Source organism: Hemiscyllium ocellatum, chromosome 18 (assembly GCF_020745735.1).
Source record: "Hemiscyllium ocellatum isolate sHemOce1 chromosome 18, sHemOce1.pat.X.cur, whole genome shotgun sequence".
Classification (NCBI taxonomy): domain Eukaryota; kingdom Metazoa; phylum Chordata; class Chondrichthyes; order Orectolobiformes; family Hemiscylliidae; genus Hemiscyllium; species Hemiscyllium ocellatum.
Window position 1 is genome coordinate 40,831,987 of NC_083418.1, and position 1,024,657 is coordinate 41,856,643.

General features: G+C 40.3%; 3 protein-coding genes across 6 annotated transcripts in view; 2 read left to right on the top strand and 1 right to left on the bottom strand.

Moving 5' to 3' along the window:
• Positions 1-192,634, top strand: part of LOC132824197 (uncharacterized) — a 250,957-nt gene extending 58,323 nt beyond the window's left edge. Inside the window, exons 2-15 of one of the 2 annotated variants that reach the window (XM_060838491.1) lie at positions 5,319-5,432; positions 31,869-31,942; positions 53,187-53,266; positions 53,402-53,441; positions 56,325-56,405; positions 78,699-78,806; positions 80,561-80,670; positions 105,428-105,476; positions 106,934-107,054; positions 110,613-110,707; positions 124,893-124,958; positions 126,349-126,448; positions 150,762-150,914; positions 190,043-192,634. In XM_060838491.1, the coding sequence (XP_060694474.1) occupies positions 31,877-31,942; positions 53,187-53,266; positions 53,402-53,441; positions 56,325-56,405; positions 78,699-78,806; positions 80,561-80,670; positions 105,428-105,476; positions 106,934-107,054; positions 110,613-110,707; positions 124,893-124,958; positions 126,349-126,448; positions 150,762-150,914; positions 190,043-191,886 (2,913 nt within the window). In that variant the 5' untranslated portion in view covers positions 5,319-5,432; positions 31,869-31,876 and the 3' untranslated portion in view covers positions 191,887-192,634. The remainder of the gene's footprint in view (positions 1-5,318; positions 5,433-31,868; positions 31,943-53,186; positions 53,267-53,401; positions 53,442-56,324; positions 56,406-78,698; positions 78,807-80,560; positions 80,671-105,427; positions 105,477-106,933; positions 107,055-110,612; positions 110,708-124,892; positions 124,959-126,348; positions 126,449-150,761; positions 150,915-190,042) is intronic. The other variant, XM_060838492.1, reaches the window with a different exon arrangement.
• A 49,896-nt stretch (positions 192,635-242,530) lies between these two features.
• Positions 242,531-245,001, bottom strand: LOC132824198 (pro-adrenomedullin-like). Of its 3 annotated transcripts, none has more exons than XM_060838495.1 (4): positions 244,896-245,001; positions 244,341-244,452; positions 244,028-244,165; positions 242,531-243,430 (listed from the first exon to the last, which is right to left on the bottom strand). In XM_060838495.1, the coding sequence occupies exons 2-4, from the start codon at positions 244,439-244,441 to the stop codon at positions 243,160-243,162; spliced, it is 510 nt and encodes a 169-aa protein (XP_060694478.1). In that variant the 5' UTR covers positions 244,442-244,452; positions 244,896-245,001; the 3' UTR covers positions 242,531-243,159. The 3 variants fall into 3 exon arrangements, with proteins under 3 accessions (XP_060694478.1, XP_060694477.1, XP_060694476.1); XM_060838494.1 differs by having other exon boundaries at positions 242,534-243,433; positions 244,341-244,449; XM_060838493.1 differs by having other exon boundaries at positions 242,534-243,433.
• A 46,435-nt stretch (positions 245,002-291,436) lies between these two features.
• On the top strand, positions 291,437-842,906 carry sbf2 (SET binding factor 2). The gene is made up of 42 exons (XM_060838903.1): positions 291,437-291,574; positions 385,021-385,106; positions 519,029-519,166; positions 544,499-544,621; positions 562,065-562,175; positions 578,926-579,031; positions 610,134-610,266; positions 613,432-613,540; positions 615,493-615,606; positions 624,388-624,465; positions 624,570-624,683; positions 634,741-634,869; positions 645,269-645,367; positions 650,114-650,318; positions 654,982-655,091; positions 664,154-664,303; positions 682,468-682,536; positions 715,597-715,767; positions 721,429-721,691; positions 725,511-725,683; positions 732,842-732,915; positions 740,869-741,064; positions 746,196-746,323; positions 749,150-749,325; positions 752,245-752,393; positions 767,595-767,793; positions 782,289-782,485; positions 784,927-785,064; positions 786,311-786,412; positions 794,540-794,614; positions 805,290-805,471; positions 806,585-806,761; positions 808,122-808,223; positions 826,496-826,681; positions 827,606-827,732; positions 827,965-828,092; positions 828,222-828,461; positions 829,368-829,475; positions 836,597-836,781; positions 838,430-838,517; positions 838,764-838,895; positions 841,600-842,906. Exons 1-42 carry the CDS (start codon positions 291,520-291,522, stop codon positions 841,696-841,698), a joined length of 5,724 nt encoding a protein of 1,907 aa, XP_060694886.1. The 5' UTR covers positions 291,437-291,519; the 3' UTR covers positions 841,699-842,906.
• Positions 842,907-1,024,657: the final 181,751 nt, after the last annotated feature.

Sequence of the window (1,024,657 nt, forward strand, 5' to 3'; positions counted from 1 at the left end):
CTTTAAATTTCAGAGTATGGCAGCTGATTACTATGAAGAGGACCTGTGGTATCCCTTCTCTGATCAGTCTGCACTACCACAGAATTATCAAAGTGGAAGTATGGCTCTGAATTTCTGAGGCACCCTCAGCAAAATCTCCTCAGAAATTCAGGACTCCCTTTTATTGTTAAAAAAGGCTGGAGTGGCAATCTGTATGAGATTGCCACACTTTAGAAAACGCATCCCATCATGTTTATGAACGCTAATCAAAACTGGGAAAAGTTAGATATATCATAGGTTTGAGCAAGGGCTGGATGGGACCAAGTCAAAACAAAGTTCTGTGATATGGTGGAAGTCAGAAAAGATTCCCAGGCCAGAGAGAATAGTGATTGAGTGAGAAAAGAAACCAAGAGAGAAGAGACACATCTAGAGCAGGGCTGCTGTTGAAATATAAAAATATGCAAAAAGCAATTAAAAAGAAACAAAATGTGTAGAGATTAAGGTCTGAAATTGTTGAATTCATTGTTGAGCCTGTATAATGCACGTAATTGAAAGATGAAGTGCCGTTCCTCAGGCTTGTGTTGAGCTTTACTATAACAGAAAACATCTAATCACTGCGAGAGTTTCTGAAACAACCTTCTTTTCAGATAGTGAGTTCCAGATTCCCACCACTCCCTAAGTGAAAAAAGATCCTCTTCAACTCTTCTCTTAGCTTTCTGCCTCTTAGATCTATTCCCCCTGGTTATTTACCTCTCTACTAATGGAAAAAGTACTTCTTATTTATCCTATCTGTGGCCAACATAATCTTATACACTCTATTAGGTCTCTCTTCAACTTTCATTGCTACAAGGGTAACAACCCTTGTATATCCAATCATTTCTCACATCTCAGACCTTCCAGCCAGTCAGACTCCTGGTGAATTTCCTCTGCACCCTCTGTATTACAGTCACATCCTTCCCAAAATGTGGTGACTAGAACTACACACTCTAGTTCTGACCTAACAACAGTTTTTAAGCAATTTAAGCATAACCTCCTTGCTTTTGTGTTCTGTGCCTCAATTAATAAATACAAAAATCCCATTTGCCACCTTTAGCCACTTTATCTATCTGCCTTATTACTTTCAAGGTTATTTGAATGTCCACACCATGTTCCCTCTGGTCTTCAGCCCGGTAATAAAGTTTTGTTTTATGGCTATCCTCCTCACTATTTCCCATCCTACCAATTTTCATATCATCCACAAACTTGTTGTTCATATCCCCTAAAGTTATGTCCAAATCATTAATTACACCACAAACAACAAGGGCTCCAGTATTGAGCCCTGTAGATTGCCACAGAAAACTGTCTTCCAGTCACAAAAACATTCTTCTTCCACCGCCTTGTGCTTGTTGCCTCTCAGCTAATTTTGCCTTAATTTACCTGGACTGTTATTTTCTTGACCAGTCTGCCGTGAGTTATCAAGAGCCTAGTACAGTCCATGTGGAACACATCAAATCCTTATCAAGACCCTTGGTCACCTTCTCAAAAGCTTAAATCAAATTTGTCAAACATGACCTTCCCTCCCTCATTAATCTTTGTCTCTTCAAATGCAGATATATTCTGTCTCTCAGACTTCTTTCCAATAACATGCCCATCACTGAGATTAAACTGACTGGCCACCTTGACTTTTTTGTTAAAAATAAAAAAGCCTCTCACATTTTCTTTCTACATTTGGTATTCATTGCTTCAGTCTGTTATTTGTTGCAGAAGTCCTGACCTGAATCATCATCTCCTCATTCCTGTTCATGTCACTCATTGGCTCATGCCCCAAGAGGACATTGGCTTCATTTTTATCCACTGAACTTTTGTTTCAGAGCATGGCTGAGTGGAGGAAAGTAACGCTCAACAACCTAATTGGCAAACCCTTATCCCAAAGCATGTCCATTGTGTTTTCAGCTCACCCTGTTTGCCAAATCTCTGAAAATAGTATGTCCCGGGTTTCCAGCATTTCAGCAAGCAGACAATAGCTGGACATGGAGGTCATAATGTACTTCAGTAGATTGCATTTTACACTCTTCAGCAAAATCATAGAACTACCTCAGTTGCTGTGTTCGATTTGCAGAAAAGCCAAGTGAGAACATACCCTGAGAATAATGTTTTCTGCATCAACAACAATGGTTTAAACAGCATGCCTTGCTGCATTGTACAAAGTATAAGATCAATTGTCCTATGAATATCTTTTGGTTTTTGCTTTATACTATTGTGCTTTTTATAATCAATGCTTGCATTGTCAGCTGAATATAAGGGAAGTCTCCCTTGGCTGGGATTGATGACAGAGTTTGGATAATATCCCTGGTTGCTTCAGAGTTTTCCTGCTAACAGTATAGAAGTTCAAAATTAATGCTGGATCCTTTTCTCAAAATTGAACTATCTCAAAGCCAAAGCAAAAACCTTTATTGCACTCTTGTTTCAGGCATCAATTGCCAAAGAAAATAAAAGGTCATTTGCTTGAATGTAACACAAGTGCTTCTGTGCAAGTTATAACTTTGGAGCATTCTCGTTGTGTTTTTGCCTTTGTTTTCGCCTTTGTTTTCCTATAGGTCAGCTGTCACATTAGAGAAGCAATTGTAGATTTACAGTCATAGAGTCATAGAGCTGTAGACCATGGAAACAGACCCTCCTGTCAAATCCCTTCGTGCTGACCAGATATGCTAAATTAATCTTGTCCCATTCACCAGCATTTGGCCCATATTCCTCTAAACTCATCCTATTCATATACTCATCACGATGCCTTTCAAATGTCATCCACTAAACCTCCAATTTTGCAGTCATCTGCAATCTTATCAATTATATCTCCTATGTTCACATCCAAATCTTTTATATAAATGACGAAAGTCAATGGACACAGAACCGATTTTTGTGGCACACCACTGGCCACAGGCTTTCAGTCTATGAAGTAACACTCCACCACCACCACCACCCCTGTCTTCTACCAGTTCTGTATCCAAATTGCTAGTTCTCCCTGTAATCCATGTGATCTAACCTTGCTAACAAGTCTAGTTTGGTAGTTCATAGTAATAGAAGCAAGAGTAGGTCATTTGGCCTGTCAAACCTGCTCCACTATTCATTAAGATCATGGCTGATCTATCCATTGTCTCAGCTCCTCCTACCTGCATTATCCCCATGACCTTTAACTCCCCTACCATGCAAAAACTCATCCAACTGTGTCTTGAATGGACTTAATGAAGCTGTCTCTAATGCTTCCTTGGGCAGAAAGTTCCAAAATTTCACTACTCTTTGGGAAAAGTAATTCCTCCTCATCTCTGTCCTAAATCCATGCCCCCTAATCTTGAGGCCATGTCCCTAGTCCTAGTCTGACACACCAGTGGAAACAACTTGCCTGCCTCTATCTTATCTATCCCTTTCATAATTTGATATGTTTCTATAAGATTCCCTCTCAATCTTCAAAATTCTAGCGATTACAGTCCCAGACGGTTCAACCCCTCCTCATAGAGTAACCCCATATCTTTGGAATAAACCTGGTGATATCCTTTGCACTATCTCCAAAGACAGTATATCCTTCAAGTAATGAAACCAGAACTGCGCACAATATAGCATGTGGAGTTTCACCAACACCTTGCACAATTCCAGCAGAACCTCCCTGCTCTTAAATTCAATCCCTCTACCATGAGGAAGCTTGTTGAACGCCTTACTAAAGTCCACATGGATCAGATCCACCACTCTGTTAGTGAGATACTATTTCCCATGCACTAAGCCATGTTGACTATCTCTCATCAATCCTTACCTTTCCAAATACATATAAATTCTGTCCCTCAGGCTCCCCTCCAAAACTTGCCCACTACTGATGTCAGGCTCACTGGTCTGTAATTAATTCCCTGGCTTTTCCTTACCACCTTCCTTAAATAGTGGCACCCTGTTGGCCAATCAGTAGTGTTCTGACACTTCACTAGTAGTTGTTGATTAAATCTCAGCAAGGGGCCCTGCAATCACTTCCCACGCTTCCCACAGAGTTCAGGGTACACCTGATCAGTTCCTGGGGATTTATGCATCTTTATGCATTTTAATTAGATTAGATTAGACTTAGTGTGGAAACAGGCCCTTCGGCCCAACAAGTCCACACCGACCCACCGAAGCTCAACCCACCCATACCCCTACATTTACCCCTACCTAACACTATGGGCAATTTAGCATGGCCAATTCACCTGACTCGCACATCTTTGGACTGTGGGAGGAAACCGGAGCACCCGGAGGAAACCCACGCAGACACGGGGAGAACGTGCAAACTCCACACAGTCAGTCGCCTGAGTCAGGAATTGAACCCGGGTCTCAGGCGCTGTGAGGCAGCAGTGCTAACCACTGTGCCACCGTGCTGCCCACTGCCACCGTGCCGCCCACCATTCTTTATCGACTTCTTGCTGTAGCCCTATAAGACTGGTGGTGCCTCACAACATAGTCCAGCAGCAATCACTTTACTGTTTTGAGATAACAGAGGCAATTTAGAAAAAGAACGCAATAATGATGCACCTGCAATTTGAGTATTAAATTTATGCTTTTCTGGCAAAATATGTAAATTCACAACATCTTTTCTTTGGTGTCTAACATTAATATCACAATGGGCACATACTGTAGGATATGTGATGCTCTCACTTCCTGCTTTTTACTATGAAATCACTTGTTTTTGACATTCTGTTCCAGATTGAACAACATCTTTTACTTGAGCGTTTTGCCAATGAGGATGAAACGATACAATCCTTTTTTACATGAGTTTTTGCCAATCTGTAAATGATTTCATATGACTGATATCCCAGTTTTTTTCTAACTAAAATCATTGTTTGATATTGATTCCAAGCCTTTAAAACATTTTCATTGATCAGCAACTGATGGCTTGGGCCCATCAATAACTGACCATCTCCTCAGGCTGGATCATTATATTTCAAACTTTAAAATAATGAATTCAAGCAGATTGTGTCTGAGACTTGCATGTAGCCAGATGCAGTGAAAGTTGCATTACAGATTATATAAAATAAACTTGAACAGATTTTTTTCAATAATTTTCCAGATTGAAAGTTTTAAATCTCAGATATCTTCATTGCGATTTTTCTTTTGAATAAGATTTAATGAGTTGAAAAATGCTGCGTATTTAATTATCTGACTTTGAAGTAGTTCTGACTGATTAAATGTTATTTTCCCTGTTTTAATAACCTGAAATGTTGTAGGACAACATTTTATTGATCATATTAGGTAAGATTTGAAATTGTTTTCAAATCAAATATATTTTAAAAATTTAAACAAATTTTTAATATTAATTCAGTGTGTTTCGGTTCATCTCTATTATTCCATAGGTACAAGGCACCAGTTTTGATCACTTCTAAGATTTTGAAGACAACGTGGTTGAATTCAGGAAACAGGCACAAACTAATTTTAGAAAAGCTGGCTGCTCACAGAATGAAAATAGGGTAAACAATGTTTTGTATCTATTTCAAAACTTATAAAAGTTTGCAACATGAATAATATTGGAAATGCATTCTTCAGCTGTGTTTTAACTGCTGCAAGATGTAAAGCATTTGAATGATATAGTGCCATAGCTATGCAAAAAGAAAAGAAAATCATAACAGATAAACCTTGTATAAGTTCACTGTTAAGTTAAAGTACCAGCTTCCAGCATTGTAAAGTGCAATACAAGAACTATTAATCCAAATTTTGCTCCTGCAACTGGCATCAATGCTGCCTAGGTCCATACCGGTATGACCTACTGACTAATTTCTGAATGGCACTGAAATATTTAATGCTAACAAGAGTCAACAAACATGTTGGTTTCCTATTATTTCAAATATTTGACTTTAAGTTCATAAAGTTGCCAGATTGTTTGTCAATAGGTTCATTGATAGATCATGTAGAAATTTTTAAACTTTGTTTTATTTTGTACTGTAAGTGTATTGGTTATTTTGAAGCTTGGATGTCGCAAGGCTACTTTTTGGGACATTCTCATGCTTAATTTTACAGATGATACAAACCTTGGAAGTATTGTGAACAGTGAAGAGTATATTGTGGAACTTCAAAATGCCATAGACAACAGGTGGACAAATGGCAGAGGAGAATTAGAGCAATGAAATGTGAAGTGATTCATTGTGGTTGAAACAATACCAAAAGGCAAAATAAACTAAAGGTTACATTTTATAAAGTTAATGCAGGAGCAGAGCACCTATGAGTTTATGTACATAATTATTTGAAGGTGGCAGAACAGGTTGTGAGAATAATTATAAAGCATATGCATCTTGAGCTTTAATAATTGAAACACAAGAGTACAGAAGCATGAAAGTTTTGTTAAATCTGTATGTAACACCGGTTTGATCTCAAATGGAATACTGTGTCCAGTTCTAAGCACTACAGTTACATGAAGGATGTGAAGGCATTAGAGAGGATATAAAGAATATTCATGAGAATGTTTCCAAAGATGTCAACTTCAGTTATGTAGATAAATTGGAAAAATTGGGACTGTTCTCCATGGAGAGTAGACGGTTATGAAGCTTAATGGGAGAGGAATCCAAAATCACAAGGGTTTTGGACAGAGTAGGTAGGGAGAAACTGTTCTCATTCATGGATGGATCGACCATTCATGGTCACAGATATTTCATCATAGAGATATGCAGCATGGAAACAGACTCTTTGGTCGAACTTGTCCATGCCAACCAGATATCCTAAATTAATCTAGTCCCATTTAGCCTATATCCGTCTAACCCCTTCCTATTCATGTACCCATCCAGATACTTTTTAAATGTTGGAATTGTACAGCCTCCACCATTTCCTTGGGCAGCTCATTCCATACATGCACCATTCTTTGCGTGAAAAATTTGCCCCTTTGACCCCTCTTAAATCTTGCCCCTCTCACCATAAAGCTATGGCCTCTAGTTCTAGACTTCCCCACCCCAGGGAACAAAAACCTTGTGTATTCACCCTACCGATGCCTGTCATCATTTTATAAACTTCAATAAGGTCACCCCTCAGTCTCAATGCTCTAGGGGAAACAGCCCCAGCCTATTCAGCATCTCCATATAGCTCACGCCTTCTAACTCTGGCAACATCCTTGTAAATCCTTTCTGAACCCTTTCAAGTTTTCAATAGGAAAGTGACCTAACCAATGTCCTGTATAGCTGCAACATGACCTCCCAACTCCAATACTCTGTGCTCTGACCAAGAACGTTAAGCATGCCAAACACCTTCTTCACTGTTCGAACTACCTGTGACTCTACTTTCAAGGAATGATGGCACTCCAAGGTCTCTTTGTTCAGCAACACTCCACAGGACTTTACCATTAAGTATATACGTCATGCTCTGATTTGCTTTTCCAAAATGTAGCACCTGGCATTTAATTAAATTAAACTCCATTTGTCACTCCTCAGCCCATTGGCCCACCTGATCAAAGTCCCATTGTAGTCTAAGGTAACCTTCTTTACTGTCCACTACACCTCCAATTTTGGTGTTATCTGCAAACTTACTAACTCTACCCCCTATGTTCAGATCCAAATCATTCATATAAATGATGAAAAGCAGTGCACCCAGTACCGATCCTTGAGGCACATCACTGGTCACAGGCCTCCAGTCTGAAAAGCAGCCCTCCACCACCAGCCTGTATCTTCTACCTTTAGCCATTTAGATATTGAACTGGCTCAATTTTCCCTGTATTCCATGAGATCTAACCTTGCTAGCTAGTCTGCTTTTGAGGAACCTTATCGAATGCCTTACTAAAGTCCATATAGATTACGTCTACTGCTCTGATGTCATCAATTCTCCTTGTTATTTCTTCAAAAAACTCCATTAAGTTCGTGAGATATGATTTCCCATGCTCCAAGCCATGGATTCTCATTAACCCTATTTGCGATCTCATGTCACCTTTTTGCCCTCCTGACTTCCCTCTTAAGTATGTTTCTACTGCCTTTTATACTTTTCTAAGGATTTGTTTGATCTCTCCAGTCTATACCTGACATATGCTTCCTTTTTTTTAACCAAAGCCTCAATTTCTTTAGTCATCCAGCTTTCCCTACAAGTACCAGCCTTTCCGTTCACTCTAACAGGAATATACTGTCTCTGGACTCCCGTTAACTAATTTTTGGAGGCTTCCCATTTTCCAGCCTTCCCTTTACCTCTGAACATCTGCCCCCAGTCAACTTTTGAAAGTTCTCGTCTAATACCATCAAAATTAGCCTTCATTCAATTTAGAACTTCAACTTTTCGGTCTGATCCACCTTCTTCCATCACTGTTTTAAAACTAATAGAATTACCGTTGCTGGCCCCAAAGTGCTCCCCCCACTGACACCTCAGTCACCTGCCCTGCCTTATTTCCCAAGAGTAGGTCAAGTTTTGCACCTTCTCTAGTAGGTACATTCACATCTTGAATCAAAAAATGTTCTTGTACAAATTCCTCTCTGTCTAAACCCTGAACACTATGGCAATCCCAGTCTCTGTTTGGAAAGTGAAAATCCCTTATCATAACCACCCTATTATTCTTACAAACAACTGAAATCTCCTTCCAAATTTATCTCAATTTCTCTCTATTTGGGAGGTCAATAATAAAATCCCAATAAGGTGATCATCCTTTTCTTATTTCTCAGTTCCACCCAAATAACATCCCTGGATGTATTTCTGGGAATATCCTCCCTTAGTACAGTTGCAATGCTATCTCTTATCAAAAACACCACTCACCCACCTCTCTTGTCCCCCTTAATATCCTTCCTTTTGCATTTGTATCTTGGAACATTAAGCTGCCAGTCATGTCCATCCCTGAGTCACATATCTGTAATTAATATGATATCCCAGTCCCATGTTTTTAACCATGCCCTGACTTCATCTGCCTTCCCTGTTAGGTCTCTTGCATTGAAGTAAATTCTGTTTAATTTATCAGTCCTGCCTTTTTCTCTGCTTAATATCAGGATATGAAGGAATGGAATTCCATTGGTTCTAGCATACAGCTGACTTGACATGCTTTGGCCAGTGATGTTTGTGGAAGCTTGCAATCTTATCAGAGCAGCATTCTTCATCCAGCTATTTTTTTACTGGCAAGACAGAAGGAAACATAGCTAGCTCTCTTTCCATAGAGAGCCCCATACAGTGACCTCCCTGACACCGTAGAGTGCAAACTGCAAAATGCTTCAAATCTCTATACTAGAAGGAACAACATATAAGTGTTCATCACTACAGCCAATGTGAAACTGTTGCATTTACAGCTCTGTAGTTGGAATTGTGATTGCAGCTGGTGACAATTTTTAGTGCTCACATCATTACTGAATTATCCTGCTGAGGGGCTTCTTCTTATCCACCCTTCTCTTCCTTCCATTTGCGACAGCTTGACCTCGTCTACACTGCATCTGTTCATTCTCCAAATCTTGCTATATTTCTAAGAAAGTGCTTTCCATATTTAGAATAACAGATTTTTGCTGAATCCTTCAAGTTAGATTAATAGGCAATTCAGCATCTGACTGTAGATTTTTACAAGTTGACATAACTCCAATAAAAAGTACCCAACAGGATATTGTAGAGTAGTGGCATTCTTGGGAAGAAATTGACCAGTATCTAACCTCTGACCAGTTGACAATTTATTTCCACTACATTAGTGGCTACTTGATATATTGGTGGTGTTGGTGAGTGGGTGTGATTTGGAGGGGAGGGGACTAGGAGGAGGATGGAGAGGAGGAAGAAAGCCCTTTCTGATGCAGAATGCATTCAATTGTGAAAGGTTAAAAGAGTGTGTGTTAGCTGCAGTTAAACTCCAAATTAGTCCTGCAGATGTTATCATTAATAATGTCTGTTGGTTAAGCATGGCACAATGGTTAGCACTGGGTTTGATTCCAGGTAAAAACAAGGACTGCAGATGCTGGAAACCAGAGTCTAGATTAGAGTGGTGCTGGAAAGGCACAGCAGGTCAGGCAGCATCCGAGGAGCAGGAAAATCAACGTTTCGGGCAAAGCCCTTCATCAGGAATAGAGGCAGGGTGCCTGCAGAGTGGAGAGATAAATGAGAGGGGGCTGGGGGTAGGGAGAAAGTAGCATGGAGTACAGTAGGTGAATGGGAGTGCGGTTGGAGGTGATAGGTTAGAGAGGAGGGTGGAGTGGATAGGTGGAAAGAAAGATAGGCAGGTAGGACAGGTCATGAGGGCAGTGCTGAGCTGGAAGTTTAGAGCTGGGATGAAATGGGGGAAGGGGAAATAAGGAAACTGGTGAAATCCACATTGCCATGGGGTTGAAATGTTGCGAGGGGGAAAATGAGGTGTTCTTCCTCCAGGCGTCGGGTGGTGAGGAAGTTGTGGTAGAGGAGGCCCAGGACCTGCATGTCCTCGGCAGAGTTGGAGGGGGAATTGAAATGTTGGGCCACAGGGCGGTGGGGTTGATTGGTGCAGGTGTCCCAGCGATGTTCCCTAAAGCGCTCTGCGAGGCGGCGTCCAGCCTCCCCTGAGAGCTGCAGGACCTGGGTTTGATTCCTCCCCTGAAGGACCTGGGTTTGATTCTCGCCTTGGGTGACTTTCTGTGTGGAATTTCACGTTCTCGCCATGTCCGCGTGGATTTTTTTCAGGGTGGTCCAGTTTTCTCTCACAGTCCAAAGATGTGCAAGTGGATTGGCTTTGCTAACTTGGCCCCAAAGCCCAGGAATGTGCAGGCTTGATGGATTAGGCATAGTAAAAGCAGGGTTACAGGATAGGATGATGCAGTACAGAGAGTCAGTGTGAATTAGATGGGCCAAACGACTTCTATCTGCATTGTTGTGATTCTATGACAAGTTTAGTCTCTCTGCACACTTGTGGCAAGTGGTCACTGCACAGCACTAATTTATTTAATTAGCTGAATTTGAATTCCCCAGCTGCTCTGTGATGTGAATTCGTTTCAGTATATTATCAAGCCTGACGTCTGGATTATCAGGCAGGTTAGATAACCATGGTATTCATTGAAATTAAAATGTGCAAAACTGCAAAAAAAACTTTGTGACATCAGAAACCACAACCTTAATAAATTCAGCACACAGCAGTCTAGGTGAGGAAAGATTTGCTGAGGTGAACTTGAAGGGACATAAGATAACCAGTGTGACATTTGATATAATTTGTAACGTAAGCAAATGTATTTGGCATGAGCACCATTAAAATTCTAAGTGCACTAGCCATTAACAACCCTTATTTATCATGTGCCAACTCTGACCATGATATAATCTGTACTGCACTGCATTATCATTCTAGATTTTTTTCTTATCCTTCATTCACTATCTTGGGAAATCTGTTCTACATCTTCATTCCAGGAGCAGTGAGGACAGAATTCTTCAAATTTCTAATCTTTAAAGGTTTGTATAAATGTGAATCTTTGTTCTAAGTTCTTCTCTAGTTCTGCGCTGAAGTCCAGGTAGGTAGTCTATTTGCAATACAAAATTTTTATTCCAGATTCTGAAAGATCTTGATCTTGTTCGCCCTCTTTATCTTATGTCCCTCCAAGTTCACCTCAGCAAATCTTTCCCCATCTAGACTGCTTTGTGCTGAATTTATTGAGGTTGTGGTTTCTGATGTCATTTTTTTTGCAGTTTTGCACATTTTAATTTCAATGAATACCACGGTTATCTTACCTGCCTGATAATCCAGAAGTTATGCTCGATAATATATTGAAATGAGTTCAAATGGCAAAGGACAGCTGGGGAATTCAAATTCAGCTAATTAAATAAATATTGTTTTAAACAAATACTGATATCAGTGCTAGATATCGGAGTGCATTTGGGAAAATTAACAAACTGTGAAATTCACAACTAATCTTGGAGGAACTGTTGGGTGAAGTTCACAGCACAGAATCAGATAAGTTAATTGTTGTTTTCAGTCTGTCCAAGAGAAAGGCTGCAGTAGTGAGTATAGTGGATTCTTTCTTGATTGTGTTTTTGGAGATAATATAAGCCATAACTATTAATTTAACCTGGGGCAGTGTTTGTAGAGGAATAAAACGGTGTTATTTTCTGGGTCTGTAGATTTGTAAAGGAGCAAAAATGGCCTTTGCAGTGATGTGCACTACTTGTCAGATGTGGGAGTTTAAAGAGAGTTTAGGGGTTACTGTGGATTATATCTGCCATAAATGTTGTTGGATGTGAATCTTATCAGATCGAGTGGATCGGTTGGAGAGATAGATAGAAGCAATAAGGAATTTGCAACAGCAACAGTATGTGATGGATGGCAGTTATAGGAAGGAGGAAAAGTCTCAGATACAGTCACATAGATGGGTTAACTCCAGGAAGGGTGAGAGGGGTCGGCCCCTAGGGCAGGAATCTTTGGGGATATACCCATTTCAAACAGGTATGCTGTTTTGGAAAATGTAGGTGGTGATGGATTCTCAGGGGAATGCAGCACGAACAGCCAAGTTTCTGGTATTGAGACTGGCTTTAATGCAACGAGGGGTACGTCGGCTTCCAAGAGATCAATTGTGTTAGGGGATTCTGTAGTCAGAGGTATAGACAGACGTTTTTGTGGCCAGCAGAGAAAAAGCAGAATGGTGTGTTGTTTCCCTGGTGCCAGGATCAAGGATGTCTCAGAGAGGGTGCAGAATGTTATCACTGGGGAGAGGGGCCAGCAGGAGGTCATTGTCCATATTGGAACCAATGACATTGGGAGGGAAAAGGTTGAGACTCTGAAAGGAGATTACAGAGAGTTAGGCAGAAATTTAAAAATGAGGTCCTCAAGGGTAGTAATATCTGGATTACTCCCAGTGCTACGATCTAGTGAGGGCAGGAATAGGAGGATAGAGCAGATAGAACTTGGCTGTTCGTGCTGCATTCCCCTGAGAATCCATCACCTCCTACATTTTCCAAAAGAGCATGGCTGAGAAGTTGGTGTATGGGAGAAGGATTCACATTTTTGGATCATTGGAATCTCTTCTGGGGTAGAAGTAACCTGTACAAGAAGGGCGGATTGCACCTAATTTGAAAGGGGACTAATACACTGGCAAGGAAATTTGCGAGAACTGCTTGGGAGGATTTAAACTAGTAAGGTGGGGGGATGGGACCCAGGCAGTTAGTAAGGAAAGAGATCGATCTGAGACGGGTACAGCTGAGAACAGAAATGAGTCAAACAGGCAGGGACAAGGTAGGACTAATAAATTAAATTGCATTTATTTCAATACAATGGGCCTAACTGGGAAGGCAGATGAACTCGGGGCATGGTTAGGAACATGGGACTGGGATATCATAGCAATTATGGAAACATAGCTCCAGGATGGGCAGGACTGGCAGCTTAATGTTCCAGGATACAAATACTACAGGAAGGATAGAAAGGGAGGCAAGAGAGGAGGGGAGTGGCATTTTTGATAAGGGATAGCATTACAGCTGTGCTGAGGAAGGATATTCCCGGAAATGCATCCAGGGAAGTTATTTGGGTGAAACTGAGAAGTAAGAAAGGGATGATCTTATTGGGATTGTATTATAGACCCCCCCCCAATAGTCAGAGGGAAATTAAGAAACAAACTTGTAAGGAGATCTCAGCTATCTGGAAGAATAATAGGGTAGTTATGGTTGGGGATTTTAACTTTCCAAACATCGACTGGGACTGCCATAGTGCTAAGAGTTTAGATGGAGAGGAATTTGTTAAGTGTGTACAAGACAATTTTCTGATTCAATATGTGGATGTACCTACTAGAGAAGGTGCAAAACTTGACTTACTCTTGGGAAGTAAGGCAGGGCAGGTGACTGAGGTGTCAGTGGGGGAACACTTTGGGGCCAGCAACCATAATTCTATTCGTTTTAAAATAATGATGGAAAAGGATAGACCAGATCCAAAAGTTGAAGTTCTAAATTGGGGAAAGGCCAATTTTAATGGTATCAGGCAAGAACTTTCCAAAGCTGATTGAAGGCAGATGTTCGCAGGTAAAGGGACAGCTGGAAAATAGGAAGCCTTCAGAAATAGATAGCAAGAATCCAGAGAAAGCATGTTCCTGTCAGGGTGAAAGGGAAGGCTGGTAGGTATAGGGAATGCTGGATGACTAAAGAAATTGAGGGTTTGGTTCAGAAAAGGAAGGAAGCATATGTCAAGTATAGACAGGATAGATCGAATGAATCCTTAGAGTATAAAAGAAAGTAGGAGTATACTTAAGAGGGAAATCAGGAGGGCAAAACGAGGTTGTGAGATGGCTTTGGCAAATAGAATTAAGGAGAATCCCAAAGGTTTTTACAAATATATATTAAGGACAAAAAGGTAACTAGGGAGAGAATAGGGTCGAGTTGAAAATATGTTGTTGGAAAAGCGCAGCAGGTCAGGCAGCATCCAAGGAGCAGGAGAATTGATGTTTCAGGCATGAGCCCTTCTTCAGGAATGAGGAAAGTGTGCCAAGCAGGCTAAGATAAAAGGTAGGGAGGAGGGACTTGGGGGAGGGGCGTTGGAAATGCAATAGGTGGAAGGAGGTTAAGGTGAGGGTGATAGGCCGGAGTGGAGGTGGGGGTGGGGGCAGAGAGGTCAGGAAGAAGATTGCAGGTTAGGAAGGTGGTGCTGAGTTCGAGGGATTTGACTGAGACAAGGTGGGGGGAGGGGAAATGAGGAAACTGGAGAAATTGGAGTTCATCCCTTGTGGTTGCAGGGTTCCTATGTGGAAGATGAGGCGCTCTTCCTCCAGCCGTCGTGTTGCTATGGTCTGGCAATGGAGGAGTCCTGCATGTCCTTGGTGGAGGGGGAGGGGGAGTTGAAGTGTTGAGCCATGGGGTGGTTGGGTTGGTTGGTCCGGGTGTCCCAGAGGTGTTCTCTGAAACGTTCCGCAAGTAGGCGGCCTGTCTCCCCAATATAGAGGAGGCCACATTGGGTGCAGCGGACGTAATAGATGATGTGTGTGGAGGTGCAGGTGAATTTGTGGCGGATATGGAAGGATCCCTTGGGGTCTTGGAGGAAAGTAAGGCGGGAGGTGTGGTGCAAGTTTTGCATTTCTTGCGGTTACAGGGGAAGGTGCTGGGAGTGGATGTTGGGTTGGTAGGGGGTGTGGACCTGACGAGGGAGTCACGGAGGGAGTAGTCTTTTCGGAACACTGGGGAGGGTAGGGAAATATATCCCTGGTGGTGGGGTCCGTTTGGAGGTGGCGGAAATTATGACGGATGATACGATGTATATGGAGGTTGATTGGTTGGTAGGTGAGGACCAGTGAAGTTCTATCCTGGTGACGATTGGAGGGGCGGGGCTCATGGGCAGAGGAGCGGGAAGTGGAGGAGATACGGTGGAGAGCATCGTCGATCACGCTGGGGGGAAATTGCGGTCTTTGAAGAAGGAGGCCATCAGGGTTGTTCGGTATTGGAACTGGTCCTCCTGGGAGCAGATTTGGCGGAGAAGAAGGAATTGGGAATATGGGATGGCGTTTTTACAGGGGACAGGGTGGGAGGAGGTGTAGTCTAGGTAGTTGTGGGAATCGGTCGGTTTATAGCCAATGTCCATGTTGATTCGGTCGCCCAAAATAGAAATGGAGAGCTCTAGGAAGGGGAGGGAGGAGTCTGAGACAGTCCAGGTAAATTTGAGGTCAGGGTGGAAGGTGTTGGTAAAGTGGATGAACTGTTCAACCTCCTCGTGGGAGCACGAGGCAGCGCCGATACAGTCATCTATGTAGCGGAGGAAAAGATGGGGGGTGGTGCCATGGTAGCTGCGGAAGATGGACTGTTCCACATATCCTACGAAGAGGCAGGCATAGCTGGGACCCATGCTGGTGCCCATGGCTACTCCTTTGGTTTGGAGGAAGTGGGAGGATTGGAAAGAGAAGTTGTTCAGAATGAGGACCAGTTCAGTAAGTCGAGGAGGGTGTCAGTGGAAGGGTACTGGTTGGTACGGCGGGAAAGTAAGAAGCAGAGGGCTTTGAGTTCTTCGTGATGGGGGATGGAGGTGTACAGGGACTGGATGTACATGAAGATAAGGTGTTGGGGACCGGGGAAGTGAAAATCCTGGAGGAGGTGGAGGGTGTAAGTGGTGTCCCGAACATAGATGGGGAGTTCTTGGACTAAGGGGGACAGGATCGTGTCGAGGTATGCAGAAATGAGTTCGGTGGGGCAGGAGCAGGCTGAGACAATGGGTTGGCCGGGGCAGTCAGGATTGTGGATTTTGGGCAGGAGGTAGAAATGGGCGGTGGGGAGGTTGTGGGACTATGAGCTTGGAAGCGGTGGATGGGGGATCCCCTGAGAAGATGACGTTATGGATGGCCGGGGAGATGATTGGTTTGGTGGTGCGAGGTGGGATCAAGGTCAAGGGGGCAGTAGGAGGAGGCATTCCTGAAGAAGGGCTCATGCCCGAAACGTCGATTCTCCTGCTCCTTGGATGCTGCCTGACCTACTGCGCTTTTCCAGCAACACATTTTCAGCTCTGATCTCCAGCATCTGCAGTCCTCACTTTCTCCAAGAGAATAGGGCCCCTCAAAGACCTTACTGCTCCTCGGATGCTGCCTGAACTGCTGTGCTCTTCCAGCACTACTAATCCCCTCAAAGATCAGCAAGACAGCATTTGTGTGGAGCCACAGAAAATGGGGGAGATTCTAAATGAATATTTTGCATCAGTATTTACTGTGGAAAAGGATATAGAAGATATAGACTGTAGGGAGATAGATGGTGACATCTTGCAAAATGTCCAGATTGCAGAGGAGGAAGTGCCAAATGTCTTGAAATGGTTAAAAGTGAATAAATCCCCAGGATCTGATCAGGTGTACCAGAGAACTCTGTGGGAAACTAGAGAAGTGATTGCTGGGCCTCTTGAGATATTTGTATCATCAATAGTTACAGGTGAGGTGCCAGAAGACTGGAGGTTTCAAACGTGGTGCCACTGTTTAAGAAGGGCGGTAAGGACGAGCCAGGGAACTATAGACCGGTGAGCCTGACGTCGGTGATGGGCAAGATGTTGGAGGGAAACCTGAGGGACAGGATGTATATGTATTTGGAAAGGCAAGGACTGATTCGGGATAGTCAAAATGGCTTTGTGCGTGGGAAATCATGTCTCACAAACTTGATTGGGTTTTTTTGAAGAAATAACAAAGAAGATTGATGGGGGGAGAGCAGTAGATGTGATCTATATGGACTTTAGTAAGGCGTTTGACAAGGTTCCCCATGGGAGACTGATGAGAAAGGTTAGATCTCATGGAATACAGGGAGAACTAGCCATTTGGATACAGAACTGGCTCAAAGGTAGAAAACCAGAGGGTGGTGGTGGAGGGTTGTTTTTCAGACTGGAGGCCTGTGACCAGTGGAGTGCCACAAGGATCAGTGCTGGGTCATCTACTTTTTGTCATTTACATAAGTGACTTGGATGCGAGCATAAGAGGTACAGTTAGTAAGTTTGCAGATGACACCAAAATTGGAGGTGTAGTGGACAGCGAAGAGGGTTACCTCAGATTACAACAGGATTTGGACCAGATGGGCGAATGGGCTGAGGAGTGGCAGCTGGAGTTTAATTCAGATAAATGTGAGGTGCTGCATTTTGGGAAAGCAAATCTTAGCAGGACTTCTACACTTAATGGTAAGGTTCTGCGGAGTGTTGCTGAACAAAGAAACCTTGGTTTGCAGGTTCATAGCTCCTTGAAAGTGGAATCGCAGGTAGATAGACTAGTGAAGAAGGCGTTTGGTATGCTTTCCTTTATTGGTCAGAGTACCGAGTACAGAAGTTGGGAAGCCATGTAGCAGCTGTACAGGACATTTGTTAGGCCACTGTTGGAATATAGCGAGTAATTCTTATCTCCTTCTTATCGGAAAGATGTTGTGAAACTTGAAAGGGTTCAGAAAAGATCCACAAGGATGTTGCCAAGATTGGAGGATCTGAGCTACATGGAGAGGCTGAACAGGCTGGGGCTGTTTTCCCTGGTGCGTCGGAGGCTGAGAGGTGACCTTCTAGAATTTTACAAAATTATGAGAGGCGTGGATAAATAGACAAAGTCTTTTCCCTGGGGTCTGGGAGTCCAGAACTAGAGGGCATAGTTTTAGGATGAGAGGGAAAAGATATAAAAGAGACCTAAGGGGCAACCTTTTCACGCAGAGGATGGTAAGTGTATGGAATGAGCTGCCAGAGGAACTGGTGGAGGCTGGTACAATTGCAACATTTAAGAGGCATCTGGATGGGTATATGTATCGGAAGGGTTTGGAGGGATATGGGCCGGTTGCTGGCAGGTGGGACTAGATTTGGTTGGGATGTCTGGTCAGCATGGACGAGTTGGACCAAAGGGTCTGTTTCCATGCTGTTCATCTCTGACTCTATAATGGTGAGCATGAAAATAACAGATTGCTTTAAAATGAAATCATCTGGCTCAGAACACACCATGAATGAATTTTTCAAAATAAGGCCAGTTGAATTTAGAATTATGTTCGCTGACATACACATTACTATGAAATGGCTGGTATACTCAGCTTTGTGACTGAAAGCTTTGTATCTATTGGACATGGTCAAATAATAAACAATAATAATACTTTATTTTTCTTTTGTAATTCACTTCTGTTTAGAGTCCTAGAATAATAAAGGTCTGCAGAATAATAAAAGGCCAGTCCGCCTATATAGTCTGTGTCAGTCAAAAACATCCTAACTTTTTAAATCCCATTTTCCAGCACTTGGCAGATAGCCATGGATGCCTTGGCATTGCAAATGCACATCAGAATACTACTTAAATGTTTTGAGGGTTTCTGCCTCTACTATCGTGACAGACAATGAGTTTCAGATTCCCACTACTCTGAGTAAAAAATGCTTTTCTCAATGTCCTCTGCATCTCTTATCCATTAGCTTAAATCTATGCCCCCTGTTCATTGGTACTCCACCAAGGGGAAAAATTCCTTTCTGTCTACCCTGTATGTGCCCCTCATAATTTTATACATCTCAGACATGACCAAACTCAATCTCCTCTGCACTCGGGAAAACAGTTCCAGTCTATCCATCGTCTCTTCATCACCAAAATTCTCCCATCCAGGCATAATTATAATAAATCTCCTCTGCACCTTCTCCAGTGCAATCATATCCCTGCTATATTGTGGATTCCAGAATTGCATGATACTCTAGCTATGGCCTACCCAATGTTTTGTTCATTTCCAGCATAACCTACCTGCACATAAAACCCTATGCCTCAGCTAATACTTTACACACCTGTCCCACTGCCTTAAGATACTTGTGTACGTGCACACCAAGATCCTTCTGATTGTACTGCTTCCCAGGATGCAACCATGCATCATATATTCACTAGTCTTGTTTGTCCTGTGCAAATGCATTACCTGACATCTTAAAAAGTTTACTTATCTCTCATATTAGAGCAACTTAATAAAGAGTAAAAAGACATCAAAGCAGGCAGTTTCAGAGTGCAAGTGAACAATTATTTACAAAAGTGCAAGCTTATTGACTGTAGTGTTACTTGTGCCATTAATTTACCCTCTGTATAGTAATCCTGTAATATGTTGGGTCAACAGAAATGTGAAAAAAGATGTGAAGCATGCCCTATTGAAAGGCGAAATAGTTAGATGGTAATGTAATTATTAGGTCACTAGCTCACCTTAATTGTTTTCTGTTCTTTCTGAGGGGATATGTGTGTTTAAGTATTCTAACTCAAAAGGAGATTCTAACTCAACAGGAGATGTTCTGGATCTAAATTAGATTACTTAGTGTGGAAACAGGCCCTTCGGCGCAACAAGTCCCCACACCGACCCTCCGAAGGGCAACCCACCCAGACCCATTCCCCTACACCTAACACAAAGTGCAATTTAGAATGGGCAATTCACCTAACCAGAGCACACGGAGGAAACCCACGCAGACATTGGGAGAATGTGCAAATTCCATACAGACAATTGCTTAAGGCGGGAATTGAACCTCAGTCTCTGGCGCTATGAGGCAGCAGTGCTAACCACTGTGCCACCGGGCCACCCACAGAGAAAGGCAACAGATGAAATAATTGACCATTTGTCAGTAAAACAAAGTACTGTTGACCACAGGGTCATGCCATGTAAATATCATGCAATTGATTAGGCAACATAAAGGCTGATTGCTAAAGAAAATTGCTGATATAAGCAGACATGAGCAGGCTAGCCTGGGGCCAACATTTATTAAAATCAAGAGATAAACCTCTGATTAGAGAAAACAAACAGATGTTCTAATGGTAAAAGGTCAACTGACCATGATGGACATTGCGTATTCATTATGTTTATAAAAAAAAACTGAAACTACTGGGGAAATTCAGCATTTCTGGCAGCATATATGAGAAAAAAGTAGAGTTAACACTTCAAGTCTGGTGACTCTTCATCATTTCTGTCAGATACTACCAGATGTGCTGAGCCTCTCCAATAATTTCTGTGTTGTTTTATTACGCACATGTTTGATTTCTACTGTTCCATCAACTTGTCTACTTTAAAATTGCTGCTACTTAAGTGTTTAATACTTTGAATGCTGTTTATATCTCACCTCCAGTTATTTATACATTGCGTGTAAGGTTTGTCGATTTGGCTCTGTAAATAATAATTCAGTGAAGCAGCAGTGAAGCTTTTCCCTCTTTTGACCATCACCAGATTACAGTTGAAATAGTTTTTGCATCAATTAGCTAATTTGAAAGTGAGATTTACATATCTGAACAACTTTCTTGAAAGTTTGACAATATGCAAGACCTAATGCTATCTTTTAATATGGCTGAAGGAACACCTAAGATTTAATGGAATGTGGGAACAAGTGATGATCAAGGTTTGTGCGAAGATTTGTAGCTCGGGTGCTCGTTGTTGTGGTTCTGTTCACCGAGCTGGAAGTTTTTGTTGCAAACGTTTCGTCCCCTGGCTAGGCGACATCATCAGTGCTTTGGAGCCTCCTGCGAAGCGCTTCTTTGATGTTTCTTCCGGTATTTATAGTGGTCTGTCCTTGCCGCTTCCGGGTGTCAGTTTCAGCTGTCCGCTGTAGTGGTTGGTATATTGGGTCCAGGTCGATGTGTTTGTTGATGGAGTTTGTGGATGAATGCCATGCCTCTAGGAATTCCCTGGCTGTTCTCTGTCTGGCTTGCCCTATGATAGTAGTGTTTTCCCAGTCGAATTCATGTTGCAACATGAATTCGACTGGGAAAACACTACTATCATAGGGCAAGCCAGACAGAGAACAGCCAGGGAATTCCTAGAGGCATGGCATTCATCCACAAACTCCATCAACAAACACATCGACCTGGACCCAATATACCAACCACTACAGCGGACAGCTGAAACTGACACCCGGAAGCGGCAAGGACAGACCACTATAAATACCGGAAGAAACATCAAAGAAGCGCTTCGCAGGAGGCTCCAAAGCACTGATGATGTCGCCTAGCCAGAGGACGAAACGTTTGCAACAAAAACTTCCAGCTCGGCGAACAGAACCACAACAAGTGATGATGATATTAGGTTAGCATTTAATGAGTGTTAATTGGTTATATAAATATGGGGAGCTAATAATTAGTGGTGTGTGTTTTATGGAATGTGGTTAACTGAAATAAAGTTGTTAGTAAAGATGTGGCCTTGAACTTTATTTAAATACAGTCGTCTTCTTGTGTATAATAGTGGTAACAATAGACGTTTGAATCAAAATGTAAAATTTCAGTTTATGATTACTCACCCGGTTTTCTGAAGATGAGCATTATGATCAATTAAAGCATGAATTTGCAATGTAGATCCTGATTATTTCTTTGAAAAGAGGAAGCAAGTTATCACAGGCTTGTTATGACACTGAAGGAGGCCATTCAGCCTATCTTGTCTGCAGTGGCTTTTCAAATGAACCTGATTGCTTAGTGCCAATCTCCTGCTTTATTCCCACAAGGTAGTAAGATATAGGAATAGAATTAGGCCACTTGGCCCATTCTGTCTGCTCTGCCATTCAGTCATGGCTGATATGTTTCTCAAAGCCATTCTCCTGCCTTTTCCTATAATCTTTGATCCCCTTAACAATTAAGGTTCTTTCTTTCTGTCTTAAATACGGTAAATGACTTGGCCTCCACAGCCCTCTGCAGAAATAAGTTCCACATATTTACCACCCTCCGGCTGAAGAAATTCTTCCTAATCTCAGTTCTAAAGGGTCATCCCTTCACTATATGGCTGTGCCCTTCGATCTTAATGGATACATTTTCTGCGTATCCACTTTATCCAGGAATGGCAGTACTCTGCAAGTTTCGATTTGATCCCCTCCCCTTTTTCCCCTCTCTCCCTCTCCTCTTTCTTCTTTCTTCTCTCTCTCTTTCCCTTTCTCTCTCCCTTTGTTTATGTTCTAGCTTCATTTTTCTCAATTGTAATCTAAGGTTTTCTACGTCTACTGCACTACATCTGACACACCTTAGTGTTTGACTGACTCCCATAACATTTCAACTTTACTTTTGTCCTTCATTAAACCCAAATCTAACTTATTTGCTAATTCTAAAAGTATGGCCTTTTTCTTTCCTTCTAAACTTTCTTTGTAACTTTGAGAATCATCTTAAAATCCCAGAACCTCTTTTTAGCAATTTTAAGAGCCATTTCTCTCACTTTTAATTTACTCAACCACAAGTCACCGAAAGTAAACAAATTGCCTCAACTATGTTTTATTTAAAGATCTAGGACACTAATATGCAAGTGTTTAAATCCTTTGGAAATTTTTGTACCCCCAAATCTATTGAAATCTGTCTCAACCAGTTCAAATTCCAGATGAGCCCCCAAATTGTTGCAACATGGGGTAAACTCTCCTGCTTGATTTAAAACCAGCAACATAGAAAAGATTTATCCCCGTGCAGTAATCTGAAAATTCAATAGGCCAAGAATGAGGAAAAGTAAAAATTCGCAACTTTATTTCTTAAAATATAACATAGAATAATTAACAGTTATTTACAACTCTTTCCGCTAACCTATCTTTTACCTTCCTTTCGAAACTACTAGTCTGATAAAATTCCCCCAATTACGATTTACAAAACAAAATCTGTTATCTCAAATCCAGGCAGCTTTCGGCTCTTCTCTGTATTTCAGTCTTCTTTTCTTCTTGGGGATTCTGCTTCACAGGTTACTGATCAACAAAGGTACCCTTTAAGAAAACTATATTTTTCAGGCAGTCTTTTTATGTGCTGGTGGCTTGCTAGTTCTCCGCTCAACTGTTCAATTTTCCCTGGTCTTATATCCCCAAAGCATCAGATTGTGTCATTGGCTTTTAAGATTGTCAATATACTTAATTCAAACTAGATTGGAGTTGGGTATTTTTGGGGGTTTAATTTAAACTGATTGGCCTAATTCGAATCTGTTTTGTCGTTTCCAGGCAACCAGCTAATTGAGTTGTTTGACCAAATGTTACTTTTTTTTTCAGAACATTTGGTTCTGTCAGGTGGTGCTGTTGCTTTTAACTTTCTAAAAGGTACAGTACACCCACACATCTTCATAACAATTAGCATGGATATAGTGTCTAATGACAATACCCTTGTTAAGGTCAACAATGGATAAAACACAAATAAAACTGGATATGGAAAATGACAAAGCTATTGTATTTGGAAAACCTGAGAGTTTGCAATTTACATAAAAAGGACACTAGTCCTTCAGTCCTTTGTATTCCTTAAATAGAACATAATTTCTTTAATTTCTGTAGTGGAGAGATTATGTTGGGGTTGAAAATTTAGAAAACAAAATGTCAGTTATGTTAAAATTACATTGGCAATTTACTTATCCATCCACTAAAAGGTTAAAACTGTTGTTAAACGATATATAAATATGGGTTTCGGAATTCGATAAGCTCGTAGATAAGTGATAGATTTGAGGTTTGTCAAAGAAACTTGAAGGACACTACCAAGTAAGTCTGCCCTTAGCAAGTGATTTCATTGAGGACATGGATGTAAAGGTATGGGACAAAAGGGAATAAAGATAATTTTACGTTGTGTAATTTTGGCAACCAGATTTTGGCAATCACTAAAAATACATAGTAAAGGGAAGAAAATAATTATAGATAACGTGATGGAAAAGAAGTAGGAACTGGACTTAGACAATGGACAGTATTTCTCACTGGTAATGAGGGGAGCTTGCTAAAGAGGAATTCAGACAAATGGATGTGAATATGAGCATAAAAGTCATATATATGGTAGCAGAAAGCCCTTTCAGCAATCGGGATATGTGAAAGGAATGATGCACAAATTGAATGGTTCTTAAAATTTTGACAGATCAACCTAACTGTAAATTATCATCTGCATAAAAAAATCATTGCAGATGGTGGGACGATATAGACCATATCATTCATTTTTGACTGGGATCCTAAAGTTTCATTAGTAATAAGTGATCACCTCCCAGCTTGGGCAGCCTGTACAATTAATTCTACTTTTTCAAAATATTTGAATTTACTGTGGCCAGACAGAAAGTCTTTCAATACAACTGAAGACTCAGAAATATTTCAGCAGGTCATCGGAACGTGAGGCAGTTGGACCTGAGTTTCAGTCAGGGAGATGTGCCTCATTATAAAAGGAAACATGAGGCATAAGTAATGAAGAGGCCCAGAGAAGATTATTGACAACGTTTTTTTTGACAAAGGTCTTGAGTTAAAATCAGGCCCTGCCAAACTTTACTAGTATTAGAAGGGGCAGCTTTTAGGCTTTTTTAATGATGCATTTGGATGATTTTCTATGGGATAGAAATAGTGAGTTTGAAAACATAATCACAGATGGGCTAAAAGCAGAATTCAAAATTGAAAGTCAGCCTTCTGGGCTTTCTAAGTACATTGGACTGGAAATCAGGCAGAATGGATCAAATATCACTTTGCATCAGTAATGGTATTAATAACATTCTATCCCAAATGCTTTAATCATAGTAGGGCTTCACAAAAAGATGCAACAAGTTCCAAAACTGAAATGGAGGAACTAGGAAGTCTAATTGGACAGCTAAATTGGCTGGGCACCCAAATAAGGCCAGATGCTAGTTTTGAAGAATTAGAGTTGAAAACTACTACTACACCTTCTGAATCCTATGCTCTTATTTTCTCTGTCCTGAAGAGTGCAAGACAAAAAGTTTCAACAATGTCTCCCTTTACAGCAATTCGATTAAGGTTTCCATCTCTGAAGTTTTAACACTTGAAAACAGCAAGTCTCTAAATGCTTTGTGTTGTATCTATAATTACTTCTTTATTACTTGCTGAACTCTCCCTCTCTCTACCCTTTGCTATTACAGCCAGATGCCACTGACCAATTTTAAATAAATCAGATCCTCAAAAATACTGAGTTCTTTTAAAAATGAATACAAACCTGGAAAGCAATGGAATGTTTTGTTTAAGGACTTAATAATTTAATCGTTTGAGTGATAAAACTTGTTTTAATTTGTGTCTGAATACTGTATAATAACAAATGTTCATGAAAGTTTAAATGTGAATTTCTTTGTTACTCTACCATTTTGATAATGCTTCTGACAACTGTAAATGAGCACTGCATCATTATAATAGGAACACCTTCTGGTGTTTTTGCAGGACTGCCTGGTATCCATCCACTAAAAGGTTAAAACTGTTGTTAAACGATATATAAATATGGCTTTCGGAATTCGATAAGCTCGTAGATAAGTGATAGGTTTGAGGTTTGTCAAAGAAACTTGAAGGACGCTACCACTGGTATCAGTGTTATTTGTAACAACTTAGGAAGTGGGTGAGGTGACAATGTGAGGTACAAGTTATTATTATACTGTCATCCATTTTAATGCAACAGTTGAGAATTCATTTTATTCTTTCTGCCCAAATTTTTTTTCTTTCAGTATTTGAAAACCAAATTACAGATTTGTGTAGTTCATGCCTCTCAAGTTGTCTCATGTGCGAATCTGCCCATAACTGTCATTCATAGTGTAACTGGTAGAAGACAAGAACTAGATTAGCCGATCAAACTTGTTCCACCACTCAATAAATCAACATGACTGAACTATACCTCAGTCTCATTAATTCTGTTTTGCTGCATTTTCTTTTATTCAATTAGCCAACAAAAATATAATTATTTCTCTCCAAAAATATTAATCATTCCTGAATCCCTGGTCTTTCTGGGGAGCTTTCCAATAATTAATGCACAAATATTTCTTATTTCTGGCCTAAATGGTCAAGTTCTAATATTAACGTTATGGCCTGCATCTTGTGGTTTGTGATTGAAGTGGAGGCATATGTCACTGACTTCTTCTTTAAAGTATGATTCTCGGCTGCAGGGGGTAGCTTGCCCTGCATGGATCCAACAGCAAAGTAAATTCAGCCTTAGAGTTGTGACTGCCTCCGTCTGAGCAGTCTGATTGGTGTTTGTTATGGTGAGATATGTGACAAAATCACTTGAAAAGACTAAGTTCAATCTCAACAATGGGAGCATCATTTAACTAAGTTCCAAGTGTCAAGGTGAAACTCTCACGAGGGGAGCAGTGAGTTGCCTATTAAAGGGGATTATTGCTTGTTAACAACTTCATTAACTGTAAATCTCACCTAACAAGCAGCTCCCCATCCATCTACCAACCATGAGCAAATGAGAATTCCTGACATAGAAGTTTTAGCGGGTGCCTGGTGATAGCTGAAATACTGTGCACAGTTTTGGGCCCCTTACCTAAGGAGAGATGTTCTGGCATTGGAGGCAGTCCGGAGAAGGTTCACAAGGTTGATCCCTGGTATGGAGAGACTCATAATGAAGGAGATGTAAATATTCATGACGGGTGGAGAAGGTTTCTACAACTGTGAAGCTTTGAAATTATTTAAATCTCCAGTCCTTTGAAAAGGAGTGAAGGCTAGAAGATTGGCTATTTCCCAAAGCAACTGGGACAACGTCCCAGAAAACCCAACTCGAGTCACTGTGGCCATCTCTTTGAACTCTGTCTGGATGCAGTGAGCCTAATGCATTTCAAGCTCTTCCTTCAAATTCTTTCTTCCATGTATTCAGTTAGAAATCTGAATGGGATCATTCGATGAGAAAATCCATGCTCCCAACCATGCTTTTCACAATCCGAAACTAATCTGTGTGAAAACCTGACATGTAAAGCATGGCAAATAGCTGTTGACTTGGTTTATCAGCACCCATTTCAGCTCCTGGAATGGATGTGCCAGTCATCAATCTATTCTCTTGTTTGAGTGTTTAGCTTTCACATTTTTAAGGAGAAAGGCTGGAGGCATAGAGGGGAGTTGAGAAAAACATTTTCACCCAGAGGGTGATGTAAGTCTAGAATGCACTGCTGGGAGAGTAATAGAGATTGGTAACCTCACAATCTTTAAAAAGTGCTTGGGTAAGCACTTAGTGGCATAATATTCAAGGCTATGTGGGCCTTTTCAGTGGCCATGAAAGCCATCACCTCAATTTCTATGTTTTGGATCTTTCCAAAGAGCAGCCAGAGACTTTTGCAAAAATGTCATTGTATGCCATCCATCACAGCATTTGGAAGATCACAGTGGCTATCTACACTTGTTGAGTTACAGGAATACTTGTGGCTTTGACAAGAAAGTAGAATTCCCAGTGGTGCACGGTGTTAATGATTGCATGCTTTGGCTCTGCAAAACCCTGTTTTTAAATTAATTCATGGGATGGGGGTATCATTAGGTAGGCCAGCATTATTTGCCCATCCCTAGTTGACCTGGACGAGGTATTGGTGAACTGTTGCAGTTTTTGGAGTCGGAACACCCACAATGCTGTTTGGAAGCGAATTCCAGAACTTTGATCCAGCAATAATGGAGGAAGGGGAATGTATTTTCAACTCAGAATGTCATGTGGCTTGGAGAAGAACTTGAAGTGGTGGTTTTCCCATGCATTTGCTATCCTTGTGCCTCTCAGTAGTGGATGTTGAGTTTAGAAGGTGTTGCCAGAGGAGCCTTGATATATTATTGAAGTACAGCTGGTAGATGGTTCATGCTGTGTATGAAGGTTATGAATATTAAAGATAATTGATAGGTTACAAAACAGCAGGCTTATTTGTCCTGAATGATATCAAGATTCTTGAGTGTTGTTGAAGCTATGCTCCTCCCCAAGCTCGTGGAGAGAATTCATTCAAATTTCTAACTTGTGCCTTGTTGGTGCTGGAGAGTTACTGGGAAGATGGGACATAAGTTACTCATCATAGAATTCCTAACCTCTGATCAGCTGTTGTAGCCAATGTGTTTGTATGGCTGATCTAGTTCAGTTTCTGGTCTGTGCCAACAATACTGTCTTGTTGAAAAAGGTCATTGCCTGGTGCTTGTGTGGCCTGAATGTTACTTGCCACTTATCAGCTTAAACCTGGATTTTGTCTAGCCCCTATCGCATATATATATGAGAAGTACCTGAAAAGTTGTGAATGATATTGAATATTGTGCAAATATCACTAAAAATCCTCATTTCTGACCTAATGATGGAAGGAAAGTCATTGATGCAGCTGAAAATGGTTGAGCCTTTGACATTACCTGAGGAACTCCTGCAGTAAACTTCCATCCCATCTCCAACTTGCTTTCATTTGAAAATCCTTAAATGTCTTGTCGTCTCCTAAATCCATTCCCATTTTTCGTGGAGCTCCCTTTGAATTCCTTGATGTGGAGATGCTGATGTTGGACTGAGGTGAACAAAGTCGGAAATCACATGACACCAAGTTATCGTCCAATGTGTTTATTTAAAATCGCAAGCCTTTAGAGCATTGCTCATTCGTCAGGTGAAGTTACCTGACGAAGGAGCAACACTCTGAAAGCTTGTGATTTGAAATAAACCTATTGGACTATAACCTGGTGTCATGTGACTTTGAACACCTTGAATTAGATCCCTCCACTCTTATAATACTATACAGCTCTGATATCCTGTCCAACTGTGATAATGGTAAACTTTGACTCATACTTCTCAACTTGTCTTTAGCCTTTGACATGGCTAATCATACCCTCCAATGGTTCTCCACTTCCATCGAATAAAATGGGTCTGCAGTACCTGGTTCCTTGCTTATCTTTTTAAGAATAATGAGAGAATCAATTACAATGGACACTCTTCCTCCTTCAAACTCTTGCCTCTGTTATACCCTAAGGATCTATCCTTTTTCCTCTACTATTTCACACCTATATGCTGCCACTCAGTTACATCGTGTAAAGGCTTATTGTAAGCTGGTGATACCCAGCTCTATCTCACCATCACCATTCCTAACGTCTCCACTGTCCTAAACTTTTCAGATTGTTTATCAGTCAACCAGGAAAGGATAAGCAGAGCTTTTCTCTATTGGAGGAAATCTCCTTTTCATTTCAAAGTTCCCAGTGATGGCACTGACAGTCTGTGGAATTTTCACTCGAAGGCCAAGCAACTAGTCAGATGGAGTCATCTGACAGCTAGTCAATTTTTAACTGCAGGCTGAGAGTCCCAGTCAAAAATGCAGTGGAGCTGGACATGGAGTTGCCTGCCCACTTTTGTTTCATAGGATGAAATGTCATGGTGCCAAATTTAAATAGAGCTGTCATTGGCCCTTCGGATCTCACCGGCTGTGCTTTTCCAGCATGCTTCTCAGATGCTGCCTGACTGGCTGTGCTTTTCCAGCACCACACTCTGAACTCTGATCTGCTGTCCTCACTTTCTCCTTCTCACTGTTTAACTTCTCTGTATAAAAATTGATCTCATCACAGTCATTTACTGTCTGTTGATATTGACCTTCCTTGTTGTCTGGCCACCTCTCTTCTTCCCTTCCTTGGTCAGTCCCATTTCCCTTTCAGCAACCACCTGATCGCGATGTATCAATGCCTCCTTTCTCCTGTTTCAACAAAGCTGTGTGAAAGTGAGGACTGCAGATGCTGGAAATCAGAGTCTAGAATAGAGTGGTGCTGGAAAAGCACAGCAGGTCGGACAGTATCTGAGGACCAGGAAAACTGACGTTTCAGGCAAAAGCCCTTCATCAGGAATCAACAAAGCTGTCCCTATAAGAAACACAACTCTTTCACAGTATAAATCCACTTTTAAAAAGACTTCCTTACCTGTTGCATGCTACCTTTAACCAAGCACATATTTCCCACTTGCTGCGTACTTTATTCCAAAGGTAGAAGTAAACCTGGTGGTTTGTTTTAATAATAAGCGTACATGACATGCTAGTATGTTACAAAATAAATTCCTGCTGCTTGCCAGCAGGAAGCGCAATCAGTCCTCAATCTATCCCCAACTTAATAATCAGTTTTCATCCGCCATTGCACATCTAACATTTTTGCTTTTCACTCAATTTAGTGTCCCTGCCTTGTTTTCATCTCTCATGTATCCATTGTTTATGGTCCCTGCTCTAAATTCTCTTTCCCCGTGACTGATTCCATTCTCCTTCCAAGCATGAGATGAAGGCATCTGCTCATACTGTTGAGGTTGCATTTAAGCCTGACATGAACTTCTGGAGTAGAGCGGTGCTGGAAAAGCACAGGAGTTCAGGCAGCATCCGAGGATCAGGAAAATCGATGTTTCGGGCAAAAGCCCTTCATCAGGAATACAGGCAGAGTGCCTGAAGGGTGGTGAGATAAATGAGAGGAGGGTGAGGGAGGGGAGAAAGTAGCATAGAGTCAGGGCAGAGGAAATGATCTGGGAGTTGCAGTGGGAGAGGGACTCCTTGAGATTCTTGTAGAGAGAGGAGGAAAACTTCTTCAAGGCAGGCTCATTAGTAAGACCACCTATTTGCAACTCCATAAGTTTAGCTAACTTTGGCCTGCCTCAATACATCTATTTCTGAAATCCTCATTCCTTCCTTCATTATCTCTTGAATTGAATATTCCAGTGCACCTAATTGGTCTCCCACATTCTATCCTCTGTAAATTTGAAGTCAGCCAAAACTCAGCTGCTTGTGTCACAGCTCACACCAAGTACCATTCCCCTATCACCTCTGTTCTCATTGAACTTTGGTCAAACAATATCATGATTTTAAAATTCTTATTCTTAATTATAAATCCTTCTTCCTGGCTTTGTAATTTTCTCTGTCCTCTCAAATGTCTGAGACATCTGTGTTTGTTTGACTGTCTCAAGTTTTAATTGCTCCGCATTTGTAACCGTGGCTTCAGTTGCCTAGGCCTTGAGTTCTGGGATACCTTCCTTACACTCCTCTGTCTCTCTGCCTTATTTTCTGGAGTAACAAAAGTTAAAGATTCTATAGAGAAAAATAAATCCCCAATTTGCCTGTCTCTTAGACCAAGGTTGACAGAAAGCGTGGAACAATTGCTGTACTTGTTAACAGGTGCTAACTGCAAGTAAAAAAATTATAAAATATTGGCATGTAGTTTTATTAGTTAAAACTCTAATCCCCTAAATTCCCTGTGCATGCACATGGACATACTTGCGCATAAGCATGCACAAAAAAGACATGGGTGTAATGGATAGACAGATAATTGGGAAAGTAAGTCAGTGGTCTCTGTTTCCAGCTTCTGCAGTGATGGTTCTTGTGCTTCTCAGTATTCCTTCTTCAAATACTTTCAGTAGTTTACAGGAGGCTGGTTCACTGATAAATAGTCTTTGATTTAATAATTAAAAGCCACAATTGCCCTACTGAGACAAAAGATCATCTGGCCATTTAAATGGTCAGTTAACAGTTTCCAGATGTTCCTCCCAGATGGTGCAGTGGTCCCACTTCAAACCAGTTAACATCCTAAATGCCACTGCATGGGGCAAGCTGGTCAAGCATGAACAAACTTGTGCCCTTGATTTTATGCCAATGGCAGGTTCACAACTCCCAGTATAAAATTCAGCCCATGATGTGCAAGCAATATAGAGTATGTCATCAAAAATGAAGTGAGTTACACAGACAAAGTGCTTATAAAGGATGATACTAATAAGAAGGCTCTAGTGTTCTCAAAATCTGGATCAACTTCTTTTTCATGATTATGCTAAAAATGAGAGGTTTGATCTCAATTTAATGTATGAAATCAGTATGTGGCTCAATCTAGGAGGCATTTTCATGTTGGAGTGCATCTTGGTAGTTCATTTTAAAAAATTCCTCTGCTCAATTTTACAGTTTTGCAAATTTGCTAAGAGTTATTCTAATATATAAATATGTGTTAATGATTTTCATTTCTTTTTCAGCTTTTGACATGAAGAAAGATCTGGAGACATTAATTGCAGAAGAAAGGGCAGAAATAATTTCTAACTATAACAAGGTACAGTAAAATAGAACAAAATAACAAACCATGGTGTTTGTGACAATTTAAATTGCGACTAGAAACTGAAGGGATGTTTATATTTTTCATCTTAACATTTTGCGATTTACACTCCTCCTTCCTATTACCATATTTTTAAATAGATGGGGATGATTTTCAAGTGATTCGTGTAAACAGTGGGTAGAAAGTTGATCTTTTTTTGGTTTATCCCTTGTTATAATATGAAAAAAGTGATAGATACCTTTCTGATCTGGAAGGGCAAAACTTGATTTGAAAAACGTTTTCAGGAGGTGTAATAATGTCGGGAGTGAATGGATGTAGAACTTTAGAGAAAGAGGTCACACCTCATCAGGTTTTAGTCCAACAGATTTATTTGAAATCACAAGCTTTTGGAGTGCTGTTCCTTTGTCAGGTGAAATGATGAAGGAGCAGTACTTCTTAAGCTTGTGATTTCAACTAAACCTGTTGGACTATAACCTAATGTTGTGTGACTTCTGGCTTTGTCCATCCCAGTCCAATATCAGCATATCCACATCAGAACTTTAGAGTAGCAGCCAACATTTTTGCAAAACCAACAATTGTAAATCCATTAAATATGGCAACTTTTTAGACAAAAGCAACCTCTTTGTCACCATTAAAAATTTATGCTAAACCTGTACATATCTTTAATTTAATTGCAATTGACAATTGTGCTTGTATTAGCTGAAAATAGCCTTTACCCAAATGTTATTGTTGATGTTTGGTGACTAGGAGCCAGAATTGGTAGTATTAATATAGCTGAGTGACTAAAATAGCAGTGCATGTTGCAGATACTTCATTTAATCCTGACTAGGCTAAGTCTGTGAAGCTCCTTCAGTTTTTGGTCGAGGGTTTGTTCATTTAGGTTGAAGTCCACTGGAAAGACAGCTTAGGAAAAACCTCAAATGTGTGCCATTTTTGTCTCTGTTTTTAAGGACAGATTGTGTAGTAGAAACTTGAAAATAGTACCATCCAGCATAAATAATTTTCATGCTAATGTCACATGACATGCAGTCCTCTAAATTAAAGATTATATTTGTTTCTCATTCGCTTTTATTAGATTCACGTTTGACAGTATTCTGTTCCCATTCCCCTTGAATAGGGAAGACAGATAAAATTAATTTGTTTCCGTAATATTATGTGAACTCAGTGGCAATTTTCCAACAAACCAAGAACAATAACAGATGTATGTGAATATTTCTGTCAATTTCTGTTCCATGACCAAATACCGTCATATATTTCACCAATGACCTTCACTCCATCATAAGGTCAGAAGTGGGGATGTTTACAGATGACTGTAGAATGTTCAGCACCATTCGCACCTCTTCAGATATTGAAGCAGTCCATGTCCAAACAGAGCAAGATCTGGACAATATCCCAGTAAGGGCTAACAGTGACAAGCAACACTCATGCTACACAAGTGCCAAGCAATGACCATCTCCAACAAGAGAGAATCAAACCATCAGCCGTTGACTTTCAATGGCATTACCATTGCTGAATCACCTACTATGAAAATCTTGGAAAATGCCATTAACCGGAAACAAACCGAACTAGCCATGTAAACATTGTGGATACAAAAGCAGGAATCCCATAGCAGGTAATTCACCTCCTGACTGGCTAAGGCCTTTCCTCCATCTTCAAGGCATAAGACAGATGTGTGAAGGAATGCAGAACAAACTCGGTTATGCGAACATCAATTATCCGAATTTCGGATTATCTGAACAAGATCTCCAGATCCTGTAAAAATGTTATTAAGTTTAAATAAAAACACAGTGAGAGCAGGCAGCCTAGGGTGGTGACAGGAGCAGGAGCAGGAACAGGGTCTCCACGGGACTCTGTTCCTGTTGTTGCAGCCGCCACAGGACTCTGTGGCTCAGTGGTTACCACTGTTGCCTCACAGCACCAGGAACCTGGGTTCAATTCCAACCTTGGGTGACTGTCTCTGTGGTGTTTGCACATTCTCCCTGTGTCTGCGTGGGTTTCCTCTGGGTGCTCTGTTTCCTCCCACAATCCAAAGATGTGCAGGTTAGGTGAATTGGCCATGCTACATTGCCCATAGTGTTAGATGCATTAGTCAGGGGTAAATGTAGGGGAATGGATCTGAGTGGGTTACTCTTCGGAGGGTTGGTGTGGACTTGTTGGGCCGAAGGGCCTGTTTCCATACTGTCGGGAATCTAATCCAATCTATTGCCGCCGCCACGGGAATTCTGTTCCTGCTATTGCTGCCACTGCAACACCCTGTTCCTGTTATTGCCACACCACGGGACCTTTTTCCTAGGTTCTTCAGCATCTTTCATCTAACATTTGGAAAGACAAGGGGACAGATGTACAGGAACACCGCCACTTGCAAGTTCCCCTCCATGCCACTCATCATCCTGACTTGGAAATACATTATCTTTCCTCTAATATCACTGGGTCAAAGTCCTGAAATATCCTGTCCAATGGTATTGTGGGTCTGCAGATGAACTGCAGTCGTTCAAGAAGGCAGCTCACCACCTTCTCAAAAACAACTGAGGATTGGAAATAAATGCTGGCCCAGCCAGTAATAACCATACCCCATGAAATAATTTTAAAACAATCTCTGAACCTGTTCATGATCAACTAGCATTACTGCTTTTTAAACAAATTCCTTTGTAACTGTCCAAAATTACTTGCTAATATCTCTTAATTTAAAAATTTAAAGAACTTGGATGAAAAGCCAAGGCAAAGCAGCCCATTTGATTAGCACTCTAACCCACTATATAGAATACTCACTCCTTTCACCATTAGAGCACAGTGATAACGGTTAGTACCATTTACAAGATGCACTGCAACATTTCACCAGCCTAACACCTTTCATACTTGCAACCTGTAACACCTGGAATAAGGGAAACAAACACATGGGAGCACTACTATCTGCAAATTCCCAAGCAAATCAATAACATTTCTGACTTGAATTTATTCCTGAATCAAAATCTTGGCATTCAGTCCCAACCAGCAGTCTGGTGAACCATGTTGACTGGTCAGGGCCCAGCAGAGGAGGTGTACCCAGGATTATTGTCGCTTCAGGGAACATCTCAGGCTAGGGTAATGCAGCCCTTCTACGACTAACCAGAGTGAGGAAGTTCACTTTCGTAAGACAGACAGAATCTGCAAGGTGTTGCTGCTCCAAACACAGACCTTTTCTCTGCTACTTTTACTGAAACTTGGGATAGAATCAGCTGACAGTTGGAGGTACAATTTGGAAGGCAAGTGGCTGGGACTGCTATCAGTAGGAGACCTAGCCTTGGAGGGTTGCTGAGTGTGGCACAGCTATCAAGGAGGGTGAGTGTGGATGGGGTGTTTCCAAATTGGGGATTGTTGTCAGTTGAGTCAAGGGGCTGCTGCTGCTTGCAGCAGGAAGATTGGATGGAGGAGGCTGTCGGGATCAGTGGTGAAAGGGATAAATCTACAAAGGGTAGGATAGGAAAAAGGTTAGGTGATATTGTCACTTGGTAACAATACCTCCAAGTGACAATATCACCTAATAAGTTAGTTAATGAGAATGAAAATAAAGCTCCTGATATTCAGAAAGAAACCTCCAAAAATAATAAGGGTAGTATTTGAGAAAATATCAAGAGCTCTTGAAATAGAATTATATTGGCATAGCACCAGGTTCAAAGAAGCAGAGCAGGTTGCAAATATGAACGACTAAGCCATGTGCAACTGGCTCACAAAGTTATGGTTGTAAAGTCTATAATACTGAAAATTGAGACTTTGATAGGCTTTGTAAATAGATTACAAAAGCAGAGTCAGTGCTGAACCTGCACAAAACAGTTTGACCCTTGTGACTATGGTTTCGAATTTTGGGCACCAGAGGAACCAAAGGTTTCAGAAGAGATTTGCTAGAATAGCTTCAGGATAAGGAATATCAGAGAAACTGAGGTTGTTCTCCTAAAAGAAACCAAGACATCTGAGGGGATTTCAAGGAAGTATATTCAGTGAGGTGAAAGACCTCCTTCTGCACTGCACTATTCTATTGGACATCATATCACAGAAGTGCTCAAATGAAACTGTTGAGGGATAAAAAGGAGAGAAGAGATGAAGATAAGGCACTGAAAACAGGAGAATAATCCCTTTAGTTGCTCAAGTTGTTCATCACCAACTTTACAGGGGAGTTAGGTATGGCAAATAAGTGCTGGCTTCGCCAGGGATGCATCCATCCTCTGAATTGATATTCTTAAAAAGTCAGGAAGTCATAAAAGGTACCACCAATAGTAAAACATGGAAGAGAAGATATTAATGTAGAATCATAGATTCACAGCATGAAGAATCATGAAGTTCAACAGATTTATGCTGAGACCAATAGACTTAGCAGTGATTGAACTGGAAATAAAAGGAGTAATTCTGCCTTTGTGGAATAGTGCCAATGAAATGATAGCAAACTGACAGCATATTTTATATCCCAAAAGTCTTAATTTCATCCAAGTCCTCTGTACCTATCATTCATAAATATTGGAAATGTTGTAAAATGGATTTCTATTAATTATACACTATTACCATTCTTATTCTCATTAATCTTGATATGCAAGTGAGCACAAAGAGATGGGTGCTGAATATTGATGTGGAGAATGAGTCAACTGACAACTGTGAAGCCTTATTGGAACATTGATTGGATTCCTCATTGAGGGAAGAAAGTGGCAGGGAGAAGTGATACCTGAAGTAGGAAAATAAGTCATTTATGCTGTATGAAGTGCTTAGTATGCATACAAACGCTAAATTAAGCAATCAATGTTGACTTACTTAAATTAACATTTCGGCAATGTACGGCATTCTGGATAAGAGGAGTAGAAGTAACTTTAAACAAGAGAGAACTTGCAGATGGTAGTGTTCCCGTACATCTGAACCCCTTGTCCTTCTAGGTGTTAAATTACACTGGTTTGGAAGGTGCTGTTGTACAAGCCTTGGTGAGTTGCTGGACTTATTTATGGCACACACTTGCTGCCATTGTTCTTTGGATGGCAAGGGAATGAATGTTTATGTGATTGATGGGGTCAGTTATACAAACTGCTTTTTTCTGAATTGCACTGCACTTGCTAATGTTGATGGAGCTGCATTCATCCAAGTAAGTGGTGGACAGGCCTTGGGGAGTCAAGAATGATTAACTTACGCAAAGTAAGTCTGACCTGCTGTTCTAGCCATTGCATTTTCTTTTTATTCACATGTAGGACTTGGGTATTCTGGCTGGGCCAGCATTTATTGCTTCTCCCTTATTGCCCATGAGACGGTGGTGGTGAATTGCTACAAGACTATTCCCAGTTAAGTTTCAATTCAGTTCATTAATGGTGGGAAGTTCATTGATGGTAATGTGCTAAATGTCAAGGAGCAATAGTTAGATTTTCTCTTGTTAGAGGTGGTCTATTTCTGGCAATTGTATGGCATGACAAAACAAACAAGTGCTGCCTTCTTGGAAGTACCAGAAAGACAAGAGGAATCTAATTTCACATGAATAAATTGGGAAAAATATGTTGGTTTTCAAAAAGATGCCACTGTAATGTGTTCACACTTTAGTTAATTCTGCAACATTGCCTAATAGACTTAGCACTATTGTTAAGTTGTTGGTGGAGGCTTGTGCTCTGACATCAGTTCTCCTGTTTTACCAAAGCAGGAATAATCATGCTTTAACTTTGAGCCTATATTACTGCCATGTGTTTTCTCTATAGCTATAGAGAAACCCTAGCCAGAAGAAATACAAGCATTTAGCGAATGTAAGGTACTTGCATGTTCTCACGTTCAAATGCTGATCAAGGTCAAATTTTGCTACTGATTCAGACTTTCCCTGTTTAATGAAAAGCTACTATGTGAGATGCATTGTGCAAGGGCAATTATCTTTTAACATTATACTTACAAATGATGAATGCTAACAACGTTATTTGGTTGCTCAATCTACATGTGGGTCATATTTTTGTTTTTTAGGGGTCCTACTGAAGCAGTGCCTACTACCTTAATCTTTAATGCCACAGCTATGCACTGCCACGCAATGCAATGTTGTTTGCAAATAGAAACTCAGATGGCCTCGGGCTGTAGCACTAGATTCTATAAACTATCTTCACCCAGTGGGCAACCACTTTTTCAATGTTAATTTAAGATCATTAGCCCCAGTGAGTCCTGATCAGTGGAAGAGGGGGAAAATGAGAGTTCAGGCCTTCAATGCAATGGGGTAGTTTCAGTGAATCACAATGTGGGGGAGGGTCTGTATAGGGAACAATGATGTAGGAAGCAGTGGTTGCATCAGAAGTACTGAGTAAAGTACGGTGTGGAGGAGTAGGGTGACTGGGTTTGACATAATGAGTCATACGACAGAAGCATGTTTCCTTTTCATTAAAAAAGGTTGTGTAAAAATAGATGAGTATGTATCCCAATTTCTAATAGATGCCCTGTGAAGTAGCTCCAATATGTAGGTTTACTGGCAATTCAGGTAATTAAATTCTTCCCATTGATAATCATAGCTAAAGAAAACTTGAACAAACAAAGCAGAAAAATGCATTTCTTTGTAAATGCAGATATTTTTGCTGGAATTTTATCATGATTAATTTCTACATCAGTTGATGTACACAATAGTTTTTGCCCACAGTTATTTCAATAGTATAGAATCATGCAGAATGCTGATTTTATTTTAAAGAGAATTATCTTGTCTGAGTAGGTGGCAGTCTCCTCCTGGTTCATTTTTCTTTCTGTCTCCCCATCATTTAGAAAAAGCTGGGGGGGTTTTTGTGGTTTCCTGCACTGCTTGTTGCTGCTATTTATTTGTGTATTGATCTGCACAAAAGTTACTGTTCTGACAGGTTACATTAAAATTCAGAATGTCAGTGAAATTTGATGTCTATAATTGTGCAGTGCCTAAAATCCAATCCCAACCTTAATAACTCAATTGATTAACTGAGGTAAACACCGGCTTGCTTCTCACTTGATGTCTAGCTGTTAAATGAATGATCAAAAGATTTATTTTGGACAGCGGTATCTATTGCCTGATCTCCCAGATGTGCTACTAACTGGAAACTAGAGGCTTTTGAGAGCCCAGGATATCCACCTGAAACAGGGAACATGGAACTTTGAATGTGCCGTTTCGTTTCTGACCTCAATCCCAAATTTGATAGTCACTCAGTACATGCTTCCCGCAGTAGTTTTTTCCAAATATAGTAGAAGTGAATTAGTGGTCCTTTGGGATATCATTGGATACTGCTGACAATAAGGTAAATAATTCTTTTTTGCTTATTTTAATGTGGAGTCAAGAAGATCACAAATTCCATGAATATTGCAGTCAGCGGCCAGTCTTAGGTCTTCTGCTTTCAATCATCCCTTCCCTAGTAGAACTTTCCTGTAAGTAGATGGACACCTTGTCAAGATGGCTGATTTGACTGGCAGACTGAATTGGGCAGGAGGGCTATGGAAGGACAAAGGCAAGGTTTGTAATAGGGTTACAGTTTGGGAAATTAAATGTTAAATGGGGTGACAGTGCAAGACAAAATACAATGATAATCCAGAAAGAAAAAGCAGTGAAACTTGAGTGACACATACTCGTCTGATTGTCTTGAATACTTCAATATAGAGCTTCAGATGTTCAATTCCAGGAATTATTGGTGTTTGATTTTTGTGCCCCCCTCTGGGAGTGGGATCAAACATATTTCTAGGAGAGTATGACTGGCAAAATTATGAATAGCTGCCATCCAAAGCAAAATGATCTGAAATTATTGAACTCCATATTCAGTTAAGAATTCGTTGGAAGATTGGGTGATAAGTTGATGTTTTTTGAACGTAATTGAGCTTTCCAACAACACTGCAGAATGTTGGAGACAGAGTGCAATGGAGAAATAAATTGGTGAACTTTTGGCTGAAAGGAGATGATCGAAAAAGTGGTCATCCCATTTACATTTGATTTCTTCAATGTAGAGGAGAATGAATTGTGAATAATAAATAAGAAGGCTCAATTGAAGGAATTACAAGAAATAGCTTTAGAAATTCCACAACTCTTTTTTAAAATTCAAGATATTATAAATTGTATATTTCCATACCATAGATCTGAGTGCTTTTTAATCAGAACATATTTGCACATTTTTCTGAGTTGTGAATGTCAACCAAATAAAGTCTGCATCAATATTGTTTGCTAATTTAAAATAACTGCATTCTTACCATGTAAAACTATGAATGGTTGCTTCTTTTTAAAAATACAGTATTTGAATTCGCCATGTACATAAAGTTCTCATAACCCAACTAATCATAAAGTAATTGTAATTAGTCAGTAGGTCCTAAGTAATGGGTGTGATTTGAACTATACCCACTCAGTAGAATCTGTTTGGGTGGTCACTTCAAAACTTCCAGTATACATACTTGCCCAGAGATGCCAGGACACCCACCAGTGGGGTCCATTTTGATTTTTCCTACCCAGATGTGTTATCACACAGAACTAAGCAACTTCCCACCACCAAACTCATTATGACCTTTTATGTAAACTACTAACCACCGTCTGTAGTAATCTGTACAGCCAATTAAATATTTACATGTAAAGCCTATTTCAAACAAAGAACAAAGAAAATTATAGCCCTTTGGCTCTCCAAGCCTGACCGATCTAGATCCTATTTTTCACACAGACGGGGGGTAGATGTATGGAATGAGCTGCCAGAGGAAGTGGTGGTGGCTGGTACAAATGCAACATTTGAGAGGCATTTGGATGGGAATAAGGAGGATTTGGAGGGATATGGGCAGGGTGCTGGCAGGTGGAACTAGATTGGGTGGGGATACCTGCTTGGCATGGACGGTTTGGACCGAAGAGTCTCTTTCCATGCTTTACATCTCTATGACTGGGCCTCTTGCTGAGATATTTGTACCATCGATAGTCACAGGTGAGGTGCCGGAAGACTGGAGGTTGGCAAACGTGGTGCCACTGTTTAAGAAGGTCAGTAAAGACAAGCCAGGGAACTATAGACCGGTGAGCCTGACCTCAGTGGTGGGCAAGTTGTTGGAGAGAATCCTGAGGGACAGGATGTACATGTATTTGGAAAGGCAAGGACTGATTAGGGATAGTCAACATGGCTTTGTGCATGGGAAATCATGTCTCACAAACTTGATTGAGTTTTTTGAATAAGTAACAAAGAAGATGTGATTTATATGGACTTTAGTAAGGCGATCAACAAGGTTCCCCATGGGAGACTGATTAGCAAGGTTAGATCTCTTGGAATTCAGGGAGAACTAGCCATTTGGATACAGAACTGGCTCAAAGGTAGAAGACAGAGGGTGGTGGTGGAGGGTTGTTTTTCAGACAGGAGGCCTGTGACCAATGGAGTGCCCCAAGGATCGGTGCTGGGTGCTCTACTTTTTTGTCATTTACAGAAATGATTTCGATATTAGCTTAAGAGGTACAGTTAGTAAGTTTGCAGATGACACCAAATTGGAGGTGTATTGGATAGCGAAGAAGGTTACCTCAGATTACAACAGGATCTGGACCAGATGGGCTAATGGGCTGAGAAGTGTCAGATGGAGTTTAATTCAGATAAATGCGAGGTGCTGCATTTTCGGAAAGCAAATCTTAGCAGGACTTATACACTTAATGGTAAGGTCCAAGGGAGTGTTGCTGAACAAAGAGACCTTGGAATGCAGGTTCATAGCTCCTTGAAAGTGGAGTCAAAGGTAGATAGGATAGTGAAGAAGGCGTTTGGTATGCCTTCCTTTATTGGTCAGAGTATTGAGTACAGGAGTTGGGAGGTCATGTTGCGGCTGTACAGGACATTGGTTAGGCCACTGTTGGAATATTGCGTGTAATTCTTCTCTCCTTCCTATCGGAAAGATGTTGTGAAACTTGAAAGGGTTCAGAAAAGATATACAAGAATCTTGCCAGGGTTGGAGGATTTGAGCTATAGGGAGAGGCTGAACAGGTTGGGGCTGTTTTCCCTGGAGCATCGGAAGCTGAGGGGTGACCTTATAGAGGTTTACAAAACTGAGGGGCATGGAGAGGATAAATAGGCAAAGTCTTTTCCCTGGGGTCGGGGAGTCCAGAACTAGAGGGCATAGGTTTCGGGTGAGAGGGGAAAGATACATAAGAGACCTAAGGGGTAACTTTTTCACACAGAGGGTGGTACGTGTATGGATTGAGCTGCCAGAGGATGTGGTGGAGGCTGGTACAATTGCAACATTTAAGAGGCATTTGGATGGGTATATGGGCTGGGTGCTGGCAGGTGGGACTAGATTGGGTTGGGATATCTGGTTGGCATGGACAGGTTGGACCAAAGGGTCTGTTTCCATGCTGCACATCTCTGTGACTCTGACTCTATCTCAACCTGTCACCTATTTTCTAAGGATTCGTATTCCTCTGCTCCCTGCCCATTCATGTATCTGTTTAGATACAGCTTAAATGACACTGTTGTGCCTGCCTCTACCACTTCCGCTGGCAACACATTCCAGACAGGCACCATCCTCTGCATATAGAACTTTCCACACATATCTCCCTCAAGCTTTACCCCTCTCACCTTGAACTCGTGACCACTAGTAATTGAGTCTGCTCCTCTGGGAAAAAGCTTCTTGCTATCCACCCTGTCTATACTTCTCATGATTTTGTCGACCTCAGTCAGGTCCCCTCTCAGCCTCCATGTTTCTCATGAAAATAATCCTAATCTACTCAACCTCTCTTCGTAGCTAGCGCCCTCCATACAAGGCAACATCCTGGTGAACCTCCTCTGCATCCTCTCCACATCCTTTTGGCAATGTGGCAACCGGAACTGTACACAGGTATTCCAAATGTGGCGATACCAAAGTCCTCTATAACTGTAATGTGCTGCCAAGTCTTGTACCCAATACCCCGTCCAATGAAGGAAAGCAAGCTGTATGCCTTCTTGACCACTTTATCAACCTGGGTTGGTACCTTCAGGGTGCAATGGACCTGAACACCCAGATCTCTCTGTATATCAATTTTACCCAGATCTTTTCCATCTACCATATAGTTCACTCTTATTGGATTTTCCAAAATGTATTACCTTGCATTTGCCCGGATTGAACTCCATCTGCCACTTCTCTGTCCAACTCTCCAATCTGTCTATATTTTGCTGCATTCTCTGACAGTTCCCTTCACTACCTGCTACACCACCAATCTTAGTGTCATCTGCAATCAGACCACCTATACCTTCCTCCAGATCATTTATGTATATCACAAACAACAGTGGTCCAACACACTGGAACACCACTGGTCACAGTTCTCCCTTCCCCTACTACTCTGTCTCCTGCTGCCCAGCCAGTTTTCCGGCTGCCCAGCTAGTACACCCTGGACCCCATGTGACCTTACTTCTTCCATCAGCCTACCATGGGGAGCGTTATCAAATGCCTTACTAAAGTTCATGTATATGACAGCTACAGCCCTTCTCTCATCAATCAACTTTGTCACCTCCTAAAAGAATTCTATTAATTTGGTAAGACATATCATTCCTTGCACAAAACCATGTTGCCAATCGCTGATAAGCCTATTTTCTTCCAAATGTAAATAAATCCTATCCCTCAGTATCTTCTCCAGCAGCTTCCCTATCACTGATGTCAGGCTCACCACTATAATTACCTGGATTATCCCTACTACCCTTCTTTAAACAAGGGGACAACATTAGCAATTCTTCAGTTCTCCAGTACCCATGTTCAAAGATGCTGGAAAGATATCTGTTAAGGCCCAACCCATTTCCACACTTCCCTCAGTAATCTGGGATAGATCCCATCCAGACCTGGGGACTTGTCCATCTTAATGCCTTTTAGAATACCCAACACTTCCTCCCTCTTTATGCCGACTTAACCTAGAGCAATCAAACATCTATCACTAACTTCAAGATATTTCATGATCCCTTGTAGCCCCCTTAATTTCTCATTTTACTTTGGTCCTACTTTCCTGATATTCTTCCAAAGCTTTGTCTGTTTTCAGTCACCTATACCTTGTGATTGCTTCCTTTTTACCACTTAGCTAATCTCACAATTTCATCTGTCATCCATGGTTCCGTAATCTTGCCATTTCCATCCCTCATTTTAGAACATAGAACATCACAGTGCAGTACAGGCTCTTTGACCCTCGATGGTTCAATAGGTTCCCACAACAATCTGAAGCATATCTATTCTACACTGTTCCATTTTCATCCATATGTTTTCACAGGGACATGTCTGTCCTACTCTCTAATCAACCTCTCTTCAAGAGCCTCCCAAATATCAAACGTGAATTTACTTTCAAACAGTTGTTCTCAATCCACATTTCCCAGCCCCTGCCAAATTTTACTATAGTTGCCCCCTCCCACCCTGCCATTTCACACTCTTCCTATAGGACTACTCTTGTTTTGTCCATGAGTATTCTAAAACTTATGAAATTGTGATCACTATTCCCAAAGTAATCCCCTACTGAAACTTCAACCACCTGGCCAGGCTCATTCCCCAACACCAGCTCTAGTATGGCCCCTAACAGAGTTGGACTATTTACACACTACTTTATAAAACCCTCCTGGATGTTTCTTTTAAATTCTGCTTCTGGATCTCCTAACACTAAGTGAATCCGAGTCAGTTGGGAAAATGAAAGGTGAGGGCTTTTGAGGGTGGAGTAAATGGGAGAGGTCAGAGGATGGGGAGAAGATAGGGTGGGGTCCCTTTTACACATCTCAGGTTCAAAGACATAATTGGAACCCACTTGTACTGTTAACTTAATAGTCTGAGTGTGAAGATACAGGAATTTTATCACTAGATGAAGAGGATTTTGGCCCAAAAGGTGCATGTTTTTACTTGCAGATTTTGGAAGAACAAGAATGCATTCCCGATGATCCCAGCATCTAAATTGATTTATTAGGCTGAACAAATTTATTATGCCTCTGCCTACATCCCAGCCAGTCAGGAAGAGAAAGAAGGTGGCCAGTGGGAATTAAATGAAGCCTGATGATTGCATCAATTTAACCTGGGCTGGTCAAGGGATCGAAATGAAGGTCTGAAATTGTTGGAAGAACTTAGCAGATCTGGCAACATCTATGGAGAGAAAGCAGAGTTAACCTTTTGAGTCTATTGACCCTTCTCCAGAACATTTTCAAATAAAGAAGAATTAGAGGCAACCTTTTTGAAACATTGAAGATTCTAAGGGGACTTGTCGGGATATATGTGGAAAGATTGTTTCTGCTTCTGGGAGAGTCTAGAAACAGGGGACATAATCTTCAAATGAGGAGTCACACATCTAAGACAGATGAGAATTTTTTTTGTCTCTGAGGGTAGTGAATCTGTTGGAATTCTTAACCACCAACAGAGGTCACTGGGCTGGGTCATGAAGTACAATCACAGTTGAGATAGTCAGATTTTTTATCATATATGGAATCAAAGATGATGGGGAAGAGGCAGGAAAGTGGACTTGAGGATCATCAAAATATCCATGATTATATTGAATGGTGGAGCAAACTCTAAGGGCTAAATAGCTTTTTCTACTCTTACGCCTTATGATCACCAAGGTGTCTCCAACAGCACTTTCCAATCTTCAACCTCTCCCATCTAGAAAGAAGAGAGAAACCGATGTATGGGAGAACAACCTCTAGTAAGTTACCTCAAAGCTACACACCATCCTGACTTGAGAACTATATTGTCATTCCTTCATTGTCACTGGTCAACATCCTGGAAAACAGCTTTGTAGGCATACAAACATCCCAAGAGTACAGTAATTCAAGAAGGCAGTTTGCCACCACCTTCTGTAGATCAATTGGGCAATAATGGTCAATAAATGCTGGCTTAGCCAGTGATACTCACATCCCATGAATTTCTTTTTAAAAAAGAGAGCTTCCCACCTTTAACATATCTCAGTTGACTGCAACAAAGATGTTTACATTTTTTTTAGCACACAGTGATATCACACTTCAACTAACACATCATTTGGTAGTTTAAAAGTGAAGGATTCAATTACAAGGTTTTCTTGAGTGAAAGAAAGAGGACTTCTATTGCTTATGTGACAAAATGTAGTAAAATGCAACATAAATGACTGAAAATACCCTGAAATGACTGATACATTTTAAACATTACACTTCTTAAAATTTATCTGGCACCAAAAGAAAGATGAAGAATTTGCATTTTAGAAAGTCCTTCGAGTCCGTGACTACAGTTGTTCAGTTGGTGACTAGTATCCTCAGCAGTAGGAAAATTTGCAGTTATTTTTGAGTTCTTGGTGAAAGGACATTCTTCTGATTTTCTTTGTAATTGTTGTCTTTTGAGAGGCTGAGTGAGGAGCAGGGCGAGAGAGAGAGAGAGAGAATAAGTGTTCCGGTTTTGCAGTTCAAATCCATCATTCTTCTCTCTTTCCTTTGCCTAAAACAACCACCTGAAGTACAGTTTCTTTGTGTGTTCCCGTCTCTGGCTTCATTTTTATTTCAAGTAAGATAATCTGCACAAGGCCCGAGACAGGGAAATACATAAGGGGCAAATGTCTAGAATGGGGGGTGGGTGGGTGGGATGTGTGTGTGTCTAGGGGACCCATGATTTGGAGATTAGGTCCCAAGCTCTGAACGATGTCAGTTATGGTAATAAATTTTTAAAAATTGAGTGACATGTTGAGCAAGTCCCTTCTCAACATCACAAAAAAAGTTCTACTTTCCAACCCAGTTTTGGATCTTGAGTGGACATTCTCACCTCATTGATATGCAGGTTCCCATTCTCCTATCCACCGGATGGAAACCAGACACCGAGAATTTCAGACATGTAAGTCTGATTGGGTACATGACAACTTCAGCTCACTGCTTGTTCTCTGGACCTCCACCTTGAATACCCTGCAGTAATATCTCAGGCTCACTAAGAGATAGGTACAACAGCAGAGAGAGAGAGAGAGAGAGAGAGAAGAGTGTGTGTGTCTGTCTGTGTGTGTGTACAATGTTAACACTCATCCTGGTGGAGCTAAGAAGGTCAGTGACCTCCTGCTGCACATTTATGTGCACCACTAACATGGGTGGCAATTTTGGACTAGGTTAGCACAGTCTAATTCTGAGGTGAGGAATACAGTCCTCCTCATGCTCTCTTGTCTGCAAAGTGAGGTGTCAATTTCGTTATCTGTCACGTCTGGGGCAAATGTCATGAACTGTACATGGAAGCTGTGGACTACTAGAACTTGGGTGGGTGCACAACATCCTTTCAAAGATGACAAGAGGTGTGAGGAGTCACTGCATTCCCAGTAGTGGACATCAGCTTTGACAAGTAGAGAATTGGATTAGCATCTGGAGAAGAGGCTGCCACAGGGGCTTGGTAGATAGTTTAATGTGATGAGTTTGGGATGATCGTGTGAAAAAATCTGTTAAGCTGTGGAGAGAAATTCTCCATGAAACTCGTCTCATTAATTATATTTGATGCTCCTAGGATGCCTACTGGAACGTCTCTGGTGCCAGTGTCATTTCAAATCCTAGTTGTGTACCTGGTCAACCATTGAAAATTGAGTTGCTCTTCACCATCAACCTTATAGTGAGAGAGCAACACTTCAGTGTAAAAGTGGCATGGCTGACACTTCTCTGCAATACAACTGCTTATTCTGACATCTGTCTCTGTTATAAAAAGTGTCACACAACTTACCCATTTTTAGCCACATACTAACTTATATCCTTTTCTAAGTTACTGCTATTCTTTCCCCATTGCTTTCTGTAGCCAAGCATCTTATCATTGTTCAATATGGAACTATCACATATAGGGAAGTCTTGGTCATCTCAAAAAATTCATCTTTATTTAGAAGCACCAAGACTGAACTGAAATCAATCAAACAGAAACTGTATTGCATGTTGAACCCAGCAATTTAAAGTCAATGAGTGATCACTGTTCCCAACTCTCATCTATTGGAACTGGCTGTCAGTTAGGTCTTGTCTGACGCATCTGCTCAATGTCTTCATCCTCCTTCTTGGAAGACTATTCCTACTTTCTCAGGTTGTAAGAATCTGTCATGACCTCTTCGTTGCATTATCTTGTTGTGCAGAGCACAGCATACTAGGATTATGTTCTTGGCACCATGTGCCACATTCCGCAAGCCTGCCCCTCCCTGAATAGGCCAAGTTGTAGGCCTATCATATGCTCCACCACGCTGTGGTCAAGGAATGGGCTGTACTTATATCTATATTTTGCCTTAGTCAGGGGAGTGCATAATTGAGTCAACAGCCATTGTTGCAATGTGTGCCTTGTCTCCCAATAACCATCCCATCAAGACATCTGGCCTCTCAAATGAAGCAAGATCATAAGAGTTCACAAGGATATGGACACTGTGGCAGCTCAGAGGGTACTGGGCACAAATCTTTAAGAAATAGAACCAACCACTGTAGATCATTGGCACCTTGATGGAATGGAGCCCTTTTCTATGAATGATACCAGCTGTATCATAACACATAGCTGTGTTATGATATGTTGCCAAACCCAACTGCTCAGTCTGCAGCACTGAGCTTGTCATAAGGAAGCAAGATGAAGCAATGTGATCTGACACAAATGACATTGGTAACCATTTTGATGCATTTGTGGATGGATGATTAAGATGTTCTGTCCAGGTCTCCAGTGATTCCTTGGAAGGACCTAGCTGCATAAAAGTTCAACACAGCGATTACCTTAACAACAGCTGAAATAGAATGGTTACTCCCTGTTGCAAGTCCCGCTCCAGCAGTTAGCACAGTTCAGTGACAGTGTCCCAAAACATCTAAAGTATGCCCTGACACTACAAGAAAGATGACATCAAAGTCAAAGATTTCAGTCCTTCCTGTGCCTCGTGCACATCCTGGCAGGTCCTTCAGCTGCAACCTCTTGGTATGCTGTTCAGCATCCGCTGTAGGCTGCTGCTGAACTTGCTGGCACATCTGTTTCTCTTCCATTTCTTTGTACCTTCGCTACACACAGAAACAGAGAGAATCTCACCTGCAGTAGCTGGATCCAGCAGTCGTGCTTGTGATAAGCCTCATGACTCAGATTCTCCCTAGATGACATTGAGATGCCAGTTGACAGGAAATAATACTTGATAAATGTCTTGTTAATGTCACAACTCACCTCATTGACACTGACTCCCATTTTACTGAATATGCCAAACAAGCTAAATATCAGGAATACTCGACAAGGAAATCAATGAGTGTATCTCCCAGATTCAACTCATGCTTGCACCAAGCCACCTCCAATGTGGACACTGGACAGCAACATTTCAGAGCATGATCCATTGGCATCAGCTACTGCTCCATCCTAGCAGTGGAACTGGAGACTATGTTAAGAGATAACGGGATGAAGAGAAAGAAGAAAACCTACTCACGGCACTTTGATGGCCTGGCTTCTATGTGCCTGTTAATTTCAACTTAAATGTTCCTGGTGTTAACTGCCATTTGTTTGTGAATCTCTCTGTCAATGCAAAATGCATCTTAGAATCATCCACAGCTCCTCATTGTCACAGGCAAAGCTCCATGAATGGAAAATTGTGCTGACAATTTATTACAATGGGAACAATGCACCCACAAGGCATTGGGTCATGACGATATTTTGTTCCCCTCCTCATTCGACATCCCTAATGATTCACTTCCTCTGTATACAAAGGTGCAGATGACCAAGAGCTGTCGACAAGTCACTATGACAGGAAAGTTTAACATGCAGAGAGGGTCAATGGTGAAGGATGCTCAGGGAATGGGAAGCTTGTGTACATTATATGGGTCTGTTAACTATGTTCTTTCCTTTTAAAACACCCTTCAGAATGGCTCCCTGCCTGGAACTATTGATTGCTACCTTAACAGGCCCCAGAATATCTCCGTGAAGAGGTTCTCTAACGTGCCATATTCCCCTCTGCCTCTTTCATGATGCCCAAAGATCTGGAACATGACGCTGAAATGCAAAAAGGTTTCTGAAATAACCAAATAGGGAAGGTAACCCAGGCTTTTTTTTAAGAACCATTACCAAATTACTTGAATACTTAATTATCAAATAACAAATACCAAATGCTGCCTACTAGAGACAGCATCACAAAGATAGAAATAAAATTAGGAGAAAACAAGGGAGGAGGCTAACTCAGAATAGAGTTGGTAGGGGAGACAATGCATTTCACCTTGTGTGGTGCCCACCTCTGTCTAAAGGTTTGAGGGTGTTGGTGGACTCTGCGTGCTCCCTCTCCAAGGCATGAACACAGCCACTGAAGGGAAGCAGGCAGTTGTGAATTGAAATCCATTCTGTGGCTCACTGCCTGGATGTAGTAATAGCTACATTAGCCAGGATAGGAGCAGTCCCCCAATCTGCCCACTCCTCCACAGTGGATTCAGAAAGCCTCAGCAACTGTCTGTGTGGAGTTTGCACATTTTCCCTATGTCTGCATGGGTTTCCTCCAGGTGCTCTGGTTTTCTCCCACAGTCCAAAGATGCACAGGTTAGGTGAACTGGCCATGCTAAATTGCCTGTAGTGTCCAGAGATGTTTAGGTTGAATGGATTAGCCACGGCAAATGCAGGCTAACAGGGTAGGGAGGATAGGATCTGGGTGGGATGCTCCTCAGAGTTGGTGTGGACTTATTGAGCCAAATGGCTTGTTTCCACACTCTGGGAATTGTATAAAAGTCAGGAGTGTGGGACCAAAGTGCAACCAAAAGAATATTAACAGGTTTCTCAAATAACTAGATAGGGAGAAGAACCCAGCTCTTTTTTTAAAATTTAAAAAATACACCACTAAAGCACCCAACTAACTATTTATCAATGAACAAATAACAAAATCTGTAACAGCTAAACAAAGAGAATAGCCTTTTTTACCTGAAGAACCCATTTTAAAGAAATTTTCCAAAAATACAAATTGTTTGGAGCTGTAGATTAAAGAAGTTAACATTTTAAAAGATCACATAAAGGAATAAACTTAAATTAAGGTGATAAAGTAATTTATTAAAATATGTTGTTATCAAATAATGTAAACAGCCAATTACCCATCTTTAATAAAAGCAAAATATTAGATGCAAGAAGTCTGAAACTAACACAATGAAACTCATTAGGTCTGGCAGCATTTGTGGAGAGAGAAGCTGAGTTAATATTTTGAGTCTGAAATGACTCCTTCCATTTTTTTCCAGACACTTAATGAAAATGTAAGATGTAAATCTTGAGAAGTTCAATAACATTGAATCTAATGCAAAAGGTCTCAATACAAATCAAACGCATTTTCTACTTTTCTAACTTTTCATAGACAGCTACAATAGACGGCTTCTTTCATTTATGAGTTTCATATTTTTAGTTGGTACAGTTGACTATCCTTTATTCTGAAAACAATAGACACATTGATTGAGAAATGGTTTGGAAACAACCTACTATATTTTTTTGCAAACAATACTAGTTTCTGCTTGAAAGAAAACTCCTCTAGTGAAAGTAGTAGGACTATGATTCCTTGTTAAAAATCACACAACACCAGGTTATAGTCCAACAGGTTTAATTGGAAGCACGAGCTTTCGGAGCACTACTCCTTCATCATTTAGTCCACCTGATTATAACCTGGTGTTGTGAGATTTTTAACTTTGTACACCCCTGTCCAAGACTGGCATCTTCAAATCATGACTATGATTCCTTGTAGCTTTCTGTTCAGTGTATCTTAATGTTATGTGATTTCAACCATTGTTAATAATGTTTTATTTCAATTGTGATCCGTTAGTTCATTAGATTTACATTCCTTCGCGTGTAAAAACATCTTAATTTCTCCTGTCATGCTATAAATTGAGCCAAAATATTTCACTAGATAGCCAATATAATTTATTATGAAGAATATACAGCACTGTGACTCAGTGGTTAGCACTGCTGCCTCACAGCGCCAGGAACCTGGGTTTGATTCCACACTTGAGCAACTGTGTGGAGTTTGCTCATTCTCCCCATCTCTGCAGGGGTTTACTCCAGGTGCTGTGGTTTTCTCTCACAGTCCGAAGATATATAGGCTAGGTTGATTAGCCATGGGAAATGCAGGGTTACAGGGATAGGGTAGAGGGTTGGGTCTGGGTGAAATGCTGTTTGGAGGGTTTGTGTGGCCTTGATGGGCCAAACAGCATATTTCCTGTCAGTAAGAAATTCTATAATTCTATGAAGAATAATAAGGTCAGAGTATTCAGAGCTAACTTCAGCTAACAAAGTGCACAATTGTCTGAGAATTGGCTGTTAAAGGTTGGACATTATGGGTTATTGAATACATGAAAACAGCACCACTTGCAAGTACCCCTTCAAGTCATACATAGTCCTGACCTGGAAAAATGGGTTGAATTGTATCTTTCTTATGGCTAAATGTGAGTTGTCTTGGGTTTTTGGAGGGATTTCTACCACAATGCCTAATGTGATTTATGGCTGTATTTGACAAATCTCACTTCATTAATTACCAATTCTGCTCTTTTAGCATTCTTCGTGTCCATTTCTGGCTTCATCTCACCATGCATTGTTCCCAGAAAACCTCCTTGACTCAGTGGAATTCACTGAGAGACCAACATCCCTTGTGATCATGCCATCACTGGCAACATCATGGCACAGAAACCTTGCTGCCCGTGGCCCAGTGAACTCAAACAAAAACTGTTTTATGTGTAGCTGATGTCTAGGTCCCACCTAACCCATCGACTTATGCCTGTATCTGCCCACTTTTCAACATCAGCCCCTGGCATACACTGCCCCCCAAAGACAGGTGGATCCTGGCTGTGGATGAACCCCTGTTTTGCGTCATCCAAATCCCAAACATGCTTTACTGTATTTCCACCCTTACAAATCAAAGGCTCTTTTGTGAATTGGCTGCTACAATTAACATCCTCACCTCTACTTTGTTTTGCATTTTCTTTATATGCTGCAGAATATTATTTTTATGAATTCAAGTATAATTGTGGAACTTGAACGTGAACTGTTCAACTGGAAAGTTAATATAAAATTAATATATAAAATAAAATTGTGATTTTATACAGTTGTACTCAATAGGAGTTCAGGGCATTAATGAACATTCGCAATGTTCCTTATTTGCAATCTGAATGCTTGAACCTCAGCAATACACATCAGTTCCCTATCACATCAATGTGACTATCCTTTTGTTTGCTACGATGTAGATCTTGAGTGTCCATGAGTGAAATTGCTAATTGGTGCTAGCACGGTTCTGGTGCTGTTGATGCTTGCCTACTTCATGCTGCCAGAATATCATTCTGTCATTCTGGTCTGGATTTAAGCTAACTCACTTCATGATACATTCCTGATACTTTTTATTTTCAAAGAATTTATTATTATGTTGTTCAGTGTCTTAAATTGAATTAAAGACTTTTGTATATTAAAACAGGGCAGGCGAGATGGGACCTCAATTGATCCATGGGAAGATTTCAATTTATACAAAGTTGTGGACAGATTTGGCTTTCTGCAGTAAGTTTAATAAGTTTGAATGTTTTGATAAGTATTTTGTATTTTTGTTGCGATATGTCAGATGCATTTATTAGGCTATTTGTTATTAAGATATGTCCTTCCCAAATTAATACCAATGTTATAATGTACTTTCAGTGAACATGAGCTGCCCATGCCAACACTGTTGGAGGAAAAGGTAAGATATGTAATGGCATTATAACAAATACTAGTTTATTGTTGAACAATTCCACATTAGTCCATGCATGATAGTGGATAGATAAAACTGCTCTGAGTGTTACACATAAAATGAAATCACAGCTTTTTGCAAATAGAAACTGAAAAACTGCATTTCAGTGTCGGTTTAGATGACTCAGTCTTGGACTAGTATGGATGTTAGAATTGGAGGATTTGATGTGCAAAGCTGCTTACCTCACCAAGCTATGCATTTTAGTAACATCGACAATAAATTTAAGTTTGCTTGTAGTGGTGATTTTTGCTTTTCAAACTTGCTTACCTCACCAAGTTATGCATTTTCGTAACATCCAACTTCAATATTGATGCTTCAATTTTTTCCATACACTGGAATGCCAAACCCTGCTCTGCCACTTAAGAATAAAGTAACTTGCTCCAGTCAAGGGAGGAAACATTAAAGGTTGACTGAACTCGAACCCCTCCTATACATCCACCTAACAGTTGGTTCCAGAGCAAGACTCTCAGAGAACTGGAGTAGATTTGTTAGTTACATTAGAAGCTCAATAGCAGTCTGTGTAAGACATTAAAGTTTCTACTAGTCAGATGAAGGACCAGCTGATGTATAAGAAGGTGGTGTGGAATGAAGCAGCATGATGATTCTAGTTAGTGTAGTGTAAGTCTGATATAACATGGATGTTGGGTGCAAGAATTAAGACTGCAATATACCTAGATCATGTGATAGCCATGGGTGATCAAACTCACTGTGACTATCTTGGGAAATAGTGTTGGTTCAATTTACTTACTCTAGTATTCATGCTCAATGTGTTAAGCTCAATGATAATCAACAGAAGTGTCAAATACTCTCCTGAGAACATTCACTTCTCTCAGTAATCCCTGAAATTGCAAGTGAAGACTTTCAAGCAAAGGAACTATAAAATATGAAAATGGGCCAATGTACCTGTGCCACCATGTGGCTTGGAAGATAAAAGAAGCTGATTTCCTGTACACAAAGACTCAAACATAAAATTTGGGATGGGAAAATTTCCAAGCTATTTCTGTGTAAAAGCTGCATTTGGTAAAGAATTTGTTTTCTTTGTGAAAACACACTTACAAATATAGGCATGAGGTTCTCCCAGTTGACTGCCATAACTTCAGCAGAAGATTCCTGAAAATTCTGCATATCGTGTATTGTTTATGTAATTTATTTGGGGTTCTGCAGATATTCCATCCAAGTTTAGTGGCCAATTGTAAGAATCCATTTAAATGCCAATTTTCAAAAAAGGGCTGATTATGCCAACCACCGGTATTCAACACACAGCATTTGTAGCTTAAATAGGTCATTTACAGTGTTTACACAAGTAACCTGATTGCCATTATTGCGATATCCCTGAGCAAAACTGAAGCTAAAAAGATGAGACTGAAATCAGGCTGTCTGGTGTTGAGCTCCGATTTTAAAACTACTACAGTTCTATTCTCACTCAACTGAACAAGTTGAAATCATTCATATTTACCTTAATTGTGAAATGTGTAAATGTTGAAATAGGTATGCTTTCGCTGAACCAAATAGGGATTGTTTTTGAGAGCCATGAGAACCTTTTCTCAAAAAATCGCAGTATGTTGAACCCTATTATATCCTCATACATATATTAAGGTAGAAAGTTAAGAATTCTATCATAAATTAAAATAATTGCTTTCAGTAAATCTATAATGATTATCCAACTCCAACTAAAAGAGAAAAATATTGGGAAGCTTAACACATTAATTTTCTGATAACTGACTACAACTTCCTTGAAAACCTTCACAATTAACTCTCATTTTGTTGAACTATTAAAGTTTTAAATAAATTATAAATAAGTTATCCAATTCATTAAGAAAATTTCATTTCCAAAAAATTACTGTTACAAACTTGAGAGACCTGTTCTTGGCTTATTTGCACTGTGCATATTTTCAATTAATCTCTGTTGTTTAGGAGTAAAACCATTTATTCATTCACTGATCATCGTTCTTTTGCCATGATTTTCATTATAATGTCACTCCTTCACAGCACGAAAGTTTCAAAACATGATGGAATCAACCCTATATTTTGAATTAACACCAAGGTAACAGGCTCTTCACAACACACATGATGCTGAAATAGCTAATTTTGAAAGATCAAGGAATCTTGGCAAAGTCATCACAACATGTCCAATCAACACACATCAGAACAAAGCCAATTAAATATCAAAGTGTACTGTCAAAACATTAGAATGTAGGAACATAGGAGGCTATCAATTAGCATATTGATGTAGTCACCTGGTAGTATAGACCGTGTTATTATTGCACCTTGAGTAATGTTTCAACTTCTGAATGCTGAGACAAAAGTCATAGAGCTGATGTCTTATGTGTAAATTCTGGCTTAAAAGAAAAGATTGAACACACTTGCATTTTTCAACCAGGAAAGGAAACATTTGAGAGGAATTCTGAGGAAGGGTACATAAGATACTTTAGGAAACGGAAAAGGTAACTTTAAATTTACCTTACAAAGAGTAGAATGTGTGGACATACATCCAGAAGAATAAAATATAAATTTGCAGAACAACTGATGAGATGTGGCATAGACTTCCAGCTCAAGTAATGAGGGAATAAGCTCCAGAGTTGTTTTAAGGAACATTTGAAGTGGGGGAGAGAGAGACATAGCATTTTCCTGGGTGAGTAAAGTAAGAAAATGCTGAATGCCTTTCCTCACTAATAATTATTTTGTCCAGAAAATAAATTTTAAATAATTATATTTGACAAATCTGTCTATTAGAAGTACCTGAAACTGCAAAACCACTGTACTAAAAGCTGAATAATTATGAAAATAAGCATCTGCTTTTTAATGTATGACAGTTTTATTTCTGTTTTACAGCTTAAACATTTGGAGATTGAAAGAATACCAAAATGGGTCAAAATGGTTAAAAAATGGGATAAGTACAGAAACAGTGACAAGGTAACAATTATTACTTAGAATTCAATCTCAATAAATCTAATTTTATATGTTTGCGTTATGCTTCATTTTTGAAACAAAACAGTCAGTTCCAAGAATAATTTTCATAATTCACTCTAGAACTGACTTATACTGGTATAAATTAAATGAGTTGCTTATAATTTGGTGCAGCTCCAGCATAACTGAGAAATCAACTGTTTTGGATTCCAGATTATTTGCTTCAAAGATTTTCACATGGTGATATAAGGAGCTGGAAAACCTGAGGCATGTTTATGCTGTGCAGAAACAAAACAAGAAAGAGACCAGGGATAATAGTTGATCACTTGATAAAAAGCTCACAAGCAGAGTAAGGTATCTGTGTAGTATTTTAGGTTGTATTTTTCAGTTCACCTTTGACCCCCAGACAGTGATTTAACCTGTGCAGAAGGGGCAGACTATAATGACGAGGAAGGTTCCAAATTTAAGGGTACAGGGGAACCTCAATTATCCAAATACCAATTATCCAAAAATCGGATTATCCGAAGAAGATCTCTAGTTCCAATAGGAATATTACATCAAAGACGTGTTTCTAACAGTGAATCGCGTCTTTTGTTTAGTGATTTAAACAGGCTCCGTCTTCAAATGACTGACCTCCCGCACTTTCTGTCCCCACACTTTCCCTGGTGTTGTACAGAGGAGTGTACCCTAAACCCACCCCCCTACCCCTTCCCAAGATAATCTGACCAACAGGGCAGAGATGGAACCTGTCAAAAAATTGCAGTTAAAAAGTGTGTGCGCGCGCTGTTTGGAGATTTACCCCACAAAGGCGGCATCAGCAGCAGTCTTCTTGGTGTCCAGTCCGGTTGCCCCGGAGAGGGGGCGGGGCAGAGTTGTATGGAAATAGAGGTTGGGGGCAGAGTTAGACAGGATGGACGGGGATGGGGGTGCAGGAGCAGAGTTGGACAGGGATGGGATGCAGGGGCAGTGCTGGACAAGGATGGGGGGCAGAGTAAGATGGGGGTGGGGGCAATGCTGGATGGGGAAGCGGGGGCAGTGCTGGACTGGAATGGGGGGGGCGGAGGTAGAGTTGGACGGAGATGGGGGGGATGGTGTTGAGGGCCGGGGGTGGTTTTGGGGGTGGAGCCTGCGGGACGTGTCTGGGGGGCAGGGGGAGGACATGGGGGTGGGGACGGGACGGTGTTGGATGGGGTTGGGGCGATATTTGGTGGGGGGGGGGGGGCGAGGTTTGTGCTCTGTACTGCTGCAGCCTCCCGAACGAAGAACAGACTTTAAAAACTCCGAGCGCCAGAGGAAAGGCCTTTAATCGATTATCGGAATGAAATAGTGCACGCCCATCACATTCGGATAATCGCAGTTCCCCTGTACATTGTTGTAAGAATAGCTGTATCTATTTATAAAAATTACAGGGTTTAGAGAAGATATGATTATGATTTTTAAAATGATGAATGATGCCGTCTGACTAAACATGTTTTTGAATTGGAAATGGAAGACAAGAGTAGAAATTATATCATAAAATCTATGAACAAAGAATTAGGTCAAATACAAGCAAGTATTTATTTTTGCTTCAGAGTCATTAGCCTTTGGGATGAATCACCAAAAAAGTTATGATTTAAGAGTGAACCAAGTCCTTCAAAGGAGTATTTAATATTTCTCTGAAACAAAATTTCTGATTTAAGAAAGGTTATGAACTCTCCTGTATTTTATTGAGTCTGCAAAACTTAAAATTAAATTTTTTAAAATTCATTTTTGGGGCATGGGGGTTGCTGGCTGAGTGTTTATTGCCCATACCTGCTTGCCCTTGAGAAAGTGTTGGTAAGTGGCTTCTTGAACTGGAGAGCGCATGCTGTTGGTAGACTCACAATACCGTTATCAAGGGAATTCCAGGATTTTGATCCAATGAAAAACTGAAGGAATGGTGAAATATTTCCAAGTCAGGATAGGAGTGGGTTGGAGGGGAACTTGCAAATGATGGTATTCTCAAGTATCTGCTGCCCAAGTACTTCTAGATGGAAATAATTGTAGGTTTGGAATGTACTGTCCAAGGAATCTTGGTGAATTTCTGCAGTGCATCTTGTAGGTAGTATGCACTGCTGCTACTGAACATCAGTAGGAAGGACGTGAGTGTTTGTGGATGTGGTGCCAGTCAAGTGAACTGGTTTGTCCTGGATGGTGTGAAGCTTGTTGAGGTTTATTGGAGTTGAACTCCTTCCAGGCAAATGGGGAGTATGGCAGCACACCTCTGACTTGTGTTTTGTAGTTGGTGAACAACTTTGGGGAGTCAGGAGGTGAATTACCAACTTAAAGCGTTCCTAGCCTCTGAATTGCTGTTGTAGCCGTTGTATTCAGATGGCAAGTCCAGTTCAGTTTCTGGTCAGTGGTACTCTCTGGATGTTGATAGAGGGGAATTCAGTGATGGTAACGCCATTGAGTATCAAGAGGGGTGGTTAAATTGTCTTTTAATGGAGATGGTCATTGCCTGGCCCTGTGTGATGTAAAATTTATTTTTGAATACTATTAAGAGTAATCTAGCTGATGTTGTGATAATCCCACCATATGGACGTGAGTTCACTAGAAGTGTACAGTTCTGCCCTTTTTCATGCAAGACTTGACATTTTCCATTTTGCAATAAATCTGCAAAATGATGAGGCATCCCTTGACAGTTCCTGAATGCAAAGACTAGAACAAACAGCCCTACTAACCATCAAACCAAAACAACGGAGAACTACAAACCTGCATATACAGAAAACCGACAAACACTGACCAAATACTTAACTACACCAGCAACCATCACAACACACACAAACGAAGCTGTATCAGAACACTATTCCAACGAGCCACACCTCACTGCAGCACAGACGAATTTCGGAAAACAGAGGAAAACCATCTATACAACGTATTCAAGAAGAACGGATACTCAAAAAATACCGTCCGCAGATTCCTCATGAACAAACCACGACATGCAGACCAAACACAGCCAGAAACCCTAACCATCTTATCATACATCAAAGAAGTTTCAGAAATGACAGCCAGACTACAAAGACCCCTCAGAATCGTAGTAGCACACAAACCCACCAATACTCTCAAACAAAAACAAACAAACTTAAGACCCAGGACATCCCATGGACAAAACCAGTGTCGTTTACAAAATTCCATGCAAGGACTGCCAGAAACACTACGTAGGACAAACAGGAAGAAAGTTAGCCACCAGGATACATGAACACCGGCTAGCCACAACTCTGTCTCCCTCGTAGCCCTACACACAGATGAAAAAAAAACCATTTCAACTGGGACGACACATCTATCCTGGGACAGGCTAAGCAAAGACATGCCAGAGAATTCCTAGAGGCCTGACACTCCAACCACAACTCCATAAACAAACACATAGATCTAGATACCATCTATCAACCCCTCAGAAAATGAACAGGAAATGAAATCATCACAAATCCCAGGAACCCCATCCAGGACAAACATATAAATAGAAAGCAGGAGACAACAGCTTCGCTTCACTTGGAGGTCGCCACTGATGATGTTATCTAGCCAGGTAATGAAACGTCTGGATAGCAAACCTACAGCTCAGCGAGCAAACCCACACCCTAAACTGTTCCTGACCTATGCAAGTGGAAGCCACTGTTACAAAGTTCATTAGCCTAAACCTCTTGTCAGTGCTCAATGTCATCTTCCACAAGCCAAGATTGCTGTTATGCCTGATCGAGCTGAACGTATCCTGCAGTTTGTTGACAAGTGGAATCAATTCCCATTTGTATTTTCCAAGTGGCTTTGTCCAGTGACTTTTGCCTGGATTCTCGCATTCCATACAGCTGAAGGAAGTAATGCAATCTTTCAGGATGTGTGCAGTTGGCAACATTACTTATAGGGATAAGTTGTTAGATAGCACAATTAGATTATGCAGACCTATTACAATGACTGAAACTTTATTGCTTTCAGGATTTGAAGGGGAATTTGCTAAAATCATTCCTGAATTAATTTTTCCTGAATTATTCTCCACCAGAGTTTTTATTGCCTTCTTTAGTTGTAGTATAGTATGATTAACAAATAGATGAACAATATATGTATACAATACAATGCAACATGGAATGGAATATACAATACAATGCAATGGAACAGGCTTGTTAGTCCACCAAGTCTCTGTCGATTCCTAATCCTTATTTATACCCTTTACTTATCGCCCATATGCAGTATCTATCCCTCTGTGCTCTTGGATTAATGTGTATATCAAGAGTAAACTTTAAATGTTGCTAATGAGTCTGCTTCCATGATTGCATCTCTCAACATGTTAATTCTTCACATACAAATATGTGCAATAATGAACGAGACAGCCTGTGAGCCCTAAAACTTTTTACTTCCTTTAAGTGGAAATAGGACATCAGTGGATACCAAAGTACAAATTCTGATTTTTATTGAGCTGTATTAGAGTCAACACCATTTTGATAGCTGGGTGCAAATTGCAGTTTGAAAGTGATATAAAACTGCACACCAAGTCAGCTTAATTACAGACCGTAAGGCCATTTTACCAAATTAAAAAAAAATGTTGGCTGCATCTTACAATTTTTTTTGTCTAAGCTCAAATCTCATCAAGTTTGATGGGGTGATTCTTGCATAAGGCTGAACAAGTTATCTCATCATATCTTGCCAACTCGCCACATTAATTGTCTTTGGCACTCCAATGATGAGTATCGACCCATTCATACAACGTGCCATTCCCAGAACAACTTGCGACTGACTAGATATCCACCCTGAGACAAGTATCCCTCCCATCCATAACATTTGTCAAAGCTGTTGCACACCTGACAGAGCGCTGGTATCAGTTGCTGGGAGGTGGAGAAATGGCTGATAAAGTGAAGTTGGCGCCACAATTCTCTGTAAATACTTGGAGACTCTGGTTTATGGGATGGTGCAGAAGAGGGCTGTCCTCTTCCCAAAGGACTAGAAGAATAGGCTGCAACACCATGTCATGGTTGGAGATCACCACCCTCAGTGCTGAAATTGGCGAGGACGAGGCTACAATGCACAAGATGAAATACCACCTCTGTTCTGTCAGGGTAAGTTCCATACTCTGCTCTGTGCTACCTCATACTCCATCTCTGCCATTCCACCCACCTCCTTCCAAGGCTTATACCTTAACATCCCTCTGTTGCATTGCAACACCTGTCATTTGCTCTTTTTGCTGTCCCCCATCTTTCTGCTCCACTAACCCTGCATTTCCATAGCACTGTGTCATCCCTCCCTTGAAACATCTAAACAGTTCCCCAACACGAATCAACACTAATAGCTGTGTCATCCACTTCTATCTTATTCGTTCACCCACTTTATATCACTGCAGTAGAAGATAATCCATAGCAGCAGAGCAATGCCAAAAGTACCAATGTTCATGTCTTCACCCAGTATAAAGTTAAAAACCTTGCCCTCATAAGAGGGAGCTGAGACCCTTCCCCACAGGGACGCAGAGAAATCTATGTCCTGACAATTGAGTAAGTATCACTTGTTGCATCAAAATACTGACATTTATTAGGCACTCAGTGTCATGCGTCGAGTGCCACTTGTAATCAGTGGCCAAGACACATCTTTCCTCTTTGCCTTATATGTGCAACCAGAATTCCAGCTACATTGGTAGAGAGCTGCCCATCTCCACGAGAGGACACGTTCTTTACCTCTGTGGAGGACAGTGTCCAGGGTTCAGAGGAAGCTTGACAAGGCTCCCTCCTGGATCTCCACCAGCTCTGATACCAGTATGTCACTGGGCTTTGCAAATGATATGAACGAGGATCACAGGCTGCTGAGCACCTGTTAAAACTATTTCATAAATGAGTGAGGGAGAAATGCCCCAAGCACTGGCACTTGGAGAATTGCCAGAGACCAGGCACCTGCTCAGCCCCTGAGCAGGAGAAGACCCTGTGGTCTCAGCAGTCGAGGACTCCATTGAAATGCAAAGGAAGGAGCAGCAGTGTCATGATCCTCATTGCTGAAAAGCTGCAACTATACAACCAGTCCAGTGACCATTAATCTGCCTCCATAGACAGGTTGGTGGCTAACCTTGAGAGACATGGGATGCTGGAGAGTCATGGACGCCTGCATCTTATCACCCCATTTGTCCTCAAGCCTGAAGGCAGGGCAAGAGTGGGAAAGGAATCTTTAACCCCAGTCCTGATACTCCAACCTTGTAAGGAGATTAAAACGTTGCCAGGAGGTACCGAGTCAGAGGAATGATGATGTGGAGGTGCCAGTGTTGGACTGGTGTGGATAAAGACAAAAAAAATCACATGACACCAGGTTATAGTTCATGTGAAATCACAAGCTCTTGGAGCGACAGTCCTTCATCAGGTGCGGTGAGGGAGAGTACACCAACACTGGATTTATAGGCTGGAACATCAAAGGAATATACAATTGGTGGAGGTAGAGTGAACAACCTTCACACATGTGATCCTCAGTAGTTTCCATTTAGGAAGCCCTTCACTTCCATGATGCCTGCCACTCTCTGACCTTGAAAGTTCAAACTGATACAAGTGACATGACATCACATCTATCAAGAAGACCCTCAGCATGTCTGTCCATCCAGACTCAAACACTCATGGTGTCAGCTGACAAAACAACTGGGCTAACTGACTCTACTGCAGGACAGTCTCGCTTCACCCCATCTGGGAATAGGGAAGCTCAGTCTGAGCAGTGGGATGCAGAGGAGATGTAAATTGTTCTGAGGGCATGTTTAGGCCACATATGAAAGAAATGTTAATAGTTTGTTAATAAGAATTTGTTTTCCACCATTCATGTAGTCTGTGTCTTTGTCTAGAGCCTAGAATTGATTTTTTGCATCCTGCAACATCACTCCCTTGACAATATTGAAGCACAGTAGTTAGGAGTCTACAACGAGTGCCAGTTACATCGTGTGGGAGCAGTAGTAGCAAAGCACATACATGGCATTAGCTCTCTCTGACAACTTAAGCCCTCCTCTGCTTTCAACATTGCTCACCGTTCAGCGTGCTGTGTGCACAGGAGAGTGAATATCAGGCAGTTCCTCAGCAATGACAGTGCTAGGGAGGGACAACATTCAGAAAGGGTAAACGGACAGGGACTGGATATCCTGCTTGTCAGTTTTGCCAACATGTGAATACTTACTGCTTGCATTTTACAGCCCCTATCCTCTCACATCAGCTCACTTACCTCACTCATTGTGAGTATGTTCGTGTCTATTTCTGAATATTATGCTTTTTGGTGCTTCATCAATGAAACAACTGCAGGCAGACTTTTGCTGCTGTCTTCCTCAGTGTTAATATGCTACTGCTGAGACCGTCAACATCACATTCCCCTTCCCAGGTGCACATTCTGTGAACCTCACAGCCTTCACACTCCTCCAGATTATTACCAAAGCTATATACATGCAGCGATATTTGCCTACCTATCCGTTATTCTTTAATTTCTAAGAATTGAGATAATCTTGGCCCACCCCCTTGATTGACCTGATCTGCCAGTCCTGGCCCAGACACCTGAATAGTGGCCACACATATCCCTGCTGCAGCAGACATCTGATCTATGTGGAGACAAAGACCCCGTGTGCAAAGCCATTCTAACAAGACCTTTGAACATGTCTGAAGGCTAGCATTTGTATGGGGGGGCTGCCCTTGATTAACTATGCTAGGTCCCCTTGACTTCATGGACTTCTCTGTGATCGTCACCTAACATTTTCAGACATGTTCCACTGCTTGCTGCAGAGACTGTTGTGGCAGCAGCATTTGCACCACAGTATAGACTGACACTGATGTAATACATGATGCATACACCTTGACTAAGGATTGATAAACCGCATGACCACCTGACTGGTTGTGTGACTGTGCCACTGCAAGACATAGTAGGACAATGCAAGGCATGTGTGCAGCATGCATGCAGCTAGGCACCAGATGAATGCATGCTGAGAGCACAAGGGAGCAGCCCTTGCAGACAACCATGTGGACAGGGTGCTTAGCCCTGTGCAGTAACTGTATCTGATGCAGTTATACACTGCTGATTGCTAGTGTGCCTTGCTAGACATTTTTGTGTGTGCATTGCCAAACAATTGGAGAGATTTGAACTTGCAGCGTGGGTTGGTACCTGGGACTTCGATGTTGTGGCCATTACAGAGACGTGGGTAGAACAGGGACAAGAATGGCTGTTGCACGTTCCAGGGTTCAAATGTTTTAGTAGGATCAGACATGGGGGTAAAAAAGGGGGAGGCGTGGCATTACTTGTCAAAGATAGTATCACAGCAGTGGAATGGACGATGGAAGAGGACTTGCCATCTGAGGTAGTTTGGGCTGAGGTTAGAAATAGGAAAGGTGAGGTCACCCTGTTAGGTGTTTTCTACAGGCCTCCTAATAGTCCTAGAGAAGTAGAGGATAATATTGCGAGGATGATTCAGGAAAAGAGTGAAGGTAGCAGGGTGGTTGTTATGGGGGACTTTAACTTCCCAGATATTGACTGGGAAAGCTATAGCTCGAGTTCATTAGATGGGTCGGTGTTTGTCCAATGTGTGCAGGAGGGTTTCCTGACACAATATGTCGACAGGCCAACAAGAGGGGAGGTTATATTGGATTTGGTTCTAGGTAATGAACCAGGCCAGGTGTTAGACTTGGAGGTAGGTGAGCGCTTCGGGGACATGACCACAACTCGGTGACTTTTACTTTAGTGATGGAGAGGGATAATCGTGCGCCGCAGGGCAAGAGTTATAGCTGGGGGCAGGGAAATTATGATGCAGTGAGGCATGACTTAGGATGTGTGGATTGGAAAAACAGGCTTCAAGAGAAGAACACTAATGAGATGTGGGGATTGTTCAAGGAGCAGCTACTGCGTGTCCTCGATAGGTATGTACCAGTCAGGCATGGTGTAAAGGGCCTTGTGAGGCAGCCGTGGTTTAGTAAGGAATTGGAGTCCCTTGTGAAAGGGAAGAAGGCGGCATATGTAAAGATGAGGCGTGAAGGTTCAGTAGGGGTGATTGAGAGTTATAAGGTAGCCAGGAAGGAGCTAAAGAGGGAGCTAAGAGAAGCGAGAAGGGGACATGAAAAGTCTTTAGCTGGTAGGATTAGGGAAAACCCAAAGGCTTTCTATAGGTATGTCAAGAATAAAAGGATGACTAGGGTAGGTATCGGTCCAGTCAAGGATAGTAGTGGGAAGTTGTGTGTGGAGGCGGAGGAGATTGGAGAGACATTAAATCAGTACTTTTCATCAGTATTCACTCAGGAACAGGACACTGTTGCTGATGTGAATATGGAATCACAAGTGATTAGAATGGATGCCCTGGAAATATGCAGGGAAGAGGTTTTGGGAATATTGGAAAGGATGAATATAGATAAGTCTCCTGGGCCTGATGGCATTTACCCCAGGATCCTATGGGAAGCTAGGGAGGAGATAGCAGAGCCATTGGCCTGGATTTTTATGTCGTCATTGTCAACGGGAATAGTACCAGAGGACTGGAGGATAGCGAATGTGGTCCCATTGTTCAAGAAAGGGAGTAGGGATAGCCCTAGTAACTATAGGACAGTGAGTCTGACTTCAGTGGTGGGCAAAGTCTTAGAGAGAATGGTAAGGGATTAGATTTATGAACATCTGGGTAGGAATAACGTGATCAGGGATAGCCAGCATGGTTTTGTGAAGGGCAGGTCGTGCCTCACAAACCTTATTGAGTTCTTTGAGAAGGTGACTAAGGAAGTGGACGAGGGTAAAGCAGTAGATGTTGTGTATATGGATTTTAGTAAGGCGTTCGATAAGGTTCCCCATGGTAGGCTAATGCTAAAACTACGGAGGTATGGCATTGAGGATACATTAGAGGTTTGGATTAGGAACTGGCTGGCTGGAAGGAGACAGAGGGTAGTAGTTGATGGATTATGTTCATCTTGGAGCGCAGTTACTAGCGGTGTACCAGAAGGATCTGTTTTGGGACCATTGCTTTTTGTTATCTTTATAAATGATCTAGAGGAAGGACTTGAAAGCTGGGTAAGCAAGTTTGCGGATGACACAAAAGTCGGTGGAGTTGTGGATAGTGAGGAAGGAAGTGGTAGGTTACAGTGGGATATAGATAAGTTGCAGAGCTGGGTGGAAATGTGGCAAATGGAATTCAATGTAGCTAAGTGCAAAGTCGTTCACTTTGGTAGGAATAACAAGATGATGGATTACTGGGCTAATGGTAGGCTACTTGGTAGTGTGGATGAGCAGAGGGATGTTGGTGTCCATGTACACAGATCTCTGAAAGTTGCCACCCAGGTAAATAGTGCTGTGAGGAAGGCATATGGTGTACTGGGCTTTATTGGCAGAGGAATTGAGTTCCGGAGTCCTGAGGTCATGTTGCAGTTGTATAAGACTCTGGTGCGGCCTCATCTGGAGTATTGTGTGCAGTTTTGGTCGCCATACTATAGGAAGGATGTGGAAGCTTTAGAACGAGTGCAGAGGAGGTTTACCAGGATGTTGCCTGGTATGGTAGGAAAATCTTATGAGGAAAGGCTGAGGCACTTGGGGCTGTTCTCATTGGAGAAGAGAAGGTTTAGGGGAGATCTGATAGAAGTGTATAAGATGATTAGGGGTTTAGATAGGGTAGATACTAAGAACCTTTTACCGCTAATGGAGTCAGGTGTTACTAGGGGACATAGCTTCAAATTAAGGGGTGGTAGGTATAGGACAGATGTTAGGGGTAGATTCTTCACACAGCGGGTTGTGAGTTCATGGAATGCCCTGCCCGTATCAGTGGTGAACTCTCCTTCTTTATGGTCATTTAAGCGGGCATTGGATAGGCATTTGGAAGTTATTGGGCTAGTATAGGTTAGGTAGGATTCGGTCGGCGCAACATCGAGGGCCGAAGGGCCTGTACTGCGCTGTATCCTTCTATGTTCTAGATGACAGCATTGTGAAATTCAGCTGCAAGTGTCCATGAGAGACATGTGCATGCAACTGTTGCTCCTTGATCATGTCCTGCTCTGCAGTTTGGCCTTGGGCAAGCTGGAAATCATTCCGTTGAGGTGGAGAGATGTAACTGCCAAATACTTCCATGGTTTCCATGTTGTGTTTTCCTGACGGCTAGTTTGTTTGGTAAAACTGTATTCTGAATATTAATGAGGTGAGTTGGGAGCATACAAACTGAAAGGTATGTGAAGAAAATTAGACTTGAGAAGGCAAAGATAGGTCGCTTACAGTATGTTATAATGGGGATCGAAGAAATAGCAGACTAAATAAATATATGCTTGGTTTTGTCTTCACAAAGGAGGACAAAAATATCATGCCAAAAATGTTGGGGATCAGAGTCTAGTATGAGGGAGGAACTGAAGGAAATCAGTATTAGTAGAGAAATATTGTTGGGGAAATCAATGGGATTAAAGGTCAATAAATCCCTAGGGCCTGATAATCTACAGACCAAGGTTCTTGATTGGCCCTAGAAGTAGTGGATTCTTTGGTGGCCTTCTCTCAAGACTCTATAGATCTTGAAACCTATAGAATTGAGAATAGCTAATCGAACACAACTGTTTCAAAAAGGAGGTGGAGAGAAACAAGGACTGATAGACATCAGTAGTAGGGAACTGTTAGAGTCCATTATAAAAAATTTAATAGTAGATAACTTGGAAAACAGTGAGAGGATCGGATAGCATGGATATACAAAAGGGAAATCATGCTTGACAAATCTCCTGGACTTCCAAATAGTAACTGGTACATTTGATAAGGGGGAGCCAATGTATATGGTGTACATGGACTTTCGATAAAGTCCCACATAATGGATTAAGTATGTAGAATTAAAATGCATGGGATTAGTGTAGTGTACTGACCTGGATAGAAAACTGGTTGGCAGACAGGAAACAATGAGTAGGAATTCTTCTTTTTCCGAGAGGCAGGCAGTGAATAGAAGGATACTTCAGGGATCAGTGCTTGGACTTCAACTATGTTTTATGTTTCTCTATAACAAGGAACTTATAAGTGTTAATCTCTGTCAATTGAAAACTCACTGCTCCCTGTTGAGATTATTGCCATGCCATTTGTAAAAAGTGCATAGATAGGGCAATGTGATTTTGATGTCAAGATTGGCCTCATCATACCACTTGTCTGCTTCTGCTACATATCTTACCACAGACAATGTTGCTTAGACCATAATAAGAATCTACTCAATATATATATTTGAAAGTGACTCAGAAGAAATTTCTTTGGTTTACTATATATACCCAAGATTAAAAATGTGTTCTTCTTTTATGCATTTGGTAAAAAAGAAGTTTGGCTCCATGTTGAAATAGGTATTGTCATTTGATTTTCTGTTTTGAATATTATGTTTGACTAAATTGTTAGAAGTTGAAGGTCATCACCCTGCAATTCTATTTTTTTTTGGATGATATTTGACAGTACATGAAAGTGGGTGGTTAGTTACACACAATTACAGTGGGGAGAAAAGATGGATATTCCTTATTTTTAAAAAGAAGTCTACGTAACCCACATCCACAGCTCCCCCTTATCAAATGTACCAGGTACATCCTTGAAAGTCGAGCGTGATTTCCCTTTTATATATATATATCCATGATACAATTATGTGCTATGTATATATGAATGGCAAAAATGCTTACAATTTGTGAATGTTCCACCTGGGAGAGATTAAAAATGCAAACAATGAAGGTAAGAAGAATGTTAAAGAATCTGAGCTGATTTTTTTTCCAATGATCTGGAAGTCCACTGTCCCATCAGTAGACTTTTAGCTCAGCAATTCCAAAACTGAGACTGCAACACCATGGAGCAGCATCCATGAAGAGCAGGTTGTGAGGAGATGGGCAGGCCTCAGAAATTGAGGTTTAGGAGAGGAAGTGGGGTGCTTTGGCACATCAGTAGTATCTGAATGCAGCAGTGTCGTCGTGGAGCCATGGAACACTATTAAGGAGGGCCCCCTTACATCCCCAAAATATCTATTGGGAGGCCTCAAAGGTCTACATGTCATTTGCCTTGGGTAGTGGCAAGCCTTTGCAAATGTTCTTTGTGGTGGAAAATGACCTTTAATTAGGCCTTAAGTGGTTCCAGTAAAGGTTCTGGCACTGGCCATATACCACAGTGGCAGGAAATTGCCATAAACTCTTCTGGAAGCACTCATCACATTGTCAACTCTCTTGTGTTCCACAACACTTCAGTGGGCTAGGATACAAAATCAACAGTCTTAAAGACAGAGCGATCAGGTGAAAGAAATGGAATGAATTTGATCTGAAAATAGACCCATGGCATTGAATGTTGGGTTGTGGTGTGAAAATAGCTTCGATTTGAAGATTATAACACTGACTTATGTATCACATTGATACAAAGACTAATTTAAGCACAGCTAATTCTCTAATGTATGACCATTGATTTCATTCTATGCTTTTTAAATCCAAAATTAACTATCAGACTATTAAAACATCCATTGGTTGCTAGAATCCTGTAGAAGCAATCTTAGTGTGACTGCTGTAGATCATAAAGTATAAGTTAACCTTTGAAAAATCCTTCCATAAACAGGGTCAACTTAAATATGGTATAAAATGTGAACTGTCAGTTGATTCAAGAGGAATAATCTCTGCTTATCAGTCACGTGTGCATGTCTACCTGTGTGGCCATGTCATAAATTATCCTATATCTTCTTCACAACACAGCCTTATCGCTTGCATGATCATGTGTGCCAACTGATAAGGCAAGTCTAATCACAGACATTTATCTTGAGCTGAAAACACTTGAGGCCAACTCCTAATTCAAATAGATCACAAAACATGAACCAAATGGCTGAAAAATTAGAGGTCAATGTTTACATGGAGTAAATGTGTAAGTGTACATTTTGCTGGTAAATAAATGGGGTCATCTTGTATGCTAAATTGACTAGTACACTGTGATATGGTAAAAACAATGACTGCAGATGCTGGAAACCAGATTCTGGATCAGTGGTGCTGGAAGAGCACAGCAGTTCAGGCAGCATCCAACGAGCAGCGAAATCGACGTTTCGGGCAAAAGCCCTTCATCAGGAATAAAGGCAGTGAGCTGGAAGCATGGAGAGATAAGCTAGAGGAGGGTGGGGTGGGGAGAGAGTAGCATAGAGTACAATGGGTGAATGGGGGAGGAGATGAAGTTGATAGGGAGGAGAGGGTGGAGTGGATAGGTGGAAAAGACGATAGGCAGGTCGGACAAGTCCAGACAAGTCATGGGGACAGTGCTGAGCTGGAAGTTTGAAACTAGGATGAGGTGGGGGAAGGGGAAATGAGGAAGCTGTTGAAGTCCACATTGATGCCCTAGGGTTGAAGTGTTCCGAGGCAGAAGATGAGGCGTTCTTCCTCCTGGCGTCTGGTGGTGAGGGAGCGGTGGTGAAGGAGGATCAGGACCTCCATGTCCTCGGCAGAGTGGGAGGGGGAGTTGAAATGTTGGGCCACGGGGCGGTGTGGTTGATTGGTGCGGGTATCTCGGAGATGTTCCCTAAAGCGCTCTGCTAGGAGGTGCCCAGTCTCCCCAATGTAGAGGAGACCGCATAGGGAGCAACGGATGCAATAAATGATATTAGTGGATGTGCAGGTAAAACTTTGGATGTGGAAGGCTCCTTTAGGGCCTTGGATAGAGGTGAGGGAGGAGGTATGGGCACAGGTTTTACAGTTCCTGCGGTGGCAGGGGAAAGTGCCAGGATGGGAGGGTGGGTCGTAGGGGGGGGCGTGGACCTGACCAGGTAGTCACGGAGGGAACGGTCTTTGCGGAAGGCGAAAAGGGGTGGGGAGAGAAATATATCCCTGATGGTGGGGTCTTTTTGGAGGTGGCGGAAATGTCGGCGGATGATTTGGTTTATGCGAAGGTTGGTAGGGTGGAAGGTGAGCACCAGGGGCGTTCTGTCCTTGTTACGGTTGGAGGGGTGTGGTCCGAGGGCGGAGGTGCGGGATGTGGACGAGATGCGTTGGAGGGCATCTTTAACCACGTGGGAAGGGAAATTGCGGTCTCTAAAGAAGGAGGCCATCTGGTGTGTTGATATGGCACTAATTCTTTGCCATGGACTAAGTGGAACAAGTTATGAATTAATTTCATAAAATCTTTGTAGTCTGTTAATGGGATTGCTGGAAGTGAAGTATTTGAAATCTTAATGGATACCAGCTGAAAGTATTTCATTCATTTAAAGTAACACAATCTTTAGTTTCCCACTGTTAAGGCTGTTACATTTGTTTTTATAAACCAGATTCTAAACTGATTTTAGGCTTTGGTGATTGTTCTTTAGAGGTTATATTTATCTGGCTTTAGTTGTAGTTAAAACATAACATTGGACAAAGCCAATTGTTAAAACGGGTTTGGAATAAGCAATTATCCTGCACATAGTCGTAGTGAGAATTAGGCAACTTTGCCCTGTGCCATAATCTAATTAGTTTTAGCATGCAACACTGGGAAGAAAGTGCAGCTGACTGACTGTTCAACAGGAGGCTTAGCACAGTGCATGGCTTCCATGTGCCTCTTAAGGAAAGTCCATCATCTTAAAGGGAATCTGCACTTATGCTGGAGAACTTGCTGCAGATTGTCTGCTGGAGGAAAAGCACGGGCAATAGAGGAGATCATACGTTTTCTGATGCAATCCTGGTGTCATTAGTGATGAAGTTGTAAAGGGTAATTGATGCCTGATTACTGAAGAAGCCCAAAAGGTCCATTGAGACATGCTTTGAGAAAAGAAAGGGTACAGTCAACCAAGGCAACCAATCCCTGGAGAATGCCCCTAAGGATCTGGCAGCTGTACCATAAAAATTACAATAACTTGATATCAATAATTAAAGTCAGTGTCATCTTAACATGACATTTCTCACCTACACCCCTACCAATCAATGCAACAGACACCATCACTAACTCGTCAGTTGCCAAGACTGACGACTAATATTCAGGTATTCTACTTCATCCTCACATACATAGCAATGCTGCCCATCTTTTGCAATTTCCATACCTTGAACTATCACTCAAACACTTTGCTAACTACTAGTATTCTTCCTGATTGTGAAGGTCAAAGTGGACTATGACTGCAGAGAGCAGCAGAGATTTGTTAAGAACATACATACTTAGATCAACTGAATCCTCTGAACAGTGTTCCACATTGTTGGGTCTTCTGTTACTGAGGTCATTGAATCTGGCATCACCTGCCCTTCTGAAATTCTATCTCACACTCTTCACACCGTGAGTACAAACTGCAAATGTGTGATAATGGACACTTACTTTCCATCCCACTTCATTTTCCTCTTTCCAATCCTGCCCCCTCTGGAGGTCTTTCCACTGGTTGGAGTCATACATGGGACAAGAAGATTACAGTTGTTGATGGTCAACCATCTCAGCTCCAGGGCGTCACGGCAGGACTTTCTTAGGGTTGTGTCTGAGGCCCAATCACCTTCAACTGCATCATTCATGACCTTCTCTTTTTCATATGGCCAAAAGTAAGGATATTCATTGATTACTGCACAATATTCAACACCACTTGCCACTCCTGAGACACTGAATAGATCTTTCCAATATGCAGCAAAACCTAGACAACATCCAGGTTTAGCTGGTAAGTATCACATAGCATTTGCCGCTCACACATCTAGACAATGACAATATGAAAGCAAGAGATAACTTAACCATCTTGTAATGTTCAGTGACATTGCATCTATTAGTTCCCCCATTATCAACATCCTGAAGGTTATCATTGATCATAGCTAAACTGGACAGCTATACAAACACTGTTGTAACAAGAGCAGGTCAGAGGTCTGTGAATTCTGTGGCAAGTACCTCTCCTTCTACCTCCTGAGTGTCAGTCACCATAATAAGGTACAACTCGAGAGTCTGCTGGAATACCACCCACTTGCCTGGTTAGGTGCAGCCCTAACAATATTTGATAAGCTGAACTACACCTAGCGCAAAGTTGCCTGCTAATTGGCAACTCATCAACTACTTTCAAAATTCACTGTCTGTGCCATCAGCATACAATGTTAGCAATGTGCAGCATCTTCAAGTTTTTTTTTAGATTACTTAATGTGGAAACAGGCCCTTTGGCCCAACAAGTTCACACTGATCTGCTGAAGCGCACCAACCCAGACCCATTCCCCTACACTACGGGCAATTTAGCATAGCAGTTCACCTAATCTGCACATTTTTGGACTGTGGGAGGAAACCGGAGCACCCGGAGGAAACCCACGCAGACACGGGGAGAATGTGCAAACTCCACATAGTCCGTCACCTGAGGCAGGAAGTGAACCCGAGTCTCTGGCACTGTGAGGCAGCAGTGCTAACCACTGTGCCACCATGCCACAGCTGAGCTAGAGGAACTCACCAAGTCTTACCTAGGACTTCTACCACCAAGAAGGACAAGATCAACAAATGCATAGGAGCACTGCCATCTGCAACTTTCCCCGCCAACTCTCACCTTGTCCTGACTTGGGGTATATCACTGTTCCTCACTGGGCCAACATTTTGGAACTCTCTATCAGTATTGTGTCTGTCCCTACACCTCAAGGACTTCAGTAGTTCAAAAAGGTAGCTTACCACCACCTTCTCGAGAGTTATTAGCAGTGGGCAATGAATGTTTGCCAAGCCATTGGCACTCAGACTACTGCAGAGACCTCGTAGGAGGACATTAAAGAGGTGTCATGTAGGACAACATTGATTTGCACGCATAATAAGATGCCAGAACTACAGCAAGCTTGCCACAAAGCCTTTTGGCACATCAAATAGTATGAGGGGGTGTGGCTGTAATTTGACATGAATTTCATGCAGCATTTGGAGCCCATCCTTTGCAATTAGAAGTGGTGACCAACTTCATGAAATGACTTGTAGACACACCTGTGATGCAGTATTCAGTGGTCAGTATCTTGGTCTTCATTGCAGCACTGGAAGCTGACACTGTTTGAGTGCTGCCTGGACCCGGAGGCAGAGGTCATGTAGATACCAACAAAACCTGCAATCTTCCTTTCAAATGCACAGACCGTCGAGGTCCATGCACAGCAGCAGCTTTTGGAAGCAGAAACCATTCATGGATATGTCTTGCAGTTAAAGGATTGTTGGTGGATACTAGTGCTCTAACGGAAATGCAGGTTCTCGCTACAGTTTACGATCTGTTCTCCAAAAGAACAATAAGATTGATGAGGTAAAGTCCAGATAAGCATTAGTGGCTTCGTGGAACATAACCCTCTTATCTTTCCCAAGACGGTGGTCATGGTCTTATGGCTGCCTCACCATTAAGTCCTTGTTGTTACCTCTCTGTAAACTGTTTAAATTATTGTTGCCTATGTAAAGGGTGCTAGCTGAAGCCACACCTTCACCCAGAGCTGTTCGTGGTCAGCCTACAACGTCATTTGTTACCACCATCATCCATGCCTTCAGCCATCCATGCTGCAGCTACCTAAATTGTACTGCATATCAGCACTAGGATCAGAAAAAACTTTGAATAGACAGGCATTAAGGGAATGCACCAGCATGGATAGATTTGAATGCATTATTGGAATTGTTATTGGATAAAGTTGTTGTTGTTGTTTGTTAATTACTTTTATTTTAGAATTTTGTTCAGCAAGATGGTACAGATATATTGAAAAGTGAGAAATTGTGGAGCAACAATAGAGAACATACGAATTAGGTGCAAGTGGAGGATATTAAACAATTTGTTTCCTGTTCTGCTATTCATTAAGATCAAGGCTCATCAACTGTAGCAAAACATGCCAACTTTCATATTCCATACTCATTGCATAAAACATCATTCCATTTCATACCTTCATATGCCTATTCTTCTCTAGTCAATTAGAAGATAGTAATGCCCCCTTTCTTGCATTAGTGTAGAGACCCTCTCACCTCATGCATTGAAGGCAATAAACTACAAGATGTTGTTAATATAGTTGCTCCAACTGGAAGAATTTGCAATCATAGAAATTTAGTGTGAAGGTAACCTTGACAGTTATTGACAATGCCATCCCCTTCCTTTTGAGAACGAAAATCAGGTTATATGGAGTGAGACACCTCTGCTCACCTTGTTGAAATGGTCACACCTCAGCTCTTATTAGAAGACACTACCGCCAAGGGAACACTTCTCCCACATCCAGCTCTGGGTTCTCCTAATAAGAGATGTTACCTCTCACTCTCGATACTGCTTCCCCCCTCAGCTTTGTTTCCAAATTATTCCACATTCAAGCATGATAGGAACTGTAGCCTTCATTTCTGAAAAAGACATTCTCCTAGTAGGCGAACTAACTTTCCTCTGTTTGTTTGTCAAGATCCAGCACCAGTCCATTGAAATTTCAAAGTGTTCACAATGTTCTTTAATAACATTGAACACAATCCTTCCACTGACTGTGCACTGGCAAAATTGAGTCAAAAGCACCTCATCTGGAAACCCTTTAGATTACACTAGGGGAGCATTCATCTCATGGAAATAAATACACTCGGCTTGGAGTGTTTAAGAAAGGGTGTTTACTAGATCTGAACAGTCCAAAGTAGCAGTTTGCTCACTAAATCAGCATTAAAAGTTGTTTAACATCACAATCTTTCTACTCGTCATCTAATTTACTTACTAATATGTTACTTGTGTTATTGCTATGTTAGTCGTGAAACTTTGAAAGTATGTCAGAAGCTTTCCAACTACCATTTTCATCTTGTGGGGCTTCCAGATTGTGGACAAGCACTCTGTCTCATAACATCTTCAAAATAAACATTTTTATCTCCCTAAGTTCAGGATCTGAGGGAGGTGTTTTGCATAGAATCTTATACTGGTGGATAGTAATTAAAACATGTCTTTAATAGTTCTTATGCTAACCCTTTTAACCAGAAAATATTAATCTCATTGAATCTGTCTTGATTAGTCATTTCATTGTGATAGTATTACAAATAATTACAAATTACCATTACTGAAAATACTGTGTGTGATTTTACTATCTTTGTGCAAAACTCTTAGCTCATTGTATTTGCATGCATATAAAGTGTAGATCCCTGATGGCCATATTACTACTGACAGGGGATCAAACCTAGGATCCTCCGGAATGTGATCCAGTTCTATTCTGGGTAGTGAGTGTGCTACTCTTAGGTAAAGGATCTAAACAACTTTATTTGAAATGGTTATGCTCTGTAAATGTAATAAACATAGTCTTTAACATGATTTCAATGGTTCGATACAACTGTTGCATAATTGAAAGCTTAAAAGAATAAAGAAATGCTTTTCATGGATAAACTTGGGAAATATAATTCCTCCTAAAGAAACCTTGCAAAAAAAGAGGCTGTTATCCTTGGAAATGTTTTGATTTGAAAGAACTTCAGTTGGGTATTTATATCCAAGTGTCTATATTTGACCTAATTTTCCAGACAATCTCTCTTTCTGTGAGTCTGAATCATATAAATAATAAAAACAAAGATCGCAAATCATTCACTTGTTGGCTTCTTTCCATGTTTCTGAATAGCAACAAGAAATAAATGAATGCTATAACCTGTTTATAGTATTATTAAAGCGCGCGTAAAACTCACTTCCAGTGACAACTGTCTGGAAAAAACAATATCTTTTGTGCATAGGAACATATAATAATGTAATTGCATTCATTCAAGGGGTTCAATTTATGAAAGGCTCAAATAATTTTAGGAGGTAAAAACATAAACTGAATAATGGAATAAAAACAGGCAATACCAGAAATGCACTGGATATCAGTCAAATTTTCTACTACTTAACATTTGAGTTATGGCAGAAAAATTAGATTATTAATTTTTGTTTAGCTAGTTGATAAATTAGAGTTGAAGTTGATTGTATTAGTGCTGATTATGGTCATTTATGTTTGTTTAGGACAGTGAATGCCAACTATGAATGAAATACTGCTCTTGAGGGGATTTGTGCTTCCCTATTTTACCTTTACAATATGACTTCCAGGGGACATCATAGTAGATTTAGCTTTAATGACTGTTGATATGTCTGTTGCTATAAGGAAACAACAGATATTTGTGACTGAAGCAGCAATCCTTTCTCCTGATATCTCTTGAATGCAAAAAGCACACAGGAGCAATTATTCCTGAACAATTATTTTGCAACTGTGTGGATTATGAATTTATTTTTGAGACTTTGCGTGATCTAGTATAGATTTAACAGTGGAAAATTCATCTCTCAATTAAATGGATAAGGTTCAAGCCTCATTTGTTGTAAAACAAATTTTCAATCGGCCTTAGAGATTCACTTAGGTCATTTTACATCTACAGTTTTGAGTTCATTAAAGTACCTTGATATGTTTGGAAGGTAAGTGAACTGAGATTTTAACAAGAATTGTGCTTCCTAGTTAAAACATTGAATGTCATCTCATGCCTCCTGCTTGCCAGCTGAAAGAAATTTAAGATTTATGTAGAAGCTTTTACTTCATTACGTTACATTTTTTTATGATGTAAGTTAACTGCTTTGAAAAAGAAGTCAATCATTTTTTGCTGGCTTGTTTATTTGGGGATTTGAAGATTTACAACCAATTACTAATCTACAACGTTGACCAGGATATGCTTTGGCAGAATTGTTTGGCATTTCTTGCATGGGCAGTGAATATTGCTATTTATCTGTCTCCTCTTCTCCTGCCATCCCAATTCATTGTCATCACTTCCAAAAAAAGTAATCTATTTATTAATGCTCTGAACCCTCCGGCAGCTCACCACTGAATTGTAAGTCATTTAAGATGGCTAAATTCACATAGCTGAACTTGAAAATCAGCACCACAGTGTGAGGGGCTAATGTGATTTGGCACCAGTGGGTTTTGTAGCTCTGGACAATGAACTTGGCTTAGTGAATAGGGTTCAAGGTACAAGTGGCAGCATCTTTTGCTAAAAGTTGTCAGGGCTGCAGAACTCTGAGAATTTAGGCTTACTAGTAGAGTCAAGATCGGATTCAATTCTGTGGTGTGACCGTGGAACATTCCATCAGAGCTCACCCTCTGGCTCAGTTATGAGGAGTAATAAAAACTAAGTTCTGGAGAAACTCAACAGGTCTGGCAACGTCTGTGGAAGGAGAAACAGAGTTAGTGTTTTGAGTCCAGTGATTCTTCTCAAGACCCAAATTAAAAACCTTGACTATATATCCATTAAAGTGTACATTTTCTTCTAAGATCAGTTGTATCTTTTGGTACTAAAAGAATAAATTTTACATTGTGTATGATTAAGATGAATTGTTTTGTTGAATAAGAGTGATTTACAATGACTTTTTAGAAAAATAACAGTAAAATATATCATTCATTGACAGATAAATTTCCAAATAGAAACATATGTATAATTGGCTACTACATAATATCTTGTGTTTTATAAGTGCAGAATTGACATACATGATTAACAAGAGAACACTGGCATGTGTTTTTATTTCAGATGATACGAAGAATTTACAAAGGAATTCCCCTACAGCTGCGGGGTCAGATTTGGTCACTGCTATTAAATTTAGAAAAATTGAAATCTGAGAATGAAGGAAAATATGAGGTAAATTATTTAAGAAATGATTTTTGTATTAAGTAGTTGACTAAAAAACAGCAAGGTGTTTCTAGCTTTTTATTGCTTTCAGTCGTTTTTGAATACCAGGCTTTGCTGACAGGACCAGGACTACACAGTTAGGATTATATCCAAAATAATGTATTATGGAAGAACATATAACTCAATTACTGAAATATCCAAAGGCCTTTCATACCTTTTATAGTTTCAATAACGTAATGTGCACTGTGAAGGACCCATAGACTCAGATTTAATGCATGGTGGGGTACCACTTAATTACGCAAGAGGACTTGTGCCACAGCAGGAAACATCCGTTTATTTTCATCTCCATTTTAAACAGGAAACAATTTATTCAGAAATTGCCCCTGCTTCTAGGTACCCTGACAAGAAGTAATATTCTCTCAGCATTTACTGTGGCAAACTTCCTCAAACTATATATGTTCCAATGAGTATAGGCCCAACTTGGTCAGTCTTTCTTCACAAAACAATCCCTTCATCCCAGTGAATCTTCTCTGAATTTCCTCCAAGACAATTATATTCCTCCTTAAAAATGGAGACTGAAACTGTATATGGTGTGCTTTCACCAATGTTCTCTAGAGTTCTGACAAGACTCACCTATTTATATAATACAATCCACTTGAGAAAAAGCCAACATTCTACTTGCCTTCCTAATTGTTTGCTAACGTTTTTGATTCCTGCATGAAGACACCCAGCGGTTCATTGATGAAGCAGCTGAAGATTGTTGAGCAAAGGAATTACTGTGAGGAACTCCTGCAACGATGTCCTAGGATTAAGATGACCGACTTTTAAGAAATACAATCATCTGTCTCTGTGGAGAAATTTTCCCTTGATTTTTCACGAATTTCAGTTTTATTTAAACTCCTTGATGCCTTGGAATCAAAGCAATCACTTTCATCTTATCTATAGAGTTAAGCTGTTTTGACCATATTTGAATGAAATTAGATTAGATTACTTAAAGTGTGGAAACGGGCCCTTCGGCCCAACAAGTCCACACCGACCCGCCGAAGCGCAACCCACCCAGACCCATTCCCCTACATTTACCCCTTCACCTAATGGGCAATTTAGCATGGCCAATTCACCTAACCTGCTCATTTTTGGACTGTGGGAGGAAACCGGAGCACACAGAGGAAACCCACGCAGACACGGAGAATGTGCAAACACTCCACACAGTCGCCTGAGGCGGGAATTGAACCCGGGTCTCTGGCGCGGTGAGGCAGCAGTGCTAACCACTGTGCCACCCTGCTGCCCATTGTGCCTCCGTGCCAAAATGTGGAGTGAGATCTGAGATCTGAATGGTCCTTGCAGAACCCACACTTACCTTTGCTGAACTCTTTGCTGAGTGAGTGTTTTTTTTTAAGTATTATAGATGACACCTTCCATTACTTTGATAATTGATATATAGTCATAACTATAAAATATTCACTAGTAAACCTGGTAGGACCAACTTCTTAAGAAAAGGAGGTATAAATGTGGAGCTAAATAACCATAAGGAGTAGTTGAGGCAAATAGCACAGATGCATTTAAGAGGAACCTAGATACGCGAATGAGAGATTAAACACTAGATGGATATGTTGATGAGATTTAATCAAGAGGGTGAGGGAGCTTGCATGCGTACAAACTCTAACATGAAACTGTTGGGCCAAAATTGTAGATATTTTTAATAACTTGTGACACTTTCAGACAATTAAATATGTACTATACAGAGAATTTGATTTATTTTACAGAAAATGAAATTACAAGCACAAAGTGTTTCAGCTGATATTAAACAAATAGACCTCGATGTAAATCGCACTTTTAGAAACCATATCATGTTTCGGGATCGATATGGAGTGAAGTAAGTGATGAAATTCTTAGGTGTAATGATATTGTATGTAGAAACTGTTGCAGCCTTGCCTTCCTGTTTCCATTCCATGGTTGCTGTCTCTGACTCTCCTGGTAAGGGCTAAAGACATGCACTTGACACACCAGAGAAGAACAGGCGTTGTAGCAATGTCATTAGGTATTAGTGTTGAACCAGGACTTCTAATTCATGGCATAACATGTGGAATTATTTTCTGAGAAATTAGTGTGAAACACTTAGGTATATTTTGCATTCATAATTATTCTAAATATAATTCTAAAGGCATAATTTATATGAAATTCAAATATTGTTTACACCAAATAACATCTTAATATATAATACAAGCTGTCATTAGCATTGCAATGTCTATTTTTTGGTAAGTCAGAGAGGCCAGCCCACTGCAAATGCTGACAGCTGAAGCACAACAGAGGGTGTTGACTAACAACAGGAGGACATGGTAAGTTTAAATAATTAAAGCAAAAAATCAAAGAAAATTTACAAACAGAAAAAAGCCATCTGACCCATCATGTTTATGCATTTGCAAGACCGATCCTACCAAATCCTACTTGTCAGCCTGTGGCCCATAGTCCTGTAGGCTATGGTGTTTGATGTGCATACCAAGACACCCTTTTAGATGAGTTGAGGGTCTCTACTTTCAATTTATTTTCAGGCAGTGGATTCTGGATCTTTTCCCATGGTACTAATCTTTTTAAATCTGTGTCCCTAGTCATTGCTGAGGTAAATAGGCCCTTCCCATCCACCCTACTGTGGCCCCTCACAATCTTGTACATTCCAATCAAATCTCTGTCAGCCTCTGCTTCAAAAAGAACAATGCCAGCCGATTCAATCTTTCCTCAAAGCTACCTATGGTACCTACCCTGTACCATAATTATATCATTTCTATAATGAGGGGACCAGACTTGCACACTGTCATCCAGTTGTAGCCTAACTAATGATTTATACAGTTCCAGTGTAACCTCCCTAATCCTATTTTGATACCTTGACCAATAAAGATAAGGATTCCATATGACTTCTTTACTATCTTATCAACCTAACCTTCAGGATACTGTGAGCATTCACTCCAAGATCCCTGACTTTCTCTAATATTCTATTATTTGCATATTCCTTTGCATTGTTTGACCTCCCCAAATTCATAACTTCACACTTCTCCAGGTTGAATTCCATTTGCTACTTTTCTGCCCATATGACCTGTACATTGATATCATCTTGTAGCGTACAGCTATCCTCTTCTAAAACAACCACACAGCCAAGTTTTAGTGTCACCTGCAAACGTCGGGATCATATTCCTTACATTTAAATTCAAATCATGAATATATACTACAAAAAGTGGGGACATAATACTGAGTCCTGCAAAACCCCACTGGAAACAACCTTGTGGTTACAAAAGTCGCAATTAACCTTTGTTTTCCTGCTACTAAGCCAATTTTGTTTTCTGCTCATTATATTCTGCTGGATCCCATGAGCTTTTACTTGTTTTAACTATATTAGTCAAGGACAGTTAGCAATCTATCATAGATTATTTTGTGCTTTTCTAAGTGACAGTTAATCCTTGCTTTTATAATTGATTCTAATAATTTTCCCACTATGGAAGTTAAACTAACTGGCCAGTAATTATTCAATCTACCCCTTGCTCCCTTTTAAAACAGACATTAGCAATACTTTAGCACCACACCACTGAGGATTGGAAAATGAGTCAGTCCTTTTGCTATTTCCTGTCTGACTTATTTTAATACCTGGGGCACTTTTCATCTTGCTTTGGTGACTTATACAGTTTCATGGTTATATTTTAAAACAAAATCTATTTCGAGGATGCTAATCCTAATACTACTTCCTTTCTTTCCATGTTTATCATATGCAACATTTTTCTTAACTATAATAACTACATGTTCAGGATTGCTCTTCTGTGATCTCACAGGAGTTCTCGGATCTTCCCAGCCCAGACCTGACTTTTCAACTTGGTACTGCTATCAGCTGTTAAAATCTTACCCACCGTCGACTTTATCAAAGACTGCTAATTTGTGTCTCCAATATCCTAATGTGTCCTGTTCGATTTCTGTAATTGCTCACTGGCCCTGACATCAATCTTGCTTTTGAGAGTCATCTGGATTATTATAAATTGAGACCTTGGAGTTAAAATGGCCCAAGCTACATACAGATGGGCTTTCCCATTCTCAGCCATTACAAAAATGCTCCCAACTAAAATTAAAGTCAACTTATTTTCAACTGGACAACAGGCAGTTGGTCCTAACTGAAGTAAGAAAGAAAGGAGGTCAGTTACAGCCATAGAATGTGAATTTATTGTTAGCTAGTTAGAATCGTGAACAACTGAAGATATTTAGGATCACATTTTTAACAGCAACAACTTATGTCTACATCATCTGATCAGCGCAATGTACGTCCCAATGTCTTTCATCAGGACCATTAAAATCAAGAAAACAACTCTGGGACAGATAAAGATATAACAGTGAAAAATAAGATGCAGGGAGGGAATTCTAGAGTTTAGGGGCTAGGCAACTGCAATCATGGCAATCAACGGTGGAGCATTTGAAATCGGGAACACTCAAGAGGCCAGGATTAGTGAAGCACAGATATCTCAGAGAACTATAGTATTCATATAAGACTATTTGATCTCCAATAAAAGAAAACTGAAAGTAAAAGGACTTGTCTATTTGAGATAATGCTATATCTGACTTTGTTTTGAACATCCAACATTTTATTATTCCTTACCAATTTTTCTATGTTGATTTCTATCTGTAGAAATCTTGTAACTACATTTATATCTTAATCCAAAATACAACCAATAGAATTCAATTTTAAGCTTTTTGGCGAGAAATTCCTGCTAGCAGTTTTTACAGCCAAATAGTTTTTAACTTTTCTAAAAAAAAAGATTTCAGCATGTCAGTTTCAATCCTTGCAGCTTTATAACACTAAGCATAATTCTAACTGAGCACACCTACATAATACTGGGTATAGCAATATAACATTAATACACCATTAAAACCCTGAACAAATAGTGCAATATTAGTATTCATAAATTATGTAGATGAGAATTTCGGAGGGATGATAAGTAGGTTTGGAGATGACACAAAGATTGGGCTGTATGATTGACACTGAAGAGAAAGGTGGTAGGTTACAAGAGGATGTAAACAGATTGATCAGATGGACAGATCAATGATATGTGGAATTTAAATATGAGGTGTTGCACTTTGGAAGAAGGAAATACAAAGGCATATTCAATGAATGGAAAGACATTAGGAAGCTCAGAGTAACAGAGGGATCTTGGGATGTTTGTTCACAGATCCCTGAAGGTGGCAGGACAGGTTAAAGGTAGTTAAGAAGGCATCGGACTTGCTTGCGTTTTTTAGTTGTGACGTAGAGGATAAGAAAAGGGAATTCATGCTGGAGATGGACTTTGGTTAGGCGACAGCTGGAGTCTGTCTGCAGTTCTGGTCACCAGGCTATAGCAAAGATATGATTACCTTGAAATTTGAGTTTGATTTACTGTTGTCTCGTGTACCAAGGTACAGTGGAAAGTATCGTTTTGAATGCTGTACAGGCAGATCATAACATACAAACTGCCTCAGGGCAGCAGAACAGAGTGCAGAATACAGTGTTACAACCGCACAGAAGGTGCAGAGAGAGATCAGAATTGACATTTGAGAGATCCGTTCAAAAGTCTGATAGCAGCAGCAAAGAAGGTATTCTTGAATCAGTTTGTACATTTATTCAAATTTTTATATTTCCTGCCTAATGGAGGAGGAAGGATAAGAATTAAATTGGGGTGTGTTGGTTGCTTTCCCAAGGCAGCTGGGGTATAGATGAGGTCAATGATAGATGGCTGATTTATGTGATGGACTGAGCAGTGTTCATGACTCTCTGTAGTTTCTTGTGGTTTTCAGAAGGTCAGTTATCAGGCCACGCTGTAATGCATCCAGATAGGATACTTTCTATGGGGCATCAAAAGAAATTGGTAAAAGTCTTTGTAGACATGCCAAATTTCCTTAGCATCCTGAGGAAGTAGAAATGTTATCATGCTTTCTTGACCATTGTGTCGACATACGTGGACCAGGACAGCTTGTTTGTGATCATCATTCCCAGGAATTTGATGCTCCTGACCATCTCCAACTCAGCACCATTGATGCAGACAGGGGCATGCCCTTCACTCCACTTCCTGAATCAATGACTAGCTCCTTCACTTTGCTTATGTTGATGGAGAGATTCATGTCTTTACAGCATGCTGCTAAGTACTCAATTTCTTTCCTATATTCTGTCACATTGTTTTTTGAGAATCAACCAACAACAATGGTGTCATCAATAAACTTGTAAATGGAATTGGGGTGGAATTTGGCCACACAGTCAATAGTATATAAAGTAGTATAGTAGGGGTCTGAGTGCACAGCCTTGTAGGGCAATCATGGTGAGGATTATGGTGGAGGCGATTTGTCACCTATTCTTAAAGGGGGTGCAATGAAGATTCACAGGATGTTTGGGATGGAGCATTTCAGCTGTGAAGAAATGCAGGATAAGCTCAGGTTGTTTTCTTTGGAACAGAAAATGTTGAGGAGGGACCTGATAGGGGTGTATAAAATTATAGAATGCATTGATGGGTTAACTCATAAATTTATATAAATTAATAAAGTAATTAACCAAGTAGAGATGGCTGGGCAGGTGATGTGCTACAGCCATATGATGTGGGAACTGGCTGATCCTATTATGAAATGCAGTGACCACATCTTCAGCAGGTATTGGTTGCTGGAGGAACTCCAGCTCAGAATTGATGAGCTCGAATCTGAGCTTTAAACTCCGGGGCATATTCAGGTGGGGGAGAGTTACCTGGATGCATTGTTTCAGGAGGCAGTTATATCTGGTAGATTAAATAAGTTAAATTCAGTCAGTGATTGGGGACAGCAGGGTGAGTTTGCAAGTGAGTCAGGCAGCATCCAAGGAACAGGAAATTCGACGTTTCGGGCATAAGCCCTTCATCAGGAATGAGGAAAGTGTGTCAAGCAGGCTAAAATAAAAGGTAGGGAGGAGGGACTTGTGGGAGGGGTGATGGAGATGTGATAGGTGGAAGGAGGTCAAGGTGAGGGTGATAGGCCGGAGTGGGGTGGGGGCGGAGAGGTCAGGAAGAAGATTAGGAGGGCGGTGCTGAGTTCGAGGGGATCGACTGAGACAAGGTAGGGGGAGGGGAAATGAGGAAACTGGAGAAATCTGAGTTCATCCCTTGTGGTTGGAGGGTTCCCAGGCGGAAGATGAGGCGCTCTTCCTCCAACCGTCGTGTTGTTATGGTCTGGTGATGGAGGAGTCCAAGGACCTGCATGTCCTTGGTGGAGTGGGATGCCAGAAACGTCGAATTTCCTGTTCCTTGGATGCTGCCTGACCTGCTGCGCTTTTCCAGCAACACATTTTCAGCTCTGATCTCCAGCATCTGCCGACCTCACTTTCTCCTCGAAGAGTTTGCAAGTGAGGCAGGTAGGGGGATCCTGAGTTCAGGAATGGAGGAGCCTCAACTCTTGACCTTGTTCAACAGGTATGAGGTACTTGCTCCCTGTGTGAATGAGGAAAAGAGTTGCAGGGAGGATAAGCCAGTTGACCACAGCACCATGGTGCAGGAGGCTATTCAAGAGTGGGGAGCAATAAGACAACTGGTAGTTATAGAAGATTCTATAATTAGGAGGATAGATAGTATATCTTGCAAGCCAGATCGAGAGTAACGCATGTGTGTTCCCTGTCTGGTGCCAGTGTACAGGACATCTATGGCTGGCTTGAAAGGATATTGGAATGAGAGGGCAATGATCCAGTTGCTGTGGTCCACATTGGCAAACAACATAGGCAAGGTTAGGAAAGAGGACTAGTTGAGGATTATCAAGTACTAGGAACAAAATTAAGGAACAGATCTGCAAGGGCTATAATCTCCAAATTACTACCCAAGCCACGTGCAAATTGGTTTAGAGATCAGAAAATTAAAGAAGTAAACACATGGCTAAGGGAATGGTATGAAAGAGGGGTTCCATTTCATGGGGCACTGACATCCGTTTTGGAACAGGAGATATCTGTCCCAATGGGATAGTCTCCACCTGAACTGATCTGGAACCAGTATTCTAGTGAAAAGGATAAATAGGGTGATCACCAGGACTTTAAACTAGTGTTGAGGGGAAGGGAAGTGGAAAACGACTGGAAGTATGATAGTAAATAAAAAGGTAAGCAGCAAGTTAGCATATTTTCTGGAGGGTTTAACTACAAGGCAGAATATGAAAGAAGTAAAAAGGGAGGATAACTCAGGAGGTATTATTAGAGATGTTGGAAATCATGAGGGTATGAGAACTAGCATAAGGGCACTTATGGTCGTAACATTCATAATTAGGTAGATGAGTTAATGGCACAAACCATCCCGAATGAATTAGTAGCTGTTACAGAGACATGGTTACAGGATGGTCAGAACTGGGAGTTAGGTATCCATGAGTATCAGGCTATTCAGAAGGACAGAGAGGAAGGTAAGGGAGGTGATACAATTCTGATATTCAAGGACGACTTCAGGACGGTGCTGAGAGATGATATAGGTTCTATGGAGAATAAGGTTGAATCCATTTGGGTGGTAATTAGAAATTCTAAGATGAAGACATTACTGATAGGCGTAGCCTGTAGGCTACCAAATAATGACATCACATTGGGGAGGGCAATAAACAAAGAAATAACTACCTGTAAAAACGGTACGGCAATTATCATGGGGGATTTTAATCTACATGTTTGGTTTAATCAGCTCGGTTAGGGTAGCCTTGAGAAGGAGTTAGTTCATTGAGTGTATCCATGGTAGTTTCTTGAACAGTATGGAATGGAACTGACAATGGAGCAAGCTATCCTAGATTTGGTCCTGTGTAATGAGACAGGAATAATTAATGACTTCATAGTTAGAGATCCCATTTGAAGGAGCGAATTTACAGTATGATTGAACTTAAAATACAGATGGAAAGTGCGAAGAAAAATTTATATACCAGGATCCTGTGTTTAACAAGCAAGATTACAATAGGATTAGGAAGGACCTGGCTCAAGTAGACTGGAAACAAAGACTTTATGGTAGGGGCAGTTGACAAACAATGGAGGACTTTCAAAGCAATTTTTCAAAGTGCTCAGCAAAAGTATATTCCAGTGAAAAGGAAGGACTGTAAGAAAAGGGATAATCTGCCATGGGTCTCTAAGGAAATAAGGGAGGCTGTCAAATTGAAAGAGAAGGCACGCAAAATGGCCAAGATCAGCAGGAAGCTAGAACAGTGGGAAAGGCTTTCAAGATCAACAGAAAGTTGCAAAAGGAGCTATAAAGAAAAACAAGATAGAACATGAGAAAAAACTAACGCAGAATATAAAACAAATAGCAAAAGTTTCTAATAATAATATAAAATAATAAAGAGTGGCTAAAGTAAAAGTTTAGAGGATGAGAAGGGATGTTTGGTCATGGGATATGATGAAATGGCCGAGGCGTTGAATAGGTATTTTTTGTCGGTCTTCACAGTGGAGGACACGAATAACATGCCAGCAGTTGACAAAGAGATGAAGGCAGGAGAGGACCTGGAAACAATCATTATCACAGAAGAGGTAGTGTTGAACAAGTTAATGGACTAAGGATAGACAAGTCTTCTGGCCCTGATGGAATTCATCCCAGTAAAAACGACTATTACTTGAATGGTAAAAAGTTGCAGCATGCTTCTATGCAAAAGGACGTGGGTATCCTTGTGCACAAATCACTGAAGGTCGGTCTGCAGGTACAACAGGTAATTAGAAAGGCAAATAGAATTGCGAAAGGGATTGAGTTTAAAAGTAGGGAGATTATGTTGCAGCTGTACAGGGTGCTGGTGAGGGCACACCTGGAGTACTGCATGCAGTTTTCGTCTCCTTACTTGAGAAAGGATGTACTGGCATTAGAGGAGGTTCACTAGGTTGATTCTGGAGTTGGGGAGGGGGGGGGGGAGGTTGGCTCATGAGGAGAGAGTGAGTAGACCGGGATTATATTGATTGGAATTTAGAACAATGAGGGGGCATCTTATAGAAACATATGAAATTATGAAGGGAATGGATAAGATGGAAGTAGAGAGGATGTTTCCACTGGTGGGTGAGACTAGGACAAGAGTGCATAGCCTCAAACTTAGAGGGAGCAGATTTCAGATTGAATGAGAAGGAATTACTTCACCCAGAGAGTTGTGAATCTATGGAATTCCCTGCCTAGTGAGGTAATTGACGCTATTTCAGTAAATGTTTTTAAAGCTAAGATGGATTTTTTTGAACACTAAAGGAATTAAGGATTATAGTGAGAGGGCAAGTAAGTGGAGCTGAGGACATGAAAAGATCAGCCATGACTTTATGGAATGGCAGAGCAGGCTTGAAGGGCAGGATGGCCTACTCCTTCTGTTCTTACATTTTTAAATAGAAAGCAGCTGTTACTTGAAGGGTCAATAACAAGGAGGTATAATTTTAAAATGAAATGCAGACTTTTGGGGAGATTTAAAGGCACTGTTCAAGGACTCTTGGTGAGTTGCTGCAGTCCATCTTGTACACATTATCTGTGCACTTTATAGAGGAGGGAGTGAATGTTTAAGTTGGTGGATGGGTTGCTGATCAAACAGATTGATTTGTCTTGGATGATAACCAGTATCTTGAGTGTTTTTGGATAAGTATGGATCCAACAAATAGAGTGTATTCCATTAAACTCCTAACATGTGCCTTGTAGATAGTGAACAGGCTTTTAGGAATCAGGGGTGAGTTTTGAGCTGCTGAATTTCCAGCCTCCGACCTGCTCATATGGACACAGTATTTCTATGGCTTTTCCACTTCAGTTTCTTGAAGTTGCCCTAAATTTGTGCTATGTCTCTGCTTTGTCATGGCATTACATGATTTCCTGTAATTTCTATTTCTTAACAATGGTAGCCAACTTATTTTCCTTCCAGTATTTCCAAAATTTAAAAAAAAAGACAATGGAATTTTAGCTATCAACGAAGTTTACTAATTTATGATCTTCAGCATACATGAAAGGTGAAGCACTTTTGATACTGTTTGGGAAAATAAAGGAGTAACATTTAAAGGAAATTTTTTTTTTCATTTTTGGTTTGACTATCTCGTTCCAGCATACTAGTTAAAATATGTGGTATGTTAAACAGTGTCACTGAGAAGGATCTATAGTATAAGTAAAATCTTTGAGGTTTTGATAGTAATGACAACATATTTTAGTCTTTTCAATGTCAAATAATATACTAAAGAAAGACTCGTGAAAATTGACTTTTTTTTAATTACAGCTGTCTTTTTGTGAGTGACATCATAACATGTCCTACCAGCTTCTGCATCATTGGATATGCAAAAAAATTAATACAAAAGATAGCTGTAAAGATTGTGTTAGTGAGGGATACTGTTTTTGAGATTTTATTATGACAGGCCATTGAGATAACCACTGGACAGGTTTATTCAGATATACAGCCTGTATAGGTCCTTTTCCGAGTGGCAGGCAGTAATGAGTAGGGGTACTGCAGGTTTCAGTGCTGGGACCTCGGCTATTCACAATTTACATTAATGATATTTGGGCAAAGGAGTTGAATGCCATATCTCCAACTTTGTAAGTGACACTAAGCTGAGTACCAGTGTATGCTCCGAGGAGGATGATAAGAGTTTGCAGGGTGACTTGGACAGACCAGCTGAGTGGGCAAATACAATATAATGTGGATAAATGCGGAGGTTATCCAGTTCAGTCACAAAAATTCAGATTATTATCTGAATGGTGGCAGTTTAGAAAAAGATGAGACGCAGTGAGACCTGGGTATCATGGTGGAACTGTCATTGAATGTTGGCATGCAGACGCAGTACGCAGTGATGAAAGCTAATGGCATGCTGTCCTTCATAGCAAGAGGATTTGAGTATTGGAATAAGGATGTCTTGCTGCAGTTATACAGGATCTTGGTGAAGCCAAGTGTGCAGTTTTGGTCTCTTCGTCTGAGGAAGAACATTCTTGATATTGAGGGTGTCCAGTGAAGGCCACCAGACTGATTCCTAGGATGGCAGGACTGACATATGAGGAAAGACTGGGTCAACTAGGTTTGAATTGGCTAGAATTTAGAAAAACAAAGGGAGAGTCTAACAGAAACATATAAAATCCTGATGGGACTGGACAGGCTAGATGCGAGAAGAATGTTCCTAATGTTGCCAAACTCCAGAACAAGGGGTCACAGTCTAAGAATAAGGGGTAAGCCATTCAGGACTGAGATGAGGAAGAATTTCTTCAATCAGAGTTGTGAACCTGTGGAATTCTCTACTGAAAGAAGCTGTTGGGACCAGATATATTTGAGAAGGAGCTAGACGTGTCCCTTGTGGCTAAAGGGATTAAGGAGTATGGCGAGACAGCAGGTATGGGATACTGAGATTGCATGATCAGTCATGATAGTATTGAATGGTGGTGTAGGTTTGAAGAACCAATCAGCCTACTCCTGCACCTATTTTCTATGTTTCAATGTTTCTATAGCAAAATAGCAGTAGCCATCTTGGCTTAAAGCATGTGCTGAGAGCAAAATTGAAAGTAAAATGTTGAGATTAGGTAAAATGAACATTGTGAAAATGAGAAAGAAAATGACTTTGATGTCACAGAACAAAAGTAAACATTTAGGGATCTGAGAATGAAGAGCTTTGTATATTTGAGATTGTTGTATTAAAGAGCATATTAAAAGGTAAGCTTACAGGTTAAGTCAGTAGTTAGGAAGCAAATACAATGTTGTCATTCATCTCAAGAGGACGAGAATATAAAAGCAGGGATGTACATCTGAGGCTTTATAAAGCTCAGATCAGGCCACATTTAGAATATTGTGAGCAATTTTGGACCTCATACCTCAGGAAGGACGTATCCGCCCAGGAGCGGGTCCAGAGGAGGTTCACGAGAATGATCCCAGGAATGAAAGGCTTACCATATGAGGAATGTTTAGGAATCTGGGACTATACTCAATGGAGTTTTGAAGAATGAGAGGAGATCTGATTGAAACTTACTAGAATACTGAACAACCTGGACAGAGTTGAAATTGGCAAGATGTTTCCATTGGCAGGAGAGCTAAGAACCTGAGGGCACACCCTTAGAATAAAGGGAAGACCTTTATTCTCTGTGGAATTCACTGCCAGAGAAGGCTGTGGAAGCCAGATCATTGAGTATACTTAAAAAAAAAAATAGGTTCTTGATTGCCAAGAGTATCAAAGGTTACAGGATGAAAACGGGAAAGTGGGATTGAAAAACGTATCAGCCACAATTTAATGGCAGAGCACATTCGATGGTCAGAATGTCCTAATTTCTGCTCCTATGTCGTCTTGTCTTATTTGGGTCTGGCTTTTTGAGTTGCATATAACTTGGTTAGTATTGGGACCTAGAGCAGGAAAAGTACAATTAAAACTAAATTCACTTCAGCGTTTTACTTCTCGTTTTTTGTTGGTTCTCATGTCCCATCTGATCCTTGTGACCTTTGCTCCTTAAAGATTTTTCACACTGAAAAGGAATTGAAGACTGGCCTACCACTCTCCCTTAGCATTTCTGAACTGGCAAACAAGTTGATTTTGGAACTGAAGGTCAAGACATGCAGACATTGGCAGAGGGAAGTTCCAGCATGAGTTAGATTTTAGCCCTAACCATCCTGTAGAAACATAAAGGTTTAACCAGCCATCTGCAGATGAACTGATGTATGGGGGATGCAGGAGCTTGGAGCTATTTCTGAGCTGTAAGATTCAATGGCAGAAGACATTGGAAGATATCGGCTTTACTTCCAATGCGGCACAAAGTGTTTGAAGCAATGGGAACTGTAGTGACCTGGTATGGACTTCAGTAAGGCGTTCAACAAGGTTCTCCATAGGAGACTGATTAGCAAGGTTAGATCTCACGGCATACAGAGAGAACTAGCCATTTGGATACAGAACTGGCTCAAAGATAGAAGTCAGAGGGTGGTGGTGGAGGGTTGTTTTTCAGACTGGAGGCCTGTGACCAATGGAGTGCCACAAGGATCGGTGCTGGGTCCTCTACTTTTGCTTCCATAGCCCTAGCACTTTAACAGAAGCAGCACTTCAAGAGCACCTGAACTTCTTCCTGCAGCCTCAGCAGAGGTAACCTGTAGCAATCGTATTGCTGTTCAGCTACTTGACCCTGTTGTGCCATTCAGTAGGATCATGGCTGCTGATGCAACTGATTAGGCCTGCATCCCAGAGATGCTGACATCACTAACTCCAGATTGTTATTGCATTCATATTGCACTGGGGATTTAAACCCAGGTACCCAGAACATTACTTGGTTCTCTGCATTAATAGTCTAGTGATAATACTACTAGGCCCCAATGTCTCCTGGATTGCACAAAGCCTCAGATTGAAAGATAATCATTTAACTATCTTACCACTCTAGAATGGCTATGAAACACTCCAGTAAGCTATCCCACATTTAACCTGCAGTTCACGAACAGTATCAAATTGAATAATTTTCTACCTGTCCTGCCACCTTCCTAGCTGAAATAATTGAGACGTTGATCAGCAAGATCGAGGAGTTAAAATCACTCTGGTGATTTGTCAGTAAAGTTGTTAGTGAAAGGGCAGTACAGTGGTTAGCCTACTGCCTCACAGCATCAAGGACCCAGGTTCAATTGCAGCCTTTGGGTGACTATCTCTGTGGAGTTTGCATATTTTCCCCATGTTTGCATGGGTTTCCTCCCACAGTGCAAAGATGTGCAGGTTAAGTAGATTGGGCAATGGAAAGATGGGGTTACAGAGATTGGTGGGGTGGGCCTGGGTGGGATGCTCTTCGGAGGGTTGGTGCAGACTCAATGGATTGAATGACCTCTATCTGCACTGTAGGCATTCTGACTTTAGAAAATTAAACCTATCTCACAAGTGGACTCTAAGGTCTTGATTTCCTTGGGAAATAAATTTTCCAATATCTTTCAGTTAGGAGACCGTTTAAGAATATATTTAACTTCTGGAGACATTGCTTTAAATCAAAATTTCAGGAAAGATATTAAAGCTGTCAGCAGCTGGTAAAGATCTCCACATCTAACACCAGGCTAGAATACAAATGAAAACCTGGTGGCTGCTGCACCTCATTTTCATGCTGTTTTGAATAGCTGCCTGGGGAACTGAATCAGAGCAGGTAGCTGACTCTGTTTTCTAATGGAAGACCAAAGGGCTGTTCACAAAGGTAGTTTTTAAGAAGCAGGTTATAGAGGAGAGAAATGTTTAGAGAGAATTCTAAGGGTATCACTAATGGTGGACCGACTAAAATCAGTGACATACAAGAGGCCATAGCAGGAGTAACACAAGGCTAGAGGAGGGTATGTAAATAGGTAGAGAGGCTGGACTGTGGAGTGACTTGAAAATAAGGATGAATTTTAAAACCAAGGTGTTGCCAGACTGGAAGCCGTAATAGGTCAGTGAGCACAAGAACGAAAGGGACTTGATGTGAGTAAAGATACTGGCAAGTGTTTTGGATGAGATCAAATTTTGGGGAGATTAGCACATTATTGCACAATATTACAAGTCACTGCTTAATTTTCTTATGTAACTTAAATGTTGAAACTCAAAAATTTCCTGGAGGTAGACTTCTGTGTTTCCTTAACCTACCGCTTTTAGTATTTAAAAAGTTTTGAATTGCAGTTGTAGTGTTTATGCTGTGACCATAATGGTCAAATGGAAGGAGAGAGTTAATAACTGAATTCCAATGAGCTTAACTGCTGATGTCAAACCATTTGGTATGTGCTTCCACATATCATTGGAATCTCATGATTGAGTTACAGCTTTTGAACTAGCACCACAACATCCGTTGTTCTGTATTGGTTGAAGATTCATGCAGTCTAACACAGATGTGTTGCTGGAAACTGGATACAAAATTAGTGAACATTACATAGTAATTATTTGCATAGCATGTTGGAACGGCTTGACTCATAAGAGTTGAAATAGATCACAGAATATCATTCTAAGTTTCTGTGCAAGTTATGCATAAAGATGGAAATTGAGATTAATAAGAGTATAGTATATCTTTAGATTTTACTGTTGCTAACAGTAAAACCTAATGAAGATCTGTTGATGGTTGGGAATTCTTGAACTATAGGGAAAATAAGATAAGGTTGGTACTTACATTATCCTTGTGGGACACACCAGGCACCTTGTTTCTAAGAAACAATTCAATTTCCAGATCAAGATTAATTTTATTCTTTTGCAAAATTTTCTGGTACTGTACTTCAGTACAAATAGTTCAAGTGAAGTTGCAAACTCTTGAGAGTATGTCTGAGATGAAACAGTAGAAAAATGAAGGAAAATTTTTCTTTCTATCTTTTCTGAATTTGCCATCTTTCTACATTCCTGGTGAGCTCTTGACATACAATATACTTACCTGCAAAAACCTTCAATTAGCAGGAAGTGAAAAATACATTGCTGCAGCTCTTAAATATCTGCCATCCTTAGGCATATTTCACACAGCAAAAACAGTCAGGCTGCTTAGCAGGAAGTGGTTACATGAGTCAACACTGCTTCAAACCTAGAGATCAAGAAAAGGATAATAGCTTCAGGAAATCTACCAAGGTAATTCTGGCCATCATTTCACTGCAACAAATAAATGGGCAAAATATGCAAGGTACAGTTACTTCCTTTGATCTTATTAGCTTCTTGTGGTGCTGGATGCTAAGCTGTCTGAAACCACTACTTTTACAGACTTTACTTGCAAGGTGACATATAATATAGCAGGTGACATTTTTTTACGGCCATTTCAAATCAGAATTATTTTCACATTGAATTGGGAAAGGAGACGCAGCTAACTCTCATTTTGCAAATTTGTTTACTTCGCATAACAAAAATATGGTGTAGCCATGCATCTATGTGCTCTTCAAACTTTCAAAAGCTTAATACCTCCTGAACAAAGTGGTGCATAGTTGTAAGAAGGAATCAGAATTGGAGAAGGCCCCCACCTTTATCTGTGTAAACATGCATAACTGTGGGGAAAACTGCCTAACTGGAGTCAGTGGAATGTGAGATGTGGTGAGTAATTACAAATATAAGAAAACTTCAGTACCTCAGTGGCAACAATCAGACAAAAAGAGTCAGTAAGCATGGTTTGGTTCCACAGACACCATCTGAGGTCATACCCAGCAATGGAAAAATGTGTATTAGAGATGAACAAGAAGTCCAACAAGGCCCATCTTGACTTCAGGAGCAAATCACTCCATCTTTTATGCTTTGCACAAATGGTGCAGTGAGTTATTTGCTAGGCAGTGATGAGTTGCCAATTAATTTTTATTTAATAAATGGCTTATTGACAGCACAACTCATCTCATTAAGATTCAACATCCCATCTTAACAAACTTGTCAAACTAACGAGACATCAAGCAAAACCACTTGAAAATCATGGGCATCAGAGAACTCAACTCATAACTTGCTCTGACCAATCTCCATGTTGCCTAAAACCAAATTGCAGTCCAGGGCGTGATCCATGGGCACCAGGCGCAAGGACTTCTCATCCACAAATCTTGGTATCTTATTATTGCCAATCCCTTATGACCACCATGGCATCACTTCCATACTGGCAGCTCTGGAAGTGTAGACCTCCATTGCAGAGCACGCTGGTAACAACTATTGGCAGGCAGCAGCAGGGACCCTGTGTGCATGGACAGGCACCTTGCTCACATACTGCTACATTTCAGGGATGGTCACTTGTCTCCTTAGCACTTACTCACATAGTGCTGATCTGGATACTGTCAGCATCCATGCCTTGCCAATTAGCACAGTTGAATAATAAGGGTATTGGTCATCAGTCCTCAGTCAAGGGGGCACAGATTTTGCTTTTGGCAGGGTGCTACATCAGTTTCATATCTGCTCTGTGTACAAATACGTTTAATGCCAAGCACATTCCATGTGCAGCAAACATACAAACTTTCCTCAAAGTCTTGGGGGTGATCCTAACTGAAGTCCATGGCCACATCAATCAGTCAGGTGTTCCAGGCACAGCAAATCACGGGCAGCTCCAATACCAGTCCACAGGGAAGCATCAAGTTGAGATGGTCGTTGCCTGGTTTTTGCTTCAATCTGGAAAGTGAGCCACGATGAGCACAATGGCTGCATAGTAACCTGTCTGAGGCTTAACGTGTAATGCAGTCAAGGAGATTGGCAGCCATTAGTCAAGGATCTAGATATGTCATTGCTTTCAAGTCAGGTAACTCAAGGTGTTAGGCGATAGTCTGTTGGATCCATCCACAAATCCATGGAGAAAGCGAGGTGAAAATGGGGGCAAGAGCAGCCATGGCTATGAGAATGAGACTTGCAAGATATCCTCAGGACTGGAAGCTGAAGGCTCTGTGGTAGGGGTGATTATAGTTGTGAAGATGGGCCAATGGTATTTTTAAGGGCAGGTTCTGTAAAGTAGATCTAGAAAGGGGAGAGTGTAACAGGGGTTCATCCATGGTATGAAAAAGTCTAGTTTAATTGAGGGGGTCTGCAATGTTTGACTATGTCTGGGCTAGGTGGGAAAGGTAGGCAGGTGCAGGTGCATGTAGACATGTTGAGTGGGAATCTGGTATGGAAATGGGCTGTGAGAAAGGGGTAGTTGATGTTAACAAACATGTTCATTCGGAGGTGGAAGTCACTTTCTGAAGATTCGAAAAGTGTGGTGCTGCAAAAGCACTGCAGGTCAGGTAGCATCCAAGGAGCAGGATAGTCAGGCATAAGCCCTTCCTCAGAAATGTAGAAGCAGTGGGGTGCTGAGAGATAAATAGAAAGGTGAGGTTGAGGCTGGGTGGGAGGTAGCTGGGAAGGCGATAGGTGAATGCAGGTTGGGGATGATTGTGATAGATTGGTGGGGAAGGTGGAACAATTAGGTGGGAAGGAAGATGCACAAGTGGGACAAGACAAGAAGGCAGTGCCGAGTTGGAGAGTTGGATCTGGGATGAGGTGGGGGGGGGAGGGAGATTTAGAAACTAGTGAAGTAGACATTGATGCCATGTGATTGAAAGGTCCCAAAGCGGAAGACGAGGCATTCTTCCTCCAATCTTTGGGTGGCTTGGATTTGGCAGTGGAGGAGGCCCAGGACTTGCATGTGCTTGGTGGAGTGGTAGGGGGTGTTGAAGTGGTTAGCCACAAGGCAGTAGTGTTTTTGGGTGCGTGTGTCCCAGACATGTTCCCTGAAATGGTCTATGATTGGTGCTTTGTCTCCCCAATGCAGAGGAGACCACATCGAGAGCAACGGACATTGGAGGTGAGGTGCATGGATGTGCAGGAAAATCTCTGCTGGTTGGGGAAAAGATCCTTTGGGGCTTTGGATGGAGATGCAGGGGGTGGGGGTGGGGGAGGAGGAGGGGAAGTGTGGGTATAGGTTTTACATCTCTTGCAGTGGCAAGGGAAGCTGCCAGGTGGGGAGGGTAAGTTGTTGGTTTTGCGCAGGTGGATGAACCTAATGAGGGAGTCAGAGTCACTGCGGAATGCTGATAGGGGTGGAGAGGAAAATATGTCTCTGGTGGTGGGGTCTGATTGTACATGGCAGAAATGATGGAAGATCGTGCATTGTATCCAGGTATTAGTGGGTGAAAGGTAAGGATCAGGGGTGTCCTATCCTTGTTACATTTGAAGGGGTGGGGTTCAGGGGTGGAGATGCGAGAAGTGGAGGAGATCCACTGGAGGACATTGTTGATCACGTGGGAGGGGAGATTGCAGTCCTGGAAATAGGATGCCATCTGGAATATCCTAGAGTGGAATTGCACATCCTGGGAGCAGATACAGTGGAGTCAAAGGAATTGGGAGTAAAGGATTGCATTTTTACAGGAGATGGGATGGGAGGTGGTGTAGTCCAGGTAGCTGTGGGTGTCTTTGTGGGTTTGAAATAGATATCCATGTTGAGTTGGTCACTGGAGATGGAGACGGGGAGGTCCAGAAAGGGTGGGAGGTGTCCAAGATGGTCCATGTGAACTTAAGGTCAGGGTGGAAGATGTTAGTGAAGTGGATGAACTGTTCTGTCTCCTCATGGGAACACGAGGTGGTGCCGGTACAGTCATCCGGGTAAGGAGTAAGAGGTCAAAGAAGATGCTAGTACAACTGTAGAAGATGGACTGTTCCACGTATCCTCTGAAGAGGCAAACATAGCTCGGGCCCATGCAGTGCCCAAGGCTACCCCTTTGGTCAGGAGGAAGTGGGAGGATTCGAAGGAGATGTTGTTGAGGTTGAGGACCATTCCGTCAATTGAATGAGGAGTGCTGATCTTGCCTGCCAATGAACAGGGCAGTTTCAGAATGTCAGTGTTTGTCCAGGTGCATAGCAATTTTTTAAAGATGACATGGTCACAAAGAATGCCATTGTTTTGGTTGATATATACTGAATGGCATATTGTTCCTGGAACGGCATGTCGTAATTTGGGGCCAGAATCAGAAATAACGCTCTTCTGTATAGCGCCTTCGGATATTTACTACTTTTAAAGGCACTAACTAAATACGTGTTAACATCTTTTTGTTTTGCTTTCTCCCTTCTGTCTTCAATGTTCTCATGCATCTCAATGCTTTTATTTCTAATATTGCATATCTTGGCCTTCCTGTTGCTCATGTAAAGCTCCCTTATAGTTTCAGGTTCTCATTCTCTCTCATTGAGTATTTGTTTCTCAATCCTGTACTCCACTGCTTATCTTGATTTGGCTCTCATATTTGTGGCTACCTCAAGGTGCCTGCATTCTCTCTCTTCTCTGTTTTGTCTCATATCCTGGTCTTGGCCACTGTCTTGGTGGCCCTGCATAACCCATGCCAGTAACATCATTACTGGCTTGATTTCAAGTATGAAAATTAGTCACGGCTCTCCGGTTTCTCGGATGAGTTCAGCAGCCATTTTGAAAACAGACAGGCAGAAAGCAGAGCATAACTCCAAACTTTCTTGAATTGTTCATTTAGATTCATCTTGGAAATGCCCAGAGTTCTGAATTTATGAAATCATGTAAGACTGGGGGTTGGCTAATGTGGTGCCACTGTTTAAGAATGGTGGTAAGGACAAGCCAGGGAACTATAGACCAGTGAGCCTGACCTCGGTGGTAGGCAAGTTGTTGGAGGAAATCCTGAGGGACAGGATGTACATGTATTTGGAAAGGCAAGGACTGATTAGGGATAGTCAACATGGTTTTGTGCATGGGAAATCATGTCTCACAAACTTGATTGAGATTTTTGAGGAAGTAACAAAGAGGATTGATGAGGGCGGAGTGGTAGATGTGATCTATACGGCCTTCAGTAAGGCGTTTGACAAGGTTCCCCATGGGAGACTGATTAGCAAGGTTAGATCTCATGGAATACAGGGAGAACTAGCCATTTGGGTACAGAACTGGCTCAAAGGTAGAAGACAAAGGGTGGTAGTGATGGTTTGTATTTCAGACTGGAGTCCTGTGACCAGTGGAGTACCATGTGAATTGGTGCTGGGTCCTCTACTTTTTGTCATTTATATAAATGATTTGGATGTGAGCATAAGAGGTACAGAGGTACAAAATTGGCAGTGTAATGGACAGTGAAGAGGGTTACCTCAGATTACAACAGGATCTTGACCAGACGGGCCAGTGGGCTGAGAAGTGGCAGATGGAGTTTAATTCAGATAAATGTGAGGTGCTGCATTTTGGGAAAGCAAATCTTAGCAGGACTTATACACTTAATGGTAAGGTCCTAGGGACTGTTGCTGAACAAAGAGACCTTGGAGTGCAGGTTCTTAGCTCCTTTGAAAGTGGAGTCGCAGATAGATAGGATAGCGAAGAAGCCGTTTGGTATGCTTTCCTTTATTGGTCAGAGTATTGAGTTCAGGAGTTGGGAGGTCATGTTGGAACTGTACAGGACATTGGTTAGGCCATTGTTGGAATATCGTGTGCAATTCTGGTCTCCTTCCTATCGGAAAGATGTTGTGAAACTTGAAAGGGTTCAGAAAAGATATACAAGCATGTTGCCAGAGTTGGAGGATCTGAGCTATAGGGAGAGGCTGAACAGGCTGGGGCTGTTTTCCCTGGAGTGTCAGAGGCTGAGGGGTGACCTTATAGAGGTTAACAAAATTATGAGGGGCATAGATAGGGTAAATAGGCAAAGTCTTTTCCCTGAGGTCAGGAAGTCCAGAACTAGAGGGCATAGGTTTAAGATGAGAGGGGAAGGATCTAAAAGAGACCTAAGGGACAACGTATTCACACAGAGGGTGGTACGTGTATGGAATGAGCTGCCAGAGGAAGTGGTGGAGGCTCGTACAATTGCAACATTTAAGAGGCATCTGGATGGGTACATGAACAGTAAGGGTTTGGAGGGATATGGGCCGGGTGCTGGCAGATGGGACTAGATTGGGTTGGGATATCTGGTCGGCGTGGGCAGGTTAGACCGGGGGGTCTGTTTCCATGCTGTACATCTCTGTGACTCTATGTTCATTTCCATCAACAGATAAAAGTTGAATTTTTACTGCTATATTTATTACTATTTATAATAATCAGAATCGTAAATCCTCATAGTTGATCTGTCATAGTTCTCCACGCCACTTGAGTTAAGGCTTTCAGATTTTCTGGTAAGGCAGCACTACATTTAAAAAAAACATCCAGATTGATCCTACTTTTCTTTTGAAATCTTATATGTATCTAAATTAAACCTTGCTTAAATAAATCCTTAAATGGGTAAAAATAATCTAAGTATTTGATGCAAACCATTCAACAAACACTATAAAAAATAGCAAATGAAAATAGTTAATTTTCCTGAATCTACAATTATCAAATGATTAGTTATTCAATTAAATTACTCCATATAGACATGCAAATAAATTAATTTGTTTGCACAAGTATTTAACAGAAGTTAAATTTTCACCACATCAAGATTGCAGGTGTTAGCAACTAACATCTCCAGAACCGCTGTTTGGGGCGGTCGTGGTGCAGTGGTAGTGTCCTTAACTTTGAGCCAGGAGGCTCAAAGTTCTAGAGTTCTAGTTGCATCTGCTCCAAAGTTGTGTCATAACATCTCAGAACAGGTTGATTGGAACATTTTAAGAGCCGCTGTTACAGATCTGCTTTCAAAATCTGCAACCATTGACTGAGAGAAAGTGTGGTCTGCAGATGCTGCGATCAGAGTTGAGAGTATGTTGCTGGAAAAGCACAGCACATTAGCAGCATCTGAGGAGCAGCAGAATCGACGTTTCTGAGTTCATGCCTTGTTTTCTAATGGTAATTTCAGAGGATGTCTTTTGCTGTATTTGTATTGTGACTTGGAAATATATTCCACCTTGAGATATTGTGTAGATTGAAACATTTCTTTGCCTACTGTACAGTAAGGGGACAAAATTGTAAGGATTTTTGTCAAAGATATTGACTTGCCCCAGTTGATGCTGCATGACTTTTCATTCCAATTTATATGCACTAGAACAATGGAAGAAAATAGCTGAACACTCATGTTTTTTTCCTAAAATATCTAGCCCATGTCAAAGGAGTTCTATTAGCCTTAAAAGTACTAATTCATTGTGGTACTCAAGATTCAGATCAAGGATCTGATATTTAATATGCTGAGACAATATACCACAACTATAATTTCAAAGCAACATTCATATTATACCATGTTTATGTTTCAATGTCCTGTACCAGTTTGACTGATATTTGGTATTTATGTCAATTTAGATACGTATGCATTTGCTTTGACCCACTGCCCACCCAGAACTGGAATACTCTCACACACACTGAACTTGAAGTAAACATTCGTTTCAGCAATGCTCCCAGATCAACAAATTCAACAAGTGTTGCGACATCGAACGTTTCTTCTGTTGCCTCCGCCTCCGGGCTTATTTTTTCCACCAAGACGCCCGCCCACCCTCCACGGGCCCCTTCTCCTGCCTCCAACGCACCCTATCCTCCTGCACACCCCGTGCTGGTCTGTTACCCACCCTTGATCTCTTTATTTCCAACTGCTGACGGGACATTAACTGCCTTAACCTGTTCATCCCCTCACCCACTCCAACCTCTCACCCTCACAATGCACAGCCTCCACTCCCTCCGCTCCAGCCTCAACCTCATCATCAAACCAGCAGACAAGGGGTGGGGGGGGCAGCACAGTGGTAGTTTGACACACTGACTTCTACACCACTGAAGCCAGACACCAACTCAAAGACACCTCCTCCAACTGCCCCTTGACCATGACCTCACCTCCCATCACCAAACCATTATCTCCCAGACCGTACACAACCTCATCATCTCAGGGGATCTCCCACCCACACCTTCCAACCTCATAGTCTGGGAACCCCACACCCCCCACTTCTACTACCTACCCAAGACTCAAAAGCCTTACTGCCCAGGGGCGACCTATTGTCTCGGCCTGCTCCTGCCTCACCGAACACACCTCCACATTCCTCGATACTGTCCTATCCCCTTGGTCCCGGAACTCCCGACATACGTTTGGGACATCACTGATGCACTCCACCTCCTCCAAGACTTTTATTTCCATGGCCACCAATGCCTCATCTTCACCATGGACATCCAGTCCCTACACACCTCTATCTGCCATGACGAGGGCCTCTAAGACCTCAGTTTCTTGCTCTCCCAGCATTCCCAACAATACCTCTCCACTGACACACTCATTTGTTTGGCTGAACTGGTCCTCACCCTCAATAATTTCTCCTTTGAATCCTCCCATTTCCTTCATACCAAAGGGATAGCCATGGGCTCCTGCATGGGCCCCAGCTATGCCTGTTTCTTTGTTGGTTACATGGAACTGTCCATCTTCTGCAGTTACACCAGCACCATTCCCCACCTTTTCCTCGGATACATTTATGGCTGCATCAGCGTCATCTCATGTTCCCACGAAGTGGTTGAACAGTTCATCAACTTCACCAACACATTCCATCCCGACTTTAAGTTCACCTGGAACATCTCGCAAACCTCCCTCCCCTTCCTGGACCACTTAATCTCCATTAACAGTGACCGACTCAACACAGACAACTTCTACAAACCCACCGACTACACCTGGACTACACCTCATCCCACGCTGTAGCCATAAAATTGCTATCTCTTATCCCAATTCCTCCACCTCCATCGCATATGTTCCCAGGAGGACCGCAATTTCCCCTCCCACACAGTCGACGATGCCCTCCAGCGCATCTCATCCACTTCCCATACTCTTTAACCCTACCCCTCCAACCACAACAAGGACAGAACCCCCCCGGTCCTCACCTTCCACCCCACCAACCTCCATATACGTCACATCATACTCTGCCATTTCTGCCACCTACAAACGGACCCCAAGCACCAGAGATATATTTCCCTCCCTACCCCTATCTGCGCTCCGTAAAGACTATTCCCTTCGTAACTCTCTTGTTGGGTTCATGCCCCCCCACCAACCCACCCACCTCTCCTAGCACCTTCCCCTACCAACCCAGGAATTGCAAAACCTGCACCCACACCTCACCCCTCACCTCTGCCAAAGTCCATTAGAGTTTTACCTGCACTTCAACACGTCATTTAGACTTAGACTTACAGTGTGGAAACAGGCCCTTCGGCCCAAAAGTCCACACCGACCCGCCGAAGCGCAACCCACCCATACCCTTACATTTACCCCTTACCTAACACTACGGGCAATTTAGCATGGCCAATTCACCTGACCCGCACGTCTTTGTGACTGTGGGAGGAAACCGGAGCACCCGGAGGAAACCCATGCAGACACGGGGAGAAAGTGCAAACTCCACACAGTCAGTCGCCTGAGTCGGGAATTGAACCCGGGTCTCTGGTGCTGTGAGGCAGCAGTGCTAACCACTGTGCCACCGTGCCGCCCCGTATTTACTGTATCCATCGCTTCCAATGCGGTCTCCTCTACATTAGGGAGATAAGACGACTACTTGCAAAACACTTCAGAGAACGTCTCTGAGACACCCGCACCAGTCAACCCCACTGCCCCATGGCCGAACACTTCAACTCCCCCTCCCACTCTGCCAAGGACATATAGGTCCTGGGCGTTCTCCATCACCAAACTCTAAGTACCCGATGCCTAAAGGAAGAATACCTCATCTTCCGCCTTGGGACCCCTAACCACAAGGGATCAATGTGGATTTCACCAGTTTCCTCATTTCCCTTCCCCCCCACCCCACCTTATCCCAGCTCGAATCTTCCAACTCAGCACTGCTCTCATCACCTGTCCTACTTGTCCATCTTCCTTCCCACCTGTTTGCTCCATCCTCCTCTCCGGCCTATCACCATTACCCCCACCTCCATCTATCCATCACACTCTCAGCTACCTTCCCCCGCAACCCCATTCCCCTCCCATTTATCTCTCCACTTGTCTTCGTTCACAAGCCTCATTCATGATGAAGAGCTTTTGCCCAAAACATTGATTCTCCTGCTCTTCGGATGCTGCCTGACCTGTGCTTTTCCAGCACCACAGTCTCAACTTGAATCCATTTAAAACCCACCGGTACCTTAATAACCAGTAGGAAAGACTGTCTGACCTGGTCTGGCCTACATGTGATTCTAAATCAATTGCAGTGTGATTGACATTTTTAATTGCTCACTGGGTATTTAGGGATGGGTAATCAATGCTGCAATGACACCCATATCCCATGACAGAATAATAAAAAGGTCTTAATTGAGCCTTTCATTAAACCTGGGTTTTAAAATGATGATGCTTAGATAGAAGTTCTTGTCCAATAGTTTCGGAATGTAAAATCCACAAACTACAAGAAAAGGAGATTTTCTTTAACTGATATTTGAAGTTGTATTATTTCTAATTGTAGTTGAATTTTCTTTACACAGACAGCAAGCATTGTTTCATGTACTCGCCGCTTATTCTGTATACAACACGGTAAGAAAATTGAGTTGTGTTTAATTCCTAAGGTATATTGACATATGTAGTAAATATTATTTAAAACTCTAATAGCAATGGTCAACTTGCAGTTTTAAGCAGTTCATGTTGGAAATTTGCAGATTTCAGTCTTGAAGATGCATTTCTCATCTCGTAACCAAATCTATGAATTCCATATTAAGTTAAAAGTGATAGATTCCAATCACAAATAGAGATCTTAAACGTACACAAAGCCAATAATGTAAGAACGAGGGAAGATCTAGATAATCTTGTTTGGATAAATAGAGTAAAAGGAGATTAATAATTTTAAATAGGAAGATTAGCAACCAGTATAATGTAGCAAGGAACTGGGATGAAAGGCAATTGGTATGCATTATGGATTAGGATATGAGCAGCGACATTTTGAATGAATAGTGAAGGATGAGAGATCAGCAAAGAGCGCGTTGAAGAAGCAATTTGAGTAGTGGCGAAGGCATGGATCAGGGATTAAGTGGCAGATAAGCTGAGGCAGGAACTGAAATAGTTAAGGTGAAAGTCGATGGTCTTCATGAGACAGTGTGGGATTGGAAACTCAGCTAACATCAAACAGCACACCCCAGTTTTTGAGTTCAGTTTGAAACAATAATGGACACAGAATGGAATCAGTGGCAAGGGTACAGAGATTGTGCAAAGGCAGAAGATATCAGCTTTAGTCCTTCCAGGGTTTAACTTAAGGAAAATTAATCTCGTCTAGAATTGAATATCAAATGAGCAGTAGTCAACAAAGTGGTCAAGTGGGACGACAAAGAAATAGACCTGGAGTATTGCCACTTTACATGTGAGAACTAACCCCATCATTGTGGATTATGTTACCAAAGGGTTATATGCAAAAGAGGAAGAAGAGTGAACCAAAGTAGCAATACGTTTCAACAAGTTTCACAAAAGCGTCATTTGTCCAAGTTTCACACCAAGACACAGAAGGAGATATTAGGGCTAGTATCCCAAGGTTTGATCAAAAAGGTATGTTTCATGAGCATCTTAGAGAAGGACAAGACAAGGTAAATAGAAGAGCAGTGAACTCAGGACTATGGCAGCTGAAACCACGTTTGCCATCAGTGGAATGCTAATTTGGATAAAACACCTGCTTGGAGAGCTAGACACTTTTCCAGAATAAGCATGAAAATGGACCACCATGAATAATAACTTGATTAAAAAGTTAAACCTGTTATTTATTTCTTCCAGGAATACACAATATGCAATGTTAATTAAACAGCTATAAATTTCTCCTCATTTATTTATTAAGTAATTTATTAACTATTCATTTTTGATCTGGTGTGTGTTTTTTTTCTGTGCAGAATATTATTTGTTTCCAGTTTTCTATTTTATTCAATTTATAATTGATTATTTGTTTCTTATAGAAACATCAGATACAATATGATAGCTTATGAGTAGGAAATTAATAATGCTTCTCTTCACAGGAAGTGAGTTATTGTCAAGGAATGAGCCAAATTGCAGCAATTTTACTGATGTATTTGAATGAAGAAGATGCATTCTGGGCACTGTCTCAATTACTCACTGATCAGAAACATGCAATGCATGGTAAGCACTTAACAGTCTGACAGAATGATGAATATTATATGCACTTCTAACTTCTTGACCAAGTATGAAAATTTGGAAACTCAACACTGTTCATGTTTGCCTGTCACTGATGTCATTGAAAATTTTGCAAGTTTTCAGCATGGAACGTTAGTGCTGTACTTTTTTGTGTGTTTTCTGAGAATGTGTTAAATAAATAGATGAGTTCAAGTCCAATATTGACTCACTTAACCATGTTAAATGGTTGACATTTCATTGCACGGTTAAGATAGTACTGCATTATTGGGGGGCCATTGGTCAAACAGCATGCAAGACTGATAAGACTAATTACTTCCTATTTTAGGGCACACTTCACCAGTGGTAAAGAATGCACATACTATGTAGTTAAAAATAATGACTGCAGATGCTGGAAACAGATTCTGGATCAGTGGTGCTGAAAGAGCACAGCAGTTCAGGCAGCATCCAAAGAGCAGCGAAATCAACATTTCGTGCAAAAGCCCTTCATCAGGAATAAAGGCAGTGAGCTGGAAGCATGGAGAGATAAGCTAGGGCTGTTGAAGAGCTTCAGGGCAGAGGAAATGACCTGGGAGTTGCAGTGGGAGAAGGACTCCGAGATTCTTTATAGAGAGAGGAGGAAAACTTCTTCAAGGCAGGCATCCTTGCAAGCGGATTCGCAGTAGGGTTAAAATCAATGAGGTAAAAACAATGACTGCAGATGCTGGAAACCAGATTCTGGATCAGTGGTGCTGGAAGAGCACAGCCGTTCAGGCAGCATCCAACGAGCAGCGAAATCGACGTTTCGGGCAAAAGCCCTTCATCAGGAATAAAGGCAGTGAGCTGGAAGCATGGAGAGATAAGCTAGCTGAGACATGTCTCACAAACCTTATTAAGTTTTTGAGAAGGTGACCATGAATGTAGAGGAGAGTAGGGCAGTTGACATGGTGTACATGGACTTCAGTAAATGACCTTTGATAAGGTTCCACATGGTAGGCTGTTGGAGAAAACGCAGAGGCATCAGATTGAGGGTGATTTAGTGGTTTGGATTAGAAACTGGCTTTCTGTAAGAAGGTAGTAAATTGTAGTTGTTGGAAAATATTCAGCCTGGAGTCCGGTTACTAGTGATCTGCCACAAAGATCTGTTTTGGGACCACTGCTGTTTGTCATTTTTATAAATGACTTAACTGCAGGCATAGGTAGATAGGTTAGTAAGTTTGCAGATGACACTAAAGTTGGTGGAGTAGTGGACATTCTGAAAGGAAATTGCAGTTGCAGGGGGACTTGGATAAACTACAGAATTGGACTGAGAGCAGGCAAATGGAGTTCAATGCAGATAAATGTTGGGTGATGCATTTTGAGAAGAATAACAGGAAGGCAGAATACTGGGTCAATGGAAAGATTCTTGGTAGTGTGGATGTGCAGAGCGATCTTGGAGTCCATGTGCATAGAACCCTGAAAGTTGCCACCCGGGTTGATAGTGCTGTTAAGAAGGCACGTAGTGTGTTAGATTTTATTGTTAGAGGGATTGAGTTCTAGAGCTGTAATGTCATGCTGCAACTGTACGAAACGCTAGTGCAGCCGCACATGGAATATTGTGTACTATTCTGGTCCCCATATTTTGGGAAGGATGTGGAAGCATCGAAAAAGGTGCAGAAGAGATTTACCAGGATGTTGCCTGGTCTGGAGGGAAGGTCTTATGAGGAAAGGCCGAGGGACGTGGACCTGTTTTCATTTGAAAGAAGACGACTCAGAGGGGATTTGATAGAGACATACAAGATGATCAGAGGATTAGGTAGGGTAGACAGTGAAAGTCCTTTTTCTAGGATGATGACGTCAGCTTGTTCGAGGGAGCATAACTACAAATTGAGGGGTGATAGATTTAAAACAGATGTCAGAGGCAGGTTCTTTACTCAAGGGTGGTAAGGGCGTGGAATGCCCTGCCTGCCAATGTAGTTAACTCAGCCACATTAGGGAGATTTAAACAATCCTTAGATAAGCATATGGATGATGATGGGATAGTGTAGGGGGATGAGTTTAGATTAGTTCACAGGTCAGTGAAACATTGAGGGCCGAAGGGCCTTTTATGCGCTGTATGGTTCTATATTCCATGAAAACAGACCCCTCGGTCCAACTCATCTATGCTGACCTAATTTGCAAACTAAACTAGTCCTGTTTGCATGCATTTAGCCCATATATCTCTTAAACCTTTCCTACTCATGATTATGAAGAAATCTTATGGTATAGTGGTGTAGTCCTTGCCTCTGGGCCAGAAGGTCCAGGTTTAAGTTCCATCTGTCTTGGTGTGCCATAACATATACCAAATAAGTTGATTCAAAATACTTTAGGAATTTGTGCCAGAAGGTCTGGTTTCAAGTCCCACCCTGCCACAGATATATCTGAACAAGTTGATTAAAAATACATATGTTTGGCTGAGTTTGTTAAAAGTACCTACATAGTTAACAGGAAATCACAAGTTCAGATCTCTGCAAAGCTTTTCTCTACTTTTCCAAAATATAGTATCAAAAAGAATCTTGTAATGTGCTGATAGTTGCCCTACCTCTGAGTCAAAAGGCATGAGTTCAATATCCACCAGCAATGAGAGTGTGTGCCATTACATGTCTAAACAAGTTACTTGTTTAGACGAGTAGAAAAGAAGAATTAGTGTAGCACTTTACTCCAACTGTTGGTTGGTGGTTACAATGTGTGTCAGATGACTTGTTTTTAAAAGTGCAGTAATCCTTCAACAATCCTTGGCTTTTAAATCAGTCTTTTTCCTTTTTCAGTCCACAATCAAAAACAGAAAAATAGAAAGTTACAGTGTTTACAAGTAATCCAATTTTACTATAACATTTCTGACATAATTATGCAGTGCCTTTGTCTATCATTGGTTAAAGGTTCCTAGCTCTCTTTCTGCTTTCTTATTGGTTATATTCGACTACTTTCAGTTCACAATCTCAATTTCAATTATATTTTATTTTTTATAACAACCAGAATAATTATTCACCTCTGTTTCTCAAAGAAATCTCAAGTGTCAAAGGCTTGAAGCCCAATCCACGTTTGTTGTCAAGCGTCTTTAATACAAAATTAGCAAACCATTAATGATAAATAAATGCCTAAAGACAGATTGCTAACATTTATGGGGTAATGAGGTGAGAATCCCAAAATTCTTCCTTTAGCTGACTTAGCATGATTATATGTTGAATATATAGTCTATTGTGGCAAATGTTGTTTGGTTCAGATGATATGCCCAAAGAGACCTTAAATCTACCCAGACTAGGCCCTTGGAACCTCAGCACAAAAATATAGTGAGCTGTTGATACCTGTTGTACCTCAATAGCAGCTCACACATTTCAAATAATCAATTTTGGGTAATTTGTCACACGAGCCCTCAAGAAAGGACAAAAGGACAATAGGACAGTTGGTTGAGGTGGTGTTTAAGACTGGCAAGAGGATAATGGAGTCTGTAAGACAAGTGAAACAAGGCCCAATTTCAACACCACTGTCAGTATTGAAGTTATGTTTTGACCATAAATTCATTAAATAAGTTAATTATTTTATTTTCAGGGTTTTTTATTCCTGGATTTCCAAAGCTCCAACGGTTCCAGGCACACCATGATCAGATTTTAAGTAAACTCATGCCAAAGCTTAAGAAGCATATGGTAAGAAGTTCTGTTTTCTTTAAATTTTAATGAGGCCTACATCATTTGCTTTATTGTGTTTGTTATTCTTTTATTACTTCTGTCGTTACTCATGGTGCTGCCAAAAACTGTAGGAGCAATAATTAAATGCCCTACCTATCCACTATTGCCATATGTCGAGTAATATTGCAACTGAAGTGCCAGAAATTTGGCTGAGGTGCTTCTTCTACCAGTTTCCCTGGATCTTTGTTTGAGTACCAAATTAACTTAATTACATTAACATGAATGAGACGACAGAGTGAAAATGGATACTCAGTTTTGTACATAAGAAGAAGGTTGAGGAATCAGATGTGGGCATCCTAAAGGTGATAAGTTTAATGACAGCTGGTGGAAAATGAGGAGAAGAGGGAACAGGAGAATGCTGGAGAAGCGGGCAGGAAAAACATACATAAGTCACATGGGATAACCTGAATTTTAGAGACTAAGGGCAATATATTAATTCCCAAAACATGGATGGTTAGGGATCATGTCAAAGGTTGAAACACTAGCACTGGAGAGGGTGCAAAGGAAATTTACCGGGATGTTAGCTGAATTAGAGAGTTTCAGTTATTAAGAGAGATTTGGCATGCTTGGGTTTTCTCCTAGGAACAGAAGATTGAGAGGGAACAGTATTGAGATATATGAAACTGAGAGGCATAGACAAGGTAGACAGGAAGAAACATTTTCCATTAGTGGACAGATCAATGACCTGAGACACAGATTTAAAATAAAGGACAGAAGGTTGAGAGGAGTTGTGAGGAAAATGTTCTTATCCAGAAGGTGGTGAAAACTTGGAACTCACTGCCTGTCCCTTCTAAAATAACCCTCACAATTAAGAAGTATTTAGATGTGTTCTTGTGATGCATGGCAAATAACAATATGAGCCAAGTACTAGAAAGTGGGATTAGAATAGTTAGGTGATTGTATTTGACTGTGCAGATGCAATGGGCTGAAGGGCCTTTTTCTTGCTGTAGATCTCTATGGCTATGTCAAGGACTTGAAATTTCTCTCCCCAAGGCAGGTAAGCGAGCTTGGGAAATGTTCTGGTTCCACTCAGCCACCTCAGGAAAAAATGCCCAAGTGGCAGGATCCTTGGAGAATTGGAGGCAAATGCAGGATAAACTGGGTCTGACACACAATTTGGAGGCAACTGTAGAATTGCCGATGCTGAGATGGTCTGCTTAAAAGGCTCATTTCAGTTTTCTCTTTAACTTTGTCAATCATTAGGCCCTCTAAATTTCATCACCACTCACTCCATGTTCCCATATTTTGCAAGTCATGCACACGCCCACACCTATAATCTATTATAATTTAACTCATGCCAAACCATAAGACTATAAGAAATAGAAACAGGTGTAGACTGTTTGGTTCTTTGAGCCTGCTCCGCCAGTCAGTCGGTCATGGCTGATGTGATAACTCCTTGCTTCCACTTTCCTGCTCCTTCCCCAAAACCCTTACTCCCCAAATAAACAACAATCTATCTGTCTCAGATCTAAACATGACAAGGACTCTGCCACCACAGCTGTCTGTGGCAAGGAGCTCCAAAGACACTCAACCCTCTGGGCAAATAAATTCTTCCTCCGTTCACTCATATTGGTGCCCCTTAATTCTGAGACAATGCCCTCTAGGCTCAGACTCTCCCATGAGGAGAAACATCCTCTCAGCATTTATTATGTCAAGCCCTGTAAGAATCCTATATGTCTCAATGAATTCACTTCTTATTCTTTGAAACTCCAATAAGCAGATTCTAAATCTGTTTAATCTTTCCTCATAAGATAATTCCTTCATACTGGGGATCATTCTATTGAACCTTCTCTGAACAGCCACTAATGAAATAATATATTTTCTGAAATAAGGGGACCAAAATTGCTTATTGTACTTGTAGACACTATGTACAGTTGCAGTAAAACTTCTCTATTCTTATACTTCAACTCCCTTGAAATAAGGGCCAACATTCCATTAGCCTTCTTGACTATCTGCTGCATCCACGTGCTAGGTGTCTGTGTTTTGTGCACAAGTACTGCCAAGTCCATTTGCCTTGCAGTTTTCTCCATTTAAATAATAATGTTTTGTTCTCCCTTCTAAAATGAACAACTTCACATTTTCCCAATTATACTCCATTTACCAACTTTTTGCTTTCTTACTTAACTTATTAATATCTACCTATAAACAGTTTGATATCCCTCTTGCAAACCTGCCTTTCCACCTATTTTTGTGCTGGCTGTTTTAGAAGACTGTACATTCGCTTCATTTGTCCAAGTCATTAATCTATATTGTGAACAGTTGCAATTCCAGCATTAATCCCTGTAGAACCCCACTGGTCATGGGTTTTTTCAGGTTGGCAACCTCTTATGGTCACTTGCTGTTTCCTGTCTGATAGCTAATTCTCTATCCATTGTCAATATCCTACCTCCAGCATTGTGGATTCTTATCTTGTGACTTAAGCTTTTGTGAGGTACCTTGTTGAATGCCTTCTGGAAATCCACATAGCAACATATCTCCTGGTTCCCCTCTATCTACTCTGGTTGAGACTTCCTTGAAAAATTCTAATAGAGTTTCAATATAACTCTAATAAAAGCTCTAAAACTCTGAGCCATGCTGACTCTGCTTGATTAGACTGTGATTTTTAAAAATGTTCTGCTATTGTTTTCTTAATAATTAATTCCAATATTTTTCCAAAATAAACGTTAGACTAATTGGCCTGTAGTTACCGGCTTTTTCCCTCCCTTTTTAAAGAGGGTGTAACATTGACATTTTTCCCAATCCTCTGGTTTTTTTTCCAGAATCCAGGGATTTTTGTAAAATTACAACTATCTCTGTAGCTACCCATTTTAATATTCTAGGTTACAAGCCATCAGGCTGCTTTTAGCCCTATCATCTTGTATAATAATACTCTCTATTCATGATGATGGCACTTAATTCTGCCCCCATATTCTTCAGTATTAATGGGATTTTTGAAGTATCTTCCACTATAAAGACTGTTTATAAATGTTTAGCTCCTCTGCTATTCATTTGTTCCCCATAACTGTCTCCCCAAATTCATTTTCAAAGGGGCCTTTGTTCACTTTGACTTCTCTTTTCTGTTTTATGTATTTATAGAAGCTGTTATTGTCAGTTTTAATATTCCTGGCTAGTTTGCCCTTGGAGTTTATTTTCTCTGTATTTATAACCTTTTTAGTCCTCCTTTGCTGAACTCTGAATTTTTCCCAGTCTTTGAGGATATCACTGAATTTGGTCTCCTAAAATGCTTTTACTTTCAACTTGATCTCTCCTTAAACTTAATTGGTTAGCCATGGTTAATTTATCCATTTCTTAGAATCTTTTCTTCTTAATAAGATACATCTTTTCCAAGAGTCATGACGTAGTTCCTGATTTGTCTGCCATTATTTTCTTACTGTCATTCCCACTTATCTATCCACCCAGTTAACTTTAGCTAATTCTGTCCCCATTTGAATGTAATTCCCTGTATTTTAGTTAAACACAGTTGTTTCCAATTAGGTTTCTCACTCTGAAACAGAAAATTAATTTCTATCCTGTTAAGATCACTACTTCATAGGGGATCTTTTGGTCTAAAGTCATTTATTGAGCCTGCCTCATTATTCATTACCAGATCCAAGATTGCCTGTTTCCCTGGTTGGCTCCATAACATATCGCACTAGGAAACTATCCTGATGTACTTGATGAATTTGTTGTCATCGTACCTCTTCCAATTTGATTAATCCAATCAACATGAAGATTAAAGTCACCCATGATTAGTACTCTGTTCTTTTCATGCTTCTCCTATGTGTTGATTTATATCCTTTGCCACACAGTGGCAACTGTTTGGGGTTTGTACACCACTCCTACCAATGTTAACTTTCCCTCTCTATACCTACATCCACATGGACTCTACATTGTTTGAGCTCAGATTGTCCTTCACAATTGTCCTCATTTCATCCCTTACTAGCAGTGCTACCCCACCACCTTATTCATTCCTCCTGACTTTCCAAAATATCAAACATCCACAAATGTTAGGTTTCCAGTTTTGATATCTTTGTAAGCATGTTTCTATAATGGCTATAAAATAATATCCATTTCCTTCTATTTGCGCTATGAATTTATCCACCTTATTGCAAATACTGTGTGCATTAAGATACAAAGCTTGTTCTATTATCAAATTTCCCTACATTATTATGGTTCCTTGGTGCAATATCACACTCACACATTTTGTCCCTTGCTTTTGTTTTCTGATAACAATCAGCCACATCACTGACCTGCAATCCTACCTTCTCCTTTACCTTTGAAATGCTAATTTTCCATGCAACTGAACCCACACCTATTTAAAGCTTTAACTACAACCCTAGTTATGCTCATGTTAGTATTTGCTAGGACTTTGGTCCCAATATGGTTCAAGTGGAGTGTATGCCATTAGGACAGGGGTAGCACAGTGGCTGAGTGGTTAGCACCACTGTCTCGCAATGCCATTGACCCGGCTTCAGTTCCAGCCTTGGGTGACTGTCTGTGTGGAGTTTGCACGTTCTCCCAGTGTCTGCATGGGTTTCCTCCAAGTGTAACTGTTTTCTCCCACAGTCCAAAGATGTGTGGGTTAGGTTGATAGGCCATCCTAAATTGCTCATAGGTACAGGGATGTGCAGGCTAGGTGGATTAGCCATTGGAAATGTAAGGTTACAAGAATAGGATAGGGGTTAGGTCAGGATGGACTCATTGGGCCAAATGGCCTGCTTCCCCACTGTAGTGATTGTATTTAAAGCAGCTCCCTCATTCCCAAGTACTGGTGCTAATGTCCTACAAATTAAAACCTATTTCTCCCACACCAATCTTTGAATCATGCATTTACCTCTTCAGTCTTGTCAATTATCTCGGGGCTCAGTATAATCCAGAGATTATTACCCTTTTGGTTCTGCTTTTAATTTAGCCACTAGCTGCTTATATTCCCTCAGCAGAACTTTTTTTCCTCTTTCCACCTATATCCTCGGTACCTACATGGACCACAATACTGGATCTTTACCCTCCCACTCCAAGTTCCTCTGCAGCTCAAATGAGAGATCATGAACCTGAGCACGAGGCAGGCAACACAACCTTTGGGACTCTCGATGCTGGCCACAGTGAACAATATCTGTTCCTCTGAATATACTATCCCTGATTACAATTACACATCTCTTCTTCCCACTCTGGAATGCCACCTGTGTGCTGTGGTTAGTTTGCTCATCCTCTCCTTCCATAGAGAGAATAAGAGTCTCAAATCTGTTAGTGAAGATCAAAGAGTGAGGCTCCTCCAGCACTACCTCCTGGATCTGTCTACCTTCCTCATTCATAGTCTCACCTTCCTATCCCTGACCACAGACCAAATTTGAGATAGTTGATCTTAAAAGGCTGTGACTGCTTCCTGATACACAGCCTCCAGGTAACTCTCCTTCTCCCTGATGTGTCGCATCTCAAAGCACAGACTCCAGGTCATAAACTCTGAGTCAGAGAAATTGATATTTGATACAAATATTGTCAGAATGAACCAAAATGGGGTCCACCAACTCCTGCATCATGCAGGTACAACAAATCGCCTGCACCTGTGTTTCTATTTTGTTTACTTAGCTCTTTTTGTTTTCCTACTGGTCTTTTAGACTTAATCTGTAAAATACTTTTCCTATTTGTTTTTAATCTGAAAATAATTATAACAGTCAAATTAGGAGCTTATACTAACTAACGAATTTATGGGGTTTTTCTGTGATGTCACTCTCTGCTTTGTGCAGGTTCCCCAATCTTGAGCAACTTATCCTGTTAAAAGAACCTTCAAACTATGAACCAAAAAACCCCAAAAAATACCTTTTTTCCTAATTCCCATGCTGCTCTAAAATCCCAGATATAATATATATACACACACACTCACTCAGGTTGTGATCCTCCTGTTCCTTTCAGCCCTTAAAAATAATTAATCAAAGCATGCATTTTAGGCTTCCCTTTAGTTGGAGTTCCACCTGATATTGCGCAAAGTTGGTCTGCACACACTCTACCTAATGTTGTCCTAAAGGCTGTTGGTTTCCTTTCTATATGAAAAAACCACCACCTGACTCAAGCAGGCTGACTACATGCCTAATGTCTGAACATGGTTTTTATAGGGATGATCGCACCATCAGTGAAAAAGGATGAGTAAGTCATTCCCCACCATTATTATTTTGTTTCAACTGAGCAAGGGGTTTCAAAATCTCCCCCAGCACTTTTGCTTCCATTTAGTGGCCAAGTGTCTAGTTACTTTAGTTACTGTCATGTAAGACTGAAAATAAGTATAAAATTACTTCTAATCTATATGCTTTTCGCATTAAATTTTGTTCTTTGTGTAATAATATAATTCTTTTTAGTTTTTCACTATTGTTAGATATAAATTTCAAACTATGCCTGTTTGAATTCATAATTATATTAAAGTTCAGTAAAAATTAGTTTTATATTTGGTGTAATAGAATAGAAGACTGCCAACTATACTGCTATTTTGTAAATGTAGTAAAGCTTACGTACTGGGCTACTAATTTGAAACTTGATAACACAAGGAAAATCATAGGTCACCTGCAGGGCACAAGTTAAAAATAGAGCATTGGCTTGGATATTATAGATTGCCAGCTCAGTGACATTCAGGCATTTATATTTGTCTCCTGAAATCAGAAGAGCCAGAAGAGTCGGGGGGTGTCAGACTTCTTGACACCCCCCGACATGGACACACACACGGACACACACACACACACGGACACACACACACACACACACACGGACACACACACACACACACACACGGACACACACACACACACACACACACACACACACACACACACACACACACACACACGGACACACACACACACACGGACACACGGACACACACAGATGATACTACAATACTGAATCATATTTTATTTTGTAAAAAGTCATCCTTGAAATATATCAACACTGATAATGGAATATTGATGATATTGAATCACAGAATGCTCTTTGCACTGACTCTGAACATTTTGACCTCATACCAAACTCCTGCCTCTTCTCCTTCACATTGTTCTTTTTAAATAAATGTCCAATGACCTCTTGAATACCTCAGTTAAACCTGCCTCAAGTATAGCTCCAGGCAGCACATTCCAGACCCAAACTATTTGCTACATGAAAAAGTTTTTTTCTCAATTCCAATTTACTTTTTTGGCAAAGCACTTTAATACTGTACTCTCTGGTACAAGCAAGAACAATTTCTCCTTATCTGTTCAGACTCCATGTGATATTGAAAACTTCTATCAAATTCCTCCTCAGCCAGCTCCTCTCCAAGACAAACAGTAATCTATCCTCATAACTGAAGATTCTCATCTCTGGAATAATTTTGTTAAACTTCTTCTGTACACTTACCATTTGATTCACATCATCCTCAAAGTGAGGTGCCCAGATCTGCACACAGCGCTCCAGCTGAGGTTTAATCAATGAGCAAGATAAGTTCAGTATAAGCCTGATCTTGTGCTCTATGCCTGTACTGTGTACTTTTTTAACGGCTCTCTCTACCTGTCATTCCACCTTTTAATGATTTATGCGCATATATACCCAGATCTGTCTGTTCCTGCACACCCTTTAGAATAGTACTCGTAATTTTATGCTGTCTCACCATGTTCTTTGCACTAAAGTATATCACTTTACACTTCTCCATATTGAACTTCATCTGCCACATGTCTGTCTATTCTATCAATTTATCAATGGCTTTTTGAAGTTCACACTATTTTCCTTACAATTTACAATTATTTCAAGTATGTTATCTGTAAACTATGAAACTGTTGCCTGCACACCAAGACTTCCTGACCACCTTGACATGTCAGGAAAAGCATTAGTCCTAATCAATATCTAGGGATCTCCATTACAAACCTTCCACCATCTTGAAAAATATTGATTGACAATTACTGTTCCTTGTCACTCAGTTAATTTTGTATCCATGTTGCTACTTTCCCTTTTATTCTATAAACCCTAACTTTACTTGCAAATCTGTTGTGTAGTGCTGGATTAAATAGTTTTTGAAAGTCCATATACCTGACATCAACAGCCTTGCCCTAATCAACACTCTTTGTTCCCTCTTGAAAACACTTCAGCAAGGTAATCAAACCGTTAAGAACTCCTGGTGCTGTCTCTTCTGAATTAACCTATATTTTAACATGTGACTATTAATTTTATCCTCCATAATTGTTTATAGAATAACTTCACCATTGAAATTAAACTGGCTGGTCTGTAATTGCTGGGTGATTTCTAAAACATTTTTTGAACAAGGGCATATGTTTACAATTCTCCAGTCCTCCAGCACCGTCCCTGAAACAATGGAAGAGTGACAGATTATTACCAGTGCCTCTGCAATTTCCATTCTGACTTAATTCAATATCCTGGTTGCATCTCATCAGGTCCCAGTGTGATATTGACTTTAAATACTGACAGCTTATCCAATACCTCCTGCTTGTCAATTTTAAACCATCTAGTGACCAAGTTTCCTCCTCTGACATCAAGACATAGGCAGCATCAGCTTTGTCGATAAAGACAGATACAAAGTAATTACTTAATACCTCTTCCAACTCATCATCATTTGTCTCTCTCTCTAATGAGACAGCAGCCCTGTGGTCCTTTGGGACTATGGCAGCTTTACATTTACATCTTGCTTCCAATCACCTTTCCAGTCTCTAATCAGTTCTACTCCTCTTTTTACCATCCTTTTACAATTGGTGTGCTTATAGATGACTGGAATTTCTCTTCATATCAGCTGCTAGTATTTTCCTCCCTCTTGTCTCCTTTGCTTTTTTATCTCACTTCTGAACCTTGTGCATTCAGCTTCATTCTCAGTTTTATTTAATGCATATCATAAGCACATTTTTCTTCTTTTAACTTCATTTCTATCTCATTTGTTATTCAGGGAGCTCTAGGTTTATTAGTTCTGCCTTTCCCGATTGAGGAAATATATGTTGACTATGTCCAAATCATCTCCTCTTTGAATATAACCCATTGTTCAGTACTGTTTCTTTCACCATCTTTGGTACCAGTCTATCTGGCCCATCTTCGTTGTTGAACTATTGAAATCTGCTGTCTGCCTATTGATTATCCTTACTCTGGATTGACCAATGTCACTTTCTACCCTACAGTGATCACTGTCCCCCAAATGTTGCCCCAGTACCATTTGATCTACTTGCCAACCTCATTCCCAGAATCAAGTTTAACAGTGCCTTCATCTTTGTTGGACTGGGCACATTTGGTTGCAGGAAATTCTCATGATCGCAATCTAAGAACACCTACCCCTCACTGCCCCTTACATTACTATTATCCCAGTCTATGCACATGTAATTCAAGTCTCCCAACATAAATATGCTATGATACTTACACCTTTAAAATTTCCTTGCAGCTTTGTTCCTCCATATCTTCCCACTAATTGGCAATCTAAAGCTCACCTCCTTAACCTAATGATGTGAGACAAGAACTGCATGCAGGGTCCAGAGCTAGCAGAAATGACATGCTCCCTTCCTTAATGTGTACCAGTAAATTGATTTTACATTAATCTGGCAGCTTTCTTTAAGCCATAACTTTGTTATCTTTAGGCCACAACCTACCCAAATTTTAATATTTGGAATTCTGAAATATTCATGGTGGTATTGAACATACTGGGAGAAATACATTTGTGTTATTTCAATTTCAATTTCTAGCAGTATGGTATCATTGTACATTGCTGCATGAATTGTGCAGGTAGCAACCCACTGTGCTGCCCACACCAGAGACCTGAGGTGCATCTGCCTTGTCAACTTGGCAGTATGTGGGTGAATTACACCTTTTCCTTGCCACCAGTCTTCGGGTTACTCATCGAGTATTGTAACTGTTAGCCCTTAATGTTTATTGCACGTTGATATGTTTCGTATTTGTGCATTAAAGCTCTCATTTAATTCCAATTCAAAGCTTTTATCAGGATCAAAGGTAATGGGTGGAAATTTCCCTACTTTGGTGTGGCATGAGCAATGGCTAACAGGTAGGGAAGTACTGGTAAAAAGTCAGAATCTCAACATAGTGAAAAATGTTTGTGATTTTCCACTCATGCCTTCAATGGGAACTTCAAAATCGCACCATTGAACAGCAATAGCCTTATTTCTATGTATTTACATCACCTTAAAACCCCAATTCACCTTATTTATACACCACCCTTGCTATGTTCCCTTGAGAAATGAGATAGAAATGAGAGATTGCACACTCCTGAGAGATAAATCAGAACAGATATCTGACAGCTGCAGCTTGTCATATATTTGCCCTGCCCATCATCCAACAGCTGCTTCACAACAATGTCCCTGCTTGTTTTATGACCACTATTCTACTCAACTCTGTCTGTGCATGCAAGCATCGACAAAACCCCAACCTTACCACATCATCATGTCTACTCTCAGACCAATTCAGACACCACTTCAGCCCCTTAACATTTTAATTTGGAGCTCAGGGACACAAATTACTTGCATACTTCTGTCCATTTACTTTGCAACCAGGGTCACACTCGGTTTTCATGCATCTGCAAAGGAAGCATCTTATGCTTCTTAGTTTGCTTCCTTAGTTCTCACTCACTTTGTACTTACTTGGAGGGTCCTAGTCGCTGTCTATGGTTTTCTTATTCACATCACAGACTTGTTTGTTGCTAGCCATATTGTGTATGCTATGAAATCAGTTTTTTGTGCTGAGTTACAGTGTGCCAGCACATTGATTTTTAGGGCAGATAGAGGGGTAGGTAGCTGGTCATGGTGGGCTGTACATGCTGAACAGGCAATGGGCTGGAAATGTCACTGTGAAGCACTGTGCTAAGTCACACCTGCTATAATATGTGTTTCTTCAACACGAGTTTGTTATTACACAATGCCAGCCCTGTTAGTTTAAATGGCGCAGCTATCGCACAATTTTCTTATAATGCGAGGTCACACGAGAGCAAAACTATCATGTTATATCAAAACTGATTGTATGTACTAGCATTTCGTGTGTTTGCATGTACTTCAAGCAAATATATGAAAGTCATGGGGGAAAGTACTTTATGGGATGAAGAGGGCCGACAGCCTGTCACAGTCAGTCAAGGGATCATAGAGTCATAGAGATGTACAGCTTGGACACAGACCCTTTCATGCCGGTCAGATATCCCGACTCAATCTCATTCCATCGGCCAGCATCCGGGCCCATGTCCTTCCAAACCCTTCATATACCCATTCAAATGCCTCTTAAATGTTGCAATTGTTCCAGCCTCCACCACTTCCTCTGGCAACTCCTTCCATACATGTACCACCCTCTGTGTGAAAAAGTTGCCCCGTAGGTCTCTCTTATATCATTCCCTTCTCACCCTAAACCTATGCCCTCTAGTTCTGGACTCCCCGACCCCAGGGAAAGCACTTTGCCTATTTACCCTATCATGCCCCTCATAATTTTGTAAACCTCTATAAAGTCTGGAAGGGGAGTAATTACTGGCAGGGACATTTGCTGAAGCTGCTTGGGAGAATTTAAACTAGTAAAGTGGGGGGGGGGGGGCGGTGGGACCCAGGGAGATCGTGAGGAAAGAGATCAATCTGAGACTGGTACAGTTGAGAACAGAAGTGAATCAAACAGTCAGGGCATGCAGGGACAAGATAGGACTAATAAACTAAACTGCATTTATTTCAATGCAAGGAGCCTAACAGGGAAGGCAGATAAACTCAGGGCATGGTTAGGAACAAGAGACTGGGATATCATAGCCATAGAAACATGGCTCAGGGATGAGCAGGACTGGCAGCTTAATGTTCCAGGATGCAAATGCTACAGGAAGGATAGCAAGGGAGGCGTGGGGTGGGGGGGAGGGGAGGCTGCCATATTTGATAAGGGATAGCATTACAGTTGTGATGAGGGAGGATATTCCCAGAAATACATCCAGGGAAATTATTTGGTTGTACCTGAGAAATAAGAAAGGGATGATCACCTTATTGGGATTGTATTATAGACCCCCTAATAGTCAGAGGGAAATTGAGAAACAAACTTGTAAGGAGATCTCAGCTATCTGGAAGAATAATAGGGTGGTTATGGTGGGGGATTTTGACTTTCCAAACATCGACTGGGACTGTCATAGTGTTAAGAGTTTAGATGAAGAGGAATTTGTTAAGTGTATAAAAGACCATTTTCTAATTCAGTATGTGGATGTACCTATTAGAGAAGGTGCAAACCTTGATCTACTCTTGGGAAATAAGGCTGGGCAGGTAACTGAGGTGTCAGTGGGGGAGCACTTTGGGGCCAGCGACCATAATTCTATTAGATTTAAAATAATGATGGAAAAAGATAGACCAGATCTAAAAGTTGAAGAACTAAATTGGACAAAGGCCAATTTTGACGGCATTAGGCAAGAACTTTCAAAAACTGATTGGGGTCAGATGTTCGGAGGTAAAGAGACGGCTGGAAAATGAGAAGCCTTCAGAAATGAGATAACGAGAATCCAGAAAAAGTATTTCCTGTCAGGGTGAAAGGAAAGGTTGGTAGGTTTAGGGAATGCTGGATGACTAAAGAAATTGAGGGTTTGGTTAAGAAAAAGAAGGAAGCATATGTCAGGTATAGACAGGATAGATTGAGTGAATCCTTGAAAGAGTATAAAGTAGGAGTATACTTAAGAGGAAAATCAGGAGGGCAAAAAGGGGACATGAGATAGCTTTGGCAAATAGAATTAAGGAGAATCCAACGAGTTTTTACAAATACATCAAGGACAAAAGGGTAACTAGAGAGGAAAATAGGTCCCCTTAAAAATCAGCAAGGCGACCTTTGTGTGGAGCTGCAGAAAATGGGGGAGATATTAAATGAGTATTTTATATTAGTATTTACTTTGGAAGATATAGACTTTCAACTGATTCCTGTCCTGGAGACTTGCCAAAGTCAGTCAGATGCATCTGACCTCTTTACAGGGATCATGTAAATGCAGCAAATTGGACCAAGGTCAGCCCTTCAGCTAATTACAACCAGTTCAAGAATTATGGGTAGGTCAGTCAGGGTGCTGTGGAGATACCAGTTGTGACAGTAGCCTACATTTTCTTCAATAAGACAATGGAAGGGATTGAATATAGTGGAACTGGATAGAAGAGCAGCTGATACTGAGGTGGTGAGGTGTCCCCAGTGAGTGAGTAGGAAATGCAGAGGACAGGGGGGATTAGTAATTTGGGGGATTGAGTTGAGAAAGCCCTTGAGTGGACGTGTTCCATGCAATATTGAGAGTTGAAATGCATGTGTATTGATGAGAGATATGTACAGTGATAATGTTGGAATGAATGGTGGCCCTTTGGGTGAAAGATAGCAGAGAGGTGATAGTGGCATTTATCCTTTCAGAGTGCAGAAAGACATCATCTTGCATTGCTAGGTGTTCTTCTATACTTGGTACACAACACAGACCCGTACTGCAATTTGCATCCAGTATGGCTTGGTCTGGTGATCCAACCTCCTATGGCAGTCAGCAGGAAAAATGACTGTACGTCCTTCCCACCACCTCATCTACCAAGGCCTGTCTATGAGGCAGGGATCAAGCTTTCCTTCCCTCTTCCTCTGTGAAATTAATGAAGAACCACATTGCAAAGTTGAGTTCCTAGCTTGCTGCATATATAGTTGGGTTTCAAATATGGGGCCAGCAGTGTAAACACTGGAAGGTTCCACAGTGGCGAATCCCTCTGCCTCTCCAGCTATTTGATTTTTGAGAAAGATACCTGGGAGTTCATTTGCCATAATTAATGAGGTGAAGATTGTAAGATAGTATAAGAAAAGTTGTTCTGAGTCATGGCTAACCAGGCACCAACTTCATGTGACAAAACAACTTTGCGTGGAATTTTTGCAATTTCAGTAAATATGTGTAGTTAAATATGTCAAGTCCAATAATTGTGGTAACTACTTTCATTAGAGGTTCTCGTTAAAACAGTTTACGACACATGCTACGCATTATCAGTTGGTGGCATTGTACCATTATGGGGCATTTTCCAGAGTTATATTTACATTTTAATGATTTCAAAGTTTAGTGTTAAGATTTTTCTCTTTCCCCTTAAAACAAACAAGTTGTTTAGTCAGTAAATTTAAAAATTTTAAATTGCTGTCTGACTGACCCAACAAGAAATAACATCATAAAGGATTGACTGATACTTGAAATTATATTTGTGATTTCACTGTATAGGACAAAGAGCAGATGTCTACAGGGATATACACCACAAAATGGTTCTTGCAGTGTTTCATAGAAAGGGTAAGTAATGCTTCGAAATATGGAAAGAGTACAATGAGTAAATTGAGGGAAAAGTATAATGAAAAAAGCAAACTGGAAGCCTGCAAGAGCAAATTATGAAATTTTGAACTCTACAACTGTGTGATTTACCTCAACTATGAGGAAATTTTGTGACAGTAAAACAAAGAACAGTGGATGCTGAATATCTGAAACAAATAGAAATTGTTGTAGAAACTCAGCAGCTTAGGAAAGATGATATTTATGCTGATGACTGGCGATGGAGGGGGAATTGAAATAAAGGAGTGAGTGGATAGATGGAGGTGGAACCCAGGAAGAAAAGAAGGTAGGCAGACAAAAAGATTGGTAATAGTAAATTGGGAAGGATAATGGGGTTACAAGTAGATTAAAATGGGTCAGATATGCTAAAAGCAACCCAAGTACTGAAAAGACCTGGGGTAAGTGGGGTGGATAATAGACATGGAAGGAGGATTTGTCCTCTAAAATTGTTAAACTCTATGTTGAGTCCTGAGGCTGTATGGTCCCAAGTGGAAGATGTAGTATTGTTCCTCCAACTTAGGCTGAGCCTCACTGGAGCACTGCAACATGCCTAAGATAGAATGTTGGCATGGGAATAAGGAGATGTTTTGAAGTGACAGGCAACTTAAAGCTCAAGGTCATTTTTATGGACAGAATGTAGGTGTTCCACAAAGTGATCACCCAGTCCATGTTTCATCTCCCCATTTTAAAGAAGACTGCTTTTTAAGCAGTGAATATAGTAGGCGAGAGTGAATGAAGTATAGGTAAATCGCTGCTTCACCTGAAAGGTGTGTCTGGTAGCTTGGATGGTGAGGAGAGAGGAAGGAAATGGGCAAGCATAAATTTTGTGAATTTAGAGAAGAAAGGTGATTAATTGGTTGGCAGTTCTCTAAAGCCTCTTCCACCAGATGGGGGTGGAAGTCTTATCTGAGTGAATTAGTGAGCATAAAATGGCTGTGAATTATGGTCTCCTGAACACCATTTTAGCCTGGGGTAGTGGAATACAAAGATGCATAATATCCAGGCCAGTGTATCCAACAAAGTTCAACAATGGAAAATGTCAGAGAAGCTCATGAGATTTATTATTCCATATATGAATAAATCATGAAATATCAAAAACCAATTCAAGTATTACGATTGAGCATTAAGTTTAGGTGTGACAGTGTAACAAGCTGCACAGAATTTATGTTCACTTCTTACCAAAGCACACCTGTTTTATAAATAATGTGTATCTCGCTCTTCCTAGTCATTGTGATAGAAATGTTCAAACGAATAGCATGCCAGAAGTTTCTGATTGATATTTTATGCATTCTGTGTTTTTAAAAGAGACAGATGTATTACTGTTAATATTGATTGTTTAAAAATTGTTAAACAGACACCATTTACGCTCACACTGCGGTTATGGGACATCTACATTCTGGAGGGGGAAAGAGTTCTTGCTGCTATGGCATATACCATCATGAAACTGCACAAAAGTAAGTTGGTCTGTGCTACTTATTGAATTTTCATGAAATCATTAATTTGAATATGTAAAAGAGCTGAAATTGCCAGAAATTATGAGCACCATTTAACTGCAGGCCGATCCTGGTCTACAATGTATTTTTCAATCATGTTCTTTCAGGAAATAAAAGGATAATTCCACTACCCTGAAATGACAAGACTTGGGTTTTGTAATCAAATGTAGAGGTTGTACACGTGCAAGTAAATGTCAGCTATTTAATCTATGTAAAAGAATATTAAACACTTCTGTGCATCTGTTCACAACCATCAGAAGGAGCAATGTAGAGTGATACAGTGCTGCACAAATGGAATTTTAAAGATCTGGTAAGAGATCTGTATTGCCAGGTCTTCGGAACACCCACTAGTTTTCATGCCATTCAGGTAATTGAACGGTTGGCAGGATTTCCACATGATCAAGAGTCATTTGAAGATGGTCAGCTCTTTTGTATAGCACACCCTCAGGAGGAAAGACACCCAGTCAAAGTTCAGATTTTTGTTGGATCCCTGCATGTAAGTTTCATAGTGGAGGAGTGCTGGCAGGGTGGCTTGATGTGACGTCCACGCGCCATCTTAATGTTCGTACAATAATGTGCCTTTGAACAACTGACACTCCCACCACCTGCTTCCAGGATACCTCAAACAATCTGCTCAAATTTACTTGGCCTGCTTTCCATGTGACATTAAAACCTCCCTGCCCAGGTTTAATACCGGGAAACAGATGGAAGCCCTTCATTGGGTATTTGTTTCCCATGTAAGGATCTCAGTTGATGTTAAAGTGTGGCACTGGAAAAGCACAGCAGATCAGGCAGCATCCAAAGAACAGGAGAATGAACATTTCAAGCATAAGCCCTTCATCTCAGTTGGTGGCAAGCCAGGGAAGCCATCCATAGTGTTTTCAACATGAGCTTATTTGAGAGGCATGGTTAGGTGGTTGGTTTTGACCAGCTCTGACGTGATGGCTGAAGTGCCTTTTCCATGCTATAGATCTTTATGGAGGCAGAAATCCTTTCCCAACTAAATTCTCTGCCAGCTCCAAACCTTCTAGATGGCAGAGGGAAGCTGCCCCATATTTTATTCTGCAAGGGAAGAAATCTGTTATGTTCAACATTTCCAAAAACAAACATTAGGTCGTAATAAAGGATGACTTCTTCTCAAAAGCAAAGGAAGAAGCTCAGTTTGCAAGTAGCACTGGAAGAAACAAATCTACATTTAAATTGGGGCAAGTATATTTTTAAAAAGGTGTACGTCAAGTAAAATTTTTCATTCAAACAATATTTGAAATTATCTACTTAACAAGGTATTAGAGATAAAATCTATTGGGAAATGAAAAGTACGACAGGAGCAATGTGGTATGCCCAGAGCAGAGAATCGGCCAGGAGCAGGGACTCCTGGTTATCAGTAAGATGGCAGTCGCAGAGCCTGGGACTCCAGGTTATGGGGTGAGTGTGGGTTCAGCATGGGACTCAGCAAGGTGGGCCAGCAGCAAAGGAATGGCACTTAGAGTGGTGACTCCTACTTTGATGCATCCAGCACAGGTGGTGGCAAGGCAGGGGAGAAGAGGTGATGGCAGAGGTGTCACTGGTGAGCCGACTGAGGGCTCATGGTGAAGGCCTCAAATGAAGATAGATTCTCTTTCATTTGTATCTGTTTATTGTTTTTTCTTAAAGTAGTTTTAAACCAATTTCTTAACCAAAATGGTGCCAGATTGTGGCAACCATTGAAGTTTTTTTACTGTATTTTACTATCTTATTCATTGTAAAATGCAAGTGACAATAAATCATTCAAATTTTAAAAAATGAATAACCAAAATTAATTGATGATTACTTCACTCTCTCCAGTTAATGTAAAGAAGGGAACTAGAATAACAGGCAGAAAATTTAGCAATTAGGTTGGCAGATAAACAGTGAAAATATTCAAAATGTAGGATTGAGGTTTAAGTTTAAATGAGTGCAAAAATCAAGAAGCATCATTAGTCCTGACAGCACAGAAGGCATCTTAAACCCAGTGCCACTACCTTGATAGAGTTCTGTGGATAAAGAGAACAATTATGCAGAACTGATATGTAATCTTTAGTCTTAGAATGCTTGTATGGATTTGTTAAAACAATGTTTTGTTTTTAAAAAGTGGCAATAAAATTTTAAAGGGCTAATTTATCCAATGAAGAGACATCACAAGGTGTTTCACAGGAACCAAAGGTTTGGTCAAAGACATAGATATTAAGGAATGTCTTAAAGCAGAAAAATGAGTTGGAGAGGTGTTACCTCTAACATTGTAAACTTAAGTTTCCTTGACATTTACAAGTATCTAACTTGGACAAAGATGTTATGCACTAATACAATTTGAGCCCTTAAAATCATCATAAAATATAGCTGTCTAAAGTAGAGTTTTGTTTTAAGATTGAAACATGCCCACTGTTTCCCACATAAGTTGTTCATCAGAATTTCCGTTGAGATGTTTAATACGTTGATCTTGCAGGAAATTCATTTTTATGATGTTCCTGCTGCTTCAAATAAATTTTTTCCATGTTGCATTTAGGGGTTGCTACCATAGCTTGTTTAAGCTTTGGAGTTTCTTATCCTTGAAATCCTTCTATATACCTGTAAAACTTTAATATTGTAAGGGGAAAAGGGTGTTAATGTAGTGCTAACATCATAATGAGACATATTGCAGCCATTCTTATTCTGTTCACAAACCTCCTCTATAATGTGTTAGAGGCTGATTTCACAAACAAAGGACAGTGCTTGTTATGTCCTACCTTTTTCCTATTTCCTGTTCAATGTCAGCTTTTTGACCAATTAACTTTTATTTAATCAGACCTTTGAACTTTCTTGGAGTCTGTTTGCGTAAGCATTTTGACTCTGGGCGTGAGCCCATCATTCTGTTTCCACTGTTGTTCTTTTTTAACTTCTTTTCTCCATACACCTTGCTGGACCCCCTTAACAATTGTTGTGTCTTTTTTTTTATTTTTCCCTCTCAAGTTCTCTGCCATCTGAATTCTCTATTCTTCTCTTTCGTATTCCTTGTTCCTTCTGCTTTCTTGCCCTACCTCAAACTTGAGTCTATCTTCCATAAACCCTTCTCTCTGTGCCTCTCTTGTATTTACAAAAGACCTCATTAAGGTTTTCAAATCTATCTTGCTACAAGCAGCAAACACAATTGTCCCATCCTCTTGCCTCACTTGTTATCCCCAATGGAGAACAATCTTGCCAATCTCCAACTCACACTTCCCAGTTGATTCTGTGAACTCTGCTGGTAGATCAGCTGTCAATAACTCTTCTCATCTCTCCCAACATAATGTTGGCTCCCTTGTGAACAAGGTTCCTTCCATCAGGTTGTTAGTGGATAGGGTTGTTAAGAAAGCATATAGTGTTTTGGTTTTCATTAACAGGGGGATTGAGTTCAAGAGCCACAAGGTTTTGCTGCAGCTCTACAAATCCCTGGTGAGACCACACTTGGAATAGTCTGTCCATTTCTGGTCGGGGAGACAGTGAGGACTGCAAATGCTGGAGATCAGAGCTGAAAATGTGTTGCTGGAAAAGCGCAGCAGGTCAGGCAGCATCCAAAGATGCTTTGGAGAGGGTGCAAAGAAGGTTTACCAGGATGCTGTCTGGACTGGAGGGCTTGCCTTAAGAAAGGTTAAACAAGCTCGGACTTTTCTCTCTGGAGAGAAGGAGGAGGGGAGGAGACCTGGTCGAAGTGTACAAAATAATGAGAGGAATAGATAGAGTCAATAACCAGAGACTTTTCCCCAGGGCATGATTGACTGGTACGAGAAGTCATAGTTGAAGATATTAGGAGGAAGGTATAAAAGAGAGGTCAGAGGTAAGTTCTTTACGCAGAGAGTTGTGAATGCATGGAATGCGTTGCCAGCTCTGCTGGTGGAAGCAGAGTCATTGGGGACATTTAAGCGACTGCTGCATATGCACATGGATAGCAGTGAGTTGAGACGTGTGTAGGTTAAGTTACTATATTTTACAATAGGATTAAATCTCGACATAACATCATGGGCCAAAGGACCTGTTCTGTACTGTACTTTTCTATGTTATAGCTGTCCTAGGCACTATAAAAATGTTCTCAATAAGCTATTATCAATCCTTTCTTTTCTCAGCCTCTGCAACTCCTCATCCTTGATTATTTCAAGCTATATTGCATATCATCATGCTTTCTCCTGAGTTATCTGCCCTTCATCAGTCTCTTCCTCTTACGTAAAATTGCTCAACCCATTTTCATGGCCACCCCATTGACTTTGCCATCCCATCTGGTCTTACTAGTCTTGTAATATGAATTATAGATGAGGCCATATCTAATCATTTCTGTCTACTCTACACCCTCAACTCCTTACCCTCATGACCCAAATTTCTGTGTCTGCCCTTGGAAAAAACCTTACTCGTTTTGAACTGCAATTTCAAAATCCCAAATATCTAGCCCCCATTTGCCAGAATATTTCTGCAGCTATAGATTTGCTCAATTGTACCCTCACTTGCATTTTTGATGCCCAAGTCCCAATTAAAACCATTGCTTTTTCACCCTAGCCATCCACCTGGTTCTATAAGACCATAAGAATTATAAGACTAACCTCATTTTCACTCTCTTAAGTACAAGAAACATAGTCTTAAAAGGATATGGTGGACAAATGATCTGGTATCCACTGCCAGGTTTCGCTGAAAGTAAAGTACTATCAGATCCTGCATTCATCTACTCAAGCAGCTCATTATTCCAGAATTATTCCAGAGAATGCAAAGATAACTCCAATTGCTTTTCTCCATCACACACCAGCTTCTTAAAGCCATCCAACACTCTGCTGACCATGTTCTAAGCCGTATTATGTCATATTCTATTACCCCTGTGCTTGTTGACGACATTGACATCTGTTCAAGTAACATTTTGATTTTAGAAGTCTTTTTTTGCCTTGTTGTTCCCTATCTCTGCAATCTTCTCCATTCTTACAACCTGTTAAGAAGCTTGTATTTGTCTAATTCTGGTTTCTAGAGCATTCCCAATTGTAATCACTTCACCATTAGTGGCCATGTCTTCTGTTGCCAAGGTCCTAAACTCTGAATTCCTTCCCCACACATTTCAGACTTTCTTTGTTGTCTCCCTTATGCTGCTCCTTCAAACCCACCTCTTTGATTAAACTTTTGATTCTTTGCCCTATTATCTCCTTGTGAGATTCAGTGTCATTATTTACAATAATGTTCCTCTGTCACAACTTGAGGTTCTTATTTCATTAAAGGCACTATATGAATATGAAATGTTATTGGTTCAGTTTGGATACACATTTACATCTTCAGAAGATAGAACAAAGGTACACGCATTTTCCATAAGGTTTCTTGCTCCTGTAATAATGGTTGTTTTGGATATCCCTAATAGTTATTGAAAAGCTTTTTAATTTAGATTCATGTTTTTCACTTGATTGTTAAGAACAGTATTAGTAAAGCCACAGTAGCTATGTGAGATCATAAGTATGCTGCAGATACTTTGAATCCTTGCATACAAATTCAACATTATCTGTGTTAAGAATGCAGTTTTAAAAAATAGTGGATTATAATTGCATTCATCGCAGAAATTTAGAGTAGATTGAATTTTCTTTTCCAAAAATTAAGAAAAACTCCATTTATAATTCATTGAATCCCAGTGTGACTCAAATGCACAGTGACACAAAAAGAGCTGTACAGAGTACACATAATTTCAGGATGAGTTTTTTATGATTTGAGTAAAGGAGAAATGCCTTTACTCAGAGGGTTGAGAGTATTTGGAATTTTCTGCCATCGATGTTTATAGCTGCTCAGTCTTTGAGTATGTGTAAGGCTGAGATCAGTCAACTTACTGACTCTAAAGGAACCAAGACAAATGAGAATATAGAGCTGGAATGTGGAGCTGAGGCCAAAGATTAGCCATGCTCTTCATAGTGAAACAGACTCATGGACCTAAATGGCGTACTTTTGCTCCTTTTCTTGTATTCTTATACTCAAAATTCTAATAATAGAAGGAAATGCTCTTAAGAAAACTCAGGAGAAAACAACAAATGAAATCATACTTATATTTATATCCTGAATCTACTCCTGTACTTATTGGAATCACATAATCAGTGTGGCATCTACAGTATTTACAGGAGTAGTTATATTAAATAAAATTCTGCATTTTATCAATGGATAGAGCAAAATCTAAATTGCTGTCAAAATGCATCCATTATATTTCTTTAGGCCCTACATTTCATTACGTTTGAAATGCTGTCATTTCATTATATGTGTACTATTAACCAAATCAAACAAATTAGCCAAATGTATGGCAAGAATGCAGTTGTCCTGTTTCAGATTTTCTTTTGAGAAAGATTTATTGCAATTACATATCTCCTTTTGTGATCTCAGATTATTCCAAAGAACTTTATGACTAATTAAATACTTTTGATGTGTCATCACAGTTATACTGTGGAAAACAAATTAACTTTGTCTTTAGTAATGTTGAGTGAGAAATAAATATTCTCCAGGATATGAGAGTCAACTTCCTTGCTCATCTTTGAAATAGGTAGAAACAATGAAATAGTACAGTGGGTTATTTTACATCTACCTGAGACAGCAAGTAGATGTCTAACCCAAAAGATGGTATTTCTGAATGTTCAACACTTCAGTGCTGCAGTAGAGTGTCAACTTAATGTTTGTGCTCAGGTCATTGGAGTACACCATTTGCTTCTAAGCGAGTTGACTCTGTGTTTGAGTGCTACACACTGAACCATAACAGTCACATGACTTCCCCTTTCAATGAGCTAATTATAGCAATGTTTCTAGTGTGATTAGCACCTGTTGTATTTGTGTTTCTCCTATCAATAAGAGTTTAGCACAGTTGTCCCACCACAAATGTTGCAGGCAAATAGCTAAATATCTATGTACAGCTCCTCCTGCTTTCTACGCATGACCTGTCCAATGACATTTTAACTCAACAAAAACAATATTCAAGAGAGATGCCCTCGTAGGTGAGTGGAATCCACCTATCAATGAAAGGTCCACACAATGAAAGGATCATTGAAGTTTTAACATGAGTAATGGGGAGGCCTGATTAACAGAATGACCAAAATAGGCCATTTTTATTTCTTTTGTGTGTTGAAAGTGGGGCATCCTTCTATGGGGAATATTGTATCAATCCTTTAAAATAATTCTGAAGTTTCCTTCCCTTGGCCTTTGTTATCCTTCTCAGTATCTGGGAGGAAACCATACCAAACATCCTTTATTGAGGCATTAGATTAATGCTGAGGACCATTTCCTGTGTCTGCAGTGATGTCTGACACCTATTTAAATTTCCACTGACACTGCTGACCTTGAGGCATTGCCTGCCATCTACAGGCAGAAGGCTGTGAAAAATAACAGACTGTGAGACTAAATATCCCAGAATGAGTGTGATTCCTGTCTGCCCTGCACCTAGCCCAGCCACCCTGAACATGCCTACATAAAATTAGTATTGTTTTCTTTCAAATGCTTTTTAAATATGCAAATACAAACTGGACTGATTGAAAATCATTCAATACCATCAACTTCCAATATAATTGAACATTAGGACAGCAAAGGTGCTTTTTGTTATATGTCTCCACCTGTGTCTAATCTTACTCTGTAATGTTCCTTTAGTTATTCCAATGCAAAACAGTTCCTACGAAAGCCAATAAAGTTTGATGCATTTCCTCCAGCTATGGCACAGCTATCTATCTCCCTGGAATTCAGGTCCTTTGCAAACATAAGTTAAAGTAGATTTGCAAAAAAAAAGAAAAAGGCGTTGCTTTGTGGAGGCTTGATGAAAATTTGGACAGGGAAGAAGCTAAAATCAGATTTACATTATGTATTTCAATATTTCCTTAAAGAGTTTCATAACGCCTGTGTGGAAATAAAACAAAATGATGGAAATACTCAAAAGATCAATCAATATCTATGAAGAGGAAGCAGAGTTAATGGTGGAATGTAATGGTGCTCACGTGGAAATGGCCACAGAATGTACTTAATGGTGAATAAAGCAAAATATTGGGGGGGGGGGGGGGGGAGGAGAATGAAAGTTGGGAAGTAAATTGACAGATTAAAACCGAATGATGTTTCCCAACAGTACATGGCAGGAATGAATTTTCAGAGCATTCATGCATATTCATTAAAATACAGGGTTGTCAGATTAAATTGTACTTTCTGGTTAAGACTGTAGCAAACAAGAAACATTCCTTCAGATTCACGACTTGTCAAGGTAACTTGCAGGAGGCAGTGTAGTCTTCTGGTGGATTTGGAGTGAGGGGGAGCTGTTTTTCTTTTATCAGAATCTTTTCTGGATCGGGGAGAGGAGGCTGAATTACTGCATTGAGCTTGGGTGTCAACTATCCAGGCATATCAGGCATGGCTGTCCATTGGAAGAAAGGTAAAATAATAGTGGTGCTAAAACAGGACATGGGAAGCAGAGAGAATAAGCTGAACAACATAGTGAAAATTAATCCCGGCGGAAGGTAGATTAAGCATGATAGAAGGGAGATCAAGTGTAGATTTAATACAGATCAATGGGGCACTTGGGAGATTTGAAGATAACCAAGAGTGATTCAAGGGTGATGAGGGAGGCCCAAGGATGACAATTGGCAAGTCAAAGGTCCCAAGGTATAGGTGTAAGATACTGGAGGCTAGCTTGATGTGATGGGGAGCAGCTCTAATTTAAAGGACAGTTGATCACAGATGATAGTAGATGCATGACAGCCACAGAAGGGAAATGTAAGGATGATTGGTGCTGGTCAAAGTTGACTGAGGGAGGGTTCGCGAAATTGGCTTGCAGCTCCAGTCTGAGTGGGAGCATCCAATGGTATGAACACCTTAACTGTGAAAAATGACCAGAGACCAGTTTCAGGAAGGAGTTGACCACGGTTGAGAGGATGGAGATTAGGGTGTGTCAGCTTTGAGCAGCATTCAGCTCCCCATTAGTCCACAGTTGTCAAGTCACAGCGGAGAGTAAAGCAGACTGTGCTGACCTCTGCTGGCCTCTGTTTGTACTTCACAAAATGGAGATGGGCAAGATGGATGTGCGTACGCAGTACTTTTTGATGTCATGGCAGAGAGATGGAACTAGCTGAAAATGTGTTGCTGGTTAAAGCACAGCAGGTTAGGCAGCATCCAAGGAACAGGAAATTCGACGTTTCGGGCCCGAAACGTCGAATTTCCTGTTCCTTGGATGCTGCCTAACCTGCTGTGATTTAACCAGCAACACATTTTCAGCTCTGATCTCCAGCATCTGCAGACCTCACTTTTTACAGAGAGATGGAACTAGCAGAGTATGGTGTGGCTCAGTGTGTTAGGAAATGGTACTTCACAGTGCCATAGACCCCAGGTATGATGCTAGCCTTGGACAAATGTCTGTGTGGAGATTGCACATCCTCCTGTGTCTGCGTGGGTTTCCTCCAGGTGCTCTGCTTTCCTCCCACAGTCCAAAAATGTGCAGATTAGGTGGATTAGCCATGGGAAATGCAGGGCTATATTGATAAGGTAGAGGCGTGGGTCTGGGTGGGATGCTGTTCGAAGGGTTGGTGTGGACTTGATGGGCCAAATAGCCTGCAGTCCAAATGTAGGGATTCTGGGATTTTATTATTCTTATGGCCAGAAAGACAAATAGGCATGGTGTCAAAGGTGTTAGCTACCATGGGTAGTGCAATGCTAAACAATGGCATATAACTTAATGTACCACAGGTCATGTAATTATTTGTAAATGTCAGAGACAATGTCAAAGCTGCCTAAGGATGTCGCTACAGTCAGACACTGACCAATACAAGGTGCTGAAGCTAGATTTACTACTCATTCGAATGGAATGCTATGCCAAAAGTCTCAAGTGGCTTCACAGATGATGCGTGGTATCTTCTAGTCATCCACACAAGTCAATAATAGAATTCATAAATTCCCAAAGTGAATAATTTTTGCATTTGATATTAATCAAGAATCTAGAGAAACATTCACCAGTTCTTCTCTGACTGAAATTTAAGGGACAAACCGGTCTTGGGTTCCTTCAGGCAGAGAGATGGGAACAAGTATGGACTTCTTTATGTTGAACTGATATGGGAGATGGAAGATGTTCAAACTCTTCTATCTTTGAAGTATAACTCAGCGTGGAAATGTGTTGTAGTCTCATTAAATTGTATCAAAATTCCTGTGGCAGAAGATGCACTATAGAATTGTAGATTCCCTACAGTGTGGAAACAAGCCATTCAGCCCATAGCAACCCCCCAAAGAACATCTCATCTAGACCCATCCAACCCTGAGACCCTACATTTCCCATGGCTAGCTAATTAACCTGCTCATCTTTGGACTGTGGGAGTAAACTAGAGCACCCAGAGGAAAACCACACAGACACAGATAGAATATGCAACTCCACGCAGACACTCGTCCGAGAGTGGAATCAAACCAGGGTCCCTTGCACAGTGAGGCATTAATATTAACCACTGAGCCACCATGCTACTCCAAATACAAGAAAGCTAAATTACATCTGACGTAGAGTATTATTAATGCCATTTTGCATGGGCTTTGTTTAAACTGTGAGAAACTATGTCTATCATTTTTTTATCACGTATCCTGTATTAAGTATGTGTGTTTACTGATTGTAACCATATCCTGTTTAAGCACAGCAGTTCACATTCTGAGGTTTGACCAGATCAATGCATACTTAATTGTGAAGCTTAGTGCTAATATACAAATTCACATTTGTTTGTAATTCTTTGTATAATATGTGTTTATAGAAAAGGAAAACTTGTTTGAGATGGCTGTATATTAAAGTCAGAATAAGGATGTAAATCTAAAGACTCAAAATTAAAATATGTATTTTTATGGAGCTAAAATGTTATGGGTGTATAGCAGGAATGGAAGCAGTTAACTATGGTTATCACATATAGTATGCAATGTTTTAGAAAATTAAAGATGTTTCTACAGCAATCTGGGCAACATTGTACAATTCTAACGGCAGAGTTTTATGTGGGAATGGTAGCTGAAAGTGTGATAGGTAGATGGAGGTGGGGGTAATGGTGATAGTTCGGAGAGGAAGTCAAGTGGATAGGTGGAAAGGAAGATGGACAGATAGGGCAGGTCATGAGGGCAGTGCCGAGTTGGAAAATTGGATCTTGGATAAGGTGGAGGCAGGGGAAATGAGGAAACTAGTGAAATCTGCATTGATGCCATGTGGTTGGAAGGTCCCGAGGCGGAAGATGAGTCCATTGTCACTCCCTAACCATCTGACCTGTCCCACTTATCCTGTTTCCCCCCCTCCTCTCTGTCCTATCACCATTACCCCCACCTCCATCTACCTATCACACTTTTAGCAACCTTTCGCCCTAGCCACCCCCCCCCCCCCCCCCCCCCCCCCCCCCTCCCGTGGCAACTAGAACTGTACACTATAATAAAGCTGTGGCCCAACCAATGTCCTAGACAGCTACATCCTCCCAGTTCTTGCTTTTGTTAGTTGAAAATATAATACAAGTATTTCATGTGCCACTTTCTCCCTGTTTGAGTGTCCAAATCCAAAATGTCTTTGCCCACCTTTGTTAGAATGGGGTCAGATTTTGCACCACCCAACTGCTCCTTGTCCTCTTGTGTGTTGTGAGCCTAATCTCATGGAAGAACAATGGGTCAATGTCAAGTCACATTTGTTGAGTGGGACCATTCCCACTTCTGCTTTTCCATTCCATGTTACATTGAATATTCTGTATATTTAGCGTTTCTAACCTCCACCCACCAGCCTCCTCAAAACCTTGCAGGTTGAAAGGGACCCTTGAATTGTCATTGATATTGCAACTCATGCACTGCCTTAGCTAAATCTTTTTTCACACAACACATACATACCCTCCCATAGGTGTGCATCAGATTTGACATTGAGGATGCTCACTTACCCTTGCAGCATGGAGGAGGCTGATCAGATTTCACAACAGTTTAGCCAGGGTCCAATGGACAAGCCCACAGCTGCTAACATCCTCTGCCATATCCTTGCAGCTGCCTAAAAGACCGAAAGAAATAGGAAAAAGAGTAGGTTATTCAGTACTGTGACATCTAATAGAATCACAGTTGATCTGACATTACTCCTATCTACTTTCCGATATTTTCTGCATAACTGTGGGCGGCACGGTGGCACAGTGGTTAGCACTGCTGCCTCACAGCGCCTGTAGACCCGGGTTCAATTCCCGACTCAGGCGACTGACTGTGTGGAGTTTGCACGTTCTCCCCGTGTCTGCGTGGGTTTCCTCCGGGTGCTCCGGTTTCCTCCCACAGTCACAAAGATGTGCGGGTCAGGTGAATTGGCCAAGCTAAATTGCCCATAGTGTTAGGTAAGGGGTAAATGTAGGGGTATGGGTGGGTTGCGCTTCGGCGGGTCGGTGTGGACTTGTTGGGCCGAAGGGCCTGTTTCCACACTGTAAGTCTAATCTAATCTAATCTACTCTTGATTCACCTACTGAAGAATCTATCTAGCTCAGCCTTAAATATACACAAGACGTTTGCTCTCATAGCTGTCTGTGGCAAGGAGTTCCAAAAACTTACAGCCTCATGAGAGAAGACATTCCTTCTCGTCTTGGTCTTAAATAACTGCTCTTTCATTGGCACTATGCCCTCAAACCCTAAACTCTCTAGGAAATACCTTCTCAGTATTTACCCTTTCCAGACCCTTAAAAAGCTGAAAATGTGTTGCTGGAAAAGCGCAGCAGGTCAGGCAGCATCCAAGGAACAGGAGATTCAATGTTTCGGGCATAAGCCCTTCTTCAGGAGGGCTCCTCTTGAAGAAGGGCTTATGCCCAAAACGTCGAATTTCCTGTTCCTTGGATGCTGCCTGACCTGCTGCGCTTTTCCAGCAACACATTTTCAACTCTGATCTCCAGCATCTGCAGACCTCACTTTCTCCTCTTCAGACCCTTAAAAATCCTATTTGCTTCAATGAGATCACCTCTGATTTTTCTAAACTTTCAATAAGTATGGTCCAAACCTGTTCAACCTTAGCTACACAAAAGGGATCATCCTAGTAATGCCTGTCTTCAATGAAATGATCCCTCAAATCATGGGACCAAACCTACTCACAGTACTCCAGATGCAGTCTTCCCTGGTGCAGTTGAGTATAACTTCCTTATTCTTATAGTCCAACCCCCATGAAATAAGGACCAACATTCCATCAACCTTTCTGATTACCTTCTGCACCTGTGTGCAAACTTTGTGTTTCATGCACATGTACCACCAAGTCCCTTTCTGTTGCAGCTATCTGTAATTTTCTTCATTTAAATTGTATTCTGTTCTTTTGTTCTCCCTCCCAAACTGAACAACTTCACATTTTCCTACATTATATCCCATTTACCAAATTCTTTGCCCACTTCCTTAACCTATCAATATCTATCTATAAACTGCTTGATATCCCTCTTACAAACTGTCTTTCCACCTATTTTTGTGTCATCTGCAAATTTAGTTACAGTACATTTGCTTTCTTCCTCCAAGTCATTAATATATATTGTAAATAGTTGCGGTCTCACCACTGATCCCTGCAGGTCTCAAGTGGTCACAGATCACTAACCTGAAAAAAAGCCCCTTTTCCCACTTGTTTCCTGCCCATTAGTCAATTCTCCATCAGTGCCAATATACTAACTCCAACATCATGGAGGTTTCTAACTTAATTATTAGGTTATTATAAATTTATGACATAATCTTTTCTGAGGTGCCTGATGGCAGTCCAAATACAACCCATCTGCTGGTTCCCCTCAACCCACTTTGGTTGTGACTTTCAAAAAAATTTTAATTCATCAGACACTATTTCCCATTCATGAAGTCATTCTGATTCTACTTTTAGATTTTGATTTTCCAGATGCACTGCTTCCTTGATTGATTCCAATCATTTTCTGACAACAGATGTTAGGCTAATACACCTATAGTTACCTGCTTTTCCTTCCCTTTTTGAAAAGGGGTATCACATTGACAGTTTTCCTGTCTTCTGGCAGTTCTCCCCAGAACCCAAGGATTTTTGGAAAATGACAACTAATGCAGCCACCATCTCTGTAGCTACTCCTTTTAGGATTCTACGATGCAAACCATCAGAGTCAGGGGATTTATTTGCCCTTAGCCCCATTAGTTTGTCTGAGACTACCTCTTTAGTAATGGAGATAGCACTTAATTCCTCTCCCAAATTCTTCAGTATCACTAGAATTTTCAATGTATCTTCCTCCGTAATTACATACAAAATATCTGTTTAACATTTCTGTCTTTCTCCATAAATCTCCCCAGATTAATTTTCTAAAGAGCCTATGTTCACTTTGACACACCTCTTCCTTTTCATATATTCATAAAAGCTGTCATTGTCAGTTTTTACATTCCTAGCTGATCTGCCCTCAGATTTTTTTTTTGTTCTGTCTTTTTTATTTCTTTAGTGTCGAGAATGTGCTGCTGGAAAAGCACAGTAGGTCAGGCAGCATCTGAGGAGCAGGAGAATCGACGTTTCAGGCATAAGCCTTTCATCAGGAATGAAGCTTGTGGGCCGGGTGGGGTACTGAGAGATAATTGGGAGGGGATTCTGGCTGATTGGAAGGTAGCTGAGAATGCAATAGGTCGATGAAGGTGAGGGAGAAGGTGATAGGTTGGAGGGGAGGGTGGTGCATATAGATGGGAAAAACAATGGACAGGTCAAGAGGGTGATGCTGAGTTGGAGGCTTGGAACTGGGATAAGTTTGGGGGGGGGTGGGTGGTGAAGAGAGGGGAAATGAGGAAACTGGTGAAATCCACATTAACCCCGTGTGGTTGCAGGGTCCCAAGGCAGAAGATGAGGCATTCTTCCTCCAGCATTGAATGGTTAGGTATTGGCCAGGGAAGAGGTCCAGGACCTGCATGTCTTTGGTGGAATGGGAGAGGGAGTTGAAGTGTTCAGCTATGGGATGCTGGGGTTGGTTGGTGTGGATGTCCCAGATATATTCTCCGAAATGATCTGCAAGTTGGCATCCTGACTCCCCGATGTGGAGGAGACCACATCGGGTGCAACGGATACAGTAGATCACCTTTGTGGAGGTACAGGTAAATTTCTATCAGATGTGAAAGGATCCTTTGAGGCCTTGGATGGAGATGAGGGGGAGATGTGGGCACAGAGTCCTCATTTTCCCCTCCTTTATTTTTTCTTCAGACCTCCTTTGTTGGATTCTGAATTTATCCCTGTCTTTAGGGCTGTCATTAGCTTTTGCCTCCTTATATGCTTTTTCTTTCAACTTAATACTCTCCTTAACTTCCTTGCTTAGCCATAGTTGTTTTATCCCTCTCTTAGAGCATTTCCTCCTTACTGAAAGTCATGAATTACGTCCTTAAACGTCTGCTACTGCTTGCTTACTATTATTCCTGCTTATCTATTAACCCACCTCACTTTAGCAAATTCTGTCTGCACTTCATTGTAATTCCTCTATTTAAATTAAGCAGAGTTGTTTCCAATCTAAACTTCTCACTCTCAAACTGAATACTAAACTGTATCACATTACGAGCACTTTTACTCTATGGATCTTTTACTCTATGGTTCCTTGGTGCATTATGGTTCAAAAGTTTTATTCCTTGTTTATTTTTTGGTAGCAATCAGCATCACCACTAACCTGCAATCCTACCTTCTTTTTTACCTTTGAATTTTTTTCCATGCAACTAAACACACACACAAACACTTTAAGCCCTATTTACAACCCTAGTTATGCAATTCCCCAGGACTCTGATCCCAACATGATTCAGGTGGTGCCCATCTCATCTTTCCCCAGGACTGGTGCCAGTGTCCCATGAATTCAAACCCATTTCCCCAACCAGTCTTTGAACCACACATTTACTGCTTTAATCTTTTTGACTTTGGGCTAAATAGCTCATGAATCAGGTCGTTGTCCAGAGATTATTACCTTTTTAGTGCTGCTTTTTAATTCACACCCTAGCTCATATTCCCTCAGCAAAAGCTCTTTCTTGTTCCTGTTTCCCCTCTCACTTCAGGTTCTTCTGTAGCCCAGAGGAGATATCATGAAACTTGAGCATCGGGCAGCTTTTGGGACTCTTGATCCAGTCCATAGAGAACAGAGTCTGTTCCCCTGACTACACTATCACCGATTACAACTGCATTTCTGTTTTTTGCCCACTGTTGAATTGCTTCCCTGTGCTATGGTTAGTTTCTCATTTTCCCAATGGCCTCCACTCACGTCCACACAGGGAGTAAGAATTTCAAACCTGTTGGACAATCTCAAGGACTGAGACTCCTACATTCCCCCCGCCCCATTTCACTCGTCATCACACCCTCCTGTCCCTGACCACTGACCAATTTTGGGTAGTTAATCTAAGGGGTGTGACTACTTTCTGAAACACAATGTCTAGGCAACTCATCCCTTCCCTGATGTGCAGCAGTGTTCAAAACCAGATCATCAACTGTCAGCCAGAATGCCTGAGAAACCAATACAGTACTTGCTAGAGATGTGGTCACAATGAAGCTCATCAATGCCCACATCATGCACGTATAGCACCACCTGGTCCTGCATCTCTATTTTATTTACTTAGCTGTTAATTTTTTTTAAATTCTCTACTGATCTTTTAGTTTTTAAATCTAAAATATTGCTATTTTTTAATCAGAAAACAGTTTATGTTAGATAGTCAAATTAGCAGCTCTTACCAACCTATGCACCTATAGTTTTCCTGTAATATCACTCTTTGTTCTGTGCTGGGCCCTGAATCCTGGTCTTCAATTTAGCCTGTTAAAATACCTTATAAATTAAGAGACAAAAAGGCAAAAAGCACCTCTTTCCCTCTGCACAGAATTCCACACTGTTCCAAATAGACTCGTGTGGCTGTGCCTCATTGTGGACATGAACTCTCATTCCTGGTCAAGCAAAGCTAACTGATTGTGTGCTTTCAACAAACCTTTTAAATTGAATTGAAGTAATCTGAGATGGCTCAGGCTATTCAAGCTTCAAAATAATCAACACCTTTTGAGGCCCTATTCAGTCTTCAGATGATTGACTGATAACTCATTCAGATCAGTTATCTACTTTACTAACTTTTTACTGAATTTCAAACTTTTAAATAAAAAAGAAAAGAATCATTTACCAGTTCTATTTCCATGCTACTCCAAAATTTCAGAATATACTTACTCAGGTTCTGCCCCACTTTAGACATAACCTTTCATTCCTGGTCATAGAAAGTTCCTGATTGTGCTCTTTCACCAAACCTTATCATATCTTTCCCCTATTATTTTCACCCTGACCATTGTCTCTGCACTGCCGCAATATGCCCACCAGGAGGAAGTACATAATGTTTGCTTCTGTTCTTCAGGCATTCTTCGATGACATGACAACATAGGAAAGATATGCTAGTAAATGAGCCTCACTACTCTACAAGTCACAATGGTGTAAATGTTTTATTTAATCACTAAAATTGTTTCTCTTTTGTACTACGATACAGAATGAAAGAAACAGCCTCTAGATTTCTGTAATTAACTCCAATTTATTGGAAGCAAGACTACTTCACATATGGCAAAAGTAAGGACTGCAAATGCTGGAAACCAAAGTTTAGATCAGAGTGATGCTGGAAAAGCACAGTAGGTCAGGCAGCATCCGAGGAACAGGAAAATCGACGTTTCGGGCAAAAGCCCTTCACCAGGAATAGAGCTTTTGCCCAAAACGTCGATTTCCTGCTCCTCGGATGCTGCCTGACCTGCTGTGCTTTTCTGTACCACTCTGATCTAAACGCTACTTAATATATGTACAAGGGACAAGAGTAGGCCACTTGGCCCTTCGAGTCTGCTCCACCATTCAGTAACATCATGGCTGATCTAATTTTAAACTACACTCTTTATTCCTTGATAATGAAGAATCTATTTACCTTTGCCTTTAATATATTTAAAGTATCTGCATCCCCATCATTTTAAGGATGAGCATACAAAGATATTTAATCTTCCGAGAGAAAAAAATGTTTCCTCATCTGTCTTAAATGGGCAATCCCTTATTTTTAAACTATGATCCCAAGTTCTAGATTTTCCCACCCTTTTGAAATCCACCTCGTCGCATCCCATCAAGATCTTGTGTTTCAATTAAGTCAGCACTAGCTCTCCTAAACTCCAGAGAATACAAGTCTAGCCTTTCCTCATAAGGCAAACTGCTCATTCCAGGTATTAGTTGAATAAGTCTTCTCTCAACTGCTTTTAGCACATGAATATTATTCCATCAGCCCAATCACTTGTTCTGAACTCCAGATGTGTATTACCAGTGCTTGCATAACTGAAGCACAATTTCCCTACTCTTGTATTCAACTCCCCTCACTCTAACATATACAATTCTATTAGCTTTCCTGACTATTTGCTTTAACTACATACTAACTTTCTACAATTCATGTATGAGGACCCCCAGATCTCTCTGTATCTCAGAGCTCTACAGCCTCACACCACTTAGATATTATGCTTTTTTTTATTGTTTCTGCCATAATTGGCACTTTGCCATTTGCTATTGCCAGATCTTTGTCCATCCATTTAACCTATCTGTATCCCTTTATAGGCTCCTTATGTTCTTTTCACAGCTCACTTTTCTACCTATCTCTGTGTCAACAGCAAATGTAGCTACTGTTCATCCAGATCATTTTTGTAAATTGTAAAAAATAGGCACCAGCAGTAACCCCTCTCGCATACCACTCATGTTAGCCTGAAAAAGATCCATTTATTCCTATTCCCTGCTTCCTGTTACGACCATAAGGTTTAGGAGCAGAAGTAGGCTGTTCAGCTCATCAATCCTGCACTGCCATTCAATGTGATCGTGGCTGATCTGATAATGGTAGAGTTTTCTATCTTTTCATGGAATACTGCAAATGCCTTGAGACTTAGTCAAAATTTCATTTATACTGAAGATCAGTAATGACAAAAATGGAAGTCATTACCCCCACATTGTATGGGAAGCAGCAGTGATTTTAGGTAAATCAATCAGTTATTGATTTGGCTAAAAGGTGGATGTAGAGTCATAATTATCAAAATTTTCCTGGAATGTTGAACCCCTGGCCTGTCATTCAGAGAATCTCCCAGGCAGAAGACATAGTTCCCAATGACTTTTTTTGGAGAGCTATATGTCGATACTGACCTACCTTAAGCTGCTTGCAAGTAAGTAGTCCTCTGCTACTGATCCCACCTGTAGAAAAATGGTCCAAGGGTGGAATGATATCAGCTCATCTCTGTACTCCCCTTCATCTGCAGCAAAACCTTGTACCAGAAGTTTCAAATGTTCACAATTTCATCTTGGTGTACACAAAATTAGTGTGGGTTAACTCAGAATTCAGATTTTCCTTTTTAGATTCTAACGTTTTTGGCAGACTGTTGATTTGTGCATGTCTAGACAAAACTAGGCACAGTACCTCTGTTGACCTGAATGGCAAAAATCTTTCTCTCTGCAGGAAACAAAATCTGACAGTTAAGCTGTGCAATTTGAATAGCAGGAAACTTGTGTTAAACAGCAATAGAATCAGGAGTTTCAAGCTGTAATAATAACATGCTACAGACTAATTTAATCTGACTCCCAAATACTGAGAAGGCATTTAATTGCATTTCCCTTTAATGTTAGTTTGAAATTTATAACTAAAATGGGGTATTGTTAAACCAGTACCGAAAACAAAACTGATTGAAAGATACTGTCAAATGTAGAGTTTATCAAAATGCAAAACAGAAAAGCGTCTTTTTTGTAAAAAAACTGGGTTTACAAGCTGATTTTATGAATTATTTAAGCTGTGAAAAAGATACTGACCTTTTATCCTCCCAAATTTCCCCTCCCCTCTTGAAGGATTTGAAAATCTTGTTGAATACAATTCCAGGACTCCAGGATTAATTTAAAACATCAAAAGAATCTTTGCTAAATAGCTTTGAATAGAACAGTCACAGTCAAGAATGTAGTGCTGGAAAAGCACAGCAGGTCAAGCAGCATCCGAGGAGCAGGAGAATCGACGTTTCAGGCATAAGCCCTTCATCAGGAATCAGTCACAGGCAATAATAACTAAATAGGTATCCTGAACAAATAAAGGCATTCTTATACGCAATGTAATCTTTTATATTTTAACTCAATCCAATAAATTTAATCCAGTTTAATCTCTGACCGTGGAATTCACTTTGATAAGCTTTTAAATATGGATTCTGGAAGGCAGTACCTCTTTTTTTCTGGATTTGGCCGCACAGGTCACAGCTCATTGTACCATTGTAATCTCCTTTTCCAAGTAAAAGTGTCACTGATAGACAAACGTAGACATGCCCTTGGCATCTATTCCACAGCTAGACTTATTACAGGGAGAAAGTGTGGACTGCAGATGCTGGAGGTCAGAGTCGAGAGTGTTTCGCTAGAAAAGCACAGCAGGTCAGGGTGAGAATTGACGTTTCGGGCATAAACCCTTCGTTAGGAATGGGCTCTTGCCCGAAACATCGATTCTCCTGCTCCTCAGATGCTGCCTGACCTGCTGTGCTTTTCCAGCACCACACTCTCAAAACTTATCTTATTACAGAGCTACATTATCCTTCCTAATTCTTGAGAACTCTGAATGTTTGCTGTCTCTGTCAACTTTCTTCTGACATATTTTATGTCTTAAAATTCAAAACCAATCAATTTTCATTTATAGCATGGCAGTGTAGCAGTTACCTCCATAGCAACAACAAGATTTGCTTGCTTCTGAATGACTCTCATCTAGGTTAACAGAACAAGCTTTGTTTGTAAGCACACACATATCTTCTAGCTATTTCAAAGTTCCAAACATTGTTTGTAATCATACAATTTTCTTTTAATTATGAAGAATTTGACAGGGTAAATAAAGAATGACTATTGCCTCTTTAAGGAAGCATTCAAGAATTTTCTTTTGACAAGCATTCAAGAATTTTAAAAAGTGAGGAAAGTGGTTATGAAAAATTACACAATAGGTTGTTGTAACATGAAATATTTAGCTGTAGACTAATTAGAGAGATGGTCTTGCATCTATCAAAGGAAAATCAGGTAAGTAGTCAAAATATGGTACATACAGATCTGTGAGTAAGGAATGAAGCAATCAGATTAATTTTGGATTATACCAGCATTATGGGGAAATCAACAAAACACGCAGATCAAGCAATAAAGACAATGTGCAATGGTATAAACATTAATGCAAGGTATCGACTGTATAAAGCAGATGAGCTGAAGGCACAGAAACATTTAGAACTATGATAGAACATTCACCCAGTCACTACTTTGGCTGGGGTATTGCCATGGAGAATGCACAGTGGAACAGTTAATCCCCAAGCTTTTTAAATTCATGTCAGGCAATGGTGGTTACCCAAGCTTTGTTTAATTGATAAAAATATAATGTGTTGACATCTTTCTTTTTGCAAAAGTCAGAGCCCAATGTATAAATATACTCAGCTTCTAGCAAGCCTAAGTGAGCTACATTTTATCAGCCAGGCTTGCAATGTAAAATAAATTGGTACTGAATTAGTACTAGCACAAAAATGAATGGGCCCAAGGCCATCATATTTTTGTCCTGAAATATCTCCAGACAACTCCAAAAGAGAATAGTGCCTCACAAATTTGAGCAACAGGTAAAATTCACCATTTCACACTGCTATCAAGTATCAGAACAAGTGGCATTTTCCACTAGAGTCATAGAGTTATACAGCACGAAAACAGACCTTTCAGTCTCCCTTGTCCGTGCCGACCAGATATCCTAAACTTATCTAGTCCCATTTGCCAGTATTTGGCCCATTTCCCTCTAAACCCTTCATATTCATATACCCATCCAGATGCATTTTAAATGTTGTAATTGTAGCCGCCTCCACCACTTCCCCTGGCAGCTCTTTCCATACATGCAACACCATCTGCATGAAAAAGTTAACCCTAAGGTCCTTTTTAAATCTTTCCTCTAACACCTTAAAAAGATGCCCTCTGATTTTGGACTCCCCTACTCCAGCCAAAAGATCCTGGCTGTTCACCCTATCCATGCCCCTTATGATTTTGTATTCTTCTGTAAGGCCACCTTTCAGCCTCCAACACACCAATGAGAAACCCCCTACCTATTCAGCTTCTCCCTATAGCTCAGACCCTTCAATCCCAGCAATCTTTTCTGAACCCTTTCAAGTTTAATAACAGTTTTCCTCTAGCAGGGAGATCAGCATTGAATGCAGTATTTTAGAAGTGGCCTCACCAATGCCTCGTACAGTCGAAACATAACACCCTGACTCCTATAGTCAGTGTACTGACTAATGAAGGCAAGTATGCCAATACCTTCTTCACCACCTTGTCTACCTGCAACTGTACTTTTAAGGAACTATGCAACTACAACCCGAGGTCTCTGGCAACACTCCCCATCTGCCACTCCTCAACCCATTGACCCATCTGATCAAGCTCCTGTTGTATTCTAAGATAACTTTTTTTACTGTCCACTACACCACCAATTTTGGTGTAATCTGCAAATGTACTAACCATACTGCTGCATTCACATCCAAATAATTGATATAAATGATGAAAAACCTGTGAACCCAGCTCTGATCCTTGCAGCACACCACTGGTCACAGGCCTCCAGTCCAAAGTAAAACCCTCTACCACCAACCTTTGTTCCTACTTTGGAGCTAATTTTGTATCCAGTTGGCTAGCTACCCCTGGATTCCATATGATCTAACCTTGCTAACCAGTCTATCATGTGGAACCTTGTTGATTACTTTGCTAAGTCCATATAGATATTGTATATTGCTCAGCTTTCATCAATCTGCTTTGTCATCTCTTCAAAAAACTCAATCAAAGTAGTGAGACACACAATTTCCTCGCCAACTATTTACCCATCATTGACATAGTTTCACCAGTCCATAGTTCCCTGGCTTTTTCTTCACACCTTTCTTCAATAATGGCACCACATTAACCACCCTCAAGTCTTCTGCCACCTCAGTCATAACTGTAGATGATACAAATATCTCAGCAAGGATCCCAGCCAGTTGCTTCTCCAGCATCCCATGAGGTTCTGCGATAAATCTCATCAGGCACTGGGGATTTGTCTACCTCATGCATTTTAATGGCTACACCTCCCTTTCTGTAAAATGGATATTTTCCAAGACCTCACTGTTGATTTCCCCAAATTCTCTAGCTTCCATATCCTTCTCCATAATAAATATTGATTGGAAATATTCATTTAGTATCTCACCCATCTCCTGTTGTTCAATACATATTGATTACTGAAGATGGTCAAGCCAAAATCATCCTTTCTAGCTCACAAATGAGTAATGTAGAATGTGACTTTTACTGTTGATGTGATGCCAGCTATGTTGGCTGTATGTTCCAACAATTGGTGGATCATATCAAACAGAACGGACCTCTCAGCTTTATGCAATAGACGAAGAATTGACTGTATTCAATCAGCCCATGTTTGGAAATCTCAGGCATAATGTTTGACATTAGATGTGAGTTCTCAATTTGCCAACACTTATTTAAAAATTCCTGTTGTACTAACAATTGCAAGTAGCTAACTTAGATTACCAGTCAGATCAACAGTCAGTCTTGCTGTGTGCTTCACTTAAGCTTGGTGGAAGATACACTTGCAATACCCTGTCCTATGAAAGCATGAAGAATTGATTAAACTTTACCATATTTTGGCTCTGTCATTTTGTAAAGTTTCATAGCACTGGGCTTCACAGTAGAAATCTACTATCATCCAAACTCTTCTCATTAACTACCTACCACATCCCTAACGCATCTCTGTAATTTCACGTTTATCCTCATCATATTTCATCTGCCATGCATTTGGCCAGTCACTCAATTGTCCAAATCACACTCGATCATCATCTTCTAATAAATATAAATTGCTGTTCCTTTTCAAATTTTGAATTTAAGTTAAATTCCATCCTGGTTACTGAAAAGTAAAAAATTACACCAGTGCAAGCCGGTTCCAATATAACACGATGATTCCACTCTCATGCAATCTCGCGTTATAAAAAAAATCGCACAATAACCGTGTTATTTAAACTAATGGGACCAGAATCACAATATAGCTAGTACAGGTAAGGAAGTTTTTGGATTCTACAAATAATAGTCTAAATTCTTCAATCATGTTAAAGCCAATTCGCTTTGAGGAAACTGACATTAGAATGGAGATAAGGAGAAACTTCTTAAGACAGAGAGTGGTGAATCTATTGGATTAGAAACATATCATCCATGATTGAGTGGTGGAGCAGACTTGATGGGCTGAAAGGCCTAACTTCAGCTCCTGTGCCTTATAGTTATAGCAGAACTGACTGTTATGTTTTTTTTTCAGCAACAGTCAAGTTCCATATTTGTTAAGTTAGAATTCAAAAAGCAATTTTATTTTTACTCAGAGCGCCTGATGAAAATGTCATTAGAAGATCTCCGAGAATTCCTTCAGGAAATTATGTCAAAAAACTTTCAATATGATGATGATGTTGTTATTGAGCAGTTGGAAAAGTCTATGGTCGAGCTCAGGAAATTAAAGCTTGAACTTCCTCCACCAGGTATGTCGCAATTCTACAAAAGTTTAACCTATTTATCTCTTAACATTCATCTTAATTTTAAGATTTAAGGAATATTTGAATTACGGAGTAAACTCAGTTTTCTAAATAACGTTTTATTGTAATTTTTTGAATTAATTCCAGACTTCCACTTTCCTTCCACTGAAGAGTTCATTTTTCTTTCCTTCACTTCACAACTGTTGACCATACAACACTTCCTATCACTGGAGAAAAGTTAATATTCTAAACTACAGGTTTCTATTGGAAAATGAATTTCAGACAGTGTTCCTTTTCTCACTTCAGTAATGAAAGGATAGCTCCAGTGCAGTGAGATACTAGCTAAGATGGAGATCATTATATGAGCAATTTGGGGAATTGACACATCACATCTTCCATTTTTTAGTAGTTTACAAAAGAGGTTTGTTTTCTGCCTGCACTTTGAGGCAAGCTAAAGCTGCTAAAATGGAAATGTAATGACAGTTGACCTTGGGCCAAAAGGTCAACTGTAAATATTTATACTACAATGTACATTTGATGGGTATTATCACCCTTTTCAAGTTTAATATGGACTTAGTGCGTGACAGTGATAAATTGATTGCAAAGTTGTTGCTGAGTTATTGTAAAATAGCTGCTAAAACCAATAACTGTAATGCAGTAATAAGCAGGTATATGAAATAATAATAGCAGTTAATTCCCACTTCACTGTAAATTACATGCATGGCATATCTAAATACTAACAAATATATTGTTTTACTTAGCAGCTTTTCATCTATTAAATTCTTTCCCCATATCTGCATTTAGGTTTCATCCTACTAGCTTCTAGTTTTCAAATACGTAATGGTCAACTGAATTTCTCCCAGGATCTCAGAATTTTTGTGTTTTCGGTCTCACTTGCAGCTTATATTTTTAAGTTTAATCAAGTTTAATCTCAATAAAACAAACAATCAAGAAAGAACCCACTCCACTCACTAATGCAGGTTTACTGTAAGGCCACACTTAAAACTATTCACTTATCTGTTTCTGTGCTGTGAACTCTCCCAAACAGGTTCCATCAAAATCAGTTGTGAATTTCACTGTTTGTTAATTTTCCCAGATGCACTCCGATGACTAGCGATTCATGAATTCAAACAGCAAAGGTAGTAACTGCACAGATTCACTGCAGTGTCAGTTAGCAGTGTGGGTCTCTCTCTCTCTCTCTGACTCTCTCTCTCTGACTCTGACTCTCTCTCTCTCTCTCTCTCTCTCTCTGACTCTCTGTCTCTCTCTCTCTCTCTCTCACACACACACACACTCTGAATCTACGTATTTGCTGCCTTTGCTGTTTGAATTCATGTATCGCTGGACAGTGGAATGCATCTGGTAAAATTCACAATTGATCTTGGAGGAACCTGTTTGGGAGAGTTCACAGCAAGTGAATAGTTTTAAGTGTGGCCTTACAGTAAGCCTGCATTAGAGAATAGAATGGATTTTTTTCTTGATTATATATTTTATTGAGATATGTCTCTTGATTAACCTTAAAAATATAAGCCATAAGTATAAAGTTAGCCTGGAGCAGTGTTTTGTAGACCATAAGACATAGGAGTGGAAGTAAGGCCATTCGGCCCATCGAGTCCTCTCCGCTATTTAATCATGGCTGATGGGCATTTCAACTCCACTTACCTGCATCCTCCCTGTAGCCCTTAATTCCTTGTGACATCAAGAATTTATCAAGGTATAAGACAGTGCTATTTTCTGGGTCTGTAGATTGAAAGAAACAAAGATTGCCATTAGTAGAGTGGTCTGATCTTCTTGTCGGATATGGGAGTTTAGGGAGAGTTTACAAGTTACTGAAGGTTATATCTGCAATAAATGCCATTGGTTGCGAATCCTATCAGATCGAATGGATCATTTGGAGAGACAGTTAGAGGCAATGATGAATTTACATGAGCAAGGGAGTTTGTTGGATGGCAGATATAGGAAGGGAGAAACGTTGCAGATGCAGTCACATAGATGGGTTAACTCAAGGAAAGGTAAAAGAGGTAGGCAGATAGTGCAGGACTTATCTGAGGCTATCCCCATTTCAATCAATTATGCTGTTTTGGAAAATGTATAGAGTGATGGATTCTCAGGGGAATGTGGCACGGACAGCCAAGTTTTTTGGTATCGTGACTGGCTGTAATGCAATGAGGGGTATATCGTGTTCCAAGAAATCAGTTGTGTTAGGGGACTCTCTAGTCCAAACTCAGACAGTTGTTTCTATGGTGAAAAATCAGAATGGTAAGTTGCCTCCCTGATGCCAGGATCAAGGATATCTGAGAGGGTGCAGAATGTTCTCAAGAGGGAGAGGGCCCAGCAGGAGATAATTGTACAGATTGGAACCTATGATATAGTAAGGGAAAGGATGAGATTTTGAAGGGAGAATATAAAGGTAGGCATGAATTTAAAAAGAAGGGCCCCGAGAGTAGTAATATCTGGATTACTCCAGGTGCTACAAACTGGTGAGGGAGGATAGAGCAGATGAATGCATGTTTGAGGAGCTGGTGTATGGGAGAAGGATTCACATTTTTGGATCATTGGAATCTCTTCTGGGGTAGAAGTGACCTGTAAAAGGAGGACAGATTGCACATGAATTGGAAGGGGACTAATATACTGCAAGAGAGATTTTCTGGAGCTGCTCGGGAGGTGGGGGGTTGGAACCCAGGGAGATAGTGAGTAAAGAGATCAATCTGAGACTGTTACAGTTGAGAAAATAAGTGAGTCAAACAGTCAGGGCAGGCAGAGCAGAGAACAAGGTAGGATTGATAAAATAAATTGCATTTATTTCAATCCAAGGGGCCTAACAGGGAAGGCAAATGAACTCAAGGCATGGTTAGGAACATGGAACTGGGATATCATAGCAATTACAGAAACATGGCTCAGAGATGCGCAGGACTGCCAGCTTAATGTTTCAGGATACACATGCTACAGGAAGGACAGAAAGGGAGACAAGAGAGGAGGGGGAGTGGTGTTTTTGATAAAGGATAGCATTACAGCTGTACTGAGGGAGAATATTCCCGGAAATACATCCGGGGAAGTTATTTGGGTGGAAATGAGAAATAAGAAAGGGATGATCACCTTACTGGGATTGTACTATCGCCCCTCCACCACCCCCCCCCCCCCCCCCCCAATTAGTCAGCAGGAAATTGAGGAATAAATTTGTAAGGAGATTTCAGTTATTTGTAAGAGTCATAGGGTGGTTATGGTAGGGAATTTTTAACTTTCCAAACATAGACTGGGACTGCCATAGTGTTAAGGGTTTAGATGGATAGGAATTTGTTAAGTGTGTAGACACTTTTATGATTCAGTATGTGGAAGTACCAACTGGAGAAGGTGCAAAACTTGACCTACTCTTGGGAAATAAGGCAGGGCGGGTAACTGAGGTGTCAGTAGGGAGCACTTTGGGGCCAGCAACCACAATTCTATTAGTTTTAGAATGGTGATGGAAAAGGACAGACCAGATCTAAAAGTTGAAGTTCTAAATTTGAGGAAGGCCAATTTTGACGCTATTAGGCAAGAACTTTCAAAAGCTGACTGGGAGCAAATGTTCGCGGATAAAGGGATGGCTGGAAAAGGGGAAGCCTTCAGAAATGACATAACGAGAGTCCAGAGACAATACATTCCTATTAAGGCGAAAGGAAAGGCTGGTAGGTATAGGGAATGCTAGATGACTAGAGAAGTTGAGGGTTTGGTTAAGAAAAAGAAGGAAGCATATGTCAGGTGTAGACAGGATAGATTGAGTGAAATCTTGAAGAGTATAAATGCAGTAGGAGTATACTTAAGAGAGAAATCAGGAGGGCAAAGAAGGAATATGAGATGGCTTTGGCAAATAGAGTTAAGAAGAATTCAGAGGATTTTTACAAATGCATTAAGCCCAAAAGGGTAACCAGGGAAAGAATAGGGCCCCTCAAAGATCAGCAAGGCACCCTCTGAGTGGAGCCGCAGGAGATGGGGTAGGTACAAAACGAGGAGAAAGTGAGGTCTGCAGATGCTGGAGATCAGAGCTGAAAATGTGTTGCTGGAAAAACGCAGCGGGTCAGGCAGCATCCAAGGAGCAGGAGAATCGACGTTTCGGGCATGAGCCCCTGAAGAAGGGCTCATGCCCGAAACATCGATTCTCCTGCTCCTTGGATGCTGCCTGACTTGCTGCGCTTTTCCAGTAACATATTTTCAGCCTAGATATTAAACGAGTATTTTACATCAATATTCACTGTGGAAAAAGACATGGAAGATTATAGAACGTAGGGAAATAGATGGTGACATCTTGAATTGCTGGCTGTCTTGAAACGCATAAAAGTGGATAGATTCCCAGGACCTGATCAGGTGTATCCTAGAACTGTATGGCAAGCTAGGGAAGTAATTGTTGGACATCTTACTGAGATATCTGTATCATCAATAGTCACAGATGAGGTGCTGGAAGACTGGAGGTTGGCTAATCTGGTGCCACTGTTTAAGAAGGGTGGTAAGGACAAGCCAGGGAACTATAGACCGGTAGGCCTGGTGTCAGTGGTGGGCAAATTGTTGGAGGGAATCCCAAGGGACAGGATGTACATGTTTTTGGAAAGGCAAGGACTGATCAGGGATAATTGACATGCCTTTGTGAATGCGAAACCATGTCTCTCAAACTTGATTGAGCTTTTAAAAGAAGTAACAAAGAGAATTAATGAGGGCAGAGCAATGGACGTGATCTATATGGATCTCAGTAAGATGTTCAACAAGGTTTCCCATGGGAGACTGGTTAGCAAGGTTAGATCTCATGGAATACAGGGCGAACAAGTCATTTGGGTACAGAATTGGCTCAAAGGAAGAAGACAGAGGGTGGTGGTGGAGGGTTGTTTTTCAGATTGGAGGCCTGTGACCAGTGGAGTGCCACAAGGATTGGTGCTCTGTCCTCTACTTTTTGTCATGTATATAAATGATTTGGACATGAGCATAAGAGGTATAGTTCATAAATTTGCAGATTAACACCAAAATTGGAAGTGTCATGGACAGCGAAGAAGGTTACCTCAGATTACAACGGGATCTTGATCAGATTAGCCAATGGGCTGAGGGGTGGCAGATGGAGTTTGTTTAGAAAAATGTGAGGTGCTACATTTTGGGAAAGCAAATCTTAGCAGGACTTATGCATTCAATGGTAAAGTTCTAGGGAGTGTTGCTGAACAAAGAGACCTTGGAATGCAGGTTCATAGCTCCTTGAAATTGGAGTCGCACGTAGATAGGATAGTGAAGAAGGCATTTGGTATGCTTTCCTTTATTGGTCAGAATGTTGAGTACGGGAATTGGGAGGTCATGCTGTGGCTGTACAGGACATTGGTTTGGCCACTTTTAGAATATTGCATGCAATTCTGGCCTCCTTCCTATCAGATGGAATTTGTGAAATTTGAAAGGGTTCAGAAAAGATTTAGAAGCATGTTGCTAGGGTTGGAGGATTTGAGCTACAGGGAAAAGCTGATTAGGCTGGGACTATTTTCCCTGGAGCGTCGGAGGCTGAGGGGTGACCTTGTAGAGGTTTATAAAATCATGAGGGGCATGGATAGGATAAATAGACAAAGTCTTTTCCCTTGTTGGAGGAGTCCAGACCTGGGGCATAAATTTAGGGTGAGGGGGTAATGATATAAAAGAGACCTAAGGGGAAATTTTTCACGCAGAGTGTGGTACGTTTATAGAATGAGCTGCCAGAGGAAGTGGTGGAGGCTTGTACAATTGCAAAATGGAAAAGGCAACTGAATGAGTATATGAATAGGAAGGTTTTGGATGGACATGGGCCAGTTACTGGCAGGTGGTACTAGATTTGGGTTGGGATATCTGTTCACATGGACAGGTTGGACCGAGAGGTCTGTTTCCATGCTGTACACCTCTATGACTCTGTCACAAGTTGTCAGTTTATAGTTAGGATCGCTCATGCTTTGGTAACTTTAAATTATATTATGGTTTCATTACAAAACATGAAGGGGTTTATTGAAATTTTGATGGTATTTTCAGGATCATATTCTGTAATTTGGCCCATTTTTCAATAATAACTGCAAATAAATAGCCTTAACATGAACGTTACATGATCTTGCTACATGACTTTCTGCCTTTAATCATCCTGGCTAATAAAATAATATCTTTCCTCGTCTTCAATATTTTTATTACTAATAGTGTAGTGCTCCACAAAAATTTTTAAATATATTTTTAATGTATTCAATATTTTGCTCCTGAATGGGTGATATTTTTTAATGCAAATTCTACGACAGTACTGGTGAATTGACAGCTCAGGTTCACATGACAGTTTTAAGAACTGCATTTCATAACTGGCACAACATAACAAGTGGCATTCCACAGAGTTCTTTAGGGCTTCCATACATTAACATTGGAGTCATTTAGCTCATCGAGCCTGTACTTCCACCATTTGGTGAGATCATAGATCATTAATTATTTACTAATAACTGAGGTGATGATGGGATATAGAAAGAACCACACGCAAACATTTGCAGAAGACTGTGTGATACATAGCATTGCAGTATGGATGATAGTTCAAAATTACAATAAGATATTGATGGATTATATGTCTGAGCAAACTGAGCAGCCTTTGGAAAGCTTGGGAAAGCCATCCAATTCAAATTTAATACTGGATCTTCACTAAACTACAGTAGATCCAGGAATAAATTTATGCTCAATGGTTCAAAATTGAGCCTAATAGACATGCCATGGTGGCCCCTTCCCAGTCTAACTTGACCATGTGAGGTTTACCTATTTAGTGCAGACTGATGTATGGACTCCTGCAAGCTTTAGTGGAGTGAGCTGTCATATTTGCCGCCACGTCATGATCAAATTGCACCCAAAAGGTGTAATATTATTTCACAAGCAGCAATAAGTGCTGGATCAATTCTTAGATTTAAATCTGAGATTGATATATTCAGGGTAACCAAAGGAATCAAGGGAAAAGGTGGGTACATAATAAGGTCATAGGTCAATGACATTCCATTGAATGATAGAATATGCTTGAGGGATGCCTAGTCCTCTTCACCATTTCTTCTACATTTTGTTTTGGATTGCACAATTTATTTAAATGTGTTACTCCTTTTTTTGTGTAGCTGTGCATGCAATGCAACTTAAAGAGCTAACTTGTGTGCACCATGTTCAGGGACTTTCAGATGCTGGATGCAACTGCAAAGGAACTTCCTCCAGCTGCTGCTCATATGCTTGTTCTCTTGAAGACTTTTATGATATAGAGATGCTGGTGTTGGACTGGGGTGTTCAAAGTTAAAAATCACACAACACCAGGTTATAGTCCAACAGATTTAATTGGAAGCACTAGCTTTTAGAGCACTGCTCCTTCATCAGGTGGTTGAAGACTTTTAGGTTTCATCTACCACCTTGTGGTCAGTTTTAAATACTGCAACTAAAATGTTTGTAACAAAGTGAATATTGCTGCTTCTGGCTCCCTGACACCTCTGTGTTATAAAAATGTCACAAATTCCATGTAACACAGCACAAAGAGGAGTTAGCATTCTATATGGATGTCCTTTAACCAGAAATAGAAATATGACCTGAAACAATGACTCTGTTGCTCTCTCCATTTATAACATGTCCAAACAGAATTTCCATTGGCCTGACACTTATTATTCCAGAATAAATAAGAGTTGTGCATGAGGACTTTGCAGAATCCCCACTGGACCAAACAATGAAGGAATTGTCCAAGAAATTGAAGATTCCGCTCAGTAGTTCTCCTCGCCTGGAACCCTCCAAAAGCCTCTATTTAAATTGGAAAATTTGAAGGGCTTTGATGAAATTACATAAAATAGTTACTCAGAAAAAGTTGGATTTTTAAATAAATAGTCAAGCTCTTGAATAACTATTCAACAGACCCCATACTTATCACACATCTGGAATTACACCTCCTACCAATGCCTGACACTACTCCTGCCAGACATGACCTGACTTGAGCCAACATTTCATCCCTGGCCCCACACCAGTTTCATGCCCTATCTTGCTATCCCTCAGACCTCCCCACCACTGGATGTGATGTAAACCATGTTGGGTCTGACTCCTTACCCACCCTTTGCCCAAACTGGAGCCAATCTCACTGCCACCACTGCCAGACCAAACCTGATATTCCTCCTCTTCCCTCCCCGCCCCCCCGCCAAACCTGAAACCCAATCAAAACACCACCCCACCAGATGAACCATACAATACCTGATGGGACCGACCCTGACACCTCCCCCCACCCCCACCCCCCCACCACCATGGAGCTGACTAACCTGAAATTCCCAATATTTCTTCACCATCACTGTAATTAGACCTAAATTGATTCTCTATATTCCTCCAGACCCAAGCATGTTGCCCCACTGGACTAAACCCTGCCATTCTCTGACCCCCCCCCCTCATGATTTTTAAACTTTCCAATAGCCTTTTCATCTCCAATGTAAACAGCCCCAATTTCTCCAATCTTGCCTTGCATCTGAAGTATCTCATCCCTGCAACTATTCTCATAAAGAACTTCGCATTATGTCCAATGCATTCATATCCATCCTGTACATGACGTCCAAGTCTGTACACAGTAGCTCCAGTCTAACTAGTGTCTTAGCTTTCATTGTTGTAGTGTTACTGCATTATAGTATTATAGTGCCCTATACTCTATTTTTGATGGTTAGAAATATTAATGCTTCATGCTACCTTTAATGACTTGAGTATTTATACATTCAGCTCTCTCTGCTCTTGCACAGTCTTTAGAATAATAATGTTTAGGGTCTCTCAGCATTCTTTGTACCAAAATGGATCACCTCACACCTCTCCGCATTGAACCTCATTTGCTCACTATCGATCTATTCCACTGATATGTCGGTGTCCTTTTGAAGTTCTACACTGTCCTCACAGTTTACAAATCTCCCAAATTTGTCATCCATAAACTTTGAAATAGTCCTCTACCTTGGCAAGGATGCTACTGTCAAGAAAGCACACCGTGACTTCTACTTCCTCAGAAGGCTCAGGAAATTGGCGTGTCCACAATGACTCTTATCAATTTTTGTAGAAACCATAGAAAGCATCCTACCCAGATACATCACAGCTTGGTATGAAAACTGCTGTGCCCAAAACAACAAGAAGTTAGAGAGTTGTAAACTTAGCCCAGTCCATCACCCAAATCAGCCTTCCTTCCATTGCCACAAGAAAGCAGCCAACATATTCGAAGATCCCTCCCACCCTGGTTCTGCTCTCTTTCCATCGGCAGTAGATACAGAAGTTTGAAAACCCATAGCAACAAATTCAAGAACAACTTTTTCCCCTGCTGTATTCAGATTTATGAATGGATCTCTCATATATTAGAGGTAAAAACAATGACTGCAGATGCTGGAAACCAGATTCTGGATTAGTGGTGCTGGAAGAGCATAGCAGTTCAGGCAGCGTCCAAGGAGCTGCGAAAGTGACGTTTCGGGCAAAAGCCCTTCATCAGGAATAAAGGCAGAGAGCCTGAAGCGTGGGGAGATGAGCTAGAGGAGGGTGGGGGTGGGGAGAAAGTGTCGTGAAACAAACTCACTACCACAGCCAACTCTATGCTACTTTCTCCCCACCCCCACCCTCCTCTAGCTTATCTCTCCACGCTTCAGGCTCTCTGCCTTTATTCCTGATGAAGGGCTTTTGCCCGAAACATCAATTTCGCTGCTCCTTGGATGCTGCCTGAACTCTCATATATTAGAGTTGATCCTTCTCTGCCCCTTGTCTGTTGCTGTAAAACTATATTCTGTATTCTATTCAATTATCCTGATGTGCTTACAAAAGGTATGATTTGTCTGGTTAGCATGCAAAACAATACTTTTCACTGTATCTCATTATATGTAACAATAACAAATTGTAAATCAAATCAATATTAAGTGCTGAGGAACTCCACTCCATAAAGCAGTGCAAGAGTGAGGAAGAGTGGACACCAGATAAAACACCATGAGACAGAGTGAAGATTAAATAAAACACTGTGAGCAAGGAAGAGCAGTCTCCAGATAAAACAGAATGAGCAGAGAGAGCAGACACCAAATGAATCAGCAGAAGAAAAGGAAAAAGTAGTCTGTGAGTGATATCACAGAAACATCGTGAATTGATTGATTGCTACAGTTCAGGACAGACTTTCAACTTGGGTAATTTTGAAAAATGACATTTCTAATCTAGAACAAGGAAGTAAGAATTCACAGGCATCGAAGATGGAGCTGATTTATGAGTAAAGGTGAAGAATTTCTATTTTGTGTTTATCTCCAGTTTATATCAATAGCACAAGCATAAGGCTAAAGTAAGTTAAAGTATTGGAGAGTAAATTGAGAGTATGAAATCACAGTAAGTATATTAACTTAAGAGAATAAGTCTAAACTATGGCAGGGCTGCCCAGCCAAGCAAAATGTCCATCCTGTGGCATGTGGGGAGTCAAGGACACTTTTTGTGAGTCCATTCGCAGGAAGTGTCATTTATTACACCAGCTTGAACTTGGGGTTTCAGAACTCAGGCTATGGCTGGAGTCACTGATATGAACTCATAAGGCAGAGAATTACATAGCTAGACTGATCAGAGAAGTGGTCACATTGCAAGTTAGGGACAAGTAGGCAGATAGGTAATGGATGACCACCAGGGAGTCCAAGAGACACAGGCTGGTAGTACAGGAGTTCCCAGAAGTCGTGCTCATTAACAAATTTTCCATTTTGAATAATGGTGAGGAGAGGTATCCTTGGGATGCAACAAGAGCCATGCTTATGGCACCATATGGGACCCAAATGTATATGAAGGGAGAAAGAAGAGTGGAAGGGCTGTACTGCTTGGGATCCTTTAGCTAGGGGAACAACAAAACATTTTTTGCAGATGGCAACATCTCTCCAAGTTGCCCCTCTGTTCATTGGGTCAGAGATGTCACAGAATGGCTGCAAGATATTCTTCTGGGAGACCATTAAAGACAGAAGTTGTGTTCCACATTAGTGCTAACGAAATCATTAGTCAAGGGAATATAGTCCTCCCATCAGAATTTGGGGAGCTAGGTCTAAAATTAGCAAGCAGGATCTCTAAAGTAATCATCTCCAGATTGCTCCCATTGCAACATGCAGTGTGTACAGAAATAGGAAGTTAAGTCAGATGAATATATGGCTGCAAAGATAATGCAAGAGGGAGGGCTTTAGATGCATGGCGTGTTGAGACTGGCTGGGGGGAAATGGCACCATTGCAATTAAACAGAGCTGAAACTGAATTCTTGTGGGCTGTTTTATGGAATGATTTAAAGTATTTTAGCAGAGGTGTGGGAGCCAAGACCGAATATTAAGAAGTAAGACCAGGCTGCATAAAATTCTAGGAGATGTAGGTAGCACTAACATAAAGAATAGTGGAGTTAGAATAAGGAAGAAAGTTTGAAATCTAAATCAGGGTTACACCAAATGTATGTGAATACACAGAGTATAGTAAACAAGATTGAAAAGTTACAGATTCAGACTGCCATGTGAGATTGTGATGTTGTGGCAATAATTTAATGCCTGGCTCAAGGAAGGACAAATTTGAGTCATGAACATTCTGGGTCACAAGGTTTTCAGAAAAATAATGAAAAGAACAAAAAAGGAGGAAGTGGCATTTTCAATTAAAGAAAGCATTATAGTGTGAGAGAAAGGTGATGTTTCAGAGGGTTCAATGACAGAAAGTTTTTTAGACACTGGAACAGGATGTGTGCTAAAGGACTGGATATGCAAATATTAAATCTTTGGTTTAGCAATTACAAACCAGTCAATTTAAATGGAGAAACTCTCAAACCAATTATTCAGTATAAAAATCATAGTCACATGGTAAAATATGAGTTAATTTGGAGCATTCAGCATGTATTTGTTAAGGTAACAGAGAGAATTGATGAGGGCAAAGGTTAATCTGGACATAATGGTACATGAAATTCTTAAGACATTTGATACAGTTTTACACAAGAGACTTATGTCCGGCAGTAATGAAACATAGAATGCATAACATATAATTTTCTTAGATTTAATGATTAAAATAAACAGCTACCTGTTAATCACATTTAATATCTCACATTAAATGCCTGGAAATTGCATTGAAATAAATTAATTAGAACTAGTACATGAACTTCATAAAATGAAATTCACTCATTTTAAAAATATATTTTAATGCTAAGAAGTTGACTTTAGCTGATATTCAAGCAGAATGGGGTTGGTTGCTGCAGGTCCCTTGATAGTGGATGCCAGACTAATGTAATAATAGAACATACATTTCAATGACATCAAGAAAAGCAGCTGATGGAATTTAAATTCTAATAACACAATCTGCCGTTGAAAGCAATTCATAGTAGTGGTGACCATGAAATTATCATTGACCTATCAGATTCACTAATGCCTTTTACCGAAGGAAATCTACTTCCTTACCAGTTCTGATGAAAAGTCTCCAGACTCATTGTTCACTGTGTGTTCTCCCCACATATGCTGCCAGACCTCCTGAGTTTCTCCAGAAATTTCTGTTTTTATTTCAGATCTCCAGCATCTTCAGTTCTTTGTTTTATCTTACCTGGTCTGGATTTTGTGATCTCAAACCCTCAGTTGGCTCTTAACTGCACTCTCAATGCCTAGCAAGCCACTTAGTTCAAGGACAATTCAGAATGGACAACAAATGTTGGCTGGCCTTGCCAGTAACGCTGACATCCTATGAAAAAAATAAAGAAACAAACTTTGACCAGAAATTGGGTTTACTCCTTCCAGCAATTTTTTTTTCTCTATTTCCCCATTCATCTATACAGTTACGTTGACAATTCTTAAGATATAATCAGAAGCCACTTGACTTTGGGTGATAAATCCTATGGGGGAGTGTAACATCTCAAGGTTTGCAGGTAATACCAAGTTGGGTGGGAGAGTGAACTGTGACGAGGATGCAGACATTCTTCAGCATGATCTGGACATATTGAGTGAGTGGACAAATCAATGACAGGTGCAGTATAATTTGGATAAATGCAAGGTTATTCCCTTTGGAAGCAAAAACAAGAAGGCAGATTATTACTTGAATGGCTGTAAATTGGGAGAGGGGAGTGTGCAATGGGACCAAGGTGTCCTTGTGCACCAGTCGCTGAAGGTAGGCATGCAGTGAAGCAGGCGGTAAAGAAGGCAAATGGAATGTTGGCCTTCATTGCAAGAAGCTTCGAGTACAGGAGCAGGAATGTGTTGTTGTTATACATGCCTTGGTGAGGCCACACCTAGAATATTGTGTTTTGTTTTGGTTTCCTTTTCTGAGGAAGAATGCTCTTGCTCTCGAGGGAGTGCAGTGAAGGTTTACCAAGCTGATTCTGGGGATGGCAGGACTAATATATAAGGAAAGATTGACTAAGTTAGGATTGTTTTCACTGGCGTTCAGATGAATGAGGGAGGATCTCATAGAGACTTTTAAAATTCTAACAGGACTAGACAGGGTAGATGTAGGGAGGATGTTCCTGATGGTGGGTGTGTCTAGAACCAAAGGTCACAGTCTGAGGATTTGGGCTGGACCAGGTAGAATGGAGATGTGGAGACATTTCTTTAACCAAAGAGCCTGTGGAATTCATTACTACAGGAAGTAGTTGATGCCAAAACCGTGTGTGTAATTCAGGAGGTGGCTAGATATAGCATTTGAGATGAATGGTATCAAAGATAATGTGGAGAAAGCAGAATTAGGTTGTTGAGTTGGATGGTCAGCCATGATCATGATGAATGGAGGAGCTGGTTTGAAGGGCTGAATAGCTTCCTTCTGTGCTCCTATCTTCTGTCTTACCATGTTTCTATGACATCAGGTTATAGGCCAACGGGTTTATTTGAAAGCACCAGCTTTCAGAGCACTTCACCTGATGAAGGAACGACACTCCAAAAGTCTGTGATTTGAAGTAAAGTTGTCAGACTATACCCTGGTGTTGTGTGACTTTTTCCACTCCACTCCAACACCAACACCTCCTCATTATTCCTAAGATGTTAGAAAGGAAATTACAATAATTCAGAAGTCTGAATGCAAAGAGACTTGGGAGTTCTAGTCCAGGATTCTCTCAAGGTAAACTTGCAGGTTGGGTCTGTAGTTAGGAAGGTAAATGCAATGTTGGCATTTATTTTGATTGGACGTTAATTTAAAAGCGGGGGTGTATTTTTGAGGCTCTATAAGGCTCTAGTCAGACCACATTTGGAGTATTGTGTGCAGTGTTGGACTTCATAACTCAGGAAGGATGTACTGGCCCAGGAGCATTTTATGGATCAGGCCAGACCCTTCAAAACATTTCAAGAAGGTAACCGAGACTCTACTTAGTTTTAAACAAAACAGAATTTATTAACAAGATTACTGAATGAAACACAAAGAGTTCTTACAGGATAGAAGTCAGAGAGAGAGAGAGAGAGAGTACCAGCCTAGACCTGCTTCTTTGGGTCCAGCGCTTTTTTCTATACTACTGCTAAAAACCAAGCCACATCAGGAAAAAGCTGAGCTGGGAGAACTGGCCACTCCTCTTTCATTGTGCAAGTGTTCTTTTTTAAAGCTCAAAAGCCTTCTACCTGAGGCAGTATCTGTTAACCATTATCAAATTGGCCCTAAAATCCTTCAACCCCAGACGTTTTGGAGTCCGTGTTGTTTACAATCTCTCGGAGAAAAAAAGCCAAGGACAGCACAACCTTGTTAAAGGAGCAGCTTCATCACACCGCCCCTTAAACAAAAGGACCATCAATATCAAAATATGACTTAATTTTAAAATCCCTTAAATCTAAATTGTTAGTATTCTAAAACACACATATACATTACATCGACTATAAATGTGCAAACATGCACAACTACATTCTGTTTCAGTCTGTTATACTCCTGCCACTGAATGTTTCCATTTCTCATTCGAGTCTCATCAATGCATTAGCAGTCACGTTTTCTCATTCTGCCACATGCACAATTTTTTATTTGAATGGCTGTTAACAACAAGCTCTATCTAAACAGTCTGGCATTTTTGTCCTTAAATTTCTCCACAAGCGTCAATAGGTTATGATCAGTGTGTATAATTGTCTCAGATACGTTACTAGTAACATAAGCACTGAATTGTTGTAATGCCAACACCAAGCTCAACTTCTTCTCAACTGTCAAATATTTCTGTTGATGAGCGTTCAACTTCTTGGAAAAATACCTGTACTGCGTAATTAGATGTGGCTAATACCGGGGCAGTAGTTAACACAGCTTTCAGGCTGTCAAATGCCTTCTGACAGTTCACTGTTCACTGAAAATTCTTGCATTTCTTTAGCAATTCAGCGAGTGGTGAAGCCACACTGTTAAAATTTGGTATGAATTTTTGATAAAATCCACTCAAACCCAGGACTGTAGTACTGCTCTTTTTGTTGATGGTATAGGAAACTCCTCAATTACCTTTACCTTTGTTTTTGCATTCTGTGGGGCCACTTGTCCAAGTCCAATAACTTGACCCAGCAAGATGACTTGGGCTTAGGCAAATTCACTTTTTGCCCCATTTACCACCAAGCTTGCCTTCCGAAGTCGATCGAACAAGTTTAATAAATGTTGCAAATGTTCCTTCCATGTGTGACTAAAAATCATCAGGTCATATATATACAGTTGGGTAGTCTGGCAATGACCTTATTGGTTAGTCTCTGAACTATGACTGGTGCATTTTTCATGTCAGATGGCATGACTTTAAACTGATGCAGAGCTGAAAATGTATCGCTGGAAAAGCGCAGCAGGTCAGGCAACATCCAAGGAGCAGGAGAATTGACATTTTGGGCATGAGCCCTTCTTCAGGAATCTGAAGAAGGGCTCATGCCCGAAATGTCAATTCTCCTGCTCCTTGGTTGCTGCCTGACCTGCTGTGCTTTTCCAGCAACACATTTTCAGCTCTGATCTACAGCATCTACAGTCCTCACTTTCTCCTTTTAAACTGATACAATCCATTCAACATTACAAAAGCCAAAATTGCCTTTGTTCTTTCTGACAAAGGTACCTGCCAGTATCCTTTGTAACTCAGAAATATAAGTTGCTTGTCCCACATTTTCAACACATCTTCCAAACACGGAATTAGATATGCATGAGTCTTTGTAACTGCATTGATTTTGCAATAGTCCACACTTAAACTGTTGGGTACCATCTGGCTTTGCCACCATTACTATGGGTGAGTTCCAGTCACTGTAAATCACTTTGATTATGTTGTCTTTGAACGTATGTTCCATCTCCTTCTGAACCTATGCCAACTTTAGAGCGTTATGCCTGTAAGGATGTTGGTTAATCAGAATTGCATCTCCTTTATCTACATTGTGCATAATTAGGTTAGTACTTCCCAGCTTATTTCCACTTATCTCCCCATGTGATAGCAATAACTCTTTCAGGTCATTTTGATTTTCCTCTGGAAGGTAACTCAATCATCTATCCCAATTTTTGACAACTTCTTCATTGTCCAATTTATTTTGAGGGATGTCCAATTCAGAATCCTGTGAACTTGGTTCTTCCCTCTGTGCTATAATCAATAACACATTTTCCTCTTGTTTTCCTTCCCTGTCAAAGTACCTTTTGAGCATATTCACATGACACGTTCTGTGAGATTTCTTTCTGTCTGAAGTCCCTATCAAGTAGTTCACCCCACTTAATTTCTTTTCAACTTGATAAGGTCCACTACACCTTGCTTTTAAAGATTTAACTATCACTGGAAGTAACACTAATAGTAACACTAATTCACCAAGGAGGAAGAAACCGACAATAAACTCGCACTCCTGGACGTCACAGTCGAAAGAAAGTACAACGGAGAACTACAAATCTGCGTAAACCGACAAACACTGACCAAGTACTTAACTACACCAGCAACCATCCCAACACACAGAAACGAAGATGTATCAGAACACTATTCCAACAAGCCACCACATACTGCAGCACAGACGATCTTCGGAAAACAGAGGAGAACCACCTATACAGCGTATTCAAGAAGGATGTATACTCAAATAATACAGTGCGCAGATTCCTCAAGAACAAACCACGACAAGCAGACCAAACACAGCCAGAAACCCTAACCATCTTACCATACATCAAAAAAGTTTCAGAAATGATAGCCAGACTACTAAGACCCCTCAGAATCCTAGTAGCACACAAACCCACCAGCACTCTCAAACAAAAACTAACAAACTTAAAAGACCCAGTACAACCCATGGACAAAACCAATGTTATCTACAAAATTCCATGCAAGGACTGTCACAAACCGCCACTGATGATGTTACCTAGCCAGGCAATGAAACATCTGGATATCAAACCTACAGCTCAGCTAGCAAACCTACACCCTAAGTAACACTAATACCTTATCCCCGATAGCAAAATTATGAATTCTTGATTTCTTGTCTACTTCCTGTTTCATTGTACGCTGTAACCCTTTTAAATGCTGTCTAGCCAACTCCCCAGCTCTATTTAATCATTCCCTAAAATGTGGCATGTAGTCCATATATGTGGTCTCTGAATTCTGACTTAACAATTTCTCCTTAATTAATTTTAACAGTCCTCTTGCTTCATGCCCAAAAACTAATTCAAATGGGCTGAATTGGTCGATTAATTTGATCCATCTTTGATCACAAAAAGCACAAACGGAATTACCTTATCTCAATCATCTGGATAGTCTTGACTATAAGCCCTCAAAATTGTCTTCAATGTCTGATGCCACCTTTCTAATGCTCCCTGTGATTCTGGGTTATACGCAGGAGATTTGAATGATTATATTCCTAAACTGTCCCATAACTTCCTTGAATAATTTTGAAGTGAAGTTTTACCCTTGATCTTATTGTATCTCTGTCTGCAGTACATATCTAGTAAAAACATTGGTGTAATTCCACGACAATCTTTTTAGCTGCGATATTGTGTAATGGAATGGCTCTGGAATTCTAGTCGACATATTCATTCTTGTTAACAAGTACAGATTCGCACTTTTTTTAGATAGGGTCCTACACAATCAATTAAGACTCTTGTAAAAGGTTCCTCAAATGCAGGAATAGGTATTAAAGGTGCGGGGGTTATTATTGCCTGTGGTTTTAGAACTACCTGACACGTGTGACACCTCTGGCAAAATTCAACTACACTCTTGTGCAGTCTAGGCAAGATAAAATGTTTCTGTATTTTGGATTGAGTTTTTCTCACTCCTTAAATGACCCCCTAGAGGTAGTTCATGCGCCGCTCGCAACACCTCCTTTCTATAACCCACTGGCAATACGATTTGATGAACATCTACTGTTTTCTCATCTGCCTGAATATATGATGGCCTCCATTTCCTCATCAAGACGTCATTTTTACGATAATAACATTCAGTGATGCATTCAGATTTTTTTTCTGTTTATGCCTTTTGATACAATTGTTTTAATTTTTTTCTGAGCTAAAGATGTCCGCTCTGTCATCTATCTGCTCCTGGCTTGTCATCTGATCAAACAGGTCTCTGCTAATTCCACTTCAACTTTCTTATCTGTACTCTTTGATCTCTCCTGCTTCAGCTGGTGACTTTGTGACCTTGTTACCACATAGTCAGGAAAAATCCCAGGATATGTGCCCCGCAATAGTTCAGTTGTCTGAATTTCCACTGGCATTTCAACCACAGTAGGCAGCACTCCAACCAGTGAATAGGCTATATCATTAGCAAGGATAAATTGTATTCCTGGAGCTGAGAGTTTGTCCAGTACTCCTACCATGATTTCCCCATTCTGCTCTGGACACTCTAACCTCACTTTACATAATTGAGTGCTTCTTGTCGCACTGTGAATTCCCATTACAAGTACTTTTTCTGGCAATAGTCCTTCAGAAGTACATATCTCCTCATCTTTCAGCATCACAGGTTGAGGGGATCCTGTGTCTCTTAAAATTGTAACCTCTTTACCTGCTACTCCTGGCCTATGCTGATAAACGTTACCTTCGCAGATATATGGTTTAAGAGGTTCTGGCACTTCCTCTTTCACCAACCTCTGATCAGCTTGTACATTCTGGTGCAGCTTTCTAGCCTCCACTGTGCTTTCTCTTACTATTCCAACAAAATTCACTGGCTTAGCCTGTTTTCCGATATCTGACTTCCCTAATCTACCAAGACTGTGATTTCATATGGCCTACTTTCTTGCAATGAAAACACCGGAGCTTTTTAACTTCTCTGTCCCTTTCAAGGGCTTTCTTTTTACCTTGTGGTAAGTTATCCCTGTGATCTTCACAGAGATCTACCTTTCCTTTTCCCTTTCTCTTTTCTCCAATTTCTATCCCTCACGGACTTTTGGACCAGCTCATAATTATCAGCCATTTCAGCTGCTAATCTTGCCATTTTAACTCTCTGCTCTTTCACATGAGTTCTCACTACTTCTGGAAGTGAATTTTTGAATTCCTCCAAAATAATTGTCTCTCTAAGAGCATCGTAGGTTTGCTCTATTTTTAATTATTCTGTTTAATCTTTTAAAACTCACTGTTGGTTTGACCAGGATCACTCCTTTGATTCCTAAAAAGTTGCTTGTAGGCTCCTGGCAAAAGCTCATATGCACTAAAGATTACTTTCTTCACCTCCTCATACGGCCAGATGCCTCCTCTGATAGTGATGTGAATACTTCACTAGCTCTACCTACAAGTTTTGTTTGGATCAACAAAATACATATGGTCAATTTTGTTTAGCCACTTTTTCAAATGAGATGAAAAAGGCAACCACATCCTTTTTCATCAAATTTAGGCAATGCTGGAGTATATTTAAACAGTTTCTCACCAGGCCTTTGACTACCATGGGTTTGCTCATCCTCACTCTCTTCCTCATTAATCTTACCTTCAACCTTCATCTCCACCCTTTTAAGCTGACTTTCCTGTCTAAGTGCCAATTTCTGAAATTCAAATTCTCTATTTTCTTCCTTTCCTTTCCTTTTCTCTCTCTTCTCTCTCTTTCCTCTTCTCTCTCTTCTCTCGCTCTTTCTTTCTGTCTTCTCTCTCTCTTTCTCCTTTTCTCTTTCCTCTGCTTTTAATCATAATTCAACCTGTTTAATTTCTGTTGCCCTTTCCTTGTCTTTTGTCTCTATCTCAAGCTGCTTCATTTTCAACTGAATCTTAGTCACCTCTAAAGATTTTGATGGCCTTTCCAGCAAATTTAAATGCTGAGCTATTGCTGTAATTATATCTCATTGCTTCATGGAAGGAGACAGCTCCAACTCCAGCTTGTTTGCTAATTCCAGCAGCTTGGCCGTAATCATTTCTTCCACCCCCAAAAACCTCTTGGTGACTGAAAGAGACATTGCTATCCCGAGCACTGTTTAGACCAACCGAATTTAACACCTACCACTCGCTGTCTTTGAGTCCAACAACCTGTGCAAAATTTGGATTAAATCTTGCAAAGAGCCCCCAATCTCTTATGGACCAGGTCAGACACTTCAAAACATTTCAAGAAGGTAGCCCAGACCCTAACTTTGTTAGTTGTTTTAAGCAGGTGTAAAGTGGATGTTCAAGGAGAGTGGTCAATCCACTTAGTTTTAAACAAAACAGATTTTGTTAACAACATTACTGAATGAGCCACAAACAATAGAAAATAAAATACTGAATAACCTAACCTCTCCGAAAACCCAACAAATCATCCCAACTTAATGATGCGGTTCCAAATACTTGCAACAATCCCTATAAACACACCATAAAAGCCCATAAGTCAAACACAGGTTCTCTAAGGATAGATGTCAGAGAGAGAGGACCTGCCTGGACCTGCTTCTTTGAGTCCAGCAGCTTTTTCCACACTACTATGGGCGGCACGGTGGCACAGTGGTTAGCACTGCTGCCTCACAGCGCCAGAGACCCGGGTTCAATTCCGGGCGACTGACTGTGTGGAGTTTGGACGTTCTCCCCGTGTCTGCGTGGGTTTCCTCCGGGTGCTCTGGTTTCCTCCCACCCTCACAAAGATGTGCGGGTCAGGTGAATTGGCCATGTTAAATTACCCGTAGTGTTAGGTAATGGATAAATGTACAGGTATGGGTGGGTTGCGCTTCGGCAGGCCTGTTTCCACACTGTAAGTAATCTAATCTAAAGTAATCTAATCTAATCTAAACTACTAAAAACCAAACAAACCAGAGAAAGGCTGAGGTGGGAGAACTGGTCACCTCCCCCCTCATTGTTCTTTTTTGAAACTTGAAAGCCTTCTACCTGAGGCTGTATCTGTTAGTTATTATCAGTTGGCCCTAAAACTCTTCAACCCCAGACTTTTCGGAGTCTGTGTCATTTATGACCTCTCTGGAAAAAATGCCAAGGACAGCATAGCCTTGTTAAAGGGCAGCTTTGTCACATCATGTTCAGAGAAGTTTCACAAGAATGGTCCCAGGAATTAAATGCTTAACATATGAGGAATATTTGAGGACTCTGGATCTATACTCAATGGAGTTCAGAAGGATGAGGGGGAATCTAATTGAAACTTAGAGAATACTGTGAATGGTCTGGACAGAGTGGATGTTGGGAAGATGTTTCCATTGGTAGAAGAGAATGAAGATTATGAAAAACTTCTTCAGCCAGAGTATGGTGAATCTATGGAATTCACTGCCAAAGAATGCTGTGGAGACCAGGTCATTGAATATATTTAAGACAGAGATAGATAGGTTCTAGATTGTCAAAGGGATTAAGTGTTACAGAGAGAAAGCGGGATAATGGGTTTGAGAAACCTATCAGCCGTGATTGAATGGCAGAGCAGACTCGATGGGCTGATTGGCCTAATTTCTGCTCCTGTGTCTTATGGTCTTATGGTTTTACCTGTGAGGTGTAAGCAGGCTGTAAAGTATCAGGATTGTTTGTGACCTTGTTTTCTTCGTTTATGGACTGTGGTTCGGCAAGCATTTCTTGCCTATCCTTAACTGAGTGGCTTGCTCAGCCATTGGAAAAAATAAAGTATTCAAAACAGTTCTTCCCTTTTCACTGTATTTTGCATTCATCACGTTTGTTCCATTGTCGCCCTTTTAAGGCCACTTTCAGTGAGGTGAGACAAAATGGTGGTGTTAAACACAGCTTGTTAAAGATACATCATTACTGTCAACAAATGAGATTTGCGCACCACTGATATTTTCTGATTCATTATTTCATTAATAGTTCACTACACCATTTTTATAACAGGTGCTAAAATCGTCAAGCAATTGCAACATGAGATAAAAATGCCCAATGACAGAATCTGAGACTGCACAGCAATTAACAATTGCCTTTGGAATTCGGAGGGAAGGAAAATGATCTTAAATAATATTTAAGATGAAAACCAAAACTGGCATCTTAAGAGGAATTTGGCTTTCTAAGGTCATCCTAACAGTAGTAAATGCCATGATAATGAATTGTACCTAGAGAAAACTGACCATAAAAGGGAAGGGAATCAAGAGAAAATATTTTCAGTTCAGATTTACTACCCACTTATCCTGGATAATGTAGAACTTGCAGTGAACTCACAAGCAAATTTAAAGCATTGAATCCCCTCTTCCTACACACTTGTTCCCCCCAAACAATCCTCATTAAAAATATTGGAGTAATTGCAAGTTGTAGTAGACCTAAACAATGCCAACAATTGTAGCTCACTATTATTCATAGGTTCGTTATGTATAGGGGCAGAATCAGGCCGCTCTGCCCATTGAGTCTCCTCTGCCATTCGATCATGGCTGAAATGCTCTTCACCGCCATTTTCCTGCATTCTCTCCATATCCTTTCAACCCATTACCAATTAAAAATCTGTCTTAACATCTCCTTAAATTTACTCACTATCCCAGCATTCACTGCACTTTGGGGTAGCAAATTCAACAGATTCACAACCCTTTGGGAGAAGTAGTTTCTCCTCAACTCTTTTGAATTTGCTATTCCTTATCCTAAAACTACGACCTCTCATCCTAGAATGCTCCACAAGAGGAAGTGTCCTCTCACACCTTTTTGTCCACACCTTTTGTCATCTTTAATACCTCAATTTGATCTCCCCTAATTCTTCTAAATTCCTATGAGTATAAGCCTAAACTGTTCGATCTCTCTTCATATGACAGACTTCTCTAGTGAACCTCCTCTGAACTGCCTCTAATGCCACTACACCTTTCCTCAAATAAGGGGACCAAAACTGTGCATGATACTCCAGATGCAGTCTCACTAATACCTCACTAATATAATTGCAACAATGTTTCCTTACCTTTATGTTCCATTCCTTTACCTATAAAAGCCAACATTCTATTTGCTTTCTTTATTATCTGCTGTAACTGCATGCTAGTTTCTGTGACTCATGAAAAAGTACACCAAGATCCCTTTGCACTGGAGCACCCTGAAGTCTCCCTATTAACATAATCAGTCGCCTTCCCATTTTTTTGCATGACCTCACACTTATCCATGTGAAATTCCATCTGTCACATTTTGGCCCATTCTCCTAATCTATCTATATCCATTTGTAAAGATCTTATTTCTTCATTGCAGTTTCGCATCCTGCCTATTTTTGTGTCATCCCAAATTTGACTATCAGGCCTGCTATTCTGTATCCAAGGCATTAATGTAGATTGTAAATAGCTGGGGGACCAAACCTTGTGGCACCCCACTAGTTACATCTTGTCATCCAGAAAAAAAAACATTTGTCCCGACTCTCTGTCTTCTGTCCATCAGCCAGTCATCTATCCAGGCTAATAAATTACCCCAATCCCATATGATGCAACTTTGTAAATTAACCTTTTGTGTGGCACCTTCCACAAATCCAGATAAATTACATCTGCAGCATCCCCATTATCCACCTTGCATGTTACATCTTTGAAGAACTCTAGCAAAATAGTCAAATATGATTTTCCCTTCATAAATCTATGCTGACTCTGATGGATGGCGTTTTGACTTTACAAATGTCCTGATATTGCTTCCTTGATAATTGATTCTAACACTTGGCTGACAACAGATGTTAAAGCAACTGGTCTGTAATTTCCCACGTTTTGCCTCCCTCCCATTTTGAATAAGGGCATTATATTAGCCATTTTCCAATCCACTGGAACCTTTCCTGTGTCCAAGGAATTTTGAAATATTGTAACCAATGGATATACTATCTCCGCTGCCTGTAGGCCATCAGGCCCAGGAATCCTGTCTATCCTCAACCCTAATGGTTTGCTTAGTACCTTTTTCGTATCGATGTTGGTTGTTCTAAGTTCTACCTTATCTATTGCCTCTGACTTGCCCATTCCAACAGAAATGGTACTATGTGCTCCACCATGAAAACTGAGGCAAAGTATTGATTGAGCATCTCCACCATCTCAATGTTCTCCATTGTTAACTCTCCAGTTTCATCTTCCAAGGTATCAACATTCACATGAGCAACTCTTTTCCCTTTTAGAGAACTATAGAAGCTATTGCTATTGTTTTTGATATGTCATGCTAGTTTTCTTTCATAATTTAGCTTAGCTCTGTTTACTAATTTTTTTTACTATGCCTTTGTTTATGTTTGAAAATTGTGCAATCTTCCAGTCTTCCGCTGGCCTTTGCAATATGGTATACCTGAGTTTTTGACCTTACATTGTCTTTGATTTCTTTATTTTTCCTGCTTCCTCCACATAGAGGGGCTGACTCACTCATGGGTGCATTTTCATTAGTGTCATCAGGCTTCCATAACTCTGCCCAGTCATTATACTTCATAACAGTGCCTTCTCGATGATGTGAGACTGTTTGGCAAAGCACTGGCATATACACTATTTAGCATTCCTAGCTAGAAAGAGCATGGAGGAGCAGAAAGTCTGTTTGATTTTGTTTTTGATTTTTCACAGTGTAGATAGTTTGATGGTAATTTGATTTTGTGTGGGATGGTGAATGAATGATGGTGAATCAGAATCTCACGTTATCTTTCCAAATGTTTATATCCATTGTGCAAATCAAAATCAGGAGGGCTGTGAAAGAGGCAACCAATTCCACACGATCACACAAAATCAAAATCACTCCATTGAATATTTTTACTAATAACAAAGCCAAGCTCAGTCCTGTCAGCAGGAACAAATGCCAAAACATTCCTAATCTTCAGGTTCAATCCAACACCCAAAGCAGCATTTATCCACCTAGCCATATTAAGAGATTTAATTGCAACCAGTTTTTGATCTGAACCTGAAAGTTCAGCAATCGGCCTTAATCAAAGCTGAGCTTTTCTCTGTAGCACACGATTACTGCCTCTTCATAATTTTGTATTTCAGTACTTTTCCTTTGTAAAAATACAATTAAGAATGTAACAAAGCACGTATGAAAATAATGTATAATTATGAGACTGTGATCCAAAAGAAATGTAATGTGTAGAAATTTCCATTTCTGTTGCTCTGTGAGGAGGAGCATTTCTATTAAAAGCAAACTATTGCAGATGTTGGAAATTTGAAATAAATCAATGAATTCTGGAGAAACTTAACAGGCCCAGTGAAAAGGGGAACGAAATCAAAACTTTGAATCCAGTATAACTCTTCAGAACTCTGTAACTGGGGTCTCTCTAGTCAGAAGCACAGACAGATGTTTCGGCAGCCAGCAGCAAAAAATCAGAATGGTGTGTCACATCCCTGGTGCCAGGGTCAAGGATATCTCAGAGAGGGTGCAGAATGTTCTCAAAGGGGAGAGCGACCAGCGGGAGGTCATTGTACACAATGGAGCCAATGACATGGGAAGGGAAAAGGATAAGATTCTGAAGGAAGAATATAACAAATTTGGCAGAAATTTTAAAAGGAGGTCCTCGAGGGTAGTAATATCTGGATTATTCCTGGTTTTATGAGCTAGGGAGGGTAACAATGGGAGAATAGAGCAGATGAATGCGTGGCTGAGGAGCTGGTATATGGGAGAAGGATTCACATTTTTGAATCATTGGAGTTTCTTCTGCGGTGGAAGTGACCTGTACAAGAAGGATGGATTGTACCTCAGTTGGAAGGGGACTAATATACTGCAAGGAGAATTGCTAGAGCTGCCCAAGAGGATTTAAACTAGTAAGGTGGGGTGGGACCCAGGGAGATAGTGTGGAAAGAGATCAATCTGAGACTGGAACAGTTGAGAAAAGAAGTGAGTCAAATAGGGCAGGCATGGACAAAGCAGAGAACAAAGTAGGACTGATGAATTAAACTGTATTTATTTCAATGCAAGAGGCTTAACAGGGAAGGTAGATGAACTCAGGACATGGTTAGGAATATGAGACTGGCATATCATAGCAATTACGGAAACAATGCTCAGGGCTGGACAGGACTGGCAGCTTAATGTTCCAGGATACAAATGCTACAGGAAGATAGAAAAGGGAAGTTATTTGGGTGGAACTAAGAAATACGAAAAGGATGATCACCTTATTGGGATTGTACTATCGACCCCCTAATGGTCAGAGGGAAATTGGGAAACAAATTTGGAAAAGATTTCAGGGCGGCACGGTGGCACAGTGGTGAGCACTGCTGCCTCACAGTGCCTGAGACCCGGGTTCAATTCCCGACTCAGGCGACTGACTGTGTGGAGTTTGCACGTTCTCCCCGTGTCTGCGTGGGTTTCCTCCGGGTGCTCCGGTTTCCTCCCACAGTTCAAAGATGTGCGGGTCAGGTGAATTGGCTATGCTAAATTGCCCGTAGTGTTAGGTAAGGGGTAAATGTAGGGGTATGGGTGGATTGCACTTCGGCGGGTCGGTGTGGACTTGTTGGGCCGAAGGGCCTGTTTCCACACTAAGTCTAATCTAATCTGTAAGAATAATAGGGTGGTTATGATAAGGGATTTTAACTTTCCAAACATAGACTGGAACTGCCATAGTGTTAAGGGTTTAGATGGAGAGGAATTAAAGTGTGCACAAGAAAATTTTCTAATTCAGCATGTGGATGTACCAGCTAGAGAAGGTGCAAAACTTGACTTACTCTTGGGAAATAAGGCAGGGCAGGTGATTGAGATGTCAGTAGGAGAGCACTTTGGGGCCAGCGAACATATTTCTATTAGTTTTAAAATAGTGATGGAAATGGATAGACCAGATCAAAAAGTTGAAGTTCTAAATTTGAAGAAGGCTAATTTTGATTAGGCAAGAACTTTCCAAAGCTGATTGGGGCCAGATGTTCTCAGGTAAAGGACGGCTAGAAAATGGGAAGTCTTCAGAACTGAGATAACGAGACTCTAGAGACAGTATATTCTTGTTAGGATGAAATGAAAGGCTGGTAGGTGTAAGGAATGCTGGATAATTAGAGATATTGAGGGTTTCGTTAAGAACAAGAAGGAAGCATGTGTCAGGTATAGACAGGATAGATCGATGAAACCTTAGAAGAGTATAAAGGCAGTAGGAATATATTTAAGAGGGAAATCAGATGGGCAAAAAGGGGACGTGAGATAGTTTTGGCAAACAGAGTAAGGAGAATTCAAAGGGTTTTTATAAAGACATTAAGGACAAAAGTGTAACTAGCTAGAGAATAGATCCCCTTAAAGATCAGCAGAGCAGCCTTTGTGCGGAGCCACGTGAGATGGAAAAGAAACTAAATGAGTATTTTGTATCACTGTTTACTGTGGAGAAGGACATGGAAGGTGTAGAGTGTAGGGAAATAGATGGTGACATCTTGAAAAATGTTCAGATTACAGAGGAGGAAGTACTGGATGTCTTGAAACACATAAAAGTAGATAAATCCCCTGGACCTGATCAGGTGTGCCCTAGAACTCTGCGGGAAGCTAGGCAAGTGATTGCTCGGCCCCTTGCTGAGATACTTGTATCATTGACAGTCACAGGTGAGGTGCGGGAAGACTGGGGGTTAGCTAACGGGGTACCATTATTTAAGAAAGGTGGTAAGGACAAGCCAGGAACTATAGACCAGTGAGCCTGACATCAGTGGAGGGCAAGTTATTGGAGGGAATCCTGAGGGGCGGGATTTACACGTATTTGGAAAGGCAAGGACTGATTAGGGATAGTCAGCATGGCTTTGTGCATGGGAAGCCATGTTTCATGAACTTGATTGAGTTTTTTAAGGAAGTAATGAAGAGGATTGATGAGGGCAGAGCGGTGGACATGATCTATATGGACTTCAGTAAGACATTTAACAAGGCTCCCCATGGGAGACTGGTTAGCAAGGTCAGATCTCATGGAATATGGGGAGAACTAGCCATTTGGATACAGAACTGGCTCAAAGGTAATAGACAGAAGGTGGTGGTGGAGGGTTGCTTTTCAGACTGGAGGCCTGTGACCAGTGGAGTGCCACAATAATCAGTGCTGCGTCCACTATTTTTCTTCATTTAGATAAATGATTTGGATATGAACACAGGAGTTTTAGTTCATAAGTTTTCAGGTGACACCAAAATTGGAGGTATAGTGGGCAGCAAAGAAGGTTGCCTCAGATTACGAGGGATTTTGATCAGATGGGCCAATGGGCTGAGGAGTGGCAGATGGAGTTTAATTTAGATAAATGCAAGGTGCTGTATTTTGGGAAAGCAAATTTTAGCAGGACTTATACACTTAATGGTAACATCGTAGGGAGTGTTGCTGAACAACGAGACTGGAGTGCAGTTCATAGATCCTTGAAAGTGGAGTTGCAGGTGGTTAGGATAGTAAAGAAGGTGTTTGATATGCTTTCCTTTATTACTTTTCTGAGTATAGGAGTTGGGAAGTCATGTTGCAGCTGTACAGTAGGCCACTTGTGGAATATTGCATGCAATTCTGGGTGTTGTGAAACTTGAAAGAGCTCAGAAAAGATTTACGAGGATGTTGCCAGGGTTGGAGGATTTGACCTATAGGGAGAGGCTGAACAGGCTGGAGTGTCGGAGGCTGAGGGGTGACCTTATAGAAGTTTACAAAATTACGAGGGGCATGAATAGGATAAATAGACAAAGTATTTTCCCTGGGGTTGGGGAGTCCAGAACTAGAGGGCGTAGGTTTAGGGTGAGAGGGGAAAGATATAAAAGAGACTTAAGGAGCAAAGTTTTCACACAGAGGGTGGTATGTGTATGGAATAAGTTGCCAGAGGAAGTGGGGGAGGCTAATGCAATCGCAGCATTTAAAGGTCATCTGGATGGGTATGAATAGGAAGGGTTTGGAGGGATGTTTGTCATGCGCTGGCAAATGGGACTAGATTGGGTTGGAATATCTGGTCTGCATGGATGGGTTGGACCAAAGAGTCTGTTTCCATGCTGCACATCTCTACGAGCCTATGATTATAGTTCTGTAGCAGCTCCAACTCGCAGTCAGGGTACGGTCCACAATCCCGAAGCAGTGCAGAAAGAAGGACATTCATCTTCTGTGCTCCACAAGGGTAAATACCACCATCTTACTTCTGCCACTTCACAGTCATTCTAACTCTGCGATTACACACACAGTCCCCACCAATGCTCATGGTCTGCAACTCTAACTATTGTAAACGTCCAAAATGCCAAAGCCAACGGGGTTCACGATAGGGTAGGCTACCCAGCTGAGGATCCCAGGACTCCTGGGTATACCCTTAGTGCTACACAATATTAGAATCCTCTAAGAAGGAGTACTACTATTTCCTTAACATCACTATAGCATAAAATTTTGCCATTGTTGAATTTGGAAGCATCAGATGTTGTGAAGACTTCAAATAAAATGTTAACGCTAACCTCTATTGCAGAACAAAAAAAGTGAAGAAGAGCAAGCAAAAAGCTCGATTTGCATTGGGGAATAAACAAGAACCATATGCTTTGCCGGCATCAACAAATCATCATTACATGAAGACTTCACTCTATTGGCAGCAGAAATCAAATATCCCTGAGCCTAAGACCTACCACTTAGTAATGCCTGACATAGTTATTCATTTAAAGTACTGAAAGAACTCAGTTCTGATTCAAATTAAGACATATTATTCTTAAGAAGAGTAATTGGACTTGAAATATCTGTTTCTCTCTCCACAGATGCTGCCAGGCCTGCTGAGTTTCTCCAGCACTTTATCCTTTTATATCAGATATTCAGCATTGACTGTATTTTATCTTTGTATAGTTTTGCACTGTCCCTTTCCCTACACTGAGTTTCCCTCCCTTCAAAGTAATTATATTCACTGCATCCCCGAATATGCTGTTTCCAGTCACACACCTGATATCCCCAGTGCTGCTGTCAGTGGCTCCCGAGAGTCCCTCTTGCCTTTTAATGCACAGACCCCACCTAGGACTAGCCATGGCCCACCGTCTGTACCGATTTCAACTATTACAGATGATTGACAAGATCTCTGACTCATCTCTGTTCAGCTCCCTGATTCCTCACTAATCCCTGGACTGTGTGGGCAAATCCCCAGGCTAATGAGACAGATCCCTGGACTGAGATCAGAGTGCATTTGACTGACGGTGGTAGGGCATTCTTACTGACCATTTACATAGTCCCCCTTTACTGGACTAAAGATTCCTTCCCTTAAACTTTCAGATCTGACAATTTGGCTGAAGTAAATGCAGTGTGTTTGCCATGTACATATATACTGTAAGTGTACCATTGATGGAGCAGCATATCCACCTCTGACTAGCTGCTCGGCTTTCTATCTATTTATTTAGTGACTAATGCACCTATCATTTTGGGCAATTTAGCATGGCCAATTCACCTGGCCTGCACATCTTTGGACTGTGGGAGGAAACCCGCGCAGACACAGGGAGAATGTGCAAACTCCACATAGACAGTTGCAGGATGTGAGAATTGAACCCGGGTCCCTGGCGCTGTGAGGCAGCAGTGCTAGCCACTGGGCTGCCCATCTATGTTGAATGGCAATGCAAGACAAAGTACTGTGAGCTTGTAGGTTCTGAATAAACAGCAATGTGCAAGCAGCAAAGCAAGGCAAGGATACTGTGAGCATCTAGGTAAATGCAAAGTGAGAATTTTAAGAAAGCAAGCCGAAGCCTTAAAATACATTCTGTCCCAAAGCATAAGATATGTGCCTGCCGATTTGTGCAAAGCAGCCTGTTAGCAATTTTGCAATATTGTTGAGCTTCAAAATGTAGCAGTGAAGTCCTGACCTGAATTATACACCAGTCTGAGATGTATCATAATTATGTGGTCAGGTTTGTGGTCTGCTGAAACCAACTTTCATAGACATGGAGTATACCCAGTTGCCTCCCATGGAGCATGCCCTGAGATGTTGCAGAATGCTGGCAAAGATGGCCAGAGAAGACACTGGTGTGCTGCAGCCTTCAGGTTCTGGCTCTGACTTTCAAGTCAGGAATTGGTGCCATCTAGTTTCTGTCTGCGACCTGGGAAAATAACAACCTGAATTTAAATGAAGTAAGTTTAGGTCATAATTGGACATTAATACATACAAATAAGCTGTTCAATAGAAAGGTCTTATCTTGCCATTAAAACCTTATGCAGAAAATTAGACATTTTCTTTTGACATTGAGAATCTAATTTTTCCATTCTCGTTGTATTCTCCCAACTGTCTTGCCATTGCAAATGTCATTCATAAATTGGCGAAATTCAACCTGTTAACTAAGTTGGTCCTGTACTTAGTCGAAGAATATGGTGCTAGAAAAGCACAGCCGGTTAGGCTGCATCAGAGGAACGGGAGAATCAATGTTTCGAGCATAAGCTGTTTATCATTCCTCTTTGACTCTGATATCCAGCATCCAGCTTACTTTTTCCCCTTTGGGCCTGTACTTGGTGAGTGAAGTTGAGAAGAATGAAAGGTAATCTTACTGAAACATATAAGGTTTTGAGGGGGCCTGACAGGCCAGAGATGATATTTTGTTCATTAATCTAGCTAGAGGACACAGTTTTTTTTTTAAAAAGTGTACAATTTAAGCAACAAATGGGGAGGAATTTCTTCTGTCAAAAGCTTGCAAGTCTTTTGATTTCTTTTGCCAGGAGAGCAAGAGAGGAATATATTCAAAATTGAATTCATTGATTTACATGTGAGTCCACGGTTAAGAGGGGGGCATCAGAAAAATGGCTAAGGCAATAATCATTGGTGGCCTGATAGAACTTAAATTCATTTATTTTAATCTGTAATTGATGATCATGAAATTATCATCAAATTATGGTGGTTTCCTTCCTAAAGGATATTACTGAACCAAGTGGGTGGTAGGTTTTTCCAACAATTGACAATGATTTCATGGTCATACCTCAACTCTTAATTCCAGATTTTTATTGAATTCAAATTCAACCATCTGCCATGATGCAATTCAAACCCCAGTGCCCAGAATATTATCTGAGTGACTGGATTAATGGACTAGCGATAATACCAGTCACTCATTGTCTCCCTGAAATCTTGTATCCATACCCAGTTTCACCTACATGTAACTCCGATCCACACTACTGTAGTTGGCTCTTCAATGCTTCTGAAATGTTTTAGAAAAGCACTTAGTTTGTTGTCCTTTCCAGAAACACCTGCATGCAGTTAAAGATTTTTTTTAAAGTATCAGATATCTTGAATAGTGTAGCAAGCTTGAACAGCTGAATGGCCTATCCTTAATTCCTATTTCTTATGAGCACTGTGTTGACATAGTCATGTTCAGAGATGATAAAGACATGAATAAACAATAAGCTGAGGCAGATGTGAAGTTGGGCAATTTTACAGACATGGAAACAAACTGTCTTGGTGATTGTGATGAATATGAAGTGGAAGCTCATCTCTTGGTCAGATGTGACACCAAAGTCGTGAACCAAAGGAGTAACAAGGGGGCAAAGTCTGGAGCAGGAACCAAAAACATTGGATACAGTCTTTCCAATATTAAATTGGAAGAAATTTCTGTTATAAGACCATAAGACATAGGAGTGAAAGTAAGGCCATTTGGCCCATCGAGTCCACTCCGCCATTCAATCATGGCTTATGGGCATTTCAACTCCACTTACCAGCATTCTCCCCGTAGCCCTTAATTCCTTGTGACATCAAGAATTTATCAATCTCTGCCTTGAAGACATTTAGCGTACCGGCCTCCACTGCACTCTGCGGCAATGAATTCCACAGGCCCACCACTCTCTGGCTGAAGAAATGTTTCCGCATTTCTGTTCTGAATTGACCCCCTCTAATTCTAAGGCTGTGTCCACGGGTTCTAGTCTCCTCGCCTAACGGAAACAACTTCCTAGCGTCCACCCTTTCCAAGCCATGTATTATCTTGTACGTCTCTATTAAATCTCCCCTTAATCTTCTAAACTCCAGTGAATACAATCCCAGGATCCTCAGCCGTTCCTCATATGTTAGACCTACCATTCCAGGGATCATCCATGTGAATCTCCGCTGGACACGCTCCAGTACCAGTATGTCCTTCCTGAGGTATCGGGACCAAAACTGGACACAGTACTCCAAATGGGACCTAACCAGAGCTTAATAAAGTCTCAGTAGCACAATGGTGCTTTTATATTCCAACCCTCTTGAGATACATGACAACATTGCATTCGCTTTCTTAATCACGGACTCAACCTGCATGTTTACCTTTAGAGAGTCCTCGACTAGCACTCCCAGGTCCCTTTGTTCTTTGGCTTTACGAATTTTCTCACCATTTAGAAAGTTGTCTATGCTTTTATTCTATTTTCCAAAGTGCAAGACCTCGCATTTGCTCACGTTGAATTCCATCAGCCATTTCCTGGACCACTCTCCCAAACTGTCCAGATCCTTCTGCAGCCTCCCCACTTCCTCAGTACTACCTGCCTGTCCACCTAACTTCGTATCATTGGCAAACTTCGCTAGAATGCCCCCAGTGCCTTCATCCAGGTCATTAATATATAATGTGAACAGCTGCGGCCCTAACACTGAACCCTGCGGGACACCGTTTGTCACTGCTTGCCATTCCAAAAAAGAATCATTTATCCCAACTCTCTGCCTTCTGTCAGACAGCCAATCCTCAATCCATGCCAGTAGCTCACCTCGAACACCATGGGCCCTCACCTTGCTCAGCAGCCTCCCGTGTGGCACCTTATCAAAGGCCTTTTGGACGTCTAGATAGACCACATTCACTGGGTTTCCCTGGTCTAACCTACTTGTCACCTCTTCAAAGAATTCCAACAGGTTTGTCAGACACGACCTCCCCTTACTAAATCCATGTTGACTTGTTCTAATCAGACTCTGCTCTTCCAAGAATTTAGAAACCTCATCCTTAATGATGGATTCTAGAATTTTACCAACAACCGAGGTTAGGCTAATTGGCCGATAATTTTCCATCTTTTGTCTTGACCTTTCTTGAACAAGGGGGTCACAACAACGATCTTCCAATCATCCGGGACTTTCCCTGACTCCAGTGACTTTTGAAAGATCTCAACCAATGCCTCCGCTATTTCCTCAGCCACCTCTCTCAGAACTCCGGGATGTATCCCATCAGGGCCAGGAGATTTATCAATTTTAAGATCTTTTAGCTTTTCTAGCACTTTCCCTTTTGTAGTGACAACCATACTCAACTCAGCCCCCTGACTCCCTTTAATTGTTGGGATATTACTCATGTCTTCCACTGTGAAGACTGATGCAAAGTACTTGTTAAGTACTCCTGCTATTTCCTTATCTCCCATCAGTAGGCTTCCAGCATCAGTTTGAAGTGGCCCAATGTCTACTTTTGCCTGTCGTTTGTTTCTTATGTATTGAAAGAAACTTTTACTATCATTTCTAATATTACTGGCTGGCTTATCTTCATATTTGATCCTCTCTTTCCTTATTTCTCTCTTTGTTATCCTCTGTTTGTTTTTGTAGCCTTCCCAATCTTCTGATTTCTTGGCTCTTGGCCACTTTATAGGATCTCTCTTTTTCTTTAATACATTTCCTGACTTCCTTTGTCAGCTATGGCTGTCTAATCCCTCCCCAGATAATCTTTCTTTTCTTGGGGATGAACCTCTGTACAGTGTCAATTATACCCACAAACCCCTGCCATTTTTGCTCTACTGTCTTCCCCGCTAGGCTCTGCTTCCAGTCTATTTTTGTCAGTTCCTCTCTCATGCCCTCGTAATTACCTTTATTTAACTGTAACACCATTACATCCAATTTTGCCTTCTCTCTTTCAAACTGCAGACTGAACTCTACTATATTATGATCGCTGCTTCCTAAGTGTTCCCTTACTTTAAGATCTTTTATAAAGTCTGGTTCATTACATAGCACTAGGTCCAGAATAGCCTGCTCCCTTGTGGGCTCCATGATAAGCTGTTCCAAAAAGTCATCCTGTAAACATTCCATGAATTCCGTTTCTTTGGATCCACTGGCAACATTATTTACCCAGTCCACCTGCATATTGAAGTCTCCCATGATCACTGTGACCTTGTCTTTCTGACATGCCTTCTCTATTTCCCGGTACATGTTGTGCCCCTGGTCCTGACCACTGTTAGGAGGTCTGTAAATAACTCCCATTATGGTTTTTTTGCCTTTATGGTTCCTCAATTCCACCCACACAGACTCCACATCATCTGACGCTATGTCATTCAGTGACATAGATTTAATTTTGTTCTTAACTAACAAGGCAACCCCACCCCCTCTGCCCACCTCCCTGTCTTTTCGATAAGTTGAAAATCCTTGGATGTTTAACTGCCAGTCCTGACCCCCCTGTAACCACGTCTCTGTGATGCCTACCACATCATAATCATTCACTATGATCTGTGCCATTAGTTCATCTGCTTTGTTACCTGAATGCTTGTAGCATTCGTAAAGTGCCTTAATGCTAACTTTATCATTAGAGATATTGGAAGTCATAAGATGTCCTAAGTTATCCTTCCTTTTTGCTGCATTCCCAGTCTGCCTCGAGTTTAAATCCGCCTGCACATATGCTATCCTGTTGCTTATCTTTCCATTTAACTCCATTCTCCCTGTCACTTTCACTTTCCCTTCCCCCTAACTCAGAAGTTTAAAGTCCAATATTAGTTGTTGGTCATGCATGAGGAAGTGAGGACTGCAGGTACTGGAGATCCAAGTCGAGAATGTGGTCGTGGAAAAGCACAGCAGGTCAGGCAGCATCTGAGGAGCAGAAGAATCAATGTTTTGGGCATAAGCCTTCATCAGGCTGTTGGTAAAGTTGTCTGATAACTTAACAACTGTGGAAGAATCACAGAGTGATGATAATGAGGCAGGAAGGGGTGTAGATTGTGTATATGTGACACTAACTCCATGATAAAAGTCACCTGCTTTTTCCCTGTAACTTCTGTTCTTTCTGATCACAGAGGGAAAAGGACATGCTGTAATCTACTGCATCAGATTCTCTTTCAGCAAGATGACTGCAGGACACTATGTTTTAGATTAGATTAGATTCCCTACAGTGTGGAAATAGGACCTTCAGCCCAACAAGTCCTCACTGACTCTCCCAAGAGTAACCCATTCAGACCCATTTCCTCTGACTAATGTACCTAACACAATGGGCAATTTAGCATGGCCAATTCACCTGACCTGCGCATCTTTGGACTGTGGTAGGAAACCAGAGCACCCGGAGGAAACCCATGCTGACACGGAGAGAATGTGCAAGCTTCACGCCTACAGTCACCCGAGGCAGGAATCAATGCTGGGTCCCTGGCGCTATGAGGCAGCAGTGCTAACCACTGAGCCACCGTGCCAGTCCAATACATGTCTTTGTATTTTCATAATTAATATGCAAGCAGTAGCAGGTTTACTTAGTAATTTGTATTATCCTTCATTGGCAAACAGGGAAATTATATGGCAACTGGATAAAAGGGTTGAAAAATAATTAGCTATAATATTCCCAATTAGCTGTGATATTGTCAAAGGCAGTAAAAATCTTGTAAATCTGGGAATGGATTTCAGGAAAAGCTTGTAGGCATCAAGCCATATTTGAATCTTTACTTCCTCAGCAATGTCAGACCTTATTAATTTTACTTGCTAAATAGTACTTTGATTTTTGATCTTATTTTGTAGTTAATCTCTTAATGTTTTTATAATTAATGAGTTACCCAGCTCATTTGTGGTTTATATAATTGATTACCCAAACCTTTCACTTTTGATGCCAGTATACTCTCATCGTTGAAGTTTTAAAAAGATGCTTGAGTGGGTATGTTCCACATTCAGAGCTTAAGCATTCAGTGTTATACTGAACTCTGTTCAATCAGTTTTGTCAGAAATAACATCTCATTTGAGATTATCTTGATACACAAAGAAGAGATAATATTCTACAGGGTGGTCTCTGGCATGCTTTATTTGCAGAATACAAGTTAATTCTGCTTGGAATATTGATGTATGTTTAAAACTCAGCCCAGCTATTCAGAATTTGGAATAATTGAACTATTGCTGAAATACTTCAGTTAATCAGATATTCACTTTAAAACCAATTCCAAATTTAATTTTCCTCCTTGCATACCAATTCACCAACTGATAATTATTTTAATGTATTTGTGGTTTTTATATTAACTTAACCTTTATCTCACTTTTAGTTATTTTAGGGACTCTTCTTCACTATTTAATTTCTTTTCCAATCATCCGCCTTGTGTTTTTTTTTACAGTTTCATAGTGCCTGTCTGTGTTCAGTTCACAGTCACATGGAAGTATGGTGGGCATTATTGCTGGCACTAAATGTGTTTAAATTTAACTTTGTATGTTTGATCTCTTTCTGCATAGTGTATAACAGACTATCAAACAGTAAAGTGAATGAGTTTGTTAATGTGTTTCTGGTGCATGTGCTTAACTCATTCTCTGCTGCCTGAAATAAGTTCAAAATCTATCTTTGATGAGGTGACACCATATTATCACATACTTAAAATTAAGCAGATCCAATCTGGATTTATTTCAGTGTGGCAAATAATGTTTTGGTCTTGATGCATGGCATTTTTGCAGAGACTTGATACTTTCTTTTAAAAGCAGGGCATCTGTCATTGACTAAAAGAATTATTTAAAGTATAATAAATAAATATGAGCTGTGTATTATTTGTTAGCACAGGTCAGTCTGCTATAACACGCGTTTCATCAGCGCAAATTCACTATAACGAGATTGACACATTGGAAGCACTGTTTCTAAAGTGCAAACTTTAAAAATGTTTGTTGACTGGAACGTGATTAATTACCAACAATTCAAGCGATGTTTTTAAAGCATGATTTTTCTATAACACTGGATTGCACAAGAACGCAACCACCATGTTATAGAAGAACTACCTGCATGTTGAAAATCCTCAGTATATTTTATGCGTCCACTTGGTTTTAACTGTTTTAGTAGTATGATAGCACATGATACCCATCAAAAACCCATATAGTTTAACATCTGTTGAGGAAACAATTACAATTTATGCTCTATTTTGAGATTATTTCATAACTCGTAATTCTTCATGTTAAGTATTTTTACTTTTGAAAAGTTGACATTTGAACAGCTTAGTCAGGTTAGAATGCTCATTGCTGTTGAAATTAATAGTTCTCCTCTTTCCTGTGTTTTAGGTTATCCCACTACTAGTCTTTTTGAAAGTTGCATTCAAACTCATGTAGCCATATCACTGATAGTCTCTCTGAAACCCGGTAACTAATGAAGGGACAACTTCTTTACAATTTCTCCTTATTATCCTTACAGGAAGGTACCCTATAAATTTACATTATAGAATCCCCACAGAACCATAGAATCCCTACAGTGTGGGGTCAGGCCCTTCAGCCCAACAAGTCCACATCAACCCTTCGAAGAGTATCCCACCCAAATTCTTTTCCCAACCCTATTACTCTACATTTACCCCTGACTAATGCACTTAACCTACACATCCCTGAACACTGTGGGCAATTTAGCATGGCCAATTCATCTAACCTGCACATCTTTGGATGTGGGAGGAAACCAGAGCACACAGACACGGGGAGAATGTGCAAACTCCACACAGACCTGAGGCTAGAATCAAACCCGGGTCCCCCTCACACTGAGCCACCGTGCCACCCCTGGTGCCCTAAAGAATAACCCTGTTATTTTGTTATGCTATCATTCTGTAGTGATTTTGACTGTGCTTAAAAATTCAGCAAATTTTATTTTTCCAATTATTTTTCACCTGAAATGTTTCTACCTTCCAATTGCTCCTCCATGTGTAAATTCCAACATGGAAATTGCTTGAGGGATTCATTGGCCACCAGGAGGAGTATTTGTTGCAGATTTCATCAATTCTGAATTTTCTTTCCTCTTATTATTTGTAGTAAATATATTGCTTACTATTTTCTTCATTCTGGCTCCTAGAAATTAACACATATATAGGAAATCTACATCAAGCAATAAAATAATTAAATGATCTAAATCTATATGCTATAGAATTGATGTCATTTTCCACAGGAACAAAATTTTACATGGTATGCAGTATTTGTAAACTCGGTACTGTTCATTTTATTCTTTATATTGCTATTATTAGATTAAATACCATTTTCTTTTCTTTTTATCCATTCTAGCAAAAGCTGATGAATTTCCCAACAAACCATTAGGCCAGGAAGTTTCTGTCACCTTAATACCAGAGAAGGATGACTTCATGGCCAATGGCAAGAGTGAAAAGGTTAATTCTATTTCAAATAACTTTGAACCTGATAATGATGTAGATAGAGAATCACCAGGAAGAAACTGTATCCAGCCTTTTGTGCCTGAGCCTGTGGAAAAGAGTGAGACTTCTGAAAATAATGGGAATCCTTGTCCAGAGGAGAACAATATTAATTTTGTGGAAATTTGTGCAGTTCAAGCTCCACTCCATGAAAAGTATATAACTCCCATAAAAGACCAAACCCAACTCCCACAAGATGAACCTGTGCTTTCAGAAGTGAGTCCACCTCCAAGCCCAGAAAAAAATTCAAAGCAGCCTGTTAAGAAGGAAGGCATCCTACCTGCTCAAAATAATGAGACTAGAATTGCAGAAAATGATACAATCCCAAACATTGAAGAAGTTAACAGTAAGATTCCAGAAAAAGAAACCATCAATCTTCCAGAAGAGAATGTCATTGCTTGTCAAGACTTGAGAAAAGTTGAATTTATAGAAAAAACTGAAGGAGTTGAAACTCAATCCCCAAAAGAACAATCTACATTATGTTCAGAAATTAATCAAGCTTCAATACTTCAAAGTATGGCAATAAAGTCTCCACAGAAATGCCAGGAACTTGCATCAGAGTCAGTAGATGAAGCATATAATAATGGTAAACCCTCTCCAGGGAGTAATGATGGATTGACAGATTTGGAAAACAATGAGAATGTGCCATTACCTTGTCCAGAACCTCCACCTTCAGTGATGCTCTCTAAGGACATTCATTCCTTGCTCCCAAATCCAGAAAAAACATTGCATAGATTTTCTAGCCACAGTGTCTCTCAACAACTGGAAGCAGGTTTCCCTATTGATCAATCACAACCTATAGCAATAGTGGAGTTTTCAGCTGCAGCAAAGGAGAACTCATCCTTCAGTGATTTAACACAAGAAGCTTCAACAGATTTGAACAGTCCAGAAACAGAACGTACAGATGAGTTCCAAAGTAAAAGACGAGTTTCAAATGTTTCCCAGTATGACAATTTATCTGATACTGACTATAGGTATGATCAGAATATTTCAGAACCAATAACTGAGACTCAACTTGATGAAAATAATGCACTTATTCAAAAGGAACTTGTGTGTGCAAAACCAGCAGACCCTGTCAGTACACCTAAACCATTTTCAGCATTAGTATTGTCAGAAGATCCACAATCTGTGGAACAGGATTCAGTTTTGAATCAGCAGGAATGGGACATTTACAGATCTGAAAACCATATCATGCCTTCTGCTCAGCACAGCCCTTCCAAATATTCACCAACTATGCATAAACAGGATCATATAAGAAATGCAAATTTTCAGAGTCCTCAGCATCTGATTGCTATCACACAGACCTCGCCAGTCATACAGTGTTTAAATAGCCCCTGTAAAATAGTCAGATCAATGCCTTCAGTTCATGTGGCACATGGAGCTGAACAAAATCTCCTGAACTTCAAGCACGTGGCATTGCCTGTACAGGATGATCCACAGTTGGTTGCAATCTGTGATGAAAAAGGGACCTGTACAATAAGAGAGACTGAATCACTTGAAGTTAATATTCCGGTTACTAATGTGACGCTGGATAAAACTGTAAGTTTGATAAAAGTGCCAACCCATCTTATTGTACATTCCCCTCCTATAGATGCAAATATGCAACAAAAACATGCCACAGCTGCAATAGAAAATTTAGGCACAGAAATTTGTTTGGCAGACTCTCCCAATTCCCAAGATTGTGAATATGTTAGATTATGACAGAACTCATTCCAATTTTACCATAATGCATATGTACAAATTTCCACTACTTACAATGATCAAATGCTTCCAAGTGATGCAAGCATTTCATATCACAAAAGCAGCCACATATTTTCCCAGTTATTGAACCAGTTGTTCACTGTGTTTTATTGAGGGCTGCATGGACATTGAGTCATGACAGGAAGCTATGCAAATAATAAAATTTCATACCTTACATTAAGAAAAGACATCATCTTGTAACTAGTCTATACATTTCACAGAAAATATGGATGCAGGTAAATATATTTTCTTGTTTCATAAAATCTTTTATGATTATTTTTGACCAATGTAATTGAGAAATACCTGTCTTGCGGCAGACTAAACTTTATTTAAGCTGATGCATGACCACCTCAAAATGCTGTGAAAATCTGAAAGGCAGTGAGCAGGCTCACTATATGAGACACTGTAGCATAGTCTATTACACGAGCAGCTTTTATATGGTTTTCCCAAGTGGCTAATATTTTTCATTCATATCACAAGATGTTTGACAGGCAATGCAGACAGGATTTCTCATGAGTTATTTCTACTTTGCTTGATTTTAATACGTACTAGTACAGAGGTGTTACAATGAAATAATATAGTGCTTGTTGGAAGTGGTAACATCATGCATTGATAACTTTTTTAGCTTCTGGAATATATTGAAGTTACTGAAATTGCATTTTTTACAACATCTTTTGAAGTTGCTGAGTAAATACTTAAACAGTATGCATTTTCTGACATGTTTTTGTTTCCTATTTTTATAATTTTTAAGGCTGTAAAAAAAATCCTTTAAATAGCTGTGGTGTGGTGCCCATTAACCTGAAATGTAGTTTTGATGTTTACTGTAAATGTTAGAACAAAGATTTCACAAAATAGTGCTGAAACTGTGTTTGTGAATACTTCTTTTGTGGCAGGAAAGGTTTTGAAGTCAGAACCTGGCTCTTGGCTTGCCCATAACCTTCCATATAACATTTTGATCAGTATTGAAAAGGTCATACTGTGTGACATCAACTCAGGAATATAGTATTCTTGCTTGATGACCCTTTCAAAATAGTAATTACTTGCAGCAAGCAGAAAATGATGTTTGACAGTACTCTGAGCACACAAAGTATTAAGTATATTGTAACATTTTAGTGACATATATTAACTCTGTAAAATGAGTGGATGTATTTAACTGATGTGTGATATTGATAGTTTTTTTGTCATGACTTCTTAATTTTGCACTTTTTATGAGTCTAGACAGGCAAGTTAGCTTTATCTTTAAAAAGCTGTAAGGTTTTAATGATGCATTGATAATGGGAAAATAATTTTGTCCTACTTGTTAAAATTTTGTAAAGTTGCTTTTGCAGGGCTTCTACATTGACAGTTTTTCTTTTTATCTGGAAAAGTGAATGATTTGGAATAGTGTGGAAACATTATTTTATGTCAATCACCAACAATGTTGTAAAAAAATCTTTAAAAATGTTTTTGATATGTTCCATTGCATTTTGTAGTTTTAATTTAACATTTTGAAAATATTATGCATAAAATTGTCGACTTTTGATTACCAGACAACTTCTAAGAGAGAAAAAGAGGTGTATTTTAACTACATCTAATTGAAAGCAGTGAATGGTCAGTTAATATTTAAAGTCAACCGTAGTTAGTTTTAATCTGCCAGCGTTGCAGGCAGATGTCGAACCACCTAAATTCAGGAGCCATATCTGATCACAAAAAGGTGTTTAAAGCAGTTTTAATTAAGCTCTGACGGGGAGTCTGAAAGGAGAGTCCATGTTTCCATTATGGGGCCAGGAAGAGCACAGAATTTTTTTTTTGTTGCTGTGTAAAAGAAAAGCGCTTTTTCAATTTGGGGCCAAATTCTGTCTCATTAATCACTCATGAATGATTCTATACATTTACTAGATTTAAACACTTTTACCTCATTCACTATTACTGGACATCAGATGTTGCTGTTATTTACAGAGCATCTGTATCTGGCCGAATGCGAAAAAATGACGGGATAAATCTGATAAGTCTGACCTTTATCTATGTTATTTCTTTTTTTCCTTCTGTTGTTTCTATTAGTATGAAAGAAATTTCCTTTGAATCATACTCAATTCATATTCAGTCTTTGGTTCTTCTTTGCTATTCTACAGTGGCATTGAAGCAGTTATTTAATGTCAAGTGCTAGTTTAACCATTTCTGCACAGTATTTAATATTGTAATGATATGTTAATTTCCAAACTTAAAGTATAAAGCAAATTTCTCAGAATAAATCAGTTTACAAACAGAAGTGATAAGAAAAAAACGTGTCTAATTAATAATAACTTCACCAGAATTTTAGTAACCAACATGAGTGTTACCGGGATAGCAGAATTTACAAAGAAGCAATTGGTTGATTCAAAACAAGAGTAATATCACTAAAAGCAGTAAAAGAAGATTCAGGCACAAAGTGGGTGGCAAAGAAAAACAAAAATCAGGGAAGAGGGAGTCCTGTAAGGAAATAAGTTGTGCAAACTCATTAAGTTCATACTAACTAGCACACATGAAGTCACAGCACAGTGAGAGGAACAAGGAAACAAGGAATATTTGACAATTTGAGCAAACATCAGCCTATTTAAAGAACTTATCCGAGATTGAATGAAACATTGGGTTGAATTTTACAGCTCCCACCAGGGTGGGTTGGCAGCTGATGGTGGAGACTGTAAAATTGGGCATCATGTCAGCCATGCTAACCCTGAAGCATTTTTATCCATGGCGAGGAAGCCAGCACCAACCATCCAGTTTGCCCAGCGAAATGTTGTGGGCCAGAGAACAAGCAAGGGGGGGGGGGGAGCCTCCTTTTTGCACCCCTCTGCTGGTCAGAGGCCAGCAAAGATAATTCTCTCTGTATTTTATTGTCCTGCATCCTGTCCATTCTGAACCTCCCTTGCTGGGGCTTACCACCCTGTCCGTCATACGATCCTGAACCTACCTTAAAGTCTGGCTCTTCTGTACCACATTTACTCAGGGATTGCTTCAGACCCAGAGTGACCAAATACATGGTGGCAATGCTGGGTTCAAAGGGTAATGGCTGTGGGGAAAACTGGCCAAGATGAGTGCAGATGTTTGCAGCCGTCAGAAATTAGGTAACGAGAGTCCAGAGATAGTATATTCTTGTTAGGGTGAAAGGAGAGGCTGGTAGGTGTATGGAATGCTGGATGACTAAAGAAATTAAGGCTTTGGTTAAGAAAAAGAAGGAAGCATATGTCAGATAGATTGAGTGAATCCTTAGAAGAGTATAAAGGCAATAGGAGTATACTTAAGAGGAAAATCAGGAGCGCAAAAAGCGGACATGAGATAGCTTTGGCAAATAGAATTAAGGAGAATCCAAAGGGTTTTTACAAAAACATTAAGGACAAAAGGGTACCTTGGAGAAAGTAGGGCCCCTCAAAGATCAGTAAGGCAGCCTTTGTGTGGAGCCGCAGGAAATGGGGAAATAATGAACGAGTATTTTGCATCAGTGTTTATTGTGGAGAAGGATATGGAAGACATAGAATGTGGGGAAATAGATGGTGAAACTTGCAAAATGTTCACATTACAAAGGAGGAAGTGCTGGATATCTTGAAAAGCATTAAGATGGATAAATCCCCAGGACCTGATCAAGTGTATCCTAGAACTCTTTGGGAAGCTAGGGAAGTGATTGCTGAGCCCCTTGCTGAGATATTTGTACCATCGATAGTCATAGGTGAGGTGCCAGAAGAACTGGAGTTTGGCTAACGTGGTACCATTATTTAAGAAAGATGGTAAGGACAGGACACGGAACTATAGACCAGTGAACGTTCTGTTGATGGTGGACTAGTTGTTGGAGGGAATCCTGAGGGACAGGATTTACACATATTTGGAAAGGCAAAGACCAATTAGGGATAGTCAACATAGCTTTGTGCATGGGAAATCATGTCTCACAAACTTGATTCAGTTTTTTGAAGAAGTAACAAAAAGGATTGTTAAGGGCAGAGCTGTGGATGTGATCTATATGAACTTCAGAAAGGCATTCGACAAGGTTCCCCATGGGAGACTGGTTAGCAAGGTTAGATCTCATGTGATGGGGGTGGTGGGCAGCATGGTGGCCCAGTAGTTAGCACTGCTGCCTCTCAGCATAGGGACCCAGGTTCAATTCCAGCCTTGGGCGACTGTCTGTATGGAGTTTGCACACTCTCCCTGTGTCTACGTGAATTTCCTCCAGATGCTCCAGTTTCCTCTCACAATCCAAAGATATGCAGTTTAGGTGAATTAGCCATGCTAAATTGTCCATGGTGCTAGAAACATTAGTCAGAGGGAAATGGGTCTGGGTGGGTTACTCTTCGGAGGGTCGGTGTGGACTGGTTGGGCTGAAGGGCCTGTTTCAACACTGTGGGGAATCGAATCTAATTCATTCTCTATTGCAAAGAGAACAATGCATTTGGATTCAGAACTGACTTGAAGGTAGAAGACAGAGGGTGGTGGTGTTTTTCAGACAGGAGGCCTGTGACCAGTGGAGTGCCACAAGGATGGGTGCTGGGTCCACTACTTTTCATCATTTATAGAAATGATTTGGATATGAGCATAAGTGGTATAGTTATTAAGTTTGTAGATTACACTAAAATTGGGGGTATAGCGGACAGTGAAGAAGGTTACCTCAGATTACAATGGGATCTTGATCAGATGGGCCAATGGGTTGAGAAGTGGCAGATGGAGTTTAATTTAGATAAATGCGAGGTGCTGCATTTTGGGAAAACAAATCTTAGCATGACTTACACGCATAATATACGCATACTCCTAGGGAGTATTGCTGAACAGAGAGACCTTGGAGTGCAGGTTCATAGCTCCTTGGAAGTAGAATCACAGCTAGATAGGATAGCAAAAAAGGCATTTGGTATGCTTTCCTATTGAGTATGGGAGTTGGGAGGTCATGTTGCGGCTGTACAGGATGGTGGTTAGGTCACATTTGGAATTTTGTATGCAATTGTGGTCTTCCTATCAGAAGGATGTTGTGAAACTTGAAGGGTTCAGAAAAGCTTTCCTAGGATATTGCCAGGATTGGAGGATTTGAGCTGAAGGGAGAGGCTGAATAGGCTGGGGCTGTTTTCCCTGGAGGGTCGAAAGCTGAGGGGTGACCTCATAGACGTTTATAAAATCATGAGGGACATGGATTGGCTAAATAAAAAAAGTCTTTTCCCAGGGTTGGGGGAGTCCAGAACTAGAGGGCATAGGTTTAAGGTGAGAGGGGAAAGATATAAAAGGGATCTAAGGGGCAACGTTTTCACTCAGAGGGTGGTGCGTGTATGGAATGAGCTGCCAGAGGAAGTGTTGGAGACTAGTACAATTGCAACATTTAAAAGGCATCTGGATGGGTAAATGAATAAGAAGGGTTTGGAGGGATACGGGCCAACTGCTGGCAAATGGAACTAGATTAAGTTGAGATATCTGGTCAGCATGGACAAGTTGGACCAAAGGGTCTGTTTCCGTGCTGTACTGATTCTCTGACTGCTTCAATTCTTAAATATATAACATCTCCTCGTGACAAAGTTTGTAAGTGGTACATTTCTCTGTTAATATTTTGCATAATGTTATTTAAAACACAGAATGATTTTCTTTGAGATGCTTGAGGAAATAACAAAGTGAACAACTGCAAATGAAGGGGCAAAGGCTATAAAATTCTTAACCTCACACTACTTGTTCTTATCCTTTTCCTGTTCCGATTGGGAATGTGCTCAAATATTGACAAAATGTGTTGTATTGAAACCACTGCAAGGTTCTAAATTGGCTTCAAAGTTCTTCTTGGATAAGCAGAAACAGGAAATCAAACACCAAAGGAAATCCCCTTCATTTGCAGTTCAAGGTATCTTTGCTGGAGGATAAAAATATATTGTAAAATAGAGGGGTCGGAAACAGGATGACTGTGTGGGAAATTGAAAAACAAGTTACATTTTTGCGATATATAGAGCTCTTTTATGTTTAATGCTTCATCATTACATTTTTCTCATATCTCCAGAATTTTTTTAACCTGACTTTGAATTGTCAAATTGCTCTGGTGACCTCTGAAGTACTAATCTAGTCACATGTAGTTAATTTTGCACTTCTAAAAAGCCTTGAAAAAGAAAAAAATACATATGGACATGTAAAATAAGAATTGTTCTTTTATTTTCAAGAGCTCTCAGTGGAACAGAGATAAACTCAGCCTAAGGTGGTGTAGGCAATATATTCCTTATCAGTGTTGGAGGATGACAGAGTTCCACTCTTCTGATGGCACTACAATCTTTTAATGTTCATTGTTCAAATTTACACATGAAGAATGACTACGTGAGCTAGATACTTGAAGATGAGTCAAACTGATGGAGTTTGTGTCCAAGAATCATTCAGAAACAGGGTACAGGTTTGAGAAATTTCTTTATAAAATTATCAACTTTGATCAATCTATTTACATTTGTGTAATTTGACCACATCTGATCACTAAGAATGCAGGATTGAAATGTGGAAAGCTCAGTTGTGAAATTGGACTCCATCGTAGGTCTCATACCAATGTTCCAAAGCACTAATGTGGCATAAGTCATGCTTTCTTTCCAACATAACCAGCACATTGTCCATAGCTGCAAAAAGGTTTCAGTGCAGATGTGCTCTGCATGAACCATTGGCATCAGCGGTGGATAGATCCTGATGTCAAACAGTCACTCCAACTGAACTAAAACAAAAACCTGTGGATACTGGAGATCTGAAACAAAAATAAAAAATGCAGGCAAAACTCAGCAGGCCTAGCAGCATCTGTGGGGAGAAAGAAGAACTGATGAGAAATCACCAGACATGAAACATTAACACTGAATTTCTCCAACAATTTCTCTGTTTTTGTGCAATTCCAATTGATTTGGCACTGACTGGGGAAATTTGGATTGTGCATATAAGTATACACATATTCCAATTACTCTCAGATCAACGTGCCTTCAGCTCCACAACTGATAGCTCTCACATCATACTTAAAGGGAGAGGCATTCATTGTAGCTGAGGGACATTTGACTTACTTTCTCTGTGGTGCAACTTCTGGAAATACTATGGCCAGATTTTGGAAATTTTTTGGTAAATTGGTGCATCCATTCAGGATGGTAGAGGATTTGGACGCCTGTTAAAAGTAAGATTTAGATGCAGGAACAAATTACTGCAGATGCTGGAATCTGAACTGAAAACAACAAATGATGGAGATCACAGTGGGTAAGATAACATCTCCATGGAGAGAGAGCAAGCTAACATTGCAAGTCTAGATGACTCTTCTTGTTGCAGTGTCCCTTGACTGTAATATGACCCACAAATGGAGCAAATGCTGCACAGAGGATAAAGCCAGCAAAGAGGCAGTGAGAGGAGGTTTCCACAAAGGCTCAACCCACAACAAATTTTCAGAGACCACTTCTTACACCACTCCCTCATCCAACAGCAATGCCTGAGGCAATTCAAACTCAACAAGTGGATGACCACAAACTCCAGTACTTCTTTCAAAGAAACCTACAGTCACACACCTCCGAGGAGACTCAGCTAGTATTCATAAAGGTCACAGTTGTGTTAAGTTTCTGCAAGACCTGATCATCCCAGGTAGAAGCATTGCATTCACTGCATACAGGTGGAAGTGCTGTAAGCAAGTAGAAGCAATTGGGTTTGTTTAGTGGATGGAGTTCTCCATAGGAATGACAACAACAATCACTTATTGCCACTGCAAAACCTTCTTACCAACGTATTGGGGCTCTTGCCAAAATTGGGAGAGCTGTCCCGCAAACTAGTCGAATAGCTTGATGTCATACTCATGAAATGTACCTCACAATGTCCCACTCATAGAACAAACCCACCTAAGATGCTGGCACAATGGTACGAAGTTGCAAAAACTTTACCCTAGGAGTCTTCAACATTTACTCAGAGCCACATGAAATCTCATAGCATCAGGTCGAAAGTGCAAATAAACTTCTTATTGATTATCATATATTGTCCCCCATCTCAGCTGATAAATTAGTATGCCTCTATGTTGAACACTGGCTTGAAGGAAGTACTGAGGGTGACATGGGCACAGAAAATATTCTGGTCTTTCAAAGTCCATAATTATGAGTGGCTCAATACCACTGCTACTAACCAAGGTAGCAGACTGTTAAAGCTGTTAGGCTGGGCTTTTAGTAAGTGGTGAACAAAACAACAATATAGAAAAGTCTACTTGACCTCCTCCACCATCATAGCTGTGTCTGCCTATAACATTATAACTAAGAGCAACCACCTTAGTGGTCCTTGTGGAGACAAATTCCGATTTGACATTGAGAATACCTAACATTGTTTTATGTGGCACTATCATCATGTTAAATGAGAAAGATTTCACATAGATTCCCAGTTTTGAGTTTCTAGATCTATGAGGTACTATCAGCCTCATCAAAATGATATTCGACCATAATCTGTGACCAGATGGCCCAGTTTATCCCACATTCTATCATTATCAAGTCAGGAGATGATGGACATGCCATGAACTGTACCAGGTATATCTAAAAGTAAAATTCAACTTGTAAAAGCTACTGCACAGAACTACTTACACACATCACAGTGAAAGCAGTATACAATAGACAGGACGAAGCAATCCCACAGCCAATGGAAGTTAACTAAAGTCTGCTGCATTGCCACATTTAGTTCAGTAGACAATTGAACAGCCTATAGGAGATGGAGGCTCCATAAATACCTTCAACCAGGGAGGAGCTCAACATGTCAGTGCAAAGGACATGGCCAAAGCATTTGCACTGTGTACTGGCAGAAGTGCCAAGTGAATGATCCATCTCAGCTGCCTCCTGTAATTCCCAGCACCACAGATATCAATCTTCATCCAATTTGATTCACTCCATGTAATATCAACAAATTGTTGAAGGCTATGGGCCCTGTCAGTTTTCTGGTAATAGCACTGAAGATTCGTACCCGAGAAGCAGCCATGCCCCTAGCCAAGCTTGACTAGTTCAGATACCACATTGCCATCTGTCCAATGTGGAAAATTGGGTAAGAATGCAGAAAATTGCCCAGATCTGTCATAGACTTGTACAGAACGGAAACAGCCCCTTCAAACCAACTCATCTATGCTGACCAGGTATCCTAAATTAATCTAGTCCTATTTACCAGCATTTGGCCCATCTCCCTCTAATCCTTCCTATTCATATACCCATCCAGGCACCTGTTAAATGTTGTAATTGCACCAGTATTCACCACTACTTCTGTCAGCTCATTCGATACATGCACTACCATCTGCATGAAAAAGTTGCCCCTTAGCTCCCTTTTAAATCGTTCCCCTGTCACAACCTATGCCCTCTAGTTTTGGACTCACCTTACCCTGAAAAAGACCTTGACTATTCACCCTCTCCATACCCATCATGATTATATAAACCTCTATAGGTCACCCTCCATCCTCAGACACCCCAGGATATCCAACCTGGACAATTACTGCTCTCAGTCTACTCTCTATCATCAGCAAACTCATGAAAGGATTCATTGACAGTGCTATCAAATTACACTTGTAGAAAAAAAGTCTTATATTTGCTTTATTACACAGGGGCACTTGGCTCTTGATTTCATTACACACTTGGTCCAAACAGACAAAAGAGCTGAACCCCCGTGGTGAGGTAGGAGTGACTGAGTTTAACATTAAGGTAACGTTTTACCTTATATGGCTTGCAGAACAATAGCAAAACTGGAATCATAGAGATGTACAGCTGTCCTTATATGTTGAATGCCATTCAACTTTAGAAAGTTCTCAAATTCCATGCTGGTAAATGATTTCCCATGATCTGTGACCAACGCTTCCTGCAGTCCGTGTATTGCAGAAGATGTGCATAGCATTTCTGTCATCCCTGTGTTTAACAAATGAACTCTCTGTGCGTAAAGCAAGTTTGAATTTGGTGTCCACAATGACTTAGAACATTGAGTTAATGATCATGTTTAGTGTTTACCCAGCCATTTCCATGAATGTGGGGGAGCTACTGGCAGTAATGTTTGCCCTCGTTGGCACTCTGGGCATTGGAGAAAGTGAGGACTGCGAATACTAGAGAGTCAGAGTCAAAGTGTGGTGCTAGAAAAGCATAGCAGGTCAGGCAGCATCCGACGAGCTGGAGATCAGGAATGCCCCATCAATGAGACTATATTTGCATCCACTTCTAGCTACCAGATATAACTTCTCACCAACATCTTCATTTTAGAAACCCCTGTATGATGCTGGAGGAGTTCAGCCAATATCAGACGGCAACCTTTGCTTGGGATAATCACTCTTGCCCCCCACCGCCCCCCCTCTTCACCCCCCCATAATAATATGCTGTCCTTTGTGTGATCTGAACTCTCTGGGTCAAAAAAGGTTTTAATTATGATTGTGACGGACCTTCGGTTTCCCCCACCATCACTAGCTGTTTCAGTTTTGCCAGGATCAGATCTTTCTACATCCAAAGTCGAATGTGGTCAGCTGTGACTGTAAGTGTGTCCAGAAAATTTAAAACCATTACTAACTCTTCCAGTGGCAGTACTACTTGTGGTGAATTTGCTAGCAGGTAGCAGCTCAATGCACCCGCACTCACTGTTTGGCCTCCCAGATGATGTTCCAACTTTTAACTAAATGCACTTAGTATTAGAGACCACTGCTCAATTCAGTCTGAAGCTGTGGGTGGCACTGCCTTGTCCTCTTTGAGTAGACTTTGCAGAGGTTTATGGACCGATATAATTACAAATTTACATCCGCAAAAGTATTGGTGGAACTTCTTGACTCCAAATATGACCACCAAACCCTCTTTCTCTGTCTTGGTATATCTACACTTTCATTAGCCAAAATCCTGGATGTGTTACTGAGTGTTCCTCTCCATTGGGCCAGTTATGAGCTAGTATTACTCCAGTGCCATGCGGGGAAGCATCACATCAATACCAGATCTCGCTTGGGATCAGAGTATGCCAACACCTTAAAGGATGATGGTGGTTTCTTCACTTCCCTGAAAGCTCTGGCTTGGCTATGCAACCATTTCAAAGCTAACCCTTTTTTAGGAGTTGATGCAAAGATATCAGGATAGAAGTCAGGTCAAGAATGAACTTTCCATAATAATTCACCAGCCCAAGGAGAGACCTAAGCTCCAGTACAGATGGGAGCCATGGCACCTTTAATCGCCCTCACTTTATATTCCAGTAGGGTAACCCAATCTTGTTGCCTCGGTAGTCCAAGTAAGGCACTTGGGGTGCCTGAACACAGACATTTTTTCCTTTCAAGGCATATGCCTGGGAGAAATGTTTAAGAACTATGTCCAAGTTCTCTGAGTGCTTTTATTGCTCTTCCTGTTGTTAGCACATCATCCAGATAAATGGTGACTTGAGGTAGACCTTGTAAAATGTTTTCGACCATCTGCTGAAAAATTGCACGGACTGATGATACCCTAAATGGCAGTCCCATATATTAGTACAAACCCCTGTCTGTACTAATTGCATCAATATTCTGGGAATCCTCATCTAACCATAATTGCAAGTACGCATGGCTCATGCTCAGCTTCATGAAGCACAGCTCCCCCCGCCTCCGCCCCACCAACTTTGCATATAAAAGCTCTATGAGAGGGATTGTGTATTTATCCAGCTGCAAGAAGCAGTTCACCATTTGTTTAAAATCCTCACAAAGGCGAACTGACCTGTCGTACTTCACAATCAATACAACACGTGCCACCCATTCTACAAACTGGAATATTTTGATGATTCTTTCGCTTTCCAACCTTCTGTTTTCTGCTTCTACTTCTGCCCGTAAGGCAAATGGCACTGGGCAGGCCTTTCAGAATTGTGGAATTGTTTCTTGTCAACATGCAAGGTGACATTGGCCCCTTTGGTAACCTCCTTACTGAAAAGCTTCCAGGTATTTAATTAGGATTTCACTGAGGCAGCCGTTTTCTAATCAAAAAGTATTCAGCCAATCTCGGTTGAATCTTTCTCAACTAATTTTACCCAATCAAGTTTGGGCCCAAGCCTTTCACTCCAATCAATGATAACTGAACCAGCTGCTTCTCATAAGAGACCAGAACCGAAGTTGTACTCTTAATTGGTAGGGGTTCCTCGGAAGAGTCTAGCAGGAGTCTTGCACAAACGTAAGGTTTGGAGTCCAAAGTGAAATACCTTACAATCGCTACAGTAGCAAATGCAAGGGAACACCACCATCTGAAAATTATCCTCCAAGCCACACACCATCCTGACTTGGAACTATATTGCTGCTCCTTCACTGTCACTATGTCAGAATCCTGGAACTCCCTTCCTAACACCACTGTGGGTGTTCCTACACCCTAAACTCTGCAGCAGTTCCTTGAGGCAGCTCGCCACTGTCTTCTTCAGAGCAGTTTGGAGTGGGCAATACCTGCTGTAGGCCTAAGCTCTCCTGCTTGCTTCAGCAGTAACCATCTCTTTCAATGGCTTTGCTGTGGCCCAGAGATTGGACTGGCATCATAAATAACCCATCGGCTTTAATTTCTCAGCAAGTCCCACTATCAGCCCAACATTTCAGGGCTGTTATTGTTCATTAGAATCTATTTCCAGCATGGGCAGTACTTTGTCCATAGTTTTAGAGTTAGTCTGTTCTTTGTTTTGTAATTAGAAGAATTTTAGGGGCTTAGTTTGCAATAGGAGATGGTTATTTTTCCCTCCTGAAACATTGTTTGTTTGTTCATCTTATAAATTATCATCAAAGGAGCAATGTGTACAGATTCTGGTAGAAAGGAATGATCGAGTAAATTTTTAATTCCTTTGGTAGAGCCTCATTCTGCATGCCTCTGTGATTTCCTACTCTGACTTTGTTAAAGACAAAGATGAGCACAACCCTGATGAACCACATGGTAAAAACTCCCAAGGTGGGATGCAAGGATGGAAAACAAGCATTCACAGAAACTGTTGTGAAAAGCCCTTTATAGAATCCATTCTTGGTGATGTTGCTGAGGAAAAATAAATTCTCATTATTTCAGTGAAAGCTGATGTTTCAAACAAAGTTTATGAATTTCAAAGTTAGTGAACTTAATTCCTTACTGATTTTACAATTCTTGGAATAAGTTAAATTTATTGAAAGCATTAAATTTAAGTACAATGTAAGAAGAAACTATTCCATGCAGTATGTGTTTAGGTCTGGAATGAGCTGCCCAAGAGTGAGGCAGAGGCAGGTTCAATTGAAAAATTTAAAAGAGCATTAGACCTATTTGAAAGGATCATAATGCAGAGAAGACAAGAGAATGGTCCTCATTGGAAATAACAGGGAGAGTGCGGCACGGTTGTAATGTCACTGACCCAGTAATCCAGAACTTCAAGCATATGTTCTGGAGACATGCGTTTGAATGTAAACATGGCAAATGGTGAAATCTGAATTCAATAATAATCTGGAATAAATGACAGTCAAATGTTAACCATGTACCACTGTTGATTGCTGTAAAAACGCTTCTGGTCCACTGATGCCCTTTAGGGAAGGGAATCTCCCATCCTTACCTGTTCTGGTCTACGTGTGACTCCACATGTGTGACTGTTAACTGCCCTCTCAGCATTTAGAGTTGGAGAATAAATGCTGACCCAACCAGTGATGCCTTCATGAAAGATTTTTCAAAATATAATAATGTTCATTCCAACATGGCGCAGAAAGATGGACTCAATAGTCTTCTTCTGCATTGTAATAATCCTGTGATTCAATCATCTTGGTGAAAATGGTAGAATTTTTGGCTGTGCTTTTATTTTTCTATTGTAGCGTATCATTTACAGCTTTAAAGTAACTTTGGATGGGTGCATAGTCTGCCAGGCACCAGGCGTACTTGCAGTTGTGATTAGATGAGATTCCCTGAATATTACTGCGATTAATACCAATAAGGATTTGTACCAATATATATGACTGCCATTTCGGGTATCATCAGTCTGCAATTTTTCAGCAGATGATGGAAAATATTTTACAAGGTCAATCTCAGGTCACTGTTCAACTGGATGATGTGCTAACAAGGAAGAGCAATAAGAGCACTTAGAGAACTTGGACATAGTCCTTAAACATTTCTCCCAGGCAGACATATGCCTTTGAATGGGAAAATGTGTGTTCAGGCATCCAAGTGCCCTACTTGGACTACAGAGTCCACAGGACCAAAATAGACCTTGATTTAAAATTTCTAATTTAGAACATGATTAACCTAAGCATATATTCTGGTCACTTACATTGCAAGTATCCCACTTTTGATCATTCCTTCAAAAATTCAAGCACTTTGTTGGTCAGCCTTTATTAACTCTCAAACTGTTTATCCCTACACTTTTAGTGAGCAGATCTATTTAAATTGAAGGAGATATTTTTCAAAAAGTTACTGTGCTGAGGTACAAACAAAGCCATGGCATGGACAGACTATTTACAGGGTCCTATCTGTAAATTAGCATAAAGTTAATTTAGTTCAATTTAAACATTTTTAAAAACTGGCTTTTCTGTACGTCCGCCTAGACAACCGGAAAACAAAATAAATTGTTAGCAAGATTCAGCAGTTAAATTTGGTATTTCCAGGTTTATGAGCCCACACCCGAACCACCTGCAAATATGTTTCCTCACTCCCTCCTTGCATTCCTGTAAATAGTGGGGTCATTGAGCCTGTTCTGAGAATTTAATGTGATCTAATGTGATTGATAATGTAATAAGACTGTCACAACTGTAAGAACTAGCTACGTGGAGGCGTCATGCACTTTCACTAAAGATTACAAACTTGTTGCAACAGTGATCAAACTCACACCAAATATTTGCTGGCATTGTATTTTACCACAGAGCACAGCCTATTCTTTATTTTGTGTCAGTTCTGACCTGAATTTATGCAAATAACATCAACTCAGATCTAAACGGAAATAGACGTGGGTAGTAACGTCACTAATATCATGATTTATGAGGAAATGAAATAATTAATATTACACAAGGGATCTTTGGAATTCTTTTCTTGACTGTGATATTTCTGTGTTTTTAAGACATCAGTATATCTTAGTAAGGAAATACCTGAGATACCATGTTAGTTTGTTTTGAGAGTTTAGAGCTATGTATTTAGAATACTGAAATGGGTCTGACAGCCTTGTTAAATTTATGGTTATTCTCCTTGAGTCACCAACGTCAGACTTGGCAACTAGCAGTCACCAAACCTACTGATTAGCTCAGCTTAAATTTTAAAGTTCAATAATTCATGCTTTAAAGATTATCCTTGTCAAGTCACTACCAACAAAAACAATGAATCCAGCTGAAACAGTCTATAAAACTGAGGGGGTGTTTCAGTTTTAAATGATGCAGACAGCCTGTAAAATCAACTTTTAATCTCTTAAAGGGACACAGTTTTTATTTTATAGTTTCTTCCACTTCAAAAGTAATTTTAAATTCTCTTTTCCCAAGTCATTAGTTGCTAATAGTTGAGATTGTCATCAGTAACACATTCTCGAACTAGGCAGATTAACATCTTTCTTGATGTATTGATTCCTAATTAGGGATTTCTGTATGTAAACCCTTGTGTGTTCATTTACATGGGACCCATAATTGGCAAGATCATTGCTCTTCATGTGTCTCCAGTTTAGTGAGTTAACCTGGTGTTATAAATGCAAAATCAGCTAATAACATAAATTAGGTCAAGTCCAGATGGACTGAGCACAACATGGTGTATAGCTGGACCCAGGATCTTTTAGCCATCTCCAGATTAAACTGTCATACTGCCAAAGGTACTTACATAGAATTTATTGCACAGAAACTGTTCATTTGGCCTATTGGTAATGTGCCTGTGTTTATGTTCCACACAAGTGGACTACTCCATTGAACCCTTTCTGTATGTCCTCCAATTTCTTTCTGCCTGGTTCTCTCCAGCTTCCCCTCCAAGCATCTATGCTTGTTTGCCTGAACTATTCCACGTGATAGCAAGTGCAACATTGTAACCATATTGTGGTAAAAACCAAAGAACAAAATCAAAGAGTTTTGAGTATGACAACTTAGGAAACACTGGACATTCTGCTGTAAAATAACCTGCATGGACCAGGGTGAAGCACCCTCCAGTTAAGTAAATCACCAGCTAAATCTGGTAGAGGTAGCTAAGAAAAGGAAAGCTGTCTTACCTGCATCACAAACTCAGGAATCGGCTGAAGAGGAGTGTTAGTGGTCTCTTGGAAGTTAGTAAGCTAAACATGCAGGCATTTTACTTAATTGTGCATGCTGCATTAGAACAATTACAGCAATTTATTCCCAGCATTATGGAGCTTCATAGAAGCAACCTTCCACTAGAACTGCTTAGTTCAGCTGCATAAATCATGTTGCAAGTATTGGTAACATCTGTGTTCAATCCCTTCATAGATTTTCAAAAGTTCATATGATGACTATGCTACAATGAGTAACTCATATTCTGACCTCTAAAGAGTGTCCACATCTACGAGGCACAATTCCATAGTGTGGTGGATCACTCTCCATTTGCTGAATGACTATAGCCCTAAACATTGCTGAAAATCTTCAAACCATTGAGCAAATGTCAGTCAGCTTGATGGGTACCCTATTCACTATATTAAACGTTCACTCCTCTCACTGTCAGCATACAGATCTTGGCCTTAAATCGAGCATCATCTGTCTAATTCAGACATGTCATTGTGCATTACAAGGTACAAGTGTAGAATCAGTGCAGCAGGAAAGGCTGCGGTGCACAAAATGGCCAGGACCTTCTGGCATTCAGTTGGCTGCTATCATATATAAAACCCAGCTATGCACTGCCCTTCACAGTGACCACTATTACTGAGGCCACAGCCCAGACAATGAAGTTGGCACACACTTCACTGACAAGGACCTGGAGATGCTGACAAATGCTGTAGTAGATAGAAGGAAAGTGCACTCTCTTGCCCACCATCAAAGGATACCTTGCCACCAAACCAAGCAAGCCTGAGCCAAGACAATGGCCTGGGCCAGTGCACTGAGTGCTTATATAAAATATAATGCATGACAATGTAGGACTGTGCACTGAGTGCTTTTCTGTACTTCATAGGATAAGTGCCAACATCTCTCTCTCTCTGCTATCTCGCATTCATATGGCCTCACTCACTCTAACTCAGCCACTACATATGTTTTTCAGCAAGGTTTATGAACAGCAACTCTCATTTCTGCATTCATCATGTCCACTCAATGTCTCTCAGCAGCTTCATCCTCTCAAACTACTAACCGTTCCTGCCTCTGTACTTCCTGGGAGCACCTACTGGGAGCACCTCACTACCTCCACTCTTGCATCATCATTGATGGCTTTTCTATCCATTTCCCTCATCACTTAAACCATTCCTTTGTTTCGTTGCAGGAGAAATTGTCTGACCCACCACCAGAATGACAGGGGTAAAGCTAGTCCAGGGGACTGGAGGATGTAAGGCTCCTCATGCCAATGAGTACTTCCTTGAACTGGCTGGAAAAGAGCATAACTCATTTTGGGAGAGGCAGACTTTGTTGAGCAGCAAACCCAGTAAACTTCATTGTGCTGCACTGCTTTCCCATTACCATCAATGGATACTCACTCTTAAGATGAGCAAGTATTTTGAATCCCTCTTACACAAGCAAACCACTGTTTTCACTCATGTGGGTACAAGAGGTACCCAATGTCTTTCTATCTGTTTAAGTTGTATCCGTGTAAGAGATGAACAATGTCTTTTGAGAGCCCAAAGATAACAGAGGTTGTAATGGCCAAGCATTGTTCATCTCTCACAAGCAACCAACTCCTTGATTGCAGATAGTTTCAGATGTCATGGATCCTTGGATTGTGACATTAGTGACTGCAGATAAGGCATGGCACTTTAAAGTGGACAACATGGAAGCTGAACACAATGTGCAGGGATTTGCTAGGGCCTGGCCTGCTTACATCTCCTACACTTGCGTCCACCTTATGAGTGATCCCACACATCTCGGGAGGGTAAGGTTAATTCTATCTGTCAGCTTTTCAAACAAAAGGACTGTCATTCATAGTTGGAAGGTGTCAACATTCCCTCGTAGCATTTTGGCTTGCTGAGAAAAGTTGCACGTAGTACTGCCCTTTGCACATTGAATGCTGTCCAACAGGATGCTCAAGAATTTCCAGGCAACTCAAAGTCTACATGCATTCTGTTATTTTGAAGGAAAACCAATGATGCAAGTGTCAAGAGGAAATGACTCTGGATTCCTCTCAACCTGCTGCCTATCATGCACCACATTCAGATATCTTGTGCTGATGAAAGCCTTAAGAACTACATAACTTAAACCCAACTTAGTGTGCACTGTCTCGCTAACCGCTATTTTTCCTGAACATTCAGTAGGACCCGTAATGTTGAAAGACCGCCAAAATTAATGATCATGTAGAATTTGAACATCGATGAAGTGGAAATCTTTTCTGTTCATGATTGCTGCAGTTTGGCAACAAGGTGCTGTCAAAGCAGTGTTGGCATTTCTTAGCACCCTCTGATGGAAGGGAATCCCCCTGTCTGGGCTAATTGACTCATTGAGGGGAAGGATACGAGCAGGGGTGGTCTTGCATCAGTGATATCCTGGATGCATTGTGGGCCAAGGATTGGTAGATACCACACTGATCCGAGTTTTGATTTGGAAGGGGTCACTAGGATAAAAATTTAAGGCTGCAGTAACATCGATAGACACCAAATCTTGCACCAGCAGATGATACAGTTCAACTAGGATTATCCGGGGCATCCTTATTTTACACCTACACTATCTTGTAGGAAATGATAGTGAGGCCTATGGATGCGAGGTCTCATCATTCTCCTCCACCTTCTAAGGGGCCTTCAGCTGCTGTTTCTCCTTCTGCAGGGTGTGAGGCAGTCAGTGGGTAGTGATATTCTTTGTAACCTTGCTGATGGTGCAATTACTTTTGATTTGACATTATCTTCACATTGGAAGCAAAGCCATATGGATTTCAGTCATAGCGTTGTCCATGTCAGATGTGTGAGCAGATTACGTGTGGGAATATCAGAAAGAGATCAGCATTTCACTAACAGCTCAAATCAAGCATTAAAAGCCTCATGTTATGACACCGTGTGCCATGGAAACTTCATAAGGAACTTGCTTAGGAACTCTGAGGTACATAACCTTAGCCAAAGTTATATTGCACAAGCAAAGTATTCATGCTACACTGGGGAGTGAAATTCTGATAGTCAGCCACTGTGATAGATTTTCTTCCTCCACTATCCTATCCCCACAGTGCAAAAAGGCACCATGCAGATCACAGACCTTGCCTTGTCCATGACTTTGCAAGCTTACAGTTCATTGTGTTAACATGACAGCTCCATGGCCTGTGGCAGTGATTGCTATGAAATGTACTTCAGAAATAGCAAGTCCAAATGGAGCTTTTAGGTTAGTGCCTGATTGCATTTGCTTAGCTGACATGACAAGGAGACAATTTGTGTGAATAATGTAATGATCATGGTTGCCTCAGACCATTATTTGTAATGTTCACCTTGGACAAAGACAGACCTGCCAATGAAGTGTAGTTTAATGCCAGGTTGATGGCATTTCTGAATTGATGAATGCCTGACTAGCGACAATTCCCTGAACAGGACCTTAAACTTAAACAAATTGACTATACTTTTGAACAGAAAAACCATAACTTATTCTTCTTGCATTGCATGAAGTGGAAGCCATTTGGTATCGTCATTGTGCAGTTGACTTTGATCAAAGATAGCAAGGTTTCAGCTTTGTGCCCTTGAAAGTAACTTGAAGTCCCCACCTGAGACACGGATGACTCCCCCCATCCTTCATGATCCTCCATGTTACCTTTGTGTTGCTGACCTTGCATCCTTGGTGACCTTTCAGCCAGTCCCCATTTCCATTCAATCACTTTTTACAATCACTAGCGTTCCCAATTTACCCTCAAAGCTGGCACATTGTGAATTGCCATGCCCTGGTTTGTCATATATTCTCCCTCTTTAGAGTCCAGTGTGAAAGTGATCTGTAAGCTCCTCACCCCTCCTTGAGGTCTCCAACCCCTCCCATGTTCTGTGATTTCTTCTTTCTATTTTGAATAACTCCCTTCCACTCTAATTATTTCCTCAATGACCTAGTTCAACAAAGCCCATCTCTAAATTGGAGTTTCCAAATTTCCCCAGGATTCCAAGGGCCCACCCATTGACGTAGTAGGATAACCCCAGCCCTTAAATGATGTCTGCACAGCACCCCAACTGATGTACCTGTAATACATGGACTGGTTGCACTTGACCATCAGCACTGACTGTGGCCCAATCACCGACCTTATCAACTTGGAGCCCTGCACTTTGGTAGACCACACACCTGACTAATTGTGGCCATAATTCTGTGGAGTAATAAAACAAGTTTCTTGACTGACTGTGACGGCAACCCCCAAGATGACTGCATCTCCTTGACCCCACTGATGACTGCATCCTCTTTGACTTTAAAGCATAGCTATTCGCTTGGAGTGCATACAATGTGTTTGCCATGTAAACTGCTGGCTTATGCTGTAGGTGTGACATTGATATAGCATAATGCTTCACAGTAACATGTCCCCACCCTTCAGTGCTTCTGAGAGTGACAAACTCCTTGCCTGGCTCTGTATTAAAGTCTCTTCCACAACGTAATAATGTGCTAAAAAAACTTCACACCTACGTAAGTACTTTTGAAATAGTCATTATTGTCAATGCAATAGCTATTATGGACTCATCGAAATCCCACAATTGCAGGATGATAAATTTCAAATAATCTGATTTGCTGATGTTGATTGAGAGATAAATATTACCATGAAACTAGAGAGAACTCCACTGTTCTTCTCTTCATAATATCTTGGAATCATTTCGGTTCGCCTGAAAATACATTTCTCATTGATGCCAGGTCCAACGATACAGAGATCCCACAGTACTGCGTTGCACTGAGATCCTCACCTAGCTTATGAACTCCAGTGTTGAGAACATCTTAATCTTTCTCCCCAAATTTCTCCACATTAAGTATCATCTGATTTCTATCTACCCTACTCATTCATTTTCTTAACAGTTAGTCACATTTCCTATCTTGTGCCATCTGCTACTTTTAATTAATACGTATTATATATACTCATTGAACAGACTGATGGTTCAGTTAAATGATCCCTGAAAACAGCATTGTTTAAATGTTTATAAATGATAACTATGGATCAATGGAAGTACTATTACTTCAAAGTCAATACATTATGTACCTGAGCCAAAATCCAGGGACTTCTTTTCATGCACTCTAGGATATGGGTATCTCTAGTTGGATCTGCATTTATTGCCTGTCCCTAGTTATCCTTAAGAAGGTTGTGGTGAGCTGCCTTCTTGAACCACTGCAGTCCATATGCTGTAGACAGACCCTCAATGGCAGTAGGGAAGGAATTCTAGAATTTTGACCCAGCAACAATAAAGGAAAATTAATGTATTTCCAAGTCAAGATGGTGAGTGGTTTGGAGGTCAACTTGCATGTGCTGGGTTCCCATGTATCTACTGCTCTTGTCCTTTTACATGAAAGTGAGCTGCTTTGTTCTGGATGGTGTCAAGCTTCTTGAGTGTTGTTGAGTTACACTCATTCAGGCAACAGGGGGGTATTCCATTACATGCGTGACTTGTAGTTGGTGGGACAGGCTTTGGGAGTCAAGAGGTGAGTTACTCACTGCAATATTCCTAGTCTCTGACCTGCAGTTGGAATCATAGAATTCCTACAGTGTGGAAGCAGACCAATCAGCCCATCGAGTCCACACCACCCCTCTAGCAAGCATTCCACTCAGACTCGCACGCTACCCTATCACTAACCCACCTAACCTGCTCATCTTTGAACTGTAGGAGGAAACCAGAGCACCCAGAAGAATCCCATGCAGAACATGCAAACTCCACACAGATAGTCACCCGAGGTTGGAATTGAACTCCCAGGTCCCTAGAACTGTGAGTCAGCACTGCTAACCACTATGCCCACCCTTGTTCTTGTGGCCACTGTATTTATATGGCAAGTTCAGTTCCGTTTCTATTCATTGTAACACCTGGGATGTTGACAGATTCAATGATGGTAATGCTTTTGAATGTCAAGGGGCAGTGATTAGATTGTCTGTTATTGGAGAAGATCATTGCCTCATATTTGTGTGACGTGAATGTTATTTAACACTTGTCAGCCGAAACCAGGATATTGTCCAGATCTTGTTGCATTTGAACATGAACCGCTTCAGTTACTGATGAGTCATGAATTGTGCTGAACATTGTGCAATCATCAGCGAACGTGCACTTCTGACCTTATGATGGAGGGAAGGTCATTGATGAAACACTTGAAGATAGTTGGGCCTAGGATACTACTCTAAGAAACTCCTGCAGAGATGGCTCAGAATTGAGATGACTGACTTCTAACAACCATAACCATCTTCCTACGCACCAGGTATGACTCCCACTATCACAGAATTTGTCCCTTGATTCCATTGTCTCCAGTTTTTTATAGCTTTTTGAAGCCATAGTTATGCAAATGTGGCCTTCATATCGAGAGTGCTCATTCTCACTTCATTTGAACAAATTATATTGGTTGAACCTTCAACGCAGTAATAACAGAGTGCTGACATAGTCCTAATTCCACATCAACAAGAAAAGCCAATCTACCAATCCAATTCTGACTAAACTTCTTCTGGTTTTAAATTACTTCTCCTTTGATTTCTCCCTTATTTCCTGTTGTATCCTAACTGATCCTCGAAGCCCTCCACTACATACCATTCTCCAGCCTGAAGGACACCCGCTAAGCCCTGCTCTCTATTTCCTATCACTCAGCAATTCCATATCCAAGTTGCTCCTTTCCTTTTACTCCATTTTGTCCCACCCTGCTTCCTTTAAGACTGTACTTTTCTCCCAGTATCTGTGTCTCCATCACTTCTATTTCAATGGTGTCACCCATGTCACCAGTGTTTCTATGTCTCTTTTTCTTAATCAACCCAAGGATTTAAGGGCGGCACGGTGGCACAGTGGTTAGCACTGCTGCCTCACAGCACCAGAGACCTGGGTTCAATTCCCGACTCAGGCGACTGACTGTGTGGAGTTTGCACATTCTCCCCGTGTCTGCGTGGGTTTCCTCCGGGTGCTCCGGTTTCCTCCCACAGTCACAAAGATGTGCGGGTCAGGTGAATTGGCCATGCTAAATTGCCCGTAGTGTTAGGTAAGGGGTAAATGTAAGGGTATGGGTGGGTTGCGCTTCGGCGGGTCGGTGTGGACTTGTTGGGCCGAAGGGCCTGTTTCCACACTGTAAGTCTAATCTAATCTAAAAAAAAACCCCCATCAAGGTGCCCTCATCCATGTTCCATTCTTCTCCATACTTCAGCCCTCATCCTTTCCCCTCATTCCAGAACCATCATCTAACACTTTATACACCTTTACACTCAAAAATATCATCCTCCATCATTTCAACCATTTCCAAAGTGAGATCACCAACAAAAACATTTTCCTTTCCCTGTCTTTTCCCACATTCCAAAGGGACTATTCCACTTACAACATTCTGGTCCACTCTTCCATCACCCCAGCACACAAGCCCATTACAACCAAACCTTCCTATGCAAACACAAGAGTTGCACTATCTACTCTTTATCTCTTCCCTTCTCTCAGGTATTCCGTTTAAGTGTAGCAGCAATTTAATTGTATTACTTTCAGTTTGCCATTCTGTAGTCAAGACAGTGCAGTCTATTCTACAAAGAGATCAGATATAGATTGGGTGATTGTTTTGCTGAATCCTTGACTCAGTCCACAAGTGTGACCCTAAGCTTCCAGTTATTTGCCACTTTAATTCTCTGCCCCACTCAGACTCTGACTTCTCTCTTCTTGGCTTCCAGCATTTCCAATGAAGCCCAAGAGAAGCTTACAAACAGTGCCCATCAATTGAGGGGGGACTTTATAACCTTCTATACTCAATGTCAAGTTCAACAATTTCAGATAACACCCTATTCTAATATCTTTGGATATGAAGTGCTGCTATATTTCTTATAACATCATTGCGAGCTCTTCTTGACCCTTTTTTTTCTTTATCTGTCCCATTACATTTTTTTTTAATATTACATTTCCTGTGTCATTTAATTAATCCTGCCATCCATTCTATCAGGGAAATTATGTTTTGTTCTTTTCTTCGCTCATATCTTTTCCTGCCACTGCATTTGCTACTATTACTTGTGAATCATAAGAAAAGATCATAAAGGGTTGTCCTGTGATGCCAAGTGGAGGACAAAAGTAGCCACTGCAATAATCTTAGAGGACAGGTTGATGTGATGTATTCCATGGTCTGAAAAGTTTTGTTACATGTACATTTCCCAATACATACTTAGACTATAAGACATTGGAGCAGAAGTTGGCCATTCAAACCAACATGTATGCTCTGCCATTCAATGAAATCATGGTTGATGTGATAACCATCAATTCCACTTTCCTGCCTTTCTCCCATGACCCTTGATTCACATAATAATTATAAATCTGTCTACCTCGGCCTTAATTATATTGCATGACCCAAACTCAACATCTCTCTGCGGTCAAGAATTTCATAGATTCGCTCCCCTCTGAGAGAAAAAATTGTCCTCAACTCTGTCCTAACTGGGTAAGTGTTTATTCTGAGATTATACACTGGACTCCCCCCACAAATAGAAACAACTTCTCTGTGTCTACCCTGTCAAGTCCCCTAAGAATCTCATATGTTTTCATAAGGTCTCCTCTCATTTTCCTCAACTCCAATAAGTATAAGCCCTATCTACTCAACATCTTCTCATGAAAATTCCTCCACACCCAGGATCAACGTAGTGAGTCTTCTCTGGACTGCTTCCAATGCCAGTTTATCTTTCTATACATAAGGGGAGCAAAACTGCTCACAGTATCCAGCTTACCAGTACCTTGTATAGTATGGCAAGACTTCCCTGTTTTTAAACCCTCTCCTGTTTGAAATAAAAGCCAACATTCAATTTGCCTTTCAAATTGCCTGCTGAACTTGCTAAAACCTGCTAGCTTTTTGTGATTCATGCACTAGCACCCAAAATCCCTCTGTACAACTGTTTTCTGCAGTCTTTTCCCATTTAAATTACATTCAGCTGTTTTATTCTTCCTTTGGTTGAGCCTTGTCCATTACCTTCAAAATCAGGACTTCACCTGTTGAATCAATGCAAAGGTGTTGTTCTGTTTACATCCAAAGCTTTTTATTTAACATCTGGGTTGTGAGTTTATATCAATGTTAGTTGCTATTTTAGTGTTTCCAGTTGTGATTTTAAGTGTTTTTTTCTCAATGGGAATTTGTAAATGGGTATGTCAGCTTTGTTTATGACTTTTACCATTTGCAGGGGCATCAAGATACTCTAGTGAATATCAGGCAGGGAAATGTGCATTAGTTTGAGGACATGCTTAATCTGTATTGATGATAACCTGTATTGATATTGCCCGCATTGAGAATTTGTCACCAATTGTGATAAACAACCAAATATCCCCAAATGGCCACCTGGTCTGGAGAGCATGAAAGAACTTGTACTTGCTTATAACTTATTGTAGTTGAAGCACTTTACAATTTAGACAAAGTTCCTCAGCCTGAAATGTATATACTGCTTTCTCAATAGCTGCTGCCTGGTCTGCTGAATATTTCTAGCATTTTCTGTTCATATTTTGCAATTCTCATATCTGCACTATTTTGCTTTTGTGTCAATGTTACATTGATAAGCATTCAGTCTGATATGACTTTCATACTTTGTAGTCAGAACTTTTGTTATTTCCACACCAAGTTCCCTTGGTGTTCGAGATTGATAACAGAAATTTTCACTTTTAGTTCCATCTGTCTTTTCTATATAACTGGAATGTTTGTAATTAATCTATCTAACTGTCCCACCACCTCACTTCTACCCTTTCATTCCCATTAACATACTCCTCTGTGAAAGCAAAGACAAATTACACATGTAGTTTCACCACCATTCCTTCATTACATTTAATTTTTAACTGTTCCAGTCACAGTTGTCCTTTTAACAATTATTTTACTTTTTAACATCTTCAAGAAATAATTCATTGATAATAAATTTATACATCTCCCTACTCAAGATGGACTCTAAACTAATTCTACTGCAGAAACTCCACTTATTCTTTCCTGAAAAACCATTTAACATTCTACACTGCAGGCTATAAACAAGCTTCAGTGATGAGGGAAAAACACAGGCAAGTTTCCAAGGAATGTTCTCTCTCAAGATGCTTATGGTCTTATAAAACAGAAGCTTATAAAGCTCAGGATATGTAAAGTCCCAAGAGGATCAATAGTGGTTTCAGAGGATTTGCAGCTGTTCTTTTAATGTAGCCTTGCACTGACCTGGTAATTAGAACATATAGTTAAAAACTTTCCATAGAAAAGGTAAAAATTATAAAGACAAAGCTTTGAGTAGAGATACTTTGTCCCCACAAACTATCTTTAACTTACAGGGATGCTCTTGTTTATTTCTCCCAGTAATGAAATTTATATATCTGTCACAATAATGAATAAAAAGGATTTTTTCAAATATGTATGTATCTTTATCTCTAATTATCTTGTCTAATCCTTCAGTATCATTTATGTAACCTTGCATTCATTTCTTTCAAACAACATCCAGAATCAGACTTGCAGAATGGACTTCTGGCACAAATTTCCTTATAAAATAGTAAGTGAATTCACAGCTTTACAGGGTTCTATCAGTTCAGTGCAGTTTCACACATTTTGTGTTTCTGTCGTATTTTTATTGGTGAATTGTGATTTTATTTCTAACTGAATTATCCTGAACTATTATCTGTTGCTATTTTCAGCATTTTGTGCATGTATTTATTCATCAAGAATTAAAGTTATTAATATAATTTGCTCAAATTGGTGGTTAGAAGTGCAACATCTTTAAAAGAAGGCTGTCTAAGTAAGTTGAAATGTTAATTATGTAACATTTTTGGGATTCCAAAATATTCTTTGTAATGAGAAATTCTGTGCTTTTGGAAAAAGGAAAGAAAAAGTATTTCCAGGAAGATGTCTTCAAAGTTATCATAGAAGTTGAAACACAATAACATATAAACCAGGAAAAACCATCTCGCCTCTCACTGTTCCATTATTTAACTGGTTCATAGCAAGTCTATACCTGTGTTTGTCCAATATCATGTCACCCCACACTCAACAGAAATCTTGCACAATAAAACTTCATTTATGAACTTTTCAGTTGACAATATTCGCAAAAATCTGTGGAAGAGAGTGTCAGATATACGCGATGTTCTATGTGAAAACGACAACTTGATTTAATCCTGACTAGCCTAGCTATTGGAGTTAAGGCTTCTGGAAGAGAGAGCTTTCCTGCATCAATGCAATTGAATCTCATTATAATTGTAAACACCTCAAAAAGATCACCCTTCCATCTTCTAAAGTCAAGGAAATACAAATCAAGTTTTTGCAGCCTATTTCTATCATTTAACACTATAAAACTCAATATCATTTTGGTAAATCTGTACCGCTCTCACTCAAAAACTGTATACTGTTGCTGAGGTACAGTGCACAAAATTAACAGTTCTTTAGATGAGGATCTGACCATCGCTACGTACAACTGCAGTACTACATCCTTCACTTCTTTTCTACCTCCTTGGAGATCCTATCCAGTATTTCATTGTCCCTTTAACCTGTGAATTAGCTTTATAACATTTTTTTTAACCATTGTGGAAATTTGATCTGTCTTTCTTGGGCTCAGATTGGATGGATTCACACTTACCCACACTGAAATCTATCTGATTTGGGTTTTACATTGCTCACATTAACTCCACCAAGCTCCTTTTCTTGATTTCTTTCAGGTTTTGTTACACCTTTGGTGTTTTGTCTACTTTCTCCATGAATATTTAACAAGACTGGCATTTCATTGTAGTCTCAGTTGCTTATATATTCTCCTAAATTTTAGAAATAATGTTAATATATTGAACCTGGGACCTCTTGCAAAGTCAGTGCAGTTACAAAGCCTGATGCCTACCCGAATCAGCATTTGGAAAACTGTGTTGGAAAGGTGGGACAAGCAATTTATATTTCTAAGTTGAACTTGCTCAGAGGATACTGGCTTTCATAATGCCGAATGGACTGTATCAATGTAAGGTCATGCTGTTTGGTATGAAAAATGTGCAGCCACATTTCAGAGACTTACCAAGAAGGTCATTTCCGGTTTACCCAACTGTGTAGTTAATATTGATGACCTGGTGATGTTTAGTCATACATGGAACGAACATTTGCAACATTTATCAGAATTGTTCGATCGAATTCAGAGGGCAGGCTTGGTGATAAACCTGGCTAAAAGTGAATTTTCCAAAGCCCAAGTCACCTTCCTGGTCCACATTATTGGACATGGACAACTGGCACCACTGAATGCAAAAACAAAAGTAACTGGGAAGTTTCCCATACCATCGACAGAAAGAGCAGTACAATGTTTCCTGGGATTGAGTGGATTTTATCAAAGATTCATACCAAATTTTAGCAATGTGAGTGGTTCACTCACTGAATTACGAAAGAAAGGCAAGACATTTCAGTGGACAGCAGACTGTCAGAAGACATATGACAGCCTGAAAGCTGGAAAAGCACAGCCAGTCAGGCAGCATCCAAGGAGTAGGAGAATTAATGTTTCAAGCATAAACCCTTCATTAGGAATGGGGCTTGTGGCCCAAGGAGGCTGAGAGATAAATGGGAGGGGAGTGGGGCTGGGGGAAGGGAACTGGAAATGCAATAAGTAGATGAAGGTGGGGTGAAGGTGATAAGTTGGAGAGGAGGGTCGAGCGGATAGGTGGAAAGGAAAATGGACAGGTAGGACAAGTGGGATAATGTGGGGAGAGGGGAAATTAGGAAACTGTTGAAGACCACCTTGATCTCTTGTGTTTGGAGGGTCCCAAGGCAGAAGACGAGGTGTTCTTCCTCCAGATATCAGGTGGTTAGGGTTTGGTGGTGGAGGAGGCCCAGGACTTGCATGTCCTTGGCAGAGTGGGAGGGGGAGTTAAAGTGCTTGGCCACCAGGCGGTGGGGTTGTTTAGTGCATGTGTTCTCTGAGATGTTCTCTGAAACATTCCACAAGTTGGCATCTTGTCTCCCCAATGTATAGGAGACCACATCGGGATCAACTAACACAGTAGATGACGTGTATGGAAGTACAGGTAAATCTCTGTCAGATGTGGAAGGATCCTTTGTGGCTTTGGATGGTGGTAAGGGGGGAGTTGTGGGCACAGGCTTTTCACTTCCTGCAGTGGCAGGGGAAAGTGCTGGGAGTGGGGAGGTGAGTTGATGGGGGGCATGGACCTAACAAGGGAGTCATGGAGAAATGCACTGGATGTAAGTTTGTGTGCTGAAATGGAAGTTTCATTTCCAGACGTTTCATCACCCTACTAGTTAACATCTTCAGTGGGCCTCAGGCGAAGCACTGCTTATAATTCCTGCTTTCTATTTATATGTTTGGGTTTCTTTGGGTTGGCGATTTCCTGTGGTGAAGTCACTTCCTGTTGTTATTCTCAGAGGGTGGTAGATGAGGACTAACTCAACATGCTTGTTGATAGAGTTCTGGTAAGTGACTTCACCACAGGAAATGCCATCACCACGGGAAATGACATCACCAACCCAAAGAACCCCAAACATATTATCAGAAAGCAGGAATTATCAGCAGTGCTTCACGTGAGGCCTGCTGAAGATGTTACCTAGTAGGGTGATGAAATGCCTAGAAATGAACCGTGCAGCTCATCAAGCAAACCTACATCCAGAACTTCAACCTGATCGACAAATCTCAAAACTCGCTACGGGAATGTTCTCTCAAGAATTCAGCTAGGGGTGGGGAGGGAAATATATCCCTGGTGGTGGGGCCTGTTTGGAGGTGGTGGAAATGGCAGAGGTTGGTGGGGTGAAAGGTGAGGACCGGGGTGTGGGGGAGATGTTCTGTCCTTGTTGCGATTGGAGGCATGGGGCTGTGGGAAAAAATCTGCCAACCTGCCAACCCACAATAGGCCCACAAAAGCAAACTTGGCCAAACTGTACCAAAAACACCCAGAGTGCCTCAGCAGGGATCAAGGAGGCTGACAAGCGAAACTAGACAGCACTCACAGACAAGGGAATATACTTCAAGCACCCACTAACAATGACAGAACACCACAGCTATCCCAAAGCCCCGAGGGCAATTTCACAACCCAGAGCCACACAAAGGGCAGGTCAGACAGAGAGGCACCAGCAAGAGCACTACTCCCAAGCTAAGGCAATGGAAGCACCTCACCACTTCAGAGGAGACATTAGCACCTACCTGTGAAGAGGAATGGAAGCTCCGAACCCATCGATACTGTCAGGATGTTGCTTTTTGTAGAGAATTAGGACATTCCTCTGATAACTGTTTTCCCATCATCATCATTGTTACTTCATTTCCAGATACATTCCAGAAACATTGTATTTTTCCCATTTCTAGTTAGCCTCATTGTACAGGATTATTACAAAAACTGGCTTCTTCCCCAGCTTGAGGAAGAGAAATTCTGATCTACCTGTACAGACTGTCAGTTCTGTGTCAGCCTAATCAATTTCTCTTCCAGTGATATCACTTGTAATAAATAGCATGTCAATTTCACCCAATCTGGTTTTTGTGGTCTCTTTTGGGCAAATTTCTCCGACAAGGGTTCAAGGTTGGAGGTGCAGGAAGTGGAGGAGATGCACTGGAGGGCACTGTTGACCATGTGGGAGGGGACATTGCAGTCTTTGAAAAAGGAGGCTATCTGGGATGTTCTATGGTGGAATTGGTCCTTCTGTTAGCAGATGTGACAGAGGCAGAGGAATTGGGAATAAGGAATAGCGTTTTTACAGGAGGCAGAGTGGGAAGAGATGGAGTCCAGGTAGTTGTGAGAGTCAGTGGGTTTGAAATAGATGTCCGTGTTGAGTCGGTCACCAGAAATGGAGATGGAGAGGACCAGGAAGGGGAGGGAGGTGTACGAGATGGTCCGGGTGAACTTGAGGATGGGGTGGAAGGTTTTAGTGAAGCTGATGAACTGTTCAACTTCCTCATGGGAGTACGAGGTGGTGCCAAAACAATCATCTATGTAACAGAGGAAAAAGTGGGAAATGGTGCCGGTGTAGCTGCGGAGGATGGACTGTTTCATGTACCCGATGAAGAGGCAGGCATAGTTGGAGCCCATGCGAGTGCCCATGGCTACCCCTTTGGTCTGGAGGAAGTGGAAGGATTCGAAGGAGAAATTATTGAGTGTGAGGACCAGTATAGCCAATCAAATGAGTGTGTCAGTGGAAGGGTACTGGTTGGGTTGGTGTGAGAGGGAAAAAAATGGAGGGCTTGGAGGCTTTTGTCATTGTGGATGGATATGTACAGAGACTGAATGTCTGTGGTGAAGATGAGGTGTTGGGGGCTGGGGAAACAAAGGTCCTGGAGGAGGTGGAGGGCATAGGTGGTGTCCCAAAAGTACGTGGAGAGTTCCTGGACCAAGGGGGACAGGACGGTGTCAAGGTATGCAGAGATATGTTTGGTGGGGCAGGAAGAGGGCAAGACAATGGGTTGGCTGGGGAAGTCATAGAGTCACAGAGATGTGCAGCATGGAAACAGACCCTTCGGTCCAACCTGTCCATGCTGACCAGATATCCCAACTCAATCTGGTCTCACCTGCCACCACTCGGCCCATCCTATTCCAAACCCTTCCTATTCATATACCCATCCAAATGCCTCTTAAATGTTGCAATTGTACCAGCCTCCACCACAATATCTGCCAGCTCATTCCATACACATAACACCCTCTGCATGAAGAAGTTGCCCCTTAGGTTTTTTTTATATCTTTTCCCTTCTCACCTTAAACCTATGCCCTCTAGTTCTGGACTCCCCCATCCCAGGGAAAAAACTTTGCCCATTTACCCAATCCGTGCCCCTCATAATTTTGTAAACCTCTATATGGTCACCCCTCAGCCTTCGACGCTCCAGGGAAAACAGCCCCAGCCTGTTCAGCCTCTTCCCATAGCTCAAATCCTCTAACCCTGGCAATATCCTTGTAAATCTTTTCTGAACCCTTTCAAGTTTCACAACATCTTTCCGATAGGAAGGAGACAAGAATTGCATACAATATTCCAACAGTGGCCTAATCAATGTACTGTACAGCCGCAACATGACCTCCCAACTCCTGTACTCAATACTCTGACCAATTAAGGAAAGCATATCAAACGCCTTCTTCCCTATCCCATCTCCCTCGACTCCACTTTCAAGGAGCTATGAGCCTGCACTCCAAGGTCTCTTTGTTCAGCAACACTCCCTAGGACCTTACCATTAAGTGTATAAGTCCTGCTAAGATTTTCTTTTCCAAAATGCAGCACCTTGCATTTATCTGAGTTAAACTCCGTCTGCCACTTCTCAGCCTATTGGCCCATCTGGTCCAGATCCTGTTGTAATCTGAGGTAACCCTCTTCGCTGTCCACTACTCCTCCAATTTTGGTGTCATCTGCAAACTTACTAACTGTACCACTTATGCTCGCATCCAAATCATTTATGTAAATGACAAAACGTAGAGGACTCAGCACTGATCCTTGTGGCACTCCACTGGTCACAGGCCTCCAGTCTGAAAAACAACCCTCACCACCACCCTCTCTCTTCTACCTTTGTGCCAGTTCTGTATCCAAATGGCTAGTTCTCCTGGTATTTTATGAGATCTAACCTTGCTAATCAGTCTCCAGTGGGGAACCTTGTCGAATGCCTTACTGAAGTCCATATAAATCACATCTACTGCTCTGCCTCAATTGTTACTTCAAAAAGCTCAATCAAGTTTGTGAGACATGATTTCCCACGCACAAAGCCATGTTGACTATCCCTAATCAGTCCTTGCCTTTCCAAATACATATACATCCTGTCCCTCAGGATTCCCTCCAACAACTTGCCCACCACTGACAACAGGCTCACCGGTCTATAGTTCCCTGGCTTGTCTTTACCGCCCTTCTTAAACAGTGGCACCACGTTTGCCATCCTCCGGTCTTCTGGCACCTCACCTGTGACTATCAATGATACAAATATCTCAGCAAGAGGCCCAGCAATCACTTCTCTAGCTTCCCACAGAGTTCTCGGGTACACCTGATCAAGTCCTGGGGATTTATCCACCTTTACCCGTTTCAAGACATCCAGCACTTCTCCTCTGTAATCTGGACATTTTGCAAGATGTCACCATCTATTTCCCTACAGTCTACTTCTTCCATATCCTTTTCCACAGTAAATATTGATGCGAAATATTCATTTAGTATCTCCCCCATTTTCTGTGCCTCCACACAAAGGCCGCCTTGCTGATCTTTGAGGAGCCCTATTCTCTCTCTAATTACCCTTTTGTCCTTAATATATTTGTAAAAACCCTTTGGATTCTTCTTAATTCTATTTGCCAAAGCTATCTCATGTCCCCTTTTTGCCCTCCTGATATCACTCTTAAGTATACTCCTACTTCCTTTATACTTTCGATTCACTTGATCTATCCTGTCTATACCTGACATATGCTTCCTTCCTTTTCTGAACCAAATCCTCAATTTCTTTAGTCATCCAGCATTCCCTATACCTACCAGCCTTCCCTTTCACCCTGACAGGAATATACTTTCTCTGGATTCTTGTTATCTCATTTCTGAAGGCTTCCCTTTTTCAAGCCATCCCTTTATCTGCGAACATCTGCCTCCAATCAGCTTTCGAAAGTTCTTGCCTAATACCGTCAAAATTGGCCTTTCTCCAATTTAGAACTTCAACTTTTAGAACTGGTCTATCCTTTTCCATCACTATTTAAAAACTAAGAATTATGGTCGCTGGCCCCAAAGTGCTCCCCCACTGACACCTCAGTCACCTGCCCTGCCTTATTTCCCAAGAGTAGGTCAAGTGTTGCACCTTCTCTAGTACGTACATCTACATACTGAATTAGAAAATGGTCTTGTACGCACTTAAGAAATTCCTCTCCATCTAAACCTTTAACACTACGGCAGTCCCAATCAATGTTTGGAAAGTTAATATCCCCTACCATAACCACCCAATTATTTTTACAGAAAGCTGAGATCTCCTTACAAGTTTGTTTCTCAATTTCCCTCTGACCATTAGGGGATCTATAATACAATCTAAATAAGGTGATCATCCCTTTCTTATTTCTCAGTTCCACCCAAATAATTTCCCTGGATGTATTTCCAAGAATATCCTCCCTCAGCACAGCTGTAATGCTATCCCTTATCAAAAACTCCACTCCCCCTCCTCTCTTGCCTCCCTTTCTATCCTTCCTGTAGCATTTGTATCCTGGAACATTAATCTGCCAGTCCTGCCCATCCCTGAGTCATGTTTCTGTAATTGCTATGATATCCCAGTCCTATGTTCCTAACCATGCCCTGAGTTCATCTGCCTTCCCTGTTAGGCCCCTTGCATTGAAATAAATGTAGTTTAATTTATTAGTCCAACCTTGCCCTGACTGTTTGATTCACTTCTGTTCTCAACTGGACTAGTCTCAGATTGATCTCTTTCCTCACTATCTCCCTGGGTTCCCCCCCCCCCACCTTACTCATTAAATCCTCCCGAGCAGTTCTCGCAAATTTCCCTGCCAGTATATTAGTCCCCTTCCAATTTAGGTACAATCCGTCCTTGTACAGGTCACTTCTACCCCAAAAGAGATTCCAATGATCCAAAAATATAAATCGTTCTCCCATACACCAGCTCCTCAGCCATGCATTCATCTGCTCTATCCTCCTATTCCTGCTCTCACTAGCTCGTAGCACCTGGAATATTCCTATCCTTGAGGCCCTCCTTTTTTAAATTTCTGCCTAACTCTCTGTAATCTCCCTTCAGAATCTCAACCTTTTCCCTTCCTATATCATTGGTTTCAATGTGGACAATGACCTCTTGCTGGCCCTTCTCCCCCATGAGATCATTCTGCACCCTCTCTGAGACATCCTTGATCCTTGCAACAGGGAAGCAACACACCATTCTGCTTTTTCTCTGCTGGCCACAGAAACGTCTGTCTGTACCTCGGACTGTAGAATCCCCTAACACAATTGATCTCTTGGAAGCCAACGTACCCTTCGTTGTATTGGAGCCAGTCTCAATACCAGAAACATGGCTGTTCGTGTTACATTCCCCTGAGGATCCATCACCCCTAGATTTTCCAAAACAGCATACCTGTTTGAAATGGGTATATCCATAAAAGACCCCTGGCCAATGGGGCCTACCTCTCTTTACCCTTCCTGGAGTTAACCCCTCGATGTAACTATATCTGAGACTTCCCCCCTTCCTATAACTGCCATCCATCACATACTTTTGCTGTTGCAAATTCCTCATCGCTTCTATCTGTCTCTCCAACTGATCCACTCGATCTGATAAGGTTTGCATCCAACAGCATTTATGGCAGATATAAAGTCTTTAAAGTCCCACATCTGACAAAAAGTACATATCACTGCAAAGGCCATTTTTGCTCCTTCACAATCTACAGACCCAGAAAATAACATCATCTTATTCCTCTGCAAAATACTGCACCAGGTTAAATTAATAGCTGTGGCTTATATTTTAAGTTTAACCAAGAAACTTATCTCCAAAAACATATAATCAAGAAAGAACCCACTGTACTCACCAATACAGCATTTCTCTTGGACAGACTTAAAACAACAATTAACGTATCTGATTCTGTGTTGTGAACTTCGCCCAAACCAGTTCCTCCAAAATTAGTTGTGAAATTCACTGTTTGTTCATTTTCCCAAATGCACTCCAATGTCCAGCGACACATGACTTCAAAAACAGGTAAGACAATAACTATGCAGGTTCTCTCTCTGTCCTGTACTGTCCTCACCATGTGCTTCCTTTGTCTGTTCTTCTCCGTTTTAAAACTGCTGTTTTTTTTACTTCTTTATCCAAAGTTCCAATACAATGCAATGGGATATAAAACAGTAATTGCTGCTCCTGGAATTTGAGGAAATCACCTCCAGCACCTAAAGTACCTCAAAAAAGGAGCAACTCTTCCAGCCAGAAATTTTTCCTGTCTTCCATCTTGAATTACTCAGAATCCTTTCAGATTTGTGAATTTTGCTTAGGAGGTAGAACTGGGCAGTATGGGGCTCCCAGACTATGAGGTTGGAGAATGTGGATGGGAGATCCCCTGAGCTGATGAGGTTGTAGATGGTCTCGAAGGTAATGGTTTGGTGATAGGAGTTGAGGTCGTGATCGAGGGGCATAAGGAGAAGGTGTGTTGTACCTGGTTTCAGTGGTGTAGAAGTCAGTGTGCCAAACTACCACTGTGCCCCCTTTTTTCTGCAGGTTTGATGGTGATGTTGGGGTTGGAGCGGAGGGAATGGAGAACTGTGCGTTGTGAGGGTGAGGGGTTGGAGTGGGTGAGGGGAGTGAACAGGTTGAGGCAGTTGTCTGCAGACTTGATGGTGACATTGGGGGGGGGTGGGGGTTGGAGTCCCCAAACTCTTATGACATTGAGTAAACCTCCCTGCTAATTTGAACCAGCAATACAAAAGAGATTCACCCATGCTGTAATCTGTTAAAATTCAAGAGGCACTCAGAAATCAATATTTAAAGTAAAAATTATCAACATTTTTTGTCTAACAGAGAATAATTAACTAACAACTATTTACAACTCCTTTCTCTAAAGCTATATTTTACCTTCCCCTTGACAATACTGGTTGGATAAAACCACCAATTAAGATTTTACAAAAAATTCAAATTTCAAAACCAGCCAATTGTTGAATCTTCTCTTTGTAGCTTCCTCTACAGATTTTCTCTCTAGGTTGGTGTTGATGTTTTTTCTGTGTAAACTCCTTCTCCAGAAAGGGATCTGTGAGAGAGTTCTTACTAGCAACCTACATCTGTTGGTCTTTTGGCGGTTCTCTTTGCCGCTCTTTGCCGCTCAGGGTAACTGTTCAAAATGTCTGATATTTATACCCCAAAACATCGGACCCTTTCATTGGTTTTAATATTGTCAAAATACTAAATTCAAACTTGATTGGGGTTTGGTATCTTGGGGCATAATTTAAACTGATTTAAACTGAATTTGAATTTGTTTTAATATCCTGGCAACACAGTTCCTAGTTAGTTATTTGACCAAATGTTACGTTGTTGAAAATGTGTTGCTGGAAAAGCGCAGCAGGTCAGGCAGCATCCAATGAGCAGGAGAATCAACGTTTTGGGCATGAGCCCTTCTTACATTATTACATTGTTCAGAATGCTTGGTGCTGTGTCAGGTAGTTCTGCAAGCTTTTCAAATCTCTTAAAGATACAGTACACCTCTATACCTTAATAGCACCTCCCCCTTTAAGAAGAAATGAACCATCATAGTGAAAAGGCTTCATTGTTTTTCTATTCTTTAAACACATTACCATAACATTCAGATAACTTTAATCTAAGTTCACCTTAACTTTTTCCCACATAAAACGTTGGATAAATGTATATTATCTATACTTTTATCAGTTAAATCCACAATAATGCATCTGCGATTATATTCTTATGACCCGCAACATGTACAATTTTTAAATGAAAAGTTTGTAACATATGACTCCAATGAAATAATCTCATATTCTTGTCTTTAAAGTGTTCTAAGAATGTAGGAGGATTGTGATCCATGTACACAACCATCTCTGACACAATGTTTGTGGCATGCACATTAAAATGTAGTAAGGCCAGTATCAAACTCAACAGTTCTTTTTCAATCGTGGAATATTTCCTCTGGTGGATGTTGATCTTCTTCAAAATGTAACCAACTGGCAGTTCAATCCCATCCACATCTTCCTGTAGCAGTACAGCTCCAACTCCAGTGTCACTAGCATCGTTGGCAACTTTAACAGGCTTTGAAAAGTTTGGTGTAGCTAAAACTGGTTTGATGGTTAGTATTGCTTTCAAATGGCGGAATGCTTTGTGGCATTGTTCTGTCCATTGAAACTTTGTTCTTCTTCAGCAAATCAGTTAACGGTGCCACGACACTGCTGAAGTTTGAAACAAACGTCCAATAGAATCCGCTGAGTCCTAAGAATTGAAGCACCTCTTTATTCGAGGTTCATCATGAAAATTCCTCGGTGGCCTCCGTCTTTACATTCTGTGGGGTCACCTTCCATGATTGATATTACGTCCCAAGAACATCACCTCTGCTTTCACAAATTCAGTTTTGTTTAAGTTTATTAGCAGTTTTACTTCTCAAAGAATTCTGCCAACTGTACCATGTGATCTTTCCAGGACTTACTAAAGATCATTACATTGTCCAAATAGACTGCACAGTTTGTTTACCCTGCCACAACTCTGTTCATGAGTCTTAGGAATATGGCAGGTGCACACTTCATTCCAAAGGGCATCACTTTAAATTGATATAGCCCATTTGGGGTTATAAATGCAGAATTTTTTTTCGACATCCCTGATAAAGGTACCTGCTAGTAACCATGTAGTAAGTCCAACTTGGTGATATAACTGGCTTGTCCGACTTCCTTGATACAGTCCTCCAATCTAGGAATTGGATATGAGTCCAATTTTGTTATGACATCAACCTTCCAATAATCCACGCAAAATCGCTGAGTCTCATCCAACTTGGGAACTAAGACAATCGGCAAACACCACTCACTCTGGCTCAGTTCGATGATATCCTCGTCGAACATGGCCTCCACCTCCATTTGGACCTGTCAGGCTTTGAAAGGATGAAGCTGATTGGGGTTTTGTTTTATTGGAGCAGTATTCCCTATGTCTACTTCATGTACAATAGCATTAGTCCTCCCCATTAGAGTCTTGCACGTGTCCTTATATTGCAGTAACAAACCTTTCAACTGCATTTTATGCTCGTGAGACAGATAGTTTACTAATCTATCCCACTCCTCAAGGGCTTCTTCGTTTTTTTGTCTGTTTTGCGGCACATCAAAATCCACATCATCTGGATTTAATTCCTCACTCTGCATGGCAGTATCTAACACCTGTTTCTCCGGTTCTTTCTCTCTAGTATAATACCGTTTCAATTGTTCATATATGGCATCTTTACTGGATCGTTGACTTGACTCAACTTTTTCTCAATTTGATAAGGACCACTAAAACCAGCTTTGAAGGGACCTCCTATCATTGGTAACAGTACTAACACATCGTCCCCCCTGGGAAAACATCAGAGTTTCAGAGCTTTTATCTGCCACCTGCTTCATTGTATACTATGCCCTCTTTAGGTGCTGTTTAGCTAGCTCACAAATGCAATTTAGTCTCTCCCTCACCTCCAATACAAAATCTAAGTGTGAGATCTGAGACTTCGGTCCTGTCAATTCTTCTTTAATTAATTTTAAAGGGCCTCTCACTTCACATCCAAATATTAACTCAAAGGAAGTGAACTGAGTATATTTGTTTGGGCCATTTCTAAGTGACAACAATACGAATGGGATACCTTAATCCCAATAATTCGGGTAATCCTGACAGTATGCTCTCAACATGGTCTTTAAGAGCAGTAAAATCGACATTTGATGCTGCCTGATCTGGTGTGCTTTTCCAGCACCAAACTAATCTTGACTCTGATCTCCAGCATCTATAGTCCTCACTTTCGCTAATGGTCTTTAAGGTGTGACGCCACCTTTCTAAAGTTCCCTGGGATTCAGGATGATACACACTCATTTAAAGTGCTGTATACCCAAGCTATCCATAACCTCCTTAAACAGCGTAACAGTAAATTTGACCCTTGGTCTGACTGAATCTCACTGGGTAGCCCATACTGTGTGAAGAAAGCTACTAATTCCTCTACCACGTTTTTTGCCTTGATACTCTGTAATGGAATTGCCTCCGGAAATCTGGTAGACATATACATTTTGGTTAACAATTACTCATTCCCACTTTTAGTTCCCGGGAGGGGACCGACACAATCAATTATGCGTGAAATATTCTTCAAATGTTGGAATTGGCAATAATTATCACCTGTGGCTTACCTACCATTTGGTATTTATGACACATACAGCAAAGGTTAACCACATCCTTGTGTATTCCGTGCCAATAAAAATGTTTTTGTACATTAGCCTGAGTCTTTCGTACCCCAAGGTGACTTCCTACAGGTAATTCATGTGCTATCCCATAACATCTCCTGTCTGTATGCTACCGGCAACACAATCTGGTGCACTTTGGCACATTTCTCCTCTGCACTAACCTGCCTTGGTCTCCATTTCAGTTTTAGGATTCTAGCTTTCAGATAATAACCCTCAGGATTATTCTCTGCCTCCTTTTCAGAGTACACATCCACATATATATCTTTTATTGTTTTGTCTTGCTGTTGCCAAGTCCCATAGCATTTCAGAACTAAACACTTCTGTCTGACCCTCTGCCTGTTCAGGTTTTTCCTGCAGCATTACGTCAAACAGGGTGTCCACTAACTGAATTTCAACTCCATCTTTCTCTTTAATTTTTGCTTTGTGCTGTAACTTGTGATAGTGGGATCTGGTTACTACACAGTCTGAGAAAATACCAGGATAGTTCTGTTTTAACTCCTCAGTTTCTTAATCTCCCTTGGCCTTCTCCATTACAAGGGGTGTTAGGTCCACCTTGGATTCTGCCAAATCATTCCCAAGAACAAACTGAATTCCTGGAACTGACACTCTGTCAGTCACTGACACTGTTACTTACCCCAGTCTTGAGTTGGCACTCCAACTTGACCTTAAGTAGGGGAATGCTAAATTTCTATCCATCTATCCCACAAATTACCACACTCTCCGGTAACAGATCAGAAAAAGTGCATATTCGCTCATCCCTTACTATCAGCAACTGGTTAGATCCTGTATCTCTCAAAATCATAACCTCTTGTCCTTCTACCCCTATTCTTTCTAAGCAAACTTTATCCACAGAGGCAAATTCTTTGCAGAGATCAGGTATTAACTCCATACCCAGCCCCTGCCTATCTGTGCACTCATGCAGCTCCTCGGCTCCTCTTGTGGTCTCCTTTACTACCTTCACTAATGCCACTGGCTTAGCTTCTTTTTACCACATCTTTTCCCACTGTGCCTTTCTTTAATGACCAGCACTGTGATTTTACGTGTCCCACTTTACCACAGTGGAAACACCTGAGGCCTTTCACCTCCTTTCCATCCTCTTGGGCTTCTTTTTTACCAGTGTTCTCTACTCTTGGTTTCATAGTGTACGATTTCTCCTTCTCCCAACTTCTATCCCTCACAGGATGAAATTCTGGCCGGAAGCTTGACTTGTGCACCAACATGTATTCATCTGCTAATTCTGCTGCCCTTCTCACTTCCGAAACCATGTGAATTCTTACCATCTCTGGAAGTGAGTTTTTAAACCCCTTCATCAGAATAATCTCTCTTAGAGCCTCAAAGGTATTATCTATCTTTAAAGCGTGCACCCATCTGTCAAAATTACTATGTTTAATTCTTTCAAACTCAACATAAGTCTGACCTGGTTCCTTTATGTTTCTGAACTGCTGTCCATATGCTTCTGGTACCAATTCACAAGCACTTAAAATAGCCTGTTTAACCTCTTCATAATCTCTTACCCCTCATCTGACTGCGCAGCAAATGCATCACTAGCTCTGCCACAGTTTAGTCTGAACCAGCATTACCCATAAATCCTTGGACCACCCCATCTGCCTAGCCAATTTTTCAAAGGAAATAAACAAGGTTTCAACATCTTTCTCATCAAATTGTGGCAGAGTTTTAACATACTTGTATATATCATTACCTTCTCTTCTGGTCTCCATCCTGTTAACTTGACTTTGCTGACTAAGTTGCAACTTTTCAAGTCCAAATTCTCTCTCTCTTTCTCTCTCCCTTTCTTCTCTCTCTCTTTACTCAGCTTCTCTCTTCCTGATTTTCCTCTCTCTCTCTTTTTCTCTTAATGTTCTAATCCATTTTCCTCAATTGTTATTTAAGTTTTTCTACCTCTACTGCACTTATCTATTTCCCTGACACACCTAAGTGTTTGAGTAACTCCCTTACAATTTCTGTTTTACGTTTGTCCTTGGTTTAACCCCAGTCTAACTTCTTTGCTAATTCCTTCTAAACTTTTTTTGGCAAATTTGAGAATCATCTTCAAATCCCAGAACATCTTTTGCAATTTTAAGAGCCGTTTTTCTCACTTTTAATTTAATCAACCACAAGTCACTGAAATTAAACAAATTGCCTCACCTACATTTTATTTAAAGATCTAGGACACTAACCTGCAAGTGTTTAAATCTACTGTGCTTTTTTGTACCCCAAATCTATTCAAATCTGTCTAAACCTGTTATGATCATGAATCTGAGACCCAAACATTTCAAATCCCAACGAGGAACCCCCAAACAGTTACGACAGGAGTAAATCCCTCTACTAATTTAAAACCAGCAACACAGAAAAGATTCATCCTATGCTGTAATTTGTTAAAATTCAAGAGGCAAAAAATTATCCCAAAAGTCATTATTTAAAGTAAAAGTTAACAACTTTTTTTTGTCTAACAGAGAATAATTAATTAACGACTATTTGCAACTCCTTTCACAAATCCTATCTTTTAAATTCCCCTCTACAATACTGGTCAGATAAATCCCCCGATTAAGATTTACAAAAAATTCAAATTTCAAAACCAGCCAGCTGTCGAATCTTCTCTTTATATCTTCCTCTTTAGATTTTCTCTCCAGGTTGGTGTCAAAGATTTTTCTGTGCAACCTCCTTTTCCAGACAGGACCTGTCAGAGAGCTCTTACTAGCAACCTACATCTGTTGATCCTTTGGCAGTTCTCTTTGCTGCTCTTTGCCACTCTGGGTAACTTCAAAATGTCTGATATTTATATCCAAAACATTGGACCCTTTCATTGATTTTAATATTGTCAAAGTACTAAATTCATACTCGATTGGCATAAGTTAAACTGATTGGCTGAACTTGAATTTGTTTTTTTGTATCCTGGCAACACAGTCCTTAGCTAGTTGTTCGTCCAAATGTTACATTGTTTCCTTGTTCAGAACACTTGGTGCTGTGTCAGGTAGTTCTGCAAGCTTTTCAACTCTCTTAAAGATACAGTACACCTCCACACCTTCATAATACAAGGTCCTTGGTTTTTTAAAAAAGTGTTTTACGACACAGGTTCAGAACTGTCTGGCTTGATCTACTTGAAGAAGCTTTTAAGTTTAAAAAAACTCATACAATGAAAAGGAGTGGCCAGTTCTCCCGGCTCATCTTTTATCTGGTCTAGTTTGTTTTGGCTTTTTAGCAGTCTGGCTGTTCAGAGAAAGCAGTCAGTTTGTTTGAGGCTACTGGTCAAAGAAACAACTACATGGAAGAAGGTGTTTCATGCTGAATCTCTTGGCCATCTCTATCTCTAACATCTGTCCTGTCAGACCTGTGTTTGATTTTTTCTTTTTTGCCAAGGAGTGTTTATGAGGATTTTTGCAAGTAGTGGAACAGCATCATTAAGTTGGGATAAACTGCTGGGTTTTCTGATAGGTTAAGTTATTCTATATTCTGTTCTCTTTTGTTTGTGTTTCATTCGGTAATCTTGCAAATAAATTCTGTTTCATTTAAAACTAAATAATTGGGTCAGCTGCATCACTCCTGGAATATTCACCCAACACCTGCTTAAAACAACAAGCTAAGTTAGGGTCCGGACTACTTTCTTGAAATGTTTTGAGGGGGTCTGGCCTGGTCCATAACAATTTTAATAAAATATTTTACTTTTAAGCATTTCAATGTACCTTACAGCTTTTTATATGTGTTTGTATAAATATATTAACATGTACTTTTGTATCATTTAATATTTCATGTGTAACTTATTGTTACTTAAAAATCTCATTCTGCTGAATCTCCTCAATTTCTTGCATTTGTGTAAATCATTTCTTTTAGTTTGACATCATTTCTGAGCAGAAGTGGATGTATTTTATAATATAATGGTATGTTTATAATGTTTTATAACAGTACATTTTTTTCATCAACAATATCAGCAGTATGAATCTCCTGTTTAGATCACTGAGTGATGTTACTGCTTTTTCGTGTTAGTACAGTTTTGTCAGCTATTTTCATAAAACATTTCATGGCACCTTTGTCAAACTTTTGCATCCATTGTCAGCATCAAGTAATTTTAGGTCAAATATAAGACCAGCAGAATTGTAGGGGCGGCATGGTAATGCAATGGTTAGCACTGCTTCCTCATAGCACCAGTGTCCCAGGTTTGATTCCAGCCTCGGGCGACTGTCTGTGTGGAGTTTGCACATTCTCCTTGTGGCTGCATGGGTTTCCTCTGGGTGCTCTGGTTTTCTCCCACAATCCAAAGATGTGCCAGTCAGGTGAATTGGCCATGCTAAATTGCTCATAGTGTTAGGTGCGTTAGAGGGGAAATGGGTCTGGGTGGGTTACTCTTCGGAGGGTCAGCGTGGACTTGTTGGGCCGAAGGGCCTGTTTCCACACTGGAGGGAATCTAATCTAATGTAAAAAACATATTTCATTGTGAAAATAGAAGTTTTTTTAGCAAAATCACAATCCTCTAGAATAGACTACCTGACCATGTGGTGGATATAAATTTGGTGCTGTTCATTTAAAGGAAATTTCCAGTTATAAAGAATAAATGGTTGATTGTATTTGTAAGGATTTATGGTACCCACAGGCTCCTGAAGCTTTACTAAATGCCTTAGGGAGTCAGAAAAGAATTCTGCCAAGTTGCTGCTATATTGACCACACATTGATATCTTTCATCGTTAAGAATGTATGGATGGTGTAATGCTTAGAATGGTCAGGTTTGATTAGTATGGTGACAATCCCTGCCATTCTTTACATATTTGTATAGCCACATGCAATACTGAAAGAAGTCAAATTAACAAATTTTGATTTATGAAGAAACTAAATAAAGTCACCATAGTCCCACGGGGCTTTAAGGCAGCTCCCTCATTCTGGATAGAGATGACTGGTGGTGGTTTAAACTGAGGCTCACTGCACCTCAGGTGAGGGGCAAGGTTGAGAAGGTGCGACCATTACGGTAACCTCAACCCAGTACCGGAATTGAATCTGCACTGTTGGTATCATTCTGCATCACAAACCAGCCAAGTGACCCCCAATTGAAAAGGGATCTAGATATCCTTGTCAATAAGTCATTGAAAGTTAACATGCAGGTGCAAAAAGCTTTTAGACCGGCAAATGGAATGTTAGCCTTTATTCCAAGAGGATTAGAGTACAGTCGTAAACTCTTCTTTCAATTAAACAGGAGCTTGGGTAGATTGGACCTGGAGTACTATATGCAGTTTAGTCTCCTTATCTTAGGAAAGATATTATTGTTACAGAGAGACTGAAACAATGGTTCACCAGATTTGTTTCCAGGATGACGAGATTATCCTTTGAAGAGAGATTCACAAACTGTGTTCTGTAGATTTTGAAGAATGAGAGATGCTGTCATTGGAACTTACAAAATACATAAAGAGATATTGGGTAGAGGCAGATAAGGTGTTTTCCCTGTGTGGAGAGTCTGGAACCTAAAAATAATAGGAATGCTACTTATGTCTTGATGCGGGTTTTTTTTAACTTTGAGGGTTGTGAACCTTTGAAGTTCTCTACAGTGCATTGGAAGCTCAATCATTGAGTGTCTTAAAAGTACAAATAGACTTCTGATTAGCATTGGTCTGCATGGTTATCAGGCTGGTAAGTAACACACATTGAAGTGTTCGATCAGCCAAAATCAATTGGATTGTGGGCAGGCTCAATGAGCTGAACAGTCTACTCCTGTTGCTATGTTCCTATTAATTAGAAGCATTTAAAACTTCAAAACTTGTCATTGTCAGCAAAACAAGGTAATAACCTAAAGGTTATGAGACAAACTGCATCTTAGTAAAAAAAATTGTGACTTACCTATTTTGTTAATTGCCCCATAGCAAAATGGGGAACAAAAAGAATAAAATAATTATTTCTTTTTCAGGTAGCCATTGTCAAAGAACACCTGCTGTGCTTTTACAGCACCACACTCTGGAGATCAAAAGATCAGTCATCTCTGATGAACCTCAGCTATATTCAGTTTCAACCATTCCACTGCTTTCAGGAAATTAAGTGGTAATTAAGTAGATACTTCAATGTGGTTTGTTCATTAAGTCAAAATGTAAGTGGAAATGCAAAGTAGGCTCAGAAAATTTGCAAACCAGCAACTTATCTGATGTCAACTGACAGTAGAGCACAAACAAATGTCTTGAGGAAATATCTGGGCAAGTCACAATTTTCTTTTAGTATGTATTCTCGGTTCATAATCAATATTGATATATTTAATCAATATACTCAGATGTGTTATGACACACCTGGAGTCAGTGTGACTTGAAACTAGCTTCCCGGTTCAGTACGAGGGTCATTACCACTACACCACATGGAACTCAAACAGATTTGCCTGTGAGAAATTATCATAGCTGGAATATGCTGCATGAAATTATATTTATATATTTTCTATCTGTGGTAGAAGGGAATTGAAAGATCATAGAAATGTTTTATGTTCTGAAATCAAGCACTCACTTTCATAAAACAGAGATGATGTTGGGATGCAATCATGCCAGTCTTCCATAATATGGAAACCAGGCAGACACTGAATTTGGCAGTGTACCAACTTATTTTAAACAGGTTTCTTTTTGTGTTAATTCATTCTTAACAACCCAATTGTACTGACTTGCCCAACTTCTCCTGCAAACATGTGCAAGATTCATGGGAACCTATCTGGACTCTTGCATCCTGAAACTGTCTGGGTGCCTCAGCTTTTAAAGCACCTGGACAACTCTATGGGTGAATATTGGGTGATGACAGCTATTCTCTTGCATCTGTGTGGCATCCCAATACAATGGACACGTTTGGTCCCTGAATAGGTCTAGCACCGTGTGGACTGTGAAGTTGCTGTTTCAAAGGGGAGTTAACGTTTGACATTGCAAATTTATTTGACAGTGTTTCTTCCTCCAAGGAAAGAAGAGAATGTGGGAAGGGACTGCAGACCAGGCGGCCACACAGAGAAACAGCACTATCAATAGCTAAAAACATGCATTCTGGAGAAACACACAGAATGCTCATGTGGTCACATTCCAAGCCAAACTTCGACAACTCAGTGTACATTTCAATTATCTCTCTGACACTCCCTCTTTCTTCTTGATTGTCTTTCACCATGTTAATTGACTTGTCATGACAAAGCACCAAGACATATATGCCTGATATCAGTGTCTTCATCCTCATCTTGCATTGCATTGGCACCTTTTGTGGCATAAATGAATGTTTGATATAAAAAGATCCACTCACCTTAACAGATCTCAGCAGGCCAGTGAATCACTTTCAGTACTGGATTCTCGATCTAAGTCTTCCTGGTGCTCTGCTGGTCTTTTTCTTCTATTGGATCACCAAAACTTAACCTGACTTGAACCACCTCATCTTCCAGTAGGTACCTTGCAGCCTTCCGGTCTCAACGTTGAATTTACCAATCTCAGAACATGAACACCCTCCTCAGTGTTGTTTGCCCTCCCCCCACATGCCTAGGTACTGTCTTGTAAGGGTTGCTCCCATCACAGTCAACCCATTTTCAACCATTTATACCTTGTTTGTTCCTTACTCAGCTTTCATCTCTTCCTGGGCTGATCGTGAACAATCTCCTTGTTTGGCTATCCCCTTTCTCTCTCTCTCTTTCTGAGCGCAAATTCACCATAAATAAAGTCAACTCTGTTTCTCTTCTCCAGCTGCTGCCAAACCTGTTGAGTTTCTCCAGCATTCTCTGCTTTTGTTTCAAATGTCCTGCATCCGCCGGTCTTAGATTCTTATTTAAAAATAATGTTGCCTATCATATTCCAATAACGTGAATTCAACTCGCTTTGGATACGTTGAGTAGATGTGCTGAGAGCTGGGCCACAGAAGTAAAACTCCATTCAGTTAATGGAACCCTCTGGAATTAATGTGACCCTGGTTCTTGGCTGCTAAATGTGCTGTTTCTGCGAGGATAGGACAACTGCATGGGAGTTAACTCAAAGTTAGACTTGCAAGACACTAGTCTGCCCGGGCTATTCTTTAATACTGAATAAAGACCCCTAAACACTCGCAATGGTTATCTCGACAGTAGCTATTTCAATTTAATTCTACTTGTGTTCCTTTAGTGATTGGCTTCCAACGCAAGGTTTTCATACGGCCAACATCAACATCGAAATAAAGTTACGCATTCGCTGACTGGGAGACTTTTTAAACTGCATTTGCCAAACCAACATTCTTAACAACTGGTAAAGTTGTTCTGGTGTTGCTGCCAGCAGCAAGAGATTTGTGCATGAGAACCAATTGTGCTAACATAGTGCTACAGTGATGTAAAAAGTGGCTTGAAATGTCCACCCAAGGAACAGTCATAAAATATTTGAGAAGTCGTAGAATTTTACAACTCGGAATGAGACCATTTGGCCCATCCACCAAATAGCTGTCCAGCCTGAATCCTACATTCGGCATTTGGTCGTTCCAGGTACTTCAAGAGAATATCAAAGTGTAAATGTTCCCAGCTTTTCTTTAAGATTGTGACTTCCAGGTCACTTGGGTGTCCACAAAGCCATTGCTGATAGTTTGTTGATAATTATGCTGGTGGCAGCCTCCTTGTAGGAGACAATCTTACAAAATTGTTGTGGTAAACTCTGGATTTATGTTATTGAAATAACAGTATTCTTGTGTCGGTCTTAGTTGGGAGTCGAGCTTTTATTTTGGAGTGAAGAAAGTTTATACAGATTTGCCTCAGAAACTTTAAATTGTAAAATACTAACGCTGTCTTATTCCGACCAGTTTTTCTGTAGTCTACCAGGAGCACTGATTTGTAAATGGAACTTACTGGCTTGTATTAACTTGTACACGGTTCGCATACCCGCTTCCCTGTTACTCTTGGCGAATTAGGAAGCCTGATGAAGGGCTTATGCCCAAAACGTCGAATTTCCTATTCCTTGGATGCTGCCTGACCTGCTGTGCTTTAACCAGCAACGCATTTTCAACTGTGATCTCCAGCATCTGCAGACCTCATTTTTTACCCGAATTAGGAAGCTTGTCGAACAAAATTATTTTGTTTTATGCAGTCCTTTGATACCAGTTCCGGGTTTGGCCACAATTTGCTTAAATTGGGGATTTGGGTGAGTGTGTTGATATATGTCTGTGTCGAGAAGAGAACACGAGACAAGAAAATGACCTTAACCCAGTGGGTTGGAAAACAAAGGATAAAAAACAGATTCCAGTGTCAGCGTTATAACTTTGGAGAAAGTACATCTGAGGCAACCTATAGCTGTGTGAATGTTTGATTTTATCTTGAACTGTACTGACGCCAAGTAATTTTACATAGATGCTTAAATTCCAATGTTACTTCATCGATTTCCTAAAACGTTGCTTTCCAAATATTCCAAACATGTAATTATTGTAACATTCTCTTCGCTCTCCCGCTTAGGGTAATGGTTATAATGGAATCTGATTTAGTTATTTCCTGGAATGTGTTTGTTTGTTATATGCTTTTCGCGCTTCGATAGAAATGTCGTTCTGCTGGAGAAGCATTCGTCAAAACGCAGTTCTGTTCTGACACAAGGGAAGAGCAGTTTATGACCCTTGCTCACACCCCAGAGACATTTCACATGATTTTTTCCACTCTCGGCCATCCTGATAAATTCACACTCTTTGCAAACTCTAGATGGCAGAATAGCTCCATCGATGATCTAAATATGATAGTTCGAGTAGCATTAAATCAATCTAATATCCAATGATGCACCGAAGTACCATAAAAATTCAAATACCATTTGTATTGGAATTACTTATCTTCGCTGAATTGTCACAGTCTCTTCGAAAGGTTTATAATCTCTCAAGAATTGCCACAATTTGTTAAGAAATTTGATCAAAGCTCAATTCTTGATGTTAACAATCTCTAAAGGAGGGAAATTTCATATATTTCTCCTATGGATTTACATTTTGCTGTGGGAAATCAAATTTGTAATATGGATAAAAGCACGTGCAAACCAAACATTGTATCAGCGCTGGGAACGTTATTTTCTAATCAACCTGTTGAGAGATGTTATTATACATTCCTGGAGAACGTGGGATTTTTAACCGGAGCCTACTGACTCAGAGCTTGAACACTACCACTCCACCACAAGAAGCTTTTCAGAGGTTGTAGAAACTTGCCTGGCATGAGAGGATCTAATGTAAACAGTGCGCTATGAACTTTGAATATGAATCATCCCTGTTAGGTTTTTATCGTTCCCCGACATTTTATGGCAGCTCAACCCATCTATATCTGCGGGGCAAAACACAAAACAGCATGCCTGAGTGATTTTATGGCGAACACTTCACAATATGTTGAGGGTGATATGCTTTTGCATAGATTATAATCTCACTTGGTAAACAGAACTAAGGACCAATTAACTCTATTCTTGCTTCTTGTAGTTTCTGCGTTTTATGTCAGGTGGCGCTGCGGGCTTTGACGGTAAAAAAAACACACCCAACTTTGTTATTTGGTCTCATGGTGGTTTGCTCCGAGTACGGAGCATCAACAAGCCAGACAGTGCCCTAACTTTCACCTTCAGAACGAATCATTCTGGGTGAAATGCAATTGTTCACTGTTAATGTATTCTCCCTTTTCTCAAACAACTTGCGTGATCTGACTAGCTGCTGTAGGGTGTGCTCATATTGTAGAGTTCAATCCAAATATTGACTCAAAGATGCGCCGAAGGGGGAATGTATACTGACCAATCTCAAACTGAGCTGTGATGCTCCTGAGTTGTTAACAAGCAGGCACCCAATAACCACAGGCATCAGAGTGTAGGCAAATGTTTATTGTCTTTATTCATTATGACAAAATAGATTGTACAACATATACAGTCATTGCAAGTCTGGAATGTACAAAAAGGAGTCAGGTAACTAGTGAACATATTTACCTCCATAATAATGGACACATGATTCTAAATTTGCTGATACTACAATGCCCTTTATATACTTATATCACGTATAAAAATAATTCTATGTCCAGATGTACAGTTACAGGAAAAAAAGTTAAATAGTTTAAACCATTTTATATACAATGTCTTTCATACATTAAAACGTCGATTGCACTTTCTGTAATAGAAATTGCCTTCAAGTATGATGCAATCCTTTTATACTAGCAGGATTTTAGACTCCCTGTAATCCAAACACAGAAAAACAACATCGGTCAAATCTAGTCCGGAGATAATGAGCTGGAATTTGGCTCGGTGAGCCCTGAATTCTAAGGCATTCGCTGAGAGATGGCGCCCTTTCCTTCATTCAATTCGCTCTCAAACTTCCCCAAAAACAATTGCTGGCAATTTTTTTTTACCAGTTCTGATCTCTGCTGTGCCTTGGAAAGTTTGCCAGGTGTTGGTATGTCCATCAGCAGTCATGAATATTCTCGCCCAGGGCGGTGGGCCTGGAGTGACAGTCCTGAAGAGTTTGTGTTGTGCTTGTCACGTCCTGTGAATACTCCCGTGTTCCCGAGGCACCATGAGCGCTATCTTAGAGCGCACCGATCGCCGTTTCCTGCCGTAGCTGTTGGGACTCCACGTGCTCCACCGAGCCATGTTGTCTTTCTCTGGGTTATTGAGGAGCTGGTTTAGCCGGTGACTCAGCTTCTGGACCTGGCACGTCCCGAGTTGGCAGCTCGGCCGGTTCAGGTGGGGCTGGGGGAAACGCGGCAAGCCGTGCCGGTAGCGCTTGACGCGGATGTGCGCCTCTGAGCTACTGAGGGAGAGAGAAAAAATACACACAAACACACGGTCAGAACAAACCCGAGAAACTGGCGCCCAGCCCCAAACCGAGCGGCTCCCTCATCAGTCGCTGAGCTCAGTTATACAGCGTCAACTGATTCGTTTTTTCTCACAAACCCGGTATATCATCAAACATGAGCCCGGGAAACAATTTATAAACCCAGAAACAGGGGTGGAATTTATCGGTAGCTTTGATATACACGTTTTCATGAAGTACTTTGTGAAGACTTCTGAGACCCGAGAGAATTTCTCAAACAGCGCAAGGACACAGAGTCCTGAATCACACTGGGATCCTTTCGCTCGCCTGTTTTTGCTCTCCCTGGTATTTTCCGTTCGTCTCAGCGTGCAACCTTGTGCATTTAAAAACCAATCCATCTACTCTTATTTATCTAACAGCCCTGCAGTTCCAGATTAGCTGGGGTCCCCCTGCCATCCTCCAATTTAACTTTCAACTTCAATCAATTCACAATTTGTGAGTTTTGCCCGGGTCCCATCGATTTGCAAAACCATCTGGGATCGTTTGTATCTTTTTTTCAGGTTCGTCGCTCAAAGGGTTTGCTTTCATTACCTGGAGTGGATGTTGAAGTTTTCCTTAACATCTTCTGTCCTCACGAACTCTTGTTGGCTGTTTCCTATCAGCCCCTGACTCTTCAGTTTGGAAGCTTTCAGATCCCTCTTCGCTCGGCTTAACGCCCAGGCGTTCAACCTGCGAACACAAACCCATAACCCCGGTAAGAACAGGGCACGGTCACAAACTGCTGCAGTTCCTCCGTTTTTAAATAGAACACATTTTATCGTGTGACATCATGATTCAGTGGGGGCAGCGAGACAAAACCCCCCGGGGGTGGTGGAGAGGAAGGAGATACAAATGGAAAACTTGCCTTTTTTTAAATGCCGAAGCTACATCCAATTTGGCGTCCGCATTGGCATAGGCTGAATAGACAAAACAGCAATACAACAGAGCAACGTGAACCATCTTCATGGTGAAACCTGCTGAGGAGAAAACAAAACAAAAGCGGACAGCATTAGGATTTTACCCTGTTTCCAAGCCCTGCTTGTTTTCAGCGTGGGTACACTGCTGCTGATAGGCGATGTGTCAGCAACGCGCTCACGGTCAGTCTTCCCAAGCATGAGGGAAGACTCAAACATCTCCGCTCAGCACTAGATACGGCCAGATTCGTTTTGGTCATTTCTCTCAGGAACAATGTTGCTTAGATAAAGATCATCAGCAAACAGCGGGGTCCTGAGGCATTCAACATGCTTCGAAACACAGGCGAGTATAACCTGCCAAGTGTACATTGTTCTGATTACTGTCGTCTCTCACATCACCTCGCTAACATCACAAAATACTGGCAGCTACCAAGGAAAATGGACAAGAGGTGCAAAGTATCAGAGAGTTGTTTAAGTCAGCCAAAGGTAGAACATTCCACACTTACCTCCAAAGCCCACTTAATAAGATTTTCCAAATGTCTTCAATCCTGTAACTCTGTGGTGTATCCTTATAAAGTGTTTCGCACAGAGATCCACACGAAACTGTTATTCTCGATTCGCATTGACTGAGTCCAGAGCTGGAGTCTCTCTTTATAGAATTGCACATGGGGCGGAGATTCAATTGATGGACGGCTCGCAGACAAGACGTGACAATACCAGAGCACATCCTGCAGACCTCATGCACTCATCGTTTTATGAGTATAAATGCAATCAAATGTCGATTAATTTCTAGCCTATATATTCACCAGATATAGTTAAACACTCAAAGTTTAACCCCTGATATTTGTAAACTGAACATGAAAAGTTGCTTTTGCGAGGATACTTAATCGAACTACCACGTACAACAATACATATTAATACTTCCCAAACTATTTGCACCTGAATTATACTATAATCTATACATTTAAAATATCCTATAATCTATGCACTTAAATTATCCTACATGATATTTCTGATTTTACAGTCGAAGAGATTACACTAATGATGTGAATGCCTCAAAGTAATTTCATCAGAAACAGGTTTGAAATTGATATATTTCGGGATGGTAGATAATTTAATTAATCAGGTTGTTTTATTCAGCAACTGAAATCTTTTTTTTCTGTTGCAATGATTATACCTCTTGTCAATGCACATGGCATGAATTGTGTGGCGGGCGAAATATTCCCCAAGTGATTAATGCTTCAACTTGTCTGTTTCCTCAGATGTTCAGTACGACGGTTCGTAATGCCTCTGATATCTCTAGTCATCATCCATTACTCAATCATTGGAATGTAAACCGGAGTGTTTGTCACGTATACTCTTCATCCTTTTAGACAAAACGTTTTCCTAACTATTTTAAATGGTCACACTCCACCGTTCAGGCATTACGTTAAAAAAAACCCATCATTCCGACTCTACCAAAATTTAATAGAACCCTTATGGGAAACACTGTATATGGTCAGCACTCATTCCGAAATGTCCGCTGTTAACAGTTATAACCACCTGCTGTTTTTGATTGGTTTCCTGACCATGGTCTAACATGGTCATGGGTTCCTGTTGATCTGACCAGTATTACCCTTCACCTTCTAATAGACTGGCATTAGAAACATAGACACGTTACAGAAACATAGAAACAAAGAAGCCATTCAGCCCGTCATGTCTAAATAAACTAGCCACCCAATCTACTTTCCACTTTCCACCACCTGGCCTTGCGCTTCAGATGTGGATCCAGGTTTCTTTTAAGTTGGGAAGTGAATCCTTGACACCGTTCATCCTGTTTGTGAGAATGTTTCCCTTCATGTTTCCTCTAACCTTTCTAGCAAACACATTAAGTCTGGGTCCCCAGTATATGGCCTGCCCACTCGCGGAACCAGGTCCCCTCTCCATTCTGCACTGTGATTGAGGAACAGATGTGGCTGTGGTTATTGGCTCAGTTCTTAGCTGATGAAATGCGCATGGAGTGAGTTTTAATTCATTATTTAGCATACTGGGGATGATTTCCTTTAATGAAGCAAGATAATCGGTTCACAGGAGTTTACTTTTGACAAATGGTATAGAAGATCAGAGCGATTCAATGTATTTCGAAGACGCATCTTTCTCTACCCTACAAAATGTGACAGATTTAATATGAGGGAAGCCGGCGGCAGCGATTGAGCCACCTTTAGAGTTGATCGATCACGTTTACATTGAATAATAGAAAATCATGTCAGGATCTCAGGCCCGAGGTTCCAAGACAAGAATGGAGTATAAATGCAAATTTCTAATTAACTATGTAACCGTGTAGATAATTTCACAGCGCGGCTAGAACAAGCGAACAAGCTCTTTCAGAGAGCAAGCGAGTTGTCTCGAACAAAACATTTCGTGAAAAGGACTTAGCTGGCCACCACTCCACTCAGTTACAAAGATATTTATCCCCTCTGCAACATTCCTGAGATAGCAGTGTCGCTTGTTCCTTCCAAAGTTGGCACTTAACCAAACTACAGCCTTCTCGGAACCTCACTTAAAACCCCAAACTTGGAAATAGCCCGATTGGGAAAGCGGGGTTCTGGGAGCACCATTGGCACCATTGGCAAAGAGGAATCGGCAGCACTATTCAAATCTCAGTTGTTCTTTTAGTTCAACGTAGAGAGAAATAAAAACACTCCTGTAGATATCTTTAAACGAAAATTTCCACACGTTCCTAAACAGATAGGTGACTGTGTATCCAGTTTTTTGCCAACATCTCTACAACTTAATAAAGAGGATTGCTGAACAAGTCACATGGCTGATAAAATAACATGAGTTTACAATGTTTTCCTTCCCCCATACATCCATTTCTGTTCTCCCAGCTATTCGGATACAATATATACTTCCAACGCGCTCTTCTGTGTTTTGTACTCCCCAACCCCCTACATGAGAGATCCGTGAGCGCCACCAGTTCATTTCATTTTCCTCTCACTAGTCAAGCACAGTGGTTTTTCCCAGGCGATTCTCCCACTAACCCCTTCATCACTACTATCAGCACAACTTCAAACTTCATTGTGTTTGCCAGTTTTCTCATTTTATTAAATTGTCACGTGTGTTCCATTCCAATCACTCCATCTAATTTTAATCAACCAGTTCCTGTGTGATGACGCACTACTGGAACATGTAGGAATTCACCACGAGCCGTTTGGCTCAAAGGCAAAGATACCAAAACTGTATCTATCACAAGGGCCCTCACTCCAGTGTATTATTGGCAGGCAGTTAGTCTATAATCATCAGGGAGTATTAACGTTGTTTAATTTGTTGTTTTAACAGAAACCTCATTGGGCTTTGTAATGTCTTTTTTTTTGTAGCAGTCTGAAAATTTATGGAATACAGGTGAGTATTTAAATATATAATTTGATATTTTTCCCATCAGATAATCTTATTTCTCTTTTATTTTTGTATAGTATGGCTGTGACCATGAGGTTAAGGTTAAAATGTCTCAACTAAATGATTCGACTGGAATCTCCAATCTGCTGTTTTCCAGTTATGATAATCACCCATTAAATTCAGAGCATCAGCCTTATTTGTGCTTGTATTTCTTCTTGGCTGCTTTCTTCTTTTAGTTTGTGGGCTTGAGGATTTGGAAAGAGTTGGTTTCACAATTTCAAATAAAATCCCTGATTCATTTTATTAGCCTGTAATGTACATAATTGAGTTTTAAATGTTTATTCATTGTAGAACCACTCACAATTTTGTGCTGTAGAGCTGAGCTGTTTAATTTTGTCTCAAAAATACAGTATATATTACATTATATGCCTATACTGCAGCATAAATGCACAGGATTTGTTACGCCTCCATAGAACAAGTGGTATTTTCAGCAAAGCATAGGAAATGTTGGTGAGACTCAGCAGGTCTGGCAGCATCTTTGGAGAGGGAAACAGTTAACGTTTCTTACCTTACTTCTGTTTCTCTCTCCACAGATATCTTCCAGATCTTCTGCATTTGTTTCTGATTTCCAGTATCCACAGTATTTTGCTTTTATTTAAGTATCATGTTAATGTTTGAGAAACTTAGCATTTTTACAGAATGCAAAGCTCAAATTCCCCTTAAATTAAAACACCCTATCACAGAAAAAAACTTCATTTAGTAAATTGGTCAGAGAACAATTGGAAACCACCACAAAGAGAATCAGTCAAAATACAGATGAAATACCAAATCTTTTGAATGACATTTGTTGCCCAATAGTAAATAAGTTTCTGCTTAAAAAACTAACATTACTTGGCTTTCTTTCTGCTCTGTTCCTGGAATTTCTACCATTGGACAATATTAAACACTCCTTGAGGTGAGGTAATAGATTAAAGAATTGCACTTCCCACCCTGATTCTCTGTAGGATGCTATCAAGTACCTCAAAAGCTTAGGTCATTTTTCAATGCCTGTTTCATTCTACACCACACAGTACGATTCATAAATTACCTGCGTAATTAAACTTTTGAATTTTTTTATAAACATCTGTGGCTGTGAAAAGCAGAAAGAAGCTGCAATACACTCAGAATCCAATGTTTCAAAATTCTGAGAACCTTTACAAAATGTGAACATAATTAACATTTTTTCACAAAAGAAGCCTATTGACTGCAACTGTTGTGAGAACTAAAAAGTAGTCTGTAACAGATAAAAAAAATCCCTGCAAAGACTATCAGCTTTCATTTCATTTTAAATTTATATTGTCTGCCATATATTGAATTTGCAGAAAACAGTTTCAGATTTGTGAAAAATTCAACAGTGTCCTACTTTTCTGGCCATGCTTGTCTGAACCATGCAGCAGATGACTGGGAACAGAGAGACTGAGACTCCAGAAAATGGAAAGATCAGCTGCAGTAGCAACAGGTGTCAGGAACAGCAATCAGTTAGGAATATAGAATAGCTCGACAAAAAAATGACCAAGGCTTATCTTCTACTATCCTGCTGGTCAAATCGATAAATGATACAAAACAATAACAATGAAAATGAAATTGTTGATTCATCGGTGCAGTTAATTGGTTTATAGCAGACTCAGAGAAGGCACAAGGGAAATCTCAAATGTGGAAAGATTTGGGAAGCACAGTAGTCTGTTGCTATTATGCTTCCTAAAGTTACCACATATCATATTTTTATAAAACGTAGGTTTTTATTTAAAAAGGAATTTTTTTTCCTTTTGAATATTACAACAAATGCAAAACCAAACCAATATCAAAAAACAAACTGGCTAATTACGTAAATAAATAATAACTAATAACTAAGCTAAAAAAGGAAAATCTTAACAATAATAATAGTGATAATAACCATAACAAGCTCAGCAAAACAAAGCAATAGCCCTCGATCTGTGAGCGCGTAAGTTTATACATTTTCATATGTTTGTAGTTCCTCCCCTCTGGATACCAAATCCATTACATAGAATTGCCATGGCTATATAAAGGCTCTTATTAGTATGGCAGACAAATCTGTACCCAGGTTGTCCAAAAAGGGTCACCAGGTCTTATAGAAATTCTCAGTTTTATGGTGCACCATACTCATAAGAAAGTTTAAGGAGATGTGCTCTATGACTAGCTTATGCCAACCCGCCAGCCCTGGGGGATTTTCCAACACCCACCCAAGCAGTACAAAAAGTGAAGATACTGAAAAGCCTTTTTTAAATGTGCATTAATGTAAGGATTCTGGGTAATCCAAGATAGAGAATGGGAAAAATTTCTGGCTGTAAAGCTGCTCCTTTTTGAGGTATTTTAGGCATTGGAGGTGATTTCCTCGAATTCCAGGAGCAGCAATTACTGTTTTATATGCTGTTGCATTGTTTTGGAACTTTGGGAAAAAAAAGTCAAAACAACAGCAGTTTTAAAAGGGAGAAGAACAGACAAAGGAAGCACATGGTGAGGACAGTGTAGAAGAGAGGGAGAGAGGGAGAACCTGCACAGTTACTGCCTTTGCTGTTTTGAATTCATGTATCGCTGGACATCAGAGTGTGTCTGAGAAAATTAACAAACAGTGAAATTCTTAACTGATCTTGGAGGAACCTGTTTGGGCGAAGTTCACAGCACAGAATCAGATAAGTTAATCATTGTTTTAAATGTGTCCAACAGAAAGGCTGCAGTAGTGAGTAGAGTGGGTTCTTTCTTGATTATATATTTTTGGTGATATGTCTCGTGATTAAACTTAAAATATAAGCCATAACTATTAATTTAACCTGGGGCAGTGTTTTGTAGAGAAATAAGATGGTGTTATTTTCTGGGTCTGTAGATTGTGAAGGAGCAAAAATAGCCTTTAGTGCAGTGATATGTACAAGAGAGGAGGGGGAGTGACATTTTTGATAAGAGACAGCATTATAGCTGTGCTGAGGGGGGATATTCCCTCAGATGTGGGAGCTTAAAGAGGGTTTAAGGGTTACTGCGAATTATATCTGCCACAAATGTTGTTGGATGCAAATCTTATCAGATCGAATGGATCAGTTGGAGAGACACTTAGAAGCAATGAGCACTTTGCAACAGGAAGGGGGGAATGTCTCAGATACAGTCACATAGATGGGTTAACTCCAGGAAAGGTAAAAGAGGAAGGCAACCAGTGCAGGAGTCTTTTGTGGATATACCCATTTCAAACAGGTATACTGTTTTTGATAATGTAGGAGGTAATGGATTGTCAGGGGAATGTAGCATGAACAGCCAAGTTTCTGGTATTGAGACTGGCTGTAATGCAACGAGGGGTACGTCGGCTTCCAAGAGATCAATTGTGTAAGGGGATTCTATAGTCCGAGGTACAGACAGACGTATCTGTGGTCAGCAGAGAAAAAGCAGAATAGTGTGTTGTTTCCCTGGTGCCAGGATCAAGGATGTTGCAGAAAGGGTGCAGAATATTCTCACGGGGTAGAGGGGCCAGCAAGAGGTCATTGTCCACATTGCAACCAACGACATAAGAAGGGAAAAGGTTAAGATTCTGAAGGGAGATTACAGAGAGTTAGGCAGAAATTTTAAAACGGAGGTCCTCGAGAGTTGTAATATCTGGTTTACTCCCAGTGCTACGAGCTAGTGAGGGCAGGAATAGGAGGATAGAGCAGATGAATGCATGGCTGAGGAGCTGGTGTATGGGAGAATGATTCATATTTTTGGATCATTGGAATCTGTTTTGGGGTAGAAGTGAACTGTACAAGAAGGACGGATTGCGCCTAAATTGGAAGGGGACTAATATACTAGCAAGGAGATTTGCTAGAGCTGCTCGGGAGGATTTAAACTAGTAAAGTGGGGGAGTGGGACCAGAGAGATAGTGAGGAAAGAGATCAATCTGAGACTGGTACAGCTGAGAACAGAAGCGAGCCAAACAGTTAGGGCAAACAGGGACATGGTTGGACTAATAAAATAAGCTGCATTTATTTCAATGCAAGGGGCCTAACAGGGAAGGCAGATGAACTCAGGGCATGGTTAGAAACATGAGACTGAGATATCATAGCAATTACAGAAACATGACTCAGGGATGGGCAGGACTGGCAGCTTAATGTTCCAGGATACAAATGCTACAGGAAGGATAGAAAGGGAGGCAAGAGAGGAGGGGGAGTGGCATTTTTTGATAAGAGACAGCATTACAGCTGTGCTGAGAAAGGATATTCCTGGAAATAAATCCAGGGAAGTTATTTGGGTGGAACTAAGAAATAAGAAAGGGATGATCACCTTATTGGGATTGAATTATAGACCCCCTAATAGTCACAGGGAAATTGAGAAACAAACTTGTAAGGAGATCTCAGCTATCTGTAAGAATAATTGGGTGGTTATGGAAGGAGATTTTAACTTTCCAAACATAGACTGGGACTGCCATAGTGTTAAAGGTTTAGATGGAGAGGAATTTCTTAAGTGCGTACAAGACAATTTTCTGATTCAGTATGTGGATGTACCTACCAGAGAAGATACAACACTTGACTTACTCTTGGGAAATAAGGCAGGGCAGGTGACTGAGATGTTAGTGGGGGAGCACTTTGGGGCCAGCGACCATAATTCTATTAGTTTTTAAATAGTGATGGAAAAGGATAGAGCAGATCGAAAAGTTGAAGTTCTAAATTGGAAAAAGGCCAATTTTAACAGTATTAGGCAAGAACTTTCGAAAGTTGATCGTGGACAGATGTTCGCAGGTAAAGGGACGGCTGGAAAATGGGAAACCTTAAGAAATGAGATAACGAGAATCCAGAAAAAGTATATTCCTGTCAGGGTGAAAGGAAAGGTTGGTAGGTTTAGGGAATGCTGGATGACTAAAGAAATTGAGGGTTTGGTGAGGAAAAAGAAGGAAGCATATGTAAGGCATAGACAGGATAGATCAAGTGAATCCTTAGAAGAGTATAAAGGTAGTCGGAGTATACATAAGAGAGAAATCAGGAGGGCAAAAAGGGGACATGAGATAGCTTTGGCAAATAGAATTAAGGAGAATCCAAAGGGTTTTACAAATGCATTAAGGACAAAAGTATAACTAGGGAGAGAATAGGGCCCCTCAAAGATCAGCAAGGTGGCCTTTGTGTGGAGCAACAGAAAATGGGGGAGATAATAGATGAATATTTTGCATCAGTATTTACTGTGGAAAAGGATATGGAAGAAGTAAACTGTAGGGAAATAGATGATGACATCTTGCAAAATGTCCAGATTACAGAGGAGGAAATGCTGGATGTCTTGAAACGGTTGAAGGTGGATAAATCCCCAGGATCTGATCAGGTGTACCCGAGAACTCTGTGGGAAGCTAGAGAAGTGATTGCTGGGCCTCTTGCTGAGATATTTGTATCAACATAGTCGCAGGTGAGGTGCCGGAAGACTGGAGGTTGGCTAACGTGGTACCACTGTTTAAAAAGGGCAGTAAAGATAGGCCAGGGAACTATAGACCGGTGTGCCTGACCTTAGTGGTGGGCAAGTTGTTAGAGGGAATCCTGAGGGACAGGATGTACATGTATTTAGAAAGGCTAGGACTGATTAGGGATAGTCAACATGGCTTTGTGCGTGGGAAATCATGTCTCACAAACTTGATTGAGTTTTTTGAAGAAGTAACAAAGAAGGTTGATGAGGGCAGACCAGTAGATGTGATCTATATGAACTTCAGTAAGGCATTCGACAAGGTTCCCCATGGGAGACTAATTATCAAGGTTAGATCTCATGGAATACCGGGAGAACTGGCCATTTGTATACAGAACTGGCTCAAAGGTAGAAGACGGGGGTGGTGGTAAGGGTTGTTTTTCAGACTGGAGGCCTGTGACCAGTGGAGTGCCACAAGGATCAGTGCTGGGTCCTCTACTTTTTGTCATTTACATAAATGATTTGGATGCAAGCATAAGAAGTACAGTTAGTAAGTTTGCAGATGACATCAAAATTGGACAGCGAAGAGGCTTGCCTCAGATTACAAGGAGATCTTGACCAGATGGGCCAATGGGCTGAGAAGTGGCAGATGGAGTTTAATTCAGATAAAAGCGAGGTGCTGCATTTTGGGAAAGCAAACCTTAGCAGGACTTATACACTTAATGATAAGGTCTTAGGGAGTGTTGCTGAACAAAGAGACCTTGGAGTGCAGGTTCATAGCTCCTTGAAAGTGGAATTGCAGGTAGATAGGATAGTGAAGAAGGCATTAGATATGCTTTCCTTTATTGGTCAGAGTATTGAGCACAGGAGTTGGGAGGTCATGTTGCGGCTGTACCGGACATTGGTTAGGCCACTGTTGGAATATTGCATGCAATTCTGGTCTCCTTCCTATTGGAAAAATGTTGTGAAACTTGAAAGGGTTCAGAAAAGATTTACAAAGATGTTGTCAGAGTTGGAGGATTTGAGCTATAGGGAGAGTCTGAACAGGCTGGGGCTGTTTTCCCTGGAGTATCGGAGGCTGAGGGGTGACCTTATAGAGGTTTACAAAATTATGAGTGGCATGGATAGGGTAAATGGGCAAAATCTTTTCCCAGGGATTGGAGAGTCCAGAACTAGAGGGCATAGGTTTAGGGTGAGAGGGGAAAGATATAAAAGAGACCTAAGGGGCAACCTTTTCACACAGAGGGTGGTACGGGTATGGAATGAGCTGCCAGAGGAAGTGGTGGAGGCTGGTACAATTGCAACATGTAAGAAGTATTTGCTTGGGTATATGAATAGGAAGGGTTTGGAGGGATATGGGCCAGTTGCTGGCAGGTGTGACTAGATTGGGTTGGGATATCTGGTTGGCATGGACGAGTTAGACTGAAGGGTCTGTTTCCATGCTGTACATCTTTATGACTCTATGAAAGTGAATTAACAAAGCCAAGAAGAGACATCGGGTCCATCTCCATCTCCAACTCCAAGGCCTTCTCTATTTCGCCTACCATAGTGGTCCAATATGCACTTCCGCCCCTCACATCATCGCTGATGTCACACGCTCAGTGACTTCCACCACCCCTACTGCCGTGTCTGCCACCACTTCCGCTCCCACCAACGCCACTCACCTGCATTCTGCTGTCACGCCCCCCACATATCCCACTGTCACATATTCCCAGCCCCCAGAATCCTGAGGGGAGCACTACCCCTGCTCATGACTCCACCTCCATTCCCTCCACTATCACACCCACTCCAGTTACTGGCTCTGCCCCCACTCCCAGCTCCAAATCCTCACCAGATCCCAGCTCCCAGCCCTGCCGAGTTTTCACCAACCCTCCAGACCTTCCCCTCACTGAGGATGAACGATCAGTCCTCAGCAAAGGACTCACCTTCACCCCCCTCCATCCAAGCATCAATGAATTTAATACACGCCGTGACGTCGAACACTTCTTCCTCCGCCTTTGCCTCCGAGCCTACTTTCACAATCAAGACTCCCACCCACCTTCCGAGGACCCCTTCGCCCACCTCCAACACACTGCATCCACCTGGACACCCCGCGCTAGCCTATTACCCACCCCCGACTTCTTCATTTCCAACTGCCGCTGGGACATTAACTGCCTCAACCTGTCTACCCCCCTCCCCCACTCCAACCTCGCACCCTCACAACGCGCAGCCCTCCAATCCCTCTGCTCCAATCCCTACCTCACCATCAAGCCAGCAGATAAAGGGGGCGCAGTGGTAGTCTGGCGCACTGACCTCTACACCGCTGAAGCCAAACGCCAACTCGAGGACACCTCTTCCTACCGCCCCCTTGACCATGATCCCACCCCCATCACCAAACCATCATCTCCCAGACCATACAGAACCTCATCACCTCAGGAGATCTCCCACCCACAGCTTCCAATCTCATAGTCCAGGAACCCCACACTGCTCGGTTTTACCTCTTTCCCAAGATCCACAAGCCTGACCACCCTGGCTGACCCTTTGTCTCAGCATGCTCTTGCCCCACTGAACTCATCTCTACCTACCTCAACACTGTCCTATTCCCACTAGTCCAGGAACTCCCCACATAAGTTCGAGACACCACCCATGTCCTCCATCTCCTCCAAGACTTCCATTTTTCCGGCCCCCAACGCCTCATCTTCACCATGGATATCCAATCTCTCTATACCTCCATTCGCCATGACAAGGACCTCCAAGCCCTCTGTTTTTTACTCTCCCGACATCCCCAACAGTACCCTTCCACCGACACACTCATTTGTTTGGCCGAACTAATCCTCACTCTTAACAACTTCTCCTTCAAATCCTCCCATTTCCTCCAGACCAAAGGGTAGCCATGGGCACACATATGGGCCCCAGCTATGCCTGTCTCTTTGTTGGCTACGTAGAACAGTTGATCTTCCGTAATTACACTGGCACCACTCCCCACCTCTTCCTCTGCTACGTTGATGACTGCATTGGCGCCACCTCATGCTCCCGCGAGGAGGTTGAACAATTCATCAACTTCACCAACACATTCCACCCTGACCTTAAATTTGCCTGAACCATCTCTAACACCTCCCTCCCCTCCCTGGACCTCTCCATCTCCATTAATGATGACCAACTTGACACTGACATTTTTTACAAACCCACCAACTCCCACAGCTACCTGGATTACACCTCTTCCCACCCTATCTTTTGCAAAAATGCCATCCCGTATTCCCAATTCCTCTGCCTCTGCCATATCTGCTCCCAGGAGGACCAGTTCCATCATAGAACACACCAGATGGCCTCCTTCTTTAGAGACCGCAATTTCCCTTTCCACGTGGTCAAAGATGCCCTCCAATGCATCTCGTCCACATCCCACACCTCCGCCCTCAGACCCCACCCCTCCAACCGTAACATGGACAGAATGCCCCTGGTACTCACCTTCCACCCTACCAACCTTCGCATAAACCAAATCATCCGCCAACATTTCTGCCACCTCCAAAAAGACCCCACCACCAGGGATATATTTCCCTCCCCACCCTTTTCCGCCTTCTGCAAAGACCATTCCCTCCGTGACTACCTGGTCAGGTCCACGCCCCCCTATAACCCACCCTCCCATCCTGACACCTTCCCCTGCCACCGCAGGAACTGCAAAACCTGCGCCCACACCTCATCCCTCAACTCCATCCAAGACCCTAAAGGAGCCTTCCACATCGATCAAAGTTTTGCCTGCACATCCACTAATATCACTTATTGCATCTGTTGCTCCCGATTCGGTCTCTTCTACATTGGGGAGACTGGACGCCTCCTAGCAGAGCGCTTTAGGGAACATCTCCGGGACACCTGCACCAATCAACCACACCACCCTGTGGCCCAACATTTCAACTCCCCCTCCCACTCTGCCGAGGACATGGAGGTCCTAGGCCTCCTTCACTGCCGCTCCCTCTCCACCCGACGCCTGGAGGAAGAACGCCTCATCTTCCGCCTCGGAACACTTCAACCTCAGGGTATCAATGTGGACTTCAACAGTTTTCTCATTTCCCCTTCCCCACCTCACCCTAGTTCCAAACTTCCAGCTCAGCACTGTCCCCATGACTTGTCCTACCTGCCTATCTTCTTTTCCACCTATCTACTCCACCCTCCTCCCTGACCTATCACCTTCATCCCCTCTCCCACTCACCTACTGTACTCCATGCTACTTTCTCCCCACCCCCACCCTCCTCTAGCTTATCTCTCCACTCTTCAGGCTCTCTGCCTTTATTCCTGATGAAGGGATTTTGTCTGAAACGTCGATTTTGCTGCTCCTTGGATGCTGTCTGAACCGCTTTGCTCTTCCACTCCACTAATCCAAAAAACAGTGGTCCAGTATGCCCACAGTCTGTGGCAGGACCAAAGACAATGAACACGTGTGCCAATGCTCACTTTACATTTAGGACACATTGGACGTGCTCTTGCCTTAAATTTAGCAAGCTGGTCTGGGGCCAGGTGGACCCTATGGAGAACCCTCAATTGCAAGTGGTGGGTCCTTTTGCAAATCGAGATCCTTATTACATTTTCCCAGATATCCTCCCATATTTCAGAAGAGATCTCAATGTCCAGCTCCCTCTCTCATACCCTACAGAGCCATTTGTCTTGTCTGAGGAAGCCTCTCTCAATCAATGATAAGCATTGCTAACAGATAATGTACCCTCAGCAGTCAACACCCCCTTCTCCATATTGGACCTATACGGATCAGTTAGAAGTGTGGTCTCTTTTTGTATGAAGTTTCTAATTTGAAAAAAAATGAAAGAGATCCCTGCCGGACAATACATATTTCCGGCCACTTGGTCAAAAGACATCGGTATGTCCCTCTCAAATAAACCATCCAGACAAGACATGTCCCTAGCTGCGCATAGCTTAAACCCAGAATCTATCATCCCTGACCACAAGCTCGGCATACCAACTATGGCTGTCAAAAATGATGTTTTGGCAATATTGCCCTCACCCTGATGCATTGCATTCCATGCCTTGATAATATTGATGACTATTGGGTGATGGCAATATTCCTTAACAGCTCTCATTTTATCTCAGAATAGTAAGTTAATAAGGGGCATCTTGCCTGAGATGCCTCGATGCCCAACCAAAGTTAGTGAGGGGTCCCCCGGGCCCAATCATTCATATAAGACAGAAATGAGCTTAACTGATAGTTTTTGATATCTGAGATGCCCACTCCTCCCTGTCTGTTAGGTAACTGCAATTTAGTCAATTTAATTAGGGGCCCTTGCGATACCAGATAAAAGAACTAAATCAGCTGTTCAGTCTTCTAAATATTTGCTTCGTAAAAAGCAGAGGAAGCATTTGCATAGGATAGCACAGGCAGGGCAGAATGTTCATTTTAATGAGGGCTATCTGACCAAGAGATCGGAAGCGTTTCCCATCTACACAGGTACTGCTTGATTCTGTTGAATAAATGGGCAAAATTGGCTTTAAATGACTGGAAATATGAGAACTGCTTTTTTGAGACATGTTAATGACCAGGAATTGATTATTAAAGGCACAATAACAACGTTTCTATTTGGGGTAAAACTCAGAAATGTTGCAAATGGATCATTTTCTGGTTAACAAGATGTAGCAAATAGTAGCCACAGAGATCAGTGCTGGAGCCTCAACATTTTACAATGAGACAACCAAAGGTGTGGTTGCTAAATTTGTTGATATCAAAAGATAGGTAGGAAAATATGTAATGAAAAGGGAATAAGTAGGCTACAAATGGATACATGTGAGTTCAGCGAGTATGCAAATGAAGTATAATGCAAGAAAATGTAAATTTGCTCATTTTGGCAGGAAGTATGAAAAGAAGCATGTTACCTCAGTAGTGAGAGATTTTAAAACTCCAAAATGCAGAGATATCTGGGTGTCCTAGCATATGAATCACTGAATATTGGTGTGCAGGTGCAATTAGGAAAGCTAATAGATTGCTATTAGAGTCGTAGAGTCATACAGCATGGAAACAGACCCTTCGGTCAAACCCGTCCATGCTGACCAGATATCCCAACCCAATCTAGTCCCACCTGCCAGCACCTGGCCCATATCCCTCCAAACCCTTCCTATTCATATACCCATCCAAATGCCTCTTAAATGTTGCAATTAGTCATAGAGTCATAGAGATGTACAACATGGAAACAGACCCTTTGGTCCAACCCGTCCATGCCGACCAGATATCCCAACCCAATCGAGTCCCACCTGCCAGCACCCGGCCCATATCTCTCCAAACCCTTCCTATTCATATACCCATCCAAATGCCTCTTAAATGTTGCAATTGTACCAGCCTCCACCACATCCTCTGGCAACTCATCCCATACACATACCATCCTCTGCATGAAACAGTTGCCCCTCAGGTCTCTTTTATATCTTTCCCCTCTCACCTTAAACCTATGTCCTCTAGTTCTGGACTCCCCCACCCCAGGGAAAAGACTTTGCTTATTTATCCTATCCACCCCCCTCATCATTTTGTAAACCTCTATAAGGTCACCCTTCAGCCTCAGACGCTCCAGGGAAAATAGCCTCAGCCTGTTCAGCCTCTCCCTGTAGCTCAGATCCTCCAACTTTGACAACATCCTTGTAAATCTTTTCTGAACCCTTTCAAGTTTGACAACATCTTTCCAATAGGAAGGAGACCAGAATTGTACGCAGTATTCCAACAGTGGCCTAACTAATGTCCTGTACAGCTGCAACATGACCTCCCAACTCTTGTGCTCAATACTCTGACCAATAAAGGAAAGCATACCAAATGCCTTCTTCACTATCCTATCTACCTGCGACTCCACTTTCAAGGAGCTGTGAACCTGCACTCCAAGGTCTCTTTGTTCAGCAACACTCCCTTGGACCTTACCATTAAGTGTATACGTCCTACTAAGATTTGCTTTCCCAAAATGCAGCACCTTGAATTTATCTGATTTAAACTCCATTTGCCACTTCTCAGCCCATTGGCCCATCTGGTCCAGATTCTGTTGTAATCTGAGGTAACCCTCTTCGCTGTCCACTACACCTCCAATTTTGGTGTCATCTGCAAACTTACTAACTGTGCCTCTTATGCTCGCATCCAAATCATTTTGTTTATTACAAGTGGAATTGAATACAAAAGTAGGGAAATAGTGCTCCAGTTATAAAGGATAATGGTGAGATCACATCTGAGTACTGGGATGGTTGTCCTATGATGAACATTTGGACAGATTAGGCTTAAATCTGCCACAGTTTAGGTGACTTCATTGAACCATATAGGATCTTGAGGAGTCTTGACAAGGTGGATATGGAAAAAATGCTTCCACTTGTGAGAGAATCTAGAACTAGGGATCACTGTTTAAAGATTCAGGATCATCAATTTAAGACTGAGGTAGAGAGAATTTTTTCACTCCCTGACAGGGCCATGAGTCATACAAACACATAATATCAAAGCCTATCCTGCTTTCTTTGATCCCTTTCCTCCTAAGAGCTATAACTGTATCTTTCTTAAAAGTTTTCAATGTTTTGGTCTCAACTGTTTCCTGTGTCAGAGAATTTCAGAGGCTCACCACTCTCTGGATTAAGAAAATCCTCCTCATCTCCATCATAAAAGACTTATATCCTACTCATTGACTGTGACCCCTGATTCTGGATTCCTCAGTCCTTGAAAAGATCTTTCTAGCCCCATCCATCCTGTCCACTCCTAGAATCATAGAATTAACAATACAGAAGGAGACTATTCAGCCTATTGTATCTGTACTGACTCCTGAAAGAACTACCCATCTTATCCCATTCTTCAGCCCTATCTCCCTAGCCTTCTAAATTCATCACTTTCAATTATATATCCAACTCTCTTTTGAAATCCCCATTGAATCCGCCTCTATCACTCTCGCAGACAGGGCATTCCAAATCCTAACAATTCTCTGAGTAAAGAAGTTTCTCCTCCTCTCACTCCTTGCTCACAATTTTGAAATTGTGAACCGTAGTTACTGACGTTTCAACTAGTGAAAACAGAATGTGAGTCTCTACCCTGTCAAAATTATTCACAATTTTGAACACCTCAATAAGCTCATCTCTTAATTTTCTCTGCTCTAAGAAGAATAAACCCAATTTCTCTAATCTTTCCTTATATTAAATATCTCTAATTCCTAGTATAATTCTAGTAAACCCCTTTTACACTCTCTGCAGGTTTAAAATCTGATTGAAGATTTGTAGCTCGGGTATCCGTTGTTGTGGTTCTCGAGCAGAACCACAACAACTCTCTGCTGGGCTTTAAATCCTTTCTTAACAAAGGTGCCAAGAACTTTATAGAATACTCTAAATGTGGTCTGACCAATGATGCATAAAGGTGTAGCATCACTCCCTTGCTTTTATTTTCTATGCTTCCATTTATAAATCGAAGGATTGTATAAGCCTTTTGAACAATTGTTTCATCTTGTTTGATCACCTTCAGAGTATTATACAAATGAATCCAGAGGTCCCTCTGCTCTTGTACTTAAGCCTGCACTGTCTCTCCATGCTTTTTCTACCAAAATGCATTACCACACACTTCTCTGCATTGAAATTCATCTTCAAGGAGAAAGTGAGGACTGCAGATGCTGGAGATCAGAGCTGAAAATGTTTTGCTGGAAAAGTGCAGCAGGTCAGGCAGCATCTAAGGAGCAGGAGAATCGATGTCTTGGGCATGAGCCCTTCTTCATTCCTGAAGAAGGGCTCATGCCCAAGACATCGATTCTCCTGCTCCTTGGATGCTGCCTGACCTGCTGCACTTTTCCAGCAACACATTTTCAGCACTGAAATTCATCTGCCAGGTGTCTGCCCACTTGGCCAACTTGTCAACGTCTCTCTGAAGTCGCTCAGCATCATCCTCATAATTAATTACTTTCCCTAGCTTGGTATCATCTGCAAATTTAGAGATTTTGCCCTGAACACCCATCTCCAAATTGTTTATATAAATCATAAAATGCAAGGGTCCTACCATCGATCCCTGGGGAACACCACTTTCAACTTGCCTACATTCTGAGAAATGCCTATCCTATCTATCCTGTTTCTTATCTTTTAGCCCAACTTCTAATCCATGCTGCCAAGGACTTATCCATCCCAAACATTTCTAATTTACTAATCAACTTGCCATGTGGTATTGTATCAAATGCTTTCTGAACATCCAACTATACAACATTCATAGAAGTACACTCATCAACTGCCTATATCACCTTGTCAAAGAACTCAATAACATTTGTCAGATGTGATTCACTCTTGACAAAGCCATGTTGACTGTCTAGTATTAAATTATTTGTAAGTGTATAATACCTTATAATAATATCTTATCCAGTATTGAGGCCTCTATCCATTTTCTCACTATTGACATCAAGCTGACAAATCAGTAGTCTTCTGGGTTTTCCTTTACCCCTTTCTTAAATAACACTGTCACATTTGCAATTCTCCCATCTCCTGAGGCTAATCCTGTGTTCAGAGACGCCTGGAAAATTTCTGTCAGTAGCTCTGCAATGTGCTCCCTTACCTCTCTCAGCAATCTAACGTATCCCATCTGGGCCTGGCAACTTCTCTAACTGGAGTGCTTCTAGCCTTTTTAGCATATCTTCTTTATTGATTACTATATGGCTCAGTTGATGAATATCCACATTTTCAACTCGGCTTTATCATCATTTTCTAATGGGGTAAAGACAGAAGCAAAGTACTAATTTAGTACTTTTGCCAAAGAGAGCAGTTTGCCCTGCTTGTTCCTCATTGGCCCCACTCTATCCCTCATTTATTTTTTACTATTAATATGTGTGGAGAACATTTTACTATTTGTTTTCATACAGCCTGCCATCTTTCCTCGTGCTTCTTCTTAGCTTTCTTTATTCCAGCCTTAGCCTCTCTCGTGTATTTGAGATACTTTTCCTAAGTTTAGAATCCCTAATACATGTGTAAACAAGCCCTTGGCCTAACATGTCCACACCAACCCTCCGAAGATTAACCCACCCACCTACATTTACTCCTGACTAATGCACTTAACCTACACATCCCAGAAGACTATGGGACAGGTTAACATGGTCAATTCACCTAAGCTGCAGATCTTTGGACTGTGGGAGGAAACTGGAGCACCCGAAGGAAGCCCACGCAGACAGTACAAACTCCACACAGACCATCGTCCGAGGTAGAATCGGACTCAGATTTCTGAAACTGTGAGGCAGCAGTGCTAACCACTGAGCCACTATGCCCCACCAATTTTGTTGCTAATATTATTCTGGTGCTCATTGTATGTCTTCTTATTCTTCTTTATTTTCTTATCAATATCCTTAGTCATTCAGAGTACTCCAGCTTTGGTTATCTTGTATTTATTTCTCATGGGCATTCACACTATTCATCTCCCATCCTTTATATCCAATGTTTTATCCAGAAAAATGCATTTCCAATCAACCTGTTCCAGTTCAACTTTTAGATCCTTAAAATCTGCCCTTTTACAGTCTGAGATCTTAATCATCGACTGATTTTTTTCCCAACTTAGTCTTAAGCCTTATAAACACTATCTCACAAATGCTCCCCACTCATACCTGCTTTATTTCCAAGACCAGATTCAGCACAGCCACCTGAAATGTACTGTTCCAGAAAGTACACTTTCACACATTGCAGAAATGCATTATTTTTTGACACAGGGTCTTCCACAATCCCCTTCTCACTCATGGTGAACAAGCTGACTTCTCCCAGCATCCTCCTCAGTTGCATCTGAACACTGCCCTCTGTTCCTGTTAGAATCTTATAAGTTTCTAGGAGACTCCCCCCACTCATTTTCAAATCTCTACTGAGTATAATGTTAATTGATCCAGTGTCTCCCATATATCAGTCTTGCCATCCCAGTCTGGTAACCAGAACATCCTTGTTCAGATAAAGAGACTGAACTGCATGTGGTGATTGTAACAAGGTCAGCCAAGTGGACCTCATAGAATATGAGTTCTCTGATTGGGGCTGTTCATGTGATCCAATCATGACAGATAGAAACAGGAGTGTCAGATAACCTGACACTTTGAGATCTGGCTCTGAGGGAGCTAGATCAATGTCAAAGACTTTTCACGGGTAAATATAGGTTGCCTTGGTGACAGAATACCAGTCCCTGTTAAGTTATTTTACAGAACGAAGTACTCCAGGAAGCTTTGGAACTTCTTTTCTCAAAAGTGGTGGAAGTTCTTTGAATATTTTAAAGCTGGAGGTAGCTAGATTTTTCATAAGCAAGGAGGTGAAAGGCTCTCGGGGTAGGTTGGAATATGAAATAATCGAGTAAACAATTATCTTACTGACTGGCAGAACAGGATCAATGTGCCATGTGGCCAGTTCCTGCTGCTCATGGGTTTGCTAGGCTAAGTTCAGCAGCAATAGGATAATGACCCTAAGTGGATATTGATTTCTCACTCAAGGACTTCAATTGAGGGAAGGATGGGAAGGCTGTCTATTGGTCTTCTGTCTGCAAATTTAATTGTGGTGAAGGCACAAAGTTAATGGGGCCCCCATCATTTACATTCTGATGAAATGTATGTGATTTCTTTTGTCTACCTAAAACTGTCTTCCTATGTTTTTTCCTTTGGCATCTGCTTAGAAAGTTCATCAGAAACATAATTGTCTTTTGTGCCGAGTTGCAAAGTAATGCAAAATGAAAATTAATGCAAGGATAACATACCTCCTTAAAAACCTTTCCCTAGTCACCTTTCTTTAAATGGAATTCATATTTGTGGCCATTCTGCAAAGGTTCTTACTCAGTTTTCCTTTCTGCACTCTAGTCATATCATAATTTATGTCCAGATGTTAGAGATGAAAATCTATCCCTTTATAATTCAATTCTATCAAATATGAGTAGTTGAAACATATAAAATTCTGAGAAAGGCATAAATTCTAATGTGTAAAAATTAGTTTTCATATTATGTTTCAATACAACAAATCACTTCACATTCAGAGCTATTTTTATAATGTTTCCATGAACTTCTTTGATCCAAACAGATCGGGTGTGAAATTGCCAGATGTGGCAAAGCTTTCAACAGTGCAATGATGAACACAGTTGCTTCCTGTGTGACCCAGTGGCAATACTGGATAAAAATGATCAATATGAGTCCTAGAAAAATTTCAATGGACACTATCTGGCATTATACTGATTAACTGGCTAAAGTGATGTCAGAATTCCAAATTTAGCCAAAAGATGCACTGGCAGCCTTTTTAGTGTTCACGCATCCAACAATGAGCACGGAGCAGCAAGATTATTCTGCTACTAATGTATTTTAATGAACTGGGCCTTTCAGGTAAGGATGTCCTTTTTTATATTTTTGGTTACAAAATATCTAGAAGTACTCTGGAGTATTCTTGAAGGTGCTTTGATGAGTATCTGCATTTGCCACAGAGTGTTACAGTATTCTCACTGTGGGGAATCAGACCAATAGATGACTTCTCCACAGAAAGGCTGCAACAAGAATGAAACAACAATGGCAGTCTCTCTGGATATGAAGCATAATAGAATTGTAGCGATGGAACGGGATATGTACATGCCACAGGTGAAGAGTTATAAATGGAGGAAGGACAATCATAATGCGATTAGGCAAAACTTAGGAGGCATAGAATGGGACAATCGAAATGTGGAGCTGGTTTATGGAACAGATACTGCATGTCCTTGACAGGTATGTTCCTGTCAGGCAGGGAGGAAGCAATAAGGTAAGGGAACTGTGGTTTACTAAAGAAATTGTACCTCTTGTTAAGTAGAAAAGGGAGGCTTATGTTACATTGAGACAAGATGGTTCAGATGAGGCGATGGAGAGTTACAGATTAGCTAGGAAGGATTTAAAGAGAGAGTTAAGAAGAACAAGGAGGGGACATGAGCAGTCTTTAGCAGGTAGAATAAAGGAGAACCCTAAAGCTTTCTATAGGTGTGTGAGAAATAAAAGGATGACTAGGGTAGGAATAGGGCCAGTCAAAGACAGAAGTAGGAAATTGTGTGTGGATTCTGTGGAGATCAGAGAGACGCTAAATGAATATTTCTCATCTGTTTTCATTCAGGAGAAGAAAAATATTATAGAGGAGATATGGACTATTAGATGAGAAAAGATTGAGGTTCGTAAGGAGGAGGTGTTATCAATTCTAGAAGGTGTGACAATAGCTAAGTCCCCTGGGCTGGATAGGATTTATCCAAGGATTCTCTGGGAAGCTAGGGAGGTGGTGGCGGAGCCTTTGGCCTTGATCTTTGAGTCATCATTGTCTACAGATTTAGTACCAGATGACTGGAATTTTGCAGATGTTGTGACCTTGTTCAAGAAGAGCAGTAGAAATGCCTCAGGTAATTATACACCAGTGAGCCTTATGTCTGTTGTAGGAAAAGTTTTGGAAAGGATCATAAGAGATAGGATTTATAATCATCGAGCAAGCAACAATTTGATTGAAGATAATCAACATGGTTTCATCAAGGGCAGGTCGTGTCTCACAAACCTCATTGAGTTTTTTGAGAAGCTGACCAAGCATGTGGATGAGGGTAGGGCAGTTGACGTGGTGCATATGGACTGGTGTACAGTAAAGTTCCACATGGTTGGTTTTTGGAGAAAATGCAGATGCATGGGATTGAGGGTGATTTAGCAGTTTGGATTAGAAACTGGCTTTCTATTAGAAGGCAGGAAGTAGTGGTTGATGGAAAATATTCAGCCTGGAGTCCACTTACTAGTGGTGTGCCATAAGGATCTGTTTTGGGATCACTGCTGTTTGTCATTTTCATCTACAATTGTCATTTGCAGATGACTCTAAAGTCGATGGAGTGGTGGATAGTGTGGAAGAATATTGCAGGTTGCAGGGTGATTTGGATAAACTGCAGAATTAGGCTGAGAGGTAGCAAATGGAGTTCATGCAGACAAATATGAGATGGTTTACTTTGGGAAGAATACCAGGAAGGCAGAATACTGGGTCAATGGAAAGATTCTTAATAGGGTAGATGTGCAGAGGGATCTTGGTGTCCATGTACATAGATCCCTGAAAGTTGCCACCCAGGTTAATGTTGCTGTTAAGAAAGCATACGGTGTATTAGGTTTTATTGGGAGAGGGATTGAGTTCTGGAGCCGCAATATCATGCTGCAACTATAAAAATGTTAGTGCAGCCTCACTTGGAATATTGTATACAATTCTGGTTACCCCTTACAGGAAGGATGTGGAAGCATTGGAAAAGATGCAGAGGAGATTTACCATAATGTTGCCTGGTCTGGAGGGAAAGTCTTATGAGGAAAGGCTGAGGCACTTAGGCCTATTCTAATTGGAGAGAAGAAGGCTAAGAGGGGATTTAGTAGAGACAAACAAGATGATCAGAGGAGTAGATAGGGTGGACGGTGAGAGTCTTTTTCCTAGGATGATAACATCAGCTTGTATGGGAGGGCAAAACTACAAATTGAGGGGTGATAGATTTAAGACAGATGTCAGAGGCAGGTTCTTTACTCAGAGAGCCCTGCCTGCCAATGTAGTTAACTCAGCCACATTAGGGGCATTTAAACAGACCTTGGATGAGCATATCGATGATGATGGGACAGTGTAGGGGGGGTGGGCTTAGATTAGTTCACAGGTCGGCGCAACATCGAGGGCTGAAGGACGTATTCTGCGCTGTGTTGTTCTATGTTCTATGACAAGATGAAGCGCAAGGATTGGAGAGTGCAGGCTCCAATGCAATATCCTCCACCAAATAGGAGCTAGAATCAAATTGAGTCAAGCCAACCAATGTATCAAGAGATCTATGAACGGAAATCAAGGTTAATGTTTTGGGTCTAGTGACCCTTCCTCAGAACAATTCTGAGGAACAGTCACAGTTAACTCTGATTTCTCTTCACAGATGCTGCCAGACCTGCCGAGCCTTTCCAGCAACTTCTGTTTTTGTTTCTGATTTACAGCATCCGCAATTCTTTCTGTTTTAATTTATGCACCAATGGATCTATCTGACTGTAGATACTGGAATCTGTACTTAAAACAACAAACGCTAGCGATCACAATGGGTCAGGCAGCTTCCATGGAAGTCATGATTTGGAGGTGCTGGTGTTGGACTGGGGTGGACAAAGTTAAAAATCACACAACACCAGGTTATAGTCCAAAAGGTTTATTTGGAAGCACTAGCTTTCAGAGTGCTGCTCCTTCATGAGGTGGTTGTGGAGTTTAAGATCATAAGACACAGAGTTTATGGCAAAAGTTTACAATGTGATGTAATTGAAATTATACAATGAAAAAGACCTGGATTGTTTGTTAAGTCATTCATCTTTTAGAATGAACATGTTGATTTCAGTTCTTTCATATGTAAATCGCAGAACGTTTTTAAAGTTACATTCTCAAGTGAACTTTAACAATCAAGTGCGGGAGCCATGGTTTACAAAGGAAGTTGACTGTCTTGTCAAGAGGAAGAAGAAGATTTATGTTAGGATGAGATATGATGGCTCAGTTAGGGTGCTTTAGTGTTACAAATTAGCCAAGAGAAACCTAGAGAGAGAGTGCTAAGAAGAACCAGGAGGGGACATGAGAAGTCATTGGCGAAGAGGATCAAGTAAAACCCTAATGTTTTCTATAGGTATATCAGGAATAAAAGAATGACATGAGTAAGTTTAGGTCCACTCAAGGATAGTAGTGGGAAGTTGTGCATGGAGTCAGAGGGGATAGGGGAAGCGCTAAATGAATACTTTTCGTCAATATTCACAGTGGAAAAAGACAATGTTGTCAAGGTGAATACTGAGAGACAAGCTACTGGACTAGATGAGATTGAGGTTTACAAGGTTTTAGCAATTCTGGAAAGTGTAAAAATAGATAATTCCCTTGGGCTGGATGGGATTTATCCTAGGATTCTCCGGGAAGTCATGGAGGAGATTGCCGAGTCTTTGTATGTTGTCATTGTCTACAGGCGTTGTGCCCTAGTCCAGAGATAGCAAATGTTGTCCCCTTGTTCAAGAATGGGAGTATAGACAACCTTGATAATTATAGACCATTGAGCCTTAATTCGGTCGTGTGTAAAGTGTTGGAAAGGGTTACAAGAGTTTGGATTTATAATCATCTAGAAAGGAATAAATTGATTAGAGATAGTCAGCACGGTTTTGTGAAGGGTAGGTCAGCCTTCACTAACCTTATTGAGTTATTTGAGAAGGTCACCAAACAGGTGGATGAGGGTAAAGTAGTTGATGTGGTGTATATGGATTTCATTAAAGCGTTTGATAAGGTTCGCCATAGTAGGCTACGTCACAAAATACAAAGGCTTGGGATTGAGGGTGATTTAGTGGTTTGGCTCAGAATTTGGCTAGCTGAAAGAAGACAAAGGGTGGTGGTTGATGGGAAATGTTCATCCTGGCCTTCAGTTACTAGTGGTGAACCGCATAAATCCACTGCTGTTTGTCATTTTTATAAATGACCTGAATGAGAACAAAGAATGATGAGTTAGTAAATATGCAGATGATTCTAAGGTTGGTGGAGTTGTAGATAGATTACAGAGGGACATAGATAAGCTACAGAGCTGGGCTGAGAGGTGGCAAATGGAGTTTAATGCAGGAAAGTGTGAGGTGATTCACTTTGAAAGGAGTAACAGGAATGCAGACTACTGGGGTAATGGTAAGATTCTTGGTAGTGTAGATGAGCAGAGAGATCTTGGTCTCCAAATACATCAATCCATGAAAGTTGTCACCCAGGTTGATAGGGTTGTTAAGAAGGCGTACAGTGCGTTAGCTTTTACTAGTAGAGAGATTGAGTTTCAGAGCCACAAGGTCATGCTGCAGCTGTACAAAACTCTGGTACAGCCGCACTTGGAGTATTGCATATAGTTCTGGTCACTGCATTATGGGAAGGATGTGGAAGATTTGGAAAGGATTCAGAGGAGATTTACTAGGGTGTTGTCTGGTATGGAGGGAAGGTCTTACGAGGAAAGGCTGAGAGAACTGAGACTGTTTTCATTGGAGAGAAGATTGAGAGGTGAATTAATTGAGACAAATAAGATAATCAGCGGGTTAGACAAGGTGGATAGTGAGAGCCTTTTTCCTCAGATGGTGATGGCTGGCATGAGGGGACATAGCTTTAAATTGAGGGGTGATATATATTGGACAGATGTTAGAGGTGGTTTTTATGCTCAGAGAGTAGTAGAGTCATGGAACGCACTGCCTGTACAGTAGTAGACTTGCCAACGTTAAGGCCATTTAAATGGTCATTGGATAGGCATATGGACGAGAATGGAATAGTGTTGGTTCGATGGGTTTCAGATTGGTTTCATAGGTCAGTGCAACATCGAAGGCCAAAGGGCCTGTACTGCGGTGTAATGTTCGATGTCCTATGTTTTAATTTGTGTCGTGTCAGATAATGCATTGAAGGTGTGAGGTGCCCTGTGTGAGATTATCTGTGCCACAATGTTCAGACTGATTCTAATCTATAAAATTAGCAAAATAAAATGTAATTCTGTAAGTACATATTCACCCCACAAACTTATATGTATGTGTGCATGTGGGTGTGTGTATGGGGTGGTGGGGGTGGGGAGGGTGTTATGAGTATCTGTGAGAGAGTTTGTGTGTGTGTGAGTACTGTATAAAGAGGTATAAGTCTGTGAGAGGGTGTGTATGAGTGTGGGAGTGTATGTGTGAGCATTTGAGAGAGAGCTTGTGTATGGAGAGGGTCTGCGTGAGTGTATGGGTCTGTAGGAGTGTGTGTGTGAGTTTGTGAGTGTGTGTGTGTGTGTGTGTGTGTGTGTGTGTGTGCGCGCACGCCCATGTGTAGTGCAGTGGGATCACTTGTAGTATGACATGAACCCAAGTTGAGACCATCCCCATGGGTACCGAACTTGGCTATCATTCTCTGCTCAGCCACTTTGCGTTGTTGCCTGTCCTGAAGTCCGTCTTGGAGGACAGTCACCTGAAGGTCCATAGTCGAATGTCCTGGACTGCTGAAGTGTTCTCCGACTGGGAGGGAACACTCCTGTCTGTTGATTGTTATGCGGTATCCATTCATCCATTGTCGTAGTGTCTGCTTGGTCTCACCAATGGACCACAGTCTCACACAGGGCATCTCACACCTTCAATGCACTATCTGGGCCAACATGACACCAACTGTTAAAGTTCACTTGAGAATGTAACTTTTAAAAAGTTCTGCGATTTACATATGAAAGAACTGACACGAACATGTTCATTCTAAAAGATGAGTGACTTAACAAACAATCCAGGTCTTTTTCAATATATAATTTCAGTTAAGTCATTTTGTAAACTTTTGCTATAAATTCTGTATCTTATGATCTTAAACTCTACAACCACCTGATGAAGGAGCAGCGATCCGAAAGCTAGTGCTTCCAAATAAATCTTTTGGACTATAACCTGGTGTTGTGTGATTTTTAGCTTCTGTGGAGAGAGAATAAGCTTATGTTTCCAGTCTAGACGATTCTTCATCAGAACTGACGTGAAATGTGGAGGGGCAGCATTTATACCATAATTGGTGGTGTGTGTGTGTGTGTGTGTGTGTGTGTGTGTGTGTGTGTGTGTGTGTGTGTGTGTGTGTGTGTGTGTGTGTGTGTGTGTGGTGGGGTGGGGGGTGGGGCGGGGTTGGGGAAAGTTGGGGAGGTTGGAGTGTAGAGTGCTGGGTGAGAAATGATAATTATAGTTCAGATTAGTTGATCTATCCTCGTGTGCATGCCCATCAGTACTCTCCTCTATACTGTCTAATTGAAGTCCTCTGCAGTTAATGGTTTTCTGTCACCTCTTCATTTGCAGCAAACAAACGATCCTTACCTGGTCTGATTGCAGGCTCGTCATGCCTGGGTGAGTCACGATCTACTAATCTTTATGCTAGCTTCTTAAACATAAGCAGTGTCTGACCTTGTGGCTGTATGTGTCACTTAATGAGTATGGTGGTGTTATTTTAACTCATTTGGGGCTGCTGTAGCTGAACAGGCGACAGTTGTGTTGCGTCTGACAGGAACTGAAAGGAGAGATTGGGTACAAGGGAAGTGCAATGTGGTGCAAAGAAAGAGCTGTGTGGTTATACCAATGGCAGCTTATGCATCAGTATGAGGGGATGTGGTGATAGATGAAATGAGTCACAAGAGTACGGTTACAACATAATCATTAATGTTTTTAGCCATAATGTTTTTAGCAAAATCAGATGCTTGGGTACCTCACAGCTGAGCCCAAGATATGGACAACTATCTCATATCTAAAACTCAGCAGATTTAGACATTATAGTTTAAGTGAATGGTAGAGTAGTCTCATTGATCTGAATGACATACTCTATCTGTTATTTTCTAGTTCTCCAAATGAATTATTATGTCTAAGGAACACTTTGACAAGTACACACTGCAATACGTTGGTATCTCAAAATGTAAAATTACAGACACAATATTGGATGCAACCTTCAAATATCACAATTTAATTGCATAGAATATTCATGGTTCAAATCAAAATTATATACAAGCATGTAAAATATTATTTTTAAATCATTTCAGATAATTTTCCTCAAAAACATGTTTAAAATTATTTTAAGATGACATTTTTATATATCCCGAGAAGTTTCCTAATTATCCTTTTCAGATAGCCTAGATAAATCCAACAGTTCTCACCAGTTCCACTCTGTTGTGTGTCACCTTGTATTGCAAGAGACAGGAAAGAGTATCGATAGTTGTGTTACAATGTATTTAGGTGATGAATAGCTTGACAAAAGTGGAGGCAATAGGAGATGGATGTGAAGTGGCAGTATTTACATGTGCATTAAGGTGAGATGAAGAACCTGGATATTGGGCAGTTTTAGTCTTTAGTGGCAGACAGTGCTATTGGATGTATGAAATGGATATGGCACATTGAACAGTCTGAGAGTCTGTTAGTGTGGTGTGTTAGAGATGTCATGTGAAGATGCATTCACTGAAGTTGACCATTCATGTGAGCTCATTGCAATTCTTGAGGTAATGCTGCCAAGTTTTTAGGTTGACTCAGGAAGTTGACATTCCTGGCCACTTACACCCCTTTCTGAGGGTGATCCTTGAGCTCCTTGCAGGATCGTGACTATCTCTCCTATTTTTGCTATGGTTATCTTCAGCTCTGCATTTATCAAGATGGAACTGTCTCTTTGCTCTGGTGTTTAACTTTGCAACAATTTGCAATGTGGCAACTTTTTTCACTTCGATGTACAACTTCTCTTTAAGAAGTGTAAGCTGGCTCTACCACCTGGACTGTTGCCAACACAAAGGCCACAGGCAGTTTGGCTGTAGGGACAGTCATGTGGGACCAGTTCAGTCCATGCTGCAATGATATAATGAGGAGTGTGTATTAATTTGCAACTAAATTTACACACCTTAATCTGCATTGGTGTGATAAGGGAGTGAATTGATTCTCCGCCATAGAGTGAGACAGGCTCATATGAAATTTAGAGTCCATTTTTCACCCACTGGATGAAAACCAGGCAGAGTATCAAATGGCCTGTAAATTCACAATGAGCTGATTTCCCATTATTAATGTAAACCAATTCCACATCTGTGAAGTGTTCTGCAGTCATTTCTTGGGCACGAACCATTGTACTTCTTTTTCATGTTTTTTTTGTATGAGTGATTTCATTTGAATTTTGTGGCAGCTGGAGTTTTAAATAAACCAAAGAAAAAGCATCATGATATTAGCATTTTATTCAATTTAAAGAAATTCTGATCCAACTTAAGTCTTGATCCAAAAATAACTTTGTTTGGAACAGTAATTATCTGCTTATTATGATTCATTTGAGTCATCTAAAGGTCCATGCCCCATCATAAATAATTTTTGTTGCAATCATTTAGTAAATACTATGATATATATTTTCTGGAGAATGTTATACTGTTGGGAACAGTTGGGTTTATCCAGGCTTTCGAAAAAGAACAATTAGGAATCCTCTAGGGAGATGTAAAAATTTAACCTTAAAATAATTTTAAACATATTTATAAGGAATATGTGCCAATTATCTGAAATTATTTTAAAATGATATATCATATATTTTCATGCAATTTTGATTTGAAGTATGGATATTCAATGCAATTAAATAGTGTCCGTAATTTACATTTTGAGATAATATATTGCTATGTGCACTTATCAAAATTTCCTTTAAACATAACAATTTATGTAGACACATAGAAAGTAAGAGCAAGAATAGGCCACTCAGACCATTGAGCCTGCTTCCACATTCAATATGACTGTGGCTGATCCTCTATCACACACCACTTGTCCTGTTCTCCACTTAAATCCCTCGATGCCTCCACCTTGGACCTCACTACTTTGTGTGGTAGAGAATTCCACAGGATCACGCCCTTTGAGTGAAGAAAGTTTTCCTCATCTCAGTGCTAAATGGAGACACACACACACACAGACACAGACACAGACACACACATGCCTTGTCAGTACTTTATATGTTTCAATAAGATCCCCACTCATTCTTCGAAACTCCACAGTACACAGCCATAGCCAAGATAATTGCTCCTCATATGGCAAATCTGCTTTCCCATGAACCAATCTGGTAAACCTTCACTGTACTCTCTCTATGACAGTTTGTTTGGTATTGAGACTGAAAATGTGCACAATACTCCAGGTATGCTCATACCAAGGACCTGTACAGTCGTAGCAAGTTATCCTGTACTCCCCCACTACCTGAACATTGCTGACTCCCTATCCTCACACTTGCTCACATTGCTGACTCTCTTCTAACATTAGGCAGACTTAAGAACCAGGGATGTAAGTGGTGGTGAGGCTGGGGAGCAGGGAGTATAGAGCTTCATCAGGAAATGTGGAGTATTGTTGAGGAACAGGGTGAGTGGGGATTGTCATAGAAATATGGTTGGGTCAGGAATGTTGAAGAATGCAGTCAAAGTTGAGCATTTGCAGTGTGCAGGGTGATTGATCATTGGTGGGGGCGTGGTGGGGTAGAGTGAGCAGTGTCAGGGTTGCTCTTATTGCTGCAGAACACAATGCAAAGTCTGACAAAAGTATCAAACAATGCTTAACAAATTATTGTAGCCTCAGATCAACAATGCCTCAAAATAATTGAACTTGTCATATTGGGCAACCTTTCATGGCATCTTCAGGGGACTGCTCAGTGATGTGGCTTTAATCGCATAGGTATTACTCAGAGAAGATAGAATAGAGACACTGGATGCAAATTTTAAATATGTTTTTTTCATCTTCATCTCCAATATAGCTACAACTAAATAATAATAACAAACAAGATACTGCAATCTGACAGCAATACTTAAGATTATTCAATTCAAGGACGCATTATAGTACAGTCTTCAGGATATAAACTAATGCAGTACAGAGGCACCATTACACCCAAAAGATCTGCACTGGCTATTCAAATGAGCACTTCACTTAGCACCATTCTCTCACAATTTGAATGTTTAAAATCAATATTGATCCCAGAAGGTTGTAAACTATCATTCTGGGTGAAGCAACATTTCACCTCTACCTCTGCTACCTATCTTGTGTATTGTATTTGCTGCACTCAATGTGACCTCCTCTACATTGGAGAAACTAAATGCAGATTGGGTGACCACTTTGCAGAACACCTCCAGTCCATGCGAAGCAGGATCCTGACCTGCCCATAGCCAATTGTTTTAACACAGTGTCCTGCTCACATGCCCAGTTGTCTGTCCTCAGCATGCTGCAATGCTCCAGTGAATCATAGTGCTAACTGGAAGAGCAACATCTCAGCTTCAAACTAGGCAGTTTACAACCTTCTGGACTCAATCTTGAGTTCAACACCTTCAAACTGTGAGCCCATTCCTTCCCTTTCTTTTAGCTTTGTTTGTTACATTCTCTGTCACTCTCTCTGCCTTTGCCCATCTCAGTGGGACTGTCTGTTCTTTCAAGTCTGGCAGTTAGACACACCATTGTCCTGCCTTTCTCACATTCCAATCACTTAATCTGAACTATTAACATCCTTTCTCCCCCAGCACTCTCATGCCTCCTCTCACTATTGCATAAATGCTGCCCCCTTCACCCTTCACTTCAGCTCTGAAGAATCATCTAGACTCAAAACATTAGCTTGCTTTCTCTCCATAGATGCTGTTTAATCCACTATGATCTCCAGCACTCTTTGCTTTCAGTTCAGATTCCAGCAGCTGCAGTAGTTTGTTCCGACAAAGTATAAGATTGCATTGGTGATTTCCTTTCACAGTATATAGAAAGTATCATTACAGTAGTGTGATGAGTAGAAAGTCTTGAGTAATTAATTTATAAATTAAATCATTAGTGATGGTGTAATCAGTTTGTTGGTATTCCTCAGCAAATTGTGTTTAACAAAGGGCTTTAGTTTACTTGTGTATTCTTCCAAGGCATGTGCAGGAAATGGCGTAGTCAATGCATTAGCTCCTTTCTTCATTATCCTCAAGTTAATGGTCTCATGGAATGCATTGTTCGTACAGTGTAGTCCATGATCAGTAATACAAAGTTACTTGCCAAGACTTTTGGATTGTCATTTTAAATCTGCGAGCTACATCTCAAGATCCCAAGGTTTACTGTCTACCGTGGCTTTACTGATCGGAATGCCTTTGATTTGTTAAACATCAAAATGTATTTTTACTAATTGTTCAGGTTGTTGCAAGAGCTTGATTATACCTGTTTCCTGTTTCTACCTGTAAACAAGAGAACAATCTTGGCCTGTACAGTATAGCTTTGCTTTCAAAGGAATCACAACTTTTAGACATGGCCAACTCTTCAACCACAAGGTTTTCTAAAACCTAAGGATTCATGAGGGCTTCCAGGGAAACAGTTATTCACCATTTTTCTTGTGAAGGACATTATGAAAGTAATATATCTGACAATTCATATTGGCCCCAACAGTGTATGAAGGATGTACAACAACACAGAACTAAAATCTATGTTTTCTTGGCTTAATGTCAATTTTGTTGAATTTTACATAGAGTTTCTCCTAACAAGGCATCATGAAATGTTTTGCCATATCTTAACAAATTTACCTTTATTTACTACCTACCCCATCTAATTTGCGACCTTTAGTCCCAAGAGGAACGGACAAAGGAGGCACATGATGAGGTCAGTGCAGGAGAGAGAGAAAGAGAAAGAAACCCACATTGCTGACTGACACAGCAGTGAACCTGCACAATTACTGCCTTTGCTGTTTGAATTCATGTATCGCTGGACATCAGAGTGCGTCTGAAAAAGTTAACAACGAGTGAAATTCACAACTAATCTTGGAGGAACCTGTTTGGGAGAGGTCACAGCACAGAAACATATAAGTGAATATTTAAGCATGTACTTACAGTAAGTCTTCAGTAGTGAGTAGAATGGGTTCTTTGATTATATATTTTATTAAGATATGTCTCTTGAGTAAACTTAAAATATAAGCCATAAATTTGGGAGAAGATTTGTAGCTTGGGTGCTCGTTATTGTGGTTCTTTTTGCCAAGCTGTGAGTTTGTGTTGCTGGGGTGGGGGGGGTGGCGGACCCTGGAGATAGTGTGGAAAGAGATCAATCTGAGACTGGTACAGTTGAGAGTAAAGGCGAGTCAAACAGTCAGGGCAGGCAAGGATAAAGCAGAGAACAAGGTAAGACTGATAAATTAAACTGCATTTATTTTAATCCAAGGGGCCTAACAGGGAAGGTATATGAACTCAGGGCATGGTTAGGAACATGGAACTGGGATATCATAGCAATTATAGAAACATGGCTCAGGGATGGACAGGACTGGCAGCTTAATGTCCCAGGATACAAATGATACAGGAAGGATAGAAAGGGAGGCAAGACAGGAGAGGAAGTGATGTTACTGATAAAGGATAGCATTACAGCTGTACTGAGGGAGGATATTCCGGAAATACATCCATGGAAGTTATTTGGATGGAACTAAGAAATAAGAAAGGGATGATCACCTTATTGGGATTGTATTATAGACCCCCTAATGGTCAGAGGGAAATTGAGCAACAAATTTGTAAGGAGATCTCAGCTATCTGTAAGAATAATAGGGTGGTTATGTTAGGGAAATTTAACTTTCCAAATATAGACTGGGACTGCCATAGTGTTAAGGGTTTAGATGGAGAGAAATTTGTTAAGTGTGTACAAGTGATTTAGTAAGTGGATGTACCTACAAAAGAAGGTGAAAAACTTAACATACTCTTGGGAAATAAGGCAGGGCAGGTGACTGAGATGTCAGTGGGGGAACGCTTTGGGGCCAGTGACCATAATTCTGTTCATTTTAAAATAGTGATGGAAAAGGATAGACCAGATCTAAAAGTTGAAGTTCTAAATGAGAGAAAGGCCAATTTTGACAGTATTAGGCAAGAACTTTCAAAAGCTGTCTGGGGGCAAATGTTCGCACGTAAAGGGATGGCTGGAAAATGGGAAGCCTTCAGAAATTAGATAACGAGAGTGCAGAGACTGTATATTCCTGTTAAGGTGAAAGGGAAGGCTGGTAGGTATAGGGAATGCTGGATGACGAGAGAAATTGAGGGTTTGGTTAAGAAAAAGAAGGAAGCATATGCCAGGTATAGACAGGATAGATCGAGTGAATCCTTTGAAGAGTATAAAGGCAGTAGGAATATATTTAAGAGAGAAATCAGGAGGGTAAAAAGGGGACATGAGGAGATCCAAGATGGCGGCGACTCAGCAAGTCTGAGTTTACAGTGCTCTTCCCAAAACCTGGGTAAAGTGAGTTACTCACCCCCACCACACTTACCAAACCACCCAAAAAATTTTTCTAACCTTAATTAGCTGCTTACTATTATATTTAAGCAGTTTAATATTAAGTGGATAATGAGTAAACCAAAGGGATCCCGCAGCTCTCAGAAAACAAAGACCCCGCCCCCACCCTCCTCTCCTCCTCCGGCTGCAGCTGATGTAAAAACAGGCCTTGAACAGATGATTGCCAGGCTGGAAACGACACTCGTCAATTTCATCGCCGAATCCAGACAGAGATGGAATGCATTCGAAGAAAAGCTGCAGAAACACAGCCAGGCTCTCGAGGAATTACAGGGCCGAGTGAAGGGGGCGGAGCTAAAGGCCACGACCTCCGAGGCTGCAGCACAAACAGCTGCAGAACAGGTGAGAGCTCTGGAGCAGAGAGTCCGGGCCTTTGAAATCTACATGGATGACCTGGATAATAGAAATCGGAGAAAGAATATCCGTCTTCTGGGCCTCCCTGAACAAGAAGGGAAAGGACAGTTAGTAGTATTTCTGGAGCGATGGCTGCCCCAGCTTTTAAACCTGGGGGCTGAAACTGACCGGGTAAGGGTGGAGTGGGCCTACCGGGTCGCAGTACGCGGATCTGGCCCAAACCAGCGCCCACACCCGGTCCTGTTCCGGCTGCAGAGTTATAGGGAGAGGCAGATACTCCTGGACGCCTCCAGAAAGCTTGGAAAGGATCCTAAAGCCATGATCCATGAAGGATCCAAGATTATGTTATTTCAGGACTTCTCCCCGGCTTTGGCACGAAGGAGGAAGGCGTTTGATGAGGTGAAGAAATGTCTAAGGAACTTAGATATTCAATACACCTTACGCTACCCAGCGACGTTATGCTTTACCCATGAAGGATCCGAGTATAATTTTAGATCACCAGAAGAGGCTAAGGAACTTTTAGACTCGTTTAAATAAATCGTAAGAGACAATTTATGTTGGCTTGCCTCTTCCACACTCCGTGGGGAGAAGTGGATACTTTACTTTTGCTTCTGGGAGCAGGGTTGTCTTCCCTTGCTATTTTATGTTATTATACTTAACTGTAATCTGTTGGAGTTGAAATTATATAGTTTTGTGTGTTTGTACGTGGCATTGATGCTATCAGATATACTCAGGTATGGGTGGGGAGGGGTGGGGGTGGGGCGCTCACTGTTAACTCTAGCTCGGTATTATATCTAAATCCTATTAAGGAGCGCCCGGGTCAAGGGTGGGACACTGTTTGGGAGAGGATATGGTGGACCTTTAGAAAGGAAGTAAGGCCCCCTGAGAACAAGGGGGAGGATCTCCATTCAAACATGTTTTTTTTTGTTCTTATTGTTTGGAAATAGTTTCCTTTTTATTATACTGTTATGAGTGTATTAGAGAACATTTTCTCTTGTTTGAAGGATGTAAGTGACTCAACTATACACTCTGGATAATTGTGGATTAGATTAGTAGTTAACTGAGTTTCATTGTTTTTCTTTCTTCTTTAGTATCATTCCTTTGAATTTTGATGATTATATATTTAAGATCTATTTTTATATTAATGTTTGTGCTTGAAAGTTCTGTTTATTTTTGTAAATCTGTCAAAATATTAAATTTCTAATAAAAATATCTTTAAAACAAAATAAAAGGGGACATGAAATAGCTTTGGCAAATAGAGTTAAGTAGAATTCAAAGGGTTTTTACAAATGCATAAAGGACAAAAGGGTAACTAGGGAGAGAATAGGGCCCCTCAAAGATCAGCAAGGCAGCCTCTGAGTGGAGACGCAGAAGGTAGAGGTGATACTAAACGAGTATTTTGCATCAGTATTTACTATGAAAAAGGACATGGACACTTAGAATGTAGGGAAGTAGATGGTGACATCTCGAAATATGTCCATATTATGGAGGAGGAAGTGCTGGTTGTCTTGAAATGCATTAAAGTGAGCAAGGTTAGATCTCATGGAATACAGGGAGTACAAGGCATTTGGATACAGAACTGGCTCAAAGGTAGAAGACAGAGGATGGTGGTGGAGGGTTTTTTTTTCAGACTGGAGGCCTGTGACCAGTGGAGTGCCACAAGGATTGGTGCTGGGTCCTCTACTTTTCGTCATTTATAGAAATGATTTAGATGTGACCATAAGAGGTATAGTTAATAAGTTTGCAGATGATACCAAAATTGGAGGTATAATGGACAGCGAAGAAGGTTACCTTAGATTACAACAGGATCTTGATCAGATGGGCCAATGGGCTGACAAGCGACAAATGGAGTTTAATTAAGATAAATGTGAGGTGCTGCATTTTGGGAATGGAAATCTTAGCAGGACTTATACACTTAATGGTAAGATCGTAGGGAGTGTTGCTGCATAAATAGACCTTGGAGTACATATTCATAGCTCCGTGAAAGTGGAGTTGTAGTTAGATTGGATAGTGAAGAAGGCATTTGCTATGCTTTCCTTTATTGGTCAGTGTATTGAGTACAGGAGTTAGGAGGTCATGTTGCGGCTGTGTAGGACATTGGTTTGGCCACTGTTGGAATATTGCATGCAATTCTGGTCTCCTTCCTATCAGAAAGATGTTGTGAAACTTGAAAGGGTTCAGCAAAGATTTACAAGGATGTTGCCAGGGTTGGAAGATTTGAGCTATAAGGAAGTGTTGAATAGGCTGGGGTTGTTTTCCCTGGAGTGTCGAAGGCTGAGGGGTCACCTTATAGAGGTTTACAAAATTATGAGGGGCATGGATAGGATAAATAGACAAAGTCTTTTCCCTGCGGTGGTGGAGTCCAGAACTAGAGGACATAGGTTTAGGGTGAGAGGGGAAAGATATAAAAGAGACCTACGGGGCAACTTTTTCACTCAGAAGGTGGTACGTGTATGGAATGAGCTGCCAGAAGAAGTGCTGGATTCTGGTATAATTACACTATTTAAAAGACATCTGGATGAATATATGAATAGGAAGGGTTTGAAGGGATATGAGCCAGGTGCTGCTGGGTGGTTTGGGATATCTGGTCGGCATGGACAGGTTGGACTGAAGGGTCTGTTTCCGTGCTGTATATCTCTATGACTGTTCCCAAAACAACTTGCCACCCATCAGATATCCGCTGAAAGACAGGGCTCCGTGCTGCCCACACTATCTTTAAAAGGCTACTCTGCACCTGGAGCAGTGTTAGCAATCTGATGTTGGCCCTCACCAGCAGCCACACTGCTGACAGCACATAGATGGCATGGTTGGCATTCCCTCACAGACAATCCCGTTCTCTCAACCCAGTCACTGTTTAAGTACCAGGCCACATAGGTTACTTGGATTTAGCTGCATCTGTCTCAGCACCATTCCTAGGTCACTGTAAACTCCTCAATGCCCATTGTAAACCTAGACTTTGTCATAGTTCAGTACATGAACATCACATTCTGGCAAACAATCAGACAATTCCAAAAATGAACTTTTACTTACAACCAATAAAAGCTAGCACAAACAAGATGAACAGAGGCTGCAGTTCATCTCCACAAAATACTGGCATGATGACGAATGACTATTTTGCATTCCAATTTCTGCTGCATCTAGCACTTGTCGAGTGGAAATGAGTGTAAATTGGTTCCTGCAGCTGGTGCAGCTGATGCAGAATCTGATGCAGCTGATCACTGTCATGTACAAGGAGAGCATCCATCTCTCCAGTGTCCTCGTCTTCAGTAAAATACTCCCATTTCCGCAGTTCCTCAGTAATGACCGTATTATCTCATTGCCTGCTCCAATTGTGCAAAACATAGCATACCAGGAAAACATGGCACACTATGTCTACACACACACAAACTCCATGGAATTGTACCTTCAGCAGCTCCATTGTCTGCTCCACTGTGACCCTGGTTGAAGCTAGAACAACACTCTCTGTACTCTGCATCAGGCAGAGAGAGGCTTGCACATTGATGTCATGAGCCATTGCCTTAGTGGTTAGCTGTTGTCTCCGGTAACTAACCTTGGACCCTTAAATGCAATCGGTACAGGAGAGTGCTCCAGAATATAGGAGTTGTGGCCCAGGTAGTGGTTATACCTCCAGGAAGTAATAGTACAATGATCATGGATCCTCTTGAGCATTAATCAAATGAAAGCCCTTTCTGTTAATTAATTCCACAATATTGTGATATGGTCCTTTCAATGCAACATGTGCGTAGTCAATGGCACTATTAACTGGGGGAAGCCAGCTACATTTCCGAATCCTGTTGCCCAGAATGCTGTCGATCTTGTTATTGTGAAACTAAATGAATTGATTTAATCTTGCAGAGATGGCATCAGCCACTGTCTGCCTGTATTTGTGGATGCATGAATGAGAGATCCCAAATAGGATTCCCAATGCTCCCTGAAAGGAGGCAGTGGCATAGAATTTCAATGTAGTTGCCACCTTTAGAGGGCAAACTGGGAAAGGACAGTGTGGGATTGTGTCAAATAACGACCGAAATTGGTGATGGGCGAAAATAGCTTCTTAAATTCAGCAATCACAGCACATATTCGAGGCAGTAATAGAATCTCGACATGCAGTTCTCACAAGAGCCCCTTTACATATTCTTACATATATTAAAATTCCATTATTATGGTGTTACATTTTTTATCTCTAGTGTGCAAAGGTTTGAAGTGCTTCTGTTTTGGGAGTCAGGAGATGGGTTAAAACGTGGGAGACTGCTTAGCAAGGTTAGATCTCATGGAATACAGGGGGAACTAGTCATTTGGATACAGAACTGGCTCAAAGGTAGAAGACAGAGGGTGGTGGTGGAGGGTTGTTTTTCAGACTGGAGGCCTGTGACCAGTGGAGTGCCACAAGGATCGGTGCTGGGTACTCTACTTTGTGTCATTTACATAAATGATTTGGATGCAGGCATAACAGGTACAGTTAGTAAGTTTGCAGATGACACCAAAATTGGAGGTGTAGTGGTCAGCGAAGAGGGTTACCTCAGGATCTTGACCAGATGGGCCAATGGGCTGAGAAGTGGCAGATGGAGTTTAATTCAGATAAAAGCGAGGTGCTGCATTTTAGGAAAGCAAACCTTAGCAGGACTTATACACTTAATGGTAAGGTCCTAGGGAGTGTTGCTGAACAAAGAGACCTTGGAGTGCAGGTTCGTAGCTCCTTGAAACTAGAGTCGCAGGTAGAAAGGATAGTGAAGAAGGCATTTGGTATGCTTTCCTTTATTGGTCAGAGTACCGAGTACAGGAGTTGGGAGGTCATGTTGCTGCTGTGCAGGACATTGGTTAGGCCACTATTGGAATATTGCATGTAATTCTGGTCTCCTTTCTATCGGAAAGATGTTGTGAAACTTGAAAGGGTTCAGAAAAGATTTTCAAGGATGTTGCCAGGGTTGGAGGATTTGAGCTATAGGGAGAGGCTGAACAGGCTGGGGCTGTTTTCCCTGAAGCATCGGAGGCTGAGGGATGACCTTATAGAGGTTTACAAAATTATGAGTGGCATGGATAGGATACATAGACAAAGTCTTTTCCCTGGGTTCGGGGAGTCCAGAACTAGAGGGCATAGGTTTAGGGTAAGAGGGAAAAGATATAAAAAAGACCCAAGGAGCAACTTCTTCATGCAGAGGGTGGTATGTGTATGGAATGAGCTGCCAGATATTGTGGTGGAAGCTGGTACAATTGCAACATTTAAGAGGCATTTGGATGGGTATATGAATAGGAAGGGTTTGGAGGGATATGGGCCAGGTGCCGGCAGGTGAGACTAGATTGGGTTGGGATATCTGGTCGGCATGGACAGGTTGGACCGAAGGGTCTGTTTCCATGCTGTACATCTCTATGACTCTATGAGCTAAGTGCTGGCTGCTACTTCTGATAGGATGTCTGTCCGGTCTGCTTGCATAATTAGGAGTCCTTTTGTCCTTTAAGTTAGTAAAAATGCTAGGCCTATATGCTCTAAATAAGTTAAAAATTGTACCTGTACTTGATAAAAGAATAAAGGATATTAAACTGATTACTGCAACTGGGTTGTAAGATTTATTTACTATTTGTCAGTATGTATTTCATTCATTCAGGTGGAAGTGGGTACTACAGATGCTAGAGACTAGAGACAAGATTAGAGTGGTGCTGGAAAAGCACAGCAGGTCAGGCAGCATCCAAGGAGCCTGTAAATTGATGTTTCAGGCAAAACAATTTCATGGAAATACTAAAGGGATAATGCCCCAGTTAAAAAGTATTTAACAGGTAATTAATGTATTCAGGTGTAGGAAATGTTTGGTAATGGCTGATTAATATTATAATGTTTCATGGAGACTTGAGGGGTGGTATTGTTCTGTTTGCTGCACTTATTTGGAGATAAACATTGCTTGTAGCAAGGGCTGATAAGGTGTAGAAATGTAGTTATGGGTTTGAAAAGGTTGTTTTTAAATTTGGATACAAAAAACTGCTGTTTTATGAATGAATGAATAAAACCATGTTTTAGTAAATAACGGGTGAGCAAAGGGTTATGAATGCATGAACAGGAACCTGGTATTAATGAATGTAGTGAGCTGGTGAGCAAGTTAACAAACATAGACTGTTACACAATATCTCCTAACACAATATCTCACAATGGCCTCCCACACTTATGGCCCTTGGGTGCTGTTCTAAATCCTGCATAGTTCCATCACAGTGTCCTGGGACATAGAAGGCTGGTGTTGATTCTGCAGTTTGCTCATCCCCAGGAAAAGGGATAAAAATCACTCCTGTAGACCCGACACATCCTCAGGGTGCTTTTGCTGCAACAGTGCCAACACAGGGTGCTGCTACTGTTTGTGGATTTTCTGTTGGCCCTGTCCTCGTCTATCAGTATCAGCTTCTTGGAGAACAGCCACAGTAATCAACATCCCATCAGTGACTGGGCACACGACTCTTGCTGGCAATGATCTGCATTAGAAACATAAGGAGCAAAACAGGTTCTTAATTCTGAGATAATCAGTGGTGACATACCACATAAATGAAGGCTGCACACACTTTACCATATCGTGAAACATGCAGCACTCCATAAACTAGACCTACGTATCAATAATTCATTCAGCTTGATCCTCGGCATATTGGTGATGGTGCTGTGCAAGCTGAGTAATCAATACATAATATATTCAAAAGGAGTGCTACTGCACTCTGAGCTTCTTCTCACCCAGACTTACATTAATCAGGAAACATATCATTGCATTCAGTAAAGTCCACCATGACAGATGCTGAACAATTGTCAAAAAATAAAAAGCAAATTACTGCGGATGCTGGAATCTGAAACCAAAAGAGAAAATGCTGGAAATTTTCAGGAGGTCTGTCAGCACCTGTAAGGAGAGAAAAGAGCTGACATTTTGAGTCTAACTGACCCTTTGTCAAAGCTTTGACAAAGGGTCAGTTAGACTCGAAACGTCAGCTCTTTTCTCTCCTTACAGATGCTGCCAGATCTGCTGAGATTTTCCAGCTGAACAATTGTCTCTGCCTCTCACAATGCCTTGCAAGTTTCACAAGTTATGGATCACATGGCCAATATTCACTATTTTTAAAAGTCATTGCTATTAATTTCTACTTCATTGAGATAGCAATGTTCAATTTATAATGGCCAATAGCAATTTGCAAATTATCTTCAATCAGCATTTGAACTCTTAACATGTTAACTCTGCAGGTATAGAAAATGGATGATGAAATTCTGGAATATTGCATTCAATTCTGGTCTACCTCCTAAAGGATGTTATGAAACTTGAAAGGGTTCAAAAAAGATTTACAAGGATCTTGAAACAGTTGAGGTTGAATAGGCTGGGGCTTTTTTCCCTGGAGCATCAGAGGCTGAAGGGTGACCTTACAGGTTTATAAAATCATGAAGGGCATGGATAGGGTGAACAGCCAAGGTCTTTTCTCTGGGGTGAGGGGGTCCAAAACTAGAGGACATAGGTTTAAGGTGAGCAGGGAAAGATTTAAAAGGGACTTAAGGGGGGAGTTTTTCACACAGAGGGTGGTGCATGTATGGAATGAACTGCCAGGGGAAGTGGTAGAGGCTGGTACAATTACAACACTTAACGAGAACTGCCCCAATGGGACTATGGTGATTTTACCATATCCTGTCTGAAATGCCTTTAAGCTCCTGGAATCGCTTTGCAGATAAACCTTTCCTTGCTAACTCAGGTATGTGCCTCCTAACTTCATCCAAGACCTTTAATTTTGTGAATGCCAATCATGGAGGACAGCTGGTCTGTTGAAACAGGTACATTACTTCTAATAGTATCCTGGATTTCTGGAATGGGTAATATCTTTCTAATTGGAAAAGATACTTTTTATCTTTGCAGTATTCTGGATGCCTGAACCAGATAATTTCTTCTTTTGACAGTGTTCTGAATATATAAATGTTGGCCTGTCAGACATGGAACTTTATCATGCAACTGTGATATTCAACTTATCTCTCAATTTGTTGATTAGATTGGATGTCTTCAATTATCATCTCTGGTTGGTTGAATGAAGAAGTAAACTTTTTCACGGTTTCAGTTGTGTTATTGAAATAATGTTGCTTGCTTAGCATTCTCTTGTTTTGTATTGGAAGATAGAGGCTTGAATATTTCTACTACTCCAACTGAGTCTGTGGCTTCCTTTCTGTTGACAATATGAAACAATTCTCTTAAGCTACTTTAAGTAGTCTCACTTGACTCTTTCATCTGTTTGGCTTTTGCTGTGCATCTGAGAAACCGATTCAAATCTTCTACTGGTTGCATATTGACTGGTTGATCAACCACAGTATTGTTTCCAGGAGCACTGTTTTGACACTGTCAATTCTGAGCCAGTTGATCTCTGTGAGATAGTCAATCTCCTTCAACTCTTCCAATGAAGTTGAGGTTGAGCCGTGCATGCCTGTTAAAGTGTGAAGAGTTTTGATTTTTATTGCTTATACGTTATAAAATTTCTTATGTGTATTACATTGCTGTGTGACTTGGAGTACTCTTATGATCTTAACAGTGATTCCATTGATGTCAGGTAGTTTCATCTCTGTCAGCTGTAACTTCTGCTTCTTCGGTTTCAGTAAGTGGTCTATTAGGATGGTAACACACACTCCTGGCAAAAAGATGAAGAAAACAATAAATCCTGATGGACCAGTGAGAAAAATGAGTCATTTAAAAAAAAAGAATTACAATCACTGAAAATGATTTTTGTGGAAAATAAATCTAATAATTGAAGGAGAGAGTGATACTCTTGCATCAAAGAAAACCTGCTGAGCCAAAGAATCCTAATAAATTGAGTCAATAAATCTCAGGGGGAAAAATATCCTTACACCGGCTGGAGTCATACATGCTGAAGATTGTAGTTGTGATAGGCCAATCATCTCAAGTCCAAGACATAATTGCATGAATTTCTCAAATCCAATCTTCTTTAGTGTTACATCAATGACATTCCATATATCATAGGGTCAGAATTAGGGATGTTTTATAGCATCAAATCCGCTTGTAAATCCTCAGATATTGCAGTCATACCTGCATATAGCATGGTCTGAACAACCTTCAGGTTGGGCTGATAGATGGCAAGAAACATTCATTTCAGACAGGTGCCATTCAATGGCATCACCACTGTTGCCCTGAATTGTTCTAACTTGAACTTTCTGGGCTCAACTTTGACCAGAAACTTTACTGCACCTGCCACACACATTCTTTTGGGACAAAAGCATATCAGGCTATGTATTCTGTGGCAAGTGATTTACCCAGCAAACCCTATGCTTTTTAGAGGCATATCAAGCATACAATGCAATAGTTTCCACTTGTGTGATCTCCATAACATCCAAGAGGCATGCACCCATCCACGATAAAGAAGTCTGTTTGATCTGCACACAATCCATCATTATAAATATTCAATCCCTCCATGCCTGGTGTATTAGGCTGCTGTGTATACACTCTGCAAGATGCACTGTAGCAAATAACCAAGGTTTATTTGCAGAGAATCTCCCAAACTTGCGATCTTGACACCAAATGGTTCATAGGAATGCCAGCACCTCCTAGTCACAGATATCCTGTCATGAAAAGAAAATCACTATTCCTTGACAAACACTCGTCAAAATTGTGGAACCTCCTCCCTAAAGCACTGTAGGAGTACTTTAATTAAGACGACTGCAGCAGTTCAAGAAGGCTGGAATAAAATCTGGCCTTACCTGTGGTGCTCATTATTCATGAATTACTACTGAAAATGCTTTTAATAACTGATTTTTTAAGAGACGTTTTAAAGACTTTACTTATTTTAGAATAATGTAATTGAAATTACAGAGTGAAATGTGATTAATCTTTGGAGACTTTATTACTTCCTAGCCTTAGTTGAATCAAAATGTAATGGGTCAACTGGATATTGTTGCCCTCAGGCAGTTGGAAAATTACCAAACATATTTATGTATTCAAAGAGTGTGCAGCTTGTTGAGAATATCCCAGAATGTATCAGCTGACTTCTGAATGGAAGCAGTGCAGTGTTCGATCTCATTCTGCAAGGATTTGAGTTTGCTTTAATTGTTCAAGACTTTGAAACAAAGTGGCAATGCAATTCTTAAAGCTTTATTCCAAACATGTTTGAGAATGAAAAATGATCATTTGCTTGTTTTTATTATGTACTATTCAGATGTTAATTACTGTGATTAACCAAACTATAATTTCTTTGTTGACAGGCAGGAAATGAGAAAAAATTATGCTGTATCTTTTTTGAAATTATAAGATTGAAAGAGATTTCAGTTTGTTGTTTCAAGTGTTTTCAACCTATTGGGAAATAAACTTAAATTAGGGTTTTTTCTGTATTAACTACTGTACATGTCAGTTATGGTATGTCTCTTTAGATTAAGTTAAAAATGTAGTTTAAAACATATTTTCTTTCGGACAATTTCTTGGCATTTAAAAAAAACATCGAAATTGCATAGTAAAAGAAAATCCAGCCTGTTCCCTAACTCCAAAACCTGTTTGATTCACTTTACTAAATTAACTTTCAATATTGATATGGTTGCTGCCTCAGTTGAAGATTTTTAAAGAGAGCTGGGTAGTAATTTAAAGGGAAATGTTATTGAGTTACGGGGAAAATGCATGTCAGTGCGACTAGATGAGTTGCTCTTTTAGAAATGAAGCATGAACACACTGGGCTGAATGGCCTTTTTATGTGCTGTAACTGTTCTGATTCTAATGATGGAAGTGAAATTCAGAGTGCAAATTGTCTATCTATAAATCTTGTCCCACACTTTTGCAATACAACTTATATTGCCCTGAATTGTTCTTACTCGAAAGACACAAATTTGAAACTTTTAACTTATTTGCATATCAGCAACTCTCTCTAAAGCCTGAATATCCTACAACACTGCAAACACTATTGTAATTGATGTCTTAACATTTCATCGACATTTGTCACTGTCTCATTGATTTTACCTTTGATATCACTGCAATCGTCTTGCACATGTTCTTTATGCACATCTGCGCTCAGTTATGAGATTTTAGGTACTAGCAGTTATTCTGTTACATCCAATCTTGAAAGGTAGTCTACAACAACTGCTGCTCAAATTACTATTTGCTGCTTAAATTGTAGAATGCGAAGACCAAAATGCATATACTACAAACATGAAAGCAGAATATGTACTAAACGCTGACCATTCAACAATTGCAGAGAGGACAGACCGTTCGACTGTTCCTGATATTGACCCTTATTAAGAAATGATGAAAGGCTGCTCTGGAATTATTATTCATCCTTCCCATGCACTCTGTCCTCAAGGATTCCAGCATTTTTTGTTTCTGTTCCTTAAATTGCTGAATTGAGCTATACACTTTTCTCCGCAGGGTATTAGCAGCATCCTAGCTGATTACCTTAGAAGGCAGATATCTTTGGACTCCTGTATCAGTTCACCTGTTGATTTTAAGCCATCGGTTTTCATTTTATTGTTTTCCGTCCCTTCGACTTGCAATGTTTGATTTTATTGAAAATCACAAATTTGAAACTGATTATTCTAATTGCAGTCTACTCGAGACTGTCGGCTTGAATGTTCTGAATTGCATTCGCTCCAATCGCTTTAAGTTGTTGATCCTGTTGCTCGACCTGAAGCTGCTGCATATGACGAAGTTTTTCGAGTTGCAGCAGTAACGAGGATAACAAATACAAAAATATGCGCGCATCTAGCGGATACTACCTCGAAAGAGTGAGAGAAATCGTTGAGATCTGAACGCTTCTGGAAATGGAGCAGTAAATGTACATCCCAAAACTCTGGTTTACAGAAGCGACTTCACTTGATAAGTATGTTGGTGGCTGACCCGGCGCCGATTGTGCCCTCTCCCTGTGGCTGATTGTTCCCTTACCTCCTCGCGGCTCTGATTGTTCCCCTTGCCCTCCCTCCTCGCGGCTCTGATTGTTCCCCTTGCCCTCCCTCCTCGCGGCTCTGATTGTTCCCCTTGCCCTCCCTCCTCGCAGCTCTGATTGTTCCCCTTGCCCTCCCTCCTCGCGACTCTGATTGTTCCCCTTGCCCTCACTCCTCGCGGCTCTGAATGTTTTTCCTTGCCCTCCCTCCTCGCGGCTCTGATTGTTCCCCTTGCCCTCCTATCCTCGAGACTTTGATTGTTTCCCCTAGCCCTCCCTCCTCGCGACTTCGATTGTTTCCCTTGCATCGGCTGCACTACCCTCGCTCGCGCTTTTTGTAAAGCCGGGCCTCCGCCCAATCAGGGTCTGGCCTGCCAGCGCACGCGTACTGCACCATCTGGTTGGGGGCGGGTGGGAGAGTGAGATTTCAACATGGCTGAGCTTTACCAGGATCTAAAATGTTGAGTTTCTCTGTTTCGAGCCTTGAAATCCACGAGAAATGGCGAGATTGGCCGATTACTTTGTGGTTGTTGGTTACGATTCTGAAAAGACGGGTGAGTTTTTACTAAACCAAGCCTAAAATTTTAGAAGATGTCGTTATTCATATGTGTCCATTTAATTTGGTCTGACGAGAGTCCTATTAGGCCGTGAGTGTCTGCAAGAGCAGCTGAGCTGTTCCAGTGGGACATGGGTGGAAACTTAACTGCTTTCTTATTAAATTATAAGCTGGTGATATGACTAATGTAAACTGTCTTGGCCTATTAAGGCCCTTTCTACAAATTGGTTATAGATTTTTGTGTGATTGTTTGATAACTGAATCTTTCAAAACAAATCTGTCCGATTTGGAGTGACTAATGATTGACGTGCAGAATGACTGTTGACAGTTGAGCTCACGTTCTTGTAAACATGTTAATAGCCTCGAATTGCATTTATATTTCCTTTATTTTTCTGCTACTAGAGAATATTTCCAGTGAAGTGCTTTTGATGTTAGTGCTACATATACCTATTGTAAAAAAAGTAAAACCAATGATTTGGAAAAGGAAAACGAAATACAATGAAAAGGAAATCTAAAGTTTGTGGCTTATGTTCTTTCTTCAAGGAGTGCATTGGAAAGTTGACCTTTTGAAGTATTTGTAATATTTAAAAACCTTGTCCTCACAAAGTGTACAAAGCTGAAGGAGCTATGTCAGTATTTTACTGACATCTAATGATTATATAGCTAGCTGCTGAAATTCCATATCAACACAGCAATCCTCTGGGCATAGCAACTTGTTAAAGACGACAGGCGAGACTGATCTTTTATAAAGCGTATACACAATCCCCTACAATGATATATAATATAAATGTCTAAGGTAATATTTTGTTCATGCAGGTAATGCTTTTGATCTGTCTTGATTTGTTTGAAATATTACATTTTTAGACTTGGATATGATCCTCTTGCTATACAGAATTCACAAAATGTAACCTTTGTTTAAGAAATAAATGTTGACCTTGTATGGGCTTGTCAATATCTGAAAGATGAAAAGAAAAGATACCACACAAAATAGGATACTTCAGCAGTACTAATGAATTCCTTCAGATTTTAGGCATTCATCATCACAGAATTATTAAGGTGCAGTAGGATGCTATCTGAACTAGCTTATGCATGATGAATTTTTTGGAGGTGGGACCAACTGTAATATTTCCAAATTTGCACCCAATGCAAAGCTAAGTGAGACTGTGTTGTGAGGAACATGTGAAGGAGGATTTTGATGAAGCTTGGTGAATGGCAAGGACATGGCAGATGCAGCATAATGTGGAAAAATGTAAGGCATGATGTGGAGGTGCTAGTGTTGGATTGGGGTGGACAAAGTCAGAAGTCACACAACAGTAGGTTATTGTCCAAAAGGTTTATCTGAAATCACAAGATTTCCAAGTGCCTTTTTCCATCCTGTACTGATACATCTGAATGGATTTTAAGTTTTATTTTGTAACAAGGTATGATTGGCAATTTTTACAGCCTGTTGAAAGCAGCCAAATAGTTATCAGCTAATTGTATGCATAATATGGATTACAAGTTAATTGAAACAAATGATCGGGAGCAAAGGTTGATAATTAAAGTCGAGGTACAGATGACCCAGGAATAAAGTAAAAAGATGGAGTAATTTGGGGGAACCGAATGGCTTGTTTACTTTTAAAATTGTTTTTATTATGGGTATGCCTAAGATCGTATACATGATCGATACTTTGTTATATCCACTTATTAAATCACAAAATCCACTTCTCAAACTCATATCATTAAAACTTCACAACAACATTTGAAAATATTGTGATTGAAACTGTTTGCATTGCTTTTAAAACCTTTTTATTTTCTTTTGGCAGTTGCTGGTAAGTTTCTTCATTTCTAGTTGTCACATGAGTGTTTTTGTAACTGAGTGGCTAACGAAGTCAGCATAAGTGTTGTTGGAAATCAGCCATGCAGGGTGAATGATAGTTACTTAAAGACCCTACAGCTTCTCCTCTTTATCACACAATGCAGGCTACTTTTATTTCATTACCATTCTGTTTTATTACAAAGGGCAGCTTTATACACTATTGTAGTTTTACTTGTGTGATTTTGAAAATAAATGCCACAAATAAATTACTATTGTAATATATAATGGTGTTAATTGAAACAAATATTCAGGAATATGCAACAAACTTGTTTTAATTCTAGAGTTGATGTTTGTGTTTGGGAGGTTTGGGATACTTTGTATGATATGACTGCAGAATAAAGTATCAGTTCATATCATCAAAAAGATACGTATTGTAGGTACATTGAATATCGTTCAGCACCTGTTATATTCCTCTTGTTTTCTCTACACAAATGTATTTACTTGCCTCCCTGCTGTTTATATGGTTTAATCTTAAAAATCAAAATATTAATTGTGAATGGTTTTACTGATATCCTTCTTCTGATTTCTTGGAATTAATATTTTAGTTTAACATAAGTGCATAAAATTTCAAGTTTATATGCAACAAAAATTCACTAGAGCTTGGGTAATGATTTTCTGAAAAACTCACTGGACTTCTTAAATATTTCCTACTTACATTATGTATGTTTCTTAATGAACTCTAATCAATAGAATTTAAAACAAAAAAAAAATTCTAGCCTCCTAATGTTTTCAGAACATGCCAAAATACAGTGATTGTTTGTTGCTCCTGGACATATTGAAGACTGCGGCCACAAGGTCAAAGATACCCAGAGAGAAAAACAAACAAGACCAGAAATCCCTGCTATAATAAACAGCCCCTGATAAAGATGTACATGGCAATGAAATGTGTTTAAAGTTTCTAGTAGGACTATATTTATGTTCGTACCAGTTGGCAGCATCAATGAATGAGGTTTGAGATAGGAGTATGGAAGCCATAAAGCTTGATCGTTATTATGGCAGTCAAGGCCATTGTTTTTATTTTATAGATATTTTTATTAGAAATTTAAAATTTTTACAAGTTTACAAAAATAAACAAAACTCTCAAGTACAAACATTGATATACAATTAAATCTTAAATAAATAATAACCAAAATTTAACAAAAGAAAAATACCGAGAACGAAAAAATCAAAACTCAACTAACTACTAATTTAACGTACAACTAACCAGAGAGTATAATTAAGTCTCTTACATTATTCAAATAAGAGAAAAAAAACAACAGATAACACAGAAATTGGGTAGTGAGATACATGCTCTGAATGTGTTAGCATCAAATATAACAAAACCCATATTCGTGCGGGATTCCTCTCCCAAGGGGTCCCGGACCAGCCAGGTTCGTAATCTCAATTAAATAAAAGCCCTTGTTAGGATGGCCGAAATATCTGTATTTATATAATTTAAGAAGGGCTGCCATATTTTATGAAATAATTCGGTCTTTCGGTGCACCATATTTGTAAGGAAGTCAAGATGAATACATTCCAAAATTAATCTGTGCCAATTTGAAAGTCCAGGGGGACCCTCAGCCACCCAGTTTACCAAAATATTTTTCCTTGCGCAGAAAGAGAGAATAGAAAATAATCTCTTCCCGTGCATATCCAGGGAGGGTAAGTTCGAAAAGCCCAAAAGGAGAGATACAGGGTCCACTTTAATTTCCGTTCCTAAAATTTCTGTCATGGTACTTGTTACTTTAGTCCAGTATCTACGGATCTTATGACAGGTCCATAGGCAATGTACAGGAGTGCCCACCTCTATTTTACATTTGGGACATATTGGAGATGCTCCTGCCTTAAATTTTGCCAATCGATCTGGTGCTATATGGGCCCAATGAAATATCCTCAGCTGGGTAGCCTGAGTTCTGTTGCAGATGGTGATACTTCTGGCATTTTCCCAAATCTCATTCCACGTTTCTGTAGAGATTTCTAGCCCAAAATCCTGATCCCATGTTTTAAGCAGATTGCCCATATCTCCCAATACTACTTCATGTAGTAAATGATAAATAGTACTGACGGAAGATACCCCCATTGGTCATAGCACTCTTCATTCTCTGTCTGATTTATAAAGACTATCTAATAACGTAGTCTTCTTCTGTATATAATCTCGAATTTGGAAGTATCGAAAGAGGTCTCCATTAGGTATTCCGAATTTCTGACACAGCTGTTCAAATGACATCAGGACCCTTTCTTTAAATAGATCCCCGAGACATGAGATATCCCTGGATCTCCAGAGTTTGAAAATGGCATCTGTAAACCCCGGTTGAAATCCCCATGCTCCCACTATCAGTGCAAAGGGGGATGTTTTATGTGAGTTGCCCTCATTTTGCCGCATTATATTCCAAGCTTTAATTGTGTTTAGTGTTATAGGGTTTTTACAGTGATCTGTAATGATTTTCCTCTTTTCTGAAAATAAAAGGTTAATAAGTGGGCATTTTACTTGAGAAGTCTCGATGTCCAGCCAGATTGACTGCGGATCAGACAAAACCCAATCGGCTATGTAACTTAATAGGGAACTTAACTGATATTTCCTAAAATCTGGGAAGTCCAATCCTTCCCTTGCCTGTGGAAGCTGTAGCTTCTTCAGCTTAATGAGGGGCTGTCTATGATTCCAGATAAAGGAACCCAACCAGCCATATAATTTAAGTAGTGCCAGCCTCGGCAGCATCACCGGAAGCATTCTCATAGGGTATAGGAGACGGGGCAGGACATTCATTTTAATTAGTGCTATTCTACCCAGCCAGGAAATTGGAAGGTCTCCCCATCGCCAGAGGTACTGCCTTATCCTTTCCAGTAAATGCACAAAGTTAGCCTTGTATAACTGACCAAATACTGGGGTAATAAAAATGTTTAAATATAAGAAACCCTCCAGGGACCACCGAAAGGGAAAGTGGGATCCGTCCACTAAGTGGGGGTATCATAGCAAGGCCACCCATTGGCATAGCCTCTGATTTTGAGAAATTAATTTTATAGTCTGAGAATGCGCTGAATGTATTAATAACTTGGATTAAACGAGGTACGGACCTCAGAGGATTACTGAGGAATAGAAGAACATCATCTGCATAAAGGGTAATTTTATGTTTACTTGTACCGATCCTTGGGGCCATTATATTAGGATCAGCCTGTACAGCTTCTGCTAGTGGTTCAATTATTAGCGTAAATAACAATGGCGAGAGAGAACATCCCTGACGGCAGCACCTACCCGCACTGAAGCTATCCAAACCTAATCCATTGGTAACCACAACTGCTTTGGGATCACTATACAATGTTGAGACCCATTTTGTAAACACCTTTCCAATGCCAAACCTTTCCAATGTGTAAAACAAATATGACCATTCAACCCTATCGGATGCCTTTTCCGTGTCAAATGAGATTACTACTCCTGGTATCTTTCCCTGATGGCAGGCTTGAATCATATTCAAAACCCTTCTAATATTATTGGATGATCTACGGCCCTTAATAAACCCCATCTGATCCTCCTTTTATGATATGTGGCAATACCCTTTCTAGTCTCCAATGCTAACGTTTTAGAAAGGATTTAAAATCTACATTTAGCAAGGATATTGGTCTGTATGACGCACAGTCTTCTGGATCCTTTCCTTTTTTAAGGATAAGAGAGATATTTGCCTCTTTCAATGAATGCGGAGACAGCCCTGACTGTATGCGTCGTTATACATGTCCATGAGTGGACCAGCCAATATTCCTGTAAATTCTTTATAGAATTCAGCTTGAAAACCATCTGGGCCAGGTGCCTTACCACTCTGAAGTTGCCTGATTGCATCAAGTATTTCTTGGACTGTTAGGGGAGCATTTAAGACCGATACCTGTACCGGAGTTAGGTCCGGAAAGGTCACATTTTTAAAAAATGATTGCATCCTCCTAGTCCTGTCTTCACAATCCTACGATTTATATAAATCAGAATAAAATTTTCTAAAGATTGCATTAATCCTTTTATGATCATGAGTCAAAATACCCATACTTTCCTTGATAGATGTGATAGTTTGAGGGGCCTTTTTTTTTTCTTTGCAAGAAATGCTAAGTATCTACCCGGTTTGTCGCCAAATTCATATAACCTTTGTTTTGCAAATAATATTCCCCTCTTAGCCGTTTGGGTAAGCGTGGTGTTTAGAGCTGTCCTAAGGATCGTAATCCTTTGCAATTTGATAATAGAATGTCTATCGGCATATGCTGTTTCAGCTGCTTTTAAGCAAGCTTCAAGCAGACGCTGTTTTTCTCCCTTTAATTTTTTCTGGGTCGCTGAGTAGGAGATGATCAAACCGCGCGTAAGCTTTGATGGTCTCCCACATCATGGATGGGTTGCTAGCCGTACCTAAATTAATTTTTAAGAAAATTTTAAATCTTGAGAGAAGTACTTTACAAATTTACTATCTTTCATCAGGAAGGCGTCCATACGCCAATGCCGAGGGAATGTCTTGTTGTTCCTCGCCTCGATTTCCATATATACAGCAGCGTGATCGGAAATTGCTATACTACCTATTTTACAGGATGATATGGAATTTTTAAAAAATCGAGGGGGCAAAAAACATATCAATTCTGGTATGACATTTATGTGGATTGGAGTAAAAAGAAAAATCTCTGCCCTGTGGATGAAGACATCTCCATATATCTACTAATCCTAATTCTTTGTTCAGATCCACCAATTGTCTAGATCTGGAGATACTCCTGCAGTAGTCTTGGGAATCCTATCTATTTCCGGATCCATATTACAATTAAAGTCTCCCCCTATAATTGCATGATGGGCACCAAGAGCCATCAGTTTTGAGAAGGCTTCCGTTATAAATTTAAAGGGGTGTGCCGGGAGGCAGTACAAATTTAAAATCCCATATTCCTCTCCTTTTATAAGGGCTTTAATCAGAATATATCGTCCAGATTTGTCTTTTATTCCTCTCCCCATCCCCCCAAGATAATATTAAACAGTAAGGTTAAAAAAATAGAAAAGGTGGGGGGATATAAACCGGAGTGGGGGAAAGGCAAACCAACATCCATTATCTCTTACAATTTATCTAAGAGAGTCCAAAACTTCCTTAGCCTTTTCCGGCGATCCGAAGTTATACACAGATCCTTCATGGTTAAAGCGTAGCATCGCTGGGTAGCGTAAGGAGTACTGAATATTTAAGTCCCTTAAACACTTCTTCGCCTTATCGAATGCCTTCCTCTTTTGGACCAGAGCCAAGGAAAAGTCCTGGAATAACATGATCTTGGATCCTTTATAGATCATGGCTTGGGAATCTTTTCCAAGATTTCTAGAGGCTTCTTGGAGTATCTGCCTCTCTTTATAGCTCTGCAGTCAGAACAGGGCTGGGCGGGAGTACTGGTCCGAGCCAGGGCCGCATATTGCAACCCGGTAGGCCCATTCTACCCTTACCTGGCCTGATCCAGCCTTCAGATTTAAAAGTTGTGGAAGCCACCGTTTGAGGAACACTGTAAACAGGCCTTCCTCTTCCTGTTCGGGAAGGTCCAGCAAACGAATATTTTTTTGATGACCTTGATAATCAAGGTCGTCGATGTGATTCTGTAAGGTCCGGACTCGCTGTTCGAGAGACCAGACCCGATCCACAGCCGATTGCGCTGTAGTTTCGGAGGTCGCGGCCTTTAGCTCCACCCCTCCGTCTCGGTGCTCGATTTCCTTAATGTCTCGGTCATGCTTTTGCAGCGCAGCCGAGAGTGAGTCCCATTGGCTTCGGGACTTTTCAATAAAAGCGTCGATCTTCGCATCCAGTTTGGAGATGAATTCCACGAGGCTCGCCACTGTAGGTAAGTCCCCATGGGCGGCTGTGGACGCCTCTACTGCAGCTGGAGAGGGTGGGGGAGGGGTTCCTGCTTGCATAGAGCTGCGGGCTGCCTTTCCTTTAGTCATTTTTACTGAAGATTAGATTGTTTAAATTTAATACTAAGCAACTAATTAAATTAAACAGCTATTTTAAATGATTTGGTGAGTGTGGTGGGTGTGGGTGACCCACTTTGCCGAAGTCTTGGGAGGAGCACTGTAGACTCAGACTTACTGGGTCGCCGCCATCTTGGATGCCCCTCCAAGTCCATTGTTAAGTGTTTCCTAGTATTGCTCACCATTCACGTTCTTCAAAATTTCAGTTTTTTAAAAAATTTAATATATTTTTCAAATCACCCTATTCAGAGATGTTATTACACGCCTCTGGAGCAGGTGTCCTGATCGCTACAACTTGGCAACTAAGGGTGTAATCCAGAGCTCCTCAAAGTCACTTATATCTGTCTTTTCAACAACTAAATAGGTGACTTCTGTTTGGTTATGAGGTCACAGTATATTATCTTCAGTTTATCATGTGATGACTAAGATACAATTTAGTATTCAAGGAGGAAATAGTAAGAGTAGAGGGCATACATACATACATGGTCTTCTGTAAAGGCCAGGATGGGATCAAGACCAGAGATGCCTGGTTATCAAGGGATACAATGCTTAGGATTAATAGAGAGAAAAAAGAGCTTTTGGACACTGCTTCTTTTGTCAGGTTACATCAAAGCTTGAATGTTTGTGATTTCAAAAAACCTGGACTCTAATCCTGGTGTCATGTGACTTTTGACTTTGTCCACCCTGGTCCAACATTGACACCTTCACATTAAGAAGAAATCAGAAGCTTATGGCAGATACCAAGAGCTTAGTATGGAAGCATCCCTAGAGGAGTGTAAGACGTGTGTGGGAGATTTTCAAAAGGAAATCAAAATTCAGGCATTTAGAATAAAAGAAAATCCAAAGGTTTCCAAAAAATATATAAATAGCAAGAAAATAACTGGAGAAAGAGTAGAGGCCACAGGGGTTTTCTATGTCTGAATCTGGAAGAGATGGGCACAGTTCTCCTTTGCAATAGTTTTCCCAATGGAAAAGGGTGACTCAAGTATAGACATCAAGGTGGACGACAGTGAAATATCAGAAGAAATTTAAAATCAAGAGAGACAAGGGGGTTTAGCAGACTTAAAAGTGGATACACTTGCAGATCTGGATGAAATGTGACCTAGGCTAATTAGGGACACAAGGGTTTTGGGGATTCTGGGAGTAATTTTCAAATCTGGTCTGACCATTGATGAGGTGCTTGAGGACTAGAGAACTGCTAAAGTTGTCCCATTGACCCTTCCTTGCTTTTCAGTAGACCAGGAAATGACAGGCCAGATGGTTTAACCTTGATGGTGAGGCAGTTATGAGAATTGAGGGACAGAGTAATCCAAATGTCTCAGAGCAGATATAATCAGGGATGGTCAGCATAGATCTGTGAAAGGAAGGTTGTGTTTGACAATTTTGAATTTTTTCAGGAGGTAACCAGGAGTGTTAATGAGGGTAATGCATTTGAAGTGATCTACATGACTTCAGCAAGGCTTTTGATAAAGTCCCTCATGGCAGACTGATTAAGGAAGTAAGAACCCATGAGATCCAAGGTAAGGTGGCATGTTGGATTCAGAATTGGCTGAGTTGCAGGAATTGGAGGGTACGGTAAGAGAGATGTTTCTGTGATTTGAAGGTCTTTTTCCAATGGGGTTCCTCAAAGCTCAATGTTATGGTCCTTGATGTTTGTGTGTAGGTTCATCATTAGTTCATAAATGTAGGAGATATGGTCAAGAAGTTCGCAGATGGGATGAAAATTAGGAGAGTGATTAATACTGAGGAGGACAGTTATAAACAGCAAGAGGATATCAATGATTGATTAGCCAAATTGAATTTAATCTGGAAAAGTGTGAGATAATGCAACGGATTGTACTATGAATGGTAGAATCCTGGAAAGCACTGAAGATCAGAAGGACCTTGGTGTGTATATCCACAGACTCCTGAAGGTAGCAGGACAGGCAAATAAGGTGGTTAAAAAGGCATTTAGATACTAACCTAAAATAATCAAGATAGAGAATCCAAAAGGAGAAAGTGAGGATTGCAGATGCTGGAGATCAGAGCTGAAAATGTGTTGCTGGAAAAGCGCAGCAGGTCAGGCAGCATCCAAGAATTCCTGAAGAAGGGCTCATGCCCAAAACGTCAATTCTCCTTCAGTAGAAAATCCAAAAGCTAGGTTGTAGTTCTGGTTAGTCCACATTTGGAGTACTGCATGAAGTTCTGGTCAATACATTACAGGAGCGAGGACTGGAGAACTGCTAACATTGTCCCTTTTAATAAAAATGGGTGGAAGGGACAGATAAAAAAAATAACAGACCAGTTAGTCTAACCTCTTTGGTGAAACAGATATTATAATTTTGAGGGACAGCATATGTCTGCATTTGGAGACATTTGTCAGGATGATACCAAGGTTGGAGGGTCCTCGGAGCAGCAAAGTTAATGGAAGTGTATAAGATTAAAGAGGGAATAAAAATGGAGTGGAGAGAAAAAGCACATTTTCCTATTAATAGAAAAAATGATACATAGTTTTAAGGTAAGAGGTAGAAGGCTAACAGAAGAGTTGAGAAATTTTTAGTGGAGGGCAGTGAGAGTCTGGAGCTCACTGCTTGAAAGGATGGTTGAGTCTGAGACTCTTGTAGTATTTACATGTTCGCTTGCAGTGCTGTAGTGTGAACAGGTAGGAGCCCAGAGGCTGGAAGATGGTTAATGCAATCAGATCTTTGTTGACTGTCGTAGATATAATGGATGAATGGCCTTCTTTTGTGCACTAAATGTCCATAATGGAGTTTACAGAAATGACAGACGATCTGTCAAATGTGTTTAAACAATTTTGATTGAGATTAGGAAGCCAGTTTATGATGCAAGAGAAATTTTCTTTTCTTCAACGTGATGATAAACATATGGTTTGTTGCTTTGATCTCATGCTTTAGTGTAGATTAATTTACACTAGCTATTTATGTATTTTTAAAATGATTATGGGTGGTTTTAAGAACTCATCACAAGCAATGCAATGTTCAAAACTGAAGTTGGAGTCCTACTATTATAGCCTTTTTAAAAAAACAAAATATTTATGAGGTTTTCTTGCTCTGTTATGCACTGTCCACAAGATGAGACTGGATCCCTTACACAGAGGTCTGGCTGTAGCTGAGGCATGGAGTAGGAAGGTTACGGTAAACAAAATAACATTAGCATCTGCGTACTTTGGTCATTTATTGCATTACCAACAACGTTTGAAATAAGTTTGGGTGGGTAACCTATAAATACACAGGAACTTGATGCAGATACCCTGGAAAAACCGCCTTGTCTATTGGACTTGCCCCACACTATGGTTACGCAATCATCAAACTGAAATGAAGCTAATCTTTACCACCAGCACCATCTCTTTTCTGGTGTTGTGTGATTTTTAGCTTTATCCAGCCGCATTTTTCTTTACTCTCTACTCTCCCACTTAAATGCAGTAATCTCCATGAATAAATTAGAAAGTCAGCTAAAAAGGGGAAAAACATGTTCCTGATCAAAAACATTCATTGAAGGTTAGATGAACTAAGTCTGAGCTTTTTAAAAACTTGTCTTAGATATGAACAAGGAACCAGAGTAAGTAACTCAACTCTGCGCCTGCTCCACCATTCAATACGATCATGATGTTAAACTCAATTCTATGTTCCTGTATATTTCTGAAAATCTCTTATCCCTAAGAATCCGCCTCTGCCTTAAATACTTAAAGATTCTGCATTCCACTGCTTTCAAGGAAGGGAATTCAAAAGATACTTAAACTTTGGAGAGAATGTTGGGTTCCCTTCTTGAGCTGCTTAAACGCTTGATGCAACTGCAATGCGTTAACTTCTGTGAACAGCCACAATTTCTTTCAACAAGTACAAGCTTTTGGAAGACCACTTAACACTCTTCACAACGCTTGTGGAGCGTGTCAAGCGAGGCTCCCTGAACAAGGGAACAGTCCTTCCTTTATACAGGATTTTACATCACAGTCAGTCGTGCATGGAAGACACCATCCCCCGCCACTTCTCCGTAGTCACATGCCACCCAGAAACAGTGTGATTTAGGTTGTTCCTTGAAACCATGTGGGGGGGGGGGGGGGAATCCAAGATTAGCCATGATCTGAGAGGATCGCGTGGCAGAGCTCTGCTCCGCAGCACAAGCAGGACAAACTTTTAACCTGCCCATCCTTGACCATTGCGATATTCTGGGACTCTAGAAAGATCATGGAGTCCCAAGAAACTGTGAAAAATTGACTTACCGATGATTTTTACTGTCCAGAGGTGCCAAAGAAGGGAGGAGGAGTGTCTGAGGCTGGGCCCACAGCCCGGCCTGCAGGATCCTCTGACTCGATTACTTTCCAGGCCCTGGTGAATGAGCTCACGACAGGTTGTGAGGTGTTGGGTATGCTGATAGAGGACAAGCTGGCTCTGATCTCTGACATGTGGCACGGTGGCACAGTGGTTAGCATTGCTGCCTCACAGCGCCAGAGACCCGGGTTCAATTCCTGTCTCAGGCGACTGACGGTGTGGAGTTTGCACATTCTCCCCATGTCTGCGTGGATTTCCTCTGGGTGCTCCTGTTTCCTCCCACAGTCCAAAGATGTGCGGATCAGGTGAATTGGCCATGCTAAATTACCCGTAGTGTTAGGTAAGGGGTAAATGTAGGGGTATGGGTGGGTTGTGCTTCGGCGGGTCGGTGTGGACTTGTTGGGCCGAAGGGCTTGTTTCCACACTGTAAGTAACCTAATAATCTAATCTAATCTAGAAGCACGAACAACAGCTAGGATGGATGAGGTTGAGCACAGAGCCACAGTGATGGAAGCTGATGCCAGCTCCTCTAAGGATAGAATCCAAGCCCTAGAGATGCAGGTCCGTACTTGGCGTGATGAAGTGGATGATCTTGAGAACAAGGACAGGAGAAAAAATATTTGGATCGTCAGTCTGCTTCAGCGTAAGGAAGATGAGTAAGGAAGGCCTGCCGAAATTCCTTAACTTGGAGGCTGGCATGACAGGCTTGAAGATCAAGAGGGCACACTGGATCACAGCGTGGAGATCAGGTTTGGGTCAATGTCCTCATCCTCTCTTGGTGCGGTTTCATCACTGTAGAGATAAGGAGAGAATTGTTGAAGCTTCCATAATCCAGGGGAAGGATCCGATGGCTAATTTACGAGGTCTCGAAGATCATGTTTTTCCTGGACTTCTCAGCAGTGGTGATCCAGAAAGGAAAATCCTAGGACAGTGTCAAGCGAAGACTGAGGGAGCTTGGGATTCATTACTGTCTGAGGTATCTGGCGGTGCAACGGATCACCTGAGATGGATCCATACATCTCTTTGACACATCGGAGAAGACAAGAGACATTGTGGACAAATTAGCCTAATCCGAACAATTTAGGATGTACAAATAGTAGTAGTGTTTGGTTTGTCTTTTTTTAGAAAAGGCAGAGTAAATCCAGTTGGGGCTTTCTTTCTCTTTTTTTTATTGGTAATAATTTGGTTTAAACTATGTTTGTCAGCAATTGAGATGTGTACTTTCAATTCCTAAGTTATACCAAACAATGGGTGGGGTAATTAGCCCCTTTTTCTTTAATTTTTTAAAATTCATATTGCCATTTTATGGTGCACTTCCTTTCTTTTCTGCTTGTGTTTACGGCGTGGCTCAAGTTAGGAGAAGGGATAATGGTTGGGATGGCTAGGTGCCTATCTATGGGCAGTCAATACAGGAATTGGTGATTTCTCTAGATGCAGAGGAGGCATTTGACAGAGTTGAGTGGCTGTATCTTTTCTGTACTCGGGAGCAGTTTGGTTTGGGCGAAATCTTTATAAGATGGGTAAAGGTTCTGTACAGTGGCCGTATCGCCAATTGGGTATGATCAAGTAATTTTATCATTCTTAGGGACAGCCAACAGAGTGTCCCCTTTTGCTTCTACTTTTTACATTAGAGATTGAACCATTGGCAGTGGCCATTCGTAGAAATCCTAATATATCAGCTCCAGAAGTGGGGTAAAAAATTGCAAAAGATTTTGTTGTATGCAGACAATGTCCTAACTTATTTTTGTCAAATCCAGCAGTTCCAGTGCCACGCTTGATAGAATGCATCTAAGTGTCTTGTTTGGCTGAATTATTACTATTTATTTTATTTAATTTAATAGTTGGGTTTTTTTATTCTATATTTTTCTATTTGCATTTGTACATGAGGGTGGGTTGGGTTTTTTAGCTTTTTTTGTACTGTTTTGAATTGTATTGTTTTGTTATATTAAAAAAGATCTATGAGAGATTTAGGTGTTCCTTTAAAGGAGTGTGTGATTTTGGGTTGTTCCTTTAAAGCAGTGTGTGTGATTTTAGATTGTCACATCCTGCCTGCAAGACAGAAAACCACACCCTGGGACATCCAATTTCTTACATGTCAGCAGAACAAATTAACCCTTTAACAAATCAAATGTTTCCTCATCTATTTTGAATGGGCGCTCCCTTCCTTTTTAAATAAGGACTCCTAGTTCATATTCTCCAACAAGAGGAAACATCGTTTCAGCATCCACCTCGTCGCATCCACTGCAGGATCTTGTGTGTTTCAATTAAGTCGCCTCGTATCTTAGAAACTCCAGAAGATATGGGCCTATGATATTTTGTCTTTACTTATGAGACAATTTGTACTTTCCAGATACTAATCTAGTAAATCTTCTCTAAACTGCTTGTAATACACATCACCTCTTACAGAAGGCTGTCTTATAATGTACTGATGTGGTCTCACTTAGAAAGTATGTAAGGTATAAGCAGGTAGTGAAAGAGTTAAGTTTTGAGTTTTGTGGAACAAGAGGATCAGCTGAACATGACTCAGATCAGAAGAATTTGCAGTTAACATCGGGGTGCTAGAGGTAAGATCAATGGGTTAACAAGATGAAAAAGCATTCATTGTTAGAATAATTTAACAATATTGGAAGCATTCAGTATGTAAGGTCAGTTTAACAGGGTGGGAATTATTCATTCTGTGAAGCCAGTTTTTTTTTATATAGATATTTTTATTGGGAATTTAACATTTTGACAAATTTACAAAAATAAGCAGAATTTTCAAGCACAAACATTAATATAAAAATAGATCTTAAATATATAATCATCAAAATTCAACTAATCCACAATCATCCAGAGTGTATAGTTGAGTCGCTTACATCCTTCAAATAAGAGAAAATGTTCTCTAATACACTCCTAACAGTATGATAAAAAGGAAGTTATTTCCAAACAATAAGAACAAAAAAAAATTAAACATGTTTGAATGGAGATCTTCCCCCTTGTTCTCAGGGGGCCTTACTACCTTTCCAACGTTCCACCATATCCTCTCCCAAACAGTGTCCCACCCTCAACCCAGGCGCTCCTTAATAGGATTTAGATATAATACCGAGCTAGAGTTAACAGTGAGCGCCGCACCCCCACCCCTCCCCACCCATACCTGAGTATATCTGCTAGCATCAATGCCACGTACAAACACACACAACTATAAAATTACAACTCCAACAGATTACAGTTAAGTATAATAACATAGCAAGGAAGACAACCCCGCTCCCAGAGGCAAAAGTAAAGTAGAATAAAGTATCCATTTCTCCCCACGGAGTGTGGGAGAGGCAAGCCAACATAAATTGTCTCTTACGATTTATTTAACCGAGTCTAAAAGTTTCTTGGACTCTTCCGATGATCTAAAATTATACTCGGATCCTTCGTGGGTAAAGCATAACGTCGCTGGGTAGCGTAAGGTGTATTGAATATCTAAGTCCCTTAAACATTTCTTCATCTCATCAAACGCCTTCCTTCTTCGTGCCAAAGCCGGGGAGAAGTCCTGAAATAACATAATCTTGGATCCTTCATGAATCATAGCTTTAGGATCCTTTCCAAGCTTTCTGGAGGCATCCAGGAGTATCTGCCTCTCCCTATAACTCTGCAGCCGGAACAGGACCGGGCGTGGGCGCTGGTTTGGGCCAGATCCGCGTGCTGCGACCCGGTAGGCCCACTCCACCCTTACCCGGTCAGTTTCAGCCCCCAGGTTTAAAAGCTGGGGCAGCCATCGCTCCAGAAATGCTGCTAACTGTCCTTTCCCTTCTTGCTCTTGAAGGCCCAGCAACCGAATATTCTTTCTCCGATTTCTGTTGTCAATATCATCCATGTAAATTTCAAAGGCCCTGATTCTCTGCTCGAGGGTTCGCACCTGTTCTGCAGCTGTTTGAGCTGCAGCCTCGGAGGTCGTGGCCTTTAGTTCCGCCCCCTCCACTTGTCCCTGCAATTCTCCGATAGAGTGATTCTGTTTCTGCAGCTTTTCTTCGAATGCATTCCATCTCTGTCGGGATTCTGCGATGAAATTGACGAGTGTCGATTCCAATCTGGCAATCATCTCTATAAGACCTGTTTTTACATCAGCTGCAGCCGGAGGAGAGGAGGGTGGGGGAGGGGTCTTTGTTTTCTGAGAGCTGTGGGGTCCCTTTGATTTACTCATTATCCACTCAGTATTAGACTGTTTAAATATAATGTTCAGCAGCTAATTAAGATTAAAGAAATTTTTTGGGTGGTTTGGCAAGTGTGGTGGGGGCAGGAAACCCACTTTTCCCAGGTTTTGGGAAGGGCTCTGTAGACTCAGACTTGCTGAGTCGCCGCCATCTTGGATCTCCCTGTGAAGCCAGTTAAGGTTAAGAACATTCAGATGGCTTAATCTTTACTGTTGGTGCTCGCTGATTGTAACTGTCACCTAATCAATATATATGTTGCCTTATCTGGATGCTCAATCTAGTAAAATGACTACATAATTAATTAAGACGCTGCTATTCCAGAGACGAATGAGAAGGTATGTCTCTGCAAATGGGTGATCCAGGGCCCGGAATAAAGATCAAACAGATAAAACTATACCGTGTTTGCGAGTTTTGAGAAGATGTGTAGCTCAGGTTGAGGTCCTGGATGCAGGTTTGCTCGTTGAGTGGAAGGTTTGTTTTCAGACGGTTTGTCACCATACTAGGTAACATCAGTGAGCCTCTGGATGAAGAGCTGGTGGCCCATTTTCCATTTGTGTTTAGGTTTCTTTGGGTTGCTGATATCATTTCCTGTGATGTCATTTCCTGTTTTATTTTCATGGGGTGGTAAATGGGATCCAAGTCAGTGTGTTTGTTGATAGAGTTCTGGTTGGAATGCCATGTTTCGAGGAATTCTTCTGGGTGTGTCTCTGTTTGGCTTTTCCTAGGATGGATGTGTGGTCCCTGTCAAAGTGGTTTCTTCCTTATCAGTACATAAGGATTCTAATGAGAGTTGATCGTGTCTTATTGTGGCTAGATGATTTTCATGTATCCTGGTGGCTAGTTTTCTGCTTGTTTGTCCAATGTAGTGTTTGTTATAGTTCTTACATGGTATTTTGTAAATGACATTAGTTTTGCTTGTTGTCTGTATAGGGTTTTTCAAGTTCATTAACTGCTGTTTTAGTGTGTTGGTGGGTTTGTGGGCTACCTTGATGCAAAGAGGCCTGAGTGGTCTGGTAGTCATTTGCAAGATGTCTTTGATGTAGGGGAGAGTGGGTAGGGTTTCTGGACATGTTTTGTCTGCTTGTTTGGATTTGTTGCTCAAATCGGTCGACTGTGTTCATTGGGTACCTGTTCTTTTTGAATACACTGTATAGGTGATTCCTCTGTGCTGCTATGTGTGATGGCTCGCTGAAATACTGTTCTCATGCAGCTTTGTTTGTAGGTGTTTGGGATGATTGCTTCTGTAGTTCAGTATTTGGTCCATATATGTTGTTTTCCTGTAGACGCTGGTTTGAAGTTCCCCATTGGCTGTTCATTCTATTGCAACATCTAAGAATGGCAGTTTGTTGCTGTTTTCCTCCTCTTTAGTGAATCTTATGCCAGTAAGGGTATTATTGATGGACTTGAAGGTTTCCTCTTAGTTTGTTTCATTTAGTGATGACAAAGGTGTCATCCATGTTGTAGATCCAAACTTTGGGTTGGATGGTTGACATGGATGTGTGTTCAAGTCTTTGCATTACTGCCTCTGCTAAGAACCCTAATAACAAAGATCCCATGGGTGTTCTGTTGGATTGTCTGAAGGTTTTGTTGTTGAAGGTGAAGTGGATGGTAAGGCATAGGTCTAGTACCTTGACCTTGCTGATGAAATTGGTGGAGTTTTTGGTTCTTCTAATAATGTAGTCAGCGTTTCCTTGGCCAGGTTGATATTGATATTCCAGCTCAGTATGAACAGGGCTGTTACATCAGAGGAGACCATTATTTCATCCTCTTCTATCTTGGTGTCTTTGTTCTTCATCCCATTTCCCACAAATGAAGCTGCATTAGAATATTTGTTCAATGAGCCACTACACAAGGGAAGTACTAAGAGCAGAGGAAAATCACCTATACACTGTATTCAAAAAGAACGGGTACCCAGTGAACACAATCCACCAGTGTCTCAGTGACAAAACATGTCCAGAAACCCTAGCTGTTCTTCCCTACATCAAAGACATCTCACAAATGACTACCAGACTACACAGGCCTCTTGGCATCAAGGTAGCCCACAAACCCACCAACACACTACAACAGCAGCTAATGAATTTGAAAGACCCTATACAGATGAAAAGCAAAACTAATGTCATCTACAAAATACCATGCAGGAACTGTAATAAACACTACATTGGACAAACAGGCAGAAATCTAGCCTCCAGGATACATGAACATCAATTAACCACAAAATGACATGACCCACTCTCACCAGTATCCTTACATACAGATGAGTAAGGACACTACTTTGACTAGGACCACACGTCCATCCTAGGACAAGCCAAACAGAGACAAAGAAAATTCTTCGAAACAACATGGCATTCCAACTGGAACTCTATCAACAAACACATTGACTTGGATCCCATTCACTACCCCTGAGAAAGAACAAGAAATGCCGTCACCACAGGAACTGACATCACCAACTCAAGGGAACCTAAACACACAAATAGAAAGCGGGTCATGCCATCAGCTCTTCATCCGGAAACTCACTGATGCTGTTAAGTAGTAAGGGGACGAAACATTTGAAAATTAAGCTTCCAGCTCAGTGAGCAAACCTACATCCAGAACTAAACTGTGTCTCTGAGTGTTTTGTTTCGACTGATGGGGGGAATCGAGATGACTTCATCAATGCCCCATATAACTGAAGCATAACTTTACTACTCTCTTGCATTCAATCCCCCTAGCAATAAATGAGAATATCATATTTGATTTCTTGTTTACATACTGTACCTGCAAAATAACCATCTGTGGTTCATGCACTGGGACATCTAGATCTCTCGGCAACTTCACTGTTTAGAAATATGTTCTTTCTTTTATTTGTTCTGCCAGAATGCACTATCTCACACACTGTACCCCTTTTATTAGAACTTCCATTCATTCAGGCGAAAGTGAGAACTCCAGCATCTGCAGTAATCAGAGTCAAGATAATGGTGGTGGAATAACACACAGCAGGTCAGGCAGCATTAGAGGCACAGGAAATTTGACATTTCGGGAAAAGCCTTTGACATTCAGCCTACCTATAAGCCGTTGTGGGCTCCTTGTATCCTCTTCAACTCCCCTTCCTATTCTATGTCATCAGCAAATTTGATCTCTTCATCCAGATTATTTCGATAAATTATAAGTAGTTGATACCATACCTCCCAGCCTTGTGGCACACCAGCTAGCCTGAAAAAGACCCATTTATTCCTCCCCTCTGCTTTCTCTTAGCTAATTTCTGTCCGTGTCAATATGCTGTTTCCCACACCTCGAGCTTTTATTTTCTGCAATAACTGTTAACGTGACACTATACCAATTGTCTTCTGGAAATCTAAGTACAGAGGAACCTCGATTATTCGAATATCGATTATCCAAAGAAGATTTTAAGGTCCCTCAAATGTTACATCCAATAGGTAAGTATATTTGACTTGCCTGTACTGAAGAATGTGTGAAAATACTGGCAAAAACGAAGAAACACAAGTGGCTCAAGCATCTTTAGATATTTTTAAAGGAAGGATTGTTATACAGCCCTTTGCAAAAGTAAGTGTTTTACATTACTGGACAAGTATTTTCGTCATTTTACTGGTCCATTCTTTTAAAAAGAATGGCCGAGAATATAAATGCATGCGGGAGGCGGTGCTTCCGTCTTTCTATTGTGAGACTGCATTCCTGGAAGCTGACAGTTGTAATCATAGAAGCTGTTTGAGACTTTAATGCTGTCTTCACCACTCCTTGCCAATTGGTAACCATTGCTGCATTTTTAAAAGGTTTTCTTGTGCTCTCATTGCTTCATCTTCATCATATGAAGTCTGTGTCCTTTTGTGCTCAATACATTAAGATTATAGATTTAAATAAATTCTCCGTTAGAGGTAAAATTGATAATCCGAATAATGAATTATCCGAACGAAATAGTGCCTGCCCATCTCATACGGATATTAGAGGTTCCTCTGTACATTGACTGGTTTCATCTTCATCTACACCATATGTTACTTCAAAGAACTCCAATAAATTAGTTAAACATTTACAGGTTGTTCTGCTATAACAAAATTTTGTCAACATGAATTTGCTGTAATGTGATTGATGAATTGGGAATGCTGTTTTTAAAGTGCAACCTTTTTAAAAAGGATGTTGGCTGTAATGCAATAACATTGCCAACACTAAGTGCTGTTTTTAAATCACATTTTTTTATAATGCATGGTTGCATGAGAATGTAACCATCACATTATAGAAGAACTGTATTTCCCTTTGCCAAAGCCAGATTGGCTCTACCTGATTACCTTGAACTTATCCAAGTGCCCCATTAAAACATCTTTAATAAAAACTTCTAACATTTTCCCTATGATGTTAAGCGATCTGCTGTGGTTTCCTGCTTTCTGTCTTCGTCCTTTTTGAATAAAGGAGTTACACTAGCTGTTTTCCAATATAAAACAAAATTACCTGAATCGGAAGAGTTTTGGAAAATTTCAAACCAATGTATCAACTTTCACTTGCTACATCCTTTAAGAGCTGAAAATGTGTTGCTGGAAAAGCGCAGCAGGTCAGGCAGCTTCCAAGGAGCTGGAGAATCGATGTTTCAGGCATGAGCCCTTCTTCAGGAATGAGGAAGGTGTGCCAAGCAGGCTAAGATAAAAGGACTTGGGGGAGGGGCGTTGGCAATGCGATAGGTGGAAGGAGGTTAAGGTGAGGGTGATAGGCCGGAGTGGGGGTGGGGGCGGAGAGGTCAGGAAGAATATTGCAGATTAGGAAGGTGGTGCTGAGTTCGCGGGTTGGGACTGAAACAAGTTGGGGGGAGGGGAAATGAGAAAACTGGAGAAATCTGAGTTCATCCCTTGTGGTTGGAGGGTTCCTAGGCGGAAGATGAGGCGCTCTTCCTCCAGCAGTCGTGTTGCTATGTCTGGTTATGGAGGAGTCCAAGAACCTGCATGTCCTTGGTGGAGTGGAAGGGGGAGTTGAAGTGTTGAGCCACGGGGTGGTTGGGTTGGTTAGTCTGGGTGTCCCAGAGGTGTTCTCTGGAATGTTCCGCAAGTAGGCGACCTGTACTTTTTTTAAGACCCAAGGATGAAATCCATCAGGACCTGGAGGCATGTCAACTCATGGTTCCAACAATCCTCTCATCACTATTCTGGTCTCCTTCCTATTGGCAAGATGTTGTGAAACTTGAAAGGGTTCAGAAAAGATTTACAAGGATGTTGCCAGGGTTGGAGGATCTGAGTTACAGGGAGAGGCTGAACAGGCTCGGGCTGTTTTACCTGGAGCTTCGGAGGCTAAGGGGTGACCTTATAGAGGTTTACAAAATTATGAGGGGCATGGATAGGATAAGTAGACAAAGTCTTTTCCCTGGGGTCGGGGAGTCCAGAACGTAGAGGACATAGGTTTAGGGTGAGAGGGGAAAAATATAAAACAGACCTGAGGGGCAACTTTTTCATGCAGAGGGTGGTACATGTATGGAATGAGTTGCCAGAGGATGTGGTGGAAGCTGATACAATTGCAACATTTAAGAGGCATTTGGATGGGTATATGAATAGGAAGGGTTTGGAGGTATATGGGCTGGGTGCTGGCAGGTGGGACTGGATTGGGTTGGGATATCTGGTCGGCATAGATGGGTTGGACCGAAAGGTCTGTTTCCATGCTGTACATCTCTATGACTACTTCCCTGGCAAATATAAATTTCACGACTTTCTCTCTCCCTTTCAATTCCAGATTTACAGCTATTTCCAGGATGCTACCTGTATCCTCTCTAATGAAGACTGATAAAAAATATTTGTTCAATTCATCTGCCATCTCTTTGTCCTTTGTTACTAATTTCCTCAGACTAATTTTCTGTAAGACTAATACTTTAATTTTTTTTAAATAACATCTGAAGCAACTCTTTAGCTATCTTAACTTCAAGCTCTAATTTTTCCTTCCTTATTAAATTTGAAATAATTCTTTGCTTTTTTCATTCTGTCCAATCTTCTGATTTGCTGTCTATCTTTGTGGAATTATGTCTTTTCATTACATTTGATACTATTGTTGACATTTTTAATTCAATGGCAGGTTTGTCCCTTAGATGTTTCCCTATTTGTTGAAATATATCTATTCTGCACTTTTTGGACTATCCCTTTTTAAGCACTTGCCACTGCATCTTTATGTAGTTTGCCAGTTGACGTGGGTTAGCTTTGCTTTCATGCCCTCATCATTTCCCCTGTTTAAATTCAAAAGTGTAATTTTGAAACCATCCTCTATCCCTTAACAGTGCGTCAAGTTGGATCATATTGTCATTGCTCCTAGGGATGTTTTCACTGTAAAGTTACAGTCACGTACAGCATGGAAACAGACCCTTTAGTTCAATTCATCGATGCTGACCAGCTATCCTAACCTAATCTAGTCCCGCTTGCCAGCACCCAACCCATATCTCACCAAACCCTTCCTATTCATATATCCATCCAGCTGCCTTTCAAATGTTACAATTGTACTTGCCTCCACCACTTCCTCTGTTAGCTCACTCCATGTACGCACCAACCTCTGTGAAAAAGTTGTCCCTTAAGTCCCTTTTATATCTTTCCCCTCTATGCCCTCTAGTTCTGGTCTCCCCCACCCCAGGGAAGAGACTTTGTCTATTTATCCTATCCATACCCTTTATGATTTTATAAACATCTATAATTGTTAAGGTCAATAATTGATCCTGTACCATTTATCTATACTAGGTCTAATATAGCCTGGTGCCATAAAATGCTAGCCTGAAAAATTATCTGCAAGCATTTAATCAATTCCTCATCAAGACTGCATTTTCCCATTTTATTTTTCCGGTCTGCATGTAGGCTTAAATCCCCTATGATAATTGCTGCACCCCTTTAACAAGCTTCCGTTATTTGTTATCATTTGGTGGGAGGCCTGTATCCCAACTTCCATGAGCTACGTCTTACCTTTTATGTTCTTCATCTCGACTCAGATTGCTTCCATATCATGTATTCTTGAATTAAAGACACCCCTCACTATTGTGCTAATATTATTAATGTGCAGACCTTCTTAAAGGTCTCATATCTTTCAATATTCAGCCTCCAATTGGTCACCTTACAGTCATGTCTCGTGGTGGCTACTAGATCGTACTTATTTATCTCAGTCTGCATGAATAGTTCATTTTTTTTATCAAATGCTATTTGCGTTCAATTATCGTACTTTTAAGTTTTGTCCCTTTTATTTCAACCTCTAGTCATTATCTACTGATTTGCTCTTAGATCTGTTCCGTGACCCTTCTTGTCAATGTCTATTTATTGTTTCCCACCTTCTTCCTTCCATTGAGTTTTCCCGTCGACTTCTCAAATTTGGGCCTCTTCTCTTTTAAGCAGTCCCTGTCCCAGTTGGGAATTGGTCCAGCTCTTTTCGTAGGCTTAGAGTGCATTGAAAATGTTCAGGGAAAGAACTGTATCATTATAATATCATTTTTGTAATTCAAATGTCTCAACGATATTGGTCAGATTGTGTTATTAATCTTACAACTGGAGAAATTTTAAGTTCTGTCACTGTATCATTCTATGAATTACAATGGCCACTCTAATGTAATTTTGAAATGACTGAATTGTGAAAAATACAATTCGGCTCATTAATTCTTTACAGGGAGTAAACTTTCCATCCTTGTATGTTCTGGCCTAAAAATGACTCCAGCCCCACAGCAAAGTGTTGCTTCATTTCCCTCTGGAATGACCAACCAAATCACTCAAACAGCTATAGGAAAATTGAATACAAATAGAAACAGATGAATTATTCAGTATCAACCTCTGCATCAACAAATATGTACAGTCTCTCTCATTGATTCTGCAAGATCTTCCTTATCATTGAATGGGGCCTTTGCGTCATTGGGAGGGCTGTTCCACAGACTAAGCAAATGACATGACTAAAACCCCAAAGAGTTATGGATGTTTTTAAGTTGTGATTCCAATTTTCTTTTAGAAAGTGGGCTGATATAAACATGTATCCACACCATTACTGATAAGTGGCTGTCTGAAGAGAGAGTGAACGAAGTTGGAAAGGGAACTTCAAACAACAACCTTTCAAACGGGGTAGGGAAAGAGGCAAGACAAAGTAGATTGGCTATGATATTCTTTTACTGTATTGATTACAAGGACTTGACAACCCTCCTCAATAACAAGCCCCCACAGTGGATTATATCCCAAACTACAGACATATTTTCTGCTTTTTCCTTTGAAGAATACATTGAACAGGAGTTTAACTCTACTACAGTCAGTTTAAACTCTACTAGATAAAAGCAAATTACTGCAGATGCTGGAATCTGAAACCAAAAGAGAAAATGCTGGAAAATCTCAGCAGGTCTGGCAGCATCTGTAAGGAGAGAGAAGAGCTGACGTTTCAAGTCTAACTGACCTTTTGTCAAAGCTAAAAAAAAGGGAGAAATAGGGAGGTATTTATACTAGTGGCATTCAATCCTGCTCCCATGCCCATATTAGATTAGATTAGATTACTTACAGTGTGGAAACAGGCCCTTCGGCCCAACAAGTCCACACCGACCCGCCGAAGTGCAACCCACCCATACCCCTACATTTACCCCTTACCTAACACTACGGGCAATTTAGCATGGCCAATTCACCTGACCCGCACATCTTTGGACTGTGGGAGGAAACCGGAGCACCCGGAGGAAACCCACGCAGACACGGGGAGAATGTGCAAACTCCACACAGTCAGTCACCTGAGTCGGGAATTGAACCCGGGTCTCAGGTGCTGTGAGGCAGCAGTGCTAAACACTGTGCCACCGTGCCCTTGGCCCTTGGCCTGCTGCAATGTTCCAGTGAAGCTCAACGCAAACTGGAGGAACAGCATCTCATTTTCCGACTAGTCACGTTACAGCCTGCCGATCTCCACGTTGAATTCAACAATTTCAGATGATTATCCCATCGCGACCCCTCTGTTTTAATTCTGCTCCGCAATTTTATTTCATTTATTTTATTTATCTTTTTAAAATATTTTTTCACTGTTCTGTACCTCTTTATTGCTTGATTGTCTCTCTTTCTCTCGCTCCCCACTCTTTCATCACCACCTTTTCTCTCTCCTCTTCCCCCTTTGCTACCCTTCTCCCCTGTTTTCCATTTTGCTTCACCCATTCCCCTCCCCCATCCCCCACATATTTTGTCACATAGCACTGGCTTCAGCCTCGGTCAGTCACAGCTCCTAATCTCCCTATAATCTCTCTATGCACTGTCATTATCACCTCTTTATTTCTACCTTTTGCTTCTGGAGCCATGACTCGCCTTCTCTCAGCCTAGTATAAATATCTCCCCATTTCTTCCTTTTTATTTAGCTTTGGCAAAGGGTCAATTAGACTCGAAACGTCAGCTCTTTTCTCTCCTTACGGATGCTGCCAGACCTGCTGAGATTTTCCAGCATTTTCTCTTAGACTCTACCAGATATGATAGCAAGACTGAATGTTCTCGTGTGGACAAGTGAGACTGAGTTTTGTACAAGCTTGGGTTCAAATGTTGTGTGCTGTGAAGGTCACAGTTGAACAATTACATAGTGACTCTTGAGTTGCATTTAAAAGGGACTCTAACTCCTGAGGGTGAACAGTCAGCTATCAAGCCAGACTAAAGGTAACAGGAGGAGAAAGTGAGGTCTGCAGATGCTGGAGTATCAGAGCTGAAAATGTGTTGCTGAAAAAGCGCAGCAGGTCAGACAGCATCCAAGGAACAGGAAATTCGACGTTTCGGGCTTATGAAGGGCTTATGCCCGAAACGTCGAATTTCTGTTCCTTGGATGCTGCCTGACCTGCTGCGTTTTCCAGCAACACATTTTCAGTTCTAAAGGTAACAGGACACTTCCTTTCACCTTGAATGCTGGAATTCAGTCATAATCAAAAGCAATCAGAACAATAGATCTCAGTTAACCGTCTAAACTAAGAATCTTGAAACAAACTTAAGCAATCAAAGTCAACATAACCAGTAACATCCGCAACAGCTGTGTCATTTGGCAACCTGTTTTTTGTGAACAATTGAAAAACTGATCCATGTATCTCTTTTTTTTTAACTTGATATTTTTGCACCTACCGATTGGAAATTAGGCATGTTCTGTGTTACTAATTCTTGTGTTTAGAATTTAATCACCTTTTTCCTTGTTTACTCTGAGTCTGGTTAAATTGGCTCTTTTTAAAACATAAGTTCATTTGGGTCTGAAAGAAAGGTAACCAGAAGGGAAAGGATCCGTTTAATTTTTCCCAATTAAGGGCCAGGTGACTAAACAGTGGGAGCTAGCTCATTCCTTCTCACCCAGGAGTTTAATGATTTGGAGTATCCCATTTAGAACTGTAACAAATTAGGGAAGCTCGTCTAAGGATGTAACACAAGTAAGAACATGACTTCGTCATACTTGAGGTGTGTGGGAATTTCTCAGAGCAGTGGCCTCCAAGCATACGTGACTGCTTCATTAGTGACCTTCCCTCTGACATAACATCAGAAGTTGGAATGCTTATTGTACTGAATACTGTTCACAACCTTGATATTGAAGCAATCCATGTCCAAATGCAGCAAGATGTGGACACTAGTTAAGCTTGTGGGAATAAGTGATGAATAGAAGTGCCACTTGATTGGACGAGTGCTGCTGCAATAAAGGCTGTAAGAAGGATAAAGTAATCCACTCAATTGGTATCTTGTCTACCAATTTATTTGGTTCCAAGAGTCAAAGTTTTTTTTTGAGTTTTTGTTTGAAATTTTCTCGGGACGCAGTTTTGGATTTCATTTCTACTAATTTATTAGATTACTTATCGTGTGGAAACAGGCCCTTCAGCCCAACAAGTCCATACTGACCCGCTGAAGCACAACCCACCCAGACCCATTCCCCTATATTTACCCCTTCACCTAACACTATGAGCAATTTAGCATGGTCAATTCACCTAACCTACACATTTTTGGATTGTGGGAAGAAACCGGAGCACCTGGAGGAAACCCATGCAGACACGGGGAGAATGTGCAAACTCCACACCGAGTTGCCTGAAGCGGAAATTGAACCCGGGTCTCTGGCGCTGTGAGGCAGCAGTACGAACCACTGTGCCGCCCACGGTTATACAGTCATGTAGTAACAATGTCTTTAGTATTTGTGCTGTCATATTTGGTATTTTTGACTTGAAGCAAAAATAAAAGAATTCTTCAATGTCCTGAATTTATGTACCTCTGTTAAACTTAGTGCCACAATGCACCGAGAAAACATTAGATTCCTAGACGCAGCATTTAAATTGTCACAAGGCAGCGGTCAAAAGTTACTAACAAACGATTTTTCGAAGTAACTGATATACTTCTGTACACACAATCCATCACTTATAAGCACACTAAATGCAGGCAATTGAATTCACAGCAAACATATACAGAAAGCTGGAAAACATTAACTGGGCGGTTACTACACTTTTTATGATAACTCATACTTTATATTCAACAAACGATTCAGTGTTTGTTGCAACAACTTCCATGCATTTTTCCTCCATATAACAAAACCTGATTATATGCACTCTTAAGATAGAGATTTCCTATTCATTGCCAAAGAGTTCATTACTTCAGTTATTTCATAGAAGAATCATAGAATCCCTACAGTGTTGAAACAGGCCCTTTGGCCCAACAAGTCCATATTGACCCTTTGAAGAGTAACTCACATAGAGCCATTTCCCTACCCTATTACTTTACATTTATCCCTGACTAATGCACCCTGCCTACACATTCTGGAACACTAAGGGCAATTTAGCATAGCCAATTCACCTAACCTGTACAGCTTTGGACTGTGGGAGGAAACTGGAGCACCCGGAGGAAATGCATGCCGCCATAGGGAGAATGTGCACACTCCACACAGTCGCCTGAGGGTGGAAATGAACCCGGGTCCCTGGTGTTGTGAGGCAGCAGTGCTAACCACTGCACCACCACGCTACACATTTCAAGTTTATCTAGCTCTCAATTAACTAAGTACCGTATTGCTTTGTTTAAAAAAAAAAGTACTTTCTTTCTCCTTTTGTAACCTCATTCCCCGCCACATCAGGCAAACTTCTCCAGTTGTTGATCTTTTTGTCAGAGTGCTGGAGACATGAAAGTTCTAAACAAATAGAGGTGGAAAATGAGTAAAATGGATCGAATAGAAGGAGGCAAAGAATAAATTAACTTTATTTTTCCTACCATTTCACCTTACTTTCCCTGTCCTCCTTTGCCACCTTTGCTTGATTAGAACAATTTATGCTTCCAACCTTTCCAGTTCTGTATTGATTTTGTACCAAATTTGGCCAACTGTGATCTACTAAAACATATATTTAGTATGGCAAGACAAAAGGTATAGGTTATTAGAAAATAAATGTGTTCATTGTCATGTTTTAAATCTGTGAATGCGGTACTTAGTTTTGATCCATTAAATCCAGACGTTATGCTCTGCCAAAGCTATACCACTTGGCCTGATTGTCTTTTGATGTGAATAACCTGATGCCCAACTGTGGAAACTAAACTCTTAATGAAAAGAAACTTGCACAGACAAGGTGCTTTCACAACCTCAAGAAATCTTTACTCAGCTAAATGATTTAGTTACTTTTCATGTTAAACCATTATGAGGAGGCTATGGCCTTGTGATATTATCATTGGACTGTTAATCTAGAGACACGGATAATGCTTTGGGGATTCAGGTTTGAACCCTGCATGGTGGATAGTCAGGAGTCACAGGTTTATTTGAAATTACAAACTTTTGGAACACAGCCCCTTTGTAAGGGGCACTTGACAAAGGGGCCATGCTCTGAAAGCTAGTGATTTCAAATAAACCTGTTGGACCAGAACCTGGTGTTGTGTGACCTCTGACTTTGTCCACCCCAGTCCAACACTGGCACATCCACATCATGTCAGATAGCGGAATTTAAATTCAATAAAAGAAAATTCTGGAGTCACCACAAGTGTAATGAAGATTGTGAATTCACAGTCAATTGTTAGACAACCTCACCTGATTGACAAATATCCTTTTAAGAAAGGAAGCTGCCATCGTTAACTTGTCTGCCTACATGTGACTCCAGACCCCAAAAAATGTGCTTGACTCTTAACTATCCTCTGGATAATTAGGGATTGGCAATAAATACTGGCCTAGCCACATCCCATGAATGCATTACGATTTCTTATAAAGTGGGAAATGCTGCAACCAATTTGTGTACCGAATGCTTCTACAAACAGCATTATGATATTGACCAATTTTATTTTGTGGTGTTAATTTGAGAGATTGGTTGTGATCAGGACACTGGAGATCGCTTGTATTGTTTGAAATAGTAATGTGGGATCTACCCTTTGAAGAAAGCAGATGGGACCTTGGTTTAATGTCTTATATGAATGATGATGCATCTGACAGTACTTTACTCCCGCATACTGCATAGTGAATGTCAGCCAGAATTTTGAACACAAGTCTTTGGAATAGTCTAGATTCAGATTCAACAGCGAGAGTGCTACCACCAAAGTGACAACAAACAGTGAAAAAAAAAATTACAGATCGTTGATGATATTGCAATCATTTATTTTGAGATTTTTTTCCATGAATCACATTTGTTCCTCTCTTGATTTCATTAACCTTTAGGAACACAGTATGCAGAAAAAAATGATTAACCATGTAAGTAAAGTTATAACTCTCTTTTCAGGAAGCTTAAATTGGAGAAGTACAAATAGTAGATAGCAATCCCAGATTAGCTGAATATATTCACTGATGAAGGGCTTTTGCCTGAAACGTCGACTTTCCTGCTCCTCGGATGCTGCCTGAACTGCTGTGCTTTTCCAGCACCACTCTAATCTAGAATCTGGTTTCCAGCATCTGCAGCCCTTGTTTTTCCCTGAATATGTTCACTGCGTTTTATCTCTCCCTCAAAATAATTACATCCTTACAAGTATCTTGGCAACAAAGCCACAGTTTCATCACAAGTAAATACTGATACCAATGTGAATATGCAACAAGACTTCATCAGAGTGATTTCATGCCACCTATTTGATTTTAAGTTTTCCCACTTGTGTCGCTCTTGTCACAGTAATAGCAAAGCTCTTGTGGCAAAGTTGCACCTTGACTCTCTTCAAAAACTCTCCATCTGCTCCTTGAGGCTCATTGTGATGCCTTGCTAAGCTTGGCATTGACTGCCTCCATGAAGATGCCCTCATTTGACTTCTGGTACCAGTACTCATCTGTGGTGATTTCAACACACACTAAAAGCATTCCATCCACTTCTCATTTGCGTCTCACAATATTCCTTGCCCTTATCACCAAGACCTGAACCGTGCTATTTTAAAGGTTATTTCCCTGTAACAACACTTGCGATTATCTCCATTGTTAACAACATTCTTTTACTTCAGACCTACTCCTGTCATTCTCATTCAGAGCAAATAGCACGTTCTAAGAAATGGCTTCTTATTGATTACATTTGACATTCTCTTTGAAGGTTGAATTCTGCCTGACCTAATTTATATTTGTATTAACTGATAATATATGAGCATCACTGGAAAACCCAAAAGTTGTTGTGCAAATCGAATACTCCTTGAAGTAGTGATGAACAGCCTTTATTTGCTCCCTATAACGAGTGTAAGAGCTGTTAGGAAGGGATTTCCAGGTGACACTGACAGTAACAGTGAAGAAATGGCAGTATAATTCCAAGTGAGCATGCTGAATAACGTTTGAAGCTTACAGGTGGTAATATTACCATATTTTGGTTGTCTTTGTTCTTCCAGGTAGGAAAAATCACTGGAAGATGCTGTTGAAGGAGATTTGAAGCATATCCAGTAATAGATGAAATTAATATTGAAACTAATGTTAAAATTAATGAATAGTGTGCTGATTATGTGGAGTATATTATTTTGGATGGTGATGATCATCTTGTGCGTCATTGCTGCAGTCATCCAGACCTCTGTGACATCATTAGAAAATATGAGATCAGCATATTTTACTGATTTCCAACTATATGCCTCCTTTGTCAGTGCTGCATTAAATTCATGCTGTCAGATTACCAGATGAACATCAATTCACACAAGGGCATGATTCAATCCAATCCTTTTACCACCAATTCATTCTTTGGATGTGCTTCTGTCTGAACTAGAATTTACAAGTCTTTGGCAGTCCATTCTATTTACTGAGCTTCATATCTTGCATTGTGTACAACATCACTCAATTTTATTTCCACTTTACCAAAATTGCATGTTTCGTATCCTGAATTAAAGCCCTTTGCCACCAATACCTCTTGCATGTTTTTGTCACATCTGAACTCATCAATTTGTATCTTCTATAAATTACATTTTGTCCTAAATAGATCTAAAACAACAGCTTTCCCTCACTTTACATTTTGTTGATCTATGTTCCTTTCTGCTCCTTTACTATAGTCAAATTCATGTAACATGACACTTCACTCACCATCTCTAAATGTTTACACCTGAAAAGTTCAGTGCCTTGATTCTACCATTAGATATTCAACTTCCCTTTGCCTCAGGAATTTTGGTTTCAGTACTTTTTGGAACCTCAAAACTCCTGTGCATTTTCACCTTTCTTTAAAACCTGTAAGTGAACTGCTCTCTTAATTGGATTGAAAAACGTTTGGTCCAGCATTTTAACCACTTTTATCCCTTGCACTAAATAAGCAGTACGTACTGATCTGTATCAGTCAGTTTGGAAATAAATACACGTTTTAATTATGGCACCAGTTTTCCCACCACAGCCCAGTATGTGCATTTGAGTTTGATTATATTAAAATATCTAGACTGTAATGAGTTGAAACTGCAAAACAATTTGATCTTAGTTCCCCTCCTTGCTGCCTTGGAGTAGTCTGAAATTTTCAAATGCGGGAGAAATATAACATCTGTTTAGCACACGTTTGGGTAGATTTACTGGAAATATATGCTTCTAATGTGGCTTAGTAATTGCTGCATTTTGCTTGGGTGCAGACAGTGTGGTAAATTAGGTGCTAGATTACATCTGTGGTTTGGCTTCAATGGTTTCCTTTTAACTGATTTTTGTTGTTAAGTGGATAAAATAATTCTTTGCTGACATGGTATTTTTAACCATGCTGTCCCAAGTGTTTGCAATCCATGAAATTGCCATGATGGTTACTTTTTTGGTAAGTTGTATCGTTAACAAAGCAGTTCTTTCTCCCCTTTTATCTGCTTACAGAAGAGTCCAGTAAGTAGGTTTTGACTTACGAAGATATTTTCTGCCTTTAAAGAAAGGCAGAGAGGTTTGAATAAAACATGAGTAGTTACTGTGCACTAAAATATCAGAGTGGAAAGGGAGAAGGATATTCCTTGGAGATGGGCTGAACACCATATGTAATTTTTCAGTGGGTACCTTAGATGTGAACTCATGGCATAATTTCAGTGAATGGGTGAGTTGCCAATATCAATAGTCGAATAGTAAGAGAAAAAAAGTGTAGTAGTGGTTAGCTGAATGGAACGTATATGAAGGTTTTTTTTCACTTATGAGATTTATAAGATTTGCTATGCTTTGAGGCAGTTTTAAATTTGGGGTAAATGAAGGGTGTCATGTGACCTCTGAAATCTGATGGACAATATTTCTAATATTGAGCTATTCATGACGAAAGGAAGGCCCAGTTGAGAGGTGCAAGTTATTCACACACAGTAAAGTAATGATGAAGATAGCTGTGATGGACAGACTGACAATCTCTAAGTCCCCGTGTTGTGAATATTAGGTTGTAAACAGTCAAGTTTTAAACTTGCTGATTAATTACAAGATGAAATTGAGAAGTGATAGGATGACAAAAGGTAATTGAGACAGTTGAAGATTCTTCAGCTTAGATTCCTGTAGTGATGTTTTTAGGTTGCGATGATTGGCACCCACAGCCATCTTTTGCTTTTCATGACTATCTGGTAAGAATTTCCCTTGATTTCCAGCTTTGGTTTTGCTAGGGCTATTTAGAGCCACACTTTGGTCAAATGTTACCTCACGCTTCACTTGGGAATTCAGTTATTTTGTCCATATTTGGATTAAGGCTATGATGCAGTCTGGAGTGGCCCTGGCAGATCCCAAACTGAGCAGATTAAACCTGAGCAAGTGCCTCTTGATTACACTGTCAGTGACACCTTCTATCACTTTACTGAAGATTGTAATTGGATTGATTGGATTTAACCTAAAGGTGAAGAGTCAGACACATTAGGGACATTTAAGCGATTGCTGGAAAGCACATGGATGGCAGCAAATTGAGGGGTGTGCAGGTTACGTTGATCTGAGATGAAGATAAATGTTTGGCACAACATCGTGGGCCAAAGGGCCTGTTCTGTGCGGTGCTGTTCTATGTTCTTTGAATACCTAGACATTTTCTTTTTGTACCTATAATGAAACAGCTTGGTTAGATGGATAACCAGTACTGGAATACAGCTTTTTCAGCACTGCAGTTATGATGTGTTCAGGGCCCCTACCTTTTTCTGTATTCTTTCAGAACTTTCGGAGCACTGCTTCTTTGTCAGGTAGCTAGTGGGGCAGGTACATGGGGCACAAGATTTATAAGTAAAAGGTCAAACTGATATACAACTGATGTGACAAACCTAGATGGCTATGTTCAATGTTTGTGACAAGATTTGTAGCTCGGGTGCTCGTTGTTGTGGTTCTGTTTGCCGAGCTGGGAATTTGTGTTGCAGACGTTTCATTCCCTGTCTAGGTGACATCCTCAGTGCTTGGGAGCCTCCTGTGAAGTGCTTCTGTGATCTTTCCTCTGGCATTTGTAATGGCTTTCAGTTGTCAGTTCCAGCTGTCCGTGGCAGTGGTCGGTATATTGGGTCCGGGTCGATGTGCTTATTGATTGAATCTGTGCATGAGTGCCATGCCTCTAGGAATTCCCTGGCTGTTCTCTGTTTGAGAACAGGGGGCAAAACGTCTGCAGCACAAATTCCCAGCTCGGCGAACAGAACCACAACAACTAGATGGCTATGTCTTTAATCACTTAGAATGGGTTTTGATTGATTAATATATAAATCCCAGAATTTCTTTCAAGTCACTGTCCAGAAGTAACTTTAATGTTTTATCAGTAGATTTAAAAAAAGTGACATCTCAGTTCAGGTGATGCATTAACAGTGTGAGGTTAGAGTCTGTCTGTATCCCAACCTGGAGTGAGACTGGTTTTATTTTCAAAGTAGGAATTAATAAAATGTCACCCTGTACATTTTGTGTGCTTTTTGAACAAAATAGAATGTATCTGCAAGTGCAAGTTCACCTCATAGGCTTATGTGTGTGGGGGAGAGAGTGTGTATTTGTCTAATATATCACACCAATCATATGACAGTTTTTAATCTTTTACTTATAAATTCTGAGTCCTGTGTATCCTGTCCCACTAGCTACCTGCCAAAGGATCAGCGCTGCTGTTAGGTTCTTTTCCCGATGTTGCACACACCAACTTCTGCAAACAGTTAAAGTTTATTAAAGCCTCTACAAGCTAGGTGACCCTTTGACCCTTCTTGCAGGCATGCAAAGTTGAGTTAAAAGAGGCCCAGGATAAAGAAATCACAGTCCCTTTATAAAGGTTAGTTGGTAATGCTCACAGATACTCTGGCCACTCTTTTTCCCCCCCACTCCACCCTCCCCCAATAACCATGTTACCCCAGGTACAGTGGTATGATGAGGTCACCCTCAGATAATGGTAATGTCAATGCTCTAATCCTGGTGAATCATTATGCAAATGATTTTCTGACTCACCGATTCCCCTGGACACTGTAGGTGTGATATGCTTCAATATCATGGGATGACTATGAAAGCATTTTTGAGTGGAAATGAGAGTTTAATTTGATAATAGTAGGAGAGTAGTAGCAAATGGCTATCTAAACAAAGTGGGAGTCATCTGTATTCCAGAATGTTCAGTTTCTGTAGGAAGATAGTGCAGTTTAACCCTTTTAAATTATGTTAATGTCCAGGGAGATGGTTCAGTTTTTCTTATAACGTTACAGTCCGAAAGCTTGCACTTTCAAATAAACCTGTTGGACTAACCCTGGTGTTGTGTGAATTTTATCGATGATGATGGAAGAGGCTAAGAAGGGTTGTCCACTTGGTACATCTGGCTGATGCTCTCCACTGTCAGCTTGAGTCATTTGTATTTTGATATCAGATTATTAATGCAGTTTGTTATCATCACTTTTTAGTACATGTCTACATTTGTGGAGAGACAAGTGCGACTGAATCTGTGATTTCATACTTTTTTTGAGGCGACTTAATTCAAAAAGGGAAACTAGGGGTAAAATCATAAAAACATTGTTGGAGAAACTGAGCAGGCCTGGTAGCATCCATATAGAGAGAGATTGGCTTTGAGTCCAGTGACTCTTTGGAGAGCCGATTTACCTCTGTTTCTGTCTTCACAGGTGGTGCGTGATGTGCTGAGTTTCTCTGCGCATTGTTTTTATTTCAGAATCTCCAGTGTCTCAGTATTTTGCTTAAATTATTCTCCTCATTACTCAGGAAACTGAGACTGGACACCAAACTTTCTTGTTGACACTGTATAAAAGGAGAGAGCCATGAGAGCTCAGTTGATGATGCAGGGCAGTGCAAGTAGGCTGAAGAAGATGGGCTAGATCCAGAACCTGAGAATAAGCAAGCATGTAGTTACTTCAGCCAACTCTGTTACTTGAAGATTATGTTTGATCTATGCCGTCCAGACTGTAAAAAGAGTTAAAGTTTTCCTCCTTTTGCGGTGAAGTCTGTGCTTCTCGTACTTGGTATGGATGTGAGCTGCAGTCTGACGAGTATCAAGTTGACTCCGAAAAAGAGAGTTGAAGTTCTTTATGAACAGGCAGAGTTTTGAAGATCATTTTTTTGTGTGTGTTTGATGATCTGTATGCTGAGCAGATTGCAGAACCAATTTGAAAGGTGCATTTCATGTTGATTATAGTTGTTATAAACATGATTCAAACAATTTGCTTGTTAATGCTTGCTAATTCTGGGTTTTGGAGTGTAGGTGATTATGAAAGTTAGTATTTGTGATTGCTTTGTTTGACTTCTAGTAGTAAAATTTTGCTTTTCAATTTTAGGATATCTGAAAAAGTTAAAAATCACACAACACCAGGTTATGGTGCAAAAGGTTTATTTGGAAGTACTAGCTTTTGGACTGCAGTGCTCCGAAGCTAGTACTTCCAAAAAATCTTGTTGGACTATAACCTGGTGTTGTGATTTTTAACTTTGACCAGCCCAGTCCAATACTGGCATCTCCACATCATGGATAGCTGAAAAGGCAAAGCTGTACCTTTTCCCATTGTTTATTCAGCTTGACCATTGAGGTAGAACTGTTGATATGCTCACACTGATATATACATCCTGTATTTTTTCAGCATCTTGTCCTTGCAGATTTGTGTATGCTACAAAATTAACAATTTCCTACTTCTGTTGAGCTATATATTAACTTATCCTATATTTACTATTGTCAATTGGTGGAATACAATAAAATTCTGACCAAGCTGTGGTGTGAAGTATTTATTTCATTAGAAAAATGTGTAAATTAATGTAAACTAAGAAAACACATTTAACACACTGATGTTTAAATAGCAACAGTGAGATTAATGCATTAATAAGTTTCAAGCTGCTTTGCAAGAATTATCAAACAAAATCTTACACTGAGCCACAGAATGAGACATTAGGATGAATGATCACGGACTCCTGAAAGTATTGGTCATGGACATTGAGATGTCATTTACCAGCAGGGAATTTGGGTATTTTCTGTAGTAAAATGGCATTCAAGCTCAGCCCCATATCATCCATCATTCAAAGCTCTCGCAGAAAGAGCAGTGCAAATGTTGAAGGCAGGCTTAAAGAAGCAGCCTACTGCAACAATTGAGACCAACTGTTCTGGTTCCTGTTTGATTATGGAACCACAGCGCATGCAACAAAAGGGTTCAGCAGAGTTGCTGTGGAGAAGACTCTGTTGAAATGGTAGCAGGAATGCCAATGCTGACCACATGCTGCCTGTAAGAAAGAGACGACTTAATTCATGGGACGAAATTGGGTGACGGAACCGTGCAAATGGCCCCTTTATAGGTACAAGGCGAGGTCGATATGAGGTCAGGTCTGTCACTTACAACGTTTGGGTAGGTGATACCGTACTGAACAAACACATGGACTGCCTGAAAGTCATTACCTTGCAAACTGGCCAGGAACAAAACATACCTGGCCCCTTCAAACAGCCAGAAGGTCTGTTGGAAACCTGTAGGTTCTACCCCTCTATCTAGTATCGAACAAACCTTGGAATCTGAGATGGACGCACCCTTGATACTATTACTGCTGAAAGTGGAGGAGGAAACTCCTGGGATGCTCGGGGTGCAAGAGGCGGGCTACTGTCGGGTCAGAGTCCAAATTCAAGGAACCGGGCTTGGCAAAAAAGCTACAAGCGAACAACCAGGCCCACGTCCCTGGACTTTGGAGGGGCTGAGGGATGTAGTGATTGGAACCAGATTGATCTCTGACTACAAGGTCATTGGCCTAGGTTAACAACCCCAATCAATCCGGAAAACCTTGGCTGACTAATATAAACAGGAGATGAGAATCTCCTTAGTTCAAGTGACTGAACTAAGCTGGTTGGTCACAGCTGGTGTACTGTGCACAAGTAAATAAAAGGTGATTTGATGGCGGGAGACCAGCCTCTGCTGTAATTTCATGTTCAAGAAGGCAGCTCGCCTAAACTTGAGGATGACCAGTGAAGGGCAGTAAATGTTGGCAAACCAGCTGTGCCCGTGTCTCATGAGTAAGTTTTAAAAAAAAATCAGTCCACAAACATAACTGTCTGGATTCTCACTTCCTATTGAATTTACCTCCCTATTTCCATTCTGATCTTTTTGTCTTTAGCCTGCTGCATTGTTCCAATAAAAGTCAATGAAAAATTGAGATCAGCACTCTTACTGATCATGCACTTTGCAGCTTCTGTAAAATTGTTTGAGTTCAATGTGAGTTCAACAATTCCAGATCATAACAATTGGTCATCAGTTTTTCATGTCCTTTCTGGCAGCGATTCTGCAATTGCAATATACAGCTTCTCTAGGCTCAAGTTTTGTTTCTTGCTTTGTTACCAGCTATGTTTCCTCACAAAATTCCTTATGAGTTGCCAGGATTTGGTTTACTTTTTTCTGACTTTACCATTCTGAAAATGTTACATCTCTATCATTTTCGTGCTCTGGTCATTGAAGTGCAACACTTCCTGTGTTTCTCTTTACACAGGTGTTGCCTGACCTGGTGAATGCTTTCCACCACTTAGTCTTTACGTAATAGATCTTGAATAACTTTTGTGCAAGAAAAATCTTTAGTTTCCAGTAGGCCAGTTAAGTAACTGAATTCTAGGTGTTGCTGGAAGATTGATTCTGATGGTCTTCAGCAGTATTGATCTGTCCTCGATTGTTATTTCTCTCAAACCTTGTGTACTAAGCAGCATTTCACAACTATAATGTCCCTGTTATTGTGACCAGGTAGCAGGCTGTACTGTAACATATATACCTGCTATAAGTCATGCGTGTTTTGTCCACAAGCACGGATCATCATTCTTTTCACCCGGATTAGTGGTGCTGGAAGAGCACAGCAGTTCAGGCAGCATCAAAAGTGCAGCGAAATCGACATTTTGGGCAAAAACCCTTCATCAGGAATAAAGACACTGAGCCTGAAGCGTGGAGAGATAAGCTAGTGGAGGGTGGGGGTGGGGAGAAAGTAGCATAGAGTACAATGGGTGAGTAGGGGAGGGGATGAAGGTGATAGGTCAGGGAGGAGAGGGTGGAGTGGATAGTTGGAAAGGGAGCTAGGCAGGTAGGACAAGTCCAGACAAGTCATGGGGACAGTGCTGAGCTGGAAGTTTGGAACTAGGGTGAGGTGGGAGAAGGGGAAATGAGGAAACTGTTGAAGTCCACATGGTCTATTGTGACAAACTATGCTGTTGTACCTGTTAGTTCTACTTGTATAGTAGGCTAAATGGATTGGCAATTTCTTGGAATAACGATTTCTATCAATATTTCTTAAGCCTTTTTCCTACTGTGAACCCATTTCAAGAGGTTGTGACCATAGCAAGAAGGAAAATCTTGAGGATGTGTTGAGAATATGGATGAGTTGATACTTTAAAAAAAACTGTAATATTTAACTTTTGTGAGGATTTAAAGGGCCTTGCAGCTGGTAACAGTGAATTGGAGCTCTACGGTAGGCATTGTTGCTCCAGAGATCATGATCCCAACTCTCATGTCTCAAACCACTAAGTGTTTTGACCCACTCCCTGGGAAGCATGAAGGAACATATAAAATTAAGAAAGATCGCTACATTGAAAATATGTTGTAACTATTTTCAAATAAAATACGAACAGAAGAGGCAAAGTAAACCCCATGGTTGGTGAAATAATGGAATCAGTTTTTGGGGCATTTCCATTTTCTACTCAATAGCATCCAACATAATTTTGAGGGGATAAGATTCTGTCTGACCTCCACTTTGAAGATATGACTGTGTGAATTGGAGTATGATTAAGCCATTTTGACCTTCAAGCATGAATCAATATTTGGTATGATCATGGCTGATCTGATTATGTCTGAAAATGTGTTGCTGGTTAAAGCGCAGCAGGTCAGGCAGCATCCAAGGAACAGGAAATTCGATGTTTCGGCAAAAGCCCTTCATTAGGAAACTCGCTGATCTGATTATGGCCTTAGTTCCACTTTTCTGACAAGAAATAGTTGAAGCCTGAAAAACACAATTTTGATTTTGTATTTGGCAGTCGAGTAAATGGGTAAAAGCTGAGTAATCTGTTTTAACTTTCTTCAGAGCATAGTCTGTAAGCTTGGCAATTGCAAAATAGTGCAGTTAATAGGATTTACAGAAAATGACTGAGGCTTTTTATTTATTAGAGTTGAGAAAGTTATGGTGTTTTGCTGGAAAATTTCATGGTGAAGATTTTGTGTTTAGGCAATGAAAAAAATGTTACTGTTCTGAGAGGAAAAGAATTGTGCACACTTTAGATAAAGTAAATTAAACAGAGAAGGTTAGAGCTTTTCTTTTACAAAGAACTTGTTGCAATTGCAACAAAATTTCACGAGTTTAAGCACTATAGATTGGAATTGTAGGATGAAAGAATTAATGCAGCTCGTGTCACTTCTTTTATAACCCTGTCCCTCATCGGACAATGATCCAAGTCTCCTATGAAAATCAAGATTGAATCTGCCTCTACCAATATCACAGTGCATTCCCGATCCTAACCACTCAGTGTAAACCATTTTATTTTCATGTTCCTCTTGCTGCTTTTTCTTATCACCTGTAAAGAGAAAAATTTTTGCTAAAATGAATAACGTAGTTAGTTGTCTGAAAAAAGAATATTAAGCTAAACTAAACTTGATGGGTTTTGGAGAGAAACAGTAGTACAAATTGGGCTGAAAAGCCTAGCTTTGTGTTCATAGGTAATTAGAAAATATCTCTTTTTAAGGAAAGCACAAAAAAAACTGCATGTTGAAAATCTGAAGCCAACAAATTGTTGGAGAAACTTAACTGAAAATGGGTTTAAATGAGGAAGTTTTTCAGCCTTATTATTTTTGGCATAAAATCAATCTTGTCATATGAAAAATATGGATTTTTTTAATGTTATGAAGTCTTCTTACCAAAAGGAAATGCTAGCTTTATAAAGAAGTCAATTAGATGGTTGCTGCCACCATTGCAGTTGTGAGATTGGTGACATCCTGATTGTAATCCTTTGGTACTTCAAGTAACAAAATATCACAAGTGAGCATGTACACATTGCAGAATTTATCAGCATGAAACCTATGTATGTTTCATTAGATTTGTGTGATTCAGGTTGTTTGCTTTTGCCTTTATGAAAATTTGAAAATTGTTTTGTTTTTTGGAACGGTATTAAAACAAATTTGATGTGGAATTCTCAAAGATTCATTTCAATCAAATTTAACGATAGCTGAATTGCACGGTGTTAGTTTACTCAGTTTTTCTGGCCTTACATTTTTTTATGTATGCTATGTATAAGTCATACCTCCTTGTCCTTCCATTCATATCATATTACATGCATGAGCAGTCAGTATAAATCTTTCACTCCACCAATGCATATTTTACTTACTGGACCTTGTCAGACAATACAGTCCATATTGCAAAATGCAAGGGAATATAAGATGCATCTATTTTGTGCATTGGTTGCTGATATTATTTCAAAATGATGACCTCTTGGCACCCATGCCAACACTTGGCTTAGATATTTGGTATGTAAACCAAACCAGTTTTTTGAGGGATTTTTTGAGGCTTTAAAAGTGGACTTATATGCTGACATCAACGGGAAGTTATTAGTAATTGGTCCTTTTTATTATGATTTAGCCTGCCTCGAAAACACTTATTTTTATTGCCAGTTTAAAAAGGAAACTGTCTAGGGATTTTTTTTTCGTTGTAAACGGAGTGACATGAATATTCTAGTAATATATTAGTAGTGTAATGGCAATATTTTAGGCATTATGCTGACATTTCATGTAATACAGTTTGAAGTTGCTATGTACTTATTATCTGCATTTAAAATTCATAAGCACTAACTGTTTTTATTAGGAAATTGTACAATGATTTTAAAAAAAGCATTGAATTTATAGAGTCCCTTTTTATGACCTCAGGACATCCCAAAGCATCTTAGTCCATAAAGTACTTCTGAAGGATAGTCACTATTGTAAGAAGGAACAAAATGTGCTGATTAAACTTTTAGTTGAAAAAATAGTTTTCTAGAATGACCAAATTACCAAATGTTCAAGTCAAGAATGCAGGCAGTTGAGATTATAAAGCCTTAAAAGATAACACCAACATTAGAAAGATGATAAGTTGAACATTGTACAATGTTACCATCCTTATAAAACAACTTTGTGAATCACATATGACAATGACTTGAAATTGTTTTTTATCTACAAAATGGAGAATGTCAATGAATGGAGTTAAAATGAAGTTTGTATTAAAATACAAAGAGATTACACAATCTACGATTGTATTCTCTGGAGTCTAGAAGGCCAAAAGGTGATTTAATTGAAGTTTTCAAGATGTTAGGAAGACATGGAGAGGGTAGTGGGGGCAAATAGCACTGTAATTTCTATTTGGGCAGGATTGGATGATGGTAGCTGTGGTCTAAAATCAGATTATAAAATGGTGCATATCTCAGGAGTGAAATTGGTAGACATTTACAACTCTCTGATTCATAAATGCTGCTCAACTTTTAATTGTAAAACTGAGATGGATGGATTTTTGTTATCGAGCGTTAATGAGAGGTATGGTACAGGAATATGTTTAATTAGCCATGGTGTATTTGAATTGTGAAAAGTGAAATGGCCTACTGCTTTCTGTTTCCATGCTTTTATATTTTTATGGAAAATGACAATTAATCAGAGGGACATTTAACTCGCATAATCTAAAAGTCAAAAATGTTGATCTGTATTATTAATCCAGGATGAAGTGCTGTACCTATTTTCCAAATCAACCTGTTCAGAGATGTTATAGCACATCTCTGGGGTTGATGGGATTTGAACCCAGGCCTCCCAGTTCAGGGTAGGGACACTACCACTGCATCGCAAGAGACCTTAATGAAGTGCTTTAAATGCTAGAAGCACAAATAAAAATCGAAAATGTTTTGAACACTCAGCACCCAAGAAGATAAGAGTTTTTAGCCAATGATCTTTCTCAGAGTTCTGATAATGGCCGTGAATTTGAAATGTTGTCTCTGTATCTTTCTCCCACACTCCACATGTGCGCGCGCACACACACACGCGCGCGCGCACGCACACACACACACACACACACACACGCACGCACGCACGCGCGCACACACACACACACACACACACACAGATGCATCCATGCTGAATCAAGCAGTTGTTTTTTATTTAAATTTTTGAACTGTAAACTTTTCAAAAAGCTATATTTATGTCTGCCAACTGCCTAGGGATGAAGCTGCTATTTTGGCATATTTAACATTTAGCATTTTGATCAAATTGCCAGCAAACACAATATGTATGAACAGCTTTTAAAATAATTGGCTCAGAAACACCCTCTCAGGTTGGTTACAGCAGAGCGCTGGTGTTCTAAAATACACTTTAATATTGAAACTTTGTAACAAATTGTTTCTACAAAACATTCCATATGGATTATTGTGGCTTGCTGGATCTCTTTTTTTTTTGCTTATCTTAATTGTCAATGAACATTTATTTTCTTGTCATGCTTCAGCAGAAGAGTTTTTAAAACCATTTGCGGTTTAAAGAACAATAGAGGAATAGATTCTAATGGAACAGACATGCTGCGTGTAGGAAGGGACAAAGAAAGCCAAGCAGCTTCTAACTTGCAGACTGAAAACAAAGATCTTGATTACTTCGACCTATCTTGAAGTTATGTGCAGCCAGTTAATTATATTTTCAAGTTAAGTCATTGGTTTGTAGCAAATAGTGCAGGCAATTTGATTGCGTTACAGCTGTACATATAAGCAAAGTATAACCAGTTGATTTGTTTTGGTGGCATTGATTCATTGACAGCTGAATGTTGGTGAGGAAATAAGAATTCCTTTAGGTGATGCAGTTTGTTTTCAACCTACGATAGTGCTGGGAATGGAATTTAAACCCAATAATTGGAAGAGCATAATGGCCTTAGAGTTGTAGTGCTGAGGGAAGTTACCAAGATCAGGGAGACACGAGGGCATAGAGTGATTTGAACGTAGCGTGAGAATTTTAATTTTAGCTCCTGGTCTGGCAATGAAACAGTGTAAGTCAATGATCATTAGGATGATGGGTGAATTGGATTTGGTGCTGTGGGGTTGAGTACTACTAATCATCAATTTTGGAAAATTTCTAGTCAAAAATGGGCAACTAATAAACCAATTCTTAAATTTTCCCATTATTTTGTTTTCTCAGCCAGATCACACATGGGTAAAAAAGACAATTGGTATTACATGTGTAGAAACTTAAATTGCATAAATAAATAGTTTGTCTAAATTTTTTCCCCTGACTTTATTAGAAACATGGGTTTTAATTTGGCTTTGAGGCCCCCATCCTTGCTACTAAGCAGGAACTAACTTTGCCTGGAGTTATCTTGGTAATGTCACAAATGAAAATTGCCATTTATGTATGCCTGATCTCACTTCAAAAGTAACCCTTCTAGTTAGTGTAACATAGGCAAGGATTAGAAAGCAAATTAAAAACCATTCAGCTTGCCTGCTTCAATATTTTAATACCTCTCAACCTGAATATCTTGTCAGCTGGGACAAACCAGGATTTTTGTGGGCCTCTCCAGACTTATTGTAAATTCCTCATCCCTCTTGCTTCTTTGCTTTAAAGGAACAGGTGCACACACAAAGTTGAGGAAGTGAAATTAGAATGAAAGATCTAATAAAATGAAGAGTAAAACATGTCTACAAAGGAAAACGAAACCTTGCATTTGTGTAGTGCTTTTCATGATCATATATCTCAAAGCTCTTTATATCTAATTATGTACTTTGAAGTGAATCATTATTTTATTGTAGGAAATGCAGCAGCCAATATGTGCTCAGCAAACTGTCACATTAGCAATATGATGATTAGGTGATCTGTTGTGTTGTTGTTTTGAGATGTAAATATTGGCCAGGAGACCAGGGCAGTTCCCTTGTTATTCTTTGAAGTAATGCCATTGGGATCTTTGAGGTAGATGGTGCCTCAGCATAACATCTAATTGGAAAGACAGCTTGGTACCTTTTATGTAGTTCTCCTTCGGTGTGCATTGAAGTGTTAGCCGTTTTTTGTGTACCTGTAACTTGGCACTTTGTGATTCAAAAGTGACCATGCTACAAACTGATCGAGCCATGGCTGATGTCGGATTGGATAGCCAGCTGCCACTTTCAGGCAGCTTGCAGAGGAACAGCTCATCCTGGACAGCTATTTATGGATTTCTGTGTTGAACTCTTTATTACTATTTTCTTTAAGTTGCTGTCTTAACTTGTGCATTCTGTATTGTATTCCTACTGTAAAGTCTGAATCATTATCATGGTTCAATCTCTGTCCTTAAACACGTTTAGTACTGGAACAGCATCTGCTCTGCAGTAGTACTAACCAGATGTTTTTAGTTTAGTGTAGTGAAGTACAATGATTCCTAATCCATGGTATATGGTGATTCGCTGATGAAGTTGGTTCAAAAGATATATTGAAATGAGAAGGTGCTCAGTCGCGTTTTGAGTTCCTTTTTATTTAACATTAGTGAGCTTTAAGTTATTGAGAGATGTATTTGTACTTGCAGCTAATTACATCAAAAGCTAAGTATAATACTGGTGACCAGTGCTTTGAAGGAGGGAAGTCAGTTTCTGAAATTATCTTTTACGGTATGCAAAAGAAAATGCAATATTATTTTGTGGTGTAAGCACATGTTGGCAAGTGATGACGTGCACCAAGAACTTGGGAGGCTTTGAATCTCCATGAGCAACGTTCATCTGAATGAAAAATTGGTTGCTGAACCATTTTTCTTACACTTGTAGCATAACTAGTGTGGATTGAAGATTTATTTCGACTCAACAATAATAATTGTTCGAGTCATTTCAGCTCTTTGTATTCAAAAAGACCAAGAAGGGTGGCAAAGTGGTTTGCACTGCTTCCTCACAACACCAGAGAACTGGGTTTGATTCCAGCATTAGGTGACTGTCTATATGTAGATTGCGTGTTTTTGCTTGTCTGTGTGGGTTTCCGTTAGATGCTCTTGTTTCCTCCCACAGTCTAAAGATATGTAGTTAGGTGGATTTGCCATCTTAAATTGTGACGCTCCGAAAGCTAGGTTGCTTCCAATTAAACCTGTTGGACGATAACCTGGTGTTGTATGATTTTTAACTTTGTACACCCCAGTCCAACACCAGCATCTCCAAATCATGGTTAATCAAGGTTTGCATAAGGATTTGTAGCTCCGGTGCCAGTTGTCATAATTGTGGGTATGTTCGCTGAGCTGGGAAGTTGATTTGCACATGTTTCGTCCCCTGTCTAGGTGACATCTTCAGTGCTTTGGAGCCTCCTGTGAGGTGTTGCTGTACTGTGTCCTCTGGAATTTATTTGGTTCCATTCCTGTTTCTGATTACACTTCTGGTTATAGTGACTGGTATGTTGGGTCTTGATCTATATGTTTGTTGATGGAGTCCGTGGATGAGTGCATGATTCTAGAAATTCTCCAGTTGTCCTCTGTTTTGCTTATCCTATGACTGTTGTGTTGTCTAAGTTGAATTTGTGGTTCCTGTCATCTGTGTGCGTGGGTACTCAAGGTAGCTGGTCGTGGTGTTTAGTGGCTAATTGGTGTTTGTAAATGCAGATTGCTAGTTGATTGCCTGTTTATCCTGTGTATGTTTCATGCAGTCTTTGCATGGAATCTTGTAAATTTATGTTTGTCTTGCACAAGATCGGCATGGGGTCTTTAGTTCTGGTGAGTCGTTGGCTGACCGTGGCTGTTGGTTTGTGCTGTAATGAATTCCAGTGGTCGGAGAACTCTGGCTGTCAGTTCTGAGATGTTTTATGTAAGGTAGCGTTGCTAGTGAGTTAGGCCGTGCATGTCTTCGCCTCACTGTGTGTTAACTACAGATGAAGTTGCAGGGATACCCATTCTTGGTGAATACTCTGTAGAGGTGTTCTCCTTCTTCCCTTTTGTCGGCTGGGGGTTCTGCAGTGTGTTGAACAGGGTCCAAATGCAGCTTCTTTTGTATGTGTTCAGGTGATTGCTGTTGTATTTCAGTACCTTGTTGGTGTGTGAAGCTTTCCTGTATGCTTTTGTAGTGCATTCACCGTTCTGTATTCTTTCTACCATCACTTCCAGGAATGGGATTGATTGTCGGTTTCCTTTTCTCTCTCATAATTCTGATTCTTGTGAGCTTGGTGTTGATGGTCCAGTGTGTGTTCTCGATTTCTGTTCTCTTAATGATAACAACAAAAGTGTCATCCACATTTCTGATCCAAAGTTTGTTTAGATTTGTGGGAGGGCTGTTTGTTCCTGTCTTTGCTTCACTGCTTCTGCTATGAGCCCAGAGGTGGATGAGATGACGGACATAACTAGCCACTAAACGTTACGACCAGCTGTCCCAAGTAGAGAGAGCGAGAGACACACACACACACACACACACACACACACACACACACACACACCAACGCAAATGATCATAGAATAAGCCAAACAGAGCTTTAGAAGCATGGCACTCATCCATGGACCCAATCACTAAGCACATAGACCTAGACCCAATATACTAGCCACTACAACAAACAATTGGAAGCAGCAGGAACGGAACCAAATAAATTCCCGAAGAAACAGTACAGCAGCGCTTCATACGAAGCTCTGAAACAGTGAAGATGCCACCTAGGCAGGAGACAAAACCTATGCAAATCAACTTCCCAGCTTGGCAGACATACCCACAACTATGACAGCCATGGTTAATGCAGAGTTATGGGGGTAATGTGGGCCTGTTTGGATGCCATTGGAGGGTTGATGCAGACTCGATGGGCTGAATAATCTGTATCTACACTGTAAGGGTGCTACGAAATCCAAGAAAGGGAAAAAAACTGAAAAAAATGTGCATTGTTTGAATACAGTCTTCAGTTAAAAGAAGTTGAGACACCACTTTCATTAAAAATATACATTCAACTGAACAGATTGTGCCTCTATCACATTAATTTGCATTGTTAATAAATAAATGTTCTTTTCAAATTTAATCTCATGTTGTATTTGCATCTATTTGACAGATTTGGTGCATAGTTTACCAGCTTATTCTCTTGAATGAGAATGACATTACCTTTAACTCTCAGCCTAAGTTGTATATCTGGAAGAGATTGAGAAAACATTGTGATCAACTCATCTGTTATCTATCTTGAATTCCTTCAGCAAACCCAAGTGAATGTCATCAAGCAATCGTGACTAATTTTTTCACGCGTTTTACCTGCAACAGTTGTTTTAGACTTGTTGAATTTCTCCCTATGTAAATATTCCATTTTAATGTATTTTCTCAACTGCCTCATCTTTCCTCTAAATTGAACTGTTCCTTACCTGTGATTAGTTCAGTTCATACCCTTTCTTTCGATTACCTCTAACAGCTACTTACTTCATTCTGTAGTATTTGCTAACCTTACGTTCCTTTCTAGAATTTTTATGTCCTTTACCATTCCCTTTTGTGATTTTCTTCCATGTTATCAGCCCCATTGTATTATGTGCTTCCTTCGATATCTATAGCGTTACTGAAATTAATACTGTTCAAGCTGTTTAACCTTGAGTAGTTCTGAGTTTGAACACAGTTGGTGGGAATCTATACTGAAACTTTATTACCTAAATAGATTTTTTTAAGCAAAGGTATAAAGGAATATTGACCTAAGACAGGTACATAGAATTAGGCCACAGACCAGCCATGATCTCATTCAATGGTGCGACAAGCCTGAATGGCCCACTCATGTTTCTGTGTTCCTTGGCATGCTTCATATTTAATGCTGTTGTAGCAATACCTTGATAGCTTGTGTTCTTCAAGTCACAAGATCAAATTATGGTACATGATACTTTTGCAAATGTTGGCTCACTTGCACGTGAGTTGAATTATTTTAATTACCCTGTTCATATGTTGTTATAACACAATTCTGGGACAGATGAGATTTGAGTGCAGACCTTCTGGCCCAGAAGAACTTAATTTAGGACTCACGTGATGGAATTGTAGTTATTTTCAAATGAAACTGTTGGACATGTTATGGCCCACCTTTTTTGCAAGTGGAACTTGAACCTGCATCTTCTAGATCAGCAGTTAGGACACTAACACTGTGCCACAAGGCTCTTAGCTCAAAATTTGTTTTTTGTTAAATTAACCAATTCAGATTTATCATGGAAACATAGAAAATAGGATTAGCAATAGGTATTTGACAATTTTTGAATCTAAGAGACACCTCTGTGGCAGGTAGGACTTGAACCTAGTCTGGTGGCCCAGTGACAGAGACACAGCCACTGCTCCAATAGACCCCTCCCTCATGTTGGTAGATGCTTTACTGAAAATGCTAACTGTCATTTATTGGGAGGTATAGATTTGAGTTCCAAAGTGAGACCAGTGACATTACTAGTGTAAACTGTTCAGGTCAGTATAAAAGGAAAGCTTGAGAGTCTAATAATTTAATTATGCTTGATCTTGAGTCTCTTCTAGACCATTTGGCCCATCCAAATCTTGCTGGGTTTTCTGCTCCACTTGAGTCTAGTCCCATATGTGCATGTGTCTATGTTGTTTTCACAGTACAAAATAATATTCCTTTCCATGGTCTCGGAGATTTTTTTTGAGCTATGTTTTGATTCATGTAGGCTTCTTTTCTCATTCTCACAAGCAATCTTGTTTGGTGGTACAGTACCAATATGTTCTGTCATGATTTGGAGATGCTGGTGTTGGACTGGAGTGTACAAAGTTTAAAAATCATGCAGCACCAGGTATAGTCAAAAAGGCTTATTTGGAAGTGCTAGCTTTTGGAGCACTGCTCCTTAACAGGTGAAGGAGAAGTGCTCCAAAAGTTAGTGCTTCCAAATACCTTCTGTACTTGTGTTGACAGATGGGATGTATGGGCTGTGCCCATAGTTGTGGGGTATGTTTGCCAAGCTGGGAAGTTGATATGCAGGCATTTCATCCTCTGTCTAGGTGACATCTTCAGTGTTTTCTGGCCTCCTGTGAAGCACTGCTGTACTGTGTTTTCTGGAATTTATTTGGTTCTCTTTCTGCTGCTTCTGGTTGCCGGGTCCAGTTGTTCTTTGTAGTGGCTAGTATATTGGCTTCAGGTCTATGTGCTTCCTGATGGAGTCCGTGGATGAGTGCCATGCTTCTAGAAAATCTCTGGCTGTCCTCTGTTTGGCTTATTCTATGATCATTTGTGTTGTCCCAGTCAAATTTGTGGTCCTTGTTATCTGTGTGTGGCTACTAGTGTGTATCATTTAGTGGCATCATGGGCGCACCCATCTCTGGAGTCATAGCAGAAGCAGTGATGCAAAGACTGAAACAGCCCCCTCACAAATCCAACCAAACTCTGGATCAGAAATGAGGATGACACTTTTGTTATCATTTAAGGGAACAAAAATCGAGAACACACACTGAATTTTCAACACCTTGCTCACAAGGATCAGATTTGTGAGAGAGGAGAAAACCAACAATCAACTCCCATTCCTGGATGTGATGGTAGAAAGAACACCAGGGTAGTGAAAACACTGCAGAAGTGTAAGAAAAGCCACATGGACGGACCAGATCCTGAACCGCAACAGCGACCCCCCCCCCCCCCCCCAAAACACACACAAGAGAACCTGTTCAAAAGGGCTACAACAGACTGCAGCACTCCCAACCTGCGAAGAGAAGAACAATACCTTTTACAGAGTCTTCGCCAAGAATGATCTCCCTGCAACTTCATCCACAGATACCTAACAGACAGACAGTGTGACAAGGACATGCCATGACCCAGCACACTAACCACTCTACCTTATATAAAAAATATTTTGGAACTTACAGCTAGACTTCTCTGACCACTGGAATTCATAATAGCCCATAAACTGACAGCTATGCTCAGACAAAACTCACCAGAACAAAAGACCCTATAACAATTTGTGAAAGACAAATGTAATTTACAAGATTCCATGCAAAGACTGCACATAACACGATATAGGACAACAGACAACTAGCAATCCACATACATGAACACCAGATGGCTGCTAAACGCAGTCCCTATAGTCATGATGATACATGACATGGACCACAAATTCAACTGAAACAACACAACAATCATAGGACAAGCCAGAGTATTTCTAGAAGCATGGCATTCATCCATGGACTCCATCAGCAAACAGACAGACCTAGACCCAATATACCAGCCATTACGATGAATAACCAGAACTGGTAACTGGAACCGGCAGGAACAGAACCAAATAAATTTCAGAAGAGACAGTATAGTAGCGCTTCATAGGAGGCTCCAAAGCAATGAAGATGTCACCTAGACAGGGGATGAAACATCTGCAAATTAACCTCCCAGCTTGACAAATGCTCCCACAACTATGGCAACTGGCGCCTAAGCTACAAATCTTCACACAAACCTTGAATATTTAGACACTTTCAAGCAGAATTTGAAGAATTCCTCCAGATCCTCATTAAAAATCTCCTCTGCTCCACAAAACGTAAAGCCACAGCCCAGAAAAAAAATCATTTTCCATATGCCACATTCATTAAATTGGCATGTTACCAGGCATAAATAAGCAACTGAATACTTTTTAAAACATTACTTGTCACACTTCAATACGTGAAACACCATCATCACAATCATGCTGTCTGCAAACTTGTGATCCAGCATACTGGGATGCTTGAAGTAGCGGAGAGTCAAAAAGTGTGGTGCTGAAAAAAATACAGCCGTCGATTCTCCTGCTCCTCGGATATTGTCTGACGTTGTGCTTTTCCAGCTCTATCATTTCTTAATCTGATCTCCAGCATCTGCAGTCCTCACTTTCTCCTCCCTGAAGTCGTGGACAGCGCTCACCATTAATATTTTAAAACCTTCAGATTGTCCTCCAAATGTTTCAACTTCTGGTCATGTCATGTCCATGGATTGAAAAGATAGTCTTATTGCCTTTGGCCCTTTGTTGACCAGATGATATAGTTGCAGAATTAAGCTATTTGGCCCATCTCGACCATTGTGCTGTTTTGATTATGGCTGATATGTTTCTCAACCCCATTGTCCTGCCTTTTCCAAGTAACCTTTTGATCCTGTTGTCAATCAGTCATAGAATCCCTACTGCAGGTCAGGCAGCATCTGAGGAGCAGGATAACTGACATTTCTAGCCTAAATCTTTCATTCTGATGAACCTTCCTGATGAAGGGCTTATGCCCCAAATGTCGATTCTATGACTGATTGATAACAGGATCAAGGATTACTTGGAAAAGGCAGGACAATAGGGATGAGAAACATATCAGCCATGATCAAATGACAGAACAGACAAGATGGGCCAAATGGCTTAATTCTACTCCTGCATATTCTGGTCTTCTGGTGAACAGAGGGCCAAAGGCAATAAACTGCCTTCTCGGATGCTGCTTGACTTGCTATGCTTTTCAAGCATCTGCAGTCCTCATTTTCTGCATAGAATCCATAGTGTGGAAGCAGGTCATTTACCCGATTGAATCCATACCGACTCACTGAAGAGCATCCCACCCAGAGCCACTCCTGCATATCTCGTGGCCTACCCAGCTCAACTATATATCCCTGGACATTGTCCGCAATTTAGCATGACCAGTCCACCTAACCTGTGCATCTTTGGACTGTAGAAGGAACCCGGATGAAACCCACGCAGAATGTCCACAGTCTATCTATCTTAGTCTTACATGTACTTATAGACTTGGTCTCCACAGCTCTCTGCAGCAATGAGTTCCACAAATTAGCTATCCTCTGGCTGAAGACATTCTTCCTTATCTCAGTTCTAAAAGGTAGTCCCTTAACTGAGGCTGTGCCCTTGGTTCCTAGTCTCTCTGCTACTGGTGGAAACATAATCTCCATGTCCATTTTATCTATACCTTTCACTATTCTGTAAGTTCTGATGCTTTACTTCCTCATATTCCTAAACTCCGAGTATAGACCTAGGGTCCTCAACTGTTTCTCTTGTGACAAGCCCTTCAAAGTGGGATTGTTCTTGTAAATATCCTCTGGGCTCTCTCCGACGCTAGCACATATTTCCTTGAACACCAGGTCCAAATTGCTGTCAATATTCCAAATGCAGTCTGACCAGAGCCTTATACAGTTTTATCAGTATGTCTCTACTTTTGTATTCAAACCCTGTTGAAATGCATCTAACACTGCATTTGGCTTCCTAACTACCAGCCGAACCTGTATGTTCACTTTAGGAGAATTATGAGCTAGGACTCCAAAGCTCCTTTGTGTTTGAGATTTACTAAGTCTTGCCCAGTTTACAAAGTAGTTATGCCTCCTTTCTTTGTGTTAAAGTGCATAATCTCTCACTTTCCCATATTGTATTCCATCTGCCACTTCTTTGTCAACTCTCCTCGCTTGTTTGAAATCCTTCTGCAGCTCCCTGCTCCCTCAACATTATCTGTCCCTTCACCACCTATATTTGTGTGTCACCTACAATCTTAGCAACAATGCCCTCATTTCCATTGTCCAGATTATTAATGTTTAACGTGAATAGTTGTGGTACAACACTGACACCTTTGGAACTCCACTAATGCCAACCTGAAAAAGACCCCTTTGACCCTTGTCTTATTGAACAGCCTCCTGTGCGACACCATGTTGTCAAAGGTTTTCCAAAAATCTAAATCAATTGCATCCACTAGCTCTCCTTTTATTTGAGTTGCTTGTTAACTCAAATAATTCTGTCAGATTTGTCAGGCATAATCATCTCTTGTCAAAGCTGTGCTGACTCAGCCATATTTTACCATGAGTTTCCAAGTACTCTGCAATTTCATCCTTAGAAATGGGCCCAACATTTCCTGTCATCTACGTCTCTTTGAAACAGGGTGTCACATTAGCCATTTTCCAATCCTCAGGGATCTTCCCTGACTCTCGTGATTCCTGAAAGATCACAACAAATGCCTCTACAATCTCCTCTATTATCTCCTTCAGAAAACTGAGTGTACTCCATCTGGTTTGGGTGATTTATGTACCTTTCAGATCTTTCAGCTTTCACGGCATCTTTTCCTTACTGATGGCTGATAAACTCACCTCTGCATCTGACTCTTTGAAGTTCTGGTATTCTGTTTGTCTTCCACTGTGAAAACTGATGCAAAACTACCTATTCTGTTTTTCTGCCATTTCTTAGTTCCCTATTACTACTTCACGAACCCCATTTTCCAGTAGTTCAGTGTCTACTTTTGCCTCCCTTTTACCTTTTCTATGTATAAAAACACCTCTTGAAATCTTCTTTAATATTCCTATCTTGCTTTGTGTCATATTTCATCATTATCCCCCTTATTTCTTTTTCTGTTCTGCTCTGCTGGGTTTTAAAGGCTTCCCAATCCCTCTGATCTTCACTATATTGGATGCTTTTTCTTTTGCTTTTATGCTGTCCCTAACTTCCCTTGTCAGCCATGGCTGTCTCAGTCTCCCCTTAGGATATTTCTTGGAATGTATTTCTGCTATATGCCCAGACACCCCTGCCATTGCTGTTCCACCATCTTTCCTACTAGGGTCTCCTTGCACTCAACTCTGGCCAGCTTCCCCCCCCCCCCCCCCCAAGAGTCATGGAGTCTCACATCACTGAAACAGACCCTTCAGTCCAACTAGTCCATTGCGAAACATAATCCCAAACTAAACTAGTCTTACCTGCCTGCACCTGGCCCATATCCCTCCAAACCTTTCCTATTCGTGTATCTATCCGAATGTCTTTTAAATGTTATAATTGTACCCACATCTACCATTTCCTCAGGACATTCATTCCACATGCAAATTTCTTTGTAGTTAGCTTGACTCCATTATAATACCATTATATCCAATTCTGGCTTCACCTTCTCAAACTGCAGAGTAAATGCTATCATATTATGTTCGCTGCTCCTGAGGGATTCCTTCACCTTAAGCTTCCTAATTAATCTGCTTCGTTATAAGTAACCAAATCCAGATTTGCCTTTTCTGTAGTGGGCTGTACCACAACTGCTCTGAAAAAACATCCTGTAGACGATTCACAAATTTATCTTCTTGAGATCTATTATCAGCCAGATTTTCCCAGACCACTTGCATGTCCACGTCCCCATGATTATGGTAATAGTGCATTTCAGTCTGCTGATTAATTGATTTTCTTCCACACATCCCGAGTACTGCAAGGAGTTCTGCACACAAGTTCCATCAGGATCTTTTTCCATTTTGTGATTTCTCTACTCAACCCACACAGAATCTGTGCCTTCAGACTCTTGTCACTTGGATTTAATTTCTTACTAACAAGACAACTCTGCCCCCTCTGCCATCTGCCTGGTCTTTCGATAGGACGTATAGTCCTGATCCACTTGCAGCCAAGTCTCTGTGATACCCACAACATTGGATGTGCTAATGTACCTTCCCAATCCATTTCTTTTCCATACATTTTCCATGTAACTGGACCCAGACTATTATTTTGTTTAAAGATGTATCCAAAGTCTTTCTTACAATTCCACACACATAGCAAGTATCCGAATCTTGTTAGAAGCTCAAGGGTTGAGGTTCCATAAGCACTACCACTTGATAGTCACATTGTCCTGTCACTGACCACTGAATTTGAGATCGTTCATTTAAGAGGTGTGACTGCCTCATGAAACAGTGTCCACATAACTATTGCCCTTCCCTGATCTGTTGCAGTGTTTAAAGTTCAGACTCTAGTTTGTTAACTCTGAGCTGGATTTCCTCAAGCAACCAACACTTGCTACAGATGTGGTCAGTATGAACCACAATGGGGTCTACCAGCTCCCACATCATGCGGATACAACACAGTGCCTGGCCTTGTACCTTCATTTTAATTACAAGTCGGTTCTGCTTTCACATGATTGAAAAATGTAAACTATTATTTACAGATCATGAATTTTCCTTACCTGTTTTGACTATAATGTGATTCCAGCCTCATTCATTTAAGTGGCACGACTACTGTCTGATTATCTTAACTCGATCGCACAAGAACTGAAACTATCACATTCTATCAAAATTGACTGTTCTTAGTTCTAATTTGATTTTAAAAAAATTCTTACTGTTCTTTTAGTCTGTAGCCTGGAAATATTTTCTCTGTTTGCCATCAATCTGAAAGTAACATGTAAACATCAAATAAGTAGCTATCAGCAATCATTTGAGAATAGGGTTTATCTGTGATGTTTCACTTCTGTGCTGCACCCTGATCCTGGGCTTTAATTTATCTTGTTTTTGAAAAAAATTGACAAACTACAGCATTTTCCCATAGTATTTCCAGAGCTATTGATCTACTCTATCCACCATCATGTCCACCTTTGCCTGTATTCCCACTAAAACCAAACTCTCTTTCACCTTGGCCTTTATGTGGTTCTTGAGAAAGTGTATAAGGTAGGGAAAGAGTTAAGTTTTGTGCTTTTGTGAAACAAAAGGCTCAAGCTAGCATGACTTGAATCAGATGAGAACTTGCAGTAAGCAATAAGGTGCTGGAAGCAAGCACAGTGGGTAAATGAGGTTTAAAAAAAGCATTCATTATGTAAAGCCATTTAACAAGATGAAGAAACGTTCATTATGCAATGACAGTTAAACAAGGTGAAAAGCATTCATTATGTGAAACCAGTTAAGGTTAAGAACATTCATTGTGTAATAGCAGATAGCTTAATCTTTACTGTTGACTCTCGCTGATAATAACGGTCACCCAATTAATATGTATGTTAACTTAGCTGAATGCTCCTCCCTGCAAGTGTCTATATCATTCATTTAAGAATCTGCTGTTTGAGAGAAGACTGAGAACTCTTGTCTCTGTGCGCATGGGTGACTGTTCTCTCTCCCTGCAGGGCCCAGAATAAAGATGGAGGTAAAACTATACTGTGTCTCTGAGCGTTTTGCTTCGACTGAGGCAGGAACAGGGAAACCATACTCTGAGTTCTGCCTCCTCAGGCCAAAGGGCACATTTCAGTGCAACAGGATCTTGATCAGATGGACCAATGGATAGAGGAATGGCAGATGGAGTTTAATTTAGATAAATGTGAGGTGCTACATTTTGGAAAGGCAAATCAGGGCAGGACTTATACACTTAATGGTAAAGTCCTGGGGAGTGTTGCTGAACAAGGAGACCTTGGAGTGCAGGTTCGTAGTTCCTTGAAAGTGGAGTTGCAGGTAGATAGAATAATGAAGAAGGCATTTGGTATGCTTTCCTTTATTGGTCAGTGCATTGAATATAGGAATTGGGAGATCATGTTGCAGCTGTACAGGACATTGGTTAGGCTACTTGTAAGAAAAACAAAGTAGGTATGATCTTAAGCATTTACCCCCTTGAAGAAAAGAAATGTATCACATTATTATGGCTTCAATCTTGTGTTATTTAATTGAACAGAAAATTCTGAATTGCATTACATTTTTGTTTTAAGTTGCTGTGCTAGAATATTTATTGATTTGAATCCTAGACTGTAAACTTTACTTTTGGAAATTGTCCTTTTTAGCCACCTAATCAGTATACCCCAAACATCCTTCTAGAATGTTCCTTCTGTGTGTTTGCAATAGCCATTGTCTATAAGGAGATAAATGCCTGAAATTCTGGGACTGTTTAATGGAGGTTGTTTTTTTTTGCGGTACTTGATTCTCCCAGAATGTAGCTTTTTTTTTAGAAAATGCATTCAACATAGTAATGGATACTTTTCTTCTTGATCCCCCAGATTTGGTTGAAATAAAGCTTTAAAAATACCATATCATGTAGCTTTATCATGACTGTTCAGTTTGTTCAGAAGTTGGTTTTTCAGTATTTCTCTATGGAAATTTTGAATACTTTGCATGTCAGATTTGAAGCAATGCGACATAATTTGCAGGATTTTTTAAATGCCAACTGTACTCTTTGGTGCTGCTGTTCTGAACCAGGCTAGACTCCCCTCAAATATTTCAAGAAAGTAGCCCAGACCCTAACTTTGCTAGTTGTTTTAAGCAAGTGTAAAGTGGATGTTCCAGGAATGATTAATTTTAAATAAATCTGAATTTGTTACTGAACTTAGATTACTGAATGAAACGGAAACAAAAGAGAACAGAATATAAAATAACTTAACCTGTCCGAAAACTGAATCGACTATCCCAATCTAATGATGCTTTCCGAACTACTTGCAACAATCCTTATAAACACCCCTTGGCAAAAAAGGAAAAAGATCAACATAGGTCTCACAAGACACAGATGTCAGAGACAGAGATGACCGAGGGATTCAGCATGGAAGACCTTCCATGCAGCTGTTTCTTTGACCAGCAGCCTCTAAACTGACTACTTTCTCTGAACATCCAGACCGCTAAAACCCAAACCCCAAACCAAACCAGAGAAAAGCTGAGGTGGGAGAACTGGCCACTACCCTTTCATTGTATGATTTTTTTTAAACTTAGTAGCTTCTTCAAGAAAATCAAGCCAGACATTTCGTAACCTGTGATGTGAAACACTTTTTTAAAAATAAAACAAGGACAACGCAACCTTGTTAAAGGAGCAGTATCATCACAGTGTGCACTATTAAATGTGGTAACAGAATGGAACCAAATTTAAAACACAATCTAATTTGGAAAGCTACATTTGCTGAAGTAGCATTGCTTCAGAAATGAATGAATTTCTTTGTGATCATGAAATATTTTGGGATGCTTCAAGATCAAGAAATTGAGGGTTTAGTTAAGAAAAAGAAGGAAGCATATGTAAGGTATAGACAGGATAGATCGAGTGAATCCTTTAGAGTATAAAGGAAATAGGAGTATACTTAAGAGGGAAATCAGGAGGGCAAAAAGGGGACAAAAGATAGCTTTGGCAAATAGAATTAAGGAGAATCCAAAGAGTTTTTACAAATGCATTAAGGACAAATGGGTAACTAGGAAGGCAATAGGGCCCCTCTAAGATCAGCAAGGTGTTTGTGTGGAGCCGCAGAAAATGGGGGAGATACTAAATGAATATTTTGCATCAGTATTTACTGTGGAAAAGGATATGGAAGATATAGACTGTCAGGAAATAGATGGTGACATCTTGCAAAATGTCCATATTACAGAGGAGAAAGTGCTGGATGTCTTGAAATGGATAAAGGTGGATACATCCCCAGGTAAAAACAATGAGTGCAGATGCTGAAAACCAGATTCTGGATTAGTGGTGCCGGAAGAGCACAGCAGTTCAGGCAGCATCCAAGGAGCAGTAAAATCGATGTTTCGGGCAAAAGCCGTTCATCAGGAATAAAGCAGAGAGCCTGAAGGGTGGAGAGATAATCTAGAAGAGGGTGGGGGTGGGGAGAAAGTAGCATAGAGTACAATGGGTGAGTGGGGGAGGGGATGAAGGTGATAGGTCAGGGAGGAGGGTGGAGGGGATAGGTGGAAAAGAAGATAGGCAGGTAGGACAAGTCATGGGGACAGTGCTGAGCTGGAAGTTTGGAACTAGGGTGAGGTGGGGGAAGGGGAAATGAGGAAACTGTTGAAGTCCACAGTGATGCCCTGGGGTTGAAGTGTTCCCAGGCGGAAGATGAGGCGTTCTTCCTCCAGGCGTCTGGTAGTGAGGGAACGGCAGTGAAGGAGGCCCAGGACCTCCATGTCCTTGGCAGAGTGGGAGGGGGAGTTGAAATGTTGGGCTACGGGGCAGTGGTGTGGTTGATTGGTGCAGGTGTCCCGGAGATGTTCCCTAAAGCACTCTGCTAGGAGACATCCCCAATGTAGAGGAGACCGCATCGGGAGCAACGGATACAATAAATGATATTCGTGGATGTGCAGGTCAAACTTTGGATGTGGAAGGCTCCTTTAGGGCCTTGAATGGAAGTGAGGGCGAAGGTGTGGGTGCAGATTTTCCAGTTCCTGCGGTGGTAGGGGAAGGTGCCAGGATGAGTGGGTGGGTTGTACGGGGGCGTGGATCTGACCAGGTAGCCACGGAGGGAACGGTCTTTGTGGAAGGTGGAAAGGGATGGGGAGGGAAATATATCCCTGGTAGTGGCGTCTTTTTGGAGGTGACATCATCCGCCGACAGTTCTGCCACCTCCAAAAAGACCCCACCACCAGGGATATATTTCCCTCCCCAACCCTTTCCACCTTCCGCAAAAACCCCGACTACCTGGTCAGGTCCACACCCCCCTTCAACTCACCCTCCTATCCTTGCACTTTCCCCTGCCACCGCAGGAATTGCAAAACCTGCACCCACACCACCTCCCTCACCTCCCTTAAGGCTCTAAAGGAGCCTTCTACATCCATCAAAGTTTTACCTGCACATCCACTAATATCATTTATTGTATCCGTTGCTCCCGATGTGGTCTCCTCTACATTGGGGAAACTGGACGCCTCTTAGCAGAGCGCTTTAGGGAACATCTCCAGGACACCCACACCAATCAACCATACTGCCCTGTGGCTCAACATTTCAACTCCCCCTCCCACTCTGCCGAGGACATGGAGGTCCTGAGCCTCCTTCACCGCCAGTCCCTCACTACCAGACGCCTGGAGGAAGAACGCCTCATCGTCCGCCTTGGAACACTTCAACCCCAGGGCATCAATGTGGACTTCAACAGTTTCCTCATTTTCCCCTTCCCCCACCTCCCCTAGTTCCAAACTTCCAGCTCAGCACTGTCCCCATGACTTGTCCTACCTTCTTCTTTTCCACCTATCCACTCCACCCTCGTCCCTGACCTATCACCTTCATCCCCTCCCCCACTCACCTCTTGTACTCTATGCTACTTTCTCCTCACCCCCACCCTTCTCTAGCTTATTTCTCCACCCTTCAGGCTCTCTGCTTTATTCCTGATGAAGTATTTTGTCCGAAACGTCGATTTTACTGCTCCTCGAGTGCTGCCTGAACTGCTGTGCTCTTCCGGCACCAATAATCCAAAATCCCCAGGACCTGATCAGATGTACCCCATGAACTCTGTGGGAAGCAAGAGAAGTGATTGCTAGGCCTCTTGCTGAGATATTTGTATCGTCAATAGTTGCAGGTAAGGTGCCAGAAGATTGGAGGTTGGCTAACGTGGTGCCACTGTTTAAGGAAAGTGGTAAGGACAAGCCAGGGAACTATAGACCAGTGAGCCTGACGTCGATGGTGGGCAACATGTTGGAGGGATTCCTGAGGGACAGGACGTACATGTATTTGGAAAGGCAAGGACTGATTTAAGGATAGTCAGCATGGCTTTGCGTGGGAAATCATGTCTCACAAACTTGACTGAGTTTTTTGAAGAAGTAACAAAGATGATTGATGAGAGCAGAGCTGTACATGTGATCTATATGGACTTCGGTAAGGCATTCAACAAGGTTTCCAACGTGGGAGACTGTTTAGCAAGGTTAGATCTCACGGAATACAGGGAGAACTAGCCATTTGGATACAGAACTGGCTCAAAGGTAGAAGACAGAGGGTGGTGGTGGAGGGTCGTTTTTCAGACTGGAGGCCTGTGACCAGTGGAGTGCCACAAAGATCGGTGCTGGGTCCTCTACTTTTTGTCATTTTACATATATTGAATGCGAGCATAAGAGGTACAGTTAGTAAGTTTGCAGGTGACACCAAAATTGGAGGTGTAGTGGACAGTGAAGAGGGTTGCCTCAGATTACAGCAGGATCTTGATCAGATGGGCCAGTAGGCTGAGAAGAGGCAGATGGAGTTTTAATTTAGATAAATGCGAGGAGCTGAATTTTGGGAAAGCAAATCTTAGCAGGACTTATACACTTAATGGTAAGGTGCTAGGGAGTGTTGCTGAACAAAGAGACTTTGGTGTGCAGATTCATAGCTCCTTTGAAAGTGAAGTCGCAGGCAGATAGGATAGTGAAGAAGTCGTTTGGTATGTTTTCTTTTATTGGTCAGAGTATTGAGTACAGGAGTTCAGCGCTCATGTTGCAGCTGTACAGGACATTGGTTAGCGTATTATGAATAGGAAGGGTTTGGAGGGATATGGGCTGGGTGCTGGCAGGTGGGACTAGACTGAATTGGGATATCTGGTCGGCATGGACGGGTTGGACCGAAGGGTCTGTTTCCATGCTGTATGACTCTACGACTCTGACTCCATCTTTGCAGTGATTATATTTTTAAAAAAGTCTCTTTCAGGATCGGTTCTGGGTCCTCTTTTGTTTGTCATTTATAGATGAGAATATAGAAGACATGATTAGTAAGTTAGCAAATTTAGATGATACCAAAATTGGTGGCAAAGTAGACCGTGACAAATGTTTTCTAAGATTACAAAGGGATGTTGATCAACTGGGTCAATGGACTGAATAATGGCAGGTGAAGATAAATCTGGATAAATGCGAGATATTACATCTTGGTGCAACAAATATGGGCTTATACTCTTAATGGTAGGGCCTTGGTTAGTATTATAGAAGAGAGGGACCTAGGGATGTAGGTACATAATTCTTAGAAGTTTGCATCACATGTAGACTGGGTGGTTAAAAAGGCATTTAGCATGCTTGCTTTCATTGCTCAGTTCTTTGAGTCAAAGAGTTGGGAAGTCATATTCAGGTCGTACAGGACATTAGTGAAGCCTCTTCTGGAATACTGTATCCAGTTCTGGTCGCCAGTTATTGAAAGGATATTATCAAACTGGAGAGAGTTCTGAAGAAATTTACCAGGATGTTGCCAGGTATGAAAGGTTTGAGTTATAAAGAAAGGCTGGATTGGGTGGGACTTTTTTCACTGGAGCGTAGGAGGTTGAAGGCGACCTGATAGAAATTTATGAAATAATGAGAGGTGTTCGCTAGGGGCCGGGCTCCAGCAAGGTTATAATTGGGTTAAAATCTTGGAGTAAAAAATGAGGTCTGCAGATGCTGGAGATCACAGCTGCAAATGTGTTGCTGGTCAAAGCACAGCAGGCCAGGCAGCATCTCAGGAATAGAGAATTCGACGTTTCGAGCATAAGCCCTTCATCAGGAATTGGGTTAATGTTAGTTGCCTTTTCCTGAGGATGGGGTTTTTCAAGACTCAAAGGCACATTTTTAAGGTGAGAGGAGAGAGAAATTTAAAGGTGGTTCACGTGTGGAATGAGCTTCCTGAGGAAGTGGTGGATGTAGGTACAACTACAACGTGTAAAAATGATTTTGATAGGTACATAAATGGGAATGGTTTGGAGGGATATGGGCCAAGAGCAGGCAGGTGGGGATAGCTTAGTTTGGGATTATGTTTGGCATGGATTTGTTGGAGTGAAGGGTCTGTTTCTGTGCTGTATGACATATATAGTGCACTTTTTTTTGTTCTTGCTCATTTTAAAGCAAGTATTCTGTAGAAATAACAGAAGTTGGTACTTGGTTGACCACACTTCCTCGCAGTTGGATTTTTAAAAAGTTGCTGGTCTTGTTGATACTCAAAGCTGCTGAGCGTATTGATGGAACCCATTTAGTTTGTGGAAAACCTTCACGCTTAAATTTTTAAAAAAAACATTGTCGTTGTCCAAACATGATGTTGTATATGGATGGTTAATTACTTTAATGTGCATATCCCAACTGTAATGTTTGGCTAAGAATAGTGTTTTATAAATGCACCAAATTAGAAGCAATTACGTTTACTGACCTATAATTTGAAATCAGCAGTGAAGCTTTCCACAGACTTGTCATGAGCATCTGAAGTGACAAGTTGGATTTTGTATCTGTGTCTGAAACATGACAGCATCTTCCACCATGGATGGAACCTGTCTGGAGTAGCCCAGTGGTTAGCACTGCTGCATAACAGCACCAGGGACCTGGTTTGGATTCCACCCATGGGTGACTGTGCATACAAACACCACGCACACTTCCTCGCCACATCTGCATCGGTTTCCTCCGGATGGTCCGGTTTCCCCTCTCAGTCCAAAGATGTGCAGGTCAGGTGGATTTACCATGCTAGGTTGCCCATAGCGTTGAGGGAATGTGCAGGCTAGGTGAATTAGCAATGGAAATGCAGTGTTACAGGGATAGGGTAAGGGTCTATGTCTGGATGGACTGCTGTTCGGGGGCTGGTGTGGACTCGATGGGCCGATTTTTGTCCTGCTTCCATTGTAGGGATTCTATGAACAGGGCAAGCAACTACGTGTTCCCTCAACAAGTCAGAATTTAGAATCCTCAAAGAGACCTATATGTGAGAGGAAATGATTTGGAGATGCAAAAACCTCTCTCTTGAGTTTTGCCTTTAGGAATAAAAAAAAGTCTCGTGTGCATTTCATTCGTCACTTTGAGAAACATATTGCTTGAAAGAACAACTGGCAATAATCTATTATTTTATATTATACATCTTGAGAATGAAGTTGATGTGCAGCATTGTTTTCACGAAGGGAAATTAATGTTAACTTGGTCTTTTCAATATCACAGACTGTTCTGTGTCTGATGTCTAATCATTGTGCCTGAGTCTCTTGCCAAACCTATGTTGCACTCTTAGCCTCCCCTCCTCTGCAGAAACACCTTTCACTGGTCAGAATGTTATACGAGCATTTTGTTCCGGGTTAGATAGTCACTGTTATTTTGCATAGAATTATTTGTGCAAATATCCAAGCTTGGTATTCGTGTTATTAATAGCAGATGTTTTTCAGTTTTTCTGTTGACTTTTTTTAGCCAAGAGGCCTGGAAAGGTAGTTTGTGTTACTTATAATGGTGCTAGGAACTCTTTCAATGTGAAATAATAAATATTCTAATTGAATTTTTGTTTAAAGAGATCCTTGAATTGGAGTTATTAAAAATTGTTTCATAAATTCCTCAAATATTCTGGCAGACTTCCGTGAATCAATCTATTGTACCTTTCAAAAACTCACTTATTCATGTCCAAATTTCTCCACACTCTCTTTTTATGCATTGCTATTAACTGAGCATTATCCTGGCCTGTTATTCTGAATGGCTGAGTTGGTCATAATGAAAGTTTCCTTCACTTGCAATGTTCTTGGTGTTTACATGTTGTTGACATTAGCGTGTGACACAGGTATAGAAGATAATTTGCCAAATGCTGAATAAGCATTAACTAAAAAAAAATTAAACGTTCTGAAAGTTTTTACATTGTTATTGGGATCATAATGGAAAAATATTTTTATTTCAATTTATAGTATAGCACAGAAGATCATTCAACCCCTTGAATCTATGTTGACTCTTTGAAGAGCAATATAGCTAGTCCCAATCGTTGGCTGTTTCCCATGTAATTTTTGTCTTCAAGTGTTTATTCAATATTCTTTTCAAAGCTAGTATTGAACCTGTTTCAACCAAACTGTAAAATTGTGTGTTCCAAATCCTAATCATGTCAGATTTCTTAAAAAAAAGCTTTCCTCTTGTTCACCCTGGTTCTTTTACATGAAGTTAGCTTTCATCTATGCCCTCTAGTTATCAATCTTCAAGTTATAGTAAAAATGTAATTGATCACATCAGGATTCTCAGTTGGCCGGATATGGCTAATGTGTTGGACAACACTGTATTGTCTCTGGGTCAGAACAACACTGCCTCTGGGTCAAAAGGCTCAAGTCTCACCTGCCCCAGTTGTGTTGCTTAATGTGTCAAAACCCATTGAATGTTCTAAGATTCATTTGCTGCGGGTATAGAGTAAACAAGCAAAGAGTATGATGACATTGTATAAAGATGCCAGTTAGACTTCTTCAAGGGTATAACGTGCAATTCCGGGCACAACCATTTATGGAAAATAGGTTTGAGAATGTTTCTGGGGATGAGATACTTTGTTACAGGAAAACTGGATATAATGGGACTGTTTTCTTTGGAGAAGCAATGATTGAGAGAAAATTAATGGAATTTATTAAAAGCATGTAACTGTACAGAGTAGGCAAGGAGACATTATTCTCTCTTGTAAAAGAATGGAGAAGAGAACAGTTTTAAAGTATTTTCAAAGAAAATCAAGGGTGAGGTGAGAAAAATCTTTTACCTAGCAAAGAGTTAAGGTCTGGAATGTACTGTCTAGCAGTGTTGCAAAAACATGTTTAATTGTTGAGGTATTCAAGAGGACATTAGTTTAGTTGCATGTGGCAAACAAGATGTGACCAAGTGCCGTGTCTTATTTATGATATTCATGACAGTAAACTCTGATCAATTTTTTTGAAGGCATGATAGTCCCTGAAGACTTTAATTGTGTGTACCCAGATGACTAATTTCCCAAAAAGATTTGGACATTGAATTGGAACCTTGAAACTAATTTGACCTCCTTTGGGGAATTCCTGTTTCGTGAAGAATTTGGCTAATTTCTCTACACTACATTAGCAGTTTTCTTAACCATATGCTCCCTGAGAATCAAGTAACTATATCCATGATAGTAAGGATATAATGAAAGCATACTTTTCTTTTTGGGAAAGGTCCCTCAAAATCCGACTAAATGCCACATCCTTGTGAAGAACTGATTAATAAAAGTGTTGACTTACATATGCTTGGATCTCCTGATTATGACATCCTGCCATAGGAATTTCATTGGCTAATATTTCTTGATATTTGAACCAGTACCACTGAGATGAACTTCTGGTTACTCTTTGTCCACAGGTCTGTAAAGAGATCTCCTACTTCCTCGTGAAAATTCCATCTTGTTAACATTATAGCATTTTATAACTCCCTTGGTTTTAACTGTAGTTGAGCTGATTGGACTACTTCACTCTTGATTTAGTTTGCTGAGCTTTGAACAGAGAACATTGGTTGAACACTTGCTTCCTGCAACACTTTTGCAACTCTTCAAAGAAAATTTCAAATAACCAAATATGTCTCTCTCTTGCCAATTCAATTTTAGTGAAGGAAACATTCCTGGGATAAAAGATGTAGGAAGTCTAATGTAATCTAATTTTTTTCCTGTGATTGCTATATTTCTCTGGCCTCATTTATGACTGAGAGAAGTTGCTATTTGCTCTCCAGCCAAGCCATTCACCAGAACCATGTCAATCCTGTCTACAGACAAGCTCCTACAGTCACCATTCTAGACATTAGTTCACACTCTCTAGGTACACCTGATATATACTCACTGCTAACACCATTGTACTAAATCTTTGGTATTCATGTCAGTTTGGTGGAAAACTCTCGCCTTTCTCCAGCCAAGTGTTTGAGTGGCTCTTGTATCCATAAGTCTTTGATTTACTTGCCTCTTTTAAGTAATAAAGAATTGCTTTCCTTTTGTCAAGAGCACTCGACAATCGTTATATTGGTCTTACAGCTACCGTTAGGAGTGTGGTGTAGGAAAGGCACAGCAGGTCAGGCAGCATCCGAGGACCAGGAGAATCGACGTTTTGGCCAAAAGCCCTTCATCAGAAAGCCTTCTTTTATTGCCATCTCAAAATTGATAGAAGTGTCCTCAGATAGCAAGGCATAAAGCTTAAGAGGTCTGCAATTAACCTACTATGTATAAACAGTGCCCTGTTTTCTTTTGGCCACCTTTGTTGTTGCAATCTTACTACTCATTGGATCACAATATTAAATGAAAATAGTTTTTCTGGTTCCCACCCAATTAAGTAAAAGATCTAGCAACCAGATGCATTAAACACAATTATTGTTTAATATCAAAATAAGTTATTTAACAAATATGTAGTAATTGGTTAACATATCCCTCTACCTGTTACCATTCTCTCGTTCACACCCAAACTTCAGGAAAAGAGAAAACCAAAACAAATTTCTTTGTAGAGGGTGACTTTCTGAAAAAGATCACTTTACCTCAAAGCATATTGCATTTGACAAATGATAAAACGCAGCATGTTTTGAAGCCTGTCATTGTGATGATCTGGCCCTTGTGGTCAAGTACTTTTGATAAGGTCCCGTTTAAGAGATTGGCATGCAAAGCTAAGAATGTTACACTGGAGGTTATATACTGTAATGGATTAAGAACTAGTTTGCAGACTGGAAGAAAAGCATAGGAATAAATTGGTCTTTTTCCAAGTGACAAGCAGTAACTGGTGAATTACTGCAGGGATCAGTACTTGGACCCCAGTTAATGATTTAGAAGAGAAAACTACATGTCATATCTCCAAGTCTGTAGATAGAACAAAACTGGGTGGGAGGCTGTGCTGGTAGGAGGATGCAGAGAAGCTTTACTGGGATTTGGACAAGATAAGGAAGTGGGCAAATACATAGCAGATGTAATTTAAATGGACAAATGTGAAGTTTAGAAAAAGCAGCAGAGCAGATTTCTATCTGAATGGTGATAGATTGGGAAAGGGAGAGGTTCTCTGAGACCTAGGTGTGCTCTTACATCAGTCACTGAAAGTAAGCATGCAGGTGCACCATGTGGTGAAGAAGGTGACCTGCATGTTGGCCTTCATAGTGAGAAGATTCAAGTACAAGAGCAGCAATGTCTTACTACAATCATAAGACCACAACAGGAATTTTATGCAGCTTTGGTCACTCTGAGGAAAGATGTTATGGCTATTGAAATGAGTGCAAAGGAGTCTACTAGACCGTATCCTGGGTTGTGGGACTGACATTCAGGGAGAGACTGGATTGTTTAGTTCCATATTCACTACAGTTTCAACAAATGGAAGGGATCTCCCTAAAAATCAAAAATTGTTAACATGTCTAGACAGGGTGGGTATAGGAAGGATCTTCCTGATGACTGGGAAGTCCAGAACCAGGGTCACAGTCTAAAGAGATGAGAAGGAATTCCTTTACCCAGATTGCGGTGAGCCTGAGGAATTCTCTGCCAAAGGAAACAGGCCAAATTATTGAAAGCTTTCAAGAAGAGACATAGGTATAATTATTGGGACTAAAGGGATCAAAGAAAACGAAAAGTGGGAACATGGTGCCATTGAAGTGGGAACATCAGCCATGATCATGTTGAATGGTGGAGCATGCTCAAAGAGCTAATTGGCCTACACCTGCACCTATTTTCTGTTATTACTTACATTCCAAATCTCTCGATTTGAAACCTTGCAGACATGTTTGTTAAGAAAATGCAATCTTGAGATGTTTCTTTAATTACTGTTTTGAAAGAACAAGTAGCTTTCAACCTGACTTTAATAAGAGAGTTCCCTTATCAGATATGGGAGAGGTCAACTGGCAGCACGTGCTCTCTATGCATCCCTCCAGCTTGGCTTGTTCTGAGGCTTCTATCCAATTGGACCAGATGAAAAAGCACTGCTCCAAGTCCATCACTTTGGAAACAGCTCCAGCAGGAGTCCAAAGTAAAGCTAGCCCTAACCACCAGTCAGGTGATTTACAGGCTTGCTTTTAAGAAAAAAATCCAATATTCACAATTAACTCACAATGATCTGTTTTTAAATAAACCATTCTAAGTATTTCCACAAAACATAAAACAAATTAAGTTTCCAAAAGTCTTCAGAACCTAAGCCCTTTAAATGATGTTAAATATGATGCGACTTCACAACACTGACACTTTCACAACACTGACTGCAAGGTTTTAACATTCAGACTGAGTAAAGCTTAAACGTGCATGTTATACTGCAATATAATTACTCCTACATTCAGGTTATGATGATCTCAGCTGATGGTAATGTTGGGAAAGTCAGATTCCAAGGTTAAACCTGGCTTTATATGATTTACAATTTGTTTATTTCAGTGGTCAGTGACCGAGCATATTCACATGAGGCTGTCAGTGTACTTTTAACAAAAGAACATGGATTTATCAAAGTCTTATGTACATAAACATTGAGAAAGATCTTACCATAAATAGCAAAAAGCGAGATTCCATCCTTTATTTCAGACATCCCAGGGAAACCAATCACATCTTTATTATAAATTTTCTTCCTGAACTGATTATGTTGTAATTGTTTCCTTTTAGTGACTTTCTGCAACTTGGCTAGACTTGATTCTTTGTCTCCCTCTGAGATACACAGGCTGACTGAATTAATTTTGACTTTGATCATTTTGATGCGACTAAAACAGCTCAATATTTCTTGTGGAAAGGGGCCATTAAAGTGCCTTCCCATTTTTCCCTTCTTTCATTACACCAATTTTTGTTTGTCTCTACACCTGTGCACATTTAATGGAGTTTTATAAGTCTGGTTAGAGTTTTAATTAGTCAGGTTATATGTTGACAGTTCATAGGTTGTTTATAATAATCTACTTGTAGTAAGTTGTCATTATTAGTACAGAAAACTAATCTGTGGTTTGTTAACCTGAGTCCAAAAATACAACTAAATTTGGGAATTTTGCATACCTGTTTAAAATTTTCAACCCTTCTGAAAATTCTGGAAGTGGTGGGGCGTGATTTCCATTGTGCTACTCCAGAGAGGTGTGACAGGCTTTAAAATTCAAGTCAGTAAAAGTGGTAATCACTTCACCAGGTAGTTTGTTGAATCAAAAATAGAAATTGTTGGAGAACCTCATCCGTGGGGCAGAAGCAGAGTTAACATTTGAGTCCGGTGCCGACTCTTTGGAATTGTCACCGAGAAGAACGAATAGTAATTGGCTGGCATTGCTTGTATGAATGAAACACAGATTAACTTCATGGGAGGAAACAAGATGGTTTTTGAGATGTAAAAAATGTATGAATAACTAATTGAAATAACTCTCCAGAGGCCGGTATCTCATCACCAAGCCACTCTTTATTTGCACGTGAGCAGACCTTGACATTAGCATGGTCTCATTAAGTCAGATATCAATGTGTCGGTATCTCTGACGCTGTCTCTTTTTATGTTAGCCAGCGCTCCCTGATTGGGGCTGTTAATCTGGTCCAATAAAGGAGCTTATTCTGAGGTACAGCTGGCTGACGTTACATTTACTACATCCCTCCCCTCTGAATCTGTGGACATAGGCCAGCCCTTTTTCTTGGAGAGTCTCCTGGGGCATTTTAACACCAAGCCATGATCCTTCAACTCACTGTCCAATATGAGAAGCATGTAACACATGGGAACTCGCCTCTTGCACTAGGAGCATCTCCGTAGAATTTAATTTCTTTTTCTGGCAGCAAAAGCATCAAAGCAGTTACTTAGGTCCATCTCTGTTTCAGAGGACTTGACAAGCCCCATCATGATTATACATAACACTGTAAGGTCACCTCAGCCTCTGACTCTCCAGGGAAAATAGTCCTAGCTTCTTCAGCCTCTCCCTGTAATTCAAACCCTCCACCCCTGGCAATTTCTGCACTGTTTCAAGTTTAACAATAGCATCTTTCCTATAGCAGGGAGACTGTGTGGAGTGGTCCTACAATCAAATAAAAACTGACACCTTGGTATCGAGCAAGGCTGTAGGCAGTTTCTTCAAGCCAGCCTTCAAAGTTTGAACCACTCTTTCTGCCAAGCCATTGGACTGGTATGGAGTTGTCCTGATGTTGAATCTCATTCAATTTTAAATAACCACATTCCTTGCTGGAAACAATGGCTCATTTTCTGTGACCAACAGACTTAGCTTTTCTGTCACATCAATGTTTGACGATTGGACTCTAGGCACATCAAACACTTTGAGCAGGGATTTACAGTAACTAAAAACATTGACTATGTAGATCCTTTCATGAGTTCATGGTAACAGAGTTCACGATTTACCCAGTCACTCCAACGGATGTGGGGAAGCTACTGGTAGTAAATGTTTTTCCTTGTTGACACATTTGGCCACTGCCCAACAATGCAGCTATTTCTCTGTCCAAACCTGGCCACCAGATATAACTTCTTGACAACATCTTCACCTGGATGATACTGGTCAAGTTTAGCCAGCATTTGATGCGACCTTGGCTTTGGACAATCTCTCTCGCTTTTATAATATGCTGTCCTCTGTTGTGAGCAGGTCTCTCTAGTCCAACACATTTTCATTTCTAATCATGATGGTCCTTTAGTTTTCCCCATCTCCACCAGTTGTTTTGAAAGGATGAAATATTTTTGTCTGAAGTCGGATATTGTCGACTGTGACTGGGAGTGTGTCCAGAAAATAGAAGAGTCTATCTGCTAATGCATCCACACTTGCTTCTTGGCCTCTTGATGATATCTAACTTACAGTCGGCCGCTGAATGTGGTCCGAAGCTATGGGTGGCACTGCCTTGTCCTGTTCGAGTAGACCAAGCAGGGGTTTGTGGTCTATTGTTACCGAATATTTTTGTCCATAGAGCTATTGATGGAACTTTCTGACTCTAAATACAACCACCAATCTTGCTTTCTCTGTCTGGATCTATTTAGGCTCTGTGTTAGCCGAAATCCTGAATGCATAAGCTATTGTGTGTACATCCCCTTTGGGCGATCAATGAGCTTATATCACACAATGCTGTACAGGAGGGCTTCACATGTCAATAAGAGATCTTTCTTGTGATCATAATGTTCCAACACCTTAGAGTATGATAGTTGGTTATTTATTTAGTTGAAAGTTAGGGTTGTCTGTGCAGCCATTTCCAAGATTGACCCTTTTTGGGAGTTGCTGCAAAAGTGCCAGGATGGGTACCAGATTATATATGAACTTTCCATAATAATTTACCAGCCCAAGATGTGGGAGCCAGGGCACCGTTGATTATCTTCACTTCATCTTGTCGCCTCTGTACAGGGTGTTCGCCTACAACGTGTATTTCGTCAATGTGGTTTGGCTGTAACTTTATGGAGAATTGCAGAACAACTTTTGAAAATGAGAATTCCTGTTAGCTGTAATGCGATTCTAGTCCCAGTTACCTTAAGTCCACTCTGACTGTTTACTTCAAGTCAAGCCAAAGAAGTTGGATGACGGGGCAATTATTTTGATGTTTTTGAGGATGTTTTTAGAAATTATTGTAGGATAAAAGATTTGGATTTCAAAGTTCTCCTCATTCTGGACAATGCACCAAACCACCCTCCCACCATTGTTGAGCTTTCTGAAAACATTAAAGTTCTAAATTCTACCTTTGGACACAAGCTCTTCTCCTTCAACTCATGGACTAGGGTGCAATTGCAACATTTAACATTTATAATTTAAGGCACACGTTCAGAAAGCTGATTGCAGCTACTGAAGGGGATAATAAGGACAGAGTTCTTCCATTTTGGAAGAGCTTTTATATTAAGAATGCTGTTGACATCATTGTGGAGGCCTGGGATGATGTCAGTAAGGACTGTTTGCATGCAATTTGGCAGAAGCTTCTTCCAGATCTTCTTCTTGACTATAAAGATATTGAACCACCAGAGGAGGTTCCAGCAATCAATGCAAGTTGAATTTGAAATGGAGACTGATCTATAACGACTTGTTGCAGGGGAAATTGCAGTTCGACATGAAGACAAATCTAGGATGCAGCACCACGAGAACATTCCACTCTCTTTTGCCTTCTATCCTGAGGGAAGTTGAGAAGCAGTTGCAGCTCTTAGAAGTCTGTGGCTACATTTGCAGAATGCAGCAGGACAGCAGCTCATGGCATAAAGTCTTACTTGGCATACTATGAACAGCTTTGTCATGAAAGAAGAAAGATGGCAAAGCAGCAACAACGAGATCCCTTTTTTAAGCCAATCCCCAAGGAACAGTCTGAGGCCAATGAACCACAGTCATCCACTTATGGACTAACTTTTTTTTTGTTGTTACCCTGCACCTGAAAGTAATGATGCTGATTATGACCCTCAGCCCTGTCTTAATACAGTACTGTAACTCCTCAAATTCAGAAACCCCTTAAAGTATAAAATTTATTGTATGATTTCATTAAAATATATGATTTTAATGATTTGCTTAGACTGTGCTATCATTTGTTTAGGTTAACTGTTTCTGTTTTGATTTTTTGCTGAAATTTTTCACGGTTCACCCCGAATCCATTTATTTAAATAATTTGGATGTGAACACAGAAAGTATAGTTAGTAAGTGTGGTGCTGGAAAAGCACAGCAGGTTAGGCAGCATCTGAGGAACAGGGCCTGCTTTTTGGATGCTGTCTGACCTGCTGTGCTTTTCCAGCGCCACATTTTTCGACTCTGATCTCCAGCATCTGCAGTCTTCCACTTTCTCTTTGGTATAGTTAGTAAGTTTGCAGATGACGCCAAAATTAGAGGTGTAGTAGACAACAAAGAAGGTTAGTACAACGGACCAATGTGCCGAGGAGTGGCACATAGATTTTACTTTTGATAAATATGAGGTGCTGCACTTTGGAAAGGCAAATAAGGGCAGAACTTACACATTTAATGGGTAGGTCCTGGGAGTGTTGCTGGACAAAGAGACTTTGAAGTACAGGTTCATAGTTGAAATGGAGTCACAGGTAGGATAGTGAAGAAAGCATTTGGTAGCTTTCCTTTATTGATTCAGAGCATTGAGTATACGCATTGGGAGCTGATGTTGCAGCTGTACAGGACATTGGTTCGGCTACTTTTGGAATATTGTGTACATTTCTGGTCTTTCTCCTATCGGATGGATGTTGTGAAACATGAAAGGGCTCAGAAAAGATTTACAAGTATATTGCCAGGGTTAGAGGGTTTAAACTACAGAGGGCTAAGGCCAAGTGCTGGCAAATGGGACTAAGTTAGATTAGAATATCTGGTTGTCATGGATGAGTTGGACTGAAGGGTCTGTTTCCATGATGTACACCTGTATGATTCCAACCGTGTTTTTTTTCTCATAGGCCCTGTTATTACTGTTGAGCGATTTTCTATAGCACGAACACACAGCTACTGCATTATAGTGGAACAGACTGCAGTCCAGATAGGTCACTCAGTGAGCCTGGAACGCCCATTTTCCTCCCTTAAGAAAAATGCCTTCGGATGATATCTAAATTTTCTAAGTGCTCCCTATTAGTTTTCTCTGCTGTATGTACATCTCTATGACTGTATTGAGGGAAATGGCGACGTGAGGTAGACCTTGCAATATGTTCTCCATCATCTGCTGAAAAAATTAACAGGCTGAAGATACCACAAATAGTGGTCTTGTATATTAGTACAAGCACTTTTTGTAGCATACTTCTGGGAATCTTGGTCTTCATGCAATTGCAAGCAAGTGTGGCTCATGACCAGCCTCCTGCCAGCTTTACATATAAATCTTTTATCTGAATGATTGGGTATTTATCCAACTAAGAAAATCAGTTTACCGTTTTGTGTAACATCTCTGTAAAGGTGAACTGACCCGTTGGGCTTTAAGCTGTTCAAATGGTGCTGTCCATTGTGCAAATTGGACTGGCTTGATTCCTTCACTTTCTAGCCAAGTGATTTCTACCTCTACCCTTTGTCTGAAAGGTAAGTTGTATTGTCTGGACCTTTCAGAATTACCTCTAGGTCAACATGCTAGGTACCTTGACTTCTCTGATAGTCCCTAGATTGTCCTGGAAGACTACTGGGTATTCACTCATCAGTCAATTTCAAATAGAAAAATGTTGAGCCAATCTAGGTGAATCTCTCTCAACCAATTTTGCCCTATCAAGCTTGGGCCTGAGCCTTATATGACAATCACTGGTAAGTGAATCAGCTGATTTCCATAAGAGACTGGAACCAAAGTTGTAACCTTAATCTACAAAGTTTCCCTGTATAGGTTCTCAGCCTGGCTGGGGTCTTGCACAAACTTAATCTGCTGTGGACTCCAGCATTTTTGTTAAAAACTTGTTCTGTGATCACTGTTACGACCGCACTAGCTATCAATGTCCATTAGAACTGGTTGACCATCTAAACTGACACTTATCTCGATTGGTTCTGATTTGAATGTTGCAAAGCATTATAATTGTTTCAGACCAGATGTAGGTGAACTTTCTAGGTATAACCTCTCCTGGATATTGACCTATGAGTTGGCTTATTCACTTTAGGTTGAGTGGGAATGTTTTGCAACATGTACAGTGTCTTGCTGGCCAGGATTCTGAAGAAAGAAATTTTTAACCATTTTAGTCCAGGCTTGGGTTTGTTTTGGGGTTTGCTGTAAGCTGACTGAGAGTCCCTCTGTTCAGGATGGGTCATGAGTAAGACTATGCAATTGCCTCATTCAAGTAGGTGTTTCCCATGCTTAGTTGGATTGGTGAGACGTCCACTTCCATTCGAATACCTGCAACTTGGATGCTCTACTTGCTGCATTTTGCATTGATAAAGCCAATTATAGCAGCTGTTGAAAGTCCAGTTGGGCCTCAGTTAGTAGGCATTTTTATATTGTTACATAATTAATTCCTCATACCAGGTGGACTCCAAGCATCATATTAAGGCTTAAATCAAATTCACTGACTTCTTCTGCCAGTCAGAAATCCTGATAAAGATTCTCTGATTCTCGAATTGCTGAGTAAAAGTGATAGAATCTGAGTTAGAGGAGGCTTGGGATTGTAATGTTCCTTAACTATGTCAGTCAGTTTTTGAAAGGGACTAGTATCTTGTACTTCAGGGAAAGTTAGGCTTCTAATGACAGAAAAACTGCAGCTCCATAGGCCATCAGGGAAATTATTTGTTTTACATCGGCCACAAAGTTGTTTGCTGAAGGAGGTGGGTGGAATTGAATTCTTTGAACGTAGTACACCCGGTCCTCAATGATGGACTTTAACAAAGCTGCACAAACAAAGGCCTGATGTAAGAAATGCTCATCCCAACACAAAAATAATTGTTGAGAGTGAGTTTCTTGGGGATTGTGCTTTACTCTTGTCGTGGAATCATAGAGATGTACAGCACTGAAACAGACCTTTAGACCAACCCGTTCTTGCTGATCAGATATCCTCAATTAATCTAGACTCATTTGCTAGCATTGGGCCCATGTCCCTCTAAACCTTTTCTATTCATGTACCCATCCAGATGCCTTTTAAATGTTGGAATTGTACCAGCTGCCACCACTACTTCTGTCAGCTCATTCCATATGTGTACCACCCTTTGCGTGAAAAAGTTGCCTCTTGGATCCCTTTTTAAATCTTTCCTCTCACTCTAAATCAACAACCTCTAGTTCTGGACTCCCCACCCCAGTGAAAAGGCCTTGTCTATACCCTTCATGATTTTATAGACCTCTATGAAGTCACCCCTCAGCCTCTGATCTGGGAAAAACAACCCAGCCTATTCAGCCTCTACTTAAGCTCAAATCCTCCAACCCTGGCAACATCCTTGTAAGTCTTAACTCTACGGAGGCTGGTATCTCATCATCAAGTTACCCTTTATTTATACATGAACAGTCCTTGATTATACTGCAGGTCATTCTGTATAAGCATATGTGAATTGGCCATAGTACAAATTAGCTGTAGCATGATTGACCAATCGTGGATGCTGTTGGATAATGTGAACTTTCTACTGAATGGGCATAGCAGTTTTCTATAGCGATCTTCTACAGTGTGATTTTCTACAGCAGTTTCCCACAGCGCCATCTTCTATAGTGCAAGGTTGCGGAGGAACGCAACTGTTACATTATAACAGAATGCACTGTATTGCCTCATTCAAAGTCATATATCAGAGTGTTACAGAGGACACAGGCGGGGGTAGTATTTTGTTCGGTTAATCGAATGCTGGATAACATAGTTTAGCCAAGCATCGGGACCTTGTGATCTTGCTGGATAATCTGAAATTTGGATAATCAAATGCAGGATAATCGAGGTTCCTCTGTACTTTGTTTTCCCGGATTAATAGAAGTAATTAGGCGTAGGACCTCCGCAATATATTTTTAAAGTCTTTATTGCAGAAGTGTTGCATTTACATGGATGGTACAACTATAAAGACGTGACTCCTTCATCGATGTTATAAGACAGCTGCATAGATGTTATAAGGCATGCTCCTGTCCAAGCATGGCTCACACTCTTATACCCTTGTGTTTTCTGTAGTTTGGTGTAACTGAATTGTTAATTTATATAGTAATGGCACTTGAAACTGATCTCTGTGGTTAACCCTTGCTGTTCACTTAAGTGCTTCAACCATTTTCAAGGTCACGCTTTAGTTAAAAATCACACAACACCATGTTATAGTCCAACAGGTTTATTTGGAAGTACAAGCTATCGGGGGAATTATGCTCTTACTCTGCAAGTACCTGATGAAGGAGCAGTGCTCTGAAAGCTAATACTTCCAAATAAACATGTTGGACTATAACCTGCTGTTGTGATTTTTAACTTTGTCCACTCCAGTCCAACACCGGCACCTCCACATCATGGTTTCCCTATATAATCAGTTACCCATTTAGTAATACAAAATCACTTCATGCCCTGTAAGTAGCTGTTAAGAACTCATCTCTGATCTAATTAAGTTCCATTATGGTTTTCCTGATCTGATTAGGTTCAATTTAACCCTTTTTTGTTCTGTGGGCTTCCACTAAATCCCATAGTCAGTATCTTTGGCATTCACCCTTTTTAGATGTCAGCTAGATTGGATGAGCCCCAATCAGGGAACTCATTTTATTATGTCCAGCTGACTGACCTTGTTATTATGTCTACAGTAACCATCAGATGGTCAGATGCAGATAAAGGCACGTTTAGGTGACATTTAGGGGCAAAGTTTTTGCTAAAGAGACATTTCAAAGTTAATGTTTGAGTGAGACTGGATAGAAGAAAGCATTTGAAAGGAATATGTGGAATTTTAGATAGGAGATGAAAGAAGGGAAAGATTTGATTTTCTGGAACATACCTAAATCCCACGTTTTCAATAGTGTAGTCTGTAATGTGAGATCATCAGTGCCAATGTGGCTCTGATACCTGGCTGTATAAACAGCGTTGTTCAACCCTTAGATGTATATACAATAAAATCTCTGTGGCAATAACTGAACAATGTGGAGAGTTGGAAAGTGACAATGCATTTGCTCAAGATGGCAAGTTCCTTTAATGGCAATTTTGCTCCGATGGAACATTGATCCTGATATTGTCAGAAAATAATTTCTGAAATATTGAAAATCGAATATGTTCAATGGTGCTGATCACTTCTTGAATGCTGTTGAAGTTATTGATAATACTGGTGAATGATGATTAATTGTCACTTATACGGTGTGAAACGTTTCAACTGCCACCACAATCCAACACTACTCAGATATTCAAGAACAAAAAGACAAAGCTGAAAGGAAGTCTGCCTTCATTCTGCCACGTCCACCATGACTCCCAAGCCCTAAACTGGCCGACCAGCGACACCTTTGCTGTCACCATACTTTCGGTGCCATCTCTTTGTCTCTGGGCCCATCCACCATGGAGCCAATGATGTTGGGTCCTGTGCTAGGCCCCTTACTTGACTCTCAACCAGGAGACTCTGGCTCTACTGTTGCCTTACCGATAACCAGGAAATCTTTGCTCTGGGCCTGTTACAACCAGGAGTCTCTGGCTCTGCCAACATGCTAGGCCACTCCCTCATCAAGGGTGCCACTCCGTGATGTCATCACTTCTGCTGTTGCCGACAAGAAGACAACAAAGAAAAAGGACGACAAAAAGGGTAAGGCAAGAAGGGAGGAAGCAACCACTTGGAGTGAATTAGCAGTTTTCCAATCCTCCGGCACTTTTCCAGAATCTTAAACTTCTTGAAGGGTTACTACCAGTGCACTCATGCGCTGTAGCTAATTTCGCAAATACTTGGATGAATATCAATTTTCTTCTGTGGCTTGCTGTTTAAATTTTTGATAAAATGCCTGTGACGTACCTCATTGAAGTTGCTAGACAAATGCACATTCTTGTTCTAATCCTATCAAGTTTACTCCAACGTTATTCCTTGTTTTGTGGGCTATTTTAAGTTGTAGAATCAAATCTTCTGCTTTGAGTGGAAATGGTGTGTTTGAAATTCTGATTTTATTAGTGCAAAATACTTACGTGTCTTAGACTCAAAGCTTGCAGCACATTAAGTTGCCAAGAACAAGATCCACCTCAAGGAGGCAGTCTTGCATTGTTTTATCTTTGCACCAACTTCAGAGCAAGCTCATTGATATTAATAGTTGATTTTTTAATCACTGCTTTTCTAATGTTAAAAATCAAAGCTGCCCTTGTTGGCTAACTATTGAAATAATAAAGTAACCATAGCTGTATCATTGTGCACTAAAAATTGTGTATGAAGTATTTTTACATTTATGCCATTTGCGTTGTGTATTTTAATCAGTTTTTACCAGCGGTGATGACAAAAAGAGCTTTGATTTATTTGGCATCTTTAGCATAGTAAACTGTTCCAAGGTGTTTCACAGGATTAACAAAGTTTGACATTTGAGCCACATATTGTTTTAAGAAATTATCCTGAAACATTGCGGATACCTTATCCAGGTACCTTTTGCTCATCTGATTTTTCAAATCTAAATGTAGATGAAAATTCCACATGAGTATTGTTGTGCGTTTCTGACAAGGATCCATTATTCATGCCTTTACATATCATCCTACTGTCGGGTTACTGTTGGGTGACCTGTACATCCCTCCGACTAGTGACCTCCTGTCTTGAACATGTTTTGCTTCAATGAAAACAGGCTCTATGTCTTGGTTTCTTGAATTTGGATCATCCTCTCCATGCTACTAATGCCATCCTTAATTAGAAAGCCATCCCTCAACCTTGTAGCTCCCTGACCTTCGTAAATGCTATTACCTTTTAATATTTAGGTCCCATCAGAAAGAAAGTGAGATGCATAGTTTAGCAAGGGGATGGAGGTGATTCTGGAATTTAGGGTCCTGTCAACTGACAGCACAACTGTCAGTGGTGAAATGATTGAAATCAAGATGTTTAAGAGACCCAAAAAGGAAGAACACTGGTCTCCTGGTGGATTTTGGGTCTGGAGAAGAAATAGATGAAAGGGGCTATACTAAGAAAATAAGAAACTTTAAGATAATGTGTTGCTAAATGAAAAACAGTATAGGTCATTGAGCATACTGGTGACGGATCAAGGGAACTTGGTAGAAATTAAGATATGATTGCAGCATTTTGAATGATCGAAAGTTGAGTGATGGGATGCAAGCCAGAGAAGTGTAAGTGTCTGCATGTTAATAAAGGAATGGATGAGGGTTCAGCAGCAGGTGAGCTAGGACAGGAAGGAATAACTGTCAGAGGTAGAAATAAGTGATTTCTGTGATGACATGAACATGTGGTCAGAAACTAATTATTGCATCAAAGCTGGCAGCAATATTGCAAGCAGTTTCATTCCATAAGACATAGGAGTGGAAGTATGGCCATTCAGCCTATTGAATCCATGCTGCCATTTAATCATGGCTGAATTGGATACAGTGCTCTAAATGGTGCCTAACTAGAACTTTATAAAGTCTCAGAATCACGTCGCTGCTTTGATGTTTCAACCCTCTTGAGACATTTGCTTTCTTAACCATGGACTCAACCTGCAAATTAACCTTTAGAGAATCCTGGAGTAGCACTCCCAGATCCCTTTGTACTTCAGCTTTATTTTCTAAGTAATGAGAAAATTCATAATCCATGCCTGTATTCTTTTTTCCAAAGTGCAAGACCTCCCATTTGCTCACATTGGAATGCCTGTCTGCCTAACTTTGTATCATCGGCAAACTTTGGCTAGAATGCCCCAAATCCCTTCATCTAGATCATCAATATATTAAAGTCAACAGCTGTGGCCCCAACACTGAACCCTGCGGGACCATACTTGTCACCAGCTGCCATTCTGAAAAAAAACCTTTTATCCCAACTCTCTGCCTTCTGTCAGACAGTGAATTGTCAATCCATGCCAGTAGTTCACCTCGAACACCATGAGCCCTACCTTACTCAGCAGCCTACTGGGAGGCACCTTATCAAAGGCTTTTTGGAAGTCTAAGTAGATAATATTCTCTGGGTTTCCCTGCTCTAAACTACTTGTTACCTCTTTAAAGAATTCTAACTGGTTTGTTAGGCAAGACCTCTCCTTACTAAATCCATGCTGACTTGTTCTAATCCGACCCTGCACTTCCAAGAATTTGAAATCTCCTTAACGATGGAATCTAGAATTTTACCTACAACTGAGCTCAGCTCAGAGACCTACCTATTAGAGGGAGGGCTGGAGTTGATGATTGGGAGGTGGACTTCGTAATACAGGCTGCAGAGAGTGGCTTTCATCCTCCCATAAGAAATCAAATGTGTAGTGTGTAAATTGAGAAAGACAGTGGTGAAGAAAAGCTGGGAATTTGCACATATGGAAATTACACTTTTTGGTTGGTATCGCTAATGGGAAACTTTTGAAAAAGTGAGGGTAGACATGTTATTTAATTGTGTAGGAAAGATGCTATTACTGGTACTTATCTGTCCAGAGTATATGGATAGAAGTAAACCAAGTAAGGGTTGTCCGATCAGCTGGTTAACAATCAAGAGCCTTTGTGGATTGTGGAGTTAACTATTTCAATAACAAAATAATTGTATCACTGGAACAAATGGCATTGTATCAATTGTGTGATGATGAGGATGTCAGTTCTTGTCTAGAAAAGTTTTTAGTTTATAGAATTTCTATGTTTGTCTGAGAAGTCTTCATTTAAAAGCTGAGAGGCTATGCTTTCAGTTTTGAGTGTATTCATGTAATAAAAATTAGCAGTTTACAGGAAAGAACTTGGAGATTTAAAGATGACATGTAATTTCTCAGGATTTGCTATTGTAAGTGGTGTTGGGAAATAGATGCAACTCTTAAAACACCCAGCAAAACACATTTCAGTCTGTGTACCATATCTCTAACTTGGCTTGATTTTTTTTTCTGATTCTTGTGTAATAAACTTCTGTTGTTAAAGAAATGTTTGCAGCCTTGCACAACTATGTTCAGAGAATGATCATGTTATTGAACAAAAATGTGACCTGTGAAGCCAGATTTAATTGGACTGACTTGTCCGATTATACCAACAGCTGGGTTTATGACTAAAGCTTAAAGTAAGGAAGGCAGGATTTATCTTTGCAGTTTAGTGGTTATGATACAAGAAGTAGGATCAGTAATAAGCTTTGGTTGAGTTTTTTTCACGATTTAATAAGTTTATGGTTAATTTTCAACTTCAGTTCTCCTTTATTGCATGAATGCTTTATCCTTTCTTTCCCTCCAAATCCAAATCCAAATCTTTGCCTTGAACATGCTTGCATTTCCACAGCCCTTCGGAGCAGAGTTTTCCAAAGATTCCCAATCCTTTGAGCGAAGAAATTTCTGAACCAGTCCAAAATATTCAATCCTATATCTTGAGATATGAATCCTAGTTCTTGACTCTCCAGCCAGGGCAGTGGCCTCTCAACATCTGCCTTATCAACTCTCTCAGAATTCTGTGTCTTTCAGTGAAATCCACTCCACTTGTTATAAACTCCAGAGTATTTTCTACTCATTGCTTTCTAATAAGAGAACCTCTCATCCAGGCATCGACTCTAGAAAGGTGAGCTCCTGTGGGAATTTAGTTTTGTAAACTTTATTTCCTGTATCTACCGTTTCCCTTTGTTGAATTCATCATAAGCAAAAGGGCATTTGACCATTTCGGTTGGATGCATAAAGCTTTTTCTGCTTGTATAGGAAGGGTAATTTTTTTTGGTGGGTGATTAACTTTATTTGACGTTACATTCAATAGCATATTTGAAGCAGCTGATCAGATATTTTCAGCAGGAAGACAATTTGGTCCTTTTATGCCTATGTAATTCACATGGGAGCTATATAATCCTAATGTCCACTTGTTTTTACCTACCCCATTACTGAAAGAAACTGCTTTAGTGCATTCATATGAAAGTCATCTGGAAAGTCATTAAAAGCTAATTGAAATGTGCATTTTCTGCTTTTATTTCAAGCAGTAACTTCTGTCACATCTGTGTATTCATTCGTAACACTTCCACTGTTTCTTGTTCCTATTTCTTGTTGCATCCTTTCCTCCCTCTCCCTTGCTCACTATTTTTGCTCTGTTTATCTCTTCCTAACCCTTGAATTCACTATTTTAATCCTTTCTCTCTTCTATTCCTACAAAATGCCTTTCTCCTCTTTGCAGCCAAGGATGAAGTCTCAGATCAGCTCTAACCTCATTAAATGAGATAGTAGGCTTGATGTGATGAAAGGTATCATCATCAGTGCAATCAAACAGCACTTGCTTTATAATAACTTACTCACTGATGCTCAGTCTTTGGATTCTGCCTGACCCCATCACAGTATTGTTTCAAACATGGACAAAATACTGAATTCCAGATGTGAGGTGTCAGTGACTAACCTTGACATCAAGACTGCATTTGACAAAGTGGCATCAAGGAGCCTTGCGAAAGCCCTAGGAAAACTGGTGTCAGTGGGAATCAAGGGGGAAACACTCCACTGGTTGAAGTCATACCTGGCACACTGGAAGATTATTGTGATAGTTGGAGGTTAGTCATCTGAGCTCCAGGGCATCCCTACAGGAATACCTTGGGTAGTGTCCTCAGCCCAATCATTAGCTGCTTCATCAATATTTTCCCTCCTTCATAACATTGGAAATGAGGGATATTCACTGTTGACTGATAATATTCAACACCATTTGTGAGTCCTCATTTACTAAAGCAGTCCACGTCCATATGCAGCAAGACTTGACAATATTTCAGGTTTGAGCTTACAAGCGGTAATTAACATTCATGTGTGGCAGTGATTATTTCCAATGAAAGAGAATCTAACCATGGTGTCTTGACATTCAGTGGCATTGCCATCACTGAATCTCCCAGTATCAACATCCTGGGGGTTATCATCGACCAGAAACTGAACTGGACTAGCCATGTATATGCTGTCAACAAAAGCAGGTCAGAGGCTAGGAATTTTTGCAGCAAGTAATTCATCATTTGAGTCCCAAAGTGTGCCCATCATCTGCAAGGTTCAAGTCAAGATTAAGATGAAATGTTCCCAGCTTGCCTGTTTGTGTATTGTTTGACATTGTCCAGGGTAAAGTAACCATATCTACAAACATTGTTTTCTCCACCACTTAAGCACAGCAGCAGCAATTTGTACAATCTACAAAATGCTTAGCAGAAATTCACTAAGGCTTCTTAGCACTTTCCAAACCCATGGGCAATGCCATCTAAAATGATGAGGGTAGCATAGACATGCACCTCCAAGTTCCCCTTCAAGCCTCTCACCATCCTGACTTAGAAATGTGTTACCATTCCTTCAGTGTTGCTGAGTCAAAATCCTGGAATTTTTTTATAATGGATTTGTGGGTGTAAATACTCCAAGTGGACTGCAATAGTTTAACTGTGGATGGGCAATAAATCTTGGCCCAGCTAGTGACATGCACAGTTGTGAATGAACAAAAGTAAACAGGTTTGATGTTCTAATCCTCCTGTATCTTGTATTTTGTTTTCTCTTTTACTTCTCTTGTGGCATTTTCTCTGGTCCCTTTTACTTGCCAGTGCTGCATTAAACATTCCATTGCTCATTGTTTCTCAGTTATTCAGTATCTTTGACGCCTTGCACCTTAACTTGATTTCCCAATGTAAAAGTATCTTAATCTTGTGTTTCTTAGCTACAGTTCAAATGTTAGAGATTCAAGTAGAGTAGTCGGTTATATAATAAATTGCAGATAGATATGTTTTCTTTACGAGCCTTCAAATCCAAATACCGCTTGTAATTACATCAGAAGGAAGACGTTTTGTTTTTCCTAAGTGGGCACATACATTTCCTATTTATTTGGAATGTGAATACCATTAATTTGGTCTTCGGAATTTTGAGAGACATGAGTCAGAAATATCAAAGTAACTATTCAACAGTTGTTTGCAGTATTGAAGGCGATGGGGTTACAATAAGAATGTCTTTGTGACCCAATTCATAAGTGTTTTGTCATACTCTACAGACTGGAATTAATATTTTAGCTCAAAATGTCTCTGTCTGTCTGCCTGCCTGTCTGTCTCTCTCTATCTGTCTCTCAACATCCAGATCTTTTTCACTCATCTATTAGTTATTTGATAAATTTACACCTTGACAGAATTGGTCAGAATTTTGGATTAATTCAAGCTGCTGTTTGTTCTGATTCTATTGAACATTCTACTGAAGTAGCTTTCTCTAATTTAAATTGGATTACAATGCTACCTGTTCAAATCAGAAAGTGAAATAAAATATTAGCAGATTCTGAAGACTGCTTGTCTTCATCATGTGGGTATAGATTAGATTCCCTACAGTGTGGAAACAAGGTCCTTCAGCCCAACAAGTCCACACTGACCCTCCGAAGAGCAACCCACCCAGACCCATTCCCTACACCTAAACAGTATGGACAACTTAGCATGGTCAGTTCACCTGCACATCTTTGGATCTCCGGAGCACCCGGAGGAAACCCACGGAGACATGGGGAAAATGTGCAAACTCCACACAGACAGTTGCACGAGGCAGGAGTTGAACCCAGGTCCCTGGCACTATGAGGCAGCAGTGCTAACCACTGAGCCACCATACTGCCCCCTAATGTGTGAAGCATCCGTGTATTTGAGTGCACTTTGAATGCTCTATGATCACTTTCTGCTTGTGATGTTCCAGTCTCACTTTTGAAGCCAAGTGAAAATACAAAAGAAAACCCTGACTGAAAATGTACTTCTGTAAATGAAAAATCACTTGTGAACGTGATAGAAGAAGGGACTGATAAGATTGTAACCCATTAAATTTTTGAAGAACTCCTTATCAAATGGGCAAGTGAAGCTACAAGTAACATTGAGATGTATGCTTAAAACATGTTAAAACATGCAAAGAATAAATAGACTCGGTGGTTGGTGGGTGGATTTCTCAAAAGTTGTCATGTTGAGACCTGTTTGCCTTTTGAGTTGTAGAGTCATATAGTATGGAAACAGGCCCTTTCGTCCAATCATGTCGGCCTTAATCCCAAACTAAATAAGTCCCATCTGTATTTGGTCCATATCCCTCCAAACATTTTTTATTCATGTACTTGTTCAATTGTCTTTTAAATGTTGTAACTGTACCCACATCTTCCACTTCCTCTGAAAGCTCATGTATGCTGATTCCACACATGGACCACTCTGTTGTTTAAAAAAAATTACTCCTCATGTCTTTTGTAAATCTTTCACATGTCACCTTAAAAATATGTCCACAGTCTTGAAATCCCCCTCGGGAAACGACACCTGTCATTCACCTAATCTATACCCTTTATAATTTTATAAAACATGGGAATTAGTTGGGTTCTATATCCTTAGAATTAGTTGCCCATTTTTGCCAGTTGCTTGTTTTACAATTATATCTTGGTTTGGGCATGAATTTCACTGGCTTACTGTTGTCAACTCTTGATTTCTTTTGAGAGTATCATAAGAAAACCATCTGTCGCAAAGCATTTGAGCTACATGTAGGAACTCAAATAGCTTTTGCAGGCACAAAATTTCACATCCTTTCACTTGGGATAAATAAGATATAGTTTATTAGATATTTTTATCTTTTTTCAGATGTTTTAGTGAGGACTTGGAGATTTCAACATTTTATTATTCCCTTCAGCAATGCATCAGTCAAACTTTTTTCCCTTTGATCTAAATATGGAATTAATTATGCAATCTTAACTTCTATGTAAGTCACCACAGTGTTTCATTTTATGACTATAACTTGTAATTTTTTGGAAAGTGTTGAGGAAAGAATCTGCTGGGAACTTTTCATGAGGCATCTTCTGTCACCTGACTCGCCATTTACATCCTGTGTCTTCCTATGAGACCTGGCAACCAAGCTGATGGTGCATGGACCCAGTCCAGTGGAGGAGTGTAGTGAGAAAAAGTAGCAACCAACAATATCCTCATTTGTGTAATTGGAAGGATGGGTATGGAACTACTTAAATCAGGAACCACCAGTACTAAGTACAACTTTTAAAATTCTGTACTTACGGACTTGATTCCATATAGGGGAATTTATTTATGTTTATACTTATTCCATCAAGTACCTAACACAAGAACATTTCCTGTATTTTGGAGCAGCTACTTTATATTGTCCAACTTATTTTCTGACTTGTGCGCAAATCAACTTGCGAACGCACTTGAGAGCATAACCTGTTCACCACCCCGGGACTGCCTGTAGTTGACAGTATTCTCTGTGCTTTCAGCTTTTGCCCACATTTTGTTTTTGAAAGAAAGCTGTAGCGTTCAAACAACTTAAGCTGGTGATGTCTTGACATTTGTTTGCTTCTGTAAACTATTCAATTTTGTTGGCTTGACATTATCGTCTCTTTCTTGTACAGAAACTTAAATTTTATCCTCTGACATCCAGCCAAGCACCTACACCGATCTTCACCAAATTTCATCCATGCCTTCGTTATTTCGAGACTTTTCTATCCTAAAGTACTTTTGGTTGGCCGCCTCTTCCAAACTGTTGTTCATCCAAAATTCTGCCCAACTCGCCAAATTCGTTTCGCTCTTCAGCACCTGCCATATATACCAGCTCCAACTGAGGCAGAGCTTTGGTTTTAAAAATCCTCACCTTTGTTTTCATATTCCTCCATGACTTCACCTTCCTTTGCAATTTGTTATCCCATTTAACTTCATAATTCTCAGATATCTGTTTTTATGTCATTCTGACACCGTGAATATTTCTTAAGCTTTGGAATTTTCTGTCCAACCTCCTCCAATTCACTTTCCTCCCTAGACTCCTCCAACTCACTCTCAGTCCTCCTGACATTGCTTCTTAAAATCTGTCTGTTTGATAAAGATCCCCTTGGATGATCTGCTACGTACTTCCAGCACTTTCTGTTTCAATTTCAGAAATCCAGCATTTGCAGTATTTTGCTTTTGTTTAAGATTTGGTAGCTTTTATTTACTTTCCCATGGGTGGTTCTCCAAGTTAATGTGGAGTTCAGGTTATTAACCTTCCATCAAAGTTTGGAATAAGGTAATTCGTGTTCCTTTTACAGATCCTATGCAGATCACTTTGGATTGTACCAGATCACTTGAAGGAATGGTTCAGTTTTCCTGAGGGGTTGTTATTGTTCTTGAATATTTGAGACAAGGGCATTCATCTTAGTGTCTTTTGTCTCAATGATATCTAAACCAGCTCTCTTCTTGTTGCCTGACAGGAAAAACACAGTCACATTTTCAAGACTCCATCAGAGCCGATGAGATAACTGAATCAATTATCAAACAGGAAGCAATATTTGGAAGGCATTATTTTCTGTGGTACAGGATACCATTCCTACACAATATTGCCTTAATGGAGAAATAAAGCTTAGACAAAAAATAACTGTAGATGTTGGAATCCAGGAGAGACAAGCAGGAGATTGGAAGAACACTGCAAGCCAGGCAGTATCAAGAAGTGGAGAAGTTAGTGTTTTGGTGTAACTCTTCATCAGACCTCTAGGGAGGGATGGCATACAGGAAGAAACATTTCTAAAGAGTCTCTGCATCATTCAGTGCCAGATGGATATTGGATGTTTCTTGGAGTGTCTTGTCAACGTTTGTTATGTCTTGGTTTGGTATATTACTAAGGTCTTGAAATTCAAATCACTTACATTTTCTTTGGGCAATATACTTAGGCAATCTTTTGACAGTTTTAAATACTTTTTCTTCTTGTGAAATGTTCATTTGCAGGAGTACATGTTTCCAAAAAGAAACCCCTTTTTCATCAATATTGAGAACTATATTTTACTGAGTATATTTTCAATGACTTCCTTCAAATCAGCTGGGAATTTAGCAGCAACTTCTGTACCAGCACTACTTTGATCCCTTGTGTGGTGTCAACATCACTGGCTGGCCAGCATTTATTGCCTGTCCCTAGTTGCTCTTGAGAAGGTGGTGGTGAGCTGCCTTCTTGAACTATAGGTCCATATGCTGTAGATAGATCATAATGCCATCAGGGAGAGAATTCCAGGATTTTGACCCTTTAACAGTGAAGCAATGGTGATAGATTTCCAAGTCAGGATGGTGAGCCTCTTTGAGGGGAACATGCAGGTAATGGTGTTGCAGCCAGTTTAAAATTGTGTGCAAATTGGTATATGTCTTGAAACTGTTGACGAATCCACAACAATTGCACAAACTTTCTGGAAAACTGGTAGTCTGCTTATTCTATAAGATCTTCTGCAGGCTTGTGGCATGTTTTGATTTGATTACCTTCAAACTACGAGGCACCTAGCACTGGTTTTGGTGTTTGATCCAGACTGTATGTCGATCATGCTGCTTCTCGACTATTCATTCTGCCAGCTCTTAAATAATAAGCATTCCGCTTAACCTTTTCATCATTACCATGGATTGTTCTCACTGTTGTGGAGCTAGCCCAGCTACTAGCAATGCAGATTACTTATTTCCTCCATTTCAAAGCATCCTAAAAAACATTCAGTTCCACTGTGAAACTAACAGCTCTTTCTTGATCTCAGCTATCACTTTCCTTTTTGTTTCTGGCTGATGTTTAGAAGAGATTACCACACAAGTCTAAGAAAGGAATTTAAAATGGCTCCTCTGCTTCATCTGTTCTCCCTGTGTTTAAGCATATTGTATCTGCCTCATCTGCTCACATTAGATTTCAAATAGCACCTTTGCCTCACCTTTTCTCTCACTAACTTTTTAAATGGTTCCTTATTTGGATGTAGAAGAAGCAGTCCACCCTCAAAATATGTATGTGTGAGCAAAGTTTGAAAGGGTGGGATCTAGTGTTGATGTACTGTTGTGAGCATGGAAGCAACATTTAAAGTTTAAAAAAAATTCTAACTGAACAATGTCAAACAAGGAGCATCTGCACTGGGGTTTACCTTGGAGCAATAAATACTAAATTTGCATTGAACCTTGGATAGCTGACATGACAGTAACTAGTTTTATTAATAAAGCATATTAATGTAGTAAAACTTCCCAAGGTCGTGCTTGGGAATATTGTCAAACAAGGTAAATATGCAAAGAATATTATGACAGCTGACTAAAGCAGTATAGTCCCTCATGGAGAAGTTTTATGTGGAATTCCCAGAATATAGAGCTTTGGCACTTGAAGGCATTGCCCCCAGTGGTGATGCACTTAAAATTGTTAATGTTCAAAAAGGCAGAATTGGTGGAACATAGAGGTTACAGAGAGAAGGAGCAGAGGAAAATACGAAAGGATTTGCAGGAATCCTTTGACTTTGACAGATATTCCTCAAACTACCCCTTTCTGTAAAAGGGGCAGCATGGTAGCTCATTGTCTCTCAATGCCAGGGACCAGGTTGAACTGCAGTTTTGGTGACTGTCTTTGCATGTTTGCATGATGTCCCCTTGTCTGTGAGAATTTCTGCTGGGTGCTCGGGTTTCCTCCCACCGTCCAAAGATGTGCTGGTTAGGTGGATTAGCCATGCTAAATTGCTCATAGGGTCCAGGGTCCATGCTAATCAGGGTCATGGTAATTGTTGGCTACAGGGATAGAGTGGGGGTCTAGATCAGGATGGGATGCTCTTGGTGCAGACCCAGTGGGTCGAATGGCCTCTTTCTGCATTATAGGGTTTATATGATTGTGTGGTTCTACTCCATGGAATGACAAGATTTCTTTTTTTGAAACTTGCGTTGTAAGATCAGACTCAATTATTCATAGACAAATGGTGTTTTACGCTGAAAGTTGATTTTCATTTGTGTTGATATAAAGAAGATGTTCATGTCAATGCACACTCTTGCATCACTTCCTGCATAAGTGTAGCACCACAATCTGCGCCTTTACAGCTTAACCCCTTCTATGTAGAAACTCTTTTTTTTCTATTGTTCAGATCCTCAAGTCTCTCTTGCTGGCAGCTTAATTAAGCCCAAGTTCCCAAATACAGTTAACACCCAAAGAGGACACTGATGCAGCATTTCCATAGCTAGTTTCGCCATAATATTGATGACACACATTTCTCCTCTGGTGTCCACACATGCTGGAGGCCAGTGACCAGCAGAGTGCTGCAATCATTGTTGCTGGATTGTTGTCATTTACATAAATGATTTGGATGAGAATATAGCTTGGTTAGTAAGTTTGCAGGTGATATCAAAATTAGTGGTATAATGGACAGCAAAGAAAGTTATCCAAGTATACAGTGGGATATTGATCAGCTGATGCTATGAAATGTTGTGTCACTGCTAAAATACACTGAAAGGCTTATTAATTTCCCTTCTATATGGTATCTTGACATTTGGAGGAGAAATAGGTTTACTGCTGTAATAGCTGTTCCACTGAAAGCAATTGGTGACTTAATGCTGCCTACCATCCAGTCATACAAGATTCTGTGGTTTTGAACATGGGCAAATACTGTTTATAGTAAATATTTTAAATGCATGTGAAAATATTCTACTGTAATGTTGTGCTTGTGTAAAATTCATTCCTGAGTTTATCTTGATCAATTCTGACTTCAGCAGAAAGACACTTGTCAGGATCTTAGCATTAAAATATGAACAGTTATGACTCTGCATGGAAAGATTGATTATTCTGCTGCCTTTTCACTTTGTGGACAGTAGTGTTCGGAGGCAATTAGTGTAACACCAGTATTCTTGTATGAAATACTTGAAGCAACAAATTAGTTGGCTGTTCTGACACCTCCCCTCTTTGATTTTTGTAAATGACTTGGCTGAGGGAGTGAAAGATTGGGTTAGCAAGTTTGCCGATGACATGAAGGTTGATGGAGTTGTGGATAACTTGGAGGGCTGTTGTAGGTTGCAACGGGCTATTGACAGAATGCAGAGCTGGGCTGAGAAATGGCTGATGGACTTCAACCTGGAAAAGTGTGAAGTGGTTCATTGCGGAACTTTTGTCCTTTAAAGTGCAGAGAGAGATGTAGAAAAGTTTGAAGAATTTGTAAGACCCAGAAAGTGACTAAGAACAGAATGGCCCACCAAATCTGTGAACTGCAAGATGGCTTTAGTAATTGAACAAATTTTTCCATTTTCCTCCACCAGTAGTTCTTTCCAACATTATCTTAATTCTGAAATCCTGATATGCCAATCCCTTTATTTCTGCCAAATTATATTGCTTGCTCAATAAATACTGAGCAAACTACTGTTCCACCAGAAATATGATTTTTGGAGAAAAAGTATTTACAAGAACAAAAATTAATCCAAATGCGAATGAAAATTATTAGTTCAAAAAGAACAGAGTGGATGTCACTGGAATTTATTGCTCATCTTTGACATTATTTAAGAGATGGCAATTGACCTTCACAAACTGCTGCTGTCCATGTGGCAAAGAAATTTTCATGGCATTGATCTGGCTGTAATGAAGGAATGGCAATGATTTCAGGGTGGTATTTAATGCCAAGAGGAGTTTGGTGGTGATGGTTTTCCTATTTACATGCTGTGCATGCCCTTCTAGCTAACTAAAATTGTAAGCTTGAAAGATATTGTCAAAAAGTCTTGGCTGATTACTGAGATGCGAAAGTATTTGTAAGGAAGGGAAGATGAAAACTAATCTTTTTTCCTGAAGGTCTTTCTTTGGACTTAGATTAGATTAGATTACTTACAGTGTGGAAACAGGCCCTTCGGCCCAACAAGTCCACTCCGACCCGCCAAAGCGTATGCCACCCAGACCCATTCCCCTACATTTACCCCTTCACCTAACACTACGGGCAATTTAGCATGGCCGATTCACCTAACCTGCACATTTTTGGATTGTGGGAGGAAACCGGAGCACCCGGACTTCTTGTAAAGTCAAAAATAGGATATGAAGAAGAGCTTATTGTGAGATTTATTGGTTAACTATGGTACTAACAGGGACAGATTTATCTTAGTTAATAAGTAATAATTTGTAGGTTCAAAGTTTTTCTTTGTTACACGGGATAGTGATGGAGAGTAGAACTAATTGGGTAGTGTTTGGGAGCTGAGTACGGACATGATGAGCTAAATGCTGCCTTCTGTACTGTAAAATTCTAATTCTAGCCAAAACAATTTAGTTTTTGTAGAGATTTAACATTTTTTTTTCCCCCACGCCATAGTTCATTCAAACTTCATTAACAAAGTATCATGTCTTGAGGTACGGCAACATTTGATTCACTGTGATCAACTTAATAGAAAATCTGGTCATTGCCATGGTTAAAGTTATCTTTCTGCTGCCAATAATTATTAGTTGAATGTTTTGGCAGGCCGATGAAGTCATAGGTAACAAATAGCAAGTTTAATAGCAGATCTAGTGGAACTAAAAGGTCTAAAACTTTTTGAACTTGATTATAATTAGTGGTAGTTTTAGGATCTCATTCCATAGTAAGTAACAGCATGGTGATGTATTTTCAGTAACGTTTTTGCCTTTTGCCTTCAGGCTCTGTTGAAGGGTCGGGGAAGATAATTCAGCGTTTTCCACAAAAAGACTGGGATGATGCACCATTTCCACAGGGAATAGAATTGGTAAGTACATTACCACTTTGCATTTCATAATAATCCTTAGGTTTTTTTTTACAGTCTGTAGCTTTCTTGGGGCCAACGTATTCTAGCTATGTTGCAATGTATATAATGCTTTGATGAAGGATGTTGCATGTTGGGGCTCCGATTTGATTGGCGAGCATGAACATTGTTTAATGTTATACTATAAATTATTGATTCCAGAATTTTGTCCCTGCTTTCATTGGAACTGATCTGCTTTATAAATACACCACACTAACCTGCCGAATTCTATATTTTTAATGTAAATAATCACCAAATATCAATGAGGACAATAAGATATGCAGTTTGATTTGTTGCCCTTGGTAACGAAAAGCCAGAGTAAGAATTAAGAAGAAGTTTACTTGGCTTGAAAGAAAGCTCTTCATACAGAGCCATCTTGATAATTTGCGGTCAGTTACATGTTCTGTTACATCAAAAAAAAACTTAAGCTAACAAAAAAGAATTACCAAAATTGAACCTGACTTGTACCTCCAGCGATTAAGTATTTTTGAAGAAAAATATTTGACAGCAATTGCATGAAATAAAAACATGCACAAACTCAAAAATGAATCAATAATTAATTTTATCAAACTGTTATCCTGAAGTCCCAGAGAATCTTGAACAAAGTCTGTTAAACATGATTTGCATGGTCTGATTTTGAATTGCTGCCTGATTAATAGACATTTCAGTGGAACTATTTTCTATTGGTCTGCTTTTCAGCTCCAATAGAGCTCTTTTTATTGGTTTTCGTATTTGAGTTATATTAGTGTCAAGTGTGAAATTGTCCAAAGTTCTTGCCGATATTTATATATAGTGATGAAAGTGGACATGATGTTAAACGTTTACTAACTGGACTGTAACTGTGGAATAGAAGATGCTTTGTGTGCTGTAAAAGTATAATTTCATTCCAACTTGTGAAGCTGAAATCCTATAATTTAGCTGCTGTTCTCCTGTTTTTTAATGTATGTAGGAGAATCTCTTTCTAAGCTAAGCTTGTGTATTTTCCTTACCACTTGAGTGTCTTCCACATGAGGTTCCATGTTTATTTTCTTGAGACCAATTCAGTAGTTAATGGGTGGTATGCTTGTAAGTGAAGCAGTTGTTTATAAGATACTGGTATATCTGCAATTACATTACTTGAGTACTGAGGTAAGGAATAAACATTGAAGAAGGACTGGGGAACGGAGCCTTATATTAGTATTGTATGTTTTCTCACAAGTGGTTCTTTTACTGACCTTACTGACTGTTTGCTCAAGTAACTCCATGTCATTAATATGGACTTCAGGCATTACAGAAAACAATCTGAAAGAAGGCTTCTCTCACTGTAGAGTATTGCTAGTAACATAATAATGCTACAGGACCTTCAGACCTTTTAATCATAGTTTGTCCTTGATGCATTTTTAATAACCACAGTGACAAGGATGTATCTAGTTATTTCGTGAACTTGTTTTATATTTCACTGGCTCCATGTTTACCAAACTTTGTTGTTTTTTTAAGAGGATGAAGTTGCTTTCACTTGTCAACTTGATGATATTAGCTGGTAAGTTCTAGTTGGACTCGACTGCAAAGTGAAACCATGAGGCAAATTGTGAGTCAACCGTGAGTTTAAATATTGTCAAATTCCCACTTGCTCCAACACATTGGAGATCAGAGGTGACATGAAGTGTGACTTATGATCCAGAGTCTACGACCCTGCCTACTAAGATCATTTAGAGGATGTTTCTCATGACTCCATTTGGCAGCTTATTGATCATCAAATAGGGCGGTACAGTGGTTAGCACTGCTGCCTCACAGCGCCAGAGACCCGGGTTCAATTCCCGCATCAGGCAACTCTCTGTGTGGAATTTGCACATTCTCCCTGTGTCTGCGTGGGTTTCCTCCGGGTGCTCCGGTTTCCTCCCACAGTCCAAAAATGTGCAGGTTAGGTGAATTGGCCATGATAAATTGTCCGTAGTGTTAGATAAGGCGTAAATGTAGGAGTATAATGTAGGAATATAGACACATGGAGAATATGCAAATTCTGTGCAGACAGTCAGCCAAGGCTGGAATTGAAGCTGGGTCCCTGGCATAGTGAGGCTGCAGTGCTAACCACAGTGCCATTGTTCTGCACATAAGGTTTTGGTTAGTACTTCAGCCATTTTAAGAAAGTTATCTCTGTAACATGTACTTTTGTGTTGTGTGATTTTTTTGGGAGATTAAGTGGACATGGACTTAATTGGGTTGTAACTTGGATGTTAACCAGTGTTTGCCACTTGGTTTAAGAATTAGTTTTCATTCTCATAAACTGATTATTTTGCATTCATCAAAGAGTAATTTTCACCAGGATTCTTTGTCTGGATAGTAGTACAAAAGAGAAATAATTGGCCATTTTGATAATTGAATCAACACATTTATACTAATGATGCAACTGATGGAGTACTGCGGCTTGACTGTCACTGCACTTGGCCTGTAACAAGACCCATTTTATGATCTCTGACAATAGTTTTATAGGAGGGGCTGTAAAATACTCTGGATGGTGACCTGTCTGAAAATGTATGGGGTGGGTTCAAGGCCTAAAGTAGCCCATTGACCCTTTCCCCAGTTAAGGTAATGAAAAAGCCAGAAAAGTTTCAGCTGACTGGAGGCATTCAGGAAATGGGTAAAAAGCTTGCATATCACCCTGTTTGGCATGCTTGCACAAAAACGAGGGAAGAGATGGTGTCTCCACCAAAAATCCCTATCCAGATTTTAAATCCGGGCAGAACCCTCCCCACAAGGTCTTGTTCCTCCATGAGCTCCCTGTCTACCTGACCTTTATATGATGTCTTACTCACTTATCCTCTCTCTGTCTGTTCCTAGTATTCCCACCTTTGGTGCTTTAGAGATCTGTTTCTTTTGGTGAGTTTCCATTGCTGAGACAGACAGCATTCCTGTCGTTGGGCAGAGTCTTTAGGTGGTGGGAGAGTATTGGAAAATTCCTGCCCCAGATCTGTTTTTTAATTTCCTTTAATAATTCTGGCAAACAGTTCGGTTGCATAAAGTAATGCATTTTAAATACTATCCCTGAAGTAAGGGCTGCGTTCTGCAATTGCTTCATATGAGAAAACAGTTGCTTAGCAATTGGAAAACATTCCATGGACCACATCAACACATACTGTAGTCAGACTATTTAATTATGTTGCTAACAATAATACAACATTGTGAAATATGGGAATTAACATTCTGTTTGATTTCTGAAAACATTGTTTAAGATATGTACTGTTGTCCTAGATTTGACTTTTTTGTGGAATTTCTCTTCTGTAATGTATTTGCTGTTGAATGAATCTTTCCATGACCCTCTTGTATTCCTTAAGAACATTAAATAAATTTAATTCCAGTAATGTGACACCATATTCACGAATATTTTCTCAATTATCATTTGTTTGACCAATTGAATGCAGGATCAGTTGTTAATTTTAAATCTAAGATAGATAAATTTATGTTAATCTAAGGTATTAAGGAATTTGGGCCAAAGGCAGGTATATGGAGTTGCGCCGCAGATCAGCTGTGACCTCATCGGATGGTGGAACAGGCTTGAGGAGCCTGCTGGACACATTTTCCTCATTCCTGATGAAGGGCTTTTGCCCGAAACGTCGAATTTCCTGTTCCTTGGATGCTGCCTGACCTGCTGTGCTTTAACCAGCAACACATTTTCAGCTCTGACCTCCTCCTGTCCCTATCTTCCTTAGTCCATGATAGTCCATCTTTTATGCACATATCTCCAAACTGGAGTTAGATTTTTAAGGTTTTGGCTGAAAATGTGTTGCTGGAAAAGCGCAGCAGTTCAGGCTTTTCCAGCAACACGTTTTCAGCTCTGATCTCCAGCATCTGCAGTCCTCACTTTCTCCTTTTAAGGTTTTGGGTCAGGAAATTCTGGATTCTGAACGTATTTAAATAAAGTTTAAAAAGTGTTCTTTGATTAATTCTAAGAAATAAACAATGCAGCATTAAACTCGAGCAGAGTGAGATAGCTTACTCTGATAAATCTCATTATTTCCACAGGAATTGGGTCTAGACTGTTTTGGAAATTGTCTTCAATTTTGGTACCTGCATAATTTTCCCAGTGACTTTAAAGAAATGCAGCCATTGATTAACTCCTTTTTTAAAAAAAATGTTAGTCTGTTCACCAATCTATGACCCTAATCTTTGTTATATTTATGTCCGTTTCAAATATCTTTATTGTTATGAAAACCAATGCTTAAATGTTCTTATACATTTATTTCTTATCTGCTCTAATTCATTCATTATTGGTAGATTCAGGTGTGGAACCTTCTCTTTTAGTTTATTTCTCAATGGATTTGAAAGGAGTCCTGTACACATTTAAGGCACTGCATTGATCTCCCCTTTTGCAGCTGAACTGTTTGCCAGAATTATTAAAGGAAATTAAAAAACTTAATCTCCCTGGCCGATTAAGTTTGGGATAGTAGAAATTTCACATTATTATTTTATATTTTTACTCATTTTATATTGCTTGTCCATCTCACCTCTACCATTGGGTGACTTATTGGCTACTATAGTATATTTCTATTCAAATACATTCTATTGCCGCCTTAGGGGTGTCAAAACCTTGGAAAGGGAGCTGAGGAGTTTATTAGAATTGAACTAATGATGGCATTTAGTTATTTGGAGAAAACGGCAAATTGCTTTTTCTAGTTAGAACAGAGAACATTGAGGAGTTTTTGATTTTTGATTTGCTTTTGATAGAATTCGACTGTTCTTTTTAGAAAAAATAGGGAAATGATGAAAATCTTTTTGAAAAAAAAATCAAGTAGCTGTGATATTAAAGAGTTAATTTGCTCTGCAGACCTGCAAGAAATTGAATGCCCTGGGTAGGTGGGTGGGGAGGGGAATGCTGTTGGCAGGGTGATGTGTCTTTGTCTTATAGGTGCAATGTGGGAGGTTTATATTCCCATCCCTTGCCTTTCAGGAATCATTTACATTTTTGTACCATATTCAGAAATCAATAAGAACATTACAGTTGCAATTTGACTACTCCCCTATATTAGATCCCCTACAGTATGGAAACAGGCCCTTCGGCCCAACAAGTTCACACTGGCCCTCAGAAGAGTAACCCACCCAGACCCATTCCCCTACCCTATATTTACCCCTGACTTTGGGCAATTTAACATGGCCAATTACCTAACCGTCCCATCTTTGGATTGTGGGAGGAAACTGGAGCACTGGAGGAAACCCATGCAGACGCCGGGAGAATGTGCAAACTCCACACAGACAGTCCCTCGAGGTGGGAATTGAACCCAGGTCCCAGGCGCTGTGAGGCAGCAGTGCTAACCACTGAGACATCTATAGTTACAAAAAAAAATGATTTGCAACAGATTTGAGCACTATGGTATGATTTGCATTACATTGTTTCTGGAGATGAGGTAGTCACTACATTGTATCTTGAGTGGCATGTGACTGTGAGGGAGTGACTGGCGGTTATCTTGTGGGCATTACTAACTGTGATGTAAGGATTTTGTATAAAGGAAGGATTGTTGCCTTTGTTCAGAGAGAGAGAGCTTTTGCCGTGACCCCGTAAGCCCTGCGAGGTGTGTTAAAGGTTTCTGCAAAGCTTGTTCTCTACTGTGCTTAATAAATTTGGTTGTTTGTTCACAGAAGTTGGTGTGTTGCATTGCACCAAGTGTGTAAGAACCTCAGGAAAAAAGAACCTAACATAGCTATGATCTGGAATGTAATTTTTAAAGCTAGCAGAAAACTGATGATGTACAAAGTTTGAAAATGATACGTTCTTGAACATGAGAAGTTTGCAGTTGTTTGAGAACGGCATTAAGGCTGCTCTTTCAAAGAGGCAATATTGGTGTAATGAGGCCAAATGGCTTTTATAATGTTTGATTCTGTAAATAATTTCAGATGTTATTCATTTTTATGAAAATTTTAAGCTTTTGTTTATTTGGGGAATATGAAAGATTAAATATTTTGTTCGAGGATATTTTTATCTGAATCAAATTTCAGTCGCTATCGGCTAAAACCTCGTAATAACGGTGAGTTCTGCCTAAGGTGTAATTTTGCTTTTTGCCAGCAAAATTGATTGTTTTGTGAGGTCTTTTGAGATGCGAGAGAAAATTAGTGTTATGACTTAATTCTCAATGTCTTATTTTTTGTGCTATGATCAGGACTATATATATTTTTTATGCAATTAAATTACTTATTGTTAACTGTAAAGCAGTTACTCGATTATGCACATTTGGTTGATTTTTGAATAATGCTCATTAGATTTTAGCAGTAGACACCTCTTCCCTCACATGGAGTAATTGGACAGCAAATTCGGCATATGCAATGCTAATGGAACCTGTCTACTAATTGCTGACTGAAGTTTGATTAAGGCAGACAGGAAAAAGATATTTCCCAAGCATATTTTTTAATGCAACCGATTGGGTTTTTGATACTCTGGTCACTATAGGTAATCCCACAAAGCAAAATTGCATTGCAGAAGCATGTTTGTCTCATTTCTTGGTATTGTATTTGCATGGTAGTGTATTAAGTGACTTTGAGACAGAGGAAAATGTTTCAATATTAGATATGACAAAGTGGGTTAGACCCAAGTTTCTTCTCCAAGATGGTCAGTACACGAGGACACAGGACACAAGGCTGTTGTGTGATTAAAATTTAAAGAAAGTATTGGTGAAGTTGTTGGTGCTTCTTGGGCTGTTTTAGACCATCACTGGAGTCATAATAATGTAATGTTACTTACATTTTATCTACAAATGCTTCATAACAGATGCACTGGAATGGATATGAACACCTTTCCATAACACAGTTGATTTGTTATCAATTAATTATAAAACTATATATGTATAGGAGTAGTGTTAAGGCAAAATAAGAATAACAGTTTCAAAGTGAATTACATTACCTGTGAATATAAATAAGACTGAACAATGTTTGTTCAGCATTTCATATTTACCTGAAAATATTCAAAATTTAGATTTTTGAAGAATTCATTGCATTTCAAAAAGCACTGCAGTCACTTATGGCTCAATACTACCCATTAACTAGAAACTATTGTTGGTATTTCCTGTGTCTACAAGGGCACAGTACTGTTTATTCATTAATTATTGTAAAATATTGCCATTCAAACATTTTGCCTTAATTGAGAGTTTCAAAACATGAGCTACAATGGCCTGTCATGTTCCACATTTTAATGTAAACTTTTGAAAGCATTATTATCTCTCTTCCATGTACATTGCTATTAAGCACATGCCAGTGTTCTGATAGCAATGTTTGGACGCTGATTATTGCTTCCAGATCATTAACTTGCCTCTGTGACACACGACTGCATTCCTCTGTTTAATTACGTTTGACAGTGACTAACCAGAATGACTGCTATTTATTTCCATGGTAAACTTACTTAACTTTGAGAGTTCTAGTCTTTCTGTTAATGACCAGTAAGCATATTTTATGTGCTTTAAAGAGTTTCATATGGTGCTATTGTGTAATTTTCAACTTATAAAGTAATTCCATTGATGGCACATGGTCTATTGAACTGTGAGAAAACATTCTGTCCCTGCTATTCTGGTGAGGAGAGACTTAATTGTTCTGTTGATGGTATTCCTGGTAACTTGATATCAGGATAGAAAGACTCCAGAATTTCTTGAGCTGCTAGCCATGTGGTTAATCTAGGATCATGTTTGACTGTGTCCTCCAAACATTTGTGACTCTGGTATCCTTGAGATCCTTTTGGTACCACCAGCAAAACTGATGTTATTTACAAGATACCATGCAAGAACTGTTTTTAAAAAAAAACACTGCATCAGACAAACTAGCAGGAAACTTGCCACCAGGGTACATGAACACAAACTGGCCAACAAATAAGATGTGACCCACTGTCATTAGTTTCTATATATATAGACAAAGAAGGACATCACTTTGACTGGGACAACACACACATCCTAGGACAGGCGAAACAAAGACATGCATGAGAATTCTTTAGGCATAGCATTCTAACCAGAACTCCAAGAGTAAACACATTGATTTAGACCCTATCTACCTTCCCCTGAAAAAAGAACCAGAAATGACATCACCCACCTTAAGAAATCAAGACCTATAAATAAAGAGGCAGGACACACCACCAGTACTTTACCAGAGAGACTCTCTGATGTTACCGAGTATGTTGACGAAACATCCGAAAACAAACCTTCAAGCTCAGCAAGGTAACTTACATGCTTAAAAGGTAAAATGACAGAAATGGTAGAATGATCCACTATAAATGATAGTTCTGAATTCCTACCATTTAGAAAATAAAGGCTGAGAATCATCTGTGGCTAATTAAGGATGTTAAGATTGATGTTGTTATGACAGGGTGGTGAATACCTCTGCTAATTAAATCAAACCCAGAAGTTACGGGCGGCACGGTGGCACAGTGGTTAGCACTGCTGCCTCACAGCGCCAGGGACCCGGGTTCAATTCCCGACTCAGGCGACTGACTGTGTGGAGTTTGCACGTTCTCCCTGTGTCTGCGTGGGTTTCCTCCGGGTGCTCCGGTTTCCTCCCACAGTCCAAAGATGTGCGGGTCAGGTGAATTGGCCATGCTAAATTGCCCGTAGTGTTAGGTAAGGGGTAAATGTAGGGGTATGGGTGGGTTTCGCTTCGGCGGGTTGGTGTGGACTTGTTGGGCCGAAGGGCCTGTTTCCACACTGTAAGTCTAATCTAATCTAATCTAAAAAGCTCACCTCGCCTCATAACCTGTTAAAGAATGAATGATAGTGACCTCTCAAATTTCAGCATTTAAAGAAAATAAATCAGTTTATTTTCTAAAAGCGAACATTTAACATCAGGTATTTGCAACTCTATGCCTCCTTTCTCCTAACTACTTGTTATTTGCCTCCAACTCTATAATAATATACTGTTCCCATAAATACCCCTATTAAAAATTACATCAACTTAATTTTCAAAACCCTACAGCGGCTGTTGTCTTTGGTGTTTGTGTTCCTCTGGCTGTAGATCTTCATGGGTCGTCTTCGGTCTTTTGCTGCAAAGCTGTTTCATACAAAAGGGTACCTTTGGCAAGTGTTATGCTAGCATACGCTCTGATGATGGCAGTTGGCCGATCTCTCTGGCTAGCTCTCAAAATGTCAGCTTCTTTATACTCCAAACAGTAGATTGTCTCATTGGTCCAATGTTGCTAAAACTGTAAAATTCTATGACTACAAAAGCAAGTCAGAGGCTAGAAATGAATCCCAACTTCCCAAAGCCTGTCCATCATCTACAAAGCACAAGTCAGAAGTGTGATGGAATACTTTCCAATTGCCTGGAGGGTGCAGCTCAAACAACACTCAAGAACCTTGACAATTTACAGGGCATAACAGCTCGTTTGATTGGCATTGACCCACAAACGTTCACTTCCTCCATTTCTGCAGAATGGTAACAGTATGTACTGTCTACCAAGATGCACTGCAAAATTCACTACAACCTCTTAATAGGACCTTCCAAAGTCAACCACCACTATACAGAAACACAGACATGGTGGCTATTCACTTTATCAATGCCCTTCCTGTTTTATAAACCTCTATAAGGTCACACCTCAGCCCCTTATGCTTCAGGGAAAAAAGTCCAAACCTGTTCTTCATCTCTTTATGATTCAAATGCTCAAGTTTTGGTAATATCCTTGTAAATCCTTTTGCACCCTTTGCAGTTTAAAGCATACTTCCTATAGGGCAATCACAATTGTATAAGTGGCCTTACAGATATCTTGTACAGCTGTGACATAATGTCCCAACTCCTGTTCTCAAAGTTCTGACTGATGAAGGCAAGAGTGCCAAATGCTGCCTTTTCCACCTTACCTGTGATGCCATTTTCAAGAACTATTACCTGCACTCCTAGGTTTCTCTGATAACCTCAGGGACCCACCATTATCCATGTAAGTCCAGCCCTGGTAGAACACTTCACGTTTATCTAAATTAAGTTCCATTTCCATCTGCCATTTCTTGGCCCACTACCTTGTTGATCAAGATCCCATTGTACTCTTCAATATGTATGTGTATAAGTTTTTGGGGAGAGTTCTGAGGGGCAGGCTTTACAAGCATTAGGAAAGGATAGTCGGCATGACTTTTTGTATGGGCAATTGTCTCACTAGCTTGACTGAGTTTTTTGAAGAGGTGACAAAGAAGATTGAAAACAGGATGGTGGATGTTATCTGTATGGATATCAGGAACGCATTTTACAATATTTCATGTGGTAGATTGTTGAGTAAGGTTAGATCACTTTTTGGATCTAGGGAGAGCTAGCCACTTGGATCTGAAATAGGCAGAAGGCTGAGGGTGCTGGTGGCGAAGAGTTGTTTTTCGGACTGGATGCCTTTGACTAGTGGTGTGCAGTAAGGATTGGTGCTGGGTTCATTGCTTTAAATGATTTTAAATATGAATTAAAGAATCATAGTATGTTTGCAGGTGTAATGGACAGGGAAATAGATTATCTCGTAGTAAAACCAGACCGTAATCTGATGGGCCATTTACAGAATCCCAACAGTGTGGAAGCAGGCCATTTGGCCCATTGAGTCCACAAGCCTATCCTCTGCAACCCACTTAGACCCACACCCCGACCCTATCCTGTAATCCCACATTTCCCATAGCTAACCCACCTAGATTGCACATTCCTGGACCCTATGGGGAACTTAGCCCATCTATCTAACCTGTGCACAGAGGTGGTAAAGCCCATATTCTATTTATGTTTGTGTTTCCTTGGGTTAATGATGTCATTTCCTGCGGTGACCTCATTTCCTATGGTGATGTCATTTCCTGTTTTTCTCAGCTGGTGGTAAATGGGATCCAAGTCAATGTGTGTGTTGATAGAATTTTGGTTGGAATGTCATGCTTCTAGGAATTCTCATGCCTGTGTCTGTGTTTGGCTTGACCTAGGATGGATGTGTTGTCCCAGTCTAAGTGGTGTCCTTCCTTATTTGTATGTGAGGATACAGATCTCAAAACTCGATAAATGTGAGGTGTTGCATTTTGTAAGACAAACCAGGGCAGGATTCTGAGGAGTTGTTGAACAAAGAGACCTAAGGATGTAGATACATGATTCTTTGAAAGTGGAGTCGCAGTTAGGGTGCTGAATAAGGCTTTTGGCACCATTGCCTTCATTGGGATGTCATGTTGCAGCCATAAAGGACATTGATGAGGCCACTTTTGGAATACTGTGTACAATTCTGGTTGCCCTTCTGTAGGAAGGATATTAAACATGAGAGGGTGCAGAAAAATTTAGAAGGATGTTGCTGGGACTGGAGTGTTTGAGACACAGGGCGAAGCTGAATAAGCTGGGGCTATTTTTCCTCGAGTTTTGGAGACTGTGGCATGACCTTTCGGAGGTTTATAAAATAATGAGGGGCCTAGATTGGGTGAAGAGCCAAGGTCTTTTTCCTAGGGTGGGATAGTCCAAAACCTGATAAACCAAATGTGGAGTAATAACTTGGACCAGATGGGCTACACCCCACAGTTCTAAGACAGATAACTGAAGAGATAGTGGAACCATTAGTGGTGATCTCTTATGAATCATAAGAATCAGGGAGGGTTTCAGAGGACTGGAAAATCATTTAACATGACACTCCTGTTGAAATAAGCAAAAGACAAAAAATTACAGCCTGATTAGCCTAACCTCCGGTTGTGTGTAAGATCATGGAATTCATCATGAAGGATGAGATTTCTGAATACTTGGAAGTGTATGGTAAAATAGGGCAGAGTCAGCATGGTTTCATCAAGAGAAGGTCACGCCTGACAAATCTGGAATGCTTAGAGGAAATATTGAGCAAGTTAGACCAAGGAGAGCCAATGGATGTTATCTACCTGGACTTAAAGAAGCCCTTTGACAAGGTGCCACACAGGAGGCTACTGAGTAAGATAAAGGCGCATGGTGTTAGAGGCAAAGTGCTAGTGTGGATAGAAGTTTGGCTGTCTGGCAGGAAGTAGAGAGTGGGAATAAAAGAGTCCTTCTCAGGATCACAGCTGGTGTCAAGTGATGTTCTGCAAGGCTCAGTGTTGGGACCATGTCTTTTTACTTTATACATTAATGATCTAGATGAAGGAACTGAGGGCATTCTGGCTAAGTTTGCAGATGACACAAGGACAGGTAGAGGGACAGGTAGCATTGACGAGACAGGGAGGCCACAGAAGGATGTGGACAGGTTAGATGAGTGGGCAAAGAAGTGGTGGATGGAATACAACATGGGAAAGTGCAAGGTCATGCACTTTGGTAGGAAGAATAGAGGCATGGACCATTTTTTAAATGGGGAGAATATTCAGTAGTCTGAAGTGCAAAGAGACTTGGGAGTTCTAGTCCAAGATTCTGTCAATGTAAACTTGCAGGTTGAGTCAGTAGTTAGGAAGGCAAGGGCAATGATGGCATTTATTTTGAGAGGATTTGAATGTAAAAGCAAAGGTGTACTTCTGAGGCTCCATAAGCCTCTGGTCAGACCACATTTGGAGTATTGTGCACAGTTTTGGGACCCATATCTCCGGAAGGATGTACTGGCTGTGGATCATGTTCAGAGGAGGTTCATGAGAATGATACCAGGAACGAAACACTTAACATATGAGGAACGTTTTAGGATCTATACTCAATGGAGTTTAGAAGGATGAGGGGGATCTAATTGAAACATACAGAATATTGAATGGCCTGGACAGAGCAGATGTGTCCATTGGTGAGAGAGATTAGGGTCCAAGAGCACAGCCTTAGAGTAAAGGGAAGACTTTTTCGACTGCGGATAAAGAAAACTTCAGCCAGTGAGTGGTGAATCTATGGAACTCATTGCCACTGAAGGCTGTGGAGGCCAGGCCACTGAGATCGATAGGTTCTTGATTGTCAAAGGGGTCAAGGGTTACGGGGAGAAAGCGGGAGAATGGGGTTGAGAAACTTATCAGCCATGATTGAATGGCAGAGCAGACTCAATGGGCTGAATGGCCTAATTTCTGCTCCAATGTCTTTAGTGTTATGGTCTTATAGAGGGCAAATGTTTAAGGTGAGAGGGGAAAGATTCAATAAGGATCTGAAGGGTAACTTTTTTACACAGAGGTTGGAGCATGTCTGGAACAAGCTCCCAGAGGGAGTAATTAGAGACGGGTTACAATATTTAAAAGGCATCTGGATGGTATATGAATAGGAAAGATTTGGACCAAATTGGACTAAGTCAGATTGGCATATCTGGTCAGCATGGATGAGATGGACCAAATGGTCTGTTTCCCTGCTTTATGACTGTCTATTTACATTAGGGTGGAAGCCAGAGGAGATTACATAACAACATTTCCTGATGCAACAGCTTAAAAGCATCATAGTGGATGTGGTGAAGAAACAAGTGTTGTGTTCAAATGTAGATTGAATTGGTATATAATAATCATCTGAATATAAGGGGGACAAAGAAAGGAATGAGATGCAGGACAATGTTAGCAAAGCAAAGGGGAAAGAAAACAAAGCAACTGTGCAGAGCACGTTGGAGACAAATTTTATGACCTGGAATGTTTGGACTTGATCCTTACGGAAGGCTCGAGAGTGCCAAGTCAAAAGATACACTGTATTTCCTTGAGGTCATGTTAAGCTTAACTGGAACACTAGCAGAGGGAATTAAAATAACAAACAACCAGAAGCTTGAAATCATGCTTGTGGACAGAATGGACTTGTGTAAAAGATTTGTGGTGTTTTTTTCCTTTTTATAGAAGAATTTTCATTCCCATTAGTTTCAGATAGATCGGAGTTCACCAAGTGCCACTAGTACAAGGTGCCCAGGCCCCCTAACAATGAAATATTATCAGAAAGTAATAAGAAATAATTGTTAACATCTGTTTTTGTTTTGGTGAATTGTGATTTGAGTTGTACTTGAACTTGAAGTTTCAAAAATCTCTAATCAACCTTGAAGCCTCATTATTTACCTTGTGAAGTGGTCAAGGAATCCAAGATAAACAGAAATTCATGATTTGTGCACAAAACCCATTTGCTCTAAAGCCAGGCCTCAAAAACTTTTTAAAAAAGAAATCACCATGGCTACAGAAAAGCTGAAGTTGTTTATTAATTTCAGGCACACAGAAAACCCAAAGATTTCAAACTCAAAACCCAAAAATCCAAGCCACTTCAAATGACATTCAAGAAGGACATTAGGTGCACAGTTCAAATCACAATAGTCAGCACTGATTTTAATCTAGAAAGTCTCTGAAGAGGACTGCAGAACTCCACATTGTTCTTCTCCTATAATTCGCTACTTAACAACTTGTGACTTTACCGAGTCATTAATTTATTATTGTCTTCTCAGGGTCAGAGTCCGACAGCACAGACACAGTCCCTTTGGCCCAAACTGGTCCAGGTCAAGAGTGATCTGCTGGAAAAACACAGCAGATCAGGCTGCATCTGAAGAGCAGGAGAATTGATGTTTCAGGCATAAACTGGAAATGACAACTCTCCTGCTCCTTGGATGCTGCCTGACCTGTTGTGCTTTTCTAGCACCACATTCTCGATTCTGATCTGCAGCATCTGCTGTCCTCACTTTCTCCAAACTGGTCCATGCTGACCAAAATGTCTGTCCATGCTAACCCCATTTCCCTGCACTTGGCCCATACCTTTTCTAATCCTTTCCTATCCATGTATTTGTCAAAATGCCTTTTAAATACTGTTAATATACCTGCTTCCACACTAACACTGCCAGCTTGTTCCGTATGTGTACCATCCTCAATGCAAATAAAGGTTTCCCCTCAGGTTCCCTTTTACTCTTTCCCCTCTAACCTTAAACTGGTGCCCTTTAGTACTCAATTTCCCCTAACTCTGGGGAAAAAAGACTGAGTGCATTCACCCTATCACTGCCTCTCATGATCTTACACACATCTATGAGGTCCCCCTTGTCTCCTATGCTGTAAAGAAGTGTCTCCTAGCTTGTCCAACCTGTCCCTGTGACTCAGACCATTGAGTCCAGGCAACATCCTTATATATTTCTTCTGTACTCTGTCCAGTTTAATAATATCCTTCCTATAACAAGGTGACCAAAACTGAACACAATACTCCAAATGCGGCCTCACCGATGTCTTTTATAACTGCAACATAATTCCCAACTTCTATACTCAACGTCCTGACTGAAGAAGGCCAGTGTGTAAAATGCCACCTTCACTGCCCTGTCTACCTTTGACTCTACTTTCAGAGACCTGTGTACCTGAACCCCAAGATCCCTCTGTTCAACTGCACTCCTTAAGTCCTACCATTCACCATGAAACTCCTACTATGATTTGTCTTTCCAAAATGCAAGAGCTCACATTTATCAGTATTAAACTCCATTTTCCATTTCTTGGCCTGCTTCCCCAGCATATCAATGTCCTGCTGCAATTTCTGATGACCTTGCTCACTGTCCACGATACCGCCTATTTTCATTTCATCAGCAAATATGTTAATCATGCCTTGTACATTCCCGTCCAAATTCTTGATAAAGATAATAAACAGTAATGGGCCCAGCACTGACCCCTGATGCACTCCACTAGGCTCAGCCCTCCAGTCCTTTCACTTTTACCCTCTGCTTCCTACCGTTAAACCAATATTGTATCCACTTTGCCAGCTCTCCCTGCGATGTAACCTTCCAGAGCAGCCTAACCAAGTGGAACCTTATCAAAGGCCTCACTGAAATCCATATAGCTGCCCTGCCCTCATCAACCTTGCTGGTCACTTCATCAAATAAGTCTAATAAATTTGTGAGGCATGACCTTCCAACCTCAAAGCCACGTTGACTTCTAATGAAACCCTGTTTTTCCAAATGCATTTATTCCTCAGAATCTTCTCAATTAACTTACTCACCACAGATCTTAAGCTTACTGGTCTATAGTCCCAGGCTTTTCTTTGCGGTCCTCCTTGAACAATGGTACAACATTCGTTATCCTCCAGTCTTCCGGGACCTCACCCATGGCTAACGATGATGGGAAAATATCAGTCAGGGCCCCCACAGTTTCTTCACTAGCCTCTTGCAATATTCTTGGATATATCTGGTCAGGACCAGGCGATTTATCCACCTTCATACATTTTAATACATCCAGCACCACCTCTACTATGATGTGGACTGTCCCCAAGTTCCCAAGTTGTCATGTCTTTCTCTGTGGTAAACTCAGGAGAAATAATTTGGAGATGTCAGTGTTGGACTGGGGTGTACAAAGTTAAAAATCACACAACACCAGGTTACAGTCACAGGTTTAATTGGAAGCACACTAGCTTTCGGAGCGACACTCCTTCATCAGGTGATGTGGAGGGCTCGATCGTAACACAATTTATAGCAAAAATTTGCAGTGTGACATAACTAAAATTATACATTGAAAAATTGATTGTTAAGTCTTTCATCTGTTAGAATACAGTGATAGTTTCACCTCTTTCATGTGTAAATCACAAAACCCTTTTTTTTAAAAGTTGTATTCTTGGGTTAGCTGTTAACAATGGTGATAGCTAGACAATAATTTGAAGGTGTTAGTTCCCAGTGTTCTCTGTCTATGATCTGATGTTTAGATTGATTCTAATCTAAAAAGTGAGATAATAGAGTTTTAAATAAATTCCTGCAGTTTTTGAGCTTAGAGTTCTACATGAACGTATGCAGTTTTTGAGCAAAGTGCAATGTAACTCTGCAAGTACAAATTCACCCCATAAAATATATGTGTGCATGTGGGTCTTTGTGTGTGTGTGTGTGTGTGTGTGTGTGTCTATCTGGGGTGGGAGTTGAGTGTGAGAAAGTGTGTGTGTGTCTGGTGAGTGCATAGTGTTTTAAGTCTGTGAGGGGATGCATACGTTAGTGTGGGAGTGTGTGTATAGTGCAATGGTGATCACCTGTAATGTGACATGAACCCAAGGTCCTGGTTGAGGCCCTCCCTATGGGTACCGAACTTAGCTATCAGCCTCTGCTCGGCCACTTTCCTCTGCTGCCTGTCCCGAAGTCCACCTTGGAGGATGGTCACCCGAAGGTCCGAGGCTGAATGTGCTGGACCACTGAAGTGTTCCCCAACTGGGAGGGAACCCTCCTGTCTGTTGATTGTTGTGCGGTGCCCATTCATCCGTTGTCATAGCCTTTGCTCGGTTTCCCCAATGTACCATGCCTCTGGGCATCCTTGCCTGCAACGTATAAGATAGACAACGTTGGCTGAGTCACATGAGTACCTGCCATGTACAAGGTGGGAGGTGTTCCCACGCGTAATAGTGGTATCTATGTCCACAATCTGACATGTCTTGCAGCGTCCACCGTGACAGGGTTGTATGGAGTTGTCTTGAGAGCCGGGCAGTTTGCTGCGAACAATGATCTGTTTGAGGTTTGGCGGTTGTTTAAAGGCAAGTAGTGGAGGTGTGGGGAAGGTCTTGGTGAGGTGCACATCCTCATTGATAATGTGTTGCTGGTCACGAAGAACATGGAGTAATGTTTCAGCCCCTGGGAAGTACTGAACAACGAAGGGTACCCTGTCAGTTTCAGCACGTGTCTGTCTCCTGAGGAGGTCATTACGGTTCCTTGCTGTGGCACGTCGGAACTGGCGGTCGATGAGTTGAGCATCGTACCCTGTTCTTGTGAGGGCATCCTTGAGTACTTCCAGGTGTCCGTCACGTTCCTCCTCATCTGAGCAGATCAGGTGTATGCCGTAGGGAATGGCTGTTTTAATATGTTTTGGTTGGAAGCTGGAGAAGTGTAGCATTGTGAGGTTGTCTGTGGGTTTGCAGTAGAGTGTGGTGTTGAGGTGTCTGTCCTTGATGGAGATGCACGTGTCCAAGAATGAGACAGATAGTCGAGAGTAGTCCATGGTGAGTTTGATGGTGGGATGAAACTTGTTGATGTCACTGTGTAATTTTATCAGTGACTCCTCGCCATGGGTCCAGAGGAAGAAAATGTCATCAATGTACCTGGTGTACAATGTCAGGAAAAATATTCATTGAGAACCTCGCCCATCTTCTGCTGATCTACACATACTTGTCCACTTTGGTTCTTAAGGGGGCCGTATTCCCTCTCTCTAGTTTTTCTTTTTCCTTTAATTTACTTAAAAGTACCTCTTTTGGATTCACCCTAATCTTCTCAGCCAAGGCTATTTCATGCCTCCTTTTCATCCTCCTGATCTCTTTCTTCAGTATTCCCTGCATACCTCCAAGGAGTCCCTTGATCCCTGTACCTGAGCCACGCCTCCTATTTTTTGGTCAAAGCCTCAATATCTCTTCTCATCCAGAATTCCCTATTCATGCAACCTTGCCCTTCATCCTCACAGAAATCTACAGACCTTGAACTCTAGCTATCTCGCTTTTTGAAGGCCTCCCACTCATCTGAGGTCCCTTTGACTACTCCAATCAACCCATGCAAGCTCCTGTCAACTTCCATCAAAACTCACCTTGCTCCAACTTAGAATTTGAACTGTGGACTAATTTTGTCCCTCTCCATAATTATTTTAAAATTATTATTTGAAATTCTGCAGGCTGTCTATTGATGTTATATTTTTACTTACTCAAACATAATGTAAAAATGTGAAATTATTTGATAAGCTGGAAGTCACTTCCTTGTTTACAGTTGCTTCAGTCCAGAACTGGCATTGGGAGCCTGTATGATTGTCTACCAACACACAGGTGGTTCAACCCAGGCCACTGAGACTCTGACCTCATTATAGCCTTGGTCTAACAGCGGCAAAAGAGCTTAATTCAATAGGTGAAGTGAGAGTGACTGCCTTCAAAATTAAGGCAGCGTTTGACTATGTGTAGCATCAAGGAGCCTTAACACAATTGAAGATAGAGTCATGGAAACAGATCCTTTGGTCCAACTCATGCATGCTAACCTTTTATTCTCAACTAATGTAGTCATATTTGCCAGCACTTGATCCAAATCTCTCTCAATCCTTTCTATTCATATATCCATCCAGATGCTTTTTAAATGTTGTAATTGTACCAGCCTCCTCACTTCCTGTGGTGGCTCATTCTATACACACATCACTCTCTGTATCAAAACACTGCCCCTTAGGTCCCTTTTAAATTTTTCCTCTCTCACCCTAAACTTATGCCCACACGTTCCGGACTTCCTGACTCCAGGGAAAATACCTTGTCTATTTATCCTATCCATGCCCTTCCTGATTTTCTAAACCCCTATAAGGTCACCCCTCAGCCTCCAAAGCTCCAAGGAAAACAGCCCCAGCCTATTCGGCCTTTCCCTATAGCCCAAACCCTGGCAACATCTTTATAAATCTTTTCAGAATCCTTTCAAGTCTCACAACATTTTTCCAATAGGTGGGAGACCAGAATTGCACGCAATATTCTAGAAGTGGCCGAACCAATGTTGTGTACTACCAACAATATTCAATGCACTGACCAATGAAGGCAAATGTACCAAATATCTCCTTCACTATTCTGTCTGCTTGCAACTCCACTTTCAAGGAACTATGAACCTGCACCCCAAGGTCTCTTTGTTCAGCAACACTCCCCAGGACCTTACTATTAAGTGTATAACTCCTGTTCTGATTTGCTTTTCCAAAATGTAGCATCTTGCATTTATCTAAATTAAACTCCATCTGCCATTTCTCAGCGCATTGGCCCATCTGATCGAGATCCCATTGTAGTCTGAGGTAACCTTCTTCACTATCCACTGCACTTCCAATTTTGTTGTCATCTACAAATTTACTAACTGTACCTACTATATTCATATCCAAATGTTTTATATAGATGACAAAAAGCAGTGGACCCAGCACCGATCCTTGTGGCACACCACTGGTTCTAGGCTTCCGGTCTAGAAAGCAACCCTTTCACCACCACCCTCTGTTTTCTATCTTTGAGCCAGTTCTGCATCCAAATGTCTAGTTCTGTCTGTATTCCAGGTGATCTAACCTTGTTAACCAGTCTACCATGATGAATCTTGTTACTATGTCAAAAAACTCAATCAAGTTAGATTTCAAGTTGAATTCAAGTTAAAACGGCAGCTGATGGATGGGAACACCATCATTTGACAAATCCCCTTCAAGCCATGCAACCATCTTGACTTTGGAAATATTATATTTTCGAGAAGATGGACCTGAAATAGGTCTTGGTACCTTCTAAATTCCATGCTTTAGTACAACCAGTGCAGCACAACAATCAACAAACCTAATACCATATTGAACTATATGGCCAAAATTGATGAGAAATAGAAGCACAGAAGGTGGGAATGGGAGTAGGCCATTCAACCCCTCAAGTGTGTTCTAGCATGCAGTATGATCATGGCTCATCATTTGAACTCATTACTCTAATCCTGCCCTTCCCTTTCATCCCTTTAGCTACAGATCGCTTTAGAGCTACATCTACCTGCTCCATGAAACACACAATGTTTTACCACTGGCTTACCGTTATCTAGGTAAAGAAATTTTTCCTCATCTCGGTAGTTAAAAGTTTAGTCCTTATTATTAAGCTATGACCCCTGGCTATGGACTCCTGACCATTGGGAACATCTTCCTGCATCTAACTTGTCTAGACCTATAAGATACTCCAGAATGTTTTAAACCCCAGTGAATACAATCCTAATGGCCTCAATCTCTCCTCCTATGTCAGTTTGGCCATCCCAGGAATCAATTTAGTCAATCTTTGCAGTACTCTCTCTATAGCAATGACAACCCTCCTCTGGTAAGGAGACTAAAACTGCAAGCATTATTGAAGATGTGGCCTCACTCCAAAGCACTGGATAATTGCAGCAAGACATCCTTGTTCATGTACTCCAAAATTTTCACTGTGGCAGCATATGATTTGTTGTCTTATGCTTACTTTCAGTGATTGATATATGAGGACACACAGGTCTCATTGAACGTATTCCCTCTCTCAATTTACAGCCATTCAAATAATAATCTGCCTTCCTGTTTTTGCTACTAATGTGGATAACCTCTCATTTATTCACATTATACTGCATCTGCCATACATGCCCACATATTCAGCCTGTCCAAGTCACACTGCATCATCCCCGCAGCCTCCTCACAGCTCACCCTTCCACGCAGCTTTGTGTCATGTACAAATTTTAAGATGTTAGTTTTTAAGCATTTAATTCTCTCATCCAAATCACAAAAATGTATTGTGAATAGCTGGCTCCTTGTACCTATCCCTGTGATCGGTTCTTTTTCCTTGGATTCTTAAACACATGATGCAACTGCAATATACCAATGTCTGTGAACAGTCAAAAATTATTAAGCAAGTACAAGCTTTTGGAGGATCACTTAACATTCTTTGCAATGATTGCAGAGTGTGTCAAGTGAAGCTCCCTTAGAAAGTGGCCAGTTTTTGCTCTATGCAAAATTTTTACATCACAGACAGTAATGCCCACAAGACAACCTCCAGCCACTCTCCCACAGTCACATGCCACTGAAGACACAATGTAGTGATTTAATTATTTCCAGAAAAAAATGTGATTAAACTTACTCTGCCATCTCCTGTTATTCAGAGTAAATTTATAATGCCATCTCCTGCTAATGTATATTTACTTTGTATAGCAGGAGATGGTAATGTAAACTTTTTTTCTCTGCAAGGCAGAGAAATATGGCACCCTGTCCCCGGAACATCCAATTTCTTTCAGGTCAGTGGAACAAATTAACTCTTTAACATCTCACTTGTACTATTCTGTTAGTAACTGTCTGCCATTCAGACAAAGACCATTTCTTTGTACTCTTTGCTTCTTGTCTGCTAATCAATGTTCTATCCATGTCAGTGCACTACCTCCAATCCTGTGCATTTGAATTTTACTCTTACGTGGTATGTCGAGAGCCTTTTGAAAGTCCAAATAAATCACACCCACTGGCTCCTCCTGATAATTTCTATTAGTTACATCCTCAAAGAATTTCAATTGATTTGTCAAGCATGTTTTTCCTTTTGTAAATCCATGCTGACTGTTGGTGATTCTACCATTGTTTTCTCAGTACTTTGCTATAAAATCCTTGATAATGAACCTTAGCATCTGCCCACTACTGAGACTCTCAGATTCCCTGTTTTCTCTCTCCCTATCTTTTTAAATACCGGGTTACATTAGCGACCCTCCAGTCTGCAGGAATACTTTCAGAGCCTAAAGAATTTTGGAAGTGAACCATCAATTCATCTACTGTTTCTAGGGTCACTTCCTTCTGGGATATAGGTCATCACATCCTGGAGATTTATCACACTTCGAATCCATCGATTTCTCCAACACCATTTCTCTACTGAAGTTGGCTTCAGTTCCTATTCCTCTTCCTCACAAAAACCTGTTTCACCCACCATTGGTACATTAATCGTGTCCTCCTTTTCACCTCATGAAGGAGCAGTGCTCCAAAAGCTTGTGATTTCAAATACTGGTAAACCGGTTGGACTAAACCTGCTGTCACGTGATTTCTCATTTCCTTTCTGAAGACGGAAATGAAGTATAAATTCAGTTAGTCGGCCATTTCTTCACTTCCCATTATAAATTTCCCTGTTTCTAACTGAAAATGACTGACTTTGGTTTTTACCAATCTTATTCTTTTTACATACCTATTTAAAAACTTTTACAGTCAGTTATGTTCCCTATAAGTTTATTCTCATACTTTTTACCCCTTTGATAATATTGTTAATGAACATCTTAGAATTTATAAAGGAGGTATACAAACCAGCATAAAGACACTTCACCTGAATGCTCATAGCATTCATAACAAGTTAGATGCGTTAACCACACAAATCACGTGAGTGAATATGATTTAGTAGCCATTACAGAGACGTGGTTGTGGAATGGTCACAATTGGGAGTTAAATATCCAGGCAGTCAGGAAAGTAAGGGAGGCGGTGTAGCTCTGATACTTAAGGATGACCTCAGGGTGGTGGTGAGAGATGATATAGGTTCTTTGGAGAATAAGGTTGAATCCATTTGGGGAGAAATTAGAACTTCGAAGAAGAAAAAACCTACAGGCCACCAAATAATAATGTCACGTTGGGGTGGGCAATAAACAAAGAAATGACTAATGCCTGTGAAAATGGTCCACCAATTATCATGAGGGATTTTAATCTACATGTTGATTGGTCAAACTAGGTCAGTCACGATAGCTATGAGTTCCTTGAATGTATCTGCGATTGTTTTCATGAAAAGTATGTAATGGAACAGATGAGGGAGCAAGCTTTCCAAGATCTGCTTCTGTGTAAAGAGACAGGAATAATTAATGTTCTTATCATTAGGGATCCTCTTGGAAGGAACAATCACAGTATGGCTGAATTTAGAACATAGATGGAGAGTGTGCAGATAAAATCCAATACCAGGGTCCTATGCTTAAACAAGGGAGACTACAATAGGATGAGGAGTTGGCTAAAGCAAATGGGAACAAGCACTTTATGGTAGGACAGTTGACAAACAGTGGGGGACTTTCAAAGTAATTTTTCAAAGTGCTCAGTAATAGTATATTCCAGTGAAAAGGAATGACTGTAACAAAATGGGTATTCTGCCATGGGTGCCTAAAGAAATAAGGGAGGTTATCAACTTGAAAGAGAAGGCATACAAAGTGGCAAAGACTAGCTGGAAACAGGAAGATTAGGCAAACTTTATAACATTTTGGGACTTTCTGTTGATCTTTAAAGAAATGTAAGATAGATTATAAGAGTAAACAGATAGCAAATGTTTCGACAAATATATAAAACGAGAAAGAGCAGCTAAGGTAAATATTGGATGAGAAGAGGGATTTAGTAATGGGATATGAGGAAATAGCCAAGGCATTGAATCAGTATTTTGTGTTGATCGTCACAATAGAGGACACAAATAATATGCCAGTAATTGACAAGGAGACGAAACAATCATTATCATGGAAGAGGTAGTGTTGGTTAAGCTAATGGAGCTAAAGGTAGACAAGTCTCCTGGTCCTGATGGAATGGATCCCATGGTAATAAAAGAGATGGCGGGAGAAATAACAAATGCACTTGTGGTAATTTTCCAAAATTCGCTGGAATCTAGGGCAGTTCCAGCAGGTTGGAAAACAGCAAATGTGACACCACTGTTTAAAGACAGTGGTAGACAAAAGATGAGAAATTATAGACCAGTTAGCTTAATATCCAGAGTGGGGAAAACGCTTGAATGTACTATCAAGGAAGAAATCGCACAATATCAAGATAGTGATTGTCCTATTGGGTCAACACAGCATGGGTTCATGAAAGACAGGTCATGCTTAACTAATCTTCTGGAATTCTATGAAGACATTACAAGTATGATGGACAACGGGGACCCAATAGCGGTCTATCTAGATTTCCGAAAGGCATTCGACAAGGTGCAGCATAAGAGGCTGCTGCATAGGATGTAGATGTAAGGTGTTACGGGTAAAGTATTAGCGTGGACAGTGGATTGGTTGACTAACAAGAAGCAAAGAGTGGGGATAAATTAGTGCTATTCTTGTTGGCGATCAGTGTTGGGACCACAGTTATTCATAGTTTACCTAGGTAAATTTGGAGGTGGGGACCATGTATATTGTGTCAGAATTTGCACATGACCCTAAGATGAGTGATAGAACGAAGTGTGCAGAGGACTGTGAAACTTTGCCTCTTCACTTAAACTATCTACGTCCCTCTGCAAAGGTCTGGCAGATGGAGTACCATGTTAATAAATGTGAAGTCATTCATTTTGGTAGGAGTAACAGTAAAAAGGACTGTAATTTAAATGGTAAAAAGTTGCAGCACGCTGCTGTGCAGAGGGACCTAGGTGTCCTTGTGCATGAATCATAGAAGGTTGGTCTGCAGGTAGTTAAGAAGGTAAATGGCATATTGACCTTCATTGCTACAAGGACTGAGCTTAAATGCAGGGATGTTATGTTACAGCTGTATAGGTGCTGGTGAGGCCACACTTGGAGTACTGCATGCAGTTTTGGTGTACTGACTTGAGAAAGGATGTACTGGCAAAGGATGATCATGAGGTTGATTCCAGAATTGAGGGGGTTTTCTTCGAGGAGAATTTGAGTAAACTGGGATTGCATTCATTGGAATTTAAAAGATTGACAGTGAATCTTAGAGAAACATATAAAATTATGAAGGGAATAGATAAGAGAGAAATAGAGAGGATATTCCCACTGGCAGGTGAAACTTGGACAAGAGGGCAGAGCCTCAAAATGAAAGGGAGCAAATTTAGGACTGAATTGAGAAGGGTTGTGATTCTGCCCAGTAAAGTAGGTGAGGCTTTCTCATTGAATGCTTTTAAAGTTAAGATTTTTGAACAGTAAAGGAATTAAGGGTTATGGTGAGAGGGTGGGTAAATGGAGCCGAGTCCAAGGAAAAAAAAATCAACCATCATCTTATTAAATGACACAGTGGGCTCGAAGGACCAGTTGCCTGCTCCTAGTTCTTGTGTTCTTAATTCCTTGGTCCTGCTTTGCTGAATTCTAAAGTGTCCCAAGCCTCAAGTTTGTTGGTTTTTCTTACCAATTTGTGTATCTCTCTTTTTGTTTTGCATCTTATAATATCTCTGTAAGCCAAGGTCTGGCCATTGTTGTTTTTGCATTCTTGTGCCTGACAGTTTGGCATTTTACATAAACTGTCTACTCCGACCACTTTTCCATTGCTATGATCAGGTGTGGGTATGAAGAACTGAGAAGCATTTAATCACTGAAACCTGTGGTCTTTTTTTTTGCCCTGTTCAACCCTCCTCTTATGGAAACTGTGAACAAGGCCTGATGACAAATGCAGAAGGCTGTTTTGCTGTATTGATTCTCACCTTCAACTGCCAGTGTTTCTGGTAAGGAACTTCCACTCATTGACCTCATGCGCTCATTACGCTCATTGGGGCGACAAGGTAGGTCAGTGGTTAGCACTGTTGCCTCACAGTGGCAGGGACCCTAGTTCGATCCCACTGTCTGTGTGGAGTTCGCACATTCTCCCTGTGTCTGCATGGGTTTGCTCCGGTTTCCTCCCACAGTCCAAAGATGTGCAGGTTAGGTGAATTGATCGTGCTAAATTGCCCGTGGAGTTAGATGCCGTTAGTGGGAATGGGTCTGGGTGGGTTACTCTACAGAGGGTCGGTGTGGACTAGTTGGGCCGAAGGGCCTGTTTCCACACTGTTGGGAATCTAATCTAATCTAATCTAATCTTGACCTCTGTGAGATCTGCAATGTTGTGAACTGCATTAAGAAAGTATTTGAAAGGAAAGTGTTTTGGCAACAGCTAAAAATGCTTGGATGGAGAAAGTATGTCCAGTGGGCATTGTTTCTCCAGAACCCCATTCTTTTTGTTTTCTTTGCCAAAGTATCAAGGGTACAAGAAATATTTTTTCTAAACAGTTTCAGTATGTTAGAGATGATTTTGCAACGGATTAGCTTTGCATTTTTACCACTTCCAAGTATGTTGTTTTAGTTAATTGAATTGGAACGAATTTATTTGAATTGTTGTGCTGAGCAATCCAAAAATAAGTTTCAAAATTCAGAATTTTATTGATCAATGGACTTCTGTCTCATTAGGGACTTTTGAGTTTGAATTGAGGGCACACCTCAAGTAAGGTTGAGAAGGGTGGGACCTTCATGGTAACCTCAGTCAGTGCAGAAACTGAACCCACATTGTTGGCATCGTTCTCCTTAGCAAACCAGCCATCCCATCAACTGAGCTAACTGACTCCTATATTTAAGATATTATCCAGACTAACACAACCATGATAAGATTGAAGAGCATTTTTCTATAGATTTATGACTGGTGTCAGTTGGAAGCGCTGTTTAAGTTAAATGCTCATATGTGCTCACCTGCACTGGTAGATAGTAGTGCATATGTTATCTAAGTGTGGTACTTTTTATTGTTATTGCTCACAAAGTAGGACAAAAATGAAGCTTGGAGTTAGCTACAGTTATATTGCATTAAATACGAAGAGAACTGGATAACCTTTCTTTCATTTTTTGAAAGCTTTTGAAATAGATGTGGCTTTGTATCTAATTTTCATCCCTTTTACCCCAAACAGCCTCATTCCTCCTTCCTTTTAAGTGGATTTGCTAGTTATTACCTTTCAAATATTATTGTTACTGATAGAGTTGTAATGGAGAGTTCACGCAATGAAGTTAATTTCAGAATGAGAAACGATGTCCACTGAAGTACTGCTATCCAACTATTAAACAACATGTTTGTAAAGGAACGTTTCTCACCATTCAATATATCATGTATTTAAAGTGCATCTCCTAACTTGCTATTTGTGAATGTCTTAAGTGTAACTACAAAACATAAATAGTACTACCCACTTGATTGGATCCCAAAGAATAATTTTAGTTTAAACTCTTTATTGTTTCAAGCCTAATACTTAATGAAATATTTACTTCATGGTCTTCATCTTTTACTGAATCATCATCCATATTATTTTCAAGTTTCTTGCGATATAAGCCCAAAACCTGCGATAATTGAACATTGTTCTTCATGCTATATCTGACCCTGATTCAAATAAGCAGGGAGTTTCCATGTTAAGGATACATAGAAGATAGAGAATTTCAGAATTTCATACTTCCAGACAGGTTATTTACTGCCAAATGCATTTTTAAAATTTACTCACTTGTCAGATATGGGTGTCACTGGCTGGCTAACATTTTATTGCTCATGAGAAAGTGATGGAGTCCTGCAGCTTTGAACTGCTAAAGGTAGGTAGACCCACAATGCCCTTGGGGAGGGATTTGAGGATTTTGACCCAGCGACTGTGAAGGAGCTGTGATATATTTCCAATTCAAAATGGTGAGTGGCTTGGAGGTGATATTGAAGTTGGTATTGGTTCGGAATATCTGCTGCCCTTGCTCTTCCAGATGAAAGTGGTTATGGGTTTGGAAGGTGCTGTCTAAGGATTTTGGTGAATTCTGCAGTGCATCTTGTAGACAGGGCACACTGATCCTACTGAGCATCAATGCTGGAGGAACTAAGTGCTTGTGGATGTAGTGTGAATCAAACTGACTGCTTTATCCTGGATGGTATTAGTCTTCAAGTATTGTTGTGGCTGGAAATGGAGTGTATTTCACCACATTCCTTGCTTGTATCTTGTAGACTGTGTCACAGGCTTTGGGAGAGTTCGCTGGTGACTTATTTGCTGCAGTATTCCTAGCCTCTGACCTGCTTTTGTAGCAACTATATTTATGTGGCAAATCCATCTGAGTTTCTGGTCAGTGGTAACCCCCACGATGTTAGTGGGCATTCAGTATGGTAACACCATTGAATGTCAAAGGATAATTGTTAGTTAATCTCTTATTGGTGATGGTCATTACTTGGCACTTTTACGCACACATTACTTGCCACTTTTCAGCCTAAGCCTGGATATTGTCCAGGTCATGTTCCATTTGGACATGAACTGCTTCAGTATCTGAGGAGTTGTGAATGGTGCTGAATATTGCAATCATCACTGAACATCTCCTTTCTAACTTTATGGTGCAGGGAAGGTCAATGATGAAGCAGCTGAAGATGGTTGGGCTAACAACATTACCCTGAGGAGGTCTTACAGACATATTCTGGAGCTGAGATGACTGTCTTCCAATACCCAACGCCATCTTTCTATGTGCTAGGTATGACTCAACCAGTATAGCTTTCCCCACATTCCCTCATTCCCATTGATTCCACTTTTGCTCAGGTGGCTTGATGTCAAACTAGGTCAAATTTGGTCTTGATGTCAAGGACAGTCACTCTCACTTAACCTCACCTCTGGAATTCAGCTCTTTTGTCCATGTTTGAACCAAGAATGTAATGACTTCAGAAACTAAGTGACTCTGGTGGAACCCAAACTGTGCATAAGTGGGCATGTTTTTGCTAAGGTGATATTGCTTTACACCCCTCTTAAAGACATCTTCCATCACTTTATTAATGATAGAGGGTAGACTGATGGGGCCTGTAATTATCCAGGTTGGACCTGTCTTGCTGCTTGTGGACAGGCAATTTTCCATGTTGTCAGGTAGATGCCAAAGTTGTAACTGTACTAAAACACGTTGCTGGGGATATGGGAAAGTTCCGGAGCACAAGTGTTTATTACTATTGCTGGAGTGTCCTAAAGCCTCTCCGATTTCCAGTGCTTCCAGCCTTTTCTTAATATCATTTGCATTGAATAATTGGCTGAAGGCTGGCATTTCTGATGTTGGGGACCACTGGAGGTGCCTAAGATGGATTATTCACTGATCATTTCTGGCTGATTATTCCAAATGCTTCAGCCTCAGCTTTTGCATTGATATATTGGGCTGCTCCAACATTGAGGATGGGGATATTTGTGGAGCTAGTGAGTTATTTAATTCTCCATCACTATTCACAACTGGATGCAGCAGGATTGTAGAGCTTAGATCTGATCCATTGGTTGTGGGATCATTTAGCTCTGTCTAACACTAGCTGCATGTGCTGTTTGGCTGCTTCACCAGGTTGACACTTTTATGATTCTGCTCCAGGCTTGCCCTCCTGCACTCTTCTATGTACCCGGGTTGATTCCCTAGGTTGATGGTAATGGTAAAGGAGCAAATATGCCAGGCAGACTGCAGATTATGTTGAAGTATGATTCTGCTGCTTTGACCCACAGCACCTATTTTTTTCAATAGATTACTTACAGTGTGGAAACAGGCCCTTCGGCCAAACAAGTCCACATCGACCCTCCGAAGAGCAACCCACCCAGACCCATTCCCCTATATTTACCCCTTCACCTAACACTACGGGCAATTTATCATGGCCAATTCACCTAACCTGCACATTTTTGGATTGTGGGAGGAAATCGGAACAGCTGGAGGAAACCCACGCAGACACGGGGAGAATGTGCAAACTCCACACAGATAGTTGCCTGAGGTGGGAATTTAAACCAGGTCTCTGGCGCTGTGAGGCAGCAGTGCTAACCACTGTGCCGCCCATTATGGCTGCAAATGTGTTGCTGGTCAAAGCACAGCAGGCCAGGCAGCATCTCAGGAATAGAGAATTCGACGTTTCGAGCATAAGCCCTTCATCAGGAATACCTATTTTTGAGTTGCCAGATCTTTTTCAAAATCTGTCCTAATCAGTAGGGTGATTGTACCACACAGCATGATTGAGGGTATTCTCAGTGTGATGCCAGGACTTTGTCTCAACAGGGACTGTATGATAATCACTCTCACCAGTACTGTTTGGGACAGGTACATTTGCAGCTGGCAAATTGGTGAAATGATGTAAATTTTCCTCACCACTTGTTGCAGACCCAGTACCACAGCTACATCCTTGAGGACCCGAACAGCTTGATCAGTAATGCTGTTGCTGTGTCAGTCTTTGTGGTGGATATTGAGATAGCCTAGTCAGTGTATGTTTTCTGCCCTTGCCACACTCTGTGCTTCCTCCAAGTGTTGCTCCACATGAAGGAACACTGGTCAGCAGCAAGAAGACTGTACACAGAATTCAATAGCATGTTTCCTTGCCCATATTTAACCTGATGCCATGTGACTTCATGGGGGTCTGAAATCAATGTTAAAGACTCCCAGGGCGAGTTACTCCTCACTACCATGGCACTGGGTCTGTCCTGCCAATGTGACAGGATATACCTTGGGATGGTAATGGTAGTGCCTTGAACAGGATTCCACGAGCATGACTATGTCGGGCTGTTGCTTGATTAGTTTGAACGACAGCTGTCTCAAATTAGGCACTATCCCCCAAATGTTAGTAAGGAGGGCTTTTCAGAGTTGATTGAGCTGTTGTTGCTTGTCTAAATACCAGGTGGTCTGTCTGGTTTAATTTTCTTTGAGATTTCATAGCTGTTGTTATAATTGAGTGGCTTGCTAGGCCTTCTCAGAGGGAAATTGAGAGTCAACCATATTGCTGTGGCTTTGGAGTCGCATTTAGGCCAGACTAAGTGATGATGGCAGATTTCCTTTCCTAAAGGACATTAGTAGGTCACCCTTGTCCAACTACTTCTGCTGACTTGGTCTGCAGAGGGGACATTCCTTGGTAGTGTGAAGCTTTGTTTTTGTCTCTATATCAGTATATTGAGTTGTGCAAGGGCCCTGACTTGCCCTGAATCTATTTAGCAAGGATCGCTCACAATGGTGGTTCAGAGCTTATAATTTGGCAGAGTATTTCATAAGACACCTTTTTTTAGTGACTGCCTGTGTTTCCCATTCCTTGATTCAAACAATGTCCACTGGAGATCTTGCTGAGGAAGGCTTCCATTGGACAATAAGATGGAAAGCAGGCAATAAGTGGAATGAACATGCCACTGTGGAATGGAATTGAGTTTGCAATCTGGATGGTTTCAACCAGCTTGTTGCTTTTCGTCAGTTTACCGATATATTGGCAAGTGATGACTGGGCTGGTAGATTTGATTTCAGATGTTTCATCACCATACTGGGTTACATCAGTGACTCTCCCATGAAATGCTAGTATCATGTCCCGCTTTCTATTTATATGTCTTGTTTTCTTTAGGTGAGTAGTATCATTTCCGCTTCTTTTTCTCAGAGGATGGTAGATGGAGTCCAAATCAATGTGTTTATTGATGGAATTCTGGTTAGAATCCCATGCATGTCTCTGTTCAACTTGTCCTCTGATGGATGTGTTGTCCCAGTCAAAGTGGTGTTCTTCTTTGTCTGTATGTAAAGATACTAGTGATAGTGGGTCATGTCTTTTGGTGGCTAGTTGGTGTTCATGTATACTGGTGGCAAATTTTCTGCCTGTTTGTCTGATGTAGTGTTAGTTACAATCCTTGCATGGTACTTTGTACATGACGTTCATTTGCTGGTTGTTTATGTAGGGTCCTTTAGGTTCATTAGCTGCTGTTTGTGTCTTGGTAGGTTTGTGAGCAAACATGATGCCAAGGGGTCTGAGTAGTCTGGAAGTCATTTCAGAGATGTCTTTGATGTAAGGTAATGTGGCTAGAGTTTCTGGGTGTGTTGTGTCTGCTTGTTTGACGTTGTTGAGAAATCGGCACACTGTGTTTATTCTTTCTGAAAATGCTGTATAAGTATTTGTCTTCTGCTGTTCATAGTATCTGGGTGCTCCAATGTATTGTGGCTCGTTGAAATAATGTTCTTATACAGCTCCATTTGTGGGTATTAGGATGATTGCTTCTATCATTAAGTATTTGGTCTGTGTATGTTTTTTTCCTGTAGCCACTGGTTTGAAGTTCTCCATTAACTGTTCGTTCTACTGTGACATCTAGGAATGGCAAGAGATGTTTGCGAGGACAGGAAGTTGGGACGGTTCCATATTGTTATATTTGGTTGATACCAACAAGATGCCTGTCTGATAACCTATGCCAGACCTGTATATGGTACTGTAAAATATGAGTCGCCAGCAATCAATATACAGTCAACAAATTTATTTAAAAGGTTATCTAATTTTATTAACTGGTTATTTCTGGTTTTGAGCTTTGCTGTATTTTTCAGGTGTTCCTGGAAGGATAAGTCCTAGAGTCTAAGCCATCATTCGTTTGAGATCATGATTTCGTCTCTGACCTACTGTGAAGATATGCTTTGTTTTTGCCACTGGAATTTTGGCGGTGGAATAATCTCAATGTAGTTTTAGAGAGCTTCAGTGTGATACAGAAGGATGGCACAACTGATGTTGTCAGCATGGATGAACTTGAGATATAATTCTTGGCAAAACTACTTTTGGTGGTATGAAATACGTGTTGAGCAGTGTGAATAGTGCTGAGCCTTATCTGCTTGCCAATTTCCTCCATGCACTTCTCCCTTTTTCAAGTTGCACTCTGAATCATCTGTTGCAAATGAGGAGATAAAGCCGTGAAGCCTTGGGTGCTTTTTTTTAAAAATGTTGGAGCATAGAAGCAGCCAGAATGGGGGTTTTCAAGTTCACACCAGCAGAATGCTGGCTTGGTGATTCCCTGGACATTATCTTGAAGGTCTCTGCAACCATCTTCTTTGCTTAACAGCTTGTAGCTGTTGGGAAGTTCCTTTTGACTACCGCTACTGTTGGCTGTTTTTGTGTTATTCTGGGGTTGAACACCATGCCAGCGTTAATCACATGGTATCTTCTCTGGCATTACGTTGATGTATTAAGTTCTTTTTCTTGAGATTCTTACACACTTGATGCTACTGCAATATACCAAATTCTGTGAACAGGCAACATTTATTAAGCAAGTACAAGCTTTTGGAGGATCACTTAACACTCTTTGCAAAGCTCTCTGAACAAAGGGACTAGTTTTTCCTTTATACAAGATTTTACATTATAGTCAATAATGCCCACAGGAAATCCCCCAGTCACTCCCTCACAGTCACATGCCACTGAAGACACAATGTAGTGATTTGATTATTTCCAGAAACAATGTGAATCATTCCTTAATGGCAAGATCAGGTGTAAATCATTTTTTGAACTGCAGTGTGTCGGCAGAACTGCAATGTTCTTACTGATTCTGAATAGCGAGATGACAATGTAAATTTACTCTGAATAGCAGGAGATGACAATGTAAACTTTTTTTACGTTGTACCTGCAAGACCTTACCCACGGGACATCCAATTTCTTGCAGGTCAGCAGAATAAATAAACCCTTTAACATCTCAGTTGTGTTTCAAATGCAGCAATGGCAAGGTCTGGAACTGAGTGGCTCTTGTGCAATTTAAACCGAGTGTTAGGGAACAGGTTATTAATGAATAGGCATTGCTTGATGGCATATGAGTTAACTGCTAATTGGGAGGAGGCCAATGAGGTGGCTGGTGATAGGTTGGATTAGGTTTATACTTTGTGAGTTTTGAGAAGATTTGTACCTCCAGGTTGAGGTTCTGAATGTAGGTTTGCTCAATGGGCTGGAAGGATCATTTCCAGATGTTTTATCACCCGACTAGGTAGCATCTTCAGTGGGCCTCCGGGCGAAGCATTGTTGATAATTCCTGCTTTCTATTTATATGTTTGGGTTTCCTTGGGTTGGTGATGTCATTTCCTATGGTGCCATCATTTCTTGTGGTGATGCCATTCCCTGTTCTTTTTCTCAGGAGGTGGTAGATGGGTCTAACTTGATGTTTTTGTTGATAGAGTTCCGGTTGGAATGCCATGCTTCCAGGAATTCTCATACATATCTTTGTTTGGCTTGTCCTAGAATGGATGTGTTTTCCCAGTCGTGGTGGTGTCCTTCCTCCTCTGTATGTAAGGATACTAGTGAGAGAGGGTCATGTCGTTTTGTGGCTAGTTCATGTATCCTGGTTGCTAGTTTTCTGCCTGTTTGTCCAATGTAGTGTTTGTTACAGACCTTGCATGGTATTTTGTAAATGACATTAGTTTTGCTTGTTGTCTGTATAGGGATTTTCAAATTCATTAGCTGCTGATTTAGTGTGTTGGTGTGTTTGTGGGCTACCATGATACCAAGGGGTTTGAGTAGTCTGGCAGTCATTTCAGAGATGTCTTTGATGTAGGGGAGATTAGCTAGGGTTTCTGGATGCATTTTGTCTGCTTGTTTGTATTTTTTGCTGAGAAATCTGCAGACTGTGTTCATTGGGTACCTGTTCTTTTTGAATACACTGTATAGGTAATTTTCCTCTGCTCTGATTAGTTCCTCTGCTGCAGTGTGTGTGGTTCGTTGGAATAATGTTCTGATGCAGCTTCGTTTGTGGATGTTGGGGTGATTGCTTCTGTAGTTCGATATTTGGTCCGGATGTGTTGTGTTCCTGTAGTTCCCCATTGGCTGTTCGTTGTACTGCGACACTTAGGAATAGCAGTTTTCTTCCTCTTTAGTGAATTTTATGCCAGTAAGGGTATTATTGGTGGTCTTGAAGGTTTCCTGTAACTTGTTTCGTTTAGTGATGACAAAGGTGTCATCCACATAGCGGACCCAAAGTTTGGGTTGGATGGTTGGCAGAGCTGTTTGCTCAAATTGGACGGGTTGGATCGAAGGGTCTGTTTCCATGCTGTACTTGACTCTAAGTCTCTGCATTATTGCCTCTGCTAAGAACCCTGATATAGAAGATCCCATAAGTGTTCCATTGGTTTGTCTGTAGGTTTTGTTATTGAAGATGAAGTGGGTGGTAAGGCATAGCTTGGCGATACTGTCATTGCTGATAAAGTTGGTGGTGTTTGGTGCATATGTCTTTGGTTCTTCTAATAGTGTAGTCCGTGTTTCCTTGGCTAGGTTAATGTTGTTTGATGTAAACAGGGCTGTTACATCAAAGGAGACCATTATTTCATCCTCTTCAATCTTAGTGATTTTGATCTTCAGGAATTCTTGGGTGGAATGGATAGAGTGGCGTGAGTCTTCCACTAAGTGTTTTAGTTTTTGGTGTTTATGCTGGTTTGTTTGTGTGATGTATGTGGACCTGGGAAAACTTAGATTGTTGGGAGATGCCAGAAATCTTATTAGTTTGGAGCAATTGTTTCACCAAAAAGATGCAACTCTTAACAAAGTAGCACAACCTCTGCTGACACTAGTATCAGGCTAGCTGGTGTGCTCAGGGCTCTGGAGTAGGACTTGAACCCGAAATCTCCTGACTCTGGTGAAAATCCTGGTTAAGCCGGAACTTAATAAGCCAGAAGTCGAGTAAATACTTCCATTGAGATCAGGTTGTAAAAGCCTCTAAACAAGTCTACTAGACAATTTTTGGGATGGACTTCAGAAACCTGCCAAGGTGATAATGATTGATTTGCATCAGTAGACTTAGACTTGAACAAAGGAAATTAAAGAAATGTGTTGATGCCTGAGTAACTTGTGCCCAGTACAAAACAATATCATTGCTTGCACGTGAGTCACAAGGTTCTGTTTAAGATTGAATTATTTTTCAATACTTTTGACCTGGTTAAGTAAGTGAGGTGTTAAATTATATTGTGTTTCAATGTGGTCAATTGTAAAGCACTTACTAGAAGGAAAGTAGCCTTATGGCCCAGGTCAAATTTAAGGTTTATGTGGTAATGGCTGTTTTATGGCTCAATTTTGGCCTGAAAGAAAATGAAGGTATGCTTTGAAATGGTTTAGTTCTGCAACTTAAATATTTATCAGGTGCCAGTATTATTTCTGGATTGTTATTTTGTGCTGTATATTGCTATGGAGCTTTTTCACTTGAATTTTAGCACAGTTGAGTAAATAATAACATTTGATTATTACTTTTGTAAAGCAATTTTATTATCACTATCAATTATGGGCGGCAGGTGACACAGTGGTTAGCACTGCTGTCTCTCAATACGAAGGGCCTGAGTTTGATTCCAGCCTTGTGTGACTGTGGTGTTTGCACCTTGTCCTAGACCATGCTAAATTACCCCATGGTGACCGGGATTGTGTAGACTTGGCAGTTAAAGCATGCTTAATGTGGGTTTACAGGGAAAGAGTGCGGGGGTGAACTGTGGTGGTTATGGTTTTGAAGATAATTATCTTTGAAATTAGTTCAAACTATTTGCATTGGCATAAGGCATGCTCCAATTTTTCCTACAAGTTTGTGTTGTTCAGTTTAATGTTTGTTCACTACATTTTAACTCATGTGAAATGTGCACACATTGCTAAATGATTGATGGAATATGATGAAAGGTCAAAATGCATTTTGATCAGATAAGATAAAAATCATGTAACTTTCACCATGCATTGAATACCTGGTGTGAAAGTGCTTTAAAATTGTTTGTGCAGGTGTTTTTCTCTTTAGTGTTTTACTCCATGAAATAACTTTGAGTATTTATTCAGAGGACATTATAAGAGCAGTCCTCTTGTAATTGTGACCATGTTATACTAAATTTCCTTTAGAAAATCTAATTTTAGTTACAATTTCTTGTCCAAAGTTGTTGGTTTCTGGCTTTTTTCCTACTTTTTCTGCTGATGAAGAGCATATTCTAAATACTTGATGAATTGACCACGGATGTTGAATGCGATGATGGCTTTTTTTTAGAAAGTATGTATTTACTTTTGACAATAGCTTCTGTAAAATGAGGTCAGAAAATTGATCTTATATTTTGTACAGCAAGAACATTTTATATGTTCATTTTGGATAGTGTTGCTGATTTCTGGGCAGTGCCTTTTATAGCTTAGAGCAATTCAGAGAAGGTTAAATAGACTAATATTAAGAATTGAATGGAGGAGAGGTGGTCTTATGAGGAAAGATTGGACAGGTTAAGCTTGTATGCACTCGAATGTAGAAGAGTGTGAGATGACTTGCTTGAAATATGTAAAATGTTGAGGGATTTTGGTATGGTAGATGTGGAAGAGATGTTTTCGTTATTGGAGAATCTAGAACTGGCTGTCACTGTTTCAAAATTTAGGGTCATTGATGTAAAACACAGATAAGGCAAAGTTTTTTTTGAGGTACATGATTTCTGTGAAGTATTTTTCTGCAAAGGGAGTAAAGCAGGATCATTAAATATTTTTAAGGCAGAAATAAAGACCCTTGTTAAGCACGGGAATGAGAGTTATCATGGGTAGGCAGCATTGTGGATTTGAAGTTACACTGAGATTAGCTGTGATCTTGTGAATGGCAGAGCAGGCCTGAGGGGCTGAATGGTCTATAGTTTCTAATTTGCGTGTATAAGTTTAATATATCAAATGTAGAATTAATAGAACCGCAGAATTGTCATTGTACAGAAGGAGGCATTTCAGCCTATTGTGACCGGCTGCCAGTCTCCTTTATCCCCTGTCATTGCATATTTTTAATTCAAAACCCTCTTGAATGCCATGACTGAACCTGCCTCATCGTATTTCAGGCAGTGCATTCCATACCCTAATTACTTGCCGTGTGCAAAGATTTTGTTTCATTTGAACATCGCTTTGAATCTGTGCCTCTTGTTCTTTTATCTTTTACAAACAGAAACAGTTTCTTTCTCTTTACTCAACCTGCTCGTGATTTTGGAAACTGTATTAAGTCTTCTGTCTTCTGTCTGAAGACTGTTCTCCAATCTATCCTCAAACTTAAGTTTATAATTTTTGTAAATTGCTTCTGCAGTATCTCCATTGCATTCACATTTTTCCTATAATGTGCTGCCCATTCCTGTACAGCTCTACAGCTAAGGTTGAGGAAGTATCTTGTACAAGTTCCACCTTCTGGTCTCATACTAGAGCTATAAACACAGTATGCTTTATTAACTACTGTCTCCACCTGTTCCGTTGCCTTTAATGATCAGTGTGCATCCCTTTGTTCCTGCACCCCTTTTAGAGTTGTAGTCCTTGTGAGTTTTGTTGAGGTTTTATTTGTTTGAGGTTTTTATTGAGGTTTATTAACTATATCATTTTACTTACATGACACTGCAATCCTTTGCTATAAATTCTGTGTCTTATTGTCCTACTCAACAACCACCTGAAGAAGGAGCAGTGCTCTGAAAGCTAGTGCTTCCAAATAACTGTTCCACTATAACTGGTGTTGTGTGATTTTTAACTTTAACCCCTGCAGTTCATGAGCTGTATGTATATCCATAATGATGTAAGAGAGGGAGTTCCAGGATTTTGATACAGTGATTGAAAGAACAGCTCTATTTCCAAGTAACGGTGGGTGGATGGCTTGGAGGGGACACTCACATGCTGGTTTTGTCCTTCTAGATGGTAGCAGTTGTGGGTTCGGAACGTGCTGTCTAAGAATTTGTGGCAAATTTGTGCAGTGCATCTTTTAAGTAGGACACATTCTACTGAATGTTGGAGCTGGAGTGATTGAACATTTGTGGATGTGTTGTGAATCAAGTCAGCCTTTGTCATAGATATTGTTAAGCTTCTTGAGTGTTGCTGGAGCCGCAGTCTGCTAATGTGAAATGACAAAGGATTAGTTTATCTCTTGTAAAATATCCTCCAGGGAAAAGTGACCATAATCATGGAATTATAAGAGCACCAAACTGGAGGAAAGTACTTTAAATGCTTAATATTACCACAGAAAAACAACTAAGCTAATGGACTAGATGCTGAGACAACTCCAGTACTTGCTAGCCTGCATCTTGGGTTCTTGAAGAAAAATGCTGCAAATGTAGTGGATGCATTGGTTGCAGTCATTCAGATTCCCTCACACTCTAGCAAGGTCCAAGCAGATTGGGAAGCTGTACATTTCACACCTCGATTTAAGAAGGGAGGGAGACAAATCAGGAACTTGCATGCCAGTTAACTTATCATAGGTTAAAAGGAAATGATCAGTCGGTTTTAAATGAAGTTGTGCCAGGTATTGTGATCCCAGCTAACTGGACAAATAAGCTCAGAATGAAAGATGGTTTGAAAGATCATATGTCTAATGTTTGCTGTTGGTTACAATGGTGGTTAATGACTGAACATAATCAAACAAGGCTGCAAATGAAAATTAGGGTGGATTAGAAAGATCTTAAACAGCTAGGAGGAGAAAGTGAGGACTGCAGATGCTGGAGACCAGAGTTGAAAAATGTGGTACTAGAAAAACACAGCAGGCCAGGAAGCATCCGAAGAGCAGGAGAATCGACGTTTCGGGCATGAGCCCTTCTTCAGGAATGAGGCTGGTGTGCCAAGCGGGTTGAGATAAAAGGCAGAGGGGGAGGGAATTTTGGCTCTACGTCGGATATGTGAAACAGTCCATCTTCCAGTTACACTGGCACCATCCCTCACCTTTTCCTCCACTACATCGACGATTGTATTGGCGCTACCTCGTGCTCCCACAAGGAAGTTGAACAGTTTATCCACTTTACTAACGCCTTCCACTCTGACCTCAAATTTACCTGGACCATCTCAGACTCCTCCTTCCCCTTCATAGACCTCTCCATTTCTATCTCGGGCGACCTACTCAACACAGACATTTGCTACAAACCGACCGACTCCCACAGCTACCTAGATTACACTTCCTCCCACCCTGCCCCCTGTAAAAACGCCATCCCATATTCCCAATTCCTTCGCCGCTGCCGCATTTGCTCCCAGGAGGACCAATTCCACTATTGAACAATCCAAATGGCCTGCTTCTTCAAAGACCCCGTTTTCCCATTCGACGTGGTCGACGATGCTCTCCACCACACACCTCCACTTCCCGCACCTCCGTCCTTGAACCCTGCGCCTCCAATCGCCACCAGGACAGAACCCCACTGGTCCTCACATTCCACCCCACCAACCTCCGGATACATCGTATCATCCTCCATCATTTCCGCCACCTCCAAACAGACCCACCACCAGGGATATATTTCCCTCCTCACCCTTATCAGCGTTCCGGAGAGACTACTCCCTCCGCGACTCCCTTGTCAGTTCCACATCCCCCACCAACCCAACCTCCACTCCTGGCACCTTCCCCTGCAACCGCAAGAAGGGCATAACTTGCGCCCACACCTCCCCCCTCACCTCCCTCTAAGGCCCCAATGGATCCTTCCATATCCGTCGCAAATTCACCTGCACCTCCACACACATCATTTACTATATCCGCTGCACCCGATGTGATCTCCTCTTCATTGGGTAGACAGCTGGCCAATTGCGGAACGTTTCAGGAAACTCCACTGGGACACCCGCACCAACCAACCCAACTGCCCCGTGGCTGAATACTTTAACTCCCCCTCCCACTCCGCCAAGGACAAGCAGGTCCATGGCCTTCTCCATCACCAGACCCTGATCACACAACGCCTGGAGGAAGAGCGCCTCATCTTCCGCCTAGGAATCCTCCAACCACACGGGATGAATATAGATTTCTCCAGCTTCCTCCACTCTTCTCACCTCCCCCCCCCCCCCCCCAACATATACACACACACACACACACACACACACACACACCCCTTATCTCAGTCCCAATCCCCAGATTCAGCACGGCCCTCTTGACCTGCAATCTTCTTCCCGACTTCTCTATCCCCAACCCTTCTCCAGCCTATCGCCCTCACCCTCACCTCCTTCCACCTATCATATTCCCCGCGCCCCTCCCCCAAATTTCCTCCTCCCTATCTTTTATCTCAGTCCGCTTGGCACACCAGTCTCATTCCTGAAGAAGGGCTTATGCCCGAAACATTGACTCTCCTTCTCGGATGCTGCCTGACCTGCTGTGTTTTTCCAGCACAACATTTTTCAACTCTTAAACAGCAAACCAAAGTTTCATCTCTTTCCCAGCAATATCCAATATAGGTATTTGAGCCAAGAGAAATTTTCACTCCTTTCTCAATTCTTTAAATTCTTACTTAATTGGCTGTTCCAATTATAGTGCTTCGACTGCTGCAACAATGTTTACAATATAGTCTGTTCCGCTGACCTGAGCCTCCTGCCGGTTGTAATGGCCTAACCCTCTTCTGACAACTTGGGACATTTCTTGACAAGGGCTGTTCAAAAAAGCTTCACAAAGTTGATTGCTGGGATGAAAAGTTTGTCTTGTAAAGGAAAATTGAATAGGTTGGAACCGATACCTATTGCAGTTTAGAAGAATGGTTTAATAGAATTACAAGAGATTCTGAAGGGACTTGATAGAATTAATGCTGAGAGGTCGATTCTCATCATTGCATAATTATCAAGGGCCATAGTTTCAGAATATAGGATCTCCTATTAAGACAGAGATGAGTCATTTCTTCTTTAGGACTGTTCATTTTTGGAATTCTGTACCCCACAGTGCACTAAAGCAGAACCCTGGTATGTTTTTGAGGATGAGAAAGATTTTTTGATGTATTAGGGAAACTTTGGTTGGTGGTGTCAGTCAGCAGGAAGGTGTAGTTGAGGCTATAATGAGCTCGTCCACTTAGTAGCATGCCTGAGCCACTCAATGGGCTACTCTACAATTTATTATGTTCTTCTATTCTTCTGAGTTTGATTATATTGGGGAATTCATCCTGGTGAATGTCTGTTCTCTTGGCTTAAAAGCTAGTGAAACATGATGTTTCTGTTAGACGTGGTTAATCATCTGACCATCCCACTGAAGATTGCATGATTTCCACACACTTTTACTGTACTTAATTGGTTTAAGACCATCATTGTGGTAGGGAGGAAGGCCATTTGATTCAGGATTCCATGATTCAATGTCGAGTAAACTATCCTTGTTTCATTCACATTCGTCTGCTCTATTCTATGATCTAATTTGTTTATTTCCCTCAAGTGACCATCTAGTTGCCTTTTGAAATCATTCATTTTTCTTCTGCTTTCACCACCCTCAGGAATGATGTTTATGTCATTTGGTGTTTGAGTTCGTTTCATTAGATTCTCTCTTTCAGAAGTCTATACCTGAAGCTCACATTTATAACTTCTGTATTTGTTTTGCTCAAGATGCTCATGCCTATGGCTTTGAGTGCCGAAGGAAAAGTGTTCTGTAATAAAACAGTGCTGGAGAAACTTAGGTCTTACCAAATCAGTGGAGACAGTGAGAATGTGTTTTGGGTATGAGCTGGTAGGGGAAAGAGTTAAGTTTTGAAATTGTGAAACAGGAGGTTCAGCTGAACATGACCCAGATCAGTTAAGAACTTGCAGTTAACAATGGGGTGCTGGAGGCAAGGGTAATGGGTTAACAAGGTGGTAAAACGCTCATTCCGTAGAGGCATTTAACAATATTGGAAGCATTCAGCATGTAAGGTCAGTTTAACAAGGTGAAAAGCATTCATTATGTGAAGCCAATTACCGTTAAGAACATTGATTGTGTAACAGCAGATGACTTAATCATTACTGTTGACACTCGCTGATTGTAACAGTCAATATGTATGTTGCCTTATCTGGATGCTCCTCCCTGCAAAATGACATTAAGAAACTGCTGCACGTGGGCGATCATTCTCTCTCCCTACAGGCCCTGGAATAAAGATGGAGGAGGTAAAACTATACTGTGTCTCTGAGCGTTTTGCTTCAACTGAGGGGGTGAAGCAGGATGACAACAGAAACTGAGCTATCATTTCGAGTCTGGTATAACTCTTTGGGTTCCACAGAAGGGTCATACTGGACTTGAAACATTAACTCATATTTGCCTGTCCACAGATGTGACCAGACCGGAGTTCTTTCAGCACTTAATTTTTTCAAATTTACAGCAGCTTGCAGTATTTTGCATTTATAAAAGTATACTATGGTTACTTGTAATATATTGTTTAAAAGTCATGCTATGTACAATTTGATCCAACTACCTTTCAAATTAATGCTTCATTGGATGTAAATATCTTAACACAGAAGCTATTCTTCACTATTTGTGCTCTTTGAACGATCCTGACATTTAAAAAATAAAATTAATATATTTATCTAATCCACTTTTGAAAATTACTTTCTGCTTACACTGCCCTTCAGGCAATACATTCCAGACATTCATAACCCATTGTGAGTCTCATCTTCCAGTCTCTCTCTGCCTCTTACAGGCATCCTTTGGTGATCAACACAACCATCAGTGGAAACTGTTTCTTTTTATTTACTCCCCCTTACAATCCCGTATTATTGTTTACCATATTGAACTTTCTTTCAAGTTATTGTTGATCCAAATTGCTGTTTAATTTCTCCAATGTCCTATTTAGACTTTTTGAAGGAAATGTGAATGCTTTTGATTTTTATACAAGTTAACTATTTATGAAGTCCAAGCCTAATCTTTTGGGATGGTACAATTAGCATAAGTAGTTGTATTTGGTATTTAGTGGCTGTTCTGTTTGAAGAAGGAAAAATCCAATGTGAGTTCATGAGAATCAATTGGAAGGTAGCTTTCTCCTACTGTTTCTCTACTGCAGTCTTTTTAAAAAATGTTGCTTTGGTATATGTGCAGTGGTATTGAATTACTTCTGAAATGGATCAGATTGAATGGGTGTATTACACATTATTTCACATCATTTTCAAAAATACTTCAATTCCATATGAACTTAAACGAATAAGAATAAAATTTAGCAAAGAAATGACATAAATGTAACTTCATAGCAAAGCTCCAGCACTGAATTGGCATTTGATACTCAATAGTTTTATCAATTTTTAAAGAACTACCTCCATGATTTCCACATGGTTGGCATGTAAGATATTAAACTGTTTATGCTTGTAATCCAAGGGTGATAGACACCTGTGAAGTCGAGAGAAGAAAATATTGATGCAATATATACATTTATTCTATGTATAGAGTAAGATATAACTATTCTGAAACAAATATATTTTGTAACAATTAAGATTTATTTCCTTAAGAGCGAGACTATAACCTGGCACATCTCCAGATATAGTACTCATTTAACCTCAAATGGGTCTTTCTAAATTCTTTTCATTATAGTATAATCCCTGTTGTAAAGAGAAATGCAGTCCAAATTTCCAGGAAGGACAGAAATATCATTGAAATATCCTTAAGTAGGAAAAGAGGAGCCAGATACTGCCCGAGGAGCCTGACATAATTTTCTAGGCTCACTTAGCCTCCAAAGATCCTGTCACGGCATACAGCAGGCATTTGGCTATTAGCCATTAAGAGGTGGAAGGGAAGGTGAACATTCTGAGAAGAATTGGAACAGGAACTGTGTGGAGGTTATGTTTGTTTCTTTTGTTTTGCAGACAGCTGGAGGGAGACTACAATTGCTACAGTGAATAGATGCACTGTGTTTGACATGTGGACTTGCACGTTGCTACCATGAGTTGCTGTTAGACAGCACATTAGTTGCCAAAATGTCCTTTAGCTAAGGGTATTTAAGAATGAAAACTTTTGACCTGCAACATCATTTCCTCCCAGAGCGATATTTGCATTAACAATTATCTGTCATGGGAAATGAAATATTTGAACCTGGAAAGAATTGCATAAATTGTTCAGTGTTGACCCTCTAAACCCTGGAATAGCTACAAATGTCTGGAATTCCCACAATTGTGGATTATCAGGCTTTTTTAAAAACCTCTTACATTTCAAGTAGAGATTTTGGGAATTCCCAAGCATGCACATTTCCAGACTATTTTCCAATGTTGTAGAATAAGATATCTGACTTTCGCTTACCAAGTTCACAGAATTTTACAGGGAAACTTTGCTTTCCAGCTGTTAGCTTAGCTAATTTGGTGACATTCTACTGATGTGGAAAGTTGTAGGCTGGAGCCCACTTATGTGCTTGAGCTAATCATCTATTTTGACTCTTTAAAGAGTGAGTATTAGGTTGTCTGAGCTTTTGTGCCTGACTGAAAAGTTAGTAGAAACTTGCATTTACATGGCTTTTTTCACTACCCCACAGCCTCTTAAAGCACACTTGCTAATTAAGTGCTTTTGAAGTGTAGTCATTTTTGTCATGTAGGAAATACAACAGCTAATTTGTACATGATGTGACTATACAAATAGCAATGAGAGATCTACATTAGATGTCATTGAGGGAACGGACACCAGAGGAATGCTCTTCTCTTCAAATATTCCTAGTGATCTTCTAAATCTGTCTGAGGGTTTACAGGACTGAGTTTCACATTCATTCCAAAAGATAACATCTAGAACAATACTGTACACTCTTGGTACTGCAAATTTACCCAAGATTGTGCTCAGTCTTCTGTTTTCAATACAAGAGTTCTACAACTGAGCTGAGGCTGACTGCGTTTGGGGTTTGTCTGGTGGTTCTTTAGCAGTCTGTTTGCTAGGTTTCTTGGCTAATATTCAATTATCATCTTTATCAATAACTGATGCTGCTTTTGGGAAATTACGTAGAAAATTTCTCTTGTGTTTACAAGCATACCAAGCTTTACATTCCAAAGCAGTTTCTTAAAATGAAGTGTTTTGAGAAACTCCTGAAAGGTGTTCTGCACTACTGTGTTAATATATTAAAAAATTAAGATTCAGGGAGATTTTACTTCGTCTACCATAAGTATTATGAGGGTCTTGTCAGCAGATTAGTGTTTCTGGGGAAAACAAAAATCATCATTGGATGTCTATATGTTGCATGGACTGTGTCCTCATTTCAAAAGCCAGCCCAAACGAACGCATTTTTCTTTGTATACTGTTGCTGGGCATTCTTATAAGAATGAATGACATTGGCTGGAAAGCTAAATTGTTTGTGCAAGACAGAAGAACTAATTAATGAGTGATATGATAGAAGTTGATAGATTTTCTTCTGGATAGTGAGTGTTGTAGTGGTGGTGCTGAGACAGGGGAGAAAACTTCAGATTGTGAAGCACGCAATATAAACTTGAGAGTCAGTTGCATGAGCAAATACTGGCATAAAATCATTAGTTGGAAGGGATGTGCAATAGAGGGTAGGAACATAAGGCACTGGAGTAAGCCATTCAGTCCATAAAGTCTATTCTGTCATTGTTCGATCATGGATGATCTGCACTTTGATTCTAGTCATCCACCGTATTGTCATATACCTTTGTCTAGCAAAACTAATAATTTTCAACCTTTAAGTCTATGAACAATCTGAGGAGCCACACCCCTTTTGGAATTGGTGGGAGACTCCCCTCAACCTGATAGCAATTTTTGGAGACAGCACATAGTGCAGTTAAAAGTGGAAATCCGGAGATTATTGTTGTAGGTGTTTCTCTGTTCCCTTACACTGCGAAAGTCCCAATAAATTGCAAACAATAAAGATCATTGAGCTGAAGAAGCCTTGCCCTTTTCATCTGCTATTTTCACTCTAAAACTGTTTAGAAAAGTCATACCTTGTCAGATGGGATAAAGCTTAGTTTTAACAAGACCTTTAATTGCTGTTAAACAGACTTGCTATCCCTGTCAAACTTCTCAAATATGTTTTGTTGGTTACCTGGAGGTCCCTTTGACTTGTTACCAAGTTCAAACTGAGACAAGAAAAGATGAAGTCTACTCAGTTAATGTTTTCCACTGCACATGTCATCAATCATTTATAACAGGAGAAAGAAATCCATCCAGAGCACAGTCCTTGGTGCACAACAAACAGATTTGGCAAAAATGGAGGAAAGAAGACTGGGTTAATGACCCTGTATTTCAATGCATGCACCATCTTTGACAAAATAGATTACATTTTTATCACCCATGCTAATAATTTATGATTTGTTCACTGTTAGAGGTGGTTGCAAGGTAACCAAGGTCCTGATCTGAATATTGAAGGTTATTTGACATTTCAAAACATCAAAGCTTGGAAAAGTTATTTGAATAGTTTTGTTGATTTAAGGATATAATTTGCATAACTTCATTCAAAAGAGCAAGATGGAGCATCAGTTTGGTTAAGATAAATGGAAATACTTAGAGTGGTAGTTCAGAGAACCCCTAAAACAGTGTATACAGGAAGAAATAAATAAAGTATGTTAGAAAGATATGTGAATAGTTCAATCTATATGTAAGTTGGCTGAATCAGGCTTGGAAAATTTCTAAACACATTCTAGACACAACCAGTGAGCAAACTTTGCTGATCAGGTAATGTGCGATGAAACAGGATAAATACTCTACTCCCAATCCATGCCTTGTAGTTATGCCAGTTAATGATTGGAACTTTATCAAAAGCCCTTCTGAAAAACCACATTCACTAGCTGAACCTCATTATCTCTAGTGGTTTAGATCCTTGAAATTCAGGTACATTTGTCAAGTATGATTTTTCTTTTGAAAATCCATGCTGACTGTCCAATCCTATCACTGTTTTTCAAGTGCTCTGTTATTAAATCTTCTATAATAGATAAATTCTCCCCATCACTGATTTCAGGGTAACTGGGGGTCTACAATTCTGTGGTTTTTCTCTACCGCTTTTTGTTTTAAATGGTGTGATTGTAGGAATTGTTCGAGTTCCCATAGTATCTTGAAAGATGACCACCAACGCATCCACTGTCTCAAGGGCAACTTTGTTCAGCACTCTGGGATGAAGATGATTTGACCCTGGGGATGTAACGGTCTTCAATCTCATCAATTTCTCTAAAACTGATTTCCTTCATTTGCACCCTAGACCTTGTATTCCCAGCATTTTTGTGACATTATTTATGTCCTTCTTTGTGAAAGCATGTATTTAATTGATTAAATTAGATTAGTTGTGGTTCTGATCGCCGAGCTGGGAATTTGTGTTGCAGACGTTTCGTCCCCTGTCTAGGTGACATCCTCAGTGCTTGGGAGCCTCCTGTGAAGCGCTTCTGTGATCTTTTCTCCGGCATTTATAGTGGTTTGAATCTGCTGCTTCCGGTTGTCAGTTCCAGCTGTCCGCTGCAGTGGGTCCAGGTCGATGTGCTTGTTGATGGAATCAGTGGATGTGTGCCATGCCTCTAGGAATTCCCTGGCTGTTCTCTGTTAGATTAGATTAGATTCACTACAGTGTGGAAACAGACCCTTCGGCCCAACAACTCCACACCGACCCTCCAAAGAGTAACCCACCCAGACCCATTTTCCCTCTGACTAATGCATCTTACACTATGGGTAATTTAACATGGCCAATTCACCTGAACTGCACATGTTGCAGTTTTTGTGTTCCCCATTATATTTTCCCCATATCAGACTGTATTTTAACTAGTCTTTTTTCTTATCATTGCAAAGTGATTGCAACTACTTATGTGTGTTTTATAGATATGTTCTAACTTGCTTTTGTATCCTCTTTTTACCCCTTCTTAATCGATCCCTTTGTCTTCCTGAAGTCTAAGTTGCTGTCATTTCTGCGGTTTTCTGGTTTTTTTTGGCCAATTTGTATACTCCTTCGTTGGAGTTAATACTATCCCAAATTTCGCTTGTTTTCCATGATCAGGCACCTTTCCCATTTTATTTTTATGTCATACAGGAATGAAAAATTGTTTTGTTTCTCCACGTGCTCTTTAAATGCTTGCCATTGCCAATCTATATCTACCTTTAAGTAACGTTTACAATTTTGCATAGTCAGCTTATGCCTCACTTTAGTAATTTTTAAGATAAATAGAACATTGTCCTTTATTGCAAGGTTGGTATAATATAAAAGTAACAAAGCATTACTGCAGCAGTACAGGGTCTTGGTGAAACCACATGTACAGTATATAAATTTGGGCTCCTTATTTGACATGATAAATTAAATTAAGTAATTAAATATGAAGCAATCAAACAAAGGTTCACTTGACTGATTCTTGGAATGATTTGGAGGTGCTGGCGTTGGACTGGGGTAGACACAGTTAAAAATCACAACGCCAGGTTATTGTCCACTGGTTTATTTGTAATCACTAGCTTTCGAAACACTGCTTCCGCTCTGTAGCGCTGCAAAAGCTAGTGATTCTTGGGATGTACAAAGTTAAAAATCACACAACACCAGGTTATAGTCCAGCACGTTTAATTGGAAGCACTAGCTTTTGGAACGCTGCTCCTTCATCAGGTGGTTGTGGAGTATAAGATTGTAAGACACACAATTTATAGCAAAGTCTTGGCTTTTGAAGAAAGAATGAACCATTGGACTTTGAAGAATGTGAGGTAATTTCATTGCAACATCCAAGATCTTGAGGGAACTTGAAAGGATGGATTCTGGGAGGTAAGTCTGGAACTCGAGAACAGAGTTTTAGAATAAGAAATCTTCCTTAAGACAGAGGGGATGAATGTAATTTTCACTTGGAGGCTCATTTATCAATGGAATTATCATCCCTAGAAAGCAGTGAAAGGTGAGTCACTGAATTATTCATGGCTGAATAAAATAGGTTTTTAACGGACAAATGAATCAAGAATTAATGGGGATTGGGAGCAGATGAGAAAGTGGAGTTGTGACTACAAATGCATCAATTATGATCCTATTGAATGATAGAATAGACTCAAAAGACCTGATTTGCCTAATCCAGTTCCTCTATCCCAATGCTACAAAATTTAGCTCCTTGCGAGCTATTTACTTGGAGGTCATTGCAAACATAAGTAATAGCTAATGGGTGCTTTTCATGCTGGAAGAAGGCTGCTAGTCTCGTTTCCCAATGGTTGTTATTTCACAGCTTAAAAACACAGCTTTTCCTGTTTTTGTAAACTGTAAGGAGCGTAGTGTTGTTGTGGTTCTGTTTGCCGAGCTGGGAGTTTGTGTTGCAAACGTTTCGTCCCTTTTCTAGGTGACATCCCATGCAAGGACTGCACAAAACACTACATAGGACAAACAGGAAGACAACTAACGACCCGCATCCATGAACACCAACTAGCCACGAAACGACACGACCAGCTATCCTTAGTACCCACACACGCAGATGACAAGCAAAATGAATTCGACTGCGACAACACTACTATTATAGGCAAGCCAAACAGAGAACAGCCAGGGAATTCCTAGAGGCATGGCACTCATCCACAGATTCTATCAACAAACACATCGACCTGGACCCAATATACCGGCCACTGCAGCGGACAGCAACTGACAACCGGAAGAGGCAGAGACAAGCCACTATAAATGCCGGAGGAAACATCACAGAAGCGCTTCACAGGAGGCTCCCAAGCACTGAGGATGTCACCTAGAAAGTGGGCGAAACGTTTGCAACACAAACTCCCAGCTCGGCGAACAGATCCACAACAACGAGCACCCGAGCTACAAATCTTCTCCCAAACTTAGGAGCGTAGTGTATAATTTCAGGAAGACTCTGCCAGGTTGGTGAAGTCGGTGCATATGTGGTAGATGAGGTTCAATGTGGAGAAGTAACCGTTGTTACCCTGTAGTACAAGGAACATAAAACAATTTCATTAATGGGGGCTCGGTGTGGAAGAGCAGATGTTATGCGTAAACTATATAGACTTCAGCTGAAATACTGTGTACAATTCTGCATGCTAAACTTTAGGAAAGATGTAACTGTATTGGAGAGAGTATGGATGATGTTTACTAGTATGATTCTGGGGTGAGAAACTTAATTATGAGGAAGGATTGGAGTAACAAAGCTTTACTGCAGCTGACTAGGGTCTTCTTAAAACTACGTGTACAGTATAATTTTGGGCTTCTTATTTAACGATTGATTAAGTAATTACATGTGAAGCACTTAAGAAAAGGTTCACTTTACTGATTCTTGGGATGGAAGTGATGTCTTTTGAAAATGATTAAACAGTTGGACCTATAATTGGTCTTTAGAAGGTTGTGAGATAATTTTGTGGCAACATTCAAGATCTTGCGGGAACTTGAAAGGATGAATTCTGAGAGGTGAGACTGGAACTAGGGAACAGAATAAGAAGCCTCCCTGAAGACCTTAGAGAGAAGATGGCTCGGAGTGATTTGAGATTAGTTGTCAATATTATGAGGTGTTTGGACAGAGTAGTTCGGGAGAAACTATTCCCACTTGTAAACGTATTAAGAAACAGAGTGCACAGTTTTAAAGTGTTTTACACAAGAAATGTTTGTGATGTGAGAAAAACCTTTCCACCTTGTGATTTCTCCAGATTTGGAATTCACTTTCTGGAAGTTGGTTGAGGCAGGTTCAATTGAGGTGTTCAAAAGGACGTACAACAATGTGAAGGGTTATGAGGAAAAGGCAGGAATTTGGCATCAAATCAAACTACCCAGAGCCAGTGCGTATATGAATGGCTGATTGATCACCTCCTGTAACAGTTCTGTGATTCAGAACAATGAAGACCATCGCTTTTTTTTTGCTGGTTGCATAATCAGGCCAGTGGCATCGGAGATATCTTCTCATTGCTGAATAAAAGCAAAAGAACAGCTGCATAATTACCATATCATAATCAAATGTTGCAGTTGCTTAATTTTAGACGTAACTGCCATTTTAAAAAGATGGTTCTTCTGCTACAATTGATCACTTTTCCACTACTTTTGGACAAATACAGCTGCCACTTAAAGCCTGAGCTGAGGCTTATTGCAGTGTTGTTCAACTGCCATATCAAAGTAAGATCTTCTTCTGCAATTGAACCAGGTTCTCTATTCACTCCTTGGGCATGCTATACATTTTTGTCAAGGTTGTAGGACAACTTGACATAGAGAGAGGTTGGTCTTACCTGTGAGTTTAATTTAATAATGAAAGCAAAGCTATCTAGATAATGAAAAGTGAAAGATCTAATGTTTTATAATTGTTGTAGGTGGGTGGCCAGTATTCATTGCATAAAAACAGAATCCTTCTGATTATTCGATATTCTACATTCTAAATGTAGAATGGGCATTTAGGTATTGAATTATAAATATTTATTTGAATGTAATTCTGACAGGCTGATGCAAAATGACTTCTAAACTTTTTAAAAACATAATTAAATCAGTTTTGAAATAGAAGAATATCTTTGGCATTTAAATGGGTAAGCATGGTTTGAGATGTTCTGGAGCAGTCTGTAAAAACTACACATGTAAGCAATCTGTATTACAGTCATGCCATGGTGCAGGCTTTTCTTAACACATTTTTCTCATCCAAACAATTTCATGACAGTTATTGCAGCTACAAATTTTTCATCGGGCCATGCTAGCAATAGCTTCCACTGGAAATACAAAAACAAGGCAAGATGAATACAACAGAAACCTGCAGTGGAGAAAAAAGTGACACTATGAAATTGCTGAGCTCGTTGTGGGGTAAAAGGACTGAGGAGTGCCATATTGAAAGATGAATGTTGTTTGCTTGAGTTTATTTTGCATTTCATTGGAATGCTACAGAGGTCAAGAACATAGTGGTCAGCATGACAGCAAGAGTAGGGTGTTAAAATGGCAGACAGTCAGAAGATTGGCCTGAATGCAGCTGTTCCTCAAAGCAGTCTGCAAATCTGTGTTTTGTCTCCTCTGTGCAGAGCACACCATATACTGAATATGGTGCATGCAGTGTACTAAACTTAAAGTAGTGCATGTAAGTCACTGTTTCACCTAGAATGAATGAATGAAGTGTTGAAGGGTGAGGACTGAGGAGCTAAAAAGACTAGTAGCCGCAATTCCTGCACTTGCAGGACAAAGTGGTCTGGAGTGGGTTTTGGACTGACTGAATACTATTGCATAGTAATTAATTGCTTTAGAATGCTGAAAGGGCAGAATTATGGACAATGAGAGATGTGGAATAACTTCCCTCCTTGGCTCATGTCTCAACTGACTGCAACAAGATTTGATGGAGTCTTTCTTTATTTTTTTCAAAGGGTTGGGTGCTACTGGCTGGGCCATTATTTATGTCCACCACTAATTGTCCTGTTGTGGTGAGCTTTACTCTTGAACTATTGCAGTTTGTGTTTTAGATACGCCTGAAATCTGTTTAAAATACTTTAAGAATGTTGCCCCTAAGGCACTGAAGTGATGATATATTTCCAATTCAGGATGATGTGTGATTTGGAGGTGAACTGTCATGTAGTGGTGTTCTCATGCATCTGCTACGCTTGTCCTTCTAGGTACTGGATAGTAGCAAGGTGCTGTTGAAGGAGCCTGAATCAGTTATTGTAATACATCTTCTATATCATACATACCATTGCCACTGTGTCTTGGCGAAAGGAGTGAATGTTGAAGATGTTAGGTGAAGTGCAACTCCAGCAGGCTGATGGCATCAGACTTCTTGAGTGTTAGCACCGCACTCATCCAATGTCAAAAGGCAATGATTTTATTCTCTTCTTGGAGATGGTCATTCCTGGCATGTGGCGTGCAAGTTGCATTCCATTTATTAGCAAAAGTCTTGATGTCTGTACCTTGTTGCATTTGGACATCGACTCCTCCAGTATTTGAGGAGTCACAAATGATGCTGAGCATTTGTGCAGTTGTCAGCAAGCATCATCACTTTAGATCTTATGGGCTTGGTAGGGGCAGAGAGATGCATTTTCTAGTTTAGTGTGATCCAATGAAGGGATACTTTTATTCTTTGCTTGATATGGATCTGGAAGGATTAATACTGAAGGGTACTATAAATATCACCTTGCAGACCTCTGAGCAGAACAGCTTAGGATCTCAGAAGAGTGAGACCGAATATCTGATTGTCTTCTGAAACACTGACAGGAGCTGTCCTATTTATGTAATCTCTAATGAGTTGGAGACAGTGACATACTGGTAATATCGCCAAGCTCTTCATCTGGAGATCCAAGCTAATATTCTGGCGATGTTGGTTCAAATCTCACCACAACAGATTGAAGACTGGGACAGTTCTCCTTGGAGAGAGGAAGGCTGAGAGGAGATTTGATGGAAGTTTTCAAAATTGTGAGCAGGCTGGACAGAGTAATTGAGGAGAAGCTAATCCTGCTCGGAAAAGGAACATGAGGGCATAGATATAAATCTTTTTTGCTCAGTGAGTAGTTCAGATATGGAATGCATCTCCTGGACCTTTTGGGGAGGCAGGTTCAATTGAGACACTCAGGAGGTCATTGGATGATTGTTTGGATGGCAAGGACATGGTTAAAAATTAGGACCATGGCACTGATTATCATGATGCTTGTTTGAAGAGCCGGTGCAGGCACAGTGGGGTGAATGGCTGTGTTCTGTGCTTTAACAATATTGGCATTGATTAAGCAGCTGATTTTGTTTGGGCTTACAACACAACACTGAGGAAAGCCTGTGGATGGACCTGGAACAACTACAACCATCTTCTCTGTACTATTATGGCTCCAATCAGTGGAGAGTTTCTTCTGGATTCTAATTGACTCCAGCTTTGGGGCTGGGTCTCCTTGACATAATACTCCATTGAATGCTACTTTAATGTCAAGACTGATCGCTATCAGCTGAAGCAGCTTGGCTAAAGGTGAACCTAGATATGGAGCAAACTCTCGCACTGTTGCTGAAATGTTGTCAGGAATGGTAGCCATTGCACTATCCATTATCTTTAGCCATATGAATGTGGAATGAATTGAATTGGTTAAAGACTGGCATCTGTGATACTAGGGACCTTTTGAAGCAGGCTGGGACAGTTCATCCACTTGACACTTATGGCTAAAGATTGATGCAAATACTTCAGGTTTATATTTTGCACCGATGTGCTGGGCTCCATGTTGAGGTCGGGATATTTGTAGAACCACCTCCAATGAGTTGTTTAGTTGTCTTCCATCATTCATGACTGGATGTGGCAGGTCTGCAAAGTTTAGATCTAATCTAGCTCCACAGGGCTGTGGTTGCTGTTTGCGTTTTTGGTGCCTAGTTTGATGTCAGCTAGTCCAAGCATTTTCATTTTCTTGTTTAGACTTTGTAGCAGTTTGATATAACTAAATAGCTTGCTTGGCTATTTCAGAGAATAATTAAGAGTCACTACATTGCTATGAGTCTGGAGTAATATGTCGACCAGACTAGGTAAAAATGGCAGATTTCCTTCCCAAATGGATAATGAACCAGATGGGTCTTTTAAACAGCACTCAACAGTGATTATGTTGGAATTTGATTCCATGTCTCCAGGTCATTAGATCATGATTTTTGATTACTTGTCTGGTGGCATTGTCTACTGCCTATACACCTCACCACTGTTTGTAAAAGAGAGTGATGCCATGTTTAAATGCCTTGTCTGCAAAGTCTAAATAATAAACTTAAGTAGCATGTCCATGATATGCTACTTACTTATTCATCAACGTATTGAAGTAAATGAGGTTAAAGATTTTCATCAACAATTTTGTTTACATTGTAAGATAATTGCTCAAATACAGTTGGCATTTTCTCTCATAAGTTCAGTATTGTTGCAGTTCAGGCGTGAAGTCAATTTGCTTTGTTTGCAATGTCAAAGTCATAATCTAATTTAATGCTTAAATATTTTTTATTGATTTCAAGAATGATGTTACACATGATTTGTGAACTCGGCTGAGTATTGATCGTTTTGCGTTTGTAATAATAAACTGTTGCAATGTCATAAAGGGTCATTTGCTTTCCAACATGACCTTCTGGTTCACAAGCACTTGATCCAACTTCTGTGTCATAACTCTAATTTTCATGTGTTGCTCTGCGATCACACTCCATTCTGGTGTTCTTTGATCACATTCATGTGGGTGTTAATTATTATCCCTCGTAGCTCAGGAAAATGTGTGCACATAAGATATGCAAAGATCAGTGAATTTGGAGACAAGGGTGTTATTATTAAGTTTGCAGATATCACAGAGATTGGTGGAGGAATAGGTGCTGGTGTGGAAACATAAGGACTTGGACAAGTTAGGATGTGTGACATATGAAATACAATGTGCGAAAAAGTCCAAGATTATGCACTTCAGTAGAAAGAACAGAGGTGTAAAAGGAATCTAGACAGAAGATGTTGTAGAAATCTGTACTCTAGTGTAAATAGGTTACCAACCAAAATTTAAGCTGCAGTTTGGAAGAATGAATGGAATGACATTCCAGCTGCCATGAAGACCAATTGGCATTAACTTACAGTTGACACCATAAAAGGGAAAAGGATTTGCAGAAATCAAAGGAATTCAACAATTGCTGGCTATGTATTGTAAAACCATTTTGGGATAAGTTTCACAAGCAATTCCAGATAAGGACACCTGGTTGCCAGTTTGGCAATTTTAACTGTACAAAAAGCAGCCCAGAAACCCCCAATTTTAGCAGGACTCAGGAGAATAACACTGCATGAGGTATCCTATGTCAGGAGGAATGGTGAAGATATTGAGAAGAGACCCCAGGGTAGTAAAGGACAGTGATTAAGATATCTCTAATATTTAAAGGGATGTAGCTTTTATTTAAGTATTACTAAATTAATTTATTAAGTTTCATGGAGCTCAAAGTGTCTCTGCTGTATCTTTGTCTATGCATATACTGCTGTCACACAGAGATGGGTGACATCTGACTTAAAAATATTTCATGACCTTATCCCCATTGACGTCTCTCCCACAGAAGTATAATCCTGTGTGAGAAAAGATTTCTCCCAACTTCTGTTTTAGATACAAGATCCATTAGCATTTAAAATGTGTCCCCTAGTTCTTGCCTCTACCATAAGAGGAAGCATCTTTTCAGCATCCACACATGATTGATCTTGTGTTCCAATAAGAGCAGCTTGTTTTCTTGTGCATTCCAATGGTTATAAGCTTAACCAGTTCAAACTTTCTTCATTGGATAACCTTCTCATTCCAGGAATCAGTTGAATCCTTTCTAAAATCAGTGTGCCAAAATTGTACACAATACTACGATGTAGTGTCATCAGTGCTCTGTACAACTGTAGCACATCATCCTGAGAATGTGTATAGGGTATGAGCAGGTAGGGAAAGAGTTATGATTTGAGTTTTGCGAAACGAGGTTCGGCTGAACATGACTCAGATCAGATAAGAACTTGCAGTTAACAATGGGGTGCTGGAGGCAAGGGTAATGGATTAACAAGGTGAAAAAATATTCATAATGTAGAGCTATTCAACAATATTGGAAGCATTCAATATGAAAGGTCACTTAACAAGGGGAGAAGTATCCATTATGTGAAGCCAGTTGACAAGGTTAAGAACCTTCATTGTATAACAGCAGAAGGTTTAATCCATACTATTGACCCTCACTGATTGCAATGGTCACCCAATCAATATGTATGTTGCCTTATCTGGATGTTCCTCCCTATAATTGACTATATAATTCATTTAAGAAAGTACTGTTCCACAGAAGACTAAGAACTTATGTCCCTGTGCACATGGGCGATAGTTTTCTCTCTCCTTCCAGGGTCAAGAATAAAGATGGAGGTAAAACTGTATTGTGCCTCTGAGCATTTTGCTTTGACTGCTTCGACTTTACTTCGGGAATGGGACGACAATCCCTGCTTTTATATTCCATTCCCCGAGGAATAAACAATGATATTCTAGTTGCCTTCCTAATCTCTTGCTGTGCGTTCACACTGATGCTGCTTCATATATCCGAATCCCCAGATTGTTTGACACCTTAGTTCTGCAATCTCTTTTCATTTAGGTAGTTCATTACTTTCATTCAAAGTGGACAAGTTCACTTATATATTCCATACGCCAGAGTTTCCCCTCATTTAATCTATTCATATTACTAGGGTCATTCAACTCTACATTGGCTAAATTGACTGTCCCTTCTATGTGGTACACTTATGTGGCAACTTTTGGATTGATCTTAGTTCATTTTGCATCTCAATGACACGCAAAGTGATTGGACTTTCTACAAGCTTTGCACTATTTATAAATAGCAAAACACTGTCCTGTATGGGTGAGCACCATCACAGAGGAAGTGCTGTTTGGACTCTAAGACTGCTGTTGATTTTTGCAGGTGGTTTGTGGTACGTAAACAATCAATAGTCTTTATAGTAGTTGAATTTGCCGTGTGGCCATGATTTTTGGCAGCTTCAACTTCAGTAGCTCTGGATTCTGGAATAAATATTGTTTTTGCTAACTCAAACAGCTCTGCCAGCTTTTTGTTTTTCTCAAGTGCTTTTTGACATCATTGTCCAAGAAAAGTATGTTTGACCAGAGAGATGATCAGCTTTCCCACTAATTCTTTTTCCTTCTGTTTGGACCTCCAAGGTCTGTGTTTGGCAGAAGTTTCAAGAATTGTTAAGTCAGTGCTGCTTCGGAGTGGCAGTGTGCGTGCTGCTGCGCAGCTTAGCGAGTTGAATATTGGAGATAATCTTATAATTATATGTGTCAAAGTGTAATGCTGTGGATGTTGGAAATCTGAAATAAAAACTACCTGCTGAAATAAAAACTAAACAGGAAGCATCTCTGGAGAAAGAAACAAAGCTAAGGAATTTAGCAAGAGAATTTAACCACTCCTAGATGTAAACAACCCTGAACATACATCTGAGCTCTCTTGTGAACTCAGCTGCATCTACATGAAAGAGATCATTGGCTGTTCAGGCATAGGTGCTCTCATTGGTACAGGAGCTTCTGTCAATGTTGTGAATGACAATATTCAAGGAGAAAGTGAGGACTGCAGATGCTGGAGATCAGAGTGAAAATGTGTTGCTGGAAAAGCGCAGCAGGTCAGGCAGCATCCAAGGAGCAGGAGAATCGACGGTTCGGGCATGAGCCTTCCTGAAGAAGGGCTCATGCCCGAAACGTCGATTCTCCTGCTCCTTGGGTGCTGCCTGACCTGCTGCGCTTTTCCAGCAATACATTTTCACTCTGATCTCCAGCATCTGCAGTCCTCACTTTCTCCTCGAAGATTTTAACCTACTGTGAATTCTCTTGCAAGGATGCCTTCCTTGAAGAAGCTCTCTTCCAAAAAAAACAGATTCCTGAAGAAGGGCTTATGCCCGGAATGTCGATTCTCCTGCTCCTTGGATGCTGCCTGACCTGCTGCGTTTTCCAATGACAATATTCAACAAAGTTCAGGATTTCTCCATTCTCTATGAACCAGAAAATACAGACATTTTATGTCGTATTGGTGATAAACCACTGAAAATTCTTGATTTTTAAAATTCCAATCTTGTTCAAAGACACAATAAAGGCTATATTTCATATCCTGTCTGGAGAATGTGACATACCCATCAGTTTTCACATGGTAATAGATCTTCACAATTGCTTTCATGTCCCCAATTCCCACACTGGATTTGTGGACTGTAAATGACTCTTATTCTGAACTTCCAATTATTTGTGTTTTAATTTCATGTTTAACATGCTAAGAATCATCAAAGTCACTCTTTGCACAACACCTTCAGACAGCAGCAAATGCTTAGATACACTAATGTCTACATGTTCTGTTCCTGACCTGGAACTACCTTCACTGTTGCTGAGTCAAAATCCAAGACATCACGTCGACAGAGCACTACGCCACATGGACTACAAGACAGCAGTTTGCTTTCACAAGGCATTTGATGCCTGCATCCTGTGAAAGAGTAAATGTATGCCTGTTTATTTCCCGAAACCCATACAATACCAGTCAATTTTCTTGTTTGTACCTTGCACTGCGTGCTGAGTTATAATTGTGTTGAATAGTCTCATTTTTGTTTGGCACGGGATATAATTTTAGTGCATTTGTAGGAGAAGAAAACTTACTTCGTCATAAAACGTTTCTTCAGGCTTGGCAAACATGTTTTACAGGCACAAATTTGTAATGCAGCTTCAAGTTGACAAAATGAACATTGCATTTTTTAAACTATTATACGACTCTAACCTGGCTATCATCTATGACATCGTATACTCTGTGGAGATCTTCCTTCTTTTGCCTGCATCCTTAAAGATGCCAATCATGGCAGCCTGCTTTTAATTTCTTCCCAAGACAGTCAGTCCTGGTCACATTACCATTGTAGCCTGTTCCTGTTACATCTAGCTCATCCATTCCTATCTCAATAATTTATTGCTCCCTTATCCACCTGCACAAACAATCACCTTCACCCGTGACACCACCATAAGTTTAGCTCTTGACATCTATTCCTCCTCAGCTAATGCCTCAAACTGAAGCTGATTATTCTCAATTTTAACATCTTATTCAAGCCAAACTTCCTTCTACAGATTTTTCATTCTTTCCACAAGGCTTACTTGATCCCTTTTTGATTAACCAGACGTCTTTGAACATGGACATTGAATACATGCAGCCATATTTTATTATCCACTAAGTCTAGCTGTGCTGTTGTTGACCAACATTGTACCTGCTTTCACAATATTTCCAGTTGAACATTCTTGTGTTTCGATTTCTTTGTGGACTTACTCTTCCCTATGATGGTAAACTACTCCAACCCTACAACCACCACCCATCCTCAAGGGTAAACTACTTATATCATTGTGGAGGTGCAGGTGTTGGACAAGGTCAAAAACACACAACACCAGGTTATAGTCCAACAGGATTATTTGAAAACACTAGCTTCCAGTGAATTTTCATTTGCATTTGGAAAAAAGTTCTATTTTGTTCAAAAAGCACACAATTTGTAGTCAGTCAGTGTGGCATTTTATAAACTCCTACTTCGGAATTAAAATCCAAACAAGACTTCACACCTAAACTACACTGTCTGATCAGAGGTGACACCTCCTTTACATTGATAACACCAGGGCATTGATTTGAAATAAATTATCTGATTTACATATTGATGAATCGAACCTACATCTCCATTCTAACTGATTAAAGATTTCAGAGCCGCCTTATGTGCATTCATTTCGTTCACACAAGTTGTATGACCCTTTGATCTTTTGCTCATAAATTCTGTGTCTAAGGTTTTCCCCTCTAACACCTGATGAAGGATCAGTGCTCTGAAAGCAAGTGTTTTCAAATAAACCCATTAGACTATAACCTAGTGTTGCATGATTTTTAACTTTGATCTTGTCAGTTTATGCTAACGATCAAGATTCTATTGGAATAATAATTGCCATTTTTGTTTATTAGCTGTCAAAAGTTAATGACTGTTTGTCTGTTAATCTTTAGTTTGTCTTTTTGCATGTAAAATAATAATCTAAAAAGAACCAGGAAGTGGTGAATGGAAGTGGAATTGCCACCACTTTGCCTCATGCTATGTCTTATGGTTAATATGATTTATGCTAAAACATTCGCGAATTATCTTACTGAGATACTCCTGGGGATTGAATGACTATTACTGCAGAGCACTGTTGATGAGTTTCACTCTTTATTGCTGAATCTAAATGAGCTAGTGCATGGAATGGAATGTGTTTTGGCTGTTTCAGTGAAATGCCCAGTGGACATAAGCTTGCTTTGTGCATTAGCTATAACTGGCAACGATCGAACGTCCAAAGAGCCCAATGGAGATTTACATCGCAAAATATTTGTAACTTGATTTGTATTGTTACTGCAGCATAAAAAAATGTGCATAACTTTTAAACACCAAACAATCTGGCTTTGCACACTTAATTCTCAATATAGGCTGAATGTGTACATTTTTCTTTCATGAGTAGGAATAGATTGAGACAACATAGCTTCCTTTCCAGCTGTAGTAAATTCACATAGTAAAAGATGTGCTAAACATAGTAAGCAAATGTAACACAATGATAAAACTTTTGATCCTGATCACAATAAAATGCTTAACTAACGTAAAAATTGTTTTTTTCACTTTTGTTGAAATGAAGTTAATTTGCTGTGAGGAGAACACATCCTATGGCTGATTTCTGCCAGGTTCTTTTTATATGCAGCGCATGTATTATATTTCATCTCCTCCTACTGGCTCATTGAGGATTTCCTGCCTTTATCCAGTTGATTTTTTTTATCCAGATGGCCAGTCTTAGTTTAAAATTTGCATGTATTTGAAAAACAATTTTAGTTATACTAAGTATGTCATTCAGTAAAAAGAAGCCGAAACATGTCAAAGACAGTAACATATCCATAGAAAGGAGCATTCTTCCTTTTCATTTTGTTTTGTCCATTTTTCCCCTTTCTCTCCCTTGCCCCCTCATTTAGTTTTAGCATTTTGTTTTATTTACGAAATGCAAACAAATAATCCATGTTAGGTATGACGTTTAAGCAAAAACTTGGATAGAAAGAAATTTCATCCTTTTGTCCTTCACTGAACATGTAAAACTTGTGTTCTGTCAAGTAGTAATGAAATTAAATTGCCTTTTCTGATCAGAATTTTGGGAAGGATTATTGCCTATTTTTTCTGTCCCTTATTTAGTCTCACCAGTCTGGTAAAGAATCAAACTAGTGATTTATGATCATGCCAGTTAGCAGCTGAATCTTTCTTTCTGACTACTTGGTTGTTTTGTTTGAGTAGTGTCCCCTTGTCTTTCATCTCCTCCAGACACTGATTTCCTCAAAACTTTTAGAACCTCCCCCTGGCCTCTGGAACCGCCCAGATGCCATTAGCGACGCGACCGCTCCTTCCACAACTGCTGGGGCAATCGATGACGTCATTTCTGCCCCTGAAACCATTGTATAGCTTCCTTGCACGTCACTTCCACCCCTGTAGCTGCCCCTGCAGCAGCCACTTGCACCCTGCTGGAAGGCTGTATTGTTGACATCATTTCTGCCGCCAACCGGATACCTAACAGTAATGTTGCCCTTGCCACCCGTGACGCCACTTCCACCCTCTTTGTGAGCATCACTTCAGTTGGTGACATTGCTACTGACCCTATAACCACACCCACTCCAGCAACTGTCTCAGCCCGAACCTCGAGCTCCAGCCCCACTCCAGGTCCTAGCTCCCATCCCTGCTGTGTCTTCACCATTCCCCCAGACCAACACATCACTGAGGGTGAATATTTAGTCCTCAGTATAGCCCTCACCTTTTATCCTGCTACAGTCCCAGATTAATGAGTTCGACACATGCTGTGACCATGAACGTTTCTTCCTCGCCCTCTGTGCCCACCTTTTCAACCAAGACACCTGCCCACTCACTAAAGACCCCTTCTCCTGCCTCCAACACACCCCATCCTCCTGGCCACCCCATGCTGGCCTGTTACCAGCCCTTGACCTCTTCATTTCAAACTTCATCAACTGCCTCAACCTCTCCAACCTCTCACCCTCACTACACACAGCCCTCCACTCCCTCTGCAACTTCACCATCAAGCCCGCAGACATTTGGGGCGGGAGGGTGGTGCGCAGTAGTACTGTGGCGCAATGATCTCTACACTGATGAAGACAGGTGTCAACTCTCAGACACCTACTACTTTCCCCTTGATCACAACCTCATCTCTCATCACCAAACCATCATCTTCCAGACCATCCACAACCTCATCACCTCTGGCAATTTCCCATCCACAGCCTCCAGCCTCATTGTTTGTGACACCCCCCCACCACTGCCTGATTCTACCTCCTACTGAGTATTCACAAACCTCACTGCCCTGGTCAACCCAGGTCTCAGCCTGTGCCTGACTCACGGAACTAATTTCTTCCTACATTGACACTGACCTGTCCCCCTTAATCCAGGCGCTCCCCACCTATTTACATGACACCACCCATTCTCTTCAACTCCTCCAAGATTTTCATTACCCCAGACCCCAACGCTTCATTGTCATCATGGACATCCAGTCCCTGTACACATTGATCTGCCATGACTAAGGTCTCCAAGCCCTCTGTTTCTTCCTCTCACGCTATCCCAACCAATACTCTTCCACCGACACACTCATCTGCCTGGCTAAACTGGTCCTCAGTCTCAACAACTTCTCCTTCCAATCCTCCCACTTCCTCAAACCCAAAGGGGTGGCCAGGGGCACCCGCCTGAGACCCAGGTATGCCTGCTTGTTTGTTGGATATATAGAACAGTCCATCTTCTGCAGTTGCCCCGGCACCAACCCCCACCTATTCCTCCGTTACATCAATGACTGTATTGGTGCCACCTCGTACTCCTATGAGGAGGTTGAACAGTTCTTCAACTTTACCAACACTTTCCACCCCGACCTCAAATTTACCTGGACCATCTTGGAAACCTCCCCCGTCTTCCTGGACCTCTCCATCACCGTCTCTGGCAATGGATTAACCACAGAAACATACTACAAGCCCACTAACTCCCACAGCTACCGAGACTACACCACCTCCCACTCTACCTCCTGTAAAAACACCATCCCTTAGTTCCACTTCCTCTGCCTCCACTGCATCTGTTTGCAGGATGACCAATTCCACCTTAAAGTTCCAGATGGCCTCCTCCTTCCATGATTGTAACTTCCCATCCCACGTGATTGATGATGCCCTCCAATGCATCTCCACTTCACGCACCATGCCCTTGAACCCCATCCCACCCAATGCAACAGGGACAGACCCCTTCTCTTCCCCCCCCCCCACAAACACACACACACACAACAGTCTTCACTTTCCACCCCACCAACCTCCGCATACAATGCATCATCCTCCATCACCTCCAAACGGACCTCACTACTAGAGATATATTTCCCTCCCCACCACATCAGTGTTCCGAAACGAGCATTCCCTCCATGACTCCCTTGTTAGGTCTATACCCCTCACCAGCCCTCACCATATCCTTGGAAACTTTCCCTGCCACCAAAGGAAGTGCAAAACCTGTGCCCACAGTGAGGATCTAAAATCTAGGCTGTTGTCAGGAGCAACAAATCTGTACAAGCTTTTATTAACCACAAAAAATGGCTTTTCAATATAAAGCAACATAATAAAATGGTTCCAGGTTGATACTGTGCTAAAATGGTTGGAAGCTGCATTCCTTTTGCTGAGCTAGCTGAATTAACAGATAAAGCAGACAATAGAGTCTTCATAAAATGAAGCATAAGATATTAACTGACCACCCTGACTAACCTTGAACAACTGAGACAATAATGTGCATAAGACAACACTGTGTGTTTCCCAGGAAATATCATTGTCCATTATGTCCATAACGTCACCTTATTATATCTTATTGGTTTTCCTTTGTAATTAAGTTTGTGCTTTCTCTTAAGGAACATATAAAATTGTTTATTGTTCAAATTCAATTATGCAATTTCTCCGAGGAACACAGAGGCTTTTAACCTCTGTGTTGCTGGACAAATCTGCGCCCGGCCAACGCGATTAAACTGTGAAGCCGAATTGCTGAAGCCGACCGTACTCCTAGTGATTCTTTTGACTGATCGCAGAACTGAGAGGCCCCTCCCTGGGGGTCTAGATCTTCAGTAGTACTCCCCTCACCTCTATCCAAGACTGCAAGGGATCCTTCAACATCTGTCAGGAATTTACCTGTCCCTCTACCAATGTCATTTTCTGCACCCGTTGCACGTGGTGTTGTCTCCTCTATATCGGGGAGATAGGGTGCCTTCTTGCGGATCATTTCAGTGAACATCTCTGGGACACCTGCACCCACCAATCCCACCTCCCCATGACTGACCACTTCTACTCCCCCTCCTACTTAGTCAAGGGCATGCAGGTCCTGGGCCTCCTCCACCACCAAGCTGTTACCACCTGACGCCTTGAGGAGCAATGCCTCACACGGGATAAATGTGGTTAACAGCTTCCCTTCCCCCCCTTTCCCCCCCCCCCCCCCCCAACATTATCCCAGTCCCAAGCTTCCAACTCTGCACTGCCTTCCAGACCCATTATTTCACTCCCCCCACCTATCACCTTCTCCTTCACCTTCATCCACTTATTGCTTTCCCAGTTACATTCCCCCCAATCCCATCACCCTTCCATTTATCACTGACCCACAAGCCTCATTCCTGATGAAGGGCTTATGCCCAAAATGTTGATTCTCCTCCTCGGATGCTGCCTGACCTGCTGTGCTTTTCCAAGATTACACTCTTGACTCTGAGCTCCAGCATCTGCAGTCTTCATTTTCTCTTCGTGTTTCCTTGAGCTTGAGAACACTCTTGCTGCTTAGTATGTAATCATTTCCCTTTTTGATGTCTGATTTAGGAGCTATCATGCCGATAAACCAACAAAGTGAACCAGAGTAGGTGGATGATTTGGAATCATCTTCACTGAGAATCACTGAAGATTTGGTTCTGAGAAAACTGAACAACCCATTGACAACGAAGTTATAGAATGCTTCTTCAAAGAGAAGAAAAAATAGATTAAAAATGCTTTGAAATGCTCGCCCCGGTGACAGTCTACAGTACAGTATTGGTAACAACTTATATTTTTCCAGTAGGCCCAGTTGCAACCTTTTATATTCTAACTTCTGTAAATAATGCAGTCTCTTTCACCTTTCAAATATCTGCATAGTTGCAGGCCTGTCAATTGCTAGATCATCTAAGAATGATAATTGTGACTTGTGGCATCTACATTTATCTATTCCAGAATTTGTTTCTTGCTTCAAATGCTGAAAAATGCACTATAAGTGGCCTTTATCAAAGTTATTTTGTTTGGCAGAGGTGACCTATGTTTTGCATTAGACTAATTTCCTCTGTCAGAAAATTCTGAATCATTGAAGGTCACTGAAGATAGAGCTTTTGGTCAGAAAAGAAATCTCTTATGCATTCTTGAGGCCATTAGGTTTCAGTTTTAACCAAAACCAAACAGTAACTAGTTTCTATACATACAGACAAAGAAGGATACCACTTTCACTAGGACAACATACATACATCCTAGGACAGGTGAAACAAAGACACACATAAAAGTTCTTACAGGCATGGCATTCTAACCAGACCTCCAACACTAAAGACATCGATTTAGATTTCATCTACCTTCCTTTGGTGGAACAAAGCACTGGAAATGACATCACCAACCTTAAGAAACCAAGACCTATAAATAGAGAGGCGGGACATACCACCAGCACTTCACCGGAGACTCTCTTACCTAGTCTTGGTGACGAAACGTCTGAAAACAAACCTTTCAACTCAGCGCGCTAACTGACATATTTCTCAAAAAATGCTAAAACCAAGCAATATTAGCCCATTATTCCAAAATAGAATTGATAATAGGTATCAAATTCTTTAATTTTAAAGCATGCAGCCATCCTTATAATTTCCTGGTTTTCAAGCAGTTATTTCTGATTTCAATCCACAGTTTTAAAATGTTCTAATGAAAAAAGACATTGTCTTTACATCTTCTGCCCTTAAGAAAATGAAACACCATTTTGAATATCCATTTCATTACAAAAAATGGGAAATACAAACAATAAAACACAAGGCTTCTGTCTATTCATTCTTCTATTGTTAGGCAGCTTATACGATCTTAGCCTTTGCTAAAGGTTTTACTTTTTCCAATATTTTATATTCTGGACAATCCACTTGCAATTACATTTTCTTTTCCCAAAATATGCTTTTGTTTTACATAGTCTCACTTTTCAATTTTTAAATTTTTGATTGAAGGCTAGTTGATTATGCTTAGTGTAAATTTTTTCGTTGTTGACTACAAAATAGTGAAGAACTAACAAAAATCTCAATTTAGTTTTCCTCCATGAATATAGGGAGAACTAGCAATTCGGATACGAACTGGCTCGAAGGTGGTGTGGTTCCAGGATGGCGATCTGAGCAGATGTGCCTTGCTGAGCACTGCACCCCAGCCCAGCAGTAGTGATATTTTTACACCCCCCCCCCCCCCCCCGCACACTTTTTATTTCGGAGAAAATTGATGTTAAATGGTTGTGAAACTGTTTAAATCCATCTTCTTCGGTGGAGCCTCGAGTATCCTAATGAGATGGGCGCAGAGTATTTTGTTTGGTTGATTGATCATTCTGTTGACCGGAAACAAGCGCTAATCTGAGTGCTGGTTGTACAAGCATTTCTCAAATATCCGGTAATGCACATCATAATGCTGGTTAGCCAAGAGTTGCCGGTGATCGAACATCTCTCGATTACCTGGTGATGCATGCCATAATGCTGTTTAACTGCTAACTGAACGCTGGGTAGCTGGTGCTGTTTTTGCAGGGCCTTGAGATCTTGCTTGGATGGTCCGGCTTTCTGATGGTTGATGTTGGGATGGTCGAGGTTCTACTGTAAATTCTTTTTGAGTGAACAAGTTTGAAGAAAGAAAAGCATTCAGCCAAGCTCCAACATACATGGGACACTCACTGAAGGCATCAGGTGGGCCTGCGACTGCAGTTCCCTCAGCCAACAACGAGATATCTTCGCAGCAGAATGTCACTGAAGAACTCATGGCGATCCTTGGGATGATCAAGGAGTTGTTGGAAGACAATCGTACTCGGCTGGAGCAGGTTTTGGCCATGCTACGAAAGTATGAGGAGGAGTTGGAAGGGTTTGGGAAATAAGTTGGAGGTTGAGTTGTAGACCGCACTGTCTCAGACAGAGGTTGAGTCCTTGGCAGGGCAGATCCAGGCCCTCAAACAGGTTGGGGCCTTAACTGAACAGGTCGATGATCTGGAAAATTGAGGTCAGAGGAAAAATATTGGGTTGTTGGGCTGCCAGAGGGTGTGGAGGGTGGGCAGCTAGCAAGCTTTTTTGAAGATTGGTTGCCACGGTTTCTTGGCAGGTGAAGGTTGATTGAGCTCACCAGGTTGAGATGCGCAGATCCAGATTGGATCTGTGCCCCCACCCAAACCTGGTACGATTTCAAAGTTCAGGAACAAGCGGGGTGTCCTGGAATCTTGTAGAAGGATAGGGAAAGATCCACAGGCCCTGACTTATCGGGGAACTAAGATCATGTTTTTTTCAGGACTTTCCTGCAATGGTGATCGATTAACGGAAATTGTTTGAGGTCAAGAGCAAATTAAGGGACCTTGGTAGTCAATATTTGATGAGATACCCAGTGATGTTTCGTGTTATTCATGAGGAGACGATGCGGTCATTTGACTCCTCAGAACAAGTGAAAAATTTCTTGGACACTTTAAAATAATTCTGATGGATTTATAGACATGGACGATAAGGTTTGTTTTTTTTCCTCTTGCTACGTTTTTTGTAATGTTATCCTTTTCTTAAAGAAGCTGCTGTTGGTGTGTTTTTTTTTCCAATTAGGATTGGTATTCGTATATAGTTAGGGGTGGGTGGCATGCGCACAATTTTCTGTTTCCTTTTATTGCTTGGGTCTGGGGTGCGGCTCGAGCTGGATAGAGGAATGGAGATGTGCGTGCGAGGTGTAAGCACCCTTTATGATAGAGTCCCCGATTAAGTGCCTTTTGTGTTTTGTAGTTAGTTTCATTTTTTTTGGTTTCTTGTAAATATCCTCCATGAGTCGTCTTTTGCATATGCTTTACATACTATGAGTTGAATTCTTCGCCTCGGCAGGTCAAAGGTGGTTGTAAAGGATCACGGCTAGCAGTGTTCTTAAATGGAATATTAGAGGGATCCATTCGCCAGTTAAAAGGAAAAAAGGTGTTGTTGAGCCTCAAAAAGGCGAGGGTGGATGTTGCCCTGTTCCAGGAGACTCACTTTAATTACAAGGAACAGTTGAACTTATAGCAGGGCGTGTTTGATTGGATGTTTTTCTCATCCTTTACGAGCAGCGGGAAGGCCAAACTCATCCAGAAGGATCTTCCATTTAATTTAATAGATTGTGTTAAAGATGTATATGGTCGATTTGTTCTCCTTAAGGCCCTAATACATGGTGAGGAATATAGTATTTTGAATGTTTGTTCTCCTCTGGCCCAACCCCTTAAGTTTTTGACTGGTGCAGTATCTCAGCTGATGGCCTTTGCATTGCGGCATATTACTGTGGGGGGTGGGAGAGCTTTAGTTGCCTTATGAATCCTGTGCTGGATAGAATGCCCAAAGGCACCCCAAATCTTTCTCCACAACCTAAACGTTTGAGTGTCGGTGTGTGGAACTGGGGTTGGTAGACATTTGGCGATGTCTCTACCCTATGGGCAGGGACTTTATGTTCTTTGCTAATCCTCATAAACGCCATGCGAGGATTGATTTTTTTCCCATAATTCCCGTGGCTCTTCTAGATTCGGTGGTATCTTGTTCAATTGGGAGCAATGCCATCTCTGGTCATGCAGCAGTTTATTTAGTGGTCGAGATTAAGGGTCATGCAATCCCTTCATCCTTGGACAACAACGTCGTTGAGTACTTTTCTAGGGAATTCTATGCATTTTTAGCCACCAACTTGGTACAGCTAGTAATCCGTCTATTCTTTGGGGGGCTACTGAGGCTTATGCTAAAGGGATAATTATCTCATACTTGGCCAGTCAGAAGCGATGGAAGGGAGAGCAGCAGAATCTGTTCGAGGCCTGATTGAAGGCAGCTGAGATGGCATATTACTGTAGACTGTCAGTGACTAGGCTGCAACGGATCACAGCCCTTCGATCCGCCTTAAACTCCATGCTTATACATACAGCCAGGACGGAACATTCCTTTGCGAAGCAAATGTTTCAGCACGGTGATAGGCCGGGTAGATAGTTGGCATATCAGGTTAGGAAAAAGAATGCCTCCCAATTATTGCTTCTCTTACAGAACGAAATGGGACTCTTACTTGTAACGCTAAAGAGAAAACAGAGAGTGGTGGTGGAGGGTTGCTTTTCAGACTCGAAGCCTGTGACTAGTGGTGTGCCACAAGGATTGATCCTGGGTCCACTGCTTTTCATCATTTATAGAAATGATTTGGATGTGAACATAGGAGGTATAGCTAATAAGTTTGCAGCTGACAGTGTAGTGGACAGTGAAGGTCACCTCAGAGTAAAACTGCATCTTGATCAGATGGGCCAATGGGCTGAAGAGAGGCAGATGGAATTTAATTTAGATAAATGTGAGGTGCTGTGTTTTGGAAAAACAAATCAGAGCAGGACTTATACCTTTAATGGTGAGGTCCTGGGGAGTGTACTGAGCAGAGAGAGCTTGGAGTGCACGTTCACAATTCCTTGAAAGTGAAGTTGCAGGTAGGTAGGATAGTGAAGAAGGCGTTTTGTATGCTTTCCTTTATTGGTCAGTGCATTGAGTATCGGAGTTGGGATGTCATGTTGTGGCTGTACAGGATGTTAGTTAGGCCATTTTTGGAATATTGCGTGCAGATCTGGTGTCCTTCCTATTGGAAGGATGTTGTGAAATTTGAAAGGATTTAGATGTTGCCAGGGTTGGAGGATTTGAGCTGTAGGGAAAGACTGAATAGGCTGGGGCTGTTTTCACTTGAATGTTGGAGGCTGAGGGGCGACCTTCGAGAGGTGTTTTTAAAATCATGAGGGGCATGGATAGGATAAATAGACAAGTCTTTTCCCTGGAGTTTGGGAGTCCAGAACTAGAGGACATAGGTTTAGGGTGAGAGGGGGAAAGATATAAAAGAGACTTGGGGGCAATGTTTTCGTGTAGAGAGTGGTGCATATATGGAATGAGCTGCTAGAGGCTGTGGTGGAGGCTGGTACAATTACAACATTTAAAAGGCATCTGGATGGGTATATGAATAGGAAGGTCTAGAGGGAGAAGGGCCCTCTGGCAACTGGAACTAGATTAGGTTGGGATATCTGGTTGGCATGAACAAGTTGGACCAAAGGTCTGTTTCTGTGCTGTACATCTCTATGACTCTGATACTGATTTAATCTGTTTGAGAAGAACACGACTGACTTCTTTATTCTCGACTCAGTATCCAGTAACAAAATGGCACCTACCCTTCAGTCACAGGCATCAATTGCCATTCTGAAAGGTCTGTGAAAAATCAGGGGTGGCAAACACTGGTTCATTTATTAAGATTGGCTTCAGCCTGTGAAAGGCTGCTTGACATTCAGCTGACTATACCACTTTTACATGTTTCTTCACAATAGCTGTGCCTTCAGTAAAATTATTGAAATTATATAAAAGTGTCTAGTAAAATTCTCACAGTTCTAAAAATGTCAGGGTTTCTTTAACAACAAAAACTGCAGATGCTGGATCCAAAGTAGACAGACTAGAGGCTGAAAGAACACAGCAAGGCAGGCAGCATCAGGTGAAGATAGGTAGAGGGTACAACTAGGAATTAATCTGGTTGGTGGCAGGGACGAGTGGAAGGGAGGGACAGGAGCTGGGGAGGGAGTTGGGGGATGGGGGGGAGAACTCAGTGTTGAGTTCTCTGGGCTGTGTGCTGCCCAGGCGGAAGATGAGGTGTTGTTGCTCCAATGGTTTGGTTCGTTGTGACAATGAAGGAAGCCAAGGGTGGTCATGTTGGAAAGGGAATGGGAAGGGGAATTAAAGTGGGCGGTAACTGGGAGACCATGTTGGCCCCTGCGGGCCTGGCTGAGATGCTTGGTGACCATTCTCTCAGTTTACATTTGGTCTCCCCGATGTAGAGAACAAGGTTTCTTGTTAAGCCTTATGAACCTGGAATTCTTTCAGTTCCTTCACTTTTATTGTCCTTGTCAAGGCTAATCCTTGGCAATAGTAGTCACTATGAAACAATATATCCTAGGTAAGGTACTCTTGCTTTTCCAAATTCATTTTGGCTAAATTTTATACTAAAGCAGCCAACTATAACTGCTTACTCAGGTTTTTGACTTCCCACACATGCTGTTTTCGTGTTGTGTGTGTGTGTGTGTGTGTGTATATATATATATATATATATATATATATATCTATAGACACATCACCCAAATACTTAATGCAGTTGTGAATTCTAGCTACAACTTGATTCACTTGCACTTCCCATTTTTCCTTCCGTTGATCAAACTTAGGAATGAATAACTGCCAAACCTATCAATGCAGTATTTCAACCGTGGAATTAGGTGTGAATATGCTTTTGTGACTATTTTCACCTTTCAGTAATATAAACAAAGACTTGCTGATCCATCTGGTTTAGGAACTAACGCTAGATGAACATCTGATGCTTTGACTTAGTACATTTAATTGATTTTCCGGTATGTACTGAATTTCTGTTTCCACTTGAATGTGTTATCAATAAGCATTTTTCTTTATTTGTCTAGTCTCTCCTATATCTATCATGTCTAACTCATGGTGTACATCAGGTGTGTCTCTACAGATAACCTAATGTTTCCTCAGTAATCCTATTAGATCTTGTTGTTCTCTTCCCTGTTACGTAACTGTTCCAATATTTCTGTCGGCTAGTTGAATTTTAGCAGGTACTCTTTAAAAAATGTTTACCCTTCCTTCTACCTCACTTAAAATTATTAACTTCCACTACCCTTACCACCTCTTCCCTTTCAGATCTTTTTACGTATAGTAAATGCATTTTGTACTTTTTTCCCTTTTATTGTTGCTATTTGCATGTCAGCTTCCAGTTTTCTCTATGCTGCCTTGAAAAAACCTTGCGCAGAGCAATTCCTTGTAACTACTTTTTATTCTTTCTGGACTGTCTTGCTGTCTTGCGTGGTGCTGTACTGTGATATACTCAACTATGCAAGCTCATGTTATACCACTCAAATGCTTGTACATGAGTTACTGTTTATTATCTTTGAATTGATTATGCCTCTTGATGCTTACAGAACTATGCATCTACCATTGTCTTAAACTGCTGTCGTGACAAACAAATTTTTCACTGCTCCCCAAGAACTATGTAGTCTCTCATGCCTACCTAAGATGGAATTTAATTTTTTTTGAACTTGGAAACTAAATTTTACTGTACCATTTGAATAGAATTAGTATTTTATCATCAAATGTACTCAAATCCAGGGATACATGAGTACAGTGCAAAGTTTACGAAGGCGCCATTTCTGTTGTCATCTTGGGTACAAGAGTGCCTTGGTACAAAATCTTAGGTATAAATTAGAAAAGTAAAGAAATAGTTAAAAGTTCAGTGTCATACTCCTTCTAAAGCACAACAAAGAGAGAAAAAGGTAGAGGACTGGGCCCCACCCAGCAGTATACCAACAGTAGTCACATTTAGGTAAAGAATTTTATGTGGAGGTGCATTCTGGACATGAAATATTTCATTTGTATAAATTCATACCTGAAACATTGCCTTTTGGAAAATTCCGGGACACACAATGCAAATATGGTATTGTGGCTGACATGAGACGGGCTAAATGGATCACCCCTCTTTTCCTTCCTGGCGCATTTGTTTGTACACATGTTGCTGTATTTGTCGTCAATGTTGGGTATAGCTAGGCCATATAATGATTTGGGCTAGGAAATGCAAACTTAACTTGGGAATATATTAAGGTATTTTGTTCTGATATTTTTATATTTCTGTTATAAATTCATACCATAATTTAAATTGGACTCCTAGCCACTGGGTGGCTCTGTGACCCAATTCTGAAGTATCTCACATTGAATCCACACTGACAAGGAAATAAGTTGACTGTCATGGCCACAAGCGTAGATTACTGGGCTGAATTTGTATAAGCTCGAATGTTGTCTCCTTTTAAATTATTGAGCTTTTAAATTTAAAAATTGCAAGCTACTTTAGCATTAAGCAAGACAAAAGGTCATTTACTGTACAACTGTTGTTGAAAGTTACTTAAGTTAAAAAGTGATAAGTAGTATTTAGCTGGACCAAATGCAAAGATTTAAAGTTAGAATAAAAGCCACATTTGAAGATGAAAATGATCTCGGTTTGTAATATGCTATACCTGAAGTGAAGGCGTAGAAGCTTGAAATTCAGTTTAGCAGATGTGATGGCTTCTTTAATCAAATTGCTCCAACAGGTATGGTCAGTCGATAGAACTGAGCGAATGCTCTTTTGATGCATTCCCATGAACTGCAGTTTGGGGGTTTTGGTAACCTGGTTTAATACAACAGCTCATGAGCTGTTTCTTTTTGTGTTTGAAAATGGTGCTTCAGTCCCATTGTGCTCAAATGGTTTCCTTTAAATGACTATCACCAGGCAGCCTTTATCATGGTCAAAGAAAATGGTTGCAAAGTTAACTTGGAATCATTGTCCTGCACAGCAAAATCAGTTGTTTTGGAATTTCCTGTGTTATGAAGTTGAAAGCATGTATTGTACCTTTCAGAGAGACCTTGAGAGTGTGGTGCTGGAAAAGCACCGCAGGTCAGGCAGCATCCCAAGATCGACGTTTCGGGCATAAGTCTGATGAAGGGCTTATGTTCCGAAATGTCAATTCTCCTCTTCCTCGGATGCTGCCTGACCTACTGTGCTTTTCCAGCACCTCACACTCTGCTCTGATCTCCAGCATCTGCAGTTCTTACTTTCTACTTTTGAGAGAGTGAATAATGTTCTGAACCAAGACATTACAAGTACCTGTGATATGACTAGATGACAGTCTCAGTGTAATGGAAAATTGAAAATATGTAAGTTTTGGCTGTGAATTGGACACCTGAGTTGGTTGCTGTTTTGACAACAATTTGAATTTAACTGGTTCAACTTATGCCCCAGGATACTAAAACCCATTAGAATTTGAATGTATTATTTTGCCTTCATTGAACCAATGAGATGATCTGATGTTGGGGATATAAAAAATGCAGGTATTTTGAAAATTGGAGGCAGAGTAATTGCCATCGAGAGGGACCCATAATATTAGGAAACACTCTCTGTGAAAGGTACCTTTTCATATGAAACATATTTGCAGTAAAAAGAAAGAAGACGACCCAGGGAGACCTACAGCCGGAAGAAGAAAGACACCGAAGACAACACCGGCTGTGGTTTTGAAATTAAGTTGATTTAATTTTAGTAAGTGTCTTATTGGAACAGCATATTGTTATAGAGCTGGAGGCAGATAATCAGTTAAGAGAAAGGGATGCTTAGAATAGTTATTACTTAATGTTTTTGGTATTATTTTCTTAAAGTAGTTGAATTTGGGAGTTCTCTGTCACTCATACTTTAACACATTACAAGACAAGGTGAGCTTTTCTGGGTGTTTGAGTTCACTGCCATGTCATAACACTTGCGATGCAGTTTAGAATTTAACAAAGGAGGACCAAGAAACTGATAAAGGGCAAAGAGAATATGAATGCAAGCTAGTAAGAGATTTGAAGGCAGACGTAAAAGCTTTAGGTATAATGCAGAAAGGAAAAAAAAATTGAGGACAACAGGTAAAGATAGAATAAAATTTAATGGAGAATTGAAAAATAGCAGATAAACAGTTATTTGTGTTTGTCTTAATTTGAGAAGGTACAGAAAATTTCCCAGGGATATTAGGGAACCGAAGGACTTGTGAAAATGAGGAACTCAAAGAAGTATTAATAAAAAAGAAATACTGAAACGTTTATTTGGATTTGAATTTGGTGAATCACTTAGACCAGATGGGCTACATTCCAGAACATTGAAGGAAATGGCTTTTGTGGTCGTGGATGCTTGGGTGGTGGTTATACAAAATTCTCTAAATTCTGGAAATACTCCTTTAGACTGGAAAGTAGGAAATGTAACTTCACTATTTAAAAAGGGAGGAAGATGGAGAATGCAGAGATGTTAATTTGACATCAGGAGTAAAGAAAATGTTAGAGTAGAATCATAAAGGAGAAGAATGTGTGGAGTTTACACATGCACTCCATGACTCTGTGGGTTTTCTTCGGGTGCTTGGGTTTCCTCCCACCAAAGATGGGCAGGTTAGGTAAACTGGCCATGTTAAATTGCCCATAGTGTTCAGCGATGTGTAAGCATTAGTTAGGGTAAATGTAGAGTAATAGACTAAGGGAATGATTCTGGGTGGGATACTCTTTGGTGGGTCAGTGTGGGCTTGCTTGGCCAAATGGTGTGTTTCCACACTGTAGAGATTCTATGATATTTGAGGATGTTATTTATTGCATAGATAAACGAGAACCAGTATTTCGATTTTCAGAAGATACATACAAGAGGTTAGTTTTTTTAAAAAAAAAATTAGAGCATGCAGGCTTGGGGTAATATATTATAATGGGTTGGGAATTGGTTAGCAGACACGAAAACAGTAGGGATAAAATTGTCTTTTTTGCAATGGCTTTTTTGGGCTGTTACTACGAGAATCTGTGCTTGGTTGCAACTGTTCATAATCTATTTAATTGTTTTCACTGTGGGGACCAAATGTAATATTTCCACATTTACTGATGACATGAAACTATGTGGGAATATGGATTGAGGGGGGAGGATGTAAGGAGGCTTCAAGGGGATTTGTCAGCTAAAGTGTTTGGACAAAAACATGATGGATGGATTGGAGTCCAAATAAGTATGAAGGTATCTACTTTGGGGAAAGAAAAGCAATAATACACAGTATTTCTTAAATAATGAGGTGCTGGGAAGTTTTTGTATTCAGAGAGATTTGGGTGTTCTTCTTCATGGGTCACTTAAAGCTAAGATACAAGTGCAGCAAGTAATTAGGAATGCAAATATATGTTGACCTTCATTGTGTAGGAATTTGAGTACAGACGTACAAGGTGTCTACCTGCAGTTGTATATAACCTTTGAGTTTGCACCTGGAGTGCAGTCCAGTGTAAAATTTAAATCTCTTTATCTAAGAAAGATGTACTTGTCATGGTGTGCAATGGGTTCTCTAAACTAATCTCTGGGAAGGCACGGTTGTCTCGTGAGGAGAGGTCCTGAATTCTTTAGCATTTGAAGAACACAGCATTATTTTATTGAACATACAAAGACAACGCTTTCTTTGAGACAGAAATTAGTCAATTCCTACATTCAGATTGCACTAAAAATTTGGGTGGATAAAGAGTGGAGCTGGAAAAGATTTGGGTATATTCACTTATAATACTAATGTTGAGATTTTAAAACTGTAATTTACAGTTCCATTAGTCCCCATAAACAGATTTTTGTAGATCTCAAAAAATATTTGTGTATTATACCCACAAACAGCCCTTGTACTGTACTCAAACCAGAGCGAAATTACCTTCTCTAGCACTTCTACTGTGAATTCTACTCTGGAAAATCTGATAACCTCTTCCCGAGGCTTTTATACATTTAAGCTTAAATGTTAAACAAAAAAATTTGCAAGAAATGTAGTTGCTGGAAATCAGAATTGTTTTGAAGAAGGGTCACTGGACCCGAAAAGTTATCTCTGCTGCTTATCACAAATGCTGCCAGACCTGCTGAGGTTTTCCAGCAATTTGTTTTGTTTTCAGCTTAAATGTTCTCTGCTTCAAGTAACTTCTTCAGGGTTTTGACTGTACATGCCTAATCTGGCACTGTTATTAAATCCCTTATAAGATTGTAGCTTGGTGCATGTGACAATAAAATCAGTGAAGTGTTGTTTTGTGTGCTCTCCAGGCAGATAGAGTCATAGAGATGTACAGCATGGAAACAGATCTTTCAGTCCAACTTGTCCATGCCGACCAGATATCCCAATCCAAACTAGTCCCACCTGCCAGCACCCGGCCCATAACCCTCCAAACCCTTCCCGTTCATATACCCATCCAGATGCCTTTTAAATGTTACAGTTGTACTAGCCTCCACCACTTCCTCTGGCAGCTTATTCATTCCATACACGTACCACCCTCTGCAAGAAAATGTTGCCCCTTATATCTTCCCCCTCTCACCCTAAACCTATGCTCTTGAGTTCAGGAGTCTCCCACCCCAGTAAAAAGATTTTGTCTATTTATCCTGTCCATGCCCCTCATGATTTTATAAATCTTTTATAAGGTCATCCTTCAGCCTCCGACGCTCCAAGGAAAGCAGCCCTAGCCTATTCAACCTCTCCCTACAACTCAAATCCTCCAACCCTGGCAACATCCTTGTTAATCTTTTCTGAACCCTTTCAAGTTTCACAACATCTTTCCGATAGGAAGGAGACCGGAAATGCACGTGATATTCCAAAAGTGGCCTCACCAATGTTCTGTACAGCTGCAACATGACCTCCCAACTCCTGTACTCAATACTCTGACCAAACACCGCCTTCACTATCCTATCTACCTGTGACTTTACTTTCAAGGAGCTATGAGCCTGCACTCCAAGGTCTCTTTGTTCAGCAACACTCCCTAGGACCTTACCATTAAGTATATAATATCGTACCATGTGAAGTTCATCAAAGCAGAATAGTGTTACAGCCGCAGAGAAGATGCAGAGAGAAAGCGCAGCATTAACGTCTGAGATGTCCATTTAAAAATTCTGAATGGAAGGCTGGTTTATTGTCAACAGAACTACCTTATCTTCTCCCTTTCTCTTGAGTAACTGTTTTACACATCCACCTTCTTGCAAGACTTCTACAGAACTGCCCCAAATTGAAGCTTTAAAAAAATACATTTTCTCAAGCTACGTGTTTTCCCTAAATATAAAAAAATGCAAGGGCAGAGGTTTCTGGCTGACACCTAGATGTACAATTGTTTAACTTCTTTGGCTGTAAACTCTTTCAAAAAAAAAAGTGATTTCCTGCAAACTCCTTTTCTATCAAGTTATTTCAAAGCAGTCATTATGGTTACGGAAACATTTGCAAGTTAATCATTAAATCTCTCATACCCAAAAAAGCCCACAAGCCATTCATTCAAAATTCAAAAATCCAAATGTTTAAAAAAACTACTCTTGAAGTACATATATATTGCATACCCTACATCACAATAAATATAGCAACTTCATGCCATTCAATGAATGTTAATAGTGAGACAGTGAAGTGGTGTTTTCTTGAAACTGATGGTCGAATGGCACAATTTGGAGGAATCTTTGAATATTTTCATTTTACCTCTTGTCTGTTCTTTGCTTAAAGTTGCTATTACCACTGACAGCTAAATGACAGTATTAAAATTACCTTTTAATTGCAAATTGTGACCACTGATGTCTGAGCTAAGAGTTAAAGCTGAATTAACTCTCCTAGTTATTTTAATGAGTGACTGACTTTTGCAGTTTCAAATTGTGAAACATTTTAACAGAGCAAACAGATTATGCATTGGAACTTTTAATTATGGCATAAATATTTTCCATGAGCTTGCATTGTTTTGACAAGTTGGACACTGGCTTTTGGAGATAATGAGCAATGCAGGTGCTGGAAAGTCAGTGTCAATAAAGTGTGGAGCTGGAAAAGACGCACAAGTCAAGCAGCATCTGAGGAGCAGAGGAGTCAGTGTTTCAGGTCGGAACCTTTAATCAGGCCTGGGAAGGGGCTGAAAAATAAGTAGAGGGGGTGAGAAGGCGAAAGGTGGATGTGTACCTGCATTCATATCGCCGTCCCACCCCACCCCCTCTGTTTATTCCTTGGCCCCCGCCCCAGTCCTGACAAAAGGACACTAGTCTTTGCCAAAATAACTGTTGGTGTTGGTGTTCTGCCATCATGTACCATTTCAGGTCATCAGTGTAATGGGATCTTGAATGTTTGACTTTACATCAATTAAACTCTCAAGATAAATATGGATTAAGAAGTGTGTTCTGTATCCTACTATCTAGAAAGTCTCTCCTTGTGGCTCTCCTTGCTCTTTGGCAAATTGGTGTATGGAAGGTTGATGAATTAAGGTGGTTGCCTGCAATCAAAGTAAATCATAGCATTGAATGGGAAATAATTGCCATAAATGAGTTCTTCGTATCATTTCAAATGTTATTGCTTTGGACAAAGAAAAATACAATGTTTTCTATTCATGGGATTTAACTGTGTTCTAACTTTATATGAATTTTTCTTGGTATTAGCCAACTCAAAATCTGACTTTGTGTTATATTGGGGATTGAGCATCTGTACAAAACAAAAAAAAGACAGATTTGTACTTGTCACAATAATTAGATGTCCAGAAGCACTTTGTAACCAATGATGTACTTTTCAAAGTGTAGTTGTTACAATGTAGTTAATGTGGCAATCAATCTGCACACAGTAAAAGTACACACACAATTAATCTTGCCTAGAACACTGGTGATAACTTCCCTGATGTTCTTGGAAGTATTGCATTAAAATCTAGTACATCCACCAAATGGGCTTTCATGTGACATTGCATCCCAAAGATGATAGTGCAACTTTGCACTGAAATGTCAGCCTTGATTTTCTGGACCCTAGTATGGCGTTTGAACCTAGAGCCTTGTGAGTCAGAGTTCAGCGAGCCACAGCTGACACTAAACTGCAAATGTCATCAAGAAGGCTATTATTTCATGAATTACTATGAACTTATTTAGGTTTACCATACATCATATTTAAGGAGTCTTCTGTGGGAATTTGTCAAAGGGAGCAAATCATTAAAAAGTTCAGGAGTACCTTTGCGACCTATAGCTTGATTTTATGACAATTCTGATTCTGCATGCCTCAATTATCATATTGATGATCTTCAAAGAATATGTTATTCCAATGAGAAGACCAGCTGAAGTAGCTTCCTGTTTACCTTGTGCCATTTATTATTTTGAATTATTTTATCTGTAATTGGATATTTGTTAGAATTTTATACACTGAGCATCACATTCAGAATTAATGTAACTGTTTTACTCGATTTGGACTTAAATTTGGGCTACATTCATTCACATAGATCAAAGAATGAAGTCCTCAGAATCAACTAACCATGAATAACGAAAAGGTGTTTGAAGACTTAATTGTTCTATACAGTTGTTAAAATGAACAAAATTTTATTAATCTGGTTTATTTTGTTCCCTTAGAAGTATTAGCTTCACATTAATGCACATGATCAGTGAAGAATGTTGCCACATAAACTATGATGGTAAATCATTGTCAATCTATTGTAAAATTTCATTTACATTCACTCACATGTGGCAATACTGTGGTCATTTTTTGATAATTTAGAGAAATTTGGTGCCATTCTCATTAATGGAGTTACATTTGTTTCCTCATGATGATTTGACTGAGTGTGAAATCAAGGATCCAAGCAAGAGTTATCAAAAATCAGGGGACAAACTCTCCCCTGGTTGTACTCCGACTTGACACAAAGGAAGATGGTTGTGCTTGTTGGAGGTCATGTCAAGAACATTTTAGCAGGAGTTACTCAGGGTAGTGACCTAGTCTCGACCATCTTCACCTGCTTCCCTCTATCATAAAGTCAGAGATGGGGACCTTCACTGATAATTACACAATGTTCAGCACCGTTTGCATCTTCTCAGATACTGAAGCAATCTGTTTTCAAATGCAATATAACCTGGGCAATATCCACATTCGGGTTGCCATGTGGCAAGCAACGTCACGTAAATGCCGACACTGTAAGTAATCTAATCTAACCTAAGTAATCTAATCTAATCTCCAGCAAAATAAAATCTCGACTATCGCCCCATACCATTCAATAGCATTCCCAGCATTTGAATTCATCCAGTATCAACTACTTGGAGTGAACCATAGATTAGAAACTGACTAGACTAGCTGTATATTTCCTGTAGCTACTAGAACAAGTCAGAAGCTAGGGATATCTTGTAGTGATTAACTCATCATCTAGCTCTCGAAACCTTGTCGCAATCAACACAAATCACAAGTCAGGAGTGTGATGGCATTCTCATCACTTCCTAGATGAGTGCAGCTCCAACAAAACTTGACGTCATCCAGGAAAAGCAGCACATGTGATGAACACCACATCCACAAATAGCTCCCCATCTCTACTGATGCTAAGTAGCAGTAGTGTGTACCATCTACAAGATACAGTGAAGAAGTTCAGCAAGGCTCCAAAGCATCATCCTGAAGAAGGGCTTATGCCCAAAACGTCGATTCTCCTGCTCCTTGGATGCTGCCTGACCTGGTGCCCTTTTCCAGCAACACATTTTTCAGCTCTGATCTCCAACATCTGCAGTCCTCACTTTCTCCAAAGCATCATCCATAGACATGTTCATCAGGAATACAGTTGGTTACATGCAGGCCAGAGGATTAATCAACTACCTTATCATCTTGGACCAGGAGAACAGTAAAGTAGGTTTGGGAGTGAATCTGCAATTGGGTACAAATGCTCTACATAAGCAATAGTAGTGCAGTTTCATTCAATGATTGGAATTGGAAAGCTTTCCAGTTAAACTGGGAGTAAGGCAGGCTGCCCTCTTGCCTCTGTGCAGTTGTTGGGACAAGACACTGAAAAATTGCCTCTGCTCCTCTTTGAAACAGTCAAGTTTAAAATCTCTTATGTAAAGATTGGCATCATTGACAATTACAATGCTTGTCCAGTATTGTGGTGAATATGTCTCATCTCTCTCAATGATTAAGGAGTTAGTTACGCTAAGTTGTGCTCCTGCCAGTTTTCCCTTTCTTGTCTGTGAATACATGGTATGTATGCCTGTTTGTTACGCAAAGGGTTTGTAAAGACCCTAACAACCAATTCAAAACAATTTCCTGTGAATTAGCAAAAGAGTCTACTTTAGGTTGCAAGACAAGTCATTCCTGATTGATAGGAACATCATGGCCTTTGTTTATTGCAGCACAGAAGTGATGGAGACTTATTTTTGAATGTTTCAAGTTACTCTTAACTAACATTTACCAGCAAAATGTCTTAGTTAAATAAACAGTAAATACTCTGAATACCTCAGAGAACAGTAAAGGAAGGTTCCTTCTCATGAATGCTTGAGAAATATTTACAGTATGAGCAAGCAAAGCTTAGTCCTTTTGATTATCAAAATTCTAAATATTCTCAAATTCTTCCTGAACCCTTTAACTCAAACAGAGGGACAAATGTCTAAATAACAACTACTCAAATGCCAAATTAACATATTTATCATAACACCACATATAATAAAAATGACAAGAGAAAGTGAAAATTGCCATTGACTCTTAACACTTAATGTAATGTATTTCACACATCCACATTTTTCAGAAATGCCTCAAGTATTTCAACTACCTACAACTTATCACTTTTGTTATGATCTCAGCGGATGTTATGACTGGACAATTCTGATTGCAGACTAAAACCTGCTTGATAGGTCATATTTTGATTTGTTTTGACGTTAATTAAAGGTCTCACAGTGAAACATTGCAATGCTGCAAATTAAATTTTTAACTGTAAAATACAAGTTTTTAACAACATAAATGAAGCTAAAATAGAATAAAGCAAATCATCTACTTTAGAATACGCTTCAGAGATTGATAAAAGTACAATCCCAATATACTCCACTATAAATTGAAAAGAAAAACAGCAGCTTCTGTGTGGTATCGAAATATACAGTACACAAAAACATAACTTGCTATGGCACAGGGACAGCGAGCCAAACTAAATCAGCTGGATTTGCTTAATAGTGAAATTAAAACATTCAGTGATCCTCAAAATTGCCAGTTGTTCTGAATCAGACTTTAAGAATAACAAATATCAGACACCACATTTATAGCTATTATTATTGCTGTAACTTTAATTGAGCAAAGCTAACAAGAATAACATAATCAAGGTCTATGACTTAAACCAGTCGTCTTTGATCATAATCTCCATTCTCGAATGCAGGCATGGGATAAATTGGAAAGATAGTACAAGAGTTGTAGCTGGACAGAGTCCTAACCATTACAATGATGAGTACATTGGTGTTAATGGAATCCTCAAACAATATTGTATTCCAGACACATGGGATTGTATCTTGCTTGAATCCAAAGTCTCCAGTCAATACAAACAGTTTCCTGCAGACTCCGAGGAATATTCACCTTTGTTTAAAAATTGAAGTTCTTTCCTCAGAACATTCAACGGTTATTTAACTGAAAATAAAATGCAAATACAGCTTCCCAGTCAGGCAACTTTCCAGAGCACAACCTTCTGCTGAAAATTCAGTCAAAAACCATTTCAATCTATGGTTTCTCCTGTTTCAATGTTCCTTGGAGTTGGCTGGCTTGCACCAGCCTCACCTTGATTGACCAATGTAACAGCTAACCAGCTGCCAGTCCTTCAACATAACACATCCATCGAAAACATCCACAGCATTCTTAGAGCAATAACCTGCTATTATCTTTCCCCAGGCCAGGTTCCATATGCAACATATCTTTCTTTCACTAAAAATAAGCTGCTATTCAAAATTCAATTCTCCATTAGTGGTGTACAAAAAATCATAAATCAGGCCTCAAAAAAGATTGTCTTAAAAGAAATCATCATGGTTACAAAAATGCTTACAAATTATTTATTAGCTTCAGGCACACAGAAGACTTAAGCTCTGAGTTCCAAACCAAAAATGAGAAAAATCAAGAAGTAGCAGTGATGGGTTTGACACACTCGTAGTATTCACACTAGAGTCCCTATCTATTCCACTTCAAAAGGTTTAAATCATTTGAGACTTTAAATTAAAGATTAGAACGGCAGATTTTTTTTCATCAACTGTTATCCACACCTGAGTTTAAACATAATCAACTTTTAACAACCTCTTCAGAGTTCTATTCTAACACTCTGGTCTATGTTTAACAGTAATTCTTCACCCTAAGGAACCAAAGAGCCGTCATTATCAAACAACTTCACAGGGCTACCCAAAACTCAATGCCATGTTTTTAAAAAGACTCTTGCCAAGCTTTGGGGTGTATTTTTGTTTAGCTTAAAAAAACACAAGTTCCAGAAATCACAAGCATTCTCTGAGATCCCATTATTTACTTTTTGGTGTGGCAAAACAATCTTAAGGTAACCAAAAATCCGTTAGTGATGCACAAAAAAACTATTAATTTGAAAGCCAAGCCTGAAAAAAAATTGTTGTAAAAGAAATCACCGTGGCAACAAAAAATCTTACCAATTAATTATTAACTTTAGGCACCAGAAAACTGTCATGCTTTACCTCAAAAACAAAAACGCAAACTTGCAATAAATGACAAAAAGTATACATATAAATCAAACAATCTATAACACATTTCAAAAAGCGGTACATAGTCAAATATGACAGTTCACATCTTATATTCTGTAAACAATGAGATGATCACCTGTCAATTTTTCATTTCTGAAGAAATCTTGAATTCTGATGAGAATTTGAGAAACAACTTAAATTGATATGGCACCTCATGTGACACTCGGTATTTAAAGAACAGAATGTAGGCATGTTAGCCATATGTGTTTGGGGGTGCAGGAACTTGCATACAGGCTCATACAGATGAAGGAGGAACACTGAAGCAGAGTATTTTAATATGAAAGAATAAGAATGGACAAGAGGGAGAAATTGACTGGTCTACTTAACAGTTTTCTTTTTTGTTACAGAGAAAGGATGTTGGAAAGAAAATAAACTTTTAATTGTTTAAACTGTGATGAAAAATATTGAAATAAATAAACTGAATTGATAGGCTGAAGAATTCCTGAAGGGTAGCACTATGTGACGATACTGTCTCTTTACAAAGGTTATTATGTTCTTTTTTTTTTAAAACAATAGGTCATAAAGGCAGAGGTGTCGAGGGGTCTAGAAAGAGCCTAGTTTAACAATGGCAGGGGAGTGGCCAGTTCTCCCAGTTCAGGTTTTTTCTAGTTTAGTTTAGCTATGGTTGTTGCAAAATGCTGGAGTCCAGGAAAGATTGCAAGCTTCAGCAGATGGTTCCTGATTGATTTTCTCAGAAATCCCTTTGGATATTGTTCCCTCCTGCATATAAGGATCTGTGTTTCAATTTACTTTTTTGCCAAGGGGTGTGTTTATGGGATGTTACTGGAGTAGAACAGTTCTTTAGTTAAGTTGCTGTATCAGGTCGGTTAATTTTTCCAATAGTTGTTATGTTATTCTAAATTCCATTTTCTTTTGTTTGTGTTTCAACTGTAGTGTATAACTAAATTGTTTTGCTTAAAACCAAGTGGTTTGACCAGCTGCATCGCACCTGGAATAACTACTCTACATCTGCCTTTGAAATAAGAAAAAGTTATGGTTTGGGCTGTCTCCTTAAAATATTTTGAGGGGCTCTGGCTTGGTCCATAATAACATGCTGGGGTCTGATCAGAGTACATCCATAAAGACCAAGAAAATAAGACAAATAGCAGAATCTTGAAATTAAAAACATTTTTATGTCACAATAACAATGAATTCAATGAGATTCACCAATTTTAAAATGTTAATTGTACAGCAATTTGTGGTGGTGAAGACCGAATTTGTGAACTGCGACTTAAAAATGTTGCAAGATTTCCATTACCCATAAACTGCATCTCACCTTCAACCTCCCTGTGAGCTTCATGAAATAGTAATATTTGTACATTAATTGCCAGCTAAAACAATATCATAAGTCACTTTAATGAAATTTATATTCTTGCAGTGCAGATCAACTGCTGTAGCCCAGAAATTTAACTTTTTAAACTGTGACATTGCACACATCAAATTGTCGTGCTTTCTCCCTCCATCTCTCAATCCAAATCAAATGCTTTTGAACCCAAATAAAGTATCTTTTGAGAAGTGATCCCACAAATGCCGATAAATGGTATCCATCTCCGTCACGAAAAGCATTGTTGTCTGAAAATATGATCAATAGCAAAAGTACCCAATCATTTCTGTTCTGCATGGAAATAGTGGTTTCACTTTTTATGCATCACACCTTATGGCTAATAAATTGTGGTCTGAAGGCTAAATGAAAATGTTAAAACGTAATGAACCACTATGATTGTTTTTACTAATTGAAGAAAAGACATTGAGTGTAGTAATTTATCATGATCTTTGTGTAAAAGTTGAAAGAAACTCAAGATTTGATAAATTGTCTCCGTGATCAAAGGGAATCAGATTGTTTCTGCTTGATCTGAGTGCAGCTCACCTCTTTGCTTTTACATCACATATTGTAGACAACTTTTTTGGAATATTTAAGAATAGCTTGAACACTTGTGTTGTACTGGAATAGAATTTAGAGAGAATTGTAAGGGATAGGATTTATGAACATCTGGATAGGAATAATGTGATCAAGGATAGTCAGCATGGTTTTGTGAAGGGCAGGTTGTGCCTCACAAACCTTATTGAGTTCTTTGAGAAGGTGACCAAGGAAGTGGACGAGGGTAAAGCAGTAGTTGTGGTGTATATGGATTTTAGCAAGGCGTTTGATAAGGTACCCCATGGTAGGCTAATGCAAAAACTACGGAGGTATGGCATTGAGGGTGCATTAGAGGTTTGGATTAGGAATTGGCTGGCTGGGAGGAGACAGAGGGTAGTAGTTGATGGTATAGGTTCATCTTGGAGTGCAGTTACTAGCGGTGTTCCACAAGGATCTGTTTTGGGACCATTGCTGTTTGTCATTTTTATAAATGACCTAGACGAGGGGCTTGAAAGCTGGGTGAGCAAGTTTGCAGATGACACGAAAGTCGGTGGAGTTGTGGACAGCGAAGAAGGATGTGGCAGGTTACAGCGGGATATAGATAAGTTGCAGAGCTGGGCAGAAAGGTGGCAAATGGAGTTCAATGTAGCTAAGTGTGAAGTCATTCACTTTGGTAAGAGTAACAAGAAGATGGATTACTGGGCTAATGGTAGGCTACTTGGTAGTGTGGATGAGCAGAGGGATCTTGGTGTCCATGTACACAGATCTCTGAAAGTTGCCACCCAGGTAAATAGTGCTGTGAGGAAGGCATATGGTGTACTGGGCTTTATTGGTAGAGGAATTGAGTTCCGGAGTCCTGAGGTCATGTTGCAGTTGTATAAGACTCTGGTGCGGCCTCATCTGGAATATTGTGTGCAGTTTTGGTCGCCATACTATAGGAAGGATGTGGAGGCATTGGAACGAGTGCAGAGGAGGTTTACCAGGATGTTGCCTGGCATGGTAGGAAGATCGTATGAGGAAAGGCTGAGGCACTTGGGGCTGTTCTCATTGGAGAAAAGAAGGTTTAGGGGTGACTTGTGTTGGGACGGACCCGTAGAGTCTCGTCTCCACGTGTTCTTTGGAAGGAGAGATCAAACCGGCTAGAGTTTGGAGCAAAAACACCGTTTATTACAGAATCAAGACTGGCAAACTATACAACGAATTCAAAGGCATGCAATTCGTTGGAGAAGGCGTTCTGTCTCCCTCTACGGACCTGGAGCAGTTATACTTCGCGCTTCCTCGAGTTCCCGGTCAGGTTCCCCTCGTTCGGTTCTCTCATTGGTCGGTTCACCTGTCTGTGAAGGGATTAGTGTCTCTATTGGCTGCCCCGAGATACCTGTCCAGCTCCTGCTGTGCTGAACAATGGGTAGACATCCTGGGTTTAGCAGTTTCCGATCTTGTAATTTAAAAGTTTATTGTTTGGAAGGGTTTCCTCATTGCTATGCGCCTGGCTGTCTGGGCGTTCACAATAGTTCTCCATAGTTGAATATACAGGTATTATCATTTAACACAGGACCCAAATGAGTTTGACGTCAGCGGAGGCATTAGCAAGTACTTTATCAATCAAGTGTAGTATCGGTGCGATTTACACTATCCGATAGTTACCGGTTTCCTTTATTAACAATGAGATTGTAACAGGATGATCTGAAACTGACGGACATGTTCTAATCCCCAAGGAATGTGGCCTCAGGCAGTCAGTCCTGCAGTGGCTGGGTTTACTTTACATGGCTGTGTTTTAGCTGGTATCTGACAGTGTCTGCTTTAATAATGGTGCTCCCCTCCCTAGCCCCAATGTAGGTACCCCGATAGCAGATTATCCCCAACACTTGATAGAGGTGTACAAGATGATTAGGGGTTTAGATAGGGTTGACAGTGAGAACCTTTTTCCGCTAATGGAGTCAGCTGTTACTAGGGGACACAGCTTTAAATTAAGGGGTGGTAGGTGTAGGACAGATGTTAGGGGTAGATTCTTTACTCAGCGGGTTGTGAGTTCATGGAATGCCCTGCCAGTAGCAGTGGTGGACTCTCCCTCTTTATGGTCATTTAAGCGGGCATTGGATAAGCATATGGAAGTTATTGGGCTAGTGTAGGTTAGGTAGGCTTCGGTCGGCACAACATAGAGGGCCGAAGGGCCTGTACTGCGCTGTATTTTTCTATGTTCTATGTTCTATGTAGAATGTTTTGTCTGTACATTGACTGTACCTTTACCAGAGTTATTTGAATATTTCATGGCAGTTGAAAGGTGTTGGAAATTCTAGCAGCAATACACTATTTGTGGTACTGTAAATAGGTTGAGCCCAAACGTATTGAGATTTACACTTAAAATTTTATGTGTGGAATATTTGTGGATTTAGTGTTGCGAAACACCACTTTACTTGAAAATACTGTATAGAAGGTTACAGTGCAATTGTTGTAGCAGAATAGTGCAAAACTTGAACACTCAATTTTTCTAGCGAAGTGATGTTTAAATGGTAGCTGTCTTGCATAACTCCATTTCTAATTTCCACTGATAGTGTTTGGGCATGGTTTGTTTTTACCATTTTCATTTGAGCAGTCATGTGTCATGAGTCTGTGGCTGCCCCAATCTGGACAACTGTTTATTTCTAAGTTTTAAATGTGTTGTATTGACATGATTAATATTCAAAGACTCTGTAAATTTAACACAATCTACTTAAACTGTAATAAGAAGAAAGGAGAGGCAAAGTGAGAACCCAGTCACAGATAGTTAGCATCATAAGTGAGAAGGTCGAGTGATGTGAGGATCTTGTAACTGGCAGCGAGAATCACTGAGAGTGGCATGGAGTCTTACAGCATGCTGACAGGCCTTTTGGCTCAAACTGGTTCATGCCAACCAAAATGTCCATCCACGCCAACACCATTTTCCTGCATTTGGCCTATATCCTTCTAAACCTTTCCTATCCATGTATTTGTCCAAATGGCTTTTAAAAGTTGTTAATGTACCCGCTTCAACCACTTCTGCCGGAAGGTCATTTCATATGCATAGCATCCTCTGTGTTTTAAAAAACAGTTGCCTCAGGTTCCCTTTATTCTTTCTTCTCTAACCTTAAACTGATGCCTTCTAGTCCTCGATTTCCCCAACCCTGGGAAAAAGACAAGTGCATTCACCCTATCCATGCCTGTCATGATCTTATTCACTTACATAACATCCTCCCTCAGTTTCCTACATTCTAAAGAAAATAGTCCTAGCTTGTCCAACCTCTCCCTATAACTGGTGGTGGGCCTGATTTCTATTTGTGTTTAGGTTTCCTTGGGTTGGTAACATCATTTCCTGTTCTCTTTCTCAGGGGGTGGTAAATGGGATCCAAGTCAATACGTTTGTGATAGAGTCCAAGTTGGAATGCCATGCTTCTAGGACTCCTTGTGCGCATCTCTGTTTGGCTTGTCCTAGGATGGATGTGATGTCCCAGTCGAAGTGGTGGCCTTCCTCATCTGTATGTAAGGATGCTAGTGAGAGTGAGTCATACCTTTTTGTAGTTAATTGATGTTCATGTATCCTGGTGGCTAGTTTTCTGCCTGTTTGTCCAATGTAGTGTTTGTTACACTTCTAGCAAGATATTTTGTACATTAGTTTTGCTTGTTGTCTGTATAAGGTCTTTCAAGTTCATTAGCTGCTGCTTTAGTGTGTTGGTGGGTTTGTGGGCTACCATGATGCCAAGAGTTCTCAGTAGTCTTGCAGTCATTTCTGAAATGTCTTTGATGTAGGGGAGAGTGGCTAGGGTTTCTGGACATCCAAGAAACCCTAAGCACACAAATAGAAAGCAAGCCTTACTACCAGTGCTTCATCCGCAGGCTCACTGATTATGTTACCTAGTATGGTGATGAAATGTCTGAAAACAAACCTTCCAGCTCAGTGAGCAAACTTGCATCCAGATATGTTGTGTGGTGGGTGCTATGGTCAAGGAATGGAAGCAGAGCATTCCAAAGGGGTAAAGTGAACAGCCAGAGGTCCTGGTCCTTCATAGGACCAATGACACAGGCAAAAAAAAATGAGGCCCTGTAAACAAATTTTAGGACCTTAAGTAGAAATTGCAAAGCAGAACTTTAAAGGTAGCAATCACAAGATTACTCCTGGTGCCATGCAATCGCAAGTGTAGGAATAGAAGGCACAGCAGTTGAATATGTGGCTCAAGAGGTGGTGAAGGAGGGAGGATTTTAGATTTGTTAGCTATTGGGACTCTTTCTGTAGGAAATGGGAACTGTACAAGTCAGATGAGTTACAGCAGTGAGGCAGACATCCTGTCAAGGAAGTTTGCTCATGTTTTTGGGGTGGATTTAAACTAGATTTATCATGAGATGAGATCCTGATAAGTGACTCAGAGGGGAGAAGCTGAGATGAAATTACAAGTTAATACGTGAGTAAATGAAGATGGAAAGCAGAGACAACATTAGCTAGATAAGAAAGGTTGCAAAGAGCTTGAGTAATAAGGTAGGACAGATGAGGGCACAATTAGATGTGTGGGAGTGTGATATAGTAGTTATAACTAGAACCTATCTGAAGGATGGGCAATGTTTCTGGTTATCCATTATTAAGACAAATGGAGAGCAGTTTAGAAGAGGGAAGTCGCAATAATTATTAAGGAATGAATTATAGTTGTAAAGAGAGAGAATATCTTGGAGGATTCATTAAATGAAGCGATATGGGTAGAGGTAAAATCACAAAAGGGGCAAATATGCCTTTCAGTGTGTACTATATAGACCTCTAAAATGGTCCTCAAATGCCTTCTACCTGCTTGGGCTCAGTTCCACAAATTATATCCCTACAAGCTCTCAGACAGGGAAAGATAAAACATCAAATATGTAATCAAATTGACAGAATTGAAAAAAGATAAGCCAGTAATAAGGGATTTTAACCATCCAATTATGAACTGGAATTTAGTGTGTAATGTAGAGTGGAAACAAAATTCTTAAATTACATTCAGAAAAAAATATCCATTTGTGTAGAAAGCCCCACAAGGGAGGGGACTGTTCACGATGAGATGTTTGGCCCTGAGCTTGGCCAAGTGGAAGATATATAAGTAGGGGTGAAAATGTGTTGCTGGAAAATCGCAGTGGTCAGGCAGCATCCAAGGAGCAGGAGAATCGACATTTCGGGCATGAGCCCACGTTGATTCTCCTGCGTTTTTCCAGCAACACATTTTCAGCTCTGATCTCCAGCATCTGCTGTCCTCACTTTCTCATATAAGTAGAGGCATATCTTTGAGATAGTGATCATAATTTGGGGTAGTTATGGATAAGGATAGGCTAGGTGTAAAGGTTCTACACTGGGGAAAGGCTAATATTGCTAAGATTTGATTGGTCAGAAGCAACTACTTGCAGATAAAATGGTGTCAGGGCGTTGAGAGGTATTCAAGGAGGAAATGGTGAAAGAGCAGTGCAAGTAGGTTCTTGGAAAGACAAAGGGTGAAGAAGGGACACAAAGGTTGTGATTAAGCAAAAAAGAGAAATTTATGTTAGATACTGATAGCTCAAATTGGCAAGGTATCCTAGAGGAGTATAAAAAGTGCAGAAGGAAACTGAAAAGCGAAATTGGGAAAGGAGCAAGAGTGCACGAGAAAGTAAATTTTGATAGAATAAAGGAAGACTCAAAGGATTTAACACTGCAGTGCAAGTAAATAACCAGGAAAGAGTAGCACCTATTAGGGAACCGTAGAGGTAATCTATCAGGACCTGGAAGATGTGGGCACAGTTCTCAAGGAATACTTTGCTTTGGTATTCATAATGGGGAAAAAAAACGACAAGAGTATTGATATCTGATTGGAGGACTGTGAAACTTAAGATGAAATTAGCATAAAATGAGGAGATACCAGTGAATTTAGTAGTCTTACAAGTGGATAAATCTGCAGGTCTGAATATGATGGATCCCAGATTGTTGAAAGAGGCGAGAGAGGAGATAGGAGTCATTGTGTTATTTTCAAATTGTCTCTGGCCACAGATGAGGAGCCAAAGGACTGGAGCTCTGATAACATCCTCCCATAATAAAAAGGGAGGCAGGAATAGTCAAGGATCACAGGCCAGTGATGGGAAAGTTTATTGGACAGAATATATCTGCACCTGTAGAAACAGTGATTAATGAGGAATTTGTGAAATGTGTTTTGTGTTTGACACATCTGATCAATATTTTGTGGTAACTAGGAGTGTTAATGTGGGCAGTGGGTTTGATGTTGTCTACATGGATTTCAACGAAGCTTTTGTTAAAAGTTTCCTGGAACACTGATCAAGAAAGGTAGGGACTGTAGAGTTCAAGGCAAAGTAGCACATTTGGTCCAAAATAAAATAAGGGGACAGGAAGCAAAGGATGAACATAGAGGGATGTTTCTGTAACTGGTTCTGTTTCCAGTGAAGTTTCATAGTTTAGTGCTGGGGCCCTTGCTGTTTATGGCATACATGAATGACTTAAAGTTAAATGATCAAAGTATCTGATAAGAGACAGCTCCTTAAAAGCTAGTGGACTATAACCTGGTCTTGTGATTTTTAACTTCATCCACCCCAATCCAACACTGGTACCTCCAAATCAAAAATATTTGCTCATAATATGAAAGTTAGTATGACAGTATGTATAAAGGAGAGCAGTCATAATCTGTGGGAGGATATCAACAGACCAGTCAGCAAGACAGAGCATTGACAAATAGATTTCAATCCAGAAAAACTTGGGAAGGGCTTTCAAGGCAAGAGTTGAATGATAGGATCCTGGAATCACTGATGTGCACCTCCAAAGATCCCTGAAGGTAGTAGTGCAGTTAGATAAGGTGTTAAGGAGGCGTCTATTGCCTCTATTAGCCGAGGCTTCGAATACAAGAGCAAGGAGGTTATGCTGGAACTGTCTAAAACGCTGGTAGGCTATAACTGGAGTTCTGAGTGCAGTTCTATAGCAAAGATGTGATTGCACTAGAGAAGGTGCAGAGGAGATTTACTATGATGCCGAAGTAAATTACTGCAAATGCTGTAATCTATAATGAAAACAACAAATGCTGGAAATCATAACAGGTCAGACAACATCCATGGAGAGAGAGCAAGCTAACGTTTTGAGTCTAGATGACTTCATCAGAGCTGAAGTGAAGTGTGGAGGAAGCAGCATTTCGGCTAGAGTTGCAGGGCGGTGTAGGGGTGATGGCGGTATAGAATGCGAGGGAAGAAGAGATGTTGAGAGTTCAGATTAAGTGATTGGAATGTGAGAATGGCAGAATAATGGTGTGACTAACTTGTCAGACTTGAAAGAACAGACAGTCCCGCTGAGGTGGAGGCAGTGGAGAGCAGTTGTGGTGAAAGCGAATGTAACAAGTAAAGCTGAAACAAAGGGAAGAAATAGGAGCTGGTATACAATTTGAAGGTGTTGAACTCCATCTTAAGCCTGTGAAGTGCCGAGTCTGAAGATAAGGTGTTAGTCCTCTTGTTTGTGCTGTGATTCACTGGAGCATTGCAGCATGTCAAGGACAGATAAGTGGGTGTGTAAGCAGAGCATGTATTAAAATGACCGGCTGTGGAAGGTCAGGGTCATGTTTGCACACAGACCGGAGGTGTTCCGTACAGCGGTCACCCAGTCTGCGTTTGGTTTCTCCAATGTAGAGTAGGCCACATTGCGTGCAGTGAACATAATACACAAGATTGGAGGTGGTACAGGTGAAATGCTGCTTCACCTGGAAAGACTCGTTTGGCACTTGAGTGGTGAACAGGGAGGAGGTGAAGGGGCAGGTGTGTACCTTTTGGTTTCGTGAGAAAAAGCTGTGGGAAGGGGTTTGGTTTTATGGACTAGGGTGTCCCAGAGGGAATGATTCCTGCAAAATGTAGATGAGGGAGTGAGGAGAAGATTTGTTTGGTGGTGGCATTCTGCTGGAATTGTCTGAGATGGCAGAATGATTTTTTGAATGTGGAGGCTGGTGTGATGAAAAGTGAGGACAAGGGGAACCCAATCACACTGTTGTGAGTGATGGAAAGGGGCAGAAGCACAATTGATAAGTCTGCTGTGTTGAGGGCCTTGTCTACGACAGTGGGCAGGAAATCATGGTTATGACAGAAGCAAGCCATGTCAGCAGTGCTGTTTTGGAAGGTGGCATCATCTGAACAGATGCGATGAAAGTGAAAGAACTGGGAGAAATGGGAAAGAATCCTTGCAGGATGTGGGGTGTGAAGGACTATAGTGAAGATAGTTATGGGAGTCGGTGGCTTTGTAGTGGATGACAGTGGACAGTTTATTCTCCGAAATGAAGACAGAAGTCAAGGACAGGGAAGTGTCAGAAGTGGATGCTGCTGCCTGATGTGGATGGTCTGAGCTATGAGGATAGATTGATAGATAAAGGTTGTTTACTTTGAAGTTTGGAAGAGGATCTGATAGAAGTGTATAAAATTGAGGACCATAGTGTGGATAAGAAGGCTCGTCCTATAGAAGAGATGGTCTGTCTATGAGGTAGTTGAAAAGAAATTGTTTTCACTCGGAAATTTGCAACTTACTGCCTGAAAGGGCAATTGGGTCTGAAAATCTGGTAATATTTAAACAATTTTTCGATATCCATTTGCATTATCACAGCTGTCAAGGCCACTTTTGAAAATCGGATTTGTGTAGTCAGATTTTTGTTGACTGGCACAGACATTATTGGCCAAATAGCCTTCACTGTGCTGTATATATCTATGGTATTATCCAGATTTTTATCCAACAGCAAATGCCCTGCTCTGCAAGTGTTTTGTCCACTTGTGAACTGCTACAGAATATCCTGTTTAATCCAGAATGTCTACATTTATCTGTTAAACAAGTAAATATTTGGAGAGCCATCCCTTTGAAACCTTCACTATTATAGAAACGTTTTTACAATAAATAATATTGAGTTAAAAACTAAAGAAATTTCTGTTGATTTAAATGTCAGATCTTCATATGTCCAACACATCCGTGAGCCAGCAAAATACTGAGTGTTTAATTAAAAGGTTAAGATAATAAAATATGAATTTATGAGAATCTGGTGCACCTGTATCAATAGTTTTGTTTAGCTTTCAGCCCATATTTTGTTACTAAAAATAATTTCCTGTTAGCAAAACTTGCTTTGTTTCATGTTGCCTGGCTACCATAGTTTTTTAAAAATTTCTGTTAATATGGAGATCATTTATCAAATCATCTAATTTTGTATTCTATACATCTTAATCTATCATTTGTTGACAAGTTTTGCATTTAAACAAAATCCAATGTGAAGTGGTTTCATGAAAATTGCTGTTTGGTGGCTTTTTAACTTTGTGATTTATTGGTTAAGTATTTGAACATCATTTAAATGGCAGTTTCCAATTACAGTTTGTGTACCAGCAAACATGTTTTGTATTCCATCTTTGTGTGTAAAGTTAGATTTGATGAAGTGTATCAGAATGGGGGAAAACGTAAGTAATTAAAATCTGGAATTATTTAGTAATCAAGAGTTTTGTAGTCGTTGCAACCAGATTTTTTTTAAAAAGATGTAAACTTCGGGATGATGCATGCATTTATTACCATTGTCAACTATTAGTTCAGACATGAAGTGGTTTTATTCTTTATCAGTCATATATTTTATGATAAGATTCTGACATAAATGTGAATTGTTAGACTCTGAATCTGACCAAGTATTCCTGGCATGTGTGTGGATGGAAAATATTTCCAAATTAAATTTATCTGGACAAGTACAACAGAAGTGACGTTTAACAATGCGAATTCACAATGGAATGCCAGTCCTTAGTTGTGTTGTCTCTTGTTGTCTTTCTACATGCTGTATGTGTCATTGAACAGCAGGTCTTATTAACCCTTTATAAATCACAATCAAAGCCTAATGCATGCTCTGAGGAAGGGTCACTGGACCTGAAACGCGAACTCTGAGTTTTCTGTACTGAGTAAAAAGTGAGGTCTGCAGATGCTGGAGATCAGAGCTGAAAATGTGTTGCTGGTTAAAGCGCAGCAGGTCAGGCAGCATCCAAGGAACAGGAAATTCGACGTTTCGGGCAAAAGCCCTTCAGGAATGAGGAAACAGATGCTACCACACCTGCTGGATTTTTGCAGAAGTTCCTGTTTTTATTTTATTCCTGATTTCCAACATCTGCAGTTCTTTCAGTTTTATTTCCGACAAATTGTGTCCCTGGCAAATCAGTCCAGGCAGTGCATGACTATATTCTGATAGGGTACCTTCGCTAGCATGATCACCTACTGATGTCCATGTTTATAGGACAGAAAGAACGTTTGATTCTGTTTCAGATTTTGCTTATTTAGTCTGAATTCCTAATTAAGTCAGACATTTAAATGAAAGCAAAACACTGTGTCTTTATTTCAAATTTTCAGAACCTAATGTGCTGAAGAAGCTTGGATCTGGTATCAAATGTGGAGAGACAGCTTGAAACATTAACTCTCCATAAATGCTGTCAGACCTGCAGAAGCTGTCTTACTTTACTGCATCTCCTGATTAGATTAGTGGCTTTTAATTTTCTGGATTTGGAAGCTTCTTGCAGGGTGATAATTTTTACTGGGATGACTGTTACTTGTAAATGTATTGCAAAGTTATTTATAACTTTAACAAAGCATTACCAAATTAATAGAGGATTACACAATAGGTAATATTTAAATGTATTATATGTTTCTTGTGTATTTCAACAAGATCACACCTCATTCTTCTAAAGCCAAAAAATATGGCACAGGAAAAGCACAGCAGGTCAGGCAGCATTCGAGGAGCAGGAGAATCGATGTTTTGGGCATAAGCCCTTCATCAGGACTGGGGGGAGCTGAGAGATAAATAGGAGAGTGAGGGAAAGGTACCTGGGGAGGCAATAAGTAGATGGAGGTGGGGAGGTGATGATGATTGGGGAGGGTGGAGCGGATAGGTGGGAAGATAGATGGATAGGTTGGACAGTTAAAGAGGGCAGTGCAGGGTTGGAGGGGTGGTGAGGAAACTAGTGAAATTAATGTTGATTCCTTGTGGTTGGAGGGTCACAAGGCAGAAAATGAGGCCAGCTCCTGCCAAATTTTGATATAATTGGCCTTGACCCAGTTTTAATACTCTTCCCTAAGGACCTCACTCGTCTTCGTCTATGAGTATTCTAAAACTTACAGAATTGTGGTCACTATTCCCAAAGGAATCCCCACTGTAACGTCTACCACCTGGCCTGGCTTATTCCCCAACACCAGGTCCAATATGACCCCTTCCCTCATTGGACTATTGACATACTGTTCTAGAAACTTTTCCTGGATGCTCCTTACAAATTCTGCCCCATCCAGATCTCTGACACTAAGTGTATTCCAGTCAGTGTTGGGAAAATTTAAAATCTCTTGTCACCACCACCCTGTTGCTTCTACATCTTTCCATAATCTGTTTACCTATTTGTTCTACCTCACGCTCACTGTTGGAAGGCCTGTAGTTCAGCCCCAAAAATGTAACTGCACCCATCTTATTTTTCAGCTCTACCCATATTACCTCACTGCTCAAGCCCTCAATAGTGTCCTCTTTTAGCAGAGCCGTGATATCATCCCTGACCAGCAATGCAACTCCTCCCCCACTTTTACTTCATTCCCTGTCCTGTCTGAAGCATCTATATCCTGGAACATTTAGTTGCCAATCATGCCCTTTCTTCAACCAAGTCTCTGTGAACGCAATACCATCATACTCCCAGGCACCAATCTAAGCCCTAAGTTCGTCTGCCTTACCCACTATACTCCTTGCATATGCACTTCAGACCACCAGTTCCAATGTGTTCATCTGCCCTCTGGCTTCTCTTCCCCTTGGTAATGCTAACTTCATGATCCTGTTTCATGACCATATGGGGATCAGTCTTTAGTTTCCACCTCACTGTCTACTAATCTTCTTTTCTAGTTCCCAGCCCCCTGCCACATTAGTTTAAACCTTCCCCAACAGCAGTAGCAAAAACTCCCCAAAGGGCATTAGTTTAGTCTGGTTCAGGTGTAGGCCATCCAATTTATAATAGCTCCACCTTCCCTAGAACCAGTCCCAATTTCCCACAAATCTGAACCCCTCTCTCCCACACCATCTCTCAAGCGATGTGTTCATCCTGCCTATTCTTTCATTTCTACCCAGCGAGCATGTGGCGCTGGTAGCAATCCTGAGATTGCTACCTTTTGAGGTCCTCCACTTTAACTTCACTCTTAGCTCCTTGAATTCTGCTTTCAGGACCTCATCTTTTTTTTTAAACTTATATCATTGCTGACTGTGTGCCCCACAACAACTGGCTGCTCACCCTCCTCTTTCAGAATGCTCTGCAGCCGATCGGTCACATCTGTGGCCCAAGAACCTGGGAGGCAACAGACCATGAGGGAGTCTCATTTTCTGCCACAGAATTGCCTATCAACTCCCCTTACAATAGAATCCCCTGTGACTATGGCCTGGAGTTTTTTTCCTACCCTTCTGAACAACAGAGCACAGTATGATGCCATGATCCTGGCAACTGCTGGAGGGTTGTTTTTCAGACTGGAAGCCTGTGACCAGTGGAGTGCCATGAAGATCGGTGCTGGGTCCTCTACTTTTTGTCATTTACATAAATGATTTGGATGCGAGCATAAAAGGTACAGTTAGTAAGTTTGCAGATGACACCAAAATTGAAGGTGTAGTGGACAGCGAAGAAGGTTACCTCCGATTACAACAGGATCTTTACCAGATGGGCCAATGGGCTAAAAAGTGGCAGATGGAGTTTAATTCAGATAAATGCAAGGTGCTGCATTTTGGGAAAGCAAATGTTAGCAGGATTTATACACTTAATGGTAAGGTCCTAGGGAGTGTTGCTGAACAAAGAGACCTTGGAGTGCAGGTTCATAGCTCCTTGAAAGTGGAATCGCAGGTAGATAGGATAGTGAAGAAGGTGATTGGTATGCTTTCCTTTATTGGTCAGAGTACTGAGTACAGGAGTTGGGAGGTCATGATGCCGATATACAGGACATTGGTTAGGCCACTGTTTGAATATTGCGTGCAGTTCTGGTCTCCTTCCTACCGGAAAGATGTTGTGAAATGTGAAAGGGTTCAGAAAAGATTTACAAGGATGTTGCCAGGGTTGGAGGATTTGAACTATGGGGAGAGGTTGAACAGGCTGGGGCTGTTTTACCTTGAGCATCGGAGGCTGAGGGGTGACCTTATAGAGGTTTACGAAATTATGAGTGGCATGGATATGATAAATAGACAAAGTCTTTTCCTAGGGGTTGGGGAGTCCAGAACTAGAGGGCATAGGTTTAGGGTGAGAGGGAAAATATATAAAAGAGATCTAAGGGGCAACATATTCACTCAGAGGGTGGTACATGTATGGAATGAGGAAGTGGTAGAGCCTGGTACAGTTGCAACATTTAAGAGGCATTTAGATGGGTATATGAATAGGAAGGATTTGGAGGGGGTGGGGCTAGATTGGGTTGGGATATCTGGTTGGCGTGGATAGGTTGGACCAAAGGGTCTGTTTCCATGCTGTACGTTTCTATGACTGTATAATTGCTGCCCTCACCTGGTGAGCCATCTTCCCCCAACAGTATCCAAAACGGGATATCTGTTTGGATGGAGATGACCATAAGGGGAACCTACATTGCCTTTCTAATCTTTTCTCTGCCTTTTGGTCACCCATTCACTGTCCCTCTCAGCAATTCTAATCTGCGGTGTGATCAATTCATTAAACGTGCTGTCCACGACTTCCTCAGCGTCCACGACTTCCTTATAGGAAGGAAGTGGAAGCTTTGGAAAAGGTTCAGAGGAGACTTACCAGGGTGTTGCCTGGTATGGAAGGAAGGTCTTGTGAAGAAAGGCTGAGGGAACTGAGGCTGTTTTTGTTGGAGAGAAGAAGGCTGAGCGATGACTTAATCAAGAAGTACAATGTTCGGAGGGTTAGATAGGGTGGACAATGAGAGCCTTTTTCCTCAAATGGTGAAGGCATGCACGAGGGGAAGTAGCTTTAAATTGAAGGGTGATAGATTAGGACAGTTATCAGAGGTAGTTTCTTTACTCAAAGAGTAGTTGGGGACTGGAACGGCCTGCCTGCAACTAGCCGATGTTAAGGGCATTTAAATGGGCATTGGACATGCATATGGATAATAATGGAATGGTGTAGGTTGGATGGGCATCAGGTCACCACAACATCCAGGGCTAAAGACCCTGTATTGCGCTGTAACGTTATATGTTCTAGAAGGCTCCAACCAGTTGGAGCGTTCTGCGGCAACAATTTCAGTCCCACTCTTTACAAAAATAGGGCAGTTGTAGTGCGTAGTGACACTTGGTATTTGTGCACTGAGGGTTTACGCACAGCTCGATGAAGCATTGGAAAGTTCCTCCCTCCTGTGACTCTATACACATTTTCTTCATGGTATCCATATGAGCACAGTCCATCTTGGACCTCCAGATGAAGTGGGCAATGGCTTGGGTGACTGCAACAGCACAGTTTCTAAATATTGGTTTAAATTATCTGTTGTATCTGTATCCCCCTTTGTTGATCTCGTAATTGCATTCTCCAAGGTTCCTGCCTTTAGTGTAGCTTAAAACTACAGGTGTTTAACACACTTTTTAAATACGCTTAGAAGTTCTTTCTGTTTATTTATTTTTTGCCTGTTTATTTCATAATCAATTTTCCCTCTCTTCATTTATTTTTAAATCATCCACCGCTGGTTCCTAAAACAAATTCCCAATCCTCTGCCCTATCCTATTTTTCACTACTTTATTCACCTTAGTTTTGATTCGGTATTTTCCTTGACTGCCTTCCTTAACCATAGGTGATTAATCCTTCTGATTAATTTCTTCCTTTTGACTGGAATAATCTTTTTGCTGTGTGTTGCGAAAAATTTGTTTAAATTTCTGTGACTGCTAATCTACTGTTTTCTCTTGATCTGTTTTTCTAGCCCACTTTGGACAATTCTTTCTTCTTATCGTTTTTGAGACTGCACTTGGAGTATTGTGTTCAGTTTTGGTCACCTTGTTATAGGAATGATGTTATTAAACTGGAAAAAGTGCAGAAAAAATTTACAAGGATGTTGCCAAGACTCAAAGGTCTGAGTTATAGGGAGAGGTTGTGACAAGCTTTGGAAGTTCTCCTTTAGAGCATAGGAGACTGAAGCGTTATAGAAGTGTATTAGATCATGACAGGCATAGTTAGGGTGAATTAACTCATCTTTTTCCCAGGCTTGGGAATGAGCTGTCAGCGGAAGTGGTTGACGTACAAACATTAACAACATTTAAAAAGCATTTGGACAAATACACGAATAGCAAAGGTTTAGGAGGATATGGGCCAAGTGCAGAGAAGCGACCTTAGCATGGATGGACATTTTGGTTGGCATTGACCAGTTTGGGCCAAAGGGCCTGTCTCTATGCTATAGGACTCTTTGCAATCTGGAACACAGAGATTGTCACCAAGAAACAATTCCCTGACACACTCTAGAAATTCATCTTCCAGGTCACTCATGCTGTCGGATTTGTCCAGTCAATGTGCAACACCTCTTTTGCTGAGATACCTTACAGCCTTAAGGACTCGAAACATTGAGTTCAACAATTTTAGAATGTGAACTCCCTTTTTCTTACTCACCCCCACACCCTTATCCCCTATTTTATATGGGCTATTCCTAGTTCAGTCGACCTATTCCATGAGTGCCTTTCTCAGTATTTATCTCCCTCTCAGCTTGTCAGCAATTCCTTTGTTTAATTCTCCATCCCCCGCCCTCCGCTGTCTCCAACTCCTTTGCTCTGTTATCAGTATAAATACTATCCTTTTCCCAACTGATTTCAGCTCTGACATAGGGCCACTGGGCTCAAATCATTAACTCTGTTTCTCACTCTGCAGATACTCCAGATCTACTTTCTTCAGTATGTTGTACTTTTGACCCTAGTTGCATTGACACTGCAGGACACTGGACCTAGCCTGATTCTAATGAAGCTTCCTTTCCCCTCAGTTGTTGCTAGCAGTCACCTTGTTTTTCCCTATTGTGTTATTGTCTCTTACCCTCTTTGTCTCTTGCCTTCCCTACGCAAAGTTATCCCCTCCAGACTATTGTTTCCCGTTCATTCACCAGCCCTCAAATGTTATGTACTCATTGAAAACCCGACTCTAGAACTCCTACCTGATGGGTTAATTGCAATGATTAATTCCTGAGATTCCACCAAAGTGTTCTTTGACATGTAGAAACTTGGAAATCAGAATGGATTAATCTCTTCCAACTACACAAGCCGCTCTAATGGCATATTGTCACCTATATACTTGAAAGTAATTAAAAAAAAATTGACCATTTATGACTGTCTTCATTGTGCATGTTTGGATTCCAAATTCTGTAAATTTTTCTACAGTTGTAATTTCCCTACTTCCTGTCCTGCATTTTGTCTGCTTAAGATACATTGGCATTCCTCTTTAATCCCAAAGCAGCGAGTAATTGTACAAAACATTCACTTTCATTGCCAGATTGCTGTTGTTTCAATTCAGCAATTCTTGCAGGACATTATTTAGTAATGCTTTCAATGCCTGTGGGAGTTAACAATTGGCTATACCAGATGTATTATGAGCATAGATGCTGTTTTCTGTGTACAATGATTGTGTAACAACAATCAATCTGTTTTCTCATCTGAGGAATTCTTCCGCCTCTCAAATTCTTCAGTATTCATATACACAAGAGACCGAATTTTCCAATATTCTAAATACTTTCCTCAAATGCTTTTGACAGTTGGTTCCACTTAGTTATATTGTCTTTGATTCACCAGCAGTTAACTAAATTTTATACTGCATTTTATTGTTTAGAGCCTGTTGAAGTGGATGTGGACTCTGAAGAAGGGCATGCAATAACAGTCAGAATTTGTCAATGTTGTTTATCTCTGAGTTTAAAGAAATATGACAGAAGAAGAAGTGAGTTACAAATAGTTGAAATTTAAGTGAATTATTCCACCTTTTTTTTGATCTTGGAAGATTTCTTACATTTGTACTATCCAACAATGAAAATGATCTGAATTTAAGATTAGATCCAGTATTCCGAATTATAAAAGAAAATCTTTTGCTTTTTTGAAATGATTTCCAGTTAGCATACTATAATTGTTAGGTATGTAGATGCTGTAGGGAATTGGGGACACATTGTCTTCCTCATTCAGTGAAATATATTGAATTTAACTGAACATTTCTATAACAAGCCAGTTTCTGTGTTTGGAATTGGGCCTCTGTTACTAGACTATTTGAGTATCTTCAATGAGATATGAGAGATGCAAGGAGGCAGAGTATATGACTATCCAGTACATTCCGAGGAATTTTATTTGTCATATTATTTAGGTCATACTATTACTTGACTGGATATTAAGTTGATAGAGGTATTTGAGATCTCAAGAATGCATATGGGAATAGTCATTGATTTTGATTAGGGCTCATGATTCAAACAGTATTTAAGCTATTATTCAAACAGTAACAGTGAAATTTACAGAAATTGATATTTAAGAGTATTGATTAGGTCAAAAAAGGCAAAGATTTTGCAACCAGCAGCGAAGTATGTGTTAATGTAATTGGTCCAGGGGCTTTGTGAGCTTCTGCATTGTGACTTAAATTATTTTAATTCAGAGCAGTAGGGCATCCTGTACAGGGAAACTGGAATCTGTATGCTGGGGAAAGCAATTTGTCTCTTTTCTGATGTAATCACATATAATATGTGGAGATATATGGGATCTGAATCAGGAATTGGGCGGCACGGTGGCACAGTGGTTAGCACTGCTGCCTCACAGCGCCAGAGACCCGAGTTCATTCCCGCCTCAGGCGACTGACTGTGTGGAGTTTGCACATTCTCCCCGTGTCTGCGTGGGTTTCCTCCCACAGTCCAAAAATGTGCAGGTTAGGTGAATTGACCATGCTAAATTGCCCGTAGTGTAAGATGAAGGAGTGAAGATAGGGGAATGGGTCTGGGTGGGTTGCGCTTCGGCGGGTCGGTGTGGACTTGTTGGGCCAAAGGGCCTGTTCCCACGCTGTAAGTAATCTTAAAAAAAAGTTCAAATTAAAATATTTCATAAACAACTTCATAGTACCTTCAATGTAATATGTTGCTAAGTGTTTACAGGAGTAATGTAAAACTAAATATGGCACACCTCATGTGAGGTACCGGTCAAATTGCCAAATTCTTGATCAAACTGGGGATATTAAGGAGTACGTTAAAGAAAGTGAGTATGATGTTTGAAGTTTCTTGCAGACTGTCGGGCCATGGCAACAGAAGACACAATAGAGCAAATGAAATCACACTGCTTAAGGTCTGAAGTGGAGTGCTGTTATTGTAGAGTGATGTGAGCTTGGAAGAGATTATGTAGATAGGGAAGAACCAAGTCATGGAGATATTTGAAAATACTGAGAATTTTAAAATCAAGTTGTTGCTTGACAGAAAATCAAGGTCAAGCAAGGTCAGCGAGCACAGGTGTGATAGTTGAATGGGTCTTGGGGTGAGTTAAAACATGCATGGCAGAGTTTTAGATGTCTTCAAGTTTACAGAAGGTAGAATATGGAGACCAACCAGAAATACATATGAATAATCTAATCTAGTGAAGTAGCAAAGGTATAAACAAAGGTTTCAGTACATGAGCTGAGAAAAGGGGATGTCACAGAGGTTGAAATAAGCAGTCTTTGTGAGGTCAGATGTGTCAGGAAGAAGTATGGTGTTGATAGCTTGGGAATTGGAGTTTTCAGTGGGAACGAAAACAGTATATTTAGTTTTCTCAAAACTCAGATGGAAATCTATGTCTGATCATGTACAGAATGCAAATAAAAAAGACAAGGAAGAAAGTTACACTTGACTCAAAACATAACATTATTTCTGCTTCAAAGATGCTATCAAGTCTGTTTGTTGCATACAGAAATTTTGAAGAGGAGGGTAAAGTTAAGGGTATTTCTTTAAATGGGAAAGGTAGGATAAACAAATCCAAAGCTTCTTGGAATGACAGAGAGAGAAATTAAGAAAAAGAATGGGAACATTCAGAGGCAATAGACAGTGCCACAAAGCAGACTTTGAGCAAAGTTATATGTTTTGGAATAAAAGGGTCAGTAGCATCATGGATACAAAATTGGCTGAGAGATAAGAAGCGGAATGTACTAGCAGAATCTTTGGACTGTAGAGAGGTTAATAGTGGAGATTATCAGCAGCCAGTTTTAGGACCCTTCTAGGATAAATATTGATTATCTAGATCTTGATATGCAAGGGGCAATTTCAGACTTGGTAGTTGACATGAAATTTGAATTATAAACGATGGGAAGGGATGTTAGAATTCTGAAAGGACAAAGGCGGTTTGATGTGTGATGATGCATTTTGCTAGGAAACTGTTCCCTGTGGTAAAAGGAACAAGAATTCGAGGGCATAGATGTAAAGCGATTTGCAGAAGTGTCTTGGGTAATAGGAGAATATTGTTTTTCACTCCGTCAGTAGTTAGAGCTTGGATGCGTTACTGGAAGTGCATGAAGGCCGATTCAGTTAAGGCACCTAAGAGCACTGATTGTTTGAGTAATGAGTTATGGAGAAAGAAAACAGGAAATTAGCAACAGGTAATCATTCTTCTTTGAATAGCAGTGCAGGTGCGATGGGCCAAATAGCTTCTGTGATGTTTGTGATCTTTTTCCCATTCTAGATTCCGATTCAATCAATCCAAAGCTTGACAAAAGGTTATTGCATTTAGTGTTTCTGAGTGATAGCTAATTTAAATCTTTTTTATATTCAATGAAACATAACATGGTGTGAATTCAGCACTTTAGTTGGACCCAGCTACTTGTGCTATTTCTATCCATGTTGGTTCATGTACATGCTCATGACATTTAATGATCATGAAAAGTAGCATAATTACGGGTGCGCCTTTCAGATTGTCCCATCTCAAGAATTTCTAGGCTATGATGTGCTATTATTTTTGCAAATGCCAGTTTTGAACATTTCAACACGCAGCAACGTGAGCTGACTTGCTTCTGGCAGAACCGAGTGAGTACTTCAGTGATTGACTAAACATGGGTGAGCTTGACAGGTTGTGTTCTTCATGACAATACACCAATGCTCAGAATTTTCCTAAGGCAGATAACTCTGTCAGTTCCCCATTCCCCGTGGGATCACCCAGCAAGATTTTCGGGGTAGCAAAAACTGACCTTCAGGCTGTAAAGGATTTCTGCATTATTATCAGGCATGCTCAATGGTGAGTATATTATAGTTAATCCTGACTTCTTTTTAACTTGAAATTGTACAAAACACTGGTTTGACCTTAATCAGAATATTTTATCAGATTTTGAGTACCATGCTTCAGGAAGAATGTGAAGACATTAAAGAGGATGTAGAAAATATTCTCAAAAATGACTACAAAGATGAGGGACTTCAGTTATGTAGATGAGAGAAATTGGCATTACTGTTCTTGAAATCATAATGTCTCCAGACAGAATAGATAGGGAGAGGTTCTTCCCACTCATGGAAGGATCAAAATCAAAGGGCACAGATGCAAGATAATTGGTTCAAGAAGCAATGGCAACATTTTTTTACACGGCGGGTGGAGTGACAATGGATCTGTTGAATAAGTTCAGTTGAGCTATTCAGAGGAACTTGGATTATTATCTGAAAAGGAAAAATGTGTAGGACTACAGGATAAAGGTGAGGGTGGCACGAGCCAAATTCTTGCAAAGGGTCAGTAGAGACCTGAAGAACCAAGTGGCCTTTATCTGTGCCATAACTGTTCTATGATTGTGTACTGAAATACAACCACATAAATAAAAGAATTTGATCAGGTTTCCTTGTTTAACAAATATGTTTCTGATATGAAAATGCTCCTGATATTTTGAATTTGCATTTTTCAAATGTATGAGAATTTGTTTATTCACTCATGGGATATGGTATTACTGGATAGGTCAGCATTTAGTGTCTGTCTGAATTAATCAAAAGGCAGTTCGGAATTAACCATATTGCTGTGGGCCTGGAGTTACCTGTAGGCAAGACCAGGCAAGAATGGCCGATTTCCTTCCCTAAAGGACATTAATGAATTAGATAGGTTTTGTAGATAAGCAACATGGTCAACAAAGTTTTGTTGCAGACTACCTTAAAGTTGAATAGACCAATTTTCTTTCCATAATTATTTTATTGAATTCAGGTTTTACTATGTGCCATGGTAGGATGTGAGTCCAACTTCCCAGAACACTGGCTTTAGCTTCTGGATTGCTAGCCTATTGACATTACCACAGCTTCACTGCTAAAGCAGTGATACATGGCTGACTTGTGAATCCATCATTTGTTTTTTCCTCTCTCTTTTCTACAAATAAACTTTTTGACATTGATTTGACAAGGTACTGAAATTATAATTCTTGTAACCTTGGTATGTGTGGGACAATTGAATAGAAATTGCTCCATGATTCAGTAATGACACAGTCAAGTTATTGTTAAATTACTTGTAGGTTAACATGGAATAGTTTCAATTACTTGTCACATGCCATTTCCTTTGAAGTAGAACTTGTAAAAGTTGTATGAAAAACCCTCTGGGCATTGATAGTCACATCACAGTTTTATATGAATGACTAACAACTGATCAACTGATCAGATAAACTTGGGATCAAAATCATTGCCAAGTTGCTTTGAGTGTCTGCCTGCCTACACCTTCTCTGGAACCAAAAAATTTAAGCGATTAGCAGGATTTCAGTAGTTTCCATTTCTGGGCATGGCCATTTTGTTGCTTCCCACAATCATTCACGCAATTTCCTCTCTGCTGACATTTCGCAGACATAATCCAGTGGAGACACAGTGTTGTGTCTGATGTCTTTGACATGATCTCACAGGATTCTGGAACAATATGACCTGACTAGCTTTATCCCATGATATTGCATATTTATTTGTCAAAATGCCAGAAAATTCTGGTATTATCGTTAACATGGCATATAACTGGCTTTTTGAAATCATCTTGAAGTTAACGATTAGTCTTTTATGGCAATATCTATCTTTGTTGGTCGGATTTCTTTTTTTCAAGTTGCTCGGCAACATTTAATATATTATGGTGCGAGCAGTAGAAACCAGACTGCACTGGGTTACTCTCAAAGTATGTTAAAATTCTGTAGGATAACATTTATCTGATTAGTCGCTGCAGGTAACGTTAATATCTTCTGTTTGTCGCTTAAACTTATTTATGCAGTGTACATTGGTCCTACATTTTTTTCTAAATCTTTTTCACTACTTCATGTTGAATTTAAAAGTCAGTGTCAGGAGAGTTGGTGAAGATAGTTTTTGCAATTTTCAATTTGAACTTCATCTTACACAACAGGAATAATATTGTGAAGTATCCTACGTGTTCAAATTTTAGTTGGCATTTTCCACTTTTAGGAGAAAGTGAGGTCTGCAGATGCTGGAGATCAGAGCTGAAAATGTGTTGCTGGAAAAGCGCAGCAGGTCAGGCAGCATCCAAGGAACAGGGGATTCGACGTTTCGTGCATAAGCCCTTCTTCAGGATTCCTGAAGAAGGGCTTATGCCCGAAACGTCGAAGCTCCTGTTCCTTGGATGCTGCCTGACCTGCTGTGCTTTTCCAGCAACACATTTTCAGCATTTTCCACTTTTGGACAATCTGCAGCAAAAAGACCACTGGAACATTTTTAATTCTTTGTTCTAGGTGACACTGAACTTTTGAACTGTTCTCTTTTCACTGACAAAGATGACCTATCTTTATCTTCACAACATTAACCTCCTTTACTCTTACCTTGATACATTTGCTCAAATTCTCAAATTCTAATTCTGTTCTTGATGGCCTCCTTCCTGTCAAGCTGCATCAACTTCAGGTAATCCCTAACTGGTAACTGTTGTCTGCCGTTTCATTCTATCTCTCCTCACCAGTCTACTTTGCCTTTCAAACTCCCTCGAGCCCGAATTTTAAAGTTCATAGAGCCGTAAAGTCACAGAGATGTACAGCATGGAAACAGACCCTTCAGTCCAACCTATCCATGCCTACCAGATATTCCAATCCAATCTAGTCCCACCTGCCAGCATCCAGCCCATATCCCTCCAAACTCTTCCTATTCATATACCCACCAAATGCCTCTTAAATGTTGCAACTATACCAGCCTTCACCACTTCCTCTGGCAGCTCATTCCATACAGGTACCACCCTCTGCGTGAAAAAAGTTGCCCCTTAGATCTCTCATATCTTTCCCCTCTCCACCCTAAACCTATGCCCTCTAGTTCTGGACTCCCCGACCCCAGGGAAAAGACTTCGCCTGTTTATCCTATCCATGCCCCTCATAACTTTGTGGGCGGCACGGTGGCACAGTGGTTAGCACTGCTGCCTCACAGCGCCTGTAGACCCGGGTTCAATTCCCGACTCAGGCGACTGACTGTGTGGAGTTTGCATGTTCTCCCCGTGTCTGCGTGGGTTTCCTCCGGGTGCTCCGGTTTCCTCCCACAGTCCAAAGATGTGCGGGTCAGGTGAATTGGCCAAGCTAAATTGCCCGTAGTGTTAGGTAAGGGGTAAATGTAGGGGGTATGGGTGGGTTGCGCTTTGGCGGGTCGGTGTGGACTTGTTGGGCCGAAGGGCCTGTTTCCACACTGTAAGTCTAATCTAAGTCTAATCTAATCTAAACTTTGTAAACCTCTATAAGGTCACCCCTCATCCTCTGCCTGTTCAACCTCTCCCAATAGCACAAATCCTTCACCCTGGCAACATCCTTGTAAATCTTTTCTGAGCCCTTTCAAGTTTCACAACATCTTTCCGATAGGAAGGAGACCAGAATTGCATGCAATATTCCAACAGTGGCCTAACAAATGTCCTGTACAGCGGCATCATGACCTCCCAACTCCTGTGCTCAATACTCTGACCAATAAATGAAAGCATACCAAATGCTTTCTTCACTATCCTATCTACCTGCGACTCCACTTTCAAGGAGCTATGAACCTGCACTCCAAGGTCTCTTTGTTCAGCAACATTCTCTAGGACCTTACCATTAAGTGTATAAATCCTGTTAAGATTTGCTTTCCCGTAATATAGCACCTCGCATTTATCTGAATTAAACTCCATCTGTCACTTCTCCGCCTATTGACTCATCTGGTCCAGATCCTGTTGTAATCTGAGGTAACCCTCTTCGCTGTCCACTACACCTCCAATTTTGGTGTCATCTGCAAGATTACTAACTGTACCTCTATGCTTCCATCCAAATCATTTATGTAAATGACAAAAAGTAGAGGACCCAGCATCGATCCTTGTGGCACTCCACTGGTCACAGGCCTCCAGTCTGAAAAACAGCCCTGCACCATCACCCTCTGTCTTCTACCTTTGAGCCAGTTCTGTATCCAAATGGCTAGTTCTCCCTGTATTCCATGAGATCTAACCTTGCTAGTCAGTCTCCCATGGGAACCTTGTCGAACACCTTAATGAAGTCCATATAGATCACATCCACTGCTCTGCCCTCATCAATCTTCTTTGTTACTTCTTCGAAAAATTCAGTCAAGTTTGTGAGACATGATTTCCCACGCACAAATCCATGTTGACTATCCCTAATCAGTCCTTGCCTTTCCAAATACATGTACATCCTCTCCCTCAGGATTTCCTCCAAGAACTTGCCCACCACTGACATCAGGCTCACTAGTCTATAATTCCCTGGCTTGTCCTTGCCACCTTTTTTAAACAGTGGCACCACGTTGCCAAACTCCAGTCTTCCGGCACCTCACCTGTGACTATTGATGATACAAATATGCCAGCAAGAGCTTCACACAGAATTCTCTGGTACACCTGATCAGGTCCTGGTGATTTATCCACCTTTGACCATTTCAAGACATCCAGCATTTCCTCCTTTGTAATCTGGACATTTTGCAAGATGTCACCATCTATTTCCCCACAGTCTATATCTTCCATATGCTTTTGAACAGGAAATACTGATGCAAAATAGTCTTTTAGTATGTCCCCCATTTTCTATGGCTCCACATAAAGGCCGCCTTGCTGATCTTTTGAGGGGCCCTATTCTCTCCCTAGTTACCCTTTTGTCCTTAATGTATCCTGTCTATACCTGACATATGCTTCGTTCTTTTTCTTAACCAAACCCTCAATTTCTTCAGTCATCCAGCATTCCCTATACCTACCAGCCTTCCCTTTCACCATGACAGGAATATACTTTCTCTGGATTCTTCTTATCTAATTTCTGAAGGCTTCCTAGTTTCTAGCTGTGCCTTTACCTGCGAACATCTGCCTCCAATCAGCTTTTGAAAGTTCTTGCCCAATACCTTCAAAATTGGCCTTTCTCCAATTTAGAACTTCAACTTTTAGATCTGGTCTATCCTTTTCCATCACTATTTTAAAATGAATAGAATTATGGTCGCTGGCCCCAAAGTGCTCCCCCACTGACACCTCAGTCACCTGCCCTGCCTTATTTCCCAAGAGTAGGTCAAGTTTTGCACCTTCTCTAGTAGGCACATCCACATACTGAATCAGAAAATTGTCTTGTACGCACTTCAGAAATTCCTCTCCATCTAAACTTTTAACACTCTGGCAGTCCCAGTCTATGTTTGGAAAGTTAAAATCCCCTACCATAACTACCCTACTCTTCCAGATAACTGAGATCTGCTTACAAGTTTGTTTCTCAATTTCCCTCTGACCATTAGGGGGTCTATAATACAATCCCAATAAGGTGATCATCCCTTTCTTATTTCTCAGTTCCACCCAAATAACTTCTCTGGATGTATTTCCTCCTTCAGCACAGCTGTAATGCTATCCCTTATCAAAAATGTCACTCCCCCTCCCAACTTGTCTCCCTTTCTATCCTTCCCTGTAGCATTTGTCTCTTGGAACATTAAGCTGCCAGTCTTGCCCATCCCTGAGCAAATGCTATCATAGCAATTTCTGTAATTGCTATGATATCCCAGTCCCATGTTCCTAACCATGCCCTGATTTCATCTGCCTTCCCTGATAGGCCCCTTGCATTGAAATAAATGCAATTTAATTTATTAGTCCTACCTTGTCCCTTCCTGCTCTGACTGTTTTGACTCACTTCTGGTCTCAACTGTATCAGTCTCAGATTGATCTCTTTTATCATTATCTCCCTGGGTCCCATCCCCCACATTACTAGTTTAAATCCTCCCAAGCAGTTCTAGCAAATTTCCCTGTCGGTATATTAATCCCCTTCCAATTTAGGTGCAATCCATCCTTCTTTTGCAGATCACTTCTACCCCAAAAGAGATTCCAATGATCCAAAAATGTGAATCCTTCTCCCATACACCAGCTCCTCAGCCATGTATTCATCTACTCTATCCTCCTATTCCTACCGTCACTAGCTCATAGCACTGGGAGTAATCCAGATATTACTACCCTTGAGGACCTCCTTTTTAAATTTCTGCCTAACTCTCTGTAATCTCCCTTCAGAATCTCAACCTTTTCCCTTCCTATTTCGTTGGTTCCAATGTGGACAATGATCTCTTGCTGGCCCCTCTCCCCCGTGAGAATGTTCTGCACCCTCTCTGAGACATCCTTGGTCCTGGCACCAGGGAAACTACACACCATTCTGCTTTTTCTCTGCTGGCCACAGAAATGTCTGTCTGTACCTCGGACTGTAGAATCCCCTAACACAATTGATCTCTTGGAAGCTGACGTACCCCTCGTTGCATTAGAGCCAGGCTCAATAGCAGAAACTTGGCTGTTCGTGTTACGTTCCCCTGAGAATCCATCACCCCCTAAATTTTCCAAAACAGCATACCTGTTTGAAATGAATATATCCACAAAAGACCCCTGCCCTCGGTGCCTACTTCTTTTACCCTTCCTGGAATTAACCCATTTATGTGACTGTATCTGAGACTTTCCCCCCTTCCTATAACTGCCATCCATCACATACTGTTGCTGTTGTAAATTCCTCATCGCTTCTATCTGTCTCTCCAACCGATCCACTCGATCTGATAAGATTCGCATCCAATAGCATTTATGGCAGATATAATCCGCAGTAACTCTTAAACTCTCTTTAAATTCCCACATCTGACGAGAAGTACATTTCACTGCAAAAGCCATTTTTGCTCCTTCACAATGAACAAACCGAGAAAATAACACTGTCTTATTCCCTACAAAATACTACACCAGGTTAAATTAATAACTCCAAAAACATATAATCAAGAAAGAACCCACTGTACGCACTAATGCAGCGTTTCTCTTGGACAGACTTAAAACAACAATTAGCTTATCTGATTCTGTGTTGTGAACTTTGCCCAAACTGGTTCCTCCCAAGATTAGTTGTGAAATTCACTGTTTGTTAATTTTCCCAGATGCAGTCCGATGTCCAGCGACACATGAATTCAAAAACAGCAAAGGCAGTAACTGTGTAGGTTCTCTCTCTCTCTCTCTCTCTCTCTCTCTCTCTCTCTCTCTCTCTCTCTCTCTCTCTCTCTCTTTCTTTCTCTCTCTTGCACTGTCCTCACCATGTTACTCACATTTTTCTGTTTAAGTTCTTTTTTTTTGTTCATCACTATCTCTGCAAATTTTCCGATTTATACAAGTATGCTGTCAAAGTTACTTAATCTTCAGCCTGTCTTTTGTTGTGCTGTTTCCCTTTGTCTAATCATTGATGATAATGACTTCAATTTCTTCGAACTCTCTGAAATTCCATCCTTAAAGTTTTTTGCATCCCCTCCTCATTTTGATCCTTAAATCCATCTCTTCCTCCAGGTGTTTGGTCACTTATTTTGATCGTTCCTTTTTTTTTCATCTTAGGCCTATGTAACTTGCTTGAGATTGTTGGTCATCATCTTTAAAGGCACAAGCTAAGTGTACTTTTATCTCCCCATGTACTGTGTTATAATTGTGGTGAGAAATGTATGGAATATTTTAGGTTTCAGCAGCATGTTTTGAAGTGCTAGAATTCTGCCTTTTGGCTAAGAGAGGGAAGTTTCAAATTTTTGTATTTTTTTTGTACTTTTGCAGTCTTAGCTCTTATTTACTCTCGGTTTCTGACTAGAATGCTTTTGGAAAAAAAACAAAATTTCAATACTGGTGAGCAATGTGAATCTGAGCATATTTTAGTTCAGCATATCAGTTGTTTATGATAATTCTTACATAGTCAGTATGGGGAGTGCTGCACTATTGATGCTGCCCACCATGAAGTGAGATTTTAGATTGAGGTCCAGTCTGTTGATTCAGGTCAATGTTAAAAACTCTAAAACTGAGCTACCCAAAATAGGGGTCATAACAGATGGGATTTGAGATGAAATTTTGATTCAATGAGGTTGAAGTTATGATGTAGGGAGTGTAATTTCTATATATTTTAATATTCATTTTTAAGTTTGAACTTTTTAATTAATGACATATGGGTTTTTTGTGTCTGAAGGGATTATTGATTAACGTGATAGCATTTCTGTAGCCATGATTTCTTTTTCAACAGTTTGAGAAAAGTTAGCCTTGTTCAGAGGTAATAGGTTTTGTTACAATTGAATAGTTTACTTTCTGTGCAAGAGAAGGAAGTAAAAATAGATTATCTCAAGGTAAGAAATTCCAGATGAAAAGTGTTTGGATTATACCCTGAAGAGGTTACTTAAAGCTGAGAATGTTTAACCTTTGGTATATGAAAACTCCAGAAAGAAGCTATTCAATTTTCTAAACTGACAGCATAAGTCACTTAAATTAAGCCTATAATGGTGTTTGAGAAGGCTGCACAAAGGATATTTTGGGATCTGTAAAGGTCTTTTCTCAAAATTAATGGAATTATACCGTGTTTCAAAAATCTTTACATTTATATTATATGTCAGTTGTCTGGTTCATGTTGTTGTTTTAATTTTTTTGGGCCTAAATAAAATTCTGTTTTTTTTGTTAAACCCAAATTTGCAACATTGTGTACTTATGTTTCAGTGAGGGTTCACTTTGTGAAACACCAAAAACTTAACAACACAGGTTTCAGTCTGCAATCATGACTAGTCCACTATTAATAACAACCAGGTGGTCATAACAGAATCAACGGCTGCCTGACTCCAATTGAATTATAATAGTTGTTTTCCAATCTAATAGCTTCTCCTCCCGACCCCCAGTTTCTCGCTGAAAGGTTGAGAGAACCTTCACACTTTAAAAGCAGTCATGGTGTGGAAAAGATTGGGAAACAATATTTAAAGAAGAATAGGCTAAATTGCATCCTGACAAATATTTCTTAGTTGTCACCAACAGCAAACAGATTAACTGCCCTGTTAATTCAAAGAAATACTTTCATTTATATACTTCTTCAACAGCTTGGGGCATCTCAAAGCACTTAAAACTTCAACTACTGTTCTTTATTTTAACGTAGGAAATAGGACAGCTAATGTGCACATAGTGGAGTCCCACAGACAGCATTTACATTGTGGATCAGATGATTTTTGAATGTTTTTTGGTAGATGTTTCCCAGCAATTTTGTTTCTCAGCAATCCTCCAATGTGCATTTGAAACGGCAATATTTCGGCATAAGTAACTGCTGAACTTCAAAGTGATTTACTTTTGTGAGCCAATTCTGAAACATGATCATTTACCCTTTTCTCTGGTAATGTATCTATTATTTGAGGAGGTAGACTTAACCTTGCTATCTGGAGATACTACTGAAAATTTTAGGTCCTGTCATTTGCATACTTGCCCAAATTTATTCAGTGAGTAAATTGTAGGTTGCTTGGTACTGAACGGGACCACAGCATCCTGCAGAATTGTGCTTTAGGTGGTGGTATGGAGGATTGACACACTCACATTGCCATGTTTGTCAGATTGGAACTTTACCTCAGGTGTTCTGGTTTCAGTTTTAGCGTCTGTGTCGTAGTCTTCAAACATCACCAGTGTAATTCTTCATTCAACTGTGATGGCATGAAAAAACAGAATGTGCCTGTCTCATTGAAGCTAAATGAAAAGAATGCTTGACAAATTGTATTAGTAGCTGTTTATTTTCCTTGTGCCTTGACTGCAAGTGGATACAATTACACAAGAAATGTCAGATGCATATATTTCAGACTGAATGAGTCTCAATTTGCTCATGTTGGAAATTTAACTCATTTTCTGCACCATCCTGACAGCTCAAAGACCAAATTAGTCCATGTGTTAGGACTTTTATTAAGTTTGGTTGAGACTTAAAATTCCAACTGATGTTCGGTAACCAACTTTTTTGACTCCGCTTAAAAAGAAAAAACATCCTGGGCAAATGGAACAATGCAGTTTTGACATAATTATCTACACATGTATTTTAAAATTGTATTTAAGTACTGTGAACTTGCGCTTGCTTTCATTGTCAGCAGACAAGTTTTCACTTATCTGCTAGAATTACATGTGCCTGTCTTTTTGCTGTCACCACTCTGAAGAATATCCTTGGAAATGTTCCTCTAGCTTAGAGGAATGTAAATGTAATTTGGTGCTGTTGTAAACTTGCAATGTGAAGCATTGAATGGTATTATTTTCATATAATAGAAGGTATTCGGTCAAAAAGCTGTTTCTGTAGTTTGGATGGGAGTTGTGCATTGGGACTCTTGCCACAGCAGATGATGAGGGATTTTCCCAGGATATTGAAAACACCAATGGGAAATTTTTCTGTCCCCTAGAACCATGTCTAAAATGAAAAGATCCATTTTAAATCAGATAATTTCGAAAGTTCTGCTGCAGTTAAGTAAATAGGGTGTAGGTTTGTTCGCGGAGCTGTAGGTTTGATATCCAGGTGTTTCATTACCTGGCTAGGTAACATCAGTGGCGACCTCCAAGTGAAGCGAAGCTGTTAACTCCTGCTTTCTATTTATATCTTTCTCCTGGATGGGATTCCTGGGGTTAATGGTGATGTCATTTCCTGTTTGTTTTCTGAGGGGTTGATGGATGGCATCTAGATCCATGCGTTTGTTTATGGCGTTGTGGTTGGAGTGTCAGGCCTCTAGGAATTCTCTGGCATGTCTTTGCTTAGCCTGTCCCAAAATAAATGTGTTGTCCCACTCAAAATGGTGTTTTTTTTCATCCGTGTGTAGGGCGACGAGGGAGAGAGGGTCGTGTCTTTTCGTGGCTATCTGGTGTTAGTGTATCATGGTGGCTAACCTTCTTGCTGTTTGTCCTATGTAGTGTTTGTGGTAGTGCTTGCATGGAATTTTGTAGATGATGTTGGTTTTGTCCATGGGATGTACTGGGTCTTTTAAGTTTGTTAGTTTTTGTTTGTGAGTGTTCGTGGGTTTGTGTGCTACTAGGATTCCAAGGAGTCTTAGTAGTCTGGCTGTCATTTCTGAAACTACTTTGATGTATAGTAAGATGGTTAGTGTTTCTGGCTGTGTTTGGGCTGCTTGTCGTGGTTTGTTCTTGAGGAATCTGCGCACTCTATTATTTGAGTATCTGTTCTTCTTGAATACGTTGTATAGGTGGATCTCCTCTGTTTTCCAAAGTTCGTCTGTGCTGCAGAGTGTGGTGGCTCGTTAGAATAGTGTTCTGATACAGCTTCGTTTGTGTGTGTTGGGATGGTTGATGGTATAGTTAAGTATTTGGTCAGTGTTTGTCGGTTTTCTGTATACGCGGGTTAGTAGTTCTCCATTGCCCTTTCTTTCGACTGTGACGTCCAGGAATGCGAGTTTGTTGTCGGTTTCTTCCTTGGTGAATTTTATGCCTGTGAGGGTGTTGTCGATGATGTTAAATGTCTCTTCTATCTTGTTTTGTTTTGTTTTGTGATGACAAAGGTGTCATCTACGTAGTGGACCCAGATTTTTGGTTTGATGGTTGGTATGGCTGTTTGTTCTAGTCTTTGCATTACTGCTTCTATGAATCCTGATAGCAGAGATCCCATGGGTGTGCTGTTGGTTTGTTTGTAGACTATGTTGTTGAACGTGAAGTGGGTGGTGAGGCACAGGTCCACTAGCTTCATGATGTTTTCGTTGGTAATGTGATTGGTCTGTGTGTGTGTGATGGTCTCTTCTAAAAGTGTGGTAAGTGTTTCCTTTGCTAGGTCGATGTCGATGGAGGTGAACAGTGCTGTTACGTCGAATGAGATCATTGCTTCGTCTTCCTCTATTTTGGTGTTTTTGATGATTTTTAGGAATTCCTGGGTGGAGTGAATGGAGTGCTGTGGCTCTTCTACTAGGTATTTCAACCTTGCGTGTAGTTCTTTGGCCAGTCTGTAAGTTGGTGTTCCAGGTCGTGAGACTGAGTCTGAGGGATGCTCCTGGTTTATGGAGTTTTGGTAGTCAGTAGAATCGTGGGGTGTTGGTCCCGTCGGGTTTTATTTTCTGGAATTCTGTCTTGTTTAATTGTCTGGAATTGTGTAATTTTCTTAGGAGATACGTAATTTTGTTTCCTAGTTGTGGGGTCGGGTCTGGCGCCACCTGTTGGTTGCTCTACCCGGAACACCAACTTACAGACTGGCCAAAAAACTACATGCAAGACTGAAATTCCTAGTAGAAGAGTCACAGCACTCCATCCACTCCACCCAGGAATTCCTAAAAATCATCAAAAACACCAAAATAGAGGAAGACGAAGCAATGATCTCATTCGACATAACAGCACTTTTCACCTCCGTCAACATCGACCTGGCAAAGGAAACGCTTACCACACTTTTAGAAGAGACCATCACACACGCACCAACCATCACCAATCACATTACCAACGAAAAGATCATGAAGCTAGTGGACCTGTGCGTCACCACCCACTTCACTTTCAACAACATAGTCTACACACAAACCGACAGCACACCCATGGGATCTCTGGTATCAGGATTCATAGCAGAAGCGGTAATGCAAAGACTAGAACAAACAGCCCTATCAACCATCAAACCAAAAATCTGGATCCACTACATAGATGACACCTTTGTCATCACAAAACAAAACAAGATAGAAGTAGACATTTAACATCATTAACACCCTCACAGGCATAAAGTTCACCAAGGAGGAAACCGACAACAAACCTACATTCCTGGACGTCACAGTCGAAAGAAAGGGCAATGGAGAACTACAAACCTGCGTATACAGAAAAACGATAAACACTGACCAAATACTTAACTACACTAGCAACCATCCCAACACACACACAAACGAAGCTGTATCAGAACACTATTCTAACGAGCCACCACACACTGCAGCACAGACGAACTTTGGAAAACAGAGGAGACCACCTATACAACGTATTCAAGAAGAACAGATGCTCAAATAATAGAGTGCGCAGATTCCTCAAGAACAAACCATGACAAGCAGACCAAACACAGCCAGAAACCCTAACCATCTTACCATACATCAAAGTAGTTTCAGAAATGACAGCCAGTCTACTAAGACCCCTCAGAATCCTAGTAGCACACAAACCCACCAACACTCAAACAAAAACCAACAAACCTAAAAGGCCCAGTGTAACCCATGGATAAAACCAACGTCGTCTACAAAATTCAATGCAAGGACTACCACGAACACTACGTAGGACAAACTGGAGGAAAGTTAGCCACCAGGATACACTAACACCAGCTAGACACGACCCTCTCTCCCTCGTAGCCCTACACACGGATGAAAAAAAAACACCATTTCGACTGGAACAACACATCTATCCTGGGACAGGCTAAGCAAAGACATGCCAGAGAATTCCTAGAGGCCTGACACTCAACCACAATGCCATAAACAAATGCATAGATCTAGATGCCATCTTTCAACCCCTCAGAAAACGAACAGGAAATGACATCACCACAAACCCCAGGAATCCCATCCAGGAGAAAGATATAAATAGAAAGCAGGAGATAACAGCTTCGCTTCACTTGGAGGTCGCCACAGATGATGTTACCTAGCCAGGTAATGAAACGTCTGGATATCAAACCTACAGCTCCGCGAGCAAACCTACACCCTAAACCTCAACCTGAGCTACAAACCTTCACAAACCTTGCGGTTAAGTAAATAGTTGTTCAGGAAAAATTAGTGAATTAAAAACCTAATCTAACTCCTAAACTCTCTAGCAAATTAAGTACCCCCAGAGCCAAGACACCCCAGAGTCCCAGACCATGCCTGTACCCTCCTGATGCCTTAACCTTATATTTGCTCCATGTCAAACTGGCTGTCTGTAACGTTGGCATTCAAATCACAGAATACAGCAACTCAAGAGGGAGAAGAAGAAAGGTACCAGAAGGATTAATGAGAGTGAGTGAAAGACTTTGTAGAAGTTGCTATATTCTCTCTCTCTCTCCTTCCCTGTTCCCTTTTCTCTTCTTTCTGTCTTCTCTGACCTCAATTACACCCCCCAACCACCACCATGCGCGCACACACTTCTCATGTTTCTCCTTTTAGAAATACTTCCGTCCCTCTTCGTCACTCGTCACTCCTTGCTCTACGTTGCCCCCTGCCCCCATTCCCCCCCCCACCACCACCAACTGAAATTGTAAACACTAGTTACTGACATGCCAACTAGAATTTCCTTCTTTACCCTGTTAAATTATTCATCATTTGAAACTGCTCAATAAGATTACCTCTTAATCCTTGCTGCAAGGAGAACAAGACCAATTTCTCTAATCTTTTCTTAGCATCTAAAACCCTTCATTCCTGGTATCTTTCTAGTAAACCTTGTTTTCACTCTCTTCAGGGCTTTAGCATACTGCTATTTCGCAGTGCCAAGGACTCGGGTTCGATTCCAGCTGTAGGTGACTGTCTGTATGAAGTTTGCACGTTCTTCCTGTTTCTGCATGGGTTTCTGCCGAGTGTTCTGGTTTCTCCCTCAGTCCAAAGATGTACAGGTGGTAGATTGGCCATACTTAAATTATTTGTAGACTGCAGGATATGCAGTCTAGGTGAGTTAACAATGGTAAATGCAGGATCATGGGAATGGGATGGGGGTGTGGGTTTGCTCTTCAGAGGGTGAGTGAGACTTGATGAGATGAATGGCATCTTTCTGTACAATAGGGATTGTGTGATTTCATTAGAATAATTGGTGGAACCTTCAAACTCAGAGCAGAAATTAAATAAATTGTGGAAAAACATATTAATTACTAAGAGCTCAACAGTAATTGTTCTGGTTTATAACTGTAAAACCTATCATTTTGCAATATCTCTGTAACCTTCAGAGCCAACTGGTGATTTCTCTTAAATGTTGTAAATTTTAAATTGGAGGAGGAGACAGAGACCAAGCAATGACCATCTCCAATAAGAGAGAATGTAACCATTGCCCCATGATGTTCAGTGGCATGACCATAACAGAATCCCCTATGATGGACATCCTGGGAGTTACCATTAACCAAAAACGGAACTAGACTAGCTGTACAAATATTGTAGCTGCAAGAGCTGGTCAATGCATGCATCCAATATATTAAGTACCTCACCTCATGACTCAGAAGTTCGATAGAATGCTCTTTGCTTGTCTGGATGAGTGCAGCTGCAATGATGCCATCCAGAATAAAGCAGCCAGCCTGATTGGCACCACATCCACATGCTTTCCCTGTCTCCATGACTGATGCTCAGGACCAGCTGTTTCGATCAGCTTAAAGATGCATTGTAGAGATTTCCCAAAACTCCTTAGAAATCTCTTTACAAATACACAGCCACTATAATCTAGGGCAAGAGCAACAGATACCTGAGAACACCACCACCTGGTGGTGTTCCTTCAAAGCCTCTCCCCAGCCTGACTTAGAAAATTTTAGTTGTTCTTTTGGTAATGCTGTCAAAATCCTGGAGTTCCATCTCTTACAGTTTCGTGAGTGTATCGACATCAAATGGATTGCAATAGTTCAAGAAGGCAGATCACCATTACCTTCTCAAGAGCTGCCAGAGATGAGAAATAAATACAGGCCCAACCAGTGACACCAACAACTTGTGAATGAATTTAAAACAAAAATGGTTTATCTGAATTGAAGACTGTGTTGCCTAAAATTCAAGATTTTTTCAACTTTGAGACGTTTAAGGTCATGAGGGCACTAAATAAGTGGGAGTACTTTAATTTTCAAATGATTGCAATTGAAAATAAAAAAAAAACTGACTTTAATGTAGCAAATATGCCATGTATTATCAGAAAAACATTTATTTGATATGGAAAGCAACAATATATTAACTATGTTCTCCTGAATAAATGGGCCCTGGTGCTATTAAAACCGATTTCTTAATGATGGAATATATAGCAGCAAGCCCAGGTCTTTGTTTAGTATCTGAATTTAGAATTAATTATAGCTTATCAGCCTGCTATTATCAGGAAACGTTCTGAAATTAAGCTGCTTGACTATTTAAGCCAGAGTCACCATGACAGTAAAGGAAAAGCATATTTGAACGATCTAATAGAAGGCAAAATAAGTAATTGACGTATAAGTAAAACAGTAATATCAGCTGGCTATAGCGGGTTGTAGAGGCTGAATTCAATATATTCAGGCTGAGAGAGATTTTAAATCAGTCAGGGCATCAAGGGTTATTGGCAAAAGTGGACTTTAACAATCTCAGATCAACCATGATTCAATTGAGGGGTGGAACAGATCCAATGGACTGAATGATATGATTCTGCTTTCATGTTTCATTGATGTTCCTGATGAAGGGTTCCTGCCCGAAATGTTGATTTTCCTGCTCCTCTGATGCTGTGCTTTTCCACCACCATCTGATCTTGACTTCAATGTTTCGTTGTCTATTCTATGTTATTTCCAGCACTATTTCCAGCTACCTTGATGTTTTTAATGGATAGTAATATATATAATTTATAGACTAATAGAATAATCTATCGAAATCTAACAAGACTTTGTATTGAACATACTAACAACTGTATGCAAGTATTCTAGGCCAGTGATTCTCAAAGATTCATCACCCTCTGAATGAAGAAATTCATCCTCATCTCTGTTCTAAATGACCTGCCCCTTATTATGAGTTAATTCCCTTGATGCTAGATCCCCTGGCCAGGGGAACCATCTTCCTACATCTACCTCATTGATCCCTGTGAAAATTTTGTATAATTAAATGAGAGAACCTTTCATTATATTCAGTTTCTTTATCCAAATTGTAATATAAATTGTGAGCAGTTGAGACCTCGGCATCAATCCCTGGGGCACACCACTCATCACAGCTTGCTGATGCAAAAATGCCCGACTATGCCTAATTTAAAGTTCTGTTAGCTAACTAATCCTCTATCCAAGCTAAAACCAAGCACAAAGTGCTGGAGAAGCTCAACTGGTCTGCAGCATCTGTTGAGAGAGAAGCAATGTTAATGTTTTGCGTTCGTAAGAACTGGAATGAAGCAGAACTTCTTCAATGTGTGCATACCTGAAACAGTTGGGATAGTGAATTAAACATTGAAATAAAAATGCTGGAAATCTGAAGCACACAAAGTGCTGGAGAAAATTAGTGGTCTGATGAAGGGTCACTGGACTCCTTTCTCTCCTCCTGTCCTTACAGATGTTACTAGACTTGAATTTCTTAACACTGTTTCAGATTTCCAGAGCACATTGTTCTTTTTAAAAAAAAACATATTGTCCAAGCTGTTATTTTGCCCCCACATCATGAGATCTTACTTTGCGTAGTATCCTTGCCTATTTCAACTTGTCAAATGTCTTCTATAAGTGGAAATACATAAGTGTGCAGTTGGAGTGTGAAATAATAAGTGATTATTGAATAAATGGAAACATAGAAAAGTGAATTAGAAATGGACCTAAAATTATAGTTAATGTAAGTCACTGTTTTTGTCAACAGACACAGAAAATAAAGAATATTTTTAATTGAGATGACTAGAGAATAAAGCATTTGAAGATAGACTTGCAGAACTGAGTTTGGATTTGAAATTTTGAGTGTTTATTTGGAAAGATGCTGCATTTGCTGTTAAGACAAGGCTATAAAAGGTATGATGTAAAGATGAAGGAATAGTCAGCTTTGTCAATAACTATTGTGAATTTTTTTCTTCATCTGTTTACCTTATGCACAGTGACTATAAAGACTGTTCCAGCACTTCACAGGATTACAGACTAGATTGAAAATTACATTCAATTACACGTTTAAGTTGTATTTAATTCAGAATGCTGAAAAGAATGAGACAATGCCATGTAAAAATTGCAATGATATGTGAGGATAGGTTAGTTATAATTTGGAAACAATTATCACCTCTGGCTCTGAACTATTTAAATGGACTGAATTGTGACCAAGTATATTGCAAAAGTGCCAAATACTCACTTGGACTAATGTTAGTTGCTTAGCCAGATAATGTAGAAGGAATGGAAGGCACATCATTTTGAAGGGTGACAATTATGCAATAATAAAATTTCATAGTGTTTCTTTAAAGGAATGATGCTCCACATTCAGGCTAAATATATTTCCAAACCAGCAAACCATCTTAATCAATGTCACGGTAAATGTATTAGCAACCAAAAATGGATTAAGTCAGCAGACTGCTCTAAAGATTCTGAAGAGAGAAAGATCAAGGGGCTCACTGGTATTAATACGAGGAAAGGTTAGGAATATGTTTAGAAATTTGGATAAGGCAAAGAGGGATCTATAAAATCAAAGCACAGATGTGAAATGAAATAGCAAAATACTCTGCGGTAAAGCAGTGGCTGGTCATTCAGAGAAGAAATATCCAAAAATAGTAAATCGCCTTAAGACAGGAGATGAAGACCAACAAATTAATAATTTTGCTGTCTGATTCTTAACGAAGACATGCATAACATCGCTTCCTCAAACAAGATAACCTTACTGTAATTTATGACTGAGACAGCAAACTGGTCTCACGCATCTCCTGGAGAGATGGTTCTGATTCCAGAGTGCTGGGTGAGATTCGAAAGGTAATTTGTGAGATATTGACAATCAGAAGTGACCATAGGAGATCTATAACTTTGGGCTACGACGTGTAGAAATCCATTTACTCAAAGGGTTGTGAAGTTTGGAATTCTTCATTCCCTGGTTATGGATGCTTTTTGTTGAATATATTTAAGGTTGAGGTACAGAGAATTCTGGTGTCTCAGGACATAGAGACATGATTGGGAAAAGGAGGGAAAACAGAGTTGAAAGAAAGATTTGTTGCAGTTGTATTGAATGACCAAATATTCTTGCCATTCATGCAGTCTATTCTAGCTGCTATTTCCTATGTAGGCTAGCATGGTGTCCATTTGAAAAGTATGACAGACAGGCAAAGAAAATGACAACTATAAATCTTCCAACTGATGGAGCAAAATGGAATTACTAATTAGATAATACCTCAAATTTACATCTGTCGGCGTATTCTGGTAGACATGGAAACTCAAGAAAATTTTAGTGTCACTACCCCGGATTGAAAAGCCTGGGTTCAGTTCCATCTGCTTCACAGTTGTGTAATAACATCTCTGGACGGGTTAATTAGAAAAATAAGTTAATAAAATCAAAGCGTAGAGGTGAAATTGGATGCTGAGTTGATGGCTATTAGGATCTTCTCAAATGGAAAAACCACAAAGAACTGAATGGTTAACACTAATGTTTGCTCTCCAAAATTTGTCTGCTGTAAATACATGTATCTCTCAAAACCAGGATGATTCAGAACACCTTCATATTCTGTTATTGGAAGAATCTAACAATGCTACAGTTTTTGTGATTTCCTGGCTGGAGATAAAGTCCTGTATTTTGCAGTTAGTGGTGAATGAGTAGCACTGTTTTATGCTTTCAGAATTACTATGGGTTTTTACACTAGAATTGCTGATTACCAGGCAGTTAAACAGCTTGGCAGCCACAACCAATTAGGTTGCGGAGACATGCAGGATATGAATCAGGAAATCTAAGTTTGAATATTTAATGACATGTAAAAAGATTCATTGATATATTACTAATTTCAAGTTCTTCTCCAAATCACTCACCATCCTGAGATGGAAATATATCACTTCTTTCTCTTCAGTGATACAAAGTAAAAATCCAAGGAATTAAACCCTAACAACATAGTGGGTCTTCTGCAGAAAGATTATGATTGTAATCAGATATTCACAAATGGTTACACATTTCCTTTCAACTGAATGGACAAGCCCTAATAAGTTTGCATTATGTTTCTTGGTTATCTCATAAGTGCCACAACTTTATATCATGGAATCCTGGAGTCATACGGCACGGAAGCAGACACTTCAGTCTAACCAGTCCATGCTGACCATATTTCCAAAATAAACTAGTCCCACTGCCTGCCCTTGGCCCATACTCCTCCAAACATTTCTTATTCAGGTCCTTACCTAAATATTTTTTTAAGTGTTGTAGCTGTATCCACGTCCACTACTTCCTCTGGAAGTTCATTCCACACACAAATCACTGTGTTAAAAAAAAACTTTCTGCTCTTACCTTAAAAGTAGTCTTGAAATCCCCCATTCAAGAGAAACAACACTTGTCATTCACCTTATTTATACCACTCATTATTTTATAAACTTCTATAAGGTCACCTCTTTACCTCGTATGCTCCAGTGAAAGAAGTCCCAGCCTATCCAGCCTCTCCTTATAACTCTACTCTCCATTCCCAACACCGTTCTGGTCAGTCTCTTCTGAGCCCTCTCTAGTTTAATAATATCCTTCCTGTTAACAGGGAGGCTAGAACTGGACCCAGTACTCCAGAAGAGGCCTTACCAAGATTCTGTACAATCTTAACATAAGTGTCTCAACTCCTATATTCAAAGGTCTGAGCAATGATGGCAAGCATGCTAAATGCCTTCTTAACCACTATGCGTGATGCAAATTTTAAAGAATTATTTATCTGAACTTCTAGGTCTCTCTGTACTACAACATTACCCGAGCCTTACCTTGAATTGCATAAGTCTTGCCTTCCTTCATGGATGTGACACCATGTCCAGTTGTCAGTGTAATGTAACTCATGGAGGAGCAGGGTAAATTGGACAATAATGGTTTTTATGGTGACCTGTAAATGTAAGAAATTGTGTTCGCTATATAGAAACAGTTGTATCATTAGCCTCACTGTTACTCTTGAAAAATCTAGATCAATGGATAAAAACTGAATGTATGGACAACGTTGACGTCAAGGATGGTTTTAGTTCTTTGTTCCATTGATTTTACATATCCACTTTAGTGGGAAATACCCTAAAGATCAATCGGTAATTAAAGAACAGTTTGTAATTGAAAGCAGTATATTGCAGACAAAAGGTAACTCCTTTCCTACCTGTGATTTGATTATTGGTAAAGAAAACTCAGATGGATATTGCACCTTTCATGCAGGCAAGATGTTTTGAAGTGGTGCAAAGCCCGTGAAATATTTTCAAGTGTAATGCAGGGAAATATTTGGATCAAATTCTGCAAAGCTTAATTATACCATCCATGTCAGTGTGATTACTGGACAAATAATTTATTTCAGTTGGTTGATGAATGCATGTTTGGTATCAGGAATAGTAGGAAAACTTTTGTTTTTCTTTAAAGAGTGCCATTACATCATTTGCGTCGAAGGACACATTGGGTCTCGATTTAACATGCCACTGAAAAGGTGATACATCCAAACACAGCACTTCCATGGTGTTGCATTAAAGTAGTGTTTTTTAAAGTGTAATTTGTCGTTTCTGCTCGATGGAATTTGCCTGGTAGTTAATGTGTCAGCTATGTTGACTTTAGTTGATCCATTATTCTTGGCCTTCTGTTTCTTCCATAGAGAGAGTCTGGGACGCACGCATTATTTTTCTTCATATTATTAGTTTCTATGTGAAAGAATTGAATAATTTTGGCATGCAGCTTTTTCATAATCCTTTCTTCAGTTGAAAAATGTCTGATTGTCTTGCTTCTAGGCTGATGTGTGTTATTTGGTCTTAATAGGCTGGCAGTAAATATCACATCTTCATGTTCAGTATCACATTTCAGCAACGCCTCTATTTATATTTGGTGATAAACATGATATGCCTTTCAGTCTGTCTGTGAAGCATGTACCAATGTTCTTGTTACATTTATCAAAGATTATTCTTTGATTAAGTATTCCATCCTGTTCCTATTCCAAATCTAAACCTGGACTGTGTTTCATCAATCTCAGCTTTAAATGTGCTGTTATTTCTATTATGCTTTTCAAAATCATTTAAATGACACAACTTATTCAGCTTATGGTCCTGAAATGCTCTTAATACTTTTAGATTTCGAAGGTAACATTGAGTAATGAATGTCTCAAGTTATTTGGAAAAGATCCTTAGGTATATATTTGATAAAATTTTTGTTGTCACTTCTAGTTCCATTTCTCTAAGGACTATTAGATGTTTGTTGCTTCATGTATGCCTGGAGCTTTTCTTGTAATCATCAATTTGAACATATTTTCTACCCCTGCTAGCATCATGTTTCAACCATTGTCTACCTCTTGTATCTTGAGAACTCCCTGACTTTACATCATTGTACAATTTTGATATATTATCGACATTTTTTTATGCATATAACATTACTTGCAAAATCAGAACAGACCTGACAAAGTACCTTAGATCAAATAAAAGGTAGATGCTTAAGATAAGGATGAATGCTCAAACCTGCAAGTTTGAAGGAATACACTTGAAGAAAGTAGAGTGAAACTGAATGTGGCTAGTGTTACATTTGAACAAATCGATAATGTTATCTATTTAGAACAAATTAATGGAAGATGGCAGATGTGATGTAAAAGTTGGAAGAAGAATAGAGATAACTGCAAGTAATTTAGTGAAGATTGAAGGAAAATAAACTCAACTTTGTAACAAGGAATAAAATCATAAGGTGATACACTCTGTGCCTCAGAATCTGAACAATAAGTAAAGAATTACAGAAGAAAACAGACATCTTGCAAATGTGGATATTAAGGCACATGCTAAAAAAAAATTCATTTGCAAACCATAAGACAAATGAAGATTGATTTGAAATTGTAGGAGCCAAAAGAACTCTGAAAATAATGATGTCCAGAAAAAAATGGCCATTTAATCAGATCTGGAAAGCTGCACAGAAATCTTCGAAAGGTCAAAGTGGAGTGCAGCACATAAGGTTTAACTTAGACCTAGTTGGATAAGAGATGTCAAAGTGTGGTTGCAGATGAGCTGAAGTGGATATGAGAGAATTTTGCAAGGAAAACTACTGTGGCATGTCATTACAACACATGAGAATCGTAACAACAATCTTCTATTTTTCCTTAACGTCATTTACTTATTTTTAATCAGCAACAGCTGACAGGCAAATTAGCTTTCCTCAGCCAATAGATAAAGGAATCAGATATCTTGGCCCCCTGCATTTGTGTTCAAATGAAGTTTTATAAGCTGATTTTTTTTTGTAGTGTAAACATGCAGCAAAACTGAGTATTTTGTTTTACATTCTTGGAGTCATACATCTGTACAGCATGAAAACAGACCCTTTGGTCCAACTCATCCATGCTGACCCAGATATCCTAAATTAACCTGGTCCCATTTACTAGCATTTGGCCCATAATCCCGCTAGACTCTTTGCTTGTTATAGACCCTATATTCGAATGACTGACTGAAAGGAATACTCAAGATTTCATATTCTAACTGTAACAAACAACTAAAGGCAAAATTGCCTGAACACATTATTATAAAGAACAAAGAAAATTTACAGCCCAGGAACTAGCCCTTTTGCCCTCCAAGCCTGAGCTGATCTTGACTGTCCAGTCTCACTCTTTCGAGAGACTAACTCTCTATTTACTAATTTCCATTCTAAATATGTGTATAAATTATTGCTAACCAATTTATTTCTCAAGCAAGCTTCCTTTCCTATTTTTTGGTCATTCTTTGCCATACTTTGTATTCCCTAGTTTGATGTACTTTTCAATCAAACTGATTTGGACATAGTATAATGCACCCATGCTAAATGGGATGTGAACCCAGACTACAGCCTAGAAATTGGGAAGCTATACTGCAGCACAGAATGCCCTGTTTCGTTATATTTTATTTTCCCTTAAATTAGTTTAGTTAACCTTGGATTGTGGGTCTGCCTATAGGATATTTCTTTATAGCAGGAATATGTGCTGAAATATCCCCATTAATAACTCCCATTAATCATTGTAAACAGTTTTCTTCTGTCTCCACTTAATTTACCTTACTTAAGCTTACAATCCTTATTTAAATTTAAAATTGCTTTTCTTCTGAGGTTGTTTATTAATCTTGTCACACTTCACAAAACACAAGTCAAGTAAAAAAACTATTTTCTGGTTGTTTGAAGAATATGTTGCAGTCGGAAGTTATGAATGCATTTCCTCAACTTCATTCTAAACTACCAGTGCCAACCTGATTTTTCTCATTTATGCATTGATTAAAATCATCAATGATTATTGCTGTACCCTCATCAAAAACACTACTGCTACTTGCATACTTTATCCCACATTGCGATTACTGTTGAGGGGGGCTTGTAGACCAGACCAGACCATTGGTGACTCCTTTCCCCTGTATATCCTCCTCCTCTCTTCCCCCCCCCCCCCCCCCCCCCCCCCAATTAATGTAGTATTCTGATCATTGAAGCCATGGTCATTTTTTAAGTGTCACACAATGCTATTCTTGATGAACAGGGCTACCCCTCCACGTTTACTTAGTTTTCCTTCTTAAATACCTTTAACATACTTCTCAATAATCAGAACCTGATTCTTGTCATTACACAGCCAAGTGTCTGTAATTGTTATCAGTTCATATTTCTTTACTTCATTGTGTCCTATCAATTAGCTTACTTGGTTATAATTTCTGTGCACATTCAGGTATAGAGTTTTAGTATTTTTTAAAAATCTTGAACCTCCTCTTGTCTTTTTCTGACCATTGTTACTATTTTCCTGTTCTGGATTTGCTATATCTACCCAAGCTTGATCCTTTGCCACAATTGCTTAATGTAAAGTTCTCTCTGCTTTCCTAGTTATGTGGTTTGCTAAACAGTGGTGTCAGCATGTTTCACATGAAGATCAGCCCAATTACGTGGTGTTCACTTTGCTTGCCTGTTTCTTGTGAACTGGAACCCACTTCTCCCATGGCAGTCTTTGAGCTATGAACTCACGTGACTAACCTATATGCCTACTGTGAGTTGGCACTTGGCTCAGATGACCTAGAGATTATTACTCTCGAGATTCTGTTCTTCAGTTTGGTGCCTAGCTCCTCATGCTGTCTAAGCATAGCCTTTTTCTAATCCTCCCAAAGTCATTAGTACATACAAGAACTGAATTTACCCCTCCCTTCTCCAAATTCCTATCTAATCTTGAACAGATAATACTATGGTACTAGGTAGGTTATATGGATTTCTGAATCTGTGGTCATGTCTGCAACTGTACCATCTCCGATTACCACACCGTTCCTTCTCACGTACCAAATAATACCTTACTGTGTGCACGCTTGCCATTTCTCTGCTGACTTTGCATTCATCGACACAAGTGAGGACCTTAAATTTGGTAGATAATTGCAAGGGTTGAGGCTCTTGCATCACATATTTTTCTGCTTCTTGCCTGCTTCATTCATAGTCATGCCTTCCCATCTCTTCCTGAGGCAGTTTAATGTATAATTCTTTATAAAGTTTGACGTTTCTAATATCTCTGAGACTTATAAACTAAAAGTCTAAATACTGTTGCAATTTACACGTGAATATTTTGTTGGATGTCATTGACCCCACAATAACCAAACAACTCCACTTTTTATTGAACAACATTGGAGTGGGTCAGGTGAACTTCTGCTCTATTTCACCTTAAATTAAGCAACCTATCCTAAAGCATAATGGCTTTGTAAGCTTCATATTTTAATATTATGTCCTTAATTGCTGCTTGTATTAAGAGACACAAAGAGTTAGTCTGTTGTCGACATAGTGATATAGCACAGAAACAGACCCTTGAACTCAACTCATCCATACTAATCAGGTGTCCTAAGAACTAGTCCAATTTGCTTGTTTGCCCGTGTCCCTCCAATCCTTTTCATATCCATGTACCTATCCAAATGTCTTTTAAATGTTGTAGTTGTACAGACCTCTATCAGTTCCTCTGGCAGCTCTGAACATTGGTTTCATGGAGAATACACTGCTTAGGAAAAAATAAGGAACATGTTGAGGAGCTCTGATTTTATCCTGGAACTGACCATTCCTTAGTGAAATATGCCAATGCATGAACTCATTGTAATATTTGAATATTTTTAAGTAATTCCATATAACAATCAGTTTAGATTTTTTTCTCTAGATTAGACAGTACAGAGCTGAAAGAAATGAGATGAACCTTTGCCAGCAGTGTTTATTAGATTGTATTTTCTCTTCAAAAATGGTATTAAGTTGAGGGGAAGTGATGGTATCATGATACTGTCACTGGACTTAAAATCCAGAGACCCAGACTAATGCACTGGAGACATGGTTGTGGCATTCTGATAATAGTACTGAAGACATGTTCCAGGACTAGCCACATTCTCCAGCTAAGCTGTCCCATAATAGTGACAACACCAGCATCCACCTGTTAATGTGGAAAGTTGGCCAGGCATGTCCTGTCCACAAAAAACATTACAGATGTAACTCAGCCAATTCTGTCCCATCAATCTATTATCGATCATCATCAAAAAAAAACTGGTAACTCTGAGGACCGGGATCAGTTTAGACTTCAGCAAAGGAGGTTAAAGAAACAGACTAAGAAAGGAAAAGAGAATATGAATGTAATTCATGAGAAGCAAAAGGCTGATTGCAAGAGCTGTTAGGTATTGAAAAAAATGAAGCTAGGTAAAATTCGGCCCATTAAGGTGGGGATAGGAGATGTTATGGTAAAGAGCAGTGAAATGGCAGAAAAATTAAACTGATTGCTGTACATGAAAGAAGAGACAAATTGTCCCAGAAATATTAGGTGACCATGGGGCTTGAGAGACTGAGAAATATGATCTCAGTAAAAAAGTGAAATTTGGTTCGGGAGGTTTAATCTAGTACTTCAATGAGCTTTGTCCCAGACTGTTAAAGGTAGTGGTTATCTTTCAAAATTCTATAATTTCTGGAAATGTTTCTGCACTTGAAAATAGAAAATTGAACCACCGTACACAGTTTCCCTTCTATAAAACAAAAAGGCAGGTTTGGAGTGGCAAACTGAGACTGCCATTCCCTGAATAATGTCACCCAATATTTCAGGTCTATGATAGTCAGACCTTGAACGCTTTTCCAGTTCTGATCAAAGAACGTCAGCATGGCTTATTGACTCTGACTCTCCCTTGCCTGATCTGTTAAGTATTTTGAATTACTTCTGTTTTAAATTCAGATTTCCAGAGTTTTGCAATTGTGTTACAAAATTAAAAATGCAGTTTAATCAATATTGGTAGTTTCACTGTTGTAGCACTGACAAGTCGCGTATACAATTTCATAAGCCAATGTCTCAAATATTTCAAAACATTTGAGAAACAAAATTGTGTCCAACTGTGTTCATTATTTGTTTTTAATTCTAGTTTTGTCAACCTGGTGGCTGGCAGCTGTCCACTGAACGAAAGCAGCCGACATACTTTGTGGTGGTTCTGACAGATATCGACTCAGATCGGCACTACTGTGCATGTCTAACTTTTTATGAAGCTGAAATTAATTTACAAGTAAGTACATTCAGAGAATTTCCTATGTAATGCATCTTACTTTACAATGTGGTTAATATTTCATAAGTCCAGCCACCACAATAGGCTTCCAGAGAGCGGGTAATTTGAAGAGTGAAGAGCTCTGAGGGCTGTTACGCTGGACAGGCTACAGACACAGGACAGTACTGTCAGGGAGGTCATTCCAGGATCTTGATCCATTGCTGGTCCTTCACTGTCAATATGGTTCCAAAATCAGAATTGTGTGTGGCTTGGAGGGTATCTTGGAAGTAGTGCTGTTCTTGTTTGTTACTCTTGTCTCTTTCGGTGGTGCATTGGCTGGTTTGACAGGTGTTGTTTTAGGAGCTTTTGTAAATAGTGCACACTGCTGCCACTCTGTCAGTGGTGGAGGAAATGAATATTGAAGATTTTGAAATAAAACATGAGTCAAATAGCTGCTTAATTCTGGATGTTGCTGTGTTTCTTGAATGTAGTTGGAGTTGCACTCATCCAGGTTAATAGAGAGTTTTCAATCATACAACTGCCTTGTGCCTTGTAGAAAGCGAATAGGCTTTAAGGATATAAGATTTGAGGTGCAGACTCCTTAGCCCTTGGCCTGTTCTTTAGATCAAAGTATTTATCTGGCTCACCAATGAAAAGATGTTGATAGCTGATAGATTCTTCATGAATATCAAGGGTGACGGTTTGATCTCTCTTGTTGGAGATGCTTAATACCTAGTGTATATGTGGTGCAAAAGTACTTAACACTTATCAATACAAGCCTGAATGTTGTCCAGTTCTTGCCAGACTTGGATACCAACTTCTTTAGTATCTAATGAGTTGTAAATGGTGTTGAATGTTGTGAAATCATCAACAAAAGTCTCCATTTTTGACCTTCCTTCCATCATAAGGTGATTGATGAAATAGCTGAAGATGGTAGGGCCTAGGACAGGGATCTCGTGGTACAGGGGTAGATGTCCTACCATTGGGCCAGAGGCTATGCTCAATCTCACCTGCTCAAAAGATGTGTAATAATATCTCTGAGCAAGGTGATTTAAAAAAAACCCAACATATGGATTTAGAGGGCTCTTGTGGCACAGTGTTAATGTCCTTACCACTTCCATCTGCTCAAGAAGTGTGTAAGAAAATCTCTGAACAGGTTGCTTAGGATCTAAAACTCAGTATAAAAATAACTAAAAACCCTGAGTAGAAGACCAGACTCTGACTAAGTAACTTTGGGTCCTTGTAGTGCAGTGGTGGTGTCTCTACCTCTGAGCCATGACGCCCAGTTTCAAGTCTCACCTGCTCCAGAGGTGGGTAATAATGTGACTGATAAAATATCTGCTCTGAGGAATTCCTGAACAGTTACCAATGATTATTACAAATGCCATTGATGATGACATCAATATTGACGAGATTCTTTACACATCTGGGGTGAAACTAGCACAAAAATGGTGAATTTTACTGCCTTTTTCTCCATGGTGTGTTTACACTGATTTGTGTTGATGTTGATTTTTCCTTTCAAAACCGAGACAAGTGAACTATAAGGTATTATGATGCAAATAATTCTGGTTTAGGAGGTTGTCATTTCAAGAATGGTGAATTTGGAGCACTATACATTTTAAACATTTTACTTTTAAGCACTGTCCATGATCAGAATTATATTAAAGTGTGTATGTGAAAAATGAATTCTGTTTATACCAAACTTCAAAATCCTTATCATTATCTTTTACAAAATATAATTATGTCCACTATCAGGGAATGGTGTGCTTATAATAGAGAACATTTAAGTACGGTTCCAGAGGCTTGCTTTGCTTTCCTTGCTGAACTATTAGATACAATTTGTCACCAAGTATAATAAATTTTTAATTAATTTATGTTCGTAAAACTCCAAGAACATTGCTATAGTCCATTTGTACAAGAAGCATTTTTGGCAGCTGACTTGTTACTTAATTGAAATGCATCAAAACAAGTTCAAGATAAGTCTGAGCTAAATTATCTTTCCAGAATATTTCTTCAGATAATGATTATAAACATAATGTTGTGCAAAGATCTTTGTTTGTGAATGTTAATGTGAGGTTAAGGCCTTTAGTTTGTTACCTCCATCCTAAGTTATAAAATGGAATGTGGATTATGGTATTCCAGTGTTTTTATCAGCAGATTGATTTTCCTCTTGCACAGTTAACCCTAAAGCTTGTCCTGGAACCTTTATGGATAGCTTCCATTTCCTTCTCTGGACAATCTGTCATGTAGACATCAGTTGCTAAACATATAAAGTTCAAGGTTCTCCTGGTCAGACACCACAATTATGAATTTATTAAGATAAGCTACATACATTGAATTCCATTCTAATGACTAGATAATATGGCAAGCTGTATTGTTGTCCTTGTATTGCATGAAAAAAACAGAACATTTTGCAAAAACAGCAGTCTTTAAGATACAACATAAAAATGGCTCAAATGCAGCAGAACAAAAATATGAAAGTTGTTTAATCTGTACAATTTAACTTTAGAAAGAGTGATTCATTTTTTTTTAGATATAGCCATTGTTTTATGCCAGGGAGATGGAACATTTGTTATATGTTATCTGAACTGGCAGTTGGATATTAAACTTATAAACTCGGACTTCAAGTAACGTGTTTTTTTTTACAAATTGAACAAAGGTTGTTTTGCCAACCATTATTCCCCTTTAACTACTTAACTGAAAGTAGAAAAAAAAATCAACTTAAGACTAATGTTTCTTTGTTGAAAAATCAATATCCATGATGGCTACTGTACAGTAGGATGCCATTCAGCCCATTGTGTCTCTGCTCATCAGTCTCTACCACTTCCCTTTTGGCCTACAATAGTTTCTTTTTGGGACAACATCCAATTTTTTGATGGCTGTAAATGCATCAACATCCTCCATTATTATTTTGCCATTCACCTTAAGTTGGTGTTCTATGATTCTCAACTCTGTTGCTACCTCGAATGGTTTGTTACACTTACTGCTCCAGTTGAGGCTGAGTCAATCTTTCATGTAGTTTAGCCATAACGTTCTTGCTTTTGAACAATGTTACTCTATTTATAAGGCCCAAGATTTCATGTGCCATGTTAATTATTTTTTCAACGTGGCCTTCCCCCTTCAGTGATTTGGGCACACACATCCTTGGATTTCTCAGTTTCATAAACATGGAAAATAGGAGCAGGCTGAACTGCTCTTTCAGCTTGCTTTCCCATTCAGTATGACCATGGCTGATCATCCACCTCAGTACTCATACCCACTTTCTCCCCATGCTCTTTGATCCCTTTAAACCTAACAACTATCTTAACTCCTTCCATGTTTTGGTTTCAAACTCTCTCTGGCAGAGCATTCCAGCATCACCGCTCTCTGGGTAAAGAAAGTTTTCCTCATCTCAGCCCTAAATGGCCTACCCCTTATCTTTAGACTGTGACCCCTGGCTCTGGACTCCCTGATCATCAAGAATGTTTTCCTTGCATTTATCTAGTTTCACCCAGGTAGAATTTCATGTGTTTCTATAAGATCTCCCTTCATTCTTCTAAGTTTCAGTGACTCAATTCAGTCTGTCTTCATGTGTCAGTCCTACGAATGAAGATGGTCAAGCTTTGTGGCACTCCCTCCATAGCCAGAACATCTTTATTCAGATAAACTGAACATAATATTCTCGATGTTGTTTCACCAAGGCCATGTACAATTGTAACAAAACATTCTACTCCTATACTTGAAGCTAACGTATTATTTGTTGCCTTCACAGCCTACTCCACCTGCATGCTTACTTTCAGTGACTATTGTACAAGGATACTCTGTTCTTGTTGAACCTCCCCCTTTCCTGATTTGATTGCTCTCCAGATTATTTTGCCTTTGTTTTTGTTACCAACTTGGATAATTTTCACATTTGTCTATCATCTGCCATGCCTTTTCTCTCCCACTCACATTGTTCAAATCACACTAAAGCATCTCTGCATCCTTTTCACAGCTTACCATCCCATCCAGCTCTGTACCTCCTGCAAACTGGGGTATTTTACTTAGTTCCCTCATCTAAATGACTAATATATATTGTGAATAGTTAGGGTCCAAACATTGATCCTTGTAGTGCCACTTGGAAAAATAACAGTTTATTCCTACTGTTTGTTTCCTGTCTGCCAGTTTCTCTGTCCATGTCAGTGCACTAACCCCAGTCCCATGCATTTCAATTTTGCGTGCTAATCACTTAGTTGGGACCTTATCAAGTCATTTGAAAGTCTCATGCACTCCCTTTATAATTGTATTATTTGATTTACATTACCTCACTTCATTCTTCCAAGCAAAATATATTGTTTCACAGTTCTTTGCCTTAAATCTCATCTGTTACTGACTATCCATTCTATGAGCCTGCTTTACATCCTCTTGGAGTCTGTCGCTATGCTCATTATAGTTCACAATACCTTCAATTTTTGTACATTTTAAACTTCATAATTTTACTTCATAAATTTTGAAATTTCACCCTAAATATCCAAGTTCAGATCAGTAATTCAAATCAACTAAAGTGGTAGTCCTAATATTGCGCAAGCTCACCATGTGCCGTCCTCCAATCTGAAAAACAATCAATCAATCATTCACCACTACTCGGACTCCTGTCACTGACCCCGCGTTATCTCCATGTTGTCACTGTTGCTTTTATTCCAAGACTTTTAACTTAACTGGCCTGTCAGAAAACATTTTGAAAGACCACTTATACATACAACCACATTACTCTCATCAACTTTCCTGTTAACTAATTTAAAAAGTCAAGTCTGTTAAATACTATTTGCCCTTTGCAAATGCATATTAGCTTTTCTAATTGACATTTGTCCAAGTGATAATCCGTCTACCAGATTATCAATTGTAAAAGCTTTCCCAACGCAAAGATTAAACACATTGAGCTGTCGTTACTGTGCTTATTCTTTCATTCCTTTTTGTGTATGGCCGGACCATTTTCAATTCTCCTGTCAGAGTCCTGTAGCACGAAAAACTGACTCCTTGGACCCCCTAGTCCATGCTGACCATAATTCCAAACTAAACTAATTCCACCTGCCTACAGTTGGCCCACTTGTAACTGTACTCACATCCACCACTTCCTTGAGCAGTTCATTCCACACATGAATCAGTGTGTGTGTGTGTCTTTAAAAGAAAACACCCTTTTTTTTTTAATCTTAGTCCTCTCACCTTAAAAATATGTCCCCTCGTCATGAAATTCCTCAACCCTCGGGAAATGACATCTGCCATTCACCTTATCTATCCCCTCCGTAATTTTATAAGGTCACCCCATAACCACATCTGCTCCAGTGAAAAAGTCCCAGCCTATCTAACCTCTTCTTATAACTCAAACCCTCCATTCCTGGCCATGGAACCCTCTCCAGCTTAATAACATCCTTCCTATAATGGGGCGACCAGAACTAGACACGGTATTCCAGAAGAGACCTTACCAATATTCTCTGCAACCTCAGTATAACGTCCCAACTCCTATAATCAAAGGTTTAGCAATGGAGGTAAGTGTACGAAATGTCTCCTTAACCACCATACCTATTCACGATGCAAACTTGAAAGAATAATGTGCCTGAACCCCTAGGTCTCTCTGTTTTACACAACTGCCCAAGGCAGTAGTTTTAATAAATTCTGCCCTTGTTTGTTTACCAAACTGCAATACCTCACATTTATCCAAATTAAATTCAACCTGTCACTCCTTAACCTATTGACCCAATTGATCAAGATCTCTTTGTAATCTTAGATAAGGTTCTTCACTGTTCTTTACTATACCACCAATTTTGGTGTTATCCGCAAACCGTTACTAACCATGTCTTTTATGTTCTTAACTAAATCATTTATATAAATGACAAATGAGGACTCACTGATTTCTGTGAAACACCATTGGCCTCCAGGCCGAGAAATAAACCTCCAACATCACTGTTTCCTGCCATTCAATCAATTTTGTATTGAGTTGGCAAGCTCACCCTGAATCCAAGTGATCTAACTTTACTAATTCTACCGTGCAGAACCTTGTCAAAGGCTTTAGTAAAGTCTAAGTAAACAATGACTACTGCTGTGCTCTCATTAATCTTTTTGGTTACTTCCTCAAAAAACACAATCAAGTTTGTGAGACATAAGTATTTGGCAGCTGTTCTCACTGTGGAGAAGGAAACGGAACTACAGAACCTGGGGAAATAAATAGTGACATCTTGAAAAATGCCCAAGATCTGATCAGGTGTAGCCTAGAACTTTGGGAAACTAGGGAAGTGATTGGGCCCCTTGCTGAGATATTTGTGTCATCAATAGCCACTGGTGAGGTGCTGGAAGACTGGGGAGATTGGCTAATGTGTTGCCGTTATTTAAAAAAGGTGGTAAGGAAAAGCCAGGGAACTATAGACTGGTGAACATGACATCAATGGTGGACAGATGTTGGAGGGGATCCTGAGGAACAGATTTTATCTGTATTTGGAAAGAAAATGACTTATTTTGGAACAGTCAACGTGGCTTTGTCCATGGGAAATCATGTCTCAGTAACTTGATTGAACTTTTTGAAGAAGCAGCAAAGAGGATTGTTAAAGCAGAGCAGTGGATGTCAGACTTGACCGAGAGTGGAATTAAACCAGGGTCCCTGACGCTGAGGCATTAATGTTAACCACTGAGCCACCGTGCCACTCCAAATACAAGGAAGCTAAATTACATCTGATTTAGAGTATTATTAATGTCATTTTGCACAGGTTTTGTTTGAACTGTGAGAAACTATGTATCATTTTTTATCACATATCCTGTATTAAGTATGTGTGTTTACTGATTGTAACCATATCCTGTTTAAGCACAGCAGTTCACATTCTGAGGTTTGACCAGATCAATGCATACTTAGCTTCACAATTAAGTGCTAATATACAAATTCACATTTGTTTGTAATTCTTTGTATAATATGTGTTTATAGAAAAAGAAAGCTTGTTTGAGATGGCTGTATATTAATGTCAGAATAAGGATGTAAATCTAAAGACTCAAAATTAAAATATTTTTTTATGGAGCTAAAATGTTATGGGTGTATAGTAGCAATGAAAGCAGTTAAGCAGGTGGTTATCATGTAGTATGCAATGTTTTAGAAAATTAAAGATGTTTCTACAGCAATCTGGGCAACATTGTATAATTCTAAGGGCAGAATTTTATGTGGGGATGGTAGCTGAAAGTGTGATAAGTAGATGGAGGTGGGGGTAATGGTGATAGGTCGGAGAGGAAGTCGAGCAGATAGGTGGAAAGGAAGATGGACAGGTAGAACAGGTCATGACGGCAGTGCTGAGTTGGAACGTTGGAACTTGGATAAGGTGGAGGCAGAGGAAACTGGTGAAATCTGCATTGATGCCATGTGGTTGGAGGGTCCCGAGGCGGAAGATGAGACCATTGCCACTCCCAAACCACCTGACTTGTCCTACCTGTCCATCTTCCTTCCCACCTATCCAGTCCCCCTTCCTCTCTGACCTATCACCATTACCCCCACCTCCATCTACCTATTCCACTTTTAGCTACCTTCCGTCCCAGCCCCCCCCCCCCCATTTATCTCTCCATGCCCTCGGCTCACAGCCTCATTCCTGATTAAAGGCTTTTGCCCGAAATGCTGATTCTCCTGCTCCTCGGATGCTGCCTGGTTTGTGCTTTTCCAGCACCACTCAACTCTAATTTCCTGCATCTGCACTCCTCACTTTTGCCCTCCTGGACTGTGGCAACCAGAACTGCACACAATAATAAAGCTGTGGCCCAACCAATGTCCTAGACAGCTACATCCTCCCAGTTCTTGCTTTTGTTAGTTGAGAATATAATACAAGTATTTCATGTGCCACTTTCTCCCTGTTTTGAGTGTCCAAATCCAAAATGTCTTTGTCCACCTTTGTTAGAATGGTCAGATTTCACACTACCCAGCTGCTCCTTGTCCTCTTGTGTGTTGTGAGCCTAATCTCATGGAAAAACAATGGGTCAATGTCAAGTCATATTTGTTGAGTAGGACCATTAGTTCTTCTGCTTTTCCATTCCATGTTATATTGAATATTCTGTATATTTAGCGTTTCTAACCTCCACCCACCAGCCTCCTCAAAACCTTGCAGGTTGAAAGGGACCCTTGAATTGTCATTGATATTGCATACGGTCAACTCATGCACTGCCTTAGCTAAATCCTTTTTTACACAACACATACATACCCTCCCATAGTTGTGCATCAGATTTGACATTGAGGATGCTCATTTACCCTTGCAGCATGGAGGAGGCTGATCAGATTTCACAGCAGTTTAGCCAGGGTCCAATGGACAAGCCCACAGCTGCTAACATCCTCTTCCACCTCCTTGCCGTTGCCTAAAAGACCGAAAGAAATAGGAAAAAGAGTAGGTCATTCAGCTCTGTGACATCTGATAGAATCACAGTTGATCTGACATTACTCATATCCATCTGTTTCAGCTTTGGATCAGTTTAAGCAACTTTTTGTGAAGCTTTACTTTGTCTAATGGCATTAGAGATAACATTTTACAAATATTGGTGATGGAAAGTGATATTTGATCCATTCTTGCCTGACTTCCAATGCATTGTACATAAAAAGATTCAGAAGCCTGACTGGAATTCTGCATTAAGATCATTCATGACAATATTTTCAAATTCATAATTTCTACCCCACCAGAAATTATCTACATAAAGAATAGTAAAGATTCCTGGATGCTGCCCCATCTGGTGCCAGTAATGGTCTGCTTTTAACTGAGCAAAAGTCGATTTTAATAAGACAGACCTTACTGACAACTTCTGGAGGCATCATTCAGGCCATATACACCATTGTTTAATTTCCAGTGTTTCCCCATTGCATTTGGTGCCTCTGTTGGAGGATAAAGAAGTATTCCCTCTTAAGTTGATCTTTCTGCAGAAATGCAGCATTAATATCAACTGATCAACTTCCTAAATGTTTGATTCTAACAAAGCCAAAATTACTTTTTCTGTTACAGGTGGATCTACTCATATCTTTCTTCCCCAGTTTTTATTTGAAACATCACGTCACGTCATGCTTTAGCCTTAAATTCCATCTGGGGATGCATTTTTGGTACATGTCCACCTATGTGATAGAACCCATAACTAGCACTTAGCAGTTTAGTAGTTCTAGTTTTTTTGGAATATTTTATTAACAGGACTTCTTGTTTGAATAAATATGTCACCACTGTTTAAAAATGGAAGTAGACAAAAGGCAGGTAACTGTAGGCCTATTGGCTTAACTTCTGTAATGGGGAAAATGCTTGAATTTATCATCAAGGAGGAAATAGTGAGACAGCTGGATAGAAATTGTCCCATTAGGCAGATGCAACATGGGTTTATGAAAGGCAGGTTGTGTTCAACTAATTTCTTGGAATTCATTGAGGGTATTATGAGCATGGTGAACAACAGGGAACCAATGGATGTGGTGTATTTAGATTTTCAAAAGGCATTTAACAAGATGCTACACTGAAGGCTGCTGCATAAGGTAAAAGTACATGGCATTACAGGTAATGTATTAGTGTAGATAAAGAATTGGTTAACTAACAGAAAGTAAAGAGTGGGGATAAATGTATGTTTTTCTGGTTGGTGATCAGCAGATAGTGTTGTACCCGAAGAATAAGTGTTGGGATATACATAGTTATGATCTGCAGTTGCGAACCGAATGTATAGGGTCAAAGTTTTGAAATAACACTAAAATGAGCGATAGAGCAGTGTGTGCAGAGGACACTGAAAGTCTGCAGAGGCATATAGGTAGGTTAAGACAATGGGCAATGGTCTGGCACATGGAGTACAATATTTGTCAAAGTGAGGTCATCCATTTTGGCAGGAATAACCACTAAATGAACTATTATTTAAATGGTGAAAAATTGCAGCATGCTCCTATCACATATCTGTGCATGAATGACACAAGTTGGTTTGTAGGTACAGCAGGTAATTAAGGCAAATAGAATATTGTCCTTCATTGTGAGGGGGATAGAATTTAAAAACAGGAAAATTTTATGCTGCAGCTGGTGGTGTGGCCACACCTGGAAGACGGTGTACAGTTTTGGTCTCCTTACTTGAGAAAGGCTGTGGACTTCAGTAAGAATGTGTTCAACAAGGTTCCTTATGGTAGACTAATTGGCAAGGTTAGGTCACATGGAATATAGGGAGAACTGATCATTTGGATACAGAACTGGCTCAAAGGTAGGGATGGTGGAGGGTTGCCTTTCGGACTGGAGGCCTTTGTTCAGTGGTGTGTCACGAGGATTGGTGCAGGATCCACTTGTTTTGTCATTTACAGAGGAACCTCGATTATCTGAAGAACACAGGTGGGGAGTATTTCATTTGGTTAATCGAATTCTGGATAATTAAATGCTGGATAACAAAATTTAGCCAATCATCGGGACCTTGCAGTCTTGCCAGATAATCCGAAATTCAGATAATTGAATGCCGGATAAGAGAGGTTCCAATATACATAAATGATTTGGATGTGATCATAGAAGGTATGGTTAATAAGTTTGCAGATGACACCAATATTGGTGGTGTAGTAAACAGCGAAGATGATTTCCTTGGAGTTCAGTGGGATCTTGATCATATGGGCCAATGAGCTGAGGAGTGGTAGATGGAGTCTAATTTAGAGCATTTTGCAAAGGCAAATTAGGGCAGGACATATACCAGGTGAGGTTCTGGGAAGTGTTGCTGAACAAAATTCTTGGAGCGCAGGTTAACAGTTCCATGAAAGTGGAGTCGCAGGTAGTAAGAATAACGCAGAAGGTGTTTGGTATGCTTGCCTTTTATTGATCAGTGTTCTTTGAGTACAGGAGTTGAGAGGTCATGTTGCTTCTGTACAAGACCTTGGTTAGGCCACTATTGGAATACTGCATGCAATTATGATCTCTCTCCTAATGGAAGGATGTTATGAAACCTGAAAAGGTTCAGAAAAGATTTACAAGGATGTTGCCAGTATTGGAGGGTTTGAACCAAAGGGAGATGCTGAATAGGATAGGGCTGTTTTCCCTGAAGCGTCGGAGGCTGAGGGGTGGCCTTATATAAGTTTATAAAATTATGAGGGAGGCATGTATAGGGTGAATAGCCAAGGTATTTTCTCCCGTTTGGAGAAGTCTAGAACTACAGGGCATAGGTTTAAGCTGAGAAGAATTTAAAGATTTAAAAGGGAGCCAAGGGGCAACTTTTCACACAGTGGTGCGTGTATGGAATGAGCTGCTAAAGGAAGTGGTGGAGGCTGATGCATTTACAACATTTAAAAGGCATCTGGATGGGTACATTAATAGGGGTTTGGAGGGGTATGGGTGAAAAGCTGGCAAGTGAAACTGGTTGGCATGGACAAGTTGGACCATAAGGTTTGTTTCCAGCTGTACAGCTCTGATTTTTGTTTCTGAAAACCATGCTGACTATCCCTCATCGGACCTTGCCTCTCCAAATGCATATAAGTCCTATCTTTCAGAATTACTTCCAACAACGTACCCACTGTTGAAGTCAGACTGTAAGGTCGATAATTTCTTCCATTCCTTCTTAAACAAAGGTTCAACATTAGCCATTCTCCAATTATCTGGCACCTCACCTGTAGTTATAGATGTTACAAATATTTCTGTAAGGGGCTCCTCAATTTCCTCCCTAACTTCCCACAAGTTTCTAGGCTATACTAGATCGGGCGTCTGGCATGACTTCTGTATGTAAGGGGAATTGAAAGATTATGGTCGATGTCTCCATAATTTCCATCCTTACTTCCCTCTATCTTTGAAACCATATAATCTGGACCTGGAAGCTTTGAATCTTTTAACAGGACAGAAATAGGCTGGCAGAATCAGTGGATGGAATTTAATACAAAGAAGAGGTAACTTTTTCATGCAGAACATGGTGTGTATCTGTAATGAGACTCCAGAAGAAGTGATGGAGGCAAGTACAATTACAGCAATTAAAAGGTATCTGGGTAGGTATGTGAATAGGAAGGGCTTAGAAGGATATGGGCCAAATGCTGGCAAATGGGACTCAGTCAGATTGGCATGTCCGTTTGGTGCAGATGAGCTGAACTGAAAAAACTGTTCCTGTGCTGCATGACTGTGTCTCTATCATTCTGTAGATGTGAGGTAATGCATTTCTGAAAATGAATTCGCGGAATGTGTTGCTAGATAGCCCATCTCTATTTACCCATGAAAGATGACAGCAAGCTGTCATCTTGAACTACTGTGTTCCATTTCCTTGTGGGTAGATCCACAATGCTGTTGGAGAGGGAGTTACAGGATTTTTGACCCCGAAATACTGAAGGAATGAGTTAGGCTTCAAAATTAGAATGGTGCGTAGCTTAGCAGGGAACATGAAGGTGGTGGCGTTCCCTTGTGTGTGTTCTTGTCTTTCTAAATGATAGTGGTCATGGGTTTGATAGCCCTGTTGAGGAACTTATGAGAACTTTTGTTGTGCATCTTATAAGTGGTGCACATTGCAGCAATTGAACATTTGTTGGTGTAGGGAGTGAATTTTTTTGGGCTGCTTTGAGTTGGCTGATGTCAAGCTTCTTTAGTGCTATTGGCGCTGCACTCCTCCAAGCAAATGAGGAATATTCCATCACACTCCTAACTTATGCCTTGTACATGATGGACAGATGTTGGGTGTCAAAAGGAGAATTACTCATTACATGTTTTTTAACCTCTGACCTGTTCTTGTAACCACAGCACTTGTGTAACAGATCAAATTCAGTTTCTGATCAATGATAAACCACAGGCTGTTGATAGTGGGGGAGTCATTGGCAGGAATGCCATTGAATGTCAAGGGGCAATGGTTAGATTCTCTCTTGGTGCAAGTGGTCATTGGCTGGTATTTCTGTGGCCACATCTGGATATTGTTCAGGTCGTGCAGCATTTGAACCTGAATTGCTTCAGTAATTGTAGTGAATAGTGCTGAATCTTATTCAGTTGTCAATGAACATCCCACATCTGACCTTGTCATGGAGAGTAAATAATTGATGGAGCAGCTGAAGATGATTGGGCCAAGACAGTACCCTGAGGAACTCTGCAGAGAGATCCTGGAGTTGAGATGACCGATCTGTAACCATCTGTAACCATCACAACCATCTTTCTTTGTACCATATATGGCTTCAACCAGTGAACAACTTTTCCCTGATTCCCATACCAGTTTTCCTAGCGTTTCTTGATGCCACATTTGGTCAAATGTAGCCTTGATTTCAAGAGCAGAGTCTCTCACTTCATGTCTGGAGTTCAACTCCTTTGAAAGTAATAGGACCAGCTAACAGTTCTAAATAGTGTACAGGGATAGAAGGAACAGAGGTTCACAAGCAGAGACCTTTGAAAGTGACGGGACATAGTATGAAAATAATTAGTGAAACACAGAATTTTGAGCTTCTTTGAATAGAGGTATTTGATTTGTTTAGTAGCCAGCTGGAGCGCAAAAGGATTCACTCAGTTGATTTACAAATTGAGAGAGTTGGCAAATGAGGAGAGATTGAGTAGACTGCAACTATACTCATTGGAATTAAGAATAAGGGAATCTTACAGAAACGTAAAAAATTATGGAGGGAATAGATAAGATAAAAGCAGGAAGGTTATTTCCACTTGCAGTGAAACTAGAACTAGAGGTTCATAGCCTCAAAATAAGGGAGACCAGATTTAGTAGCAACTTCTTCACCCAAAGGGTTGTGAATCTATAGAATTCTCTGCCCAGTGAAGCAGTTGAGGCTACCTCGTTGAATGTTTAAGGCAAAGACAGATTTTTGAACAGTAAAGCAATTAAGGGTTATGGTGAGTGGGTGAGTAAGTGGAGCTGCCATGAAAAGATCACCCATGATCTTATAGAACAGTGCAACAGTCTCGAGGGCTACATGGCCTACTCCTGCTCCTATTTCTTATGTTCACATCATGGCCACTAAGACTGATTATATGGCTTTCTGCTACTGGTGGAATTCCTAGTTTGTAATGTATTGGTTGATCTTGTCAAACTGTGTCCTTTCTTATCTTCTATGTCTTTCTAGACTGCCATCGTTTGCCTCCCCCTCCTATTAGTAGGATTTCTTTTCAATGATTTGAGATTTCTTTCTGCTGGCATACTTCTTTCCTGAACCCCTGTTTGAGCTTATACCACTTCTTCTGCCTTCGTCTTTGTACTTCTTGTTCTCAATCTATGGGTCTAACCTTCTGCTTTTCTTGTACATTCATCTAGCTTTTATGGTTCCAGAGGTCTTATCTGCTCTACTGTTAATAATGCATCTTTCTAATTGATTAATCCCTTCTGGTAAATATTTGACTTTGATCCCCACTTTTGACAGGTGGGTTTTGGGAGAAATTGCCTCATGTTGAGCATCAGAATTGATCTGTCCATTACAAGGCCAAAACTGCCAAATGTAGCAGTTTGATCCTCAGGTGTTTAACATTTGTATCTGGGAAGTGACTGGCTCCTCTAGAAATCCTTCAGAATCTGCAAATTCGTAATTCATGCCAAACAGTCTTGAAGAGTGTCACTGACATTCTGATTCCCATGATGTACATTAATTAGTTTTCCATCTTTACCAGTAATCTTCCCAAGGCTTCACCACTCTTTAAGCCCCATTCAGTATGATAAATCATAGCTCCCAGCTTAAATTTTCTTATCTAAGACTCGGCACTGCAGCTTTAATGAAAGTCTTTCTGCTTGCATGTAGTGCTTTCAAATGCTCTGAAGACATAACTAATTGTAGCCCCTTTCCAAGCTGGTCATTAGACCATAAGACATAGGATCAGAATTTAGCCCATTCTGCCCATCGAGTCTACTCTGCCATTCAATCATGGCTGATAGGATTTTCAACCCAATTTTCCTGACTTTTCTCCCTGTAACCTTTGATCCCCTTGGCAATCAAGAACCTTGGCAATCTGTTTAAAATGTATTAAATGACCTGACCTCCACAGCCTTCTGTGGCAAAAAATGAGGACTGCAAATGTTGGAGATCAGAGTCTAGATTAGAGAGGTGCTGGAAAAGCTTAGCAGGTCAGGCAGCATCTGAGGAGCAGGAAAATCGACATTTCAGGCAAAGGCCCTTCATCAGCCTTCTGTGGCAATGAATTCCACATATTCACACTCTCTGGCTGAAGGGTTTCTCCTTGTCTCTGTTCTAAAAGGTCTTCCTTTTAATCTAAAGCTGTGCCCTTAGGTCCTCGTGTCTTCTGCTAATGGAAACATCTTCCCAACATCCACTCTGTCCAGGCCATTCAGTATTCTGAAAGTTTCAATCAGACATCCTCCCATCCCTCCCCCAATTCTTCTGAACTCCATCAAGCATAGACCCAGAGTCTTCAAACAATCCTCTTCATTACTGGGATTATTTCTTGCGAACCTCCTCTGGACCCAGTTCTGGACCTGTACATCTTTACTGATATGGGGCTCAGAATTGCTCACAATACTCTAAATGTGGTCTGACCAGAGCCATATAAAGTCTCAGAAGTACATCCCTGCTTTTTCTTCTAGTTCTCTCAAGATGAATGACAACATTGTATTTGCCTTCTTAACTACTGACTCAACCTGCAAGTTTACCTTGAGAAAATCCTGGTCAAGAACTTCTAAGTTTCTTTGCACTTCAGACTTCTGAATTCTTTCTCATTTAGAAAATTGTCTATGCCTGTATGCTTCCTACCAATGTACATGACCTCACACTTTCCCACATTGCATTTCATCTGCCACTTTTTTCCTCATGCTCCTAACCTGTCTAAGTCTTTCTGCAGCCTCCCTACCTCCTCATCTTTGTATCATCTGCAAACTTAGCCAGAATGCCCTCAGTTCCTCCATTTAGATCGTTAATGTATGAAGTGAAAAGTTATAGTCCCAATACCGACCTTTGTGGAACACCACTAGTCACTGGCTTCCTTCCTGATAAGAACCCTTTGACCCCACTCTGACTTCTGCCAGACAGCAAATCTTCAATCCATGCTAGTACTTAGACTCTAACACCATGATCCCTTATCTTACTCAGCAGCCTCCTGTATGGCTCCTTATCAAACGCCTTTTGGAAATAGAGATATGTAACACCCATTGGAGTTAAAACAATGACTGCAGATGCCGGATACCAGATTCTGGATTAGTGGTGGTGGAAGAGCACAGCAGTTCAGGCATCATCCAAAGTGCAGCGAAATCGACGTTTCGGGTAAAAGCCCTTCATCAGGAATAAAGGCAGTGAGCCTGAAGTGTGGAGAGAAGCTAGAGGAGGGTGGGGATGGGGAGAAAGTAGCATAGAGTACAATGGGTGAGTGGGGGAGGGGATGAAGGTGATAGGTAGAGAGGAGAGGGTGGAGTGGATAGGTGGAAAAGAAGCTAGGCAGCTAGGACAAGTCATGGGGACAGTGCTGAGCTGGAAGTTTGGAACTAGAGTGAGGTGGGGGAAGGGGAAATGAGGAAACTGTTGAAGTCCACATTGATGGCCTGGGGTGAAGTGTTCCGAGGCGGAAGATGAGGCGTTCTTCCTCTAAGCGTCTGGTGGTGAGGGAGCGACGGTGAAGGAGGCCCAGGACCTCCATGTCCTCGGCAGAGTGGGAGGGGGAGTTGAAATGTTGGGTCACGGGGCGGTGTGGTTGATTGGTTTGGGTGTCCTGGAGATGTTCCCTAAAGCGCTCTGCTAGGAGGCGCCCAGTCTCCCCAATGTAGAGGAGACCACATCGGGAGCAACGGATACAATAAATGATATTAGTGGATGTGCAGGTAAAACTTTGGATGTGGAAGGCTCCTTTAGGGCTTGGGATAGAGGTGAGGGAGGTGGTGTGGGCACAGGTTTTACAGTTCCTGCGGTGGCAGGGGAAGGTGCCAGGATGGGAGGGTGGGTTGTAGGGGGGCATGGACCTGACCAGGTAGTCACGGAGGGAACGGTCTTTGCGGAAGGCGGAAAGGGGTGGGGAGGGAAATATATCCCTGGTGGTGGAGTCTTTTTGGAGGTGGCGGAAATGTCGGCGGATGATTTGGTTTATGCGAAGGTTTGTAGGGTGGAAGGTGAGCACCAGGAGCGTTCTGTCCTTGTTATGGTTGGAGGGGTGGGGTCTGAGGGCAGAGGTGCGGGATGTGGACGAGATGCATTGGAGGGCATCTTTAACCATGTGGGAAGGGAAATTGCGGTCTCTAAAGAAGGAGGCCATCTGGTGTGTTCTGTGGTGGAACTGGTCCTCCTGAGAGCAGATATGGCGGAGGCGGAGGAATTGGGGATACGGGATGGCATTTTTGCAAGAGGTAGGGTGGGTAGAGGTGTAATCCAGGTAGCTGTGTGAGTCAGTGGGTTTGTAAAAAATGTCAGTGTCAAGTCGGTCGTCATTAATGGAGATGGAGAGGTCCAGGAAGGGGAGGGAGGTGTCCGAGATGGTCCAGGTGAATTTAAGGTCAGGGTGGAATGTGTTGGTGAAGTTGATGAATTGCTCAACCTCCTCGCGGGAGCATGAGGTGGCGCTAATGCGGTCATCAATGTAGCAGAGGGTGGGGAGTGGTGCCGGTGTAATTACGGAAGATTCTACCTAACCAACAAAGAGACAGGCATAGCTGGGGCCCATATGTGTGCCCATGGCTACCCCTTTGGTCGGGAGGTAACACCCATTGGCTCTCCTTAGTCTAACCTGCTTGTTACCTCCTCGAAGAATTCTGACAGATTTGTCAAGCATGACCTCCCCTTGATAAAACCATGCACTGTCAAGTATTCAGAAATCTCATCTTTCACAATGGACTCCAAAGTTTTACTGACTGAGGTCAGGCTAATCACCATAAAATTCCCCGTCTTTTGCCTTGCTCTCTTCTTAAATAGGGATTTATGCATGTGATTTTCCAGTCTTCTGGGACACTTCCTGACTCTAGTGTAACCTGATGAAACTTTAGGATTGCGACCAGAAGCTAACTGAGATGACTATATTGTCCCACTAGCTGCATCAATATTTTAGCATATACTGCCCACACCATCTTTCTTTTTGGCATGCTCTTTGGCGTGCTCTCTAAATACCCACACTATCAATGAGAGAGTTTGCTAGTGGTCCACATATGGTCATTATCCACTTACCCATTACTTTATTTCACCATTGGTTTCTTAACTTCACCATTTATCATTGCTCACTGACAAAATCTCATTGCCAAATCCATAAAATGTAAAGTTAAATGGTGTTTTTCTTTATTATATAATTTGAAATCCATGAACACTATCTCGTTCAGATCTCTTGCAAACGGAAGATTTGCTATGGGCCATGTCAATTTCCTTCAATGTTTCTTACAAGTCCCACACCTTTCACATCTTTTTTATGAGCTTATCGTACTCTCCAAGCTATGTTCCTACATTCTTCACTAACCGTTTTAATCTTTTACAAGCTGCATGAGCAACCTGCCCATGCAATTTTAACCCAATTAAGTTTTTGTGTTCTAAATTTATATTCTCTTTTCAGTTAGGCAACTTTTTCTTTCTTTAGTGGAGGGGTAATGTTCCATTGAAGCAATAAAAAAACGTCCCAAACAACATAAATTACAACATGATAGGTTTTCCAAGTACAGGACCTTTGTTGTTTTCCATAATGCAGTTTCATCTGTGCTTTAGACTTCGACCATTTCTTCAGACCATACTAGATGTTAACACTGTGATTATGCAAGAGAGGGTGAAGAAGAGACGCAGCCGAGGTTAGAAGAAAGAAGACATAGGTTGGAGTGGTTTTCTTTGGAGCAGGGAAAGTTGAGAGGTGGCCAGATCAAGGTGCATAAGATTATAAGACACTTTTACCACTAATAGAGGTATCAATACTTTGAGGACAGAAGTTAGATGGCTGAGAAGAAAACTGGAATTTGTTTCATTTTGAAGGTGGTGGAAATCTGGAATGCATTCACAAATGCTGAAAAATTGAATTAGTGTAATCAGATCACTATTGTCTTATGGACCAGGCCAGACCGCCTCAAAACATTTCAAGAAACTAGCGCAGAACCTAAATTTGCCAATTGTTTTAAGCACGTGTAACACGGATATTCCAGGAGGGATACAGTTGGTCAAACCACGTCGTTTTAAACAAAACAGAATTTACTTACAAGATTACCAAATGAAACACAAAGGAAAGAACAGAATACCAAATAACTTAACCTATCTGAAAACCCAACAGATTATACCAATTAGTGATACTGTTCCCAATTCTTAGAACAAACTCCATAAACAACCATTGGCACAAAAGGTAAAAGCAAACACAGGTTTTTACAGGAGCGAAGTCCGAGAGAGATCACCATGGACCTGCTTCTTTGGGGTCCAGCAGCTTTTTCAACACTACTGCTAAAAACCAAACCAAACTAGAGTGAGGTTGAGCTGGGAGAACTGGCCACTCTCCTTTCATTGGACAAGTGTTTTTTTTATCCCTCAAAACCTTGAAAGCTTATTGTCTGAGGCAATATTTTCAAACTGGCCCTAAAATCCTTCAGCTTAAACTTTTCAGAGTCTGTGTCTTTTATGACCTCTCTGGAAAAATAAACCAAGGTCAACATAATCTTGTTAAAGGAGCAGCATCGTCACACCTCCCTCATTTTAAAAAAAGAGCAAACAATATCCAAAGGTGGCTTTGTTAAAAATCCCCTTAATCTTAAACTGTTAGTACTCTGCAATACCCATATACGTTACATTGACAATAAACATGCAAACATGCACTCCTACATTTGGTTTGTCTGTTTTACTCCTGCCATGGAAAGCCTCAGTTTCTCAATCAAGTCTCGATAATGCAATCAGCAATCATGTTGTTATCTTGTCCTGCCACATGTACAGTTTTCAAATTGAATGGCTGTAACAACAAGCTCCATCTAACATCTAGTATTTTTGTCCTTAAATTTCTCCACAAATTTCAGTGGGTTATGCTCACTGTATATGATTGAGTTACGTTACTGGGAGCATAAACATTAAAATGTTGTAATGCCAACACCAAGGTTAAAGTCTCATCAACTGACCAATATTTCTGCTGATGAGCATTCAGAGCTAGTGGATTTTAAATTACCTTAGTCAGTGCAAGGAGAAAAGCTTTAACAAAATAGTTTTTTCATCAATAATGTACAGATACACTTTCACTCTTTTTGAAAATTACAAGACAATGGGGACAATTAGGGAAAGTGCTGCTTCTATACGTTGTGCAAGGTTAAGTAGAGAGTAATGAAATATATGCATGAGATTAATTGTCTTATTAGGCTGTGTCAGAGCTTTAAACTTACTGTTGAAGTCAGGTCCTGGGTACATTGTTTCTTGCATTGGTCGACTTGACTGTTGAAACCCTTCCTGTAAATATTAATCAAGTATAATGCCAACATCAGTGTGTCACTTCTGTACACATCTGTTGGTCTGAATATCTTAATGTTGTATTGAAGAATGTGCAATGAAGACTTCATATTCCGTTGCTTTTGTGTGCAAGATTACCTTTTTAAAACTGATAATTGCAAGGGCTTTGGTACATGCTTTTTCAGCAATGTATTTGTTAGCTGTGACAACTGTGCGTTTGCTGGAGACCACTAGTCTGGGCTGACAGTCATCAGATTTCACTATCTGTTTTGAATATTGTTTGGAGTTGTAGGTCACAAACCTATTGCGAAGCTCCTTGCTTTTAGCTAAGCTTCCCAGTTCTGAAACCAATCTTTTCTTGAAGATTGCCTGCAAGGATTTTTGATTCTGTGATCTGTAAGGAAGCTGCATTTGTAAAGATCTCCAAGATAACTATCAGCATTTGGTGAAACATGCCAGAATGCCAAATCTACAGCCATCTGAACATTCACTCTTAAGAGTTATAGAATCATGCAGCCCAGTTGAGGCCCTTTGGGCTATTGAGTCAGCACTGCCCTATTGACACTAACCCACTTTTCAGCACTTGGCCCATAGCCTTGAATAAGGAGAACACCTGCTCTGTATTCACCCTGTTCATGCCCCTCAATCTTGTATACCTCAATAGAATTTCACCCCACCCCCACCCCCACAGAAAACAACCTGAACTTATCCTACCTCTCTTTTCAAAAATGAAATTCTCCAACCCAATCCTGATGAAATGAAGGACTGCTGATGCTGGAGATCTGAAACAGAAACAAGTTGCTGGAAAAACTCAGCAAATCTTTCAGCATCTGTGGGAAGAAAGCAGACTTGATGTTTATAGTCCAGTGTTTCTTTATCAGAACTCCTTTGCACTCTCCAGTGCAATCATATACTTCCCTTAGTGTGGTGACGAGAACAGTGCATGTTATTCCAGCTGTGGTCTAACCAAAGTTTGGACAGCTCCAACGGATGCTGCCTTAATTGTCCTATTAACCCATCCTGTCACCTTCAGAGATCTATGGAAAGCATTTATAGCTTTCTAGTGTTTTGCTGTTCATCAAGTACTCTCTTGATTTGTTATTTCCAAAGTGCATCAGCTGGCATTTTTGAGGATTAAATTCCATTACATCTTTTACTGAGTTCAGATACGACCACCTACCATGGTAGGTTTTAAACCATGTTCCCAGAGCATTAGCCTGGGCCCTCTGGATTAATAGTAACATTAGCGCTGTGCCACTTTCTCCCCACATTATTTATTCAACATTCAAGAACTAGTCATCATTGACCAACCATCAGGAAATATATAAATGCCAGATTCATCAACCGCACTCAAGGTAGAGCAAAACATCCGACGATCACGACACAATACCATTCATGCTCTCAAAACTCATCACAACACTGTCATCAATCCAGTAGATAAAGGAGGAGCCATCGTCATTCTGAATAAAACAGATTACTGTAAGGAAGTGTACCAACAACAGAACAACCAGGAACACCACAGGCAACTACCGGTCAATCTGACCAAAGAGAATACCTGTGAACTAAACATATTGGTCAGGACTTTGGATCCAGTCTTTCAGAGTTCCCTACGCGCCCTCGTCCCACGTACTTCTTGCGTAGGTGATTTTTACTGCCTTCCGAAGATACACAAAGTCAATACACCAGGATGTCCCATTGAATCAGGCATTGGGACCCTGTGTGAGAACCGCTAGCTATGTCGAAGGCATAGAATCATAGAGTCATAGAGATGTATAGCATGGAAGCAGACCCTTCGGTCCAACTTGTCCATGCCGACCAGATATCTCAACCCAATCCAGTCCCACCTGCCAGCACCTGGCCCATATCCCTCCACACCCTTCCTATTCATATACCCATCCAAATGTCTCTTAAATGTTGCAATTGTACCAGGCTCCTCCACTTTCTCTGGCAGCTCATTCCATACATGTACCGCTCTGTGTGGAAAAGTTGCCCCTTAGGTCTCTTTTATACCTTTCCCCTCTCACCTTAAACCTATGCCCTTAGTTCTGGACTCCCCAACCCCAGGGAAAAACTTTGCCTATTTATCCTATCCCAATTAGTCCCATTTGCCAGCACCCAGCCCATATTTCTCCAAACCCTTCCTATTCATATATTCATCCAAATGCCTCTTAAATGTTGCAATTGTACCAGCCTCCACCACTTCCTCTGGCAGCTCATTCCATACACGTACCACTCTCTGTGTGCAAACGTTGCCCCTTAGGTCTCTTTTATACCTTTCCCCTCTCACCTTAAACCTATGCGGTCTAGTTCTGGACTCCCCGACCCCATGCCCCTCATAATTTTGTGAACCTCAAGAAGGTCTCCCTCAGCCTCCGATGCTCCAGGGGAAACAGCCCCAGCCTGTTCAACCTCTCCCTATAGCTCAAATCCTCAACCCTGACAACATCCTTGTAAATCTTTTCTGAACCCTTTCAAGTTTCACAACATCTTTCCGATAGGAAGGAGACCAGAATTGCACGCAATATTCGAACAGAGGCCTAACCAATGTCCTGTACAGTTGCAACTCATTGTACAGGGGACCCGCAGCTTCTGTCGCGACACTCTAGATTTCTTACAGAAACTGAGCACCCACGGACCGGTCGGACCGGGAACATTCCTCGTCACAATGCATGTTTCGGCACCCTACACCAGCGTCCCCTACAGTGACGGCATTGCGGCAACAATGCAGTCTCAAGGTCCTCAATCAATTTGCTTTAAGGTTACGAATTTGATAATTTTAAAAAAGGACCTAATGTCGTACAATTTCAATGTAAAAACAAAATCTGCCCTATTACACAGTCCACAAAACACATTGAATTGAGATTCTGATTCAAGCAAGGCAAAACAGTTACTTAAAAGGATTTTCTGAACCAGTATTTTAACAACTCAAAATTTTTAAACATCAAAGACTCACAATATGGCACAATTTACATTGAGACTTTTCTTTTTCAACTCAACTATTTGTATAACCTTAATTTCAGCATTTTCTCGTTTTTATTTGTATCCTCACTGAAATTGCATTTCTGAAAAGAGAAAGCCCTTGCAGCAGACCACATGGTGCTGTAATCCAAGCCACACTCTTCCCCCAGAAGAGACTCGCAGAGCCTCAAATTTCACCAGTAGAAGACTTTAACCCCTTTCTTTCTTTACTCCTCATGGGGGCTTGAACCCCGCTTGAACGCAGATAGTTGGAACCTCAGCACAGAGGACTTGAACCTCAAATTAATCCACCCAGGAGCCTCAAACCCCCGTACTGCGCAGAAGACTCTAACCTTAATCAAACCCACCCCAGTAACGTGCAGAGGACTCTTACCTCAAACAGACACCTCCTCACTTGCAGCACAGAGAACTGAACCTCTGCCTGCTAGGGTGCCTGCTAAATTTTCTCTCAACTGAACTAATTACCAGTCAAGGAATCTGTAGAATAAAGAGCGATTGAATGAGGGGATCATCTCCGACACACCGAAATGTCAAAAGAGGCCAAGGTTTAAAATTTTACCTTGTGCACCTGTCCGTCTCAAGATACCGATGTTCCGGACGATTGCAGACACCGTCCGATCGTGACTATCCATTTGGATCCTGCCAACTACGTCAATTTTGGTCATCCCATTCCCTCCTGCCTCCCCCCCTTACCCCCCCCCTCTCCCCCCCCCTCCCCTCCCTTCCCTCCCCCTCCTCCCCTTCCTCTCCTCCTCCTCCTCCTCCTCCTCCTCCTCCTCCTCCTCCCCTCCCCCCTCCTCCCCTCCTCCTCCTCCCCTCCTCCTCCCCCTCCCCCCCCCTCACCCCCCCCCTCTCCCCCCCCTCTCCCCCCCTCCCCCCCCCCTCCCCCCCCACTTGTTTCACAAAACTCAGAACTTCACTCTTGCCCTACCTGCTCATACCCATCTACCAGACTGTATCTGTGACTTTTCTCCCTTCCTATAACTGCCATGCATCACACCCCTAGCTCTTGTAAGTTCGTCACTTCCTCTAACTGCCGCTCCACCTGATCCCTGCAATATGTTAGGATTCACAATCAAAGACATTCCTGCAGACATAATCATCAGTAATATGGGAACTCTCCCTAAATTCCCACATCCAACAAAAAGAGCACATCACTCTATTAAGGGCCATCTTTGCTCCTTCACAATCTACAGCCCCAGAAAATAACACTGTCTTTTTGCTCTAAAAACAGTGTCCCAGAGTAACGGTACTTATGGTTTATAGTTTTAAAATTTAATCAAGAGACCGATCTGAATAAAACATGTAATCAAGATAGAGCCCACTCTACTCACTACCGTAGACTTACAGCAAGGGTACTTTTAAAGATTATGCACTTACCTGTTCCTAAGCTGTGAGCTCTCCCACACAGATTCCTCTAAGGTCAGCTGTGAAGTTTACTGTGTTAATTTTTCCTAGACGAACTCCGATGTACAGAGATACATGAACTCAAACAGCAATGGCAGAAACTGCAGATTCACTGCTATGTAGGTTTCTTTTTCTCTCTCTCTTCCTCACTGACCATGTAGTCACTGCTGTTTGTCTGTCTTCCTCCTTTTGAAAGTTCTGCTGTTTTGATCTTTTTCCCCAAAGTTCCAAAACAGTGCAGTAGATACAAACCAGTAATTGCTTCTGGAATTCGAGGAAATCACCTCCAAACACATAAAATATCTAAAAAAAAAATAAGAGCAGCTCTTACAGCCACAACTTTTTCCCCGTTCCCCATTTTGGATTACCCAGAAATTGCAATTGCATCAACCATGTCCTTTTCTCCTCCCTTCCTCGATTGGTCAAACTCTAATCTTTCCTTAAGATTCCTGTTTGTTCCACTTCCCCTCCCCCACCTTTCAACAGCAAACAACGTTTCCACCATTCCTTATTTCTGAAGAAGAATCCTATTTGATTTCAAAACAGTAAAACACTTGCTATCTTTACAGATATCATCAGACCTATGCAGCTTCTCCAGCACTGTTTTCACAGGAAGAAAGCTTGTTGTTATTAGTTCTAAATTTTGAATCAATGCTTTTGGAATGTTGAGGCATGCAGTCTGTACTTTACACTTTTAGGATTGCTTGTACATTGTTGCATTTACTTTAATTTCTTCAATTTTTTTTAAGGGAGCTAAACATGATGATACAGAAGGTGAAGACGAGGATACAGGGTTAATACAACCTGCACAGGTGTTTGCACCTAAAAGTTTGGTGCTAGTGTCCCGACTGGATTACCCAGAAATATTCAAGGTATATTTTACTCTTATTATCTTTCTATGTTGATCTTGCTTTGCACACTTCCTGTGTAGTTGTAACCTGTATGCCGCACTCTGTCTAAACACTATTATCTGTATGTCCTTGTTTGCTATGATCTGCCAGCACCACTTGCAAAACAAAGCTTTTCGCTGTACTTGGGTACATGTGACTACAATAAATCAAATCAAATCTTTTCAAAATATAAAACTTTCTGAAAGCCTGTATACCTAATTATTAAATACTTGAATTTCTTCATTTATTTAACTCTTAGAGACTACATACTTCACAAAAAAAAATTGATTTTAATTATTCTTAAAGATCTACAAAACTGAGAAAGGCCTTTTGGCGCATCTGTTTAACAAGGTGTGAACTGAACAAAGCAGATAATTTTATCTTTTCATATATTGATCATGAGTCATACAGCATAAAAAGAGGTCCATATCAATATGAAATGAACTAGTCCCATTTACCTGCATTTGGGCAGTATCCCTCTAAATATTTTCTATTCATTGAATCCCTACAGTGTGGAAAGAGGCCATTCAGCCCATCAACTCTGCACCAACACACCAAAGAGTATCCCACTCAAACCCAGGGCCCCACCCTATCTCTGCATTTTACTCTGGTTAATCCATCAACCAGCATATCCCTGGACACTACAGAGAAATTTAGCATGTGCAGTCTACCTAACCTGCACACCTTTGGACTGTGGGAGGAAACTGGAGCACCTGGAGGAAACCCATGCAGACTCAGGAAGAATGTGTGAATTCCACACAGACAGACAGCTAAGGCTGGAATTGAACCCAGGTCCCTGATATTGTGAGGCAGATGTGCTTACCACTGTGCTACCCTATCCAAATATATATTTAAATGCTGTAATTGTACCAGCCTATTCCATTTGCACACCACTTTTTTTTGTGAACACCTTGCCCCTCCGGTCCCTTTTTAAATCTCGCCCCTCTCACCGTAGACCTATGTTTTAGACTCTCGTGCCCTTGGAAAAAGACCTTGGCTATTCACCTTATTTTTGTCCCTCATGATTTTATAAATCTGTACAAGGTCACCCATCAGCCTCCTATGCTTAAGGGAAAAGAAGTCTCAGCTTATCCAACCTCTCCTTGTATTTCAAATCGTTTTTGCAACTTTCCATTTTAATAACATCCTTCCTACAAAACAGTAATCCAAATGTGGCTTTACCAATGTCTTGTACAGCTAATCATGTAGAACTTGTAACAAAAAATGTACTAAAAACAGAAGATAATGTCATTTTTTTGCATCCTGTGAAATGGAAATTTACTTACTAACCGGTTAATATATAAATGGTGTGCATGACATGCTTTGTAAGTGATATGAAATGTTATGACCTGCTGGAGGTCAGATTTTAAGGTAAAAAAATTTGCTGTGATAAACTTAAGTAGTTGTAGATGACAGGTAGCTATCAGTTTCTTCAGGAGATGAATTATTTCGTATGTTTAGAACATTAAGTACGCATTCTAAAAATAAAATGGGGACTTCATTTGGGCAATGGATTGTATTTTTACCTTCAATCCAGCTTCAGTTAAATTGTAGTTGTAGGTGAATTAAAACAGAAAATTTTAACTGTTTTTCATATAGCAACAGCTCTTCTTCATCTGTTTCTGTATGTTGCATAAACAGATCTTTTTATTTCAGACCTCTATTCCCTTTTTTCCCCAAAATGTGTCTGTGATGATTCTGCTATGCCCAATTACATTTCATCTCAACCTGTCTTAGTTTCTTTTTTAGTTTCATTACCATCCCATTTGTCATTTGATCTCTCTGGTCTTCCACCCTGTCACAGGCTTTGCTTTTTTTGTTCCATAGCCCAATTTTTTTTTCCCTGCTTCTGTCCTTAAAACTTGTTATGTTACTAATGTCTTTCAGTTCCAATGACCGGTGGTAGCATGTGATGTTAACTCAGTTTAATTTCCCCATGATGTAAGACCTATTGAACATTTCCAGCACTTTGCATTCTACATTTTATATGTTTTGGATACTGTATTATTATGAAGTTTAGAAGTATCATTGTCCCTTCAACTGTTTCAAAATAGACAAAAAAAAGTTATGTTAATTTCTGTTATATTTTTCATAAGTACTTGAAATGTCTTAAAGTACTTAACTAATAAAGTGATTTGAAGTATGGTCACTGTTTAAGTGTAGAAAATATGGTGACCAGAAATTATGCGGGACAAGCAAAATTACTTGTTTGTGATTTTAATTGAGGGATTAAGATCAATCAGGACACTAGGAGCAACTCCCCTGCTCTTCAAAATAGTGCCAATGGATCTTTTGTATTTACCTGAGCAGTAGGCAAGCAGGGTCTCAATTTTAATGTCTTATCCAAAGGACAGTGCCTGTGACTCTGCAGCATTCTCTCCAGTCCTGCCCTGAAATGGCAGCCTTGAGTTTCAACGTGGAATCTTGTGATTTAGGATTATTACCAGGACACAACTGACAAATGGACAAATTAAGGTCTTCAGGATCCTGAATCTGTATTTTGTGTAAATTATGTTTTATTGACATTATGGCCAAGGGATAAGAATATATTTTCCAAATTATGCCACAGAATCTTTTTGGGTTTCAAATCTTTATAATGTGTAGCTAAATTTAGGGACTTTTAATGGCAAATAAGAAATGTAATGCTGTGACGATGCTGCTCCTTTAACAAGGTTATGTTGTTCTTGGTTTTTATGTGAGAACAGTCGTAAAGACACAGGTTTTGGAGTGTCTAGTTTTGATGGGTTTTAGGGCCAATTTCATTATAGCTAACAGATACTGCCTCAGGCAAAAAGCTTTCAAGTTAAATAAACGCTTGTACAATGAAAGGAGAGTGGCCAATTCTACCAGCTCAGCTTTTCTTTGGTTAGGTTTGTTTTGGTTTTAGTCTGTCTGTTCAGAGCAAGCAGTCAGTTTTGAGGCCGCTGGTCAAAGAAATAGCTACATGGAAGAAAGTGTTCCATGCTGAATTTCTCTGCGATTTCTATCTCAGCTGTAAGACCCTGTGTTTGATTTTACCTTTTTTGCCAAGGGGTGTTTATGGGGGTTGTTGCAGGAATTTGGAACAGCATCATTAGATTGGGTTAGTCTGTTGGGTTTTGATAGGTTATGTTATTCTGTATTCTGTTCTCTCTTGTTTTTCATTTGGTACTCTGTAAACGTATTCTGTTTTGTTTAAAACAGAATAGTTTTGACCAGCTGCGTCACTCCTGGAATATCCACTCTCCACTGCTCAAAACAAACAGAAAAATTAACGGTCTAGGCTACCTTCTTGAAATGCTTTGAGGGGGTCTAGCCTATCCATAACAATACCACTCAATTTTTTTATTGTACTCTTATTTAATTACATGTGTTGCAAACATTTGGAAGGTGATTGTAATAACTCACATCGATTGGAATTCATGATGATCATGATTTTCCTGAATGCAAGCCAATATTTCTATTGCTGTCACTTAAGCTTTGAATTTGGGATGTTAATCCATCTTGATTTTCCTCAACTTCCAACAATTCAGATTTCCTAATGCGAAATAATAGTTAATTGTTGCAAGTTAAAAAGTAGTTAATATAAATTAGACTTAATTAAACTAAAGCAGTTATGCTGTGCTGCAGTCAAAATGTATGCTAGATCTTATCCAGCTTACTTGATTAATGCACAACTTCAGTGCTTCGTATGTTGTGATTCTTAAGTCACCTTTAAACATCAACGACCCAGAGATTCCCACATCAGCAACATAGTCTGGCTTTACCCCAGTAAATTCCATCCACTATCGTCTTATGATGTTCATTTCAAATCTCCAGCGGCTTCCTGTCATCCAGTGCATTTAGTTTATTAACCTTGGTCACTTGTAGAATCTCCAATTGTCTCTCCACTACCCTCTGACCTGTGACCTCCTTCCATCTCATCTGACAACTTTTGCTTTTTGCTTTATGCTTCCTATTCCCCTTTGCATTCCTCTCTGGGTTTTTTTAGTCCAACATTCTGAAAAACGTGTGTGAACTTGGCTCAGTGATAACTCCTCCAATGAATATAAAAATATTGGCTAAATGGTTCAAGCCCCCTTAAGTGACTTCACTGTGTAATGTATACTGATTCTTCATATTCAAAAGTCAAAACCTGTGACAGACATTAAGCCAAAGCTCAAGCTTCAGTGGTCATCCAAGTACACTGACCAACATTTATTCATTAACCACGTTCCAACAAAAGAGTCATTAATCTTGTTGAGAGCCTGCAGAACACACATTGACAGAAATATTTAGTTATGTAGCTTTGATTATAGTTCAAAAGTATATAATTGGTTCTGAAGCACTTCGGGATAGGTTCTTTCTTTCCACTTTCTTTTATATAACTAGTGCTCTGCATTCCAGTGAAAATGTTCCACAGTACTTACCCCTGACTGTGTTCAGTCTTTTCTCCAGCTTTGCCTTTTGCCCAATTTTACCTTTATGGAGATTTTAGGTCGTTTATAATGGAAAAGGCTTAGAAAAGCTAATAATTCTAATCAATAAAGAATTTAAAAAGATTCAGGAAGTACTGCAAAAAATGTGATGTGATAAATCCTAACTGATCAGTATTGCAGAATGTTCATGTCACCTGATACGCATCATAAACTTCACACTGAGGCTTCGACTGTGAGGAGAATTTAGAGAATGTGAGACATTGCTTTTGTTCAACACCATGGCTTATCTAGGGACTCCTTAATCATATCACCAAATGCAAATCAAAACATTCTTCTTTCTTGTGCTAAAGTGAAGCCATCTCATATTCTTTGAATTTACTAGCCAATTTGTTGACATTAATCATAAAATTACAAAATGAAAGAACATTAAGAATTGTCAGTCTAGATTTAATTAGGTAATTCCAAACTCTCTCTAAAAAAGGGTAGTTAATGATAACAAAAATGTCATTAATTCAATTGTTTTCAAAGCATTCAAAAAGATTTTGTCCATTTTAGTTTTCTATTTACATTGCAGGATGTTTTATCTGTAATGTACAAAGCAAACAGCTGTCAATTTTCTGGGTCCAAGCTGCTTCTATCATGTTTGTTCTATGAATTGATTATTACTTTGTTATTTAAAGTAATAAGATTGCCCTAATTTTTTGTGTCCTGTAATATTCTACCTTTATCCCAATTACATTAATCATAAACAACAGTTACATTTAGGTAGCAACTTTAACACACATGCAAGCCATTTGACAAAGCTAAAGAAGATATTAGGAAAGGTAAGACAGAGAGATGGATTTTGCAGAGAATCTTTAAGGTGAACAGGAATTTGGGTGATTTTATACTAGGAGTTTGGGAGAGTAGCACTTATGACTTTTGAAGCCATGATCAAAGGTGATAACATGGAATGAAATGAAATACAGTTCCTCGTTCACATGCAATGTTGAAACAATGCAGAACAACAATATCAAATCGACTTGTGATCTGGCTCACTTTACAACATGGTTGGTCTAAAATTCCTTCCTACTTCTCCAATCCGTATTGAGCATACTAGAATTTCTTGATCAGTCTATGTTTTGGATATACACTTTCTGTTGCTTCATGCAGCTGCTCTAACTTGCTTACCTGATGCTCAAGATTTTGCGCTAAATGTCTGCAGTGCAAATTTGATTTGATTATTGTTACATTTACCAAGGTACAGTAAATAGTATTGTTTTGTATGCTATCGACAAATTGTACCTTGCATAAGTACAAAGTACTAGAACAGTATGCAGAATATGATATAACAGCTGCACAAAAGATGCAGAAAAAGATCCAGTCTAATGTGAGGCTTGTTCATAAGTCTGGTAATGGGGAAGAAACTGTTCTTAAGTCTGTTTTCAAACTTTTGTATCTTCCTCCCAATGGAAAAGAGTGGAAGAGAGTAAAACCAAGTTGGGAGGCCTCTCTGATTCTGTTGGCTGCTTTCCCGAGGCAGCAGGAGGTATAGATGGAGTCAGTGGAAGGGAGGCTGATTTGGGTGATGGACTGGGCTGCATTCACAACTCTCCTTTTGGAGTCTTCGGTGGAGCAGTTGCCATACCTAACTGTGGTACATCCAATAGAATGCTCTCTATGGTGCATCTATAAAAAATGGTAAGAGTCGATGTGAATTTGCTGAATTTCCGTAGCCATCTGGGGAAGTAGGGGTATCGGTGCACTTTCTTGATTGTAGCGTTGACATAGATGGACCAGGAGAAATTGATGGTGATATTTACTCCTTCAAGTCATTGAGGCACATTGCCTGATTTTTTTTTGGGATCGGGTTGATGGTGGTCTTGTTGAAGCAGGTGGGAACCTGAGATCGGTGTAAGGAGAGATTAACGATATCTGTGAATACTCCCGCCAGATGGCCAGTATCTGAGTGCACGGTTGGGAACTGCATTGGTGACTCCCTTTTCCTCTGTTCAGTCTCAGTGAGGCCCATTTGATGTCTGCAATGGTGACTGTGGGTACAGGTGCACCCGAGCCTATTGGGGAAGGTAACATCATTTCACTGACCTTCTGTTCAAAACAAGCATAGAATACATTCAGCTCATTGGTATAGACGTATTGTTGCCAGTGATTATACTCTACTTTGTTACCACAAGATGTTGTACTGCCCATCCTCAAACTTAACATATGAGATAGACTAATAATTACAGGAACCATTATGTTCATGTCTTGAACTTCTCATCAAGCTCCCTCCAATGTAAAGCACTTTAAAGCCAACACTACATCACGGCTGCCACCAAAGGCATCTGTCTGCCTTTTTTGTAAATGATGTGTCTTACCAAAGCAAAATACTGTCAATACTCAAAGTTTGAAATAAACATACTGAAAATTCTCAGCAGTCAAATGGCAACTGCAAAAGAGAAACTAAAACAAGTATTTTGGGTTGATGACTTTGGTCAGATTTGGGAAGTGTTAGAAATGTAGTAAGCTTCAGCTGAGGAATACAGAATCATAGTGGTATTGTCATTGGACTCGAAATTCAGACACCCAGGCGAATGCTTTGGGGACATGACTTTGAATCCCACCATGGCAGATCGTGAAATTTGAATTAAATTCAAAAGCTTAATTAACAATGACCATAAAACCTTTGCCCATTTCCCTAATGGTCAGTCTGTTTAATTGATGTCCCCATCTGATCTACTTTATTTGGGATTGCAGATGCATAACAATCTACTTGACTCTTAAATGTCCTGTGAAATGGCTTAGTAAACCTGACTGCTGAAAAGTCTGGTTAAAAAAGAAGAATTTTACCCAGATGGATCACCTGGAAGTGATAGCAGCATGTACAGCCCTGCTGACCTTGCAAAGCCTTCCTTAAGAATACTTGGGGGGGAGGGGCTTTGCCTAAACTCAGAAATCTTTTCCAAACACGAGTCAAGAAGCAATGTTACATTATCTGCCAGGAACTATTCCATAAGAATGGCTGAGACATTCTCAGACATTAGTATCCCAGAGGTGGTGACACTGGTGTGCAGAAGATAGAGTCTCCTCAACATTGAAGAGTCATGGCATCAGGTCAAATATGAGCAATTCAGCCTCCTGATTAGCATGTACCATTTCCTCCTCAGCTGATGAGTCATGCTCCTCCATGTTGAATATCAGTTGGTGGCAAAGGCAGAGAATGTATTATAAATGGAAGTTTGATGTTCATCGCCTAGAATGGTTTGGTGGCACTACTACTGACTGAACTAGCCAAGTCTTAAAAGACGTTGGTATTAAACTGGGTCTGTACCACGTAGTAAAGAAACTAACAAGACAGAAAACCTTATTCTACCAGTTTACCTTGGGCAGAATCATTTCTCAGATCCTCATTTGCGCTGGGGAATCCTCCATCGTATTGTTCTCTACCACATAACATAGTGAAGGCCAGTTCATTCAATGTATTCAAGAAAAAAATTGATAGATTTCTTCAGTTTTATTCACGTTGAATGTGGAGATCTCTGGCTGGCCAGCATATTTTTATTGCCCATCCTTGTGGATGAGATGTATTTTTAAAGCACTTCAGTCCACATACTGGAGGTTGACCACAATGTCCTTCAGGAGGGAATTCAAGAACTTTGACAATGAAGAGCCGTAATATATTTCCAGGTCAGGATATTATTGAGCTGCTTGGGGGGGCAACTTGTAGTTGGTGGTGTTTTCATGGATCTGCTGTCACTGTACTTCCTGATAGAAGTCGTTATATGTTTAGCAAGTGCTGTCTGTAGTGATTGGAATGAGACTGGCCAAGTAGATCTCATTGAGTATGCGTTCGCTGTTTAGGGCTGTTAATTGGAGCCAATCAGGGAGTTCTGGCTGACAGGTATAAAAGGACTCTCACACAGCATTGCACTTTTTGATGTGAAGGGCACTGCTTGTCACAGGCCACTCGGGTGTTTTCCTACTTTTCCTGGTGGTGAAAATTGAATAAAGATTTGTACACCTTGTGTCTCTCACTGTGTCTCACACCTGCACACACACACCATGGGTGCTGGGGATAAAAATAATAAGCACTACCGCAGTTAGGCGGTAGTGTGGGGGAAATAATAAAAAAAATTTTAAAAAATAAATAAACAGGAGTGGGCGCCGCAGGGGAAAAAAAAAAATAAAAGGACTCTCAAGGATTCTCCTAATTCCAGGTACTGGCTCTGAGCTAGCTGGTCAAAGCTAGCTGGACATTTACTGTGCACGTGTAAATAAAGGGTGACTTAGTGATGGGATCCAACCTCCGTGGAATTATTTCAGTGACAATGAGAGAAAATAGTACAATGCTAAAGAATATTCACTCGCAACAGTTGTCCTTAAGTTGGGTGTCTGTGTTGGAATTTTTGACAAGGTTAAGGTGACTGGCAGAGGCATGTGATTTTGTGTTGACCCTGAATGAGATGCTGAGAGACTGTTTGTTTGGTATGTGGGATAAACTACGTAACCATGCAAAAACCCCTGCTAGCTGAAGCCCAAATGGATTTCAAATTGGCACTATAAATGGAATTTGTCCTTAGAAAATGTGGCAAATGGAGCATGTGAGGTACAGGGTATACTGATAGAAATATACACGCTCACCTGTCTGACTGAACTTTGGGAATACACTGGAGTGCAGGCAATCGCATAACTTCATGCAGGACATATTCTGAGAAGAGGGACCCTAGGTCAGCCCACAGCAAAATTCCAAAACAAAACTGGCTGGCAAGCCATTGTAGTTGTTGCCAGTATGCGGGCTCAAGACAGCAAAGGAGTCTGACAAGGCCTGACTTGAGTAAGATAACTTGTAGGCCAGTACCCAGGAGAGTGCACCCACTGGGAAGTCTACACATGTGTGGATTGGAACAGTTAAATTGCTTAGCAACATCCAATTCGGAATCAATCAGCATAAATGTCTGATTAAATGGTCATCTGGTTCTAATGGAGATCGATACCGGCGCAGCTGTATTGGTAATTGCAGAACCAGTCTTTCACGAGTTGGCTGTGGACTCAGTGCCTTAGGTTTGCGCAAGACCTCAGCCAGACTGAGAATGTACAAATTAAGAGTACGACTTTGGTTCTGGTCTTATATGAGAGGCAGTTGGCCTAGTTACTGCTGATCGTAGTGAACAGCTTGGGCCCAAGCTTGATGGGGTGGACTTGGTTGAGAAATATTTACTTTGATTAGCTTAATGTTTCTCGATTTGAAAATGGCTTCCTGAGTGAAGTCCGAAATAAAAAAAACACTCTGAAGTTTGTCAGCGAGGTGGAGGGACTGTAAAAGGTGCCAAGGCCACTGTACATGTGTCCCAGGAAGTGATTCTGCAAGACCTGCCCTGTGCAATTTGCCATGTGTGCACATGTAGAGGCACAGATCAGGAGGCTGGCGAGTGAAGGAATCATAAAACGTGTACAGTTTGTGGAATGGACAGCACCACTTGTATCGGTCATGAAGCCACATGGCTTGATTCACCTTTGTGAGGATTTTAAGCAAACGATAAACCACTTCTCACAGCTGGATAAATATTCAATCCCACGCATAGAGGACTTTAATGCAAAACTGGCGGGGGGAGGCGGGAGGGGAGACAATCCTTCATGAAGCTGCATGAGCCATGCATACCTGCAGTTACGACTTGATGAGTCCCACAAGTATGCCATAGTTAGTACCCATAAGGCTTTGTACTAATATACAAGACTGCCATTTGGGGTATCATCAGCCTGCACCATTATAAACATGCTTGGGGTTACAGTTGACCAGAAATTCAATTGGACTCATTGCATAAACATAGTGACTAACACCGGCCATCCATGTCTGAGTCGGAGCTGGGGGAATTGGACCTGGGGCAAAAGTGTCCCAGGTGAAGCTATAAGAAAATAACAGGCCTACATCCCTGGACTTAGACGAGAGGAATGTAGTGATTGGAATGAGGTCGGCCAGGTGGATCTGAGTAGGAGTTCCCTGACTGGGGCTATTAACCTGGGCCTATCAGGACATCCTCACTGACAGGTATAAACAGGAGGTTCAAGGATTCTCCTCACTCTAAGGACTGGCTCTGAGCTAGCTGGTCAGAGTCAGCGTACTGTGCACATGTAAATAAAGGGTGACTTGCTGATGGAATACTGACCTCCATCGAGTTATTTCACTGCGTTTTAGTGAATTTCTGCAATATATCTTGTAGGTGGTACACACTACTTCTACTGAGTGTCGGTGGTGGAGGGAGTGAATGGCTCCAGATGTGATTCCAATCAAGTGGACCCCTTTGTCCTGGATGTTTTCCAGCTTCTGGAGTTTTGTTGGAACTGAAACCATTCAGGCTAATGGGAAGTATTCATCACACTGCTGAATTATGCCTTTTAGATGGTGGACAGACTTTGGGAGTTAGGATGTAAGGTGGTCCCCAACTATTCCTCGTCTCTCACCTGCTGTAGTAGTCACTGTGTCCATTTGAATTTCTGGTCAATGGTAACCACAAAGATGTTGATAATGGGGGAATTCAGTGATGGTAACACCCTCAAATATCAAGGGATGGTGATTAGATTATTGCTTATTAGAGGTGGTCAATGCCTAGTAATTATGTGATACAAAAGTTTCTTGCCCCTTGTTAGCCCAAGCCTGGATATTGATCTGGTCTGTTTGTAGTGAGATGGCTTAGCTCTGTCTATCACTTGCTACTTCTGTTTGGCATGCAAGTAACCTATTTGGTTGCTTCACCAGGTTGATGCCTTGATTTCAGGTACACCTTATGCTGCTCCTAGCATGCCTTCCTGAACTCTCCTTTGATGTATGGTTGATTCCCTGGCTTAATAGTAATGGTTGAGTAGGGGATATGCTGTACGATGAGGTTACAGATTTTTTTTGTGCTAGAGTACAATTCTGCTGCTGTTAATGGCTCACAATGCCTCATGCATGCCCAATCTGGAGTTACCAAATCTGTTTGAAATCTGTCCCATTTAGCAGTGAGACAATACCACAAACATATAGAGGTTATTCTCCATGTAAAGGCAGGACTTTGTCTCCACAAGGACTTTGCGGTGGTCATTCTTACTGATGCTATCTTGGGTTGAGGTCAAGTATGTTTTTCCCTCTTGTTAGTTCTCTCACCACTTGCTGCAGACCATTTTAGCACCTATGTCTTTTAAGACCTAGCCAGCTCGATCAGCTATTCTGATACAGAGCCACTCTTAATGGACATTGAAATCCAGAGTACATTTTGTACCTTGTCACCATCAGTAATTCCTCTGAGTGTTGTTCACAATGGAGGACTACTTATTTATCAGCTGATGGAGGACTGTACGTGGTAATCAACAAAAAGTTTCCTTGCCTGTGTAACATGAAACCATAAGACGTCATTCTATCACCTGTCATAGTGGGATTTGAGCCTGGCCCCAGAACATTAGCTAATTTTCTGGATTAATAGTCTCATTGTAATACTACTAGGCTATCACCTCCTCTTAGAGTCATCAAGATGTACAGCACAGAAACAGACCTTTCGGTTCAACTCGTCCATGCCAACCAGATATCCTAACCTAATCTAGTCTCATTTGCCAGCACTTGGCCTATATCCCTCTAAACGCTTCTTATTCATATACTCATCCTGACTCTTCTAGACAGTAAAGGTGTTAAGCATTTGGGGAGAGTGCAGGAGCATGCCATTGAAATAGAAGTTCACTTGTGATCATATTGAGTAATGTACAGACTCAGCTTGATCCACTGTTGCTCCTATGTTTCTGTCAACCACAGGACATCACTGCAGAAGTTCCTCAGGGTGGTGTCCTTAACCCACCCATCAGCTGCATCAACCACAGCATCTCCTCTGTTAGAAGGCCACAAATGGGCATACTTGCTGGTGGTAGCACAATGCTTAGTATCATTTGTGATCCAAATACTGAAGCCGTTCGTGTGAAATGCAGCATTACCTGGACAACATTCAACCTTAGCCTGATAAGTGGCAAATATAGAAATGACAGGCAATGACCATCGTCAACAAAAGAGAATCTAACCATTGTGCATGCCCCACTATCACCATCCTGGGGCTTAACATTGATCAGTAACTGAACTAGATCAGTCACAAGAATACTATGGTTACTTGATCAAGTAAAAGGCTCAGTACTTATAGTGGGTAACTCGTCACCTGACTCCTCAAAACCTGTCCATATGCAAGGCATAAGTCGGATATGTGATGGAATACTCTCCACTTATCTGGATGAGTGCAGATCCAACAACACTCAAGAAACTTCACACCACCCAGGACAAAGCAGCTCTCTTAATTGAGTCTTTTTCTATCAACTGCAACTGTCATTGCCCCCATCACTACTGATGCACAGTGGCAGCAGTGTGTACCATCTACAAAATGCACTGAAACAACTTTATTCTTTGCCACCTTCTAAACTAGCAACCGCTACTGCCTAGAAGGATGAACAACAAATACATGGGAACACCATTTCAGGTTCCTCTCTAAACCCCACACTTTGTTAACTTGGAATAATATTGCCATTTCTTCACTGATGTTGGGTCAAAAGTCTGGAGCTTACTTTCTGTCAGCATTATACATGTACCTACACTGTATGGACTGCAGTGGTTCAATAATGCAGTCCACCATAACCATTTCAATGATAGTTAGGAATGGGCAATGAATACTGGTCTAGCCAACATGACAAATGCTGACAGAAAGCAAACTTAAGAATTTTGACCCAACATTCATGAAAAAAATGACAATGTTATTCCAAGTTAAGACAGTGTGGGGTTTAGAGAGGAACCTGAAATGATGGTGTTCCCATATATTTACTGTTGGTCCTTCCAGGCAGTAGTGGTCACTAGTTTAGCCCAGAGGGATTTTAAAATAAAGTAGTGGAGTGGTAGAGAGTGGAAAAAGTACAAACCTTTAATGTCTATCATACAGTGGTCTCCCCAGTACAGAGCTGGCTGCAATGTGAGCAGAGAATAGCGCATGCTAACTTGAAATATATACATGTGCATTTATGTTGCACTTGGAAGGACTGTGTGTACTTGGAAGGAGTGGTGAGAGGCAGGTTTTTCCTCATGGAAAATAGCTGTTATAGGAGAGGGCTTTTGAAGGTGATTGAAGAATGGTGAGCGGTGTGAAGGAGAGAGCTCTGAAATTTTGAAACTAGGATATTTGATGCGTGTGTTTACCATGGCCAATCTACCTAATCATGAAATCTCTGGACTCTGGGAGGAAACTGGAGCGCTTGGAGGAAATACATGCAGACATATGGAGAATGTACAAACTCCATACAGACAGTCGCCCGAATGGCTCGCTAACTGCTGAACCACTGTGCTGCCCAGCTGAAGGAAAACATCAAGTTCTGTATTATATTTAAGGAATGGCATTGGCGATGACATCACGTTTCCTGCAGATGGCAAAGTTGTCCCTTGCAGTCTTCAGGAAGATTTAAAACACCAGTTTTTTTGATTTGCCAGGAAAACTAGAGGTAATACTGTCTGAAGATATAAGAAGGCAGTGGTAGTTGAGGTACTAGCACAACACTGGGGTTTAGAGGAAATGTCAGAGAGTCTGGGGAGTGAAACATTTTACTCTGGTGATATTCAGTTACAGTTAAAGCAGCTTAATCTAAGGGCAAGAGGGAAGAAACTAGAGATGTAAATCAGATTAGATTAGATTAGATTCCCCACAATGTGGAAACAGGCCCTTCTGCCCAACATTAGTGAACTAGAATTGTAATTATTAATGCTGGTGATAGATTATAAGACTATAAAATACAGGAGCAGAATTAGGTATTCAGCACAACGAGTCTCCTCCACATTCAGGTGAGGCTGATATGTTTCTTAATTCCATTAAAGATGGTCTTTGACAAGGTGCCGCATAGGAGGCTATTGAGTAAGGTAAGGGTCCATGGTGTTAGAGGCGAGTTGCTAACATGGATAGAAGCCTGACTATCAGGCAGAAAGCAGACAATGGGGATAAAAAGGCAGTTCTCAGGATGGCAGCTGGTGATGTGAAGTTCCGCAAATCTCACTTTTGGGACCACAATGTTTCACTTTATACATAGATGAAGGAAGTGAGGACATTCTGGCTAATTTGCAGATGATACAAAGTTAGATAGAGGGACAGGTCACTTGAGAAGTTGGTGGTGGGGAGGTGAGTGGTGGCTGCAGAAGGATTTGGACAGGTTAGAAGAGTGGTCAAAGTAGTGGTAGATGGAGTACAGTGTGGAAAAGTGTGAGGTCATGCACTTTGGTAGGAAGAATAGAGGCATGGACTATTTTCTAAATGGGGAGGAAATTCAACAGTCTGACTTGCGAATTCTAGTCCAGGATTCTGTCAAGGTAAACTTGCAGGTTGAATCAGTAGTTAGGAAAGCAGGTCAATGTTAGCATTTATTTTGAGAGGACTTGAATAGAAAAGCAAGGATGTACATCTGAGGCTCTACATGGCTCTGGTCAGACAACATTTGTAGTATTGTGTGCAGTTTTGGGCCCCATATCTCAGGAAGGATGTACTGGCTGTGGATCATGTTCAGAGGAGGTTCATGAGATTGATCCTAAGAATGAAAGGCTTAACATATGAGGAACGTTTGAGGACTCTAGGTGTATGCTTGATGGAGCTTTGAAGGATGAGAGGGGATCTAATTGAAACAGTAGAGAATACTGAAAGGTCAGGACAGAGTGGATGTTGGGAAGATGTTTCCACTGGCAGGAGAGACTAGGACCTGAGGGCACAGCTTTAGAGTAAAGGGAGGACCTTTTAGAATGGAGATAAGGAGAAACGTCTTCAGCCAGAGAGTGGTGAATCTATGGGATTCATTGCCACAGACCACTGTGGAGGCCAGGTCATTGAATATATTTAAGACTGAGATAGATAGGTTCTTGATTATCAATGGGGTCAGTGTTTATGGGGAGAAAGCAGGAGAATGGGGTTGAGAAACTTATCAGCCATGATTAATGGTGGAACAGACTCAATGGGCTGAATTGCCTAATTTCTGCTCCTATGTCTCATAGTCAATGATAACTGATGAGTACAAGCTGATCCATAAAACGTTTTCATGTCACCTCTATAAATTCAAAGGATCAAAATTAGGAGAGTAAAATGAAATCAAGTAACCAAAATAAAGAATGGATAGCTGGAAATACCCTCAGTCATGTCCTCAGACCAGAAAGGAAGGGACTGAAAACGGAGGTAAAGAATTGGAAGCTAAGGTGTTTTCATTGTAGCAAGGTGAGACATATTCATTCACAATGCTTCGAGTTGTGAGGGAAATCATGGGACCTATTGGAGCTCCCAAGAGTTCAAAAAGGAAACTCGGTGAAAAGACCATGGATCAGATTGTAGCTTTAACTGAAGCTAAGAGACTGGGGATAAACATCACCTATGAGTTCAGGAATATTTAGGGTACATGAGAGATTTGAAGGGTTTTTATTTCAAGGGAAGGCCATCTTAATAAATGAAATATTGTTGGCTGTCTTTGATTTTTTCAGACTTGACAATTCATGTTAATAATTTGGGGGAGATGATATCTTGTAAATTGGTAAGTTGGGAATAGAAATGTCACTAGGGTTCTTGTTTTAAAAAACTAAACTAGTATCAGGAGATGCAATTGGCATTACAGAGACTTTCAGATTATTGTTAACTCTTAAACTCTTTGAAGTCTATGTTCAGCATGTTAACAAGGAAGTGCTAATTTACAGTAATTATCTTCCAGTGGTCTTCATTGGAAATTGTATAACTTTATTACATTACCAATCTTTAACTTTGAGGATTTCAAGAATAACGAAGCTTGATTTCTGGCTGTTAGCCCAGTGAGGCATGACAACGCAAAATGGTTGGATAAAGTTTAAATGAACAAACACTGTATATAGGAAATAAGCATAATATAGCAAGTGAAGAGGGCTCCCAGTAGAACATAAACTTGAACAATGTTGTGTGAATTCAATGTTATTACTTGAGCTTTTCTCTGTCTCTAACTACCAAGCCCGAAGAACCCATTTAGCGTTATCGAGATATACAGCACAGAAACTGACCTTTCAGTTTAACTGATCCATGCCGACCAGATATCCTAAATAAATCTAGTCCCATTCCCTAGCATTTGGCCCATATCCCTCTAAACCCTTTCTATTCATAGCTACATTCAGGTGCCTTTTAAATGTGATAGTTGGCAGCCTCTACCGCTTCCTCTGGAAGTTCATTCATTCTAGGGCAAGCCAAACCGAACAGCCAGGGAATTCCTAGAGGCATGGCACTCATCCACAAATTCTATCAACAGACACATCGACCTAGACCCTATATACCAGCCACTGCAGCGGACAGCAACTGACAACCGGAAGCAGCAGATTCAAACCACTATAAATGCCGGAGGAATTAGCACAGAAACGCTTCACAGGAGGCTCCCAAGCACTGAGGATGTCACCTAGAAAGGGGACGAAACGTTTGTAACAAAAACTCCCAGCTCGGCGAACAGAACCACAATAGTTCATTCCATACACACACACACCCCCAACATGAAAAAGTTTCCCTTAGCTCCCTTTTAAATCTTTCCCCCCTCACCTTAAACCTACACCCTCGAGTTTTAGCTTTCTCCACTCCAAGGAAAAGATCTTGTCTATTTATCCTATCCATGCCCCTCATGATTTTATAAACGTGTATGAGGTCACCCTTCACCCACTCCAAGAAAGAAAGCCCCAGCCTATTCAGACTCTCCCTATAATTCAAACCCTCCAAACTAGGCAACATCTTTGTAAATCTTTTCTGAGCCCTTTCAAGTTTCACAACATTCTACAGCAGAGAGATCAGAATTGCATACAGTATTCCAAAAGTAGCCTAATCAATGTCCTATGCAGTCACAGCATAACCTCCCAACTCCTTTACTCAATGCTCTGACCAATAAAGGTAATACCAAATGCCTTCTTCACTTTATATTGTTAAAAGATAGAACTAGATGAGTTTAAGTTCAAATTGGATTGTGTTTTGCATGGCTTTCAGAGAAGATTTTTGAAACAAAGTACTTGATGATTAACTGCCACCTTTTTTTAGGCTTGCCTCGGCATCATTTACACAGTGTATGTCGACAGTCTGAATGTGAACTTGGAAAATGTGATTGCCAATCTTTTTACGTGTTTGGTGCCTGTTGCTGGAGGGTCTCAGGTAAGAGAAATTCTGTTATTTTTGCAAAAATTTAACCTTCAGAATTAATCGCCTATTCCTTTGTTTGGGCAGTCTGTTTAATTGCTTTCAAGACTTGAAGGTTTAGATTAGATTACTTACAGTGTGGAAACAGGCCCTTCAGCCCAACAAGTCCACACCGACCCGCCGAAGCGCAACCCACCCATTCCCCTACATTTACCTAACACTACGGGCAATTTAGCATGGCCAATTCACCTGACCTGGGAGGAAACCCTTTGAAACCCACGCAGACACGGGGAGAATGTGCAAACTCCACACAGTCTGTCGCCTGAGTCTGGAATTGAACCCGGGTCTCTGGCGCTGTGAGGCAGCAGTGCTAACCACTGTGCCACCGTGCCATCCGTTCTGGAAACAGGCACAATGATACTTCAGTATGCACTGATGATATGCACCATTATTAAACAGTATACAGTCCAGGATGTAATAGGACAAATTATGCCCTTCTTTGTATTGGTCCTTGATTTTCTCAGACATTTGCTACACTCTGTAGATAGCCCCACTTAAATTATTGAAAGCTATTCTGGTCACTCAGCTGACCCGTTTAGTCAATGGTGACAGCCTGTTTCTAGGATTAATGCGATTATTTATGCTTTAGACAATTAGGATGATGAGTAATTGGACAAACGACTGGCATTGATGTAATGTCTGACCTTTATACAATTGACAGTGTAAGATTCCACCAAAGCCATGAAATCTCATTCCTGAAATCTGAAAATATTTCTCTGTTCCTTTTAATAATTCTATCCGCTTTGCTTAGCAGTTTTAAGAACCTAAGAAAAAAGAAATAAAAGCAGGAGAATAGTTTGTCATTTAGGATGCTTATGGCTAATCTACCTCAGTTACATCTTCCAGTATTATCCCTATTGGCTTCAATATCTAAACCTCGGTCCATCAGGGGCAGAGGCAGGCCATTCAGCCTGCTTAGAGTCTGCTCCCCTGTTTAATGATATGATAATCCTTAACTCCAGAAGAGACTCCTCTGCTGTCTTCAAAAATGTAACACCTTATTCTGAAATTATGCTGTCTGGTCCCAGACACTCAAACCAGGGGAGCAACCTTTCCAATGTACCCTGTCAAATCCCTAAACATCTTGAATGTTTGAAAGGGGTCACTTGTCTTCTAAGCACCAATGAGTATAGGCGCAACCTATTCAACCTATCCTCATAAGATTGTAATTCCATACCCAGAATTTGCCGAGTGAAGCTTCTCTGGACTGCGTCCAAATCCAGTATATCTGTCTCTAGACAAGGCACAAAACTATTCAGTATTTCAGTGTGGTCTGAGTGGTGCTTTGTATAGTTTTAACAAAATTTCATTATTTTTCTATTGCATTTCCTTTGAAATAAGTAACTTTCCTTATTTAATCATTGAAATTCGATGCTCGCTTTTTGAGGTATATGCATGAGGATTGCCAAAGCTCGTTCTCCTTTAGCTTTCTGCATTCTTTCTCCATTTTAAAGAATATTTAGCTCCCGGTTCTTCTTGCCATTGTGCATAGATTAGATTAGATACCCTACAGTGTAGAAACAGACCCTTTGACCCAACCAGTCCACACCGACCCTCCTAAAAGTAACCCACCCAGACCCATTTCCCTCTGACTAATGCACCTAACACTGTGGGCAATTTACCGTGGCCAATTCACCTGACCTGCACATTTTTGTAACTGTGGGAGAAAACGGGAGCACCCGGAGGAAACCCACGCAGACACTGGGAGAATGTGCAAACTCAACACAGACAGTCGCCCAAGGCTGGAATCGAACCTGGGACTCTGGTGCTGTGAGGCAGCTTTACATTTCTGCTGTGTTATGTCCCATCTGCCATGTTTTGTCCACTCGCTTGAATATCTATACCCTTGTGTATACTCTGTCATCCTCATCACTTGCTTGCCCATGTATTTTTGTTCCACTTACAAACTTAACTGTGGTACATATATTTACTGTGGTTCTGTTCGCCGAGCTGGAAGTTTTTGTTGCAAACGTTTCGTCCCCTGGCTAGGCGACATCATCAGTGCTTTGGAACCTCCTGCGAAGCGCTTCTTTGATGTTTCTTCCGGTATTTATAGTGGTCTGTCCTTGCCGCTTCCGGTTGTCAGTTTCAGCTGTCTGCTGTAGTGGTTGGTATATTGGGTCCAGGTCGATGTGTTTGTTGATGGAGTTTGTGGATGAATGCCCTGCCTCTAGGAATTCCCTGGCTGTTTTCTGTCTGGCTTGCCCTATGATAGTAGTGTTGTCCCAGTCGAATTCATGTTGCTTGTTGTCTGCGTGTGTGGCTACTAGGGATAGCTGGTCGTGTCGTTTCGTGGCTAGTTGATGTTCATGTATGCAGATTGTTAGCTGTCTTACTGTTTGTCCTATATAGTGTTTTGTGCAGTCCTTGCATGGTATTTTGTACACTACATTAGTTTTGCTCATGTTGGGTATCGGGTCCTTCGTTCTAGTAAATTGCTATCTGAGCGTGGCTGTTGGTTTGTGAGCCGTTATGAGTCCTAAGGGTCGCAGTAGTCTGGCTGTCAGTTCTGAAACGCTCCTGATGTATGGTAGTGTGGCTAGTCCTTTTGGTTGTGGCATGTCCTCGTTCCGTGGTCTTTCTCTTTGAACATCTTCATCAACAGATGCCTAAGAGAAAGAACACGGAACGAGGACATGCCACAACCAAAAGGACTAGCCACACTACCATACATCAGGAGCATTTCAGAACTGACAGCCAGACTACTGCGACCCTTAGGACTCATAACGGCACACATACCAACAGCCACGCTCAGACAAGAACTTACTAGAACGAAGGACCCGATACCCAACATGAGCAAAACTAATGTGTACAAAATACCATGCAAGGACTGCACAAAACACTATATAGGACAAACAGGAAGACAGCTAACAATCCGCATACATGAACATCAACTAGCCACGAAACGACACGACCAGCTATCCCTAGTAACCACACACGCAGACAACAAGCAACATGAATTCGACTGGGACAACACTACTATCATAGGGCAAGCCAGACAGAAAACAGCCAGGGAATTCCTAGAGGCATGGCATTCATCCACAAACTCCATCAACAAACACATCGACCTGGACCCAATATACCAACCACTACAGCGGACAGCTGAAACTGACAACCGGAAGCGGCAAGGACAGACCACTATAAATACCGGAAGAAACATCAAAGAAGCGCTTTGCAGGAGGCTCCAAAGCACTGATGATGTCGCCTAGCCAGGGGACGAAACGTTTGCAACAAAAACTTCCAGCTCGGCGAACAGAACCACTACAACAAGCACCCGAGCTACAAATCTTCGCACAAACTTTGAACATATATTTACCTCCTTTAAATCATTAAAATATTGTAAATAACTGTGGCTGTGGAACTGATGCCTGCAACAGTCATTAGTTACAGGTTGCTACCCTGAACACTGTCACACCCCCATCTCAACTCTGTCTTCTGTTAGTTAGCCAATCCTCGATCCATGCTAATATACTACCTCCAACACCATGGCTTCTTCATCTTATTACTGTGTGGTACCTTATCAAGTTGCCTTCTGCAAATCCAAAGATTTCACAACCGCTGCTTCCCCTTTATTTATCCTGTTTGTTACCTTCTCAAGGAATTCTATTAAATTTGTTGGGCCTGATTTCCCCTTCAAGAAGCCATACTGACTCTACTGTCAGTGGACGCCATGGTGGCACAGTGGTTAGCACTGCTGCACTTACAGTGCCAGAGACTCAGGTTCAATTCCCGCCTCAGGCGACTGACTGTGGAGTTTGTACATTCTCCCCGTGTCTGCGTGGGTTTCCTCCGGGTGCTCTGGTTTCTTCCCGCAGTCCAAAAATGTGCAGGTTAGGTGAATTGGCCATGCTAAATTGCCCGTAGTGTTAGGTGAAGGGGTAAATGTCGGGAATGGGTCTGGGTGGATTGTGGGTCGGTGTGGACTGGTTGGGCTGAAGGGCCTGTTTCCACACTGTAAGTAATCTAAAGAAAATCTACTTGATCATCGTTTGTCTTTTGAAAAGCTCTGCTGTTATAATAGGCTGTGTAACATTTTCCCAATAACAGATGTTAAGCTAACTGGCCTACAATTGGCTGATTCCCAGTACTCTGAGACTTGTCCAGAATCTTAGGATTCTTGAAAGGTTACTCCCCAGTGCATCAAGTACCTCTGTAGCTACTTCCTTTAGTATCCTCGGATGCATCCTACCAGGTCCAGGTGTTTATAGGTCATTAGCTCCATCAGTTTCCAATGTTAGTTATTATATTTGTTTCCTCTCCTTTTGCTACTTAATTATTTTGTAAACTTAGAATGCTATCAGTGACTTGCACTGTGAAGACTGATGGAAGGTGTTTATTCAACTCTGCTCCCACTGTTACGTCCCAAGTCTTATTCTCAAAGTGTTCACTCTGGCCTCTCTCCTCCTCCTTTGTATATTTAAAGAAGTTGCTGTCTGTGTTGACGTTACTTGTAAGTTTACCGTTAAAGTTTATCGTCTCCGTCTTTATTTTTTAAGATAATCTTTTGTTGGTTTTCCATATCCCTGAATCTTTAGTTCCCAACTTTGATCACCTTGCGACTATGTCTCCATAATGGCGATAAGATCATGCCCATTTACCTATATTTGAGAAGTTAATAAATGTTTTTGTGTCAAGTATGATGTACGTTTAAGTAAAGAGCCACTAATTTTGCCTTTATATCATTTTACCTCCTTTGACCCTATTTACTGCTGCTTTTCTAGGTTTGTACACTCAATTCCTGTCCCACTCTGCGCATTGTTATTCAAACAGCTGCCCAGTAATGTTACCAAATGTTGTTGCTTTGTCAGTCTGTATTCCCCATTCCTCAGTCCAGTATCATTAAGCCCCAAACAATTAAAGCCCTTTGCAGGCCTAGTTATTTGATTTTCCATGACACTGGTATCAGTGCACTTCAAGTGAAACCCATCCCATTTGAAAAGCTCCTTTATATGCCAGTACTGTTAACCATTCCAGCCACACCAATCTTTTGAGTCACATATTTAACTCATGACTGTATTCATCCTTTGCCATTTTTCTTTGCTCCAGTAGTAATACAGAGATTATTACCTTAGAGATCTGCTGTTTAATTTCTGTGTCCATTTCTGCTTGAATATACTTTGACAGAGCATTTGTAGTAAAAAAAAGTCTGAAGGTTCATAATCCTGTCAGTGAAGAATTCTATTCCAAGTGGCCAACAACATATTCAAAGTTCTAATCTCCTCAGGCAGAACACTGACTTTCCCAATAATACCCTGCAAAACACTAAAACTATTGTTTTAATGGATGATTTTAATGACTTAAGTCAATGGGTTTCAAGACTCACCTGTCTCTGTGTTAGAAAGGTGAAATTGTTGTAATGGCAGATACACTCAAATGCAACAAGATCTGGACAATACCCAAGCTTGGGCTGATAAGTGTCACATAACATGCACACCATACAAATGCCAGGCTATGACCATCACCTTGATATTCAATGGTGTTACCATAACTGAATCCCCTGCTATAAACATCCTCGGGGTTATCATTGACTGGAAACTCACCTGGACTCATCACATAAACACGATGACTACAAGAGCAGATCAGAAGCTGCAGCAAGTAATTGACCTCCTGACTCCCCAAGTCTGTCCATCATCGACAAGGCATAAGTCAAGAGTGTAACAGAATACTCCGCACTTGCTTGGATGAGTGCAGCTCCAACAGCACTCAAGAAGTTTGACACCATCCAGGACAAAGCAGCCCGTTTGATTGGTACTATATCCACAAGCATCCACTCCTTCCACCACCAAGACTCAGTAACAGCAGAATGTATAATCTCCAAGATGACAACAGAAATTCACTGAAGATCCTCACACAGCACTTTCCAAACCCACGACCACTTCCATCTGATGGACAAGGGCAGTAGATATAGGGAAACCTTCGAGTTCCCTCCAAGCCTCTCACCACCCTGACTTAGAAATATATCATCGTTCCTTCACTGTGACTGGGTCAAAATCCTGGAATTCCCTTCCTAATGGCATTGTGGGTCAACCCACAACAGGTGGACTGCAACGGTTCAAGAAGGCCGCTCACTAATTGATGTTGTAAATTCTGGAATGTCTTAACCTATTAATTAAAGAACAACACACATTCTACCTTTTCCAGTTAACTGAAAAATGCTTTCTCTCCTTTTTAAAAAAAATTTCTAATCCAGCTGTGTTCAATGTAGGGATGTATGGCCAGAAGAAAATGAAATTTTTTAAAATTGACAATGGTTCATTGGGAAAGAAGTTGAAGGCGATGAAAATTGGAGCAAGGCAAATTAGCCAAATTGTTGCTGACATCTCTGACTGGAGACATATAGTACACACCTGACAATGTGGTTGCTCCTCTTTGGTTTATACGTTCTACCTGTATGGCTCATTTGAGGACCCTTCTAAAATATCATCTCATCTTACTACTGTAATAGATTCCCTGATCAACATTATGACTCATTCTCTTTTATCTCTTTCCCTGTCTTCCAGAAGACCGTATATCCTGGTTGAGCTGCTAAACAGCATCCCTCTCAACTATATCTCAGTGACAGCAATTACACTACATTTTAGTGTGTTAATTTGCACCCTCAATGCAACTTCTTGCATTAAAATACGTACCATCCAACCCTCCCTAATTCCTTTGTGCCTTAACTGACCTATATTTCATATGCTTTCTTGACTCACTTGCAGTCTCTTGTAGTTCTGGCTATGCATCTTACCCCTGCTAAACTGTTTCTCTGAATCCCACAACTTGCCAAGTTAGTTTAAACTCTCCCCAACAGCACTAACAAACATTCCCTCAAGAATGCTGGTCTCATTCCAGTTCGAGAGCAACCTATCCACCTTGTCTAGGTCCCAATGTCCCAGAAGTCTTAAGCCCTGTTTCCTACTCCATCTCTCCAGTCACACATTCATTTGGGCTAATTTCTTAGACTCATTAGCACCTAGCAATAGAAGTAATCCAGAGATTACTGTCTTTGAGGTTCTGTTTCTCAACCGATGTCCTACTTCCTAAATTCTGGTCTGAGAACCTCATCCGTTTTTCTATTATTGGTACCAATATGAACCATTTAACTCTGTTTGTCCTTCCCTGGCAGGATGCCATGCAGGGACATTCCTGGCTCCGGGGTACCTTTCTGGAATTTCTTTTGCAACTGCACCAATGCCTGTCTGTTCACCTTACAATTGAATGCCCCACTACTATACCCCTGACATTCTTCCTCCTCCCCTTTTGTGCAGCTGACCCACTCAGAGTGATGAAATTAGCTTCCATTACTTTCTCTTACACAGTCATCTTCCCCAACAGTATCCAAAGCTTTAAATATGTTAGAAAGGGGGATAGCTAAATGAGAGACCTTGACACTGCCTGATGGTCATCTATATTACCTCGCTGCTCATTGGATGCTGCCTGAACTGCTGTGCTCTTCCAGCACCACTGATCCAGAATCTGGTATCTAGCATCTGCAGTCATTGTTTTTACTTTATATTACCTCTACCTGTGTGACCACCTTGTGCTATCCGCAGCATCTGTTCAATATGGATGCAGGATACAGTTCAAGAAACTTGCATTAATGACATGGCATAAAGATTGACTAGCATTGTAGAGGGCTTTTTGAGATAATTTTGTAGAAATATAGGTACCAAGAGAAAACAGGGGGAAGAAACAACTTGTGGAGGGGAATGGGGAAAGCACATTGAACTAGAGTATAGATTAATTCAGAATTTGTAAGGATTAGATGTGTGGCAAATATGCAACAGTCTAAGGAGATTTGGAATCTATGTTTATATTGCATATATTTTAAGTAAAGTTACAGAGCTGCAGACAAGTTGCCAAACTATGATGTAGTAGCAATAACAGAGACTTGGCTCAAAAAAATGGGAAGACTGGGAACTTAATATTCTTCATTAAAAGGTATTCCAGAAAGAGAGCAAAAGAGAAAAAAAAATGGTGGCATTATGTTTCAAATAAACTGTAGCACTGGAAATCAAGTAAATAATTGAATGGTCAAAGACAGAATATATTTGGTTGAAATTAAGGATCAAGCACCTCCACTGATGGCTACTACGTAGTGAGAGCCAGTAGCCCAAGTGGGGTCACAGTTGAAAATTTCGGATTATGAGGTCTAAAATCATGATGGCCTACTCTCCTCCTCCTGATACTCCAGTTCTTGTTAAAAGTTTGAAAACATTTTCAAGCTTTGAAATGATATTGTGGCGAAAAAGAATTTAGGACACATTGCTGTAGACCACCAAATAATAGGAACATGATGGAGAAATGTGTTGGGCAAGCTAATGGAGTTAAAGGTAGTCACGTCTCCTGGCCCTGATGGAATGCATGCCAAAGTACTAAAAGAGATGGTGGGGGAAATAGGAAATCCCCCAGTTGTAAGTTACGAAAATTCGCTGGACTCTGTGGCAGTTTCAGCAGATTTGAAAGCAGCAAATTTGACATCACTGTTTAAAAAAAGGAGATGGATCAAGGACAGGAAACTATATGCCTGTTAGTCTAACTTCTGTATTGAGAAAAATGCTTGAATGTATCATCAAGGAAGGAATAGCAAGACATCTGGATAGAAATTGTCCCACTGGGTAAATGCAGCATGGGTTCATGAAATGTACATCATGTTTAACAAATTTACTGGAATTCTTTGAAGACATTTTGAGCATGATGGACAACAGGCAACTGATGGATGTGGTATATCTGGATCTCCAGTAAACATTCAATAAGGTGCACATGAAAGGCAGCTGCATAAGATAAAGGTGCACATTGTTACAGGTAATGTATTGGCAGGGATAGAAGATTCGTTAACTAACAGAAAGCGTAGAGTTAGGATAAATGTTTTTCTGGTTGGTGATCAGTGGTTAGTGATGTTCCTCAGGGATCAGTGTTGGGAGCACAATTGTTTATAATTTATATAGATGATTTGGAGTTGGGGACCAAATGTAGTGCGTCAAAGATCAGAAATGATATTAAAATGAGTAGTGGAGCAAAGTGCACAGAGGACACTAAGTCTGCACAGGAGTTTGGATAGATTACGTTCGTGGGCAAGGGCCTGGCAGATGGAATACAATGTTGGTAAATGTAGGTAGGAATAACTATAAAATTCACTATTGTTTAAATGCTGAGAAATTGCAGCATGCTGTTGTGCAGAGGAACCTAAATATCCTTGTGCATGAATCATTACAAAGTTGGTTTGCAGGGGCAACAGGTGACAAAAAAGGCAAATGGAATATTGTCCTTTATTTCTAGAGGGATTGAGTTTGAAAGCAGGGAGGTTATGTTGGAGCAGCGTAGGGTGCTGGTAAGGCCACAACTGGAGTACTCTGTACAGTCTAGCCTCCTTACATGAAAATGCAGGGGAGTTGATTTCACTCAGTTGATTTCAAAGTTAAGAGGAGAGATTGAGTAGACTGGGATTATACTCATTGAAATTTAGAAGAAACACAATTATGAAGAGAATAGATAAGAAAGAAGCAGAGAGGTTGTTTCCTCTTGTGGGTGAAACTGGAACTAGGGGACATAGCCTCAAAATAAGGGGGAAAAGGTTTAGTACTGAGGAGGAACTTCAATCTGTGGAATTCCTTGCCCATTGAAGCAGTTGAGGCTGCCTCATTGAATGTTATTAAGGCAAAGATAGATGTTTGAGTAGTAAAGGAATTAACGGGTATGGTGTGTGAGTGGGTAAGTGAAGCTGAGTCCATGAAAAGATCAACCATGATCTTGTTGAATGGCAGAGCAGGCTCAAGAGGCCAGATGGCCTACTCCTGCTCCTTGTTCCTATTTTCTTATGAAATAGATTTGCAGGAAATTTATAGGAAGATCAAAGAATTATTAAGAATTGTGATAATGAGGTCTTCAGTAATCCTGACTATAGACTGCAGTGGTAACTGGAAATCAAAAGGAAGAAAGAATTCCTGAAATGTATGCAAAGAGGACTCATTTAATCTATGTATTTCCACCTCATTAACAGAGGGAGCCGTGTTAAACAGAGTTCTAGGGAATGAATTGGGACATTTGACAGTGTTTCAGTAGGGACCATGTAGAGAACAGTAATCATGGGAAATGACGATATGAATTGGAATGTTCAGAGGGACATGGGACTAGTGCTGACAATTGGGACTAGATTAATTTAGGATACCTGGTCTGCATGGAGGAGTTGGACATAAGGGTCAGTTTCTGAGCTGCACATCTGTGACTGTAATTGAGCATAAAATGGCATCATAAGAAATGACATCACCACAGGAAATGACATTACTAAACCCAAAGAAACTCAAACATTTAAATAGAAAGCAGGCTACACCACCATTCATCATTCAGAGGCTCACTGAAAATGTTACCTAGTATGGTGATGAAACATCTGAAAATGAACTTTCCAGCTCAGTGAGCAAATCTACATTCAGAACCTCAACCTGAGCTACCAATCTTCTCAAAACTCACTATCACCTATGGGTGCAATATGCTAAAATTGGCCCGAAAATGGGAAACCAATGCCAGAGCGCCATCCGCGAGCAGCTGTACTTCCTGCACAAATGTCTAAGGAAATAGATATTACCTAAATGTCTTAAATACAAACCTCCCCTTAAAACCCCACTAGTCAAAAGAATAGCAGAGCAAAACGGCCGAAGAATGCTTAGAGAAATTATTAATAATGCCCACAACAGACTCTATAAAATACAACCTGAAAATTTTGAGCCAAAAATCTTTACACACTAATGCAACAGACCAAGAATGGACAGACAGAGTACAACAAGCCATAGATATTAGACAGAGGCAAAGACAGAAAATGAAAAAAAAACTAGACCTGCAGATAAAACTAGACAAACACACACAAAGTAACAACACTGACAACACAGAAGCATGGATAAAAAACATATCTGACCGACCTTTAACAGACACTGAAAAAGCCATTCTAATAAGAGGATTAAATTACAACTTCCAGGATGCAGACAAGAAAGATTTCTCAGCAGCATTACAAACAACACTGAAAGACAACCAACTCACAGAAGAAACCCAGCAAGCCATCTAACGGGCAGTCACACCAACATTAAGCAGGAAAAAGGAAGGAAACACACTCAATACACAAGAAAGGAAAGCACTAAAAAGACTGTTTAAAAAAAATGAAAACATTGTTATCCTACCTGCAGACAAAAAGAACACTTGACAGTCATCTTAAATCAAAGTGACTACACTGAGAAAGTAAATGCACTACTTAGAGATACCAACACTTACCAACGAGTGGTGATAGACCCAACCCCACAACTCGAGAACAGAATCATAGCCCTACTCGGAAAAACCTCAGAAATCTGGAGAAATAAATAAGACCAAATTCCAAAAGATAAAACCAGATGGATCCATGCTTCTATGGATTACCCAAAATTCACAAACCAGGAGTCCCCCCTCAGACTCATAGTATTGGTATTTGGAACGCCAACTTACAGATTGGCCAATGAGCTGCACCAAAGACTAAAACCCTTCATCCATTCCACCCAAGAATTCCTGAAGACCATCAAAGACACCAAGATAGAAGAGTTTGAAATAATGGTCTCCTTTGACATCACAGCCCTGTTCACATCCATCAACCTCAACCTAGCCAAGGAAGCACTGACTATATTATTAGAAGAACCAACGACGCATACAACAAACGCCACCAATTTCATGAAGAAGGACAAGATCGTCTTACCACCCACTTCACCTTCAACAACAAAACCTATAGACAAACCAACGGAACACCCATGGGAACTCTGATACCAGGGTTCTTAGCAAAGGCAGTAATGCAGAGACTCTAACAAACAGCTTTGCCAACAATCCAACCCAAACTTTGGGTCCACTATGTGGAAGACATCTTTGTCATCACTAAATAAAATAAATTAGAGGAAACATTCAAGTCCATCAATAATACCCTTACTGGCATAAAACTCACTAAAGAGGAGGAAAACAACAATAAACTGCCATTCCTAGATATCGCAGTAGAACGAACAGCCAATGGGGAACTTCAAAGCAGCGTCTGCAGGAAAGCAACAAGTACATACCAAATACTGAACTACAGAAGCAATCATCCCAATGCCCAGAAATGAAGCTGCATCAGAATATTACTTCAATAAGCCACCATACACTGCAGCACAGAGAAACTAGGAAGAGCAGAAGAAAATCACCTGTACAGTGTATTCAAAAAGAATGGGTACCCATTGAACCGATTTCTGAGCAACAAACCCAAACAAGCAGACAAAACACATCCAGAAATCTTAGCCACTCTCCCTTCATCAAAGACATCTCAAATGACTGTCAGACTACTCTGATCCCTTAGCATCATGGTAACCCACAAACCCACCAATACACTAAAACAGCAGCTAATGAACTTGAAAGACCTGTACAGACAACAAGCAAAACTAATGTCTTTTACAAAATACCTTGCAAGAACTGTGACAAACAGGCAGAATATTAACCACCAGGATACATGAACATCAACTAGCCACAAAATGACATGACCCACTTTCACTAGTATCCTTACAAATGGATGAGGAAGGACACCACTTCGACAGGGACAACACATTCATTCTAGGACAAGCCAAACAGAGACATGCACAAGAATGCAATGCAAAAACGTGTGGGGCTGATTAGGGAACAGAAAGATTCTCGTAGTCGGGAGAAGGCATTAATAGGTGCTAAACAACTTTGTAGTGTTCATCTGTTTTCACTGAATATAATGTTGCAAATGCAGCATTAAAGGAAAAAGTAGTGGCAATGTTGGTGAAAATAAGATTGAAAAGGAGTGCTTTAAAGATTGGTCGTCCCCACTTTTAACAAAGAAAAGGGTCCTGGTCTGTGTGTATTGAACCTTGGGTAACTTTCTGAAGTCTGGAAGTTCTTGAATATCAAAACTACAGTATGTGCTGTGAAAGAAAACCCTATAATTGTTAATTGACTGTTGTCAAATAGGAGAAGGAATAGGCAATTTGATCCCTCAAACTTGGCTTGCCATTCAGTTAGATTGTCACATACACCCTGGGAGTTTTCAAATCATCTGTCATTCCAACTTCTCAACTCTGATATTTCAAAGACCTATCTTTAAATACTTTCATTGATCTGGCCTCCATAACTTTGAGGTACAGAATTCCAGATATTCATGATGAGAAGAAATACCTGTACATCTCAGTTTTAAATTATGAAAATTATATTCCCAATTTGAGGAACCCCCACTCCCCCAATGGAAACATGTTCTCATCTACCAAAAGAGAAAATGCTAGAAAATCTCAGCAGATCTGGCAGCATCTGTAAGGAGAGAAAAGAGCTGACATTTCGAGTCTAACTGACCCTTTGTCAAAGCTAAAAAAAAGGGAGAAATAGGGAGGTATTTATACTAGGCTGAGAGAAGGTGAGTCATGGCTCCAGAAGCAAAGGTAGCAATAAAGAGGTGATAATGACAATGACAGTGCATAGAGAGATTATAGGGAGATTAGGAGCTGTGAATGACCAAGGCTGAAGCCAGTGCTATGTGACAAAATGGGGAATGATGGGTGAAGCAGAGGCAAAATGGAAAACAGGGGAGAACGGTAGCAAAGGGGGAAGAGGAGAGGAAAAAGATGATGAGAGAGCGGGGAGCGAGAGAAAGAGAGACCATCAAGAAATAAGAGGTACAGAACAGTGAAAAAAATATTTAAAAAGGGGTAAATAAAATTACGGAGCAGAATGAAAACAGAGGGGTCGAGATGGGATAATCATCTGAAGTTGTTGAATTCAGTGCTGAGGCCGGCAGGCTAGTCGGAAGATGAGATGCTGTTCCTCCAGTTTGCGTTGAGCTTCACTGGAACATTGCAGCAGGCCAAGGGCAGACATGTGGTCATGGGAGCAGGACTGTATGTCGAAATGGCATTCTCCCCTGTTTTCCATTTTGCCTCTGCTTCACCCATCCCCCACATATTTTGTCACATAGCACTGGCTTCAGCCTTGGTCATTCACAGCTCATAATCTCCCTAAAATCTCTCTGTGCACTGTCATTATCACCTCTTTATTGCTATCTTTGCTTCTGGAGCCATGACTCCCCTTCTCTCAGCCTATCATAAGTACCTCCTTATTTCTCCCTTTTTTTAGCTTTGACAAAGGGTCAGTTAGACTTGAAACGTCAGCTCTTTTCCCTCCTTACAGATGCTGCCAGACTTGCTGAGATTTTTCAGCATTTTCTCTCTTGGTTTCAGATTCCAGCATCTGCAGTAAATTGCTTTTATCCCATGTTCTCATCTACCTTGCTCCTGAGAATCTTCGGTTTCGATGAGATCCCTCCTCATCCTTCAAAACTAATGAATGCATTATAGTAATAAGTAATAACCTATTTACTGACAAGTCAACCCCTTCATCCCAGGAATCAGCCTGGTGAATCTCTTTTGAACTACCTATGATCCTGCAAAGCCACTATATATTTTAATTGCAGGAACCAAAATTGTATACATCGAGATGCTGCCTCGCCAACATCTGTGCTGTTGTAACAATACTTTTCTACCTTTAAACTCTAACCCCCCTAGCATAACAGCCAAAATTCTACTCCCATTAAATTTCACTTAATTATGTTACTTTTTAGTTTTGATGTGGTACTTTTTCAATATTTCACATTACCATACAAGTAAACTATAAATGTTTATGTTGTCTGATTTTGCGTTGTCTTCTGGCCATGCTGTAAATGTATATGGACAAAACAGTGATGTAAGTTCCAGTACTTGTAGCTACTTATTCTGTAACTCTGTATAACATCGTAGAGTGAAACATGCTTTTGATTTATTTGAGATTGGTCAGTTCTAAGATGATTTTTGATTGTTGCTCATTTTGTTTTGATGCAGAATCATTTGAGAGAGGCTGAATAATCTTATAGAGTATGCAGACAAATATTAATGCAACTACTGCGAAAGAAGTTACATTGTCAAGTAGAAAGTGAAGTCTTAAAGCTCAGCAACTATTGGAGGCACTACAAAGCCAATTTCCCATGTCAATGTTGAAGTAGCAACACTTTCATTTTATTCAGGAGTACAATTTTTAGAACACATTAACAAGGTACAAGCGTAGACAAAATGTAAGGTGATGCATATTATGCTGACCTTAACTTCCAAAGAGAAAATCATTTGTCTAAGTTCAGTCTTCAGATTTATAGATTTGAACTATTAAAAAGAACTATTTTGGTACAAGTGGAACAACCTCTGTCAGAGATTCCAACTTTCCTAAGCTCTTGACCAATCAGACTTCTTGATTGAACATTTGAAAGCACAGGCACACCTTCAAAGAATTACAAATACCTTGAGATACCTTATTAAAACTTTTCTCAGCTCTCCAAAGTTATAGCAATAAAATGGTAAGGTTAGAAATAGGCAAAAATAAAGAAATCTAGCACATGACAGAAGTTAAGTATTTTTAACAGTTTAAATTTGAGTCTAAAAATGAAATTTGAAACTCACTTTTTTTAAAGTATAAAACAGAATTGAAGAGGACTTATGATTCTTTTAAAACAGTCAATTGCCTATTCTCTATAAAGATTTGAATGGTGATCTGCTAGTATCGTAATTCCTTGATCACAAATCATATCATGTGTTCCAAAGAATTGCATTAAAAATTACATTATCCAAAATATAAAACAATCTCAATGCCATTTTCTTAGAAACATAATTGTACAGATGATGATCTAGGTTCATTAACTTCACCATCTAGTGTACAGAGAGTTGCAGGATGACGATAATAATAGAGTTGTTTGCTGATCATTGCAGCTAATCCTTATCAATTGGTCTACAACAGATCTAGATGTGAGGTAATGAAATCTCACACTGGCAAAATGTTTTGGAAACTTGCTACCCGCTACCTCCCACAACTACGCTCACTACATGCCCTGGCACACGTAGTCTCTCACCCCCCTCACCCTCCCCTAACTCACATTATCTCCTGCATGCATACCCTTTCCCACTCACCATCAACCACTCACTCGCTCGCCCGTGCTCTGTCATGCTCTCTCTCTATCCCACACACTCAATTTATCTCCCATACAGAGATCTGCTCACTCCTCCTCCTGCCAGTGCATACCCATGTTGAATAGATGGGGCAAAGTAAAATATGCCATGGTGTTCACTGTCAGGTCTGTTTAGAACCTGTTTAGAACCGATAGTAATCACCTCTGAGTTTTCTCTTTTCGAGGCCCAAGTCACTAATATGGAGATGAATTACTGGATCTGCAAGAAATTCAACTAATAATAATCGCTGGAAGTGCTCAGCAGGTCAAGCAACATTTGTTTCTTTTCCCACATATGTTAGCTGACCCACTGAGTACTCAAAGCATTTTTTGTTTTATGCCCAATTTACTAATCACTCATCATGATTTAATCTTCCCAACAGCTACTGCAATATTTATTTGTACTGCAGCCACCAACTGTTCACAACATACTATCCAACAGTTTATAATGGAGCAGGATTCAATATTGAACTTTTAATACCTCCTACCGTCTGATTTACTTTGCTTGCTCCCTGCCACTCGTGTTGTAAGTTATTGATAATCAGGATGTCTTCCCTCATAAACAGATTTCGTCCTATGAATTTAATGTTGAAACCCTCTTATCACTGTGTTATCTGTTAATGGGCAATGCTGAGCTTATGTTGTTCAATAACTACTTTTTGGTTATTTTAATTGAGTAAGAATATTAATTTCATGTAATACATTTTCCTTAAGAAACTGTTTTCGTTGGGAGCTGGAGATAGACAATTAATACAAACGCCGTTATATGATGGTCTTCCTGTGACGAGTACAAGTGTAGCTCTTCTTTTTCAACAACTAGGTAGGTTTGGATTATCCATGCATTTCCTGATTCTATTTTTGTAATTACTCCAGTGTATAGCTGATTACCTAAATTATTATATGTGTGTGATTAGCTCTAGCCATACCTTTATAATGTTGTGATGCCCATTGGTGCCGCCAATGTAAGAGAAATTAGATTTACATTTCTAGTTAATAGCTGAATGCATGATAGGATTTCACAGTTAAAAGAACTCCATTGTAAACGTGCCTGCTCTGATTCTTGATATTCTAATTTTCAACACCATTTTTAAAATAAATTTGATGATGCTAGTTTTATTCAGCTTTTAGGTAGGCTTTCGATTTGATGCATCAAATTGATTTTATTTACATTGCACAAGTTGTGCACTCGTATAGATTTTTGAAGAAATGCTTAATGATTACATTTTTTATGGTGAGCAAAGACCATTCGTGGTACTTAATTTATATTATTGTCAAGTGAGGCAGGAAACAAAAAGCTGACAACAACAATTTATTTTTGTTTTCAAGTTGCTGTTTACCCACTTACCTTTGTCTCTCCCTACCTTGCTCACTCCCTCCGCACCTTCTCATATTTTGGTCCCCCCTGGTTCTTTTGCCCTTCACTCTGCTCTCCGCCCTTGCTGACCTTGCATGGTCCACAGCATTCACATTGTGCTTGTAGTCAATGCCCACCCTCTGTCTTCTCTATCCATCGCAACTCTTTCCTTCGCATATCCTAACTGTGTCCTCGCTGTGATCTCTTTTTGTGCCATAAACATCTATGTTTGTACCATTATCAGTTTTAAGCTTTAAATGACTTACCACGTCTTGAAAATGATGAACAGACTTGGTGATTTGAGCAGATCTCACCGAAGGTTGTTTTTTTTAAAAACAGTGTTCAGTTCAAGCTAACGTTGAAGACTGTCTGGGTCAGGAAAATAAATAGATTTTTATGTTTACAAGATGTCAAGTTATAAAATATTTCAGAAGGGGAGGGATAAAACATGTTTATTACTTGCTGATTTTCTAATCATTTGGGACATCTTCATATGATTCAACAAGGGAAAAGACACTAGCAGGAGTAGTTTATACAGCCCCCCCCCACAAAAAGAAGTAACTAGTTGATAGGACAGACAACAAATCTTGAGATAATGAAGGCTTGTAAGAAAGGCAGTTGATTAATCATGTATGAGTTCAATCTTCCTGTAGATTGGCAACATCAAATAAGTAGAGGTAGCCATAAGGAAGACTTCAGAATGTATTTGAGACTGTGTCCTTGAACAGTATGTTGTGGATCCAATCGGGGATCAGGCTATTTTGGATTTGGTAATATCCAACTAGGCAGTTATAGTAAATAATCTCAATAAAAGATCTCCTCAGAAAGTGACCATAACATTGTCGGGTTTGATTTGACTTATTATTGACACGTGTACTGAGATACAGTGAAAAGTATTGTTTTGTATGCTAACCAGACAAATCATATCCTAATGACCTTGTGTAATAGAATGGCTCGCAGAATATAACGTTACAGCTAGATGCAGAGAAAGATGAACTATAATATGAGCGGTCCATTCACACAGCTGGTAACAGCGGGGAAGAAACTATTCTTAAATCTGGTCGTAATTGTTTTTAAACTTTTGTAACTTCTGTCCAAGGGCAGAGGGTGGAAGAGAGTATAATAGGGGTGATATTGTTCACTCAATTGAATTATTTCTAAGTGCTGTGATACCACGTCCCTAACAATGGATTCTAATATTTTCCATGTAAATAATATTAACGGTCTTATAGTGCTTCCCGGACGCCGCATTTTAGGAAAGATGTAAAAAAATTGGAGATTGTACAAAAGAGTTCAGAAATAACATCCTAGGGATGAGAAATCTCAGTCATTATGTCTTTTTGGAAAGATTGGGACTGTTTTCCTTAGAGAGAAGAAGTTAAGAGCTGATCTCATGGATATTTTCAAAATCACAAGCAGTTTGGTTAGAGTAGATGAGAAGGAATTGTTCCATCTTGTATGAGAACCAGAGGGTACAGACTGAAGTGTTTAGCAAACGAAACAAGTGTGAAATGTAAAAAATATTTTTGCACAGTGATTAATTAGGCTCTGCAATGCATTGTTTGGAAGTGTGGTTGGAAGCAGTTTCAAGTGAGGGTATTAGATTATTATTCAAATAGAATTTGCAGGATTACAGGACAAAGGCAGGAGATTGATATTACATCAAAATAGTCAGCTGGTGCAGACATACTCAGGTGAATTTCCTCCTTCTGCATGTAAAGACTCTACGATTATTATCTCTTTGTCCCTCAGCTGTCAGATTGTCATTTCAAGAAAACTGGCTTATTTATATCTTTTCCAGAAACACATCCAACCTCTTTACCTGATGTGAACTTTATGATTTAAATCCCTCAGCAACATAGTTGACTCTTAATTGTGCTTTGAAATGGCTGATTAAGCCATACAATTGTATGCAAACTTTGAATAGTTGAAGACACTCCCAACATCTTAGGAATAGGTAATAAACGCAGCCTTGCATTTTAGGAGTGCACGTAAGTTTAGCAAATGGACTGCATAGGAGTTTAGGCATGTGGCATTTCTGTTGTCCATTTGGTCATTTGCAAACCTACATTACACTTAATGTGGATGTAAGTTTTTTCGCTGAGCTGCAAGGTTTGTTTTCAAACCTTTCGTCACCATGCTAGGTAACATCAGTGAGCTTCTGGTGAAGCACTGGTGTTAGTGACCTGCTTTCTATTTAAGTATTTAGTTTTCCTCGGCTTGGTGATGTAATTTCCTGTTCTTTTTCTCAGTGGTAAATGGGGTCCAAGTTGATATGTTTGTTAATAAAGTTCCAGTTGGAATGCCATGCTTCTAGGAATTCTTGTACATGTCTCTGCTTTGGCTTGTCCTTAGATGGACGTGTCCTTCCTCATCTATATGTAAGGATGCTAGTGAGAGTGGGTCACGTCTTTTTGTGGCTAGTTGGTATTCGTTTATCCTGGTGGCTAGTTTTATGCCTGTTTGTCCAATGTAGTGTCTGTTACAGTTCTTGCACGGTATTTTGTAAATGACACGAGTTTTGCCTGCTGTATTTATAAGAACTTCCAAATTTCTTAGTTGCTGTTTTAGTGTGTTGGTGGGTTTGTTGGCTACCATGATGCCAAGAGGTATGCGTAGTCTGGCAGTCATTTCCGAGATGCCTTTGATGTAAGGGAGAGTAGCTAGGGTTTCTGGATGTGTTTTGTCTGCGGACTGTGTTCATTGAGTACCTGTTCTTTCTGAATACACTGTATAGGAGATTTTCTTCTGCTTTTCCTAGTTTCTCTGTGCTGATGTGTGGCGGCTCATTGAAATAATGTTTTCGTGCGGCTTCATTTGTGGGTGTTGGGATGATTGCTTCATTGGTTCGATATTTGGTCCGTATGTGTTGTTTTCCTGTGGGCGCTCGTTTGAAGTTCCCCATTGGCTGTTCGCTCTACTGTGACATCTAGGAATGCCAGTTTGTTGTTGTTCTCCTCCACTTTAGTGAATTCTATGCTAGTAAGGATATTATTGATCGTCTTGAGGTTTGCTCTAATTTTTTTGTTTAGTTTTGACAAAGGTGTCATCCACGTAGCGGATCCAAAGTTTTGGTTGGATGGTTGGCAGTAATGCAGAGACTCGAACAGACTGCTCTGCCAACCATCCAACCTAAAAAAAAGCTTTTTCATGCAATTTTAAATGATAAGTTACAAAGTGTCTTTATATTTGACCTGAAACATACACTATGGCATAGTGGCACAGTGGTTAGCACTGCTGCCTCACAGCGCCAGAAACCCGGGTTCAATTCCCGCCTCAGGCAACTGTCTGTGTGGAGTTTGCACATTCTCCCCGTGTCTGCGTGGATTTTTTCCGGATGCTCCGGTTTCCTCCCACAGTCCAAAAAATTTGCAGGTTAGGTGAATTGGCTACGCTAAATTGCCCGTAGTGTTAGGTGAAGGGGTAAATGTAGGGGAATGGGTCTGGGTGGGTTGCTCTTCGGAGGGTCGGTGTGGACTTGTTGGGCCGAAGGGCCTGTTTCCACACTGTCAGTAATCTAGTAGGTAATCTAATCATCATTTGATGTAAAATTGTGATAAGTGTGAACTGTACAGCAGACATATTCATTACTTAGACTCAGTGATTAATGCACTGTTAAAATGTCCTTCAATAATCAGCAAAGAGAGAAACATACTGAGTTTAATCAATATTGAAAAGAACCCAATTTTAAAGTACTATAAAGCAAGCTCAAGAGAAGTTGTCTCGAGTCATACAGATTTGATGTCTTAAAGGTTTTTGCATTTCGGCCCAATAAATCATAATAAAAATGCCAGTTACACTTCATGAAGTAGTACTATGAAGAAGCAAGTAAGTTATTTATAGTGTCTTGTTCCAGTATTGCTGTTTTTAATTTTCTGCTGAATTCACAGACTTTTTTTGGAAGAAATAGTTTTAGCTTTGAAAAGCAACAATTTTATGGGAGTCATAAAGAAAAGGAAATACTAGTATTTAAACAGTGCCATCTATAACTTCACTATGTACAAAAATGTCTTTATAATCAATTTGTTAGTATTGAAGTACAGACATTATAAGTTAATAATTTTGATGATAAAGGTAATAGATCAGAACTATTCAGAAAAACAATTATCAACCGATTTTTTAAACCAGACTTGCACCAACATGTCAAATAATTTGTAACAATTTTAAAATGCATGGTATAAATTGTTCTGAAATTTACTTATAATTGTGGCGTGACAGAAGCTTTGGCTTTCTTAGAAACTTCGTATTTAGATGGCTTAAACATTTTTACAGTTCAATTTTTCTACATATGATTTTCCTTGGTGTTTGGATCACTTCTGAATTGCAACTGTCAAAATCAGACTCGTGCAGATATCCAGAGAATTTGAAATTAGTGTCTGGTGGTGTTTGGCAACATTTATTTTTTAAAAAAATTCCCAGGCTGTGACTCGTGCCATATTTATGATATATTTGAAATCATTTGCATGGCATTGAAAAATTGTATTAAAATAGCAAAACTTACCAACTGCATTTACTGAAGTATCTTGTGAGTCATATGCATAAATGGTGCTTTGATGGTTTAAAACTTCAATTTTCATGACATCAAGAATGTAAAGAGAGCTGAAAGAAACAAAGTAATATATATTTTATGCTTTCCAAGTGCCCCAATAATACAGAATTCTGTTATTGTTCACTAATGTTTATGCTTCAGTGTATGCTAATTATATTTTCTGGAAGTTTAAGTGTAAAGTATCATGTAAATCTTGAATTCTAAAATGTGCCTGTGCATCATTGCCATCTGCTGGTTTTGAAATGTATTGCAATGAAAAAAATGATTAACTCAAAATAAACGAAATCATGGTGAAGTATTCACATTGCATGAAGTGAACATCAAAGTGGGAATTCCCATATGAATTCTAGTACAAATTCCAAAGACAAGTGAGCAGGTTCATTTTTGGCCTTATTGACGAAGAAAACAATGGTACCTATGGGAATTCAGATGATCAGGGACATAGAGTCATAGAGATGTACAGCATGGAAACAGATCCATCGGTCCAACCTGTCCATACTGACCAGATATCCCAACCCAATCTAGTCTCACCTGCCAACACCCAGTCCATATACTCCAAACCCTTCCTATTCATAGACCCATCCAAATGCCTCTTAAATGTTGCAATTGTACCAGCCTCCACCACTTCCTCTGGCAGCTCATTCCATACACGTACCACCCTCTGCATGAAAAAGGTGCCCCTTAGGTCTCTTTTACATCTTTCCTCTCTCACCCTAAACCTATGCCCTCTAGTTCTGGACTCTCCCACCCCAGGGAAGAGACTTTGTCTATCCTATCCATGCCCCTCATAATTTTATAAACCTCTATAAGGTCATCCCTTAGCCTCCGATGCTCCAGAGAAAACAACCCTAGCCTATTCAGCCTCTCCCTATAACTCAAATCCTCCAACCTTGGCAACATCCTTGTAAATCTTTTCTAAACTCTTTCACGTTCGCAACATCTTTTCAAGGAGACAGAATTTCATGCAATGAAAGGGAGAACTTAGTCATAGAGATGTACAGCATGAAACAGACCCTTTGGTCCAAACCTTGTTGACCAGGTATCCTAAATAAGTCTAGACCCCTTTGGCAGCATTTGGCCCACATTGCTTTAAACACTTACTCTTTGCAAATATATCCGAGATGCCTTTTAAAAGTTGTAATTGTACTAGCTTCCACCACTTCCTCTGGTAGCTCCTTCCATACAAGCACCACCCTCTGCATGAAAGATTTGCCCCTTCAATCCCCTTTAAATCTTTCCCCTCTCACCGTAAGCCTGTACCCTCTAGCGTCAGGACCGCCCAAAAGTCAACCAGGCAGACCTTGTCTGTATACCCTATCCATGCCCCTCATGAATGTATAAACCTCTGTAAGGTCACCCCTCAGTCCCCTAAGCTCCAGGGAAAATATCCGCAGTCTGTTCAGCCTCTCGCTATAACTCAAGCCCTCCAACCCTAACAACGTCCTTGTAAATCTTCTCTGAACCCTGTCAGGTTTCACAACATCCTCCCAGTAGCATGGAGACCAGAATTGCGCCCTATATTTCAATAATGGGCTAACCAATGTCCTGCACAGTTTGCAGATGACACCAAAATAGGTGGTGTCGTGGACAACGAACTAAGTTACCTCAGAGTATATAGGGATCTTGATCTTTTGGGCCACTGGACCGAGGTGTGTCAGATGAAGTTTAATTTAGATAAATGCTGAGGTGCTGCGTTTTGGAAAAGCAAATCAGGACAGAACACATACAGTTAATAGTAAGGTCCTGGGGAGTGTTGCTGAACAAAGAGACCTTGGAGTCAAGGACTTTTGAGTCCTTGAAAGTGGAGTCACCGGTCAATAGGAGAGCGAAGAAGATGCTTGCGCTTATTGGTCAAAGCATTGAGTATCGGAATTGGGAGGTCATGTTGCAGCTGTACAGGGCGCTCGTTAGGCCAATATTAGAAAACTTGTAGCCAAAATGGAGATTAAGTTGTGAACGTAACAAGTGAATTAACATAGGTGAGAGATGTCTTGGGACATAACAATGCCTCTGTTGCCTGGATTCAATATGAGAAGAATTTGTTCCAAGCAGTGAATTATAAACTTAAGTTTTAAAAAAAACTTTTGACAAGATGGTGAAAACTTGGATTGAAAGTCAGCTTTTCTTTTATTTATTGCTAAAAGGCTGATTATGGTCCTTCCTTTGGATCAGATTTTTTTCTAACATTATAAAACCAGAATTTACTCCACCGTATGTAACTAGAGTAGGGCAAATTTCAGATTGGAGTCGTGTAGGCAAGGATGAGAGCTAATCCTGTCTTGGCCTTGCCAATGTGAGACCAAGGTTTTTGTAATGACCATACCTCATTGGCATAAACCTAATCAGTTTCCTATAATAAATTGACAGGAGGTGAGAAATGGTAAGTAAGAAACCATTTTAACATTAACATTTTGAGTCCAGTGATCCTCCTTCAGAACTTGGCCAATCCTCTATGCATGCTGATATACAATCTCTAACATCATGGACTGTACTCTTACTAAGTAGGCTAATGTATGGCATCTTATTAAATGCCTTCTGAAAATCCAAATATATATCTACATCTGCTGTTATGCATATGTTGGTTTGTTTGCATCATTGCCCAACTTGTTAAAGTTAGATGTCCTCCATTTAGATATTTTTTAACCTTTGACTGTGTCTTGTCCATTTCCCTAATAGTTCTGAACCTAAGACAAAGGTACATCCATTAATGGACTGTGCCAGAATTCACAGACCCTTGCTCCCATTGCCCTGAACTGCTCAAAATGCCTGATGCCCCATCAAGTGGTTATGTTATATATAGCAGTGGGCACATTTTCAGCCTGACTTTTAAATGAATCCTTTCGTTTCAATTCCCTTATACAACTAACTAATTGATGTATAGCATTCTTAGCCTCTGACCTGCTCCAGTAACTACAGTATTTTTATGTAGCAGTGAGAATAGGAGACTGAAACTTGAAGTGAAGGCTTTCAGAGAACTGTAACATCAGAATGTAGACTGTTGTCTTTCTAGGTAGTATCTCCGAATTACAGAGGGTGTGCAGGTTCTGGATTACGTGAGTTATGAAATCTTTCTTCCTTTGAATGAAAGGCATTGATGGGGATTTCTGGAAGCTGGCGGTGGAGAAAGAAAATTGACAAATTAGTGAAGAGAAGCCTGTTGTTAACGGAATGCTCTGAGATACTTGTGTCATCGATAGTCACAGGTGAGGTGCCAGAAGACTGGAGGTTGGCAAACGTGGTGCCACTGTTTCAGAAGGGTGGTAAGGACAAGCCAGGGAACAATAGACCAGTGAGCCTGACGTTGGTGGTGAGCAAGTCATTTGAGGGAATCCCAAGAGACAGGATGTACATGTATTTGGAAAGGCAAGGACTGATTATGGATAGTCAACATGGCTTTGTGTGTGGGAAATCATGTCTCACTAACTTGATTGAGTTTTTTGAAGAAGTAACAAAGAGGATTGATGAGGGCAGAGCAATAGATGAGATCTATATGGACCTCAGTAAGGTGTTTGGCAAGGTTCCCATGGGAGACTGATTAGCAAGGTTAGATCTCATGGAATACAGGGAGAACTAGCCATTTGGATGCAGAACCGTCTCAAAGATAGAAGACAGAGGGTGGTGGTGAAGGGTTGTTTTTCAGACTGGAGGCCTATGACCAGTGGAGTGCCACAAGGATCAGTGTTGGGTCCTCTACTTTTTGTCATTTACATAAATGATTTGAATGCAAGCATAAGAGGTACAGTTAGTAAGTTTGCAGATGACACCAAAATTGGAGGTGTAGTGGACAGCGAAGAGGGTTACCTCAGATTACAACAGCATCTGGACCAGATGGGCAAATGGACCCTTTACTTTTCCTCATAATTTTTCTTATGAATCTGATTTTTAAAATTCCCTGACTTCATTTTCTGCTCTTGATTTTCAGCTGTTCTTAGAATGCAACATTTCTTGTCCAATATTGTCATCTATTCATACCTTTGTACTTGTCTTTATTTAAGTTTAAGACTCTGGTTTCAAACCCACGTTGGTGACCCTCAAACTGAATGTGAAATTCCATTATGATTTGATAAACTCTTATCAAGAGGCTCTTTCTGTTGCTGCTTTGCTCATTAACATGTCTAAAATATCCTAATTCATGGTTCTAAATGTCCTGAACGTACACTATGAACTCATCTTGTGGTTGCCTTTGCCAATTTGATTTACCCAAATAAAGTGAAAATTAAAGTCTTTCCTGGTTGTTTCTGTTATTTACGTGCCCTTGAGAGATCAATTTGTTTTCTTTCTAGGGCTATATTTGATTTTCAGGAGCTGCTTTCTGTCCCCTAATTTATTTATTGGAGGATGCAATCATGTCATAACAGTAGCCCCTGTGTTTGTGTTGACATTGAGTGAATGAATCCGCAAAGGAACAAAATTAGAAGAATTCATCAGTATCCTCAAGAATAACCAAGTCTCCATTGAACTTAAAGCCTTAAAACACAATGCAAGCATTATTGTCAACTTCTGTAATTTGTTGACCTTATGACATTGCTTCCTCTGCTTCGCTATATATACAAAACATTAGATGCTGCTTGAATGTATTTGTTTTTAAGCTCAGTGCATTTGCCTGAATCTCCCTCAAAGATATTGATTTTTAATGGAAGAACAAGGGTTTGCTTGACTTAGCCAAGCTTCCTTAGAAATGCCAATAACTTTAAAGCACTACTTGACTTCTGTTTAAAAATGAACAAATAGTTTGAAATACGTCTGCCTAATGAGGAGACTTTATAAATGTAGTCCCTGCAGACTATTACCTACACACAATAAAGTTTTGAACTTCTGACATTTTTAATGTGATCACACATGACAAAGATTATTTTATAAGATGGTACAATTGCATGTTTACCAAAATGCCAGAAACAAAATGCTCTTATCCTGCTCTACTTGAATAGGATATTCTCTCCCAGAAGCATATATTAAGTATTTGTCAGAGGCATTTCAGTCACATTTTCTTTGTTGGGTTAAAATATTTTAAATGCTTCTAATTGGTATACAGCTTGGTTTTCAGATGATATGCTAAGTATACATGTATTGTAAACAGATTTGTGCCCAGTTTGTTCAGGTACTTGTTCCAATATTAGTGGAATATTGGGCAGCACGGTGGCCTGCAACACCAGAGTCCCAGGTTCAGTTCCAGCCTCGGGTGACAGTCTGTGTGGAGTTTGCACATTCTCTCCATGTCTGCGTGGGTTTCTTCCGGGTGCTCCAGTTTCCTCCTACAGTCCAAAGATGTACAGGTCAGGTGAATTGAATTCAACTCAGGTGAATTGGCCGTGCTAAATTGCCCGTAGTATTAGGTGCATTAGTCAGAGGGGAGTGGGTTACTCTTTGGAGGGTTGGTGTGGACTTGTTGGGCCAAAGGACCTGTTTCCACACTTTAGCAATCTAATCTAATATTTAGTTTGCAGGAAAATGTTCAGTATTTAAAACACAAAGTTAGATATATTCTGGCTTTTAGTGCAGAGTGTTACAGATTATTTTAGTTTTCGTGTGGCCTACTAAAAGGCACTTTAATTCATTTCTGCTCTGTTGTTACACATTCAGTCATGGAGTGAATATTCCATTAATCAGAAGAGAAGAATTTGTTCAAATTCAGCTGAATTTGAAACTGTTCCAGTGTGTATTTGTAACTTTTTCCCTCTGAAAAGTTTTAGTCACATTTCCTGAATTCCAAACTCAGAGAAAATCACAATTTGAATTAATGGTAAATTTAAAAATGAATCATTCCCCTAAATATAAAACTACCTTCACAATGTAAGAACTGTCTACCTGACATTAAATTATGAATAAATTAGAGTTAAAGAAAAACCAAAGGTTTTCGTTGGAAAAGCAAAGGAAATTTTTCTTGAGACTTGTGCAACTGTGGTAGTTTTTGCTTCAGTAGCGAGTGGAGGCAACATCATTAAGCATTTTAAATAGGTTCCTGTTGGATAAGGGAATTGAAGGTCATCTGGTAGATGGGAGTAAAGAATTTGAAACACTTAGTTTAGCCATGTTCTCATTCAGTGACAGAGTAGGCTGTCAAGGGACCAAGTGGTTTATTTCTCCTGTTTCATGTTCGTATTTTATTTCAATTCCTTTTAAAAAAAAATTGCTCTTGCGCTGCTATTTTATTTTGTTGCATTCTTTCAAACTAAACCTCTAGGGTTGTTGCCCTTACTGATTATGAAGTGTGGTTAAAATCTCAATTACCATCAGTTGGCATGATAATTTAATCTTACCGTCACAGAAAGTGTTTGCGTTTTCTCATGTGCTCTTGAAACCCTTATGTGTTTTTTGACCAGTCCTGGTCCTTGTTTCTTAAGTATCCTCCATGCCTGAACTTGGAGAAGACAAAATTGTTTTCATCAACGAATTTTGTCAGTAGTTGAAATTAATATTTTAACATGTGTTAAACTACTTCGTGGGATCAATGAGCTACATTAGAGTTACAGTCATCATGGCACAGAAAATAGACTATTTGCTTCATCAAATCTGTGCTTGCTGTCCATAGAGCAGAAATGGATGATGTTGAAGAGGTGACTTTAAATAGTCATTGTGTTGCAGCTCAGCTTAGCATTCATATTGTTCTATAGTGCATTCCTGCTGATTTATTTAGTCGCATGAAAATGTGATTATTTTTAGAGTTAAGCAATCATTAGATAAATTATTTTTGCCATTCAGTCTCACTTCCAGATGGAAACATGGCTTTCAGGATCAGCACTGCGATTGTACATATGTTACCCAGCAGGGAAGCATGTCACCCAGTAATGTGTCACACATCAACAAAATTAATTCCAGCATTTTAGCTTCATCACAGACTCTATGTCTTCCGTTTTGTTTCACTAATAAATTCTTTATTTGTTGAATTTGGGTTCTGAAATAACTCCACAGGGGCCGGTATCCCATCACCAAGTTACCCTTTACTTGCATATGCATAAGTACTTGACACTGGTCCCTTCGTCAGAGCCAGCTTTGAGTGAACAGAGCCTGTGATACTCCCGTTTTATTTGTTTTTACTAGTCTCCTGTTTTTTTTCTTCATTTTTTAATACTGCTGAACTATGTTAGTGCTTATATTTTCCCCATCACCCATGTTGTGTGTGTGCAGGTGAAAGACACAAGGTATGCAAAGCTTTATTCTATTTCCACCACCAGGAAGAAAGAAAGCACCCATGTGGCCAGTGACAGGCAGTGCCCTTCTTCGAGGACACACTCTTGTTTTTTTTAAACTCCTGTTTTTTTTTTCCCCTTTTTGTTCATTACCCCCACATTACCGCCCAATTGCGGTAGTGTTTATTTTTCCCACCGCACCCATGTTGTGTGTGTGCTGTTGTGAGACACATGAAAGACACAAGGTGCATGAATTTTAATTCAATTTCCACCAAAGGGGCTAGTGACAAGCTGTGTTCTTGCACTCTTGTTTTTTTTGTTTTATTTCTTTTTTTTACACTCCTTTTTTTATATATTAGACTCCCACACTACCGCCTAACTGCGGTAGATCTTATTTTTTCCCCAGCGCCCATGTTGTTTATGTGCAGGTGTGAAACACAGTGAAAGACACAGGTGCACAAATCTTTATTCAATTTCCACCACCAGGAAGAAAAGAAACACCCAAGTGGCCAGTGACAAGCTGTGCCCTTATTCGAGGGCGCACTCTTGTCTTTTATTTGCACTGGCTCCCTGACCCCCAAGATCTCCGGCTGAAAATGCGGGGCCAACAAGATAGCCACCCCGCCAGATCTGCGAGTAAGGTGACTCATGTAGACCCCCCCCTCGCCACTCCAGGAGCCAGATGGAAAGTGTGGGTTTCTTGCAGGAAGCACACTGCATACCTCCCGTCCCGAAGGACCGAGAGGGTCTGGAATCTGCGCTGTGACTCCCTGCTGCCGTTGATGTTGAGGCTGGCTATAGTTGTCTCCATGTCGGAAGCATAGTGCAACCACCACCAGTACAGTTAACAAAAACTATATACATATTTACTGGGAGGACGAGAGAGGGGCACAGAAGTCTCTCGCCATCACCAGGAGTGCTCCCAGGACGTTCCTGACATGCTTTCGCTTGTTCGCGTCGAACCCGGGCACCTGGCGCGCAGCGTGGGCTGACCAGTAAGCTCTTTCAAAGGAGCTCCAGCGGTCGAGCACTAGTTGGGCTCTATCCTGGCGACTCAGAGTTTCCTTGACAAACTCCCGGAGTTCCTCGAGGGGGGTGTGGGGCACCTGGGACTCGAAAATGTCACACTCTTGTTTTTAATCAATCAGCCAAGGCTCCCTGATTGGACCAGATTAACAACCCCAATCAGGGAACTCTTATTCTGAGGTCCACCTGGCAGACCTTATTACAGACACAACATCCCTCCCCTTCTAAGTCTGGGGCCTGTTATTTTTCATGTAGTGTCTCGGGTTTTATTTTCACCAGGTTCGCGTCCTCCTACTCAACCTTGGTCATAGGCAACGTGTACCAGATTGCAGTCTGACTCATGAGTCTGGAGTGTCTCAAAAGAATTTTATCCTCTTCAGGCAGTAACAGTATCGAGGCTGAGACACCCGCCATGTCCATCTCAGTCTCCAAGGTTTTTTTGCGAGACGGATGGTGAGAACCATGGATTCTGATCGCCTTTCCCACTGTTATGAGAGACTGGGCAGGTTTGGTCCTGACCCATTTGAGATTTCAGATGTAATGTGGTCCATCTGCTTCATCAGGGTAACCCACCAATCCAAGCGTGGTCCATCTCAGGACCTGACCTCACATCGATTGTGCCTCTTACCAAACTTTGTTCCCTGAAGTAAAGGATCTCGCTCACTTAGCAGAGTTGTGTGACTGGCATTGGCATTACTGATGCTATTTGCATCCCCCTCCCTTTCAGAAAAATCAGATTTAATGTTGTGTGCAGTCTTTTCCCCATTAGGAACTCTGCTGGAGTTATCCCTGCAATTGCACGAAATATGGTCCAATAATCAAATAGGAACTGGGACAATTTGGTATCAAGACTATTTCTTTATGCTTGCCTTCAAACTTTGGACTTCATTTTTCCTTGGGACCATTGGACAGTAGCTGGTACGGAGCTGTCATTTTATGCTGAATGCCACTCAACGTTTGGAAATATTCAAATTCCCTGCAGGTAAATGATGGCCCCGTGTCTGTGACCAACACTTTCAGGAGTCGATCTATCGCAAAAAATGATCACAGCTTTTCACTCATCATCCTTGTATTTGATGAATGAACTCTGCACATCCAAACACTTTAAGTGGGCGTCCATAATGACTAAGAATGTTGAGCCCATGAAAGGGTCGACATAGGCCACATGTAGCCGAGTCCAGAGTTTACCTGGCCATTGGTACGAATGCAGGGGAGCTGCTGGAGGTAATTTTTGTCCTTGTTAGCACTCTGGGCACTGCCCACCAATGACACTTTGTCTGCATTCAGTCTTGGCCACCAGACATAGCTTCTCACCAACATCTTTGTTTTGAACACCCATGAATGTCCCTGCTAGAGTTCAGCCATTATCTGGTGGTGACCTCTGCTTGGGACAGTCACTTTATTCCCCCTAATAAAATGCCATTCTTTATGGTGGTTTGGTCTCACTGGGTCCAGAAAGATTTCAGTTCTGGTTCTGGAGAGGGCACGAATTGGGGGATAATGTGTGTCTGAGGGACTGGTGCAGGAAGCAAGGATTTAAATTCTTGGGATCACTGGGGTATGTTTTGCGGTAAGGATAAATTATTACAAGAGGGATGGATTGCACCTTAATAATCTGGCAGGCAAATTTGCCACTAAAACACAGGTGTGTTTAAACTAAGTAGTGGTGGGGAGGGGACAAACTAGAAATTTAAGAAGTAAGTTAAAGGGATAGTGAGAATAAGAGAAGTTAAGAAAAACAACAGAATCAATGGAGCAGAAAACTCAAGAAGGGATCATGCAGCATGGTCAAATGAAATAGGCGTTGATAGGAAGTGTGAGGGGAGTAACAAATTAAGAATATTATATATGAATGTATGAAGCATAAGAAATAAGGTGGATGAGTTTGAGGCTCAGTTGGAAATTGGCAGGTACGATGTTGTGGGGCTAACTGAGACATGGCTTCAAGTGGACAGGGCCTGGGAAATGAATATTCAAGGCTGTACGTGCTATTGAAAGGACAGACTGATGGGTAGAGGGGGTGGGGTGGGCCTGTTGGTGAGGAATGGTATTCAGTCCCTTGCGAGGGGAGACATAGAATCAGGAGATGTAGAGTCAGTATGGATAGAGCTGAGAAATTCTAAGGAGAGAAAGACCCTAATGGGAGTTATCCACAGACCTCCAAACATTAGTCTTGACATAGGGTGTAATTTGAATAAGGAGTTGAAATTGGCCTGTCGCAAAAGTATTACTACAGTTGTTATGGAGGATTTCAACATGCAGGTAGACTGCATCCCAGGAAAGGGAGTTTGTGGAGTGCCTCTGAGATAGATTCCAGTACAAGCTGTTCTAAGAATCCATCAGGGAGAAGGCAATTCTGGATCTGGGGTTGTGCAACGAACCAGATTTGATCAGGGACCATGAAGTAAAGGAGCCATTAGGAGGTAGTGACCAAATAAGTTTTAATCTGCAATTTGAGAGGGAGAAGTGAGAATTGGAAGTGTCAGCATTTGCAGTTAAACAAAGGGAACTATGGAGTTATGAGGGAGGAGCTGACTAAAGTTCAATGGTTCAGTACCTTAGCAGGGATGGCAGTGGGACAACAATGACAGGTATTTCTGGATATAATGCAGAAGGTGCAGGATCAGTTCATTCCAAAGAGGAAGAAAGATCCTTAGGGGAGGCAGGGATGGCCATGGCTAATAAGGGAAGTGAAGGACTGTATAAAGATAAAAGAGAAGTATAACATTAGCAAAGATGAGCGGGAAGCCGGAGAACTGGGAAACTTTTAAAGAGCAACAGAGGATAACTAAAAAGGCAATATGCGCAGAAAAAAATGAGGCACAAAGGCAAGCTGGCCAAAAATATGAAGGAGGATAGTAAAAGTTCTTCTAGGTGTCTGAAAAGAAAAAAAAAGGTTGAGACTAAAATTGGGCCCTTCAAGACAAAAATGGATGAATTTATTATGGGGAACTAGGAAATGGCAGAAGAGTTAAATAGGTTCTTTGGATCTGTCTTCGCTGAGGAAGGCACAAGCAATCACCCAGATATAATAGTGGCTGAAGGACCGAAGATAATCGATGAACTGAAGGGAATTTATATTAGGCAGGAAATGGTGTTGGATAGCCTGTTAAATCTGAAGGCTGGTAAGTCCCTGGGATCTGATGGTCTGCATCCCAAGTACTTAAGGAGGTGGCTGTAGAAATCGTGGACATTAGAACATTGGAAAATGATTACCATCGATTCAGGATCAGTTTCTGCGGATTGGAGGGTGGCTAATGTCCTAATTGTCAAGAAGGGAGGGAATGAGAAAACAGGGAACTATAGACCGGTAAGCCTGCCATCAGTGATGGGAAAGATGCTGGAGTAAGTACTAAAAGATGAAATTACAACTCATTTGGATAGCAGTAACAGGATAGGTCAGAGTCAGCATGGATTTATGAAGGGGAAATCATGCTTGGCTAATCTCCTGGAATTGTTTGAGGATGTAACTATGAAGATGGACATGGGAGAGCCAGTGTCTGTAGTGTACCTGGACTTTCAGAAAGCCTTTGATAAAGTCCCACGTAAGAGATTAGTGAGCAAAATTAGGTCACATGGTATTGTGGCAAAATACTGCCTTGGATTGAAAATTGGCTGGCTGACTGACAGGAAGCAAAGAGTAGTGATAAACGGGTCCCTTTTGGAATGGCATGTGGTGACCAGTGGTGTACCACAAGGTTTGGTGCTGGGACTGCAGCTGTTTACAATATACATTAATGATATAGATGAAGGCGTTAAAAGTAATATTAGCAAATTTGCTGAAGATACAAAGCTGGGTGGCAGGGTGATGTGATGAGAATGTTATGAGAATACAGGGTGACTTGGACAGGCTAGGTGAGTGGACGGATACATGGCAGATACAGTTTAATGTGGATAAATGTGTGGTTATCCACTTTGGTGACAAGAACAAGAAGGCAGATTACTATCTAAATGGAGTCAAGTTAGGTAAAGGGGAAGTTCAACGAGATCTAGGTGTTCTTGTACGTCAGTCAATGAAAGCAAGCATGCAGCTAAAGCAGGCAGTGAAGAAAGATAATGGCCTGCTGGCCTTCATAACAAGAGCAATTGAGTATAGGAGCTAAGAGGTCCTTCTGCAGCTGTACAGGGCCCTAATGAGACCGCACCTGGAGTATCGTGCGCAGCTTTGGTCTCCAAATTTGAGGAAAGACATTGTGGCTGTTAGGAAGTGTAGCGTAGGTTCACGAGATCAATTCCTGGAATGGTGGGACCATCATATATTGAAAGGTTGGGGCGATTGGACTTGTATACTCTTGAGTTTAGAAGGATGAGAGGGGATCTGGTTGAAATGTATAAGATTATTGAAGGATTGGACACTCTGGAGGGAGGAAGCATATTTCTGCTGATGGGTGACTCCAGAACCAGAGGACACAGTTTAAAATTAAGGGGTAGGCCATTTAGAACAGAGTTGAGAAGAAACTTCTTCACCAAAAGAATGGATATATGGAATACTTTGCCCCAGAAGGCAGTGGAGGCCAAGTCTCTGGATACTTTGAAGAAAGAGATGGATAGAGCTCTTAAAGCTAGTGGAATCAAGGGTTATGGGATAAGGCAGGAACGGGATACTGATTGTAGATGATCAGCCATGGTCATAATGAATGGTGGTGCTGGCTCAAAGGGCCGAAGAGCCTACTCATGCACATATTGTCTATTGATGCCCCTTTTGTTTACCCCATCGCCGCCAGCTGTGTTAGTTTTACCAGGATGGAATCCTCTTAATGTCCAAAGTCTGATATCGTCAGTGGTGATCGGAAGGGTGCCCATAAGTTTAAAACAAGAATAGACTCTTGTGGTGGCAGTGTCATGGGTGGTTTACTGTCCAGTAGGAGGTGGCTCAAGGTATCAGTGTTTGCTACTTGGCCACTAACTTGTAATTGTACGAACGAGAATGAGAGCTCACTGCTGAACTCAACTTGAAACTGTAGGTAACACGGCCTTACCCTTTTTTGAATATCCCTAGCAGGATTTTGAGGTCTGTTACTATTACAAATTTATGTCCGAAAAGGTATTGGTGGAACTTGCTCACACCAAAGATGACAGCCTTCCTTCTTCCTTTATCTGTGCGTATTTGCACTCTGCATCTGCCAAGGTCCGGGAAACATATGCTCCTGAGGGTTACTCTCCATTGGACCAACGCTACCCGATACCGTATCAGGAGGCATCACATGTCAGCACCACATCTTGATTGGGATCATAATGTGACAGCACCTTAGATGATGACAGCTGCTTCTTTACTTCCTTGAAGACTACATTTTGGCTAGGAGACCATTTCCTAGGCTACCCTTTTTCAGTAGCAGATGTGAGGGTGCCAGGATGGAGGCCAGGTTACATCTGGACTTTCCATAGTAATTCACCAATCCAAGGAAAGACCTAAGCTCCAGTACAGACTTGGGAGTCGGGGTACCGTTGATTACCCTCTCTTTTATGTTCCAAAAAGCGTAACCCAATCTTGTCAACTCTGTAGCCCAAGTCGGTCACTTGAGGTGAATCATAAATTCTACACATTTTTCTCTTCTAAAATGTATGACCACCTTAGAGAAACATCTAAGGACTATGTCCAAGTTCTTTAGGTACTCTTTATTGCTCTTCCCTGTTATCTGGATAAATGGCAACCTGGGATAGACTTTGTAAAATGTTCTCCAACATGCACTGAAAAATGGCACAGGCTGACAATACCCCAAATGATAGTTTTGTATCTTAGTACCAACCCTTATGGGCATTGTGGCATACTTCTAGGAATCCTCATCTAACTGCACTTGCAGGTATGCATGGCTCATGTCCAGCTTAATGAAGGACCCCAGGGGCCAGCTTTATGCATAACCCCTCTGTGATGGATTGAGTATTTTTACAATTGAGCAGCAGTTTACTGTTTGTTTAAAATCCCTGTTATATTCACAGTCAGTACGACCAATGCCAGCAATTCAGCAAACTCTATTGGGTTTGATGATTTCTGCTTCTACTTTTGCACAGAAGGCAAATGGCACTGGACAAGACTTGCAGAATTGCTTGCTCTGTGGTCTTGGCTCCTTCTATAGTCCCTCGACTGTCCTAACAAATGGCTTGGGTATTTAATTAGCACTTCACTCAGGCAGCCATTTTCTAATTGAAAAACATTGAGCCTATCAAGATGAATCTTTCTCAACCAATTTCACCCTATCAAGCTTGGATACAAAAATAAGTGCTAAGAAAAATAGATTTGTTAAGTGAGTGGACAAAAATTTGATTACTAGATTATGTGGGAAAGTGGGCATAAAGAGGCCCTAAAGGGATATACATGTTAAATGAATGGACAAAGATGTAGCTTATGGAGTATAATGTGAGAAAATGTGCATTTGTCCATTTTGGCAAGAAAGAGTTTCAAAAAAGGCATATTATCTATTATTATGGTGAGAGATAGCAGAATTCTAAGATGCAGAGGGATCTTGGTGTCCTACTGCATCAGTCAGAAAAGGTATATCAAGTAGTTAGGTAAGCTGTTATTTATTATAAGGGAAATGGAGCAGAAAAGTTGGGTGGTTATGCTCAGTTATAAGGGTATTAGTGAGATTTAGACCTGATATTTAGACCTACGCATGATATTGGTCTCCTTATTTAAGTAAAGATGTTAATGCATTGAAAATAGTTCAGAGAAAATTAATTGCACTAATAGATGGAATGGATTGTTTAACAGGCTAAGTTTGTAACCTCTGGAGTTTAGAGAAATGAAGTGACTTGATGACACATTTAAGAATAGTGTCTTTTCATTTTTGTATCTTTGAAAACTGCCGACTGCAGGGAGAAAGAACTTCTTAAAAAATAAGAGTTTAGCAGGTTGGCCATGCAATTTCACAATTTGGAATTTGATGCCTATCGTGAACTCTGTTATTTGTGGCTAAGGGTTAATGCAACGTGCAGATGATCAGGAGTAGAGTAATTTACAAGTAAAGCTGATTGTTGGCTGACTGAACAAGTTGAAACAAGAAACAAATTACAGATAAATTGACACAGAGAAAAAGACAGTAGTGTGCACAGTTGTAATCCCAGTGCTTGCTCTCTGCAGTAAAAACAAAGTATAAACTTGAAGAAAACAGGTTACCTTTCATATAGCAGTTCCTCTGAACTGTGACTTTTAATTTGATAAATTCAAATTTTCTAAGTGAATCAGTCACGCTGTTCTGCTTACAAGGTAGTGGAAGCTTCCGTAGAAAAACAACTGAACATTAAGAGCCTGGCGGACCAAGGGCGCATCATTCCAATATTTGTATTGGGAAACGAAGACCACTGAACTAACTGTCTAGGTTTTTTTCGGTTGTTTGCTAATAATCTATTTCCTTTTTTTGTGAGAAAGAGAGACGAGGAGTTTACTTTTAGATTTTTAGTCAGTTGTGGTTTATGCTCATATTTTACACCTGTTTACTGATCTTAGTCCAATTACTTACAAGAAATGATCATTTTTGTTTAGTATAGAAATTTGGCCTTTGCCTTCTATCAAACTTGGTCTCAAAGTCAGGTAAATTGGGGTTCTTTGTGGACCCTTTCATAAAAAAAACTTTGACTCTGTGAATGGCAGGGCTTGATTTATGTGCACTGTCCCAGTAGGTCATAACAAAGTTAGTGGGCTCGTCTGGAATTTGAATTTGATTTGAATTGGATTTGATTGGAAGCAGAGACCGTGGTGATCTGGGTGTAGTTTGGTAAATAATACAGGTGAATGAAAACTCCAGTTTTCGCTGATGCTGTCTCTACAACATATTCAACATTCTAATAATGACCAAATAAAATGAGCTGTACCATTCATGCTGAATAATAGTGATGACAATTTGACCATGCAAAAATAATACAAACACACACACCTACCTCCAAAAAGAAACTTCTGTAGCTTGAGATAAGGAAACAAGTGTTTGACTTTGATTTGCCAGAATTAATTACATCATCTTTCCATTCAATTGCAAACTTCTAAAACTCTATTTTCATTTGATCCTGTCAATTTGCAATAAAATATTAATATTCGGGTTGTATTCTTAGATCTATTCTAATTACGTTGAGAATTGCAAAATAATTCCATTTAAAACCTCTTGAGTTATTTGACAATATATTTTTGTAGCGATGACATGATATTAGACTATGTTTATAGTCACCAATTTAGAATCACACTTAACCATCAGCATTGCTTATATTTTCATTGACATTGAGCAAGGAGGCAGAAATTTAACCTGTTAGATCCACTTGGCACACTCAAACCATTTGAACTTTGCTGCCTTAGTATGTGATATTATAAAGAATTCAATAACTAAACTACAGCTTTATTACCCCACCCCTCTAGTTCTGTGACTAGTAGCTTGCTATGCCATTCACATTGGATAGTCTTGAAGACTGATACAGTGTAAAATGAGGATATTATTTATTTTAACAATACACTTTTCAATTATTATGGTAGAATTTATTGCAAGATATCAGGAAATCACAGGGACCCTGACCTAAAGTCTTAATTCTTTGGCCACAGGGAAGGTGCCAAAAAAGCTGGAGTACAGCTAATCTGGTTCCACTTGTCAAGAAGGGTAGTAGTGTTAAACCAGTGAATTAAAGACCAGTGAATTTCACTTCAGTAGTAGGGAAACAATTGGAGAAAATTCTGAAAGAGAGAATTAATCTTCATTTAGAGAGGCAAGATTTAATCAGGATAATCAACATGGCCTTGTCAGAGAGTGGTCATGCCCAAGAAATCTGGTTGAATGTTTCAAGGTGACCAATCATCTAGATGAGGGTAGTGCAGTAGTTGTAGTTTATGTGGGTTTAAGCAAAGTCTTTAACAAGGTACAACATTAGAGATTGATGAAGAAAGTAAAAGCGCATGGAATCCAGGATAATTGATCTTGGGATCAGTGCTGAGTTCCTTATTGTTCGTGATATATATAAATTATGTAGATGAGAATGTTTAGAGGGTGAACGTAGAATAATTTTCTGGCTGAAACACGATTGGCCCAGTGGTTGACAGTAAGGAAGATCTCAGATTGCAGGAAGATATAAATGGGTCGTTCAGATGGGCAGTTCAACAGCAGATGGAAGTTAACGTTGATACATAAGAGTTGATGCATATTGGAAGAAGTAACAAGGCTATAGAGAATTTCATGAATTAGGACATTAGAAAGCTCAAAGAGCGGGGAGATCTTGGAGTGCTTTCCCATAAATTCCTGAAGGTGCCAAGATAGGTTAATAAATAGTCAAGGCATACAGGGCACTTGCCTTTTATCAGTTGAGCCACAGACTTTAAGAGCAGAAAATAGGGCTGTCTTGTGGTGCAATGGTAGTGTCCCTACCCCGGACCAGGAGGCCTAAGTTCAAGTCCCACCTGTTTCAGAAATTTGTAGTAACATTTGTGAACAGGTTGATTATGAAAATAGGTTAATGAAGAAAAGAGCAGGGAGGTTATGTTGGTGCTGTACAGAATTTTAGTTGGGCTACTGTTGGAGTACTGAGTTCAGTTCTGGTCATCGCATTGTAGGAAGGATGTAATTGCACTGGTGGGCATGCAGAGATAATTCATCATGATGTTGCCTGGAATGGAACAATTTAGCCAAGAAGAGAGGCTGGTTAAACTCAGTGTAGTTACTGGTATAAGGTCAGCCAGGTGCATCTTCTAGAAGGAGTTCCTTGATTGTGATTGTTAACCTGGTCCAATCAGGGAGCCATGGTTGACAGAAATAAACAAAGATATTAGGGGTTGTGTTCACTCTAGGAGCCAGCTCTGAACTAACTGGGTCAGTGTTGTGTACTGCAAATAAATGATGACTGGGTGATGGGATACAAGCTTTCATGGAGTGATTTCACTTAGATTTTCTTATTTGGGATACATGGTTGCCCTTCAACGCATCTCATCCACATCCCGCACCTCCGCCCTCAAACACCACCACTCCAACCGCAACAAGGACAGAACCCCCCGGTCCTCACCGCCTACCCCACCAACCTCCACATAAATTGCATCATCCGCCGACATTTCCACTACCTACAAATGGACCCCACCTCCAGGGATATATTTCCCTCCCCACACTATCCGCTTTCCACATAGACTGTTCCCATCGCGACGACCTGGTCAAGTCCACGCCTCCTAACAAGCCACCCTCCCCTCCTGGCACCTTCCCCTGCCACTGCAGAAATTGCAAAACCTGTGTCCACACCTTCCCCTTCACCTCCATCCAAGGCCCAAAGGGAGCCTTCAACATCCATCAAAGTTTCACCTGCACTTCCACACGTCATTTATTATATCCGTTGCTCACGAATTGGTCTCCTCCACATTGGGGAGGCTGGATGCCTTTTTGCAGAGTGTTATAGAGAACATCTCTGGACACCCACACCAATCAACACCACCGCTCCGTGACTGAACATTTCAACTCCCCATCCCACTCTACTGAGGATATGCAGATCCTGGGCCTCCTCAATCGCCACTCCCTCACCACCCAACGCCTGGAGGAAGAACATGTTATCTTCCGCCTCAGGACCCTTCAACTCCAGGGCATCATTGTGGACCTCACATTTCCTCATTTCCCACCCCCACACCTTACCTCCACTTTTAACCTTCAAGATCAGTACTGCCCTCATGAACTGCCCCACCTGTCAATCTTCCTTCCCACTTATCCACTCCACCCTTCTCTCCGACCTATCACTTTTACCTCCATCCACCTATTGCACTCTCAGCTACCTTCTCCCCAGCCCCACTGCAATCTCGTTTATCTCTGCACCCTGAGACTCTCAGCCTTATTCCTGATGAAGGACTCCAGCCCGAAACGTCGGTTCTCCTCCTCGGATGCTGCCTCATCTGGCGAATGTAGTTAAAAGTGCAGCATTCTCACTACATTGTTATAACCTCCAAATTTCCAAACATCCATGGGTTAGAGTTTGCTTGTGAACTGCTACTATACATTTGTAGAAACCATTTAGAATGAAGTTTTGAGAATTGTAAGGTTTTGCAATCCTACTTGTCTCTCACTGAAATGGTATAGATATCATTAAACAGGGATATCACTTCAGGTTCCATTTTTGCCTATTTCTGACATTGTAAAATGAAATTATGAATCTGATCTTGCACCATTGTTATAATCCAGTTCTGACAATATTGGACCAGCCAAACTACTCCTGAGATTCTAATTACTGGCACAGACCAAACTGAACTGCCCGTGAATTTCTCTAAGTTCCAGTCTTTCATAGTGTATCGAGCAAATGCTGCTTGTCAGCTTCCTTTACTTCGGTCGCAGCTGTACTGATGTATGAATAGTTCCCAGAGCTGCTTTTTAACCATAATTATTGTCTGTGACATGGAATTGTCACACCCTTGGACCTGTCCTGAGTCTAACTGCCTGGAATATACTCATTGAGCAGCATTGAGATCGCAGAGAGTTAATGTTGCTACTTACTCTTACAGGGCACAGGAAGTCACTAATTTTCTTGTGACACTGTTTGCTGTGTTTTTTTGCCTTTGCCTTTGCCTTTTCACTCTTCACGGGAGTCATTCTGGAGGATTGGAAGGAGGCGAATGTTATTTCTCTTTAAGGAGGGTAATAGGGAAATAACTGGCAATTACAGACCAGGCAGTCTTATGCCTGTGGTCAGCAAAGTTTTGGAAAGAATTGAGGATAGGATTTACGACCATTTGGCAAAGCATAGTGTGATTAAAGGCAGTCAGCATGGCTTTGTGAGGGGCAGGTCATGCCTCACAAATCTTATTGAGTTCTTTGAGGAGGTGTCAAGACAGGTCGATGGCCGAGCAGTGGATGTGGTAAGGCATTGATAAGGTTCCCCATGGTAGGTTCATTCATAAAGTCAGGAAGTATGGGATACAGGGAGATTTGGCTATCTGGATTCAGAATTGTTTAGCTGACAGAAGGCAGAGAGTGGTTGTAGACAGAAAGTATTCTGCCTGGAGGTCAGTGTTGAGTGGGGTCACACAGGGCTCTGTCCTTGGGCCTCTTCTTTTTGTAGTTTTTATATATGACTTGGATGAGGAGGTTGAGAGGTGGGTTAGTAAATTTGCAGATGACACAAGGTTGGAGGTGTCGTCGATAGTATTGAGGGCTAATGCTGGCTGCAGCGTGACATAGACAGGATGTAGAGCTGGGCTGAGAAATGGCAGATGGAGTTCAACCTGGATAAATGCAAAGTGATGCATTTTGGAAGATTGAACTCGAATGCTGAATATAGGATTAAAGACAAGATTCTTGGCAATGTGGTGGAGCAGCGGGATCTTGGTGTGCAAGTACATAGATCCCTCAAAGTTGCCACCCAAGTGATAAGGTTGTTAAGAAAGCATATGGTGTTTTGGCTTTCATCAACAGGGGAATCGAGTTTAAGAGCCGCGAGGTTTTGCTGCAGCTCTACAAGTCCCTGGTGAGACCACACTTGGAATACTGTGTCCAGTTCTGGTTGACCTACTATAAGAAAGATACAAAGGCTTTGGAGAGGGTGCAAAGAAGGTTTACCAGGATGCGCCTGGACTGGAGGGCTTGCCTTATGAAGGGAGGTTGACTAAGCTCAGACTTCGCTCTCTGGAGAGAAGGAGGAAGAGAAGTGAGCTGATTGAGGCATACAAGATAATGAGAGGAATAGATAGAGTCAATAGCCAGAGACTCTTCCACAGGGCAGGACTGACTGATTTGAGGGGTCATAGTTTTAAGATATTAGGGGAAAGGTACAGAGGGGACGTCAGAGGAAGGTTCTTTACGCAGAGAGTTGTGAAGTCATAGAATGCGTTGCCAGTGGTGGTGGTGGAAGCAGAGTCGTTAAGGACATTTAAGTGACTGCTGGACATGCACATGGATAGCAGTGAGTTCGGGGTGGTAAGGTTAAGTTATTTTATTATATATTAGGATTAACTCTCTGCACGACATCGTGAGCCAAAGGGCCTGTTCTGTGCTGTGCTGTACTGTTCTATCTTCTAAGGGCAGTCCTGATGATGAAATTCAAAAGATCATAGAATAATACAACTCCAGGTAGTTCAGTTTCCTAGATTTGCCTAACTGAATCCCTACTAAAAACAAATGTTTAACTTTATTAAGTAGATTGCTCGAGGCATTTCTAAGAATTTGAACTGTTTACTTTAATGATTTTGGATTTATTCAAAATTGATTAGTTACATCTATATCTACTTTTACTTTTTTATTTCTCGTCACTGTGGGCTATGTAGTTTAATTCCAGGTTGAATTGCACCCTCAGTCCAATCAGGAAAGAACTGAATTCCAAATGTGAGATTTATTATTAATTGAGATCAAAGCAGAATTTGATCAAATGTGGTATAAAGGAGTTTTAGTGAAATGGAAACCGGTAGGATTTGGGGGAAAATTTTGCAGTTGTTGGTGTCATTCCTACCATAAAGGAATATGATAATTGATGGGAGGCCAGTTAACTTAACCCTAGGAGATCACAGCAGGGGTTCCTCATAATGGTCTTCTAGGCCCACATATCCCCATTATTATTTTCATCAATGGCCATTCCTTCAACATAAGGTTAGCAGTAGGGATGTTCATTGATTGAAAAAAATTCAATACCAGTTACAGCGAATAAGATATTGAAGCTTTGTGTTGCTATGCAGCAATACCTGGATGGAATTCAAGCTTAGGTTGGCAAGCAACAGTGCACATGCCTGGTAATTACCATTGCCAAAAAGAGTGAGACTGAAGCTGTGTTTCAAATAAATATCTGACTGAAAAAGCAGCTCAGAGGCTCGGAATTCTTTGGTCAGTAACTCACCACCTGCCTCCCCAAAGCTTGCAAGACCCATGTGAGAAAGTAATGGAATAGTGTCCAATTGTCTGTATGAGTTCCTTTCCAACAATTCAACACCAGCTCAGTTAAAGCAGCCAGGTTGATTGGCACGAGCAGTAATGTATTATCGACGAGATTCATTCCAACAGCTTGCCAAGGCCTCTTCGATAGCACTTCCAAACCCTACCACCTAGAGGAACAAGTGGAGTAGTAGGTATATGTGGGGCACATTGTCATCTGCATAGTAGTGCCTTTCCAAATCTTTCACGATCTAGGTTTGGAAATATAGGTTTGTTTATCATCGCTATGATAACTGTCACTGTGCCGACACCATATGAATTTGCAGGAGTTTAAGAACATTGCCACCTAATCGAGCAACTAGGGATGCAAATTAAATGCTGGCCTTGCCAGTGATGTTCAATCCCACAAAACCTTTTTTACAAATGCAGTCTCGAATCATTGAATATGAGAGAGGCTCATTTGCTTCTGGACAGTGGAATTCTGACTGGACTGTTAGAAGTTGTGAGCATGCCATGAATGATATTAATGTGATGCTCATCCTTTTTAAAACCTCAGATTGACTATTTTCCATTTGACATTTGAAAAAGAGATGCATTTATAGGTTGCTAAAGCATGTATTCTAAAGAAAAACTGACCCATTTTTCATGTTTTCAACTGCAACAAAGATGTGGAGAGGAAGTAATTTTTGAGAGAGAGCTATTCATTTGAAATGGTAGGTATATGCATTGAAAATGAAGTGGAATTAAAACTTCTTTCCTTAAAGAAAAATTGAAATATATGGAAGAAAATTACAGCATAATATAATGGTCATACATTTTTAGCCAATTCATAAAAGCTTGTTTCATATCCTTTGGATTCTTAATAAACATTATAGTCAGAAATTTATTTGCAAAGAAATTCCAGTGTTTCTCTTTTAACAAGATTGATGAGCTGTGTCGGTTGGTGAGGTGTGTTGGTGACTGGTGTATATGTATTATTTAGTACAGGAAACTAACTGGCCTTGCAACAATCTGAAGGAGTTGAGAAAACATTCTGAACAAATAAATGTGCTTGATAGTTAAGATCACCGTTAGCTCGTGACTTCAAAATGTGAATCCATTAACTTCATGGATCATCAGGGCTCAAAAATCAAAATGTGTTCACATCTTTGACTAACTTCTTTTATTGCATCACCAGAGTACACATGTCTGGATGTAGGTTTGCTTGCTGAGCTAGAAGGTTTGTTTTCAGATGTTTCGTCACCATACTAGGTAACATCTTCAGTGACTAGATTAGAGTGGTGCTGGAAAAGCACAACAGGTCAGGCAGCATCCAAGGAGTAAGAAAATTTCCTGCTCCTTGGATGCTGCCTGACCTGCTGTGCCTTTCCAGGACCACTCTAATCTAGACTCTGATCTCTACATCTGCAGTCATCATTTTTGCCTAACGTCTTTACTGAGCCTCCGAATGAAACACTAGTGGTGTAGCCCACTTTCTATTTATAGGTTTGGGTTTCCTTGAGCTGGTGATGTCATTTCCTATGGTGATGTCATTTCTTTTTCTCAGGGGTGGTAAATGGGATCCAAGTCACTGTGTTTGTTGATAGAGTTCTGGTTGGAATACCATGCTTCTAGGAATTCTCATGCATGTCTCTGTTTGGCTTGTCCTAGGATGAACATGTTGACCCAGTCGAAGTGGTGTCCTTCCTCATCTGTATGTAAGGATGCTAGTCAGAGCGGGTCATGTCGTTTTGTGGCTAGTTGATGTTCATGTATCCTGGTAGCTAGTTTTCTGCCTGTTTGTCTAATGTAGTGTTTGTTACAGTTCTTGCAAGGTATTTTGTAAATGACATTAGTTTTGCTTGTCTATATAGGATCTTTCAAGTTCATTAGCTGCGGTTTTAGTGTGTTGGTGGGTTTGTGGGCTACCATGATGCCAAGAGTTTTCAGTAGTCTGGCAGTCATTTTCGAGATGTCTTTGATGTAGGAGAGAGTGGCAAGGTTTCTGGACGTGTACCCACTTATTGTTCCCATTTCGTCATTTGGTAAGCATATCGCTTTTAAAACTAGTTGTTCTGGCACTGGACAGAGTTGGAGAAAAAAATATTTAAATTGGTAAAACTTCAAGCATTAAAATTGGACTATTGCAGTGTCAATTAAACGTGCTTTTTCCTATTTACCGATAACAGCTCTAGCGCAAGACACTATTGTTTTAGAGAGTCAAAAGTAATCTAGTTATGCTGTGACAACATCAAGAATTTAGGTCTGTTTGCAAATTCTTTAGTAATAAACTAAAGTAAAATGTGAATTTAGTTAACTTATGTGATGTAGTACATTTATTGGCAAATTAGAGGTATTGACCCAGACAAATTTATGCTTCTGTGAAGAACTGGTGACTCACTGTGTCATGACATAAAATCAAAATGCTGTCTGTAATTGGCTTGAACAAGAAGGTAAACATAAAGCAGAAGTTTTCAATGTTTGTTGCTGTTATTGTCATAGAAAAAAATGTTAGAATGTGAAAAGTTGTTTAAAGCATGTTGTAATATTGGTTGGACAGGTAATTGATGTTGGTCCAATTATGTATAGTTACTTAGACTAATTTTTCTCCTAACTTCTCAAATTATGAACTCCTGATAAATACCATACATTAGATGTTTGAACATGTGATATAAATGTAACTAGCGTGATGGGTGGATTAATTTTGTGAAGTGATTTAGAGTGAAAAATGTGATGCTCTCCTGTGTAGGCTGCAACCAGCAAAACAGGAAATGCATATAATCAATGCCAGATCACATGATGTACTTTCGGAAGTATTAGCTAAGGACATTATGGAGAAAGTGAGGACTGTAGATGCTGGAGATCAGAGCTGAAAAATGTGTTGCTGGAAAAGCGCAGCAGGTCAGGCAGCATCCAAGGAGCAAGAGAATCGACGTTTTGGGCTAAAGGGCTTATGACCGAAACGTCGATTCTCCTGCTCCTTGGATGCTACGCTTTTCCAGCAACACATTTTTCAGCAAAGGACATTATGACCAATATTTACAAAACATTTTCAAACAATAATCTAAAAATGTAATTCAGTTTTTGTTTTGCTTAATATTGTTTTGCATTTTACTTGTTGTCTTTTCACTATTAATGGTTTAATTAAAAGCATTCTGAAATTAAAAACAAAGGAAAAGGCACCTCATGGGAACTGTGGGGAGTACTTTACATACATTCCATTTAAAGTATGCAATGATACATTTTGACCTTATTTCAATTTGGAACACAGACAACGCAACACTGTGGCTATCAAATTTTAACCTTTGGAATGGGGATTAATTTAATGATAAAAATGATATATAACTAAGCTTTATATTTAGAGGTAATATTTTTAGACATACAAATTTGCATTTAAATAAGTCATTCGTATTTAATATTGCAATTTTATTCTTTAGTATTAATTAGTTTTTAACACAGATATCCAATGCATTTGAGGTTCATGCAGACAAAACGCTTGATGGAATTATGCATATTCTAATGTAGTATTAAAAATCTTCATCACTTTTTCTTCACTCTTGGCACATTGATGGTAGTGAGAAGGCAGTGTTTGTTGTCTATTCCTTGTTACTCTGAGAATATTAAGACAAAACTCCATTTCCAGTATGGATCTTTGTAGGTGTTAATGAACCCAGTGAGTTTAATGAAGGTTTACACTTTGAATGATCATACCTGGTAATCTTTTAGTTTCCCATGGATATATAGACTTGGAAGCTAAAATTGATGACTGACTGTCATTGTATATTAAGTTATTTCTAAATTATTTTTCATGGCATGTGAGTATCATTGACAGCACAAGTATTTGTGCCCAGACCTAATTACATTGAGATCTAGGTTTTTGACCCAGCGACAAGCAAGGAACAATGGCATATATTTTCATGTCAGGATGGTATATAATATTTTACATGCCACTCTAAGTAAAATACCTATAACTTGCTTGTTAATGTAGCATTGGTGAATTAAGCCATTCGAATTTATAGGATGCGCAAGTTGGGGTTGTGTAGGAACAAAATTGTTCTTGTAGCACAGTCATTTTAATCAACTTTTTCTTTTCAAAGGTATCCAGCAAGTGTTCAGCCTTTTCTGTGCTGTGCTCACGGAAAATAAGGTTCTTTTTCATTCAACCAGCTATCAAAGACTCAGTGAAGCATCCAGAGCACTGGAGTCTTTAATATTTCCTCTAAAGTATAGGTGAGACTTTTGTTCTTATAGTGCTATTTAATAACTTAAATAGTTCACTGTTTTGCTCCTTTCTCACATTGTTTAGATATCTATATGTTTTAAAGCTTTCTGTGTGTTCTCCAGTGGGATCAACCATTAGAATACATGATTGATAGTTTTTGGATTGATTTTCAGGCTAATCCAAAAATTAGGTAAGCACTAAAAATGCAACTGGCAGATAAAGATAAAACTTAGATTATAGTAGAAATTAGTGAAATGAAAGCAGTCATTACGTTGCGACGTTATGGAATTCAGTGTTTAGTCTGAAAGGCTGTAAAATGCCTAATCCAAAGAGGAATTGCTGTTACTTGAACTTAGCTTGACCTTGATTATTCTTCTTTAGGCATTTGCACACCCTTTGGATTATTTATTTTGTTTTGTTATTTGGGTCCATTATGTACCCTTCTTTAGCCTTACTTTAACATTGATTTATCCATTTAATTTCACTTGACTTCAACCCAACTCAAGTCTTTCCCTCCGTACTTATTTTTATCTGTTAGCGCTCTTGCCTCTTCGACTTCTAATGCAAAAACAAACTTAAAAAGTAGACTGTTCCTGACACTACCGATGCTGTCAAAATTGCTCAGTATTTCCAACTTTATTTAATTTCAGATTTCCAGCATCACAATACATGGCTTTTACATAGTTTAGATTATTGCATGATTTACAGGCATTGTGATTTTACATTAAGAGCTACTCCAAAGGAAACCTACAGCGTTGATTCATGCCAGCTAGCTTGCAGACTGCTTTGAAGTTATGGTCCTCAATTTGTTCTCTAGAGCTAGTGCAGAACTTTATTGCCATTGATGGTAGCAGTAAGAAGTGTTACATTCCACATGAAGTCTGACTACTTTGTATAAAAATGAAAGCCCCATGATGTCAACACAAAAAAAGATAATGGACAAGAGTCCACTATTATTCACAAGTTGTACTAACAAAGAACCTAAAATCAATATGATTGAAACACTAAATGACAGGTGAAGAATATTTCAAATAATATATCAAATTGCAGTTTATTAATCATTACAGCAAAAATACAATTGACTTAGTTACTTAATCCTAAGCACTCACATCACTTGCTGCCCAAATGTACAATCTCTGCCTTTTTCATTTGGTTTCTCATGCATGGGTCTCTCATTTCCTTCTCTAATTTGTTCCCTGTGTAATGTTCACTGGCAGCCAAAGGTACACAACTGTGGAACCTTCCTAGCCAAGACTCCTTGGAGACCCCATTTTCTGATCTCTTTGAACAGTCCAGCAAAATTTGAAATAGAATTAGTCCTATCCAGTCCAAATCCCCTAGACTCTGTATCTTTGATTTTCTGTCCTTTTATTATATACGTGGCTTCTATGTAAAAAAGAAACTGGTCCCTTCAACTACAGATTCTGGTCTGCACACAGTTATCTGTATTTCTCTGCTTTATGGCCACTTAGATGTCAAATTAACTTCTTCATCACCATTGCAATATTAAGTCACCTGTACATTTCTCAGAATTGTAATGACTTTGATAAGACAAACTAATTGTCCTTTCCAGAACAATTCTGGTGCTCTAAAAATAAGAAAGGGAATATGCTCTTTCAGTGTAGGATTTGGAACAGTTTTGTTAGTTTTCTTTAATTATTTACTTGTACAATGTAGGGATCACTGGCTGACCAGCATTTATTGCCTATCCCCAGCCACCGTTGAGAAGGTGTGGTGAGCTGCAATCTTGAAACACTGCAGTCCACATTCTGTGGATTGACCTACAATGCTCTTAGGGAGGGAATTCCAGGATTTTGACTGAGTGACAGTGAAGGAATGGTGATATAGTCACTACATTCCCTATAGAAGCTGATTGGTTATTTTCTAAATTAATTGTGCACACAGTCTTTTCAACGAGGAGAGAATAAAATCATTAATTGCATCATAATGACCAAAGGAAGTGCTTTCACCACATTGTACCATTCAGCCATCACTTTGGTTGAATTTGAGTAAAAAAACTTCATTTGTCAGTCAAATTGTCCAGTGTTATTATCAATGCTTTGTTTGCTGCTAGGCAGTTAAGTTTGAGAGCGCATAATGCTTTTAAATCTGTGTCTTGGTGTCTGTTGACCTAAGGTCCTTTTTGGAGAGGCATGTTACATTGACAGCCAGGGCTGGATTCATATATAAAAATCTGTATCTGTACTGCTTTGTTTTATCTTTGTAAAATATTTTGTGTGGAAAGTTTGTTTTTTGTAGTGACCAATGAATCAAGTTGGATAAAACAAAACACTTTCCATAACACTTCTGCAAGATACCCTTTGAGTAATAAAATCCTGTGAGTCTGGTTACCATTCATATATATAAGTAAACCACACAACTTACAGTCAGTAAGGATCTATGAAAAATAATGAGGGAAATGACCAATTAAATAGCTGAGACAGGGATGCTGCCAATAAGAAAAATAATCTTTATCTTCCTTGAATTCCATGGAATCATGCAAATCTTCCGGAACTGATAGACAGCCTTTGCTTTCATACTTTATTCGATAGATGTAACCTTCCAAAATATAACCTGCACGATTATCAGTTGAGAAGTAGTATTAATGAACATTAGATCCTCAAGTCCCAGAATCGGGTTGGGATACAAATCTTTGAATCCAAGGAACAATGCCCCATCTGAAACACTGAAAATTAAACAAGTCATGTTTTTAAAATAGCATATGATAGCCAGAGGATGTCTTAGTTTTACAGATACTGATGAGTTGTTCTAACATTGACATCATTTATTTATTTATTCATTCATTCATGAAATCCTAAACTAGTTTCATTTTCATTTTCATAAAATTATACAGGTCATGTCTTGATTCTGCTCAGTGATTAAACAAATAATGCTAATTCCTTTGTTTGTTTGAACTGATGATTAAATATGAAAAAACTCAGCCAGAATACATCTTTGATTTCAGCATTTTTTAAACAGTGAATTTATCAAGAAGCTACATTGCATTTGTGTTTGCTCTTCAAATGTTATTTATTAAGCATTGGTCTCCATAAACAACAACCCAAAGTTGGTGGGGGAAAGAGATGCTAATTGAAAATGCACGAGGAAACAATTGTGACTTTTTTTGGTTTCTGTATGAGGAGATTTATGCTGCCAACTCTCTCTTTCCCCAGTTACCCTTACATTCCGATTCTCCCTGCACGACTGTTGGAAGTGCTAAGCTCACCAACTCCATTTATCATTGGTGTACACTCCATGTTCCACAGTGAAATTAATGACCTGGTATGTTGCAGCTCTTTTAACTGTTTATTCAGAAGACAATTCTGGATTCTTTCTGGGTTTTTTTACACAACATTATATATATGTTATTACCAAAAAGTGTTTTATTCACCAGAATTATGTATTGATTTGAAAGCAAATCATTTACTTAAGTTGCTTTTGTACGTCAGGATATCTGAACTTTTGAGATTGACTGTCTTGAGTCATATCAGAAAGCGTTTTAATAAATCAGCAACATGAGCATATGTGAAAGAGAGTTGCCAGCCTTCTGTGACATTTTTCTTTGCTTCAGCATGCTCCAAAGGAGTTGGCTCAGGATAGCAATTGATTAAAATTGCAAAGGCACTTTCTTTTATCATGGTGATACGTTCGTCTGGGAAGGTTATTCCTGAAAATAAAGCATGCATCACTGCAAATATTTTGTCATTGACAATAAATTGATAGCCTGATGAGACAGAGGGTTGTAATACGATGATTAATTGCTTACAATTGAGTTTCATCAGAGTGCTGGAATTTAGTGATTCAGAGGGTAGAGGGGTTCATGCCTAAACTTTTTCAGCCTTCAGAAATGTTTGTTGTATAAAAGTTAAACTTTGCTAAAAAGACTAGAAGTTGAAGGTTTTTACCTTGAATTCACCAGGATTAGGATGCAAGATGCAAACTTGAAAAATTTGACACAAGTTTAAATAGCTTGAGAAGCAGGTGCTGAATAATTGGTTGCACCATCATCGACTTGGAGATGCACCAAGAACAACATGTCCCATTGACCTTTCAGAGCAGGCAATATGCTGGCTGAACTCAACCAGCCCATGTTTGCAAGCCTCAGAACAGAATGTTCACCAGTAGATATTGTTTTGCTATTGCAAAGTCATGTATGTGCTAAGTGTTAGGAGAAAGTGATTCCTGATGAAGGGCTTATGCCCGAAACATCGATTTTTCTGCTCCTCAGATGCTGCCTGACCTGCAGCCTTTTTGGCTGTGCTAAGTGTTACACCAGAAACCAATTTAGATCATCAGCCAGGCTTGCAATGTGATACATTTGCACCTGCTACTGTTTCAAACAAAAGGAAACTGTATATACTGTACGTGGTATGATTTCCATGGCCAAGCTGCTATGGAGTCTGTTAATCTCTGCTGCATTCCCATGGCAGCCCACTGGCCAATGAAGTGTTTGCCTACCTGGTTTGAGAACTACGAATTGACAGTTAGTTATTTTTACTCCATAATCAATGTCAAAGATGGCCCAATTCATAAGAGCACACTTCTGTATTCTTTAAATCAGTATCCCTTTTCTCAATTAGTGTTTCATGTCCTACTCCTGTTGGGCTGAAGACAAAAACCTTCAATATCTTTTTCTTTTTAGCAATGTCTAAATGTGTGATCACCATCAACCTGTGAGACTGTTACCAGTAGGGTTCCAGAAGTCCAGAGAACTTATTTTTTTAAAATTTAAATGCTATCACACTGGTTCGATTTGATGATACAAATCAAATGAAGATGACGGTAGACACCGGCACTGAACTGGATAAGCCACAATTGGATTTGAATTTCCTTAAGATGTTCTGAAATTTAAATCTGTAGTCTTCAAAATTAATAAAGAAAGCAACACCAATAAAGAAAAAGTTGTTCATTTAAAACTAATAGATTCCTCCTGTTGGTAAAGAGGCATTTGTATGAGCAGGAATGTAAAATTAAGAGCCTTAACTGAGCTGGAAAAATATTTTTCTCCATCCAGAGATGGAGATGGCATCGGAATCAATGACAGCATTGTTCATTAGGTATCAGGGAGAACAAAAAGGATTAGACTGCTGCTAGTGGAGAATAAACAGCATGTGGATTTTTTGGGCTGACTGCTTTGTCTTAATTTTGAGATTCCTATGTCTGTGTGATTGTTATTATTGCAAACTGATTTCCAGTTTTAATGTTTGTATTTGTTTCTGAATTTCATTTACTAGTTGGATGTGATCGTTGCTGATTTGGATGGTGGTACTGTTAAAATCCCAGAATGCATTCATCTATCCCAGTTACCAGAGCCCCTCTTACATCAAACTCAAACAGCACTTTCTCTTGTAAGTGGAGTCTTCCATAGCAATATGATGAGAATTTGAACTTTACCGCAACTATGTATGTATTCAAAATTCCAGTTGCATTGTTGAGCAAGCTGATTTAGTTATAGTCTAAAACAGAGTCTGTATGGTCGTTATGGGGGCATTTGAGGTTTTCTCCCCAGGGCTAAGAATGTTATACTACAACACAAATTTGACATGATGATTTATTTCTCTACTCTGGTTGTTTTCATTATTTCAATGTCAGACATGCACTCTTGCAATGAAAGCATAACTCCTTGACAGAATTCAGTTGAGCACCGATTTATTTTTGTTCATTGAATCTCTTCATCCCTTTTCCTATCACTTCATTCTCTTTCATCTCATGTTTTCACCTTTACCACTGCTTTCTAGTTTGTTTCTCTGCTTTGGCTGCTGTGTACAGCTCAAGATTAGAGTGGTGCTGGAAAAGCACAGCAGGTTAGGCAGCATCCAAGGAGCAGGAAAATCACTGTTTTGGGCAGGAGCTCTTAATCAGGAATGAGGCTGGGAACCACTGGAGTGGAAAGATAAATTGGGGGAGGATGGGGGTGTTGGAGAGTGCAGTAGGTTGATGGAGGTGGGGTTAATGGTGGTAGATCAGAGAGGAGGGTGGAGCGGATAGGTGGGAAGGAGGATTGGCAGGTAGGACAAGTGCTGAGCTGGAAGGTTGGAACGGGGGTAAGGTGGGGGGACAGGAAATGAGGAAACTGGTGAAGTCCACGTTGATGCCCTGGGGTTGAAGTGTTCCGAGGTAGGAGATGAGGCATTCTTCCTCCAGGTGTCGGGTGGTGAGGGATTGGCGATGGAAGAGGCCCAGGACCTGCATGTCCTCAGCAGAGTGGGGGGGAGAGTTGAAATGTTCGGCCACAGGTGATGGAGTTGATTGGTGCAGGTGTCCTGGAGATGTTGTCTAAAGCACTGTGCGAGGAAGCATCCAGTCATCCCAATGTAAAGGAGACTGCATCGGGAGCAACGGATACAATAAATGACATTAGTGGAAGTGCAGGTGAAATTTGATGGATGTGGAAGGCTCCTTTGGGGCCTTGGAGGTGAAGTGGGAGGGGGAGACGTGTGGGCACAAGTTTTGCAATTCCTGCGGTGGTAGGGGAAGGTGCCAGGAGGGAAGGGTGTGTTGTTGGGGGACGTGGACCTGACCAGATAGTCATGGAGGGAACGGTCTTTGCGGAAAGCAGATGGGGTGGGGAGGGAAATATATCCATGGTGGCGGAAATGTCGGCGAATGATGCGGTTTATGCAGAGGTTGATGGGGTGGAAGGTGAGGATCGGGGGGTTCTGTCCTTGTTGTGGTTGGAGAGGTGGGATTTAAGGGCGGAGGTGCGGGATGTGGATGAGATGTGTTGCAGGGCATTTTCAACAAATGGGAGGGGAAATTATGGTCTTAAAAGGAGGAGGCCATCTGGTGTGTTCTGTGGTGGAACTGGTCCTCCTGGGAGCAGATATGGGGAGACGGAGGAATTGTGAATACGGGATAGCACTTTTGCAGGAGGCAGGGTGGGAAGAGGTGTAATCCAGGTGGCTGTGGGAGTCAGTGGGTTTGTAAAGAGTGTCAGTGTTGCCCTGTACAGCTGTTCTGTTGCTGTCCATTACGGTTTTACCCTCCCTCGTTATCTTTGATATTTTTCAGTCTATTCCATCCTAGGCTAAAAGTGTTTCTTGTTTCAACAACTTGCTTTTATTTGGCAATCCATCTATTGTATCCACAAGATCTGACAAAGCCATTGCTGATAGAATTTCTTTAGCTTTTTCCTATGTGTTATTGATCTACTTACCACTGTAGTGTAGAAGTATAATGATGACAACTACTCTGTGCCAGGGCTCAAAATACATGCGTGATGATAAATTCACCCCAAAATAACCAAAATGCCTGGGAAAATAAAATCACTGAAGCAAAGTCATTCTATATGTATAGATTGGACAGTATCTGTGTGGAGTTGCTCTTCCAATTGCCAGCAGATCCTCTCCCACATTTGCTGCTCATAGCCAATAGCAACCAAGAGTGAGTCTATGTCTGGCCCTTGGGAGTCTGATAGAGGCTGCTAGGATCATGCATGATGTTGTGAAAGGGTTGAGAAAAGGTTTATAAGGATGTTGCCAGGGTTGAAGGGTTTGAGATATAGGGAGAGGTTGAATAGACTGGGGCTATTTTCCTTGGAGTGTTGGAGGCTGAGGGGTGACCTCATAGAGATTTATAAAGTCATGAGGGGCATGAATGGGGTAAATAAACAAGGTATTTTCCCCAGGGTATGGTGGGGTTCCAAAGCTAGAGGAGCAAGATTTAAAAGGGATCTAAGGGGCAACTTTTTCATGCACAGGATGGTGCATGAATGGAATGAGCTGCCAGAGGAAGTGGTGGAGGTTGGTACAATTACAACATTGAAAAGCATCTAGATGGGTATATGAATAGGAAGTGTTTGGAGGCATAATGGCCAAAACCTGGCAAATGGGACTAGAGTTATTTAGGATATGGTCAGCATGAATGTGTTGGACCAAAGGGTCTGTTTCTGTGCTCTATATCTCTATGACTCTGAGTACAAGAGGAGGGAGAGAAAGGAGCTGCAGTCAGTCTGGGTAAGAAGAAGAAGAATGCATTGAGTGAAGGGATGAGACTACAAAAGGTAGAGAACGTTCTATTTCGGAGGATGGATACTGTTCTTTGGAGCCATGAGCTTGAGTCCTGAAGGTTGTATTGTCTGCCTGGTACAATGGTTTAAACTTATTTCATCATAACTGAGAAGAACTTGGAGTGGTGGGGAGGGATCCAGTTGTCGTCTTCCACATTGGTAAGAACAACATTGGTGGGACTGGAAAGGAGGCTTTGCTAAAGAAATTAAACAAGAACCAAATTAAAGGCAGAAATTATAACCTGAGCCACAGGAAAACTGGCACAGGGTAAACAAAAGTGAAGGACTTAAATGCATGATTTTGGGAGGAATGGGTTTTGGTTGCAGGGCACTGACACCAGCGCTGGAATGGAAGCAAACTATTCCAGGGGACAGGCTTCAGTTGAACCATCCTGGGAACATAATTGAAATTGTGATGAGGACTTCAATCTGAATAGTGGATTGGAGATTGGGTGGGATAGGGGGGTGGTGTTCATTGTCTTTGTAATGGCTGCAAGATTATGTTTCTCAGATATCAAACTGGAGAACTGCATATGTAGAAATATGTACTTTCCAAAGAACAGATCATAAGGAATGGTGGGGTACATACAAAATGGAATACTTACAACAGCAAGAAATGATCTTGAATTGGAAATGTAAAATCGATATGGGATGATGATAAGAAATTACAAGAGGAAGAACAACACTAAAGAGCTATATTTTAGGACTTGGAATCGATCAGGAGATAATGAGAGTGTGTATACAAGAAAGTACATTTAATCATTTCCACCACCTCCATATGGACCCCACCACCAGAGATATATTTCCCTCCCCACCCCTTACCACTTTCCACAAAAACCGTTCCCTCCATGACTACCTGGTCAGGTTCATGCCCCCTAACAAACCACCCTCCCGTCCTGGCACCCTTCACTGGAATTGCAAAACCTGTGCCCACACCGCACATCTTTGCCACACTTTATGTTTGTTCTTTCAATATGATACAGTGTTTAACTTCCCCAGATCATGGTTGGTTCATCCCCTCCCTAACATCATTCTTCCTCACTTGGATAGATCTTTGTTGGAGCTGTGATCTGTTTTCCCATACGTCTGCCATTGTTCCTCAAATATCTCTTTACACAACTCCTTTCACAGTTCATTGCAACAAATCCAATTTTATTGTTTTGTAATTACCTTAATTGAAGTTATCATAGATGTTTCTGACCCAGGTTTTGCAGTCTCCGATTGAATACTAATTCTATCACGTTTTGGCCACTGTTTCTTAAGAGACATTTTACTCTGAAATAACTTATTAAATAGGCTTCATTATTCATTAGCTGATCCAAAATAGCCTGACCCTTGGTTGGATCCACAACACCTTGTTTTAGGAAACTGTTTTGCATAAGCTGTACAGATTCTTCCTTGTAGGCAAAAGTGAGGACTGCAGATGCTGGAAACCAGAGTTTAGATTAGAGTGGTGCTGGAAAAGCACAGCAGATCAGGCAGCATCCGAGGAGCAGGAAAATCGACATTTCGGGCAAAAGTCCTTCATCAGGAATGGAGGTAGGGAGCCTACAGGGTAGAGAAATAAAGTTTGGGGGAGGGGGGTGCTGGGGAGAAGGTAGCAAAGGTAGGTGAATGGGGGTGGGGATGGAGGTGATAGGTCAGAGAGGAGGCTGGGGGAAGGTAGCAAAGAGTACAATGGGTGGATAGAGGTGGGATGAAGGTGATAGGGCAGAGGGGAGGGTGGGGTGGTTAGGTGGGAAGGGAGATTGGCAGGTAGAACAGGTCATGAGGACAGTGCTGAGCTGGAAGGTTGGAACTGGGGTAAGGTGGGGGGGAGAGAAAATGAGGAAATTGGTGAAGTCCACCTCGATGCCCTGGGAAGGGGAGCCCATCAGGTAGGAGTTTCTGGGGCTATTTTGGGAGGCATAGCAAAAACGCAGAAATACTAAAGGGAGGATGAGGCAACAATGGATAACAAAGGAAGTCACGGTACAGTACAAGAGCAAATGAAAAAGCATACAATGTGGGAACAATTAGTGGGGAAGCCAGAGGATTGGGAACCCTTTAAAAGCCATTGGAGGATAACTAAAAAAAAAGGAGTGGCAGATGAAGTTTAATTTAGATAAATGCAAGGTGCTGCATTTTGGAAAAGCAAACCAGAGCAAGACTTGTACATTTAATGGTATGGTCCTGGCGAGCGTTGCTGAACAAAGAGACCTTGGAGCGCAGGTTCATAGCTCCTTGAAAGTGGAGTCGCAGGTGGTTAGGATAGTGAAGAAGGCGTTTGGTATGCTTTCCTTTATTGGTCAGAGCACTGAGTATAAAAGTTGGGAGGTCATGTTGTGGCTGTACAGGACGTTGGTTAGGCCACTTTTGGAATATTGTGTGCATTTCTAGTCTCCTTCCTATCAGAAGGATGTTCTGAAACTTGAAAGGGTTCAAAATAGATTTACAAGGATGTTGCCGGAGTTGGAGGATTTGAGCTATAGGGAGAGGCTGAATAGGCTGGGGCTATTTTCCCTGGGGCATCAGAGACTGAGGGATGACCTTGTAGAGACTTATAAAATCATGAGGGGCATGGATAGACAACGTCTTTTCCCTGGGGTCGGGGAGTCCAGAACTAGAGGGCAAAGGTTTAGGGTGAGAGGGGAAAGATTTAAAAGAGACCTAAGGGGCAACTTTTTCCACGCACAGGGTGGTGCGTGTATGGAATGAGCTGCCAGAGGAAGTGGTGGAGGCTAGTACAATTGCAACATTTAAAAGGCATCTGGATGGATGTATGAATAGGAAGGGTTTAGAATGATATGAGCCAAGTGCTGACAAATGGGACTACATTAGGTTGGGATATCTGGTCAGCATGGACAAAGGGGCTGTTTCCGTGCTGTACATCTCTATGACTCTAATAAGAGGGGGAAGAAGATGAAGTAGGAGAGTAAACTAGCTAGTAATATAAAAGAAGATCGCAAGAGCCTTTTTGAATACACAAACTATAAGAGAGAGGCAAGAGTGAAATTTGGATTGCTCCACAGTAGCACACCAGAACTTTGAGAGTAGTGGCCATCATGAAGGAGAATGTATTGGGGTCTAAAAGTGGCTAAATCAACCACACCTGATGGATCCACCCCAGAGTTCTGAAGGAGAAAGCTGAGGAGATTGTGGGGTGTATTGATCATGAAGTTTCAGGAATCACTGGAATTAGGGAAGATCCCAGAGGATTGGGAAATGGCCAGTGTAGCACACAGTTTGAAAAAGGGCATAGGCAGAAGGCAGGAAATTATACCTGACCTCAGTCATTGGTAAGATTTAAGAGTCCATAATAAAGGATAAGATTGTGGACTAGAGTGTTACAAGGGGACATAAATTTAAGGTGAAGGGTGGAAGATATAGGGGAGATGTCAGGGGTAGGTTCTTTACCCAGAGAGAGGTGGGGGCATGGAATGCGCTAACTGTGGGAGCAGCAGAGTCAGAATCATTGGTGACCTTTAAGCAGCAATTGGATAGGTACATGGATAGGTGCTTAAGCTGGGACAAATGTTCGACACAATATCGTGGGCATAAGGGCCTGTTTTGTGCTGTATTGTTCTATGTTCTACTTGGCAATGCATGGTAAAATAGAACTGAGTCAACGTGGCTTCGTCAAGGGGAGATCATTCCAGACAAATCTGTTAGAAATCTTTGAAGAAATAACAAGCAAATTAGGCAAAGGAGAGCAAGTGGATGTGATTTATTTTGATTTCTGGAAGGCATTTGATAAGATGTTGCATGGCAGGCTGTTAAATAAAATCACATGCAAGATACTGGCATGAGGATTGCCTGACTTGCAAAAGGCAGAGTGTAGGGATAAAGTGGTTTATTTCAAGATGGCATCCAGTGGCTAGTGGAATTGCATAGGGGTCAGTGTTGGGAGTACAATTATTCATGTTGTACATTAGGTAAAAACAATGACTGCAGATGCTGGAAACCAGATTCTGGATCAGTGGTGCTGGAAGAGGCAGCATCCGAGGAACAGCAAAATCGACATTTCAGGCAAAAGTTGTACATTAACAATCTGGATGAAAGAACTCAGGGCAACGTTGCTAAGATTGCAAATGAAATTAGGGTAGGTAAAAGGTAGTGTTGAGGAGGTGAGAAAATTGTAGAAGGACTTGTACAAGCTAGGAGAGTGGGTAAAGAAGTGGCAGACGGAATGCACTGTGGGGAAAATGTGATATTATGCACTTTTATTGGAAAGTAGAAGAGTTGAATGTTATTAATGGAGAAAAACTGCAGAAAGCTCTGGAATTTGGAAATCTTCATGCATAAATCATAAAAAAGCTGACATCCAGGTTCAGCAGGTAATAGAGAAAACAAATGGAATGTTGGTCTTTATTTCAAATGAAATGGGAGATAAAAAATAAGCTAGTCTTGCTAAGATGAGACACTGCACTAGTTAGATCACACTTGGAGTACTGTGCACAGTTTCGGACCTGATATCTAAAATGACATATGGCATTGGAGACAAGCCAGAAAACAGCTTACTGGGTTGTTCTTGCTCGTTCTGCCTTCTAAAGAGAGCTTGAGTAATCTGGGGCTATATTCATTCAAGTTCCAACCACTGAGAGTAGACCTTATTGAAATATAGAAGATTCTTCTGGGCTTGATAGAATAGTTGCAGTGAGCTTTTTTCCTCTTGTGGGAGAGTCTAGAATCAGGTGGTGTAATATGCCCATTTAAGGTAGAAATTAGGAAAGATTTCTTCTCTAAACGTGTAGTGGATTTGTGGAATTCTTCAACGCAGAGGGCTGCAGAGACTGAATTGTTAAGTACATTCAAGATAGATGTGGAATCTCTAAGAGAATCAAGGGTATCGTCAAAAGGCAGGAAAGTGGAGTTGAGAAATATTAGATCATCCATGAACTCATTGAATGGTGGGCAGATTCAATCGACCAGATTGACTATAAGACACAGAAACAGACGTAGACAATGTGTAAGTATCTAGGTTAAACAATTGTCTTGTTTTAATTGTGCTATGTACAATTTCATGCACATTTGTCCATTTTAAAGAAATAAGTAAAATGTTAAAAATCTCACACCAGGTTATAGTTTAACAGGTTTAATTAGAAGCACTAGCTTTCAGAGTGCTACTCCTCCATCAGGTTGTTCCAAAAGCTAGTGCTTCCAATTAAACCTGTTGGACTATAACCTGGTGTTATGTGATCTTTAACTTTGTACACCCCAGTCCAACACCGACATCTCCAAATCATAAGTAAGATGTTTGAATTTAGCAGCTTAAACAGAGTATGACACCTATCTTTTAAAAAGAATCATGAATTTTGGAAAGTGACTTGATTACTTTAGTGTATCTGTGGGACAAAGCAATTTGAAAAGGACATCCTGATACCATGCCAGAAACATTTGTTCTTAATTGCTTAATATTACTTAGGATGTTAATATTGGTTGGCATTATTGATAGGAGGATGTAATGTCATTTTTTCAGGTTATCTCAAACCACGCCAGCCTACCACCTCTTTCCTCTCCACACAAAAAAACACAGTTGTCCCTTTTCCAAACAATGCTATCCACCTCCCCATCAAACAGAGCTTAACCCCTAACCCCTAACCTACCCTCCCCAGCAGTGAACATGGAACTGGAATGCAATCCCTTTGTAATTAATAAGCTTTCATTTATAGAGGTGAACAAATCAGTCATCACAGTTTTGGTCTTCCCTATCTGAAGAAACGCAAATGTTAATGTGCACCACCTAAGTATTATTAACTATTAATTACACAAATACCCAATTAATAAGTGTATGGTATTGTTTTGTCCATTTTCTCCCTTTGCAGGTATATCATTTTGTTGATTTTTTTATGTTTGTAATTTTTATTTGATAGGATTTAAAACAATATTGTTGAAAGTCTGCTCAGTGTTTGTGTAATTTTCATTCCAGATGTTCAGTCTTTAGGACTTTAGTGAGGAGGTATTGTAATAGATGAGAAACCCTACTTTGGCAATAGCCAAATGTCTCCTTTGCATAACAAATCAAAATTAGCTGTACATTCAACAGCTTGTCTGCACAGCAATTAGTTTGAAGCTGAATTAACTATTGTTTGTTAAAATTCTGTTGCAGTAATCTGAACTGAATGCAGTAATATTTTCATAGGTTATTCATCCAGATCTAGAAGTAGCTGATTATGCTTTTCCTCCTGCTCGTACCGCTCCTTCTAATCTAAGATTGTTGGTGAGTAGCAGTGAATTGTTCCATTTATCTTTACATCTATGATTAGATACTCATTACAGTACTTTCATCATAAAGTTTTAATCATGTTTATTTTTCCTTTATAGGATAAGGAAGTCAGGGCAGTTTTCCTTCGATTGTTTGCACAGCTCTTCCAAGGATATAGATCATGCTTGCAACTGATTCGAATCCATCCTGAACCTGTAATAAACTTTCACAAGGTAAGTTACAAATGATAATTTACAAAGCTTTGAAATTAAGCAATCTTTTTAAATGTTTTGTAACTGCTGACATTTGGATGTAAGTTAATGAGGGGAAGCACAGTGTCTCAGTGGTTAGCACTACTGTCTCACAGTGTCAGGGACCAGGGTTCAATTCAACTTTTGGCGATTGTCTGTGTGGAGTTTGCACATTCTCCCATGTCTGCGTGGGTTTCCTCTGTGTGCTCTGGTTTCCTCCCACAGTCCATAGATGTGCAGGTTGGGTGGATTGGCCATGGGAAATTGCCCTGTAGTGTCCAGGGATAAGTGGGCTAGGTGGATTAGCCATAGGAAATGAGGGGTTACAGGGGTGGGTCTGTGTGGGATGCTTTTCACTTACATCATGGTAAAACTGAGTGAACTATTACCCTTCAATTGATATGCTAACATTTATAGTTCAGTAGTTCTGGCCTGAGAAACATATGGAATAAGTTTGAAAGAGACAAAAGATCTGTATTTTCTAACTGCTGGATTTCCTCCATTAAGTGGAGAAGTTTGCATCAGGTATATAAGGGCAGTCTGACTGTTCACTCTGCCTTTGACTAACAGGTTATGCAGCTGAGAGTATTTTCATTCACAGGTACTAGTCAAAGCTTTGCTTAAAATTAAAATGAATGGACTAGTGGTAACTGTAGTTGACAAGACACAGGTTGTTTAATTCTTTCTAGAGGTATATACTTACTTGTCAAAACAAAACTAGTGTTCAGACTTTAGTTTTTTTTGTATTCCAAGAATGAGTATTATTATTTTTCCAGTTTTTCAAACTGTCATGCTCAGTAACTTGATCATCATTCAATAATCATTTTATTACAGTTACTCATAGGATGATGATATTAGCAGTGGAATTCTGTAGTGCATTAATTATTTAAGAATTTTCATTTTCAATCTTAAATAACTGTCTGATAGGCTCGTAAAGTGAACATGACATCCTTCTTGAAACAAAGTGATAACTGTAAAGACATTATCTAATGTAAACCAGGGCAAACTCAAGTAAAACAGATATTCTACTAAATGGATATAATGAGAAAGAACAATCTCCAATACTCTGCCCAGAGTTATGGGAAGGAGTTCAGTAGGATGAATAAAGGGAAAAACAGGCATGGCAAAAAGGTGACCCAATGGCAAAAGGGCGACTTCAAAGATTTAGCAGCCACAACTGTACATAAAATTAAAACATGCTTTGAATGAAAAGGTATTATGAAAACAAATGAAACATGCCTTCAAATCAGAGCTAATTTGCGTAAAAGCCGATGCTGCAGACAAGACACTTGCCAGACAGCACTGGCTAATCACTGCTTGATTTGACAAGTTTGATTTCTGGTGCGGGCATTGAGTTAGTCAATTGTAAGTTGCCTGCCTTAACAATTAGTGCGCGGAGTTGTAAATCCAAGTCTGAGCAGGAGACTTACGAGGTACTGACAAACTTAATAAAAAAGCCATTGGTCATTGAGAAGTTTTGAATAGACTGGAAACACATCTATCCTCGAAGGGCTCATACCCGAAACATCGATTCTCCTGCTCCTTGATTGCTGCCTGACCTGCTGCACTTTTCCAGCAACACATTTTCAGCTCTGATCTCCTGCATCTGCAGTCCTCACTTTCTCCTGGAAGCACATCTATGTAATGCTAACATTTGTGTTGATACTATAGCTTTAACAGGTATATTTTGTCCTTTTTTTAAAAAATAGCGGTTTTATCATTGAGGTTAGAGCTGTCTATTGGAAGTGCATAATAGTAAACAGCTTGGGAGGCCTTCAGTTTCTTTTTTGGAAGTAAGAACAATAGAAGCAGCATCAATGGATGGGGCAAGCAACCACAGAACCAGGATTTTCAGTTTTAATTTTTCAATAGCAACTGCTGGGGTCTTGAAATCGGATGTGAAAGTGGTTTTTCCTCTCTTGGTTACAGCTAAAAGTTGAGGGTTCTCTTCCTGAATTTCATGTGAGACAATCTGTTTTACTGAATTTGCCTTTGTCAAGGGTTTGTTAATGGAATGTTACTATATTAGAACAGTTTGAGTTAAGTAGCTAAATAATCTCTTACTCCATTAAGTTTTCTAGTATTTTTAAGTTATTCCAGTTTCCTCTTTCTTTTGTTGCATTTCAATTATAGTGTTTGAATAAAGTGTGTTTTCCTTCAAATCTTGTAATTTGCCCATCGAAAAGAGGCCGGAATGCAATGCCTGGCACTTGTCTTCAAAATAAGAAAAAGTTAGAGTCTCGGCTCTCCTCTTAGTACAGAGCAAGACAAGACAAGCGAGAGTATTTGAACAAGACAGGCGGGAGTATTTTGTTCGGATAACTGATCTGATCGTAAATAAAGGAAGCCATACTGAACAAAATTACGTAAAAAAAGCATGTTTACAGAGATTTTGTTTGATTCAATCGATAAAATGTGTACAAACACTGGGTATTGCTTAAAAATTCATGAAATTTTACAAATATAATCACTTTTCCACTAGAGTTTGAAGTCGTGAAATTTTGCACTGATGTTTTCCTTGGTTTTATCCCAGTCCTCGATGGTGTTCTGTTTTCTGATTGGTGTCTTTTCATTGTCCAGACTAACCAAGTGTCATCTCTCCCTTCTCAGCGACCACCAAGCCCTTAGAGAAAGAGGTGCAAAATACAAGGAGAACATGAGAGAGAAGGAAGATTTTCTAATTGTCTTCAATTTCCATTCTCTCATCAATATTTTTTAAAGAGGTGTAATGTTTTCCTCATGTTTCCTCCCATCAAGTTTTTCTCCTGTTTATTTTCACGTGTTGCCTCTTAGTACAGAGTAACGGAAACGAAAATTTCAAACGCATTTTTTGACTAAATTATCTGGAGAACAATCTGAGGCAGAACATTGTTGGGTTTGCAAAACAGAGCGAGTCAATGGTGAGAGGGAATCTCGCTGTTAGAGCGAGCAGCTCGAGCTTGCACATATATTGTTCTTGTGTATTCATAGTTACTGACCTTTGTCCTCTGAGAGAGTAATTTTCGGAGAGCCTTTTATAAAAAGTGTAAGTCTTAACTCTAACGTCATGTTTCGAGTATATATTTGAAGTTAATTATTAAAGCATACTTGCATCTATATTCCTGTTCAAATCTACAGAATGATGCAATAAATGGATGAGGAATAGAATTTTCCTACTTGAGTTGAAAGGCATGTTCAGATAACTGATGCTCAGATAACCAAAGTGGTTTGTTTGGGGAGTGTGGGTGGGGTTCATTTGGTCTGGTCCATAATATATTCAAGAGGTAAGATAAAATTGCTAAAGACAATTGCGGATTAATTATGTTCGTTTCCAGTCCATGAAAAATTAATGTAACAATAAGGACCAAACATGATTATCAATACCATAGCCTAATAGCAGTCAATGTAGATTCAGAACAAAATATCTGACTAGCCTTTCGTGATTATTTTGACAGTGACAAAGCAGACTTCAGAAAGCTAAATTATTTTGATTGCAAGTACAGAGACAATACATTTGATAATTCCACGCATGAGTTCCTTTACATACAAAATTATGGGATTTCAGATTTCTTATTGGAAATATTGAAGCGGCGTAGGAAAATAAACAATGCTCATTAAAGTATTTGTGCTGGGTTTGAAAGAGTTGTAATGATTGGAGGACATTATGATTCAGGTTTAGGAAGACTACTGATTCAAGTTTGTGTAATGACCAAGAGTTCAGAAACAGTGTGAAGTAATTAAATATGCAGACTAGGGGAGGCAGTGGAACTGGAAAGGGTATTTTAAATTTATTAATTAATTGGGGAAAATATGATATAAGAAAAATGATGGCTGAAATTAAATGCAGACAAATGCAAAATAACATAAGAAGCAAGGAAATGTACATGCATATTTTCCATTAACGATTTTGAAGGAGCCAAGTGTCAAGCTGAAAGATAGGAGTCCACAAAGATTTGACACTATTTTTATACACAACTACTTGATTGTATCTTGAATTTCAAGGAGGCAATAAATCCTAACTCTCTTATGAAGTCCAATGTTCATTAGAAGCTGCATGGCTTAGAATTAAAAGTACTTGGTAAGTGTAATTTAGTTTCGCATCCTTGCTTCTATATGTGGAAAATCCAAACCATAATTGATATTTTTTGATCTCACCAGATTTCAATAATTAAGTCATTAACTTATGAGGGAGCATTTCTGTTAAACATGTTTGCAAAAAAATGACTCTATACAGTTGGTTCTGATATAACATGATAGTTCAGTTCCTGTGCTATCTCACATTATAAGAAAATCATGCAGTAACCATGCCATTTAAACTAATGGGGCCGGAATCATGTTCTAGCCAATCTAAGTAAGGTAAGTTTGCATTCTACAGATAATGGTCTAAATTCTTCAATTGCGTTAAAGCCAATTCGCTTAGCAGAAACACATGTTATAGCAGAACGGACAGTAATTGACTATTTACAGCAAAATTGATTCCACAGCAACCTGTTAGATTAAATATGTGCTTCAGTTTGAGTTTTGTTGAATGCAGTAATGCTCACCTATTTGGTAATTTATGAACTAAGGCTCAGGTCGAACACCGAATTCACCACAAGGGTATACAGGAAAGCAACACACACAGACCAAGTCCTAAACTATGAAAGTAGCCACCCCAACACACACAAACGAAGCTGCATCAGGACACTATTCAAAAGGGCCACAACACACTGCAGTACACCAGAACTGCAAAAAGAAGAAGAGGAACACCTATACAAGGTATTTGCCAAAAACGGATACCCGCGCAACTTCATCAACAGATGCCTAAGAGAAAGACCACGGAACGAGGACATGCCACAACCAAAAGGACTAGCCACACTACCATACATCAGGAGCGTTTCAGAACTGACAGCCAGACTACTGCGACCCTTAGGACTCATAACGGCACACAAATCAACAGCCACGCTCAGACAACAACTTACTGGAACGAAGGACCCGATACCCAACATGAGCAAAACTAATGTAGTATACAAAATACCATGCAAGGACTGCACAAAACATTATATAGGACAAACAGGAAGACAGCTAACAATCCGCATACATGAACATCAACTAGCCACGAAACGACACGACCAGCTATCCCTAGTAGCCACACACGCACACAACAAGCAACATGAATTCAACTGGGACAACACTACTATCATAGGGCAAGCCAGACAGAAAACAGCCAGGGAATTCCTAGAGGCAGGGCATTCATCCACAAACTCCATCAACAAACACATCGACCTGGACCCAATATACCAACCACTACAGCAGACAGCTGAAACTGACAACCTGAAGCGGCAAGGACAGACTACTATAAATACTGGAAGAAACATCAAAGAAGCGCTTCGCAGGAGGCTCCAAAGCACTGATGATGTCGCCTAGCCAGGGGACGAAACGTTTGCAACAAAAACTTCCAGCTCGGCGAACAGAACCACAACAACGAGCACCCGAGCTACAAATCTTCGCACAAACTTTGAATATTTCTAGTTAGTTTGTGTATTGCAACCATGTCTTTCTCTGAAGCAGAAAGACCTTTGATTAGCCCACCAGTGTTGAAAGTGCAAATGCCACCCTTAATATTCTACAGGATTCATTTACATGTCAATTAAGGGCTCAATCTTGTAAGTATCTTAATGTCTATGAATTCTCTCCTCCTCCTCGTCCAACCTATCCCAGAGGAAGTTTTCTGACCCAAAAATTAATCTGACTTCTTTTCCCACATCTGTAGTGTTAAGCTAGCCCAATGACATTTTTTTCAGAACCCTCACTGAATTTTTTTTGTTTTGGAGCTATAGACGGTGAATTGAGAGCTTAAGGTGATCTTTGGACTAAAAAGAGAACAAACAAACTGATATGAGGCTAGTTCTGGAAGTTAATTGAAGAATTGATTCTTGTTGGAAAAACATTCCATTCCTTGCAGTTCCAGATCTGCATTATACTGAAACGGATGCTGAATGTTAACTGGCACCTTGTAAGGAGACAACCAGTTTAACACAAAGAACCTAGAGTTTGAACCAGGTTTTGAACTGCGTTTAAAGTAGATGGATTGTGCCTGCGAAAATTACAGGACAGATATTTGGTTGCTCCCTGGTTATACTCTCATTATCAACTTACTGAAAGTTTGAAGAATGGAACCTAAGCTACAGATATTCAGTGAATATTCCTCAAAGCCAACTGGAAATTATTTGCGTGCACTGGTGACTTCAGAAACTAAGCAAGATACAAGTCCTTGAGCTTGTGAGGTTACGTATCGTGGAGGTTGCTTAAGTAAACTGACCTGTTACATTTTTTTTGTTTTATTCATCCACTGAGTCATTTGTCTTTGAGTGAGAATGGGGACCAGAATCAAAGAAGGTTGGGTTTAAATCATAGATATTAATTAGATTACCTTGTTGTTTTACTTTGCTTTACTAAAGCAACTATCAGGAGAAGTAATTGTTAGAGTAGTAAAGACATGACTGATTGAGGGGAGTAAACTTACTTCTGGGTTATGATTTGACATCACTGTGTCAAATTTGACAAGACTTTGCCCATAATTAGAGAATGCTCAAAAGAGATTCAACACATGGAACAATCTCAGGAACCGGCTCCAGCTGTTATTCCCTTGTGCATAGTAACTAGAATGAAGGTTAATGTGATGCAACAAACAAATGAAAGGGGAACCAAAACTTCATTGACAAATGAACATAATCCAGGTGGAGTATTGGAATGCCATAATTATTTGAAGCACAAAAGGCAGACTCTAAATTAAATTAACATAGTCAGCTCACATTGAGGGAAAGGTTGAAGGAGTTCTGGAGTACTATTATCTTAAGAAAAGAGTGCTGATGAAGAAGTACTCAGACCCATAGTCATCAGTTGTACAATGGATCGTGGTACCATCCAGGGAGCTATGATGAATAGCACATGAAATTCCCATGAAAGGACATGTGGGGACCTGAACAACTCAGACGTTCATAAACAGGTATTTTACATAGGAAGCCAAAGCAATCTCAAAGATGGATTCACAGAGTAACCTATTGAATTGATAGTGTTGTTAGTGCATCATTTTTAACTAAAATTGATTTGTTAAAAGGGTATTGGCACGTACCATTGAAAACAAAAAGCTAAGAAAGTTTTCACTTTCGCACAATCCATTGGTGTGATAAATGTGCCCCAGGCACATTTCAACAGTTATGAATAGATACTTGAGCTATAATTATAATTATGTAGTTTGATTGGATGACATTGGAGTATACAAAATATGTGAACAGTTAGAAAACATATTTACACCATTACTGTCTGAGAGATTTGATGTTAAATCTGACAAAAAGAGAATTTGCAAAAGCAAAGGTGACCTATTTAGGAAGTGTTGGAGTTCAAGAACAGGTGTCACCCAGAACAGCAAAGTAAGAGCTACAATTGACTTCCCCACTCCTTTTAAAAAAGAACGTAATGCCTTTTTTTGGGGAATAAGTGGATTTTATCAAACATTTTTACCAAATTTTAGTGCAGTACCCATCCTGTTAACCACTTTGCTATAAAAACAGTTAAAAACAGTGCGAGGGAGCCTTTGAAAAGCTTAAAAATAATTTTAACCACTGAACCTGTCTTAACTACACCTAAAGTAATAAACTGTTTAAATTAGTAGTAGATGCTAGTGATTTGGGGATTGGAGCAGAAGGATGAATATACAGTAGAGAAGTCTGTGGCTTATTTTACCAAGAAGTTGAATCAACATCAAAATAAGTTCAACTATAGGAAAGGAAGTGATGGTAATGTCAATAGCTTTTCAACATTTCAAAGTTTATATTTGACTTACAGAAACTGTAAGACCATAATCCATTAAGTTTTATTGAGTAATCCAAGACTAAACCTTCAAGATTGTTTGGAATGAAAATATAATTGCTGTTGCTTCATCCAAATGTAAACTATTGACACTTTAAGCATGTAAACAAGCAAGTTGATTTGTGATTAAGAATCTGATGGGAGGAAGAATGAAGGGCTCTGGGATTTGGATTTTGTTTGCTGTTAAGTATTTCTAACAATATCATGAAATACGTTTTTGAAATGATGTTTCATCTTTTTAAGGGTGAATGCATGTTAGAATCCTCACTGACTTTTGTTTTCCTTTATTTTTATCATTTTTGAATTGGAGCTTTCAATTGTGAGTTGAGAGCTGAAGGTTACCTTTGGACTGTAAGCAGTGACTTGTTTAAAAAGAGAGAGAACAAACAAACAGATATTTGCTTGGGAGGTCAGGCATGGAAATTAATTGAAGGGTTGCTTCTTGGGGAGACCGCTCTAGACATATCACTTTTAGAGATGCATTGTACTCAAACAGATGTTAGATGTTGAATGTTAACTAGCGTCTCATAAGGAGGCAACCAAACTAGCAAAGGTATCCAGCGTTTGAACTGTGTTAAATCAAGTATTGTGTCTGCAGGGCAGAGGTTTGGTTGTTCACTGGTTATTCTCGCATTTCTAACTTATTGAAAGTTCAAAGAATTGAGTCTGTTATAAGTAGAAAGTGAGTATTTCTCAAAGCCAACTGGAAACTAATTGTAAATGCTGGTATCTTCAGAAAAAAGCAAGATAGAATCCCATGTTCTGGTTGCTATGGACTAGGGCAGACCTCTCAAAACATTTCAAAAAGGTAGGCCAGACCCTAACTTTGCTTGTTGTTTTAAGCAGATGTAAAACGGATATTCCAGGATGGAATCAGCTGGTCAAACCACTTAGTTGTAAACAAATTCTGTTTTGTTTCAAAGATTACTGAATGAAACACAAACAACAGGAAACACAATACCGAATAACTTAACCTCTCTGAAAAACCAACAGATTCCTAACTTCATGATTCTGTTCCAAAAACTTGCAACAATCCCATAAACACCCCTGGCACAAAAGGTAAAATCAAACACAAGTTCTGACAGGATAGAAGTCACAGAGAGAAAGTACCAACCAGGACCTGCTTCTTGGTCCAGCAGCTTTTCTATTACTCGGCTTAAAAAAGTCAAACCAAAGAAAAGCTGAGCTGGGAGAACTGGCCACGCCCCTTTCTTTGTACAAGTGCTTTTTTTTAAACTTGAAAGCCTCTGTCTGAGGCAGTATCTGTTAGCTATTATCAAATTGGCCCTAAAACCCTTCAACCCCCAGCCTTTTTGGAGTCTGTGCCATTTATGACCTCTCTGAAAAACAGGACTGCATAATCTTGTTAAAGGAGCAGCTTTGTCATCCTATGAAATTATGGATCGTGGAAATTGCTTGAGTGAACTGGCTAGTTGTCTAATTTCTTTCTTTCTCTTTTGATTTATCCCTTAACTGTGCCTGTTTGTCTTTGTGAAAGAGTGGAAACAGGCCATTTGGCCCAACAAGTCTACACTGACCCTCTGAAGAGTAACACAACCAGACTCATTCTCCTCCCCAATTAATCCATTCTTTCCATTGACTAATGCACCTAACCTACACGTCCCTGAACACTGTGAGCAATTTAGCTCGGCCAATTCACCTAACCTGCATATCTTTGGACTGAGAGACGAAACCGAAGCACCTGGATGAAAACCATGCAGACACGGGGAGAATGTACAAACTCCACACACAGTCGCCCGATGGGTGAAATCAAACCTGGGTCCCTGACACTGTGAAGCAGCAGTGCTAACTACTGAGCCACCATGCTGTCTACCCAAAACGTTAACTCAATAAAATTGGATTTAAATCATAGACATTAATTAGATTACCTTGTTGCTTAACTTTATTCTGCTGAAGCTACTGTATCATTATTACGTTAATTTTTTTTATTAATGCTGTAAACCTAATGACTGGTATGGTTATTCAGAGTCCAATATCGGTTATTCATAAAGTCTGGTATTCGTCTTTCAAAATGTCTGGTTAGATACCATTGGGGTCAATTTTGAAAGTTATTGAGTGAATTAATATTATTGTGCTGTAAATACAGGGTTAGGGAAGTTGATTTGACTTGGCTGTCTTTGCATTATAACAATATGATAGTAATAAGCAAATATTGCTGTTTATTTAGAAATACTTATTCATTTTGCAGGCAGCCTTCCTGGGACAGCGTGGATTGGTTGAAAATGATTTCTTGACAAAAGTTCTTGACGGAATGGCTTTTGCCGGATTTGTATCAGAAAGAGGGCCTCCCTACAGATCTTGTGATTTGTTTGATGATGTAAGAATTTTAAAACTTACTTTTCTTCTTCTCTCCTTTTGTTGTGCAAGGCCTTTTAAATGATTTCCATTTCAAATAAAAGAGTGATGCTATGAAATATTGATCATTAGTATTAACAGACTTAGCAACATAACTCTCATTTTCAGCTATCAGAATGGCTTGTATACTTGCATTGTACACATTATTTGCTTATAATCCATTAACATGAGAGTTGAGTTTCCTAGAATTGCATTCAGAATGTTCCTTTCCATAGATTTGAAGTAAGAGTAGCAAGTGCTGGAAATCTCAGCAGTTTTAGTAGCATCTGAAAAGCAGAATTCAAGTTTCAAATCCAGTGACTTTTTCAAAGTTAAACAGTTAGTTTGTTATTCATAAATGTGCAAAAAAACATTTCTTTGGCAAGCTTGTTTCCAAAATTGAGAACAATTTAGAATTCAGTTTTTATTGATAAAGACAGAAAAATAATATTCACTAATTTGCAGATTCTAGTGGAATTTCATAAGATTTGAGTCATAGAATCATAGAGATGTACAACATGGAAACAGACCCTTCGGTCCAACCTGTCCGTGCAGACCAGATATCCCAACCCAATCTAGTCCCACCTGCCAGCACCCGTCCCATATCCCTCCAAAGGGAAAACAATTTTGAAGATTTTCTTGGCATTGTTTGCAACAAATATTTGGGAATGTAGATCAATGATATTGAAGCTCCATTTTTATAGGGTAATCATCTTACAAGAGAAGTATTATTTTGCTCTCCAAAAGAGTCAGCAAATGCTGTGGGAACCCCAGGATGTTAAATGTGTTAAAGATCTAAATGATGTTTCTGGTAATTGGTACTTGTCAGTAAGGTCGGAATTGTTAACATTGGATTGACTCCAGTTAAAAACAGAGCCTACCGTGTTTACTTGGCACTATGGAAGAGAACTTCCAAGCATCTTTCTGATGCATGTGAATGTTTTTGTGAGGGATAGAAGTAGAAATATTGAAAATATTGCATAACGCTTGAAGAAGAATTCAAGTTGTTATGTCTGGATTCATGTACTTTAAAAAATATGGGTTTGAATATTAGACAAATTAAGTTGAGAATGATTCAGAATCAATCATTCTACCACAGACATGTTAATATGACCCTGATTAAATCACACCAGATCTTCTCCTCTTTCCCCCCCCCCAAAAGAAAGATTTCATAACCAAGGATGAAGCAGACGTTAATGTTGAATTGAGCAATTAACTTAGTTATGCAGACAAACTCTAAGATATGTGGTACGATGTATTAGAATAAAGCAGCATGTTGAAAATGTTACGCTTGAAGAAATGCTGAAGGCAAATAAGACATTGAAGCAATTAAGGTTAGAACATTCTACACTTTGGGTGACCCAGAAGGAATTAGTCATTTTTAGTGATGGTTCATACTGATCTTCACACTGGCTTTGTAATTACAGTAGGATAAATTATATTTTTAGTGGGAAGAAATGACAAATTTGTTGGGAATCCAACAAATAATAAAAACAAAGGCTGTTACAAGCACCTTAGCTCTAGAGAGAGCTGATAGAAGTGACAAATATGGTTATATTATTTACTGTTTTCGAGGAACTCCTTCATAAAGGAAAATCAGGGAAATATGTGCCTATAGCGTGATAAAATGATTGTTCACTCTTGCTGAGTGTCCACTTGAAGGAGTATGTTGCAGTAAAAGGACTTAAAATTGAGCTTAAGTATAAAAGAAATACCGTAAATGAAAAATTTCAAAAAGTTTGGTGGAGGCAATGGCCTAGTGATATTGCTGGCCTGTTAATCCAGAGATCCCAGTTCTGGGGTCCACTGTTCAAATCCTGCTATGGCAGATGGTGAAATTTGAATTCAATGCAAGTTTGGAATTAAGAATTTTTAGTGGCTGGTTGAAACAAAGGTTTAATGTCAAGAATCGAAGCATGGCACTCATTTCGAGAGAAAAATGTGAATGTTTCTGCATGTGGAATAATCTCTTGCCCCACAACCATCACTACTGTTGTTAGGTTCCCTTCTCAGAGTTATGTAAATTATGAGGTATGTTTGGGATGTTGGTATTAGGAGTTGATAGAACATATTTGCCTTTGGTCTACATTGAGTGGTTCCCTTGAATGCTAAGGCCTTAGCTGAGTACTTGTGAAATAGTGTTTTTCAGTTTCTGTTTCAATTCCTTCAGTTAGATGTTTTTGTGCTGTGAAGAAACATGTGCAAACAGGTCTCGGGTTGCTCCCATTTGTGTAGTGAATTGTTTGTGAGGCCTTCTATTTTCTGATTTTGCACAGAGAGGGTGATGGGATTTATTTACCCTCTTTCCGCTGCCTCCACACAACAATTTTACCCCCTCTTCATTGTCTCCTTTCTTCTGGGATCCACTCCAATCTCTCCATATAACTACTTCCTTTTCACCAACTTCCTTGATGTTCCTCAGATCCCACTTCAGTCCAGATCTCCATGCCCAGTCCTAGACATGCACCATCCCTTTGACGAAAACAGAAATTGCTGGAAAAGCTCAGTAGATCTAGCAGCATCGATGAAGAGAAATCAAAGTTGATGTTTTGGGTCCAGTGACCCTTCCTCAGAACCCAAAATGTCAATTTCGATTTCTCTTCACAGATGCTGCCAGACCTGCTGGGCTTTTCCAGCAACTTCTCACAGTTCTTTTGGTTTTTATTTTGTACATCATCCCTTATTCAATTCACCGGCTCTCAATCATTGTCCAATGCACCTAATTACTCCATGTAGTCCCATTTTAGATATGCAGCCTAATCCATTACTAATGCTCCTTGATTCTATCACTGTGATTCTCCCTGCTGCATCCCAGTTTCGTCCTGCCATTCCCCAGAATCTTTCCTGTGTCCCTAACAATCATGCCTTTTGAATTTTATTCCCTACCATTCCTTTCTATCTCATTTACCTGATTAGCTTTGCTGGCACCAAACAGTGTGGTCGCCTCACTTGGACAGGCTTGCTGACCCTTGAGCCTTCACAACTTCCATGATCAGCTTTTAACAATTACAAATCTGCATAATACTGAAACTTCTCATGAGCTGGCTGATCTGGTGAGGCTTTGTAACCCTTACTTTGCATTTCATTGTGCAAATGTTTACAATTTGCTTATGAAGGAACCAATGTGATGAAGATGAAGACTCTAGAGCTTGGGAGGAGAATTCAACCTTGCCAACTATAAGAAGTTGGGTTTGTGAAAATGTTTCATGTTTTTTGCTGCAAGGTTGCACCCTTTAATGTAATTTGGACTAATATGTGTTGAATGCAAGCGAAGTTCTTTACCTGTCTGAAAATTTCTGAGAGATTAATATCAACACTAACTCACTAGGTAACTGAATTTTGCTCCTCCCATCCCCTCCCCATTCCACCACAATGCACTTTGCTATTTCCTGCTGGAATCGAACCCAACAGCACCCCTCCCAACCCCCCAAACACACACACACACACGCACACAGACAAACGGCGGCAAATGCCATATATGCCACCTCCCCAATGCTGCTTACTGAGTTGATTGGATTTCTCCCCGACCATACTCTATATTCTGGCCACAAAATCGCATTAGGTAAGTGAATAATCTTAAAAGGATGATTGTCATTCACATTTGTTCAGATAGTAATTGGAAAATTTCAAGCCAATTTTTTTGTCATTCTAAGGATTTGAATTAAGCTGACTGTGTTGTTGATCCAGTGATAGTGCTTATTTGTCAGAAATTAGTGAATTCAATCTGTGCTGCAAAATCTAAAAGATAATCTATGCTAAAACTTTGATTACAAATTGAGTGACTGTCACTTTATTGAACTCTGTATTATGTGGGACTTGTTAAATTGATGTTCTATCTGCATCTTATATGCAAATTTCTCTGGCACTATTCAAAGAAGAGCACTGGGTTTACTTGCTCAACACTCTCTTCAACATTCATGTATTGGCTGACATTTATCCTTTAATTGTTGATAGTAAAAGACTAACTACTCATGCATCTCTACTGTTTGTGGAAACTTCTGTGCACATCCTGGCTGTTACTTTTATACTGTAACAGTGACTATACTTGAAAAGTGATTCATCGGCTGTTACGTGCTTTGGAAATTCCGAAGGATGCAATAGAACATGTCATTGAAAATTTTGACTCTGTATAGAGTCATAGGGATATACAGTGCGGAAGCAGACCCTTCGATCCAACTCATCCATACCGACCAGATACTCTAAATTAATCTAGTCCCATTGACTAGCAGTTGGCCCATCACTCTAAACCCTTCCCATTCATTATACCCATCCAGATGCCTTTTAAATGTGTTAATTGTACTAGCTTCCATCACTTCCTCTGACAGCTAATTCCATACACACCTTTTCTGCATGAAAAGGTTGCCCTTAACTCCCTTTTAAATCTTTCCCTTCTTCCCCTAAACTTATGCCCTCTACTTCTGGATTTCTCCACTCCAGGGAAAAGATCTTGCCTTTTTCCCCTATCCATGCCTCTCGTGATTTTGTAAATCTGTATAAGGTAACCTCTCAGCCTCTGATATTCCAGTGTACTCAGCCTCTCCATATATCTCAAACCCTCCACCCCTTGCAACACTATTGTAAATCTTTACTGAGCCCTTTCAAGTTTCACAACATCCTTTGTATAGGAGGGAGACCAGAATTTCACACAATATTTCAAAAGTGGCCTAAACAATGTCTTGTACAGTCGCAACATGACCTCCCAAAGTCCATATTCAATGCTCTGACCAATAAAGGCAAGCATGTGTTATTAAGGTGTTAGTGTGTACTGTACCTTGAAGAGAGAGGGGAAGCTAGCAAGGACTGACTGAAAGCACAGAGTGTGCTGAACAATTTTAAAATGTAACACTTAGTTGAAACAGAGAGCTCGAGTTGCATTGCCATGGAACAAAAACTAATTCAAATTCAGTTTAAATTATTCCCCAGCTACCAAAATCCAATGGAATTTGAATTTTTCTGTTTGGGATGATATCAAACCAATGAAATTATCTGATGTTTTGGGATATTAGATCAGATATTTTGAACAGTTAGGGAGTGAACAGCAAAGGGCTGTCCAGCACTAACAACTGCCAGCAAAATAGCTCTCTGAAAGGTACCTGTCCATAAGAAATTTGTGCAGCAGAACCCCAAAGCCAACCTAGAGAAATCTACAGAAAAAGTTTGACATCTGAAGATGACAACTGGGTTTGAAATTGATTTGTCGTAAATTTAAGAAGGAATTTATCAGACCAGTATTGTAGAGTGGGAGGTAAAAGATAGATTTAAAATGTTCTCTGTTGGACTTAAAGAATAAAATTGTTAATTTTTACTTTAAATAGTGACTCTGGGATAGTTCTTTGCCTCTCAAAATTTAACAGATTGCAGTGCGATGTGAGCTTCTCTGTTAGTCAGATTTAAATAAACAAAGGGATTTACCCTGTGTCATAATACATTCTAAAAGTAGTCTTCACTATCCTATCTACCTGTGACTCCATTTTCAAGGAACTATGAACCTGACTCCAAGTTCTGTTTGTTCAGCAACACTCCCCAGGATCTTACCGTTAAGTGCATAAGTGCTGCCCTGATTTGCCTTTCCAAAATGCAGCACCTCACATTTATCTAAATTAAATTCCATCTACCATTCCTCAGCCCATACACAGGAAAAAAAGAGTGAGGCCAGCTGTGGTGGTGTGATGTCCAGACATATTTTTGGATTCTTGCATTATTCAACTGTGTGGTTAGCTGACAAAGTAAAATTCACAACACCTTTCTTGAATCCTGATTACTTTATTCTTGACTCATTGTTCAGGAAATGAGGGCCCTAAAGTTCCTGTGTTGGGAAAGATCATGGAACATGGGCTAGGTTCTTTGTATTTTTGGGTGCCCATTGCAGAAACCACGTAGTAACTGATGAAATGAAGGAACATCATTTGTGCCAGCTGGGCCAAGTATGTTTATAAGTGAAAATTGCTGAGTGGAAACTTTTGACTTTATTATTTGTTTGATTGCAAGTTTTAGGAAAACGACATAATTAGCAAGTGGTTCCTTACAATCTGTGCTATCCATTGAGAGTATTCTGTTTAAACCTAGTTGTGAAACTGGTATGCAAAACTTGCAAGATGGGGTTCCTTTTGGAAATCCCATTTTATATTACACTCTGGCAAAAGAAGAGCATCGTATCAATGGGAAGGATGAGAAAAAAGCCAGACTCTCCAGCCCTATCCATTCTGCAGAATACATTAATCCAGGCATGCTTCTGGTGACCTTTCATATGATCTCTGCCTCAAAAAAGCAACAATGTTCTCATAAGGCTTAAAAGATGTTCTGCCCAATGCTGCAGCCAAATCTGCATAAAGATCCACAATAGATATTGTAGCAGACAGCAACAGTGGTAAGTCTACCTCAAGTTAATTTAAGGGAGCCATAGAGCTAGATAAGCTAATTCTCTGCAGATAATTGTATGAGGCAACTCATCAATAGTTTTTTTTGTGCCAAGACCGCTCAGTTATTGCAGTTTTATAATAAATGACTGAGGTCTGTAATATTTCTCGAAATAGCTGGATTTCTTATGGTACTCTTCTTCTCCGAAATGTAAAACCCTTATCTTGAAAAGACTTCCACTTCCTAAATGTGCAAGTTCCTTGTAACAGCATGTGATTTTTGGTAGCCATTGCAATGCTTTTGCTTTCAATGCAGAGTTTTAACACAGAATTATGAAGAATATACATTTCTACTAGAAGCTCTTTTGGTGCTGAGTCCATTTAGCACTGTTGCAATTTAGTGTAACTTCTCATTCCTGTCAAAAAAAAGGGGTTTGTGATTTGCTTTTGCGTATAGCCTTATACACAACTTTTATTGATTTGTGTATTTGTTCTCCCCTTTACTCCTGCAGCCTGTTTGGAATCTTATTTTCTATATAAAGTTATGTGACCTGTTTACTTTTCATGCCAAAATGTAACATCTCATACTTTATTTAGAATTTATGTTCTAATCATACACCTGTGCTGTAAGTTTGGTATTGGAATTTGGTATTGTCTACAAACTTAGGAGTTGTATTTTTGATTTCAAATTCTGAACCATTAATGTAAATTTAAATACTCAGGGTCCAAGCAAGGATTTTTAGTCATCCATTTCCCCATACTCCATTCTGAAGCTCTGTGTTTTTTCATCCCTATTCTCTGCTTTCTTTCCAGCAGCTAGTCATTCATTTTTTTCTTTATCCTCTGATTCTACAATCTGATCTTATTTACTTTTCTATTTCTTCATCCCTTTGAAATAAAGGGAAGTTTGCTAAGTGAAAGATACTGGGTACAACAGCAATGATGTTGCATTTGCAAGGGCAGGGAGTTCTTTGATAGGAGTCATATGGCCCAGTTTGAGAGTGGGGAAAAAGCTGAGAGAATGAATTTGACCTACCCAAGAAACCCTTTGCTCCCTCTTGCGCTCGCTGTCATTTTTCCACATGGGATGAGTTCCTGAGGTATTTGAATCAAAGGCACTTCAGCCAACTACAACTGTATCAAAAATTCCAACTGCAGGTGTGTGCAATATTGTTTTGGAAACACACTACCATTAGGAACAATCTGTGACTTATGCTTTTTTCATGAGTTTAATTATTGCTTGACCAGCTTTCTTTAAGGTTAACATGGCAGAGATGTTTCTGCTGTTTTTTTTTCCTCCCAGACTTGAATCTGTGTGGGTCTGTTAGTTTCTTGAAGGGTGGATTTGTTTTACGTAATCTAAACTGTCAATGATTTTTGCATCTTTATTTGAGTAAATTTTGTTTTGGTGATAAACCAGTTATTTGTTGCTGACTAACAAAACTTGTTGTTAATACAGAACCTGTCACAGTTGTGACCTATAAAATTGGCCATGTCACCAACCTGGTTACAATTAAAATTTGCTGACACCTGTGAAAGAGTGGGTCTAGAAAAGGAAACAGTCAAAACAAGAAGCGTTATGCCCATTTTCAATGTTTTCAATATTGTTCCATTTTCTCTTTCAGTAGGGATTCAGTTTCTCTGACAATCCATTTTAAGATGACTTATCTGTATATCCCCACACATGACTTAACTCTTCTACAGCAGGTACAAATGTAAGTCAGATGCTGAATAGCAAACAATATCCCCTTCTCCTGTATAGCCCATGTTGCTGTTTCATAGGACCATCAGTGCTACACTGGAGAAGATACAACTTAAATCTGAGTGTATAATTGGATTGCCTAACAAAACTTTTGAGGATCTTTGCTTTATGCAGCTAGCTTCATCTCTCAAATTGTGGTAGCAAGTTGTGCCCCTCATAACTTTGTAGTCACTACTGTCTCTCTGGTCTTAGTAAAATCTGTTCCTCGTAGTTACTCATAACATCATAATCAGTTGTTTAAAAATCAGTATATTAGCCTGTTCCTTGAAATCAAATATTCCAGTGATTATTGCATTTTATGGTTTACAAGAATTTTGCATTTTTCCCAATGTGTGTGTCTTTTGCAATTAATCAACTTCTTTTCATTACATTAAATTTGATACCACTACATTCACCTGAGGTCTAAGATTCAGGTAACTGCTTTAAAATACTTTTAAGCCCTTTTCAGGTCAAATTGATTTTTCTGTCAATACCCTCAAGCCTGCAAATGGACCCAAGTCAGGACTAATTATTGTCATGGTCTCCTTAGCAACTTGATCGTGAAGTTAAGGGCCTTAACAAGGAACTGGTGGAACTACCCCTCTATTAGCCATCTTGAGAGAAGCATTTTTTTTAGCATTCTCTTGAACTGGAAACAAAGTTCTGACTACCAGCATTTAAAAAGAGAATAGATCTCTCAGTAACAGAAATTTCTGTCCTAGTCTTCAACACTTTTCATGTTCTGCACTGAGAGTGATGGATTTCCATTGAATTTCCTCAGCAGCGAACAAATTTTGCCAATTTACTTTTTTAAAAAAAAGTGCATTTTCCTAAAAGTCTTGTGGTATTTGATTAATTCATAAATTAATGGTTGAAGTCTAATTGAACACATGACCTGGTCATAGTCATAGAGTCACACAGCATGGAAGCAAACTGTTCAGTCCGTCTGGTCCATGCCGAACATAATCCCAAACTAAACTAGTCCCATCTGCCTGCTCCTGGCCCATATCCCTCCAAATTGTCATTCCACACTTGAACCGCCCTCTTTGTGAAAAATTTGCCACGTACGTTTTTTTAAAAATCTCTCTCCTCTCATATTAAAAATATGCCCCTGGTCATGAAACTCCCTATCTTAGGGAAAAGATACCATCAACTCTATCTATGCATTTCATTATTTTATAAAGTTGTATCAAGTCATCTCTTAATCTCAAACACTCCAGTGAAAAATGTCCCAGCCTATCCAACCTTTCTTTATAACTCAAACCTTCCATACCCAGTAACATCCTGGTAAATCTCTTCCGAGCCCCCTCCAGCTTGATAATATCCTTCTTATAACATCTGTTAGAAATTGTTGAGGGAAACATTTAAGTCCTAAGATATATTCAGAAATATTTATTTTTCATCAGTTGATACATTTCCTTGGTGTGGTTCTGTTCGCTGAGCTGGGAATTTGTACTGCAGACGTTTCGTCCCCTGTCTAGGTGACATCCTCAGTGCTTGGGAGCCTCTTGTGAAGCGCTTCTGTGATGTTTCCTCCGGCATTTATAGTGATTTGTATCTGCTGCTTCCGGTTGTCAGTTCCAGCTGTCTGCTGCAGTGGCCGGTATATTGGGTCCAGGTCGATGTGCTTATTGATTGAATCTGTGGATGAGTGCCATGCCTCTAGGAATTCCCTGGCTGTTCTCTGTTTGGCTTGTCCTGTAATAGTAGCGTTGTCCCAGTCGAACTCATGTTGCTTGTCATCCACATGTGTGGCTACTAAGGATAGCTGGTCGTTTCGTTTCGTAGCCAGTTGGTGTTCATAGATTCGGTGTCCATGAACACCAAGTAGCCACGAAACGACATGACTAGCTATCCTTAGTAGCCACACACTCAGATGACAAGCAACATGAGTTCGACTGGGACAATACTACTATTATAGGACAAGCCAAACAGAGAACAGCCAGGGAGTTCCTAGAGGCATGGCACTCATCCACAGATTCAATCAATAAGCACATCGACCTGGACCCAATATACCAGCCATTGCAGCGGACAGCTGGAACTGACAACCGGAAGCGGCAGATACAAATCACTATAAATGCCGGAAGAAACATCACAGAAGCACTTCACGGGAGGCTCACAAGCACTGAGGATGTCACCTAGACAGGGGACAAAACGTCTGCAGCACAAATTCCCAGTTTGGCGAACAGAACCACAACAACGAGCACCCGAGCTACAAATCTTCTCCCAAACTTTGATATATTTCCTTATTATAGGATAAAAAGTTTTACTTTGTTTTCTTGTAGTTAGTTGCCTTTGATGTGGAAAGAATCAAAACTGAGGAGGGAATTCCAACCAAAATGCTAAAACACATACGAGAACTTGCAGAACAGCTCTACAAAAATGTAAGTTTCTTTGTAAGTAATTTATTTTTGACAATAATGTAGTTAACTACGCATTGTAAGAATTCAAACAGCTTCTAATTAATATGGTGGTTAACTATGATAAATGTTTCATTTTGGCTACATTATGTCTGAGGATCGAAGCTAATTGGAAATACTAATGACACATTTCAGGACTGGGGGTGCTTTTTTAAGGTGAGAGGAGAGAGATTTAAACACGTGAAAGGCATTTGTTTTACGCAAGGTGGTTCACGTGTGGAATGAACTTCCTGAGGAAGTGGTGGATGTTGGTAAAATTTCAATATTTAAAAGACGTTTGGAAGGATACATTAACAGAAAAGTTTGGAGGGATATGGGCCAGGAGCAGGCAGGTGGGACTAGTTTAGTTTGGGATTATGTTCGGCATGGATTGGTTGGTCCGAATGGTATTTTTCTGTGCTTCATGGCTGTATGACCCTATAAAAGGTTCATTGCAGAGTGTCCAGCTGTTTCATTTGCTGTTCACTTTTTTCAAATGACATGAGCCAGAATTATTGTTAAAATTTATTTTTGACTTTGCCAAAGCTGCCTGAAAGAATTTTGTGCACGAGTACTGTGTGTCGTTTTGCTTTAAAATGAAATTATGTTGGTTTCAAATGTTTTATTTAGTATGTTTTATTTCTCCATACTAAATAGATTTCAATATTAGCAGTTATTTGCAGTGACTTAAACTTAGCCCTGGAGTCTGTACTGTCTATCTGAAAGAACAGCATTTGAGGAAATTTGGGTGGTGAGAACTCATTACATTAACACTGGATTTTGAAATACTATCCTCTTACCACTGGAGGCCATGAGAAAAATATCCCATCTGGAAAAGCAACAGAAATTAAGCCCTTGGCTAGATCTAAACAAAAGTATGTCTGGGGAAACAAGAGGCCCTGCTATCTACTGAAATAAATTGGCTATAATCTTCATTTCAGAAATGCACATTTTGCAAACAAAGGCAACTCAACTGTTGCACCCACTTCACAAAAACACAAGTGAGGTGTGATTATGTCAATCTCCTGTTGATATTGGCAATAAATGTACATATTCAAGTATTTGTATTCCTTTGTGGATGACTGACAATTATAGAATCCCTATTGTGTGGGAACAGGCCATTCAACCCATCAAACCTGACCTGACCTTCAGAACAGTAGCCAACCCAGACCTTCACCTTATCCCTATAACCCTGCATTTATTATGGCTAATCCTCCTCAGCTGTACATTCCTGGACACGATGGGCAATTTAGCATGGCCAATCCACCTAATCTTTGAATTGTGGAAGAAAACCTAAAGAAACCCATGCAGACACTGGGAGAATGTACAAACTCCGCATAGACAGTCACCAAAGGCTGGAATCGAACCAGGGTCTCTGGCGCTGTGAGACAGCAGTGCTAACCACTGAGCCACATTTATTTAGTAAGCATCTAAATGGGGAAAGGCTAAGGAAATCTGAAGCACAGAAGGAATTATTGTCCTAATTCAGGATTCTCTTAAGGTTAACATGTAGGTTCATTTGGCAATTAGGGAGGCAAATACAATTTTAGCACTCATTTTGAGTAGGCTAGAATGCAATGGCAGGGATGTATGGCTAGAGCTGTATAACACTATAGTCAGACCACATTTGGAATATTGTGAGCAATTTTAGACCACATTTCTAAGGAAGGATATGCTGATGTTGGATGAGATATGCAGAGGAGATCTACAAGAATGATCCTGTGAATGAAGGGGTTGTCATGTAAGGAGCAGTTGAAGACTTGATGGAGTTTAGAAGGGTGAGGTGTGATCTCATAGAAGCTTACAGAATGCTGAGAAACCTGTAAAGAGTGGTTGTGAAAAGATGTTTCCAATAATAGAAGAGACTAGGACCTCAGAGCATAGTCTCAGTGAAGAGATGACCCTTCAGAGCTGAAATGAGAAGTTTCTTCAGACAGAGGGGAGTGAATCGGTAACAATCATTACCACAGAAGACTGTGAAGATCAAGTCATTGAGTGTATTTAAGGCAGAGGTCCTTGATTAGTAAGGTAATCAAAAATTATGGGGACGGGCAGGAAAATGGGTTTGAAAACATATCAGCTATATTGAATGGTGAAGCAAACTCAATGGGCTGAATGGCATAATTCTGTCCTATTTCTTTTGGTCTTATGGTTGTATTTTCAGATACTGCATAATCTTTACCTTGTATTAGCTCATAATAGCAAGTTTTTAAGCACCTAAAGGACAGGTAGCAAAAAGAGATTGTTTGAGTGTTCAAAGTCTTATACAATTCAGTGTTGTGAGATCAGAACATCGGCCTGCCTGTAATCATCAGGATTAGTTGCAACAGTTAAAGAAAGAATATTAGGACTAGAAAATTGTTTTGTGGTTTACAGCACAGTGGTAGTTCTTTAAATATACAGAATGAATATTGTACGTGACAGAAAGAGAGATTTGGCAGTGTTACAACTAGCAACAACAGACAAAGTTTCATTCTATTTCATGAGCATATATGGGCATATCAGAATTAAAGATGCAACAACTGGTATTTTCTAAATCAGCTTAGGGCACCTATTCTTGATCCTATTCCAATTCCCCTCAACTATTGTGTCTTTCGTGCCATATGACCGCTTTTGAGAATGATTAACTGATCAGAGATACGTTGTGTGGCTACACTGTACCATCCAAAGACCATGAATATTAATCAAGGCAGACAGGGAACTCTGTTCAATAATTAATTCAAGAATAATCAGATATCAAATCCTAAAGACTGCCACCAAAGTTTTATGCAATATCTGATGGAAAATCTGTCTCAAGATAAGGTCAGGACATTTTAACTATTTCAAACTTTTAAAATTTGTTCTGAAAATTAAAGCTTTCTAGATTCAGACCCATTGGTCTTGTTGCTGCATGGTGTACATTTCCCTGTATGTTCCAATGATGGAGTCTTGAGGCAAGGAATTTAAATATAGATATGACTGTTAACTGCCTGAGAAAATGAGTGAAGTAATTAATGTGACCACTTCAATATTACTCCATTAGACAAATCTACCTACACAATCCCTTTTCTCCTGTCTGCAGAGATATTTTTCAAAAATCCAGGATTATTTGCTCAACTCTTTAAAAAGTGATTGCAGGGATATTGGTTATGAATTCTCATGTTAAAGCATTGACCAGTGAATTGTACGTGAGAGTCACTAGGGAACAACCAGCAGAGAAGTAAACTGATGTTAAATAGAATGCATCTTAAACTTTTATTTTTCAAGGATTGGAAGCAGCTGTGCACCAATATGAAATGAGGAAAATTATACTCAGTCGTGTTATTAACTTGGTTGAAAGAAATCTGGATTATTTTGGAAAATAATTTTATGGAAGATGTTTCCATCATAAATATTTAATCAGTTAGCAATTTTTTTTAAAAAAAGACAACACATTTAGTTGATGGATAAAAATTTCAAGCAATTCTTTTGAAATAAAGAATAACCACAGAATCCCTGCAGTGTGGAAACAGGCCTTTCAAACCATGGAGTTTACACCAAACTTCTGAAAAGCATCCCACCCAAACCTATTTCTCTCTCCCGCAAACTGGCAGCTAGCTCGGCATATATAACAAATTCATACCTAATTAACTCTGAATTGATATATATATCCCCATTCCCTCATTTCATTAGACCTTGGGCATTCCTTCAGGCCATTGAAAATGAGGAGGAAGTCTTTTACTCAGGTTTGTGAACCTTTGAAATTCTGTACCACAACTGCTGCTTTGTGGTGCTATGAATTGTTGTGCTTCAGTAGTTACTGCCAAGGCTAACTTCATCTGCTTCAATTGTAGCTGATTTATTCTTGGTTTCTTATTACTATCCTTTCGTAGACTTATCCAAATCTCCGATACTAATACTGTCTTCAGAAATGACACAACTTTTTAAGGTTGTGGGTTTATCTACAAGGATTAATATAACTCATCCTCAATTTAGTCATACGATAAACATTAGAAATAGGAGCAGGGGTAGGCCATTTGACCCATTGAGCCTGATCTGCTATTCAACAAGATAATCTTACAATGTACCCGTTTTCCTTAATCTCTTTAGTTTCCAAAATGTCTATTGATCCCCTTTATTATACTCAAAACCTGAGTATCTGCACCATCTCCTCACCCTCCATCCAACTCCTTAGTGTAAATTATGAAAAGCTGAGCCTTGCCATCAGATAGCTGAAGAATACCCAGAGTTGCATCTCTTCAGAAAGAAAATGTTCACTTTATCCTTACTCGTTGTCTCCTCTACCCCAACCATTTACTGATCCATGTTACAGTTTTGCCTTCAGTTATGTTTATTCCCATTTCACTTATCTCTTTATCGAATATGTTTTGCAAGTCCATTTACACAGCAGTCATTCGCACCCCTCTGTCCATTGTGCTAGTGATTTCTTCAAAAATTAGACAAGTTTAATCAGACATAAACTCCCCTATATACATCCATGGTGATTATCTTTCATCAAGCAGTTCTCAGTGGTAGCATGTTCCAAAGAGCTATCTAATCAAGATAATAGTGGCCTTGATAAAAATGAATACTCACTTCAGGTAAAACCCGTAAGGGTTTGGAACCTCCTGGTGTGGATGACGTTACTATGAATTATCAAAACGAATATGTTCTGTACATATCACGTTATTATCTCTATATTTTCCGTAGACACAGTTCACAGTAATTGAAATTTATTTATCTGTCTTTTTCATTTGAAAAATGTTATAATAGGAAAACCCAAATCCACACATGGCTTTTCAGAAAGTACCAAAGCCAACTGAAGGTTCACACATGAGGGTGCATGTACTGCCATTTCCCAGAATAAACGAAGATAAAGTACAGGCTCTTCTCCAGGAAGGTCTCTCAAAGCACCTTAATTCGCCACCTGCTGTTCGAGTTGAGAAGAAGTGCATTGTACCTGCTGGCCCACCAGTTGGTATGTATCAGTATTTTATTATATCAGTGTTTTAAAGGCAACCTTGAACTTCTGGTAACATGTACTCATGGTAAAAATAATTCCGAAAGCAAGTTGTCAAAATATAAACAAATTCTGCAGGATGTGATCTGTATGATCCTTTATCCTGTTTATTTTGCTTCTGTTCTTTGGTAGATGATTTAAGGCAGTCATTGTGTATTACACAAATCTGTCTGTATGGGTTCTGTAAGAGTATTCTATATGCTTTTAATATTACCTGTAATTTTTAAAACAGAAAAACAGTGTAAACTCTCCATTCTAAGCATCAGTCATGCATAATTTCTTTAAAAATGTATTTTTTCCTTCAAATTTCCCTGCCTATTCCCTTCTGCCACCCCAAAATAAATTGAAGGAAATTTCTGCAGATGCTGAAGTCAGTACTGAAAATGAAAGATGCTGGAGATCACAGTGGGTCAGGCAGCATCCATGGAGAGAAAGCAAGTAAACATTTTGAGTCCAAATGACTCTTCATCGGAGCTGAAGTGAAATGAAGTAAAGAATTTTGCAATATGTTGGGGGGGGTTATCTGAACTATCAACATTCTTACTTCCCCACTACTGCATAAGCACTGCCCCTTCATAGTTCATTTCAGCTCTGATGAGGAATCACCTGGACTTGAAACATTAGGTTGCTTTCTCTCCATGGATGCTGCATGACCCGCTGTGATCTCCAGCATTTTTTAAAGAAAAATAAACCATGATTGGTGAGGATATAGTGTTGAAGGATGAATCAGACTTCTGTCTGCACTCATTGTTCTTTCTAAGCACTCCCAGGTCAGGTATAGCACAGATTTAAATACAGCACAGAGTACTCCCTGGACTACCAACAATGTCCTGCCAGCACAATGTCTATCTGAAAATCATCACTGCTCGACTATTGTAATACATCTAATTCCCACGCTGCAATTTTTTCAATTTTTGACGTTGTTATCTCCGTTCCATATTGTGATCTGTTTCTGTTCCCTGTGAACAGAATCTCAACTGTGTTGGCTGCTTCTGCCAAAACTAACACTGGAGTTTTCCATTTCATGTGACCAGGTTATATTCAAACCCAAAAGTACTCGAAATGCAACGGTCAAACTCTGTTTGATATTGTTTTGTTTGGAATGCTTTTGTATTTTTGTTTATTCTCTTAAAGCATTTTGCACAATAAGAAACTGCCCTGCAGCCAGCAGTCTAGAGTCTGATTAATTTCAGAAGCTCTGCTCCTTTGACATCAGTTGATGTCGAGTGTCAACTTACTTTGGTAGTGTTTGGAAGTTTCCTCCTTCCTTTTGCTTTTAACTTGATCTTAGTCTCTATTGTATCTGATGGTATATTTGAGAATGACAAGTTGTCATCAAGTGAAGATGCAGTTTCATGTACAGTTAGTGAAAACTGGAATTTAGCCCAAAGTTCCTTATCTAGGCATATCTGAGTGATTCAGTTCACACTGTGCTCTTTTTAGACAATGTTCTAATCAATTGCAATTCTTCTTCCACCTTGACAACTATATTTAAGCTTCTGTATAAAAATGTATAAGCATATATGTACATGAATATGCTGAGATGTGTTTCTGTTATGTATTTGAGTGTATAAATATGTATTTGTACATTCACATTGACTCAAAATTTCATTATCATGAGATGGTACTAGGGATGAAAACTTTAATAACATGGATATTTTGTATACATTTACGGGATGAGAACGTTGTTGCTAGACCAGCATTTATTGCCAATCCCTCATTGTTCAGAGTCAACCACGTTATTCTGGATCTGGGGTCACACATAGACCGGACCAGTAAGGATGGCAGTTTCCTTCCCTCAAGAATATTAGTGGTTTTCTGAAAATCGACAGTCAATTTATGGTCATCATTACCCTTTTAATTCCAGATTTACATAGAATTCAAATCCCACTATCTTTGTGGTTCCCAAAACATTAGCTGGATGTTTGAATTGACAATTCCTGATAAAGGGCTTTTGCCCGAAACATCGATTCTCCTGCTCCTGAGATGCTGCCTGACCTGCTGAGCTTTTCCAGCACCACCCCCTCGACTTTGAATTAACAGTCCAGTGGTAATACCATGAGGCTGTCACTTCCCCCTAATATTCCACATTAGCAAGCCAGTAGAAAGTCTACCTTTCTTTGTAACTAGTGATCTTGCACTCTCTTCTGCAAAGGTTGTTGGCATATCTTATTTGCAGACCTATTAACTTGTGTTTTGCCTCCTTTAAAAGGAAATGTGAATTCTATTTAGTTCACATAATGTGCACTTTTAGTTTTGATGTGTTTTAAGAAGGTAAAATAAAAATACTATTTAAGCCATTCAGACAATCTTGTTGATCACTTAAGAAGGCGAACAGAATATCGGGCTTTTTTGCAAGGGGGCTGGAATATAAAAACACGGAATTCTTGCTACTGCAATTCCAGCACATTGGTGGAACCATACTAAGAGTACTGAGTGGTCATTTTTGGTCATTTTGTTAAGCAAAGGCATACTTGCATAGTTCAGAGAAGATTCATTTGGTGGAATTCTGGTCCACCTGAAGCTGTTAGAAGGGCAAGTAGGGAATCTCAATTGAATGTGAGGCGATAGTTCATTTTTCTAATCGCAGAGTAAAGTTTTGCTTTTAACTTTTACAAACCTTTCAGATGGACGGCATTCCCTATCTTCGTGGCTAGGAACATTTTTTGCAGTTATTTGCATGTCACGAATACTCATTAACACACCTTACTGGAATTATGTTCACAGGTGAAATGTTGTTCGCTAAAAATAGAATATGTGTTTTCACAAACCTGATTTTATGTATGAGGTTTGCAGAATAGACTTTTACCTCCAAGCTATGATACATCAAAACTTCTCTTGTTACTTACACTGTTCATAACCAAGATATTTCTTTCCACAAATGTTTGCTGTGTTGTGAAAACTCTTCTTGTTGATCAGTTCATGACAAATCTCAGTCATATGCAGTCTGACTTGTTGTTGTTAACTATCTATAGTATTGGGGATCAAATCTGTTTGGACCAACAAGATTGACCAAATGAGGCAACATATCTGACCAGGGCTGAAAAAAACAGGGGTTCAACTCAAATAGTCATCTTATGTGGCTGTATCTTTGTCTATTGCAAGCCTTTGGTGAAACCCTTTCAGGTCTGCATTCTTGTTGTTATATAAAAAAAAACCATGAGCTGATGGTACATGGAGTAGAGTGTTGCAGTTCCTTCTGTGTTTTAAATGTAAACAGAGCCAGATGTGAGACCCAACCACTACACCAGCAATTGATCCTCATTGGTAACTACAAAGAAGTGACAGACATTACTTGCACACCTGATGGTGATGTCTGGCACCTAATTTCCTCTGTGTCTGTGCTCTACAGTGATAACCGAACAAAACCAGTCATTTGTAGGAGCATGAAAAATTGAGTAAATAGTGGCATGTGTCCTGGCAAAACAGAGCTTTCATCCTCTGGTGAAACAAGGTTTCCTTGAGTTGTCCACAGGCATCTGTCAGTTGGGATGGCCTCTTATGTCACCCAGAGAGAGAAGAACATCCCTTCTCTTGTAGAATCATACAGAAGAGGCCCCTTTGGCTCATGGAATCTGTGCTGGCCTATCTAATCTAACATAATCCAATCCCACTTTCCAGCGCTTGGTTCAAAGCCTTACATTTTCCAACATTTCAAATGTTCATTCACATACATTTCAAATGTATTGAGGTTTCCTGTCACTCCTGACCTCCCAGGCAGTGTATTCCAGGTTCCCACCACTCTCTGGATGGGAAAAGTTGCCTGGCCATCTTCCTTCAAAAGAATCTCTTGGGAGGCATTACTAATCTGTGGCACTGCTTTTTGGCTGGTCGGTGACGTCTCCAAGGGTTGTTGGGGATTAGCAGAGGTTAAGTATTACTCCTGTATTACAGTGAGTAAAGTACTGTTTGGGTACCTTTTAAATGTGTTGCCCAAATATTGGGGCATTTAAGATCCTGATAGGCTTCAGAGCTTCTTGTTCATATATTTTAGATTTTGACAGTGGGTAAATATACAACAGGCTGAAAAGAACATAATTCTTTGGGAAACATGGGGATGAGGCAGGAAAGTAGAGATGAGGATTTTAGGGACAGTCATGATCTCATTACATGGTGGAGCACACTTGAATCACCTACTTCTGCACCTGTGTCTTATTGTTTTCTACTCCCTGATAATAAACCTGAAATCATTGTTTTAAACATTTAATCCTTTCAAACATTTCTATTTCTTTCTAAGTTCAGATATTCTGAATGGGCACAGCAGCAAAACAGATTGCCAGATCAATATATTACAATGAGAGCTTTGAGCATGACTGTTTATAAAACACAGCATAAAAAGAGGGATTGCTGGGTTCACATTTTGAAATTCTCAGTACTAAACTTATAAAAGTACCTTGAAATGTAACAGAATTAGCATTTTTGTTTAACTTCTGGCCCACAATGGCCTGATGTTATACTCCAACTCACAAGAACTTCTCTTGCAGTCAGCCTGCTCAGAAGTTCGATTCAGGTCTGACTCTGAAGTTGTACCGTAATCTTCAGATATCAATATGTAGTTATTTATTTACATGCCTAAGTTAAAATTTAATGATATATTTATCTTACTGTTTTAAATTTCTAGTGTCAATAATGGATAGAATGGGATCCGTTTTTAATAGTGCCCGTAGATTGGAAGTTGTTCGAAACTGCATCTCTTACATTTTTGAAAATAAAGTACTGGAGACTGAGAAGGTATGTTCATTTAAATTGGTGTTTAAAATTTACAGTATTACCATGTAACATTTTCATTATGGTTTTTAAAATTCCAGCAATATTCCTTTAACTCGATTAAGATTAATCTTAATAGCCAGCCTTTGTATTTGTAAGGTTAAATGTCCTAGCGACTGAGGCTCCAATAAAATCAAGTTTATTGTTAACCCTTTTAGATATGCAGATGTGTATATTGTTTGTCCACTTGCTGTCCACAAATATAAAAACACAACACAGTTAAGCAGTTAGAACAGTTTTCCCTTATTGCAGCTTCCATCCTGCATCTGTATGCCTAATGTTGTCTCCCAATTTTTCAAGTTAATATTCAAACTGATCGTGTTTGAGTTGGTCCAATAATGAAAGAAGGCTGTTGTTTTTCAGTATGTGGGCTGGAATATATTGTAAAAATAAATACAATTTTCTTGCTTTGATCGAAAATATAGTTTCTGGTTCCTAGGCTCTTAAGCTCTTCCTTAAAACCTGCCTCATTGAGCACACTTTTGATCATGTAATCTAAAATCTCCCTGTATGGTTCAGTGTCAAATTTTGTTTAGGTCGTTCCTCTGAACAACTTTGAGATGTTTATTATGTTTGTGGTGATATATCAGGTGTCTCACCTCTAAATCAGCATTAAATTACATATGTTAAATAAATAAAATATTATGTTCTTCACTTGGGAAGGATAATCCCAACAGAGAGATAAAATTTCAGTGAATAATTATCCTGGTTATTTTCATTTATTGATTACGAAGTTACATTTACAGTGCCATGGACCTGCCAATTAATGCTATCTGATTTTTTTCCAAAAGTCCTATTAATTAAACTTTTTAAATGATTAACTTGGATGCAAATACTTTTAGTTAAGTTAGTAAAACATCAACGTCTTATTTTAGCGCTTTGTCCTATAAAGTTGAATATATTTTAACTTCAGAGTTGGGAAACTAATCATTTGCTTTCATTTTCAATAAACTTTGATAATATTTGCTTAGGTAATAAACTTAAGGAGTATGACCTGCTATTAGTGCTTTTTTTAAAAAAAAAGGCAAATGTGCATACACTCTATGAATTCCATTGTTGTCTTTGGCCGCCTTGTCGTCGTTGTTTTGAGATCTTGCCAGTTGCGTGCCTTCTCTTTTTTTGTTGGGAATTAGTGATTCCATGAAGTTGGTTTTCAGGCATGCTTCTCCATAGTGTAATGAAATGTGGTGGACTGTATGCCAGAAACATGTTGATGATCTGATAACCAAAGGCAGATCTGGGCTGTCATTTTAATTTCTAATTCATATCAGATTTAAGGAATGCTTGAATTGTTTTAGGTCATAGATTTTTTTCAACATCATAGATATTTTCTGATCAGCCTGTTCAGACATGTTTTACACACCTCTGGAACAGGGTGAGATGTGTAGAGATGTGTCACGTTTTTAAAATTATGAACATGCTAATCAGAATCAGGCCATTCAGTCCTTTTATCCTGAGCCACCATTCAATGAGATCATGACTGACCTGACTGTAATCTCAAATCTGCGTTCCTGCCTATCCTGATAATCTTGCATAATAATATTTGTCTACTTTTGCCTTAAAAATATTCAAGGATTCTGTTTTCACCAACCTTTCAAGAAGAGAGTTTCAGTGGCTCTGGAACCTCTAAGAGTAGAAATTCACTGAGTCTCAGTATTAAATGGGCAACACCTGACTTTTAATCAGTGACCTTTAGTTCTTAATTCTCAAATTAGAGGAGACATCCTTTTGTCCATCTACCCTGTCAGCGCCCCTCAGGATTTTGTATTTTCAGTCAAGTCATTTCTTCTAAACTACGATGAATACAAGTTTAGCAGTGTCCAACCTTTTCTCATAAACTAACTAGCCCATTTCAGGTATTAAATCTGATAAGCCTACCCTGAATTGCTTTCAATGCATTCACATCCATTCTTAAATAAAGTAACCAGATGCGCAGCATGCCAGGTGTAGTCTCACTTGTGCCCTGTATAACTGGCATATAACCTCCCTACTTTGGTTGCAATTTCCTTCATGATAAATAATAACATTCTATTGGCTTTCCTAATTACCCTGCGTTACCTGTCTACTAACCTTTTTGCCATTAGTTCGTATCCCTTCATAATGATGCAAAGGATATTTCCTGCCCCAGTCACAATTTGATATTTATGGGATCCCATTAATAACTTTTACAAGCCACGTGATTGTTCACACAGTTAACCCAGTAGGCAGACCAACCATGAAACTGGAAGAAAATCAAGTTCTCTGTTCAAATGGCTGGTCTCAGATGGGGTAACTGCAGGATGCTGCAATTTGTCAAAACAAACCTTTCGGTCAGAGAGAAAAAACATTATCATTAATGTGATTCCTGTTGGTAATATTTGTCAGTATTGGATGAAGGTAGGTTCTAAAGCCATGTTTAAATATTCCTCTGCAGACCATTTTATATGATTTGCCAGTACAACTGTCCCAGTACATTTCAGATGAATGTCATCACAACAGAACAGTTCCCTCTTTCTTAGTACAGTGCCGACATGCTATGAATGAAAGTCTATCTCTCTCACACCGATCTTTGAGTCATATTCAAAGTTCTGATTTTATTTGCACTTCACCAATTTGCTTTTGGCTCATTTGGTAATCCAGAGATTATTGGCTTTGTGGTTCTACTTTTTAACTCCCAGCTGCTCACACTTTGTTAGCAGTACCTCTTCTGTGCTCCTACCCAGTCATTGGTACACTCAAGCACCATGATAGCTGAATACTTTCTCTCCCAAGTTTCTTGTTTTCTGAACCTGACATCAGATCTGCAAGACAGATATCTAGTTTCTTACTCCCAGTTGCAGTGAAAATAAACTACCCCCAAATATTCTGCCCTCTGATAAAATTCTATTCCTTATCACTCGATCTGTCTGAACAGCTCCCTTCCTACCGTAATGTCATAATCAGTTTGTTCATCCTCCCTACAATCACTGCTCTAATGCACCCAAGTAGCAGAAACTTCAAATCTGTTGGATAGTTGCAAAAACTGGGACGACTTCGTTGTTACCTTCTGGATCTCTATCCTTTCCTCACTTGTTGTCAGATTCTCCTATCTCTGACCGTAGATCAAATCCGAAGTACCTAAGGGTGTAACTGCCTGCTGGAGCAAAGGGCTGAATTTTATAAGGTGCAGAAGTCCCTAAGCATGGTTAAAATGTTGATGGTTGCTTAAAAATGTCAATGGCGAGCCCGCTTACCCTAGCAATGCCTGTCCATCAACAATTGAATGTCGACAGCAGTGTCAGTTCTTTGAAGCTGAGACTTCATTCCCATGCTTGGAACAAAGTCTAATCAGATGGCTGGCAGATTTGAAGTCTCAGCAACTCCTGGCAGAAGTAAGGGCTGCTGCTGGGATTAGAGGTCCTGGTATAAAGCAGACCAAAATTAATGTATATCCAGTGCATTGCTGGGGTCAAACTGGAAGGCTCTGGCAAGGGCTAAGAGTTACTGATTTTTAGAAATAGAGGAGAAAGGATGACTTTGGGGTCATGCTTTTGATGGGAACAAGTTCCTCTCAGTAGAGGACCCTCTCTTACCCCTCTTTGCTCATATAACTGAGCTGCTGGCATCTCAAACAACAGTCTGCCCTGACCTGAGGTGAATGGAGGTGAGGGAAGTATGACATTGGTCATTGAAGCACGTCACCAAGCCCAGGAAGTGGTTAATTCCTGATGCCTTTACTGCCCTGCAAAATGTGAGATTGATCAAGGACGAGTAGATAGGTAGATAGTCTATGTGGCTGACTTGCCAGGCCTCAAACGTGTTGTTGAAATTATTATAAGAAGATAATGCAGGCAATTTCAAGCGAGGAACAGATGCATGATATCCAAGTGTAACTATGCAAGTTGCTCCATTTTGCAGAAGTGATTTTTTTTTCTGATTGCCTTGCCAGTTACATGATTTGTATTATCATGAGTCTTTGTACTTGTGCATTACGTATGAGTTAAACCTACTGCATTGTTTAGCACTAATAATGCATAGTCAAAGTACCCTTTTGATGTCATGATTAATTTTATTTGCTGCCAATGAACTTTTCAGCACTGAAAATAAGCTGTTAAAAGCTCAACATCTCATCTCTTCTGGTTTCAGATTTTTTGAGATTTTTTAAAGTTCCAAAAGTACCTTTCTACTTTTAATAGGAACAGGAGTAGGCCATTTAGCCCTTCAAGCATGTTCTAATCTGCCATTGCCCACATGCCCTAGAAAGGTTGGCTTTGGCTAGCAAAAATCTATTCATTTCAGTTTAACATTACCATTGGATCTCTCAAATTGCTGTTTGCGGAAATCATTTCTGAATTTCTGATCCTCTCTGTGGAAAAAAATGTTTCCAAGAGTGGATTTTATTAGAAATGGGCTTGGTGCCAGTTTTGGGGAGTTCTTGAAAGATTTCTCTCCTTGAGTCCTATCAAGCGAGTTACCATAGACAGGTTTCTACTGCTTAACTAATTATGCATGCACCATGTTTCTATGTTGTCACTCTTGCGCTATCTTGCATTCTTGTGGGGTATGTGCCAGCACTATAGCACCATATTCAAGACCAAGTTATGCCAGGTCAAATACTGGATTATTGGTGCTGGAAGAGCACAGCAGTTCAGGCAGCATCCGAGGAGCAGTAAAATCTCTGGATTAGTAGGTCAAATACTGCCCCAGCCATGAATAGTGTGGGAGGAAATGTCAAAGAAAAGCTTCTGGGTGCAGATGGGTGGCATGGATGACTCTTCATTGTTAATAGAATCTCACATTCATTAACGTATTGCTACTTTATTATCACCTGTCTGCTCAACTGTCATAGTAACTGCAACTGCAAGAGTGGAGCTGCAGAGGTTATACGATGTTAGAACCCTGCCTGAAAGAGTGATGCTTTTTCCCTAACGTCCTTTTTTTTTAATTCTCTTATGTAATGTGGGCTTCGTGGTTGGCCAACATTTATTGCCCATCTCTAGTTGTCCTTAAGAAGGTGATGGTGGGCCAAAATCTGAGGAAGGATCACCAGATCCAAAACATTAACTCTGATTTCTCTTTACAGATGCTGCCAGACTGCTGAGCTTTTCCAGCAACTTTGTTTTTTTTGTTTCTGATAGTGAGCCTTCTTGAACTGTTGCAGTCCATGTGCTGTAGGTAAACCCAAAATACTGTTAGGGAATTCCAGAATTTTGACCCAGTGCCAGTGACAGAATGGTGACATATTTCCAAGTCAGGATCGTGAGCAACTTGGAGAGGAACTTCCAGGCAATGGTGTTCTGATGTATCCCTTGACTTTTCAGATAGGAGTGGCCCTAGGTTGGAAGATGCTGTCTAAAATATTTGGTGAATTTCTGCAGTTCAGCTCACAGGTGGTACATACTGCTGTGAGTCAGCACTGGTGGTGGAGGGAGTGGATGCTTCTGAATGTGGTGCCAATCAAGCACTATGCTTGATAGCACAATTCCTTGTCATTTTTTTTCAATATGGGATTTGAAAGGTTTAAAACAGTTGATAAAATAACATATATCATACAACTGGAAAAGGTGCATTAGCTTCTGGAAGTAAAGAAGTCACCAGTTTGAATGTCAGCAGTTTTACAGTTAATGAATGATGACTTTGCCCAGCTCACATTTGTTGAAAGTAGATGTCGTTTAAGTTCTGTCAGGCTTGTGTCTGGCACTGTTTTCCTTTATCGTGTTCGTCTTACTCAATTTCTTCATGAGAAAACTGCTGCTGTTATCCAAGTATCCATCACATCCTCTCTTTGTCTCCTCCAGTTTTGCACAGCACACATGCAAGGATTATGCAGCATACTCTGCAAAATGTTTTTTTTTAATCATATGTTAAAAGGCACTGTAACAAATATATAATTCAGAATACCAAATCACTCACTGCATTTAGTGTATTTTAATACTATGGGCAGAGTGTTCTAGGAGTCTCAGCAACCTAGTGGGGATGGAGGACACTATGGCAAGATGTGTGAAAAAATTGAATAAGAATTCTTGTTAGGGCCATCTCGACATTGACCTCCTCTTGCTTCACCTTTCATACTTCTTACGAACAGCTTTGGTGAAATTTTCACTTGGCGGCAGCAAGATTGCAAGGGATTAATGCTTGTTATATCTTGTTTATGCAACACCTTGCTGCATTAATATTCAGCCTCCCATCATACCAATCGTGCCAAGTAAGCTAAATCTCAGGAAGACTTGACAAGGGAAACTGTGTTTGTAATATTCACTTTCCTGCTTACTTCCTCGATCTCCACGGTAACTGCAAATAAACTGCAGACCAGGGAAAGATCAACGGACAGCAGGCACATGTTAGAATTCTTTGAGGAGGTAACGAGCAAGTTAGACCAAGGAGAGCCAATGGATGTTAGATATCTAGACTTCCAAAAGGCCTTGGATATGGTACCACACAGAAGGCATTTAAGTAAGATAGAGACCGATGGTATTAGAAGCCAGATGCTAGCATGGATAGAAACTTGGCTGTCTGACAGAAAGCAGAGAGAGCAGAGAGTCCTTCTCAGGAAGGAATCCGGTGACTAATGGTGTTCCACAAGGCTCAGTGTTGGGACCACAACTTTTTACTTTGTACATTAATGATTTGGCTGAAAGAACTGAGGGCATTCTAGCTGTTTGCAGATGATGCAAAGATATGTGGAGGGGCAGGTAATATTGAGGAGGTGGGGAGGCTGCAGAATGATTTAGACAGGTTAGGAGTGTTGGCAAAGAAATGGCAGATGAAGTACAATGTGGGGAGTTCATACACTTCGGTAGGAAGAATAGAGGCATGGATTATTTTCTAAATGGGGAGAGAAAGTTCAGGAATCTGAAGTGCAAAGGGACTTGGGGGTCCTACTCCAGATTTTTCTTAAGGTAACCTTGCAGGTTGAGTCGGTAGTTAGGAAGGCAAATAGAATGTTGTCATTCATTTTGAGAAGACTTGAATATAAAAGCAGGATGTACTCTTTATAAGGCTCTGGTCAGACTACATTCAGGGTATTGTGAGCAATTTTGGATCCCATATCTCAGGAAAGATGTATTCCCCCTGGAGCAGGTCCAGAGGAGGTTCATGAGAATGATCCCAGGAATGGTCTGGACAGAGTGGATGTTGGGAAGATGTTTCCATTGGCAAGGCACAAGGATCAGAGGACACTGCTTTAGAGTAAAGGGAAGACCTTTATGAACAGGGATAAGTGAGCCAGAGAGTGAATACCACAGGTCCACCATAGCCACAGAAGGCTATGGAGGGTAACTCAACAGCAAAAGCAATCCAGGCATACTGCTTTGGCAAGATGAAATTTGCCACATGCTATCAGGTGTATAACTTCAAACAAGAAACACTTAGCTGGCTTACCTTCAGCAGAATAGCAGCACATCATTCCTAGGTAATTCCTTGTGTTATGACAGTGAATAACCCTGGACTGCAGAAGATCTGTGCTCAGCAATTATTACAGCTTATCCTCATTTGCTTTGGTCCCATTGTGGAAATCTTACCTCATTGAAGGTGCACCTGTGCCTGGATGTCTGCAAAAAGTCTAAATAGCACTTGTTCCACCCTAACAATTTGCTCAAATTTAACTCATTTTGAAAAATATCATTGTTCAAAGATTACATATGGTCACGGCAGAACGGCGGCTTTGTGGTTAGTGCTGCTGTCTCACAACGCCAGGGACCTGGGTTCAATTTCCTCGGGCAACTGACTGTAGAGTTTGCGTGGGTCCTCCGGTTTCCTCCCACAATCCAGGCCAGATGAATTGGCAATGTGTTATACTAACATAGTGTTAGATGTATTAGTCAGGGGTAAATATAGACTGGGGGAATGGGTCTGGATGGGTTACTCTTCGGAGGGTTGGTGTGGACTTGTTGGGCCGAAGTTTCCATACTGTAGGGAATCTAATTAATTATAACTCATTGGATATATTTAAAACAGAGATAGATAAGTTCTTGATTGCCAAAGGGATCAAAGATTAGAGGGAGAAAGGTTTTTCAACCCCATTTTCCCTGCTACCAGTTTGGTCATTTTGCATACTACTTTGAAAAAATTAATTTTTGACTCTGGGAACAGCAGAGCTTAGTTTCCTCTGTGTTGCTCCAGTGAGCCATGACAATAAACAGTCTGACAAGCACATGAAAGTTAACATTAGGAACATTTCTGTCTGAACTGAGTGTGTCACCCTAAAAAATTCTCTGAATCTATTTTCTTCTGTTTCAAATGCTGTGGGGATTGTATCATGAAATTCTGACTATCTCACTGGATATGCAAAGTAGAGACTTGATACTACATTGCTAATCAATTTATATTCATGTACTGTCACATGTAGAATATACAAATAAGGTGGTTTTCGGAGGTAATTTTGGAAAATTGTTCAGTTTAATGATAATGCAATCTGGAGTTGGGTGGCTCAGTTGTGTAGCCCTTCTGTCCGTGAACCAGAAGCCCAAAGAGTTTAAATCCCAGAGTTTACCAGCTATTCCAGGAATGCAATTGTTTATCAGCCTGAAAAAGTCTACTCTCTCCTCCTAGGGAGATATGAATGTGAAAATGCAACAAACTAGGGCGGCACGGTGGCTCAGTGGTTAGCACGGCAGCCTCACAACGCCAGGGACCCGGGTTCAATTCCAGCTTTGGGTGACTGTGCAAACTCCACACAGACCTTCTCCCGGGTTTCCTTTGAGTGCTCTGGTTTTCTCCCACAGCCTTAAGATATGTAGGTCAGGTGATTTGGCCATGCTAAATTGCCCATAGTGTTAGGTGCATTAGTCAGAGGGAAATAGGTCTCGGTGGGTTTACTCTTCAGAGGGTTGGTGTGGACTTGTTGGGCCAAAGGGCCTGTTTCTACAATGTAGGGAATCTAATAAAAACATAATTTGCTACATGGGCAGAGTTCCTACAAATAATGTACTGTGCTCTGAAGTAGATTTCTCAAGTTATGATAGTTTTTGGCATTGTAATGGCAAAATATTCATTCACAGCTGTCATATAGTCCTCAAAGGATTTTACTGTGAAGTTTACATTTTCAATTATTTTGTTTGCTTTGCTAGACCCTTCCAGCTGCATTGCGTGCCCTGAAGGGCCGGGTAGCTCGGCAGTGTCTCATACAGGAGCTAAGCTTACACGTTCAACAAAACCGGGCAATACTGGATCACCAACAATTTGACTACACAGTGAGAATGATGAACTGCGCTTTACAGGTAATACTTTTTGTTGGTGCCATATGATAAAAAAAACTGCCTTTTTTTAAAAATAGTGTTATAAAGTAGTAATTATTTGTACCATGTTCAGACCCATATCATTATAGATCTGAACTCAATTGCAAACCAGTCCTGAGCCTAGATTTCGTGCTCCTGTTGGGTGCATTTCTGTTCAGAGGGCACATAAAATAGGGCTGACTCCCAGAATGGGAAGGGTGGAGAGACATCAAAATTGGGAGCTGGCGTACAATATTTAAAGAAATAATTCAGAATCAATCTAGCTTGCTAATTGACTGAAAAATTACTGTTGAGTGTGTGTTACTGTAAAAGCTCAGCAGATCAGGCAGCATCTGAGAAGCAAGAAAATCCGTGTTTTGGCCAGAGCCCTTCTTCAGGCTGGGAGCCTCGGGGGGTAGAGAAATAAATGGGACGAGGTGGGGCTGAGGAGAAGGCAGCTGATAGGTGGATGGAGGTGGGGATAAAGGTAGTAGGTCGAAGAGGAGGGTGGAGAGGATAGGTGGAATGGAAAATTGACAGGTGGGACAGGTCATGAGGGCAGTGCTGAGCTGGAAGGTTGGAACTGGAGTAAGGTGGGGGAGGGGAAATGAGGAAACTGGTGAAGTCCACATTGATGCCCTGGGGTTCAAGGGTTCCGAGTTGGAAGACAAGGCGTTCTTCCTCCAGGCATCAGGTGGTGAGGAACTGGTGATGGAGGAGGTCCAGAACCTGCATGTCCTCAGCAGAGTGGGAGGGGGAGTTGAAATGTTTGGCCACTGGGCGGTGGGGTTGATTGGTGCGGTTGTCCCAGAGACGTTTTCCAAAGCGTCCTGCAAGAAGGCATCCATCCTACCCAATGTTGAGGAGTAATGGATACAATAAATGACGTGTGGAAGTGCAGGTGAAACTTTGGATGTGGAAGGCTCCTTTAGGGTCTTGGATGGAGGTGAGGGGGGAGGTGTGGGTGCAGGTTTTGCAATTCCTGCGGTGGCAATGGAAGGTGCCAGGAGGGGATGGTGCCTTGTTAGGGTAGTCACGGAGGGGACAGTCTTTGTGGAAAGCAGATGGGGTGGGGAGGGAAATATATCCCTGGTGGTGGCTTCCATTTGTAGGTGGCTGATATGTCGGCGGATGATGCGATTTATGTGGAGGTTGGTGGGGTGGTAGGTGAGGACCAGAGGGATTCTTATTGCGGTTGGATGGGTGGGGTTTGAGGTCGGATGTGCGGGACGTAGATGAGATGCATTGGAGGGCATCTTCAACCACGTGGGAGGGGAAATTTCAGTCTTTAAAGAGAGAGGCCAACTAGGCCAACTGGTCCTCCTGGGAGCAGATGCAGCAGAGGCAGAGGAATTGGGAATACGGGATAGCATTTTTGCAGGAGGGAGGGTGGAGAATAACTGTGTCCATATCAATGGAAGTAGGTTGAAAGAGGTAGCCTTTTGTTCTAAAGCTTAAGGCATTTTTTGTGGGTGAGTAATACCTATGGAATGTGCCCCTTGCACATTGAAGGTATTGTTTAACAATTTATGCATGTTTCATGGCTGGCAATACTAACCTTTAATTACAAAATTATTAATTGTACTTCAGCATGAGCTGTGATTTCATGAGCTGCTGTGCTGAGATTTAAACTCGAGTTCCCAGACCATTAGCTTGGCCTTTGGATTTCTAATCCAGAAGCATTACCACTGCGCGATTACCTCCCTGTTCATCTTTCTTTATACGTGTCAAACCAATGACAAGGTAGATCAATATGGTTTATGAAATACATAAAACATACTGATTAAAATATGGTGTATAAGATTGAATTCCACAGTATGTATAATAAATGCAAGTTTACTATTATCAAAAAGGCACATTTTGTTGAAGATTTTCATTTACAGTCATCAGCAAAATTCACAAGAATACCAATTCAAGGGAAAAACCAACATTTATACTGTATGGGCAGTAAATGCTGATTAATTGACAAGTGGACTCTGGGCAAGAGTGACCACTGCGTAGTCCTTGTGGAGATGAGCTCCCGCCTTTACAATGAGAATGCCCTCCATATTGGTGTGTTGCAAATCACCATCGTAAATGGGACAGACTTCGAACAGATTGAGCAACTAAAGTCCGGGCATCCATGAGACACCTTGGGCCATCAACAACAGCAGAATTGTGTTCCAGCACGATCTGTAATCTCATAACCTGGTAAATTCCTCACTCAATCATGACCATCTCGCCAGGAGATCGATCCTGGTTCAATGAAGAAAGTGTGTCAGGAGCAGCACTAGGCATACTTAAAAATGAAGTGTCAACCTGATGCAGCCACTATCTGCATGCCAAACAGCACAAGAGGCAAGTGATTAACAGAGCGAAGCAATCCTCCAACCAGCGGATCTGATCTAGGCTCTGTAGTCCTACAACTTTCAGTCATAAATAATGGTGGACAGTTAAGCAACTCATAGAGTCATAGAGATGTATAGCACGGAAACAGGTCCAACTCGTCTATGCTGACCAGGTATCCCAACCCAATCTAGTCCTACCTGCCAGCACTTGGTCCATATCCTTCCAAACCCTTCCTACTCATATACCCACCCAGATGCCTTTTAAATGTTGCAATTGTACTAGCCTCCACCACTTCCTCTGGCAGCTCATTCCATACATGTATTACCCTCTGCGTGAAAAAGTTGCCCCTTGGGACTCTTTTATATCTTTCCCCCCTCACCCTAAACTATGCGCTATAGTTCTGGACTCTCTCTTCCCCCCCCCCAGGGAAAAGACTTTGTCTATTTATCCTATCCATGCCCCTCATGATTTTATAAACTTCTATAAGGTCACCCCTCAGCCCCTAATGCACCACGAAAAACAGCCCCAGCCTGTTCAGCCTCTCCCAGTAGTTCAAATCCTCTAACTCTGGCAACATCCTTGTAAATCTTTTCTGAACCCTTTCAAGTTTGACAACAGTGTTCCAATAGGAAGGAGACCAGAATTGCATGCAAATTCCAATAGTGGCCTAACCAATGTCCTGTACAGCCACGATATGACCTTCCAACTCCTGTAGAACATAGAAAAATACAGCGCAGTACAGGCCCTTCAGCCCTCGATGTTGCGCCAATCCAAGCCCACCTAACCTACACGAACCCACTTTCCTCCATATGCCTATCCAATGCCCGTTTAAATGCCCATAAAGAGGGAGAGTCCACCACTATTGCTGGCAGGGCATTCCACGAACTCACGACTCGCTGAGTAAAGAATCTACCCCTAACATCAGTTCTATACCTACCACCCCTTAATTTAAAGCTATGCCCCCTCGTAATAGCTGACTCCATACGTGGAAAAAGGTTCTCATGGTCAACTCTATCTAAACCCCTAATCATCTTGTACACCTCTATCAAGTCACCCCTAAATCTTCTTTTCTTCAATGAAAACAGGCCCAAGTGCCTCAACCTTTCCTCATATGATCTTCCTACCATACCAGGCAACATCCTGGTAAACCTCCTTTGCACCCATTCCTTCACATCCTTCCTATAGTATGGCGACCAAAACTGCACACAATACTCCAGATGTGGCCGCACCAGAGTATTATACAACTGCAACATAACCTCAGGACTCCGGAACTCAATTCCTCTACCAATAAAAGCCAGTACGGCATATGCCTTCTTCATAGTACTATTTACCTGGGTGGCAACTTTCAGAGATCTGTGTACATGGACACCAAGATCCCTCTGCTCATCCACACTACCAAGTATCCGACCACTAGCCCAGTACTCCATCTTCTTGTTACTCTTACCAAAGTGAATCGCTTCACACTTAGCTACATTGAACTCCATTTGCCACCTTTCTGCCCAGCTCTGCAGCTTATCTATATCCTGCTGTAACCTGCCACATCCTTCCTCACTGTCAACAACTCCACTGACTTTCGTATCATCCGCAAACTTGCTCACCCAACCTTCTAGCCCCTCCTCCAGGTCATTTATAAAAATGACAAACAGCAATGGTCCCAAAACAGATCCTTGCGGAACACCGCTGGTAACTGCACTCCAAGATGAACTTTTACCATCAACTGCTACCCTCTGTCTTCTTGCAGCCAGCCAATTCCTAATCCAAACCTCCAACTCCCCCTCAATGCCATACCTCCGTATTATTTGCAGTAGCCTACCATGGGGAACCTTATCAAACGCCTTACTAAAATCCATATACACCACATCTACCGCTTTACCCTTGTCCACCTCCTTTGTCACCTTCTCAAAGAATTCAATAAGGTTTGTGAGGCACAACCTGCCCATCACAAAACCATGCTGACTATCCTTGATCACATTATTCCTATCCAGATGTTCATAAATCCTATCACTTACAATTCTCTTTAAGATTTTACCCACAAAGAGGTAAGACTCACCGGCCTATAGTTACTAGGGTTATCCCTACTCCCCCTCTTGAACAAGGGAACCACATTTGCTATCCTCCAGTCTTCTGGCACTATTCCTGTAGACAACGAGGATATAAATATCAAGGCCAATGGCTCTGCAATCCCTTGCTTCCCAGAGAATCCTAGGATAAATGCCATCAGGCCCAGGGGACTTATCTATATTCACCCTTTCCAGAATTTCCAACACCTCTTCCCTACATATCGCAAAGCCATCCATTCTAATTAATTGTGACTCAATATTCACATCGGCAACAATGTCCTGTTCCTGAGTGAATACTGACGAAAAGTATTCATTCAGTGTCTCCCCAATTTCTTCAGCCTCCACACGCAACTTCCCACTACTATCCTTGACTGGACCTATTCCTACCCTAGTCATTCTTTTATTCCTGACATACCTATAGAAAGCCTTTTTGGTTTTTTCCTAATTCTACCAACCAAGGACTTTTCATGTCCCCTCCTTGCTGCTCTTAGCTCTCTCTTTAGATCCTTCCTGGCTACCTTATAACTCTCAATCGCCCCAATTGAACCTTCACGCCTCATCTTTACATAGGCCGCCCTCTTCCCTTTAACAAGGGATTCCAATTCCTTATTAAACCACGGCTCCCTCACATGACCCTTTCCTCCCTACCTGACAGGTACATATTTATCAAGGACACTCAATAGTTGCTCCTTGAACAAGCTCCACATATCGATTGCACCCTTCCCTTGAAGCTATTTGAAGCCTACTTTTCCAAGCCAACATGGAACGTGTACTCAGTACTCTGACCAAGAAAGGAAAGCACATGAAGCACCTTCTTCACGATTAGATCTACCTGCGACACCATTTTCAAGGAGCTATGAACCTGCCCTCTAAGGTCTCTTTGTTCAGCGACACTCCCTAGCACCTTACCATTAAGTGTATAAGTCCTGCTAAGATTTGCTTTCCCAAAATGCAGCACCTTACATTTATCTAAATTAAACTCCATCTGCCACTTCTCAGCCCATTGGCCTAAATGATCAAGATCCCGTTGTAATCTGAGGTAACCTTCTTCGCTGTCCACTACGCCTCCAATTTTGGTGTCATCAGCAAACTTACTAAATGATGAAAAGTAGTAGACCCAGCACCGATCCTTGTGGCACTCCACTGGTCGCAGGCCTCCAGTCTGAAAAACAACCCTCCACCACCACCACCCTCTGTCTTCTACCTTTGAGCCAGTACCATATCCAAATGGCTAGTTCTCCCTGTATTCCATGAGATCTAATCTCCCATCAGGAACCTTGTCAAATGCCTTCCTGAAGTCCTTATAGATCACATCTACCATTCTGCCCTCATCAATCTTCTTTGTTATTTCTTCAAAAAACTCAATCAAGTTTGTGAGACATAATTTCCCATGCATAAAGTCATGTTGACTATCCCTAATCAGTCCTTGCCTTTCCAAATACATGTACATCCTATCCCTCAGGATTCCCTCCAACAACTTGCCCACCATCCACGTCAGGCTCACTGGTTTATAGTTCCCTGGTTTGTCCTTTCTTAAATAGTGGCACCACGTTAGCCAACCTGCAGTCTTCCGGCACCTCACCTGTCACTTTCGATGATACAAATATCTCAGCAAAAGGCCCAGCAATCACTTCCCTAGCTTCCCACAAAATTCTAGGGTGCACCTAATCAGGTCCTGGGGATACATCCATTTTTATGCGTTTCAAGACATCCAGCACTTCTTCCCCTTTAATATGGACATTTTTCAAGATGTCACCATTTATTTCCCTACATTCTATATCTTCCATGTCCAGGAGTTGGACGAAGACCCAATAGCCATCATGTGCAGGACAGACGTGGTGTACAATACTCCATGAAGGGACTGCGCAAAACACTATATATGTCAAACAGGCAGGCAACTAGCAATCTGCATTCATGAATATCAACTAACCACTAAACACCACAACCAGCTGTCCCCTAGTAGCTGTACACACAGATGACAAGAACCACAAATTCAACTGGGACAACACAACAATAACAGGACAAGCCAAACAGAGGGCAGCCAGAGAATTTCAAGAAGCATGGCACTCATCCACTGATTCCCATCAATAAACATATTGACCTGGACCCAATATGCTGACACTGCAACAAACAACCAGAGCCGGCAACCAGAAGCGGCAGGAAAATAATCAAGTAAATTCCAACCGATACAGTACAACAATGCTTCGTAGGAGGCTGAGGATGTGACCATATGGAAGTTTTTTTAAAAATCATGACTGGCATAGTAAGGGTGAACAGCCAAGGTCTTTTCCCCAGGGTAGGGGAGTTCAAAACTCAAGGCCATAAATGTAATGTGAGAGGGGAAAGATTTAAAAGGGACTTGATGAGCACCTTTTTCATGCAGAGGATAGTGCTTGTATGGAATGAACTGCCAGAGGAAATGATGGAGGCTGGTACAATTGCAACATTTAAAAGACATCTGGATGCTGTTATGGACTCAGCCAGACCATTCAAAACATTCTTCAGCAGGTAGCTCGGACAATAGGCGAAAGTGAAGCCTGCAGATGCTGGTGATTAGTCAAGATTAGAGTGGTGCTGGAAAAGCACAGCAGGTCAGGCAGCATCTGAGGAGCAGGAAAAATCAATGTTTCGGGCAGGAACACTTGATCAGGAATGAGGGTGGTAGCCTTCGGGGCGAAGAGTTAAGAGAGTGCAATATGTTGATGGAGGGGGGTTGCGGGTGGTAAAGGTAATAGGTCGGAAGGTGGAGCGGATACGTGGGAAGAAAGATTGACAGATCGGACAGGTCACAAGGGTGGAACGTCCTGTGCGGCCTGGCTTGCTGAGTTCTTCCAGCCTCCAGCTTGATACCTTGGATTCCAGCATCTGCAGGTTTTTTTGTCTCTAACCAAGTTCACTTTCCTTAATTCTGTTTTCATGCTCTATAGCTGCCCTTGTTTAAATTCATGATAATAGTCTCGGGCCCATACTCCTCTGCCTCAAACTTTATATAAAGTTCAATGATATTATGGTTGCTGCTAGCCAAGGCTGTTTTTCACTAGGAGGTCAGAAATGAATCCCATGTCATTTGTCAGAGGAGGTCTCCTACAGCCTGCTATGTGATTGATGCTGTAACATGCTGGTCTAAGATATTGTTCTGAAAGCATTCAATGAATTCCTTATCTAGACTACTTTCTCCCCATTTGATTTTCTCCAGTCTATATGTTGGTTAAAATCTCCCATGATAATCCTTTTTGACCAGCTCCCACTATTAGTTCCTTAATACCATATCCTACAATATCATTACTGTCATGGGTCCTGTACACAGTTCCCTTAAGTGACCTCTTATCTTTAACATTTCTTGTCTCCACTGAATTATTTGATGAATTTGTCATCCATCTTTATTGTGCTAATATTTCTTTAATCAGTGGATTCCTTGACCTTTTTTTTGGCTTCCATTCCTTCCTAATTACCCCACATCCTTCAGTATTCAGATCCCTGTCTAGGTCATCCTGCAGCCACATCTCAGTAATGGCCACTGCATTGTACTTCTTGCACTCCATTTATACTGTCAATCTGTTTTGTTTTGAATGCTATTTGCATTCAAATGCAGTGCCTTAGGTATTGTACTTGTAGTATTTTTGTAATCTCTAGTAGTATCTGCTTGATTTGCTCTTAGATTTATATTTTCTGTGCCTTGCTGTCATTGTATGTTTATCATTTCTTTAATCTGTTGCCTTTTCATGACTCTTTGATTCACCACAACTCTCCAAATGTGTGCCCTTGTCCCCACTAGTTCATTAAAAAACTGCTCTACTTCTCTAAGTTGCAAAAGCTTCAGCCCACGTATGGGACTATTATATATTGATGTCCAGGCTGGGACAGAAAGGATACATAAGTTGATCAGAACGAAGTTGGTGAGTGGATGGGTGGTGTTGGACTTAAGGTAGACAATGTAATAAGGATAACATTTTGAAAACAAAAAGTGGAAAGAGTCGAATAACAGTCAAAAGTGTGCTTTTGGCAATGCAAGTAATGTAAAATAGAAAGATATAAAACAATTAAACCAGAATAAATAGAAGCATGACTCAGGCGACTGACTGTGTGGAGTTTGCACGTGTCTGCGTGGGTTTCCTCCGGGTGCTCCGGTTTCCTCCCACAGTCCAAAGATGTGCGGGTCAGGTGAATTGGCCATGCTAAATTGCCCATAGTGCTAGGTAAGGGGTAAATGTAGGGGTATGGGTGGGTTGCGCTTCAGCGGGTCGGTGTGGACTTGTTGGGCCGAAGGGCCTGTTTCCACACTGTAAGTAATCTAATCTAATCTAATCTAAAAAAAAGAGCAAAAAAGCAAGTTGTTATATGCAGTCCAAATAAACAAATACACGTGGGAATAAATTTATTCACTTCAATTTGAGGGGAATGGCCTTGTAGCCTTACTGAAATAAGACTGCAAAATTTTTTTTAAATTTTTCATTCATGAGAATTGGGTGTTGCTAATTAAGTCAGCAAAAACTGCCTATCCCTAATTGGCCAGATTGAGAGTCAGCCACTTTGCTGTGGGTCTAGAGTGAAATATAGACCAGACTAGGTAAGAATAGTAGTTTCCTTCCCTAAAGGTGGGTTTTTATGACAATTAGCAATGGTTTCTAGGTTATTGTTAGCATCTTAATTCTAGATTTTATTGTGAACTAAATAAGTTACAAGATCTAAAGGGGAGGGGGATGTCAATGATTGGATGGGAGGCATAGCCTAGGGGACAAAGCTCAAATAAGTCATCTCCCATTCAAGGTGGAGATGGGGAAATTCCTCTCTGAAGATTCATTAATCAGTGGAAATTTCTACCCGAGAGAATTGTGAAGGCTAGATCACTGAACATGTTCAAGGCTGAGATTTTCATTGACTACCAAAGAATTTCTGGGTACAGGCAGGACAATGAAATTAAGATCATAATGAGATCAGCCTTGGTCTTGATGAATGGCAGAGCCAGCTCAAGGGTCCTAACCCTAATGCTTTAATGTTTAAGGGTGAGGTTACTTCAATCACACAAGAGCATACAGCATGATGTAAACAAACAGTGGATTTTATTTTGGGTAGAAATAGGATATAGAGAAGAATTTATGGTCCAGTTCATTCACTTATTCATATTTGTGAGCTGGTACCTCATATTAATGCTGAAAATGAGATTAGATTAAATTAATTACTTACAGTGCGGAAACAGGCCCAACAAGTCCACACTGACCTGCCGAAGCGCAGCCAACCAGATAGTGGAAAAAGTGGAAAATTTGAGATACTATTTTTCATTTGACTTGGGATTATCAGATTATCACATTATAGAAAAGCACTAAATTTTCAGTGTGTCGAGAATAGTTTACTGCAATAATTATTTTCATATCTTTTCATGCTGTTTTGGCAACTTGTTACCTATCTGTAATTGCCCTTAAACTGGTTTTGAGCTGCCTTTTTGAACCATAGCTGTCCATCTGGTGCAAATACACTGTGCTGTCAGGGTAGGAGTTCCAGGATTTCGAATCAACAACCATGAAGGAATGATGATTTAGTTCCAAGTCAGGACTGCATGTGGCTTGGAGGAGAACTTGCATGTGGCGGTGTTCCCATGCAACTGCTGTCATTGTGGTACATGTTGTGTTATCTTTGGAAGGTGTTGTTGAAGGAAGCTTGGCAAGTTGTTGTCGTGCATCAGTGGTGAAGGCCAATAAATTCCCATTTACTGCAATTTTGTTTGAGCTCCCTGATGTGCCATAGTTAGTCAAATACCGGCATTTTATCACCTCTTGTGTTCTGCTCTTTTTTAAATGTATGGACAAGATATCTATTGGGGAGATTAATGGCCTTGGCTGTCATCATGCTACTCAGAACTGTAGATATCATTTTGATCACTGAGCTGATGATCAAAAGTTGAGCGGGGTTGGATTGAGATTGTCTTGCTTTTTCAGGACAGGATATATGTGGGCAGTTTTCCACATTGCTGGGTAGATGCCAGTGTTGTGACTATCATGGAAATGTTTGGCTATGGGTGTAGCTGGTTCTGTGACATAAGTCTTCAGTGCTACTGTTGTGATGTTAGAGACAAAAGAACTGCAGATGCTGGAATCCAAAGTAGACAGGCAGGAAGCTGGAAGAACACAGCAACGCAGGCAGCATCAGGAGGTGGAGAGAAGTCAATGTTTCGGGTGTAACCCTTCTTCAGTACTGCTGAAGGGTTACACCTGAAATGTCGACTTCTCCACCTCCTTGTGCTGCCTGGCTTGCTATATTCTTCCAGCCTTCTGCTTGTCTACTCTTGTGATGTTGTCAGGCAGTCTTTGTAGTATCTAGTGCCTTCAGGTGGAGTAAATGAGAAGACATGAAAACAGAAATGTACCAACTGACTAGCATGACTAACAATGGCCTGTTTTTAAATACACATTTTTGTTCATAAACGAATCTGGAGTTTTGGATAGACGATTGTGAGCTTTTTACCTTGTGTTTGCTTATGTCATCACAGCTGGTATTGCTTGCATTCAGGTGTTTATCATTTTTGAGTTTTCACAAATCCCTGTGCAAGTATTTTGGTGAGTATAATGAATCAATTTATTGGATGTAACAAAATAAAAATGTACTCCAAACTAGCAGAATAGAAGCAACAAATGGTTCCATTGAAATAAATTGTTTATGCTTTGTTCCCAGCTTGTACCTTCTGAAACTGAAAACTCCTTCCAATGAACAGAAACAGTTGGTTATTATTGCATAGTTTCAAGTAAACAATCAACAAATTTATAGGTTAAAAACATTGACTGCAGATGCTGGAATCCAGATTCTGGATTAGTGTGCTGGAAGAGCACAGCAGTTCAGGCAACATCCAAGGAGTAGCGAAATCGACATTTCAGGCAAAAGCCCTTCAACAGGAATAAAGGCAGTGAGTCTGAAGCGTGGAGAGATAAGCTAGAGGAGGGTGGGGGTGGGGAGAAAGTAGCATAGAGTACAATGGGTGAGTGGGGGAGGGGATGAAGGTGATAGGTCAGGGAGGAGAGGGTGGAGTGGATAGGTGGAAAAGGAGATAGGCAGGTAGGACAAGTCGGGACAAGTCATGGAGACAGTGCTGAGCTAAAGATTTGGAACTAGGGTGAGGTGGGGGAAGGGGAAATGAGGAAGCTGTTGAAGTCCACATTGATGCCCTGGGGTTGAAGTGTTCCAAGGCGGAAGATGAGGCGTTCTTCCTCCAGGCGTCTGGTGGTGAGGGAGTGGCGGTGAAGGAGGCCCAGGACCTCTATGTCCTCGGCAGAGTGGGAGGGAGAGTTGAAATGTTGGGCTGCAGGGCAGTGTGGTTGATTGGTGCGAGTGTCCCGGAAATGTTCCCTAAAGCGCTCTGCTAGGAGGCGCCCAGTCTCTCCAATGTACAGGAGACCACATCGGGAGCAATGACACAATAAATGATATTAGTGGATAAGCAGGTAAAACTTTGGATGTGGAAGGCTCCTTTAGGGCCTTGGATAGAGGTGAGGAAGGAGGTGTTGGCGCAGGTTTTACAGTTCCTGCGGTGGCAGGGGAAAGCGCCAGGATGGGAGGGTGGGTTGTGGGGGGGGGGGGGGGGGCGTGGACCTGACCAAGTAATCACGGAGCGAACGGTCTTTGCGGAAGGCAGAAAGGGGTGGGGAGGGAAATATATCCCTGGTGGTGGGGTCTTTTTGGAGGTGGCGGAAATGTTGGCGGATGATTTGGTTTATGCGAAGGTTTGTATGGTGGAAGGTGAGCATCAGGGGCGTTCTGTCCTTGTTACAGTTAGAGGGGTGGGGTCTGAGGGCGGAGGTGCGGGATGTGGACGAGAAGCGTTGGAGGGCATCTTTAACACGTGGGAAAGAAACTTGCGGTCTCTAAAGAAGGAGGCCATCTGGTGTGTTCTATGGTGGAACTGGTCCTCCTGGGAGCAGATACGGTGGAGGAATTGGGAATACCGGATGGCATTTTTGCAAGAGGTAGGGTGGGAAGAGATGTAATCCAGGTAGCTGTGAGAGTCGGTGCGTTTGTAAAAAATGTCAGTGTCAAGTCGGTCGTCATTAATGGAGATGGAGAGGTCCAGGAAGGGGAGGGAGGTGTCAGAGATGGTCCAAGTAAATTTAAGGTCAGGGTGGAATGTGTTGGTGAAGTTGATGAATTGCTCAACCTCCTCGCGGGAGCAGGAGGTGGCGCCAATGCAGTCATCAGTGTAGCGGAGGAAGAGGTGGGGAGCGGTGCCGGTGTAATTACGGAAGATCAACTGTTCTACGTAGCCAACAAAGAGACAGGCATAGCTGGGGCCCATACGTGTGCCCATGGCTACCCCTTTGGTCATCCCCTCCCCCACTCACCCATTGTACTCTATGCTACTTTCTCCCCACCCCCACCCTCCTCTAGTTTATCTCTCCACACTTCAGGCTCACTGAAGGGCTTCCTGATGAAGGGCTTTTGCCCCAAACGTCGATTTCGCTGCTCCTTGGATGTTACCTGAACTGCTGTGCTCTTCCAGCACCACTAATCCAGAGGGGATGAAGGTGATAGGTCATGGGCGGGGGGAGGGTGGAAAGGTGATAGGTTGGGGGCAGGGGGAGGGTGGAGTGGATAGGTGGAAAAGAAAGCTTTTCTCGCCACGCTTCAGGCTCTCTGCCTTTATTCCTGCTGAAGGGTTTTTGCCCAAAACTTCGATTTTACTGCTCCTTGGATGCTGTCTGAACTGATGACCTCTTCCAGCACCACTAATCCAGAATCAACAAATTTATACTTAGTAAACCAAATAGCATACCAAACAGATGGTAAATCTCATAATTCATTGTTTAAAATATTATTTATTAAGAATTATTTCAGTCAAATTTGAAGTATAGGATTGTTGATATCATATTTGTTTGCATAATGTGAAACTATACAAAGGAATTTACAAAGCAGCTGACTAAAGAATTAGGAAATGAAGCCACAAATGAATAACTAATACAGGTCGTTCTGGTCAACGCGAATTTGTTCAAACACAATTCACGAATAGGGGATTCTTTCTACAGTGCAAACTTTTAAAACTTGGCTGTAACATGATTGCATCACCAAAATTTTGTGTTATTTGAAATGCACGATTCTTGTATAATGTGGGGTCGCACAAGAACATGACTATCACACTACAGAAGAAATTACTGTAATGCAAATTTCATCAAAATCAGTTGTATCCCAGAATGGATTGTAATTTCAAAATAATCATTCAGAATGCATATTTATCAACTAATGACTTTCCATTGGGAAACCGCAAACACAAAATTTTAAATAAAACCTGACTTCAAAGAAAAGTTAAATGAGGTATTTTGAATAGATGACTGCAGATATGTTCCCAAGTGGAAAGATTTGAGATGCAATTGCTCGATATCTATAGATAAATAATTAGAAACAGCAAAACAAAATTCAGAAAAGTAGCTTGTGTAGTTTGTTGGAAAAGTGAAAGAACATGGCAAATGTAGGAAGTGTGGTTAAATTAGTGTGGGTGATTTTCAAGACCAAATTTAAACTACTGGGAGAGGATTAAAGGCTGTGGAACTAGTAGGAGTGTAAAATCAGAATTAAAAACTAGAGAGAAGCAAGCAAACAGATGCTTAGAAATTTGACTACAGCTCACTTATTTTCAAATGAGGAATAAGTACATAAACATAACTGTGAGAGAGATCGCAGTCTCATTATTCACTGGTGGAAGTGTGCCGCTCATCAAGTTAATGTCAGAAAATTAGGTATCTAGGATCAGCACCTTAAAATACTTTATATATATATATCCACTGTATATGTAAGTTGGAGACCTCATACCTGTTTGAGGACCACTTTAGGGGTTACATCAGGAAAGGAATGGTTTATTGTAAATTTAATAGCAGTCTTAAAAGAGTCAACTGAGGACACTACCAACACGATAAGGTTAAAAAATAGCTTAACTATAAATGCAGCTAGGAAGTGCAGGAGTTCTCACCTAGTTGTATTGCCGTGCTCTCACTTGGCTCCATTCAGCTGTGACTGGAAAAAGAAGTTCACTCAGTGAGTGATGAATATCTGTATGACATTGAATGCCAAACAGCTAAGAGTGGGAGAAGAAGAAACAGAGGATTGTGACCCTGTTAATTGTAGCATTAGACATTAAGATTAGGTTAGATTGGCGGTTGAAGGCAAGAGGTAAAGAGATACAAGAACATGGAGTTGATACATAGTTGTAATTCTGGTTTGTTTTGAGGATAAACCAATATAGACTTTTTTTTCTGTTTTAATTTCAATATCATGCATATCACAAACTGCAGTGTTTGAGGAAGTGTCACCTAAATCCTAAGAAAGTCTGCATGGACCTTTACAGGATAGCATCATTTTACAGGATTTTATCATGATCCATATACAGATTTTCCATTCAAGTTTTTCTGTTTGGTTTCAGGTCTTCAGGGTTGTAGACATTTTTCCCATTGTATATTTGATACCATCTTATTATTTTTGCTAGAGCTAATATTTAATTTCTTTGTTATTTTTCTAAAATGCCTGTTTTTAACATTATTCACTTCCTTTTTTTATCCTCTCAACCACTAAAAACTGAAATCTTACCACTCATTGAAAACATGAATATCTTTCCAAAAGGTATTGGTCTTTACATGAATCTTTAGTGTGGCTAAGTATAATTTGAAGAGGAGGTCACCAGAGGATATATAGAAGATAAGGTGGGGGGGGAGGGGGGAGGGAGAAAGGAGTAAATGATTGGTAGGCATGGAGCCTAAAGAGAGAGAACAACAGTTGGACAGACAGTGGACTCTCTAACGATTTCAGCTGGGAGGGTGAAAGGTTAGAAATAGAGACTATAAGTGGCTAACAATAGTTAGTCTGTAATGGCAGACTCTGTGGTAGCATGATCTGGTGTGTGTGGTAGCGGATTAGGACATGGGGGAGTTCGGGCCCTAAAATTATTGAACTTGAGTACAGAGGGCTGAAGGGTCCCCAAGCGGAAAATGAGGTGTTGTTTTTCAGCTTGTGCTGAGCTTCACTGGAACACTACAGCAAACATGAGACAGATGTTGACCTGGAAAGAGGGTGCTGTGTTAAAGTGGCAGGCAACTGGAAGCTCAGGGTCTTTTTTTTTTGCGGGCAGAACATAGACATTCTGCTAAACGGTCACCCAGTCCATGCTTCGTTTCCCATTGTAGAGGAGATCACATTGTAAGCAGTAGACTAGGTTGTGAGAAGTGCAGGTAAAGTGCTGCTTCACCTGGAAGGTACGTTTGGGCTCTTAGATACTGAAGAAAGGAAGCGTTAAATGGGAAATTGAAATTACAGTCCTTCAGCAGTTGCAGGGGAAAGTGCCATAGGATTCTGGAAGGGTGTTGGGAGTGAAAGAAGAATGGACCAAGGTGTCCCAGAAGTAACGGTCCCTGAGGAAAGCAGACAAGGGAGGGGAATATCTGTTTGGTGGTGGCATCTGGTTGGAAGTGACAGAAATGGAGGCTGATGATCTTCCGGATATGGTTGCTGGTGGGGATGGGGAAAACAAAGTGTAGACTGGGCGACCGCTTCGTCGAACATCTATATTCTGCCTGCAGAAAAGACCCTGAGCTTCCAGTTTCTAGTTGCCTGCCACTTTAACACACCATTCTGTTCCTGGGCCAACATCTCTGTCTCAGGTTTGCTGCAGTGTTCCAGCGAAGCTAAGCGCAAGCTGGTAAAATAACATCTCATTTTCCACTTGGGGTCCCTTCAGCCCTCTGGACTCAAATTCAAGTTCAATAATTTTAGGGCCTGAACTCCCCCATGTCTTAGTTCTCTACCACACACACCAGGTCTTGTTATCACAGTCTGCCATTACCCACTACGTATTGTTAGCCACTAACAGTCTCCATTAACAATTAGTCATTCTCCCAACAGGCTCATTATCGACTCCTTTGTCTGTCCAACTGTTGCTGTCGCTCTTTAGGCTCTATCCCTTCCAATTGTTTACTTCTTATCCCCTCCTCCCCACCTTATCTTGTGTATAAACTGACAATTTTCTTGTTACCACCAGTTCTGAGGAAGGGTCACTGGAAACATTAACTTTGATTTCTCTTTACAGATGCTGCTAGACCTACTGAGCTTTTCCAGCAACTTCTTTACTTTTGTTTCTGATTTACAGCATCTTCGGTTCTTTCGTTTTTTCTTTCTATTAACCTATCTTCCATATGGCACAGGAAGCATTTGCAGATTAGCAACTACTGATCTTGTTTCTCAATCTCTCAACATTTTTCTATGATAATTAAGGCTACTTTCATTTAATAGTCAAGAGTGTGGTGCTGGAAAAGCACAGCCAGTCAGACAGCATCTGAGGAGCAGGAGAATCAACGTTTCGGGTGTAAGCCCTCCATCAGGAACGAAGGGCTTATGCCCGAAACATAGATTCTCCTGCTCCTCAGATGCTGTCTGACAGGCCGTACCTTTCCAGCACCACACTCTCTACTCTGATCTCCAGAGTCTGCAGTCCTCACTTATTCCCTGCTGTCACTTTATTGAATTTATTTGGTATTCCACATAGTTAGGAATAGCTTTATACCAGCCATGGGCAACTAAGTACATTTCATAAATAAAGAAATGCAAGCTTGTGATGTTTGATAGGTAACTGATTTTGAGCTGTAGAACTCAAATTATACTTCTTTGACTGTAATTTCTATTTCATTGACCCTCTGAGGTCTGGTTATCCTTCCAATGGATAGGTTTTTAATGTTACGAAAATCTTCTTAACACTTCCTGCATAGTTGCTACAATAGCTCCACCACATGCTCCCTAAAGGTCATTATTGTATCACAGCTAATAGTCAGAGTCTGAATGCTGTTTCTTCATTCATGTCTCTTAACTAGGAAAGCACCACCATTCTCGTGCCTTGACTGGTATGTCATTATTTCTGCTACAAAACATGCTCTAACAAAAAAAACAATAACTAGTGCAATATCTGTTTGAATTTGTAAAATTGGACATAGAATTCTATATGGTACTGGTGTAAATTTAAAAAAATATTTTTGTTTGTAAAATGGAGATAGTAACTTTTAAAAATAAAGTTACTTAAAAGTAAATAATTAGCAAAAAAAAAGTTTACACAAACAGCAGTTTTCAGTGCTCTGAAAATTGCCACCTCATGGTACTCTAATCACTAGTAGTTTTAATGAAACAACATCCTGAGAATGACTTGAAAAGTGTCTGTGACTTTAAAGTGCAGCTGTTGTAGTTTAAAATTTGGACACAGTCTCCAAGAATGGAGCCCTGCTGTGGTCTAAAAGTCGGAGTGCATCTTGGCATTCCAAATATTTCCTTACCAGAAGATTACAGCCTGATTTTTGTGAACTTTATTGCTCTGGGACTCATGATAGCTTTCAGAAACATTCTTGGCATTTTGGTTAAAATAATTCACATGTGTCAAACCATTTTGGATGAACTGTTGGTATTTACTAATGTCTCAGTAATTAATATTGAGAATAATTTTGCATAAAGTTGCATATCTTTCAAAGGAGATGAGTACAATGTATGTTCACCTTTGGGATGTTTAGCAAGATCATTCTTTGCAAATTGCTGCAAGTTCTGTCTCATGTTACTCATTCAAAATGTAGCTTGTCTCCCAATAGTACACTTTAAAACTAAGTGATAGGTCCCCAAAGATCGTCTGTAGTCAATTATTGTTGGGACTAGTTAATCGTATTCATCCACGCATTGCGACTCTATCAAACAGGTGGGTGGTAATTGAATGGACATAATTTGGTTACAAATGGATGGAATGTAAGGTATCAAGATTTATAATTTCCTGTTTATTTCTTCCAGGATTGTTCCGCTTCTGAAGAATATTATGTTGCAGCTACATTGCTGCCACTGACAACAGCATTTTATCGGGTAAGCCCATGTGATTTCATGCTAAAACTCCCCAGAGCAAACTTAGTCTTGTCTGGATTTTATTGCACAAGGGTCTCTGTACAAAATGTAACAAGTAGATATTTTAAGAAGTGACTCAAAATCTGAAAGTGTCACATTTGAGTTTAAAATAATATCCTACTTTATAACAGCATACTTGTCACCAAAAGATTTTGGAAAATGCACTGAGAATTAATGAAATGCAATGGGCAGAAACAGTCAGTGGTTGTACTGGGAATTCTAGTGTTGACCTAACTTTGCTTTTCCGTATCATCAAGAATTATTACAGCTATATCTGTAAGCTTTTAATGAATGCACACAGTAAGAAGTGATCTACATTAGGTAGCACATGACAGTTAATTATTGAAAAGACAAATGCTATGTTGTCACTTCCTGATATAAGACCATTAATGGCATGTGTCTCTAAAATGACATAAATATGAAATGAACTACTATCAATTCACTCATTCAGTCATTACAACCAAAAAACTGATTACACCGATTTCATGACAAATTAGTTACATAAAAGGTATAATAATGTCCACATTTTTGTGGGGCAAATCCATCAAATTTATGGTGAAATTGTTAACATCGAATGCAGTTTTCAGATACAAATGCCCGGCACTGACTTTGTATGTCCAGCTGTGATTGATTAATTTCGTTCATACTCTACTGCTCTGCCTCATTGGTGTCAAGAATGCAATAAAAGGCAAACTAACATCACCTATTTTGCTCTCCCCTGGAAATGTCCTCCTTTTCCAGCATTAACGAACGCAGTACAATGATGGATGTGGAAAAGATGATGGTCATCTCTTTCTGATTTAAAACAAGAAGCTATAGATAATGGAGAAAAACATTAAGGGAGAAAGAAACAGGAAAGAAATCTGCACAAATCACTGATGAGTAGCGAGTCAAAGAAAATTAAGCCAGAAATATTTTGCATAATTAGTCAGATGTCTCTCAATTTGATTTTGCAAAAATGAAATTTTATTGATGAGGTGTTTCACCTTTTGATCTTTACAGTTGCTAACATCTTAGATTCATTCTGCGTATGTTTTACATTCAAAGAACAGTACAGCACAGGAACAAGCTTTTGGTCCACCAAGCCTCTCCCAACTAAAAACCTTTTTGCCTCTGCTCAGTCCTCCCTGCATTCCTTGTCTATTCATGTATCTGTCCAGATGCTTCTTTAATGTTGCTAATATATATCTATCTGCTTCTACCATCTCCTCTGGCAGTCATCCTAGGTACTTAGCCCTCTGTCTAAAATAAAAGCACTTTGTCTCATATCTCCTTTCAACTTTCCCCCTTTTATCTTAAACCTGTGTCTCCTAATAACTGATATTTCTACCCTAGGAAAAAAACTTTGTCCATTCTATCCACGTCTCTCATAATTTTGTAAACTGCTGTCAGGTTGGCCCCTCAGCCTCTGACATTCAAATGAAAGCTAACCAAATTTGTCCAATCTCTCCTCAGAGTTGTTAACCTCCAAACCAGGCCACGTCCTGGTAAACGTTTTCTATACCCTCTTCAAAGTTCCCACATCCTCTAATAATATGGTGACTAGAACTATATGCAGTATTCCAAATGTGACCCAACTAAAGCTCTATACAGCTGCAACATTTCTTGGCAGATTTTGTACTCTGTACCCCGATTGATGAAGGTGAGCATGCCATACGCCACCTTGACCATCTTATTCACTTGTGTTGCCACTTTCAGAGAACTATGGATCTGTACATCTAGATTGTCTGTATAATAATGCTTCTAAGAGTTCTGCCATTTTCTGTATACTTCGCTCCTGCATTAGACCTTCAACAGTGCATCACCTCACATTTGCCTGGATGAAATTTCATTTGCCATTTCTGACCCAAGTATCCAGCCTATCTATCTCCTCCTGTATTCTCTGTCAATCTTCTTCACTATCCGTAACTTCCCCAATCTTTGTGTCATCCACAATCTTACTAATCAGTTCTCTTCCAAATCATTATATATATAAAAATCAAGAGGGTCCCAGCTCTGAGGGACACTACTGCTTACAGATCTCCAGTCAGAAAAACTACTGTCCACTTCTTGCTCTCTGTCCAATGACCAAGCCAGTTCTCTATTTGTTTTGCCATTTCAATGGATTTCATGTGACTGCACCTTCTGAATCAGTCTGACTTGAGCCTCCTTGTCAAAGGCCTTGCCAAAGTCCATGTAGAAAACATTCACTGCCCTACCTTCTTCAATCATCTTTGTCACTTCCTCAAAAGAAACTCAATCAAGTTTGTAAGAAGTGACCTCCCCTGCAAAGGCTATGCTGCCTATTGCTAATGTCAATATTTTTCCCAATCTGAGTAAATCCTGTCCCTTTTCCAATAATTTCCCTACACTGACGTAAGAGTCACCAACCTTTAATGTCTCAGATTTTCCCTGTAGCCCTCCTTAAACACCCTCCAGAAAGAACATTGGCTATTCTTCAGTCCTGTGAGACCTCTTGTATGACTAAGGAGGATATAAAGTTTTCATACAAAGGCATAGCAATTTCCACTCTTGCCACCTTACAAATTCTGCGATAGATCCCATCATGTGATTTGCCTACCTTAATGCTTTTGAAAACACCCAACAGCACCACCTCCGTTTTCTTAACATATTGACATGCCCCAGAATACCTACATACCCCTCTCTGGAATCACCATCCACTAGGTTGTTCTCCTTTGTGAATACTGATGCAAAGTATACATTAAGCACCTCATCCACTTCCTCCATCTCTGGTCACTCACTCTGGACATTTTTAGGTAATTTAAAAAAACAGTAATGCTGTTGTAGAAAAGTAAAAGATAGCACATTGAGATCTATATTTGTACTGCAACTTTCAGAATGAATATATTTTTATCAAGCAGATCAATTTTTTGTAAATTTCTAAACTTACAGTGCTGCATAATATGTAGTAATTAGTCATTCAAGAAGTATTGTTTAAGAAATAAATTTTTCCTTTTATCTTAATATCTTTGTACATGTCGTTCATTGTAGTTAAGAGCTTCTAATTGAAACCATTCTGCAGTTTGCATACCTTTTAGATTTATGTTTTCCTTATGTGTAAAATAAACTCTCTCCTTTGGGATGCATCCCAATTACCAAATCTCAAGAGCTGTGATGAATGTTGATAGTAACCAAAATAGATATTTGCAAGTAGCTGTATCCAAGACCATTAAAACAAAACATCTAGTTACTTGATACATTGGTGTGAATAGTATTTCGCTGTGTGCACAGTAACTGGCATATTTGTAGACATATGTTTTTGCTGCTGAAGATATTTTTCATTGTTTGTGAAGCACTTTGTGATAGCTTGAGAAGTTTGAAGCAGACTGGAAGAAGCTAATGGTGAGAGAAGTTAAATCATGCTCATTCAAATGGCCATGGATAAAAACTCATTGGAGAAAACACAATTGCCAATTTAACCACCTCTTCACTGATTCTGTCATCAGCTAAAATTGGCGCTGTAGAATTTGAAGGAGATGGCTAAGAGTGCTGCTTAGCTTATTCATATTTACAGCATCGAATTATATGAATGTAGAAAAATATCAGAAGAGCAGTACAGTTCATCTAGTCTGTCCCAAACGGTTGCGCTGCTTTATTAATCAGCTCAAGTCAAACATTGTGAGATTTACATTCATTGGTTATGTCATTGTCTTCCACTTCCCTGCCTGTTCAGCCTTCACATCCAGGGCAGGCGTTGGCCAAGTTCTGTTATCGCTAAACCATTAATCCTGAGGTTCAGTTAATGTTCTGAAGATCCAGGTTTGAATCCCACCATGGCATTTGGTGGAATTTTAGTTCTGTAAAAATCTAGAATTGAGTCTGATGATAACAATGAAACTATTGTCAGAAAAGAAAACCTATCTGGTTCATTACTGTCCTTCAGGGACAGATGCTGCTGTCCTTTTCCGATTGGGCCAACATATGACTCCAGACTCTCAGCAATGTAGATTAGATTAATTACTGTGCGGAAACAGGCCCTTCATCCCAACAAGTCCATACCGACCCTCCGAAGAGCAACCCATCCAGACCCAATCCCCTACATTTACCCCCTCACCTAACACCACAGGCAATTTAGCACGGCCAATTTACCTAACCTGCACATTTTTGGACTGTGGGAGGAAACCCACACAGACACAGGGAGAATGTGCAAACTCCACACAGGAATTGAACCAGGTCTCTAGCGCTGTGAGGCAGCAGTGCTAACCACTGTGTCACTACCGCCCAATTGTCTCAAAGCTGCCCTCTGGGAATTAAAGATGGGCAATAAATGCTGGTCTGGGTAACATTGCCCTTATTCTATGAATGAATAAAAAGAACCTCCACTGTGAACGCTTCATTGATCATGTTATCCACAATATGCTCAGCCTTTTGGATGTTCCAAGGTGAATTCATCTGTAGCTCCAGTTCCAAACCATGGTAAGCAAGTGGCTGAATCTGGACATACTTCCTGCACATGGGAGAACCAAAGCTTCCATATTTTGTCACATAGCACAGGAGGAGTGTATCATGGGTGTGAGCTCTGCTGCCATGACTTCTGTTAAGCCCATTAGTTACTCCCTTTATTAGAAAACTATTATTAATTAAAAATACTATTAACTTGCCTGATCATACTTTGCTTACTTATTACTTTATTATAGTAGCCCTGACTTTCACTTGTTCCTGTTATTACTCAATTACTTCTCCTTCCAAAAATACGCTCTCTAAAATCACGAATCAATTGACACACCACTTTCCTGTGCTGTCACTCATTTGTTTTCCCAAACAATAGATTTCCTCAAAATGCAGCTGCAAAAATATGACTGGTCTCCCTCTGCAGTCCCTTGGCCTCAATTCATCCTGTCACTGATTCCCTTCTCTCTGCTTAATTGAAATTCAAATCAATTTATCCAGTCTCTGACACTTTCTCTACAGTAACACTCAGTGTCCTATAGGTTCTTTTGACTGTTTTAAGAACCTGAATTCCAGGTGACAAATATCAAAGTTGAGCCAGGAGTTTGTCTTCTAATATCTTAATAGAATCATTTTATTCTTCTTTCAGCCTCTGTTGAACTTGCATATTGTGTATTGTAGTTCCAAGATGAACTGGAAGCTCTCTGAGCTTGAAGTGTTTTGTGAGAACTTGGTGCGCTGCTAAGTTGCTGTATGTGTCAATGTTCAATATGCCTTTGGGAGTTGGAATTCTTCAGAGTTGTAATGTCAGAGAATTGTGGCAGATTGTTTCCCTACTCCAATATAGAGCTTTCAAATATTGGTTGCAAAATAAGTTTTCGGTGTTGTCCATAAGAACCAAAAATCTTCAGAATCCAAAAGCTGCAACTGTTTTGTGTTTCCTTTTCTAACTGCTGAAAACAAGTGCACCCCCACCTACTTGGATGAGTGTGGTGAACCCCATATGTGATACCATTGGTAAACCCACTCTAGCATGCTTGTTGCTCAGTCTCGTGCATAATTTCTTATCCAGTGATGTACCCAAGATCATAGGCATACCTATACAAAGGTGTACCACAACAGTTACCCCTCACCAGAGGATGCCTGGACCAGATACAGATATACTTGAGCTACATGAGCAGGTCAGAGACTGGGAATTTTCTGCGTTACAAAGAATAATGAATACAGCTCTGGGTCTACAGCACCTTGATTGAAATGAGCAGCCAGCATTCGTCCAACTCCAGCACAGTTAGGCAAAGATGCAAACACCAAGCCTTACATGGACTTGTAAAATTTGCCAATTAGAGCTCCTTTTATTGAGGAATGTTTCAAGTTTGTAACATAAGAAAGGTAAATGCAACAGCAAAATAATTAAAGCATATACAGCCGAAAAGATACAGTAAATTTTGTATCTTACAGACCATTCTTTCTTGTTTAATGAGGAAAAACATTAATTTTCACAATCCAGTCAAGCATAGTGTTGGCTTATGATGTGTGTTTTGGGTGCCTAAAAGGTTCCTGTTGTCTTGAGTTTGAAACAAATTGTCAATGGCAGTGAAGATCAGCAATGTGGTACAGATATTTGAGTATTATTTCAAGTCATTTACCTCAGCCAGAAGCCCTTTGATATCCCAGATCCTCTTCATGCACAGATCCTTTTACCATACTTGGGGGCTTCATTACACACATATGTACGAATAAAGTGGAACTTCTAAGCGCACCCCCTTGAGCCTGTTCTATCATTCAATATGATTGTGGCCGATCTATTCATGTTTAAGATTTCACATTCCATTTACACCGATAACATAGATTTGTGCTGGGTAACAGAATCTATGTACCTCTGCCTCGAGTATTGAATGACCATGCCTCCACTGCTCTCTGAGGCAAAAAGTTCAAAATTGCACAACCTTCTGATGGGAAAAAAAAGGTCTTCATATCTCACCCAAAAGGGTGACCCCCAATTTTCAAATTGTGCTCTTAACTGTGGACTCATTCACAAAAGGAAACATCCTGTCCATGTCCGTTGAGGATCTTGTCTATTTCAATGTAACCACCCTTCACATTTCTAAACTCCATTAGAAAGATGCCCAGCCTATCAAACCTCTCCTCACTTATTCCAGGTATCAATCAAGCAAAACACCTTTGAATTGCAGCTTAATATGTTTATATTTTTCCTTAAATAATGAGACCAAGACTGCGCACTATATTCTTATCAATGCCTCATAATGGAAGTTTAACATCCTAACTTTCATGTTCAGTTTATTCCTTAATAGAGGAATGCAATCTGTTCACCTTAATTACACGCTGTATCTACATACTAACTTTGTGACATATAAATTATTCACTCAACCTGTCTAGTTGTTTGCAATGTCCTTGTGTCTTTTTCACTTTGCTACCTATCTTTGAATCGCATGTAAATTTAACTATCGTGCCTCCCATCATCAAAATGTTTTACAATAAATTGTAAAATGCTGATGCCCCAACATTGACACCAGAACATCCATTTATTCACCTTCTGTTCTCTGCCACTCATTCATTCATGGTAATATCACCCCAAAACGATGAACCCCCAGCTTTGCACAATAGCCTGTTGTGTGGCACTGTGTGAAATGTCTTCTCGAATTCGAAGCACTGTACATCTACAGGTTTCGCTTTATTCGCAGAATATCTTCCTACAAGGACCTCCAGTAAATTGGTTAAACATGGTTTCCCTTTTGCAAAGCTATGCTGTTTCTTCCCTTGTGATTTTCTAGATGTCCAAACATAACCACCTCGATGATCAATTTCAACACCTTTCACACATCAAACTAACTAGCTAATAGTTTCTTGTTTGCTTTCTCTTTTCCTTCTTGATTAAAGGAGTTATATTTGCTACTTTACGTACTAGTGAATTTTGAAAAATAAACACAAACACATCTACGATCTGTTAGCCTCTTTTTTTAAGGTTCAAGGATACATCTGTCAGGGTCTGGGTACTTATCAACTCACAGCTCCATTAGTTTGCTCAGTACCACGTCCCTAATGATTGCAATTTCACCATGCTCCCCTCTTCCTTCCATCTTTCAATTTACAGATATAACTGGAATTTTTTTTTTTGTCCTGTATAGCGAAAGTAGAAGCAAAATGTTCACTTGTCATGCCCAAAATCCTTCTTATCCACTATTAAATTCCCATTCTTAATCTCTAGAACCAAGAATGTAGTGTTAGAAAAGTACAGCAGGTCAGGCAGCATCTAAGGAACAGGAGAATCCATGTTCTGGGCATAAGCCCTTCATCAGGAATGGGGTCCTCACTTTCTCCTCCTCAGTCTCTAGAACATAAATATTCACATTACCGACTCTTTTCCTCTTTAAATAAGGTTTCCCCACTGTAGGCTATTGTACAAACTGCTATGTCTCCCACAATCCCATTCCTCTGAGGAATGGGATTGTGGGAGAGATAGCATTTTGGATCAGTAATTGGCTTGCTGAAAGAAGACAGAGGGTGGTGGTTGATGGGGAATGTTCATCCTGGAGTCCAGTTACCAGTGGTGTACCGCAAGGGTCGGTGTTGGGTCCACTGCTGTACATCATTTTTATAAACGACCTGGATGAGGGTGTAGAAGGATGGGTTAATACCTTTGCAGACGACACAAAGGTCGGTGGAGTTGTGGATAGTGACGAAGGATGTTGTAGGTCACAGAGAGACATCGATAAGCTGCAGAGCTGGGCTGAGAGGTTGCAAATGGAGTTTAATGTGGACAAGTGTGAGATGATTCACCTTAGTCGGAGTAACCGGAATGCAAAGTTCTGGGCCAATGGTAAGATTCTTGGTAGTGTAAATGAGCAGAGAGATCTTGGTGTCCATGTACACAGATCCTTGAAAGTTGCCACGCAGGTTGACAGGGTTGTTAAGAAGGCTTACAGTGTTTTAGCTTTTATTAATAGAGGGATTGAGTTCTGGAACCATGAGGTTATGCTGCAGCTGTACAAAACTCTGGTGTGGCTGCACTTGGAGTATTGTGTACGGTTCTGGTCACTGCATTTTAAGAAGGATGTGAAAGCTTTGGAAAAGGTGCGGAGGAGATTTACTAGGATGTTGCCTGGTATGGAGGGAAGGTCTTACGAGGAAAGGCTGGGACTTGAGGCTCTTTTCATTAGAGAGAAGAAGGTTTAGAGGTGACTTAATAGAGACACATAAGATAATCAGAGGGTTAGATAGGGTGGATAGGGAGAGCCTTTTTCCAAGTATGGTGACGGCGAGCCTGAGGGGCATAGCTTTAAATTGAGGGGTGATAGATATAGGACAGATGTCAGAGGTAGTTTCTTTGCTCACAGAGTAGTCAGGGTATGGAATGCTTTGCCTGCAACGGTAGTAGATTCACCAACTTTAAGTCCATTTAAGTCGTCATCGGACAAGTAAATGGATGTACGTGGAATAGTGTAGGTTAGATGGGCTTCAGATTGGTATGACAAGTCAGCACAACATCGAGGGCCAAAGGGACTGTACTGCGCTGTAATGCTCTATAAATACACACAGTAACAGTTGCTATCCATTTTTTAAAAACTTTGTAACGAGCTTCCTCTCATAAATCCCTTTCTCCTGATTTTTTTTTAACTCACTCACTGTCTTTCTTTTACATTCTGTCCAATCATCTAACTTGCTAAGCATCTGTTTGCTTTTTTTGGGCTTGCCACTTAACTTTGAGTCCTCCCTTAACTAGTTAACCACAGATGGGTGGGGATCCTCCCGTTAAACTTTTCTTATTGCCTTCAATATCTGCCTTTTGTCTATTGATCTATCGAGCCTGGTGTATTGATTCGGTTCAGCTACCTAAGCTTTCATGCCCACGTATTTCCCCGTCAGTCTAAAAGGGTCTTAAACCAATTCTTCCTTTCAAACTGGATGTAAACTTCAATTATATTGTGGTTGCATCTGAGGAGTGCCTTTACTGAGAAGTCATTCATTAATCCTGACATATTGCATGATCCCAAGTCTAATATAACCTGTTGTCTGGTCAGTTCCGAAATGTGCTAATCAAGGAAACTATCTTGATTAATGTACATGGTAATCTAGGAATTCCTCATCCAATCCACATTAATCTTTCCAGTTTATAGGTTAATGAAAATCACCCATGATAATTGCCATCCCTTTATCACAAACATCCAATGTCTCTTTTGGATACTTTGTCCTACATTCCTACATGGGTATTGTTAGTGGTCCTGTAGAATTGTCAATTCATTACTGTTATTCCGCATCTGCACCCAAATCAGTTCAACATCCATATCTCCTGGACTAAAGTTGAAAGGCAGCATATGGAAGTGGAACAGGAGTGGGACAGTTTAAACATAGTGCACTGTCACTTCCAAGGAACTATCTGAAAAGAAGCCATTGCTGACGTTGCATGAACAATGTTGGTTTGCAGAAGAGTAGTCTCACAGGAAGCAAAAGAGATGGACTGCATTAAAAGTCGAGGAAAGATTGAGGAGTTCAAGTAATACTATAGTGATACTTGTATAAGATTTTATTTATGACTTTTGATGACCTAAACAATCTTAAATTTGTGAGAAGGATGAAAACTGGATTGACAGATTTTGAAAGCAAACTGTGGCAGAGGCAATAAATTGGGATTATCCTCTTTAGCTTTATCCGTGGAGAATTCTTTTTAGGAAAGCGTAAAGTGACAATTGGTGTCTGAGCAAAGTGGAAACTTTAGTGAAGTCAAGAATGGAGACCAAAAACCGTGATTGAGAGTTATGTAAGGAAGGGATAAGTTTCATCTGGTGGCCACATTAATGAAAGTGAAAACTGAGAGACATGAAAAGCCCTGGGAAGGCCACACACTGATGGACAGTTGGATGACCAAAGGTAGGAGTCTAAAGGAGGGGCAGTTAAAGATAGGAGGTTATGCTATGACATCATCTGGGACATGTCCAGCCAATGGCAGCTCTCTTTTGTGGACAATTTAAAAGATTCCATCAGTGATGGAGTTCCCAGTGCCAAAAACGTATTGACAGTTCAGTTGGACACAGCAGGGACAACGTGGGGAGGAAGAATATCGGTCCAGTATTTGCCATGCAACGTCGTATTGTATGGTTTTTAAAGGAAGGAGGTAAAATTTCCACACAAATCTTCTCTGGATTATTTCAACTATTTTGAGGAAATTGTGGAGACATAACCTATTTTAAAAAACAGGACTGTCATGACAGTTATGATGTCCGATTGCCCTGTTTAAGAAGTAGATAGGGTGTGATAAAAGAGAATCTACAAAGTGCAGGTAGATTAGAAATAAGGTGTGTAATTTTTTTTCTGGCAGGTTAGATGCTCCTTTTTATAGATACCAAAATATAGAAGTAATTTTCTTTATTTTATCTGTTTTTATCTGAGTTATACTTTGTACAAGACTTAGGACGTTATGGTCAATGTCATTATCAGGATGGTATGTTTGATCTTTGCAGCAACCATAAGGTAAATGTTCAAGTTGAAAACTCAGTTGACAGGATGTGATGTTTTAGGATGGGTTATGTTGGCAAAATCCTGCATTTCTGCAAATTCCTGACAGCAAATCATTAGAGTGCATTTTAAAGGAATCAGACCACATCTTGAACCATTTTTAGGGAAAACAAGTTTTTTTGTTTATGTGATGCAGAGGATTGTTAGAATGGAGTCATCTTGTCGCACATTGGAATTTGACTTTGAAGCAAGATTAATACTTCAGTGTTACACTCATACTGAGCAAATTAGCCACCTCTATTTAAGGTTAAAGAAGGTTTTGACACAGGATTCAGTGAGTCAAGGGGGATTTCTGATTTAACTTGAGGAATGCATTAGAATTACTGACAGAATGGCTTTGGAATTTTTAGAAACAAATAATAGATGAACTTTGTTCTTTTTTAAAAGAATGTAGAAAAACAGTTTCCTGTTTATTTCATAGAATACAAGTTTATGAATATCCCTTAACAATCAATTTTAAAAAAAAGAATTTTTAATTTATTGACATGTTCAGTGGTGAGATGTGGAAACATTTTCCATATTCACATAATTAGAGACAATGGAGAAGCAAGCAGATTATTTTCTGAGGAGGATCGATTTTTATGGTTAAATCACTGAAATTCATTGCCACTTTATTTAAATTCAAATTGAAATATGTATATCAGTTTATGTAAATATATAATTACAATACATATCCTGTTGTCCTTGTTTATACAGCATGAAAAGAAAACTGTATACAGGTTTTCTCTTTTTATTCGTTAACTGAATGTGTGCATCATTGGCTAGGTGAGGATTTATTGTCCATCTCTAGTTGCCCTTGAGTATGTGGTCATGAGCTGTCTTTTTGAACTAATGCGGTATATTTTCTTCAGATAGATCTACAGTGCTATTAGGATGGAGTTCCAGGATTTTGACCCAGCAATACTGAAGGAATAGCTGTCCAAGTTTGGATGATGTCTGACTTGGAGGGGAACTTTCAGGTGGTGGTGTTCCCATGTATCTGCTGCCCTTGCCCTCCTTTATGGTAGTGGTTGAAAGTTTGGAAAGTGCTGTCTAAGTAAGCCTCAGTGCGTTTCTATCATGCACCTTGTAGATGGTACACATTGCTGCTAGTTAGCATGGGTGGTGGAGAAAGTGGATATGGTGTCAATCATTTACACCTTCCACCACAGATGCTCAGCAGTAGCAGTGTATATCCCTCTTTAACCAGTGTATCAAAGTTGTGACCTACATATTGGCTTTCAGCATCAATTCTCCTTAATTTGCTCAAAGTTGAGACCTTGCAAAAGATGGTTTAAAAAAAACATTGACAATTATCAGAAATATGTTACCTTGAGCTGAAAAATGTGTTGCTGGAAAAGCGCAGCAGGTCAGGCAGCATCCAAGGAGCAGGAGAATCGACATTTCAGGCATAAGCCCTTCTTCAGGAATGAGGAAGGTGTGCCAAGCAGTCTAAGATAAAAGGTAGAGAGGAGGGACTTGGGGGAAGGGGTGTTGGGAATGCGATAGGTGGAAGGAGGTTAAGGTGAGGGTGATAGGCCGGAGAGGGGGTGAGGGCGGGGAGGTCGGGAAGAAGATTGCAGGTCAAGAAGGTGGTGCTGTTTCCGAGGGTTGGGACTGAGATAAGGTGGGGGGAGGGGAAATGAAGCTGGAGAAATCTGCATTCATCCCTTGTGGTTGGAGGGTTCCTAGGCGGAAGATGAGGTGCCCTTCCTCCAGGCAGTTGGGTTGGTTGGTGCGGGTGTCCCAGAGGTGTTAAGTTAAAAATCATCCAACACCAGGTTATAGTCCAACAGATTTATTTGGAGGCACTAGCTTTCGTAGCACTTCTCTTTCATCAAGTAGCAGCACTCTGAAAACTAGTTTCCAAACAAATCTGTTGGACTATAATCTGGTTTGGGTGGTTTTTAATTTTGCCCACCCCAGTCTAACACCAGCTCCTCCACGTTCTGGTCTTAAGGTCTCCATTAAGTGTTACAGGTCCTTTAGAGTATATGAACATGGAGGTTCCCTGCCTTCCTCCTTGCAGACACAGCAGCACCCACCTGGTTTGTATGTATGTATGATTGGAGGCACTGAAGGTGCAAAGGCTGTCATTTATCCATGAGTTCTCAGGAGACAGATTTAGTCCTGCTGTTGGGAACTCTCACTTGCTAATAAAAGTTTGGCCAATGTGGCTGTGCCAGCTCTTCGCTAGAGCTAGCCAAAGTATCACATTCCCTTAGCTTTCCTCAGAACTCTGAGTTTATTTATTTCTACTTAAGCTACTATCTGAATTTTGAAAGCTATTTGTGATTTGTTTCCACCACACTGGCGGTATCACCAGCATCTCAATTCATGATATGCAATAAATACCAGCTCAGTCAGCGATACCCATGTACCATAAATTAATTTAAAAGAACTAAACTATTTGCTTGTGAGATATTCCCTGTCCAGTCACACTGTTTTATTAATTATAGTCAATAAATTTCTTTGTTCATTCACTATCTTCAGCATTTCATCATTTGTTACTTTGCCATTCTAGCTGATCTTTTCCACTTGCCTCAGAGCCTACATTTAAAAGCTGGTTAGCATGTTGGTCTCTCCTTTCCCCAAGGTCAAGTGTGACAACCACATAAAGAGTGCTTTAAATCAATCTCTTTTCAGATCACTTTTTCAGTTATTTATTCATCTTTCTGTTTTGTAACTGTTATGATATTTTGATAAGTGGTCATTTTCATTACTGTCCTTGTTATGTTTTCTTGTTGTGCCTTCCATCCACAAATATCATTCTCCCAAAATATTTGAATTCTTGTACATACCCTCAATCTTATCCTCACAAGATGGAATGGGCATTTCTTGGTGATTTTGATGTATATGTCAGGAACCTAAACTAGGTAAAAACAATGACTGCAGATGCTGGAAACCAGATTCTGGATCAGTGGTGCTGGAAGAGCACAGCAGTTCAGGCAGCATCTAACGAGCAGCGAAATCGACGTTTCGGGCAAAAGCCCTTCAATTTTGCCCGAAACGTCGATTTCGCTGCTCGTTGGATCCAGGAACCTAAACTGCCTATCAGTGAGCGGGTCACTGCTAAGCAAGTGATATTTGATAATACTGTTGACGACACCTGCTATAATTTTACTGATGATGGAATAGACTGATGGAGTAGTATTTGATCAGATTGTATTTTTCCTGCTTTTTGCATACCAAGATGCTATCTGGGTAGTTTTTCACAACTGGTGGTTACATGCCAGTATAGTTGTACTGGAATAGCTTGACGAGGGTCTTTGCAACTTTTGAAGCTTCAGTCTTTATGACTATTGCTGGAATGATGTATGGGCATGCAGCCTTTGCACGGTCAGTGTCTCCATACATACATACATCTAGTTTTGTACGTAATCGGTCTTCTGTACTTGATACAATTGCTTTGTAATCTACAATGTGATTTGATTATTCAGACCCTACTCCTCCTCCTCAATGCCAGACTTTTTTTCCTCAAAAACTTCTTTGATCATTGCTTCTGCATAGACATAAAAACATACAAATCAAGAGTAGGCCACTCAGCCCCTCAAGTCTGTTCTGCTATTCCGTACGATCGTGGGTGATCTGATTGTAACCTCAAATCCACAATCCCACCGACTTCTGATAACCTTTTACCACATTGCTTAACAAGAATATATTCATCTCTACATTCAAAATATTCAAGAACTCTGTCCCTGAAACAGAGTTCCAAAGCCTCATGATCCTCTATGAAGAAAGGTTTCACCTCATCTGGTTTAAATGTGTAACTCTCTTTGTTTTCCTAAGAGTGACTCCTAGTACAAGATTCTCTCATGAGAGGAAATTTCCTCTCTTTGTCTACCCTATCAAGACTCTTGTGTTTTAATCAAGTTCTTACTCTTCTAAAACACTGCTAAACTCCAGCAGATCCAAGCCTAGCCTGTCCAGCTGTTTTTCAAATAACAATTCCCCCCCCGCACATTGTCTGAATGGCTTCCCACACATTTAACTCCTTCCTTAAAGAAGGTAACCAATATTGTGTGTGCAGTATTCCTAGTAACCTTCTTAAATGTCCAGTTTCTTCTCTGTTCCGTGCTTGCCAATTGCCGGCTGATACATTGACATCTGGTTTCAGAAGTTACTGCCATGCATGGACCTCAGAAGGCTGTGCACCAAAAACAATAGTGGAAGCATTGCTTCACAGTACTGCAGATGCAGTCTCACCATAGCCCTGTATAATAAAAGTGCAAGTTCCCCACGTTTTGTATTCAGTTCCTCTCGTAAGTGATATTATTCTATTGGCTTTCCTAATTACTTGCAAAATTTTTACAATTAGACCATTTAAAAGGCATCTGGATGGGCACATAAGTAGGAAGACTTTAGAGGGATATAGCCCAAATGTTGGCAAATAGGACTAGACCAGTTTAGGATATCTGGTCAGCGCACACGAGTTGGATCGAAGGGTCTGTTTCCATGCTATGTAACTCTGTGACTCTGATTTTCCTTTCACAGAACTATGTTGACTCTGCCTGATTACGTTGAACTTAGCTAGGTCCTGCTATAATTTCATATATAATAGCTTCTGTCATTTACCCTATATTAAGATAACGGTTTTCCAGTTTTCTACATTTTTGCAAAAAGGATTGCATACACTATCTTCCAATCTGATAGGACCATCCCCAAATCAGGGGACCTTTAGAAAATTAAAACTAATGTACCAACAATTCCATCAGTCTTTGAATTTAAGACTGTAAGATGAAGTCTATCAGAACTTGGGAAATTTTCAGCCTACAGCACCATTAGTTTACTCAGTACCATTTTCTGTGGTGATTGTAACTTTACTGATATCTGCCTCGTTTTTGTTTCCTAACTTATTGATATTTTGGGGGATTATACTTCTATCCTCTATGGTGGACACCAATAAAAAATACCTATTCAATTTATCTCCCATTTCTTTGTTTTCCAATATTAATATTCTGGTATCACTTTCCATAGAACCAATAGTCTCTTTAACTCTTTGCTTCATTAAATCTGTTTCGAAGAATTTACTGTTTTTATATTTCTGGCTAGATTTCTCCAGTATTCTAATGTTTTGGTCATTCTTTGCTGTTGTTTATTTTCTATCCAGCATTCTGACCTGTCACCTGTCTTTGCACAATTCAATGCTTTTTTTTTTAGTTTGTGTAGTTTAACATTTCTATTTAAACATGGATGTTGAAAAGATATTTTTTCTGTTCCTTTGAATTTTTCTTACTTATTGGACTGTATCTAATCTGTGTATTCTGAAATATCCCCTTAAACAACTGCATCTCTTTCGACCCATCCTTTTAACAAAATGTTACAATTCACTTTAGCTAGTTCAACTTTTATGCCCCCACAATTCCCTTAACAGCTGCCAGATAATTCTTCTTTGTTTGTATTTGCATCCTCAGTTCATATATTTTGTTGCAAACACTATGCTCATTCACATATACAGTCTTTAGTTTTATCCTTTTACTCTTTGTAAACTCTCGTCTTTCATCTGTTGGTTGACTCAAAGATTCTAACCTTTCCTGTCATGGTCTATTTTATCATTTCCTGCATTAATACCTTTCTCTGCCCATGATACCTCTGTTTGATTTGCCACATCTTGAAATGCCCTCAATAATTCCTCTTAGCATGGTTCAGATGGAGACCATCCCATCAATACAGATCTCAGTTTCCCCAATCCTGGTGCCAGTGCCCCACAAAGTGGAACCCGCTTTCCCCACAGTGGTCTTTGAGCCATGCATTTAACTCCTTAATCTGAGTTGCCTGTGCCAATTTTCATTTTGTTCACGTAATAATGTAGAGATTAAGACCATTGAGATTTTGCTTCTTAATTTTGGACCTAGCGGCTCATATTGACTACGCAAAACCACCTACGTTGTCATGCCTGTTGGCTAATATTTACATAAATCATAAAGACTGGATCTTCCATTCCCACTATAGGCAGATGTCCTGAACCCTAGCACTGTATAGGCAGTGCAGTCATCTGGACTCGGGCATTTTACTGCAGAGAATGGTGTCAGTTCTTTTCATTATGCTGGTCCTCTTACATCTCCATCCTTTTTACTCTGCTGTTGTAGAGTCAAAGAGTTGTACAACATGGAAACAAACCCTTCAATCCAATCATCTATGCCAACCAGATATCCTAAATTAATCTAGTCCCATTTGCCAGCATTTGGCCCATAAACCTCTAAATGCTTCCTATTCATGTACCCAATCCAAATGCCTGTTAAATGTTGTAATTGTATGACTTCCTGTACTAAAGTGCCATGTTCAGTTATCTCATTACCCATGAAGTCCTCACTCTTATTCAGACAAACTGAAAGAACTTCAGACTTGTTGGATAATTGCAAAAGCTGAGGCTCCTACCCTCTGGGTCCCCGTAACTGCCTTATTCACAGTCTCACTGCCGTGTCCCTGTACACTCACCAAATCAGATGATCCACCCCTAAGAGATTGACGGTCCTGGCACAAAGCATGCAGTTAACATATTTCCTTCTCTGATATGTTTCAGTGTCAATGTCCAGCTCAAACCCTAAGCATGTGTTGCTTGAACTTCAAACATGCTACAGATGCGTTTGCTCTGCACCCAAGTGGCACCCAGGAATTCTAAAATGCTACGACTGTGAAACATCATCTGTCCTGCCATCCTAAGTGTGTTTGAAGGAACTACTTAATTATTTTATTTAATTTTATGCTTAATTATGGTTTAATGTATTTTGTTAATCTCATCAGTTACTTTCCGACTCTGAACTTTAGGAATAGAATCAGCTTTAGTCACTGAGTAGACAGTCACCAAGAAACTTGTTTCCTCTCTTGTGGCAGCATAAGAATCAGTTCCTGAAGCTGAAAAAGTTTAGAAAAAGCAAAAGCAACAGAATACCACCTTCTTTTTCTTCATTGTCTTAATGACTTAGCCACCACACTGTTGTATGTTGCACTCAGTTGGTTAATTGTATCTGCTCCTAAGATAAAAGGCCCATCTGACTCACTTAATAGCGATACAATTTCAGCAATTTTTTATTAAACTGTTTCTCATTGGAACCCTTGTTAAAATGCTATTTATGGCTGCCAACTGTGGACTTTAATGCAAATTACAAGTTACCAACTAAATTAGCTTTGTACAAAATAAAAAGTTCAAGCTTTCCTTCCCAACCACAGAATGCACTCAGAACTGGTAATGAACATCATCCTTGTCAAATGCATCGTCTACTTACATATTCTTCTCCCTATTAGCTACTCCTACTGTTTCTGTCATCACATGCAGATTTTTATAAGTTATCTGTTTGGAGAGGCGCTAGCATGGTGGTGATGCCCCTGGACCAGTAATCCAGAAACCGCGGTAATGTCCTGTGGTACGGATTTGAATCTCACCTTAGCAGATGGTGAAATTTTAATTCAATTAAAAAGAAATCTAGAATTGAACACTTGTCAATTGTGAATTTAAAAAAAACATCTGTTTCACTAATGTCCTTCAGGAAAGGAAAACTGCCAACGTTACCTTGTAAAATCGACATGCAACTCCAAATTTGCAGCAATATGGTCAATTCTTAAATGCCCTCTGGCAATTAGAAGTGGGCAATATTTGTGGCACCCACATCCCATGAATAAATAAAACACAGTTTTCCAGTGTATTTTTCTGATAGGTGGGCAGTGACTAGTAAAGTGCCACAGGGATCAGTGATTGGACCTCAGCTGTTTTCAGTAAATATTAATAATTTGGATTTGCTCATATCCTGTGAATGAATTTTAAAAAAGGACTAAAGGGTAAGGGGAGAAAGCGAGGATAGAGTATTTACTAAGTTGGATGATAAGCTTTGATCATTTGGAATGGTGGAACAAGCTTGAAAGTTTGACTACTGCTCCTGTTTTCTGTGTTTATATGTGACTCTCCAGTCAGTTACAGCAGTCATGTGAGAGCTGCTGCTGGTATTGTAGTAGCCCAGAATTACCTGTCATGGCAGTCAGGTTATCAGCAACTACAGAAAACCATAAGCAATTGTGACCCACTGTTGGAAAAAGCCAGTAAAATGGCTCTCCTCATTTACTGTATCAGAACTATTCATGATTTTGAATATGTCCAGAAAATCTTGTCGTAATCTTTTCTCCTCTAAAGAGGACTACCTTAACTGTTTTCTGCTATCTCTCCACACAACTGCCAGCTGCAATCTTTAAGCCTTGAGATAATTTTGGTAAATTTCCTCAGCACTGTCTCTCAGATCTTCACATCCTTCCTAAAATGTGTCCAGAACAAAATGCTCCAATTGAGTTTAGATCAGTTTTTACAAGGATGTAGCGTAATTTTCTTTTGCATTTTATCTCAATTAATTAAACTAAGGATTATAATTTATTCTTGAAAGCTTTCTCATTTTATCTTGTCACCTTGTGTGTGTATATACATACAAAATCCTTATCTTGCATTCTTTCTAAAATTGTCTTCAGTTGATATTACATTTTGCTTTTATAATGAGTATGAAATTATAAAGATAAGGAGTAAAAGTACATGTGCCTGTTTTGAGTTTCCTCCTCTTTATGTTGTAACCAAAACAAAATGTTTTCACCGTAGGCCTGAGGAAATATTAGAGTTTTGTTTAATTATTTCAAAAATAAACATTATCAGAAGCCACTTTGAAACCTTCTATGATGAAAAGTTGTTAAAACATTTCATTATTGCATTTGGCATTTCATAATACAATCTTAGTTTTCACAGAGTTGATAATTTTCTTTGTACTTATTTTGGTATATATAGAATTATTGTGATCTTAAAACTATAATAAGCAAAGATTATGTCAATATTTTTCTAAGTTAGTTTTTTTCAACAATTTCTTAGTGAAGCTGTATGAAACGGTGTAATAAGAATAAATGGCCCATTGACTGCAAAAGCTCTGATCATTAGAGCAGACTAAGTATTCATGTAGTTTTGGTATTCCAGTTTGATGTGAAATTCAATCTGTCTAAGCAGTGCAAAAAATTAAGGTAAGTTTTTGAATTGTGCAGAACCTGACATTTTTCATCCATTTTTAAGAAGTCATAAACTCAAATTGTAAAATGAAACATTATTTTATGAAATGTAAGTTATTCAAACATAAGTTTAGAATATATATTTGTCCACATACTAATTACAATAATCCAGTTACTCCTATAAAAAACTGTTGGCTTAAGTGTCAAAATTTTCCAACAGTGCAGCAGTATAAGAATTAATGTAACTTCATGATGTTCAATATGACCAGAATTTATTCACAATGTAAAACAAATCTCCAATTTAACATTTTTCCTTCAAGTTTGCTACACTAATTTGGAATCAACAGCAAGCATTAATTTGTCCATGTCAGGTTATTTTTTATTCATTTTTATCATTGCCTTTAATGGCATCTTTGGTACCATCATCCTTCATCTCTGACTATCCTCAAGTTTCTCTCAGTCCAAATCTCTCTCATCTACCAATCTTGTTTTGGTCTTTAATTTCTTCTTCAACTCTTAATAGGTAAATGTTGTATCAGGTCTCAATGTATATTGTCCATGCTTGGCTATTCTTCTCTTTCTAAGTATAATTAGCACTTTTTTGATTCCTGGATTTCTGCTCTTGATCAAATTCACTCATTTGTTGTATGTCCATTTCGCTGATTCGCATAATTTATTCAAATAGAAAAGAATCCCTGTGGAGATGTTGGAGAGTGAATGTCTCTGGTCTCTTCACTAGTCTGGTCTCCATCCATGCTTCTATGTTTCCCCTGATATATAGCTCTTAGTTTTTCATTATGTGCCTCTGAAGTATAGCATCTTAATCAAATATGTTGTCTATATATTCAGCAGTTTGAAGACTTTAGTTTCTTTGTGAAAGTCAACTGATTTAATAAACTCGTGCTGTACAACCTCATGATGCCTCTCCATGATTATTCTGCCTTTTTAAATGTTCTATGATTTATATTCCATATTTTATAACTTTAGCCATAATCTAGACAAGGTAACTGGCCAAGAATTTCATCATTTATCACTTTCCACTGATAGGAATCTAGTATTTGCTCCCCTTTAATGTTTTGTACTATTCTCATTTCTAAAGATTTTTGGAAAATTATGGTCATTATCTCTCTGCTGTTTGTCAGTATTCTGAAATAGCCATTTGGTCAATCAGCTGGTCCTGTTGGCTTTTATACTTGAAGTTCTGCAAAATATTTTTAGTAGTTTTCATTATCACTAGAACAGCTTTAAAAGGTACCTCCTTTTAACTTCGTATATGAACAGTAACAGCAGCAACAACTTTCATTTATATAGCACCTTAAGATAGGAAACCATCCTAAGGTGCTTCATGAGTGTTAACCCTCTCCCTCTTTGTAAATCATGCATGCTTTCTCATCAATAATCCCTCTACTGAGTTCACCTGCCTTTTACCCGCCCTAAATCTCTCCCTCCATGTGAATTTCCAATTGCATATTTTGAATATCGGTCATTCCATTATAACGAGCAATTTGCCAGAGCCAATTGGCTATAACACGATTGACGAATTGTGGTTGTTGTTTGGATAATGCAAACTTTCTACTGACTGGGTATAGTGATTTTCTATTAGCAATCTTCTACAGTGTGATTTTCTATAGGGCAAGGTTGCAGAGGAACACAGCTGTCGCGTTATAGCAAAACAACTGCAAACCCTTGCTTTTGCCATCTCTGATAGTCCATCATATCAATCACTGATAAGGCTGCTTCTGATCATCCCTCCCTCCCTGTGTATCACCACCCCATTGGGAAAAATTATTCCCTAATTCACCTAAAACAGCACATTCAAACCCCCAACTGTCTAACCGTTGGCCCTTTGCTTGTTACAGCATTCCTGCAGCTACAGATTTTCCTAGTTGCATGATGGCTTGTATTGCTGATGCCTTTGTCCCCAATAAATCCATTACCTTTTTTTCCACAACACCATTTTATAGTCCAACAGGTTTATTTGTAAACATTAGCTTTCAGAGCGCCGCTCCTTCATCAGATGGTTGTGGTTTTCTTCACAACATACTTGTCATTCTGATCCAATCCTAATTTCTACTCACTTTGGCGAATCTGACCATATACAACAGAGAAATGGTTGACTCATCTACCCTAAGATCTGCTGGAGCATATAAAACATTATCTAGTCATGCTATTATCTGCTAAAACCATTTACTGTCCCAGATTCATCTTGAAATTAAAGCTAACCCAAGTTTATTTTCTCCATTGCAAACTTCTATCATTTTAAACCCCTCTCCACCTGTGCAAGAAGGTTCAGTCCTAAGTGCTCCATTATTTACTATCTCTGTTAATGTCTTGGAGGAAGGGAGGAAGGGTAATGTAACCAAATTTGCTGATGACCCAAAAATAGGTGGGAGGGCATGCTGTGAATAAATCTAAGGAATCTGGATGGGGATATAAACAGGTTGATTAAGTGGGCAAAACCTTGGTCAATGGAATTCATGCGAGAAAGTGTAAGGTTATGTGCTTTGATAGGAGAATCAAAAGTGGACCATTACTGAAATGGAGAGAGACTCCAAAGAAGTGCAGCATAGAGGTGTTCTTGCGCATGAAACCCAAAAAGCTAGCATGCATTCACAACAAATAACTAAAAAAGCAAGTGGAATTTTGGCCTTAATTACTATGGGTTGAGGTTTAAAAATAGGGAAGTCCTGTTATGACTGAACAGGTTATAGGTGATGCTGTACTTAAAGTATTGTTGGCACTTCTTGGTTCCTGTATTTAGAAAACGTTGTTTTGGTATTGGAGGCAGTCCGAAAGCAATTCACTGATATAAAGGGGTTGACATACCAAGAACAGCTAGACATTTAGGTCTTTAACTATTTGAGTTTAGAAGATGTGGAGAGCTCTGAAACATTCAAGGTGTTGCAGCAGCTTGACAAGATAGATGTTAAGATGTTTTCGCAAACGGGTCAACCTCGAACTGGGGGACACAGCACAGAATAAGGAAATATTTGTTTAAAACTCAGAGGGTAGTGAGTTCTGGAGGCTAGATCACACTAAATATTTAAAGAGAAAGTAGGTAGATTTTGGTATATCAAGAGTTGAGAGCAATGAAGAGCTGACACAAAAGAGGAATTAGGCTAGAATATATCAGCCATGATCTTATTCAGTGGTGGTGCAATTTTGCTCTTGTTTCTCAAGTTCATCTCCTGCTTCCTCTATCCAGTTCCAAATAAAGTTCCCTTCCTGATGTCCACATTATTAACAACTCTCTTTCTTCTGATGGTTTTCCCTCTCCCTTAACTTTGCCATTGTCAACCCCCCTCCTTGAAAGACTAAACCTTGACCTTGTCATCTAAAATACTTCCATTCTCAACCTCCTGTTCTCTCCCAAGGTCCTTCATTATGTTGCCTCCTAATCCATTCCACCTTTCCTCAAACTCTTTGTATAAATCATTCAAATCAGGTTTTCATTCCAGTTACTATATCAAAATTGTTTTTATCAAATTATGTCCTCTGTGATTATTATCTTTGCAGTCCTAGATATAATTGTCAAAACGAACCTCCTTCATGCCTCCCCACTATCATCTGTTTGGGTGGGATTGCATTGTCTGGTTCCATTCGTACCCATTCAGTTATAATCCTACCAATGATTCTACTTCTGAATATAATTTCTACTGCCTGAGATTTTTAGTCAAAGTCTCTTGAACACAACAGATGCTGAAGCAAGTATGAGAAAAGTTGTCATGAGTGTTATCGTTTCAGCGTGATGGGAAGATTTGTCATGCATTATGCTTAGTTTCATATTTATTTATATTTGAATTTTTTCTTCACTATTTAATACTTTTGAATTCTTTGTTTCTTCTGTTGGTTTCTCTGTGGTACAGATTATAGGAAAGCATATGTTTTATCAGGTTTATTCATGTAAGAATTTTCATTGCTCTTGACAGAAAAATTGCAGTATGAAACAAGAAAAAAGGAACAATGATGTTGGATGAGACATGAGAAAAGGAACAATGATGGTCTAGCTTAAAGAAAATGTGCTGTTATAAGCGTTTGCTTTGTGGGGAGTGTTTGCATTGTTCTTGCCACAAGTTTTTTATGCATTTTTGGCTAGGCCTTAGGAGTTGGATGCTTCTCATTATCGTGCTGTTTTTATGTACTTGGCTTTAAAACAAAATTGCTTATGCGAAATATATTTGTAACTATTGCAGAGACATATTTTTGCAAACATGATAACTCTCACTTATGTCTGAATTGTTTTTCACATTTATTATTAGAATTGGTTTGTGTAATTTTAGGTCACGAATTGTGAGGCAGCAAAACACTGGACATCTTAAAATTAATTAACCTAATGTGCCTCATCTACTTCATGGGGTACTACTTTAATTTCTAACAATTTTGGCAAGATTCTTCAGCATTGAAGTTTCTCAGTTATGGGTAGATCCAGCCCATGTGCTGAATTCATCAAGAACTGGCTGAAAATGCCAGAATTTACTTTCTTTAAGGCATTGTAGTTTGAGTCTTTGCCTTAATCTTTTTATGATTATACAATACTTTTGTTTTTGCTTAATGTGCTTTCTTAATTTTATTATGTTAGCAATTGAAAAGTTGTTTTAATTTTTGTGTTTCCACATTTTGTACAAAGTGATTAATCTGCAGCCATTTCAAACTTTCAAATAAACCCTGAGCTGAGTTTCTAATGAAACATGAATGCTTAAGTATGTCCTGCTCATTTCAGAATGAATTTAGGATTTAGAAAAAAATTCAGCATTAGTTCAGTGTATTTTGCAAACGTGAGTGATTCTCTGATATTGTGCATAAAGTTTTGTATTATGTTATCTATTTAGCGCAATATGTGCTCAAAATGAGAGTTGCAATAGCTAGAAGAGAAAGGTTTTCAAATTATATGTTAATTAAATATATTTGAGGTCATGCTGTGTCCTTCTGTTAAAATTCAAGCAACATTCTCAAAACTTGAGTCTCTCCTGAGATTAAATGCCTTTTTGTGAGTCAATGTTATGTTAATAAACTAGGTAGTGAGTTTATTAAGAGGGAGCAGCCTGTTAATCTTTGTTATTGTAGTGGTATTGCCTATGGTAGCTCTGCAAAATTGTAGGTTTAAAAATAATGACTATGATGTAGTTTATCCAGGGAAGAGCAATACTCCAGGCTTCAGTGCAGCTCAGTTAGGGTGAGCAAATTCAATGGCAGTTCTAGTTTCAGTCTTGCGAATATGAATATATGAATGTCAAAGAAGGAAAGAGTCAAAACATTTACTGACATTGTCTGCTACAGTTAATACATCAACTTTGGGCATGTCAGATACTTATTGGAAGATGCTAAATCAGATCAGCTGGCATACATAAAACTTAATGCATGAGAGATTCAGAAAAACTAGTAAGCTATTTGTTTTGAATTACATTTGTTATTTCATTGATTTCACAATGGACCTACCATATTCTACCCAAAAGCTTTTTATAAATCATAAGTATATCTATAGAGTAATTTTGGCACAGAGAACACTATTAAACACCATACTAGATCTCTGTTGAGCAATTTCCTTCGTTCCATTGCTCACCTATATATCTTTGTAGCCCTGCAAGTTTATTTCCTTCACAGACCTTTCTGATTTCCTTTTGGAATCAGTAGTCAACTCTACTTCCACAGTCTTTGTAGATAATATGTTCCAGGTCATTATTGCATTACTTCCTATGTAAAAACATTTCTTCTGCAGTTTCCTTCCTTCCTTTCCACGCCACCCTGTATCTCTTGCCTAAAACCTTAAATTGGTGTTCCCTAGTCCTTGTACCATCAGCTAACAGATACCGCTTTCCTTTGTTCACCTTATAATCGTTATCTAGTAAACCTCAATTAGATCTCCCCAGAACCTCTGTTACTTTAAGCCAACTTCTTCAACCTAATTTTCCAGCTGAATTCCACCATTTTAATCTCCTCTGCACCTTCTTGAGGACTTCATATCATTCCTTAAAAAAACCTTGTTGACCAGAACTGGATGTACTTTTCTAGTTATGACTTGAACAGAGCTTTTAAAGGTTCAACATAATTTCCCTGCTTATGACACAATTTCTCTACTTCTGAAGCCTGGTTATTTGGCAGGTATTGTCTCAATATACCTTGCCACCCTCAAAGACCAACATGTGTGAGAACTGTGCCATTACATCTATATTGCCTTGTCCAATCCCTTCTTCAAAAATACTCTCTCCTATCATTCAGTTCCATCTTACACTATCTCTTTTAGTATTGTGAGCAGATAATCTTAGGTCTAGATGTAGCTTTTAGAGTAAGCGTCTAATCGTGTCTCTATAGCCACTACCGTTCTTATATTTACAACTTATAAACAGCTGCAATCACTCAGAATATTTGCAAATGCTATTTAATTTTGCATTTCAGCTCTGTTATTTTCTTAAAATTATTTTCTTTCATTTCTGACAATGTATATTTGCTGGATGCAAAATTTTTACCAATACTAGCGAAACCCAAGGTAAGTTCATGATAAATTTGGATTGTGCCTTATTAATAATCATAGATGCACTATTCCTCACAATGCATACCATATTATAATACTGCTGAGATGCAGCATGTTAACCTTGTTTTTTTAAGGCAACTCAATCTAAAATCATTGAGTTCAATTATTTGGAAAAATGTTTTGCAGATTACAATGGACTTGCTAGTTTCTGACTGTAGCTCAGAACTACAAGAAATATTCAGGTTTGTTTTACCTCTATAACAAAACATGACATTTACATGTAAAAGAACTTATCACTAATCTATTACTCACAAACATATTATGGCATTACTCACTACGTTTAGTAAGAGTAGGACGATTACACCATTCAATCCTTCATGTACTTTTTTGTTGTTGATGTGGAGTTTAAGACCAAAAATTTTGATTGTTAAGTAACAGAACCTTAGATTGCAGGATGAGGGCACTCAGTTCTTGAAACCTCAACTTCAGTGATACTAAATAACAGACCAAAAAGTGCACGTGAACTATTTTTATTAAATACAAAGTAGATTGTCTACAGCTAGTTGCACGAACTGCCTAACAAATTATTAACCAAGCCTCAAGCACAAATTTTCTTTAAGGTAGATTTAAAAAATCTCAATTCAAAATGTTTGTGTCTCCTGCTTTCTGTGGCACAGAATGCCTTGGGCTCATCACTCTCCAGTTGAAGACATTTCTCCTGATCTCAGTCCTATAAGGTGTACTTCATATCCTGTGACTCCAGATTCTGGACTCACCAATCATCAGGAACATCCTTCCTGCTTTTACCTTGCCTACTTCTATTAGAAGTTTATAGTTTTCTATGAGATCCCTCCACATTCTTGTGACCTCCAGGATGTATCTCAAATTTGGAAAAGGTGAAATTAAAAAATTCAGAAACCAAAATCTTATTTTTTGATAAATGGAAAACTTGTAATATGACTGCATGTTACTCCGTTTAAAATATTATAGATAGTCAGCTTATAGTGTAGAAGTCAAACTTGACTGGCAGATTCACCATTCTGTTATGGTTACATTTGCTGTATGCTAGTATTTCAGCTGTTGTACTTCAGAAATCACAGGCATTTTTGGTTGTTGGAATTTTAACCCAGAATATAATTTTAGTTTGATTAAGCCACAAGTTTTAACCCTTTAATTGCTGATCTACTGTGATGAATCTGTATGTTGCTTGACTTCTGTTAACAACTATCTTTTTTGTTAGAAATATATTCAAAACACGTGCCTTATGTAATTTTTCCAGCTGCATTCATCCTTCACTTTCTTTATCCTTAGTCTCTTGAGTAGCAATCACCAAGTCTTGTCTCACAGATGGGAAGAGTATTTGATTGAATTAGCACGGCTTGCAAGACCAGTGCATGTTAACTGATGTGGCGAAGGTTGTCTGGCCACAATTATAAATTGCTTCCTTGGAGACGCAACCAAAGATATTGGTCCAGAAGATAACCAACCTTAGACTGAATCCAGTCAATTATCTAGATTGCTGTGGTTGTCTAACTACCTTAGTTAGAATCACAGAATCATTCATGATTCAGATGGTGACAATTCAGTCCATTCCGAACATCCATGATGCTGCATTTGAGCCCAGGGACATTAACAAAACAGAACTTCCTACCAGGCGGAAGTGAGGACTGCAGATGCTGTAGATTAGAGTCGATTAGTGTGGTGCTGGAAAAGCACAGCTGGTTAGGCAGCAGCCGAGAAGCAGGAACTGACACAATGGCTTCTTGTATTTAACATAAATATATTGTCCTAATATGCTTCACAGTAATGTTACAAAGCATAATTTGACCACAAAGCACCTTCAATAATATTAAAGCATATGACCACATGCTTGGTCAAAAAAGGGTTAAGCTTTGAGCTATCTCTGTTTCTGTATTACTTTTCTCTATTCAGAGGTTTAGGAAGGGAATTAGAGAGCTGAACATTAGCTGTTTGGAGTCATAGCTAGAACAAAAAAAGGTCATCAGTGTGGGGAGCATTTGGGAAATAGCAATCATAATATAATAAGGGTCAATGCTATGTTGGAAAGGGATAAAAGTCATTGAATGATTAAGATCTCAGACTGGCAAAGGGCTGATTTTTAGGGGTCTAAATATTGAACTGGAGTAGGTTGATTGGAAACGCAGTTTGGTGAATAAAACAGTGGATGAAAAATGGGTGAATTTCAAAAGAGCTGCATAGAGTATAAGATACCCTTGGGAAATAAATACAGGGTATGCAAAACTGGAATACCCTGGATGACTAAGGATATTGATGAGAAAATAAGCAAAAAAAAGCTATATGATGCAAACTAGACTAATATTAGCAATAGAAATCAAGAGGAGTTCTTCAAATGTAGGAGAGAGACTAATGCTGGAATAAGGGAATCTAAGAGGAAGCATGAGGAAAGGATGGCAGGATGCACTGTAATAAATAGTAAAATGTTCTTCAAACATATTAATAGTAAAAGATTAGTGAAGGATCGAGTGGGGCCCATGAGGAACAAGCAGGGTACGCTATTCACTGAAGCAGTGGGTATGGCAGAGGTACTAAATGAGTACTTTGTTGTTTTTACCAAATTAGAAAATGGGTAACAATAGGCATGTTGAAAATGTGGATGTTAAGCAACTGAGCACTATAGTGATAGATGAACAAGATGGGTTAAAAAGGCTGGCAGCGCGCCAGATAGTGAAGTCACCAGAACCAGTTGGAATGTGTGCTGGATTGCTGAGAGAGGTAAGGGAGCAAATTGTGGAGCCATTAACCGAAATTTTCCAGACCTGTCTGAACAAAGGGTTAGTCTTGGGGGATGAGAGGATTAAAAATGTGACCATGTTGCTTAAGAAATGGGCAAAGGATAATCCAGAAAATTACAGACCTGTCAGTTTGAAGGTAAGTATACACTTACAGGAAAATACGTTAATACTTGACAGTCAACATGACTTTGTCAAGCTGATGGGGTCTTATGTACATTGGGGGAACAGGTTGCCTACTTACAGAGCGCTTCAGAGACCATCTCCAGGACACCCACACCAACCAACCCCATCACTCGGTGGTTGAACACTTGAACTCCCCCTCCCACTCTATTAAGTACATGTAGATCCTGGGCCGCCTCCATTGCCACTCCCTAAGCAGCCGACATCTGGAGGAAGAGCTCCTCATCTTCCACCTCAGAACCCTCCAACCCCCTGCATCAATGTGGATTTCACCAATTTCTTAGTTTTCCCTCACCCCACCTTATGCCAGTTCCAACCTTCCAAATCGGCACTGCCCTCATGCCCTGTCCTACCTGTCCATCTTCCTTCCCACCTATCCGCTCCACCCTCTTCTCCAACCTATCACCTTCTCCCCCACCTCCATCTACCTATCACACTCCCAGCTACCTTCCTTCACCCCCACCCCCCCCCCCCCCCCCATTTATCTCACCACCAAGATGACACAGCCAATGGATGTGGTAGAACTGTGGATGTTATATATTTGAACCTGCAGAAAGCATTTGATCCAGTGCCACATGGCAATTTGATTATCAAATCAGAAATGTTGGGATTGATGCATTTTTGCCAGCCTGGCAGCCTGGATTAGAATTCGCTTGAAGATGGGAAGCAAAGGATATGTATAGTTGAGCATTTCTCAGACGAGTTGAGTTGAAATTGAGTGTGTAGCGGAGGTGGATTCAAAGAGAGTTGGATGAATGTTTGAAAGTGATGAATTTAGAGGGTAACAAAGATAGGGCTGGAGAATGGGACGAACTGAGTAGTTCTTTTGGAAGCTGATACCGACATGATGTGTTCAGTACAGTAAAATTTTATGGTTCTATAAGATGATTGTAGTTGTTGGAGGTTAGTCACCTCAGCTTAAGAATGTCTGTGCATGTGTTGTTCAGGGTCAATTTTCTATTAATTGGATATGGGCATCACTAGCTAGGCCAGCATTTATTGCTCAGAGAGCAGTTAAAACTATCCTCAAGATAGTGTCCTCGGCCCAACCATCTTCAGTTCCTTCATCATTGACCTTCCTTCCCTTATTAGTTGACAAGTGGGGATGTTCATTGTGCAACATTCAGCATCATTCCTGATGACTCAGTTACTGAAACAATCATCCAAATGCATCAAGATCTGGACAATATCCAGGTCTTGTGCATACAAGTGACAAGTAACAAGTAATATGTGCCATGCAAGTTCCAGGTAATAGCCATCTTTAACAAGAGAAAATCTAATCATTACCAAAGACATGTATGTAAGTTAGCTCATTGAACTGGAAAGTTTGCTTTCAGACATTTTGTCACCATGACTAGGTAACATCAGTGACCAAAGACATTCAAAGGCATTACCATCACTGGATTCCCATTATCAACATCCTGAAGGTTACCCATGGACCAGAGACTGCTCTGGACTAGCCACATAAATACTGTGGCTACAAGAGCAGGTCAAAGGCTTGGAATCCTGCAGTACATAACTGAACTCATGACTCTCCACTTGCCTAGATGGTTGCACCTTCAACAATGCTCAAGGAGCTTGACATTATCTAGAACAAAACAGGCCACCTGACTGGCACCCCATCAACAAATATCTACTCCCTCCATCACCGACACTCAGCAGCAGTGTGTACCATCTACAAGATGGTACTGCAGAAGTTCACCAAGGCTTTTTAGACAGCACCTTCCAAACCCACAACCACTTTCATGTAGAAGGACCACGACAGCAGATCCAGGAGAACACCATCTCCTGCAATTCCTCTCCATGCACTCACTATCCTCTTGGAAATATGTTGCTGATCTGCAGTATTGCTGGACTAATAACCTTAAGTTCCCACCTTAATAGTCTTGTGGATCTACCTATATCAGTGACCAGGCAGCATATACTACTTTTTCAAGGATGCCTAGGGCTGGCAATAAATGCTGGCCTAACTAGCATTGCCCATATCCGATGAATCAGTAAAGAAAAACGCATTAGCTTTGAAGTTGTAACACAAGCCAAAAGTCCAGCTAAAAAGGAAAGGAGACATTAAACACTACTCAAAGATTTGCGACTTGGAAGCACCAGCTTAAAATAATTTAAACTCAAATATGTTTCTTCACGTAAAAATATACATTAAATAAGACAAGAAGTAGGCCATTCAGCCCTCAAGCCTCTTCCACTATTGAGTAAAGTCATGACTGATTTGATCATGGACTTACCTTAGTTTTCTTGCAATCTCCAATAGCTCTCTTCACTCCACTGCCAATCAAAAATCCTACTCAGAGGTCAGTGACCCAGCCTCCTCTGGAATGGAAAATTTCATAAGCTAACAGCCCTTTGAGAGAAGAAATTACTCCTTTACAACTTGAGAGATCCCTTATATTGAAACTCTCTAAAAACAAGAATCTTTTATTTTCAATAACATCTTTAATTTTTTAAAGTCCACTGAATATAACCCTACTCTGCTCACCATCATTCTATATTGAAAAAATCCTCGTCCCTGGAATAAACATAGTGAACTTCTGTTGAACTGCTTATAATGCAAGTTTTGTGTCTCCTTAACTAAGGTGAACAAAGCTATATACAATATTTTGGGTGTGGTCTCACCAGTGTCTTGTACAGTGGCAAGACTGGGTAACATTTACATTCTACCTTCCTTGTATGAAGACCATTTCCTTTATGCAACTTGGGACTCGGAAATGAAGTGGGTATGTGGCCTATGTCTTACTGATGATGTTTTGTAGTTTCATGCCAATGTTTTGTGTTTCCATAGATATCCAGAACCCTCTGTACTGCTGCATTCTGCAGTTTCTCCCCATTTTAAACTGTTTCTTTTTCTTATTCCTCCAGCCAAGCTGGACACCCTCACGTTTTTCTACAATATCATAGAATCCCAACAGAGTGGAAACATGCCCTTCAGCCTTACAAGTCCACACCAACCCTCTGAAGAGTAACCCACCCAGAACCATTCTACATTTACCCTTTACTAATGTACCTTACCTACATCTCCCTAAATACTATGGGCAATTTAGCATGGCCAGTTCACCTCACCTGCACCTCTTTGGATTGTGGGAGGAAACCGGAGGGTATATTCCATTTGGCAAATTTTGGTCCACTCATTCAACTTATCAGTATCATTTTGCAGACTCATGCATTCTCCTTGTAACTTGTTTTCCAACCTATATTTGGATTGTGAGTAAAGTTGGCTATGTTACAAGCAGTTCCTTCACCCAAGTCATTAATATAAATTGTAAATAGCTGAGGTCTCAGCATTGATCCCTGTTATATTCCATTAGTTACAGATTGTTGATCAGAAAATGATTAATTCATCCTGACTTTCGTAACTGGTGTATGAAATAATGGTAAAAATACAACGTTCAACAAGATATTTGGCATATTAGTATCAATTTAAAATGTAATTTGTGATACGATGGACAGAATATTTAATTAGTTGTAATTTTTTTTCATTCGTGAGATGTGGCATCACTGGCAAGGCAACATTTGTTGCCTGTCCCTGATTGCCCTGGAGAGTGTAGCAGTGAGCTGCTTTCTGGAACCACTAGACCATCTAGTCTAAGTGCAAATAGTGCTGATAGAAAGGGATTTCACAGAAATAACTTGTCTTTGTCTATACCTTACATATAGGCTGTCCAGGAGCAAATGTTATGCAGATGCTGAATTGAACAATTTGTTTTGTGGTTTCTTCAGAAATTGGCAACAGGAGTTAACCAATTTGCCTATACCTGTGTACAAGACCATCACGTCTGGACAAATCAACAGTTTTGGGAGGCTACCTTCTACAATGATGTGCAGAATCAAATACGAGCACTCTACCTCCCCTCAAGAAACGAAAATTTGCTATCAAATGTCAAGCAAAAGGTAATTCCTGACAATGCTTCTGATTGCAAAGAGAAGTAATTTGCTAACTGGAGGAAGGTGTGTTTATTTGCAGCTTTTTAAAAAAAATTATTCAAATTTGCTTTCTGTTTAGTGTTCCTTGTCATTCTTCCCCAGAAATTTCATTATGTTTGCCTGTTTTAAGTTTATTTTTGGGATGTTGGAGATACTGAAAAATCCTCATTTAATGCCAATTTTAATAGGCAGAGGACCTTTTTCTTGAGCCACTACAACCATTTTGCTAATCGTGCTGCCACTGTGATGTTCGGATGTAAATTCCATGATCTCCAATACTGAGAGTGAAGGATTGGAGTGCAGGAATAACTTGGAAGAAATTATGTTTTTAAAACATCACTGCTGTTTCCTTCATAATTGTAGGGGAGTCACAGGGGAGCAGATGCAATGAGAATATATTGTTAAGTTACTACTGAGCATCCTGTAGATTATGCATAATGCAGTTATGGTAGCATCTGAAATAACTGCACAGAAGCTAGTATTTGTCACAGACTCACCTTTTATTTAAATGTGCACACTACATGGGCTCTGACCAGTCAGGTCAAAGCTAGTCCCTAGACTGAGGAGATCCTTTGAGTTTCCTGTTTTTTTTTGATTTTTTTTTTCTCTTTTCCCACACTACCGCCTAACTGCGGTAGTGCTTATTTTTTCCCCAGCACCATGTTGTCTGTGTGCAGATGTGAGACACAGTGAGAGAGACAAGGTGTATGAATCTTTATTCAAATTTCCACCACCAGGAAGAAAGGAAAACACACGAGTGGCCAGTGACAAGCAGTGCCCTTCACAAAAGGCAATGCTATGTGAACACTCCTGTTTATTTTTTTTTTCTTTCTCTTTATTAACCCCCACACTACCGCCTAACTGCGATAGTGCTTATTATTTTTAACCCCAGTACCCATGGTGTGTGTGTGCAGGTGTGAGACAAGTTTCCTGTTTATAGCTTTCAGCCAGGATTCCCTGATTGGCCCAGGTTAACAACCCCCACTCATGGAGCTCATTGTTAATGAGAAGCACCTGGCCCTGGTTCCAATCACGACCTCACCTCGTACACATGCCGGGCCATTTCCGTGGTTCTGGCACCAAACTTAGTTCCCTGAAGTAAACTGTATCTCTCACTTAAAGAAGACATTTAGCTGGCAGTGACATTCCTGTTGCTGTTGTGTGTATGCATACCTACTCAGCAGAAGACCCCCCCCCCAGTCCCCATTAGCAACTCTCCCAGAGCGACCCCAATAGGTGCATGAGGGTTGGTCCTATAATCAAACAGAACCTGGGACACTTTGGTATCAAATGAACCAGTAGTTTATTTCCGTATGCTTGCTTTCAAAATTAAACTGCTCTTTCTGCAAGATTTGCATACAAGTCCTCAGTGCAAGTGGTTTAGCATTTACTTAAAATCACCACAAAGGTGAACCAAGCTGGTGTGACTTATGCTGCTCCTTCTGCAAACTGCACTTTTTTGATGATACCTTGTTTTCCAGCCTTCTGATTCCTACCTCTAGTTTAAGTTATAAGGAAAGGCTAGTTAGGCTGGGGCTTCTTTTACTGGTGCGTAGGAGATTGACAGGTGACCTTCTAGACGCTTATAAAATCATGAGGGGTATAGATAAAGTGAATGGTAGATTTTTTTTCCCTAGGGGTGGGGGATTTCAAGACTAAAGGACATATGTTTAAGGTAGGAGTAGAAAGATTTAAAAAAGACATGAGAGGCTTTTTTTTACCAGTGCAGCTGTATCAGTGGTTCCAAAACCAGTTTTTAACAATATTCACTCTGGACTCCAACCCTTAAGCTTGCGCAAGACCTCAGCCAGACTGAGAACATACATGGGGGGAGCCATTACAGTTTAAGGGTACAACTTTGGTTCTGGTCTCCTGTGAGAAGCAGTTATTGCAGTTAACACTGATTGTAGTAAGAGGCTGAGGTCTAAGCTTATTGGGGCAAAATTCATTGATTAAAGATTCACATTGATCTGCTCAATATTTTTCAGCTGGAAAATGGCTGCCTCAGTGAAGTCCATATGAAATACCCAAACGTTTTTCAGGAAGGTCTAGGGACTATCAAAGGGGCCAAGGCCACTTTATATGTTGACCTGTAATTCTGTGATTTTACATGGCCTGCCTGCTGCTATTTGCCTTATAAGCACAAGTACAGTCATAGAGTCATGCAGCACAGAAGCAGACCCTTCAGTCCAACCAGTCCATGCCGACCATAATCTCAAATTAAAGCAGTCTGCGCTTGGCCCATATTCCTCCAAACATTTCCTATTCACATACTTATCTAAGTGTCTTTTAAACACTGTAATTGTAACTGAAACTATCACTTCCTCTGGCAGTTTATTTCACACATGAACTACACTGTTCCAACTCACATGTTGGGGGATTTTGCAGGGTGTGCACTCTTCTGGATACCAGCCACTCAGGCCTTGTAAGCTCCTTTGCTATCTCAAGTCCACATACTGGCAGCAACTACAATGGCTTGCTGACCCGGATCCTGGAGAACATTTCAGCTATTTGGCTCAGCTTTGTTTTGGGAATTTACTGTGGGCTGATCCAGGGTGTCTTTGCTCAGGATATGTGAGGCTCTGCAATGCCTGTACTTAAGTGGTGCTTCCCAATCTCAGCTGAATAGGGGATGCCCTGTAACTTCCTTGCTCCATTTTTCTAATGATGAAGACAGTGCAGTGCCTGTTTAAAGTTCATTTGAGCTTCAGCTAAGAGGTGTTTTTGCGTGGTTATGTCATTAATCCCACACACCGAATGGTGTCTCAGCAGCTCATTCAAGGTTAACCCAAAATTACATGCCTCTGCCAGTCATCTTAACCTTGTCAAAAATCTCAATTACAGATTTCTCAGGTTCTCAAACAGCCAAATAAAACTGATAGTATCTCAGAATTCGAGAATGTTTGGGGTCATAACATCCCTTAACTAAATCTATCAACTCTTGAAAGGTTTTAGTATCTAGTGCCTCAGGGAAAGTTAGGCTCCTGGTAACTGAAAATACTGCAGCTTTACAAATAGTCAGAATGATCACTCATTGCTTTTCATCTGCCCCAATGTCATTTGCCTAGAAAATCTATTGGATTCTTTCCATTTACTGGAACCAAGTTTTCACCAGGATCGAACAAGTCAAGCTTCCCAAATAAAGGCGTGATACCAGAAATGCTTATCCCAACTCAAAGATGACTGTTACAAGTGAATTTTCTTCCGGCACATTTTTCTTCTCTCATTGCCACTAACATTACTGCACAGAGGCTAGTATCCCATCATCAAATCATTCTTTATTTACATGTCCATGGTACGTGGACTCTGTCCAGCCAGCTCAAAGCTAGTCTCTAGACTAAGGAGACCTTCTGAATCTTCTGTTCATATCAGTCAGTCACGGCTCCCTGATTGAGCCAAGTTAACAACCCCAATCAAGGATCTCATAGTCAGTGAGATCCATCTATTTCAGGTTCCAATTGCTACAGTAACATGGTTGATATTGAATCCAGAGGGTGGAGCACCAGTTGGGTAATCTGCCTGTACCAGATCATTGGTGTTCAATGACATGACCATCATAGAATTCCCTACAACCAGTATCTTAGGATGTTAACACAAACTGAATGCAAACAACCTATCACTTCTTTTATTACACAAATGTAATGGCCTCTGAGAAGGTATGGTTATTTGCTTCCTCCTTGCAGTCAGTGTGATGATGCAAGACCAACACTATTGAAAATGCAGGAAGAAATGCTCAGACGTCAAGCAACATCTTTGGAGAGAAAAGTAGTTAACATATCTGGTTAATGAACATTTATTAGTTTAAAAACTGTTGCCTTACAAAATCTGTAGCCTTGCATAACCTGTCAGGCATTGTTTTGGCCTTGGATAACAGAAGATGCAGTATACTATTCCAGTTGACATCAAACTATTTATTTGCATAAATGAAAATCATTAATGCCTCCTTCGAAATTTTAATTCTTGAAATATCTCTGGGACACACGCACCAAACAACCTCACTGCTCTGTGGCTGACCACTTCACCTCCCCTTCCTACTCCACCAAGGGCAGGCAAATTGTGGGCCTCCTCCACTGACACGTGAAGGAAGAACACCTCATCTTCCACCTTGGAACCCTCCAACCAGACGACATCAACGTCGATTTCACCAGTTTCCTCATCTCCCCTCCTCCCACCTCATCCCACATCCAACACTCCAACTCAGCACCGCCTCCTTGAAATGTCCCACCTGCCTATCTTCCTTCCCACCTATCTGTTCCACTCTTCAATCCGACCCATCACATCACTCCCCACCTGCATCTAGCTATTGCCTTCTTAGCTACCTCATCCCTCCCAGCCCCAACCCCCATTCTGTTTATCTGTCAGCCCTTATCACTACACCCCCCCACCCATTACAGATGAAGGGCTTATGCCCAAAACGTCGATTCCCCTGCTCCTTGGATGCTGCCTGGCATGTTGTGCTTTTCCATTGCTCCACTTTTCGACTTCTTGAAATATATGTTTGGTAAATCCCTTAAAAATTAAGTGACATTTAAATGATATATGTTAAAGTACTTTAGTATGTACAGTTATTCTACTTTATAATGATATGCAGTATAATAGATAATTTAATTGAGAGTTAAATAATGCAAAAATGCCTTGATATTAATCACATCATACTAGCTTGAGTGCTTCCGATCATGGGATTTTTTTTTATTATTGCAGAATGAATAATGTCTATATTCCAAATTCTCTCTCAGATGTATTCATAGGCAGTTACTCATCTTGTGGTTCATAGTACGTTGATAAATCACTTGTGGATAAGTATAGCACGTTCACCCTGGATTTTTTTAAAATTAATTTTTATTGCAAAATATATTTTTTAATATTACAACAAATACAAAACAATACAAAGAAAAACACCAAAAATGATAAAACCCAAACTGCCGTCATGAACAACTGTGTAAATATGTATAAAAAAAAGAAAAAATAAATCCACAACTAATTACTTAACTAAATAAATAATAACTAACAACAAACTATTAACTAATAATAATACACCTCAGCATAACAAAGCACTAGCTCTCAAATATCGAAAGCATTAATCTTCACCTATTCATACGTTTTCAGTTCTCCCTCTCTGGATATTGGACTTGTAAACCACAATCGTTATGGTTATATAAAAGCCCTTACTAGTATGGCAGACAAATCTGTGTGCAGGTAGTCCAAAAAGGGCCGCCATGCCTTATAAACATTCTCAGTTTGTGGTGTACCATACTTGTAAGAAAATCCAAGGGGATATGCTCCATAACAATCTTATGCCAACCGGAGAAGTATGGGGGAATTTCCAAACACCCACCTTAACAAGATATTCTTTCTTGCACAGGAAGTGAAGATGTTGAAATGTTTTTCTTATGCATGTCTACAGGGAACACACAGGGAAGGCTAAGAAGAAGAGAGATTGGGTCCTTCTCACCGTTATACCCAAAATCTGCTCCATTGCATCCCCTGGAATATTTTAATGTCTTGTAACATACCATATAATGCTTTGTCTTTGGGATGGACTAATGCAAAGGGCATGACTGAGGGAAAAAAACTGGAAGGAATAAGCATTCTGAGTCCAGCTGCTGACCTCTGTTCTGATTGTTTTAGCTTAAAGAACCAGTACCGACAGAGCATGAGAAAACAGCTATGGACATTGCAGCAGAGCAGCTGCGCTTATGGCAAACACTCCACAAAGAGAAACAGCAGGAGCTGGAGAAAGGAGAGGAAAACACTGTGTTTAGCCAAGCTATTCATTATGCCCAACTCATGGTCTATCTGCTGGTTCCTTTGGATACAAGCAAAAATAAACTGCTGCGAAATGCTACAACAGGAGACTGGGAAAGTGGGAGCAATAGTTTTGTCACCAACAGGTTTGTCAGAAATCATTCAAGTATTTGTATTTTGTTCTTTATTTTGTACACTCAATTGTCTACATATGGTTTTATGTAAAATAAAGTACCAAATAATGCTGAAGTATTCAGTGCAATTTGTGCATGTAATAACATTATTCCAAACACTTGAAAATTGCCAATATTCCTTACACTCATACAATAATAAGAGGAAGTGACTCACATAAATCTAGGGCATAATGAACAAAAGGCACACACAGCATTTTAAAAACTGTGAAGAGTATTTCCTGGCAGTTATATAAAAGTATTGGACTAATTGCTTTGTCTTCAGTAGCCCAAAGTTAACCTCTTTAAATATCACAGTGAAACTTCAGTAATAGATTTTGGTGTGCTAATGGTCAACTGAAAATTCATAGAAAGTGTAAGCATTCACACTAACACAACATACACGTTAAGTCTTTAAATCTCGACCTTTCAAACCCTCTCATGAATTTACAATACAAAGAATTTTTGCGTTTCATTTCGAATATTGCGCATATTTTGAAAATTAATAGTCAGTAGGCTTATATGTAATCTTAAGATATCTGCTTAATTTGGAGTTACTTGAAAAAATTGGATTTTATGGTAATTGGGAAAAGAATAAACAAAACATGGCACTGATGCTTTATCAATGACAAGAACTTCAATTATCTCAGTGTATAATAATAATAAGGATTCCCTGTATTAAATTACAGGAATATCATGGTAGCTAAAGAACCAATTCTGTAAAAAAATTCTCTCAGTTAGTCAAACAGGAAATAATAAGGGTGAATAATTTAATTAGTTTTTAAAATATTTTAAAGTGAACACAATAAAAATTTGACATAGTAGAATGAAATTTTATTCTAGAACCTGAAATCGCGTGAATGAACTTAAAAAAAGTTTGCACTAACGAAACAAATGGTGACGTTTAATAACATGACTTGGCCGGTGCTGCTCTCACATCTAAGTCAGAACATTTGTGAATTCAAGATCCACCCAGGACTTGAGCACAAAAATCAAAGTTAGCACTCTAGAGTAAACTTGGGGGTGATGGGGCGGTGTTGTGTCTGTACAGCACAGCCTGTGGTGGTGCTGTGAATAATATTGTAACTTAACAATTCCTCTACACATGCACTAAATCCTGAAGATGTAGTCAGATTTAAATTGGTAACGATGGTTCATGACGACAATTTGCTAGCAAAATCCCTCCTAGTTCTGTTCCATAATGTGGCATTACATACTATTAATCCCTACTGCTAAACTTGATATTAACCCATTATTCAGTTCCAAATGTTTGAATGCTTACTCTGAGTTGCAATTTAAGGTGGTTTAATTTAAAAGCTTTACTTGGTTTCTCTTCTACCACAAAATTAAATAGTATGCATATTTATGTGAAGTTGAAATTCTAAAACTCGTGGAAATCAGTAGTACTGATCCAAATCAAGGATCAAATTAGGTTTCATGGTATACTAGTTTTATCAAATAATAGTGCAACTTTACATTTTAAGCTCATTCTTGCGGGTGTTAATCAGCTCAAATGTTTCTGATTGCCCTCTTAACACTTTTCTCTTCATTAAGACGACGTTTTAGCAAAAGTTCAGCCATTAGAGTGACAGAGATAATAACTATCCAGGACTATTTTAAAATGTGTCTTGTTGTGAGTTATATTCAGCTCTGTTTTCTGTGGCTGAAAAGTGAAGTTGAAACTCATTGAGTCACCTTGTGCTCCATGTTACACTTGGCTGGAAGAGGAAGAAATGCAATTGTTTGCAACATTTGTTTCTGTTAGTTTGTCCAAATTGTTTTTGTTCACATACAAACGATGACCAAGATTAAGTTGGAATTCTATGCACAATCTGTCTGAACCTGATGAGCTCTGTTATGGACTAGGCCAGACTCCCAAAAATCGTTTCAAGAAAGTGACTCAGACCCTCATTTTGTTAGTTGTTTTAAGCAGGTATAACACGGATATTCCAGGAATGATGCAGTTGGTCAACCCACTTAGTTTTAAACAAAACAATTTATTTACAAGATTACCGAATGAAACACCAACAAAAGAGAACAGAATAAAGAATAACTTAATCGATCTGAAAACCCAACAGATCATCCCAGTTTAATGGTGCTGTTGCAAATACTTGCAATAATCCCTATGAACACCCCATGGCACTAAAGGTAATATCAAACACAGGGAGGGTCTTACAGGACAGAAGTCAGAGAGAGGTCAGCATGGACCTGCTTCTTTGGGTCCAGCAGTGTTTTCTGCTTGCTAACCGAACCAGAGAAAAGCTGAGCTGGGAGAACTGGCCACTCCCCTTTCGTTGTACAAGTGTTTTTTTAAAACTTAAACACCTTTTGCCTGAGGCATATCTGTCAACTATAATCAAACTGGCCCTAAAACTCTTCAACTTAGACCTTTTGCAGTCTGTGTCTTTTACGACCTCTGGGGGAAAAAAGTCCAAGGACAACATAACCTTGTTAAAGGAGCAGCATTGTCACAGCTCTTACAAGGTGAAGGTTGGTCATTCTGGTGTTTTTCAACCTGGTATTCTAGACCATTTTAAACTGTTTTATTTTAGATTGTTTCATGACTATTCAACTTTGCAGTATTCAAAAAGAGCTTTATATATTCAATGATAAACAAGTATAAGACAATTTAATAGCTTGACCATCAATAATCAATAAATATTAAATCGCCATACCACTGTAGTATTCACACTTGGATTTTTCAAATAAATCATATGGTCTTGCCTTTATGTAAATGATGAAGTAGTAATATTTGTTATGTCAACAATTGTTGAGTACAGGTCTGACCTGTTTATGTGGACACCTCTAAACTCAGAGGACTGTTGTTGACATTACCAATATTCTAAATTCCAAAATCTGGTGACAATGTGGACTGCTCTCCATGTCTGAGTCTGACCATTTCAAAAGGCCTCCAGGTTTAGACCACCAAATTCTGCAAAAACCCAGCTTGATTGCTTCAAAACACATTTGAGAAAAGTTGGAATGCAGATGGTGTCAAAATGTATGTTTTTTATTTAATTGGTGACATTGGAACAGAACAATGACCACTCGAAAACCAATCTATGTAAATGTTTGCCGTGATGAGATAGCATGTAAAATAAAATAGATAAATAGAAGAATAGAGCAGAACTTCATTTTGTGATTGAGGTTGACAGGATGTTGGCTTATCTAGGTTTGACATAACCAGGTAGGACTATTTGTAAATGGAGAATTACATGTAGAAAACTGTTACATAAAAATTAAAGCCTGGGAACCAGCTGAATTTTGCTTCTGCGAAAATATATGTTCAAATCAATAATTAACAAGTCATTTCTAAATAAAATATTTATAACAAAAAGGGGAACTGACTTTACATTTGCCAATTTGTAATGCATTGTTAGTGACTTATAGATCTTTATTTAGCGTCACTAAGTTCAGTAGGAAATGTTTTGATTGGAATCTGAGGAATGGTCAGTACAATGGAAAAAATGCTGATATACTCAAAAACAGTTGATTTTCTTAGCATTGGCGACATTGTGCCAGCTCTTGAAAAACTGATTACTGTAAGTTACTGTGTACATTTGCATTATTTTTGAATACTGGCTGAATTTATATATTGATAGGGCGATTCATACCGCTTCTGCAAAAATCAGTTATGCTCATTCCACCTGGACTCTGAATTACAAGTGTCGGGCTCCAGATTACATGCAGAGAGAAAATACATTTCTTTGTTACGCATTTTTAATAAAGGCTGTATTTTGTACTATTTCTATGTTCTCCATATTGTTAATAAAGCTTATTTTGTTTTTTGTTTAGCATTGCTGGCAGTGTTGCTGAGAGTTATGACACCGAAAGTGGATTTGAGGATGCAGAAAACAATGATGTTGCCAACTCAGTAATTCGTTTCATTACTAGATTTATTGACAAAGTCTGTACTGAAAGTGGGGTCACACAGGATCATATCAAGAATCTTCATTGCATGATACCAGGTTAGATTATTAAGTATCTTCTATCTGCAGAAAGCCATGAATCAGGAGGAGGAAAAATCATTATCCTTTTCCATCTGATTGTCAAAGGTGCATAGAGAGGTTTCTAATTTCCATTGTTGGTAAAATGTTTTCTAGCTTGATATAAAATGATTTATTCTAAAGATTTTAATTTTTAGATTAGACACTGAGAAACTTAGCCATCAGCCCCCTTAAATTAATCCTCTGTAGAAGGCATGGAGATATTTGTTAGGATCAATCAAAGAGGAGCTCATTAGAGTGGATGTTATCATTACTGAGATACTCTTGAACTAGCGGACATAGTTACAGACTAAGGGGACACTTACTTAAAACTAAGAACAGAAGAATTCATTCTCCCAGACATAGTAAATGTCTGGAATTCTCTACCTACTCTTTAAATACTTTCGTATGTCTCTGGAGTAGAACTATTTCTGAAATATCAAGGAGTTAAGAGCTGTAAGATACAGTCATTAAAGAGGAGTTGAAGTCTGGGGCAGATTAAACATAAACTTATAGGATGGCAAGGCAATCTTGAGTTGCTGAATGACTAACTCCTGCTTATGTTTCTTAGGTAAATGTGTTGTTTCAGATTCAACAACTGTAACCATGGAATGCTACGGGGATCAGCACTGGGCCATCAACTATTTCCAATCTATTTTCATGAAAGGATCAATTGTATTGTCGACATATTTGTTGATGATTAACAGGTAGAAATGTTATGAGAAGGAAGCAAAGAAACTGCAAAGATTTTGTATATAGACAAGTCAGTGGACAAAAACATTGGTAAATTAAGTATAACATGGGAAAATGTGAGGCTGTTCATAGGAAGGCTAGAAAATTATAATATCATTTAAATAGATAGAGATTGCAGAATTTTAAAAAAATTATTGGTAGACCAGCTGGTTGGCCCAGCTTTTATTGCCTGTCCCTAGTTGACCTTCAGAAGGTGCCCTTCTCTAACTAATGTCTGAGGAACAGGTAGACCAAGATGCAATTAGAGAAGGAATTTCAGAATTTTGACAGTGAAGGAATGGCAATGTATTTCCAAGTCAGGTTGGTGAATAACTTAGAGGTGGTGATGTTCCCTTGCCCTTGTTCTTCTAAATGGTAGTGGCCATGGGCTTGGAAGTTGCCGTCTAAAGATATTTATTGAATTTTTGCAGTGCACCTTGTAGGTGGTACACGATTTGGACATCGATTGCTTCAGTAACTGAGTGTTGGTAGTGGAGGGAATGGATATTTGTGGATGTGGTACCATTCAAATGGTTTGTTTTGTACTAAATAGTATTAAGATTCTTAAGTGTTGTTAGAGCTGCATTCTTTCAGGCATGTCGAGAGTCAGGGAGTCAGAAAGTCAGTTATGCAGTGCAGGATCCCTAGCCTCTGACCTTCTCTTGTCGATGTTGTAATTATATGGCTAGTTCAGTGTTGTCTCTGGTCAATGGTAACCAGCAGGATATTGATAGTGGGGAATTCCATGATGGTAATGACATTGAATGTCAAGGGGTGATAGTTAGATTGTCTCTTAATAGGGATGTTATTGAACATGGGCTGCTTCAGTATCTGAGGAATTGCAAATGATGCTAAGTATTGTGCAATCATTGGCGAACATCTCCACTCTTAATTTATGGTGGAGGGAAGGCAATTGATGATGCAGGGGAAGAGTGGGCCTATCTCTCCACTCTGAGCGACTGGAGCTGAGAGGACAGACCTGCAACAACCACACTGTATTCCTTTCTGCCAGATATGAATCTAACCGGTGAACACAATTCTCAACCACTAATGTCCCATGTAAATCCCATGATTTCAGTTTTGCTAGGAGTCCCGGACGTCATATGCAATCAAGCCTTGAATCAAGGGCTGTTACTCTTGCCTAACCTTTGGAATTCAGCTCTTTTGTCCATGTTTTAACTGAGGCTGCTTTGAAATCAAGAGCTGAATGACTCTGGCCAAACCCAGAATGGGCATCATTGAGCAGTTTATTGCAAAACATGTGCTGCTTAATAGCACTTTTGTTAACACCTTCCATCACTTTATTGATGATCGAGATGAAATTAATGGTGGTAATTGGCTGGATTAGATTTTTATGCACTGGACATAAGTGAGAAATCCTGCGCATTGTTGTGTAGACGGCATAGTTGTAGCTGTACTTCTGTGTGTCTGTTGTCTACAGTCTAGGTTGCAGCAAGTTCTGGTGAACAAGTCTTCAGTACTATTGCCACAATGTCGTCAAGGCCTTTGGCCTTTTCAGTATCCACTGCCTCAAATAGTTTCTTGATGTCACTCGAACTGAATTGAATTGGCTGAAGGCTAAGTCTGAGATTCTGGGGACCACTGAAGGAGGCTGAGATGGATACTCCAGTCTGCAATTCTGAGTGATGATTGTTGTTTCAGTCCTATCTTTTGCTCTGTTGTGCTGGTCTCTTGCATCGTTGTGGATGGGCATATTTCTGGAATGTCATTCACCAGTAAGTTGTTTAATTTGTACACTACCAGTCAGAACTGAATGTGGCAGGACTGCAGAGCTTAGATCTGATCTATTTGTGGAATCTCTTAGATTTGTGCATCACTTGCTGATTATGCTATTTGGCATACAGGTAGTCCTGTTTTGCAGCCTCACTGACTTGACACCAGTTTTTTTAGGCATTCCTGGTGCTACACCTGGCATGCCCTCCTACACTTGTTTACGAATAGGGGTTGATACTTTCCTTGGTTTAATTGTAGAATGGATGATATACTGGACCATGAGGCAATGGATTCTCATTGCTTATGGATTCTGCTGCTATTAATGGCCTGTTCATGGATGCCTAGCCTTGAGGTGCTGGATCTGTTTGACATCCTTCCCATTTAGCACTGTGATAGTGCCACACAACGTGATGTAAGGGGTCACTAATTTTAAGGTAGGACTTTGTCTCCATAAGGACTCTATGGTGGTTACTTTTATTGATACTGACATGAACAGATCCATTTGTGGCAGGCAGTTCGATGAGAATGAAGTCAGGTATATTTTTTTCTTGTTGGTTTCTTCAGAACTTATCGTAGCTCTAGTCTAACAACCATTATCCTTTGACCACTTCGATTGGTAGTGCTGTACAAACTAATGTTGATAGTGGAAATTGAAATCTCCTGCCCACAGTGTATTCTGCATCTTGCCACCATCCCTGTTTCTTCCAAGTGTTGTTGAACATGGAGGAGCACCGATCTTTCAGCTTAGGAAGGAGTATATGTAATAGTCAAGGAATTCTTTGCCATGAGACTTAATGGTGTCCAGCGTCAACATTATGGACTCCCAGGGCAGCTCCCTCCTGACTGTTTATTTATACCACTGTGCCACTGCCACTGGTGGGCTTGTCCTGCTGGCAGGACACATCTAGTGACTGTGATGATATTGTAAGGTATGCATCTGTACAGGAGGAATTTCCCCTCCGATTGTCTTCATGCAAAACAGTGAGATGTGTCATCAAATATTTGAGGCTGTGCTAGACAGATTTTTAGATTGACAAGGAACTCAGCCTTGTGGGGCAGGGGAGAGAATTTGGAGGTAAGGGCAAATATGAAATCAGCCTGGAAATTATTGAATGCAGAGCAGGTTTGATGGGACAACGCAGTCATTCCTCCTATTTGTGAAGAACCTATGATTTTATACATGCCTTTGTGACAAAGGGATTAGAGTATAGTGTAAAGAAGTCATGTGCAGTGCATTAATGTGACCACAGCTGGAGTATGAGAGCTGATTTGGTCCCTGACCGAAGAAAGGGCATACCTACCTGCAAGCTGGTCTTCTCAAAGTGCGAGTGAGGAACCCAACTGGGATCATGAGCTGGAACTTTGGGTTTGTGAGTTGCAAGGTGGCAATAACTGCTGTGGAGCTCTGACTGAGTTAAATGTCTTTCACTGTAACAAGACCCGTCCACCTCTCAGTTCTCACTGAGGAGTCACAGTGTTCAAACTTCAAAGAGAAATCATTTGGAAAGCACTGCCCTAAAGGAAGTGCAAAACTTCTTCCAGGGATGAGTAGATTGTTGTAACTGGAAAGATTGAGTGATCTCGGCCTGCCATAGCTTTCTGCCATGAAAGATTGAGAATTAATCTAATTGAAATGTCCAACATTCTTAAGGCAACAAACACAGAGAATGCTGGAAGAACTGCAGTTCTGGAGAACAGACTTATTAGACTTCAAATCATTCTCTCTCTGCTGAATCTACCTGACCTGCTGAGATTCTCCATTGTTCGTTTCATATTTCCAGCATTTGCATATTTTACTTCATTACACCATTCTTGATTTATTATTGTCACATGTACTGAGGTACAGTGAAAAGTCTTGGCTTGTGTGATTTGCAGGCAGGTGGTTCTTTACAGGTGCATCAAGGTAACAGAACAGAATACAGGATATACTATTATGCTGCTGAGATGGTGCAGAGAGCGATCAACATTAACATTTCTGGTACTGACATAATGAGATGCTCTGAAAATGTTGACGTGGATGGAGAGCCTAGAGCAAGGGATCGCCATCTCATAATAATATTTAGCTATTTAGAGCTGAGATGAAAAATTTCTTCATTGAAGTTTGTGAATTTTTATAATTCCTTAGCCCAGGAAGTTGCAACACTTAGTTTTTGGGTGCATGCAAGATAGAGGTCTGCAAAGTTGGTTGTTAAAGAACTTGGGGATAGTATTGGACAGCAGGTTGAAGTGGAAGATTAACCAAGATCCTATTGAATGGTGGTGGAGAAACAAGAGAAACAAGCCAAATGACTTAATCCAGTTCTTACTTTGATATTTGTAACACACACAGCCATGGGTGAGGTGCCGGAGGACTGATGGGTAGTTAATGCTGTGCTTTTATTTAAGGAAGGCTGTCAGGAGAAGCCTGGGATCAAAAGGCCTGTGAATCTGCCAGCAGTAGAGGGTAGGTTGATGAAAAAAGGATTTAAATTCATTTGGAGAGGCAAGGACTGATTAAGGATATGATGTGGAGGTGCCAGTGTTGGACTGGGGTGAATAAAGTTAAAAATCACACAACACCAGCTTACAGTCCAACAGGTTTATTTGGAAGTACAAGCTCTTGGAATGCTGCTTCTTCCGTCAGGTAGCTAGTAGGACAGGACCACAGGGCACAGAATTTATACTAAAATATCAAAGTGTCACACAACTGATGTGATGTATTGAGCAAACCTAGATTGCTGTTAAGTCTTTAGTCATTTATGAGGTTGCAGGTCAATTCTTTAATATGTAAATTCCAGAACTTCTTTCGGGCCACATTCCCAAATAACTTAAGGTTTTAATTTTAAAAAAGTGACATCTCAGCTCAGGTACTGCATTAAAGGTGTGAGGTTAGAGTCTGTTTATATCCCAAACTTGAGTCAGACTGTTCTGTTTCCAAAGTAGGAATTGATAAAATGTCACATGGACTGACTGCCTACAGACTGTGCGCTTTTTCCAGCACGACACTTGTTGACTCTGATCTCCAGCATCTGCAGTTCTCACTTTCTCCTTCATTGCTCAGACCTCTGAGTATAGACATTACGATGTTATGCTGAGGTTTTGCAGGATATTGGTGAGACCTCGTTTGGAGTACAATATACAGTTCTGATTGCTCTGCTATACGAAGGATATTATTAAATTGGAGAGGGTTCAGAAAAGTTTTAACACAATGGAGGGTTTGAATTATAAAGATAGACTGGATAGGCTGTTATTTTTTTCACTGGAGTGCAGGAGGTTGAGGTTTATAAAATCATGAGGGGCATAGATAAGTTGAATAACATTTTCCCATAGTCTGAGGGGGTTCAAAAGTAGGGGACACATTTTTAAAGTGAGAGGAGAAAGATTTAAAAAGGACGTGAGGGGCAACATTTTTTTTCCACAGAGTGGTTCATATGTGGAAGTGGTAGGTGCAGGTACAGTTACAAGATTTAAAATACATTTGAATAACATACATGAAAAGGAAAGATTTGGAGGGACATGGGCCAAATGCAGGCAAGTGGGACAAGTTTAGTTTGGGAACACTGTCAGCGTGTACGAGTTGGAGAAGGTTCTGTTTCCATGCTAACTGACTCTTTGACAGTATAACTCACACTTTGCTGTTTTTCATGTGGTTTGTCTTTTTTTCTGGTGCTGCTTTTGATTTGATTACATGCTTTTTGACTTGTCAAGAGGTGATGGTAGTGTGGTATTATCACTAACTATTATTCTAGACTCCCAGGTCATGCCTTGGGGACCTGGTTTTGAATCCTGCTATGGCAGATGGAGTTTGAATTCAATTTTTTTAAAATCTGGAATTAAGAGCCTAATAGTGATTGTGAAACCATTGCCGATTGTTCTTGTTTCACTAATGTTCTTTCGGGAAGGAAACCTGTCGCTCTTGCCCAGTCTTGACCTACATGTGACCTCCTACCCACAGGAGTATAGTTGACTCTTTACTGCTGTCTCAGCATACAGGGATGGATGTTAAGTGATGTCCATATCTCATGTCTGAATGTAAAATAAAATGTGTAGGGCGTTATGGTATAATGTGATGGTGTATTCCTCTGCAACCTCGCACTTTAGAAAATTGTGCTATGGAGACCCGCTATTTAGAATTGTGTTGTGAAGATTGCAATAGAAAATCATTCAGTAGAAAGTTTGCATTCTCCAGACTGTATTCACAATTCGTCAATCATGTTATGGCCAATTTGCATTGACAACATGCGCATTATCGCAGAACGACCTGTATATAAATCCTAATTTGTGGATCACTTCAATATATCCTCCAAACATTATAGGGAGGCAAAAGCTATCAGGATCACTTAAACACAGTAGAAATGCAGTATCTTGTTCGACAACCTTAGAATGGCACTAAGTAAAATGTAAAAAGTCAGGTGATTGCTGAAGAGGAAATGTGACAACTCAGGGGTACCATTTAGAATCTTAAAATTAAGAAAGCAGCGAGTTGATTTTATTTTCTGTTCTCCTATCATTTATTGCATTGCTATTATTTTGGGCAATAAATTACACTAGGTCAGGAAGCAGCAGGCAGATAATGGGAAGATTCCCCCTCCCCCTCAAAAAGAAGCCAGAGTTGAATATGCAGGTTTGTAGTGATCAAGTTTTAATGTCAGACTATGATAATACTACTAAGGGAGTTTTTATTATTTGTTTAAGGGATTGTGGCTATGCATATTGAGACTCTTGAGGCTGTGCACCGGGAAAGCAGGAGGCTTCCACCAATACAGAAGGTAAATATAAATACTCTTTTCAGATAGCAAACTATTGTCCTTACACTGCATATATGGAACAAGTTTACTAAAATGACTCTGAATCCAGTGTAGTTTACACTGTGATCAGTTAATCTGACGACAATTTATGACAACTAGAGTCATAGAGATGTACAGCAAGGAAATAGACACTTCAGTCCAACCTATCCATGCCAACCAGATATCCCAACCTAATCTCGTCCCATTTGCCAGTACTTGGCCCATATCCCTCTAAACCCTTCCTATTCATATACCTATCCAGATGCCTTTTAAATACTGTAATTGTACCAGCCTTCGCCACTACTTCTGGCAGCTCACTCCAAACACGCACCACCCTCTGTGTGAAAAAAGCTGCCCCTTTGGCCCCTTTTGTATCTTTCCCCTCTCACCCTGAACCTACGCCTTTTAGTTCTGGACTGCCCCATCCCAGGGAAAAGACCTTGTCTATTTATCCTATCCACGTCCCTCATGGTTTTATAAACCATTATAAGGTCACCCATCAGCCTTAGGTGCCCCAGCCTATTCAGCTTTTTCCTATAGCTCAAACCCTCCAACCCTGGCAACATCCTTGTAAATCTTTTTCTGAACCCTTTCAAGTTTCACAACATCCTTCTGCTAGGAAGGAGACCAGAACTGCATGCAATATTCCAAATGTGGCCTAACTAATGTCCTGTACAGCTGCAATATGACCACCCAACTCTTGTACTCAATACTCTGACCAATAAAGGGAAGCATACCAAACACCACCTTCACTATCCTATCTACCTGTGACTACTTTCTCAGAATTATGAACCTGCGCTTCAAAGTCTCTTTGTTCAGCAACGCCCCCCTCCCCCCAGGACCTTACTATTAAATATACAAGTCCTGCTCTGATTTGCTTTTCCAAAATCAGCACCTCACATTTGTCTAAATTAAACTCCATCTGGCACTCCTGAGCCTATTGGTCCATCTGATCAAGATCCCGTTGTACTCTGAGGTAACCTTCTTCGCTGTCCACTACTCATCTAATTTTGGTATCATCTGCAAACTTACTAACTATACCTGTTATGCTCACATCCAAATCATTTGTATAAATGATAAAAAGTAGTGGAACCAGCACCGATCTTGTGGCACACCACTGGTTACAGGCCTCCAGTCTGAAAAGCAACCCTCCACTACCACTGTTTTACCTTTGAGCCAATTTTGTATCCAAAGGGCTAGTTCCCCCTGTATTCTGTGAGATCTAACCTTGCTAACTAGTCTCCCATGAGGAACCTTGTCTAACACCTTTCTGAAATCCATAACGATCACGTCCACCACTCTGCCCTCATCAATCCTTTGTTACTTCTTCAAAAAACTCAGTCAAGTTTGTGAGACATGATTTCCCATGCACAAAGCCATGTTGACTATCCCTAATCATTCCTTGCCTTTCCAAATACCTGTAAATCCTGTTCAGGGAAATTTTCCTTTCTTTAGCTGTCAAAATCATTGACTTATGTTTCCTATGCCTTCTGTCCTTGTGACATTCTTAATTTTGTTCTTATTATTTCTCTTGCTCCTTTTTTTTAAAAGCGTAGTTTTATTTAGTCCTTGTGCTTTAACTTCCTTATTCTTTGCTTTCTTCTTTCCTTTCAGATTGGTGCAAGTAAATAGGGCCCTGAGAGTAATCTCCACTTTTCATTAATCATTGCAGCACCAATTGGTCTGATGGACTGCAAAAGAATATCTTCTGCTAGTCATGATCCAAATATTAGGGTGCCAGACAGTGAAAGTTGTGATATGCTGCTGTAGGTCGTATTAAATTCAGCATGTTACGGTCAAACTTTCTTACCATGTAAATTGTTTCAGTCTTAAAACTGTTTTATTAATTACAATTTAAAATTTAATTCTACAACATAAATACTGTTTAAAATTACATTTTTCAATTTTAAACAAAACACTCATGGAGCAGGTTATCATTTTATGTTGTCATAGACCAATAATTGGTAAACATTATATGAGCAAAGTGACCAAGTACTGCTTTGTTGCATTGTTATTGGCCTGTTAAAGATTTATTCCCTCTTTGCTCAGATATCAAAGATACAATATCTCAAAAAACTGGGTACCAAATTTTAAAAGTTGTTCCAATAATATTGGCTGAATGAACTGCAATGTCAAATGGAAAAATGCTAATAATGTTGCCATGTAATTGCTTGCATTGTTATTTGGATGGACATCTGGGAAAAGTTGATGAGATTATATCTCTAAAAAACTCAGGTTGGTTTAATTTAATTATAAAACAATAGCATGACTTTCATCAACACATTGCACCTCTTTAGAGCTCCTCTGTCTCTCATACAAACAAAACCAGGACATTGAGGGAAGTAAGGGAGGAGATTGTTGGGGCCTTGACAGAGATCTTTGTATCCTCTTTCGCCACAGGCGAGGTGCCAGAAGACTGGAGAATAGCCAATGTTGCTCCGTTGTTTAACGAGGGCAACAGGGGATAATTCAGGAAATTGTTGGCCGGTAAGCCTTACATCAGTGGTAGGAAAATTATTGGCAAAGATGTTTAGGGACAGGATTTACTCATATTTAGAATAAAATTGAATTATTAGGGTAGTCAGCATGGCTTTGTGCGGGCGAATGTCTTGTTTCAAATTGATGGAGTTCTTTTTTTGAAAGAAGATGACGAAAATGATTAATAAAGATAGGACAGTGGATGTTGTCTACATGGACTTTAGTGAAGCACCTCATGCTACACTGGGTCAGAAAATTTAAGTCACATGAGATCCACAGTGAGTTGATAAATTAGATACAAAATTGGCATGGTCATAGGAGACAGAGGTTGGTGTGGAGGGATGTTTTTCTGACTTGATGTCTGAGCAGTGGTGTTCTGTAAGGTTCAGTGCGGAGACCTCTGTTGTTTGTAATATATGTAAATGATTTGAATGAAAATGTAGGTCTTCTAATTACTATATTTGGAGATGACCTGAAAATTGGTGAAGTTGGATAATGAGAAAGGTTATCAAAGGATACGGTAAGATGTAGATCAGTTAGAAAGTTGAATGGAGAAATATCAGATGGAGTTTCATCAGGACAAGTGTGAGGTGATGCATTTTGGGAAGTCCAAATGGAACCGGAAAATAGCAGGATTTTGGGGTGCGAGTTCATGGTTCCCTGAAAGCGGCAACATATGGATAAGGTGGACAGGCAGCATATGGGGTTCATTGTTCCAACAGAGGTTTACCAGGATGTTGTCTAGTTTGGAATGTTTATGCTATGAGAAGAGGTTGGATAAACTGGACTGTTTTCATGAATGCCTCGAAGGCTAAGGAGCGATTCGATATAGAATATCGTATACAGTATATAGAATTATGAGAGGCATGATCGCATGGATAGTCGGTGTCTTTTTCCCAGGGTGAAAATATCAAATAGCAGGGGCATGGGTTTAAGGTGAGAGGGAGAAAGTCTGAAAGAGATATGAGAGGCAAGTTTTTTTTTTCTAACCCAGTGGGTAGTAGATGCCTGGAACACACTGCCAGGGAAGTGGTAGAAACAAATACAATGCAAAAGAAACGTTTAAGAGGCATTCAGACAGACGCATGAACAGACAGGGAATAGAGGGATATGAACCATATGTAGACAGATTAGATTAGTTCAGAATGGCATTGTGGTTGCACAGATGTGGGAGGCTCAAAAGACTGTTTCTGTGCTATACTGTTCTATATTCTAAAATTGTCTTCCAGAAATGTTTTTACAACGGGTGTTTTGCCATTGAAACTATATTCAAGACAAAATGTAGAACCACTGTTTAAATACCTTCTTATAAATAACTGCACTTTATTATGGCAATGCACTTAAAATCAAAAAATTCGAAATCTTTTAAAATTGAATAATGGGCAAACCCCACTCATGTAATAGACACATATTGGTGTGGAATATTATCAGCCTGTGCCTAACCTGGAGAAAACTACAAAGCTAAACCGTAACCAATGATTGGAAAAAAAAACTTTACTGATTGAGTAGCAGAAAAGCCATGGACTCCATAATACAAAAGAATGTCAACTGAAATTAAAGTTTAAGTGAACATTAAGAAAGACAAAAGACAAGCTCAACTCATATCCAAGACCCAAAGACAAGAGTTAATTTTTATTTTATTTGTAGTGTTTTAACATGCAAGTAAATAGGCAGCATGGAGACTGATGTGGCAAATTGGCCTCCCCACTGACTGTTTTGAATTTAACGATGTCGGCCAGTTCGAAAGAGGAGAAATAAGTTAACCAGTAGTTAACTTGTATCTTGGCATCATTATTCCACTCTAAATCTACTTTGAATGGAAATTAGACTGCCATATTGAAGACTGTTTTAAAGGAGAGGTGGTGCAGCATCTTACAATGAAGTGTTATCAGTTGTCATGCAAGTTGCTGCCTAAAAATAGTGAAGATTGTATTTTTTGTGCTACAAAGGTACGTTGACTAGCCATGACCAAGGAAGTACAATTATTTATCATTATTCATAATGTATGTATTTAACAATCTGAGACTTGATGTTAAAGTTACATGCCAAAAACTGACAAGATTGAAAAATTAGTCAATTCCTTTGATTACACTTGACAGACCTTCCAGTCAACGAGCAACTTACTCTGTTCACCTTAATTCTAAATCCTGCATAAGAAACAAAAGTTTTCTGAAACCTACAAGGATTAAAATTCAACTGGGGTAATTTATGAATTACTTTCAGAGCCAGTGAAAATAAAAGTTCTAATACCTGACAGAGGGCTGGCATAAAACAAGAAAAAATATTGACTATCATCTGAAATCAAAACTGAAACCTGATGAAGCAGCCGCTGATACTCTAAAATGCAAAGTTAACACTGCTAGATCCATTGGAAGGTGAAGTTATTTATAGCAACTGAATAGAAAGAAGAACAATTTAAAAGCTACTCCCTCAGGAAGTTAACCTGTATATAACGTCTAAACAAATAAGGACTTCTGACTCAATGTTGCTGGAAGATAATCAAGTAAAGGAATGACTAACAATGTTCAAAATGAATATCAAAGACTGGTAGAAAATGGCTGAGGAGATAAAGCTGCAGACTACAGAGAAACAAAATTTCAGAAAGATGAGTCTGAATAATGTACTGTACAAGAACAACAAGAGAAGTTAAAATAAAGCAGTAAAGGTGAACTTTTTAAGCAAACCTGCATGTCCCTGTTCAATGGCATGCTGAACCCTGAAGCATTTCAATGAAAACAGCAGATTACCTTCTCGCATTTAGCCAGAGGGGCAACTAGCCCATGGAATATTAAATGGGGGAGAAAAGCTTCCTTGTAATCATATTACCGGCAAAGAAAATTGATACTACTTACTGTGGTCCAGATAATAGTCCATGTTCCAAATATCGTGTCATTAAGTGGAAATTTTTTTTTCACTTTTAGGAGTCTGACTGTTTTTCTCCAAAAAAGTAGCTGGAGTTCACTGTAGATCCAAATGAAATTTTGGAGAATTACTAGACATTGTGATGTTGAAATTCATGGCTTGAATTTGTTAATTCACCAAGAATTCAGCAACAATTCAGAAACAATTGGAAAATTTCTAAGACTTATACGGTCTGTTTGAAAGTAACTAAACCAATGTGGTGGAAGTTTTCTAAAACCTGGTTATTGTGCAGAAGAACCATTATAGTGGATGTGCTCTTTGCAAATCTATTTTTAATAGAATTAGACAAATTTTAATCTGCAAACTTTTAAGACAGCAATAGTTAAATTGACAAAAAAAGCTTGTTTGCACGAAAATGTAAAAACAATTATGTCTGAAACCTTAAATGAGTGATAATGTGTCTCAAATAATAAAATGGAGCTCCCATATGTCTTTATATACAAACTGTAGTGTTTGGACCTGATGAGAGTTACTGAGTCTTCATTCAACACAACTTCTATTAAAGTTAACATAAAAACTATTAAATGGACCCCAAGAAATTTCAATTGGCCCTGATTTCAAAGACATCATGAAGCACATTTACAAGTCACTTTAGGTAATACTGTGGATCGTTTAACAAAAATCTGTTATTTCTGGTCAAACATTAATAAAGTGGGGAAATCATCAGAAATGATACATGTGAACTTTATGGAGCGTGTACTGGAAGTGTACAACTATTACTGTTACAAATGGATATCCTAAATGTGGAGAAATTTGTGCATTAGAAGTTCATGGCAACTGCCAATCCAAAAGCTTCACTGAAACTTTCTTCAACTACAAGAACCCTGCATACTACCATATAAGTCACAGATGTTGGCTCATTCCGAAAGAGTTCAATAGATCTGTGCATAACTTTCCAAAGTGTCTTGGAAAATTCCAAAGCTTACTTAGCAAATTGTAATATATATGTTAATGAGAAGGGGAATCTTAACTGGGCAAATCCATTTCAACCAAGTACCAAATTCATATGTGTGTGTGTGTGTGTTACATCTATTATATATATATATATATATATATATATATACAATATTTACTAAAATTAATCTCTGAAAAATAACCTGCACAACTGAACCTTGCAAATTCTACCAATTTCTACAATATAACAGAAGAATTGAACTGAAACAAAAACAATTAACTATTATAGAAGAGACTTCATATTTGAGATTTGATCATAGCACTAATAAATGCTTATCCAAAATTAAACCTAATTACCTTTCAGTCATAAATCTGTATAGTTAGACAATGTTGATGCATTGATTTTTCAACCTTGCTATGGAATTGTTGATGTCATCAACTTAACATTTCGAGAAACTTGTCTGCTGAAAGTTATGCTGTTAAATTTTTCAAGAAATCCCTGGAAAGTGAAAATTTCCAAGATGTCAGTTCTGAATAGAAAGTAAATGGTGTAATTGAACATATTCTCACACTCCTAAATGGAGGATTTTTAAAAAATAAAGATCTCATGTTGAACAGATTTCAAGGTCACAAATGTTGTCTATACCCTATACCTACATGCAGGAAAAGGCTGGAAATACAAACTTGTAAATGGTTTTGTAAAAAACCTGGTGAAAGAAGAAAGGATATAGCGAAGGTGGAAAATGATCCATTAGTGACAAATATGAGGTTGATATGTTAAAGTAATAAATCTGTAATGAGAAAATAAAGTGAAGGATAGGGTCAAATGTTGTGGAAGAAGTGAAAAACCAAGTGCTAAAACGGAAACAGTAATGGAGAGTAGTGCTCCATCAATAAACAAGAATAAAGATTCATTAATAATAGATAAACTTGAGTTTTAATTTTAAAAGCAAAATCTTGAAGATTAAGTTGTTTAAAGCAACAAAATAGTGGTGAATTGATTAGCTTGGCTCAACCAGTTTATGCTGAATGTAATTCTGCAGTGTACTAAATAAAAAGAAGTCACTGTGAGAACTTAAAGGTTAAGATTTTCAGTTGGTGGTTTACCTAAAAAGAAAGCCTGAAATACCAGGAATTGTTCACCAGCACTACGTGGACTATAAAGCAGTCACAGCTGGGTAACTTGACCAGAGTGTGTAGAAGTCTGTGGGATTCTCACAACCTGTGTACAGTGCAGTGTGACAGAATTGGCAAATCAACTGGAGCTGAAGACCTGCTGCCAAGGACTGCTGACTAGGTACTACTGCACTTTGTATCTAACTTGCTGTGTGAAAGGGTGATCATATCCTTTTGTACTAAGATAAACATATCTCTTGTTGTTTCATTGTGCTGTCAAATTTTCCTGATGAATGTTGTGTGTTGATGTTTATCATCAACTTGATGACTTGAGTATGAATTTAATTTCCTTTGGTTAGGAAAACTCTTCCTTAATTGTAACCAAATGTATTCTTTAAACCAAAAAAATACAGAAATTTTAAGAATCAAATACGTTTTGTCATTCTTACATATATCAATAGAAGGTCTCTTAAAGTATGTTATTTATATATTCATTATAGTTTATTTTTTCTAAAACTTCTATAGCCCAAAATTCTCCGGCCAGCTTTACTACCTGGTGAAGAGTTTGTTGCTGAGGAATTGCGTGTTGTTCTGGACTCAGATGGTCGAGAGGAGGCGTCTGGAGGAACACTTGGTGGACCACACATTCTGCCTGCAGAGGGGGCCTTATTTCTAACCACATACAGAATTATTTTCAAGGGTACTCCACATGATCCCTTGGGTAACTTTTTTTTAAATCATTCTTTACAGTTAAAACGTTAAGAATTCAACATATGCACTTAATTATAAAATTTTGCATTTATGATGCAAAACTGTTTCTAGCCAATGAGTAAAGCATTTGGCAGATTTTCACCAATTTCTTGGGACTTGAGTGTTCTTGCAATTATAGTTTAACAATTGAACAATAAACAATAAACCAAGATATGCAGCACCTTAATTCTTCACGGTTATCAGGTTCATGTTGACTTATGTCACAAGTGCTGAATTGTCTTCTAGTGTTACATCACTCACAAACTTGGTTATTCTATTTTGATTTTTTAAGTAGTAGAGAAATATTCCATTTTACACTTTGAAAATCATTAGACAGTCATCTTATCAAGATTACTTCTACACTACAAAATAACTAATTGTGAAAGCGTCTATATAACACATTTGGAGAGGCAATTTTTCCCACACAGAAGGTAGTTTGTATCTGGAATGAACTGCCAGAGGAAGTGGTGGATGCAGGTACAGTTACAATATTTAAAAGACATTTGGACAGCTACATGAAAAGGAATATTTAGAGGGATATGGGCAATATGCAGGCAAATGGTATGAGCTTAGTTTGGGATACTTGGTTGGCGTGGACAAGCTGGACTGAAGGGTCTGTTTCCTGTTGTATAGTCTCTAACAGACAATTCTACTATCGGAAAGAACTGTTTTGACAGACTCTTTTTCTTGGCTGACGTCTTTTATCTATACAATTGACCTGGTGAAGAGTTTGTTGGTGAGGGATTGCATATTGTTTTGGACTCAGATGGTCGAGAGGAAATTTGATAACCGTAAATAAATTACACCTGCAGCACTAAGATCTGGTATATGGAGGTATTTCTGTTTCAGAGAATAAAAATGGGTTGTTTCCTAACATCACAGTATTCTCATTATTCCTCTACATTCAAGTTAATATATAGCAGTCTATGGAAGTTTAACTTGATATCCAACATAGAAATGAAAGCAATGACCATTATTATTTGGGATTTACTATTTTGTAAGTTTAAAGCTGTGAGTAGCAGACATCTTTAAAAAAAACACTGCCTCATCATTAATTGCCTGCTCAGTGATACCTGCTTGAATGTACATTGCTTATTGAGTCAGAATTGTACAGCATATTTTGCAAATTCTGGAATAAAGTCATTTCAGAACATGTAATAGAATGACTGGAAGGAGAAAAAAATACATTTATAAAGAGCTTTTCACAATTAGATTTCCTATTGTGATATTGCTTTCAGTGTTTATGTGTTAATGAGCCAGCAAAGTTGTGACCTATAGCCATGAGGAATCCAGTTTGTGGAATGCAAAATGAGTGTGTGCAGCTATATTTCTCTGTAACTACCATTGGTGAACTTCTATAATAATTCTTATAAGTAAACGTATCTTGGGTTCAGTTTACATGAAAATCTATGTCATTTACCGGTCTTGTGTGAAAGGTAATTGTTTGTAAGGAGATCAACACAAGAAAATGATGCCAAAGTGTTTTTTTTACACTAAAGAAATACTTTTAAAATGTAGTCACAGTCGCAATATAGGAAACATATTAGTGCATTTCAACACAGCTGGCTCCCACCACAAACAGACCACATTATATATGACTGCATAATCTGATTTTATCATGTTGGTTGAGACTGTGTTTAAGTCTTCTGCTTCAGAATGGTGACATTTTTTACATCCATCTGAGGGTAGGAGGACATAGTTTCATGTCTCAAAGGCAGCACCTTCAAAACTGCAGCACTCCCTCTAAATTGTACTCAAGTGTAAGCAATAATTTTTATGTTCATAACTTGGAGTGGAGCTTTAATGTAATGTGAGAAAAACTTTTCTCACTCAGTGAATAGTTAGGATCTGGAATGCGCTGCCTGGAGGCAGGTTAAATTGAAGCATACATTAGATGATTATTTGAATAGAAACAATGTGCCATGGTTGCGGCAAAAATGCCAGGGGAGTGGTGCAAAGTCATATGCTCATTCAGAGAGCCAGTACTGTTAAGAGGGTGGCACAGTGGCACTCTCAGCACCAGGAGCTGGATTGAATTCCAGCCTCGGGTGACTTTATGGAGTTTGCACATTCTCCTTATGTCTGTGTGGGGTTCCACTGAGTGTTCTGGTTTCCTCTAACAGTACAAAGATATGCAGGTTAGGTGGATAGCCATGGGAAAGGCAGGTTTAGAGGGATAGGGTGGAGTGGGTCTGGGTGGGATGCTCTTTAGAGAGTTGAAGTGGTCTTAATAGGCCGAATGGTCTACTTCCATACTGTAGGGATTCTATAATTCTGTGAAGGATGGGCCAAATGGCAGCCTGTTGTGACATAACAATTTTATGATCCCTGCATTCACAATCTCTGACTCCGATGAGAGTGATGGCATCTTGATACATGATTTTATATGTACATTCATTTTTGTGTTTATTTATTGTTGTTTATTTGACAATACTATAAATAGAATGGACAAATCTGAAATAGTGAACATATTTGGGGTGGCACAGTGGCTCAGTGGTTAGCACTGCTGCCTCATAGCACCAGGGTCCCAGGTTCGATTGCAGCCTCGGGTGACTGCCTGTGTGGAGTTTGCGCATTCTCCCCGTGTCTACGTGGGTTTCCTCCCACAGTCCAAAGATGAACCTGTCAGGTGAATTGGCTATGCTAAATTGCCCATGCTAAATTGCCCATAGTGTTAGGTGCATTAGTCGGAGGGAAATGGGTCTGGGTGGGTTACTGTTCAGAGGGTTGGTGTGGACTGGTTGGGCCGAAGGACCTATTTCCACACTGTAGGGAAGCTAATCTAAATTCATAGCTTTCAATGTGTTCATAAAAGGTGTCAGATCTCGCAGTGGGAGAGCACTTTGGTGACAGTGATCACAGCTGCCTCACATTTAGCATAGCCTTGGAAAGTGTAAGGAGCAATTACCGAGGGAAAATATTCAATTGGGGAAAAGGAAATTATGATGCTATCAGACAGGAGTTGGGAAGCATAGACTGGGAGCAATTGTTCCACAGAAAGGGCACAGCAGACATGTGGAGACTATTTAAGGAGCAGTTGTTGCGAGTGATGCACAAATTTGTTCCTCTGAGGCAGGTAAGAAGAGGTAAAATTAAGCTACCTTGAATGATGAGAACAGAGGAACTTCTTGTCAAAAGGAAGAAGGCAGCTTATGTAAGGTGGAGGAAGCAAGGATCTAGCACAGCTTTAGAGGATTACAGGCTTGCTAGAAAGGAGCTCAGAAATGGACTGAGGAGAGCCAGGAGGGGGCACGATAAAGGCTTGGCAAGAAGGGTTAGGGAGAACCTAAAGGTGTTTTACTCATACGTGAGGAATAAGAGAATGATCAGGGAGAAGGTCCAGCTGATTAGGGATAGCGGACGGAACTTGTACATGAAGTCTGAGCAGATGGGGAAGCCCTAAATGAGTTTTCTGCTTTGGTTTTCACCAATGAAAGGGAACTTGTTATAAATGAAAACTTAGAGGAGCTGGGATACAGTCTTGACCAGATCAAGATTGATGAAGTTGATGTGCTAGAAATTTTGGAAAACATTAAGATTGATAAGTCCCCAGGGCCAGACCAGATTTATCCTAGGCTGCTCCGGGAAGCAAGAAAGGAGGTTGCTAAGTCGCTGGCGAGGATATTTGCCTCCTCACTCTCAATGGGAATCGTACCAGAGGATTGGAAGGAGGCAAATGTTGTTCCTCTTTTCAAGAAGAGTAATAGGGAAATCACTGGCAATTACAGACCAGTCAGTCTTACATCTGTGGTCAGCAACGTTTTGGAAAGAATTCTGAGGGATAGGATTTATGACTATTTGGCAAAGCATAGTGTGATTAAAGGCAGTCAGTATGGCTTTGTGAGGGGCAGGTCATGCCTCACAAATCTGTTTGAGTTCTTTGAGGAGGTGTCAAGACAGGTCGATGGTCGAACAGTGGATGTGATGTATACGGACTTCAGCAAGGCATTTGATAGGGTTCCTCATGGTAGGCTCATCCATAAAGTCAGGAGGTATGGGATACAGGGAGATTTAGCTATCTGGATTCAGAATTGGCTGGCTGACAGAAGGCAGAGAGTGGTTGTAGATGGAAAGGGTTCTGCCTGGAGGACAGTGTTGAGTGTCCCGCAGGGTTCTGTACTTGGGCCTCTGCTCTTTGTAGTTTTTATAAATGACTTGGATGAGGAGGTTGAAGGGTGGGTTAGTAAGTTTTCAAATGACACAAAGGTTGGAGGTATCGTCGATAGTATAGAGGGCTAATGCAGGCTGCAGCGTGACATAGACAGGATGCAGAGCTGGGCTGAAAATGGCAGATGGAGTTCAACCTGGATAAATGCGAAGTGATGCATTTTGGAAGGTCGAACTCGAATGCTGAATATAGGATTAAAGACAGGATTCGTGGTAGTGTGGAGGAACAGAGGAATCTGGGTGTGCAAGTACATAGATCCCTCAAAGTTGGCACTCAGGTGGATGGGGTTGTTAAGAAAGCATATGGGTGTTTTGGCTTTCATCAAAAGGGGGATAGAGTTTAAGAGCCGACAAGTTTTGCTGCAGCTCTACAAGTCCCTGGTGAGACCACATTTGGAATATTGTATCCACTTATGGTCGCCCTACTATAGGAAAGATATAGAGGCTTTGGAGAGGGTGCAAAGAGGTTTACCAGGATGCTGCCTGGACTGGAGGGCTTGCCTTATGAAGAAAGGTTGAATAAGCTCGGACTTTTCTCTCTGGAGAGAAAGAGGAAGAGAGGAAACCTGATAGAGATGTACAAAATAATGAGAGGAGTAGATAGAGTCAATAGCCAGAGACTTTTCCCCAGGGCAGGACTGACTGGTACGAGAAGTCCTTGTTTGAAGATATTTGGAGGAAGCTATAAAGGAGACGTCAGAGGTAGGTTTTTTACACAGAGTTGTGAATGCATGGAATGCATTACCAGTGGTGGTGGTGGAAGCAGAGTTAAGCGACTGCTGGACATGCACATGGATAGCAGTGAGTTGAGGGGTGCGTAGGTTGTTACTATATTTTACATTAGGATTAAATCTCAGTACAGCATCGTGGACCAAAGGGCCTGTTCTGTGCTGTACTTTTCTATGTTCTATTAAAGTTGTTTTTGATTTGTACAGTGGGTGAGCAAACAGTAGTTCGGAGTTTTCCCATTGCATCAATGACAAAGGAGAAAAAGATAAGCATACAAAATCAGCTTCAACAAAATATGCAAGAAGGACTACAGATTCGATCAGCAACCTTTCAGGTATACTTTACCACAGATTCATAAAATAGTTGCGGCACAGAAAGGGCTATTTGGGCAGTGGAGTCTGTATACTTCCTACATAGCTATGAATCCCACTCCCATTCTCTCCCCCAGTACATAATTTTATTCCCTGTTTATCCAATTTTACTTTTGAAAACAAATTTCCCATAAGATTTCATATTGTAATGTGTTTTTTAAAAAATGTCTTTCCCTTGTATCACTTTTCATTCTTTTGATGTTCTTTTTAAATCTTTATCTCCTGGATCTCCAGCATTCCACCAGTAGGAACATTTCCTATGTGAGCGAAACTGATTGTATAACATTTCCTGATAATTTTCTACACTTCTATCGAATGTCCCCTCCATCTCCTCTTCTCTTAAATAAACTCCAGTCTCTCAGTTGATCCTCCTACTTTCAATGATTTGTGCACAGAAAGTTCCAGATCTCTGCTTTAGCACACCTTTCAAAGTCATGCCCTTTATTTGACATTGACCTTACTTGTTTTCTTATCAGGATTATTACTTCGTACTTCTCAGCATTAAAGTATACCTTAGTGAGTTGTAAGAAGATTTGTAGCTCATGTTGAGGTTTTTGGATGTAGGTTTGCTCGCTGAGCAGAAAGGTTCATTTCCAGACATTTTGTTACCTTACTAGGTAACTTCTTCAGTGGACCTCATGCAAAGTAATGCTGAAAATTCCTGCTTTGTATTTATGTGTTTGGGTTTCTTTGGGTTGGTGATGTCATTTCCTGTGGTGATGTCATTTCCTGTGGTGGTCACTTCCTGTTCCTTTTCTCAGGAGGTGGTAAATGGGGTCTAACTTGATGTGTTTGTTGATATCAACCCAAAGAAACCCAAACATATAAATAGAAAGCAGGAATTTTCAGCATTGCTTCATATGAGGTCCACCGAAGATATTACCTAGTAAGGTAACGAAACGTCTGGAAATGAACCTTTCAGCTCAGCAAGCAAACCTATATGCTTAAATTGTATCTGCCATATATATATGCCCATTCCACCAACTTGTCTATATTATGCTGAAGTCTGTCATCACCCTTCCCACAGCTCCAAGTTTTATGCCAACAGCAGAGTTTGAAATTTTACCCTGTGAATCCAAGTCAAAATAATTAATCTAGATGATGTTATGGATTAGACCAGGCCACTCAAAACATTCTTAAGCAGGTAGCCCAGACCATAATTTTGCAATTAGTTTTGCTAAGTGCACAGTGAAAGTTACCCAGAGTAAGTTAGCGAGGTTGACGACCAGTTTTAAAAACAGACAGATTTATTTGCAACATTACACAATGAAACACAACAAACAGAATAAAGAATCCCTAGGGAGCTCAGTCTACCCAAACTACACTTAATTATGCTCTTCCGAATATACATAACAGTCCCAATAAGCAAACCCCCTTAAAACACAGTTCAAAAGAAAATGGAACCGATGCCTACAGGTTGAAGTTAGAAGGGCAAAAAGAGAGCCAGTTCACTGCTGAACTTCCAACTAGTTCTGAACTGAACTGCTCAGCTAAGGAGCTGACCACTCCCTTGCGTTATACAAGTTACTTCTAAAATATGACTGCTTTGGCCTGAAGTCTCATCTGTTTACATATAAACAAAAGGCGTCTCAAAATCCTTTTCATCTCTGTACCAAACTAGTCTAATCGGAGCCCATCCTGTTTTAAGACCCTCTGCAAAAAAATCAAGGACACATTATCCTTGAGAAAAGGAACAGCTTTTAGAAAAAAGGGTCCAGCTTTGTGACAATGAAGATGACAGGGTCCCAGTTCTGACACTTGAGAGAACCACTCAAGTGTAATCGATGAAGGATGGAACTGGAATCAATCTTAACACACAATTTTCTGAATTGCATATTACAAGGAAGCACTTGCTAACGCAACAACCCACAATTTGTTTCTTTCTGTTTATAGACTCACAAGTGAATCCAAAATTCAAGCCCATTACCTACATACAATGAAACAAATTTATTTTACAATTACCAAACACTATTGCCTTCAGTCTGAAAAGTAAATGTACACACGTACTCTCCATTTCCTGTCACTCAGCCAACTTTACATCCATGTTGCTATTTCCCCTTTTATTCCATATGCTTTGGTTTTGCTGACAAACCTGTAATGTGACACAATTTTAAAGGCCTTTTAGAAGTTAATGATTACATGAACCTCTGTGAATAATCTCCCTATTCTTACCAAAAAATGTAATCAATTAGTTAATCAACTTGTTTTTACTGTGCTATTGTTACTAATTTTAAAAAAAAATGCAAGTTGCTTATTCAGTATCTCAGTCATACCTTCTCCTTTCACAGTCTCCTTTTTGAACCATATTACTACAAGCTCTTTTTTGATCATGCAGAGTAATGCTTTTATGTTTGTTGGCATTTTCTTTTCACGATTTGAACTATTTAAATTGACCCTATTTCTCACTTGTATTAACAAGTTGGCACTTTGCTTGCTACTTTTTTCTACTTTGTATTCTCTATCTCTTTTATTATTTCAGGGAACTCTGCATTTGGTTGTCTTTCCTTTCTTGCTTTTGGAGATGATGCTTTGACTGTATTTATCAATCATGTCATTAAAGGCAGCCTCTTGTTAGCTATAGTTTTGCTTGTCAATGTTTGTTTCCAATCTACCCAGAGCAGATCTACTCTCAACCCCTGAAATTAGTTGTCCTCCAACATAATATTGTTATTCTAGATTACTCCTTGTATATTAATGTTTTGATGTTAATCCTTTAAAAAGTGGTGCACAGATTTATTCTGATATTCTAGTACCAAACAGTAAAATACCTACCCTATTTATTGTTACAGATCATTAAAGTAGCATTTGATGAAGAAGTCACCTCTGAGATGGTGGAGATCTTCAAAAAGCACATAATGAAGTTTCGGTATCCACAGTCAGTCTTCAGCACTTTTGCTTTTGCTGCAGGTCAAAATGCACCCCAGATAATTTTGCCAAAACAGAAAGAAAAGAATACTTCTTTTCGGTGAGTTTAAGAAAGTAGATGGATTATGAGGTCACTATCCTAATTAAAGCCTCAAAGATGTTAATGTTAACATAACTTCAATGCTAATCATAATTTTGTGATCATGGCTGTGATTTGTTAGAATAGAAATGGTAATAAGGAAACAGTTGCTTTGTTCTTCCATATTTACTCATGGGAACTATTGTGTTGTATTTCTACATTAAGCTTGGAAGGTGGAGCATTTTAAAACAAATCAAAATGAGAAATTAGCAAACTATTTTCACCGTAAACAATGCTCCGTATAGCAGTTGACTTGCATTTAAGCATTGTCTAGATTGACCACAATTCCTTAATATGAACCTTTTTTAACAAAGTGGCCTTTAATATAAAGTTGTACGCAATTAGTTAAATGTTAGTAAAGCTTTTAAAATGATGTTTCAGCAACCAAGAGCACAATCAAGTTTTAGGTTGCAGGTTAGATTAGTAATTCTACTAACTTTGTAACCTTGACTATACCACTATGGGGTGTCAATTGGAGCTTGCCTGAGCGAGAAGTAAAATAAGCCAGATTTATCAGTGTTCCACTTGGAATAGCCTTCCAGTGGCCAGTATAAAAGCAGGTTTGCAAAAATCTTGGAGTTACAGGAGTTGTTTCATAAATAAGAAAAATGCAGAGTAACATGAGAAATTATCTGTGTTTTCAGCAAATGCATATTATCAAACCAAATTGAAAATTCATATTTAAAATGTGAGTTTGGCAACAATACATGTAGGGTGGAATCTTCTGCTCCTGGTGGTGGTGAGTTTGGAGTAGGGATGGGTACTTAATTAGATAGGGTGTTGTCTTACCTACAGTTCTCTAAATTCCTGCCTCTGTTAGAATCAAAATTGCAGGTGGGAACATCCAGGATAAATATTCCCATACCACTAGTAATTGAGCTCTTAAATGGTCAGTTAATGTTCACTGATGGCCTCAGCCTACTGTTACTAGGATTATTCCAACTGTAGGAGGGTCTGTCGTCATGTAACTTGCAGTACGAATATAACCCGAGGGGCAGCTTGTCACCTGAGATGATGCAGATTTCCCCATTGAATGCTGGTGTATCGAAGCTTAGAAAGCCTATCAAAATTAGTTAATTATTTATGTTAATTTTTTAAACCTTTCAGGAATTATTTTTCAATGCAGAAAATATTTCTTTTTTAGCTGTGCTCCTATTTAGAGTGGTGAACATTTTGACTTTAAACAAAACATTCCATCTATTTTGTACTTTCAACCACCTTTGCCTTTGTTATGTGAATTGCAACTTCTTTTGTTTAATTGGAGCACTGCTTAGCGGTCTTATTTGATTAGATTAGATTAGATTACTTAGTGTGAAAACAGGCCCTTTGGCCCAACAAGTCCACACTGACCCGCCGAAGCGCAACCCACCCAGATCCATTCCCCTACATTTACCCCATCACCTAACACTATGGGCAGTTTAGCATGGCCAATTCACCTAACCTGCACACCTTTGGACTGTGGGAGAAACTGGAGCACCCGGAGGAAACCCACGCAGAACGGAGAATGTGCAAACTCCACACAGTCAGTCGCCTGAAGTGGGAATTGAACCCGGGTCTCTGGCGCTCTGAGGCAGCAGTGCTAACCAATGTGCCGCCCACTTATACAATGACAAAATAAATGTTTAAACTAGTTTAAATCAGTTTTGCTTTTCGACATAATCAACCAAGAGAAATTTATTATTAAAAAGTTAATGGCGCAGATTTAATGCTACTGACTGGGTTTCCACCTCACACATTAGAGAACCAGTTTGAGCCACGAATAACTTCTGTGGGAGAGTGTTTTAAGTGACATTGGGTAGCATCTTATCTTCCACACAATGAAGACCCCACTATTGGAAATGGCAACCCCATGAGCTGTGTCAATTAAATGCCAGCAACTGTCTGTTGCCATGAGTGAAATCGAGTGCAGTGCCTGCTGCCACTGATGCTCCAGCGCCCAGGCTGAGGATTATCACTAGATCTCTGGACATAGGTGGCTGGGGAGGGATGGGTTTGTGAGGGCTGGGTCACCAATGCTGGTGTGAGAGAGGCACAAAATGTGTAGAAGGCTGGTTGTCAGCAACCCTTTCCCACTTTCCTGATTTCCTGATGCTGGGTCCTTTTGACATACAATAAGTGGCAACCCTCCAATCACCATCCCCCAAGTGAACACTGTCAACAGGAATTGTTGGATGACCTTTGGGAGGCAGTGGGAAGCCTCGTGATTCCCATTATATTCCTGAATTATCGTTAAACTCTGGTGAGCTCAAATGAACTTGCTCTCTATTGGCTCATAAATGAGTCTGATTGATATCCTGCAGTTGTAGGTGGTGAGGTTCCACATCAAGTCTTTGCCACCTTCAGTTTAATTGGGAACAGTTTTCCTAATATCAGGATTCCAATGTAGATTCTGTCATCTGTCCTGATCATCATTGCCTTCCACCTGCACCATAATCCCCACTGGTGTGGGCTCTATTAACTTCTGCTCAGTAGCTCAGACTCTTACCCTTTGATGTAAGTAAAAGTGGTACTGCTGAAAGTAAAATCCCAGATGGAGCAACAAATGACTGTTGCCTATTTTGTGTGTAGAAAATACTTAAAGCTATTTGAGATATTCATTAACTTCAAAGAAAATTCTGTTTCAGTTTTGTAGTTGATTGATGTAGAAATTACATACTTAGGTAGTTTATTTATTGGAATGAACAACATATATAATTAAATAGTCATCCATGTGAAATTATGCTGAAATGAACCACTTCTTACTGAATATTTTTAAGTTATTGAGGTCTGGTTGTAAATTTTTCAAATATTTCAAGTATTCAACATATTGTTCCCAAAACTTAGAAAAAAAACTGTTTGTTTCATAACATGTTTATTGACACTTTTTGAAATGATTTCTAGCACCCTTTCTAAGAATATTGTAAGAAGTGCAAAGAAGGCTGGTAAAATGACCATAGGTCGTCAGTACACAGTGAAAAAGAAGCCAATTGTTTTGACAATAGATGAAAGAGGAAATCGATCAGGCTGGAATGAAGAGGATGATATTTCAGGTAAGATGGGAAATAGTGACCTTACAGAGGTTTTTTAAAATTCATTCATGGGATGAGGGCATTGCTGGCTAGGCTGGCATTTGTTGTCCATCCTTAATTGTCCAGAGGACAGTTAAGAGTGAGCCCCATTTCTATGGGTATGGAGTCACATGTAGGCCAGACCAGGTAAGGATGGTGGTTTTCTTCCCTAAAGGACATGAGTGAACCAGATTGATGATGGATTCCTGGTTACCCTAGACTCTTAATTCCAGATATTTATTGAATTCAAATTAATTCAAATCTGCCATGGAAGGGTTTTGAACCTGGGTCCTCAGAATATTACCTCAGTCTCTGGGATAAGAGTCCAGTGATAATATCACTAGGCTATTGCCTCCCTTTTCAAACATCAGGGGCATGAATAGGGTAAATAGACAACGTCTTTTCCCTGTGATAGGGAGTCCAGAACTAGAGGACATAGGTTTACGGCAAGAAGGGAAAAATTTAAAAGGAACCTAAAGGATAACCTTTTCACACAGAGGGTGGGCCACGTGCTGGCCAATGGGACTGGATTAATTTAGGATATCTGGTCAGCATGAACGTGTTGGACCAATAGGTCTGTTTCCATGCTGTATGTCTCCGTGACTCTATGACTCTGTAGCAAACAGTGGGGAAGTGGGAGATCATTCACCTTGGTCCCAAAAAAGCAAAATTAGTGTACATTCTAGATGATGATAAAACTAAGAACTGTGGAACAGGAAAGAGATCTTTAAGTCCAAATACATCGATTAAGGTAGACTAAGGAATATAGAGTTGTAGATTTTTTTATCTCAAGGTGGCTGGGTTAGAGTGAAAACCAAGTTCTCCATTACTTCAGTTGATATGTTTGAAAATAATATTAGAAAGTTTTTGAAGAAGAAAAATTGTTTCAGGTTTCAGGGCTATGAGTTGCTGTTGCAGAGAATGAGCAAGGTCATGACAGTATGAGCCAATTGGCTGTTTCCTCTATATTAACCATTCTTTAAATTGTTGATCTGCCTGAGAAGCTTTGTTTTAATGTTCTTGCATTAAAATTGTCATTGTCGAGCAAAAGAAACCTTGTAACAGCAATAAAACTTTGTATTTGTTTCAGCTAGATAATGTCCATTGTATTTGAAGGTCAGAATGGTCTGGTTTTTGGAGTAAAAATATCCATGGGGCTAAAAGTGCTCAGCAGTATTAAAATGTAAATTGAACAACTGCTTCCAGAGGCCACACATGTATGAACAAATATGGAAGTCAGGATGTTGCTATCCCCATACCAGTCCATGGTATCTCAATGAAATGTTGGGCATTGGAACATATGAAATGGCATGAAGCTGTAAATGCATGATGTTTGGGCTTTTCTATTCAAACATGACAACATTTGTAACAGTGTGATTAGTCTTAATCACTACCAAGCAACCTTTCATGCATTGAAAATTGACTTTTGCAAGATCTTATTCATTCTCCAATTTTTGGAGGTTTAAACAATAAAAGAATTTAACCATTTTTAATATTGATTTTCTGATGCTACTTTAACTCAGAACATTACAGCTCAGTACAGGCCCTTCAGCTCCTCGATGTTGTGCTCACCTGTGGAACCAATCCGAAACCCATCTCACCTACACTATTCCATTCTCGTCCGTATGCCTATCCAATGACCATCTAAATTCCCTTAAAGTTGGCGAGTCTACAGTGTAGGCAGCGTGTTCCATGCCCTGCTACTGAGTAATGAAATTACCTCTGACATCTGTCCTATATCTATCACCCCTCAATTTAAAGCTATGTCCTCTAGTGGTAGCCATCACATCCGAGGAAAAAGGCTCTCACTGTCCAACCTATCTCACCCTGTGATTATCTTATGCCTCAATTAAGTCGCCTCTCAACCTTCTCTCTAACGAAAACAGTCTCAAGTCCCTCAGCCTTTCTTCGTGAGACCTTCCCTCCAACCAGGCAATATTCTAGTAAATCTCTGAACCCTTTCCATAGCTTCCATGTCCTTCCTATAATGTGGTGACCAGAACTGTACACAATACTCCAAATGTGGCCGCATCAGAGTTTTGTATAGCTGCAGCATAATCACATGGTTCCAAAACTCATTCCTTCTACCAATACAAGCCTTCTTAACAACCCTATCCACCTCGGTGGCAGCTTTCAAGAATCTATATACCTGGTCACCGAGATCTCTCTGCTCATCTACACTACCAAGAGATTTACCATTAGCCCCTTACTCTGTATTTCTGTTACTCCTTCCAAAGTGAATTACCTCACACTTTTCCGCATTAAACTCCCTTTGCTACCTCTCACCCCAGCTCTGCAGCTTATCTATGTCCCTCTGTAATCTACAACATCCTTCGTCACTATTCACAACTCTAATGACCTTATTGTTATCTGCAAATTTACTAACCCATCCTCCTCTGCCTTCGACCAGGTCGTTTATATAAATGACAAACAACAGTGGACCCAAAACAGATCCTTGCTGTACCACACTAGTAATTGAACTCCAGGATGAATATTTCCCATCAACCACCGCCCCCTCTCTCCTCTTTCAGCTAGCCAATTTCTAATCCAAACTACTAAATCACCCTTAATCCCATGCCATGTATTTTGTGCAATAGCCTACTGTGGGAAACCTTATTTAACTCCTTACTGAAATCCATATACACCATACCAAACTCTTTACCCTCCCACCTGCTTGGTCACCTTCTCAAAGAATTCAATAAGCTTTGTGAGGCATGACCAACCCTTCACAAAACCGTGTTGACTATTCCTAATCAATTTATTCCTCTCTTGTATAAATCCTTACTCTTATAACCCTTTCCAACACTTTACCACAACAGAAGTAAGGCTTAGAGGTCTATAATTTCCAGAGTTGTCTCTACATCCCTTCTTGAACAAGGGAACAACATTTGCTATCCTCCAGATTTCTGTCACTATTCCTGTAAAAAATGACGACATAAAGATCAAAGCCAAACACTCGGCAATCTCCTCCCTAGTTTCCCAGAGAATCCTAGAATAAATCCCATCCGGCCCAGGGGAGCTAATTAATTTTTACACTTTACAGAACTGCTAACACCTCCTTATGCACCTCCACCTCATCTCGTCTTGTAGCCTGTACCTCAGTGTTCTTCTCCACCACATTGTCTTTTTCCAGCGTGAATACTGACGGAAAGTATTCATTTAGAGCTTTCCCTATCTCCTCTGACTCCACACACAACTTGCCACTACTATACTTGATTGCCCTAATCTTTCTGTAGTCATTCTTTTATTCTGGATAGCTATAGAAAGCCTTAGGGTTTTCCTTGATCCTATCCACCAATGACTTCTCATGTCCCCTCCTGGCTCTTCTTAGCTCTCTCTTTAGGTCTTTCCTGTCTGACTTGTAACTCTCAAGCTCCCTAAGTGAGCCATCACAACTCATACAAACATAAGCGACCTTCTTCCTCTTCATCTTCACAAGAGATTCAACTTGCTTAGTAAACCACGGCTCCCGCGCTCGACAACTTCCTCCCTGCCTGACCGATACATACTTAATCAAGGACCCGCAATAGCTAGTCCTTGAATAAGCTCCACGTTTCAATTGTGCCCATCCCCTGCAGTTTCCTTCCCGATCCTATGCATCCTAAATCTTCTCTAATCACATAATAATTGCCTTTCCCCCAACTATAACTCTTGCCCTGTGGTATATACCTGTCCCTTTCCATAACTAAAGTAAACATAACCAAATTGTGGTCACTATCACCAAAGTGCTCACCTACCTCCAAATCTAACACCTGGTCGAGTTCATTGCCCAGTACCAAATCTAATATGGCCTCGCCCCTTATTGGCCTGTCTACATACTGTGTCAGGAAACCCTCCTGCACATGGACAAAACTGACCCATCTAAAGTACTTGAACTATAGTATTCCCAGTCAGTATTTAGAAAGTTAAAGTACCCATAACAACTAGCCTGTCACACTCGCTCCTATCAAGGATGATCTTTGTTATCCTCTACACCTCTGGAACTATTTGAGGCTGTAGAAAACTCCCAATAGAACATAGAACATAGAAAAATACAGTGCAGTACAGGCCCTTCGGCCCTCAATGTTGCGCCGACCGAATCCTACCTAATCTACACTAGCCCAATAACTTCCAAATGCCTATCCAATGCCCGCTTAAATGACCATAAAGAGGGAGAGTTCACCACTGCTACTGGCAGGGCATTCCATGAACTCACAACCCGCTGTGTAAAGAATCTACCCCTAACATCTGTCCTATACCTTCCACCCCTTAATTTAAAGCTGTGTCCCCTTGTAACAGCTGACTCCAATAGCGGTAAAAGGTTCTCCGTGTCTACCCTATCTAAACCCCTAATCATCTTGTACACCTCTATCAAATCTCCCCTAAACCTTCTTTTCTCCAATGAGAACAGCCCCAAGTGCCTCAGTCTTTCCTCATACGATTTTCCTACCATACCAGGCAACATCCTGGTAAACCTCCTCTGCACTCGTTCCAATGCCTCCACATCCTTCCTATAGTATAGCGACCAAAACTGCACACAATACTCCAGATGAGGCCGCACCAGAGTCTTATACAACTGCAACATGACCTCAGGACTCCGGAACTCAATTCCTCTGCCAATAAAGCCCAGTACACCATATGCCTTCCTCACAGCACTATTTACCTGGGTGGCAACTTTCAGAGATCTGTGTACATGGACACCAAGATCCCTCTGCTCATCCACACTACCAAGTAGCCTACCATTAGCCCAGTAATCCATCTTCTTGTTACTCCTACCAAGTGAATGACTTCACACTTAGCTACATTGAATTCCATTTGCCACCTTTCTGCCCAGCTTTGCAACTTATCTATATCCCACTGTAACCTGCCACATCCTTCCTCACTATCCACAACTCCACCGACTTTTGTGTCATCTGCAAACTTACTCACCCAGCTTTCAAGCCCCTCCTCTAGATCATTTATAAAGATAACAAAAAGCAATGGTCCCAAAACAGATCCTTGAGGTACACCGCTAGTAACTGCACTCCAAGATGAACCTATACCATCAACTACTACCCTCTGTCTCCTTCCAGCCAGCCAATTTCTAATCCAAACCTCTAATGCACCCTCAATGCCATACCTCCGTAATTTTTGCATTAGCCTACCATGGGGTACCTTATCGAACGCCTTACTAAAATCCATATACACAACATCTACTACTTTACCCTCGTCCACCTCCTTAGTCACCTGCTCAAAGAACTCAATAAGGTTTGTGAGGCACGACCTGCCCTTCACAAAACCATGCTGACTATCCTTGATCACATTATTCCTATCCAGATGTTCATAAATCTTATCCCTTACAATTCTCTCTAAGACTTTGCCCACCACAGAAGTCAGACTCACTGGCCTATAGTTACTCGGGCTATCCCTACTCCCCTTCTTGAACAAGGGGACCACATTCGCCATCCTCCAGTCTTCTGGTACTATTCCCGTTGACAATGACAACATAAAAATCCAGGCCAATGGCTCTGCTATCTCCTCCCTAGCTTCCCAGAGGATCCTAGGATAAATGCCATCAGGCCCAGGAGACTTATCTATTTTCATCCTTTCCAGTATTCCCAAAACCTCTTCCCTACATACTTCAATGCCATCCATTCTAATCACTTGTGACTCAATATTCACACCAGCAACAGTGTCCTGTTCCTGAGTGAATACTGACGAAAAGTATTGATTTAGTGTCTCTCCAATCTCCTCCGCCTCCACGCACAACTTCCCACTACTATCCTTGACTGGACCGATACCTACCCTAGTCATCCTTTTATTCCTGACATACCTATAGAAAGCCTTTGGATTTTCCCTAATCCTACCAGCTAAGGACTTTTCATGTCCCCTTCTCGCTGCTCTTAGCTCTCTCTTTAGATCCTTCCTGGCTACCTTATAACTCTCAATCGCCCCAACTGAACCTTCACGCCTCATCTTTACATATGCCGCCTTCTTCCCTTTCACAAGGGATTCCAATTCCTTATTAAACCACGGCTCCCTCACAAGACCCTTAACTCCATGCCTGACTGGTACATACTTATCAAGGACACTCAGTAGCTGTTCCTTGAACAATCTCTACATATCATTAGTATTCTTCTCTTGAAGCCTGTTTTTCCAATCCACACATCCTAAGTCATGCCTCACCGCATCATAATTTCCCTGCCCCCAGCTATAACTCTTGCCCTGCAGTGCACACTTATCCCTCTCCATCACTAAAGTAAAAGTCACCGAGTTGTGGTCACTGTCCCCGAAGTGCTCACCTACCTCCAAGTCTAACACCTGGCCTGGTTCATTACCTAGAACCAAATCCAGTATAGCCTCACCTCTTGTTGGCCTGCCTACATATTGTGTCAGGAAACCCTCCTGCACACATTGGACAAACACCAACCCATCTAACGACCTCGAGCTATAGCTTTCCCAGTCAATATTTGGGAAGTTAAAGTCCCCCATAACAACCACCCTGCTACTTTCACTCTTCTCCTGAATCATCCTCGCAATACTATCCTCTACTTCTCTCGGACTATTAGGAGGCCTGTAGAAAACACCTAACAGGGTGACCTCACCTTTCCTATTTCTAACCTCAGCCCAAACTACCTCAGATGGCAAGTCTTCCTCCATCGTCCTTTCCACCGCTGTAATACTATCCTTGACAAGTAATGCCACACCTCCCCCTCTTTTACTCCCATGTCTGACCCTACTAAAACATTTAAACCCTGGAACCTGCAACAGCCATTCTTGCCCCTGTTTTACCCACGTCTCTGTAATGGCCACAACATCGAAGTCCCAGGTACCAACCCACGCTGCAAGCTCACCCATCTTATTCTGGATGCTCCTGGCATTTACATAGACACACTTCAAGCCAACTTCTTGCCTGCCCATACCTTCTTGCAATCTTGAAATCTTAGTTCTGACTTCACTACTCTCATCCTCCCATATACTCGAACTACAGTTTTGGTTCCCATCCCCCTGCTGAATTAGTTTAAACCTATCCAAAGAGCATTAGTAAATTTCTCCCCTAGGATATTGGTACTCCTCTGGTTCAGGTGAAGACCATCCTGTTTGGAGAGATCCCACCTACCCCAGAAAGAGCCCCAATTATCCAGGAATCAAAAACCCACCCTCCTGCACCATTCCTGTAGCCACATGTTCAACTCCTCTCTCCCTATTCCTCGCCCCGCTAACATGTGGCACGGGCAACAACCTAGTGATAACAATTCTATTTGTTCCAGCTCTAAGCTTCCTCTCTGGCTCCCTGAATTTCTGCTTTAAATCCCTATCTTTCTTTTGTGGGCCATGACTTGGGGCTGTTCCCCCTCAAAGATCCCAAAAACACAATCAGAGACATCACAAACCCTGGCACTTGGGAGGCAGCACACCAACCTTGAGCCTCTCTCATTCCCACAGAACCTTTTATCTGTCCCCCTAACTATGGAATCCCCAATATCTAATGCTTTGCTCTTCTTCTCCCTTCCCTTCTGAGCAACAGGGGCAGACTCTGTGCCAGAGACCTCTTCCCCATTTCTGATCCCTGGTAAGTTGTCCTCTCTAACAATATCCAAAAAGGTATACTTGTTGTTGGGGGGCACAGCCACAGAGGATACCTGCACTGCCTGTTGGTTCCCTTTCTGTCCCCTGACAGCACTCGTCCACCTTCATCTTTTACCTGAACTGTGACTACCTCTCTGTAACTCCTTTCAGTAACCCTGTCCACCTTACAAATGATCTGAAGTTTCTCCAGCTCCAGTTCCCTAACCCGGTTTTCAAGGAGCTGGAGTTGGGTGTGCTTCCCGCAGATGCAGTCAGCAGGGACACTACTGATGACCCTTACCTCCCACATTCTGCAGGAGGAACATTCAGCTACACTAACCCCCGTTCCCACTATTCTAAATTCCCAACGAGACAACTGAAAAACTAAAAAAACGAAACCAGTCACCTTACCAATTGGCGCACAGAGCCTTTTTTTAATGGTTAGAGGTCACTCTATTTTCTTTCCATATACCAACAAATGTAAAATTGATGTGTGAGTCTGAGAAACTACATAATAACAAGCCTATTTTTAATCTAAATACCAGCCTTTTGCAAATATTTTCAGTTTCAAAGAATTGAAAACAGCATTTTGAACTATCCAAACAAAAATCTACAAGGTTAAATAACTAACCATGGATATTAGGAGATATTATTTCATTGTGTTGGGCCCTGTATTTTGGAAACATTCATTGTTCAGCAAGCCAAAAACAACTTCCTGATCCAGTAAAAATCTTTCTCCAAACAGAAATATTTTCCTCTGCTCCAAATACGTAACTAGTCTTTTGTGAAACGTAGTTCTACCATAAACTTCTTAGGCTGATGTATCACATCAGTGCCAGCAATGTTGAAGCTCTTGAAATGAAAGCGAAAGTGGCAATATGGATCTAAAGTTAACTAAGTAATAGGAAATGGAGTGTGATTGTTCTTCAGACTGGAGTAGGTTTCGCATTGTGAATCCCCAGGCTGGTACTGACACTACTGCTTTTCTTTATATATCATAATAGATGTGAGTTTGTAGGGTACAATCCAACATCAGTGGTAAGGGAACTATTGGGAAAGATTCTGGCAGTCATTTTGAACAGACAAGGATTAATCAAGGATAGTCAGGATGGCTTCATCAAGGAGAGATCATTGCTTTAAAGGACGTGACAAGTTCTATGGCTGAAGATATTGCAATGTAGTCTGTGTGGACTACGGCAAGGCATTTGACCAGATCTCTCGTGGGCAACTGGTCAAGATGGTAAGAGCCCATGGGATCCAGAGAAATTTTGTAAATCAGACCCAGAAACAACTTAGTGGCAGGACGCAGAGGTTAATGGTCCAAGATTGTTTTTGTCACTGGAAGTCTGTATACAGTGCCAGACTGTAGATTCTTGATGCTGGGTCCCATGTTGTTTGTAGTGTACATTAATTATCTGGCCGTTACCTAGGAGGTTTGATTTAGATATGTACAAAAATTGGTGGTGTGGGAAATAGTGATGAAGAAATGTCCAGGCTGATATAGGCTCATCACATGGGTAAAACACTGGCAAATGGAAGTTAATCGTGAAAAGGATTAGCAATGTAAGGGAATACATGAAGTATAGTAGGATCTTAGGACATAGAGAAGATCAGTGGTCCTTGGTGTGCATGAAGGACCACACATCTTTGAAGGCAATAGTATAGGTTGATACGGTGTTCAAGGCACATGGAATCATTACCTTTATTAGCTGAGGGATTGGGTACAGGAGCAGGGAGGTAATAATGGAGATATGTAAGCCACCGTGTCCTGTGTACAGTTCTAGTCTCCATACTTAGGAAGAATGTGGTTATACTAGAGACTGTGCAGAGGAGATTTGCTAGACCTTTGCCTAGGCAGGACAGTTTCAGCTCTGAAGTTAGCTTGAAGCTATTTTCTTTACAATAGAGAAGGCTGAGGGAGGACCTGATTGAAGTGGACAAGATTATGAGGAGCACATATAAGGTAGATAGGGAGAACTTTTCCTTTTTAATAAAGCATCGATAACCATGGAACGTAGATTTAATTGAATTTATAGGAAATTTTAGAGTGAATTTATGGAAGAATTTTTCACCCAGTGGGTAGTGGATATCTGGCACTGCCTGAAAGGCTGGTAGAGTTAGGAAGCATCACAATTGAGAAGAATTTAGATAATCATTTGAAATGCCATAATATGCAAGGCTACAAGTCAAGTGCTGTTAATTGGACAAGAGTAGTTAGGTTCTTGACCAGCAAGGACATGAAGAGCAGAAGGACCACTTTTTATGCAGAAAAATTCCGTGACACTCTTTTCACCATTTTCAGGTAAGACAAAACTTGAAAGTTTAATGAACTGTGAGGAGGGCAGTGCTAAAGTTCGACAGAACACAGACTGGTTGATTGGATATGCATGTAGAGAATGAAATTCAATTCAATTTACTGAATTGTTATTTTTGGTAGGAAAAATTAAATGAAACAATAGAATTCGAAGGGTATAGTTCTGAAAGAATTACAGGAACAGAGTCACCTGGAGTGATATGTGCATAATGTTTTGTAGATGGCAGGGTTAAGGAAGGTTTTAAAAGGGCACACAGGATCTTGGGCTGGAAAAGTAGAGACATAGAGTATCAAAGCAAGGTAGCTGTGGTGAACCTTGATAAAACACTGGTTCAACCACAGCTGGAGTATTATATCTGATCCTGAGCACTATGAAGAAGAATATTGAAGTTTTAGAAGGAAAGCAGACAAGATTCACAAAATTGCCCGAGGGATGAGAGACTTCAATTAAGTGGATGCAGTTGAGAAGTTGGGAGTGTTCTCCTTGGAAGAGAGAGGGTTGCGAAGAGATTTGTTTTTTTTAAGACATGCTCAAAATCATGGAAGGGGCTGTGTGAACTATTCCCATTGGTGGAAAAGACAGTGTTGCAATATAAAATTAATGGAGAATCTACAGTAATGTGATGGACAGCTGTTCTAATGTGGCAAGTGGTGGGTATTTAGAATATATTACCAAAGAGTGGTGGAGATGGGTTTGATTGTAGCTTTCAAAAACAAATTTGTTAAATGCTGAAGAGAAGAAATTTGCAGAGTTGATGAGAAAGGGCAAGAGTTGGGGAGCAAGGAGCTGACATAGACATAGACAGGCACGAGTCCTTTTGTCATTCTATGTTCTAATCATGTAACTATATGATGGCACAGATACACATCAAAAGAAATATCAAAGTGAGCAAAATGTCAGATGGAGTAAGTTACTTATTTCATATTTATCTCAGATGGTTCACAGCAGGACTTATTGCTGTTCAGCCAATCCCCCTTTCCATTTTTGAGTCCACAAAATTATTTTTAATTGCGAGAAACTGAATGTACATATATGCAAATCTTATTTCACCTTGAATTATTTGGCTGCCATCATATCATTTGAGTTTGCAAATTAATTTGCATTGCTAGCCAGTTTTTTTTTACAATTGAACAAGTAGAGAGATGACTTCTAGCATGACACATTTTAGTCCAGACTTTTTATTGTGCTATGTAAAGAAATATGAAAGACTTCTTCATATAGTTTATATAAGTAAGTAGGGAAATTAATCTTGCTATAGAGTCAGCACAGAAACAGATCGTCGGACCAACTAGTCCATGTCAACCATAAACCTAAACTAAACTCGTCCCAACTGCCTGTGCTTGGCCCTTATCCTTCCAAATGTCTCTTACTCATGTATTTATCCAAATGTCTTTTAAATGTTATAACTGTACTTCCTCTGGTGGTAAATTTCACATATTAACCACTCTCTCTGTTTTTACAAAAAGTTGCCTCTCGTCTTTTTAAAATCTTTTTCCTCTCACTGTAAAAATATGCCCTTCATCTTGAAATTCCCCAATCTACGGAAAAGATATCACCATTCACCTTATTGATACCCCTCTTGATTTCATAAACCTTTATAAGATCCTTCCCGCAACCTTCTACCCTCCATTGAATAAAGTCCCAGTCTATCCACCCTCTACTTATAACTCAAGCCTTCCATTCCCAGTAACATCCTGATCAATCTTTTCTGAACTCTCTCCAGATTAATAATATCTGTCCTATAACAGGGTGACTAAAACTGGACATGGTACTCCAGAAGAGGCTTTAACATCCTGTACAACCTCAACGTGATGTCCCAACTCCAAAACTCAAATGTCTGAGCAATGAAGGCAAGTGTGCAAAATGCCTTCTTAGCCACTATGTCCAAATGTTTCACAAACTTCAAAGAATTATGAACTTGAACCCCTAGGTCTTTCTGTTCTACAACACTATTCAAGGCCCCGCTTTTAATTATACAAGTCACGTCCTCCTTTAACCAAATGCAATATCTTGCGTTTATCCAAATTAAATTCCATCTGTCATTCCTCGGCCCAATTGATCAAGATCTCTTTGTAATCTTAGATAACCTTCTTCATTTTTAGTGTCATCTGCAAACTCACTAACTATGCTGTCCATGTTCTCATTTAAATAATTTACATAAATGACGAACAAAAGTGGACCCAGCACCTATCCCTGTGGAACACCGCTGGTAACAGACCTCCGGTCCAAAAAGCAACTCTCCACCACCAGTCTCTGTCTCCTGCTGTTAAGCCAATTATGTATCCAATTGACAAGATCACCCTGAATCTCATGTGATCTAACTTTACTAATTAGTCTACCATACAGAACCTTGTTCAAGGCTTTACTAAAGTTGAAGTAAACAATGTGTACTGCTCTGGTCCTCATCAATCTTCTTGATTACTTCCTAAAAAAATCTCAATTAATTTGTTTTGGATCAGTTTATGCCAGGATAGATTTCCTCTTGATTGTAGCTGTAAAATGTGATTTAAGGTATACATCGTGCCAAATCACATAACCCTGAAAGCCCCTGGAGTGTCTGGAGTAAATGAAAGTCCAGTGTTTCCATTAAGTTATGTGAAGCACCCCAGCAACTTCAACACTGCAAATGGGCAACATTGGGTGAAAAATAGACTTGGACTCAGTGGGTTAATAGAATCATAGAGTCAGTGAACAATCATTAACAAATGTCTTTCGAATAATGTTTACCCCAACTGATCTTCTCCAGCAATCTTTAGCACAACGGCAATATCTCAGGCTATGTCTTAGTATGGCTAAATCCTTTGAGGAATTTTTGCACTAATCTTGATAATGTAACAAGGTCAATATATTTTGGAACATATGATCTACTATTGTCACATGTATGAAGATAGTGATACAGTACTCCAGTGAATAAAGTAGGAGAAAGTGAGGACTGCAGACGCTGGAAATCAGAGCTGAAAATGTTGCTGGAAAAGCGCAGCAGATCAGGAATCATCCAAGGAGCAGGAGAATCTCCATTTCCTGAAGAAGGGCTCATGCTCGAAACATCGATTCTCCTGCTCCTTGGATGCTGCCTGACCTACTGCGCTTTTCCAGCAACACATTTTCAGCTCCAGTGAATAAAGTCCCAGTCTATCCAGCCTCTTGTTATAACTTAAACTCAAGCCAAGTGTTGTATTGCATGCTAATCAGACAAATATCTTGCATTAGTACATTAGGGTAATAGAAAGAATGCGGAATATAGTGTTGTAGTGACAGAAGGTGCAGAGGAAGGTCAACTCTAATATGAGAGATTCTTTCATGAGTCTGCAAACAGCAGGGAAGAAGTTGGTTGATATGATATAAATGTTTTCTCCTTACATATCTGGAATTATGGTTATTAAATCAGATGTGGTTGAACTCTGGGAAAAGGAGAAAGTGAGGATTGCAGATGCTGGAGATCAGATCTGAAAATGTGTTGCTGGAAAAGCGCAGCAGGTCAGGCAGCATCCAAGGAACAGGAGGTTTGATGTTTCAGGCATAAGCCTTTCTTCAGGAATGGCTTATGCCCGAAACGTCGAATCTCCTGTTCCTTGGATGCTGCCTGACCTGCTGCGCTTTTCCAGCAACACATTTTCAGTTTTGAACTCTGGGAAAAACAAAGTTCCTGTCTGTACACACCTTTTGTGAGATTCCTCCTCCATTCTGGCTGATCCTGATTTCTGTATTCATGTTTTCTGCTTGTTCTGGCATTAAGCCTAGTCATGGTCTAGACCAACAATCAAAGTATGCCTAAGCTGTGCAGATAACCTTGGACAGGAAATTTGTGCAATCCTTTGTTTTGTTCGCAGAATAGAAGCATACAGTATTTTAGCACAGATGGAAATTGTTCCAAATGTCATACCTCACTGGTTTGAAAATATTGATTTCTTAATCCCAGGTCATGTGAAATTGCTCTTTCTATTAAAATAAATGGATTGATGTTTCAACTAATACAGACAAAAAGAGAAAATCAGTCATTTCTGTCCTTAAAGTAGCCACTGAAGAAATTTCAAATGTATTTTCAGCATGACAGCCATGCAAAATTGTTTCTTTGGTGCTAAGAAACTTTGAAAAAAGTATCTGAAAGCATATTTCATATCTTTCCAAATGGCTCATACTAAAAACTGTAAAATTGTGAACTTATATGTTTAAGGTTTGTTCATTTAAATACATCTCTCTACCATCCTCCCCGCCCACCTCAACATCAGTTGAGACACCTCTCTGTGATGTCAGAAGGGAATGGCTTAAATGATTGTAATTTGTAGATTTTGTGATTCATTGGTTAAAATACTGTAACATCATTTTACAACTAATATTTGAATGCCATTTTCACTTTCATGCCTTGTACATATTTGTTTACCCCAAGAACAAAGGAAACATGTATTGGAAAATAATATTAAATTAATTTTTAACTATGTGGACTTAATGAAAGCAAAACAAATCTTCATTCTGAATTCTAGATATTTTTGAATAATATTGTAACTGTTATTAATTGCTTTCAAATAACTCCCAGTTTTTCACTGAAGAAGGTATTATATGTTTGCGCACAACATTTTAAAAAAGTAAAGGCTAAGACATAAGTTAAATGCTGTCAAGGTATACACAGTTGCCTTAATGAAGAAAGAAATGGGTGAAACATACAGTGACTAGCCGCATTGATTATATTTCCTCAATCTTGCTCCCTTACTCCATTCTGCATCAGATTTATACTACCAGTAACAGCTTTCATAGCACCTTTCCTTTTCCTTAAATGTCACAAGGCTTTCAACCATAATCTTACGCATTCTCCTTCTTTCCAGAACCACAATCGGGTTCCCCTTACCTCACATTTGTGTCGCAGCCTCTACCATTTCCACTACCTTAATATAATGTCAAGACCAAACATATCTATTCCTTCCCCTTCCCATATAACATTCCACAGAGGCCATTCCCTCTGCCAACACCCTGCTACATGACCAAATCAACCAACATCACCTCTCATTCTCTTGGAATCTTCCTGTACAAATGCTTTCAAAGTAATTAAATGGGGTCACAATTTTCAAATTAATGCACAGTTGGCAATAGCAAAGTGAGTTTCATGAGAAATTGATGTAGCTTCAAGTGACAAAGGAGTTTTGAGACGAGTACACATGTCAATTCAGCAGAGTTCCTTTTTAATTTTGTGTTATTTATCTTAAATGTTAATTGGTTTCTGTTTTCAGATTCTGCCAGATTTGTTGAGTATTTTCAGTATTTCTTATTTTTACTTCCAGTATATGCAGTGTTTTGCTTTTCTCATTAGCCAGTAGTTAATAATAATGTCCATTATTGCATTTTATAGCTTCAGATGATGGTGAACTTCCCACAAGTAGCACTTTGAAAGCTTCAGAAAAGTCAACTATGGAGCAGTTAGTAGAGCGGGCATGCTTTCGAGACTACCAGCGGCTGGGTCTGGGAACTATCAGTGCAAACTCATCACGTTCCAAGGCAGAACATTTCAGGATAACTGCTGTCAATAGGATGTATTTACTATGCAGAAGGTCAGTATATTTTATGTGTTCTTTGCAGCCTAGGTTAGTGCTTGATGGTGGCATAAAGGCATTTTGGTGAATTGATGTGCAGGTCCTCAGTATCAGTGAAATACTTCAAAATCAATTAAATGGAATCGCAATGTTGACACCAATGAAATGTAGGCAATAACAAGCTAGTTTCATGTATAGTTCCTAAGTTTCAAGTGACAAAAAAGAATTTTTGTCAATTAAGCAAAACTCCTTTTTAATTTTGTAATCAGCTACTGCATAATGAAATTACTTGAATACTTTATTGATATTTCTGTACCAAAGTCTTTAATGGAATACAAGAAATGCATGTTAGATCGTTTTTAAAATGTTATGCATACATGTGCTCACTTTGCAGCAGTGGTCATGAGACAGTGATCAAGAATGGGAGCCTGACTTTTTTTTTGTTTTGCCCAACACCCGAGCTTTGGGACCCTTTGGCAGAATTGATTACCCAAAAACACATCTTGCGCACAACATTGTGGGAATATGATATTGTAACAATAGCAAAGACCTGGCTCAAGTAAAGGTCAGGATTGAGTAGTATGTATTCCTTGGTACAAAGTGGTTAGAAAAGACAGAAAAAGGAAGAAATGTAACCGTATTGGTCAGGGAGAATGTCACAATGCTGGAGGGTTTCCTAGAAGGGTACGCACACAATATATTTCACTAGAGTTAAGAAACCAGAGATAACATCATACTCTTGGGGTATTCCATCGACCACTAACCAATGTAAAAGATTGAAAGGAACAAATTTGTTAGAAAATTACACCAACGTACAAAAGCTCTAGAATACTTGTAATGGAGAACTTCACACAATTTTAAATAGTAATAATTTAATGGAAAGAGTTTCTGAAACTTTTGAAAAAAATTGTTTCCAACCCAGGAAAGAAGGAGGCATTGCTGAATCTGATTCTGGGAAACTAGATGTGTCAAATGAATCAAGTATCAATAAAATATTAGAAGGACAGTGGTCAGAGTATAATAACTGTTCCCAATGAAGGGCTTTTGCCCGAAACGTCAATGCTGCCTAACCTGCTGTACTTTTCCAGCAACACACTCTTGATTATCATAACTGTTAGTTTAGCAATGGAAAAGAATAAAATGGGAGGGCCAACTTCAACAGAGATAAATCTGACTCAAATAAATTAGAATCAAAGACTAACACAGAACTGTAACTGAATAACAGTTACATTTAAAAAGGAAATGGTTCAGGTGCTGAGAAGTTATATTCATGAAGTGGAATAGTAGGATAAACTACTCCAGAACTCCATGTATGATGAAAGAGCTGGTTCTTATGATAGACAATCAGTTGATACTAGAAATGAGAACTAACTGAATACGCAGTTCAGGGGAAATTGAATAGAAAATAGAGAAGCAAAGACAGAAAATTAAAAAAGACTGGCATCTAATGTACAAAGTAAAAAGGCAGTAGAAAGGAGTGTGGGATTACTTCGCATAATGGTTACATAACATGGTTAACATACTGAGTGCGTACTTTGCATCTGTCTTTCCCAAGGAAAGAGAAGCTTCCCGAATCATTGTGAAGGAAGAGGTAACTGAGATACTGGGTGGACTAAAAGTTGGTAAAAAGGAAGTATTAGAAAGGCTGAAAGATGCTGAACCACCATAAGCAAATGAGATTTATCTAATGATACGGAAGAAGTAAGGATGAAAATTGTGTAGCTTCTATCTATACTTTTCAATCCACCTTAGAAACAGGAATGGCAGTAGAGGAATAGTGAATTGCAAATGGTTGGCCTTGGTGGCATTACTTGATTTTTTTTCCAGGACTTCCTCTTGCCAATGGGTACTGAAGAATTGTCCCTTCATTCAGGACATTAGTTCGAATCTGTTTCCTCTAAGCAAGGGTCTCTCAGGCATTGACATCGATGCTGCTTTTCTTGAGATAAACCTTCAAGGAATCTTTGAAATACTTCTGTTGTCGTCCTGTTATTCTAGAGCCTTCCCTGAGGTGGGCGGAGAAGGTTTGCTTTGGCAGTCAGAACTCAAATACCCCAAGCAAGTGGCCAGTACATTGTAGTTGGCATTGAGTGATTATGGCCTTGATGCTGGTGCTATTGACTCCTTCAAAGATGCTGACGCAGTATGCCTGTCCTGAGATTAGCCTCTCAGTCCATACCTTTTATCCTCTCCATTCACCTCTCGCTCTGGTGAACTTATTACAGCAAATTTGACTTAAAAAATCTCTGCCACACCTTTGCACTGAAACTACATTTTCAATCAAATTTCCATTGGTCAGTAATTCACTCAACCTTTGTCTCACATTGCTGTGGTTCTAAACTGCTGCTGTCCCACATCGTGCTCCTTATTAACCATGTGGTGAATGAACACATAGCTAAAGGGCTGATATACAAAAGAGGGTCATTTTCATGGGATAAGGCATCAGTTCTGAGACAGGAAGAAGTTGCACAGATAAAATTGGTTCTACCTTAATTCTCTAGATATGTGAAGAGGAGAAAGATTAATAAAAACAAATGTAGGTCTCTCTCATTTGAAACGAGGAAGTTAAAATGGGAAACAATGAGATTGTAGTTCAGATAGGTACATATTTTGGTTCTTTCTTCACAAATGAGACAAAGATGTTGGGGAGCACAGTGCATAGTGAGACAGAGGAACTGAAGGAAAACAGTGTTAGTGGGGAACTGATCTCTTGGAAATTGATGAGTTTAAAGGCTGATAAATCCCCAGGTCCCAATAATCTACATCCCAATGTACTTAAGAAAATAATGGATGCATTGGTGGTCACCTTACAAGATATTATAGATTTTGGAACAGTCCCTCTGGCTTGGAAATTAGCTAATGTAACCCTTTTATTTAAAAAAGGAGATAGAAAACAGGAAATTGTACACCAGTTAGCTTAGGATTGGTGGTAGAGAAAATGCTAGAGTCCATTATAAAAGATTTTATTGCAGACCATTTGGAAAATAGTGACAGGATTGGACAGAGTCAGCATGGTTTTACCAAAGAGAAATCATATTTGACAAATCTACTGAAAAGTTTTAAGGATGTAGCTAGTAGAGTTGATATGGGGGAGCCAGTAAATGTGGTTTACTTGATCATTCTGAAGGCTTTCGAAAAGGTCCCAAATAAGAGATTCACATATAAAATTAAAGGCATGAGATTTGGCATGGATAGAGAATTGGTTGACAGACAGGAAATGGTAGAAATAAAGGGTGATTTTGTTCGAGTAGCAACCAGATACTAGTGGGATACCACAGGGATCACTGTGCAGATCCCAGCTGTTCACAATATATTTTAAACATTTAAAATTAAATTAAGTTATTTATCATCTCATCTAGAAAGAAACAGTGAAAAGAGTCTTGTTGCCACAGTCCAGTGCCATTTTGTTACAAGAAGAATAAAAAGAAATTACATAAATAGAGTTCATCTTCTATACAAGGGATCTTCAAACACAGCTCCAGGGATTCTGCAAGGTGTCCGCAAGATATCTCAGGCCTCGAACTCCTCACGCATCAGGCCTTCCACAGCCAGGAGTCCCTATTCCAGGGACCGCCTCTGCCACAGCAATCTGCTGCCATGAGAGCCCACACTGGGCACCACCACCACCGTCACAGACCTCAACCCACCAAATCCACACTTCAGGCCTACCGCGACCAGCTGTCTTCACAGCACTGCCACTGCCAACAACTCACTTAGCACCGCTGCAGCTTCCCCGTGATATCAGAAAATGAAGAAAAGAAAAAGATGAGAAATGAGAGAACAAGAAAGATGCAGCTGGCCTGGAGTGGATGGGCTTAGGAATCCAAACTACTGAGCTTATGTTGCCAGATGATGAAACTAAATATAATACCTTAAAGTTTGCAAATGACAAAGTTAGTTGGGGTGAACTGTGGGAAGATACAGAGATACTTCAGTGTGATCTGGACACTGAGTGGGCAAATGCATGGTAGATGAAGAGTAATGTGGATAAGTATAAGATTATCCACTTTGGTAGCAAAACAGGAAGAAGCGTATTCTGTGGTTGGCGATAGATTGGGAAAGGGAGCAAGGCAATAAGCCCTTGGGCACTGGTCACTGAAAGTAAGCGAATAGTTGCAGCAGGAAGTGAAGAAGCTAAATGGTATATTGACCTTCAAATCAAGAAGATTATATTACAGGAGTAGGGATATCTTTATGGAATTTTACAGAACTCTAGTGAGACCACACTTGAATGTTGTGTGCAGATTTGGTCTCCTTACAAGAACATAAGAACTCAGCAGGAATTGGCAATTCAGTTCTTCAAGCCTGATCAAAACCATTTGATATGATCATGGCTGATCTTAACTACCTCAATTCCACTTTTCTGCCTGCTTTCTATAACCTTTCAAGCCATTACTAATTAAAAATCTGTTAATCTCCTCCTTTAAATTTATTCAATATCCCAACATCCACCACAGTCTAGGGTAGTGAATTCCCCAGCTTAACGACTCATTAATGGTCCTTATCCCAGAGCTGTGTCCTGTCATTCTGGTTACCCCATATGAGGAAGCAACCTTTCTATATCAACTTTGTTCATCCCTTTAGCATCTTGCATTCCTCATTTAAATTATCTCTCATTCTTCCAGAAAGGAAAGGTCTAATCTGCACATTCTCTCTTCATCAGACCAACACCTCATCTCTGGAATCAACTTAGTGAACCTCCTCTGAACTGCCTCCTAAACAACAATATCCATCCTCAAATAATGGGGCAAAAATTATATGCAGTACTCCAGATGCAGTCTCAGTAATGCCTTGTATAGTTGCAGCAACACTTCCTTACTCTATTATATTCCTTTAGCAATAAATGCCAAAATTCCAACTGCCTTCCTCATTTTCTGCTGTACCTGAAGATTAGCTTTCTGTGAATCAGGCACAAGAACACCCAGGTTCCCTCTGTACCAAAGCATTCAAGTTTTTATCCATTTGAATAGTTTACCTTTTTATTCCTACAACCGATATGGACAGTCTTGTATTTATACACGTTAAACTTTATCTGCCAAATTTTGGTGGATTCACGAAACATAACCATATCCATTTGTCAATTTCTTATATCTTCATTGCAACTTACTTTCCCACCTATTTCAGTACCTGCAAATCTGGCTGTCGTATTCCCAATCCCCACATTCAAGTCATTAATATAGATTGTAAGTACTTGGGGTTCGAGAACCAAACCCAATGGGGTCTTACCGACCAGTAAAAGCCACATTTATCCCAACTATCTGCTTTCTGTCAGTTAGTCAATCCTCTATCCAAACTAATAAATTAGCCTAACCCCATGTGATCTTACCTTGTGTATTAACCTTAGGGATAGTGCCTTATCAAATGACTTCTAGAAGTCCAGATGTGCTACATCTACCGGTTCCTCATTATCCATATTGCTTGTTACATCTTCAAAGAAGTCTAGCAAATTAGTGCGACATTATTTACACTTTATAAAACTATGCTGATTCTGGATAATTGTATTTTGACTTTCCAATTGTCCTGTTATTACATCCTTATAATGGAATCTAACAATTTCCTAATTAAGTTAACTAGTTGGTCAGTCGTTTTAGTCATTTTTTTGAAAAAGGGTATTATATTAACATTTTTCAATGCACTGGAACTTTTCCAGCATTCAGGGAATTTTGGAATACTAAAGCCAATGGATCCATTATCTCTGCTGCCACTTCCTTCATCCCCTGCGATGTAGGCCATCAGGCCCTAGGGACTTGTCTGCCTTAAATTACAATTGTTTGCTCGGTACTTTTCCCTTGTGATAACGATTGTTCTAAGTTCCTCCTCTTCTATTACCTCTTACTTTTGAGGGAGTACAATAATGATTTACTGGACTGATGTCTGGAATGGCAGAACTGCTGTATGAAGCGAAACTGAAATTCAGACAATTTTTTTTTATATAAGGTATAACTTTGAATCCTGTAAAATCTAACAGGACTAGACAGGGTAGGCACTGAAGAATGTCCCTGATGACTGGTGAGTCCAGAAAAAGATCACAATTTAAGGATACAGGGTAGTCTATTTAGGACTGAGATGAGTAGAAATTTCTTCACCAAGGGAGTGGTGAGCCTGTGGATTTCTTTGCCACAGAAAGCAGTTGAGGCCAAAACACTATTTGTTTTTAAGAAGGAGTTAATGTAGTTGTTAGGGCTAAAGGGACCAAAAGGTATGGGGAGATCGCAGGAATATGATACTGAGTTGAATGCTCAACTGTGGTCAGAAGGAATGTCAGATCAGGTTCGAAGGGCTGAATGTTCCTATTTTCAATGTTTAATAACTGGGAATCTACTACATATGTCAGCAGCCTCAATCTAAACAGAACAGAGCAAGATAAATAGAAAGGGAGGGCATTATCACAAGGGAATAAGTAATGGAGTTATATGTAGAGTCCAAATAGATAGTAAACACATCGTCAAGCTAATCCTATTAAAAGAGAGTTAATATGACAGTGTCTATATATAAAAAAAGGAATTGAAGGCAGTAGTGATGTGAGAAGCCAATCCATGGAAATTGTTGGAGCATGGCTACAGGGAAATAAAGACTTAGGAATTAGACGTTGAAGGATATAATACGTTTAGATATGCTAAGGCAAATGAGGAGATGAAGTAGCTGTACTTATTCAGGATAACATGATGACAATAGGGAAAAATAGAGCTGAAAATATGTTGCTGGAAAAGCGTAGCAGGTCAGGCAGCATGCAAGGAACAGGAACTTCGACGTTTCGGGCATAAGCCTGATGAAGGGCTTATGCCCGAAGCGTCGAATTTCCTGTTCCTTGGATGCTGCCTGACCTGCTACGCTTTTCCAGCAACACATTTTCAGCTCTGATACTCCAGCATCTGCAGACCTCACTTTCTCCCCAATAGGGAAAAATAGTATGGTATTCAGCAAGAGATGAAATAGAATCAATTTGGATTGATAGAAGGATGGATCCATCACATTAATAGGTTTAGTCTACAGACAGCTTAATAATTGAAGAGAGACACAGGGAAATTTATGAAATTAGAAATTGAAGAAGAAAATTAGAATAATGAAGATCATGAGGTATTTTAGCCATCTTACATTATTGAACCGAAGACTCAGATCTGGTTAGGAATGAATTTATAATTTAAAACAACAGAGGAAACAGATATTAGAGATCTTGCTAATAATTCATTTTAAAAATGTATATTGCTAAAAGGGCGGTGGATAGCTAATATAATTGCTTTGTTTAAGGAGGGTAACAGAAGATATCCAAGCAATTAAAGATCAGTCCACTCAACATCAGTGGGAGGAAAAATAATAAATCCTTTCTCAAGGAAATAATAAAACATCTAGAAATAAGAAATAAAGTAATGAATTATAAGCATAGACTTCAAAAGGGAAAATCTTGATTGACAAACCTTATTGAAATTTTTGAGGTGGTAACAGAAAGTAATGCAATGGATGTGTTTTATCAAAATTTTGCACAATGACAAGGTGAATCGTGACTATTCACAAGGATTAGTGCTGAAAGCACTGCTGCTTACAATTTATTTTAACTATTTGAATACTGGAGTCAAGATACAATTTGTGAATTAGCAGATGATGCCAAGTTATGGGGGATTTTCAATACTGCTGAGGACTGACAACAATTTTAGTTTACTTGCAGAGTTAAATAATTAGCAGTTGAAGTTCAACATGCAAATGTAAGGTAATATGTAAATATAAGACAAGGTAGCAAGAATACGTCACTTATTACTCGGAAGGTAAAAGGCTAGGTAGAATCTTGGAGCAAAAATACATTAATCGTGGAATATTCGCCATGGTTTAGCAAGGTCATAAAATGAAGAGGTTTTATTCCAGAGTGATAGAATTGAAAAGTTATGTTAGACCTGTATTGAAGTTTGTTTGGACCACGCAATGAGAATTTCCCAATATAGAGTACTGCAGCCTCACTTCACTGTGATAAAGGCAGTATTCCTGCTAAAAGACGCTACTTAATTTTTCAGTGAGGTTTAATTTGAAATCAACATCCTGTACAGTTGAAATAAGTTGTCAGTAACTGTTATCTCCCACTGTCTCCTATCTGTAAATTATGCTGGTGAGAGCTCTTAAGCTGAAGCAGTTGAAGACTAGTTAAGAGAGGAGTTCAGACAATAGAGACCAACAAGAAGCTGAGCAGTAGAATTCCAGTAGTATAGGGCATTGGTGCATATCTAGTTGTCCAGTTGAAATGCTTGGCAATCACAATAGGAATGGATCTGGAAAACGACAATGCCAATGAATCATTGCTGGTATTGAGAGGAAATTAATAAATATATTATATGTTTGTGTGTACATATAATCTATATAACAAAATATACAATATATATTGTGACTTTCTTGACCTTGATATACCCAGTCAGTGCAGTACTTTTTAAAGTATGATTGTTGGTGTATGGTAGGAAAAGGCTGCGATTTGTGCACAGCAATGACCCAGTATTAGAAAACTGATAAAACCATTTTTAACGGTTAAACATCATAATCATCAGAAGACAATTGAATCGACAATGCAGTCAAATTGCAGAGGTGGGCCCAAACCTCTCAATTATCAGCCCAAATCCCAATGTTAGGATCTAAGGAATTCTGGATGGACCTGAACACTTTGCAGTCATCAGCAAATAATTTCACTTATGACCTTATGTTAGAGGAAACTCCAACTACTTTTTGAATGAGTTTTTCAAAAATAGTTTGAGACTAGTGCCCCAAAAAATTCTTGGCAGAGTGCAAATGTGTAATACCGTTTGTTGGTGAGTAAGTGCCATTTGACAGCATAGTTGAAAACTAATTTTTACTTGCTAATTGCAAATAGGCTCATAGAATGGTGATTGGTTGAATTATATTTATCTTGCCCTTTGTGGGGAAACAAAAGGTGATCAGTCTTCGTCAGGGTTTGTTGTGTGCGAGTGCAGTAGCTGTAATGGAATACTTTGACCTTTTTGATTCTGGAGCATTGGGCTTCATTATAGTAGAGACATTAATTTGGTTATGTAGATTTTTCCTGTTTTATTCAGTTGTAGGATATGGGTGTCACTGGCTGACCATTTCTTGTCTGTTACCAACTGCCCTTGAGAAGGCTTGGTGAATTGCCTTCTTGAACCACTGAAGTCCAAGTGTTTTAGGTTGACCAACAAAGCCCTTTTGGAGGGAATTCCAGGATTTTGACTGAGAAACAGTGAAGGAACAATGATTTATTTCCAAGTCAGGATGGTGAGTGGTTTGGAAGGAAACTTGCAGATCCCATATATCTGCTTATCCTGTCCTTCTGGATGGAAGTGGTTGTTGTTTTGGAACGTGCACTCTAAGGATCTTTGAACTTCTGAAGTGCATCTTGTAGATAATACATACTACCGCTACTGAGTGTCAGTGGTGAAGGGAGTGGATGCGCACTGAACTGGATTAAATAAAACTAGCACCCATTTTTGAGGTGGACGATGTAGCACTTCTAGCTGAAGATGGTAATCAATGAAATCTTTGAGAATATGGAAGTTCAGGGAACCACCTCCTCATGTTACCTGCATGTGAGAGCTCTGCAGAAGATTGAGCTGATCCATTATATGCATGACTGCATAGCTTTGTGCATTGTGTGTGTTGCTGCAATCTTATGTTACCGGGTTGATAATCACTATTAAGTGTATTATATGCTGTCCTCAGCAGGCTGTTGCACACTTCAGTTATCAAAGGTTGACCACCAAGCTTGATGAAGGAGTAAATCATTAGCCAGGCCTTGAGGTTTCAGATTGTAGTTTGCAAATCTACTGGTGATGGACACAGTGCCTCATAAATAACCAGTTTTCAACTGCTAGATCTGTTTTTAATCTTGCCTATGTAACAGTGATAATGCCACATGATGTGTTGATGGATATCCAATCTCATTGTGACGATGGATTTAACCTTCATAAGGAAATCGCAATGCACACTTCAAGTAACATTTTCATGAACAGATGTATTGTCCGTAAATGACTTGCCATGCTATCAATCATAACACTTATAAGTTATTTCAAAAGCTCTGTGCATATAAGAAATGGGTGCTAAAAGATAAAGGCTTATTTTGTGAATCCAGTAGACAAAGCAATCTTAAGTATTTGAAAAAAAATGATTTGTTCAAAACATCTTTTGGATTTTTTTTGTGCTCACATATTGTTTGTCTCATATTTCTATTTTTCTGGTCACTTTGCTCATTTTTAATTCATACTTTCCATATCCTAATTCTGGTTTTCAGTTGTTTTACATAGTGATCTATGGAAAAAGTGAGGACTGCAGATACTGGAGACCAGAATTGAAAAATGTGGTGCTGGAAAAACACAGTAGGCCAGGCAGCATCCGAGGAGCAGGAGAATTGACATTTCGGGCATAATTCCTAAAGAAGGGTTTATGCCCGAAACGCTGATTCTCCTGCTCCTCGGATGCTGCCTGGCCTGCTGTGTTTTTCCAGCACCATATTTTTCAACAATAGTGATCTGTGGCTTAACTCCATATGTCTACCTTTAATCCATATCCCTTTATACTTTTGATCAAAAATCTATCTCAGACTTAAAGTTAGCACCTGATCTAGTTTCAGCTGCCATTTGTGGAAGAGAGATTCAAACCTCAGCCTCCAGCCAATCTGAGAACCTACAAATTCCCCATACATTCTGTCACATGCCATTCAACCAATTTCCCAGCCATGTCAATAGTTTGCCCTTCACTAAGGTGGAAGCCCACAGAATTAAATGTCTTATGTGGAACTTCATGAAATATCTTATGAAAGTCTACATAAACAACGTCCATCGACTTTCCCCGTCCATTACATTAATCAACCCTTCAAACAGTTCAGTGAGGTTTGTCAAGCATGAGCTACCTATCATTAATTCAGACTGGATCTGCCCAATTAACTGAAAATTTTTGAGAATTTCCATCCTTGCTTATAGACTCCAACAATTTCCCTGCCACAGATATTAGGTTAACTGGTGTGTAATGCACTGGTTTCCTCTTTCAGCCTCCTCAAAATGCAGAGTAACATGCAACCCTGGATGATTATGGTTAGGAGATCCGTAATGTGCTGTCCTACTTCTTTTAGCACCCTTTGATGGAAACAGTCAGCACTGGGAATTTGTAACTCTTTAGTTTCATTGATTTCCTCATTACCAATTTAAAAATCACACAACATCAGGTTATAGTCCAATAGGTTTAATTGGAAGTACACTAGCTTTCAGAGCGACGCTCCTTCATCAGGTGATATCACCTGATATCACTATCACATGATGAAGGAGGGTCGCTCCGAAAACTAGTGTGCTTCCAATTAAACCTATTGGACTATAACCTGGTGTTGTGTGATTTTTAACTTTGTACACCCCAGTCCAACACCGGTATCTCCAACTCATTACCAATGTTTTATTTAGGTTAATTTTATTCAGTCTTTGATTGGACACAGTATCAGATGGAACATTGAACAACACATGTTGAAAACCAGAGCAATGATACTGCCCTGTATTCTTTGTTAAAATATAAAAGCAACGAAGAACTGTATTTATGGAAAGATAAACTTCTTATGGATTTTTTTTTCCTAATTCTATTGGGGTGGTCAGTCACTGAACATATTAACTTTAACAATAAAACAAGGATATTATTCAAGAGTGGGGAAAGTCAATATATTGTGGACAATTTGGAAAGATCTTACCATAAACAGCAAAAAGATGATTCAGCAATTTCCCTGCAACATCCTTTACAGACACTCAACCCCAGTAAAGTATGACCTCTATCTTCATTGTATAATCTCATACTCAACTGACAAGGTCAAAGTCATTTCTTGTCAGTGACATTGTGCACAATCACCAGATGTGATTTTCTTTATTATTGTCTCTAGGAGAGCCACACAGAGATGAGCACGTTCACTCACAACAGAAAAATACTCGAGGCATTTTTCCAGCCCTACCTGTTGACTCGAATTGCTAAAATAGCTCTTGACTCCTTTCCAACTAAGACTGCCAATACTAAATTGCCCTTCAGGTATTGATCTATCCTCACTGATCAGATGCTGCTTATGGCCTCTCTTGATCTGTCTGTCCCTAAGTTGTAAAAGCTCAGAATAGTAAAAACATCAATAATCTCATGAGACAGTTTGTCTAATCACTTAATTTAAGTCACATAATTTGGTGGAAATGCTATTTTGACCCATTGTTAAAGAAGAGAATTTCTGACACTCAAAAAAAGTCAGCTGTACAGAATTGGAAATCAAAAACCCATTTACCACTGCTTTATAACCAACTTCCAAAATAGTAATATATTATAAACCTTTGTCTTAAAGGGCTTCAGCCCTCTATTACTGCATCATAGTTCTCATAAGCATGATTTAGGATCTATTGGCAACTTTGACCTGTCTGAATGGAACAGTTTTATTATGGAAACGGGAAGAACAGAAGTGATTACCTCTACTCTTCATTACTGCCAAGATCTCCTGACAGCCCATGACCTGACTCCTTCCATTCTGCTTCCAACCTGTTGCTGTTTCCCCGGTCTTCTCCCATTCCTCTTTCCATTCACTATAGGATAATAGAATTGAGCATAGAAGTACCATCAGTGCAATGAAAACCTCACATGCATTGGTAGATGGTATGGGTGACAAATTCCTATTTCTATTTGAATTAGAGATGTTTGTGATCCCTAGTAGATATTCTACCATCTAACTGGTTTATTGAAGGGATATTTTTGGGATTTTGCTAGAAATGCTTTGTATGAAATGCCAGTACACTCTTCACATTTCACTTCTAACATTTATTTACTTCTAATATGAGATCCATTCTGTTTTTCTGGACAGGTAAACTTGCTGTGTCTCGTAGTTATTTTATTTCTGAGAATTGATTAACTTGATCAGGTTCAAAATGAATTTATTGGAAATCTGAATTAGAATATGAACCTGCAATGAATTTGCCTATTTCAAATTTTAATGGAAGCCAAATAAGGAATGAAGCACTGACGTGTTGATCATTGAACTTGTATAAAAGAAAAAGTGATGTGTTAATTTTAAGAGGATAACTGGTAGTTGAGAAAGTGTGGAGTCATCTGGTAACTAAGAACTACTAGTATGCAAGAGGAGCAGCGGTACATGCTCTAGGTTTAACAAGTAAACATGTATGCCATTCTCATTTACCACTCCCTCCTCAAAACCATAATACCATAGACATAGGAGCAGAAATTAGGCCCTTTGACCCATTGCATCTGCTCTACTATCCAATCATGGATGATAGGATTTTCAAATGCATTTTCCCACTTTCTCCCTGTAACCTTTGATCCCCTTGGCAATCAATAACTTATCTATCATTGTTTTAAATATACTTAATGACCTGGCCTCCACAGCCTTCTCTGGCAATGAATTCCACAGATTCACCACTCTCTGGCTAAAGAAGTTTCTCCTTCTCTCAGTTCTAAAGATTCTGTCCTTTACTCTAAAGGTGTGCCCTTGGGTCCTTGTCTCTCCTGCCAATGAAAGCATCTTCCCAATATCCATTCTGTCCAGGCTGTTCAGTATTCTGAAGTTTAAAAAACAGATCCCCTCTCATCCTTCTAAACTCCAAGTATAGTCCCAGAGTCCTCAAACGTTCCTCATATATTAAGTCTTTCATTCCGGGGGTCATTCTTATGAACCTCCTTTGGATCCACCCCAGGGCCATGACATCTTTGCTGAGGTATGGTACCCAAAATTGCTCACAATACTCTAAATGTGGTCTGACTGGAGCCTTATAAAGTGTCAGAAGTATATATCCTTGCTTTTATATTCAAGTCCTGTTAAGATGAATGACAGCTTTGTGTTTGCCTTCCTAACTACTGACTCAAGCTGCAAGTTGATTTCCACACCTGTAGAATCTTCCCCAATCCTGACGTCCACCTATACCCCATGATCCCCATGACCCAATTCCTGAGAAAATCTCTACACTCCAGCAACCACAAATTTTGCCATCTCATGTGGCCTTTTCTGAGGCACAACCCTTCCTTCTCACAGGTAGTGAAGATAGTCAGTTGGATTGGATTTCAGCAGGGAATCTCTTTCTTTCAAAAAGAAAAAAAAGTATGTTGTAAAATTCCAGTGTTCAAGGTATCTGAGACTTCCTAGACGTTCACAAACATAATGCCTCATTGCACCGAAACTCTAGCAACAAATGCTGGACTGTAGAACATTGAGTAAGAGTAGTCGAAGTAGAATGGATGTTTCTTATTCATTAGTATTTTATCTTCTCTACAAAAATGCATTTGAATAACTATTTCTTCTTTTGAATCATTTACATTCAACATAATGTGTCATACCCTGAAGATAAATTAAACACACATGGGAAAACCATACGAAAACAGAATAACATTGAGCAAATTATCACGTAAAACAAGCTCCAAAAATATGATTTGTTTCTTTGTGAAATAATGGTAAATATTGAGTATTTTTGGCTATTTAAGAATTTATAACATAGATTATTTATAACATAACACAACTTCTCCTTTCTTTAATGTAGTTACCCTGGACTTGTGGTAGTACCTCAGTCTGTATTGGACAGCAGCTTACAGAAAGTTGCACGTTGTTATCGACACAACAGGCTTCCAGTTGTTTGTTGGAAACACTCTAAAACAAAGGCTGTCCTGCTGCGCTCTGGCGGATTCCATGGAAAAGGAGTTGTGGGTCTCTTTAAATCCCAAAATCCACACTCAGCTGGTGAGATTTGTGCTCTATATATGCATTATGTATTTTATTCTTTAAGGAACATTGTTGAAGTGTTGTTTTAAAAAAAAGTTATTAAAACATAGTCTTCTAATTCTTCAGAAAAATAAAACTTGTAACATTTTAATGTCCTTACTGTTACATTTTTTTTAAATATAAAGACATGAGAGTGGTCTCTTGCTCCCAATCAATTTCTTTACTCTCTATCTCAGTTGAAGTGGTCAAGCATGATTAAGCACAATTGCTCACAGTATGACTTCAGTCAGCTAACATGGGCAGATATGCTTGTACTCCAGGGCAATATATTCTTTCTGTCATAATGTATGTGCACATTTTGTGTAACAGGTTGATTAATGACAAAATACATAAGCAAACAATGGATTAAAATAATGTGTTTATAGTACTGAATCTAATGAATAACACATAATGAAGCAATTGACTGGTGATGTGCACAGCTCTATGGTTGAATGTTTTGCAAATGTATCAATCAAAATATTTAGTATTACCTATAAATATACATGATCCTAAATTTAGCCTTGATAATTGACATCATTTGACTCATTAATTTAAATTTTCCCTTTGAGTCTACTTATATTGTCCATTACACTGATTTTCTTTTTTGCAAGTATTCACTAGACTCTCTTTGAAATAGGATTGTAACATTTGCTGTCCTCTAGCAACACCTTCCCAGCTAAGGAGAATGGAAGGATCATGGGCAAAGCATGTACAGTTTAAAACTTTGCACCCCTCAGAAAATCAAATGCATCCGATGTGGTTGAGGCAATTTTCCACTTTTGAGCACGGCCAATTTTTTAAGTGCAACTTCTTTACTTTTATTTTATCCAAGATAATTTCTCCTTTATGGGGGTTTTGCTGTGAAATTGACAGCATTCTCTTTAGATTGAAAGTACTCATTTAGTACCTCAGCCATGCTCAATATCTCCTTATGGTGATCTTTTTGACCATTAATCGACTCCATCCTTACTTTAACTACCATTTTACTATTTGTGTTTGTGGGAGACCTTTTGGTATTGTCTTCTATGCATTCTGATATTTCTGTTTGACTTTTATTCACTTCTTTTACATCTGTGTGCTACCTGAATGCAGTTTGGTTCTCTACTGTGTTTTAAGTCATATATAAATCTCATTTCAATCTTCAGTTATCAAGGCATCTCTAGCTTTTCATGCCCTGCTTTTCCCTTTGTGGTAAATCTATATTCTGAGCATAAATAATTTCCTCTTTGGAGGTGTCTAAAGGGGCAGTTACTGTTTTGCTTCCCAATTATATGATCCTAATCCACCTGCCTTAGATTATTTCTTAATTCGCTGATATGACTGCGAATCAATTTTACATTTGATCCCTCCTTGCCCTTTCCCAAAACTATTCTGAACCTGCTCATGTGAATACAATTGCCAATTGCAATATACGACTTTTCCCACTTCATTCTCCAGAAGTAAGTGCAGCATAGCCTATTTCTCCTTGGACTGGAAACATGCTGATCAAGAGACCTCTTGGACACATTTCAGGAATTCCTGTTCTTTGCCTTTTTATACGGTTATTACAACACAGGGTAAACCCTTCTGCTAAGTTAGACCAGCAACATAGAAAATATTCACGCCAGGTGTAATCTGTTAACATTTGAGGGGCAAAGAACTATCCCAAAAGTCACTGTGTAAAGTAAAAATTAACAACTTTTTTTAAGTCTAACAGAGAATAATAACTATTTACACTCATTTCTTTAAACCTATTTTTTACCTTCCCCTCTACAATACTGGTCCGATAAAAATCCTGATTACGATTTACAAAAAAAAAGCACATTTCAAAACCAGGAAACTTAGCCAAGTGTCTCTGTTGATTTTCATCTCTCTTCTTTTCTGCTTCTTCGGGATTCTGCTTCACTGGTCTTTGATAGATAAAGGTACCAGTAAGAGTTCCAATACAGTTCTGCAGGCAGTCTGTATTGTTCTGTTTTTGTTATTGCTCTTTGCCGTTCTGGGTTTCTGTTCAAGATGTCTGATATTTATACCCCAAAACATCACAGAGTTTCATTGGTTCTAATATTACCAAAATACTAAATTCAAACTTGATTGGAGTTTGATGTCTTGGGGCATAATTTAAAGTAATTGGCCAAATTTGAATTTGTTTTTGTATCCTGGCAACACCTCTATTAGCTATTTCCACCAAATGTTACATTGTTACCTTGTTTCAGACTCTCTGTGCTTCTATAAGTCCTTGTTAGCTTTTCAACTCTCTTAAGGGTACTGTACCCCTACTACTTCATAACACTGTCCATATTCCAATTTGTATTAGGATAATTGAATACCACCATTATCACTATCCTACACTCTAAATACCACTATTGTTTATCCGTTGATAATTAATTTTGGTTGGTATTTTACGAATAACAAGGTTTTGTTTTTATTTTCTTTGTTAGCTCCTGTGTCCTCAGAATCATCAAGTAGCCTTGAACAAGAGAAGTACCTACAAGCTTTGCTGAATGCAGTGCCTAGCTTCTCCAGAATGAATGGCAGCAGCACACTTACTGGCCATCCCAATGTCCTACTTTCTCCAGGTGCAGTTTTATAAAAGATGGTTGTGACTGTTGATGCTAGGGACTAAGGGGAGACATTTAACTTCAGCATGTGATTTTCATTGCTTATGGTATCTCACTTTGTAAAATAATTTTTTTTTACAAAGGATGTTGGAAGGTTGCCTTCTCCAAGGCTTTTGTAATGCTGCTTGGTACCACAACTTAGTATTTGGAGATGCATTGAATGGCACTGTAGTAGTGTAGCTGAGATCAGGATACATGGGTTGCTGTAGGTGGGCATTACATGATGACACATTTTTGGATATCATGCAGCACAAACGAAACATTTCTCCTGATAAACTGGGAATCTTGCCATTCTTATTCCCTGTCAAAATATTTTCTGATAGGTGGGGATGTTTAAAAGCCCAGTTTCCAAAAGGTGTGCTAATGCACATATGCAGTAACTATGATAAAATGGTTTCAGTTGCATTAATTCTACTTCTCATACTGTAACACTGATAGTAGTCACACTATTAATTGGAACTAGTTATGAAACCTTCCTTTAAAACAAATGTACTGTTTTATATCCATTTTTAAATATTTAAGTAAACCCAGAATTGTTTATTCGCAATTTAATAAATTGGAGAGATGTAATGCGATGATAATGTGTATAGTAGAAGCTACTGAGAATCAATTCAGTTGTAAAAGGTGCACTTAGAGGCATCTGACTATGAAATTTGCTAGAGAAAATAAATTGAGCTAATCAAACAGGTACTCAGCCCACACTACTTCCTGATGAAACCATGTATTTCTTGCTTTGGTCCATATTAATACTTTGATGTCATAAACTTTACCTGAGCATTTTTAATCTTGAAAATCTACTTATTTCTAGTCCTGACATTTTAAGCAGCAAATGGTTCATTAAGGATAAAGATAAATTTTAAGAGCTTGGTTTTTCCTTGTGTGTACTGTCTGCCACTTTTCTTTCTTCTACTCCTTTTCTGAAAGCATTGATTCCTTGCTGAGATACAATTCCGTGGGGCCAAGCATACATTCATGTCTTACTCAAAAGATATTTAATAGAAAGTATCAGGTGAGGAATCAAAGGCCTTCTCTTGTCTCACCTTTTCTGCATGGACTGAGTATGAAACTTTGGACTTTCCTAGACTATGGGTCTTAGCTACTGAAAAGTATAAACCTGAGTAATATGAGTAATTAAATTCTGTTCTTCCCTTTATCAATCCTTATTTATGGGCAAGTTAAATTCCATTTGTTTTTTTTTATATAGATGCAGCCATTGACAAGCGATACTCGCGAGCAACCAGTGTTGTAAAGCAGGTGGTCCCAGCACATTTGGACGTGCATCTTCCAAACAGTTTTACACGTGGAGGTTAGTCGTCTTATATTCTAACCTTATTTCAAAGTTAAGATTCAAGACGTTCAGGAACCATTAAAAGATCATCCTTTATATATATCATTGCTGTTAAGTTGGAAACTCTGATACGTGGTTCTGAATGTGTATGTAGGTCTATTAAATACATCAGCACAACAGAAGCAAGTTCCAGATCTCGCACCCTTTGCTATGGGAAGCATGGAACAGGTAGGGAGGGAAAATCATAGCTAACCAATACATCTTCCTTTGCAGCTGAGAACATTAAAGTAGAAATGCGGCTCATGAAGAGAGGAATAAAGAAGGGAGTTTGAATGCTTATCAGAAGAACTTAGCAAAAGCAAAGTCCAAGATTCATTTGATATTTTCTGGGTGTTATTTATCTTTATACCTTTGAAGCTTAAAACAAAGTGCTATCTCATGGCAACAGATGCACTTTCAGCCACAAGTTGAAGCCACATGTTTGTCACAGTTGATCCAAGAATATGTTTTTCCTGAACTTAATTTTCAGACTTATGACATTCATGTGCATAGGCAATGAGGAAAACAGTTTTGTATAAATTATCTCAGTCACATGTCTCTCCATTCTATACAATGGCTAGTGGTACCTGTGTTCAGGACACTACTCTGCCATTCCTTGAGTAAGCTGCTTGGCATTGGGAAGTCAATTATTCTTCAGTAGTATAGATTTCGGAGAGAAAATGAAGGGGCATGTAACCCTGTGTAGATTGGTGGAAAATATTACAATAGTCAGAGTTCAGGACCAGCACATTCCTGATGAAAAATAAGGATGGCATGATTCGGGAACCCTGGATGACGAGAGATATTGAAAGTTTAGTCAAAAATTTAAAGGAAGCACATGTAAGGTTAGTAAACTGAAATTAGTGCCCTTGAGGAATTTAAAAATACAAGGAATTCGGAAGACTAAAAGAAATCAGGAAATGATCTTAAGATTAAGTAAGATTAATGAGAATCCAAGGCATTTTACACACATATTAAGAGCAGGAGGATAGCTAGGGAAAGAGTAAAGCCCACTCAAGGACAAAGGAAATTCATGTGTGGAGCCAGAGGAAATTGGTGGCGTCCTTAATGAGTACTTCACATAAATATTCATTAAGGAGAAGGACATGAATGGTGGTAAGTTTATGGAGGGCTATGAGGAGGAGGAGGTTGGGTGTCTTTTAAAAAAAAAGTTAAAGTAGATAAATCCTCAGGGTCAAACTGGATTTATCACAGAATATTGAGGGAGGCAAGGGAGGAGATTGTTGCAGCCTTAGCAGAGAGCTTTGCATCCTCTTATGCCACAGGTGAGTTCCCAGATACTGGAGAATAGTCAGCGTTTCTCCTTTAAGGGCAACAGGGATAATCCAGGAAATTATAGGAAGCTAAACCTTGCATCAGTGATAGAGAAATTATTGGAGGTGATTCTTACAGGATTTACTTACTTTTGAAAAGAACATACGTATTAGGGCTTTGTGAGGGGAGGTCTTGATTCATAAATTTAATCGAGTTTTTTGAGAAAGGAACAAAGGTGATTGAGTGTGGGGCATAGGATGTTGTCTACATTGACTTCACTAAAGCATTTGACAAGGTCCCTAGGACCATGAGGAAAGTTGTCAAAGGATACAGCAGATTTGAAATAGTTGAAAAGTTGGGTGGAATTTAATCTGGACAAGTATAAGATGGTGCATTTTGTCAGGTCAAATGCAAAAGGAAAATAGAGTAAATGGCAGGACCCATAAGAGCATTGATATACAGAGGGATCTTGGGGTGCAAGTCCATTGGCATATAGCATGCTTGCCTTCATCAGTCAAGACATCAAGTATAAAAATTGGGAAGTCATGCTGCAGCTGAATAAAACTTTTGTTAGGTCACATTTGTGTACAGTTCTGGTCACCACACTATATAAGAGTGAAAAAGAAGTTTGCCAGGATGTTGCCTGGTCAGAGTCTATTAGCTATGAGGAGAAGTTGGACAAGCTTGAAATGTTTTCACTAGAGCACTGGAGGCTGAGGGCTGACCTGATAGAAGCATGTAAAATTATGAGGCATCAATAGTGTATTTTTCTTTGAAGTCTTTTTCCCTGGGTGAAAATGTCAAATGCTAAGAGGCATAAGTTTAAGGTGACAGGGGCAAGTTTTAAAGGAGAGATATATAAAGCAATTTGTTTGTTTTACACAGAAATGGCAGGTGCCTGGAACTGCTGCAAGGTGAAGTGATAGAAGCAGATATGATAACATGTAAGAGATGTTAGACAGACACATAAACAGCTGGGGAATAGAGGCGTACAGGCATGCAGGCAAATGGGATTTGGTTAGGACTGCATTGTGATTCCCGCAGACATGGTGGGACAAAGGGCCGGTTCCTGTGCTGTGCAGCCACGTTGGGGTCCCAACGTAACTGTATATTACAAAAGCGGACTTGCCTTCAAAATAGTCAGAAACATTAGTGCCCAAGAATTTCGTATGGAAGTGCAGGATAGGAGTGGAAAAGCAATAGTGATTGGGGGAATAGTACTTTGCTCTTTATATGGTTGTTACATACATCGAATAGGGAATTCTGCAAATGCCATGAATGTTCAAAGTATTCTTTTAAGGCATACAATTACAACAAAATTCAACTTTCTTTCATACAACGACTCTTACATATTAAAATGTCCCAAGAGCTTTAAGGTGTGTTGTCAAACATAGATACGTTTGATTTGATTTATTATTGTCATATGGGCTTAGGTAAGGTGAAAAGTTTTCTTTTGCATGTAATACAGGCAGATCACATCATACAAAGTGCACAGGTGATGTAGAGGTGCCAGTGTTGGACTAGGGCGAACAAAGTTAAAAATCACACGACGCTAGGTTATAGCCCAACACGTTTATTTGGAAGTACTAGCTTTCAGAGCACTGCTACTTCAGGTAGCTGTGGAGCAGGATCATAAGACACAGAATTTATGGTAAAAGATTACAGTGTCATGCAACTGAAATGATATTTTGAACAATTACTTCCAAATAAACCTGTTGGACTATAACCTGGTATTGTGGGATTTTTAACAAAGTGCAGAGAGTAATGGAACAGAGCGAAGAATACAATGTTATGGCTGCAGAGAAGATGCACAGAGAGAAGATCAGCATTAAATTTAAAATTTGAGAGGTCAATTCAGAAGTCTAATAACAGCAGGGAAGAATCCATTCGTACATGTACACAAATGTGTGTACCTTCTGTCCCAAAAAAGAAGGTAGAAGAAAGCATAACAAGCATAGGAGGGGTCTTTGATGTGTTGGTCACTTTTTCCGAGGCAGCAGGTAGTATAGCTGGAGTCAATGGATGTAAAGCTGGTTTGTGTGATGAACCAGGATGGGCTTTCAATTTCTTGAAGGTCTAACTCTACCTTTATCCTGAAATATTTAAGAAAATTAGACATTGCATATTTAAAATTCAATCTGGAGGTGTGCCATCTTTATGAAAAGAAATTATTTTATCTTCCAATAGAAGACCAGATTTCCTGACAGATCTTGGCAACAAGTTTATCGCATTTTCACAGCCTACAATCGACCATTAAAGAAAGAATGTGTGTAGATTTCCCAGGATTGGGAATAATTTGTGACTCCCATGAACCTTTGCAAGCCAGCCAGTCAAACTTTAAGCAAGGCTGGGGAGAAAACACTGTTAGTGAAAACAGCTGTCTGTGAAAAGAGTGAATTTAGACTTGTGCTCTAATGTCTGTCCAATAGATGAAGGTCAAGATTAAGGATAACCTTCCCAAAACACCAATTTCCCAAAAGAAGTAGTCATAGTTCTTACAATATTTTTTTCCTATGTTTTTAATTGTGCGCTGAACTTACATCCACATTTATTGTAAGTGCTATTTAGACTGCTGTTTGCTGAAGCAATGGGGAGAGGTTGTTGGAGCTAGGGGATGTGTACAAAGGGAGATTCAACCAGTAACAAGTGGCTGATTGGTCTCTGGATTTGTTGGTGATAAAGGGCTTCTGTCTGCCACTGACTCTGATTGGCTCCCAAGTATCTTTACAGGTTATGTGTTTGAGTGATATGATTAGAAGTTTCCGGACATTCAGGAAAGGGAGGTGTTGACTTTCTCTTTGCAGTAAAAAAAAACTGATGTCTGAAGAAAGCTAGTTTATAGTCCCTCACCAATTACTGACAGTTGTGGCTTTAACCAATAAATCAGAGACCGAATAATTTGTGTATCAGTCACTCTATGCCTCTTGCAAGCAAGTCAAAGTACCTGAAGAGGAGAGGTCGGGGAGCAGCAAATCCAGCAAGCCAAGGAAATCCTCTCAGCAAAACTTGAGCAATATTCCAATTCCTGTACTCAATACTCTGACCAATAAAGAAAAGCATACCAAATGCCGCCTTCACTATTCTATCTACCTGCAACTCTACTTTCAAGGAGCAATGAACCTGCACTCCAAAGCCTCTTTGTTCAGCAACATTCCTTAGGATTTTACCATTAAGTGTATAAGTCCTGCTAAAATTTCTTTTCCAAAATGCAGCACCTCGCATTTATCTAAATAAAACTCCATCTGCCACTTCTCAGCCCATTGGCCTATCTGATCGAGATCTTGTTGTAATCTAAGGTGACCTTCTTCACTGTCCACTACAGCTCCCTAGCTCCTTGAAAGTAGAGTTGCAAGTAGATAGGATAGTGATGAAGGCATTTGGTATGCTTTCCTTTATTGTTAGAGTATTGAGTACAGGAGTTGGGAGGTTATGTTGCAGCCGTATAGGACATTGGTGAGGCCACTGTTGGAATATTGCATGCAATTCTGGTCTCCTTCCTTTCAGAAGGATGTTCTGAAATTTGAAAGGGTTCGGAAAAGATTTACAAGGATGTTGCTAGGTTTGAGGATTTGAGCTAAAGGGAGAGGTTGATAAGGCTGGGGCCGTTTTCCCTGGAGTGTCTGAGGTTGAGGGGTGACCTTATAGAGGTTTACAAAATCCTGAGGGGCATGGATCGAGGAAATAGACAAGGTCTTTTCTCTGAGGTAGGGGAATCCAGAACTAAACGGCATAGGTTTAGGGTGAGAGGGGAGAGATCTAAAAGAGACCTATTGGACAGCTTTTTCATGCAGAGGGTGGTACGTGTATGGAATGAGCTGTCGGAGGAAGTGGTGAAGCTAGTATGATTGCAACAATTAAAAGGCATCTAGATGGGTATATGAACAGGAAGGGTTTGGAGGGATATTGGCTGGGTGCTGGCAGGTGGGCCGAGATTGGGTTGGGATATTTAGTCGGCATGGACGAGTAGGATCAAAGGGTCTGCTTTCGTGCTGTACATCTCAATGATTCTGTAATCTTCATAGAATCCCTACGTATGAAAACAAGCCATTTGGCCCAATAACCACACCGACCCTCTGAAGAGTGACCCATTCCCCTATCCTATTACTCTACATTTACCCTGACTAATGCGCCTAACTTACACATCCCTAGCACTAGGAACAATTTAGCATGGCCAATTCACCTAAACTGCATATCTTTTGGATTATGGGAGGTAACCATAGCACCCGGAGGAAACCCTTATAGGCATAAGGAGAATGTACACAGACAATCGCCTGGGCTAGAATTGGACACAGATATCCTGGTGCTGAGAAGCAGCAGTGTTAACCACTGAGCCACCATGTCGCCCCAATCTTATTGGACAAAACCTTGGAAAGAGTATGAATGACATGGATGCTGAAATATTTGTGGCAGAATCTGACAAGAAATCCTCTGAGATCCATTGGGAGAAATTCATGCCCTTTTGTATGCTTTTCACAAGCAGCATGGCACCTTTCTTGTTTGACATTTGCGAATTAAAGTGGATCATTGTTTGGTAAACACTTTGTTGATGACCCAACTCACCTTATTAATATTCAGCTTTCTGTCTTGCCAAAATGCTGACCAAGTTAGATGTTGAGAAAAATAGACTTGGAAACGAGAGCAGGTACCCGGTGGATTCAGCTAGCTTGCTGCACGTTGACATTTGGCACCAACTTCTCCATAGACACTGGCCTCATGTACCCCATGTTCATGGACATTGGCATCTAATATGAGTTAGCCTCTAACCTCATGGCACATCTTTGACCTACTTATAGAGTGTTTCCGCACTTCACTGCTGTACCAGCAACTATCATTGTAATGCTGCAGCAAGAACATTGTGCACAGATGGATTGGTCCAGGTTTTATCTCTGGGCGTTTGTTCCACTGTCATAACGCACACTCATTGAACCTACCTGGATGCATACGGCATCTCTGCCTTGCAATAGCTTGCCTGTTAGCACTTTGTGCCCTCCATCAGAGATACAAGGTTACATTACTTGTGTTGCCTTCACATTTAATGCAGAATAAAAAGGAAGGAAGCTTGTCATGGGTGTCAGCAGGCCACAGTCAAGGGAATATTGCCAACAGTAGTGAGAGTTGTAGAGTATGAGTGTTGGGAGATGGACAATAAGAAAGGGAGTGAGAGTTATCATAGACAAGATGGTGTCTCTTGCGCTTGCAGATTGGGGAAGGGCATTGACATTCTTCCTACAGTGCTAAGTAGTCCACAGATCAGGCTGGCATAGTTTGGGGTCATGACCTCCCCTCCTCGTCTTTAAGTAAGAGAACATTCCCCTTCTACAGAGCCCACTCCAATAAAGCCTCCAAATCCCTGCCTGCAAAGTCGGCCCCAGTTACTCCTGTTTGCCATGTTAGTAGCAAATGTCAGAAGGAGTACAGAGCAATTCTGGTCTTAAATCATTTGTCCAGGTGCAGTACAGGCTTTTAAAAATTGCACAGGCACAAGGATTGTCTGTGAATTCCAGGAAGTCCTCTGAGTCACAAGTTGTTCTGGGAACTGGGTTTGGTAACATGGGGCCTGAATCAGACGCAAGAGATACCACCAGGGTGGTGTATGTATTTCATGCAGCAAGTTTAGTAAACTACAGTGGGAGAGCTTGCTAGGTCTTACAGTGAAAAAAAACCCCAAAATACCTGACGTAACTCAGACTTAATCAAATAAAATGATAAGATTCAGCCCAGATTTCATGTTAATTTTGGTCCAACCTTTTCAACCATCAGAATCAGGATTGACCGTGTCACCCTGTTTTGTTCATTTTACTTCGATATTTGCAGATCCTCACCTAATAAGTTTGATGATTGAATTTGTGTAATTGAATTGCTGATATTATAAAATTGGAACAATATATTTGCATCCTTGTGTAAATGCATTTGGTTTTTTTTCTTTTTGTATTACTTATATATTTAGAGCTGTGCCAATCAGCTTAGTTATTAATGATTAATGTGGAAAATTGCTCTTATGACAAACATGATTTACTGATTGAAGTTTTTAAATAGAAATATAATCTGTTCATTGATTATAACTGCAAAATTCCTCTGAGTGTGTACCAGCAACCCACTAGGACTGCAGAAAAATAGTTAAAATTGTAGCAAATTCCAGAAGTTCTTAGTGTTTCTTAACTGTCTTTTGCAAGCAAATCCTCTGTCCACTACTTGCAAAACAATTAAAGCCGAGACACAGCCAGATTTGAGAAATCTGTAAAGTAAGAATTGCTATGTTGCAGTGTGACCTAATCATCTTATAACTTTAACCGGTAATTAAGTGAATGGGGGTATACTGTCATATACATATGTCGACTACACCATTGGAGTCTAGACCAAGCTAGCAGGTGGACCTCCAAAGAGTTTTACATGTTCTTTAAAATAAAAATATAAGGCAATCCTCTAATAGCACCACCAGCAGAATTGGAAAGATGATGAGCTCTGGTAGGAGGGTACCACAGTTTCTGGCAGACAGACATGGGAACCATGGTGCAGTAAATGATTCTGCAATGATGCTTGTGCCTGCCTGTTCAACTACCACCACCTGCCACCACAACCTTCCTTCACCCCCCCCCGCCCCAAAAACCCTTCCAAGAATAAAGAAATAACACAGCAGGTGAGCTTTAAGGGGAGTATTATTGGTCATTGCAGTTTAACCATCAGGATTGCAGCCTAATGAACTTCGCAGCTTCCATTTATTGGTACAGTCCTAAGTTTTGCACAATAATTTCTTGTAATTTTCAGATCAATTTGATTTTAACTAGAAAATTTTCTGAAAATTCTGTCTCTGTTATTGTTATGATCCACCAGTTCTCGGGTATAAGGACAAGCTGTTCACTCATTCTCAGCAGAAGAACACTGTTAAAGGAAAGGTCTTCAATCAAGGTACGGTGCTGTATTGTATTCTTATGTCCTGGTCCCACTCCTGTTATTCTTTGATTTTTACACAGAGGAATTGAGTTAATTTTCAAGCTGCCAATATATTTGTCTTTATTATGCACATAAATGCATTTTCAGCAACCTAAAGGTTAATTCATCAGTGTCCCTTGCAAATTCATATTGTGATTTTCCAGAACCAATGACAACATCTCATTATGAGAATGGAAAGCATGTCAATTGTCATGGTACAAGTCATGTGTCTTAGATTATGGTTAAACCACATTAATGTATGAAGTGGTTTTCCAGCCAGAATTTTTTTAACAAATAAATATTACTAAACCACATCTGGCACATCATCCATTAATAAGTTCAAGTTCTTTCTCTGTTGTATTTTGAAAATTTGGACTTCTAAAACACATCTTCCTGCTGCTCTGTGGTACCCTCCTGCCAGAGCCCATTATGCTGATGAAGTGTAGAAATAACAAAAATGTTTCTTTATGTAAGCTATCCAATGCTGCTCTAAGTGTGGCTAATGCATATATTTCACAAATTTATTGTCCACAGTTGGTCAAATGACATGCTGTTTCTGAAGACTTTTTAAGTATAGTTCCTAATGTTATTTCAGGTCATAGTTAAAGTTGTTCTGAATCCTGTATTAATATATTGTCTGTAATTCAGTGACAGGTTTTCCTTTTTCCTGAAACTATAATTGGATATAAGCCCGTGCACTGCAAGAACATTACTTCATTAAGTCTATCCATAATTGTGTAACATGATTCACGCAATAATGTTTTTTATCTCATTAATGCACAATTTCAAATATGTTCAGACCCAATTAGCATTCCTCCCGAATACTGCCATAACCTGGGCACACTGCAATTGAGCAGATATAATCTGGAGACTCTCCCCACCAACGATTGAAACATCATTACTTCTCACCTAGTACTACCAGGCCATAAACCTTTGTCCCCAGTGTCTCGAGACTTGAGATACCTTTAAACCTATCCCGATCACTACCACTGACCCCTGCTCAACACCACCCCAATATTAAGAAATCAGGGAGCCACAAGTTTTTATTCCAATGTTTTTTAGCTTCTTTGTGTCAAGCTATTTTCATAAGTAACGTCAACATGTTATATCATGGTGAAAGTTTGCATCCATCCAGTTCGAGGAGATGTTACCAACAAATCATGCAGATTGCTGGCAGATGAAGAGATGTGCACGTCAGCTTATTTTGGCCCCTAGTCCTCCTCACCTTTGGAAGGTGGTGTAATAGCACTTCAGGAAATTTTGTCTTAGACTTTAACTGCCCAAATATTATTAGAAAAAGAAACAGCAAATTAAAGCATTAATAGAGGGGACTCGGCAAGATGGTGATTCTGTAGAACTGCTGTGGACAGTTCTGCCTAACAGCCAAGACATACTGTGTTTTTTTGCCAACCCTGGCCAACTTATGTAGTGGAATTATTAGTTTAAAACCTTATAGAACACATATATTTGTTAATATTTGGGAGTGGGAAGGATGCCAAAGGGAAAAGGAACAAGCAAACAGCAACAGGGAGGACACTCCCCTGCAGCACCTACAACACCAGAGACTGCAGCAGCAGCCTCTCCTGACCTCCCCGGGGCCTGACAGACTCATAGGAATTGGCTGCAGCGATGGACAGACTTGACTTGAAAGTTGGGGCTGTGATTGAGGGGATCTGAGAGGAGATTCGTGCCCAGGTCCAACCTATTGCAACCATGCTGCAGAAGCATGAGCAGGAGATCCATAACCTCGAGGAGAGACTGGAGGAGGTTGAGGGTCAAACTAAGGCCTCGGAAGCTGCAATGGAGTCCTTATCCAGTCAAATCCAGATGCTGGAGTGAGAGGTGCAGGCCTTGCGAGATCATATTGATGACCTCGAAAATCAAGGTCAGAGGATAAATCTCCGAATTGTTGGGCTCCCTGAAGGTGAGGAAGGTGAGCAGCCAGTGAGCTTCTTTGAAAACTGGCTGCCGAAGTTTTGAGTCCAGCAGGCTACAGTTTGAAAAGGCTTATTGGGTTACAGTGCACAGGTCAGGGCTATGCAGCGCCCCCGCTCAGTCCTAGTGCACTTCCACTCATATAAGGACATGCAAAACATCATGGAAGCTTCCAGATCCCTGGGAAAAGATCCGCAGGCACTGCTGTACAAGGGGTCAAAAATCATGTTTTTCCAGGATTTATCTGCAGCTGTAACTCGAAAGAGGAAGTCCTTCAATGAAGCTAAAAAGAGGCTGAGGAACCTGGGCATCCAGTACTCCGAGATACCCCAACTGCCACGAGGACTCAGTTTATAAATTTGACTCAGCGGATAAAGCTAAAAACTTTGTAAACACTTTAAAATAGATGGATTGACCTGAAGAATATGGTTAATGTTTGTTCTCTTTTCTTTATTTCCCAATGTTTTCCTTTCAGTTTTTTAAAATTCCTTTTTCCCTAATAATTTCCTTTTTGGAAAGGGGGGGAAGATCTTGGAATAAGTTGTTCCTTTTCTTTAATAACTGGATTTTCTGATGGGAAATTTTGTGGATGTTCCTAGTTTTCTCTCCCTTTTTTTGTATCTTCTGTTTCTCTTTTAGTCACAAGTAGGGGTGATATGAAGTCAGGGATGGTGGAGTGCTCATCCTGACTGGTCTTTTTTCTGTTGATTTAAGGATCATCTTTTTTTTTTCAGGCCTAAGGCTGGGGCGCAGTCCGGGTTTGAAGGAGGTGTGAAGGAGGGGATGGGTAAGATGAATGTCCCTTATGGGCAGGGGGAAGAGTCTTCCATTCAATGTTTTATAGTTGTTTTTTTCTGTAGTTTTTATAGTTATGATAGAGTAGTTTATGTATATATGTTCTTTGACTTATGCTTGGCGTTTGTAAGCAAGGTTCTCCTTCCCAGGGGTTCAAGGATCTCTGAAAGGGGATATGGCTAAGTGTCTTATTAAATGGTGCACCTGGAACATGAAGAGAAGTCATTCGCCTGTTAAAAGGAAAGAAGTGTTTTCTAGCCTTAAGAGGGAAAGGGTTGATATCGCTTAGTTGCCGGAAACCCATCTTGTTGGGGAACACCTGAAATTACAACAGGGGGATTATGACCAGGTACTCTTTTCATCCTTTACTACTAAAAGTAGGGGAGTGGTGTTAACTTATCCAGAAAAATCTTCCATACACGTTATTAGAGCAGGTGAAAGATGAGCAGGGACAGTTTGTGATATTTAAACCCCTGACACATGGGGAGGAAAATGGCATTTTAAATGTCTGCTACCCTCCGGTGCATCCCCTCAAATCTTTGATTAGTGCTTTCTCTAAGTTGAGTGCTTTTGGAACATGGCGCATTTATATAGGGGGGGATTTTAATTATCTTTTGGATCTGACAGTGGACAGGATGCTTAGTGGGCCCCCAACTATTTCTTCGCAGGCCAAGCCGGTGGTTGACTTATGCGAGGAATTGGGGCTGGTGGATATTTGGAGATTTCTTCGCCCTACCGGCAAGGACGTCACCTTTTTTTCATAAATGTCACACGAGGATTGACCTCTTTCTGGCTCCTTCGGTCCTTCTGGATTCAATTATGGGTTGTAAAATTGGGAATATAGCTATCTCTGATCATGCAGCAGTGTATTTGGATGTTAAGGCCAAGAGTGAGGGGCTAGATTTGTGGCACTGGCGTTTGGACCCTTTTCTCCTTAAGGATTCCGAATTTGTGGAATACTTTTTGAAAGAGTTTCAGGAATTCTTGACTATCAACTCAGGCACAGCTAGTAGTCCATCTATGCTATGGGCGACTGTTAAGGTCTTTGCTAGGGGATTAGCTATTTCCTATTCGGCAAGCCAGAAACGACAGAAGGAGGAACAGCAGCACCTACTTGATTCACAGTTGAAAGCCGCCAAGGTGGCACATTTTGCGCGGCCTTTGGTGACCTAAGCTACAGCGGATCACGGCCCTCCGGACCGCCTTAAATTCAATACTGACACAAAACGCAAAGAAAGAACTTGCTTTTGCTAGACAAAGGCTGTTCAATTATGGGGATAGGCCAGGGAAGTATTTAACATACTTAACTAGGAAAAACGTGCTTCCCAATCCATTGCTGCAATCAGAGACAGCGCCAGGGACCTTACATACAATGTTAAAAAGATTAATGAGGCTTTTCAGAGGTTTTACTCTGAATTGTATCGGTCTAAAGGTTGCGAGGACAGGAGGGCTAAAATGGAGGCCTTTGTTTGAAGAACCTGGGCAACCTTGGAACAGGCCTCTCTCCTTAATGCCCCCTTGACAGTTCAGGAAATACAGGAGGCAGCCAGGCAACTTCAGAGTGGGAAAGCGCCTGGTCTGATGCTCTTCCAGGTGAGTTTTATAAGGAGTTTGTAGGTATTCTGTCAGGGCTGATGTTGGAGGTGTACAATCATTCCTATATACATGAATGCCTACCACCATCTTTGAGAGAAGCTAATATTTCCTTAATTCTTAAGAAGGGGGAAGATTCCTGAGGATTGTGCTTCATACAGGCCCATCTCTCTATTAAATTCAGATTTCAAGATCCTGATGCTGAGATTGGAAAGGGTGTTGCCCCATATTGTTAAAGAGGACCGGACAGGTTTTGTAAGGGGCCGTAGGTCCTCTAATAATATTACACAGTTGCTGAATATGGTCCAAGGTTGTCAGCAACAATCGCTTCGGGTTTGGTGATTTCCTTAGATGCAGAGAAACCGTTTGACCGGATGGAATGGCCATTTTTTTAATGTCTTAGAACAGTTTGGGTTGGGTGAGATCTTTGCTAGGTGGATAGAGGTTTTTTATCGCCACCCTCTGGCCGTGGTCATCACCAACGGGGTGAAATCTGGGAATATTAGGATTGGTAGGGGTAGTCGGCAAGGCTGTCCCCTCTCACCGCTGTTGTTTACGTTGGTCATAGAGCCGCTGGCAGAAGCCATTTGTCAGAACGTCCACATAACCGCTCCGGAAGTGGGATTGAGGGCACACAAGATTACACTGTATGCACATGATGTCCTTCTATTTTTATCAAACCTGACGACCTCTGTACCCCATTTGATACAACGTATCAATTCATTTGGTGTATCAATTCATTTGGGGCTATTTCAGGATATAAGATCAACTTTGCAAAATCGGAGGCTGTGCCTTTGGGGAACCTCGAGGATGTACCAGAAGCTGAAGGTGGCTCTAAGTTCCCTTTATAAGTTGTCATGGGCAGGGTTCTGATGCCTAGGCATTTTTATTACCCCCAGGTTTGATCTGTTATTTTGGACTAACTTTGCTCACTTGCTCAACAATATTAGGCAAGATCACCAGAGATGGGAAGCTCTTTTAATGTCATGGCTGGGCCGAATATCTCTCATTAAGATGAATGTTCTTCCTCATTTGCTTTATCCCATACGTACGCTCCTTATAATGTTACCCAGGTTAACGCTGCGGAAGCTTATGGGGTGGTTTGGTTCCTTTGTCTGGCATCGTGGGCCGCCCCTCATCAAACTTAGTAAATTGCAGTTGCCTCATGGAGGGGGAGGAGTTGATTTCTCAGACATCAGGAGGTGTCACTTGAGTTCCCTGCTGTCCTTTGTGATTGGGTAGGTAGCGATCCGAGCCCAATATGACTGGATATCGATGCCTCCCAGGCAAAGTGCATCTTATTAAGATAAGATGAGGACAGTTATGGACCATTGCAGAAACCCCATTGTCATTAGTACAGTCAAGGCATGGAGGGCGATGCATCAGACTGAGGGTTGTTTATCTAAGATTTTGCCACTTACACCTATAGTTGGCATGCCAGGGTTCCGACCAGAGATGATGGACTCAGGGTTCAAACAATGGACAGCAAGAGAAGTTTCTAGTTTGGGAGACTTATTTGAGGGGGAGGTTATGATGTCTTTTGAGCAACTGAGCCACAAATACAGGTTGCCCAGCAGAGATCTTTTCCATTTTTTCAGTTTAGGGATTTCATCCAGAAGAAGACTACGCTTCTCACTAAGCCCTATAAGCCCGATACAGAGAGGTTGTTGCTATGTTCCACAAGCACCCTTTTGGTTAGTGCCCTCTATCACTTGCTGGGTGGCGGGGCCTGGTAGGATATTAACCGGTTATGCGAGGTCTGGGAGTGGAGATCTCTTCTGAAATATGGGAGAATACTCGAAAGATCTCAATCTGTAAAAGGACACACGCAACGCAGCTAAAAGTTCTGCACAGGGCTCATCTGGCACCAGACAGTCTGGCGAAGTTTAAAAAAGGGGCATCTTCAGTGTGCCTCAAATCTAAAATAAGTGTAGGTACTCTTACCCATTGCTTCTGGACATGCTCCGTGTTTATTGGAGCGCTGTGGCGGGATAGATAAGGAGGGTATTGAGGACTGAAGTCAAAGTAGACCCGATATCGCTCCTCTTAGGTCTACCGAATTTACCATCTTTCGATGGACATGGGGAAAAAACTATTTAATATTCTTGCATGCTGCGCACAGAAGAATATTCTGATGAACTAGATGTCTGAGAACCCGCTGGGCTTGCTGGGATGGCAGAAATTAATTATGGAGCACATTCCCTTGGACGTTTTTACAAACATGGTGCACCACACAACAGACCATTTTTATAAGACATGGCAGCCCTACTTGAGTTATTTGGATATAGATTTGTCAGTTATCTTAACTCAGGCATTTGTTTAACCAGGATGATTAGATTTGTCAAGCCCTGGGCCCTGGAGAGGGTCTCCCGAGTTAATGCGGGTATGTATACAATGCTCCCATCTCTTTGTTTGGGAGCTTTGCGCCGAGAATAGCTGTTCTGTGTTTTGTGTTTTTTTTTGCTTTTCTTTCTTTTTTTTTGGTGTTGCTTTGCACAGTGTTAGGGGTTGCTTTATATTATAGGGTAGGTTAGTAGTTAGTAGATAGTAGTTATATTGTAATTTGTGGTTCTTTTCTTTTTATTATACTGATATTTGTTATTTTTTTTCAATAATTTTATATATTTGTAAACTTAAAAAAGAATTACGGATAAATATACTTACAAAAAAAAAATTAATAGAACTTTTTTTTTCAGTAATTGTTTGCCTGAGCCGCCACCTTCAGCAATAGTAAACAAATAATTTCATCCTGCTGCATTAACAATGTAGCCAATACATTTGGATGGCAGTTACTATGTTCCAAGTATGGAATCTACCACGTTAATGGTTATGCCACTTAACTAGTAATTTAGAGGCCTGATTTAATAACCCACTAACATGATTTCAAATACCATAGTATTTATTTTAAGTTTTTTCTAATTTAAGTCTGAAAAATATGGTTTCAATAAAAAAACCACAAAGCCGTTGGTTTGTCATAAAAGTTCAGTTGGCTTTAATGCCCCTCACCAAAATAATCCTGATGCTGTAATCTGATCCTACCTATGCATGAGTCCAGTCCTACATCAATATGATTGACCCTTATTTTCTATCTAAAACAAAACAGCACACCACTGTTGTATCAAACTGTTGCAGCAAAGCAAGAAGAAATATCATCATCTTTTCAGGCCAATTAGGGATGTGCAATAATTGTCTACGTTACCCATTCTCCAAGATTTTGTTTTATTCCAATAATATGAATAAGCTTTTGTGACTTGAATATCCTTCATTATCAGTTTTTAGAGAGTTTTAATAGTATTAAGAAGCTTTTGCCTCTGTAGAAGGACGAAGGGTGGGCCTTGCTCTTCCCCATTTCTTCACTGTCCGCTCGATAGATTTGTAAAAATTGCATCTCTTTCAGTATTTTTGGATGTTACAGTTGAAGTATGTGCAATGGAGAAATTCCAATATCCAAAGTATGATTCAGTTGAACAATTTGAAATGTCCTTTCTGAAGTTTACAGCAGTAACTTACTTGTTGTTAAGTGATTTCAGAATTATCTGAACCATAAATGTGTTGTACTTTTTTAAGATAAGGTGTTAACTTTTGGTATTCTTATGCTGTGTAATTTCCTCAGATCTTAGATCACTCTTTTTAAGAGAATTTGTATCTCTACCATCCTAAATTGTTGCCTTAATTGACTGATATCGAGATAACGGCACATTGCAACAACATATAAATTTGTGATTTATACTACTGTTAGCTTAGTTTACTCCCACCCTGAATGCTTGTATCTAATCAATAGGCAGTAGGAAAAGGCTCAAATAAATGAAGGTCAATAGTCAACAATTTATCAAGCTTTCTAAATTGAGCACACTGCTGTCTTGACAAGTAGATGTGAGAAAGGTCTCTTTACCATAGTGTTTATAAAGTGGCTTTTTACAAATGAGACTCAATGTGTATGTATTCTGTGTTTTGGGGAAACAGCTTGCACCACCAGTTAAGGATGATTTACAAATCTTCAAAAGTTACTTAGTTTCAAAAGGGCAACTCATAAGTATACCATTGACCTCTGGAGAAGTTTCCTTACCACAAACTATTCTTGGAGGTAAAAGTTTCATTAATCCTCACTTGATTGTGAAGGCCTCATTCCCTTGCTCAGATAATTTTTACAAACTAATCATTTGGTTGGTTGGTTTTGCAGCAAGACACTGTTCTACTGTAGGTACTCTCACTTGCTTCACATTTCTGTTCCTCAGAAAATTCAAACTTAGATTAAGGCTTTCACGCAGTGAATGATATGCTTGTTATTTTACTCTGCTTACAATGCAGGTCTGCCGAAAAGTACCGTCAGTAAACTGCAATCTCACAAGGTCCAAAATGCAATTCAAATCTTCTCCCTGTGGGCACCACAGTAATTTGAATGCAGACAGTCGTCTTAAGCTTCGCCCACCTTCATGATTATATACAAAAGTAGAAATTGCTGGAAAAGCTCAGCAGGTCTGACAGCATCAATGGAGAGGAATCAGAGTTAACATTTCAGGTCCAATGACCCTTCCTCTGATCTGATGGTAGCAAGGAAAAAGTTTGTTTTAATGCAGAAGGTAGGGGAGGGAAGGAGTAGATGATAGGTGGAGATTGAGCCCCAAAAAGAAAGAACAGTTGGACAGACAAAGGAATGGATAACTGATTGAATGTAAAAATAATGGATAACTTATTAACCTAAGAGAATGAATAACTACCAATAGGGATTATTAGTGGCTAATAATTGGTTATGTGTAATAGCAGATCGTGTGATAATAAGGCTTAATGTATGGGGATTAGGATAGGAACATGGGAGAAGGTGCCTCAAGCCCTAAAATTGTTGGACTTGATACTACTGGGGAGTTCCCAAGTTGAAAATGATCTGCTGTTTAGATTAGACTTACAGTGTGGAAACAGGCCCTTCGGCCCAACAAGTCCACACCGACCCGCCGAAGCGCAACCCACCCATACCCCTACATTTACCCCTTACCTAACACTACGGGCAATTTAGCTTGGCCAATTCACCTGACCCACACATCTTTGGACTGTGGGAGGAAACCGGAGCACCCGGAGGAAACCCACGCAGACACGGGGAGAACGTGCAAACTCCACGCAGTCAGTCGCCTGAGTCGGGAATTGAACCCGGGTCTACAGGCGCTGTGAGGCAGCAGTGCTAACCACTGTGCCACCGTGCCGCCCATAGCTGTTCTTCCAGCTTGCACTGAGCTTCCTTTAACCAACCTGTTATTCACAAATTCTCCAACTAAGATAGTCTACCTGTTGGCTTAAAACTTTATCTCTTCTATTCAGACTCTGTTAAACAAATATGGGCAACCTTCTGAACTGCCACTTGTGTTTTTGGCATTCTGACAATGAAAGCACAACATTTTAATTGTCTTAGATTTACAACCATAATTTTTCCAGAGCTAAACATAACCTCTAAAATATCAACATGAACTATGAACTAAATATCTACAGCAATATAATGATGTTATCATAAGAGACATGATCAAATGCCCCATAAGTTTTAACAGGAAAGTTATGCAAGTGTTTCAGAGAGAATTTGAAAAGAATGTTTTTGATAACATCAAGATTTATTTATGCATCTATCAGTGGATAAGGAAACATAATTTTCCAGATTATTTTTGAAAATGATGGTGCATGATCTGTAAATTCTTTCTTGAGGTAAGACTTGCATCAAAACAAATTGTTTAATGATTTATTTCTGACATCAGAAGAAAGGATTTGATTATGTCACTGACTATTTATATTCATAAATCAAAAGCAGATGTCATTCACATAACATTTATTTAAGCAGGTCTGGTGTTTATTTCACTACCTGAAGTAGAGAAGGACAGCTGTTTATTTATTTCTGAGAGGCAACGAAAGTTCATTACTTCTGCTCATGTTTTCTTTTCCAAATTGTTCTTCTAGTGTAGTACATTAGTCCTTCATTTTCACATCTGAACAATCCATTATAATTTTGAAGTTTTTCCATCCCATTCTACAATATTTCATTGTTGTAGTTGCTGAGAGCTGACTCAAAAACAAACTAGAAACCACTGCTTTCTGATGAATGATGAACATATTGGTATCCTACTGCCTACTTTGATGGTCATTAAGCTATTAAAATAACTCACTTAGTGCCTACATCAAAAAACAGACATGGAGATTGTCATATGAAGCCTTCACACATCAAAAATCATTGATATTGCAATAATTTCAAGGCCAATATCTCAAATATGCTTATTTTCAGAAAGAAAAGGTATGTAGTTTTTGTTCATATATGATGTAACATATCTCAATATGAGCATTTTTTTCTTTTAAGGTATGTGGGCCAGCTTGCGTTCCAGCAGTCGTTTCAATACTCAGTTTTCAACCACTGATGTAGGAGCAAGATTAGCAGGAAAGGAATCCCCTGTGACCATTGGCAATGACAATTCTCTGCAGAATCCACTTCTAAAGCACCAAGCAGCATTGTACCTCTTTGGGGAAAAATCTCAACTGAGAGTAAGATGAAAAATGAATTCAATATATAATTTCTATTAATAATTTTCAAACTAATTTACTAAAACACAAATGTCACAATTTTGTAGTATTTGTTGTTCATTTCTTTCTGAATTAACTGTAAACTTAAATATGCAAATATGGGAATTAATACAATATAAACAAACTAAATTGCATATTCCTCACACATAGATTCATGGAAGTTATTATGTTATATTATGAACAATATAAGATAGATCTTTATTGTGGTGGGAAAGGAAAATTTGAATATTCCAATTAAAATGAGAAAAATTAAAACGAACTATCCAAGGTAATCAACCTAGTATTTTTTTAAAAATTATGATTAGCACATTTGGAATCAAGATGGTGAATATGGTAAGAAATAACAGGATTAGGAGTGACATCTGCAATTCACTACCCATCTGATTCTCAGCAAGGAGTTTAAGGAAGTGTTAGTAAAATTGAATACTGATCACCTTGGACCACTCCCTCCCACCTATTAACTAGCTGTAGTTTGGCACTGTTGGTAAAGCTAAGAAAGGCCAGACCATGGCAACATGACGCCTGGAGGAAGAGCGCCTCATCTTCCGCCTAGGAACCCTCCAACCACAAGGGACGAATGTATATTTCTCCAGCTTCCTCATTTCCCCTCACTCCACCTTATCTCAGTCCCAACCTTCGGACTCAGCACCGCCTTCTTGACCTGCAATCTTCTTCCCGACCTCTCCGCTCCCACCCCCTCTCCGGCCTATCACCCTCACCTTAACCACTTCCTACCTATAGCATTCCCAACGCCCCTCCCCCAAGTCCCTCCTCCCTACCTTTTATCTTAGCCTGCTTGGCACACCTTCCTCATTCCTGAAGAAGGGCTTATGCCCAAAACATCGATTCTCCTGCTCCGTGGATGCTGCCTGACCTGCTGCGCTTTTCCAGCAACACATTTTTCAGCTAAGAAAGGTCTTCCAAGTTTTCTTGATCTTCTTTCCCTCTGCAGTTGTTCAGTGGGTTGTGTTGTTTCAAGCAAGGAAGATTATAGTTGTACCTACACAAGCACGCAGAGTCAAAATAGCTTTGTTTCACTACCTTTTGAGATGTTAATATTATTTTTGTTTTCAGGGTTTTAAACCTGACCTTGCAATTAACTGTGAGCTGATACCTGTGGATTACTGTGATATTCGTCAGGTGAAAGCCAGTTTCAAAAAGCTCATGAGAGCATGTGTACCCAGCACAATTCCTAGTGATGCGGACATGACATTGTACAGATTACTAGGAGAATCTGAATGGCTATTGCAGGTAATTCGTTCATTCATCTTAGAGCTAATTATACGGCATTGTCTCCAAAAGTTTTTTTTTATCTTAACTGCCAATCAATAAACACAGTGACACAGTTTGTGTTGAAATATTCCACTATTCAGCGAAGTATTAACTTGGAAATTATGTCTTGGGATTTATTTTGGCTTTCCTTTCTGATTAGGACAGGGTAAATTTGGAACAACATTCAATAAGGAACTTCATGCCAGATTATTGCGGAAGCTATTTTAAGTCACCACCAAAAATATAGCTTTTAATTATGGTCAAAAATCTGAACATTATTTTACATGTCAAGATTATGAATGTATGCAAAAGTAGGCCACCCAGCCTTTCAAAGCTGCTCTACCATTCAATAAGATAATGGCTGATGTGATTTTAACCTCAAGTCTACATTTCCATATACCGTATGCTGAGAATCGTTCATCCCTTTTGGTATTCAAGAATCTGTGTACTTCTGCCTTAAAAATATTTAAAGATTTTGCATCCACTGCTTTTTGAGGATGGGAATTCCAAAGATGCTTAACTCTCGGAGGGAATGCTTTTCCTCATTTTTGTCCTAAATGAGCATCCCTTTTATTTTTAAACTATGACCCCTAGTTCTAGATCCTTTCACAAAAGGAAATATCCTTTCCACATCCACCAGGTCATGTCCCTTCAGAATTTAATGTTTCAAGAAAGTTAACCGTTAACCCTTGTAAAATCCAGAGGATGCAGCTTCAGTGTTTTCAGTCTTCAAATTGAGGTGGTCATCTTTGTTGAGAAGTTGGGTGGTATTCTTCATTGAAAATAGTAAGTGTAATAGTTAATGTATAATCACACCTGATAAATTATAAACATTCACACCAAATTGTATACATTTCATCTATCTAAAAAATGATTGGAATACCTTGTATATTTTCCCTTTTGTCCCAAGATGGAATCTGTATAAAACCAGCTTTGCCGTAGATGGTGGAATTAATTGAGCTCACAATTACATGATATCAATTTGTAAGTAAATTGTATTTGCTACATTATTATCATGTAATTGTTTAATATATTTTGTGTCACAGAGATGTATATGATCTGGTTATGTCATTAAAACAGGACTACTTTCAAAGTGTAGAATCATAAAGATGTTCAGCATGGAAACAGATCTTTTGGTGTAACCCATCCATGCCAACCGGGTACCTTACCTAATCTATTCCCATTTGCCAGCACTTGGCCCATATTCTTCTATATCCTTCCTATTCATGTACCCACCCAGATTGCCTTTTAAATGTTAGAAATCACACAGTACGTGGCCATAGTCCAACAAGTCCACATGGAAGCATAAGCCTCATCATATTTACTTTTGATTTCTTAGATACACAGAATATTGCAACTGGCTGTGGTGATAGCAGAACTACTTGAGAGTGGTTCTTCGGTGATGGTAAGCTTAGAGGATGGCATGGACATTACAACACAGGTAATTTTATAAAGGATCATAGAAATGTGTTTTACTGTTTACAGTTTGAGATTTTCAACTGGTATAATTTGAAGCTGCTCTAGTTTTGTGCTTAAAGTTTGGAAAATGCAGCAACACAATTTTGTTTCTAATACTACATGACCAGATTTTCTAACAAGAACACAAGAAAAAGGAGCAGCAATAGGCCTTCAAACATGCTAAAGAAGGGCTTATGCCCAAAACGTCGAATTTCCTGTTCCTTGGATGCTGCCTGACCTCCTGCGCTTTTCCAGCAACACATTTTCAGCTTCAAACATGCTGTCTGATTTAATATAATCATTGCTGAGCTCACTGCAGTCTTTTCCTGTCTCGTCTCTGTAACTGTTGAACTTAAAGATCAAAACGTGCTCTAACTCAGCCCAGCTAATACATAATCCAGCTTTTAATGTTCTGTGGGATAGAGAATTCAAAACTTTACATTCTGTGAGAAATAAAATTCTTCCCCATCTCTACCTTAGATGGAAGAGCCATCCTTTAGTTCAGATTTCCTCTTATGGTTGCAGGCATCCTCTCAACAGCTACCTAAAAGGCCCATTCATTTTTCTATACTCCAATGACTATGAACCCAACTTACTCCATCTTGTCTCATAAGATATGCCTTAGCAATCTCAGCAGATAACCATGTGAGTGTACTATGAATTGCTTCCAATTAAAGTACATCTTTTTTTCAAGTAAATGAAAATCATGTGCGGAAGTCTTTTTAGTCTTGACATTAGCCCATTCAGTTGTAACAAGATTTCCTTTTTTTATATATTTTTCCCCATCCAATAATTATTGAAGCTCCATTTGTCTCCATTTCACTGTATCTGCATGCTAACTTCATTCGCACGTGAGGACATCAGGATACCTCTGAACCACGATGTTTTGCAGTCTTTCTCGATTTAAATAATAATCTGTTTTTCTATCATTCCTGACAAAATCTGTTGTTCCTTATGTCCTCTCTGGATCTTTCTTTCTTAAAATTCATTTTTACAGTCAGCAAATTTAGCTACAATACACTTGGTTCTTTTATCTAAGTCGTTAATGTGGCTTATAAGTACTTGAGGCTCCAGTATGATAATGGTGGCACCCCACCAGTTACACTTTGCCAACAAGAAATTGACCTATTTATCTTGGCACTTTGTTTTCTGTTAACCAATGCAGTAACATAGGAACTATTATAACAGGAACTGGCTACCAGCTGTGATGAATAGAAGTGCATAATAGAGATTTCTTATTTGTTGGACATTATTGCATTTAAAGTAGTGCTGTTTTGTTTTGTTTCAATTTGGAAACTTTAAGATCTGATATTGTTAATGATTGCTCTTAGAAAACTGTAAAAAGTTGCTGACATAAAGCCATAAAGTGTTCAGCACGGAAACAGACCCTTCGTTCCAACTCTTCCATGCTGACCAGATATCCCAACCAAATCTCGTTTCACCTGCCGACACCCAGCCCATATCCCTCCAAATCCTTCCAATTCATAGAACCATCCAAATGGCTTTTAAATGTCGCAATTGTACTAGCTCCCACTACTTTCTATGGCAGCTCATTCCAAACACTTACTACCCACTGCATGAAAAAGTTGCCCCATAGGTCTCTTTTATATCTTTACCCTCTCGCCCTAAACCAATGCCCTCTAGTTCTGGACTCCCCCACTCCAGGGAAAAGACTTTTCCCATCCATGCCCCTCATGATTTTATAAACCTCTATAAGGTCATCTTTCAGCCTCCGACGCTCTAGGGAAAACAGTCCCAGCCTATTCAACCTCTCCCTATAGCATAAATCCTCCAACCCTGGCCACATGCTTGTAAATCTTTTCTGAACCCTTTCAAGTTTCACAATATCCTTCCGATAGGAAGGAAACCAGAATTGCATGCAATATTCCAACAGTGGCCTAACCAATGTCCTGTACAGCCGCAACATGACCTCCCAACTCTTGTACTGAGTACTCTGACCAATAAAGGAAAGCATACCAAATGCCACCTTCACTATCCTATCTACCTGCAACTCCACTTTCAAGGAGCTATGAACCTGCACTCCAAGGTCTCTTTGTTCAGCAACATTCAGTAGGACCTTACCATTAAGTGTACAATTCCTGCTAAGATTTGCTTTTCCAAAATGCAGCACCTCGCATTTATCTAAATTCAACACCATCTGCCACATCTCAGCTTATTGGCCCATCTGAACAATATCCAGTTGTAATCTGAGGTAACCTTCTTTGCTATCCACTACTCCTCCAATTTTGGTATCATCTGCAAACTAACTAACTATATCTCTTTTAATTATTCATATAATAGTATTTTCAAAGAATGAGGGTCTGTTAGCTCAGCTGGTTAGATGGAGTGCAGAGTAATGCAACAGCATTGCTTAAATTCCTGCACTGGCTGAGGTTCCCATGAAGGACTGTCCTTCTCATTCTCTCCCCTTGCCTGATGGATGGTGACCCTCAAGTTAAACAATCATCAGTCATCTGTCTAATGAGAGAGTAGCCCTATGATCTCTTTTTGGTATTTTCAAAACCTGTTGTTTCATTATAATGCTACCAACACTCTTTGGATAGCCATTCTTTTCTAAATTAATATTTATTGTTTATGTTGGAGCTTGGAAATGTAAAATTTGTGGTGTTTTTAACAGTTCTGGAATGTATTTGTTTTGCTCTTGTTGGCGGAATTGTAATTCTCCCAGCTCGTGGACTGGACCAGATTGCATCTCCAGCCATTTCACTCGCCCCTACAGCATTTTTCACTTTGACCCTACCTGGATGCTCATAGCATTCCTGCCATGCAATGCCTTTTTGCGTTTGCTCCCTCGACCAGCGTTACAAGGCTCGTGTTACTTTTGTCTTGCCAAGCTGTTTAATGCAGACACAAAGGAAGGAAGTGTGTCACTAAAGGTGAGAAGTTTCCAGAGCAAGTAATAGGACAGAGTCTGGAAAGGAGAAAGTGAGGGCTGCAGATGCTGGAGATCAGAACTGAAAAATGTGTTGCTGGAAAAGCGCAGCAGGTCAGGCAGCATCCAAGGAGCAGGAGAATCGACGTTTCGGGCATAAGCCCTTCTTCCTGAAGAAGGGCTTATGCCCGAAACGTCGATTCTCCTGCTCCTTGGATGCTGCTTGACCTGCTGCGCTTTTCCAGCAACACATTTTTCAGAGTCTGGAAAGGGTCAGGAATCTAACTTCAGGCACAGCTGATAAATGGTCAACACAGAACTAGCAATTCTGTACTTAAATGTGCGCAATACACAAAACAAGATAAGTGATCTCTTAGCACAGATTGAAATTGGCAGGTACGATGTTATAGCTGTCATACAGACATGGCTGCAAGGGAATAAGGGCTGGGGTCTAAATACCCAAGGATACAAGTCCTATCGAGAGGTTAAGTAGATGGATGGTGAAATTGATAGCAAGTGATAGAGAGTAGGAGAGCATTTAATTTGAATGGGTAGAGTTGAGGAACTGCAAAAACAGAAAGAGTTTTGTACAAGCCACCAAGCAGTAGTCAATATATGGGGCAGAAAATAAATCAGGTGATAGGAAAGGCATTAAGAAAAGCAGTACTACACTAATCATGGAGAACTTAAATATGCAGGTGGACTGGGCAAAGCAGATTGGTAGTGGATCCCAAGAAAAGCAATTTGTGGAAATTCTGTGAGAGAGTTTTTGTTTTAGAGAACTTGTTGTCGTGTCTGCTAGGGAATAGGCAATCCTGGATTTGGTAATGTGTAATCATAGAACAGAACCATAGAATCCCAACAGTGGGAAATGAAGCCATTCAGTCAATCAAAACATCTGCACCAATCTTCCAAAGAGCATCCCATCCAGACCCAGACCCAGTCCAAGTCCCAGCCTATCCCTATAACTTCACATTTACCATGGCTAATCTACCTAACCTGCACATCCTTGGGCACTATGGACAATTTAGTGTGGCCATTCCACTTAAACTGCACATGATTGGACTGTAGGAGGAAATTGGAGTGCCTGGCATAAAGCCACACAGACAGGGAGAATGTGCAACCTCCACACAGTCACCCAAGATTGGAATCCTACCTGGTTCCCTGTAACTGTGAGACAGCAGTGCTAACCACTGTGCCACCATAACGCCTAAATTCACTCTAGTCCTCCTCACTCATTAGAGAAACATCTGGTTACAGTTTAACCCGAGGTCACCACCCTCCGGTAAGGGGAGAAGTTAAGGAGGAGAGTGCCTCATGATAGCCTCAGTTGGTGTCGAAATTGAACCCATGCTGATGGCATTATTCTACATTGCAAACTAGCCATCTAGCCAGCTGAGCTAAATGACTCTTTATGAAGCAGACTTGATTAGGAAGTTTAAGGTGAAAAACCCCCGAGGGAGTAATAACCAGAATATGATAGAATTTGCCCTGAACTTTGAGAGAAAGAAGCTAGAATCAGATATAATGGTATTACACTTGAATGATGATAACTACAAGCACACAAGGAGCTGGGCAGAATTGATGGGAATGAGAGCCTAGAGGGAAGATGGTGGAACAGCAATGACGAGAGTTTCTAGGTGTAATTCGGAAGCATAACAGAAATACATCCCACGGAAGAAGTAGACTACATCCCAGGGTTCTGAAGAAGAAAGCTGTGGAGATTGTGGAAATATTGGTGGCAATCTTTCAGAGATCACTGGAGTCAGGAAATGTTCAGAGGATGGAAATTGGTTAATGTAACACCCCTGTTTAAGAAAGAAGGGAGGAAAAAGTCAGGAAATTATAGGCTAGTTAGCTTGGTTAGTTGGTAAGATTTTGAGTCAATTATTATGGATGAGATTGAAAAGTACTTGAAAGTGCATGGTAAGATAGGACTAAGTTAAGGCGAAGTTGTGCCTGAGAAACCTATTACAATTCTTTGACGAAATAACAATCAAGTTAGAGAAAGGAGAGCCAGGGACATGATCTATTTAAATTTCCAAAGGTCTTTGACAAGGCGCTGCATGTTAACCGTAAGCAAATCCTAAACTAGGACTCCTAAATTTCTTTGTGCTTCGGATTTAGATTAGATTAGATTACTTACAGTGTGGAAACAGGCCCTTCGGCCCAACAAGTCCACACCGACCCGCCGGAGCGCAACCCACCCATACCCCTACATTTACCCCTTACCTACCACTACGGGCAATTTAGCATGGCCAATTCACCTGACCCGCACATCTTTGGACTGTGGGAGGAAACCGGAGCACCGGGAGGAAACCCACGCAGACACGGGGAGAATGTGCAAACTCCACACAGTCAGTCGCCTGAGTCGGGAATTGAACCCGGGTCTCAGGCGCTGTGAGACAGCAGTGCTAACCACTGCGCCACCGTGCTGCCCACATTTCTGAAACCTTTCCTCATTTAGAAAATAGTCTATGTCTCTGTCCATAAAGTACATACATAACTTTTCACTTTTCCTCATTGTATTCCATCTGCCATTACTTTGTCCATTCTCCTAGCCCGTCAAAGTCCTGCCGCAGCCTATTTGCTTCCTTAACACTGCAACCTTTGTGTCATGCAAGTTCAGTTGGCAGTTAGGAAGGTAAATACAATGTTAGCATTAAGTTTGAGAGGGCTACAATACAAGACTAGGATCTACTGCTGAGGGTGTATAACGATCTGGTCAGACTGCATTTAAAATAGTGAGTAATTTAGGACCTCCTATTGAAGGAAGGATGTGCTGGTTTTGGAGAGAGCCCGGGGAGGTTTACAAGAATAATCCCAGAGATGACAGGCTTGTCATTTGAGAAGCATTGAAGACTCTGGGTCAGTATTTGGAGTTTACAAGGATGAGGGGTGGGTCTCATCAAATCTTAAAGAAAATCTAAAAAACCCAGTTAGAGTGAATTTGGAGAAGATATTTCCACTAGTAGAAGAGACCAGGACCTGAGGGCACAGTCTCAAAATGAAGACCCTTTCACACTGAGATGAGGAGGAATTCCTTCAACCAGACAGTGCTAGATCTGGTATTGGAACTCATTGCTACAGAAGGCATCCAAATCATTGGATGTATTTCAGACAGAGAGAGTTTCCTGATTAGTCAGAGGATCAAGGGTTATGGGGAGAAGACAGGAGAATAGGGTTGAGAAACATATCAGTCTGATTGAATGGCAGAGCAGACGTGAAGGGCTGAATGGCCTAATTCTGCTTCTACATCTCATGGGTCTTATTGTTGTCAGCGGTCCTCAGGTCTGAGGATAGCCTTCATTCAGAGAGTCACGGCACAGTAAGTCAAGACAGCCTCCAATTCTAGTCCAGGGTCTTGTAAATAGTCAGTCAGCCATTCGGGGTGATCAGAGTTAGTATGCTGCCAATTTAAAGGGTGAGGAGCTGAACATCAAGTAGCACACCGCCTATCTTGAATCTTCCTGCTCTACTGATGGCTGCTTTTCTACTGGAATGAGAGAAAGAGAGAGGGGTTTTAAAGTAGATGTAAATGGGTGGTACAGCTATTTGGTGCAGATGGGAAGGTTTGCAAAATGAATGAGTAGGCATTGTGACATATTGAAGAGAAGGTGATGGTATTTACACTGGTGGACTGGTGAAGCTCATTGACCTCTTCCTACGTTACTGGGCAATCCTTCAGATGGCTGAGACCGCTTTAAGGCAGTGGCAACTGGTCGAGTCTGGTGCTGTGGCCTCCACTACTGATCCTGAGGGAAATGGATGTCCTGCCACTGCACTATCCCATTCATCAGCACCTCAGTTCCCTACTCTCAAAGCAAGGTGTGGATTTTCCCTGTTTGTCTTGTCTAGAGCAACTCTCAGGATCCGTGCAGGTCAGCTGTGAACTGACAGTGTTTGAATTGGTACACAACACACTTTAACTGGCTCAGGCACAATGGATGCCGATGAATTCTGGAAGTTAGTCTGGGAATTTGTATACTGCATGATGTTGGAATTGGACATAGCGGCCACCATAGTTGCGGAGTAGGTAGTTAATGAGATGAGTTTGGCCAGATATGATGAGAAACCCCACCACGCTTCATGGTGGGAATCCCTCCAAAACATCTAATGTAATTAAAAGTTAGGTCACAATTATCTGATGTTGAGCCTTTTTGTCTTTACTTTCAATGGCCTAGAGCTATTGTCACTGGACTGTTAATCCGGAAACTCAAGTTATGATCTAGGGCCTCGGGTTCAATTCCCACGGCAGATGATGGATCTTAAATTCAATAAAAATCTGGAATTAGGAGTCTAATAATAACAACTAAATCATTGTCAATTGTTGGAAAAACCCATTTGATTCACTAATGTCCCTTAAGAAAGGAAATTGCCATCCTTACTTGGTCTCGCCTACATGTGACTCCGGACCCACTGCAAAGTATTAACTCTTAACTGCCCTGTGGGCAATTAAGGAAGGGCAATAAATGCTGACCTAGCCAGTGATGACCTCATCCTGCGAATGAATAAAAAGTCTAAACTAAAATCTTACAAGTTTTACATTTTAGGACAACTTTAAGGTTATTATTTGCATAGCATCTCACCATTTATTTGTCTGTGCCTTCATTCAAATCTGTCTTCTCCACCCTTTGTCCATGCAAATCATCATCTTCAATCCGCCAGTCTCACTACATTAATGTACCAACTCTCAGACTAAATCTCATATCCTTATGCAGGGTCAGGTGCATCCTATGCATTGACACAAGATTCATTTTATGGCTTTCAGTTCTTTTCTTAGAAATTATTCACTTTGCACTTACTTGCTTATCTTACTGCGTATCTCAGAGGCTTGCATTGTTTTACAGCACACAGGGAGAGCCAGGCAGTTTGTCATGGTTTGGAGAACGGAACAGTCAAGGGGGTGGATGTGTGCTGCATCCAAGTCATACATAGAGCATGTATCAGAAGCTTATGCAGTAAACACACTGCTTGTGCTTCAAGCAAATGGCTATTTCTGCAAGTCAAAGAAAAGCAGCTTTTTGTGGGGTCATGGGCTCTATCGTCAGTCAGGAATGTCACCTCAATCAATCGAGGGATTTAGTCGATATCAGTCTAGAGGGTTAGTCACAATCAGTCAGATGTTTGACCCTACTGGAGTTCAGGAATCTGTGTCCTTGCAGCCTGGGGATCAGGCCAAGGCCAGACCCACAGACCTAGTCCAACTAGTCTAGCAATTGCAGATAAACAAGTCAGGATGCAGTGCAGATATCTGCCAGGGACGGGCTGTTCTCGTTCAAAGGTTGTCATCACATGTCAATCCAGTACAGGCCATGATCAGTTCTTGGTTTTGTTTATTGATGATCTTCTACCTCCCTCCCTTCTTAAACAAGGTGTTAGTCATTTTCCAATCTTCTGGCATCCTTCCTGACTCTACTGGTTCCTCAAAGATCACCAGCAATGCCTCCACAATCTCCTCAGCTTTCTTCTTCAGAACTATGGCGTGTTGTCCATCTGGCCCGGGTGATTTATTCAGCTTCAGAACTTTCAGCTTCATCATATTTTAATAAGGGTCAATCTGGGGCCTCAGGGCCTTATGATCTGGGGCCTCAGGTTCAATTCCCACGGCAGATGATGGATCTTAAATTAAATGGATCTTAAACAAGGGTCAAAGTCTTGGGGAAACTTTGAAACTCTGAGGATGGGTTCATTGGTTCGAATCAAGGATGGGAATGCTTATAGTCGATGGGGAAAATTCAAAATAGAATCTTGGAATCTGATAGAGCACAGGCGAGGATGGGGAGAATCAAAGGTCAGATTTCAGAAGTCACAATCACTCTGGCCTCTAAATTAGAAGAGTATTTGGCCAACAAGGAAATGACAACTCAAATCTGTCCCCTCTTGAGACTATGCTGGGAACATAAAGAATCAAATAAAGGAGCTCAATGTAAACACTGAAGGGCTGAAAGGTCATTGGGATCACAGGAACTGCAACACAAAAAGCAACACAGGCGGCAATGCAAAATGGAATATGAAGGATGCAGGGCATAATTCTGCATCTTAGGTGCAGTCTACAAGTCACGCTCAAAGATACAAAGTCAAATCATTGCGGATGCTGCCTGGCCTGCTGTGCTTTGACCAGCAACACATTTGCATCTTTGATCCAAAGTCAACTGTGCATTAATGATACCAAATGGCTACCACCACATGTAGATTGGGTGAAATAATTTTTAATTTTTCTCTTGGAGCAATATGAAAGGATTTGAATTTGTGGCCTTGCTAGGGGCAATGACATTAATAATGTATCCACTGATTCAGCAATGCCACCCTCCTGGCATCACACAACCCATCATTTGTCCAAGATGAACATAATTTCTAATGGTCTTAAGAAGCAGTCATGTCCATTACATTGTGCGCACTAATTGCATCCTTGTATTAGCTCAGCAAATATAATTAGGTGCTGACTTAAAAGAGAAACCTAAAATTGTTTCCATACCTAACGGTGAAAACAGCATTTTGAAGCTATTGCATTCACACACTGAACTATAAGTGTGAAAGAACATGGTCTGTGATGTGCAAGCATGCCTTTTGTTTTAGGGAGAGTGGAGCTATCACAAGGGCTAATTGCAGGAATTCCACTCCCCCAATGTAGCATCATCACTTTGGTTGTGCAACATACATTTGGATAAGGATGCATACTTCAGAGCTCCTTTGTTTAGGCATATCATTGCCACCAAGGTTTCAAAAGCATGTCACATTATCAAGTCATAACATGACAATTCACTCAGGAATATTAGGACAATGTTGTTCTATTTCGGATTATCTGCTCAGAAGTTTGACATGGACATCGGCATGGTTGGAGTCCTTGTCATATTGCTTCAAATGCACAGAGAGCATTAAAGGAGATGGCAGTTTCAATGTCCAGCAGACCCAGCAAGAACCTCCACCTCCAGCAGCTGTGACAGCCTCCAAAAGGAGAAGCTGCAGGTGAAGATCTTCCAAGGGGACAGAAGAGAATGTTGAGGTCCATATCTACAGATAACAATGTCATTTTCTACAGCATTTGGAATAACAGTGAAGGCACACAGGTTAAAGATTTCCTGGATCATTGATTCCGAACTCTGTCATCTGATGGAGTAAGACTTATGCTAAAAGGATTGGGTGACCATCCCATCCTCTGTGGTATCTCCCAATTATTGATCCATAAATGCATCGGAAAGTCATTGATAACATTTTCTCCAAACCATCCCTGTTCATGTCTTTACCTGTGATGAGGAGAGTCAAGCATCAGCAGTGGGATTCCCCCACCATCATCTGGCTACCCAGGTGCAGGCTGCTTTGGACTGCACCAAAATTTCTTTGAGAGTTCCCTGTCAATTGCAGAGTTCATCAACAGAAAGTATGCTCCATTATTGTGGTATGCTGTGTCCTTCACAGTGAGAGCTAATACAGGTATAGAGAGAGAGAGATGTCCTGGATAAGGAGAATATGAGGGATCAACATAATGCTTAGAGGATAAAGTTAAAGATGAGAGTCAAGATGTTGACCAGGAGGGACATCCTATAGTTGATTAATAGAGCAATGCATTGTTGATTGAGACGGTCGAGAAAACCTAATTAAAACACATTTCCAGGATGACTGAGCTGGGTGGGGCATCTTTTAATTGTGTAACCTAGAAGGCAAGCAGCCCTTACCTTGTGCAAATTATGCCATATCTTGGTTATTTTGCAATCTTTAAACCTTTCTGTTGCTGAATAAATGGTTTTTATCCATGCATTTATACACTTGATACCTACAGGTAATCCACTTTCAAGTGACTGCACATTACTGCTACTACTGACCATTGGAGTAAAAGTAACGGTCAGTGAGATAACGCTTACATTAAAGAACACTTGGGTTAGGTTATTGTTCAGGCTTCAGTCGACATATGATATTAGTGTTATACAGTGAAGTCTTTCATGATATGCAGCATGTTGAGCAGAATCCTGAGACGCCTCCTTTTAACTTGGCCATCATTGTTTTAGCCTTCAGTGTTTCAGACTGTTCACAGACAACTAAATTGCGCTGAAATTTCTGAGCATCCGATAAAACAGTTTTTAAGCATAAGCAATGCTTTTTGCAGCTTTTCTTTTTGGCACACCACTGTGATATGATGCAAAGTGAACATGTGAACTATTCATTCTCCATATGCCAGCCATGAATGACAGTGCATTTGTTCAAAAAGCTGATAGATTTAATCGTTTCCTCCAGATATGTGCACAATTATCACGGATTCTGTGAAATGGTGTGTGTGGAAGATGTGTATAGGTCATTCCCTGCACATTGCTTTTAGCCTGAGTTGTCCTCGTTAAAATGCAACATCTTGGTTGCAATCACCAGCAACACTGTTCAAGGATCTGCAATGTGTATTGGTATCTGCAGTCAAGGAGTCAGTTTCTTGTGAGAGATGAGAAATGCCTGGCCATTACAACTTCTTTCTTCCTTGGTGTCTGTAGAGACTTGTCATTTCTTTCATGGGTGCAACTTGACCAGTTCCAACAGCAACAAAGGCACTGAAGCAATTTAGGCATGTGATGCTTGTGTACTTACAAAAGCGCAAGATAATTACAAATGTACAAAATAGGACTGGAAATGAATCATTCTGCCCGTTGAACTACCTCCACCGTTCAAAAAGATGATGGCTGGTCTGTAGTGTTTCAAATTCCAATTCTAATCTACCCCTGGTAACCTTTGACTCCTTTGCCTAATTAAAGTCTATCCACCTCTGCTTTAAACATGCTTAATGACTTTGCCTCTCCCACCTTCAAGGGTGGAGTTCCAAAATCGTACAGCCCCTCGTCTTGTCTCAAAAGGGCAAGCCAAGTTTTAAAACAGTGCACTTTAGATTTTACTGGCCAAAAGAGGAAATTTCCTTTCCACATTCACCTTGTCAAGACTAGAATCTTTATACATTTCAGTCAGGTTCCCCCCTCATTCTTCTAAACTCCAGTGGAACAAACTCCAGAGGTGGCACGGTGGCACAGTGGTTAGCACTGCTGCCTCACAGCGCCAGGGACCTGGGTTCAATTCCCGCCTCAGGTGACTGACTGTGTGGAGTTTGCACGTTCTCCCCGTGTCTGTGTGGGTTTCCTCCGGGTGCTCCGGTTTCCTCCCACAGTCCAAAGATGTGCGGGTCAGGTGAATTGGCCATGCTAAATTGCCCGTAGTGTTAGGTAAGGGGTAAATGTAGGGATATGGGTGGGTTGCGCTTCGGCGGGTCGGTGTGGACTTGTTGGGCCGAAGGGCCTGTTTCCACACTGTAAGTAATCTAATCTAAAAACCCAACCTAATCTCGTAAGACAATCAGGAAAAAGTGAGGTCTGCTGATGCTGGAGGTCAGTGTGTGATGCTGGAAAAGCACAACAGGTCAGACAGCATCCGAGGAGCATGAGAATCACCTTTTCAGGCAAGAGCCCTTCATCAGGAATGAGGCTTGTGAGCCGAGGGAGTGGAGACATAATTGGGTGGAGGTTGGGGCTGGGGCTGGGCAGAAGGTAGATGAGAGTGCGATAGGTAGTAATGATGATAGGTCAGAGAGGAGTGTGGAGTGGATGGTGGGGAAGGAAGATGGACAGCTAGGACAGGTCATGAGGGCGGTGCCATCTTCCTTCCCAACTATCCGCTCCACCCTCCTCTCCGACCTATCACCATTACCCCCACATTCATCTATCTATTGCACTCTCAGCTACTGTCTCCCCCCATCCCCACCCCCACCTCCGACTTATCTTATCACAAACCTCATTCCTGATGAAGAGCTCTTGCCCAAAATGTCGATTCTCCTGCTCCTCGGATGCTGCCTGATCTGCTGTACTTTTCCAGTACCACTCTCGACTCCTAAAACAATCAACTCATTCCAGTTAAATCAAACCTCCTGTAAACCAACTCTAAAGCACTGAGATCCTTTCTTGAATAAAGAGACAAAAACTTTAAGATGTCATCTCACCAGTGACCTGTATGATTGAAGCAGGACACCCTTACTTGTATCTTTACTTTTGTTCTGACAAAGGGTCACTAAACTCGAAACAATAACTCTGCTTCCATGTCCAGATGCCTGCTGTGTTTATATTCGATTTCTCAATTAATAAGAATTAGTATCCTCATGTCCTTCTTTATTACATGCTGAACATGCATGCAAAAGTTTTGTGATTCATGCAGTGGAACACCTAATTCCCTTGGATTTCTGTAATCGTTCTCCATATAGATAATCTGATTTTTCATATTTCCTGCGAAAGTGAACAACATAATATTCTTCCACATTATAGTCCATCTGCTATACTACTTCCTCTGTTACAATGCGATCAAAGGGTGGATTGAGTTTTATGGAACAGGATAGTAGCACAGTTTTTCATACAGCAGGAGAGGTGGTGAGGTGTCTCCAGCGAGTGAGTAGGAAGTGCAGAGATCAGGAAGAATAATGTAGTTGAGAACCATTGAGTAGACATGATGTATGCTGTATGAGAGAAGTCATCCAAAGCATTACTGAGAGGTGCATACAGTGTTAGAGTGATTGGTGAGTGTGAAATAGAATATGGAAGATCATTAACCTCCTTCCTTTACTATTGTGTATTGCATTTTACCTGAGATATAACACTGAACTGGGCCACTGATCAGGTCCAGGTGAGCTGGTTCTGGTGGTATTGCTTCCATTGTCAGTTAGCAGGATACAGCAGTGCCCTCCTCATCACAAGCATATCTAGATCCCTCTTGATTGGAAAGACCATTTCTGGACCATTTCATCAAAACAACAGTAAATGACCCATTCCTGGCTTGCAACATCTTAAGTGATGTACTCCTGGGCTTTAGACATGACACCAACAGCATAAACACTGGAAGATCCTGACTGTGACAAGCACTTTTACCTTTCTTGCCACCTGATTATATGAAATTGATATATAGTCTTGTACATAATTAGTGAGTATAAAGCAGAAAATTACATGAGAAAAGTCACCATAAGCTGTGGTGAACTGGACATTATGAATCTAACTCAAAAATCACTTTTCTTGAAAACTGGAAAAATCATCCACATTTTATTTATACTTTTTAATGCCACTTTCCATCTACATTGATTTGACTTAGACTCTTAATGACTCAAGTCATATATGTATCAGATTTAAGAAGATTGATCATTTGATCTGAGAACATTTTCATGTAAGAATTGTGATTTCTTTTACCTTCCACTTATTTCAAACACAATAGTCCCTTCAAATCTTTACAGTTGTCTCCCACATCATTAATAGCATCTTAAGTGTAGCCACATTCAGTCAGATCTCCTGGTTCTAAATACTTTAATATTCTTGAATCAAAACTTTCTACTACCTCTACTTGGCTGTTGCAGGAGGTCAGCTTAGGTGTTCTTCAGTTAACCACAGATTTGAACTCTAATACCCAGCGCACAATATTTTAAATGAACCCAACTTGAAAGAAATATTCATGCTTAACAGCCAACTTTTTCTACAACTGAAAAGCAAACACTAAAACTGATTGCACACATATCCACAGCCAGGAATAGATTCCCTACAATTATTTTCTTGTTGACCATTTATTTAATTTTTTTCCCAGGCAATGTCTTCATGTGATCATTTACTGAAAGCACGTGCTTTGCCAGAACTCCTTTCCTCAAGCTAGTTCTTAATGTCACCCAATATAAACTTTTTTTTCAAGAGTACACTGGCCGTCACACTATACCCTGGCAAAGATAGGGTCTGCTCAAAACTTTGCTTCAAGAAGGAAAAAAAGACACACGCTCACACACAAGTTAGGGAGAAATAAACTGACAGAGACAGGGGGCATGATGTGTAACTGATTCATTTGGATTATAATAGTAGTCATAATAAACTTGTCAAAGATTATGAACTCTCATTTTCTGAACTTAGTATATGGGACAGCTCGTGTGTACAAAACCTAGAGGACTTGTGCCAGTAAAGTATGGGATGTGATTAGCATTTGATCCTTATGGTTTTTTTTAGATGTAGTTTCCTGTTAAGTATATCAAACGTTTATTAATTTAATGTCAGCATTTGTGAAGTGGAACAGGGGCTTTTTAAATCCCTCCTATTAACAGCTTAGTTGGTAATTATGTCAAATAGTCCATGTGTTATTGCTGTATTCATTGAAGACAATTTTTCTTACTTTAAACTGCAGAAAGTCTTCACAACTAAAACTCCTTTTTAAGTATATATCTAATATTTAACAATTTTGTACTAGCTAGAGAATAAAGATATGTATATATTTTTGGATTTTGGAGTGTTGGCTGGCAATGGGTGTGGTGTCGAGACCAAGCAAGGTTGGTCTCTGACATTGTGGTTGGAGAGGGGGACGAGGGGGTTGGAGGTGGTTTGGTGGGTGGTAGCATTGGGCTACTGTTCAGGCCAGTGGGGACCTGCTGAATCTCTGATCTTAAGGGCTTTCTTCCAAGCCTTCCAGACCCAGACCGTTTGCACATCTAAATCTTCAATGGAGACGTGTGAATGAAAGGTGCCATATAAGATCTAATGGAGCACATTTATAGTTGTAGATATGCTTTTTTGATTGCATAGCCAAAGGCTAGACTTTGGGAATTGATAGTGCAGATGTAAGTGATTTATAGTATTTCCAGAGTTGCTTAAGTAGACATAAGTTAATTCAGCACAGAACAAAAACTGAACGTGAGAATCCTTGGTCCATGTAGTTAGTTACACACTAGTTAACATGTGATGACAAAAGCATGCAGATATAATTGTGAAGACTCAAATGTCCAACAAATGAACAATCAAGTTAAAATTAGTAAGTGTAAGGTGAGTACTTCTTAAACAAGGAAGACCATTGTCAGGGAGTACCACGCCAGTCAGTCAATTGCATCATCTGATCTCGTCCTGGGCTTTGGGCATGGTCAATCAGTCACTTGGGACATTTGCAGCCAGGGGTTTGAATCATCACAGTCCACTGAGTAGGTAATGGTGAGTTGTGCAGATCCAGTGCAGTCGGTCCAGAGACTGGTGATCAGTCAGGGAGGTCGATAGAGATCAGTTGGGGTCTTGTCAGTCATTATTCAGAGCTGTTGTTCCATGTTAGTCCAGAGTTTGGACCATGGTTTGGGCCTGGGGTTCTTTTCACTGAAAATCAAGGGGGATTATCAGCAGCCACTGCAGTGGTCTACAGTTGGGGATGCAGAGGAAACAATAATTGTAAAGGGCAGTCATTTAAACATATAAAGGTGAAAGATGATACATCACAGAGTACATAGGATGGGGGAAGAGTAAGCTGTTATTTGATCTTCTTTGTTCTCTTTGTATCCCGACATTCCCCAAGAAAGGCAGCATTGCATAAAGGATAAAGTTGGAAAAATGTTATAATCCAAGGCATGAGATAAACAGCACCAGAAACTTGTGCAGCCTATGAGACCTACCAAGTTTGGAAAGAATTCTGAGGGACAGGATCTATGACTATTTGGCAAAGCACAGTGTGATTAAAGGGAGTCAGCATGGCTTTGTGAGGGCAGGTCATGCCTCACAAATCTTATTGAGTTCTTCGAGGAGGTGACAAGACAGGTCTATGAAAGTCGAGCAGTGGATGTGGTGTACATGGACTTCAGCAAGGCATTTGATAAGGTTCCCCACAGTAGGCTCATTCATAGAATCAATAACTATGGGATACAGGGAGATTTGGCTATTTGGATTCAGAATTGGTTTCAGAACTGGCTGACAGAAGGCAGAGAGTAGTTGTAGATGGAAAGTATTCTGTCTGGAGATCAGTGTTGAGTGGAATCCCGCAGGGCTCTGTTCTTGGGCATCTGCTCTTTGTAGTTTTTATAAATGACTTGGGTGAGGAGGTTGAGGGTGTGTTAGTAAATTTGCCGATGACACAAAGGTTGGAGGTGTCGTTGATAGTATCGTGGGCTATTGCAGGCTGCAGCGTGACATAGACTGGATGCAGAGCTGGGCTGAGAAATGGCAGATGGAGTTCAACCTGGATAAATGTGAAGTGATGCATTTTGGAAGGTCGAACTCGAATGCTGAATCTAGGATTAAAGACAGGATTCTTGATAGTGTGGAAGAACAGAGGGATCTGGGTGTGCAGCACATAGATCCCTCAAAGTTGCCACCCAAGTGGATAGGGTTGTTAAGAAAGCATGTGGTGTTTTGGCTTTCATTAACAGGCGGATTGAGTTTAAGAGCCACGAAGTCTTGCTACAGCTCTACAAGTCCCTGGTGAGACCACACTTGGAATATTGTGTCCAGTGCTGGTCACCCTACTATAGGAAAGATAGAGGCTTTGGAGAGGGTGCAAAGGAGGTTTACCAGGATGCTGCGTGGACTGGAGGGCTTACCTTATGAAGAAAGGTTGAAAAAGCTCAGACTTTTCTGTCTGGAGAGGAGGAGGAAGAGAGGAGACCTGTTCGAGGTATACAAGATAATGAGAGGAATAGATGGAGTCAATAGCCAGAGACTTTTCCACAGGGCAGGATTGACGGGTACAAGGGGTCATAGTTTTAAGATATTAGGGGAAAGGTATAGAGGAGATGTCAGAGGTAGGTTCTTTACACAGAGTTGTGAATGCATGGAACGCATTGCCAGCAGTGGTGGTGGAAGCAGTCATTAGGGACATTTAAGCGACTGCTGGACATGCACATGGATAAAAGTGAGTTGAGGGGTGCATAGGTTAAGTTATTATTTTTTACATTAGGATTAAACCTAGGCACAACATCATGGGCCAAAGGGCCTGTTCTGTGCTATACTTTTCTATTTGCTATGTTCAATGTATTTGTGAATTATCAAACTTAGATGAAACTTTACAGCTAAGTTATGGGAACGATTTGCAACATGCCTTAAGGCCACATTTTCCATTAAAGGTACTGAAATGAATCGGATATTTTGGATGATACCAAAACCTACTAAAAAAATGTTTCTTTCAAAAACAAAGTTATAAAAATACTGGAAATCTGAAAGAAAAATAAAGTTGTTCAAAAAAACTGAGCACGATTTGCAGCATATGTGGAGAGTGACACTAGAGATAAATCTAAGCAAGAGTCATTTTCAACTCAGAACATTAACTCTGTTTCTGTCTGTGCAGAATTTGTCAAATTTCAAGTTTTTCCTGCAATTTGTTGTTAGTCCATGGTTTGAAAATGGACCTCTCTTAATTATAATAGCTTATGTAACTGTATAACTTATTAAACATTCGTGTTTCAGGATAAACTTAATGTTTTTGGACAATTAGATAACACAGTATTAGCTAATTAAAAAGATGAAAAATGTTCCTCTAATGGTTTAATGTATCATAATGTTTAAAATAATGCAGTCTTTTCATTTATCAGCATATAAAGCACTATCTGACCTGTCTCTTCAAATGTCTGTTTTTCCAAGGTGGTTTCCTTGGTGCAATTGCTGTGTGACCCATTCTACAGAACACTCGAAGGTTTCAAAATACTGATTGAAAAGGAATGGTTGTCCTTTGGCCACAAGTTCAGCCAACGTAGTAATCTAACTCCCAACAGCCAGGGAAGTGGCTTTGCACCAATTTTCCTGCAATTTCTGGATTGTGTGCACCAGGTAAGAACTTTTTTTTTCCCACCAAATTTTACAGATCAGTTTCTGAAGGTATAAAATTACATCAAGAGTATTAATGTTCATTCATGGATCTGTACACATTAAAACCAAACCAAAACTAAACTCAGCAATATGTGGGCGATTGTCATGGAAAAACTTTGAATTAAAGCCTTGTTGCTATACAGGTATGCAACATAGGGTTCAAATGACATTAAATTTAAATTAGGTTCCCTACAATGTGGAAACAGGCCCTTCGGCCCAACTAGTCCACACCAACCCTCCGAAGAATAACCCACCCAGACCCATTTCCCTCTAACTAATGCACCTGACACTCTGGGCAATTCAGCATGTCCAATTCACCTAACCTACGCATCTTTGGACTGTGGGAGGAAACCAGAACACCCGGCGGAAACCCACGCAGATAGTCACCGAAGGCTGGAATTGAACCTGGGACCCTGGTGCTGTGCACTGAGCCACTGTGTCACTCCAAATAGACTGGTTTATCAACTGGTTTATCATATTCATGTTCTGAATATGTCAGTTGTGGGTTTCTTGCCAATTATGTGCAGGTAAAGTTCATTAGGATTTTTTCTACCACTTTTATGAGTTGTTGTTCCTGGTGAACATTATTGCACAGAAAACCTAATTTCCCAAAATAAATGGTGATTTGAATTAAAATGCTGCTATACCACAAAAAGTAAACACCACTGAGCGTATTTGCTGTCTTCTATTTTAACATATGTTAGTGTTTCAAGAGGAAAATCTTGTTAACTCTAGACAGAAGATGACTCTGTGAAAAATTAGCCTGTCTAGTTTATCAGATTCTGTCATGCATGTTGTAAATGTTAATCTTTCTAATAATTGTACAAAGTTTAGTTTCTGCATTTATTTGTATGTGATATGTCTTATATTATATTTTTCCAACAGATTCATCACCAGTATCCTATAGAGTTTGAGTTCAACCAATATTATCTTAAATTTTTGGCTTATCATTATGTGTCCAATCGCTACAAAACCTTCTTGCTGGACTCTGATTATGAAAGATTAGAACATGGTATGTTACAACCAAGTTAACATGTTTATCTGCCAGCTTTATGAAGTTTTTTTTTCCCCAAGAATCCTAAATTCTATTAATTTAGTCTATGAAATAGTGTATTGTTTCCTATATTGTCACTTCAGTCTTTTGCATGAATAGATGCAATCATACATTTGTTGCAAGTTAATGTGAACTCACATTTATTAAAATTTTTATCACATAAAATGTGGATACTGATTCATTTTACTAGGAATTTTATTTGAGGACAAGGTGGACAAACAAGCAAAAAAAGGTCTCTGTATTTGGGAATGCATTGACAGAATTCACAAGAAAGGGCCTGTTTTCTTCAGCTATCTGTATAGTCCAGAAGAAGGAGAGGTATGATATGTTATATAATTGTATGCATTTTTTAAAATCACTTTCATCAGGATAAAATCTGCATTTTTGTTTTGTCTTTTTAAGCTTTATCTCTTCTTAAATAATACAGTAAATTATTATTATTTGTAGAAACATATACTAAGGCCCTGCATAAATATTTCTGCTCTGAAGAAGTGGGATTACTACACAGGAGAAACACTTTCCACTGGTCCTTCGTATGATTGGGACATGGCAACTGTGAAAGGAGGTGTTACTGAGGAACAAGAACAGACTGATGGTTCAGTTCCACAAACACTCAGAAAAGTAGTGTGGCCATGTTATGACAATGTCAGTAAAGTACAGCCAGATGCCATTACCAGGCTGCTTGAGGTAACCCAAATTTTAATTACTTTAGTGGCACTAAATAAGAAACAAGCAAACAACTAATGGGTTTAAGGATACACAGTTTTATTTGACGAATGCATTTGTTTGACTCTTCATTATATGGTGATATAATCATCAACATGAAAAACTGATTAAGCTTACATTTGTGACTAAGGATTTGGTTGTAAAATGTGCTTTAAAAATTCCATAAGAGTGTCACTGTATGGAGATCGGTAGTTGAATGGTTGGGAGTTGACCCTTTGGTGATACCTAAACTGACAGAAGGATTTAATAAAGTAAATGCAAATAAATTATTTCCTTTGAGGAAATCTAAAACAAGGGGATAAAATCTTGAAATTAGAACTAAGCCATTCAGAAGTGAATTCAGAAAATACTCTTCCATGCAAGTGGAAATAGAAATGTCAAATCCTCTCTCTCTCTCTCTCTCGCAAGACTATTGGATACAGACTCAGTACAAATACTCTAGAATCGATTGATTGTCCTCAGGGAAGCTGTCAAGATTTTGGCAGAATGAAGGCAGGTTAATGAAATTGAGGCACAGATCACTTATGAACTGACTTAATGACAGAATATGCTCAATGAACAAACCTACTGGTATTTAAATTCCTAAAGTTTGACCATGTCTGCCATATTATTAGATTTTCAGGAGTTCCATAACATGTGGGAGGAGAGACTATTTGTTTTTTCTGATCTGTCAGTATAAATCTGTATGTGAATTAGATTATTGTATCAATTTCACTTTCAACAATCATGATAAAAATCTAAGTTTTTAGTGGCATTTAGATTACCGCAAATGAGTTTTCTATACATGGATGATTGAGTTGATATCAACTCTGGCTTCTAAGGTTATACTTTCTGTACTTAGGAATTCTTTGGAACATTTAATTACAGGAGATTGAAAGGCTAGAGAATGAAGTGAACCAAAGTCCTGAATGGTGGAAACCAGTTTGGGATCGAGTAAAAGTCAACCTCAAAGAAGATGTAAAAACAGAGCAAAATGTAAGTACGTCACAGTTAGGAGACTGGTGCTAACCCAATGTGTTGCTTTACAGATGGCAAAAATCTTCAGGTTGAAATGGATATCAGTATTTTACCACAAAACTAAACCAAGATCGTTGATGAGGGTGACATGCTAGACAATGATATAATTTATATTATTGATATATGTATAGATTTAAAAACATGAAATATTTGTAAACTTTACAGTGGGGGATGTGGATGTCACTAACAGGCCGACATCTATTGTCCATCCCTAATTACCCTAAATGACAAAGCTTGGTTTCTCTCTTGTTGGAGATGGTAATTGCCTGATAACTATGTGGTGCAAATCCTACCTTGCATCAACAAATCCCTCTAGTGCAACTCCTCCACTTTCCGCACCACCGCCCTCGAACCCCACTTCTCCAACCACAAAAAGGATAGAACTCTTTCCCCCCCAACCCGTCCTCATGTTACACCCCATGTATCCCGAGGTACAGTGCATTATCCTCTGCTATTTATGCCACCTACAGACAGACCCCACCACCAAGGATATGTTTCCTTCCCCACCCCTATCTGCACTCCACAGAAACCATTCCCTCCTGTCTTCATTGTTAGGTCCACAGCCCCTACCAACCCATCCAGCACCTGCACTTGCTGCCACAATAGGTGTAAGTGATTTTCCCGCACATCCACCACCCCATCTACTGTGTCCATGCTCTCAATATGGTCCTCACTACATCTGGGAGACAGGACATCAACTCGCAGAGCATTTCAGGGAACATCTCTTGGGGGGGGAGGGGGGGAGAACACCAAACACCCTACTGCCCCGTGGCGGACCATTTCAACTCCCCCAAGGACATGCAAGTCCTGGGCCCCCTCCACAGCCAAATCAAATCCACCCGCCAACTGGAGGAAAAATACCTCCTTTCACCTTGGAAGGAAACCTTCAACCACACAGCATTAACATCAACTTCACTATTTTCCAAATCTCCCCACCCCTCCACCTCATTCCAGATCCAACCCTCCAACTCAGCACCACCCTCTTGACTTGTCCCATCTGTTCATCTTCCTTCCCACCTATCTGCACCTCCCTACCAAACTATCTCCCCCTATATCCACCTATCCCCTTCCCACCTCCCCCCATCCCCCACCCAAACTTTATCTGTCATCGCCCCCCCACACCCCCCCCCCCCACCTTCTCCCTCCACATTTGTGATGAAGGGTTTATACCCGAAACGTCGACTCTCCTTCTCCTCAGATGCTGCCTGACCTGCTGTCCTTTTCCAGCGCCATCCTTTTCTACTCTTCCTCTCCAGCATCTGCCGTGCTCACTTTCTCCTACCTTGCATTTGTCAGTCCGAGTATGGATAGTGTCCAAATCTTATAGCATTTGCACATGGACTGCTTCAGTAACTGAATATGATGCAACCATCAGTGAACATACCCACTTCTGACCTTACAATGATAGGGAGGTCATTGGACCCAGAACACTACCCTGAGGTGTAGTGTTGAGATGCCCTGGGGCTGAGATATTAACTTCTAACCATCATTTTCTTGTGTGAGGTGCCAACCAGCAGAGTTTTCCATCTGATTACCATTGATTCCATTTTCTCAGGCTCTTTCATGCCACACTTGATAAAGTGCTATCTTAGAGTCATAGAGATGTACAGCATGGAAACAGACCCTTTGGTCGAACCCGTCCATGCTGACCAGATATCTAGTCCCACCTGCCAGCACCTGGCCCATATCCCTCCAAACCCTTCCTATTCATATACCCATCCAAATGCCTCTTAAATGTTGCAATTGTACCAGCCTCCACCACATCCTCTGGCAGCACATTCCATACACGTACCACCCTTTGCGTGAAAACGTTGCCCCTTAGGTCTCTTTTATATCTTTCCCCACTCACCCTAAACCTATGCCCTCTAGTTCTGGACTCCCCCACCCCAGGGGAAAAACTTCGCCTATTTATCCTATCCATGCCCCTCATAATTTTGTAAACCTCTATAAGGTCACCTCTCAGCCTCTGACGCTCCAGGGTAAACAGCCCCAGCCTGTTCAGCCTCTCCCTGTAGCTCATATCCTCCAACCCTGGCAACATCCTTGTAAATCTTTTCTGAACCCTTTCAAGTTTCACAACATCTTTCCAATAGGCAGGAGACCAGAATTGCATGCAATATCCCAACAGTGGCCTAACCAATGTCCTGTACAGCTGCAACATGACCTCCCAACTCCTGTACTCAATACTCTGACCAATAAAAGAAAGCATACCAAACGCCTTCTTCACTATCCTATCTACCTGCGACTCCACTTTCAAGGAGCTATGAACCTGCACTCCAAGGTCTTTTTGTTCAGCAACACTCTCTAGGACCTTACCATTAAGTCCTGCTAAGATTTGCTTTTCCAAAATGCAGCACCTTGCATTTATCTGAATTAAACTCCATCTGCCACTCCTCAGCCCATTGGCCCATCTGGTCCAGATCCTGTTGTAATCTGAGATAACCCTCTTTGCTGTCCACTACACCTCCAATTTTGGTGTCATCTGCAAAGTTACTAACTGTGTATCTCTTATGCTCGCATCCAAGTGCGGTCACACTTGATCACCTATGGAGTTCAGTTCATGTCCATGTTTAGACCAAGATTGTAATGTGGTCAAAACAATGACTACAGATGCTGGAAACCAGATTCTGGATCAGTGGTTCTGGAAGAGCACAGCAGTTCAGGCAGCATCCAAAATGCAGCGAAAGCGACGTTTCGGGCAAAAGCCCTTCATCAGGAATAAAGCGTGGACGCCTCAGGCTCACTGCCTTTATTCCTGATGAAGGGCTTTTGCCCGAAACGTCGATTTCGCTGCGCTTTGGATGCTGTCTGAACTGCTGTGCTCTTCCAGCACCACTGATCCAGAATCCAAGATTGTAATGCATTCAAGAGCTGAATGGTGTTAACAGAATCCAAACTGGGTGTCAGTAAGCAGGTGAGAAGAACCTATTTGATGATACTGTTGATGATCCTTTCAATTATTATTTACATTGCTAGGTAAATACCAGTGTTGCAACTAGAACATCTAATCATAAGGTTGCAAATGTTCTGGAGCACAAGTCTTTAGTACTATTACCAAAATTTGGTCAGAGTCCAGAGATATTGCAATATCCAATGTCTTTAGCCATTTCTCAATATAATGTGAAGTAAATTGAATTAGCTGAAGACAGGCATCGGAAATGCTGAGGATTTCTGGGGAAGGAGTCTACGATGGATGATCTACTTGACACTTCTAACTGAAGATTGTTGCAAATGCTTTAGCCTTATCTTTTGCACTAATGAGCTGCCCCACCGCCCCCATTATTGAAGGTGAGGGAGCCATTCAGTCACCCAAGCACTTGCTCACAATCCACACACTCACCTACCCATTGACCCATACTCTCATGCACTCACTCGACCACTCACTCAATGCGAACCCCACTCTTAAATATTCAAAGTGCATACTGTCCATCTAGCTAGTTCCCTCAGAGTTTATTTTCTTTCTGATTTTTTTATCGTAATTTCTGGGTTTTAAAGCCTCCGTAATCCTCTAACTTAATATTGCATGGAGGATTTAAGTTTCAAAACTAAAATAATTTATTTCAGATTCTCTATCATATCTGGAGTAGCTTCTTTAAAAGATGTCACTAAACATTCACTGTGAACATTGCAGACGTTTTTTTAAAAGGTTTCTGAGAAATAACATGACTAGTGAGAACCCCTTGCCTTGTGGTGTGCCTAGGTGGGTTGTTCTTTAGAAAGTGATAGGCTTGGAGAGGTTTTTATTTTATCTGCTTCAGTTGGAGGGAACTTTGCAATGAACAATTGATCTCTACCATCTCTGAAAAGAAAATTCACTGCATCAATTCAGGGCGAAACCTATTTGTTTTCTCTAGAGAGTGATAGAAAGAACATCTCAAAATTGCATTTCCTGAGCCAATTTGTCTGGAAGACATTAGAGAGAATCATGCACAATTAATGACTAGACATGCCAGAACATTCTCTGCTTGTTCTTTTTGCTGTCAATAGAAATGGAACGTTCCAGTACAGTACAGGCCTTTCGGCCCTTGATGTTGCACCTGTCAAGAATAACACATTGGCTAAAGCACGTTTTTAGGAAGTGTGTTGCTGGAAAAGCACAGCAGGTCAAGCAGCATCTGAGGAGCAGGAATGAGGAAGGACTCTGGCCCGAAACGTCGATGTTCCTGCTCCTTGGATGCTGCCTGACCTGCTGTGCTTCTCCAGCAACACACATTCAACTCTGGTCTCCAGCATCTGCAGGCCTCACTGTCTCCCCGCTTTTTTAGAAAATCAACCTCTGGTGTGTGTATATGAACCTATGTGTGAGATTTGAGGATACTTATTAAGATAAGCATTTATACTTTGATAGTACCTGCTGTGCAGGACTGTTATTGCATCTTCAGTCGTACTAAGATATATTTTGTTGAAGCCTCAGGCCATTCTGCAAGCATATTGATGTTAAACAGCTTCTATACTGCATGAGAGAAGAATGCAACAATTAATGATGATTGACAATTAATTGGCTTTGTTTAACTTTTGAAGCATGCAAATTGACTGATTAGTCAGGACATTGCCTTGAGAAATGAGCCAGCAAAGACTGTCACATGTTTTGTTGAGCTGAAGTACAACTGTAGTGTTGTTTCATCTGCGAAGTGCAGAATTTTATGTACTAATATAAGTAGTTTCCAGTCCATGTTGTGTGGCACACTGCAAGCCTAACTGACAACCTTAAATTAGTTGTCAGCGTAATTCTTTGAACATTCAACATTATTTACCAAATGTTACCTAATTGCAAAATCACATCTAATGTTGACACTGGTTTTAAAACATAGGCTGGTTTGGAGTTGGTCAGGACCTTGCTTGTTGGAAACAGATTTATGCTGTTTGATATGATCCACCAGTATTTGGAGGTACAGCAAACTTAATATTGAAATAGGGCATATCAAAGCCATTCTGTGTGATAATGGCTATCCTGCTTAGATAATTTCTCACGATATATCATGCAAACTCATGAAACGCCCTAAGGTGGTCACACTTAGTCCTGAAAAATGTCTAATCCATCTCAAATTACTCTAGAAGGATAACTTTAAATAACAGGGTGAAGCTGGCTGTTTCACACTTCTACTATGCAGTAGGAACAAAAATCGTGTTCGCCACCAGAAGGATTAACTGTGGATGTGATTCTGCTATTGGAAAATACTGGACATCAGCTCAACAAAACGGGTGACAGAATTGTGCTGAAATCCAGTTTAGGATTAGCAGTTGGGATCACAGTGGGTACTTTTGTGTGTACTGGAAACTATACATCTTACTACAGAGGTTCTTTGCAGACGAAAGAACGTTTATCGATACAGTTCTGAAGAAGGATCACTGGTCCTGAAACATTAACTCTGCTTCTCTCCACAAATGTTGCCAGACCTGCTAAGTTGTTTACAGATACTATGTCTGTTTCAACCCAACAAATAGTTGACAGCTATCTGCTGATTCATTTCTCGGCAATGTACTGACCAAAGTCTGGCAGTTTTTCAGCAGTACTCAAGTTCTGTACTACCAAGTGATTATTTATATTGAAACTTTATTGAATTTATTTTGTTTTGATAAACATATACTTGTGTTTATTAAGAAACTTTTGGTGGATAGATCTTTTTGTTTAAAGTCTGATATGGATAATATCAAAATGGTTGTCTTGAACTTCTCTGGAAAAATAACTTTTTCTTGTTGTGACCCATGTAGTAGTGAGACTAAAGCAACAGTGCACTTTTTAGCCTCAGACATGACACTGGCATGCAGGAGAATTTGTAGCTACTTCTCCTTTGCATCAGTCATAAATAACAGCTTCCAAACATGTTTTGCTTTCTATTTGTTCCATTACAAATTCCAACTTTTCTGCTGGGCTTCTTCAGTAGTCAGCCCCATGCCCATTTCCTGTAATTTCCCAACAGAATTGAGTAACACAGCAGGTGAAAGGGGAAACTATATTGCAGAAAGAAAGGAATACAAACAGAAGAGCAAGGAAAAGGGAAGTTAAGAAACAGAAGGTATCAGAAACTCTAATGGGATGCTGGTCTTTTGTTCTCAAAGTCTAGAATACAGGAGATTAGAAGTGACCCGCAGTTATACAAAGCCCTAGCTACGTAAGTGAATTACACGGGCGGTTTTAGACAGCACACCTGAGGAAGGGTCTGTTGGCCTTGGAAATAATGCAGCCTAGATTTATTAGAATTATACTTAGATTCTGTGGGTTAAATAACAAGGCAAGAATTTCATGAACGAGCATATATTCTTGGAAATGAGAAGATGAAGGGGTGATTTATTAAGTTTTGAAGAAATTGCAAGTAATTGATAGTATAGCAAGAACCTATTTTCACTAACTGGGAGATCTTGGACTAGGGAGCATAGTATGAAAATTAAAGTTAGATTTTCAAGAGTAAAGCCAAGAAGCATTTCTACACGTAAACAGTGGAAGAGTTTGAAACTCATTACACAGGGCATTTGATGGTGAGTCAATTGCTAGTTTAAAACTAAGATAGATGCATTTCTGCTAAGATAGCAAGGGATCTGAAGCAAAGTTAGATACATAGAGTTAGGACATAAATTATCCATGATCTGACTGAATGGAACAAAGGGTTCTAGAGGGTAAAGTGCCAATCCCTATTTTTGTTCTGTTTCTAACTTGAATTTAACTTACCCTTGTTCTTCCTCCTTGATCGTTGAATCTTGTTATTTATGGAGGTGCTGTTTTGCTCCCATTCACTGTCCTGAACACATCACTGCCTTCATACCCTTAATTCTTCCTGTGTGTAGAGAGACTGAACAGTTTCTATGTTTTCTTTACTTTTGTAGTTTTTCCCTGAGTAAGTTATCCATAATTTATTGAATTTTTTAACTCCTGATGAGAAGCTTTTTGGATACTAGAACAGACTTAAATGGAGGAAGTTAAATATTTAACATAGAATTATTCATTTTGTTTACAAAATGCTTATGTGAAGATACCTGAAAGCAAATTGTTAATAGGATGGAAGGTGTTACAGGAGCAGTGCATTGCTGAATCTTTTTCTGAATTTTTTTTTAAAGTTCATTTTTCACTTTTGTTGTAACAGAGAGCTGCTTCATCACTCATGGCATCTAATTTGCAATCCTTTCAAAGAAGGTCTATGCTACATTTGGCAGACAATGGGATTGGTGAGAATGATCGGAGCACCACCACATCACCGTCTAATGGAGTAAATACGAGGAGAGCAGCCACTCTATATAATCAGTTTTCTTCAAAGGATGTGGAGAACAGGTCTGATCATATTCCAAATTGCTCACCCTCTTTTGCTTCAATTATAAGCTTATCTCTTTCCCTGTTCCCAAAGCCCCAGTTGAGTCAACAACTTTATGTTTAGGCTTTCATTCTTATAATGGATATTCAGTTTTGCTGAAAACAAGACACATTTGTGAAAGCTTTCATTTTGCACTCATTGGTATAATTTGTAAAAATACCAATTTGAAAACACCACCTATAATATATGGAAGGAGTGTTCTGATTAGTTGTTAATGGACTCTCTTGGTAGAGGCATTGCCAAGGAGAGTGCACAAGTTAGTGATGATTGACAATTAACTGGCAGGCTTTGTTGAAATTTTAAACCAGACTGATGACTCTGGTCAAGGCAGTAAACTGAGTAAAGAATGGCTATCATCTATTTTACGGAGCTAAAATAAGGGCAGTGTGTGTACATGCTCTTTTTGTCTGCAAGGCACAGAGCCCAGTTATTAATATAAAGAGCTTCCAGTGCATGCAAGCAAGCCACAGCAAGGCTAGCTGTCAATCTGACATTAATTGTCAATGTAATTATTCTCACACTCAGGATTATTTAGTAAATGTTGGCTAATCACAAAAGCACCTAACATTGGGTATAATCAATACCTTGTTTGTTATGAACAGTTAAAAAGTGAGGTCTGCAGATGCTGGAGATCAGAGCTGAAAATGTGTTGCTGGTTAAAGCACAGCAGGTTAGGCAGCATCCAAGGAACAGGAAATTCGACGTTTCGGGCCAGAGCCCTTCATCAGGCTCTGGCCCGAAACGTCGAATTTCCTGTTCCTTGGATGCTGCCTAACCTGCTGTGCTTTAACCAGCAACACATTTTCAGCAGTTGTTATGAACAGCCACAGATATATGCTGTTTCAAACATTCTTCCAGTCTTTGAGAGATATGAACTACATACCTAATGTAATGCTACCATTGAAATTTATGTACCACATTACTCATTCATGTGATAGGTAGAACAGCTCATTGGCTTGACAGCAGCATCAAGTTAATGGCAAACACCACTTATATTGCTACTGCATAATGAGCATCTAGCTTCACCTATTGCTCCACTGTTTAAGGTATCTAATCTGAGACAGAATGGGCACTTTTCTACACTAGCAGTGTCTTGTTCTTTGCATCAACTCAACAAAACAAATAACAGCCATTCACTGGTTCATTTCTCAGGGCAGTGCCTTTATTCAAATTGCTGGTTCCAAATCGGAACTTCTTTGTAATTAACTGATGCATTTTCTCTGCCATGCCTCTTCCAATCAGATTCCACTTTCCAAACATTTTTGCGAAGAAAGTGCAATTTATTTTTTCTCTAAATTGGCATTTTTTGCAAATTGGTCTGATGAATGCAAGATGAAAAACTGACAAAATATTTCCTTTCTCAGCAATAGTTAATTAATGTTAAATCTCTGAATCTAATGAATAAAGTCTTATATATCTCTATTTAACATTTGCCAATTTCTAATAGGTACAAAGTGCAAAATGTCAACCAAATGAACCTTAATTAGAAAATATGTTGATATTTTGGATTATTGAAACTTTAAAGATTATGACCTTTTAAATTATTTACTTAAAATAATCAAATGTCTGTCAAATGTCACCTGATGTTTTTATTTATATTTTTGGTAGATCATTTGAAGGCGTACTTTACAAGAGAGGTGCTTTACTGAAAGGGTGGAAACCTCGATGGTTTGTTCTCGATGTCACTAAACACCAGGTACAATTCATACATGAAGACAATTTAGGCAAGCTGTTATACAAGAACTTCTTAATCATTCAAGCTATAACTGAAAAATATGCAGAAGAATTCTAAATTTTATTTTACATAAGCTGTGGATTTTCCGTAGAGTGTGTGTTTCCTTTAGTCTCATTATTCTTGAACTCAATTTCAGCCTATTGGCAGTATAATTGAGAATTAAAAGCAGGAGCTTATTATAACTGATTCATTCACTTCATCTTCTAGTTGCGATACTATGACACTGGTGAAGATACAAACCCTAGAGGATTCATTGACCTGGCTGAGGTTGAGTCTGTTATTCCAGCATCATCAACATTAGGCGCATCTAAGCATTCAAACGAGAGAACATTCTTTGATGTAAGTTTTATCACATATTTTACAAAAGCAATGAAGGCAACATTTGACCATCTTCTTGGAATCCAAAAGTGCAGCTGTAAGGATGGATGTAAATGAACATTTTCACTGTTTGTGTATGGATAAATTTCTGGTCAGGGATTATATGCTAACACAGGGTTTTCCTTTAGATCAATCCAAAAAAAAATCACATAATAAAACTAATTTGAAATCCATTCTGAGCTAGTTTTTGATAAAAGATTTTCAGCCTGAAATGTTTATTTTGTTTCTGACCACAAATGCTAAACTGCTGAATATTTCCAGAAATTTCTAATTTTATTCCAAATGTTCAGAATCTGCAGTATTTTGATTTTGTGTTCTGACATTTTGTTACAATCTAGTTTGGTGTCATTTCCAAAAATTGATACTATTCTTCAGTGTCTGAGTCCAAACATTTCCTATGAACAAAAGAGATCTCTTTATAATCCCTACCATATTGTTGACATTTTTTAAGACTGCAACATTTCTACTTTACTTCAGTACATGCTTGGATTTTCACCTGAGTCAAGTAGTTAACATTCTGGTAACCCCATTCTTAGCATTCCTCTTTATGCCCTTCGATGCCAATTGGACAGGGCCAAGTGCAGCATTTTTAGTTCTCTCTCACCCCTAGGTATCTCATACTTCTACTTGTATCCAATGTGGCTTTGATGTATTTGGTTGTAAAGTATCGCCCATGGATCTTAAGTTGGGTAACGTGTTGCTACAAATGTTCTAATTCAACAAAATTATAAATATCTCTTCACAGCTGAAACAGAATTAGATTATCTCATCAGCGTAACATGCATCGCTGAAATCCCACAAGAATACATAACACTTTGCTGCAAAAAATAAATTACATCACTTATCTACTATGCACAGCTGAAAGTCATATAAGTAAACAGGATGAAAGTAAATAGTGTGCATCACCAAACAGTGAGGAAACAGTGAGTTATACTTCAGGTTGTCAAATTAATGAATATGTTTAAAGAATAGTAGTGTAGACATTTAAACTTTTCTTCTCGTTGATTTTCTTTTGTTTTGATCCCAGAATATGCATTGAAAGTGGATTTCCATCATCATCATAAATATTTGTGTGAATTAAATGTCTACAAAGCTTTTTGTTCTAACCATTTTTTTTTAAAAAGTGCTGGAAATCACACATTAGATTAAAAATTGATGGTGAAACTCAGCAGGTGTGGCAGCATCTGTGGAGAGAAGCTGAGTTAATGTCTTGTAACACATCCCCCCCCCCCCGCCATTCTTTAAAATAATATTGCCATAGTCCAGAGGGCTGGTCTCTCCATTAGATGACTTGTGATGTTTTAACCTGGGGTCAGATGGGACTTTGATGGTGACTTGAACCAGAATGTGAATTGAACCTGCTCTGTTATTCTCTGTGTTACGAACTGACCCAAGACCAATAATAACACTACACTAATCATACAAGGTTAATTTTTGTTGCAAAGCAACAGTTGCATATTACTTTTGACTAACAGGAGTAAGATTTGGTTGATGTTTTCTCAGCAGTTGTGTTTAATTTAACGTCCTTTAACAGGTCATGATTGTTTCAAGTTCTTCACTGTTATAATTTACACAGAAAACTATTTGGAGGTAGCTGTTTGCTAATAAAGTACATTACTTTAATTGATTTTGATTAAATGAGATTTTATTTTCCATAAGCAGTGAAAAGATAACTTAAAATACTGCAGACTAAAACAACTGAGAAATGGCAAGATGTAGACTGCCTGGGACTTAACTAATTTGAAATCTTCACCCGAAGATGCTAATTTTTTTATGTCCACCAAAGGTTGCTGACCTGCTGAATATTTCCAGCATCTGCAGTATTCAATAAGCACTGATTATTTTTTAAATTATTTCTGGAGAAGGTGGGCTATTAATCTTTAGCAAAATATTTGTGTGAATTCAACTGTCACATGAATTTACCTATAACGTTTCTGGACATAAGCTGTGTTACAGCCATCCTAGTGGATTTACATATCTTGTTTAGTTACTGGCGGCTGGCAGGACTGGGGCGTGAATCCAAAGGTCAAACTGGTCAATCTGAAGCTATCTTTAGTTGAGTAAACATATACAGACATTCAGTTTACTAATATCCTTTACTATTCACATCTGTTTTGAAAGTAAAAATAGTTCTGTGAACTAAAAGATAACCAAGTTACAGAAATAGCTGCCTCCCTTAATTACTTGGTTGAGATAGAATGGCATTAAAATTGTATAACTATTGTATCTACTCTTGGAAAAAAAAATAAGAATCCGATAATTTAATTTCAGTATGTTCTTATTGAATTAAGTAGCAAAGTTCACAACAGGAACTGTGAACATAAATAATGTATAAGAGAAATGTAAGTTTCCTACTCTGGGATGTCATAAAAGTCCTGACCTATTAATTTATATTCGCATGGATCCTAACCATCTGTACAATTCTTGTTTTATTCCTTGTTTTAACAAGTTCCAGTTAAGGATTGGATACATAAACTTAAAATGTAGCTTGTGACATATTTCTGTAGTTTCTTTTTCATATGCTTAGCACATTTGTACTTTATGATGTGATGTCTTGGAGAATATGCAATTCCAAAAGACATAAACACATTTGGTAAAGAAATTGCATTGTTTTTCTATATATAAAATTTTAAATTGAATGACTTTTTTTTTCCTTTTAACGCAGTTGAAGACAAGTAGACGTGTTTATAACTTCTGTGCACAAGATGTACAGATTGCTCAACAGTGGATGGATAAGATCCAGAACTGCATTTCAGATGCCTAATAAGATGTATTTTAAAAAGACCAGGTGGGATTCCACCAGTCACGAGATTAAATCTCAGCGCCACTGAAATAAATAAACAAGATAATAAAGGTGTTAAAGGATTATATCAGTCAAACAGGTGAAAACCACGGAATGTTCAACAGAAGAATCTGGCAAGCAGCTTCAGCAAAAGAAACTGGTTCTGATATCTTAACACATCCCATTGCGCTTTAACAATGTGAAATGTAAACTTCAGCCACTAAAGTCTTTAATATACTGTAATATAGTCATGGATCCATTGCTTTGATGGTCTTGCTTGCAGTTTTCAATCATTGACGTCTAGAACCACTGTAGATAGCATGAATTTAAAACTGTCCAAATAACTTGTAAATAACGTTTATATTGTATTTTACTGCACATTAGTACCTAAAGCAAAAACAAAATCTGTCACAGCAGTACTCAAGTCTGCAAACGACATTGGAATGTTTGCACTCGTGTGAAACAGAAATTAGAGTGCAATAACATTCAAATGGCCATTCATAATCAAGACCTGTTCTGTTTATGTCAGTTTTGTAGAATATGTATATAAACAGACAAATGTTTTTTCAGCTTATCTTGATATTTAAAGAGGTTTTGCACACTAAAAATGAGTAACCTTTTTTAATTTTTTTTACTGTTGATATTTTTTTTTAAAAATAGTTTTGAAGGCTTTGTGTTATTGCTCTACTGAAAACTTTATTCCACATTTTAACAATTCCCAGCTATAAACTGGAGACTTTTATAAATTTTATGTAGCTTGTGACAAGTTTCTGTGGAGTCCATGCAGCATGTTTATTACCTTTGTACTTTTCAAAGAATTGTATATATGGCTTAATTTGATTATATATGTCTCTTCCCGGAATTGCTGGATATTCATAAATCTAATTTTAACCACTTAATGTTTTATGGAGCACTCAAAAAAATCTATTAAGTTCATGTACTAAGTCATATGAGATCAAAAGAATTATCTTGCACAGCTAAGGTAAAACAACAGGTGTGCCATTTCACTATGAGGCATACGTCTACTAAAATAGTCTATAATTTCATGTTAGCGTGAATGGATTGTCAGAAAAGTTTTCACCATTCCAATAATATGACTTTGCTAATGATCTTCAAACAATAGATTCAATTTGCACATAACCTTGTTTTAATTTGTCAAGTTTGTATATACCGTTCATCTACTTTGTAAAATACTGATATTGTCTAGTTCTTCGTTGAATTAAAAGCAACATCACTAATTTTTTTCAATCAGTTTTATGTAAATTTATTTGTGATATTGAATTTTATGACTTGCTTACACTAAAGAGTTTGTAAAACAACTTGATGAAATGAAAATTATTTAAATTTAGCAAAGGATTAAGAAAAGTCAATTGATCTTAGTCTTGAAAATGTCAGGGATAAGTTTTTGGAGAGAGATATTTCCAAATTTCCACTTCCCATTTGTGTGGAAGAAGTTCTCCTTTTGTTCAACTCCTAAATGCTTTGATAAGGTGCCATCCCTTCATCTGCTTCCACTCTGTTGAATTCCTTTGTCACTTCAAGTATTTCCTCGATCTTTTTTAAATAGAGGGAATTCAGGTCAAATATATGCAACCTCCTCTCCGTGATGTAGCCCTTTAAACACATCATTCTATAACGAGCCTAAGAATCTGTATCAAAACCTGAATACTACAAATAATATCTGATCAAAAATGTGACTATGAAATTAGTTAAGAAACAGAAAGCAGAGAATACTAGCAAATAATTGAGTATTTCCCTCCAGTCTGGAAACCAGCGATGTCATAGAGATGTAGAGCACGGAAACAGACCCTTCGGTCCAACTCATCCATGCCGACCAGATATCCCAACCCAACCCAATCAACACCCGGCCTATATCCCTCCACACCCTTCCTATTCATAAACCAATCCAGATGCCTTTTAAATGTTGCGATTGTACTAGCCTCCACCACTTCTTCTGGCAGCTCATTCATACACATACCACCCTCTGAGTGAAAAACGTTGCCTCTTAGGTCTCTTTTATATCTTTCTCCTCTCACCCTTAACCTATGCCCTCTAGTTCTGGACTCCCCCACTGCAAGGAAAAGACTTTGTCTATTTATCCTATCCATGCCCGTCATGATTTTGTAAACCTCTATAAGGTCACCCCTCAGCCTCCAACGCTTCAGGGAAAACAACCCTAGCCTATTCAAGATCTCCGTATAGCTCAAATCCACCAACCCTAGCAACATCCTTTTAAGTCTTTTCTGAATCCTTTCAAGTTTCACATCATCTTTCCGATAGGATGGAGACCAGAATTGCACGCAATATTCCAACAGTGGCCTATCCAATGTCCTGTACTCCATACTCTGACCAATAAAGGAAAGTGTACCAAACGCTTTCTTCACTATCCTATCTACCTGCGGCTGCACTTTCAAAGAGCCATGAACCTACACTCCAAGGTCTCTTTGTTCAGCAACACTCCCGAGGACCTTACCGTTAAGTGTATAAGTCCTGCTAAGACTTGCTTTCCCAAAATGCAGCACCTCGTATTTATCTGAATTAAACTCCATCTGTCACTTCTCAGCCCATTGGTCCATCTGATCACGATCTTGTTGTAATCTGAGGTAACCTTCTTCGTTATCCATGATACTTCCAATTTTGGTGTCATCTGCAAACTTACTAATTATACCTCTTGTGCTCACATCCAAATCATTTATAAAAATGATGAAAAGTAGTGGATCCTTGTGGTACTCCTCTGTTTTTCAGACTGGAAGCCTGTGACCAATGTGTCTTCCATTTATCAGTGCTTTTACTATAGTTAGGTACCTTTTCAGTTTGCATGTGACTGAACAGTGGGGTTGCCTCCAGGAAAGCATGGGACAGTGAAATGGACAAGGACAGGATGGATTTTATTGCACAGAAGTATGATGTCATGCATTTTGACAGTTTGAATGTGGAAGAAACAATATAAACAGTGTAATTTTAAGGGGGTAACAGGCCAAAGGTTTTTAAAATGCTTTGTTTTATAATAGAGACATAAAGAGCCCAATAAATAAGTTATAGAAACATTTGTTAAACACCATTTAGCCCTCCAGTTGAAGTATTCAGAGAATGAAAGCAGAGATGAAATTAAGTACTTGTTATGAGAAGAAATTAGAACAAATATTCCAATACCAGACACAAAATACTTGCCATCATCTGCCTTAATTTTGCTCCTTCCTTGTCCAATCCATATTAAAATAGCCTCTCCTCACAGTTACACCCTTAAGCTGAATGTATACTCACTTCAGTTGTATTTGGATCTAAAAGGGTTAATTATGTTGGGTGTCAAAGCACCAGCTACTAATAATTGTATGATGTGGACTTGTGGACAGAACAGCTCGGAATCACATTAGAACAAATGTTTGGTTTGCGTCAACGTTTCTAATAATGTCAAGTAATCTGTAACCACTTGCTAACATGCAATAAACTATTCTTTGGTTTCTTGCAGTTAGGTCAGAAAATGGTTTTCCTCTTCTGTATTAGTCCAAGTAGCCCTGAAGTTTCCTACACTTTGCTGTCAGTATGGTTCTTCATGAACAATAGCTTATACAGGATAATGAGCTGACCTGCCCAGACATTTTTGATAGGCAACTATAACAATTTGGAAATAGTGAGGATTGCAGATGCTGGAGAGTCAGAGTGGATAAAGAGTTGTGCTGGAAAAAGCAAACAGGTCAAGCAGCATCAGAGGTGAAGCGGAGTCGATGTTTCAGGTTGGAACCTTTCATCATGACTGGGGGAAGGGAATGGGGCTAAGGGGAAGTGGGTGGGCTGACAATAGGTGGATGCAAGTAGGAAGTGGCTATGATTGGTCAATGGGAGGGGTGGAACAGATAGGTGGGAAGGAAAGTGAACAGGTAGGGTCAGTTTAAGGAGGTAGGGTGGAAAGGGAGGGCTGGGTCTGGGATGAGGTGGGGACATGGGGAGATTTGGAAGCTGGTGAATTCTATGACAAGGCTATATGATTGCAAGCTCCCCAGGCAGAAAGTCTTCCTCCAGTTTGCATTTGGCCTTGTGTTGACAGTGGAGGAGGCCTAGGATGGACATGTTGTCAGGACAGTGTGAAGAGGAGTTGAAACGGATGGCAACTGGAAGGTGGGGTTGATGGGAGTGTACAGACCATATATGTTCCTTGAACAGCTCCATGAGTTTGCACAAGGTGTCTCTGATGCAGAGGAGACCACATCAGGAGAAATGGAGGAAACACACATGCTGGACTTAGAATGATTCTTTGGGGCCTTGGATGGAGGTGAGCAGATAGGTTTTGAGTCTCCTGCAGTGGCAGGGGGAGGTTCTGGGTGTAGAGGGGTTGGTGGGGAGTGTGAAACTAATGAGGTAGTCATGGAGAGAACGATCACTGCAAAACGTGGATACGGACGGGGAGGGAAATATTGTTTTTGTGGTGGGATCTCGCTGCAGATGGTGGAAGTGGAGGAGGGTGATGAGTTGGACTTGGAGATTAGTGGGTTGGAATGTGACGACCAGGGGTTTCTAACCTTGTTGTGGTTGGGGGCAGAGGTGAGATTGAAAAATATGATGTAGTTGAGGACATTGTTGAAAGGGGGAAACTTAGTCCTTGAAGTAGGAGGACATCTGAGATGTCCTGGAGTGGAATTGCTCATCCTTGGAGCAGATATGCAGAGGCAAAGGAATTTGGAGTATGGGATCACGCTTTTGCTTAAGGGGAGTGTAGTCAAAGTAGCTGTGGGAGTCAGTGGATTTGTAACAAATGTTGGTGCTGATTTGCTTGCCAGAAAAAGAGACAGAATTTGATTTGACTGCATTTGTAACACATGGTGAGCAAAAGTGTGGTCAGCTTAAACTCACCTGCTCATACAACAGCAGAGAGCTGATTATTTAAGATTCTTACAGAAGAAATCCCTGCAGCATTTCTTAAGAAAGACAAATACTCCAGGGAATGGTAAAAGTTTTTGACAGACAGACAAACAGGAAAGTTATCAACTCTCTGAAGAAGGAGTAATATTAACTCCAAAGCAGATACAATCTGCATAACATGATATCAGTCTGGAGAAGTAGTCTTAATTCAGAGTTTAGTGTGAGTGAACAGACATTGAGGGTTCTGTAAGTAAAGGGTCAAAGTTTGGACCTGGGGAAACTTTAAAATGGTGCAGTAAGCCCGGTAAGATAAGCTGGTTAGAGTTAGGTTTTTTTTAAAAAAAAGTAGCCATCCAGATACAACATAAATACAAATTTGAGGTCACAGATGCTGTGAAACCAGACATCAAAGTGATTGGTATTGGACAGATTAACAGATCTGGTCTAGTGGGGACAAAGTTTGGGAGATTTTATTTAGGCTGTGGAAAAGGCAGAGGATCATTCGTAAGAGCCACAATAAAGATAGTCATTCAATAAAACTGTGATTGAAGGAAGAATTGTTTATTAAAGGTATAAAGAACAGGATTCAAGATGAAAACAAAGTAAAACACATAAAATAAACAATGCCTGTGAAGGGTGGGAATCCCCCCAAGTTAACTACAGAAGGCAGGAAAATCCTGTAGGACAGCAGTAAAGAGCAGCAAAACTATTATTACTGCAAAGTAAAATATATAATCATATCCAGAAGACATGGCACCAGAAATAATATTTCCAGGAAACTTAAGTTTGGAAATTAGCCAAACAGAACATAAAACTTTACATCTTGCAGAAAACAATTTCTGAGATGCAGAATAGTTTCCCAAGTTACATGCTAAACTAGATTCTGACCAAATAAATAAGCAACATTTATTAAGAGGTATTGAAAGTGTTTAAAAATTTCTTGAAAGAGCATGATTTCATAATACTTCATCATGTAATAAAATCCATTGATTATTTAATTAGAAATCTCTACAGATTAGTGGAGCAATATGATGGTAGTAACTTGTAGCTAGAATTCATAAAAGACAGTGCTGTAAGAATTGCTGATGAATCTTCGCCAGATTTATTACAGGTCAAAGGAGACCTGAATCCAGAGAAAACCATTCAATTAATGAGTGAATCCAGTGTCCAGAGCAACACCTATTAATCCTATTTTGGCATAGGAGATCATAGAAGATAGAACAGCACAGGTCCTATGGCCCTCGATGTTGTTCCAATCTTTTATCCAACCCTAAGATCGAACTCACCTACATAACTCTACATTTTACTATTATCCATGTGCCGACACAAGTGTCACTCAAATGTCCCTACTGCTGGTAGTGCATTCCACGCACCCACCAGTCTCTGTGTAAAGAATATACCTCTGACATCTCCCTCCAATCACTTTACAGTTATGCCCCCTCATAATAGCCATATCAATCCTCTAAAATGTCTCTGGCAATCCACTCTTATCTATGCTTCTCATCATCTTGTACACATCTATCAAGTCACCTCTCATCATCCTTCCAATGAGAAAAGCCCTAGCTTCCTCAACCTTTCTTCATAAGACACGCCCTCCAGTCCAAGCAGCATTCTGGTAAATCTCTTCTGCAACCTCTCTAAAGCTTCCACATCCTTTCCATAATGAGGCGACCAGAACTGAACACAATATTCCAAGAATGGTCTAACCAGGACTTTATACAGCTGCAGCATAACCTCGCAGCTCTTAAACTCAATCCCCCTGCTAATGAAAGCCATCGCCATACGCTTTCTTCTTAACAACCCTATCAACTTGGGTGGCAACTTCAAGGGATCTAGCGACATGGATCCCAAGATCTGTCTGTAAGTCCACACTGCCAAGGATCCTGCCTTTAACCCTGTAGTCTGCATTCAAATTCGAACTGTCAAAATGAATCACTTCACACTTTTCCAAGTTGAACTCCATCTGCTACTTCTCAACCCAGCTCTGCATTCTGCCAATGTTCCGTTGCAACCGACAACAGCCCTTCACACTATCCATAACTCCACCAACTTTTGTGTCCTCAGCAAATGTATGAACCCACATTCCCACTTCCTCATCCAAGACATAGACAAAGAGCAGAGGTCCCAGAACAGATCCCTACGGATCACCACTGATCAACAAGCTCCAGGCTGAATGCTTCCCACCGAATAGCATCCTCTGTCTTCTATGGGCCAGCCAATTCTGTATCCAGACAGCCAAACTTTCCTGTGCCCCATGCTCCTTACTTTCTGAATGAGTTGACCATGGGGAACCTTATCAAACGTCTTGCTAAAATTCATGTACACCTCATCCACTGCACTACCTTCATGAATGTGTTTCGTCACATCCTCAAAGAATTCAGTAAGGCTTGTGAGGCATGACCTGTCCGTCACAAAGCTATGCTGACTATCTCTAATCCAGCTATGCTATCATGTCTCTCAGAATCCTCTCCAATAATGTTCCCACCATCGACGAAAGACTGACTGGTCTGCAGTTCCAGGGTTATCCCTATTCCCTTTCTCAAACAAGGGAATAACATTTGCCATCCTTCAATGCAGGATCAGTTCATTCCAAAAAGGAAGAAAGATCCTATGAGGAGGCAGGGGTGGCCGTGGCTGATGAGGGAAGTTAAGAAACATATAAAGTCAAAAGAGAAAAAATATAACATAGCAAAGATGAGTGGGAAAATGGAAGACTGGGAAGCTTTTAAAGAACAACAGAGGATTACTAAGAAGGAAATACGCTGAGAAAAAACGAGGTACGAAGGTAAACTGGCCAAAAATATAAAGGAGGATAGTAAAAGCTTTTTAGGTATGTGAAAGGGAAAAAATGGTTAAGACTAAAATTGGTCTCTTGAAGACAGAAACAGGGGAAATGGCAAAAGAGTTGAGTTGGTACTTCAGATCTGTGTTCACTGGGGAAGGCACAAGCAATCTCCCAGAGGTAACAGTGGCTGAAGGACCTGAACTGAAGGGAATTTATATTTGCTGAAAATGTGTTGCTGGTTAAAGCACAGCAGGTTAGGCAGCATCCAAGGAACAGGAAATTCGACATTTCGGGCCAGAGCCCTTCATCATGAATGAGGAGAGTGTGCCAGGCAGGCTAAGATAAAAGGTAGGGAGGAGGGACTTGGGGGAGGGGCGATGGAGATGTGATAGGTGGAAGGAGGTCAAGATGAGGGTGATAGGCCGGAGTGGGGTGGGGGCGGAGAGGTCAGGAAGAAGATTGCAGGTTAGGAGGGCGGTGCTGAGTTGAGGGAACCGACTGAGACAAGGAGGGGGGAGGGAAATGAGGAAACTGGAGAAATCTGAGTTCATTCGTTGTGGTTGGAGGGTTCCCAGGCGGAAGATGAGGCGCTCTTCCTCTAACCGTCGTGTTGTTATGTTCTGCCGATGGAGGAGTCCAAGGACCTGCATGTCCTCGGTGGAGTGGGAGGGAGAGTTAAAGTGTTGAGCCACGGGGTGGTTGGGTTGGTTGGTCTGGACGTCCCAGAGGTGTTCTCTGAAGCGTTCCGCAAGTAGGCGGCCCGTCTCCCCAATATAGAGGAGGCCACATCGGGTGCAGCGGATGCAATAGATGATGTGTGTGGAGGTGCAGGTGAATTTGTGGCGGATATGGAAGGATCCCTTGGGGCCTTGAAGAGAAGTAAGGGAGGTGGTGTGGGCGCAAGTTTTACATTTCCTGCAGTTACAGGGGAAGGTGCCGGGAGTGGAGGTTGGGTTGGTGGGGGGTGTGGACCTGACGAGGGAGTCACGAAGGGAGTAGTCTTTGCGGAACGCTGATAGGGGAGGGGAGGGAAATATATCCCTGGTGGTGGGGTCCATTTGGAGGTGGCGGAAATTACGGCGGATGATACGTTGTGTACGGAGGTTGGTGGGGTGGTAGGTGAGAACCAGTGGGGTTCTGTCTTGGTGGCGGTTGGAGGAGCGGGGCTCAAGGGTGGAGGAGCGGGAAGTGGAGGAGATGCGGTGGAAGGCATCGTCGATCACGTCTGGGGGGAATCTGCGGTCCTTGAAGAAGGAGGCCATCTGGGCTGTACGGTATTGGGACTGGTCCTCCTGGGAGCAGATGCGGCGGAGACGAAGGAATTGGGAATATGGGGTGGCATTTTTACAGGGGGCAGGGTGGGAGGAGGTGTAGTCCAGGTAGCTGTGGGAGTCAGTCGGTTTATAGTAGATGTCTGTGTTGAGTCGGTCGCCCGAGATAGAAATGGAAAGGTCTAGGAAGGGGAGGGAGGAGTCTGAGACAGTCCAGGTGAATTTGAGGTCGGGATGGAAGGTGTTGGTAAAGTTGATGAACTGTTCAACCTCCTCGTGGGAGCACGAGGCAGCGCCGTTACAGTCATCGATGTAGCGGAGGAAAAGGTGGGGGTGGTGCCAGTGTAGCTGCGGAAGATGGACTGTTCCACAGTATCCTACGAAGAGACAGGCATAGCTGGGGCCCATGCGGGTGCCCATGGCAACTCCTTTAGTTTGTAGGAAGTGGGAGGATTGAAAAGAGAAGTTATTCAGGGTGAGGACCAGTTCAGTCAGTCGAAGGAGGGTGTCAGTGGAAGGGTACTGGTTGGTGCGGCGGGAAAGGAAGAAGCGGAGGGCTTTGAGTCCTTCGTGATGGGGAATGGAGGTGTACAGGGACTGGATGTCCATCGTGAAGATAAGGCGTTGGGGACCGGGGAAGCGAAAATCATGGAGGAGGTGGAGGGCGTGGGTGGTGTCCCGAACGTAGGTGGGGAGTTCTTGGACTAAAGAGGACAGAACCGTGTCGAGGTACGCGGAGATGAGTTCGGTGAGGCAGGAGCAGGCTGAGACAATGGGTCGGCCAGGGCAGTCAGGTTTGTGGATTTTGGGCAGGAGGTAGAAGCGGGTGGTGCGGGGTTTTGGGACTATGAGGTTGGAGGCGGTAGATGGGAGATCCCCTGAGGTGATGAGGTTATGGATGGTCTGGGAGATGATGGTTTGGTGGTGGGAGGTGGGGACATGGTCAAGGGGGCGATAAGAGGAAGCGTCCTCAAGCTGGCGTTTGGCCTCAGCGGTATAAAGGTCGGTGCGCCAAACTACTACCGCGCCTCCCTTGTCTGCCGGTTTGATGGTGAGGTTGGGGTTGGAGCGGAGGGAGTGGAAGGCTGCACGTTCTGAGGGTGAGAGGTTGGAGTGGGGGAGAGGGGTGGACAGGTTGAGTAGGTTAATGTCGCGGCGGCAGTTGGCTATAAATAGATCGAGGGCAGGTAAGAGGCCAGCACGGGGTGTCCAGGTGGATGGGGTGTGTTGGAGGCGGGAGAAGGGGTCGTCAGAGGGTGGGCGGGAGTCTTGGTTGTAAAAGTAGGCACGGAGGCGAAGGCGGCGGAGGAATTGTTCAATATCTCGCCGCGTGTTGAACTAATTGATCCTCAGAGAGGGGGAGGTCTGGAGGGATGGTGAAGATCCGGCAAGGTTAGGAGCTAGGACCTGGTGTGGGACTGGAGCTGGGGGTGGGGGCGGGGTTAGGGGCGGGGTTAGACGCGACGAAGCTCGGTGTGGAGGCGGGGTTAAGCGTGGGGGCAGGGTCATGCGTGGTGACGGAAGTAAGCGTAGGGGCGGGGTTACGCGTGGTGACGAAGGTTTGCGTGAGGGCGGGGTTACGCATAGTGACGAAAGACGGCGTGGGGCGGAGACACCTGAGGCGTTGTGGTCGTGCAGGTTAGTGATGTCAGTGGGGGCGGAAGTGGCTGCGGCGACGGCAACCGAAGGGGCGGAAAAGGTTGTGGCGACGAAAGAACCGTTGTCATTCCCGGTAGCCGAGGGGGTTGCGAGTCCATCGGCGATCGTGAAAGCGGTTGTCTGTGCGGTGATCGCCGGGGCGGTTGTTTGGGTGGCGATCACGGAGGCTCCGAGGTCGGTGGGGGCGGAAGTGACGTCACGGTCGGCGGCGGCCGTTGGTGGCCGTTGGAATTTATATTTGCCAGGAATGATGTTGGAGAGACTGTTAGGTCTGAAGGCTGATAAATCCCCAGAGCCTGATGGTCTATATCACAGGGTACTGAAGGAGGTGGCTCTAGAAATCATGGATGCATTGGTGATTATTTTCCAGAGTTCGATAGATTCAGGATCAGTTCCTGTGGATTGGAGGGTGGCTAATGTTGTACCACTTTTTAAGAAAGAAGCGAGAGAGAAAGCAAGAAATTATAGATCAGTTAGTCTGACCTCAGTGGTGGGAAAGGTGCTGGAGTCAATTATAAAGGATGAAATTATGACACATCTAGATAGCAGTGACAGGATAGGTCAGAGTCAGCATGGATTTATGAAGGGGAGGTCATGCTTGACTAATCTTCTGGAATTGTTTGAGGATGTAACTCTGAAGATGGACAAGGGATATCCAGTGGATGTAGTATACCTAGACTTTACATAGGAGGTTAGTGAGCAAAATTAGGGTGCATGGTATTGGGGACAAAGTACTGACTTGGATTGAAAATTGATGGCTGACAGGAAACAAAGAGTAGTGATAAACAGCTTCCTTTCGGAATGGCAGGCGGTGATCAGTGGGGTACCACAGGGATCAGTGATGGGACCGCAGCTTTTTACAATACATATTAATGATATAGAAGATGGTATTAATAGTAACATTAGCAAATTTGCTGATGATACAAAGTTGGGGTGGCAGGGTGAAATGTGATGAGGATGTTAGGAGATTACAGGGTGACTTGGACAGGTTAGGTGAGTGGTCAGATGCATGGCAGATGCAGTTTAATGTGGATAAATGTATGGTTATCCACTTTGGTGGCAAGAACAGGAAGGCAGATTACTACCTAAATGGAATCAAGTTAGGTAAAGGAGCAGTACAAAGAGATCTGGGTATTCTTGTACACCAGTCAATGAAGGCAAGCATGCAGATACAGCAGGTAGTGAAGAAAGCTAATAGATTGCTGGCCTTCATAACAAGAGGGATTGAGTATAGAAGCAAAGAGGTTCTTCTGTAGCTGGACAGGGCCCTGGTGAGACCGCACCTGAAATATTGTGTGCAATTCTTGTCTCCAAATTTGAGGAAAGACATTCTGACTATTGAGGGAATGCAGCGTAGGTTCACAAGATCAATTCCTGGAATGGCGGGACTATCTTATGTTGAAAGATTGGAGCGACTGGGCTTGTATACCCTTGGGATTAGAAGACTGAGAGGGGATCTGATTGAGACGTATAAGATGATTAAAGGATTGGACACTCTGGAGGCAGGAAACATGTTTCCGCTGATGGGTTAGTGCCGAACCAGAGGACACAGTTTAAAAATAAGGGGTAGGCCATTTAGGACAGAGATGAGGAGAAACTTCTTCACCCAGAGAGCGGTGGGTGTGTGGAATGCTCTGCCCCAGAGGGCAGTGGAGGCCCAGTCTCTGGATTCATTTAAGAAAGTGTTGGATAGAGCTCTCAAGTGGAATCAAGGGTTCTGGAGATAAGGCAGGAACAGGATACTGATTAAGGATGATCAGCAATGATCATAATGAATGATGGTACAGGCTCAAAGGGCAGAATGGCCTACTCCTTATTGCATCTATTGTCTATTGTCTATAATCATCTAGTACTACTCCAGTGGACAGTGAGGACGCAAAGATCATCGCTAAAGGCACATCAATCTTTTCCCTCACTTCATGTAGTAACCTTGGGTATTCCTGTGTGGCCCAGGGGACCTAATTATCCTCAGGAGTTTCAAAGTTTCCAGCACAGCCTCCTTAACATCAACCTGTTTGAGAATACCCGCCTGTTTCACACTGTCCTCATAAATGACAAAGTCCCTTTCAGTAGTGAATACGGAAGCAAAGTATTCATTAAGGACCTCCCCAACCTCCTCTGACTCCAGGTTTAAATTCCCTCCACGATCCCTGATCGGCCTTACCCTCATTCTGATCATCCTCCTGTTCTTCACCTTGTGGTTTTCCTTAATCCTACCTGCTAAGGCGTTTTCATGCCCCCTTCTAGCCCTCTTAAGTCCATTCTTCAGTTCCTTCCTGGCTACCTTGTAACCCCGTCTGATCCTTGCTTCCTCAACCTTAAGAAAGGTTCCTTCTTCCTCGTGACTAGATGTTTTACATCCCTTGTCACCCAAGGTTCCTTCACCCTACCATCCCTTCCTTGCCTCAGTGAGACAAACATATCTAGCACTCGCAACAAGTACTCCCTCCACCCTCCACATTGTGCATTTCCCTGAGAATATCTGTTCCCAATTTATGCTCCACAGTTCCTACCTAATAGTGTTGTAATTCCCCCTCCCCCAATTAAATACTTTCCCAAACCACCTGCTCCTATCCCCTTCATGGCGATAGTGAAGGTCAGGGAATTGTGGTCAGTGTCACCAAAATGCACTCCCACTGAGAGATTGGACAGCTGACCTGGTCCGTCGCCAAGCACAAATCCAATTTAGCCTCCCCTCTAGTCAGCCTATCTATATAATGAGTCAGGAATTCTTCCTGGACACACCTGACAAAATCTGCTCCATCCAAACTATTTGCACTAAAGAGGTTCCAATTAGTATTAGGGAAGTTAAAGTCACCCCTGACAACAACCCTTTACTTCTGCACTTTTCCAAAATCTGCTTCCCAATCTACTCCTCCATGTCTCTGTTGATCTTCGGGAGTCTATAGAAAACTCCCAATATAGTGACTCCTCCTTTCCTGTTTCTGACTTCCACCCATAATGGCTCAGTAGACAAACCATCCACAATGACCTTCCTTTTTGCAGCTGTGATACCATCCCTGATTAGCAATGACACTTCCCCACCACTTTTACCTCCCTTCCTATTCCTTTTGAAACATCTAGATCCCGGAACATAAAACAACCATTCCTGCCTCTGTGATATCCAAGTCTTCGTAATTGCCACAACTTCATATCTCTAAGTACTGATCCATGCTCTAAGTTCATCACCCTTATTTCTGGCAATTCTTGAGTTAAAATAGACACACTTCAACCCATCACACTGACTGCAGCTTTGCCCTATCAACTGTCTATCTTTCCTCACAGACTCTGCACACTGTAACTGCCTGTTCATCAGCTACCCCATCTTCTGATCTATAGCTCCAGTTCCCATCCCCTAGCCAAACCCTCCCGAAAAGCTCTAGCAAACCTCCCCTTCAGGATGTTGGTACCTCTCCAGTTCAAGTATAAGCCATCCTCCTTATGCAGGTCCCACCTTCCCACTGATCCACATTATCTGAAGCCCTTCTTCCTACACCAGCTCTGCAGCCATGTGTTTTGCTGCACTCACGTTCTGTTCCTTGCCTCACTAGCCCATGGCACCGGTAGCAATCCTGAGATTACTACTTTGCTTGTCCTGCCTTTTAGCTTCCAACCTAACTCCCTATATTCACTTTTCAGGCCCTTTTCAGATCAGTTGAGTCCAATTCTTAAGCTACAAATCCACAAAGAACAAATGTGAGAAACCTGTACAGTGTTTCAGACAGGCACTGAACACTGAAAGCCCTTGTCAGTGTTATAAAGCAGAGAAACCTCACAAGTACATTCAATGTGCTCAGTTATTAAAAGTGAATGTTTTCTTTCTGTCACACTTTCAGAAAATGTGGAAGTGGAACAGTTTCAGAAAAGCACTCCATCACAACCCAACACAAAGAGGTTAATGAAGTAGATAGTCTATATTTTAAAAAAAAAATCCCTCAAGTGTTTCTTGGGGAAACAAGAAATCCAGACCTTATATTTTGGTAAGCTGGTATTTATATCAGTAGTTGGCTTATGAACTCAAGCTAGATCTGGCTGCTCCGGTTTCCTCCCACAATCCAAAGACGTGCAGCTTAGGTGAATTGGCCATGCTAATTGGCCCATAGTATTATTAGTCAAAGGGAAATGAGTCTGGGTGGGTTACTGTTCAGAGGGTCGGTGTGGGTCGTTGAGGTACAGCAGGTAGTGAAGAAGGCTAATAGCATGCTGGCCTTCATAACAAGAGGGATTGAGTATAGAAGCAAAGAGGGTCTTCTGCAGCTGTACAGGGCCCTGGTGAGACCACACCCTGAGTATTGTGTGCAGTTCTGGTCTCCAAATTTGAGGAAAGACATTCTGGCTATTGAGGGAGTGCAGCGTAGGTTCACGAGGTCAATTCCTGGAATGGCGGGATTACCTTATACTGAAAGACTGGAGCGACTGGGCTTATATACCCTTGAGTTTAGAAGACTGAGAGGGGATCTGATTGTTACATATAAGATTATCAAAAGGATTGGACACTCTGGAGGCAGGAAACATGTTTCCGCTGATGGGTGAGTACCAGAGGACACAGCTTAAAAATACGGGGTAGACCATTTAGGACAGAGATGAGAAACTTCTTCACCCGGAGAGTGGTGGCTGTGTGGAATACTCTGTCCCAGAGGACAGTGGAAGCCCAGTCTCTGGAATCATTTAAGAAAGAGTTGGATAGAGCTCACAAGGATAGTGGAATCAAGGGTTCTGGAGATAAGGCAGGAACAGTATACTGATTAAGGATGATCAGCCATGATCATATAGAATGGTGGTCCAGACTCGAAGGGCAGAATGGCCTACTCCTGCACCTATTGTCTGTATTGTCTATTGACTTGCTGGCCCGAAAGGCGTGTTTCGACACTGTAGATAATCTCATCTCATCTAATCTAATCTAAATATTGGGGTGAGTGTCATTATCAGATAGTGAGCCATGGTTAAGAAAATACTGTTGACAGGAAACAACAATGCAACTAGATTATCTAGGAGGCATAGTATTTAAGATTAAATGTATACTACAAACAGATCTCAAATATCGAGGACACCAAATAATAGACATATGCATGCTTCACAATTCAAAAAAATTTCATTCTTAAGCCAGAAGAAAAATCTTAACCTCAATTTTATTCAAAATGTGAGAGTTCAAACAACAGTAATTAATGAGTTCTTTTCAACAGGAAAACCAGAAATTATTTAAAAGGTTAGAGAAACTGAACACTCAACATCTCATTACACTACAGAAAGATGCTAAATCCTTCTGTCTTTATAAACTCAGGAAGCTTCTGCTTGCTTTCATGAAGTAACTTGCAGAAATGACAAGAATGGGCAACATTTTTCTCATCATAAAACCAATGTTCATGCATGATTACTTGACTCAAGCTTAATTGTACTATTCAAATCCAAGTTGATCTTACACAGCTTATCAAGGTGGCAGCAAAAGAAATGCAGACTATGTATATGATTGACGACAGTTTAGCTAGCTGTCAAAAGTGAAAAATCACACAACACCAGATTATAGTCCAACATGTTTAATTGGAAGCACACTAACTTTCGGAAGCTAGTGTGCTTCCAATTAAACCTATTGGACTTTAACCTGGTGTTGTGAGATTTTTAACTTTGTACACCCCAGTCCAACACCGGCATCTCCAAATTATGTCAAAAGTGAAGTTTTTCTGAAACTTGATGCAAGTCTAGCAGGTACTATTTGATGACCAATTAAAACTGATTACTGCATTCAGAATCCCAAATGTTATCCTGACACAACTGGTCCTTTTTCTGGCAATCCAGAGTGTCAACCATAGCAAAAGTTGAAAGAACTTCAGCCCATTGATCCTGTCCCATTATTTAATTAGATCGCAGCTAAGCTTTTGTCCCAATGCCCCTGCAGTCTCCATAGCCCTTAATGTTATTAGTTTCCAGAAACCTATCAATTTTAAGTCTTGAATATACTCAATGATTAAGCTTCCATAGCCCTTTGAGGTAAAAAAAATGCAAAGTCTTGCCATCTTTAGAGTGAATAAATACCTCATCTCTAGATTAATCACATCTTATCCTGAAGTTATATCCTCTGGATATAATTCCTATTTAAGAGTGAAATGCTTTTGAATTGTGACGCATGCATATGTCTGCTATTATTTGGTGTCCCTACATTGGAGGTCTGTTTGTAGTATACATTTAATCTTAAATATTGCACTCACCTGCCAGGAGAACCATCCAGGTAAAAACAATGACTGCAGATGCTGGAAACCAGATTCTGGATCAGTGGTGCTGGAAGAGCACAGCAGTTCAGGCAGCATCCAACGAGCAGCGAAATCGACGTTTCGGGCAAAAGCCCTTCATCAGGAATGATGAAGGGCTTTTGCCCGAAACGTCGATTTCGCTGCTCATTGGATGTTGCCTGAACTGCAGGAGAACCATCCAATCAACATTTACCTTGTCACACCCTGTAAAACTTGTATTTGTTCCACCTCCCAGATCAAGTTTTCTCAACCTCTCCTTTGTAATAATCCTATCATCCCAGTGATTAATCTGATGAATTTTCATTGAAATTATTCTCTGAAAAACATATTCTTCCTGAGATAAGAGACCAAACTGTACCCAATACTCCAGGTGCAAAGTCAACTGCGGCAATACATATGTACTTTGTGCTTAGACCTCCTTGAAACAAAAGCCAACATGTCATTTATTAATACCGACACTAGATGTTACAAAGATAACAAAACAATAAAACTAAAGGTTCTGTATCTTTTAGCACACATTGAAATCTTTGGAAATGATTATATAGTCATTACGTATATGACACTGCAGGATGATTCGGGCTAGACTCTGAATATTGAAGGGTACATGACATGTGGAATAGAAAGCTAGATAAAGGTAGGCTGTTAATCAAGGATGGAATTTGTTTGATAATTAGAGAGAACTTTCATTCATGCCTCAAGCTGTAGAATCAGTTTAATGCAGATGTGAAATGGCCCTCAGGATTCCCCTAACAGTAACCACATGTGAGAACATAAGGAATAGGAACAGGAGCAGACCATTCAGCACTTCACACCTGGCCTGCCATTGTATGAGGTCATGACTGACCTACCCTAGGTCACAACTCCTGTTTTGTGCCAGCTCCACACAGGCCTCAAAATTACAAAAATCCATCTATCTCCTTTTTAAATACTTTCAATGATTTAGCCATCACAATTATCTGGGGTAGAGAATTCCAAACATTCACTCCCCTCTGAGAGCAGAAATTCCTTTGCATCTCAGTTTTAAATGGGTCACTTTATTCTGTAACTATGACTCCAGTTCGAGAATCCCCAGTTAGTGGAATTATCATCGTAACATCTACCATGTCAAACCACCTATGAATCTGGGGACCCAAGCTCAAATCCTGCCACAGCAGGTAGTAGAATTTGAATTTAATAAATACCTGGAATTAAGAGTCTAATGATGGGCCTGTAATTTCCTGGTATATCCCTTGCTCCCTTTTCAATAATGGTTCGATGTTAGAAATCCTCCAGCCCTATAGTACCTAACCCGAGGCCAGAGAGGGTTTGAAAGTTTACTGTCAGTGCTCCTAATATCACCTCCAGTGCTTGTCTCAACTGCCTGGGGTACATCTCATCCAGGCCTGCCGATTTATCAACTTGGAAGGCTTTTAATCCCATTAGTACCTCTTTCTATATTAATTTCTTTCAACATTTCACAGTCTTCCATGCTGTGTCTACACTTGTAACATTCCTCTGCATTGTGAGGACAAAGTATTAATTGAGGACTTTTATAGTCACTCATGTACTCTACTGCTGCCCTGGTTATTCTCTTGCTCTTTATATTTTTTAAAGTAGAAAAATCTTTGTGTTTTCTTTTATTCTACCTACCAGTACCTCCTCATGCACTCTTCTTTTTCCTAATTTCCTTTCTAAGCTCCTTCCTGCACTTATTATAATCCCCTAAGGACTGTCATATTGAGCCCTAGTATCTGCCATAAGCTTCTCTCTTATTTTTAATCTTGACCTTTGTGTCCATTGAAATCCAGGGTTCTACAATCTTAGACTTAAGTTGGTATTTAGGAAAACATATTTGCTCCTACTCTTGCTATTCCTGTTGAATTCCTTTCACTGCTCTTAATAGATTTGTCTGCGAGTAGCTGTTCCTAGTCCACTTGAGCCAAAGTGTACCTTTATTAGTAGAATTAGAACATTAATTCCTGCCTCATCCTAATCCACTACCCTAAATGGTTATGATCATTGTCTCCAAAATGCTTTCCTACTGGTACACTTCCATGTGTTCGGGCATATCTCTGAAAATTAGGTCCAGAATTGCCTAAACCCCATTGGACTTTGTGTGTTCTGGCTGAGAAAAGTTCTAGTAGACGCATTTTAAGAATATCTGCTTCATCTCTACCTTACATACTAAAATTATCCCAGTTCATGTTTGGGTAGTTAAATCCCCTACCATTCTTATTAATACCCTTATTATTAGAGTCATAGAGACGTACAGCATGGAAACTCACCCTTCAGTTCAACTTGTACATGCCGATCAGATATCCTAAATTAATCTAGTCCCATTTGCCGGCATTTGGCCCATATTCCTTTAAACCCTCCCTTTTCATATACCCATCCAGATGCCTTTCAAATGTTGTAATTGTACCAGAGCTCACCACTTCCTCTGACAGTTCATTCTATGCACCACCTTCTGCATGAAAAAATTGCCCCATAGGCCCCTTATAAGTCTTTCCCTCTTACTTTAACCTTTGCTATTCACCCAACTGTGCCCCTTGTGATTTTATAAACCTTTGTAAGGTCACCCTTCAAGCCTCTGATGCTCCAGGGAAAATAGCCCCACACTGTCCATCCTTGCAAATGTTTTTTTAACCTTTTCAACCTTCACAACATCCTTCCTATAGCAGGGAGACCAGAATTGCACACAGTACTCCAAAAGCGGCCTAACCAATATCCTGTACAGTGCTAACATGACCTCCCAACTCCTATACTCAGTACCCTGACAAATAAAGGCATGTATACCAAATGTCTTCTTCACTATCCTGTCTACTTTCAAGGAACAATGAACCTGCACTTTAAAGTCCGTTTGTTCTGCAACATTCCCCAGGACCTTCCCTGCCCTGATTTGCCTTTCCAAAATGCAGCAACTCACATTTATCTAAATTAAAATCTATCTACCACTCCAGAGCCCACCTGCCCATCTGATCAAGGTCCACTCCAGTCTGAAAAGTAACCCTCCATCACCAGCCTCTGTCTCCTACCTTTGAGCTAGTGTATTACACAAAGGATAAAGAAAAAAAGCTATATGCAGATAAGACAATATGGGAAGATCTTATCATTAGCAAAATGAAAGATTCAATCTTGTTCTTCACAACATCCATTACAGGTACTCAATCTCAGTGCAGTATTGCTCCCATTATAGTTTTTTTTAATTTCTTACTTCACTGACTCAATTAGTTTTGATGTCTGATCGGCTTCTTTCTAGTGCTGATAGCCTGACCCTCCCTTTCAGTTCTGACAGCTTGAAAATTTCTACACAAAGCTCTCTCAGTTTGGAGACTTCACAACTAGCCTGCCCAATTGTTGATATGAAACAATTCTTCAAAACAGAACCCTGCTGATGAACTGATCTCAAACTACCGGTTAGAGAAAATGCATCTGTTTCCCTGTATATCATGACAATTCAACTTTGTAAACACTATCATTTAACACCACAGGGAGCTTGCTAGGCATTTAATCTAAGTTACATAGGTTCTTGGGAATGATAACTTTATTGTTTCAAATGACATTCTGACCTCTTTAAAAATGCCTTCACAGAACTGAAACCATACACCCATTTTACTTTCAAGGCAGGAGGATACATCTGTGCCCAATAATGACAGACTGATGTAAATAATTCTATTGTGTCTGAGCACTGAGTTGTTGGGCAAAGCCATTATCTGTAGCAACAACAAGATAATTTCACAAGATGTACTGGTGGTTACTCTCATTCAGCTACTTCAAAAAACTGTTGGCGGAAAGCACATCATAAGGTTTTTCCTTTATTCCAATTATGTCATGCTAGCTAATGTTGTTCTGCCATTTCCTTTCTTTGTTTCAGATTTCCAGCATCTGCAGTATTTTATTTTTTGAGTTACATCAATTTGTGTTAAAACTGATATCAGAAGTTAAGTGAATCTAATGATGTACCAAAAACACAACACACCATTCAGGCAACACAGATTTTAAACTGAAAGTGATCCAAATTCTAAGCTGTTTACAATAGTTATGCAAGCAAAGTATGTGGATCAGGAAGTGAGCTGGAACAGATTGTTTTGGAGGCAAGCTAACTAGAATCCAAACGTTTGAGAGCCAGGAGATGCCATTTTTAATAAAAGATCTCCAAACAAACATGAAACATCTGGCATTCACAACACAATTGTAGTAATAATATAGGTTTTAACTATCAAATCTAGATCACACTTAAACTAATCAGGCACACATTTCTATTTGTAATTGGGAAATAGAAGTTTAAATTTGACATGATGAGTTTAATTAATTTTAAAATCTAACTGCGCTAGCAAAGAGAAAAATATTCCATTGAATGTCACAATTATATAAAAGAACAACATTCAATGGCTCAGTAAAAGCTATCTGCTATTAAACAGCTGTGGAGGTTACTAACAAGATGAAGCCTTCAGCCAGTGATAGATCAAAGCCTTACTAAAGAGGGAACAGTAGAAAAACATTGAGACAGGTTGAAACAGCATATAAAACATTTACTAACTGAGACAGTCAATAAGAAAGAGCAGAGGGACCATCAAGAGACGGTGACTGCTGAAATACTTTGTATGATAAGAAAAATGAGACAATAAGAACAATAAAGAAAAAAATAATGAAATAGAAATCAGGTAAGAAAATGTGGAGTAGCCAAGGAAAAGAATGAAGACCTTCACAAGGAAATGAAAGAATTGCAAAAAAGATACAACATGAGAGCATTAGATGACAAAATTAAAACATTGGTAGAGAAGAAAAAAGAATGACTATAGATAATAGTTGTAAAAACAAGAAGAACAATCTTTAAAAAACAAGTGAAGAAACCATGCATGGAGTACATCAGAGAGCTATATGATGATGAGCACAAAAATGAATTGACACCTTATGAGGAAGAGAAAGACCGGAATCATACAAGCAGAATTCATTGCTTTTAACTTGCAGATCAAGATAAAAACAGCATTTATGATGAAAGAGATACCAACAGAATGCCTGAAAGCTCAGGTTGATGTTAACATTGGGATGTTGAAAAACCTCTGCAACAACATTTACAGATCAGGATTCCAATCTGAGGATCTTATACTGTCATTTTTTTGTTAGTCCCCCAAACATATCAAAAATCCTGAAGTGTTGAGAGCACAGGGCACGAAGCTTCATCAGCCATGCAATGAAAAGATTCCAAACAAATTCTCTACATACAATCTATATAAACAGAGGGCTGAATCACAAGGATGTTTTGGCTATGTGTCAGTTTCTCTTTGTGACACCTTTCAAGTTCTCTCGCTACCTCTTACTAAACCCAACTCATTACCTACCTACCCTGCCCCTCCTACTCCTTGATTACAGAGCAGCTGAGATATCCTGGAATAGTTTGGCATCCCTAGCACCAGAGCCATCTTTAAAAGGCCATTGTGCACCCAGACAAGCACAGCAGGTCAGGCAGCATCTGAGGAGCAGGAAAATCAATATTTCAGACAAAAGCCCTTCATCAGGAATATGCATAGTATGGGAACAAATTGATTCCATGCATTGTTTATTTCCCAAACTGAATTTTTCCAAGTCGGGCTAATAAACGGAGGAATTGTTAAATGCATAGTAGATACTCAGCCATGAATATATATAGAATATGTATTCTAGATACCATTGTTAGTAATAGCAGCAATATTCAGTTTTCAAAACACAGAGGGATGTTTGCCATAATCATAATTCAATATTTTTGTCACTGAGTATATATTTTACATTGATCAAGACGAGATGCAAGTTGGGACTAGAAAATAGTTTTATTTTGGGCACTTACACATTGCATAGAATAAGATTAAAATGAAGTTTCCTCTACGTCAACTCAATCAAAAACCATTTAACACATGCCTACGCAGATTTTTTGATTGGCTATGTTGTTTAAGAGGGTCCTTACCCTCTTAATACATCAATTTGAACTGAAATGAGATCACCTCACAGCCTGTGACAATAATAAACCGAACTGATGTGCCAAAATGCAAATTTTAGAGTTTATGGATTTGATAAAGTTGCAAAGGTAAATGTGCAGTATTATAACCAAGGAATACTTATATAATAATTTACCCTTTAAATACTTGAATTTTTATTTCTTGTTTTTACCTTAACATTTCTGTGAAATGACTAAACTTCTAAAGCAAGCATTTGCACAGAAACTTGGAATGCACTAAACTCCCAGTGACCTTTCTGCGGATGCTCCAGGGAAGTGGAATTATTTGGGTAAACAAACAGGATTTTATATTTATTTAAAATAAACTAAATAAGGAGTCATATCTTAACTTCTATGCTCATGTAGTTTGTCAAATATTCCATTCATTTAGTTTATACAATTTGGGAAAAGTCAATTGGCAAGGAACTTGATACAGTAGGTTGTAGGGAATGAATACTGAGCATGCCAAAATAAAATAAAAATACCATTGTTGTGTCATCCCATACCTTCCCATGTTTTTTATGCTTATGTCTGCAATATGCTTCAGGCATTTGGAATCAATTATTAAATCACAATAGTCCTGGAGCCCTCTACTGGTAGAAATATAAATTAGACATGAATGCTTACCAATACAGTCCCAGAACTCAACATTCATCTGGGTGTTTTACATTTGCAAAACATAAGGACAAGTAGAGAGGAGCAAAAGAACAAGCTGAGAACCGTTTATTGGCAAAGTGAAATTTCCTGTCTAACTGAACTCCAGCAAACATCTACTACAGCAGTGTAAATATTTCTATTTTCACCTTCTTATGCTTCTTCAAGTCTAATTCCCATTTAGTAATAGTCTATACTGTGTTGAGAGGATTTTTGTTTATAGTCCTGTAACAGCTTGGATGAGGTGCTAAAATTCAGTCATGTGCAAATACAACTACAGTTCATAGAAGGATATGAACAAAGCTCATTCAACTCCATGTTTATTCCAATATTCAGAGTCTTCTGTCCAATATCTTTATTCCCCTTTCCTCAACAACTTGCTAAACTATTCTTAGATGTTGCCATCAGCTCTATTTCAAATACCAAGTTCAATAGTGCAGTCTACAAACTCAATCTCTTCCGGCTAATTTTATGCTTAAAAACATTGAAATGGTAATAAGAGACTTTCTGTAAATCTGTGATTACATGAAATTCTTTAACAGTAGAGGGGTTTTATGAATATCTTCTGGAATATACAGTAGTTGAATATGTCACACAAAGCCAAATCCATCCTGAGACAAATTTAAAAATCACTGTCTGGTGGAGACAGTTAAAATTAAAAGTTTGTGTAGTTTTCTTTTTACTATTTATATCCCACTGTATGATTAAAATATGGCATGATAGGAACATGCTGCCTCTCAGGGAGGATCACTAACAGGTTTATTTCACTGTGAATTTTGTATTTCTTTGACTTGTATGTGCTTTAGGTGGTGTGTGCGATTGTGTGGCCTTACCTAAAGCAGTTTCCAGCTTGCTTCAAGTTAAGAAAATTTATCCTCACTGAAAAATGAGAGAAGTTTCCATGGATTTCCACATTGAAGTTAAAAGTGAGTAAAGTGCTCAGTAAAACAATATTAAATAGCCATTAATTGGTTTCAGGCCGAGGAGACAAAAAGGTGGAGAGGAAAGCCAGCAGAAAAGGAGAGGGACAAAATAAGAGACGAGAAGAAGGGGAGAGATAAGAAGAAGAAGATTGGTCATTGACAACATTTGGGTGAGAAGTAAAATAAAATGAAGGAAGGGGAGCAGAAGAGGGAGGTGATAAATGTGTTAAAGAGTAAGAAGGAAAGGACTGGCATACAAGGGATGTGATAAAATAGTTGTGGAGGAGGATAGGAATGGATGGAGGGGTGGAACACATTGGTGAGCAGGAGTACTGAGGGTATGTTCCTGAACATAACCAGGCTGGAATTTAGTGGAAAGAGAGGAGCAAGGTTTGTCTTGTTAACCAGAAATTGAAGGAAGAGATTTTTTCAGTGAGGGGAAGGTGGCTTAACCCATGATCTTGCAATAAAGGTCATTCCAGGTCATTTCCACCGGGTGGCCTGTCCCAGCTGCTGTTGCAATGTTGACCATGTGGCTGCTTTCCTATGAAGGTAAAGGTGGATTGTGGAGGACCCAGCAAGCCCAGGAGCAGCAGCAGGCTAGATAGAGGGTGAGGAGCACGTCACTTGGGGAGCTTGCAGCTGAACAGCCCCTCAGGATGTGTGGGGAGGCACAGGGGACTCAGAGATTTACAACCCCTATTCAATTTCCTGGGGATGAGCAAGACGCAGTATCAATGTAGGCTGCATCTGTCTGGGACCCTGAAACTGAGGCTGGAGTGGGACCTGACAGGTACAGAGTTGATGACCATCAGTGGCATGGAGGTGACACTGTTTTGAACTTCTGTGAGTTGCTCTTTCTAGGGAATGCTGGATGCCCTCTGTGTCATCCCTGTCATGCATTCACAAATACATCAGAACAGTGACTGATATCATCTCTATACAAGATCACATCGGTTTGTTTTGTTTTGTTTCCCACTGAGGTCAGTGCTGCAGCCAAGCAGTAGGACTCAGGAATATAGATGCGGGGTGTCATAGACTGTAGACACATGGCACTGAGAAGGACATACTGCAACACCACGGAATTCATTTTGAAGAAGGGGTTCCATTTGATTTCAACTCTTCAATTGTCAACATTACCACTTTCTGGATGTGTGTGCCCACTACCATGGCAGCTGCTTGATTCCTACAGCCTGGAGCACTCTCCTGGATTTGATGCAGGCCTGGGTATTTTACAAGGCTGGTTGCTGGAGGACAAGAAGTACTCATTGCAAGCCTGGATCATTAGATGATACAGAGTGCAGGTTTACTGGTGCCCATTCATCGAACAAGGCCAGAACAGACTAGACAATCAGGCTGCTGAGGATGAAACTGAAGCAGGAGTAAAGTGCAGATACAGTGCACCACATCATCCCAGACAATTGGAGCAGACAAGACAACAATGATGTGTTGATTACTGAGGAACTGGGAGAGAATGGGAGCGGCCTTCTGAGGAGGAGGAGGACAACAGAGGCCTTGTCCATGACAGAGCTCAGTTGTATCAGATGCTACTAGCCTGACAAGACCTATTCTATGTAGTTTTAGAGTGACTGGGGTAAGAGACTGTGTGTGTGTGTGTGTGTGTATGTGTGTGTGTGTATGCGTGTGTGTATGCGTGTGTGTGTGTGTACACGTGCAAAGGTGTCAGCAGTTTTGGCTATGTGGTGTGGGCAAATGGCTTTGTGGTTGCTGTGCAATGACGTTGTTGGTGAGTGGCAATGGTAGCAACAAACACATGTTCAGAGTCACCAAGACTTTTCAAAGATGGCGTGAGCGCAAGGAATGCCAGCCTTTCGGTGAATAGCCAGTGAGTTGTTCTGGGAATGGTGCATGTTTAGAGGGAACTGGAGTCAGACATAATGAATGCTCTAGGTACATAGTAGAAAATTAAGGAAGTGCATTTAGTAAGATACAATGAGAAAATCCGATAGGCCTTGCAGGAGAAATCCTTGCAAAAAACCCAATGCAATTCGGACATAGTCAAAAAAGTAAGTTCAGTCCAAAATCTCAGCTAATTGTGTCACACTATTTCATGCCAAAAGGTCAATATCAATTCTTCTGCTCCACAGAACCTTCTTTATCTAATTCCATCAACATATCTTTCTGTTTAATTTTCCTTTGTGTGCTCATTTATCTTTTCCTTAAAATGCATTCATGATTTTCATCTGAATACTCCTCAGGCAGTGTGTTCCATTTTCTAAACAAGTCTTTGGACAAAGACATTTCTCCTGAATGGTCTTAGGGAGTTTATTTGTTCCTATCATATTTATAGCTCTGGTCTCTCCCACAAGTGGAAACATTGACCCAAATGTTCTGATTACAAGTTGGAACCGATCTGTTTGACAGCAATCATGTTAAATAATGCAACTTATCTCTCTGCATTGTTTTTTTGCAGTACCTTCAGATGCCTCCATCACCACCTGCTGTCCAGGCCTCAGTGCAGCTCAAGAAAGGCAAGGCTAATGGACTAATTCTGCCAGAGGACCTGAGAACACCACTTAAGGGCACAGCAAACACCAGTCAGATTCATTCTGAAAGACAAGTGTAATTACATTTCGTTAGCTTTCTGTCAATATTATATAACTTTTTTTCTGTTTATTTTAAACAGAATAATAAGTATAATGTCTTTTTTTCATTTTTTAAAGAGTTACTGTCATTGATTTCCAACATTTCTGACTGTAATTTGTTTTTACATTTATTGTAATAACTAATGTTATTTAATAATTTCTAAAGAATGAGTGTGCTGAGTGAGCTAAGTAAGGAGCACTGTAGAAGATAGATAGGGTGGTGGGTGGGATCTTAAGGAGAGTGGTGGATGGGAGGGATGGTAAGATAGTAGGTGGGTGAGTGATAGGTGGGGGATGGTAAGTTAGTAGGTAGGTAGGGTGGTACATGTGGGCAAAGGGTAGGTTGGGGTGAGATTTGAGGGCTGTGAGGTGAGCGACGAATCCAGCGTGTAAAAGGACTGGGTGGTTTTGTTTGTGTCAAGTGCTTGTTTGGGGGTGGTGGTGGAGGTGGTCAGGTAGATGCAGTGAAAGTTGATTTCAAGGTGAGGGTGTAAGGGATCTTTGAATGGTCAGGAAAAGAAGGAGTCAAGATCAACTTTGGGTCTAGGGGCATGGTCAGGTGTCTGTGGGGTATTTGGGATGGTCAGTAGTGAGCTGGAGCAGTCAGTTATCCAGGAATTAAAGCAGGTTGTAGTCCCATTCACATTTCCTAGGCTATTATCAAGCGAAGTAAACACCAAAGCCTTTGACTCGAAACTCATGTTGGTGCATCTTTCACATAGTGCCAAATGCCAGATCATAGCCGGTTGTAAGTTCCTGGACAATTCCCACAAACTGTGTCAGAATGTCTGCCCGGTCCCAACGTGCAAGTCCTGTTAATGCTTCCTTTCAGAAGATTTGGGTCGTTGTCTCTATGCCTACATATTTTCACTATCTTGAGAGTTCTTATCAGACCACATCTCAGTTTTCTCTTTTCTGAAGAAATTAATCTTTCTTATTCAATAAATCCTTTACTTTAACCTTTCAGTTCTCAGTCCAGGTAACAATGCAGTCAATATTCTTTGCATCTTTTCAGTTGCCTTAATATTCATTTTATAATAGGGAGACCAACACTTATTTACAATACTCCAAGCGCTGTCTAACTTGGAGTGTAGTTCTATACTATCTTGTTTGTTTCTTTAATGTCATTAGTATCCTGAGATGTTACATTTAGTGCTTGTATCTCTGTGCCTGCAGACTCTGATGCCACTCCACTTGGACACAATTTTTTCTGGAGTATGTGGCGTCCTTATGTTTCCTATTTCATTACCAGTTTATAATATATTACCATTTGGGAATTTGGATTTTAAAGTAGAGATGAAATAAATTTATGGTTCAGTTCTGTGAATGGTACTGTGTTTCCCTTAAGAGTCAATTAAGTGTGGCACTAGGAAAACCATAGCAGGTCAGGCACCATCTGAGAAGCAAAAGAGTTGACATTTCCGGCTTAATCCTTCATAAGGTGAAGTCCGAAACATCGACTTTCTTGCTCCTCAGATGCTGCCTGACCTACTGGGCTTTTTCCAGTGCCACGCTTTATTGACGCTGACTTCACCAGCACTTGCAGTCCTCACTACCGCCTAGTTCAGAGGCAGGGCACCTTTTCATGTTGGAAGGCCACATAATGTAAGTTGTAATCTAATAAGGCCGCATCCAAGAAACTTCAATTATATATTCTTCAAAATTCACATTTTTCTTAATTGTGGCGGTCAGTCTGTGAGGATTATTTCATTGAATTTTCTTTTACTCTCTGGTATTTCAAATATATTCATTTTAAGATTAAAATAAAAATAATAAAGAATGAAAAAAACATACTAATAAAAAATAAAAGATTTGTTCTGCAAAATGTGGATTCATTCAAAAGGCCACACACAATGGCTTGGAAGGCCGCAGGCTTCCCCATCCCAGTCCTAGTTACAGTGTTTAGTAATACCACAAGACATAGAAATGGTCCATTCAGCCCATCAAGCCTACTCCACCATTCAATAAGTTCATGACTGATTTGATAAATCTGAATTCCATTTCCTGCCTTTTCCTCATTATCCTTGATTCTCTTATTGATTAAAAATATGACCATCTCAGCCTTGAACATGACCTAACTTCTACAGCCCTCTGTGGTAAATAATTCCACAGATTTAAAACCTTCTGAAAGAATTCTGGTCTCCCTGCTATAGTAAGGATGTTGTGAGACTTGAAAGGGCTCAGAAAAGATTTACAAGGATGTTGCCAGGGTTGGAGGGTTTGAGCTATAGGGGCAGGATGAATAGGCTAGGGCTGTTTTCCCTGGAGCATCGGAGGCTGAGGGATGACCTTAAAGGGATTTATAAAATCCTGAGGGGCGTGGATAGAGTAAATAAACAAGGTCCTCTCCTTGGGGTGAGGGAGTCCAGAACTAGAAAGCATAGGTTTAGGGTGAAAGGGGAAAGATTTAAAAGTGACCTAAGGGGCAACTTTTCTACGCAAAGGGTGGTGCATACATGGAACAAGCTGCCAGAGGAAGTTGTGGAGGCTGGTACAATTACAACATGATGGGTTTATAAATAGGAAAGTTTAAGAGGGATATAGGCCAAGTGCTGGCAAATGGGACTAGATTACTTTAGAATATCTGGTTGGCATGGATGGGTTGGAATGATGGGTCTGTTTCCGTGCTGTACATCTTTATGACTCTAATAAATTCCTCCTCATCTCTAGCTTAAATGGACAAATTTTTACTCTGAAATTATGTCATCTGGTCCTAAATTCTGCAGAAGGGAAGAAAGACTTTACACAGCTATCTTTCCAAGTCTCCTAAGAGTCTTGTAGGTCTCAATGAGATCTCTCACAGTCTTCGAAATTCCATTGAATACTGGGTCAAACAACTCAACATCTCCACATAAGAAAATCCCTCCATACCCTGCATCAACCCAAGTGAACCTTAATGAACTGCCTCCAATGCTGACATATCTTTCTTTAGATAGAGAACAAAGCTAGTTCACAATATTCTGGGTGTGATCAGACAGTTAATTGTGTAGCTTTAGTAAGATTCCCTCTTTTTATTCTCCATTGCCTTCGAAAAAAAAGGCTAACACCCCATTTCCCTTCCGCATTATCTGCTAAACTGGAGTGCTAGATGTTTTTGTGATTCATGCAAGAAGACCCGTAATCACTCTATGCTACAGCTTTCTGCAGTCTCTGTCCATTCAAATAATATTCAGTTCCTCTGTTCATTCCTGCTAAAGAGCATAACTTGACATATTCCCACATTATATCCTGTCAAGTTTTTTTTGTCCACTTGCTTAACTTTGCTGTATCTTTCTCAACATTCTTTGTGTAATCCTCATTACTTATCTTTCCATTTATTTCAGTTATCCTCAAACTTGACATTGGTACATTGACTTCTCTCATCCAAGTCATTAACATAAAACATAAATAATTGTAGTCTCAGCACTGATACCTGTGTCACTCCACCAGTTACAGTCTGCCATCCTGAAAATGCTCTCTTTACCTCAATGCTCTATCTTCTGTTAGTTAGCCAATCCACTATTCATGCTAGTATCATGGACTCTTATCTTATTAAGTAATCTTAAGTGAAAATCTAACTATATTATAGCTATTGGTTCCACTTTATTAACCTGCTTGTTACCACCTCAAAAAATGCTACTATAATTTGTTAGGCTTGACATCCCCTTCATGAAGTTACACTGACTCTGCTTCATTATATTAAGTATTTCTAAATGATCCTATATTACATTCTTTATGGTAGATTCTAATATTTTACCAATGGCCAATGTTAAATTAACTGGCCTACCACAAACTCTTATTCATCTGTCTCCTTTTTTGAATAAGGAACTCTTCCAGAATCTCAGGATTCTTGGAAGACTGTTAACAGCATATCCATCACCTTTGCAGCTACTTCCTTTCATATCCTGGGATGCAACCCAGCAGGTCCAGGGGACTTATCAACCTTTAGTTCCATTATTTCCCTTGTACTATTATTCTGTGTATTTCCTCCCAACTTAAACTCCTTGATTTAATATTGTTGAAATGCTATTAATGTCCTCTACCAATGAGACTATTACATAGTATTAATTCAACTCCATTGCCATTTCCTGAATCCCCGTTGTTATTTCCATGAGGAACTATATTTTCTTTAGTTTCTCCATTCCTTTTTATAAATTTGGAAAAGCTCTTACTGTCTGTTTGATATTACTTGCTAGATTACCATCATAGTTTATTTTCGCCTTGACTACTTTCTTCTTGGTTGTCTTTTGTTCATTCTTAAAACATTTCAAATCATCTAGGACTTTTTCAGAATCTAATTTTGCCACTAATCTTTGCCACATTGTATCTTTGACACTATCCTTCCTGGATTAACTATGGCCATTCTGTCTCCTTCCTAGAATCCTTCTTCCTCATTGGGATAGATCATTGTTGTAAGTCATGAACTATTTTCATAAAAGTCTGCCACTTTTCATCAACCATCTTTTTTGCTAAACTCCTTCCCCAGTCCAGGTCAGCACATCTTCCTTTGTAATTGCCTCTTCTTAGCTTTATCACAGTTGTTTCTGACCCAAGTGTCTCACTCTCAACTGAATGCTAAATTTCACCATAATATGGTCATGTCTTCCTAAGGGATCTGTTACTTTGAGGTCACTTATTAAACCTGCCCCATTCTACACTATTAAATCCAAAGTAACCTGATCTCTGGCTAAATCCATAATATATTGTCTTGGAAGGTGTTTTAAATATGTTCAGAAATTCCTTCTTTGCTAAATTGACTATCTACATGATTAACGACCTGCCTTTTTACATGCCCTCATCTCTGAATTTATTCTCTGTGATACAGTATAGCTATCATTTAAGAATATAATTTAAGAAGTCAGAAAGACACTTGGAACAGTGAACTAACGGCACAATTTCCAGGAAAGCATGTGGTTTGAGTTATCGACCTGTAGTGTAATTAGTGAATTGTTTTCAAAGTTGAACTTCTCTTGACGTATAATAGGGGCCATTAGTAGTTTGAGTTCAGATCAGAAGAACAAAGTTTTTCAATTCAGAAGAACAGTTTCTTATCAGGTTAATTAGTAAAATCTCCAAGATGCAAGAATTTGTGTAGATGATTTCAAGCTGTCAGAACTATAAAGTAATCCAGGTTACCAGAACTGGAAAAAGGTCTCTAGGCCATCAAAACTGGAAACAGTCAGTTAAATAAGACATTAAAGAATTAAGATAGGACTGACACTTCACCAGGATTATGGATCTATAAAAGATATTGCTGGAAAAAAGTTTGAAACTTACTTTTCTGTTAATGTTAATGTCCATCTAAAACCATTTTACGTAAAGCTTTGTTTCTTTTGTGAAAAAATAATCTTGAGCAAAATAACAATTTTGTCAGCCTTTTGTGAATATATTCAGTGACTAAGCATCATTGTAAACAACCACAAAAATTAAGCTTATTGCCTCTCAAGCAATTCACTCTGGAAGTTAAGTTTACCATTAGGTTGGATCATAAATGTATCCCCTCATTTATCTAGATTAAAGTTCATTTGTTAATTATGTAACTATTCAAGTTATCAGAACTGTAAAGCAGTCCAGGTTACCAGAACTGGAAAGAGGTCTCTCAGCCAACAAAACTGGAAAGAGGGAAGCACGGTCACTCAATGATGAGCACTGCTGCCTCACAGTGCCAGGGATCCAGCTTCGATTCCAATCTCGGGCGGCAGTCTGTGTGGAGTTTGCACATTCTCCCTGTGTCTGTGTGGTTTTGCTACAAGTGCTCTGTTTCCTCCCATGTCCAAAGATGTGTAGGTTAGGTGAATTGGTCATGCTAAATTACCCATAGTGTCTAGAGATGTGGAGGTTAGGTGAATTGGCTATGCTAAATTACCCATAGTGTCCAGAGATGTGGAGGTTAGGTGAATTGACCATGCTAAATTACCCATAGTGTCCAGAGATGTGGAGGTTAGGTGAATTGGCCATGCTAAATTACCCATAGTGTCCAGAGATGTGGAGGTTAGGTGAATTGGCCATGCTAAATTACCCATAGTGTCCAGAGATGTATAGGTTAGGTGAATTGGCCATGCTAAATTACCCATAGTGTCCAGAGATGTGTATGTTAGGTGAATTGGCCATGCTAAATTACCCATAGTGTCCAGAGATGTGGAGGTTAGGTGAATTGGCCATGCTAAATTACCCATAGTGTCCAGAGATGTATAGGTTAGGTGAATTGGCCATGCTAAATTACCCATAGTGTCCAGAGATGTGTATGTTAGGTGAATTGGCCATGCTAAATTACCCATAGTGTCCAGAGATGTGTAGGTTAGGTGAATTGGCCATGCTAAATTACCCATAGTGTCCAGAGATGTGTAAACTTAGGTGCATTAGTCAGGAGAAACATAGGGTAATAGATGTAGGGGAATGGGTTTGCGTGAGCTACTCTTTCGAAGGTCAGTGTAAACTGTTTCCACACTATGAATTCATTACTATTCTATTCATATATTTTGTAGTACACTATATTACTTGCTGCTGATACCATAAATCACTGACTTACGTATTTAGTAAATTTTTAAATCGAACTTCTGATCTGAGAGTCATACTTTCCATGTAAATGATGAACAATTGTGATCCCAAAGCTGATTTATGTAACAACAACTTCCTACATGTTGATGAATCTTCATTTAATCCCTACTCTGTTTTCTAGCCAGTGTGCTTTACTAGCCAGTTACCCTTTGACTCCACATTTCCTGTCTTTAGTAATGAGTTAAGTATTCTACACCTTGTCAAAAGCCTTTTAAAAATCCCAACATATTACACCATCTGCATTATCCGTGTGCACTGTTTCTGTTAGTTCTTTAATGAATACAATAATATTAATAGTTTAGCATGTTAACTTTGAAACCTACTCCCATTTTTCTGTGTCAGAAATTCAATTCTTTGATGTTTTACTATTACACCTTGGAATATAGATTCCATTATCTCTGATGCTCCCGACACTTTAGTCTAAAATTTTCTGAATACATTCTATTTCCTTTTAAGTTATAGAATTCACCTTAACTATCTTCTGGCACTATTCATCTTTTGTGTCGCGTGAGGAGTGAGGGCAGAGTTTCAGCAGAGCCTGGTGCTAAGACTGCTGCCTGTTGAAGAGGTGTGTGACCGTCACTGATGGAAGTGAAAGACGGTTCCAAAGCCTCAGGTGTGTGCCAGTGCAAGAGGAGTTTGTTTCACAATATTAAATCATTCCTTTCTCCCTCACACTATCCTGACAAAAGTGACAACCACAAATTTTACTGGCATTTATTTATACCAGTGCAATTATTTTTTTCCATAAAAGGAATCTAAAACAAATTCTCAATTAATTTTAAAATTAAGTGTGTATGAATATGTATGTGCATGTTTATGTGTGATTATGTGTGCATGCGCCTGTGTATATGTATATGCACAGACACAGACATATATGTTTTAATGGAAGCTGACCTTCCTTAACAGCTACATTAACCTCGAGCCCAGAAATTGGTTCATTGTTCTTCTAAGAGAAATATTACAGAATTTAGAGTAATTGCCTCGCTCCTAGCTGGGAATAGAGAAAAATGGACAGGACAATGGTAAACAGGATTCAGAGAATATCACTGAGGTTTAGAATGCATTCAGAGTAGAGAGCCATTCTCCAGCTATGGTGGTAGGATAGGAACGGCGCATATAGGGAAGGAGCAGTCACAGCCACCTGTAACTAAAATGTTGGAAATTGGTAATGTGAAGATCACAACAGGACTAGAAGAGCTGAAGTGAGTTAATTAGGAAAAAAAAGTCAAGTTGGAGATCACGTTAATCATGAAAAGTGAACATGAAAAAGAAAATCAAAATGGGCAGCCTTACAGGAATGCACACTATTTATAAGACTCAAACTAAATGAAGTATTCCTTTCTCTAAACTGATTTACATTTAGCCTTGGTAATGGAAGATGGAGGTTGATAATTACAAATTTCATGAGGTCAGCATCTCAACACTAAGTGCCAAAATGCACCCAAAAAAGACCTCTCCACCTGATCCTGCTACAGGACGTGGTCACTTGCATCAGGCCAGGATGAAAGAAACTATCAGTCTTGGAAACCTTTGTATCATGTGATGCTGGGGACTAATGCCTGAAACGTCAATTCTCCTGCTCCTCAGATACTGCCTGATCTGCTGTGCTTTTCCAGCACTACACTCTTGACTCTGATCTACAGCATCTGTAGTCCTCACTTTCTCCTATCAACCCTTCGAGCCTACTTCGCCGTTTAAAATTATTATTGCTGATCTTTTATCTCAATGCTATATTCCTACTTTCACAACATACCCCTTGATGCCTTTAAAACTTAAAAGTTATCTCTTCCTTGAATATATTCAGGGATTTGGCCTCCACAGTCCTCTGTGGGAGAGAATTGGTTGGTTCCAACTCTTTGAGAGGAGAACGCTTTCCTCATCTCAGTCCGAAGTGACCTACACATCACGTCTTGAGATTGTGATCTCCTAGCTTTAGATTCCCCAACCAGTGAAAATATCCTCCCAGTTTGTCAAGCCTGGTTAGAATTTCATATATTTCAATCAGATTCCACCCCCCATCTTTCATCCTTCTAAAGTCTAGTGAATACAGGCCCAGTCAAACCAGCTCTCCTCTTGGGCCAGTCCTGCCATCAAGTATCAACCTAGTGATCCTCTGCTGCATGGCATGTATGGCATATATATCCTTTCCTATATAGAGAGGCCAAAACTGTACACAATGCACCAGATGTGGTCTCACCAAGGCATGATATAAATGCAATAGGACATCTCTACTTCTGGACTCAAATTCTCTTGCAACAAAGGTCTATATATCATTTGCCTTCCTAATTACTTGCTGCATCATGCCTATCAATTTCATTGACTGCTGTACATGGACGCTAATATCTCCATACTATATTACATTAAATAGTGTATCACCATTTAATTAAAACTTTTCCTTTCCGTTTTTCACACTGAAGTGTATAATTTCACATTTAGCCACATTATACTTCAACTGATATGTGTTTGCCCACTCTCTCAACTTGTATAAGTCACCTTGAAGCCCCCTAACAACCAGTATTCTCTCTGAGCAATGCACATGCTCAACCACTCCAAGTATATATATCATGAATAGCTGGAAGCCAAGTACTGATTGAGGTTGTACTCCACAAGTCACTGCCAGCCACTCAGAAAGATGCACAAGTATTCAACTTGTGTCTGTCAACTAGTTCTCAATTCATGCCAATATATTATCCCCGATCCCATGAGCTTTAATTTTGTCCACTAACATCTTATGAGGAGCCTTTATCAAAAGCCTTTTGAAGATCCAAATTTAACACTTCATCTAGTTCTCCCTTATCTATTTTACTATGTACGTCCTAAAAAAAACTCCAGTACATTTATTAAGCATGATTTGCCTTTCATAAACTCATGTGTGCTTTGTCTAATCCTGGTAATGCTTTCCAGGTGTTCTGTTATCATATATTTTATAGTAGCCTCCAGTATTTTTCTCTCGACTAGTATTAGGCTAACTGGGCTATAATCATGTTTTTCTTTCCTTCCCTTTTTCAATAGTGGAGTTACATTTGCCACGTTCCAATCTATAGGAACTGCTCCAAGGTCTAAAGAAATATGGAAGATGACCACCAATGCTTTCAATATTTCCATTTTCTTTGCTACTCTTGGATGTAGATGATCAGACTCCCATGATTTGTCAGCTTTTGACTCCATTAATTTCCATAATACTATTTTCTTATTAATTCTGATTTCCTTCAATTTCACCCTTTCACTACACCCTTGGTTCCCAAACATTTCTGGGAGGTTATTTGTGCCTGCGTTTGTGAAGACAGATTAAAATGTGTGTTCAACTATTCCACTATTTCTTTGGTCTCCATTATAATTGTCCTTGCTTCTGATTGTAGAGAACTTATATTTCTTTTCACTCATATTTTTCTCTTTTTGGAATCTTTTACAGTCAGCTTTTATATTTCCTGCAATTTTACTGTCATACTCTATTTCCCCCCACGCCCCCCTTAATCAAACTTTTGTCCTCTTTTGCTCAATTCTAAAATGCTCCCAAGCCTCAGCCTTGCTGATTTTTGTGGCAATTTTATATGTCTCCTGGTTGGATGTAATACTATCCCTAATTAAGCATACAGCAATTCATTTTGGGAGAAACAGATTGGAAATATACAGATATTGGAAAAAGTGAAACATGTGGATAAACAACTATGGGTTTAAATAAATAATAGGTAAAAACAAGGACTGCAGGTGCTGGAAACCAGAATCGAGATTAGAGTGTTGCTAGAAAAGCACAGCGGGGTCAGGCAGCATCCGAGGAGCAGGAAAATCGATGTTTCGAGCAAAAGCCCTGCCTGACCTGCTGTGCTTTTCCAGCACCACTCCAATCTAGACTTTAAATAAATAATGTCTATTCAAGTGCAAGCCAAATTCTGTTAAACTTTGAGTGCCCAATATCTAAAGGATTTTAAAGCCATAAATTCACCAAGAAATGTGCATTTATCTGTATGAGGATAGACTGGAGATTTTGGGACCACTTTTAATATAGCAGGAAAAACCAGGAGTTAACTTAATGAGGTTTTAGAATTTTGACAGTGAATAGGTAAAGATTATTTTATTTGTTTAGGGAATCAATGGTGGGGGGAATCATCAATTAAAATCATTGTGGGAATGAAAAAAGGCTTGGAGAATGTCATATTAAGTTGTTAGATTGTGGAATGGTTGTAACAGGATCCATTGTTTCTTTCAAGGGAAATCTTCATGACTGTTTGAAACAGAAAAAAATAAAAGACTGTGGTGAAACAGCAAGACATTGGGATTAGTTTAGGATTGCTGTAATATATAGCCAGGACAAATATGATGTGCCAAATGGCCCCTTCTGTGCTGTTAACATACAAGATTCTATGTATTAATTGAAAAAACACTGCCAAGATAAATCAAAGTCCATTTAAGTTAAATGGTTGTTTATTGAATCACATTCCTTGTGTTTTCCCAATTGCAGTGATGTCTGAGGAGATTAAGATCCGATTTCACGTCCCCAATTGTTTTTGGAAAACATTGGATTCCGTTAGATTGCCACAGAAAGCAGAGAAATAATTCAGCACAAGAGGCGGCTATTTGTCCCATTGCGTCTGTGCGAGCTGTCCAAATTAGTGGGTTAACACCATCCTCCTACCCCTTTCCATGTAACCCTGTACTTTATTTCTTTTCAAATAACCAATCTAAACCTTTTGAATGCCTTGAATGAGCCTGCTCCATCTCACTCTGAGGCAATGCATTCCAGATCCTCAATATTTGCGGTATGGAAAAGCTTTCTCCTCGAATCATTTAGTTTCTTTCTCTAATTACTCTGAATCTTTCCCTCGTTCTTTGATCCTCTCAGAAGTACATTTTTTCCCTATTAACTCGGTCTGGACCTCTCAGGGTTCTCAATACTGCAATCAGATGTTCTGTCAGCCTTCTCTTCTCTAAGGAAAACAGTCTCAACTTCTCCAATCTGTCTTCATAGCTGAAATTCCTCATTCCTGGAACCATTCCCATAAACCTCTTCTGCACTGTTTCCAATGCCCAGAACTGAATGCAAAACTTCAGCTGAATGTCTTGCACAAGTTCAACATAACATCGTTATTTTTGTACTCTACGCTCCTATCAATGAAGACTAAGCTGCTGTATGTTTTATTAACTATTCCTTCAACCTGCCCTGCCTTTACTGACTGATATACATAACAGCCAGATTCTATTGCTCCTACAGCTAGACCCTTTGTTTTATATTGTCTCCCCATGTTTTGGCACCAAAATGAATCACTTCAGATTTCTCTTCATTGAAAGTCATCTGCCACCAATCCTCACAGTTCAGCAATTTGTCAATGTCTGTTGAAATTCTGTATATCCCTTTCAGAATTCATAATACTTCCAAGATTTGTGCCATCTGCAAATGTTGATGTTGTCACCTGGACATCAAGCTCTAAATCATTATTATATATCAGAAAAAGTAATCGTACCAACACTGACCTCTGGGGAATTCGACTCCAAACCCACCCTCAGCACAAAATTAATCTATTAACCATTACTGTGTTTCATTTCACATAGCCATTTCTGTACCCTTATTATTATTGTCCCTTTTATTCCTTGAACTCGAAGTTTGTTTACAAGCCTGCTATGTGGCACTGTATCAAATGCCTTCCAGATGCCCACGTATATGAACCACATCAACAACACTGCTCTCAGCAAGCCTCTCTGTTATTTTTGTCACAACTCACTGGGGTAGTCCACTAGAAATCAAACCCTTTATTTTCAAAGCCATAACAAATGTGCAAAGGTGTAGTCAAACTATCCAAAGTCCCTAATTAACCTGACTGACAAAGGCAAGTTAAAAGAAAACACTCACCAGGTTTATGTTCTTTAACAAGAAAAATATAAACAAATTATCTTTAATCAATAACAATTAGGAAAGATGAATTACTGACTTAGAACTCTACCCCTCCTTAAATTCTTATCTTCACAACCAGACATTCACATAAAGATAAACAAGAAATGGATATTAAAAGAAACACAGACAATCGAAACACTGTTCAACAACACCAGTATGGACCAAAGAATTCTCTATCTCATGTCCTCTTTAGTTCTTTGCAGTTGACACAAGGATATTTGGACATCAATGCACTCTTTCATTTATTGATTGAGAATTTATCCCTTCACTGCCATCAAATGTTATTGCTCCTTTGTCAGTGTTTAAAGAGAAAGGTGAGTGGAACAGCTAGGCATTACTGGAGATGTTCCAGTACTGCTCCACAGAGAGAGAGGTTTTTTTTGTGCTTTCACTTTGTATCTCTGTTCCCCTCACACAAGCCATGGTTGCCTGGGTAGGAGCAAATCAGATCATTGTTGTCAGCTTTCCTTTACTTCAGAACCTACTAGCTCCTTGCTATCTGCTTTTTCGCTCACTGTCCCACTGTAGACAACACAGTGTGCTCCAAGATTTTTAAAACAGTAGCCATCTCTGCAGTGCCCCCTTGGTTTAAAGCAATATCTTCCTTTTGTAGTCTACAGTTCAAAACTAAAGGATATAAAAAGATGTAGCATTAACACTTTTCAAAAAATCCCAGTCAGCTAGTTGAACATGAGCTTCCATTTAAAAATTCCACACTAGTTCGCCTTAATTAATTTGAAAATTAAATGTGTAGTGACGGACTTAACACTTTTGATCATGGGTGTCACATTTGCAGTTCTCCATTCCCCAGGCACCGACTTGAGTCAAGGAAGCCTTAAAAACAATTGCCATTTTTTCTATGATTTCTATGATAACATTTTTCTATGATAATGGGCGGCACGGTGGCACAGTGGTTAGCACTGCTGCCTCATAGTGCCATAGACCCGGGTTCAATTCCCGCCTCAGGCGACTCTCTGTGTGGAGTTTGCACATTCTCCCCGTGTCTGCGTGGGTTTCCTCCGGGTGCTCCGGTTTCCTCCCACAATCCAAAAATGTGCAGGTTAAGTGAATTGGCCATGCTAAATTGCCCGTAGTGTTAGGTGAAGGGGTAAATGTAGGAGTAGGGGTCTGGGTGGTATACGCTTCGGCGGGTCGGTGTGGACTTGTTGGGCTGAAGGGCCTGTTTCCACACTGTAAGTAATCTAATCTAATCCACTCCCACTTCTACCAATATCATGTATCCATTGCACTTTAAATGCAGACAACCTATCCAATGCTTTCACCTTAATCATTTTAAACCTTTCTGATAATAATGTTTCCTCCTCCTTCACCATATCCTGGTTAGCATCTCCATCCTTAGCAAAAACAGATTATCACATATTTTAAAGAGCAAGGAATGGTTGTAATAATGCAGTGTTAGTAACCTGACACTCATGGTAAGCACTGCTTATGTGGCTGAGAAGGTTTGGTGGGGCGGTGGGGCGGGGTGGGGGGGTTGGTGGGGAGGGATGTGTGTGGAGACAGTCAATGCAGAACTTAAATGCAAGCAGTACATGAAACAAGGTAAATCAGCTTGCAGCGCAGATTTAAATTGGCAGGTATGCTGTTGTAGGTACCACAGAGTTGTGGCTGCAAGGGGTTCAGAGCTGTGAACTAAATATCCAAGGATACACAGCCTTTTGAAAGGATGGGCAAACAAAGAGGAGTTGCCTTATTAGTAAAAAATTAAATTATATTATTTCTTGCTTTCAGTTTAAAGGTAGAAGGCATGTAGGTAGAGTTGAGGAACTGCAAAGGGAGAAGGATGCTAATGGGGGTTGTTTACATGCATCCTAGCAGTAGTCAGGACTTGGGGGAGAAAATAAAACAGGAGGTAGACAAGGCATGTAAGAAATCATGGGGACTTCAGTCTGCAGGGGGAATGGGAAAATCAAGTTGGTGGCAGATCAAGTCAAGGACAGCATAAAAGCAAAAAAGAAGAGCACACAATGTGGTGTCAATTAGTGGGATGCCAGCAGATTGGGAAGCCTTTTAAAACCAGAAGAAATAGGAAAGTGAGCTAGTTAGAAATATATAAGAAGATTGGAAGTTGTTTTTAAGATATCTAACAGCTAAGGGACAGGCAAGAGTGGACATTAAACCACGGAAAGTGAAGCTGGTGAAGTAGAAATGCGGAACCAAGAATTGGTGGTGAACTGAATAGGTACTTTACAACAGTTTTCATAATGAAAGACACAGGCAGTATACCAGAACTTCAAGAGAATCAGTGGACAGAGGTCAGTTTAGTGGTCACCATGAAGGAGAAGGGATTCAGAAACTGAATGTGGATAAATCATCCAGACTAGATGATTACACCCCAGGGTTCGGAAGGAGATAGCTGACAAGATTATAGAAGCGTTGACGATGATCTTTCAGGAATCACTGGACTTGAGGAGGGTCCTAGAGGACTGGAAAATGACTAATGCAACACCCTGTTTAAGAAGGGACGAAGGCGGAAGACAAGAAACTATAGGCTGGTTAGTCTGACCTCAGTTGTTATTAATGTTTTAGAATCCATTATCAAAGATAAGATAGAGTCATAGAATCAAGATGTACAGCACGGAAACAAACCCTTCGGTCCAACTCGTCGATGCCGACCAGATATCCCAATCCAATCTGGTCCCACCTGCCAGCACCTGGCCCATATCCCTCCACACCCTTCCTATTCATTTACCCATCCAGATGCCTTTTAAATGCTACAATTGTACTAGTCTCTACCACTTCCTCTGGCAGCTCATTCCATACACGTACCACCCTCCGTGTGAAATGGTTGCCCTTTAGATCTCTTTTATATCTTTCCCTTCTCACCCTAAACCCATGCCCCCTAGTTCTGGATTCGCCCACCCCAGGGAAAAGACTTTGTCTATTTATCCTGTCCATGCCCCTCATGATTTTATAAACTTCTATAAGGTCACCCCTCAGCCTCCAACACTCCAGGGAATACAGCCCCTCCCTGTAGCTCAAATCCTCCAATGCTGCAACATCCTTGTAAGTCACAACTCCTGTACTCAATACTCTGACCAATAAAGGAAAGCATACCAAACACCTTCCTCACTATCCTAACTTCCTGCAACTCTACTTTCAAGGAGCTATGAACCAAGGTCTCTTTGTTCAGCAACATTCCCTAAGACCTTACCATTAAGTGTATAAGTCCTGCTAAGATGTGCTTTGCCAAAATGCAGCACCTCCCATTTATCTAAATTATCTAAATCCATTTGCCACTCCTCAGCCCGTTGGCCCATCTGATCAAGGTCCCATTGTAATCTGAGGTAACTTTCTTCATTGTCCATTACACCTCAAATTTTGTTGTCATCTGCAAATTTACTAATTATACCTCTTATGCTGACATCCAAATCATTTATATGAATGATGAAAAGTAGTGAACCCAGCACCGATCCTTGTGGCCTTTAGTCCAACTCATCCATGCCAATCAGATATCCTAAATTAATCTAGTCCCATTTGGCCCATATCCATCTAAACCCTTCTTATGTACATACCAATTAAGATGCCCTTTCAATGTTGTAATTGTACCAGCCTCCAAAACTTCCTTTGGTAGCACATTCCATACACCACAGAAAGGTTGTCCCTTTGGTCCATTTCAAATTCTTCCCCTCTCACCTTAAACCTATGCTGTCTATCCAAGGTCTTCATGATTCTATAAACCTCTACAAGGTCATACCTCAGCCTCCGACACTCCATGGAAAACAACACCAGCCTATTCAGCCTCTCCCTATGGCTCAAACCTGGCAACAAGTGCATGGTAAAATAGAGCTGAGTCAGCATGGCTTCATGAAGGGGATATCATGCCTGACGAATCTGTTAGAATTCTTGGAGGAGATAATGAGCAAGTTAGATGTAAGAGAACCAGTGGACATGATCTATTTGGATTTCCAGAAGGCCTTTGAATGTGCCACACAAAAGGTATCTAAAGAAGATAATAGCCCAAGGTGTTCGGGGCAAGGTACTGGCAAAGATAGAGGATTGGCTGACTGGGAGAAGGCAGAGAATACAGATAAGGTGTTTTCTTCAGGATGATTGCCAGTGACCAGTAGAGTTCTGAAGGGGTCAGTGTTGGAACCATAACTATTCACATTATGCATTAACAATCTGGACAAAAGAACTGAGGGCAATGTTGTTATTTTGCAAATGACAAAGGTAAGTGGAGGGACGAGTAGCGTTGAGGAAGCGGGAAGGTTGCAGTAGGGTTTGGGCAAGCTAGAAGAGTGGACACAGTATTGTCAGATGGAATATGATTTGGCAGGAAAAGCAGAGATCTAGACTATTTTCTAAACAGAGAAAGACTTCAGAATCTGAAGCACAAAGGGTCTTGGGAGTTCTCATTCAGGATTCTCTTAAGGTTTACATGCAGGTTCAGTTGGCAATTCGAAAGGCAGATGCTACATTAGCATTAATTTCAAGAGGACTAGAATCCAAGGGCAGAAATGTACTGCTCAGACTGTTTCAAGCTCTGGTCAGAGCACATTTGAAATATTGTGAGCATGTTCAGCCTCACATCTAAGGAAGGACGTGTTGACCTTGGACATGGTCCAGTGGACATTCACAAAAATAATCCTGACGAAGATGGGCTTGTCATATGAGGAGCGGTGGAGGACTCTGGGTCTGTATACAACGGAGTTTAGAAGAATGACGGGGGAATCTGTTTGAAACTTACAGAATACAGATCGGCCTGGATAGAGTGATGGAGATGATGTTTACACTAGTAGGTGAGACTAGGATCCAAGGGCACAGCCTCAGAATGAAGGAATGACCCTTTAAAACTGAGATAAGGAGAACTTGCTTCACCCAAAAGGTGATGAATATGTGGAACTCGGGGCGTGGAGTCCATGTAATTGAGTATATCTAAGGCAGAGGTAGGTTCTTGATTGATAAGGGGATCAAGGGTTATGGAGATAAGGCAGGAGAATGGGGTTGAGAAACATATCAGCCATGATTGAATGGCAGATTTGACAACCTGAATAGCCTGATTCTGCTCCTATATCTTATGGCAACATTTCGGTATCCAGTCAGGGGATCTGTAGCTCAGTCCATAGTGGCTTGTTCAGGGGATGGAGTTAACATTGTCAGAGAGATGTACAGGCACCAGTCTGGGGTCTGGGCATTTCTTTTCTGGGACTCTCTGATCGGGTTGCTCAAGGGAGTGGCCCATGGTCAGTCCATCAGGTCTGTCCACAGAAACTCAGGAGTAGCTGTTGAGAGGAGGAGAAGCAGTCAGTTATTTTTTAGGACTGAGAGTTTGCAGGTGGGGGGGGGGTAGGTGAAAGTAGGAATGAGAATTGTGAATTTGCAAAGGTGCAGGGGTGGTGGGGAGGAGTGGAATATGGTGAAGGGTGATCAGCCATAATGAGGAGCACCTTGGCTTCAATTGAGTGGACTGTTTATGACCACAATTGGCATGATCACCTCATATGCCAGAAGTTGACTGGGAAAGGTGCAGGTTTTTGTTTGGTTAGGTCCTGAGGTGGTGTGAAGCCTGCAAGGTGTAAGGGATGGGCTGCCAGGAAGGGGATGTGGATGTTTGGGAGCTGACTGACATATCCAGATAGAGCTTGAAGCCGCTGGCCAAGGAGCACTCACTATCACCTTCCATCATTTTGGAGATCATGAGTGCATAAAGGTGGAAGAAACATGGCTGTGACCACACTCAGAGTGAAGTGGGTACATGACTCAACCATTGAGGGAGGGGGCAGCAGGACCTACCTATATTAGGCAGATATTTAAACGGAAAGAACAGTGCGGACAGCCCCATGCATTTTACAGGACACAAACCTACAGGCTCTCTAATCCCTGACTATCCAATTGCATATATGTGTTGCCCCTCCCTCTCTTAAACATTACTGACCAACGCATTCACTCCTGGACATAGAGGCTGTGAAAGAATAGTGATGTTGTAGAAGGAGGCCCAATGGTGTCAGTAGCATCCATCACCCTGTATACAATTTATTCCTGTTTTATCCAGATACTGCAGCAGGCTCTTACTCCAGACGTCTATCCATGGAACATTGTGTGTGGCATAAAGTTATGCCTCATCTTGAAACAATTACATTCGGGCTACCCACAAAGAAACAAACAACCAGATGTAATGTGAAAACAGTGCAATTTATTTAAGAAGTGTCCAATAGCATACAGTGCACTGTTACCTGGGCTACCAAAGTGTCTCTATAGTGTCTTTGTTCTCTCCCACCAATATACCTTTGTGTAGTCCCTGGTTTTACAGCTGGAGTAGAAGGATCCTGCTTGGCAATGGAGCCTGTTGGTCTCGGAGGTATGTTTGGAGACATGGGCAGCAAGGAAATGAAAATTAAAGATGGAACTTGAACAAAATGTTACAAGGCTGGATCAGTGCCTTATGCTATCAGACCAAAGGTTGAGACAGAATTAGAGAGGCCGGAATTCTCGAATCTGTAAATGTGAGTGATTTGGGCCATGTTTAATATACCAATGATGATAAAAGATAGATCAGTATATTGATATGATGATTTTAAGATAGAGTCATAGAGAGATACAGCACAGAACAGATCCTTCTATCCAACTCGTTCATTCTGACCAGTTGCTCAAACTAAACTAGTCCCACTTGCCTGCATTTGGCCCATACCCCTCTAAACCTTTCCTATTCACATACCTGTCAAAATGTTTTTTAACTGTACCTGCATAAACCACTTCCTCTGGCAGTTCATTCCACACTCAAACTATCCTATGAAAAAGTTGCCCCTCGGATCCTTTTTAAATCTTACTCCTCTCGCCTTACAAATAATCCCCCTGGTTTTGAACTCATTAAAGACCTCAGGAAAAGACCTTGGCTTTTACCTTATCTATACCCCTCATGATTTTATAAATGTCTATAAGGTAACCCTCAACTTTCTTCCCTTCAGTGAAAATGTCCTAGCCCATCCTAATAATTCAAACCCTCCAGTCCTGGTGAATCTTACCTAAATCTTCTCCAGTTTAATAATCTCGACGACTAATCCGGTACTGTTAGCTGAGGAATATCATTCACCTTTAATCAATGACCTACTTGCTGGACTAACTGGAGGTCAATTTCTCAGTAAAATTCACTTTAGTCAAGGCCATGTCTAGATTAATGTAGATTCTGAATCTCCGAATTACTTGACAATTATAACACAAAGGACTATTTAAATACAAGCAATTTCACATCTGCATCTGTGTAATTCCAGCATGCCATGGATCAGATTTTAAGGGGAATTGGAAGGAGTCCATTGTTACCAAGTTGATATTTGAGTCATGGGGAGAAATGCTGAAGAGCATCTCCAAAATTTAGGTGCTGCTCTGCAGAAACTTGAAGATTATAGCCTAAGTGTGAGGAAAGACAAATGTGATTTTCTAAATCTTCTGTTGAATATTTATGCCATGTCATTGCTTGCTGAGGAACTACACAAGTCACCCTCAAAAGTAAAACCCAGCAGTCAGCCATGTGAAAAACAACAAAATGGCAAGACATGACCCCAAGAAGCATTGGCTCAAGATGGCCTTTTCTGTGTATTTTTGTTCAGACTGACTGTGAAGAACATAAGAAGAAAAGCCCCGATAAACCTGCTAACTTTTTTGGAATTCTCCAAAAGATGAAAAATAAAGGCTGGAAACAAGAAGGCCAAATTTGAAGACCGAGCGAAGGTAAAGCATGTTATGACTGAGAAATGATAAATAACTTGACAGCTGAAGGTAGCAAATAGGAGGAGGACTTCAATGTGCCTAAAAGGCCTTAGCATTGACCAAAGATCAAGGCTGCAAGTCCGAGTTTATCTGTTGATGATGCAGCAAAGAAGCCTGGTGAGCTGTGACATGGATGTAGTGAAGAAGCTGTTTGTTAACAAATCTGAGGGAGAAGTATGATAAGGATGTTGCAGATTATCATGTCAAAGGTTAACCCTGTTACAATTGTTGCAACATTTCAATTGTGAAAGTTGTGTATATGATCCAAGGCAAAAAGTAGCATGAGCTTTAAGCTCTACAGGTCTTGTTGTAATAATCATGCATTTTAAGTCTGCTATGCTGTAGGAAACGTCACTTAGTGTCTGCCCCAAGTATTAGATTGACCGTGCAATATGTTTTTGATTTCATTCAGAATGAGTAAGAATGGAATAGCTATATGGCAGCGAACCCTGGTAGTGAACAGTTAATCTAGACATGTTGGATGTAAAAGGAGGTAAACGTCATTTGATAATGATCTTCTTTACTGATATGCATCTTGCTACAGCACTCCAACAAATATTGGCAGGCAGTAGCCAAATCGAAAGGACCATGAAATGGTAAATGATTCCTTCCATTTCTGTGAACTGTTTCATGGATAATTGTAAATACTGTAAACCTTTTAATTGCAGAAACCTCTGATGTAAAGGTGAAGAGATTATGTGTACTTGTGTGTGTTGGACTGTCACTTTAGAAGTCTAATCACACGTCATAATGACTTCATCAATCAATCTGGAGGGAAACAACTCAGTTTAACCTTGCTACCAGCAAAATGAATACCTCATATAATAAAGTGAATACCTTATATAATAAAGTGAATGCCTCATATAATAAAGCTCCCACTGTTGTTTGGCCTCATTGGCTTCCTATCCTTCTTGAAATGTTAGAGACATGCAGTCTTGCTGAAACCTGCAGTGAGAGGAGATGTCGCAGACAGTGGCTAGAAGGGATGTACAGTGAATAGACTTGACAATGGGATTAATGTGAGAGTTGCAATAGAAATGAAGAGTTGTACTAATTCATTTGTTGGGACATTGATGTCTCAGCATCCCCACAGGAGCAATCCTAGTCCTTATAGCAAGTGAGGAGACAAGTCTCTGGCACCTCCCCCCCACAAAGGCTCTCTCTGTCCTGTTATGGGCTGCCTTCTCTTGCAATGAGAGAAAGGAAGGAATTGAGTGAGGCGAATTTGTGTGACATGCCTGTTGTGCTGGTGCAGGTGGGTGAAAGATGATGAGATGGCCTGAAGTGAGTGACTGGGCAGAACAGAGAAGGTCTGCATGGTTAATTGTGTGTGAATTTGGGATGGGTTGTGAGAAGGTATGGGAAAATATTCCTGACAATAGTGAGAATGGGAGAGCATAAGCCTTTGTGGGTGCAGTAGCAGGAATAGAGTGAATGTGAGGTCACGGAGAACAGAGTGCAGCATTGATCCTGGGGGACTGAAATAGATTATTTACCTTTGTATGGCACTGCCTGCTTTCCTCTGGACTGTGGGTGTGGCACTGACCCACATGGCAATCTCAAATCAGGTAGCCTTCTCTGTAAAGAGGACTCCCTTCCTTTACACCACCTCCTCGCACAGGTCCTATAGGTTTCTGGCAGAGAATTGTGGTGCCATCTTTCCGTTCCCCGACATCTTCCGAAAATGTTCTTGACCGAGTGGAGCAGCTTTGGAGTCGGTGCTTGGAGTCAGCCAGTGCTTAACCAGGTGCATTAAAGGCACGGATGCAGATACAAGGGTCACTGGTCTTCAGTGAACATCTGCTGAGCAACGTAGTAAATGGAGCTGGAATCAGACATGATGGAAGTCATAGGGTTGGATTGAGTCGTTAATGAGATTGCTTGGTATTGTACAATAAGAAAACGCATTGGGCCTTGCCATGACAAATCCTCCAAAAACTGAAAAACAACACACACCTAATCAAAGTAAAATAAGTTTCAGCCCTTTGTTGCTAAAGTATCCTGTACCTTTTACTCAGCAAAACAAATCAATATTTGTATAATATTACTTCATAAGAATAAAGTTGATCAAATATCTTTTAATGATAAAGATGAAAAGACTGAAAGATCGAAAGATCTGTCCTTGTGGAATTGGTTAATCCCTATGCCTCTTGAAGTAGCAATACATTGCATGTTAATAATAATGGCTTAATGGATGAATATGACAGCCACAGACAGCATGGCCACTGCCTTCAGTTTGGGTTCCAATTGTATCTGAAGCTGGTCTCATAACTCTGGATATCCAATGGAAGATTGGAAAAATGCAGGTGAATGCCCTCAAGTGGGTGAAAGTAGAATTAGTATTTCCTTTGGTTCAGAAGTCAGTGGTCAGAGATCAAGAATTTATAATATTCACCAAGGGTCTGGAGAAATTTGGAGAGATTTCTTTAACCAGGAGCATTGTTACACCATGGGGAGATAGAGACCATTGATGTTACTTTAAGGAGGAAGTGGTTAATGTTTTAAGGAAGACATGTGTGGTTTGTTTTGCATTGCTCTACCACAATGGCCCTGTTAGCTTATCTCTGTTTTGTGAGATTATATCCAATTGCGATTTCATTACCATGTACAAATTTATGTCAGTAGGTCCTGAGCTGGTGACTAGGTAGAGTTACGCAACCTGGAATTAAAAGTTGAAACACAGAATTGAAAAACCAGGCATGATGTCTCAAATAAACCTGAACATAGAGCAGTCCAGCAATAAATTAGTGCTATGATGAGATTGAAAATGACACTGAATCTGATTCAGAGTTTGAATTTCTGCCATTGGCAGCCTCTGACGTTGACATAACTTTCAGTGTCAATGATTCAAGTGGCAAGCCAAGGTTAAGTCGTACTAAAACTAACAAGAAAACATCCAATGTAAACCCAGATCACATTTTTACAGAAAACTGTAATACCTGCCTTATTAAAAGTAGTATTGGCTAACAAAGCAATAATCTGAGTAAGGGAGCATCCTGCAAAGAGTCGCAATTGCTCAACTTCGCATTACGTTAGAGAAGGAGAAAGATCACATATAAACCAAGGTTTTAATTTAAGTAAAAGTGCCTTTAAAAGACTGGAATGCTATCTAAACATGTTGAACTGAATTGAGGTGTTAATGGAAAAAAGGCCAATATGGTGCTTTAAAGGCAATAAGCTGCACTTACACTGTCACACAAATATGGTCAACACGAGAAGATCGAGTACAAAGGAAGTGACATATAGAAAAAAACAAGAAAGTAATGTTCCAACAGGCCGAGGAGTATAAAAAATAATAAAGACTTCAAATCTGCTTCCACCTGCACTTAAGCTTGAGTGATAGGGGCACTGGTGCCCATTTGGCTCCTCATGCCTGTCTCACTGTTCAATGAAGAAGCTTCACTTTCCAGCAACTCAGCAAAGCTGGCAGCACCTGTGGTATGCAGTTGGGAGCTAATTGTCCTGGGAGTCCTCAACATTGACTCCAGGACCCATGAAGTCTATGTTCATGTTAAACATGGACAAGGAAACCTGTTGATTACCACATCCCTTGGCTGATGAAAAAGTAGTCTTCCATGTTGATCAATGTTTGGAGGAAGCATTGAGGGTGGCAAAGGTACAAACTGGGCGCTGGGTGGGGGATTCCAATGTCCACCAGCAACACTGGCTCAGCAGCAGTACCACTGATCAAGCCAGTGAGGCACTAAAGGACATAGTTGTGAGATTGGGTCTGCAGCAGGTGATGAGGGAACCAACAAGAAGGACCTCATTCTTATCAATTTACCAGATGCAGATGCATTTGTCCATAACAGTATTGGTAAGCATGTCCACCACAAAACCTCACAGAGACAAAGTCCCACCTTCACATTTATAATGCCTTGTCGTGTTGTTTGTGATGTTATCTCTGTGATAAATGAGACGGACTTCAAACCAATCTAGCAATTTTAGATTGGGCACCTTTGTGGTGCTGTGGGCCATCACCATTAACAGAATTGTACTCCAACATAATCTGTAACCTCATGGCCCACATACCTCCATCTCAACCATTAACATCAAGCCAGGGGATCGACCCGGGTTCAATGGAGAACGTAGGAGGGCATCCTAGGAGCAGCACCAGACATACTTAAAAATGAGGTGTCAACCTTGTGAAGCTACCAAACCTGACTCCTTGCGTGCCAAACAGCATGAGTTGCAAGTGACACAGAGCTAAATTAAGATTTAGACCATCAAGTCTAGAGGACTTGTTGACTCTTAACTTATTAAGTTATCCTATTAACTTATCCTATTAACTTATGAGGCATTTTTTCTTAAACAGTATTAGTAAAGACCATAAGACTTTAAGACATAGGAGCAGAATTAGTCCAATTAGCGTATTGATTCTGCTCTGCCATTCAAAGAGATCATGGCTGATCTGATAATCCTCAACACCACTTTCCTACCTAATCCCTGAAACCCTTGATTCCCTTGATTGATTAGAACTCTAACTATCTCAGCCTTGAATATACTTAACCAAGTCTCTTCAGCCAGTGCAGTAAAGAATTCCATAGATTCACTATCCTCAAAGAAAAAACATCCCTCTTCTGCCTTAAATGAACAACCCCCTAATCTGAGATAATGCCCTCTAGTGTTAGATTTTCTAACAAGAGGAAACAACCTTTTTCTACCTGCGTTGTCAAGCCCCCAAAGAATCTTATGTTTCAATAAGGTCTCCTCTCATGCTCCTCAATTCCAATAAATCCAACCTACTCACTCTCTCCTCACTAGAAAATCCTTGCATATCCAGAATCAACTTAGTGAACCTGACTGTCTTCAATGCCAATATTTCTGTCCTTAGAAAGGGAATCAAAACTGTTCACAATATTTCTGATGTGTTCTGACGAGTACCATGTGGAGTTTTATCAAGCCCCTCTATCGTCTATCCCATTCCCTTCAAAATAAAGACAAACAATCCAATTGTCTTCCCTGTTGCCTGCTGAGCATTTTGTGATTCATGCACTAGGACCCCAAATTCCTCTGTGCCATAGCTTTCTGTAGCCTAAGCTATTTAACTAATTTTTAACTTTTCTATTCTTCCTGCCAAATGTATAACTTCATAATTTCCCACATTATATATACATTCCATTTACTAAGTTTTTGCCCACTGACTTAAACCCTCAGACTCTGTGTCATCCTCACTATTTGTCTTCTCATCTGATTTTCTGTCATCTGTAAACTTGGGGATAGTGTGTTCATTTTTATCACCCAAGTTATTAAAATGTATTTTAAATAATTGAGACCAAGCACTGATTTCTCTGGTGATCTACTAGTTACAGGCTGGCTTCTGAAAATGTTCCCTTCATCCCAACTCGCTGTCTTCTATTAGTTAGTTAATCACGATCTATGCTAATAGACCATCCACAACACCATGGGCTCTTACCTGATCCAGATGCATTATCAAATACATTTTGTAAATTCAAAATTACTACAATGTCTGGTTCCCGTTTATCTCACCTGTTTGGTACCTTTCACGAAGTCATGCTGACACGATTTGATTACATAATGTATTTCTAAAAGCTTTGCTAGCATATCTTTTATAATAGAACATTTTCCCAACGACATAAGCTGACTGGCTTGTAGTTCCATGTTTTAGTTTCCTCACTCCCACGCTTTGCCGTTATTTTGCAAATGTTGTTATGTATTTCATTGTGAAGAGAGAGGAAGTACTTTAAAATCTCAATTTTTTTTATTCACCACTACTGTTTTTTTTCTTTCTCTACCTCAAAGGGGCACTGGTTTATTTTCATCCTTCTCTTGAATTGCAGACTGTTAGGAATAATGCTGTGGAACCTTCTTAATGTGTCAAGCATTGTTTGTTTTCTAATTTAATTGTCTACCCTCCGCAGGTAATACAGTACGCTGTTCTCATCAACAGATATACAGCCACAAGTAACCATGCTATGTCAATACAGCAACAACTTTGTTTTATATAACATCTCAATGAGTAATACTTTGCAATGTACTTTACCAGGTTGTTAATCCAAATTCGACATTGGGCTATAGGACCTATCAGGAAACATGGTCAAATGTTTGATAAAAGTGCCAGTTTTTTCAAGGAGTACCTTAATAGAGGAGAGAGTGATGAATAGATTTAGGGTTGAAATTCCAGAATTTAGATCCAAGGCATCTGTTGAGTCATCAATAGTGATGCAATTAAAAGTGGGGAGGCAGTGTTATCAGAGACAAGATTAGAGTGGTGCTGGAAAAGCACAGCAGGTCAGGCAGCATCGGAGGAGCAGGATGCTGCCTGACCTGCTATGCTTTTCTCGCATCACTCTAATCTTGACTCTGATCTCCAGCATCTGCAGTCCTCACTTTCACCTTCGCAGAGTTATCGGAAGACTTAGGACAAAGAGATAAAAGAGCGTTGGGACACTGAAGGGATTTGACATAAGGATGAGAATTTTAAAACTGATGTTTGCTGGATTGGGAACTAATGTAGGATTATAAGCAAAAGAGTGATGGATGAATGGGCCTAAGATACATGGAGAATGGTATTGGATAATGGCAACTTCTTGTAGATTGGACAAATGGGGATGATCGTGAAATATTGGAATAGTGAGGTCACAAGCTAACGAAGGTATAAGAGAAGGTTTCAATAACATTTGAGTAAATGCAGGGTCAGTGTAGTGGAAGTGGATGCAGGTGCAAGGACAGAAGTTACAGACCCCAGTGCTACCCCTGGTTCAATGCCCCAACCTTTATCCTGGTCCCATTCTTGGCCTCCTGTCCAAATACAACAGACCCCAAAGTCCTGGACCTGGGTTATGAACCCTGATATACCCTCTGTGCCAGACGCCGAGTGCAAGTAAGTAAGTCTCAGTGATGCAGCAGACAGGTAGAGATTGGAATTTCATTTCTGGGATGAAGAGGTTGGCTTAAGAGCTGCGAAATAAGTTATTCCTTTATTCATTAGTGTTCAGAAGAATGAGGGGTGATTTTATTGGAATGCACAAGATTCCTAGAGGACTTGACAAGGTAAAAGTTGAGAGGATGTTTCCACTGGTGGGAGAATCTCAAATAGGAACATAGTTACAGAATAAGGGGTCACTCATTTAAAACTGAGCTGTGAAAAAATGTCATCTCCCAGAGGGGAGTGATGTCTGGAAATCTCTACACCAGAGAGTTGTGGGGGCAATATCACAAAGTATTTAAAGAGTTGGTAGACAGATTTTTGAACTATCAGGGACTTGGTAGCTATCTTGAGCTGGCATGAAAGAGTTGAAGCCTTGGGCAGATCAGCCATAATCTTGTTGAATGGTAGGGTAGCTTGAAGGACCAAATGGCCTACTCCTGCTCCTTTTCCTTATGTTCTTCCGAAGGTCAACACAATATCAAGGATGTAAACAGACCAAATCAACACGATCCAGTTGCTAGAGAAAGAAATGAAATCTATGACCTTGATATGTGGGTCTTTGTGATAACATTGGCTTCCTAATACTTACTTGGAGGAAATTTCTTTCAATCGATACTAGATGTGAAAGAAGCAATATGACAAATCAGATTCAGTGGAGATTTCAAGAGTGATGAGATAGAGCTGAGTAATAACCTTGCATTATTTTCCAATAATATCACCATGGGGAAGTATATAGGCTTTGTCAGATTACAGCAGCATCGATATATTCACTCAGAAAAAATTAGTTGGTCCCATGAAGCACCAAAACAATCAGAGGAGCAAGCACAAGTTTAATTCCAGAAGTAAGCAGTTAGGGAAGCAAATGCCATGTTGGCCTCTATTGCAAAGGAATTTGAGCACAAGAATAAAGAAATAATGTACAACTTTGGTCTCTGTATTTAAGGAAAGTTTATTTGCACCGGAGGCAATTCCGCAGATTCATTAAGTTGGTTCCTGCTATGAAGAGTTTGACTTTTGATAAGTGGCTGAGTACATGTGTCTGTATTCCCAGGAGTTTAGCAAAATGAGAGGAGATATCATTGAAGCACACAAGATTCGGAAGGTTTTTAGCAGTTGAAATATCAAAGTTGTTTCCTGGACTGCAGCATCTAGAACATGAGGGCAAAGTCTGAGAAATTAAGAACCAAGAAAAAGAGAAATTTCTTCATCCAAATATTTGTACATCTTTGGAATTCTCTATTCAAGATGTTCTAGTTGTTATCTTGTTGAATATATTTAAGACCAAGAATCTTAAGTATATTCAACAAGACAACAACTAAAACATCTGGAATAGAGAATTCTAAAGATCGATAAATATTTGGATGAAGAAATTTCTCTTTTTCTAAAAGATTTGGTAAAAGAAAATGCGAGAACTTATTCCCACTATGCAAGTATTTCTGTCTTCAGAATTTGAGATAACCTCAGTGCTAAACTGATGATACCTTGCTACTCATCAGTGTTGGGAACAAATCTGCAGAAATGCCAAGTATATAGTCATTTTTTGACTCATTTCCTATACATCATTCCCAAGAGTTTCCTTCCTTGAAGCCTGATCCTTGCTCACTTCTGTGTTAGTGTAACCGAAGAGTGTGGTAAATGGAGGTACAAAAAAATGAAAGTATTTATACTGTGAACCAAAGTGTCACCACCAAATTTCAAGAAAGGAAACAATGAGTTCCTTGTATTTGTTTATCAGATTTATTTAACCTTCTTGCTTCATACTTCACAAGTGTTAGCATTCTATTTGTTATTTTTTATTACCAAAACTCCAAATATTGACTTAATTATTTACTTGTACACACATGAATTGTTTTCAGGAATGGAATGTTAAATGAACTTTACCTTCCAGTGACCTGCTGTTTTATCAGACCCATATTTGATCAAAATTTGGCAAATACTTGTGTTTTTTCTTGGTCTGAGATGAAAGAACAGAAAGATCATTTCAGATTGAGTGTGTTGACAGAAAAACCTTCCCTAGTACAACAACTAACACATTCCCCAGTTTTGTGTTTCAACAGTAGTATAGTTGAGTTACTGCCAACTAGTGATTACCATTATAGATTTGGGACTAATTAGAAATGAAAATCTAATCTCAAGTTAACTGCTAGTGTTCATATTCAACCACCACAAGGCTGAAATATCTTGAAAGGTTGTAAGGACTATTTAATTCATGGTTCATGTTAATACTTCTGAGGTAATGCTAAATTTTTGGAAGATTATTTTTGTAATGATAAGGTGATTAAAATGCTGTGATTGCCAGAGTACATAAAAATATGGCAGTTCAGAAAGTTACCCATGTTTGTATAATAGGGCCATAATAGAAGAGAGCAAGTTATAAAACAGTAGGTGGTCTTACATAACTAAAGAATTTGACATGATGTTTGCTCCACTTGCAAGCTGTTCAGGGAGATGTTTTTGTTTTGGGAAGTGGAGCTAATTGAGTTTTAAACTATTCAGTAAAATATATTGCATCATCAAATTTAAAAATTATTAACAAGGGCTAATTAATCTAAAGGTCAGTTTGAATATTGCCTGGAGCAGGCAATATTTTCTTGTATTCATTCACAGACATTTACTGTCCTTTGCTAATTACCCAGAAGGCAGTTTAAGAGTCAGTCACATTGCTCTGGTTCTGGAGTCATATGTAGGTCAGACCAGGTAAGGATGGCAGTTTCCTTCACTGAAGTTAAAGATGGTGTATCCAAATACTTGCAGCATTTCTCACAATATAGATGAATTGCATGGGTAGAAACAAGTATATACACGATCTGATCTGACTAAAGCAGGATCCCAAATACTGAAGGGTATTAACATTTCAAATATTACAAAGAAGCAGCAAAAATGTAATGGGGCCATTCCATTAAGGATGTCATTAATACAGTACTTAGAGGTCACCTTAGCCCAAAGAGGAAAATGAAGAGTCGGTTTGGATAGAAATCAGAAATAGTAAAGGTACGAGGCCATTCATGAATTTAAGAGGAAGCATATAGGAAGAGATTAACGGGCGTGTAAGAAAAAAAGTTTTTTTCATTCATTCATATGACATGGGCCAGCATTTATTGTCCATCCTTATCTGCCCTTGAAAAGGAGGTAGTGAGTTGCCTTCTTGAACTTTGATGTGCACCTGCTGGGGTTGACCTAGAATGCCATGAGGGAGGGAATTCCAGGATTTTGAGCCAGCGACAGTAAAAGGATGGTGATATATTTCCAAAGCAGGATGGTGAGTGGCTTTAAGGGAAACTTATAGATGGTGGTATTCCTATGTATCTGTTGCCCTTGTCTATCTAGATACAAGGGATCGTGGGTTTGACAGGTACCGTCTAAGGCTCTTTGGTGAAGTTCTGCAGTACATCTTGTAGATAGACCACATAGCTGCTATGGAGCACTGGTGGTGAAGGGAGTGGATGCTTGAAGATGTGGTGTAAATCAAGCAGGCTGTTTTGTCCTGGATGGTGTCAAGTTTTCTGAGTGTTGTTGGAGCTGCACTTATCCAGGTAAGTGAGAATATTTCATCAGACACCTGATTTGGGCCTTTTAGATTATGAATAGGCTTTGGAGAGTCAGGTGGTGAGTTACTCACTGCAGTACTCCTAGCCTCTGACCTGCTTTTGTAGCCACTGTGTTTATGTGGTGAGCCCAGTTGAGTTTCTGGTCAATGGTAACCCTAAAGATATTGATATTCAATTATTCAACAATGGTAACATCACTAAATGTTAAGGGTGGTGGTTATATTGTCTCTTAGGAAATGTATTAAAGAAAAAGAGAGACCCTATAAAGTGGCCAAGAGCAGTGGGAAATCAGAAGATTAGGAAGGCTACAAAAACAAACAGAGGATAACAAAGAGACAAATAAGGAAGGAGAGGATCAAATATGAAGGTAGGCTAGCCAGTAATATTAGAAATGATAGTAAACGTTTCTTTCAATACATAAGAAACAAACGACAGGCAAAAGTAGACATTGGGCCACTTCAAACTGATGCTGGAAGACTAGTGATGGGAGATAAGGAAATAGAAGGAGAACTTAACAAGTATTTTGCATCAGTCTTCACAGTGGAAGACATGAGTAATATCCCAACAATTAAAGGGAGTCAGGGGGCTGAGTTGAGTATGGTTGCCATTACAAAAGAGAAAGTGCTAGAAAAGCTAAAAGTTCATAAAATTGATAAATCTCCTGGCCCCGATGGGATACACCCTAGAGTTCTGAGAGAGGTGGCTGAGGAAATAGCGGAGCCATGGGTTGATTGGTTGACATCTTTCAAAAGTCGCTGGAGTCAGGGAAAGTCCCAGATGATTGGAAGATCAATGTTGTAACCCCCTTGTTCAAGAAAGGATCAAGACAAAAGATGGAAAATTATAGGCCAATTAGCCTAACCTCAGTTGTTGGTAAAATTCTAGAATCCATCATTAAGGATGAGGTTTCTAAATTCTTGGAAGAGCAGAGTCTGATTAGAACAAACGCAGCAGGTCAGGCAGCATCCAAGGAACAGGAAATTCGATGTTTCGGGCATAAGCCCTTCCCGAAACGTCGAATTTCCTGTTCCTTGGATGCTGCCTGACCTGCTGCGCTTTTCCAGCAACACATTTTCAGCTCTGATCTCCAGCATCTGCAGACCTCACTTTCTCCTCTGATTAGAACAAGTCAACATGGATTTAGTAAGGGGAGGTCGTGTCTGACAAACCTGTTGGAATTCTTTGAAGAGGTGACAAGTAGGTTAGACCAGGGAAACCCAGTGGATGTGGTCTATCTAGACTTCCAAAAGGCCTTTGATAAGGTGCCACACGGGAGGCTGCTGAGCAAGGTGAGGGCCCATGGTGTTCGAAGTGAGCTACTGGTATGGATTGAGGATTGGCTGTCTGACAGAAGGCAGAGAGTTGGGATAAAAGGTTCTTTTTCGGAATGGCAGCCGGTGACAAGCAGTGTCCCACAGGGTTCAGTGTTGGGGCCGCAGCTGTTCACATTATATATTAATGATCTAGATGAAGGGACTGGAGGCATTCTAGTGAAGTTTGCCGATGATACGAAGTTAGGTGGACAGGCAGGTAGTACTGAGGAAGTGGGGAGGCTGCAGAAGGATCTAGACAGTTTGGGAGAGTGGTCCAGGAAATGGCTAATGGAATTCAACGTGAGCAAATGCGAGGTCTTGCACTTTGGAAAAAAGAATAAAAGCTTGGACTACTTTCTAAATGGTGATAAAATTCATAAAGCCAAAGTACAAAAGGATCTGGGAGTGCTAGTCGAGGATTCTCTAAAAGGTAAACATGCAGGTTGAGTCCGTGATTAAGAAAGCGAATGCAATATTGTCATTTATCTCAAGAGGGTTGGAATATAAAAGCACCATTGTGCTACTGAGACTTTATAAAGCTCTGGTTAGGCCCCATTTGGAGTACCGTGTCCAGTTTTGGTCCCCACACCTCAGGAAGGACATACTGGCACTGGAATGTGGCCAGCGGAGATTCACACGGATGATCCCTGGAATGGTTGGTCTAACATACGAGGAATGGCTGAGGATCATGGGATTGTATTCATTGGAGTTTAGAAGATTAAGGGGAGACTTAATAGAAACTTACAAGATAATACATGGCTTGGAAAAGGTGGACGTTAGGAAATTGTTTCCGTTAGGCGAGGAGACTAGGACCCTTGGACACAGCCTTAGAACAGAATTCAGAACAGAAATGCGGAGACATTTCTTCAGCCAGAGAGTGGTGGGCCTGTGGAATTCATTGCCGCAGAGTGCAGTGGAGGCCGGGACGCTAAATGTCTTCAAGACAGAGATTGATAGATTCTTGATGTCACAAGGAATTAAGGGCTATAAGGAAAATGCTGGTAAGTGGAGTTGAAATGCCCATCAGCCATGACTGAATGGTGGAGTGGACTCGATGGGCTGAATGGCCTTACTTCCACTCCTATGTCTTATGATCTTATTGGTGATGGTCATTGCCTGGCATGAACGTTATTTGCACTTGTCAGCCCAAGCCTGGATATTGTCCAGATCTTGTTGCATTTGAACATAAACTGCTTCAATATCTGAGGAGTTGCAAATGGTGCTGAACATTGTTTGCTAATAATTACACATTCACACTTCTGATCTTATTGATGGATGGATGAAACAGCTGAAGATAGTTGAGGTTAGGACACTACTCTGAGAAACTCATGCAGGGATGTTCTGGAGCTGAGGTGACTGACCTCCAACAAGCATGACCATCTTCCTGTGTGCCAGCTATCACCCTAACTATGAAGAGTTTGCTCCCTGACAGCCATTGATTCCAGTTTTGCTAGGGCTCTTTGATGCGAGAATTAAGTCTTAATGTCAAATGTTGTCACTCTTACCTCACCTGTGGAATTCAGCTCTTCTGCCCATGTTTGAACCAAGGCTATAATGTTGTCAGGCATTGAATTGCTCTGGCAGACCCCAAACTGGGCGTCGCTGAGCAGATTATTGCTGAGCACTGTTGATGATACCTTTCATCATTTTACTGATGATCAAGAGTAGACTGATGAGGTGGTAATTGGCTGGGCTGTATTTATTCTGCTTTTTGTATACATATCTGGGCAATTTTCCACATTGTCAAGTAGATGCCAATGTTGTCGCTGTACAAGAACAGCTTGGCTAGAGGAGCAGCAAGTTCTTCAGTACTATTGCTGGAATGTTGTCAGTGCCCATAGCCTTTTCAGTATCCAGTGTCTCCAACTGTTTCTTCATATCACGTTGAATGAATCAATTGCCTGAAGGCTAGTATCCGTGATGCTGGGACCACTGGGGGAGGCCAGGATGGATCATCCACTCGACACTGTGGCTGAGGATTGTAACAACCGATTCAGCCTTACCTTTTGCACTGATGTGTCAGGCCCTTCCATTATTGAGGATGGGGATATTTGTGCATCTCCTCCTCCAGTAAGTTATTTAATTGTCCACCACCACTCACGGCTGGATGTGACAGGTCTACAGAACTTAGATCTGATCCATTGGCTGTGGGATCACTTACCTCTGTCTATCACTTGCTGTTCATGTTGTTAGCATGCGAGTAGTCCTATCTGATTTCTTCACAGGTTGACACCACATTTTAGGCATACCCAGTGCTGCTGCTGAGCCATTGTTGATAGTGGACATTGAATTATCTCATCCAGAGCTCATTTTGCACCCACGCCATCCTCAGTGCTTCCTCAAGTGTTGCTCAACATAGAGATGTATTGATTTATCAGCTTAAAGAGTATGGTCCATGGTAATCATCAGGAGGTTTCTTTACCCATGTTTAACTTGAATGTTATGGGTTCCAGAGTCAATGTTGACCACTCCAAGGGTAACTGCCTCCTGACTGTATTGCATTGTACCATCACCTCTGCTGGGTCTGTCTTGCCAATGGGACAGGACATGGCTGACTAGAAAGTCAGTGATAGCATAAAACAAAAGAGCAAGCTTATAATGTGATGAAGGGAAGTGGGAAACCAGAACATTAGGAAGTTTACAAAGACCAACAGAGGGCAAGGAAAAAAGAAATAAGGTGGGAAAAGATTAAATATGAGAGTAAGTTGGCCAGTCATATAAAGGAAGACTGTAAGAATTTCTTTAGATATATAAAGGGTAAAAGAGAGACAAAAGTGGACATTGGGCCACTGGAACATGACGCTGGAGAGATAATAGTGAGGAACAAGGAAGTGGCTGAGGAACTGACTAATTACTTTGTGAATCTTCACAATGGAAGACACGAGTAATATCCCACACATTTGAGAGTGAGGGGGCACAGCTGAGTATGGTGACCATCATCAAGGAGAAGGTGCTAGAAAAACTGAATGGCCTGAAGATGGATAAATAACCTGGACCAGATGGACTATACCCCAGAGTTCTAAAGGAGATAGCTAAAGAGATAGTGAAGGCGTTAATGGTAATCTTTCAGGAATCACTAGAATCAAGGCGGGTCCCAGAAGACTGGAACATCGCTAATGTGACACTTTGTTTAAAAAGGGAGTAAGGCAAAAGACAGAAAATTACAGCCTGATTAGCCTAACCTCGGTCATGGGTAAGATCCTAGAATCCATTGTGAAGGATGAGATTTCTGAACACTTGGAAGTGTATGGTAAAACAGGGCAAAGTCAGCATGGTTTCATCAAGGGGATGTCATGCCTGAAAAATCTGCTAGAATTCTTTGAGGAAGTAATGAACAGGTTAGACCAAGGAGAGCCAATGGATGTTACCTACCTTTGACAAGATGCTGCACAGGAGGCTACTGAGTAAGTTAAGAACCTATGGTCTCAGAGGCAAGGTGCTAGCATGGATAGAAGCATTGGCTGTCTGGCAGATGAAGGGCTTTTGCCCGAAACATCGATTTCGCTGCTCATTGGATACTGCCTGAACTGCTGTGTTCTTCCAGCACCACTGATCCAGAATCTGGTTTCCAGCATCTGCAGTCATTGTTTTTACCTCTGTCTGGCAGAAAGCAGAGTGTGGGAATAAAAGAGTCCTTCTCAGGATGGCAGCCAGTGACAAGTGTTGTTCCACAAGGCTCAGTGTTGGGACCACAACTTTTCACTTTATACATTAACGATCATGAAGGAACTGTGGGCATTCTGGCTAAGTTTGCAAATGATACAAAGATAGAAAGAGGGACAGGTAGCATTGAGGAGGCAGGTAGGCTTCAGAAGGATTTGGACAGATCAGGAGAGTGGGCAAAGAAATGGCAGATGGTGTACAACATGGGAAAGTGTGAGGTCATGCACTTTGGTAGGAAGATTAGAGGCATGGACTATTTTCTAAATGGGGTGAAAATTCAGCAATCTGAATTGCAAAGAAACACAGGAGCGTGAGTCCAGGATTCTGTCAATGTAAACTTGCAGATTGAGTTGGTAGTTAGGAAGGCAAATGCAATGATGGCATTTATTTTGAGAAGACTTGAATATAAAAGCAGGGATGTACTTCTGAGGCTCAATAAGGCTCTGCTCAAACCACATTTGGAGTATTGTGCACAGTTTTGGGCCCCATATCTCAGGAAGGATGTACTGGCCCTGGAGTGTGTTCAGTAGAGGTTCACAAGAATGGCCCCAGGAATGAAATGTTTAACAAATGTGGAATGTTTGAGGACTCTGGATTTATATTCAATGGGATTTAGAAGGATGAGAGGGGATCTAATTAAAACACACAGAATACTGAATGGCCTGGACAGAGAAGATGTTGGGAAGTTGTTTCCATGGGTAGGTGTGACTGAGGGCACAGCATTAGAGTAAAGGAAATATGTTTTAGAATGGAGATAAGGAGAAATGTCTTCAGCCAGAGAGTGGTGAATCTATGGAATTCATTGCCACAGAACGCTGTGGAGGCCAGGTCATTGAGTAAGTTTAAAACTGAGATAGGTTCTTGAGTATCAAGGGGATCAAGGGTTATGGAGAAAAAGTGATTGAGAAACTTAGCAGCCATGATTAAATGGTGGAGCAGACTTGATGGGCTGAATGGCCTAATTTCTGCTCCAATGGTTTTATGAACATAACTGGGGATGGTGATGGTCTGGGATATTGTCTGTAAGTTGTAATTCCATGCGTATGACTATGTCAGGCTGTTGCTTGACTCATCTGTGATTCAGCTTTCCCAATTTTGGCACAAGCCCCAGTTGTTAATGAGGACAACTTTTCAGGGTCAACAGTTGTCTTTTCCAATGCCTAAGTTGATTCCAGGGGTGCATCTGATTTCATTTCTTTCTTAGGACTTTGTAGTAATTGATACAACTGAGTGGCTTGCTAGGCCATTTCAGGGGGCAATTGAGAGTCAAGCACATTGTAGTAGGGCTGGAGTCAAATGTAGCCCACACCAGATGAGGACGGCAGATTTTCTTCCCTGAAGGACATTAGCGAGACAAATATTTTATTTTTCCTGGAATGGTTTCACTGTCATTAATAGATTCTTAATTTTAGATTTTTAAAATTGTTTTCAAATTCCACTATCTGCCATGATGCAATTTAAAGCTGCGTCCCCAGAACATTAGCTGAGTTTCTGGATTAATAGTCTACTAATATTATCACTAGGCCATCATACTGATTTCAATCTACATGTAAGCTGAATGAATAAGATTGGTAAAGGTAGCCCAGAAAATTAGTTCATATCATGCATTCAAAACAATCTCTTAGCGTAATACATTCTAGAGCCAGAGTGAGAGCAGGCTATTCTCAACCTGGTCATGAACCATGAGAAAGGTTTAATCCCAGCTATAGTCCAACAGGTTTAATTGGAAGCACCAGCTTTCGGAGCGCTGCTCCTTCATCAGGTCACCAACATCTCCGAATCAAGGGTATAATCAACTATCTCGCAAAGGAGCATCTCAGTATCAGTGATCATAACATGATCGAATTTTATATTCAGTTTCAAAAGGAGAAGTGCATATCTTGAACAAGTTATTTTAAGCTTGAATAAAGGTAAATTATAAGAGTCTGAAGGCAAAACTGAAGGAAACTGAGAAACTAGATTAAAAGGTGGAACAGTAGTGATACAGATTTTCAAGGAGAATTTAATAACTATCATCAAAATGTTATCGAGTCAAAATGCACTCTCTTCTTAACAACACTGAGTTACCTACACCCCATGGACAGCAGTGGTTCAAAAAGGCAGTTCATCACCAATTTCTCAATGGCAGTTTGGAATATGCAGTAAATGTTGGCCAAACAAGCAACACCCAGATCCAATTCCAAATGAAAAACATTTATCCCAGTGAGAAACATCCTGTGAGGAGGAGTATCATCTGTAGCTAACTAAGGAAGTTAAGAATTACGCCAAATTGCAAAACACATTATACAAATTTGCAAAGGTTACTGGTAGGGCAGAAGACAGGTCAGATTTTAAGATCATGTAAAAACAATGACAAAAAGGAGAACATGGAGTATGACTGAAAGCTAGCTAGTAATATAAAAATAAATAGTATGAGGTTTTAAAAGTATTTTTACAAGAATCAGAGATGTTAAACATTTATCTTGTGTCTGTCTTTGCTATAGAAGACCCAGAAACCTTCTCAAAAAATACTTAAGTGCACAAGGTGAATGAGAGGGAAAGCTATCAGACTTCAATGCTGAAACAGCCCCACGACCTGAAAGCCTTCATTGGAGGCTCTTAAAAGAAATGGCTGCAGAGATAGTAGCTACAATTGTTTTAATCTTCCAAATTTCCTTAGTTCTGTAAGGATTTCAGCAGATTGGTTAATTTCCAATGTAATACAAAAAAGGGAGGGAGATAGAAAGCAGAAAAGTGTAGATCAGTTAGCCTTATATATGCCCTGGAAAAATTGCCTGTATCCATTACTGAGGAGGGATTTTAAAGGGAAGACATGAGTGCTGTGTTCATCAGCACAAATTATTTTTATTTGGAGCTCAAGTGACGACTCCAAAACACTCTCCATCCCAAAAAAATTACAGAATACATTCCACATTACAATGACGACACACAATATTGATGTCAGCACTTGCCACCTCCCCTCTGACAATCATGCCATTCTCCAGACATTTACCAACTGGATCATACTGAGTAGGTGCTGTTTGGTACCTCATAAAGCTGTGATTATTTATATACCTGAGGTCAGAATGACTAAAAAATGTTTTTTTATAATATGTAATAGCAATTACTTAAACACTTTTAGTTATGGTGGGATCAGAATTTCCCTTCTACACTTTACTACAATAACAAGTTTTCTCTTTCCCATTAAGATTTCTATGAGGCACTTCATTATCTTTTCTGGTTGCCATGTGTATGAAGACCATGATTCTGACTGTGAAAACTTACAATTCCCTTCAACCATTTTACATCAGCTAAAAAGCACAGGCAGCAACTTTGTTACCTCCAGCCATGGGCAGCTTCGATAAGGACGTTATAAAAGGATGTTCAGAAAATCATTATATGATCAGGCAACATGTCTTTGTGAAAGGGAAATAGTACTTAACTAATTTATCAGTTTTTTTTTGTGGAAGTAACATACGACGTGCATAAAGAGGAACAGATGCGGTGCACTTGAATCTCCATAAAGTATCACAAATGTTGCCACATGCAAGAGCACATGCTGTAGTCTATAGCAAATTGGCATGGATAAAAGGATTGGTTAGCAAAAAAAAAGCAGAGACTTCAAGTTTTTTTGTCAGATTAGTAGGCTGTTGTTTCTTGCATTGTGCTCCTCAACACAGAATTAATTCTCTCATACTGGATTAGTAATTCATGTAAGATCAATTTACGTGAAAATCTCAAATTATTTCACTTAAAAGACAAATTAATAACTTGCAGTTATAGAACAAATATATGTACATGTCCTTATTCTGGCATTCTGCTGCTTGGATTCCTCATGGTTTCTGGTTATGTGGTGTCATTCACATACTCTGTTCTTAAAGCAATAAAACAATATCCCCCTTTAACCAGGATAAACTTACATTCACCAAGTGAAGTTATATGAACATCAGGTATTTGCAAAGCTATTTACACAAAGTAGAATTGAAAGATTTACGAGTTTACGATTCTAAGAGTGAAATGTATATATGGTTTGACAATGCTATGGATCTCGTGATTGTACAACCTTTCATAGATCTAGACTGAGACTTTTTTATTTTTTATTTTTATGCATGTCGGTTTCTTTCATGTTGTTCAAGTTTTGGTTTTGTTGTGTTAGTCTCTCATATCTTTGTTATCCGAGCATATCCATGTCTGCGTTCCATGCATACTTGGAGCACTCTACAGTTCCCTGAATTGGCTTCTGTTCCTCCTCAAATTGCTGTATTAGCTGTTGTGACTTTATCGAATTTAGGCTCACTGCACCCTTTGGATACTTCTGCAGGTAACCAATTCTTTCAGTAGGTGAATAACCCTGACCTTCTCTCCTACCTATGGGTTAGGTAACTCCACATCTGCATGTCAGTCATGTGCCTCTTCACTCTTCCTTGCCTTTCAAACAAACAGTTTGCCCTGTATTTCTGAGAGCGTGGGCAGGTGATGCTTGTTAGGTTTGTCCTACCTAACTTGCCTTCCAGGCATATACATTGCTGGATATGGCAAGTCCATATCCAAAGATGTAGCACATGGTTGTAGCAGAGCAATACAATAAGCATTTGGCTATTGTATTTGATAATCCCATAAGGATCATCATTCCTGATGAAGGGCTCTGGCCCGAAACATCGATTCTACTGCTCCACAGATGCTGCCTGACCTGCAGTTCCTTTCCAGCAACACACTCTCTACTCTGATCTCCAGTGTCTGCAGACCTCATTGTCTCCCAATATAATAATCATGTTTTGTCTCCCAGATTTTCATAATAAGTACTTTAACTTTGCAAAACATTTGTTCAGCAGGACCATTGGTTTTGGGAACAAGGTAGTAAGGCTGTCACGGTGAATAAATCTGTTGCAATTTTGGACCAAGAGACTGATGGAATCTCAAAAAGGGTAGAGGTTGTGATTGGTGATGCTAGCATGTTTTGCACATCCTAATTGTTTTCTTAATGTCACATTGATGACATCTCCTAGTGATTAACTATCATCCCAAACACCCCAACTGATATTTAAGTATTCTCAAAAGGATAATAAAGCCCTTTAACAACAAAAACCAAGTATTACTCCAAAACTGTTGATAACTAAAGCAAATTACATAAAGTTAATTTTGAAAGATCTAGTTCCTTTTGTTCAAGGGATCAATTCCTCTCTCAGTTACAAAAATAACCAATTTAAGACATATCTGTATCTTTGCATAAAATCTGCATCCACTTCAAATGCATCTTCTCATTCTTTATGGGATGATCAAATCATAAACTGTCTCTCTTCACTACAATGTTTTTATTAACTTTGGCCACAAAACCAATCATAAGACTTTATTTAACCTGGGTGATGTAGTTATTTGACAACATTTTGTCAAAATTAGCCACGATTAAACCCCATAGTATAAATTAATTACCTATTTGCATAAACAAAATTATTAATTCTTGAAAATTAATTTAATCCTATAGCTCTCTTAGCAATGCTGTTTTTGGTAAACATTTGGTAGATGTGACACTAGGCAACTAAAACATGAGAGACATCTTGTGGAGTAGACTTATGTTGTATATCTTCAACATTTTCTGGGTCAGGACAGATCCAATACCCTGAATAGATTAAGCCAAAAAAAGTTAACCTGACCCACAATCACCTGGCACTTCTTGCTGTTGAAGATGCACGTTTAGAACAAGCTGCTGTCAGCAGGGACTGTAGTTCAGTTCTGCTCTTCTTCAGTTTTGCCCACCACCCCATTATCATCAGCAACACATACATATCAGAAATACTTTCCACATTTGTAGCTTACGCTGCTGGATCCTGACTGACAAATAAACTGAAAGTTAATCTGTGGACACAATATCTTCCAAATGGTGCTCTGAAAATAGTGGTCTCTTGAGATTCCTTTGCTGAGTGAACTAACCAATATCAATGCTGGGTACCCAGCTTAGAAAATAATTTAGCTCCTCAGATTTTGGGATTCAAAGTTTTTAATATTAGAACCTTTAGAAAATATCTGTTTAGAGAAAAGTTCAGATGTTCATCATGACAATGCCATCTTTCTTTTGCATACTCATAATAGAAGTGTTCCAGTCTGTGACTTGACAGATACTACAATTATGTTTCAAATCATCCAGCTCACTCTTAAGCCTGTCCTGCCCATATGAGCACTGCACATTTTTTGGGAGGGTCAATGAATGGAATTGTATAATTTCAGATGCAATATAACATCAATTTTGAAATTTCCTACTGTAACAAATCTGGCGAGGTACATTTTCTGTGTAAATCCTAGACTAACCAAATGTGAGTATTTCTGGCTGCTTCTACTGTAGTTGGTGACTTTGTAAATGGTCACAGTGTTGACTTCTATACACGCTGGTAGATCTGCTGCTGCTGCTCCAGCAGGTAAAATTTGTGCAATTTCCCTGCAGAGTTGCCATAACTGCATTTCATTATCAATGTACTATTGCAAAGGATGGGCTTTGCTACTGTAAGTTGCAACATTAACTTCCAACAATCCTAATACATATCGTTCAGAATTGTGACTAGTAGGATGGTCATACTAGCTTCCTGGTCACTTGATCTTGAGCATGTTTATCAATTTTCTTCAGGGATTTGATATTAACAATGGAAAACGTTTCTAATTATTTGTGAGAGTGGCAGTGATGTGGATGAAGTCAATGGGGAAGCCCTGTTCACATTCTGGTCTTGACCCTGGTCTGTCTTGCTGCAGTGGCAGCAAGGGTGTGCTCCTTGCAGTACTCCTCCAGCAATAAGAGGAGCTTCAAGATGGCAGCACCGCAAAGCGACATCTTGGAGGGTGACCAGAGCAGGATGCTTGGTGAGATGATTGCAACGGAGTCAGGAATTCCTGGTTACATTTGGCTTGGAGCTGGGACTCCCGATTATCAGCAAGGCAACAGAGACAGAGACCCCTGGTTGCAGGGTGAGTGTGGATTCAGCATGGGACTCAGCAGTGGCGATGTTGGCCCAGCAGCAAAGAGATGTTGCCTAAAGAGTGGCAGCTCCTACAATGGTGCGTCTAGCACAGAGACTGGTGACGCAGCCAACTCAGGACTCATGGCAGAGGCAGCAGAATGAAAGTAGACTCTCTCTCAGCCATATCTTTTTACACTTTTTATTCATAAACTATTCAAAATGGTGCCAGATTAAGGTGACAGTTGAAGCTTTTCACAGTATTTTACTGTGTTCTTCACTGTAAAATGCAAGAGACAAATCATTCAAATTTATATTCAAAAATGTGTTTGGGTTTACATAGGTCTGTGGAAACTAATTTTAGTTGCTGCAAATGTGCTGTATATGCTTTCTGGTTGCTTCGGGTCTAACTGTAGCCCAGGGTTGCACCTTTGGATCCAGATTTCTTGCGCAGCTGAGCCCAATGTCCTTTTTTCCAAAATGTTTGCAAGTCATCGGGTGCAAAAGGACAGCTGTGGTGGTTTCAACACACTGCACTTCCCACACAGCTTGTTTACTTTGTGTATCTTTGCTACCGTGACAATATTATTCACTGCATCCAACACTTACAGATGGTGTCTGGCTATAATGGCTTCTTGTGTTCTACAACTCTTTTAACACAGTGTGTCAATGCCATATCTCTTTGTTCAAGAGGACTCTATGAAAGCTTTCATGTGCACTGAAACTATATCTAGCTGCAGTATCTACTCAGACAATCCAGCCTCAGAAATCAAGTCCTTGCTGTTGTGATAGCACCTATCAACAAACTGGTCAGTGGATTCTAATTGTTGCCTATAAAATCAGCTTCAGATGTTGAATTATAAAGTTCACTTTTATATTAATCCTGCAGCATTTCCTATAGCTCACCAAGATCTCTCTGTATCTCTTTACATCAGCCTAAAGTGTTGATTATGTGCATACTCTGTTTCAAGTGGCTATCTTAAGTATCAACACTCCATTTGTTTAAAGAGCCTAAAAAGTCAGACAGGTCATTGACAGCCTTCCAATTCATGCTGGGGAGTTTGGTTGTCATCTTCCTGACAGTCCCTGTCTTTTGTAATGTTTCAATGTATGGCAATACTAGAAGGCTCTTTTGTGTGCAGATTCTGCAATACAGCCATTGTGCTTTTTTCTTGGTGTTTCTTCCTATTGCTGTTTTGGCTAAGGCTCAAGTTTTTCTATCTAATGTGCTTTTTTTTCACTTTTTCTTTAGGAGAAGCACACTGAATGGTCTGCACATCATCTCCCCATTACAGAAACAGACTCTCCACCTGCACAACCCTTTGATCTGGTCAGCTCACAAATCAAGTGCTCATTGTTTATCCAGTGTTATCTGTTTAGTGATTTGATTTCCTGGTGTTCCGGTGTAAACGTAATTTCCATACTGCTTCAAATCATGTCTGAGACTTTTTCCTGAGGCTTTCAAGTTCATATTGCAACCTTTGTTTCTTTTTAGGAAAAAAATCATTATTGATCATTATGTCATTTCTTTGTATTGTGTTCCTTTTACGCTGAATTATCACTCTCGTACTGAATTGATAAGTACCATAAGTCATACTTTCTTGAAAATCTCAAACAGGTTTATTTAACAGGCAAACTGATAACTTGCAGTTGTCAAGTAACATCGTTAGTCCAGCATTTGCATTCCTCATTGCTTTTGGTCATGTAATGTCATTCTGTTCCTTGGTACACTATCACATACAGCTTGTGAAGCAGAAACACAACTCTGGCCTCAACCATTTACAATCCATATCAAAGGCATAGATGTACTGTATCCAAACATGCTGATGACATCAAGGTAGATAGAAAAGTTAACTTGTCAAGAAGAATTAGAGTCTGCAAAAGGTTAAAAAAAATTGAATCATTAACAAAATGTTGGCAGATGGAGTATAATATGGGAAAATATGAATTTGTTCACTTTGGTAGAAATAACTAAAAACTTAGTATACTATTTAAGAGACATATTGTCAAACCCTGAGGTACAGAGGGATCTGGATACCTGGCATATGAATCACAAAATGTTAGTATGCCATTACAGCAAGTCTTCAAAAAAGAAAAGCAATATTACTGTTTATTGTAAATTTAAAAGTAAGGAGGTTTTATTGCAGCTGCTGAGGGCCTTGGTCAGACTATATGGAGTACTGTATACATTTTGGTCTCCTTAAGGATAGAATTTGGTTAAGTGGAGTTCAGAGAGGTTTTACTCAACTCATTTCTGGGATGAGGGAATAATCCCATTAGGATGCATTGGAGAGGTTGAATCTGTACCCATTGGAGTTTAGAAGAACGAAAAGTGATGAAGGATCATGGGGAACGTTAATGCTGCTTCTTGTTGTACAGATTCTACCAGACATGATGAGTTTGTCCAGCATTTTCTTTGATTTTCAGACCTCTAACATTTTTTTGTTTTTATTAATTTTGATAACAAACTTAAAATGACATTTCTGGGACTGAGGGACAGAAACAAGTCCTTACCTGAACTTAACTATATAGCAAACCAAACCAAGATTTTACTGCAGTTGGTTCAATTATACCTCAACAGGAATAAAGCCAGAGAAACCTACTATTGCAGGCAATAAGGTGCTGAAAATCAGTCTTAATAAATTCCTAACATGATTCTTCAGTGAACCAGAGAAGGATTCTCAGGCCTTCAACATGTCAAGAAATCTTAGAAGAAGCAAGGCTGTAAGTGAGCTTTTGGACTTCTAAGATTCAAATGCATCCTACCTTTGTGTGTGTGTATATATGACTGTACTGTTGCTTATCCATGATTAGTGTTGAGAAATAAATGTTTATTCTTAAAATGAAATCTGCCATTTTACTGTTCTCAACAATTACAACACTTGCCTTAAAACACTTTTTTTCAAAAATCATCTATCTTCAGTCAGTTAAATGGTGGGAAAAGTTAGGACCATCCTGTTACCTCTCCCCATTTCTGTAACTAACGGGGGACTTCTAACTGTAATTTGAAACATGGAGTAATGAATGAATTCAAAATGGGAGGTGAATTGATCACTGAAATAGTTTTTCTCATAGTTTTACAATATTAAAGACTTAAATTATTCTACATTCTGCATTTGCAGAACTTGAGTTCTACTAAATCCATTAATAAAACTAAAATTGATAACTAAAAAGAAGTGAAGGTAAGACGAAAGTCGTTAATATTCTAATAATTTGATTATTTATGATGCAGATTGTTGTCACAGTGTTGGTGGTAAAAGGAGTGAATGTTGAAGAATTCACAATTGATGTTGAAATAAAGAAACTGGAAAACAGAAAATGTGATGCCACTGTTTAAAAAGGGAGGTAGACAAAAGATTGGGAATAATAGACCAGTCAGCTTAACCCCTGTCATGGGGAAGATGCTTGAGTCTATTATCAGGAAGAAATAGCAAAACATCTGGATTGAAATTGTCCCGTTGGGCTGATGCAGCATTGGTTCATGAAGGGCAGGTTATGCTTAACAAATCTTTTGGAAATCTATGAAGATATTATGAGCAAGGTGGACAATGGAGACCCAGTGGATGTGGTGTGCCTAGGTTTTCAAAAGGCCTTTGACAAAGTGCCACACAATAGACTGCTGCATAAGATAAAGTTGCAATGCATTACGCGTGGATAGACGATTGGTTGGCTCATAGGAAACTAAGAGTAGGGATAAATGAGTGATATTCTGGTTGGCGATCAGTAACTAACATTGTGCCTCAGGGGTCATTATTGGGACCACAATTATTCACAATTTATATAGGTGATCTGGAGTTGGGGACCAGCTCGTGTGTTAAAGTTTGCAAATGACACTAAGATGAATGGCAGAGCAAAGTGTGTAGAGGACTGTGAAACTTTGCAGAGGAACGTAGATACTTTAAGTGAGGGGGCAATGGTCTGGCAGACTAGATTAGATTAGATTAGATTCCCTGCAGTGTGGAAACAGGCCCTTTGGCCCAACAAGTAATACAATGTTAATAAACATTGGGATTCTTTACCCCAGAGACTATGAGTGCTTCATTATGGAGTACATTCAAGGCACTGGTCAGTGGATATTTTGGTACTGGGGGAATAAGGGATATGGGGATAGTGTGGGATGATGATTTGGAATAGAGGGTTAGGGTTCAATGGTGATTCAAGTTTGAAGGGACAAATGGTCTTCTCCAGTTCCTATTCCTTACTTTATATTCAGATTTTTAAGATATTGGTTGACTGAAATTATCAAGGACACAGATACAGTATGGATCCAATAAAAGTGCAGAATGAGCAGCTTGTTGATATCCTAACTCAGTGTGCTGCAAGAGGCTTGAAGCCAAATGACAAAGTTTGAGTTATAAAACATTCAGATTGATGGCAGGTGTAGGATGGGTGGCAACAATCATAACACAAATATTAATCTAAAAGAAAGATGGGAAGAAATTAAGTTGAATTTGAATATATTTTAGCAGTTGGTAACAAGGTTTGCAATGCCAGAGGCTTGGGTGCAAGTTGTCAAGTTAGCAAAGCATGGGTATGAAAAATCTAAAGCATAAATAGTGGGATAGGTACAGTAAAATATCTAAAGTGACCAAGTCATAAATTATTTCTTCGTTAACACAACCTCTGACTCACCTTGAAAGAGCTCTTTTCACACTTTTTTCATGTTGTTTTATACAAACGTTAGCCTTCACCCCAAAAACACAAGTAAATAGCAGGCACTTATCTTACGTTATTTTCCAATTAACAAAATATATCCATAAGAATGTACTTAATTGGAACAATGTGACATGCAGAATTGTTTATTTTAAGTTTTCCTACAAAATAGTAGTTAAGGCAGCCTACATACATAAGGTAAGAAGGCTATTTACCACAAAAACATTGAAATGGATGACTACAAAGAGCAGGGACACAAACATGACCATGCATGCTGTAAAACTAAATTTTTCTAGCATTTTCCCTGATGCAGAAAAATGAGTGATGATAAAGGGCAGAACCATCTCAGTCAGTTTGGTGAAGCTGGTATGGACTTAGTATCAGCAAATCTGAATAATTCTTGGACTGAACTTCCCTGAAGTAGAGAACAATCTGACCATAGGCCCCTCAGGAATTTAACTGACAATTCCAAAAGGCAGACAGCCACAAAGACAATTCCTTCAAATTATCCTCATATGTTATGTGGGCCCTTATTTCAAGTTATCCTCATCTTCATTTTGACATTTCATGTAAAACATTTGTTTATTTTCTGTGGTTTGGTTAGAATTTTCTGTAACTGATGAATGAGTGATTTATGGATAACATTCCATACACTATTTTTAATAACAATATTTTGCATTTTCCAATGTTCAAATGGTCATTTTACCAAGCATGAAAGAACATTGAATGGTGCACTCAAAACTACCAATATTAAGTTAGTATATACATCATACTGCACCAGATGGTTTAAGCACATAAACTAATTCATACTGAGTCAAAATCAACAAAAGTCCAATGGTCCATACAAACCTCTGTCTATAAACCTTCTGAAGATTGCTATACCCAAAACTAAGTAGATGGCTCACATGATCAATGCTGTCTTAAGTGCATTACCATTGTGGTGATATACAGTACCTAAATTCAATGCTTGGTGTCTGTTTGCCCAAATATATGTAATAACTATCTGCTGTTTTGTACACATAAATCTTACAAAGTAAATAGAATTCTGCATGCTAAATGAGAAGGCAAGAAACAGTTGTTAGATAGCCCAAAGTTATAGAGATATACAGCATGGAAATAGACCCTTCTGTCCAACTCGTACATGCTGTCCAGACATCCTAAATTAACCTAGTTACATTTGCCATCATTTGGCCTATATCCTGCTAAAACCTTCCTATCCTGTCCAGATACCGTTGAAATTTTGTATTTGTACCAGCCTCCATCACTTCCTCTGGCAGTTTGTTCCATGTACGCATGGAAAAGTTGCACATTAGGTCCCTTTTAAATCCTTCCCCCTCACCTTACACCTATGCCTTCTAGTTCTGGACTTTGCTACCCTGGGAAAGACTTTGGCTGTTCACCCAATCCATGCTGCTCATGAATTTGTGAACTTCTATAAGGTCACCCCTCAGCATCCGATGCTCCAGGGGAAAATAGCCCAGCCTATTCAGGCTCTCCCTATAGCTCAAATCCTCCAACCTTGGCAACATCTTTGTAAATCTTCTCTGAACCCTTTAAAGTTTCATTTCATCCTTCCTATAGCAGGGAGACCAGAATTGAACACACTATTCCAACATTGTCAGAACTGAGCCTTTGAACTTTTTAAAGCAGAAGTGGAGCACTTATTGCAAAACAAGGAGAAGAAAACTGATTGGTGTGGCCATGAGTTTGGATTTTTGGTTATAATCAGATTTGCCACTATGTTATTAAATAATAGAGCAGGTTCGAGGGACCCAATGGCCTACTGCTCCTTATATTTGTGCTGTTCCGTTCATGTATCTTTAATTGATCTATAGTGACAGTAATGTTTTAGTCTTCCTACCTCAAGATCCCATCGATATTAAAATTAAAAAGTATTACCTTCCACAATGTTGTAATTTTTCTTGTAAAAGATGGTGCACCAATGCAAAGAGTGTATTATCTTCAATCTCTCCTTGTAACTCAGAGAGTGGGTGTGGAGTCGATGTGCTAAAAGGCTTGCTTCCACACTGTAGGGATTCTACAGAACTCAAGAGTTAGGATAAAGTGCGTAATCTAATCAATTTCATTAGGGTAGGAATGACTTCTCTCAAATAATTTGCTCTCAAAGACTAGCAGACAAAATTGTAATCACATAATGGACTGCCTGCCTACTGTTGTATTGATATGAAAAAGCCCAACTTCAAATAATTCAAAATCTGAGCAGAGACACAGACCTAGTTTGTAGTTGGACTGGAGACAATCGAGAATACCAGATGCAGTAAAAAGGGGAGTTGTGGCATTATGGTAGTGCCCCTATCTCTGGGTTCAAATGGTCCAGGTCTAAATCTGATTCCAACCCTCAGGATGTGTTGGGCATGGAGATGCATCGTAACACATCCAAACAAGTTAATTTGAAAAGATTTTTTAAGAAGGGCTGCCTTTAAAGAAGAAATTATTTAAGTACAGTCAAAGTAAGTGACTGTACTAGAAAAGTATGGCAACCAAAGACCGAACTTTCATGGTGACTAGAGGATAAGATGAGGCATAAAAAGTTGGTCAGATGTTTTGTTGATAATATAAGTGAGAACCAGGCTGAATAGAAAGTCAGCTGAAAATGTGTTGCTGGTTAAAGCACAGCAGGTTAGGCAGCATCCAAGGAATAGGAAATTTGATGTTTCGGGCATAAGCCCTTCATCAGGAATAGAAAGTCCACCAGGAAGGGAAATAGGAAATAGAAACAAATAGAGTATGAGAGAAGTGACTGGCAACAAAAATGAAAGAGCAACAAAATATTTTCTACAGTTTTGGGTTCAAAGGGTATGATTGTTACTGGCAAGGCATTTATTCATAAAATCCCTATGGTGTGAAAAGAGGCCATTCAGCCCATCACGTCTTCAAAGAGGGTCCCACCCAGACTCAGCCCCAGCCCCAGCCCCAACCCCCCCATCTATGTCTGTAACTCCACATTTACTATGGCTAATCCACTTAGTTTGCACATCCCTGGACACTACAGATCATTTACCATGGTCAATCAACCTAACCTAATGCATCTTTGGACTGTGGGAGGAAACCGGAGCACCTGGACGAAACCATTGCAGACACGGGGATAACATGCAAACTCCACACGGACAATCACCCAAAGTTGGAATTGAACCCAGGTCCCTGGCAATGTGAGGCAGCAGTGTTAACCACTGAACCAAAATACCACCCACAAGCCCATCACTAATTTTTGAAATTATTTCATGGTTGTGTTAACTGCTGGGAAAACCAGCACTTGTTATCTAATTACCCTTGAACTGAATGGCTCACAAATATAAATATTTACCACATTGTTGTGGATCTGGAATATCATGTATGCTACATAAGGATAATAGATTTCCTTCTGTAAAGGACACTAAATGAATCAAACAGTTTTTTTATGTCTATCAATATTAGTTTCACTGTAACCATTACTAAGACTAGCTTTCAATTCCATCAGATGCCATGATAGGATTTGAACCAGTGTCCCCAGATCATTAGTCTGGGTCTCTAGATTTCTACTCTACTGATACTATCACTATCCAACCTTTTCATCTTAACAGCCCTTGAGAAGATAGTGGTAAGCCAGTTTTTTGAATCACTGCAATTCTTCAAGTATAGACTCATTCACAGCATGTTACAGAGAGAGTTCCAGTGTTTTATTTCAATTATAATGGAGTAGTGATATACTTCCAAAACAGGATGATATGCATTTTGCGAGGGGGATATTCAGGAACTGCTGTTTCTATACATTGGCTGACCTCTTCATTCTAATTGGTAGAGTTTGTGTGTTTGGAAAGTGCTGTCAAAGGAGAGGGGGTGTGTTGCTATGGTTTATCTTGTAAATAGTACACTAACAGTGGAGGGAATGTACGTACACGGTGTTGGATGGGGTGCTGATCAAGTGAAATGTTTTGTCATGGATGATGCTAAGCTTCGTTAATATTGTGGGTGCTGCATGCAGCCTGGGATGTAGAAAGTGTTCCATCACCTTCCATTTGTTAGTTTCGCTGTAACCATTACTAAGACTAACTTTCAATTCCATTTATTAATAATTTAGTTTAAATTCCATCAGATGCCATGATAGGATTTGAACCTGTGTCCCCAGATCATTAGTCTGGGTCTCTAGATTTCTACTCTACTGATATTATCAGATGCCACGATATCAACTTTTTAAGCTTTTACTTCTTATGTACCATATCATATGGATAGTTCAGTAGTTGACTAGTAGGGTCATAGTTAAAGAGCACAGAACAGTCCAACGCATCCATACCGACTGGATATCCTAAACTGATTTTGTCCCATTTGCCAGTCCTCTAATCCCTTCCTATTGATGTACCCATCCAGATGCCTTATAAGTGTTGTAATTGTATTCACCTCCTCCACTTCCTCTGGAAGCTCATTCCATGCATGCACCACTCTCTGCTTGAAAAGGCTGCTCCTCAGGTCCGTTCTGAATCTTTCCCCTCTAGTTTGAGACTCCCCTATCCTGGAAGAAAGTGATTTTGTTCTTTGGCCCAGGTCCCTGCCAATTCTATAATAAATCTGACTCTAGCCACTCTGGAGACATTCCACTCTCACCCATTTATTCTTCCACAAAATCACACAGCCAAAATTCACCTTGTGGAGAATTGAAGTCATAAACCACTTCCTACCACTGCATAGAAATAAGATGTGATTTTTTTGTTCATGATGTATAGCCCATATATAAATCACGTTTCTACCCCCCCACTGTGGATGACTATCAATCAATTTTCTGATAAGCATAATGATTGGAAATACTCAGAGCTATTCAGGTATTTACAAATGGAATAGTTTGAAAGTGATAATATAATCTATATTACTCTGCTCAAGATTAAATATAAATTTATTCAAGAAAAATGATGGGAGACTAGTTCATGCAGACAAAGCTGGGGCTGAATCGAATACAGAAGACGATATCACAGTATCTCAAGTTGGAATGGGAGATGGAGGCTACTTTGGAAAACAAACTCTAATCCTGCTTGCTAGCAGAGTGAGCTAGTCACATTTTAAGCATTTTCCTTTTCAATTCACTGGGGTTGCAATAATCCTTAATTCTGAGAAAGAGAAAACACATGTGCTACACACTGTCTTCAATTATTCAACGAGAAAAGTCAATCTCCTTACATAATTCATGTTAAATATAACCTTAATCTAATGGGAGTCATTACAAAAAAATTAGATGTTCATGTTTGTCAGTTTGTTTATTTTGAGGGGTTTAGTACAGTCATTGACATTTTATTTCAATGATAGCTAATGCAATCAAGATGTTATGCTCTATGCCAAATATTTGAGCATCAAACTGCCCCAAGACATTCCTATCCAAAGAACATGACAGTGAACTCTGTACGGATCTTTCGCACAACACAGAAAAATGGCTCCACAAGGCGGGCAGTGCTTCTTCGAGGTTTATTCCTCTTGCATAACCCACAGGAAGAATCTGGTCATTCAGGGACAAGAGCAGAATTAAATACTCTGTTGTTTGGCATTTCCAGCAAAGAGCCTGTGGTTTCCATGCCCTTAGTTTATTGATAAGTATTTCCGGTGACCACTATCTCCCACCAGCAGTGCTGGATCATCAAGTCACATTGCTCTACATCCAGCAAAAATTGCCAACATTGAAAACTGTATTTCACCAGTCTAAGAATTGCAGCCTGTATCGCGAGACAGGGATATTTTATAATCCACTGTCCCGCTCATGTGTCCCACTATCGCTGAGGAAGATAACAGGAATAATGGCAGGTTCAGCCGCTGGCCATTACTGCAACATGTTTTGAAAGGCCAAATCCCTTCTCGTAACTCCTATTTATATTATTCTCATCATCTTGCAGTAAAGCTTGTTGCTGACTGCCAAGACATGATGTCATCTTGTCAGCTTGAATTCCTTAATGTCAGTTTTACTTTAACATGCTGTTCTGAAAGCAACAGATATAGCGTAGCTCGAATTTTCAAATAAATTGTTATTCCAGATTTTTTGGTGAGACTGGTGGAACCTCTACAGAAACTGCATGAATGACGTTTATGAACATTTTACCAATCTTCCAGCCAAGACCTGTTCAGGCAATATGCCTGAACTTACCACTTATAATTAGGCACGGCTTGAATCAAGGATTTTGAAAGTCCAGGCAAAAACAACTTTCCCTAAATAAAAGATTCCCTAGATAGCGCAAGCAAGAATATTTCACATTCACTCCCTTAAGTTGGCTGAAGTTTCAGAAAGTGCGATAAAATGATCAAAAATCATGCTGTTCCCTATGGTGTTAATAACACAATATGCTACTTTTTTTTGCCAGATCTGACATCCAAATTAGGTCAACAATATGTGATTCTGCAGTTTGGGCTTATCATCAAATATTCAATGTAAGAAGTTACGCAGCTACGTGGTGATAGGGAAAAAGAAACTCGGTTTGATTTTTATGGAATTTTTAAAAATCAGGGCAGCTATCTTTAGATGGCTACTTCCAATGGGTCCCCAGGTATAATAAACTATGGTTAAATCAAGTCAGTGTTTGTTAGTATAATTAAGAGGTTTACACCATATTCCAATGTATTGTTAAATTTAATATAAAATTAAGTTTAACCCACTGTTAAAATGACGTGCACCTTGAATTTTATTCACAACACACTCGGTTGTAGGGTACAGTTCAATCTCACTACTTGTGTCAGTGAGTCACTGTTGGTGAAAGCTGCAGCTCTCTCTAAGGGAGGCCTGGTCATAGAGTCAGAGTCATACAGCAGAGAAACAGACCCTTTGGTCCAACCAGTCATCACCGACCATGTTTCCAAACTAAACTAGTCACACTTTCCTGCATTTGGCACATATCCAAAACCTTTCCTATTCATGTACTTTTCCAAATGCCTTCTAAATGCTGTAGCTGCATACACCACTTCCTCTGGCAGTTCATTCCACACACAAACCACACTCTATAAAAAAAAAGGTTGTCCCTCATGTCTATAGAATAGAATTTACTATAGAATGCATTCCCTGCAGTTAGAAACAGACCATTTGGCCCAACAAATCCACACCAACCCTCCAATGAGCATTCCACACAGACCCATCCCCCTGTATTTCCCAAGGCTAATTCACTTAATCTACACATCCCTGCACACTATGGGTAATTTAGCATGGCTAATTCAACTAACCTGCACTTCTTTGGAACGTGAGAGGAAACGGGATTACCCGGCAGAAATCCACACAGACATGGAGAGAATGTGCAAACTCCACACAGACAGTAGCCTCAGGCTGGAATCGAACCTGTGTCCCTGGCATTGTGAGGTAGCAGCGCTAACCACTGAGCCACCATGCACCCTCCTTTTTTAATCTTTCTCCTCTGACCTTAAAAATATGCCACCTATTTTGAACTCCTCCTATCTTAGGGAAAAGACCTTTGCCATTCACCTATGATCTTACAAACATATATAAAGTCACCCCTCAACCTCCTACGCTTCAGTGAAAAAGGTCCCAGCCATTCCCAGTAAATCTTTTCTGAACCCTCTCCAGTTTAATAATATCTTTCTTAAAGCAGGGTAACCAGAACTACACCCAGTACTCCAGAAGCATATTGTGTTGTTATTAACACCAACATCCTATACAACCTCAACATGACATCTCAACTCCCATGCTTAAAAGGTCTGACCAATGAAAGCAAGTATTATAAATACCATCTGATTCAAATTTCAAAGAATTATGTACCTGAACCACTAGGCCTGTGTTCCACAACTGTCCAGAGCCCTACCATTAAATGCACGAGTCTTGCCCTTGTTTGTTTTACCAAAATTTATCTCCACCTGCCACTCCTCAGCGAATTAGCCCAATTGATCAAGATCCTGTTGTAATCTTAGATAATATTCTTCACTGCCACTATACCACAATTTTGGTGACATCTGCAAACTTACTAACCATGCCACCTAAATTCTCAAACAAATTATGTCTATAAATGACAAATAATAGTGAACTCAGCACTGATCCCTTTGAAATACTGCTGGTTACAGGCCTCCAGTTCAAAATTTTCCATCACCACCTCTGTCTCCTACTGTCAAGCCAATTTTGTATCTAATCAACAAGCGTCCCCTGAATTCCATGTGATCTATCTTTACTAATCAGTCGACCACATGGAACCTTGTGGAGTTGTCCAAGGCTGGAATTGAACCTGGGACAATTGTCTGTATGGAGTTTGCACATTCTCTCCGTGTCTGCATGGGTTTCCTCCAGGTGCTCCGTTTTCCTCCCACATTCCAAAGATGTGCAGGTCAGGTGATTTGACCATGGTAAATTGCCCATAGTGATTAGGTGCATTAGTCAAAAGGAAATGGGTCTGGGTGGGTTACTCTTCAGAGGGTCGGTGCGGACTAGTTGGGCCGAAGGGCCTCTTTCCGCACTGTAGGGAATCTAATCTAAAAAAAAACTTGTCCATGCCAATCATATTTCCCAAACTAAACTAGCCCCATTTTCCTGCATTTGGCCCAGATTCCTCTAAACCTTTCCTATTCATGTATCTGACCTAAAGTCTTTTAAATGTTGTAACTGTACCTGCATCTACCACTTCCTTTGGCAGTTTGTTCCACACCTGAACCACCCTCAGTGTGAAGCCATTGCCCCTCATATCCCTTTCAAATCTTTCTCCTCTCATCTTAAAAATATTCCCCCTAGTTTTGTACTCCTCCACAAGATTCCATGTGGTCGGCTGATTAGTAAAGATCAACGGGTCTATTTCTGTGCAGTATGACTATGATTCTACAACTCTGATTTTTCACTCAGAGTAAAAGCTGTTTGTTGCACACATTTCAGCACTTTTCCTGCTCTTTGATTAAGTCAGTTGTGGTGAAACTGTGATTTAGTATGGCACCCATGTGACAGATAACACCTTGTAATCCTTTAAGATCTTCGTCACTATTCTTTGAAAAAATTCCAGTGCTGATGTAATGCCAAAAGGTAGATCATTAAAGAACTATCTTCCAAATGTTGTGCTGATCTAGCAACTCAAGACTGGGCACTCATGAAGTGCTGTGGGCCATCAATAGCAGCAGAATTGTAGTCCAGCACAATCAGCAGTCTCATTCCCCACTCAATCATTACTATCAAGCCAAGGAATCAATGCTGATTCACTGGAAAATGGAGGGCATGCTAGGATCAGCACCGGGCATACCTAAAATTGAGAGAGCAAAGTACTGCAGATGCTTTAGTGGTTGATGAACGGACTAAGGTGCCCCAGAGGGAATTGATCCCTGTGAAATGCATGCAGGGGAGTGAGGGGAAGATGTGTTTGATAGTGGCATTCTGTTAGAGTTGTCTGAAATGGTGTAGAATGATTTTTTGAAAGTGGACGCTAATGGGCTGAAGAGTAGAACAAGGCGGACCCAGACACACTGTTGTGAGGGATGGGAAGGAGCAAGGCACCAAGACACACAGGTGACAGGTTGGATGTGTTATGTTATTCAGGTGGATATCCTCAATAGGTATGGGTTACTACCGGATTAAACTACAGTACCTCGGGCATATACCTGAGGCCGTTACCTGTCAAGTTTACCAGTGGTCCCTATTGACTGTATGGTCCTGATAGCTACAAACTCGGCTGGGTTTATCGCAGGTCTCTAGGTCCCTTCAGTTTATCCTTTCACCTAGGAGTGAGAGGGATTCACTTTAAGTCAATCCTAATGCCTTCTCAGCTAAGTTCTAGACTTAACATACCAACACAAAGGTAAACATATCTTATCAAATAAAGGTTCGGCGAATACGAAGTGTGTGGTGTAAAATATAATAGAAATTTATCAATATAATAAGTTGAATACTCACAATCAGATGTTTTCAGATAATCACAATCGTTACAGCCTTTTTGAATGTTCTTAAAAGATACCTAGGATAAAAGCAGAGCTTAATACCTGAGTGTCCCAAATGGGATCTTCATAGACTAGCGTGTATCAGCTAGTTGGTTCAGATTGTATCTTCTTCAGGCTAGAATGCAGTGCCTCAACCGAGAATCTTTTAGGCAGGCGTATTTCAGCAAGCTCTTAGCCGTCCGTATGTTTCATCCGATCGGTCCGTATTTTGCACAAATGTGTCTTTTCTGCAAGCCTGGTGGTTCAGAGGATGGTTGGGTGACTCATTGTCTGTGTTTCAAGACAAGAGTGAGTTCTGTCTGTTTTAGCTCTGCTTTTATATCCCTTACAGTCTAAGTTAAGCAATTACATCATTTGTTTAAAGAACTGGAATCTCAAACTGTGCCTCGGTCAGCATTGTTTAAAGGTCGCGTTAAACACTTAATTAGCTGAGAAAACAATAAGTAGCTGATAAGTAGCTGGTAGAGAGCAGTTGCCACATAGTCATAGTTATACTTAATTGTTGCTAGGCTAAAATACAATAAAGAGTTAATAGTATCATTGTTGCTACAATCTAATATAATCAGGTAAAATTCCACAGAAGAATTGAGTCTTTTCATGAAGAAGTAGACAGATCCCATGACACTTAACGAGTTAATAGCATCATTGCTGTTAAGCTTAATCTTATACAATATAATATAATCAGGTAAAATTCCACAGAGGAATCGAGTCTTTTCATGAAGAAGTAATGGATCCCGTGACAGATGTGGTTGACTTGTCAATCACAGTGGGTGGGAAACTACAATTTTGGAAGAAGGAAGCCATGTCAGCAGCGTTGTTTTGAAGGTGGCATCATCCAAACCAATGCAATGTAAGCGAAGGAACTGGGAGAATGGGATGGAATCCTTGCAGGATATGGGGTGTGAAGAACTATAGTGAAGGTAACTATGGGAGTCAGTGACTTTGTAGTGGATAGCAGTGGACAGTTTATTCCCTGAAATGGAGACAGAGGGGTCAAGGAAAAGAAGGGAAGTACCAGGAATGGACAATGTCAAAGTTATAGAGGAGTTGAGATTGGAGGCAAAATGAACAAATTTTTCAAAGTCCTGATTGGAGCATGAAGCAGCACTGAAGCAGTTGTTGATGTACCGAAAAAAAAAGAGTTGTGGGAGAGGGCCACTGTAGGACTGGAACAAGGATTGTTCCACATACCCATACAGAGGCAGGTATAACTGGGACCCATGTGCATATCCATAGCCACTCCTCTGACTTGGCAGAACGGAGATGAATTAAAAGAGAAATTGTTCAGTGAGAGAGCAAGTTCAGCCAGGCAGAGGAGTGTGGGGGGTACATGGGGAATGATCAGGCCTCTGGGTCGAGAAAGAAGCCAAGAGCTTGAAAACCATCCTAGGGGAATGGAGGTATAGAAGGATTGGTTATCCATGGTGTACAGGAGGCAGTTAGGGCCGAGGAACTGAAAATTGTCAATATGCTGGAGGGCATGAGAGGAATTACAGGTGTAGGTGGCAGAATCTAGATAAGTGGAGAGAGGATGGAGTCAAGTTAGGAGGAAATTAATTCAGTGGAGCAGGAATAGGCTGAATTGATGGGCCTACTGAGGCAGTCTAGTTTATGGATTTTGGGAAGAATCTGGAAGCAGGCCGTCCGGGGTTGGGATGCTATATGGTTGGAGGCAATGGAGGGGTGGAGGGATGGGGGGTGGAACGGGGGAATCTCAGAAGTTAATGAGGTTGGTGACAGTCCTGACAACAATGCTTGCTGTTCAAATGTGGGGTCATGGTCCAGGGAGTGGTATGAAGAGTATAAAAAAATGAGCTGTCAACCTTGTGAAGCTGCCAAAAATGACTACTCGTATGCTGCATACCATAAGCGGTAATTGATAGACAGAGTTAAATGAACCCACAACTAATGGATCAAATCTAAACTCTGTAATCAGTCATGAACTGTGGTGGACAATTAAACAACTCACCAGAGGAGGCGGCTCCATCAATAACCCTGTCCTCATGATGGAAAATCCTAACACATCAGTGCAAAAGAAAAGTCTGAAGCATTTACAGCAATCTTGAGCCAGAAATGCAATGTTGATAATGCATCTTGGTCTTCTCCATTGATACCCAGCATCACAGATACCAGTCTTCAGCCAATTTGATTCACTCCTCATGATATCAATAAATGGTTGGAGGCATGGGATAAAACAAAAGCAATGAGCCCTGACAATATTCTAGAAATAGTACTGAAGACTTGTGCTCCAGAACTTGCCCACAGCCCCCAACCAAGCTGTTTCAATACAGCAATTGCCTAGGTGTCCTGTAGAGAAAAAGCAGGAAAAGTCCAATCCAGCCAATTACCACCCCATCCGTCTATTCTCAATCATTAGCAAAGCGTTGGGAAATATCATCAACAGTGTTCTCAAGAATCACCTGCTCGGCAATAACCTGCTCAGTGACACCCATTTTAGGTGCTGCCAGACCTACTAAGATCCTGACCTCATTATGGTGTAAATGTAAGCAAAAGAGCTGAAGTCCAGAAGTGAGGTGAGATGTGACAGCCTTTGACATCAAAACTTCATTTGACCAAGTGTGGCATCAAGCAACCCTAGCAAAACTGGAACCAATGGGAATCAGGAGGCAAATTCTACACTGGTTGGAGCCATATCTGGCACAAAGGAAGATGGTGGTTTGTGTTGGAGGTCAGTCATCCTAGCTAAAGGACATCTCTGCTGGTGTTCCTCAGGATAGTGTCTGAGGCCCAGTTATCTTCAACTGCTTAATCAATGTCCTTCCCTCTATCATGATGTCAGAAGTAGGGATGTTCACTGATGATTGCACAGTGTTCAACACCACTTCTCAGATATCAAAACAGTCCATGTTCAAATGCAACAAAGAACAACATGCTTGGGGTTACCATTGACCAGAAACTGAACTGGATTCGTCATATAAATACAGTGTCTATAAGAGCATGTCAGAGGCTAAGAACACTATTGTGAGTAAGTCACCTCCTGACTCCCCTAAGTCTATCCACCATCTACAAGGCACAAGTCAGGAGAGTGATGGAATACACCACTTGCATGGATGGTGCAGCTCCAAGAACACTCAGGACAAAGAATCCTGCTTGATTGGCATCATATCCATGTATTCATCCCAAGTCTATGACTAACAAACAAGCAGACCCAAGACATAGCTAACCAGATTCCCGACCACTGTCTTTGCATTTCCTGACAGACAAAACACCATTCCCCTGACTACGTGTGATGGCCCTAGAAGACTGATCTTTGCCCACTCCCAGGCTGTATTGGGACAGATCTTCTGACTGTGGGCAATGTGGATAACTGACTGTGCCTATGACTGAGAGTACCAAGATGCCTGACTAACAGCAGCCCTCCTTGAGTGGACTGAAGACAAGCCCCCATTGGTCTTTGTGGTAAAACAATGACTGCAGATGCTGGAAACCAGATTTTGGATTAGTGGTGGTGGAAGAGCACAGCAGTTCAGGCAGCATCCGAGGAGCAGCAAAATCGATGTTTCGGGAAAAAGTCCTTCAACAGGAATAAAGGCAGGGAGCCTGAAGTCTCCCCAATATAGAGGAGACCACATCGGAAACAACGGATGCAATAAATGATATTAGTGGATGTGCGGTCTCCTCTACATTGGGGAGACTGGGCGCCTCCTAGCAGAGCACTTTAGGGAACATCACCAGGACACCTGCACCAACCAACCACACCGCCCCGTGGCTCAACATTTCAATTCCCCCTCCCACTCTGCCGAGGACATGGAGGTCCTGGGCCTCCTTCACCGCTGCTCCCTCACCACCAGACGCCTGGAGAAAGAACGTCTCATCTTCTGCCTCGGAACACTTCAACCCCAGGGCATCAATGTGGACTTCAACAGTTTCCGCATTTCCCCTTCCCCCACCTCACCCTAGTTCCAAACTTCCAGCTCAGCACTGTCCCCATGACTTGTCCTACCTGCCTATCCTCTTTTCCACCTATCCACTCCACCCTCCTCCCTGACCTATCACCTTCATCCCCTCCCCCACTCACCTATTGTACTCATGCTACTTTCTCCCCACCCCCACCCTCCTCTATCTTATCTCTCCACACTTCAGGCTCTCTGCCTTTACTCCTGATGAAGGGCTTTTGCCCGAAATGTCGATTTTGCTGCTCCTCTGATGCTGCCTGAACTGCTGTGCTCTTCCAGCACCACTAATCCAAAACCCCATTGATCTTTGACACAGCCATTTGGTTGAATGAATGTACAGTGTGTTGCCATGCAGGATCTTGCTATAGGAATTACATTGACCTCCGTGTTCTATACTGCAATGTAATTGCACCACCCTCAACTTTAAACACACTGATTCAGTCTTCAACTCCTCTGGGACAATACTTATCTGCAGCACGACAAGACTGTCCTGAAATCAATACTGCCACTCCACTCCCTTCCCTATTTCTTCTAAACTTCATGTAAGTGGAATATTTAACTCTTCATCCTGCCCTCCTTTGAGCCCAGTTACATGATGTTTTTACATGGAAATCAGCACAGTGTTCATCAGTCTTATTTACCACACCCCTCACATTCACAGTAATTTGGATTTAGACTTTATTACTTTCTCCTTTTCTCTGACCCCAGTTATTAACTTACTATTCCATACCCTCTCCTAGTTTTTCCATATGGTTGTTAAATTTCATCCTGTTACTATATTACTTCAAGGACTGAAATATGTATTGAAAGCCCCAGTAATATCCTAATTGGTGGGTTCTGTATTCAGATTGTCCCTTGTGAAAATGCGGTCTGCAATGCTGCTGATTGCAAAGGAGGAGGGTATGACTGGTCCTGAGATGACAAATTTGTTAACCCCAATGTGTCCCTCTACCTGCTGAAACATCTGCCCCACTTCTCAGCTTATTTTGGACTTGCCATTTTCCTGAAGATTCCAGTAACGGTTGATTTTGTTTCATGTTTTCTCTTCACAGGAGTTGCTTCAAAGGAGTTGATTCACGTTCATAATTACTCCATGTATGGTTGATTTTCAATAACAAGACTTTAACATCTTTTAGTTCTTGCTGCTGGGGACTGTGTCTTTGGTGCTGTCCTTTGATGACTTTCTTCTACTGCTGGGTTATCATTTGCTGTCTACACTTGTTATTCCAGTAGGACTGAGAAAAGATTGTGCCTTGTATAAAGATCTGAAAAGATTTCTGCATCCAACGTGTTGGTATCTCTTTAGGTAACATTCTCCTAACTGTTAAAGTATTCAACTCAGTATGAGGATGCGAAAATGAGAATCTATCTGCAGCACTTTGTGTGATTGTTTTCATCACTGCTGACATAGACTGATCTGACATAATTTAAGTATTAACCGAACGCCCTGCATGAACAACTGGAGATTAAAAATTACAGGAGCATTTTTATTTATTAGCTGCAAAAATAATGAATTGAGAAAATTGTCCATATGACTGAAAGACAAGAATCATTCAATCAATAAATTATTGAATTTCACACTCGGAATAGAACACACTAGTGCATTGCAAGCAAGGGCATTTTGGGTGACCTTTTACAGGAATGGAGCAAGATGAAATCTGCAGGGTACGTTCATCGAGAACTGGGACCCAGATCCAAACACAGGAAAAGCTGGCAGAGACGGAACAGTCATTCACCTGGAGTAGGGGCAACACGTTGAACCCAATAAGTTAGAAGTGTGATGATGGTTTTAAAAAAAGCTAAATTCTAAAGCTAACTAATTATTTGATTAACCAATTGCTGTCAACTCATTGACGTATCATATTTTCAAACATATTCAGTAAATTAATCTCAGACTTTTTAAAATCAGTTCTGTAAATAGCTAACATTACAAAATCAATATATTAATGATTGAATCAAAACAATTAATTACATTTATTAATTTCAACCAGAAATTTTCGGAATAAACAAGTAGACCAATTTACTTAATGCAGAAAAAAAACCAAATACATACTGGAGTTGTAAGATTTTTACACTGTCTTCAAAATAAAAGAATAATAAAATTAAAATGGAGGCAAGGAACTAAACGTACTATACAAAAGCCAAACAAGATAGAGAAAATTGAGGGAAAAATTTTTAGAAGGTTATACCTGTGAGGTATAGAATGTGGAGTAATTGGTATTCAGTCAAGATGAATTAATTAAGAATATCCCATTACATTTCTGCCATGATAAACTTTCCTGAATGCAAAGTGCCAAGAAGTTGGATAAGTCCATCGTAGAGTGAATTTGGAGCTTGGATTGACCTTATCTTTCATAAGAACGTTTGATTCCCAATCACATCATCGAACCGCCTCTTGAATGAGCTCGCACCTCTAACCACCTGATGAAGGAGCAGCGCTCCGAAAGCTAGTGCTTCCAATTAAACCTGTTGGACTATAACCTGGTGTTGTGTGATTTTTAACTAGATGAGGGAAGGTTATTTCAGACAGCATTATGGTCTTGTCATGCTTGTAATGTTTATTTGGGATAAGGACATTACCTTTAAGAAGCAACATGGAACATGAATGCTATGCCACCACAAAATTAATCCAGAGTCAGGTGACTTCCGGATTGAACATTGATAAATCCCCTGGATCAGATTATGAATATCCCAAAATTTTGAAGGAGGTGGCAATAGAGATATTGGATGCATTGATAGTTATTTTTCAAAATTCTACAGATTCTGCAAAATTTCTTTCAGATCGAAAGGTAGCAAAAGTTATTTTAAAATGGGGGGAGCGGTGTGTGGGGACAGGGAGAATTCAGGATTGCAGATAATGTTAGTCGTTGGAAAAATGCTAGAATCCATTGTAACAGATGTGGTCTTACTGATGCTTAACATAACTGAAGAAGAAACTCTCTACTTCTGCACACAATACCCCTTGCAATAAACCATAACATTCTATTAGCTTCCTTTATTACATGTGTACTAAACGTTTGCAATTCATACACTAAGAAATCTAGATTCCTTTGCAGCTCAGAGTTTTGTAATCTCTTACTATTTATATAATACTTGCTTTATAATCTGAGAGAAAGTGAGACTGCAGATGCTGGAGATCTGAGTCGCAAAAGTGCGGCATTGGAAAATCACAGCCAGTCAGGCAGCATCTGAGGAACAGGAGAGTCAACGTTTTGGGCATAAGCCCTTCATCAGGAATGTGGGGTTAGGTTGCACCTCTTGTAGCAGCAAGGAAAGGTGCCAGGAGTGGAGAGTGAGTTGGTTGGGGAAGGGGGTGGGGTGTTGACCTAATGAGGGAGTCACGGTGGGAATGGTCTCTGCGGAATGCTGTTAGGGGTGGAGAAGGAAAAAATATCTCTCTGGCGGTGGAGTCTGACTGTAGGTGGCGGAAATGATGGAGGATGATATGCTTTATTCAGAGATTGGTGGGGTAGAAGGTGAGGACCAAGGTGGGTTCTATCCTCGCTACGGTTGGAGGGGTGGGGTTCAAGGGCAGAGGTATGGGAAGTGGAGGAGATGTGCTTGAGGGCATTGTTGATCATGTGGAAAGGGAAATTGTGGTCCTTGAAGGAGGTGTCCATCTGGGGTGTTCTGAAGTGAAATTGCTCCTCCTGGGTGGAGGCAGAGAAATTGGAAGCAAGAGATAGTGTTTTTATGAGGTGGGTGGGGTGGGGGGAGGTGTAGTCCAGGTAGCTGTGAGAGTCAGTGGGTTTGAAGTAGATGTCCATGTCGAGTTGGTCACCGCAAACGGAGACGGAGGGGTCCAGGAAGGGGAGGGAGGTGCCTGAGATGGTTCAGATGAACTTGAGGTCAGGGTGGAAGGTATTTGTGAAGTTGATGAACTGTTCAATCTCCTTGTGGGAGCACAAGGTGGGGCTGATACAGTCATCAAAGTAATGGAGGAAATGGTGGGGAATGGTGCCAGTGTAACTACAGAAGATGTACTGTTCCACGTATGAGACAAAGAGGCAGGCAATACTGGGGCCCATGCAGGTACCCATGGCTACCCCTTTGGTCTGAAGAAAGTGAGAGTATTCAAAGGAGAAGTTGTTGAGGGTGAGGATCAGTTCAGCCAAATCGAATGATTGGGTTGGCAGGTGATGAAGAAATGGAGGGCTTAGTGCATCATCCTCCATTTCCACCACGTACAATTAGATCCATCACCAGAGATATATTTCCCTCCTCATCCCTATCAGCATTCTGCAAAGACCATTCCCTCCACAACTCCCTTGTTAGGTCCTCACTCCCCCACCAATCCACCCTCCACTCCCGGCACCTTGCCGCAAGAGGTGTAAAACACGTGGCCAAACTCCTTGCTCACCTCCATCCAATACCCCAAAGCATCCTTCCATATCTGCCAGAGATTTTCCTGCACATCCAAACACCTCATCTACTGTGCTCTTGATGTGATCTCCTCTACGCTGGGGAGACAGGACACCAACTTGTGGAATGTTTCAAGAGAACATCTCTGGGACACATCCATCAAACAACCCCACTGCAAACCACTTCAACTCTCCCTCCCAATCTGCCAAGGACATGCAAGTTCTGGGCCTCCTCCCCAGCCAAATCCTCACCACCTAACACCTGGAGGTAGAACGCTCATCTTCCACCATGGGACTCTCCAAGCACACGGCATCAACGTTGATTTCACCAGTTTCCATATCTCCCCTGCCCCCACCTCATCCCAGATCCACAAAGGAACAGGAAAACAAATTTCCATTAATGTTTTGTATTAATAAACAAAGTTATCAAACGTTCTAACCCCGAATCTCTAAAAACAACATTGTTTTTGACCCTTTATCAGTCAAAAAAAGGCATAGGCATCAGTTTTGATACGGGGGGGGGGATCTGTACTGTTGGAACAGTCTCTACCTGAACAGATCTGGAACCAGTGTTCAAGTGAAAAGGATAAATAGGATGGTCAGTAGGACTTTAAACTTCTGAGTCAGGGGAAGGGAAAGCGAAAGTGACAGAGAGTATGGATTTAAATGGAAAGATAAGAAAGCGGGATAGCACATGTGCAGGTGGGTTTAAGCTCGAGGCAGACTAGGAATTCAGCAAAAACGAAGGATAACTTAGGACATCTTATGATTTCCAATATATCTAACAATGATAAGAAAGTTAGCATTAAGGCACTTTATCTGAATGCTCGTAGATTTCGTAACAAAGTAGTTGAATTAACGGCACAAATCATCGTGAATGATTATGATGTGGTAGGCATCACAGAGACATGGTTGCAGGGGGTTCAGGACTGGCAGTTAAACATACAACTTATCGAAAAGACAGAGGAGTGGGCAGAGAGGGTGGAGTTACCTTGTTGGTTAGAAATGAAATTAAATCTACGGCACTGATTTTCATGGGTTCAGATGATGTGGAGTCTGTGTGGGTGGAGTTGAGGAACCACAAAGGCAAATAAACCATAATGGGAGTTATGTACAGACCTTCTAACAGCGGTCAGGACCAGGGGCATAAGTAGTACTGGGAAATAGATAGGGCATGTCAGAAAGGCAAAGTCACAGTGATCATGGGGGACTTCAATATGCAGGTGGATCCAAAGAAAGGCAATTCATGGAATGCTTACAGGATGGCTTTTTGGAACAGCTTGTGATGGAGCCCAAAAAGGAACAGGCTATTTTGGACTTATTGCTATGTAATGAGCCAGACTTTTATATAAGATCTTAAAGCAAAGGAACACTTAGGAGGCAGTGAACATAATATGGTGGAGTTCAGCCTGCAGTTTGAAAGAGAAGGCAAAAGCAGATGTATTAGTGTAACAGTTAAATAAAAATAATTACAGGAGCATGAGATAGAAACTGATGAAAATCGACTGGAAGCAGAGCCTAGTGGGGAAGACAGTAGAGCAACAATGGCAGGAGTTTCTGGGTGTAATTGAGGACACTGTACGAAGGTTCATCCCAAAGAAAAGAAAGATTGCCCAGGGGTGTGGATTAGACAGCCATGGCTGACAAAGGAAGTCAGGAAATGTATCAAAGAAAAAGAGAGAGCCTATAAAGTGGCCAAGAGCACTGGGAAATCAGAAGATTGGGAAGGCTACAAAAACAGAGGATAACAAAGAGAAAAATAAGGAAGGAGAGGATCAAATATGACAAGGTAGGCTAGCCGGTAATATTATAAATGATAGTAAAAGCTTCTTTCAATATATAAGAAACAAATAAGTGGCAAAAGTAGACATTGGCCCGTTCCAAATTGATGCTGGATGGCCCGTTCCAAATTGATGCTGGAAGGCTAGTGATGGGAGATAAGGAAAGAACTTTGTGTCAGACTTCACCCTGAAAGACATGAGTAATATCCCAACAATTATGGAGAGTCAAAGGGGAAGATCTGAGTATGGCAGGCATTACAAAAGAGAAAGTGCTCGAAAAGCTAAAAGGTCTAAAAATTGATAAATGTTCTGGCCCCGATGGGCTACATCCTAGAGTTCTGAGGGAGGTGTACTATCTACAAGATGCACTGCAGAAATTCACCAAAGATCCTCAGACAGCACCTTCCAAAACCATGACCACTTCCATTTAGAAGGACGAGGGCAGCACAAACATGGGAACACCACCACCTTCAAGTTTGCCTCCAAGCCATTCACCATCCTGACTTGGAAATATATCACCATTCCTTCATTGTTGCCGGCTCGAAATCCCTCCCTAATGGCATTGTGGGTCAACCCACAGCAGGTAGACTGTAGTGATTCAAGGTGGCAGCTCACCACATCTTTCTCAAGGGCAAATAGAGATGGGCAATAAATGTTGACCCAGCCACAAATGCCCCCTAACTACAAAACAAATAATTTTTAAAAAATTATCAGATCTCCACCCAGATTCTCCATAGATCGGCAAACAAAGGGTGGCAGCAATCCATTTATTTGAGGAAATAACTTGTAAACATCAGCTATAACAGTAGTCTTTCTTATTTTAGAAATTTTACTCTCTTCCATGCAGCGCCATATTCCAAAAGGAATACAGCTTTTAACTTCCATTAGCATTACCTGTGTAAGGTTCACAAAATGTTTCTCAGACTTTATCTACCAAATTTGACATCTTTCTCTCTAGAAAACTCCACAAAAGTCTAATTCTATCTGTTGATCAGATATCTGAACTTTAGTCCATAAGCTTCTGAAACTACCTCAAAAACATTAAGAACACCAATCTTAACCATGTCATAATCCGCAGATTACTCATTCATAAGGGTCAAATAACCCTACCCCTGTCAATGCACTCCATAATAAATGCATCTGTTGTGCCAGGCCATTGTAACTTTATAAAAATGTTCTCAAAAAGATTAGACAGTCACTAGGAGAATATTCCTTCCCAAGCCAAAACAGTGAGATAAATCTATCTTATTGTCAAATCTTCCTGCTACTCCCTGTTCACATAATTAAGCCTATTCTATCTGGTAGGAATTTTCTTACTTCCTTTTCTCTTTCATTTCAAGGCTTTCCCTTCACTCTTTAAAACTGCTCAATTTCATTTTCCTCCCTTTTGGAAGTCCAATTCAAACTTTTGTATTTCCCTTTCTTCTAAGATTTACTCATTTTCTTTCCCAAATTCAATTTTTGTCATTCATTCTCCAATTGATTTGTAGCTGAACCCTAGAGAATTTAACCTGCATTTTAACTGGACTGCTTCTTTTTTCCTCAAGATTCAAGTGAGAAGCTGATATATCAATTATTTCAACAACAAAACATGACACAATTGCTGTTAAAGATCTAACATAAAAACAAAGTGGAGAAAATCAGCAGATCTGCCAGCATCTGTGGAGAAAGTAGAGTTAACATTTCAGACCCAGTATGACTCTTCCTTAAAACTAATTCTTAGTGCCTCCCTCGCACTTGCTTTGAATCTATTTCTACATTTTCTGCTAACACCAACAAATTGTTTTAAAGTACTCAGAGACCACTTTTGAGGAAAACTTCAGATATAGACATTTTGGATTGAATATTCTCATTTGGAAGATTTGTAGCTGTGTCATTTTTCTCAAGTTTCATGGCTGGTTTCTTCCCATGAGGCCTGGCAAGGTTTCTAGTACGATTATCCCAACCTTGCCTCATTGACTATCTACCATGCCTCTACAACAACCCTTTTATCAGATGCTAGCTTGATTACTCCACTTCACTTGACCAGATGTACTCATGTCTGTCAGAATATTCCAGGATAAATTCTCATCACTGGCACCATATTTAAAAGACCTTTGGACAGCCAATCAAGTGCTGGTAGATGGAGCTGGCTTGCAAAGTGCCCACATTTGTACTACACATGACAGGCAAGAGGTAATTGGCACACCACTTTGTAGACAGGGACCTGAGGGTGGGTAGATGGTGGTGGTGGGAGGTAGGAGTCCTAGAGGATGGAGTGGGCTGAGGAGGGGTGTCCCCTTCATTCTGCAGCAACAGGAGAGGCCACAATACTAGACCCTGCTGGCCTGGTCTTAGGTCACTACCTGGGTCAATGGTCTTCACTGTCCAAAGAAAGGCTCAGTAGTGTAGGAAGAAAGTCAATGACCATCTCTACTTTGCCCACCATCTGCTGTCTGAGACCTTTCATTCATTGCATCTGTTTCCCACCATGGCTCACTCTCTAGCACACTCACTATTACATGCAACATCTCTCCGAGCAAGCAGCTCTGAGAGGCAGCCTAGTCCAATCTGTGTATTTGGTACCTTTCCCTGTATATAAAGCTACAATGATCACTAATACTGTTGACATTGTATACTGTGAAGAAGGAGAAAGTGAGGTCTGCAGATGCTGGGGATCAGAGCTGAAAATGTGTTGCTGGAAAAGCGCAGCAGATCAGGCAGCATTCAAGGAACAGGAAATTCGATGTTTCGGGCATAAGCCCTTCTTCAGGAATGGCTTCTTCCTGAAGAAGGGCTTATGCCCAAAACATCGAATTTCCTATTCCTTGGATGCTGCCTGACCTGCTGCGCTTTTCCAGCAACACATTTTCAGCTCATACTGTGAAGAAGGTTTTCTAAGATTACGAAGGGATCAATGGTCTGAAAAATGGCATATGGAGTTCAATCAGGATAAATGCAAAGTATTTCATTTAGATATAACAAACTAAGGTTGGGCTTATACAACTAACAGCAAAGCCTTGGGTAGTGTGGTAGAGCAGAGGGACCTTGGGATTCAAGTGCATAATTCTTTGAAATTTTCATCATGTATACACAGGGTGGTTGAAAAGGAGTTTAGCACACTTGCTTACCTCTTTGCATATAGGAGTTGGGAAGTTATGTTGAGATTGTACAGGATATTAGTGAGGCCTGTTCTGGAGTACTATGTCCACTTCAGGCCATCCAGTTGTAGGAAGGGTATTATTAAGCTGGAGAAGATTCAGACGATATTTACCAAGACATTGCAGGGTATGGAAGGTTAGAGTTATAACGAAAGGGTGGATGGGCTGGGACTTCTTTTCACTGGAGTGAGGGAGGTTGAGAGGTAACCTTATAGAGGTTTGTAAAATAATGAGGGATATAGGTAGAGTTAATGGTCGTTGTCTTTTCCCAATGATGGGAGATTTCAAGACTAGGGATACATTTTTAAGGTGAGAGGAGAAAGATTTAATTAAGACACGACAGGCTAAGTTTTTACAGAGTGTGGTTCACATGCGGAATGAACTTCCTGAGGAAACAGTGGATGTGGGCACAATTACATTTAAAAGACATTTGGATAAGTACACAAATAAGAAAGTTTTGGAGTGATATGCACCAAGAGCGCATAGGCGGGACTAGTTTAGCATAATGTTTGGTATGGACTGATTGGACTGAAGAATCTGTTTCTGTGCTGCATGACTCTACAACTCTACAAAAGGTGCTGGTAACTCCAGCGTGCATCATGAAAGGATTGAAGTGTATTGTAAGTGGATCAGAGACATGTTGTGATGGTGTGGAGGGTCTCATGTAATGTCCATCAACATGCAGTGACGAGGCCATTGCCCATGGAGCAGCATAAGCAAAACTGGCTTACAGATAAGCAAGAGGTGAGCTGGAACAGTCAGGTATCCACTCAGGCTATCATCTTGGGAATTCCTGGTGACTAGTTTCTACCTGGCACAAGGGAGAATAGAATTCTGCATATTAATGAGGAAAGTGACTAAAAAGAATGATAATGAGCAATAATCTCTGTTAAGAAGCCTCTTGTAGTCACTTGCAAGAATCTTCTCTCAATGTCCAATACTTGGTTGGAAAGTACAATTTATCAGTCTCAGTGTCAAGAAAGGCCTCGTTTGATTTGTCTAAATTTCATGCCATTCAGGGCCTGGGAAAACTTCCACACATTCATGTAAACTTTCAAAGATTACAACTAAAGCCCATATGAAATTGTGTTTATTTTAACTCTATTGAATCCCAATGTACTTGTCTCAGTCTATGGATTTGAAATCTTGCAGCAGTCCCCAATTTGTTACTGTCCTCTCAGAAATTAAGTGGTTGAAAGGATGACTGAACTAGAGTTTCAGTTTTAAGAATTTCACTATAACAAACAAATTAAAAGTAACATTAACTAAACACTATTTTTGGGATAACTTACATTTTATACTAAATTCCAGGGAATATAAACATGATCCTAGTTTATGTAATTTGCTCTCAGTTGTGAGAAATACATTTACATAGCTCTCTCTCCAAAATATTCTTCATAAATAGTGTCCAAAACACAAACGTACTCTGGCTGCAATTAAACCAGTGAATTGAAAAGAAAACATTCGTAGGGTTGGGGGGGGAGAGGGTCGCTGGCTCAGTCCCCACTTTTTCCACACCCCTAATTACCCAGCAGGCAGATTTTGAGTCAACCTCATTGCTGTGGGTCTGGAGTTACGTGTAGGCCAGACCAGGTAAGGATGGCACTTTCTTTCCCTCAAAGACATTAGTAAACCAGATGGTTTTTACAGCAATCGACAATGGCTCCATGGTCATCATTAGACTCTTAATTCCAGTTTTTTTTAAATTGGATTCAAATTCCACCATCGGCCATGGTGAGATTCAAACCCAGGTCCCCAGAATATTACTTGGGTCTCTGCTTTAATAGTCTAGCAATAATACCAATAGGCTATCACCTTCCCTGAATAGCTAAAACCAAATGATGTTAGACCACATGATATACAGAGGAAAATTTACTTGAAGGTAGGAAACAGAGGGTGGCAGTAGAGAGCTGCTTTTCACACTGGAGGCCTGTGATTCACATGTGCCACAAGGATCGGTGCTGGGTCCACTGCTTTTCGTCATTTGTATAATTGATTTGGATGTTAATATAGGAGGAGTGGTTAATAATTTTAAACATGACACCAAAATAGTGGTACAGTGGACAGTGAAGATGATCTCAGAGTACAAAGTGACCTTGATCAAATGGGGCAATGGGCCAAAGAATAGCAGATGGAGTTTAATTTAGATACATATGAGGTATTGCTTTTGGTAAAGCAAACCAGGACGGTACTTATCCTCTTAATGGTAGAACCTGGAGAGTGTTGCTGAACAAAAAGATCTAGGAGGTGATGAAAATAATCAAAACAATTAATGGAATACTGGTCTATATAAGACTAGAATATTAGAGTGAGGCTGAATAGGCTGGGTTTTTTCTCACTGGTGCATTAGAGGCTGAAGAGTGCCCTTATAGAGGTTTATAAAATCATGCAGGTGCAATATTCATTGAAAGTGGAGTCAAATGTAGGGTGAAGGCGGCAGCATTTGGCATGTTTGCCTTCAGTCATTGAAGGAAAATCGAGTATAGGAAGTGAGACGTTATATTGCAGCTATACAAGACATTAGTGAGGCTACTTTTAGAGTGCTGCATATAATTCTGGTCACCTTCTATAGGGAGGATGTGGTTGAACTTGAGAGGGTGCAGAAAAGATTTACAAGCATGTTTCTGGGACTGGAGGGGGAGTTATAGGGAGAGGCTAAATAGGCTGGGGCTTTTTTCCTTGACACATATGAGGCTGAAGGGTGATTTTATAGAGATTTATAAAATCATGAGATGCATTGATAGGGTGATTGGCAGGGTCTTTTTGTTAGTGTGGAGGAGTCCAAACACTTAATGTGCAATTGAAAAGATTTTAAAAGGCAGCCAAGGGGTAATGTTTTCATGCAGAGGGTGGCGCTGTATGGAACCAACTGTCAGAGGAAGTGGTGGAGGCTGGTACAATTACAACATTTAAAAGACATCTGAATGGTATATGAATAGGAGAAAGTGAGGACTGCAGATTCTGGAAAAGAGCAGCAGGTCAGGCAGCATCCAAGGAGCAGGAGATTTCGACGTTTCGGGCATGAGCCCTTCTTCAGGAATCATGATTCCTGAAGAAGGGCTCATGCTCAAAACGTCGAAATCTCCTGCTCCTTGGATGCTGCCGACCTGCTGCGCTTTTCCAGCAACACATTTTCAACTCTGGTATATGAATAGGAAGGGTTTAGAGGGACATGGGCCAAATGCTGGCAAATGGGACTAGGTCAGATTAGGATGTCTGGTTGGTGTAGTTGAATTGGACCAATGGGTCTGGTTTTTGTGCTCTATGACTGACTTCCTAATATTCTAGTCTTATATAGGCCAGTATTCCATTAATTGTTTTGATTATTTTCATCACCTTTTCATTTTATTTTAATGATCATAGTAGATTGATGGTAAACACTAGGAGAGCTGCTGTTCAGTTTCCAAGCGCCTTACTAAATAGACTCATAGCGTCATAGAGATGTACAGCATGAAAAAGACCTTTCGGTCCAACCCGTCCATGGCGACCAGATATCCCGACCCAATCTAGTCCTACCGCCAGCATCCGGCTCATATCCCTCCAAACCCTTCCTATTCATATACCCATCCAAATGCCTCTTAAATGTTGCAATTGTACCAGCCTCCACCACTTACTCTGGCAGCTCATTCTATACACGTACCACCCTCTGCGTGAAAAATTTGCCCCTTAGATCTCTTTTAGATCTTTCCCCTCTCACCCTAAATCTATGCCCTCTTGTTCTGGACTCCCCGACCCCAGGAAAAGACTTTGTCTATTTATCCTAGCCATGCCCCTCATAATTTTGTAAACCTCTATAAGGTCACCGCTCAGCCTCCGACGCTCCAGGTAAAACAGCCCCAGCCTGTTCAGCCTCTCCCTGTAGCTCAGATCCTCAAATCCTGGCAACATCCTTGTAAATTTTTTCTGAACCCTTTCAAGTTTTACAACATCTTTCCGATAGGAAGGAGACCAGAATTGCACGCAGTATTCCAACAGTGGCCTAACCAATATCCTGTACAGCCACAACAATGACCTCCCAACTCCTGTACTCAATACTCTAACCAATAAAGGAAAGCATACCAAATGCCTTCTTCACTAGCCTATCTACCTGCGATTTCACTTTCAAGGAGCTATGAACCTGCACTCCAAGGTCTCTTTGTTCAGCAACACTCCCTAGGACCTTACCATTAAGTGTATAAGTCCTGCTAAGATTTGCTTTCCCAAAATGCAGCACCTCGCATTTATCTGAATTAAACTCCATCTGCCACTTCTCAACCCATTGGCCCATCTGGTCCAGATCCTGTTGTAATCTGAGGTAACTCTCTTCACTGTCCAAGTTTGTGAGACATGATTTCCCATATATAAAACCATGTTGACTATCCCTGATCCGTTCTTGCCTTACATATACATCCTGTCCCTCCACTTGCCCACCACTGACGTCAGGCTCACCGGTCTATAGTTCCCTGGCTTGTCTTTACTGCCCTTCTTAAACAGTGGCACCACGTTTGCCAACCTTTGGTCTTCTGGCACCTCACCTATGACTATCGATGGTAAAAGTATCTCAGCAAGAGGCCCAGCAATCACTTCTCTAGCTTCCCACAGTGTTCTCGAGTACACCTGATCAGGTCCTGTGGATTTATCCACCTTTAACCATTTCAAGACATCCAGCACTTCCTCCTCTGTAATCTGGACATTTTGCAAGATGTCACCATCTATTTCCCTACAGTCTATATCTTCAATATCCTTTTCCACATAAATACTGATGCAAAATATTCATTTAGTATGTCCCCCATTTTCTGTGGGTCCATACAAGGTTCATGGGAGACTGGTTAGCAAGGTTAGATCTCATGGAATACAGGGAGAAGTAGCCATTTGCTGATCTTTGATGGGCCATATTCTCTCCCTGGTTACCCTTCTGTCCTTAATATATTTGTAAAAACCCTTTGGATTCTCCTCAATTCTATTTGCCAAAGCTATCTCATGTCCCTGTTTTGCCCTCCTGATTTCCCTTTTAAGTATACTCCTACTTTCTTTATACTCTTCTAAGGATTCACTCGATCTATCTTATCTATACCTGACGTATGCTTCCTTCTTTTTCTCTCACCCTTCCTGGAGTTAACCCATGTGACTGTATGTGACTGTATAGAACATATAGAACATAGAAGGATACAGCGCAGTACAGGCCCTTCGGCCCTCGATGTTGCGCCGACCGAGTCCTACCTAACCTATACTAGCCCAATAACTTCCAAATGCCTATCCAATGCCCGCTTAAATGAACATAAAGAAGGAGAGTTCACCACTGCTCCTGGCAGGGCATTCCATGAACTCACAACCCGCTGTGTGAAGAATCTACCCCTAACATCTGTCCTATACCTACCACCCCTTAATTTAAAGCTATGTCCCCTAGTAACACCTGACTCCATTAGCGGTAAAAGGTTCTTAGTATCTACCCTATCTAAACCCCTAATCATCTTATACACTTCTATCAGATCTCCCCTAAACCTTCTCTTCTCCAATGAGAACAGCCCCAAGTGCCTCAGCCTTTCCTCATAAGATTTTCCTACCATTCCAGGCAACATCCTGGTAAACCTCCTCTGCACTCGTTCTAAAGCTTCCACATCCTTCCTATAGTATGGCGACCAAAACTGCACACAATACTCCAGATGAGGCCTCACCAGAGTCTTATACAACTGCAACATGACCTCAGGACTCCGGAACTCAATTCCTCTGCCAATAAAGCCCAGTACACCATATGCCTTCCTCACAGCACTATTTACCTGGGTGGCAACTTTCAGAGATCTGTGTACATAGACACCAAGATCCCTCTGCTCATCCACATTACCAAGTAGCCTACCATTAGCCCAGTAATCCATCATCTTGTTATTCCTACCAAAGTGAACGACTTCGCACTTAGCTACATTGAATTCCATTTGCCACATTTCCGCCCAGCTCTGCAACTTATCTATATCCCGCTGTAACCTACCACTTCCTTCCTCACTATCCACAACTCCACCGACTTTCGTGTCATCCGCAAACTTGCTTACCCAGCTTTCAAGTCCTTCCTCTAGATCTTTTATAAAGATAACAAAAAGCAATGGTCCCAAAACAGATCCTTGTGGTACACCGCTAGTAACTGCGCTCCAAGATGAACATAATCCATCAACTACTACCCTCTGTCTCCTTCCAGCCAGCCAGTTCCTAATCCAAACCTCTAATGTATCCTCAATGCCATACCTCCGAAGTTTTAGCATTAGCCTACCATGGGGAACCTTATCGAACGCCTTACTAAAATCCATATACACAACATCTACTGCTTTACCCTCATCCACTTCCATAGTCACCTTCTCAAAGAACTCAATAAGGTTTGTGAGGCACGACCTGCCCTTCACAAAACCATGCTGGCTATCCCTGATCACGTTATTCCTACCCAGATGTTCATAAATCTTATCCCTTACCATTCTCTCTAAGACTTTGCCCACCACTGAAGTCAGACTCACTGGCCTATAGTTACTAGGGCTATCCCTACTCCCTTTCTTGAACAATGGGACCACATTCGCTATCCTCCAGTCCTCTGGTACTATTCCCGTTGACAATGACGACATAAAAATCCAGGCCAATGGCTCTGCTATCTCCTCCCTAGCTTCCCATAGGATCCTGGGGTAAATGCCATCAGGCCCAGGAGACTTATCTATATTCATCCTCTCCAATATTCCCAAAACCTCTTCCCTGCATATTTCCAGGGCATCCATTCTAATTATTTGTGATTCCATATTCACATCAGCAGTGTCCTGTTCCTGAGTGAATACTGATGAAAAGTACTGATTTAATGTCTCTCCAATCTCCTCCGCCTCCGTATCTGAGACTTTCCCCCTTCCTATAACTGCCATCCATCACATACTGTTGCTGTTGCAAATTCCTCATCGCTTCTATCTGTCTCTCCAACCGATCCACTTGATCTGATAAGATTCGCACCCAACAGCATTTATGGCAGATATAATCCGCAGTAACCCTTAAATTCTCTTTCAACTCCCACATCTGACAAGAAGTACATATCACTGCAAAGGCCATTTTTGCTCCTTCACAATCTACAGACCCAGAAAATAACACCATCTTATTCCTCTAAAAACACTGCCTCAGGTTAAATTAATAACTATGGCTTATATTTTAAGTTTAATCAAAAGACTTATCTCCAAAAACATATAATCAAGAAAGAATCCACTATAATCACTACTGCAGCCTTTCTCTTGGACAGACTTAAATCAACAATTAATTATCTGATTCTGTGCTGTGAACTTCGCCCAACAATTCCTCCAAGATTAGTTGCGAATTTCACTGTTCGTTAATTTTCCCAGATGCACTCCAATGTCCAGCAATACACGAATTCAAACGGCAAAGGCCATAACTGTGCAGGTTTTTTCTCTCTCTCTTTTTTTTCCAAAGTTCCAAAACAATGCAACAGCATATGAAACAGTAATTGCTGCTCCTGGAATTCGAGGAAATCACCTCCAGCATCTAAAATACCTCAAAAAAAGGAGCAGCTCTTACAGCCAGAAATTTTTCCCGTCCTCCATTTTGGATTACCCAGAATCCTCTGTGGGATCTTGCAGATGCTTTGAATTCAGGAGCATTCATACTTGCTGGGAATATCACTAGCTGCAAAAACATCTGCAGAGAGAGAATTTGGACAGGGAATCAATGGCTATAGCATCAACAACATCTACTTGTACTCCTTAAAACTTATATATAAGTGCAATGTCCTCAGGTGCTTCATGTATCTATTACCATACAAAATTCAAAAATAAATCAGATCAAGTAATTTTCAAGGGGAGGTGATCAAAAGCTTGGTTAAACAAAGTTTTTTATAGAATATAGAGGAAATTCCTCGCTCGGGGCTGAGTAAGCTAAAGGCACAAGTATTTGTATATTTTGTATCTCAGAGTTATGCAAAAATGTCATTAGTTCCTTCGTATAAAAGGTTTTAGTCACAGTGCTTTATCTCTAGTTTGGAGGAGTTTCAACTACTTTGATTACTTTATCCAAGTCCCCCAACCAAGCTTAACCAATCAAGCACAGTGCATATCAATACTAAAGAATGACCAGGGCTCTTGTGACAGTGATAGTATACCTACTTCAGAGCCAGAAGGTCGAGGTTCAAGTTCCACGTGCTCCAGACATGTCAATGTGCCTGAACAAGTTAGTTTAAAAATGTCAAGAGTTGATTACCTTTGGAAGGTAAACAAATAGAGTTGTTTCTTCCCCAGTGGAAAGTTGGCTTCTGGACCAGGAAAGGCAGAAAATACTACTTGTGCTAAATGATAGATTTACAATAAAACCCTTGTAAATCTCAAAGTCTTAAAAAGAGAGATAAACAAAATACTACAATGACCACTGATGGTGTGCAGAAGGCATATTCTCAGAGTATGTTTAGTTAGGACAGAGATGAGAGGGAATTGCTTCTTTCAGATGGTAGCGAATCATTACTTCGGACAGCTATAGATTCTGGGTGATTAAGTATATTCAGGGTTGAGGTAGATCTTCAGTCAGTAAGATAATCAAGGGTTTTGGGGAAAAGACAGAAACATGGAGTTGATGATTATTAGATCAGTCATGATTTCATTGACTGGTGGAGCAGACTCAATGAGCCAAATAGCCCACTTAATTTTGTATCTCTGTGGTGTTACTTATTTAAAATTGCAATAATTGGTTACTGTGTCAAGGTATATTTTAGTCATTGACATTGTTTAGCACAAAATCATTGACCTTGCTTTGTGATACAACAGACAGCTCTGCTGAAAAAAATTATATTCTTTTTAACATTTTAAAAATTGCAAATAGGTATAACAGACATAATTTGTGCTTTTTACTGTCTAATATCAAGATTTTTATAAGGAGCATGTGTTTTTTCACCCTCATTGAGATGAGATTCCCTACAGAATGGAAACAGGCCCTTCGGCCCAACAAGTCCACACTGACCCTCTAAAGAGTAACCCACCCCAAATCTATATTTTCCCCTGACAAATGCATCTCACACTTTGGGCAATTTAGCATGTCCAATTCACCTGGCCTGCACATCTTTGGATTGTGGGAGGAAACTGGAGCAAACCCGTGCAGACACAGGGAGAATGTGCAAACTCCACACCGACAGTTGCCCAAGACAGGAATTGAACCTGGGTCCCTGGCACTATGAGGCAGCAGTGCTAATGACTGAGCCACTGTGCTGCCCCAAAATTGATTGTCCCAGTTAAATAATTCTAGTAATCTTTGAGAGTTTAAAATAATCTTTAATAATCATCACACTTAGCCTGGATATTTAAAACATAATGTCTCACTCTTACTGCACATACTAACACAGAAACAAATATCGGATACAGATAAAGATAAAGCAAGACAACTATAATTTAGTATTACTTAGTCCCTTTCATTGCAGACCTGCACTTTTACATGAGTTGATGCTTTACTTGAAGCAAAGGTCTTGCGAAGCAGAGAATTCTCAGATAGTGGAAAACTTCTTACAAATTCTGGGAGGTTGGCGTCCAGGTGAATTCAAAGGTGGAACAAGTTAGGAAAGTCCTTCTAGCCTTTTAGAAGGAATTGCTGCTTTGAGTGCTGAGATGACTTGCAGGCATGATGTCTTCCTGATGGAACTGTCTACAGAACAACCTCTTGCTATTCTAAATGTTGGTAGAGAGAATGACTGCCTTGTGATCTAATCTGTTAGATGACAAAAGGCTTTTTCCAAATAAATGGGTGGTTAAAAAAACAAATAGTGCTGGAGAAACTCATCAATTCCAGCACCATCTGTGTGAGATAAACCAAGTTAATATTGTAGTACTACACTTTTTCAGGACTAAGTGGTTAGCTTGATTATACATGCTTTGCTGTGGATTTCACAACTCAAGAGTTTGAACGTGCAAGCACCACTTGATATTTCAAAGGCCCATTTAATTAATAATATTCTTTTGAATTAGTTTCAAGAAAGGACATCAAGTCAACCCAGCCTGTTAGTTAAGACATCCCTTAAAACAGAAGAATAGCTCCAATAAACAAAATAAATCTGGTCACCCTCAGGTACTTTTTTTTACAGCCTTTTGTTGTAAGTTTTAAAATACAAAAATTAAAAGTTCAAAATATCAAAGAAAAATGGCAATGCTTGACCCCTATGATCTGCTCCTAGTATTTCATAATTTAGCTCTGAATGTGGGCACTTTGGAGGCAGCTGAAAGCAACAACTGTCAAATTTGCCAAGCCCCTTCATAAGGAGGGGAGTGGTTCAACACCTTTCTATAGCAACAAGAAAAAAAATTGGACAACTTAAGGAACTTGTCCCTTTACTGACCCAAGTAATGCATTTTTTTGTGAGCATTTTGCAATCAGATCATTAGATATTTTTGGAACCTGACACTTTTAATTTCCTGCATGTTTGGCAGGGTCTCCTCGAATCCTCGTGTGTGATGCAAGTCATTTCTTTCCCCTTTTCTTCACTTTTTTTCTTAAATGAAAATCACTGACAAAGGTTAAACAGAATAAGACTTGATCTTCATCCCACTGTGACCACCCACTCAAGCATATTTTCTGAATGAGACTGCACACACAAAAGTCTTTTTTCTAAATGCAAGAAGCTGGGGGCAGGGGATGTAAGCAGCAAAATGAAAACAAATGCCAGTATGGAATGTCAGGAAACATTCTGAACGTGGCGTCACACAATCTTTAATGAATTACAGTGTAACCTCTCCCCCAAAATAAAGTTATTAATTTAACTAATTTATTAACTGTCAAATAACGAAATGACCGTTCATTGGAAGTTCAGCAAGCAAAGCCATTGTGTCAGATTTGCAACTTGTTCCTTCTTGTTGAGACATTTTACACTATTAAGTCAAAGAACATAAGCTGGTGAATCATCCTGTTTCATTTTGTATCCACAAATAGGATAGCAGAACATATTTATTAACTGATCAACATTCAATGGCCTTCTCTCAAATAATACTCACGTCTACAGATTAAAAGTTAACTTTGATTACTTTTCACTTCCAGCAACTAGAGGAGACAGTGCTATCATGGTAATGTCACCCTAATTTTCTGGAGACATGGTCTTGAATTCCAGCATGTCAGTTGGAGATATTTAAATTCAATAAAAATCTGGAATTGTGGCCACGTAACCAGTCTTTTTACAATAGTATTTGATTCATTAATGCCTCCAGGGAAGGAAATCTACCATTCTTGTCTGACCAAATGTGACTCCAGACTCTCAGCAGTGTTATTGACTTTTAATTGCACTTTGAGTAATTAGGGTTGGGTAATAAATGCAATAACCAGTGATGCCCACATCCCATATTGAATTAAATAAATCTGTTTGAGATGAAGTCAATTTAGGATCGACGCTGGCAACATTTATATTTTCAACAGAAATGTTTTTCTTTTAGGGGCAGGCAGTGGCCTAGTGGTTTTATCAATTCATTCAGAAACCCTGGTAATGTCTGGAGACATGGGTTCACGCCCTGCCACAGCAGATAGTGGAATTTGAATTCAATGTTAATCTGGAAATAAGAATTTAATAATTACTATAACATCATTGTCAATTTTCAAGAAAAACCCATCTGGTTCATGACTGTCCTTTAGGGGAGTAAAATGCCATCCTTATGTGTTCTGACCCAGATCCACAGCAATATGGTTGATCATTAACTGCTCTCTGGGCATTTAAGAATGAGCGATAAATGTTCCTAGCCAGCAACACCCACATCCCATGACTTTTAAAAAAATATAAAAGTTGATATTGCTATCTGAGGCAGGGATAGAAAAGTCTTCACCCATTGGAAATTCTCTTTTGCAAACGCAGTTCAGGATAGGATGAAAGCTAACTATTGAATTGACCAAATGGAAATGAAGTCAACTGGGTTGGAGACTTTCTCCAGTCAAAGACTTTGTTGCTCATTGCAACACAGAAAAAGGAGCCATTTGAGCAAGGTATGACAGGATATTCAGTGAATCATAATCCAGAAGGAATAGATATTTTAATGAGCAGGTGGAAAAGAAGCTGAGGGAACTAAATAGAAGTAGTGTATGGTCAATAGTTCTGCATGACTTCAGCTTTAAAATATATCAAATGTTTTGAAAAAGAAACAAAGTCAAAGCTTACACTCAATCAGGACTGAAATGCAAGAAAACCAACTTCACAAAGGAAAGAATGAGTAGTAATGAATGAGTAGAGGGTCTCGATGTCTGAAATGTGGTTAAAATGGAGGTGCAGCAGCAACTGTTAGCTGTCAGAGTTAACTGATTAAATTGAAATCAGACAGGTTGATTCACATTGGCCAGAGTATTTCCATGCAGCCGGGATTGGCTATTTTCAAAGTCCATTAACCAATGAAAATATGCAATATGTGGAAATATTCCTGTTTTCTGTTTTTGAATAACTGTTCCTATTAGCATGAATAAATGAATCAGTAAATTGGTTTCCAACGTCATGGTAATGATTACTTAGTAATGTCCCCAATAGCAGAATACACTATGTTCAAAGTTTTTCAATCACAGCTGGTTGATCACAATCAGCATGCTGCCTACTGGGGATAGTTAAAGGGGCATGTTTTATAGAGCTGCTAGTCCTTAGAACATACAGCCCACACATTGCCATCACATTGGCAGTGAAACTCACACCACATTTTTCATTGATATGAAAGGTCGAATGTGTTTTTGACTTGACAGTAGCATCCTGTTAGGAGACAACACCAGTTCTGTGTTTAATGTGAAGTAGCAATGTGCAGTGGGAAACTTCACCTCTTATAGAATCATAGAGCTATATGGCACAGGAACAGACCCCTTGGTCCATGCCAACCAGATATCCTAGATAAATCTACTCCCATTTTCCAGTACTTGACCCATATCCATCTAAATCCTTTCTATTTATAGACCCATCCAGATGCCTTTTAACTGTTGCAATTAACCAGCATCCACCACTTATTCTGGCATACATGCACCACCTCTGTGAGAAAAAGTTGTGCCTTTTAAATCTATCCCTCCCATCCCCCAACCTTAACCTACGCCCTCTAATTTTGTGACAGCCCCATCCATGGAAAAGACCTTGTCTATTCGCCCTATCAAAGCACTTCATGATTTTATAAATCTTGATAAGGTCACCCCTCAGCCTCTGACATTCCAAGGAAAACAGCCCCAATCTTTTCAGCATCTCCCCAGAGCAGAAAACCCTCCAATCCTGGCAGCATTCTTGTAAATCTTTTCTGAACCCTTTCAAGTTTCACAACATCCTTCCTATGGCAGGGAGACCAGAATTGCACACAATATTCTAAAAGTGGATTCTTGCTAAAATGTTTGAGACATCTTCCCCTTTCGCCACCTTTTCAGGATGAGATTCCAAAGACTCTCAATCCAGTAAGAAAAACAATTCACTTTATCACTGTTTGAATAAGTGACATTTATTTTTAAAACAGCATCCCCTGGTAAACAGCAAGGAGCATATTGTCAAATGTGAAATTGTAAGAATCCCAATGCGTATTCATTATCCTCACTGCTTCTTTGAAGAGGTGTTCAACATGGAGAAGTTCAGATTCCTCAGCTGTGAGCGGGCAGTAGTTTGTAATAAGCAGAATGTTACCTTCTCTCTGTTTGACCTAATGTCATGAGGGTCCCTCGAGCCAGGAACAACTGACAGTATCACAGTACTGCCACCACAAGTGAAACTGTCCTGCCAATGGGAGAGGACATGCTCACCTTGTTGAAGAAACTGGATTTGAGGCAATGAGAGCAATTTTGAAAGAAATAGAAATAATTCTTGTGAAAAGAAAGTGAGCATGTTGGGACAGGAGTGCTAGTTAACTAGCTAAAACTGAGTGGGGCAGATTATTATGAGAGCAGGAAGTGAATCTCTTGGAAAAGATATTATAAATCTATATAACCATTGGGGCAGCACGGTGGCTTAGTGGTTAGCATTGCTGCCTCACAGCACCAGAGACCTGGGTTTGATTTCCGCCTTGGTGACTGTGTGTGGAGCTTGCACATTCTCCCCGTGTCTGCGTGAGTTTCCTTCGGGTGCTCCGGTTTCCTCACACAGTCCAAAGATGTGTAGGTCAGGTGAATTGGCCATGTTAAATTACCCATAGTATTAGATGCGTTAGTCAGGGGTAAATATGGGGAATGGGTCTGGGTGGCTTACTCTTCAGAGAATCAGTGTAGACTTGTTGGGCTGTTTCCATACTGTAGGGAATCTAAAAAAAATGAACTAGTGGAAGTGCTTTTTTTTCCATGGCATGTGGATGTCTTCACAAGATCAGCATTGGTTGCTCATTCCTAATGACCCTTAAATTGAAAGGGCAGTTAATAGTTAACCATATTGCTGTGGGTCTGGAATCACATGTAGATCAGACCAGATAAAGATGACAGATTTCCTCCCCGAGAGAGTATTGGTGAGCAAGATGGGTTTTTTAAGTGTGCAAGGGATATTACCTTGTGGGAGAATCTAGAACTAAGAACCACAGTTTAAAAACATGGGGTCACCCAGTTAAGACAGAGGCAGGAAAACTTACTTTTCTCAGAGTGTCTTTGGAAGGCCCTTCCTGAGAAAGGCAATGGATACAGAAACTTTAAATATTTTTAAGGCAGACATGAGTAGCTTTTCAGTTACAAGAGATGAATGATTATTGTAGGAATATAGATTTGAGGTTAAAACCAGACCAGCCATGATCTTATTTATTGGTGGAGAAAGTTTGAGGGGTTTGTATCTTTACAATAACTGATTATGCTCATTGTGGTCATTGTGGACTGACTTCATATACCAAATTTATTAAATAAATTTTAATTTCACCTGTTGCCAAGATGGAATTTAAGCCAGTGTTCCCCAAAACATTAGCCCGGGCCTCTGGATTATTAGTCCAGTGCCCCAATATAGAACAACAGAGTGGCATGATTGAAATTGGAATGTTTGGGGTGACTGATTAGACCAAGAAATGTAGCAGAGAAGCAGAAGCAGTTGCATGAGTAATTTTAACCTTAGATTAATTTTAACCCAGAAGTAACAGAGTCAAGTATGGAGGGAGAAATATTAATCATAAAATAGAGATTTTGGATTGTCCTATCTTCCAGATAGGCTATACTAAATTGCCTGTAGTGTTAGGTGCATTGGTCAGGGGAAATGTAGAGAAATAAGGGAATGGGTCTGGATGGGTTACTCTTCGGAAGGTCGGTGTGGACTTGCTGGGCTGAATGGCCTGTTTCCACACTGTAGGGATTCTAAGTAATTCAAAGTTTACGAATTGGCACAGGGAGGACCCAGAAGTGACACTCACCCCAACAAAATGGACCACATCAAAACCAAATGGGACAGAAAAGCATTTCATGCAAATTGCAATGACGATGTTATCCAGCATAATAACAAAACATCGGCACGTTAACCCCACAGTTCAGTGAGCTGATCAACTACCTAATATCCCAGAAATGAACAAAAAAGATAGATACATTGTCGGTATGGAATAATTAAAAAATATTAAAAATCATGGCATGGGAGCATACATTCACTGGAAAGACAACGATACAGCAAAAGAACAGAGACACCTGATCTTTCAAACTCAGCTCTCCATATGTCCAAATATGGTGTCAGAAAGTACATAAATCCATAGGCAACCTTCAATGTAGGTTAATCAGCATGACGGCTGAAATAAGGGAAACTATTGTCAAGAGACCAGACTCGAGACACGGATAATTTTCACTAGAACAGAGACTGTTGGAAAGATTTAACAGTGCTACTTTAAGTATTAATGGAATGAATATAAAATTCTATTTCTTCCATTTGGTGAGTCAGTGCTGAAGTTTCAACAACTTACAGGTCATTTAAGAAATTATTTCTGATCAGGTGATCAGGTAACAATTGGATAATAACCTAATGGAGTAATAGGTGAAAGCGTTTGGGGATGAGTATAGAATGGAGGATTAGTTTTGAGTTGCTTTAATAATATTTTTAAAAAACCAACATAGACATGATGGCCCAATGGTTCCTTCTGTGCTTATAAACCACTATGTTTCTTTCAAAGATGAGGTCAATTGAGAACTTTTCCAAGCCAAAAAATAAAGTCTCTTTGGAAATTCACAGCTGCGGGGAATTGTTTTGTTCATGCGGATACAATTTGTAAATGGAATGTTCCAGTCACAAAGGCATGTCACTCTTGGTGAACATTTGCTATAATATTGCTTATGAAGTTTAAAAAAAGCTCAAGGCACATGGACCATTTTTTTTTAAGATCAATGCTGCACCAGAAGAACCCCCTTATAAGTCTTGCTTTGAGAGAGATATAAAAAACATGTGATAGAGGGAACTTATTTGGCGCTCTCTCCAGTTTTATTAATTTTAGATATACTCTAACCCAAAGGTTCTGGTGCACAGAGATCCTTATTGGTGGGGTGGGATCTTGCATTGTAATAAGATATTTATAACTGACTCACTAGGAGAAAAGTTGGCGTTCACAATAGTAGCTGGGGGACCGTCTGGTTGCAGAAAGTTGGCTTCTAGATTTTAATTCCAAATTTGGGTTCCAAAAGGTCAAGCGCAGGGATTCTTTTCAACTATTATTTAGCACAAGGACTGCTGATTTGTCCTAAACCTGACCCCAATCCACATGTGCAACTAAATGGCAAAAGCAGCTCTTTTGTTCATGGTGTAAGAAGCCTGCTGAGTGAAATGCACTGTTTCGAGCTGAAAAATATTAATATAATTATAAATTCTCATTGCTGTTTACCAAAAATTTAAGGTAAAGAAACAATGCTTAAGTGAACAACACTGTGCTGTGAAAAAGATATGGAACAAAAAGCATGAGTTAAGTGACACCAATGTTAGTTTTACAATGCCGTAGATTACAAAAGCACAGTGGCAATAAAGATTACAAGGAAATGAACGATTGCTCTGAGTCTTTCAGTTGGAAATATTAGAGAACAATTTTCCAACTTGATAGCATTGGAATTCATCCACAACTTTGGCAAACCATGAAGGTGTTTCACCACCAAACAACTGAAATTCTCGACCTGAAGCATAAAATTATAAAATTACTCAAGTATATTCTTTTTTCAGTTACAGGTATATGTGAAGTCTAAATACAGTATTATTGATCAAGGAGGATGGAAGATGGTCACTAGGTATTTAACCCAGCATATAACTGATGTTCTTTAAAGCTAACTAAATCAAAATGAAATTCACTTTGCGAGGCTGAGCCTCAGGCTGGCAGCTGTACTGCTGTAACTGAGGCTAGCACCGCCACTATCATTGGTCCCCACCATAGATTCTGCTCTCTAGCTATCTACTGTATTCTCATCTCCCAATACTGTCTGAACCTGATCTTCAGACTCCATCATGATCCCAAATTAAACTTCTGACCTAGAATTAGCTCCATCACTAAGACTACCTACTTCCATCTCAACTGTCTTCATCCTGCCTCAGATTCTTTACAGCAGAAAAGGTCACCCATGTTCCTATTATCAAGAGATTCAACTATTTCAAAACTCTCCAAGCTAGCCCCTCACCCTCTCTTCAAAAACTCTGAATGCACACTAATGCCTGGCAAGTTCCACTCATCCATTGGTCCTGTGCTTGCTAAACTACATTGGTTCCTGTACCAACATTACAGTGATCTTACAATTCTCACCCTTGTATTCAAATCTTTCCATTTCCTTGTAGGAATCCTTCTGTGACCTCATTCAGTCCTCAAAGATTCAGATGTTGGTGATCAGAATTAGAGAAACAAATTCAACATTAGTTCCAGTATAAATTTTAAAATTTTGTACTTACCATCCTGAAAATATCTCCAAGCCCTTTATTTGGTTTACTTTTAATCTTGGGGTACTGCTCATGAACATCAGATATTCTTATATTATTAACACCTAGATCTTTCTCCTACTCAATACCCATATAGTTAGTCATTTTGCCAACAGGATGGATTGATGTCACTGACAGTGCTGTCAGGGTACTGCACGTGTATGATGAGAGCATTTTGCGGGTGTGTATGTTTCTGAATTGTTTTGGAGTACTAGCGAGATGGGTAAGGTGAGATGTTGAGAAAATCAGATGAGAAGTTCATCAAGGCCCATCTCGATATTGGGTTCATCTCACTCCATCTTTTATGCTTTTCACAGGCAGGGTGGTGAACTTCTCATCAGGCAGCAGAGATAGCAATTGATTGGAATTAAAGCTGGTTAAGCACCTTGTTGATGCCACAACTCAACCTGTTAATATTCACCCTCTCATCTAAGCAAACTACCAAATATATTGATATACGACAGGGAAAACTCAACAAGTAAAACAGAGCACACACCTGGCGAATTCAACTCACAGCTCACTCCAAACAAAGTCCATGTTACGGTAAGCAAACCCCAGCCCAGGGCACGATCAATAGGCATCAGGCACATGCACATCCTCCACGGTCAACAGCATCTGGCATCTGCCAAACAACATTCCCTCAGTTTTTCCTGCAGCACAAACCTCAAGGGCCACACATGGTAGCAGCTTCCAAAACTCAATGTCAATTCTGAAAATACTCTGAAGAGCATGTCTGGCATCTCCAAGCAGCTGCACAGTCACATAGTTTAGAGGGATCAATGCTGCGAATCCATCAAAACCAACCACTTTCTACTTCTCCTTTTCATTGGCAGTACCCTCTGAAAGTACAGACCCGCTTTGTTGGGAGCACCTGCATCTAGCATCGAATGGCTGCAGGAGGACCACTTTATGCATAGGGACAGGTACCCAGCACATAGACTGGATCACACTGCATCTCAGGAAGTTCACTCACTCTTATCACTCACTCACTCCATTAGCACCTACCTATATGTCCACAGCAACCTTGCCTTGCTGTTCATCAGTCCTCAGTCTCAGGGAGGACATGTTGCTGTATATTTATTGCTCTTCCCAATTGCCCAGAGGACAGTTAAGAGTCAACCACATTTCTGTGGGTCTGAAGTCTCATGTATGGCTGGCAGTTCCCCCCCTAGAGGACATTAGTGAGCCAGATAGGTTCATCAGACAAATGACACTCATGGTCATCATCTGAGTCTTAATTCCAGATTTGTGTTTAATTCAAATCCTACCATTAGTCCAGCAATAATACCACTAAGCTATCACCTTCCCTAAAGTCTTCCCTTATGTCTCAAAGTGTTTGGGTGGCTGTCCTCACTGAAGTCTTACAGGGGCTCTTGACTTACTCTGCTGGAGCTCCCTGACTGACAAGAACTCTCTGTCATGCCATCAAGGGTGTTCTCAGTCACTGGGGCCTGTGCCTCTGTAGTAGTGTGTAGATTATGGTTATCAGATGGTTCTGTAGCAGCAGTTTCTGCAGGGGACGGTAGTGATGCACTAACATGGTAAGGGAAAAGTATAGGCAACAGTCAGGCATGCCTAGCTGAGGGCCATCAAATCATGTCACTTGAGATCATGGGTCATGATCAGTCTGTCAGGCCCATCCAAATCGCCTAAGGACAAAGGCAGAGGATTTCTGCAGCTATTGGCATGGGACTGAGCCTCAGCAGGCCCCAAATCCTACAAGTGGGCAAAATAAGGACCACACGGAACAGTGGTTAGCACTGCTGCCTCAGCGCCAGAGACCTGGGTTCAATTCCCACCTCAGGTGACTCTCTGTGTGGAGTTTTCACATTCTCCCCGTGTCTGCATGGGTTTCCTCTGGGTGCTCTGGTTTCCTCCCACAATTCAAAAATGTGCAGGTTAGGTGAATTGGCCATGCTAAATTGCCCGTAGTGTTACGTGAAGGGGTAAATGTAAGGGAATGGGTCTGGGTGGGTTGCGCTTCGGCGGGTCGGTGTGGTCTTATTGGGCCGAAGGGCCTATTTCCACACTGTAAGTAATCTAATCTAAACCAGCATAGTCACCTTATTCACCAGGAGTTGGGAGGGAGAGATAGTCAGGTAGAGACACATGTATTGGGTTGGGTGAGGTCTTGAAGAAGGGTGAAGCCTGTGGAGTCATCAGGATGGGCTAGCAGGAAGGGGATGTAAATGTTTAGAGTTCATCAGTTAGCCCAGCTTGAGGCTGGATGCCACTGGCAGAGGAGCACCCACTGTCACCTTCCATCATGCTGGAAATTGGAAGATGGGGAAGAAAATGCCTGAGGCCACACTGAGTGGGTCGGGTAAGTGACTTGATCCGTGAGGGATGGGGCAGCAGCACACACTGAATATGGGGCCTTTAAAGATAAAGAATATTAGTCACCAGCCCACGAAATGGAGTGGACAGCCTGTGTGCTGACCATCCTACAGCACTGACCTCCTAGCACAGCTACACCTTTACACAGAGGGAGTCAAAGATTAAGGAGTAGAATGAGGAGGGTAAAAGGTGTCACATGACTCAATGCCATTGGACACATTGTACTTCCAGATGGTACAATAGGCTGTCAGTGCAGAGCTCCATCTATGGTGCCTTGCCTGTGGCCATGAAATGATATCAAATGGTATGAAGATGCATTTAGCATCTATACAGAAGTTTAACAACCACATAATATTTTTACATAAACTGACAGTGGCACACAAACCTTTTTCATCTGTACCAAAGTGCCCTCAATATGTTTTCTTCTTTCTCTCCTTCCCACGACTTTGTGGTGTAGTCACTCATTTTGCAATAAAGGTGGAGCAAGCCTGCTTGGCTGTGGAATTTGTTGGTCCTGAGGATTTCATGAGGCAAACCCAAGAGTATTTGTCTGGACAGGCCAGACATGCCAAAAGGCAAGCTGATCCTCATTGACTAGAGCAATCCAAGGATCAGAGCAAGAGCAAGAAGAGTGGAAAGGGAGGGCTATGCCATCTCTGCAGTGTCCCAGGTGGAAAGTGCAAAAGGGACCAATGTGTGGTTCCCAACTCCAACTGGCAGCTTCCTGGCATCTCCCTGGACAGGTAAGCAAGGTTTCCCACCCCTCTTACCTTACCTCAGTCCTGGGAAAGGTGTGTACACATCACTAGCAACTCCTGGGGCCTGGCTCTGCATAGCAACTGCTAACATGTCCATGGACGCAGAGAGACAATCACAGGATTCACTGCACTGCTTCAGGTTATGGCCAATGAGGGCCATTGCATCCCAGGTGTGGGTCTACCACTCCTGTTCCTTCCTGAAATTTGCAAAAAGTCACTGCTTACCAAAATCACAGGGTTCTATCTGCCCAGCCTGGGCAGTCCTTCAAGTGCCAGCAGTTGGAGCCTTTTTTCCTGCAAAGAGCTTGTTGAGAGGTGCTCACCCACACTATCCACATCTAGAGTTGTCAATATCTGGGCTATATGGGGTATAGATAGCAGCCTTGCCAGCCTTCCCTAAGGCCTTTGTATTCTTATCATGGTTGTTTCTACTAAGGTCTCAAACAGAAGGCCTTGGTGAGCCATATCATTCTAGTCTATTGAAGAGCAATGGGGCAGGATATGAAGAATAAGCAAAGGAATTGCCAAGAGAAGCAGCAAAGTCATTCAGCAGCATCAGAGGTAGATTGGAAACTAATCAAGTGATCAGAAGGAGATTGGTGTAGATTGAAAAGTATACAGAAGCCACAGAAACAGGACAAGTAGTGAAATGGAAGCAGTCCAGTGTAGTGTATTCTCAAAAGTCAAAGATGGAAATCATAGTAAAGCTTATAACTTAGCAAAGAAATATCTGACCCAGGAGAAAAATGCATTGCCACAGAGATGTCACATAGCAGGAGGGGAAAACGAAGAAGTCAGGAGAGTGCTAGAGTGCAATAGGCAATAGCAACAAGTGGAACAACAATAAGAAATAAGCACGTGAGCATAGTATCCTTATAGAATTGGTAGCAATTGGTAGAAACACCACCTCTAGAAATGTTCAGCTCATCTTTACAAATGTATAATAAAACCTAAAAAATGACTGTAACATGATGTGAACTAAAGGTGACCTCTCTTTGCACTGAGGTGCCTGCCTTCTGTACATTGTCAATCATATGTTTGGAGACTTTCAGCCATAGGGTAAGAAAGCCAGCCCCTAGAAATAAATAGAGTAAAAGAGAGAGAGCGGTTGGGTGGGGGGGGGTGTAGGCTTTGGGTAGGGGGGTACCTATCAGGAGAAAGCCATAGTGGCCAGGTCTCTGACACTGAGTCTGACTCTGTGGCTCAGCAGGGAAGGGGGTAGAATAGAAAAATGCGAGTGGTAGGAGATTCAGTAGATAGAGGAACGGACAGGAGATTCTGTGATCACAAATGGGACTCCCAGAAGGTGTGTTGCTTCCCAGGTGCCAGGATCTGGGATGTCACAGATCAGGTCTACAAGATTTTGAAGGGACAGAGTGAGCAGCCAGAAGTCGTGGTGCACATTGGCATCAATGACGTAGCCAGGAAAAGGGATGAGGATCTAAAAAGGATTTCAGGGAATTAGGTTGGAAATTAAAAAGCAGGACGAGCAGAGAAGTAATCTCAGGATTACTACTGGTGCCACGTGCTAGTAAGGCGAGAAACAGGGAGTGAGTTGAGGTAAACACATGGCTACAGGGCTGGTGCAGGAGGGCTTCAGTTACATAGATCATTGTGGTACCTTCTGGGGAAGGTGGGACTTGTACATGAAGGCTGGGTTGTACTTAAAATGGAGGGGTACCAATGTCCTGGGTGGGAGATTTACCAGAGCACTTCGGGAGGGTTGAAACTAGTTTAGCAGGAGGATTGGATCCAGAGCTACAGATTGGAGGAGAGGGTAGTTGGTGAACGAACAGAAATAGAATGCAGGGAGTCTGTCAGGAAGGATACACAGTTGATAGGGCAAAGGGATAGGTTAAAGTGGGGTTGATTCAATTCAAGGAGTATCAGGGATAAGAGGGATGAACTTAGAGCATAGATCAGTACTTGGAATTACAATGTTGTGGCCATAATGGAGACATAGATTTCACAGAGGCATAAATGGTTGCTGGATGTTCCAGAGTTGAGAGTTTAAAAGAACAGGGAGAGGGGGTAAAGAGAAGGGTTTGTCTACTGAGTCAGTATGGGTGGAAGTCAGTAACAAAAGGAGCAGTCACTTTTTTTTTTTAGGTGTTTTCTATAATTTCCCAATAGCAGCAGACAGATGGAAGAACAGATTGGATAGCAGATCTTGGAAAGGTGCAGATGTAACTGAGTAGTTGTTATGTGTGATTTCAACTTTCCCAATATTGATTGGAACCTCCTTAATACAGATAGTCCGGATGGAGCCGATTTTGTCAGGTGTGTACAGGACCTGACTCAATATGTAGATAGGCTGATTAAGGAGGAAGCCATATTGAATTTGATGCTAAGCAACTGGCCAGGCCAGGTGTCAAATCTCAGTGGGAGAGCATTTTGGTGAGTGACAACTGCCTCACCTTTACCATAGCCATAGAGAGGAATAGGAGCAGACAGTATGGGAAGGTATTTAATTGTGGAAATTACACTGCTATTAGACAAGAGGAGTATAAATTGGGAACAATTGTTCTACAGGAAAGGCACAACAGAAATGTGGAGGCTGTTTATGGAGCACTTATTATTATTGTTGAATAACTTTGTCCCACTGAGACAGGCAAGGAATGATAAGGTGAAGGAACCTTGGATGATGAGAGCAGAGGTGCTTCTCATCAAGAGGAAGGAGGAAGCTTACTTAAGGTTGAGGAAGCAAGGATCTGGAACAGCTTCAGAGGATTACAGGGTAGCTAGGAAAGAATTCAAAAATGGACTGAGGAGAGCGAGGAGGGGACACAAAAAAGCCTTGGCTTTAAGGATGAGGGAAAATCCAAAAGGTATTCTATACATAGGTGAGGAATAAGAGAATGATCCGAGAGAGGATAGGGCCAATCAGGGATAGTGGAGGGAAGTTATGCCTGGAGTCTGAAGAGGTGGGGAGGCTCTAAATGAGTTTTTTGCTTCAGTATTCACTAGAGAAAGGGACATTATTGAGAGTGCAAACACCATAGACCAGGTTAATAGGCTTGAACAGATTGATATTAACAAAGTAGATGTGCTGGAAATTCTGGGAAGCATCAAGATAGATAAATCCCCAGGGCCAGACCAGATATATCCAATAAACTAATGGAAGACAGGAATGAGATAGCTCCGCCTCTGAATTGAATTGAATTTATTGCCATGTGTACCAAAGCACAGTGAAAAGCTTTGTCTTGCGAGCAAAAAGGCAGATCACATAGTTATGTAGCATAGACAGTAAACAATAGGTAAACAGCGGCAAAACCAAAAACACAGGTACAGGCGAATGTTAAGAGGTTGAGTCCATTCTAACAAAAGTAGGGTAGAAACTGTTTTGAAACAGGCTGGTGCGTGTGTTCAGGCTTCTGTACCTTCTCCCCCATGGTAAAGGTTGGAGAAAAACATTGCCAAGGTGAGATGGATCTTTGAGAATGCTGGCAGCCCTTCCTTGATAGGCGGCCAGGTAGATGGATTCTATAGATGGGAGGTTGGCCTTCGTGACTGTCAGGGCCGAGTTCACCACTCTCTGCATCTGTCTCTGATCTGGAATGGTACGGTGGCCATACCAGGTAGTGATACATACAGACAGAACGCTCTCAGTGGCGCACCTATAAAAGTTGGCAAGGGTATTCGCCATCATGCCAAATTTTCGCAACTGCCTGAGGAAGAAGAGACATTGTTGGGCCTTTGTCACCATTGCGTCTACATGACGTGTCCAAGAAAGCTTGTTATTGATGACCACTCCCAGAAGCTTGACACTCTCCACTCGTTCCACCTCTGTGCTGTTAATGTGTAGGGAGTCATGAGTAACATCTTGCCGACAGTCAATAATGAGTTCCTTGGTTTTGCCGGCATTGACACCCAAGTTGTTCTCAGTGCACCATTTTCCCAGGTCTTTCACCTCCCGTCTGTGGTCTGTTTTGTCACCATTTGAGATTCGACCAACTATGATGGTGTCATCAGCGAACTCATAAATGGCATTAGTCTGGTATTTGGCACGCAGACATGGATGTACAGTGAGTACAGTAGGGGGCTGAATATGCACCCCTGAGGGGCTCCGGTGTTGAGTGTTAGTGAGGATGAAATATTGTCCCCAGTCTTCACTGATTGTTGCTTGTGGATCAGGAAACTGAGGATCCAGCTGCAGAGAATGGGGATTAGTCCGAGATCACTAAGTTTAGTCTTGAGGGGATAATAGTGTTAAAGGCTAGACTGTAATCAATAAGTACGATTTTTACATAGCTGTTCTTGGTGTCAAGATGTTCTAGGGAGGAGTGAAGGGCAAGTGATCTGGCATCTAACATGGATCTATTGGTCTGATAGGCAAATTGGAGTGGGTGAAGAGTAGTGGGGAGGCTGAAGTTGATTAATGCCGTGATCAACCTTTCAAAGCACTTCATGACCACCAAAGTTAGGGCCACTGGGCGGTAGCCATTGAGACATGCTGCATGAGCCTTCTTAGGCACAGGGATGATGTTGACCCTCTTGAAAAGGCAGGGACATTTTCAAGAGTCTGTCAGTTGATCTTCGCATGCTCTGAGTGCACAGCCTGGTACTCTGTCGGGTCCCATTGCTTTCCTTGGATTCAAACAAAGAAAAACTGATCTGACCTCTGATGCAGTGACTGTTGGGATAGGTTCGTCAAGACTTGTCGGAACTGGCATTACCTCTCCACTGAAATTCTGCTCAAAGCGAGCATAATAGGCGTTGAGATGATCTGGGAGGGATGTATCATTGTCTGCTGTCTTACACGGTCTCTTTTTAGAACCAGTGATGTCATTCAGTTCTTGCCATAATTGCCGGCTCTGTCTGGGTCTCTAGTTTGGATGAGTATTGGTCCTCAGCTGTCTTAATAGCTCTGCAAAGGTCATACTCAGATTCCTTATATTTGAGTGGGTCTCCTGATCTGAAGGCCTCACACCTGGTTTTTAGCAGGTTCTGTATGTCCTGATTCATCCAAGGTTTCCTATTGGGGAACTCCTGGATTGACTTCATCGGTATGCAGTCCTCCACACATTTGCTGATAAAGTCTGTGACGATAGTGGTGTACTCCTCCAACGTACCTGCGGACTGTTTGAACATGGCCCAATCAGCCAATTCCAGACAATACCGGAGTTGATCCTCTGCCTCCTCCGACCAGCACTGGACGTGTATCCACGAGGGGGGTCTCCTGCTTGAAATTTTGCCTGTAAGCCGGGAGAAGAAACATGGCATTGTGGTCAGAATTCCCGAAATGAGGGCCGGGATGGAGCGGTAGGCATCTTTCACAGCAATGATCTTTGCATCTTCACTCTCCATGGAAGTAGTACCAGCTGATTGGGGGGAGGCAAATGTTCATCTGTTCAAGAAAGGGAAGAGGAAAATCCCTGGGAATTACGGCTAAAAATGTGTTACTGGAAAAGCGCAGCAGGTCAGGCAGCATCCAAGGAACAGGCGATTCAACGTTTCGGGCATAAGCCCTTCTTCAGGAATCTTCAGGGCTTATGCCCTGAATCTCCTGTTCCTTGGATGCTGCCTGACCTGCTGCGCTTTTCCAGCAACACATTTTCAGCTCTGATCTCCAGCACCTGCAGACCTCACTTTCTCCTCGAAGATTTTTTCCCTGGGAATTACAGGCCAGTCAGTCTTATGGTTGTGGTAGTTGAAAATGTGCTGCTGGTTAAAGCACAGCAGGTCAGGCAGCATCCAAGGAATAGGAAATTTGACGTTTCGGGCATAAGCCCTTCATCATCTCCAGCATCTGCAGACCTCATTTTTTACCTTATGGTTGTGTAAGCAAGATACTGGAAAGAATTCTGAGAGATAGGATTTATGACTATTTGGAAAAACATAGTTTGATTAAAGAAAGTCAACATGGCTTTGAGGGGCAGGTCATGCCTCACAAGCCTTATTGAGTTCTTTGAGGATGTGACTAGACAAGTTGACGAAGGTCGAGCAGTGGATGTGGTGTATTTGGATTTCAGTAAGGCATTTGATAAGTTTCCCCACGTTAGACTCATTCAGCAAGTTAGGAGGTATGGGATACAGGGAAATTTGGCTGTCTGGATGCAGCATTGGCTGGCCGAAAGAAAATTGTGATTGTAGTAGATGGAAAGAGGTTGGTGACCTGTACTGTCCTGCAGAGATCTGTTCTTGGGCCTCTGCTCTTTGTAGTTTTTATAAATGACTTGGATGAAGAAGTGGAAGGATTGTTGTAAGTTTGCTGATGACACACAGGTCAGTGGTGTTGTAGATAGTGTCGAGGGATGTTTCAAACTACAACACGACATTGACGAGCTGCAGAGCTGGGCTAAGAAATGGCAGATGGAGTTCAACCTGGATAAATGCGAAGTATTCATTTTGGAAGATTGAAATTGAATGCAGAACACAGGGTTAAAGATAGGATTCTTGGCAGTGTGGAGGAAAAAATGGGATCTTAAGGTCCATGTAGATAGATCCCTCAAAGGTGCCACCCAAGTTGGTACGGTTGTTAAGAAGGCATATGGTGTTTTGACTTTCATTAACATTGAGTTTAAGAACAGTGAGGTTTTGCTGCAGCTCTATAAAACCCTGGTTAGACTACACTTGGAATTTTGTGTCCAGTTCTGGTTACATCATTATAGGAAAAATATAGATGCTTTACAGAGGGTGCATTGGAGATTTACCAGGATGCTGCCTGGATCGGAGGGCTTATCTTATGAAGAGAAGTTGAGTGAGCTCGGGCTTTTCACACTGGAGAGGAGGAAGAAGATAGGTAACTTGATAGAGGTGTACAAGGTAATGAGAGGCATAGAGTAGATAACCAGGGACTTTTCCCCAAGGCAGAAATGGCTATCATGAGGGTCATAATTTTTATGATGATTGGAGGAGGTATAGGGGGAGATGTCAGAGACAGGTTCTTTACGCAGAGTGCTGGGTGCATGGAATGCACTGCCAGCAGTGGTAGTAGACTAAGAGACATTAGGGAAATTTAAATGACTGCTGGACAAGCACATGGATGGCAGTAAATTGAGGGCTGTGTAGATTAGGTTGATCTTAATCTAAGATAAATGCTCAGCACAGGATCATGGGCCAAAGGCCTGTACTAATCTGTGTTCTATGTTCACAAACACTAGAAGCAGAGGACAATCATCATCAGGTAAGTTGAAAATGGAGCAAATCCAGAGCAAAAAAAGTGTCTTAGCCTTCTGCTGTCAAGTTGAAATGTTAGCACTACAAGATAGAGAGATCAACACACACTGTGCAAATAATCTCCTCTTCCTTTGGGACCGGTAGACCACAGTTACCTGTTACAGATTATACAGCTTTTAGGATTATGCATCAGGGCTAAACTATTAATCTTAGTAAACTTCCATAAAATGGCTTGAGACTTTTTGACCACCCTGTTTTGGTCAATCTGTGACTAACAAAAGCCAAAAGTTATAATGACCATTATGAAATAGGTCCCCTCAAATTGGAATAAAATGAATGACAGAACAGTCATGGGAGCGAGAGGGTAGCTTCAATAGCAGGAACCTCAATTCTTTTCCCAGTCACTGAAAAGAACAAAATGGAAAAAGCATTGAAGGAAATAAATCTGGAGATGACTATTGTATCCTGCACAGGTAGCTTCAACCAATAAATATGCATTTGGGTCTGACTGCTTTCTGCAATTGGATAGAATAATGGAGAAAGTGAAAAGATAGAAAAGGACTGAAGTGCAAAGGTGAATTCAATAAGGTTTTCCTTAGCTATTATATCCTTACTTCCAGAAAGTTAATGGCATTTAGGAATGACTTTTGGCTTGGGTCTTCCTGCTGCTGCTCGTCCTGAGGTTTGGAAACATGTTCCTCAGAGGCATTTGGTTGTTTCAATAACATTGCATAGTGATATCACTAATACAAACCATTCACATCATCTTTATAGAGATCCCATTGAGTAAAACAACTTGATACTGCACAGTTCTATACCTACACAATGTCCCTGCCTTTTCAAGAGGGTCAACATCATCCCTGTGCCTAAGAAGGCCCATGCAGCATGTCTCAATGATTACCGCCCAGTGGCCCTAACTTCAGTGGTCATGAAGTGCTTTGAAAGGCTGGTCAAGGCATTAATCAACTTCAGCCTCCCCACTACTCTTCACCCACTCCAATTTGCCTATCAAACCAATAGATCCACTTCAGATGCCAAATCACTTGCCCTTCACTCCTCCCTAGAACATCTTGATACCAAGAACAGCTATGTAAAAATCCTACTCATTGACTACAGTTCAGCCTTTAATTCTATTATCCCCTCAAGACCAAACTTAGTGATCTCGCACTAATCCCCACTCTCTGCAACTGGATCCTCAGTTTCCTGATCCACAAGCAACAATCAGTGAAAGCTGGGGACAATATTTCATCCTCACTAACACTCAACACCGGAGCCACCCAGGGATGTGTACTCAGCCCCCTACTGTACTCACTATATATCCATGACTGCGTGCCAAATACCAGACTAATGCCAATTACAAGTTCGCTGCTGACACCACCATACTCAGTCAAATCTCAGATGGCGACAAAACAGACCACGAATGGGAGGTGAAAGACCTGGAAAAATGGTGCACTGAGAACAATTTAGCTCTCAGTGCCGGCAAAACCAAAGAACTCATTATTGACTTTCAGCAGGATGTTACTCATACTCCCTCGACACATTAACAGCACAGAGGTGGAATGAGTTGACAGTGTCAAGCTCTTGGGAGTGGTCCTCAATAACAAGTTTTCTTGGATACATCATGTGGACACAATGGTTACAAAGGCCCAACAACGTCTCTTCTTCCTTAGACAGCTGAGGAAATTTGGTATGGTGGCGAATACCCTTGCTAACTTTTATAGGTGCACCAGAGAGCATTCTGTCTGGATGCATCACTCCCTGGTATGGCAACTGTACCATTCTAGATCAGAGACAGTTGCAGAGAGTGGTGAACTCGGCCCTGACAGTCACAAAGTTCAACCTCCCATCTATAGAATCCATCTACCAGACCCTCTGTCAAGGAAAGGCTGTCAGCATTCTCAAAGATCCATCTCACCTTGGCAATGTTTTTCTACAACCTCTACCGTGGGGGAGAAGGTACAGAAGCCTGAACACACGCACCAGCCTGTTTCAAAACAGTTTCTACCCTACTTTTGTTAGAATACTGAATACACTCTCAAACTCTTAGCATTCGCCTGTACCTGTGTTTTTGTTTTTGCCACATTTTTTACCTATTTTTACTTATCTATGCTAATTAAGTCTGTGATCTGCCTGTATTACTCGCAAGACAAAGCTTTTCACTGTGCCTTGGTACACATGACAATAAATTCAATTCAGTTCAATTCAATTCAAATGCCAGGTCCCAATCACAGTGTGGCTGGTAAACAGCAAGTTATTGCTGCTATGTGATCTCATATTCCAGTTACTCTATTTATGGAGACATTAAATCAAACTAAAGTGACCCCTTGTATTAGTCTATTAATCAGTATTGTAATAAGATGGTGGTGTTTTTTTTTACTGAATTATTATTCAATTATTACTCAATTGGGATTTGTTTGTCCTTCACTGGTCTACTGGCAAACAGTGCATATCACAATGGTTTTTAAGAGTCATTTTTACATCCTTAATTTTTGGATTTCATTCAAAATGGGCAAAGTTAAACTGATGATGAAGTCTGTTGCCAGAAAAAAACCCATCATACACTACTGGTAAAAGTGAATCAATCACCGATCATCAAACAACCTGTACTGCATTTGTCCTGTGTACAGCATGTGTTTGTCAAGTATTCAAGGATCATTCAAATGGGAAATCTATGAAGCAAAGCAAAGCAGATTTCCTAAGGGTTCTTCTACATGCATTGTTTGTTAAATAAAATAAATGAAGTAGACTAAACCCTTTCTTCACACTTCCCCTCAATTCTCTCTGGCAGCTAATCCAAGCAGACAACTACTCCACTGGAGATAAATGGTACCAGATCAACCTATATGGAATGCACAAACAGCATGCGTGCAAACAACTGATAAACATTTGCCATAAAGCTGAAGAGAATTAATTTTTCAGATTTTATTTAGTAACTAGCACGGTCAGCCACAATTTATGTCAAAAGAACACCCGGTTCCTTTCTGGGAAAACACAAGGCAGCAAATACAACATAAATGACATCACTGCTTGCAGCAAATGTAATAAAACTAATACTTGATGCATTCGCACTCAGATTGGACAACAACAGATGTTTTGATATTCAAGGGATGACAGTTTAATTCTATGTTTGAAATAGCCGTAAAAGAGGTAAATAAACAAACGTATACAAATATTTACGAACTAGGTTTAACATGCATTTTAAATATGACAAAATCTTCCATATTTATAAAATAATCACTCTGATTTTCGAACTACTAAAAAGGTCAGCAATGACACGAAACTGGAAATATCAATTAGGAGGGTTTCAATTACTGCGTTTCAAAGTATAATTAAATATCTGAAAACTGCACCATAAGTCCTGTAGTGCAATAGCTAAACAAGTTAAAGTCACCCAGTTCACTTAAAAATAGCCTCTCCAGAATGCTTATAAACTTCATGGTCTGTAATTTTGTTAGTTGCTCAGCATACATATTCATAAAGTCAGGAAGTATGGGATACAGGGAGATTTGGCTATCCGGATTCAGAATTGACTGGCTGACAGAAGGCAGAGAGTGGTTATAGATGGGAAGTATTCTGCCTGAGGTCAGCATTGAGTAGGGTCCCGCAGGGCTCTGTTCTTGGGCCTCTGCTCTTTGTTGTTTTTATAAATGACTTGGATGAGGAGGTTGAAGGGTGGATTAGTAAATTTGTAGATGACACAAAGGTTGCTGAGAAATTGCAGATGGAGTTCAACCTGGATAAATGCGAATGATGCATTTTGGAAGGTCGAACTCGAATGCTGAATATAGGATTAAAGATAAGATTCTTGGCAGTGTGGTGGAGCAGCAGGATCTTGGTGTGCAAGTATATAGATCCCTCAAAGTTGCCACCCAAGTGGATAGGGTTGTTAAGAAAGCATATGGTGTTTTGGCTTTCATTAACAGGGGGATCGAGTTTAAGAGCCCCAAAGTTTTGCTGCAGCTCTACAAGTCCCTGGTGAGACCACACTTGGAATATCGTGTCTAGTTCTGGTCGCCCTACTATAGGAAAGATACAGAGGCTTTGAAAGGGTGCAAAGAAGGTTTACCAGGATGCTGCCTGGACTGGAGGGCTTGCCTTATGAAGAAAGGTTGAATAAGCTCGGACCTTTCTGTCTGGAAAGGAGGAAGAGAGGAGACCTGATAGAGATGTACAAAATAATGAAAGGAATAGATAGAGGCAATAGCTATGTTCTATACAAGAGCCACTCATTATCACAAAATTCAGTGCCTTCAACACATTTCACTTTATTTACCAAAACATATCGTCACTCGGCTGAATTGAATTTTGATTTTTGGAAGCTCATTCAAACAGAAGTGCTCTTTCATGTTCAATGCCCCACTTAACTAATTTTCCCAATAACATTAAAGGCCAAAGATTGGACAAACCAGAGTGTCCCCATGATTAGTATAGCCCACGTGAAGGGAACAACTTTACTGTGCATTTAAAATTATAGAATCAGCAGCTCATTACTTGTATTAGCATCATCCACTTTCTGCAAGCTTATCACAAGCACAGCAACAGGAAATGTGGTAGTTCTACACTGTCCTTAAAATTACAGGCCAGAAAAAAATTCAAGACAATATTACCAACAGAAACAAAGCTCCAACTATGCAGGGATCCAGCAATGGACAGAGCAAAGTTATCTCACAACCAACAGATCTGATCAAAGCTCTGCAGGTCAGCCAAATCCTGTCATGAATGGTGTGGACAACTAAACAATTAACTAGCAGTGGAGAGGAGCAAAGATTCCATAAATATCCACATTCTCAATGGTGACAGAGCCCAGCATGAAACATTTGCAATAATCGTTATCAAGAAACAATATGTGGATGATCCATCTTGGCTTCATCCTGAGGTCCCAAGCATCAAAAAAGCTAGGCTTCAACCAATTCATTTCAGCTGATATCAAGGAATAGCTGAAAACACTGGATAATGCAAAGGCTATGGTGTCTTATAACTTTCCACTTGTAATACTGAAGACTGCCTAATTCTGGAGCACCTCTCTTAAGCAAGTACCTCTAATACAGCCAAAATACTGGCATGTGTCTCAACATTGTGGAAAATAGTCCATGTGTCCTGTCCATGAAATGGGGTCAAATCCAACTTTACTGTCTCTGCAATTGGCTCTCAATTATCAGTATTGTAATGGAAGGTACCATAAACTGTGCTATCAATTTGAACTTGCTTAATGACGATGAGTTCACTGAATCTCATTTTTAGTTCTTCAAGCTCCATGCAGCTCTAAACCTCATTATAACTTTCTCCATATTTGGATCAAAAGGAGCTGAATTCAAGTGGTGAGGGGGACAACATGATTATCTTGATATTGAGGCAGCATTTTACTAAGTGTACCATCAAGGGATACTAATAAAGTTGAAGAAAATGGGAATCATCATTGATTGAAGCCATACCAAACACAAAGTAAGACTTTTGTGATTATTTAAGGCTATGATATCATTGCAGGAGTCTATCAGGTATACGAGGGTGATTTACTTCCACTCCAGTGTTGTAGGTTCAGAGATGTAACTAAACAATCCAATACAGATTCTGCATACTCAATGACGGAAGTGCCATTTGAGACAACAGTTGAGTAGGACACTCAGATTGTCACATGCTCCATCTGCTTTTTGCACTTTGTGCCTAGACCTTTCAGAGATCCACAAGGTGGTTGGAACCTTTGCAAATGCTCCTTCTACAGTTTAGGTGATCATAGGCTAGAAATTCCCACAAGGGCATATTTTTAAGGTGAAAGGAGAAAGATTTTTAACCAACCACGAGGGACATTTTCTTTTCAAACAGTGTGGTGTCTGTGTGTGGAATAAACTTCAAGGAAATGGTGGATGCAGGTACAGTTACAACATTTGAACACATTTGCATAACTTTGAATAAGAAAAGTTTGGAGGGATATGAGCCAAACGCAGGCAGATGGGACTGGTTTAGTTTGAGATTATGGACTAGCTGGACCAAAAGGGTTATACAGCACAGAAACAGACAAATGACATTTTCTCAGGGAGGTTTAAAGCATATCCTGTGCCATTCTGGTAGCCACTTGCTATAACAAAGCTAGGAGTGAAGGACTTCTTTAGGTAGTTTCTATGAGACATGCGGCCCTCCCAACACAGTTGTTTGACCATAACCAGTACCTTGACGCTGTCTTGAGACAACACTGATTTTAAGGGGACTGAGGAATGGCAGTATTAATAAGAGATTCGTTGGTTAGGAAAAATTGGTCATTTTTACAGCTGTAGATGAGACTCCAGATGATAAGCTATCTCCCTGGTGCTAGGGTCAAGGATATCATGGAACAGCTGCAGGACATTCTTCTGGGGGAGGGTGAACAGTCAGAGATCATAGTCCATATTGGTACCAATAACTTGCCTAGGTACAGAGACGAGGTCCTGAAATCAGAATTTGGAAAACACGGAAGAAAATTAACACATAGGCCATCAGAGACAGTCACCTTCAGATTACTCCCAGTGCCATATGCAAGTGAGGACAGAAATAAGAGGATAAAGTAGATGAATGCGTGACTGGAGACGAGTTTGGGAGCAAAGACCAGATTTCTGATACTGGATATGGAGAAGGTGGCCCCTGTACAAGCTGAACAGGTTGCATGTCAACAAAGCAATTCCTGATGAAGAGCTTTTGCCCAAAACATCAGTTCTCCTGCTCCTCTGATACTGACTGACCTGCTACACCTTTCTAGCGCCACACTCTAGACTCTGATCTCCAGTATCTGCAGTCCTTACTTTCGCCTAAAGCAAGGACTAAGTTCATTGTGCGCATTTTGCTAATACTGTTGTGGAAGCTATAAACTAACTTGTCAGGGATAGGGGAACTGGACAGAATATTTGAGAAGAATACCAGGGTTCACAAAATGCAGGGAAATAGAGATGGCACAAGCACCAAGAATAGTAAGTTTAGAAGTGAAATCAGTGTAAGGGAGAAAATAACAAAGTCTAAATCAGGGTTACTGTGCATCTGTGAATGTAGGAAACATAGCAAATAAGAATAAGGTGATACAGGCACAGATTAAATATAGAAACACGGTACAGGTATTGAGGTGATAACATATCCGTCTCAAGGAGTGACAATATGAGGTGTTAAATATTCCTGGGTACAAGCTTTTCAGAAAAAGGAAAGAAAGGAGGAGGGGTTTATTATTGGTTCAGAAAAGTATTGCAGCACTGTAGACAGAAGAAATCCCAGAGGGTTAAATGATACAATCAATCTGACCAAAACTAAAGGAACAAAAAGGGTATACTTATAGTGCTGGATGTAGTCTATCGACCAACTGGCAGGAAAGATGTAAAGAAACAAACATGCAGGGAATTTACAGGAATTCTGACATTATATAGTAATTATAATGGAGATCTTAAATTACCTAAATATAGACTGGAATACTGGCAGATTTAGGGGCTGAGACACGTAAGATTACTAGATTATATTCAGGGTAATATTTTACAGCCGTTTGTGTTCAGTCCAACAAAAAAGAATGTACTGATAGACTTGGTTCTTGGAAATGTGATGGGCCAAGTGTATTATGTGCCAATGGGGAACCTTTAGGGGACAGTGATCGTGTAGGAGGACAGTGGAGAATGACATTAAGGCAGTGAGAAAAATCAACTAGAGAGAGCTGGGGCAGGGCAGACTAGAATGAGCAATTGGTAGGAAAGCTATTATAATACTGGGTTACCTTAAAAAAAATGGTCTGAGTAGTCAAGATATATTCCCTCAAAATGGAAAGTTTGGAAAAAGACACTCAGAACTCCTCTGGATAACAAAGAGATAGAAATTAAGATGACAAAGAAAAAGCATATGTTTAAAGATGTCAGATAGAAAATACAATTGAGGACCAAGAGGAGTATGGAGGATTCAGAGGAAAGGTGAAAAAGCATACTCGAGAAGCAAAGAGAGATTGAGAAAAGAAAACTGAATTCGACATAAAATGGGAATCACAAAAAGTGTTATATAGATAAATAAATAGGAAAGGGCTAATACATGGAGAAGGCCCAATTAGAAATCAAAATGGGGATTTGTAAATGAAAGTCAGGGACATGACAGTGATACTAAGTGACTACTTTGTATCTGTCTTTACTAAGGAAGGAAATACAATAGAGAAGACCATTCTGTCATTAGAATGGTTAAAAATTAATCAGGGAGAAGGATTGGATGGACTGTTGGTACTTAAACTTGGCAATGCATGCAGACCAGATGAGAAGTACCCAAGGATATTGAAGAACGTGAGAATGGAAATTGCAGGGGCAAAGACCATAACTGTGCAGTCTTCCCTGGAGGATGGAGAATTGCACTAACACACCTCTGTTCCAAAAAAGTTTTAAGGATTAGTCCAACAATTCCAGACCAGGGCAGGGCAGCATGGTGGCTCAACAGTTAGCACTGCTGCCTCATAACTTCAGGGACCCAGGTTCGATTCCAGCCTTTGGGTGAATGTCTGTGTGGAGTTTGCACATTCTCCCCATGTCTGCGTAGGTTTCCTCCCACATTTCAAAAAATGTGCAGGTCAGGCGCACTGGCTGTGCTAAATTGCCCAGTGTTAGGTACATTAGTCAGAGGGAAATGGGTCTGAGTGCGTTACTCCTTGGAGGGTCGGTGTGGACTTGTTGGACCAAAAGGCCTGATTCCACACTGTAGGGAACTTCATCTAATTTAACCTCAGAAGGTTAAGGTTCTAGAAACAATTATTTAAAACAGAATTAGTTATCACATGGAAAAAGGTGGGCTGTTTAGGAAGAGATAGAATGGATTTGTAAAGTGAAAATCATGTTTAACTAGCTTGGAGTTTCTAAGCATGCAACAGTGAAGTGACATGGTTAATGAGGCTATCACTGTTAATGTGGTGAACATGGAATTCTAGAAGATATTTGAAACTGTGTCATACAATAGACTTGAAAAAAAAGTTATAACTCACGATATGAAAGGGACAGTAGCAATGAGGATATAAAATTGACTGAGCAATGGGAAACAGTATGGCCAATGAATATTTTTCAAGCCAGTGGAAGGTGTGTACAGAATTCCCCAGGGGTCTGTTTAAGGACCCTTGCTTTTCCCGACATATATTAATCTCTAAACATTAGTTAAAAAAAAAATCACAACACCAGGTTATAGTCCAACAGGTTTATTTGGAAACACTAGCTTTTGGAGCACTGCTGAAGAAGCAGCAGCGCTCCAAAAGCTAGTGTTTCCAAATAAACCTGTTGGACTATAACCTGGTTTTGTAAGATTTTTACCTTTGTCCACCCCAGTCCAACACTGGCTCCTCCAAATCATTGCTAAATCTTAGTGTGCAAGAGGCAAATGCAAAGTTTGCAGATAATACAAAATGTAGAAGTATTTTAAGCTTTGAGAAGACAACGTAGAACTTCAAAAGAGGAGAGACAAGTTGGTAGGGTGGATGGCATGGTGGCTCAGTGGTTAGCACTGCTGCCCTACAGTGCCAGGGACCCAGGTTCGATTCCAGCCTCAGGTGACTGTGTGGAGCTTGCACATTCTCCCTGGGTCTGCATGGGTTTCCTCCTGGTGCTCCGGTTTCCCCCCACAATCACAAAGATATGCAGATGAGGTGAATTGGCCATGCCAAATTGCCCATAGTGTAGACTATTAGTCAAGGGTAAAACATGGGATAGGGGGATGGGTCTGGGTGGGTCACTCTTTGGAGAGTCAGTGTAGACTTGTTGGGCCAAAGTGCCTGTTTCCACACTTTAGGGATTCTAATTCAGTGGAGGGGTGAGAGATAATGCATTTTGACAGAGATATCACTGAAAGACAACAAAGCACAAGGATTCACGGAAGGGCCTGGATATTCATGTATAGAGATCAAAAGACAGGTGGGACAGTTGATAAAGCATGCAGTATCCCAGGGCATCGATTACAAGAACAAGGTGGTGATGCTGAACTTGTATCAGACATTTGTTAAACCTCAGCTAGAGAACTATGTAATTTGGGTACCACATTATAGTGAAAGAATTGAATGCATTCAAGAAAATGCAGAAGAGTTTGACAAAAATGATTCCAGGGTAAGAAATGTCAATTACGAAGGTAGAGTGCAGAGATTGGGATTGATCTACTAGGAGTGAAGGTGGCAGATCAGAGGTGATCCCACAGTAAGGGGGACAGTGGGGTTGGATAGGGTAGAAGGGGAGAAACTGTACCTACTCAAGAAGATCAAGGACAAGCGAGTAGATTTTAAAGTTACTTGCAAGTCAAGGAAATTGAGGGGTGAGAAAAGGCTTTTCAACATAACGATAGACTGCACTCCCTGGGAATGTGGTCAAGGCAGGTTCAAATGAATCATTTAAGAGGGCCTTGCTTCTATTCAAATAATTATCCAGTGTGCAATGGTATGGGGACAAAGGCAGGAAAATAGCACTTAGCCAGTATCCTTATTTGGGAGCTGGCAGAGACATATGGACTGAATGACCTCCTTCTGTGCCATAATACCTCTTTGGATTCTGTATAAGAATTGATCTGGAGGCTCACAATGAATCTTAATATTTGGGGACTGTTTGCATAGCAAGGCAGATGGTGGCAGGGTGCTTTTGTCTTCTGGATGTTTAGCCAAAAGGCCGTTCCTTTATATGTCCCTGTGAATGCTTTGACATACTGCAGCTCAGTGAGACATGTTCAGGTGGTCTTTCTTCTGGACTAGTGATGATACATGTTAAACAGTTTCCAACTTGTTATAGACGCATTATCATAGAGGTCTGCAGCAGAGATAAAACACTCTTCAATTCTGAACTAGTCAAATGGGTCCCACTCCTGGGAAATCATCATAGATGTGAGATATGTATGGACTATGTGGTAGATCCAGTGATGAGAATCATGGACTTCATATTGTCGTGTAGCCAGTAGAGAACAGTGGCAGATTTCTGCAGGCAGCCAAAAGTGAGGAAAGCGCTTCATAAATCTTTTCCAGTCGAGAGTCAAAGGCTTATGGTGAAATTAAAGACAACGATGCATAAAGATTGTTGCTGCTCTCTGTACTTTTCTTGGACATACCCTGCTATGAAGACTATGTCCATCATGCTGTGATGGACAAAATCTGTGTTGTGACACCAGTAGGAGCTCTTCGGCCATAGGGAAGAAGAGATCAGAAAGAGGAAATTTGCAATGTCCTTCCTTGTGGTGGAGAACAGAGTCAATGGGCTGAGCAATCCACTTGTTCTTGTGTCTTAAGGCCTTGAGCTTTGTAGTTTGGGCCAATGCTGCTTTACTAGAAGAATTGAACATGTTTATGACTTGCTTTTGGGACTTAAATATAAGAGCTTAATTAACTTTTTTGCAAGTTAACAATCTCAATGTGCAATATTGGCTCGGTCCAAGTTAAGGTTCAGAGTCCATTTCTCCCTGTACGATATTTTGCTGACTGCTAGAAATTGTTGGTACATCTCATTGGTGAATTCATTGGAATAGCCAGATATATTGACCTCATGTTCATTTTCTTAAAAGTGTATGACTCCTAAAGAGCAATAGCAAAAACTTTTGACACCATTGGCATTATAGAAGTGTAGAAAAAGGTCCAGGACCTCTTCAACCAACAGTAAGGCATTTTCACTTCCTCTTTTTCCTGAAAGAGGATATTAAGGTCTAGAACTTCATCTTTACTGTCACATTTGGGGCATCCTGTTCCCATTTCTTTCTAACCTTTGTTCAAAAAGAAGCGAAAGATCTACAAAATCCCTTTTTGGTGTTTGTAGGAATGGTGTTTTATCGATAAAGTCTGCTTGCTAGTGAATCAACATTAATCACTGCAGCTAGTGAATAAAAATCATCAAAACTATGCAAGCAACTCTGTTTAATAAATACTCATTCTGATCGAGAATGACATACCAGGCTTCACTTTTCTGTCTCCTGTTGTAATGAAGAATGCTGTGGTTCTGTTCGCCGAGCTGGAAGTTTTTGTTGCAAACGTTTCGTCCCCTGGCTAGGCGACATCATCAGTGCTCTGGAGCCTCCTGCCGTCACGTGGAATGAGATCATGGTTTCTTCTTTGTCTATGTGTGTATTCCTGATGACGTCCAAGAATTCCTGTGTTGATTGTATGAAGTGTTTGGATCCGCTGACCAGGTGTTTCAGTTTCTGTTGTAGTTCTTTGGCCAGTTTGTATGCTGGTGTCCCTGGTAGTGATACTATGGGTCTGAGTGGGATATCTGGTTTGTGTACTTTGGGTAGTCCATAGAATCGGGGGGTGTTGTTGCCACAACCAAAAGGACTAGCCACACTACCATACATCAGGAGCGTTTCAGAACTGACAGCCAGACTACTGCGACCCTTAGGACTCATAACGGCACACAAACCAACAGCCACGCTCAGACAACAACTCACTAGAACAAAGGACCCGATACCCAACATGAGCAAAACTAATGTAGTTTACAAAATACCATGCAAGGACTGCACAAAACACTATATAGGACAAACAGGAAGACAGCTAACAATCCGCATACATGAACATCAACTAGCCACGAAACGACATGACCAGCTATCCCTAGTAGCCACACACGCAGACAACAAGCAACATGAATTCGACTGGGAAAACACTACTATCATAGGGCAAGCCAGACAGAGAACAGCCAGGGAATTCCTAGAGGCATGGCATTCATCCACAAACTCCATCAACAAACACATCGACCTGGACCCAATATACCAACCACTACAGCAGACAGCTGAAACTGACACCCGGAAGCGGCAAGGACAGACCACTATAAATACCGGAAGAAACATCAAAGAAGCGCTTCACAGGAGGCTCCAGAGCACTGATGATGTCACCTAGCCAGGGGACGAAACGTTTGCAACAAAAACTTCCAGCTCGGCCAACAGAACCACAACAACAAGCACCCGAGCTACAAATCTTCGCACAAAGTAATGAAGAATGACTGGCATTTTGTTTTGCACTTTTTGAATAACTCTCTTGCCCTTTAAAGTTGACAAGAGATGATTGAAGAAGTTATATCTGAAAGGATGATTATGCTTTCCCTTGTATCCAATTAGTAATTAGGTTTTTTTGCCATCAACCATGATATCCGCATACCAGAATTCACCTTGTGATTCTGTAAAATTGATTGAGTCAAAACCCTGCAGTGGGATTTTTGCATCCCTCAAAAGAATTTAGATTTTTTTTCCTCAGCATTCTCTAATACTTGAACACATATAAGTTGTTGTGTATGTGGAAGTTTCTGTTTTATTGATCAAATTCTGACTTGATCTCTCTTAGAGCTCATAACCATCTATAACATTGGTTGTGTATACTTTCATTGATGGCTTCAATGAATGGAGTTGCCTGTTTTATTGCATGCTTTCTGCAGGTGGACTCTGTATGATGCAGAACAGCTGTGTGAGATGTGAGATGTGTGATTTATATACCCTGTTATATATCTTAACTTGGGTTTTCTGTTTATCGAAGGGGAATAATGGTCAACTGGTACCTGTTTTTGTAGCCATGCTCACTTCCTTTAAAACAGTATGACAAAGACTTCCTGGAGCACAACAGGTTATGTTTATTTTGGGAGAATTTACAAGTGAACAAAATAAACTACGTTATATGTTAAGTTTTCAGATAGAAGATTCTGGCATAGGTTTTTTGGGCACCAGGGAAACAGCTTTCGCTTGAAAAATAAAAGTTCTCTTTTTAGTTGCAGTTTGGGCAGTTCTGCAAGGTTCTTAGCAGAAGGCTACTGTGAAATGCAATTGCTCCTGAGAAAGGGAGAAAATAGTTTGCAACTGCTAAAAATAGGAAGGAATTTAGTAAAAGCTCCAGATTGGAAATATTTAGTTAAAACTCTGAGGGGGTTATTTGAAGCTGACGAATCATGGAAGAGGCTATAAATTCTCATGTTTGGACTTTGAAGCCACAGCTAAGTCAAATTCTACATGGGATGGACAAATACATTCCCTCCGGTATTTCAGTACAATAATGGGGGGGTGCTCTTGGGAATAACAGAATCACAGATTTCAAAATGTGCTATAAAAATATAAATGTGTCTTATGTGTAAATTGTTTGCTTTTTTTGCATAATAACATCCGTCTTTTTGTTAAATCAGAATTTGTTGCCTTGCTTATGTTTGGGTGAAATACAACTTTGTTAAAACCTAAAAACTCAGAACATGATTTATCAAGCCAGATTGGAGTCTGGGATCTGACGTGCTCTATTAACATCAGGTGGAATCATAAAACCTGACAGTTTTTTCTGCCTGCTGTGTGCGTCGTCCTGTTCTTTCTTGGGGTTACAGACTCTCCCTCTCTGCAGTCAGGTGGTCTTTGAAGTCCAACGTCTTCTGCTCCCTGTCCCTGCCAGGCTTCTTTTCAGGTATTTTCCCCACTTTTGTGTTCAAATGCTTGAGCTGAACTTGTCAGTCAGAGCATTGCAAAGCTGTTTGGTGCAGATCTGGCACTCCTTGCCACTTGACTGTGAGGCAAAAACAATGACTGCAGATGCTGGAAAACAGATTCTGGATCAGTGGTGCTGGAAGAGTACAGCAGTTCAGTCAGCATCCAACGAGCAGCGAAATCGATGTTTCGGGCAAAAGCCCTTCATCAGGAATAAAGGCAGTGAGCTGGAAGCATGGAGAGATAAGCTAGAGGAGGATGGGTGGGGAGAGAGTAGCATAGAGTACAATGGGTGAGTGGGGGAGGAGATGAAGGTGATAGGTCAGAGAGGAGATGGTGGAGTGGATAGGTGGAAAAGAAGATAGGCAGGTAGGACAAGTCATGGGGAACTGGAAGTTTGAAACTATGATGAGGTGGGGGAAGGAGAAATGAGGAAACTGTTGAAGTCCACATTGATGCCCTGGGGTTGAGTTGTTCTGAGAGGGAAGATGAGGCGTTCTTCCTCCAGGCGTCTGGTGGTGAGGGAGCGGCGGTGAAGGAGGCCCAGGACCTCCATGTCCTCGGCAGAGTGGGAGGGGGAGTTGAAATGTTGGGCCACGGGGCGGTGTGGTTGATTGGTGCGGGCAACCTTCGCATAAACCAAATCATCCGCCGACATTTCCGCCACCTCCAAAAAGACCCCACCACCAGGGATATATTTCCCTCCCCACCCCTTTCCACCTTCCGCAAAGACCATTCCCTCCGTGACTACCTGGTCAGGTCCACGCCCCCCCACGACCCTCCCTCCCATCCCATCCTGGCACTTTCCCCTGCCACCGCAGGAACTATAAAACCTGTGCCCATACCTCCTCCATCACCTCTATCTAAGGCCCTAAAGGAGCCTTCCACATCCATCAAAGTTTTACCTGCACATCCACTAATATCATTTATTGTATCCGTTGCTCCCGATGTGGTCTCCTCTACACTGGGGAGACTGGGCGCCTCCTAGCAGAGCGCTTTTGGGAACATCTCCGAGACACCTGCACCAATCAACCACACCGCCCAGTAGCCCAACATTTCAACTCCCCCTCCCACTCTGCCGAGGACATGGAGGTCCTGGGCCTCCTTCACTGCTGCTCCCTCACCACCAGACGCCTGGAGGAAGAACGCCTCATCTTCCCCCTCGGAACACTTCAACCCCAGGGCATCAATGTGGACTTCAACAGTTTCCTCATTTCCCCTTCCCCCACCTCATCCTAGTTTCAAACTTCCAGTTCAGCACTGTCCCCATGACTTGTCCGGACTTGTCCGACCTGCCTATCTCCTTTTCCACCTATCCACTCCACCCTCTCCTCCCTGACCTATCACCTTCATCTCCTCCCCCACTCACCCATTGTACTCTATGCTACTCTCTCCCCACCCCACCTTCCTCTAGCTTATCTCTCCATGCTTCCAGCTCACTACCTTTATTCCTAATGAAGGGCTTTTGCCCGAAACATCGATTTCGCTGTTCGTTGGATGCTGCCTGAACTGCTGTGCTCTTCCAGCACCACTGATCCAGAACTTGACTGTGAGGGTTTAGTCTCCACTGCTACCATGTAGTAAAATAAGGACTACACTCATAACTAAACATTAACCGGCTTTATTGAACAAAACTCTATACAAGGTCAGTTTAAGAGCAGAGGTCTTACTGGAACTTTATGAGGTTGACATAAATCATCAAATCAGTATTCCCAGCTGAAGACGGTTGGAAAAGTCCAAGATGTTTGCAGAGTAGGACTCTTCCACTGGAGCTTATCCATTATTTTTTCGCATGCTTTCTTTTCTCTTCTTTCTTCTGTGACATCCTGAACTCTTGGCCTTATCGCAGACCCGATAAAGTATCTTTTCATCATGATGTGGTCTCAGCATGGACTTCCAGCCTTGAGGGGATTCCAGAATGGTTTCTTTGCCTCAAGAACAGAGGTGAAGCCTTGCGCAGTATGGATGCTAGGTGCCAGTGCAGACTAGATTGAAATGACTGCTGTTCTGAACTTGTTATTTCTCTATTTTCTAATTTATTCCTACTGCAATGCTGGACCTTTTATTTCTTTATTTTTCTAATTTTATTTTCCTAAGAACTTAAACTGAAGAATCTATACCTAGGTACCTTGTACCTAAGATGGCACTGTAAGTGGCAACTTGTAAACTTCTCACTGGACTCATTTGAGTACATGTGACAATAAAGCTAACTCAATTCAACTCAAATGCTTTAACATCTTTGCACTCATTGCTAGGCTCTGCCATAATTGAGAATGTAGATAAACATTGCTCCTCCAGTCTGTAGTTTATTCATCCATTGACATTTCAGGACTGATTCTGGCAAGATGACAACTTTGATTATGGGATTCCTGATCTCTGTCAATAACATATTTCATCTGCTGTTATTAGACATGATCAGAGGATGTCTTACCAGAACTTAACAGCCCCAGGTTCCAGTCCCATGTGATCTACATTGCTATTACACAAGTGGACCCAACAGCATTATAATGACCCAATTTTATGACAAGTATAGCAGATGATCACGTACAATAAAATCTATGACCCAAGGACCTACACCACTGACAAAGGCAAACAGATTACCTTAAAACAGCTAAAAATGGAGTCTAATTTGTTAAGAACAGTCAGTGTTCATCAGTGGAAGCATTTTAAGGATCTCCTCAAATCAAGAATCTGTCTTCAACATTGGATGCCCTCAACCGTGTTCCTTAGCATGCTACCTGCAATCACCTGAGCACAAGTCCAGCCTGACAGGGAGGTGGAAAAGCCATTTGACAGCTAAGAACCAATGGGTCACGAATGCAGATTGAATCCCTGCCAAAATACAAACAAATGCTGGAGAAGCACTCTTAGTTTAAGTACATGACCCACATCTGAAAGAGGAGACCATGCCAGTAGATGCCATAAAGGAAAGGAAATCAGACCTGGGAGATACCTGCTTAGAGTCATTAAACTCAAAATGTAAACCCTGTTCTTTCTCCACAGATCTGCTGAGTTTCTCCAGCAATTTCTGTTGTTTGTTTGTTGCAGAAATTCACCCAAAATGCTCAGACAGCACCTCCTAAACCATGACCACATCCATTTAGAAGGACAAGGGCAACAGACATCTGGGAATGCCACCAACTTCAAGTTCCCCTGCAAGTCACTTACCATCAAGACCTGGAAATATATCAATGTTCCTTCACTGTTGCTGGATCAAAGTCCTAGAATTCCCTCCCTAATAGCATTGTGGGTCAACACACAGCAGGTGGACTGCAGCAGTTCAAGAACGCAGCTCACCACCACCTTCTCAAGGGTAACTAGGGACAGGCAATAAATGCTTGCGAGCCAGTGATGCCCACATCCCACAAATGAATTTTTAAAAATCTTGTGTTCCTCACCTCCAAATTAATCTTCAGAATCTTCGCTATCATGGGTTTATGATTGTCCAAGCCCTGAGCAGTTCTTTCTTGAATTAGTTTTGCTCTGATTGGCCATGACAGATGTACAGCCAGGAACCAGCTGCTGATAGAAGTTACTATTCCAGTCCACCAAGGCAATGCTAAAGTCACAAATATGTCTATACATTCTCCAAGATACCAGAGAATAAAAGTTTGGGGATTAATGTCTTAAGAATAAGAAATTTAAGAGAAGGAAAGAGGTGGGGGAATGGGAGACAAATGTTAAATTTTAATGGTTAAATATTATTGTAAGGAATATAGGTAAATGACTTGGGGGTAGATGTAAAGTAATGGATTAACTATACCTTTACTCCAATAATAGCTACTGAGCATGTATGAAAGGAACTATATGTCATAGCAATGTTAGATCATGTGCATCTAGAACCTGGCTCTATTATGTTCCAGTAATATGTCCTCTGATCATGCTCAATTCTATTCAGCCAAAGTCTATTCATATTCATTCACTGAGGGCAGACCTGATTTCATTACGTGTGCAGTAGCTCCTACTATTTGTTTATATTAAACGATTATTTTGTCTCAGTATTCAGTGCATTAACATACCACTCCAGCTTTTCACTGTTGCTGCAAAGCATCATACCTCAACTAGATTATAGAGTAACCTTATGCCAATTGTCCTTTATTCCCAATCCATTTCCAGGTCTCAAATTTTTAAACAAAATTCCTAATATCTGAGTAGTTAGCCCATGAACGTGAGACCAATTACACTGCAACAATGTCAGCTCCAAGTGACAAATCATAAGATGCAACAGTTGTATACTTCAGGATCAGTCAGAGTATAAAATTTGCAGCACCAGGACTGTATCATCTGAAAGTAATATTTTTCACAAATTACACACCTTTATAATTTGCAGCAGCACCCAATGAACCTGCAAGTATTTATAGCCAATGTTTTTCTCTGGTCATGTCAAGTAATATTATTTTAAGGAATAATTATAATTCTACCAGCAGAACAGATATTCTTGAAATCCTTGCTTTCCTCTGAAAGCAACACTAAATTGTGCCAAAAGAAGAATTAGTCATCCTCAGCTGATCAAAAGCCAGCCAATTTTTAGTGGTTTCCATGGAGCTATTGTGTATTGCCCTACAAACTGCTTTTGTTTTATTTCAACTTTATGAAAACCGTGTGTCTCATCGTGAAAGCTAACCCATAATGAGACTTCAGACACTGTCTCCAGCAAAGAATGCAATAAGAAAACTGCTTTAATCTTAATGCTTTTTGTGCCCAAACTATTCAAGTCCATTTATATTTTTGATGAATTTCATTGCTGGGAACTAGAATACTTTTCAACCTCTATTGAGCAGTTTCCACATTATGTGCCACCACTTCCTAGGTTAGGAAAAACAAAGTAAGACATAAAGTAAACTTCTCACTACCTCAAAAGCATCTTAATTCAAAGATCAAGTGTACCAGCCACAGTAGCAATGCACTATTTCCAGCTTTGTATTCAGATTCTTTACCTTGGAATCCACATTTCCAAAAAGTGGTCAGTCAACAATGTCAGATGCTTTTAAAAAAAACTTTCACATTTGGCAATCACAGTCCCCAAATTTTTCTAAGCAGATGAAATTATTGCAGTTCCAAACAACTATAACATTTTGCTTTAAAAACTGGAAGCGCTGAAAATATTCAAGATTACAGGCATCATTTGTGGAAAAGAGGATCTGTTAGTGTTTCAAGTCAAGATGACATAAACCTGTTTTTGTTTCAGATTTCCAACATCTGCAGTATTTTGCTTTTACAGAACAGATCAGCCATTCATACCTTCATGATTTGTGAATTTGATGACAGTGAACAAAGTATTGTATACTATATCACCCATCGTGATGACAATTTTGGTTATCTGCACCGTCATGAGCTTCAGCATGACACAAAAGGAGATTTCACCCAGCTATGTCATTAGATTAGGTTACTTACAGGGTGGAAACAGTCCCTTTGGCCCAACAAGTCCACACCGACCCACCAAAGCGCAATCTACCCAGACCCATTCCCTTACATTTACCCCTTCACCTAACACTGGCAATTTAGCATGGCCAATTCACCTAACCTGCACATTTTTGGACTGTGGGAGGAAACCGGAGCACCCGGAGGAAACCCACGCAGACACAGGGAGAATGTGCAAACTCCACACAGTCAGTCGCCTGAAGTGGGAATTGAACCTGGGTCTCTGGCGCTGTGAGGCAGCAGTGCTAACCATTGAGCCACCGTGGCTTTAAAAAGTAGGAGTGAAAGGCTTAGCATATGAGGAACGTTTGAGGACTCTGGGTTTATACTTGGAGTTTAGAAGGATATAGGGAAATCTGATTGAAATTTACAGAATACTGAATAGCCTGGACAGAGTAGATGTTGAGATGACGTTTCCATTGGCAGGAGAGATGAGGACCCAAGGGCACAGCCTTATAATAAAGGAAAGACCCTTTAGAACAAAAATAAGGAGAAATTTCTTTAGCCAGAGAGTGGTAAATCCGTGGAATTCATTGCCACTGAATGTTTTGGAGGCCAAGTCATTGAGTATAGTTAAAACAGAGATAGATAACCTCTTGGTTGCCAAGGGATCAAAGGTGACAGGGACAAAGCTCCACCTACTCACCAACTGCATACCCCTTGATTCCTTCATTGTTCAACAATCTATCATTTCCTTAAGAACATTCAATGAGGCAGCCTCAACTGGTCACTGTGCCGGGAATTCCATAGATTCACATCCTTAGGGTGAAAAAGTTCCTCCTCAACTCGGTTCCAAAATCTGGTCCCTCTTATTTTGAGGCCATGCCCCCTAGATCAAGTTTCACCTACTAATGGAAACAACTCCTCTGCTTCTACCTTATCTGTTCCCTTCATAATCTTATATGTTTCTATGATCCCTCCTCTCATTCTTCTAAATTCTAATGAGTATAATCCCAATCTACTCAACCTCTCCCCATAATCCAACCCTCTCAACTTTGAAATCAACCTAGTGAACCTCTGCACCCTGCCAGAATCATTACATCCTTTCTCAAGTAAAAAGACCAAAACAGTACACACTATTCCAGGTGTGGCCTCATCTTAACCTTCCTGTTTTTAAATTCCATCCTTCTAGCAATGAACGACAATATTCTATTTGCCTTCTTATTTACCATTGGGAAAAGATCATCCATGTGCTAACTGATGACTATAAAAATTGCTCCTACATACCTCCAGGAAATAATTTGTTCTTTGAAGGATTGTGATAGAGGTGGAATACTACTTTGCAATTCTTGCTTTGCTTATAGAAACCTCTAAATATAATTGTGGTTCTTAAACTCATTAATTTATCTGACTTTATTCAGTAGAAGAAATAAAACAAACTTGCGAATGAGACACACTGGTCCAACCAGTCTTATACCTTTCAATATACCTCGAGTGCATCCACCGTTCATTTCCAAGTTTTTTTTCTTCTAAGAATTTGGCTCATTTTGGAGCAATGTCACCTATTGAATACATTCACAGTGTGACAGCATCACTGGCTTGGCCAGTGATTTATTACCCATCCCTAATTACCCAGAGGTAATTAATGCTAACCATTAATGAGTCAACCATTTTGAGAGTCTGGAATCACACATAGGCCTGACTAGGTAAGTATGGCATTTTCTTTTCCGAAAGAACATTGGTTCACCAGATGCTCATAATTCTAGATTTATTACTGAATTTGAATTCCACCATCTACCATGACGGATTCAAACCTAGGGCCCCAGAACAGTCTATCAATAATACACTCGGCCATTGCCTCTCTTTAATTTCTGATGGAGGCTAATGAATTGAAGCCCCACTTCAAAGTTTGAGCATGTACTACTTGATGTGTTTACAATATTGAGGGAGGGCTGCCCTGTCAGGTGCCATAGAAACATACAAAACATAAAGGCACACAGATTGTCATTGAGGCTACTTATGTCTATACCAAACAAGGAAGAGACTTTGAAATTAATCCAGCTCAATCTGCAGCCTTGCAGGTTACCACACTCGAGGTGCATTTGCAAATATTTGCAAAGGGTTTCTACCTCTATCATCCTTTCAAACAGTGAGGTCCATATTCTCAGTACCTTCTGGACAGAAGAAAATTACAGATTCACGGTGTCAAATTCAACTTAAGTAGAGACAGAAAATAGGCAGTGGATCTGCCATTCTTTAAAACATTTAGCCCAATCTGTCTCTATTTTTTATTGCAAAAATATACTTTAATCATAAAGATGTATAAGCATATAAAAAGGTTTTCATTTTGTTCTGTAAAATCTTCCTGAAGAGGAAAAAATACAAACGATACATTGGAATTTTACATTCCACAGAGCTACAGTGCAGTTGCAAATAAGGGCATTTTAGGACATGCAAGAAGCAAGTTTTTTTTAATGCAAAGAGAGGGTCTCACAACTGAAGAAACCCTTATTATAATTTGTCAGAAAGACTTTCGAGGAGGTTCCTCCCTGCCTGCCCCCCCACCACCATTGCACCTTGGTAGAAAGTGCCCCAGGCTAGAGTGCAACCCAGACCACATTCTTAAACCTTGGAATGTGCCAGGCTGCAACGTTCAATAAAAGGTCAACCCTTTACACTGGAAAACTAATAAGTTTCGGGCAGACCAAAGAGCATCTTTCATTGAGTTGATGGTCCTCCAGGCACAGTTGACATTTGTCTCAGGATGCACCTGAAGAACAGACTGTGTCATGGAGCTGCTCAGGACAAACCTCAACAAAAACCACTGCATTTGTCTCCAGATTAGAATAGATACTTAGTGTGGAAACAGGCCGTTCGGCCCAACAAATCCACACCGACCCTCTGAAGAGCAACCCACCCAGAATCATTCCCTTACATTTACCCCTTCACCTAACACTATGGGCAATTTAGCATGGCCAATTCACCTAACCTGCACATTTTTGGACTGTGGGAGGAAACCGGAGCACCCGGAGGAAACCCACGCAGACACAGGGAGAATGCGCAAACTCCATACAGACAGTTGCCTGAGGTGGGAATTGAACCCGGATCTCTGGCACTGTGAGGCAGCAGTGCTAACCACTGTCCCACTGTACCACCCCAGACCTCTTTTGCAAAGGCACATTCCAGAGGAAGTTGCATGACATTTCTTCTCCACCAACAGCTGCTTCAATAGCAGTGTGTGGTGGCACAAAGAGGCCAGCCATCCATGAAGAATCTGGTGAGTATTGTCCTTCTCACCACCAACCAAGCTACATTTTAGTAGTTCTGATATGCATTCTGCCAAATGACTGACAGTCTGCTCAGGGTCCACCCACCAGGAGCAAATCTCTCCTTCTGTCTCCATTCCTTCAACTGATAGGAGTATTCTTGGTTACAAAGATACTTCAGGCCATTCTACAGACTTGTCCATGTTGCATTTTATCTATGATGCTCAACTTTGGTTGCCTGTTCAGAAGGTTGGAGTGAAGGCTGCAATGCTAAACAGTGTCTTTCTGATCCATATTGCTCTCTAATGTTGAGGTTAGCTTGTTATTCACCTGTGTGCAGACTGTATGCTCCATATTTCTGGAGAACAATAATTAATACACTTGAAAAACTTCCATTGGTTGAACAGTGTTTGCGACGTCCTAAAGGATAACATCACTAGCAGCTACCTGGCCATGTGGGAAATTGCCCAAGTTATGCTCTGAATACAAATCAGGATAAATCCAATGTGGCCTATTCAGTCTATTCTCAACCAGTGAACTAATGAATGGTGTCAATGACACTGTGTACCCAGTAACAAGCTGCTCACTGATGCTCAGTTTGGGTTCTACTACAGCCATACACTCCAAACATAGACAAAAGAGCTGAACTCCATAGACAGCATTGGAAGAAAGGTGGCATTAAGGAGCACTTGTAAAACTTAAGTAAATTGAATAAAGCAGAAAATTTTACACTAGCTGGAGTCATACGTAATGCAAGAGAAAATGGTTTTACTTTCTAGAAACCAATCATTTTAGCCTTGAACTCCATTGCAAGTGTATTCCAGAATGTTATGGAGGGCTAGGGAAGAAATTGTGGGGCACCTAGCAGAGATATTTGGATCAACAGATGAGGTGCTGGGGGATTGGAGGCTGGGTAATGCTGTTAAATGTCTTCCTTAAATCCAGAGACATCAGACCTACTGCTCGCTACTCAAACCTGATAGATACAAAGAACAATACATCACAGGAACAGACCCTTTGGCCCACTAAGCCCATGCTCATCCTAAATCTTATTGCACAAAAGCAGTTTCTATCCTTCTGTTCACCTCCCACTCATTTGTCTAACAAGATATGTTGTTAAAAAAGGCTGCAATGAGAAACCTATAGACCGGTGAGTCTAACAGATACGTTATTGGAGAGGATTCTGAGAAATAGGATTAACATGCATTTTGAGATGCAAGAACTGATTAGAGATAGCCAGTATGGCATGTGAAACTGTCTCAAAGTTTGAGATTTTTGAGGGTGTGACAAGATGATAAACGAGGATAGAGTGGTAGACATTGTCTATATTGACTTTAGTAAAGCCTTTGTTGAGGTTTGGCACTGTAATTTAGTTAACAAAGTTAGATCACATGGGTTTCAGGGAGAGCTTACCAATTAGATACAAAATTGGCTTGATGGTAGGAGACAGAGTGGTGTGACGTGATTGTTGTTCAGACTTGAGGCCTGGACCAGCTGTGTTCCACAGGAATCAATGCTACATCCACTATTATTTGCCATTTATATTAATGATTCAGATGGGAATTTAGGAAGCATAATGAGTACGTTTGTGGATGACACCAAAATTGGTGGTACAGTGGAACATGAAGGTGGTTAAGGTCACAAAGGGATTTTGATCAACTGAGCCAATGGGCCAAGGAATGGCAGATGGAGTTTAATTTAGGTAAATGTGAGGATTGCATTTTGGTAAGATAAACTAAGAACAGACTTCCACAGTTAATGGTAGGGCCCTGGGGACTGTTGTCAAAACAGGGAGACCTAAGGGTTTAGGTACTCAATACTTTGAAAGTTACATCACAGGTAGACAGGCTGGCAAAGGCAGTATTCAGCACACTTGCTTTCATTTCTCAGATCATTGAGTATAGTAGTTGGGACTCATATGTAGTTGTATAGGACATTGGGGAGGCCTTTTCTGGTGTACTGTGTCCTGTTCAGGTCACCCTGCTAATAGGAAGGACATTATTAAATTGGAGGGGATTCAGAAAGATTTACCAGGATGTTGCCAAGATTGGAGGATTTGAATTATAAAATTGACTTTATAAAATTTGAGGGGCACAGATAAGGTGAATAGCAAAATGTCTTTTCACAAGGGTAGGGGAGTTCAAAATTAGAGGGCTTATTTTTATGCTGAGACGAGAAAGATTTCAAAGGGACCCAAGGGGCAACTTTTTCACACAGAGGGTGATTCACATGAGGAATGAATTGCCAGAGGAAGTGGTAGATGCAGGTACAGTTACAACAGTGAAAAGACATTTGAACAGGAATATTAATAAAGGTTTAGAGGGATGTGGGCCAAACACAGGCAAACGGGACTAGTTTAATTGTGGAAACTAGGTCGGCATGGATGAGTTGGATAGAGGGGTCTGTTCCATGCTGTATGACTCTATGACTCCAAATGTTTGTTAGGATAGAGTCCTCGCCTAAACAATCTTCACTTGCTTAGTTAATGGCATCCCCTCCAAATGCTGAAATTTCGATGTAGTTGATAACTTCACATTTCAGTACTATTTGCATTGCTTCAGATACACATCCAGACCTGGACAATATTCAGGCTTGAATTAATAAGTAGTAAATAAAAGTGACAGGCAATGTACCTTGTTAGATTATTTTTTACCTGGCAGTTAATAATGGTGCTATCACTTGTTCATGCACAATTACCATTCTGGGATTTACCATTGACCAGAAATTTAACTGGTCCAGCCATATAAATGTTTTGGCTGTGAGGGCAGGTCAGAAGCTGTGAATTTGCAATGATAACTTGGCTTCAATCAACCCAACCACCCCGTGGCTCAACACTTTAACTCCCCCTCCCACTCCACCAAGGACATGCAGGTCCTTGGACTCCTCCATCACCAGAACATAACAACACGACAGTTGGAGGAAGAGCGCCTCATCTTCCGCCTGGGAACCCTCCAACCACAAGGGATGAACTCAGATTTCTCCAGTTTCCTCATTTCCCCTCCCCCCACCTTGTCTCAGTCAAATCCCTCGAACTCAGCACCGCTTTCCTAACCTACAATCTTCTTCCTGACCTCTCAGCCCCCACCCCACTCTGGCCTATCACCCTCACCTTGACCTCCTTCCACCTATCGCATCTCCATCGCCCCTCCCCCAAGTCCCTCCTCCCTACCGTTTATCTTAGCCTGCTGGACACACTTTCCTCATTCCTGATGAAGGACTTATGCCCGAAACGTCGAATTTCCTGTTCCTTGGATGCTGCCTGACCTGCTGCGCTTTTCCAGCAACACATTTTCAGCTCTGAACACAAATCAGGAAATGTAATGGAATACTGCCTACTTGTCTGAACAAATGCAGCTCTAACAACACTCAAGGTCAACACCATCCAAGACAAAGTGGCTCCCTTGGTCAGCACACATCCATCACATCAAACATTAGTTCTCTAAACCACCCATGTATCTGTACAGAGCATACAAACTTAAAAGATGCATTGCAACAACTTTTTTATTCACTCACAAGACGAGGGCTTCTCTGACTAGGCCAGCATTTACTGCCCATCCCTAATTGCTCAGAGGGTAGTTAAGAGTCAACTACTTTGCTATGGGTCTAGAGTCACAAGTTGCTAAGAATCCCTCGAAAATATCTCCTAAATTTATGATCTTACTAGTTAGGAGGCAGCAGGCACATGGCCACAGCACCATCTACAAGTTTTCATTCAAGTTTCACAACATCCAGATTTGGAATCAAATCACCATTTGTTCACTGTCGGATGGTCAAAATCTTGGAATTCCCTCTCTCAAACGGCCATCAGGACGTAGTCACCATATTCAAGCAGGTGGCTCACTACCATCTCCTGCAAGTAAATGGGACAAATGCAATAACAGTGGGCCTTGCCATATCACAAGAATAAATAAAAGAAAATTTATGTGTTATATAAATTTAAGTTCTTCCTTTCAAGACATTCAGGCTGAAAATTAAGGTAACATCACAAGATTTATGGTTGGATGCAACTTAAAGATTTTTAAAGTATGTTTCCAAAATGGAAAGTCTCGTTGTTAAATATTAGCAGCAGTTCCGCTGACCAAACCTTAACTCAATAATTAAGTGGCGAGAGCTCTTGCACAACATCCTACCCCCATGGGACAGTATTTCTAACTAACCACACAATAGTATTGCATGTATGGACTGGTTTGCACCTAACACTAATTTGAGATTAAATTTTACATATTATAAGTTTTCTCGAGGGCGGCACGGTGGCACAGTGGTTAGCACTGCTGCCTCACAGCGCCTGAAGACCCGGGTTCAATTCCCGACTCAGGCGACTGACTGTGTGGAGTTTGCACGTTCTCCCCGTGTCTGCGTGGGTTTCCTCCGGGTGCTCCGGTTTCCTCCCACAGTCCAAAGATGTGCGGGTCAGGTGAATTGGCCATGCTAAATTGCCCGTAGTGTTAGGTAAGGGGTAATGTAGGGGTATGGGTGGGGTTTCGCTTCGGCGGGTCGGTGTGGACTTGTTGGGCCGAAGGGCCTGTTTCCACACTGTAAGTCTAATCTAATCTAATCTATACGTTACAACTATTCTGAATTATTCCAAAGAGCCTCTTAAAAAAGGTAAATAAGAGCAGAAAAATGTCACACTGATGAATCTGCCTCATCTGTTGCAATGAAAAATATGTACATACCAGTCCACCAATTGAAATACCAAAAATTATCACAGTCTCCAAGTATTGGCAAAAGTTCTGCAGAAAGTAACCAAAGAGAGTAGTGATTGCTGCTGGAGACAGATTTCTCTCTCAGTCCAGGAATTGGACAATTAAAGCAGTCTTAAAAATGGATTTAAATTCTTTACTTTCCAATTGCATGATAATAACATAACAATGAATTGAAAAGATGGGTACATTCAAAATTAGGTGAAATGGAGTGATGTCCACTTTCCCAGCTCTGGGTAATATATCATGCAAGAAAAGGACTCCCTTTAAAGATTATTGCAAGATAAGGTTTTTAACAAAATCCATTAATTGGATTAAAGCCAGTGAAAGATTAATAATTTATTGAGGTGAAAAACTTTTATTAATTTTTTTTGTTCAAGTAGGACTTTCACTAAAATTGATTATAAAAGCTTAAAAGCAAAAGAAATTAAGTCATTAATTTTCTGAAACAATTATATTGACTGAGAGACATGAGATACTCCGGCATCCAACACCCACCCCCACCCCGCCCCTTGAACTCATTACTCACAAGGAGAAATAGACTTAATTTCACCACTAGATTATATGGTCAGCAATTTTGCACCTCAATAGCTAATTAAGTTGCCGTTGTGTTTTCAGAATGCATAGTATAGAAAAATATAACTGCACAATACTATCATTTTTCCTTTAGCTAATTAGGTTTCTAACAGTTCAAACAACTGAAGCAACAATGTAATTTTATAAAACACTCAAATTCTCTTCAGGAACTCCAACCCCTACAGATTTCTACAATTCTGTCACTCGATGTCAAGCATTCAGCAATATGTTAAGAGGTTCATTGTTAAAACTGACACTGCCAAATACCACATCTCTTTACAATGCCAGAAAGCAGTTGATTAATTAACTGCTCAAAAACAAATTGTAGCGTGCCATCAGGAGGAAATACCAGGCATTATTTACTGGTATTGCCACATTTGTCCCTCACCACTGCATTCAAGCTGTTAAGAAGCAAAATTTGATTTGGAATTGTTTAACTCTCGAACATTCCCTGAGAACTTTATAACCACATGCATTTCCCCAAAATTAAAACATCTCTGATAAAGTTTCCACCTGATTATCAACAATTGTCAGAATAGAATAAAACTCATGAACCATTTTATATTTGTTGTAACCAAATAAATAAAATATCCTGTAAAGTATTTTCGTGCTTCAAGTTGTATTAGATCCTAAGAAAAGTTACTGTACTCAAATTACCGTGAACCTTTACAAACTGAAATTGATCATGAGCCAGCTACTGCAGGATTATTTTAGTAAAGCCATAATTTACTCAAAATTAGGCCGACTTAGCAATATGACAATTGTAGAATTACAGTACTGTACAATTTCTGCAAAAATTCAATGGTTCACAGATAATTGCCAAATATATTTTTTTTCTAAATTTCCATTTAGTAGTTTATTGATCTTGCACAGGCATTGGCATTAATGTCTTAAGACTGCAAACAACGCAAAACATCAGAAAGCTCAAGCTTGTACAATTCACCTTATTCGACACATGACAGATTCTTACCCTGTTCCCTATTCAGGAAACTAATGGTTAAATCTCTGGTGTTGCTCCTAAACGTCTCAGTGTGAAACAAGGACTGCCACAATATGGAGTTTATATAATGCCTTTGCTGTCAACAATGCTTGATGGGTGAAATCAACTGGCCCTCACTGGTGCCAGGCAGGGCAAGGCTCCTTTATACAACTTTTTTGATGGTAACTATGGTGATCAGACATAGGAAAATGCTACCTCTACCAAATCTAATTAGGAAAGGAGACAGAAGGATGGTGCCTTTGATCTTCATGCAGTGCTTTAATGACAAGTTATTTGTGTGAATCCATCTTGATTACAACAGCTATCCAGGGTGCAGGTTGCTGCCAACTTTCTTAGGTAAGACCTAGGGCTCTATTTTATGTAAAAATAAAAAATTGGGGCAAGGCTAGACGATACAGCCTCTTGAACCTGCTCAACTATTCAATATAATTAAGGCTGATCTACTTAGGGTCATAGAGATATACAGCACACGAACAGACTTTTAGTTCAACTCATCCATTCCAAACAGATGTCCTAAATTAATCTTGCCCCATTTGCCAGCACTTGGCCCATATCCCTCTAAAACCGTCCTATTCACATGCCCATCCAAATATCTTTTAAAATGTTGTAATTGTACCAGTCTCCACTACTTCCTTTGATAGCTCATTCCATGCATGCACCACTCACTGTGTGAAAATGTTGCCCCTCCAGGCCCTTTTAAACTTTCCCCCTCATATTAAACCTATGCCCTCTAGTTCTGGACTCTCCAGTCATAGGGAAAAGACTTGTCTATTTGCCTTATCTATGCTCATGATTTTATAAACCTGTAAGGTCACTCCTCAGCCTCCAACACTCCAGGAAAATCAATTCCAACTTATTCAGCCTCTCCCTATAGCTCAAATCCTCCAACCCTGGCAATATCCTTATAAATCTTTTCTGAACCCTGTCAAGGTTCACAACATCCTTCTTATAGCAGGGAGACCAGAACTAAATGCAGTAATCCAAAAGTGGCCTAACCAATGTCCTGTACAGCTGCAACATGGCCTCCCAACTCTGATCAATAAAATATAAGCATACCAAACACCACCTTCACTATCCTGTCTACCTGTCACTCTATTTTGAAGAACTATGACCCTGTACTTCAAGGTCTCTTTTGTTCAGCAACACTCCCCAGCAACACTTTACCATCAAGTATTGTGGGCGGCACGGTGGCACAGTGGTTAGCACTGCTGCCTCACAGCGCCTGAAGACCCGGGTTCAATTCCCGACTCAGGCGACTGACTGTGTGGAGTTTGCACAGTGTCTGCGTGGGTTTCCTCCGGGTGCTCCGGTTTCCTCCCACAGTCCAAAGATGTGCGGGTCAGGTGAATTGGCCATGCTAAATTGCCCGTAGTGTTAGGTAAGGGGTAAATATAAGGGTATGGGTATGGGTATGGGTGGGTTGCGCTTCGGCGGGTCGGTGTGGACTTGTTGGGCGAAGGGCCTGTTTCCACACTGTAAGTAATCTAATCTAAAAAAAGCCTTTCCCTGATTTGCCTTTTCAAAATGCAGCACCTCACATTTATCTAAGTTAAACCACATCCTCAACCCACTTGCCCATCTAATCAAAGTCCCAACAGGTAACTTTCTTGGCTGTCCATAACACCTTCAATTTTAGTGTCATCTGCAAACTTACCAACTATTTCTATGTTCACATCTAAATCATTTATATAAATGTCAAAAAGCAATGGACCCAGCACCAACCCTTGTGACACACCACTGGTCACAGGCCTTCAGTCTGAAAAGCAAATCTCCATCACCACCCTCTGCATCCTATGAGTCAGTTCTGTATCCAAATTGTTAGTTCTTCCTATATTCCATGTGAACTAACCTTGTTAACCAGTCTACCATGCACATCCTTGTTAAATGCATAACTAAAGTCTATATAGATCACATCCACCACTCTAGCTTCATCAATTCTTTGTCACTTCCTCAAAAAACTCAAATCAAGTTAGTGAAACAATTCCCTACACACAAAGCCATGTTGACAATCCCTAATGATTCCTTGTTCCTCGACATCATTTTCCTGCCCACTCACCATATCTTTTATTTCTCTGAATAATCTAAAATTCTGCTTCTCTCAGCCTTAAATATGCATGACGTCAAGGCATCCCCAAACTTCTATGTTGGAGTATGTCAATCATTCAGAATCCTATGAAATGCCTTATCTCAATCCTAAATGAACAGTTCCATGTCCTCAAACTGTGCCCTCACGTTCTGGATTAACCAGCTGAGCGAAACAACTTCGATGTTTGCCTCAAGCCCTTTCAGAATCTTGTATGGTTCAATGAGATCAACTCTTATTCTTTTAAACTCCACTCTTAAAATATAGACTCTTGGCTTGGGTCAGACCACAAAATATGGGCAGCTATAATCATGCACTTTTGTGTAATTACATGGAAACATTATCTTCAATTACATTGCAAATCCATACAATGCATTTATAAATGTAACTTTCTTATGGCAAAGGAAGAACAGAATTGACTCCTCTGCAAATAGTGGAAACCATTTGTATTTTACTTAACATTGTTGCATAATTTGCATATTAAGTGTCTGCACTTGCTCAACAGAAACCAAATACAGGTAATTTTCAATAAGTTGCACTCAACGTAAAATTAGGATAACTGCAATAGCCCACATGACAACACATTCCCTCAACTCAATCCGCTTGCAGATATTTCTAATCAATCTATTCAGGGATGTTATGACGTACCTCTGGAGTGGTTAAAACTTGAATCCAGGGCTCCTGGCTGAGGGAGGGACACTACCACTGTGCCGTAACTACCCCTCAATCTCCTTTTTTGTATTTCACCTACTTTTGTAATCAACTGTTCAGTATGTAATTACACACTTCTGGAGCAAGTGGGACTTAAACTTCATCCAGGCATAGGGACACTACCAATATGGCACAAGAGGGTGCCAATCTGCTTTTAACATTCTAATATTGAATCACTTGTATTGTTAATCATATTAATTAATACAATTAAACAGCCTTCATTTATAAATGTGTGCAGGTAGGGTCCACTCAATGGATAATTATACATGCACGGACACACTTTGACTTGATGATAGGCTGCAGCATTAGCAGTTATACATTTGGAGTGACATACGGTGAATAAATCCAAGATGTATTTCTGCTTTCCTCCTCCAATTAGCTGCAAGAAATTTAACATGAAGAACTTGACACTTAACAACTTGATCTAACCAACTCAAATCAATTACACCCATATCCACTTAATATTCCATTATAATTTTCTATAAAATTAATATAGGCAAATTATAATTTGAGGCAGAGTCAAAATTATTTTACAATTCATTTAATGACTTTGAATTCATTAAATCAAATCTATACACAAATTATACAAAAAAACTAAACAAGAATTAAAAACCATTAGTGTGCATTATCAAGAAGCAGAAAGACGTAATTTTGTTTTCCAATTTCTGATTACTCTTCTGCGACCGAGAAAGGTCATGGCATCTCCCTGCTGAGAAGCAATAGTGAAGGTCTAGATATCAGCTGTACATTGTCCCACCAGCAATTGAACATGACCTATGTAACACATAGAATCAACTTAGAGAAAATTGGCAGAACACATTCTTTGTTGGTGAACAAGAAAATAAAAGGCATGCAGCAAGCAGCCATTGAAACCAGAGGCATCATTTCACACTAATTTAATGCTTATTTAGAGATTTCACCAAGCCAAACTATTGATTTCATACCATTGGATGTTTCTTATTGAGTATTGAATGAATATTGTATTTTCATTCTTTTTCCTGGTTTTTTGGAGATGCATTTCTATTGTGTGTACAGGTACAATTACAACTTTCTGTCCAATCAAATTAATGAATAGAATGTGACTTTGCCAGCATGATGTTTAATATTCAATCCCTACAGGCAAGGCATTATCTCTAATGAGCTAATAAAAAATGTACCTGAATGTTCTGGTTGATTTCTAAACCTGCATGAAGTAGACCTTTAACCATATATGATAGATAAAAAGCAACATTTCAATGATGTATACACACAAATGCATCTGGAATTGTAATAAGTTTTACAATAGTTGTGTTGTGAACACCAAATGATATAGCATTACTTAATGAGTATAAATTCAAATCAAACCCAAAATTGGAAAATCCTCAAGTTTCTTCACAAATTTAATATTTTGTTTTAAAATAGACTGATGCAAGACACTGCATACAGAAAGTATCTTTAACAGAGGGTAGTCTACAGAGGAAAAACAAATACTGAACAAAGAGTAACAAACTGGTCGAGAGTTTCCCCAAAATAGCATTACAGAATCACTGAATTATTGCAATGCTTGAATGTTTCAATTACACCTGCCTGTGCCAGACATTCAAGCAATGATTTCTACAATTAACTGCACATGCACAAATGTGGGATGCTGCTGTCCAGTTTGCTCCCTAATGGTTAGCAATGATAGGTTGATTATGATTCAAGCTGCAAATCTTGACCATTGAGATAGCCTGAAAGTTTTAAAAATGTTATTCGGTTGACTTTGTCACTGGAGTAAAACCAGATGCAACTAGACAAATAAACATAAATCAACAGTGCTTCAAACAAGTTAAAAAGCCTCATTTGTCATAGGGAACAATTAACATAGAAAGTTTGCACATGTGACTAAAGTGCAAGGTTTTATTCATGGTGCTCATGTAGCCATCAATACAAATCCAAAAGAACAATTCCTGGTAGGTTGCGAATGCTCCACTGCGCTCCACCTCCATACCAATTTACAAATCATGACAGGCCACAGCAACAGGATAATGCAGAAACTGCACAGTAGTCTGGTAGTAGTCTTGGTGCTTTTGTTTTGCATGAGTCCATAGTGCCTGTATTTGAAGGAGCAGATGGATGTTTAATGGAGGAACACTGGTACCTGGAACCTAGTCTGCCAAACATCATGCATAAATCAGCAAGAGGAGTATTCAAAAGGCACAATTCTTGTCAATTTGGTAAAATATTAGAAAGACATGTGGAATGAAGGAGTCATTGGTGTTGTTCTAATCTAGAAGCCAAGACAAATACTTTCAGGGCAGATTTTCAAATCCCATCATGTCTAGTAGAACTTAAACTCAATTTGTAATTCTGGAATTCAGAAGGTAGCCTAATGGTGCACAGAATCAATACCATAATAAAAAATCTGCTTCATCTGATCATCATAAAATCTGTTATCCTTACAATTCTGGCCTTCTTGTGACTCCAGATGACTTATGCCCTCCGAAGTAGTCAAACAAGTCACTCAGTTATATCATACTGATGGTACAATCTGTAAAAAGGTATGAATCTAGAAGGACCAACCAACATTGACCTAGGCACCAGAAACAAACAACAGCAGACCCAGCTTGTCGGCCCTCTTAAGGTCCTCCTTACTAACATCTGGTAGCTTGTGCCTAAATTAGGAGACCTGTTAAGCAACACCTGCTATAGTTAAATTTATTAAATCATAGCTTAGAGACAAGACTCCACACAGTATCACTATCCTTGGTGTCGCCAGCAGAGGTGAAGAAAAAGATTAGAGGGCAGTAATATGCATAGACAAGAGGGTGCAGCCCTGGGAGTCCTCAACAGCGACTCCGGGCCCCTTCTGGTCTCATGGCATCAGGAAATTGCCCAATTACCATGTACAGTCCTCCTCACTGACATTCATGTTGGACATTTAAAACTTACATTATGGCAGCTCTTCTCTGTCCAGTCTTCCATGCAAAAATATAGATCTGCACTGGAGTTTTTCAAAGGATTGTACACTCTGCATTTCTCTAGACACTGGCATTAGTGAACCTGATCAAAAATCCAGACCAACATTAGGGGGCAGCAAAGTGGTAATCCAATAATGACTGCCCTTTAGCTGGAGATCTAAATTGTTCAAAGATTTTACACCAAAGGTTATGAAGCAGATAAGATCATTCTTGCAGGAACTGTACATTCTAGACAGAAGCATAGTTGTTTTGGATATTAAAAGGAACCAAGGAACAAGATTTAGTCAGCAGGCAGGAGTTGGGATGGAAAATAAACCTTGACCTTACTAAATTAGGATTATCTTCCAATATGCAGAAGGTAAGTTCCACAGCTGTTAAAGATAAATTTACAGGAGAGACAATTGTCAAAGATATTATTGTTTCTATTCAGTGGAAACAGTCATTTTACAAGACTATCAGAAGCTGAAATTCTTCAAGTCATTATTTAATAGTGAAATGTGACAAATTGTATTACAATTTAAGTTAAATCAATTACACTTGTCTAGTCTTATTTATATCAAAGATAGGACTTTAATTCACTGAATTTAGAGGACTGTGAGAAATTACAAGTAAATTTAAACCTGTAATCTTTCATTCATTATTTGACATGAAGGACTGAGCTAGTTTTTTTAAATGCAAAGACAGACACTTCCGATACATTGGAGTGATGCAGCTTTTTCAAAATATGGACTGCCAAAGATCTGCTTGATGTAAGGACAGAGATTTATTCTCTTGAAAGGTTCTGTACAATACACATTGGCAAGCACTAATGCTCACCACTTTAGTTAATAAAACTTTCAATTGCAACAGGTGGGACATCGTGAACACAGAACAGGCCGTGAACGTTTTATGTTGAAATTCTGGTCGTAATTGTGGTGCTGAATAATACACTCAAATTTCAAATGTTTGTAGATCCAATTAATTAAAACCAGCTTCATTATCATGGTTCTGGATTATGCAACGAGAATGGGGAAATACAATCCACACTACAGTGTAAATTAAACATGGCTTAAATGGCTAAAGTGGTTAATAATCAGCAACGGCTAGATTTTTGAAAAAAAGTTACTTTCATCAAGATTGGCAAAAACAGTAACCTCAGCATCCAGAGAAATGAGGCAAAAAGAACAAAATTAATTTAGTACGCACTTTGTAACACGAGTAGACCAACCCAACTGAAAGTGCCAGTGTGAAGATCAATAAGTGCATAAGCATTTCTATCTATATCGTGATTATTACTTAGCAAAAAGTCCCAAGGCATCTCAGAGTTTACCTAAGATGCCTCTCCTGATTGAGCAGTTTGTGAATATTGACTCACATGCACAGCAAATCCACTTATTGGAAGGCATTGAAATGAAGCTTCATGGATACCAGAGTGCAAAAAGCCTTTAGGAGATTTTAAAAAAGCACAAGATTTCCCTAGAACTGGCACATATGGGCTGCTTGTGTCCCTTTGCCTTTTAAAGCAGTCTACCATTCAATCAGGGCAATGAGGTGGAGATTTCAATTACCTTGCCCATAATATTTGTAAATCAATTGATTTTTAGATTAGATTAAATTCCATACAGTGTGGAAACAGGCCCTTCGGCCCAACCAGTCCACACCGACCCTCCGAAGAGTAACCCACCCAGACTCATTTCCCTCTAACTAATGCACTGAACACTATGGGCAATTTAGCATGGCCAATCCACCTGACCTGCACATCTTTGGATTGTGGGAGGAAATCGGAGCACCCGGAGGAAACCCACGCAGACATGGGGAGAATGTGCAAACTCCACACAGACGGTCACCCAGCATTGGAATCGAACCTGGGATCCTGGTGCTGTGAGGCAGCAGTGCTAACCATTGAGCTTCATCAGTGCAAAGTTACACAAAGTCAGAAAGCCACAAAATGAAATTACATTGTCAATCTGGACATGCGATTGGTCTTTATTTTAAACGCATTCATGGGATGAGCGTGTTCCTGGTCTAGCCAGCATTTATTGCCTATATTGCTGTGGGTCTGAAGTCACACATAGGCCAGACAAGTAAGGATGGCAGATTCCTTCCCTAAAGGACATTAGTGAACCAGAAGCGCTTTTCCAACAATCAACAACTGTCATCATTCGACTTTTACTTCCAGATTTTAATGAGTTGAAATTACAGCATCTGCCATGGCAAGTTTTGAATCCTGGATTTCTGGATTAACACTCTAGCGATAATACCACTAAACCATTGCCTCCCCACTGACTGAGCAATAACTATAATTGCACTGCAAATCTATCAGCTTCTATTATCAGTTTATAGCTATTTTTCCCATGTCATAACTCATTACTGAAGAAGGAATTTATTCCAAACGTTCTCATAAAGCAGCTTTGAACCACACATAGGAGTAAAACATGTGAAAGATGATTATGTACTAACTCTGCCTCTTGTTTTTCCAATAAGAAGCACCCATACTCAAAACAAATGTCTAACATCTCAAGCATTTTGCCACAGTCCAGAACCAACTGGGTGACAATCTGGAGAACATGTTCTCACAATAGAGCTTTAACCTAACGATAGCAAAAAAAAATGCTTGAAATGGTTGCATTAGTGAAAATTTGAAATTAATTTAAGCTCAGTGGCATATGCTCAAAGTTGCTTTTCTCTTTACAACTAGAGCTGAACCCACTTAAGCTACAAACTTAACCAGTTGGTTTAACTAAATCCATTGATAACTAAACATTTTCACTCAGAACTATATTCAATAAGATTACTTGAGATTTGGCTTTTAACTATTCCATAAGAAAATTAGATCTTAATCCCATAATAATGACATTAATGAAGTTTTGTGTTAAATTTTAATATCAAGATGCATCACTTGCTCTTATTACAAATGTAAACTATTGAAATAAATTGCCAATAATTTGCAGATCCCTTTCAATTTTGAATAGCTTCCTCATACTATAAACTACTGTTCAGGTGTGTTAAACTCATATAGACAGGCCTGCCAATTACAAGTCACTTGTACAGAAAAATAATAAGCAAAACATTAATTAATTAATGCACACAACTGCACCATAATTTTGCTGCTAGCTGTTTATATAATAACTGTGCTGTGCACTATGCAACACAATTGATCTGTAACAGTAAAACCGTGTATCTGCTACTGAAAGACAAATCAGGGGAATTAAATTAAAACGGAATAGAACACAATTAAATAAGCATCCCAGAAAACAGTACAATGTTGCTATGTTACAAGTTATAAAAACACAGAGGATTTTGTCAATATGGTTAAGTTCATTACTGAAACAAATGGAAAAGTGCCATTATAAATTACTGCCTCAACATTTCCATGACCAACATAAAATTATAATCTGTGTCAATAAAATTTTCCAATTTAGCTGCCATGTATTTTGTTGCTATTAAATTAGAAATTAATAGAGGCAGTACATAATGAACGTGTTATCCCGTATTTTCCTGACTGCACTCTTCTGGGAGCAATCTGTTAGTTTCATCCATACTCCACATTCCAGAGCAACGTGCCAAAACCATATTTGCACGCTCCTAGGAAAGAGGTCGTCCATTTGGGAAAAATTACCTTTTTTATCACTTGCATTGAATCCAAACCTAAAATTTAAACAGTTAGCACAGTAAAACGAAGTGAATAATGACAAGAGCCACGTGGAAGCTTTTCTCTGGGATACAGGGTGAAGAATGCTGGAAGCACTACTTCATACAAGCTCCTCTTGCAGTACTCTACATTCTCTTAACCTTTGTCAATAGAGAAGATACCAACAAGTTGATATATAGGGGTTTGCACATGGAGTTACAGATATTAAAACCCCACAAAAGTGAATAACTGTATTCCATAATTTTTCATATATCTCAATAGATGTAGTGGTGTGTTTGGGAATTGCAATTTGGACGATTTGAATAGGTTGGAGCAAAAAATCCATCATGTTTTGCACAAATTGTGTACGTGTAATTGACATAACATCTGATAACATCATATAATACCATGTTTTAAGTGAAGTATTTCAAAGTAAATGTTGTTGGAAAACTAATAAGACTCAAAATAAATAAAGCATTTATAATCATTTATGACAAGCATGAATGAAAATTAACAGTCAATGGACAAAGGAAAAATAGATGTCAGCAGATTACAAGCAGACCAATGTGGTATCCACATTCAGAAAGGATAAAAGATAAAAACGAACCCAGTCTTATTTCAATTCAATGTTAACTAACAATTTCAAAACTAAAAACTGAGTAAGATCGTATTATTCATTAGGCTGATTGAGGTGGAATGAAAAGAGGGTGTTTGGTTTACTCCTTCCCCACATTTTAGGTTGTGGAATCAAGCTTTGATGGCCAATTGTGAGTGCATGGAGATTTTGGTGGGAGGGGGTGGGGTGCGGGGGAGGTGCTCCAAACTTAAAGGGCATGTAAATCAGACGTTATACAGCACATGGATTATGCTGCTAACTGGAAGTTGGTCATGGCTACAACTTGATAGGTTCCCTGTTTTCTGAACTTTCCTCTTTGCCCAACTGAAAGCTCTAGAAGGCCAAAATCAAGCTCAAAAATCATCACAGACCCTACCACATTCATAAGAACCTCATGCACAGTTTTAGCTGAAGTGGCAGGACTTTTCTTCTTCCTTGTGTCATCTGTTATACCTGCCATAAAACATTTGCAAAACCTTTACCGTCCAATGAGCAAGATTCCATTGGCTTGTTCAATAGTTTGTTAATTGGCAATTTTTTGCAAAATGCAGGCAGGCTTAAGTGTCTGTTCATCTTGTAATATTTGAGACGGGTGGTTGTCGGCATTTTGCTGTGTCATGTCATGCATCATATCTTATGCACGAGGGGCATGGCCTGCCTGACTTACAGTTATAAAATCTAAATGGGAATTACCTGTGCAATTATAAGCCAACAAATAGGAAATGTTGCCTGACTAACCTCCTTGACTTCTGAGAAAGCAATAATTTAAATGAACTGTGGAAAGCTGTACGATGGGATGTGTGTTGACTTACAGCAGGTTTTTGATAAAGTTCCATTTAGACATGTAACTAATGCTCCAGGAGATTCAGATTGAAACTTGGTTGAAAGATAATGAGTCATAAACACCCAAACACTGAGTGGCATGCCTCAAGCCTTAGTGTTGAGAAAAAAAAATTCTACTTTACATAAATGATCTGTATTCAGAAAGTCAATTCAAAATAGGAATAGGCATTTATAGCCCTTCCTGCCCGCCCCATCATTCAATAAGCTATTGACTGATCTGTAGCCTCGTGGACAGCACAGTGGCATAGTGGGCGGCACGGTGGCACAGTGGTTAGCACTGCTGCCTCACAGCACCTGAGACCCAGGTTCAATTCCTGACTCAGGTGACTGACTGTGTGGAGTTTGCACATTCTCCCTGTGTCTGCGTGGGTTTCCTCTGGGTGCTCTGGTTTCCTCCCACAGTCCAAAGATGTGCGGGTCAGGTGAATTGGCCAATGTCAGATTTTAATTCAATGAGAGGTGGAGCATCAGAGTTTCAGATTGCTACTACCCTCTATAACATATCTTTTTGTGAATGTGCACTGAGCCCATGCACTGCCACCCATTCCATTCCATTCCACCCAGCCTCAGCGAATATTTCTTCATAAACAGTAGACCAATTTCCTGGGCTGATTCTGCTGGGTCGTTTCATTGGTTATCAGGCTGCTCAGGGCAGGACTAGAATTCAGACAATGTTGTGCCCTTTGCTATGACCATATTGCTGAAATTAGCCATTTCAAGGCGAGATTAAAATATAGTAAATAGGAGCATTCAGCCCTTCAAGCTTGCTTTGCTATTCGTTATGATCATGGCTAATCGTCCAACTCAGTAACCTGTTCCTACTTTCTTTTTATGGCCTTTAATCCCTTAATTCTTAAAGCATATATCTAACTTTTTCTTGAAAACATTCAATGTTTTGGCCTCAACCATTTTCTGTGGCAGAGAATTCCACAGACTGATCATTCTCTGGGCAAAGAAACAGCTTCCCATCTAAGTCATAACTAGTTTTATCAAATCCTTAGACTGGGTCCAGATTCTCAACTTCTCAGTCATCAGGAAGATTCTTCCAACATTTACCCTGTCTAGTCCTGTTAGACTTTTATAGGTTTCTGAGAGACCACTCTTTTCAATCTTTGAAACTCCAGTGAGTATAGTCCTAACCAATCCAGTCTCTCTTCATACATCAGACCTGCCATCGCAGGAATTGAAAATATTACCTAGTGTAGAATTGATTTATAATTTTTAAAATGTATTTAATGTCCTTGTGGTTCAGCTCTGCAGGAGACAGTAAATTTCCCAGTCTATACATGAAGTAGTCAATGCCAGCAAGAGAGCAATTAATTTCAATTTTCAGTGACGAGAACTGTTATTTTGTGAACCACGCCAAAAATGTGCAGGCGCAATGTTATACATGGGTATGATTGGGTGTGGTAGTGATGTCCTCCAGAACTGAATAGCATGCTGACATTATTGTCATATAGAGAGACTGACTGCTTTGCCAAAGTAATGAACAGCAGCTGGTAATGATAAAACCACATGACAGCAAAGAGAAAGGAAAGTGTGCACGTAGGGAAAGGGACCAATACAGAAATTACACGACAGTTGTTTCGGGTTGTGGTATTTTCTTACCAGAAGAGAGAACAATGATTATGCTAGATTAGTGGTCTTGACACGAGTGATTTCTAATGAATGCATATCACAAATATATCCATAATTTAGGAATATTTAGAAATAATCCTTCTTTCCCAACTGTCCTGAACTGCAACCAAAAAACTGTCTTAATCCTTTCATTGTAGTCATCCAAGAATGTATAATGATGTCAAAAATGCAATGCATCATTGTACTTCCCATAAATATTGTGAACAGAATGTACAATGATTTAACTAAATATGTTTGTCTATGTAGTTTCCAAGATATTTTACAAATCTGGTGCAGATTGAATGAGGCTGTAGTCCAGGTACAATTTTAACTTATGGAAACACCATCTAATCTAACAATTCCAGAGTGCTGGATTATCAGCTAGTAATTCAAGAAAGGTTGACTTACGTCTTAAGCACAACTACCAATAGATTGAACAAGTTACAGTTTAAAGGAAAAAAATGATTTATTTCTAGGAAAACAGATCTATTGCTATTTTTAAACACAAATGATACCTATACAATATTTAATAAAATCCTCCCCCACGACAACCTCTTCATTGGTTAATTTGCTTGAAAGTTGGAATGAAAACTCTATTTGGACCCAGAACAATACACTGGAGAAATCAAAACTCTAGTTATTCAGAACTAATGCCACGTAACAACTTTGCAGTTGATTAAAGTTTAACAAATCTGACAGCATTAGCCCTTCCTTCATAGATCTAAGTATGATGGAGCATTAAAAAAAAGTGACAATAAGATGAACAAAACGTGTTAAATTGCCAAAGTCAGAACAGAGGCACATGAATGAGAGAACTGCAAGTCTAGTGATAGATTAATATTTTTCAATTCAGCACATTTTTTTCAAATTAATTCTGGACTTCTCTAAAGCGTGTTGCACTAAAATAGAACAACTGAGTTTTAACTAAAAAAAGTGTCACGAGAGTTCAACAACAGAGTGGCTCAGCATCTCAAACAAAGAGTATCCAATTAATTGTCCAATCTACAAAGTTCATGTACCATTAATGTAGCTCCACTGACACCAGCGATTACTGGTTGGAATGTTAGATAAAGCAGTACCATCATCAATAGTAATACAGCCAAGTACATAGAAAATCTTTTGTGTAGGTTGTGTGTTCTGTCATTTACCAATTCTACACAAAAGCTCATTACTAACTACAGTGCCCAATTTCAGAAATGAGTTCTATTAAACATTTAATAAACAAATAGATCTACAAGTAATCAATTGGCTTACAGCCAGAAATACCCCAGCCACTGGAATATCAACAAGGGAGGGAGTGAGGAGCTGTTGGTGAAACCACAATGATGTTGATGTATATAAACAATGAAACATCTCCATCATGTGGTAGAAAGAGAAATAACAGTTCACGTATCATAAGGGCCAATAAATAAGCAATACGTCCTCACAGAAATTTAAATCACTAAGAGTTAAAGCAAGAATTATTACTTTAAATGCCAGTTGTTGCAGAGGATGAGACAGTAATTAGCTGCTCCTGGCCTAACCTCTGTTTGCCCATATAGCATGAACTATCTCATACTGATCATCCCCTTGTACATCTGGTCAATGTAAGGTGCTCATTCCCTTTACCCAACCTACAGCTGCCTGCCAGAGACAATTAAAATTAAACAATACGGACGAAAGCTCACTGAAGCTGTTACCTAATATGGTGACGAAACATCTGAAAATGAATCCTCCAGCTCAGCGAGCAAACCTATATCCATAAACTATACTGAGGAGGGTCATTGGTACTTGCGACCATGCTTTTTGCTAATCCATCTGTAAGATTTACAACTAATCAACTCTATCATAATTAGTTCATACCAGAATTCAAAGTTTGTCTTCTTTATGGTAATTTCTAAAACAATGAGAAGTTGTGTTGCTTTATATCTCAACATATTTATGATCTCTGTAGAGAGAGAAAAATATGAATTTTAACTTTACAATCTTTGACCCAATTCACAAGTATTGTTTTACCCATTTACTTCTTTCCCTTTATTGCTACTCAATTATGACAATTATATTTAATTTAAAAATATCAAACAAAGTATAAAGTCTGTTTTCAGCTGATTGATACATTGGAACCTAAAACAGGATAGTTGGTAGTGGAACACTACTTCTATTTTTGCTAGGCTAAGATTTAAGCCACAAATTTTCTGATATCATTCAGAGCATTATTTTGAGTATCTGGATGGGGCATTTTCTTTACCTCACTTCACCATATATGGGCAGACTAATAACCATAGTCCTGCTGAGCACAAACAACATGCAGTATTTCCCACATGCAAATCAGCCATATGATTCGACATTCCCTGATCCGCTGAGAATTAGTGTTTCATTGCTTCTTACCAACATCCAACTCTCCCTCCTTCCAACGATCTCCAATCCCCAGACTTTCATCAAAATGAAACTGCAAAATTTTAGTTCAGTCAAGTCACAACGTTTCCATGATTTATTACTAAATACGGTGACCCATTCAAATACAAACAGCTGCAGCACCTATGATTGTAGTACCTCTTTTCAGCACCAAACAATTTATTTATCAAGAACTTATTGCTTATGTCATAAAGCACTCTTCTCTACTTCTACAGAAGAGTAATAAAAAATTTCTTTTCCATTGAGGATTGAGAAATTTGTTTAAATTGTTTCCCACTTTGAGAAAATTGAGCATTTGGGAATAACTACAAATGCCATAAAAGTTATTAAACCTTAACAGTGCAGCAAGTGTGCCAAAGGTTAAATTTTCCAACACTCTACTTCTGGCACATAAGAGTACTTATTGGGAAACTTCACCACTTGATGATATTCTGCCCATTAATCTTTCATTAAATGTTTTAACATCGGAATATAAACAAAAGGAATTATTAATCAGCAGGGATGTTCTAGAAGGCACTAAATGACAGGACAAGTTGTGGAGAGACCCAAAGCATTTGGGACTCATTATTCTGTGACCTTCAAGAACTACAAGAGTGCTGACTCTATTCACCCTCTAATATTTCCAGTTACCCATCCACACATCCACCTCCTTGTAGCTGAGCCACTACCCTCCCTCTCCCACAATGCAGCACAATTTATTCCTCGTTCAGCCCAAGAAGTTCTGTAGCTTTCCACACTAATGCTTACAACAGTTTCAATGTTCCTTCAAACATGAGTGGCAAAAAAAAAATCAGGTACAGCAATTAATTAGGAAGGCAAATGGAGTGCTGGTCTTTATTGTAAGGAAGAGGGTCTGTAAAATAAGCAAGTCTTGCTACAAGTGTACTGGGTGCTGTTTACACTACTGATCTCCTTACTGAAGGGAAAGGTGCTGGCATTGGAGACAGTTAAAAGATTCACCTGGCTATTTGCAGGGATGAAACCATCATCTTAGAGAAAAGGTTAAACGGGTTGAGCCTATACACATTGGGGTTTAGAAAAAAAAAGGTGTTTTTTATTTTAACATGCAGAATTCTGAGAGGTTTTGATAGGGTGTGTAATTGCAGATATACCCATTCTTGAGGAAGTTTACAAGTAAGAGGTACAGCTTTATAAAAATGGGTCTCCTGTTCAAATTGGAAACTGGGAAGAATTTCCTCTCTCGGAAGGTTGTTAACCTTTGAAATTCACTGCCCTAGAGAGCAGTGGAGGCTGTCAATGAATATAAGGCTGAGTTAGACAAATTACTGGATTAGAAGTGAGTTGAAGGTTATGATGGGAAAGTAGACTTGAAAATTGAGTAGGCAGGCAGGTCAGTGTGGATGGGGGCAAGGGCCCACAATTGCAGTGGTTAGCAAGGATCCTTAGGGGCTCTTGTGGTGCAATGGTAATGTCCCAACCTCTGGACCCGGAAACCTGCATTCAAGTTCTATCTTTTCCAGGGGGTGTGCAATAACATTTCTGATTAGAAAAATATCTCCAGGTGAGTCCTACATATCTGGTCCAAGTTTCCAACCCTCAGCACAGCTCACAGAGAGTTCTGGTTAAATACTTTAATATACTGTGTTCCCAGCTGAAATAACAGGCAAAATAAAATCACAAAATATCAAAATGAAACATTGTATAGTTAGGTACTTCAGGGCCTTTCATAAACAAAATATCCTTTAAAGAACAATGTAAAAACAGAATAAATGCGCCATAAATGTAAATAGAGCTCATGTTGGAATTAGAATCATCCTACGCTCCAACTAATGGCAGAAGCTGGTCAATGCAAGCAGAATTACTAGCACTGAACAACATCTGCCACCAGGCGGAGTCCAGGACTTCGGGGCAAGTTGAGAATGGCAGCCAAAACAGAAACAAAATACTGGAGAGTTTAAAAGGAAGGTGTCACAGAGACAGGAGGTGAAGAGGAAATGAGGGAAGGGACAGGAAATGGAGTAAGATCACAGGGATTGCAGAATCATAAAGATCTTGCTAGGCCACAGAACATGAGTCTGGTGAGCAACTTCAAACTGGAACTTTCAATGTTGAATAAAATGCTGACAGTATAGTTTATGTTGTTAACGTGAAACATTTGCTGAAGTTCATATCATAAGCTCACTAATTCAAATTATCCCAGAAAGGCAAAGAATCTCAAAGATTTTAACATCAAGTTAAGCAAGCCATTTCACACTGCTACAGTGCAGTGGCTACATAAGTGTTGTTTTTCATTAACCATATCCTACTGTCAATCTAAAGGAGCAACACGATGTATGAATTATTGTGTTGGTGCAATGCCAAAAGTCAACCAATTATGAAGACCACATACAAGGCATTTCAACAAACTTATCCAAAAGTTAAGAATTTGAGTCATTCTGTATGCAGGCCCATTTTAAATTAGTGATTCAATTTAAAAATAACTAATAGCAAATCTTAGTCTTAAACAAGGGATTTTTCAGTTGCAAATCACTATTAGGCTACACTAAAGTCATCACCTAAATATATTCAAAGATTGTACTTGCCAGAAGTAATGACCTGGTCAGTGATGTCCACATTCCACGAACAAATTTTCAAAAAAATATTTCCCTATTCTCATTTCTAAAAGGACCAATGTTCATTTTTGCTGTTCCTTCACTTTTAATACACTTGTAGGAACAGTCACTGTCCATTTTTATATTTTTTGCTAGTTTCCCCTTATACTTCATTTCCTTTTTCTTTTTAGTTGTCTGTGCTAATTTATAGGATTTTCCCAATCTTATGGTTTACCACTAGTCGTGCAACATCTTTTCGACACCATCCTTAGTTAACAGATGCTGCACCCTTCTTGTAAAGTATTTCTTTCTAAATGGAAATTTTCTTTGTTGGAATTAGCTCTCTGAAACATTTGCCACTGCTTCTCCACTATCGCACATTTTACTCTATTTTCTCCAGTCCATTTTGGCATCTCAATCTTCACATCTTGCTAGTTGCCTTTAAATTTAAGATTAGCTTCAGGTTCTCATTGCCCAACCTGAAACTCCTTGAAGTCTGTTTTAATCATTCTTACTTGGACCTTATTCATTAACACAATCTCAATACACATCATTTCATCAAAATTAACCTGTTTTGTGGTTCAGTTCAGAATGTAGCATGAGAGAGAACTCAGTCTCAAACAGATCATGAAACTCTTATAATCACTCCTACCTAGAGGACATTAGCTAATTCTTTCTTATTACACATGACCATGTCTCAACCTACCCAACAGACATTTAATTCTGATCTAATCTACCATAGGCCAATTTGCTTGTGGTTCAGGTAGTAATCCAAAACAAAAAAAAACAAGATGGTAAGTTTAAATTTATCTAACTGTTTACACCTGCCCAGCAGAACCCCTTTCTTAGTCCTATCTATGTCATTGGTTCCCACATGGATGACAATGACTGTATCCTATACCTCTCAATCCAAGCTGCTCCCCTGGTATCTGGCACCTGGTCAGCAACATAGATTTCAGTGCTTTTTTTTTGCTAAATTGAAAAGTCTTTAACAATATGATTCCCTACAACTACGTATCTTCTTACTATCCCCACCCAAATAGCTCCTTTTACCACAGAATTATGATCAGTTTACTCATCAAGTCCCAGCTTTTCTTCACACAAACTGCAGGAAAATCCTCCATTGCTACTTTCTGGATCCCTGAATCTGCCTCTTTTACAATCAAATCTACTTTCCCTCACCAAACTGGAAAGAACTATCCCAAATGATGGGACTACTTCTTGGAACCAAGTCTTCAGGTAATAATTCCTCATCCTGAAATATAGAGCAAGAAAGTAATATTCACCAACCAACTAGCTGACCTGTTTAATGCCTCCAAGCTTTAGTTCTTAGGTCTCACTCTCCTCAACCCATGGGCGGCACGGTGGCACAGTGGTTAGCACTGCTGTCTCACAGCGCCTGAGACCCGGGTTCAATTCCCAGCTCAGGCGACTGACTGTGTGGAGTTTGCACGTGTAGGCGTGGGTTTCCTCCGGGTGCTCCGGTTTCCTCCCACAGTTCAAAGATGTGCGGGTCAGGTGAATTGGCCATGCTAAATTGCCCGTAGTGTTAGGTAAGGGGCAAATGTAGGGGTATGGGTGGGTTGCGCTTTGGCGGGTCGGTGTGGACTTGTTGGGGCGAAGGGCCTGTAAGTAATCTAATCTAATCTAACCCAATCTAACCCATTCCTCTTTTATAACAGAGCAGCACCTCCCTCCTTGCACCTAATTCCTAAAGGAAGCACTCAGAAAAGGTGCCAAAATGATCTAATCCTTCATATATCTTTAAAATGTCATGCATTCATTTTATTGCAATTTTTTCTTTTCTGATCAACCTGTTCAGAGATGTCATGATTTATAAGATGGGACTTGAACCGGGTCTCCAAATCTAGAGGTAGGGAGGCTATCACACACCACAAGATGGCCTCTTAATGTCCTGTATTTATTGTAGCTGGAATTCCAGAGAATTGAGTCAGTTACGGTTGGCTGGGGAACTAGTCATAACTAGCTACAGTACTGTGATACTAATATTTTTGTATCATTTGGCCTGTTGAGATCGTAATGTTTAAGCACATGATGTTCCAGTGCTTGAAACATCTTTTTGCTGCATAGTAACATATGCAGCACCCTCTTGGAGAGTTTTGATAAATTACCCAGATCAGTTCAAGACTGAACAGCAGTTCGGGGGTTAGAGTCAGTTTTAGTTTGAGGCGGAGAAGATGATTCCATGTTGATTGAGGTAGTCAACGCAGAGGGTTAGGCTCGTGCCAACCTGAAGATATACAGTCTCCAAGCAGTCACTCAGGAGATGTAATGAGGCGATCGGAGAATAGCAGAAGGTCATGAATACTTATGTTGGAGAGAGTTAGGTCTCAAAGAAGCACAGGGAGCACTGATAGTTTAATGCAGTGTAAGATGGGGGTGGGGGGAGGGGGGGAACAGTAAACTCACAAGTGCAGGTGAGAAATATCAGAATTGAGGGGAGACCAGGCGAACTGCAGCTTAGCAAAGCTGGACACTAAAGTGAAGTCCAGCCTCATGAATCTGGGGGAGTGCAGTTCCAGGGGAAAAAAAAACAAATGCTAAGAAGTAAGCTGCTTTGAGCATTCCATCATGGAATGAAGTCTAAGGCTATCAAAAGTGAGGAATTGTAATTGTAAAAGAAACAAAGGTTAATGACGTTTGGTGATCCACAGTATCACCAAGCCTGGGGTGAGAGGATAGTTGCCGAGAATTCTGTAAGATGCGTTTTTACCACAACTGCTATTTGAAACGGTCTGTAGTGTGATCACCACAGTTTGTCCGTTAATGCATAGCTACCTAATGTTAATCCTGGATGTTAGAGTACAAATAGATTATTTTACTTTTCTAACCGTGTGTAGTAAAATTTAGTTTACTTAAAACTTTGGAATCCAGGTTCTTCCTAAATACCCATCATCTCAATCTTTATCTGTTTTAAACAAAAAATAGTTACTGACCTTTAACCAGACTATGACAAAATTTGATCTTGTCTGGGATTGTAACAATACCTAAATACTTACCTGTAGCTGTCATTTTACATGGAGCTTGTTTATTACTGAGCCTGAAAGAAACTACAGATAACTTCCACAATTAAGCTAAATGTTGAATACAAACCTAACTAGGTTTTAGACTGTGATCAACCTTTAAAATATCCTCACTTACCAAACTGCCAGAGTCAGGAACTCAGACAAACTACCACCTTGGCGTGAACTTACATCCCACCATGACTTTGTGGCAGAATTTAGGATCAATGCACGTGCAGAGGGCACATTTGTTGCACATTTGGATGCATCGTCTGTGACTTCCAAGCAGAAACCTGCATTAAATGCCAAGTAGATATAACAAAGACAGGAGGACAGCAAGAGCAGATCCAAGTGAGTGGCATCAAGTTGCAATGATTTGTTCACCTTTGACTTGGGTTTGAATACTAACACTTACTGTGGTTATATATTTACTTGCACTAAGTACTGTATTACAATTTGATGATTGGGTGACAGGACCAAAAAAATTAAAACTTGATCTGTATCCTTTACTCTCTTCCAAAAATAATTGTTTCTTTTAAAATGAATGTGGTAATCCTTCCGCCAATTGAATATTTGATCATTATTTCATGACAATGGATCGATCTTGAACTAAATTTCACAAGTGTGAGTTGTTGCTGTAATCTTCCAAGCCCAGCTGATCTGATAGACTGACAGATATGTTGACAATTTAAAGGGATAGTGTGCTGCTTTACTCTGTAAGTAACAGCCGGGGCTACGGAGTAGGATGGAGAGAGATGCAGGCAGGAGACAGGATAGCTCTTATAGCTATAGGTTACAAGCAGTGGAGTGCACCAGAGAGAGTCACTCAGGGTCATTTTGAGAGATGTTCTGCTCTGGTATAAGTACTTGATCCTGTGGAGAGGCCTCCATTGTTATAGTGGGAAAAGACAGCATTAGCAAGGGTAATTTCAAGATTTGGTGTCACAGTAGAGTTTGAAAGCAACTTTTGTATCTCTCCTCTGTTTAATTATTTCAGTATTGCAGTCACTCATCTCCTTGAAATGGCAAACTCACGCAACATTGTCTAATTAGTAATTTGCCAAATGCTGGTCTTTGTATGTCTATTCCAACCCTTGTCCTGCTCTGCTTATTCTAGGTTCTTCAGACAACATGAAGCTCATGCCAAACAATGTGATGAAGACTAGTATAATGTGCATTTTCATGCCAAATGCTAACCAAAATATCAGAAATCCACAGAACTCAAGATGGCACTGAACATTTTCAACATGCAGGAGTGAATGAAGCAAATGATCTGTGGAAAATTGCATGCATTTCTTGTATGCAAAATGCAGGAGAAATCCAAGCTGGCCAATTATTGCCAGTTTCATTCATTAGGAAAAAGCAATGGATGATATAATCAACAGTGCTATCAAACAGTGCAATGACCTGCTCAGTGACATTGAGGTTTAGGTTCCAACAGGGCCATTCAGCTTCTGACCTCATTACAACCCGAGTTCAAACATGGACAAAGGAGCTAATTTCCAGAGGTGAGAGTGACAGCCCTTGACATCACAACTACATTTGACAGATTATGGTAGCAAGAATCCCAAACAAAACTGGAGTCAAATGGGAATTATATTAGGGGTTACACACAGCGGCGAGGGTGGAGGGGTTATAAGTGAGGAGTGGATTATAAGCAGCAGTAAAAGGGATTATAAACATTTATATAAGGGATCTTTTGTGTTCAGAGATTTGCTAATGTCCTCCCAGGAGGCTGGTTAGAAAAATAAAGCACATAGGATTGGTCGTAACATTCTAGCATGGATTAATGATTGACTGACAGACAAAACAGTGTAGGAAATAAATGGGTCAGTCTCATGTTGTCAGGCAGTGGCTATTGGCTACTGCATGGATGAGTAGTTGGGCCCCCACTGTTCACAATAAATATCAATGATATCAAATGTAACATTTCCAAATTTTTGAATTTGAAAAGCTAAGTGACCATGTGTGTTGTGAGGAAGGTGTTAAGTAGTTTCAGGAAGCATTGGTCAAGCTTAGGGGATAGGCTAGAACGTAGCACATGGAATACAATGTGGCAAAAACATGTACTTTGGTGAGAGGAACAGATAGAGAGCATTTCTTAATTGGTAAGAGATGGAAAAGTGTAAATGTACAAAAGAGATTGGGTTTTGTTGTTTATAGGTCACTGAAGGCTCATGCAGGTGCAGTTAGCTGCTGGAGAAGCTAATGGAATGTTAATCGTCAAATTGCAAGAACCGTTATCTACAGTAGTAGTGAAGACTTGCTTCCCTTGAGGGTAGGAGATTGGTTAGATCATACCTGGTGTACTATGTGCAGCTTTGGTCACCTTATCTCAGCAAAGGTATTATTGCTACAGAGAGAGTGTATAACAAAGGCTCACCAGACTGGTTTCTGGGATGGTGGGACGTCTGAAGAAGAGATATTGAGAAAGCAGGGCCTGTATTCTCTAGAGTTTTGAAAAATGAGAAATTATTTTCATTGAAACTTTCAAAATACTTAAAAAGGGATAGACAGGATGGATTCAGGTTAGACACTTCTCCAACTGGGGAGTCCTGAAGCAGAGATACCACTTTGGTCCGTGATGAGAGTAAGTGATTTCACTCGAGTGTTGAGTGTATTTTTAATGCTTTCCTTTAGAGGGCTGTGGAAGGTCAGCCTTTTTAAGTATGCTTAAGGTAGACATTAATAGATTTCTGATTATCAGTGATGGACAATATTTTAGGTATGGGGTGAGTAAAAGGCTCCTTGATTAGCCATCACTGTATTGAATGTCATGGTAACAGGGTCAATGGCCCACTCCTGTTCTTATCTTTCAATCTCAATGAGAACACCTAACTGATGGCCTTTGATGCTCAATAGTATTAACATTGTGGGGAGGGGGTTTACCATTGACCAGAAACTGAACTGGACTAGCCATAAACCATAGTTACAATAACAGATTCGAGGCTCAGAAACTTTCAGGTTTTTGGTGAGGTAGGATGAACCATTCACACCTCCAGAGATATGATTGTCAATGAGTTTCTGTTAAACATCATTGAAATGCTCAGTCTTTGTAATGCTTCTTGAAATATTCTCAGCTGTTGCATCACTGAACTCTCTTCCATCATCAGGTCAGAGCGGGAATGTCCAACAACAATTGCACAACGTTCAGCAAAATTCACAATTCCTCAGATACTGAAGTAGTCCATACCCAAATGTTGCATACTTACATGATATCCAGGCTTGGGCTGACAAGTGGCAAATAGCATTCAGACCACACAAGTGCCAGGTAATGATGAATGCCTAACATTGCCTGTTGACATTCAATGACAATCCCATTGCTGAATCCCCACTATCAAACAATTTGAGAATTATTATTGACCAGAAGCTAAACTGCAGAAGTTTCATAAATACTGTGGCTGTGGTAACAGATCAAAGGCCAAGGATTCTATTTCAGTTTCTAAAGGATACATTGCCCACCAATATCCCCTACAAACCCACCAACTCTCACTTATCTCAACTACACTTCTTCATATCCTGCTTCCCATAAGGTTTCCATTCACCAGTCTTTCCCCAACACATTTTCATTTGTTCCAATGAGTACATCTTTCACCAGCATGTTGTGTTTTTATCTCCTACCCTACAATCCTCCACTCTGATTATTTTGCATCTCCTTTGTCTCCATTATTGACAGTATTATGATGCAGACCGATGTTACTACACAACAACCAGATCCCAGAATGAAATCTGGCTAAGTTATAATACATTACATTTTAAAAATCAGTTTAAAACACAAAGTATGATCTAACCTGGCAGACTTTTACTGAAACAAACACACCAGCCTGTAGATTTAGTTTTCACAAAATAAAGTTTATACAAGAGAAGTTTTAGAAAAGCTAATAGTCTAAAAGCTTTTAAGCATGCCAGAAAACAGAAGCCATCTACTCCCCAACACTTCACAGTTAATCAAAAATGCCCTTTTCCTTGATCACTCATCGCACAGAACCTAGATTTCCACAGTCCTTTAATAAACTGCACTGCTGTTCTGGAGGTTTTCACAAACTAAAACCCTTACGTTAAGGTTATTCCTCTTACTGCTTTGGTCCCAGTTTCTGTGACAAACTATACTTCTGACCCAAATCATGTCGCCTTTGAACTGAAAAAAAATTTCCAATCTTTGAGTTTGGTAAGCTAACATCAGTCTTGTACTCAAAAGCAAGCTAATGTACTTCAATGTTTTCTTTCTCCTGTTGTAAAACTACAGAGTTTGAACACACCTCCATTGACTCTCCAGGAGGCCCCTCAGCTATCAACCATTTGACATGTTTGGTTTAAAATAATGGCTCCAGAAAAGACTGACCTAGTTGAATTATTAAAGTCGTTTAAACAAACATATGCCACTAGTTTAATACATAGGTGTAAAACATACTTCATTGAAACAGCCACACTTCCAGTCCAAGACCAGTGTTCTGAATTCGCTTCCTAAATTTCACTGTCATCCTTCTTTCAAATGTTTTATCCACCTCTCCTCCTTTCTCATTTAGCATTGGTTTTTGTTTAATTACAATTTGTTAAGTTTTGTTAGAGCATTTTTCCTCGTTCAAGATTCAGTGTAAACCTAATTTACTAACACCAGGGTTGTAGTTTTACTAATATGCTTAGCTGAAAAGTTAAGTGCGAAATGCTGGCAGCTGCTACTGCTAATTAAAGCCAGAATTGAAATGCTAGTGTGTATAACAATGCATCTCTTGAAGTGTACAGCGCCTGCATAATAGAGTTTTTTCTTGCTTTCAAAAATGTTCGCACTCAGACTTTCTGTCTCCTAGTACGTGTGACATGCCAGTGAGCCCAGTTGGCAGCTACAACAACCAGCTGATATTGCATTCAATTGCATGTTTTTGGATCATTGATACATTCTAACTACAACAATGGGGCCAACTGTAACTTGTAATGTTATGAATCTCAAGCAACTTGTTACCTTTGTAATTTCTGTTCAGTAGTACAGCATGTTTATATTGCAATCCTCTGAGCCATTCGATTCAAAGGGCAGATTGGCACTGTTAGGGTTAGGGAACAATTCATTTCACCAATAGATAATAACTTCAGAATTCAATGAAGTCAGTTTATTAAATTGTTTTATCATCAGCGATACTATTGATCTCCGCGTTCCTTGCAACTAATCTGCTAAACTAGAGAGAGGCAAACAATGAAGAGAAACAAGAGACTAGCATAAGGGGAAATAACTCCATTGCATACAACAGATGCAATGATTTGGCCGAATCTGAGAAATAGCGACTATACAATTGCACGGCATGGGAACACAAATTAAATTTTAGTACTTGTCCTTCAGGTAAGTATTGAGAACTCCCTAACACCATTATGGCACCACCTCTAGTAGGCTCATGCAGCCACTGGGACTGGGTTGTTGGTTGGCGAGGTTTGGTACTCATTCTCTTTTAATGAGGAGTGTTGATTCTGTGGGACAGCTTTCCCAATTTTGGTACAAGACGTCATGAAGATTTTGCAGGGTCAAATTAAACAGCTGTGTTTTTGTTGTATCTGGTGTTATTTTTACTGTGAACAGTATTCAATTGGTTTTATCACTCTTTTATATAGAGAGCAAGACAGCAAGATCTCAAACCATTGACCCTAGGAGTTTTTTCCATAATTGCATACTGGCTGGCCTATAACGAAACACTTGGATTTATAATATCCTAAGATCATGTATCTTACATTCAAAGGAGGACTTTTGGAAATGAAAGTGGAAACTGACTTTTAAAGGAAACATGGCAATGTGCTTGAAGCAACATCTTCCAAACAACACAATAATAATCAGATTATCCTTCAGCCAAGATGTAAATGCTGGCCAGGATACTGAGAGAACTCTATGGTCAATTCTGAATCGTTCCAAAGGGTTTCTTTCTTTCCACCCAAAAGGGCATGACAGGTTAGTTTTAACTCCTCATCTGAGACAATACCTATGACAGTGCAGCATTTTTTTTCAGTACTGCATTGGAATAGCACCCAAGATTTCATGTTCAATTTCACAAACGGGCATGCTGGAAACTAAGCCACAGCTGATACCAAGTAACTCAGTTTACCTTGTCCTTCTTGAAATGAATGGCAGAAGTAAAACCAGTTAAGTTCAATTGAATTGTTTGAATTTCAAATTAGAGCAGAAAAAAAATGTATGAAGTTAATTGGGAAGAATCTCCAGTTTTACTTGTCACAGTATAAATGAATTACATATTTGGAAAAGGCCGTTAGCATTTCCTACAACCACAGCTCAAAAAGTGATATTGTTCTAAACAAACAAGTTACTACTTAGCTTGTTTTACCATGTTTCTGCTCAGATTTCTAACTGCAACAAAAAACAGTTTGGTCTGGTATCCACAGTGCAGTTTGGGACTTCTACTTTAATGAAGTTAAAACAAAAACAATGGAACACTCACACACTGGCTTTTCATTTGCAGAATCTGGCTCCATTTCCTTCCTGGCTTCCTGAAATTCATGTGTATTCCTGTGCTGATTTAGTTCTTGAAAACACAAAGTTCCAAGATTGCAATAAAGAAACCAAGAGCCGAACTCTGCAAGACAGTTAGAACAATTTCCTTGACGACCACAGCAGGTGAGAATTCACTGGAATGAGGCCGCAGAAGGAATCTGATTAACCCCACCTGCTGAAGAGCTGACACACTATTCAGTTCACCTGGGCCAGGTCTTCACTTTCTGGCATTAAAATTCTGGGGGGGGGGGCTCCTAATAGTGTAGTGGTATTGTCCCAAACCCAAGTCTCAGTTTAGGGGTAAAGTCCTAACTGCTCCAGAGATTTGTATTAAGGGCGATTAGGAAATAGGTAATTTTTAAAAATAAAATTAAACTGCAAGGGGAGATTATAATTCTGATTTATACTCTGAAATGAGCTCAGATGGTTTACACAACCAAGGTGTGGTGAAAACAAGGTCAGAATGGAGAGGTGGGAGCAGGACAGTATAGGGGTGGGGTATGAGGAAAATGGAACAGTGCATGGGCATGTGGTCAGGAGCTGGGTAGGAGGGCAAAACAAATATACTGAACCCAAGACATTAACTCGGTTTCTCGTTTCACAGATGCTGCCAGTTTCTTCAGCACTTTGAGTTTGTTTCATATTTCCAGCATCTGCAATACTTTTTCTTTATCTTTCAATTTGAGTTAATCACATTTCAATATTTATTAGCCTCCTATTTTGGTATTTGCTGAAATATCAATACTTCTGTTTTTTGGAGACCTTTGACAAAATCATTATGCATCAAAAACACCAACAGCCTTAAGACTGAACACAAGTCCACCTGTATCCATCTTCTTGACAGCAAAATTCTTATTTATAAATAATCGCTTTTGCAACATTTTTTTAAGTAAAGAAAATCTGAACAGATTTGCAATAGCTTTACAAGAATGAGAAAGCCTCTGGTATCTTGGCCAAGCATGTATCCAGCAAAGTCAGTGAGCATCAACATATTGCGGATAAAGGAAGGCATCAGTGACCTTATTCTTCCCCAGTGTCCATTCATACACTTTCCAGCAGTGAGAGATCAGAACCCCAAAATTTTCTTCTTAGTCTCTATCCCACCCTGAGTCCCTGAGGTCAATTCCACTATATTAAACGAGATTGGTCAATTTAGCACAAACTAAATCAAGATTAGGTCAAAATGGTTCAGTTTACTTATCCATTACTTTTATGTTAAGCCAATTATATATACAGTCACATACTTGATCCCGTGTTGTAATTCAATATTTAATCAATGATCAATGTGAAACCTTAAAGATCTTTTGATAACTATACCTCTTGCATTCCTATAGTTTATTGCATCTATAAATTTAAGAAAAATGTATTTATATTTTCATGAAACCAGCGTTGCTGGTTAAGCCATCATTTTTTTGTCCACTTCCATTTGTCCTGGGGAAGATGGAGGCCAGTTACTTTCTTGAACTTCTGCAGTTCTTCGGGTATAGGAACACAAAGGAAAGCATACCAAATGCCTTCTTCACTATCCTATCTACCTGTGACTCCACTTTCAAGGAGCTATGAACCTGCACTCCAAGGTCTCTTTGTTCAGCAACACTCCCTAGGACCTTACCATTAAGTGTATAAGT

Bases quoted from the DNA above. Each gene is read 5' to 3' on its own strand.
- LOC132824198 (XM_060838494.1), bottom strand. From the start codon at position 244,441: ATGAAGATGGTTCACGTTGCTCTGTTGTATTGCTGTTTTGTCTATTCA. The intron at 244,166-244,340 runs GCAAGTTTTCCA...TTGTGTTCGCAG, and splicing joins GCTTCGGCATTTAAAAAAAG to GTTGAACGCCTGGGCGTTAA. The intron at 243,434-244,027 runs GTAATGAAAGCA...TCTCTCCCTCAG, and splicing joins AACTTCAACATCCACTCCAG to TAGCTCAGAGGCGCACATCC.
- sbf2 (XM_060838903.1), top strand. From the start codon at position 291,520: ATGGCGAGATTGGCCGATTACTTTGTGGTTGTTGGTTACGATTCTGAA. The intron at 291,575-385,020 runs GTGAGTTTTTAC...TTTTGCCTTCAG, and splicing joins TTACGATTCTGAAAAGACGG to GCTCTGTTGAAGGGTCGGGG. The intron at 634,870-645,268 runs GTAAGAATTTTA...GTTTTCTTGTAG, and splicing joins CTTGTGATTTGTTTGATGAT to TTAGTTGCCTTTGATGTGGA.